This window comes from Lissotriton helveticus, chromosome 5_1 (genome assembly GCF_964261635.1).
Source record: "Lissotriton helveticus chromosome 5_1, aLisHel1.1, whole genome shotgun sequence".
NCBI lineage: Eukaryota > Metazoa > Chordata > Amphibia > Caudata > Salamandridae > Lissotriton > Lissotriton helveticus.
In genome coordinates, this window is record NC_136065.1 from 1,560,947,400 (window position 1) to 1,562,058,612 (window position 1,111,213).

Here is a 1,111,213-nt window from a genome sequence, read left to right on the forward strand (position 1 = left end):
ACCTTGGACTTACAGGCCACATATACCTATCCTGCAGTCCTACAAGTAACCTGTGCTTCAAGGTGGGCCAAAACCATTTTTTGTGCCGTGCTCCCCCTTCAGCATTAAGTTGACCCTTCCTATGTTCACAAAAGTAATCGAGGTGAGCACTGCCCTTCTTCAGAGGCTGTGGGTACATGTATTCCTGAAGACAATCTCACTGGAGTCTGTTGTGGACCACATCCAAACTACTTCCGCACTCCTGATGTCATTGTGATTTACTGTTAACAAGAAACATTCACACGTGAGCTCCACACAAAGGATTCATTTTATTTGAGAGTACCCTGATGGCCCTTATGGCCTTCTTCCACCTCAGCAAGCCAGAGACATTTTGGGATATCCTTGCGATGTGTAGCGGTCAGTCCTAGGTCTTGTTGGGCTTTTCTGAGTCTTCTTGAACCAGCAGCATCATGCATCCTTCTCATACAGGATGCCTGGTTGCACATCTAGGCTCTGCAGTAGGACCTGAAATCTCAGTGGGTCCAGTATCGGGGTTACCTCTCCAACTCCCTTGACTGAGATAGCATAGGATTTGTAGTGGTGGCTAGTGGACTCCAATTTGACCATCAGCAGGCAACTCTTCCTTCCTCCCTAGGGCTTACAGTTGTGACAGATGCATCACTTCTGGTTTGGGGAATTTAATTGGGAGAGGTTGAGAGACATCTGGTCATCAGTGGAGCGTCAACTCCTTATCAACCTGTTGGAGCTTTGGGTGATCCACCCAGCCCTGAAAGCTTCCCTGTCATCCATCAGAAGGATCGTGGTGAAGATCATCACTGAAGGACAGTACAACCTGTGGGACTGCAATAAGCAGGATGTATTGGGGTCCTGGATCCTCTATCCCTTGGTGAGCAACCACCTTGCAGGTTCTCCTGAATGCCACAGGGGACGAGCTGTGTAGGAGTCATCTGGTGGACCACAAATGACTCCACCATCCCACGTTGGTGCACAACTTCTTCGATCAATATAGTATGTCCTTGCTAGATCTATTTTCCACTGTCAAATGTGCAGTGTCAACAATTGTGCATGTTGGAGTCCCGAAAGGTGCTCATTAGGTCATGCATTCCGGCTTTCCTGCTCTACTTCTCCTTCCTCGGATTCTGAGGATAATTAAACCAAATCAGTCAGAAGGCATTCTCATCAGGCTAAACTTGGCCAGGGGTGTGTGGCAACCAAATCTCCCTGACATTTGTCTTCCGATAAAGCTTCCACTTCAGGATCACCTCCTGTCTCAGGAAAGGGTCCTGCATCTGAGTCCTCACTACTTATATCACCATGCGTGGAGATAGTGGTGGCAGCTGAATGCATACCTGGCTGTTCGAGCAGTAGCGGACCCCTCCCCAAAGCGCCTTGAGACCCTTCCGGGTGAGTAGCGCGCTATACAAATGTTATGATTGATTGATTGATATTACTTGCTGACTAAGGTGGTTGATGTTATCTTTGCACCCAGATGCCCTTTCACTAAGTCTATCTCTGCTTTGCACTGGGACACGTTTGTCACTTGGTGTGGTGCCCGAAACAAAGACTTCGTACAAGCTAGCTTTCTGATGTCCTTTTGTTCTTTCATTAGCCCAGCAAGGACTCGCAGTGGGCACAAGGAAAGTTGGCCAGCCCTTTCAACCATCTTTTATTTATCTGACCAGTCCTCACCAGTTGTGAAGCCTTTCCTAGAAGGTTTGAAAAACTTTTCACCCAAGCCATTTTGGGACATTAATATGGTCTTGATACTACTTATGTTGACACCCACAAAGCTGACGCACAGCTGTTTCTTGAGGCTCTGGACTCTGAAAACCTTCTTCCTTATTACCATCACGTCCGCACACCACATAAGTAAACTGGAGGTGCTGTTGTGACAATACCCTAATAATACCTTATGCCACCTTTTTCCCAAAACATTAGTGTTGAGAATACAGGCCTCATTATTTCCAAAAGTCATGATGCCTTTTCACATTGGCCAGTGAATCACTCTGTCAGAGTTCTTCACTCAACTTCACCCTCAGATGAAGATGGAAGAGTGCTTAGCTTTAACATTGACCAAAGAAATATCAGGTAAACGATCAGCTCTTTCACAAATTATCAGTAGCGAAAAAAGCAAGGCAGTGCAAAAGACCCTGTTGAGGTTGATAGTCTTTTACATAGAAATCTGTTATGCACTGGCTCAAAAGCACCCCTGAATGTTTGCAGGCCCATTCCACCAAGAATAATGCTGCTACAACTGCAGGAGAAGGGTGGCTGTTCTAGATATCTGCTGGCCTGCGTCGTGGGCGTAGGTGCAACTTCCACAACAGGATGAAGGCTGTGGTCACCTGGATGAAGGACAGCTGCCTCAAGCTTAACTCAGACAAGACTGAAATGCTTATCCTGGACTCCTCCCCTCTACCTGGGACGACTTAGTGGCCTGCAGTGCTCGGATTCCCCTCACACCTACATACATCACACAAAACCTGAGCATCATCCTGGACTCCTCACTCTCAATGAACCTCCAAATTAAGACGTTTCTTCCTCCTGCTTCCACACACTCGAAGTTCTTCGTAAGATCTTCAAGTAGATCCCCACTAAGTCCAGAAAAACGGTCACCCATGCGCTTGTCAGCAGCAGGCGGCAACACACTCTACACCGACACCACCCAGAAACTCCCCGTCCAGAACTCCTCCGCCAGACTCATCCTGAACAACCCATGCTGCAACCACATCACCAGCCACCTGAGAGACCTCCACTGGCTAGCTGTCAACCTGCCACATCAAAAGATAAACCGGGCCCGAGCACCTTCAGACCCATAGAAAAACTGGCATCTAACATTTCTAAACCTAAAGATCACGCCTCGGCTCCGAAACCAAAACCGTCGGATTTGAAAAACAAGCCTAAGGATTCACCCATGCCTCCGAAGGCCAAAGAGCATAAAACTCCACAACAACCGCACTCGGAACCGAAAAAATTTACTTCGAAAGTGGTTATCGAAGAAGAGGAACTTTTTCATCTGGATCCTGTCGATCCCAAACAGAAAAAGATACATATTAACCCTAAAACTGGACATGTCACATCTGTGCCATGCAAAAAAGCCTCCAGTGCCTGTGAAAAAGGACTGTGCTACATCACCTATGCATCCTTCTTCTCCTTTACTTCCTACTAATCCCCTTCCTCTACCCACACCTGTTACATCACCTCTGCCTGTAACTTCGCCACCACATACACCACCAAATTATGATGATGATGATGAAAACCTAGGGTTGGGGGGAGACCCCAATGATCCGTTCATAGATACAGATGACCCACCACAAAATGATTGGGATTACAATGATCCAATAGGTATTCCAGACCTCCCAAACCCCCAGCCATACCCAACAAAACCAGCTCCCCCAGACGACAATATTGGTTTTGGGCAACTAATTAATAGAGCTGCCGTTTTTTACGGCGTGACAATGCACTCAGACACAACAGAGGAGAATTTCCTTTTAGATACATTTGAACAGTCCCAAAAACCTGTACAAATATCACCAATGTTTAAAGGGGTCATTAAACATGCCCCAGACATATTCAAAGATTTCGTACGAGCCAGGATTCTTGGATCGATAAAAAATATCGACCTGCCCCTGAAGACCCGATGTACATCAAAGGACAACTACCTTTAGATTCTCTAGTAGTTTCTAACGCTAGGAAGGGCGCCAATTCGCAAACCTCCGGGGATGCACCACCCCCCGATAAAGAATCCAAATTAATAGACGCATCTGGCAAAAGGGTAGCTGGGCAGGCAGCCAATCACTGGCGCATGGCAACATTCAAGCACTGCAGGCTAGATATTATAGGGCCCATTACGACCAACTGGAAACCCTATTACAGCATTTGCCTGACCAATATAAAACGCAAGCAAATTATCTCATACAAGAGGGTAAACTAATAACAAACACCTCAATTAAATGTGCCCTTGATGCAGCAGACACTGCCTCTAAATCCATCAATACCAGTGTACTGCTCAGAAGACATGCGTGGCTACGCATTTCAGGCTTTAAGCAAGAGGTCCAGACAACTATTTTAAATCGGCTGTTCAATCAACAGCAAATTTTTGGACCGGCTGTGGACACTACTCTTGAGAAAATGAAAAAAGACTGACTGCTAAGTCCATGGGAGCGTTACAGTCTCCGCAAACACGTGGCTCCTTTCGTCACTCCTTTTACAGAGGAGCCTCCAAAAACATCGGCACAGATACCTCATCTTCCTTTAAAAACAACAACAAAACATCCCCTAATAGAGGATATTTTAGAAGAGGATATAGAGAAAATAACAGAGGGAGACGTCGAGGTAACAACAACACTCGCACCTCCCCTGCTGCTAAACAGTGACTTGCCTCCAGTCCCCTCAGACCCTTCCAGTCCGGTCCGGGGAAGATTATCACAGTTAATACCTGTCTGGGAATCCATCACATCAGACAAGTGGGTAAGACAAATTATCCAATACGGTTGCTGCCTGGAACTTACAGCTAACCCCCCCTAAACATACCACCCAAGCAGCATCCAATGTCCACAGAACATCTTGCACTTTTAAAACAAGAAGTTCTTTCACTACTTCAGCCAGTCCCCTTACTACATCAGGGAATGGGGGTTTGCTCCCTGTACTTTCTAATCCCCAAAAAGGACGGCTCCCTAAGACCAATACTAGACCTCAGACCCCTCAATCTGTATATACATTCAGATAATTTTCACATAATCACCCTCCAACAAGTGCTTTCTCTGCTCCAACAAGGGGACTTCCTTGCGACACTAGATCTCAAGGACGCCTACTTCCACATCCCCATACATCCTGCTCTTAGGAAACATCTACGGTTCGTAGTGGACGAACAGCACTATCAGTTCAAAGTCCTTCCATTCGGAATCACCACCGCTCCCAGAGTATTTACCAAATGCCTAGCAGTTAACACAACTTAAGGAGACAACAAATCCATGTCTTCCCATATCTGGACGACTGGCTGATAAAAGCCAAGTCAATGAACCAGTGTGTTCAACACACTCAACAAACCATCCAAACACTGCACAACTTGGGGTTCACAATCAACTATACCAAGACACCCCTCCAACCCTCTCATGTACATCAATACCTAGGAGCCACAATAAATACTTCCACGGCTCTAGCATATCCCAGTCCAGCCAAGATATCCAGTATACAAGCTCTCATCAGCAAATTTCAAATACAACACTCTCTTCCAGCCAGTGTTCATGCAACTTATAGGCATGATGGCATCCTGCATATTTATTGTACCTTATGCAAGACTTCAAATGCATCCCTTACAAGAATGTCTGGCACATCAGTAGAACCAAGCTTAAGGACAACTCTCAGATCTGGTGTTAGTAGACAGCCGCACACATCGCTCTCTGCAGTGGTGGAACACAAAAACTATTTCCAAAGGGCGGCAGTTCCTCTAGCCTCTTCCACAGATAGTACTAATGACAGACGCATCACTCACAGGGGAGCACATCCTCAATGTTTTATGTTATTGTGGGCTGCACATCAGCTCCGTGTGCTGTGCCGTTTGCGCAAAGGAAGCATTTCATTTTCTTTATCTTAACACCAGGTCGTTGGTCAAACATCAGTTGGACATCTACCTGCTGCTATTGAATGCAAAACCAGACGTATTGCTGGTTACTGAAACATGGCTGACTTTGGAATCCACGCCGGATAGTCTAGCAGCTCTCCCCTCTGATTATTACATCTTAAATGCCAATTGACGCCCAGGAAAATCGGATGGGGGTGTTGCTGCTATTATACATAAGAAGTTTCAATTCACTGCCTTGACTTCGTTTGAAATGTCGGATGTAGAAAACATGGTTATCTCTCTGGTGGGATCCTTTGTATTAGGGCTTATCTACCGCCCCCCTCAGTCCATGCCTTCCTTCCCGCTGCTGCTGAGTGAACAAATGGCTACTCTCATGATGAACTACCCCAGGGTCCGACTTATAGGGGATTTGAATTATTGGGTTAATGATAATCGCGGAGGACCACAGGCAAGTGAATTATCTGAACTCCTTTCTAGTTTGAATATGGCCCAGCTTTTATCGTCCCCTACTCATATAAAAGGACATACACTGGACCAAATTTGGTCCCACAATCTTAATCTGTCTACTCCCCTGATAGCCCCCTGTGTCTGGTCAGATCACCATCTGATAGATTTTACACTTAGCCTCAGTGGCAGGCAGAACCCCTTTAAAATAGGAGGAGGACTACGACGGAAGTGGAGATCCCTTGACTCACAAGAGTTTGTCCACACTTTGGCTGGCTCCCTTCCTACCTTCGACCCTAATGTTGACGTCATGGAAGCTAACATCTCAGAATGGTTAAGAGCGGCCAGTGACAGGCACGTCCCTCTTACTAAATTTTCTCACACTAGATCCCATGATGCTCATAAATGGTTTACCCCTGAATTAAAATTATTAAAGTTGAAGCTCCGACAATCAGAAAGGAAATGGAGGCGTGGCTATAATACTGAAGATAGACAGCAGTTCCTGCTGGTTCGCACAGAATACAAAAAAGCTATATTGAAGGCCAAAGCCTCCCATTTCTCAGCTACAATACTCAATGCAGATAATACATCTAAAGACATTTTTAAAATTGTTAGGGAGATTAGTAGTGACGAGAGGATATTACCCAATCAAGTCCCTACCCAAGAAATGTGTAACAGCTTAAACACCTACTTCCTTGAAAAAAATTGCATCATCAAGTCTAATATCCCCTCTTCGAGCAACACAGATGGCCAGGATGACATTTGTAGAAACTCAGTCACAATAAACCATCTCTCAGCTATCTGCCCTAAAATTTTGATTGATCTTTTAACCCGAGTTAAGTCGGGCTCTCCGAATGATTGTTATGTTATGTTATGTTATGTTAAATTTGACTTGTAGAGCGCACGTACGCCCGTAGGCTTCATGGCGCTATAGGAAGTTTTCAGAAACACAACACACCAACAGGAGGACAGCCTGGAACATCTAAGGATAGGCTTCCCTAAAGAGCCGGGTCTTAAAGGCTTGTCTAAAGGCCAAAATATCCTCGTGAGACCTTAAAGAAGCTGGCAGGGAATTCCAGAGGGAGGCAGCAAGAAAGTGAAAGGAGCTGCCGCCCTGACGTTGTTTCCTAACAACAGGCACCGTGAGCAGGCTTTTGTGACTGGAACGAAGGTTGCGAGAGGGGACATATCTGGCAAGCAAGTTGATGATAAATTTGGGGCCCTTGCCTTGTAGTGCCCTGAAGATAATGCAGCCGGTTTTAAAAGCCGCCCTCTGGGCTATCGGCAGCCAATGCAGATCTGCCAGGCCTGGCCTGATGGACTGCCATTTAGGAAGCCCACAGATCAGCCTGGCCGCCTGGTTTTGAACTAGCTGCAGCCTCTTGAGCTGCCCGGCTGGAAGACCCAAATATAAACTATTTGAGTAGTCCAGCCTAGACAGCACAAGGGCGATGGTCACCTGTATCAGGGCAGAATGGGTTAGGAGATGGGCAATCTTTCTAATCTTGCGCAGCTGAAAAAAGCATGCGGAGACTACTGTCCCTACCTGACTTTTCAAGGAGAGGTCTTCACTAAAGATGACTCCAAGGCTCTTGACCGTGCGGGATTTGGAAGGGGGATTCCCCATCTCCGGAGGCCAAAATTGAGGTCCCCAGCTGAGTTCACTCTTCCCTGTTGTCCACCCTCTATTCTTAGAGATATATTTGTAACACTTCCATACATTATCCTCTCCTTTTTTAATGAATCTCTGACTAAAGGGGAAGTACCTGGGGCTATTAAGGCTGCTACGATAGTCTCCCTCCTGAAAAAGCCTGGGGCAGATCCCCACACCCTTTTCAACTATCGTCCCATATCCCTTCTTCCAGGCCTGTCCAAGATCCTGGAGGCCCATGTTACTACATGCCTGTCCAATTTCATTGAACAAACAGAATACCTGAAGCCTAATGAAGCAGGCTTCAGGCCATTTCACTCCACGGAGGCGGAGGTCCTCGCCGTATTGGACACGCTTAGAACTAACACAGATAGAGGAATTCCGCAGGCCCTGGTGCTCCTGGATCTGTCTGCAGCATTCGACACGGTCGACCATAACATTCTGTTGAACCGTGTCGAACAAGCAGGGATCCAAGGAGCCGCCTATAATTGGCTAAAATCATTTTTGACAGGGAGAACGCAAGCGGTTCGCCTTGGGACTTTTACAGGTCCCAGACTGACTATATCTTGCGGCGTCCCACAGGGCTCGTCCCTTTCACCTCTATTGTTCAACCTCTATCTAAGGCCTCTGATTTTCTCATAAAAAAATCGGAAGGTAACCATCTTTAATTATGCAGATGACCTCCAGCTGATTTTCCCCCTGGACTCCCCTGATGGTGCTGCTGAGTTTCGGGCTACTATGCTCCATATTCAACAGTGGATGGATAGTAATCACTTGAAGCTAAACCCAGGCAAAACAGAATTAGTTCTGCCTGGGAAGAGTAAGGATTGCTGGGGCCCACATTTCTGGCCTATGGAACTAGGTCCCCCCCCCTATTGCGTCACTGTCTGTAAAGAGTCTAGGGGTAGTGATTGATGCTGATCTCTCACTTAGAGGACAGGTGGGTGCGGTGATTTCCACTAGCTGTTACCAGCTCCATAAAATCAGAAAGATTGCTCATCTGTTAACCCACTCAGCTTTAATCCAGGTAGTAATAGCACTGTTCTTTCCCGCCTGGATTTGTCAAAATCCCTCTACATCGGGTTGCCTCAGTATTTACTGAAACGTCTGCAAATGGTGCAGAACCAGGCGGCAACATTGATCTACAAACAGCCTAAATGGCACTCGGCTAGGGCCTTGCTGATTCAGCTCCACTGGCTTCCAGTGGAGCAACGGGTTGCATTCAAGACTGGATGTTTAGCTTTCAAAGCACTGCATGGCAACAGTCCGCGGTTCATGTCGTCCATGATCAACAAGTATGCTCCTCGGCGAAACCTACGCTCTTCTCATCTTCATCTCTTATCTTTTCCGACTATAAAACTTAAACGTATCGGAGGTCGCAAATTCTGCCACTTGGCACCTATCTTTTGGAACTCCCTCCCAGTAACACTGAGAAGTTGTGTCAACTTATTATGCTTCAGGAAAGCACTTAAAACCTGGCTATTTGAGCTGGCCTACTAGTCGGTCTGATGTCACACTTGCGAAGCATGATTAGCGCCATGAAACCTCGGTGATAGTGTGCTTTATAAGCAACTGATAACGTAACATAACATAACTGTGGTCATAACCTGCAGGTTTGTCTACAAAGTGTAAAGCCTTTTTGGGTGTTTATAAAGTCCACAATGGTTGGAGGCTTTGTATGTGTGAAAGAAACAAAGGGAGAGAAAACTTCAGGAAAGAAACTAAAAGAAAGAAAGATGGAACAAAATAGCTCTGATGCCAATAAATAAAAAATTAACTGGCAATAGACTGAGCATATAAAAAAAGACAATAACCAAGGCTCAAGTCCTAAAAAAAAAAGAAGTGATGGAACTCACCAAGTTAGGCAGAATGGGTGTGACATCAATACGCATGACATCACAGGAAGTTCATCACAATCCATGACCTCACAGGAAGTGACATCAGATCTAAGACCTCACTCACATATGTTTAGCAGGTCTATCATGAGTACATTTGAGCACGTTACAATATTTAAAAATTAGATTTTGCATTGAGGTGCCAAAATATTGATGCAACCCAGATGCAAAATTTGGGCCTCAACTTCTACATTTATTTATTTTTTAATATGACAGTAAAGCTGTTCTGCTTAGTTGGTTGCAATGGCTTTATTTTAAAATATCTTATGGGGTTAAGACACCTGCTGCAGAGATCTTTGTGTGCCAGCTAAATCTCGCGGAATAGTAATAATGGTAACATACCTCTGGAGGATAATGTATTTGCTGGAGAAATCTGTGTTTTGCCTGGTCCTAGTTTTGAATCAATGTAACATAGAGGGTTAATAAGTCTCCTGCAAAAGCACATTATGTAACAAGCAAATTCTATATAAAAGGGCAAGTTGGTTACTGCTTTTAAGAGGGAGATACTTTTGTTACTTGCAGTTCATAAACTGTAAACCTTCTAATATAGCACAGTGAGGTTTGAAGGACATGTGGCTCCCACACCTTGTAACCCTCACTGTCTTATGTAATACATCCTTAATATTGATGTACAGATATGATTTAATGTCAATGTATAATCTGTATATGTGATATTAAGCACTCTGACACCGTGCAATAGGATAAGTAGTGGCACTATTCATTCCATTGAAGGGTATCGAAGCCCTTTACATCACATGTACACAAATAACAATTCAAATACCACTATTTTGTGTTATTCCTTCTTATATCACTTTAGCACTTCAGTAGTGTTAAAGCACTATAAAAGAATTAAAACAAAATAGTGAACGTATCATAACTTCTTAAACTTCTTACAAATGTAAAACACAAAGCCTTTCTTTGTTTTCCATTCATTTTATGGATCTGCAGATCCGTTGCGATGCCACCAATAATGTGGCCACAAATCCACATTGAAAAGCATACCCTAAATCAGTTATTAGGGTTTCACATCTCTCTGGAGACTGTCTCTGTAGCACAGCTCCATTGTATTTTTCCCTTTCCTTCAAAGAAGAGAGTTTAAAAATTAAGATCTCTTCCGTTTAAGATAGAAGAGAACGGAAAGTGTACGATGAAGAAGACTTCCGATCTACAAAGAATCCCTCCGATTTTTATAAATATTCTTCCATTCCTCCAGGAAAAAAGAAAGTTCTAGCAAAAATTGTGCAGTGCAATCTGTAGGACAATAAACTGTCGAGCTACTCTGAAAAAGTTTTCACATAGCACATCGTCCGTTTCGAAACACCTGAAAACCATACATGAAAGGATGTATCAGAGGATGATAAGAGAGAGGGAGCATGGAGCATCATCAGCAGTTGGACCATCTGTATGAACATTTACCAGATGACCAGATACTTATCATCTCCACTGTTTAACCAAAACTGCAAGACATGTTTGTGCCATATGCCAGTTGAACTAACTATATCATCTGGTGCCCAGATTATGGATGCTGTCAAGAAGCATAAATCTTAATATTTTTTCACCTCCTCCTTCCTTCTTCCATTACCCTTTAATCACAAGTAGATACCTGAAAAGCAAATATAGAATGCATTTAACTTGATACTACATGCTATTAGATTGCATATTATAAGCAAGCAACTAGCTACATAAGTGGTTGTGTCAGTATGTAAGAGACTGTGTAAGTGTCCGAGAATGGGTGTATACATGAATATACGTGTCTGTACGGGTGGGTTAGTGGTTGAGGGGATATTGAGTGACTGTGTTAGTAGGTGTTTGGGTGAGTAACTGTGTGCAAGTGGCTCTATTAGTGGTGGATACACAAGTGCAGTGTGGATGTCTGGATGTGCAAGTGCCTCAGTCGCTGTCTGACTGGGTGTGGCTATATAGTTTCTAAATAGGTATGTGAGTGGCTGTATGGTTGGGTGACTGGGTGTATAGGTATGTAAGTGGGTGTGCAACTGACTGAATGCTGGGTACATGAATGGTTGTAGAGATGTGTGAGTAGGTGTGACAGTGCCTGTATGGGTGTGAGAATGACTATGTAAGTTGATCTATAGGTGAGTCAAGGGGTGTGTGAATGGTTTTATGGGTGTGCTGCTGAGTGTGTCAGTCACTGTCTGGCTATAGGAGTGTGGGTACATAAGTGGTTTTGTGGGAGTATAATTGTGTGTGTAAGTGCCTGCTTGACTGTGTGAGTGGGTGCAAATTACATACTATTAAACTACATAATATAAGCAAGCCCCTACATTTAATTTCTTACACACTCATTTGTACTGGGTTAATAAAATACCTAAATTTTCAGTATAGCAATTCCTCTTACTTTGCTGATTACTATATTTTTAATTAATGTTCTCATCTAGGCTTGGTACTATTCTACCTTTTATTGTAGTGTCTAGAGACTTCATATTGTCTTTCAGATTATAGGAACTCACAATTTTTTAAAATATACTTTATTATAGTACAACCTAATTAACATACCTGTAAAATTTCTTTCTTGATCTCCATCTTACTGTCTGTTAACTTCTCTTTTCCACAGCAAATCTCAAGTCACAACAATGGCAATCCTCCTCCACTCTCAGTAGAAAAGTACCTAAAATGGCAAGCCTTCCTCATGTGCTATTACTCATGCTCCTGTACTTAGCAAATCACAGACTAATCTCATCTTTGATTTTTGTTATGCCACTCTTTAATGGTCACTCCTTTTGAACCCTTTACATGCTTCCTGTAAAGAAGCCCAATTTGGTTGAGTTTTTTGCAGCTCTGCAGATCCACCACACTGTGAGACGCAGCCTCCCCCACCCATGTAAATCGGCGGCTGATTCACATGGCAGCCTCTAAAAACATTCAACAATTTGCTGCCAATGCTTTTCATCTATATTTTATTTTGTAAAATATTGTTAATCACAAGATATACCATTCCTACTGAGCAATATTTGTACACTAGTCTGCTTTACAGTTTCACACTGCAGTCTCTTGTGTTCCCTTCCCCAACACTCTTTTAGCTCCATTTCCATAGTAACCTTGTTTCCAATAATTTCTGCCTACCAGTAGGTGAAAAGTTCACAAGCCTTTCTCCAAACAGCATACTAGCTTCACATTAACTGTAGTAGGTGTGATTAACTGTCAGAAATTCAAAGCCTATCCCAAGCAACATAACCTTTTTTTATTTTCCAAAGCCAATCAAAGAGGTAGTTACTTATTTTTGTTAAAGTCACAGCCTAAGTGTAGTGCCTAGCACATTTCCACAATCCAATCAAATATGTTATTTTACTTGATGTCCTCCATTTTAGCTGCCTTTCATCTGCAAATCTGCCTCATTCTGCCGCAGCTTTTTCCTGTGTACTACTCCTGCTTATTTCCAAAATGGTCAGAGCCTGGATTGTGGGCCACAGTTTTGTTTTTTGGTCTAAAGAGAGTGGTGCTAGAAAGAGTGGCTTTGATAGGGACCAAGGTTTACCTAATGTAGAGGGTAAAAGTGGCATCAATTTCTGCCTAGGTTAAAAGCATTGCAGATTGCCAACATCCAGACCTCATGATCGTGCACTATGGTGGCAATGACCTAGGCATAATTACTGGGGTAGGACTGGAAATCCTAATGAAGGATACCTTTGTTAAATTAATTACACTTTTCCCACATACTGCCTTGGTGTTCTCCAACACTTGTCAAAAGTGCCAGTGGTCAACCGAATTTTATCCACAGGTATAGAAATCTAGGAAACCTGTCAATGAAATTGTTTCTGCATTCCTCTGAGACCACAACATGGGCTCGATTTACTATAACAACTTGTGCTTCAATAAGGGCGAAATATATCAAAAAGACTGAGTCAATTTCACAGAGGCAACCGGGTGTTCCCCAACAACTTAAAGTCTGCATCCTGTTCTATGTGTAATCATCATCTACACATCATAAACACACAGACTTTTTTCAGAGCCAATCCTTTTGCCAAAAACTAGTCAGTTTTGGTGTCAAATCCTGTTTTTCTATTAATTTCACACTGAGTACCGCGGTTCGCCAAACAAAAAGCACTCATTCAAAACAACCACGCTTTGTAAACAGTGTGTGGTGGCTGTATGGGCGTGTAAAAGTATGTGTTAGTGTCTATATAGGTGTGTAAGTAGATGTGTGGGTTTGTGAGTAGGTGTGTAGGTTTTTGAAGGGGGCGTGGCCAGGCGAGCCACGATGGCGGCTGTGTTTTGTTGAGGCTCCGGGAGCGGGCGACAATAAAGCCCCATAACCCTCGTCTCCCTGGGGCGAAATCCCCCACCCTGGCAGCGGAGCACTTACGGCACCGGGGGAGACCCAAAGACCCGCAGCATCCGCGGCGTGAGAGGAGGAACCTGCTTTTCTTCCCAGCCCGCGGCACCCGTTGACAAGATGGCGGCCGCAGGCGCCTGATCGAGCCGGGGGAAGGAGACGCGACCAGCCAGCCCAGCCACACACCCGAGCGCCCGCTAGACCCGGGGGCCCGGATCCAGCCCCGCGGGAGCTTCCCCCCCCTGCTGCGAGGGACCGCGACGCTGCCGGAGCTTGCCAGGCACTTCTGAGACGGCGGGAGCGGCAGTCGGACTGGGGGCACCGCTGCGACACTGCAGGACACGACGGAGGCTAGGGCGGAGCCCCCCCCCCGCACAGGTATTCGCGCCGACCCCGGGGAGCACCGGTGATCGAGAGTTCGAGGCATGTGGGCTGCTAAATTCATATCTTTTGCATTAGATCGCCGCCTAGTGTTGGGTCCGGATGATCGCACATTGTTGTCCTGGAAGAGTCTTCGAAGTATCCTGAGATAGGTGGCTCCTCCCCTGGACTACAGTGTGCATGGGCATCGGCTCCATCCCCAGATTGTTTTTTTCCGCCATTGGGTTCGGATGCGGTCTCGACGTCTCTCTGTCGGAACCGAGAAAACTAGCTTTTTTACGGCCAAAAGGCCTTAGATTCATTGCGTCGGTATTGTTTGCTTACGGTCTCGAGTTCTTCCGTCTCTTTGAGTCGGAATCTACGGAGTCGTATCACTCTTCGGACATCGAGGCCTTCTCATCGCAACCCGACAGCAACTTTTTGCTATGGAGCGGAGCCCGTTTAAGTACTGTCCCGTCTGTGGGTCAAAATACCCACATATCGATGTGCACCCGGTCTGTAACAAGTGCCTCTCGCCGGACCACAACGAGGACAACTGCATGGCCTGCTCCAGATTCAGGTCTAAAAGACACTCAAACTTCGGCGCGCGGTGCGCCTTGAGGCCAGACAAGCGGCCCCGGATCCAGAAAACATCTTCGGCGACCAAGAAGAGGAGGGCCAGAGCCATCATCTTCAAATCTCACCGCCCGCGACGGACATCGAGGCGGATCCGGAAGACGACGACGGAGTCGTGGGTCAAGGCCTTGAATACGTCGACGAGGTAGGGGACGTCGAAGAAGTTTATGGGGCCGCGGAAGATAGCTCAGGGGATGAGCTATGCCCCGAAGGTTACACGGATCAGGCTCGGGTCACGGGATCGCCAGTCGGCCTTACCCAAGACCCCGCACCGCAAGCCACGGCCCCGCCCTCAGGCCCGGCCATGGACATACTTGCTGCGAAGCCCGTATCGAAACCGAAACTAAAACAAGCGGTGTCGACTACACCTAAAATGGCCGACCCGAAACCGAAACCGAAACTTACGGATTCGAGCGTTCCTAAGATGGCGGCCGCTCCACCAAAAACTCAGAAACCTGCTGCCTCATCGACTCCGTCGACCTCCGGTCCACAGAAGTCGAGGAAAACTGTCGATTCGACGGTGTCGAAATCGTCGGCGGAGGAGGTTTCCTCTAAGAAGGGAGTTCGGCACGGGTCGACAAGTGCGACGCCGTCTAAGCCCGCCAAGGCCAGCGACAAGACTCCGGTGCCGACTGGGACATCGTTAGTCGGACGCGTGGTGGAAACGGAGCCTGCGAAATCACACGGATCGAAAGCTGGAAGCGCAACACATCGATCCAAAGACTCTGTGTCCACAACATCCACGTCTAAGACTCAAAAAGGCCAACAAGACGTCGGATCCGAAGGCAGGGTGAAGGCCTCCTCGTCGGCGCCAAGTGTCGCTGTGAGTGACGCGTCCCCCATCGTCTCTTCACTACAGAGGATTCGGGAGAAGGCCTCTGCAACGCCGGCTCCGACGCCGTCGCCCCAGAAGCCGATGGACTTGCCGGCAAAGCCTGCAGGCAAACTTCTCTTCCTTCTGCCGCCAAAGGAGGCACCGAAGGCCTTTACCACAAAATCGGCGCCAAAGACGTCGGAATCATCAACGTCTGGAGCACTTTCAGGTCGACTACTCGACTCAGAAGAAGATTCTGAGCGTTTTATCGACGCAGACACGGGCAAATTGACCCTTTACAAACGAAAGATCACTTCACAGCCAGTGGACTCTTATGTCATCCCACTAAAGAAGAAACGGCTTGCTCAGGACGCTTCAGCCCTGATGGAGCCTATACAGCCTCCTCCTAGAAGGAGCCCAACACCTTCCCCAGAACACTCTGAGGGTGAAGGATATGGAGAAGATGACCAATACACTTTCCCCATCAATGACCCTGATGCACAGCAGGATTCCTATGAAGATGTAGGTGACCAAGACACCCAGAATGTGGGGCAAGACCCACAGCCTTTCATTGCACGTGCATCCCCAACAGAAGATTCTGCAGGTTTTCACGCACTCATTGAACGGGCAGCTGCTAATCATAATGTGGACATGCATGCTGACCCAGTTGAAGAAGACTTTCTATTTGACACTTTTTCAGTCTCTGAAAGGACAGTAAAGACACTGCCTATGCTCAAAGGGGTCCTTAAACATGCTGCGGACATCTTCAAAGAACCAACCAGGGCGAGGGTGGTCAATCCTCGCATCGAGAAGAAGTACAGACCGGCACCTGCAGACCCGGCATACATTCGGGGACAGTTGCCACTTGACTCCCTTGTGGTCGCAAATGCCCGCAAACGGGCGAACTCCCAAACAACGGGTGAAGCTCCTCCCCCGGACAAGGAGTCAAAAGTGCTGGAGGCAGGGGGCAAAAGAGTAGCTGCACAGGCTGCCAATTTCTGGCGTATTGCAAATACACAAGCACTATTGGCACGTTATGATAGGGCGCATTACGACACCCTAGAGCAAGTTTTACAACACCTGCCTCCGCAGTTTCAAGAGGCTACCAAACTGCTTATAGAAGAGGGCAAACTAATCTCCAATGCAGCCATAAAGTGTGCGCTTGATGCCGCAGACACAGCGGCTAGGGCTATTAACACTAGCGTCATGCTGAGACGACAAGCGTGGCTCCGCATATCGGGGTTTAAACCGGACATTCAGACAACCATACTCAATCAGCCCGTCAATCCTGATAGACTGTTTGGTCCTGATGTTGACACCACCCTCGAAAAGATTAAGAAAGACAACGAAACAGCTAAGTCTATGGGGGCCCTACAATCACAACAGTTCCGGGGCAACACTTTTCGTCACTCAGGTGCACGTGGAGTCACCAGAGGACAGATGGGTCAACAGTCGCAGTTCTCTAGAGGTGGAGCACAGTCCTCGTACCCCAAGCAGAACAAGGGGGGTAATCGAGGAAACAACACCAGAGGACGTGGCAGAGGAAACAACAATTCCCGTTCCTCTGCCCCAAACAAACAGTGACTCTCTGTCACTGCCCCCCGACCATTTAACACCTGTCGGGGGGAGACTCCAGCAGTTCCTGCCAGTCTGGACAAACATCACCACAGACAGGTGGGTACGAAAACTTGTCCAGTACGGTTATTGTCTAGAGTTAAAGTCCACTCCACCCAACATTCCACCAAGGCAACGGCCTATGTCCGCAGAGCATTTGCACTTATTGCAGCAGGAAGTAGTGGTGATGCTGCAAAAAGGCGCAATCGAGCTCGTGCCAGTGGAGGAGGAAGGCACAGGGGTGTATTCCCTGTACTTCCTTATTCCAAAGAAGGATGGATCTCTCAGACCCATTCTGGATCTGCGTCCCCTCAACCTGTATATACTGTCAGAACATTTCCATATGCTAACGCTGCAACAAATACTTCCCTTGTTAAACCAAGGGGACTTCTTAGCAACCTTGGACCTCAAGGATGCTTATTTCCACATTCCACTACACCCGTCCCACAGAAAATACCTCAGGTTCACTATCCAAGGCAAGCATTATCAGTTCAAGGTCCTGCCCTTCGGAGTGACAACAGCTCCAAGAGTGTTTACCAAGTGTCTGGCGACAGTAGCGGCGCACCTCAGGAGGCAGAACATCCATGTCTACCCCTACCTAGACGACTGGCTCGTTCAAGCCAAGTCGGAACAACAGTGCGCCGCGGACATGTCGACTACCATTCACCTCCTTCACGACCTAGGCTTCTCGTTGAACTACCCAAAGTCGCATCTTCAGCCGGCACATGTCCGGCAGTTTCTAGGTGCGACAATCAATACCCTGACGGCCATGGCTCAGCCAAACCAAGTCAGGATAGACAGCATGCAGTCTCTAATCCGAAAGTTCAGACCACAACACTCGCTCCCAGCGAGAGTGTTCATGCAATTGATTGGCATGATGGCCTCCTGCATCTTCATAGTCCCTCACGCACGTTTGCATATGCGTCCGCTCCAGGAGTGCTTAGCAAATCAGTGGACACAGGCTCAGGGACAATTAACAGACCTAGTGTTGGTTACCAGTCGGGCGTACAACTCTCTGCATTGGTGGAATCCACACAACCTTTGCAAGGGCCGACTGTTCCAGGAGCCAGTGCCTCAGATTATCCTGACAACGGACGCGTCTCTCCAGGGATGGGGGGCTCATCTGCTCACTTACACAATGCAGGGACTATGGACGACGCAGCAACAGAAGATGCACATCAACTATCTAGAACTGATGGCAATCTTCATGGCGCTCAAGTCCTTCAATGTACATCTGTGCAACAAGGTAGTGTTAGTCCGGACGGACAACATGACCGCGATGTACTATATTCAAAAACAGGGGGGCACCCACTCGCCACAGCTGTCTCATCTGGCTCAGAGCATGTGGAAGTGGGCCATTCAGAGGAACATTTTCCTCATGGCAGAGCACCTCCCGGGCAAGGACAATCAGATGGCGGATCTGCTCAGCAGATACAGCCATCAAATGCATGAGTGGGAGTTACACCCATCAGTACTCCGCCCGTACTTCCAGCAGTGGGGTCAGCCGGAGATAGACCTGTTTGCCACAAACGAAAACGCAAAATGCCAACACTTTGCCGCCAGGTTCCCTCACCCACAGTCGCAGGGGAATGCGATATGGATGAACTGGTCAGGCAGATTCGCGTACGCTTTTCCGCCAGCCCCTCTGATACCGCTGGTGGCAAGAAAACTAAGGCAGCACTCGATGACACTCATCCTAGTTGCTCCAACGTGGGCGCGCCAAGCATGGTACACCACGTTTCTGGAACTCTCGGTGGTGCCGCATCAAAGGCTGCGCCTCACGCCCAGACTTTTGACGCAGAACCATGGAGACATTCAGCATCCAGATCCGCAACAGCTCAACTTGGCGATCTGGCTCCTGAAGTCCTAGAGTTTGGATACCTTCACCTACCTCCAGAATGCATGGACATCATCAAGGAGGCGAGAAAGCCTACTACCAGAGCATGCTATGCTGCAAAATGGAAGCGTTTTGTCATTTACTGTACAGCTAATAACATCAACCCGCTAGATGCATCTATCCCTAACATCATTTGCTATCTGTTACATCTTTACAAGTGCAATCTAGCGTACACTTCCATTCGGATACATCTATCCGCCATAGCAGCTTATCTTCAGAACAGGCAGCATCTCTCTGTCTTCAGAGTGCCTGCTATTAAGGCTTTTCTTGAAGGTCTAAAACGAGTCATTCCCCCAAGAACACCGCCAGCTCCGGTGTGGAACCTCAATGTGGTCCTCACCAGACTGATGGGACCACCTTTTGAGCCACTACATTCGTGTGAACTCCAGTTCCTAACGTGGAAAGTAGCTTTCCTAATAGCTATTACGTCACTGAGGCGTGTTAGTGAGCTGCAAGCGCTCACCATACAAGAGCCTTTCCTTCAGATTCATCCAAATAGGGTGGTACTGCGTACTAACCCCAAATTCCTTCCGAAGGTGGTGTCAGTTTCATCTCAACCAAACTATTGACTTGCCTGCATTCTTCCAAAACCCACAAACGGTGGCGGAAAGAATGCTTCATACTTTGGATGTCAGGAGGGCATTGATGTACTATATTGACAGGACACAACACTTTAGGAAAACAAAACAACTTTTTGTTGCCTTCTCGCCACAGCACAAAGGCAACCCTATTTCCAAAGCAGGAATAGCCAGGTGGATTGTTAAGTGCATCCAAATCTGTTATCAGAAGGCTAAACGTACCTTAACAATACCCCCAAGGGCGCACTCCACACGCAAGTTGGGGGCATCTATGGCTTTCCTGGGGAACATTCCTTTAGAGGACATTTGTAGGGCAGCCACGTGGGTTACACCACATACCTTTACAAAACACTACTGTGTTGATGTGCATTCCAAGCAGCAAGCAGCTGTAGGACAGGCTGTTCTCAAAACACTTTTTCAAACTTCTGCAGCTGGCACGGGCAACCGCCGCTAATGGAGGGACTGCTATATATTCTATGCAAAAGATATGAATTTAGCAGCCCACATGCCTCGAACTGAATATGCTACTTACCAGTATGCATCTGTTCTTGGCATGTAGGGCTGCTAACATTCATATCGCCCACCCTCCTCGCCGGGGCCTGTCGCAGCTGCAGACATACTCTTGCATTCAATCATTAGCATGGACATCCTTTACACTTTACACTCCATCTCTGCCACAATGGCGCAAAACAATCTGGGGATGGAGCCGATGCCCATGCGCACTGTAGTCCAGGGGAGGAGCCACCTATCTCAGGATACTTCGAAGACTCTTCCAGGACAACAATGTGCGATCATCCGGACCCAACACTAGGCGGCGATCTAATGCAAAAGATATGAATGTTAGCAGCCCTACATGCCAAGAACAGATGCATACTGGTAAGTAGCATATTCATTTGGGGCCAGATACACGACGAGAGCCCCAGCAGCTTTGCCCGCCTGACCCCAAGATGGCGCCCATAATGAGACGACACCAGTGCAGCAGACGCCCCCAGCGCACCTGAGGAGCCCAGAGAGCGGTGACGTGGGGTGAGTGCCTCACAATATCGACCCCCCACGGGACTACCCCCCCAAGTGACTCCCCGGGGATCTGAGCCAGCTGCAACTGGGCTGACCATTACTAGGACATTGCCTGACCCTAAGATGGCAGCCATAACCCAGGACTGAATCCAGGCCCTACCCCCGAGCACACATCACAGAGAGACCAGCTCCCCTCTGGACCGCATACTGGCCCTTTCAACCGCCCAGAGCTCTGAGCCATAAAGTGCTGGGTGACCGCGTGAAAGACTGGTGGCACATGCTGCAGGGGTCCCGCCCGACTGGCACGGCTGGCGACACGACGAGGTAGGCCCCGCTCGGGCGCCGGAGACCTCAGGGCACATTTCGCTCCCTACCGCAGTTAGACAGAGAGCAACACGCATGATACTCCGGGGTGTAACTCTTGGACCTCACCCCTACGCCCGATGGACACCGACACAGGAGCAGCCCCCAGAGACGTCACCATGGTAAAGCCGAGAGCCACACAACCAGCGACGGTCCCCGAGACAGCGCCAGAGAATCAGCCCCGCACCAGCGCTCTTCCCAAGGCGCCACCATCGCAGCCGGACCCCACCATATCCGACAAGCTGGACCGCGTCCTGGCCGCCATAGAACTCTCTAGGGCTTCCATGGAGGAGCGTTTGGGCACCCTTACCACAGACATTAACCTTATCAGGGATGATCAGCGGAAGCCTAACTGATAGGGTCCGTGAGGGAGAGAGAACACTCGCCGATATGCAGCCAACCCTGAAGACCCAGCAACAAACGCTCCGGACGACTGTGGACCACCTGACGGAAATGGAGGACAGGGTGGACGATTTGGAAGGACGCTCCCGACGTTGTAACATACGCGTGCTGGGCCTGCCGGAAGGGATTGAGGGAGCACACCCCATTGAGTACGTGGAGGCCTGGGTGAAGTCCTTCACCCCCGCCAAGGATCGCACTGCCTTCTTCTCGTTGGAGCGGGCCCATCGGGTCCCGACCGGGAGACCGTCGCCCGGCGGCGCCCCTCGCCCCCTACTTGCAAAATTTCTCCACTTCCAAGACCGGGACGCGGTGTTGAGGAGAGCCAGACAAGCCAGCCTCCTGCAAGTTGAAAACCAACATGTTATGATTTTCCCGGACTATGCCAAAGCGGTACAGAAACGTAGGGCGATCTTCCTAGAGGTGATACGACGTCTGCGGGCGAACGACATCCAATACTCACTGTTATTCCCTGCCCGCCTAAAAGTCATCCATGCCGGCTCCACACACTTCTTTCTTACGGCGGAGGAGGCCTGTGATTGGGCGGATCGCCACTGTGCACACGGACCTGCGGCGGCCCCGCCGCCACAGCAGCGGAACCGTCGGACACCTCGCAACAAAAAACATGCCTCGCAAACGGTACGACCGCAGGAGCACCAGAACTGGAGGGACCCTGCTGGACGTCAGGAAGTCGAATCCCCGGACTTGGAGCAACCTATGCAGGAACGTCGACGTCCCCTCCAGGCGGTGGTTGAACTAGGAGCTCCCCCATCATCACCAGAAGAGGACATCAAGGGGGTCCCCCACCTCTTCTCCTCCAGCTGTGAGGAAGACAGTAATCCAGCACACCCCGCAGCAGACTCTATTACTATGTCCCCGATTACTCCGGAGATCGCAGACTTTACCCAGTAGAGACACTTTTGAATGCCGCTTACCGGCACGCTCCGCAACAGGTTCTATGTGGGTGGGCACCCCGACAGGGGGCCACCCGTTCATCACGCCAGAACACAATGGACACACTTCGCCCCGATATGACGACCATTCCTGCTACTAACGCCCCGAATGGAACCGCCTCGCAAACTCAGCTCGCCACCCCTACGTATTGACTGTTTGCTCCTTGGTTACTGGAGCGTTGGTTTGGACGTATCAAGTTCACCGATGCGTCCCATGTATTGGGACAGTTCTCCCACCCAGTTGTATGTTCGATTTCCACTGTTCCTCCACCCCCTTTCCCTGACTGAAGACATGAGCACCACGGCGGACAGCGCGCACAGAGGGAGGCACATGAGGGCTCTTCCCACACGCAGCGTCACTTCTCTGCATATCACGCCGACATACACCACGCCCGAGAGCAATGGTATGGTGGGGGCATGCACGATCGTCTACCCATCTATCAATGCACTTTGCAGACATTAGCATACTTACCCTAAACGTGCGGGGCCTGCACACACCGCGCAAGCGATACACAACATATGCATATATCAAACGCCAACGGGCCCACATCACGTTCCTGCAAGAGACCCATCTCACAGCGCCGGAAGCGGACAAGCTAAGATCTCGTTGGCGGGGTACTCTATGCGCCACATCATACTCGGCGTTCGCGCGCGGAGCGCTTATCTGGATTCGCCCTGGGACTCCTTTCAAAGAAACGCGTAGGGTGGTGGATAGAGAGGGGAGGTACACTCTGATGGAGGGTCTCTTAGATGGACAACCAATCCTATTAGGCAGCATCTATGCGCCCAACACTGACCAAGACAAATTTTGGGACACTCTCTCGGGTGTATTGGCCCAATTCGCCTCCCTACCCTGGGTCCTTGGGGGCGATTACAACTGTGAACTAGACATTACACTAGACAGGTCCCACCCACCTCCATGACACTCGCCGGCCACGGCACGAACAGAGAGATTTCGCCGTTGGGTAGGCCACTGAACGCTCATAGACGCATGGAGGGCCCACCATCCCCACACACGGTTATACTCCTTCCACTCCATCCCACACAACTTACGCACCAGACTTGACAGATTTTTATGCACCCCGTCACTAATACCCAAAGTCCAGCACGCAGACTACCTCGGTCGCGTAGTCTCAGACCACGACGCACATATCCTAAGTATACGCTGGAGACCACCCCATCCTCCGGTACCTACATGGCGCCTCCCGAAGGACTGCCTCACGGACTAGGTATTCAAACACGAACACGCTCAGAAGGTGGAAGATTACTTCACCCACAACGCCGGGACCGCCACCACCAAGCTACTTGAATGGGATGCGTTCAAAGTAGTTATGAGGGGCGTCTGCATCAAACAGATAGTAGGGGCCCGTCACACACTCGAACGTGCGCTCACCGACTCAGAACACACACTAGCGACACTCACCAAAAAAGGAGACGCACAGTCGGCCACAACAGCACAGGTAGCCGAGGCAAAAACGATAATATGCGGCTGCCATGGCGGACCTGCGGAAATTTAATTTCCGAGCATACGCTGCCCGTGTACATAAAGAGCGTGACAAAACAGGAACACTATTGGCGTGGCTAGCACGTCAAGACACTGTGGCGGCACCCATCACGGAGATCAGGACACCCGCAGGCACACTCGTACGCTCCCAACAGGATATACTTAACGAACTCAGACACTATTACGCCACCGTATACAGTGCCCAGGCACACTGCCAACAGGAAGCGGTGGCTCAGTTCCTAGACCTGCTGCCGCTCCCCCATATGGCAGTGGCTACCAGAGACGCCCTGGAAGTAAAAATAACAACAGCTGAAGTCTCCAGTGCGATACGCGCACTGGCACGCAACAAGGCCCCTGGCCTCGACGGATTCCCTCTCGAGTATTATAACACCTTTGCCGCTCTGCTGACCCCCATGTTCGCGGACGCCCTCAATCGTAGGGAACTCCCAGCGTCCCTTGGAGAATCGGTCATCGTGTCCTTTCTTAAACCACACAAAGATCCTCAACATCTGTCGTCATACCGACCTATCACGTTCCTGTCAGCGGACTGTAAAATCCTGGCCGTCAGATACAAACAGATATTGCGCCCTTTGGTCCACCCGGATCAAAACGGCTTCGTCCCCGGTAGGTGCACGTCGCAGAATATTAGACCAGTCTTCCACGTCCAAGTGAGAGATATTTTCCCCCAAGCGGCCTGCATAATCCTGGACCTCGAAAAAGCATTCGATTCAGTGACCTGCCAGTATATTTTCGCGGTCCTTCGTCGGACGGGCATAGGTCCAATCCTCTTACAGTACACTAAGCTCCTATACACTAACCTTTCATCTCGGGTCAGACTTGGCAGTTACATATCGCCCCGCTACGAATCGAGAGGGGTACCAGACAAGGCTGCCCCCTTTCACCTCTGATATTCTCCTTGGCGGTACAGCCTTTAGCGATCCGTCTGCATCGAGAAGGCGCATCCTGGGGCATCCCCATAGCGCACACACTCCACTGCGTCTCTATGTACGCGGATGATCTATTAATGTTCGTCCGGGACATAACCGCGGACCTCACCCCCATATGGACAGCCCTATCTGAATTTGCGGAGGCCTCTGGCCTTCGTGTGAATTGGGAGAAATCCGTGATATATCCTCTGCATCAGTCCCTTGGGCCACGAGAGGTCAGGATCGGCACGCAGAGCCTCTCTTGGAGCACGGGCGCCCCCCGTTATCTCGGAATCTGCCTTTATCACTCACCCGCCGACATATATGAGGGCAACCACTGTAGAGTACTCGCCAGTATCCGCGCCTTAGTAGGCTTTTGGAAGAATCTCCCACTTGCCCCAATTGGCCGGGTGGCTCTGGCAAAAATGATCATAGTTCCCAGACTGTTGTATTACTTCGCTAACCTTCCGGTCGTCCAACCCAGACAGTTCTTTTGTGAGCTAGATATGCTCCTTCGATCACTGGTGTGGGGTAGTGGCCGACATAGAATCGCCCTCACTAAGCTTCAGCTACCCACCATACAGGGAGGCCTGTGTGCCCCGGACCTCGAGTCGTACTTCCTCGCAGCCCAACTCCAGTGGCTGTCATACTGGACAACGGGCAGACACTCCGGAGAAACCCTTAATGCACAAGGTCCCATCCCCACGCCAGAGCTCTGCCGCTTGTTACTCCCCAGCGGCAAACCCCGCCAGACCTACCCCCTACAAGTGTCGGTAGCACGCCAATGCATGCAACGAATACATCGTATGGCGGTGTCGACTCCCTGTTACTCCCCACGGCTTCTGCTTGTGGGGTGGCCCTACGGGGCAACATACTTCACGAACACCATGCTGCGCGTTTGGGTGGATCTGGAAATCACCGAAGCGGAGGCACTCTTCGCAGACGACCAGCTTCGCCCATATGATCGCCTCATGGAAGATTACTGCCTCCCCCCAGGACAGTTCTTGACGCACCGTCGACTCATTGACTGCTATCGCCCGCACAGTGACCTTACAGCCGGCGAACCCACAACACACCCCGTAGTGCACACCATCATCTCTATGGGCAGAGGCAGACACTTAGTCACTTGGCTGTACAAGTCAATCAGAGAGCTAACGAACAAACCCCTACACACACTGCGGGCTACCTGGGAGGACGAGATTGGGCGACAACTTCATGACCGGGAATGGGATAGAGCGCTAGAATCCCCAAAGAAAGTGTTGAGAAACGCACGATTTAAAAACATACAATACTACATCTTACATAGAGCCTATCAGACCCCGGCACGTCTCCAGCGGTTTTTCCCCAACACGCAATTCATTTGCCCGAGATGTCACTCCCCAGACGCACACTTTCATCACATGTTTTGGAGCTGCCCGTCCCTTCGGACATATTGGATGGCCATACTCGACTCCATTAGTGCCCTCACAGGCCTCACGGGACTGCACACCTGGGAGGCGGTCGCCCTGGGCATTTTCCGTAAACCAAAAACACTCAAGGTGCAAGTTAGATACGCTTCCTTGACCCTGCTATTGGCCAAAAGAAATATTGCCATGCACTGACGCACGACCACAGGCCCCCAATTCGAGGCATGGGTGGGAGCAGTGAAAAAGTGGGCTACAGCGGAGGAAGACACCCTGAGGGAGGAAGAGGCGAAAGGTCAGTGTAAACACCCTATCTCCCTGGAATGGGCCATGCTATCTCACCAATTTAAGCTAGCCCACACACGAGCCCCCCGCACACATCCCAAGACGCTGCTGCCCCCCCCCCCACAGCGTCACCATCTCCATAAAGTGTCTGTCACCGGACCACATCCGGTCCCCCCCCTCTCGGCTCCACCCTCCTCAGTCCTTCAGTCCCCCCCCCCTAATCCTCATATTAACCTCCCCACAGATGAGCTCTGAACAATCTGTTTGATTCCGCCCTTCTCACTCAGTCTTCACCCTATTACCTCCTCCTCTCCCCCCCTAGTTGCTTCCAACAGTCCCTCGCCCGCTACACTCACTTCCGGGTTCCTCCTCCCCTAGTTATTCCCCGCGCGCACATGGCGGCGTCCACTATCAGCCAACATATGCCACTACCTAACTCTATATGTGCATATAGATTGTTTCCTGACGGCATATTCGTATCATTGTAACATCTTTGCTCGAATAATATGGTACTGTGCGTGCTTTATATGTATACAAAGCTAATAAAAATTATTTTAAAAAAAGTGTGTAGGTTTTTGAATGTGTGGTCTGAGTGGGTGTGTGGGTTTCTAATTGGGTATTTGAATAGGTGTGTGGGTGTGTGAGTGGCTGTGTGGGTTTGGGAATGTGTGTGGGTATGTGAGGGGTGGTGTGTGTGTGAGTGGTTGTCACTAGGAGGGCATCTTAGAGATGCCCCCTGAAAAACGACCTAGTGTCCTAGCTGAGTGGCTCCTTGCCAGCTGCCACCACCTGAAATGTTCCTGGACCCCTGGGTCGAGAGCCTGCTGCTCTCGGGGGTCAGAAATAATGCACATCCTGGGATGAGGTGCCAAGCCTCCTCCACCAGGATGGGCAGGGTCCACGAAGGGGATGCTTCAAAGGCTTGCCACCTTTGTGAACTACCCCAGTCCTTTGCTGCCTCCAGCAACTGGCTCCCACCGGTTATGACCCCAACTTTGGGCAGGATAATCGGTGGGGAAACCAGGTGAGGAAGGGAGGTGTGCCCACCTTTGCCAACCCCAGCTGGGGGAGGCGAGGTGAAGCACAACTCTCAGTCCCCACCATCTTGCAGATGGGGGGAACCCAGCCAACCAAAGAGAGACCTATGCCTGCCTTGAGAGTGGCATAATAGGGAGTATAACTACCCCAAGGATGGGACCCATTAGTCCCAACCTTTAGTTACCTGTAACGCCCCTAAATCAAGTATTTAGGAGCAACCCTCACCCTCCCTTCACAGACCAGAACTGACCAGAAGAAGGACCGAAGAATTTGTGCTGAAACTAAGAAGAGGAGGAGGCCCACTGACTTGGCCCCAGCCCTACTGGCCTGGCCCCACCTTGAACCTGCTCCAACAAAATCCTGGTGTGTCCTGCAGCCATCAGGCAGCAGCCCTCAAGAACCGGAAGGACCTGCCCTGCCTTCCAAACCCAAGACTTTGTATCCCGTGAGCACCAGATTTGCTCACCAACGACTCTGGCCCCAGCTAAAACTGCGTGTCTGCACCACACTGCACCTGACGCCCACGGCCCAAGTTTGAGTGGCCCAGCACCACAAGGAAGTCTCCCCGGCAATCCTGACCTGAGATCTGGTGATCTCTGACCTGCCTCGCCACTCCAAACGACGCCTGCAGTCTCTTTCTGGAGGAACCCCCAACCTTGACCGGAGCTGGAAAGAAAACCAGATGCCTAAAGACACCCCTGTACCCGACACCCCATGGCCTTGGGTGGCCCAACCGATGGTGTCCCAGCATCCCCAGGCATCGCAACTTACATCTCCAACTGGTGGTCAACACCAGAAGATCTTCATCCCGAGCCCGCAGTCCTTGTTGCAGAGGAGAATTCCCATTGAAAAAAACAGGGCACCCTACGCCAAAACAGCACCCTGCACCGAGCTGCCCCTGCGTCTCCTCGGGTGTACTTTGGTCACCTACTCGAATCCCTCTCTGCCCTGAGCCTAACACCAAGAGCTTTATTCCCACAACCTTGCGGCCTGCTCGTGAGCAGCCACCAACCGGAGACCCCCTATCCTCCATTGGATAGCATTGGGCATCAGCACTCTGCATCCGGCAGCCCTAATGCCGCTGAGGGTGCTTTGAGAGTGCATCCTTGACCCTGGGGGAACCCTGGTTCTAACCCCTGAAAACCAACTCCCAAACCCAAGAACCTACCTCAAAAACAATAAACCCATTTCCTTTCATAGGACTGTATTGACTGCTTTCTTATGAAAATTGTTCTAATTGTGGAGTTGGTTTTGTATGAGAACTTGAAAAACTGCAAATATCTAAAAACTGCTTTACTTACCTTTTCTCTAGTAAATGTCCCAGTGTAATATCTAAGCCTTCACACTGAGTAGAAAAAGTAATCCATAAAGTAATCTGTAAAGTAAGCAAAAGTAATCTAACAGTAATTTCAACTGCATTCCAAGTATTTACAAACCTGTAACAAAGTATTTTTCATTCAGCTTGCTTGTATTGTTCATCCTGCTTTGAGAAGTATCATTTACACTTACCTGTACCAGGCTTGCTTGGTTCTAGAAAATAAATCTAACTAAATAATATTTTTACATATACAAATTGGTCGAAGTTCAGTCTTTAAGTGTGTGACATCATGTGCTGCCTGAGTGTGTACAACAAATGCTTACCACTACTGTAGGAAATGGGACCCCCGGCCGGCCAGGGCTTGCGCCACAGCCAGTCAGAGACCGCCACTCCTATACAAAGTCGACCCCTGCTCGCCCTCTAGGTAACGCGGCGCGGGCAGTCAGGCCTATCTCGGAGGACATGTGTGAAGCATTTGCGCACGCACCCACCAACAGCAACATCCCCGGCCTCCCACAAAAGGAACTCCACACAAAGTATATGTGAAAATAGTCTTTGTATTAGGAAGGACACATAGGAACATACACTTTACAATGTGCTCAAGGCACGGCAGGGGTTACCGGGGAAAAGGTACAGGGCAGGGCCAAGGGACCACTGCCAGGAAGGTGCACATGATGGAGTTGGCATTTAGAACATATAACAACTGGGAGCTTCCTCGGACTAGGACTAGAACACATAATCCCCAGGAGCTTAGCATTAGAATACGTCACGCCCCGGGGTCTCATAGGACTAGCACTAGAACTCACTCTAACCAGCATAGACATACATGAGGCAAGGTACATAACACAACAGAGGCCCCCATCAGCAGGGCTACACATAAGAATTCTCAGCCTCCCATTGATAATAGTCAGTAGCGCCCCCTAGGCCAGATGGCCTTCCTGGGGCGAGGGCGCCTTAGAGTCTCGATGTCCAGAGTGGGCTGCAAGGGGCCCGGGGCAAACCTAAACGTGGCAGCGGCCCACGAGGTGCTGGGCCGCTGAGGGACTTGGACGTAGCCCTGCAGGCTCGGGGGGGGGGGGGGGGACAGGGGGCAATGGTGGAGCCTCTCGCAGGCTCGGCCGGGTCAGGGACACGTGGTGGGGCCTCTCGGGGCCCAGGCAGGGTCAAGGACACGTGGTGGAGCCTCCGCGGGGCTCAGGGCCAAGGACACGTTGGAGCCCCCCTCGGGGCTCGGGGGTCAGATGCAGCGGGAGCCTCCCGGGGCTCAGGGAATATCTGGGCGGAGCCTCGCGGGCTCGGAGGGCCAAAAATGTAGAGGGAGCCTCTCGGGGCTCAGGGGGGCGAGGTATGGCCAGGCGGGGTCCCCCTCGGGGGACCCGGCACTACTGGGGGGCCCGCGGCCCTCTAAACACATGTCTGCCCACGCGGGAGGGGAGGGGCGGCCACCGGCAATGTGGCCCGATGCCCCGCCTCCCCTCCTGCATCACTCACCGGTCAGCGGTCTCTCTCGTTCTCCGGGGCGCCCTCTCGCTCCTGGGGGGCCCCGGGGGGGAAGCGGCAGTTGTCTTGGGGGACGCAGGGGCGCGGAGTAGGCTCCCGCCGCTCCCTGCATGCTCGTCTTGGTGCCTGCAGCTCCCCGGGCCGCCGGCCCATCAGAGCGCGGCCCGGGGAAACGTCATCGGGCCAGCTCCCAATCAGAGCGCGGCCCGGGGGCGGGCTTCACGCGGGGTCCCGGGCTGCGGCGGTGAACACAGGGGAAATTGACGAGGGCCCGGCTCCCTCGATAAGGCAGCCAGGAAGGAACAAAGCGAGGTAGGCACTCGCTGGGCGTCTGGCACCTCCGTGGAGCAGGGCAAATGCCGGGTGGCTCGATGAATCCAGCGCTCCCCCAGCGCTAGAGAATAGATACAGCGCTCCCAGCGCTATAGGGGGAAAATAGAGCGCTCCCAGAGCGGTAGAGGGTGAAGGGAAGCAGCAAGGTCCAGCAAAGAGTCCAGGGGCTGGGCAGGGCCCAGGGAGGACAGCCAACCCTGAGCCCACGCAGCAGCACGCCCCTGGCAGGCTTCCAGTCAGGACCAGCAGGAAGAAGAAGAGAGAGAGAAGAGGGCCCACCCTCCTTTTATACAGGAGCTCCCTTTGTCTCCAAAAAGGGGCAGGCAGGGAGAGAACCAGCTGGAACTGGTTATAAGGAATTTCTTGGTACTGGCCAGGCTAGGGACACTGGACGCACCCCCAGGGGGGTGGGGCCAGCCTGGTGGGGGTGGCCCAGCCGGCTTCAGCCAATCATGCGCCAGCACACCTACTGCACACACACACCAAGGTCTAGAAGTGGCACTTCCCTTCTAGTCACACGCATGCCGCATACATCATTTTGTAGCATTCAACCTCACGAGTGCACACATACCAAACACGGCCCGGCACGCCCCACGCATCCGGAACCACCAGAGCCACATACATCCCCCATGCATTCCTATGGGAGGCAGGTCTCTCTCACCACGCACACACTCAGAAGGGGAATCACCATCCCCCGGACACCTATAATAAGCACAAAACTTCAGGGGTGGACCCGCCAGACGGGCCACGTCCAACAACTACCCTCTGATAAAGCCTTACTGCTCACCCACACTACCACAAATGGAGAGTAAGGTGCTATCTACTATTACCTCTGCCTACTTTTGGGGTCCCACTGGACTCTGTACACACTATACCTCATTTTGGTATAGTGTGTACAGAGCCAGCTTCCTACTGTGTGTGAATAGGGGTGTGTGAATGTGACTGTATGTGTGTGAATGAGAGTGTTAGTGGGTTTGTGAATTGGTGTATTTTTTTTATATGGGGTCTGGATCCGCCTATCTGCCACAGAATCACACAGGAGGAGGCCATGCTGAGCACCGTATTCGTTTGCAGATCCTCACGTGTGCAAAAAACGTTTTTAGGCAATTTCTTGCCCATGAGGGTTCACTCTGAGACCCCTCCATCACTCCCTTGGAGTCAGGATATCTCTATCCTGATCCCTTATATCCTATTTTATTATTAATTTTCTCCCCTCTTGAACAGCGTCCCTAATCACAAAATGGCAGCTGCAACTTCCTCCCAGGTTGCAGCCAGCCAATCATGACATTGCTATTGTGCATATATCTTCCACTGTGGATCGGCGTCTCTAGATATACATAAATCTTTTTATTTAATAACTTCAAAACTACTGAACAGATTTACACCAAATTATAAAACAAGATCTTTCTGGACCAAGGTCTAGCTTTCTGCCATATTTGGTGTAAATCTGTTTCCGGTTTGGATTGCAGTTGTGTCTAAATACCCTATGGGAAACTGCATGGCAAAAACTTGTTTTGAGACCGCCCTATTCTCTTGTCCTCTGCTTGACAAAATACCCTGAAACTTTCCAGACAGCAGCTGAAGTGAGTCGCAAACTAGTTTCGAAACTTTTGGGAAGATTCATCAAAAGGCGCCAAAGTTATTAGCAAAATAGAAAATGCCTCCGCAATGGAAACTAGGTCCTAACTATAACTACCTTCTGGCGACCACTAGTAGGTAATATACACCATATATAAAAATTAGGGTTATAAGGTGGGTAAGGTTACAGGGTAGTAATGGGGGCTCAGGGTTTAGGGGTGGGTGAGGGCATAGGGCTATAAGGGTGTGTTTAGGTTTTGTCTAGAGAGCGCATGCGCTGTCTAGGAGAGACTATTGTTTACATACATTGGGCTTACAGGCCTCCCATAGTTTACCATTTGTTATCTTTAGCGTTGCCCCCATTTGCTTCGCTCCAGTTTCTGACTGCATACAGGCGTCATGTGCTCTTCTTGTGTTTGCCTTCCCCTGGAGCACTGACTAAGTACTTGTGTCCTTCTGCTCCCATTTTTGGAGGTACTTTTTTTGTGTTCAAGCATTTTATATGATTGCTGGTGTTTTCAGTCCATCTTCCATATCCCCTTCCATGCTGTTTCTTATCCCTCTCACCCCCCCACCCTGTTTCTCTACACCACTTCATTCTACTCAGCACCACTGTATGCTATGTCACTGCACTCTACTCTGCCCCACTATGGTCTGTGCGACTGCACTCTACCCCGTTCAACTTTGCACCACTCTACTCTACGCCACTACATTGTACACCACTCTTCTCTGCACTACTCTGCTATGCCACTGCATTGTATGCCATTCTCCTCTGCCCCACTCTACGACACTCTACTCTTCTCTGTACCACTCTATGCCACTGCAGTTTGTCACTCTACTCTGCACGACTGCACTTTACTTTGCACCACTGTACTCTATGCCACTTCACTTTATGCAACTGTACTAAACTACTGCACTTTGTGCCACTGCACTCTGCTGTGCACCATTCTACCCTATGCCACTCTATTGTACTCTGTACAACTCTACGCCACAGAACTCTACTGTGCACCACTGCATTCTCTGCCAGTGTACTGTACACAACCCTACACCAATGCACTCTGCCACCCTAATCTACTTGGCACAACTGTACTCTATGCCACTCTGCGCGACTCTGCTGTATTTTGTACCACTCGCCATTCTACTCTGCTCTACACCAATGCACTCTACACCAGACTACTGTACTCTGCCCAACTCTACGCCATTGCACTTTATGCCACTTTACACTGCACCACCCTATGCCACTGCACTCTGCACCACTCTACCCTAAGCCACTGCATTCTATGCCACTCTACTCTGCCACTGCACTCTACTTTATGCCACTGCACTCTATGCCACTGCACTCTACGCTAGTGCACTATATGTCACTCTATTCTGCACCCCTCTACTCTATGCCACTGCACTCTACACTACTCCACTCAACGCCACTCTTCCCTGCACCACTCTATGTCAATAAACTATGCAACACTGCACTCTACTCTGCACCACTCGACTCTTCTGCACTGTACTCTGCACCACTCTACTCTAGGCCACTGTACTATAAGTCACTGCACACTACTCTGCACCACTCTACCCTATGGCACTGCACTCTGCACCAAACTTCACTACTGTACTCTACTTTGCACCACTATACTCTACAGTAATCTACACAGCCCCATTCTATGCCACTGCGCTCTACCCTGCACCACTCTACTGTATGCCACTACTGTACCCTGTGCCACTGCACTCTGTTATTTTACTCTGCACTACTCTACTCTATGCTACTGCACTCTACACTACGCCACTCAACCATATACCACTGCACTCTATGCTACTCTATTGTACTCTGCACCACTCAATGCTATTGCTCTTTATGCCACTCTACTCTGCACCAATCTACTCTCTACACCTCTCTACTGTACTGCAGGCTACTCTGCGCCACTGTACTGTTAGTCATTCTATTCTGCACCACTCTATGCCATTGCACTCTACATCACTGTATTCTGCTACACTCTGCGACTCTCTGCTTTACACCACTCTATGCCAGTCGACTGTATTCCACACTCTATGCCACTCTACTCTACACCATTGCACTCTATTCCACTCCACACCACTTCAGCCTACCCCACTCTACTTCACAGCCCTCTTACCCCACTCTGCTGCACTCCACTTGACCCCACTACACACAATTCTACTTTAAGGCACTCCACTACATTCTACTCCACGCCACTCTACACCACTTTGTGCCATTCCACTCCAGTCCGTGCTGCTGTTCAGCATGGTTATAAGACATTGCCAAAGCCAATAGCTCTCGCATAGGTGAAACCTATTGGCTGTGACAATGACTGTTAGGATTTTGGGGTGGGTAGAGGCATAGGGTGGTATAGGTGTTTTAAGGGTTTAGGGTGGCTAGGGTCCCAGGGTGGAATAGGTGGGTTTAAGGCTGGGTAATGTTATAGGGTAATAATTGTGTTTTTAGGGTATGGGTGGGCGGAGTGCCACCACTCGCAATTCCACGGAGTTGCCTAAAAACTCTGGAATTCCGCTCTGCCTTAATTACCATGCATGCAGGCAGCAAGCTGACCTGGAGGGTTCTTGACTCCCAGACTGTTACCTGCTTTACAAGGCTTAACTGGATCTGGTGTTCTCTACCATGCCGTCCTCCTCCTGTCTCCTCGTCTGTACAGTACCCCTACGCTGTACAACTTAGGAGGACTGTGCATGTGCAGTCTTCCCAAGATGTACAGCGTAGGAGACAGCCAGGAGGAGGACATCCCGGGCACCGCAGAGAAAACCAGTTCCAGGTAAGAGTCCACCTGGGACCGAGTCATTTCTAGGGGTGGGCGGCAGGGGCAAAGCCCGCCACGCTGCCGAATCGGAATTCTGGCTGAACTCCGCATTCCCAGCAGAGCGCGGACTTGGAAAAAACTCAGCAAACACCGCCACCCACTCTTAGTTTAGGGGTGGGTAAGAGTATAGGATGGTAAGGATATTTTTAGGGTTTAGGGGTGGGTAGGGTATAGGGTGGTAACAGTAATTCTAAAAGGGGTGAGTTTCAGAAAAATTGTAAAGTTAGAATTATTTAAGAAAAGAAAAGGAGAGATTCCCCAAAAACAATTAAAATCACACACAAATATATATTTATCTCAAAAATCCGTGCTGCGAGGGCTTCGATGCTCAAGGAGTGAAAGTTCTACAATTTTATTGTTAATAACGCTTTTTGGCCGCAACATATGGCCTTGCTCACATAAAAGTTGTAAAGTCATGCATGGTAAAGGCATATTCGTGCTAAAGCCTTTGCGTTGTAAAGAAATTGCTTAGTAAAGGCAAGCAGAGTAAATGCATGCTTCTTAAAGCCATACAACCTTTTATGGAGAGTGTGCAGGAGTGGATTTGTGGCAAGTTTCTGATCTGCGTTCCAATATATGGCAATTGGAATGGAATGGAATGGAATTGGATTTATAGAGCGCATGGCTGCTCTTGAGCGTCCCAGCGCTAAAACAGTTAATAACAGAGCGAATGAGGAGGAAAGTTTAGGGAGCTTTGGGGAAAAGTAAAGTTTTAAGTGATTTTCTGAACTTAAGGTATGAAGGTTCCTTCCGTAGGACCCTGGGCAGGGCATTCCACTTTTTTGCTGCATTCAGCGAGAAGCGACGACCTCCCGTGCGGGCCTTCCTTACTCTAGGAGTAACGGCCAGGTTTTCTCCATCAGATCGAAGGGCACGGGTGGCTTTGTAAGGACAGATCAATCCCCTGAGGGCAGGAGGGCCATTACCTTGGAGGGATTTGTAGGCAATACAAAGTGACTTGAAGGAAATTCGCTCCTGGATTGGGAGCCAGTGCAAGGCTCTAAGCAAGGGTTTAGCTGAAACCCATCTAGGGACTCCCATAAGGAGCCTTGCTGCGGCATTCTGGACCCGCTGTAAGATGTTAATCGTGGCCAGGGGTGCCGCCAGGAGGAGGGCATTGCCATAATCCAGTCTGGCCAAGATTAGGCCCTGAATCAGAAGTTTTCTTGATTCGAAAGGAAGCAGGGGGAGGACCTTCCTTACGGCCCGCAATGATCCAAAGCATCCTCCAGCCACCTTCTGCGCATGGGTCATAAAGGTGAGTTGGGGTTCAAACCAAACCCCAAGACTCTTGACTTTCTCCTTAGGGGGTGGTAGGTCCCCCATACAGGGAGGCCAATGGTCGGAGGACAGAGATGGGAGTGGGTGACCCATGACCATAATCTCGGTCTTCGCTCCATTGAGTCTAAGTTTGGAGGCAGTCATCCAAGAGAAGATAGCTGACAGGCAACTTGACAAATGAGATGGGTGTCCCCTTTGTTGTGACAGCGAGACGATGAGTTGAGTATCGTCTGCATAACTAATAGATTTGATCCCGAAGGGGGCTACTGCCTCCTCTAACGGGGCCATATAAACATTGAACAGTGTGGGGCTCAGGGAGGAGCCCTGCGGCACCCCACACTGCAAGGGGACAGGTTTGGACATTGAGCCATTCTCCCAAATCCTAAACGATCTTTTATCAAGGAAGGACTCGAGCCATCTAAGAGCCGACCCTGTGATGCCCAACTTGGCAAGACGCTGGACCAAGGTTGGGTGGTCGACGGTATCGAATGCAGCGCTTAGATCCAGGAGGATCAGGGCTGCAGATCCCCCTGAATCTAAGATGCATCTTGCTTCTTCAGTAGCGACTAGAAGGGCAGTGTCTGTACTCTGACCCGGGCGAAAACCAGTTTGGGAGTCGCTCAGGAGACCATTCTTTTCCAAATAATCTGAGAGCTGCCTATTCACCAGCTTCTCAGCCACTTTGCCCATTCCTGGAAGCAAGGAAATTGGGCGGTAGTTGGCCATGTCCGAGGGATCTAATCCTGGTTTCTTAAGGAGTGTTTTAATTTTAGCTTGCTTCCAGCTAGGGGGGACAATGCCTGTGGCGAATGAGGTATTTAGGAGCTCTGTGGCCAAAGGTGAGATCGTACCCAAAATTTGTTTGAGGATGTGCATAGGGGCTGGGTCGGATGGGGAGCCACTTTTTATGATTGCTAACGTATTACTAAAGTCTTCCCTGGTGATAGCACTGAAGGCCTCAAGCTGGGGACTAGGAGAAACGGGGGTAGGGGCTTCTCTCGAAAGTAGGGTGGGCATTTGGGGAAGGCTATCTAGGATTTTTTGAATTTTGCTGTCAAAAAACTCCGCTAACTGATCGCATCTTAGTTCGGGGTCCCTGTGTATGGTTATAGGGGCAGGGATTTTGAGCAATTGATTAACGATTTTAAAGGTTTCCCTGGAGGAGTTAGCTGATGTTTTAATTTTCTCCTTAAAGAATTCTGCTTTAGATTTCTGCCGTGCAGCTTTGTAGAGTCTCAGAGCGACCTGGTAGGAGGTTTTACTAAGAGTTGACCAATCTTTTCTCCACTTCCTTTCTAATTTCTTACAGGCTTTTCTGAGGTCTCTCAGTTCAGTTGTGAACCAGGGGGATTTAAAGGTACTGCTCTTTTTTGTTTTTAATTTAAGAGGAAGGACCGTGTCCAGGGAACTAGTGAGCCAGTTATTAAAGTTTTCATCCGCCAGAAGTGGATCAGGTTCTGTGTCCGGAGTCGATTGTTCAAGGGCCCGAGTGAGATCTCCCACCGATAACCTCGGCCAGTCTCTCTGAAGTATACGAGGGCACGTGGCCCAGTCTGTTTCAGGGTGGATTTCCCAAGAGAAAGGGACCAAAAAATGGTCGGACCACGGTAGGGGCAGAGGAGATTGAGCTCTCAGTTTAGGAAGATTAGAAAAAATGGGGTCTAACAAATGACCTTTATTGTGGGTAGATTCCCTATTTATGAGATCCAATTCAAAAGCTTTTAGATTTGAGATAACATCAACTGCTGTTTTATCATTAGGATCATCAAAATGCAGGTTCAGATCTCCCAAAACCAAGAAATTGGAGGACCGAGCTGCGGTTGCTAAGGTGGATTCTAAAAGGGAATCTAAAAATTGTTTTAGGTTACCCGGCGGGCGGTAAATGAGGAATCCCGAGAGGGAGGATGTAGGTGTCAATTGAATGTTGAAACCCGTGCTCTCTGTGTCTAAGATTCCACTATCCTCCAATCTACAGGTCAGGGATTCCTTGTGAATTATAGCAAGACCCCCCCCTTTTCCCCTCATCCCGGTTACGAGTCTGAATCCTAAAACCGCAGGGTAGGGCAGAGATGGTGTCAAAATCAGTGAAAGGGGTTAACCAGGTTTCCGTGAGGAAAAGCAGATCAAGGTTGCTATCCTTGATCAGCAAGTTGATTTCTACCGCATGTTTTGGCAAAGATCTACAGTTAAGTAATGCCATCCTTAGGACTCGGCTGGTTTTCTTGCCGTTAGTCCCCACGGATCCAGGCTCGGGGCAGGACCGACAGCGGCAGAACGGAGCCATCGTCCAGTCCCGTTGAGAACAACCTGGATTGATCCCTGGTGAGAGCGGCTGGATCTTGCCGAGAAATGGGCATAGAGGCTGGCCCTAGGCCCGATCTGGCCCGGACGGGCCCAGACGGGCTTGCCTCTGGCGCGCCTCCGGCGCGCCATCGGCGCGCCCGCTGCGCCCGCCCGCTGCGCGGACGGGAAATGGCCTCCATTTGTGTAGCACCCGGGCCATGATTCGCCCGTCCGCTAGAGCGCTGAACCTACTCTCTCCCCAAGATGGCGGCCAAAGTCGTCGCCCTTCGGGAGCCTCTTCAGTCCGAGTGTGGCCCTAAATCGGCCCTCGGAGAGCTGGGCACACCGGGGTTAAGCGTCCCAAGTGTGAAGGTGAGGCTGTGCAAATTAGCGGCTAAAAACGCAGTTTTTCTCAATGAGGTCAGCACACACAAATGTTAAAACAGTGATAAAATGTTTGTTTTTCAATTGCATATTTTATAGTGCCATAGAGCAGGAAGGCACCTCTGTGTAAGCTACATTGGCCTCACAAGTCTTGAAAGGACATTAAGGCTCTGTTTGAGCACCGGGCTCTGTGCAGGGTATTTTATAAGCCCATCTCACTGAGATGGATTCCAGCAAGCAAGTACACCTCCCAGTAGTTGAGGAAGTGCAGATGTTGCAGACATGTACATTTAGGAAATTTAAAAGATCAAGAAAGCATGTTATCAAATCCTTCATCAATTGCTGTACAACATAGTGTGTTATACATTATACAATGTGTATGTGGAACGTGGGCTCTACCAACCGGTATCTGCAGGACAGCTGGAGAGGCTTGAAAAATTGTCCAGTGGTTGCGCAATTTGATTGTATGTGACACTGATAAAATACTACTAAAAGGGATTGATCATATTGCCATATAAAAGATAGGAGGAGACAGGAAGCAAAACCTTTAAAGAGCAGGATACCATATGTTGGAAGCTGGGTTTATGTTGCAGTAACCACCCACCTTTTGCCAGACTACTGATTCAGTTTGACTTGATGTGCCCTGGGTCCCTGCCAATCAGGTTCTCAGGGCCTGTGTTCTTTCCCACAAACTGTACCTTGTACCCCCAGTTAGCACTCTCTGGCCACAGGTAAATGGTACCACAGGTACCCAGGGCACTGTGACCAGGGAAGGCCTCTAGGGAGCGCAGCACTTATTGTGCCACACTTAGAAGCCCTGTACCTTTACACTCACACACTGCCTTTGCAGGCTGCGTGTTTTGGTGCAGAACTAAGTGAAGAGTCGACATGACACACATCCCTGTGTAAATCCTTTCAGTGTGGGGCTTCATTACGCCCCAATCCCAGTCGCACAGCGAAGTCGCAAATATCCGATGCTCTAGTTTAAAAAGATGAACCATTTTGTTAACCATTTCCTGACACTTTATTCCAAACATTTAATGCTTTTTTATTCTTAGTCCACATTGAAGGTTGAATGCTTTTCAAAACTTCTAATTCTGTAGCTGTGCCAAACCAGGTCTCTTTCTAGAGCACGCTGAAAAATGCATAATTCATCCAATGCAGTATATTTCATTTCAACCCAATGCATTTCGGGCTCTCAAAGCCCTTCTTCAGGGGTAACTGTAAATTAAAAACCACCATTACTGATTTGTTCTCCATAAAACTACATAGTCTGTACTCCCTTTATTACTTTGCTTTACCCTGAATACCATGCTGAACAAACCAAACCCGTTCCCTGTCTGTGCTCTATTATTTGAAACAACAACCCTTTCTAATGAACTCAAAATACATCCCCTCAATGTCGAACTAATCTATATACACCTCTCCTGTGTCCCATGATCATTTATCAATCCCATATAACTGTCTACCAATACACACTGCGTCCTTATCTCAAGCTCCCCACATCAAACCACTTCCTCTTCCTAATACTCCATTCTACCGCAGCCACTCTCTATCCACTTTGAATCAAACTCGCAACGTACTTAAAACCATCCCAACCAGAAATAATACATTTATCGAATCAAACCACTCACTCCTCCTACCTCTCCAATTCCCCCCTGCATCCACATTATATTCACTTCACATCAACCACGCTCACAACATACTCCAGCCACAAATCTTCACAAGGCAGCGTTGGGTGGTTAATTAGCACCCACTGAGGGGGGGAGTGGTCAAGTTTATATTTTTCTGTTTAAAATGGGGGAGGTCACGTGGGAGAAGGCAATGGATCACTGTCATGGAGGTGATTGAGAACGGTGGAGTTGGTTGTTGCGGTGAGAGCGGGTTGGAGTTTGTGCAGGTATTGTGAAGATTTTAAACAGAATAAAAACTTTGCTGTGCGACTGGGATTGGGGCGTAAGGAAGCCCCACACTGAACGGATTTTCACTGGCGTTCTACTGGGGCAAGGCACGCGCCCAGTAAGCACACATACATGAATGACTATGACGATTTGAGTCATTTTTAAAATAGGTGTACATTCCACCACTCTTGTTGGACACATCCCTGTGTGCCATGCCTACAACCCACTGCCTTGGCATAGATCAGCCACATCTATAGCTGGGTGCACTATACCAGTGGTGAGGGTACAGGTGCATGAACCCTGTATCCCTACAGTGTCTAAGTAAATTCTTAGACATTGTAAGTGCAGTACTTCCATTAAGAGTATATGGTTCTGGAAGTTTGTCATCACGAACTTCACAGTACCATAATGGCTTTACTAAAAACTGGGAAGTTTGGTATCAAACTTCTCAGCACAATAAACCCACACTGATGCCATTGTGGGATTTAAGGAAAAATGCACTCAGAGGGCATCTTAAAGATGCCCCCTGAAAAACAACCAGCCTCTGGTGGGTTCCCTGACTGGTACACACCAGCCTGCCACCATGAGAAATGTTTCTGGGCCCCTAGGGTGGGAGCCTTCACTTCCTGAACCCAGAAACAAAGCCTTCCTGGGCAGAGGTGTTCACATCTTGCCCAGGAAGGAAGAGCCATCTGTGGCAGGGGAGCTTCAAAGGCCTTGAGCCTTTGTAATGTGACCTCCAGCCTCTCCTGCTATCGTGAAAAATTAGCACAGCACAGAAGGTGTGCCCGCCTCTGCCAACCCCACCCCTCAGGTGGGAGAGGCGAGGTGAAGCCCACTCTTTTGTGCCTGCCATCTTGCAAATGACAGGCACTCTCCAATCAGGACAAGGGAGTGTGCCCACTCCCCCACGTAGGGTGAGCACACAAAGGGTGTAGTCACCCTAAGGTCAGTAGCACATAAGACCCCTAAAACGCCCCCTAAATACAGTATGTAGGGGAAGCCCGGAACCAAGAAGGCAGATTCCCACAACCTACGTAGAAGAAGGACAAAAGAAGATGCCCAGCAGAGGAGACTACAGAGAACAACTGACTTGGCCACAGCCCTACCGGCCTGTTGGCAGTTTCCAGAGATCCTGCACGAGAAGTCGCTTCTCCTGCAGTCAGCGACCTCCAGAACCCTGGGAGGACTGACTGCATTCAACAAAGAACGGATCTCCAGCGAACAGAAGCTCTGTTCAAAAGAAACAGCCAAGAAAGACGCCCGAGCCTGCTGAGGACAAAGAAACCTGAGGTGTAGACCCACCACCGCATCTGACGCCTACGAGTTTGAGTGGCTCACCAGTCCCAGCGAGGTCCCCCAGCACTCCAGAGTCTGAGTCCACTGTGGGTTGACCCCTCCAGTACTCCCCAACATCGCCTGCAGTCTCTGCATGGAGAAACCCCCCCCAACCGTGAGTGGCCCGGTAAGGTGAAATCCGACCTCAAAAGACACCCCCGCATCCAGCCGCCCTGCGCCCTGGAGAAACGAACCCGAGGTGCACCTACGTCCCGAGCCCTCCAACTTACCATCCCAGCTGTTGGTTCCTCCCGGAAGTCTTGGACCGAGCCTGCAGCTAAAAACTAAAACTGCAAATCCAAGTTGAAAACACCAGGGCACCCAACGCCAAAACAGCACCCTGCACCGCTGCGGGTGCACTTTGTGTGCTAAACCGGATCCCTCTTTGCCCTGAGCCTAACACCAGGAGCTTGGCTCCCACAACCTTGTGGCCTGCTCGTCACCCGCCACCAACCGGAGGCCCCCTATCCCTCATTGGATAGCATTGGGCCTCAGCACTCTGCACCTGGCTGCCCTAGTGCTGCTGAGGGTGTAACAAGAGGGCATCCTTGACCCTGGGGACTGCTGAGTCTACCCCACGACTACCACCTCCCACAACCGAATACTTACCTTTGAACTGATAACTCTATTTTCCTCCATAAGATAACGTTGACTGTTTTTCTGTGAAAAGTTTCTAAGTGTGTAGTTGGAAAATCTATAAAAGTCTTTAAAACGGTAACTAAATAACAAAATCGCTTTTACTTACCTGTTTACTGGAAATGTGCCAGTGCAGTATCCAGGTATACTGCACTGTGTAAGAAAAGTCATCTGTAAAGTAATCTACTTGACATTCTACTAAAAAGGCAATACAAAGTATATGTACGGTATATCAAAAGGATTGCATTATTAGTAACTCTACTGTAATCAAACCAAAGTGCATATAAAATTGCAATTCAAACTGTTTACAAACTGCATTACTACTGTAAAGTTTTTATTGCTTACCTGTTCCAGGCTTGCTTGGTTCTAGAAAAAAAATTACTAAAATAATATTTTTATAGAAAACCAATTTGTCTGAAGTTCAGTCTTTGAGTGTGTGATATAATTTGCTGATTGAGTGTGTACAACAAATGCTTAACTCTACCCTCTGATACAGCCTTACTGCTCGACCACACTACCACAAAAAGAGAGTAAGGTAAAGTAAGTAAGTTACCTCTGCCTACCTTTGGGGTTCCACTGGACTCTGTACACACTATACCTCACTTTGGTATAGTGTATACAGAGCCAGCTTCCTACAAAAACGAAATACTATACAACACAATAAGAGCGTAATACAGTGTTGTTATCACTTGCTTCTAGCAGTAGAGCACTGTGCTTCCCTTCTTAGAGCCCTGTTCTTCAACGCTACAGCTGAGTTTCTGTCCCAAGTTTCTGTCCCAATAGTTCCCAGAACATTTACAATTTGCTGGAGAGCTAAACCTTCAAAACGTTGTCCATTCTCCTTGGCAGAGCTTTTTGAATTTTTAATCTTGCTCTCCCCCACAGTTCCCATTGGAGGTATACTATGTTATTGTCCTCCTGTGGCATTCCCTAACTTTGTGGACGCGTTTTGCAGACTTTTTGGGCGCCGCAATTACTCATTGTGTTTATTGGGACCTTAATGTTTGAGCTGAACTCCCTATCGATTCTATGGCAGTGAATCTTATTAGAATACTATTGACCTTCAGCTCGACCCAGGGGGTCCTGGCTACACAGTAGATTTGGTCTTTGTTCCTGGGGAGTTTGGTGCTTGTGGCGGTATTGTGTCCCAGGATTAGATCCACTCTTTACTGAGCCACCTCACCATCAAAGGCTGCAGATAAGAATCTGATTCTTTGATAGCCACTAGAAGGCCTATAGGGGTCCATTCATGGGCAAAACGATCTGCAGAAAATTGTATTAAGACCTTGAATTTAATGAGGTACGCCACAGGTGATGGAATGGCGCATAATGATTATTCAAACTACACTGAATGGGCTATATCAGACTTGGAATACGTTATTCCCCCATCCACACCTATCCGTCAGTGGTCCCATTCTTCTACCTTTTGGTATAAAACATCTCTTTGAAAAGCCGAAATTGGCTGTAAAGAAATAGTTAACTACGCGCCTAATCTGAGCTCAAAGTGGCACTTAAATCTTACCAACAAGATGATACAACCACCCAAGGCCAATTTCCTTGCTAATATGATTTTATAAGCCAATGATACATCTAAAGGGGTATTTTCAGTGATTAAGTCTCTGACTAATCTCTCCTTCTCCGGTCAACTTGTTGATCTTTCACAGAGGCGATGTGATGAATTGCCTTAACTTTTTTGAGGAAAAAATCCTTACAATATGTAAGAGTCTGTTAGTACCCCTAATAGCTCTCATTGTATTTCCAGAGTGATAACTACTGATGCAGTGTCCACTCACCCTTAAAGGCTGTGGCTCTGTAAATTTGATCTACTGACTTCCGAGGCGTTTCTGGCCCTAGCCAATTCTATCACTTCGTGTTTTCTTTTTTGATCCCACCCCTCGATCAGTCTGGAAGATAGTAAATCCTGGTCTTGCGACACCCTTTTTCGATCACTCAAGCACTTATGCTGGGTGAGTGGGTAACAAAAGCCTTGGTTGTTCCTCTGCTGAAAAAGACCAATGCAGTCCTAGCCATTTTGAGCAACTTTGCCCCGATTCTCTCCTGTCTTTCCCGATAAAACATTAGAAAAATTCCTTAACAAGCAGTTTTCTAAGTTTGTGTAGTACAATAGTATATTAGAACCGGTATAATCAGGTGTTCAACCTCCGCATAGGACAGAAACCATTCTTGTATCCATTGTGGATGACTTATGCCTGTCAGTAAACCGGGTGCTGTTGGACCTGTCTTCTGATTTCCATACAGTATCCGAAGACAGGTTGCTCCTAAGACTGGCAGTGGTGGGTATCTGTGATTCAGCCCATCAGTGGATTAGATCCTACTTAGAAAATAGATCGTAGGTGGTATTCTTACCCTCATACCGCTCAGCGCAGGGCATCCCACAAGGCTCCTCGTCAGCCCTACCATTTTAGGTCTCTGCTAGACAGCACATGCGCTGTCTTGAAGAGACATATTGTGTTTAATCTGTGGGCTTCAGCCTGCCCACAGGCTTCTCATTTGCTTGCTCCATCATCTATCTCGTATCTAAATCACCATTTGTTCCTAGCATACATGGTCATGTCTTTTCTTGTGTTTAGCCCTCCTCCAGAGCATGGTTCAAGTACTTGTAAACATCCCCTACTCCTGTTTTTACAACTATTTTAGAACCAACCCTTTTCAGCCTTCTACACAGTGCTCTTACCAGGCATGTCTCCTCCCACACTACCTCATGCCTCATCCACAGACCACCCTCTCCCTGTCACTATTTTTCCTATTGTTGCTGCTTTTCATTTACCCACCTCCTCCCTCCTGTCTCTGCCTGCTCCCTCGCATCTCCTAGTGCTTGTCCCATCCACAGATCCTCCTTCGCTCGTCGCTGCTTTTCCTTTTGTTGCAGCATGAGGTTTCCCCCACCTCCTCCCTCCCATCTGTGCTTATTCCCTCACACCTTCTGGTGCTTGCCCCATCCAAAAAACATCCCGTCCCCGGACTCCGTCACTGCTTTAAACCCTTGTTGTAGTCTGTTTCGTTCTAGTGAGTGGTGGTATTCTGCCTTTTAATGTCCTGTTCACGTATAGCTGATGTGCTGATTGGAGCATGTGTTCATGGCTGCTACTACTTGGCATACATGTAGTCTCTTTATTTTCCATGTGTGTGGGTACTAGGTGTGTGTGTGTTTCCACTATATGAGGTTGCTTGGCAATGATGTTTATAGCTGCAAAATCAGGCCTCATATTAATCAGGTATGCCTTATCACAGGGCATGTCAGAGCTTCTAAAGTACTTCAGTCTTCTACAGTATTTGTATAAACAAGTTTCTCTTGTGCGAAATGATTGAACTGTTTGTGTCTCACCTTGTTGCATCTCATTTCATAGGGTGGGATTCTATTTCTTTAAATTTCTCCTGTCCGGACACTTTCCTACTTTCTTCTACAAAGAAGCCAGGTTGAGTCTTGATGTCATCAAGGTCTGCCTGCCTCTTAGTGATTATGTAAAAAGTAGTCCTTTTAATGTGGTTGCCGATGCGATGCATTTCCTCATGTTCACTACTGTAAACCAGCCTGATTCTTTCTGTTTTTTTGTGCAGTTTTACATATTGTAAACACCACCCCAAAGGTAGTGGAGTGCTTTACATTAGCACCAGTTACTTTTTTGTCCGGTTTTACAGCACCAACACCACCCGAAGGTATTGCAGCGCTTTACATTAGCGCCAGTTACTTTACACAAGGACACATTCATTTTTGTAGGCATGGAGAGATTAAGTGATTTGCCCAAAATCAAGGATGTTAATCAAACGCCGAAACTCAAACCCTGTTTCGCAGCTCCATAGTTGGCAGCTCAGGCCTGTACTCCACATCGCCCCGGCAAGGACGCTATATAATCTCCCTAGTCTCTGTCTCAGTTCCACATTTTGTGATTACGGATAAATTACTTAATCTCCCCATTTCTAAACACAGCCAGTAGGTTTCGCCTGTGTGAAATCTATTGTTTTTAGTTCTCAGCGCATTTGCTGTCTTGAAGAAACTTGTCCTTTCAGTGGGCTTACAGGCATACCACTGGCAAACTTCAGCGTCACTCGCCTTTTCTTTGATGCTATTCGTCATGGCAGGCGGGCGTCATGCCCTCTTCTTGTGTGTGGCCCTTCCATAGCGCTTGGATCACGTACATGTCTCCTTCTTATACTGCTCCCAATTTCTGCAGCAATTTTTTCTTTGTTTTCATGCACTCCACAGCAGTACTTATGTTTTCAGTTCATCTCCCTTGTACCCATACACACATACCACTAAAATGCATGCACGTGTACATAAACAAATGCATTTTTAAAAAGTTGTTAAAACACAAACAGCATTTGTTTATTATTTTTTTTGCATGATCCGATGGTATTGGAGTGCTCACTTAGGCTTGTCATAGCGCGTACACAAGCAGATGGCATTGGAGAGCTTCAAGTGCTCACCAGTTACATTCCACAATGACACGTTAGTTTTTGTTGCTGATCCTGCTTCAATGAAGTTATTTTTTTTTTTACCCTTTCTTGCTTACTCCAACCCTCTCCTGTAGTTGCTTGCCCATCTTCCCATTCCCTCCTGCTTTGCTGCTTGACCCGACCTCCCACTTCCTCCCTCGTCGCTGCTGATTTTATTATAATTTTTCTGCATGATCCAATGGTATTGGAGTACTTTTTCCGCCCTCCATCTTTCCATAATACTACCACCAGGCAATGGTATTGGAGCGCTTGTTCCATCCTCCGTCTTGCCATAGTCTCCCTTGTTCACATACACAAATACCACTAAAATGTATGCTGGTGTACATAAACAAATGCATTTCTTACATAGTTGTTAAAACATGCACAGCACTAGTTTATTTTTTTGCACGATCCAATTGTATTGGAGCGCTCACTCCAGCCTCCGTCTTGCCATAGCGGGAAACACGAGCTGATGTTATTTGAACGCATTAAGTGCTCACCAGTTGCAACAATGACACATTCATTGCCATAAGCAGGGGTGAGTGTAAGTGATTTGCCCAGAATCTCAAACTGTTTAGCCAACCCCTGAGATTCCGTCTGCAGCTCTGGCCACATCCTTGCTTTGGTTCAAAGCTCCTTAACTGTTTCTCACTAGTACGTCCTCCTTCATTCAGAAAGACCCTGTCAACACCGAACAAGCACTGGCAAAGTTAATAGATCTTGTCAATGCGCGAGCTATTGGCCTTGTCGGCATGAATTACTTTTAGCCATGTAGTCTAGTAGTACATCTGCTGTTCAGCATGGCTGAAAGTCACTGAGAAAGGTGCTATGATGTGGCCAGTGCAGGCCAGGTCATAGCGCTTTTTTGTGTTCGGAGGGGCACGAAAATAATCTCAACAGGGGGGGCGAAGAGACTCGGCGATGGTTCAACATCCTGTGATTTGGGCTTTCACTGACCTTCAGCCATGCTGAACAGCAGATGTGCTGCTGGACAACATGGCTAAAAGACATTCACATTGGCAATGTCAGTGTGGCACTTCCGAGACCTATTGTCTTTGCCAATGCTTGTTGAAATGTATGCCCTTTAGCTCAGTTGATGCACCTGCATGGAGTCAATTGCATGAACTATGCAGATGACGCCCAGAAGGTGATCTTGAATGATGAGACAATGACAATGACAGGTTCGATTTCGGCTTTATTTTCTCCACCAGCAGCAGTAGTCCTATTAGCTCAAAGATGCGGTGAACTGCAGGGCGAGACAGGAATCTGAGACTCCACTGCTTATTCAGCGCATGTATATAATGCGCACAAGTGCTAGAAAGGGTTCCACTCCACATTTGTATTTTCAGTCCTCTATCAGCTGGACACTCACCGGGGAACTCCCCTACTGCTCAGAACAACCATCTTAGTTCCATCCCTGGAAGGAACTTGCTGTTTTGTAGTGATTAGTAAGGCTCAAATGTATTTGGAACATCAGTGAATAATCTCCCATCTGCTTTCTTGTTTTTGGGCAGCAAGGCGTGTGTGTATTTTTTGCATATTTAACATTTATTTTATACATGTGAATATGCATTGCTTACTTAATAGGCAGCCTTATTACACAGTCATTTGATACAAATAAACCATCTCTATCCTTTTAATTTTTCCGCTCTTGCTCCTAATTTGCAACTAACACACAAAAGGTGATGGGAGGAATGCTTCCAATAAGTCTAATCATGGGCAATTGCTCTGGGAGCATTCTAATCCACCCTTCCTCTGTCCATCGCACCACCTCAGATTCGGGACTAGGCTAGCCTATAATTTGGACCCCCTATAATTTTTGAGTCCTGTGATGTAAAATTAGAGGCACTGCAACATTCCTTTCACTTTCTGCAGGCAGCCCTGTACTTGATCAGGCCTGCCAGGGCATGTCATGTGTTGTCTAAGAGTCTAGTGTGGAGGTGCTGACAGGACACACATTTCCAAGATCTTTCAGCTTGGAAATAGAAATCAATCAATCAATCAATCAATGAATTTGTAAAGCGCGCTACTTACCCGCTAGGGTCTCAAGGCGCTGGGTGGGGAGTGGGGAGTGGGGGGGGGGGGGGGGAGTGCTGCAGCTAGTGGTCGAAGAGCCAGGTCTTGAGCAGTCTTCTGAATGCCGGGAGGTCTGTGGTCTGTCGTAGGAGGAGGGGGAGGGCGTTCCAGGTCTTGGCGGCGCGGTGGGCGAAGGATCTGCCCCCGGAGGTGGTTTTGTGGATGCATGGGACGGCGGCCAGGGAAAGGTCGGCGGAGCGGAGTATCCTGTTGGGTACGTAGAAGGAGAGTCTGCTGTTGAGATAGGCTAGGCCAATCTTGTGGAGTTCTTTGTGTGTGTGGATCATGAGTTTCAAAGTGAATCTTTTGATGACGGGGAGCCAGTGTAGGTCTCTCAGGTTAGGGGTGATGAGGTCTCTGCGTGGAACGTCTAGGACCAGGCGTGCGGAGGCGTTCTGGATTCTTTGGAGTCTGCTGATGATTTTGGACGGGGCTTCGGCGTAGAGGGCGTTCCGTAGTCGAGTCGGCTGCTGATGAGGGCGTGGGTGATTGTTTTCCGTGTGTTTGTCGGGATCCCTCTGTAGAACTTGCGGAGCATGCGGAGGGTGTGGAAGCATGAGGAGGAGACTGCGTTGACTTGGTTGCTGAGCGTAGAGTCGAGGATGACCCCTAGGTTGCGTGCGTGGTTGGTTGGTGCTGGGGGGGTTCCCAGGGATGGAGGCCACCAGGAGTCGTCCCACGCCGAGGGGTTGGGCCCGAGGATGAGGATCTCCGACTTGTCCGTGTTCAGCTTGAGCCTGCTTGCCTCCATCCAGTCGGCGACGGCCTTCATACCCTGGTGCAGGTTGGATTTGGCGATGAGGGGGTCCTTGGTGAGGGAGAGGATCAGCTGGGTGTCGTCGGCATAGGAGATTATGTTGAGGTCGTGTAGTCTGGCGATGCGAGCGAGGGGAGCCATGTAGACGTTGAGCAGCGTCGGGCTGAGGGAGGATCCCTGCGGGACGCCGCAGATGGTTTTGGTGGTACCGGATTGGAACGGGGAGAGGAGGACTCTCTGGGTTCTGTCGGTGAGGAAGGAGGTGGTCCAATCCAGGGCTTTGTCTCGGATCCTTGCATCGAAGAGGCGTGTGCAAAGTGTGTGGTGGCAGACGGTGTCGAAGGCAGCGGAGAAGTCCAAGAGGATGAGGGCTGCTGTCTCGCCGTTGTCGAGGAGGATTCTGATGTCGTCTGTGGCGGCGATGAGGGCGGTCTCGGTGCTGTGGTTGCTGCGGAAGCCAGACTAGGAGGGGTCCAGGATGCTGTTGTCTTCTAGGTAGCGGGTGAGCTGGGTGTTGTCGGTCTTTTCGATGACTTTTGCTGGGAACGGGAGCAGGGAGATGGGCCGGAAGTTCTTGAGGTCGCTCGGGTCCGCCTTGGGCTTCTTTAGTAGGGCGTTGATCTCGGCGTGCTTCCAGCTCTCAGGCAGAGTGGCGGTTTCGAAGGAGAGGTTGATGAGTTTACTCGGGTGGGGTGCGATGAGGCTGTTGGCTTTGTTGGCGATGTGGTGGGTGAGAGGGTCCGAAGGGGAGCCTAAGTGGATGCTCATGGTCTTGATTATGTTTTCGGTGCTCACGTTGGTCCATGTGGTCAGAAGGTTGTGGTCGGTGGGGTTGGGTGTGTTCGTTGGGTTCATCTGCGGGTTGAAGCTGTTGTGGATGTTGGTGATTTTGTGGTGGAAGAAGGTGGCGAGGGTGTCGCACAGGGCTTGCGACGGCGGCATGTCGTTGGTGAAGGAGCTGGGACTGGAGAGTTCCTTCACGATGTTGAAGAGCTCTTTACTGTTGTGTGCGTTGTTGTCGAGGCGGTCTTTGAATGAGGCTCTTTTGGTGGTCCTGATGAGGCGGTGATGGTTGCGACTGGCGTCTTTGAGGGCTGCGTGGTTGGCAAGTGTTCTATTGCTGAGCCATATGTTTTCGAGTTTCCGGCAGGTGCGCTTGGAGGCCAGGAGCTCTGGGGTGAACCAGCTGGCTCTCTGGCTGGTGTCTCTGTCGGCGGGTGGTCGCACTGGTGCTACAGTGTTGGCGCAGTTTTCCATCCAGAGTCTGGGGGTGCGGGCCCCCTCCTCTGGGTCGGTGGGGCTGGTCGGTGGGTTGATTGCGAGGTGATCTTCCAGCAATTCCTTGGTTCCTTTGCCCCAGCGTCGGCGGGGGATCTGTGGGGTGCGGTGGTGAGTGACAGGTTTCTGGAAGGTGAAGTGGATGCAGTGGTGGTCGGTCCAGGTGAGCTCGGAGGCGTGGCCGAAGGCGACGTGTGGGCTGGAGGAGAAGATGGCATCGAGCGTGTGGCCGGCGGTGTGGGTCGGGGTTGTGACGATCTGTTTCCGTCCGAGGGTGGCGAGGTTGTCGACCAGGGTGGAGGAGTTGCTGTCGTTGTTTTCCAGGTGGAAGTTCAGGTCGCCGAGCAGGATGTAGTTGGTGGAGGTCAGTGCGTGCGTGCTGATGAAGTTGGCGATGGAGTTGCAGAATTGGGGGCGTGGGCCAGGTGGTCTGTAGACGAGGGTGCCTCTGAGGGTGGTCTTGGGGTCCGTGTGGATCTTGAAGTGCATGTGTTTGGCGGTGGTGAGGGTGTCGTCGGTGTTAGTGGAGAAAAAGAAAGTGACGCTGAAGTTGGGGGCCATTTGTGAGCCCGAGCTCTGCTGTCTTTACTTGTCCATAAGTCATCAGACAAGCTGCTCCTGCCTCGGAGGCAACAGCTTCCATTCCTGCTTGGACCCTGCCATTTCACTACGCAGGTTGGTCATGCGGGTGCGCTGCTTCATATCAGTATGTCCCTACATGATGATCTGAGAGCTGTAGTCGCCTGCCTTCAAGCTTCTTTCCATTCATGACAGGGTACCAGCATAACCAGGTGTGGAGAATGAGATTGGTAATGTCATTTGAATTTCCTTCTTTAGCTTTGAATTTTTAAAAATAAAAATGTGTGTTGTATGCGAGTAATTTGCCATATGATGCTATTATTTGTTTAACACAGGGGCATATTCTCAAGGAGCCATCGCCGAGGTAATGGCAGTTTATCTCAGCCAAAGTTACGATAAATGTATCACCCCCTTCACAAGCTGGAGCTAACAGCCCATTGCACCAGTTTACCTGTGATAGTAGGCGCAAAAAAACATCGCCACAGATGACCCCCGCAGCTATCGTTAATGAGATGCAGAGTAGGCATTCCTGTGCCAAAAGCCGTGACCATACAGCTCCCCAACATTCTCAACAACCAGACAGATCGGCGAAAAGAACACAAAACATGCAATAAGGCGCAGTAGCAGCAGGAAATGAACACCTGCTCTGACCTGGTGTAGTCGGACCACAGCCTGCACCACAAAAGGGAGCCCAGCCCAGCCCCACACCTGCCATGGAGGCACTGGATGCCATAGAGGCACTCATCATGCAGCTCGGAGCCCCAACAGGACCACAACACCCACCCCCATACCCCCCCCTTCCCGGGCACATCCCACCACCACCAGACCAAGACACTGCACATCACCAGCCCGAAAACATGGAAAAAAGTACCTGCCTGATGTCGCACAATTGCAGCAATCAACACACGTGAGTACAGAAATCCTGAGTCATCCATGCCCCATTGAAAGACCAAACAAAATGCCCCATACTAAGTCGTTTCCAAAGAACTATTATGAAGAGTCATGGCGGGGAATCCCTAGACAATCAGTGAGTCACAGCCTGCAAGACAATGTCCAAGATAAGTAGGTGTGTCAGGCACTCAGCAAAGGACAAGGAGAGAAAGAGAGAGACTGAACAAGGAGCGCAATGCCAATCGTGCCCTTGGCCCATGCAAACAGGTGCGTGTGTCCCGAAATTCGTGCACCCCAAATCACAGGCCTGGCATCAAAGTCAGCGCGAAGGCCACATCACATCTCAGTAATGCAAGCAGTAGTCAAACTCAAATTAGGAATGAAAGCTCCATTGTCCATACACACAAGGCGGAAGGCCAACCGCACCTCCCCGACCTTGGTCCTGAATGCAGCTGGCGCACCCTGCGTGAGATAGCAAACCAGCCTCCGACAACTCCCACACCATGATCAGAGCTAATGAAAAACCACCATGCCCACACCCACACACAGTTGTCCCTGCACGACCTACACCTGCAAGGGCTGGCCTTGACACACTGGTCAAAAACTACCCAAATGTCCAAGTGTTGCACACAAATACGACTCATTGCCCAAAGCTGTGGCATATCGTCCACCAAACTGCCGCGGGTCTGAGGAGTGCCAGTGCTATGAGACCAACAAACGCAATGGCAGGCATTCCCGGGCACATGCAAAACCCCTGTCATGTGGAACTGTACCGTGCACGAATGCTGCATCTGTTGGGATCCCTGCCAATGGCAGTGTTGCGAATCAGTTACTGCCTGAGTTTGTCTTGCCTACGTCACCTGCGTCCAGTGTATTAATAATTTATATTGAAATTGCACCACGTTCCAATTCGGACTTTGATCATAATCAGTCCATTTTCATGAGATAGTTCAGATGTCTTCTTTATTGTTTTTATTTTCTTTCTTTTGTTAGAAAAGCAACAGTCAACCCGTTTCGTTCAATAAATAGAACTTCTTCAGGGTATTCGGGAATCCAAGATGTCGTAAGATAGATAGTTTTAATAGCACTCCTAAATTTTTATTTTGGTAATGTACTCCTTTGAGTCTTACATAGAGGCTTTAATCTTTTCCTATGTCAGTCAGAGTTGATTGTAGGGTGTACAGATGTGAAATAATCACTAAAAAATGCTCCAGGACATGTATATATCATGCCTAGCGCCTTGCATACCTTGCTACAGTGGTCAGTCCACCCGGAACTCCCCGGCGTTTCACGGTTCCTGCCTGATGTTAGTCACCTGCATCCAGCCCTGGTTCCACTGTCGATCATGCACATTTGAGTGTCCCATGGAGGTCTGCCTAGCCAATGCAACGGTAGCTGAATTGGATTATGACCTGACAGTGCGCCCCCTGTTGGCACACAAATAGGAGTGTCACCGGGATCCCCGAGCATGGGATGCATTGATCTTTGGCATATGTGCCGGCAGTTGTGAATGGGAGATTGCACAACTCCTCGTGTGCAGTGACCACATTGAGGCGCAACCCTATTGGTCTGTCCTGCGTATTGGGGAAACAGCATGGAATGAGCACATCTGTCCAGACCAGTTAATGGATTGGGTCACCCTGGTGTTCTTTGAACCCGACAACGACGTACTATTGGAACACATTTCCCATAAAGCTGCGCTCGCATTCATGAACAAGTAACTACGTTCCTGCAGACACATCGGAGTGTCACCCACAGCACAGGTCCCAACACCTTGTTGCATCGTGGGGAATGCTCACATATCCCACCACAACAGTGGACATGTCTGCCTTCATCTGGACTTAGAATGCATGTGCGAGGAACTATGTGTGTGTACACACATCTGTGCAAGGTGAGGCAGTCCCATGGGCGGAGCAGCACAGCGTAGTTTGGCAATGTTCACAAATCGGACATACTGCGGGGGAGTACACACATGGCAATGTAGCACAAGGTGAGACCTTGTCGGACACTCCCACCGGATCACTGTCAGCAGAGCAGACAGTCGGTGCAGTCTGGTGGCACAGCACTATGCAGACCCCATACACGGTGCAATGGGCAGACGCCAAACATCACATGGCTCGTCCAGCAAGGCAAGGTGGGCTGAGACCGTTGCCATCCGTAACGATGTGTACATTTTTGCACTCCCATCTCTTGCACTTTTGACATGTTCCCATGCTTCAAAATACAAGAAGTGTTTCAGCACTCTATGTAATGGTATTAGTATTTCCTGTCACAATCAACAATCAAAGAATTCAGGTAGTTTTGCACATAAGGAAAAAAGTATCCAAGTCCAGAGTATATTTTTCTTGTTCCAGTGTTCTCTTTATTTTTCACAAACAGATTCTTCCTTTACAAATTCATTCATCATAGCCAACGCGTTGTGTCTCTTGAGAGGCTTCTTCAGGGCTTTCAATGTATGGCATATAGTATATTCTCCAAACAAATGCAGTGTTTCAAGAGCCAGTATGAATAAAGTATTTGTGCAGTGTTCAGACAATCGCCTAGTAACTGCACGTAGTCTGGTCAATGTTTCAGTATCACCAAAAGCCCTGAAGAAGTGGAACAAGAAAATATACTCTGGACTTGGATACTTCTTTCCTTATGTGCAAAACTACCCTTCTTGCATTTTAAAGTTGGTAGGACTAGTTCCTACATTGTGGGGAGTATAGAGGGAAGTACTCCCTGGTTTTGTGCACCACTAGTTACTCAGGGACACTATTCATGTGTTGGGTGTGGATCTCATCAGCCTTTGCCCTCAGTTCTGTTGCTTACAATGTTCCCAAGCTGCGTGTAAGTGTCTCAAGCATGTCCCTGCATGTTGCGGTTGTCCGTACTGACACGTACATGCCAATAAAGTCACCACAACTTCACTACTGTCCAAATGTGATAAGTGTGGACTAGATGTACAAATCATGTGCCGCAATGAGCATCGTCCCTACACAGGGAGGGACAGAGTGACGCCTGTACAATGGGGGTGGGTCTCTTTTACCTGCTCCACATCTGTGAGCCAAACACTGTGTTTGGGATTGTTGTTGGCAGGCCTGTGCACTTACGTGTCTCCAGCAATGTGAGTGTGGTGTCCAACCTCTGAATATGTGGAGCAATGCAATGATTGCAAACAGATTGTGTCCACACAGATGTGTAGGTATGCGACGTCAAGTTCTGGTGACACATGTGATGTAGGACACCACTTCTGGCCTGCTAATGATTTGGTCATTCCTACACACAGCCCCATTCAATACAGGGACGTGTGCTTACATGGGTGGTTAGCGAGATATTAGTTAATGTGCAACAAGGCCACATCTAGTACTCACCTTCCTAGACATCCAACTGGGCATGTGGCTCAGGGTTCAACATGTGCATTGATGTCATTTACACAGGTGTACCTTCTTGTGCAATCATTGTCCATACATATTTTCACACTTGAGTGAACATAGTTATGACACATCTGTGTGATTTCAAATGTTTAATTCATATTCTGGTGCATTCCGGAGCTGGAACTGTACATGGCCATGCCAAGCCCACATTACATGGGAGCCCAGTGGTGGGCCAACCAGAGTCCGCTGGGGATTGGTACGTGATGTGAGAGAGGGAGGGTGCAGTCTGCTGCAGGAGTGCTGTGTTATTTTCCACCAGTGAAGATATGCCAGTCCATGTCGCGGTCCAGGTGTATGTTGTGGAGTCTTCCGGGTGTCAGTGGAAGGTGTTGTCCCAGGGCATGATGCATAGGGCAGAACCAGGCAGGGTCAGGTCATATGGCGGTGATGGAGGCTACTGCCTCCTTCCTCCCATAATAATTACCATCCAAATCTTAACCCTCTGATACTTCCTCAGTGTCCGATGTGTGTGGCGGGGTAATGGCTGCATCACTGGGTGCCACTGACAGATCAGGGGGCGGAGAGGTGTGTGTCGCAGTTCCCGCTGCAGTCATCTGGGCCCGGCTCAGTGGCAGCAATGGCAGGATAATGAACTGCAAGGCATGGAAGATCCCAGCTACATCTCGCTGGTGTTCAGCCGTGGCAGCCAAACTTCCAGCCTGCATCTGCTCCATGGTCCCAATTGTACAACGCATCTGTGCCAACTCTGTGCTGTCATCGCTGGTGCCTGTCTGACTAGACAGTTCTTGTATCCGAGAGATGGCCCCAGAAATCTCAGTCAAGGATTGTGGTGGAGCATGGTGCGGACAGTGTGTGTCCAGTAGGGAATGTAAGTGGTCCCGGATGGGACTCAGACACCCACGTATGGCATCCAGTTTGTCTGCCACGAGCTCAAAACCCACCCGCAGCTGATCAGCCAACTCCACCTGGCAACCCAACACACTGCATTGGAATTCTATGTGTTGTTCGTGGGTGTCCTGGGAGACAGCCGTGGTGGCGTGTGTTTCCTGCTGTGTGGTTTGTGCAGGTGGTGGGGTCACCTCAAGGCAGCTGGGCTGCCCTGCTCCTGGGGGTGGTGTGCGGAGGCTGTCCATTATCCGTTGGAGGGTGTCTGAACAGATGTGCAGGGTGTCCTCTTCATCATTACTGATGGGATTTGTGGTCTGCTCTGCAGTAAGTGTTGTTTGTCCCCCTGCAATGTTAAGGGGAGATGCATGTTAACAGAGGTTCCTATGTATGTTGCCGCTTTGCAGACGTTTACATGCAGACTGCATGACAATGCACATTGTAACTGTTTTGGTGGTGCTGGCTATTTGATGGCAGACAGCGGGAGTACATGACGGATGTGTGGTGGTACCCGTACATTTTCATCACACAGTGTCAGGCAATGCCAGATGTGGGTGGCCAGTTACTACACAAGCGGAACCTATTGTGTCGTCTGTCCTGCGGTGTAGGTGTTGCACTGTATCCCACATTGCCGTCATTGGTGATGTTCTGTGGTTGCTATGTGTGTGTGCTGCATTGTAGGGGGGAGTTGTTAGTCGCATTGAATTTCGCGCAGTCTTTTGGCACGTTATCCTGCTACTATCACATGGTGCCACCGATTTGGGAATTGGACGTTAAGACGGTGTTATTTTCTCGCGATAGACTGCAATATGCACAGTTGCGTTAAGTTACTTTTGCGATGGTTATCCCAGAGAATATGCCCCTCAGTGTATTATTTAACTCCTGGTAGACCCAAATAAGACATATGGTACATTGGTTTTAAATGTGAAATGCAAAAGGAATCCAGTGGCTAAGTTTGGTCTGCCTTTGCACATCATGCCAGCGCCTCTTGACCTTTGACAGAGAGGGAAGCGATAAGGCCTTAGAAAAATGGGAGGCCTCCATTGGAGACACTCTAAATATTATCGCACTACTTAGAGCAGTGCGTACGCAGGAAAAGGCTGCCTCAGCCCCCTGGTGCTCTGAAAGTCTTAAAAAGGGAAAGGCCCTGTGTAGAGGCAGAGAAAGAAAATGGAGGACAACCAAGTGGCCAGAGGATAAACAGGCCTTTTCAGTGCCACATAAAGCTAATTTAAAAAACTGCAATACAGCGAGAAGAGACCATATATCTTGCAAATACCGGAGGCAAAGCACTCTTCTAATGAGCTTTTTAAAATAGTCAAAGACTTCACAAACAATAAAGTAAATACCCCCTCTATCCCCCCGACACAAACGCTATGTAATGATTTAGCAAATCATTTCAAGGACAAGATTGATAAGATCTACAGTTCCCTGGCTGCAGGAGACGTATCTAAGGGGCTGGCCCCCTCTGGGAGAGACCCTTCACTATCCAGACTAAACTCCTTCACAACTCTTATCACTGAGCAAGTGGAAGCTGTGCTGGCGCGGAAGCAATCAGGTGCACCCACAGACCCGGCTGTGCCATTTATAATGGCTGAACTAGCCCCAATTTTAGCCCCCTCTCTAGCGGAGGTCTGCAACATTTCCTTAGTTACGGCCACATTTCCTAGGAAATGGAAAAAGGTGCTTATAAAACCTCTGCTTAAGAAGGCGCTGGCAGACCCTGCGGATTTGCAAAATTATAGACCAATCTCCATCCTCCCATTCAGCTCGAAGATCATGGAGACACTGGTAAATAAACAACTTACGGGATATCTGGAACAGTATAGTTTACTGAACCCCTCACAATCAGGATTCCGTGCAGCCCACAGCACGGAAGCGGCATTAGTGGAGGTCATGGATACTATCAGGATGTCTCTGGATTGAGGGACCCCCACTATTCTGGTGCTCCTTGATCTTTCAGCAGCCTTTGACACAATCTCTCATAGTGTCCTGTTGGACAGGCTGCGGGAGATTGGTGTCGAAGGCGGGGCCTGGACTTGGCTGCAGAGCTTCCTTAACAACAGAACACAATGTGTTCAATTACACACATTTGTCTCTCAGACCACGGCAGTAGACAAGGGGGTCCCGCAGGGCTCCATCTTAAGCCCCACTTTATTCAACATCTATGTGGCTCCGCTGGCTACCATTATTTGATCTTGTGGCTTTGAGACAATCTCGTATGCGGATGACACTCCTGTGATCATACCCATCGAGACAGATCCACCAGAAACTAGAGCAAAGTTTGAGACCTGCATGCTGAAATTGCCACGTGGATGAGCGAGAACTTCTTGCAGCTAAACTCCAATAAAACAGAGCTCCTCCTGGTTGGAAAGACACAGAACCTGGGTATACTGATTGACAACAAGCTTTCACTGGAGGAACATGTGAAATCAGTATCAGCCACTTGCTTTGGCATCATGCAGATGTTGAGGAAGATTTTCCCTTGGATCCCTTGGGGCCACAAAGACCTTAGTACAGGCACTACTAGTTAGTAGACTATTATGATAACTCACTACTAGTAGGAATCAGGGAGGACCTAGCAGCTAGGCTACAAGTAGTGCAAAATACAGCGGCACGATTGGTCCTTAATAAACCAGTGCGTACCCCCTCTCGTCCTCTTCTGCAACAGCTGCACTGGTTGCCTATAAAGAAGAGAGCAGTGTTTAACCTCCTGAGGACAGTGTTTAGAGCATTGCAGGGGACTGGCCCGGTCTACTTACGGAGGAAGATAATACCCTATATACCTGCCTGCTCACTAAGATCCAGCAAGCGGAATCTCCTTCGCCCTTGTAAAATCAAGAAAGCCAAAATGGGAGGGCACGCATTCTCTCATCTAGCCCCTTTTCACTGGAACCGTCTGCCAGAGGAGCTACGTGCCCGCACCAGTTTGGGCCAGTTCAAGAAGCATTTAAAAACCCGTATGTTCTAAATCAGCAACTCTGTCCTAGCCACCAGTACTGTGCTGCCAAAAGATCGCTGTAGGGATGATTCATTGCGCGATACACATTCTAATAATAATAATAATTTGCACCATATATAAACAGGAAAATAGGGTTCAAATATCAGCTTCTAGCCTTGACCAAAAAGGGTGATCTTAGTCAAATTAGAAATAGGTGACGGGCACGGGCAATGTCACCATGCAGGACGGTGCTACTTTTAATGCCCTAGGGCCCAGATTTACTAATGCTTTGTGCCAGGTTTGTGTTACTGAAACCTGGCTTAAAGTGATAGTGTGGGATTTACTAACCAACACAAATCAGAATTTGAATTGGTTAGTATTCCGAAGTAATGTAAAGTTACCTTGTTTTGCATTACTTTGAATAAAGGGGGCATTCCATGGGTAACGCATGGGTGTTTCCATGTAACCGCCTATGGGTTTTGACGCAAATTCCTATTTACAAACATTATTAGACAGGGATTTGCCCAAAATGTTACATTTCCTTGAAGGCTTAACAAGGAGAAATGTGTTAATTTCTCATCATTTTTCCAACTTGGCATATGTGCTGCATTGTACAGCACCCATCTGAAGTGGGTAAAGCCTTATAACCCTCCTTTTGTACTGTGTTCAGGGAAATCACACAACCTTGCATTATTGTGCAAAGTTGTTCTTGTTGGTGCATGAATGCCACAGTGTGCCAGGGCTGGGGGAGAGAAAAATCGCCACATATCTTAGTAGGTATGGCACGTTTTTAGGTCTCGCTGAGCCAGTGCATGCGCTACTCTGCGAGACTTTTAGTGTGTGGCTCCAGAAAATGCTACCACATACCTTTGCTTGTGGCAGCCTAGAGCTTGTGGGTACGCGCACAAGTGCGTGCGCCTCGCTTCGCCTCTCCAATGCTCGCTATGCCTCTCATTCTTCCTATTTTCTTAGGGCTGTAACACAATGAGGCTCGAGAATACTCCTGAGGGGGCAGGGTGCAACATGTGTCAGTGTGGTTTCACGCTCGCGTGAACCCGTCGCTAAGGGAATCCACTGTTTATCTTAAGAGGGCACGTCGTATCTGCATTCCAGATCTCCCATATGGACTGCCGCCTGTGAGGTTGTGTCTCCAGGGTTTCTTTTCAAAACTGTGTCCCAGGACGGCAGAAATAGCAAAGCTATTCAGATAAGGCTAGGTTTGCTTTTGTGGACGATCGGGGACAGGCAGAGAAGGAAAAGGACTCTGTCTCTTCCTTAATGCCCAGAGAAGACACAGACAATGTCCTCTTGTTTTCGGTGCTGGGAGCTGACCCCCCTCCCTCTTCCTATTATTCCCTCTCATTCGTCTTGCTCCTCATTTACTGAAAACAGTGACTTGAAGAAACAGTTCACAACCTCTCTTTCCTTCCTTCATTTAGTTGATTCCCTGTGAAATGGATCCAAAAAAGAAAAACGTTCTTGCGTGAAATGCCGTTTCTGACATTTTTCTATTCCAAAGTGCAGGCTCGGGATGGAGAGAAATATAAGGTTTTAAATATGAAAAATAAATACATAACTAAATAAAGCAAAACAGAGTGGTTGCAAAGTGGCCAGATTGGTTTTATTCGCATCCAAACACATAAGCCTCACTTTACAGACTTTGCAGTGAAGCGCTACTTTTCTTTTCTCATCTTTCTTTGAACAGCATTGGTGTCCCCAGGTGGGGAAGTGCACCATTCCTGGATGTATTGCAATACCTAGTTGGTGGGTGGATTGGAAAACAAAAGGTGTACCTCTGTGTTTATGGATGTGGTCTTTTTAAACCATACTGTTTATGTTTATTAGGGATATAAGCAATGGACATTGAAACAGTTCCCTTCAGGGCCCTGTAGTCATGTACTTAACTTTTCAGGTAAAACCACTTGCTGATTTCTGAATAGTGAGTGAGAGATCGTTAAGGTACCCATGTTGTTTCTGCTTACATTTCACATGCTTTACTTAATCTTGCACTCCCTATGAGTGTTTGCTTTTACTTTTATTTTTTCAGGCAGCCTATACAGTGATCCAGTCACTGTGACTTTGTCACTGAGGGCACATGAACCTTGAGCAGGGTAGGGTGGGGCGGGGCGAACAGTGTGACTGCACTGGATACCTATTTTGGGTGGGTGCATAGTATTTGCAACTATATTATGGTTTTAAAAAACGTGCTGCCTCCTTCATGGCCTACAGCAACTTTCAGCAACAATAAAAACGTAATGACAACTTCAGTGATTAATGTTCTTCCTAGAGAGAGATCCGAGTTTTGTCTAGTGGAAGGGTAGACTACTAGAAAGGTGGCACATAGGGCTAATGTGCCTGCTGCAAAGAACATGTACCAAGCAGATCACAAAGTGCACATAGGGTGACCAACCGTCCGTACATTTCACGGACCGTTCGTAATTGGGACCTCACGTCCGTTGTCTATGAGGATCCCTTTTACGGATGCCTTTTGTCAGTAATTTTGGCCATCACAGGGAGCAGCACTGCTCCCCTGCAAGAAGCCTTACCCCCTTGATGCTGGCACCTCGCACTCCTCCTCAAACACAAGAGCAGCCCCTCCCGCCCATTGTCTTTCTGTATGCCGGCTAATTGCCACATACAGAATGTCAATGGGGCAGTCTGGGGTGTGACAGCATGTGGTGGCCTCCTGCCGCCTCAGTGTACAGCAGGGCATTCTGTTAGATAAAAGGTAAAACGCCCATGCTGCAACGTTAGAGAACAGTTTATTTAAAGAAGCCTGTAAAACAAGTTAAAAAGAACAGGTTATGTTCTTTCACTATCTCATCATTTAAGAAATTAAGTATTTTCAATCTTATATTCAACAAAGCCATGGTTACTGCTTTTTTATTTTAAGCAAATAACAACCATTGACAAAGCCAATAGTCCTGGCTTGTTCTTGGTATAATGATACTTGCTGTATTATAAATCTGGATGCAATGACAGAAACAACATAATACCAGTCGCGCAAAACACTATGCTAAGCACAGATTTTTAGCCTAGGTGTTTTAAACCACACCCTTAATTACATTGAGCACCCCCTTTGAAGAGACCCCCCAGTTTTTTTACACCACTTAAAGCCCTGGAAACAACACCATGTCACAGTCGCCTCACATCCTGGCACTGTGCATCATGCATGACTCATGACTTCTAGTTTTCAGTTTGTCTATGTGCAGGGGCATAGTGAACCCTCCCCCACCCCACCCCACCCCACCCCTTGCTTTAGGAACTACAACAGGGGTGAAGTTCTTGATGGGCCTCTTCTGTCTGCAACTCTGCAGACAAAGGCTCAGCTCATGTGAAAAGGTGGGTGAGTAAATTAGTGAAGGAATGTGTGAATGGCTGGATGGATGGATTTGTGAAAGGATGAAAGGGTGAATGGATAGATAATGAAAGAAAGGATGGATGAGTGAGTGGAAGCATGGATGAGAGAAAGGGTAAATAGATAGATGTATGGGTGGAAGGGTAGAAGGATGGGTAAAAGGGTGGATAGGTGTGTGGATGGATGGATGGATGAGTGAAAGGGTAGATAATGAATGGGTGAATGGATGAGTGAAAGTATGGATGAATTGATAAGTGAAAGGGTGGATGGATAAGTTAAAGGGTGGATCTAAGGATTGGTGAGTGAGTGAAACGGTGTAGATAGACCAAAGGATGGATAGATGAGTGAATAAGTAAAAGGGTGGATGGATGAGAGAACGGATGGATAAGTAATAGGGTCAATGGATGGATTCATGAATGGATGGATGGATGGGTGGGTGGAAGGATGGATGGATAAGTGAAAGGGGGATGGAGAGAGAAAGGGAGGATGAATGACTAAAAGGGTGAATGGGTGGAAGAATAAGTGACTGGGTGGATGAATAAGTAAGTGAAAGGATGGCTGGGTGGGTGAAAGGGTAAATGGATGGATAGATGTGTGAATAGATGGATGGGTAGAAGAGTAGATGGATGACTGTACAGATGGATGGGAGAAAGGGTGGGTGAATGAATAATGGATGGATGAGTGAAAGGGTGGATGGAGGGATGAATGAGTGAAATGATGGATGGAAGGATACATGGTGGATAGGTTTGCAAATGGTTGAATATGTTTGGATATAGATGGGCACATAGATGGAAGGACAGAATGAATGATGAAAGACTGAAAGATATATAAAAGAATGATTACACCTTGTAGCACCCATTATATTTAGTATCATTTCCTAACCATTGACTTTCATGTTTATATGAGTCATTGTCTCTACATAATGTTTGTGTGATGTAACGCACTCGGACACCCTGCCCTACATACAGCGGCCATACTGAAAAACCATGAAGTGTACGATTGTCTCAACCTAATATAAACTTATTTTGACTTGTACTTAAGTGGTTGTCTATTTACTTACTTATATACTGTTGCGTGACCTCCTCTAATGCGTCTGTAAAACTTACCTTTTGTCCCGAAGTTTTGTCCTGGATATTGACCTTTTGTCCTGAATATTTACCCTTTGTCCTGAATTTTTACACTTGTGCCAGTTGGTCCCTGTAGGAAGGTAGATCCCTGACTATGGTTGCCCCCAACTTTTTGCCTGGTGTTTTGCTGGTTTTCTGACTTAGTTGACCTGGGGCCCTGCTATTCAGGACCCCAGGCCTACTGCTCTCTCTGTAAAATGGATTCCATGTACCTTAGGTACATATCTAATTGGATACTGAGTCACCTTGTCAGTCCCTGTACAGTGTACCTTAGGTACCCAGGGCATAGGTGTACCCAGGGCTACCAGGGGCTGCAGCATGTATTATGCCACCCCTGGCTAGCCATCCAAAATCTGACACAACTGGCTGCTTGACAGCTGGGGCAAGGTGGTGTAATCACCCTTTGCTTTAGATATAGTATACCTATATCTAACCCTAAAAATGGACACACAGATCTCCTATCAGTCACTGCTATGGCAGGCCTTAACAATCCTGAAGGCAGAGTGCTTGGAATCGTGTGAGATAGTGCTCTGGCATGAGCTGAGCCTGTCTGCGGCTTTCGGGATCCATCCCGTAGCCGTTTCCATGATATCGCATACCATATACTCTTAAGTGCATTATAATCCTCGCGGTTATATGCCAACTCTGGTATCGCTTTATCAAAACATGTTGAGTAAGGTGTCATACGAATTGGAATACTAACCCCTCGCCAATTCTGGCGACGGGGTTAGCATTCCACCCTTCTAGAGGGACACGACATGTATGTAACCTGTAACCCCGGTTAAAGTCAGACAGAGCCTTAGCATCCACAAAATGGATGCTGCCACCGAGACACAAGTCTGCCCTCCTGCTGCTGGGAGTCCTCCCAGAGCAGGAGGCAAGGACAAAGGGTTTCCTGCCAGGGGCGGTGCCAGCACCGTCCCAGACAGGGTTTTGTGTATTCCAGGTAGGCAGGGCTACAGAGGAAGGTGACTGCAAGTGGCACCCCGGTGCTCACTGTGCATAGGCCGGCTGAAACCAGTTCCAGGGGCACTCCAGCCCCTGGCCTGGGGAAAGCCCGCCAAAGGAGAGGGGTGTAACCACCCCCCTCCTGGTCCCACCCATAGGGCAGGACTTAGTCGCGTGCCAGCCCCCTTTTCCCAGATAAAGGTAGGAGCAGGCCCCCTTCCAAATTAGATCATCTTTGGACTCAAGACACGACTTTCTGCGAAAGGACTTCAAGATTTCCTTCTTCAAGATTCTCCCTTGTGACTAAGGAGTAGTCACCCTGCATCCGCAGGCACCAACGCAAGAACACTGCGGTCTGCTGCAAGTCCTTCCTCCGGAATCCGACTGCCCAGCTCGACAAGACCCGGCTTCCCTGGCACCTCCGACCTCTACTCACCTCTACTCACCTCTACAGCCAAGCTGAGAACCGTGAGTGCGACGAGACCTCAAGGGACCGACTATTGCCAAGACTGCACGACTTCTGCACAGCAAGCCCGCCGAGTAATTTCCTGGTGAGTGCTTTGGGGTCCGAGAAGCCCCGACCCTGAGCAGCTCCAGCACCGAAGATCAGCCCCCCAGCATCTCCACGATCTGCGTGGGGCCCTTCTGCTTTTTGCTGCTCACCGCGTTGTTTGGCTACTAGCCCGCTGGCTTGTGGCCTTCCTGACGACGCCCGACGACATCACTGCTGCTAGTCTGGTTGCTCCAGACTGGCTCTTGCTCCCTTCCAGAAGAGGAGCACCCCGGACCCTCCTGGTCCACTCAAGACGCCATTTTGAGTCCACCGCGTGGGCTTGAATTAGCCAAGGCTTTGTTGCCCAATCCTGGGTTCTTCGACGCCGACAGCTTCATCCATCGTGGGACAGCTCGCCTCTCCATCCTGGTCGCCGACAACGCCTCCTGGTCCGTGAGATCTGCAGAGCACAGCGTCGCCCACTCACCTAGTCGAGGTGACTACCATCCGGTGCCCTCCTGGTGCCCACTGACTACTGGCTAGTAGTCACGAACTTGGTCCCCTCTGCTTTCAGGTGTCATCCATCTTCCAGATCCAGGCTTGGATCACTTCGAACTATCTTCACTGGTCGCCTGCCAGCATCCTTCTTCCAGGCTCCTGGTCCGGCAACGAGGATTCCCGACGTCTTTTGAGACCTATGCAGCTGCAGCCCCTGGGCTAGGTAACTTCGGCATTTCGGTGCCCCAGCATAGCCTCACTATCCAAGGGTCAGGATCCACTGTCGTTTTCTCCCTACCAGGTCGGGTTCGCCCGTGAACACTAACTTTAGCGTTACTAGCTACCATAGACTCTGTCCCGCATCCCGCGTGAGAGTGCACACTCTGCACCCGAGTCCCCTAGGCCTCCTAGAAGTAATCTAACGATTCCATAGTCAAGTCCTAGCGATTCCAAAGCCTATTAGTACTGTACTTACCTGCTAGTAATTTCGCATTCCACTTTTAAAGTATATGGTTTTTCGTGCCCCTCGGGCATTTGTGTATACCGTGCTAACTTAAGTATTTTCGTAAGAGTTTTGTTGTGTGCCTAGCACCCTTTCCTCATAAAGAGTACAGGGCTGTTGTGATTCTAATAAATACATTGTTTATTTTCATAACACTTGTGTGGTGTCCTTTCACTGGGTGTTCAAGGGGTAATGTGATGGTAAAACAGCTGGCTTAACACGCCCTCTAGAGTCTTAGCCTTAGACTGCTCGTATCCATGCTACTAGGATAGCTGGTCTATAAGGTTGACTTACAACCAATCATCAATAAGGGTTGTTTGGACTGATATATAGTGATCACTAGAATAGTGAGCACTGCACATCAGGCCAACTTCTCACAGTCCCCCTAAGTGCACATAATGTTAACTAGGTTAGTAGGTTACTGCTTGTTTCAGAGAGATTCTTTTGTTACTTGCAGTTTATAAGTTAAAATCCTAACATAGAACAGTGAGCTATTAAACTATACTGCCCACTAGTATGGTTGTCATGTTGCTCCTACACCTTGTAGTCCTTTGTCTTATGTAACATTTCCTATACAGTGATTTACACACGTATAAATGATGGTCTCTGTGTAGTGTTCAAGGCGTAGGTGATCTTTGGGGGCACCAACAAACATTGTTGCACAGGGCGCCACCAGCACTAAAGCCGGCCCTGCCATCGAGGCCAGTCTGCCTCACCCATTGGTACCTCCATTGGCCTTGTTTCACAGTAGTAGCTGCAACTCACCAAGGATCGGCAATGCAGGATTTGCACACACACCAAACTAAGTTTGCAAAATTCACACTCTCTGCTTCATGCACAAGCACTTTTAACATGTGCTACCTGCTCTGGAGCCACTGGAATTATGCAGCAATGGGGGACAAAATGATAACACAGTGTTGACTAAATTATGCAACAAAAAAAGGCTGCAGCGTAATGTAATATATTTTCTTATACTTTATTATTTAGACATTTTTACACATGTCAAGTCTCTGCAAAGAATCTGCCTCCTTAGTATCAGTACAATATACAAATGCAGCAGTGAGAAAGGTGATCAACCTTTGCAAAGGGCTATCCACTTTGCAGCAACTCAAGTCATGTTTTTTAGTAACTTTTTATCCGTTTGAGCTACAAAAATGATTAGTTAAAACTGCAAGATTATGCAGTGGATGATGTATTCTGTGACAAATATGGCAGCACCATAATTATATAGAAAACATTTGCAAACTAGGATATTTTGCCATTCATGTTTGAACTGCTCTTGTGGATGAAGGGAGAAGTGCTAATGAGAGAAACTGCATGGCTTGGAGACAAATGGCTTGTGATTCCACTTTTAAGCATATTTGGGACATTGTGTGATTGGAAATATATTCCACTTTGTGAATGTATTTAAATGACAATAACTCCTATTAAACCTCAAATAATCACGTGTATCCATTGGTTGAGTTAAATAACACAATAAGCTGTAACAGCTCGGTGAAATGCAAACAATACTAAAAATTGGGATGTTTGGCACATTCTGGCCACACCTTTAACTCCACCCACTGATCCAATCCTTGAGTTATCCCCGCCCTCGGAGTCTCTGCCCACAGTTCCACTACTTTTTTTCCCCCCACTTCGACCACTGGGTACAATCATGGACTTGAAACAGTGCAGCAAGGAGATGTATATCTACTCTGTGTGATGAGGAATTGTAAACTCCGGAAGTTTAACTCTTCATCACCCTGGGATTATGCTCTCTTGCGCGCATTCTGTTTCTCACGTTTTCCTCTCTCTCTCTCCCCTTCCTTCACTGTCTCTCTCCCTCACTCTAGTCCTCTCCTCCTTCTCATGTTCCCATCCTTTCTTTATCTCGAACTTTCTCTCTCCATCTCTGTATCCTCTCCCCATGTCTCTTTTTAGCTCTCTGTGGCATTGTCTGTCTAAAGCACACACACTCGTTTTTTTCCGTTTATCTGTTTCCTCCGCCCACCCTGAAAGTCTTGCCTTTTCTTCTCTATCAAGTACTGTTTGAACGACGCAAGAAAAATATGATATTTTTATTTAAGGTGTTAAGAATATCGTACCATTTACATCCAGAAAGTCAGATTAGAAATATTTTTTCCTTTAAGGGCAATAAAAAGTTTTATTTAAATCTATATCCCTAGAAAACATTATAATCTCTAATATTGAAAAGTCTTTTCTCCTAATGGAAATTAAATGTTAATGTTTCTGATCAAAGCATGTATTTTCAACGTGCGCTTTTTAATCCATGTGTGTAATTTTTAGCTCCATTTAGCTTCAGAGCCGTGTGGGTGCAATACAGATTCCATATGCTTTTCTCATCCGTTTCTGGCAGCCTGCTGTAAATCGTGGAGACAACTTGCCCCCAAATGGAGCTAATCACCCGGGACACTGACCATTATTCCTTACAAACTTGCCTCAGTATTTCAATCTGCCACAGACAGTCTCAAAGCTCTCCCTGCAATGCCTCTTGACCGGTCTTGATGTTCTGCTCGCTCGGTAAAAAGACAATGATTCGAACAGCTAAACATGGCAAGGCTGACTCGGGAACTACAGGACATGTGTTTGCCAAGGACAACTGTCTGGCTTCTCAGGAGAGGAGCAGTAACTCATTTGCCTGGCCAGTTTTGCAACAATTTCTTAAGATTAGGTGTCTGGGGAAGAAGTATCCCCGGTGTCCAATAACTCTTTTTATGGTGTATAATCCATCTTCTGCAGATTCTTCACCCCTCCCCCTTCTCTCCTTTTAAGGTTGGGCCAGTACTAGAAAGGTTCCATTGTAGGTTCGGGTTGATACTTACATCTGTCTAGTTTCCCCCTCCTTAGGCTTTTATTGGTCGCCAGGAAAAACAAGCATTGGCAATAGGTCTTACCTTTGGGACCTTATAAGTGTTTAGCCATGCAACAGTTGATGTTGATGCACCAAGGATATTGTTCTGCATAACTAAATACTTATAAGGTCCCAAAAGCGAGACCTATTGGCTATGCCAATGCTTGTTCTCTTTCACTTTGACATAAAGCAGAGCAGCAACTTTAGTGCAGTGTTGCCATGGGTCAAACAATTGTCAATTTGGTCTCCAGGTTGCAAATGCAGCATCTGGAACTGCCTGCCACCCTAGCTTGTAGCAGCAGAAAGTGCACGTGCCTTGCATTCTCCCTCATCACACGCCCCAGAGTACTGTTGAGACTGCGCAATGAGATGGTATTCACGCCTGACGTCTCAACTTTTTTCTTTTAAAAAAAAAAAATGCCTTGCATCCGATTAATTTACTGTGTGATCAGTGTATTATTTAACACGGTACGCTAGTAAGCTCAAGGTAGAATTAAGCAAAAGTGCCATCCTTTGCAGTTAAACTAGAAAAGAAGATATCAATCCAGCAACTAAATTGCATATGATGTAACCAGGAAACCTGTAGTCCGAATCCCTGCTTATTGCTTTGACTAAGTAATAAGATCTTATGCAAACCACTCTACTTCACTGTTTCTCATTTTCCTCGATCCTCACGTTCAAGACCACCTTGAAGTAATTCAGTTTGGAGTGTGACTCATACAAAATTCTCTTGTGTATGGTTTTACCACTATAATGATGCTCATCTACAACAACAATAGAGGCCATGTATACGCGAGCACATAACAACTGATTTGTTCTTAGCTTCCTCATAGCCTTATCTCACAGTAGTGAGGCGTGGTGGGCGAAGGAAGGACTTTATGAATGTTTCTAAGTTCATCTTTAGAAACTTTCTCTTTTAATGCCACTAAATGCAGTGGTTTCATCTAGTTACTGAATTAAAATCCTTCTATATATATATTTTGATTGCTCAGCCAATGCTCTAGCAGTTAGTGAAAAAGCAGGCTCGTGGTTTTACTCTGGCTCAACTATCCCTATTAATCCAAAGTCTTGCTTACACTTCCCTGTATTCTTGACTCCACCCGACCTTACATTCACTCTATAAACAAGATGGCAGTACAATATTACTTTTAGTATCATTACTATAGAGTGCACAGAAATGCCAATGGTTAATTTATGGCATTCCTTTGAAACTGAGGAATGGTATTGGTTATTTATATAGATAGCACTTTCCATAGCCCTCATGAGGCCTAACTGTTTTGCATCAAATGACTAGTGCATGGTTGAAAGAGGGTCGTTTGTAGTTTGATGTAAAGGGATCATATTGATTAAGTGTGAGAAGCTTGATGACGAGGTGGGTGCACAGTGCACTGAGTGTTGCTGCGCATGAGTGTTGCAGATATGTGCATCAGCGGGTGTGATATGTGGAGTCTAATAGTACCTAGTAGATTTTCCTTCATCAGCTTTTAGGTCGGTCTGTCTCTATTTGTATGTGTTTATCCTGTTTTTGGCCTGTTACTATGTGTTTAGTCATGGTCTCATTTGACTATTTTCTATTAAATATGGCAAGGCTCTAAGAGCACCATGATTTTTATGACTGCATTGCCCTTGCCATTACTTGTCTTGTTGATTGTGAGCCATGGATAAAGAACCTCCGTCACATTATAGGTGATGTGAGGGTGTGGCGCTGAAGCTAGATTGAAAATTAATGGGTGCCATGACTTGCAGCATTCAACAATGAGGGAATACATCTGCTTTATGCTAATGTCACTTTAGAACATGGAAGGTGCAGTGTTGTGATGCAAAGTTAAAATTCATCACCCAGAACCAATATAATGGGAGACACCCTATACAATGAGAGATTAATCATTTGTGCTGTATTTCAGCAGACCACATCCAAATGGCTCCAGTCTCATAACTGAGTCTTGCTCTGTCTTTAATCCCAAACAGGGCAAACTCGGCCATTCATCCATCAGCGAATAATAATTTGAGTATCATTAAACTGGGAAACAGTAAAATCATATTTACCGCATTTGGAGTTCAGAACTGGAGTATTGGGTAGTTTAAACAAGCACTGGCAAAGCCAATATGTTTGCCAGTATGTAATGATTGCTCACAAACAAATCCACAGATTCATGGACATAGATCATACATGCATGCAAATATACAGACATAAGAAAGCCCCTATATGGCCACAGATCAGCACATAAACATACACACAGACCTACAGGCACCCATAAACATACCATCTAGCAAAAAAAATCACCCAAGCACAGAGACCACATGATGTGTAATGTTGATTGCTTAAATCGCACTTTAAGCGGTGAGAAGGGTGTTTAAAAGTGCCAGAGGTGACAGGAGAGTGGAATGAGGGAGCGAGAAAGGGCCTAATGAAAGGCATGATCTTTGCCAACATAGAAGTCAGCGGTAATTGACAAACAACATTTTGTGTGTGCTTGTCCTAGAGGAAGGACTAAAGAAAGGAAAACAGGCTACAGAGGAGGAAAGAGGAGAAAAGGGGGTTAGAGATATAATTTGGGACCCAACCGCTGTTTAGGAATAGTATATTGCTAGAAAGATGCCATGGCACCCCAAGTACCCATATCTATTTACCAAAAACACTGAAGCTAGGATACAGCCAATTAACATTAAGGCACACGTACACTGTTCAACAAAAAGAGAAAGTCAGTCAGTACATAAGTAGGTATTGAAAGAGTGTCAAGGGAATAAACAGATGGAAAAAAGATGGACAGCTGTCTGTTTTTTTAATTTATTATTTAGCATTTATTTCAACAGTCAGCTGTACAGTGAGCAAAATTGATATCAACATATCAAAATAAATAACAAAAAAAAAAATAAGGAAGAATATCACATGATAAATAATGCTTCTACAGTACAAACAATTAATGTAGAGTACTTAAACATGTTAAATCCAATTGGTTATAGGCTCCCATATTTTTAGACCAAATGACCTTCTTTTTATCCCTTTAAGTTTATACATAACAATTTCTAATCGATATATAGAGAGCAATTTGGATCGCCAGTGATGAAAGATTGGAGGTTCGACATCAATCCATCTAGAAGTAATACAGTAACGAAAAATTGACATACAAATAAACAAAAAGGCTTCTTCGGCTGTAGATCTAATGCCGATATTATTCGTTTGAGTGCCTAGGATTACTAATTCAGGGTTTAACATTACATCAAGTCCTAGGCAATTATTAATAAAAGATTCTATATCAACAATAAATCGAGAAAGTTTCGTACAATTAAAAAACATATGAATAGAATCAGCCCCGGTTTCATCACATCGGTTACAGCTATCACTAGTACCCGTTTTCCATTTCGCTATTTTTATAGGGGAATAATACAAATCAAAAATTTGACATGTAATGTTGGCTTTGAAGTGAGCCATTAAATAGAATCTTAATTGATAATTCAATAGATCTTCCTATGTCGACGCTCTCAAGTTCAAATTTCCTTTTCCATTTGCTCTCTACTGAAAGAAGATCATCTTAAATTTGATTGATAGCTGTAGCATAAACTAAACCTATTTTTTTTAACTTTCCTACTTATTTCTAAAATAGAGTTTTTATTCATACAACTATGATCTAGAAGGCCTTTAGATTCTAAAAAACTCCGGATTTGAAGGTATTTAAAAAAATCATTTTTAGATAAACCATATTTAACTTGGAGATCTGAAAAAGAAATAAGTTTAGAATCTTGATATAAATCTCCTAATACATGAATTCCAGTTTGAGACCATATTGTGATAATTTGATCATGAAAAATTACTGGCAAACTATGGTTATTTAGAATGGGAGAATAATAATGAAGTTCTTTTAAACATACCACTTTCCTCCTTATTTGCCGCCAAACAATAAATGCAGCTAATACAATTTTTAATTTGTTTTTTTTGTAATAGCTGGGTTCTATGATTTTTACCAAACTTTGTGATACTTTATCACCTAACAGTAGTTCATAAACTGACGGGTAAACTGATTCCTCAGTAATAACATCCCTAAAAAGTAATATGCCCATATGTCTTAAAAAAATAAGCCAATAATACAGCCGGAAGTTAGGGACTCTCCAGCCGCCTTTTATTCTTGGCAAAATACACCATTTTAAAGCACGCCTTGAGCGATGGTAGCCCCAGAGGAACCTAGATACCATTCTATCAATTTTGGTAAAATAAAATGACGGAATTAGCAAAGGGATTGTGCGAAATAAATATAGAAACTTCGGAAAAATTAACATTTTATTAATATTAACGCGGCCGAACAAGGAAAAGTGTAAATTATTTAGCCTTTCTAGCACCTTATTGGAAGATGTGAGGACAGGCTCAATGTTAAGGCGTATAATGTCATCAATCTTGGGGGAGATAGTTATCCCCAGATATTGGGCTTCTGAGGCAAAAGTTATTTCACGTGGTTGCCCCCATTCTGAGTGAATCAGTTGAGTTTTAGTTATATTTAATGTATAACCAGAGAGTACGCCAAATTCTTCAGCTAAACTAATTATTTTTGGGAGTGCCCGTCTGATATCTATGGTGGTAATAGCGACATCATCTGCATAAGCAAATACTTTAAAACGATTCTCACCAATTATTACAGGAATTATGTCTATTGCAGTGCTTAGTTTACGAAGATAGGGTTCTAAGTATAAGGCAAACAACAAGGGGGAGCAAGGACAGCCTTGCCTTGTCCCTCTTGTTATGGAAAAGCCTACATAATCTGTTACCCTAATAACTGCTTTGGGATTGAAATAGAGAGCTTTTACTGCAGTAATATATGAATGTGGAAGTCCCATCCATATTAAAACAGACCACAGAAACCCCCAGGTGACCCTGTCGAACACTTTTTCAGCGTCCAACAGGGCCACCGCAACGGGAGACTCTGAGGCCTGCGCCCAGTCCAGCAAGGCTATTATTTTTTTTTACATGATCGGTCGTGTCTCTTTTAAAAATAAATCCATGTTGTCTGATATAAACCAAAGAAGGCATTAATGTGTTTAGTCTATTAGCCAAAATCTTAGAAAAGATTTTGCTGTCGGCCGTTATAAGAGAGATAGGTCTATATGAACCTAGCTCTTTACTATTTTTACCTTTTTAAAAAAAAAAAATTATTGTAGCAGACGACCATGATGCTGGTGGATAACCCGCGAAAGCAGACTGAAAAATCTTAGTCAATTCTGGTTTTAAGACATTCATAAAGACCCAATAAAATTCTAATGGAATCTGATCTGGTCCCATTGCCTTACCGGCAGCTAGGCTAAGAATGGCTATTTCAATTTCTTCCCAGATAACTGGGGCACTAAGTATCTCTTTTTGCTCACTCGATAATTCAATTTTATGAATTTCTTCAAGGTATTGTTTAATATCTAAATCAGATGGTTGGTTGACTTGATGATATAATATTTGATCAAATTCATTAAATGCTACCAGTATATCATCTTTCGAGGTTTTCACATTTCCATTTACATCAAAAATTTTAAAGATCTCATTGGACATGGCACGCTGACGAAGTCTCTGGGCCAGAACTTTCCCTGTTTGTTCGCTCAGTTCATAGCTTTCAGTACGATATTGAGAGAAACGTAAAGCTACCTGATCAGCAATATGGGAGTAAACTTCACTACGTTTAATAGATAGGTCAATTTGAGATTCTTCCACATTCTTGTTATTTTTTATATTTTCTGCTAGTCGTAACTCCGCTTCTAAAACCATATCACAATCTTTGTTAAATTTATCCCGATTGCATTTCTGTTGAAAATTTGAGTATTTTAAGGTTTCACCTCTTATAATAGATTTAAATGTATCCCAGACTATTGGAATTGATGCGGATTCATTATTTATCTGAGAGAACTCTTTGATAATATTTGTCATAAAAAGTATATAATCTTGTTGTAGTAGCAGGTTCCTCTGGAACGACCAGGTTGATTGCGAGCGCGGCCCAATAGATGGCAAGTTAAGATTAAGAAGAACAGGGTTATGATCTGACAATTTCGGAAAAACATGTATTTTATATTTATCAGAAAAGAACTGGGAAAGAAAAAAATAATCAAGACGGACAAATTTCCTATGTGGGGCAGAAAAAAGGCTGTACCCAGGAACTGCGGAGTGTAAGGTGTGCCAAGCATCAAAAAGACCGTTGTCTATTACCAAGGACCTTAAAGCCTTAAACGACCGTAATTTGGAGCCTACATAGCTTTCATTTTTCCTAATATTAAAACTAGCTTCCAAATGAATGTTTAAGTCTCCACTGAAAATAATAGGAGTATTACATAATGCTAGCTCCTGGTTTAGAGAATTAAACAGCTCTGAGTCGTCCATATTAGGGCCATAAACAGAATAAATCATAATCTTATTCTGAAACACTGAAATTTCAGCAGAGGCCCACCTGCCCCACCTGTCCGCTGTTGTCTTAAGAACAGTACCTAAATTACGCCTCATAAGTTTAGCTACTCCTCGTTCAATTCCTGTCTGTTTAGAACAAATCACTAAGTCTAGTCCCAGATTCTTTAATAAATCTCTTTTCCCCCAAGAAACATGAGTTTCTTGAAGGGAAAGAATATCAATTTGTAACAAATGTATCATTTTGGCTAGGATTCCTCTTTTTCTACAATCATTAAGACCATTAACATTGAAGGTACAAATTTTAATTTCCCTACTCATCAGAAAAGGTAACAATTAAACATCGACAAATCATCACCATCAAAAACCAGAGATTTAATATTCTTGCCATGTGAGAATTCATTCACTAGAGATCTCCTTATTGTACTGTTATCAAAGTTTTTACAAAAACAAACTAAACTATCTGAGAAAAAAAATCCATACAGAATAAGTACCGTAGTATACGAGTTTTGCTCAGTTCCAACTGCTGTTGAATTACACCCCCACCACCTCCCCCCACTCCACCCAACCACCCCGCCCACACCCCCATTCCACCTTATGAGGCACAGGGACAGCCAGTCCCTGGGATCACCGAGTGCTTTCCCCCCCTACTCCCAACTGACTTGAAGAAAGAGAAAGTCAAGAAAAAAAACCAAAAAAAACCAAAACAGATTGACAGCCTAGCCCGACCTAACCCAACCAGAACCAGCCTAAGCATTCTAAAACATCATAGTATCATCATAATTAATTGCATTAAGAATGAAACCGTACATGACTATACATGATAATGCTTATCTAAACACATTTTAACAAACGATCATAAAGAAACTAAGTATTCTTTAGCAAGAATTTCAGATACAAAAAATCTTGTTTGTCCATTCACAATAACTTTGAGTTTAGCTGGGTTCTGAAGATAGACTGTGGCGCCTTTTTCCTGAAAACCAGAAATTAGCTGTCTGAGATGCCATCGTTTGGACACAGTTGCCTGACAAAAGTCAGGTCTAACAAAAAAGCTACACCCATTTGCAGAACGTTTTCTGTCAGGTCTAGCTAAATCAGAGACGGCCTCTCTGGCCAAAAAGTTGTTGAATCTAACCAAAATAGCACGTGGATAATCTCCTTCCTTTGGTTTTGATTTTAAAGAAAAAGGGAAACGATGAGCACGTTCAATTACCACTTGCCAATCCCAAGAAGTGAGTTCAGGGAATGCTGAGGAAAAAAGGTCACAGACAAATTTACGAACATCGGATCCACCTAAATTCTCTGGAACCCCTAAGACTCGTAAATTGTTCCTCAGAGACTGGTTTTCGAGTTCAGTGAGTTTAAAACTAATATCGTCTCGTTGTGCTTTAACTAGCTTAAGTTCATTCTTTTGAGAAGCAACTTCATCCTCTAAGGTGGATATTCTGTTCTCAGCCTCTGATACCCTAGCTGACATATCAGTACATATTTTTGTGACGCGGCGAACAGCATTTTTAACTTTTTGGCAGGTAGCTTGGGCACGTGCGATCTCGGTTTTAGTGTCAGACCGATGTGCTAACATAGTTTGATAAATCATTGACACAGTCACCTCTGGATCAAGGCTAGAATCAATAGTTTCTGAAAATGCTTGTTGGTTTATGGAGCATGATTGCTGATCTTCCAGGTTGCTAGATTTGTCTCTCGATGCCGGTAGTTTCCTCAGCCGGTGTTTCTTGACTGTAATAGTTGAACCGGGTGAGATCTCACTGACCCCGTCATCTTCTTCCTCCTCCATACTACTACCTTCTGCGGGGTAATCAGCCCAATTTTTATCCAGGCTCTCATCAGATGTGAGATCAGACATAGAATTTTTTTTCTCCTTAGCCTCCTGTATAGTAACTTGATCTGAAGTTTCATCAGCTTCATGGAGTACACTAGATTCTACCGATAATTTAGTTATATTCCCCCCAGATATAGTAAGGGTTTTGTTAGAAGTCTCGGTTCCAATGGCTCCGTTAGGTTCAGTAGGGACTACAGGTCCCAGAATGCCGTTTAATGATGAGTCAAAGTCTAACCTAGGGTCTGTGTCAGAAACTAAATCTGGGGCTGTATCTAGTTCGATTGTAGCTTCAGTCTCAATTCCAAATTCATTACCCCCGGTCTCCTCAGAAATTTGAAGATGCCCCGCTGGTTTTTCTGTATTCTCTGAAGCAGACGATACTACCCCATTAGGGTGGATAGTTTGGGGAGAAAATTCTGCAGCAGATTGAGAAGTTGCTGACAAAGCCCCTCGAGAAGTTACAGGTGAGCACTGCAGTGAAGCATTTTTTGCCGCCTGTTTTTCGAAGAGAACAGGCAAGGGGGGACCCAGGGAGAGCCGTGCGCGAGCCGGTCTCTCCCTGGGTAGGTTCGCGCAGACGGAGTGGCCACAGGTGAGGTTGATTAGGGAGAGAGACCGAGGCTATATTTAGGGCCAGGGCAGGGTTTAGAGAGGGCTTTTCGGCGGGAGGCGGACAGCGGAGTTTGTTTTGCGGAGGTGGGGTGGGGCTCTCCTAGTCCTTTCCGGTAGTGCCCCCCCCCTTGCGGCTGTCGCTTCTGGTGTCCCTGGTTGGGGGCGCGCGTCCTTGCAGGACGGCGGCTGGAGGCGTGGCTTAGGCGGTCTCTGCCTGCCTGTCTATGCCGTCGACTCGACGGACGGCGCTGCTGCCATGCCCCATGAGCTGGTAAGTGGGGGGGCCGGGTGCAAGTTGGTTGGTGATGCCCCTGCGCTGTCGGGCGCTCCTCCAGAGGTCTGTTCTGCCCCCCCTCGGGGGCGGGGAGGCCGCTGGGGGGTGTCTGGTGTGTGGCGGGGGGGGCGGTCCTTTGGGCGGGCTGTTCTGTGGGTGGGTGGGTGGGTGGGGAGCGAGCAAGCCCTGTCGTTGTGAGCAGCTTTCCCTTCACTGTTTCCCACCTCCCAATGCCCCTGCGTCACTTCACTGTTTCCCACCTCCCAATGCCCTGCTTCACGGTTTGTCTTGGTCCTGGCCGGGGTTTTTGCTCCGGCCATTCAGTGTATTTCAGGACTTCTGTTGTGTCTCCTTTCCGCCCTTGGTATTTGGTATTTGTCTGTGGGAGGGCCCTTTCGTGTGGAGAATTTCTAGTCTCCATGTCCCCCCTTTTGCTGTGTTTGGTGCTCTTTTGTACTGTGCACTCGTCTTTGTTCTCTTGTGACATGCTGTTTGCTGCCTCTTATCTTTGTTTTTCGATACTGGCTCAGGTGCCAGCATTGCCTACCTACGTGGGTTCTTGTGTTTGAGTGTATTCCATTTCATGCGGTGTTCTACTGCTACTTGTCCTTGGTACGCTTTTGGGAACCTGCACATGTCATTTTCTTCCTGTTATGCACTGTTTGCTACTTCTTGTATTTTGTTTGCCCACGATTGACACTTTCGCCTCATGTACTGTACCTTTTTGTTTTGTGATTTGTCCTTTTCTCATTTTCAGCTGTTCCTATGGTAGAGCGCTCTGACACCTTGGGGTAGGGTCCGCGCTCTATAACCACGCATAAATAAAGGTAACCTCTGTTTCCCCAGCTGGCTTGGTTGTGGGGCATGGGGGGGGGGGGGATTTGCCGCTTCAGTGTGAGCCTCTTCCGTTGGGAGGGGTGGTAGGGGCTGCCTTTTTGGCCGTCTGCGGTGCCGTTGTCAGTTTCTTTGTGAAGACATTGCGGACTGCGCATGAGGCGGTTCGGCCTGGGGAGGTGGCTCAGGAGAGGGATCTGGAGCGGATTCCTCTTCTGGGGTGTGAGGCGCAGTGCGCAATGACGATTTTATGGCATTTTTTCGGACATTGTTGCAGTTGCCTACAGGTATGGGGGGTTGGTGGTGGGCAATATGGGGAGAGTCTCCCCGTCAGAGCTTTCGATCTATTGATTGGGGATGGGGCTGTTGGTGAGCAAGTTGCTCTTATGACGCTGCCGGTGCGGCAAGCTGATGTGCATGCTGCGCCTGGAGGGGACGCCACCGCCGTTCCGCATGGGCGGACAGGGGATGCTACTACACCTATGGTTCATGACGAAGGGGACAAGCACATGTACTACAAATTACCATATACAGGAATTGGTTCAGTCTGAGGCGGGGGGGGGGGGTACAGGAGGGGGATCTGGAGCGGATTTCCCTTCTGGGGTGTGAGGCGCAGTGCGCAATGCCGATATTTTTCTGGCACTTTCACGATGGTGGGAGTGGAAACTGGCCCAGGGGCAGGGGTTTATGCTGGGCATGCAGATGACCTGATTATGGTTGTTTATGATGATGATCTGGAGGGGGGTGCATTACGAGAAGTGGAAGTTCCGCTTGTGACAGTCATGACTCGGAGGGGAGTTTTGGGGCATTCTGGTTCACTTAGTCTTTTGCAGGAGTCTCGTGCGGACCATGCACAGGCAGGTTTTTTGCGGAGTCTCGTGCGGACCACGCAACGGCACGTTTTTGCAAGAGTCTCGTGCGGACCACGCAACGGCACGTTTTTTGCAAGAGTCTCGTGCGGACCACGCAACGGCACGTTTTTTTTTTTTTTTTTTTTTTTTTTTTTGCGGGAGTCTAGTGCGGACCACGCAAAGGCACGTGTTTCATAGTTTTCTCTTCGTCCAGCTAAGCCGTGACAAGGGGACCCTGTGGTGTTTCGACGGACATTGGTTGACAAGGGGAGAGTCTCCCAGTTATGTGTACTTGTTGGGACTGGGGATGAGCATGTTGGGGAGCAAGTTGCTATTACACCGCTGCCTGTGCGGCGCGCTGTTGTGAATGGTACGTCTCGAGGGGATGATGCCGCCATTTTACATGAGCGGACAGGGGACTCTGATCACCACAAGGCCCAGGAGGGAGAGGATACGCTAAACCGTATGCAATGGCCTTCTTCAGGTATTGGTATGCCCTTGGTTTCTCACTTGTCAGGCAACACAAAAATCCAGGATTTGGTATCATGCTGTTGTTGATGTGTCACCTGACAGTAAGGTAGGTATAAACATGTGTTCACAATGTGGGGTAGGCATCCTTTCGCATACTGCTTCCTGGGACAGATTTTTGGATTTCAAGGGGGGGGGGGAACAAGGGGGCAGAGGCCAGTTCTTTTGGTTGTCCCGAAGTGCTCCTACTCCTTTCCAGGTGACGGTCTTGGAACAGTGGTTTCAGGATTTCTCTGGACTTTGATGCAGCAGTGCGCTTGTTATGGGGCTTCGCGGTAGGTTTCACGATTGGTTACAGGGGACCCGGCAGGGTAGGGGTCGGATGACTTGCACTCCGCATACAAGAGTCCCCAGGTTGTGGGGAATGACTTGGAACTTGACCTTGTTGGCATTTGCATCTTCTGGGTGGGGCGCTGGTGCGCTGCACGTTGGCCTGTTCACTGCAGCGTCAAGGGTCGCAGTGTTGTATTTTTAGAGTTGTTCCGTTTGCTGGTGGCCCTGTACATCTGAGGCGCGGAATTCCAGAACAGGACTGGGTTCTTCCATGTTGATAATTTGGCATTTGTGGAATTGGTTCCCGGGCGAGGAGCAAGGGATTTGTGCGTGCTGCAGCTGTTGTGTGCTTTCCGTTGCGGTGACTGCAGCTGCATATTGTTGTCAAAGCGCGACATATTCCGGGGACCCCTCATTACACTTGGTGGACACCGGTTTTTCGCACACCACTATCCTGGTTCCATGGCCGGGTTTTCTTTTTATGGGCAGCTTAGGTGGAGGAGGGATCCGATGGGGGGTGTTTTTCGGTTGAACAGGTTTTTTGAATGTTTTGGGTAGACTACAGGCTGGTTCTAAGCGGCTGCGGCAGCCTGTCCTTTTGCCTTACTTCGGCGCATGTTGTTCTGGTTGCCTTCTTGCTGTTCTGATGATTTTGAGTGCGTTCTGTTTCGGTTCTGTTTTGTATGGTTCTTTTTGGGGCGTTTTGAGCTTCCGAACTCGGGTTTGCATCGGGTCGGGCATGTCCAGTACAGAGGTATTTGTGGAGGGGTATGGATTGCGCCTTTGGCTCAGTGTCTGAGATGGATCAGCTGGGTGGGATACGCGGATTTTCCTGGGGAGGAGTGGTTTTGGAATGGGAGGTTTTTCTGGATTCCTCTGTTTTAGGCCGGGAGTTCATTTTGATGTGAGGATGCCAGCCCGATTTTTTGTTGCCCAGTTGTTGACTGTTTTCAGGAAGGTACTTTTGGGGTTGGGGTTGACTCCTTTCCACTTTAGCACTCATTTCTTTTAGGCTTGGGGCGGTTCTGAGGCTGCAAGTTTGGGGGGGGGGGATTGGTCTCAGATACGCGGCATTGGGTGATGGAGGTCGAGATGCTGTGAGAAGTTTGTCGGTCGGTGGTGCACCTTCTTTTGTTGATATGTGTTTTTTATCCTCGGTCCTTTTGCACAGGATGGTCACAGTTACACGGAGGGTTTGGTTTGTTGGTCGCTCCTTGCAATGGGCCGCAATCCCTGCAGAATGCCATACTTGGTGGGAGGTCTCTTGGTCTCAGCAGTTCACGCATGACTGTATTGGCATGGTAATTGGGGACTGTGTTGGGGGGACTGTTTCATTTTTGTCTCTGCTCTGTGAGGGAGGGGGGGGGGGTTCCGCCAGTCTTGCTAGAACTTCACTGGGTGAAAATGATCTAGTTTTCTCTATCTGGTCTGTCTTTGGTAAGAATGCTGCAGATGGATCCGGACGTCATCAAGGACGCCTGGGCGAGCACCATGGTGATCTGGACGACATTTGTGACACGTTTCCACTGGAATGAAGCTCTACGTCGCACAGCTGTGGGCAGAGCGGGGGACACTGAACAACTCTATGCAACTGTTTTGTAATGGCATGATGTTTTCATTTGGGCTCCTCCTCACTTACAGGTTTCTGAGCGTCACTTGTTTCATGAGGATGGGGTTCACCTTTATCAGATGGGTCAGTCCTTCTCTATTTTGGTATTGCGGGGTTTGATCACGAAAGTTCTGGATGTGCAGTTGTGGTGTTCTCGGGCGTTGATTATTTTACTGTTTTGGTGGGGCAGGAAAACTCTAAAGGTTTTCCTGGGTGGCGGTTTTTAGTGGGGGGTGGGCAGCCTGGAGCGGGTTGGTCCATCCTCAAAGGGCCGGTAAAGGACAGGAGGGGATAGTACAGGATTCAGTTGCCTGGGTTTGTTAGGTTTTATTTGGTGGGGGGTTGACTTCTTATCAGGGTTGCTCAGTGAGCTGAAGGATTTGAGTATTATTAAATAAATAATCGAAATATGTTGAGATGTTTTGCCTACACCTGTCTTAATAAAGTGGCCTTTCTTGCTTACCAAGAAGTTGTGGACAGTGAGTTCTTGCGCGAGGGGGGACCCAGGGAGAGCCGTGCGCGAGCCGGTCTCTCCCTGGGTAGGTTCGCGCAGACGGAGTGGCCACAGGTGAGGTTGATTAGGGAGAGAGACCGAGGCTATATTTAGGGCCAGGGCAGGGTTTAGAGAGGGCTTTTCGGCGGGAGGCGGACAGCGGAGTTTGTTTTGCCCCACCCACCCTCCCCTCTTTTTTGTTTTTAGGCCTTTTTTCTTGCGATTGTGCTTTAGATAATTTTGTTGTTAGGTTTGCCACGATAAGACAGGTTGTAATCTTTTATTTGTAGGCGGTTTTTAGTGGGGGGTGGGCAGCCTGGAGCGGGTTGGTCCATCCTCAAAGGGCCGGTAAAGGACAGGAGGGGATAGTACAGGATTCAGTTGCCTGGGTTTGTTAGGTTTTATTTGGTGGGGGGTTGACTTCTTATCAGGGTTGCTCAGTGAGCTGAAGGATTTGAGTATTATTAAATAAATAATCGAAATATGTTGAGATGTTTTGCCTACACCTGTCTTAATAAAGTGGCCTTTCTTGCTTACCAAGAAGTTGTGGACAGTGAGTTCTTGCGCGAAGTTTGTGCTGTATTCTTACTAATATGCTCTCCTCCCCTTTTTATTAAAGAAACGGCAGCAGACTCACCGTTTTTTTGGACACCCCGAGCTGAGCCTGCGGTAACAGTCTCCTCAGCTCCATTCGCGCCCGGTACCACTGCAGGTTTCAGTTTGCCACTCCTGGTGTTAGGAAGCTTCGGCTGGGCATTAGCATTCGTTGGGGGCATTTTAGTACAGTGCTGAAAAGTACCAGACGAAGACTGACCGGAGCGCCAGGAAAGAAATCGCCGATATGGGTATGCGTGCGGGGAAAACCGCCGGGAGTAGAGCAGGAGGAGCAGCTGCATCAGATACCAAACACCAAACTCCTGGCGTCGGATCAAAATCCTGGCGTTGACCACAAGGAGAGCTCCTGGACGGGAAAAGCCGAAGGAGCCGGAGAGCCCTGAGGAGCCGGGGACCGGGAAAGAAGAAATGCCGTGAATTCAGCAATCGGCAATACGGCAAAAAAGTCAGAAGTAAATGGCTGATATTCGACGGCCTGTCTTCAGGAAAGGGTAGAACCAAGATGTATTTTCCCTATTCTCACTGCCAATCCATTCCTCCTTCAAGTCGGGAGCAAGGGAGAGAGCAGCTCACACCGCTAGCGTAGCGGCCGCCATCTTGCCTCTGTGACTTGGACAGCTGTCTGGATACAGGTTTTGGTCCACTTAATCCCTAGACTCTTGGCAGACAAAATCGTATTTTGAGTTAAAGGAAATATTGATGTAAATGCCTGTACAATCCCTGACCTCTCTTTAGAACAATCCCTTCCAATGTCTGACTGGCTGACAAAAGATGTCAATATCCATGCCCATTCCATAATCCCACTTTTAAATGGTCACCTGTTATGAATTTGTGTGGGCACTTATACAGTGCAAACAGCTGTGAAACAACTGAGAACTGAACAGAATGGCAAGAACCAAGATACACTGTTGAAGAGGTTGACAGTAGGGAGAGAAAATGTGGGTAACTAGGAGTGAGGGGATATAGATCAATGAACAAATGAGCCTTCACTTCATACCTGAATTTCAAGGGAGAAATGAACGTAAGTTTTAAGAACAGATAGGCTGTTAGGATGCTAATGAATAATGGGTAATCTGTTGTAGGGGAGTGCGTAGATTGATAATGTTTGCCTTCTGTTTTTTCCTGCATTTTCAAGTTTGCAAATGTCTTTCCCCTTGGTGTGGTACTATCCCTCAAGATGGCTAGCTTCTCTGATAGGTAAACTAGGGGGTTTGTTTGTAGTGGACTTGTAGATGATATATCACAGTCCCATTTCACACTTCACTATGGTCTTACTTATGTAGTACTGCAATTCAGTGTCTTCATTTTTATAATAACTTACCACATGCAATGTTAGCCAGATCTTCCATATCCACTTATCACGGAGGGCTCGATTCTCAAAATTTCATAAATGTACAGCTGGGTTCAAACCTATATTTAATTGAAGAGGTTCACATTTCTGGGATTCACAAAGGTGTCTCAGAATATTGCTCATCCACCTAGATATTTGTACATAGTATACAACAGTGAATGAGAGAAAAATGGATTTGCATTTGGGTTTTGAGTTTTTACCTATACAGGGATAACATTTTCTACCACTGAGAAATGTATTTCCTTACAACCCCTTAATTTTTAAATACCACCCTGGAAACAGATTCATACTGCACTTGGCAGGATTAACTCTCCTTGCATTTATAGGTTGTGAATGGCTTCCACAATTGTTTGTGGGTGTACAAAATCGTTAAAGGGTATTGCCCCACTAGAATTCCTGATGGACACCTGTTGCTTGATATATCATTAGTTCACTGGTACATATTCACCTCCTTTGAATAGCAAAAGTGCATTTGATCTCACAGAGCAATTAAGGTGAGGTCACAATGCAGCATTATTAAAGTATGTGGAACTGTTCCTTATCTGCATTAGGTTGTAAAACCCGTAGTATATGTTCAGTTATCTTCCAAAGGCTAATGCCAGGATTTTGTGGGCTGGATGATAGCTATAATTGATTGGTTTATGGGAATTGCTCTCTCAGCAGCTGAGCCCTAGGTTTTTAGCCCTTTCATTTAGCTATAATCAAATATCAAGCTTTTTAAAAACAAATTATGTGATGACCAATAATGCAGCTTCTCGGATTTTATGTTAATTATATGTTCAGGGCCTAGGGGAGTTTGTAATTGGTATTCTTGCTCAGCGCAGCTCCGCGAACAGAAAGTGATTGATAACTTTTTTGCTAAACTTTTAAAAGAAACCGGGTGCAGTGTTAGCATAAAAGAATGGCAGTCTTTATGCGAAGTAGGCCATAGAGCACTGTGAGCTGCCAACTATAAAAGAAGAGCCTTTTTGTCAAGATGTCTAACCTACTATACACCGAAAAGACTTAATAAGTGGTTTCCAATGTTGTCAGAGAACTGTTTTAGATGTGGGGATCTAAAGATAGGGTCTTGGAACCACATTTTTTAGAATTGTCGCAACCTATACCAATTTTGGCCTGATGTATTTAAAGGATTAATCATTCCTTAGCACTGGCAGTTCATATTATCCCCACTCATAAATTAGTTCTATTTTGGTGTGCAATAGAGGTTCAACATTTGTCGAAGTATCAGCAATATTTCTACTCTATAGCTATTGCAGTGGCTAGGTCCCTAATTCTCCAGAATTGGAAGTCCAATAAGATAACTTCGATTCAGTATTGGCAAGAGAAGATGGCTAAGACATATATCTGGGAGGAAGCATATGCTAAATGCGTAGGGTCCCTTCATAGATTTGCAGCGACCTGGTCAGGGTTTTCTAGTAATTCATTTTAGAAATGCTTCTCGACACTCATATCCCCTAAGGTTTTTAAAGCTTTTCTACTAGGTAGGTTGTATCTTGTGTAGATGGGAACTATTGCTGGATTCAAATCTGATGTAAAGTAAATTGCTGCTATCGATGTAATCAACAATGGCTGCTGCTCTTTCCCTTATGTTGGCGATATTTGCACTATATTCGTGATTTTATTATTAGTACTGTATTTTCATTGCACTAGCACTTTGTCTATGTATTTATAAATTGATCGTTATATCGGACAAGAACTGTTCTATGTAATTGCATAGTTTTTCTTTTTTATTCTGTATTAATTGCAAAGCTGGAAATCTACTCAATAAAAAAATGATGTGGGTTGTGCAGGTTAGTAGTGATCATATTTGTGGACCCAGCAGGAAACTTGCAATGATGTGAAATGTTTACAGATGTGATGTGTATTAATTGCATGATCTATCTAACAATGTAAAAGAATGTATTGAATGTTTAAACACTGAATGTTATTGCAGAATTGTATTAAAACATTGTAAGGGGATAGATCTCGCTACAATTGCATGTCAGAATATTGATAAAAAATATGCTCTGACGAAAATATAGTGGCCTAACTATTTAGTAAAAAATGATAGCCTATTGCCTGTAGATTTTCTATCATAAGGTCTAAGGTTAGCCCTCTCCATCCATTGCTCTGTTGTTGTTTCATTCACTATTTTCTTCTGCCTACTATAGCATAGAGCATGGGGCAAGAGGACAGCCTGGTTCTGCATTTTCTGCGATAGCATTATGCTCTTTCACAACCAGCAAATATACACAAATTAGGCCACTTCACTGCAAGGACTACCATGGCAATATGTGCTTTTTGAGACCAAACAATTTATTTGGTTTTAGTATATATTCATATTCATATTCTCACTCTCTCTCTCTCTTCCTCAGCAATAACATTTTACAAACACTATGACAAAACAAAACAGGTATTGACAAAGCCAAATGATGGAACTAACGCCAGGTCTAATGGCTTTCTCACTGCTGGTTAATGCCATATTTTCATAAACAATATTTAGACAATATATTTTTGACAAATTATAGTTCGGCCATAATATTCTAATACAATACTTTCACTACCCTGTGAATACGGACCATGCCATTCCCTTCCTCTCATAACTGGGGGCCATGCCCCCCAAACAAACATTCCTGGATACGGGCCTGCTCAGATTAGAGCCAGCCATATACAAATAAGCTTGGTCCTGCTACAATAGGACCAATCCAGCCCGAAATGCCAAGGCAGGTCCTCTCTGAACCACAACACAAGCTACCCAAGTCCGGGTTCGCCCCGATTGGGCCTCACCAATCCTCGTGTAGCTCAGTTCCACTGGCACAGTGTTCAAGGGTCCGTCTGGCCATATCTTTGGCCACTTAGGGTGTTACATCAAACCATTAGAAAAAAGTTAAACCAGTTTAAGTCCTACATTTTTTTATAGAATTTTAGCAGTCGGTGGAACAGGGTGATTTGCCCTTCTTACCTAACTAATGCCCAATCATCTCACCTACCAATATCATTTGTTTAATCTTTTCTATTTAATCAGGCATCAGTGTTTGCAAACCTGATTCTTCTAAATGAGGATGTCACTCAATCCAGGAAGGTATCATTTGCTTGAAAAAGGCCATTTCTGAGCTTGCTTAACACCTGTAGTACATCAACGTTATGGCATTTTAAAGGGTCATTGGCACTTTTATCCTGTTAATTCGATCTTTTGACGAGATGCCCAAATGGCCGTTTTTCAGATGTCACCTACATAACCCCCTGTCCCCCTCCACACCATGCCAATTCAGATGAGGACTTGGCTCTAGTTAAGTGAGCAAAATGCCTTCCGGTGGATCTTTATAAACTATAGCATAGCAGATTTTGATACATAAAACAATCAATCTGGACAATATCCTTTTCTGCACTCCTTTCCCTTGCCTGTTGCTTAAATAGTCTATGAAGAGCTGATCATCTTCGTGAAAGTCCTTTGTGCAGTTGATGTAAAAACTCACTGCTCTTTTACGGTCCAGGCTATACAACTCCTCCGCCTCCTTGGTAGGGTGGGGTTAGAAAGATGGCAGTGCAATTGATTAATCCAGATAGAGGGGGTCGGTTCACCATCTGTAGAAAGAAAGCACCGCTGGTTCAGAAGACTGATCTTGTTGGGGTAGAAAGTGGTGAATGAGAACTTGACAGTGCTTGCAACTCACTGACACCCCTAGCAGATGTTATAGTGACAAGAAAACAACTGTGAAGAGGCTTAAAGGGAGCCTTGTCAAAAAAGGTAGAACCAGATTTCAATCCCATTGCGGCATACCAAAGGGAGTGGGCATATTAGTCATTTCAAGAACCCACAGAATAATGGGTGTCTTGAAAAACTATGGTTGATCAGGTAGAAAAGGCAGCCAGATACTCCTTTACAGTATTCATGGTACACAAATGCCATCTACTGAAGTAAACAGATTTGATGGAAGAACAACATGCAAATAAGATCACAGAGACAGCACCATCAGGCTTTTATGCTGATTATCCATGCATGAAGGTGTAGGTTCTGGAGATGTGGGTGGAGGACTTCCCCTTCTGACTGGGAAAGGAGGTTCACCTTCAAGATAGAGCACAAACAGAACCCGTGCAAGGTATAACAGCTTGAGTTTCTCTTTGCAGAGAAAGAGGTTCAAGATCCTGAGGTTCTGGATCAGTCCAAGACTGCTGTCCTCCTTTGGAACAAGAAGGAATAGAGAATAGCATCCTTTCCCAATCTCCTGCTCTGGCACCAGCTCCTCTCTGAAGCAAGGCCGCCACTTCTTGCTGCAGAAAGAGAAGGTGTTCCTCCGAAATGTCTGACTGTTGGGGAGGGATGTGAGGGAGAGACTGCTGGAAAGGCAGGGTATACTCTTTTTCCACAATTTGTAAGTCCTACTGCTCCAAAGTGGTGCCCTACCAGGCCTGTGGAAAAAGGTAAACCTGACCTCCCACTGGTTTTGAATGAACCAACAAGGGAGAACTGGAGCTTCTTCTCGGTGGTGGCTGGAGAGGAGTAGGAGGAAGTGACTATTTGGGTGACGTCTTTTACTTTTTCAACGGCCCCTCTACTGGCATAGGATGGGGTATGGGTCGGCTGCAAAGCAAAGGCAGGTTGGTGTTGGCAGAAGTTGATGCCTTTCTGAAAACCTCCAAGTCTTTCTTTTGGGGTCGCAAACAAAGAGAATGGACTGTGGGGGAAATGTTTTGTGCTCTCGAAAGTGAAGTCCACTAAGGAGGACTAGACATCAGAGGAAAATCCAGACTTTCACAGCCAGGCAGGTCTGTGAACAGCAATTGATGTCTCCATAGACAGAGCAACTGAGTCTGCATTATCCAGTCCTCACTACATTACTTGACCAGATGCTGCCTGCCCATCTCTGATGAGGTCTTCAAAGAAGACCTGGAGCTTCTGAGAGAGATTAGGGATGAGAGTGCCAGCCATATCCCACAGCATGTGCACATAGTATTACAGCAGGCACGTAGCATTCAGGGACTTGAATGCTAGACTTCCAAGTGACAAGATTTGTTTTTGACAAATCCTCCATTTTTTTCTATTTCCTACCCACTTGAGCAGATGAGAACGTGCTAGGGGACAGACGAGAAGAGATTGAGGCATGAATAACCAGGCTTTCTAGGGAAGGGTGCTCCAACCAAAATATGGCCGCCTGAGGCTGGTCTATATCTACTAGTGATTGACTTATTGGCAGCAGGGGCCGAGGAAGGCTTGGTTCATGGTTAGAACAGGGTCATTGAATGGAAGAAATTACTTTCTGAGGTGTGGGCCTTGAGAATGTTTAATTTAGTTTCCATAGCAGGCAGAGGTAACTCTAGAACATCTGCAGCCTTTTGGATTATGGAATAGTATAAAGATGCACTTGTGGGTAAGGCCCCTGTATACTCCGAAATTCCAAGGTCTTAGGTGATGAAACAACGTGCTTCGACCAGGCCCTGAAATGTCTGCAATGGCTCTTGAGGATCATCCTGATTGGAATCTGTACCAAACAAGTTATAGAAAGAGGAATACTCTTTTCCTCCAGGAGACATTCTGCCTCACTTCTGAATCTATGTAAAAATCCCAGGAGTTGCGAGCCAGTAATGGGCTGCTTTGAAGCTGGTGTACGCATAGAGGCTACAAATGAGGTTGGAATTGATGGCGCTGCAGGAAGGGGTCACTGTTGGACTAATGTTGAAATAGATGGTCGCATCAACAGTGAAATCTGAAGTGGCAGGAAGGGGGGGGGGTTTAAAGGTACTTAGGGAAAATACCATCAGTTGAATTGTAAATGGCACTCCCATACGTTAATTGGGGCTGGAAGGTGCTCCAAAGGGGATCATTGCATGCCAGAAGACCTTGAACATGGAGTTGAGGTGTGGCACCTGATTGGAGATGGAAACTTCTGGTACGAAATCTGGAAGGACCTATCAATGTAGCAGTATATCGTATATCAAGTAAGCAGCAGATTTGTAACTGAGGGAGTTGGAGAAAGGATTTGCCACAAATCTGTGGATACTTATCAAGTGCGCCAAACAGTTAAGGTTTCTAACCGCATTAGTACATCTAAAAACAAGGGATAGTAGATTCGAGTACCATATATGTTGCACCATCAAGCTATCCCATTTCGACTTTGACAAACGAGACGGAGCAAATGGGAAAAACTTTTTAAAGAGATGTTCGAGGAAAATCAAGATGAGAATGAACCACAGGGGAATATACAGGCATCAAATTTGAATACTACTAGTACACCAAAATTATTGAGAGAGTTAGAACAAGCAAGAGGGATGGAAATCAACAAGCGGTGGGAAAGTGAGACCGTTAAACAATATATAGAACATAAACGCATCCCAAGAGGTTTAAGACTCTTTGTTCTCCCGACTTAAAGTGATCTAGATCCTGATTTATTCTCACAATGGAAAATAGACACCTCTGAATGCTCAATGAATTTAATTAATACCCTTATTGCACATGCATGAGAGGAGACTATCTGCAGCAATGGAAAAAAAAAATTAAATTCTAGAAACATCCTTGGAAAAATTTCAAGAATCTGCAGAGGGTAAGAAATTGTTTGAAGAGCTAAAAAAAAAAGAGGTTAGAGAAACATTAAAAAGAAATATAACTTAAGAAAATGAAAACGTTTAACAGGGATAAAGTTGATTATGCCACTGGAAGAGTATACACAAAAAAGGGAAACAAGGGAAACAAGCACTTGCAATGCAATAGGTCTCGCATTAGGAAAATGTGAGCTATTGGTATTGTAAATTACAATTTTTTTTAATATGTGTTGGCTTTGAAAATATATAAATTAATAGCATTGTTATTCACAAAGCCAATAACTTACATTTTCCTAATGCGATTCCTATTGGCTATGGGAATGCTTGTTGGTAGCAAGCAAGGACAGTGCTGTTGTGGTGCTGAGTGATGCTGTTGTGGTGCTGAGTGATGATGTGGTTGGACTGAGTGATGTGGTGGTGTATTAGAGTGACGTGGTGGTGTATTAGAGTGACGTGGTGGTGTATTAGAGTGACGTGGTGGTGTCCCAGAGTGACGTGGTGGTGTCCCAGAGTGACGTGGTGGTGTCCCAGAGTGACGTGGTGGTGTCCCAGAGTGACGTGGTGGTGTCCCAGAGTGACGTGGTGGTGTCCCAGAGTGACGTGGTGGTGTCCCAGAGTGACGTGGTGGTGTTCCAGAGTGACGTGGTGGTGTCCCAGAGTGACGTGGTGGTGTCCCAGAGTGACGTGGTGGTGTCCCAGAGTGATGTGGTGGTGTTCCTGAGTGATGTGGTGGTGTTCCTGAGTGATGTGGTGGTGTCCCTGAGTGATGTGGTGGTGTCCCTGAGTGATGTGGTGGTGTCCCTGAGTGATATAGTGGTGCCCCTTAGTGACGCCCCTGAGTGATGTGGTGGTGTCCCAGAGTGATGTGGTGGTGTCCCAGAGTGATGTGGTGGTGTCCCAGAGTGATGTGGTGGTGTCCCAGAGTGATGTGGTGGTGTCCGAGAGTGATGTGGTGGTGTCCGAGAGTGATGTGGTGGTGTCCTATAGTGATGTGGTGGTGTCCTATAGTGATGTGGTGGTGTCCCAGAGTGATGTGGTGGTGTCCCAGAGTGATGTGGTGGTGTCCGAGAGTGATGTGGTGGTGTCCGAGAGTGATGTGGTGGTGTCCTATAGTGATGTGGTGGTGTCCTATAGTGATGTGGTGGTGTCCTATAGTGATGTGGTGGTGTCCTAGAGTGATGTGGTGGTGTTGTGTGGCGTTCAGCAGTGTAAGGCATGCTGCAGGGTGAGGCATGGAGCAGTGTGAGACGTGCAGCAGTGTGAGGTGTACAGTAGTGTGAGGTGTGCAGCAGTGTGCAGCAGTGTGAGTAATGCAGCAGTGTGCAGCAGTGTGGGGCGTGCAGCAGTGTGAGGTGGGCAGCAGTGTGAGGTGTGTGGCAGTGTGCAGCATGCAGTAGTATGAGTAAGGCAGCAGTGTGCAGCGTGGAGCAGTGTGAGGCGTGCAGCAGTGTGTGGCGTGCAGCAGTGTGGGGCGGGCAGCAGTGTGCGGTGTGCAGCAGTGTGCGGTGTGCAGCAGTGTGTGGCGTGCAGCACTGTGTGGTGTGCAGCAGTGTGTGGCGCGCAGCAGTGTGTGGCGCGCAGCAGTGTGTGGCGCGCAGCAGTGTGTGGCGCGCAGCAGTGTGTGGCGCGCAGCAGTGTGAGGCGCGCAGCAGTGTGAGGCGCGCAGCAGTGTGTGGGGTGCAGCAGTGTGTGGCGTGCAGCAGTGTGTGGCGTGCAACAGTGTGTGGCGTGCAGCAGTGTAAGGCGTGCAGCAGTGTAAGGCGTGCAGCAGTGCGAGTCGTGCAGTAGTGTGCAGCATGCAGCAGTGTGAGTAATGCAGCAGTGTGAGGCGTGCAGCAGTGTGTGGCGTGCAGCAGTGTGTGACGTGCAGCAGTGTGTGGCATGCAGCAGTGTGTGGCATGCAGCAGTGTGAGTAATGCAGCAGCGTGCAGCAATGTGAGGCTTGCAGCAGTGTGAGTCGTGCGGTAGTGTGCAGCATGCAGCAGTGAGAGTAATGCAGCAGTGTGCAGCGTTGTGAGGCGTGCAGCAGTGTGAGGCATGCAGCAGTGTGAGGCGTGCAGCAGTGTGAGGCGTGCAGCAGTGTGAGCAGTGCGTGGCGTGCATCAGTGCGTGGTGTGCAGCAGTGTGTGGCGTGCAACAGTGTGTGGCATGCAGCAGTGTGAGTAATGCAGCAGTGTGCAGCGTGCAGCAGTGTGAGGCTTGCAGCAGTGTGAGGCATGCAGCAGTGTGAGTCGTGCGGTAGTGTGCAGCATGCAGCAGTGTGAGTAATGCAGCAGTGTGAGGCGTGCAGCAGTGTGAGGCGTGCAGCAGTGTGAGGCGTGCAGCAGTGCGTGGCGTGCAGCAGTGTGTGGCGTGCAGCAGTGTGAGTAATGCAGCAGTGTGCAGCGTGCAGCAGTGTGAGGTGTGCAGCAGTGTGAGGCGTGCGGTAGTGTGCAGCATGCAGCAGTGCACACGTTCCTTCAAAGGCGTCTGCAGAGCAGCGCGTGATAAAGAGGCGGCCGTTCATTTAACGCCCTCTTTGATAATGGACAATAGGGGACTGCAGTCTGCAGCTGATTCAGCGATTCGGTCTAAACTTTTACGATGAGCTTTGAGCAACTTTACTAAAGACACAATTTACTTAGTAATATGGTGCCCTTGAATTGCACAACAGTGCATGTTCCAAACAGGTTAAAAATCACCAAACAATGGTTCATATTACTTAGATTTGGATAGTATGGACATTTTTTAGCTATAAGAAAACACACAATTTGGAAACCAAACACATTCTCGCGCAAGCAGATGTGGCTTGGAAATGACAAAGTGAGCTTCAAAAATGTTCCCAAGTGTAAACCAAGCGCATTCTCACGCAAGTAGATGTGGCATGGAAATGACAAAGTGAGCTTCAAAAATGTTCCCAAGATGTTTATCGGCGCACTGTTGTCTTCCAACTCCAACTTGTACAAGTAAATAAATGGCCGATTCCCGCAACGTGGAAAAATACCTTTCAGGGGAAATCGTAAATTGGATAGCTGGTGGAAGTGCCGGTGAACGAAGTCTACTCGCCAGATCATTTCCTAAATACCTTGTACCCAGACCTGGCTGTCACTTCACAATTCGACAGTCATTACGTCATTTAGTTTGGTTGCTTTGCTTTCAGTCAGCAGAGACTACAGCCCCCAGAATGCACTGATATGCAAAATGAAAATCGATGTCTGGACCTATTTAGTTTGCAGTACAGAATGAGCTGGCGCACCTAATATTATCTCGTCTGTGTGTCAGTCAGTGTAAAACGTGCCTTTCGGCCGGTAGACTGTTCGTATGTCACGGTCTCTTAAAGCGACCTCCAGCTGTCTAACTGCGGCCTGTCTACCGACAGTCACTCATGTATGTTCTATCTTTGATTGCATTACCTGCTTCCTAGGTAGGGAGGAAGAACTGCATTATTTTAACAGCAGAGTCATGTGTATGAGGACTTAACAGCAAAAAGACCAACATTTATGAACAGTATTTCCGGGAAAAAAAAAACTATGACTAATAAAACCAGTCTTCTACAAATCCAGCCGGCAAAATAAACGAGCGGCAAAGAACAAAAACAAAGTGGACACACAATGTCAACAGATATATTCCTTCGTAACACGTCTCTGTGGGCTAAAACATTTCTTTAAAAGAATTCAGACTTTACTACGAATTGACGGAATGGAAGTTCATGTCCCCAAATCAATGACTTTATTATTATTATTATTATTATTATTAAGGTTTTTGTAGCGCGCACAGTAACCCAGGGGCATCCCGGCGCTGGAACCTGGTAGTCATGAGGGATAGCGGCGGGAGGGACGGGGAGATCAGGGGAACAGATGGGTTTTCAGTGCTTTCCTAAATTGGAGGAGAATTGGTTCAGTTCTCAGTTTCCGGGGGAGACTGTTCCATAGCTTTGCCGTGTTCACTGAGAAGCAGCGGCCTCCCGTACGGGCTCTTTTAACTTTATGGACCGTGATGAGATTCTCATGGTTTGACCGGAGTGATCTGGTGGCTTTATAGGGGATGATACAGTCTTTGAGAATAGGTGGTCCTTTGTTTTGGAGAATTTTATGTGCCAGGCAGAGGGCCTTGAAGACTACCCTTTCTCTGACTGGTAGCCAATGAAGCTGTTTCAGGGCTGGCTTGGCCGAAGATCTGGCCGGGGTGTTGGTCAGAAGTCGGGCGGCCACGTTCTGGATTCTCTGAAGGGTGTTGAATGTGGCTTCCGGTGCTCCCAGATAGATTGCGTTGCTGTAGTCCAGCCGAGACAAAATGAGGCCCTGGATCAGCAGTTTTTGGGAAGTGAAGGGGAGTAAGGGAAGCACCTTCCTGCATGCCCTGAGGAGTCCAAAGCATATTCAGGCCACTTTTTTTGCCTGGGATCTAAAGGTGAGGTCTTTTTCCATCCAAACCCCCAAGCTTTTGATTTCATCTTTGGGGGTAGGGGGATCACCCAAACAGATAGGCCACAAGTTGGGCGGCAGGGAGGGCCCTTTTTGTCCGAGCAGCAGGATTTCGGTCTTAGACCCATTAAGTTTTAGTGCCGAGGAGTTCATCCAGTCGTGGATTTCCGAGAGACACCCGTGAAGATTGGAGGGTTCTTGGTGCGGGTGTGAGAGAGTCACCACCAACTGGGTGTCATCGGCATAGTTGATAATCGTCACACCAAACGGAGTGACCACCTCCTCCAAAGGGGACATGTAAACGTTAAATAACGTTGGGCTCAGTGAAGAGCCCTGCGGTACTCCACAGCGGAGGGGAACCGCCGGGGAGCGACCGCCATTCTCCCAGACCTGGAAGGAGCGGTTATTAAGAAATGACGCTAGCCATTTCAGCACCATACCCTTCACTCCAGTGTCTCTCAGACGCTGGATCAGGACCTGGTGGTTGACAGTGTCGAAGGCCGCACTGAGGTCCAGGAGGATCACTGCCACTGATCCTCCTATATCCAGAATGCTTCTGGCCTTCTCTACTGCCGCTAGGAGGGCGGTGTCGGTGCCCTGGCCAGGGCGGAAACCTGTCTGTGAGTTTCTAAGCAGGTTGTTAGTTTCTAAAAAACGAGATAGCTTTTTATTAACAAGTTTTTCCGTGATTTTGCTATTCGCTGGGAGGAGGGAGATTGGCCTATAGTTGACTAAATCCTGCGGGTTTAGTGAGGGTTTTTTCAGGAGACCCTTGCCTACTGCTGCTTTCCAGCTGGGAGGGACTTCTCCCTGTGAGAGGGAAGCGTTAATGAGGGTAGTGAGCGGCGGGATCACCGTGGGGGCCACTTTTTTCAGGAAGCGCAGTGGAACCGGTTCGCTGGGGGAGCCACTTTTGATGGATGCAAACGTCACGGCTACCTCCTCCGCGGTTACAGGACCGAAGGTGTCGAGGGAGGGTGCCTGGGTGTTGAGAGGTGGAATGTGACAGGAGGGTGGGTTGGGACTGTCCCCACCCGTGCGACCGGTGTCGGGAGAGGGTAAGGAGGCGTGAATTGTTTGAATTTTCTCATCGAAAAATGTTGCCAGCTTTATACATTTGTTTTCTGCGGCTATGGGGTTCAGGGGTTTCGTAGGGGGATCTGGGGGGTGAAGAAGTTCTTTTAGTATAATAAAGGTTTCCTGTGCGGAACACAATGCTTTTTTAATTCTCTCCTCATAGAAAGACCTCTTAGTTTTCTGGAGCGTGAGTTTGTACGTCTTTAAGGAAGAGCGAAATGTATCTTTCTTCTCTGTTGACTTGTCTTTCCTCCATGTGCGTTCGTTCCTTTTGCATTCCTACGTAGAGTATTAAGTTTGGTGGTGTACCAGGGAGAGGGGTTAACTCTCTTGGTTTGTTTAAGGGTGCTGGATCGGGGAAGGAGGCAGTCTAGATATTGGGTGAGCCACCCATTAAATTCTGAGTCCGCAATTGTGGGGTCATGGTTAAGGGAAGGGGTGGATTCCCTGAGTTTGGCTGCCCATTCTTCAGGCATGAGTTTGTGCCAACGCCTGGTAAGGGTTCTGATTCTAGGCTGTTGGGGAGGACAGATGTCGAGATTCCATTCAAAGGGGATCAGGAAATGATCTGTCCAAGGGAGAGGGATGTGCGCACGTGTTTTAAGGTCGTGGATGTTCGTGAAGATCGGGTCCAGTAACTGGCCCTTATCGTGGGTGGGCTGTGGATTCGTTAGGCAGAGGCCAATGGACGAGAGGTCAAGCCACAGTTCCGCTGCGGGGGCGTTGGACGGATCCAAGAAATGGAGATTGAGATCTCCTAGTAGAAGGAAGTTGGAGGAAGTCGTGGCCTTGAGGGTGACATACTCCATGAGTCTTCTAGAGAACTCGGCAAGTGGGCCGGGGGGGCGGTATATTAGTAGTCCCGACATGGACGTTTCTGGTGAGATTTGTACGGTGAAGTGACAGCTTTCACAGTCTTTAATTTTTTCGTCAGTAGTTCTGCATGTGAGGGGATGTTTGTGTATTATAGCTAACCCACCTCCTCTGCCACTTAGTCTATTCAATGAGCAGATTTGGTAGCCGGGAGGTAGGGCATTAACAATATCCGGGCCATTGTCAGGGGTAAGCCACGTTTCTGTAAGAAACAGAATGTCAAAGGCGTGTTCTTCAATAAGGAGTTTTAACTCGTGAGCATGTTTAACGAGCGACCTACAATTCAGTAGGCCTAGCTGTAAGCCCCTACCTTCTGATCTTGCACGAAGCGTGTTGCAGAGGTTGCAGGTGGTGAAAAGATTGTCTACCGTATGGATGTAGTTGCAGGTGGGGTGTTTAGGTGGATTCAGGGCCAAGAGCCTATCTCGAGTATAAGAGAGGTCGTGCCCCGAAGAAATGGGCATAGTGACCGGGCCTAGGGCCGTCCTGGCCCGGACGGGCCCAGACGGGCTTGCTTTCGGCGCGCCCGCTGCGCCCGTCCGCTGCGCGTACCGTGTAAGCACATACTATCAAGGGGGAGGAAGGCGGGGGGCGTGGCCTCGCGTCTCGCTGTCAATGGCGGCGCGAATAGTTAGGGAAAGTGAATTCCACCGGCAGCGCTAAAATCCGCTGTGCAGCGAGTGACTTCCCAACAGAGTTCTAAGGTGCCAGGAGTGGCGAACTTTTAAAATCACAGGTAAATGGTGACACACAAATTTTAAAATGAGCAGACAAACTCCCGGCTTTTCGCCTCAGGAGTAAACAGATTCTGACTCAGAACGCTTGTATTCAGCGCTTTAAGTCGTGCGAGGCGGGGGGCGTGGCCTCGAGTGGGCGTGGCCTCGCGTCTCGCTGTCAATGGCGGCGCGAATAGTTAGGGAAAGTGAATTCCACCGGCAGCTCTAAAATCCGCTGTGCAGCGAGTGACTTCCCAACAGAGTTCTAAGGTGCCAGGAGTGGCGAGCTTTTAAAATCACAGATAAATGGTGACACACAAATTTTAAAATGAGCAGACAAACTCCCGGCTTTTCGCCTCAGGAGTAAACAGATTCTGACTCAGAACGCTTGTATTCAGCGCTTTAAGTCGTGCGAGGCGGGGGGCGTGGCCTCGAGTGGGCGTGGCCTCGCGTCTCGCTGTCAATGGCGGCGCGAATAGTTAGGGAAAGTGAATTCCACCGGCAGCGCTAAAATCCGCTGTGCAGCGAGTGACTTCCCAACAGAGTTCTAAGGTGCCAGGAGTGGCGAGCTTTTAAAATCACAGGTAAATGGTGACACACAAATTTTAAAATGAGCAGACAAACTCCCGGCTTTTCGCCTCAGGAGTAAACAGATTCTCAGATAAACAGATACTCAAAACACTTCCGTATGTCTGGATTTTGACACAAAATCCCAAACTATTTAGACTTTCAGAGAGTTGTCTGCGAACACACAACGCCTAACTTTAAACAAGCAAACTCACCGGCGCAGCCCGGCTTCAACAGGAAGCCAGGCAACCTTTGTTGGGACGGGGGCGGGGCCGGACAAAAACAGGAAGCAGGTGCTTGTGTGCCCGCCGGAGGATTTCCGTGTTAGCTAGCGGGGCCCCTGTGCTCGTGGAGAGCCCCGTGGCTCCCGCCTGTTAACCGGAATGACCCGCTGACTGCCGAGGGACTCGCAAGAAGAACCTGGTGAGTGGGGTGTGAGGGGGATGTGTGCGCGCGTGTGTGTGTGTGTGTGTATGTATGCGTGTGTGTGTGTGTGTTAAAATAGCACGATGACTGGTTGGTGGTGGGGGGGGGGGCGAGTGTCTGTCTGCCCGTTTGTCTGTTTGTCTGTATGCACGCGAAAGCAAGCGAAACAGCGCGCAAGCAGCCAGCAGAAAAGGCGCGCTCACGAGGAGATATCTGAGACAGCAGAGGCTCGTGGCCGAACGCTGTCTCAGATTCCCCCGAAAGTAACAGCTATAGGTCCTGAGCTAGACAGCGCATGCTACGCATGCGCAGCTCTACGCTCGACCTAAAAAGGAGAATAAGACATTCGCTTGAATCCAATTACAATCGACAAGCAATGAATCAGGTACAAGAGTGAGAACAAATGCAATTATCATCAAGTGCAGAAAGTTCAGCGGTCTGCTCGGGGGACAAGGGGCCTGTGAGTGGCTGACAGAAATTGGATTTCTCGGGGGAAAGGAGTCTCCTCTGCACTACAACTCGTGGGAAAAGGCAGAGGAGCCCCAGTGGCAGGAGACCATAAAGAATCAGGTGAAGCCAGACAGAACGAGGAAGGGGCGCCAGAGGTGGAAAGAAATAAAAGGAATCAATGAAAATAAGCTTTCCATCTCAGAGGATGATTTAGTCATCAATCTTTCCTCTAAAAATCAGAATCAAAAACATAAAAACTACTCAATAAGGGTCTCACGTTTTGGCCAAGCAATGGAATGGATTTGGCTATGACAAGAGTGGACCTTTACAATTTTTGTAGGAAGTTGAAATTTGATAGTGCCCAGAGCACAGCCCTGGTGGGTAAGGGATAAAAAGGGAGAATAAGGCTTCACAAAGGGGGGCACAAAGGGGATCAATATGTTTTTCTGCACACAATGCCACAAATTTCTTCCAACGGCAGGTGATTCCTGACTTGGCGGAGGGACACCTGGCTGCTAAAATAACATTACAGACTTCAGGAGGTCGAAAGTGGTCATATGCCACAGCTCAATATCCACGCAAGAAGGCGGAGATTGGACAGGTTGGGGTGGAGAACCCTCCCCTCCCCTGATGAAATAGCTGCCTGATCAGAGGATCAATAGCTATGCTCAGGAGTTAGTGACAGCAGACTATTCACGCCCAGTCCGGAGCCATAAGGATGACTTGGGTCCGGTTGTTCTAGATCTTCTTGATAACTCTGGGCAGGAGTGGTATGGATGAAAAGGCATACAGGATGCTTGAGCTCCTCTCGAGTCAAAAAGAATCTTCAAGCGAGTGCGCATTGGAAACTTCAGTGCGCAAAACTGCTGACATTGCGCATTCTCGCCAGTGGCGAACAGATCTAACCAAGGATCTCCCCACTACTGGAAGAGACCTTGCACCATCTTCGGATGGAAATGCCTTTGTGATCTGCTAGGCATCGATGGCTGAGTTTGTCTGCTTTGGTGTTCAGAGACCCTGCCAGATGTTGAACCACCAGAGATATATCTTCATTCTAGCCATGTTCAGACACGCAGGCCCTCCTGACAAAGGGTCCCCGGACACCACCCCGCCCTGTTTGTTGCAGTACTACATGGTGGTCATGTTGTCCGTGAACACCTTTACTAGTCTTCCCTTGCTGGAGGGTAGAAAATCTTTAAATTCCAGCTGGATTGCTTAGAGGTCCAGCATGTTGATGTGGATGTCGGATTCCGCTGGAGGCCAGACTTCTCTGATCTCCACCTCTCCCAAATGGCCACCCCATACCAGGAGTGACGCATCTGTCACTACGGTCAGATCTGTTTGGGGAAGAGAGAGGGGTTTTCCTCTGACACAATCTCAGTTCCTTAACCACCACTGCAGATCTTTCGCAGTGACTTCCGAGATCTGGACTATGTCAGAGAGATTCCCCTGATGCGAAGCCCACTGGAACTTCAGGTCCCACTGTAGAGTCTGAATATGCCAGCGAGCACGTGTTACTAGCAGGATGCAGGAGGAAATAAGGCCCAGCAGCCTTAGAGCCAGTCTCACCTAAATCCAGACCAGAGGTTGAAATATCGGTATTATAGCCTGAATATCATGGACTCGCCGCTCGAGAAAATAAGCCCGAACCTGCACTGTGTCCAGGACAGCTCAGATGAAAATGCTCTGTTGGAGAGGGAGTCAGGTGTGACGTCGGCACATTGATAGGGAACCCTAGCGAGTGCAGTAGGTTCGCCGTAGTCTGGTGGAAGGAGACGACAGCCTGAGGCGAGCCTGCCTTCAACGGCCAGTCATCGAGATAGGGAGGGGACTGGTGAACACCTGAGGGGTGCTGGTAAGGCCAAAAGGGAGCACAGTGAACTGGAAATGTTTGTGGCCTATAGTAAACCGCAGATAGCGCTGATGGGGTAGCAGGATGGGTATCTGAAAATAGGCACCCTGCAAGTCCAGCAGTACCATCCAGTCTCCTGGGTCCAGGCCCGACATGACCTGTGCCAATGTGAGCATTTTGGATTTTTTCCTTCTAGAGGAAAAAGTAGAGGTCTTGGAAATCTAGAATAGGACGAAGGCCTTTGCCATTTGTGGGGATCAGAAAGTAGCGGGAATAACAACCACAGCCTACTTCTGGCACCAGAACCCTCTCTATGGCACCCTTGGCCAAGACAGCTGCCATTTCCTTGTGGAGAAGGGACAGACGATCCTCAGTCAGCCAGTCATAACATGGTGGCACGGAGGGAGTGTTATGTGGTCACATTAGGCCAGGTTATGAACACCACCATTTTACATACTCACATTGAAGTTGACATTTTTTTCTGCTCGTTGACATTCAACACACATTATCTAAGCCTTCAACAATCTGTACAAGGGCTCAGTTCACTGCGCAAAATGTTGATATTTGTTGTTGTCCGCTTGGCGGCAGCTTTGTGAGGATAGAATCAACAATGGCAGACTGACTGGGCTTTGGCATGGCAACATGGGTGCAGTATATTATATAAACGACATCACAACTTTGTTTAATCAGAGGAGCACTTCGCTGACACTGTTGAGGTGGCCCCCCTGCCAGAATTCCAGCCCAGCCGATTCCGGTTTACCTCCTGAGAGAGATGGTGCCTAAGGGATTCTGACAGATTCGCCCACACTAGGACAGGGAGTGTTAGGTAGGAGCATAAGAATAACTGTAATTATATGCAAACATATAATATATGTAACAGCACAATGGTTGAACTGTTCATTTTAGTAACCTTTCTTGTGATGCTGATTATTCTGTTTTGTTTCCTTCTATTGATAGTTGCAATGCACGTATTTTACACCCCAATCTTATTGCTTCAATAAATATTTGAAATGCCAATTCATGAGCATGCATGAGTTACCAAATAAAAGAGTTCTAGATCTATTTCCATGATTTCCTTGGGGAGTCAGGGTTGCCATGTTCAGAGGTTGCACACACCACGTTACCTTGCTAGGTTAGGGGTAAAGATGGTGCACAGTGAGCATGCCAGGACTAAGGCCAACATATCCTGAGGGTGTGTGAAGACTCAGTCCTGCACAGTTTTGACATTTATGTTGTTCACCAAACACACAGTTTTACTGAGAAAGTATGAACTGTACGACAGGAGGGGTAGTCTTGCAGGGGTGGGAGTAGTTCCATCGGACAATCTACAAGACCCACATGTTCGGTGTTATGGAATGCCAGTGGATCAGGTGATGGCAAATCCTGAATCCAACTGGCGGCCCATGAACTTAAAGGGTCAGTTTAGGAGGACTGGGAGGCTGCTGTGGGTAGGGGGAGAAAGCGCAACAGCATCTGGAGAGGTATCCAGTCCACTGGTGTCAACCAGTTCCTCACACCAGTCCATATTGTATTGTATTGTAATTGCTTACTACCCCATACGAGGCGTCAAAGCGCTTTTTCGGCGAGTAGCACGCTACTCCGGGACCCATAGAGGATTTGTGTTGAATTAGTATAGGGAAACATGTAAGTACATTTTAAGTGGTGGATAGGTTAGTCAGTTATTTGGATTTGGAATGATAGCAGAAGGATAGAGGAGGACCAAGGATTGTATTTATTTAGCGCTTGTTGACGCACGCTATTCAGGAAGCCTTCAAAGGATTAGTGGTGAATTAATATGGTGAAATATGAAGTAATTTCAGTGGTGGATATTAGTCAGTTACTTGGACTGAGAAGGATAGCGGAGGGATAAAAGGGGAAGAAAGATTTGCATTCATATAGCACTTGTTACCCCTGATGGGTGTTGAAGCGCTTTTCTGGAGAGTAGCACGCCACTCCGTAACCCATAAAGGATTACTGTTGAAAATTAGTATAGTAAAAAAATATGAAGTAATTTGAGTAGTGGATATGTTTTTCAGTTATTTGGGTAGTATATTAGTATAGTTTAAATGGAATTTGAGAAGTGAACATGTTAGTCTGTTAATTTTGATTGAAAAGGATAGTGGAGGGATAAAAGAGTGAAAGATTTCTTTCTTTTTATTTTAGGTCTTAGCAGTAGGAGGAGGCTTTTGGATGAGTAAAAAGGAGTTTTGGAGGGGAGGACTCAGAGGGAAGAGTTTAGAAAGGTTTGTTTTAGGGGATCGGTACAGGTGTCAGATGATGCAAGGAGGGGTAGAGTAGGAGAGAGTCTAGAAAGGGTTATTTTGGCAATCATAGTAGAGATATGGGGTTTGGGATAAATGAAAGAGTGGATGTAGAGGATATATTGATAGATGTATAGGATGAGTGATAGGGTAGTGCATTGGGAGGAGTAGTAGAAGAAGTTTGAGATGAGTCAGAAGGTTGGGCTAGAAGATACATTGAGCGAAGTATAGGCTGAGAGATAGGGTAGTGCATTGGAAATGCTAAATTAGACGAGAGTGATAAATATATAGATCCATAATTACATTGAAAGTATATAGATACATAAAGGAGGTAAGTATATGTAGATTAAAGATATTGATAGAGGCACCGGATGAGAAATAGGGTAGTGCATTGGATATGCTTTATCAGGAGAAAAGTAACAGACACACAGATCCAAGTACATCGAAGGTACAGATGCACAATGGAAGTATGTGCATGTAGACCAAAGATAATTGTATGTATTTATTATTATTATTATTATTATTTTTTCTCTCAACAATATAATTATTTTACATGTTTATACAAAGTAATACACAAAGATAGGTACATATCTATAGTTTAAACAAATGCTTGTATACAGAGGGATATGCTGTAAATTTCTGTTTGCGCATGGTGCTTATGTGGGCCTAGTATTCCTCAGGGTACAGCAACCCTTCCTCGAGTCGTAACCCATAGGAAAAAGGGTTAAAGCTCTGATCTAGGGAGAAAAGTCCCTGACGGCGTCAGGTGATGGCCATCTGGCTCAGTGTCGGAGTGGGAATGAGGACGGGGACAGCTGTCGGAGTCGGGAATGAGGATGGGATAGCACCAGCGCTGCAGGGGGATGGTCGACATGGTGCAACCAGTGCCTGTCTGGACAAAGGAACGGATCCAAGGGTGCCCGCTGGAGCTGGTGAACCAAATGGGCTCCCCTCTGACCCTGTGGGCCAAAAGGACACATCGGAGGGGTTGGACAGTCCAAATATAAGGCGCACCGTTTCATAAAATTCTTTAGGTTGGGCGGGGATCGTGCGGCTCCTGAAAAATCGAGAAGGCGTGGAATCGGCGCAGGCTCAACTGGGGATCCAGGCCTCAAATGCCAATGTCCTCTTGTCTTGTCGGCCAAAAGGAAGTTGATGACCTCTTTAACTACTTTCTCTTTTTCCTGTGCCTCTTACCTGAATGTCCCCGAGGACTTGGAGTAGGATGAAGAGGACTTTGGGCTCTGCAAACACTCCTGGAACCTTCCACATGAACGGACCTTGATTTTAAATGGAATTGCGCGCCGGCTTGCCATGAGCTTCAGGGACTACTCTGTCAAAGCCTTCGATGAATAGTACGGCAGTTGTATCATGACATTTGGGTCGTGGTTGAGCTCTAAATGCCACAGGTAAACAAGGTTAGGTCTGTCACTGACATCTGCCGTTAACAGGAGCCGCAGGGCTTGAAGCCGGTCTTTCGAGATTACATCCTGTCATACCAGGAGCTGAAACCTCAAGAAATACTTGACAAAATGTAAAAAAAAGGGCAGTGAAGAAAAAATTGACTGAGGTGTAGCCCTTCTCCAGATCAGAGCTAGTTGGTGCGGAAAGAAAAGACTCAACAGTTTGCCTGGGTGGCACCTATATGGGTACTGCAATGTCACATCCGGAGCGGATGTGGAACTTGTAGAAGCCAGGGGTGCTACTCACAAAAATTCTTCCAGATGCAGTTGGACATCGGGGGAAATTCTATGGTAAGGAATTTGTGGCTAGAAGTCTCTTTCAGATGCATTTGTTGAATTTGGCAATGTTTGTTAGCGGTTAAGTGAAATGCTTTGATTTACTATACCTTGTAAATCCTAGATATCTGGAGCTCTCCAGTGGATATTTTTCTTTGTGGTGTCAAAGAAATACATTCTATTTTTATAAATTGGTGTCAGATTTCTTGTGAGTTGTGTCAATTTGTTCTTCAATTGTGTTGATGCGGTTTAAATGCTTTACACTTGTTCCTGTGTAAGCCTTGCTGCAGAGCCACAGCTACCCATAGTTGAGGTGCAAGTCAGACAAACTAAACCAATAGGTCCTAAAGGGGTTGGTAAGTGTATTACAGGGCGAGGTCGCACAACTACACCATACAATACACCCCAATTTCCTCAAAGGCCCATAGATTTTGATATCTTTAAATCTTCCTTTATCTTTTCCAGCGTCTCACTAACCATTGGCCCAAAGAGGTGCTCCCTGTCGAAAGGGAGGATGACAAGATGCTTGGGTTTGAACCGAGAGATATGAGTCAGGTGAGGCATTGTAGTATGACGCTCATGTTTACTACCGCCTCCGCCCTGCACAACATATGTTGGCATTGGAGATTACATGGCCTCTGACACCATTTCCTCTCTCCTTTTCTGATAGTGCTCTGCAAGGTATCTAAGGAGATCTTCCATCTCCTTCCATGGAACCCTATCATGATAGGAGAGCAAAGAATTGGTCACTGGGTAACTACTCCTACGGCCAACCTCCTAATTACTTGCTCTCCTTATTCAGAATGGGGTAGCATTGCCAGGGGCCTCGGTAGAGGCTTGCTTGCTAGCTGTGTGTCCTACTAGGGAGTATGATGGGACCTGCCCCTTAAAGTACATGGGGAAGGTTGAAACATGTTCTACCCTCAGCGTAATGACCCTAGTTTTAACTGGCTCTTTAACATTTTCTAGGACCGATTTTCCCATCTCCTTTAGAATGTGGAGGTACTGGACTGATAACTCCGATTTTCCGTGTCTCCACTTAAAAAGTCGTCTTCCTCTTGGACAACCATGCAAATCCATATATCCACCTTGTGGTAGGTGGCTGTGTGCTGAATTAACTCATGGTAGAGAGATATGTCATCTGGTGTAAAGCCCTGATTGGGTAATCATTCAGGTTAGGGTCCCATGGTAGGTCCACATTATCTTCTCAGGGATAGTCAGTAGGTTCTTCCCCTATTGGTTGGTCATACAGATCAAATGACCTGTGAGGTCAGTCTTGTAGGGATGTGACATAAGACTCCCCTATGTGAGTTTGATTAAGGCTGGTGTGAAAAAGGTTCCTTTCGCGAAGGATAAGGTCTGATGGTGGGGAAACCCTGCTGGGGATCTTCCCAATGAGTGGATGAATAAAGAGGCCCTATTACCTAATGTCCAGTTCTTGAGGAAGGCGCTCAAGAATAGTTGCCTTGACACATTCTTACAAGGGCTTCAGGGTAGGATGTGGCTTCGGTGCCGAATCACATATTGGCGTCCTGTGTGACTTGGATGCCGAGGACTGCTTGCGCGCCAAAGGCCGCCTTAAAGTTGATGTAGCCTTTGGCACCACAGGGCAGCAAATGAACGAGATGGTTTCAGAGCCACTGAGTGCCAGCATGGAGGTGTCTGCGTCACCAGTCCTGGTAGGAGGCTTAGCACCCAATGCATGCTTTTGCCAGTGCCAACCAGAGCCAGGGGATGGTGACTGCCACTGGGTGAGTTTGCCTTGATCAGTGTGATCTTAATGCCCCACTCTCTAGGGAAGGGTGGTCTACCACAGGACATGAAACCGTCATGTTTCTTTGAAGCACTGGCATACTCGGTTCTCGAGGGGATCTTCATCCGAAGCTGGCTTTGGCATTGATGTGGAATTCGGAGGCTGGTCATTATCAGATACAGTACTGGACTAAGTGCGCTTACCTCATCATATGGTTGCGCAAATAAAGGGTCTTCTTCCCAAAGATGGCTGGGGTACCCAAGAAGTCTTGTGGATGCATGGTGCACGCCCAGCGAGGTTTCCTTTGGTGACTGACAGTTTTCTTCAACCGAAATTTTAGGCACGAAGGCAGTTATCAGTGTGATTAGGGGAAATGCAGAAGTTACAGGCTTTGTGTTGGTTGGTCCACAGCTATTTAGTGTTCATTCCATCACCTGTGTGCATTCTTTGAGATGCCATGCATGTGGTAGTGTCTTTGGACCCCGTGCTACTCAAATGAGATCGCCTTTCGGGGATGCAATGGCTTCCAGTCTAGAATGTATGCTGGAGTAGTGTGATGTATGAGAGCCACCAACAACACTAGATGGGTACATGAGAAACCGGAAACCTGCCTGATGCACATCCAAATGCAAAGGCAGAAAAAAACAATCAAACTTGTAAGACTGGGTTTTTGTTAGTTGTCCCCACCTCCTTGCCCCCAAATTTTTGTGAGTTCCGCCATCTTGTGTGTGGTGGAATTGAGAACTCTGGGACAGGGGGGATGCCCACTCCCCAAAGAAAGTGGTCATCCATGGGATGTAGTGACACCCAGGGGTGAGTAGCCCATTGGCTACCTACCCCTCACTCCCCTTAACGCCCCTAAATGGAGTATTTGGGTGGTCCCCTGACACCAGGAAATGTGTCTATCTAGAGAAGAAAGAAGGACAAAGAAGAGCCTACAACGTGAGAACAGAGAAGCAGCAACTGACATGGCACCAACCCTGCCAGTTTGCCTGCTGTCCACGACAATTGCACGTCCCCGGCTCGTCCAGAAAGCGGTGTCACCTCCAAAAACTGTGGAAGAGTGGCCCACGACTTCACCAGACAAGCAACATCTCCCTTAGTTCCTTGGAGCTGCTTCCCTGCAAGTATGCAGGCACCAAAGGACCAACACGAGAGCATCTGCCAGCCTGACCCCACCTGACCAAACAGCACTGCACACAAGCCTCCGTGCCCAGTTGCCGTGAACCAATGGTGCCCCCGAGGCACAGAGGCCATCAAGAGTGGAGTCCCCGCCTTGGGCTCCACCGGACTGGCTCCCAGCCCCCACCTGCAGCCTCTTGTGCTAGACAGCAGGAACCGCAAGAGCCTCGGACCGAAAACCCGATACCTGGAAGCAGCACTGCACCAGTGCCCCACAGCCCAGGGAGAAGTGAACCAATTGTGCCAACAGGATCCAGACCCCCTCAAGAGCTGAGCCCACCATTGAGCGTGGCCAGATTGGTCCCAGAGTCCCAGCATTCAGCCTGTTTTGGCAGGGCCCCATACAACCGTGAGTGCCTACCACAGAGAGACCCTGCCGGAGAAACAATGACTGCAGCTGATCCCGCCAGCCAGAGTTCCGGTGGAACAGCAATGCCCGAGCATCTCAAGGACTGTGCCCCCCTGTGGGTTTGCCGGACTGATCTCCCAGTCCCTGCTTGCACCTTTTTTTGTGATCGGACTGTTCCCCATTGACTTCAAAGGGGCACTAGACATTAAATTGCACCTCTGCACCCGGACATCTCAGTCCCCCCCGAAGTGAATTGTTTGTGCTGCCTTGGACCCCGCCCCATACTTACCTTACGTGCCGGAGAACAGTCCTGTAAGTCACTGTTAAGTACTCATATGGAGTACATATTTCTTTCCCATAGGACTACAATTACCTCTTCAAAAGAATCAACTGTCAGTGTACTACTGTATACTAAAATACTGTGATACCGACCCAATTCAAGTGTATTTCTGTTCACTTCCAGAACAGAGAGATCTCAAAATGTAGTACTTACCCAATTATGGAGTTCTTGGTGTTAAAAATATATATAAAAGAAGTGTTATTTTTCTATTTTGGTGTGGATCTCCTTTTTGAGTGTGGCATAATTTTTTGATTCTGCGTGTAACAAATGTCGAACACTCCTCCTTGATAAGCCTAAGGCTGCTCGACCACACTAACCCAAAAAGAGAACTGTAGGATTGTTAAAGCAGCCTTATCCATTTAAAAAGCGTACCCGGACTCTCTACAGAATAATGTATTGTACTGTATTGTAATTGCATTTATATAGCGCTTACTACCCCTGACGAGGCGTCAAAGCACTGTTTTCAGCGAGTAGCACGCTATTCCGGAACCCAAGAAGGATTAGTATTGAATTAGTATAGGGAAATACGAAAGTAATTTGAGTGGTTGATAAGTTAGTCAGTTATTTGAATTCAGAAGGATAGCGGAGGGATAGGAGAGGGGAAAAATGTACTTATATAGCACTTGTTACACCTGATGCGGAGTTGAAGCGTTTTTTTTTGGCGAATAGCATGCTACTCCGGAACCCATAAAGGATTAGCATATACCTCTTTTTGGTATATTACATACTTTTGAGAAGAGGAGTCACAATGCATCCACTTGACTCGAAAACTTTCTTTGAAGGAATACAACTTGCAAACACCAACCCTAACGCTAGATGGCAGTAGTAAGTTAAGCATGTGTATCTACTGCCAGACTATGAATATGTGTATATCAATAGCATATGACGGGCAACTGCGTTGTATTGGTATATATTTACAAACCACGTGGTTGAAGGCAGAGTGGTTTATAAATGTCACCTTAATGCAGAGATGGGAATATAGGACCATATTAAACAGGTTATGTATTTTTTTTATACAACACGTTTTACTAACTGATATTAGCACACTTTAGAAAGTTTTAGAGCGTTCAAATATCGGTTTACTATTCATTGATTGCCTGAGACGTCAGTTATGCCTGTCAATGTTTTAAGTAATGTGTACTTTTGTTAAGGATAATGTGCTAATATTTAAAATTTGTTTTATTCAATAATGAATATTATAAATCAAAATTTTAAAGTAAAGCACATTATAAGGAATTAAAAACATGCATTCCAAATGTGCTTTTCTTCTGTAGTACAACACTATAGAGTAGGTTTAACTCTATAGTGTCATTGCTTCAAGACTTTGCTGTAGTAATGGCAAAAGACTTTTTCCCTTTCTATCTCGGCGTGGATGTGCTAATCCTTTGCTTAAAGAACTTGATAGAAAAGCAGACATTTGAGGTGAGCAGATCTAGAGTGTCGCTGGTGTTGAGAGTGGTCTATACAGGAGCTGCTTTCCACCTAAACTTGAGAACTACCCAGCGTTCTCTGATATATATATATATATATATATATATATATATATATATATATATATACTACAGGCAAATACCAACATAATTATCAGTCAATCGGATATGGGCGGCAATGTGGTGTTGTGGCCCAAGAATCTGTACATGGATGAGGCTTGGGGTCAGCTCAATAACAGGGATTGCTACAAGAGAATCAACATGAGCACTGTTAAGGATTCTTGGAGTATGGTGACCAGCAAACTCATGGCTTGGAGAAGTCTGGGCTTATTGTCCATGGACGAGTTCAAATTTTTAAAGGTGACAAATCCAGTGATGCCGGTTGCTTACTTTATCCCAAAAATTCATAAAAACAACGTCAAGCCTCCAAGACGTCCAATAATATCGGCACGAAAAAGTATCCTGGAGAACGTGAGTAAATATGTGCATTTTTTTCTCCAGGATTATGTAAAGAAGTTACCATCTTTCGTGCTAGATACTGGAGATTTGCTCAGGAAGCTTGGTGACGTATGGCAACTGGATTTTCTTCTGATCTCACTTGATGTATTATCTCTCTATACATCTATACATCATAGAGACGGACTTAAAGCTGTACAACATTACCTAAACAGCAGACCATCTTGTCTTAAAGACCATAGTGTAATGTTGTCGGACATGATTGATTTATGCTTGAATAACAACTTTTTCCTTTTTTCCAATCTGGTATTTCATATGGTAAGGGGAGTGGCGATGGGGGCCTGCTTTTCTCCCAGTTATGCATGTTTGCACATGGGTTACTGGGAGGAGCAGGTCCTTGCGTCATCCCTCTCTGCAGCAGTATCCAATAGTGTTGTCAAGTGGCTTCGCTACATTGACGACCTCCTGATAATTTGGAAAGGTTGTGAGAAGGATGCACAGTCGTTTATCAATGATTTGAATTGTAACATCTTGAATCTGGAATTCACTAGTCAAATGAGTCGTACCTCGATTTGCTTCTTGGATGTGGAGATTTATATTCAGGATTCCAAACTGGAGACCAGACTCTTTAGGAAATCCACGGCTGGTAATGCCGTGTTACATGAGTCTAGCCATCATCCAGCCCACCTAATACGCAGCATCCCATATGGTGAGATGCTGCGTAGTAGAAGAATCTGCAGTTCCGATCTAGAATGTAGATTGGCGCAAAATGAGTGTAGGGCTAGGTTTCTGAGGAGGGGATATCGGTCTGAAGTACTTGATAAAGCCATGAATAGAGCTAATGTGGTGGAAGGAGAAGCCACGAAAAAAGTATGTGAGCAATTTTCCATCACCCAGCCTGAAGAAACCAGATTGATATTAACATATAGTAATCAACATCAGGCTATCCGTAGGATCATACGTAGGAATTGGTCCCTAATTTCCAGTGAACATGTATTGGGACCACAACTATGTAACCCTCCTTCAATATCCTTCAGAAAAGCTAGATCCATGAGTGACAGTTTGGTCTCCAATAGCCCTGAAGTCAGAGTAGTGGGAAACTGGCTATCAGACAGTAAGGGATTTCTTAAGTGCTCTGTTTGCAAAGCGTGCAAAAATGGTATTAACAAAAGTGAGTACTTAATCCCTTTTAGTGAGACCCCTGTCCGCATCCAATCTAAACTTACTTGCAAAACCGAGTATGCGGTGTATGTGCTGGAGTGTCCCTGTGGTTTACACTATGTTGGTAGCACGAAATTACCAGTACACAAGAGGATACTCCAGCACTTGAGGGCCATTACCAATGGCGACACCGCGTACCCTGTGGCCAGGCTTTTCGAGGAAGTCCACAATCAGAATCCTGAGGGTTTGAGGTATTTTGCAATCAACACAGTTCCTCCCTTGAGGAGAAGGGGTGACCGTGAGGCACTCCTACGCAAGTTAAAGACTAGACATATAATTCTGTTCGATTGCAAAATTCCCAACGGTATGAACTCTAGTGAAGACAATTTTACCTGTTTATAGCTTTTATTGATGTTTTATTCCATAACATATCAATATATTGCTGCTCTTCCAACCTATTGAATGGTTTTTTAATTCTTCTTTTTTTCTATATTTCATGAAATATTGTTGACACTTTTTTATACACTTGTGGTTTTTTACAGTGTGCTGAAATGTATTTATAAGTATTTATTTGTGGATTTTGCACAGTTAAATGTTATTCAAATTACTGTTTGCATATTGAATTAAGCCCACTTGGGCTGTATTCTTTCAAAAAAACTTTTCCAGAAGTTTGCAGTAACGTGGAAGGTTAAGATTTAGCTTTTTTATCTAATCCAGGGGATGAGAAAATAGCATGGTTGTTGAATAACTAGTGGGAAATGATCAGACATGTATATAGAAAGAATGTTTTGTAAAATCGATATTTTCTATATTTTAGAAATTATCTATGAATTGATCAATTTTTAAACATTCTTTAGACATGCTTTTACATTCCATATAGTTTTAACATTCATGCATCCTAACACTGGATTAATATTGTATTTTACATGCACATCGTAATCGTTCTGTACTGCGCTTTTAATTGGGAAAGTTTGTTTTTTACCGCAAAAAGGGAGACAATAGTTTGTCTTCTATGTTCATGTTACTATTCAGCACTCTAGCACTTTAAAAGGGTCACTTTACCTTTTCAGCGTTTGTCATGTGATCAAGGCCCTTCGCGGGCTGAAACGCGTCATGGTTGACTTGGTGTTTGGGCTTCAATAAATCAATAAATACACTTGCACCAGTTCTGGGTTCGTCTTGTCTTTGCTGAGCTGCATTATAGAAGACGTTGAATGCTATATATATATATATATATATATATATATATATATATATATATTCACTGAAAAAAACGTAGGTTTTACACATGTTATAGTTGGGAAGTAGCATTTACAAGACCTTTGAAATTCACTGAAAAAAACGTAGGTTGGACACATGTTATAGTTAGCTGGACATTTCCCTCATATAAAACCATTGAAATTCCCCCGTTATAGTTAGTTCAGCTAACTGTAACTCGCGCGCCCGCAATGCACTGCTGATGTCACATATTACATCACTCATGACATGGTCAGTTACATCACTCATGACATCACTGATGACATCACTGATGAAATCATCCAGTGAATGGGTGTTTTTCTGAAAATTAAATATGTTTTATATATGTATATCTGAAGGTTGATGGAAGAAGAGATGGTTATACAAGTGTATAAATGGCTGCTTTTTTGGTGAAAAATAGATTGTATAACTGACTGATTAAGTGTATCATAATGAATACATGGGTTAGTGAGTAATGTTTAAATATATACATTTCTGTATCAGTCTCTCACTTTCTGTATAAGTAGCTGCATGTGTTGGTGAGTAGCTATATAAGTGATACATGAGTGTCTATATAGGTTATTGTTTGTTTGATTATCAGTAGGAGTGTCTGAGTGTTTGAGTGTCTGTATGCTTCGTTGGGAGGTCTTACGAGGTGCATAGATGCATGAATGAGTGACTTACTGCTTGTATGTGTTGAAGGCAGCATAAGTGCAGGACTGTATGGGTGGATGAGTGTGTGTGGTGAGTAGCTATATAGGTATTTTTTTTCTGTATGGGTGGGTGAGTGTATATATGGGTGCGTTAGTGAATGAATGACTGTTATAATAGTGTATTTGTGAGTAAGTACATATGTTTTAAACTACTACATGAGTTATGTGTGAGTAACTCTATGGATGAGTGTCGGTGTGTAACAGGATGATCAGGATGTATCAGTGTATGAGTACATATGATGAGTGAGTACATGTATGAGTGACTGTATATGTCTGTTGATGAATGAGTGGATGTGTGTATAGATCTTGGAATTACTAAATAGGTGTGTTGTAAGTGGCATTGGTATGTCTATTGTATTGAAAATGTTATTTTCTATTTTTGAATGTGTGTAATAAAAGTTATATTAGGGTGAGAGAAGATCTGCCACTCTTCCACAAGGATGATGTCATCAGTGATGTCATTTGAGATGTCATCAGTGATGTCATGAGTGATGTCACTGACCACGACAAACCACTTACAACCTTGGTGTGTAGCTCTTTCATATGAAAAAGAGAGCATGTTTGCTAACATGAAGAATAAAAATAGAACCTCACTTCAAAAATCTGTTAGATATTTGTTGGAAAAGGATATTGGAAACAGATCAATACAAGTCAGTTTTTTTTAATAAAACTGCAGTTGCTCGGAATGTGTAGAAACATGCAGAAAGATTCTAACTTTTCTATAATTATCTCAGGAGTGCAAAAAATAAACATCTCCTCTTGTCACTGTAAGCTAGATAAAGGGAGCAGAAGAAAAAAAAAAGCAACGTTTCATTTTAGTTGCTTTCAATGGCTGCTTCAAGACCTGACCGGTCTTTCACCTTTGCTGCTGGGTATGGCACCAGTCACTGTGATGTAAGAACTCGACTGTAATAACTTATTACAGTTGAGTTATGGCATTTTGTCTTTCTAAACAGTGACTGGGTGTGTCACAGGTCGCCGATTACAAAGACATTTTAGATAGGCATTTATACAGGGATTGCATAATCCCATGTATTATATATTTATATAGGAACATCTATATCTCAATTATTCCAACCACTTTTTTCTCAAGCAAACATTTTAAAGAATTTTCTAGTAATAACTGTTTCACACATTTTGACCGAGAAAGACTATAAATGGCCCTATTATTCTGCTCACGAACAGGAAGGAACATCTTGAGCTCCAGGGGACCGATCATAAAGGCCTTCTTCCTAATAGCAGCAGGCAGCACGCTTATCCCTGGTGTGCTGAAGTGTTTACCCCTCCTTAGGCTCTCAGATGCATTCCTGCTAATATATAGCTGATTTTACACTGTTTGGTGGGTTTATTTTTCTAAGGTTTGCAAACACCATAGCCTTAATCAGTTTAATCATGCTATATGTATTTTTCACGAGAGTAGTGCATAATAAAGAAATACAGATACAAGACTACGGGGTATACTGCCTTGGGATTTGAAAGGCCTGCTTACCTGCAAATCCCCTGCTGGGTCTCTGGCACGACTGGCTGCATGGCATTGTAAGGTCTATCTAAGCCCCAGCTCTCGAGCAGGTGAGGCCCCTGTCTATTTCCCCCCTCCCTCCCCCCACGCCCTATCAACAAGGACATAACTTTGGGCCTTAAGGGCAAACAGAGAACCACCAGATGTGACCAAACACTTGGTGCGCATCACCAGGATCCAGGCTAGAGTAGAGTAGCCAGAGCTACAGGGCAGGATGGATACTGGCGGAGTGTTTTCCCTTTAAGTGCATTGTTGGTTTTACAGCATCTAAAGGCTGCAGCCTATCGTCCTTCACCCTTTGACATTTTCATTTTTGCTTTGAAAATATTTGTGCATGTGTCTCTTTTCACTTTTATTAAACTAGTGAATTTTCCTATCGTTAGTTTTGAGCAGAAAAAAAAACTTGGCCTTGAGCACTGAAGTTCTCGATTTGGCTCAACTGCTCATATACATTTTGAAAATGTGGTGGTCAGTATATTCAATGGACAACATTTGCTTTTCAATCAATCAATCAGGGGTTTGTTAAAGCATGACTACTCACTCGAATGGGTCTCAAGACGCTAGGGGTGAGGGTGGTGCAGGTTCCATTCCATCAAGGAGGGGGGTCTGTCGAAGAGCCAGGTTTTGAGGTTTCTTGCGAAGATGGGGAGCGATGTTGTCTGTCTGAGGTGGAGACTAAGGGCATTCCATGCTTTGGCCACGAGGAAGGAGATGGAGCAGCCTCCCGATCTGGTCTTTCTGGTGCGGGGGACCACGGTGTAGGAGAGCTGGGCTGATCATAGGGTTCTTTGGGGAGCGTGGAATTTGACTCGGCTGTTCAGGTATGCTGGTCCGTTGCCGTGGAGGGCCTTGTGTGCGTGGGTGAGTATCTTGAAGGTGATTTTCGCCTCGACGGGGAGCCAGTGGAGTGTGCGCAGGAGCTGGGAGATGTGGCAGTGTTTTGGCAGGTTGAGGACCAGTCTTGCAGCAGCGTTCTGGATGTTCTGTAGCTTGCGGGTGAGGTTTTAGTTTATTCCGGCGTAGAGTGCGTTGCCGTAGTCGAGTCTGCTGGTGACCAGGGCGTGAGTGATGGTCTTTCGGTGTTCGAGGGGTATCCATTTGAAGGTCTTACGAAGGATGCGGAGGGTGTGGAAGCGGGAAGACGAGACAGAGTTGATCTGGCGGTTCATTTTGACCTCGGAGTCCAGGATGATTCCCAGGTTGCGTGCATGTTTCCGACGGCAGGGGGCCACCAGGTGTCGCTCCAGGCATTGGGGTTTGGGCCCATGATGAGTACTTCTGTTTTGTTGGTGTTTAGTTGTAGGCAGCTGTTTTTCATCCTTTTGGCGACTGCTTCCATGCCTTCTCAAAAGTTGTGTCTGGCGGTATTGGGATCGAGGATAAGTTGGGTGTTGTTGGCGTATGACAATGTTGAGTCCGTAGGTTCTGACAATGGGGGCGAGTGGAGCCATGTAGACGTTGAAGAGCGTCGGGCTGAGGGAGGAGCCCTGGGGGACTCCACAGGTGGTAGGTGTAGGGCCCGAGAGGAAATGGTGGGGGGCGGGGAAGGGGGAGAATCTGACGCGCTGCATACTGCAGGAGAGGCAGGAGCGGATCCAGTTGAGGGCCTTGTCCTGGATTCCTGCATCGTAGAGTCTGCGTATTAGGGTGCTATGAGAGACTCCCCGCTGAGAGTTCGAGGAGGATGAGGGCTACCGTTTCTCCGTTGTCTAGTAGGGTGCGGAATTCAGTAGCGGCGAGGAGGGCGGTTTCCATACTGTGGTTTTTCTGAAGCCGGATTGGGAGGAGTCGAGGACGTTGTGTTCTTCAATGAAAGTGGCGAGTTGGATGTTGATGGCTTTCTCGATTACTTTTGCTGGAAACGGGAGCAGAGAGATGGGTCTGTAGTTTTTGAAGTCGGTGGGGTTCGTTGAGAGTTTCTTTAGGAGGGGGTTGACCTCAGCATGTTTCCAGTCGTCGGGGAACAGGGCGGTCGTCCGGGAGCGGTTGATGGTGTGGCGGAGCAAGGGTGCGATGGTGTTGGTGGCTCTGTTGAAGATGTGATGGGGCAGAGGTCCGTGAGGGCCCCTGAGTGGATTGACTTCATTGTCTTCAGTGTATCTTCAGTGTTGAGGGCTGTCCAGTTGTCAATCACTGGTTTCCGGGTGTCAGGGGTGGTTGGTGAGGGTTCAGTTTGTTGGTTGTCTTCGTCGAAGATGTCGTAGATGCTCTTGATTACGAGGCCTTTAAACCAAGAACACATTAATCTTACTGATTAATCTTACATTAATCTTCAGATATTTGAGAAAGATTTTACCTCCGCCAGCAAACCCTTGAACTGTGGAGTGCCTCAGGGGTCTTCCCTGAGCCCCGCCCTTTTTAATGTTTACCGTAGCCCTCTGGCCGATGTCGTCCGCCCCTATGGAGTGAAGATTGTCACCTACGCGAACGACACACAGCTGGTGGTAGCGCTGGACCCCCGGCTTAACTCCAACCATAGCTTACACAAATGTCTGGAAGCAGTCGCCACCTGGATGTCGGCCTCCTGCTTAAAACTAAATGGGGAGAAAACAGAGGTTATGCTCTTGGGAAATACCATCACCAAATCCATTGATTCCATCTGGCCCCTTAGCCTAGGCCGTCCCCCGGAACCCAAAGAACAAATCAAAAGCCTCGCCATCTGGTTAGACAAAACACTCAGTTTTAACCGCCAGGCAACCAAGCTTGCTGCCACATGCTTTGGACTCCTGAGGCTACTCCGCAAAATCCTCCCTCTCCTCCCGCTCCACTCAAGACGGATCATGGCCCAAGGACTGATTCTCTCCCGGATTGATTGCGGAAACGCCTTGTACCTTGGAGCCCCACAGTCCACACTCAATAGACTCCAAATTGTCGAAAATTGCGCCGCCAGGACCCTCCTCGACATCCCACGACGAGTATCAGTTAAAGCCCGACTGAAAGAGCTCCACTGGCTCCCTGTGCAATCGAGGATTGAATTTAAGGCCATGTGTATTGCCCACCGCTCTTACTGGGCAACAGGCCCTGCGATCAACCGCCCCCTGGTAAATGCCTATCACCCCAATCGTCTCCTCAGATCTGGGACGGCCTGTCTCATTACAGTGCCGCGTGCCAAAAGAGCCAGGTTTGGTGGCCGGTCGCTCTCTCACAACCTAGCCAAGATCTGGAACACTCTCCCCCTCTCTATCAGATCCGAGCCAAAATTACTTACCTTCCGAAAGCTTCTTAAAGAACAAGTTACTTACCTTCGGTAACGATATATCTGTAAGAAACAGTAGTTAGTATTAGATTCCTTACCTTAGAATATCCCCAGGCGTCAGTCTGGATCCGGAAACTTTTGCGTAGCAGTACCCCTGCGCGTCGGTAGGCGTCGTCTGCAGGCGTCCCCTGCGGCTCCGCGTCCGTCGTTGGCGTCGTGCGCCGTGATGACGTCGCTGGAGTATATAGACGCCGCCTCCGCGCGCTGACGTCAGTTCTTTGCACACAGCTTTTCCGCACCAGAACACGCAGAGCCATGTAAGAACCAACACTGGTGCCATGCGAAACTAGGGCCCTGAAGGGGATGACCTTAACCCTAGGTATCAGTTCGCAGAACGGGGAGGATGGGTGGGGCGGTAAGGAATCTAATACTAACTACTGTTTCTTACAGATATATCGTTACCGAAGGTAAGTAACTTGTTCATCTGAAAGAAACAGGTTAGTATTAGATTCCTTACCTTAGAATAGATACCCCAGCAATACCAACCCCGGTGGTGGGTCTGCGAACCAATACAGCTTACACCAGAAAGTCCTGGAGGACAGAACGGCCAAAGAAGCCATCCCTCCGGACTTGACTGTCCAGGCAGTAGTGCCTTGCAAACGTGTGCAGCGAGGCCACGTAGCCGCCTGACAAATGTCTTGCAAGGGGACTCCCCGGCCCAGGGCAGTAGTAGCCGCCGTGGCCCGAGTGGAATGGGCCCTCAGCCCAACAGGAGGCTCCTTCCGAGCCAAAGAGTAGCACGCTTTGATGCACAGGACGACCCACCGAGAGATGGTCCGCTTATGCACCGCCCGTCCCTTCTTCGCACCCACGTAGCCAACAAACAGTTGGTCATCCACCCGGAACTGGCGAGTGCGATCCATATAAAATGAAAGCGCACGTTTTGGGTCCAGACGATGGAGCCGCTCTTCATCCTTTGAAGGATGCGGAGGCGGGAAGAAGGAGGGTAAGGTGATGGACTGCCCGATGTGAAAAGCAGAGACTACTTTGGGCAGGAAAGAAGGTCTAGTTCTCAGAACCACCTTGTCTGGATGAATGGACATGAAAGGAGGTTTGACAGAAAGAGCCTGGAGCTCACTCACTCTCCTGGCAGAGGTGATGGCAACCAGGAAGGCCGTCTTTAAAGTCAGGAGACGGAGAGGACAGGAATGAAGTGGCTCAAAGGGAGCACACATCAAGAAGGTCAGAACCAGGTTCAAGTCCCACTGAGGCATCACAAACGGAACAGGTGGATACATGTGCGTGATGCCTTTCAAGAATCTCGTTACAATAGGGGACTTGAACAAAGAAGGTTGATCAGGCAGCCTTAGAAAGGCCGAAAGGGCAGAAAGGTAGCCCTTGATAGTGCCCAGAGCAGAGCCCTGCTGGGCAAGAGAGAGAAGAGGAGAACCTCGGAGAGAGGGGCAGAAAGACGGTCCACAGCCTTTGCTGTGCACCATGCCACAAATATGTTCCACCGGCAGGCGTATACCGACTTTGTGGAGGGACGCCTGGCTGCCAGAATCACATCACAAACTTCAGGAGGCAAGTCAAATGGCCTCAACTGTCGCCGCTCAATCTCCACGCATGGAGGTGGAGACTGGACAGGTTCGGGTGGAGGACCGTCCCCTGCTGCTGCGACAGAAGGTCCTCCCGAAGGGGCAGGCGGATCGAGGGACCGACTGACATGCTGAGTAGCTCGGGATGCCAGTACCTTCGAGCCCCGTTCGGAGCCACAAGGATAACTTGGGCCCGGTCGCGCCTGATCTTCTTCAGCACTCTGGGCAGAAGTGGTATAGGCGGAAAGGCGTACAACAGACCGCAACTCCACGCGCGCCGAAAGGCGTCGCCGTGCGAGTGCCGTCTTGGAAACTCCAACGCGCAGAACTGATGACATTGCGCGTTCTCTTCTGTGACGAATAGATCTAACCAAGGCTCTCCCCATTTCAGAAAGAGGCCTTGCGCCACGTCTGAGTTCAGACGCCATTCGTGATCCACCGAGCACCAACGGCTGAGTTCGTCCGCCCTGGCGTTCAGAGAACCTGCCAGGTGTTGAACCGTCAGTCACGCTCTGACGTTCCAGCCATTGCCAGAGACGCAGAGCCTCCTGGCAAAGGGTCCACGACCCCACTCCGCCTGCTTGTTGCAGTACCACATGGCAGTGGTGTTGTCCGTGAACACCTGCACTACACTCCCGTTGACAAAGGGGAGGAATGCCTTCAGTGCTAGACGGATCACCCGCAGCTCCAACAGGTTTATATGGAGCCGGGACTCCGCCGGAGACCAGATGCCTCTGATCTCCGCCTCTCCCAAGTGGCCTCCCCAGCCCTGGAGGGACGCGTCCGTCACAACCACGTGCTCCGGTTGGGGAAGGGAGAGGGATCTGCCTCTGACCCAATCGCGGTCCGTAAGCCACCACTGCAGTTGTCTCGCAGTGCCCTCCGAGATCAAGACATGGTCGGACAAGTTGCCCTGATGCTGGGCCCACTGAAACTTCCGGTCCCACTGTAGAGCCCGCATCCGCCACCGGGCGTGATGCACCAGAAGGATGCAGGAAGCCATCAGCCCCAGCAGCCGCAGCGTCAACCTGACCGAAACCCGGGATAACGGCTGAAAGATGGGAATCAAAGCCTGTATATCCCGGACTCGCCGTTCCGGAGGATAAACCCGAAACTGCGCCGAGTCGAGAACCGCTCCGATGAAAAGGAGCTTTTGAGAGGGACACAGGTGTGATTTCGGCACATTGATGGAAAACCCCAGCTCGTGCAGGAGGTCTGCCGTCATCTGAAGGTGGTGGACGACTGTCTGGGGCGAGCCCGCCTTCAACAACCAGTCGTCCAGGTAGGGGAAGACTGAAACCCCCAACCGGCGCAGATGGGCTGCGACCACCGCCATCACCTTTGTGAACACCCGTGGGGCGCTGGTAAGGCCGAATGGGAGCACGATAAACTGAAAGTGCTCGTGGCCTACCGTGAACCGCAGGTAACGCTGGTGGGCCGGCAGGACGGGGATGTGAAAATACGCATCCTGCAAGTCCAACGCTACCATCCAGTCTAGCGGGTCTAGAGCAGCCAAGACCTGAGCCAAAGTCAACATCTTGAACTTCTCCTTCCGGAGGAAGCCGTTGACGTTCCGTAGATCCAAGATAGGACGTAGGCCCCCTTTGTCCTTCTTGGGTACCAGAAAGTAGTGGGAATAGCAACCACGCCCTACTTCTGGCCCAGGAACGTGCTCGACGGCCCCCTTGGCCAAGAGGGCCGTAACTTCCTCCTCCAGAAGTGTCAAGTGGTCCCCCGACACACGGTGGTTCTGCGGTGGCATGGCTGGAGGAGTGGTCTCGAAGGGGAGGGAGTAGCCCCTTCGGACGAGCTGCAGCACCCACCTGTCCGATGTGATTGCGCGCCAGCGGGAGTGGTGATGGCAAACCCTGCCACCCACTGGCGTCACATGGGCCCGAAAGCACGGACTAGGAGGATTTGGAGGCCGATGCTGCGGGGGGAGGTGTGGTCTGACCTCACCGTTGTCCCCGACCGCCTCCACGGCGGATTCCACGGCCGCCACCGCGTTGAGAAATGTGTTGCGGCGCGTGGCTGGCAGCACGTGTGGGACCGCCCCTTCCTTGGCCACGAAAGGAGCGAAACGAACCCGTTTGCTGGCGCTGGGTCGAGAGACCCAAGGACTTGGCCGTGACCCTGGAGTCCTTGAAGCGCTCCAGCGCGTGGTCCGCTTTGTCGCCAAACAGGCGACTGCCATCGAACGGCATGTCCATCAAGGCATTCTGGACATCTGCCAAAAAGTTGGCGGACCTCAGCCAGGCATCGCTCTGCCCAGCGAGTCGGTCGTATCAAGACCACACCTGATGGAGTATTTCGCTGCGTCTCGGCCTTCAATCATAGCCTTGCCGAGCTTTGCCGTACCTCCTGCGGGCATTCTGGCAGCAGGTCCGCGACCGTATCCCACAGAGAGTGGGAGTAGCGGCCCAAGAGGCATGCGGTGTTGCAAGACCGCAGTCCCAAACTCAGGGACGAGAAGACCTTTTTTCCATACTGGTCGTACCTCTTGGATTCCCGGTCGGGCGGGGCCGACGGGAATGCGGTCTGGTAAGTCGAGGCCTGGATCACCAGACTCTCAGGGGTGGGATGGGTGGACAGGAACTTGGGGTCATCCTTACACGGACGGTGGCGTCTGGCCACGTTCCTATCAACAGGCGAACCTGAAGCGGGCCTGGACCACGTGCCCAAAAGAACGTCAGACAAGGCTTCGTTGAACGGCAGCAGTGGCTCCTGTGGGCATGACTGCGGTTTGAAGACCTCAGTGAGGATGTTAGGCCTCACGGCCGCGACGGGGAGCTCAAGGTGTAAGGCCTTGGCAGCCCTCATCAGCACCACTGAATAAGCAGCCCCCTCCCCCGAAGCCACGGTAGGAGGCGAGACAAAGCCAGGGTTAGGAGAGTCGTTCAGACCACTGGCGTCACCCAAATCACCTGTCCAGTCCACATTGTACTGACACTCACGTGACAGAGGGTCCTCAGACCCCTCCCAACCCTCTCCGTACTCTACATATTCACCATATCCGGAATCAACAATGTAGACCGGCTCCCCGGGGTCCACAGGCCCCATCGGCGTCGGACGACTCCGCGTCCGGAGTCGGAGACGGTATGGGGGCGGCGCCGCCTGGCGCCGGAGCACCGGCGCCGCGCCGTTTCTTTCAGATACCTGGCTTTTTAATAAATCGTCCTCCTAGTAACCATCTTGAATCCCCGTCTAAATCCAGCGTACTCCGCTTTTAGCCTAACCTCTGTAGCGCTGGGACACCCCTGGGTAGCCATCGCGCTTTATAAATTACTAGCAGCCCGCCCCAGCGTTGCCTGGGGCAGAAAGGGGCTGGGGGCAGTAAACCCGCTCCCGGTCCGACCCCCTCCCGACTCCCTCCTGCCCCCTCCCGCCTGTTCCTCTGTGCACACCCGCTCCCTCCCGCCCTGAGCCTTTACTTTACCTGTGCTGCCGGTCCTTCCCGCGAAGTTGACTTCACCGCCGCTCCTCTTCGCCATGACGCGCCCGCGCTCCTCACTTCACCGCAGCTCCATGTCCGCCGGCCGCCGCTCCTCCTCCTCGTCGTCATCACGCACGACGTCGCGGCCAGAGCAGCGTCGCGGCCGGCGCTACTTTCAGGGCACTACTTTTTTTTAAAAGTTATTTTTTTAAGGTGCATGTTCTCTCTTTATAATAGTAGTACAGATTTTTTCATTTCATTTCACTGATACTTACCATAGTAGTACTAACACCAATGTTGGCAAAGTCTCTTTCCAAAGTCCTCCACACATATGAAGTTTTGGCATTTCGAGCGGCACTAGGGCGGCCGGGTGCAGAGTGCCGGGTGCAGAGTGCTGCTGCCCAATTTTATCCAATGGGGGATAGGTGACTTCCGGTTGGTGGCTGCTCATGAGCAGGCCACAGGGATAGGCTCAGGGCAATGGGGGATCCAGTTTAGCACTCAATGTGCACCCGCAGCGGCACAGGGGAGGCTGAGTGCAGGGGGCTGGTTTGGTTTTGGGAGCCCTGCTGATTTCAACGGGGATTCTCTGGTCGCAACAAACACTGCAGGCTCTGGGACAAAGATCTGCTGGAGGTGAGCACTGGTTGGAGAAGTACGTTGGGATGCCTGGGGATGCTGGGACACCATCGGTTGGTCCACACAAGGCCGTGAGACGTTGGGTGCAGGGGTGTCTTTAGGCGTTGGGTTTTCTTACCCGCTCCGGTGGTGGTCGGGGCATCCTCCAGACAGGGGCTGCAGGCGTTGATTGAAGATTCAAGGCAGGTCAGACATCACCAGATCTCAGGTCAGGATCAAAAGAGAGACCTTCTTGTGGTGTTGGGCAATTCGAATTCAGGCCATGGGATTCAGGTGCAGAGTGGTGAAGACTCATGGATTTGGCCGGAGCCAGAGTCTGTGGGTGAGTAAATCCGGTGCTCATGGGAGATAAAATCTTGGTTTGGGAAGGCAGGGCAGGTCCTCTGGGTACTTGGAAGCTTCTGGCTACAGGGGACACCAGGATTTTGCTGAAGTAGGTTTGAGGGGCGGACAGGCTGGTAGGGCTGGGGCCAAGTCAAGTCTTCTTAGATCAGCACAGCTCCTTCGGTCCTTCTTCTGGTCGGTTCTTGTCTGAGGATGCATGGTTCGGGGTTGCCCCTAAATACTAGATTTAGGGGCGTTTCAGGTAGGTAAAGGTTGTGACCAAGGGTCTTGGGGTGGGGTGGGTCACCCTCCAGTGGGAGTTGGTAGGTCTCTTCCACTGCCCGAATTTTCTATTCAAGTATTACCAGGCTCTCTTCCCTACACTGTTTTTTGTGCGAGATGTTTTGGGCCTTGTCTCGGAGCACTGTTTGAAGGCTTCCCATACCTTCCCTGGTGAGTCCACTGTGCAGACCTTGTCTTCAAAATAAGGAACGGACTCCACAGAGTTCTGAAGCCAACTCAGCCATTCAAATCCTAGCTGGTCAACTTTCAACATGGCCTCCATACCTTCGTGCCAAGCCCAATGCAACCAGGAGTGGCGCATGGTAAATGATACCCTTGGGCTATCATGGTTGAACACTGCTCTACACTGGTTCTCGTCCAACTCTCTGGGCACCCGCTCTGTCTCTGGTGCATGCGCCAATCCAGGTGGGGGTCGGCAGGGAGAAGAGCATCCACCACCAAGTCTCTTGCTCCCCGGGCCCGGCAGTGTTTCTCATCCTAGGCCGGAAACACCCTTCTCTGGCTCGGGCCCCGGCCCAAACAGCCTCTTCGGTCACCTTCACTCTCTGCAGCCGTTGCCGGATTCAGACACCTCCCATCCAGCTTACACTGTTCTCCAGACGACTCGGGCAGACTTTGGAGCAACTTTATTTGTCCTGTAAGGTGAGTGAAAGAGAGCCCCCACTGTCCAATCCTGCCTCTGCTATCTTTTCTCCCTGGGGAATGTTTTCCATGGTCTGGGGTGCCTCCTCCCGGGATCTCTGTCTCTGTGGCCTTCGTGGCTGGTCTCATACTTTGTGGCAGCGCCTGCCACACGGCTAACTGACCTGTCCCACCTCCGAGGAGGGGCACATGCAGCCGGAACCTCATCTGGGAACAGCTCTCTTCCCTCATTCACTGTCAGCCTCCATCTGAAGGCCTCCCAATAGGCTGAGCTCCAGTCTCCTGCTGCTGAGGATTGGATCCCCACACCACATCAAAGGTTCTGGCAGGCAAGCAGCAGGACCTACTGTTGTTCACGAGGGCAGCGCCCTCCAGCTAATAACAGATGGTCACGGGGATTGCGCGGAAGCTCTATTTCTGCTCGACCGCTATCTTCTGCCACTGGCCATGCCCTCGATGTGGTCTTTGTTCTGATCCGATGTGGGAAATGTTTCCAAGTCGTGATGACCCCCTATAGGTGCGGTTATCGTGTGTATCGCATAGTATGTGCTGGATGATGAAGGGTGAGACACATACGCACAGTTTTGTGGTTTTCGGTATGCTGGTAGCTTTGAACAACTCCGCAAGTTCCTTTATGGTATTTCATTGGATAGAAAGTCAAGTAAGGTTTATGGGACCCCTCTAAAGCAATTACTTTCGGGTCAGTGAGAAGAGGGGAAAACAACAGCAAACACAATAGAGCAACTCCCTCGTGACCTCCTAATTTTTCATGGTGCAACCTCCAATTGTATGGGCATAATCATACTACAATAACACATCCATTTTACTTTCTCATTTTTTTATTGAAATAATTTTCTCATTAAACATTTCTTTTTATATCATTTTCAGTTTAAAAAAAATTTTCTCACCACAAATTACATTATTATCAATAAATCATAATACACAATCCATTATTCCTATACCAATACACATACTAATAACCATATCACCAGGTAGAGAACTAAACCAAACAACACTCTCTCTCACTCATCCACATTCACAACTTCATATATCCGGACTCGTTAACACGTTTTGTTGATTTTCTGTCTATTGCCCAATATGTAACCACTCTAGTTAGTGGGATTTTACAAGGACTTGGTCAACGCGTTTCGGTGGAAGGTAACAGCGATGGAAACCACCTTCATCAGGACCCGCCAGATATGTCAATATGTGTTCTCTCTACCCTGGAATTACCTGCAAAGATGTATATGAAAAGTCCACATTACATTTTATGCCCATAACACAAATTAAAAAGACATTGCTTGGACCGACCAACAACTACAACGATCATACAAACATTATCCTTTTAAGTGTCACCTTATTACCCAAAAACACAAGTGATTCCTATCTGTTAAGAAGGAAAGAACGCAGATTCTACAATTCCCATTTGCCTTCACTTACTCAGGGCAAAAAGAGAGTTCATCTGTCTCTTTAAATAGATATCTGGGTATTTTGAAAGTCATCACAACTTTTATTTTTACTTCTCATCCTCTATTATATGGTATACATCGTGTTTGCGGTGCTGAGGAATTAGCACATATCTGGACTTACTCTTAATTGGATCTTCAATTTAACGTTTTCACAGATCATTCCAGATTCTAGTAATGCAGCGACCACAGATTGGCTACCTATAGAGTAGGATAGAATAAAAGGGAATTCTATCACCTATCCTGCAGCAAGATCAGTTTTCATCTTCAAACCCCAAGCTTGCACCCCTATAACCTTAAGTATCTTTGTAAAGGATGGGAAGGAACTTCAATCCTGTCTTGATTTGACCATCATGGTTTTTTCAAGATTTACACTGGAAAATAGAGGAGGCGACAAATCTGACACCTATTTCCCATAGGGAAACATTGTTTAGCAACCATTTTAATTAAAAACCTTGTTACCTTAAGTGTCTTATTAGAACGGAGACATCTTAGATTCTGTCTGTAGTTGGCCCGTATAAGTTGCTCTCTGAGTCTCTTAAATAGGGTTATAACCTATACATACAAAGTTAAGAAAACTAATAACTACACAGGGGACCCATTGAAAAAAATGTAACATTCTTTATTATTATAGTATAGCCCTTATAAGTACCTTAAACTTTTTTCTTTTTATATTCCTTTATGTATGTTAACACTTCCTCTATGCAAACGATGTCCAACTCTATAAATTCGGGCCACGTACCATTCATCAAATCACTGTCAAAATATGGAAAAATAAATTATTTTTTCATTGTCCGATTTCGACAGCATTTCAGACTTTATTATCTAAAATTTACAATATTGCCCTTTTGACCTTTCCACTAACGTGCCCCTTAGTGTCTCTCGCAAGAAAGCTAACACAGAGTTCTCAATCTCTTTCATCGTCCCTCATATGCAGAAGCTTTAAACTCTGCTGCACCCTCTATGACAGAAAGTTCCTATATCAATCTCACCAAGGTTACCTAATACATTACAGCCTTCCCTGAGATAACTTGCCAGTGTCTTAAATTGGACCTCCGCGTACTCACCTATTTAATCCCGCATTCCTCTCCGTCAGCGTCGTGCACCAAACATCGCACATTCATGAATGCTTTATGCTCCTTTGAGAGGCTCATTATATACCGGGTGCCTCGCGCTGAAATCACTTTATTAGAGACACCTGGTTTAACTTACTTGAAACAAACCACAGATTACTCAGCAACATTACAGCCCTCATCACGTGATCTTCAAAACGGCGCCGGTGTCCTATCGCATTAGACCTAGGATGTCAACAACGTCAAGAATTGCGTCTTGAGAAATAAACTTTGCATTAATTGTGTCTCCAAAAGGGTCATTGATACTAATGACAGACTAATTTTCATAGTGGGATCCTAGCGCCATATTGGAAAGGTAAATATTCGGCAGTGAGTCTCCAATATGCACATAGTGTGCATCTTACCCGCCATAGAGATACCTCACATTTTACTTAGGTCTCGACATTCCCATATAATTTAATAACGGCACGTTGTTACGACAACAATATAGCACAAAAATAGATGTCTTTTCAAAACAAAAACACATTATTGCCCCGTGTGAATACTACATGTTAGGTACCATTGTCAATATGGTATATCTATGGTTTTTAAGCCGAGGTACGATTCTAGATATGGGCAAAGAGACTTGAACTTCTAATATGCCCCCTATATTATTTTAATGAGATGACCATATTTTCGTCAGGCTAGTGTATTACTGCCCGTACATCCATATTGCTATACATAGTTTAAACATACTACCTAGAACTAGAAACAAAGTAATAGTTTTGGATCTCTCCTGTCGCTGCCATGTCTACACTGGTTAACAACCAAATGATTTAAACTGCAACATATTTATTGTGTGCCCCTATTCAGCCACAATTCCAATTTTCTGACCTGTAGATTAAAAATGTTACATTACAACTACAAGCATCACACTTCTTGTCAGTAATCTAAGGTTTCAAGGCTGATACTTTGTTTGAAACTTCAAAAAGATATTTTTCAAGTACTTGAGTAGACAGCCGTCTACATCACTCAACGTAGTTGTTCTGCAAATCTCCATTCTGCATGATTACAAATATGCAGATACAATATTACCAGGGTTTTGTGATATTCCACTGGATTTCTTCATCCAGTCCGTTTTTTACACTATCCAGGGAGAAAATCCCAAAACACTCTTCTTTTACGGATAATATCCCTAGGGGTCCCTGTTTGTCCTTTCACCTTTTCTAGGATACACCATTTTGCGTCCTTTTCAGAATGCTGTTTGGCTAGAAAATGATGAACAAGTGGGGCTTCCACTCTGCCATTGCGTATCGCTGAATTGTGTTCACTATATCGCACTCTAAACTCACGCGATGTTTCTCCAACATAGGACAGGTTACACGGACAGGCTATGCTGCAGAGGATTGGATCTCCACACCACATCGAAGGTTCTGGCAGGCAAGCAGCAGGACCCACTGTTGTTCATGAGGGCAGCGCACTCCAGCTAATAACAGGTGGTCACGGGGATTGCGCGGAAGCTCTACTTCTGCTCGACCGCTATCTTCTGCCACAGGCCATGCCCTCGATGTGGTCTTTGTTCTGATCCGATGTGGGAAATGTTTCCAAGTCGTGATGACCCCCTTTAGGTGCGGTTATCGTGTGTATCAAATAGTATGTGCTGGATGATGAAGGGTGAGACACAGACGCACAGTTTTGTGGTTTTCGGTATGCTGGTAGCTTTGAACAACTCAGCAAGTTCCTTTATGGTATTTCATTGGATAGAGTCTGCCTAGCTGGTTACTGAACTGGGCTGCCCAACCTGTGATTTTGTGCATTGTTGCTGTCCTGAGATGGCATAGTTGGCGGAGAAAAGTGGAGAGAATTGTTGGGATGGACATCCCATATTGGAGTGTCTTTGTGAGATGTAAATAAGCTTTTAGACTATACAGATATTTGATACATGCAGTGGTGGACTATAATAAAGTCCCCTGAATTGTCCAGCAAAGTGTGACCGATCTCTTCATTTATTCCATGCCTGTTGATTACTCTTTTTTGCCAACACAGTGCTGGCAACGGACAATCCTCATAGAAGATGCATCTTATGTGAATTTAAGAGGTATTAGTTACAATTTGTTGCTGACTGCCACTTATTATGGTTTTAGTATTATTGTGGCCATAACTGTTATATATGCAAGTACATAACCACAGCGAACCATAGGTCAGCCCTTACTAACTTACCTGCATATCGAAAGTAATTTGCTAGTTGAGTTGCTTGCAATCCGTGGGTTGTAAGTGGATGATTGCGCTTGAGGATGCAACTGTGTAGGTATCTAGGAAACAGTCATGTTTTCACCTGCCTGCGGGAGTGTATATGCTCCTGGGTGCTTCTAATATTGTCTGGTAGTGAGTTTCGGAGCTAGGCGGCTTGTACTTAGAAAGCAGTGCTTCCTATGGACAGTTTATGGTGAGGTGGTCAGATGATAAGTCGAGCAAGTATGGGGCCAGTGTTCTGTTTGGTCTGAACAGCTTGAATTTAACTTGTTCGTATTTCGGTCCTTTTCCATGGGAAGCTCTGTGGACAATGCAGAGTCCCTCGATCATTACCCTTCTAGATATTGTATGTATCTGCAATATGTTAAACCCTTTCATTGCTCTGTCCAGCTTCACAAAACCACGCAACATTAAATATCAATTACACACTTAAAATATATAACTCTCTACACCTCGCCCATTAACTGTAGGTCTCCGTATCAGATGTTTTGGCACCTTTTCTATTTTTCCTTCTTGTACTCTTGCATAAAAAGGTTAAACACGGTGTTAGCAGAGTTAAATAATTCTAACTCTCCAGCAAAAGGGTCAAGAGACTATCTACACGGCATATTTGCTGCATGGCAACAGGTTTGCAGTGGCCGAGGTATAGTAAAAGGTTAACCTCTGCCACAATAGGCTTCAGCTCATAGTTCTCAATATCTGTAGCTGAAAAATGATTATAATGCAACCTATATCCCACAGGTCCTTCATTGTCCCCCCACAGAACTCGTTCTTAAAACGCAGACCCATAGACCCAAATGACGACAACCAAATCAGTTTTTCTATTTTTTTTATTGGTTTACTTTTTAAACTGAGACCAACAATAGAACAGATATACATAAAAGGAAAAATAAAACCAGAAAGGATAAAACTGAAGTCAAATCTTTGCAAAACAAAGCAAATTTGCGGACAAGAGTAAACAAATATTGTAGCCGTCATGGTCAACTGAACGGATATTTTTGCGCGTAGGCCCTCCAGGCTCTATCTGCTTCTGTTTCCTCAATTTTCCGGACTAAACAAAAAGAAAAAAAATCCACCAGTAGTACCGGCAAGCAAATCCAGATGGTGAAAAAAAGCAAGCATGGACAATAATCAATTTAACCCATGTAAATGTCAACAGTGCAACATAAAAAACATAGGTAATGTTAATCACCAAAAGCAGCACCTTTCTTCCCTGCCACTGCACGACTGACAAACATCTCAATCTAAAGGTTAGCACAAAAAAGTACCTCCAAGCTCTTCTAGTGACATTCCAGTTACTAAAATTCCAGCACCAAGTATTAACTTCTACATGCTCTACAAATCCCAATCTACCCTATTCAACCCAAGCACATATCTAGTCTCCTTCACAATTTTTTTTTTTCCACATACACACCTTAATGATAACTTACACCAGCCATAAATTGCAGAAAGATGTTCTATGGCCTTATGATGTACAGTTTTTCTGGGTTTAATTAACTCTCACCTTTCTTTGGTGGGGATCGAATCCGAGAGGAAAGCACCCTTTGCCTGCTGTTGTCCTCTGCTGGTACTTGCTGTGCGTACGATTCCTCATCTTCAGAAAACTGATCTGAAAACACAGGAAATAGAGCATTTTGATGGTGATATTTTATGAAAGTGAATACCACTGTGGCATAAAGATTGATGTGCTTCTTACTCGCTACCCACAAACATCTATTATCTATGGCGTTTCTGCTGCAGGGAGTGTTCTGCATAGGTTGAGAGGATGATGATGAAACGACTCAGTTCTGAATCCAAGAGTAACAGAATGTCAAAGCTGTCCTTTTACTCTGGACTCAGAATTTACCGTTGTTAGGTACTAAGGAATTTACTTAGCAATGAAGCTGTCAAAGTTCACATTCTGAGCTATGGTCAAGATATGAAGGCATTAGTGCAATCTTAAAGAAAGACAACTGGTTCCTTTGTCAACAAGCTCACCATTACAATAAGGATTCAGCCAGCTAGGAAGAATGGTCAATGGGTAGGTAGGGCTGTCTGGAAACAGCTACACATCCAGTCACTGCTTCTGTCCTCCCTGTAGTATCTTATAAGTTAGCACTAACATGTTTACTACACTCAGAATTCTCCAAAATAGTATATACACATGCATATTCGATTCTGAACTGCAGAGCATAAGAACAAACAGCAAAGCAACTTCTGACCTGCTATGGGAGCGCATCGAGGAGACTCTGCCAAAAGGTCTACATCAACTCACTATACGCAATACGATGTAAACTCTGCTTTAAAAATTGCCAGAGATATGTACAGCAGAAGATGACAGCACAGGTTTGAAATAGCACCTGTTATAAGCTCATCAATTACCACAGCAAATGGACCATTGGAGCACTCATAACTGTAAGCTATATTTCATCCCAAGTATTCATATGTTAAAAATATACTTCAGTTGTATAGCAGCTGTATGCTGGGGACTAGTTGTTATAAGACGATATCACAAAGGGGTGTAGACAAAGCTAGGATGTCTTAGAGCTTGGCTAAATTGACAATTGTGACTCAGTCCTATAGGTGAACCTTTCCAAAATTATAATATATGGATACAATACCATAACGTTCATGATTTCATGTCTAAATGTCTTTCATAAAAGGTCTCCATATCAATTGGTATTTGTTTATCTAAAGTCTCTGTGCCCAATATATACCTACCAAGTTGTCAATTCTATAGGTTTTTTAGGTAAATTCTCCATGTTTCTATTATATAATCAATTATCAAAGTTAATTATATCTCCTATGCGGTGTTGGTCTTTCTACCTCGGTATATGTTGTTTCTCATGTGTTCCAACATTGGAACTCCCTTCCTTTAATGCTGCATTTTTCTGATGAACCATCTTGCTTACCACAGAGCTTTTAAGACCCGAATGTTTGATGAAGTACATTTGTGCCCTTAGCTCAGTGCTTAGCTATCATGTTATGCAGACAGGACACCGTTTTGAGATATTCCATTTACTCTAAAAATGTTCATACAAAGACCATGAGGAGTCTGCAAATGAAAAAAGGTACATTCCATCCTCCGCATCCAAATGTCAGTTACCTATAATTGAAGTTGCCATATCTGAATTATATCTCTCCGCTCTAAACCTTTTCTCCCCCTCGGCCCTTCATTTTTTAAATGTCTTTACATATCATATTTAAAAGTCCAATTCTTATTTATTAGCCATGTTTCCAGATAGCTAGCTTATTTCGCCTCAATACACACAAAAGCTTCACCATCAAATAGTCAGGCATAATGGTGTTGTCTCTTTACATTTTCGTATATGGCAGATCTGCATGGTATTATAGGTTTTGGATTTGTATTTCATTTAGTTTAATTGCCCTGCTGTGTGTTGAGTATATATGCTTTTGTGTGTTGAGTGTATGTATATATACATATATATATTTTCACTAAAAACAAAGGTTCAAGTGACATTATAGTGAAGTGTTAGGATACGGTAAAAAACGTTTAAACCAAAAACCTCTCAAATTCACAAACTATAATTTGCCGAGCTACCAATAACTTGGTCCCCCCCACCATGCCATCGCTTCTAACATATTTATATCTATAGATCAATGGGGTAAAAAACCAACAAAAATAAAGGTTGAAGTGACATTATAGTATCGAATGATATCTTACTTTACATTTTAAAACAACCTTAGATATTCAGTTAAAAACACAAATGTTAAATAGATGTAAAATTTAAATGAACGCATTACTTAAAATATAACGTTTTAAACTAACAAAACCACTCAAATTCTAAAGTTACCGCTATCGCACGCCCTAAAGTAACCATCACTTGCGCCCTCACCATGCCCATTGTTGCTATCAATTATGTAATTTCAGATGTCATTAGTGTTGTTATCAATGCAGTCATTGAACAGGTCATGAGTGATGTCATATGTGAGGGTACAAGCAGTGCATGGCGAGGGGTGAGTTGTAGTTATTTTGGGGCACAAGTTATATTTAGTTGAGATAACTGTAAATGGTGAATTTCAGAGGTTTTGTTGGTTTAAAACATTAGGTTTTAAGTAACATTTTTACCCTATTAGAACGTCCATTTAACATTTGGTTTTATCAGTAAATTTCTAGGGTTTAAATAAAAATGTAAAGTAAGAAATTATAAAAATTCTTAACTACAGCATCACTTTTGCCTTTGTTTTTTAAGTGAATTTCTTTGTTTTTTATGTTTCAAACTTTTTATTGGATTTTACAAAAAGAAAACTGAAGTAAAACAGACATGTAACATTGGGGAGAGATCGATGCAGGAATCGGATACGGTCTGCCAGAGAAGGTTACATCGGGCACAACTTAATATTTCCTGTAGCAGGCACCCTTGACTTCTTCCCTGCACTGTTCACATGTTTGTGAGTTACCCACCTCCGCCCCATCCTCTGCGCTCCCCAACTGCAGAAGATTAAAAGCACCCAGTGTGTTCACCACATTGTATCTAAACATAGCATACTCTCTCTGGCCTCAGGTTTCTCACCCAGTCCCATCTCCGTGCTTGTCAACTGTGTCATAGATTAGGTGGGGAACTTTGTGTTTGTCAGTGAAAAAAAGATCTAATGCCCTCCAGCATGGGGGGAGGGCAAGGTAGACAGTGCCCTGCTTAGGTGTTGTACCAGTGGTCGCCATTTGGCTTCAAATCCCAGGTGGGACCTCTGAATGTTGCTGGTTAAGCACTCCATGGCTAAAATGGTCTATAGTCTCTGGTACCACCATATGTACAGTGGGCAATGTGATTTTTTTTTTAGGTCTCGCCTGAGCCAGCGCATGCGCTGCTCTGGCGAAACATTTAGTAGCTGGCTTTTAAAAGTGCTGCTTTTGCAGGCCATCAGCTTGCTGTCACGTGCACAAGCGCGTGAAACGTGTACAGCTGACATCTGACTTTCACGCCGTGCGGCCGTGTCAGTCTGCTTCTCCCCCTCCCCCCACCACATATCGTGTCTCGCGGCCAATGCTGGTTTTTAAATTGCAGCACAAGCTTGTTCTTAATTGTCTACTGCTGGTTTCCTCTGACTCGGCTTGCAGGGCCACCTCCCACCCACCGTTGCGTGGTCGCGCTGGCTCTGGTGCACTTTTGCTTGTTTTTATTGGAACAGTGACAAACAATTTTGCATCGCATCCTTAAAGAGATGGTGGGAAAACTCAGCGTGCGATATTAAACGTGTTGCTTTGTTTCCAAACCAAGGGACAGTTTTACTGAGTTATTAATGTGCGTTGTATTTTCCGCAAGGCGTAACTTGCACTGATGTGTTTGGCCACCTCTTCGGATGATCTCATCTCTGCCTCCAAGGCTTGTTCAATCAGCTGTGGGGTAAAGATAATATGCTTCCTGTTTGACCATTGACAGCGCATTGACCCAGCCGGAGTTCTCCGCGAGTTAAGAACTGCTTCTAAACCCTCTGTGTGAGCTGCATGTCGACACTTTAAGACCCCGCTGTGACGGCTCAGCCTTTCACCGCTCTGAGCGTGATAAAATGAGAAGAAACGTATAATTTAGAATGATATTTTAATACAAACAACTTATATGCTAAGTCTGAGCACGCTTAGGTAGGTAGGTAGATATAATTATATGAATGAATGAATGAATGAATGAATGAATTAAAGTGGATTTATAACAGCGCGATTGCTGCCCTGAGGCGTCCAAGCGCTAAAAAAGGAACCAGATGATGAGGTGAGTGAGGTTGCATACCAGAAAAAGGAAGGAAAACTGAGTTTTATTAGACGGAGTTGAAAAGGTGTGTTTTTAGTTGTTTACGGAAGGAGACGAGGTCAGGGTTGGATCTCAACTGAGACGGGAGGGAGTTCCAGATCTTGGCGGCGTTGAAGGCAAACGTCCTTCCGCCCGATCTAGTACTTTTGACTCTTGGGACTGTTGCCATGAAAGCCTGGCTAGAGCGCAGGTCTCTACCTGGGCGATACTGGCTTACTAGACTGCGAGTAATTAGGGGTCCCGAATCCCAGAAGGCCTGGTGAGCAATACACATTGCTTTAAAAGTGACTCTCTTACGCACTGGAAGCCAATGAAGGTTGGTCAGTGCCGCTTTTACTGACAGTCTGCGAGGAATCTGTAGCAGAGTGCGGGCAGCGCAGTTTTGTACCAGCTGTAGTCTCTTTAAGGTGTACTCTGGTGCACCCAGATAGAGGACGTTGTTGGAGTCCAATCGTGACTGTATCAGGCCCTGTATGGCTATCTGCTTTGCCTCCATTGGGAGCAAAGGAAGAACTTTCTTCAGTGTCCTAAGCAGTCCAAAGCAGATGGCTGAGAGCTTTGTGACCTGGGTGTTGAGTGAGAGACTCCTGTCCAGCCATACCCCTAGGCTTTTGATGTTATCCTTCGGGGTCGGGGGGGGGGACCTAGACAGGTGGGCCACAGTGAGTTGAAGAAGGTGGGGTCGGCAGGGCCCAGGAGCATGAGCTCCGTTTTGTCACCATTAAGTTTTAATGATGACCGAGTCATCCAAGACCTCACCTCCTCCAGGCATTCCGTTAGTCCACCTGAACGTGGCTGGAGAGCCTCCTGCCCTAATGAGACCACCAACTGGGTGTCGTCCGCATAGGATATGATCTTGACTCCATACGGACGAACTACCTCAGCCAGTGGCCTCATATAGATATTAAAAAGCGCGGGGCTTAAAGAGGAGCCCTGGGGAACTCCACACTTCAGGGGAATGCTAGGGGACACTGTCTGTCCATCAAACACTTGGAATGACCTATTGCTCATAAAAGATTTTAACCAGAGCCACGCCTTGTCCACAATGCCGACATTCGAAAGACGGTTCAGTAAGGTGACATGACTGACCGTGTCGAACGCCGCGCTAAGATCAAGGAGGATCACTGCCACTGATCTTCCCTGATCAAGAATTTTCCTGGACTCCTCGATGACCATTAGGAGGGCGGACTCTGTTCCGTGCTTAGGTCTGAACCCTGTCTGGGTGGTGTCTAGCAGCTGGTTATCTTCGAGAAAGCTGACCAGCTGGAGATTAACATACCTCTCCGCGATTTTGCTCACCCAGGGAAGCAGGGATATAGGACGATAGTTGCCAAAGTCCGATGGGTCCAAGTTAGGCTTCTTTATCAGCGCTCGGACCATCGCCCGTTTCCAAGCAGGAGGGACAATGCCAGAGGCGATGGAGGCATTTAGAAGGTTCTTAATGATAGGTAAGACAGTCTGAGATACTAGCAGCATGGCTTCAGGGGGTGCCGGGTCAGATGGGGATCCAGATTTTACTTTCCGAGCCATGGACTCTAAAACTTCGAGATCCATATGCTGCAACCCGTGCCCTGCACACCAAACCACGTCATGAAGACGAGATATTAGTGTTGACTCGAGCAGTGTAAGACGATTCCTCACTGCATCAGTGCAAAGCGCTTTTGCAGCTCTGTTTCTGAGACTGTCTGACTTGTTACTCATTATCTGCAGTGAATCCTGTTTCTCAAGCAACGCCTTTTTGAATGTAAGGTTTTATCTAAGAATACCGGATTTGCTTCTTGACTTTGGTTTGCTTTGTTGTGTTGAGACTCTACATCCTATACTTCTGTTTTTGCTCTCAAAATCGCTAAAAAGGATTTATATAAAATGTAGATTTTTCATATATAGTGTGAAATATGTTTACTACTTACGGAATGTAAAAACTGGTTTACATTTCTTATGTTTAATGTGTACCTGTAACATACCAGTTTATGGCTAACACAGTTAGGCTGAAGTGCTTCGTTTTTGTACTTCGTATGAATTTTGAACATGAAAAACACGATCAACTAGTATTCGTTTAATGAGTTTGGAGATTTTACCTTGTTGTGTGATGTGGAGTTCACAAGTACCCAGTTTAATGCCATTTTAGCAGTAGATGCCTAAACGATCCTATTGTTAAAATTAAACTCATTCAGCTGTGTGGGGTTTGATAATTCTTTCGGTTTAAGGATAGGAGAAGTTGGTACCCATAGAGACACTATTGGCGCCCATTATATTTTACTGGTTAAAATGGTACCTTAGACTTGTGCATGTTCATGAATAGTTTTAATACTGTGACCGGGTGGGAATTGTTTCTGTTTAAGGCAAACTTTTTTATGGTTTGCATGCTGGTATGGTCCTTGAATAGGCCAATAAATACTTGTTCTATGAAGAAACGGATGCATGCGATATTGCTTTGCATGCCGGGGAATTATCATTTGTTGGACGAGCTGTAGGTTTGGATTTGTGTGGATATCCTTTGCATTGCTTAGATTGAAAGATATTTATTTCTGTTTTGAGCTCTCTTTACCGAGATGGCTGTAGTGTCCGCTTTGTCATTTGGTTTTTGCTCTATTTTTCTGTCTTACTCTTGCACATTAATGCTGGCTGTGTTTAGCAGGAGTGATGTGTAGCAGTTAAAGGTTTTCTGCTCTTCAGTTGATAAATCTGCCTCCAGTCTTATCAAAAAGGTTTCCTTTTGTGTTTTAAAATGAAGATATTAATCTGTGCTTAAGACTTGGTTTTGTTTTATCCTTTAGAATTTAGCCTCACTTGCTCTTGTTTTGTACTTACTGCTGTTTAAAAGGAAGACACTATAGGCAGTGTTATACATCTGATAAGTGTGGTTCTAAAAGTATGACTCTTCATTTGTTTTCTGGTCTACACCAACATAATCTTATAACAAAATTAACAAGCATTGGCATAGCCAATAGGTCGCGCCTTTGGGACCTTATAAGTACTTAGTTATGCAGCACAATATCCTTGGTGCAACAACATCAACTGTTGCATGGCTAAACACTTATAAGGTCCCAAAGGCGAGACCTATTGGCTATGCCAATGCTTGTTTACAATTATGGGACATGTGTAGTACTGTGGCTCCGAGGCACTGGAGGTACTTTAGCTATTTGCTGTTAGTTATTTGTGCCAGGTTGAGGGGCTTAATGCCCCAGAGCAGCACCTCTGGTGTTGTTGCTATTGGGAAAGTTGGGACCTTTTGAAGTAATTTGGCCTCTTCCTCCCAGAATGGCCAGCTCACTGGGTACATCCACCACATATGAAGTGCACTGAGCACTGCTGCTTATCCTTTCTGTGAAAAGTTGGCCTGGCATACGCTGTCCACTATTCTAGTAGGCACCTTGCACCAGTCCAAACGACCCTTATTGATAGTAGGTTTAAAGACAACCTATATAGAAAGCTATTCTAGTGGTAGCTGTGGAGAGCAGCCTTCAGGCTAAGTCTTGAAGGAATGTAAATCAGCTTGTTTTACCAGTCTATAATCTCATGAATGACCAAATGAAAGGAGAACCACACCAGACCAGGTATATATATATATATAAAATATATGTATTTATTCTAAACACATCCCTCTAGTCTCTTTATGAGACTAGAGGCAAAAGTACGTTCAGTAAACTTATTTAGCACACAGTAAATTAGCACAATATACGCTGAGCCCTAGGGGCGTACCAAACCATATATTAAGGAAGTGGTATAAGAACCACGACTGACATAGATACAAGGCACAGAGCCTTTAGAACCGCTGGGGCCAACAGGAACCACCCAAGGTAGTGACACAGGGGACCCACAGGGGACACGTGCAGTGTCTAAACACAGCTGCGAATCACCATTAACTTCTATAGGGAACTTCGTGGTTGGAATTTTAAAGATTAAGGACACTTGGAAGAGGACTTGGAGCAAGCTCCTTTAGAACTAGGCAGTTCTAGAATCAATACCCACGGAAGCACCGTGGGTATTGATTCTAGAACCTTAACCATTACCTCACCCAGGGAAGCCGGGTGCATGGGTGTCTTTTGATGTCGGGTTTCGTCGTCGCTTTCAATGGCGATCTGCTGCAAATTTATGCTGGCGACCAAGTCGATGTGGGTGGATCAGAGGTCTGAAGAACCTGAAAGCAGAGGGGACAGAGTCTGGGTCACTAGCCAGTGACCAGGAAGGCGATGAACAGATGCCCACCGATGTCGGGTGATTTCAGGTGAAGAAGGTGAAGCTTGACTCTTCAGCCACGAGGACCAGGAGGCATCAACGACGACCAGGAGCTGGATTTGAGCTGTCCCATGAAGGATGTCGAGCGCTGCGGTGTCGGTATCCGGATTGGACCCAACAAGCCTTGGCAACAGCAACCCACGTAGACAGCCAAGATTGGCTTCGGTGCAGACCAGCAAGGTCTGAGGGACTCACCACTCGGTGGGGAGTCAGGGCACGTCTGGAGCAACCAGGAAAGCCCAAGAAACAGAAGAGTTCCCTTCATGGGGACCCACCAGTCGACGGAAATGCTAGAAGCGGGCCCGCGGAACACTCGTGGAGTGTAGGCCAACAATCTTCGGTGCAAATGGTGCTCGGGCTTGGACTACAAGTAGCCCAATGTACAACTTCGGGAAAGCTGGGGAAGTCGAAGCACTTGCAAATGTGCACGGTGTCCAGGAGATCCGTTTCCACGTCACTTGTGAGGGCCGCGGGTCTCAGCTTTGCTGGGATCTCGTGTCGGCCTCTGAGAAGTCTGGAAGTTTCTGTCCTGAGTCACAAATCGGTCGGGATCCGGCGGGAGCCTTGGAAATGCAGACCGGCAAGATGCTTCTTTGGTGCCTGTTTGAACAGGGGAGTCACTCCTTGACCCCAAGGGAGATTCTTCCGTCTTCTAGTCTAGTAGAATGTCGAAGTTCCAGGAAATATGTTGCAGAGTTTCGTCCAGGTGTAATCTGAAGTCCTAAGGACTGGGTTCCCATACTTATACTAAGTTAGGGGGTTAGACATACTCTGGGGACCCACTTATGGGAGGGTCAGGGAAGAGGGGTGGTTACACCAATTGCCTTTATCCAGTTTCACACCATAGCAGGGGCTGAGTGCCGCTGCAACTGGTTTGAACTGGGGTATGCACAGGGACACCAAGTGTGTCCCCAGCACTGTCTGAAAAGCATTCTATACACTAAAACCTGTCTGGGAGGTGGTTACACCTCCATGTGATTTACCCAGGCCTCCCCTGCCGGAGTTTCATCCAGCGGCAGGAGGTCAGACTCGTGTCTGTGGCTGCAGCATCCATTTTGTGATGCTGGGGCTCTTTTAAACTATTACCTGTTAGGTTAGTGTGTACATGTCTTCTCACTCTAGAAGAGTGGAATTCTACCCCCACCGCCAGGACAGGCAGGGGGAAGTAAGGAGGGGATAGGATTCCAAAGTGTTTGGAATGGCTGCATGGAAACATGTTGTGTTTTGTGTCAAAGTTGTACAAAAGGGGGTGGTGCTCTCCACACCACTGGAGTCAAGCTATCCTGGCTGAAGACGGCTGATAGCCAGAAACCGGTCTTAGGATGCTTGATTCCGGTCCAGTAAAGACATGGCTTGGCAGTTCAGGCTGGACTGTTCCCATGAGGCACAGGGTCAAGGCTGATTTGCATATGGCCATGTCTGAACTGGGGTGGTGTGGAGTGCAAAAAAACGATGGATTTAGGCCCAGATCTCTGTACTGGGGTGAATGTATGACATTGTTCTGCATTCTGTCCATCAACTGTTGTTTTGCATTTGTCACCCCGAGTGGGATGGGTATGCTCAGACGTGAGTCCCATGCTCTCTACACCACTGGAGTCAAGCTATCCTGGCTGAAGACGGCTGATAGCCAGAAACCGGTCCTAGGATGCTTGATTACGGTCCAGTAAAGACATGGCTTGGCAGTTCGGGCTGGACTGTTCCCATGAGGCACAGGGTTAAGGCTGATTTGCATATGGCCATGTCTGAACTGGGGTGGTGTGGAGTGCAAAAAAACGATGGATTTAGGCCCAGATCTCTGTACTGGGGTGAATGTATGACATTGTTCGGCATTCTGTCCATCAACTGTTGTTTTGCCATTCCAAAGTTAGCATTTACTGCAAGGTTATAATGCACTTAAAGAGTATATGGTCTGGCTGCTTCACAGAACAGCATCAGAGAATAGATTCTGAAAGCTGCAGCGGGGTCCTGCTCATGCATGGGCACCCTCTCACACAAAACCAAGCACTCTGCCTTCAGGATTGATAAGGCCTGCAATCAGAGTAACTTATAGGTTTATATGTGTCAGTGATTAAAGGTAGATATAGGTAACCTATATCTTAGTAAGGGGTGCATGCACCACCTTACCCAGGTTGCAGTAGCAGACCTGTGGTGCCATTTTAGAAGGCTTCCCAGGGGTGGCATAATACTTGCTTCAGCCCCTGGTAGGCCTCTGCGGTACCTATGCCCTTAGTACCTAAGGTACCATACACTAGGGACTCACAAGGGTAATCCAGTAACCAATCTGGAGTGTACTTAAAGTACATGCAATCAATTTACAGAGGAAGCAGCTAGGCTGGGGTCCTGAATAGAAGGGCCCCAGCCAGACCAAAGTCGAAAAACAGTGAAACACCAGCAAAAAGTGGGGCGAACCATAGTAAGCAGATCCTACTCTCCTACACTTTCCCGCACCACCGAAAGGCATTGTGGTATATGTGGAGTATTCTATAGGGCATACAGTGCCATGCATATTAGAATTTGTAGTGTATCTCCCTCCTCAGATATAAGGCAGACCAGAAATTATGTCCCTTTGCAGCTTGTCCCATCTTTTTGGTGTCACTCAAGTTTCCAGGGTCTGCATCCATTCTCCGTTATGTCAACATGAGATTGGGATGTAGGGTGCTGGCAGTAGTTCATAGAGTGTCACAATGGTGCCCTGTGTGTCATTCAGTTTGGCACACTAGTGTGAATGGTGTCTTTGTCATTGCTGCTCCTGCAGAGATCTGCGGGTGAGTCAACCAGTGCTTCATCAGGCATAGTGCAATCGCTCAGTTTCTGGTACCCCCATTGTGCCTTTGCATCGTTTGAATGATTTCAGTGTTGGGGCCTCATACATATCTGCAATCATTGTGAAAACCCTCTTCCCTCCAACTATGAAAGTAGTGACCATTGAGGTCAGGCTTAAACATAGGATTGTAGTGGATAGAGATGTAGGGAAAGTATAGGACACCAAACACGTACCACTCACGTATTTTTTCATTCCTTCAGTGTTGTGGCTGCCGGTTTGCTAATATAATATAAGTTTGAGGGGGGTCTATAGCACTTCTCAATCCACAGCCGATACCAAAGGGGTTGTCAGACTATTGCATGGGCCAACTGCCATCAGCTTATTTTAAGAGCATGATGGACCAGTCTATCACTGTCCTCAATTGCTTAGTTGCATAGTAATGTGGAATTCTGGGGACCACCCCATCCGGCGCATCCCTCACCCCGAGCGCAATCCCTACCCCACCCCTTACTACCCTCGGTGGGTCATACGTTGTTCTAGAGTGTAGGAGCTTTTCCTTTCCAAACAAACAATCACTTTTCACTGGCTAAGTTTCAGGTAAGAAGGGGCTAGCCAGATCAGGAGTGTCTGGAAGAGAGAGCAAACGCAGGAGAGCATCAGATGGCCCCAGGCATGGAGGTCCATTGTAATGGCAGTATGTAGGAGAGTATAGCTAGCTATGAAAAGATCCCTCATAGACCATGTAAAGCTGAGTCCCAGGTTCTTAATAAAAGATTTAGCCCAACAAAATTGAAAGAGGGACGACACTCCCGCTTCCTCCTTTGTGAGGGTTAAATGGAGTATCTCAGATTTATCACAGTTGATCCTATATCCTGATACATTCCCAAAGGTTTCCAGGAGATTCACAACGCCAGGATTAAGGTGGCAGGGGAACCCAATGTCAAGGGGACATTGGCCCAGAGGGGCAGACTTAAAAATTCCTTTGGAACACATTCGATATCTGTGATGGCTGTAGTCTGCTGTATTAGACAAGCCAGGTGCCTGGTTCCCCTACGTAGTCTAAATGGTGTCAAAGCCAAAGTGAGTCTGGCGACTGGGTTAGAGTAGGTCGGCGGCCCACTTGCTGAAGCGGGAGTGTGAGAGCTGGCTCTGTATATGATATTATCACTAGGTGGTAATACCGTGCACAAATTCTAGGGGTTTCCCAAAAGTGTACAGGGATCAAAACAAAGTCCAAAGTGCTCTATTTATGGCAGTGTGGGCGAGCAGCCTTAGGCCGGAGTGTAAGACATTTATTGCACACACATGATCAATGGTGGACACATAACACAAGAAGGATATTCAGACCGATTTTGTAAAATTATACTTTGTTTGAAATTTATTTTGAGATCTCGGACTTCGTAATGAGCTAAGTATATTTTTTATTTAAAATATTTTTCACGTTCAAAAATGGACACTTCAAAACGTATTCAAACTAAGCATGGGCGTAAAATCCGTTCCGCTTGCGGATTTTGCGGATTTTCGGTAAATTCGCAATCCGCGAACTCTCGCGAACTTACCGAAAATTCGTAAATCCGTGCGAAGCGGATTTTTTTGCTTGGTCGCACTTGCCAACTAGCATACTATACAATTTCGCGGGAGTAAACACTTGCGAAAACGTAGATGCGGCGGGCAGCGACAATCTCGCAATTGCGAGATTGCAAAATTTGCAATTTCGCACAAGAAATCCACCAGCAGGCAGCATAAACCTTGAAAATTATGATTTTTATCAGAATAACTCCTCAGGTTGACATTTGCCTGCACTTTTTTTTTGCAAGGAGTCCATTTTGGGGGGGGGTGGGAGGAAGGAAGTGCCCCACAGTCTCCAACTTCCTGTTCCTGTCCAGCAGGCTCCTCTCAGCGCTTTCTTCATGTGCTGGTCACTTTGATTTGGATCTTGACCTGGAAGCACTCAGCAGGTGCAAAAGTTCAATCTTATCATTAGTAACCATTCCCTGTAGTGCCTGGAAGGATTACTTTTTGTGGATGCTGCTGGATATTTGGATTTTTGCAAAACTGAAAGCACTCAGCAGGTGCAAAAGTTCAATCTTATCATTAGTAACCATTCCCTGTAGTGCTTCCTGAGGGCCCCCTTCAGAGTTCAGTTGCCTACTTGCAACTATTCTATGACCCTGCTCTGACCCTCACAGCAGGCTCAGAAAAAGCAATTACAGATAAGGAAGCAGGTTCCAGCCAGGAAGTTCAAATTCAGAAACACATTAATCAGCCCCTAATTCATTTATGTCAGTTGAGGCAGGGCAGGTGTGCTTTTCCACCCATAATCTACAGTGATGAACTAGAGGGTGGCATGGGTGAGCCAGAGGGTGGCATGGGTGAGCCAGAGGGTGGCAGTGGTGAAACAGAGGGTGGCAGTGGTGAAACAGAGGGTGCTGTGATGAACCAGATGTAGAAACAACATGTTCGCGACCGTTACTACCCGAAAAGTAAGTTCGCGTTTGCGAACTGGTACAAAATCCTCGCAAACTGGCAGAAATCCTTGCGAACACAAAAAAAAATAAAAAATCCGCAAATTCGCGAGAGTTCGCGGATTTTGCAGATTGCGAATCCGTAAATACGCAATTTCGCGGATTGCCAATTCGCAAAATCCGCCCATGCTTAATTCAAACTGTCCAATGTTATCCTATGGGGAAAACAATAGAGAGGTTAAACAAAATAGTATTGAATTTACAGATTCAGACTTCAGAGCCAAAAGTCAGCATGGGCCAGGGTTCAGGGAAGTACCAAAACTGCACCACCATCGGCACTGGGGAGGCTGGGTGCGGAGGTCAAAATTGGGAGTGCAACCCAATGCTTTCCAATGGCGACAGGGGTGCTTGCAGCAACACTTTTTGCAGATACGTTGATTGGTTGCAGGTGCCAAGCTTTAGGGGTTAGGTTAAGCACAGGGGAAGGGGCACAAAGCAGCACCAAACATACACCAAAAGCGGCACCGGGGGGCCGGGTGCAGGGTGCGAATTTGACATCAGGCACCCAATACTTTTCAATGAGGATCTTCTTGACGGTAAAGAGGCTGCAGGTGTGGCACCGTAGGTTGCAGAAGGAAGACCAGTAACAGCCGAGGTAAGTTGGGCTGTAGGGGCACCGTCGGTTCAGCTCACTAAGGCCCAGGGGCTTCAGGTACAGGGGTGCCTTTGGACGTCGGAATCTTCTTACCAGAGCCAGTTGCGTCAGGAGAAGCCTCTGGATTTACACTGCAGGCGCCTTTAAGGAGGGCAGGAGAGGTCAGCCAACGCTGGACACGACATCGGGATCACAGGGGCGACTTCACTGCACAGGTGAGTCACTCAGACTCTGGTTGTGGGTGTCGGGTACAGATTGGGCAGGAGACGCGGATACGGAGTCTTTGGAGTCGGTTTCTTCTGGACAGGTCTGCTGTCCTCAAGAAACTAGAGTCTTTATTGAAGGCAACAGTCCTCCCAGAGGTGTTGGAGGTCTTGGTTGCAAGACAGGTTGCAGAGTCGTCGGAGATGGAGATAGGCCAGTAGGGCTGATGCCAAGGCAGTTATCTTCTGCTGCAGGGTATCTTCTTTCTTCTTGGGTCGTTGCAGATCAGGGGGGTCAGGTCTGGGGGAGCCCCCTAAATAATACATTTAGGAGACGTTTTAGGGGAGTAGGAGGTAGGACCAATGGGCACCTTACCTGGATTGGCTACACCCTCTATGGGAGAGGGCATAGATCTAGCCCTGATTCAAGGTGTCCTCCTATCTTCAAGATTGAACGTTGTGCTTCACCTAGCTTCCCCCAACCTTAGGGGTGGGGTTGGCAGAGGTGGGCACACCTCCTATCTTTTCGAATATTCCCGCCTGTTTCCCCACCCAACGTGGGGGTGTAAACCAGGGGGCTGCCAACTGCTGCTAACAGCAGAAGCTGGGGGTTGCATTACAAAGACAGCAGGCATTTGAAGCTTCCCTCTTCAAGAACTGGCCCATCCGTAAGAAGGAGGAATGACACCTCTGCCCAGGATCTGGATTGTTTTTGTTCCCAGAGAGCAGAGGCTCTCTACCCAGAGGCCCAGCAACATGTCTGATGGTGGCTGGTTGCCTACAGCCGGTCAGAAACCAGACCAGAGTTGGTAGGGATTCAGGGGGCACCTCTGAGATCCCCTTTGGGTACATGGTACAGTAAATCCCTCTCTGGCATCTATTGAGAGGGGTAGTTTAGTACCAAAAACTCCTATATTCAGAAAAGTCTATCAGCTCTTTGGCTCTTCTGATATTGTCATAAACCTTGCACCCATGAATAGAGCTTCCCTAGTCTGCGTGTACCAAAGTGGAAAGTACTGTGTTGAGCCAGGCTGCTAGACTCTTCGTATATAACTTGGCGTCAATTCAGCAAGGCTATACGTCGAAAAGAGGCAAAAAAGCTTAGCATCTTTATTAGGTGACCGGATTATGTTAACCACTGATTCTCCTATTGTCTGGGCAATGGATCCCTCAGTGGCACAATGGTTTAACAGAGCAGGGCATTTCTTGATCAGTTGGGATGCACAGAGTTAAATCCATCAGGCTCCAAGGTCTTATTGGACTTTCTGGATTAGTTGGGATGTACAGAGTGTATAGAACTGGCTGTAAAGCCATCAGGCCCAAGATCTTATTGGATTTGAGGGTTTTGATGGCTAGGCGCACCTTTTCCGGGAGGATCGGGCTCTCCAGTGAGGATTGGGCTCTCCAGTGAGTCTCGGGTATCTGTAAGCTTTGCTAGCTAAATAGACTAAAAAAGGCCTCTCTGTCCCCTGGAGATGAGGAAGCACCTTTGTAGAGCTGTTTGTAAAAAGAACAGAATTCAGTAACTTTCCCTTCATCCTACAACAACGGGGATCTCAAGGCCGCAATTATTTATTTCAGATATTCTTTTTCCATTTTGCCTCTCATGAGTCACACTATGGGCAACCACTTTGTTTCCAGATATATAGGATCAGTTTTTAAGAGGTAGCAGGGAAAGTTTGTCTCTGTTGGTATAATGCATCCGTAATTGCCCTCCGTCTGCGTGAGTGAACAAATAGTATGCTGAGAGGGCTATTGCAGTCGTCATTGTTCAAGCTCTCTAATCACGCCCTCGAATTTCTGCAAGTCAAACTTGAGAAGTTGTGTACATTCAGAGGCTACTGCTTTAAAGTGTCCTAGTATAACCGGTTTGAATGCGTCCAACATCCCAGGGATAGGGGACCTCTCCACCCTTATTATGTTCCAAATACTTCTCTATACGTTTTACTATCTCAATTTTGGTGACAGGGTCCCGGAATAAGGATGGGTGCAGTTCCCAGGGTCCCAGAGGTCTTCTATGCCCCAGATCTAGCCAAATTAAGACCGGTGAGTGGTCGGAGACTGATAATGGGTCCAATTTCCACGGTACAGGTAAGCCCCATCAAGGAGTTGCCAGTAAGATATAATTGATTTGTGGGTGTGGTGTACATGTAAGTAAAAGGTATAGGCCTTGGTTGCGACATTGAGATCCTGCTAGGAGTCTCACAGGCCCAGGCCTTGAATTACCTTTTTCAGCCATCTTGAGAAAGCTCCTGCACGAGTATTACGATTCCCATCCCATGCACCTCACCCACCCCACTCCTCTGTCGAGAACGTATTCCAGACCATTTAAGGCCAGTGGTCGGGATGAGGTCTCTCCTCGTTACCTCCTCCAGCTTCCCTTGAAATTTCTCCTGGGCAGAATTTGGTGCATATACTATGGTCTCAGTTAGCGGCCTGCCATGAAATAAGATACCTGCCCTCCTTGTCCTTATAGGTATGTGTGATTGATAAGGGGAAATTAGGTTTTTGTTGCAGTTGTCCCATCACATATTGCCCCTTTTTAGCTTCTAGTTGCTGTTTTTTTGTTTTTTTTAAAAACATTTTTATTTGCATTTTATTCATCCACAACATTACAATCATGTCATTCTTAGTCATCAAGTCAGTCCCATCCACCCCCGCCCACCTTGCATCTTTACTAGAATGAAAACACCCCCCTTTATCACAACCCATCCTTCCATGATTAGTTTAGGGCCCTGTCAATCCTCTCGAAGGTACACTACTCTAGTTGCTGTTTTTTTACTCTGACAGTGCACAGAGGCCTGATAACCAGACCTTAGTGCCAGTGCTCTTTCCTTACAACAAAGTGATGTCAGGCTGCTTCAGAATTAGGCTAAGTACTTTGGCACCCCTGTAAGTCCCTAGTAAATGGTACCCCAGTACCTAGGGCATGGGTACTAAAAAGGGTCCCTAAGGGCTCCAGTATATCTGATGCCACCTTAACGGACCCCCACACAAATTCCACACAGACTGCCATTCCAAGCTGCGTGCCATAGTGCAAATCATGCTTGAAAACATGACCTGACACACTCCTGTGTGCCATGCCAAAGACACTGCATGTAACCGCTACAGTAGTCCTTGGAGCCCTAAGGCAGGGTGCATTTTAACATATTTATTCAGTGCTAACTTGACCCGTGGGTATCAGAGCGCTTTACACACACTCACACAGGAGAGAAAAAGAATTGCATTACATAGTAGGACCTAAGGAAGCAAAAAGACATAAGTAAAACATAATAATTAGGTAAACAGTGAAGGGGAGGGAGACAAACACATTCAAGTAACAACCTATCCTTGATGGTCAAGTGAGAGGGGAGTCAGCTAGGATATAGAAGTCTAGGTTAGTTGACGTTGGTCAGTAAGGTATTTGTTGAGGAGATGGAGTTTCAGTTCCCTTTTGAAGCAGGAGAAGGAGGGGTTGCATCTGAGGTCTCTAAGGAGTGCGTTCCACATCCTCTGTACGTTACCAGAAAAGGATCGGCACTGAGTGGTTGTCCTTTTCAATTTCGGAGGGATGAGAAGGAGTGAGTTTGAGCTTCTCAGAGTTCTGTATTTTGCTGCTTTTACCAGTTTGCGGTTTAGGTTGTTGGGCGAAGGTGAGCGAGGGGTTTTGTGTGTGATGCAGGCACGTTTGTAAATACATCTCCCTTCCATGGGAATGTGAGGGCATTTCTGCATGAGCACATATGCCCCTGTAATATCTAGTTCCATTTCTGGATGTTACAAGTGAGCAGGGAAGCCATCTTAAGGTATGTATACTGGGCAATGGTCAAAATAAGTTAACCAGTTACATAATGGCTTCACTGAAACCCATGGTGTTTGGTATCAAAAACCTTGTATTAATAAACCCACATTGATTCCAGTGATGGATTTATTAATACATGCACCAAGAGGGTACCTTACTTGTACCAAGTCCCATAGTTTGCTGGCTGACTGGTCCTGTCATGCCTGCCACCACAGACGAGTTCCTGCCCCCTGGGAGATGACAGCCTCACTCTCAGAGGGCAGAAACAATGCACACCAGCTTTGGCATGCAAGACTGGCTTTCCCCAGACCTGGTGGATGCCAGCCCCTGCCCGGAGGCCCATTTGACACCAGGACAGGCAGGAAATTAGCTATGCAAGGAGGCATGTTGCATCTCCTGGCTAGTCACAACCTTAAGGTGAGCAGCCTGAAGTGAACACGAAAGCAAGAATTCCACCATCTTGTGTTATGGAATTAGTAATTCTGGGACTGGGTGATGCCTACTCCCCACAGGAAGTAGTCAGCTAGGGGGTGTAGTGACACCAGGGATTAGTAGCCCATAAGTCAATACCCTTCACGCCCCTTAACGCCACAAAATTGAGTATTTAGATGGCCTCCTAACACCATGAAGTCAGATTTGAGGGATCCAGAAGAACAGGACAAAGAAGAGCCATGAAAACGAGTAAAAACTTGCTGCTGATATTTTGGAACCAATCCCTGCTTGGCTGCACCAGTCTAGACAATCATGAAGAAACGGACTCGTCCTGTAGCTGAGCCTCTACCAAGAACCTTTGCAGACTGCCAGCCCTTCGCAAACAGCCAGCAATCTCCCTTGGAGTAGAGGAGATACTCCCCTGCGGGCACCAAAATAGAAGAGTCAGGTTTACTGTGTTGCCGATTCCAGGTCTTACAGACACAGGAGCCCCCCAGGAAGAGGTCACCGTGCTCCAGTTCAGATCCACTAAGTGGGAAGACACCAAGACCAACTGGAGCCGCACAGCACCAATAACCATGTTATCGGACCTCTTACAGCAACCAAGGCCTGTTTGAGTCCAGTCGGAACTTCAACAACGAGACCGAGCAGCCATCCAGGGATGACAGCATAGCAGAGACTCACTTCCAGAGTGGCCCAGCTGTCCTGGTTTTTGCACCCTCAAAAGACGAGACCAGGGACATGGGGACATATATTCCAGGGGATCCAGGCAGGAGACTCTATCCCATATTTGGGGATCGAGCTAGCATTGACAGTTGCACAAACGGTCATGCTTAACTATGCTAAACTCTCCCGATAGATCGTGAGGGAGTTGAATGTCTGGAGGCATCACCATTTGTTACTTTTGGGCCGTGTGGCTGCTGTTAAGATGTCAATCCTACCTAAGGTATTCTATTTATTTCAGACGCTACCGGGCTCTCCACCTAAGGGAACACTCACTACATTACAAAAGGAAATACTCCACTTTGTTTGGGCAGAGGTGTGACTCTGAAGTGGTAGCTTGGTCGAGCAGTAAGGCAGTACCAGAGGGTAGTGCAAAGCATTTGTTGTACACACTCAGTCAGCAAAGGAATTCACACACCCAAAGACTGAACTCCAGACCAATGGTTGTTATATCCAAAGATATAGTTGTTTTATTTTTAGAACCAACAGGCATAAATATATACTTTGCTAGATATGAGAACTCTCATGTAATTACTTTGCAAGGAAGCAATGAAGTTGGTGAACACAATAGGTACAGGAGTTGCTGAAGGCAACTCAAGTCTAGACACACTATCATTGAGCTCAATGAATTGTTACCATAAAAGTACAGTTGATTACAGTACAGATTACTTTGGTAGTTCCAGGACTAGATCCTAGATTCAGTCCTGGGGTCTAAGCTGAAACAAAGTTAGCAAAAACGTTTTAGTTTCTGAGGTGAATTTTCATGAATATAAAGCCGTTTTAAAAGTTCACACTTAGAAACTTTTCAATGACAATCTGGCAATGTTATTCAATGGGAGAAAATTCAGGTTGCAGGTAAAGTATGATTGCGTTACTTTTGTAATCCAGTACTGGGCCTTCTAGGGCCAGCACTGGGGTCTAAACTTAAAACAGGTAGGTATTTGCGTTTCAGTATTTCGTATGATTTTTAAAGAATATTTCAAGTTTTCAAAAGTAGGCACTTAGAAGAAATTTCATAGAACAACAGAAATGGGTTCCTATGGAGAAAATACAGATTACTAGTAAACCCGGTATGGATTACTTTTGCGGTTCAGTACTGGGCTGCAAGGTACAGTATTGTCTTCTCGCCTGCTTGCAGGTGAGTACTTCGGAATTCGGAATTCGGCTGATTTAATACGAATATTTGCAGTTTTCAAAACTTCACACTCAAAAAAATTTCTAGTCAAAATGGGTCGATGTTATCCAATGGCAGGTAAGTGGGTTACCGGTTTCCAGGTGAGTACTTGGCTGGTGAAATTAAGGTTCCGGGTGTAGACTCAGGGGTCCCCCAGGATCAGGTAAGTATAGTCGGTTCCGCCCCAGCAGCGCAGGGCCGGCCGGGTGCAGAGGTAGGTAGGCCCAATGATATCCAATGAGGGAAAGGGTGCCTCCGGTTGGTGGCTGCTGTCTAGCAGCCCACGCGGTTGTGGGAGCTGAGCTCCTGGTCACTTGGTCAGGGCAAGGGGGGGGAAGTAGGATAGGACAAAGGTGGCACAGCCAGTGGCACTCGGGCGGCTGGGAGCAGGGTGCTCTTGAGCCGTCGGGCACTCAATGTTATCCAATGGGAAAGGTCAAAAAGGAACAAAGGCTGCAGGCTCGGGGACGGAGACTCTCCAGGGGTGACCAGCACTTCGAGAGGCAAGTTGGGATCTTGGAGCACAGGTAGGTACCCCAAAGGGAGGCACAGGGGCTGTAGGGCGCCGGGTGCAGGGGTGTCTTTGGGTGTCAGAAAAGCTTACCCTCGGCTGGTCACGGTTGGGGTGGCCCCTGGTTCTGAGTCTGCAGGCGTCGGCTGGTTCGTCGAGGAGGGTCTTTGGGCACTGGACTTCAGGTCCCAGTTGCCGCAGGAACGTACTCGTGGTCTTGGTTCGGTTGGGCCCGGCCCGGGCTCGGCAGGTGCAGAGTGGGCTGGTCCGGAGCTTCCTGGTTGGCACCAGGTGGGCTGTTGCAGCAGAGCCTCTGCTGATGGGAGTCCCAGTCTTTAAGAGGGTCAAGGCAGGCAGGTCCTTCGGGTGTCCCAAGGTGGCTGTCCGCAGGAGTCGCCGGGATTAGGCAGGAGCAGGTTCCAGGATCGACAGGCCTGTAGGGCTGGGGCCAAGTCATTTGCTGTCGTCCTGCTGTTAGCAGCTGCACGGCGGGTCTTCTTTTTCTTGATCTTCTTTCCGTATCAGGATCTGAGGAAGGAAGGTTCAGGGAGCCCCTCAATACTGAATTTAGGGGCGTTACAGGTAGGGCAAGGACAGGGACCAATTGCTCCCTGTCCTGGGGTGAGTACACCCCCTAGTCTGCTCCTCTCCTGTGGGCTCCCCCTCTACAAGATGGCCGGAGCCCGGGGTCATGCTTCACCTCGTCTCCCCCACCTGACGGGTGGGGTTGGCATAGGCTGGCACCCCCCCCTTCCGGACGTAGTTTTTCCCACCAGTCTTCCCGCCAGAGTGGGGGTTAGAACTGGTGGGGGCCAGTTGCTGGGTACAGCAAATGGTCTGGAGAAGCTCACGGAGGTGGCATGCCTTTGAAGCTTCCCACTGCCCATCCTGGGAGAGGAGACCTAGCACCTCGCCCAGGATGTGCATTGTTGCTGGCCCAGGAGAGCGGGGGGATCTCCACCCAGGGGTCCAGCAACATGTCTGCTGTGTGGCAGCCTCTGCAGCCACCCAGCCCAGACGTGGATTGTAGGTTAGGATTTCAGAGGGCATCTCTAAGATGCCCTCTGGTGCATTTTACATTAAATTCCACACTGGCATCAGTGCGGGTTTAATGTGCTGAGAAGTTTGGTACCAAACCGGTCAGTCTTCAGTGTAGCCATTATGGTGCTGCGGAGTTCGTAATGACAACCTCCCGCTGCGGAGTTCGTAATGACAACCTCCCAGCACCATGTACTCTTAATGGCATCACTGCACTTACAGTGCCCAGGGATGGCCCTGGGTACTGTAGGGGCACAGTGCTCATGCACCTGTGCCCACACCTCTGGCATAGGGCACCCAGCTAGAGGGGTGACTGAAGTATGCTAGGGCAGTGGGTTCTGTGGGCATGGCACACAGGGATGTGTGCCATGACGACTCTTGGTTTAGTTCTGTACTTAGGCATTCAGCCTGCAAAGGCAGTGTGTGGGTGCCAGGGTACAGGGCCCCTGAGGGTGGCACAATAAGTGCTGCAGCCCTCAGGGGTCTTTTCTGGTCACAGTGCCCTGGGTACCTAGGGTTCCATTTACTAGGGACTGTAGGTGGCCAGAGATGCCAATTGGGTTTTTAGTTTCAGCACAGTTTTAGGAAAGGAACACATGCCCTGGGTACCTGGTTCACAGGAACCCAGGGCACACTCAGTCAAAGCACATCAGCAGTTCAGAAAAAAGTGAGGGCATAACAAGGCAAGAAAGATGGCACTTTCTCACAGTTTCCCTCTCCGATGTCACCATTGTTGGGCAACAGGCAGTTCACGCCGGCGTTGGATAGTAAGGCATTCGCAACCCGGCAAACTACGCCGTGCAAGGTGGCAGGACATTTGTTTGACATTGAAAGGGTTATACCATTCACACAGCTGCAACAGGACTATACACTACCAGAGACAGAACAGATCCATTATATACAGATAAGACATTGGCTACATCACCTGGATGGCAACCCAAAAGTCAGTCTTAAACTGACGCAATACGAGAAGTGGCTAATCACCAAAAGTACTGATAAAAAATTGGTCTCAGAGTTATATGATATGTTGCGCCAATCGGCCCCATACAACCTACTGCTACTCAGTAAGGCTGGGCAAAGGAACTAGGAAGGGATTTATCAATAAAGGAATGGGAAGAAATCTACTATAGGGCACGAAACACGGCCAGTAAAGAAACGGTTAGCAAGATAGCCACATATTGGTACCGGACTCCTGTGCACCTCAACAAAGGAAATCAAGACCGCAGCCCCACGTTTTGGCGAGGGTGTGGGGAAGAGGGCACCTTATTACACTTGCTGTGGGACTGTCCAGTTTTGTTAACTTATTGGCCAAAGATACTAGATGAGATAGACCAACGGTTTGAGACACAGATTCCAAGGTTCCCAACATATTGAATATGCTACTTACCAGTATGCATCTGTTCTTGGCATGTAGGGCTGCTAACATTCATATCTTATGCATAGATCGCCGCCTAGTGTTGGGTCCGGATGATTGCACATTGTTGTCCTGGAAGAGTCTTCGAAGTATCACGAGATAGGTGGCTCCTCCCCTGGACTACAGTGCGCATGGGCATCGACTCCATCCCCAGATTGTTTTTGGCCATTGTGGCAGAGATGGAGTGAAACAGTATAAAGGATGTCCATGCTAATGATGAATATAGAGAGAGTATCTGCAGCCGCTACGGGCACCGGGGAGGAGGGCGGGCGATATGAATGTTAGCAGCCCTACATGCCAAGAACAGATGCATACTGGTAAGTAGCATATTCAGTTCGAGGCATGTGGGCTGCTAAATTCATATCTTATGCATAGAATACATAGCAGTCCCTCCATTAACGGCGGTTGCCCGTGCCAGCTGCAGAAGCTTGAAAAAGTGTCTTGAGAACAGCCTGTCCTACAGCTGCTTGCTGTTTTGAATGCACATCTACACAGTAATGTTTGGTAAATGTGTGTGGTGTAGACCATGTGGCTGCTCTACAAATGTCTTCCAAGGGAATGTTCCCCAGGAAAGCCATGGAGGCCCCCAATTTGCGTGTGGAGTGCGCCCTTGGGGGTATTGTTAAAGTACGCTTAGCCTTTTGATAACAGATTTGAATGCACTTAACAATCCATCTGGCTATTCCTGCTTTGGAAATGGGGTTGCCTTTGTGCTGTGCTGAGAAGGCAACAAAAAGTTGTTGTGTCTTTCTAAAGTGTTGTGTTCTGTCAATGTAGTACATTAGCGCCCTCCTAACGTCTAATGTATGAAGCATTCTTTCTGCTACTGTTTGTGGGTTTTGGAAGAATGCAGGCAGGTCAATAGTTTGGTTGATATGAAACTGTGACACCACTTTAGGAAGGAATTTGGGGTTAGTGCGGAGCACTACCCTGTTGGAATGTATCTGTATGAAAGGCTCTTGGATTGTGAGCGCTTGCAGCTCACTTACACGTCTGAGCGACGTGATAGCAATGAGAAAAGCCACTTTCCATGTGAGAAACTGAATCTCGCAGGAGTGCAGTGGCTCAAAAGGTGGGCCCATCAGCCTAGTGAGGACCACATTGAGGTTCCACACTGGAGCTAGTGGTGTTCTTGGAGGAATGACTCGCTTCAGTCCTTCTAGGAAGGCTTTGATGGCAGGCACCCTGAAAACAGAGAGGTGTTGCCTATTCTGGAGATAAGCCGCTATGGCGGATAAATGTATCCGAATGGAAGCGTACGCTAGATTGCATTTGTAAAGATGTAACAAATAGCAGATGATGTTAGGAATGGATGCATCCAGCGGGTTGATCTTGTTGTCTGCACAGTACATGACAAACCGCTTCCATTTAGCTGCATAGCAAGCCCGGGTAGTGGGCTTACGTGCCTCCCGGATGATGTCCATGCATTCCGGATGTATAGGATGAACAGGAGGGAACCCATAGACCAAGTTGGGATGGGTATAGACTGTAAATATGAACAATTCCCAACAGGTTTCAATTGGAAGACAATTTCAACGGGTGTATGCAATATGCATTACAAACGAAAGAAAATAAGGAGTCACTGCAGTTTTTTAGAAAAAAACGGGTATTATTCACCATTTAGAAAGCAAGGCGGGTCTGTTGCAAAATTATACAGTTAAACAGCACTGTACACAATAAATGGGGTGACAACCCGGTGGCACTTGGTGAAGGTGATATATACATGAATATATACAGTGAATAGTGATGGTGGTGCAAGTGCTGGGGTGAAAACAGCGTGGTCGGCGCGTAGTGACAGTGAAAAATACAGAGTAATGGCTCCAGGGATTAAGTTATAATCACTTAAAACAAGAGTGAGTCAATTTCAGGAGTACAAAACAAGTAGGGCGCCATAAAATTAAGCTGTGTGGTCGACGGCGTTTCGATCCTCGTCAATCGGGATCATCATCAGGACTGGGTTGTCGGGGAAAACAGTGCTGTGGGGTAAGGAAAAGGACTAATCAAGGGAGGACCTATGAACTTACAGGCGCGCGAGTGGCTAGCAGTGGGTGAGCTACTGACAGAGAGGGACAAGCGTGGGTAGCAGGTGGGTAACTAGAAACGCTTTAGAGGCTAGCTAAGGAGTCTATAAGACTTATAGGCAAGTTAAACTAGCTGTGGTCTCTTCAGGTTAATGCCCAGGTCTGGCGCTAAGGTAAAGGCGCTAAAGGACAGGCACAGGGGCTGTACAGGAGAAAAAGCGTGTGGCAATTAACTAGCGCCTGGCTATACAGCATGTTGGTAATGATGATTGACTTACATGTCCGCCAATATCAATTTCATGCGGATGGAGGGGCTGGGTTGGTAGATCCAAAGCTGCACAGAGAGGGAATTTTAATTAGAAAAAGCGGTACAGCGGGGAGAGAAAGCTACCCCCAGGCGGCAACAGATTTTACCTGAATGATGATTTGGACGGCTTGAGGCAGCGGGGGTGATCTGCGTCTGGGAAAAGTTAAGGATAATTAGAATTCGGGTATCTCGGGGCTGGTAGAGTCACGAGGGGGGGGGGGGTTTGCACAGGGTATGTGAGCGGCTTACCTGATTGAATCAGGATTTCTTCTAGTAGGCTATTCCGATGGGCAGCTTCAAGCAGTTAATGCGGGAGCTGAGCGCGGTCCGGCGGCAGCGCTGTGGAAAATAGCCGTAGGAGGGGGGCGGGGCGGGCGAGGAAGCACTGCGCGCGCACTGCAGGGAGGGGCGGGGTTGGGGGTGTGACTACCGGTTGCCGCGGCAACTCGTGTAAACAGGAAGAGGAAAACCGCGCGCACTCTCAGGGCAGAGGCGTGTCGGTTGGGATGGCAACCACAGAAACAGGAAAACCGACCAAGTCGTAATGCCGGGATTGAGATGAAACGGGGCAGATGTTGGTCCGATGCAAATAGTATGCATGGAGGGTTAATCCGCCAAGGTACGACCCAGGGAAAACGGTGCATGATTATTATAAAACATTTACACTTATAGACATCAGGTAAAGTGCGTTAATTTTAACAATGAAAAACAGCAATTTGAGAGAGGGTACAGATGGTGCATTCCGGAGGCAGGTTGAGGTAGCCAAATTCTAAGACTTCAGGAGCCAGATCGCCAGATTGAGCTGTTGCGGATCTGGATGCTGAATGTCGCCATGGTTCTGCGTCAAGAGCCGGGATGTGAGATGCAGCCTTTGATGCGGTACCACGGAAAGTTCTAGAAACGTGGTGTACCATGGTTGGCGTGCCCATGTTGGAGCAACCAGGATGAGAGTCATCGAGTGTTGCTTTAGCTTTCTTGCCACCAGCGGAATGAGAGGCGCTGGGGGAAAAGCGTACGCAAATTTGCCTGACCAGTTCATCCATATCGCATTCCCCTGCGATTCCGGGTGAGGGAACCTGGCGGCAAAGCTTTGGCATTTTGCGTTTTCCCTTGTGGCAAAGAGGTCTATCTGTGGATGACCCCACTGCTGGAAGTACGGGTGGAGTACTGATGGATGTATCTCCCACTCGTGCATTTGATGGCTGTACCTGCTGAGCAGATCCGCCATCTGATTGTCCTTGCCTGGGAGGTGTTCCGCCATGAGGAAGATATTCCTCTGAATGGCCCACTTCCACATGCTCCGAGCCAGATGAGACAGCTGTGGCGAGTGAGTACCTCCCTGTTTCTGGATGTAGTACATGGCTGTCATGTTGTCCGTCCGGATCAACACGACCTTGTTGCACAGATGTACTTTGAAGGACTTGAGCGCCATGAAGATTGCCATCAATTCTAGGTAGTTGATGTGCAACATCTGTTGCTGGGTTGACCACAGTCCCTGCACCGTGTAGTGGAGCACATGAGCTCCCCATCCTTGGAGAGATGCGTCCGCTGTTAGGATTATCTGTGGGACTGGTTCTTGGAACGGTCTGCCCTTGCAAAGGTTGTGTGGATTCCACCAATGCAGAGACTGGTATGCCCGACCGGTCACCAACACTAGGTCTGTTAGCTGTCCCCGAGCCTGTGTCCACTGATTTGCCAAGCATTCTTGGAGCGGGCGCATGTGCAACCTCGCGTGCGGGACTATGAGGATGCAGGAGGCCATCATGCCTATCAACTGCATGAACACTCTTGCTGGTAGGGAGTGTTGCGGTCTGAACTTTTGGATCTGCGACTGAATGCGGTCGATTCTGACTGGGTTTGGCTGAGCCATAGCAGTCAGGGTGTTTATTGTCACGCCCAGATACTGCCGCACATGGGCTGGTTGAAGGTGCGACTTCGGGTAGTTTAGCGAGAACCCCAGGCTGTGAAGGAGTTGAATAGTGTGGGACATGTCCGCGGCGCACTGTTGTTCCGACTTTGCTTGAACAAGCCAGTCGTCTAGGTACGGGTAGACATGTATGTTCTGTCTCCTGAGGTGCGCCGCCACTGTCGCCAGACACTTTGTAAAGACTCTGGGGGCAGTAGTCACCCCGAAGGGTAGGACTTTGAACTGATAGTGCCTGTTTAGAATGGTAAACCTGAGGTATTTTCTGTGGGATGGGTGGAGTGGTATGTGGAAATAAGCATCCTTGAGGTCCAAGGTTGCTAGGAAGTCCTCTTGATTGAGCAGGGGAAGGATTTGTTGCAGTGTCAGCATGTGAAAGTGTTCTGACAGTATGTACATGTTGAGGGGGCGTAGATCCAGAATAGGTCTGAGGGATCCGTCCTTCTTTGGGATGAGGAAGTACAGGGAATAGACCCCCGTGCCTTCCTCTTCCACTGGCACGAGCTCGATTGCGCCTTTTTGCAGCATCACCAGAACTTCCTGCTGCAATAAGTGCAAGTGCTCTGCCGACATAGGACGGTGTCTTGGGGGAATGTTGGGAGGAGTGGATGTCAACTCCAAACAGTAACCGTACTGGATAAGTTTTCTCACCCACCTGTCCGTGGTGATGGACGTCCAGACTGGCAGGAACTGCTGGAGTCTCCCCCCGACCGGTGTTGTATGGTCGGGGGGCAGTGACAGAGAGTCACTGTTTGTTGGCGGCAGAGGAACGGGAGTTGTTGCTTCCTCTGCCTCTGCCCTTGGCACTGTTACCTCTGTAACCCCCTCTACCCTGCTTGGGGTACGAGGATTGTGCACCACCCTTCGCGTATTGTGTTTGTTGACCCAATTGTCCTCTGGTAAAACTACGTGCTCCTGAGCGACGAAAAGTGTGTCCCCTGAATTGTTGAGATTGAAGCGCCCCCATGGACTTAGCAGTCTCATTGTCCTTTTTAATTTTTTCAAGGGTGGTGTCTACATCTGGACCAAACAGGGTGTCAGGATTGACGGGCTGGTTGAGGATTGTAGTTTGGATGTCAGGCTTAAATCCAGATATGCGAAGCCAAGCTTGTCGCCTCAACATGACGCTAGTGTTAATCCCCCTAGCCGCTGTATCTGCCACATCAAGTGCACACTTTATTGCAGCGTTGGAGATAAGCTTTCCCTCTTGTATGAGCATTTCGGCTGCCTCTTTAAACTCATCAGGTAGGTGTTGAAGGAGCTGTTCTAGGGTGTCGTAGTGCGCCCTATCGTATCGTGCCAATAGTGCCTGCGTGTTTGCGATACGCCATACATTGGCAGCCTGTGCTGCCACCCTCTTGCCCGATGCCTCAAGCACTTTCGACTCCTTGTCTGGGGGAGGAGCTTCACCCGTTGCTTGGGAGTTTGCCCTCTTGCGGGCATTGGCGACCACCAACGAGTCTAGGGGCAACTGTCCTCGAATATATGCAGGATCTGCAGGTGCTGGCCTGTATTTTTTCTCGATACGTGGGTTCACCACCCTTGCCCTGGTTGGTTCCTTAAAGATCTCTGGGGCATGTTTAAGGACACCTTTAAGCATAGGAAGAATTTTAACTGTTCTCTCTGATACTGAGAAAGTGTCAAATAAAAAGTCTTCCTCAACCGGGTCAGCATGCATGTCCACATTATGATTTGCTGCTGCCCGTTCTAGTAAAGCATTAAATGCAGCAGAATCCTCTGTTGGAGATGTACGTGTCCCAAAGCCTAGTGGATCCTGTCACACCTGATGTCCACTTTGGTCCCCAGTGTCGCCATATGAGTCCTGCTGAACATCAGGGTCATTGCCAACTGGGAAATTGTATTGGTCCTGTTGGTCATCATCATCCCCCCCTGATTGGTTGGGGGAAGGTGATGGACTCCGTCTCGGTGGTGGCAGAATGGGCTCAACAAGTGAAGGAATGTCTTGTGCTGGCCTCTTCTTCTTCAGTGGAATAACATATGATTCCAGTGGTTGGGAAGTGATTTTCCTTTTATAAAGGGTTAATTTCCCTGTGTGGGCATCGATGCAATGCTCAGATTGCTCTTCAGAGGCAAGATATGGATCCGAGAGGCTCTTTGGCGTGGACGTATCCGACGTTTTTGGCACCGACGTGGTTGCAAAGGCCTTTGGGGCCACCTTCGGTGGCAGAGTGTAAAGGAGCTTGCTGGGGGACTTTTGAGGTGTGTCCACCGATTTCGGAGCCGATGGCGTGGAAGCCGTAGACGACAAAGTCTTTTCCTTTAGACGTTTAAGGGAGTCAGTAAGCTGCTTTGTAAAGGAGGTAGCGGGTTTTGGAACCGACGGCCGATCTTCGGTGGCGTCGGGGTTGCTTGGTGTCGACGGTATTGGCGTCGACGAATCTTCGGCCGCAATGCGTCGGTGCTCCGTTGAAGTCTTTGGCGCCGATGCAGCAGATCCCGCATCTTTGTGCCGATGCGTTGAGCCAGCGGCCTTTGGGTCGTGGCCTTTAGTCGACTTTGGGTCGGCCGTGCGTTTACTGGACGGCGCCGTAACAGCGTCCGAAGGCGTCTCAAGAGGTTTAGGTGTCCGCGCCGGAGCAACCGTGGTTGACGCCTGATGGACGGCCTTCTTGGAGGAGGGTTCCTTGTGCACCTTCTGCGGCGTTGTCGACTCAACAGCCTTCTTCGACTTTTGTGGCCCGGAGGGCGACGGAGTCGAGGATGGAGCAGGCTTTGACGTTTTTTGTTGGACGTCGGCCATCTTAGGTTTTGTCGAGTCCGTAGGTTTCGGTTTCATTTTCGACTGAACGTCGGCCATCTTGTGTCCCGTAGGATCCGAAGGTTTCGGTTTCGGTTTCGTTACGGGCAATGGCGGCTCCGCCTGAGTGTCCGTAGCCGGGCCCGAAGGCGGGGCCGGGGATAGCGGTGCACGGTCGTGGGTAAGGCCGAGTGGCGATCCCGTGACCTGAGCCTCAATAACGTAGACCTCGGGGCATAGCTCCTCCTCTGAGCTATCTTCCACGGCCCCATAAACTTCTTCGTCGTCCCCTACCTCCTCGACGTATTCAAGGTCTGGGGCCTGTCCTTCGATGTATTCCTCTGGATCGGCCTGGACCTCCGTCGACGGTGGCGAAATCTGGAGATGATGGCTATCGCCTTCCTCCTCGGGGTCGTCGAATATGTTGTTGGGTGCCGGGGTCGCTCGCTGGGCCTCAAGGCGCACCGCGCGCCGAAGCTTGAGCGTCTTCTTGGACCTGAACTTTGAGCAGGCCATGCAGTTTTCTTCGTTGTGGTCCGGCGAAAGGCATTTATTACAGACCGGATGCACATCGATGTGTGGATATTTGGATCCACAGACGGGGCAGAACTTGAACGGGCTCCGCTCCATGTTAAGTTCGTCGGGTCTTGCTGCGACGAGAAGGCCTCGATGTCCGAGGAGTTACTTGACTCCGTAGATTTCCGGCTTAGAGAGTCGGACGACGCTCGAGACCGTACGCAAACAATACCGACGCAGGTAATGAAGGCCTTTTGGCCTTAAGATGAAAGTTTATCTGTTCCGACACGGAGACGTCGAAACCACATCCGAACCCAATGGCGGAAAAAAACAATCTGGGGATGGAGTCGATGCCCATGCGCACTGTAGTCCAGGGGAGGAGCCACCTATCTCGTGATACTTCGAAGACTCTTCCAGGACAACAATGTGCAATCATCCGGACCCAACACTAGGCGGCGATCTATGCATAAGATATGAATTTAGGAGCCCACATGCCTCGAACATAGTGCTTGGGTTGCCCAACCCTTTAACGTTTCCATTGAAATCTTGTAATGGGAAACAGATGGGACTGGCCCTGAGGGCAGCCCTTCGAAATATTTTAACACACTGGGGAACACAAATAGCACCTACGTACCTCGGCTGGCTCCACAGACTATGGTATATTCTGGGGATGAAGCACATACACACCTGCCCACAAACTCCGAATCAGCATTTAAGGACGTGCGAAAACCACTCCTCACTCTGTTGCCAACTGAATTCCATGAAATCATGTGCCCAAATACCTCCGCCTTCTCCGGATAACAAACACAGGAGATGCCCCCAATACACATTGAACCCAAGCTAGGAGAATACTCTGTATGCCAGGCACACAACAGAACTAGGCAATAAGATTAACAGCACAGGGGAGGGTGGGGATGGGGGATTTGGGAATTGTTTGAATTCTGGTTAAGTTTCTATTCCTTCTTTTTGTTCCTTTTGTCTTTAATTTAGCAAGCACATCACAAGTGATATGTGGATTAGAATGGAATGCACTTGTAATAAGCAGACCTAAATTGTAACAGGAAATGTATCAGGAAAATGGTGTAGATGCAGTCATAAAATTGGTGTTTATATTAATGATACTTAGGAAAAACAGAGTTAAACCTAAAAAGGTGAGTCCGGCAACACAAGGACCTGTGACGCACCAGCCTATCTGACCAAACACCTCTGCACCGAGTGCCCCGGCACGAGTTCCCAAGAACCGACTGTGCTGCCTTGCTCCCAGAACCCTTGTGAACTGAGCCCCCCCATTGGGAGCTTCCGGACTTGTCCCTTATGCAGCTTATTTTTTAGGGCCCATATCCTTCAGTGTAGAGCGTAAAGCTACCAACCCGACCAGCACCTCTGCACCCAGACACCTCAGGGCAGGTAAATCAACTGCTGGTAGTACTTTGTACCTTACCCCGCCCCCCCCCCTCCTTCCCTCACCCTCCCCCCTCCTCCCAACCTTAAGTCCTGAAGGGGACCTCCAGAAACTTACCCTGTATACCGTATATGCCTCTTTCTCAGTTAGGAAAACATTACACGTAAAAATGCATCTAAGTGAATATTTAACTTACCTGTGAAATTCAGTATTTTGAAAAAGTACATACTTGCTTAAAAAGTTCTTGGTATCAAATTTTATATGCAAATAGGAGTTACCTTTCTAATTTGGTGTCAGATTTATTCTTTGAGTGTGTGTCTCATTTATTACTGCTGTTGCATTGGCCTCCCTGCGGTCAGACCACCAAGCGCTCCAAGCCCTCCCGGCCGCTTCATCTCTCTGGCTTTGCCTCCAATCTGCGCAGTTCAGTGCCAGAGTGTAGGAGAGTAGGGTCTGCTTCCTATGGTCACCCCCACTTTTTGCTTTTGCTTTACTGGTTTTCGACTTAGATGTGGCTGTGGGCCTGCTAATCAGACCCACAGCCCAGATGCACTCTCTCTAAATTCACCCCATGTACTCTAGGTACATCTACAATTGTGAATTGGTTCACCTTGTCAGCCCCACGGAGAAGTGTACCCTAGGTACTCAGGGCATAGGTGTAACCAAGGCCTACCAGGGGCTGCAGCATGTATTATGCCACCCCTGGCTGGCCACACAAATAGACACAACTGGCTGATCACTCAGCTGGGGCAATGTCGTGTAATCACCCCTTGCTTAGGTATAGTATTCCTATACCTACCTATGTATAGACACATAGGTATTACACATAGTCGCATTTCTTACAGAAACCTGGATGAACGCCTCATCAGCGCCCGACATCGCCATAGCCATCCCGGAGGGTTACAAGATCATTCGAAAGGACCGCATCAACCAAACAGGAGGAGGCATCGCCATCGTCCACAAGAACACCATCCGCATCACAACCAGTTCCGACAACAACCTCGCAGCCGCCGAACACCTTCACTTCCAGATTCACACCGACCCTAAGACCACACTCAGAGGCACCCTCATCTACAGACCACCAGGAACCCGCACACAATTCAGCGAAGACATCACCGACTTCATCAGCCCACACGCCCTCCCCTCCAAGGACTACATTCTCCTAGGGGACCTCAACTGCCACCTGGAAAAGAACAACGACCGCAACACCACCACCCTTCTGGACAACCTAGCCAATCTCGGACTCAAACAACTAGTAAACACCCCCACCCACTACGCCGGACACACGCTCGTCCCAATCTTCTCCTCCAGCAAGCACATCTCCTTCAATCACGCCACAGGACTCGATTGGACGGACCACTACTGCGTCCACTTCACTTACAGAAAAACAACGACCCACCACCACCCACAACAAATCCCTCGTAGAAATTGGAACAAAATCACCACCGACCAGCTCACCACATCGCTTCACCAAAACCCTCCCGCCACATCATCAGACCCAAATCAAGCAGCCATCAACCTCACACAGTGGATCACCCACAGCGCTGACGAATTAGCACCCTTGAAAAACAATCATAACAAGCCAGGCATCAAAAAAGCCCCCTGGTTTAATGACGAACTTAAGAATTCCAAAAAGATCTGTCGCACCCTCGAGAAAACCTGGCGAATAAACCCAACCACAGATAACATGACCGCCCTCAAGAACGCCACCCGCAAACATCACCAGCTGATCCGATCCACCAAGAAATCAGCATTCAAGGATCGCCTCGACAACAACGCCCACAACAGCAAGGAACTCTTCAACATCGTCAACGAGTTTACCAATCCCAACGCCGTCACCAACGACATCACTCCCTCCCAAGACCTCTGCAACTCTCTAGCCTCGTTCTTCCACAGCAAAATCGCTGACATACATAACAGCTTCGGCGACCAGCCTACCCCCCCCCCCACCCCCGAACCGAAGCCCCCCACCACCAACCTTTGCGCCTGGAACCCAATCAGCACTGAGGACACCATCCGCTTGATGAACTCCATCCACTCCGGATCGCCAACCGACCCATGGCCCCACCACATCATCAACAAAGCTGACTCCATCATCGCACCCCATCTTCGAGATACCATCAACTGCTCCCTCAACACCGCCACCTTCCCGGAAAACTGGAAACACGCCGAACTCAGCGCCCTCCAGAAAAAACTCACAGCAGACCCCACCAAACTTAAGAACTACCGCCCCATTTCGCTCCTCCCATTCCCTGCCAAAGTCATTGAGAAAACCGTCAACAGTCAGCTCGCCGCCTTCCTCGAGTCTAACGACTCCCTCGACCCATCACAGTCCGGCTTCCGAGCCAAACACAGCACCGAGACCGCCCTCATCGCAGCCACAGACGACATTCGAACACTACTTGACAACGGAGAAACAGCTGCCCTCATCCTACTGGACCTCTCCGCAGCATTCGACACGGTCTGCCATAGCAACCTCATAAAACGCCTCAGCAACGTCGGGATACAAGGAAAAGCATTGGATTGGATCATCTCGTTCCTCACCGGAAGAGCCCAGAGAGCCCGCCTCCCCCCTTTCAGATCAGAGGCCACTGAAGTCATCTGCGGCGTACCACAAGGATCATCGCTCAGCCCCACCCTCTTCAACGTCTACATGAGCCCCCTCGCATCCATCGCGCGCCAACACAACCTCAACATCATCTCCTACGCTGACGACACACAGCTGATCCTCTCCCTCACCAAAGACCCAAACACCGCCAAAACCAACCTACACGAAGGGATGAAAGAGGTAGCCGAGTGGATGAAGAACAGCCGTTTAAAACTTAATTAAGACAAGACGGAAGTCCTCATCCTAGGATCATCCCCCTCTGCCTGGGACGACTCATGGTGGCCACCGGCCCTGGGCAGCGCACCCAAACCAATGGACCATGCACGCAACCTGGGATTCATTCTAGACTCCTCCCTCTCGATGACCAGACAAGTCAACGCCGTCTCATCATCATGCTTTAACATCCTACGCATGCTCAAAAAGATCTTCCGCTGGATCCCCACAGAAACAAGAAAGACGGTCACCCACGCACTTGTCACAAGCCGACTGGACTACGGAAACACCCTCTACGCCGGAACCACGGCCAAATTGCAGAAAAAACTCCAACGCATTCAGAACGCCGCCGCCAGACTCATCCTTGACATCCCCCGCCACAATCACATATCCGGTCACCTAAGAGACCTCCACTGGCTCCCCGTCAACAAGAGAATTACGTTCCGTCTCCTCACCCACGCACACAAAGCCCTCTACGACCTAGGACCCAAATACCTCAACACGCGCCTGACCTTCTACACCCCCACCCGCCAACTACGATCGTCCAATCAAGCCCTCGCCGTGATTCCACGCATCCAAAGATCCACCATGGGAGGAAGATCTTTCTCCTACTTAGCGGCCCAAACCTGGAATTCTCTCCCCTCCCACCTCCGCCTTACACAGAACCACCTCTCCTTTCAGAAAACAACTCAAAACTTGGATATTTGATATATAACGTACCCCCCTCCCTCAAGCGCCTTGAGACCCTCTGGGTGAGTAGTGCGCTATACAAATTGTAACTTGACTTGACTAGTAACCTATAAGTCACTCCTTAACAATCCTGGAGGCAGAGTGCTTGGTTATGTGTGAGGTGGTGCTCTAGCATGAGCTGAGCCTGTCTGCAGCTTTCGGAACCATGTCCTTATAGCTGTTCTATGATATTGCCATACCATATACAAAGTGCATTATGAACCTCGCGGTTAAATGCTAACTCTGGTTTGGCTTTATCAAAACATGTCGTGTAAGGTGTCATACGCTTTGGAATACTACCCCCTCGCCAATTCCGGCGACGGGGGTAGCATTCCACCCTTCTAGAGGGAGAAGACATGTTCGTGCTGACTATTCCGGTTAAAGTTAACCAGAGCCCCAGCGTCACAAAATGGAAGCTGCTGCCACAGACACAAGTCTGACCTCCTGCTGCTGGGAGTCCTTCCAGTCACGGAGGTTTGGACAATAGGTTTCCTGCCTGGAGAGGTGCGAGCACCACCCCAGACAGGACTTTGTGTATTGGGACAGGGAGGGCTGAATAGAATGAGACACTGCCTAGAGCACACTAGGTGCTCCATGAAAACCCCAGTTTAAACCGGTTGCTGTGCACTCCAGCCCCAGCTCTGGCGCGAAACTGGACATAGGAAAGGGGGTGTAACCACCCCCCTTCCTGGTCCCACCCATAGGAGGGACCTAGAAAGTAATCCAGCCCCTTTTAGTTGTATAAAGGTAGGAGCTGAGTCCTAGGACTTTAGATTAATCCTGAATCAAAACTTGACACGAAACTCTGGACCTGCTGAAGCTGAAGACTGAAGAATCTCCCTTGTGGCCAAGGAGTGACCACCCTAGGCAACCAGGCCCCATCCAGCAAATAAACGGCTTGCTTTGTCGATGCTCCCGCCGGGACCCGAGCACAGAGCCTGACAAGACCCAGACTTCCAGACCTATCTGACCCTCTCTTCATGACTGCAGCATAGCTGAGATCCGTGGAGGCGCCGAGACACGTGGGACCGGTCGATCTTGAAAAGCCAGCAACTTGCTAACTGTGCAGCTCCTGAGGCATCCTCGAAGCTGTGCACTGGGACTGAGAAACCCGAACCCGAGCTCCACCTGCACCGAAGATCAGCCCTCCCCACTCCACGAGTTCTGCGTGGGGCCCTTCTGCTTGTGTTCGGCTCGACGCGTTGTCCGGTTGCTGGCCCGGCTAGTAGCCTCTGTGACGACAATCCTTTTGAACCACCTCGCTGGTCTGGTTGCTCCAGACTGGCCCTTGCTTCCCTGCAAAGGTGAAGCACCTCAGACCTTGTTGGTCTGCACCAGAAGCCTTTGTTGTATCCTGCGTGGGTTGCCTTTGCCAAGGCCTGTTGATTCCAATCCGGAAGTCGACCCCTCCATCTGCGAGAACCTTCGTGGGACAGCTCCTCTCCAGCACCTGGTCGTCCTCGACGCCTCCTGGTCCGCGTGGCTGCAAAGGCAGCCGCTCCAGGCCCTCCCAGCCACCTCATGTCTCCACTCAGCGTGGTTCGATACAGGAAGGGATAGCTTACTTGACTTCTGGACACCCGGACACCCCCCAATTGGGACGGCTGGGCAGGAGAAGGGATCTGAAGTTTGTCAGCTGGTGAGGAGCGTCTCATCACTCCGCCGTCTTGCTCCTGCCCCCTCCTATGCGTTTTTTAACGGAAAATATGAGGTCTATCGACTGGTGCTGTGTTCGGTGCAGAGCATGGCCTGTGACCATGCCCTGTGCCTATGTTCTGGGCCCAACCACCTGCTGACGCCCCAACCTGCCCTTTTTGTTGATCTTGTTGCGTCGCAGATTCAGTGTAATTCTCCAGGGGGCATGCTGGGGAATCGCAATGCATCCACGGGACCACATCCCCTGAAAGCTGCTTTAAAAAACAATTCTGCCTCCTTAGATCTTATTTTAAAGGATTTGGAATGAGTCCCCGAGCCCTAAAATAGTGGCTACAACTTTTCCTTCAGGTTGCGGGAAGCCAATTACAATATGTGCTTGAGCTCACAGATCTGTGAATCTAACAAGGTAGAATCAAGGCGTGAAATATACATACATTCTGAGCCTTCATTTCTCAAAAACTGCTGAACAGATTTATACCAAACACCAAATGACAAAAAGCACACTTTCTGGATCACAACTGGCTTTCTGCCAAATTTGATGTCATTCTGTTCTACTGTTTTTGGCTGTAGAGTTCTCTAAAATGACTACTGGAAAATGCATAGGGAAAACACATTTTGTTTCCCCACCCCTTTTCATTGGCCCCCACTTGACAGACTAACCCGAAATTCTCCAAGAAGAAGCTGAGGTGGGTGAGATATTTTTTGGGAGACGTTTTGTGAAGATTCGTCAAACAGCATCAAAGAAAGGTATTAGAGAACCCAAAATCCATTTTCTATGGAAATGTGGTCCTAACTGTCACTACTCAGTTATATATATATATTACCTACTGGTGGTCGCCAGTAGGTAGTTATAGTTAGGATCGTTTTCCATAGGAAATCCGCAACATTCTATTGGGAATAACTTTGGCGCCGAATGAGGGATCTGCCTGTAATTTTCCTTAACTTTGCCTCGCTGTGCTCCGCTTCTTCCCTGAAAGTTTCGGGGGGATCCGTCAAGCGGGGGCCGAGATAAAAGGGGGGTCCCAAAACGTGTTTTCCCCATGTTAATTTCCATAGGGCGGTTAGACTCACTTTTAGCCCGAACGGCTGAATGGATTTCCACCAAACTTGGCAAAATTGTAGGGACTGGTACCCCGATGTGCCTTTGCTATGTCTCAAGATATATGCTCCAGTGGTTTTTACGAAAATTAACTTTGAAAAAATATATATTGGGCTACATTGGGCTATATATATGTTAGAGCCCAAATGTAGCCCAATGTAGCCCAAAGATGGCCACCAGAGACAAAAAAAACAAATGTAGCCCAAATATCAGCCAGATGTAGCCCAACTATAGCCCAATGACAGAATGTCCCAGAGTGTTCTAAAGAACAACTAGAGCGCTAACAGTCTTACTTATGACAAAAGTATGGCACACCTGAAGTCATCTTGATTGGAATAAAGTGTTAACACTTAAAACATTTAATTTGCAAAGGAACAAAATGAGGGGGTTCATTTTGCCATAGAAATTATGATTAGTGCTGAATAAAGAAAAATTAGGGCACATTTTGAGTGACTTCTCAAATACTCTTATATTTCATAAAAAAATTCTGATATGCAGTCTCCCAAGATGGCCACCAGAGACAAAAGAGCCCAAATGTAGCCCAAATATCAGCCAGATGTAGCCCAACTATAGCCCAATGACAGAACGTACCAGAGTGTTCTAAAGAACAACTAGAACGCTAACAGTCTTACTTATGACAAAAGTATGGCAAACCTGAAGTCATCTTGATTGGAATAAAGTGGTAACACTTAATACATTTAATTTGAAAAGGAACAAAATGAGGGGTTTCGTTTTGCCATAGAAATTAGATATATATAATATATATCTATCTATCTATCTATCTATCTATCTATCTATCTATCTATATATATATATATATATATATATATATATATATATATATATATATTTATTCACTGAAAAAACCATAGGTTTCACACCAGTTATAGTTAGGTGGAAATTTTACTCGCATAAAACCATTGAAATTCCCACGTTATAGTTAGTTGGACTCACTATAACTTGGGCGTGCAATGCCCTGCTGATGACGTCACATATTACATCACTCATGACATGGTCAGTGACATCACTCATGACATCACTGATGACATCTCAAATGACATCACTGATGACATCATCCAGTGAATGTGTATCTTTCTGAAAAATAAATATTTTTTATATATGTATATCTAAAGGTTGATGGAAGAATAAATGGGTAAATAAATGTCTAAATGGATGTTTTTTTGTGTAAAATTGATTGGTTAACTGACTTATTAAATGTATCTTAGTGAATACATATATTAGCGAGTAATGTTTAAATATTTAAATATCTGTATCTGTGTCTCACTTTGTGTATAAGTGGCTGCATGGGTTGGTGAGTAGCTACATGAGTGTGTATATGGGTTATTAGTTTTTTTTTTTGAGTATCAGTATCAGTGTCTGTATGGTTCGGTGGGGGATATTACTTAGAGCACAGATGCATGAATGAGTGACTCATTATTTGTATGTATTTTGAAGACAGCATGTGTGCAAGACTGTATGGGTGGATGATTGTGTGTATGGGTGGGTTAGTGAGTATGTGTTTTTATAATTGATTGTTTAAGAGAGTAAATATGTTTCCGTTTCTGTAGAAGTATGTGTAGTGGTGTGTATATAACAGTATAATCAAGTAAATGTTTTTTGATAGTTTATTTGCATGTGTGAATTTGTGTGTGAGTAACTATATGGATGAGTATTAGTCTGTAACAGGATGTATAGGTGTATGAGTACATATGATGAGTAAGTACATGCATGAGTGACTATATAGAACTGTTGGTGAATGAGTGGATGTGTATGTAGATGTTGGAATTACCTAATAAGTTGTTGTAATTGGTATTGGTTTCTCCTTTTTTAAGAAAATATTAGTTTCTATTTTTGAATGTGTGTGTCAAAGGTTATTTTATGCTGATAGGAGGTCTGCCACTTTGTCACAAGGATGTTGTCATCAGTGATGTCATTTGAGATGTCATCAGTGATGTCATGAGTGATGTCACTGACCATGTCATGAGTGGTGTAATATGTGACGTCATCAGCAGTGCATTGCACGCGCAAGTTATAGTGAGTCCAACTAACTATAACGTGGGAATTTCAATGGTTTTATGCGAGTAAAATTTCCACCCAACTATAACTGGTGTGAAACCTATGTTTTTTTCAGTGAATATATATATATATCACGGTAAGTTGTTGCCTGATTTGATAAAAATTTATATCGCGCAGAACAATAACCCGCAGGTATCAAGGCGCCTAACAATACGATCAGAAAATGAAGCGGACATCCTTACACATAGGCTTGCCGAAAAAGGCAAGTTTTGAGGGCACTACGGAATTTATGTAGGGAGGGTAGGGATCTGAGGTCCAAAGGAAGATCGTTTCACCATCTGGGGGCCAGGGTGGAGAAGGCCCTGCCACCCCACTTAGCTCTTCGTATACGAGGAGCTGTCAAAAGTGCTTTCCCTGAGGAACGCAAGTTCCTTCCGGGAATATAGTGGGAGATGATGGAGCCAAATCCCGTGTCACTGTTTTTTGCAATGGCTCTATATGTCATACATAGAACTTTGAACCGTATTCGGTGTTCTACAGGTAGCCAGTGCAGCGTATTCCTGGCCGCCGTGGCCGAAGAACGTCTGGGAATGTCCAGAACAAATCTGGCTGTGGCATTTTGAACTACTTGTAAGCGCTGCAGGAGGCTCCTATTTAGCCCTGCGTACAACGCATTACAATAGTCCAAGAGTGAACCAATAAGTGCGACAGCTATTTGCTTTCTGGACTGCAGGGAAAGGTATTTCCTAATCCTTCGCAGAGTGTGGATCAAGCCCCAGCAGGTGGAGATGGTTCTACTCACCTGTTTGTTCATATCAAGGGCCGGGTCTATCATCACCCCAAGATTCTTAGCAGATGTAGTGGGGGAAGGACACTTTCCAAGCGAGTCAGGCCACCAATTGGCTGACCAGATGTTTTCTTTCCCTCCAAACACCATCACCTCAGTCTTCTCCCCATTCAGTTTAAGAGAGTTCTGAATCATCCAGTGACCAACCGCCTCCATACAGGATCTAAACTTGGAGGCGGTTTGCACATCTGAATGGGAGAGAGAGACGAGTATTTGGGTGTCATCTGCGTAAGAAACTACCTCCATCCCGAAAGATCTTATAAGTCTGGCCAATGGGGTCACATAGATGTTGAATAGGGTCGGACTAAGCGCCGACCCTTGAGGGACCCCACATAGCACTGGTCGGGATGGAGATAGAAACTCCCCCAGCTTGACTCTTTGTTCCCTCCCATCAAGGAAGGAAGTCAGTAGATCTAGGGCTGCGTCCTTCACCCCCACATCCCTCAGGCGAGATGTAAGAACTGAGGGGGAGAGGGTATCGAAGGCCGCAGTTAGGTCTAGTAAGACCAGGAGGGTGGTCTGACCCCCATCGACTGTCGTGCGGATATTATCAAGCACGATGGTGAGGGCAGACTCGGTGCTATGTTCCGTCCTGAATCCGTGCTGGGAGGGGTCCAGGCAGTCCGAGCTCTCCACAAAAGCAGCGAGATGCTTGTTAAGATGTACTTCAAGCATCTTCGCTGGGGCCGGAAGCAGCGAAATAGGACGGAAATTTTTTAAGACCTCCGGATCGAGAGAGGCCTTCTTTAACAGGGGTTTCACTACCGCTTTCTTCCACTCCGAGGGGAAGATGCCATCTCTAATAGCTAGATTCATTATTTCTAGCAATGGTGGTAGGAGGGTCTCCCTGCACTGCTTGATTATTTGTAGTGGGCAGGTATCCAAGGGAGAACCGGACTTGGTCTTGTTAAGCAGGAACTCCAGATCATGCAAGGCCAGCAAGGGAAAGGAGTCCAGGGTGCACGGTGGGGGGATGTCAGTAATGGTCATGTTCATCTCAGCCCTAACAGAAGGCACCCTGATACAAGCTCTTTGTACCTCAAGAGCCAGATGGATGTCCTGTATTTTAGTGTGGAAAAAGGAAGCAATCCTATCACAAAGATCTTGAGATGGAATAACAGGATCAGGGGCTTGCAAGTTGACTAACGAGTCAACGATTTTAAAGAGCTCCTTCGGCGAGGAAAGCGAGCTTGTGAGGGTTACATAATAGTCTTGTTTAGCCTGCACAATCTCTGCTTTGTATTTTCTGATGAGGGCTTTGTGGGCTTCCTTGTTCTTAAAGTCCCAGCTAGCATACCAGAGCCTCTCCTTCCTCCTCACTTCTTGCCTGAGGAGTCTCAGAGAGTCAGAGAACCATGGGGCAGATGGTCTCTTTCTGGCTCGGCGGCGGGTCTGTACTGGGGCCAATTCGTTCAGGGCCTCCGTAGTTACCTGTTCAAAGTGATCCACTGCGGACTGTACACTGTCCAGGCCTGAGACGAAAAAGCTATCAGCCCAGGGCGCAAAGGAATCGCTGCTGATATTTCTGAAATTTCTAGCAGTTTCCTTTACGTGATTCCCTGTTTTACAGGCACCCACCCTATGATATTCCAAGAAAAATGGAACTGCAAGGTGATCAGACCAAGATAAAGACACCGAATCTTTGATGGTCAAACGAAGATCATTTGAGAAAATGCCATCTAATGTATGGCCTGCACGATGAGTGGCCCCGCTGACTCGTTGCGTGAGTCCACAGGACGCCAAGGCCTCAATTAGACATGAAGTATCAGATAACTCATGCCGTTCTAAATGAAAGTTAAAATCACCCAGGATGGAGAAATTTTCTCGGCCAAAATAGGCTTCCAGGGACTGGAGAAAGTTGTACGTGAACTCTGTCCTCGAGCCAGGAGGGCGATATACTAAAATTCCATTAAAGAAGGGACATTGTGCTTCCTTTATTGTGAAATAAAGAGCTTGAAAACAATCCGGGAAGTCAGAAATGGGTACAATGTGGCATTGCAGGTGGGCTTTATGAAGGATCGCTATGCCCCCTCCCACTCGACCTTGTCTGTCAGATCTAACCAGGCAGTACCCTTCCGGGACCGCCTCGATTAGATTGGGCCCGGATGACTCTTTGGCCCATGTTTCAGTGATAAACACTAGGGTAGGCAATCTATCCAATACCATCTCCTTAAACATTATCTTATTTTTGACAAGGGAGCGGGCATTGATCAAAATGCCTTCTACTCCCACTGTCCTAGAACTGGTAATGGAAAGTTTGCCAGACGGGGGATGATGAGGAACAGAAATAGAAGGCCTACACAAGGGGTGGCAGCCACATCGTAAGGGAAGAAGAAGTTTGTCGGGCTCGTAGGAATGCGAACATCCTAGACCTCGCGATTTCAAACATAGCAGTTGCCGGCGGGAATAGCTGTGGAGGGGTGTAAAATTGTCGAGGGGGTCCGTAGTCCGGTCTTCCAGCGCGTCCTCAGCGCGGACGGGCGCAGACGGGCTGGACTCTGGCGTGACTCCGGCGTCACTATGGCGTCCACGCTGCGCGTCCACGCTGCGCGCCATACCCTGCTAGTTATGTAGGGCTCTAGCCCGTCCACGTGTGGGCTTCGACGAATGGCTGAGGAGCGCTTGTGACCCACCCAAGATGGCGTCCCAGGGAAACAAAGCGCGGGGACCGGGCCGCCCGAATGGCGGTGAAAGCAATCCTAAGTTGCAGTGCAGCAGTGCGATCCGGGTTTAAGAACACAGGTAGGGCAGCTGAAAATGTCTAAACAACTATTTCTAACTTTTTAAAACCAGGGTATAACCAGCGCGAAATTAATCAAAGCCAAAAGACAAAACGGGGTATTTTAAAATTAGATTACGGGCTTCCAGCGCCAAGCGCTATATGCAGGACGAGATTCAGGCAAGGCCTTAAAACAAAGGAAGTGTGTCCGCTCCTCCCCCAAGCAATCACGCTCACCTGTTGCAGAGCGTTTCCATACTCCAGACTGCAACTCCCAGGATGCCCAATGTCAGAGGCAGCTCGGGTTGGTGAAAATGGGGGGAGTGAAGAAGTACAAAACATAACTGCGGATAAATCAGCAAATTGTAGTGGCACACACAGCGATAGTCCTGAATCCACAAGGCCTCTCCTTGAGTCCCCTCGTACTGCCACAGCCCCTTGCGCAGACAGTACAAATGAGCAGGGGCTGGATGCACGAAGCAAATTGCCCAAACAGAGGTAAAATACCTTCAGGCTAAGGCTTGAAGGAATGTAAAGCAGCTTGTTTTACCAGTCTATAATTTTGTGAATGAGCAAATGAAAGGAGAACCACACCAGGTATATATATAAAATATATGATTGTATTCTAAACACACCCCACTAGTATATTTATGAGGCTAAAGGTCAAAGCACATAAGTTACACTTAATATCACACAGTAAATTAGCACAATAAACGTTGAGCCCTAGGGGCGCACCAAAGCATATATTAAGAAAGTGGTATAAGAACCACGACTTGACTAGACACAGGGCCTAGAGCTTGTAGAATCTCTGGGCCCATAAGGAACCACCCAAGGTAGTGACACAGGGTACTCACGGGGGACGCGTGCAGTGTGAGAACACAGCCGCGAGATGCTGTTAGCTTCTATGGGGAAAGTCGCGGTTGGAAATTTAAAGGTTAAGGACACTTAGGAGAGTACTTGAGCAAACCCCTTTAGACTTAAGGAGTTCTAGGGCCAACACCCACCGGAGCACTGCAGTAATCGAGTTACCTTACCCAGGGAAGCAGGGTGCACAGGTGTCTTTTGGTGTAGGGAATCATCATTGATTTCAATGGCTATCTGCTGCAAAGGGCTGCTGTCTTTGAAGTGGAAAGTGTCCGGTGTGATCCAAGCCTGGATCGAAGACAAGAAGAACCTGAAAGCAGAGGGGACAGAGTCTGATCACTTGCCAGTGACCAGGGGCACGATAGACGAATGCCCACCGATGTTGGCTGATTTCAGATTGAAAAGGTGAAGCTTGACTCTGCAGCTACGAGGACCAGGAGGCGTCGACGATGACCAGGAGTTGGATTCGAGCTGTTCAACGAAGGATGTGGAGTGCTGCGGTGTCGGTGCCCAGATTGGACCCAACAAGCCTTGGCAACAGCAACCCACGCAGGAAGACAAAAGATGCTTCGGTGTGGACCAGCAGGATCCGAGGGATTCACCACTCGGTGGGGAGTCAGGGCACGTCTGGAACAACCAGGGTAGCCCATGGAAAGTCAGAGTTGCCTTCACAGGGACCCACCAGTCGACGGCCAGGGCTCGCGCAGGGGCAGCGAGCAGAAGCACACAGAACTGGCTCACGGAACACTTGTGGAGAGTAGGCCAGCAATCTTCGGTGCAAAAGGTGCTCGAGCTTGGGCAACAAGTAACCCAAAGCACAGCCTCCAAGAATGTTGAGAATCTGATGCACTTGCAAATTCACGTCACTCACGAGGGCTGGGGACTCGGGTCGGCTTCTGAGAAGTCTGGAAATCCACCTGCTGGGCTGCAAATACTTCAGAGTCCGGCGGGAGCTTCAGAGATGCAGACCGGCAAATGCTTTGTTGGTGCCTGCCAAGCAGGGAAGTAACTCCTTTACTCCAAGGGAGATTCTTCAGTCATCTGCATGGGCACACTCTCACACAAAACCGAGCACCCTGCCTTCAGGATTGATAAGGCCAGCCATAGGGGTGACTGATAGGTGTATGTGTGTAGTGATTTAAGGTAGATATAGGTAACCTATATCTAAGTAAGGGGTACATGCTGCTGCCCCTGGTTGGCCTTTGGGGTACCTATGCCCTTGCTACCTAAGGTACATTATACTAGGGACTCATAAGGGTACCCCAGTAACCAAACTGGTGTGTACCTAAAGTACATGGAATCATTTTAGAGAGGAAAGCAGATAGTTTGGCTGGGATCCTGCTATTCAGGGCCCCAGCCGAAGTCAAAAACCATCAAAGCACCAGGAAAAAAGTGGGAGCAACCATGTAGTCAGATTCCACCTTCCTACAGAGGAGCATTGCCAAGACTCTGGGACATAGTTTCCATTGAAGCACATCATAGTGTAAGCCTGGTTTTGATGGTCACAAAAAGGAGTAGTGGGAGACCAGATTTTAGCCACAATATAAATCATTTGTTGGTGGCATCTTGATAAAGTTTCGAATTGTGGTTTAGTCCAAGGTTATTTTACCCTGTGTAAAATGCTGATCTTCTGCTGGGACTTGATGAAGGAGTAGTTTCTTACCTGTAACTCCAGTTCTGTAGTAGGGGTATCTCTGTTATAGTCATAATCTAGTGAATAGTCCCGCACATGTGCGTGGACCCCGGAGCAATCAAAAATATTCTCTTAAGCTGTCTTCATTGCAGTCCTGCATAGACACTTAAGAGAAAATTAAAGACAATAATGCAGCCTGTACCTACAAGGCTACACTGTCCAGTACTTCAACTAGAAATGCCAAGGATATTACTAATACATTTAACACAATCTGTCAAGTTTCTCCCATTAGAGAAACATTCCTCCCCTCACCAAGTCCTTGAAATGAGGAAGGGATGGACAGACAAGCCTCCATAGGCTGCCATTATGTGTCTGAAAAAGGGATACCGTGCCTTTAAGGAACTCTTTAGAGCCCCTCGGTATCCCAGCATGCACAGCCCACTCTTTTACTTTCAGTTCTTTTTGAAGGTGCATAAAGTAAGGCCTGTAGCATACATCACAGTACCATTTTCTCCACCGGGGAGGAGGGCGGGCGCTTATGACTATAACAGAGATACCCCTACTACAGAACTGGAGTTACAGGTAAGAAACTACTCCTTCTGTAGTAGGGGATCTCTGTGTATATTCATAATCTAGTGAATAGAATGGCAAGCCCATCCAAAAAACAACCTGGCGGTGGAGAAACAGACAACTCCACTATTGTGCGAACAGATTCAGCAGCGAAGCCTGCCCAACCTGAGCATCTGCTCTGGCATCAGAATCCAAACAGTAATGCGTAGCAAAGGTGTGGACCGACTTCCAAGTAGCCGCCCTGCAGATCTCTGCAATGGGAACATTTCGAAGCAAAGCTGTTGTAGCTGCTTTACCCCTGGTAGAATGAGCCTTAGGCTTACCCCCTAAGGCTGTGGTTCCCAAACTGTGCACCGTGGCTCCCCAGTGCGCCGTAATGAGGTGCCAGGGGCGCCGCGCACAGCTAGGGTGACCAACCGTCCGTAAATTCCAGGGCCATCACAGGGAGAAGCGCTGCTCCCTGTGAGAGGCCTCACCCCCACTGATGGAGCCGCCTCGCACTCCTCCAGGAGCACAGGAACAGCCCCTCCCGCCCATTGAAATTCTGTATGGGGCTGATTGCCACATACAGAATGACAATGGGTCAGTCAGGGGTGTTAAAAGCATGTGGTGGCGGCCTCCTGCCTCAGTGTACAGACGGGCAATCTGTTAGATAAAAAAGTAAAACGCCCACGCTGCAATGTTAGAGAACACTTCATTTAAAGAAGCCTGTGAAATAAGTTTAAAAGAACAGGTTAACGTTCTTTCACTGTCTCATCATTTTTTAACTGAAGTATTTTCAATATTATATTCAACAATGCCATGGTTGCTGCTTTTTTATTTTAAGGAACTAGCAACCATTGACAAAGCCAATAGTCCTGGCTTGTTGTTGGTGCAATGATACTCGCTGTATTATATATCTGGATGCAATGACAGAAACAACATAATACCAGTCGGGCGCAACACTATGCTAAGCGCAGATTTTTAGCCTGGGTGTTTTAAACTGCGCACTTAATTACATCCAACACCCCCTTTGAAGAGATCCCCCATTTTTTTACACTGCTTAAAGCCCTGGAAACAACACCATGTTACAGTAACCTCACATCCTGGCACTGTGCATCATGTGTGACTCATGGCTTCTACGTTTTCAGTCTGCCTATGTGCAGGGGCATAGTGAACTCTCCCCCACCGCACCCCACGCCTTGCTGTAGTTCGTTCTTGATAGGCCTCTTCTGCCTGCAACTATGCAGACAAAGGCTCAGCTCATAATGTGGAAAGGTGGGTGAGTAAATAAGTGAAGGAATGTCTGAATGGCTGGATGGATTACTGAAAGGATGAATGCGTGAATGAAAGGGGGAATGGATAGATAATGAAAGAAAGGATGGGTGAATGAGTGGAAGTATGGATGAGAGAAAAGGTAAATAGATGGATGTATGGGTGGAAAGGTAGATGGATGGGTAAAAGTGTGGATGGGTGTGTGAAAGGATGGATGGATGAGTGAAAGGGCAGCTGATGGGTGAGTGAATTGGTGGATGGGTGTGTGAAAGGATGGATGGATGGATGAATGAAAGGGTAGATGATGGGCAAGTGAATGGGTGGATGGATGAATTGATAAGTGAAATGGTGAATGGATGGATGAGTGAGTGAAAGGGTGAATGTAAGGATTGAGGAGTTTAGTGAAAGGGGTAGATGGACAAAAGGATGGATAGATGAGTGAAGTGAAAGGGTGGATGGATGAGAGAACGGATGGCTGGATGAGTGAATGGATGGTTGGATGAGTGAAAGAATGCGTCCCAATTACTTTAAGGAAGATAACAGGAGGTACATACCACCCATCCACCGGTAAAAAAATGGCGGGGAGCCACGGCCAACTGCCGATTAGGTCAAGGGAGCCACAGGTCAAAAAAGTTTGGGAACCACTGCCCTAAGGTCTTATTCGCTTTCTGATAATAAAGCTGGATACATGACACAATCCACCTAGAGATGGACTATTTCAAAGTAGCCAGACCAGTCCTAACCGACCCATAGTTGACAAACAATTGGTCAGATCTACGAATACCCTTGGTCTTATCCAGATAGAATTTCAACACCCCTTTGACATCCAGGGAATGAAGAGACAGTTCCGCTGGAGTGGAAGGATTCTGGAAAAATGTTGGTAAAGTTATAGTCTGATTAACATGAAAATGAGAATTCACCTTGGGAAGGAGCTTAGGGTGAGTACGCATAACAACCTTAGCAACATGAAATACAGTATAAGGTTCCTGGCAACACAATGCCTGAATTTCACTCACCCTGCGGGCGGATGTAATGGCCACGAGGAACGCCGACTTCCAAGACAGGTGCTGCAGTGAAGACTTATGAATAGGCTCGAAAGGTTCGAGCACATTCAGTTCCCATGAAGGCGAAGGAAGCCGAACAGGAGGGAACACCTTCTTCAACCCTTCCAAAAAAATCCATAATCACAGGAATATGGAAGAAGGATGTCTGCTAAGGGCATTTTCTGTAAGCAGTCAATGCAGCCAGATGAACCTTAATGGAATGGAAATTAAGGCCAGACTGAGCTAGATGCAGAAGGTATGGAAGGATAACATCCTCCTTGCAGGTCGTCGGATCATAGTTCTTAGACATGCACCAGATGCAGAATCTCTTCCACTTGTAAGCATAAGAGGTCCTAGTAGACAGCCTCTTAGCCTCCTTCAATATGTCCATGCAATCCTCAGGAAGATTCAAGTGGCCATATTGCACTATCTCAGGAGCCATGCCACCCTCAACAATGAGAGGTTGGGGTGCACCATCTGCCCCCGAACTTCGTGAGAAGGTCCGGCCGACACGGCAGCCGCCGATGAGGCAGGATCGACCGGCAAAGCAGGTCCGTGAACCACCACTGCCTGGGCCATTCCGGCGCAATGAGGATCATCCGCACCCGGGATCGGGCCAGCTTGATGAGCACCGCCGGAATCAGGGGAATGGGTGGAAAAGCATACAGAAAGCTGTTCGACCAGCTGATCCATAACGCGTTCCCCAGAGTCCCCGGCTGGTAATACCTCGAGGCGAAGTCGCGGCATTTGCTGTTTTCGGCGGTGCGGTGGCAAACAGATCCACTTCTGGAGTGCCCCACATGGCGAAGATGTCGTCTAGCACCTCGTCGTTTATGACCCACTCGTGCTTTTCGTGAAGCAACCTGCTGAGGGCGTCCGCCTGAACATTCTGCACACCTGGCAGATGAGTTGCCGTTATCGTCAGTCCTCTGGCTAACAGCCAGTGCCAGATCGCCTGTGCTTCCTGTGATAGTGATTCAAAAAGGGGGTGGTGATGGACAGAGTATCTGAATTAAGCAGAACACTCCTACCCAGTCTAAAGATCAGGGCTTGATCCATCACCGTTTTTTAGCTCACTGCACCATCCCAGTTCAGAACCTGGCTACTTGCAAATTAGTCTGACCCTGGCCCAGTGCATCATGGGAACAGGGCAGACCAAACTACCAAGCCAATTCTTTACTGGAAAGGAAACAAGCTTCCGGGGACCGGTTTCTGGCATTACAGCAGTCTTCGGCCCGGCTTGCTTGAATCCTGATGGTGCAGTGAGCAAGGGACTCACATCTGAGCATACCCTTCCACACTCGTGGTGGCCAAAACGATTCAAAAAGGGGGTGGTGATGGACAGAGTATCTGAATTAAGCAGAACACTCCTACCCAGTCAAAAGATCAGGGCTTGATCCATCACCGTTTTTTAGCTCACTGCACCATCCCAGTTCAGAACCTGGCTACATGCAAATTAGTCTGACCCTGGCCCAGTGCATCATGGGAACAGGGCAGACCAAACTACCAAGCCAATTCTTTACTGGAAAGGAAACAAGCTTCCGGGGACCGGTTTCTGGCATTACAGCCGTCTTCGGCCCGGCTTGCTTGAATCCTGATGGTGCAGTGAGCAAGGGACTCACATCTGAGCATACCCTTCCACACTCGTGGTGGCCAAAACGATTCAAAAAGGGGGTGGTGATAGACAGAGTATCTGAATTAAGCAGAACACTCCTACCCAGTCAAAAGATCAGGGCTTGATCCATCACCGTTTTTTAGCTCACTGCACCATCCCAGTTCAGAACCTGGCTACATGCAAAGTAGTCTGACCCTGGCCCAGTGCATCATGGGAACAGGGCAGACCAAACTACCAAGCCAATTCTTTACTGGAAAGGAAACAAGCTTCCGGGGACCGGTTTCTGGCATACTTCCTGCGATAGTGAGCGCGATCTCGAGCCCCCCTGCTTGTTGAGGTAAAACATTGTGGTCGTATTGTCAGTCTGCACAAGCAAGGAGTTGGTCTGGAAGGACGGATGAAAGGCCTTCAATGCCAAGTGAACAGCTCTGAGTTCCAGGAAATTGATGTGATACGCGGACTCTGTCGGAGACCACGTTCCGTGGATCTGTAGATGGTCTGAATGCGCTCCCCAGCCCAGGAGAGATGCATCCGTAACGATAGTCTGAGTCGGGATGTCCTTGTGGAAAGGAACCCCTCTGTGGAGATTCTCTGCCGAGCACCACCATCTCAGGGACTGTTGGGCATGAAGAGACAACTGAATCCGGTCGTCCCAACACCCTTTCCTCTGGTCCCACTGGTCCTCCAAATATTCCTGTAGCGGCCTCATATGTAGGCGCGTGTGCGGAGTGAGGAAGATACAAGAGGCCATCGATCCCAGTAGAGAAGACACTGTCCTCACTGTTGTAGATGGAGCAGCTATGAGAGCCTGAGCCTTCCGAAGGATGGAAAAGCGTCTCTCCTCCGAAGGAGACACACTTGCCGACAGCGTATTGATGGAGGCTCCCAAGTACTGAAGGCACTGTACAGGAATCGGGACAGACTTGGACAGATTTATGTGCAACCCCAAACGGTTCAGCAGGACGGTCGTCCTGTTGAAGTGCAATTGCGCTTCCTGAAAGGTGGAGGCTTTGATCAACCAATCGTCCAGGTACGGGTAGACAAAGTCCTTGTTCTTTCTCACATGCGCTGCTACCACAGCCATGCATTTCGAAACAGACCTGGGTGCAGACTTCAGTCCAAACGGTAGTACGGTGTACTGATAGTGATTGGTGCCGATGAGGGAGCGCAGGAACTTCCGATGTTTCCGTGCAATGGGCACATGGAAGTACGCATCTTGCAGATCTATCGCACACAGCCAGTCTCCTCTCTGCAGCTGAGGATAAATCTGGTGCAAAGACAGCATGCGAAACTTTTCCCTGCGAATCCACTTGTTTGCTTGTCGCAAATCCAGAATGGGTCTGAACTCGTTCTTGTCCTTCTTCTGTACTAGGAAAAAGCATGAGTAAAGACCCTTTCCCCTTTGAGACAGAGGGACGTCTTCTATCGCCCTTTTTCTTAACAAGGTATCGGCCTCCGCCTGAAGCTCGCGCAGTTGGGCTGGTGAAACGAAGACTGTATCCATTGCAAACAATATTCAGCACCCACTTGTCCTGAGTAATGTTTCTCCACTCTGCCAGGTAATGTTGAATGCTTCCCCCCACCGGAGCGGGTAACGGATGAAGGGGAAGTAGCACCTCAGGGCCTAGACCCAGCCGGGCCTTTGGTCGCGGAGGAAGATTGTTGACCACCTCGGCCCCTCTTGCTCTTGGAACGGTTTCAGCTGGAACTGCTGCTGTTGCTGTCCAGCCTGCCGACCTTGCCCTCTGCCTTGCGCCCTGTACCGCCTCTGGAACGGGCGGAAGGTCTTTTTCTGTTCCTTAGGCTTTTCCAACCCGACAGCCGTCAGGGTTTCCGCCTCCACCTTCATGCGGGCCATCTCATCGTCCGCATGTGTCCCACAGAGGGTCTCGCCCGAAAACGGTAGGTTGGCAACTCTCTGCTGCGCCTCGGGTTTCAAGGATGTAAGACGTAACCAGGCGTGGCGCCTCAGGTTGACCCCATGGCAGTACCCGTGGGCTGCCAAGAGGGAGGAATCCGCAGCCAAGCTTATCACCTGGTTGGAGACCAGCAGTCCTTCAGCAAGGATCTCTTGGAAATCTTCCCTTTTTTCCCAGGGAAGGTGTTCCGAGAACTGTTGGAGGGACTCCCACAGGGCCCGATCGTAACGACCCAACAGTGCTGAGGCACTTGCAGCCTTAATTGAGGTGGAGGCTGTCCCGCAAACCTTCCTGCCTGCCGAATCCATCCAGCGGCTATCCTTGTCAGGAGGCACTGTCGATGACGGGGTGGTGGCGTGCTGTTTTTTTGCTGCCGTCACAATTACCGAGTCAGGCGCGGGATCCAAACGAAGAAACGCTGGGTCCGAGTCAGGAGCCTTATATTTCTTCTGCAGCCTTGAAGGTGCCGATCTCGTAGCTGCAGGGGTGAGGAACAGCTCCATGGCAGGTTCCACCAGCCCAGGCATCAAGGGCAGCAAAGGGCGAGATAACTGCTTCTTGTGCAGAGTTTCAAAAATGACGGAAGTCAATGGCGTGGGCACATTGAGCGTGATGTCCAGCTTAGTCGCCCCTCTCAGCAACACGTCCTGGAAGGAGACTATGTTGTCTACTGGAGACACCCTCGTCCGAGGGAGTCCGACAGGGTAGGTGAATAGTCCCTGGCACTGGATGAATCAGTGTGGCGGGACCTTGACCGGTCCCTCCTGCGGCGCCGTCTGGATCTCGTAGAAGAGCGACGGCAACTCCTGGATCTACCCCTTTGTCTGGAGCGAGATCTCGACCTCCGCGGCCTCGGACGATCCACGGGCCGTAGCGGAGGGAGCTGCGGAGGCCGAAACGGGAGCCTAGGTTGTGGTGGCCCCGTAGGCGGCGTCGGGAGATGTGGTAACGAGACAGACCTCGGCGGAGGTGGTAGGTGTAGGAGGTGTAGGACGATGAGGAGGAATAGGCGGTGGAGGAGGAGTCGGGTTATGTGGAGGAGGGTCCTTGGGTAACGGAGGAGGTGTAGGTGACCTCGGCTTGGAAGGTGAATAGACTTGCGAGTGTTCTGAGCCCGGAGACTCTTCCCCTCTCCTTCTTTTCTTCACCTGACCTGAAGGGGGGACCTCGAGGCCATACCCCTGGTAGCCGAGCGACGGCACCGCCGCGACCGTGGAAACAGAGGACCCAGTCCTGGCTTTGGAACGCCTCCTGGAGGACGATGCTTTCCTCCTCGACGCTGAGCGCCTTTTCGACGTCGATGACCGTCGTCTCGACGTCGATGGTCGCCTTCTCGACGTCGAGTCGACGTCGATGGTGAACGGCGGTGACAGCAAGCGCCTGCACCTCCTTGAACCCTCTCGACGTCGATGATGGCTCGACGACGAAGCAGTCCTCGACGTCGACCTCGTCGGAGGCCTCGATGTCAATCCCCTTGGCGTCGAACCTCGACGTCGCTTCGAAACCCAGAGCCCTGGGGAGACTGGGAGCAGACCGTGGTCATTCCTCTCGACGCCGATGGAGACCGGTTGCGTTTTCTGGCCTTCTCCTTACTGGGGAGCCCCCCAGAGGTCGAAGCACAGGCAGAGGAAGAGGTCCCGTCCTGCCCAGACCGACCTGGACCCTGCTGCTTTCTTTGCTCCAGTCCTTGGAGCCTGATCTTCTGTCTGTCTTTCAGGGTCCTGCTGGAGAACTGCTGGCAGATCTCACAAGTCCCAGGGACATGAGAAGGAGGGAGACACAGGATACACACCCTGTGTGGATCTGATTTTGCCACTCTGGGCATTTATCAAATAAGGCAGGCATATTTGACAAAAAAGGGCCAGTAGCACCAGAAAACTCCAGCAAAGTGAAGAAGAAGCAAAAATACGTCGAATGAACACACTCTAACACTTTAAAAGTGCCAAAAATTACACAAAACACCCAAAAAGGGAGAGCTCAATGCTCCAGGGTCCTGCTAGCAGGAGCCGGAAAAAAGAACTCAAAGTAAAAGGAGTGGGATGTGCATTCTGGGATACCGAGGGGCTCTAGAGAGTTCCTTAAAGGCACGGTATCCCTTTTTCAGACACATAATGGCAGCTTATGGAGGCTTGTCTGTCCATCCCTTTCTCTCTATCATTTCAAGGACTTGGTGAGGGGAGGAAAGTTTCTCTAAGGTGGGAAACTTGACAGATTGTGTTAAATGTGTTAGTAATATCCTTGGCATTTCTAGTTGAAGTACTGGACAGTGTAGCCTTGTAGGTACAGGCTGCATTATTGTCTTTCATTTTCTCTTAAGTGTCTATGCAGGACTGCAATGAAGACAGCTTAAGAGATTATTTTTGATTGCTCCGGGGTCCACACACATGGGCGGGACTATTCACTAGATTATGACTATACACAGAGATCCCCTACTACAGAACTATGTTTAAGACAAAACTGGTTTCTCTCATGGTTTTCTCATAGTGATTATGGAAGACGCTCCAGAAGCTAAAGCATATTTTCTGTAAATGCGCGCTATCTTCCTCAGCCATGTGAGATAAAGTCTGACATACTTAGTAATGAATATGCTACTTACCAGTATGCATCTGTTCTTGGCATGTAGGGCTGCTAACATTCATATCTATAGCATAGATCGCCGCCTAGTGTTGGGTCCGGATGACTGCACATTGTTGTCCTGGAAGAGTCTTCGAAGTATCACGAGATAGGTGGCTCCTCCCCTGGACTACAGTGCTCATGGGCATCGACTCCATCCCCAGATTGTTTTTAGCCATTGTGGCAAAGATGGAGTGTAATAGCGTAAGTGATGGCCATGCTAGAGATTGAATGCAAGAAAAGTCTGCAGCCGCTACGGGCGCCGGGGAGGAAGGCGGGCGATATGAATGTTAGCAGCCCTACATGCCAAGAACAGATGCATACTGATAAGTAGCATATTCAGTTCGAGGCATGTGGGCTGCTAAATTCATATCTATAGCATAGAATACATAGCAGTCCCTCCATTAACGGCGGCCGCCCGTGCCAGCTGCAGAAGTCTGAAAAAGTGTTTTAAAAACAGCCTGTCCTACAGCTGCCTGCTGTTTGGAATGCACATCTACACAGTAATGTTTGGTAAACGTATGTGGTGTAGACCATGTGGCTGCCCTACAAATGTCTTCCAAAGGAATGTTACCTAGGAATGCCATGGAGGCCCGCAACTTGCGTGTGGAGTGTGCCCTGGGGGGGCCGTTAAAGTGCGCTTAGCCTTCTGATAGCAAATCTGAATACACTTAACGATCCACCTGGCTATTCCTGCTTTGGAAATGGAGTTGCCTTTATGCTGGGCTGAGAAGGCAACAAAGAGTTGCTGTGTCTTTCTAAAAGGTTGTGTTCTGTCAATATAGTACATTAGCGCTCTCTTGACATCAAGCGTATGGAGCATTCTTTCCGCTACTGTTTCTGGGTTTGGAAAGAATGCGGGCAGTTCGATGGTTTGATTGAAATGAAACTGCAACACCACCTTCGGAAGAAACTTGGGGTTAGTGCGCAGCACCACCCTGTTTGAATGAATTTGTATAAATGGCTCTTGAATTGTGAGCGCTTGTAGCTCACTAACACGTCGTAGAGACGTAATGGCAATGAGAAAAGCCACTTTCCATGTTAGGAACTGAATCTCACATGAATGCAGAGGCTCAAACGGGGGACCCATCAATCTGGTGAGTACCACATTGAGGTTCCACACAGGAGCTGGCGGGGTCCTGGGAGGGATGACCCGCTTCAGCCCTTCCAGGAATGCTTTAATGGCAGGCACCCTGAAGACAGAGAGATGCTGCCTGTTTTGGAGATAAGCCGCTATGGCGGATAAGTGTATCCGAATGGAAGCGTATGCTAGATTACATTTGTAAAGATGTAACAAATAGCAGATGATATTAGGAATGGAGGCATCTAGCGGGTTGATATTGTGCTCTGTACAGTAAATGACAAACCGCTTCCATTTTGCTGCATAGCAAGCTCGGGTAGTGGGCTTTCTCGCCTCCCGGATGATGTCCATGCATTCAGGAGGCAGATTAAGGTAGCCAAACTCTAAGACCTCAGGAGCCAGATCGCCAGATTGAGCTGTTGCGGATCCGGATGCTGAATGTCGCCATGGTTCTGCGTCAAGAGCCTGGGTGTGAGGTGCAGCCTTTGATGCGGTACCACGGAGAGTTCTAGAAACGTGGTGTACCATGGTTGGCGTGCCCACGTTGGAGCAACCAGGATGAGCGTCATCGAGTGTTGCTTTAGCTTTTTTGCCACCAGCGGAATGAGAGGCGCTGGGGGAAAAGCGTACGCAAATTTGCCTGACCAGTTCATCCATATCGCATTGCCCTGCGACTGTGGGTGAGGGAACCTGGCGGCAAAGCTTTGGCATTTTGCGTTTTCCCTTGTGGCAAACAGTTCTATCTCTGGATGACCCCACTGCTGGAAGTACGGGCGGAGTACTGATGGATGTAACTCCCACTCGTGCATCTGGTGGCTGTACCTGCTGAGCAGATCCGCCATCTGATTGTCCTTGCCCGGGAGGTGTTCCGCCATGAGAAAGATGTTCCTCTGAATGGCCCACTTCCACATGCTCTGAGCCAGATGAGACAACTGTGGAGAGTGCGTTCCTCCCTGCTTTTGAATGTAGTACATGGCGGTCATGTTGTCCGTCCGGATCAACACGACTTTGTTGCACAGATGTACTTTGAAGGACTTGAGAGCCATGAAGATTGCCATCAGCTCTAGGTGGTTGATGTGCATCTTCTTTTGCTGCGTTGACCATAGTCCCTGCACTGTGTAGTGGCGCACATGAGCCCCCCATCCCTGGAGAGATGCGTCCGTCGTAAGGATAATCTGTGGCACAGGTTCCTGGAACGGTCGGCCCTTGCAAAGGTTGTGTGGATTCCACCAATGCAACGAGCGGTATGCCCGACCCGTCACCAACACTAGGTCGTTCAACTGTCCTTGAGCCTGATTCCACTGATGCGCCAAGCATTCTTGGAGCGGACGCATATGCAACCGGGCGTGCGGGACTATGAAGATGCAGGAGGCCATCATGCCTATCAACTGCATGAACACTCTCGCTGGGAGTGAGTGTTGTGGTCTGAACCTCTGGATGAGCGACTGGATGTTGTCGATCCTCGCTGGGTTCGGCTGAGCCGTGGCAGCCAGCGTATTTATCGTCGCGCCCAAATACTGCCGCACATGGGCTGGCTGAAGGTGCGACTTTGGGTAATTTAGTGAAAACCCCAGACTGTGAAGGAGGTGAATGGTGTGGGACATATCTGCGGCGCACTGCTGGGCTGACTTTGCCTTAACGAGCCAGTCGTCCAGATAAGGGTAGACATGTATACTTTGTCTCCGGAGGTGCGCCGCCACCGTCGCCAGACATTTCGTGAATACTCTGGGAGCAGTGGTCACTCCGAAGGGGAGGACTTTGAACTGGTAATGCCGGTTTTGGATGGTGAACCTGAGGTATTTTCTGTGGGATGGGTGGAGTGGTATGTGAAAGTAAGCATCCTTGAGGTCCAAGGTTGCGAGGAAATCTCCCTGTTGTAACAAGGGAAGAACCTGCTGCAGTGTTAACATGTGGAAGTGTTCTGAAAGAATGTAGTGGTTCAGGGGGCGTAGGTCTAGAATTGGTCTGAGCGAGCCGTCCTTTTTGGGGATTAAGAAGTACAGGGAATAAACCCCTGTGCCTTCTTCCCCCACCGGCACGAGCTCGATAGCGCCTTTTTGCAGCATCACCAGAACCTCCTGCTGCAATAAGTGCAAGTGCTCTGCCGACATAGGACGGTGTTTTGGGGGTATGTTTGGTGGAGTGGATGTCAGCTCCAAACAATAGCCGAACTGGATAAGTTTCCTGACCCACCTGTCTGTGGTGATGGACTTCCAGACTGGCAGGAACTGTTGGAGTCTCCCCCCGACAGGTGTTGGATGGTCGGGGGGCAGTGACAGGGAGTCACTGTTTGTTGGCGGCAGAGGAACGGGAACTGTTGTTGCCTCAGCCTCTACCCTTGGCACTGTTTCCTCTGTATCCACCTCTGCCCTGCTTGCTGTAGGAGGATTGCGCACCACTTTTAGTGAATGGCGGCTGCTGCGACATGTGCCCTCTGTTAACACCTCGAGTGCCTGAGCGACGAAAAGTGTTCCCTCTAAATTGTTGTGACTGGAGAGCTCCCATGGACTTGGCAGTCTCTGTATCTTTTTTGATCTTCTCCAGGGTGGTGTCCACCTCTGGGCCAAACAACCTGTCTGGATTAACGGGCTGGTTGAGGATAGTAGTTTGTATCTCTGGCTTGAATCCTGAGATGCGGAGCCATGCCTGACGCCTCAACATCACACTAGTGTTGATCGCTCTCGCTGCTGTGTCCGCAACATCTAGCGCACACTTTATAGCAGCGTTGGAGATGAGCTTCCCCTCCTGGATAAGCATTTCAGCTCCCTCTTTAAACTGGTCTGGGAGGTGTTGTAACAGCTGTTCTAGGGTGTCGTAGTGTGCCCTATCGTATCTGGCCAACAGAGCCTGCGTGTTTGAGATGCGCCATATGTTGGCCGCCTGAGCTGCTACCCTCTTCCCAGATGCCTCCAGCACTTTTGACTCTGTCTGGGGGAGGAGCTTCACCCGTGGTTTGGGAGTTTGCCCTCTTGCGGGCATTAGAGACCACCAAAGAGTCCAAAGGCAACTGGCCCCTTATGTAGGTCGGGTCGCCAGGTGCCGTCTGTATTTCTTCTCAATGCGTGGGTTGACAACCCGTGATCTTGTGGGTTCCTTGAAAATGTCTGCCGCATGCTTAAGGACCCCTTTCAACATTGGGAGAGTCTTGACAGTTTTTTCAGCAGTAGAGAAAGTGTCAAAAAGGAAGTCCACCTCCACGGGGTCAGCATGCATTTCCACTTTATGGTTTGTAGCTGCCCTTTCAATTAAGGCATTAAATGCCGCAGAGTCCTCAGTGGGAGACGGCTTCACGTTATAAAGCTGCGGATCCTGGACCGTCTGCTGGTCCCCTTGATCACCAGTGTCCATCCATGAGTCCTGTTGCTCATCAGGCTCTGTATGAGCAGGAAAATTGTACTCCTCATCTTGCTCCCCTCCATCCCCATCCCCATCAGAGTATGTGGGTGAAGGTGTTGCACTCCTCCTATGCTGAGGAAGAATCTGCTCCACCAGAACTGGTGTTTCTGCTGCAGGCTTTTTACGTTTCAGAGGAATGGTAAACGACTGCAAAGGTTGTGAAGTAATCTTCCTCTTGTATAGCGTGAGTTTCCCGGTGTCGGCATCGATGAAATACTCCGACCGTTCTTCAACCAAAGGGTGTCGATGACCCACAGTCCCAGCCGGGTGAGTTGACGTCGACACAGTGTCCTTGGGCACCGACCGCGGTGCAAAGGCCTTCGGCGCCACCTTAGGCGGCAAGGTGTAGAGGAGCGGTGCCGATGTGGTCTTCGGTGTGTCTGCCGGCTTCGGTGCGGAAGGAGTCGTCGGTTCCGATGCCAAAGCCTTGTCCTTAAGGCGCTTGAGTGAGTCCGAGACCTGCTTCATAAAGGAAGCGGACGGTTTCGTCGATCCGACCGATGTCCTTGGTCCGCCCCCAGGGAAGACTTGTGTTTGTCTGGTCGAGGCGCAGGAGCACCCGTGACTGGTGCGCCACGATCACCGTCCACAGCTGCAGACGTCGATGCCGACGGCTTCGGATCGACGGGTTTCCCTTTAGGAGTAACGACCCCCGACCTTGGCTCTGCGCCCTTCACTGACTTCGCGTCAACGGGCCCCTTGGTCTTCGGCGCGACAGACTGTCCCGATGTAGGCTCGACAGTCTTCTTGGACGTCGGCTTGTCTACCTTGGTTGACACCGGCTCGACAGGCTTCTTGGAGCTTGGCTCCTTGACCACCTTCGGCACCCTTGCCTGGTCGACAGCTTGCATCGGTTTGGAGGCCCCCGAAGACGACGGCGTCGGTACCGGAGCAGACGTCTTCGGTTTCGATGGCGTGTCGGCCATCTTTGTTTTCATCGATACCGAGGGTTTCAGTTTCGGTTTCGATTTTAGTAATGGCGGCTCCGCGGAGGTGTCCGTAGCCGGGCCGGAAGGCGGGGCTGTGGATCGAGGTGTAAGGTCTTGGGTAAGGCCGTGTGGCGATCCCGTGACCTGAGCCTTTGAAGAGTACGAACGGGGCATAGCTCTTCCTCCGAGCTATCTTCCATGGCCCCATATGCTTCGTCGTCGTCCCCTACCTTCTCGACGAGTTCCTCAATGACTTGACTGTGGATGTCCGCTCCGTCGTCGGACTCGACCTCCACCGGGGTAGGGGAAATCTGCAGGTGACGTACTTGCTCGTCTGCTCGGGGTCGTCAAAGATGTCCACCGGTGCCGGAGCCGATCGCTGGGCCTCAAGGCGCACCACGCGCCGAAGCTTGATCGTCTTCTTCGATCGAAATCTGGAACAGGCCATACAGTTGGCCTCGTCGTGGTCCGGCGACAGGCACTTGTTGCACACAGGATGGACGTCAATGTGTGGGTACTTGGATCCACACACGGGACATTTCTTGAATGGACTCCGTTCCATGCCGTCGAAGTCTTGCTGCGTCGACTAGGCCCCGATCACCGAAGAGTCACACGACCCCCCCGGATATCCGACTCCACGAGCTGGAAGATAGACGGGACCGAACGCGAACAATCCCGACGGTGCAAAGAAGGCCTTTTGGCCTTGAAAAAGTTCTATCACGATTCCGAACAGGAGACGACGAAATCACATCCGAACCCAATGGCGGAAAAAAACAATCTGGGGATGGAGTCGATGCCCATGCGCACTGTAGTCCAGCGGAGGAGCCACCTATCTCGTGATACTTCGAAGACTCTTCCAGGACAACAATGTGCAATCATCCGGACCCAACACTAGGCAGCGATCTATGCTATAGATATGAATTTAGCAGCCCACATGCCTCGAACAATGTACTTCCAACAGCAGCTGTCAGTTGATTCCCCGGTGTTCTACTACAGCCTCCCCCAGTGTTCTAATGACCAACATTCTTATTTATGACAAAAATGTGTCACGCCAGAAGCCATCCTGGCTGGATTGAGACTGTAGAACTGAAAATACTTCCTACAGAGGAGACTGCAGTAAATCAAGAAAAGGAGGGAACATGATAACAACAATGGGCGTGGGTGCTGTGTCAGACAGCAAGCTGACCATGCTGGTCACAAGGAAGGGGCAGTGGCAGCTCAATGGACCAAATGGGGCAGATAGGAGGGGTGGAAGAAGCACACAAAACATGTAGGGCAGGAGTGAAGGCATATTGCCACAGACTCAGACAACAGAGGCAGTGGAGATGAGGGTAGGAGCAACAAGCTGGCCATGCAAGGCAAGTGGGAGAGGCATGGGTAGCACAAAAGGCCATGCAATGGCCAGCGGAAGAGGAAGTTGTCGCACAGAGAACCATGGAGGGCAGGAGGGAGGGACAGTGGCAACACAAAAGACCATGAAGGAAGGACACAGACTTGGACAACACAGGGCATGGGAAACTAGACAGGGGCCACAAGCAGACTACATAGAGCAATCGGAAGAAGGCAGTGGTAGCACAATAGATCACCCAGGGCAGACAGGAGGGGCAGTGTCAACTTATTGGACCATGGAGGGCAGGAGAAAACAGGCACGGAGCAGCAAGCTAACCAAGCAGAGCATGAGGGAGGGCAGTGACAGCACAACAGACCACACAGGGTCAAGTGAGGGGGCAAGGACAAAGGATCGGACAATTGCAGGGCAGGGGAGCGGGGCAGGGAGAACAAATGAACCATGGAACGCAAGGGGTTAGGCAGTGGCAGGACATCAGACCATGCAGGGCAGAAGGGAGGGTGCAGAGATGTGGACTCAAACACATGACAAAGCTAAGCACGGAGGGCAAGGAGCACGGGCAGCACAAAATATTGGCCAGGGAGGGAAGGGGCAGGGACAAACTGACAACTGGGTGGGAGGGGCAGTAAGCTGACCACAGAGGAAAGGCAGCACAACGTGCCACGAAGGGCAGTAGTTTGGGAAAGGGTCCTGCATACAGTGAACGAACGGTAGGGAGAAGGAGGGCTTGGGCAGCAAACTGACCACATAGTGCAGGTCGGCAGGGGTAGTAAGCTGTCCACAGAATGTTGCCGGGATGAGACAGGGGCATGCAGATGGTGACAATATGGCAGAGGCAGCAATCAGGCAACAGCGGACAGGCCTACATGGATAGGGTCAGCACAATGGACAATAGCCAATGGAGGGCAGGAGGGAGAGGCAGAGGCATTCAAATGGAGAACAGAGGGCAGAGATAGCAAGCTCACCACGGAGGGCCGGCTGCCATGGGCAGCACAATGTACCACAGAGGGTAGGAGCACCCACAGGAGAATGGAGGGAAGTGTGGAGAGGGACAGACGCAGCAAGCTGACTTTGGAAGTCATGCAGATGGAGAAACAAGGTCAGGCAGCAGGGGGCTCAGAAGCAGGAGATAGGGGCAGGTGCATGCAGATGGATAACAGAGGGCAAGCAGAAGGGGAGCAGGGTTAGGAACAGCAAATTGACCATGAAGGGCAAGCTGTGGTGGGTTGGCCACCAGCAGGAGGCTGAAGGCTGTGCCAATCCCCGGTTGTGTAAGGTCTTGTGGCCTGTCCTGTTTTCAGAACAAGAAAACAGCAGGAATAAAAACCACCACACCTCAGTGCCAGGGTAGAAGAAGAAAACGTAAGAATGCTTAAAACATAGACCTCAACTTATTGAATTTTCTGTCCAGGATATTGGTAGAAAATACATTTGTAGTAGCCATTGCCTTTTGGCTAGGTTCATGCTATAGAAATTAAATATAAATGCCTATACACACCTTACTCATTGAGGTCTGTGCAATGAGACTCTCTAAAGTAGGGTGTGTAGATTTTGAACAGATAGCAATCAGAGATTCTGCGAGAAGCACAGGCTCAAATTTTTGCAGAACCAGCCTCAACATTTCTGGCAAAACATTGGTCTTAGTATCCGTGGAGGGCAACTGTAGTTCTAGTACTTTAGCTACACTCCAAACCACCACTGCAAATGAGATACGTTCTCTTTGCTGGCTTACATGGAGAGCCACGCTCTATCTCAGGCATCTGCAAATTAAGGTATAAGGCAATATCAGCATAATGAGGGAGACGCAAGACACCCTCTCTTCATCATCACTGTCAGTATCCTGAGATGCACTATGCTCTGGGACAGGATTGGAATCCAAACTAAAAAGGAAATGGAATCTCTGCTGACAGACACAGTAGTGGCACTAGATTAGCATCAGGCTGCATGACAACTGGTTGCACTTTTGTAATTTTCTAATGCAACATGCTTAATGTAGCTCCACGTTATCACCTCATGGGCAGTATGGAGTCAGCATGAGGCCCCACAATGCCACTTGTTGCCATGTGGGAGCCCTGCTATAAAAATCTCTGGATCCGGTCTGGTCCTTGGGCTATATTCTAAGGTGAGTGACGAATCTGAGGGTTGAATTATCCATCAGAAAAAGGATATCTGTGTACAGAAATATTATGAGCCATCTAGGCTGTCAGACGCAGACCAGTCCCATCTTCCAAACAAGCATTTGCAAAGCCATTAGGTTTCACCTAAGCAAGAGTTATTGGCTTTGCCAATATGTGTTAGCAATGTTGTAGACCAGATTGGCTGCTATTCAGAATGGCTAAAGGTTAGTTGGGTAAAGGAGAGTGGCGTGGAGTGTCAAAGTGGAGTGTTATGGAGTGGCGTGCACTGACGTACAGTAGAGACGAGTGGAGAGGAGTGGAGAGGAGTGAAGTGGAGTGACATGGAGTGGCGTAGTTTTGTGGAGGGACTTGGTTGTGGTAGAGTGGAAGGGCATAGAGCAGAGTACGGTGTCAGAGTTGAGAAGAGTGTTGTGGAGTGGCAGAGTGCTGTAGAGTGGAGTGCCTTAGAGGGTGTTTTGTAGAGTGGAGTAGAGAAGCGCAGAGTACACATACCTTGTATGGGAGTTTTAGTAAAATTACAGGTAAGTTACTTTTGATTGCTTCTCTTACACAGTCTAGTATACCTAGATACTACATTGGGACATTTCCTGTAAACAGGTAAGTAAAATCGTTTTTGTTAGTTAGCACAATTTTAAAGAATTTCTTTAGGTTTTCAAACTCAACACTTAGAAACTTTTCCAAGAAAGACAGTCAATGTTATCCTATGGAGGAAAATTGTGTTATCGGTTTTAAAGATAGTATTTGGTAGTGGGAGTTGAGGTTCTGGGGGGTAGACTAAGGGGTCCCCCAGGGTCAGGGAAGCCCTCTTGTTACATCCTCAGCGGCACTAGGGCGGCCGGGTGCAGAGTGCTGAGGCCCAATGTTATCCAGTGGGAGATAGGGGGCCTCCGGTTGGTGGCTGCTGACTAGCAGGCCACTTGGTTGTGGGAGTAAAGCTCCTGGACTTTAGCTCAGGGCCAAAGGGGAAACAAAGTAGCACAAAAGGTGCACCCTCAGCGGCAGTAGGGCGGCCTGGTGCAGCTCTTTCGATGTCTTGCGCAATGTTTGCAATGGGGAACCTCTGGTTTGCAAAGGCACTGCAGGCTGAGGGACGAAGGTCTTCTGGGTGCGACCACCACCTTTGAGAGGTAAGTTGGGATGTTGGAGGTTGGTTAGGCACCGTCGATTGAGCCACCCAAGGCCGTGGGGCGTCGGGTGCAGGGGTGCCTTTTAAGGTCGGATCTTTTTATTTGCTCCTGGTTGCGGTTGGGGGGACCTTCTGGATTTAGGCTGCAGGGTCGGCTGGAGGCTTGAGGCAGGTCAAGGTGTTTGCCCACTCGAGCTCTGGCCGTGGATGGCAAGTGCAGAGTGGGGCGGATTAGCGGTTTCTGGCAGGGGCCAGAGGTTGGACATTAACAAATCCAGTGTTCATGGAAGACACAGTCTTTGTGGTTGAAGGCAAGCAGGTCCACCGGGGTCTTTGAGGTTGTTGGCTGCAGGACACAGTGGGATTTCGCAGGAGCAGGTTCGAAATGGAGACAGGCCGGTAGAGCTGGGGCCAAGTCAGTGGGCATCTTCCTCTTGTTAGCTTCGGAACGCTGTTCAGTCCTTTTCTTCTTGTGGTTTCTTGTCTGAGGAAGTAAGGTTCAGGGGTGCCCCTAAATACTAGATTTAGGGGTGTTTCAGGTAGGTAAAAGGTTGGGACCAATGGGTCTCTTACCTGCGGTGGGTACACCCCTATTATGCCACCCTCCAATGGGAGGGGGGGGGGGGGATATGCGTTTTCCTGGTTGGCTGTGTCCCCCTATCTGCTAGATGGCGGGGACAGAGTTGTGCTTCAACTCGCCTCCCCCAACTGAAGGGTGGAGTTGGCAGAGGTGGGCACACCTCTCTTCCTTCACTTGTTTTTCCCGCCGGTTGTCCAGTCCAAAGTGGGGGTCAGAACCAGTGGGGACCAGTTGCTGAAAGCAGCAATTGCCTGGGGAAGCTCACAAAGGCCGCAAGCTGCTAGGGGTTCATGAAGGGTAAGCTTCAAAGGCTTCCCATCCCATCCTGGGGGCGGAGGCTTAGCACCTCGTCCCAGGATGTGCATTGTTTCAGCCCCCCGAGAGCAGCAGGCTCTCGACCCAGGGGTCCCGAAACATGTCTGGTATTGGCAGCTGAAAGCAGCCACTCAGCCAGGACACTAGTCGTAGCCTAGTTTTCAGGGGGCAGCTCTAAGATGTCCTCTGTGTGCATTTTTCATTAAATCCCACAATGGCATCAGTGTGGGTTTAATGTGGGGAGAAGTTTGATACCAAACTTCTCAGTTTGGCCATTATGGTGCTGTGTAGTTTGTAATGACAAACTCACAGCACCATATACTCTTAATGGCAGCACTGCACTTACAATGTCTAAGAATGGACTTAGACACAGTAGGGGTACAGGGCTCATGCACCTATACCCTCACCACTGGTATAGTGCATCCAGCTAGAGGGATGACTGTTCTATGCCAGGGCAGTGGGTTGTAGGCAGGGGATGTGTGCCATGTTAACTCTTCACTTTGTTCTGCACCAAGACACGCAGCCTGCAAAGGCAGTGTGTGTGTGTGTGTAAAGGTACAGGGCCTCTAAGGGTGGCACAATAAGTGCTGCAGCCCTTAGAGGTCTTCCCTGGTCACAGTGCCCTGGGTATCTGTGGTACCATTTACCAGGAGCTGACCTGTGGCCAGAGATGCCAATTGGGTTGAGGCTTCAATGCATTTAGGGAAAGAACATTGGCCCTGGGTTGGCCAGCAGGAGCCCAGGGCATACTCAGTCAAAGCACATCAGCAGTTCAGCAAAAGTGGGGGCATCCATGCAGAAGGAGGGCACTTTCTCAGAGCATCACAGAGCCAAGTATCGTGGAGTGAAGTAGAGTAGAGTGGTGTATGGTATAGTGGCCTAGAGTGAAGTGGTGTAAAATATAGTGGTGCAGAGTAGATTGGCAAAGATTGCAGTGGCTTAGAGTGCACTGATTTTGAGTAAAGTGGTGCACAGTGCATTGGAGTAGTTTTCAGTGGCGTAGAGTAGTTTAGAGTGCAGTGGCATAGAGCAAAGCGGTGCAGAGTAGATTGCAGTGGCATAGAGTGCAATGACGTAGAGTGGAGTGGCGCAGAGTGGCATAGAGTGAAGTGGCAGGTTGATATGGTGCAGGGTAAAGTGGAGTAGTGGTGAGTAAAGAGCAGAGGAGTAGAGTAGAGTGGTGTACAGAGAAGTGGCATAGAGTACAGTCATACAGAGTTGAGTGTCAGAGTACAGGGTTGTACAGTGGTGCAGAGAGACGTGACAGTAGAGTGGTGTTGAGTGCAGTAGCATAGAGTCGAATGTTGTAGAGTAAAGTAGCATAAGGTGCAGTGGTGCAAAGTAACTGGCGTAGAGGAAGTGGTGTAGGGTGCATTGGATTTGAGTAAAGTGGTGTTGAGTACATTAGCTTAGAATGTAGGCATCTAGAACATTGTAGAGAATAGTGGCGTAATGTGCAGTGGTGCAAAGTAGTTGGCGTAGGTGCAGTGGTTTGAAGTAAAGTGGTGTAGAGTACATTGGCGTAGAGTGCAGTTGTTTAGAGTACAGTGTCATAGCGTAAAGTGCAGAGGCATAGAGTGTAGTGGCGTAGAGTGGAGTGGCAGAGTAGACCGTTTCAGAGTGGAGCGGTGCAGGGTATAGTATAGTTGTGAGGTGGAGCAGTGGCATAAAGTATAGTGATGTAGCTTAGAGTGCGTTCTTTAGAGTATAGTGGCGTAGTGTAAACTGCAGAGGCGTACAGTAGTATAGTGTTGACTGCAGTGAAGTAGAGTGCAGTGGCATAGAGTGCAGTGACGCAGAGTAGATTGTTTCAGTGTAGAGTGGTGTAGAATTGAGTGGTGCAGGGGAGAGAGGAGGGCTATAGAGTAGTGGGTAGAGTGCATCGGCGTAGAGTGTAGTGTTGCTGGGTGGTGCGGAGTGGCGTAGACTGGATAGGTGTAGATTGTAGTGGCGAAGAGTGCAGTGGTGTATAGTAGAGTAGGGTAGAGTGCACTGGCACAGAGTAGGGTGGTGTAGAGTGGAGAGGCTGAGAATGAATTGGCGTAGAGTGCAGTGTCACAGAGTGCACTGGTGCGCAGTAGTTTAGAGTGGCTTAGAGGGAATTGGCGTAGAGTGCAGCAGAGAAGTGCGGAGTAGAGTGCAGCGGTGCAAAGTAGAGTACAGTGGCGCAAAGTAGAGTACAGTGGCGTAAAGTATATTGGTTTGGAGTAAAGTAGTAGAGAGAGAGCAAGGTGTAAAGTGCAGTGGCATAGAGAGCACCAGTGTAGAATAGAGTAGTGTAGTGTGGAGTGGCACAGAGTGGAATAGAGTGGCATAGACAAGCTTCGACAAATCTACTAGCCCACTCACTATGGCGAGTCAGATGGGCAAGCTATAGTTGGGGCCTATTCGCCCCTTCTGGCGAGCGGACAAACAGATGTTCTGTTCACTCACAAAGTGAAGGAGTATTAAAGATGCCTTTACATCTTTTTTTTATCTGGTCACATTTATTCAGTGTTCAAGGACAGAGGTCAAAAGTCGGTTTACATCTACAATTACTTTTCTTTCTCTGCCTGCAAAGTTCGAGGATTTTGTAAAGTGAACTGTCTGATAAATGGGCTGTACAAAAAGTGCGAAATGAAAGACTTTAGGATGTCATGTTTTCTTCTAACATGCATATAAATAGAAAAACAGGGAATTGTACAAACATTTCAAAATATAAATTTCAGTAGTTATGAAAGCTCTTGTTTGTAATTCTGTGTGATGAAAAAAATATTTTAATAGGATGAAAACAAATCAGAACACTTTACTTGGTCGTTGAAAGCTGCCTTTTTATGTAGTGTACCAAAAAGAGGTACACTATATAGAAAGTCAAAATTGCCCTCATTAGTCTTACAGGGCTTAAATGAATAATCCTAAATGCTCTCTTTTGTAGTAGTGTCGGCGAGCATGTAAGGCTTATCAGAGGGTAGTGTTAATCATTTCTTGAACATACACACAGAGCCAATAAATGAGACACACACTCAAGAAGAAACTCGAGACCAATTTAGAAAAATAAATATTTATATATATATTTTAACACCAAGAACTTTGCATTTGGGTAAGTACTTTTTGGAATAACAATATTTACAGGGAAGTAAAAATGTTGCACAAATGTGTTTTTATATGGTAAGGCTTTCCTATGGAGAAAAAAGCATATACTTCATTCAGGTACTTTCAGTCTAAATCCAGGGGTCCCCTTTAGGACTACGGGTGCTAGGGAGCCAAGGTCCAAAGCACCACCAGCAGTTTGGGTTTACCTGTCCTGGAGTGTCCTGGTGCAAATGTGCTGGACGAGCTGGCATCCTTGCATGCTACACCGTAGGCACAAAAGAGGATCACCTAGAAACAGGCTGCAGAGGAGGGACTTGGTGACAAGTTTAAAGGCTACCAACAGGGGGCTCGGTTCGAGAAGGCCTTGGGAGCAGGGGAGCACAGTCTGTTGTCGTGGACCCGAGCCAGAAAACTCGGGTGCAGAGGGTTTTGGTCAGCTGGGTCTGTGCGTCAAAGCCCTCTCGTTTCTCAGTTTAGACCAGTAGATGGGGACAAAACAGGACAGGCGGACCACTCTCAGCGCTGGCCTCTGCGATGCTGACGTCCCTCGTCGGCTGGTCAGTCGGTTCTGTGTTGGAGTCTGGATTGGACTTAAACAAGCTTTGGTTGCTGCAAGGGGTTCAATACCCCGGATATTGGTGCAGGGTGGCACCAGCTGGTCCTGGTGTCTTCTCACTTGGTGGGGCGACGAGTCTGACCTCCTGGAGCATGGCGACGACATCCTGGGTGGCTGTGGCGTCAGTGGACCTGGTCAACAGCAGAACGCTGAACCAGACTTTGCGGTTGGTACCTGGAGGCTGCAGGGAAGTGGCTCCTCCACTTCAATGAGATGCTAACGGCTTGGCGAAGTGCTGCAGGCCCTCAGAGACCTTTAGAGGATGCACAGCTTTAGGACGAGAAGGATTGTTGCCACTGTCGGGAAACGAGCAGGTAGGCAGTTAGGGTTCAGCGACAAAGTTCACCAACAGCCCGCTGTTCCAACATCTTCAGCACTTCTTTATCCTCTTCTTTCTTCAGTCAGATGAATCGGAGTTCCTGGTGTCACAGAGCCAAATAAATACTCAATTTGGGGGCATTAAAGGAAGTGAAGGGTAGTAGCCAATGGGCCACTTACCCTTGGTGTCACTATGCCCCCTATATGACCACTTCCTGTGAGAAGTGGGCATACCCCTATCCCAGAGTTCCTAGTTCCACCAAAAACAATATTGTGTAATCCTTCTTTCGTGGGGCATATCAGGCAGCCCGCCTTACAGGTATTGATATGCTAGGAGGCCTGGTAGTGCACCATGCCTCCTAGTATAGCCAATTTCCCACCTGTACTGGTGCCAAATGGGCCTAACGGCAGGGGGTGGCATCTCCTAGGTCGAGGGGAAGCCGAAGCTGCATATCAAAGGCGGCAGGGGATTTGAAGTCCCTGGCCTTGTTATGCAGATTCACAGGCCATCTTGCTGGTGGAGGTGTGAACACCTTCCTCTGAAGCAAGCTTTGTATCTGGCCTCAGAGAGCACGGGCTCTCACCTGCAGGGGTCAGAAACATGTCTGTGGTAGCAGGCTTGACGATACCAGTCAGCCAGCACACTAAGAGGTTGGTAGGTTTTCACGGGCACCTCTAAAGTACCCTCTGGGTGCATGTTTTAATAAATCCACTACTGGCATCAGTAGTGATTTATTAGGACAACATATTGACACCAAACTCCACAGGTTTCAGTGAAGCCATCATGTAGCTGGGGAACTCGTAATGACCAGTGCCCAGTACATGTACTTCAGATGCCTTCTTTATTCACTTGTACTATCTAGCAATTGAACTAGGGGCATACCTGCTCATGCAGATATGTCCTCCCATGTAATATAATGCACCCTGCCTTAGGGCTGTAAGTACTGCTGTAGGGGAGAATTACATATATTTCTTGCCGGGTCTGTGGGCATTGCACACAGGTGTGTGCCATGTCATGTTTTAACATTTGTCAGCACCATTTCACCCAGCCTGCAATAACAGTGTGCCGGAGTTCGGTGGTGGGTCCCTTAGGGTGGCACTATACATAGTGTAGTCACGAGGGACCTACTTCAGTACCCATGCCCTAGTTACCAGAGGTACCATTTACCAGGGACTTAGAGATGCTAAAGGTCTTGCTAATTAGGGAACAATTGAACAATTACCTTGTTTTAGCAGAAACCCAGTGCCCAACAGTTAAAATTACATCAAATACCAGGCAAAAAGTAGGGCCTTTTCCTACACCCCTAAACAAAAGAGAATTAAACTAATCTTTCCCAAACAAGTCTTCATCTTTTAAGTGGAAAAACCATGAAAGGCCATCTGCATTGGCATGGTCAGTCCCAGTTCTGTGTTCCACTGGTAAAGTCTGTTCTCTGTTGGGAGATGGACCACCTCAACAGTTTGGGGTTTTTACCTTTCATTTGCATCGGACATCTGAGAGGCCTGTGGTCAGTTTGTACAAGGAAGTGAGTACCAAAAAGGTATGATCACAGCTTCTTCAGGGACCACCGCACATCAAAGGCTCCCCTCTCAATGGCACCCCAAAGCAGTTCTCTGGAGAGCAACCGCCTGCTAATGAAAGCAACAGGCTAGTCATTGCCATCATCGTTGGTCTGGGATAGGACCGCTCCTATCCCATGTTCAGAGGCATCAGTCTGCACTATGAAGTGAAGAATAATCTGTAGCTTTTAGAATGAATGCTGAGCACATTGCTTCCTTCAGAGTGTACCAAGCCATTTGACAGCTCACTGTCCAGTTTACCTTCTTTGGTTGCTTGTTGGAGGTCACCTCTGAGAGGAGTACCACAATGGTATCATACCCCTTCATAAACCTCTTGTAGTACCCAGTCAAGCAAAGGAATGCCCCGACTTGAGTCTGGGTTCTTGGAGCTACCAAGTCCACCATTGTTTAGATCTTGGGCTATAAGGGTTTAACTTGGCCTACACCTACAAGGTGGTCCAAGTATACAACAGATCTTTGCCCTGGTGGCCCAAGTATACAATCTGGCACTTGCTTCCATTGATCATGAGACTTGCACTCAGCAGAACCTGACATTCTTGCCACAGTGGATCAGGTGATCCTGCCAAGTGGAACTATAGACAGCAATATCATCACAATATGCTGCACTAGCAGCCTCCAACCCAGCAGGACTTTATTCACCAACCTTTGAAAGGAGGCAGGGGCATTCTTTACTCCAACGGGCAGAACAGTAAACAGATGATGCCCATCTGGGGTCGATAATGCAGATTTCTCTTTTGCTTCCGGGGTCAGACCTTTCTTCCAGTACTCTCATGTCAGATCAAAAGTACTAAGATATTTGGCAGCTGCTAATCTGTAAATTAGTTCATCAGCCCCAAGGAATTGGGTGTGAATCAGTCTTGGTTACAGCATTAAGGCCCCTATAGTACACACAAAACCTCAATCTTGCTTTCCACCTCGGGTGTGGGGTTTGGGGACCAATACAACTGGGCTGGCCAAAGCGTTATCAGAGGGTTCAATGACTCAATTCCAACATCTTGCTTACTTCAGTTTTGATGCTCACTTTGACATTATCAGACAACCTGTAAATTTTTTTTGATAGGTAGGCTGTCCCCAGTGTCCACATTATGTGTACACCAGTTGGTCTGACCAGGGGTCAAAGAAAAGAACTCAGCATGCTGATGAAGGACCTGCCTGCAATCAGTCTACTGTTAGGCAGTGAGAGTGTCTGAAAAAACTTTTGCTTCTTTAGGTCCTACTATGTAATGCAATTCTTTTTCTCTCCTGTGTGTATGTAAAGCGCTCTGATACCCACGGGTCAAGCTAGCGCCATATAAAACTTTTTAAATACATAAATAAATAAGACCTCTTCTTCAACTGACCCATCTTTAGAGTTGTTGGGCAGGATGTCAGGGAGAGGTTCACTCTCTGCTTCCTTATCCTCATCTGTGACCATAAGCATGGTCATTTCAGCCCTGTCATGACAGGGTTTAAGGCGGTTGACATGGATTAATCTTATGAGGTCCCTTCAACTGCCTAGGTTCACCTGATATGTGACCTCCCCTTTTCTCTCTAGGATAGGGTAGGGCCCACTCCATTTGTCCGGGAGAGCCATAGGAGAGCCATAGGAGCCTCGGGCCCTACAACTCATACATTCTGCCCTGGTTGGAACTCCACCAGTACAGCCTTTTGGCCATACCAGAGCTTCTGGAGCTCTTTGCTGGCCTCAAGGTTTTGTTTTGCTGGCCTCAAGGGTTTGTTTTGCTTTTTTGTGTACTCTGACATAATGTCCTGTTTAGGCTCCCTGCCTTCCATTACAAGACACAATGGTACCCTTACAGGATGACAAAACAGACGTTTAAAGGGGGAAAGCACTACTTCCTTCTGTGGCACTTCCCTGTAGGCAGACACACAGGCATGGCAGTAAGACATCCCATCTCCTTTTCAGTTTTTCAGGGAGTCTACCAATCATACTTTCCATGGTCCTGTTGAATCTCTCAACAAGGACATTTGTATGTGGGTGATATAGGGTAGTGAACTTGTAAGTCGCTCCACATTCTTCCCATGTGTTTCGGGCAACCAGACATCAAGTTTGTAGGTCTGTCTGACACCACCTCCTTTGGAAAACTCACTCTGGTAAAGATACCAATGAGGGTCCTAGCTAGTGCAGGAGCAGTAGTAGTCCTTAGGGGAATTGCTTCAGGATACCTGGTAGCATAAGCCACTACTTTTGATCACCACCTTTACTTGGGGGAGGGGAGGCTTAGCAACCCCTCTCTTTCTTTTGGTCACCCTCACCAGTGGTAGTTTTGGTCACCCTTGTCATGACCCAGTGGTCTGCCTACTTCCCAAACTCTGGAGGAGAAAGTGGGCCTAAATTCACCAGGTAGTGATGTAATTTCTCCTGATAACAGTTATTTAACAGATACTGTTTAATCACATTATAAAGCCCATCATATTCATGCACATTGTTACCTTTCAACCAGCAACCTAGTGTTTACTGAAACAAACAAAATCTACCCAGGACTGACTCTGGGTTTTTTGAGTCTCCCTGAACCTGATCCTGTTTTCTTCAGTGGGGAGTCCAAGCCCTCAGAGTGTCCTTCATGAGGTCATAAGACTTAGCATCTGCCTCATTCAGTGTCAATAGCTCCCAAAGAAGAGAGCCCCAATACTTCGTGTTCAGCTGTCTCATTTTATAGGCCGTCTCAAAGGCTGTAAACCATTTTCGTGATATCATCACCCTCCGAGTATTTTGGGTCAATTTGGGACAATACCTTTGGGATTTTGAGGGTCAAAACCTTATTCCCTATTTATATGTTTGCTGCCGCTAGAGTTAGGTCCTAGGCCCCTCTCAATCCTTTCGTATTCTAGACCAGGAATTTTGCTTCTAATGGTATCCTCCAGGCTAGCTTCTGAAGATCTTCATCTCAGGGTCTCTCTCTTCTGGGGCACTATTAGGAGTGCTCCCAGTGGAGTTGCTATCTGAGGGGGCAGAGCTGATGTCATTGTCAACCTAATCCACCTCATGGTCTTTCTAATCTTCTCCAGTGGGGAACTTTTACTTGCCAAGGCCTTGTCGTTTCCTGCAAGCAACTGCTGCAGATTAGCTTTTGCGTGTTTAGGTCCCATGGCAAGTTTCTAAGCCTTACACAGCTCCTTAAGTTGGGGAACCCTAAGGGGCTGATAGAAGCCTGGGTGAGTTCCTTGGAGGTCCCTTCTACAGACATGTTTTTTTAAAGTAGTTGGGAAATGTTTCAGAACCTAAAAATGCTAAGTACGACTAAAGGCTTAACTTACTTTACTACTTTTTACATTCTAAACAGTTTGGCATAGGACTTAAACAAGGCCCTAACAGCTATTTAAAAAATCTATCAAAAAAATATTTTTAGCTAGAGACAATTTTGGATTCCTGTGTGGAATCACTTATCAACCAAGTGGTACAGCAAATGTCAAGATTTGTATCGTACTGCTGCACCATCAATGTAGTAAGCTGGCTCTTTATGTGATATAGCAAAAATCTGATACACTGTGTGAAAAGTCCAGTGGTTCCTGTATGAGTGGACACAGGCTTAATATGCAATCCCAAAGTGCTCTGTTAAGGGGTAGTGTGGTCGAGCGGCTTCAGGCTTAACACAGAGGGGTGCAAGACATTTACAAATACACACAATAATCAATAAATTATACGAACCACTCAAGAAGGAGATCCATACCAATTTATTAAAATAATAAGTAACTTAATATATATTTAGGCATCAGAGAAAAATCGTTCAAGTACGTACGTTTTTAAATATAAACTCTTTTCACTTAAAAAAAAGATACAGTGCAATTTTGGAGTTCTGCAATGTTATCTTATGGAAGCAAGAACACGTTCTGCAAACAGATATAGTACAGCGAATTACAAGACAAATCTCAAAGAGTTAAGGTGAGTGTTGGGAAAGGTCTACAGCAGCACCAACAGAACACAAACAGCAGCACATGGGTGGCCGGGTGCAAAACAGCTTCGGAAGCCCAATGTATTTCAATGGAGATCGGTCACTGCAGAAAGAGGCTGCAGGCTCTGGCCAGGAAGCCAGTCGGGATGAACCAAAAGGGGGTTTCAAGACTTGTGATACCCGGGATGAAGGGACACCTAGGGTCCTCTTCTCCACAGCCGGATGCAGGTGTCTTTAGGCATCGGGTTTTCTTACCGGGAACAGTAGCAGTCAAGAGGGCCTAAGTGCAGAGGCTGCCAGCGACATCGGGGAGCCCATGAGGGGTGAAAACACGGTGACTCGAGCTCTGGAGGACCTTATTGACACTGGTGGTCACTTCAATTTGGGCCGGAGTCTATGGATTCAGTGGTGGTTTCCGGTGTCAGGTTTTGGCAGTTCCAGAGGCCTCAGAGTCTTCTCTTTTGGAGTTTCTTCACAACCGGTCTGTTGTTGATGGGAGGTCTTGAGTTTTTTTTAAGGAAGTCAGTCCTCCCAGGTTTCCGGAGTCAACAGTAGAATGATGAGCAGGCTTTGGTGCAGTTTTCGACGAGAGATGCAGTCAGGCCAGCAGGGGCTGTAACAGGTCAGCTGCTTCTCCTCTCTGCTTTTGCGGCTCTACTGTGTCCTCTCTCTTCTTCTTGCGTCAGGATCTACTTCTCTGGTACCAGGGACTAACCAAATTACTGAATTTAGGGGTGTTACAGGATTGTAGGGTAGTAGCCAGTTGGCTACTGACCCTTAGGGTCACTACTCTCCCTATATGAACACCTCCAGTGAGGAAGTGGGCTTAACCCTGTCCTAGAATTCCTAAGTATGCCATCACAAAGATGGCTCCTTCTGAAAAATAATGTCCACCTCACATTAGCCCACCTTAGCTGTGGTACTAGGCTGAAGGTGGCAAGCCTACCTACACTATTTCTACCATAACTATTGCAAATAATATGTGTTCCACCATAACTATTGCAAATAATATGTGTGACGGGGCACCCTTATCTGGTACCCCTTTGTACAGGCAAGTGCCCCAGGATCCTGTGTCAGGTGCCTATTTTTGGCCTACGGGTGCATACTTCATTGAGTCACCCATTTCAGGAACTCCAGTCCCAAACCCACCTTCGCAAGCCACCCCCAGGAGGGAAGGACTTCTCAGCAAGTTGAATGCCTTGTCTATGTCCAGTAAGGCAACCATAGGTTTAGGGTTGATCTAGCCCATAGTCTCTACCAGTTACTGGCCTGCTTAATTTCTCTCAATTCGTATCTAAATTGTACATTTCATCTCAAGTCTCCACTTATTCATTTTACTTTGATATCAAGTTTCTTGTTCCAAATGATATTTCGGTCCTGTTTCACCATAACTAAAGACTAATTTTCAATAACCATCAGCCACTGTAGATTACATACTATAGAAAAGTGCCCTTTTTTGACATGGCCACTCTTACTTTTTGCATGGTATTCGATGCAATTTTGATAGAAGTGCACTGGTTTCCAGCTATCCAGGTCCCCAGTAACATCTCTTTCTCTAAAACTATGCCCCCAATTGGCAATACCTTTAGCACTCCTGTAAGTCCCAAACAAATGGTACCACAGGTATCTAGGGCATAGATACTAAAGGAGATCCCCAAGGGCAGCAGCATGTATTATGCCACCGCAAGGGACCCCTCAGCACACTCATGCAAACTGCCATTGCAGGGCGGGTGACATGGTAAAGAGATAGATGAAGACACAACATGGAGTATAGGTAAGTCTCCCCTACAGCAAGCCTTACAGCCCTAAGGCAGGGTGCACCAATCTAAAAGTGTGGACATATCTTAGTGATATGCCCCTGTGATGTCGATTCTTATATATTACAAGTGAACAGGGAAGCGAGAAAATTAGCTAGTCAGGAGGGACGTTCCCTATCAGGCTAGTTCCATCCACGAGGTGGGCCCCCTGATGTGAACACAAAATTTAAATTTCAACCTTCTTGGTTTTGGTGGAATTAGGCTCACTGGGTCAGGGTTATGCCCACTTCCCACAGGCAGTGGTCATATAGAGGGTGTAGTCACCCTAAAGGTAAGTAGTCCATTGGCTACTACATGTCACTCCCCTTAATGCCCCTAAATTAAGTATTTAGGAGGCAACCCTGATGTCAGGAACTTTAATTCAACAGATCCAGAAGAAGAGGACAAAGAAGAGCTACAAGAAACCGAGGAAGGAAGACTGCTGTAGACTTTTGGCACCAAAACCAGCCTGCCTGCACCAGTCTCGACAATCGTGACCAATTGACATATCCTGCAGCTGTGCAACTACCAAGAACCCCACAGACTGCCAACCCTTCACAAATTGCTAGACATCTCCCTTGGAGTAGAGGAGCAATGGTCCTGCAGTCCGCAGGCACAGAAGAAGCAAAGTCTGGTTTTGCTCTGTTGCGGCTCCCAGGCCAGCCCGACGCAGCAGCTACCCAGGAGGAGGTACCTGTACTCCTGAAGGACAGATCTGTCCTCTTTCCGAGTGAGAGGACGCCAGGACCGTTGTGACCCGAGCCCCCGTTTGGGAGCTCAGAGACTTGTCACAGAGTCCCCCTCTGCAGCCTATTGCCACAAATGTAGCGCGTAAAGAAACCAACCCGACCAGCACCTATGCACCCAGACTCCCCAGAGCAGGTGACGAGAAACTGCTGGTGGTACATTGGACCATGGCCCCCTACAGCCCTAAGTCCTGAAGGAGACCCCAGAAACTGATCATAAATAACTATCTGCACCACATGCCTTTTTCCCATAGTAAAGCATTGCCGAGTAAAGACCCATTTAAGCGAACATTTTACTTACCTGTAAAAATAGATATTTTAAAAAGTACTTAATTGATAAAGTTCTTGGTATCAAAATGTATATAAAAATACGTTATATTTTTGTAAATTGGTCTCGGATTTATTCTTGAGTGTATGTCTTATTTATTGCCTCTGTGAGTACAACAAAGGCTTAGCACTGCCCTCTGATAAGCCGAAACTGCTCGCCCACACTACCACAAATAAACATTTAGTCTTATCATTCTCGCCTCCGTAACCTAATAACGGTTGCCTGGACTCGTTTTGCTCCACTATATAAAGAGCCAGCGTCCTACACATACCTTTGCAACTACTTGGTATATTGTATCCAATACTCCACATATAAATATCATCTTTGTCAGTCTCCGTTATATCATCTTATAATTCTACACTTAAGTGATCTGTAATTCAGGTATCCAAATCTCAATCTTACTTTTAAGTATGTATTTCTTAAGTTATTATTAAAGCCCTAATAGGGAAGAATTACATGTCTATACATGTTTGTTAAATTAAAAAGGCCTTGGCCAACGCCCAACTACTGAGTGAAGCTGTAACACATGCCAAACAGGCTTCCTGCTGATCAGACAAGCTCAAGTACAAGGTGGGCATCAACTGATCACTACCATAACTAATCGCACTGCCAGTGTTAAGGGTCCAGTCTAGAGTTCATGGTTATGAAATTACAAATTGCACTTCTCACCAATGTTCTTGAATGCTTTTTTTTGTTGTTATCCAGTTTTTACCACTTCTAGGCATTGTAAATAACTGATGTTAACATTAAGCAATATAATGGTACTTAATTTTATCAAACTTGGAAACATTTAGACTAAGTTGACTTGGACAGAATTCAAACACATGAATACAAGATCCCACAAGTCACCAGCGAGCGCTTAACTTGCTCAGCAACCTTTGTGGCTAAAGGAAGAAGTCCTAACAAATGAGTAGTTGAATGCTTGTTCACATCATCAGTTCATAAAGGCACGAAAGACAATGAAAGCAAGAAATACCAACCATCATCTATGTCACCATTGTCACCGTTTTGGTGGTCTTCGTCTTCATCATCACTCTCATCATCAGTCTCATCATCGTCATCAGCAGCATTTATAACAACAGGTGGATGTGTGGGGCTTGGGACCTTCCCATTTTCCACATTTATGACTCCACGGATCTGCGGAGAGGTGTTTGGCAGGGGAGACCTTTGGGACTTCATGGAGTCTTCCGCAGACTCTGGCCTGATCGTTACAGCTATAAAAGAAAAACATCACATCTTAGAGCATCCACCAGCAGACAATTGTAGAAACTCACAGGTTTTCCAAGAAAGATTGTCTCTTCTCAATCACATCCTACGATTTTATCCCGTTTCTGGGCAAAAGCATCACAGTGGCTATACTGCCCTATTTCTTTAAATCAATTGCTGAAGATCTTGCCAATGCAGCACTAGGCACTAGTACCTCCCTATCCCACAAGGCTCAGACAGATAACAGTGGTAGTCCCATCAACCTAGAGGATTACAGCTAAGGAACTGCAGTTACTCTAGAGAGGCAGATCAAATTAATTTTACATCAAGAATAGAATAGAGAATCACAAACGTTTGTTTGGCGGTATGAAGATCCCGTTCACATAGCGGCCGTTGGTGTGATTGTAAGGACAGTGCGCCTTCTGGCACCCCGAAATCCGTTTCTCCCAGAAGCATGGAATCTCACGGCGAGTTTTCTATAAAGAAAAAGACAAAAGGTTACTTCACATCCACACTACTGAACAGAAGGGACCCTCAGAAATGCAAAGACAAAAATCAGGGACAGAGGAACTTGAAAGAAAAAATAAATATCTTAGGGAGTGGAGAGGCAGTGTAAATTTTAGTTTTCAGAAATGTACACCACCTCCTCATACACAAAGCAATTAAACAATGCCATATTTTCTTCTCAAAATGTAGCACACACTGCTCTAGTACAACCTCTCACACACTGGCAGTCAGTAACCCTATTTGTTTAAATAAAGTAATTCTTATCATTAAAACCCAGGAACACCAGACAGCCACTGCAAGGCTATTTGCAGTTGAATGTTTTGCTAGTAGATGCGGCACACTAGTGCTCCTTCAAGTAGAAGATGGACTTGGAAACCTTGAAGGACACACAGGATCAACTATCATTTGATTCTCCAGGATGTCTTCTTTAAAAATGTATGTGATTGCTTACTTTCCCTGGGGCAGCAGTACCTCAAATGGAAAAAAATGCATTTCATTTGCCGTCCTGGTTTCTAAGGGTATTGTAGTGACCATCCCTCCCACCAGCAGCCAGTAGCAGACAGGCAGAAGTACAATTGTTTCATCACCTAAATGAGCTCTTCAGCACTGCTTGCCAAGTGGGAAGTCACTTTCTCTTTTGAGGGCAATTGTCGGTCTGGTCTGCCTTCTATTGGAAATTGTGATACAGCTAACTGGGTGCCTGGCAATGGTGTCTTTGGGCCAGTGCCTGCCAGGTCCGGATTGTCCAAAAGCCACAGTTAGTTGAGATGTAGACCTCAGTCAAATTTTAAGAAGGAATAACTTCAAGAAGTACAATGATAGTGTATGGACGTGGTAGACCAGGACTGAGGCACCATTTGAAGCAGGCCGCGAAGCAGCTCAGGACGGATAGGTAAATCAGGTTTGTCCTGGTTAAAAATGTACTTTCTGACTTAGTCCTCTCAGTTCCAATCTATCACTGGGTTACATTTCTAAACTCCTGAAGACGTCCAGGGAGTCACTTGGAGACTTACAAGGGTCCAAGGCAGAAGCCAAAAGCAGGGTCCAGGCACCAATGGTCAGCTGACAGTTGCACGAAAGGCCTCGTTTAGCTTGTAGTACCCTGTTGCTTGAACAGGAGGTCACCCTTATGACCCTTGGAGTTTTCTTCTTTGTAAAAAAAAAAAAAAAAAAAGAGCAGGTCGTCCTTTGGGGCCCCTTACTCGGGCCAGGAGTGTTCTGAAGTGGAAGCCTGGAGATGCCACACTTATGCCTTGAACCAGCTAGTGGGTGGGAATGACTCCTGGGCCTGCGCTAACCAATGGGTCAATAGATTCCAAAGCCACGAATACCCCCATGGGCATTTTCAATATGGCGAAAGTCTTCACCACACTAAACGTGGCTGTGAGGGATGGATGTGGGGGTGTACTCCTCAGAACGCACCATCACAACAGGAGTCCCACAGGGCTCCTCACTTAGCCCGCTTTTATTCAATATATACGTGGCTCCTCTTATCTCCCTCATTTCGTCTTATGGGATTGAGACAACATCTTACGCTGACAATACGCAGCTGATCCTGTCCTTTGATAAACACTCCATGGAAGCAGAAGACAACTTCAAATCCTGTCTTACGGATGTCATCAAATGGATGAAAAACAATCACCTCCGATGTTTCACGGATAAGACAGAAATCCTGGAGATAGAAAAAAATAATCCCTTTCAACCCAAGGTTTGGTAGTCGGAGGATGGAGCAGCCCACCCCATCCACTGGGGAGGTGGCCAAAAATCTAGTGGTGTGGTTTGACTCCTCCATTTCCTTTAAACCCCATGCACTTAAGGTGGCGGGGACCTGCTTCGGCCTAATTAAAACATTGAAAACATTTCTTGATTCGATTCAGCTCTCAGCGAGGAAAACAGTTGCGGTGGCCCTGATATTTTCACGCCTAGATTACTGTAATAGCCTCCTGGCAGGGGTTAAAAAATCAAACCTGAAGAGGCTGCAGGTAGTGCAGCACGCAACAGCCAGATTGGTGTTAAAACTTCCCTGTAGGGCTTCTTCACTGGCTCCCGCTACACAAGAGAATTCTATTTAAACTTCTTGTCACCACCTTCAGAGCGATCTGCCAACTGGGGACAGTATATCTTTCCACTCAATTCACACCATATACTACACCAAGGACACTTAGATCCTCGTCCGCAAACCTACTCAAACCGCCTGGTTTTAAACTTAAAACGCGGGGAAGGAAATCTGCAACTGTTAGATGCAAAGGCCTGGAATCTCGTGCCAAACAAATTGAGAACAAAAGAAACTGAAATGCAGTTTAGGAAGGCCCTATAGACCTGAATTTATGGAGCATTAGACAAACTCTGTCTAGCCTTCATCTAGGTCTCCATTCTCCATTGCTAAGTTTGGTATCTGTACAGCACCAGGAGGCTCCTTTCAGAGTGACAGTTTGCACTTATTATAAGTATCACAACTCATTTCATTTCATGGTAGCCCTAGAGTCTTCTCATATACATATACCACCAAAATCCAGTTTGAAGCAGCCACTGTGCCCTTAATAAACTCAGAAACAGAAGACTGGTAATACAAACACCTTCCTAAACCTGAATACAAGGGGGAGGGAACACTCACTGCAAACCAAGAAGCCTGTGCTCGTCTTTCCTCCTGCCCCGCCCCGTTCCGACGCGGTAGCCTACACCGTTGCGCGGAGGGCGGGTCAGGGAGAGCCAGTCACTTCCTGCGGGGGCACTTCCTAAGCGGTTAGCGCTCTAGTTGATGCTTTCAGAGCGCCTATTTAGGCGGAGCCCAAACACCTGCAAGCTGCGGAAGGGTGACGGTGGCAGAGTCCCCGCTCCGCTTTGCCTGCTAAGGTAATCACGAATGTGCCTCGCGCTGAGTTAAAAACTGTTGCATGTGAGAGACTTGAACTGCCTGCATATTTTTTAACCATTGTTGATTTAAAAACGATGTCAATGTGCAAATAGCAAAACGGAACCTTCTTTTTAACTTGCTCACTTAGTTTTAAAATTCACTTCTATAGCACGCATTGCAACATCGCCATATTTGTTGAATTGGCGCCATCTGTACCACCTTCCTAAACCTGAATACAAGGGGGAGGGAACACTCACTGCAAATCAAGAAGCCTGTGCTCGTCTTTCCTCCTGCCCCGCCCCGTTCTGACGCGGTAGCCTACACCGTTGCGCGGAGGGCGGGTCAGGGAGAGCCAGTCACTTCCTTCGGGGGCACTTCCTAAGCGGTTAGCGCTCTAGTTGATGCTTTCAGAGGGCCTATTTAGCCATCGCCCCCCATAAGCGCGCAGCGATCGCGCGCAGCATCGCCGAAGACCAGCCAAAGAGCTGCCCGTCTGCGCCCGTCCGCGACAGTGCGAGGCATGGGGGCATTGGGCCCTATCTCTACGGATTGTGACGCCGCCAGCATGACATCCATAACATACCCCGCCAAAAGTCTCCTAGAGTTACAACCTGCCGAAAACTGTGGGACCCGAATCTCTTGTCAATATCTGGAGGGCGGTTTTTCATGCTTAAAATGCCGTTTCCAATCTCTAACTATAAGGAAGAGCTCTAATGAAAACACTCTAATAACAACTCCCCTAAAGGGACTAAAATGCCTTCTTCAAAATGTTCGATCTCTCCCAAAACATCAACTTCAGGTTTGGGATCTTATCTTCTCTATGCAGCCGGACATATGTTTTTTAACCGAAACCTGGATGAAGCCCCACACGGTCACTGCGATAACACTAGGGGTCCCATCAGGCTATAAAATCATACACTTTGACAGAATTAATAAAGTTGGTGGTGGCCTAGCCATCATATATAAAGACGCACATAAGGTAACAATCTTAGAGCAAAGGTCAAGCCCTCAAGTAGAAACCATGATTTTTAAGATCAACTCAGCTGGTCATATTTCCTGGAAAGGCGCATTAGTGTACCGCCCACCAGGTTCCAATCCAGCCTTTGCCCTATCTCTTCTGGAGCTATTAGCCCCACACTTTAAAGCCAAGGAGGACTTCATCCTACTCGGTGATTTTAATGTACACATGGATAATCCAGCACATCCTGAAACTATTTTACTAACAGCAGACCTGGCCAACCTGGGGCTAAAGGCAATAAACAGCGGCGCTACCCATATAGGCGGCCATATTTTGGACTCTCTATTTTCAAACAGTACCAAAATACGCTGCCTACCTGCCAAAGAAATTGATTGGTCTGACCACTTTCTTATAGAGTTTCATCTGACTGGCCCGATTAAATCCGTGCATAAAACAGCACTCCCGCCAATTCTGCGCCGCCAATGGCACAAAATATCTGTGGAAAAGCTGCGGGAAAACTGGGTATTACCAACTTTCACAGATGAGGACTCAGCAGACACGGCACTAGAAAAATTTAACAACTCACTCAAGTTAGCCATCGACACCCTGGCCCGCTTAAACTACATAAGCAATACCCTCCAACCAAGCAAGAAAGCTGGTATACCCCCGACCTCAGGAAAGAGAAACAAAATTGTAGAAGATTAGAAAAAGCATGGAGGAGAGAGGAGCCAAGATGGCGATCGGAACAGTCGCATAAACGCCTCGCTCCGAGATCCTTTCCTCCCCGCCACCTATCCTGTCTTTCATCCTGTTCGGGGTGTTCCGAATTCGGTTGCCAAGGAAGAGCCTTCACTTACCGTCTGTTTCCGGGGCTCCGGCGTGCAGAGGTTTCTCCGTTCTGCCCGTGTCGTCTTGCTGGCCTTCCCGGCCTTGACGCCGGGACCTCGAGTGCAGTGTCTGCCCGGAGGTGTTCGGAGGGCCGGCGGTCCGGAACCGGTGGAGAGACCCGATGGTGGGAGCCTGAGAGCCGCGAGCCGGAAGCGCTGGAGCGGACCCACCCCCGATGGTGGGCCGCCCCGCATGCCCGTTTGCCGGCCGCACCGAAGAAGAGAAGCCGCGCTGTCCGGCACCCCACGGGTGAGAAGCCCGCTCCTGTTGATCGTCCCGCCTGGGATCCGGTGCAGGGCTCCCCCGAGTGTTGTGGGGAGCACGCCCGTTCTTCTGGTGACTCTCCTTTCTCCGCCAAGCGCCATCCGCCGCGGATCGGCTGTGTGTCCTGTGGCCTCCGGCACTCCGGGTGGACTTGGAGGCGGATGCGACAATGTCGGCGGGTGTTGTGCTCAAGATGGCGGATGGCCCCTCGGAGTGTCTTCCTCCCGGAGACAGGGACGTTGCTGCATTTGCTCTCCCCGGACCTCGTTTGAGTTGGGCGGCCCCTACACGGAGTGTTGTCTTGCTTGCCCTGGCTACTCTGCGGATCGACCTGTCCTTGAAATTGTGGAAAAGTAAATTTTGCCATGTTCTGTGTCCCTACGAGTCCTCCATCATATGTTATCTGTGCATGATTAATATGCATATGTATTCCCTATGTACCGATTAAAGACGCAATTACAGTTGTGTCCACCTCTAGTATGTCAGTTTCCAGTTCTCGTGAATACTACGAATATCAGGCCTATGTAAAGTTACGTTGCCACGTTTCTCAGTGTGCACGTTATTCCATTGTAAAGTCCCCGTTTCTAGGCCTCAGAAGGGCCTGGACACCAGATTCAGCTCCTGTCTCCTGTCTCCTGAAGCCTCGCTGAGGAGCGATAAAGCCCCCACCTGTATCCTCGACCCTTCACTTACTTCCTGCCTCGCAGTGCCCGGCTCAGCCTGGCTCTGCCTCTGAGTCTGCCAAGAATATGTTATGATTCCAGTTATCAGTTCAGTCCTCCTTCTCTGCATTCCTAAGCTACTGAACTGCATCAATAGTTTCCGTCATTGTCTAGCCTTTCCGTCTCCATGTAAGAGAAGTACTGTATTAATGGTCATTTAATATTCTTCATCACGCACTACATGTAGAATAATGCATGCTCCAGTCTTAGAGTCCGTTAGCCTCTCCCCTCCTGACTCTTAGTTCATATCAACATGTTCTCAAAACATCAGATACTAGATACTGCTTAGGTACATGTCGCCCTGACTCTCCAGACTTCAGTCTCTGCTCCTAGCACAGAGTTCGTAGCCCCCAGCTTCTCCTAGTAACACGTCATTGCCAGTTTGCGCGCACCATTAGGTCAGAGGTCCCGGCTCCTTAGGTAGCCCCCTCCATGTCTCCGCCCCATTCATGACATATTCTGTTACGTTTGCATCACATGTCTATGTATACGCCTCGGTTACACCCACTTTCACCCTTATCTTTCGCGACTGCTATTGACCACACCCACTGCTCCGCCTATCCTATGTACTGTAATGCAACTGTTTTAGTATATATGTTCGTGTATTGTTATTAAAAGTCAGCGCGCTCATCCCAGATCCTGCCCCGGCAGCTGCCGGGCCCTGCCATCCTATTCCTGTGCAGGTTGTCCTGTTCCTGTCCTTATGCTGTATTAAACCTGCAAAACTCCTACTACCTCGAATCTTGACTCTTATTTATTGAGCTATCTGTTATTCATTTAAGCATTCAAAAATAGAGGTATTATTTATTTATTTACCACATAATGGCGCCCGAACAGGGACTTGCCCTTTCCCCACGCGTCGGTGAAGCCACGCCGACCCCCTGACCCTCTGCAGTCGTGACGGAACTCTTCTGCGCACCGGCAGATATTTCTGCTTCAAGTATCCCTCAGGCCCACGGAGGAGACGGAGGAGGCAGTCCAGCATCCAGACGAGACGGTGGAGGAACGCGGCGAGTCCCGACCAGAGCCCAAGCCGAGAGTCCAAGGTCCGAGGTATCCGGAAGCCCACCCGTAACAGAAGTCCGAAGTTCGTCCGTCCGGCGTCGAAGCAGTCCAGTCCCGTCCGAGGCCTTCCGTTCTTGCTGCCCGGTGAGTACCGTTGCTGGGGTAGTATCTAGACAGGGTCAGTCTAATTGACTCTGGTCCGTGGGTTGGTGGTACACAGACCCACAAACGAAGTGTTCACTTCGGTGGATGCGGGTCCTGACGTGTCTCTGTATGAGACCGGTAAGTTTCGTACTGTTTCAGCAGTGCATCTAGTTTCTGTTCCAGTCAGTTCTGTTCTCGAGAAAATTCATGTATTCTGTTTTCCGTATTCCAGGTAGTATTCTGTTCGAACTGTTATTCTGAATGTTATTCATGTATTTTAATGTCGTGGTATGAGTGCGAAGTGATTATCGTGTTTATTGTGTATTGTATTGTGTCCAGATTATAGTTCAGTCATGCCACTCTTCTCAAAACTGCGTCAGTTAAAAACCAGAAAAGGTCTGTTAGAAGCAGCAGTTCCTGTCCCGCCTAGGGACAGTCCAGGTCATTTTATGTATCAGAAGCATGGCATAAGCGCCATATTGTATCTAGATTTATGGGTAGAGTATACCAAACAGTTAGAAGAAAAGTATAGATGGCCTGTATCAGGCACATGGGATGCCGAATGCATCATGCGAGTAGAAGAAGCATTATGGAAAAAGAAAGCCAGACAGTCACAGAAAGATGCCATCGAGTTATGGCGCAAAGAATCTCATAAAAGAACCGAAAAAGAAATCAGAAAGTCAGAATTAAGTAGAGAATCCTTGGAACGAGCCCAAGAAAGGGAATTAATCGAGATTGGTGAACGAGTTAAAACCGAACAGTCAGACAGACAGAGGCATGCCCTCATCAAGGGTATGTATCCTCTTCTTGCCGAGGGCTTGCCAAAAGCGACCCCGGAGGCATCCAGTAATTTCCCGCCACCATTAGTTCCGACCAAGCTACGTCACAAACCGACCGCAGCTGATATTTTCATTTCGTCCTATTTGGACGACACAGTCCCAGAATATGCAAATCCCGCTCCGCCAGTCCCTGTAAATCAGGCACTTCCCGCTCCTCCAGACACCGGAGTACCTGTTACGGTACCCCCGGTCCAGCCCGCCATACAAGTCCAGCCTACATTTCCATTTCCCACTCTGCCAGGACGAAGAGCATCAGTAGACGACTCTAGTTTAGGGGCCGCAGGGGGAGGTACTCCTCAAACCCCGCCGCCACACAAGCGTTTAACGTTAGCCGAATTACATGCACAAGCGTCACAGCGTACGCCCAGACATCAGTCTGTTGCAGAAATAAGAAAAGCCCTTACCGAATGTGGCTATGATCCAGTCCCAGGCGAGGATAATATGGTTTTATATTCATTACGCGTAAGAAAGGTGACCGAGTATCTAGTCACCCTACCAGATATGAAAGAAGATCTAGACAGAATATATCGTTTCATCCGTACCGGGAATGATCCAGAAAGTATTAGTGATGTCATGTGCCAAAGAAAAGCTGAAGTCCAGCTCATGCTATTAAAGTTTCTGATTAATTGTCTAATAAGGGAACAAGATTATCCGACCAAAGATCAAGTCGAAATGAGAACCCTGACAAAGTGGAGTGATAATATAGCCGAGGGTAAGCACAGAACCATCAGTAGTATAGAGAGTATGTATAAGAAGATTCGTAAAGAAATAATAAGGATACACGAACAACGCAAAGCAGCACAAGTAAGCGAGAAAGAAAATGACTCTCCTACAGAAGAGGTAGAGGACGAGAATCCCGACAGAATAGCGTATGTAGGAAAATCTAGATTTCCAGATCGCCATTTGCACCGAGAACACAAGTCAATTTTTCACCATCCAGCACCAGAACAAGGTTCTCTAGAACAAGTATTCCAAGCTACCGATCACATTCTGAAATCACGAATCGGTTATAGCGAGTTAAGTACTATGCATGAACAAGAACTAGTCCGATCAGCAGTCCGATGGACTACTGATTCTACCACTTTTCCAGACGAAATAGTGGCACAAATGTTTATGAAATTGCCCCCAGCCGAGCAACGACTGGCGGGTATGTATATGATCCAGCACCTCATTACATTGTATGAGGGTCAACATTCTGATCCAGGTCCGTTACATGATGTCCTGAACGAGTTACTCCAGTATAAATGGAAAGGTTTAGGTACCGATTTGATTAGTGTCATTCTAGAACAGCGCCACAAATACAGAACGTTTTTGAACCCGCATTTTGTTCATGTCTCACCCCCAGAAAGTAAACCCTTTTACATAGACAGACAGAATCCGTTAAGAGAAGTACATCCAGTTAAGACAGACGGTGGTGAAATGCAACGAGTGTTTGTTTACACCCCTATCACAAAGATGGAACTCTTAGAGATGAAAAAGCTAATTCCCTGTCATGATAAAGATCCAGCAGGGTTCCACCGAGAATTAAAGGACATGCTCCGTATGGGAGAATACACGTATCCAGATATCATTAAAATGTTAAAAGTCTTGTTGCCCGCAGGGGTATATGAGAAACTCAAAGAAAAAGAATGGGAGGTGGGAGAGAAAAAGATCGATCGGGCAGTTCTAGAAGCTGAAGACAAGGCACGAGTACCAGGTACCGGTCTTGGAGATAAATGTAAAGAATTACCGGAATTATTAATACAAGTTTTACCCAGATTATTGACAACAAGAAAGGAAGACTGGGATGCAATCTCAGCCTGTAAACAGAAACAAGACGAAGATATTAGTGATTATTATTCTAGATTTGAGAAATGTTTTAGCATCAACAGTGGCCTCAAGACAAGTAGTGAGTCATACCCTCATCTTTTTGTTACTAAATTGGTCGAGAATTCAAGTCCACAAATTAAGAACCGAGTTTTGAAAGTCGAAAGTACCTGGCAAGCTAATACCCCGTCCCAGATGTTACAGATGCTCCAATATCACCAGAATAGAATCAGAGAAGAACAAGATCACGAGAGAAAACGTATGAAAGACACGAAAATGAAAGTACTAGTTGCACAATCTGTTCCTCAAGACAGTCAGAAAAGGGGTCCAAATCAAGCCAGTCATCCTGCAGCTCCCGTTAAAGGGAACTGCAATTATTGTAAACAGCCAGGTCATTTTATAAACGAGTGTGCAGTTCTGAAACACAATATAGCTACCGGTAAGACTAAAGAAAGACCACGTCCGCCGAGACAAGAACAAGTTACACAGACTTCTCAGCCACAGAATGCACCACAGACAGTTACAGCACCGCAGCCTATCGCTGCAAAACAGCATGTTACACAGCAGATGTACCAGTATGCACAGTCTGAGTATCCAGAGTATCAACCGTATTCATGAAACAGCCTAGAGAGGGAGGTAGGCTTGCCTCTCATCGAGATACCTGTAGATCAAGAAGGTCCCTATGTTCACAGTCAAGTATTAGGGAAAGACAGAAAGTTTTTGATCGATACAGGGGCAAGTAGGACCACTATTAGTCACGCCGAAGTTCCAGGGGCTCCGCTCTCAGGCTCAAGAAATGTTTCCCTTGGATTTTCAGGAAAACCTATCGTAAATGAAATATCAAAGCCAGTTACTCTAGAAGTAGGTCCATTGTCCCGCACTACTGATCTGTTACTTACTAAGTCATGTCCAGATAATCTATTAGGCATTAAAACACTGAAAGAGTTAGGTGCAGTTATATGCTGTTCCCCAGAGGGAATACGATTGTTCCTATGTGACTTCAAGGGTCACTATGTATTACGAGATTTTGATCCTAGATTGTCTAATGTTCCGCAGCATCTATGGGCGCAAGGTCCAACTGATGTTGGCTTTATGCAAATCACACCCCATCGTGTGACTCTCAAGCCAGGTGTTGTCCTGCCACGAATCAGACAGTACAGATTGCCACCTGAGGCTGTAGCAGCCTTATCCAAAATTATTGACGAGCTCATGGCTCAAGGAGTAGTTGTAGAAACTGACTCCAATGTATGCAATTCTCCGATCATTCCTGTCATGAAACGTACTGATCCGAATGCACCTCCAGTATATCGATTAGTGATTGATCTCCGAGAACTTAATAAATGTATTATTCCCCAGTATCCAGTCGTCCCAGATATCTCTTCCCTGTTGACAGCCATTGATTCAGAAGCTTCATTTTTTACAGTCATAGACCTCAAGAACGCATTTTTCAGTGTCCCCATTCATCCAGACAGCCAGTTCCTTTTCGGATTTTGTTTAAACGGAAGGAGCTATATGTTCACACGCGCTCCTCAAGGTTTCACAGAAAGTCCTAGTATTTACAGTCAAGCACTCAAGAGACAACTAGACAACATTCACATGCCAACTGACACTGCCCTGCTCCAGTACGTCGATGATCTACTGATCACAGCCCGTTCTGAATGTGCTTGCGAGCGAGCATCCCTTACAGTCTTGTATTTCCTAGCCGAGATGGGACACAAGGTGTCCCCTTCTAAGCTTCAATTCTGTGTCCAGCAAGTGGTCTACTTAGGACACTTACTGTCCAAGAGGGGTAGGCAGTTGACACCAGACCGTATTCAGTTAATAGCGAGTCTTCCTCAGCCCAAGACCCAGAAGGAGGTACGTGCTTTTATCGGCCTTACTTCTTATTGCAGACAATGGATTCCTCAGTATGCATTTCTAGCCAAGCCACTGATACAGTTAACAACACAGGAGGCAGCCGTATCGACTGTCCTCCCTTGGACATCTGAACATACACTTAGTTTCAATGAGTTAAAGAAAGCCCTATGTCAAGCTCCAGTTCTAGCAACACCGAACTACAGTAAGTCTTTTACACTTTTCGTCACTGAACGCGAAGGTACAGCATTATCTGTCCTCACACAAGATCAAGCAGGACAATATAAGCCCTGTGCTTATTTTTCGAGCACATTAGATCCTGTAGCCCAGGCTCTGCCTGCGTGCCTCAAGTCAGTTGCAGCCACAGCACTAGCTATCAGACAAAGTGATTCCATAGTATTAGGACACTCCCTGACAGTACAGGTTCCACACTCCGTGGAAGTTCTTTTAAACCGAACACAAACTCAGCACCTGACAATTGCACGTTTAACAGGTTATGAATTGACACTGTTCCAGCCACACATAGAAATCAGACGCTGCAACGTTTTAAATCCTGCTACACTATTACCATCAGTTACTTCGAATTCTGCCACACACGACTGTGTGGAAATAGTTAACATCATGACAAAGCCAAGACAAGATCTGACAGATATTCCATTACCAGATCCAGACCTGACACTTTATGTGGATGGTTCATGTATGAGAACAAGTACAGGAGAACTAGTCGCCGCGTATGCAGTGACTACCGACACTGAAGTTATTGAAACACACCGCATTGACACCCTGTCTGCTCAAGCAGCGGAGCTAGTTGCTCTGACTCAAGCCTGCATACACGCCAAGAACCTGAAAGTTAATGTTTACACCGATTCACGTTACGCATTTGGAGTTGTACACGACTTCGGAGTGCTCTGGCAAGAGAGAGGTTTCATGACTTCTCATGGAACCAAGATTCAGCATGGTCTCCTTATTCAGGCTCTGTTAGATGCCATACATTTACCGACATCTATCGCTATCATGAAGTGCAAAGCACATACGAAAGTTACTGACATTATTTCCCAGGGTAATAATCTAGCAGATCGCACAGCCAAGCTTACAGCTCAGACACCAGACATTCCAGTAAATAAGACACCGACACACACTCCAGATCCGACTACATGTATGACAGTTAAGGACCCTACTCAAGATGTCATAGATATCCAGTTACATGCTACTCCCGATGAAATCAAGAAATGGTCCGAACAAGGAGGGGTCCAGACAGATCAAGGATGGGTAACGAAGGGTAGAACCACATGGTTTCTCCCCGACTCTATGGTTCAAGTCATTATTAATACCGCACATAGTCCAGCACATTTAGGAGAAAAAGCCATGTTAGACAGTATCCAGAACATTTGGTTCAACAAGCATTTACGAGCTGCAGCCAAGCAGAAAGTCCGTACCTGTATGATATGTTGTCAGTTCAATCCAGGTAAAAGTGTCCCGGTGGAACAAGGTGGATTCCAGCCTCCTGACCACCCTTTTGAAGTCCTCCAGATGGATTACATTCAGATGGAGCGATGTCGAGGTTTCAAGTATGTCCTTGTAGTTGTATGCGCTTTGTCCAGGTGGACGGAGGCATATCCAGTTCCAGATTACACAGCCGCGACCACTGCCAAGCAGTTGGTTCGTGAGTTCTTTCCCCGTTACGGACTCCCTAGAGTCGTATATTCTGATAACGGCCAGCCATTCTCATCTGAACTCATGAAACATGTGTCCCTTTTGTTAGGGTACCAGTGGAAGTTCCATTGTGTACGCCATCCTGAAGCAGCCGGTCTCGTAGAGAGACATAACCAGACTTTGAAAATCCGTATCGCAAAAGTTTGTCAAAAGAAAGGTGTGGACTGGCTAGTAGCTCTGCCAGTTGCTCTGTTTTACATGCGCATGGTCGCACATTCCAGATCAGGTCTGTCCCCGTATGAGGTCGTTTTCGGCCGCCCCCCAAATATGTGGGGTACACCTAGACCCCGAAGTATTACCGATGTTTCAAGTAATATGCTGACAGATTACCTAGCTTCCTTGATGTCTGCCCTCAACTCTTGTCGTTCACAGGTTGCTGCCGCATTTCCAGACAATACCGAGGTGGCACCGCATGAAATCGTTCCAGGATCCATGGTTCTTGTCCGGAATTTCGATCGCTCAAGTCCGCTAGAGCCTCGCTGGAAGGAGCCCCGACAGGTCCTCCTTGCCACCCGTACAGCCGTGAAGTTGGAGGGACGCAAAGGCTGGGTGCATCTTTCGCATATAAAGAAATTTTATGGATTGAAGCCAGTCTCAAAGAACATTGCCCAGGATTCAAAGGACTGCCAAAGTACTATTCTTAAGGACTGTCCCGCAAAAGACATTGCTACGAACCCTTCCCTGTTAGAGAAAACTCCGCAACAGGAGTATAAACTCAAGTTAAGGTCTAGTAAAATAAGTCAGCCAGTTTGATTGTCTAAGTCCTCCCCTAGGTGAAACGGTTAGACCGGTTTCTGACATGTATAAAATAGACCCCCATAGTGAGAGAGTTAGTCAAAACTCAATCCGATGTATCGTTTTCCTATGTTTCATATTATTTCTCAGCATTATGATTTCCTGCACCAGTTATGCATTTTACCTGTATTTCCCAGTTTCTCATGTAAATAAGTCTTCCAATGCTACAGTAGAGCACACGTTTAGTGATCTACCTCCTCATGAACTCTCTTACCGCCTCGCTATGCGTAATAACTCTTTCATCCGCATGTTACATTATTCACACCAGACCAGCAATGCTACTAATTGTTGGGTGTGTGGTCGACTCCCCCCTTTCCAGACACCGAAGGGAGTTCTGCCACTCTTTCCTTATCCATTTTCACATAATGGTTCGTGTGGAGCATGGTCCACGTTAACGTCATCCTCAACAGATATGTCTTTTCTTAACAGTACATGTTTCCCAGACAAGCAAGGTCTTCCCCACAGAACAGGGTTAGATCTAGAAAACGAAGTTTACAATTTAGGTAATTATTCTTCGAATTTCATGGTCCTGAATGTTCAGTCTGATTCCACTCCAGACTTACCTGCTATTTCAGTACTACCAGTCAAAGGCGAATTATGTGTTAAAAATAATGGTTCCGTACATGTAGGACACAGCGATTGTACTACTATTGTCAAATATAGTGACAGTGGGAAATCTATTTTCAAAGCTTCACGTCATTCTTATTTTATTTGTGGTCAGACCGCATATGTTCGTCTGCCCCTCCATTGGGAGGGAACCTGTTACATTGCCTTCCTACTGCCACCAGTTTTCCTAGCCCCATCTGATTATCACAGAAACACACATCTAGTACACATTAGACATAAAAGGGAGGTCGAGTCCCCGATTGTCGATTATACTGAAACTGCTCTAGAACAATATACAGATTTCAACAGAGGTTTCTTTTTCTTTATAGGACCTATCCAGAATAGTAAGCTAATCCGTAGGTTAACCAGAACCCTTGAAGCAGTAGTCAATGAGACTGCCTCTGCCCTAGGTAACTTAACTGAAGAGCAATCTGCTATGAGATTTGTCGTTTTACAGAATCGTCTCGTCCTTGACGTCATATTGGCCGATAGGGGCGGGGCCTGTAGAGTCATCGGATCTAGTTGCTGCATTTTCATTCCAAATAACGCGCCGTCTGTTTATTCAGCTATAACCAGACTCCATAAAATTGCCCATCTGTTACACCAAGATCCAGGCACCTGGACGTGGTCCGGTTGGTTCTGGAACATAGTTTCCGCCTGGGGATGGAAAGTATTGTCATTTCTAGGTATTGCAGTAGCGATCATATTCAGCTGCTGCCTCTGTATACAATGTGGCCCTGCGATTTGCGGCATTTGTGCTACCTCTTGTATTCCTAGTCCCAAGCCCCGTTCTAAATCCCGTTCCAGGATAATTCGAGACGAGCAAATGATACTGTATGAAATGATAGATGGTATCATGAATATTGATGTTTCCTGATGGAAACGTAGTGACAAGGAGGGAATGTGGAAAAGTAAATTTTGCCATGTTCTGTGTCCCTACGAGTCCTCCATCATATGTTATCTGTGCATGATTAATATGCATATGTATTCCCTATGTACCGATTAAAGACGCAATTACAGTTGTGTCCACCTCTAGTATGTCAGTTTCCAGTTCTCGTGAATACTACGAATATCAGGCCTATGTAAAGTTACGTTGCCACGTTTCTCAGTGTGCACGTTATTCCATTGTAAAGTCCCCGTTTCTAGGCCTCAGAAGGGCCTGGACACCAGATTCAGCTCCTGTCTCCTGTCTCCTGAAGCCTCGCTGAGGAGCGATACAGCCCCCACCTGTATCCTCGACCCTTCACTTACTTCCTGCCTCGCAGTGCCCGGCTCAGCCTGGCTCTGCCTCTGAGTCTGCCAAGAATATGTTATGATTCCAGTTATCAGTTCAGTCCTCCTTCTCTGCATTCCTAAGCTACTGAACTGCATCAATAGTTTCCGTCATTGTCTAGCCTTTCCGTCTCCATGTAAGAGAAGTACTGTATTAATGGTCATTTAATATTCTTCATCACGCACTACATGTAGAATAATGCATGCTCCAGTCTTAGAGTCCGTTAGCCTCTCCCCTCCTGACTCTTAGTTCATATCAACATGTTCTCAAAACATCAGATACTAGATACTGCTTAGGTACATGTCGCCCTGACTCTCCAGACTTCAGTCTCTGCTCCTAGCACAGAGTTCGTAGCCCCCAGCTTCTCCTAGTAACACGTCATTGCCAGTTTGCGCGCACCATTAGGTCAGAGGTCCCGGCTCCTTAGGTAGCCCCCTCCATGTCTCCGCCCCATTCATGACATATTCTGTTACGTTTGCATCACATGTCTATGTATATGCCTCTGTTACACCCACTTTCACCCTTATCTTTCGCGACTGCTATTGACCACACCCACTGCTCCGCCTATCCTATGTACTGTAATGCAACTGTTTTAGTATATATGTTCGTGTATTGTTATTAAAAGTCAGCGCGCTCATCCCAGATCCTGCCCCGGCAGCTGCCGGGCCCTGCCATCCTATTCCTGTGCAGGTTGTCCTGTTCCTGTCCTTATGCTGTATTAAACCTGCAAAACTCCTACTACCTCGAATCTTGACTCTTATTTATTGAGCTATCTGTTATTCATTTAAGCATTCAAAAATAGAGGTATTATTTATTTATTTACCACAAAATGCCTGGACTTGGAGTTGCGGATCGCCGCCATGGTTGCTCCGCCATTTTGTGTCGCGGTGTCGTCTCCCCGAGTTGGTATTGTTGAGACTCTTCCAGCTGCTGTGCTGGGATCTCCGGCGGAGTGTTCGATTCTGTGGGATCGAGTGGACCCGGTGCCGATGCTGCAGTGTTTCCTACATCCTGATTTCTCTGCTTTGTGCTGGACAGCCCAGATTTTGTGCTTGGCCACGTGGATCTTTGATGTACTTTTGCATTTTGACTGCTGCCGAATTTTCCTGGTTGCTTCTTGTTGGCCGGGAAGGTGTTCCGTGCAGATCCCACTTGCCTTCCCTGACTGGTATGGACCCACTGTGTCATGCTGTTCCTTGGCCGTGCCGGGGTCTGGCAGCTCTATTCTTCATAAAAGTGGACAGGGGTGATCGTGCCGGGGGGCCTGTGGGGATTTCGTTCTGTTAAAGGGCGTCTCCGGGCTTCATTGTTTGGACAGTTCCTGTTTCATTCTTGTGTAGGCTTTTCTCAGTCTCCTCTCTGACCTCGATTAGTGATCCGTTGTTGCGGGTGGGGAGGTGTTCTGTATTTCGATCGCCGGCTCCTCTCTCCTTTTTCTCTTCTTTGTCCTCTCTTTCTCTCCCTTTCTCCTTTTTCTTTCTCCGTTATTATTTTCTTTCTCTTTCTTCTATATTTCGGGTGACTCTGGGCGACAGGCACGCTGTTTAGTGGGGTAGGCCATAGCCATTACAGTGATGTAGGGTGGGGGGGGTATTTGTTATTTTAGTTTGTTTTATTCTATGGTCCCTTTTTGCTTTCTTTCTAGGGGGTGGGCTATGTCCCTTTGTTTTTTCTCCTTCGTTTCGTAAGTGTCTGCACTTTCTCCTGTTTCGGGGCGGGAGGGCTATTTATGTGGCGTCCCGTTCAATCGCTTGCTATGATTTGTCTTTTATATTTGAACCCTTGGAGGGGCATGGGATGTCTTTGGGCTTCGCTCTGCTGTGGATATCTGACTGCGTGGGGGGCTGTATCCCTCCCGTCCCCCCCCCTTTTTCTGTATATGTTGCATGACGCCCTGGTAGATATGGCTGCTGCCTCCTCTATAAATCATAAAATGAAACCTTTCTTATCCTGGCGCTTATTGTGTAGCGATTTTATTCCACGTCTATCCTGTATTCATTTTACCGTACACATTGATGTTGCTCCTTTTTGACTCTCCTGATTTTGCGGCCGGCCCCTGTGGTTGTAGGCCTGCGCTTGTATTGATACGTGTCTCTCAATAAAGGTTTTAAAAAAAAAAAAAAAAAAAAAGAAAAAGCATGGAGGAAATCTAAAACTAGTAAGGAAAGGATAATCTTTCAAGAGGCCCAGTCACTCTATTATAAAAACATTAAGCAAGCAAGGAAAAATAGCCTCTCCCAACAGCTAGCTGAGGCAGGTAACAGTCCTAGGGAGTTGTTTAAAATCTTACAAAGTTTTGTAAAGCCCATAGCCAGTGAGAGCCCTGAAGAATTCTCCCAATCACTTTGTGATGAGATTTCTACGTTTTTTGAGGACAAAATTAATCTCATCTACAACAAAATCCTTGCCTCCAGGGGTTCAGGAACTACAACCTCCTCCTCTGATGACCCGCCCATACAGAATAAAAACCCACTACTCTCATTTCCAACTGTCAGTGACTCAGACCTGCCCCTTCTTATCAACCATATAAAAACCGGATCTCCCAACGATTTTCTCCCTGCTAAAATGGCTGCCCCTCCGATCACCCTCCTGGGACCCCCCATCCAGTCAGTGATGAATATCTCACTGACAGAAGGGCAAGTCCCGAGGGAATGGAAGATTGCGGTGGTAAACCCCATAAGGAAAAAAGCGGCCTCCCCCTGGACAGAGCTTTCCAACCTCCGGCCCATCTCTCTCCTACCATTCATCAGTAAGATGACCGAGAGGCACGTTAACACCCACCTCTCCAATCATATCGAGGCAACGGAAGGCCTGGACCACTCACAATCCGGGTTCAGGCCTAACCACAGCACCGAATCAGCCCTCCTTGCAGTTAACAATAACATCAGGATGACACTGGATGGGGGGGGCTCTATGATTTTGGTGCTGCTGGATCTCTCCGCTGCCTTTAAAACGGTGTCTCACGAAGTGCTTCTCGGTCGTTTGAGGGATGTGGGTTTGGGGGGCACAGCACTGTCCTGGATGGAGAGCTTTCTAACAGGCCGCTCTCAAGAAGTCAGATTGGGCTCCCATAAATCCATCTCTAGGGAGCTCACCAGAGGAGTGCCACAGGGCTCTTGTCTTAGCCCCACATTATTCAATGTGTATGTGGCCCCCCTGGCTGACTTAGTGAGGTCCTTTGGGGTTACCCCGGTGTCATACGCTGATGACACCCAACTTCTGTTCCCATTTAAAACTTTCACACCTGCTCTGAAAAAATCCTTTGCAGACGGAATGAGGGCAGTGTCAGAGTGGATGGCCAAGAATTGCCTACAATGCAATGTAGGCAAAACAGAAGTACTACTGTTTGGGGAGGCTGCAACACTGTGGTCTGGGGAGTGGTGGCCATCGGAACTGGGACCAGTTCCTATCCCAAAACAGACCGTGAAAAACTTGGGGGTGCTATTCGATCAAGCCCTGACATTTAAAGACCATGTCAACCAAGTAGCAGGCACTTGTTTTAGGGCCATTGGACTGTTGAGAAGGGTGTTCCCTTACCTTCCGGACACTCATAGGAAGACCCTAGTCCAGGCATTAGTCATCAGCAGATTGGACTACTGTAATGGCCTCCTTTTATCAACTAACGAAGGCCAATTTAACAAACTGCAAGTAGTCCAAAACACGGCGGCAAGGCTAGTCCTCAACGCTCCACCTAGAACTCCCTCCCGTCCCCTATTGGCGGAACTACACTGGCTACCAGTACGACAACGCACCAAATTTAAAATCCTGTGCACCTTTCACAAATGTCTGTTAGGCTCAGGGCCCAAATATTTAACAAAAGCCTTCACACCCTATGTCCCAGGGCGCCTTCTACGATCCAGCAACCTCCACCTATTACAGGTGCCCAAAATTAAAAAACAGGCAGGGAGGCCGTGCACTTGCACACTCTGGACCTACCCTCTGGAACTCCCTCCCTCACACATTAAAACTTATCACTAACCACCTAACTTTCCGTAAAAAGCTCAAAACTTTCCTTTTCAATGACAGTTAAAACTCTCATCATCCACTCAGTAATTCCGTAACAAACTCAGGCACACGCCTTGCTCCTTTATAGGCAAAAGCGCGGAGATACCCCTTCGGGGGTTTATTCAGGCGCTATACAAGCATATAAAATAAAATAAAATAAACAGCAACCAGACAGTGGATATGCCAGAAGTGTTGTGGCAACCTATTCTCTTCCTTTCAAGTGCTTCTCAAGTGTTATGTGTGAACCCAGAAGGACCTGTCAAGCAGGATCTGACAAAGTTAAAAAATGATGCTCAAAGCCACCAACCTACAAATTCTATGAGGCTCAGATGAGCTATCCCTGCCCATTCAGGTCCACCTATCAAACAGAAAGTGAGCCATTGTGTTTCTCGTGGGAGGAATTCCATACCCTTTTCCAACCTATTCAAATGTTGATCGCTCGCTAGTAGAAGTTGGAGAGCAAATGCCTCAAAGAAATTTTGGCAGGAAGAGTTAACTTTATAAAGGTTGATTTTCATTAATATTTATTACAAATTCAACTTTAATATTGAATTGGATGTTCAATAACTATTACAAATTGTAGTTTAACTATTTTATTTTAGCTAGTCCCATTCCTGAGATACAGTATTAGCTAACTTTACATTTCTACATGTCCTACTTATAAATACCATGCATGCTGCTTTGTGGAATAAAAGGCTTACATAGGGGTGTCTTAATATTTAAAAGGGAGGTTTTTATCTGTTGAAAGAATTTATTTTAAGAGGTCGAATTGCAGTTTTTACACGATTAGTCAGGCTATACAAAGTAGGACTAATGTCATTTTTTGCACTACCCCTGAAGTGGATGGCACTCGTGATGCTGCCATCCACTCGTGGCATTTAACTTCCAGGCCATGGGTACACTTTGTACAACAAACGTGGGACATATAGGCATGTTTAATTTGCCAATTAGAAATTTGCCACTTCAACCATATTTTAAGGGGAGCACAAGCTCTTTATTATTTGCTAGCAGGGGTATATTGCCTGGTTTAAAAAAAAACATAGTGTTCAGCAAAAGGCAAAAAATCTGAGGTGACCATCCAGAAATAGCGGTTTCCTAAACTTCCACTTTATTAGTTGTGGAATGGGGCATGGCCTTATGGACAGATTTAATTGACAGCCCCATATGATGTGAAATTTCGTTCTTCCGGACAGCCTAATCTATGAATGTGGCCAACAGCAGTTTTGCCTACCTTCAATTAAAATTAAACAAAACAAAAAGAAATTCCTATTTGGAAATATCAGTAGTAAATGCTATCATTCAATTACACCTTAACTATGCTAATTCAATCTATCTTGAACTTCCAAACAAAATCTTACCTCGACTGCAAATTGATCAGAATACTGTGGCACCAAACTTAGAAAACTTCCAGAAGATTTCTTATGTAGTCAGTGCTACAATCTCTACAATGGCTACACTTTCAATCTCCGGCAGCTCTTAGAGGCCTAACAATTGTCCATAAAGCCCTACACCTCAGATGGCCCTAGCTCTGTCCCATAAATGTTCCTTCAACCAACTGTAAATCAATGATGACTTGCCATCACTAGAACCAGAATGGTCACTCCCAGAGACCATGCTCTTCTACAGTAGCGGTTAAGAGAAACAAACCTAGTCTGTTTTAGATGACAGCTGCAAAGCTGGCTTTTTAATAATTAAATATCTTGCAACCACTTTCTCTGGTCACTATTAGGTTTTAAGTTGTGTCCTCCTAAAGCATGAAGAAGCATTTGCGTCCAAATGCTTTACAAATAAATTATATCACACCACTATAACATAAAAGGATGTGCTCCACAGCCTGCAGCTCTTGTACATGGGTGTGCAGCTTCTTTTTACTATAAGATTGTAGGCTCCAGCTCGAGAGTGGGTCCAGACAGGCCCAATCGTCCAAGGAAGGATATGTGAACACAATGAAATCCATGGTGGCTGGCAGATGGACACATCTACAGTAAGAAGCAGATGCCAGATCCACTAGCCAAAGGATACCTTCATGTGGTGTATTACCTTAACTTTGGCCTCCACTACCGAGACACTTGCTTCCACTAGTGGCAAAGCTCCTCCTACAGAGTTCGCAACCTGATCCGGTATGGTGGAATAATAATGGTACACGAGAGCCAGGTCAGGTGGCTCAGTGGACTAGTGCATCCACTTCGCAACCCTGTGCTTGAGCTTATGGCCACAGGATCAAATACAGGCAGGTCCACTCAGCCTTCTGCCCTTTAGAGGTCAATAAAATGAGTGCTATTTAGTTAACAAACACCTTTTCTTCACGGTTAAGATGCCCAAAGGAGTGAATGTGGACTTTACAAGTACATGTGTTATGCTATGCAACAGGATTTTCATCCATTGGATCTAGCAGAGATTAGTCGAGACATGCCCAAGAAGATGATGTAATGGAACTAGAACAGTTTGGACCACAGTAAGTTTAGGAGTCCCCCCAAATCCTTTAAAAATCAAGTGCATATCAGCACGGCTTCCAGAGGAGACACTCCTTTTTACCCACTATTACAAAACCCTGTGAATGGAAAGACTATTTAATGGCAAGAGTCTGAACTGCCAGTGCCCTTAATCCACCTTCAACATAAGACACTTCTGATACTTCTGGTGGATGACAACGTGGAGGTAGAGGCCCTCAGGACCAAGTTCACCATATTGAAGAACTGCTTTCAGGTGTTTAATGACGTGCAGGTCCAAGATGAGACAAAATTTCCTTCTGTGCCGGGTAGTTCATGGAGTTCTTTTTCTGGGGTTTTTTGTGCGCACCCTTGTTCAGGAGGGACTTATGCCAGCGTCCAAAAGACAAAGCTGCACCTCAGATACCCTGTGGAGCTTCAGAAGGTGGATTGGGTGAGAACTCAAACATGTGTCCGAATGGCAGTGTGTTTCTCCCTCACTTGTATAAGGTTGTGGTACCTCACATCGAGGCCTGCTCAGGGAAACCTATCACTATCCCCATCACAGCAGTGGTTATAGGCACACCAACTGGTCTCTGAATCACAGATCATGGATTGCAATGCAACATGAAGCTCTCTTTTTCCGCAGGACGTATTGCTATGGAAAGCTGCAAGTTGAAGCCGAGCAGGGCTGTGGCTAGAACTGCAGATGGAGAAAGCTTCTGTGGTTGTACACCCCAAAAGATCAAGAACAGAGACCAGATTCTCACCGAAAGATGTCACATAGCATTTGTTGGGTGGGCTTTTTTAGATTGGAGAGCCTTGTGAACCTACTTGCCAAATGGCAACTCCACACTGAAGGGTGGTGTCCAGTACTCTGGCCTGCATCTCAGACTAGAAGTCAGTATATTTTAGCCAAGCCCAGTGACATAGCAATTGTGACATGTCGGGGTTGAACCAAAAATTCCATTAGACCTAATGATGCCTTCATTCATTGCATGCTTGAAAGCATTCTTGCCTTCTGTCAGGCTCTTCCCTGCCTGCCCCATCATCATAATTGCTGTTTGGAAGGAATGGCTTACTTATAGTCAAACTTGTCTCCATCACACCTTATGAGGCGCACAACTGCAGTGGCTACCTGAATGGTGAAGAATGCTGCCCCCGAGATATTCCTCCTCATGACTTCAATCTGCCTACAGTTCTTTTCCAATAGCATCAACAGGGCCAACATAGAATATGGCATAGCAATATGCCTCAGAAGGCGGCAAGCTGCCCATCTCGTCTTGCTTTAAAGGAATTGCTTAAAAAGAGGTTGGGTTCTTAAAGAGTATCTTGCCACTTCAGGATAGATCCAGAAGAGTAAAGTCATCTACAGCTGCTCCAGTTCACATTCTGGAACAAAGTAATCCCAGTTCCTCAACCTCAGTCTACACATCCAGGTCCTTATCAGAAGGTAAAGTAAAAGCAATAGTAGAAGCTCCCTTTCCATCCACAAAAAAAGAAGTCAGGGCGTTCTTGGGTCTTCTCGGATATTACAGGAGGTTTATACCCCAGTATTCGGAGTTGGCTACACCCCTTACTGACTTGCTTAAGAAACATATTAAGACCAAAGAGCTCCAACAACCTAGTCCGAAAGCAAGTAAAGCCTTCTTAGATTTGAAAACCGCTATAACCACTGACCCCGTTCTGCTTTCTCCTGATTTCTCCAAGCCTTTTTTGTTACATACAGATGCCTCTGAACATTGGTTAGGGGCGGTGCGGTCTCGGTCTTCCCCGGAAGGCACCGAACACCCAATCCTTTTCATCAGCCGTAAACTTTTCCCCCGTGAGCAAAGATACCCAATCATCATAAAGGAGTGCTTGGCTATTAAGTGAGGGGTAGAAGGTGCCTCCAAGGGAGTTTGTTTAAAAAATATTTCAATGTTTAAATCAAATATTTGATAAGGACGATTCAATGGTCCTAATGAAAATTAATTTAATCAATCATATGCATTCAATTATCAATAAATGTTAGAAACAAAGACATTCAACGTAAAACAATGAACAAGAACAATAATAACACTAGGTGCATATGCAAATATTGAATTTTTTCAAAAAATAGGTCAAAAGGGATTTAAAATACAAATATATAAACAGGAATACAGGAAGAAACATATGATCTCAATTTTCTCCTCTGTAACACCTGAGCACACCTATCCTATTTTTAAATATTATTAATTCTCCTAGGATAAGGGTGAAGGTCGACGTTTTGGTCTCCTATGAATGTTTCTTTGAGACCATTTTCAGGACTGATCAATTAATATTTGTAAAGCCCTTTGTGTGTTAGCCAACAGAGTGGCAGACTGATCACTGGTACAGAAAAATTTCTATTTCAATTGTGATTTTCTTAAGCGGCCATCCTCTGTCTTAGAAACGAAGGGCTTGGTAAATGAGGGCAGGCAGCGTCAGTGGTTCTCGTGTAAATCCAAGTCACCGTGTGGTGTATACATCCACAGCGTATCAAAGTCCCCAAGAGAAACAGGCGGTTTGAAATTTTTGTCGAGTAATCTTGGTGTAGCGTAGCACACGAAAATCACGATAGATGAGATAGTCATCTTGACCCGATCTGGTGATATGTCTTGAACGCGCCGTAACTCTACACGAAGTTAGGGAACTATTAAGTGGGCAGTGGACAAACTCAGATACTATCTGGAGAGTGCCCACTTCATCCTTTATACAGATCATGCCCCATTACTTTGGAGAAGCCGCAACAAGGGGAACAACCCTCGGATACTATGCTGGTTTCTCTCTCTCCAGCCTTTCTCCTTTGAGGTCATTCATCGGAAGGGAACGGACAATGGGAACGCGGACTTCCTTTCCAGTCTTTCACTGTTCCCCGACTGAGAACAGACTGGAGTAGGGGTGTGTGGCCAGGTCGCGTATTCCATGCAACCCACATTAGAAACAGCGTAGCAGTTTCCCCCTTACCTCTCTCCATGTCCGCTTCCATATTTTCAAACCCATTCCAAACAGCACTGCGCCTTTAAGCCCATAACATTCCAGAGTCACATTGTCGAATCACCTGACTCATTGGGGCTTAAGGCGGAAGACGACAGAGGTGTGTCGTGCTCTCTGGGACTCGCACAGACGTCTGATTCGGAGCCGGAGAAGACCCTGGTGGAGACCTTTGTTATTTGACCCTGGAAAGTCTCGGAAACCCGACAGCTGACCGAGGAGCAATCATCGTCAGGAGAAAAGCCCCTAGAAGCAGGAACGGCAGGAAGCGGAAAAGACTGGCAGCCAGACTCTAGCTGGCAACACGCTGAAGCCCGTCACGGCTCTGGAGGGTCGTGGCTGCACAATGTACGTGGACGGTTGGGCTTTGCCTGGGGGCGTACTGTCGACGGTCCTAAGCGAGGGGGTGTCGGAAGGGATAAAAACTGACGCAACTGGCGTTCTAGTCAGCTCGCGTCTGTGCATGACAACACTGGTGACGTTATTTGGTGACACCCCACCCCCCCACACTCCTGGCTTCCTGCGACAACCCAGAGAAGGCAAACCACCTTCCTTAAAAATTCTTTTTTTTGTTCTTCCCTTCCCTATCCCTTGTTTAACCTGCCGTCCCCGGAGAAAAAGCGTTCCCAGCAACCGAAGCAGAGAAGAAAGCAGGAACCCATCCGAGACGACAGAAGAGAGCCAGTTGGAAAAGCAAGACTTCAGTTCCCATAATTCCTAGGTTTGACCACTGTAAATAAATCTGCACAGCAAATAGTATTCAAGTGTCCTGGTCTGCTTCTCCGCCACCTAACACTCATCATGTTTACAAGAGTAAATGAAAATTAATTTACCTTCCCAGGGCTAGTTTCCTTGGTTCCTCTGTTACTGACAATTATAAACGGTGGAATAAAGCCGTTTTTGTTGTCAATGACCCTCAAAGGAAACGCTTTATTTTCGGCACCTGCGTTTGGCATGCTAGCCGGTATTTTTGACCAGCAAAACTTTTTTTCTATGGGGTTAAGTAGTTTAAAAACCCCTTTGAGTCACAAGAGGATGATACAGTGCTTGTGAATCAGACACACAATACGCCATTTCAATATGCAAGACACCATTTGAGGAAGGGGCAGTAAAAATAAAAGGCTGATTTGTTCTTCAGGGTACTGCCCATACCCCATCGCACTTTCCTTTTATTATGCTGCAAAATGGTGCTGACTCACCCAGAGATAAAAGCGCAGGTAAAGCGCGGGTGCCATTTTTTTCAACAATCACGGCACCCGCGCTTAACTAAAGTTAAGCACTGGTGCCGCGATCATACCGTTTTGGCGTGCTCTGTTCGGGGAGAGAGTCAGAGACAGAAGAATGTGGAAACTGTCATCATTACGCTACCGCCCGTCTCCTTTTCGGACGGCCCATCCGGGCTGGATCCTTTGCTTCATGGCTGCCCCCTTTAGATAAGAAATTTCTTCACGACAGACGTGAAGCAGACGACCCAGTCCGGATGGGCCGTCCTAAAGGGAGACAGGGCGGTAACTAAGAAGCATCATTTTCAATGGGAAGCCAGCGTTTAGCATAAACGCGGACGCGACCCAATGAAAATAATGGGCGGGGCTTCAAGCTCCCTTCTGAGATATCCTGATCACATTAGCTCTCACAAAGTGGGCAGCGCATGCGCGCTGCAACGCTAGGCGCTACCTAAAAAGGGGCAATTTCGTACAAAAACAAATTGCTGTATTTCAAAAATGCAATAAATCACTGTAATCGACTGCTATAGGGTTAGTAACGAGCATAAGGGATGGAAATGACATTAGCAGGTTCTTTGATAGCCAAATCTGATAGGGAGACTGTCTGGGTGACCCAACAGGACCAGAGGGATAGTTACCTGTTGTCTTCAACTGTCTCTAGTCCATTTTAGTATCTTTAATTGAAACAATCAGAGAAATCAATGGAAGTGGTAATGACGTAAGGGATACTTAACCCTGAGGATGCGGTTGCTGTGAATGATGCTGTGAGGTGATAACAGTCCTGTGGGGGCCACCTCTAGCATTGGTACTTGGTCTCCTGCGATACAGGGTCATAGCGGGACAAGTTGGAACTAGTTAACTGGCTTTACAGCAGCTGCGGTTCTCTTGGGGGTTTCTTCAGCGGTGCGAGAGAAGAGTTTAGAGTCCACTCTGACAACAAATTATAGGTCAGGAGTCAATCTCCCAGCATGCACCAGTATCGACAAGGCACGCCCAACATCAGAACAGCTGGATACTCACCAGCTGTCTTTTGTGGTCCTGTAGCTTAAGAGAGAACTGACAGACTCTGGGTCCTTGGCAAGTGGGATTTGGCTCAGCCCTTGGGCGTTTCTATCACCACGTCCAAGACAGCAAGCCCTGTCCTCTTTGCGTCTGCTAGGATACAATCCTGTCTTGGTGCAGCCTCCGTTTGTGAATTCTAGTGACTCAGCAGATTCAGTCCTTCTGTTGTTTGTGGTTGCAGCACTAATCTGGAGTGTAGGTGCCAGAGGTGCACTATTACGCCAGTTACAAGCTTTTGGAGGGGGCGACTAACTAGCCAACGGGCTATCCTACCCCCTTGGCGACTACTTCCTGGGAAGTGAGGCATGGGTCTATCCAGGGGCATAGCTTTAGGGGTATGTTAACACCCCTAAAACCTGTATTTTCTGGTAAACAGTTGGATGCAGGTGCTTTTGCTTTCAGTCGGGTATGGTGAGGAGTCTGTTGGATTTCACAAGGAAGGTTTACATACACACAGACAAAACACACACTCTCTCCAGTATATGTTTTGAAAGTCTTCAAAAAAGTTGGTTATCTTAAAAAATATTGTGTTTTCTTTCACTTGATACCTCTACCAATACACATTTGCCTCCCTTTCCACAGCCCGTTTAGCCCCTCTCATGTGCCCTGCTTGTGGTATGGTGTTGATTAATATTATATGCCAGCAAGGCTGTTGGAAAATCTGAAGCTCACATCGCCCCCAATCTTACTGATGAAACTATCAGTGGCGACTCCTCCATAGGGGGTTTGGGCGCCGCCCTACTGCTTTCTCGCCGAGCGAGAAGGCAGAAACATAAATGGTAATAACTACCATTTTATGTTTCTGCCTTCTCGCACGGCGAGAAAGCAGAAGTGCCTGGTTGGAGGTGGGCGGTCCTACTCAGCGGCAGGGGGGGGGGGGGGGGAGTGGATTGCCCTCTGTTGTGCATACGGACTGTTTGGTCAGCCCAGGGCCAACCAAACAGTCCATATGCACAACAGTGGGCAAGCCACTCCCCCCCTGCCCTCGACCGCCTACTCTCCCATTTTCTCTACGTAGGCTGCATGTAGCAGCTTACATAGAAAAAATGGCCCGGCTAGGGCGCTCTCAGATGTGCCTCACCAATCAAACTGCTGCCATTTCAGCGTTGTGATTGGCGGAGGGGAGGGAGAGAATCTGCCTTGCATTTCCAGATGACGAGGAGAGCTGCAGCCGGCGGAATTGGAGTCAGGACCGGACGCCGGGAGTTGTGACACGGACTCATCCAGAAGCTGGCGTGGGACTGTAAGTTTTATTATATATATTTTATTCAATAAACCCCTCCCGCCTCCCCCCCATCCTCCTCGTGACGACCCCATTTCCACCCCATCCCCACCAGCCCGTCATGCCGGCCGACTTTTATTTAAGCATAAAATAATGAAAGTAAACCCTTTGCTTCCACTCACAAAGACTGTGCCTAGGATCACACATTGAAACAGCAGCTAATGTGATGCTTACACTTACAAAATGCCGTGGGAATGGCGAACATCATGAATTGCTATTTGGTGGAAAAATAGCTCAGTGACCTGCTGAAATATCGTAAAATGTATTTAATAAAATGTTCACATAATATTTCCACATACCAGATGGTATTCAGCACTTTCTGTAGGTTTTGGGTAGTGTAACCATCAGTATGCAGTGCGCACCGTCTCCCCTTCCCCTCCGGCTCCCCACCCCCTCCCCCTCCCCCCTAAGCCTCCCGCGCAGCCCCAGCGGCCTTGACGTTCTGGCCAGTGCCTTATGTAATTCGGTTTTTTTACGATATATCACCATCTTTCCTTGAAGTCAGAGCAGCGTGAAAAAAACAACAAAAGTTGAAATGGTGCCGAAGGGGTGATCTAATATCTGAGTCTGGTCTAGCGTCGCCCAGAATTTTTATCTGTGCTGTTTTCATAAACTCAGCTTGCTAGATCAGCGGCTGGAGATTTTGCTCGGTTTGGTAATGGGGTTGTAAATCATGTTGGGATCAGTAAAATGCCTGCACGTTAAAAGCTGGAATCGAGCTGGACTTGAAAAGAACATCCTGGGCCGCTCTCCCAGCATTGCCTAACTGTAAGTACAAAATTAACACGCAATCAATCAATCAATCAGAGTACTTGTAAAGCGCGCTATTTACCCGTGAGGGTCTCAAGGCGCTAAGGGGAGGGGGTGCTACTACTGCTCGAAGAGCCAGGTCTTGAGGAGTCTTCTGAAGGCAAGTAGGTCTTCGGTCTGCCGTAGGTGGGTAGGGAGGGTGTTCCAGGTCTTGGCTACGAGGTAGGAGAAGGATCTGTCGCCTGAGGTTGTTCGTTGGATGCGGGGGACAGCGGCGAGGGCAAGGCTGGCGGAGAGGAGCAGGCGGGTGGGGGTGTAGAAGCTGAGTCCGCTGTTCAGGTAGGCTGGTCTGGCGTTGTGGAGTGCTTTGTGTGCGAGGGTGAGGAGCTTGAAGGTGATCCTCTCCTTGACAGGGAGCCAGTGTAGGACTCTCAGGTGGGGGGTGATGTGGCTGCGGCGGGGGACGTTGACGATCAGACAGGGGGAGGCGTTTTGAATGCGTTGTAGTCGTCGTAGGTGTTTGGCTGGGATTCCTGCGTAGAGTGCGTTGCCGTAGTCCAGTCTTCTCCTCTCCTTAAGCAAGGATCATGAACCTCCACAGGAGTAACCTGCCAAGAAAACTTGGTCCCAGTCAGATATTTTCATAAAAGAGATCACTGCTCTGCATTATGTGTTTCTTTTAAATATAAATGTATGTTGAAAGCTTGCTTCATTGTTATGCAGATCCTGCTCTCCAGTTCTTAGTATGTTGTTCCTGTGTGGCAATGACTGCAAATGCATAGTTCTGAAAAAAGCCCGCCAAAAAACGAGTTGTGTGTGAATTTTCCTTCTGCACCTACCAAAAAATGCATGTTTGTCTGATTAATACGGGGAAACGCATAATTGGCATTACTTAGTGGACTCAAAAAAATAACAGTACCTATCCCCAGGGTACCATTAGTAATAGGTGCCTGCCCTTGTTATTGGTGCAGTGTGCAGTTGTGAAACTGCGATGCACAGGCCCTTGTCCCTCCAGTGCCTGCTGTGCCCTTGTTATTGGGGCAGTGTTTGTAAGGTTGTGATGCCCAGAGCTTGTCTTCCTCCTGTGCCTATGTTATTTGGACAGTGTTTGTGAGGTTGTGATGCCCAGACTTCGTGGTACTTTAATGCCCTTGTTATTGGACAGTATATAGAAGGGTGTGATTCTCAGGGACGGTGTTACTCCAGCAGTGCCCTTGATATTGGGGGAGTGTTTGCAAAGTTGTGATGCCCAGAGTTCGTGATCCTTTAGAGCTCGGTGTACTCCTGTTATAAGGGCAGGGCTTATGATTTCCAAATCTCGTGGACCTTACTTGTATTGTCATCGCCATTACATGTTCTTTATTTGGACACTCTGGAACCTTCATGTCACCTTCATCCTGTTGGTCCTGACCCCCTCTGCCCATCACCAACATCCCCTGTATAAAGCATCTGTCTGCCTATCCTGACACCTCGACACGCATTCTGTCCATCACTTACCCCATGCCTGTTCGGTCAGTCCCTCTATCTACAACCCACAGTCCACGTGCCTGAGACACTGTCTATTCCGACAAACACTGTACCTCCATCAGCTACCTGTCTCTTCCTATTTAAATGAATGACTCGATATCTGCACATCACGTACCTGCCTGCCTGGTCACACTGTCGGTCCATCACCCCAGCGCCTGCCTGTGTCCATCACACTGTTTCTTCAGTCCCTATTTGTAGACCTCGGACACATTATCTGTCCCTCGCTTGCAGGCCGAACCCTGTTCTCTTCATCTCATTTTTTGTTTCTGTTATTTTCATCACCCATTTTGTCTGTTCTTCTAATTATTGCATGAAAATGCACCATTTGCCCACTCTTTTAAAAAAAATTCTCGGGGGAGAACACCCTTGAACCTCCCACAGTCAACTACAACAATTGTTTTACGCCTCACCACTTTCAAATGTCACCAGCCGCCACTGGAAACTACACTCCTGTACCTATCCCAGAGTGCACTATTCTGCCCACTCCCAACATGGCCAGACCTTTCTCGGTGTGTGGACCTCCCTAGTCCATCCCATAGGCTTGGATACCTGGGGCTACACTCCCCTTGGAAATTAGTTTAGCAACAGGTTTTTCCCTTCTTGCTTGCGATGCCAGTCTGTCTGTCTAAGCAAAGGGTGAGCCCTTCAAAAGTTTGACCCCAAATCTGCCCTTCAAAGGCGGCTCTCACCCCCTCTGGCCATCCTGCCAGGAGGAGGCCACACCTCCTCTCTCGGCAGGTCTTTTGTACCCCTTCCTGAAAGTTGCTCACACTTCTCCTTAGGAGGGCAACAGGCTGTTTCGGGGGCAGCAGCTGTTTGCAACAGAAAATGGGTACTGGATAATTTGATCAAAGAAGTGGCAACTGTCTAAAGTTGCCTTTTGTAAAATAGTTACATTCATTTCAACTTGGGCTACCAGTCGGGTTTAATGTGATAATTCTTTAATACCTCCAGGTTTAAATTTTAGTAGTGCCATTCAGAAGTTATCACTGCTGCCTAGTCAGTGTGTAACTTCATAGTAGCCAATGTGGCTACTAGGCTTGCCACAATATAAACATCACTGTGGGGATTTTAACTGTCGGGACATGTAAAACATACAAACACGCCCTTCCTTCTAATATAATGCACTATACCTTTAGGGGTCTTTAGGCCTACCTTGGGGGTGACTTATGAATATTAAAAGGGCAGGTTTCGACTTTGGCATAGATTGTAATTGGAAAGTAGAGTTAGCAGTTTACAAACTGCTCTGCCAGTCTGCAATGGCAGTGCAGGAGTCATGTTTTTCTCTGTCATTCTTGTGGTGGTACAACAAGTGCTTCAGTCCATGAGTGATATTTAACTTAAAGGTCCTAGGTACCTATAGTACAATATACTAGGAACTTATAAGTAAGTTAACTTATGCCAATTGGGGGGTAACACAATAGCACATATATTTAAGGATTAGAGCACTGGCATAGGAGGCTGGTTAGCAGGTCGTAGGGCACTTTCAGAGTGGAAAACCAGCATGTAAAATGTTTGGGGGTGTTCATGCAAAAAGAGGCATGTTTTCACACAGGACTACTGTTTATTCTTTTTCTGGGTGTATCTGAAATTAAGCTGGTTACCATTTTTGCTGTTTTTTTTTTAATTGTTAGTAGGTACATTTCAACTGCACTGATTGACAGCATGTACGTTGTGCAGCCCTTTAAAAGTCAAGATTGGATGAAACAGTCAGCTATCTTCTTTCTGAAGGCAGAGCAAATTAAGTGGACTCATTGCCGCATTTTGTATTTACATTTTAATGTGTGCACAGCTTCTACATTGGCCTTTTGATTAAGTCACAGGCTTTCGGGAATCAAGTGCTAAGTTGGCTCTTCTACCACAATCACATTGTGAAGACTGAATCCTGCATCTCAAACAGATCACCAATGATGCGCGGTGTTACTCATAGCTCAATTTTGGCTCTGGTGAGATCTAATTTATAATCAGACCGATTCACTTTCTAATGAAGGACTCTGGAGTGAACATTCACCAATAACCAGACAATAGGGCAATTATTTAAATAGCGCATCCATCAAAAACATCCTTGTCCTGTGGTCCTGTCTTATGAAATGACAGCAGTGAAAGTCAAACAACTCCTTCACGCTAATGCATAATTTACCTTATCATGCTCAATTTCCAAGACTGAATTAAATTATTCACACTCTTGTGATTGAAATCAATGTGGATAGTTTTTACCTCTATCCCTGGGACAGTAAAATCCCTTGACTTAACCACTTGCCATTTTCACCAAACATCAACAAGCCTGTTTTTTTCACTCATTAAAAAAAATTAAAAGTAACACCTCCTGGCCTCAGATTACTGAAAACTGCTGCATGTTCTTTATTTGTTTTAGCAGCTTTAATTCCCCAGTTCTCAATCTCCTTAATTAAGGCTGTTCTCTATGCCAGCATTATCTATGCTTACAAAAAATATTATCGAAATTTGTCGGTTTTAAAACATAACACTATAATAGCTAACAACTGAAGCCAGAATGAAATTTGAAACGGTCTTATCGACTATGCGCTTCATCTAACGAAACTACTGACCATATGCAACGAAGCGTCAGGAGCAAAGCATTTGCAACCTCTTACATTCAAAACGTCTTTCGCCTTGACTAGGCAGTTTAGTGGTGCAGCAACTAGCCTCTGGAGCCCTCTTCCTCCCTATTAAAGAACCCAATCATATCTTTTGTCCTTCAGGAAAATGCTGTAATCATATTTCCCGGACTCCATCTCACATAATCAGAAGCAAAACCGTCACTGTATTGCTCTTTAAATTGTGTGTTCTCATACTTAATTACTCACTACACCTCACAGTTTATTAAATGTTCTACTGCATTGATCTGATGTAATAATACATTCTCCATATTTTCTGCAATTTCCACTATTACATACAGTACTGCACCGAGTCGCAGAAAGTGTCTCAGTTTAAATACCAATAGTCAACAGTTGTTTTGGCGCCAGGCATGCATTCACAAGTGTCTTAATGTTTGCTTATAAACAAGCTTTTGAATGCTTAATGATGTAATCGGATAATCAAAACCCTATACATAGGTCTTTTTTCATTTGCCTTGCAAATGTGGAGTTTTAAAATCAGATCATTGGTTTCCAAAACTATTGGTTTCTGCTGCTCTTGCTTCTCTACACTTCCCAGAGAGTTTGGAGAAACACACAGATTTCAGGTCACTCACGTCAATCTTCATGTGTCTGAACTTGCACACTCTTCGATAACACCGTCCCTCTTCCCATAGGGTGCACGTTGTCTCATTGCCAATGGCGGCTTCACAGTGTCGAAATGCGCAACTGTCGCCCTGTCAAGAGAAGAAAACAAGAGCATTGCTACCATGGAATCAAGTAGTTATCGCAGCCCTTTCCTGGTTTTGAATGTGCAGGCGTTAATTGCTTCATATCTTCACAAATGCTGAAAGAGGTGAAAATAAGCAGAATGCTGGGAAGAAGTGTGAATGCAGTGCTGCCTTGTCCAAGTCAATGACAATCCAGGAGTACTTCCACACAGCTCCGGTATCCCTCTACCAACTGAGTACTTTAAATGCTGAGGGGAGCAGCATTTTAGTATAGGCTCTGAAGGTGAGAGCAAAAATAGTTCCCAGGCACCCTCAGTCTTTAAAAGGTAGGCGAGTGGTGCCATGGTCTGTACGAAATGAGAATTGCATCCTTATAAAGAATTCATGGCATATTACATTTCTCCATTTACCCCATGACATCTCATCATTCAATATTGAATCATTAGAGCAACCTACGCAAATACGTTTGGTTGATTTAAAGTAGTATTCAGATGCGGAATTGCTCAGCATTTTCCAGCGGTCACAAATTGTTGTAAAACTATTATAAAAATGTCCTCCTGTCAAAACCGCTTCACATAATGCATGACAATCTCAATAAAACAAAATATGTAGCTTCAACCCAATAAATAAAATTCTGTTTTTGTACCTCTCTGAAGGATGGACTAACTACGATGCAGAATAGTAGCCATTGTTTCTAACTGAATGCCTGGCCTCCGACAGCCATGAATATCTTCATTGTAGTTTTAAATAAATTCACTGGACAGTTTAAGCAGACAAAAAGAGAAAACATAAGCAACATGCATTCATCTGAACCCCTCTGGCATCAAGCAAAGATTCAATACAAGAAAAGTGTCCATGGGTCTTCAGAAATGGATCTACCTCAAAAAGATATAATAACCAAAGAACCTACAGGGTCTATGTATCAATGTGTATAAATACATGAATCAGATGCCCATCAGTCACCATTCGATACTGCCCTAGTCATCATCTGGGCCTCCTTTAAGCAGCTCTACTGTGACGCATAAGTGATGTACACAAGGACTTGATGGTAATGTCCTACAACAACTTATGGATCACTGCATAGCCCTGTGGATGCCGGGAAATGCTGTAAGTGATGGGTGAAAAAAATGAAGTGTGTGAATTGTGTGTCAAAAAAGGAAGTGACTTAAAATTGGGTAAGTGAGAGAAGCATTGTGTTTATTATTAACGCTCAGATGCCCAAAGTTAAAAACAGTGCAAAATAAGGCAGTTTAAACAAATGTCAACCAGAATAGTTATTAGGTCAACATGTTTCGGTAATACAAAGGGACACTTCTATCCTCTGCCTTCTTCAGGGCCTTCAAAGATAATTGCTACTGCAATATATAGCACATATCAAGTGAGTGTGAAAATAAAAGTAAAAGGGACCATATCACCTGAAATCCTAGGTGTCTGGTAAATTCCTTCTGCGTATGGGCTGATGTGCCACTATAAAAAATACATTAGGTTGAATGGTTACATATCATTAGAGGTAAGAACAAAAAGCAACACCAGGCGTCTTCAAAAGTCGACATCCCGATATTTTACAGGTATTTCATAGATGGAAACATCAAGTACATCCAGTGTTCTACAGATCTAGTGTGTTATTACTCTGGCTTACCTATTTAGCAGGAAGATGGCGCTCCACCTCACCTGGCTGCGGCTCAGGGAGAACAAGCACCGCTCTATAAAAATCAAAGGAAAACACACACACAACGAAGTTAAGCGGCTGGTTTCCTCTGCTAAGTCTGTGCACAACCCACAAACACAACTCCTTGCCAAAAATTGCTCTCATCATATACTGATGGTCCTCAGATTATAATGAACCATCATTCGTTTTCATTGTTACTCAAACAAGTCTATATGAACAATATGTCCACAATCATGACTCTCCCGTAGCTGTGTATTGATATAACGTTCTAGTATTTACATCACACTCGCCGGGAAAGTACCATGCACATGTCATGAAAAGAAGCTAAAGCCACCAAGGTTCTCATGTGGACGCACTGTGCCATTGGTTCAATGAGACCCTCATAGAGTATCCATAGGGAAACATTAAAACATGTTCAGTTTTGTCCAAACCCAACGTGCACAACACAGAGCTCACTCTTTTGATCATAATTCAGCACATGAAGCTTAGTTAGTAGGTTTTCCATAGAAAAGTCCCTCGATGGTCTGTCAGACATCACGGCGCCAAAACTTTGCGACGCCAATCGGTTAAACTGACAATGATATGAAGTTTTAGTCCTCTTGGTATTTTTGGCATAAGTCACCAGGACAATATTAATCTGCTCTCCGCTTCACCGGAGGACCCAGCGCCTACAGTGCCTTAAAAGACCCCAGGGGTGCTATAAACAAACCCGAAAAAACTTCACTAGTCACGCTTTCATCATTCAGCTCACCTATCCATCGGTAATCCTGAGGGTGTTCCCAGCCGTCTCGGGGAGGTAACCGACGGCATCTAGCCGCCATCTTTCTCCTAGATCTACTGACTTGTCGGGCACGGGACTCGTGACCCAATCACGTGAACGCATCTTGCGGAACTCAAGAATCGTTTTGACCATGTTTTCACTGTAATGTCGAACATTTCGTCACACCTATCAGGGACGTATGCTCTCTTCTGGAAAAACACAGGATACGATGTCTAAACATCTAGGTGGACAAGTTCCTGTTAAAACTTTATTGACAAATACACGAAGAGAAGTATTCATGCAATGGAAATAGACCAGTATTTCATCTAGGCATGTCTATATGTAAGTGCCAGATTCGGTGAAGACAAGTAATCATGTCTTAGAATTGGAGCAGTATTTTATTTCATCTAAGTGTATTTATGTAACCCAGGAATCGGAGCCTCTTCGTCTGTATACGTATCGGACATAGTCAAAGAGTGGCTTTGTCTATTTACCCATAAATGGGAGTTTACTTCAATGGGCAAACTATTACAAAAGATTCAAGAGTACTGTGGCCCTAGGGTCTGAATGAAAATGTTCTCATAGTTCTAAAACTTTGATGTGGGAAACAGCATTGGGGCACACCCTAAAATTACCAAAGATTCAAGAGTACTATGGCCCGAAGGTCTGGATGGAAATGCTCTCATGGTTATAAGACTCTGATGTTGGAAACAGCATTAAGGCACACCCTCAGAGTACCACCCACGGGATTTCATTGTTCAAACCATTTTTGTCAGTCCCCAATCTGAACACCCACTTCTGCTCCTTCAGCAGCAGATACTTAGAAATATCTGCGACATGGTCAGGGATAAAGGGTTGTTCCAACACTGCTACTGTTCGAAGAGCCAGGTCTTGAGGAGCTTCTTGAAGGTTAACAGGTCCTGGATCTGCCGCAGATGGATGGGGAGGGTGTTCCAGGTCTTGGCGGCGAGGAAGGAGTAGGATCGGCCGCCGGATGTTGTTCGTTGGATGCGCGGGACGGAGCTGGCGGGCGGGGGTGTAGCAGTTGAGTCTGTTGTTCAGGTAGGCTGGTCCGGTGTTGTGAAGTGCTTTGTGTGAATGGGAGAGGAGCTTGAAGGTGATCCTCTTGTTGACGGGGAGCCAGTGCAGGTCTCCTAGGTGGGGGGTGATGTGGGTGCATCGAGGGATATGGTGGATCGGGCGCGCGGAGGCGTTCTGGATGCGTTGCAGCAGTTGTAGGTTTTTAGTCGGGATTCCTGCGTGCGTTGCCATAGTCCAGCCTGCTGCAGACGAGGGCTTGGGTCACCGTTCTTCTGGTTTCGGTCGGGATCCACTTGTAGATCCTGCGGAGCATGCGGAGGGTGTTGTAGCAGGAGGAGACGGTGTTGACCTGCTTCGACATGGAGAGGGAAGAGTCGAGGATGAATCCTAGGATGCGTGCGTGGTCCATGGGTGTCGGTGCTGTTCCCAGTGAGGTCGGCCACCAGGAGTCGTCCCAGGCAGAGGGCTGGGGCAGAGGATGAGGACTTCCGTCCTGTCTGAGTTCAGTTTTAGGCGGCTGCTCCTCATCCACTCGGCGACGGCCTTCATTCCCTCGTGGAGGTTGGTTTTGGCAGTGTGCTGGTCCTTGGTGAGGGAGAGGATGAGTTGGGTGTCGTCGGCGTAGGAGATGATGTTCAGGTTGTGCTGGCGGGCCACTTGTGCGAGGGGGGCCATGTAGACGTTGAACAGGGTTGGGCTGAGGGATGAGCCTTGGCGTACGCCGCAGGTAATGTCGGTGGCTTCGGATCGGAAGGGTGGGAGGCGGACTCTCTGGGTTCTGCCGGAGAGGAAGGATGTGGTCCAGTCCAGGGCCTTCTTCTGGATTCAGGCCTCTTGGAGGCGTGTTCTTAGTGTGCGGTGGCAGACCGTGTCGAAGGTGGCTGATAGGTCCAGGAGGATGAGGGCTGAAGTTTCGCCGTTGTCGAGTTGGCGCCTGATGTCGTCTGTGGCGTTGATGAGGGCTGTCTCTGTGCTGTGGTTTCTTCTGAATCCGGACTGGGATGGGTCTAAGATGTTGTTGTCCTCGAGGTGGTGGGTCAGCTGTATGTTGGCGATTTTCTCGATAACCTTCGCCGGGATAGGGAGCAGGGAGATGGGCCGGAAGTTCTTGAGGTCTTTGGGGTCCGCCTTGTTCTTCTGTAGGAGGGCGTTGACTTCGGCGTGCTTCCAGCTTTCCGGGAATGTTGCTGTGTCGAAGGAGATGTTGATGACCTTCCATAGTTGGGGTGCGATGGTTGAGTCTGCTTTGTTGAAAACCTGGTGCGGGCAGGGGTCGGATGGAGACCCAGAGTGGATGGAGTTCATGACATTGCGTGTCTCGTCATCGTTGACGTGGGCCCAGGAGGTCAGCTGGTTGGTGCAGGTGGCGATCGGGGTGGGGTCTGTCGTGGTCGGAGTGGACGGGGTGTTGAGGCTGTCGTGGATGTCGGCGATCTTTCGATGGAAGAAGGTGGCCAGTGAGTCGCACAGATCTTGCGAGGGCGGGATGTCGTTGGTGTTGGCGCTGGGGTTGGAGAGTTCCTTCACTATGTTGAAGAGCTCTTTGCTGTCGTGTGCGTTGTTATCCAGCCGTGCTTTGGAGGAAGATCTCTTGGCTGTTCTGATGAGGTGGTGATGTTTGCGGAGGGCGTCTTTGTGGGTTGCGTGGCTGTCAGGTGGACGATCGTGGAGCCATTTCTTCTCCAGCTTCCGGCATGTCAGGTGTGGAGTTCTTCGGTGAACCAGGCAGCTTTCTTGCTGTGGTGGTTGGAGGAGGGTTTCTTGAGAGGGGCGAGAGTGTTGGCGCATTCGTCGATCCACTGTCTGAAGTTACGGGCGGCGGCGTCTGGGTCGGTGGGAGGGCTTTGGGCGAGGGAGAAGGTCAGTTGGGCCTCAGTGACTTTTCTCCAGCAGCAGCAGGGCAGCTGTTGGGTGCGGTGGTGCATGGTTGGTTTCTTGAAGGTGAAGTGGATGCAGCGGTGTGCGGTCCAGTGGAGTTTGGTGGTGTTGTTGAAGGAGACGTGGGTGCTTGTGGTGAAGACGGGGTTGAGCGTGTGGGTGGGTTCCGTGACAAGCTGTTTGAGACCGAGGTTGGCAAGGTAGTCGTTCAGGGTGGCGGAGTTGACATCATTGTTTTTCTCGAGGTGGAAGTTCAGGTCCCCGGGGAGGATGTAGTCCGTGGAGTCGAGTGAGTGGGTGCTGGCGAGGTCGGCAATGGAGTCGCTGAACAGTGTCCGTGGTCCGGGGGTTCTGTGGACGAGTGTTCCTCAGAGTGGTGTTGGGGTCGGTGTGGATCCGGAAGTGGAGGTGTTTGGCAGAGTTGAGGGAGTCGTCTGCGAGGGTGTGGACCTGGAGGGTGGAGTTGTGGACAATGGCTATTCCTCCTCCGATTCCGTTGGTGCAGTCTCTGCGGGAGATCTTGTAGCCGTCCGGGATGGCTATGGCGATGTCCGGTGCCGAGGAGTCATTTCACCAGGTCTCGGTCAGGAAGGCGACGTCTGGGGCGGAGGTGTCGAGCAGGTCCCAGAGCTCGACGGCGTGTTTGCGTGCGGAGCGGGTGTTGAGGAGTATACAGCGGATGTGGTTGGGTCCAGTTCTTGGAGGCTTGGTGGTTCTGTTGCAGGTGAAGTTGCAGGTGTGGCAGGAGAAAGGTCCGTGGGTGCGCTTCTGGGCGGCTTGGAAGCAGCGGTGGTCTCGGCCGCTGTTGAGAGCGTGGAGGGTGTTTGCGTCGAATCGGATTCTGGCTTTGTGGCGTGCGCGGGGTCCAGAGGTTCTAGCGCTGGGCGCGGTCCAGGCGAGGACGGGCGCAGATGGGCTTGCCTTCGGCGTGCCTTCGTCGGGCAATCGGCGCGTCCGCTGCGCGTCCGAGCAGTGGCTGCCATATAGGCGGAGAAGGAGGGAGGAGCAGCTGGGAGGCGGGGCGGCCTGCAGGCAGGTCAGGAGTCACCTCGGTCTACTGTCAGCGGTCACCTTATGAAGCGGAGAGGAAGGGAGGAGCAGCTGGGAGGCGGGAGCGGGGCGGCGAGGGGGCGTGGCCGCAGGAGGCAGCGGCGGGGAAAAAAACAGGGAACTGGAAGGCAAAAAGGGGGGTGGGGGGCAGGGGGGGTGGCGAGCTGGCGAAACAGGGGTTTGGAGAGGCAGACAATAAACAAAATACCCAACTGGCGCAAGGCAGGCAGAATCAGGCAAGTGAGCAAAAGCTGGCGATCTGGGCCGGAGTAGCGGTCTCAGGAGGCCGCGAACTCGCGCCTTGGAGGGGCCGCAGCGAGACGGCGGTCAAGGTGGAGTTGGGTGGTGGCAGGGGGGTCAGGGGGGGTGATCCGGCCTGCGTACCGTGCTCTTATACTCTGAAATCCTCAATTTAACTTTTCGAGTTGTCATGCCGACATATCTTAACTGGCATGGGCTAGGTAATCATGTATATCAATACATCACTGTTGCAATTGGTGAATTTATTTTGTTGCCACGGGCGACTAGTACCAATGTCAATAGTGAGTGACTTCTGTGTTTGGGGACAAGCCGCACATGTGCCTCATGGATGATATCCTTGTATGGCCGGTAAGTCCCATAGAATACCTACAGCGTGTTGTATTTTGCTCTTAGGTCTCGTATGGACCAATTGAGGGTTCAAAGGAACTGTTCTACCTAAGATGGATTTAAAGAACACTCTGCCTTCCTCTCTAAACAGCTGAGCATGAGAAAAAAATCAGAAAAAACGTGTGCGCAGATCACTGAAACGCGCAATTAACAACAACCAGGAGGCTTTACTGGAACCCCTGCACCAAACGAGGCCTTACAAAGGCTGACGTTCGTGAACACCTACAGCACAATGTCTAATGACATTCAGAAGATCATCAGAAGACACTGGTCAATTCTCAATACAGGTCAAGAATCTGTTGGACCGTGTTGGAACAACCCTTTATCCCTGACCATGTCGCGGATCTTTCGAAGTATCTGCTGTTCAAGGAACAGAAATGGGTGTTCAGATTGGGGACTGACAAAAACGGTTTGAACAATGAAATTCCGTGGGTGGTACTCTGAGGGTGTCCTTTAATACTGCTTCCAACATCAGAGTCTTATAACCATGAGAACATTTCCATCCAGACCTTCGGGCCATAGTACTCTTGAATCTTTTGTAATCTTAGGGTGTGCCCCAATGCTGTTCCCCACATCAGAGTTTTAGAACATTTTCATTCAGACCCTAGGGCTACACAGTACTCTCGAATCTTTGTAATAGTTTGCCCATTGAACTAAACTCCCATTGATGGGTAAAAAGACGAAGCCACTCTTTGACTATGTCTGATATGTATTCAGACGATGAGGCTCTGATTCCTGAGTTACATAAATACACTTAGATAAAATAAAATACTGTTCCATTTCTAAGACATGATTACTTGTCTTCGCCGAATCTGGTACTTATATATAGACATGCCTAGATGAAATACTGGTCTATTTCCATTGCATGAATACTTGTCTTCGTGTATTTGTCAATAAAGCTTTAACAGGAACTTGTCCACCTAGATGTTTAGACATCGTATCCTGTGTTTTTCCAGAAAAGAGCGTACGTCCCTGATAGATGTGACGAAATGTTCGACATTACAGTAAAAACATGGTCAAAATGATTCTTGATGTGAATAGAGATATGAACATTCTCATTAAATATGAGAAACACTCAATTCCCCAGATTTCCAGGCCCGCGAGATGCGATCACGTGTTTGGGTCACGAGTCCCGTGCCCAACAGGCCAGGAGAGCTAGGATAAAGATGGCGGCTAGACGCCGTTGGTTACCTCCCCGAAACAGCTCGGAAGACCGTCAGGAGTACCGACAGATAGGTGAGCTGAATGATGAAAGCGTGACTAGCGAGGTTTTTTCAGGGTTGTTTCTAGCAACCCTGGGGTCTTTTAAGGCACTGTAGGCGCTGGATCCTCCGGTGAAGCGGAGAGCCGATTAATATTGTCCTGGTGACTTCTGCCAAAAATACCACGAGGACCATAGCTTCATATCATTGTCAGTTTAGCTGCTTGGCGTCACAAAGTTTTGGCGCCATGATGTCTGACAGACCATCGAGGCACTTTTCTATGGAAAACCTACTAACTAAGCCACATGTGCTGAAATTATGATCAAAAGAGTGAGCACCGTGTTGTGTGCGTTAGGTTTGGGCAAAACTAAACATGTTTTAATGTTTCCCTATGGATACTCCATGAGTGTCTCATTGAGTCAATGGCATAGTGAGTCAACATGAGAACCTTGGTGGCTTTGGCTTCTTTTCATGACGTGTGCATGGTACTTTCCCGGCGAGTGTGATGTAAATACTAGAACGTTATATCAATACACAGCTACAGGATGGTTATGATTGTGGACATATTGTTCATATAGACACTTGTTTGAGTAACAATGATAACGAATGATGGTTTATTATAATCTGAGGACCATCAGTATATGATGAGAGCAATTTTTGGCAAGGAGTTGTGTTTGTGGGTTGTGCACAGACTTATCGGAGGAAACCAGCCGCTTAACTTCGTTGTGTGTGCGTTTTCCTTTGATTTTTATAGAGGGGTGCTTCTTCTTCCTGAGCCGCAGACAGGTGAGGTGGATCCCTATCCTCCTGCTAAATAGGTAAGCCGGAGTAATAACACACTATATGTGTAGAACACTGGATGTACTTGATGTTTCCATCTATGAAATACCTGTATAAATAGCGAATTACGCCTTATCGGGATGTCGACTTTTGAAGATGCCCGGTGTTGCTTTGTTTTTTTCTTACCTCTAATGATATGTAACCATTCAACCTAATGTATTTTTTATAGTGGCACATCAGCCAATGCGCAGAAGGAATTTACCAGACACCTAGGATTTCAGGTGATATGGTCCCTTTTACTTTTATTTTCACACTCGCTTGATATGTGCTATACATTGCAGTAGCAATTATCTTTGAAGGTCCTGAAGAAGGCAAAGGATAGAAGTGTCCTTTTGTATTGCCGAAACATGTTGAGCTAATAACTATTCTGGCAGATATTTGTTTAAACTGCCTTATTTTGCACTGTTTTTAACTATGGGCATCTGAGCGTTCATAATAAACACAATGCTTTTCTCACTTACCCAATTTTAAGTCACATCCCTTTTTGACACACAATTCACGCACTGCAACTTTTTCACCCATCACTTAGCAGCATTTCCCAGCATCCACAGGGCTATCCAGTTATCCATAAGTTGTTGTAGGACGTTGCCATCAAGTCCTTGTGTACATCACTTATGCGTCACGGTAGAGATGTGTTGGAACCTGAGATGACAGGTCACCTAGGGTAGCCTGGCCTAGGGTAAGACACAATCACTAAAGGCACATGTGTAAAGGTTGCAGAACCACCCAACAGTAAATCAACGCAATTTCACTCAAAAATGACGCTACACCAATGTTTGGAAAAATACGAGCTTGTTTATAAAAATAATATTGGCTCTCTTGACTTTAGAAATCTCGGTTCAGTACATTACATTTACTCATGGAATTATTAAGATTTTCAAAGTTATTAAAATATTACACTTTTCATCTTCCCAACTTACTAATACATCACATAGGTCTCCAGGGAGCAGTGTCTCAAATTTTAGCACAGAAACATTAATAGAGATTACTTTCCTGTTCAGCCCCCAGATACCCTAGTTATAGGATCTCCAGTTTAACAAAGCCAACTCTTTCAGATATCATAGCAACCCCTCCTTCCCAAAGCTGAGTTTTTAGCAGGTGAACACCATATCTACTGAGTGAGCCTTCAGTGAAACAAGAACGTTTTGGCAATCCTCTAGAGTACCACAGGCATTCTACCCAGGCTGCTCCCTTGTAAATTGTACAGTGTTCTGTAGTTGACCTTCCTCAGCTCTGAAACTCCTACTTACTCGGTCTCTTTCGAATCTCTGTGAGGGAAATCCTTCAAGTTATCAGAATCGACCCCTCACTCCGCACTTTAGTGCTTCCAGACACCCTGAAGACTGAAATAAGGGGGGAAGTCTAAGCACCTCGCGCTTTTCCCCCACTCCCCTTACTTGTGATGAAAGTCGGCCTCACTCTTCAGCCCACACTTTCTCTCTGGGGCCTCAGTCGATCTCTCCCAACGTGAATCACAGGGCTGGGCTCCAGATTGCACCCGCCAGCCCCGTGAGGAGGTCGCGCTAACTCGCGCTCTGTGAGGAGCCCGCTCTCCGTGGATTCCCTTTCTGGCAGCGCTCCAGCGCACGCGCGAGGGAGATGCGGCTCCGACCGGCGGCTACTCCCCTTGTCAGCGCGGGTAGTGGCTCACCTCTGGGCCTGCTCGGTCCTAGGCCCCTGCTGTCAGAACAGTGGTCCCCGCCAAGAGTCTGCGCAGAGGCGCGTCGCCCAAATTCGGTCAGCGCCACACAGTGATCACCGCCCAGAGTACGTGCAGAAGTGCGCCGCCCAAAACAACTAGCGCTACACTTCCGCTTCACATGGACTTCATGGCAGCGCCGGATCTTCCGCCTTAGGGTCCACAGGTGAGAGGAGGTGACACTGTCTGCGCTCACTCTCACTGACAATGGGGTCCTGGTGTTACACCGAGGAGGAGCTAATCAAGGTTGAAGTTCCACGCTCCAAAGCACCAGTCCTCTAGCTCCTGCCAATTTCTCAATTCCCCTCTACTGGACAAGAGTGGGTCGAGGTTTGGTTATACACCTCACACCCTCCTAGGCTGGAGTCCCCCTGTCCAGGGTCAGCAGGAGGGGGCTAACTGGGTCAGACTTAAAGAGGGAAAAAGGGGGGAATCATAAAAGGGGCAACCCTTAAAAGGCAAGCTTCCCAGTGAAGATTCTATCCTCTACCAGACCCTTCGCCTATACTCCAGCTGCTCCTCACTAACAAGACAAAATGGTTGCCCAGCATTCCGCCTTTTATAGGCTGACCCTCAGAGGTCCAGAAGGGACCAGAAGGTTCTGGAATGCCCTACTCTATCCTATGGGACAGATTCTAGGTTTGTCAGATGGGACAGTTGGTAGCCACCATTTTGTGACTCCAACTATATTCCTGTCAGAAAAGGCCTCTAGGCCTGAGGTGAAAAACTATGAGGGTGAAAGAGCGCCTATCCCCTTGACCAACACCTTGAAAAAGCTAGTGGACACAAAAATTAATAAAGGTATGAGGGGCAAAAAGGGGACAAAATAAATAATAATTTGGAGGGACTAGGCAAAAAGTCAGACAGGTCTAACAAGATGCATAAAGGAGGCCCAGGTGATGACTAGGGCGGTACCGAATGGTGACTGATGGGCATCCTAATCTAGAGGAGACTAACTAGTTCATGTATTTATACACATTGATACATAAACCCTGTAGTTTGTTTATTATATCTTTTTGAGGTAGATCCATTTCTGAAGACCCATGGACACTTTTCTTTTATAGTATGTTTAGTGTTGGGGGCTCTGTCCATGCCAGGTCTCTAAACATTCCCTAGGACCCTTCCCTAACGAGTTATGTTTTTTGATCAAGCAAAGCTACCCAAATCAGAACAAAACTGTTAAAATAGGAACTTTTGTGAACTGGCCTTCAATTTTCCGAGGAGGCATAATACACTGAGATTCTACTTTTAACCCTGTATGGCGACTTCAAGCATGTTACATTTAGCAAAAACCCAGGAAGGGGGTGGTTCATTTACAGCCCTAAAAACAAGGAATGGCAGTGGGCTTGAGCGTAATGTAGGAAGACTGGAGGAAAGGAGTTTGATTCTTTCTTCACCAGGATTTGTTCCAGGACAGAATGAATTTTAAAAAATGTGCAGGTTTAGGAAAAAGCCCCTTGCATCACTTAGAAGAGTGAGGCCAAAGTAGTCATTTTCTCACACTTTGCCAATAAATATCTTTCATTAGAGGACCACGATCCACCGTTATTGAACAAGTTCTATTTGGTCCTATTGTCATAGAGTCAGCCTATGGACAAAACATTTAACGGCAATAGAGTTTGAGAAACACTGGTTTGTACTCTTGCTTGGGGTGACTTACCTTGGCACACCTGGAATAGAAGAAGAAATAGCAGTCCTGCTTTTGATTAGCCATTGCTGTCATATCTGAAGCTTTTGCTTCAGTTCCTCTCATGAAAACGGTTTATTTCTTCTAGAAAGGGAACTAATCCTCCTTCCTCTCGTACAGCTCTTCGTTTCCGCGCTTGAAAAATTCAATGAGTGTAATCTTGAGGGGATGACAAGAAATCAGTAACTCAGATGCACAACACCAATCGGGAACAAAGGTAGCATAAGAAGAACTCCTAATCATACTATGAGAACATTTCTCAGCCTCTAGCTTTTAAGAATTAAACAGATTATATGCATGAACATTTATCAACAAGAAAAACATGGAAATGCTGTAGCAACTGTTCTGCAATCTTACAGTGTTAAAGCTTTACAAAACAAAAAAAACTCCGCCTGGTCAACAAATATACAACCACACCAAGCACTGCACCAGAACCAACAACATGTAGCCCATATTTTTATCTGGGAACTCAACATTCTACAGTAAAACAGTTCCTACTGTATGGCAAAATAACCAAGTCTTCCCTAAAAAGTTCACAAATTATAGTACCCTATTGATAAAATCAAAATAATATTATGGCACAAATTACAAGGTATAAAAAAGTCAACATCTCTCGAAGTAATCAGACTTCAACAAGAGGCTAAATTTGGTTGAGCAGTGGCCTTAACTCCGTTTACAGTGTTTTTTTCCCCACCTCAACAATCATACCCTTATACACTGCAGAATTGCTTATAGTACGAACTCAAACGTAACCGGATGAAAATACAGTGGCTGGGCCTGGTTCTGCATGGGTGATTAGTGTGATTAGAACGTGAGCATGTATTCAATTACATTCCGCTCTGACCTCACAATTTCAAATTGTAGGTGAAAAAAGCGGTTTACCAACAACCATACAAGGCCAACTGATGCCATCGAAGCAGCAAAACTACCTATAAGGTATGTTGTAATAGGCTTTGGAAGAACTCTGAGCTTGCAGATTGCCATACATTGAGATATGCCCTACAGATGAGGAAGGTTATGCTGATCATATTTTGGCACTTGTATATGGCTTGGGCTAATAGGAGTTTAAAACAAGGACACTGATAATAGTAAACTAATTTGTCCCTGGGGCTTCACTGTCATTTATATATATAGATTTTTAGGTTAAAAGAAATCAAAGATGACTGTTCCAGGATGAGAATCCTCGTTCAGCACCTGTCTTCTCATATTTGTGAGTACATAAAGCGACTGCAGGCACTGGATTTATTTGAAGAGATCACTGTTTTTGTTCCGGTTCATTTACCAGAATGATATTAACATTTTTATTATTTATAAGGTATAATTTGGCATGTTTATTTATAACGTAGTATTGCTTATTTGGTTGTCAATCGCGAATTGACAGATATACATAAATAAAACAATAGGATCCTTCTAAATGAAATGGTTTTAAAGTTTGAGTGAGAGCAGTAAAAATATGCCAAAAGTCGGTACTCAACCAGGTTTTTCGCTTTCTTAAAAAAAATGTGAAACCAGTTGACATCAACAAGGCAACATAGAAGTGGCCTTGGTTTACTTATAAGCAGTATTTGACCTAGTGCCAAGATCAAAATTATAGATAGTACAGGGCATCACAGTGAGTTTATACTCTTTAACAAGGCAGCTTTAGTCACACAACTCACACTCCAGTTTGCGGTGGCATAATAGACAGCCAAAGGAGAAAACGAACATCAGTAGGCGACTAGGACAGAGCTGTGTCTTTGCACCAACTTGCTTTTCACTCTTCATTGAGGTTTGTATTGAATCTTTATTGGATACAAAATGATTTTACTTACATCCCACACCTGAAGGTTTCTGCCCTTTTTTTGTGGATGATACTTTATAGATGTCTAACTGGCGCAATCAAGTATAAATGGAAGATTTTAACTGGTTTTCTTTAGGTATGGACTAAAAATTAACAATAAAAAAAATCCCATACATTTAAGGGCTCGATCAACTTGAAAGGTTCTGTCATGGAGGGAGTCTCAGAACTTGATTACTTAGATATTAGATTTTCAGATTCCCATATTTGCCCCTCCCCCCCAACTTATTAAAACCCATCTTCTTTTAAACCATGGAGCAGCCACTATCCTCAAATTGCAAATCTTACGACCATATATACTATATCACCAACTGTATCAATCTATAGGACTAAAGATGAAAGCGCAGACCTATAGGGGTTTGAGTCCTAGGGGCACTGAACAGCGGAGTTGTTGGAAAATTGTGAAAATAGATGTATTAAATCACTATTAAAACTGCATCAGAATGTGCTTGTGCTAGGACTTGATGCTACTTAAAATCTATTATTTATATGGCAAATCTGATAGCCTGTTTATACTGGACAAGCATTTCAACAACAAGTAAACTAGATCCCTGTATGGAAGCACTATGAGATGTTAAACATAGGCCTTCTGCTCTTAAGATTTCTTGGATCTTTTATGTCAAATTGTGGCTTGCTATTTTGGATCTGAGGGATTACTGGACAATCCCCACAATGATCCCTACAAATCGTACTAGAATTGTAAAATGTATGTATTGAAAAGCATTGCATGGGGAATGGTTATCTTCGCAATCAAGTGGGTCTTTGTGATCGCTTTTAACCACTAAAAGCGATCTGAAATTGAAATAATATTTAGGTTAAATCAACTTTAGCCAGGGCATTATATATACACAATGTAGGCTTAGCATTTTACCTCTTGTTTTATTTTTTTATTTTTTTTACTTAGGTTGTGGTCTTAGAATTGTAATTTGACAACCTATGTGTGTTACCTCTTAAAGGAAAGCAAAGAGCATGTAATATTTTGAAGGGCATATAAGAAACTAAGAGCTAAATGGGTTACGTCTTTATGTAGATTATGGGAATTGCTCAATGGGTGGATTGGAGGATATGTAAGACAGATATCAGCACCCGTGTAGTCTTGGCAGTCTCAACGTTATTTACAATTCGGCTTTGCACATGAAAGCTAAATCAGTTTAGTCAGGATAATACTATAAATGCAATAATAGGGTAAGCTTGATTGTATTTATTATTTAAAAATTGCTTGACTTTCTTATCGATAATGTATAGATGTTAAGACAGTTTGGAAATGTTAATTATTGTTTTAATGTGTTGGTGGGTTAAAAGGTGGGGATGAAGGCCAAAGATTCAATGAAGAACGTACACCTCTATTCAGATTCACAATTCAAGTGAAGACAAAATACTTGGAAAAATAAAGGGTAACTTCAAAGTACTAGTGTTAGCCATGGAAAATATGCCAGATTGACTTTAATGTTGGAAGAGCTCACTTCCTCTTAAAGCAGTGCATTAGACTGGAGCTTCTTAATATAACAATAAGTAGAATATAAAATAGTCCTTAATATTATAATGCATATTTGTAGAACTGCCCCAACCTCTCATAGGACACCTACCTCGGAGTCTCTGGACTTTGCCAGTCTTCCGAATTATTTTTTTCCTGTAGGTTGAATGCACCATCAAACGGTGAGACAATTAAAAGACGGGTAAGATGAGAGGGAACAACAAGGAAATGCAAATCCACCTTCTGGAGCAGCCTCGGAAAAGCTTCTCCCTGTTTCAAGGAATAACGCTAGAGGCCACACTTTCAAACAGCTGGCACACATCAGTGACAACAGTGAGCAGTTCATCGGAGGAGTGCCAGGAGGCAGGCTGGCGAAAAACGCTCTCCTGTGTCACTTCACTGCAAGATTAATTTTGGTCTCAAAGTGGCTGCAAAATTCTGATTTGTATTCCGCAGTTAAAATAGTTTTTTTTAATTTAAATAAGTAAAAAAAAAAAATCCCCCCCCCCAAAAAATAAGATCTAGGTCCTGGTCTTCGGGTTTTTTCACCTAATGAGAATACAGAAATATCTCCCCTATTCTTTATTGAATGCAGCTTCGAAAAGATAACATAGGTGTGTGAACATTGTATGTCAAATCAGAATAATAGTGCTGTAAACATCAAACCACTAGGCAACAGAAAAACCCACAACAAACTAACGTTATACTTTGGCCAATAGAAAAACTACAGAAAATGGAGTTTAGATATTTCTTATGACTTTAGTCCGCCCAAAGCTCCATTAAAAGGAGACTGCACGAGCACCTGTTTAATTTTGTGTCCAGTTCATGTTTTCTTTTCTTGGTCTGTCAGTTGTTTTGTGGTGCCCACTGGTTAACGTCATTTCGCAAAAATATCAAACCAACATGCAACCAAGTCCCTCTTTTTAAGAACCTATTTTGTGACTCTAAACAACACGTTCTTACAATGATATTTGTGTTTTCAATTTGTTTCCTTTTATTTATATATTGTAAAGAATATGGCACTAATGTTTGCTTCACTTTGTCATTGATCTTCGTGTGTATGTGTGTTGTTGATTAATAGTACCTTTCAGTATAACCCTTGCCCCACTGAGTTTGGATAGCAAGAGTCGACCCCAGCACTTTACTGGGACAAGGGCCTACATGGCTCATATGCAAATGAACCCAGCAACAGACAAACAGGAAAACATATATGCACTTTACAGCTAGCAAAATTGAACTGGCTCATGCATGGATCACACTTTTACTAGACAAAAAAGTATACCTGGATGAAATACAGGCAACGGAGCGGTGAGGAATCTGTGCAACATGGTTTCTAAAATGAGAGGGAGCCTTCAACAGCCTGGGTCTCCTTGTAACGGTGCTTTATATAAAGTTCTCTACGGCAACGGTGGGATACACAAACAGCAATAGAGATCTATGCTGTGACAACCTAAATACAAAAGTGGACCTCTAATGAATAACTTCCGAGATATACTAATAAACAACAGATAGTAGTTATGGAGCTATCAATGGTACTAGCCCCCCCAGCCACCCAGACGGTACACTCCCTAGAGAAAACTCTTGGCCTTTATTTGTTTTATTTAAAAAGTTTTATATAGCGCTAGCTTGACCCGTGGGTATCAGAGCGCTTTACATACACACAGGAGAGAAAAAGAATTGCATTAAGGAAGCAAAAAGACATAAGTAAAACATAATAATTAAGCAAACAGTGAAGGGGAGGGAGAAAAATACATTCAAGTAAGCACCTATCCTTGATGGTCAAGTGAGAGGGGAGTCAGCTAGGATATAGAAGTCTAGGTTACTTGACGTTGGTCAGTAAGGTATTTGTTGAGGAGATGGAGTTTCAGTTCCCTTTTGAAGCAGGAGAAGGAGGGGTTGCATCTGAGGTCTCTAGGGAGTGCGTTCCACATCCTGGGTACAATAGCAGAAAAGGATCGCCACTGAGTGGTTTTCCTTTTCAATTTCGGAGGGATGAGAAGGAGTGAGTTTGAGCTTCTCAGAGTTCTGAATTTTCCTGCTTTTACCAGTTTGCTGTTTAGGTAGTTGGGGGAAGGTGAGTGAAGGGTTTTGTGTGTGATGTAGGCAAGTTTATAAATACATCTCCCTTAAATGGGAAGCCAGTTGGCCTGAACCTAAGCAAACAATAAGTACCGAAGCACATGTCAGTAGACCTTACAGTAATGCTAAACCATGGCAAGTAAAATTAGAAAACACAAGGAGTTGATGGACAGAGCGCTGAAACTTTTCAGACACTCACCCCAGTCACAGATCTGGGTTGAATCCATCATCGTTCTTTAACTCACTTCGCCACCTCAGTTAAGACCCAGCCATATGCAAATCAGTCTTGAACCTGTGCCTCATGGGAACAGTCCAGCCCGAACACACAAGCCAAGTCTTCCCTGAACCGGAAACAAGCATCCAGGGAACTGTTTCGGGGTAACACCCCTCATCAACCAGGCTAGCTTGCACTGAGTGGCAAAGTGAGCAAGGGACCTACGTCTGGGCATAACTTGCCAACTTAGGGCGAACATTTGCATTTGTCACCCCGAGTGGGACGGGTATGCCCAGACGTGGGTCCCGTGCTCTCCATGCCACTGGAGTCAAGCTATCCTGGCTGATGAGGGGTGAAACCCCGAAACCGGACCTAGGATACTTGTTTCCAGTCCAGGGAGGACCTGGCCTGGCAGTTCAGGCTGGACTGTTCCCATTGGGTGCAAGGCCAAGACTGATTTGCATATAGCTGGGTTCAAACTGGAATGGCAAGTGAAGCAAAAAGGCAATGGATTTAGGCCCAGCTCTCTGTACTGAGGCAAATGTAAGACATTGTTCTGCATTCTGTCCATCAATTGTTCTTTTTGCAACTAAAGTTAGAAAGACAAATCTAGTCTGTAGTATTTCTTCTTTTATACATGGTGTTTATTTTCCAGTCTGACCTTTTGCTTTGCTATGAGTAACAAGACTGGAAAATAAACACCATGTATAAAAGAAGAAGAAATACTACAGACTATATTCGTCTTTCTAATTTTACTTGCCATGATTTAGCATCACTGTATGGACTACTGATGTGTGCTTTGGTACTTATTGTTTGTTTAGCTATCGAGATCTAACTGGCACTCAAACAACTAGTGTTTGAGCAGTCACAAGGGTAAACACACTTGCTATGTAAAAATCTGCACTTCTTGTAACAGATCCTTAGAAATTGACTGAATTAAATTTCTTCCAGAGTCCACTCGCGTTGCAGTGAGTTTGAACATTCAATATACAACCTAAAAAAAAAGTTGCTCAAGAGTTGAATTAGCAAAGCACTGGAACAATCTAACTGCTTAAAAAAGGAGAGTTGCATTTAATTTTGACATCCTTCATAGTGAAAAGTGGGCCGCTGGACATTGAGCAGGTGCGGAGCAAGGTCAACCGATTTGAAAGGCTGAGACAGTCGCACTGCTTTAGAGCTGTGAACCTATGTTTATTTTCAGTTTAGCCTCTTTATCGAGAAGTAGCTCTTGGATGGGTGTGTTCCCTGAAACAGAGAACTATTCTTTATCTGTCTGATGAACCAGGACATGAAATAATAAGCATTTGCAATGCAATAGGTCATACACGCTTCAAAAAGCGTGACGTTACATTTTAGTGCGGTAATGCGGGAACCAACACTAAAATGAGCTACCCTGCATGGCACCTGGCAGGGCTGGGTAGCATATAATGTTTTGCCTTAAACCAAACACTATTTTGAAGAGTGTGGGGCATTTGCTAATCACCAGAAATCAACATATTACCGGAAATCTTGCGGACACAAAGAGGTGTTGTGCTGCATAACACGGCAAAGTCGTGTTGGGTGGATGAGGGGGCGGGGTAGCTCAAACTTCACATGGCCTCTGGTAATTAACCCCATTTCAAGCCCACCAGCCACATCTTGAAGATCAAACAAAAGCAGGACAACACAAACCAACAAATTGTTATCTTATTGTGAATCACCCCAGGCAGCAGCATATTTCATGGAATCCTAACGCTCGGCCCTGGTGGGGGAAAGATACTGCCTTTGTGCGGTTTTAGAAAGAAAGCAGGACTGCTTGCCGATCAGGAGGTGGGGGACATCGGGCATGTTTATGGACTCGGTAAATGTCATGGCAGCAGAAGGCAGGACTGGCCAGCGGATGCTAACGGCCTGTTACTGTCACGCTGACTCACGGTCCAGAAATGGCCAAAAGCCCAGTCTGTGGGTGTGCAGAGCATGCGCTGGAAGCCATGGATGGGAGAAGGAGGGCAAACATGGTCGAACATGGAGGGCGCCTGCTTCAGGAACATGGAGTGCGGTGTCTGTGCAGCAGAGGATGGGGAGGTGGGTAACCTATTTAAAAGGTTAAGGCACAATGAGCTACTAAAAAGCATTGGAGGAAACCGTGTCCTGCCTGCAACAGCAGGCAGAGCAAAGTGGTTTAAGAAAATATCGCTGACAGACTATTATTAAAACCTATGGGGAAACAACACAAGTAGGCGGGCCAGTCCTCATGGGAGGTTACAAAAGCAGACAAGGCGGTACTAAGGAGGGACTAAGCAGCCTATTCACGAATCAGAAGCCAGCACTTACAAAGGACAATGACACAGCCAATGACAAATATGGGCAGAGGGTGGGCAGGGCTTAAAGTACATACTCCAATACAGCATGGCTCTCAGAGCAGCGCTTGCGATGCCCAGGCTCGACCTAAAAACGTGTTTCTGCCAGTAGGCATGTGACAACCCAGCTGAGAGCAAGTATCCTCACACCAATTCTGCCCTATACCCCATGTGATCCTGACAAAAGTGAAGCAAACATTTCTAAAAACTGAATGCACAGGAAAGAAGTAACATAAGGATTGGTGACATTCTACTCACGGTTAACATGAACTTGCCTATATCATCCAGGAATCTAAAAAAGAGAAGAAATAATTGTAAGCTGTATGTTTTTTCATTGCGAAAAAAACATGAAAGTGTAGCTCTATACAGAAATACCCATCCACTGTCATTCTTAAATTGTGAAGCACTGAAAGAACCACACATTCCGTAGTCACACCAAGCCTCAGGCCTACATCAGAGGGGTCCACATGTCAAATGTTTTAGTGAAAAGTATCCTGCATTGATTGATCGCGCTTTCAACAAATTAAGCCACATAAAACTGTTGGTATGAGGAGCCGTCCGCGTAGATGGTGTACAAAAAGGAATTTTATTTCAATTACAATAAAAAGAGCAATAAGGCAAATCTGCCGCCAGAATCTTCTGGCTCAGCAGCTGCCACCTTACACACATTCCATGCTCCACAACCAGCCTTCCCCATTCTAACCTGCAACATTCCGACCTCTACACCATATGACATAGACCCAATAAAAGGTACACAAGACTGGTATGACAATGAAAAGTATTATCAACTAAAACCAATATGCTTCGGATATTACCATGAACTCTGGGAAATGGGAAATACAAACCTTCAACACCATTCACAATGCATGGAAGGAGGGCAAGATTCACATCGGACCAGGATATGGACTTTTAGGGAAAAGCAGGACAAAATTAACTGTTTACCCATCACTCACCACTATTTGTATTCGTTTTTTAAGGTGCAAGGCACATTGCAGTCGCTGCAGTGCCCTCACTTCTGCATACTACTACAGTAAATCGGCAGCTGTTATTCAAGGCCTGTGTCGTCCTGTAATTAGTCACCCATCATTTCCTGCATCCATTTATAAAGACAGGGCATCTTCTTACATGAACATACACAGATTAAGCTACCTGTGAAATTAATCTTTGCTAGCAACTCTCAGTCTTTAATCTTTGCAGACAGCCAAAAAAGGAGGGAACGGACAAGCAAGGTTTATACATAGTTTGACAAATGCTTTTACAGGTGGGTCCAATTTAAGAACTGAATGCCCATTTCTAAATTGTTAGACAATATGCTGGCATCAAATACGTATCTAACTGCTTCTGTCTAACAAGGCAGGCTCTCAAAAGAAAAGCTGAATGTGTTTGGTTTCCATCACCTTTGGCATTAGCAGTGCATCTGCTGTTCATTGTCACAAATACCAGGTCAGACATAAATGTGCATTTTACAGAGCACTTTTCATCCAAGGAGCTCTTCAGAACATGACAATTAAGGCTAGAAGGCTTTTGAGATGAAATAATGATGCTCTATGATGGATCTGAAATAAACCTACATGACATAGAATGGAATAAAATAGCAACGTTTTAGATGTCTAATAGAATAGAGTTCATCTAATCGGAGATATTTTTTAAGATATGCAAAAGCTGATAAAAAAGAGGTTCCATAAAGGCACATGTTAAGTCTGGCTAGTAGCACCAAGGTCCACTTGTAGATCATAATTAATGAGTAACGTGTCCTTTCTCCAGTGTAAATTGCAAGAGCTGATGAAAATGAGGTACCACACAGGCACGTTAAGTCTGGCTAGTGGTACCAAGATCTATTTGTAGATATGAATTAATGAAAAAGACCTTTCTCTGGAGCAAATCCTAAAAGCAGCAACACCTCGTACTGGCTTTAAGGTGCGTTCTCACTGAGATCGAGATAAAAAGATGAACTACGCTTTTAGAAGTGAACATTTTTTATTGAAATTATTTTCAAGCTCTCCTCAGCCAGCTCTGAGGTAGAGCAACGAACATTCCTTTCGGCTACAAGCTGTGGAACGTTCAACGTAAGGCACCAGTGATAAATGGAAAGGAAAAAAACAACAAGATATGCAAATATACATGTGTGGAAAGAAATAGGTTAAGCTGCAACATACGCCTTTCCTAGAGAATGGGTTTAACCCACAATGTGCCACTTTGTAAGAAGACAAGAACTGGTGTTAGCTAAAAATAGGCTTTCTTGTTTAAGGTCAGCCATACATGCAAGTGATGGTTTTTGAATGGACATTAGTGGAAAAAGACAATTACCCAGCCTGTCTATTCTCCATGTTTTCCCATTGTCTATGACAATCACATACGTTTAACACATAATATTTGCCTGGGTCTAAAGAATTCTGACAATTTTCTACTTTAATTCTCTGGTCTTTTCATTACCACCTAATCACCAACCTTCCACTGTTGACACAAAGTTATGAACTCTGTCATACTTCATTTTGGGGCGATTTAAGACTTATTTGTTCATTTCCTTTCTGTTGACCCATACGGGTTCCCAGCATTCAACCAAATGGGTAATAACTTGGTCCTCAGAAGGCTTCTCTTCAAAGCGATAAAAACGGTACACCTGCAATACTGTTGGAACTGGTGTGACAAGACCATAATACTTTCAAAAACCTGTAGAAATAGGAATTTTGAATATTCAGGCCCTTTGGATAGACATTACTTTCACTCTTTTAACCGGTCCATTTGACTTAGGATACTATACTGAAGTTCTCCTGTAACTAATAGATATATCTAGGCTAACTGAGTTTTCGATTTAAACCTGTAATAAATCATAAAAACCAACTGTAAGGGAAAACAGCCCACATTTGTGTAAACATAACCAGTGATTGTAGGGAGCTGGCTCTGTATATACTACGCCAAAGTAAAGTACAGTGTGCACAGAGCCCAGTACAGCCCCAGAGGTATATTAGAGCCTAAAGTAGATAATACCTTACTCTTTTATGGGATTGTGGCGGAGCAGTCAGGAAGATAGTGTTAAACATTTGCTGTACACCCTCAGGTAAGAAATGATTTCATTATTCTGTTATTTTATTTCTAGAACCAAGTTCTATTTTATAGCAGGTAAGTTAAACTCTTCATACCATGGTACTTTCAGCAAGACGGTGAAGACTGAATTTGCAGGAATGTACTAATAACCCTGTGAATACCCCTCGTGAAAGGGCTACTGTACATGATAAAGACAAAAGACCCATTTCCTCCATATCAGTAAGTGCGGTTGCCCCAATATTATGTACTACGGTGGAGGATAACCATTTGAGTGCTAATAGAGGGGAAATCATAGACTCCAAAGAAGTTGATGTTACTGAGAATGGAAATTGTAACTTTATGTTATGGAATGTAGCAGGTTTGAAATCTATGGTGGGGAATTCGGTATGCAACAATTTTGTGCAGAAGTTTGAAATTGTTAGTTTACAGGAAACCTGGGCAATGTAACCAATAGATATAATTGGATGTAAAACATTACATACACCCGCAATAGCCTCATTGCATGGAAGAGCGAAATGGGGTTTATGCACCTATGTTTTTAACTTGGTAAACTTTGGTAAGTTAATATGGTGACTGAAGATTCTTTTTATCAGATCATTAGCTTGTTCGTGGATAAAACCTGCACAGTAATATTAGTAAATTATTACAACAATATCCCTCACAATCAAACAGAGAGGATTGTTAAAACCACACATTGCCATCTTCAAAAGCTACAGGAGTCTGTATGTAAGGATTTATTAATGATCTGGGGAGGGGATTTTAATTTGGGGCTATGTCAACACTTAGAAACAGGGAATTGTGGTCTTGATCATGATATGGAGATTACTCTCCTTCATTTTCCCCACTCAATGTATGGGGACAGTTTGAACGATATAGTGTTTCAACTTGACCTGGGGTGCCCCCTGTCAACTTCGGTCCCACTTTTAATGGTCGCGGTATATTTTCCACAATAGATTTTATATTGGTTACAAACAGGCATTGTTCAAGAGTCACTAATTTTCGTACAAATAAGTGACCACTTCCCACAGAGCATAGGTATTTTATTATTTAGGAACGAAGTAATGAGGGCTAACAGCCCCAACCCAATACTAGGAGACATTGCTCTATCTAGGCAAAATGGATATGTGCTACGATGGGACCAAATAGACCCACATGAATTAATGAGTGAGGTCGTAACTGAATGTAATGATAAGATTATGGTCTGTCTGGATGAGAATTCCACATGCAAGGAAATTATGAGTGGTTTTATTGCCATCATAGACCATATAAAGAAGGCCCTTACTGGTAAAAATTAATAATAAGAAAATATTGAGGAAACAAGGGTGGTTTGACTCCAAATGCACAAGCGCCCATAGGAATCTCAAGAATACTCTGCACGCGGGAGATAGAGCAAAGGAAAAGATCAGAGACGCCCGTAAAGAGTACAACCGTGCCTTAACAGAGAGAAGACGCAGGTTAAAAATGGAGGCTTGGATAGCCTTACGTGAAGCATCTCTTACCAGAGCCTCGTGGGCCTTCTGGAAGGCAGTTAACGCCCCTTTATTGATAGACAAAGATAGAGCCACTATTGAGGTGGCAATAACCGAGCAAGCATGGATAGAGCACTTTTCCTCCTTGTATAATGATCCACACATAGGACCACAAATTAATACAGAAGGAGAGGCCGAGCAAGCAAAAGCCCTAGAGGTTCATGGGGAACAACTGACATTCGAGCCTAACGAGAGAAATCTGGCCATAGCTACAAGTCTCGGTGGGAAGGCTGCTGGCCCGGATGGTGTCCCTGTTGATATTTTTAAAGCGAATACAGCATTATGGGGCCCATTGCTGACGCAAGCTTTTAATGCCTGTTGCTCTGTTGGCTTCTTATCTACATGGTACGAATCTATCTCGGTACCAATTTTTAAAAAAGGAGATGGGGCTGATCCGGCCTGCTATCGGCCAATATCCTTGTTGGATTCAACAGTAAAAATTGTGGGCCGAGTGATATTAAATAGATTACAAGACTGGGCGGAGGATCAGGCATTGTTAGGTGACCTGCAATATGGCTTCCGTAAGAAGCTAGGCACTATTGAGCAGGGATTAAATCTTAATATTTTAATGAACAAGTATAGCAAGGCAAAAAAAGGTACCCTACACATGGCATTCGTCGATTTATCATCGGCGTTTGACTGTGTGATGCATAATAAACTGTGGATGATTTTAGAAGAGATGGGTGTGGAAGTGGTTTTAATTTCTTTTCTGAGGCAGCTATATTTAGGGGCAAAGGCGTGGGTCCGATTTAGGAAAGGGTGAGACGTGGTGTGAGACAAGTCTGCGTCCTTGCACCCTTCCTGTTTACATTGTACATAAATAAGCTTAGAATAAATGAATAAAATAACAGTGCAATCACATAACCACACACTAACATTTAAAATGCAGCCATACTTAGGGTTGATAACATGCGACTATGATAGATTTTTATTGATGCGTTTACGCATGGGCATTCTACATAGATCATTAAGTTTCCCTGACGTAAATGATTGGTCTGAGGAATTGAGCAAATGCCCATGCGAGGATACCTCTAGTCAATCAACTATACATGTGGTATTTTTCTGTAAATGTTATTCTGTACAGAGGAAATGATGGATTATCCCCGTTTTAAAAACTTATGGTATGAGGCAATGCCGCCCAGCATTCATGGCCCTACAACAGTTAGAGACAGAATATGTGTTAGCCTCGGTAACTACCTTTTAAAAAAATGTTGTTAAGTGTAGGAAATCGATTATGATGTTACAAAATGAGAGATGAAATAATGTGTTTTGTACCCGGTCCATTATTTTACTGTAAAGATTTTTACATGCTTTTAAAATAATGTTATCTTGTTTATTAGGTACTGTTATGGTTATTTATTTAACCGAATAAAGTGTTATTGAATTGAATGGAATAATATGATCTACTAAGTCTGGTTAAAGACCATGCGGGGAAACACTGAAGTGAACCCTGCTTCACTTACGTCCCAATCCTGCGGTCGTTCCGGGGGATACATGTACTGCTTTACCATGGAGCTGGCTGCTGCTGACTGAAAGAGTTTGCAGGTATGCGGGCTTTTGGGCCTCCGTGTTGCTTGCTGACCTCGTCGCATATCTGGTGTCTGTTGCGGTGCTGCATTGAGGAGGGAGCGGATTGGCCTGCTGCTGCCCTACTTCACATTCAGACTTTAAGCAGCTACGGACTTTGGTTTTCGGGAGGGTGTGCCTCAAGTGCTGTCCTTTGTGGCAAATCGGCTGAGTGTTGCCTTTGTGCTCGCTGGGGATCATCCTCCGGCTGCTTTCCAGTCGGTCCCCGATGGTGATGGCGCCTACAAGGGACAGTGACCACCACCTGCATGGGCGGTGCTTTCAAGCAGCGGGCTTCTCCCTGCTCATGGCTGTGCCTCCTTCGGTCCTCGAGGCTCTTGGGTAGGACGGCTGAGCACATTGCTCTATTCTGCTTGTGCGTCGCTAGCGCTCCTAGCTAGCAGGGGCTCTACCGGCGAGTTCCGCATGCTCTCCTAGTTGGCCCTCCGCAGATTTGGATCGTTAATTTGCAGCCTGGAACAGGGAGCTCCCTTGAAATCGGACTGGGTGGTATCATCTTCGGGTGAACTGGTGCTGTTGATGGGGGCTGCTCACATGATGTGTTTGCCCGGCTGCTGTAGACAGAGAGCTAAGGGGTTTCGAGGAGATCCACTCAGGGATCTAGTATCAACTGGAGGCCGGGTCTCCGACTAGATGGTGGGGCATCTGACTGTGGTTTGCCTGATCCCAACACCCACCCTCTGACCCGTCCCTCACCCGCTTCAATCAATCAACAAGATTTATAAAGCGTGCTGCTACTCACCCGCAAGGGTCTCAAGGTGCTGAGGGGGAGGGGGGGGGGGCGTTACTGCTCGAACAGCCAGGTCTTGAGTTGTTTCCTGAAGGAGAGATGGTCCTGGGTCAGCCGAAGGTGAGTGGGGAGGGAGTTCCATGTCGTGGCCACCAGGTAGGAAAAGGATCTTCCTCCAAAGGTGGATTTGCAAGTACGTGGGACGAGGGCGAGGCTGGCGGATCGGAGCTGGCGGGTGGGTGTGTAGAATGTGAGGCGGCTGTTGAGGTACTTCGGGCCCGTGTCGTGGAGAGCCTTGTGTGCGTGGGTGAGGAGTCTGAACGTGATCCTCTTGCTGACGGGGAGCCAGTGCAGGTCTTTCAGGTGGGCAGAGATGTGGCTGTGGCGAGGGATGTCCAGGATGAGTCGTGCTGAGGCGTTCTGTATGCGCTGGAGTCTTTTCTGGATTTTGGCAGTGGTGCCAGTGTAGAGGGTGTTCCCGTAGTCCAGACGGCTGGTGACGAGGGCCTGGGTGACCGTCTTCCTGGTTTCGGTGGGGATCCATCGGAAGATCTTTCGGAGCATGCGCAGGGTGTTGAAGCAGGAGGACGAGACGGCGTTGACTTGCGTGGTCATCGTGAGGGAGGAGTCCAGGATGAAGCCCAGGTTGCGTGCGAGGTCCGTTAACTTGGGTGCGGTGCCCAGGTCAGGAGGCCACCAGGAGTCGTCCCAGGCAGAAGGGGATGGTCCGAGGATGAGGACTTCCGTCTTGTCTGAGTTCAGTTTCAGACGGCTGATCTTCATCCATTCCGCGACGTCTTTCATTCCTTCCTGGAGGCTGGCTTTGGCGGTGGCGGGGTCGTTGGTGAGGGAGAGGATCAAATGGGTGTCGTCGGCGTAGGAGATGATGTTGCGGTTGTGTTAGCGAGCGATGGCTGCGAGTGGGCTCATGTAGACGAAGAGGGTGGGGCTGAGTGAGGATCCTTGCGGAACGCCGCAGATGACTTCGGTGGCCGCGGATCGGAACGGGGGGGAGGCGGACTCTCTGGGTTCTTCCGGCGAACAACGAGATAATCCACTCCAGTGCCGATACTTGGATTCCGGTGTTGCTGAGGCGCTGTATCAGGGTGCGGTGGCATACGGTGTCGAAGGCTGCTGAGAGGTCAAGGAGGATGAGGGCAGCAGTTTCCCCGTTGTCGAGCAGGGACCTGATGTCGTCGGTGGCTGCGATGAGGGCGGTCTCGTTGATGTGGTTTGCTCGGAAGCCGGACTGTGAGGGGTCGAGGGATCCGTTGGTCTCGAGGAAGGCGGAGAGTTGTCTGTTGACGGTCTTCTCGATGACTTTGGCTGGAAAGGGGAGGAGCGAGATGGGGCGGAAGTTCTTGAGGTCCGTGGGGTCCGCGGTGGGTTTCTTCAGGAGGGCGCTCAGTTTGGCATGTTTCCAGCTCTCCGGGAAGGTGGCGGATGCGAAGGAGCTGTTGATGATGTTCCGGAGTTGGGGTGCGATGATGGAGTCGGCTTTGTTGAAGATGTGGTGTGGGCAGGGGTCCGTAGGGGAGCCGGAGTGGATGGTGTTCATCAGGCGGGTTGTGTCTTCGGTGCTGACAGGGGTCCAGGTGCAGAGGGTGGTGGTGGGGGGGCGCTGGTTCAGTGGTTGAGTGCGTGGTTGGCGCTGTTGTGTATGTCGGCGGTGAAAGAACGAGGCGAGTGAGTCGCAGAGGACTTGCGAGGGTGTGATATCGTTGTTGCAGGCGCTGGGGTTGGAGAGCTCTTTGACGATGCTGAAGAGTTCCTTGCTGTTGTGGGTGTTGTTGTCCAGTCGTTCTTTGAATGTTGTCTTCCTGGTGGTGCGGATCAGCTGGTGGTGTTTGCGGGTGGCGTTCTTGAGGGCTGTCATGTTTTCTGCTGTCTGGTCGTGGCGCCAGGCTTTCTCGAGGGTGCGGCAGGGTTTCTGTTGAGGTCGTTGGTAAACCACGAGGCTTTCCTGCTGCCGGGTCTGCTGGGAGGATTCTTCAGTGGTGCGAGTTCGTCGGCGCAGTAGGTGAGCTACTGTGTGAGGTTGCGGGCTGCTTCGTTGGGGTCCGTCGTGTTGGTGGGCGGGTTCTGGCTGAGGGTGATGGTGAGCTGGTCGGCGGTGATCTTGCTCCAGCTTCTGCGGGGAACCTGTTGCGGGTGGTGGTGGGTCGTGGTTCTCCTGAAGTTGAAGTGGACGCAGCTGTGGTCTGTCCAGTGTAGTCCGGTGGAGTGGCTGAAGGGGATGTGCTTGCTGGAGGAGAAGACAGGGTCAAGCGTGTGGCCGGCTGTAACGGGGAGGACCCGGATCCGCCAGGCTTACCGGTTTCACCTCTTTCCAACCAGCACACAGGGGCCTGGAGAAACACGGACATCCTCGGAGACAAGGAGCCCGCAGAGAGTGGTGAGCCCTGTTTCTTTAACTGGGCGGAGTTGGATGAGGACTACGTCACAGGGTACGCCCCCGTATCCCAGGTAAAGGCAGCCCCAGAAAACACACAGGTGTGTGTTACACCCGGAGGCGACGGAGGTGAGAGCGACGGAGAAGAGGACGAGTGCGGAAGTGAGAGGAGATCGGCGGAGGAGGAGAGGCGGGAGCAGAGCGGAGGAGGCGGAAGCGGAGCAGAACAGAGGAAGGAGGCGGAGAGGGGACCGGAGCAGGAGAGTGACCATCGGAGGAGAGAGGCGGAGAGGAGACCGGAGCGGGAGAGAGACCATCGGAGGGAGGAGGCGGCGGCCGGAGAAGGAGAGCGGAGAGGCGGAATCGGAGGATCCAGAGGAGACGAACCCAACAAGCCAGGAGGCCAACAGGAAGGCGCATCGCCCAGCCACACTTCAAGGGGAGTGTGGCTACCAGAGGTACGATCAAGGTTTTCAAGTTGGGCGGGATTTAAGTGGGCCAAACCACCGTAAAAGCACCTCACACCTCCCGTGCACTACCATTCCTTCACCACCCAAACACAGCGGACCCTAGTTGATTCTTCGTGCACGTGTGTTCCCTCACTCCCTTCCCTGTGCCTTTTTGGCAACACAACAAACTAAAACGGTGCTATCTTTTCTTTCATTCGGAGCGACACAAAGGCTCGACATCGTGGAGGAAAAGGTCCCGACTACAAGTCCCAGAAGACACCGGGACAACCGCCGGACAGCTGTAGAGAAGCGACAGCTCAGACACACGGCGGAATCTGAAGGCCCCCTGCCCTACTACAGGAAAACGATACACAGGAAAAGGACCTTCAAAGTAATAAAGCCTGCGTTACCCAAAGTCCCTGTGTCAGTAAGTCTGTTTGAAGGGAACGTGGTAGCGCCTACACCGACCCCAGCGAGTAGGGGCGAACCCGAGGTGTTACACCGGCGTAGTGGGTGGGGGTGTTCACCAGTCCGAGGTTGGCGAGGTTGTCCGGCAGGGCGGTGGTGTTGCGGTCCTTGTTGCTCTCTAGGTGGAAGTTGAGATCTCCTAGGAGGATGTAGTCTGAGGAGATGAGGGCGTGTGGACTGACGAAGTCTGCGATGGTTTCGCTGAATTGTGTGCGTGGTCCCGGGGGTCTGTAGATGAGGGTGCCTCTGAGGGTGGTCTTGGGGTCGGTGTGAATCTGGAAGTGAAGGTGCTCGGCGGCGGTGAGGGTGTCGTCGGAGTTGGTCGTGATGCGGATGGTGTTTCTGTGGACGATGGCGATGTTTGGTTGACGCGGTCCCTCCGGGTGATCTTGTAGCCCTCCGGGATGGCTATGGCGATGTCGGGGGCTGAGGAGGCGTTCATCCATGTTTCTGTGAGGAAGGAGACGTGTGGTAATGTTGTGTCGAGGAGGTTCCAGAGTTCGACGGCGTGTCTGTGGACGGAGCGGGTGTTGAGCAGGATGCACTTGAGGTGGTTGTTGCTGGTGCTCGGCTTGGCGGGTGTGGTGCAGGTTCGGAGGCAGGTGAATTTGCAGGCTTGGCAGGTGAAGGGTCCGTGGGTGCGTTTCGGGGTGGCTTGGTACCAGGCAGGGTTCCGGCCGGCGTTGAGTGCGTGGAGGGTAGCGGCGTCGTAGGTCCGTCGTGTGGGCTGGCATCGTTGAGGACCAGGGGTCCTGGCGCTGGGCGCGGTCCAGGCGTAGACGGGATTGCCTTTGGCGCGTACGCGCGGGTTCCGCCATAAATGGCGAAGAGGGAGGGAGGAGCAGCTGGGAGGCGGAAGCGGGGTGGCGCAGGGACGGGGATAGGATACAGAAGGAAAAAGGGGGGCGGGGCCGCAGGGGAGCAGCGGCAGGGAGCAGTCCATAGCGGGAAGGCGGTCCCGAGGGGTGAGAAAAGACGAACAGTAACAGGGCACAAAAACAGAAACAAAAGCAGGCAAGATGCAGGCACAGGGAGCAGGAAAAGTGCCCAAAAAAAGAAACTTATGCTACAGGGGCAGTGGCGAAGACGGGGAGGCAGGCAGGGAGGCCGGGCGCACTCATGGGGAGCCGCGCGACGAGTGGAGCGACCGTCTCAGACCAAGGTCAGGTCCGGTCACAGCTCACCGTCGTGTGGACAGACCCTAAATAGCAGGTGGGAGGGAGGAGCAGCTGGGAGGCGGGAGCGGGGTGGCGCAGGGAAGGGGATAGGATACAGAAGGAAAAAGGGGGCGGGGCCGCAGGGGAGCAGCGGCAGGGAGCGGTCCGAAGCGGGAGAGCGGTCCCGAGGGGCGAGAAAAGACGGTCACAGGGCACAAAAACAGAAACAAAAGCAGGCAAGATGCAGGCACAGTGAGCAGGAAAAGTGCACAAAAAAAGAAACCTATACCACAGGGGCAGCGGCGAAGACGCGGAGGCAGGCAGAGAGGCCGGGCGCACTCAGGGGGAGCCGTGCGACGAGTGGAGCGACCGTCTCAGACCAAGGTCAGGTCACCTTTGGTGTCTGACTTCATGTTGGGGGCACTTTGGATCTAGCTGCCCTCCATCTTGTGGATGCTTCCCTCCTTCCTCACAAGAGGGCCCCTATGCAAAATGGAGTCTCCCTTCCTGCCACAGAAATTAAAGTAGAACTGCTCCACTGCCCTCCACATCTATATGGATAAAGGGGCGGCCATCTTGTAAGGGCTAATGAGAGCACCTCGACCATCCCATTTCTATTCTGGCAGACTCCAGGCTCACTTTTGGACATTAACAGAATTTCTGTGTGGTCACAATAGAATGGGCTTATTTGCCTCATTTTCTCTTTGAGGTCTCCTCTCTCTAAAATGACCAAACTTCTGTCCCATCCTCTTTGGCTGAAAGAGGTTTCTACCTGGATACTTAATCCACTGGTAGTGATTAATATTATGTGGCTTCTGTTTTGTGTGTCTCTGCAACGAGATACAATCCAACAACAGGTGATCGCACTCCAATCTTTTTAATTTGGGCTGGAGGCGAACTACGCTTCCCAACATATTTGCCTAGTCTCCCCCTCACACGAGCATCGCTTATTCGCCTCCCCTCTCACATCGCTATTCTGAGCTCCCCTGTCTCTCACAATCATGGATAGGGAAGAAGTGTGGCACCGTGGCCAGGGCGACGGACGTTGGAATCTGGGGCTCACGGTTCGATCCCTGGCACCGACGGCAGGTCAGCCCAGCACCATGTGACTTTGGGCAATAGCTTGCTTAATCTTTCCGAAGGTCCCCAGCGCCGGGATGCCTTCGGGTAGCTGTTTGCGCTTTACAAATACTGAATTTACCAACTCACAGATATCACTTAATGCCAAGCTGGAGCAATTGGGCCTCAATGCATTTACAATTAAATTCCCGCCTAACATATTGAAAAATGCTTCCAAATGCCTCAAATACAGAATTCTTAAATTTGATACAGAAACCCTAATCTCGGATCCCTAATTCTGCTTTAAAAAATGTTCTACAATTAGCGATCTCATCTACTCAAAAGAAGAGCTAAATAGAGGAAAGCACTCCACTCACTAGTCTTGATCACTTTCGCCCAAAAATTTGCACACAGACTAAGGCTCTTGGTAGCACCCTCAGCCATTTTCAAGGCTGATGCTACCATCAACATATATAACAATGGGATAATCCTCTTACAAGCTGCTGACCATCATCTAGGGATTTTTGATGACATTTTTCACATCATCAAGAAGTCCATAACTAACAGCAATGTTGACACTCCGAATAGGTGGTTTAGCTCCTAATCCAGCTCCTAATCCCGCTCACAGCTTCCCCAAGCGATTTTGTTACATTCACTCCACCTCACTCCCCTCTTAACACCTCATCTACGAGCAGCTCATACTTTCCCATCTCCTCACCTATGTTGGCGGGATCTGATTCTAAAAGGATTATCAGTGATTTTACCCAGCACACTACCAACCCCCCTAACCTTGGCAGTCATAACAATGGTTCTACCTCTGCCACTACACATATACCCACATCCTGCGCTAGACCCTGTTTACTCGCGCATGTCCCATGGCTCATAAGGTGACTACCCTGAAGTCTGAACCCATTTTCACTATCACTACTGCTCATTCGACCCTTGCATCTCCAAGTAATCAGCTTAGGATTTCTCCCACGCTACCTGGTAAGCCTAGCTATCTCTGCAACTCAAACTCCCCTCCTCTGGATCTTTCAGGTCAGCATCACCTGAACTCCGGGATCGGATCTCCCGCCCCCCCCTATGGGCTTTCCAGATACACTCCATGTCGTCTGATCACCACCCCTTCCCTGTATCTTGCCCAGATGAGATCTCTCGAGATCTTCAACTACTTAAGGCTGACCAACAAAAGCTTACTATAATCACATCAGAATTTGCTAATGACTGGTGGGCTCACCGGTTGCCAGGGAAGAACAGACATAATCAAGTACCAGCTACTAACTACTACACTAAGCCGACATCTCTCCCTTTAGTTAAGAGATTATCTTCTTACGCGGCATCTCCCCCCATCCCGAGGTGGAGAACCACTCCCTGCCTAAATTTGTTGCCTCCAAAAATTGTAGATTTAAGAACACATTAATAGTGACATCCACCTCCTCCTTCTAACATACAATTCCACTCACATAGTCAATCTGGATAAACAGGACCATATTCAACTATTCGCCGAAACCCAAATTTTAGTTACGGTGCAACTAAAATTGTTGTAATGCTGCTTTAGTTTCGCGTTCCACCCGGACCAGTTCTCAAGACAACATCTGCCCTCTCTAGATTCCCGAAAGGCAAATGGCTACATTGATATCTGTCTGCCGCCCTTGCCAGGAAAATCTCTGCTGCTCTCTGGGGAACACAGTAAAACTTATATTTAAAGTTCTGCAGCGTGGATCCATTTACCAACTTGTGAAATGAGTAAACACCAAAGGGGTTTAGAGGCTGGAACACACGGATTGTCAGAGCACGGTATTTCCCTGTGTGCCCCCCTCCCTTCGCCCTATTGATTCATAGCTGGCATGCTTAAAGTTAGTGTCAGGTTACTCGAGACTGGAAAGCTCAGGAGAGACAGCTCTGCAGCTCCCAAGAGACACTGCCAGCAGCATGGAGGCTTGGATCCACTCCCTCATAACATAGCATGACATGTGTATTTGTAAAGCACTCTTTTCACTTGTGGGTCTCAAGGCGCTGAATAACAGATGTTTATTGTTACCCAACTCAATGGTCCTCATTCTATCGACCTCTGATGGGTGAAAGACTCAGTGGACCCGCCGGGATTTGAACCTGTGACCATGAGGTCGAACACAGGCCCCTGCAGTGGATGCATTAGTTCACTGAGCCACCAGACACCTCCCCCTGGACATGCTCTCCCTCGCTGCCCTGTCCCACTGGGAGACACTGCAAGCACAACAGGGCCCCGCGACCTACTCCTACCCCTGCTCTTCCTCAGTGCCATGCCCAAATGGCAGTCAAAGTAAGTACAACTGGGGATCCTCAGCCTGCCTCTGGTAGCTCTCACTGCCCTGCTTCTCTGCCAGCACAATAAGAGCAACAGGGGCTTCCATCTGCCCCTGCTCCACAGTCCCATCTCACAGCCCGCCACTGTAACCACCATGTGGGACCCCCAACCTGCCTCTGTTCCTGCTCACCCTCACTGTTCTATCTCACTGCCAGCCACTATCAACTTGGCAATGCTATCATAAAATACAATAAGCACCACCGTTGACCCTTAACCTGCTCCAGCTCTCCCTCGCTTTAGTGTCCCACTGCCAGCTACTGGAAGCCCAAAGGAGGCCCCTTAACCTGCCCCTGCTCTACCTGATTGCCCTGTCCCACTGCCAGCAGCTGGAAGTACACCAGAGAGTGGGTGGTGATCCACCTACCCCTGCCCCACTGTCATGTCACACTGTCAATCCCAGTAAGTACTACAGGACAATCTCGGTCTCAGTGGTGTATGAACAGCACGCTGTGCCATTCTCTTGTACGAAACAGTACCCTTAAATTGGTTATTTGCAACACTTGACAGTTACAGCGATTTGAAACGACAGGCGTGTCTTATGTTCAATTCAAATGTATAATTTGAGGATCATTGATAGGAGTGATTCTGGGCTGCGGGAAAATATATATTTTTTTAAAGTACATTCACTTCGCTCTGATTCTGACAGAGCCCTATAAATGTCACCGCTACAAAGGCACAGTATTAATATGACTGATAACTGACTACATTTGAGAGTGGGCCGCATTTCTCATGTGAAAACTGTAATAAAGGAAAAATGTTTAGACTAAATAACATCGCTCACTGTTAACACCGGTCTATGTCGCCCTGCTTGTGACACTTAAATGAGCACAATGCAGAATGATATTTTCATATATTGTTCTCATTATATATAATTGCTGAAGGATGATACTATTAAAAACTTTAAATCGCTGTTATATTTTCCTCTTTTAAAGTTCTCACATATCGCTGGCGTAATAACTTTAATAACTTTATATTTACACAACAGTTTTTATAAACTTTCACTCTAATGACTTAATTGGTTATATGTTTAGAGCGAACGCACTCTTAATAATATATATATATATATATATATATATATATATATATATATTACCTACTGGCGGTCGCCAGTAGGTATATATAGTTAGGATTTTTTCCCTATGGGATTTTTGAAAATTCTATGTCTAATAACTTTGGCGTTTGTAGACGGAATTGGCTGAAATTTTCAGAAAAATGGAACATTTTGTTTCTGAGCAGCCCCTGAAAATTTGGGGGTGTTTCGTCAAGGGGGGGCCGAGAAAAAAGGGGGGTCCCAAAACGTGTTTTTAACATTGAGTTTTCCATAGGGCGGTTGGCCTCGCTTTTAGCCCGAACGGCTGAATGGATTTGCACGAAACTTGGCAAAATTGTAGGGACTGGTAGCCCGATGTGCCTTTTGTAGGTCTCAATATATGTGCTACAGTGGATTTTGAGAAATTAACGTTCAAAAAAAGATATATATCTAGAGCCGCGCCTGGAGCGCTCCCCGGTACGCGTACCGGGGAGCGCTCCAGGCGCGCTACGCGACTTGCACACGGCAAGCTGATTGGTTCTCGGGTGTCTGTAAACATTCGAAACAGTCCACAGCGGCCGCCATCTTGTGTCTCGGTAGGATTGAGACACAAGAGGTGGCAAAAATCAAAGGGGGAAATGAGCAAGAGGGGGCAGGGTACACACCCCCTGACCCCCTAGGTTTCATGTGGGGGCCATAAAAGGCACCCGCGGGTGAAAATTTTTTTTTAAAAAAAATTCGATTTTCGCGGGGGTGAGCGCCCGGTACGCGCACCGGGGAGCGTACGGGGGAGCGTACCATGGAGATTAAAAATGACAGACTTTTAAAAAAATAAAGCTTCTTTTTAAAAATTGGAGGTAGTTCTGAAAAGAACTTTTTTGTTGTTTTATATATTTTTTTTGTTTTTGTTGTTTTATATTTTTTTAGACTTTTTAAAACAATTTTATATTTTTTTTGGATTTTTTTCAAGGGAAAAACAAAAACAAGGATTCCAAAACTGCTCAACAGGAGCAAAAAAAATTGAAAATTTAGGGACTGGAAGAGCAGCGGTGTTGCTGTTTCTTTAGGGCAATCAGTTCAACACTCTGCTCCCCATAGCAGAGCAGTTCGTCACACTCTGTGCACAAAAATTTGATGCCCGCAAACACCGGCTGAATGTTAGGGACCATTCTTCCACGGGGTGGTCCCGAAGGTGTTGCTCCACCAGTGGAGGTGCTGCCGCCATCTGTGGGTACATTCCGTGCCAGCTCTCTGACACTCTCCCTGGCAAAGTTGTTAGGGTGTCTTCTTTTCACATGCCGGATCAAATTAGCATTCCCAAAACTATATTTTTTCAGAGGATTGCCTCTGGATAAACTACTCCCACATATTTTGCATGTTACTTTGGGAGCGTTGACTTTTTTCTGTCCTTCTGGGATTTCGTAAAATTTCCAGATGAAATGGGTTTTTTTCTTTTGCTGAGGAGGGTCCTCATCTAAAAATCCCTCTGAATCACTGCTGGATGACTCTCTTGCAGCCATTGCTGGAGATCAGAAAAGTAGGAGATAGAGTAGACACAACAGCTCTTGCTCTCTCCAAGTACAAAGCAATAGTGAGAGAAATGGGTGGGTTTCACACAATTTGGAAAAAAAAAAGTTCTGAACCAATGAAAAGTGTTATTTTAAAGTCACATGGTTTGACGCGCTTACGCTACGCGCCCCGGGGCGTGTCCCGGGCGTGTATCGTAAGCGCATCGGGGCGCTTACGTTGCGCGATCGTATGCGCTTCCGGGTGCGCTTACGCGGTGCGTCATAAGACGCATCTCGCGGCTACGCGATACGTGTCTTATGACGCAAGGCGTGGCGGCTACGCGATACGTCACGATGTTGTTTTCGTTCTCGGCAATAGCGCTTCCGGGACGCGCATTGGTACGCGCCCCGGGGCGCGCCGCAAGATTGCGCTTACCCGTGCGTTCACCTGTCCGCGCCCCGGGAGCGCACTAAAAATAATATTTAAAAAAAAAAAAAAATTATAAAATATAAAATTAGATTTAAAATGTATTATTTTTATAAAGATTTGCTATTAAAAAACCTATGAAATTCACTGAAAAAACCATAGGTTATAGACCATATATAGTTAGGAATTAGCATTTACAAAACCTTGAAAATTCACTGAAAAAACCATAGGTTATAGACCATATATAGTTAGGAATTAGCATTTAAAAAACCTTATTTTACTCACACAAAACCATTGAAATTCCATATATAGTTAGTTGCACTAACTATATATCGCACACCCGCAATCCACTGCTGATGATGTCACATATTACATCATTCATGACATGGTCAGTGACATCACTGATGACATCACTGATGACATCTCAAATGACATCACTGATGACATCTCAAATGACATTACTCATGACATCATTCATGTGATGATACGATGAACCTCTTCAGACTCTAATATAACCGTAGATACACTCAGTGTAAACAGACACTCACAGACTGTCACTCATCCATGGAGTTACTCACACACCTAATCAGTCTTGCAAAGAATCAATCACACCTCCATTTGCTCAACTATATCGTTAAACACACCTTACTTATTGAAACATATAATAACACATATTTACTCTGTTATACAATCCCTGATACAAGTTCACAATAATCCATACAGCCACTCACACATTCACTGGCTCTTATGCACAGTTATTTATATATGTCAACTACCACATGTACTGTGTTTTACATATGTACTTACTTTGACATGTAGCACTGAGATATCCATTCACTCACCAATACACTCATGCACACAGTAAACCGCCCATACAGCTGTTTCCACATGCACTTTTGAACCCATACATCTAGTGAATCAACTGCTCACACATCTATGCACAGAGTCATACACCTCCCAGCCACCCACACACACACTCAGTCTCCCATACAAATACTTGGCCAACTAATCAATAACCCATATAGTTAGTCATATAGCTAATGATCAACACATGCATCAGATTACAAAACAACAGACACAATGGTGCACAATTTAAAACAGTTTAGTCACTAACCCATGCACTCAGTGAGACACATTTAATCACTCACTTATACAGTCAGTCATGCACCTACTAAATACATCATCCAGACACTTATACATCCACTCATTCTTCAATATATAAGACATATTTTAACTTTACAGAAACATACAGTCACTGGATGTTGTCATCAGTGACGTCATCAGTGATGTCATTTGAGATGTCATCAGTGATGTCATCAGTGATGTCACTGACCATGTCATGAATGATGTAATATGTGACATCATCAGCAGTGGATTGCGGGTGTGCGATATATAGTTAGTGCAACTAACTATATATGGAATTTCAATGGTTTTGTGTGAGTAAAATAAGGTTTTTTAAATGCTAATTCCTAACTATATATGGTCTATAACCTATGGTTTTTTCAGTGAATATATATATATATATATATATATATATATATATATATATATATATATATATATATATGACTGTCTTATTGTCCCCACAACAACTTTGATTACGCTAACATCCGGATGGATGTATACAAAGGAATAAGGAAATTGAAATTAAAAAAACTATATGCTATGAAAAATAAACCAACTAACATAGGCGACAACGATGACCCTCTAGTTGATATCACAGCACCGGGATCCAATACAATAGCGGAACTAGAGGAGTTGTGGAATCAAGATAACGTTCCGACTGGAATGGGAACTCCACAGAGCACCAACTTATCTACCAAAGGAGCTGGCTTGACTTATTTCAAGCCAAAATCGAAATATTGCCCCATTATGTTGCACGACTGAATTGACACTTTTCATGAGGTCATCACTGGAAAAATAAAAAAATTAAATAAAAAAATAGGTATGACCGTCCAAAAACACCGCAACCAAGACCACCAGTACTTTCAACTAATGAAAAAATTGAAAAACAATAAAGAGGTCGTAATACGAAATAGTGATAAGGGAGGAAACATAGTCCTGTGGGCACATGAGGATTACATAAAGGAGGCCATGAGCCAATTAAATGATAGACAATGTTATACACGCACAGACGTTACAAGACTGAAAGAAATATATCGCACTTACTATAAAAAACTATCAAGCTGGTGAAACAAATTGCTAATAAGTGAAAATGAGTACAAATACTTAAAGAATGATAATCCAGTTGTACCCACGATATATTTCGTACCAAAAATTCATAAGGACAATAAATCACCACCAGGACGTCCTATTATCAGCGCCAGGAATAGCATCCTAGAAAAAACATCAGTATACGTTGACTATTTCCTGCAGGACTATGTGAAATCCTTACCTTCCTACGTAAGAGACACCAGCGACTTCATCAACAAGGTGAAAGACTTTGAATGGGACTCTGAGTATATACTGAGGGCATTTAATGTGTCTTCACTATATACAAGTATAGTACATGAGGATGGCATACAGGCTGTAGAGCATTACCTGAGATACAGAGATCCAATTTACAAACAACATAATGAAATGCTGATAGCAATGATAAAATTCTGCCTCTATAATAACATCTTTATGTTCAATCATTTGCTATATTGCCAGATTCAAGGAGTTGCCATGGGGGCTAGCTTCTCCCCGAGCTATGCCTGCCTCCATATGGGCAAATGGGAGAAGCTAGTCCTCATGGGGAACCACAGCGATATCATGTCAACTAAGGTAAAACTGTGGCTAAGGTTCATTGATGACCTCTTTGTTATCTGGCATGGAACTAGGGAGGAATCAGAGAGATTTGTAGCACAAATCAATAACAACGATTTGAAATTGAGGTTCACAGCAGAAATTAGTGATACCAGTGTAAATTTCCTAGATACCAAAGTATACATAAGTAATAACAAATTAGAAACCACTTTGTATCGAAAGAAAACTGCAGGAAATTCTATGTTACATGCCTCCAGTTCTCACCCGCGCCATCTAGTGAATAGCATCCCTTATGGCGAAATGCTTAGAATTATGAGGGTATGCAGCACACAAGCAACTAGAAAAGGCCCAACAACTTAGCAAAGAAAGATTCATAGAAAGAGGCTACTCTAGACAAATAGTAGAACAAGCCATTGCTAAAACAGAGATACTAGTTAGGAACGATTTACTGGTCAAAAGCAACCAAAAGGATCAGGAGCAGTGCCACAGTAATGTGAGGGAGTTGAAGGAAGATAAGAGTTTCCGCCTAATAATTGGGTATAGTAAACAACATAAGGCACTCCAAAAAATCATTCAGGGAGGGTGGCCCATACTCCTCAATGACTCCGTATTAGGACCCCTGCTACCGCAGAGGGCGTCCATTACGTATAGCAGGGCTCCCTCCATGAGGGATTGTCTGGTGGTACCTGATCCTGAAATTATAACTAAACCTGCCTGGTATCTGAATTTAAAAGGGTTCAGAAAATGTAAAACATGCAAGGCATGCACTCACGGGGTTAATACTAAAACATATTATAGCCCATTCAACTCCAAACCGTACACAATAAATAAAATGCTAACCTGAAAAACAGAGTATACAGTATACGTCCTAACATGCCCATGTGGACTCGTCTACGTGGGCAGCACCAAGTTACAGGCTCATATTAGAGTACTCCAACACCTCCGCGCAATAACAAATATGGACAACACCTATCCGGTGGCGCGACACTTTAAGGAACGCCACGGATCTAACAACAAAGGGTTGTCCTACTACTTAATAGATGCAGTTTCCCCTAACAGGTGCGGAGGGGATAGGGAAAACAAATTAAGGAAGTTGGAAACTAGATATATTCTGTTACTCGATTCTAAACATCCGCAGGGCTTGAACATAACTGAGGACTTGTACACTTGTCTGGAGTAAAGCATAGAATAGAAAAGGGTTAATAGACATTCCGTTTGCATGTCCCCAAATGTTTAAATGAGAGGTGAAACAAACTACTGCCTATCATTCAGCACTTTCTAGAAAGTTGATATTATGTAAATAGATGAATTTTGGGTCTATTTATTCATTATTTTTGTATATTTTGTACTTTTTGTATGGGTGTTTTTAAATATTTTTAAATGTCTTTAGATGTTTTCAATATTTTTAAATGTTTTTGAACAATTTTACGATATTTTAGATATTGTAGTTTGCACACACAAGACATAGATGTTATCAAATGAAATGAGACACATTGGTGTTTGAGGCAAACTTATATCTAAGTGTTGTGAAAAGGCAGGACCCCTAATCCTCGGAAAGAGGAAACCCGCTATATTTGTAGTCTGTAGATTGGGCATTACTGATAATAATACTGAGTATCAGGTAACAAAGAAAATGAAATAAATATATAAAAACTTGGTGACAAAGATGAAAGAAAATAACAATAGTTAATGATTATGGTGTAACAGATAACAGCAGTTTGCATCAGCTCATTAGGTTTGTGAAAATGGTCCAAATGATATGCACTGGACATGATTTTAATTCACTAACACATTAGACACAATTTAGTAGTGTTCTCTATGGAAGGTGTTACATAACAAAAAATACCTCCAACTGGTAAAAGGTGTATGTATTTTACAAAAACTTCTAAAAAACGTAATAGATCACATAACAATGGTACAGAATGAATTTTCAAGTATTTTACTGATATATATGTATCAAGTTATGAAGAATTTTTATATATATGTGCATGTTTATTTTATCATGTATAATTATGTTTAAAAGAACATCTGACAGTTGTAAATGAGCGCACATGCAGCAATGTAAATACGCGCTAAATAGTATGTCTTCCATGTCCATAGATAATGTAACTCACGTCATTCACACTAAATTCAGCACTGTCACTTTAAAAATGCTTCCTCTGTCAAAATCAATTGTCGATTGAACAAGCGGCGTTCAGGCTGCGAAACGCGTCTCTGACTTTTGGGCGAATAATATTTGAAGCACCAATACCGGGTCCGTGTCCTGTTTGCTGGCATTGCGTGAATGAAGACGTGGCGGCCAACCTGACAGGATTTTCTGATATATATCATATATATATATATATATATATATATATATATATATATATATATATATATATATATATATATATAAATATACTTTATGTAAGTAGTCCCAGTGACCACTTACATGTTAAAATTCCAATGTTACTAAAGGGTTAGGCAGGATAAATTAACTGAATCCGTTCCGATTTACACTAAGATAAAGAAGAAATCAATATGGGAAGTCCGGGTTTTCAATATTTAATCTGTAGGTCGGGATCTTTTAAATCATGGGGCATTTTTATGACAAGCATTTGCAATGCAAAAAGTCTGAGAGTTTGAGCTATTGGCATTGTAAATAATGCCTTTTATCTATGTGTTTTGAAAACCTACAAGTGGTGCGTAAGCCCTCACTTTGTACTTATAGTCCTTGCTCGTGAGATGCAAGACTGGCAGTAAAAGAGGCGCATTTACAATGTATATAGCTCAAACACTCCCAAATGCAAGACCTATTGCATTGCAAATGCGTGTTTGTAGTGGATGTGCAGTGTATTTGTGTAGTGGAGAGTTATGTAGTATGATGAATAGGTAGGGGTGAGAGTTGTATAAATGGAAAGGAAGATTGAGAGGGATATGTAGTTTGTGTATGAAGTTGTGAATGAAGTATAGGTAGAGTACCAGAAATAGTGTGTGAGAAAGAGAGAAAGACGGGGAGAGAAGGTTATAGATGTATAAAGAGGCCAAGTTTGTGTAAGCAGAAGAGACCGAAGGAAGGAGGATAGTGTGCGTTTGCGGTTTGTATTTAAAACAAGCATTGGAATAGCAAATAGGTCTCGCTTTTGGGACCTTATAAGTGTTAACTTATCCAGCACAATATCCTTGGTGGAACAACATCAACTGTTGCATGGCTAAACACTTATAAGGTCCCAAAGGCGAGACCTATTGGCTATGCCAATGCTTGTTCAACTATGCAGCCAGGATCCAGAACAGATGTCCTCATTAAGTACTCAAATTGGCATCCCCCCTTATCACTCGTTTACTTCATGCTGGTCTTGCTTCCTGTATAGCGACCTGCTGCTGTTTGCTATGGCTAGATTTGCGAAATAGAAATACCGTTTACATACCTATTCATTGGCTTTAGGTTGAATGGCGGAGCTTGCCCGTGGGCCTTCGTTGCAGCCCTGGCCTAGCCCACTGGTTCGGCGGTGACTGGATTTGGGAGAGCATCAAGGCCTGGTCTGGTGCCCCTCCGCTTTTTACCTCATCAGTATCCAGGGTGGGTGAGCGTTCTGGGCAGCGGTGGCGCAGGAGATGGTTGTGATGCAGTGTGTTAAATGGGGGCTCTATTTTTATGGTTCAGGGGGTATTGCTATATTCCTAACAGGAAAGGATTTGAAGTAGTAAGGCGAGTGGTCAGTGAATAGTGGTGAGCTGTAATAAAATGAGGGAAGGATGCAGTCACTGCTAGGAGAAGAGAGGAGTGCGGGGGCCTTAGAGGGGGCTTTAGGTGGAGTTGATAAATGGTCTGGAGGTGTTAAATGGTCTGCGTGGCAAAGTAACCCAGGGCCAGAGTTCTTCAAACTGGGGGCTTAGGTGCTCCTAGGGAGAGGCACCATGCTCTGGGAAAGCGAATCACCATGCTTTCATTTAAAGGATAAACAATGACACTGTTTAATGGTTCATCACTGACACAACTGCAATGTTTAAATAGGTTTAGACCCATTTAAACATTGCCAATGTAACAGGATAATTGTGAAATTGAGAGAGCGTGACTTTTTTTTACAAGGGGGTGGGGGTAAAACGTTTGAAGACCACTGCTGTGGGCGATATCTGTGATCGGATTAAGTGGTGTCACTGAAGAGCCTGCAGAGGTGCTGATTTATCATTGTGTACGTGCGGAGGTGGGGGTCCTCCTGCTCCGGAAGGGGCGGGTCGGTGCACCCTGCTACTATGACGAAAGTGTTACTTTTTCGGATCTGAAAAGATAGAGAAAGCACCCCAGCCAGAATCCCAGCTCTTAGAGGCAGCCAGTCCCTGGGTCTTAAAAAGGGGTGGGGTGGTTCAGTCCACACACGGCACCCATGCACACAGCATTCCTTAATGAGTAATGTGTGCCTCTCTCCCCCAGAAGGGGTGAGGAAATGACGAATATGAAAGCAGAGTATGTAGGTCCTCGAGGCTGGCAGAAGAACGCGAGAATGGGTGCGCTCCGTCTTCATTCAATAGTACGCTATCTCAGGCGTATATGCCTGGCTATCAGAAGTGACCATTTATAACAAACCACTGTATGTGATTTGTTAACGTGTTTACCTTGGTGGCGTAAATTTATTCGGTGTTAGCAAATGAAGCCCTGATCTGCCGGTGTGCCACCCAGAGCATGTGCAATAACCAGCTGTTCACATTACTCCAGCACCCTGGATGTGGGTGCCTGGCACTGCGGGGGCAGAGTGGTCAGCCTGCGAGGGCTCGGAAAAGCGGAGGAAGTCCACGGCCCCAAGGGCTACCAGCGAGGCTGGTGGGCTCCTAGGATCACAATGAGGATGGTGTACAAGGCTTCCAAATCTGTGGGTGGCTTGGGAGTAGGTTGGAATCTTAGGGCGGGCGAGCATCTACACAGGTTAATTCATTGGGGGGTGGGGTCTTTAAGTATGGTGCCGAGTTAGGTAGAGCCACTGAGGTACCTCATTCATTACGAAGGGCAAGCTAAGAGGTCGTGGGCTGTTGATGAAATAAATTTCTTCTTGTTAAGCGCGACTAACACGTTTGGGTCCCGTGGAGGGGTAGAATCGCCGCGAAAGTGAAAGGAATTGCGGCTGTAAGAGTGCCCGCGAAATGGCGCCTGTGCTCGTAAGCGTGTGCCAGCGCGCGTAACCGCTCGCTGGTGGCCGGAGAAAGCCTTTGGTAGCACTCCAAAAAGCCAGTTACTAAATGTCTCGCCAGACCAGCGCATGAGCTGTCTCTAGGAAGACCTAAAAAAAGTATTGTAAAGAAGTTGTGCTGATAGACCTGAATTGAAATAATATGACAACTGCATGATTATTGCGCGAGAGTGATGAGAGACAGAGAGAGAGAGGTGTGAGGAGTATGGGGTGGAGACTTCCCTAGAGTAACAAACAAGCATTTGCAATGCAATAGGTCTAGTATTTGCCAGAATTTAAGCTATTGGCATTGTAAATGACAATGCCTTTTATTTATCTGTTCTGATAATTAACACATAAATAAAAGGCAGTGTCATTTAGAATGCCAATAACTCAAACTCTTGCAAATGTGAGACCTATTTCATTTCAAAGCAGCGGCTGCCATTGTCCCGAGCAGCTTGGAAAGTAAAAGCGCGCATGGCGCGCTGAATGTTGCAGGAAGCATGTGGTGCCTGCAGGAGGAGAAACTCATTTAAAAAAATAGTGCTTACACATTAAATAAGACATACAGTGTAACAATAGAAGTAAAAGGGTTAGTCCTCATGGGAGGTTACAAATGAAGACAAGGCGGTACTAAGGAGGTACTAACAAGCCTATTAAAGAATCAGAACCCAGCATTTACGAAGGATAATGACAGAAGCCAATGACAATTATAGGCAAATAGTGGGCGAGTCTTTAAGTTCATTCTCGAATACAACATGCCTCACAGAGCAGCATATGAGCTGCCAAGGCTCGACCTAAAAACTACTGGCCTTGGTAATCAGTGCACCAAAGTTAAATTGCACTGGCCGCTAACTTCTGAGCTGAGCTTCGGGCACCAGCACATTTTCTTTCACAAATTAAGCACTGGACTACCGAAACGTCAGTGACTAGTGGGCAGAAAATACTGACACACTGACTACCCTGACGGGAAAAACAGACTTGACACACCAAAGACTGTTGGGATGGATGTCACACCCTAAACACAAACCCAAAACGTAAAAATACCCATCTGGCTTTGTTGCTGGCAAAGATTCAGATATCACTGCTGCAGGGCGGGCGTCATTGTGAGAAGTTGGCCTGGTATACTCTTTAAGATAGGTGCAGAGCACATGGCCTTCTTCAGGTCATCAAATGCCTTTTGACAGCTAACTGTCCACTGAACCTTTTTTGGCGTCTTCTTTGAAGTCAAGTCATTGAGTGGTGTCACAATGGACCCATCATTCTTGACAAATTTTCTGTAGCACCCAGATAGGCCCAAGAAAGCTCTGACCTGTGTCTGGGTAGTTGGAGGAGCCCAGTCCTGTATGGTCTGGTTCTTACTATCCAGTGGTTGAACCTGACCCCCACATACAAGGTGGCCCAGGTACACAACCTTACTCTGCCCTATCTGGCACTTTGTTGCCTTGATAGTTAGGCCTGCCTTTTGCAGGGCCTCTAAAACCTTCTTCAGGTGGATCAGGTGATCCTCCCAGATGGAGCTGAAGACAGCAATATCATCCAGATAAGCTGCACAAAAGTCATCCAACCCAGCAAGGACTTGGTTCACCAACCTTTGGAAAGTGGCAGGTGCATTCTTCAAACCAAAGGGCATTACCACAAATTGATAATGACCTCCTAGGGTTGAGAAAGAAGTTTGGGCCTTGGCATCCTCAGCTAACCTGATTTGCCAATAACCAGCTGTCAAATCAAATGTGCTCAGAAACTTGGCAGAAGCCAATCTATCAATGAGCTCATCTGCTCTTGGAATTGGGTGAGCATCTGTCCTAGTGACAGCATTGAGACCTCTATAGTCCACATTGAACTTCATCTCTCTCTTACCATCTTGGGTGTGAGGTTTTGGCACAAGGACTACTGGGCTGGCCCAGGGGCTCTCTGATGGCTCAATTACTCCAAGTTCAAGCATTTTCTGCACCTCATTCTTTATAAAGTCCCTGACATGGTCAGGTTGCCTGTAAATCTTACTCTTCACAGGCAGACTGTCACCAGTGTCCACCTCATGGGTGCACCAGTTAGTCTGACTAGGTGTTAATGAAAACATATGTCTATGGGCCTGTAGAACTTGTCGGCAGTCCCATTGCTGTTGGTCACTGAGGCTGCCTGCCAAGGCTACTCCATCAACTGAACCATCATCAGGGTTCTGAGGCAACAGGTCTGGGAGAGGGTCACTCTCTTCCTCCTGTTCCCCATCTGTAGCCATGAGCAAGCCCATGTCTGCCCTGTCCACATATGCCTTCAATCTGTTGACATGGAGCACCCTGTGGGGGCTCCTAGGGGTGCCAAGGTCCACCAAGTAGGTGACCTCTCCCTTTTTCTCAACAATGGTGTGGGGTCCAGACCATTTGTCCTGGAGTGCTGCTGGGGCCACTGGCTCCAACACCCACATCTTCTGTCCTGGCTGGTACTCAGTCAGCACAGCCTTTTGGTCATGCCAAGCTTTCTGAAGTTCTTGGCTGGCCTCAAGGTTTTTGGAAGCCTTCTCCATGTATTCAGCCATCCTGGAGCGGAGACCAAGTACATAGTCCACTATATATCTTGTTTAGGCTTTTTGAGAGGTAACTCCCATCCTTCCCTCACAAGACACAGGGGTCTCCTTACAGGATGCCCAAACAAAAGCTTAAAAGGGCTGTAGCCAACCCCCTTTTGTGGGACCTCTCTGTAATCAAACAGAAGGCAGGGTAAAAGGATGTCCCATCTTCGCCTACGCTTTTCAGGTAACCCTTTTATCATCCCTTTGAGGGTCTTGTTGAACCTTTCAACAAGCCCACTGCACTGTAGATGGTAGGGTGTAGTGAATTTATAATCAACACCACACTCCTTCCACATAGCAGTCAAATATCCTGACATGAAGTTTGCACCTCTGTCAGAGACAACCTCCTTTGGAAACCCCACTCTGGAGAAAATTCCAAGTAGGGCCCTTGCCACAACAGGTGCTGTTGTGGTCCTCAGGGGAATAGCTTCTGGATACCTGGTGGCATGATCCACTACCACCAGTATAAATCTGTGCCCAGATGCTGTTTGGGGGACCATTGGGCCAACAATGTCTATCCCCACTCTTTCAAAGGGTACCCCCACCACAGGTAGTGGTATGAGGGGGGCCTTTGTTGTGCCGCCTGATTTGCCACTGGCTTGGCAGGTAACACAGGAGCGAAAAAACTCCTTGGCATCTTCTGACATATGGGGCTAGTGAAAGTGAGGGACAAGCCGGTCCCAAGTCTTGTTCTGGCCTAGATGTCCTGCTAAGGGAATATCATGGGCCAAGGTAAGAAGGAAGCCCCTAAATTGCGGAGGTATAACCAACCTCCTGGAAGCACCAGGCTTGGGGTCTCCAGCCTCGGAATAAAAGGAGCCCATCATCCCAATACACTTTATGGGTACCTTGAGCATTCCCAGCAGCCTCAGCAGCAGCCTGCTGTCTGAGGGGTTCAAGAGAAGGACAAGTTAACTGAGCCTGTCCCAGGTCTGCCCTTGAGGGTCCCCCTGTCCCAAGAAACTCAACCTGATCAGGTTCAAGCTCTTCTAGGACAGTTCCCTCTGGATCTCAGAATCATCCTCCTGGGAGGGCTGATCCTCAACCTGAGGCAGGGGGAAGGCACTGCCTTAACCCTCTTGCTCTTTCTCTTGGGTTGTGTCAGGTCTATAGTTTCAAGATCCAGCACAGGTTCAGGTAAGCACTTTTTGGCCTGTGACCTGGACACAGCAAGGGCATGCGCTGAAATACCTAGCATCTCTGCATGTCTTATACTCCACTTCTGACCATACTGAGTTCTCTAGATCATTGACCAAAAGACATTCAACTGGGAGGGCCGCACTTACCACAACTCTTTTGAGGCCAGTTACCCCTCCCCAGGAGAAATTAACAACTGCCACACTATGTGTATTAGTGAGATTGCTAGCATTGGTCACTAGGTAATTATCACCCAGTACAATCTGTCCAGGGTTCACAAAGTTAGGTGTCACCATAGTGACACTGGCACATGTGTCCCTGTAAGCTTGAGCCACTTTATCATTTATCAAAGGTGTCTGTCTGTACTTGCCCAAAGTATTGGGACTCACAGTAGTGGACATAGCCATGTCCATATCACAGATCAAGACAGCCTGAGTAGGAATCCTGACTAGGCCAGGATCCACCTCAGTACCCATGGTTAACCCCACTATAGCGTTGGGTTGGGAACTACCACTGCTGACTGTACTAGGGGGTGCAGGTGCCTTAGGGGTGGCAGTGGTAGGGGCTGTACCTTTCTTGGTGCACTCACCAAACCAGTGAGAGGCAGTTTTACAGTAGTTACACCAAGGTTTCTTTGGACCTTCTTTCTTTTTCTTAGAGTTTTGGGACCCACCCTTCTTAGAAGTATTTTGGGGGCCTGAAGAAGACTTCTGGTCTCTTTGCTTTTGATCTCCACCCTTTTGGTCTGCCTTTCTCTGGTCACCACCTTGGTTCTGGGGTCTCTGCTTAACCCTGGTTCTGACCCATTTGTCTGCCTTCTTTCCCAATTCTTGGGGAGGGGTCAGATCTGAGTCAATCAGGTGTTGGTGCAACAACTGGTTCTGACAATTATTAAGGATTTGTTCTCTCATGATCAAATTATATTTTATTTATTTATTCATTTATTCAATTTTTTAGAGCGCACAAATACCCTTGCGGGTGTCTCGGCGCTAGTGTTACAGAACTCTCTCATAAGGTGGAAAGGTAGTGCTTATGCTGGGAACAACCACGTTTTAAGTTTCTTTCTAAACTGCAGAAGAGTGGGAGCAGTTTTTATATGGAATGGTAGTGTGTTCCAAAGCCTGGCCGTTGACGTGGTGAAGCATCTGTCTCCCCAGTTAGACTTTCTTGTCCGTGGGACTTTCAGCAAGTGGGCTGATGCCGAGCGTAGAGTTCTTGAGTACTCAGGTGGGGCAAAAGCTTTTTGTAGATATAGTGGGCCTTGCTTATTGGTGGCTTTATATGCTATGCATTGAGCTTTGAATTTGATACGGCTCCTGATAGGAAGCCAGTGTAGCTGTTTAATATACGGGGAGGTCGATGTAAATCTAGGAATCTTTAAAAGGATCCTGGCTGCGGAGTTTTGCACGGTCTGTAGTCTATTGAGGACTTTTTCTTGGGAGTTCAGTAGGAGTGAGTTACAGTAGTCTGTTCGAGAGAACACTAGTGTACTCATTAGCATTTTTCCCGCGGATGGAGGTAGGTATGGGAGTAGTTTTTTTATCCGTTTTAGAATAAAGAAAGCTGAAGATACCACCGAATTGGCGTGTTGGAGAAAGGTCATCTTGTTATCAAAGATTACTCCCAAGTTGCGTACCTTAGTCACCGGAAGGGGGGGTGCACCCATTTGTGTTGGCCACCACTGAGGGGACCAGGTGGGTTGCAAGTTCCCGAATGTCATCACCTCTGTTTTGTCAGAGTTTAGTTTCAAACAGTTGGATGACATCCAGGAACTTATTGCCAGCATTCCCTCTTGAAAGTTAGCTGCGACCGACGTACCGTTGTTGTATACTGATAACACCAGTTGTGTGTCGTCGGCATAGGTTGTCAGGGCAATTCCATATGATTTTATAACCCTCGCCAAGTCCGCAACATAGATATTAAAAAGCGTCGGACTTAGCGAGGAGCCCTGTGGTACTCCGCAGGGGAGGAAGAATGTTTGGGAGGTGTAATTGCCCATTTTAACTGTCTGAGGCCGGTTTGCCAAGAACGAGGTTAGGAGCTCTTTGGCTTTGTTTTTAATTCCTAATGCCGAGACACGGTCGATCAGAGTGACATGATCGACCGTGTCAAAAGCCGCGGAGAGATCCAGGAGTATCAAAACCGCCGATCCTCCCTTGTCCATTGTGGCCCTTATCTCGTCTGCTGCTTTAAGCAGCGCTGTCTCCGTTCCGTGGCCTTTTCTGAACCCAAATTGGGTATCATCCAATAGATTATTATCCTCAATAAATTTAGAAAGTTGCGTATTCATGACTTTCTCAAATATCTTGGCTGGGAACGGGAGACAGGCAATGGGTCTATAGCTGGCTGGGAGAAGAGGGTCCAAGGATGGTTTTTTTAAAAGAGGTTTGATAATAGCCTCCTTCCAGACAGATGGGTAGATGCCTGTTAGGAACATTGTATTGCAGATTGAAGTTAGGGCAGGTGAGATAGCTTCCGGGATGCGATTCATGATCATGGGCGGACATGGGTCAAGGGGGGAGCCCGATTTGGTGCAGGCCACAAGTTGTCGAATATGTTCCTGGGTGGTTGGTTCAAAGGCTGCGAATTTTGATACTTTGGGGGTGGGGAGTGCCTTGGGTGAGGTGGCAAGGGAGGAGTGAGAGAAAGTTGAGAAGATGGAACTGACTTTTGTCTCGAAGAATTTGGCCAAAGTGTCAGAAAGAACCTGGGAACCTTCTAAACGCGGGGCCGGGGGATTTGACAGGAGGGTGACAACCTGGAATAGTTCTCCTACCGAATTTTGTGCCTGGTTGATTTGAGATGAATAGTATAGGCTTTTTTCTGATATGATACGCTTTGTGTAGTTGGAGAGGGCGTTTTTGTAAGTTGTTTTGGCGTCGGGACTAAAACTGCGGCGCCATTGCCTCTCTAGATTCCTGCAATATTACATCTGTAAACGTAAGGGTTCCGTGAACCATTGTGCAGAGGGGCGCTTTCTCTTGCAATGAGAAATTTTAACTGGAGCTAATTTGTTGCATGCTGTGTTTAGCAAGCTCAGGAAATTGGAGGAGTCTAGCGCCGGATCTTGTGTATCTGGCAGGGTGCTATCAAGCAGCAACTCCTCTAGTAGGTTGATGTTAATATGTTTCCAGTCCCTGAACGGGACTGAACTGGAGGAGGTAGCTGGCAATATGGTCGGGGTAATATTTATAGAGAAGCAGACAGCTGCATGTTCAGTCCAAATTAGGGGGATTACCTGGGTAACGAAGATATGAGGGCTGCTAGTGAATAGCCCATCTAAGGTATGCCCGCTTGATGGGTGGGTTCTTTTACCATTTGTAGAAGGCCGGCTGCTTCTAGGTCATTAATTAGGAGTGATGTGTCAGGATCGTTTAGAGCTTCGAGATGAAAATTGAAGTCACCCAGTATTGTGAAATAAGGGGATCCTATAGAGGCCTCAATTAGGTTGCCCAAGTTCGTGAGAAACTTCGATCTAGATCCGGGAGGGCGATAGATAAGGATACCCTTAAATGAGGTATTTCCTGAAATGCCAATGGTGAACAAAAGCGCCTCACACTCAGGTTGTTTTGCCTCTACCATTGTGAGTTTAAAATGATTTTTGTATATGATTGCTAACCCTCCACCCTTTTTTTTAGGTCTGTCCAGTCTACATACACAGTAATTGGTGGGAGTGGCAGCGCTAAAATCTGGCCCTGAAGATTCATCACTCCATGTCTCCGTAATGAATAATAGGTCCAGTTTATGTCGGTCGATAAACTCGGATATTTCCAGTTTATGTTTGGGAAGTGATCGCACATTTATTAATGCTGCAAGGACTTGCTGAGGGGGGACCGAAGGGGTAATAGGTCTATCCTCTGTGCAGAATGGACATTCGTGCGGGCCTATACTGGGGTTAGTATAGTGAGTTGAATCCTGTATAGTCCTTAACTTTACTTCCCAGTAACCAACCTTCCAGAGCCTAAGTGGCACAATCAACAAAGTCAGTCCAGTCCTGAGTCTGTGTCTTCTGGGTATCTCTGAACATTAACCTGTACTGTTCAGTGGTTAAGCCAAACCCATCAATTAGAGCACTCTTCAGGACAGTGTAGTTTTTAGCATCCTCATGACTAACAGTGAGGAGTTTGTCTCTTCCTTTTTCTGAAAAGGAGAGCCCCAAGATTGCTGCCCACTGACTCTGGGGAACCTGCTGTACCATGCAGGCCCTCTCCAAAGCAGTTATCCACTTGTGGATGTCATCCCCATCTTTGTGGGGGGCACAATCTTACTCAGGTTTCTATGATCAAAGGACCTATCTTTATCCATGGGGATATTGCTACCACCAGTGGAATCTAATCCACTTAACTTTTGCTCCCTTGCTAAAGCAAGTTTAGCTTGGGCCAGGGCTGTTTCCTCTTTCTCTATCTGAAGTTGGACAGCTCTCATCCTAGCCTCATGTTCCCTTCTCTGGGGGGGGAGTCATTCCCCTTTGAGAACCCCTTGAGGCATTAGAGAGGAGAGGAGAGACTCCCTGGAAGGAGATCTTTCCCTTCTATTGCCTGGGAGAAGTCTACTATTTGGTCTGGAAAGGTGAAACCCTTCTCCATTCCCATGTAAACTTAGGTTAGCCTGGCTAAGCCTCCTGACTTCTACCTGGCTACCATCTCCATCAGAATCTACCTCCTCCTCTTCCTCTACTTCTGGGGTTAAGGGGTCATCTTCTGTGGAGGGGACTCCTTCACCTGTGTTATCCGAGGGACCTGGTTTAGAGGCCTTCTCTAGATCACCTGCCTCTAGGACTTCTATCAGGTGTTGGATGGTAGGGTTGGAACCCTGTTTCAACTTCCTGGAGATACACAATGACCTCATCTCTCGGAAGTTGAGCATCTCATATCTGGAGGGTGCCTTGGGAAGGTTACTTACCACAGGTAGAGAACCAGAGGGTTCACCTGTGCCAGACATGACTAGTGAGGTGTGGTGTGTGCACCTACCTACAATGAGTGTTTACCTACTAGAACCTCTCTAGGAGTTGTAGTCATGGTGTGCTAGGCCCTTTGCTCTACAACAGCTAAGTTCAGTAGAACTTAAGTATTTTAAGCTTTGTTATATGTACCTATGGTACCTATGTGATCTTTCAAATGATATCAAAGATTACAATGGTAAAACAACAGCAAGCTCAAATCCCAATGCTGCACACCAATGTGAGAAGTTGGCCTAGTATATGATGTTCACTATTCTAGTGAGCACCTTGCACCAGTTCAAACAACCCTTATGGTGATGGTTGTAAAGTAAACCTTATAGACCAGCTATCCTAGTGGTAGCATGGACAAAAGCAGTCTTAGGCTAAACTCAAGAGGGCATGTGAAGTCAGCTGTTTTACCATATGCAAACCTTTTAATACCAAATGAAAGGACACTACACAGGTTATATATTCAAAATATATATGTATTTATTTCTAAATAAATCCCCTTAACTCTTTATGAGCACAGGAGCACAAGCGTATAATAAGTAACTTAATATAACATACAAAAGTTGCACAAATATGGATAGGCCCTGGTGGCCCGTAAAACCATATACTAAAATAGTGGCATAAGAACCACGTCACGAACAATGGTAAGGCCTGGGGCCTTGGGAATCGCTGAGGCTACACTGGACTAACAACAGTTAGGACGTGGGAGGCCCACAGGATGCGGGTGCAGTGTCTAAATGCACACACGTGCACCAATAGAAGTCAATGTGTGCGTAAAGTTAGAAAGTTGCAGATTTGGAAGTCTTCCGACTGGACTAGAACGTAACCACTTAAAACTAGGACACTATGGATGTAAATTTCTACAGGAGCACCACAGTACTCGCGTTACCTCACCCACAGGAATCGGGTGCATAGGTGTCAAAGTGTGTCGGGTTTCGTCGTGGAGTTCTATGGAGCCTTGGAGAAAAGATGCTGCAGGCGACCAGGAGAGACGAGTCCGGTTGGATCCAAGGGTGGATCGAAGATGTAGAGTACCTGAAAGCAGAGGGGACAGAGTCTGGGTCACTAGCCAGTGACCAGGAAGGAACCAGGCGATGTCGGGTTGCGATCAGGTGATGTCGTGAAGCTGGTCTCCGCTGCCACGTGGACCAGGAGGTGTCGACGACGACCAGGTGCTGGGCACGGACTGTCCCACGAAGGCTCTCGCTGACGGCGGTGTCGGATCTCGATTCAGAATCAACAGGCCTTGGCAAATGCAACCCACGCAGGAATCGAAGATGGCTTCTGGATCAGACCAGCAAAGTCTGATGGGCTGCTCCTTTTCAGGGGAGCAAGGGCCAGTCTGGAGCAACCAGACCAGCGTTGAAAATTCGAAGGTTCGTCGTCACAGAGGCCACTAGCCAACGGGCAAGTGACCGGACAGACGCGACGAGCAGGAAAATGCAAAAGGGCCTCACGCAGCACTCGGTGAGTGTGGAGAGGTGATCTTCGGTGCAAAGGATGCTCGGGGCTGGGGCTTCTCAATCCCCAATGCACAGCTTAGAGGGTGCCTCAGGAGCTGCACAGAAAGCACTTCGCTGGCTTTCCAAGATGGCCGGTCCCACGTCTCACGTCGCCTCCACGGGTCTCAGCTTTGCTGTGGCTGTGGATCGGGCTGTTGGATGTCTGGAAGTCCGGTTCTTGTCGGTCTCTGTCGTTCGAGCTCCGGCGGGAGCAACAACAAAGCAAACGGTTGAGCGCTTGATGGTGCCTGTTTGCACAGGGTGGTCACTCCTTGACCACAAGGGAGATTCTTCAGTCTTAGGATGTCGAAGGGTCCAGAGTTTCGTATCAGAGTTTCAGTCAGGATTATCTAAAGTCTTGGGACACAGCTACTACCTTTATTCCAAATCAAGGGGCTGGATTACCTGCTAGGTCCCTCCTATGGGTGGGACCCAGGAAGGGGGTGGTTAACCCCTTTCCCTTTGTCCAGTTTCGCGCCAGAGCTGGGGCTGGAGCGCCCCAGCACCGGGTTGAACTGGCATATGCATGGGACACCTGGTGTGCCCCAGGCAGTGTCTCGTTTCATTCAGCCCTCCCTGCCCCAATCCACTATCTCCTGTCTGGGGTGGTGCCAGCACCTCCCTGTGACAGGAAACCTATTGTCCAGGCTTCCCCTGCCGGAGTCTCGTCCAGCAGCAGGAGGCCAGACTTGTGCCTGTGGCAGCAGCATCCATTTTGTGATGCTGAGGCTCTGGTTAACTTTAACCGGGATTAGTGGAAGTAACATGTCTTCTCCCTCTAGAAGGGTGGAATGCTACCCCCGTCGCCAGAATTGGCGAGGGGGTAGTATTCCAAAGCGTAGGACACCTTACACGACATGTTTTGATAAAGCCAAACCAAAGATAGCATTTAACCGCGAGGTTCATAATGCACTTAAGAGTATATGGTATGGCAATATCCTGGAACAGCTATAAGGACATGGTTCCGAAAGCTGCAGACATGCTCAGCTCATGCTGGAGCACCATCTCACATAAAACCAAGAACTCTGCCTTCAGGGTTGTTAAGGCCTGCCATAGGAGTGACTTATAGGTGCATATGTGTCCAGATATAAGGTTAGACATAGGTATACTATATCTAAGCAAGGGGTGATTACACGACCTTGCCCCAGCTGAGTGATCAGCCAGTTGTGTCAGTTTGGATGGCTAGCAAGGGGTGGCAAAAGATATGCTGCAGCCCCTGGTAGGCCTTGGATGCACCTATGCCCTGTACAGGGGCTCATAAAGTGACCCAATCCCAATTGGTGATGTACCTAAAGTACATGTTGTGAATTTAGAGAGAGAACAGCAGGGCTGTGGGTCTGATTAGCAGGCCCACAGCCACATTAAGTCGAAAACCAGTGAAGCAAAAAGCAAACAAATGGGGTGACCATACGATAGCAGACCCTACTCTCCTACAGTCATAAACTATGCGACTCGCAGAAGTGGAAACAAAAATCATCAGTAGAGCTAACAAACACACAGAGAGGCATTGATGAGCTGAGATTCTCTGCTCATGTGATTCCTTGCAGAAGCACCACAGGTTTGCAGGGGATTCTAGGTAGGAAATCGTTGGGGGTTCCAGGCAAGCCATACCTCCCTGGACTCCCCCAGGTGTCTAGTTTTCAGAAATGAGTGGGTTTGGTAGATTTTTCTAGATGGCTGTCGAGCCCGGGGCCAAAAACCCTGGTGCCCCCCTTGCAAAACCAGGTCGTTTTATAATTGGTAATTTTGAAGTCTCCACAATACATTTTGGGCCCTTGCCTGTCGCGGATACTTGGCCTACCCACACAAGTGAGGTACCAATTTTATCAGGATACCTGGAGAACGCTGGGTGGTGGGAAATTTGTCTGCCCAGTGATCTGACAACTTTCTCACACAGAAATGTGAGACAAATGGGATTTTTTTCAGCTAAATGTGAGGTTGGTAGGGGATTCTGGCTAGGAAACATTTGGGGGGTCCACGCAAGCCATACCTCACTGGAAACCCCCGGGTATCTATTATTCCAAAATGTGGGAGATTGGTAGGTTTCCCTAGATGGCTGCTGAGCCAGAGGCCCAACACCCAGGTGAATCCCCTTGCAAAACCAGTTTGTTTTGTGATAGATAGGTGGGCATTGTGTTTTTGGTTCCAGGCTTGCAGACAGCTAGGGGGACCTAAAATACCCAGACATTTCTGAAAACTAGACACCCGTGGAAGTCCAGGGATGTGTGGATGCATTGATCCCCCCACATTTTCCTGCCAAGAATCTGCTACAAACCTCAAATTTAGCCCCCACCCAAAAATCAAATTTTCCTCTAATATCTGCGTGGGAATACTGTGGATCACCAAATGGCCCAAATTTCCTACCACTCAGTGTTCCCCTCCATCTCCCGATAAAAATGATACCCTACTTGGGTGGGTTAGCCATATCCCCTTGCCCCCTCGCTCGTCTTTTTATAAGAGGTCAGAGAAGCCTGTGTCTCCTTCCTCTTTCCCAGCAGGGTTCTAAGGCAGCTGTGTATAATGCTGGGAAGAGAGCTGTTAGAGTGATATGATTAATACGATCATAAGATTCCATTCCTGCCACTCGCACTTTAATAATATTAAAACATTAGAACTGGCAAGAGCCGGCATTCAATTGTGCCCTGAAGGTATACCGAAATAGGGAGAATGAACCGTTTAGCGCAAGCTTTGAAGTTGTCAGCATGTGACCCTACCAGGGGGAAGGATGTCGGACACAGATACTTTAAGGGGGAGGCAAGGGTTTGTAAGCAAAATAATAACCTAACAAGAGTGAAAGGCTGCTGGCTAATAATGCCACATTATGGCAAAACAAAAACAAAAACTTCTTTCAGTTGTGGAAGTTGCTGGGCTACTGACGATTGTGCATGGCTTCTGCACTACACGGTTGCTAAGCTTCCTCTTCCCCCCTCTTCCCCTCCCTGAATATAATGACCTGCTGCACCAATTGACTAGGCTGGGACGTGAAGATCAGCCAGAAAGCTTCAAAATAGTAGTCCCAGCGTGAGCAGGGCTGAATCAGCATCAGTAATTTTGATAGGGTTAAGGTACATAATGTCAAGAGCTGAGCATTAACGGCACCTAAGCACTTCAGTGAAAATGTATTTGCTCATGTGGCTTAATGAAATAGATGGCTAAAAAGCTACCAGCATGCGAAAAACAAAACGTTCATCACTGACAGCCACTGTGGGGTGAGGATCCTCTGTGAGGCGGAGGGGGCACGCAGACCCAGCTCTCTGGTGCCACTCCATTTAAGCCAGGTAAAGCAACAGCCCATACTGAAAGCTTCAAAATAGCAGTCCAAATGTGAGAGGGCTTTTGAAAACCCACGGCTTAAGCCAGAGTTGCAGCTGAGCCCAACAGCCCATGCCACCGTGATGAATTTCCGTTTCACTGTGCGCCTGTCTCCACTGACATTCGCATGCAAATTGAAAATCAGAATGAAGGCTGAAATAGAAGGACATGTGGGAGGTGGGGGAACGCCGACATCAATGGGAAAGCAGCGATCAGGGAGAGGATGGCCAACAAAACACAAATGCGACTGCACAACCTCAGGTCCTCCACGGATTGCAAACAAGCATCCTAGGACCAGTTTCAGGGTTTCACTCCTCATCAGCCAGGATAGTTTAACTCCAGTGGCATGAAGAGCACGGAACCCATGTCTGGGCGTACCCGTCCCACTAGGGGTGACAAATGCAAAAAGAACAGTTGATGGACAGAATGCAGAACAATGTCATACATGTACTTAAGTACAGAGATCTGAGCCTAAATCCATTGTTTTTTTGCTCCCCATGCCATTCCAGTTTGAACCCAGTCATATGTAAAACAGTTTTGACCCTGCGCCCTGTGACTGGGGGAGAGTGTCTGAAAAGTTTCTGCGATCCGTCCATCTCCTTGTGTATGCTTTGTTCGGCCTAAGTTGGCAGGGTATCCCCAAATGTGGGCCTGCTCACGTTGCCACTGGATTCAAGCGAGCCTGGCTGATGAGGGGTGTTACCCCGAAACCGGTCCCAGGTTGCTTGTTTCCGGTTCAGGGAAGACTTGGCTTGGCAGTTCGGGCTGGACTGTTCCCATGAGGCACAGGGTCAAGACTGATTTGCATATAGCTGGGTTCTGAAATGAGGGGGCGAAGTGAGCTAAAGAACGATGATGGATTCAACCCCGATCTGTGACGGGGGGTGAGTGTCGGAAAAGTTTCAGCCCTCCATCCATCATCTCCTTGTGTTTACAGCGTACATTACAGCATGCCTCACAGAGCAGTGCATGCGCTGCCCAGTCTTAAAAACAGTGTTCTCAAAATATCCTAAATAACCTGAAGAATTAGTTCACATGTAACACGGGCAGTCCTCGTGGGAGGATACAAAAGGAGGGATTATTAAGCATATTCACTAAACAAAAGCTGGCATACAAAGGATACTAAGAGGAACCAATGAAAAGGATGGGCAGGGCTTGAATCCTATTATGTAGATACAGCATGTTTGGAAGAGACAGCAAACGTGCTGCCTAAGCGATAACTAAAAATGGAGGGTAGCACCTCAAACCAGAAAGCTTTCCCACGCTCCTGTCTGATGTGATAGCCAACAGAAAGGCTACATTAAAAAGGAAAAGGAATTTAAAATCCACAGAAGATAAAGGTTCAAAAGGAGGGGATTGAAAAGTGTGAAGAACTAGAGACAGCTCCCATGAGGGAACAGGAGCTCTGAGAGTAGAAGAAAACCGAGAAAAACTATAAAAGATAATAATCTGGTAACCAACGGTCCAGCATTTGAGGAAAAGGACACAGAATTCCTGAATGCTCTAATAGTTGCCCATTGACTCTTCATGGGAGACAGCGCACAACCTTTATCAATCACATCCAGAAAAAATTGTAGACTAGAAGAAATCGAATAAGATATAGGAGAAAGATCATGTAGAGAACATTAAGTGTCAAAATTCACAAAGTATTTTCAAGTAAGAAGACAGTGTAGAATTCCTATGAGAGCCCTGCACCACTGAAATAATGTGAGCAGGCAAACCTTGCCCCTCTCGAGCCTGCTGTTCAACCTCCAAACCGCTAGACTCAAAGGGACTAACATTTGCAGACGGAGACATTGCAGAGGGGACGGGACTCAAGGCAAGATCCAAGGAGGAACCACAGCCATGCCCTCCAACATGGGAACCATGATCTTTTTGGCCAGTAAGGAAGAATTGCCACAACCTGTTCCCTCTCCCACGGGATCTTCAGCAGAAAAGACTTAAGGGAAAAGGGAGGAGAGGCATACAGCAAAATTGAAGGCCAAAGAATTGATACAGCATCCACTCCTCAGGTCCCCACTTCCAGAGTCCTGGAGCAATGTTGGAAGCAGTGTATTGGCTCTGGATGTGAATAACTCCACCGCTGGACTTTCGATTTTCTTGCAGATCAGGCGGTAGACTCTGGTAGAAAGCTGCAGATCCTGAGAGGATGGAAACATGTGGCTCAATGCATCAGCCACCACATTGTTAACAACCCTGATGTGTTGAGCTGATATGGATTGAAGAGGATGACTCGGCCCAACTCGCAACAACACATGCCACCTGACTGAGAGACTGGCTGGGAGTGCTGCTCTGATGGTTGACATATGCCACTGTCACAGTGTTGTCTGATCGAATTAGGACATTACAATTGGATAGATGAGGCTCAAAATAACGGAGTGCCCTCTCTACTGCCAACAGTGTCTTCTAACTGGATGACCGCATGGTCTCCAATCTGTCCCATCAAACTTGAATGGACCGCTAACCCATTGTTGCCCCCCCAACCGAAGGCACTGGAGTCTGTTGTCACCACCGTTGGAGTCAACGGGTGCATCCTCATGCCCCTGGTGAGATTTGCATAGTACAACTACCAATGCAGACTGAGAACAGCATCTACTGAGACAGGAATCTCCAAGGTCCTATCCTGAATGGTAAATGTCACATATTTGTGCAGGTGTCACAGTAACGGCCAAAGGTGTAACCTGGCCCATGGCACTGTTATGACCAAGGCCCATTGTAACCTTGCACGTCCATCCACTGCAACAAGGCCACTGACATCTGTGATAACAGATGCCAGTAGAGTCTGTAGACGCAGGATCCTGGACTGAGGAAGAAATACCTTGCATAGGGTTGAGTTGAAATTCGCACCTATGAATGTTCTCCGTGTTGATGGTTGGAGACTGCATTTTGGACAATGAACTGAAAACCATGGCTCTTTAGTGTACCTATGGCCAAGTACAAATGTTGATGCATCAACTGAAAAGATAGGACTTGGATCAGCCAATCGTCCAGGTAAGAAAATACTGAAATTCCCTGAAGATGAAGGTGAGCCACCAACGGTGCTATCACTTCTGTAAATACCCTGGGCAATGACTGCAGACTGATGGGTAGAACACAATTCTGCCAATGACACCCCATCAGAGAGAATCACACATCCTACTGGAATCCTGATGCCATGGAGATATGAATCCATGATATCCAACATAGTCATCACTGCTCCTGCTTGAATCAAGGGCATGATCCGTTTTAATGTTTCCATCTTGAACTGAATTCCTCTCACATATTTGTTCAGTGCTTTGAGGTGGATTACAATCCTGAATCCTGCAACACAATTGAATGAACTCTTGTCCCCTCTGCACTCTTGGAATTTGGAACAATAGTTTTCTTCAGGAAAAGGGAATGAATCCTGCTCATCAAGACTTTCCTTCTCAGCAGATCCCTCGAAAGCAGCATCAGAGCAGTCCCTGAAGATAGAGAAAGGGACATAACGTCACTCCAGAATGCTGAGAACCTACTTGTCTGAAGTCATGCGTTGCCAAATCTCCAGGAAATTATGGATTCTTCCATCGACCTCTCATACTTCACCAATCGGAACCAACTCGGCAGCATAGTCAGGAACACTGGCTAGGATTCCCTGCATCTTGTTGGGATTTCTTTTGGAACTTCCCTTGGAAACCTTTTCCATGGAATTTAGGACCTCCCCCAGACCTCTGTTGCCTCAGGGATGGTTAACAAAATGATTTCAAAGAGGAGAAGAATGCCTGTTTACTCTGCTTTTGCTCCCGGAATGAAAGGGAATGCTTCCTTATTTTATTTTTAACTGAGTTTTATATAGCGCGAACTTGACCCAAAGCTATCAGGTACCAGCCCTTTACACGAGCACCAGTTGCTTTACACGAGGACACATTCATTTTTGAAGATTTTATGAAGCTTGCTTACAGGTCCTTTCTAAACAAGCGTGGTACCATAAATGGGTACCTCAAAGCAATAGACCTTTGAGCACAATCAGTGTTTTAACACTCCAGCAATAGGTTGCGCCTGACCGCAGTAGATGTTCCACTGGACAAAGCAGATGCCTCCACGGAGTCAAATGCAATATCAGAAACTCAGTTTGCCTTTCCATTGCTTCCAAAAACTCCGGACATTGACCACCCTCCTGCAGCGTTGTTAACAACAAAGTCTTAAAGTCAGACAACAAAGATTGTGCCACATATGCTCCTTAGATTCCAGAACAAATAGCTAGATGCGAGCCACCATTAGTGCAAGAAGCTGGCTCTGTATAAACTATATCGAAAAGAGGTATAGTGTGCACAGAGTCCAGCGAGTCCCAAAGGTTTGGCAGAGGTTAAACTAGATTTATTTATTGGTAGCTGGGCTGAGCAGTTAGGCTTATCAGAGGGAAGGATGAATGCATTTTGTGTACATACCCTTACAAGGCAGAAACACACACTCAATGACTGACTCTAGGCGAATGTTTGTAAAAATATTACTTTAGTTACTATTATTTCTAGGAACCAAGTTGAACTTAGTTACAGGTAAGTAATCTTTTATACAATACTTTCAGATTACTAACAGGAGGTTTGTTCAGCACTAAAAAGTACTTTGCATGTGTATGAAATGCTTTTCAGTACAGAAAAATATACTTTTAATTCAGGATCACACTTAGTATAATACAGTGAGAGGCCAATGCAATCCTACGGGAGGAAATACAGATGAGAAACTTACCTGTTAGTAAACGGTTTTGAGATTCATTCACCAGGGGTTTTGATCAGCACTGGACATGGGTCGGGCCAATGTAGGTACTGCACCACCAGCAGCACTGGGGCAGCCGGATGCAGAGGTCACTGGGCCTAATGTTATCCTACGGAGTCCGGTTGCACTTCGAAGAGACAACGGTTACCTGTGGTTCAGGGACACTGGCTGTGTGGGTTAAGATCAGCACTGGAAGGGCCACCAAATAGCACTAAGACTGCACCACCAGCGCGCCACAGGGGTGGCCGGGTGCAGGGTGCAAAGGAGGTATCTGGGGCTCGTTGAAACCAATGGAGATCCTCGGTTGGGAAAAAGGCTGCAGGATAGGGAGACTGTTCGCAGGAATCCCACGACTGGAGAGGTCAGTTGGAAAGTGGGGAGATTCTAGGACACCATCAGTTGGGCACTTCTAGGCCGGGGGGCTGAGGGTGCAGGAGTGTCTTTGGGCGTCTGGCTTTTCTCACTAGATCTGGTTGTAGTTGGGCGGACCCTATAGGTTGAGGCTGCAAGCGTCGAGGGAGAGATCAGGATCGCCGGGAATACTTCGCTGGGTCAGTGGTCCACCTGGAGTCGGGCCGTGGGCATCAGGTGCAGAGTGGTGCAAGTTATGCGGATCCACCTGGATCCAGAGTCCTTGAGTTAGCTTCTGGCTGGACAAATCTCATGTCCATGAGCGACAAGAGTCTTTGTTGCAGACAGCACAGGTCCCCGGGGTTCTTGGAGGTTGCTGGCTGCGGGCCTTGCTGTGTTCTTTGAGCACGGTCGCTGGAGGAGGAGACAGGCCAGTAGGGCTGGGGCCAAGTCCGTCATCGTCTTCTCCACTGCTGCACAGCTCTTCGGTCCTTCTTCGTAGGTCTTCCAATCTGATGAACAAGGGTCAGGGGAGCCCTTACATACTACATTTAAGGGCGTTACAGACGTCGGGGCCGTAGCCACGGCTACTGTCCTCTAGGGTGACTACACCCTATGAGTGCCCACTCCCTTTGGTGGAGGGGCACATCCTGGTTACTATTGGGCCCAATTCTCCAATTCATGATGGAGAATTTCTAAGGGAGGGTTTCACCTCAGCTCCTGGCGATCCATGGGATGATCGAAGTTAACACTCCTACTCTGCGTAATTATTTTCCCGCCTTTCCTGCCGCCAAAAAGTGGGGTTTAGGACAGGGGAGGGCGGAGCTGCCTAAAACAGCATAACACAAGGTGAGAGTTTTTGATGCTCACCGCCAAGTGTTGCTGTTCCTGCTAGGGGAAAGTAAGAAGCACATTCACCAAGAGCAGGCTTTGTTTCTGACCTCCGAGAGCACAAAGTCTCTCAACCAGCATGCTCAGGAACCTGTCTGGTGGTGGCTGGCTGGCAAGGACCAGTCAGTCAATACCCTAGAAGTCGGTCATTTTTCTGTGAGGGGTGGGCATCTCTTAGATGCCCTTTGAGTGCATTTTATAATAAATCCATCACTGGCATCAAAGTGGGTTTATTATGCGGAGAAGCTTGATACGAAACTTCTGACTAAAGCAAACATGGAGTTCGTGCAGACCAACTCCCAGCCCATGTACTCAAAATGGCTTCACTGCACTGTGAATGACACTGTAGGGGCAAATTGCTCAGGCAGCTATACCCTCACCTGTGGTATGGTGCACCTGCCTTAGGGCTGTGAGACATGCTTTAGGGGTGACATCCATGCCACAGGTAGTGGTGGTAGCATGGCACACAGGGATGTGTGCCATGTCGACTCTTCAGTTTGGTCTGCACCAAAAGACGCAGCCTGCAATGGCAGTGTGTGTGTGTTAAGGTGAGGGGTCTCGGAGGGTGGCAGAATACATGCTGCAGCCCTCAGAGGCCCTCTCTGGTCACAAGGCCCTTGGTACCAGAGGTACCTTTTACAAGGGACTTACAGGTGGCACACAGGTGTGCCAATTGTGGAAACAAAGGAATGGTATTGGGAAAGAACACAGCACCTGGGAACCTGATTGGCAGGGAACCAGGACACACTCAGTCAAGCTAGCATCAGTTATCAGGCAAAAGGGTAGGGGTAACCATAGAAACAAACATTGGCATAGCCAATAGGTCTCGCCTTTGGGACCTTTTAAGTATTTAGCCACTGGTACGGTGAAGGGGAGCATGATGGGGCAACAAATAATGAGGTACCTGTCTTAGACCCAGCCATTATTTTCACTTGTGCCAATTCATGCATTTTGATATTCTGAGCAGAAGTGCACAGACAGATGGGAAGTCGGAAGATGCCCACACATGACAGTGCCCCCGAAAGACCGAGGACGTTGAAGGGTCATGCATGTGTCCTGATTCTGACTCGGACATAGAGTTTTTAGATGCCTTGCCCATAGAGAAATATCTCAAGGCCGACTCTGTAGCGGGTGTATGCACCACTGCCCATTTAAATATCAGGAATTTGTAATGCGGCACTTCAGTGCCCTCACAAAACCACTAGTGCTCTGAAATTGAGCTTCCTATTCATAGCACGTTGGAATGTACAATATATGATTAAACATAGTACCCAGCCTGAAAGCATCTGCAAAGATTACATGTCAAACACAGGAAATATTTGTGTGTCAAGGGGTCTGTAGTAATCACATTTACAGCACAGGTTACCAATGAACAAAAGACTCCTGGATTTAGTGTGAAAATATAGAAATTTGAAAGAGTCTGGTTGTAGACGTAGTTCCAAACTCATTAAACAGAACTCCATACCAAAAGGATAACTGGGCAAGTCATTGTATTGCTACAATTTAGGAAGCAAGCAAATATTGTCTTTAGACGTGCTTGCGTCTTCCTACTCAGGAAATCCAATCTTTTACTCACATAAGCAGAAATATCAGGTAACATCCCTCTAAACATATTTGCCCTTATGTTCCATTGCGCATTTGGAAGCCTCATCTGAGGACTCAGAACTTTATCAGAATACAACTTCTGGCTAATTCCGGATTGAGATCGTGATTTCTTCTTCTTCAGGGCAGCAAAGTCTCCAAAATCAACTTGTTAACCATAACCATAGTATTTATAAAGTGCTCAGCTACCACCAACGCAAAAACAACAGGTGATGGACAGAATGCAGAACAATGTCATACATTCACCCCAGTACAGAGATCTGGGCCTAACAGTAGCGGAGAATCAAGATATACCGCTCTAACTACCAACCCTACACGTGCATGAGGGTTTTTTAATTGGGACTATTCGGAACGCAACCTGCATACCCTGGTTATGCAGGACAAGTGATCCTTTCCCCCTTGATTTTTTGTGTTACTATTATATTATACATTCGCTGAAACCTGCACAGATGTCTACAATTAACCGCATGCGCGCTAGCGGTTTTCCCGCTGTGATTTTGAAAATCCCGCGTTACGTGGCAAGGTCAGCTCGTCATCCGCGTAGCGCAGGTTACGCCCATGACGAGCTGACCTTGTCATTAGCGCCGAAGGGGTTAATAAATATCAACATCTGAGTTTGCTAATCCCTCTCTGTGATGGCAAAATTAAACATTAACTGCCCAGCTCTAACTGCCCAGCTCTTCAACAACCAATAGCAATTACAAAGCACACTGAAGACAACTTTGTACGAGTAAGTACAAACCCAAGATAAAAACGTCTTGCAGTGTCCCAAACAAACAACTGTGCGTTAGACTGGCATTATGGAGTTTCGGCTGTGCACTGTCTGATGTAGCGACTCTGCCAGTATGCCGATTTTTGAGCTATATCAAAGTGCTTTGAAGCTGCCATGTGGAGCATGTGACGCAGATAAGTAGTATTAGTAACTGTATATATATATATATATATATATATATATATATATATATATATATATATATATATATATATATATATATATATATATATATATATATGCGATATCCTTACAGAAACTAGGTACTCTGTTGAATGAAAGTATCTGGCCAACAATAGGACGACAAAACTGACACATTTTGTAAAAATATATTTTTTTCCATAACAAGGACAAACACTGCTGATTTCATAGTAGGGCCCAATGAACAAGTTACTTACCTTCGGTAACAATATATCTGTAAGAAACAGTAGTTAGTATTAGATTCCTTTCTTTAGAATATCCCCAGGCGTCAGACTGGATCCGAAATTTTTTGTGTAGCAGTACCCTTGCGCGTCGGTAGGCGTCGTCTGCGTCCGTCGTGGGAGCCGTGATGACGTCGTTGGAGTACTTAGACGCCGCCTCCGCGTGCTGACGTCAATTCTTAGGCACAGCTTTTCCGCGCCAGAAACGCAGAGCCATGTTAAAAACCAACACTGGTGCCATTGAAACTAGGGCCCTGAAAGGCGATGACCTTAACCCTAGGTATCAGTTCGCAGAACGGGGAGGATGGGTGGGGCGGTAAGGAATCTAATACTAACTACTGTTTCTTACAGATATATCGTTACTGAAGGTAAGTAACTTGTTCATCTGAAAGAAACCGGTTAGTATTAGATTCCTTACCTTAGAATAGATACCCCAGCAATACCAACCCCGATGGTGGGTCTGCGAACCAATACTCACACCAGAAAGTCCTGGAGGACGTAACGGCCAAAGAAGCCATCCCTCCGGACCTGGCTGTCCAGGCAGTAGTGTCTTGCAAACGTGTGCAGAGATGCCCACGTAGCCGCCTGACAGATGTCCTGCAAGGGGACTCCCCGGCCCAGGACAGTGCTAGCCGCCGTGGCCCGAGTGGAATGGGCCCTCAGCCCAACAGGAGGCTCCTTCCTTGCCAAGGTGTAACATGCCTTGATACACAAGACGACCCACCGAGAGATGGTCCTCTTGTGCACCGCCCGACCCTTCTTAGCGCCCACGTAACCAACACAGAGTTGGTCATCCACCCGGAACTGGCGTGTGCGATCCAGATAAAATGAAATCGCACGTTTTGGGTCCAGATGGTGGAGCCGCTCTTCCTCTTTAGAGGGATGCGGTGGCGGAAAGAAGGTGGGCAAGGTAATAGACTGCCCGATATGGAAGGCCGTGACAACCTTGGGCAGGAAAGATGGCTTAGTCCGCAACACAACCTTGTCCGGATGGACAGAAAGGAAAGGGGGTGTACATGAAAGAGCCTGGAGCTCACTCACTCTCCTGGCAGAGGTGATGGCAACCAGGAAAGCAGTCTTCAGAGTAAGAAGGCGGAGAGGACAGTTGTGGAGTGGCTCAAACGGAGCGCACATCAGAAATGTAAGTACAAGGTTCAAGTCCTACTGAGGCATCACGAACGGAACAGGGGGAAACGTGTGCGTGATGCCCTTCAGAAAACGAGTAACAATAGGGGACTTGAACAAAGAAGGTTGATCAGGCAGCCTTAGAAAGGCTGAAAGGGCAGAAAGGTAGCCCTTGATAGTGCCCAGAGCAGAGCCCTGCTGGGCAAGAGAAAGAAGGAAGAGAAGAACCTCAGAAAGAGGGGCAGAAAGGGGATCCACAGCCTTTGCTGTGCACCATGCCACAAATGTATTCCACCTGCAGGCGTATACCGATTTTGTGGAGGGACGCCTGGCTGCCAGAATGATATTACAGACTTCAGGAGGCAAGTCAAATGGCCTCAACTGTCGCCGCTCAATCTCCAAGCATGGAGGAGAGACTGGACAGGTTCTGGTGGAGGACTGTCCCCTGCTGCTGCGACAGAAGGTCCTCCTGAAGAGGCAGACGAACCAGGGGATCGACTGACATACTGAGTAGCTCTGGTTACCAGTACCTTCGTGCCCAGTCCGGAGCCACAAGGATGACTTGGGCCCGGTCGCGTTTGATCTTCTTCAGCACTCTGGGCAGAAGTGGTATAGGCGGAAAGGCGTACAACAGACCGCAACTCCACTCGCGACGAAAAGCGTCTCCGAGCGAGTGCAGCCTTAGAAATTCCAATGCGCAGAACTGATGACATTGCGCGTTCTCTTCTGTGGCGAATAGATCTAACCAAGGCTCTCCCCACTGCTGAAAGAGACCATGCGCCACGTCCGAGTTCAGACGCCATTCGTGATCCATCATGCACAGACGGCTGAGTTCGTCCGCCCTGGCGTTCAGAGAACCTGCCAGGTGTTGAACCACCAGGGTCATGCCCTTATGTTCCATCCTCTGCCAGAGGTGCAGCGCCTCCTGGCAAAAGGTCCACGACCCCACCCCGCCCTGTTTGTTGCAGTACCACATGGCGGTGGTGTTGTCCGTGAACACCTGCACTACACTCCCCTGGACAGAGGGGAGGAATGCCTTCAGTGCTAGACGAATCCCCTGCAGCTCCAAAAAGGTTGATATGGAGCCGGGACTCCGCCGGAGACCAGAGGCCTCTGATCTCAGTCTCTCCCATGTGGCCTCCCCAGCCCTGGAGGGACGCGTCCGTCACAACTACGTGCTCCGGTTGGGGAAGGGAGAGGGATCTGCCGCTGACCCAATCGCGGTCCGTGAGCCACCACTGCAGCTGTCTCGCAGTGCCCTCCGAGATCAGGACATGGTCGGACAGGTTGCCCTGGTGCTGGGCCCACTGCAGAGCCCACATCCGCCACCTGGCGTGATGCACCAGAAGGATGCAGGCCATCAGCCCCAGAAGCCGCAGCGTCAACCTGACCGAGACTCGGGATAAAGGCTGAAAGAGTGGAATGAGAGCCTGAATATCCCGAACTCGCTGTTCGGGTGGATAAACCCGAAACTGCGCCGAGTCGAGAACCGCACACATAAAGCAGGGCACATCCTGGACTGCATCTGTTCAAACCTAGGACTCTCACTGTTAAAACACCCCAAACACTAACATGGACAGACCATAGCCTCATCCCTTTCGACATCGTAGTTATGACCGGCAAAATGGCGGGGAACCCAGACAACACATCTGGATCCACGGGGCAGAACCTAGTTGGAAAACCCTGATAGGACAAGAGACATTCCTAACCAGAGCAGCAGAAACCAAACCCACCCCCACTGGAGACCCCACGGAAGACAGCCGAACCCTTAGAGAATGGATAAATGGACTAAGCTCAGGGAACCCCCGTGCAAAGCTAGGTACCAGAAAGAAACCCTCAGCCCCCTGGTTCGCACAGGCCTTAAAAGAAGAACAAAGGAAAGTCAGGGCACTCGAACGGAAATGGCAGACCAAATATGAAGAAACAGACCAGAACAACTATAAAACTGCACGCCGACAGTACCGTGGGCAGATAAAAACTGCAAAAAAAGACTACTATACTAAAGCCATAAACAACAGCAAAAACAGGCAGAAGGAAATTTTTAAAATAATTAACACCTTTACTAACCCTAAATCCATGCAAAAAGAAATCCCCCCTTCCCAAAGCTTATGTAATTCGATAGCCAACTTCTTCGAAGAAAAAATTCAAAACCTTACTAAAGACTTCTCCCACCCACGACCCCACAAAGAACTAGCTAATACAGTAGTCACAAACATCATTGCCCTTTTGCCCACCTTCACCCCGGTCAGCTTAGAAGACTCCAAGGCAGAAATTTCAAAAATTAAATCAGGCTCCCCTTTCGACCCCTGCCCACCATATGTCCTCCACACCATGGTGGATATAGTCGGCGCCACTTTCGGTGAGGTCGTGAGGTCAACCGGCGACGACCCGGATCCGGAACCGGATCCAACAGGGGCCTGCGGCGCCGGGCCGAAGCCCCCGACCCGCTAGGGCCCCCAGACGGGTCTGCTGGGCCCGAAGGCGCCGCAGAGCCCGTCGGAGGAATGAGAGACCTCATGGCCATGAGGAACCGCTCGATCTCCTCCGGCGTCGCGTGCGGCCCAGCGACCAGAGGGTATGGAGCTGGACGCGACGCCCGCGACTCCGACAGAGCCGCGTGGGCGTTGTCACCCGAACCCCCGGCTGCGTCGGGGGGAGTCGGAAGAGCGATGACGTATCTTCGACTTCTTGTGCTTACCTGACGACTTCGACCCAGAGGAGTGATGTAGACTCCCGGAGCTATGATCGCTCCGATCCCGCGACCGCTCCCTCGACCTGTGTCCGGACCGGGACCTCTCGCGGCGCGGGGCCGACTGCCGAGTTCGAGTCGCTTGCAGGACCGCTCCCGCCTAGCTTTCGAAGTCAGGGCCTGGCAGTCGGAAGAGGTCTTGTCGTCGTGGTCGACGCCGAGGCAGTGGAGACACCGACGGTGAGGGTCGGTGACCGACATCAGCCGGTCACAGTCCTCACAGGGTTTAAAACCAGGCATCCCTATCGGCACCGTTCGGAGTCAAAGACTCGAAAAAAAAACAATGATCAAAAGGGATCAAAAAAAGTTTAGTCAGAAAAAGACTAAGGTACCACTTTTTCCGGATCTGCGCTGCTGCCGCGGAAAAAAGAAGAACTGACGTCAGCACGCGGAGGCGGCATCTAAGTACTCCGACGAAGTCATCACGGCGCCCACGACGCCGACGACGGACGCGGAGCCGCAGACAACGCCTACCGTCGCGCAAGGGTACTGCTACGCAAAAATTTCCGGATCCAGTCTGACGCCTGGGGATATTCTAAGGTAAGGAATCTAATACTAACCTTTTTCTTTCAGATATTACTGTGATGTACAAATCACACAAAAAAGGAAAGTGCTGCTAAATCTAGGGCCTAACATATTTATATGGATGTTACAACCAAATAAAGATGGAATCTTTCTAATCTATGCAAGTCTAGTGCTTGAAACTGAAATTAAATGCTTTCAATTGTAAATCGGTAAGATAACTAAACACAGGGAAAGAAAGTCATTTGCCCAGGGTCACACAGTTGAGTAAGTGGTGAAGCTCAAATTGCAAGTCTGGAGGTCTGGTACTGCAGACATCAAAACAAGCGACAAACCAGCCTGTGCCTTTGGTGTTTCGAGCTACAGCCACAGTAGAGTGTATTTGATATCTCACGTGAGTGCAACAAGCCTATTTGCAAATTGGCAGCAGTAAAGAATTGTGTTGATAGGAGTACTAACACATGCAACAACCAATCTTCTTAAAATAAACACTTAGTTAGCTTGCCAAATGCAGGCCTCTTATTCAACAGAAGTGAGGTTTGGGGAACAATGTTGGGGCTGTTGAATTTCTACTTGAAGTAAATGTTCATGCTTTATGTGTTCCTGCATTCACGCTTTCCCTTGCAGCAGCCTGTGAGCCACCTTTTCAGGGAGTTATGAAGAACTGCTCGGCTTCAGGCCACCGTGATCCCCCCTCCCCCCCACACACACTTGATTGCCCAAGTTGCCAGGGGAGCATTGCATGTTTACGCCGCCTCCGTCGCAGGGCCTGGTGGGTCACCGTGTGGCCGGACTTCAGTGCAGATCCTTGCACTTGGGAACATCAGGCGATGTCCCAGAAACGTGCTGTGTGTGGGAGGCAGGCAGAGACAACTTATCATGCCACAATCGATGTCCAAGTGGCGATGTGCCTGCTTCTTCTATGCTGCTGGCTTGCATCCCAGTCACTCTCTGTGCGTAGCTGGCGGGCTCCACCACCGCCTGCCTAGTGTAGAGAGAGGCAACAGACCAGGACCAACTTCCGGGAGGGACAGCGCAACTAGCTGGAAGTACTTACCTGAATGCATTTATCTGGACTCCTTTAAAGGCAGGTGGAGAGTAAAACTACCACATTTGTTGCACCCAGCAAAGACAGTCCAAGTTTGCTTGATGAACTCCATAGAGCATGAATTGCAGTAAATGTTCATGCTTTATGTGTTCCTGCATTCTTTCATAATAAGCCACAAACGTTTCAGGTCACTATCGTTTCTTTCCCTCAACCATGCCACTATTTTACTATTATGGGAAAACAAAATTTCGGGCGAAGATGAACTCTAATGGTTTGTTTACATGCCCAGGACTAGTAATGTGCATTTTGGATTGCTTATATTAGTGCTAAAGAGGGAATCATACGGATTGTACTTCATAGAGGTAAAGTGAATAAACTTAGGTGGTTGCATTTATATATATTTTCTTATACCATCACTTATGTCGTACTCTATTTGTCCCAGGACAATTTGCTGCATAGATAAACACTTATAAGGCCAAAAGGCGAGACCTATTGGCTATGCCAATGCTTGTCTTCTTAGGGGAGGCGTTGGCACCAGACTGCCCACTTAGGAAGATAAGGATGTTGGGAAACAGTGACTCCTCTTTCGTGCATGTTTCCCCATATTACAGCCAACAGCTAGAGCTCCCCAAACCAACCAGCTCAAACACAAATACCAATCTCTTACCTATACTTGCCGCATTTTAAAGAATTCCTCAAAATGTAGCTTAAGGGGCGTGGCTTAGCTAGCAATGTGGTAGGACGTGTCTCTCGAGAGCTCCGGGCGTCCACCACCATCTAAAGCGATTTCTAGCGGACCCCGGGGCGATCGCTACTCACCCAGAGGTAGCTGCAGTCCTGTGTTGCCCGGGGAGCCTTGAGTGCCCTTTCTACGAGGTCCGTGGCCGCAGCGGTGCCCGGCGGTGAGGTGACGAGGGAGGCCCTCGGGCGGGAGCCGCCATTTTGAGTTGCCCGTACGGAGCCCAGCCCGGCTATCTGTTGCCTACGGAGAGGTCTCTGGCCCCGAGAACGTGCTCCTTTGCTGGTGTTTTGTGGGCTGAGGCATAGCGGCGGCGGGGTTGTCCGTTGAGCTCGCTGCCACCGGCCTCCAGACTTCCGTGATCTCTCTGGCTGGAGCGCCCGTGGGCCGCCATTTTGCGTCCCCAGCGAGAGGACTCGGCCTGCTGCCCGTCGGCTGCCGGTCCTTGAGGCGGCTCTGGGACCCTGAGGTGTGGGCTCCCCCCCCCCCAGCGGACTGAAGCGGTGGACCTAGCGAGAGGTGTGGCCCGGTGGTGGTGACGACGCCCCTCCCCCCCCGCAGATGACAGCGGGGACCCTGATGAGCGGTGTGGCCCTGTGGTGACGGGGGCGACAGTGGCGGGAAGACTGCAGCCGGAGCCTTGGTAATGATCCCTACTGCCGGCGTGGCCCGCCTGGCGGGCGGATCGACCCCGCGAGTGCCAGCCCTGTCCAGAACTGGCGACCCCCCTGAGGTGAGGAGTGGGGGTGGAGGTAGGAGCCCGTGCTGGTGCCTGTGGTGGGGAGCTTCTGGCGCCTGTGATCTCCCATATAGCACGGCTACTGCTCGTTGGCCTGTAGCGAGCTGCGGGCTTTAGAGGTACGGGCACCCCCCCCCCCCATGCAAAGCGTTCAGCGGCGTAGCTGCGCCTGCTGCTGTTGGGCCCTGGGCTGGGGCGTTGGTGCTTGCGGGCCCCCGTGGTCTGTGAGGAGACCCGGCGAGGGGGGGTGGCCCTTTTCTGCCCTATCTGGGGACCCCTACTGCGAGGAGCGCCGGCTGGTGCCTGTGACTGGTGATCCGGGGGCCCCTGGGCTGCTGGTGGGTCGGCAGCGCTGCCCCACTACGAGAGGATGCATAGCAGTGCCTTGGACGGAGAGGCCTGGGCGGGTGACGGCGCGGTGGATGCTCCTCCCCCTCCCGGTCGGCTCCTCCGCCTTGTGTATCTGGGGCTCCCCCTTCCCCCCTGTGACGGACTTTGAGAGCCTGTACTGCAAACCCCCCCTGACCTGGAAACCTTGACGCCTGCCCCACGGTGCTGGACGGGCTCTGCCGGTGATCGGACCGCCACCTGGCGTGCCTCAGTGAGGTGACCCTGCCATTGGGTCTTTGCTGCGGGGCCTCCTGGCGACTAGTGTTTGGGTTGCCTGGGGTCCTGATTGGTGGTGCTCTGGGGGGGCTGTCGAGAGGACTCTCTCCCACGATCTGGTTGTCGCCTTCAACAGCCCCGACCCCTGCCCTTGAGGCGCTAGTAGGCCGGCAGGGTCACATCAACGCTGGCTATGACGCGCTCCATCGGGGGCAAGACTGAAACGACAGTGCCCCCCTGCTCCTTCCTTACTTGTGCATGGTGGGGGGCGGTGTTACGATGGCGCTTGGCCCGAGCTGCACTGGCGTGGGGTGTTTGTGCTGGTGGGCGGCTGCGGGGGAGGGATGGAGGGGCGCAGGCGATTCCCCTTAGAACTTCAATATGACTGCCCGCTTGCCTAGTCCCCTAAAGGTCCGGACGCTTAACGTCAAGGGCCTAACTCCCCCAATAAGAGGCACCAGACCTGGCGATACCTCCTGCAGCAGAACCCTGACATCATATTTCTCCAAGAGACCCATCTTCTGCAGGCAGACGTTGGGCGCATGGCGCACCCCAGATATCCCCTTCAATTTTGGGCTGCAGCAAGCACTAAGACAGCAGGCGTGGGGATTCTGTGTGGACAGGGCATCAGGCGGGGAGACACCAAGCCCTTCAGGAGTGACGACGGGCGCTTCCTCAGGGTGAGTGTGGGTGTTGGCCGACGCACCTTCACTTTATGTAATGTTTATGCACCCAAACAGCTACAGGATCGGTACCTACGCACGCGGGGGGGGGGGGGGAACGCCCTGATCCTGGGGGGAGATTTTAACCTAGTCTGGGACCCGGATGCTGATCGTAGCGATACCTCGGCCTACGGCTCTGGGGCCATGTCCTCTGCGCTGCGTACCCAGATTACGGACCTGGGACTCTATGATGTATGGCGCTACCGCTCCCCAGGATTGAAAGATTATTCGTTCTACTCCCATGCCCACCGCTCGTACTCCCGTATCGTATCGACTATTTATTTATCTCTCACGCTCTGCTGAGGGATGTCCTGGGCTCTTCCATTTCTGCCATCTCGCTATCGGACCATGCGCACGTTGAATTGCTGCTACAGGATCCGGCTGTTCACCCCGCTCGAGAGGCGCGATGGCGTCTACCGCCGAGCGTCCTGAGGGATGCGGCCGATGTAGACAGCATCAGGGTGGCCATAGACTCTTACTTCGCTAGCAACGACCTGCAGGAGACACCCTTCCCTGTCGTATGGGACGCCTTCAATGCGACCATTCGGGGGCACATCACCACCCTCTCTATTGCACGGACTCGCACGGCCAGGACCCTCGAGGATAATCTGGGGAGAGAGATATTAAACGAGAGGAACAGCGGGACCATAATAGCACCTCCGCTGTGTCTAGACAGGGGTTGGCCAATCTCAGAGGACAGCTCCGACTCTTGCGCACCAACAAAGAGAATCTTCCCTGTTGGCCCTGAAGCAGAAATACTTTGAGGGTGGAGACAAGGTAGGCAGCTTGTTGGCAAGGCGATTGAGGGCGCGGGCGGCCAAGACTCACATCTCCAGTGTTCAGCTCCCTGACGGGACGAAAGCCGTCTCAGAGAAGGGTAAATGCGAAGCGTTCCGAGCTTACTACACCGCGCTCTATTAGGAGGAACCACCAGACCCAGGAGGTGTGGCGGAGGTCCTAAAAGCCTATACGGGGACGCCGCTCCACCCGTGCCATGCGAAGGCCTTGGAAAACCCGATCGTCCAGGAGGAGATAGCAGCCTCCATACGGGATCTTCCCCTTGGGAAAACTCCAGGACCGGATGGTCTGCCTCTATCCTTTTACCGTATGTTCCAGGCGCAGCTCGGACCTCACCTCTTGAGACTGTTCAACTCATTTACCGATGCGGAGGGACCGTCTCGAGACATGGGAAGGGCAGAGATAGCACTGATTCTAAAACCCGGCAAGCATCCGACGCAGTGCGCCTCGTACCGCCCCATAGCCTTGCTGAACACGGATTTTAAGATCTACACCAAACTCCTGGCGAAGCGTTTGGACCCCCACATGCCGGGTCTGGTAGCCCGGATCAGGTTGGCTTCATCCGCAATCGGCAGGGGGCAGACAAGTCCGCAAAGTAGCTCACCTGGTGGGGAAGGCGCGTCACTGGAATATTTCGGCCTGCCTCCTCTCGCTGGACGCGGAGAAGGCCTTTGACCGGGTGGGTTGGACCTTCTTGCGGGCGGTCCTGGGCAAGCTTGGACTGGGACCGGACATGATCACCGGGATCATGGCACCATACCTCGCTCCGGATTCGGGTCAATGGACAGCTCTCGGCGCCGTTCCTCATCCGCAGGGCACCCGACAGGGGTGCCCCCTATCGCCCTTGCTCTTCGCCCTAGTGGTGGAGCCGCTGGCGGCAATGATCCGTCAGGTACCCGACATCCATGTCATCCACATGGGGGGCTGTGAGAACAAGGTGGTGCTGTTTGCTGACGATCTTCTCCTCACCCTCACCCGCCCGGACGAGTCTCTGCCGGCACACCACTCTGCGCTGACCCTTTTCGAGCGGGCCTCTGGCCTTAAGATTAACCACAGCAAGTCCTGGGCCCTCAACATTACCGTTCCGGAGGCAGACATCCCTCGCCTCAAGCAGCTGGCGCCATACCAGTGGGCCGCCCAGAGCATCCGTAACCTCGGATTGCAGATAACCCCTTCCCTGGACACGTGGTCGCAAGTAAACTGGCGGGAGTGTTGACGATCGGTCCTGGAGGAACTACAACAGTGGAAGCCCCTGGTGCTGACATGGCTGGGCAGGCTCTACGCTGTCAAAATGTCAATCCTCCCTAAAATCCTGTACCTATTTCAGTGTCTCCCCACGCCCATCCCGCTCCGCAACATCCGCGATCTCCAGCGTGCCCTCACAGCCTTCATCTGGGGCGGTAAGAGGCCTCGATTCTCCCAGAAATTGGTAATGACACCGCGGTATAGGGGGTGGGGGGGCTGGCTTGCCCCGATTTACTGGATTACTACTGGGCCTCGCACCTCCGCTTTGTGGTGGAGTGGGGAGTGACGGAGAGTGACAAGGGATGGCTTCACATGGATCGGGCTGTGACGGGGTGTACCATCTAGGACCTAGCCTGGCATCAGCGGGCGGCACGCTCTAAAAGTGCCTATTTGGCGGTTCCCAAGAAGACGGTGCTTGACATCTGGGACGCTGTAGCTGTGCGCAGAGGCCTTACGACCTTTCCTTCGCCGCACACCCCGATCAAAGGGAATCCGTCTTTTCCGCCGGCACACCAAACGCGGGCCTTTGCCAAGTGGACGCAAGGGGACTGCAGGGTGGTTACGGACCTATTCGAGGAGGGCAAACTAAAATCCTTCACCCAATGTAGAGAAGAGTTCCGTGTCCCGGTGACGGCACAACTGCAGTATACCCAGCTGCGACATTGGGTGACTGCAGACGCAATGTACCAGGCGGCCACACACGCCTTCACCCCCTTTGAGCGGCTGGCCTGTCACCCCATCGAATCTAAAGGACTGGTATCTCGCATTTACCAGATCCTGCAGCACCCGCAGACACCGCCTCCCCACACCTACCAGGACAGGTGGCAGGCATTGTCAGACACGGACATTACCCCTGCGCAATGGCATAGGCTCTGGCGGGACATCCCCAAAATATACCGTAGCATCCCACAGCGGGAAAATGCCTATAAATTAATGACTCAATGGTATTACACTCCTCAGCGCCTGCACCAGATGTTTCCTGCCTCCTCGCCCCTGTGTTGGCGGTGCCGATCTGCAACGGGGGATCTCATTCATATCTGGTGGGCGTGCCCGGCACTAACTCGCTACTGGAAGGAGGTCCTTAGCCACATAAGGGGGGTGCTGGGATTTCCTCTGCCTGAACTCACTACCACCATCCTGCTGGGTGTTAACCCTGCTGCTCTACCTTGAAGTGATTGGATCCTGGCGCTCCAAATGCTGGGTGCTGCCAAACAGCTCATAGCCTTATACTGGAAAAAGCCAGAAACTCCTCCAATCGCAGCTTGGTTCGTGCGCCTCAGGCATGTCCTTATGATGGAGCTCTTCACAGCCCAGCTGCAGGCGCGCGATACCCGCTTCAAAGCTGTGTGGCAGCCCCTAGTCAAATACCTTTGCGCAGTTGAACGGGCGCGCTAAGTGTCTATCAAACTCAGGGCGCTGAGATTGTTCGAGGATGCTCTTGCCCCACCCTGACCCGAGTAGATTGCTACCATAACTGCCCCCCTAAGCCGCGCCTCACAGCTACCGTCAATAGACTGGGATATCGAGCCCCCCCCCCCGCACACTCTCTCTATTCTTGCTCTCCTATCCCACCTCACTTTCCTGCTTATCCCTCTCCAGTTGCTCTTCTTGCTATTACGGTCTGCTTTTTGGGGCCCTGATGCCCTGTTGAAATGGTTGTTCCATACGGGCCTGTTGCCCGTCTATAGCATGGAAAGGCCCCCTGGGTCTTACCACTCCACAGGCCTACCTAATGGTGTGCTCTGCCATTTGATTGCGGCCGGCCCCTCTGGGTTGTAGGCGCAACGCTGTGTATAACTCTCTTCCCCCCTGGACTTCAATGCCTTCTGATATGCTCTTCTATCACGCGGCCGGCCCTGAATAGGGTTGTAGGCTTATCACTGTGTACCTGATTCCCTTGTGGAGTGTGACCCTTTCCCCTTGCTGAAAAATAAAAACAGATTTGAAACAAAATGCAGCTTAAACTGCATTTAACTTGTAAACTGAAACATTTACAATTCAGCTAAAACTACAATGATCCAGAATGCATGTGCGATTGATAGCTACTATACAAACCATGCTGATAATTGCCCTGTGGCATTTGTCTGGTATGCAGAAGCGAACAAGCATTGGCTTAGCCTATAGGTCTCGCATTCGGGACCGTATAAGTGTTTAGCCATGCAACAGTAGATGCTGTTGCACCAAGGATATTGTGCCGCATAACTAAATACTTATAAGATTCCAAAAGCGAGACGTATTGGCTATGCCAATGCTTTTTAATGTGTGCAGTCAAGTTTTCAGGTCAAACTTCTTGGGAGTTTGTTGCCGCTAGAAAAAAAACCAGTTAATGAAACGAACCAAAAATACAGAGGTATATATAGCAGGTCTTCCCGACTATACCCATCTCCATTTAAATCCAGGGCGAAACGAGAGGTAAAGAAAAACATATATGCTGGGCGCACACAGGGAAAGCGCTTTGTTTGACAGACCACAAATATCACCCATTTATAAAAAAAATTAAAAAGCTCCTGATTTTAATATATTCAAAGATAACTAAATGCAGTACTTTCATTGTTGTTCTTTCGTTCTGATATATTTTTTATGAAATGATTTTTAATTAATTGTGCATGATTTTAGTAAATAAATAAATAAGGAGGTCCTATTCCCATTTTCCATATTGCTCAAATTGTTGCTCATTTGGGGATTTTCTTTCTATGACACCTTGAGGCAACAGACACAAAGCAGCCCAACTATTACCAAACACTTCCTCTAACAAAAGTCAGACCGGTTTCTCGTTCTTACATAGATGCACTCTTCTCTCTTTATCATGTCCCTGCCTTTATAGCTGCCTCCTTTCAATCAATACTTGTAAAGTGATCAGCCTGGAACATGAGCCCGGTGATTCCACTCCCAACGCAGACAGGGCCACGGCTGACCTCCTGGTGCCCCTAGAGCTGCGCAGGAGGCTCGTGGGTGGGGGGACAGTGATATAGTCAGCGCACTCTGTACCAGGGATTTATGTCCATGAAGTGGTGCACTTTTCTTAACAGGTTCTGCCAGTAAAGCAAAGACATCCGTTCTCACACGTCACAGCCCTCGTGCTTAAAGATGGAGCCGCTCCTCCGAGGTGACGCGAATATGTCCCTGGAGGGCCTTGACATATCTCACACACTCCAGTATCACTCAACCGACGTCTCCATTTTGTTGTCGGAAACCCCGCGTGTTTGTTCTTACCAAGATGGGATATTGTCAGGGAAGGAATAGGGCAGTGGGAGAGTGTTTAAAGAGGAGAGTGGAAGGGTAATAGAGAGGGGCTTTATGGAAAGAAAAGTATCGGTTTCGAGAGGGCCAGATTCAAGGGAACTGAGAGACAGGCATGGTGAGTGGGGAGGGAGAAGATAGTCACAAAGTAAAAAAAAAAAGACTGAGTAAAAGGGAAGTCAGGCAGAGAAAGGGGATGAGGATGAAACAGTGAAAGGCGGAGAGGTGTGTCAACAGTGAAATGGAAGACAGACTAGGGGTGAAAGAGGAAGAAGCAATGAGAGGGGAGAATGTGGGCTAGATGGTGAAATAGAGGGAGCGGGAAAGTGAGGAGAGAAACAATAGTAGAAGGGGACTAGAAAGAAACAATGAAATGTTGAAAACAAGTGACAAAAATGAAGACAAAAGAGAGCATCACGTGTAGAGGGCGAGAGGATCAGCAGTGAATGAAAGAGGAAGGAGGGAGAGGGTGGTAGGAAGAAAACTGGGGAACAAGCTAAGAGAGAAAATCAGCAGCAAAAAGAAGAAAGATGGAGATCGCACCTACCTATATCCGAACTGTTCTGAGGCAGACGCTGGGGACTGGGAGTACTTTCACCTAACTGCACTCAAGGCGGTGATAACCTTGGGTCAGACAGGCTGCTGCTTTGCCACCGTTGTTTCTTGATGGGAGGGAGGAGAGAGATAGAAGTGTTGGGGTTTGTTGCATAGCGCTGATGCGATGTGTGATTTATTTTGGAGGCCCGGTTGAAGGCATAAGGGAGGTTTTCTACAGACTCGCCCATGGCCGCGCGACCGTGAAAGTAAAAGAAACAAGATGGAAATTTATGTTTAAGTACGAAATAATTGTTTAATTATCAGACTAGGCTGCCTTTGCTGACAGCGCACGTTGTTTACCATAAAAGTAAATGGCAGGATGTTTAGTATTATTGCCTAAATATGTACCATGTGTTGCTTTTTGTGAAAGATGTGTGTACTGTGAGAGTCTGATCTCGGCTAACAATAAAATTAAATTTCCACAGGGCTCATCAATATTTCGTAAGATTTTCAGAAATGTTTACTTTGTGTGCGTGATCAATGTCCAATTTAAAATAAGCCTTGTAGAGTCTGCCATGAAGCTGACGAGGGGGGAGGGGGAGAAAGGAGGGGGTAGTGAGAGCAGACAGCAAGGGGGTGGAGGAGCATGATTCACACGCTGCCATGAAGCTGACGAGGAGGGAGAGGCGGGGGAGGATAGTGAGAGCAGAGAACAAGGGGGTGGAGGAGCATGATTCACAAGCTGTAAGGCTTAATGAGCCATTACAAAAAGCCAGATGGCCAGTTCACACGTGCGTAACCGCAAGCTTGAGGCCAGCAAAAGCGTGTGGTAGCACTTTGAAAACCCACTTACTAAATGTCTCGTAGAGCAGCGCATGCGCTGGCTCAGGCGAGACCTAAAAACCATCTGGATCGCATCAGTGGGCAACGTTCCAAGACAACTTTCACTTTCATTCATTCAGCACCGCACCAGCAGCCGTATCTTCGGTCCGAGCCCATGTGCAGCAGGAGTTGGCGCTAAAACTGTAGGAATTCAATGTCAGGACCGGAGGTGAGGATTACGCATATAGTTCTTCACTTTTTATTAACAACAGTATAAAAGTTTGAAAAAATAAAAACACTGTCACACTAAAACTCCCAAGAGTCCTTGGGAAGTTTCCATGACAACCACTTCTACTCCTTAGCAAGCGTCGCAAGTCGAGGGAGCGCTTCTATGACACAGACTGCTGCCTCACATATTATAACACGTCCAACAGGCCACAAACACCAAGAAACAGAGCCCCCAGAGTTTATCAAAAGGATGCGCTGGAGCCTGTTGCGCGTCTTGTCAATATTGTGTGAGTGCACACACAGCAATTATGTTAATCTGACTGACTGTACTTATAAAGCGCACTACTGCCGAGGCGTCATGGCGCTGCGTTAGAGTTAAGCACTATCGTAAAGGCATCTTACTGTTGCTTGGGAAAGAGCCATTTTTTCATTTCCTTCCTGAACGCCAGTCTGTTTGATAGACCTCTGAGAAGTAATGGAAGTGTGTTCCAGAGTTTAGACGCCAGGAATGAAAAGCGTTTTCCTCCGCAGAGTGCTCTTTTTATTTTTGGAATTTGTGCAAGTCCAAGGGACGAGGATCTCAGCGTCCTTGTGGGGAGGTAGTGCTCAAAAAGAGATTGTACATCTTTCGCATCCTCTCGGAACAAGGCTTTATGAACGAGACAGAGTGACTTAAATTCTATTCGTCTGCGGACAGGGAGCCAGTGAAGGTTTCTGATGGCTTTAGATGTAGGGTGATGTCTGGGGAGCGCAAGCAGTACTCTGGCTGCTGCGTTTTGAATGGCCTGAAGCGTATCTAATTGCGCAACACCCATTCTCAAGTAAAGGGCATTAGAGTAGTCGATTCTGGACAGAATGGTAGAGACAACTACCGTTTTCCTTAGGACAAAAGGAATGTAGGGGAGAATCTTTCTCAATCCTCTTAGTGTGAAGAAACATGTGGACGTGATCTGATTGATTTGTGGGGCCCATGCCAGATTATTATCGACCATAACTCCTAGATTCCTAGCTTTTGAAACTGGTATCGGGGGTGATCCAGCAGCATTTGGCCACCATAGCTGGCTCCAGATTTGTTCTTTTGCGCCAAATTCCAGGACTTCTGTTTTTGCCACGTTTAATTTTAGAAAATTCACATTCATCCAGCTCATCAGGGAAGAGATGCAGTTACAGAAATCCGTGGCCCTGGTGTCTCCTGACTCCGCTGCAGATACTATAAGCTGCGTATCGTCAGCATAGGACACCAACTTGAAGCCATGGCTCTTTATCATTCTGGCCAATGGGGCCACATATATGTTAAATAATGTTGGTGATAAGGCCGATCCCTGCGGGACTCCACCCGGCAAGGTAAACTCTTCTGATCTCAGGCCATTCCAGCTGATCATTTGTCTCCTGTCTAACAGAAAGGATGACAAAAGAGAGAGTGCTGTGCCCCTTACACCAGCCTCTTGCAGCCTTTGATTCAACACGGTGTGATTCACCGTGTCAAAGGCTGCAGTTAGGTCCAGCAGGACTAATATAGCCCTTCCCCCTTCATCTGTTACCTTGCGTATTTCTTCTGTCGCCATTATTAAAGCAGTCTCCGTGGAATGTTTAGCACGTAAACCATGCCGAGTGGTATCTAACAGATTGTTTGCCTCCAAAAAAGCCATCAGATCGCAATTTATGGCTTTTTCCAATACTTTTGCTGCAAATGGCAAGCAGGAGATGGGTCTATAGTTCATCTCAACCTGTGGGTCCATTTTAGTTTTTTTCAAAAGTGGGCGTATACAGGCTTTTTTCCATGCCTTGGGGAACAGTCCGTCAGACAGACTTTTATTAATTAGTGGAGATAAGGCAGAGCTGATAGCTTTTGATGCCATGTGAACTATATATGGGGGACAAGGATCCAGAGGGGAGCCAGACTTTATACTCAGAACCAATTCCTCCACCCTTTCTTCTGAGATTGGGGAGAAAGATAGCAAGCCATCATGTTCCTTCATAAATTCTGATTGCACTAGGTTTGTTTGGTATTATGTCTTGATTTTTCTAAATCATCATACACTGTTTGCACTTTGTTTTGGAAAACAAGTGGCAATTTTATTTACAAATTCTTGTTCTGGCGTGAACATTATGTCACGTGGACATCTCATCAATGCATTGACCGTTTGAAATAGTTCTTTAGAGGAGTTTACAGCTTCTTGGATTCTTATCGTAAAGTAGGCAGACTTTGCTTGTATAATTGCGGCCTTGTATTCTTAAAGGACTGCACAATATTCCTTTTTATGATCAGTGCTATATTGCGATCTCCAGAGTCGCTCCTTTTGTCTGCATTTGATCTTTATCCGCTTTAAGTCAGATGAATACCATGGTGATGAAACCTTTTTCATTATAGATTTCTTAGTTAGCTCAGGCGCCACCTTAGCTGCTGCTGTGTTTAGCCAATTATAGAAATCCTCAATGGATTGGTTTAAATCATTGGATATTAACGGTCCTTTTGTAAGAGCTGATCTAAGTTGTGATTCATCTATTGATTTTCATATCCTGTATTTATTATCTAGGGGAGCGAGCAATGCGTCTTCTAGTAGATGTTGTTGGTGCTACATCGAAATAAACAGCAGAGTGATCAGTACACTGCAATATGCAGGAGTGGGGGAATCATATCGCCTGACGCCCGAACCAAGTAGATTGTTATAATGGGCAAGAAGATTTATTGTCTAAATAGTCCGTTGGGCAAGTAGACATTAAATAACTATAAAAATACGAGCTGAGGCACTCTGGAGCTCACAGGCTTTGAGAGGCTGGAAGCCCGTGACTGTGCTCTAGCCAGTGATTGGTCGGGGGAGTCTTGAGCCAAACGCCAGTGTTCTGCGTGAAAAGTGCGGGTTTCATACTGGTGCTGCCCACATGCTTAACACAGCTGCTGAAAATCCAAGGGTGGGCCAAGAGATACGAAACACTTTTTCCGCTGCCTCTCTGCCGCCGAGTGACTTGATCCCCGGTTCAGTGCTATCCGTCCAAGGCAGGCCACTCCATTCGTCTTTGGTGCACTGTGGGGCACTTCCTGGAATCGGCAGGTTGCTGTCTCAGACACAGTGTATTCCCCCCCCCCCCCCCCAACTGGTGTAACATTAGCCCCCACGGTGCGGGGGAGGGACTCTGGCAATTGTGCTCGGGCAGTATGTCTTTTAATTACTTTTCACTACACCACCGGATCCCTCGGCAGGTGAGTCAGTCCGATAATGGTTTATGCAGCGGTCACAGCCTTAAGAAAATGGTGTGAACTGTGATGCTGCATGTTATCGGCTGGGTTCAAGGAGCGATGCACAGGGTGAAACGAATGGTTAACATAATTTACAATACGGTTGGAAGGAGCCTCTCCAGCGATGCCGGCCGATCAATGAGGCGCCTGTGGCAGTTTAACAATGGAATCAGTGCAGCGTTGATCATGAGTGAAACACGATGAAAGGAAGTTCGTCATAGAGAGATATTAACCTTAACTTTGTCTCTGCTTTTATGGACGAGGTCGCATTCGGGCCAAGGCGAAAACTACCATACTTTAAACACCTGGCAGGTTTTCAGAAAATGTCACCTTGCAAGATTATGTGTGCGCTGTAAATAGATTTATTTTTTAATTGCATCTTTTTATCCTGGAGTTCTACTAATAACGTTAGGTTTGAATAAAAGAACGGCCACATAATGCAGCAGACAGAAAGTATCTTTGTGATCCAGGCAATGCTGTGTGTGCAGCATATTTCACACTGTTCACTCTTGGCATTGAAACGTCGCAACCCAAACGAGGCCTCCTTTACCAATACCCTCCCCCACAGTCTTGCCTTTTCCTTATTCCAATCCCCCCACCTCTTCGCTCCTCGTCTTCTCGCTTCATCAGTGCCCACACTTTACTTCCCAATCTTGCCTAATATCCGTGTCAACTTTATAGGATTTAATCCTGTCAGAAACGGGTTATTGTCCACGTTTTGGGCTCGTTACTGTTATCGTGTACCTTTTATTTGGTTGCATTTTTAGTCTCCTATACCTATTCTAAACTGCCCCCACCGTGCACAGCGCTCTGGTGGTTTGTGCTAAGTAAGCAGAGCCTCTGTAATAAAGCGGCACGAAAGGTCTAATTATGCGGCAAAAACAAGTCCATACCAGATCCATGGAAAAGTGACTCTTCCACCTGTGTGAATTTTTGTCTTAAGTCGACATAACGGTTTGTTTTTCTATCCCTACATAATTTGCCACTGGATGTTTTTCCTGTGTGCCCGTCTTTGTGCCTTCTTTATGCATGTTCCAATTTTGAAATATCTAAGCATCACCCCTTAGAGTGACCCTTGGAATGCTCAGCTTCTGAAAGAAATAAACGGATTGAACACGTTGCTGCAACGTTAAAACTGTATATTTCACACGGCTTCCTACAACTCCCATGTCAACATCCAGCAACTGAATTGCACGATTTTCTTGAAGATAACAGACACACCTGGGTGGACAGTGGGGAGCTGGGGACATTGGAAGGAGAGCAACAAGTGGCAGAGAACTCGGATTTTAAAGAAAAGAGTGACTACTTTGTAAATCTCAGTGTGAGAAACGTGCACATCTTTTGCTGAGCTGCACCTCTGTTAGGGAAGCGTACTCTGCTGGTGCCATAACTGTACCAGTACTTTGCACAAGAGAACCCTGTGCTGCTATTGCCAATGCTGCACATACCTCTTGTGTGAAAGAAGAATGTGAAGATCTAGCAGTGAATGCACAATAATATAATCGCACCACACCTGCCCAGCAGCGTAAAAGGAGAGATTGAGTTAATTGCCCATTACTTCCTCTTGTGTATTGTTTAGTTGTGGATACTGCCTCAGTGAATCACAGCACCTCTGCTATGTAATGTTTGCTCCATGAACAGTTCATAAGCTCTGCCAAGAAGTGCAGTTCTTTCCATCCACACGTTGATCAGAGCACCACATGTGAGTATTTTTTAAACTAAAAATCTATGAGTTGGCACTGTTATGGAGAATACCCTTCTGTCCTACAGGTTCATATTTTAACACACACAGTCTGTGCCAAAGACTCATCACGAAATGTAGTCAATTACCAGTCTGCACTCTGCCTTTAGGTACTATTTTTCTACATTTAAAAATCTGGCACATGCCAGTATGATAATTGGGTGCAGTGCACAATGATGCATCTACATGCATGCCGTACAATCAGCCCGTACAACAGTTGCTTTTAAGGGTGCATGACTGTGCACTGCATAATTGGACTTGCATTGGACAGTATGTTGCACTAATTTCAGTGCAGGTTCTCTCCATGCAAACCTACATTAGTGAGTTATGGAGTAGGTAGGGCAAGCAAATATCTTCCCAGGACAAGTAGATTTCTGTGACATTTTGTCCCTTGGCCAAGTAGATTTTTAAAAAATTTCCACACCCCTGAATATGCAGATTTTTACTAATTGATAAACCAGAATTATTGGTACATATCCCGTCCAGTGTGTGTCCTGCTATATGTGTAGACTCGTTAATAATCTGAGTAAAATCAAGGCTAGCTAACTTATCCAGCAGGCAATATGTGTTGGGATTACTTTTGTTTTCCAAATGGAAGTTAAAATCCCCAGGATTGTGAAATGCTCCGTGTCTAAACAGGCTTCCAAGTGATTACAAATAGCTTTTAAGAATCCTGCTTTGGGTCCAGGGGGTCTATAGATTAGCAAACCTGGGAATATTTCTATTTTATTCAGTTTTATGGAGAAAGAAATAGCCTCCGTCTCAGCTATGAGCTCAGGGCCTGTTTTGACCGAATGGTCCGAGCGGTATATTATCGCAATTCCTCCGCCCTTAGCTCCTACTCGGTCTTGGTTAGTTACAAGATAACCTGCTGGAATTGTTTTATGCCAGTCTGGATCGCTATTCTCATTTGCCCAGGTTTCAGTAAGAAAAACCGAATCCGTTTTTTCCAGTTGAATCATACATTCAAGCTGGAATTTGTGTTTTTACCATGGATCTGGTATTTAGTAAAATACATTTGATAGGAATTTTAGTGGCCTGGACATCCATCTCTAGAAGGGGATATGATGACAGTGCATTCCCTTCACATATATTGCAGTTAGCATGCAGTATTTCTATTAAGCCTGGTGCTATGGTGTGTGGGTCACATACTTGATTGTTAAAGCAGTATAATTGCTCTTTTGTGTAGACATGCCTAGTAGTTTGCACAGGGCTTCTGGCCCTGGGCACGTCTCTGGCTCGGACGGGCGCAGACGGGCTTGCCTTTGGTGCGCCCGCTGCGCTCGTCCACTGCGCTGACAATACATCCCTCTTCTTATAGGAGGTGATGTGTGGTGGGAGGGAACCACGGTAGCACCAGCAACAACTAGAGCGCTACTCTTCTAGCGGGTCTGCTTCCTGGACTCCGCGTTAGCGCTAAAGTTGTGTGTAGTATGCTGAGCCGCCAAAGTCCTTTCAATAAGTGACAATTAATTTTAAAAGTATTTACATAAATCTAAAATCCCAGACGTTTTGCCAGCATTCAATACGCGTCCTCTAACCTGGTCTAGAAACTACAACAAAGTAATTCACCAGCACAGTGAAATGTTAGTAACGCGCTTAATCCTTCCAAACACCTTAACCCCAAAAGAGTCGTAAGTGGAATGATGGACTTAACTGACAGCAGTGAACAAAGAGGAAGGACTGCATGGACGGACAATATTGCTATTCGTTTTTGGTTGTCATGGACACTTCCTAAGGACTCATGGGAGTTGTAGCGGGATAACTTTTTTTTTGTTCAACTGATGTTAATAAAAAGTGAAGAAAGTTCTGCACAATTCTTGTCTCTGCGTCCTTAATAGGATCACAAGTTTCCTTCACTATAGCTAGGAAATTCCTCATTCTCGAAACATGTGACGCTTACACACTCTGACTCCGCTGAATCAGCGGAGCACAGTCCAGCAGCTCAACATTCGCGGCCGTCAAGATACATCGGACGTATCTTGGCAGCCAGCATATTATGCCCCCAAACTGCAGGCATAGTGGAGCAGGACTCAACACTGCATACATACGGCCTTGGGGGTCAACTTGGAGGTCCGCATACTCTGCAAGTCTTGACTCCGCTCAAGCAGAGCAGGGCTCAAGACCTCCAACATGTGGCAGCTGATGCTAAATCCGAGCATTTCAGCAACCAGCATATGCCGTCCACAAGCCCCAACTTCGCTCAAAGCGGAGCAGGGTTCAGGACTAAAACCCATGTGTCCGCCGATGCGATCATGCCTCAGAAGTCCTAATCCCTCCAAAGACCCCCCCCCCCCCAGCCTGCCATCAGTGGAGTAGGACCCTGAGGTACCGGCCACGAGAATCACTTCTCTGCAGCATTCTCAGCGGCCTGCCCCACATGACTTACCTGCCTGACAACAGGTCAAGGGAGGACAAGACATGCCACTCTCCCTTGTAGGCCACAGGTGCTCCTCAGAGCTTGGCCCAGGGAGCAATCAAGTGGCCTTTCTTCTTGTTTGATAGAGGTGAAAGCCAAGCAGTCACTTTTATGTCCCTGTATCCTGTCGCAGATAGGAAACAAAACAGGATGTGCTAAAGTAAGGCTGGTGTAATTACAGGTTTTATCTTGAGGGTGGGTAGAGTTAGCAATTGTTTCCTGTTTTGTTCCCGGTCTGTGACTGGATACTACCTCGTGCTGTGATATAGAGGTAATGTGTTTTGAGAAGACTAGGAGGCTGGACAGCATACTGAGGGGAAAGGTGAAGACTTTAGGAGAAAAGCAAGGGAAGAGTGGTAGATAGGCAAAGGGGCAAGTTTGGAATGTGGGAGATGGGGCTTCTGGTCGAGTGTCTGCATGTTCAAACTGTGAGATATTTGCAGGGATCTGTGTGATAAGAAAAGGTTTGAAATTCACTAGGCTGAAGAGTATAGCATTGGCGTCAGGTGAGCATTTAGAATGTGCTGCAGCATGAGGAGTACTTCGTGGGAATAGAAGACAACCAAGGGAGAGGACATCTTTGTATGTTATGAAGAGAAGTAGGCCGAAGCACTAAAGATATAGTCAAAGGGCTGGCATGATATGTGCCAAGATAAATTATATTATTCCCATAAGTGCTGCATACATTTGCAAACCATAGCGCCTTGTGGCACTATTAGGGAACAGGAATGTGTGCCTTTAAATAAACTGGGGTAGGAAAGTAGCAATTTTTGACATGGTCACCCCAGGTTTTTACCTGGTAAATGATGTGATTTTGAATTGAAGTGCACTGGGTTCCTGATAAGCAGGTTCCCAGTGCCACAGCTCTTTCACAAAACTATACAATTGTTTCCACAATTGGCAAAACCTTTAGCACCCTCTGTAAGTCCCTAGTAAATGGTACCCCCGGTACCTAGGGCCTGAGGTACTAATAAGGGACCCTAAGGGCAGAAACTTAAATAGTGCCACTAAGGACCCCTCACCAAGGCTGCGTTTGCAGACTGAGAGTCTTGGTGCAGAAAAAAGTGAAAACACGTCACTTCACACCTCCCTGCGTGCCACGTCCCCCAACGTTGCATGTGATATTTATAAGTCCCCCCAACAGCAGGCTGATGGTCCTAAGGCAGGGTGCTGAATATTACATGTGAGGGCAAACCTGCATTAGCAGATATGCATTTGTGCTGGTCAGTCCTATTACAGCCAATGAAAGCGGACAAGGAAGCCACTTTAAAACACGTGCTCGACACTAGTGAAAACGAGTTCCCCAGCTAGATCATGACTTCACTGAAAATATATGGATGTTTGGTATCAAACATCTCGGATTTATAAACCCACACTGAATCCAGTGATGGGCTTATGTGCACTCAGAGGGCACCTTAGCGGTGTCCCCTGAAAACCTACCAGAGTCTGATGTGCTCCCTAACTGGTTCCTGTCAGCCTGCCACCCAAGTGTGCTCCCTAACTGGTTCCTGTCAGCCTGCCACCCAAGACACTGTGTTGACCTCCTAGGGTGAGGGCCTACGTTCTCAGGAGGCCCAGAACAGAAGCCTGTCTAGGAAGAGGGTGTAACACCCCCATTCCCACAGGATGACCTGCTGATTAGCTTCCTTGGACTGGCAAGCTTCAAATGAGCTGCTGCCTTTGGAATGCAAAGCTGGCTCCCCTCACAGTAGAGGAAGCCATGTCTACCCTCTCCTCTCCTCTGCCCCCACCCCCCTGCACCTGGACAGGCAGGAAAAGTAGCTAGTCAGGTAGACGTGCCACCACCAAACTAGTATCAACCCTAAGGGGGGCTATACGGAGGTGGATGTGATTTTTAAGAAGTAGCCATATTTGTGAAGATATACTTAAGATCTATAGGACAGTATTATGCCCACTTCCCACAGGAAGTGGTCATATGGGGGGGGGGGGGAATAATACTAGCAGTAGCGGCTGCTACCAGACAGGGGTAGTGGATTGGAAAAATAAACGCTTACCTTGGAACGGCCCGCTGCTACCTTTCATATGTCCTCTTCATTTTCCTTCTTCCTGTATTCAGTCCCGGCAGCAAAAAGCACCCAGGTTCCCAGGCTCCCCATAGCCAATCACAACGCTGCATTGCAGCATTGTGATTATTCTGTGTGCCGTGGCACTCAGACATGCTAAGTTCACAACTGTTTGGCCGGCCCAAGACATCCGGCCAAACTTAGAGAGTGCCACCACTCCTCCCACCTGCTCTGGCCAGCCCCGCCCGAAACAGAGCACCTGACTGCAATATGAAAAATAACATTATAATAACTATAGGTTATCATTTTATTTTTCCTTTTGAGCAGTGGGGCAAAGCTCCTCCATCTTAGCGGAGGATCCGCCACTGGCTATTACCCTACACTCTCCTAATTTCAGTATTTAGGGGAGTCTCTGGCACCAGAGTAACAGATCCTGATGACCTAAGAAGGCTGGGGACACGGAAGAGCTGCAAAATGAGAGAAGAACCAGCTGATCTGGTACCAACACTGCTGGCCTGTCTGCATGTCTCGTTAAAATGTGCATCAAAAACAACTCGTCCTGCAGCTGTTGACCTGAGAAACCTGTGCGGACTGCCTGCCTTCAATAAGGATCCAAGACTTCTGGTGAACAATGGACTTGCTCTCCTGCACACTGCAGGAACTCTGAAGCAAAGACTCTGAGGCCTCTGGAACTGCAAAAACCGGACACCTGAAGCAACCACTGCACCTGTCGCTCCCAGCCTGAGTTGAAGTGGGCCAACGGTGTCCCCTAGCCCCCCAGAGCTCAAGTCCATTGTGGTTTCACCCCTCGTGGACTCCCTAAAGTCAACTGCAGCCTCTACATGCAGGCACCCGCGACTGCTCCAGGTAAAAAAACCTGACGTCTAAAGCCAACTTTGCATCCGTTGGCACCGGGCCGTGGGGAAGAGGGCCCCAGGTGTCCCTTACGTCCCCGAGCATCACAAGACGCGAACCCCACTGTTGGTTCAACCCAACCAATCTTCCAACCAGAACCTGCAGCCCTTATTCGCAGTAACTGATCTCCATAAAAACCTATTGAGGTCCCAATGCTGTTTTGCACCCAGCTGACTGTGCTGCTGTACTGGGGGTGGGGCCTTGGACCTTGCCCACCACTCACCTTAACTCCTGGAGATTGGTTCCCTAAGTCACAGCACTGTACCTGTTTGCAGACCTTTTTCTTCCTTCTATACGATAACATTGCAGAACTCTAAAATTGCGCTGTCAACTTTTCGCAATGAAAATAATTTATATTTAAAAACATACCTACCTGAACGATTTTCTCTGATACAGAAACACATATACACACACACACACACACATATATATATATATATATATATACACACACACTTGCAATTTTTGTAAATTGGTGTAGATCTCCTTCTTTATTTATAAAGTTTTATATAGTGCGAACTTGATCCCGAAGGATATCAGAGCGCTTTACAAATTGAGGGAATGAGGTAACATCAGTACGAGAGTCAAATAGGGAATATACATAGACAATGCAAAAATTGTGCACAGGAAAGGACCAATATAGGCCTTGGCTAGGCGTATAATGTGCTTTTAATTATATAACGGCAAGAGGAGCAAATACAATAGAACAGTACCGGAGTGACATCCATTCTTGAAGTGTGTCCGATGCGCTAAGAGCTGACAATCGCTCTTCTTATGTAGGTAGGAATTTGTTCATGAGGAATCTTTTTGCTTCCAGTTTGAAAGCATCCTTGGGGGAGATTCTCTGGATTTCCGGTGGTAGAGAGTTCCAAATTGAGTCGTGTGTGTCAATGATTGATCATTGAGTGTATTTGCAGATGTCTTGTACTAGTCTGTGTTAAGCCTAAGGCTGTTCGACCACGCTACCCCCCAACAGAGCACTTTGGGATTGCATAACAAGCCCTCTCCACTCTTAAGGGAACCCCTGGACTCTTTGCAGAGCATATCAGTTATATCACCTGAAGAGCCAGCTTCCTATACCTGGTATCCACATTAAATGGTAAGCCATGGATATTGTGGATTCACAGTATGTGTCCTGGCCCAATTTTACCACTCCCTTTTTGAATGTGTACCTGCTCAAGCCATGGATAGCCACATATATTCTCGGTCAATCCACTGCCCATTTATCTAGGGCAAGTGCATTACTTTTTGGATGAATCTGAAAGGCTAGCAACTAAATATGCATGGAGTAATACTATGGGACTGGAAATCTGTATCGATTATTTTAACATATTGTGGATCTCGGATAAGGTCTATATCAATCAATACATCTCTGAATTGCAAATAACGTTACTGTCCTACCAGAAACTTGTGGAAAAAAACAGTACTCGGGATAGAGCCATACCTGCTCGGTGATATCTCAAATCATCAGCATCGTTTATTGACATATTTCAGGTTGGGTTTGTTTCACCAGCTGTTTTATCCCGAGGCACTTTGGTACAAGTACTCTGAATTGCCCACATAGTCCTGTGATCAGCTTTCAAAATACAATACTTTACACATTATACTCACATGCCCCTTATATAAAATCTTGACATAAGTTTTTAAAACCTTTTTTTTAACTGTGGATTTTTATCAGGCTAGGACTGTCCTTTTACACTCTCAACTTTTGCAAATAAATGTTTTACAAAATCATGTGTCAAGGTTTCTTACGGGGGGTCTATAGCTCAGGATGCTAGGGGAGGCTGTTAGGGTGTTGGTTCTTGAGGTCTTTTATTCCTGAAAATTATTATACACTTTTTATAAAGCACATTTATATTTTTATGTAACATATATAAAGTTTATTCATGTATGGCTGTGCTGATTGTTATTTTTTATGCTCACTAGCATGATTTCATCCTTTAAAATCGATTAAAGTATTTGAATTGTTAAACCATTAAGAAAGGGTGACAAATCCTCATTGCATAGGGTCTACTTCCTGTGTAAGCACTGTGGTTTCAAGAGTGTCAGGCAAAATAAAAAATCATTATGTACTTTCATACATGCAATTTTATATTTACATGTGCTGCTACTTTGTGCAGTGTTCTGAAGACAACTGTGAGTAGACTTAAAAAACACACAAAAAGCCATAAAGGGTGCAGCTGATGGTCTGAGAGGCAAGATAGTGGCCGCTCTGTCAGCCGAGTAAGCGATTGCGCCTGATCGTCCACCACCCCCTCTCAAGGGTCTCAAGGCGCTGGAGGAGAAGGGGGGCTACGGATCAGTCGAAAAGCCAGGTCTTGAGGGCCTTCCTGAATGAGTGCAGGGTCGGGAAGCGTCTGATGTGGACCGGGAGCTCGTTTCAGGTCCTGGCTGAGATGCAGGAGAAAGCTTTCCTGCCTGTTCTGATTTTGCAGATACGGGGGGCCTCTGCCAGGACGAGGTCGGCGGAGCAGAGGTTCCTATTGGGTATGTGGAAGGATATTCTTTCGTTGAGGAATTTGGGGCCGATGTTGTTGAGGGATTTGTAAGTGTGGGTGAGGAGTTTGAAGGTGACCCTCTTCTCGACAAGGAGCCAGTGAAGGTCTCGTAGGTGTTGGGTCATGTGTTCGTGACGCGGCGTCCTGAGGACGAGTCTGGCTGCGGCGTTCTGAATGGTTTGAAGTTTGTGTAGAACAGCTCTGTTCCTGCGTATAGGGCGTTGCTGTAGTCAAGTCCGCTGGTTATGAGCGTGTGGGTGACGGTCCTTCTGCAGTCGGGGGGGTGTATCCATTTGAAGGTCTTACGGAGGATGCACAGGCAGTTGAAACGAGTGGAAGTGACGGCGATGACCTGGCGGTTCATGGAGAGGGAGGAGTCGAGGATGATGCTGAGGTTCCGTGCGTGGTCTGTAGGGGTGGGTGGATTCCCGAGGGCCACCAGGTGTTGTCCCAGGCGGAGGTCCATGGTCCGAAGATAAGGACCTCGGTCTTCTCTGAGTTGAGCTTCAAACAGCAGTCTTTCATCCAGGCTGCCACTTTCTTCATTACTTCCTTCGGGATTCTTCGTGAGTGAGAGGATGAGCTGGGTGTCCTTGGCGTAGGATACAATGCTGAGCCCATACGGACAATGGCGGCGAGGGGGGCCATGTAGATGTTGAAGAGCGTGGGTCTGAGCGATGATCCTTGGGGTACTCCGTAGTTGATGTCGGTGAGTTGGGAGAGGAAGGGAGGGAGTCTGATCCTCTGGGTTCTGCCGGAGAGGAAGGATTGGATCCAGTTGAGGGGAGATCCCCGTATCCCAGCGCTGTGAAGTCTGGTTGCGTGCATGCGATGTGAGACTGTATCAAAGGCTGCAGAGAAGTCTAGAACGATGAGGGCCACAGTGTGTCCCTGGTCGAGCAGCATGCGGATGCAGTCAGTGGCGGAGAGGAGGGCTTTAATGAAAAGTGGATAATACCCTCCCCCGCGTAAAGAAAGACATGCTGTGGGATATACACCTTTTTAGGTCGAGGACCGAAGGCTGCGCTTGCACAGTCTTCGGGAGGAGATTTAATGTTTTGGAGTATAGGGGCTTGAACCCGCCTCTCTCCTCCATTGGCTGGCTTCCTAATCGGAGGCCAGCCATTGGAGGAGAGGGGAGTCACTCCAATAAAGCCCCGTCTCTTTCTGATTCGGGGGCGTGTTTTTGGCGTTCTTTCGCCCTGTGACGTCATCCGTCACTCAGAACGCCTAAACACGCCCCCGAATCCGAAATTTTCGGATGTTTGCGGCCGCCATTTTACTGCTCGGTAAAACCAGAAGATCAGGGTGAGGTAACTATTCCTTGTTAACATTTTAATGGAGCTGCCCTGTGAACTACTCTAGGTACAGGAAATATACATTAAGATGCATCTACATCTACAACAATTGCATAAACCCCTTCAGCCAGAACAGACAGAGCAATCTTAAGGACATCTGAGAAGCGAAGACGTGGCAGTGTGCGCCACCTTAAAACTCAGCAGCACAAACAGCAGCCTCGCCGTTCATTTACTGCAAGGTTAGGCGCTTGGATATGATGGATGACTTGTCAGGGACGAAGCAAACCTCCGCACTCAATCAAAGAAGCGGCGGAAATTTGACTCAAACGTCGATAAGGCAAACTACTTTATGGGGGTCGTGTCTTTTTCTAAGTTTATAAAAAGGCATAAGAATATATATATTGACATCGACAGCGCTCAGGTCCCCCGAGTGATGCTAGGCCGCCCCCCGAATGTTCCAGGCCCCGGGGTTTGCCTGTGGGGTGCAGTGGACGCTCTGGCGGATAATTCTTCACGCTTTGGATTAAGCGAGGCGGCGGGAAAAGCCGACAGCGCACGTGCCGAGGGTCCAAATAAACCGCTATTGATCCGCGCGAAGTTATTGTCTTTATGGAAAAGGAATCTGCTGCCCATGTCACTTTTTTCAGGTCATAACATCCGATGGGACCAGGTGACAGATCACCTCTGGCACGCGGGCGTGTCACCTGCAGCTTGGCAGGTGGGCAGAAAGCGCCAGGTTGTGCATTTCAAACGTATTTCGTATGTATATAATACAACATATTGACGGGGATTGTGCAACGAATGGTTATTTGAGGTGTCTTGCAAAGCGCCAAGACGCCATTTTCAAATATCTTAAGAATGGACTAAAACATCGTAAACTCGAGGATGTCTTGATTCAGTGAGGAGTAACGGAAGTGACATCACGCACATGGCAATTACATCACAGGGTCATGATCTCTGTCAACCCCCAGCCCCTCAGCCGCCTCCTGCGTGCTACTGAGGGTAGGACAAGGAGTTGAACCACAGCAAGTAAACAGGGCTTTGGCAAAACGTTTTGTGCCTGACTTTGTCTTCATTATTCCTCAGGCCAGTCTCAAGGACAGAGAAGGGCCAGTAGGCGGTAGAAACAGCTACTCCTGGGTACCTTTAATTGATATATATGTGTAAACGTACATAACACACATACTCTGGTGCTCAACAGAATTACAAACTCATGGTGAGCCCAGGAACAATGCAGCGAGGCACCCACAGGTCACAGATATTGACAGGCCTTAGACTCAATGGGGCCACCTGTAGGATACTAGTGTGCACGGATCCACTGCCCCTTCCCCCTCAACCACCAATGGCAGCTCTTTGTAGACAAAGTGTGAAGGTGTGCAGGCTGAGTTGGCCCTGCCAGGCTTGAAACAGAAGGCTCCGCCCTGCACATAGTCCCTCTTCCACATCACTCCCTGCCACCTCAGCAGACGGTAACCAGTGACCCTCCAGCCGCCACCCCTGTGGTGGGAGGATCCAAGGGGTTCAGAGGTCTCGGGAGTGAGCCAGGGGCGGGTGAAATCGGAACCCTGGCAGGCTCTGCCTCTCATCCTCCATGTGCAGAGCGCCGCCTACCCCGGGGCTACGTGTCAGGGCAGGAGAGAGGACCGCCTAGCCCCATAGGTGCTTCTGTAAAGATCCCATCCGGTTGCTAAGAGACTGTGTAATTACAGGTAGCATCTCACCAGGATGACCTGGCTCAAATAGATGCTGCTTGCCAATAACTACCCCATCGCATCAACGGAGAAGCGGTACTGGACAGGTTAGTGGGTAAGTTTGTCCTTTTAAAACTGATCAGAGCGGAGTTATGATCCTAGCTGCCCTATCTTATTGACAGAATTGTGTGATCCTGAGCAGATCACTAGGATCTGCAAACAGCTGATCGCACAGCACAGACTGAAAGCGTCGTAAGCATAAAAATAGACCGGACTGTATTTGCCCCGCTCGTAAGCACCTAGAGGCACTCACTTTGCTGTGTTGCTCGGTACAGGTGTTCACCCTCGCATACAATAGTGCCACTGCTTGTTTTTTTGTGTAAATAAAATGCCAGTCATCTGAATGTTCTCGCGGAGATTCAGGCAGTTTAGTTTGGCTGCATGATTTTCATGGTCTGAGCCCGGTGTTCTTTTGGGAGCAGTGGTGTAGCCGTTCCATCGCTACAATGCGCTCCCCAGTCGTACCTCCATGCAGGCTTGCACTAGCTGTGGGGTTAAAGATCTCTGCCTCTCATCTTTTTCTTGAGCGGTCTCTGCTCACAGGTTATGGGTTTTAGTTGCACATGTGGGAGAGACGAGGAATTGATAACATCAGAATTGATTACAAATAAATGGGTGGAGTTCCGGGAGAAGCATGCAAATAAAAAAACGCACACCAGTGAGACCATTTCAGTTCACAAAATAAACATCTGTATTTTTAGGGTAAACACTACTGACAAAACGAAGTACAATAGCCAACATTTATATACTACTTGCTGATGCATTTTTTAGGATTTAAAATGTGTTCAACTATTAATTTCGTTTAATTTCATTGGTAGCGTAAGTACAATTGTATAATTTTTACCTAGAACGTAACATGTAACCAAGCTTGTAATACATTCTATACAACCGATAGCACGAGAGGGGCATTCATATTCTATTTATGAATTGAGAACACAATATATATTTCAAACTTTGAAATATTAGTAGGGTGTTCATTTTTATTTCTTTTTGGAGCTGGTGTGTTTGTTGACCTGTTAGTGTGTTGCTCCTAGGGGAAGGGAAGTTAAAAATATATATTTTTTATATATTTTCAAATGTATTTAATTCATTTTCCATATCACTTTCTGTACAAAGATATCTGTTCTGGTGCCAAAGGACTCTACAAAAAGCTAGGAAGTTGATAACTGTTCCCACTTATATTTTATTGGAGAAGGCTCTACCCCTCATAGGTCTAAATCTAGGCAGATTTTAACTCGGAAATTGTGTATTCTATTCGAGAGATCTCTGCCTGGGTGTAGGTGAAGAGCCTCATGGGTGGTTATTCTCTGCATGTAAATTACCTATTTAAATCGGGCTCTATATGAGTATTCTGTTCTAGCCACCTTCAGCTGTCTGTCCTACCTGCTAGCTGGGTGGAAACACGTTGATACAGCTGGAATCCTTTTTACTAGTCTAGCTTGTGAGAGGATATTAATCTGAAACTGAATAGATTTAAGGTTATGAATCTGAATTTTCGGGTCTAAGTTCAGGATGGCAGCTCGGTGTTTATTAGGCACAATTGGACTTAAAATATATAAATATTTGATGAAGTTTCCGAAAGTTTTTGTGTCTATAAATTGCCAGCTTCTCTGTACAAACCTAGACAAACTGTGTCTCTGTCTCTCTCTCTCGGTCTCTCTCTCTCTGTCGGTCTCTCTCTCTCTGTCGGTCTCTCTCTCTCTGTCGGTCTCTCTCTCTTTGTCGGTCTCTCTCTCTCTCTGTCGGTCTCTCTCTCTCTCTGTCGGTCTCTCTCTCTCTGTCGGTCTCTCTCTCTCTGTCGGTCTCTCTATGTCGGTCGGTCTCTCTCTCTCTCTGTCGGTCTCTCTCTCGGTCTCTCTCTCTCGGTCTCTCTCTCTCGGTCTCTCTCTCTCTCGGTCTCTCTCGGTCTCTCTCTCTCTCTCGGTCTCTCTCTCTCTCTCTCGGTCTCTCTCTCTCTCTCTCGGTCTCTCTCTCGGTCTGTCTCTCTCGGTCCCCCCACCCCCGCTGCAATTTGCTACTGGTCAGCTTGATATTCTGCTTTCACATACTTTTGTTTAACCATCTTGGATGGGTTGAGTACAAAAAATGCACAAGCATTGTCATGATGTGTGGTGATGCTTACGTCATCATGCAGGGACCACTGTAGCTCTTAATGCTATTAGTTTCTGTGACTGACGAACACCATTTTACTTTCACAAATTCCAGTTTCGAGCTATCGGGCATTAAAGGCACGGGTTCAGACGTGAAAATGAATTGGCTGTTACAGTTAATCGAAACTTTAAAATAACATGGAAATTTGGATGGCAAAAGTGTGTGGCTCTGTGTGTGTGTGTGAGGCTCTGTGTGTGGCTCTGTGTGTGGCTCTGTGTGTGTGTGTCTCTGTGTGTGTGTGGCTCTGTGTGTGTGTGGCTCTGTGTGTGTGTGGCTCTGTGTGTGTGTGACTGTGTAGGTGGCTCTATGTGAATGACTGTGGGTGGCTCTGTATCGGTGTGTGGCTCTGTGTGGGTGTAAATGCAATAGGTCATGCATTTGCGAGTGATTAAGCTATTGGCATTGTAAATGATAATGCCATTTAACGATTAAGCTATTGGCAATGTAAATGACAATGCCATTTATTGACGATTTAAAAAAAAAAAAAAAAAAAAAAAAAAAAAAAAAAGTCATGAGCAATGCCAATAGCTCTACCTTTAATAATGCAGAGACCATTGCATTGTAAATGCTTTTTCAGTGGTGTGTGCTACCGCTTACCTGACTGGCTTTGAGCCTCCCGCGAGCCATCTATCTGCTTCCAGCTGGAACCGAGCACGTCTCAAATACTATGCCTCCGAAAAATTCCAGAGGGGCCAAGACTCGTATTGCAGGAGACTCTTCCAGGTCAGGAAGAGTCCCGGAAGAAAAACAATGATCTGGAGCATCAGCTGCCGGGGAGGATGCTCCGGCTCACGAAAAAGTGCGGATTGCCGGACCACTGAAGAAAACTAGCCCAGCGATCTTCCTACCTTCCAGAAAAGAAAAGAGGGCTGGCGCCAAACATGAGGAGCGGTTGTTGGGAGAAGCTGTCCCAGCTGCTCAGCACACAGAGGTGAGCTTAGGAAATCCGGGTGACTTTGGTTTTGGTTCGGGCTCCAAATATGCATCTGACTTGGCTACTGGGCAGGAGATGACATGGGTGGACAGGATTCGAACACTAGAATAACCTCTTTGTCAGCTTTAGGTGAGACAGGCTGGCTTGGGGGGCAAACACATAGGGCTCAGACATCATCTGGGAAGAAGTTCCCTGAATTAATAGCTACCATTAAAATCCTGGAAACCACTAAGATTACCAGACAGTGGATGGAAAATATGCTAACCCCATGGACCAGTCTGAGAACGACACTGGTGAACATTTCTTTTCCTTATCAGACTCCTCTAATTCTTCAGAAGATGAAGCACTACAATTGCCAGAATTATGCTCACGGGGATGGGGGGGGGGTGTCACCAAATAGTCCATGGACTTAGACTAGAAGCACACAACTGGATGAAGAGAATCTGAGAAACCCAGGGGGTATAACGATACAAGCTCTGTGTAAACCATAGGAGCACCCAAAGGATCTCTCTCAGATATAGGAGACCATAATGACACACAGAGATGAAACCCGTACAGAAAGTCAAACGACGCAAGGAACTTGTCGCACTGCAAAATTCAATACGCTGAGTAGCTAAATCTTGCTTGGAATTTGCGGAAAGGATAACTGAAGCGGAGAACATAGTTTCTACATTACAGGAAGAGATGGTAATACAGAAAGATACCACTGATGCCCTGGAAAATCTGGAACTGGTACATGTAAAGCGAGGGTGGGTGAAACCAGGAGTGTTGAAAGGTGATGAACTAAGAGCGAGAGAAGACCACTAAAGGACAAGACAATTGGGGAGGACATAGGTTGGGTCTTAGAATCTATTTCTCCATCCATACATGCTTCCCATGAACTTCATAAAATCACCAGCTTCAATCAATCAATCAAGAAATTTGTATAGCACGCTACTCACCCGGAGGGTCTCAAGGCGCTTGGGGGGGTTGGGGGTTGTCCGCTACTGCTCGAACAGCCAGGTCCTGAGTTGCTTCCTGAAGGAGAGGTGGTCTTGGGTAAGACGGAGGTGGATGGGGAGGGAATTCCAGGTCTTGGCTGCCAGGTAGGAGAAGGATCTTCCTCCCATGGTGGCTCTTCGGATGCGTGGAACGGCGGCGAGGGCGTGACTGGTCGATCGTAGTTGGCGGGTGGGAGTGTAGACGGTCAGGCGGTTGTTGAGGTACCTGGGGCCTAGGTCGTGGAGGGCTTTGTGCGCGTGGGTGAGGAGGCGGAACGTGATTCTTTTGCTGACGGGGAGCCAGTGCAGATCTTTCAGGTGTCCGGAGATGTGGCTGTGGATGTCCAGGATGAGTCGTGCGGAGGCGTTCTGGATGCGTTGGAGTCTTTTCTGTAGTTTGGCTGTGGTTCCGGTGTAGAGGGTGTTTCCGTAATCTAGTCAGCTGGTGACAAGTGCCTGGTGACCGTCTTCCTGGTTTCGGTGGGGATCCATCGGAAGATCTTTCGGAGCATGCGTAGAATGTTGAAGCATGAAGATGAGACGGCGTTGACTTGTCTGGTCATCGACAAGGAGGAGTCCAGGATGAAGCCCAGGTTGCGTGCGTGGTCTGTTGGTTTGGGTGCGCTGCCTAGGGCCGGGGGCCACCAGGAGTCATCCCAGGCAGATGGTGATGATCCAAGGATGAGGACTTCCGCCTTGTCAGAGTTTAGTTTCAAGCGGCTGCTCTTCATCCACTCGGCGACTTCTTTCATCCCTTCGTGTAGGTTGGTTCTGGCGGTGGCGGGGTCGTTGGTGAGGGAGTGGATCAGCTGGGTGTCGTCGGCGTAGGAGATGATGTTGAAGCTGTGTTGGCGTGCGATGGCTGCGAGGGGGCTCATGTACACGTTGAGGGTGGGGCTGAGTGATGATCCTTGTGGTACGCCGCAGATGACTTTGGTGGCCTCAGATCTGAACGGGGGAGGCGGACTCTCTGGGTTCTTCCGGCGAGGAACGAGATGATCCACTCCAGTGCCTTCTCTTGGATTCCGACGTTGCTGAGGCGTTGTACTAGGGTGCGGTGGCAGACAGTATCGAACGCTGCGAAGAGGTCCAGGAGGATGAGGGCCGCTGTTTCCCCGTTGTCAAGCAGGGTTCGGATGTCGTCCGTGGCTGCGATGAGGGCGGTCTCAGTGCTGTGGTTAGCTCGGAAGCCGGACTGTGAGTGGTCGAGGGATCCGTTCGTTTCGAGGAAGGCGGCCAGCTGCCGGTTGACGGTCTTCTCGATGACTTTGGCAGGGAACGGGAGCAGCGAGATGGGGCGGTAGTTCTTGAGGTCGGTGGGGTCTGCCGATGGTTTCTTCAGGAGGGCGCCGAGTTCGGCGTGCTTCCAGCTCTCCGGGAAGGTGGCGGTGTTGAAGGAGCAGTTGATGATGTCCCGGAGTTGGGGTGCGATGACGGAGTCGGCCTTGTTGAAGACGTGGTGAGGGCATGGATCGGTTGGTGATCCGGAGTGGATGGTGTTCATCGTCCGTATGGTGTCTTCGGTGTTTACTGGGGTCCAGTCGCGGAGGGTGGTGGTGGGGGGCGTCGGTTCTGTGGTTGGGTGCGTGGTCTGTTCGCCGAAGCTGTTGTGTATGTCTGCGATCTTGTTGTGGAAGAACGTGGCGAGTGAGTCGCAGAGGTCTTGTGAGGGAGTGATGTCGTTGTTTCCAGCGCTGGGATTGGAGAGCTCTTTGACGATGCTGAAGAGCTCCTTGCTGTTGTGTGCATTGTTGTCTAATCGTTCCTTGAATGCTGTCTTCTTGGTGGTGTGGATCAGCTGGTGGTGTTTGCGGGTGGCGTGCTTGAGGGCGGTTATGTTGTCTGTGGTCGGGTTCTTTCGCCAGGCTTTCTCGAGGGTGCGGCAGTTCTTCTTGGAGTTCTTGAGGTCATCGTTGAACCACGGGGCTTTCTTGCTTCCGGGCCTGCTGGGATGGGTTTTCAGGGGTGCGAGGTCGTCGGCGCAGTTGGTGATCCACTGTGCGAGGTTGTGGGCTGCTTGGTTGGGGTCCGTTTATCTGGCGGGGGGGGGGGGGGGTTCTTGTTCAGTGATGCGGTGAGCTGGTCGGTGGTGATCTTGTTCCAGTTCCTGCGGGGAACCTGTTGCGGGAGGTGGTGAGTTGTGGTCTTTCTGAAGCTGAAGTGGACGCAGCTGTGGTCTGTCCAGTGGAGTCCGGTGGAGTGGCTGAAGGAGATGTACTTGCTGGAGGAGAAGATTGGGTCAAGCGTGTGTCCGGCGTAGTGGGTGGGGGTGTTCACCAGTTGCTTGAGTCCGAGGTTGGCGAGGTTGTCAAGTAGGGTGGTGGTGTTGTTGTCCTTGTTTTTCTGCAGGTGGAAGTTGAGGTCCCCTAGGAGGATGTAGTTATCGGAGGGGAGGGCGTGTGGGCTGATGAAGTCTGCGATGTCTTCGCTGAATTGTGTGCAGGGTCCTGGGGGTCTGTAGATGAGGGTGCCTCTGAGTGTGGTCTTGGGGTCGGTGTGTATCTGGAACTGAAGATGTTCGGCGGCTGTGAGGGTGTCTTCGGATTTGGTCGAGATGCGGATGGTGTTCTTGTGGACGATGGCGATGCCTCCTCCAGTCTGGTTGACGCGGTCCCTCCGGGTGATTTTGTATCCGTCCGGGATGGCTATGGCGATGTCAGGCGCTGAGGAGGCGTTCATCCAGGTCTCCGTGAGGAAGGCGACGTCCGGGGATGTGGTGTCGAGCAGGTTCCATAGTTTCACGGCGTGTCTGTGGACGGAGCGGGTGTTGAGCAGGATGCACTTCAGGTGGTTGCTGTTGGTGCTTGGCGGGTGCGGGTGGGTTGCAGGTCCGGATGCAGGCGAACTTGCAGGATTGGCAGGTGAAGGGTCCGTGGGTGCGTCCTGGGGTGGCTCGGTGGCAGCCGGGGAGGCGTCCGGTGTTGAGTGCGCTGAGGGTGGCGGCGTCGTACGTCCGGCGGATGGTATGGCATCTGCGGAGGCCAGGGGGTCTGGCGCTGGGCGCGGTCCAGGCGCAGACAGGCTTGCCTTTGGAGCGTATGCGCGGACTCTGCCATAAGCGGAGGGAGGAGCAGCTGGGGAGCGGGGTGGCGAGGGGAGCGAGGCGGACGGGGTTGGGGCCGCGGGGGAGCAGCGGCGGGGAGCGGGGTGGGTCAGCGGGAGCACAGAGAGGAAAGAAATACAGTCAAGGGCACAACAGTGAAAACAGGGGGAGGAAAACGGCGATAGTAGGCAAACAGTCAGGGGCACAACAGCACGGAGAGAACAGAAATACAATCACGGGCACAGCAGTGAAAACAGGGGGAGGAAACGGCGATAGCAGGCAAACAGTCAGGGGCATAACAGCACAGAGAGAACAGAAATACAATCAAGGGCACAGTAGTGAAAAAGAAAAGTTACTAGAAGTGGCGGCGGCAAACGGGGACTGGGCACACGCAGGTGGGCCACGTGGCGGGTGGAGCGAGGTCAGGTCAGGTGCAAACACCTCCACACAGGGCCGGCGCAAGGAATAAGCAGTGTGGGCAGCTGCCCAGGGCCTCGCACTCTGCCTACTAGGAAGGAACCCCGCACAATGGCAAAACCCCATCAGTCCTCATGTACCCCTGCCGATCAGCGTGAAAGAAATGCGTCTCTTTACAATTGGGCCGGAGGGGGCTCCTCTCCTGGGGACTCTAAGGGATGGTGTGAGAAGGCCTAGGGGAGGGGGCCACCTCTCCGCTGCCCATTCAGAGACTCTGCAGGACGTCCATTGTCAGCAATTTAGCTCACACAGGTTTAACTCAGCCCCCAAGCAAGTCTCACACCTTCAGTCTGAAATGGGCTCTACAAGAGGTGCTTGAGGGTGGCTGAGAGGAGCTTCAGCCCAGGTGTAGTCTGCACAAAGGGGCTTCCCCGAGATCAGAAGGTGTCACTTGTGTAAATTTCAGGGGCCTCCCACATTCCCTGTTGCCCAGGGCCCCAAAAATCCAAGGACCGGCCGTGCCAACACAGCCATAAAAAAAAGTTACCACCCTTGTTATCGAAAAGCCCACCAACCACAAATGATCAACTTTAACCTCGTTCGAAAGTCAATAGGTTGAGGAGTATTATTGGCGTCAGGTGAGCTGTTCGAATGTGTTGCAGCGTGAAGAGTACATCAACTCAAAGTATTCAACAAAATAGGATACGCTAACTCTCGAATCAAAAGGCGTTATCGCACAGGTATCTTACCTCCCATCTTCCTTCGGAGCGCCTTAAAAATGCACTTCCTCCCAATCCTTTTGCCTTGCTTCAGATAGTAAAACGTACTCCAAAACTGAAAAGCATCGAGAGCCAATAGGCACTCTAGATTATACTGACTGACATGCTTAAAGGATATATAAGGAAGACGTATTTTTTACTGTGCCGTCCCATTCACCGCGCGATTGGTTAGAAAACAGCGTTAACCGGAAGAGATTACCACCGGGTTGACCACCGGAAGTGATAGCTTGCGTCGGCAAAGGGAACTCTAGTTATATATAAATCTATATATGCTGCCTGCCCCTTTTCCACGGTCTGCAGTTAGCGTTTGTTGAGAATTAAACTTTACACATAGCGATCAAAGCCCAAGTTTGTGTTAAAAGAGCGTGTTACCCCCAAAGACAGGACAACCCGGGTCAAAACCAAACGACCAAGAAGAACTTTCTGAGAAAAGTGATATCTATTGAACTGGCGGCCCTGTCGAGTGGAGTTTGCATGTCTACAATTTCGCCTGCATCCTCATAAGTTGTTTTATTAAAAAGTCTAGGCATAAATGCTAATAATATTCTAAGGAACTCGAGCGGTGCATCACTTCCGGGGTAAATGACTAATCTTTTCCGTTGTGCGGTCTATTCTTTGTTTAACCAATTGACTGCTGTGGAGGGCGGTCAAACCACCAACTCTTTGTCGGTATGGTTCTCTTGCTTGTCAGTCAGTACAAACCAGGTTTCCAATTGGCCCGTGCTGTTTTCAGCTTATGAAGGGCCGGAGAGTTGATGGAAGGCTGGGGTGATCTGGTGTTTTAAATTCTCCGTCTGTAGATCGTACGGGAGGTAAGTACAACGTTTGATAACTCTGCCTGATTCCATGAGTTTATTAGAGACAGATTATCGGCTTGTGTACGGCAGGCCCCGTGTCCTGCTTCGTCGCACCGCTTCTTGGATACCCCACCTCAGTCTCCGTGCCTCCCTCTTATGTCTTCTCGTTAACGTTCATTTTTCTATTTTTGATTTTCTCAACCACGTATGAAATTTACTGAAGTAGATATGGAGGTTTTCAGGGTTGGGACGCTGCCAACATCTTGGAATCCGCGTCTAAAACCAAACATAAACAATCTGTACATCTGTATGTAGAAAAAGCTGTTCACGCATTTCGCGGCAAAAAAGAATGCCGTTCTATATCATATACAGACTGTTAGTTTGCGTTAAATAAACCCAGTCGAAATGCGATTCAACAGAGTGAAGAAGCACGTTATCTCCGCTAACTATATTTTATGTATTTTAAGTTGGGGGCAAACACCCATTCTTTTTCATTGTTAAGGCTTCAGTCTCGGTTGTCGGGACCATCCTAAATCGGTTTAAATCCTCGTTGGACGCGCGACAATCCTGGATGTCTGTTGGACTGCCCCTACCGACCGATATGCCAAGTGTTCTGCTGCCACTTGTATTATTTATGATATACAGCAAACACAGTTGATGATGGAGGGGGTGCTGAAACTTTTCAGACACTCGCTCCAAGTCACAGATTTGGGTTGAATCCATCATTGTTCTTTAGCTCACTGCGCAACGCTAGGTCAGACCCAGCTATATATGCAAATCAGTGTTGACCCTGTGCCTCATGGGAACAGTCCAGCCCAAAGTACCAAGCCAGGTTTTCCCTGGACTGGAAACAACCTTCCTGGGCAGGTTTCGGTGTAACACCCCTCATCACTTGGACTAACTTGAATCCAATGGCAAAGTGAGTAAGGGATCCACGTCTGGAGTAGGATATATTCAACGATCTGATTGAGTTTCAGCGTGTTGGTGGAGGTATGTGGGGTTTCTTTAGCTGTTTAGCAGATCTTAGCTTGGTGCTTTTAGATCCATTTAGGCCGCCCCCAGCATTTAAAGATGGTAACGTTTATCTTAGAAGAAATCCATACAAGTCTGAATAAGATGTGGTTTAGTTTTAAAAAGGGGAACATAATTATTGTTTTTTGCCTCCCAACATAAACTAAAGCCTTAAATGGAAACATTTCACTTTTTAAAATATATTTCCATAGCATATGGGTTCCTAGCTCTCCTCACTTCAGGTATGTCTATATCTGGGAGAAAGTTTCTTGGTTGTCCAAGGTCAATCGCTGTTTAGTGGGCTCCAATGGAAAATCCTTTTACAGTTTCTGCCCAATTTTTATATTCTCTTACAGCACGTTTGCAAATCCATAGGTTCAACTCTGGGACTAGTTTCTTTAATTTCCTAATTTATTCCCTGGACCAAGCCACACTGTTTTCTGGTGTCATCAGGAAGGTGTGGTGGGGCTGGAATCTTCCTGTCAGTGCATAGAGTGAGAGACCTCCTCCCTCTTCTACTTCTTAAATTGTTGGGGATATCATCTCTGGGAAAGACTGGATTAAAAATTGGTCCGGGCCCCTCCTTACACTTCAGAAGGGCCCTTTGTCTTCTATTCTTCCACTTACCATCTACAAAGGACTCAGGAATTGTACTTTACTTTGCTGTATGGTTGGGTCCCTGCGCGCCTCCTTCTTATCTTCCGTATAGAAGAAATCAGTAGGGGTTCCTGCGCTGTAAGTCATGCACATGTGCTTTACGCTTAGCTTAAACATAAGCTAGACACAAACACATCATCCATGTCCTGCATTGATGGGGCACTGGACCTGGTTGCAAGGTACTAACAGACCATTTTTTAAACCAAACGGACCAGTTTAAATAGTAGAAGCAGGTAGATAACAGTCCCTGGCAGGTGACCTGTAAAAAGGGCGGCAACCGACTTATCCTTTAAATATGCCCCAAACTACTCTAGCAATTAATAGATTATAATGTACCTGTCCTAAGTCGTTTTTTGCTCCTAGAAGCTTTTAAAGACTGATCAGCCCATTTGGAGTGGGGATTTAACAGTTTAATATTCAAATGCAACTTTGTCTTCGCTAACGAGTGCACTGCTCTGCCTGCTCTTCTTGAATGTACCTTTTCAGGTAGACGGACTAGTTCTATCCTCAATTGCGTGCTGATTACTAGTAATATGAGCGCCTTTGTAACATCAAAACTTATGTCAATTTTTTGTAGTGATCATAATGTCCTAAGTATTACTTTTATAACTTAGAATGCCTTTCAGGAGAATGGCCTAGAGGTTCATTTAGGAAATTTGAATGTTGACTCAAGTCATGATATTGTTCTTAGATGGAGTTCTATAGATCTGGAGAGACTGATTAAAGGCATTATACAGTTTAACTTTTTTGTTTTTAACATGTCCAGATGAGCAGGTGGGGAAATCAAAAGTGGTTTATTAGAACATTTCAACATCATCAAAAAGGGACTTAGGGATGCAGTGAAATGAGGGAATCCAAAACCCTGTGGCAAGTTTGATACTAATTGTACTAAAGCACACACTTTAGTAAAAATGTCTCTTAATAAAGCATCCAGAAATAAAGAAGTAAAATCTTACGTACAGATGTATAGGGCCATTCTCAAACAAAGGAGGAAGAAGATTATAAAAGAGCAACACTATTGTTTACATATAAAGTAAATGATTGTGCTGCCTTTTGGAAAGTGAATAATAACCTATATTTTAGAGATGATGCTGCCCATCAGTACAGAGATGCAAAAACAACAATTGATGGACAGAATGCAGAACAATGTCATACATTCACCCCAGTACAGAGATCTGGGCCTAAATCCATCCATCCATCGTTACCGCTTTGGCCGCCATAAGTGTGGCAGGGTATGCTCAGATGTGAGTCCCTTGCTCACTTTGCCACTGGATTCAAGCAAGCCGGGCTGAAGACGGCTGGAATGCCAGAAACCGGTCCTCGGAAGCTTGTTTCTGGTCCAGGGAAGGCATGGCTTGGCAGTTCGGGCTGGACTGTTCCCATGAGGCACAGGGTCAGACTGATTTGCATATAGCCATGTCTGAACTGGGGTGGCAGAGTGGGCTAAAGAACGGTGATGGATCAAACCCAGATCTTTTGACTGGGTGTGAGTGTTTGATTGGTTCAGATGCTCCATCCATCACCACCCCCTTTTGTACATCAGTAGAGAGAGCCATCCCTCCTAATGCTTTGGTAGCACATTTTAGTAGCATTGTTTCTGCGCCGTAGGTGGAGCATGGGGAGGCTGTTTGAGCCACATGGCGTGGCTGCAATATACATACATGATTTCAGTACCTTAATTTTTGCCCTGGAGGCGGTAACAGCTGCCATTGACGATAGCTAGTAGGAATGTACAAGGACCTAGTGGTATACCTACTGACTTATTTTACAGCTAATATAAACCTCTGGGGCCCACTGTTGACTAATGTGCTGAATTCTGTGTGCAGATCAGGGATTCTGTAAACATGGTCTCTTTCAGTGATTGTGCCCATATTCAAAATAGTTAATTGTGGGGACCCTTACCTGTAAAGTCCCATCTCTCTATTAGAGTCATTGGTAAAAGTTCTGGGGAGAATTTTTGCTTGCAAGAATAAAGGACTGGGTTGAGAATCAGCAAACGATTGCAGAGCTACAGTATGGATTTTTATAAGGGAGGGGACCCGTCGAACAATGTTTAAACCGAAACTTGTTCACATGGAAGTATACTGTGGTGAAGAAGGTGCCGATATACCTGACATTTATGGAATTGTCGAGTGCCATCATCTGTGTCAACCATAGTAAACGTTGGCGTATTCTAGGAGACATGGTGATAGAAACAAAGCATTCTATGTTCTTTTGCAAGTTTCATGCTGCACTGAGGAAGCAATATGTATTACCCCTTTTAAAGGCCATGCATTTTCGGCAATGTAGGCCAGCTCTTTAATTTTTTTCTCCAGCAACTTTGTACATTACTGATATGCTGTACAGTGACACAGTTACTATTCAGAAAGCTAAGGATGTGTATTTTTAATTCATTTATATGTAAAATATTGTAGTGATTTTTTTTGTAAAAAGAAATTCTGGCTTGGCATGTATTTTGTGGTGCTTTTATGGTTTTTCTTGAAGCTGATAAAGCCTAATTAACGATGATGACATGTAAAAAGGCTGTCTTGCCACCGTATGTGCTGTTCATTCTCTAGAGATTGGTGTGGTGATGGTAGTTGCAAGGAGTAAAGGAAGGTGCACAGTGAGAGCTGGATTTTAGACCCAGATTTTTCCCTTGCCGCCTTACAATCTGAATTTGAGGAAGGATCCTGTTATTGAGGATACGTTCTACTTCAAGTGGACCCTGGTTACAGGCGCAATACCTTACTGTTGCCTCCAATGCAATGTTTTCCAGAAATGCTTGTATCTTGCAGGACAAAATGTATTAACTCTATAGGCTCCTAGACCCATCATCTTATCTATTTCTTCTGACCAAGGCCATGCTAACTTATAAATCTGAAAGATTATTTATTGGTTTCACTTCCTTATCCCTGATGTTCAGCGTTTTGAAGAGACCTTGGGTGGCATATGAAAGTTTTCAGTGCTCAGTTTGATTGTTTTGCTTTTGTAGTGCTAGATTTGGTAGACACAGACTGTACCTTATTTGACAATGACAAGGGAGAGGAGTTGTCCTAACGGCTAGGGTGGTCAACCTCGAATCTGGGGAACCGGTTTAGAGTCTCGGCAATGGCGCTGAACATCCTGTGATTATGGGAAAATCACTTAATCTCCCAGTGCCCCACAAAAATAATGTGTCTTCATGTAACGCAACTGGTGCTATGTAAAGTGCTCAGATACCCGATACCGGGTCAAGTTCGCGCTATATAAAACTAAATCATGCAGCCAAATTTTCTATGGTATGCAAATGTCTGCGGGTCAACGAAAAATTTGTAAAACCCTGTACTTGCCCTGAATGTCTATTTCCTCTCTTTGACACTTTTTCTAAAACCTAGAGGACTGACAGTCAATGGCTTTATTTTCGCAGGTGAAGCCCCATATGCGCCCATTTCAAAAGAAAAGATGTCTGTCCTCAAAAATATATTAACACCAATGATTTTAATGAGAACTTTTTTTAGTTTTGATTTGGAAATTTGCTAGTAATCTTTTTTTATAGTTATTGAATCTAGTAGGTACGCAGCCAGAATTAGTCTATGTATGTAATTTTTAAAATAATTATTTTCATTTCATGTGGTGCATGTTAAGCAATTTTTGAGTAAGCCAACTATAAGTTTATTCATGATTTTTGCTTCTAAATATTTTTGTGTTCGGCATGTCATTCAATGCCTAATTCTAAATAAATATTGTTCCCAATGTTGTCATTTGTGAGTTGATAACAAGCCTAGATATAAGCAATTCTTTGCTTGGAAGTAAAAAAGGGTGGAGGGGGGTGACGGAGACCTGCGCAGGAGGCATGTCTTAAAATGATCTATTTTGATCATTGTTGGGAATTTTTTTCCTATCAGGCCTAAGGTCAAGATGTTTATAGAACAGTTCCTCCTGAAGCAATGTATAATTTTTCTTTTTAAGAAAGGCATGAGGGTGTTCCTTTTTCTAGCATTGTGTAGTCCATGTTCATGCTACCAAAGTTTATATTGTCATAAAATCATGGTTTCATCTCACCACCTTGTTTTCGTCATACTTAGAATGACATCCTTCTTAAGCATTGTTATAATATATACTTGGGGCTAAATAGATCTGTATGCGCTTTTTTAGGTTTCGCCTAGCGAAGGCTGCGCTTGCGCAGTCTCGCTGGGAGAAAACTGATGTTTTAGAGAGTTGGGCTTGAACCCGCCCCTCTTCTCCATTGGCTGGCTTCCTAAACGGAGGCCAGCCATTGGAGGCGAGGGGCGTCACTCCGTTCAAGCCCCGTCTTTTTGGGATTCGGGTGTGTGTTTTTTACTTACTTTCTCTTTTCTTTCTCTCCTCTTCACATTGGCTGGAATTTTACCTTCCAGCCAATGGGAAGAGGAGAGAAAGAAAAACACGCTCCCGAATCCCAAAATGACCGTGCGTTTCTCCGAGGCATTTCTGCTTCGCCTCGGAGAAACATGGTGGTGTTTCCACCACATCGGCTTCTTTCTCCCGGTTGCCTGCTCGGACCCCTTTCTCTTGTCTTACTCTTGCCCCCCGAGGCTTGCACCGTTTTCATGAAACGACAACAATCAACCCATTTCGGAGCGCTTCTGCTGGTTCCGGACTCCCTTTGCCAGCAAAAGTAACTTCCTCGCTTTCGCTTTCCATTGCTTTTTTTTTCTGCAGCCGTTTGTGTTTTTTCCCGGACAACAATCACCCCGTTTTCGGAGCGCTTCTGCCGGTTGAGGACTCCCTTTGCCGGTTGAGGATTCCCTTTGCCGGCAGAAGTAAATTCCTCGCTTTCCATCACTTTTTTTTTTTTCGAGCACAGGCTGGCAGCACCCGCCGCCGCGCTGGGATTGGCTGCTGCTGCCGCCGGAAGGAGGAGGAGAAGCTGCCCAGTGGAATCTGGTGAGCCACTCGGAGTGCAACCTGCTGTACAGCACCCAACAAAGCCCTCTCGTGCTCCTGAGACTCGTGTGTGCCATGGCGACATCATCAGCAGCGGTGGGGACACATCTGAAGCCGGCGGGCACCTGGCGTTGTAGTGGGTACGGTGCGGCCGGCGTTTCGACTGTCCGGGTGTGCTTGGCGGAGCCGCTGCGGACTGTGCTGCCTCTCCCTGATGGCGCCGGAGCGGAACAACTGCTCAGTGAGCGCGTGTGGAAGTCCAGGTATGAGCAGCGCCAGAGGTGCTAGCGGCCTGGGCTATCTACATTAACGGACGATCTGCCTGCCTGCGGAGGCAAGGCCCTGGCGGCCATCCTACTCGAGTCAGTGCTGCTGCGACCCCTGGGGGACAGAAGCACCACGCTCTTGTAGTGGATGCTGTGAGCGACCTTCAACCGTGAGTTGGGAGAGTGGCGGGTGGCTCTGTGTGTGTGTGGCTGTGTGTGTGTGGCTGTGTGTGTGTGGCTCTGTGTGTGTGGCTCTGTGTGTGGCTCTGTGTGTGGCTCTGTGTGTGTGTGTGGCTCTGTGTGTGTGTGTGGCTCTGTGTGTGTGTGTGGCTCTGTGTGTGGCTCTGTGTGTGTGTGGCTGTGTGTGTGTGTGTGTGGCTGTGTGTGTGTGTGTGTGGCTGTGTGTGTGTGTGGCTCTGTGTGTGTGGCTTTCTATGTGTGTGGCTGTCCACTGTTCTTACTCTGAGCCATGACAAATCGTACTCTCTGGTTTTCACAAGTAGTATTGTGAAATCAATCCACTCTGCAAGATTGAATTTGTCTGTGGACTGAGTTAAGACACCTTTCATTGACTCCGTTCTCTTTTTACATGAGGTTTCCCCTCTGATTTCATCCATCTGGCCGCTTGACACACTGAGGAAGATGAAGGGGTCGACACGAAGTGAGAAGGGCTCATGGCTGTGCTTAATGTAAAAAAACATATAATGGAGCACGCCGGTTGGCCAATTATGTCCTCCTTGAGTTCTTTAGGTAAATGCTTCTTCGTAGTAAATCAGGGGATGGCACATAAACATTGGTGCAGACATCATGGACATGAAACATTACTTGCTTGGCAGGTGGAAGCCAATAATATGCCCTTGGTGTCAGGGTAACAGAATAAAGCTGTTTAAACAATGACAGTTAGTGGTAGAAACAGAGCTCAAATTCCCAACCCCTGTCAGGTCATCCAGTAACTTCAACCCCCTAACTAGTCACATTAAAGAAGGGAAAATGAAAACAGTACAGACAATGTAAGGCTACTCTAAATTAGTAACTCTCAAAACAAGAAAATATATTTTCAATTTGCCAAACACACCTTCGGGCTACCTCCGGATACTCTATTAGCGTCAAAAACTGACCTGCTACTATGTGTCACCTTGTAATAATGCCTACTTCTTTCAAACGCTCTCAAGTGGCTAACGTGTACAGCCATGGTAGTCACTTGGTGCCAATGCAGCAAAGATGTTTGTCTGTTCCCTTCCTAGAGGAACTGTTGAAGTGGATTTAATGCAAGTTTTAGACAAAATGGAAGTGATTTCAGCCAATCTGAAAATGTTAAACTTGCTTAACAATTTGGATAACAGCTTTCACTCAGACAGTATTCACCAACTTTTTACTGTGTAGCAGCAGCTCAGATCATGCAGAGCTCTGTCGCCACTGCCATGACTCTCCTCCACACTTCCATGTAAGATCCCATTGGGGCAAGGGAGGAGACAAGATGGTCCAGCATGTATTAATTGTCCTACAGTTCCCACCGCAGTAAAGGAATTTGCTATTGCAACAATATTCACTTGGAGAATAGGGTGGCTTGTGATTGTGTGATTCTGATGTATAATTGGGAAAAGTTATAGTTATACTTTTACAGGTTCTTCCACAATTAGCAGCGACATCTGCAGGTCCAGTCTCAAAGTCAACAGTAAGCAGAACATTTAAAGTGCCATCTTTAAATGCAATGGCTCAGAAAGTGGCATTGAAGCAGACCTATTACAGTAGATATTTAATGGAAGGTCAATATTGAAAATCCTCAGGGTTGTAAGGAGACCACAAATAAACCTATTGTACTACATGGGAGCCTGTAATTCCTGTATAAAGATAGATCTCTAATTTCCTAAGTGCAGTCACGTTCTCACGTCTCCTGTAATATAAGGAACAAAGTACCCCCTGCCGCACTTTATAAGAATATTGCAAGTCACAGAGGAGTTCCATAGCCATATAGAGGAACGATGCTGTGTGTGTGGCTCTGTGTGTGTGTGGTTCTGTGTGTGTGTGGCTGTGTGTGTGTGGCTGTGTGTGTGTGGCTGTGTGTGTGGCTGTGTGTGTGTGTGTGTGTGTGTGTGTGTGTGTGTGTGTGTGCGTGCGTGTGTGTGTGCAAATGCAATAGGTCTCGCATTTGCGAGAGATTAAGCTATTGGCATTGTAAATGACAATGCCATTTATTTATCTGTTTTCAAAACCAGCACATAAAAAAAAAGTTTGTAATTCACAATGCTAATAGCTCTAACTTTTGCAAAGGCGAGACCGTTGCATTGTAAATGCTTGTTGTGGTATGTCTATAGCTGCAAACAGAAGCTGTGCAGCATAGGGCAGTGGAAACACATATATTCCAGCTGCCTTCAGAAATACAACATCAAGGACATCTATCACTGATCTGTGGAAGCCTTGAGGATTTTCTCGGGGTCCAATACAGGGGACATACACAAGTACCAGATTTGTATCAATATGCTCTGATTAAGCCTTATGCACTAATTGATGCAAACACTCACACCCATCTGTGGTTGTCTATCCCAGCGTTCTACCCACCCACATTTCTCCCTATCCATGTCACAACTAGGTAGGCTAATAAAATTATGGCATAGATTAGAGATGCATCTTGTAATTTTATCGCAACATATTTTTGGAGAATCCTGATTTGTCTCCAGTCCATAGCAGTTTCACAGATAAAAGATACAACCCTTCTGAGGCACAGCCGGGAGACAGATCGTCTGTTAATTATTTTAGCAATTGTGTAATTTCTTGTGTTTTAAAACTCATCTTGCTCCTTGGTCATCCATAACAGTAGCTGCACCCTAACTAGCTTCCCGCGTAGCGGATTTATCGCTGCCGCGGCTCACCTACTTGCTTGTGACCACATTGACGGGGACTCCCAAGGCCATGCCCACTACGGTCGATCACGCCCCCCCACCTACGCCTATTTAATGCGCTGACTGCTAGCGCGGTGGTAAAAGATACAACCCTCCTGAGGCACAGCCGGGAGACAGATCGTCTGTTAATTATTTTAGCAATTGTGTAATTTCTTGTGTTTTAAAACTCGTCTTGCTCCTTGGTCATCCATAACAGTAGCTGCACCCTAACTAGCTTCCCGCGTAGCGGATTTATCGCTGCCGCGGCTCACCTACTTGCTTGTGACCACATTGACGGGGACTCCCAAGGCCATGCCCACTACGGTCGATCACGCCCCCCCACCTACGCCTATTTAATGCGCTGACTGCTAGCGCGGTGGTAAAAGATACAACCCTCCTGAGGCACAGCCGGGAGACAGATCGTCTGTTAATTATTTTAGCAATTGTGTAATTTCTTGTGTTTTAAAACTCGTCTTGCTCCTTGGGCATCCATAACAGTAGCTGCACCCTAACTAGCTTCCCGCGTAGCGGATTTATCGCTGCCGCGGCTCACCTACTTGCTTGTGACCACATTGACGGGGACTCCCAAGGCCACGCCCACTACGGTCGGCCACGCCCCCCCCACCTACGCCTATTTAATGCGCTGACTGCTAGCGCGGCGGTAAAAGATACAACCCTCCTGAGGCACAGCCGGGAGACAGACTGTCTGTTAATTATTTTAGCAATTGTGTAATTTCTTGTGTTTTAAAACTCGTCTTGCTCCTTGGGCATCCATAACAGTAGCTGCACCCTAACTAGCTTCCCGCGTAGCGGATTTATCGCTGCCGCGGCTCACCTACTTGCTTGTGACCACATTGACGGGGAGTCCCAAGGCCACGCCCACTACGGTCGGCCACGCCCCCCCCCCCCACCTACGCTTATTTAATGCGCTGACTGCTAGCGCGGCGGTAAAAGATACAACCCTCCTGAGGCACAGCCGGGAGATAGATCGTCTGTTAATTATTTTAGCAATTGTGCAATTTCTTGTGTTTTAAAACTCGTCTTGCTCCTTGGGCATCCATAACAGTAGCTGCACCCTAACTAGCTTCCGGCGTAGCGGATTTATCGCTGCCGCGGCTCACCTACTTGCTTGTGACCACATTGACGGGGACTCCCAAGGCCACGCCCACTACGGTCGGCCACACCCCCCCACACCTACGCCTATTTAATGCGCTGACTGCTAGCGCGGCGGTAAAAGATACAACCCTCCTGAGGCACAGCCGGGAGACAGATCGTCTGTTAATTATTTTAGCAATTGTGCAATTTCTTGTGTTTTAAAACTCGTCTTGCTCCTTGGGCATCCATAACAGTAGCTGCACCCTAACTAGCTTCCCGCGTAGCGGATTTATCGCTGCCGCGGCTCACCTACTTGCTTGTGACCACATTGACGGGGACACCCAAGGCCACGCCCACTACGGTCGGCCACGCCCCCCACCTACGCCTCACCCCCATAAGACATGTGCAATCACCGGACGGCAGCGGACGAGCGCAGCCCGTCCGCGCTTAGTGCCAGAAGTCCTGCCCGTTTTCCTGGCCTACAATACCCTAAACTCGACCTATGTAGGTTTGACCCACGCTGCTGCGACCACCCTACTAAAACTGATCTCAGTAACACCGACATTACCCCCATTTGTCCCTCCTGCGGTTTTTCAATACCAATCACCCCACAGACTATCACACCTAACTTGTCCAGCTCGCCCTCTGACAGGATAGCGCAGCCTGTCGTTACCAACCAACTACAGGCTACTACTCTGGATAACTGTTCTCTTCCAGCGTCACATAGGAATAGATCTCTCTCATGCATATTACTTAATGTAAGGTCTATGCCGAAGCATTAACATGAGATTGAAGCTTTACTCACTGATTACAATGCTGATCTCCTGTTCCTCACAGAAACCTGGGCATCTCAGGCCTCTGGTCCTGACTGGAATATCGCTACGCCCGCAGGCTACTCTGTCGAATGCGTGAATCGAACTGGATCTATAGGTGGAGGAATCGCGATAATCTATAGATCACACCTCAAAATAATTGCCTCCCCTCCACTAGACTTAGAGGCCGAAGCCATGACCTTTAAGATCAAAGAAAATAACTGCCTGATTTTCGAGGGACTGCTAGTGTACCGTCCCCCCGGCCCCAGAGATCCCTTCACTAAAGCTCTACACACTTTTTTAGAAACCACATTTGACACAGTCACCTATACTATCCTAGGTGATTTCAACTATCACTTAGAGTCAAATAACGACTCTGACTCAGCCACTCTTCTTGACAACTTGCTTAGCTTTGACATGAAGCAACTGATTGACAAACCCACCCACTCAGCAGGGCACACCCTCGATGGGATCTTTTCCAACAGCTATGCCATTAAAATCTTATCTATCATCCCCATACCCTGGTCGGATCATAATGCCATCTTCTTTAACTTACAAATAAAAAACTCTATTACCCAGCGCAGAAGTTACCAACCTCCTGAAAAATCCCGCCCCTGGAAAAAACTTGACCCCAACCTACTTGCTGAGACTCTGGATAGAAATCCCCCCGACCTTGTACGTGGCAACAGCGAAGATTGGGCTTCCAACTTCAACATATGGATCACCGATGCAATCAATGAGCTGGCCCCAATCGAATCAAAGAAACCCAGAAAACGGCTCGTTACCGCTCAATGGTACACGGCCGAGGTGAAAACAGTCAAAATTAAGTGCCGACTCGCAGAGCGGACCTGGCGCTCTGACTATAGCCACGAGAAAAAACTGGAATATTTAAAAACTCTACAGGAGTATAAAACCACAATAGTCCAAGCTAAATCCGCTTATTTCACAGGAAAAATCCAAAACTCTGCAAACTCCCCCAGGGAACTTTTCAAAACTGTTGCCCACTTAACAAAAACTCCTCGAGACACAGTATTTAGTCCTGATCAGTGTTTCGTCGATGGAATGGCCACCTTCTTTCAAAAGAAAGTACAAACAGTATATGATGACCTTAGCACCATGGTATCCGTAACACCCTCTGACGAAGTTGGTCATACCGTCATAACCCCCCCTGCTTCTCCAGCTTCTCTGCACTTGAAAAACAGCAAGTGTTTGACCTAATTATCCAGATGAAATCAGGCTCTCCACTGGACCCCTGCCCCCCCATGTGCTGCATCTAATCCCTGAGACCATCGCAAATACCCTGACTCCTCTGCTTAATAAAATCATCTCTCTAGGTGAGTTTCCAAAAAACTGGAAAATGGCCTGCATCAGACCTATTCTTAAAAAAGACTCCCTTGACCCTTCTGAGCCCAAACACTATCGTCCCATCTCATGTCTGCCCATACCCGCAAAAACTTTAGAAAAAGCCATGAACCAGGAAATAATGCGGCATGCGGAGGAAAAGAAGCTACTTGATCCATCACAACACGGCTTCAGACCCCTACACTCCACGGAATCAGCCCTTATCCTAGCCACCGAAAAAAATCGTAAAACCATGGACGAAGGCGGGCGGTCGGCCCTGATATTATTAGATCTCACAGCGGCCTTCGACACCGTAAATCACTCCGTCCTATTAAAAAGACTTACTTCCCTAGGCTTTACTGGCCCTGCTCTGGCCCTCATCGCCTCCTTTTTAACTACCCGCACTAACCAAGTGATTTGGAATGGACTACAATCCGTTGAATTCTCTCTACCGGGTGGAGTCCCACAAGGCTCGTCACTGTCACCTACACTATTCAATCTATACGTCACTCCCTTAGCTGCCCTGATTAGATACCATGGCCTACAATTGGTGTCTTACGCCGACGACACACAAATCATTGTGTCCATCTCTCAAACCTTTGATGCCACGGCGGAGTGTTTTAGGAACTGTCTCACCCAGGTGAAAAACTGGATGAGCAATAACTTTCTAAGACTGAACACAGACAAAACTGAAGTCATCGAGTTCGGTCATAAACCTTCCATCTGGAATGACCTTTGGTGGCCCCCCGAAGCAGGCGCTTGCCCTCTCCCCGTAGACCCGGTCGGAAACCATGGCTTCATATTAGATAAAGAACTTTAATGTAAAGCCCAGGTGAATCGGGTGACTTCCGCCTGCTTTCATAGCATCAAACTGCTCAGGAAAGTCCTACCCTACATCCCGGACTTGCTAAGAAAAACGGTGATGGGAGCCCTTGTAATGTCCCGGATAGACTACTGTAACTCCCTCTATCTGGGAGCAGGAGAAAAACAGCTGTCTAAACTTCAGGCTATCCAAAACGCGGCGGCCAGACCCTTACTGAACCTCCCCAGACGCCACCCCACGTCCAAAGCTATTCGTGAGCTGCATTGGCTCCCGGTTAGACGTCGCATTCAATTCAAAGCTCTTTGCCTGGTGCATAGATCTCTACACGGTAAGGGACCTGATGACTTCAATAACCTACTGCCCCGATATGTACCCTCGCGTTCACTGAGGTCCGCCACCCACGACCTATTTTGCCAACCCAGAATGAAGAGAGCCCGAGGGGGGGGGTCCTTTTCCTACTAGGCAGCTAAAATCTGGAACTCGCTACCCCCTGCACTTCGCGCCCAAAAGTCTAAAACAACCTTCAGGAAAGATCTAAAGACCTGGCTTTTTATCTAAACCGATCTGCCCCTCTGCCTTTCCCTCCTTCTTTGTATCTTCAGCGCCAAGACGCCGCGGCATTCGTGCGCTCTACAAATATTTCAGTCAGTCAGTCAGTAACATATCAAATCCTCAGTTGAAAATTGTAATCAACTTTCTGCTCCCGGATGACGTAAACTCTTCTCCTCTCATCAACAGTGCCAGAGACACTACACTACTATCTCGATATTGTAGGAAGCTGGCTCTCTATTTGATGTACCAAAAGGAGGTGCACTGTGCAGAGAGTCCAGGTATCCCTTACAAGTGTACAGGGGCTTGCTTTATCAATCCCCATGTACTCTTGTTTTGATAGCGTGGGCGAGCAGCCATAGGCTTATCAGAGGGGAGTGTTGGGCATTTGTTGCACACACAGGCAATAAATGAAACGCACACTCGTTAAGGAAATCCAACACCAGTTTAGAAAGATAACAGATTTTTATATTCAGTTCGACACACAGATATACAAGATTAGGCAAGTACTTTTTGAGTTAACGATTTTCAGAAAAACAGAAAATACAGCCGCCCGATTTGATGCATGAGCCTCGAATTTGGTAATGTTATCCTATGTAAGAAACACACTGCATAAGGAGACTTGCAGCGTTGTTCTTGTGGACTTAAGGTAAGTAGGTGCTAAGGTCTTTAGAACCACCAGCAGTCTTGGTTTACCAGCCCTGGTGTGTCCAGGTTGCAAGGGTAGCCTCAAACGCTGCTGCTGAAGTCTATGGAGAAAACATATAACAGAAAAATGCTGCAAGTTGGGACTTGGGGACAAGTCTGTTGGAACCCAAAGGGTAGCTCTATTCTTGAGGGTCTTTTTCACAAGGGAGCATTTTCCGTAGGTAAGATGGGGACAAAACAGGACAGCAGGGCCACTCTTGACATTGGTCTCTCTGGAGCTGACGTCCAACGTCGGTGTTGGTGTCTGGACAATGAACAAGCCTAGGCTGCATGTAAATACTCAATTCTGGGATGTTCATGGGAGGTGGGATTGTAGCCAATGGGCTACTTACCCGTGGGGGTCACCACCCCCCCTCCTCTCCTATATGACTACTTCCTATGAGGAGTGGGCATAACCCATGCCTAGGTTCCTAATTCCATCAAAAACAAGATGGTTGAATCCTTCTTTTGTGGAGCACATCAGGAAGCCCATCTTAGTGGTGCGAGTAGACTGGTGGTGCAACACTCCTACTAGCATAGCTAATTTCCCACCTGTTATGGTGCCAAACCGGCCTTAGGGCTGGAGGTGGCATCTCCCAAGTTTGGGGGAAGCCGGGTCTCATATGAAAGGTGGCAGGGGCTTTGAAGTCCCTGGCGTTGATATGCTAAATTACTAGTCATCCTCCTGGGGGAGGTGTGAATACCTTCCTTCGGAGTAGGAGTAATTGGCTTTAGAGAGTGTAGACTCCCACCTACAGGGGGCCAGAAAATTCCTATGTGGTGGCAGATTGGTGGTACCAGTCAGCCAGCACACTACAGTGGTAGTTTCTCACGTGGCACCTCTAAGGTGCCCTCTGGGTGCATGTCATAAGCTAGTGCTGGCAACAGTACAGATTTATTAAGACGAGGTGTTTGAAACCAAACACCATTGTTTTCCATAAAGCCATTGTTGGACCTAGATTACCCAAGCCTACATATGGTAGCCTGGCACAGTAGTGGTCTACAGCTAACTCAAGGCGTTGGCTAAGTACTTACAAGTCTTACTCACAGTAACACAGTGATGAACCACTAAAATAAAGACACAACACCTCTGTTTGGAAAAATACCGTTACCTTTTATAAAAATAATATACTTTCTTGTTCTTGTTTAGAATAAAAGCAGTGTATAATTAATTTATACAGTTCTCATAGATTTCAAATCACATTCAATACTTTTCCAGGTCAATATATGAGATTCAAAGGTACATTACATTTGTGATAAGTGGCTATCTATGGTACAAAACACTATTCCACTATGAGGTTACAGATAGGAGCTTGCACTCTACAGTTTCAATATGTTATTTAACCACTCTTAAGCAGGTACATTACCCCTCAGCTCTAAGCCTTCTTCTCAACTCAACAGACCTCTACCACAGGGGTGGATCTTCTCAGCATAAACCCCCAACCATGTGGCTAAAAGAAGACAAAGCAGAATCAACAAGGTTCCCCCCTGGTCAATTCACCGGCTGCACCTTACTGGTGGAGGTTCTACTTCTTCAATTAATAACAGGCTATAAGGGTTTTTACTAGTGAGCCTTGTAATTTTCCCTGCACACCGCTCTCCCCCTCTTATCTAGTTAGGAGATAGATTTTAAGTGGTCTGGGCAGTTCTGTAACTCAGTTCCTCGTATGTAGTTCTGGCGGCTTTCAAGTCAATTGCCTTGTTTTGAAATCCCCCGCTTTGCTGTCTTTAGACACCCGATGCTTCCGCCTCCCGCTCCCTCTCTACCCGGCTTACTTCTAGATTCTGGTCAATGCAGCTGGTGTTGCCCGGGTCACGCGGTGCCAGGGAAGTCTTCCCGCAGATGTCGAGGCGTGTCCGAGTAGCCTACCTCAGACCGAGGCGCTTCACAGAGGTGACCGATGCGGCGCTTCTGCCTCTTCGGTGTTACCGCTGGCTGGAGCTTTGCCTTGACGCACCTCCGATGACGCGTCCGACCTCTCCTGACTCCGCCTAGCGCCCGCCTCTTCCGACGCGCTGGGTCCTTCTTGCCGGTTCCGGCTCTGCGCACCTCGTCCGATGCGACGGCGTTCCTCACCACCTCGCAGGCGATCAGCTGGGCTCTGCTTCGCTTCCCGCCTCTTCCGGCGCCTCAACGGAGCTCTTCAAATGACGAGGCAAGACAGCTGGGCTCTCCCTCTTCCGATGCCCTCACGTCAGGAAATGCTCTCGGCGGCAGCGTCGCTTCCAGGTAGGGACGTCAGCTGGTTCTGCCGCTTTCACCCACAGGGGAGGGTGTTGAACTGGAGCGCTGCAGTCACGCGTATCTTTGTCTGTTACCCCCTGAATTTAGGGTCAGTTAGCTTGGGCTGGGTCTCAATTGAACTCTATACCCACGACCTTCAGGATGGGTGGAACAGGTCCCTGGTAGCCACACTTCAGGGATGTCAGACCTTAACGGACTCGTCGCAGAGTCTCTGATAACTTGAAGATGATTGCTGAAACAGTGGGGTTTGGTCAGCCAAGGTGGGGGCACTTCCCAGTACAGCGACAGCCGGCCCCGCAGGTCGATCTTGTCACAACTAGTGCACAATCCTCCTCCTCCAGTCGCCTCTCTCCACACTGGTCATTCCAAGAAATGCACAAAATGGCTGCTGGTCACTGGCCTTTTATAGGGTGGCCTGGGACCTGCAGAAGTCACTGGTTGCTTCTAGAAAATTCCCTATGTTAGCCTATGGCCTGTTTTCCAGTAGTGTCCGTTATGGCAGTTGGTGGACACCATTTTAGGTTTCTGGATGTCCCTAGATTTTCAAGGGGCCTGACTAGGCCTCACAGGTTATAAGGGAAAAATGGCGTCATCGCCAAGGAGCACCTAGCCCCCTGACAGCATTGAAAACTCCTGATGGACACATGTAAAAATAAAAATAGAAACCCTGGGAGGCTAAGGGGGACAAAAAAAATAAATCATGGTGGTTAGAGTCTTCCCAGAAGCAGACAGGTCTAACACACGTCCCCCCCAGCTGAAAGTGGGGAGAACTACCCAACCCCTTGGGAGTCCTCATCACTAAGGCGGAAATACCTGGATAGACCGTCTGCGTTGGCATGGTCCGCCCCAGGTCGGTGTTCCACTCTAAAGTCCATTCCCTGTAGGGAGATGGACCACCTTAGCAACTTGGGATTCTCCCCCTTCATTTGCATCAGCCAACGAAGGGGGCGATGGTCAGTCTGAACTAGGAAGTGCGAACCAAACAGGTATGGTCGCAGCTTCTTCAGAGCCCAAACCACCGCAAAGGCTTCTCGCTCAATTGTACTCCATCTCCTTTCCCTGGGGAGTAGTCTCCTGGACAGGAAGATCACGGGTTGATCCAGGCCCTCATCATTTAGCTGCGATAACACTGCCCCAATGCCATGTTCTGACGCATCCGTTTGGACAATGAATTCTCTAGCAAAATCAGGGGCCTTGAGAATGGGAGCGGAACACAATGCTTGTTTCAAGGTCATGAAGGCTCGCTGGCAAGCCTCTGTCCAGACTACCCGTCGGGGTTGCTTCTTGGAAGTAAGCTCCGTGAGGGGGGCCACGATAGTGCCATACCCCTTCACGAAGCGACGGTAGTATCCAGTGAGGCCCAGGAAGGCTCGGACCTCTGTTTGAGTCTTGGGGGGCTCCCAGGCGATGATAGCCTCAATCTTTGCCTGGAGGGGCTGCACCGTCCCTCTGCCCACCAAGTGACCTAAGTACACCACCGACCCCTGTCCGATCTGACACTTGCTGGCCTTGATGGTCAATCCAGCCTGTTGCAGGGCATGCAGAACAGCTTGCAGATGCTGCAAATGGTCCTCCCAGCTGCTACTAAAGACAGCAATGTCGTCCAGGTAGGCAGCAGAAAAAGCTTCCATTCCAGAAAGGACCCTGTTCACCAACCGCTGAAAAGTGGCAGGGGCATTCTTGAGCCCAAAGGGCATCACCCGAAATTGGTAGTGTCCCTCAGGTGTAGAGAAGGCTGACCTTTCCTTCGCCTCCTCGGTAAGGGAAATCTGCCAGTACCCTGAAGTTAGGTCAAAGGTACTTAAGTATTGGGCAGCTCCCAGCCGGTCAATAAGCTCATCCGCCCGTGGGATAGGATGTGCATCTGTTTTAGTCACTGAGTTCAAGCCTCGGTAGTCCACACAGAATCTCAATTCAGGTGTGGTGCCTGGTGGGGCAGCTTTTGGTACCAAAACCACCGGGCTAGACCAAGGGCTACCAGAAGGTTCAATCACCCCTAGTTCCAGCATCTTGGCGACTTCACTTTTGATGTTGGCCTTCACCTTGTCCGACAGCCGGTAGATTTTAGATTTCACAGGTGGGCTGTCTCCTGTGTCCACGTCATGGGTACACAGGTGGGTCCTACCTGGGACAAGGGAGAACAGGGGAGAAAATTGCTCCAGGATCTGGCGGCAATCATTTTGCTGTTCAGAAGTCAGGGTTGGCGAGAGAATCACTCCTTCCACTGATCCATCTTTTTCTTTGTACGAGAGAAGATCAGGGAGAGGTTCACTTTCTTCTTCCTCGGCTCCATCGGTCACCAGCATTAGGACAACCTCGGGCCTCTCATGATGTGGCTTGAGACGATTGGCATGCAGCACCCTGAGGGGCTGCCTCGGGGTCTTAAGATCCACCAAATAGGTAGACTTCCCCTTTTTCTCCAAAACCTCAAAGGGGCCTGTCCAACGGTCCTGGAGGGCATTTAGCTCTCCAGGTTCCATTACCCACACTTTCTGTCCAGGCTCCAGTTCCACTGGGTGAGCGTTGTGGTCATACCACTCTTTCATAACGGCTTGGCTGGCCTCCAAGTTGTCTGAAGCCTGCTTCCACAACTTAGCCATTTGGCTCCGGAAGGCCAGCATGTAGCTCACCACATCCTGGGGAAGCTTCCTGGGAGTCTGTTCCCATCCGTCTTTCACCAGGCTGAGAGGTCCCCTTACAGGGTGCCCATACAAAAGTTCGAAGGGGCTGAAGCCCACTCCCTTCTGTGGCACTTCCCTGTAGGAAAACAAGAGACAAGGTAGGAGGATGTCCCATTTCTTCCGTAGGCTCTCAGGAAGACTCCGTATCATACCTTTCAAGGTTTTGTTAAACCTTTCCACAAGACCATTGGTTTGTGGGTGATAGGGAGTAGTAAACCGATAGGTAACGCCGCACTCCTTCCACATGGCCCGCATGTATGCTGAAAGGAAGTTAGTCCCCCTGTCGGAAATGACCTCCTTGGGGAAACCCACTCTGGTGAAAATCCCCATCAGGGCCCTTGCCACTGCAGGTGCAGTGATGGTCCTCAGAGGTATTGCCTCTGGGTACCGGGTGGCATGATCCACCAAAACCAGTATGAACCGATGTCCAGCTGAAGTTGGTGGATCCAATGGCCCTACAATGTCGATGCCCACCCTCTCAAAGGGGGTGCTAACGACGGGTAGTGGTTCCAGGGGAGCTTTTAGCTTCACCCCAGTTTTCCCACTGGCTTGGCAAGACACACACGTCCGACAATATGTATCCGACGCCACTTTCATTCGAGGCCAGTAGAAATGGGGGACAAGCCGGGCAAAGGTCTTGTCCTGTCCTAGGTGTCCTGCCAATGGTATCTCATGAGCCAGTTCCAGTAGAAAGGCTCTAAAGCATTGAGGGACCACCAAGGCCCTGGATGATCCATGTCCAGGTGCCTTGGGCTCACTGTAGAGGAGTCCATCCTCCCAGTAAATCTGGTAGCTCCCTGCAATGTTTCCTGCTGCCTGGGCTTTGGCCTGTTGCCGCAGCCCCTCGAGAGTAGGACACTCTTTCTGAGCTTTGCAGAACTCTTCCCTGGAAGGACCTCCCTCCACATGCCATTCAGTAGGGATGGGTAGGTTTTCCAGGGAAGCAACATTCTCCCCTGTGGACTCTAGATCCACCTCCGCAGGTGGTCCAGTTGTCTCACAAGGTGGAGATGTCGAGGCAGGGTCCTCCGGCCTCCTGTCCTTCTCCTCTCTGGCAGCCGGCTGGGCCATTGTTCCAGGCTCCAGCGTCAATGAACTCCCCCTTCGGGCAGTCGCGGACCTTGTGCTGACACAAGTCCAGTCAGGGGGTCCCAGCATCTCAGAGTGAGTCTGGTATTCCACCCTCCTCCAAGCATTGTGCTCCATATCATTCCCTAACAGGCAGTCAACAGGCACGGCAGGGCTTACGGCAACTCGAAGTGGACCTGCAACCCCTCCCCACTCAAAGGGAACCTCAGCCACAGGATAGTGGCCCAATCTGCCGTCAGCCATTACGGCGGGATGGAGTACATCTGGGATGACCTGCTCCGGAGACACCAGCTGACTCCTTACCATAGTCATGCTGGCTCCTGTGTCTCTCAGAGCCTCCCCTCTACGGCCATTGATGGTGACCCACTGCTCATACTTAATGGTATTAGAGGGCAGCTGGGTCTTGGGAACCATCTCCTTATCTCCCAGGGACACTAAAGTGACACCCGCCCGCTCCCCTCCATTAACCAAAGGCATCTCCTCCCCGAGCACTACACTAGTGATTCCCGGGGCTTTTCCTCCAGTGGGAGGGGGTGGTCTTTTTGGGCATCTCACATCTCCTTTATAGTGTCCCACACCACCACACTCAAAGCAATGAACAACCCTTGGCTGCTGGCTTTGGCCAGGGGTAGGGTTGCGAGGGGGGTTACTCTTGGGGATGAATCCTCTGCCCCTTCCTTGTGAAGTATTTTGTGGCCCTTTTGAGAACTCCCTCTTAGTTTCCCCTCCCTCTTTCTTCTGGGGGGCGCCCTGTCCTTGCTTCTGGGAATTCCCTCCAGTCCCCTTAGTTGACACCCGGGTACTAACCCAGATGTCCGCCTCCTCAGCAAGCTTCCTGGGGCTGGTCAGCTTGCTGTCCACCAGATGCTGTCTTAGTTCGGGAAGACACTTCTCGAGTAGGTGTTCCTTGAGTATGAGGTCATATAGTCCCTCATAGTCTCCTACTTCGCTGCCTCTTACCCAACCCTCCAGGGCCTTCCTGGCGTAGTCCAAGAAATCTACCCAGTTTTGCGTGCCCAGCTTGTAGCTACCCCGGAACTTTTGCCTATATTTCTCAGGGGTCAACCCAAACTTCTTGAGCAGCGCTGATTTCATAGCCGGATAGTAGGTCTGTTCACTCTGGTCAAGAGCCAACAAAGTATCCCTGCCAGTGGGGGGCATGTATTTGTATAACCCACCTCCCCAGTGGACTTCCAGAATCCCATGGGCCCTTAGCGAGACCTCGTAGGCGGCTAGCCACTTAGCAATGTCGTCACTGGGTACATAACAAGCCATAATATCTTTTGGTAGGTACGGTCTAGGTTCTTTGATGTTGGTCTGGGTATCGCTGCCACCATTCTCTGATTTGGGGGATCCTCGGTTTAGGGCTTGTAAATCCATCTCTTTGATGGTTCGCTCATGTGCCAACCTCCTATCCTCCCTTTCCATGTCCATCCTGGCTAGTTCTATTTTCAACCTCCTCTCCTCCCTCCTATCTTCCAGCTCGGCTTCGGTTAAGCCCCTGTCTGAAACACTGCTGCTTGCCCTGGAAGGTAGCCTGGGACCTGTCAGAAGATTCCCTCTCCCCATTTGGCTCAGCAATGCAGCCTCAGTAACAGTGTCCCCATCACCCACTTCCATTTCTGGTTCCTCCCTTAGGCGAGCTTCTAACCATGCCCTTATGCTTGTCAGCAACTCTCCTTTCTTGGCACCTTTATTGAAAAATACCTCGTTCTGCTGACACCAATCCCTGAGTTGAGCCACAGTATTGGCTTCCAACTCTTTAAGATTCACCCCTAGCTTTGCCATGGTATAAAATTACTCACAGGAGAAAACCACGAAGTGACTTGAGGTTAACCTCCACCCACCACCAGAAGTAAATTTAGAAAAATCAAAAAGATAAATTAGGAGGGCCGCAGGGAGAAAACTCCAGGTGAGGTCTCGTGGTTGGCACAGCGTTACTAATAAGTGAGTGTAAGTACAAATCCGTGATCCCACCGCTGAAACACCAATTATGTTGGACCTAGATTACCCAAGCCTACATATGGTAGCCTGGCACAGTAGTGGTCTACAGCTAACTCAAGGCGTTGGCTAAGTACTTACAAGTCTTACTCACAGTAACACAGTGATGAACCACTAAAATAAAGACACAACACCTCTGTTTGGAAAAATACCGTTACCTTTTATAAAAATAATATACTTTCTTGTTCTTGTTTAGAATAAAAGCAGTGTATAATTAATTTATACAGTTCTCATAGATTTCAAATCACATTCAATACTTTTCCAGGTCAATATATGAGATTCAAAGGTACATTACATTTGTGATAAGTGGCTATCTATGGTACAAAACACTATTCCACTATGAGGTTACAGATAGGAGCTTGCACTCTACAGTTTCAATATGTTATTTAACCACTCTTAAGCAGGTACATTACCCCTCAGCTCTAAGCCTTCTTCTCAACTCAACAGACCTCTACCACAGGGGTGGATCTTCTCAGCATAAACCCCCAACCATGTGGCTAAAAGAAGACAAAGCAGAATCAACAAGGTTCCCCCCTGGTCAATTCACCGGCTGCACCTTACTGGTGGAGGTTCTACTTCTTCAATTAATAACAGGCTATAAGGGTTTTTACTAGTGAGCCTTGTAATTTTCCCTGCACACCGCTCTCCCCCTCTTATCTAGTTAGGAGATAGATTTTAAGTGGTCTGGGCAGTTCTGTAACTCAGTTCCTCGTATGTAGTTCTGGCGGCTTTCAAGTCAATTGCCTTGTTTTGAAATCCCCCGCTTTGCTGTCTTTAGACACCCGATGCTTCCGCCTCCCGCTCCCTCTCTACCCGGCTTACTTCTAGATTCTGGTCAATGCAGCTGGTGTTGCCCGGGTCACGCGGTGCCAGGGAAGTCTTCCCGCAGATGTCGAGGCGTGTCCGAGTAGCCTACCTCAGACCGAGGCGCTTCACAGAGGTGACCGATGCGGCGCTTCTGCCTCTTCGGTGTTACCGCTGGCTGGAGCTTTGCCTTGACGCACCTCCGATGACGCGTCCGACCTCTCCTGACTCCGCCTAGCGCCCGCCTCTTCCGACGCGCTGGGTCCTTCTTGCCGGTTCCGGCTCTGCGCACCTCGTCCGATGCGACGGCGTTCCTCACCACCTCGCAGGCGATCAGCTGGGCTCTGCTTCGCTTCCCGCCTCTTCCGGCGCCTCAACGGAGCTCTTCAAATGACGAGGCAAGACAGCTGGGCTCTCCCTCTTCCGATGCCCTCACGTCAGGAAATGCTCTCGGCGGCAGCGTCGCTTCCAGGTAGGGACGTCAGCTGGTTCTGCCGCTTTCACCCACAGGGGAGGGTGTTGAACTGGAGCGCTGCAGTCACGCGTATCTTTGTCTGTTACCCCCTGAATTTAGGGTCAGTTAGCTTGGGCTGGGTCTCAATTGAACTCTATACCCACGACCTTCAGGATGGGTGGAACAGGTCCCTGGTAGCCACACTTCAGGGATGTCAGACCTTAACGGACTCGTCGCAGAGTCTCTGATAACTTGAAGATGATTGCTGAAACAGTGGGGTTTGGTCAGCCAAGGTGGGGGCACTTCCCAGTACAGCGACAGCCGGCCCCGCAGGTCGATCTTGTCACAACTAGTGCACAATCCTCCTCCTCCAGTCGCCTCTCTCCACACTGGTCATTCCAAGAAATGCACAAAATGGCTGCTGGTCACTGGCCTTTTATAGGGTGGCCTGGGACCTGCAGAAGTCACTGGTTGCTTCTAGAAAATTCCCTATGTTAGCCTATGGCCTGTTTTCCAGTAGTGTCCGTTATGGCAGTTGGTGGACACCATTTTAGGTTTCTGGATGTCCCTAGATTTTCAAGGGGCCTGACTAGGCCTCACAGGTTATAAGGGAAAAATGGCGTCATCGCCAAGGAGCACCTAGCCCCCTGACAGCATTGAAAACTCCTGATGGACACATGTAAAAATAAAAATAGAAACCCTGGGAGGCTAAGGGGGACAAAAAAAATAAATCATGGTGGTTAGAGTCTTCCCAGAAGCAGACAGGTCTAACAGCCATCATGTAACTGTGGAACGTGTTAATGACCAGTGGCCAGTGCAAATACTTAAAATGCTTTCCTTGTTCATTTTTACCATCTAGCAATCAAACCAGACACCAGAGGGGCATAGCTGCTCTTTCCTAGGTCTAGGTACACCCCACACATTTGCAGACCTCCCCATGATTGCCTGGAATGGGGATAAACCCATTTTCGAGTGTTCAGAATTGCGCTTTGAAAACAAAGCTATGGGCAAAGCATCAGACCATTTAAACTTTGTTTCAGCACGTATCTTTCCCAGTTTTCCTTTCAAGATACCATTGTATCTTTCCACTAGGCCTGCAGCATGTGAATGGTGGGCAGCATGAAACGTTTGCCTTATCTGCAAGCCTTTGCAGACCAGGTCCATCACTTGGCCAATGAAGTGTGACCCATTGTCGCTTCAGAGCACTCTAGGCAAACCAAATCTTGAGAATTACTCCTTCAGGAGTATTTTTGCAGTACTTAGGGCTGTGTTATCTCGTAGAGGGTAAGCCTCCACCCACCTACTAAGTTTAGTTTAGTTTATTTGCATTTGTATAGCGCATAAATCACCCGAAGGTCTCAGAGCGCTTGCGGAAAGAAAAAGCTCCCAGCTGTAGACCCACATAGCAGATAGGCAGGGCTAAAAAAGCCAGGTTTTTAGTTGTCTACGAAACCTAAGGTAATTGGACTCTGTCCTTATCTGGAGGGGAAGGGAGTTCCAGGTTTCAGGGGCTGTCTTGCTAAATGCCCTGTCGCCATTTCTGGCTGTGCGTACCCTTGGGAGGGTGAGAAGAGATTTGCTAGAAGATCTAAGAGTTCTTGCTGGTTTGTGGGCCTTTAGCTTGCGTTCTAAGTATGCTGGACCGTGTCCATTGATGGATTTATGGACCAGGCAGCATAGTTTGAACTTAATACGCTATTGGAAGCCAGTGCAAGGTCTTTAAACAAGACAGTGATGGGGTGCGGGACGGCATGTCCTGCACCAGCCTTGCAGCGGTGTTCTGAAGGACCTGTAGGCGTGCCAGGAGAGTGATATTTATTGAGGACAGAAATGCGTTTCCATAATCAATCCTGCTGATAATGAATCCTTGTACTAGGGGCATGCGAGCTGAGAGGGGTATCCATTTTAAAGATTTAACTAAAGGTGCAAACCACCACTAAGACCTACTTAAGCTTACCGACTCGTTCCATTTCTATGAAATCCATTTGCAGGACTTCAAAGGGCAAATCTGGAGGTGCCAAATGGCCTGTCTAGACTGGGGTACCTTTTCCTGGATTATTAGTAGCCCATATCGTGCATCTTTTCACATTGTACTCTGCCACCCTGGGAATCAGTTTGTTGAACCATACATGGTCTAAAGTTGCCACTATTCCTTTGGCACCAATGTGAGCTGGGCTATGTGCCATAGTAACAATAGCGTTAACATAACAATTAGGAAGCATCCATCTTTGTTTCTCTGACAGATCTATCCAACATCCGGTATCATCTAATCTACCATGCCTCTTTCTCTTCCATGGTAGCTTCCTATTCTATCTCTCCACTTTCTAATGTATTGTTAAACATTCATACTTGACGGACCCCGCTAGCTGGTCCTGTAACATACATTAAACTATATTCAGATCTGGCTGTTTAATTCGCTGTTTCATCTCCAAAAGCATTTCCCTGACCGACCTCATCAATAACTTTTTTTGTGGCACTGCATTTAACAATTAGCAATTTTTTGCAACATCAGAGCATCCAATAATTCTAGTATTAACTCGCCATACTTTATCTTACTTCCATAATCGCCCAAATGTGTGGGCAACACCAAAGGCGTACTGGCTATTAGTGTAAATATTTACAATCAGATCTTCACTCAATTCACATGCCCATGTAAGGGAAATTACTTCTGCTTGTGTTCTCATTTGCGGTATTTTACATGACTCTACTACTGTTTTCAAAGTTGTGATGGCATACGCAGCAGTGTTAGTACCATCTGGTAATTTGAAACATGAACCATCCACAAACCACTCTCCTTTTGGGTCAGATATGAGAGTATCTGTTAGGTCTACCCATCCCCTGGTCTCTTCTTCAGTTGTGAACACACAATCTTGTGTTCTTCCCTTGAATCACTGGGGACGGGTAGCATTGTGGCTGAGTTCAAAACATTGCAACATTTCAGAATGATATTTGGTGCACAAAGTGTGAACTCCTACCCTGTTAAACGTGCACTGCTCAGGTGGCTGGTCTGAATTTTGTTTAGTAGCACATCCACAGAGTGCGGTACCATAACTTTGAAATTGTGACCTAGAACGTATATTGTCTGACTGCAACAGCAGCAGTTGCTACAGAGCGCAAACAATTTGGCAAAGCCTTAGGTACAGGATCCAATATGGAGGTAAAATAAGGACAAGGTTTTTTTCTCCCCCCGTGGGGGTTGTGTTAAAACCGATAGACCACAGCCATCTTTCTCATGGGCAAACCAAAACAAATCCTTAAAAGAATCAGGGTTACCCAAAGCTGGTGCATTGCATAAAGCATTTTTTAGTTGTTGAAAAGCATGCTAACACTCGTCTGTCCAAGGGAGTGGGTTACTAATATTCTTAGATGTTAGAGCAATCAAAGGTTTTGCAATTAAAGAGAAATAAGGTATCCACTACCTGCAAAAGGAAGGCAGACCTGTAAAGGCGCGAACATCAGATTGGGTCTGGGGACGTTTCATTTTCTGTACCAAATCAATTCTTTGTGGGTGCAGTCTTCTACCCCCCCCCCCCCCCCCCCCCCCTTTGACAGAAGGTGACCTAAATAGGCAACCTCCTGTTGACCATATTGCATTTTAGATAAGAACACTTTGTCCTAGGAGTGCTAAATGATGTTACACATTTGTTGTCTCCTTACAACCTTCCTCTGTATCTTAGGCAATTAATAGATCATCAATGTAATGGAGTAATACAGAGCCTTTCTGGGAGGGTTAAAAGATCTAATTGTTTTTTCAAAGCTTGACTATATATACACTGGGGTTTTCAGTATACCCTTGAGGAGCAGGCGTAATTTTTATGGCATGCCCTAGGAATACAAATGAAACGAGCATTGGCATAGCCAACAGGTCTCGCCTTTGGGACCTTATAAGTGTTTAGCCATGCAACAGTTGATGGTGTTGCAACAAGGATATTGTGCTGCATAACTAAATACACCCAAGGTCCCAAAAGCGAGACCTATTGATCCTTGGTAAGACGATAGGATGGGAACAATAGGGGACAAGGCAGGGCTGAGAAGGAAGACGAGCAAAGGAGGGGCCCGACGTGGGAAGCTTGTGATAAGAGAACCGGTGTCAGATTCAGCCAGGTGACTAACAAGGAGGGAGGGGGAGAAGGGAGGGGGTAGTGAGAGGGAGTTGGATGAGTGTCATAGGCCGGTGGCTACTTTGCCTATTTGGTATCCCGGAACTGGTTTGGATGCCCATTACAGAGATCTGATTCCAGTATGAGGCCAAATTTTTGTTTACAGAATGCACCACTCAGAACTCTTTTCCGATTCCCAGTAGAAATTGCAATAAACAAGTGTGTATAAGACATTTCCTAATACTCACATCACTTGTTTCCACAATGCTACTATACACTTGACAAAATATAGAGACGTTTTCATTCATGCAAAGTTGCTTGCATTTTATTTAATTTGTGTTTCCCGTTCCCGATTAAGACAGAAAACAATACCTGAGTTTACATAAAATCAGTCAAACACGTCTAAAGTCCAGGAACATCCGAAAATCAAATGAAATAAAAGGTTTCCCTTAAAGAAAAACATATCACAACAAAAAGTATATCTTTTACTCACTGATTCACACAATAGTCAGTTTTCTTGTTAAAAGATGGAGAATCACGGAAAGCCTTCCTCTAACGATCTCAAGACGTGATGAAGACGGAAGCCAGACAGGAGTTCAAATGAAAGACAGTATGCCGAAAAAGGAACCTACTGTCTCAGCTAGGTACCGGAGCGATAAGTCCAAATCGAAGATACCCGTATTTAGGGCAGGGGTGAGAGAAATACCCCTGTGGAATAAACAGAGGGAACTCATTAATGTCTAAATAAGCCATCACATAGAACTATGTCAGTAATGGTGTAGAGGGTCCTGGATCACCCGGTCCCAAAGCGTGATAGAAAAAGGTGGAGGGGGGCTGTACGAAATGGAAACCAAGCAGGGGTTAGAGAAAAACTTCTTGGGATATTAGTGCCCCCTGAGTGACTGGATGTGGTGGGCCAGTGGCTGCAAGCAGTCCTGATTCTTTGCATCCCGCCTGCCCGTGGGTCATCTGAAGACAGAAAAACTTTCGGACCCACGTACAAGAAATAGTTACTGTCCTAAATGGCAAGAGGTGACATCACAGCGAGGGCCAGATGGGCGCTGCTGTACCGGCCGGTAATTAAATATAATGAGAGACTAGTAACCGAACTGTACTGAAACAACCCAGGGGCCTTATGGGTTGAAAACTGACACATCCCATACCAAAGATACCCCCAGGGTGTCTTCCCGGTAGATTAATAAGGGCAAAAAATAGCTCAAAAAGGACACAGCCAGACTCCTTACCACCGGAGCAGATGATTCCAACAAGTCCAGTGGTTCCTGAGCGGATTCCCAGAAGTTATCCAGCTGGGGAGCGTGAGGGCTCCCCCCTTGTCAGAGCAGACGCCAGAGTGCACATGCGGCCCTAAATAGTGCTGTGCAAGAAAAGTCGTACGTAGTTTCCCCACTATCGGCAGCATCGACTTGAAATGGTGAAGGAAGACAGTGGATACTTCGAGGGGAAGAAGGCTAACCATCTAATGACGGTTCTACCCACATACTAGATTGAGGCTGGCGAGTGGTGTGCGATGAGTGGGAGGAAGGGGGTAGTAAAAGCGGCGAAAGTGATTGAGCTACAGATGGCGCCTCGGGCGCTGAAAGCTGGCTGCTGCGCACGTGGTCGAGGCTGGCGAGTGGTGTGCGATGTGAGTGAGAGAGGGGGAGAAGGGAAGGGGTAGAAAAAGTGGCGAAAGTGATCACTCTCCAGATAGTGCCTCGGGTGCTGAAAGCTGGCTGCTGCGTGCATAACCGCAAGCACTAGGCCAGCAAAAGCGCGTGGGAGCACTTTTTAAAAGCCCACTTACTAAATGTCTCGCAGACAGCGCATGCGCTGGCTCAGGCGAGACCTAAAAAGGTACTGACTTCCTTTACCAATGGGCACACTAAAAATGCATTTTTAAAATCAAGCACAGTAAACTATTTGGCTGAAGACAGAATCATGGTAAAAATAGAATTCATGTCAGGAACAACAGGATATTGGGGTACTACAATTTTATTAATAGCTGGACGATCAGGGATTTCCTCTGTGGTTTTTAGTTCTCGTCTGAGCCAGCGCATGTGCTGATGTGGCAAGACATTTAGTAAGTGGGCTTTAGAAATCCAACCACACGCTTTTTGCTTGTGGTCTAAAGCTTGCGGTTACGCGCACATGCGCCATCTGGCTTTCGGTCATGGCTCATTAAGCGCATGGCTCGCGCACCCTTACAGTGCGCGATCACTTTCACGGCTGCAAGGCCACGTCACTTTAACGACTTCGCAGCCAATGCTTGTTTAGATTTAACAAGCTTTTCTGTAAGCAGAGTTATACAACAATTGCATTATTCTATGGCCGATGCACTTTACTCCCTACTCCTTGAACCAAACAAAATGAGTCCGCTCTGCAAAATAAAAAATACATTCACCACATCACGAGGAAAGCTGCTCCTCCAGCACAATTAAAGATGCCAACCCCTTCCCCAGCATAAAGATGCCAGTTTACACAAGTTCTGTGTAATTATAAAATGAACAGCTATTAATTAGGAGGCTCACGTCTTGTGTGAAAAAGGATTCTAGTCCAGGCTTTGTAGGCCAAAACACTTTGCATGCTAAATCTAATATTTCAAAACGTATAATAGGAATGCACTAAAGTACATATATAATGCACTTGCGGTACAGTGGACGTCAGAACAGCGATCACTTTCTACCAACAGACAAGTCAAACACATAAATTTGCAAAACAAGAAAACGTCCATATTGCATAAAAGTGTACATAGTTCAGTAGACTCGGTGAGGTGGAGTACATAAATGCTTCTTCTCAGTCTCTTGCCCTCCATCTTCCTCTACCAAGCTACCTTTACAACATTCAACCGGTGTAACTTTATCTCCTACCGACAGTCTCCTTTGCTCTCTCAAATCGAAGAAAAACTTGCACCTACCCGAATCTTGCGGCTGATCTCAGTCCCGATCTCCATATTGCCGGTTAAAAGGGCACACTCCAGGTCGATCCCTCAACCGAATTTCCAAAGCAACCTTTCGCAGAATCACAAATGCCGAATGCTCCTTCGAGGGTGACTTGTTGTAATCTCACCAGCCGCAGCTACTGCTCCGGTTATGTGGATGTTTCACAGCAGAAATGGCTATAACTTAATTCTGAATTTTTATTGATTTTAAAATGAAGGTTCTGTTTGCAGGAAAACTGTTTACAGCCAGAGCTGTTATTCGCTCCTTGATTTGGCGCTAAACTCCTTATATGAACGTGTGTCCATTTAACTTGTTTTAATAGATTACAATTTCCTTATGTCGTACATTAGTAGCTCGGTCAGTCCTATTTTCTTTGGATCCTGGTACAGTGTTTGTAAATCTGCATTTAGGAGTAAAATCCAAACTATAAGTACAAGAATATATTTTTAAAAAACAGGTTGGTGTCTCTTTTCACCTTGCTAGGAAGCGAAAAACAGTTCTCTTTTCCTAGTACTGGCACTACATATCCAGCAATTGCCAACAATGTTTCATTATGCCTGCCATGCGTCTGAGTCTTTTTGTGACATCATTCACAGGATGGCCATATAAGGTAACAAAAATGCTTATTACTTTATTATAACTTTTCAACATGCTTCACAGCAGGTACACTGCTCTACAACATAGCCTAAACACATTGACAAAGCCAATAGGTCTGGCAAAACACTTATAAGGTCCCAAAGGCCAGACCTATTGGCTATGCCAATGCTGGTTTTTAAAAGTAAGAAGTATAGGACTATTACACTGGCTGCCTTCTGTTTCTTTTATTATACCCTTATGTATTAAATCAGAGATGACATTCCTCTCCCTTCTGGGACATTTTGTATTGAGGAATGTGGGATAAGGGAACACCTTTTTAAGTCTCGCTGGCGTGGCAGCGCGATGCACGCTCACGGCGTCACGCTCATGCCCTCCTGCGTCTCTTAGGCTGTTCTCTGCTCCAGGCCGACTTGTTATAACAGTGCCACTCCCGCACCCTTGACAGGCTCAGCAAACAGAGCGAGGTGAACTGAACTCACCAGCGCACAGGGCAGCACCATGGCGGCCGCGCACCTGGAGGAGATCGTCCATGAAGGCGCCACCTGCTCCATCTGCTTGGATTTCTTCACGGAGCTGGTGACCACGGGATGCGGCCACAACTTCTGCCATCCATGTATCTCAAAATACGTGGCGGACCTGTCTGCGAACTTCTTGTGCCCGCAGTGCAAGCGGACCTCCGACCAGGCGACGCTGAGGGCCAACGTGCAGCTGGGCACCATGGCGGACCGGCTGAAGCGCCTCAGCCTGCAGTGCGGCCCCGAGGGCGGCCACTTCCGGAGCCACAAGCACGACGAGCGGCTGAAGGTCTTCTGCAGGGACGACCAGCGGGCGGTCTGCGTGGTGTGCAGCCGGCTGTCCTGCGAGCACAGCTCCCACACGGCGGTGCCCGTGGAGGAAGCTGCGCAGGAGTTCAAGGTACACCGCAGCTTGCACGCTATAGTCCTGCTGTTGTTGACAAAAGGAATATGCTTGCCCTAGACACTTCGTTTACACATTTAGATTTAAAAAAAGTAGTCATTTATACTTTGGTTGAGATGTAGGGCAAAGCTGCTGTGTTACTTAACCTAGCATGTGTTAGGGTCTTGCCTTCCTAACATTCAATTTCAAATTATATATATATATATATATATATTCCAACCAGACGAGTCGCTTTAAGAACCCTGCCGCTTTTACAAAGGCGGGCCCCGGATGGGATAGCGAGTCCCGATATATACAGCCAAAACCTTCTCCTCGGTAAGAAAAGCAATCCGGGCCACTTGGAGATGAAAAGCGTGTTTATTAAATGGCTTCCTCGACGCGTTTCGCAGATAAATCTGCTTTATCACGAGACAGAAACCAGAAACCAAGTGCTCTTTAAATACAGTCACATGTTTGTTCAAATCACATCCATGGAAAACAGACTAGTGGGTCTATCTACGGGCTGAGTTAGTTACTCTAAGAGGTGAGCATATCATAGAAACAAATAAAGATAGTTGCAAAAAGCGTTATAGGGTCAAACCACGCAAAATGCAATACATTAAATTAAATTCATTGGACTGAAAATAATGCAAGTGCAGTGTAGCATCAATCAGCAGAGCACATTCAGGAATATTAGCATATTCAGATAATATATCATTGTTATGTATATGTTATATACCGCCCCAGTGGGCCAAATGCGCAAATCATAATTCCTTCCACCATACACATTGGCGCGGTAAAGCCCAAGTGGGCATATGTTGCTCATAGTAATAATTCACATTGTCCAATTCAATAGTCTTATGTACTCAGGTGCTCCCAGAGGTCCAACAGATTCCCAATTATGATCACCAACAGATTCTGTAGACCAAAATTAAAAAATACATAAATCAGTGACTGTTAAATCAGTGCTAAAAGGTGAAGAAAGAATGGTTAAAAACAGCAGGTAAGTATATACATTGCAAGCTCACATTTTAACCCAAGTGGACGTTTAATTCCTCATGCAAATTATGACCATGGGGTTGGGTCGTCCTATACTTGATAATTAATCTGGATTCAAGTCTCCTCATTTCCTTTATGCGATCTCCTCCTCTCTCTCTTATCGGAACTGTTTCCAGTACACAGAACGACAGCATATTCACATTGCTGTTGTGGTGTGTAGCAAAGTGCCTGGCGATGGGATACTGTCTGTCATTGTTAGTTATCGCCCGCATGTGTTCCAATACCCTTTTCTTGGCTTGATGTTTGGAGCTGCCAATATAGCATAATTGGCAGGGACATTGCAGAGCGTATATGACATGATCTGTAAGGCAAGTAACATGCTTGGTGATTTTGAACTTGCTGGTGTCTTTAGATAACTGTATCTCCTTTAAGTTTTTACTGTTGCGACAGGCTTTACACCTGTTGCAAGTATAAAAACCTTGCACCGGAATTCTAGGTTTCACTATCTTGGGTAAGAGAGTGGAGCAGAGAAGGTCATTAAGGGACTTGGGTCTCCTAAACGTGAGTTGGGGATAGTCAGAGATTTCAGGTGCCAGATCTTTGTCTAGCTTCAATATATTCCAATATTTACTGAGTGCTTTCTTCACTTCTTTGGAATCACAGTGATAGTCTGTGATAAATCTACTCATGTTTTTAGAGGGTGATTGGGTTTCTTCCTTTCTAGTTTTAAGTAGGCTAGTTCTCTCTCGTTTGTTGGCCTTAGCTAGGGCATTCGCAATGCATTTGCCTCCATATCCACGTTCCTTAAATCTCTGACTATCCCCAACTCACGTTTAGGAGACCCAAGTCCCTTAATGACCTTCTCTGCTCCACTCTCTTACCCAAGATAGTGAAACCTAGAATTCCGGTGCAAGGTTTTTATACTTGCAACAGGTGTAAAGCCTGTCGCAACAGTAAAAACTTAAAGGAGATACAGTTATCTAAAGACACCAGCAAGTTCAAAATCACCAAGCATGTTACTTGCCTTACAGATCATGTCATATACGCTCTGCAATGTCCCTGCCAATTATGCTATATTGGCAGCTCCAAACATCAAGCCAAGAAAAGGGTATTGGAACACATGCGGGCGATAACTAACAATGACAGACAGTATCCCATCGCCAGGCACTTTGCTACACACCACAACAGCAATGTGAATATGCTGTCGTTCTGTGTACTGGAAACAGTTCCGATAAGAGAGAGAGGAGGAGATCGCATAAAGGAAATGAGGAGACTTGAATCCAGATTAATTATCAAGTATAGGACGACCCAACCCCATGGTCATAATTTGCATGAGGAATTAAACGTCCACTTGGGTTAAAATGTGAGCTTGCAATGTATATACTTACCTGCTGTTTTTAACCATTCTTTCTTCACCTTTTAGCACTGATTTAACAGTCACTGATTTATGTATTTTTTAATTTTGGTCTACAGAATCTGTTGGTGATCATAATTGGGAATCTGTTGGACCTCTGGGAGCACCTGAGTACATAAGACTATTGAATTGGACAATGTGAATTATTACTATGAGCAACATATGCCCACTTGGGCTTTACCGCGCCAATGTGTATGGTGGAAGGAATTATGATTTGCGCATTTGGCCCACTGGGGCGGTATATAACATATACATAACAATGATATATTATCTGAATATGCTAATATTCCTGAATGTGCTCTGCTGATTGATGCTACACTGCACTTGCATTATTTTCAGTCCAATGAATTTAATTTAATGTATTGCATTTTGCGTGGTTTGACCCTATAACGCTTTTTGCAACTATCTTTATTTGTTTCTATGATATGCTCACCTCTTAGAGTAACTAACTCAGCCCGTAGATAGACCCACTAGTCTGTTTTCCATGGATGTGATTTGAACAAACATGTGACTGTATTTAAAGAGCACTTGGTTTCTGGTTTCTGTCTCGTGATAAAGCAGATTTATCTGCGAAACGCGTCGAGGAAGCCATTTAATAAACACGCTTTTCATCTCCAAGTGGCCCGGATTGCTTTTCTTACCGAGGAGAAGGTTTTGGCTGTATATATATATATATATATATATATATATATATATATATATATATATATATATATATATATATATATATATATATATATATATATACACATTTTTCCAGCAATTCACGGGCTAACATGCAGAGTGAAATGTCTCTTTCTCGGTTGCAGTGTTTGTGTAGTTCTGTTCTTATCATCATGTTTACCGGCGAACACACCTTCTGGTAAGTGTACTTTTACATGAGTCATCTGCTGCACTGCATTCCTGTAGCGAGTGACGCTTGAAGTAATAGCTTCCCACTGTACATTATAACATCGCTGGTACCTGCCGCTTCCAGGCCAAGCTCCATGAGGCTTTGAGAGGCACGGTGGCGCAGGACCGCTGGCTTTATGAAGGGGACACGTCCCAAGTAGTTGGTTGGGCTCGTGCTATCCGTAGCTACTTCTGTCTGAAAGCAAACACTAGCAAGAGCTAGGAAGCACTAGCAAACACTAGCAAGCGCTGGCAAGCACTGGCTTTACGTCCATCATCTCAATGTAAAGCGACACTGACCAATAAACCTTTGTGGGACCATTGCCTAGGAAATGAGGACCTGAGCAAATGTTCCAGCCACAAATTGGGATTACACCAACTGAACCCATGTTTTACTTTTAAGCCATTTTGTTGCACAAAGTTGTTTAAACACTTCTGATTTCATTCACTGAAGTCCAGCTATGGAATATTTTTTGTGATGTGCACGGGTAAATCCAACTACTATACTCCAATTAGTGGATTTGAGGGTATATGTTTTGTGTCGGCTATGAGCCATGATCGGAGTTTCAATATTTATAAAACTAATAACACTTTATCACAACAGCCAAAAAGGAAACAAGGGACAGCACTAAACAAGTAGCCAGGTTTTATGATGTTTTTTAAAATTCAGATGATTTGAGTCTAGATGCAGAGAAAGGGACAGAGCATTTCACCATTTGGGACTCACAGATCTTACACATACGAATGCGTTTAATTCGCAGAACAATCTTCAAGGGGACCTCTGATAATCTTGAGGACTCTGCCAGGAATATGCCTGTCTAACATTGCTTCCATCAGTTGATGCTCCTACTTGTATAAGACTTTATATACAATACACTGCGTCTTGAATTTGATGCAGGCTTCAACGCGGGTAGAATTACTCAAGTTTTTCATGACTTCAGAGTTAACAGCAACATGAAGATGTTGAGTTATTTGACCCCATTGCCCCTACTACTGAGTGGGTGAAAGTGCCAGCTGTCACCATGGCCATACTGGAAATCACAAACAGCCCAGGCACACATTTTCAAACCAGCCCCACACAGAAAGAGGCTGCTACTGCAATGGGACCATCAGGCATGGTTGGGTCATAGCGGTCCATTCAGGTCTGAAAGTAGTCTCCAGAGCCAGGATCCCACCATATGGAAACCAACATGCCAAGATGGCCTGCATGCCCAGTTCGGACATAGCTGTCCCATTCCACCTTTTGGCTCCTTCAGAGGGAACCAGGTGTTGTCAACTGTCTCTTGGAACCAATCACTCAGTATTTGTAGAGTACACACTGCCACCCATAAGAATATATGGGCGCTGAGGTGCCGTCTCTGTCGAAAAGCCAGGTCTTGAGCTTCCACCATGGACAGGACTGTATGGAGGTGGAGGGGTAGGGTATTCCAGATCTTGGTGGCGATGTAGGAGAAGGAGCCACCCCGATGCGCCTGCGATGGATGCAGAGTTTGTGTGCAAGTGCTGCAGAGTTTAGGTGACTTGCAGGCAGGTGGGCGTTCAGTTGATGGTTCATGCGGGCTGCTTGAGAATCTTGAAATGGCATCTCTTCTGGATGGGGAGCCATTAGGTTAATTCGACCTAAGATGGATCCGGAGTAAGAAGCGTGGAAGATCTCAAAGTTAGGGGCCGCATTTCAGATGGCGTACCATTAGGTTAATTCGACCTAAGATGGATCTCGAGAACAATAAATAATCAGTCAAATTGACCAGCGAAAAACCTCCCGAAAACAAGTAGGCAAAACCAATTTAGAATATGCTCATGGAACATCAACGGTCGTGCCTCTAAAATATCTGATCCAGAATTTGTTAGCTATCTACGATCCTTTGATATTGTGTCCCTGCAAGAAACATGGCAACTAGAGCCTCCGCACCTGCATGGATTTCTACGCTTCTTCACCAGTGCGGTGCGAACAGCAAAATATGGCCATCTACAAGGGGGCCTAGTAACTTACGTTTCAACTGCAAGTGTCTATGAGATCAAGGAACTAGGATCAATCACTCCAGATCTAAAGATAATAAATGTATCCACCTCTAAATTAGGCAAGAAGGGCACAAATCTTATATTGATCAACGTCTACATACACCCAACAAGCATTTGCAATGCAATAGGTCTCGCATTAGGAAAGTTTGAGCTATTGGTATTGTAACTGACAACTTTTTTATTCATGTATTGGTTTTGAAAATAGCTAAATTAATAGCTTTGTCATTTACAAAGACAATACTTTTAACTTCGCAAATGTGACACATATAGCATTTGTAATGCAATATGTGTTGTATTTACGTGACTTAGATGTATTGATTTTACAAATAACAATTGCTTTATTTTTTTTTTAAATCGGACTCCACGAAAAAACAGACCGCCTGTGCCAGGGTACAAAACAGAGCCCGATAGAGACCCGTTTTAAGGCCCCCTTTAAAAAAAACTGCTGGTGCTCAGTGAGACCCGGCCCACTTAAAGCCCTGGAAATGCCAAAGAAAGAAATAGGATTTGCTCTCAGACAGTATTAACCCCTTTCCTCACACATAACATCGGTGCCTACTGATGAAGAACTCCAGTTGAATGTTTCACCTTTTCAAACAGGCCGTTTACATTTCAGGTTGTAAATGCCAGCTCCTAAGTCTTCCACATTCTTCACCCCATGTCAATTTCAAGTGTTATCAAACAGAAAATGACTGCTGTCACAGCAGTCTGCAATATAGCGGGTCCTGGCTGCTGCTTCTGTGCGCTGAACAGACACCTTTAATGGCAATTATGTATGGAAAAGACAAACATGGTGGCACGGCACGGGTGTGTCTTGGTGGATGTTTGGTAGCAAATGGTAAAACTCGCATCATGAAGCTGCAATTTGTTGTGCAATGTGATATGCGGCTTCCAGTGACGGACAGCACGACAGAAGCTGCACACTGCATGGAAGGCCTCTCGTTAGCTGTGGCCGCTGGCTGGAGACTGAGGTGAAGGGGAGGTGGCAGATATGTTCATGTTATATGATGAGCTCCACTGTAAACATGCAATGACGGACGGAGTGGGCGGTCAAGCAGCAACGTTTTGGCCTGTCTCTAAGTTGGCCGCCGTTCGTGACTAAGTCACCGTGCATGCGCAGTCCACGTTGGCTGTCCAGTTTGAGGTCCTGTGCGTGAGAGTGCCGGTGTATAACACCTGTTGATGACGTCCACGTACTGCGGTAAAGGAAACAAACTTACCTAACAAACACGCATGCTTTACCAATGCATTTGTTTTAACCCACTACGTTATCTCTTCACTAATAAATGTTGTGCATAACATATTTGGCTATAGGTTTAACCAGCAAATGTGCAGATTAGCACGAGACTGACAGTATTCTACGTAGAACAAGCATTGGCGGCCGCGATTTAAAAAAAAAAAAAAAATGAAACGTGAGTGTGGTATCCGGGCTGGGAGGAGTGGGAACGTGCCGCAGCCAATAGAGCCTGTACTGAGACCGACCTGGGAGGGCGGGGGCTGCCCGCGCATGCGCGGCATTTCTAACTTTCATTCTGAGAGCCCCGGCCCCGGTTAGAAATGCCGCGCATGCGCGGGCAGCCCCCACTCTACCAGGTCCGGCAGATCCAGTCCCGTCGTGAACAACATCGGCGGCCAGCCCCCGCTCTACCAGGTCCGGCAGCTCCCGTCGTGAAGAGAACATCGGAAAGGACCGAACATGCCTAAGGGAAGAGGAGCCCGGTGAGTGGGGGTGAGGGTGGGGGTGTATGCGCGTGTATGCGCGTGTGTCTGCGTGTGTCTGTTCGAGTGTGTCTGTCCGTGCGTGCGTCTGTCTGTGTGCGCCTGTTTAAGGGGGGGTGCGTGTGTGTATGCAGTGTGTGTGTGCCTGTGTATGCGTGTGGCTGTAAGTATGTGCGCATGCGTCAGTGTAGTGCGCGCAACGCCATGCACGTTACAAGCAGCCAAGACGCCAAAGCGCGCCCACGAAGTCAAATCTCCGGCAGGAGAAGCGCGTGACAGTCTGCTGTCCACATTCCCCCGAAAGTGATAACATAAGTTGTCTCGCCCTAGACAGCAAAAGCTTCGCTTTTGCTTTCGTCTAGGCGAGACCTAAAAAGGAAAGGAAAGGTTGTAAAAGAACTATGTAAAAGCCTGGAGGAAATTATAAACGATACTCCGACAACGGACGTTATGATCACTGGGGACTTCAACCGTAATCTGATGGGAACCTCAACAAATGATTAGAATCACTATCAAAACATAGCCTGGAACATACCGTATCAAGAGCCTCCACAAACATCCAAATATTCAAAGCTAGGAGAGGAGGTGTTAGAGAATCTTGAGTGCTATAACTATGGGTGAAATTTGCGAATTCGCACGAAATCTAAATCTGCGAATTCGTGCAAATTTGCGGATTTTTGGTTTTTTTGCGTGTTCGCGGGGTTTTTTGCGTGTTCGTGGGGCTTTTTGCGTGTTCGCGCGCCGCTTGCATTGCGAAGTTACCCATCCGGTCGTGTATGGGCACAGCACCCTCTGGTTCACCGCTGCCACCCTCCGGTTCATCACTGCCACCCTCCGGTTCATCACTGCCACCCTCTGGTTCACCACTGCCACCCTCTGGTTCACCACTGCCACCCTCTGGTTCACCACTGCCACCCTCTGGTTCACCACTGCCACCCTCTGGTTCAGCACGGTCACCCTCTGGTTCAGCACGGTCACCCTCTGGTTCACCACTGCCACCCTCTGGTTCACCACTGCCACCCTCTGGTTCACCACTGCCACCCTCTGGTTCATCACAGCACCTCTGGTTCATCACTGTCACCCTCTGGTTCATCACTGTCACCCTCTGGTTCATCACTGCCACCCTCTGGTTCACCACTGCCAACCTCTACCGAGACCTTTTGTGACACAACGGCAGCACAAAAGATGCGCCATGTTGCTGGGTATTAACAACGTGACGCATCTGAGAGATGCGCCACGTTGTAAAGCCCTGCGCCATCAGGAGGCGTTCTGGCGCAGGGAAGGGCGTTCCTGCGCAGAAACGCCTCCTAAAAGTGGCTGAGTGAAATCTACAAGATTTCACTCAGTCACTTTTAGGCCAATGCTGCGGCACCACCCCAGCATCACTCAGCACCATCCCAGTATCACTCAGCACCACCACAGCACCACTCAACATCACCACAGCACCACTCAGCACCACCACAGCACCACTCAGCGCCACCCCAGCAAAAAAGATGTTAATATTTCACTTCTGTTCTTGGATTTTTGTCACAATAAAATACACTGAACATAATCTTCACAAAAGTTATTTACAAGTTTAAGCTATTGCCATTATAAATTCTTATCAATACAGCTAAGTCACGTAAATACAAAACATGTTGCATTACAAATGCTATAGGTGTCACATTTGCGAAAGTTATAACTATTGGCATTGTAAATGACAAAGCTATTAATTTAGCTATTTTCAAAACCAACACATTGTCTGCAATTTCATATGTCTTGCTGGTTTATCCGGGGAATGAAGCTAAATATCAGAGCTCCTCATCTGGGGTAATGATCCTGGCCGATGTGCACTCAGTTTCCAGACAGCCGTTGAAGCTGGTGCTTTTTATAACCATGAAAAAATCGATCTAAATAAAGCCCAATCCTCAGAGCTGCACGCAGAAATGGAAGATTGCCTTGCATATAGGTTTCTGCCATGTTGTACCTTCAGTCCTATTTCTGTCAGGATGGGAGATGTTCCTGCCCTCAGTGCAATGTCCGCATTTTGATAACCACACCAAAAAAGCCCACAATTTTGCTAGCGCTCTAACTGTAGAATACGTGTTATTGATGTCATTGTTTATATTCGTATTATCGTTCGTAGCATCGCCTATGTATGCGTGGCCCTAGTTTTCAACTATTCTTTTACTGGTTGACCAAGTAGTTCCTTTCTGATAATGCATAGAGGAGGAGTGTGGAGCAGACCGACTTACCCATAAGGCAGAGCAGCTCCCTGTGGGACCAAAGCCCGTCTCTAGCAGGGAAGTGAAAGCCTTGGACAGGCGGGAGCAGAGGCCATCTGGAAACCGCTGATGGTTTGTGGAAGGGAGAGTGGGAGAGAGGGATAAACCAGCACCAGAAACACAAAGGCGAGGGAGGCCTGTGCTGTGAATGGGAACTGATCACCCCCCAAACACATGGCGCTGGCAGCCTCCCCAGGGACCAGGAAAGCATCTGCTAATTAGATCCGTAAATGAGGGAAACTTTTCTCATTACCTGCGTTTGCAGCTGCGGGCCACGAAGATGTTTTCCGGCAGAGCAGGCCCATGTGTCACAAAGCAAGTGTCTCGGGGTATGATTGTGGGGAGGGGGCGGTGGGCTGCAGCAAGCAGCAGTCGGGGTGGGGTGGGGGGAGTGGATAACCAGTTAGGACGTAGACACCTCCGTTCCTTCATACCATTGGTTTTCATGAAACTAGAGGTGCTGCGAGCGATAAAAACCACAACCTCCTTCCACCGGGGTAAGCTGCGTTCTAATCAGTGCAGCTAAGGTTTTAATAATGCTTAGGGCTGGCGTTTCGTCCATTATGAGTGCTCATAATTTGGGCAGACAAGGAGATATGAGTGATTTGACAGCGAATCCTTGATAAGGACTTGGGCCTCCTCGCGCCACACCCAGACAAACAAGCGCGGCCGTGAAAACGCGATCGCGCTCATGCCACGCTATTTAAAAAAACATATGGCCCTTGTACGCCTGTAGACGCGGAGAGCATGCCTGGCGTTTCCCTTGCGGAGCGAGCAGCAACAGGCGTGATAATTGCTAACCGCAAGGGAAACGCCAAACATGCACGAGTATCAATAGCAAACAGTGCAAAACATACACAAGTTTGAAGAAAAGCCTGGAGCGATTCCAAAAAGTCTCCAAAGCAGCGCTTGCACGTTGCGTAGGCGAGACCTAAAAAGGACAGGTAGTCCATACTTTTGTTGCAGGTATCACATGTCCTGCTTGTGACTGCTTTTGATACAACCTGGGGTATCGACGGATAGGGCGGTGCCTCCTTCAACCTGAGTCAGAGCCAGGAGAGGTGAGGCTTGTTACCTCACACATGATCGGTATGAATAATCATCCATCCTGCGTAGAGGTATTGTGATTGGGCACACGTAATAACACTGTGATACTTTTATGCTTTTTGGTTTTCACTGTTTTCCAACATTGCACTTAATGAAGTAGCCATAACAACTAGGTCCTGAAGAAAGCCGGGGTCTCTTAACCCACTACGGCTGAAACTAGTAGACCATTTCTTTCGGTAGATTAATTCAAAACCGAGACTGTGTTTTTTAACAAGTACACCAGTGGTCATTAATAAATGTGTTTTGGACCACTTCTGTATCTTTTTTAATTCACTCACACTTTCACTTTTTTCTTTGCACTGCATCAGTATACTTTTTAAGATACTTAGTCTTTTCCATCTTTGTCACAATACGCCTAGCCTACCAGCGTTTGGCTTGTTGGCAGAAGAGCTGAGGTGACAGGGGTACTTTTGGTTTTCCAGATGATGACCCTGGCCACGGAGGGCAGATGATGGAAATCCTAACTGACTTTTTCTCCCCTCCTCAGGGTTTCTCCTGGTATGAAGTAGCATTTGCGCCGTTATATTTTTACTACTATTAATTGTCAGACATTCAAAATTATCTGGTTTTGATCCTGCTCGTACCCTTGTTCTGTGTCTACTTTTCTCTTTTTTCTAGACCACCAGTTTTCTTGTGTTATTTATTAGTAGGATTGGAGATTGAAACTGGTTGGGTCTTTAAATATTTTCCCTATGACCCCCTCTCTCTCCCGCTCCGGGAGTTGAGTTCTGTGTGTTGTGACTGCTTTTGAACAGCAGATTGAAAAAGTATTGGTCTGGGTGGGACAGGCAGTTGCTGCCCTGGTAATGGGGCAGGAAGGATTGGTACATTTGGAATGGGTACTAGAGGTGCATGTCCCTACTGACCCATCTGTAGTGGTACATTTTGGGCCTGTGCGGCAGGTATGGGAACCTGTGGGACATATGGTGGGGGATTCTCCAATAGTCTTCATAATAACTCATCCTTGTCCACATGTTCTATCTCTTGTGTCGCATATGTCTTGTTAGTGGTCATTTTAAACTCTCTGCCCATACATTGAATACTTTCAGTTTGTTTTAATTGATCATATGCTTTGGCTTTCTGTAACACTCCTTTTTAGGTCTCGCCTGAACCAGCGCATGCGCTGCTCTGCGAGACATTTAGTTAGGACTTTTAAAAGTCCTAACACAGCTCTTTGTTTGGCATTCTGCGTGCGGTTACTCGCACAGGCACGAGCAGAGGAGCCATCTGGCTTTCCTCTTGGTCTCCCGCGCGTGCCACGCTCTGCCTCTCTGCACCCTTACAGTGCACCTCGCTCCTCCCCTCCCCCACCACAGACCACATCCCCCCCCCCCCCTATCACTTTCACGGCCACGTTACTTTTACGGCGGCGCGGCCAATGCTTGTCATGGATGTTGAAGCAAAAGCAGGTGCTTGAAGGTCCACACTGAGTTACTGCCCTTTAAAGGCTTCTACGGTTTCTCTAAATTGAAAATCTTCGCTACTAAATTTCTTCCCATGCTGAATCAGGATGACTTACAAAAAGCCTTGTTAATGGCAAACCTTCATGAGCCTGTGGCAAATGGTTGTTTCCCTGTTGAATTTGCTTATGTTCTTAGAACCACTTGCTTGAAGTGTGCGTTTTCCTAGTTAAGACGGGCCCTGAAACTACCACACCCTGCAGCACTTGCTTTGTTCTCGCCATGCCTGGTTTCATGCGGAGGCTGCTCCTTTTACACGCACAGCAGAGTGTTATTAGAGGCATCACTCCACATCAAAGAGCTGTATTTATCCAGAGGTATAGATTTCTTAAACAAAACCTGTTTGCCTAAACTTGGTTATTAGTCACCATTTGGATTGGGGCTCAGCTCATTTGTAAATATCCATTCCGTACCCAAGAATTTTTCCCAGCTAATGTTCTCTTTATCTGCTGTTGCCAGACGGGCAGTCTGTGGAAACTTGGCACACGGGGTATACATTGCATTGTGCCACAACTATTTTTAAACCGGGCACCATGCATTTTGCAGCAATATGCATGCCTGTTAACTGGGTTGATTGATCAGTTCCTAATAATATTGCACAAAGCACTCGAGAATAACATTTCATATTGTCCACACTGACATTGCTTAATCATTTCCCTCAGTGCTTTCAAAACAAGTATTGGCAAAGCCAATATGTCTTGCTACCCAAGAGCTATTGGCTTTGTCAAGCTTTTGTTTAGCGATCTTGTACAGCATTGTGGCTGCGTGTGAAAGAAAAAAGCGATACGAGGTCAGCGCCAACTACCTCACAGCGCTTTTTTTTTTCCTTTACTTAAGCCATGCTGCACAACTTCTGAGCTGCTGTATAACATGGCTAAAACACATTAACAAAACCAATAGTTCTTGCAAAGGTGAGACCTATTGGCTTTGCCAATGCTTGTTTCTGTTCTCTTTTTGTCTTTTAATTACTAACATTGTAGCATGTTTTCCCCATTTATTAAAACAGTCCCACATTGCTTGTCTGACCTAGTCTATTCAGCACCCAGGTGTGGACTCATGAAACCGCAACAACGACACCGTGTAATATGTTTAATCATTTTACTCACTATGCCTTAAAGTCAAAGATCATCTAAATGAGAGAACTTACCAATACAATAAATACAGGCCCATTTATCAGTTCCAACCTAAACCCAACCAATATAATACTATAAAATTATTAATACCAAATACTAACCAATAATTCAAAATGCCTTATAGAAAATAACTCCGAACAATCTCACCATATATTTGCTGAAGACGTCAGACTCTCTGTACTCTGCAATTCAGCCACTTTTTGCATGACCAATTTGGAACCTCTGCCGGGGATATCCTGTTGCAGAGGGACAACAGTTTGGGACTGAAATGGCATCTGTGAGAAACCAGTCTCTAGCAGGGGCCCCAGCAATCCGTCAGCCTCGGGTCCTGTCACCTCAGGCACAGACATAAATGCTGTTAGATTTCCCACGTAGAGGCCCCACGTTTGGGAACCATTTGAGAAACGCACCTCTTGTCCACTTTAAATTCAAAAGGAGCACAGGGAGTCGGAGGTAAAACAGATTTGTTTATTCAAGCTTAAGCGGATGCAAGACCAACAAGGGAAAAAGCTGTTCAGTGTAGGTAATAAACAACTAAAAAGAATTTTCCTATCATTTTTATACTATACTTCAAACAAGCCTGCCTACAGACTTCACTCCCCTCCCCCTAATCCATTGGAATTGTCCTTCCAGTTATACATACAAAAGGAATAGCTTACCACTTCACATTTTCAAGATCAGTCATCACAAGCCTTCGCTTAATTGCAAATTGAATGGAAAAAGACCAGCGTGACTTTCCATCTCAGAGAAGCACAAATGATTAGCAAAGTATAATTATTCTACCAACCACTCAGTATTTTTCCAAGGACATGAAGAAAAAAAGAAAAGAATGTACAATGTCAGGACGTACATGGAAAATTCCTCAAACAACGTTGTACAAAGTCAAGTGGATTTAAAAAAAAAATCTGCACTCATGTTCATATTATGTAACCTTTTCCTCCACTTCTCCAGTGGTGGTGAAAGTCTTCCTTGGTGTATTCACCAGGATTGGTTTCCCAAAGGAGGTGGTATCAGACAGAGGTACAAACTTCATGTCTGCATATCTAAAACACATGTGGGATGAGTTTGGAGGGAGCTACAGATTCACCAGACCCTATCATCCACAAACCAATAGCCTGGTGGAGACATTGAAAGGCATGATTGGTGGGCTCCCTGAAAAACTCAGGAGATAGGGTCACCTACTTTCATGCCTGTTTTTTTGCCTACATGGAAGTGCCACAGAAGGGAATGGGATTTTCATTCTTTGAACTTTTGTTCACCCTGTTAGAGGTCCTCTAAGTTTGGTAAGAGAAGGTTGTGACATAACTCTCAAAGAACCAAAACTAGACATAAAGGACTCTGTGCTTGGCCTTCGTTCCTGCATGGCTAAGTATATGGAGAATTCAAACCAAAACCTTCAGGCCAGCCACGAACTGCAAAAGCAGTGGTATGACCAAAAGGCTGCTCTGGTAAAAGTAGACCAGGGGAAAAAGGTATGGCTATTGGAGCCTGTGGCCCCTAGGGCCCTACAAGACATGTGGAGTGGACCATACCCTGTCCTTGAAAGAAAAGGGGAGATCATTTATCTGGTGGACCTTGGCAGTTGGAAACTCCCCAAAAGGGTAATGCATGTCAACCGCCTGAATCCCTATTATGACCGAGCTGACATGATCATGCTCGTAGCCACAGATAAGGGCCAGGGAGATGAGTGACTCTCCCTGATCTCCTTTTCAGACTCCCTCGCTGACCAACAGCAGGCTAGTCTCAAGTCAGTATGCGGGTCTATCTCTCTGACCCCTGGTCAGACTAGCTGGTGTACCTATGGTGTGGACACTGGTGACAGCCTAGTCTACCTCTTAAAAATAAAATTTACAGGCAGTCTGATAATGTCAGAGCGAGCGTCTTAGCTGAAGTCAGCAAGATGCTGGGATTGGGTATCATTGAACCCTCCAAGCCCCTGGGCCAGCCCAGTTGTCTTAGTCCCTAAACCTCACTCCAAGAGTGAAAAGAAAGAAATTTGTTTTTGTGTGAACTAAAGGGACCTCAATTCAGTAACCAATACCGATTCTCGTCCAATTCCTAGGGCAGATGAACTAATTAACCGGTTAGGGGCAGCCAAATAACTTAGTACCTTTTGATCTCACATCTTTGTACTGGCAGATAGGTCTGACCACTGCAGCAAAAGAAAAATTTGCGTTCTCCACTGCAACTGTACACTTCCCGTTTACTGTAATGCCCTTTGGATTAAAGACTGCCCCTGCCACCTTCCAACCGTTAGTGAACACAGTCTTTTCTGGCGTGGAATACCTGATATTGCTATCTACAGCTCCACCTGGAAGGATGACCTGATCCACCTTGGCAAAGTCCTGGAGGCTCTGAGAATTGCAGGCCTCACTATCAAGGCAAGCAAATGCCATATGGTGGAGGGAAAGGTTGGGTACTTGGGTCACTAGTGGGTGAAGGCCAAGTTCAGCCACTCCCACCCAAGATCCAGAGCGTTCTGGACAGGATAGCTCCAAAACCCCAGACCCAAGCCAGGGCATTCCTTGGCTTGATTGGGTAATATAAGAGATATGTGAAGGACTATTGGTCCATAGTGACTCCCCTCACAGAACTCCCCTCCAAAAGGGTGCCCAAGAAAGTAAAATGGAGATTGGGCTATTGAAAGGCTTTTGACACTGAAGGATGCAATGTGCTCTGCCCAGTCTTGAAAGCTCCAGACTATACCAAGCAGCTCATTGTGCAGAAAGATGCTTCTGAGCATGGGATAGGTGCAGTCCTAGCCCAAGCAAATTATGAAGGACATGAAGAAACTGTTGTTTTTATAAGCGAAAGACTACTCACTAGAGAACGGCGTTGGAGTGCCATAGAGATGGAAGCCTTTGCTGTGGCCTCTGTCCTGAAGAAGTTGAGGCCATACCTGTATGGCACTTACTTTTTAGTTCAGACAAACTACAGGCCTCCCAGGTGGTAACAACAGATGAATGGTGGGAATCCTAAACTTCTCAGGTGGGCTATATCCCTACAGGAAATGGACTTCACACTGGAACACCAACCTAGGGCTACCCCAACCAATGCAGAAGGCCTTTCCAGGTTCTTCCACTTAGAAGATTTTTTTTGTCCTCTTTCGTTTGGGGGGGGGGGGGGCATTCGAGAAAGTGCCTCTATTGCATGGTTAGTTTCCCATCTTTTTGCCTGGTTTTGAATGTTGTGCTCAGGGCCTCTACCAACCAGGTACCCTAAAGCAAATTCCCAATTGGTAGCTGTGCCTCCTGTAAGTCCATAGTAACTGGTACCCTGGGTATCTAGGACCTGAGAGCTGAAGAGGGACCATTGGAACCCCTCCCTTCCCCATTTGAAACCTGCCTGGGTACCACGTTACCTAACACTGCCTGACAGCATAGGTAAGTCACCCCTCTAGCAGGCCTCACTGCTGTAAGACAGGGTGCACTATACCACAGGTGAGAGCATATCTGCATGAGCAGATATGCCCCAACAGTATTGGGCGCCATTTCACAATATTGTAAGTGTCGGTGAAGCCATAGAGAGTACATGGAGTGTGGACTCGACAACTTGTGTTCCACCGCACCATGATGTCTTTACTAAATATAGGAGTGTTTGTTACTAAATTACGCCTTCCAATAAATCCACACTGATGCCAGACATAACATGTGAAACGGTGGAAGTGTGAATGTGGATGACCCAAATATGCTGGTATTAAAACTGGAAGGTTGGGCTAATAATTCTAAGGATCCAATCGTCGTCATCAATCTGTACATCAATCTTAAGTAAAAAGGGATATCATCCAGGAGAATAGCAGCCCACTTAGCCAGCTGAAAGAGAGCCATAATTAGGCACGTTGGCTAGTTTCCGGAGACTTCAACCTCAACCTTTTTCATTGCCCCTCAGAGGAACATATGGACGCAGTGGGCCCCCCTCAACCAAGCAAGTAAAACCATCAAAAATACAGAGGGACAATTCAGAAGAAGAACTCATAAAGACCTATGAACTATTGGGTCTGCTGGCACTAAATGACCGAAAACCATCTGACATTACACCTGTCTGGTCAAGGGTCTGTGGTAACGCGGTTTCAAACCTAGATTACACCCTCGTTTCAATGCCCCTTTTCTACCAGGTTTGTAACTATAGTATATGCCATTGTGTGGAAAGCGATCTCAATCCTCAGGTCATCATGGTGAACGCATCCCTGCGCAAACTTGAGGCATTTTGCACGTTGTCGGGAAAAACACAATCCGAAAACCTGAAACGCTTGAAGTGGAAACTCTGGCTCCATCAACTTAATAGCAGAGGATGCAGTCTCAAGCTTACAGGTACTAGCTCAACTAGATCTCAACCATATAGCGAGATAGGAGACTTTTGCCAATAATCTGACCAAAATCCACAGTCGGAACAGCCTCAAAAAGGGAACTCAACTTGATCATGGTAAATCATCAACTATGCCCGCCCATATTCGCAACATAAAAATGGAAACAGGCAAACCTTTCCGGCAATCACGTCAACATCCAGGAGGAGGAGCTTGGCGGGCATCCGAGATGGCCGCGTGAGCACAGCGCTCCCCGGACCCCCGCCGCTCCTGGCTTAATATCCTGATTTAATCCTGATTTTTGCGAGGATTCATATAGAGGACGTTGGGCTGATCTACCTGGACTTTTCATAAACGAATTTGGACATTGGGTGTCTGAATTATGTTCACTTGAACTTTTGGGCTCCGCCCTCGAAGTGCGCCCGGGACTGGGTGAGGTTCGGTGGCCGTCTTGAAGTTGAACAACAACGGCAGGGGGATTGGACGTGTGAGACCCCCTATTAGGTTTCGGTTTCGTTTCTGCCTCGGACTGGGACATTGGTGAGAGGGCTGGGCCAGAGCTGCGGCCGCTCTCCACGTAGGTTGCTTGGCCCTTGGCTGCACTGTTTCTGGAGTGGGCTGCATCTATCCTGGTGCTACATCTCTTGTAGTCCTTTGGTCCAGGGGCCTCCGTTCCTGGTGCTCGGCCTGTCGACCCTGGTGACACTGCTTGTGACGCATCTTCAAAATGGCGGGCAGAGGAGACCGAGAGACGCGCAAGACGAAGGCACCTCTGCGCGGGGGTCCGGTTCAAACTAATGTCATGGATCGTTATACCCACTCTAAGGGGTCCCCCGGAGCTGCCCTGCCCGGTCCCACTGCGTCGGACCAAGTACTAGATGCGTCACCGGAGCCCTCCTTGCAAGACATCATGGGCGCCATTTCTGGCATGAGGGAATCCATAGGCCACCAGTATGAAACTTTGGCCCACAAACTGGACACTGTGGCGATTGAGGTCAATCTGATTCGAGCCGATCTCTCCAAGACGAACGAAAAGGTGAAATCGTTGGATATCAAATCTTCCAGCCTTACGACGGACGTCTCTGATATTCAGACGGAGATTGGCAATCTCCGCAGGGTGAACGATTTCATGACCCGGCGCTTGGAGGATTTTGAGAACAGGGCGCGTCGCTGTAATGTTCGCGTGGTTGGTGTGCCGGAGAATTCAGAACCCCACTCGGTTGATCTCCTGGTTGAAGATCTTATCCAGAATCACCTTTCACCGTCTGGCCTTAGTAAATTTTTCGCAGTGGAGCGCGCACATCGTGTTCCAGGGGGCCAGGGCAAGCCTGGCGCCCCGCCGAGACCTATTGTTGCCAAGCTTTTCCACTACAGAGATCGGGACGCTATCCTGCAGGCCTCGCGGGCGAAGGGCCCAGTAGCCTTCGAAAATGCCACGGTGAACTTTTATCCGGACTTTTCCCAACAGGTCCAGAAGCAGCGGATGGGATTTCGTGGTGCCAAGAAACGTCTTAGGGACTTGGGGATGCGTTACGCAATGCTCTTTCCGACCAGGCTGCGGGTGGAGCATGATGATCGAACTTTCTTTTTTGATCGGCCAGAGGCTGTGAATGACTGGCTGGACTCCCTGCCTAATCGACCTCCTGAGACTGAGTCCGAAGCCCACCCGGGCGGTGCTGAAGGTGGTGTTGAGAGCTAAACGTTTCGTTTTTTGACTGATGCCTTGTTTTGTGTGACTTTTCCAGGGATGTGAGCCTATGTTCCTCTACCTCATATGTGTTTTGATGTATGGTCTTATTCTCGTTATTATTGATCGGGAGGCGGGTGGGCCGGAGCCTTTCCTCCTCCGGGGTCTTTGTGTAGAATAGGGGTTCTTGGGCGACAGGCACACTGCAGGTTGGGGTGGCTTTTTAGCTTTTTGCAGGGGTGCAGGGTGGGGGGCGTTTTCCTGTTATTTGGGGGGTGGGTGGTTGGGAAGTTCATTGTTTGTATGTTCTGTGTTCAAGGCGACTTTATTCTGTATTTGAATTGCTTTTTGTGGTCGTGCTCATTGATGGGGGGTTTGGGCTTTGTCGGGTGGGATGGGGGGTAGCGGGTTGAGATTTGTTTCGTGGAACGTTAATGGTCTGGGTGATCGTATCAAACGCAGTGTGGTGTTGAAATGTATACGACGTTTATCTCCTGATGTTGTTTTCCTGCAGGAGACTCATTTGGTAGGCAATGTCTGTCATGCAATGAACAGATGGGGCTATCGCCTCGTAGCACATTCGGGGTTCACCTCGGGTTCCAGGGGTGTGGGTATCCTCATTCGGGCTTCCCTCCCCCTGGCTATTGATGATGTTATACAGGATGACCGGGGGCGGTATGCTGTCCTTGTGGGTCGGTATGAAGGCCGTACCCTTTCCTTATTAACTGTTTATGTGCCCCCCGGCTTGCAGACTTCCACCTTTTCAGATTTGGGCCGTGTCTTGTTGGACCTTCCTGATAGTACTCTCTTTCTGGCTGGTGACTTCAATTCCGTAGTCTCTGGCATTCATGATCGCCACCCTCCTAGGGATACCCCGGTGGCTCAGCAGTGGTTGGGTGGCTTTTTGGATACCTTCGGCCTAGTGGACTGCTGGAGGCTTTTGCATCCTACGCAGCTGCAGTACACCTTTCACTCCGGGGCCCATGGGAGTTTGTCTCGGCTGGATTATTTCCTGATGCCTGCGGCTCAGTCCCCGGCTGTGCGTGAGATCGTGCACTTGCCCAGGGGTATCTCTGACCACTCTCCGCTCTGGCTTCGTTTTGAGGTTGGGGTGGAGGCAGCGGGCAGGGTGGCTCCCATTAATCCGTGGTATCTTACCTCCCCTGAGACCCGCACCCTTTTACTTAAGTCCCTCGACTCGTATTTTCTGGATAACGAGGGGTCGGTTTCATCTGCTGTGTCCCTGTGGGAGGCCTTTAAGACTGTGATTCGTGGGCAGGCCCTCTCCCTTATTGCTGAGGCTAAGAGAGCGAGGAATAGAGAAGTGGTTGACCTTGAGGAGGAAATTTCTGTACTGGAGGAGGGCCTGGAATCGGGTGTCACGCCTGAGAAGCTCCATGCCCTGGGTCTGAAACAATTTGATTATAAGTCCTTGGTCACGGATGCCGCCAAATTGATGTTTCGGGAGCAACAGGGACGTTTGTATGATGTGGGTGATAAAGCGGGTAAATTGCTGGCATGGCTGGATAAGAAGGAGAGAGCTAATCAGGTGGTACCCGTGATTCAGTCTGCCTGTGGTGTGAGTGTAACGGACCCGATTGGGGTAGTTGACCGGTTTGCCGAGTATTTTCGTGTGGTGTATACCCCTGTGTCTGTGAGGGATGTGGTTGACTCTCGCCTTCTATTGCGTGATATAGCCCTGCCCATTGTTTCTGATTCGGACCGTGTGGCGTTGGACTCCCCCTTTACGGTTGATGAGATAGCTACTGCCATCCGTTCCCTCCGTTCTGGCAAAGCATTGGGCCCAAACGGGTTGCCAATCGAATTGTACAAATTGCGTCCGGATAGGCTTGCTCCGTATCTCCGTGCCATGTTTCTGGAGTCCAGGGACCGGGGTATTCTCCCTTATGATCAGAGACTAGCCACGATAGTTGTCATCCCCAAAGAGGGCAAACCACGTGATCTTTGTTCCTCCTATAGACCCATATCCCTACTAAATGTTGAACCCAAGGTGTTGGCGAAACTCCTGGCCACCCGTCTCTTGACGGTCATTAGTGACTTGGTCCATCCGGATCAATCTGGATTTATCCCACACCGCAACACGGCTCTGAACCTACGTCGTCTTCATGGCGCGATCGCGAGGGCGGGGCTTCTGACGGAGCCGGCCATTTTGGCATCGTTGGATGCATCCATGGCCTTCGACACGGTGGAGTGGCCCTATCTTTGGGCGGCTCTTGAGAAATTCGGTTTTGGGCCTGATTTTATTGGTTGGGTCAAGTTGCTGTACACGGCACCTCTGGCGCAAGTGGTGGTGAATGGTAGGGTCTCGGCTCCTTTCACCCTCGGCAGGGGTACCCGTCAGGGATGCCCCTTGTCTCCATTATTGTTTGCTCTCGCCTTGGAACCGTTGGCGGCCTGGCTCCGGTGGGAACCGTCTCTCAAGGGGATTCGCTGGTCTCCGGACTTTGAGGACCGCGTTTCGCTTTACGCGGACGATATCCTTTTATACCTCACCTCCCCGCGTAAATCTCTGTCTGTTCTGTTTGATGTTCTTGCTTCTTTTGGGGCCAACTCGGGCCTCGTTATTAATTGGGCCAAGTCCTGTGTATATGTTCTTTCGGGGGTTTTGCCCCCCTTGCCGAGTAGACTTCCCATTCAAGTGGTCCATTCGGGCTTCAAGTACTTAGGGATTTTTATTACGTTGGACCCGACGCTCCGCTTTGAGCATAATCTCCTCCCACCGTTGCTTAGACTGCGATTGGATGTGGCCCGTTGGCGCAAGCTTCCTTTATCACCGCTGGGCAGGGCGGCCCTGTTTAAAATGATGTCCTTGCCGCGATTCCTTTACGCGCTTCACAACTCTTATGACGCTATCCCTAAGACCTATTTCCAAGAGATTGAGAGTCTTCAACGGCAGTTGATATGGGATGGGCGACCCCGTATCGCACTCGCAAAGCTCACCATCCCCTGGTATGACGGGGGCATGGCGCTCCCCGATATCAAGCGATATTATTGGGCTTCCCAGTTGTCTGCCATTAATCATGTGATGTTTTCCCCGGGTCGTAATCCTGCATTTGAGATGGACAGACTCCAGCTACCAGGTGGGGACTTTACTAGAGCGCTTTATTCCCGATCGGCCGGGCGCCATCTTGTGGGCCCATCCAGGATTGCAGTAACGGTGTGGCGGGCTGCGAGTGTGAGTTTGGGGTGGGAGGATCGATTGACGTTAGCGACACCGCTTTATGCATCCGAACGTTTGGGCGGACTCTGGTCTACCAAAGGTTTCGACCGCTGGGATGTGATTGGGATCTGTAAGGTGGGTGACGTGTACTCGAATGGTTGTGTGAAGTCGTTCCAGGCCCTCCAGGCGGAATATGGTTTGAGTGGTAGGGAATTTTTTCGCTACCTGCAAGTCCGACATGCCCTCGTCTCAGTCTTGGCTCCTGATGAGGCCTTGCCTGACTCTTCCCCCCTCGAGGACCGTGTCCTTGATGGGCATCTTCCCGATAGTACTATTTCTCTGATTTACAAGAAGTTGATTAATAATCGGGTGGACTTACTGATCCGACTTCGGGAGGCTTGGGTTCGCGATGGGTTGGAACTGGACGACGAGGATTGGCAATCGGCGCTCTCTTCTCCCAAGGAGGTGGCCATTCCTGCCCGTCTCCGTTTGGTTCAACTTAAGATTCTTCATCGAGTCTATGTCACTGGTCCGCGTCTGGTTACGATGGGCTTTTCTTCGGATGGGCTATGCAAGCGTGGATGTGGCTTGAGTGCGACCTTTTTGCATATCCTTTGGGAGTGCCCGGTTATAGTTGCTTATTGGACTGCTGTGCTTGAAGTGATGACTGCTGTTACGGAGGTGGCCCTGCGACCGGAGCCTCGCAGATGTCTGTTGAATGTATGGGAACCCACTGACTACTCTGTGGCCCAGACCAGATGGGCTACCCTTGGTTACATGATTGCGAAGCGGGATGTCGCGCAACTCTGGGGCGCTTCCAGGCCCCCTGAGCTCTCGAGGTGGGAGGACAATATGGACTGGTCCATGTTTCGTGAAAAGACGGTTTATGTGGCCAGGGGCAGACCCAGGGCGTGGACGAAGGTTTGGGGCCAGTGGAATGAATATCGTGGGGGTATTTGCACCCCTCCCCTTGATAACACTGTTGAGATTGTCCTTTCTCCCTAGACTAGAGTTCCCGGAACCTTTCCGTAAAGTTTTTTTTATACTTCCGGTTCTCCCCGCTGCTCCCCTCCCCCCCCTCCCCGACTTGATTGGAGCCTCCGGGCTCTGGGTGTGTTCTCCTGATCGTGGAACCGTCCCCTCCGCTCTTTGGGCTGACCTTACTTATCGTCCAATCGCCTTTAGTGTTTGTTTTCTTTTTGTAAAAAATAAAAATACAAATTGTTCTGTGATGTCTATAGAGTAGCGCTTTGTACTTGAACTGTACCTATCCACGGGTGTATATTTTCTTACATGCATTTTGCCTTGTTATTAGCGGCCAGCCCGTGAGGTTGTAGGCCCATTCTTGTACTTTTCTATGCTTACTCCAATAAAGGTTTTGGGGAAAAAAAAAAAAAAACATCCAGGAGGCCCGGAACTACTACAACAACTCCGCAATGAGAGACTGTGGCTAAAAAAAAAGAGATCTGGAAGTACAAACAAGCGAAACAAGAAACACTATGAGCCCAGCTACTACATGCCTCCAAAACCCACGACTCGAAAAGATTCTGGCAGATAATTAATAGGAAGGAGAAAGGTCCTTCAGCTGCAAATAACGCAAATATCAGCGAGACAGAATGGGTACATTACCTAAAGTCACACTTCAAGATCAGCTTGATGCTTTCAGCTTGTCCTTACTGTCCTAATAAAACCACTGTGGCACAGTGGATAATTACAGCAACCAAAGTAGAGAAGGTCATCCAAAAAGTCCTGGGCGGACTGTGCCCCTGGCCCAAATGGGCTACCACAGGCAGTACTCAAACATTTTGCCCCACAACAGGCGGATTTCCTAGTATTAATGTTTAATTTCATTCTGGAAAACAATGTTATTCCTGACATCCGGAGGGGCTCCATACTCCATCCCATTTTTAAAAAAGGCTTGGCATGTTCGCCCGGCAACTATAGATTAATAGCATTGATGGATGTTGAGGTAAAATATTTTTCAATGCTGTTTTTGCATGATTTGGAATCCTAGTCGCACAACGAAGGAAGAATCCCCTTAAACCAAACTGGCTTCCTAAGGGGCCATGGTACTTCAACCAATCTTATGACCCTGAGCTTAATCAGAAACAGAGCAAAAGCAACTGGGACACCTATTTATATGTGCTTCGTTGATTTCAAAGCAGCTTTTAATGGTGTCTCTCGGGACAAACTATGGACCAAGCTTCAGCGATGGGGTATCCTACTGAACATCCTACGAGCAATTAGGCTGGTATATTCGGGTCAAGAAAAAATTGGAGATGGCTCATGCGTATCAAGGAAGGTGCAAACAACTTCTGGCATGAAACAGGGATGTGTCTTAGCCCCCTTCCTCTTTAATCTGTTTTTGGCAGATCTCTCTACTGAGCTAGACTAACAGAAGGTCCATGCACCGAGCGTTGAAGGACAACAAATGTCGCATATCCTTTATGCTGACGACCTGGTGCTGTTCAGCAATACTCAAATAGACCTTCAAAGGCTGCTTAACACTCTTTGAAAAGAATGGCCTGGAAATACATTTTTCGAAAAGAAGTATGAAGGTGTGCAATCGTCCTTTCAAGACCAATCAAAAATGGCTTATTAAGGGAAACAGAATTGACACTGTCAGACTCTATGTATACCTAGGAGTGAAAATAGACGCAAATGGCTTCTTTGGTTCCCAGAAAAAGGCACAGGCCATTAATAATGGCTTTTCGTCACTGGCCAGATCCATTTGAGGCCATGATATAAAGCCCATGGGATCAGTTATGAAAGCCAAATTGTTGCCAACTTTTGCATGTGGATCGGAGATCATGCTGGGGGACGATGCTCTTCTGTTGGATAAATTGATAAGAGCCTTCAAACATACCTTAAGGCTCCCCAGGTCGGCATCTCCCGCACAGATCCGGCTAGAATTCCTGCTTGCAAAACAGACACCTGCTAGACCGGCGGCGTTCGTCAAGCTTTGTCATAACCTGAGAACAGCAGCTGAAAATATCCTGGCTAGTCTAGTCGGGATAGAAATTAACCTACAACGTGGCAATGGTGCTCACAAGAAATATTTAGAAAACAGCATTAGGCCGCTTGAACTGGGTGACTTTTGGACCTCTAATACTTCTGGGCAAACCTTTAAGAAACTAGTAAATAAATCAACTAAACTACAAAGTTGGTTGGCAGATAAAGAAGCCTGCCTAGACATAGTCATGGGTGGCTGGTGTTGAAATCATATTCCATTCTAAGAGAATCAGCCCTGTTGGTCGCACCCTTCCAGTGGAAGATCAGTCATTTCTGCACTTAAGTTTCGGAGAAATGAACACACCAGACCTCATGCCAAAATGGAGGATGACCGGTCTAAGTGAAGGTCGGTCCTGCCATCTACCACCAAGGAAATGAAACATTGCTTCATATTGTATGCATTTTTCCTGTATTGATGGTTCAACAAAGAGCTCTATTAAGACGGAAGTTACTTGAACGGGGAATTAGGTTGTGCAGGCCTGCTCTGGTAGAGACTATGGACCCATGCAACGCAATGCTGAACATTAGACTGACTCAATTATTGGATATTTTTAAAAGGATTATCAGCGAACAGGTTATACAATGAGTAATCTGGAGAGGGCTCCCGAATCCAATTTTAAAATGCAATAAACCAGAAACCTTTTGGGCAAATTTAACATGCACAGATAATCGGCAAAGATGGGCTACTAGGGATTGCAATAATCAGCTGCTCCCTATCCCGCCTCACGCAGATAACTACTTTGTCTATTCTGGTATTTTTAATGATGTAAAGTTTCGCACATCAGCACTTTTATAGCGGGACTCGTAGTCTAGCTGGCATTGTATACATACTCGCCTCGGTCCTGTTTATATGCACCTTAATTACTTATATCAATATTCTTAACCCCTTCCATACTCATGACGAGCTCAGCTCGTCATGCAGTACAGTGCTCCTGTGCTCATGACGAGCTCAGCTCGTCATGACCACACCCGTTTTTATTGCTGTCCAGCACAGCAGGGGAATCGCTCTAGCAGCTATGAGGTTAAGGGAACTTGAGCCGTCTGAATGACCATTGTGCATTTTTAGATATTAGGGAGAAGATCAGCCCGTTTAGCCACTTTATCCAATGTAGTTTTGTATCTGGCATCTCGACTAAAATACCAAGGAAGGAAAGTTGAAGCAAGCGGAGGGCTTGTGGCGAAATGCCCAGTGGCCTTATTTTTTGTATGATAAATCTCCTTTTAATTCATTTTGTATGTATTTTTTTTTATAAATCTTTTTATTTTTTTAAAACAAGGAAAAAGGAATAGACATATCTGGTGCCATACATTCAAACATAATAATAAGGCGAGCAGGTACAAAAACAGGATAAACACAGAGCAATAAAAGAATAACTGAAACGCCTGCGCTAGTAATTACAAAACAGGATTAACGACATTTTAATCTACGACCCAACGTAGGCGCAAGCCTTTAGATCCTGCCCACCTATAGAATCAGGAGAGTAAAAGAAGCACGGTCACCAGACATTAGAATATAGACCAGATCAGGATAATTCCCCAATATTATGAACGAGAAATGGAAGAGAGAGTAGAAAAAAAGAAACTATAAAAACGAAATCTAAGACAAAACAATAAACCCATCCCCCCACCCTGCACCCCTGCATATGGCAATCGCCTAACCCCAACTAGCAGTGTGCCTGTCTCACCAACGAACTAATTTCTAAAAGTAGAAAGAGATGGAGGAGGAAAGTTTCATACAGGCTCCCGGTCTCCCTTCCCCCCCCGCTAGTAACGAACAACCCCTGTAGTAAATAAAAGGCGAGCAGAAGTTATAAACAGAACAAAACAGGGGAGACGTTAAACACCACCCAATCTCCCGCAAGCATTATGGTAGCAAATCCCGTGTCCAAAGCCCCGAAATCAGACCCAGGCAAACAATCTCATCCTTGTCCCTTCCGATCTTTCATGCGAACTCTAACTGGCAACACCATCGCAATCCCAGGAGAATCAAAGTTCGAAGGGAGTTAAATAAGACGCAGTCTGGGACAAGTCAAAAACATTGAGTCTTTGCAAACTGCAGCCCCACATAGGATCTCCCTCACCGACATTAAGTCCAGCTGTTGTTTCCTCCATGGATGTAATAAATTCGCTAGAGAGGGAAAAGACGTTGTTACCTTCCGATAGTCACTAGTGGAAGTCCCCAGAAGTAACGCACCAAGTAGATCTCCCGCAATCTGTAGCGATGGTGGATGCTGCGATCCTGACCAAGGGCATCGATACTTCTTCCTGCACGGGGACTCATTCTCCGTCACTATGTGCATCGTGGGAAACTCCGTTAGTTGTTGCTCCTGCGATGGATCAGAGCCCGGACTCGGACGCCCAGTTTCGATCTTACCAGCGGTCATTTTGTGGATAATGGCTTCCAGATGTAAACAAAGTGCCCCAATGGCGGCCAGCACGGTCTTTAATAATCACAACTAGTTCAACAACATATTGCCTACACTAGTAAAAACATCGACCACAATGACGTTATGTATATATGTGTTTTTTTGTAATTTATATTTTTCACTGCTTATGTAAAATTTATGTATTTTGTAAAAAAAATCTTTTATGTAAAACCCAAAAAAATGGGAAAAGGGAACAAAGACAATATATAAAATAATATTTTTTCTAAAAAATATATCAAAAATAAATTATATTTCAGACACATATCGTACTCATTATGTGTTTTACTTGAATGTTTGTTCTTCTCTTGTGTAGACAAAATATAGAATATATTAGGGCAGTACATAATTTATTTTTTGCTACTTAAGTTCTTTACTCACCTGTCACAATTCGTTCGACCCATCTCCGCTCGTTCGATTTCAAACATGGGCGTGCATCCCGGAGTGCCGGGACTCTCCGGGGAAATAGGCAAGAGCGGGCGGTAACGGAGAGTGCATTGTCAGTCAGGCAGCCTTGATCTGTATCCTGCTACCGCGAGCGAGGGCCCCAACTCAGCAGACCCAGGGGTCGGGCAAACCGGGTCGCCGGGACGGGGACACCCCCCCCCCCCCCCCCCCCCACAGCCACAGACATCTTGTCACCACTCCTTCAGTATCAATTAGCCCAAATGACCGCCATCAGAATCGGGCCAGGATAACCTCCACTGCAAGAGACCGGACCCTGTCTGAGTCCCACGGCCGATGTTGTTCAACTGTAACCCGGCTGGGCCAGTACTTGAGGCCCCGGCTCACAAGCTGGGTTAGGCCGAAATCCAAAACACGACACAACTCCGTCAGTCGGGGAGATAAAATTCCCGGGACTGCACCATCAGATTCAGCAACGGTTCATCAACACGGAGGTCGGGCGTACGATCAGGATATATGACAGGATCATCTGGCTGAAGACGGAGGTCAGCGGAGCCGGGAACCTAAGCGGCCATCTTGATTGCTAGCGTAGCTCCTCCCACATTTTGTATGTATTTTTAAACTTTATGACCTGTGAATTTTTTTTTAAAGGTTTTAATTGACTAATAAACAAATCCTCTTTCTTAGTGTGGGATTTATTTTACCATGTACCTATAGGGCACCTCAGAGGTGCCCCCTGAATCCCTTCCAACCCTGGTGTTTTTTCTAACCGGCTGTAGGCATCCAGCCACCACCAGACATGCTTCTGGACCCCTGGGTAGAAAGTCCCTGCTCTTTGGGACCAGAAACAATGCACATCCTGGGCTGAGGTGTCATGCCTCCTCCCCCAGGATGGGCCAGTGCTCGAAGAGGGGAAGCTTTAATGGCTTGCTGCTTTTGTGATGTGCCTCCCCTGCCTCTGCTGCTAGCAGCAGATGTCACCCCTTGGTTTACACCCCCAACCTTGGGCTGGAAAACTGGGAAGGAAAATACAAAAAGATAGGTTTATCCACCTCTGCCAACCCCAGGGTGGAGGGAAGCTAAGTGAAGCTCACCTTTCAGTCCCCTCTATCTTGAAGTTGGGGGGGGGGGGTGTCTCACTCTAATAAGGGCTAGGCCTATGTTCCCGCCCACAGGAGGGTGGCATAATAGAGGGTCTAGTAACCCCAGGCAAGGTGCCCATTGGCCCTACCTGCTACTCCCCTGCTACTCCTCCTAAATTTAGTATTTAGGTGTCTCCCTCAGATCCGTTCGTCACATCTGCGACAACCCAAGAAGAAACAAGATACCCTGCAGCAGAAGCAAGAGGTCGACAACTGCCTTGGCGCTTTCCTCTGTCTGTTGGTCTAAAATGTGTTTGTAGTTCCCCTTTTTTTGATGTATGTGGTGACGGCTGGATGTGTGTATGCCTGAGGGTATGAATGATTATTGTATATAATGTTTTAACTGCTCTTTGTTGTTCTGGGCTAACACTACATGAATTTTGTATGTCAACAGAATTTTTGAAGAAATGAAGTCTTTCGTATAAAACATATATAAGAATAAAATGATTTGATAATAAGCAGCGTCTCTGTGGGCAATTGTGTATACTGGAATTTCTTGGTCTTTTAGAATAATGGGAACTTCCCACTCATGTTATTATTGTTTGTGAACTCCCTGGAGGGTTGTTCCCCCCGTATCCTTTTATTAGGTTCAGGGTTCTCTTTGTGTTATATATACGACAACTGCCTTGGCCACAGCCCTACCTACCTGTCTCCAGCTGTGATGAAACCTGCGACCTGGATTGCAGCATGAACTCCAAAACCCCTGGAAGGACTGTTGCTTTCAATTAAAAAAGCAAGCAAATCCAAGCACTCAAAGTTATAAAATCAGTCTCAAGTCCAGTAATAATAGATAACAGTCCACTTTAATCCAATTCCTCTGTTCTAGCCAATATGGTGTTGTCCAAAATCTTCACATTGGGCTAGTAGACATTCTCACAGCCAGTGGGTAACATCTTGATGACTTCAGGGCTGTGTGCATTTAGGTAAAAATATCAAAAACCCATCCTGAGTATATAAAGCTAATACTGACCTTCACCCACCATTGGTGTCCGATTAGAGAGAGTAAAGAGCAGAAAACCGGTGAAAAAATTTAGGTTAAAACTGCTCAAAGTATGCAGTTGACCGTAGTGCTGTATCCAATACATCATGAGACTATAGCCCAAATCATATATAAATAAACTTGAATACAGATCCGCATAGAGAATATAAACACAGCGTGTATGTAATTAATACTCGACCCGAAAAAGTTTGACGCAGAATAGAACCAAACTCCCCAAAATGCCGGAGTTCTAATCTCTAGTACCAGACCCCACAGTGAGCATGTTAATTGAAGCGGATCTATATTAACCTGATAGGCGGGTATCTTTCTATTCATCCATAAGTCGAGAATCTGGATGATTGCCACAAAAGTGCCAGATATCAAATCAGTAGTATAAAGTATTACCTAAATACAAAGAAACAAAAGGAAATGAAGGTAAAAAACAAAAGGAAGAAAATAGCAAATTATTAGCAATATAAAAGGCAAAATGTCAAATATACATAGCAACATAGATAATGTCTTGAAGAAAGTGCAGCCTGATGACATAATAGCACCAGAAAGCATATATGAAATGCTAGTTAATTACGCTATACGCTCAGAACAGTAATGGATAAATGATAGTAACGCACCCTCTCTTATGTACTTAATCCCACACATATTGTGAACTGTGCACATAATCTCCAGAAACAACTGCATAGGTAACAAGCATTTACAATGCAATGGTTTCGCCTTTGGAAAAGTTAGAGCTATTGGCATTGCTCATGACATTTCTTTTTTTTTTTTTTACTGATAAATAAATGGCATTGTTATTTACATTGCCAACAGCTCTCTCAGCCCATACAGCTCTCACAGCCCACACAGCTCTCACAGCCCACACAGCTCTCACAGCCCACACAGCTCTCACAGCCCACACAGCCCACACAGCCCACACAGCCCACACAGCCCACACAGCCCTCACAGCCCTCACAGCCCACACAGCCCACACAGCCCACACAGCCCACACACCTCTCACAGCTCTCACAGCTCTCACAGCCCACACAGCCCACACAGCTCTCACAGCCCACACAGCCCACACAGCTCTCACAGCTCTCACAGCTCTCACAGCCCACACAGCTCTCACATCCCACACAGCCCACACAGCCCACACAGCCCACACAGCCCTCACAGCCCTCACAGCTCTCACAGCCCACACAGCTCTCACAGCCCACACAGCCCACACAGCTCTCACAGCTCTCACAGCCCACACAGCTCTCACAGCTCTCACAGCTCTCACAGCTCTCACAGCTCTCACAGCCCACACAGCTCTCACAGCCCACACAGCCCTCACAGCCCTCACAGCTCTCACAGCCCACACAGCTCTCACAGCCCACACAGCTCTCACAGCCCACACAGCCCACACAGCTCTCACAGCTCTCACAGCCCACACAGCTCTCACAGCTCTCACAGCTCTCACAGCTCTCACAGCTCTCACAGCCCACACAGCTCTCACAGCCCACACAGCTCTCACAGCCCACACAGCTCTCACAGCCCACACAGCTCTCACAGCCCACACAGCTCTCACAGCCCACACAGCCCTCACAGCCCACATAGCCCACATAGCCCACACAGCCAGCACCAGGAGAAATCCGGTTTCAAGTGGCCCTCTGCCGGTGGTGTGTGCAGGTTAAATGGATAGGTCAATAGTATATATCAGCATGAATACTAATCAACAAAAATAAATGGCATTGTCATTTACAATGCCAATAGTTTAATCACTGGCAAATGCCACACAAAAACACACAGACCCACACACACCAACTGAGCCCCCCACACACACACACACACAGACCCACACACACACAGACCCACACACACACAGACCCCCACACACACACAGACCCCCACACACACACACAGACCCACACACACACACACAGACCCACACACACACCCAGAGCCACACCCAGAGCCACACACACACACCCAGAGCCACACACACCCACCCAGCGCCACACACCCCCACCCAGAGCCACACACACCCACCCAGAGCCACACACACCCACCCAGAGCCACACACCTCCCCCAAAGCCACACACACTCAGGAGAGCAAGTACAGCGAGGGGGCAGGGAAGCAAGCACACCGAAGGGGCAGGGAAGCAAGCACAGCGAGGGGGCAGGGAAGCAAGCACAGCGAGGGGGCAGGGAAGCACTTCCTCTCACTCCCAGACCCTCCCAACATCCCGTCAGCCTTGCGCAACATCCGAGGGCTTCACCATCCCTGCAAGACACATGGTCAGCAACGGCCTCTTGGGGTCCGAGGGCATCCGTGTATCATGATCACCACAGAGAACAAGGGGATTCAAGTGTAAGACTGGGCACGGATTGGGGCGCAATTAAGCCAACAGACCAATTCTCCTTGTTTGTGCAACACAGGCCCACCTTACAGTAGGTGCAATCGTGGAAAAGCACAGGCTAAATCTTCAAGAGGTGGGCATAGTTTGCCAGCCCCCTTCACTCGTGTTCTGGGAGTATTAATCAAAGAGGAACCCGTCAAAGTACACTCGCGGCTCAGTAAACATGACCTAGCAGTCACTACTACTTTAAATGCTACGGCAAACTTAATGAATGGTTTGACAGCTAATACACCCAGCCAAGTATTACTCGCAGAAACTAGTAAGAAACATGGCCCACTCATTATTTGAGGAGTAGGCAATATGTCAGATGTGAAAATCCAATGTTGGGAATAACAGATGCCCCATCCTTTTGCCCCTACTCATCTTTCACCAATTCATCAGAGTCTCAGATGGGACATGTGTGCTTTTGCTCGTTTGGAAGAACTTTACCGCCCTTATCCTTTCTGCAGACACACATGGCCCATCATGTAGCGCCACTGCCCTACAGCCTTCCGAATGCCCCTCGTGCACAGCTAACCAATGGCTCTTTTGCAGAGCTCTAAGCTACCACTGTTAATACCAGCACTCATAGCATCTACTGCAGCTTCCATTGCCTCTTACACATTGCATCTCTCCTACAGAACAAAACAGCTCATACCCAACAGCGTCTGTGCTGAACACACCACCGGCAGAGCCACCGCTGTATGGAACTGTCATAATCCGTTATACCGCCCCAATGCTTCTCCGCAGCCTACCTGCGTTTACCCTCCACGGCTCATCGGTGCCTCTCCAGCTAGGACCATAACATACACTGCCCACCAGCCTCTCCTCCACAGCTTATCAGTGCCCCTCCCGCACAGACCACCGGCGCTCGTGCGTTTACCCTTCGGTCACGAATTAGCTTAACATATACATCCAGCTCCCACGGTACCACTGAAACATCCCAGTTCCCAGGACTCACCATGAAGTCGCTACAGAAGCTGTCGTCACCGCAGGGCTCCTTCCTCTCCATGGCTCTCACCCGCTGGATAAAGCTCCGTAGGATCACCGCCTGCTCCATGCTGCCTCGCGACGTGCCCGTTCCCCTATATCAGCAATTGCTTTCTGGGATTCTGTACAGGCTGGGATCTAGTAGAGGTTATGGATTTGATGCAAGCCGGGATCTTGTGGCAGGATTGGAATCTATTCTAGAGCAGGATTTGGAGAGATTGCAGATAGGGGAAGGAGTAGAGGCCTTAGTTCTGAGGCAGACTGGATTTGGATCTAGTGCAGTCTGGGGAGTCAGAATCTAGTCCAGTCTGGCTATTCGATGCATGCTGTAAGGAACTGGTGCGAGAGGGGGATCCACTGCTGGCTGGGGATCAAGTGAATGTGAGAATCCCGTGCAGACTGGAAATAATATGCAGCTGAGAGAATACAGCGCATGTTGACAGCCTAGAGGGGGCCATAAGAGGCAACGGATCTAATGGATCTCGAGATCTCTTGCAGCCTGGCCGGCCCACTACACGCATGTAGATCCCGAGTGTCTGGAGCAGCAGTAGATGCAGTACAAGCGATGCTCCAGGTGATCCGGGGATGACTAGTTATGAAGAACTGACTAGGCATACAATGCACCGGGGATCTGGTGCCGTGTGGGATCTAGTGCCGGCTGTCATCAGATGCAGTGCATGCGGCGCTTGCAAAGCACGCTGGGGGCAACAATTACAGGCTGAGGAACTACTGCCAGGTGAGCGGGTTTTACAGAGCGTGGAACTAGTGCAGAGAAGGGTGGGGAGCCAGGGCAGGCTGGGATCTGGTGCAGGGTAAGGAGCCAATGAAGGGTGGGGAGCCATGGCAGGCTGGGATCTGGTGCAAGCTAAGGAGCCAATGAAGGGTGAGGAGCCAGGGCAGGCTGGGATCTGGTGCAGGGTAAGGAGCCAATGAAGGGTGGGGAGCCAGGGCAGGCTGGGATCTGGTGCAAGCTAAGGAGCCAATGAAGGGTGAGGAGCCAGGGCAGGCTGGGATCTGGTGCAGGGTAAGGAGCCAGTGAAGGGTGGGGAGCCAGGGCAGGCTGGGATCTGGTGCAAGGTAAGGACTCAGTACAGCCCATGAAACTAGCGGCAGGTTGGGCGGGGAGTTCGTGACGACCAACAGACCAGGTATGAAGCGCGTGTCTGAGGGGTGAGTGCAGGCTGGGGTAACTACGGGGTAAGACGTTTCTACAGACCAGTGTGTATGATGGAGGGAGTTACTAGACTTGGGGGGGGGGGGGGGGGGGGTGGGAGAGAACTACTGGCTTGCCTATCGTGCAAGCCAGTTGTGGGGTGAGGGTAGTGCAGGCCGCGGTGCAACTACAGACTAAGCTCGTGCGGGCCAGTGTGCGGGAGCTTGTGCTGCGTGGGAAGCAACCTCGGATCTGGTGAAGACGTCTGTAGAACTACCGCAGCCTGAGAGCTGGTGAGGGCCACGGAGCTGCCCACGCGTGGACGGACGTCTGGCAGCGCAGCTAGTGTCCCCCTGCACAGACCCCTCCCACCCCGACCCCACAACCTCTTACCTTTGTGTGCCGGATCTCCAGGTTGGCTGTGGGGGAGGGCAGCAGGTGCAGTGAGGCCATCAGGGCCGCGGGGTCCGTCTTCACCGCTCCGGGCATCTCGATCTTGCTGGAGGTCATGCTGTGGGGCACAATAAAGGGGCGTGCTGGGAGATGTGGCGCTGACTGGAAGTGTGGTCTGTTGAGAAGTCGGGTGTGGGATGCAGTGGTGCCCAGTGTATCCCTGCGGCGTGCAGTGAACTGGTGCCCGCTGGTATAGTTGATCGTGCGTTCACGCTCGTGTGCAGTGAGGCTGGGGGGCACACGTCACCCCTTTCTGAGCAGGGCTTGAAGCCCAGTACGTGCAGTGGGCAGGGTACAGTGAGGCTGATGTCTCTCTTCACTCCCTTCTGAGCAGGGCTCCAAGCAGTGCGTGCAGTGGGCTGGAGTGCAGTGATGCTGAGGCCGCTTCTCACTCTCCTCCGAGCAGGGCTTGGAGTGCAGTGCGTGCAGTGTGCGCTCTCTTCTGGACGCCAGCTCTGTTCCAAGTTCTGCCCCGGCTCCCTGTATATAGGCAGGTGTCAGGTCCACTCTCCTCCCACTGGGCCGCTGGGCAGGGAGGGGCTGGGCCAGCGAGTCCGGCCTTGGAATTATATAAACCCTTTAGCACTTCACGCCCAGTAGAAGTGCATCACAACCCCCCGGCAGAGTCACACGGACAGCGGGAGGGGGGCGGGCAGGCACACGGACAGCGGGAGGGGGGAGGAAACGGCCGGCAGAGTCACACGGACAGCGGGAGGGGGGGGCGGGAAAGGAACGGACAGCGGGAGGGGGGGGTCGGGAAAGGAACGGACAGCGGGAGGGGGCAAGGAAGGCACTCACCTGGACTTCCTCGGTCGGCCGCGGAATGACGAACACAAACATGGACGCACAAAAAAAATAAACCCCGCCCACGGCCGCGATGACGACATCGCAGAGGCGGAGAGCGAAAAAATCGCGGGAACGCCCCCGAATCTGGTCCGGCCTTGACGGACAGATCCGGCTTCCAATGGCTAGTCTCCATTTATGGACCTAGCCAATGGGAGCCCGGGGACGTTCCTATAGCCCATATAGTAAACATTAGATTTCGCCTGCGCCGAAAAGCTGAGCTGAGCGCAGCCTTCGGCCAGGCGAAACCTAAAAACCAGGTGAAGCTATATCGATAGAGAAGTCCAAAAAGAAATCCCTCGTAATGGGAATAACCATAATTTGAACAAAGCAAGGTCCCTGTAAAATCGAACATATTAATATCTGTCCTTAAAAAAGTAACCAAATTGAGCGCTACTCCAAAAGAGACTAACTAAGCCCATATACCATATGTGCTATGTAATTCTAACTGCCAGGCGCTACAAAAAGCAAGACTTCTACTTGGTTCAGATATTAGACGGAAAAAGTAATTAGGAAATAACTATGTCCCTCTATTACATATACATCAGTACCTTAAAATTATATACAAACAAAATATATATACACACGTAAACGTAACTCTAGATGGGCAGAGAGATACCAAAAGGAAATGAGAATAGATTGCAGTATTCTAGCAGGGTATTGCAGCAAGGAGTACTCCTCATGCACCTAGCAGCGTGGACAACAAGCGCCATTTTGGGAGTAGTATTTATATTTAAAAAACCCATCATGTAAGATAGTAATGGTAACTGCGGTGGCCATCTTAAGATGTGCACGCGCAGATTCTGTAGTAGATGCCAATAATGTAAAACCAAAGTTCGTATCCAAGTGAGATTGTAAGTAGCACTAATAACCACATTCTAGGAACTATTTTCAATAGATCTGTTGTGGAAAAAAAGGAAACATTCTACACGGAAAAACGAACGCATCAGAATATAAATTACTTTTGCAAGATCAGTTCAGCTAATGTTGATCTCAAGAGTAACTGTGACGGCCATACTGCAGTTCATTCACAATCCATCAGAACATGAATTGGGGCTGAAGTTAAAAAGCATCACTAATACATCACTAACAAAAATGTCTAGTCCATCATAGAACAGAACATAGGAGAAATGTGGCATTTAGTCCCTTAAGAAGTATTGCATCTCATTATCAATGTTCAGTGCCTGATCTACAGCATGTAATTTCATTATCCAGGAAGCTTCACACCATCTATTTCCATCTCAAATGTCAATTTTCACATGATCAATGCCACGGTAGCTAAATCTGTGAAGCTGTCCATGTGGTCCCTCATCCATAGTATGCATCACTATATGGTATTTGTAATCATTGGTCTTAAGTGCCCTGAAATGTTCTGCAATACATTTTTTAAGTGGCTGTATGGTACTACCCACATATATGTACATACAATTACATAGACCACATCTTGTTGCACAATTGATGTACATGGGTATAGTAAAATCACCGGTATTATAGATAAAACCTGTGACTTTATCCATTGACTATCTTCATTTGTTACAGTGATCACACTTGTGGATACCTTTGATACAATCACTTGGCCAATTTCAATATCTAGTCGGTGGGGGGTATCTAAGGCTGATCAAATTGGCAAGTGTGCAGTCTCTCTAAACATCATACTACGGCACACGGCACACAGTCAAAAATGCGGTCAGTGTCTCATCTGAAATCAAAATATACTCTTCCTGAGCAGTTGTGCGCTCTACAAGTACCATTTAACATTAACAATGTTGTAAAAATGACATGTTTCTGGGTAATCGTTGGTAATTAGTCTCACCTTATCACTAGAACTATATCTTTTTTCCAGTTTAGGTTTCTTTTTTTTTAACAATCTTTATTACACATTTTTATTAACTTTACAATTAACCCACCTCCCCCCACGAGACCAGGTAGCAATTTATACAGTCAAACATAAGTAGACACACATTACAGTTCAATCATTTTCTGAAAAAAAGAAATAGATACAAAAAAGAAAGGGAGGAGAGAGAAATACATAAATTAAAAATAAAAGAAAACCTCATAGATCTAACAAGATATTCCTATATCAAGTATCTCCCATTGTTCCCCCTAATCATTCTCTTCGATCCAGTCGAGAAGGGGACCCCATATCTTCATTCCTCTTCTACGAGTCTTATACCCTTTATTTCTATAGATGGCAACTTAAAGGCTACATGTCGCCAGCAGTCTGGCCCTCCACTGTATATATGATGGTGGCATCGGATCGAGCCAAGCTGATGCAACACACAACCGGAACACCCCCATCGCGACAAAAATTAACCCTTGTATCTGTTTTGGCCTATCGCTATTTGACACACCCAGCATGACTTCTGCTGTTGTAATGTTTACCTCATAGTGTGCTATCTCTGTAAGAAAGCCTGATATTTCGGCGATTAAATTAGTTAGCGAGTCACAGGAGGCGAACATGTGGATGATAACTGCCGCTGTGAGTGCACAACGTGGGCAGGTTGTACCTTTCCCAGTTCCCCATTTAACTATTTTAGATGGAGTATAATAGAATGAGAAATAGGTCTTGTAGTATAGTGCTTGAAGCCTAATGGACATAAGGCATGAGAGTTACATTTCATATGAATATGCCACACTTCGGGTAGAGAGTCCAAGTTTAGTCTGCCATGCCACTATATGTTTGTTCATGTCATCTGGTAGCAATGCATTCAAAGCCCCATAAATCTCACCGATTTTTAGGGGCATTTCCCTATGTAAGTTTCCTATGAATGAACACGATTGAAATTTAATCCGGCCACCCCCTTTCTTCAATAGGAAATCTCTCACTTGAAGAAATTTAAAGAAGTCCCTATTAGGAATATTGAATTCTAGTTTTTAATTTGTCAAATGATTTAAATCCATTATTCGAAGAAAAAAAACTGCCAAGCTGAGTAATCCCCAGATCCTTCCATTTCTTTATACAGTTATCATGAAATATCTCTGGGAGATCTGAGTTCTGATTCACGGGAGTGTAGTAAGAATAGGGACCTAGTCCTAATAGCTTTTTAACATCCCCCCAGACTTTGCTAACATTATTGATAGTCTTCAATTTGACTTTTTTAAAATACCCGTCATTAACATGTCGCCATAGACATCCAGCGGCCCCTTCTCCCAGAATAAGTTCTTGTGGTGTTGATATATTGCTGCTTCCTGGGTTACCAGTTATAAGACTCAAGCTATACCTTAATACTGTGGCCCAATAATATAACTTGAAGTTGGGGAGAGCCCAACCTCCATGTTCTCTTGTATTAGTGAGCCACAGCAATGCCCTACGCGGTCGATTATATCCCCAAACAAACCTAGTAAACAATGTATCTATATTTTTAAATACCTGTGGAGAAAATTCTAAACAAATAGCCTGAAAAAAATACAAAAACTTAGGTAAAAACAACATCTTAACTACATTAGTTCGATCACCAATAGTTAGGTGTAAGTTGTTCAATCTAGTCCGTTCTTTTTTGGTGCGTTGTATAAGCGGATCTATATTAATACTGACGATAAGCTCTATAGCAGCACAGATGCTAACCCCTAAATATGTGGCCTTTTCAGTTACTCTAGAGTCACTCATCATAATCTTGCTATTCAACACAATCTGTGTCTTGCTAGCATTCAATTTGTACCCAGAGGCTTTACCAAAGAGTAGTGCTTCGGCTTCTATCACACTTATAGCATTTATAGGGTCCCCTGTGACAATGGCGATGTCATCAGCATATCTTAGACATTTTGTATCCATATCACGCACTCGGATAGGAGGGATTAATACATTATTTTCCAGCCTCCGAATAAATGTATCTATATAAATAGCAAATAATAGGGGTGAACAAGGACACCCTTGTCTTGTCCCCCTGGTAATAATAACATTTTCTGACAGAATCCCATTGGTTAAGTCACTGGCCCTGGGGTTTATATACAACTGTTGAATTGCAGTTATAAACTTCTCACCAATACCGCAATTTGCCATTGCCTCCCACAGGAACTTCCAGGAGACCCTATCAAACGCCTTCTCCGCATCTAGCAAGATGAGCGCCATAGGGTCTCCTGTAGTTCCCGTGTAGTCAAAGAGGGAAATAACTCTTTGTACATGGTCAATAGTAGACCTTCCTGGCACAAACCCATGTTGCCTCTCGGAGACTATTTTATGAATCCTAGGTGCCAGCTGTGCTGCTAATAGCTTGGAATAGATTTTGGAATCCCCATTTATCAAGGTAATTGGTCGATAAGATCCCATTTCCTGTGGATTTTTCTTTTTCTTTGGAAAAACTATTATTTTAGCTAATGACCATGACCTCGGTGGGTTCCCCCCTTGCCCAATGAATTGGAAAAGTTCTGAAATAATCCCCCTAATTTTTGGCGCAAACTTTACATGGAACTCTGTGGGTATTCCATCCAAACCCGTCGCCTTACCATTAGGCATAGAGTTCACTGATAATAAAATTTCTTCCCACTGTATGGGGCTATCTAGTATATCCCGATCATCTGTATCCAACTGATCTATGATAGTTAGACCCAGATATAACTCAGGTTTGCGGCCCGCATTATCAGTTTCATGATATAAGTTCAGATAGAACTTCTGAAAAGCTGTTCTAATATCTGAAGATTCTACTCTCAGGCCGACTGCAGGATCAATGATTTCTTAGTACTTGATGATTCTTCCCGGGTTCTGACAGCTAATTGGTGACCTACCCGTTCGCTTAACTCGTACGTTTTTCTCTTTTTGGGAATTTGCCCTGCCAATCGCCTTTTCAATTAAAATTTCCGAGATGTAATTCTTCGCGATTGCTACCCTACTTACCACAGAATCTATTTCCCTGCCTTCATGTACTGCCTTAATCTAATCCTCCTCAGCATTACATAAATTATGTTCAAGAGCTGTCATTTTTAACCTCCTTTCTTTATTAAGCTGGAAAGAAAAGCGCATAGTTTCGCCCCTAATGCAGGCCTTCAGGGTATCCCACACTACGTCCACTGTTGCAGACCCCATATTTTCGGGCAGGAAAACCGGAATCCATGTAATCATATGTTGACAATATCCTTTGTTATGCAAATGTGCCTTTTCAAACGTCCATGTGTTTAGCAAAGGTTTATCTGCGCCACACGTAAGGCTGAGCATTAATGGATTATGATCCGAGAGGATTCTTGGTAATTTTTCTATTTGACACCCTGATTTTAATGCATTAGACATAAACATATAAACCAGCCTTCCGTGCCTTGAGCGTGGGTGAGAAAAATAGGTATACCCGGGATCCCCTGGATGTTTCGCTGTCCATCCATCTACTAAACCATGTATCCCACACGGTTGTATGTTTATAAAACGCATTCCGTTGCAACGCATGCCTTAACCACGCATGCGTTACAACGGAATGATTTTTTAACGCATAACCTTTTCCTCTAATTTTTGCGTGGTGATTTCGTACGTCGTTAAGAGGAAACAGAAGTTTTTTTCCGTTTCCTCTTAAATGACGACGATTGCCTGCATAATATGACGTGATTTCAGGTGAGGTTTTTATTTGGGGGGGGGGGGGAGACCCCCCCAAACCCCCCTTGTTTAATTTGAACCTTTACCACATATGCCTTTACTACATACCTTGTAGTAAAGGTATGCGTGGTAAAGGCTTTCATGTTAACCACGCATGCGTTGTAATGCATGCGTGGTTAATGTATTCGTGGAAACGGCCGCGTTGTAGTGACCGTTTCCCATCCCACACATATCTTTTAGTGCTTGAAAAACTTTGTTTCTGCCCACGAAATTTAAACTCTGGACCAATAGACCAGTCGCTAGGTAAGTGAATATTTAGATCCCCACACACTATCAATGGAAGGGGCCAATGCACAAGTTCATCAGAAACAGTGATCAGCACGTCTGGATCGTCACTAATATTTCCATAAATGGTGCAAAGTGTTAGTTTATTCTTCCCGTTATTATATCCACACTCCGCTATAACATATCGTCCAGATTTGCCCGCAACTGATCTTGAAAACTGCAACCCTGCCCCTTTTGCTAAGATCGCCACCCCCTTGGTACGTGATCCTTGTGTAGTGGCGGAAATGAGCCGGTATCAGAGTGTTTGAAGTAGATGCTTTTGTGCCCCCTCGATATTTGTTTCTTGCAGACAAATAATATTGGCAGATGAAAGCTTGAGTCCCTCTGCCACTTTCAGCCTTTTCTTTACATCATTGAGGCCACATATATTCATTGAAAGTATTTTTAGTTTAGCCATACCAGTTGTTTATTATTACACAATGAATGTTTTATATATTGCGTTCTTAAACGGGAACTGCCACCCAATAATTTCTTTCTTTATGTTTCTCTGTGTGTATCTCAAACCCCCAATAAACACCTTTGGACTTGGTCTCTCTCACTTGTGGGTGCAGCGCCCAGTGAAGGACCTGCATGTAGCGCAGCCGTTCCGTCTCTGGTAACATGTATTCCTGTTTAAAGAGTGGGAGCTCGTGTATGGTGTTGGTGGCGTCCCACACCTTCAGGGGAACTCTCGTGACAAATAAGGCGTATAAGTTAGCGGGCCACTGAGCTTTGCGTAGGAAGGGAATTTCCTGGAGTGGGCGCCCTGCTACTGCCTGGTCCTGGAAGAGCCAGTGTTTGTCCGACTCCCACTTGCTCCATTCCACCAGATAGCGTAGCTGTGCTGCCTGAAAGTATTTGCGCAGATCCGGTATCCCCAGTCCCCCGGCCTCTGGTGCCAGAGTGGATAGTGTCCTCTTTAGTCGGGGTTTCCGACCCTGCCAGATGAAGCGCGAAAGATCTGCCTGCGTTTGCTGAATCCAGCCCAGAGGTGGCTGTAGTGGTAGCGCTCTGAATAAATAGAGAATCTTGGGGAGGACGTCATTTTGACTGCGGCAATTCTGCCCAGCCAAGAAAGGGTGCTGTGTCTCCAACGTCTCAACTCCTCTTGTAACTTCCCATGGAGTGTGGCATTATTGGCCCTCACCATGGCCGTCGAAGTAGGGGCCAGCTGGATCCCCAGATACGGCACGAGGTCTGACGTCCATTGTAGCGGGAAGAGGTCCTGCAAGAAATTTCTGGTGGCGGGAGCAAGGGACAGATCTAGGGCTATGGATTTATCTAGGTTCATTTTGAATCCCGCAACCTGTGCGAAGGTGTCTATCTCCGCGATGCAGGCCGGGAGGGCTGTTCGTGGATTCTCTAGTGACAGTATGACGTCATCTGCGTGGAGACTGATAGTGTGGGTGAAACCGCCAAACTTCACCCCCGTTGCCGCTGGGGTCTGACGGATTCTCTGGGCGAATGGCTCCATATATAATGCAAAAAGGAGGGGCGACAGCGGGCACCCCTGTCTCGTGCCTCTCTCGATGGAGAAGCTCTGCGAGCTGTAACCATTCACGCGCACCGCTGCCGTAGCGGATTTGTAACAATGAAATACGAGGGAGCAACATTTTTCTCCAATACCGACTTTCGTTAGGACCCTTTCTAGGTATGGCCAGTGTACACGGTCAAATGCCTTTTCCGGGTCCACCGCCAGCATCAACCTCTCCCCAGGGATCCGGGAGGCTTTTTCTATGAGATGGACGATTCGCTTGGTGTTGTCCACCGTCTGTTGTCCGGGGATAAACCCCGCCTGGTCTGGATCTACGAGTCCCGGCAGGTGGGGGGCCAGTCTAGCTGCCAGGATCCCGGTATATAATTTAAGATCCACATTCAGGAGAGATATCGGCCTATCGGAGCCGCACTTGGTTCTATCTTTTCCCTGTTTGGGAATGACTGTAAGGGACGCCCGCAGGAGGCCAGGTGGAATGGCGCCTGGAGCTGAAAAGGAATTGAAGAGGCGAGTGAGAATCGGTGCTAGTGTCGTGCAAAATGTTTTGTAAAAGAGGGACGTGTAACCGTCCGGCCCTGGAGCCTTCCCATGTTTAAGTTTGGCAATGGCGGAGATCACTTCCTCTATGCAGATATCCCTGTCTAGGAATTCCGCCTGTGATGGAGTCAGTCCTTATTTTCGGCGGAGGAAAGGGCTAGAAATTCTCCCCTAAGTACAGTCTTCATGGCAGCCCATGGGTCGCTAAGGAGGTGTCGGTGTTGGCGTTGTGGGAAAGGTAGTCCCGGATAGTGTCCTGGATGCGCGTCACCACCGCTTTTTTGTGCAATAAGGTGTCTCTGAGGCGCCAGACCCTGGGTGGGGTGTGATATCGGTGGCAGCTGGATTGTGGTAAATACTGGCGCATGGTCAGACAGGGAGATAACTCCTATCTCCGTCTTGGTGGCTAAGGCGCACACAGGCCCCGTGACCAGGAGATGGTCCAGTCTAGCGTACGTTTTATGCGCATTGGAGTAGTACGAATATTCCCTATCCTGGGGGTGTGAACGGCGCCAGAGATCATGAAGATCAAGGTCCGCCAACTTGTCCCTGCATTCAGACGAGAACATACCAGTTTGGGGGGTGCGCTGGGCAGACCTGTCCAGGACAGTGTCGAAGACCATGTTCAAGCCCCTCCCCCCAAGGACGATGTGTCTGTCAGGCGTGCCTGTAATGTCCGCCAGGGCCGAGTGCAAAAAGTGTTCCTGGTTCTCGTTAGGGCTATATAGGGACCCAACCGTAAACGCGAGGCCCCCTATTCGAAATCGGTATGCCAGCAGCCTCCCGTTCAGTTCTGCGCATTTGTGTAGAACCTCCCCTTTAAAGTGCCGTGCCACCAGAATCGCCACCCCTGCTGTCTTGTTGTGACCTGAAGAAAAGAGTCGGGAATTTGTGTGAACGGAGTCGGTGGCAGTCGCGGGCAGCAAATGAGTTTCTTGTAATAAGCAAATGTCTGCGTGAGTGCTTTCTAAGTGGGACAGTATCGCGCGCCATTTTACTGGATTATTTAAGCCCCGAACATTAAGGGACAGAATCTTAAAGGTTGTTGGTGGCATGTGGGACAGTGGAGACTAGAATGCCGTTTCCCTGCCGAAGCGGCGTTTGGCGTGGACTCGTACCCCCTATAACTGAGACCTGCTTAGAGCACTGGACGACCCACCCCCTCCCCAACCCCCCCCCCACCCGGTGCCCACCCTAACCCCAACTTCAGAATCCTCAGCCCTCTCCCCCAACTTCAACCTCCATCCCCTCACCCCTACCCCAACGTGAAAAAAGCGAGTGCAAACCATAGTCTTGGGCCTGTTAGAACAAAGTCCAGGTCCGTAGCGTGTCGTCATGTAAGGAAACGTGGCAGTGGCAACCCCTCTGGCTCCCCGGCCCGTCCCACCCGTCAAGGCAATGCGTTAAAGGTGTCCCCCTAAATTCGAGGCCTCTTAGGGTGCAGCTGTGGTGTCCTTGACCAGCTCCTGGACGGCCGCTGCTTGCTCCTGGGCCATTGTCTCTGGGTCAGGTTTGAGGTGCCATTTCGATTGGCGTCGTCGCCGAACTCGCTGCCAGCCATCGCGGTTGTGCTGTATGGGCCCATCCCGCGACCTGCGTGGGGAAGCCTCCCCAGACTCCTCGTCATTCGGCAGGTCGATTTTCAATAGAGCGCATGTGTCACTAAGAGAGCGGAGTTGGTGCAAAGACCCCTGCCATTTGAAAACAAGGCGAAAAGGATGACCCCAGGAGTATGGCATCTGATTGTCGCGCAGAAATGTCGTGACCACTTTGAAAAATCGCCTCTTCTGCAGCGTGATGGCCGATGAGTCCTGTAACAGAGCGATGGAGTCGCCCCGGAATTGCAGAGGTTGCTTCTGGCGAGCTACCTGTAGAATCTGCTCCTTCAGGGGGATGTCCGGGAGGTATGCCAGGATGTCTGGTGGTGGGGCTGGTGCACGCCTCGTCAGGCCCACTCTGTGTGCACGGTCGATGCGGATGACGAGTTCAGGTGGTTCCCCAAGGATATCTCTGAAGAGGTCTTGTAGGTAGCAAGTGATGCTATTCCCCTCCGCCTTTGACGGCACACCCCGGACCCGAATGTTGTTTCTCCGGGAACGGTTCTCGAGGTCCTCCGCGTGTGCCTGTAGGTCCACTTGTTGTTCCTGAAGGCGGAGGACCACCTGCTGAAGGTGAGCTAGCTCTTCACTGCGGGTATGGTCAGCGTCTTCGACTGCGGCCACCTGCTCTCCCAGCCCGTCAATGTCCCTGCGTAGTTCTCGCTGCTCTCCAGCCAAGTCCTGCTTCAGTGTTTGGAAATCTTCCCGCAGGGTGTTAAAAAGGGATTCCAGGAAGGACCTCGTAATGGGCGCCTCTTCTTCCTCTCGATGTTGCCCTGTGGCGTCGGTCGTTGGCGAGGGGGGCGCCTGTGTTTTCCCCCATTTAGGGACGTTTTTGCCGAGCATGTCGGTTATCGTGCGATTGCCTTTGCGCCCCCCGCAAGCCATACCGCTGCCGGGTTCAGGGATCTTGAGGGCCACGGGCCCTGTGTCCTTCGGGGGGCCGCACACGCCAGCACCCTAGTCCGTCTGGAGAGGGGGGCGACCCCCGAGAGGAGTCAGCCGGCGGGCGCTTCTTTGGTGCCTGGGCTTCTGGGATCAGGGCCGCCGTGGCGTGGATAGTAGGTAAGTCGGGAAGCAGTCCGGGGCAAGGCCCGCAACGTGCGCAGTCACCATGGGGAATCTTAAGTCCCCCTTCAGCGTCGGCGGCGCCCGGGCGTCCCACTCCGTGACCGTGCTGTGGCGCCAACCGCGAAGGGCAGGGCTCCCCGGCTCAGCAGCAGCGCGGTCTCCACGTGCTGGGTGTATGGGTGTCGGAGGGCCAGCCGGGAAGGTCCTGCCCCCAGACGTGCAGGCCGAGGACCCGTCCCTGCCGATTTCAGTCTAGGCCCGGCGCCGGGGACTAAATTTGGAAGGCCCCCTGTGCAGCGCGCGCAGGCCTCACCGTCCGCCGCCGTCCATCAGGGGCGCACACACCAGGGGGGGATCCGCCTCGAATTGAAAAGTCTCTCTCCCTCCTCCCGGAGTCTGGCCCCCGGGTCCGCGCTGTAGGCGTAGTTCTACCCGGCACCGGGGTTAGGCCCAAAGCCGGGGGCTCAATTTTGGCGACTGCCCGCTGTTCACCTCCGTCGGACGTACAATGTTCCCATGCCAGTCGTCGCTGGGTATGGAGCTTCGGCACTCCGGGGACCGGCCACTCCAGTCGGGTCCACAGCTAGGGGTTCTCGTTCAAGGGAGGGCGGTCGGTGGAGTTCCTCCCAAAGCTGGGCCGGTCCCGAGACCGCAGGGCCTCACTTCAAGGTTATGAATAAGGGTAAAAGCCCAGGCAAAAAAATTACACAGTCTGACAAAAACAGGTAAAAATACACACCATAAGGAGATAGGGACTCAAGAAAAATTGTATGATAAATTGAAAAATTTAATTATATTGATAAAAAATTGATATAAACATATTCATTCAATACACATAATTAAAACAAGTTAATTAAAAAATTGTTATGTTGTATGATTTTTTAAATCCTATACTGTTACTCTAAAGAGTATACATAGATCACGGGATTGTTTTCAACATAATGATAATGCCCAGAAATTGTGGAGGATGCTGATTCCTGTCGACGCGTTTCGACACACCCTTTCGTGTCTTCCTCAGGACAATATCAGCAAAATTCTAAGGTTTAAGCAAAAAAGAGTCACTACATCTCCTTTAGTGTGTCACAATAGATACCTTATTAATCCATACAGTGGCATTAGCATCTATCGTCAGACATAGAAAAGATATATATATATATACACATAAATACACAACATGATGCATCGCTCATGGAATAGTCTAGGCACATATTTTCCTATATACATATATGTACAGAAGATTGTAACTAAAACATCCATATAAACAGATACCAAATTTTACTATCTATATGGCTAGAGAAAAAGAGAAAAAAAGAGAGTAAAGAAAGAATAACAAGAAAACAATAAAAAGGAGAAGCACAAACAAGACGGCTAATAAGAGAGATAAGAAAAAGAAGAGTAGCAAGAGAGAAAAGAAAGAGATGCCATTCTTTTTGCCTTTTTAATTATCGCTGTTTATTAACCCCTTCAGTGCTAATGACAAGGGTAACTCGTCATGGAGTTTCCATTGATTTCAATGGAAATTCAATGTAAATCATGAGCATGCCTTAGCATCCAAGTGGTTAATGACAAGGAGATATCCTTTCAGATATGTATCCCAGTACGACCTTCCCAGGGGCATAAAAGTACTTTTTATAGAAAAGGGGAAATTATTGATTCATCAAAAAGGATGTCAGGGAGGCCTGTCATTTTGGACTATTATCTTAAAATATTTATTAATTCCTAAATTTTACACTAAAGTTGTATTATCATTCTGAGGGACAAACACCTTTATTATTTAGACAGCCTACACTTCTTACCTTGGGAAGAACTGGAAATGCCTTAAATAGAACTGGAAATGCCTTAAATCAAGGAGCCACGAATCAAAAGGCCATGAAGTTGTAGACTTTATTTTAAATGCTAAGAAAAAAATAAGTAACATAAAATAAACTGTAATTAGATACAAATTAAAAGTGGAATATTGCCTGAACTATCATGTTTGTCCACAAAGAAAGTTATTAGATATTAAACGTGTACCTATCAAATGCGATGATTGAAAGTACTCCAAGGTTCCTTAATTCCGTGAGTTCTGCGTAATCCTTAGTTAATTTTAAAAATAATTCTCATTCAATAAATGCTGAAAAGACAGAAATAAGCCTCGTTGGGATCAAAGATATGTTCTTACTGAGGCATAATGAGTAAAGCATATACATTATGTCCAGATTTAACCGAAAATTACCTGCACTCATGTGTACACATATTCGAGTTGCAGCGAGCGGTGAAAAGCCGGCTACAGGTCCCGAAAAACGGAGATAAAAACGGCACGGTCCTTTTCTTTTATCCTAATGCAATAGATACATACATACGGCTATTGTTAGCAAACATCTGACTTCATGTCGATATTGCAAATTATCGAAAGAACACAGCGTTAGGGATACCTTTTTAGCAAAGCAGGAACAGCGAAAGAGGAAATCCTTCCTTTCCAGCCGTTAGAGTTCGCTAAAGTTTTTCGATGCGCGGGTGTTGTTTAGAGAGCCGTTATGGATAGCCTAACAAAATAAAAATCATATGTATATATAGAAGTATTATTATGGGATGGAGAACGGCACCGATTAAAAACGACTTGGGCTAATTTGGAAGATAACACCCAAAATAAACAGTTGCCCATTTATAACGTACCGTTTTGGTGCTTGATCATGCAGCAGAGTAACGGGGACCTGATTCATATCCGGAGGATTCGGGTGTTTGAAGCACGGACGTTTTTATACTTCCGCCTTCCCTAGAGTGTTCACAGGTGCGTTACCTTTCTCTCTTAAAGGGCTCAATACCTTTTTCTCTCTTCATGAGGATGTAATAGACAGAGAAAAGATATTTACTTTTTCTTATGTGACTCGTTCTTTCTTTCTTTCGTTAAACGTTATGAACACATAGGCTCTTTATATTGGAAGAGCGCTGCAAGAGTTTTGTATATATAGAAAGGTCAGGCAGGCCCGGAGAGGCCAGGTCACCACCGGGTACAGCGTCCGGTGAACCCCAGCGCCCCCCAGGACCAACCGTCACTGCCGGGCTCCGATCCCCGCCTCCGGGTGCGCCGGTGCACCCCTCCGTTCTCCGGTCGGATGCGAGACAGTGGTCCGACACGCAGAGCGTTTCAGGCCGTTGCCGCCATGACAGTCGCTCTTCGCCTGGTGCGTCGTGGAGGATCAGAAAGGGGCTCCGGCCTTCAATTCCTTCGCCAGAAGCCGGGCAGACGCTTCTCGCCGCGTTGCCGAATGCAGGAAGGTGGAATCGGTGAGTTTTAAGGGGGTATTCTGCTAATAATAGGGCAATACGGGGGTTCAGGGCCGGGGAGCGGCTGGAAGGATGTCTGATCAGGTCGCCATCTTGGCCACGCCCCGCCCTTGGAAATTTAGATTGGTTCTGTGTTTGCTTAGACTGGGTAAGGGGGAAGCGGTGGGCTCGTTGAACCTCTCTCTCCAGTTCCCAGTTTTGCAGTTCTGGGAGGGCTGTTTTAAGAAGTCTAATTTCATACCCCCTTGGGTCATTGCCTGTGGCGCCTTCGGGAAGCCCCAGGAAGCGCAGGTTGTTTTGCCTTGATCTATTCTCCTGGTCCTCGACCTTGGTCAACAGGTCCTGTATAATTGCTTCTTGCGTTTTTCCTTGCTTTTGAAGGCAGGTGACATCCTTCTCTAGATGGTCAGTTTGTGTTTCAACTGACACCATCCTTTCTGATATCGCTAGACAAGTGCTTCCCACCTTGTTAACCGCACCTTGCAGCTTTTGGATGGCTATATGATGCTTTTGAGTGTCTATTTTAACATCTTTATGAAGTTTCCTTATGGAGCTTAGTATATCTTTCAGAGACGGCTCGGTCGCTTCTCCTATTCCATCGTGTTGAGAGATGTCCCTAGTTGAGTCCTCCCCACTTTCTTGAGCCAGTGCTATTTCCTTTAATTTCTTAGGTTTTAGGTTTTTTCGTGTATTGATTCGCTCTGGATTGCTTCCCTGATCAGTGGTGTCTTCATAAGTTGATTTGTTTAATTTTTTATTCCTTATTTTTCGTTTCTCAAGTTTTTTCCTGGGTGTAATTCCTTGCCCAGGATCGCTCATTTTCCTAGTATCCGAACCGCCTGATATTTCTGGGGTTGATACATCTTGGTCTTGGCCTTGGTTAACATCACTTGCCTCACTGGAAGTCGAGATGCCAGTTTCGTAAATATCTGCATCAGATTCATCTGAGTGTGAATTAATTTCCAGGGAGAGTAGTTTGTCCAAGGGAGGATTCTGAATTAAATGAGCGTTTTATCCCTGGAACAAGTTTTGGACTTGCCCCGCCTGCACCACTCTGTCGTTGAGTCCTGACTCACTGGCTCATAACTTGGCCCTGTATTCGCCTCCACTTTGGATATTGGGCTAAAGATATTTAAAATACTAGGCTGCGAGGTAGTTGATTGCCCCGTCAATTTTGCGTTTGCTTTCAAATCCTTAATGGTTTGTAGCCGCTTTGCTTTTTTGACCATTAGTTCCGTCTCTTCGGTATCTTCAGAGTCCTTCTCTTTCTCCTTCTCTTTCTCCTTAGATCTCTCCTTGACTTTTTCTTTCTTTTTCTCTAAATCCATGCCATTAGCTTTAGCTACATTTTAATCACTCTTATCATCCTTTTTAGACTTTTCATAGTCTCCTTGTAGCTTGCAGCTGCTCATGTTTTTGCATTTAACTTTGTCCTTCTTTTTCTCTTTTTCTAGGCCCCTTTTGTTACCTCTCTCCTTCTCCTTTTCTTTATCTTTCCCTTTATTTTTGTCTTTATCTTGTTCTTGATCTTTATTTTTAACTTCCTTTGCTTTTGCTCCTCTTGTCTCTACTCGTCTCTGAGTTGGCTTTGATGACTTTGATGTATGCGCATTATCCACCTCCGGTGCGTCTTGTGCCTTTTCATTAAGTTCAGCTTCTTCAGTGCATTGGTCTCCTGTGTCTTCCACGCTCTCAGATCGTGGCATAGGTTGGTCAAATACCAAGCTTTGATCACATAGCTCCTTCTGGTTATGTTGACCACTCTCCCCCCCTTCCAATATCCATGTTATTCATTTTCTCTGTCTCTGCCTCTTTTAGCCTTGCGTTCTGTTCAATTACATTTGCCAGTTTCAATATTTTCAATGCGATCAGTGCGCTCAATATGATATATGGATCATAAGCGTGTATTTTACGGTTTAATTGACAGAGCTGATTCAATCTAATAGTGCTACATTCAAGTTTTCGTTTTTTTTTTGCCTGCTGCTTGTCAAGTTGCATGCACTTAATGGGCGCCTTACACCTAATTGTAGTACTCGTAGCACATGAAAGGAAAATTTCGCTTTTGACCCCCACCAGCCGCTTCCATGAGGAGATGTTCAGGCAGCGAAAATAGCTCTCTTGAGGTTTCCACCGAGGCCCTCTTCGCATTGTAAGTTGTTGCTTTAAGAGTAGGGTCCGTTTTTTTTACCCTCCCGCTTTTTTTTTTTTTTAAGCCTTCAAAACAGACGCTGTAACCACCGAGCAAGTGATTGGCAGCAGAGCGGTGACGAGAACAGAGCCTTCCCAGCAGAGCTTGTAACACGGCTGCAGACAAGGGTAATATATCGGTAAACTCCGCAGTTAGCACCACGGTAAGCGGTACACTCCAACACCCCGGACTATCTCTCAGCGCTGCCCAGGCACTTTAGATCTGAAATGCTGCATATAACTGTTACAGTCCTATAATTTTTATCCTCAGCAGAGCACTGAGGCCACCGCCACCGCCATCGCGTCGCATCTTACCTTCCACCAGGGCACCAGGGCGTTCGCAGGTAGTTAATCCACAGGTAATCCACGGATAGCAGCAACAGTGCGTGAAGAGAGGAGAAAGGAGTAGAGTCGGGGGGGGCGAGAGGCAACCGTCGACGAGTGCTCACTAGTGTCCACAGGTACCTGCCTGTATCTGTAGTGACCGTAGGGTCCGTGATACCTCAAATGTCAGATTTCAAACCATAAATATGCCCAGGTTCAAATCATCTTACAGACCACTTCCTTGTACCGTAAAAGGTTTTCTGTTTAGTTCGTGCCATAAAAGTTTTTTTTACCCCAATTCAATCTCAGTTCAGTATATCTAAGCAACTCGGTTGAACCGATCCGAACCAGCAGGTTTAACCCTCATCATCATCATCTTCATGCAGGGCTCAGGGCAGGGTTCAGGAGCAGGAAAGTGCTCAACCAGCGACTACACATCCCGACGCCATTTTGCCTCTGTAGTTATTTGCACCTCCAGTTTAGGTTTCAATGTTTCTCCACATAAGTGTCGTACCCGCTTTGATTCCTTGTCAATTATATGTCTGTTATATCCCCTCTTTTGGAATCTTGGTTCTATGTCTGACAAAGTGTAATTAAAGTCAACTTCTTCACTACAGTTTCTCTGCGGCCTGTCCCTACAATAACAAAAGGAAAGTTGTAACCATAGAGCGACACATGCGTACGTCAACCTGCGGAGGAACGTCAGAATAAATTGCCAAGAACAGTGCATAGAATCAGAGCACAAACATCACCGTGGTCCCAAACAAGGAAAACGTCATTACTCACTCTGTCCGGGAAGGGAGAACTGTATCCAGAACTGTGCAGGGTGGGATAATCCTCTCCTCCGAGTCCTTAATAGAATTGAAACTTTCTTTTAGGATAGCTAGGAAATTTTTCATTCTATATCCGGACCGGAGTCGAGGATTATGCTAGTTTAAAGCTTATTCACCACGAGGTGAGCCATATCTAACACTGGGTTAAAATAGAACCATTTGAAGGTAGAATCAGAAGACGAGTCAGCCGCATTTAGGATGTCCTCCAAACGGACCCCCAAACCAAATGCTTTTGAGGCCATTGTGCACCGCGGTAAATAAGCCCCAAAGATTCGAAGGTCAATCTCCGCCTCCTGCATTACCCACCTGACACACCTAGCAATGGTGGGGGAGGAGACCGCCTTAAATGGTGTTCGCAAAGCGATGAGGAGTTGGCACTCACCTGGGGCGCGAAACTCCACGGTAAGTTCTCATATGCTTTCAGGCATTGAGTGGAGTGGTGTGGCTCACTGGTTAGAGGCGGCAGACCCGGAAGCAGAAGTCGGCCCGGGACCTGGGTTCGATTCCCGACTCGGCAGGGCCCGGGACCAGGGTTCGATTCCCGACTCGGCAGGGTCGTGGACCAGGGTCAGCGGACTCGATAATTCTCGCCTCGGTGCCTACTCTAACCAGGGGTCCCACTCGGCAACTCTGGGCATTAGCTTGCCTAATCTCCACAACGGCCCCATCAACGCCGGGGATGCCTGGCTCCACCTTGGGGATTCCCAGCAGAGACCATCCCACAGGGAAAGCCAGGACGGGTTCCCCAACGGTATACAGCGCCAGGACGCCGACTGGCAACAGTGCGCTTTACAAGTATACACATTACATTACATTTTTTGTACATTACAACGACACATAATTTGGATAAATCGGGAACTCCAGGTAAGTTATGACTCTGGTATGGCACTTTGTCGGTCTGTGTAGTGTTGACGTCCCTCCATTGGGGAAAAAAATCCTACCCTTTAATATCCAAAGCCCGAACATTATCGAGTCTTCAGTATATGAGGCAGGGCAGCATAGCTAGTATACCTGAAAGTTCTTTCCTTTAGAGAAAACTGTTCAAGTTGCCAGTAAAGGAATACATTGACAACCTGGTTGCCATCCCAAAGTGCTGAGTAGCAAGGATCCGATGGAAGGGAAAGTCTAATGCCCTGTAACAGGCGACACACAAGAGGGTGCTCCCCAATCGCTGTCCCGTTGACTGGGACATGGCCATCCGAGATTTAGGTCTGGAAGGCGTTCACCTATCTGTTGGCCAGGCCATCCGAAGCCAAGTGGGCCAAAAAGTTGAGGACGTGCACTACATCTACAGCCATGGGAACGAGACCCCGTTGCACACACCAACGGGTCCATCTACCCCAGGCAGAGCTGTACCTCTTGACCATGCTATCGTCCCAGGCCTTTGACATGAAGCCCTCAGCGTTGTCCGAATGGCCCCGAACCGACCGTCATCCCTTGTAATCCGTCACGCCATGAGTCAACGACCCTGCCTGAACTAACGGAACTTGATTTGGGATTGAGGAGTAGATCTAGACGCAGGGGGAGTGGGATTAGAGAAGCCCAGGAAAGTTCCAGCAGAACTGGATACAAACTTGTGATCTCCAAATGGGAGTAATCAGAACCAATTCAGCCCCTTGGCTCCTGACCTGCGCCCAGGTTCTCGTGATCATTGCAAAGGGTTGGAAGGCTTACCCCTTCTCCCGGTTCCAATCCTGGAGGAACGCATTTGTGGCCACCGCTGGGGGTCTGGCCTCCAGCTGAAAAAGAGAAGAAGCTGGTGGTCTAGCCCGGAGGCAAAAAGGTCCACTGATAAAGGAGACCATTGTTCCTGGAGTGACACAAAGACTTCTGGGTGCAGTTTCCAAAGGCTGGAGTCCCAGAAGTTGCAAGACTGGAAGTTGCCGTCCTGGTTCTCCTGTCCCGGCAAGTATTAAGCTGTGACCGATATCGGTTGATCCAGGCAATACTGCCAAAAGCTGGAGGCAAGTTCCAAGAGCGCTTTGGAGCGGGTGCCCCCTAGCTGGTTGATATATCGGGCCGCTGATATGTTGTTCATCCTGAGGAGGACACAGGAGTGAATGGAATATTTCGTCCAGCAACGGACCGCGAAGGAGCCTGCCAGAAGTTCTGGACAGTTGATATGCAACTCCTGTCCATGTGGAGACCATAATCCTCCCGTGGAAAAATCGCTGCATCTGGCACCCCAGCCTGCCGGCATCCGACTCTATACCAATGTCCGTCGCGCAGCCAAAAATAGCTCAAACATTCCAGGCATCCTTATGCGTGACCGACCTTCATATCTCTTCTTGAGCCTCCACGGCAAGCAGCACTTTGTGAGAGTAGGGAAAGAGAGCAGGCCCACCACCGAGCCATCTTCGACCCCTTCCTGGACTCAGAGTGAACGAGGTTGAGTCTATGACAAAACCTAGAAAGGTCACCCTCTGCTAGAATCAAGAGGGATTTGGTCTTGTTTATTACAAACCTCTGGCCTGTGAGTGGTCTACCGCAGTTTGGAGATGAATGGACAGCTTCCGTGGGCACTGGCCCATGAGGAGAAGATCGTCCAAATACACTATCAGTCTTATTCCACGACTGGTTTGAGAACCTTTGTGAAACACCATGGAGCCGAGGAGAGTCTGAAAGGCAGTGCAGTGAACGTGAACATCTGGCGAGGCCAGACAAACTGGAGGAACTGATTGTTGGGCTGAAAAGTCGAAATAGAGGGGTAGGCCTCCTTTAGATCCAAACAGACCATTCAATCCAGTGGTCGAAGGACATCTCGCACAAGGTGAAGTGGCAATAAATTAGCCACTCCTTGAATTTGCGGAGGTTGATGACTGGTTGCGGCACTTCTTTGGCTTTGTCGAGCAGAAAAAGGTTGCTGATGAAATCACAAGTATGAGGCATAGCGGGAGAGAGGGCTCCCTTGGAGAGAAGATATCTCCTTGTCCACGAGTGCGGCCTCCTGACCTGAGATCCAAATAGACCGTGGCCTGATAGGGAGCGCCGAAAAACTCTTATGTGGAATCCTCTGACTGTCTGGTATACCCAGGCATCCCCTGTTATAGAAGTCCAAGCCTGGAAAAATTTGCAAGTCGCCCCCTATCCTTAGTCAAGAAGAACACTCGCGGGGCTTGAGGTAGATGCGGCCCCCCGGAATCCTCTGTCTCTTCCACGTCGACCTGCTGTCGGATAGAAGTTCCTAAATCGGGTCTGATCTTGATATTGGCCTTGCTGGGAGCCTTGCCCTCTGGGCGGATACTGATTTGAAGAGTGGCTGGTCGAGCGACTCTTACCTCGACTGGCACTGTGGAAAACACGAGATGGAAACACTTTTTTGATTGTGGATTGGGCTTTATCTAGGGAGGTGAACGTGCTGACAAACTTCCCTACTTCTTTCACTAACGGCTCCCCAAAGAGCCTGCCTTGTGCAATAGCACCTGCCTACGAGCCCGCCAGGTCCCCCAGCTTGGGGTCAACCTTAATCAAAAGGAAGTGACGTTGTTCTGTGGATAGTGCACAGTTTGTGTTTCCCCAAACAATAATTGCCCTCTGAGGCCATCCCAAAAGGGTGTCAGTAGATATCAGGGACCCAGAGAGCTTGGCCTCCTCGGCCATTTCCAGAATCTTTGTAAGGATGCCGAGGGTGTTTAGGAGTTTGTCCTGGCACGCCTGCACAGACCTGTCAGTCCCCATTTTTGGGTTCTTCATAAACCTTTGAAGAAATGTGGCCATACGCGCATACATTTCAGGCATAATGGCCTCCTTCCCCTCCAATGAGGGGAGAGAACACTCTGCCCACACTGCAGGGCATCCGATATGCACAATGACCCGATCGCCCGCAATTAACGCTACAGACCAAGCGGGCCGATCTCAATTACAGACCCCTACTGGGGTGTCTCTTCTCAGGCGGCAAGGTACCCGCAAGACCGTCGGCGGGCAGCTTTTCCTCTTCTTTGAGGAATTTGAAGCTCATGCGCCACAGTCCTACTCGCGCCGCAGCACCCACTGGCGGTGGGAAAATCCCATCGCAGGAGTCGCACTAACAATGGCTGCGAAGGAGCGCAAAGCGTTTCTGCGTTAGGGGTTCAAACAAAAGAGACTGCAACGGCTGAAGTGCGGTAAGCCGACAAACGAGCGAAAGCTGTAACGCGCAAGCTGAGCGAGTCGAAATATTAATCTACATTAAGCGCAAACCATTTCATAAAGCAAGAGAAAGAAAAAACACTTCTCTGCTGTGTAGCAGCGAAGAAAGAGGCTCAAGGGATAATGAAAAGCGACTATAATGGACATGTTGGGACCTAATTGGTCACCACAGGACTGGTTTCCCATTAGTTATTTTTTTCTACTATATTCCTTAAGCTTCATGGGAATGGTAGTTTGTGTTGAAGTTTATTAAATGGCTGCTATGAAAAATAAAGTGAAGGAAGAAAGCATAATCCTCGCCTCTGGCCCCAACTCTTCCTCTTTTTTTACCTTAATCTTTTGTTTCTTTGTATTTAGTGTATACTTTATACTATTGATTTGATATCTGGCACTTTTGTACCAATCCTCCTGATTCTCGACTTATGGATGAATAGAAAGTTTCCTGCATACCAGGTTAATATAGATGCACTTGAATTAATACTTCTTTTACTATACTTTTTCTCCTCACTGTGGGGTCTGGTACTATTGGCTAGAACTCCGGCATGTTAGGGAGTTTCGTTCAATCCTGTGTCAAACATTTTCGTGTTTGAATATTCATTACATATGCGCTGTGTTTATGGTCTCTATTAGGATCTATATTCAAATTTTATATATAATTTTGACTCTAGTCTCATGCTATATTTATATACTGTTTATCTAGTCGTGTGTTTATGTTTCCACAATTTTTGTGCACCCACATTTCAGTTTATGGTTATCCACATTGTACATTGGATACACCACGATTGTCAACTGGATATTTTGAGCACTTTTTCCCAAAATTTCTTAAACGGTCTTCTGCCCTTCACTCTCTTTATCGGACACCAATGGTGGGTGAAGGTCAGTGTTAGCTTTATATACTCCTGATTGGTTTTTGATATTTTTTTTTATCTCAATGTCCACAGCCCTGAGGAAGTTGAGGTGTTAAGTACCTATCGACGAAACATGTATTGGCTGTAAAGTTCTATATTGGCTTTACCATAATTTACTGGTTGGAATGCATACTGACTGTGAGAATTTCTACTAGCCCAATGTGATTATTTTGGACACCACCATCTTGGCTCGAACAGAGCAATTGGATTAAAGTGGATTCTAATCTATTATTACTGGAATTGAGACTGATTTTCTAACTTTTTTGAGTGCTCGGATTTGCTTGCTTACATATTCTGTCCTTCCTTTTTGGGTTCATAGTAGGGTTGTTTTTTGGCAACCAACCCTCTTTTTCTTAGAGCACCACAGATAGTTGTGATTTCTACCTTCCCCATATATATTGCTGAGCGCCTTTTTAGGGCTCGCTGAGTCAGCGCATGTGCTGCTCTGCGAGACCTTTTGTAGTGTGCTTTTAAAAGTGCTTCCCCAGGCTTCTGGTGGCCTAGCGCTTGCGTTCATGTGCGCGTGCACGCGCACAGCCGCCAGCTAGCTCCATGTTACTCTCTCTCTGTTAGTTTGCTTCCCTTCCCTCTACCCACCATGTTGCTCCCCTTCCCCCACGCATTCCCTGCCCTCTGTTGCTTCGGCTGCTCTCCTATTGCTCCCCTCTCCCGTGGTGTTTGTAATCCTTCCCCATGCGTTGCCCCCTCGCCCTCCACTGTGCTCGGCTAATAGTGATTTACTTGCTCCTCCCCCTCCTTTCATCCCTTTCTTGCACCCTACGTACGACCAGTTGCTCAGAAATAACCTCCCCCTGGCCCCTGGGCATTTTGTCTCTTCAGCGTGTGATCAAAATGTAACATATAGGAGACCTATTTTCAACCCTGCGAATAATGCATTCCTGAAGCGAATATTAACAGCTAAAAGAGCAAATGTTTTGTTGCTGAAGCCACAATGAGGGTGCAAATCAACAGCGGTTATTAGCTGAGCTCCGACTCTGTGCAAACATCATGGAAGTTGCCTATTCAGGGCGCCGCCGTTCCATGCCTTGCTGACTTTGCCGCTGAGAGGTGTCGGAATCATACTAGGGACGGTAGTTCATTTTATTTACTAATGCTGAATAGCAGCACCACCTTCCACTCCATATATTAACTGCAACAAAGTCTCTGTTAAAAGAAAATACATGGCAACAAGGCCATACTAAGGGCAGATGTCTCGTACACAAATGCTCATGCCCATTAAGGAGCATTCCGTCTCAGTGGCGTTGTGCCTTAGGCAGCTCGACTATTACGCACGTATATCCCTGTAAAAAATAAAGATGCAGACGGTGTTTCTTTCTTTTTTTTTTTTTTTTTCCCCCACAAAGATTTAAAAAGCTTCAGCTCCCGTATTTTGCCATTTGCATTTAGCCTCGTTTTGGCCTTTTTTTATTCCACATAGCATTTTCACGCCAGTGGAATCCGGTCAGGACAAATTAAACCGTGCAATCCAATTCACCGTATTTGTATGTTGGGTCATAATCCTTTGCTGCAAAATCTATGAATATTTTCTGTCTACAAGTTTGCATTGGAAGTATCCTCTGCTGTACATTATCTTCATATTGTAAATACCCAATTTCCATGTTTGTTAATAAGGCCATGAGCTTTTGAGATGTTGTGCAGTATCTGTTTAATATCCTTTCTTAATATCCCTTTAACGTATGGCACAGGCTGTTTATTTTCCACATAATGCATGGTTTCTCCATTATCATTCACCAAAAAGTTTAAATTCATGGTCTTGTGCTTCCTCATGAAAATGATGGCCTTATACAGGCAAAATAAATACTGTACAGAATAAAATACACCAACATGAAGACCGTAATTTATTGCTAAAACAACTAATACATATTTAAAGGTAAGTAACTTTAAAAAGTTGCTGCAATTCAAAATGTGTGGTAAAAAGGCAGAGAGATTTCCTTTTTCCGGGCAATGGCCTATATCCACGCAGGAAATAGAACAATCTGCCTTAATATTTCCTTTATGCTAAGGACGATTGATTTAAAGAAAACATTCAAATGTTGCAAAACGTGTTCTATTTCTTATTTCCGTACTCTCCCTTTCTCACTGCCTGCTGGCTCGATCAGCCGTCTTGTGATGTCACAATTCAAATGTCGTAAGTTATTCAATTTCAGAAGATGTGGCACTTTATTACAGTAATAAAATACATTAGAGACAGTTTGTTTTGCTCATAATCTTTTATTTTATTTCTTTTATTTGCACACTTATACCGCGCTGAGAATCGACTCCCTAAGGAGTATCTCCGCGCCCTTGGCAACATCTTAGATCACTATCCTATCATTTATTTATAATGTCCAACAGGAACTAATAGTTAAACAGGAAAGTTTTTAATTTTTTCCTAAAGGGGAAAAGTTCTTTACATGATCTAAGTTCATAAGGAAGATCATTCCAGAACTTCGGGCCTGCTACTGATAGCGCCCTTCCCCCTTGTCTTGTCTTCCAGAACCTGGGGACAACCAACAGTTCCCGGTCTCCAGATCTCAAAGATCTTGAGGGAATGTAGGGGTGAAATTTTTGAGACAAGTAATTGGGACCATTACCCGAGATGCACTTGTGAATAATGCACCCGGTTTTAAACAACACTCTCTGTTTCACTGTAAGCCAATGGAGTTTGCTTAACAGTGGGTTAGAGGGTGTGCGGGCTGGGGCGTTAAGGACAAGGCGAGCAGCCGTGTTCTGCACCACTTGCAGTCTGGCAATAGTCCCCTCATTTGCGGCTAGCAGCAAACCATTACAATAGTCCAGTCTGCTCAAGACGAGCGACTGAACTAGAGTTTTCCTGGTGGTATCTGGAAGCAGTGGGAATACCCGTCGGAGAAGCCCAATTACATGGAAACAGGAACTCACCACTTGATTGGCATGATGTTTAAGATTGAGTTCCTGATCCAGTTTAACTCCCAGATCTTTCACAACCACCTTGGGTTCGGGGACTGGGCCTAGATCTTGAGGCCACCAGTCAGGGGTCCACAGACGTTTGGCTTCCCCAAAGAGCATCACCTCTGTCTTGGAGACGTTACACTGGAGGAAGTTAGCTGCCATCCAGAATGCCACCTCTTTCATCCCTTGGGAAAAGGAGCTACGTACTTGCGGAGTCATAGTTTTAAACGGAAAGAGGAGTTGGGTATCGTCTGCATACGATACAGGGATGAACCCATGGGATCTCATGATGTTAGCTAGGGGTGCCACGTAGATGTTAAATAACGTTGGGCTCAAGCAGGAGCCCTGTGGCACACCTTTGGAGATCTCCACCTCCTCAGACTGGTAAGGACCCAGTATGACTCTTTGGGTACGTTCTATGAAAAAACTCCTTAACCAGGCCAGCGCCTTGCCTCCCAGACCGATGTCAACTAGTCTGGAGGTCATGATCTCGTGTGACACAGTGTCAAACGCCGCTGACAGATCTAAAAGCACCAGGATAACGGAGTAACCCTTATCCTGTAGCATGTGAAGATCGTCAGCGACGGACAGCAAGGCGGTCTCAGTGCTGTGCCTTGGCCTAAAGCCTGATTGAGAAGGATCTAGTCCCCCCGTACTTTCAGTATATTTAGATAGATGTTGATTTACAAACTTCTCAGTGAGCTTCCCCAAAAAAGGGAGGAGAGAGATGGGTCTTAGGTTAGTCAGGTCGGTCCACGGAATAGAGTTGTTTTTCCGTAAAGGCCGCACCAGGGCATGCTTCCAGTCAGGGGGAACTTCCCCTGTACTCAAGGATAAGTTAACAACCTGTTGAATTCCCACACCCAGATCGTCGCTTAAAAGCGACATGACCCGTGCTGGAATCACATCTGAGGGGCACCCACTTTTTATTTGAGTGGTTAGGGTGGTTATCTCCTTCAAAGATATTGGTGGGAATTCAGTAAGACTGTTATCCTTGTTTCCTGCTATACTAAGGTGTGGCAGACTATCACCAGTTTCAGTGTTATGAGAGGTGGTATTTGAGGTCAAGATCTTAGTATAAATACCTTCAATTTTTCTAACAAAGAACTGTGAGATGTTATTACAGAGTTCCTGGGACTCGATCCCCTCGGTTTCACATGCAGTGGGCTTAGTAAATGTTTGTAAAATTTGGTAGAGGATTTTAGCATTTTTCCCAGCTGCTGTTAATTGGGCCGCTATATGATGTTTCCGAGCAGACCGGATAGCTTTATGGTAGCTTTTTAGGGAAATTCTGTAATTTTCTCTATCCTCAGCCCTGCGTGTGACTCTCCAACGTTTTTCTAGCTTCCTTGTAATTAGCTTTAATTGTCTGAGATCGTCCGTAAACCAAACCTCTTGTTTAGGGGCAGGCCGTGGTTTATATATCCTCAAAGGGACAACATGATTTATGGTTGTAGTTATAGCTTCATTAAATCTGGCTAATGCAGTGGTGACATTGTCGCCGCATTCAGCCCAATTGGGTTCTGTGTATTTACCCCTAAAATTCTCTGATGTTAGTCTATTCCAGGATCTTCTGACATCCGCCATAGTCCTCTGTATTCCCTTTACCCTCTGAATGGAACGAGTGTGGAATTCTATAATAAAGTGGTCAGTCCAGTCCATTTGAATGGGAGGAAGACATTTAATCATTGTAGAAGTGTGAAACCCAAGATCCAATGTATGTCCCGCTATGTGTGTGGGTCCCTGATTCATTTGGTTAAAACCAAGAGTGGCCAGATCCGCCAATAGTGTCTGTGCCTCCACACAGGTATCTATTTCACTGTGCACATTAAAATCCCCTACCAGAATAAAATCTGAGTTTGCCTGTATATAGGGAGCTAGGACTTCAACAAGGTTAAGGGAAAAATTCCCGAAAGGACCAGGGGGTCGATATACCAAGGCTCCCTTTCTGGTTTCCATCGAACTAGGGTTAATAGTGAAGATTAGAAGCTCCATTTGAGAATTGCACACCGTCTCAGTAACCACCACATCCATCTCCTGCCTGTAAACAATGGCTAGCCCACCTCCAGTTTTAATAGGGCGGTCCATCCTTACCCCATCCCATCCTTTTCATTTAACATTTTTCAATTGCTTATACCAAAGTACGACTTGGTCGCCAGAGACCAACATAACTTGACAGGAGACCAGTTGGCACAATTCTATTATGCACAGCGTAGGACCAGTGGTAAATTGCAAGGAAGTAAAGGGTAACACAGGCTAAGACAGGTGCACTTGAGGCTCATCCACAACATGACATGTCTCAAAGCAAAAAGAGAACAAGCATTGGCATAGCCAATAGGTCTCGCCTTTGGGACCTTATAAGTGTTTAATTATCCAGCACAATATCCTTGTTGCAACAACATCAAGTGTTGCATGGCTAAACACTTATACGGTCCCAAAGGCGAGACCTATTGGCTTTGTCAATGCTTGTTTGTCCCTTGTGACCTGGTTACCATAGTATTTACAAGCATTCAATAAAGACTCCAATCTCCGGAGGACGGTAGACATGTCCTGAAGAAACCAACTCCAAAGACTCCGGATACTGGCGGATCCGCGTGCCAGCCCACTGCACCAAACACCCACGACCTGAGTCTGAGTGGCTCACCTGTGCAGTGAAGTCTCCCCAGCAATCCTGACCCTGTAGTCAGCATTGGCTGACCTCTGCGGCCAACCATGACTGCGCCCGCAGTGTTAAACTACAGGCTCTTCCAGACCGCGACCGGCTCCAGTAAGAAGATTCCGATGTCCAAAGGCACCCCTACACCCGAAGGCTCTGGGCCTTGGTGAGCTGAACCGACAAAGCCCCTATGACACCCTACAGCCCAACTTACCTCTGCTGTCGTTGGTTTTCTTCCTGCAACCTCCGGTGCCATACCTGCAGTCTCTTTGCTGTCAGGAAAATCCTCATTGAAAAGCATTTGGCGCCCGATGGTGAATTTGCACCCTGCACCCGGCCGCTCCTGTTCTGCTGGTGGTGTATTTTTGGTGCAGCTTTGTCCCCTGCACCTCCTGTGCTTGTGCTAACCCCCAGATCATGGCCCTTGCAACCAATTTACTTACCTGAAATCAGTGTGGCTCCAGGCACCCCCTGTCTGCATTGGAAATTATTGGGCCGAACTCCAATTTTATTTTTGTATTTATTATTTTTTTTACCTCTTCACTTGCTGCCCCTGTGCCACTGTTGGTGCTGTCTTGGTACCAACCTCACCCCTGGCCCTTGCTGACATTTGGCTCCGAAGACTGAAATTATAAGTTTGATACTCATCTAACCACAATATGGTTGGTTGGTTGATAGCTTTATTTCGATATGCAGGTATCATAAAAGCGTTACACATAGGTATAAAACAGCACATCGTAAATACAAAAAGACTAATTCAGGTTAGGAACAATTTAAAAAAGAAGTACCAGTAATACAAAAAATAAATTAGTTAAAAAAAGAATTAAATTGAGATGGAAAGTCTCTTCAAGCGAATCAGCCAAGCCCATTTTAAAAATTTCGCAACGCCACAAACTATTGGGGAAGAAGTGTCTGATAATAAAATGCGTAGCGCCACCATGTGCTGGCGGGTTCCCAGTTGTCTACAAAGAGGTTTAAGCCAACGATGTCTTGGACGGGAATAATCGGGGCACTCAAAAAGGAAATGTGCCACCGTTTCGCGCCTAGTGGAGCAGAGGGCACAATAGGGTGAAGCCTGCGCAGGCATGTTCCATCTTGAGAGTAGGTCTCCTAGGGGTAAAGTACCCACTCTAAATTTGATGTAAAGTGCCCAATCTGCAGGAATTGTGATCAAATCCAAATAGGGCTCGAAGGCAACCACGTCCCTAATTTTCAGATAGGCAACGGTGGAATTGCAGTGGCGTGGGTTGCTGATCAGCTGGGCAGAGACCCACTCCCAGTATAGTTTTTTTAGGGTTACCTTTGGTGGAGCTGATTTTGTAGTCCAACAAGACCCCAACCCCAGTTCCCCCAAAAGTTTTTTAGTGTCCCTTAACCACTTGATTTTGTGCCAACCACCCATTCCCATTACCTCTGACAGTCCATCCGCATAGGTTTTCAGTTCTGGGACCCTCCATAGGCGTGCCCATAGAAGAAGGGGCCGAAGGCGAGCCTGGTCCATGATAGATTTACATCCCACATCCAGTAGTACCGGGACTGTTGGAGTACTGAGGGGAATGGTCAGAATATCCTTCAGAAATGTGTTCTCTGCCTTAGATAGAACCTCCAAATTTCCTAGGCCCCATAACTCCGCCCCGTATAATGATGCAGTGACAGCTCTGGCTTTGTAAATGTCAATTACGGGGGCAACACATTGTTTTGATGAGTTACGATACTCCCTTAGCAGTGCTCCCCCCACAATATTGTTTTCCCCAAAGGATAACCCCAAAGGATCAGTGGAGAGGTGTGGCTCACTGGTTAGAGGCGGCAGACCTGTAAGCAGAGAATGACCCGGGACCAGGGTTCAATTCCCGACGCGGCAGGGTCTTGGACCAGGGTCAACGGACTCGATAATTCTCGCCTCAGTGCCTACTCTAACCAGGGAACACACTCGGTAACTCTGGGCATTAAGCTTGCCTCATCTCTACAACGGCCCCCCACAGACGCCGGGGATGCCTGGTTTCACCCTGGAGATACCCAGAAAGGGAGCATCTCACAGGGAAAACCAGGACGGGTTCCCTAGGGGTCTACAGCGCCAGGTCACTCGGGTAGAGTAACAGTGCTCTTTACAAGTATCCCACATTTACATTTACATAACACTGGACAGGGTGAAAAAGTATCCAAGTGTCGATTTTTATAAGTGAAAAGTATTTTTTATTAAAAACATACTTACCTGAGTCCTAAAATAAAGTACTAACAAAGTATAATTTTATAAAAATTGGTCTGAATCTCCTTCTTGAGTGGTGTGTCTTTTATTGATCATGTATGTGCAATAAATGTCTTCTGTGTTAGGCCTAAGGCTGATCCCTCACACTACCACTAATCGAGCACTTTGAGTTTTGCCTTGAGTCCTGTACCCTTCTGGTGAAGCCCTGGATTCTGTGCGCGGTTTTACCACCTAGTGATAATATCCTATACAAAACCGGCTTCCTACACCCTGCATGCATGTTCATGGTAAGTCCACAATATGTCTTTTGCAACCAGACCACCACTATATCTAGAATGCTCGATCTGAAACGGGATTCCATACTTCTCCATCTAAAACCTCTTACTGCACCTCCTTCATGTTGAGGGTTAATTACTACACACATGTTTTGTTGCAAGAGCTGGCATATTAGGCTTGTAACAACCCTTTTCTAAAACCAGCTTTCAGCAGGGCTGTGAGATTGAGGATAAACTACTTTCATTGTCTGAATTGATGTTCTATACAACACATATTTAGGCGCAGCATCTATTTAATTTCAGACAGCGTTTCACAACATTGATCGTGGCTACCGATCATCCAGACTGGCTGGTTAGAGTACCCCGGAATTGTTACTGGAGGCTATTATCACAGTAAGACAATTGGATTTAAATTGAAGTAGATCACTCAGATATCACTTCAGAAAAAGTCTTTACAAAGGTCTATGGCAGTGGTGGGCACCCCTGCTCTCTAACCTACACATAGAAAGGCCATGAGTTAGACAAATTTGATGTATTTCTTCTACCTATGTTACAATGCACAGGCTACACTGTCATTGTGGATCAGACCACCATCGGTCTGCAAAGGGCACTTGTTGTGTTCGAAGTAGACTGTTGCTATGATATGTTAGTGTTTAAAGAAAAAACAAAGATAGTTGTGTTTGATTTAAAAATAGTCAAAAAGATTTTGTTTGTATAATACTAAGGTGTAATGGGGCCCTGTGCTTTGTTTTGAGTAGAAGGGAAAGGGCAACATTACATCACATTTCGTTTTACGATGCTAGGACCCTTATTAAGCCCTATTTTAGCTATCATGGCAGCTAAATCTAAGCAAACTTTAAATTATTGGTTAATTTCCTTTCATGGTAAACTATCTCAATGAGCTAAAATTGCACAATGTCGAGTATATGTAACTTTGTATGGGCTGTTCGATAGCAGAGTGTAGGCTCTGATCTGTTTATAATTCAGTCTGTCCAAACAAGTCCAGTATTTTTGACGCCTATTTCACTACTTTACCATCGTCTGATTAAAACTTAGGTCTGCACCTGTAGTCCCTCTAAAAACATAATTTGGGATGACATTTATAAACTTAGTCAGCCACGGGAAGTCTATCTGTAATCACTGATCTATTTACAGCACGGGGAACTCCTGGAATATGTAATTAGCACAACTGCAAGTTAAAGTATTGATTATTAAACACGCCAAATGAATCTCCTATAATGGAAGTTATTTGCTGACTGACCAGAAAAACTCCACGTTGATGATATAATTGTATACTCCAAAGCAAATGCAGATGTTTCAGATCCTCTATTCGTCTTTGCAATAAAAGCATAATCTGTGCAGACATTGATTTGGCCTCTTTCCAGTAGCGAGTTTTACATCTGGATGGACAGAAGAAGGTGATCAGTTGCTATGGTGAATTTGTTCAGTTTAAGAGGTTTCTCTTCCACAGATTAATTTTATTTGTTAGGGTGTGATTACTTTTTGCAGAAGATTAGGACTTTCAGAATCAATAATTGTTTGTCTTTGAGAGTGTTCAATCCACACTTATCAGTGCTTTTTGTTTTAATTGAGGGATTTGTTCGGTTGTAAACTTCCATGATTTTGTGTTACTTTGTCCAAAGGATTTAAAGTATAGCCCAACTCTTTGATGGCTGCCATAACGTTTAACTACCAAAAAGTTAGTCCTAAGTGCACTAAGCCCCAATTACACAGGCCTTAACATAGTCATTGCTTGCTACTCCTTGTAGTGTCTATTTCCATTTGTGCTTTTATTGTATTTCTGTATGTTCTGTGATACTCTTATTTGTTTGTGTGACTAACATGAATTTATTTTTTGTAGTTTAAGGCCAGGCAGATGATATGTGAATAGTTTTAATGTGTTTTTTTTACCTTTTCAATGGTTTTGATTAATCACACACACGTGTTTAAGTGTAGGGGTATGGAGAGGTTGCTAGTATCTGGAACCGTTTTCTGCGAATTCTCAGGTCAGGGGGTGGCATGTGAGCTGACAGTACTTTAAGACGATCTTTTTCCCCCAGAAATGACAACATGTTCTTTTTATCTTCTTTTTAGCTGTGTGGAAAGCCCTTTCGAGTTCGTGTTCACCGTGAGTAAAGGAGTTCAGAAACCATTTTTCTTTCTACCTTTCATCATATTGAGAGATGCTTGCTTTACTTCTGTGCAGAGCAGTTGGGACAGAGAGAGGAAGCAAATTGAGAACACCTATACCTCTGGGCCTGTTGGTAGAAACGCATTTGTATTTCCTGTTTGGCAGGACAGAAGGTCTTTGTAATCCCTCTCTGCTCCCTCGATCTCTACTGACCGGAGGCCACCCCTTTGCTTTGGGGCTAGGCTGAAATATTTATTGATAAAGATAGTAAACATAGCTTGCTCATTTATTTAGCTCTTAAAGAGGCCATCCAGTAAATGGTCTGACAGAATGTCTAACGCCCCCAGAAGACGTATTTAAATAAATCACTAATCTATAATCCTTATTGTTTGTTGTAATAGATGTTGGGACTCAGTGAAGATAACATTTTTGTTCTCTTCACTGGATGGCCACTTTAACATCACACTATTAAAGCTTAGCTAAAAAAGCCACCCTGTAAATGGCCAGCAGCTCTTGGTCGGCTTTGTGTGACATTAAATTATTAATTCATACCTGGAATAATGTTGGCTGGTGCATATCTGTTCCTTTACATCATGTGTATGATTGCCTCTGACTACAGTAATGGCAGCTGTTTTGGGTGTCTGGTATATCCTTCCAACAAAAACTTGTGCCTGTCAACATTTGTGTGTCCTTCCCCAAAAAATATACAGTATGATTGGCAAACATGAGCTGAAGTGGGGTTCTGCAAAGGTGTCTTTCTGTTTTTTGTGTCTGTTCTTGGGTCCAGCCATGAACAACCTGTGCACTTGAAAGTCCCTGTGCATGCCTGAAGTGTTTTTTCCTTGTGTGCAATTATCGGGAGATGTGTTCAGCGGTTGTGCGTAAGCAAAGGTTGCCTCCCGACTGTGTTCTCAGTGATAATTGGTTTATCTGTGCTCCCGTCCCGCCATCAAATCATTAAGCAGCAGCAAACCAAAAAAAATCCATCCTTGAAGGTGTCTATTTTGAGGCCTTGTCAATCATGCTTTGTTGTATCACTTTTTTACATTTGTTGTACTATGTTTTCTTCACTTTTTAATATTTCTTTGAATTAGTGCATTTGCCACCAATTACTGTAACCTCTTGTCCATTCTCCTAAATGTGGTTGTGCTGCGTTGATGCTTCAATCACATCCCATATTCTGATGAGGAGCTTTACACTGGTGTTTTTTCATCTTTTATAAAAAATAAGTGCTTTTAAAAAAAAGTTTAGCACAGTAGTGATGAATAACAATACATTTACTTGAATTATCAAGTGCTTTTGATTTGTCTGTTTATCAAGCTAACTACATGGGTTTGGCTATTCCTGCTGCTTCTTGATTTGAAATTTACCATGTATTATCTCTAGCATTTGAAGTTTGTTTTCAATGCAGAAGGCTAGCTCTGAATTGAAATGTACATTTTGCCCACTCATATCAACTATGAACTAACATGTAATAAAAAAAAGGGAAGGTGTGTTTTTTCTTTTTTTATTAGGTGGAGAAATCTTGAAGACCTGAAAGTGGGATCAGCTTTTCTTTTTTTCATTTAAAAAAAAAAAAAAAAAAAAGTAATTACAAATTTTATGTAAAAGTATATCTGGCGGTGGGAGGCAGAACATATTTTTGGAACCACTTTGAGACCAAAATTGATCTTGCTGTGAAGTTGCACAGGCGAGGATGGTTTTTCCCATCTACCCCCTCGCATTCCTCTGGTGGACTACACTGTGTTGCCTATGAACCGTACAAGCTGTTAGAAAACACGGCCTGTTTTGAGAGCCTCTGGGTGAAGTTCCAAGGCCCTGCTGAAGGAGGATTTGCATCTCCCCTCTCTTCTCCTTCCAACCTACCATGTCTTTTAATTCTCTCTCGCTTGATGGTTCGTACAGGAAAAGAGCAGCCTGGATTACTGGTGACCCCTCCAGGACCCCAGGTAGATATTTTACACATGTTATCCTATATGTGTGTGTGTGTGTGTGTGTGTGTATATTTATTTATTTCACTGAAAAAAAACAAAGGTTACAGGGACATTATAGTTATGCTCTGATTTTAATGATAGAAAACCAGTGAAATTCAGCAGTTATAGTAACCCGAGCTAACAATAACTACGCCCCCACAGTGCACTGCTTGTGACATCACTGATAATATCATCCAGTGATTGTTTCGACAACATTTCTTAGACTTAAAGAGCTATACTGAGCTATGTGGAAGTTAAATTGTTGTTCTTTCTGTACTACTGAGTGATACTGTTTCTAACATATGTCATCTGAGTGGCTGTGTGACTGTATCATTGTGGGTGTGTGAGTGCCTGTATAGGTGTGGGAATGGGTGTGTGTGAGTGATTGCATGGGTGTGCTAGTATCTGTATGGGTGTGTGTAAGTGTCAGTGTGTGTGTGTGTCTATGTGTGTGTGTGTGTGTCTATGTGTGTGTGTGTGTGTCTATGTGTGTGTGTGTCTATGTGTGTGTGTCTATGTCTGTGTGTGTGTGTCTATGTGTGTGTGTCTATGTGTGTGTGTGTCTATGTGTGTGTGTCTATGTGTGTGTGTCTATGTGTGTGTGTCTGTGTGTGTCTATGTGTGTGGGTCTATGTATGTCTGTGTGTGGGGCTATATGGATGAGTGAGTGGCTGTGTGAGTGGCTCTATGGATGAGTGACTGGGTGTCCCCCTGGGTGGGTGTATGGGTGAGTGAGGAGTTGTTTGGATGGGGTCTGTGGGTTTTGAGTGGGTGTATTGCACAGCCAGTGTCTGTGTGAGTGGCTGTTTGGTTGTGCGAGTGGGCGTGTAAGTGGTTGTATGGCTGAATAAATGAGTGTGTGAGTGGCTGTATGGGTGAGTGAGTGGGTGTTTGAGTAGATGTGTGGGTGTTTGACTAGATGTGTGGGTGAGTGAGTAGTTGTGTAAGTGGTTGTATGGGTCAGTGAATGGCTATGTGAGTGTGTGAGTTTGAGCGGGTGTATGAGAGGTTGCATGGGGATGTGAGTGGGTGTGTGAGTGGTTCTATGGATGTCATCTCAGATGTCACCAGTGATGTCGCTGATCATGTCATAAGTGATGTAATATGCAAGGTCATAAGCAGTGCATTGCAGGGCCGTATGTTCTAGTAAGCTCAGGTAACTATAACTGATGAAATCCGAGCCTAACTTTAATGTCCCTTTAACCTTTTAGGTTAGGCGTTTAGTGATAAAAAAGAAAGAAAAAAAAAAAAATATATATATATATATATATATATATAGTGTGTATATATATATGTGTGTGTGTATATGTGTTAGACCTGGGGTTACCAGTCCACTTATGGTAGCCTGGCACAGAGTTGGTAAGACTAATCTCAGAGGCCAATTGTGTTACACTTGCATCACACCTCGCACAGTAACTCAGCGCCCATCCACCAAAATAAATGACACTACACCAGTTTAGAAAAATACGGGCTGTTTTATAAAATCTCTTTGTAGTTTTCTCTTTGTTTCTTAGCAGTGTTTAGATTTCGTTCATAAAATAACTCTACATTTGATTGTTAGCATATGCACATTTACATTTAGCATTAATGACACATTTCTCCCCCAAATGTAAGTACAGAGTCACCAGTTACCGTCAGTTATTTTGCTTTTGCTGGAAAGCCGGGTAATTCTGACTCCCCCCTCCCGCTACCCCTCTTGAGTCAGCCGCGAGGCCCACTTAGCCCCTGGGCCCCCGCACTTCACTCCACGATCTTACCGGGTTCTGGACAGTTCGTCCCGGTCAGCTCACTCGATTGCGCTACCTTCACTGATCACGCCGCAGCCGCTCATTGATGATTCCCGGCCCCCGCGCTTCAGGTTCCTCGCAGCATACTGGGCCGGAACTTCACCACCTCTCCCTTGGCGCTTCTCACAGCTCCGTCGACAGAGAGGGAGGGTGCTTACGCGGGTCAGCCTCTTCCGATACCCGCCCCCTTCTCTCAGCGCTCACATGTCAGCTCCCACTGGCTTCCGCGACTCTGCCTCATCCGACCTGCTGCTGTGCTGATGACAACCGGGCCCTCCCCGCGGAATCTCCTCAGAGGGGGCCCGTAATTAAGTGGCGGAAATCTAGTGATAGGGACTTCGGCTGACAGCTGCGACCAGGTAGGGCTCGTTTCACGATCTTTTGGGCTCAGAAAGCGCTTGGGAACAGTAGCGGAGATATTACCGATTTTCTCCCCCCCTCCTTCTCTCTATGAAGGCAGCTCAGGTTAGGTCACGAAAGAAAGGGGGAACAACCAGTCACTCTCTTTCCTGGACAGTTACTCTCCCTATGGGATTCCCAAGCTAGCTTCTTACAGTTCTCCACCAGCACTTCAGGGCTCATTCCTCTCAGGCACTGACAGGTTTAGATAGCTAGTGCCGTTAGTACCAAGGCAGGGCTTAGTCAATAGGTAGGGGGCACGTCAACAAGTAGAGCAGCCGGCCCAAGGGACGATCTATCCCCTAACAGTGCGCCTTCCTCCCCACGCTATCGCTTCACTCCTCACCAGGTTCTACTCAAGCTCTCTGGTCGCTCTAAAATGGCCGCCCTGGTTCTGACCCTTATATAGACTGGGCTCAGGCTACTGGAATCAGCTGGAAGGTTCTAGAGCCTTCCCAGTGTAGTCCTATGGCTCAGGTCCCTGAGGTAAAAATGTGGCAGTTACAAGCCACCATTTTGTGGGTCTCTGTATTCACCATTTTAAGAGAGCGCCTAGGCCTCAAAAAGTTATAGGGATGAGGTAACAACTACCCCCAGGACAGCACCAAAAATTATAGTGGACATAAAAATGAAAGGAAATGAGGAGGCACAAGGGGGACAAAAATAAATAAATAGGAGGGACCACCCAAAGGGCTGACAGGTCTCACACGTGTTCCCCCCCCCAGCTGAAAGTGGGGAGAGCTACCCAACCCCTTGGGAGTTCACATCACTAAGGCGGAAATACCTACAGAGACCGTCTGCATTGGCGTGGTCCACTCCAGGCCGATGTTCCACCCGGAAGTCCATTCCCTGTAGAGAGATGGACCATCTCAACAACTTGGGATTCTCTCCCTTCATTTGCATCAGCCAACGAAGGGCCGGTGGTCAGTCTGCACAAGGAAGTGCGAGCCAAACAGGTATGGCCGCAGCTTCTTCAGAGCCCATACCACCGTAAAGGCTTCCCGCTCAATTGCACTCAAACTCTGTTCCCGGGAAGCAGTCTCCTGGACAAGGAGACAACAGGTTGATCCAGACCCTCTTCATTGAGTTACGATAACACTGCCCCAATGCCATGCTCTGATGCGTCCGTTTGGACAATGAACTCCTTAGAAAAATCAGGGGCCCTTAGGACTGGAGCTGCACACATTGCTTGTTTCAAGGTGTCGAAGGCTTGCTGACAAGCCTCCTTCCAGACTACCCGTTGGGGTTGCTTTTTGGATGTGAGTTCAGTTAGGGGTGCCACAATTGTGCCATAGTTTGGGTCTTGGGGGGGCTCCCAGGCCATGATAGCTTCAATCTTAGCCTGGAGGGGCTGCACCGTTCCCCTGCCCACCAAGTGGCCTAGGTACACCACCGACCCCTGCCCGATCTGGCATTTGCTGGCCTTGATTGTCAAGCCAGCCTGTTTCAGGGCTTGGAGAACTGCTTGTAGATGACACAAGTGGTCCTCCCAGCTGCTGCTGAAGACGGCAATGTCATCTAGATAAGCAGCAGAGAAGGCCTCCATCCCGGAGAGGACCTGGTTCACCAGCCGCTGAAAAGTGGCAGGAGCGTTCTTGAGCCCAAAGGGCATCACACAGAACTGGTAGTGGCCCTCAGGCGTGGAGAAGGCTGACCTTTCCCTTGCTCCATCTGTAAGGGAGATCTGCCAGTACCCTGAGGTGAGGTCAAAAGTACTCCGATATTGGGCAGCTCCCAGCCGGTCAATGAGCTCATCCGCCCTAGGGATTGGATGAGCATCGGTTTTTGTCATTGAATTCAGTCCCCTGTAATCCACACAGAACCTTAGTTCTGGAGTGGTGCCCGGTGGGGCAGCTTTTGTTACCAGAACCACCGGACTGGACCAGGGGCTACTTGAAGGTTCAATCACTCCTAGCTCCAGCATCTTAGTTACTTCACTGTGGATGCTGGCCTTCACCTTATCTGACAGTCGGTAGGTCTTAGACTTCACAGGTGGGCTGTCTCCTGTGTCCACATCATGGGTACACAGGTGGGTCCTCCCCAGGATAAGGGAGAACAGCGAGGAAAACTGCTCCAGGGCCTGTTGGCAGTCCCTACGCTATTCAGGAGTTAGGGATGGGGAGAGAATCACTCCCTCCACCGACCCATCCTTTTCCTGAGACGAAAATAGATCAGGGAAACGCTCACTTTCCTCTTCCTCTGCTCCATCAGTCACCATAATCAGGATGACCTCGGGCCTCTCATGGTGGGGTTTGAGGTGATTGGCATGGAGCACCCAATGGGGCTGCGTGGGGGTCTTAAGGTCCACTAAGTAGGTGGCCTTGCCCTTTTTTTCAATCACCTCAAAGGGGCCTGTCCAGCGATCCTGGAGGGCACTAAGCTCTCCAGGTTCCATCACCCACACTTTCTGGCCAGGCTCCAACTCCACAGGGTGAGCATTGTGGTCATACCACTCCTTCATCACTGCCTGGCTGGCTTCCAAGTTGTCAGAAGCTTGCTTCCACAACTTAGCCATTTGGCTTCGGAAGGCCAGCATGTAGCTCACCACATCCTGGGGAAGCTTCCTGGGAGTCTTTTCCCATCCGTCTTTTACCAGGCTGAGAGGTCCACGAACAGGGTGCCCATACAGAAGTTCAAAGGGGCTGAAGCCCACTCCTTTCTGCGGCACTTCCCTGTATGAAAACAACAGACAGGGTAGGAGGACGTCCCATCTCCTCCGCTGGCTCTCAGGCAGACTTCTTATCATGCCTTTCAAAGTTTTATTGAACCTCTCCACTAGACCATTGGTAGGTAACCCCACACTCCTTCCTTCCACATGGCTCGCATGTAGGCTGACATGAAGTTGGTCCGCCTGTCGGACACAACTTCCTTGGGGAAACCCACTCGGGTAAAAATCCCCATCAGGGCCCCAGCCACTGCAGGTGCAGTAACGGTCCTCAAAGGAATTGCCTCTGGGTACCGAGTGGCGTGATCCACCAGAACCAGGATAAACCTGTGACCAGCTGAAGTGGGTGGATCCAATGGCCCAACAATGTCGATGCCCACCCTTTCAAAGGGAGTGCTAATGACAGGTAGTGGTTCCAGGGGAGCTTTCAGCTTCACCCCTGTTTTCCCACTGGCTTGGCAAGACACACACGTCCTACAGTAAGTGTTGGACGCCACCCTCATTTGAGGCCAGTAGAAATGGGGGACAAGCCGGGCAAAGGTCTTGTCCTGACCCAGGTGTCCTGCCAAGGGTATTTCATGAGCCAATGCTAAGAGAAAGGCTGGGTAACGCTGGGGGACAACCAAGGCCCGTGACGAGCCGTGCACTGGAGCCTTGGGTTCACTGTAAAGGAGTCCATCCTCCCAGTAAATGTGGTAGTTCCCTGCAATGTTACCTGCTGCCTGGGATTCGGCCTGTCGCCTCAGACCCTCAAGGGTTGGGCACTCCTTTTGGCCCTCACAAAACTCTTCCCTGGTAGGCCCCCCCTCCATGTGCCATTCAGCAGGGATGGATAGGTTCTCCAGGGAGACTACATCCCCCTCCATGGACTCCGGGTCCACCACCACCGGTGGCCCATCCATCTCACGGGGCGTGGATGCCGAGGCAGGTGTCTCCTGCCCCTGGATCTTTCCCTTTTTAGCAGCTGGCTGGGCCTTTGTTCCAGGCTCCAGCCCTGGCAAACTCCCCCTCCCGGTAGTCGCGGACCTTGTGCTGGCACAGGCCCAGTCAGGTGCACCCAGCATCTCTGAGTGAGTCCGGTATTCCACCTCCTTCCAAGCATTGTGCTCCATATCATTCCCTAACAGACAATCAACTGGCACGGCAGGGCTTACGGCAACTCGAAGAGGACCTGCGACCCCTTCCCACTCAAAGGCAACTTCAGCCACCGGGTAGTGGCCTATTCTGCCGTCAGCCATCGCGGCGGGGTGGAGTACGTGTTGAATCACCTGCTCTGGGGACACCAGATGACTCCTTACCATAGTCATACTGGCACCTGTATCCCTCAGAGCTTCCCCTCTTTGGCCATTGATGGTGACCCACTGCCCATACTTGGTAGTATTTAAGGGCACCTGGCTCCCAGGGACACTAAGGTGACTCCCGCCCACTCCCCTCCCTTATCTAAGGGCAACTCCTCCCCGAGCACTACACTAGCTACTCCCGGGGCTTTTTCTCCAGTGGGAGGGGGTGGTCTCTTTGGGCACTTGACGTCTTCTTTATAGTGCCCAACCCCACCACATTCATAGCAGCGGACAACCCTTGGCTGCTGACTATGGTCAGGATGAGGGTTTTTCGGCGGGTTGGCCCTAGGAATGAATCCTGATCCCTTTCCTTGGAAACTGTTTTAGGGGCCTTTAGAGAACTCCCTTTTCTTGTCTCCCCCCTCTTTCTTCTGGGGAGTGCCTTGACCAGTCCTTTGGGAATCCTCTCCAGTCCCCTTTGAGGACACCCAGGTACTAGCCCAGATGTCTGCCTCCTCAGCAAGCTTCCGGGAACTGGTCAGCTTGCTGTCCACCAGGTGTTGTCACAGCTCCGGAAAACATTTCTCGAGTAGGTGCTCCTTTAGGATTAGATCGTACAACCCCTCATAGTCCCCCACCTCGCTGCCTTGCACCCAACCCTCTAAGGCCTGCTTGGCATAATCTAGGAAATCCATCCAGTTCTGTGTAGCCAGTTTGTGGCTGTTCCTGAATTTTTGTCGGTACTTCTCAGGAGTCAGCCCAAACTTTCTTATCAGCGCCATTTTCATGGTGGGGTAGTTAGTCTGCTCCTCCCGCTCTAGGGCCAAAAGTGCATCCCTTCCCAAGGGAGGCATGTATTTATACAGACCCCCCCCCCCCCAGTGTCTTTCCAATATCACATGGGCTCTTAGCGAGACCTCATAGGCAGCCAACCATTTCGCAATATCGTCCCCTGCACTGTAACTGGCGACTACGTCCTTTGGCAAATAGGGTCTGGGTTCCCTGGTTATCTCTTTGGGTTCGCTGCCACCAACAGGAGTGCTAGGAGTCCCTATTTGCAGGGCCTTGAGGTCTAGCTCCTTTAAACTCAATTCGTGAGCCAGCCTCTGTTCCTCCCTCTCCTTCTCCATTTTAGCTAACTCCCACTTCAACTGCCTTTCCTCTCTCCGGTCAGTTAATTCAGCTTTGGTTAAGCTCCTCACAGGTACACTGCTGCCCTCCCTCGAAAGTGTCCTAGGACCTTGCAATAGGTTCCCCCTTTCAGTTTGGTACAATTCATCCACTCCGATGACAGTGTCCCGATCCCCCTCTTCCTCCTCCTTCTTCCCATCTGGATGAGCTGCCACCCATGCTCTCAAGCTGGTTTGGAGTTCCCCCTTTTTAGCACCACGCTTGAAAAACACCCCTTTACTTTGACAACATTCCCTGAGCTGGGCCGCAGTGTAGGTCTCCAACTCTTCCAATTCGAATTCCATTTTGCCAACAGGGTCTCTGACAGTCACTTGGAAGAAGTCAAGAGAGGCGATAATTGAAAGCTACCTCCACCCACCACCAGGAAAGAATTTGAAAAAAACAAAACTTTTAATTAGGGAGTCCGCTAGGAGAAAACTCCAGGTGTAGGCATGTGGGGCACACCAAGCTACTACTAAGTGGATGCAAGCATAAGCTCTAATCCCACCACTGAACACCAATTATGTTAGACCTGGGGTTACCAGTCCACATAGGGTAGCCTGGCACAGAGTTGGTAAGACTAATCTCAGAGGCCAATTGTGTTACACTTGCATCACACCTCGCACAGTAACTCAGCGCCCATCCACCAAAATAAATGACACTACACCAGTTTAGAAAACTACGGGCTGTTTTATAAAATCTCTTTGTAGTTTTCTCTTTGTTTCTTAGCAGTGTTTAGATTTCGTTCATAAAATAACTCTACATTTGATTGTTAGCATATGCACATTTACATTTAGCATTAATGACACATTTCTCCCCCAAATGAAAGGAGCTCAGTTATAATTCTTGGCCTTTATATAAGCAGAGAATAATACACAGCTTTAGTTGAAGTAAACAGCAAATGTAAAGGTTCCTTGCAGTTATACACGACTGTACCTTACCCTTGAGGGTTCCATGTTATTATTGGCAGTAGGATACAGATTTTCAGCAAACATTCCACAATTAGCCCACTAGTACCGGGGTTCACAGTGGGGTATCTGAATTAAGACAGGCAAGATATTTTGTCAGTTCATACAGCCATATAGTTGGATTTATACCCACAATGGTTCGACAGATTGTCCCAGTGACATTCCTAGGCTTTAAATAACTCTGCGCAAAAGAATCCCTTCCCAACCAAGGTTTGCCTATTCCTAGCACAGCCCTATTATCTCGGCTTCCAATATCGATAAAATCAACTTCCTTCAGGAATCGCTTCTTCACAGGTAACCTCACTATGCTGGGAAAGTACAGAAAACCATAAGTTGCGCTTTTCTGGGGTACGGTTAGTAGCGCAGGGTAATAGGCGGAGATTTTCCCAAAGCCTTGCTGTAAGTACAGAGTCACCAGTTACCGTCAGTTATTTTGCTTTTGCTGGAAAGCCGGGTAATTCTGACTCCCCCCTCCCGCTACCCCTCTTGAGGCAGCCGCGAGGCCCACTTAGCCCCTGGACCCCCGCACTTCACTCCACGATCTTACCGGGTTCTGGACAGTTCGTCCCGGTCAGCTCACTCGATTGCGCTACCTTCACTGATCACGCTGCAGACGCTCATTAATGATTCCCGGCCCCCGCGCTGCAGGTTCCTCGCAGCTTACTGGGCCGGAACTTCTCTACCTCTCGCTTGGCGCTTCTCACAGCTCCGTCGACAGAGAGGGAGGGTGCTTACGCGGGTCAGCCTCTTCTGATACCCGCCCCCTTCTCTCAGCGCTCACGCGTCCGCTCCCACTGGCTTGCACGACTCTGCCTCATCCGACCTGCTGCTCTGCTGATGACAACCGGGCCCTCCCCGCGGAATCTCCCCAGCGGGGGCCCGTAATTAAGTGGCGGAAATCTAGTGATAGGGACTTCGGCTGACAGCTGCGACCAGGTAGGGCTCGTTTCACGATCTTTTGGGCTCTGAAAGCGCTTGGGAACAGTAGCGGAGATATTACCGATTTTCTCCCCCCCCTCACACCTCCCCCTCCTTTTTCTCTCTATGAAGGCAGTTCAGGTTAGGTCACGAAAGAAAGGGGGAACAACCAGTCAGTCTCTTTCCTGGACAGTTACTCTCCCTATGGGATTCCCAAGCTAGCTTCTTACAGTTCTCCACCAGCACTTCGGAGTCATTACTCTCAGGCACTGACGGGTTTAGAGAGCTAGTGGCGTTAGAACTAAGGCAGGGCTTAGTCAATAGGCAGGGGGCACGTCAACAAGTAGAGCAGCCGGCCCAAGGGACGATCTATCCCCTAACAGTGCGCCTTCCTCCCCACGCTATCGCTTCACTCCTCACCAGGTTCTACTCAAGCTCTCTGGTCACTCTAAAATGGCCGCCCTGGTTCTGACCCTTATATAGACTGGGCCCAGGCTACTGGAATCAGCTGGAAGGTTCTAGAGCCTTCCCAGTGTAGTCCTATGGCTCAGGTCCCTGAGGTAAAAATGTGGCAGTTACAAGCCACCATTTTGTGGGTCTCTGTATTCACCATTTTAATAGAGCGCCTAGGCCTCAAAAAGTTATAGGGATGAGGTAACAACTACCCCCAGGACAGCACCAAAAATTATAGTTGACATAAAAATGAAAGGAAATGAGGAGGCACAAGGAGGACAAAAATAAATAAATAGGAGGGACCACCCAAAGGGCTGACAGGTCTAACAATATATATATGTATATATATATATATATATATATAATATATATTCAAAACGCCTTTCGTGTATAAACTGCCTCCTCCTGACTGAGAGTCACTTCCTTGCTGGGGGACCCCACGAAAGAAGGTCCCGTTAGCTTTGTGTCGAGAACTCCTCCAATTTCGTGAAGGGAAACAAAGCCTTGTGCGGTTTTTTGAAATCTTTATTCAGCCACTTGTCAAAGGCGTTTCGAGTGCAATATATATTTTAAAAAAAAACACTTCATACTTGGATGAAAAATACTCACTTTTTCGTTGTAAGGCATGCGTGGTAAAGACGTGTCTTGTAAAAGTTTGCATAGTGGAGCCATGCGTGATGCGTGGTAAAGACCAGTGCATAGTTAAGCTTGCGTGGTAATGGAATGCTTGATTTGGATCACGCTGTAAAAGCTGTTTTCCCAAAGCAAAAGCACACATTTAATACACAACATCACAGTTGGGATTCACAACACTGTGTTTGACTCAGGGCATCTGACAATAGCCCTGTGAGTAGCTGCGTGAGTGCCTGAGTAGGTCTGTGAGTGGGTGCATGAGTGTCTCAGTGGGTCAATGAGTGGATGCGTGAGACTCTGAGTAGGTCTGTAGCGGCATGGGTTTGTGATGGAGTGTGAAAGTGTCTCAGTGGGTCTGTCATGGAGCGTGAAAGTGCCTCAGTGGGTCTGTGATGAAGTGTGTGAGTGTCTCAGTGGGTTTGTGAATGGGGTTGTGTGTGTATCAGTGGGTTTGCAAATAGTTGTGTGATTCCGTGAGTGGGGTGTGTGATGCTGGACCTGTGAGTGAGTGTGCGAGTCTGAGTGGGTGTGTGTTTCTGAGTGGGTGCGTGAGTGTCCAGTGGGTCTGTGAGTTGGTGCGCGAGTCTCGGTCTGTGAGTTGGTGCGCGAGTGGGTGCATGAGTGTCTGAGTGTGTCTGTGAATGGGTACTAGAGTGTCTAAGGTCATCTGTGTCGGGTTTTTTTTTTGCCAGAATTCATGAATCTGCCACAAAGTTACACAGCTGAACGTTGTAATGGCTTTCTTGCACGTGGAAAAATTCAGGGCATTTTCTTGCCCATAAGAGGTCCCTCATGACCCACATATATTGCCCCCATGGGAACAGGGTACCTCTACCCAGGCCCCTTCTAATACTTTGTAGTTTTTCTTTCAGCTGCCCGGGACTGTGTCTCATTATATAAAATGGCGGCCTCAACCTGCTTATTTGCGAATTTGCCACAATCTCACACAGGAAGGTCACACTGAGCATCGCAGCAAATTCGCGAATTGTTCCACGGGGAACAAAAAATCGTATTGGGGCATTTGTTTGCCCAAAAGGAGTCCTTCGGCTAAACCTATATTGCACCCATGGGGTCAGGGTATGTCTACCCTGTCCCCTTCGTGTACTTTGTATTTTTTTTTCTACCCTTGGGACCGTCTCCCTTCATAGAAAATAGCAGACGCAACATTCTGCACAGGTTGTGCCCAACCAATCACTGCAGTGCTGTTGGCGCGTAGATTTACGATGGATTCGTCCCTCTAGATATACAAAACTGTTAACCCTTAAATATGTCAAACTATTTACACCAAATAACAAAAGGTTTTTTCTCGTCCCCCGCTTGACAAATCACTCTGAAACTTTCAATACAGCAGCCAAACTGAATGTTGCACTAACTTTGAATTTTTTTTGAAGATTCATCAAATGGCACCAAAGTTATTAGCAGAACAAAAAACACTTTTCCTATGGAAACTAGGTCCTAACCATAATTGCCTACTGGCAACCACCAGTAATAAAATGTCAAAAAAAGATGTGTGTGTGTTTGTGTGTGCTTTAAGTATGAATATTTATTTTATATTCCCATTTCACCCTTGAACGAAAAATATAGTGTTTTGCTGCTCATCAGGCCTAGATTGCTCAAAGAAACTTTGTAGGAAGATTGCAGCTACATGGATCATACAATCTTCACTGTTTTAACATATAATGTTGGACACTGAAAAGTATCACTTGAGGTAGACGCTGATGCAGAATATATGTTAATAGTGTTTTTTGGAGGAGGTGCAGTGATTGTTGATGGTTTCCAGCTATCACTCCGCAGTTCTATATGTGAATAACATACTCCAAAAACTGCTGAACATTTATGACCACAATAGGTCCTATTTGCCTCTCTTCAAGATATTATTGTATATAATTCTATTTTCCTAGTTCTAGAAGAAGCTCTCGTTTCCCTCTTAATATACCAGTCATTTCTTGTACATTACATTTTTTTTCAACAATTAACTTTCTGGTTTCTTGTTTACCTCACCCCATCCCCAAGACTGCACTTGTTGAGCTTTTCCAACGCCAAGAAGGAGCCAGTGAAAGACTAATTGGTTCCGTTTCCAGAAGAAGGAAATCTGCTTCCTAAGAGGAGCTGAATCGAGAGTTTTGGATCCAGCCAAAATGTCTAAACAAGGGCAGGACTGCTATTTTTTCTTCTATTCGAGCTGTGCCAAGGTGGGTCACATTTGATTAACCCTATAGGTCAATGTGTGTCTCAATCTTTTGCTGTTAACACTGTAACAATTACAAGCAAGCAGTTATTAATATAAAACTTATATAGCTCAAACTGTTACCTAGAAAAGCATCCTGGCACTTAGCTATCAGAAACCAGTCCAGATGTGCGAAGACCAAGAGATTATTAAGCCACGTTTTCATGGCTTTTGCTGAAAGCATAGAGGTTGCTGATGAAGTGGGACGAGATCAGTGGGCTGTTCCAAAATCTGGCAGTCTGCACAAAAAATGCTCTGCCACCATTCTGAAGATTCCTAAATTTGGGAGCATTCAGGAGATTAGTATGAGCTGAATGTAAAGGTGGGATGGAGCGTTGTACCTTTTGTCGAAGCAGGTGAGGCGCAATATGATGAAAAGCTCTGTGCACTTTGCACTGCATTCACTTGGTTACAGAGAGCCAGTGAAGAGAATCCGGAGCAGCTAAGGTAGTGGAATGACGTGGTAAAGAACACACGTTTTCCTGCTACAGCCTGCATACGATGCAGGCGCTGAACAAGGCAGCCTGGTGCACCTAGAAACAATTCATTGCTATAGACCAATCTGTTCAAAATGATGCTTTGCACGACAAGATGTGGGAAACGGTTTGGCAGCAGAGGTCATATCTCATAAGGCCAAAGCAAGGAGAGGAAAATCTATTGGCATGGCTAGAGAGTGATAAATCGGTATCCATATAGACTCCCAAATTTGAAACCGTTGCTGCAGTAATCTGAGTTGAGGTGTCTTCTGGCGGCCAAAAGTCCTCCACCAAAGGATGCAATTATTGACCGTGAATCTAACATTTACTGACCAGTCTCCACCAACAAGGGACCTCATGTTAAGACAATCTTGGTGTCTGGGGAATGGAAACCATTCCTCAGTGTTGCGTGGACCATATTAAAGAGAACATTTTTGCACCTAACGATTATATTAGGGACTTGAATACTTTTTACAACCCCAGACAAAGGCTTAGGGGAAAATTACTGCCTGCGGGGCAAAGGGGACAAAGTAAGATTCCACATATAATTTACAAACATTGACTATAGGAACATGAGTTTTACCAATTTAGTATTGACACTTTGGCTATATATAGCTGCCCAAGACCTGATATAGATATATCATGGTTGACATCCTGTCTCTCTTTGAATCCTATCGCTATACGTTAAGTCTTCTTCTAGTGGGCTGTCTTTCTTTTTGAATCCCGGCAAAGAATAACCTATTTTGAGTAAGGATATGGATTTTGGGGGAGGGAGGGCTAGAGTAGACTAGGCCTCTGTAGGAGATTACCGCTCTGCCATCATATAGGGTGGACCTTCCACACTTCCCATACTAGGCAGAACACTTTTCCCGGGACTCCCCAACATCGTTCTTGTTTTTTAGATGCCTCGTTCAAGTCCCTTGGTAAATAGATGAATCAAGATTGCTTATCTCCAGATACTGTCTCCTTCGAATCAACAGGTGTGGTGTCCCTACTGTTATTAGATGCAAGACAACCATCTTGTTCTGTAAACTACTGTAGTAAGCAGACTCTGTATAAACTATACCAAAATGAGGTATAGTGTGCACAGAGTCCAGTGGAACCTGAAAGGTAGGCGGAGGTAAAAGTAGATAGCACCTTACTATCTTTTTGTGGTAGTGTGGGCGAGCAGTAAGGATTTATCAGAGGGTAATGTTAAGCATGTATTGTACACACTTAGACAGGAAATTATGTCACACACTAAAAGACTGTGGTGTGGCGCGGAAAAGTTCTCCGAAGAAAACTGACGTAGGCGCGCCGGTGGGGGAACTTATGTGACCTCGCTGATGTTATGTACGCGGACAACGCCTGGGCGGAGTCGCGTGATGCCGTCCCCCCCCCCGGCGCGCAGGGATGCTGTGGCAAAAAAATTCCGGGTCGTCTTACGCCTGGGGATAATTCTACGTTAAGGAATCTGCGGCTAAAATCGTCTCTACTAGATACATCGTTACCGAAGGTAAGTAACTCGCACATTAAGAATTATTAAACCACAAATGTAATTTTTTGTGATTTTGGTTAAGTATTGTCAGATGGCAAGAGTTGTAATTCATATACATTTCTTTTTTCATGTTTGCATAAAATAAAACCGCCCAATATATTCATGTGATAATCTTTAGGGCTGAGCCAGTGTCCAATTCAGAAACGATCGATATTTGTGTCTAGTTGTTAAAGTGCTCCACTGAGTAATAGGGCGTGGTGCACACGTGATCAAATGCTTTTTAGGATGCCCAGACAATTCCACATCCTACCCCGGGCAAGAAATTCAGGAGATTAAATGTGGGGAAGTTATCCCCATTGTACAGTATGAGACATTCCTATTAATTTGCTTTTGATGTTGCTTCCGTGTCTTACACCCAATGTAAGGGTATGGTCCAAATTTGCTTTCTGAGATACGTCCCTTTTTACTGCAGAGCAGTATACTTTAGAAACCTAGATTTCCTAATATCTGTATATGTGGTTCTGGTGTCGTACAGTTGTACTTTGTGTTCTGCATCTTTTCCAGATGACAGGAAAACAAGCGGGGCAAGAGTGAAGTCATTCTCTAGGATGCACTGGCCCAGAAGTACTTTTGTATTAAAAACCTTCTTCTCTTATAAGTCAGTATTATGTGTTTGTCACGAAAGCACAACTAGAATGAAGAAATTCAATACATTCTCTTTGATCTGTTTGAGGGGAAAAAAGCAATTTGAATTTCTTGTTGTGTGTTTCACTACGTTGGTGCTGTACAGTTAAATTGTGCCCTAAGTGGGATGCATCAAATCCTGCAAAAGAACTGATTGTTTCCGTACCACAGAGGGATTTCTATAATGCCAATAGTGCTTCCCTACATTGGAGTGTTTGTGCCGTTGGGCTTGGAAAACACCCCTGAAATCTTTTTTTTTAAAGCTCCTATTCTGACCCATTTTTAGGTCTCGCCTGTCGATGCGCATGCGCATCGAGCTTGCGAGACTATTGCGGCTTAAACAACCTTTAACTAACAAGCAAGGAATCGTGGCGATTCATTGCAGTGCCCGTGACTTTTAAGCTCAATGCGCATGTGCATTGAGCTTAAAAGCGCGTGCACATCAGTTCCCTCAGCCGCAATCGCCGTCTGTTCCCTCAGCCGCATTCCTCCGACACCTTTTGAAGTGAAGCTTAGCTTCACTTCAAAGGCCCCGGCTTCTTCACACCCACATGCCGCTCTCCCCGCTCCGCCCCCTCCCGCGTCTTCACACGTCTCACGGCCGGCAGGCCGGCTCGTATTTCTCCTCCCTCCCTCAGCACGGGTACAGTCGGGACCACTCTGTGCGCTTGCTTTTGGATTTCGCAGCACTTTCCCAGTTGCCTTTTTAGCCACCCGGGGTGTCACCAAAGTGCCTTGATTAATGCCGTGGCAGTGGAGAGGGGTGCCCCTGCTGTCACAAAGTGAATCACATTTTTCAACTTCTCGCCCCAATAGTTCCGCTCCCCAGCCTCTCTCCTGCCCGTCACTTTCCACCCTCGTTGCACTAAAAGCGAAAGTAAGTAAAAGCGCCTCGTTTAACAAAGCCCTTTACTTCCTGACCAAGAGAATGCCCGAAAATACAGGTATTTCAATGCAGGCTAGTCATGTCTTGCTCCCAGCACACAGTGTGCTCCTAAACATACATCTCTTCTTTGCTGCTCCTAAGTGTCTATCAGCGTCTATACCCTATGTCTTTGCACCCCTCCCTCCCCTGCACACCATCCCACACGGTCCCCAACTACCCCCAAAACATTTTAACCTCAGTCTGCCACACTTCCTCTCTCTCTGAGCCTGTCTCTTCTGCTATCCCAGAACTCGCGAACAGGCTCCTCTCCCCATGAGTCTTTCCCACTGCCCTCCCTACTTGAGGCCCTCAGTTCATCTCTTCCTCTCCTCCTGCAAAACTTTCAGGTGAGTTGTATCTCCCCCTGCCATTTGCTCTGGCCCCTCCCACCTGTCCATCAACCTTCCGGTGCCCTGGTGCTGCAGTCATAGCTAACTCTTGCATCGGCTCTTGCTGGCTATCGGCTTATTGCTAAATTAGCCACCTCTTTCTTCATTCAACCCTCAATTCCGTCATGATGTGGACCTGTTTCACCCTCACACAATCTGCCCTCTCTTGCCCTCGGTGCCTTTCAGTTACTCTCAATGTCCCAGTCATTTAACTCCTTAACACATACGTAAAAATAATTGCCATTTATAACGCCAATAGCGCCAACAAATACAGACCTACGACATAAGTAAAACACATTGACCTTTACATGCACAGCCACAGAAAATGAATTTGCATTATTTCTGCAAGTGTTTTTTTTTATGCCGTTAGGAAATATTTATTTATATTTACGTTTCCAGGCCGTAGTTGGGTATAAGTTCCAGGAACCGAGCAGATACTAACTTTTAGTATTAACTTTCGATAAAGTACATCTGCTGCTTTGAAGTTCATTTTTTTTTTTTTAACCTGAGTCCAGTATTTTTTTTAAGCTTTCTGGTCGTGTCTCATATCCTGAAGAATACCACATTTTTCCAGTTGGTAATTTTTCTTTAATGCGGTGTGATGGGAAGAATCATTTGTCTCTTTAATGAGTAAAGAGTGCCAGACCCATTTAAAGAAGTTATTGCCGAGTAGATATATTAATCAATTGGCTGTGAGCCTACAAAAACATAACATCCACCGCATCCACCACCACCGCATCCACCACCACCACCACACCCACCACCACTACATCCACCACCACATCCACTACAACCACCACCGCATCCACTACAACCACCACCGCATCCACCACATCCACCGCATCCACCACCACATCCACCGCATCCACCACCACATCCACCTCATCCACCACATCCACCATCACATCCACCACCACCACCACATCCACCCTCACCTCCACATCCACCATGACATCCACCGCCACATCCACCACCACATCCACCACATCCACCACCACCACATCCACCACCACTTCCACCGCATCCACCACCACTTCCACCGCATCCACCACCACCGCATCCACCACCACTTCCACCACCACCGCATCCACCACCACTACATCCACCACCACATCCACCACAACCACCACCCCATCCACCACCACCACCGCATCCACCACCACCACCGCATCCACCACCACCACCGCATCCACCATCACCACATCCACCGCATCCACCACCACCGCATTCACCACCACATCCACCATCACCTCCACATCCACCATGACATCCACCGCCACATCCACCACCACCACATCCAACACCACCGCATCCACCACCACACCCACCACCACTACATCCACCACCACATCCACCCCATCCACAACCCCATCCACCACCACATCCACCACCACATCCACCATCACCTCCACCACCATCACGTCCACCACCGCCACATCCACCACCACATCCACCACCACTTCCACCACCACCACCGCATCCACCACCACCACCGCATCCACCACCACCGCATCCACCACCACCGCATCCACCACCACCACCCCCACCACCACTACATCCACCACCACATCCACCACAACCACCATCCCATCCACCACCACAGCATCCACCACCACCACCGCATCCACCACCACATCCACCACCACCGCATCCACCATCACATACACCACTACCACCACATCCACCACCACATCCACCGCATCCACCACCACCGCATCCACCACCACCGCATCCACCACCACACCCACCACCACTACATCCACCATCACATCCACCACATCCACCATCACCTCCACATCCACCATGACATCCACCACCACCGCATCCACCACATCCACCACCACCACCACCCCCACCACCACTACATCCACTACAACCACCACCCCATCCATCACCGCATCCACCACATCCACCGCATCCACCACATCCACCGCATCCACCACATCCACCGTATCCACCACCACATCCACCGCATCCACCACCACATCAACCATCACCACCACATCCACCATCACATCCACCACCACCACCACATCCACCACCACATCCACCATCACCTCCACATCCACCATGACATCCACCGCCACTTCCACCACCACATCCACCACCGCCACATCCACCACCACTTCCATCCACCACATCCACCACCACTTCCACCACTACATCCACCACCACATCCACCACAACCACCACCGCATCCACCACCGCATCCACCACCGCATCCACCACCGCATCCACCACCACATCCACCACCACATCCACCACCACATCCACCATCACCTCCACATCCACCATCACCTCCACATCCACCATGACATCCACCACCACCACATCCACCACCACCACATCCAACACCACCGCATCCACCACCACCACCGCATCCACCACCACCACCGCATCCACCACCACCGCATCCACCACCACCACCGCATCCACCACCACCACCACACCCACCACCACCACCACCACATCCACCATCACCTCCACATCCACCATCACCTCCACATCCACCGCCACATCCACCACATCCACCACCATCACATCCACCACCGCCACATCCACCACCACCACTGCATCCACCACCACCACCGCATCCACCACCACCACCACTACATCCACCACCACATCCATCACCCCATCCACCACCACCACCGCATCCACCACCACATCCACCGCATCCACCACCACCGCATCCACCACCACATCCACCATCACCACCACATCCACCATCACATCCACCACCACCACCACCACCACATCCACCATCACCTCCACCACCACTACCACCACCACATCCACCATCACCTCCACCACCACTACCACCACCACATCCACCATCACCTCCACATCCACCATGACATCCACCACCACCGCACCCACCACCACTACATCTACCACCACATCCACTACAACCACCACCCCATCCACCACCACCACATCCGCCGTATCCACCACCGCATCCACCACCACATCCGCCATCACCACCACATCCACCATCACATCCACCATCACATCCACCACCACCACCACATCCACCACCACATCCACCATCACCTCCACATCCACCATGACATCCACCACATCCACCACCACCACCACCACATCCACCACCGCCACATCCACCACCACCACATCCACCACCACTTCCACCACCACTTCCACCACCACCGCATCCACCACCACCACCACATCCACCACCACTACATCCACCGCATCCACCACCACTACATCCACCGCATCCACCACCACATCCACCACTTCCACCGCATCCACCACTTCCACCGCATCCACCACCACCGCATCCACCACCACCACATCCACCGCCACCACATCCACCACCACATCCACCACCGCATCCACCACCGCATCCACCACCGCATCCACCACCGCATCCACCACCGCATCCACCACCACCACATCCACCATACCCAACACCATCACTTCCACCACCACATCCACAACCACCGCATCCACCACCACCACATCCACCACCACCACATCCACCACATCACCACCACATCCACCACATCACCACCACATCCACCACATCACCACCACATCCACCACCTCCACCACCAACACATCCACCCCCACATCCACCACCATCACCACCACATCCACCATCACCACCACCACCACATCCACCACCACCATATCCCCCAGATCCACTCCCCCTCAACACCTCACCCTCAACCCCTCACCCTCACTCACCCTCACAACACATATTGTGTTACAATAGGTGTCACATTTGCGAAAGATAAAACTATCTAGAGATGTAGCATAACGACCAGAGCTGCCATATAAGTCACGTAAATACAAAACACGTTGCATTCCAAATGCTATAGGTGTCACTCATCCATTTGCAAAACGAAAAATGTCAAACTCTTCTATTGCGAGACCTATTGCATTTTCAATGCTTGTTGTGTTTTTAGAGTTGAATCGAAAGCAACATTTTAAGTTAAGAACGGTCTATGGGCTGTGCTTTGTACGTGAGGGCATCATAGTAATTTTCTGTTTTCTCCTGCACAGGGGGACAGTTGTGCGTTTCGACACTGTGAAGCTGCTATTGGAAATGAGTCTGTGTGCACACTATGGCAAGAAGGACGATGCTTCCGACAAGTGTGCAAGTACAGGCACATGGAGATTGATGTAAGTGACTTTGGAGTTGAATTTTAAGGCCGTCCCGGTTCTAAACGGGGGCAATAGAATCTTGAATTAATAGTTTTAGAAGGCGGATATGTGGGATTGCGCTGTACAAATGCACTTAATACAGCACTTCAAATGACACAGTTGAAAGGCAAATTGGAACAACATGTTTAGAGTTAGGCTATTCTCTATAAGCCAAGCCTAATAAAATTTACAGTTATCAGAAGAAAGTAAAAAAAAATGATACTTTAATTAGACTAGCAAAATAATTTTTTTGCATATTCTCACAACAAATCATATTGTGGCATTTGGTCACAAAATGGTGCACATAAATGGTTTTACCAGTCCATTAAGACTTTGAATTTATCAACATAATATACTCCTAACCAGGTGTGTTAGTAATTTAACTGTGCACATTGCACTAGAGCCCACGCCGAAGTTGTACATGGCACAGAATCTTAGAGGATGTGGCTGTGACCCAATCTCATTTGGTTGTGATCCCTGGGTTTTAGATGGAAGACACCAAGAAAGTAGATTGCTCTATGTTCTACTGATAATGTTCTACGGAATATATTCCTCCTTGGAATTCATGTAAATCCTTTGTTCTTTAGCATAGAATACCTCTAGCCACCACAGTCTGCACCTTTTGGGCTGCAGCACAATAGACCCCTATCCACAAAATACATGTCTTCGTAGACACACACACACACACACAGTCTCACTCTTTCACACTGCCTAACATGCATCCCCTCCCAGCGAGCCATATGGATGATCCCATTTCACTGCACTCACTTTCCCCGGAATCCTCTTCTTCGCGTCTTCGCTCTCAACCTCACACCTCCCTCTAAATTCCTCCTCCCTCCATGTCCTACTTTTCTTTCTTTTCTCATTTCCCTCTTTTTCTCTCCTCCCTTACCATTCGTCTTCTTCCTCCTCATCTAGCATCATCACTTGAACAAAGTCACTCTCAACATCTATTTTTTTTTCTTCTTGCAAAAGCCAGGGGTTCACCCTCCGAGTTTTGACTGTAGTCTTAAGGAATTTTATGAAGACAAATGAAGGACGACATTACTTGATCTGAACAACTACTGGGAAAGATTTAAATACTTTGCATTACTTAGAGGGCATGCATGTGAGTCTCAGTGGAGCTAATCTGCTATATTGCCAGCATTTGCATAGTGCACTTCTACAATTTGTCTGGGTGGTCTTCCTAGTTCTTGTTGACCCTAGTCATGGTGGGCCGGTTTGTAAAAAATAGTCAATTCAGCGTAGTGATTACTGGTAGGTCATATTTAAATAATAGGAAGATAAAGTTGTGTTTGAACTTCTATCTGTGTGCCTCAGTGAGCGCTGAAAGATTTTGCTGCTAATGTTGTTCAATAAGGGAGGCTAGTTCGTGTTCTCCTCTTCTTGAGTTTTTTTTAGAAGGCATCAAATGCTGGAGATATATTGTTGGTACTTTGTTGCATCAGACTGTCTTATGTTGCCTAAATCCAGAATGGTTTTGTGAGGATAGCATTGTTGGTGTGCTATATGATGTGGTCTTTATTTTATTGGGTCAGCTGAGTTTCCCGATCCATGCACTTTAAGTAGCATCAACACCTGCATCAAAGGCCTGCAAAACAAATTGTCCTACACTCTGCTTATGTGAGTCACCAACAAACATAGGGTTCCTGGCTTTGCTGTACTGAAATGACATCATTAATAATGACCCCGCGTAGGCACAGACTCCCCAAGGTAAAGTGGCCAAGAAACAAACAGTGCATGCTACTTTGTGAGGAAGAAATCTGGATATTTTCTCAACCCTTCAGAGCCTAGATAAGTGGATGTGCTGAAGTCTTATATATTTCCGCAAATTAGACATTTTGGGTATTCTGTTAGAGGTCATCCCCTCCCCTGCTTGCTTCTGCCAACCTTTCCTTTACTGCCCCATGCTCCAAGAAGTCCTTGCATCTTTTTATTGAAATATAAATTTCCACAGTTCATTCTAGGGTTGTAATTTCAGGCAGTAGTGATGTTTTGAGTAATATACTTCTTTTTGTTTATAGAAAAAACGCAGTGAGATTCCGTGCTATTGGGAGAACCAGCTTTCAGGGTGCCAGAAGGCAAATTGTGCCTTCTATCACACCAAAGGACGCTTTGTGGATGGTATCTTCTTCCCGCCAAGCAAAAGTGAGTGCTCCTTCATTCTATTAGTGTGTGAAATTGACATTCCTCTGTCTTTCCGGAGACTCTCCCCTGTATTGATTGTGATCTTCCAGTTCATCGAGACTGACAGTGCTGTGTTGTAGCCTATGGTTTGGAAAGCCAAGAAGTGCCCTTCGTGCCGGGCCAGTCCTGAAGCAATGAGTTTAAAGGCATATGGCATTAGAATTAAACCGTTTATTCCTGAAGTGTGTAAATGGGAGGGAAGACAGCCTGGATTTCAAGGTTTTGGGTACTATAAGCCACTCCTTAAGTGGGATAATATAAGCGAGGTTTGAAAAGGAAAACTATTTTGCTAGAGTACCCGCTGGACAGTTTGTCAAAGCTTTTGTTAGTGTTTTAGTCTCTATCTGTTTTTTTTTTTTTGTAGCTTCTGCTAGCTGGCCTGAGCTAATTGACAATGAAGTAAAGGCAATGCAGCCCTCACTCCAACAAGACAAACTCTCTGGCTTACCAAACACTTCTCCACAACTTCGTGGCGTCATAAAGGTCGACCATGAAAATGTGCCCAGCCCCACGCATCCACCCGTAATCATAAATGCTGCTGACGACGATGATGATGCTGGTGAGTATTTTTCCTAATTGCTTCCATGATCACTTGCTTTCGGTACCCTTTTTTCCATCTGAGAACTGAAGAGTGAAGTATGGTAGATTTTACTTTTTTTGTGTGAACGTTAGAATATGTGATGTTGGCAATTAAGCCTTCATTGTTCCTAGCTGTGCTCTGAAGGCTATGACAAAAATGGTTGGCTGGTGCCATCGACTTGATCTTCTTGGACTTTAATTAATTAGAGAGTGCCTTAAAGCTGACTGTTATGCCAAAGGAAGAACATTGTAGAGCTATTTGAGCTTAATTCATAGCCCCTACTCCATATTCTCCAAGACTTGACAAGGAGCGCCATATATCCTTTCACATAACCATGCCGACAGTGGAGCAATATTGTATCCAATATCCTTGTTTGATGAAAAAAATAGATATTAAATGATCTTGTATTCATGTATGAATTTATCCAACATTGTGTTCTTCATGATGTGGGCAGTGTCTTTGTTGTATCAGTGCTGGTAAGACTGAACCTCATGTATAGGTCTTTTCTCCCCAAATAGTTTGGACCACACTTCAGTCTCCACCAATGTGTCTAATTACAAACCATTGATGACTTGACCCTTGCCTTGTATCTGAGTTGGGAGTAGCCTGGTTCCAAGACCTGATCACATACAGAAACATTTAACTCTGTATGAAACCTCCTTGGAGGCATAGCAGTTTAATAAGTTTACACACAAAAAAGGAGTTGTGCTTTAAATCCAGCAATCTGCCTTTTCCCCTTGTGCCAAAAATGATTTGCTTAAGCCAGTTTTGACCCTATGACAAATACTAATGGGACCGCATCAGCATGTTACTTGCGCACTCAAACAAGTATGGGCAGAGCCAATAGTTCACGCCATCTGACTTTGCCAGTGCAAAGTTACTAGTTTTGCCAATGCTTTTTGATGATGTTGTTTAGGTAGAGCAGAAAGAAAAAATGTTGATGCTAGTGCTGAATTAAAAAAAATAATGCCAATTATGTATGCACCATAACACCAATGTGATGGTGTATACACACAGTTGCAGGGGCCAGTGCCCCCAAAGCCATACGTTTCTTTATTTTGTTTTGTTTTAAAGAACAGTCTGGCAGAAAACTGCAGTTTCTTGGGCTTCAGAAATGGTGAGTGGGAGAGCAACATTGGAAAGAATACACAGACTGATGCCAGAAGCAGAGAGTGGGTTGGTGGATCCTTACATTAAATTAAAAACAACCAGCAAGCATGATGTTGAGGGGCTTTGGAATCAACACAATAACTTTTTCCAGCAGAGAGAGTCCAGGCTTGGATCATAGAGGGGAATCAACACATCGGGATAGAGCATGCAAACACGTAAAATCCCGTGGAGTATTGAAGGCAAAAGAAAAAAAATTCTCTTAAGTAGGTCCATGAAAGTATACAAGTCATGCAATCAAAGTGATGGTAACAAAAAATTATGCGCTCCAAGGGGGAAGGAAGAATAAGAAGAAAAGCAATCAAATAAGGTGCAGTCAAAAGAGTGACAAGGAATCCAACCAGTGATAGCAATGGGGGTACACACAGCCCGCTGTAATTATTGGTATTAAACACAAAAGGTATTTAACACACTGTTATAATCTTTCTGTAGGCAAGATCAACAATTTTAATTTCTTTATATTTTGTTCTTGTTTAATACCTATATGTTTTACTTTGGGAAAATTAAAATACTTCTTTGGATGATATCCGAAATTATGAGCTGTCATTGCAATACAGGAATGGGACAGTTTACACTTTAAACATGTCATTCACATGAGCACATGTGCAATATTCCTTCAAGTGCTGTTCTAAGGCGGCTCACTAAACATTGACCAAAATGCCTGATTCAAGCTACCTCTGAGGCACCAGGCAATGCCTGGATTTCGACTATGGGTAAACTTACCCCTTATTGAAGATTACCTGATATGTAGTGACAATTGACCTTTTTGAGACTGGAGTGAAGTAGTGGTGTTTCAAAATCCAGCATGCTTCGTATGCTTTGGAGGTATTTTTTTGTCTGTGTTTTTTTCCTTTTTTTGATTAATCGCCTCGCACTGATTACAGTATACACCCAATTAGACACATGGGAAATGCATATCAGCTCAGGTCATGAAAGTTCTTTCATAATGGAAGACTATAAGCAGCCAGATGCTTGTTTATGGAGGACCATGCATCAATAACCTACCAGAAAGTACGTTGCTAATACTTGTTACTCTTCATTGAGCTGCATTATCAGGGGATTTATTATGCTTAAAAATAATGCTGATAATGCCTGTTAAAGAAAGACTCCGGAATACAGCTCAGAGTAACTAAATGGAAGAGTTTAGAAGGTACTATTTAGGGTGGGGGAGGGGAGCTAGAGAATCATCTATATAATTGCGACCCTGCATTCCATCTGTAATGACAGCAGTGTGCTAAAATTATCACATTAACAGTAAATGATGGACACTTTTAAATAGTGTTTTTTGGTATTGAGAGTATAGATCCCCTAAAATTTTGAAAAATTATCCCTGACTCACAACTAGTGGCATGCTTAACCATTGGGTTCTCCATCCTGATAAAATTTCTGTTAGGATGGGCTCAAACACACTAGCAGGAGGACTTGATATATTGTTTAGTCATTCAAGTATTGCGTTCTAATTTTCTCCAGACAAGATTAAAAACTGTACATATGGATGAGGGAGGAAATTGTGCCTCTTTCAGCTCACGGGTTTTGTATTTTGGCTTTGCATTTATCTCATGCGGAATAGCTGAAAGTTTGGAAGAATCTTAACCACATTGTGTAAAGAGATGATAAAATGTGAAGGAAAGTAGCCCTTTTTGACATTGTCACCCCCGCCTTTTGCCTAGTAGCTGATGTGATTTTAGACTGGAAATGCAATGGGTTCCACCTAACCAAGTTCCCAGTGCCGGAGATCTTTCCCAAAACAGTACAATTGTTTCCCCAATTGGCAAAACCTTTATCACCCTCTGTAAGTTCATAGTAAATGGTACTCTTTGTACGTAGGGCCTGAGGTACCAAAGAGGGTCCCCAAGGGCAGCAGCATGAATTGTGTGACCCTTAGGGACCTCCTCCAAGCACATGCAAGGATTCCATTGCAGGCTGCGTGTCTTGGTGCAGGCAAAAGTAAAAACACGTCCGACATCCCTGTGTGCCATGTCCCCTAACATTACATGTAAGATTTGTAAGTCACCCCTACAGTAGGTCTGATAGTCCTAAGACAGGGCGTTGAATATTACTTGTGTGGACATACCTGCATGAGCATGTATGCCCCTTTGTTGGATAGTCTGATTACTGCCAGTGCAAGTCGACCGGGAAGCCATTTTTTTTTTAAAAGACCTTTATTGTACATGCATAAGAATACACAATGTAGGGCCGACAACCCCGGGGGCTGTCCGCAGCAGCAAAACAATCAACATAGAACATAATTAGCACACAGCCTTAGAGCCGACAACCCGGGGGTCCGGCGGCGGATGGAATTATCATAGTGCATAATGTGAAGAATGTAAGCATACGATATGACTTGGGTCTAAGATTTTTCTCTTTAGCAAAACAAGTAACAACCTCAAAATAAAAGAAAACCACGGCTATCAGTTCGTACCACAAAGACAACAAAGGAACTGTCAGGACTGCAGCTGTGTCAACACTGACGTTACGACCCAAAAAGACCTGATCTCACCGTAGGAAGCCCAGCAGGCAGGCAGACGGGGTCCATCGTAGCCAGAGGAGCCACACGCCAGCTTATGTAGACCCTAGATCATAGCTGCGAATCAGAAAGACACTCATCTGGCTCAGCTCGTGGTGGCTCACATATGTCTCCCCTGAATTTGTTCCAGGCCCCCCAGATTCGACCCCATTTATCAGGGCATCCCCGCTGGACAAACACCGCTTTTTCAGCCACCATCGCTTCGTCCATGTCCTTACACCAGTCTCGCAATGTAGGTAGCACACTAGATCCCCAGAGTCTGGCAATGTTCCGTTTCGCCACCAGCATCCCCAGTATGGCCCAATCTTGTTGACGGTGGGTTAAGTCCTCCGCATCCCAGATGTTTAACAGACAGCGACGCGGGTTGGGCAGTAATGTAAATATCATGGATTGAGAAATGGTCCGCATCACCCCTGCCCAATACGTGGCCACCCGGCTACAGTCCCAAATGGTATGTAAGAACGTCCCTCTCTCCCCACAGCCACGGAGGCAATATTCGTGGGGGGCTGTTCCTATTTTGTAAAGGACCGTTCGGGTGTAGTAAGTGCGGTGCAGTATTTTGAGCTGAACTAGTTTAAGTCTGGATGGGATCGCTGACTCTCGGGGTGACGAGAGAGCCTCCTGCCATTCCGAATCATCAAGGTCGCCAATGTCTCCCACCCAGGTGAGGCGCAGTCTGGAGAGCCTGTCAGGTAAGTTGTTGATTAGCTTCCTATACGTGTATGACTTCGCTTTGTGGGGCATATGGTCTGTTAGTAGCCTATCTTCCAATGGTGTAGACTCTTGTAGTTTTGTACCAGCCGGGATGACCGACTGAAGTGAGTGACGGATCTGCATATATCTATAATACTCAGACTGGGCCATCTCGTGCTTGGTTTGCAAATAAGTGAAGTCTACTATATTGTTTTTCCTCCAGAGATCTCCCACCACTGAAATGCCTATAGCGTCCCAGGCCCGGAATCCCTTGCTATTTCCCATGAAGCCTAACTTGTGCGAGTCCCAGAGGGGTGTCATTTGCGTGATAGTGTCCGCACACTGGAGGTGTCTATGTGCCTTATACCAAAGTTGGACCGTGTGACGGGTCGGACCGACAAGGTTGGACGGAGCGCGTCGACTGTAAAGGGTTCTCAACAGTCCCTTAGACTCGGTATTCTGCCTGTCCGCCATAAAAGCGGGCTCGGTCTGCGGGGCTTGCAACCAGTAGTTAATTTGTTTAAGGTGGGCCGCCCAGTAATATAATTCGATATCGGGGAGTGATATGCCCCCATCATACCAGTCTTTTACCAGTTTACATTGCGCAATACGTGCCGGTTTCCCATCCCACAACAAAGTAGTAACCGCAGCTGCGATGGCTTTGAAGTAGGAGGGGGGGGACCAGGAACGGAGTGTTCTCGAGTAGGTAGAGGAAACGAGGCAACGCCATCATTTTGAACAGCGCGGCCTTGCCAAGGAGGGTGAGAGGGAGGGAACGCCACACCTTTACATCCCGGGTGAACTGTTCCAGTGGGGGTCTCAAGTTCAGGGCGTAGAACTCGTCTGGGATGGATGATACCTGGATTCCTAAATATTTAAAAGGGGCATCAGTGTAACACAGCGGACAATCCGCTGGGAGGGGAGGTGGGGTGCCGGCGAGCACGTATAGGACTGATTTGGACCAATTGATCCTATATCCTGAGACCCTCCCAAACTTTTCACAAACATTCAGGATTGTCAGGATTGACTTTTTAGGGGAGGTGAGGTAAAGAAGGACATCGTCCGCATAGAGAGATATCCTGTCTTCACAGGACTGCGACCACCTGATACCTTTGATGGAAGGTTCCCATCGAATCCAGATTGCCAGCGGCTCCAGGATCAGTGTGAACAGCAAGGGGGACAACGGGCATCCTTGCCGCGTTCCACGGCCGAGCGGGAAGTCCCTGGAGACGTGGCCATTAACTGCTATCTGGGCCAGGGGCCCGGCGTAGTGCAGGCCGACCCACGCACAGAACTTGGGGCCGAAGCCCATGTGACGGAGCACGGCAAACAGATAGGGCCACTCTACGGTGTCAAACGCCATAGTGGCGTCTAGCGAAAGAAGCACTGCCGGTTCGCGTATGTACTCCCGGCGGGCCAGCACCGCCCGCAGACGGCGCAAATTATAAGAGGTGTTTCGCATTGGCATAAAGCCCGATTGGTCCGGGTGCACCAATGTATCGAGATGGGGAGCCAAGCGCTGCGAGAGCAATTTGGCCAGGATCTTAGGTTCAGCGTTGAGCAAGGATATGGGACGGTAGGAATTGCATGCCTCCGGGGGTTTGCCAGGTTTATGAATCGGGACAATCGTGGCAAGGCGCTGATCCCTAGGCAGTACACCCCGTTGCAGGCTGTCCTCGAACATCTTAAGCAGATGGGGGGCAGTAATGGAACCTGTGTGCTTGTACAGCTCTACTGGGAGTCCGTTGGGACCCAGAGCCCTGCCAGACGCCAGAGCGTTAGTCGCCTCCCGTACCTCCTCCACAGTGATGTCTTCATCAAGCAGGAGCGCCGTCTCTGGTGAGAGGCTAGGGATTGTCCGATCTTTAATATAGTCGTAAGCCTGCTCGGTCGTATAAGTCGCTTGGTGGGTGTATACCGCCTCAAAATGATCGGCTAGCAGGTCGGCTATGGCTCCTGGGTCCGAGGTCAGGCTGCCTCCGGGCGCGGCCAGTTGTGCAACGACTTTCCCCGCCCTCTCCTTCTTATCGAGCCAGGCCAGCATCTTCCCGGCCTTGTCACCTAGTTCGTACACCCTATGACGGGTGGACTGAATTGTAGCCAGCACCATTTCCCTCTGATAGGACGTCCACTCCACCCGCCGCAGCCGGACCGTCTGGGCGGCTTCTGCAGACGGGTGGGCCTCTTGGTCGGCAATGGCCTTCTCAAGAGCTCCTTCAAGGGCGCCAAGTTCCTGATCCCGGGTCCGCCCGAGGGCGACAATAGAAGCAATTGCCTGCCCGCGCAAAACCGTTTTATACGCTTCCCATAGGATACCATGGGAGCGCACGGAGCCTGAGTTTTCCTGAAAGTAGTGTTTAGTGGTTTTAGAAAGGGTTTTCCTCAAAGGGCCACTCTGCAGGTAACTCGCGTGAATGGGAAAGACGCGAAGTCTGTGGGGGCGGTGGTTAGTGTATGTAAGTTGGAGTGGTGAGTGGTCAGATATGCCCCTAGGATGGATGTGAACGTCCGCTACTCCATGTAAGCCATCCCCTGACATGAAAATGTAATCTATACGTGAGAGGCAGTGGTGCGTCGCGGAGTAGTAAGTGTATTGCCTATCGTGGGGGTGTCTGTAGCGCCAGCAGTCCGTCAGCCCCAGAGCGTCCAATAGTCCCGCGAGTCTCCCACCTCCCCGCACCGTTGTGCAATGTGGGTGTCTATCTATCTCATGATCTAGGACATCATTCAGGTCCCCTCCTATAATTAGTGTCGCTGTTGGCAAAGACAGGAGAAAGGAAGCAAGGGCCGAGTGTGCTGAGGCATGTAGGCCGGGGGGGACGTACACAGACAAAAAGTTATACAATCGGCCCTCCCACTGAATCGTCGCAGCGGCAAAACGCCCCTGATCGTCAATTTTTGTTTGTTGACACACCATTGGGAAACTTTTCCGAACAAGTATCCCTGTCCCCCTAGAGCCGGAGGAGAAGTCAGCATGCGCAAGAAACCTATATCCCCATCTATTCATTGCCTTCGAGGTCGAACCAACTAAATGAGTCTCTTGTAATAGAACTATCGCCGGCTTGCGGCGCTTCAAATATTGGAGCACTAGACCTCTCTTCACCCTGTCGCCCAATCCCCTAACATTCCACGTGAGGGCTGTGAAGGTGGAAGCGTGAGAAGAAGGTGGCGTATGGCCCTCAGGTGTATCCCACTCTTGTGCTGCCATTTAGATGTGTGCGTGGTAACGCAAACGTCAGGAGGGAATGGGCCCCGTTGTGTACCCTTTGCCAGAGATCCGACTCCCTTGTGTGGTGTGGAACATGCCGTGTATCGGTGTGGTTAACAAAAACTAGAACAGTGAAACAAAACCCCCCTCCCGCCTCCCTGCTGCGCGGGCCTGAAACCGCCCGCCACCCCAACTTAGAGCGCTTAGTCCCATCCCAACCCATAGTACTTGCTTGAAAGGGGTAAGTAGCTCTGCAGCCTCGCAAGCAGCTCCAAGTGGCCTCCTCCGCCGAGCACGGAGCGACTGCAAATGTCACAGTTTCAATGTTCCAAGGGGGAATCGATCAGGGACCATGATCGTAGGAGTTTACTCTTCGGTGCGGTCTCCGTCCTCCAGGCCTGACTCCGCAAAAAGATCCTGGCTGTGACCTTGAGTTGTCTGGTGATCTGTTTGAGAGAACGGCCGTCGGTCGCGTTGACTCCCGCCAGTTCGCCGCGGGGCCTCCACTCTCCTCCAACCATCCAGCCAGTCCCTTGCCGCCTCCGGGGTGTCGAAGAACCATGCCTTATGTTTATCCACGATTCGCAGTCTCGCCGGGAAAAGCATGGAATAGGGTATCTCTGTGGCCCGCATGGCTTTTTTGATGTCGGTGAAGGTCTTACGTCTCCGGGCCACCTCTGCCGTGTAGTCCGGGAAGAATGCAAGAGTGGAGTTCAGTACTTTAATAGGTGCCGAGACCCTAGCCGTTTGTAGTATGGCTTCCCTATCTCGGAAGTTAAAGAGTCTAGCCAGCACTGGTCGCGGGTTCGCTCCTTGTTTAGGCTTCCCCCCGGGAACCCGGTGCGCCCTTTCAACAGAAAAGAAATGGGAGAGGCCCTTTTGGCTGGAGCTTCGTCCTGATTAAGTCCTCCACATACAGGTCCATGGACTGCTTGCCCTCCGACTCTGGAATGCCCAAAATTCGGACGTTATTTCTTCGGGAGCGCCCTTCCTGATCGTCCAGTCGCTCCTGAAGTTTTCTGGTGACCGCCTCCATGCGTTCTGCCGCAAGCTGCAGCTCCGAAGTGTCTTCCACCAGTGATTTGGTGACTACTTCCACCTGCGCCACACGTTCCGTCATTTTGTGGAGGTCAGCCCTTAGTAGGCCAACGTCCGTCGAAATGGACCCCACCATCGTCTGGACGCTGGAGAGCATCTGCATCAGATCCTCTAGAGTCCCTTTTTTGGGGCCATCTCCCTCCGCGGTCTTGTCTGTGGACGTGCGCCCTTCCGGGTGTTTTATAGCGTTCTTTTCAAAGGCATACTTCTCCAATTTGGATTGCGCCGCAGTTTGTCTGGGCCCTCGCCCCGCCATAGTGCTGGTGCAGCGGCCTCTGAATAGTTCCGAGTTCCAATCGCCGAGAGCGGCCGCAGGTAGTCAAGGCTGGGTTGTAGGGATAGGGCAGCAGCAAAATGGCGTCTCCGCTCAGGGCCACCGAGCTGCCACAAGGGTCAACAGTGCCAGGAATGCATGTGGGGGGCTCGCCGGGCTACACACCCTTAAATCGCCGCCTGCCTCCCCCGTCCGCCTACAGGGCCGGAATGTCACCTGGCAACACTGCCCCCGCGTGGACCCGGGCTCCGAGGGTGACGTGGGGCTCCCCCAGCGCGCACTGCCCCGCACCTGGCAGGACAAAGCAGATCTCAGGGGGGGCGCTGTGGATGGTAATCTGCGGATCCGGGTATGAGCCCTCAGCACAGGTCAACAGGAGGATCAGCTCCGGGAGCAGGCAGGAGCAGGGATCGCCGGCGCGCTGAATGCGCTCTGCTCGTTAAGAAACCCGGGAGACCTCCCGGTGTTATGGCTCGGTCATTCCTGGGTCGCGGCTCTCCCCTCCTCCGGGCGAAAGGTGTCTCTGGGCAGACTCACCCTCAGTCTCGCTCCCAGCACGAAGGACCGCAATCGGTCAGCCGCAACTTCCGGTGGGGGCCTCCCGACCCCGGGGCACTTCCGGTCGGCTTGGTCGATCATGGCAGCACGGCATCCGTCGGGCGGGTCAGGGCCAGGCACCGCACTTTGATGGAGGTCCGGTCGGCGTAGCTCGATGCCGCCCGGAGTAGGATCGGACCGTTCCCCACAGTGTAGGCACTCCGGCCCGGCTTCCGAAGGTAAGATGTAGCGGCTGGGCAAACGGATTTAGAACAATGGAGCCTCCTCACCTACAGAGCTACAGCGCTACGCCCCCTATGGGAAGCCATTTTTAGACATGTGCTGGGCACTGGTGAAAACGAGTTTCCCTGCTACCTGATGGCTTCACTGAAACTAGGGATGTATTTATCAAGCATCTCATATTGGTAAACCCACACTGATGCCCGTGTTGGATCTACCAATACATGCACCCACTGGGTACGTTTGAGGTGCCCTCTAAAAACCTACCAGCCTCTGGTGTGCTCTATGACTGGTTTCTGCCAGCCTACCACCTGAGACACTGTTCTGACCACGTAGGGCGAGACACTCTGCTCTCAGGAGGCCCCAAACAAAAGCCTGTCCAGGAAGAGTGTGTAGCACCCCCTCCAACAGGATGACCTCCTGATTAGCCTCCTCAGGCCGGCAAGGTTCAAAGAGATGCCTCCTTTGGAATGCAAGTCTGTCTCTCCTCACTAGAGAGGAAGCACCTCCCTCCCCCTTTGGTGAGGGCCGCCTCTGCACCTGGACAGCCGAGAACATTAGCTAGTCAGGCAGGCGTGTCACCTCCAGGCTACCACCCACAAGGTGAGCTACACTGAGGTGGACACGACGTTTCAGAAGTAGCCGTTTTGTGATGGCATACTTAGGAATTGCTAGCGGCAGATTGCAGCTCGTGGTTCACCCTCACTTTGGGTGGGAAAAAATAGGAGAATAGGAGGTGTACCTACCTCTGTCAACTCTACCCCTAAGGTGGGGGAGGCGAGGTGAAGCCCATCTTTTCAGTACTCGCCATCTTGTAGATGGGGAGGTCCCTCCAATTATGGTTAGGTCTATGTCCCCTCCACAGGAGGGTGGCATAATAGATGGTGTAGTCACCCCATGTAAGATGCCCGTTGGCCCTACCTGCTACTCCCCTAAAACGCCCCTAAATTTAGGATTTATGTGGCTTCCCCAGACCTAAAACCTAGATCTGAGACTACCTAAGAAGAAAGACAGCATCCCTGCAGAGAAGACTGAAGCTGGCGACTGCCTTGATCCCAGCCCTACTGGCTTGTCTTCAGCTTCTGCGCACCAGCCTGTTTGTCAAGAGAAAATTCCATGAAAAAACATTGGGCGCCAGACGCTGATTTTGCACCCTGCACCCGGCAGCCCCTGTGCCGCTGGTGGTGTATGTTTGATGCTGCTTTGTGGGTCCCCTCCTCCCCCCTCCATCTCCTCCCCCCCCCCCACTCCCGTGGTTGTGCTAACCCCCAAAGCTTGTACCTTGCAACTGATCCCCTTACCTGCAAACAGTGTATCCCAAGCATATCCAGTCTCCATTGAAAAGCATTGGGCTGAACTCCGACTATGTTGTCTGCCCCTGGCCATCCCTGTGCTGCTGTTGGTGCAGTCTTCGTACTTCCCTGGCGCTTGCTCCTTGCTTTGGGCCCGAAGACTGGATTTGTAAGTGTGATACTTACCTGTTAAACCACCTTATTTTTTTCTCCATAGGATAACCTCGAACTGATACAAAAATATTTTAAGTGTTGACTTTTGAAAATAAAAATATTTTACTTAAAAATCTACATACCTTGTTGCTAAGATCTTGGTCTCAAAATAAACTGCAAACCAAGCTTATTTTTATGAAATTGTTGTGGATTCCCTTTTTGAGTTAAGTGTCTGTTATTGGTCCATGTTGTGCAATAAATATCTTACACTCCTATCTGTTAGTCCCAAGGCTGCTCGTCCACACTACCACTAATAGAGCAGTTTGGGTTTACATTGAGCCCTGCACACTTTTGGGGAACCTCTGGACTCTGTGCATGGTATAACCACCTAGTAGCAATACCATATACAGATCCAGCTTCCTACAATAGATGTCAGTGAAGCAATCATGTAGCTGGGGAACTTGTTTGACCAGGTCCAGAACATCTACTTAAAATGGCTTCCCTGTTCACTTATGACATTTAAGAATTGACTTCAACTTCACAGGGGCATATTTTCTCATGCAGATATACCCACACATGTAGTATTGTGCACCCTGCCTTAGGGCTGTAAGGCCTGCTGTAGGGGTTGCTAACCTATAATACATACAGTGTCTCCAAGCATGTCTCACATGCCATGTTGTGTTTTCAGTTTTGTTTGCACTAAGACACACAGGCTGCAATGTCAGTCTACATGAGTTGGGTGAGGAGGCTTAGGGTGGCACGATATGTTCTGCAGCCTTTAGGGACCCTCTTTAGTACCCATGCCCTGGTTACTCTAGGTTCCATTTACCAGGGACTTACAGGGGTTATAAAGGTGTGGTCAATAGGATGAATAATTGCACATTTTAGGGAAGGAGATCTGCACTGGGGTCCTGATTAGCAGGAACCAGTGCATGTCTGTAAACACTGCATCAGATACCATGCAAAAAGTGGGTGGGGGATGTTTAAAAGAGGCACTTTCCTACATTGAGTTCTTAACCAACAAGACATTTGTATGTCCCTAACTGTGAGCAGTGGAAGAATAAGAGTCAACTGTTGGAAAGGATGCTAAAGAGGCTGTGCTTGAGGGGAGTGACAACCCAAGATGGACAAGGAAAGCTGTTAAAAAAACAATAGATCCGACCACTAGTAAGCAGTGGGTGGGCTCTAACCACACCAAGTTTTTGGTAAGCCCAAAATTGGTGTTTTCAAACCAGGCTGCTTATGCGGTCTTATAGACAAGGCCTAAACTATGATGTGATGTGATTGCACCTATGTTGGGTGGCCTGGGAAGTCTTTTTGGGATGGAGTCTAATCTTTGGTGGTCCTGTGCACACATCTGTCCAGAAGGTGTTTGTAAACACTGTGTGTGTTATGTTTTTTTTCTTTTCTCCGCATGGTTTTCTGGCTTTGTGCACCAGGTGCATTAGTGAAAGAAAATCTGTGTATTAAAGGCATGTGTGCTGTAGATGCACATGCTATGCATACTCCTGCCATCTAGTGTTTGGTCTGGATGTTTGGAAGTTGTTTTTCTTCAAAGAAGTCTTTTGAGTCACAAGGTAAGGTGACTCCTCCTCTCGGTGATAATGTGCATGGGCATCGATCCCATTGTTAGATTTTTTTCTTTCCCCCATCAGGTTTCTATGTGTATTGCGGCCCTCCGGTACAAGACTGTTTTTAGGGATCCCTTCAGTGCTCATTCTACTCGACCTCTTGTTGAACGTATTTCCCATTCTTTGCTTATCGGAAATCGGAGAACTTTCCCTAGTTTGGTTGGAACACTCCAACCGGCAGCCTTCGTGCCTAGCCTGTTCGAGTTCTCTTCCACTCGACAACAACTCCATTGAGCAGCCTGCTGATAGAACAGAGTCAGTTTCACTTCTGCCCTTGGTGCTGCTCTAAATACCTGCGCACAAATCTTCACAAAGTCTGCAATATGTGCCTCTCCCCGGAGCACAGAGAAGAGGATTGGGACGCTTCTCGGTCATTTCGATCTAAGAAGACCTAGTGGGACCCTCTGCCTCGATGCAGCGAGATGCACACGCAGAGTATTGATGACACTCCTCATATCTTTGGAGAACAAGATATCGACCTGAAAAAACATGGAGGCATCTGTAGCGGTTCAAGACTAAGATTCCAAACTCTAAATCAAACTGGAGTCCCATAATGTTCCAGCTAGTCAAGGTGCCGTGAGTACCCAAACTCCTTTAAACACACAAAAATATGCTTCCACTAAACAAAAGACTTTCTGATAGATACATCTGCTGTGTGGATTCCTCACCTTGTGAATATCCCCTTGCGTCAGCAACATTCGGAAATTCTTTTCGTAGCTTCGCGCCAACGTGGACTTGGACGTCATAGAGACACGACATCGCTCGCGACTCCGCTGACGTCACCGACGCCTATAATAGGCCCACGCCGGCGTGGTGACATCAGTTCCCTTTTTTCCGCGTCGTCGACGCGAACGATTTTCTGGGATCGTACTGTAGCTTCCTAGTAACTTTGTTACTCTTATTCAGTTATTGCTGTTTCTATTTTCTTCGAGATGTCGTCGAAGAAGACTGGCTTTAAGGCTTGCGGAGAATGTGGCAAGACTATGTCTATTACTGACCCACATGAGTGCTGCGTCTGGTGCCTGAGTTCCGACCATGACGTCGAGGATTGCCCTTGTTGCAAGAAGATGACCCCAAAGGCCCTACGAGAAAGGGAGACGAAACTTCTTGTGGCAAAACTGAAGATTAAAAGGTTAAAAAGACTTCGAAGTCTCGATCTCGGCGTTCGAGGTCTCGATCGAGGTCGTGCTCGGAGTCGTCTTCAGCTCATGTTTCGAGATCCTCTAGGAAGAAACATAAGAAGAGGAGCCATGATTCACGTCATCACTCAGGGAAGGACTCTGGTTCGAGGCCGAAGTCGCAAGTAAAACATTTTCATAAAGAAGCGGAAGTTTCGGCGGCGGAGGCTCAGGACTCTGTTGGTGAAGCTTCGCATCCGGATTCGCCCGAGTCGCAGAAGCAGATGGCTATCCCTTCCCCAGATCCGTCCAATCCTTCTGATCAGGAGGATGAAGGTGAGGTGCAGGGGGTTGGTGAGACCGAGGTTCCGGTGCCTGCGGGTTCGTCGACCCCGGTTCCGAGACCCGATGAAGAGATCGACGTCGTGTCGACTCCGCCTCCTCGAGGACAGCTCGGAGGACCGTATCCAGATTTTCCGGCTCCAGGTCAGGATCCATCCCATTTCCTGAACGCCATGTTTGGTGTTTATTCCAGGGCAATGTACCCGTCTGGTGCACCTGTTGGTCCCACGGGTCCTATGTCTTTTAACTTGGGTGTTCCCCAAGCTTATGCTCCTGCGCCCTTCATGCCTTTAATGCCGGCTCTACCACCGCATTGGCATTTTCCGACACCGCCTGTGTCGTCGACGCCGAAGCGTACGACGCAGACTCCGTCGACGCCGATGCCTACGACTCCGAGGCAAGATTCTGTTCGACCTCGTGTGAAACAACCTCATCCGACTTCGGGTTCGACGCCGGCCCCGGCCCCGTTGGAGTCGATTCCGGATCCTTCGACTTCTATCGTGAAGGAAAGGTCGCGGAGAGAAGTCCAGAGACTTATGGAGGAAGAACAATATCGATATGCTGATATGGAGGAAGGAGAATTACAGGACTCTGAAGATCCTTTTGAGGACCTGGGAGAAGCCAGTGGGCTTGAACTATCTCCTGAGTGGGATTTGGCTTCGGTGTCGACTGTGCCTTCAAAGGATGTGGTGCCTTATCACACTGTTATCAAAAAAGCGTCAAATTTATTGAACATTACTCTACCCACTGCTGAGTATAAGTCGAATCTTCTAACTGAAGTTCTTCACTCACCCTCCTCTTCTATTGAGCCTATGTTGCCCTTTAATGATGCGTTAGCTGAACCCATCTATGAGGTTTGGAAGAAGCCCTTGTCTACTCCTGCGGTTTCTAGGGCAGTGGCGAGGAGATACAGGGTTGCGCCTGGTGACCCTGATTTTTTGTCAACGCACCCCCTGCCTGAAAGTTTGGTTGTGCAGGTTGCCTGCTCGAAGAGGTCTGCTGGTGCTTTTCCGCAGGTTCCTGGGGATAAGGAGTCCAGAAAGCAGGATCAGGCTGCCAAGAAGGTCTTCTCCTCAGCCAGTATGGCGTTAAAGTCAACCAACGCAACTTGTCTGATGGGAAGGTATGTCCATGCCTTGATGGATTCTGTAAAACAATTGGTTCCGAAAATCCCTGAAGAGGATAGGAAGGATTTTCAGGAAGTGATATCGGACACTCAGGCTGCTGCGAGGCAGGTGATTCAGAGTGGGCTGGACACTGCTGATTCGGTAGCGAGGGTCATGGGCTCTTCCGTGGCTACTAGGAGAGCCGCATGGCTTAAGACATCTGAGTTCTCTACGGTGTTCAATCTGTTTTGATAGACTTGCCTTTTGATGGCTCAGGATTATTTGGCAAGAAGGCTGATGCGGCCTTGGAACGTTTTAAAGACAGTAGGGCCACTGCTAATTCTTTGGGCCTTCAGTCCAGGGGTACTACTGGAAGACGCTTCAGAGGATTTGGCAGATCTTCCTTTCGTTCCTACAGACCATCTCAGCAGCACCCACAGCAACAGCAAAATACGCTGTACAAATCATACAGAGGCAGACAAAGAGCCCGTCCTAGAGGCCGTCAAGCTTCCTCGTCCTCCTCCTCATCTTCTCCTTCCCAGCCCCCTGCCAATGCAGCAAAGTAGCCCTAGATCCGCCATTCCGGATCATGTGGTCCCAGTAGGGGGCCGGCTTACTCGTTTCCTACGAGATTGGGAATTGATAACATCGGATCTTTGGGTTCTCAATCTCGTGGGGAATGGGTATGCTCTTCCCTTTCGGGAGTTTCCCCCAAATTACCCTCCGTGCCAGGGTTTTTGTTAGGAGGACCACCTGCTTCTCTTGCAGGAAGAAGTCCTGGCACTGTTCAAGAAAGCTGCGATAGAGGTGGTTCCGGAGCAGGAGAGGGGTCAGGGATGCTACTCCCGGTATTTTCTGATCTCCAAAAAGGATGGCAGGCTCCGTCCGATCCTGGATCTCAGGATCTTGAACCTTTACCTGAAACAGGAAAAGTTCAAGATGCTCACTCTTGCACAGGTTCTTCAAGCGCTGCTGGAAGAAGACTGGATGGTGTCGCTCGACTTACAGGATGCGTATTTCCATATTCCCATCTTGAAGTCGCACAGAAATTATCTCAGTTTTACGGTTGGGTCGCAGCACTACCAGTTTGCGGTCCTTCCATTTGGTCTTACTACTGCGCCTCGAGTCTTCACCAAGGTGATGGCAGTGGTGGCGGCACATCTCAGAAGGTCGGGGATACCTGTATTCCCGTATCTGGACGACTGGCTGATCAAAGTGGAGTCGTCAGAGAAGGTGCTCCATCATCTGCAGGAGACAACTCAGTTGTTGCACAGGTTGGGTTTTTCAATAAATGTACCCAAGTCTCACCTGGTGCCCTCCCAGCGCATCCTGTTCATAGGTGCGGTACTGGATACAACTGTATGCCGTGCATTCCCTCCTCCTCAAAGCATTCGCGACATACAGGCAATGATTCCTTTATTTTTCTATGGAGCGGTTATTCCAGTCCTGAAGGTCCTTCGCCTGCTCGGTCTGATGGCTTCTTGCATTCTGTTGGTCAACCATGCACGCTGGCACATGAGGGCACTCGAGTGGTGCCTCCGCAGGCAGTGGTATCAACACAACGGAGATCTCAGGGAGTCGATCAGGATCTCCAGAGAAACTGCAGCGGATCTGTTTTGGTGGAGCGTGGAAGGCAATCTGTCACAAGGGAAGCCTTTTCATCTTCCTCCATCGGTTGCCACAGTGATCACGGATGCCTCCACTCTAGGGTGGGGTGCTCATCTGGGGGACCTGGAAGTCAAGGGTCTTTGGTCTCCGGAAGAAAGGTTGCTTCATATCAACCTTCTAGAGTTGCGGGCGATACGTCTGGCGCTCAAGGCCTTCCTCGCTTCCCTTCGCGGTCAGTCGGTTCAGGTCCTGACGGACAACACGACCGCGATGTGGTACATCAACAAGCAGGGAGGAGTAGGGTCGCAGTGTCTCTGCAGAGAGGCTCTGCGTCTCTGGTCCTGGGTTCAGGACCATCAGATTTGTCTGATGGCAAATCATCTGGCTGGAGTTCAGAACGTTCGTGCAGACAGTCTCAGTCGGCAGTTCTCTGCCGTCCACGAGTGGAGGCTTCATCCGGAGGTAGTTCGCCACATCTTTCGGACGTGGGGGACTCCTCAGGTGGACCTTTTTGCCACTCAAGAGAATGCTCACTGCCCGTTATTCTGCAGTCTCCAGTATCCGATGCAAGGAGCCTTGGGGGACGCGTTTCAATTGAGTTGGGGAAGACAACTTCTTTACGCGTTTCCTCCCATACCCTTGATTCCTCGGGTTCTGAGGAAGGTTCGCCAAGACCGGGCCCAAGTTATATTGACCGCCCTGGATTGGCCAAGAAGGGTGTGGTACACAGATCTTCTCCACCTCTCCTCGTTCTCGCCGCTCCGTCTCCCTCACAGGGCAGATCTCCTCTCCCAGATGGAGGGGCAGGTTCTACACCCCCACCTCCAGACATTACACCTTCATGCCTGGAGATTGAACGGGGCAACCAGAGTTCTTTTTCTCTCCCGCCTGACATGGTGGATGTCATCTTGTCAGCCAGGTGTGACTCCACTAAGTCCATCTATTCTTATAGGTGGTCTAAGTTTGTCACTTGGTGCAGGGAGAGGTCTATAGACCCTTTGAGAGCCCATTTGTCTGATGTTCTCCAGTTTGCCCTTTCTCTGGCGCCGGAAGGACTTGCTGTTGCCACAGTGAAGGGCTATCTTTCAGCGCTGTCTGCTTTTATCTGTTTGCCTGACCACCCTTCTCTTTTTAAATCTTCTGTAGTCTTAAGGTTTTTGAAGGGCCTCATAAATAAGTTCCCTCCTACTCCTTTTATTGTGCCTCAGTGGGATTTAAATCTTGTTTTGACCTTTCTGATGGGTGCTCCCTTTGAGCCTCTTCACAAATGTCCTATGAGGCTTTGACTCTTAAGACAGTTTTCCTCGTTGCAATAACCTCGGCAAGGAGGGTAAGCGAGCTTCAAGCTCTTAGTTCCAAGCCCCCTTTCTTGACCATTCATGCTGATCGAATGGTTCTTAGGACCAGGGCTGCTTTTCTGCCAAAGGTGGTTACTCCTTTCCACCTTGGTCAATCCATTACCCTCCCTACCTTTTATCCTCCCCCTCCCCCTCCTCCTTCCAAGGAGGAGGAGAGATTGCACCGTCTGGACCCCAAGAGGGCGGTGTCTTTTTACCTGGACAGGTCTAAAGACTGTGGGTTGGATGACCAGCTCTTTGTTGGCTTTGCTGGCTGCAAGAGAGGAAGAGCGGTCCATAAGAGGACTTTATCAAGATGGATCGTTCTCTGTATTAAGATCTGCTACTCTTTGGCCGGTAAGGAACCTCCAGAGGGTATAAGGGCTCATTCAACTAGAGCTAAGTCCTCGACCTCAGCGTTGGCTAGAGGTGTGCCTGTTGAGGATATTTGTAGAGCAGCAACTTGGTCTTCCCTCCACACATTTGCAAAGCATTACTGCTTGGATTCCGAGGTGAGGAGGGACGGTCACTTTGCACGCTCTGTCCTTCAGGATTTCCTGGTCTAGAAGAGTGGACACCCTCCTCCGGGAGTGGGGACTGCTGTGGGACTCTATTCACAAGGTGAGGAATCCACACGGCAGATGTATCTATCAGAAGAACAAGTTACTTACCTTCGATAACGCTTTTTCTGGTAGATACAATATCTGCCTCTGGATTCCTCACTGACCCACCCGCCTCCCCGTTGTCCACTCTTCTATGCCAGTGTTTCTATTATGTATTTGTTCTATTTTCAAATGTTTTGTTGCATTTGCTTCACACTGTGTGTGTTTCCTTGATATTTATACTGCGTATACTGGGTATATGTCTACTGTCATTGGTCCGTCCGTGTGCCTCGAAGGCACGGAAAAAAGGGCGGAACTGATGTCATCACGCCGACGTGGGCCTATTATAGGCGTCGGTGACGTCAGCGGAGTCGCGAGCGATGCCGTGTCTCTATGACGTCCAAGTCCACGTCGGCGCGAAGCTACGAAAAGAATTTCCGAATGTTGCTGACGCAAGGGGATATTCACAAGGTGAGGAATCCACAGGCAGATATTGTATCTACCAGAAAAAGCGTAACCGAAGGTAAGTAACTTGTTCTTCGGGCCACCACTGCCATTTGGCCATACTAAGCATCGAGATTTTGCTTTGAATGCCCCGCCCTCTGCCTTGGCACCAAAAGTTCAAGCAGGGCCTCCTTGCTCCTCCTCAAGCTGAAATACCACCCCATCAGCTCCTAAAAGTTCAGTTCCAAAGGACAACAGAGAAGCCTGGTTCAGCTCTGAAAAGTTCAGCACCGAAACATAAATCTGCTCCTCTATATCTTTTGGAGCCAATTCTTGAATCAATGCAAGGGAGACTGGATCCAAAACAGCATAAAAAAAATTATTCATATCGAGACTGGGCGCATCACAACACCTGCATATCACCATCCTCAAAAAGGAAAATTCCTTTTCTAGAGGATACTGGATATAAAATTCCGCTACAGAAGAAAAAAGACATAGCTACCAGTCCCTTCCACCCTGTTTATTCATTTCCTACCACCATCTTCACCTGTGCCTTTAATACCTTATTCACCAGGTAACCCTTTAAACATCACACACCCAGGGTCTCCTCGCACAGATGCAGATGCAGGGGAGGGCACTTATAAAGCACTACCAGACTCCTGGCATGACTATAATGTAGACCCTCCAGGAGATGCAGATCCTGATATTTATCCTGCAAAACCCTCACATCCTGATGACAACACCTCATATCAGCAGTGAATACCCAGGGCAGCTACCTTACATAAAGGAGCTGTAGGGGAGAACTTTCTGCTTGGTAAATTATGGGCCACACATAAAACAGCAGTCTCTCCCACTGTTAAAAGGTATGATGCAACATGCAGAGAATATTTTTAAAGTCCCTCTACACACACGCATTAGAAAATCTAGGGTTGACACAAGTATATACCCCCACCATTAGGGCAAAAGGGGCGCGGGGGGTTTAAAGTTAGCACCCAAGGTGCACCCACTGGGGCGGTGGAGTGCCGGGTGCTATTTTGGAGTCAGGTGCCCTGTTTTCATTGGGAGTTGCCGATATTGGATTTTGGCTGTAGGCTCGATCCAGGAAGTCTTCTGGGAGGAAGCAAAAGCTGGGCAGGTAAGTTGGAGTGCTCGGGGACATAGGTGCACCTCAGGTGATCTTCTCCAGGGCACAGGGCAGTTGGATGAAAGGGTGTCTTTTGAGGTTGGATTTCAGCTTGGTTGCACTCGCGGTTGGGGGGTCTCGGTGCAGAGGCTCCAGGTGACCTTGGAGTCCTGGAGGGGTCAACCCACGGTAGACTTGGACTCTGGAGACCTGGGGGACCTCGCTGGGACTGCTGGGCCACTCTTATTTGGGCAAGTGGTGGTTCCAGGCATCAAGTTTCTTTGTCCCCAGCAGGCTCGACGTCTTTCTTGGGTGATTCCTTTGAACAGAGAATCTGTTCGCAGGAGATCCAGTCTTTGTTGAAAGCAGTCAGTCCCCACAGGGGTTGTGGAGGTTGCTGTTTGAACGACAAGGTGACTTTTGGCGCAGGGCCTCCTGAAACTTTAGAAGGGCCGGTAGGGCTAGGGCCAAGCCAGTTCTTCTCTGCAGTCTCCTTTGCTGGACGTCTTCTTTCGTCCTTCTACTTCGTAGGTTGCGGGAATCTCCCTTCTTGGTTCAGGGCATCTCCCTTCTTGGCTCAGGACTGCCCCGTACATACTGTATTTAGAAGTCGTTTTTAGGAGTTTCGAGGTCAGTAGCCAATGGGCTGCTGACCTTTGGGTGACAACACCCTTGGTGCGCTCACCCCACGTGGGGGAGTGGGCACAAACCCTAATCCTGATTGGACAGTGCCTGCCATCGGCAAGATGTCGGGCACTGAAGAGTGGGATTCACCCTGACTCACCCACCTGAGGGGTGGGTTTGGCAGATGTGGGCACACCTTATGGGCTGCTGTAATTTTTCCCGCCTGTCTTCCTGCCGAAAAGGGGGTGAGACAGGAAGGGGGCCTGCTCCTGAAAGCAGGAGAGGCTGGGGGTCGTGTTACAAAGGCAGCAAAGCCTTTGAAGCTCTGATTCCACAGATGGCTCTTACTGACCTGGGGTAGGTGTGACCACCTCTGCCCAGGAAAGGTTTTGTTTCTGGGCCCAGGGATCGAAGGCTCCCACCCCAGGGGTCCTGAAACTTGTCTTGTGGTGAAAGGCTGGTGTTTACCAGTCGGGGAACCCAACAGAGGCTGGTCGTTTTTTTCAGGGGGCATCTCTAAGATGCCCTTTGAGTGCATGGTATAATAAATCCCACTCTGGCATCGGTGTGGATTTATTATGGTGAGAAGTTTGATACCAAACTTCCCAGAATTCAGCAACGCCATTATGGTGCTGTGGAGTTCGTAATGACAAACTTTAAGACCATATACACTCTATGGCTTTACTGCACTTACAATGTCTAAGAATGGACATAGACACTGTAGTGGTACAGTGCTCCTGCAACTGTACCCTCACCAGTGGTATAGTGTACCCAGCTAGAGGGGTGTCTTGCCTTTACCATAATCAGTGGGTTGCAGGCATGGCACGCAGGCCATGTTGACGCTTCACTTCTCTCTGCACCAAAACCCGCAGCCTGCAATGGCAGTATGTGTGGGTTAAGGTACAGGACCTCTAAGGGTGGCACAATATGTGCTGGAGCCCTTGGAGGCCTTGCCTGGTCACAGTGCCCTTGGTACCCATGGTACCTTTTACAAGGGACTCACATGTGGCCAGAGATGTGCCAATTGGGGGTACAAAGGTACAGTTTTGGGAAAGAACACATGCCCTTGGAACCTGATTGGCAGAGACCCAGGGCACATCAAGTCGGAGTGCAACAGAAATCTGGCAAAAAGTGGGGGGTTACTGCAACAGAAACCCAGCTTCCTACACCAGGTGCCAAAACACTTTGGACAAAGGGTGTCAGCTTGCTCTCTTGTGAGGGGAATCACATTTAGCATTCGAAGGTGGTGGCTTCATCCCGAGCAGGCCTTTTTTCTGACCTCCTGAGAGCTAAAGCCCTTACCGTTAGGGGGCAGAAACTCGTCTCTGGTAGACTGCTGGCAGAAACGAGTCAGTTGACAAGCCAGTGCCCGTTGGGTTTTCAGGGTGCAACTCCAAGGTGCCCTCTGGGTACATGTATTAATAAATCCAATAATGAAATCAGTGTGAGTTTATTAATATGAGATGTTTGATACCAAACATCCCTATTTTTGTGAAGCCATCATGTAGCTGGGGAACCTGTATTTTACCAATGTACTATTTTAGTAAACAAGAGAACCCACTGAGTAACCAAGGACCCGGGGTATTGATTTGTAAGTTCAACAGAGGTCCTTGACAGTTTTATGTAAGAACTAGAATTAATTATAGGCCACAATCTGCACTATAATGATGAGGTGTCCAGCCGGACCCTATTTATTAAACAATGCAAAATGGAAGGGAGATTTCAAAGCACGAAAAATACAGTGGGACGCATTCCTGCATCCAGTACACAAGACAATAAAACATGACAAACAGTATTTACAAAGGAATATCTCAGGCAAAGTTAGAAAACTAGTGAGACGCTAATGAAATGACAGAATCAATCTAGCTGTGCTCATGTAGTACAACACAGTTGGGTCACACAATGGAGAGCTAGTGCATAACTACATCAACTGTCGACGGCGTTTTGATCCCATTAAAATGAAGGATCAATTCTAGTTCTTACATAAAACTGTCAAGGACCTCTGTTGTTTTACCAATGTACAGCACATGTTTTAAAACGCCTACCCTACTCACTGCACTGGTAGAAATAGAAATGACAGCACAGGGGCATATCTACTCAGGCAGATATGTTCTCACTTGTAATATAAGACACCCTGCCTTAGGGCTGTAAGACTTGCTGTAGTGGTGACTTACAAATATTGCATGCAGTGTTCGAGAACATAGCACACATGGATGTGTACCTGTTACAAGTTGGTCAACTTGCTGGTGCTGTGCACTGTTCACTAGATTCTAAAACCCAAATCTCTCGTGAGAAATTCAAAAATTTTAAATACGAAACAAATTCAACCATATTTTGTTCAAATAAACGTCATTATTTCTTATATATGTGTCACTGATATATTCAATGCATCAACGTATACATTATACAATCATAATTAGTAACACTCTTTAAACATAAGCAGTGCAACTACATTTGTTTGAATACATAAACAATGAGAAAAATCAATCTTGTATGTGCCAGATGTATTTCGGGACATTGTAGTCCCTTCCTCCGGGACCAAACTTGTGAATGGTATGTTCTATTGTGATGTGTTAGGACAAATAACCTGATTGTTAAATAATATCTTCTCAAAGCATCATAATCGATGGATTGCACGTATTGGGCGAAGCCACAATATATTCCTCTCCTCAAACGCTGATGAATGCGAACAAACTTAAAGATCAGCAAAACTGTCCTCTCATATGGATTCAAACGGTTCTCATATTGCCGAACGCGGCAATTGCCATTTTCGTATAAACTTGGAATAAGTGGAGTGCTCCTCCAACCCTTCTATTACACATGGATGAGTGTCATGTTCTCTTTTCACTTTTGTCTGCACCAAAATGCGCAGCCTGCAGTGGTAGTCTTGTCTTGCATGCGTACCTATTGCAGCCTGCTGTAGGTACGGCAAGCGGGCAGATTGCTTTGACGAAAGTGTGACTATAGGTCCTGCCCTCCCTGCCGGATTCATGGTGCCTCCGATGGAAAACACATCATTTTAACAATTAACGGGAGGCACTCTCCTTTTCTTAAACGTGTACCTTAGCAAGTGCAACACCACTCTCTCTCTAAAGCAGGCATTGTTTCTGACCTCTGAGAGCACTCCTCTCACCTGCTAGGTGATCTGAAACCTGTCTCTGGGGGCAGGCTGGACTGGACCAGTCAGTCAGCACAATGGAAGGCGAATAGGATTCAGGGGGTACCTCTAAGGTTCCCTCTGGGTGCATGTATTAATCACTGGAATCAATGTGGGTTTATCAATACGAAGTGTTTGATACCAAACAGCATAGGTTTCAGTGAAGCCATTATGTAGCTGGGAAGGTCGTTTTTAGGTCTCTGCCTAAGCCATCCCGTTAGGGATGCTTTGGCGAGATTAAAGTAAGGGCTTTCAGAAGTGCACCCAAAGGCGGATTGCCTACAGTGCATGTGAGCCGGGCGCGTGCACATAGCTCTGCTTCGGCATCAGACTTCAAAGGAATCCGCTCCTGCGCCCCCCTCTCCCCCTGCCACGCAATGCTGAGAGCTTGTTTACCAAGTGTATCATAAGCGAGACGCATGCGCTAGCCTAAAAACACATATCAATCAATCAATCATAGACATTTATAGAGCGCACTACTTACCCGGAGGGTCTCAAGGCGCTTGGGGGGGGGGGTGCTGCTCCTGCTCGAACATCCAGGTCTTGAGCTTCTTCCTGAAGGAGAGGTGGTCTTGGGTCAGGCGCAGGTCGGTCGGGAGGGAGTTCCAGGTCTTGGCGGCCAAGTAGGAGAAGGACCTTCCTCCTGTTGTCGTTCTTCGGATGCGGGGGACGGCGGCGAGGGCGTGACTGGTTGATCGGAGATGGCGTTTGGGAGCGTAGAAGTTGATGCGGTTGTTGAGGTAGCTCTGGCCTTGATCGTGTAGGGCTTTGTGTGCGTGGGTGAGGAGACGGAAGGTGATTCTCTTGTTGATGGGGAGCCAATGCAGGTCTCTCAGATGTCCGGAGATGTGGCTGTGTCGTGGGATGTCGAGGATGAGTCTGGCTGAGGTGTTCTGGATCCGCTGGAGTCTCTTCTGGAGCTTGGCGGTGGTTCCGGCGTAGAGGGCGTTGCCGTAGTCCAGTCAGCTGGTGACGAGGGCCTGGGTGACCGTCTTCCTGGTCTCGGTGGGGATCCACCGGAAGATCTTCCGTAGCATGCGCAGGATGTTGAAGCACGACGAGGAGACGGCGTTGACTTGTCTGGTCATGGAGAGGGAGGAGTCCAGGATGAAGCCCAGGTTGCGTGCGTGGTCTGTTGGTTTGGGAGCGGTGCCCAGGGCGGGGGGCCACCAGGAGTCGTCCCAGGCGGAGGGCGAGGAGCCCAGGATGAGGACTTCCGTCTTGTCCGAGTTCAGTTTCAGGCGGCTGGTCGTCATCCACTCGGCTACGTCTTTCATCCCTTCGTGAAGGTTGGCTCTGGCGGCGGCGGGGTCGTTGGTCAGGGAGAGGATCAGCTGGGTGTCGTCAGCGTAGGAGATGATGTTGAGGTTGTGTTGGTGTGCGATGGCCGCGAGGGGGCTCATGTAGACGTTGAAGAGGGTGGGGCTCAGCGAGGATCCTTGAGGGACGCCGCAGATGACTTCGGTGGCCTCTGACTTGTACGGTGGTAGGCGGACTCTCTGTGTTCTTCCGTCGAGGAAGGAGATGATCCATTCCAGTGCCTTCTCCTGGATTCCGCTGAGGCGCTGCACAAGGGTGCGGTGGCAGACAGTGTCGAATGCCGCGGAGAGGTCTAGGAGGATGAGGGCCGCTGTTTCTCCGTTGTCCATCATGCAGTAAACGTTAAGGAGCTTTAATTGGTACAAGTTCTGCAGACACCCACCGGAGGGCGCCCAAACACTTGCCATTATTATTTTATGTTTTATTTTCTGTAATCTTTGGGTCTAATTCAGCAAAGGCAAGGGGGAACAGGTAGACATGTACTTCTAGCCTTGAAGCAAACATATGACGTTTTTGAATTCTCACATCGGGAGGACTCCTTGACAGCTATGCCAATTGTAGTTTTATAGAAACAGTCATATATGTAACATATGTAGAAGTTTGTTTATTTGTGCAGAAATATACTGCCCATTTAATATTGTGAGTGTTTCCTCCTTGAAAATGTACTTGATCGTGCCTTTTATGTTTAAGGACCACAAAGAACAGTGTTTGGTGGAAGTTCACCTACTTTCACAAGTAAACCCATTTAGGAATTTGATTTCACTTATTTATGGAGCGCAAATGTATGCCCCGAGACATCTTGGCGCTACTCATTACAGGTAACTGGAATCTCAAGTGTCAACTGTGATGCACGCTAGGTCGTGGAAGAAGAGAATTACAGTCCAGGTGAAGCGCGCGCTGATTATCATCTGCGCACTTCACCGAGTTTCTTGGTCGGAGCAGACGTGGTTTCGAGTGAGGAGAGTGTCGTAGTGTTTAAGTATTAGAAAACCTGAGTTTCTAGTCAGAAGACTAGTTTGTCATAGCTTACTATCTTCAGAGAGCAGTTTCGTTCAACTTCGAGGCTGTACCTGAAGATGTCGTTGGAGTTCGAAGTTCCGCCTCGAGTTTAGTATTCAGCCAGCTCGTCGTGTACCTGAGGAGAAGAAACACGAAAAGACTGAGATAAGTGACACAAGAAATTCGTACAGAGTTTGCAATTAACTAAAGACTTGTATCAAACATAAGGAGAGTTTAAATCGTACTTACCTCAAACCAACTAGATTTCCTTGCGACCTCCAAGAAAAAGAAAGATAAAAGTTAGTTCAAAGAATAAAGGAAAAGGAAAACACGTAAACACAAATAGTATAAGTAAGTATAGAGAACACGGGTTTAACATAATAGAGAGTCAGAGTAGAGAAGTGAACAGCCAATAAATCTTTCTATGATTAAACAAACTGGAGAGCACATACCACGAAGGGAGAGCGTTAGGAAGATGACTACAGAGTTCCCGAAGAGAATAGAGGAACAGAATAGTTATCACACCTACAAGCAGCACAGAAGAGAGGCACGATCTTGGGAGCACACTGGTAGGTGTAGAGATAGGAAATTGAGCTTAGTAAAGTAGAGTAGAAAAACAACAGGTATTAACGTTTCCTTTCCCTACAGGTTCCAGCCATAACTAAGGTCTGCGGGTCGGACAGGTCAAAAGGAGCCAGCCAGGACAGTCTCTTCATCTCTCTCTCTCAATTTGTTGTTTTATCCAATCCCCCTTCCCCCTAGGATAACAATTGAGAGACTCGTCCATATCAAGCTCTGGGTTGTTGTTCGGGGTGGTTTGGGGAATAGGCATCTCTGTTCCTGTGCTGACCAAAAAGAGAGAGTTTTCTCGGATCCTGATAGAGTGAAGTGCCCAAGTTGCATTTAGCACCCGAACAGAGATGGCAGAAGGCATAGATATACAAAGTTTAGGAGCTATTCTTGACACCATCCAAAAGGAGTTAGGCGCAGTTAGGGAAGAAAATCAAAACCTTAGATCAGAAATAATAAGTTCAAGAAAGGAAACGGCAGAACTAGCACAAAGGTTGAGACCGCCCTTTAGTTCAGGGCAAGATGGTCAAGGGTCCTTATCAGAGAGTGCAAATAGAACGACCACTCGGGTTATACATTCCTTGTCCCCTGTAATCCCTCTTGCAGCTCCGGAAAGATTTAGCGGAGACCCCCAAAAGGCACTAATTTTTATTACACAGTGTTCGTTGCACTTCCTATGTCGTCCTTCAATTTTCCCAGACGCACAGTCCAGAGTTGCCTTCGTGTTGTCATATTTGAGTGGTGACGCGGCATCATGGTCCTTGCCCTTAATCACTAAAAATGACCCAATTCTACGGAATTATGAAGAGTTCAAGCAGGAGTTTCTTCGAATTTTTGATAGAAGAAGAATTTCTCAAGCAGTAGACAATGAATTGCTTAATTTAAAACAAGGGAATCAGGACCTAGTGTCCTATCTGGCCCAGTTTAACAAACTGGTAGTGGAAACGGAATGGCCGGCAAGCAAGAGAGCGGCAGTATTCTATCGTGGCCTGAAATATGAGCTTAAGGACGTGTTGGCGGCAATACCCAATCGACCCACAGAGATCTCGGCGCTGGTAGACCTGGTGCTTGAAATAGACTTTCGACAAGGCGAAAGAAAAGGCGAGAAAAGGAAAGATTTTAGACCAACAGTTCCCAGGTTTGACCGGGTGAGAACAAAGAATAATCGAGGTCATGATGGAGAATCTGGTGTGGAACCAATGCAGATTGGAACTATACGTGGTCCTTTGTCAAAGGAAGAGAAAGAGAGAAGGAGGACCAATAATTTCTGTATGTATTGTCGTTCTGGAGGCCATTTTGTGAGAAACTGTCCGAAGAAACCTAAAACGACCTTCAAGCCGAAGGAAAACTAGCAGCACCACCTGTTGGAGGAGTTGAACAGGTGGATGCGTTACAAAATAAGACTCCAGAGGAACACCGAGTAGCCAATACCTTGCAGTCGGCGGCGCCTCATCTCATTTTGTCAATGGAGATAAGATTTAGAGACATCGTATTGACAGAAGTTTCCGTGATGATTGATTCTGGGGCCACGGGGAACTTTTGCGACCTAAAATTCGCAAATAAGATGGGAATACAAGCGATCAAAACATCCAAGAGTGAACCCTGTGAGAGCTGTAGATGGGACCAACTTATCATCTGGTCCAATAGTGAGTCACACGGAAGTCATACATCTTCTTTCAAATGATGGGCATGAAGAAAAGATCCAATTCAACCTGATCGATGCGCCTCAATTTGAATTAACACTTGGGCTTCCCTGGCTCACTGAACATAACCCGATGATTAATTGGAGTAATAGAACCATAAGAATGAATTCAAATTATTGTCTAGAAAATTGTTTTGGAAACCACAAAAGAAACCAAGAAGTAAAGTCCATATGTGTCATCGACACAAGAAATTCCGGAGGAGTATAAAGAATTTGAAGAAGTGTTTAATGAAGTGGAAGCAGAGCAACTTCCTCCCCATCGAACGTACGACTGCAAGATAGAATTTGAGCCAGGTTCGAATTTACCTTGCAGTAGAGTGTATGCCCTAACAGAGAAAGAACACCAGCATCTGAAAGAGTACTTGGACAAGTACTTGGCCAACGGATTTATTCGACCTTCGCAATCTCCGGTGTCGTCGCCATTATTTTTTGTGCCGAAAAAGGAGGGAGAATTGAGGACGTGCATCGACTACCGCGCCACCAACAAGATCACCAAGAAGAATCGGTACCCCTTACCCTTGATTTCAGTCTTGTTGGACCAGGTAAAGGGGGCTCGGATATTCACCAAGCTCGACCTGAGGGGAGCCTATCACTTGGTTAGAATGCGGGAGGGCGACGAATGGAAGACTGCCTTTCGGACGAGATTTGGATTATTCGAGTACCAGGTAATGCCCTATGGGCTGTGTAACGCCCCGGCAGCCTTTCAACATTTTATAAATGACGTCCTGAAGGAGTACATCGATCAATGTGCTATAGTATACATTGATGATATTCTTATTTACTCCTCTGGTACTAAAGAACATCAAGATCAAGTTAAAGGAATTCTTCAAAAGTTAAAAGACAATCGACTGTTTGTGAAATTGGAAAAATGTGCGTTCACCGTCACCCAAGTAGAATTTCTGGGTTTTGTCATTTCGCCTAATGGAATTCTCATGGATCAGAAGAAGATCGAAGCAGTGACTAAATGGAAGTCTCCAACCAGTGTCAAGGAGCTCCAGAGTTTTATTGGATTTCCGAATTTCTACAGACGGTTCATTAGTGAATTCTCACGAAAATTTTTACCTTTCACTAAGCTGTTAAAGAAAGGGATCCAATTTGAATGGATGAAAGAATCAGAGGAGGCCTTTGAAGCCCTGAAGCAGAATTTCACTTCGGCGCCCATTCTACAGCACCCGGACCCGGCCGAACCTTTCTATGTTGAGACGGATGCCTCGGATCAAGCGGTAGGAGGGGTCTTATCCCAGCGAAATAAGGTAACAGGACAACTACATCCAGTAGCCTACAGATCAAGAAAATTGACTCCTGCTGAAATTAATTACACCATCACAGAGAAAGAATTATTGGCGATCAAGGATGCCTTCAAAGAATGGCGTCATTATCTAATGGGAGCTCGGCATCAAGTGACTGTGTTTACGGACCATCGTAACTTGAAGTTTCTGAAGACCGCCAGAACACTTACACCTCGGCAGCTGAGATGGTCACTGTATTTTGCGGATTACGACTTTGTGATCACTTATAGACCAGGAGCTCAAAACGGAAAGGCAGATGCTTTATCTAGGATAGATACGGAGAACCAGAAAACCCCTCTGGAAAATCAATCAATCATTCCGAATGATAGAATTATTGGAGCTGTAACGTCAGTCAATCTAGAAAAAGACATCTTAGAAGTGATGGATTTGGAAGCCATGCGGAATTGGGTGAAGGAGAGAGAAGGTAGAAGAATCATTCATCAACTGCCATACTTTCAGGATACCTTGTTCGTACCCACCAAGGAGCTGCAGTTGAAGGTAATGCAAGATTGTCACGATGCGAAATTAGCTGGTCACAAGGGAGAAGCGAAAACAAAGGAGTTAATAAAAAGACATTACTGGTGGCCAGAAATGTCTAAGAACATTGAAGAATATGTTAAAACGTGTGAGGTTTGTGCTCTGGGAAAATCTGAATGACTGGCCCCTAAGTGACTGCTTCAACCTTTGCCCACCCCACCTTATCCCTGGTACACCGTTACCTTAGATCTCATCACAGATTTACCCCTTAGTCAAGGCTACAACACAATACTGGTAGTAGTTGACTCATTTACCAAAATGACTCATTTCACTGCCTTAAAAGGGGTTCCAAGTGCCAAACAGCTAGCAACTCCTTTCAGTACTGAAATCGTCAAGATACATGGAATTCCCAAAATTATAATCTCTGACAGAGGGCCTCAATTCATTTCCCGGTTCTGGAAATCTTTTATGGAAGGATTGGGAACTGAAGTGAGGTACTCTACAAGTTACCACCCAGAAACCGATGGTCAAACTGAGAGGTTGAACCAAGAGCTAGAACAATACTTGAGACTATTCCTTTTGAAACAAGGTGGAAATTGGTCGGATTATCTGTGGGCAGCAGAATTTGCTCATAATAATGCTCAGAATGCGTCCACTGGTTATTCCCCATTTTACATGAATTATGGTAGACATCCAAACTCCACCATCAGACAAACAGAAATAACCGTCCCAGCAGTTGCAGAAATAGTGTCCCACCTAGAACAGGTACATCTTAGCGCGAGAGAAAATCTAGATCTGGCTAAAAAGAAATATAAGAGCTACGCAGACAGGAAAAGGCGCGAGGGTCCCCCATTAGAGATTGGGGAATCAAGTCTTTTTAAACACTAAGAATCTTAGGTTAAAAGGCAATCGAAAATTTCAACCGAGATTTATTGGTCCATATCCAGTAGAGGAAAGGTTGAATCAAGTAACTTATCGACTCTCACTCCCAGCCAAATTGAAGATCCACCCAGTCTTCCATGTCTCCGTGCTAAAGAAGGCTCCAACTAATCTGCGAAAAACACTACCTCCTAAACCAGTGCGGTTGGAAACTGGGCTTGAATTCGAGGTGAAGGAAATCCTAGATTCAAAATGGTCCAAGGGACAATTGTATTTCTTAGTGGACTGGAAAGGATATGGTCCAGAGGAACGATCTTGGGAAAGAGAGGACCATGTTCATGCACCTAGATTGATAAAGATGTTCTATCAGCGATTCCCTACAAAACCAAGACGGGAAGAACCTGCCTTGTTGGGGGGTACTGTCGGGGCCCTCACACCTCAAGTGTCAACTGTGATGCACGCCAGGTCGTGGAAGAAGAGAATTACGTTAGCGCAGGGTTCTTGGTCAAGGCTGAGGCGAATTCGGCACTCTAAGATGGCGGCCGGAAGCGCGTTCAGCCCAGCGGTCTAGTCTTCCATCTAGTTGCCCGCTACAGTCCAGGTGAAGCGTGCGCTGATTATCATCTGCGCACTTCACCGAGTTTCTTGGTCGGAGCAGACGTGGTTTCGAGTGAGGAGAGTCGTAATGTTTAAGTACTAGAAAACCTGAGTTTCTAGTCAGAAGACTAGTTTGTCATAGCTTACTATCTTCAGAGAGCAATTTCGTTCGACTTCGAGGCTGTACTTGAAGACGTCGTTGGAGTTCAAAGTTCCGCCTCGAGTGTAGGATTCAGCCAGCTCGTCGTGTACCTGAGGAGAAGAAACACGAAAAGACTGAGATAAGTGACACAAGAAATTCGTACAGAGTTTGCAATTAACTAAAGACTTGTATCAAACATAAGGAGAGTTTAAATCGTACTTACCTCAAACCAACTAGATTTCCTTGCGACCTACAAGAAAAAGAAAGATTAAAGTTAGTTCAAAGAATAAAGGAAAAGGAAAACACGTAAACACAAATAGTATAAGTAAGTATAGAGAACACGGGTTTAACATAATAGAGAGTCAGAGTAGAGAAGTGAACAGCTAATATATCTTTCTATGATTAAACACACAGGAGAGCACATACCACGAAGGGAGAGCGTTAGGAAGATAACAGACTACAGAGTTCCTGAAGAGAATAGAGGAACAGAATAGTTATCACACCTACAAGCAGCACAGAAGAGGCACGATCTTGGGAGCACACTGGTAGGTTTAGAGATAGGAAATTGAGCTTAGTAAAGTAGAGTAGGAAAACAGGTATTAACATTTCCTTTCCCTACAGGTTCCAGCCATAACTAAGGTCTGCGGGTCGGACAGGTCAAAAGGAGCCAGCCAGGACAGTCTCTTCATCTCTCTCTCTCAATTTGTTATTTTATCCAATCCACCTCCCCACTAGGATAACAATTGAGAGACTCGTTCATATCGAGCTCTGGGTTGTTGTTCGTGGTGGTTTGGGGAATAGGCATCTCTGTTCCTGTGCTGACCAAAAAGAGAGAGTTTTCTCGGATCCTGATACTAATGTTGCATTACAGTGACAAGTGAAAATGACAAACGGTGTCCCCTTCACGGATCCCCTGGCTAATCTTCCTCACACAGGGGGACGGACTCTGGGGTGAAGGTAGGGGGTTGCAGCTACTCAAATCTGAAGAGAATGTGCTGCTGATGGGCACGTGAAGTAGGAGCATTAACTCACAGTGGTGCAAAACTAGCCCCACCTTCCCCCCCAGCCGCAACATTTGGTGAGGGAGCCCTAAAGGCACTTAAACCGTCTGCTTCGCTGGTTTACAAATACATTTGACCTGATTAGGGGGAACCCCCGAGGAGCGTGCAGCCTGCAAGGCAGGTCAGCGTTGTGTTCCAACTGTGCAGCTCCGCCTTTCAACCATAAATCACTTTATATCACTCGTATTGGGCTGTTTCTGCTTTGGCTGAAACCAGCAGCTCTCACGGGGTACCCGCACTAAATACACTCACTTTTATTAATTGTAGTATGGGAATGCCCATGTAGTAGGTTGAACAGAATTTTAAAGCCAAAAACCGGGACATTTCACAAAACAATAGAAGGACTACACTTTTACTTCAAATGAGCGTACACGACAGTGCTGACAATACCAACCAGGAAGTAAAGTAGCCCTAAGTTACAATGGAAAAAACTTCCACACTCATGTCTATCCTAGTCATTTTGTAGAGACCAAACTACAGCCAATTAGGCGCCAGCACCCACTAGAATGCTCTCCCCAGAGACTCAGGCTCTCAGATTTTCTACCGCACGTCGTGTGAAAGGGAGTCTCCCTGAGCTCTGCTCAGTACTTCTCAATCTGACTGGTTTTTCTCCTATTTTTGGAATGTCTTCTTCAAAATCTCTCTTCAGACCATGTGAGTCTTGTGGGAAGATAAGGCTTTTTAAAGAAGATCCCCACAAAAAGTGCATTTATTGACTATATCCAGACCATGAGGTAAAGGATTGTAAGATCTGCAGGACCTTTCCTCAGCAGACCCTCAGAGACAGAGAAGGTCGTTTTCTACTATGGTTGCAGAAGATTAAGGACCAGGATGATCCTCTATCTGAGGTAGTAAGTTTGGCTTCGGGGTCTTCTATAACTTCCAGAAAGATTGAGGAAGAGGAATCTTCTCCTGGGGCTAAGGTGTTGAGAAAAGCTAAGGATTCTAGCTTGCCTTCCTCTTTTACCGCAAAAAAGGCTTCTCCGCCTTCTAAATCCGGACCTAAAACGCCCCCGTGAAAGTCTGCTAAGTCTTTGCCATCTAAAAGACTGTCAGACAAAAAATTACCACAGAAAAAGACCTCGCCGACTACCTCATTGTCGACGGCTGCTCCGTCGACGAGTCCCGTCTGCAGTATTTCCTCCACATCGACTGTTACTTTCTCTTCGCCAAAGCCTCAGATGGTGATGTCGTCTGCTTCTTCACCGTCGACGATGGTCTTGGTTTCAGTGAGACCCATCTCGTCGACGAAGATTCAACCTTCGTCGTCGAAGTTGAAGATATCGTCGACGAAGATTAGCCCGTCGACGAAAGTCATCCCGTCGACGGGTCCCTCGTCGACGAAAGCAGCTTTGCCGTCGACGAGAAGTCCATCGTCGTCACAAAGATTCCACCGTCGTCATCAAGTTCCTCGTCGACGAAAGTTGTACCACCGTCGACAGCTTCGTCGTCGACTAAGTCAACATAGTCGTCGAAGGCTTCGTTGACGAAGCTAACCTGGTCGTTGACAACATCGTCAACATTGAAAGCCCCGTCGACGAAGCATGCAATATCTCCGTCCACGATACCGTCGAAGCCTCTTCTGTCATCATGTACGGATCTGCAGGTTTGGTCCGCTGCTCCGCCTGCTGCCTCTTTTATTTCACCGTCGACAAGGGCTTCATTATTACAAAGAAGAGGCTCTACTCTACCGCCTCTTTCACTCACACCTAAAGTTGCCTGAACAGCTTCTGGATTCAGAGGAAGATGACAATCAGGAGCAATCTGATGAGGACAACAGTTTCCGAGCGGCTGGAAGTCCGTCAGAACTATTAATAAAGACTTAGGAGGATGATCACGAAGAGGAAGAGTTTTTTCCTGCACCAGTTGCTCAAGCCCTGCGCAGTACCAACAGCACAGATGCCATTAGACCTTCTTACAAATTTACAATACATGTTAAATGACTATTACCTCCGGTTCCCTCCGTCTGAGTCGGCAGACTCGCTTCCGGCGACAACCATGACTCAAGCACCTGCCTCAGCCTTGAGAGTCCCAAGACGGTCTCCTTTGACACCAGTACCTGAGGTACAATCTTCTAATCCACCTTCTCCAGCACAATCCCACCATACGTGTGACACCACTGTTGACGACAGAGAGGAAGGAGAGGTGGACGACCAATCAGTAATGTCGGAGTGGGATAATTATCAGACGCAGACCCCATCAACTACTGCTCCTCATACGGCGGACTCTCCACCTGTTGATATTGGAGGATTCCATCTAGTAATGGAAAGAGCAACAAAAAGGTTTCAGATTTCTATGGAAGCTAAACAGCAGGATTGTTTTTTATGACTTTAAAGATCAACCACACAAGCAAGTGAGGACAATCCTGATAATAGATTCCATTTGGAAGGAGGGCCTGAAGTTCATGTCCACTCCAAATTCTTTACCAGCAGTCTTACCACGAATTGACAAAAAGTACAAGGCGCCCATTACATCACCTGCATGCCTTATCGGACAAGCTAAGACAGAGTCCGTTGTCACTCAAGCGGCACAGAATAAAGCCAGAAACCCGTCCTCTCAAGTGACCGCCCCACCTGACAGAGATGGAAGACATCTCGACTCCATCGAGAAAAAGGTATCAACAATAGCTGCGACTACTATCCAAGCAGCAAATTCCCTAGCAATACTAGGGAGATATGATAGAAAGATGTGGTCAGGCATATCTCCATATCTCGAAAAGCTTCCGGAACCGGAGCGGTCCTAAGCAAAGAAGGTGTTACATGAAGGGGAGTGCGTTTCTGCAGAGATGATTGATGCAGCTGTGGATGTGGCAACCACAGGCTTCCGACAGTTGGCGGGCGCGGCAGTCTTAAGGAGACCAGGTTGGCTGAAGTCAACCTCCTTCCGGCAAGAAGTCCAGGCAAAGATAATAGATATGCCTTACGATGGAGAATATCTATTTGGCCAGCACATTGACAAGGCCTTGCAGGCCATAAAGAAAGATACAGACACCGCAAGGTCGCTGGGAAACCTGCAATTTCGCAAATCGTCTTTTTTCATGGCGCCAAAGGACGTGGGTCCTATTCAAATAGAGGAGGATATTCTCAGCAGCGCTCGTACCATTCATCACAAGGTAATCAGCGATTATCAACCGTATAAACAAATTTCTGAACTTGAACTTGAACTTGCCTGGTGTCTCGCGGCCAACTTACATCCACTCCATGCGAAACTAGAACAAATCTTATCGTTCTTTCTTCAATTGGCTAAGTCTGGCTTGTCTCATTCCACACTGAAAGTGTTTTAGCAGCCATTTCCACATTCCGTCAAGATGGCTCTAATTCTTTGTATTGCACTAGAATAATGCAGCAATTCTTCAAAGGCCTTTTTCGAATGTTCCCGCCTTTTCGGCGTCCACCTCCTTCCTGGTACTTGAATGTGGTACTCTCTCAGCTCATGCGTCACCCCTTTGAGCCTATTCATAAAGTGGATCTCAAATTCCTTTCCTGGAAGGTTTCTCTCCTTCTAGCGCTGACATCGGCACGTAGAGTCAGTGAAATTCAAGCATTCACTATCAAAGCTCAGTTTTTACAGTTCACTTCAAATTCGCTGGTGCTACATACCAATCCAAGCTACATGCCTAAAGTTCCATCCGACTTTCACCTTAATGAGCCGGTCCTTTTAAAGACATTCTTTCCTAATCCACAAACGAGAGCGGAGAAGGCCTTGCATTTCCTGGACATCAGGAGATGTCTTAAATTTTATCTCCAACGAACTGCTACATTGCGTAAAACAGATCAGCTCTTTGTAGCATACGGAAGGATGCGTCAAGGATACGCTGTATCTAAGCAGACGATAGCCCGTTGTGTGTCCTCAGCAATTAGTCTCTGTCACCAACAAGCAGGAAGACCATTGCAGTCATTGCCAAGAGAGCATTCTACGAGAGCGGTCTCCTCCTCAACAGCCCTCTTCGCTGGAGTGCCTCTTCATCATATCTGCAGAGCGGCAACCTGGTCCAGCACGCATGACTTCACCAAGCACTATTGCTCGGATGCTGCCAGCGATGCAGATTCTTCAGTGGGACGAGCAGTGCTTCGGAATCTTTTTAAATAAGGTGAGCCTCTGTTCTCCCTCCTTGCTCTTATAGACGCTTATCTTTCATGTAATATTGTTTGCGAAATGTACATATGCATAGGAATGCAAAAAAGCGTCTCTGAGCAGGATGGTGTGTACTGCTATTTACTCTGATTCAGGCATGTGAATCTATGAAAGACACCCCAATACTGGAGAAGAACAATAGTTACTTACCTGTAATCTGTGGTTCTCCAGTATTGGTGTCTTTCATAGATTCACATGCACCTGCCCACTTCCCCTCAGAGGCTCCTCAGGCGATATTATTACTTTCACTCCTGTGCGAGAAAATCTGAGAGCATGAGTCTCTGGGAAGGGCATTCTAGTGGGTGCTGGCGCCTGATTGGCTGTAGTTTGGTCTATACAAAATCACTAGGATAGTCATGAGTGTGGAAGTTTTTTCCATTGTAGCTTATGGCTACTTTACTTCCTGGTTGGTATTACCAAGGGTTTTGGTTTTATTATATACAAATTATTGCTTTTTTATGTACCGTGGGACTCCCACTCCGACGATGGGGAATGATTCAGGCATGTGAATCTATGAAAGACACCAATACTGGAGAACCACAGATTACAGGTAAGTAACTATTGTTCTTTCTGACTATGCACTCTGTATCTGAACCTTTATGGCGTATTCAGCATTGACTCAGAAATGCCTAATAAAACCGTTTTACTTTCCCCCTGAAATTCAACTTGGTTATTTAGTGTATCCAGTTACTTATTACTTTGCTAATTTTGTTTGGCTTGGTGCTAAGGAGTGTAGGTACTCTTGTCACAAGATCGAGGGTGCTGGAGCGTAATTTCTGGAAATTTTGGGGTGACCTAAAATATTGGGTTGCAGTAGAATATTGGGGTGTGGCGCCACACTGGTCAAGCAAGTTTTGACACTCGAGCAGTATTTGACACTGTAGTATCAAAAAGTTATACTATATCTCCCACCCTGTGTGTGTGTGAGAGATTGTGTGTGTAAGGTTAGCCTATTGTTTGGTCATGATGAGACATTTCAGGGAGGGAAAATTTAGCTTTTTAAAAGTTACTTTCTTTACTATTTATTAAAAATCTAACTTCAACATTGAATTATTTTTTTTTTTATAGCCATGTAAAATAGTACTTTAATGTATTGTTCTAACTAGCCCCATTCCTAATATACAGTATTTTAATCTGTGCTCTGGTTTGCTACATAGGACAGCTAGGCCTGCCACAGTGAAAAATAGCTGTTATGTGCTAGTCACTGTAAAAGCATGTTAACATTATATTTCTTCATGTCCTACTTTTGAAATACCATACACTCTGCCATGTGGGCTACAATACCTCCATAGTGGTGACTGGCTAAATATTGAAAAGGGAGATTTTTACCTGTCGATTTTGGCAGGTCAAATTGCAGTTTTTTACACTACTGCAGTCAAGTTACACCTGTTAGGCCTTGAAGCCCTCTCTGCACTGCCACTGTAATGGACGGCACAGTAGATGGTGAAAGCCCCTAGTACCATTTAACATCCAGGCCCCAGGTACATGTACTATGCACTGCAGACAAATTCAATATAACAATTATGAATATGCAATTTGACCATGTTTAAAGGGGAACCACAGGCACTTTTCCACTGGTTAGCAGGGTTAAAGTGCATAGAGTTCTGAAGACATCAAAATTATAGAGTCCAGCATAATGTATTAAAATAAGGGGTGACTATGTAGAAAATGTTGGTCTTTCTGTGACACTTCAGGCTTTAAATCGACACAAGCCCGATGCAGTAAGTCGCACAATACCTTGCCAACATGCTTAGGTTTTGGAGACCTGCCCCTTCTTGTGGGCATCATCCTCAGTCATTGGTATCCATCTATGCCTAAATGAAACTACATAAACTACATGGTTAGGGACAACTCTCCTCCTCTAACCATAGATGTCAGTGGGTCTCACCAATGGTGGCATCCTATCTCTATCCTTTGAGTGGGAAGAATAGCCACTAGCAATATGATAGTCGATCCAAACAGCTATTCTTTTTCAAAGCCCTCCATGTCCCTTTTCGTCAGGCCACAATATACTATGTCCATTGGATCTGTTGCGATTTTATAGTAAAAGATTGTGTAGCCTTGAAGCAGGTGGTCAGGCGTGATTGAGAAGGATGCTTGGATATTCCCAACTTGAAAGTCTATTATCAAGCAGCTCAATTTTGAATTTTGCTATAATCTAGGCCACGTATTGAGCACCAGTAGTGCTTTGTAGTGTTCCAGGGGTAGGAGAAGCATCAGAGCTAAATAATTCTACATTTTTCTAGTTACGTGATCTACATTGGCAGTCTGGAATTTCATAAATATTAAATTAGATTTGTCTTGTGCTCTGTCTCCTTTTATACCTCTTTCATACCATTCTTGTGCTGGATTAAGAGGAGTAGTGATGAGTTTCTCGAAGATCCCCATTAACCAACTTGAAGAGACATGACTGGATTGTGATATGAGCTGAAGGATTTGTTTATACCCAGATCAGACTAATCAGGCAGCGAACAATAAGAGCGAACACCATTTGAGGGACTCTGACAATTTGAGAAAGAGTCTCAGACGTTTGACGTATCTATCCTGACTCTATGAAATATTATTGGCAGCCAGGTGGTTGAAATGGTACTTATTCCAAGACTTGGGTAAGAGAAAACTGGGCATGGCCCTATCTGATGATCAGTGGGTTGAGGGTAAATATGCTTAATATTCGCATCAGGGCCCTTTGTGTGCAGGGCATAGAAACAAGTCTTAAAATACCTACTCTGAGGGCACTGTACATCATTGTGCCTCCATGCAATGAGTACCAATGAGTTGGGTAACAATATACATCGGTTATTTCAGCGCCAAGATACCCGTAGTGGTGAACTTGCGCTTTACAAATACACCTATTATGTAGTAGGTTAGCACTGGACATCCTTGTATCTCCATGCAATTGATTTACCGGCCCAAATGCATGTTATAGGGTCTTTGGTTAAAAACTGAAGATTCAACTATACACATATTGTAGAAAGGTGACATATGGGGCAGAGTTGTGGATGACATCAACAGATAACCGTGAATAGGTTAACTCCTGTTCTAGCTTGTGTTCTATTGAGATGGATGTTGTAGATACATTGGGTAACCACTAAAGGGTCAGTTTATTAGTGCCTCTAGTATTACTAACATTTAATCTCTTGTTGCATGTCTTCACAAGACCGTTCAGAGACTTAACTTGGTCAATGACACGGCGAGCCCAGCACTTATCATGTAATTTCTATCTGTGTTTTGCAGTTTTATGCGAAGTCCTTGTTCATATGAGGGCACAGTGCCGATTCTCTGGTTGGGATGGGTGGGACTAAAAGGGGAAAAGGGTATTGTGTGGTGCACGTCTCTTGGTAAAAGTCAATAACAGGTTATTGGAACGTAAAAAGGCTCATAAGAACTATTTGCTAGTGTGTCACATCCATTGCATCAATTCTGATGCTGTCTTTATTGGTGCTAATACAGTATGTGCTCAGGAAGTCCTCAAGACACATTTCTTAGTAGTCCAAGAGGTGTGGTATTGCGCACTGTGGATTACCGCAATAAATAGCAAATATGTACATACCCTTTCTCATATGATTTCTATGGGAGCAGAGAGGTTAGTTGCTTCGGAGATGTAATCCTAAGAGGCATACAGGAACAGGAGTGAGATGCTGACCTGTTTATATCTCCTCATTGGTTTATGAGGTACATTCTTCTTATCTAGCAGAATCCGAATTTCAGCTTTCACTAGTTGATAAACTGAATAGTCACATTATGTTAAGATTGTACTTGTGCAAGCAGTCCTTTCTTGACCACTGCTCAGCCTAGGTCCTGGATAGCTTTAACGCCAAGTAACTGCCATAGGTTATTCCAGCAAAAATTCGAACATGCAGAGTAATATTTGCATAATCCTGCTACGCTTTCACTTTTGATGTCCTGATAAGCCACTTCAGATTTTCTATCTGAACAACTGCAGAACACTCCTTACAGTCAGGTGTCTGTCACCTTGGAAAAAGAGCATTGCTTAGTAGGTATTCTCAAGTGGACAGAGAACAATGTTCTTTAGGCCACTGCAATATTCACTTTCTGTAAATGCCCCATCCCCAACCTGCGTTTTTCCTGTTTCAGATCAATTTTCAGATAATTTTTCCGAAGATGAAGTAAATGCGCAGCACACCAGAAAAGGGGTTCTTTTCCCTCGAATGCGATCCCCACCAAAGAAAGGTAAGGGCCGGTCCCACTAGAAGGAATCCTGTGACACTGCCGATAGTGTATTGATATTGCGATGTCTTTATTTTGATCCAATACTTAAGTAATGAAACAGTTGCTGTACAAGTGTAATATTAGTAAGATCTTAGCGTAGGTGGCAAGTTAAGAAAGGGTAAGGAAGACATATATTTTGTTCGCTGCAATTGTAGTTAGTGGTGGGGTACATTGCTGGAAAGCTGGTCTCATTTTAAATGTTGTTAGCCTGATCATCTGTTGTACACCTGGCCATGTCAGAGTGAGGTTGGTTTGAAAAGAGGTGGCATTAGTGAAGCACAACTAACATTTTCCTGCTGCTCTTATTAAATAATGTGCTGATCCTGCTCTGCTTGGTCTCCACTGTTTTTGTGATTGGTTATACTATAAGACAACTTTTCTTTAATCCTAACTATGAATGAAACTGCAGCTGATAAACCCCGGAAGACCTTTTCCTACCCCTAGCCCTTCATTTTTGCAATTACAGCTGCACAAATTGACATTTTTACTCTGATTCTCAAACTGCTAAGAAAGAGTTAAGCCTCTTATTTGAATTTTTTCACATTTGTTGTATTGTTAGTCACTGTTGAAACAATAATACATTTGAAAAGGGATTTGATTGTCTCATGGGGTCTTTGGATTCCAGTTTCCAAAGAGTCCTGTGAGAGAGCAGAGGCCATGCTGTTCATTAATTGTTTTATGTTCTATTTGTACCGGGCTATATTTTCAGAATCATAAGCATAAGCCAACTTCTCCAAGGTTGACTTTCAGGTACTTATACAGTTCCTCATTCATGGAATCTGTCACCCTAGAGGAATTGCACTGCAGAGATATGCTTTCGTGAAAGAACCCAGTGTAGTATATACACTTTTGCAAGCGGAGCATAATTTGTGGAAAATGGATCAAGCTTTAAAGAATATTCACACCTGCAGTTAGAAACCCTAGTCTTAGGGAGGTGAGGGTAGGGTGTTACATTTTAGGTGTTTGAAAGGTAAAGTGACTTTTCAAAACTTTACATTATGCAGTATTTGGAGACGATGCATATATGTCGAAAACACTTGCTACTCATGTGTAAGTATCGGTACAGAATACTGGAGCAAACTATGAATAGGTAGAACATGTTATGTGAAAAAGATAGAGGGCAATTGTGCTGGAGAGAAATTGGTAAAGGCTTGAAGGAACTAGGATTGCAGTGCTTTTCGTATCGGTACAGAATACTGGAGCAAACCATGAATAGGTATAACATGGTATGTGAAAAAGATAGAGGGTAATTGTGTAGGAGAGCAATTGGTAAAGGCTTGAAGGAACCAGGATTGCAGTGCTTTTGCAGACCCTTAATCTGAGACTTTAGCAACTATCTCCAAAGCTTATAGTTCGATCCGACTAATGTGCATTTTCACAAATCCGTAAGATTTTCAAGTCATTGCTTGTGTAACACTGTGATCTAGTTGAATTATCGCAGTTGTGTGCATTCTTTTGTTGTACTTAAATGAGAATTAAACAGTGAGTAAAGGACCCAGACGACTGAAGCCCTTAAACCTGCCTGCTCTCTCCTGCTTTCCAGGTGGCAGAATAAATGTAGGAGTAAGAAGTATGCGTCAAAGCAAGCCACAAAATCTAATTGCTCATGGAAACCAGTTGGGCAGTGGTGAGTATTCCTTAGTGTCTGACTGGCAGAAGTGGCGTCATGACAGTTCTCTCTTTGCTTCATTTGTTGCCCAGCATTCTGTGATTATGAGGTGCAGACTGTTGACCATAACCACAGAAGCAGAGCAAACGCAGCTCTAAACATGATCCACTATTGGATCTTCATAGAGTCACATGCTTCAATCAATCCCCATTGTCGTTGTGGGAGTCCCACAGTACCATAGTATAGCAGTATGCATTACTTTCATAGGCTCTGGTGGAAATGTACAACCACTGAGCTAGTCTATCTATGCCCTTCTTTAAAAAGGGCCAAACTTAAAGCCTTAACCAATCAGGCGATAGCACCCTCTAGAACTCTCCCCAGAGAGGCAGATTCCCTCAGATTTTCACAGCACGTCGTGTGTGCAGGCAGTCTCCCTGAGCTGTGCTCCGTTTTCTCTATCTAGATCGTGGAAACCTACTACTGCTTCTCTACAATGTCTGATTCAGGAGAAGAGTCCTTTTTCAAACCATGCAAGACCTGCAGTAAGAAAAGGGTACATGTAGATGACCCACAGAAGGACTGTCTCTACTCCTTCTACCCTCAACATGAGGTGAAGGAGTGTAAAATGTGTTGTACTTTTTCCTCTAAAACCTTGAAGGACAAAGAAGCAAGGCTGCTTCTGTGGCTTCAGAAGGCAAAAAGTCAAACTTTTTCATCTTCTGAGGATGACATGTAAACCTCTGCAAGGTCTTGCAAAAGACCCAGACCCCAGGAACAAGGGACTTCTGAGGAATATAGAAAGGCCCTCAAAACGTCCCACCACAAAGAATCTCTGAAAAAGGAGAAACATAAACAAATCTCCTCAGAGGCAGCCTAATCTGAGCTCACTACTTCATCTACAAGGGCTGCGGATCACCCTCACAAATCATATTCTGAACTGTGGACATCAAGGCAAAAAACCAACCTCACAGCGCTATCGAAGGCCCTGTCGTCAGTGATTTCATCAGCAACCACAACAGTCATTGTCATCTTGTTCAGACCGTTGACTGCAAAGATGACGCTGACGTCATCAGTCGACACCCTGACCCGATAGACGAGGATCTCATCATTGTAGCAGACTCTATCGATGACCACATCGTCGCCAACGAAACCCTCAATGTTCTTGTTGACAGAGTGCATCGACGGTGACAAAACCAAGTCAATAAGTGGCCTTCACGCTTATAGACATTCCATCGACGACTATCTCGTCGACACCGCAGACAATGCATAAAATTTACTAAACTAGTCAAAACTTAATTGCGACCTCCCACAGCAAGGTTTCTCCTCTTCCCCCAAGTCATCTTTTGGGGGATTCAGATGATGCTGGCCCATTCGTGCCAGCTCGTAGCCCATCAGAGCTCCAGGTTAAATATCAAGATGATGATGACATGGAAGAACAATACTATCAGCTTTCTTATGCTTCCCAGCCTAAGCATTACCACCAACCTCCCCAATATTACTATGAACCACAGCCAAGAAAAAAGGTACCCAATATTACTATGAACCACAGCCAAGACAAAAGGGAGTTCAAGTACCTCTATCACTCTTTCGAAATTTGTAGGCCTTGTTGCAGGACTATCTGAAAAGCTTTCTGGAACCTCCTCATAGCAACCTCCCTTGCAACTCCAAGACACCAGCCTTCACCGATCACACTCAGGATGACATCTGCTTCAAACATTGCGGCACCGCCAAGAGATGACCGATCATCAGGAGGAAGGCGAAATTCCAGACCCTCAGCCTCCCCAGGACGAATGGGATGATTACCTAGTTCCCACTCCATCACCTCCACCACCACATCCGGAGACTCTGAGACTCTCCTCCGGAGGATATTGGAGGGTTTCACAACATGGTGGATCGCTCCGCGACAAGGTTTCACCTCCCAGTCTCATTCAAGCAGTCCGACTGCTTTTTATACGATTTCAAGGCACAGATAAGGAAATCGGTCAGAGGCATCCCCATCATAGATTATTTATGGGAAGGTAGTGTAAAAATAATGAAGAACCTGGCCATGGTAGCAGTGGTACTGATTAGTATGAACAACAAAAAATATGGCACCTGAAGATTCTCCTTCCTGCCTCAGATTCTCTCAAACCAATTTGGTCATATCACAGGCAGAGCAACGCTGCTCCAAGAATCCTGCCACCATGATAATCTATGCCACCAGATAAGGAGGGCAAGCGTTTAGACCAGTGGTTCCCAAACTTTTTCGGCCCACGGCTCTCTTGACCCATTGGCCATTGCCCGTGGCTCCCCACTGTTATTTTTTTGGGCAGGTGGGCTGGATGTAAGCCCGGCCTCAGGAGTACTTGCATTTTTCTCCCTGAAAATATTTTAGATGAAGGTATTATAATCCTATATGTAAGGGTGGTTACTGCCCCATAGCCGGGAAGAAACTCCGAGTTATGCAAAAAATCTATTATGAGGCCATCACCTTGGCTAAAGGACAATTCTTTGCGGCCCGCATTGATTCTGCCAGGAACAATGCCAAAGAAATTTTTTCTATAGTGCAGAATTTCACGTCACCGCGGGCCCAAGCGAGTGTTATCCCATCTTCCCTCGCCTGGTGTAACACGCTTTCTTGCTGCTTCAGAGAAAAAATTCAGACCATCCAGGCTACATTTCCCTATGGTAATGGCTGCTGTGTGGGACCTTTGGCTGTTCAATCTGCCGCCCCCACCTGCTCTTTGCTAGCATTTAGAGCAGTTGATCCCCTGGAATCTCTCAAAATCCTCAGGGGGTTTAAGTCTGGCTCGCCTTCAGATTCATGCCCGGCTAGGCTCCTGGCAGCAGTGGCAGAGAGTGTGAATACAGATTTGAACTGTATCGTTAATATGTCCCTTCAGACAGCTATTGTCCCTCAGGGGTGGAAGCAGGCCAAGATCTTGCCTCTTCTCAAAAAATCTTCCCTGTATCCCCTTATTCCAGGGAATTACCGTCCCATCTCCCTCCTTCCGGCCATTACCAAGGTCTGTGAGAAGGTTGTTAATAATCAACTCACAGAATATGTGGAGACTGAGGATCTCCTGCACCCTGCACAATCAGGGTTTCGAGCCTCCCACAGCACAGAGACTGGTTTAATCGAGGTGGTGGAGGCTATTCGGGAGTGTCTTGACGCTGGCGGGAGGGCAGCATTAATTTTGCTGGACCTCTCGGCCGCGTTCGACACGGTCCCCCATGCTCTCCTCTTGGCCCGACTTGCTGAGATTGGGGTTTCGGTAGCGGCTTGGGGCTGGCTTAGGTCGTTTTTGGAGGAGCGGGTTGAGCAGATCTGGCTCCCCCCTTTTTCTTTCGCCCCCCAGCTGGTCACCACTGGAGTTCCCCAGGGTTCCTCCCTTAGCCCGCTCCTCTTTAACATTTATGTTACGCCACTGATCTATCTGGCAGAGGAGCTTGGGGCTAAGGGGATGGCCTATGCTGACGACACGCAGCTGTTGTTTATCTGGGATAAAACATCTGAGTCTATCTCAGCGGCGCAACAGTGTCTAGTTTCCATCTTTAAATGGCTGGCGGATGCACAGTTAAAATGCAACGAACAAAAGTCCGAGATCTTGCTTTATGGCAAGTTTCCCGTTGACTTTCGCGAGCAGCTGTGGCCTCCTGACTCCCCGCTTCCCCTTGCATTGGGACAGCCTGCTAAAAATCTGGGAGTATGTTTCGACGAGAGTCTTTCCTTTACTACTCGTATTAAGAAACTGGCAGGATCCTGTTTTGGCCTTCTTAAGACTTTGAGGACCTTCTTTCCGCTTCTCCCTCAAGCGGCTTGAGAAACTGTTACCTTTGCCCTGATTTTATCTCGCTTGGATTACGCCAATGCTCTTTTCGCTGGCTCCCCTGGCTAGCTGCTTAAAAATCTTCAGGTAATCCAGAATGTGGCCGCTAGATTACTATTGGGTATTTCAGCGAGGAACAGTGTGACCCTTCAACTACGGTCTCTTCACTGGCTTCCTGTTGCTGACAGGGTCAGGTTCAAATCTTTAGTTTTGGCCCACCGTGCTCTTAATGGCCTTGGCCCCCTCTATCTTCAGAGGCGCTTTTCCTTCTACTTTCCGATGCATGCGCTCCAATCTATGTCCCTGCATTTTGCTCGGGTTCCTTGCTTTAAGCTTCAGAGGATGGGTGGTAGCTCCCTTGTGGTGAAGGCTAGTGCAGCCTGGAATGCCCTCCCCCTTCCTTTGCGGTCCATTCAGAACCTTGTTGTGTTTAAAAGGAAACTTAAGACCCATCTCTTTGTTTGTTAGCTTCTTCCTATACCCCTTTGGCTTCGCGCCGGGACACTCATATGAGTATCCGTGCGCGCTACAAGTGGATGTAACATAACATAACATAACATAAGGTGTTTTGTATTACTAAGGTGGCGCGCTAATAAAATATTCCTAGTTGCACTTCTTTGCCCATGCCTTTTTTTAGAGTACCCTATCAAACTTTTTTATCCCACTTACAGTTCTAGATAGCACCCCTGTGCATGTAGGCCCCATTGACAAAGTGTTTCTGCGCTTGATGAATATTTGCATGCACTTCCATTTCTACTCGTATCATACGTGCCAACACACTTGTCTCAGCAGGGTGACTCACGATTTCTTAAACCACATACAGCTTTATTTTTGCTGTCTCCCTAAAATTGCCTCCAAATCAATGCAAGTAAAATAACTTCCTCAGAATTATTTTTTTTTAAAGTCCATCTTGCTTGCTTCTAAATGTTGGCATTATGCTGTATGTGCTGTTTTACTTCCCTGTGCTCAAGGAGAGAGCAGGCCTGTCTAGAAATGCATGTGTTCTGAAATAAATGTGTACTGGAAGTACCTATGATTCAAGTACAAATGTCAATACTTAATTATACTTAGTGAGTTTAATAGACAAGACCACTGTACTTTCCTGATAACATGAATTGGTGTAAAATGCATTTGGAAAAAAACAAAACGAGTTTAACAAAATTGATCAGGCGTTTTCCGCTTACTTTGGGAGTGTTGGAACGTGGGGTTCTAGTGATTTGGGAGTTTTGGAACTTGGGGATCTAATGAGTTTTTAGCTTTAGGCATGTCACTTACAAATCATCAACATCATGTGTTTAAGTCTAACTAGTTTAACTGAAGCCCACAGACCCTTCAACATTAAATGCATTAAAGTGCTTGGTGTGCGGCTCCCCTGGCTAGGTTTGACGGCTCCCCACGGAGCAACGGAGCACAGTTTGGGAACCACTGGTTTAGACAATATAGGTAAAAGGTTCTCCACCATGTCTACCATTGACGTTCGTGTGGCCACCTCTGTAGCTATCCTAGGCCTCTATGATAGGCAGATGTGGTCGGATACTGGTGATCTCATCCACCTAATAACCTGAGGATCAAAAAATCAGAGGCAAGGAAAATATTGCAGGAGGGTGAGCGCACACTCGCTGAGATCATAGACTGCATAGTGGACATAACCTCCATTGGTTTTCGCCATCTCGCTGGCCCAGCAGTCTTAAGGCGACCTGTCTGGCTAAAAGCCACCGCATTCGGGCCTGAAGTTCAGTAGAAGATTTTAGATATGACCTACGATGGAGAGACACTGTTTGGAAAGCATTAAGATGATGCTTTGTTGGCCATCAAAACGGGTACCGACACGGCCAGATCTCTTGGTATACTCCAATTTAGAAAGATTCTCTTATGAGGAGCACGTGAAAGGGGTTTCTCAACCTTCAGAGGAGGATACCAACGCTTCCAACAGTATCAACGCTTTTACTCCCAATTTAGAGCTCCCTATCAAACGCAACCCTACCATCAACCACCAACAGCTGCATAAACAAAACAAGGACCAAGGCGAAAGAACACAAATGCAAATATTTTTAATGGAATTAGTCCACTTTACTCTATATCAGAGCTATTTCCAATGGAAGAACGATTAGTATCTCCAACTAACGGGCACTTCCATGGGCAATTGTGCTGCACCGGCCTTTGCTAATCTGTTCATGCAAAAATTTGAGGAAGATCACATGTCACAACCACTTTGGAAAAACAACATGAAACTTTTTTTGAGATACAAAGACGACATATTCATTTTTTGGAGTGGTACTCCAGATGACCTAATCATAGCACTATCTCACCTGAACACCATCGATGAACGGATACACTTCACTTTCCAAATACCAGACACACGGATCACATTTTTGGACGTAGAAATAACCAAGACCAACCATGGTTTTGAAACTGACATATTTCGCAAAAAACAGACCCCAACAACCCACTACATTACAGTAGCTTTCACCAGCCATCATTAAAACTACATCTACTGGTGTCTCAAATGCTGAAGGTTAAAAGAATTATATCTAACCCAGAAAAAACCATTGAACGAATAGAGGAAATGTCCCAAAGATTTTCAGAGAATGGACACCCACTATCATTGTTGGAATCAGCGAAACAACGTAGCTATACTACCTCGAGATTAGACCTGCTGAAGAATACAAAGAAACCTAAGAATAATCGAATGGTGGTAGTGTCCAGATTCTCAACATTAAGCAACTCTTTCAAAAGAATAATTAAACAACATTGGCCAATGTTAACAATAGAGCCTGATTTCAATGCTGTGTTCGCACAACCACCATTATTTGCATATAACAGAAGCAGAAACCTGGGAGAGATCCTTAAACAGCAACAAATGGATACCCCATCACCAAAAGGCACTAAACCATGCTTGAACTGTAACAATTGCAACAACGTAATACAAGGTATCAACCTACCACATTTAAGGAAAGGTTACAACATCAGACTACTAGTCACAGCAACATGTGACACCTCAAACGTCCTATATATGTTAAAATACCCATGTGGGAAAATGTATGTGGGAAAAACCGAACCGAAGATAAAAACACGGATCAATGAGCACAAATCGAACATCCAGACAAAGTACATGAAATCCACAGTGAAAACACATTTCTTCGAACATAATCACAATGTCATTCAATTAAAATTCCAGGTAATCGAAGTGATACATAAACTAGAAGGCAGAGACAACAACAAACAACTACTCAGAAGAGAAAACTTTTGGATCATTAAACTCGAATCATTGAAACCATATGAAATAAATGAACGCATGCAGTATGCTTGTTATTTATAAAAATTATGTGTCTTTGATTAATTGATTATTCGATTTTGTTGAATTACATTACTGTTCTGTTCATTGGTACTCTTATTATACACGTTACATAGTTTTCATATTGAAGTATTCTGGTACCCCTTCAAATTGACACATGAAAAAACTTCACAGGAAACATTAATACATACCCTTGATTTAAGGCACTTTATTAATATTTAAAGGCGTAAAGCTCTTTTTATTTCATTTTCTTAAACACACTCGACTCACGTTTAACCCACACTAAGATAGCCGCCATCTAACCCTTTAACTGAATAATCCGTCGTTTATGTCGGCATGCACACTTATCCAGTTCACACAATCCGCGTTCTACAAACAGGTACATCGAAACCGAGCGTCTTAGAAACGACATATCGAACGGCCCGATTTCATCTTAAACAATGTAAGTAAGCTATCAGTTAGCGTTTTTAAAATATGTCGCGCCGAAAACAACCTTATTTTTATACTGTTGCTCTAGTTTCAGCTTCGGTCTAATATTATCAAGAAAACCCTGTGAGTAACCATTACGTGTTTTTTCGGGCGTACAGTTTTCACTGTTAGTGTTAATAAGCAACTATAGCACTTCCGTTAAAAACACCTTACACCACCGTGAGCCACATCTCACAAAACTGCCAGATAGAGCTATGCTGCAACATCGCATGCGTTGATCACCTCATTATCACCACCATTACTTTATACTTTGGGTACTGGGCATGAGAACCACTAATACACTAAAACACAGGGGGTAATGAGAAACCCGTTGAATATTTATCAGTATGTGTGCAATGATTGTTTACAGCAACACTCCCTGAAGAAGGGCGAGGAGCCCGAAATGCATTGGAGCTTGGAATTTAAAGATAAATGATGAGAAACTAAGAAGTTGAAATGAGAATAATTTCAAACCGAATTCAAAAAGAATCCAATAAAGAATATTCTGAAAGGATTAAGATCACTGTCTATTTTCTTTTCTGGAGTAAAACAGAATAACTTCATTTCCCTTCGGGAGTGAAACAGAATAAATTGAGAAATCCATACTCGGGACACCAGGAGTGTCCAGGGGGACGCAACCAATGGATTTTGGAAGCGCAAACAAGAAAGAACACACCCACCACCCACCCTATGCCCCACCCCCATGCTAAGACACATGCCAAAAGCAGTGACCTCAGCCTGGGACTGGCTACCTCAAACCCCCTGCCCCAGTGGATGCGAACATCACCAACTAACTCCACCACTGACGTCTGATCACTTCAGACAAATGGGTATTGGACTTGGTCACCTACGGCCATACCCTGGAGTGTATCAAAAGACAACCCAACAATCCACCAAGGGGAGGGCACACCCCCCGCTTCCGCCCTGTCTTCACTTACTCAAAAAAAGTAGACCTTATCATGCTTGTCAAAGGAGCAATCGAGAAGTTCCACCCATTTAGAAGGGCATGGGTTTCTACTCCGAGGAATGGAGACCAATTATAGACAACAGGAAGTTAAACAAATTCCTGTGGAAATAATCATTCCATATGGTCACACTCAGACATTCTGTCCCTCCTCAACAAAGGGGACTATATAACAACTCTGGACTTGCAGGATGCACACTTCCACATCCCCATACATCCCAAACACTGCAAATATCTTCGTTTTACCTTAGCTCGTACCCATTACCAGTATGAGTGTCCTCCAATTCAGCCTCAAGTCAGCTCCCAACATCTTCACCAAATGCCATCTCCAGTAGTAGCCTCCTCAGAAGGCAAGTTCATGATGTATTCCCTTACCTGGACAATAGGTTACTTAAAGCTTCAACACCATCACAAGCGTCCAAAGCCACAAAAGCTTGCCGCCCTCTGTTTCACAAATTGAGTCTCACAGTCAATCATCAAAAGTCAACAACTACTCCGCAACAGAGGTGTAGATAGCTGGCTCTGTATATACTATGTATGAGTGTTTGTATTGTCAACGCTCCGTCCATCATCCCCTTTGGTTTTTCTTTGTTCGCCCTAAGTTGGCAGGGTATGCTCAGATGTGAGTCCCTTGCTCACTTTGCCACTGGATTCAAGCAAGCCCGGCTGAAGACGGCTGTAATGCCAGAAACCGGTCTTGGGAAGCTTGGTTCCGGTCCAGGGAAGACATGGCTTGGCAGTTCGGGCTGGACTGTTCCCATGAGGCACAGGGTCAGACTGATTTGCATATGGCCATGTCTGAACTGGGGTGGTGGAGTGAGCTAAAGAACGGTGATAGATTAAACCCAGATCAGTTGACTGGGGGTGAGTGTTTGTATTGTCAACGCTCCGTCCATCGTCCCCTTTGGTTTTTCTCTGTATATACTATACCAAAAGTGGTATAGTGTGTACTGAGTCCAGTGAGTCCCCAAATGTATGGCAGAGGTTAAAGTAGATAATACCTTTCTCTCAATTTTTTGGTAACTGGACTGAGCAGTTAGGCTTATCAGAGGGTAGTGTGAATGCATTTGGTGTACATACTCATACAAGGCAGGAACACACGCTCAATGACTGATTCTAGGCCAATGGGCGTAGAAAAATATTACTTTAGTTGCTTTTATTTCTTGGAACCAAGTTGAAGTCTGTTCAAGTTAATACTTTTGTGCCTCACTTTAAAATTACTGGCAATAGGTTTGTATAGCATTAAACAATACTTTACATGTGCAAGAAATGCTTTTCAATACAGAAAGTTATACTTTGTTTTCAGGATCATACTTCGTACTATGCAATGAGAGACCAATGCAATCCTATGAAAAATAAATGTGAATGTCTTACCGGTAAGTAAGAAGTTTTGAAGTTGTCTGCAGGGGTTTTGGTCACTACTGGGCAAGGGTCCTGCACCACCAGCGGCACTGGGGCAGCTGGGTGCAGAGGTCACTTGGACCGATGTTATCCTATGGATGCTGGGGGCACCTTGTAGATGCACCAGTTACAGGTAAGTACCTGCGGGTCAGGGACACAGGCCCTGACGTTTAAGATCAGCACAGGAGGGGCCCACCAAAGAGCACTGAGACTGCACCACCACCACCACCAGCAGCGCTGGGGCGACCGGGTGCAGAGCGCAAAGGAGGTATCAGGAGCCTCGATGAAACCAATGGAGTTCCTTGGTCGGACAAAAGGGCTGCAGGCTTGTTTCCGAAGGTCGGCTGAAGGAATCCCACAACTTGAAAGATAAGTTGGATAGTGGAGGAGGTTGGGCTCACCAAGTCCAGGGTGGGGAGATGGGGTGTGGGTGGGGGTGCTGCGGGTGCAGGGGTGTCTTTTGGCATCTGGTTTTCTCCCCAGATCCGGTTGCGGTCGGGGGACCCATCAGGCTGAGGCTGCAGACATCGAGGGGGAGGTCAGGAGAGATTGTACAATGCTGGTTCTTGGGGACACTTCACTGGGTTGGTGGGTCACCTGGACTCGGGCCGTAGGCGTCGAGTGCAGTGTTGCAGATTCACATGGATCCGGAGGCTTGGAGTTCGTTTCTGTGCTGGACCAATCGGGTGTCCAAGTGAGACGAGTTTTTGTTGAAGACAGCACATGTTTTTGATGTTGCTGGCTGCGGGCCACGCCTGTTTCTTGGAGCAGCATCGCTGGAGGAGGAGACAAGCTGGGAGAGCTGCGGCCAAGTTAGTTGTTGTCTTCTCCACTGCTGCACGGCTCTTCGGTCCTTCTTTGTCGTTCATCGAATCTGAGGAGCAAGGTTCAGGGGAGCCCTTAAATACTACTTTAAAGTGCGATACTGAGGTTGCAGCAGTAGCCAATGGCTACTGTCCCTAGGGTGGCTACATCCTAATCCTCCAAACCAAGATGGAGAATTTTGAGGAGAGGAGTTCATCTCGGCTCCTTGCCACCCTAGGGGTGTGCCAGGGTAAGGTGGACACTCCTACTCGCCAAAGGTGGGGCTGGGGCGGGGGGAGGCATGTTCACTAGTCAGAGCTACCCAAATCAGCATTACACAAGGTGGGAGCATTTGAGGCTCACTGCTAAGTTCTACTATTCCTGCAAGGGGGTGGTGTGAAGCACCTCCACCCAGAGCAGGCTTTGTTTCTGACCTCCTCAGGAGGTCCGAAAACTGTCTGGTGGTGGCTTGGTAGCAGGAACCGGTCAGCCAATTCACTAGACGTTGATCATTTTTCAGGGGGCTTCTCCAAAATGCCATCTGAGTGCACTTTATTAGCGATCCTTTACTGGTATCAGTGTGGGTTTATTATGCTGAGAAGTTTGATACCAAACTTCAGTCTTCAGTAAAGCCATCATGTAGCTGTGGAGTTTGTGTTGACAAACTCCCAGCCCATGTACGCAAAATTACTTCACTGCACTTAGTGTCCGAGATTGGACTCCGCCACTGTAGGAGCACACTGCTCATGAAGTTATACCCTCGCCTGTGGTATAGAGCACCCTGCTTTTGGGCTGTAAGGCCTGCCAGAGGGGTGACTTACCTATGCCACAGGCAGTGGTGGGTCAGCATGGCACCCAGGAAGGTGTGCCATGTCGACTTTTTGTTTGGCTACACCTCATCACATACCTTGCAATGGCAGGGTGTATGCTTGTGGTGTGGAGTCCTTTAAGGTGCCACAATACATGCTCCAACCCTAAGGGACCCTCTCTAGTCACACATCCCTTGGTACCACTGGTACCTTTTACAAGGAACTTATAAGTGGGCCACAAGTTTGCCATTTGTGGGAGCAATGGTACTGTTTTTGGAAAGAACACAGGCCCTGGGAACCTGATTGGTAGGAACCCTGGGCACACTCAGTCAAAGTGCATCAGAAATCTGGCAAATTGGGGGAGTTACTGCGACAGAAACCCACTTTCCTCAAGAGGATATTGTTTCTCTGCTCTTTCCTGGATACAATCCAAAACATAGCCTTTCTGTCACAGGACAGGCCACAAAGCCTAGCACATCTTTCCGTCAACCTGTCCAGAAGAAAGTCAGTTTCAGTACGCTTATTCATGTCACTGATGGGCATGATGTCCTCTGCAATAAATCTCATCCCTCTGGCATGTCTGAAAATGAGACCATTGCATGAGGAACTTTAAAGGCAGTAGATCCATTCAGAGGGGTCCTTCGACTTCATTTACTTCACCCCAAGGATGGTGCAAAAATCCACTGATACGACTCAACACCAGACGTTCCACTGCCTGCCACCTTGTGTTGCCAAGTAACACCCAAGGCCCTTTCACCTTCCCCAACTGCACATTCGCTTGCCTCCATTCACCAGACCCATCAATCACACGACCCTCGTGAAACAGACCCGACCACCTCAGATGCATCCTACTCAACACCCACTCCCTCAAGAGTGTGGAGCTCTGGGACATGCTCGTCTCCATTCCCTCCGTCGTCGCCTTCTTTACGGAAACTGGAATGAATTCCACCTCAGCCCTGGACATCGCAACTGACACCCCCCAACGGCTACAAAATCATCCACAAGGACCTTGTTAACCGACCGGGAGGAGACCTAGCCGTTAGTTACAAAAACACCCTGCACCTCACAACCAGATCTGACAACCACTTGCCCGACATGGAGCACCTCCACTTCCAGATCAGATCCAACCCGAATGCCACCCTCTGCGGCACCCTCGTCTGAAGACCTCCCGGAACCCCCCCTCAACTACCACCCCACCTCCAGCGAAGCCATAGCTGACTTCATCGCTCACCACGCTCTCGCCTCAACTGACTACATCCTCCTCGGTGACCTCCGTTTCCACCTGGACAACATTGACTACCACAACACCTCATGCCTACTAAAGAACTTTGCCACCATCGGATTCAAACAATTGGTCACAATACCAACCCACTCAGCAGGACACATGCTCGACCCCAAGTAACATCATCTCCATCAGCCATACCTCCAAGCCGCACTGGACCGACCACCACTACGTCCACTTCTCCTTTATTGAACCCACCAAATGCCACCATTTTCCCCCGCAATCCTTGCAGAAGCTGGAACAAGGTCCCCGACGACCAGCTCACCACCTCCCTCAGCAAAACCCCTACACTGACATCCAGGGACACCAACACCTCCGCACAAAACCTCCAACGCTGGATCTCTGACTGCGTCAACACACTGAATCCCCTCAGGCAACCCTCAGGCAAGCAGCCCTCCAGATGCCCACTGAGTCCAGGAAAACGGTCACCCATGTCCTCGTCAGAAGCAGACTCGAATACGGCAATGCACTCTACGCCTGCACCACCCAGAAACTCCAAAAGAAGCAGCAGAACATCAGGAACTTCCTCCACCAGACTCCTCCTGAACATTCCACGCCGCAGCAGCATCACCGGCCACCTGAGAGATCTTCACTGGCTACCTGTCAACAAAAAAATTACCTTCAAGCTCCTCATGCATGCCTACAAAGCCCTCCACAACGCCAGATCTGCATTCCTTAACCACTGCCTCTCCTTCTACACTCTCACTAGACATCTCCGCTCTGCCCAATTAGCACCTGGCCACTATCCCACAGATCTGGAAGACCACAGCTCCTGCGAAGACCTGGAGCTCCCTGCCTCTATAACTCAGGCAATCATTGCTGCCGTTACTCGGGAAGGACCTCAAGACCTGGCTCTTCAACCAAACTGTAGTTCCACCCCATCAACCCCCACCCACTTAGCGCCATGAGACCCTCACGGGTGAGTAGTTGCGATGTATGAGAAACCTGATTGATTGAGTGCAAGCGTTAGCATGGTGGTCTCGAATCTCCAATCTCTCCAAAAGCCAGACATTCTTGCCACAACTACCTGACTTTGTCATAACTACAGATGCCTCTGTGGAAGGCTGGGGCAGTTTTCTCCTAGACCCAAAAATATAAGTAAAGGGGTCTGTGCTCCGGAAGACAATGCGTATCAACCGACTTGAGTTGAAAGCCATGTTTTTCTCTATGCAAGCGTTCCTGCCAATGTTAGCATCCATGCTCGTACGTACAGACAATTTGACCAGCATGCAATAAGTCATCAAACAAGGAGGCACAAGATCACCAACTCTCTCCCAAGAAGCTCAGCAGCTTTGGAGTTAGCTTGCAGCTCACAAGATTTCCCTAAAGGCTGAGCACGTCTGAAGCATAAGCAACACCTTGACTGACACACTCAGCAGAGCCAAAGACGGATGTCACGAGTGGAAGTTGAATCAGTTCGAGCTGAACAACATATGTTCGAGGCATATGAGCTGCAGATTGCACACTGTACATAGATCGCAACCTAGTGTTGGGCCCGGATGTTTGCAGTTTGTTGTTGTCCTGAAAAGTTCTTTGGAAGACACAAGATAGGTGACTCCTCCTTTGGACCGCATTGCTCATGGGCATCGGCTCCATCCTCAGATTGTTTTTTTCTGCCATCGGACTCGGATGTGTTTCCTGCGCTCCGGTTTCGAACCGAATTTCCTTCGGCGCGCAATCCTGACCCAGTTCGGGGGTATTGTTTCGATCTCGCTCCACATCGACGCAATTCTTCACCACTTCGAAGTCTTCGATTCCGGTCGTCGACAAAGGCCTTCGGGCCTACCTAGGGCTTACTTTCTGGCTCATGGAAAGGACGCCATTCAAGAAGTATCCTCGATGTGGGTCAAAGTTTCCCCACACCGACCTACATGAGGTGTGCAACCTTTGCCTCTCACCGGAGCACGAGGCCAAAGATTATTCTGCTTGTGCCTCATTCCGCTCCAAGAAGACGATTTGGGACCGACGAGCTCGAAGAACTATGGCGTGCTTGTCAGCTTCGATCCCTGACGTTCCAGAGCACCAGCACGCCGAAGAGAGTACCAGCTCCTCCGAAGACTCCGACGTAGAGGACATCACTCCAGCTCAACTGGTTGCAAGTAAGACCGTCGACCCTAACCCTTCCTCGACACCCTCAAAAAAGGCTTCGGTCACACCCTCACCTTCGGGCCCGGGTGCACACCGAGAGACTTCTTCCCTCGCCTCGCCTTCGGGCCCGGCAAAGAAGCCTAGTGAGCCTTCAGGCGGCTCGGGCTCGAGCCAGCCTATTCCCGGTTCCGATCCTATACCGGCACCGAAGAAGAAGCCATCTTTCTCAACCACGCCGACCGATGCTCCGACACCTAAGCACATGGCGCCGAAGACTGGCAGCGGCTCATCGATGCTGAAACCGCACACGGAGCCCAGTAAAAAAATGCCTAAAGCTCCAGATTCACACGCTTCGGAGCCGAAAAGACACCCTGAACTGAAAAAACAAGTTCCGGTAAAAGACATTTCAAAAGGGCACACTTCTAAACCAAAAGACCCAAGACCAGCTACCGACTCGGTGCCGAAAAAACCCACGGAGCCGAAAACTTCAACGCCGAAGGATCTTCCCTACTCAGAAGAACTTTTCACACCAGATCCTAATCAAACAAGCACTGGCGTTGCCAATAGGTCTCGCAGTAGGAAAGTTGGAGCTATTGGTTTTGTAAATGAAATTTGTTTTGTGATTTACAATGCCAATACTTTTAACTTTAGCAAATGTGACACTTATAGCATTTGTAATGCCACATGTTTTGTATTTACGTGACTTAGATGTATATATCTTACTAATATAAATATCTTTTTTTTGTTAATTAATATTGACATAAAAGTTATTTATAATGTATAATGGCAATATTGTAAACTTTCCTAAATATCTTTTGTGAATATTATGTTCAGTGTTTTTTTTTGGTGAAGAATATCTAAGATTAGAAGTGAAATCTTAAAATTTTTTTGTTGCATTTGTAATAAAGTTTGAAACATTGAGCGAAGATTTTTTAAATAGTTGTTGTTGAATTTTTGCATGGATTGATGCTGTGGTGGTGCGCATAGAGCATGGACATCTAGGAGAGTGCCAGCTGTCCTGTGTCTCTCTATGGTGCTGGGCTTCTGGGTAATAGGGACACGGGGGGCTTTCGATGCGTGGCACTGATAGGCTGGATGAACGCCGGTAGCCATCTTGCTCGTAACGTAAGCTACATGTGAGTCCCAAAAGATCGAATTTGGTGCGCAGCGGCGGGACTCTGTATAGTTTTCATTACTACCACGTGTGCTGGTCTTATGCTCCCTGTGGGCTGTTTGTGTTTGGTGTGCGTGTTGCCGTGCGTGAATGGGAGAGAGTCTGTAGGCTGTTTGTGTTTAGTGTGCGTGTTTCGGCGAGTTAAAGGCAGGGGAGGGTATGCTTGGAAAGAGTGCACGTCTGAATGTTGTCGACGTGTGCGTGTTGCCATGCGTGAATAATTTTTGCAGTTGTGCCGGTCACAGTCTATTACCTGTCTTGGTGCTAGTTATCCTCAGACCTCTGTCCTTGAATAACTGCATGGATTGGTGTTCCTTGTTATTTCTGTCCCAAATGATGATTTATTTGCAGACACAAAAGGGTGTTTTAACTCATCTGACCAAAAATACATTTATCGTTAGTGTCCCGATTTGTAGAGCATGGACATCTAAGAGAGTGCCAGCTGTCCTGTGTCTCTCTATGGTGCTGGGCTTCTGGGTAATAGGGACACGGGGGCTTTCGATGCGTGGCACTGATAGGCTGGATGAACGCCGGTAGCCATCTTGCTCGTAACGTAAGCTACATGCGAGTCCCAAAAGAACAAATTTGGTGCGCAGCGGCTGGACTGTGTATAGTTTTCATTACTACCACGTGTGCTGGTCTTATGCTCCCTGTTGGCTGTTTGTGTTTGTTGTGCGTGTTGCCGTGCGTGAATGGGAGAGAGTCTGTAGGCTGTTTGTGTTTGGTGTGCGTGATTCCGCGAGTGAAAAGCAGGGGGGGGGAATGCTTGGAAAGAGTGCACGTCTGAATGTTGTCGACGTGTGAGTGTTGCCGTGCGTGAATGGGAGAGTCTGTGGGCTGTTTGTGTTTAGTGTGCGTGTTTCCGCCAGTTAAGGGCAGGGGGGGGGTATGCTTGGAAAGAGTGCACGTCTAAATGTTGTCGACGTGTGCGTGTTGCCGTGCGTGAATGGGAGAGAGTCTGTCGGCTGTTTGTGTTTAGTTTGCGTGTTTCCGCGAGTTAAAGGCCGGGGGGGGTATGCTTGGAAAGAGTGCATGTCTGAATGTTGTCGACGTGTGCGTGTTGCCGTGCGTGAATGGGAGAGAGTCTGTGGGCTGTTTGTGTTTAGTGTGCGTGTTTCCGCGAGTTAAAGGCAGGGGGGGTATGCTTAGAAAGAGTGCACGTCTGAATGTTGTCATGCTACGGTGAGATAAGCAAGAGGCACGCGCAGGACAGAGAGAATGTGGGCGGAGGGAGCAGCTTCAATGAGGCGTGGACAAAGTGAAGAGCCAACGAAAAACAACAAAAGCTCGTGAAAAAAAAGTTTATGGCCCAAAAGCGCGTGCCTGTGGCCACGTGAACGCGAAGAAAACCGCACCGAAAAAGCCATAGTTTGACGAGTATTTTGACCACTAGAATTCTCTCCAATCCATTCCTGCGGAATGGAAAAGGCGAGACCTAAAAACTCTTGTAAAGGATCCTAAGACTGGTCAATTGACTCTTCGCTCCCACAAGAGACCACTTGAGGCGCCGGCACCTCTTCCTCCTCCAAAGAAGAGAGACATAGCAACATCTCCATTAAGGGTCCCTTCTCCACCACCTCCCCATACTGTTCCTCCTCCTACACCTCCTCCACCTCCTCCACCATATCATTCACCTACACCATCCACTAATCCAGACGATGATGTAGATAAAGACTCTGATGACACAGGTGGGGGTGCACATGACCCAGCAGGGACCAATAGTCCCCCTCAGTCACCTAATCCAGTGGTTCCCAATCTGTGGGCCGCGGCGCCCTCGTGCGCCCTCCAAAGTAGCCAGGGGTGCCGCGCTTCAAAGGTTTCAGATTTTCCAATTCGTCATAAATTGCCGGTAACATCTTTGAAATGTGCAGTTATCTAGGAAAAAAAGCATAAAACCTCTGTCCACCAGATGGCAGCAGAGCCTTTGTTATTGAGAGGTCAGAACCTAATGGATTTCTTGCCAGCAACCAAATGCGAGGAAAAGACGAGTGGAAAGATTATGGTGAGCGGAAACCTTGCGTGAACGGGGGAGAATGGGACAGGATATGGCGAGAGAAAAGGGAGGAAGGTGGGAAGCGAATTTTGGGAGAGTGTCATAGCAGCCAATAGGCCTCGCTTTTGGGACCTTATAAGTGAATAGCCATGCAACACTTCTCCCAACCAATAAAGCCACTGAAAATTCTGCAATCAAATCAGACCTGTTAACATCGCTTCCTTCACCCTGTCCAGGGTCTCTCAATACGTGACACACTGCGAGAGCTCAGAGGAGGGGCGGTGGCACTGGACATCACTCATGCATGCTCTGTGAAGCCTCAGTGTATGGTCCCCTGCGGCAAGGCTGCCCAGATTCTGGCACTGTGGGCAAACCCCCCAACTAGGCCTGCTGCTGCCCAGCAAGTGAATGCTGACCTCGTACTGGTGTTGTACAGGCAGCAGCAGCAACTTAATCTGGTTTTTGCATGGGTGCAATGTACAATAATTAAATTTTTTTTAAAACTCCTTTCCTGATGTATCTGCACTGTGAGGTCTGCATCATTCAAGCCACTGCTTCCCAAATTGTGCCACTATATGCAAGTTGCTTGATCTTGCAGTGTCCCGGACTACTAAGTGCATACTGAAACAAGAGTTTGGGGTCGTGGAGTAATTAGAAGGCCATAAACAAAATGTGACGGGGAAAATGAACGTTGTTATTATATATTCGGACAGGGCAAAGAAGTTTCACCAAGTGCCATAGAAAAAGCTGGCTTTTTAAATTATGACAAATAGGGAATGATGGTCGATAAAGAAATGGGCTGAGAAGTGGTTGGAAGACAGATGTCAGATGGTCGTTTTACTTATTAATGACAGCATTTGTGATGACTGATCCATATATAATGCCCAATGTCTTATCACAGTCATACATTGTCTACCGAGGAATGTGAGACGCAATGTGTTCATCTTTGCTAATCAAACGCAACTCAGTGGAACACCTACATAAAAAGCGAGACACTATCATCAAAAATGGAAGTGTTGACACTGGGAGCGCTGGTATTCTTTCTTCCATTTAAGATTAGCTCTGAATCAGGCCTTAGGCCTGCCTACATCCAGGAGCAAAACAAGCCCATTTATTTTCGAGGCTTGCCTTTGAAAGCATTTGGAGCTTAAGGTACTCATAAACAGAGACCCCAAGCCACTGCAAGTGCAGGAGAATGGTGCCCACCCACACATGCCAGGGCCCATCACAGCAGCCAATCATTCCTGCCGATCTGCATGTGTATTGTGGGAAGGGTGTGACTGTCATTCAAGACGTTCAGTCCCAGTCTAAAATCTTTCACTAGCAGAGGGGTACACCATAGGTAGGAAGAACACGCTCCCACAATAGCTGCTATGGGCATCGTTTTTAAGGTGTCTCTAGACCATCACAGTGATCTAGACACTGCCTTAGTAAAACTGGCTAAATATAATTAAATTACCATAATTAACATAATAACTTACTAAGGCAGTGTCTAGATCACTGTGATGGTCTAGAGATGCCTTAGAAACTCTGCAGCGCTCCTGAAGGGCCTCTGCCCGGTCACTAAACAATGTCACATAATATTAGGGAGCCGGGGCCAATGATCAATAAACCAAGGGAGCGATGGGATGAAAAAGTTTGGGAACTACTGACCTAATCCATGGGATGATTACAACACCCCTGATGTGCCTTACATCCCACAAGACGTGGTATACCCTTCCAGACCTTCCCCACCAGAGGACACTATAGGTTTTAACCTACTAGTTCAAAGAGCTGCCCAGTATCATGGGGTTGACTTACACACCGATGCGGTGGAGGAAGATTTCCCATTAAACACTTTGGATAACACACAAAGGTCTACTGCCATTTTGCCACTGCTTAAAGGTGTCATCAAGCATGCAACAGAGGTTTTTAAGGATCCTGTCCGGGCTAGGGTCCTCAACCCTCGCATTGAGAAAAATTATAAAGCTGCCCCTACAGATCCAGTTTACATTAAAGGTCAAGCATCATTAGATTGTTTAGTAGTGTCTATTGCACGTAAACGTGCTACTTCTCAGACATCAGGTGAGGCGTCACCACCAGACAAAGAATCTAAGCTCCTTGACGCCTCCGGTAAACGAACAGCGTCAAAAGCAGCTAACATTTGGCGCATTGCCAACAACCAAGCATTGCTGGCAAGATATGACAGGGCACATTATGATGAACTGGAGTCCATAATGCAGCATCTACCAGACAAATGTAAAAATAGGGCCAATGAACTTATACAGGAAGGTAAAAATATTACTAATACTTCCATTCGTTGTGCCCTAGATGGTGCAGATACCGCCTCAAGGGCAATCAATACCAGCACCCTTCTACGTAGACATGCCTGGCTACATAGTTCAGGTTTTAAACCTGAGGTACAAAACTCCATCCTTAATCAGCCATTTGATGAGACACATTTATTTTGCCCAAATGTTGACGTGTCTTTAGAAAAAATGAAAAAAGACACAGACACAGCAACATCTATGGGAGCCTTGCAGCAGCAAGCTCCCAGACATTCTTTTCATCGCTCATCATACAGAGGCAACACAAGAGGCTACTCCTCGGAAAGTCCCTCCACTTCTTACAAAACCCCTAGCCAATCCACATTCACTAAGGGCTACCAGAGAGGGGGTTACAGGGGTAACAACAACAAAGGCAGAGGCAAAACCAACAACTCCCGCTCTGCCTCCACCCCTACCCAATGACTTTCCTCCCCTTCCCCCCTAACATTCTACTCCTGTGGGGGGAAGACTGCAACAATTCCTTCCTGCCTGGACCAACATCACATCAGACAGGTGGGTGCAACAAATTATTAAGACAGGTTACTGTCTAGAATAATACTTTCCTTACTTTACTGACTGCGCCGATTGAGGGCTCAGTCCAGCCTCGATCTAGGAGGCAAGTATAGGAACGCGGCGGCCATCTTAGGGAGGGATCTCCCAGGTTGCGGAGCAGGGTGCGGTCTAGCTTCTGAGGCGCAAGGCACTCGGCGCTAGTACTTAACCAGGAATTTGTTTCAGCTCGCGAGACACGCTCATTCTCCTGAGGCGGAAGCCGGGAGACACACACCACCTCAGCACACTTTGGAAACTTATACCAGTTCGTTTTTTAAAAATCGTTATTTCTTGTGTTATTCTATTCCTTTAGCCTTGGTGGCATTTTTAAAATAAATAATACTTTCCTTACTTTACTGACTGCGCCGATTGAGGGTTCAGTCCAGCCTCGATCTAGGAGGCAAGTATAGGAACGCGGCGGCCATCTTAGGGAGGGATCTCCCAGGTTGCTGAGCAGGGTGCAGTCTAGCTTCTGAGGCGCAAGGCACTCGGCGCTAGTACTTAACCATACGTACTCCCTCCGCGCAGCGGACGCGCTTTGCGGATGCGCCAACACCGCGCCAAAGGAGCGCCTAAGGAAAGCCCGTCTGTGCCCGTCCGGGCCAGACCGGGCCCAGGGGCCAGGATGCTATCTTCCTCAATACAGGTTAGACCTGTTCTTTCCTATAGCCACAATGAGCTGCTGTCCTTTAATAATCATGTGTCTGGGAACTGTACCTTGTTGGGTGCTCACAACTCTGCCCCTAATATCTGCTCTGGATGCAGATATCATCTCCACCTTGAAAATCACCGTCGTACGAGAGCCGGTGTTGACATATACCGTTTGGCATTACTTAATTGCCGCTCCCTACCTAAACACGCGACTGAGCTCGCCATGTTAGTGGAGGAACGTGGACAAATGACAGCTCCCAACCTGATCTTGTGCGGGCTCTACCTCCCAACTATGCCATACATAGACAAGATCGATCTTATGATCGGGGGGGTGGAATTGCTATTATTTATAGGAATGCCCTCGGATGCCGAATAGAAAATCTCTCCATCTCTGGAGCTGAAAGCCTCAAATTTGCTATCTCCTTTTCTCCTACTAATACTCTTTCGGGAATCCTGATCTATAGACCCCCTGGCCCTTATGGTCAATTCTGTGAAGATCTTTCCTGCACAGCTATTAACTATGCTAGTATTTTTCCCAACTTTACTATTCTGGGGGATTTTAATATCCATGCAGACGAAGCAGATGCACCGGCCTCTATAAAACTGAGTACTGGTCTGGAAGTTCTCCATCTAAAACAACTAGTTACCGATCCAACTCATTCTGCAGGACACATTCTTGATCATTGTTATACCAACGTTGAGTCCCTTAGCTATGATGATGCGATTCGGATCCCTTGCGTGGGAGAGGTGTGGCGCCGCGGCCAGGGCGACTGACGTTGGAATCTGGGGACCTCGGTTCGATCCCCGGCTCCGGCGGCAGGTTAGCCCAGCACCATGTGACTCTGGGCAATAGCTCGCTTAATCTTCCCGACGGCCCCCAGCGCCTAGAGACCCTTACGGGTGATTGTGCGCTTTACAAATGTGGACTTTACTTTACCGTTCGCTATTACTGTTCTCCCTGCCTTTTCAGAATCAACCCGAACATACTAAACTCACGAAGCAGTTATGTCGGAGATGGTCCAAACTCCCTATCGAAATTTGGGATATTAATCTAAAAAATACCCTTCCTAAAATTCCATCGGAGCCGGTGGAAGCCGATATGTCCTTCAATCGATGGGTGGAGGCATCTTTGGATCTTTCTCAGTCAAGGGTGGAACTCTCCCACAGAAGTGGTAAGAACAAGAAGGCCTGGTATACCCAGGACCTGAAACTATTGAAGTTCGCTTGCAAGCAACAAGAAAGGAAGTGGAGAAAACACTACTCTGAAAATGACAAAGTTAACTATAAACTTGCCCTAAAAAAGTATAAGGAGGAGATTAAAATCACCCAATCTAATTATTTTCAGACCAAAATCAGACCAAAATTAGCATGGCTGCCAACTCACCTAGAGAAATGTTTAAAATTTTTAAATCTTTGGTCACCCCTCCTACCCCTATTGAAGACCCAGGACTTGCCCAGGCACGTTGTGAGGAACTCGCCAAATTCTTCCTCAACAAAGTTGCTACCATATATTCCTCCTTTCAGCCCTCTCCCATTGGACCCCCCCTAGCTTCTCATATGGCCCAAATCCAACTTAATGAATTCCTTCCTATAGATCTCTCCACTACTCAGAGTCTCTTAAGAAACTTAAAATCAGGCTCTCCGAATGACCCTGCACCCCCTACCAAATTAAATCTGGTGTCAGACACTGTGGCCCCAGTCATTCAGGAAGTAATCAATGCCTCGTTGACCTCAGGCCTGGTGCCGCCAACCTGGAAGCAGGCCAAAGTTAAGGCCTTGTTAAAAAAAAAAAACCTTAACCCCGAAGACTGGGCAAACTATCGCCGCATCTCTCTTCTGCCCACTGTTAGTAAACTCACAGAGAAGTATGTCAATTCTTTGCTGGCTACCTTTCTTGAGGATAATAATCTTCTTCACACGACGCAGACAGGGTTTAGGAGAAATCAAGGCACTGAAACAGCGCTCATTGCAGTGGTTGAGGAGGCAAGGAAGATCGTAGATAGTGGGAATCATGCGGCCATACTACTATTAGATCTTAGCGCGGCCTTCGACACCGTCAACCACTCCATTCTACTTCATAGGGTGGAGGAGGTTGGTGTCTCGGGCCGCGCACTTCAGTGGCTGCAATCTTTTCTCGCCGACAGGACCTTTGTGGCATTTGAAAATGAAGCCTCCGCCCCTCAAATGTGTCTTAACTGCGGTGTACCCCAGGGCTCATCCCTCAGCCCCACCTTATTCAATATATATATATGAAGCCGCTGGCTGAGGTGGTGCTTCCCTGGGGAATACAACTTGTTACATACGCAGATGACACACAACTGATCATCTCACTATCTACCAATGATGCCCCTTTTGAAAGAATCTCCAGCTGCCTTAATAAAGTTCAGGAATGGATGGATGAATCCTTCCTGAAACTAAACGGGTCAAAAACTGAGGTGATGATGCTGGGACATAAAGCTCCCACCACTGTGGATGGTTGGTGGCCGGACAAGCTGGGCCAACCACCCAAACCTAAAACCCAAATTAAGAGCCTTGGGGTATGGATTGACCCAGCCCTTAATTTTTCTGTGCAGGCCCTGAAGGTAGCTGCTACATGCTACGCACTCTTGAGGCTTTTAAGGAAAATTATCGTTCTTCTCCCCTTTGAGGCCAGACGGATTTTAGTGCAGGCGTTGATTTTGTTACGCCTTGACTATTCTAATGCACTTTATCTGGGCTCCCCTCAAGGAACAATCAGGACATTGCAGACTGTTCAGAATTGTGCTGCACGCATGCTGCTGAACATTCCACGAAGAACTTCCGCCAAACCCGCACTCCGTCAGTTGCACTGGCTTCCTTGGTCACGGTCCACAAAGTAATTCATAAAAAAGCACCCCTACTGGTACAATCATTTTTTTGTCCCCACCTCCCTAGCCGGGAATTAAGATCCTCCAACAAGAACCTGCTCTCAATCCCTAAAACTAAAAAGGTGCGGATGGGTGGCCGACGTTTCTCCCTACAGGCTTCAAGACTCTGGAACAATCTGCCACTCGATTTTGAGAATGTAAAGTAACCATCTTAGTTTCAGGAAGTCGCTGAAAACCCTGCTGTTTCTCTAAATTGGGTGAATGAACGTTTGTCCAAAGCGCTGGGATGCCTTCGGGTAGCCATGCGCGATACAAATGAGTAATCATTCAATCATTCAAGTAACATCTACCCCCCCCAAACATACCAAAAGCGTCCAATGTCACAAGAACATCTATCACTGTTAAAGCAAGAAGTAGTATATCTGCTAGAAGAAAAGTGCAATAGAACCAGTTCCTCTGCACCAACAAAACAAAGTGGTTTACTCTCTATATTGTCTAATTCCAAAGAAGGACGACTCTCTACGGCCTATTCTGGACCTCAGACCGCTAAACATATACATACAGTCAGACCATTTTCACATGGTCACACTCCAACAAGTCCTTCCGCTCCTGTTACAAAACGACTTCCTTGCTACTCTAGATCTCAAGGACGCATACTTCCACATTCCCATTCACAAGGCTCACAGGAAGTATCTCAGATTTGTAATAGACGGGCAGCACTATCAATTCAAAGTACTCCCATTCGGAGTTCCAACAGCACCAGGAGTATTCACCAAGTGCCTAGCAGTAGTGGCAGCGCATTTACGAAGACAGCACATCCATGTCTTCCCGTACCTCGACGACTGGCTCATAAAAGCTAGCTCATACAACCAGTGCGTGGAACACACTCATGCCACGATCCAACTGCTCCACAACTCGGGGTTCACAATAAACCACACCAAGTCTCATCGGCAACCATCCAAAGTACAACAGTACCTCAGTGCCACAATAAACACCTCAACAGCGCTAGCTTTTCCCCTCCAGCATGCAAACTCTTCTGACAAAGTTTCAGCCACAACACTCCCTTCCAGCACGAGTGTTCATGCAACTCATAGGGATGGTGGCCTCTTGCATTTTCATAGTGCCCCATGCATGACTTCAAATGCGTCCTCTACAAGAGTGCTTATCACGTCAATGAAACCAGGTTCAAGTTCAATTAACAGACCTAGTGTTGGTAGACGGTCGGTCTCATCGCTCTCTGCAGTGGTGGAACACCAAAAACTTTTCAAAGGGACGACCGTTCCTAGAGCCAGTTCCTCAGATAATCTTGACTGCGGACGCATCGCTCTCCGGCTGGGGGGCCCACCTACTGCAACACACCATGCAAGGCAGGTGGACACCGCAACAAAAGTTGCTCCACTTCAATCATCTGGAGTTACTAGCTATATTCCTAGCACTAAAAGCTTTCCAAAAGCAAGTATCAAACAAAGCTGTATTAGTCCGCACGGACAACATGACAGCCATGTATTACATACAGAAGCAGGGAGGCACACACTCCCTGCAACTCTCTCAACTAGCACAGGACATATGGCGGTGGGCTATACCTCAAAACATATTCCTTCTAGCCCAGCATATTCCGGGAGTACAAAATACCATAGCGGATCTGTTAAGTCGTCAGACACAACAGACCCACGAGTGGGAACTTCATATGCAAGTTCTTCAACCATTCTTTCAGATGTGGGGACAACCTCAGATAGACCTATTTGCCACCTACGAAAATGCCAAATGCCCAAGCTTCGCTGCCAGATATCCACACCCACTGTCCAAAGGCAATGCGATATGGATGAACTGGTCAAAAAGATCTGCATACGCTTTTTCACCTCTACTACTCATGCCACTAGTAGTACGCAAACTACAGCAGCATTCTCTGACCCTCATCCTAGTTGCTCCAACGTGGGCCAGACAGCCAGGGTACACCACACTGCTACAACTGTCTGTAGTACCGCACCAAAAATTGCACCTGTCTCCACACCGCTTAACACAGAACCGTGGAGAAATCAGACACCCGGACCCAGCTCAGCTCAACCTTGCGATCTGGCTCCTGAAATCCTAGAATTTGGATTTCTGTAGTAGGGGATTTCTGTGTATAGTCATAAGCTGTCTTCTTTGCAGTCCTGCATAGACACTTAAGAGAAAATCAAGACAAATAATGCAGCCTAACATTTCCAAGGCTACAAAGGCCACCACTTCATCTAAACAGTGAAAAGGATAGCCAACAATGTCCGATTTTACACATTTTTGCCAAGTTTCCCTCATAGAGAAAACTCCCCTTCACCAAAATCCTTGAAATGATAGAGAGGAAGAGTTGGACAGACATGCCCCCAAAGGCTGCCATTATGTGTCTGGAAAAGGGATACCGTGCCTTTAAGGAACTCACCAGAGACCCTCGGTATCCCAGGATGCACAGCCAAAGTCCTTTTACTTTCAGTTCTTTTTTCCGGCTCCTGCTAGCAGGACCCTGGAGCATTGAGCTCTCCCTTTTTGGGTATTTCTTCAATTTTTGACACTTTTCAAGTGTTTTGAGTGTTTTACTCGACGTCTGAAGTCTTCCTCTTCCTTTTGCTGTGTTTTTTAGCCAGTTTTGCCCACTCTTTCTGTCGAATATGCCAGCTTTATTCGAGAAGTGCCCTGAGTGTGCCAGGAAGAAGGCTAAATCTGACCCCCACATAGTATGCATACTCTGTCTCCCTTCCTCCCATGTCCCTGAAGCCTGTGAGATTTGTCAATCTTTCTCCAGGAGGACCCTGCTTGACAGGGAGAAGATTTGTCTCCAAGGCCTGGAGCAGAGGAGACATCAGGAACCAGGTGGGTCTGGGCACGGAAGGACTCAATCATCGTCCTCTGCCCGTGCTTCGGCCTCTGGGGTGCTCCCCAGTCAAGAAAAGGCCCAGAAAAGGCACCGGTCCCGGTCGACGTCGATGGCTTCGGCGTCGAGAGGCATGACCACTATCTGTTCCCCGTCGACCCATGGCTCTGGGTCGAAGCGTCGTCGACGTTCGGCGTTGAGGGGAAGGACGTCGAGACCTCGGACGAGGTCGATGTCGAGGACTTCACCGTCGTCGACACATCATCGATGTCGAGATGAGTCCAGGAGGCACTGGCGCTCGCCGTCGAGGCGACACCGGCGTTCGCCGTCGAGGTCGACTCGACGTTCGACATCGAGGAAAGACAAGTCGACGTCGAGAAGCAGAAAAGTGAAGAGGTCGAGGAAGGAAAAGTCGACGTCGAGGAGGCGTTCAAGGGCCAGGACTGTGTCCTCTGCCTCAGTAGTCAGCCTATCTTCTGCATCTACGAGTCCCCGGTCGTGGCGGTGCCGGCGCTCGGCTGAAAAGAGGTCTGCCTCCAGAGCATCCTCGTCAAGACCTGCGCAGAAGAGGAGAGTGGTCAGGTCTTCAGAATCCGAATATTCTAGGACCTATTCGCCTTCTAGGCCCAGGACGCCTACGCCTCCACCATTGCCTCCGAGGAAGCCTCCTCCGCTACCTCCCTTGCCTCCTCCTCCAACTTTTCCGCCTCCACAGCTGTCTCCCCCATCTCTGCAACACCTTCCGTCACCGCCTACGAGGCCTCCACAGCCTAGGACTCCAGTTCTGCCTCCACAGCTGTCTCCTCCATCTCTGCAGCACCTTCCGTCACCGCCTACGAGGCCTCCACAGCCTAGGACTCCGGTTCTGCCTCCGCAGCTCCCGCCTCCTGTAAGGCCAGTGGATCGCCCGAGGCCTAGGAGGTCTAGATCACGGTCCAGAGGAAGACACGGTCCCGTCATCGTCACCGGAGGGATAGATCATGGTCCCGTCATACGGACTCTTCAAGTGGCCGGAGATATTCTCCCACCTTGTCGGATTCCCCCCCATACGATGGTGTCACCGGTGGATGATATTGTAACATTTCAGGAGGTGCTAATGAGAGGAGCAGCAAAGTTGGGGATCACTTTGACGGTACTCAAGGCTTGTACATCGGTGATATTTGAAACCTTACACAAGTGGCATTTGTCTCGCCCCTTGTTGCCCTTGGTGCCAGGACTGGAGGAACTAGCTATGGAGCTTTTTCTTACTCCGGCCTCAGTGAAATCAGCTCTGTCCCGGCTGCAGAAAAAGTACAGGTCAACAAGGTTCCGATCCGGCGTTCCCGAGATCAGATCCGGTACCGGATTCTGTTATTGTAACTGCGGCCAAGAAGCAACATGCTACTACCCCGTCTTCTAAGGTGCCTCCGGATAAGGAAAGCCATCAGATGGACTCAGCTGGACGGAAAGTCTGCGGGATGGCGGACACCTCCATGAAAGCGGCGAGTGCCTCGGCGCTCTTGGGTCGCTATGACCGCTCCTTGTGGGAGTCCCTGCAGCAATTCCTGGAGATCCTCCAGAGGGATAGGAGAGAAGACTTCCAGGAGATTTTGAATGAGGGTATGATGGTCTCCAATCAGATCATCAGCTCTGCGGCGGATGCCTCTCTCCTGGCGGCTCATGGTTACTGCCATGGCATCAATTTACGACGACATTCCTGGTTGCACCTTACATCTCTCAAACCGGAGGCGCAACAGAGAGTCGCTAATTTGCCATTCTCTGGCTCGACTGTTTGGGTCACATGCGGACGAGGAGATGGCCCGCATGAAGGAAGAGGTAGAGACACTTAAAGCCGTTGGTTTGGAGAAACCAAAAGAGCAGAAGAAGTCCTTCCATCGGTTCCTGAGGCGGTATGGTTCGCAAAGACGAGGGCAGGGTCGTCAAGCTGGTCAACAGCAACAACAGCAGCAGTACCAGCCATTCCAGAAGCAGAGGCGGACAGCAGTCCTCGGCGAACAAGGGCCTGGCTGGGTCTAAGCCCTGAGGGGTTACTTCCCCCTCTTCCGTTACCCACTCCGGTAGGGGTAAGCATACAGAATTACTTGGCAGAGTGGAGAAAAATTACTCAGGACAAGTGGGTGCTGAATATTGTTTGCAATGGATACAGTCAGCCCTCCTCCAACGGTTCCACCGGTTTGCTCGCAGTTCCAGCTGCGCGAGCTCCGAGCGGAGGCCGATACCCTGTTAAGAAAAAGGGCGATAGAAGACGTCCCTTTGTCTCAAAGGGTAAAGGGTCTTTACTCTCGGTTCTTCCTGATGCGACAAGCAAACAAATGGTTCGCAGGGAGAAGTTTTGCATGCTGTCTCTGCACCAGATTTATCCTCAGCTGCAAAGAGGAGACTGGCCTTGCGCAATAGATCTGCAAGATGCGTACTTCCATGTGCCCATTGCACGGAAACATCGGAAGTTCCTGCGATTTCTGGTCGGCACCAATCACTATCAGTGCACCGTACTACCGTTTGGACTGAAGTCTGCCCCCAGGACCTCTTCAAAGTGTATGGCAGTGGTGGCAGCTTACCTGAGAACGAACAAGGTGTTTGTCTACCCGTACCTGGACGACTGGTTGATCAAAGCCTCCACCTTCCAGGAAGCGCAATTGCACTTGAACAGGACGGCGGTTCTGTTGAACCAGCTGGGGTTGCACATACACATGTCCAAGTCTGTTCCGACTCCTGTCCAGTGCCTACAGTACTTGAGAGCCTCCATCGATACTCTTTCAGCAAGCGTGTCTCCTTCGGAAGAGTGACGCTTATCGATCCCTCGGAAGGCTCAGGCTCTCATAGCTGTTCCATCTACGACAGTGAGGACGGTGTCTTCTCTACTGGGGTCGATGGCCTCTTGCATCTTCCTCACGCCACACGCACGCCTCCACATGAGGCCGCTGCAGGAATGTCTGGGGAATCAGTGGAACCAGAAGCGGGGAAGCTCTGATGACAGAATCCGGCTGTCCCTTCACGCTCAACAGTCCCTGAGATGGTGGTGCTCAGCAGAAAACCTCCTCAAAGGGGTTCCATTCCACAAGGACATTCCCATTGAGACTATCGTCACGGATGCTTCTCTCCACGGCTGGAGAGCGCATTCAGGCCATCTACAGATCCAGGGAACGTGGTCCCCGGCGAAATCCACGTATCACATCAATTTCCTGGAACTCAGAGCTGTTCACTTGGCACTGAAGGCCTTTCATCCGTCCTTCCAGACTAACTCCTTGCTTGTACAGACTGACAATACGACCACAATGTATTACCTAAACAAGCAGGGGGTCTCGAGATCGCGCACACTGTCACAAGAAGCGCAGGCGATCTGGCACTGGCTGCTCGCCAGAGGACTGACGATAACGGCTACCCATCTGCCAGGTGTGCAGAATGCTCAGGCGGATGAACTCAGCAGGCTGGTGCCAGAAAACCACGAGTGGGTTCTAAACGACGAAGTGCTAGGAGACATCTTCGATAGATGGGACACTCCGGACGTCGATCTGTTCGCCACCGCCGAAAACAGAAAATGCCGAGACTTCGCCTCCAGGTATTACCAACCGGGGACTCTGGGGAACACGCTATGGATCAGCTGGTCGAACAGCTTTCTGTACGCTTTTCCACCCATTCCCCTGATTCCGGCGGTACTCATCAAGCTGCTCAGTCCAGAGGACGGATGATCCTCATTGCTCCGGAGTGGCCCCGACAGTGGTGGTTCACGGACCTTCTTCACCGGTCTCCTACCCCACATGCGGCTGCCGTGTCGGCCGGACCTTCTCACGAAGTTCGGGGGGCAGATGGTGTACCCCAACCTTTCATCGTTGAGTTTAGCAGCATGGCTCCTGAGATAGTGCAATATGGACACCTGAATCTTCCTGACGATTGCATGACTATACTTAAGGAGGCTAAGAGACCTTCCACTAGGACTTCCTATGCCTACAAGTGGAAGAGGTTCTGCATCTGGTACACTTCCAAGAACTATGATCCGACAACCTGCAAGGAAGATGTCATTCTTCCATACCTTTTGCATTTGGCTCAGTTTGGCCTTAATTTTCATTCTATTAAGGTTCACCTCGCAGCATTGACTGCGTATAGGAAATGCCCTTCACAGACATCTTTCTTTCAGATCCCTGTGATTAAAGTTTTTTTGGAAGGATTGAAGAAAGTCTTTCCTCCTGTTCGGTGTCCTTCTCCATCATGTGAGCTGAATGTGGTGCTGTCCAGGTTGATGAAGGAGCCTTTTGAACCTATCCAAAAGGCTTCTCTGCAGCACTTGTCATGGAAGGCGTCCTTCCTTGTGACCATTACATCGGCCCGCAGATTAAGGCATTGTGTTGCCCAGAACCTTATACTGTATTTCATGCTGCTAAGCTTGTGATACGTACTCACCCTAACTTCCTTCCAAAGGTGATTTCTGATTTCCATGTCAATCAGACTATAACTTTACCTACGTTTTTCCAAAATCCTTCAACTCCAGCGGAAAGGTCCCTTCATTCCCTGGATGTCAGAAGGGTGTTGAAATTCTACTTTGATAAGACCAAGGACATTCGTACGTCATGCCAATTGTTTGTCAATTATGGGTCGGTCAGGACTGGTCTTGCCACCTCGAAACATTCAATTTCTAGATGGATTGTGTCCTGTATCCAGTTATGTTATCAGAAGGCTAACAAGACCTTAGGGGGTAAGCCTAAGGCTCATTCTACCAGAGGCAAAGCAGCTACAACAGCTTTGCTTCGTAATGTTCCCATTGCAGAGATCTGCAGGGCTACCACTTGGAAGTCGGTTCATACCTTTGCTAAGCAATACTGTCTGGACCCTGATGCCAGAGCAGATGCACAGGTTGGGCAGGCTTCATTGAGAAATCTGTTTGCACAATAGAGGTGTTGTCTGTTTTTCTCCACCGCCGGGTTGGTTGTTTGGGATGGGCTTGCCATTCTATTCACTAGATTATGACTATACACAGAGATCCTCTACTACAGAAGGAGTAGTTTCTTACCTGTAACTCCAGTTCTGTAGTAGGGGTATCTCTGTTATAGTCATAAGCGCCCGCCCTCCTCCCCGGTGGAGAAAATGGTACTGTAATGTATGCTACAGGCCTTGCTTTATACACCTTCAAAAAGAACTGAAAGTAAAAGGACTTTGGCTGTGCATCCTGGGATACCGAGGGTCTCTGGAGAGTTCCTTAAAGGCACGGTATCCCTTTTTCAGACACATAATGGCAGCCTATGGGGGCTTGTCTGCCCAACCCTTCCTCTGTATCATTTCAAGGATTTTGGTGAAGGGGAGTTTTCTCTATGAGGGAAACCTGGGAAAAAGGTGTACAATCTGACATTGTTAGCTATCCTTTTCACTGTTTAGATGAAGTGGTGGCCTTTGTAGCATTGGAAGTGTTAGGCTGCATTATTTGTCTTGATTTTCTCTTAAGTGTCTATGCAGGGCTGCAAAGAAGACCGCTTAAGAGATTATTTTTGATTGCTCCGGGGTCCACGCACATGGGCGGGACTATTCACTAGATTATGACTATAACAGAGATTCCCCTACTACAGAACTGGAGTTACAGGTAAAAAACGACTCCATCTGAACCTTCCTCCAGACTGCATGAATTTCATAAAAGAAGCTAGACGTCCAACCACAAGGGCATGTTATGCAGCCAAGTGGAAACGCTTTGTAATATATTGTCACAACAACAATATTAATCCTTTAGACGTGTCTATTCAACACATCATAGGATACTTACTGCATCTCCAAAGATGTAACTTGGCCTACACGTCTATTGACTACATCTTGCTGCAATAGCAGCATATCTGCAAAACAGACAGCATCTATCTCTGTTCAGAGTGCCTGCCATTAAAGCCTTTATGGAAGGCTTTAAAAGAATAATTCCTTCCAGAATACCACCTTCACCTGTGTGGAATTTAAACGTTGTTCTCACACGGCTAATGGGACCTCCCTTCGAACCCTTACACAAATGTGAACTACAATTTTTAACATGGAAGGTTGCGTTCCTAGTAGCTATTACTTCTCTGCGGAGAGTTGGTGAACTAGAAGCACTAACCATTCAAGAACCCTTCTTGCAAATGCATCATAATAAGGTAGTTCTACGTACTAATCCAAAATTCCTGCCCACAGTCATTTCTCCCTTCCATCTGAATCCATCTGTGGAACTGCCTATTTTCTTCTCGCAACCACAGACAGTAGCAGAAAGAGCTTTTCACACCTTAGATGTCAAAAGAGCATTGCTATACTACATCGAGAGGACACAACTCTTTCGTAAGACAAAACAACTTTTTGTGTCTTTCTCACCACCACACAAGGGTAATCCCATTTCAAAATCTGGGATAGCTAGATGGATTATCAAATGCATACAGATTTGTTACCACAAAGCTAAATGTACATTTTCTGTTCCTCCTAAAGCCCACTCTACAAGACAGATAGGGGCTTCAAATGCATTTTTAGGGAACATTCCCCTAGATGACATCTGCTTAGCAGCTACATGGTCTACACGGCACACATTCACAAAACACTATTGTGTAGATGTGCAAACCAAACAACAAGCTAATGAGGACCAGATTGTTCTCAAAACATTATTTCAAACTACTGCAACAGATAGGGGTGGTCGCCGCCAAGAGTGGGTACTGCTATACAATATGCACAGTGTGCAATCTGCAGCTCATATGCCTCAAACGGAAAATGCTACTTACCAGTATGCATCTGTTCTTGGCATGTAGAGCTGCAGAGTTGCACACGCCCACCCGCCTCCCCGACTACCCTCGACTGTTCCAGTATTATCTTAATTAGATACAAATTACATGTGCCTCCTTCCTTTTCATGCGAAGCTCCATCATTTCCCTAATGGCGAAAAACTGAGGATGGAGCCGATGCCCATGCGCAATGTGGTCCAAAGGAGGAGTCACCTATCTCGTGACTTCCAAAGAACTTTTCAGGACAACAACAAACTGCAAACATCCGGGCCCAACACTAGGTGGCGATCTATGCACAGTGCGCAACTCTGGAGCTCTACATGCCAAGAACAGATGCATACTGGTAAGTAGCATTTTCCTTTCACTGTGGGGGCAGCCAGCACTGGATCTCTTTGTGACTGTGGGAGTGCGGGTCCAATATACAGGCGAGGAGGCTGGATGAGTTTGCGAACAGGCAAAGATTTATTTTGAACAAGAGTAGGGTCAGGTAACACAGATGTCCAGGCGTCACAATAGTCCTCTTCCGGTGAGTCCTCTTCGGTATATAGGGGTGCAGAGGGCGATGGTCCTGACTCCTCATCTTTGGAATCGAAGGGTGTTCCCCGGAGGCTCATAAAAGAGGAAAGAGAGGGAGCCGTCAGAACACCAGTTCACCTTTTATGAAGGAAGTTTTAACCCGTCACCGCACCACGGTTGTGTTTAGTATTAGGCAGATTTGGGCGTGAAGTCAGTGATTAGGCTAGGAGGAAGTAGTGAGGGTAAGGAATCATGGGAGGAAAGTCAAGGAAAATCAAGAGTTCAGAGGGGAGCCCGCGCCTTTAATAGATGCCTTTAACTTATAAAGCATGAAACATAGATTCGGGTTCACTAGGCACATGAGGTCAATCAACACTATCACGGGTCAAATTCAAGTTTACAGCGACAGTAGCGGGGTAATCAATCAACAGGACTTGTTACTCCTCCCGCCACCCTCCGGTACCTTCCCTCCACCCTCCGGTTCTTTTCCCCCACTGCCCAATCCACGTGGTAACCCCACACTCACCGGCTCCTGCGGCAAACTCTCCTGAGTCCGCGGCCGATCTTCAGCGTCCTCCGGTGGGATCCACCACTCCTCACTCCAGGGCTCGTCCGATTCCTCGTCCTGGGTCTCTCCGCTCCTGGCAGTCTCCTCCGTATGGTTTCTCTCCTTGCGCCGCTCCTCCCGACGTCTTTTCCCACTCTCCTGCTTCGTCTGGATGCCCGCCCCGGTCCTCACAGTCCGCTGTTTTCATTGGCCTCCTTAGACCGCTTCCGGGGTTGCCGCCGTCTTCTTCCGGGTCCTGTCTTCCAGCTCTCTGTAGGGAGAGGAAAAGACGACATGGATCCGGATTGGGAGTTGCGGGAGTCCGTTCATGAAGATTATCGGCCCACGGGACCGCATCGGTGAGTACTTCCTCACATCCCCTTTCCCTTGCTGTCCTTCTACTCTGGGTTGGATCCTGAGGAAATCTAGATAAAAAGTCCACGTTTCCTTGTTCACTTCCTTTCCTATGTTTGGTTCGAAAACGATATGGTTGTAGTGAAAGGAACCATCAGAGCACCCTCTCGTTGTGGCCCTTATTCTTGGCTAACCATACTAGAGGGGCATGATCAGTATACAAAGTGAACTCCCTGCCTTAAAGATAGTATCTTAAGGTTTCTATAGCCCATTTGATGGCTAATGCTTCTTTTTCTATAGTGGCATACTTCTTTTCACGTGGAAACAATTTACGACTGATTTACAATATGGGCTTTTCTCCCTGAGACGTTTCTTGTGATAATACCGCCCCTAAACCTTGGTCTGAAGCATCAGTTTGTAGGACAAAAGGATTGTTATAGTCAGGACTGGTTAACACAGAGTCAGACGTTAGGGAGTGTATCAGGGTTTCAAATGCTTGTACTATCTCTAAGGAGGGATTTCGTAACAGCTCTTCTGTCTTGCAGTTTTTTTGAAGCAAGTCTGTTAAAGGGGCAGCCGTCTGGGAAAACTGGGGAATAAATCTCCTGTAATATCCCAGTAAACCCAGAAATGCTCGTAAGTCCTTTTTAGTACGGGACAAAGGAATCTGTGATATGGCTGTCAGCTTGGAAACCTGTGGTCTGATTACACCGTCCCTTAACAAATAGCCCAAATACTTAACAGTTTGAGGGGCTAGATGGCTTTTCGCAGGATTAATCTTTAAGCCATATTGTCCTAGAGCTTGTACTACATTGAAGAGATGACAGAGATGTTGTCCCCAAGTCTCGCTATATATGACTATGTCGTCAATATAAGCACCAGCATATGTCTCATAGGGCCGTAAGATGACATTCATGGCTCTCTGGAAAGTTGCTGGGGCTCCATGTAAGCCAAATGGTAACACCTTAAACTGGTATAATCCATCAGGAGTGGAAATCGCAGTTTTTTCTCGGCCTTCGGATCTTAAGGGGATTTGCCAGTATCCCTTACACAAATCGAGTGTACTGATATATTTGGCTTGTCCTATTCTTTCTATCATTTCATCAACCCGTGGAAGGGGATAGGTGTCAAACTCTGAAATCTTATTGACTTCCCTGAAGTCGATGCAAAAACGCACCGACCCGTCTGGTTTTGGAACTAAAACTATTGGCGAATTCCACTCACTTATGGAGGGTTCTATAATGTCCATCTCCAACATTTTTTGGACTTCTTCCCGTATGGTTTGTCTCCGGGCTTCGGGAATGCGATAAGGTCGAAGTCTCACCTTCTTCCCGGGAGCAGTTTTTATCGCATGTTCCATAAACGCGGTTCTACCAGGTTTGGTGGAAAAAGTATCTTGTACCGGTCTCAAAATCTGTGATAGGCTTTTTTTCAGGACTTCAGGCAACCCAGGGTCTACACATTGTTCAAATGGGGTGGACTCCCTTTGGGCCGTGTTTACATTGGTTGGAACAGGACCTTCCCATTTCTTTAGTAAGTTAACATGATATACCTGGGACGTATGCTTAACTGGGTCTAACTCAAGTCTATAGGTTACAGGAGTAACCTGGTCAAGTATAGTGTATGGGCCTTGCCACTGTCCCAACAACTTATGATCTGAGGAGGACATCATAAGTAGTACAGGGTCTCCTACCGTGAAAGTCCTTTCTTTTGTTCCTTTATCATACTGTTTCTTTTGGGCCTCTTGGGCTTCTTCTAGGTTGTTTTTGACAAGGGTCCTAATTTGACCTAGGTGTGTACGCAGATTTGATACATATTCTGTGATGGGTTTAGAGTCATGGGATTCAGTCTCCCACCTTTCTTGTGCCATTTCTAACAATGTACGCGGTTTATGACCGTACAACAACTCAAATGGAGAATACCCCGTACTTTTCTGCTCTTTGCACCTAATGGCGAATAGAGACAGTGGCAGCATGTCTTCCCACTTTCTAGATTCCAAAGCAAGGAGTTTTTTTAGTGTGATTTTTATAGTGGCGTTGTACCTCTCCACTAATCCATCCGTTTGTGGATGATAAGCCGAGGTACGGATTTGTTTGACTCCTAACTGAGTACATACTTGTTTCATCAATCGAGACACAAAGGGTGTCCCTTGGTCAGACAAGATTTCTTTTGGAAAATCTACTCTAGAGAAGACCGTGATCATGGCTTTAGCGATGTTAGACGCATCCGGTTTTCGTAGGGGTACAGCCTCAGGAAACCTCGTGGCGTAATCTACCATTACGAGTACATATCAACAGCCACTACGCGAGGGTAATAGAGGCCCTATTATGTCCATTCCCACTCTCTGGAAAGGTTCGTCAATGATAGGGAGTGGTCTAAGGGGAACTCGTGGTGGATGGTATCTGCTATTCCGCTGACAAACGGGACACTCCCTACAATACCTCTTAACCTGTTGGTATATTCCGGGCCAATAGAAAAGTTCTAGAATCTGTTTCTCAGTTTTGTCAGCCCCAAAATGACCCCCAAGAAGATGGCTGTGGGCTAAATACAATACTTTTTCTCTGAAGGGACCTGGAACCAATAGTTGGGCTTTCTGATTAGGATTTCCCTTCCGGTATAACAAACCGTTCTTCGTAAAAAAATAAGGACCTACATGTTGGGGGTCTTAGTCTTGTAATGCTTGTCTCCAAGCTTCCTGTTATACAGGATCTTCTTGTTGGGCTGCATGAAAGCTTCAGTCAGTCTCCCATGGATTTTCGTCTTGATACACCTGCAATACACTTTGAGTCCGGTTCTTCTCCGCTCTCCTTTGCCTTTTGCTTTTCCGTACTTTGGCAGGTGGCCATTCTTTTCCCTCCTCCTGGGCAAACGGAGCATTGGCCCACCATTCGTCCGCTTGGTCAGGTTTGTCCTTTAAGAGCTGTGACAACTTGGGATAATCATTCCCAAGAATAGCTTGTTCCGGTAATCTTGGTATCCGACCAACAGTTAGGGTGGTGCCGGTATCGCCGGCATGTTGTATCTGTACTTGAGCGGTAGGATAGGGTTTAGTGTCTCCGTGAACACATCTTATAGCGACTGCTCCATCAATGGGTCCGATATTAGGACCTAGGTCCTGCGGACGTACCACACTATGTAGACATCCTGTGTCGGCCAGGGCAGTCACTGGTTGTCCATTCACTGACACAGTACAATGATACGGTGGTTGTCTCCTTTCTGATGAGGAACAGTAATAATTCCGAGCTACTCCAATTTCCATGGGCTCTTCTTTCTCTCTTTGTGGACAGAACCTAGCTATGTGTCCTAAACCTCCACACTGGAAACACTGAGGTCCCATCAGAGCTCTAAAGATGGGAGTTCCTGGCACAATGGATATTGGTTCCGGTTTCTTAACCACTGTAGGTCGAGGAGGGCGATGAGGCACCTGGCCTCCTACTCTTCCAGGGAAGTCATCTTTTCCTCTCTGTAATTCCTGTGCTCTACTATAGGCACTAGCTATCTCCACCGCTGATTCTAGGGTAAGGTTGGCTTGTTGACGTACCCACTTTTGAATGGGGGGATGCAAGGAGGTCAGGTATTTTTCCAAATAAATTTTGGCCATAATCCTGTCTTTATCGGTTGTGGCGGGTTTTAACCACCGATCTGCCATGTCCTTAACCCGGAAATACAAAGCTCTAGGTGTCTCTTGTTGTCCCTCTTTCATTTGTCGAAGCTTTTGTCGATACGATTCATCATCAACTCCTAAGCGTTCCATCATACATCTCTTAATGTCGGGATAGGTAACTCCTGCTTGCACTGTCGCAGCTTGGTATGCTGCCTGTAAACCTCCCGATAATAAAGGACCTAAGTATTGTCCCCATTTGTCGGCGGGCCACGAGGCTGCCGTAGCCATCCGTTCAAAATTGTTGAAGAAAAAGTCTGGATCTTCACCGCTCACATATCTCTGCAACACCACTGAGGGTAGGGTTGTGGGACCTCTTTGCTGTCCTAAAGCCTCTGTCAATTTATTCATGGCGGCATCATGGGTTTGTCCTTGTCCGGAAAGTACTTGTTGTATTTTGCCTCGGTCTTCTTCCACTACGGTCAGGAAACGCTCCATAACCTTCCCCAGATGTTCTTGGTTTCCGCCATTTTAGCTAGAGCGGCCTCCATAGCGCCTTTAGATCCCACTTCTGACACCACTTGTGGGAGTGCGGGTCTAATATACAGGCGAGGAGGCTGGATGAGTTTGCGAGCAGGCAAAGATTTATTTTGAACAAGAGTAGGGTCAGGTAACACAGATGTCCGGGCGTCACAATAGTCCTCTTCCGGTGAGTCCTCTTCGGTATATAGGGGTGCAGAGGGCGATGGTCCTGGCTCCTCGTCTTCGGAATCGAAGGGTGTTCCCCGGAGGCTCATAAAAGAGGAAAGAGAGGGAGCCGTCAGAACACTAGTTCACCTTTTATGAAGGAAGTTTTAACCCGTCACCGCACCACGGTTGTGTTTAGTATTAGGCAGATTTGGGCGTGAAGTCAGTGATAAGGCTAGGAGGAAGTAGTGAGGGTAAGGAATCATGGGAGGAAAGTCAAGGAAAATCAAGAGTTCAGTGGGGAGCCCGCGCCTTTAATAGATGCCTTTAACTTATAAAGCATGGAACATAGATTCGGGTTAACTAGGCACATGAGGTCAATCAACACTATCACGGGTCGAATTCAAGTTTACAGCGACAGTAGCGGGGTAATCAATCAACAGGACTTGTTACTCCTCCCGCCACCCTCCGGTACCTTCCCTCCACCCTCCGGTTCTTTTCCCCCACTGCCCAATCCACGTGGTAACCCCACACTCACCGGCTCCTGCCGCAAACTCTCCTGAGTCCGCGGCCGCTCTTCAGCGTCCTCCGGTGGGATCCACCACTCCTCACTCCAGGGCTCGTCCAATTCCTCGTCCTGGGCTCGTCCTATTCCTCGTCCTGGGTCTCTCCGCTCCTGGGCCTCTCCACGCAGTCTCCTCCGTATGGTTCCTCTCCTTGCGCCGCTCCTCCCGACGTCTTCTCCCGCTCTCCTGCTTCGTCTGGATGCCCGCCCCGGTCCTCACAGTCCGCTGTTTTCATTGGCCTCCTTAGACCGCTTCCGGGGTTGCCGCCGTCCTCTTCCGGGTCCCGTCTTCCAGCTCTCTGTAGGGAGAGGAAAAGACGACATGGATCCGGATTGGGAGTTGCGGGAGTCCGTTCATGAAGATTATCGGCCCACGGGACCGCATCGGTGAGTACTTCCTCACAGTGACCAACGAGAACGCCAAATGCCAGTTCTACGGCAGTCTATACCCGCTCCCGTGGTTGTGCAGGATGCCCTTTTGATCAGATGGTCTGGCATCTTTGCATATGCTCTTACCCCTCCCCCCACCCTCCCTTCCCACTAATACCAAATGTGCTTAACAAGATTAAATGGAAAGGCTGTCACCTAATCATGATTACTCTCAAGTGGTCCAGACAACACTGGTTCACTTAGCATCTCCTGCGCTGGGTACAATCCCATTCACCACGGCCAGTGCCAGCTCTATTGACAATGAACCAGGGCCAAGTTCTGCACCCTGCAACCTGACCCACTTATGCGCATTGCTCCTAATTCCGGGAATTCCGAGTTTTAAATAACCCTCAGGATTGCAGGGATATCCTGTCCAAAGCAAGGGAGGAGACAACTTATCAAACAAGTTAAAATGGAAAAGATTCCTCCTATGGTATCAGCAATCCAATCTGCAACCGAAACAGGCATCCCCTGAGCAGATTCCACCTTATCTCCTTTCCTTGCTCGATCAGGTTTGGTGCATTCCTCCATCAAGGTACATCTTGCTGCGATATCAAGATAGAGATGCTATTCCCACTCTGTCTCTCTCCTCCACAAACATAAACAATTCATGAACTGGCTGTTTAGAGCTTTCTCTCTGGTACAAGCTCCTCTCCCGGAATGGCATCTCAACATGGTCCCCTCTGAGCTTATGAAACCTCCATTTGAACATATTCACGGAGAGGATCTCCGGTATCTCTCATGGAAGGTAGCTCTGTTGTTGACACTCATTTCAGCTAGAAGAGTGAGTGAAATTCAAGCTTTCACAATACAGATCCTTTTAACTCTTCACCGATGACTGTTATCCTAAAAAACAATCAAAAATCTATTCTGAAGGTTCCATCTCAACTAACCCATCATACTGCAGACCTTTTACCCACATCCGACATCACCAGCAGAAAGATCACTTCATACCCTTGATATAAAAAGATGCCTAAAGTTTTACCTGTATCGTACTAAATAGTTTCGTAAAACTGATCAACTATTAGTATCTTACGGACAAGCTAAACAAAGTACTTCAGCCACAAAGGCAACTACCGAAAGGTGGATCTCTTCCGCAATCAAGTTTTGCCACTCCAGTGCTGGCAGGCAATTCACAGCAAAGACAAAGGTGCACTCAACGAGGGCAGTGTCCACTTCGGCTGCCCCGTTTTCTGGTGTTCCTTTGGAGTAAATATGCCGTGCTGTGACATGGAAGAGCAACCATACTTTAACGCAGCACTATTGTCTGGAATCAGCACAGAGCAGTGATGCATCTGTGGGACAGACAGTCTTACGATGTTTATTCTAATAAGGTGAGCCCCGTTTATTGTATCGATTTACTTATAATTGCTTTTATGCATGACTTTAATTGATAATAATATATATATATTCGCTGAAAAACCAAATGTTATAGGAATGTTATAGTTAGGTTTTTAATTTAGTCGCACAAAACCACAGAAATTCAGCAGTTATAGTTATACTTGTATCTAGAAAACTGACTCATTGCCTTACATTACTTAATTACACAAGTTATAGTTTTTTTAGATAAGTCTATAAGTATGACACTAACTGCTGAATTTCTGTGGTTTTGTGAGCCTAAATGAAGAACCTAACTAGAACGTCCCTGTAATCTTTGGTTTTTGCAGTCAATTTTAGTTTTTGTTTTAGTCCGCATGTTAATATAACCTGCGCATGGCTTGCGGCCAGCCCTACCGCATGCCCCCAAACCCAAGCCTTTGGCCATGTGCACATGGGGTTGGAGGCAGTGGCTTTTTCTTTCTCCATTTTTTTAAAATTCTGGATTTGCGGATCCTACGCGATTCTACTCAGGAGGATGCAGTGAACCCCGCAGTGGATCTGTTTCACATATCGAACATGAAAAAAAAAAGTGGGCAATATTTTGCCTACTAGTGGTCCCTAAGGGTTCCCTCTGTCCCCTACGTCCACTATGGTGTCAGTATACGTGTATCCTGACCCCTTATCTGTTTTTGCACTCTTCTTGTCCCATCCCCCAGCTGATGCGACAAATCAAATCAGTGGCCGCAACTTTTCTGTAAAGGTGCGACCAGCCAATCGGGACCTTGCTTTCGCTTAGAGGTTCGCGTTCCTATATATACAGTTTTGTTTCACGCTTAATATTTCAAAAACTACTGCATGGAATCACAGAAAGCACTATCTGCGGACCAAAAGCTAGCTTTATGCCAAATTTGATGTAATTTCGTCCAGCGGTTGGTGTTGCAGGCATGGCTAAAGAGCCTATGGGGAAACACGTTTTGGGAACCCCCCCTTTTCCCAGCCCTCGCTTCACGGACCACCTGAAGCTTTCTAGATAGCAGGCCAAGTGGGCAGTGCTTTAGTTTGGAAAATTTTGTAAAGATTCATCAGCTGGCCCCAAAGATAAAAGCAAGTAAAAAACGGCTATTTTAAAAGGAGAGGTCCTAACTATCGCTACATATTGGCGCACTACTAGTTGGGGGATGAAGTCCCCTTAGTCGAGGGCCAACTAGCCCTCCTGTCACCTCCAGTAAGACACACACAGCTGGATTGCTGAGAAGTTGTCTGAGGTCATGCCCCTTTTCTCAACCACTCTCTAAGCGCGCTTCCTGGTGCACTACTGCTTGGGGAAGTAGTCCGCTTTAGTCCTGAGGCCCTCCGGATTAAAGTGGAATGCATTCTCCAAACAGTAGTGCACTAAGAGGCACGTTAGCAGAGTGATGGAGAAAGTGTGTGTCCCCATCCCCCGTGTCCCGGTCCAATAAAGGAAGTCCCCCCCCCCCTTCCCTGGGCCAATTTTGGTCCCGCAGACCCTATCCCCGGGGCCTTCCCTTTATTTTATTTTTAATGGGAGGGGGGACTCCGCGGCCCCCCTCCTAAGGCCGTTTTTGGCCCCTGGGGTCCCAACCCCCAGGGCCAGGCCTTCATAATTTTTTTTAAATGGGGAGGGGGTCTGCCCACCTCCCCTCCCTGGGCTGATATTGCCCTGGAGACCCCATCCCCCAGGGTATGGCCACCTCGTTTGGGACCAGGGGGGAGGCTGAAAGCCCCCGCGGTGCCTGCCGGCTCCCCGTCTTGCGGGAGCCGGCATTGCTTTTGGACAGAGGGAGCTGCTGTAATGCAGCTCCCTCTGTCCAAAAGCAGTTCAACTCCGCTTCATGGAAGCAAGAGCATTTTTCAATGATCTCGCTTTCACAAAGCGGAGCAGTGTTTGCTATGGCTTGCCAAGTCATAGCAAATTGCAATGTCCAGGGGAGGGAACCTCGGGACATTGCTGAGTTGGCCCTTGGAGGTGGCGGTCCCCAGGGCCATGTAGGGCAACATGGGGGGGGCTGTGCAGCCCCCCTCTTTTAAGTAAGCCCTAGGGAGGTAGTTGTCCCAGGGGCTAGGGGTCCGCAACGGACCCCCTTCATTATTGTATTTATGCCCAGGGGAGGTGGCACCCGGTCCTGGGGAGGGGGCTGCATGGGTTGTGGGCCAGAGCCCGCCCCCCAACACCAAATTATTTATTTTAGCCGGGGCGGGGAGGTGGCATTCCCCAGGGCAGCCTGGGAGCCACAAACATATAAATAAGTTATTGCCCCGGGGAGGTGGAAGTCCCCGGGGCTTTGAATAGCCCGTGGAGGTGGGCCCTGTGTGCCCCCCTCTTCTATTTTTATCATGCTCCCAGGATTTAGCTCACCTGGGGGCTATAGAAACAACACATGCAGCAGCCCATGCATTATTTTTTAATTGATTTTGCCACAGACCTAAACGCGAGTCTGCGGCAAAATAATAAAATAAAAAGCTTTCAAACCCTACAGGGGTATTTTAAGACCAAGATATTCACAATAAGTCAAGTACATTTTTATAAAAAATACTTTTCCCTTTAAAAAGTCGACAGTGCAATTTCTGAACCGCTCAATATTATCCTATGGAGGAAAGCAATAATGCGGTTTAACAGGTAAGTACAACACTTACAATTCTAATCTTGAGGGTCAAAGGTCAGCAAGGGGGCAAAGGTCATGTGAGTATCAAAACTGCACCATCAGCGGCACAGTGGCAGCCAGTTTCAGAGGTCAAAATCTGAGGTAGGTCCTATGCGTTTCAATGGAGATTAGGGGTGTTCGAAGCTGCACTGCTTGCAGGTAAGTAGATTGGTTGAAGGGGCCAAACTTTGGGGGTTAGGTCAAGCACGGGAGGGCACAAAGCTTCACTAAACATACACCACCTTCGGCACAGAGGCGACTGGGTACAGGGGGCCAATTAAGTGTTGGGTGCACAGTACTTTTCAATGAGAATTCTGTTCTTGACAAACTGATTGCAGGTGTTGCACCGGAGGGAGACCAACGATGGGTAAGTAGAGATGTAGTGAATCGTAGGGGCACCATCGGTTCAGCTCACGAAGTCCCAGGAGCTTCGGTTGCCTTTTGACGTCGGAATATTCTTACCACAGCTGGTCGCGGTCAGGGGGAGCTTCTGGATTCATGCTGCAGGCGTTAAGGGGTCCAAGAGAGGTCAGCCAACGCTGGACTCTGCCAGGATCGCTGGGGAGACTTCGCTGATCAGGTTAGACACTCAGTCCGTAGGCGTCTAGTGCAGAGTGGGCAGGGATTGCGGTTCCAGCTGGATTTCTTCTGGAACGGACCGCTGTCCAGAGGAGATTGTAGTCTTTTTCAAAGGCAGCAGTCCTCCCATGGCTTTCAGAGGTTGCTGGCTGCAAGGCCGAACGCTTTTTAGGTCTCGCGGCGTTAACCGCGCGAAAGCGCGGTCTCGCCAGAGACCTATAGTCAGCGACGCAGCTTTCCAGGAGACAGGACCTGGCAGCGCGCATCTCCTCTCCAAGAAAGCGATTGTAACCGGCCACGCGCACGAGAACGCGCGCTCCATTGAGCAGGCCACAATTCCCGGAAGTCCCGCCCCACGATAGGTTTCGTTTTCTCTCAGACCTGCTCTCCATGTTTAAAATGCCGATCTGTGCCTTGTGCACCATCTGCTCGGATTACTTCGATAACGTGAGGGATGTGGCGGCGATTCACTGCGGACACACCTTCCACCTTTGCTGGTAAGTGAAGGCGGGTATTTTCTAGCATAGTCCCTTCTGTGCCCCAGGGCTTGGACTGACTGCTGGCCTCCTGTGACTCTCAGGCCTTGACGGCCGGCACGGGCCCCTTCCCGGCGGAGGGTCCTGCTGCTGCTGTGACCCGCTCCATGTATCTCCGGTGAAACGGCCCTCTCATTTGCCCAGCCCGGCTTTCTATCGCTGCTGGCTCTCCACACGGTGCCGAAACGAGGCGTTTGGGGCTACGGCCACCCAGGAAGCGTATCGGCCACCAGGTCGGTTGGCGGTCCCGGTTGCATGGGCTCCTTTCTTCCTGCAGCCGCCGCCTGAGCCCTGGGATCCCAGGCGCTCCTGACCCCCTGTGTTGCTGTGACTGCTACCTGAGGCCCTATTTGTGGGCAGGGCCTCCCTGGGATTCCTTCCCTGGCTGACCCGGCCTCGCAGCTGATCGAGCTACCCCAGCAGCCGCACCGCCCGTGGTTGCTGACGGCTATTCCACTCCACCATCGACCTCCGAGACACCCCATTGAGGGCCTCTGGACCTGTTTGTCACTCTGAGGCCTGGCTGCTGCCGCTGTGGGACTGCGGGGATGTCCCCCATTTCACTGGCATCCGGGGACCTGCCAAGTCACTGCTGGGGCCCCCTCATCTCCGGATGCACTGTTTCCCCGCGGGGTTGGCCTAGACGGGAGCTGGAGGCGGCTGCTGACCTCCTATTGCCCAGCCCCCACCACGACTCCGTGAAGCTGTGAGGAGGTGGGTGCACTTACTACCGACGGCTGAGGTGCAGGAGGGTTCCTGGTGCCACCGATCGGTCCGTCGCCCCTCGCTCCTTTTTGTGCTTTGGGGGGCTCGGGGGGTCCTGTTCTCTGCCCTGCATCCTGCTTTGGTTCTACTTCAACTGGCATAGCGGCGGCACCTAGGGACATCCAGTGGAGGTGCAGGAGAGCATACCAGACGGCTTAAGGTCCGAGCCTTGGGGTGCCTGTGGGTTGGCATCTGGCCGGTGTTATCGGCCATGCATGTCGAGCGGCGGGGATCTCCCGGCACGGCATTGACACCTAGAAACAACTTGCTTTTGATATGATCTATATAGTCCTGTACTCGTAACATCTGCCCAAATTTATGTTCTGACGTATTGAGTGTAGGGTTCTTGATCAAGTGTGTGTGATGGGAATTGCTAGGAAGGTGTGTAGCTCCATGCCGTGCGTGAGGTGCATCATCAGAGTTGTGGGACTAATAACTGCGTCAGCCCATGCCTGAGGTGCATCATCAGAGCTGTGTGAATAACAGCTGTGAGCCCGTGCCTGAGGTGCATCATCAGAGCTGTGTAAATAATAACTGCGTTATCCCATGCCTGAGGTGCATCATCAGAGCTGTGTGAATAATAACTGCGTCAGCCCCGTGCCTGAGGTGCATCATCAGAGCTGTGTGAATAATAACAGCTGTGAGCCCGTGCCTGAGGTGCATCATCAGAGCTGTGTGAATAATAACTGCGTCTGCCCGTGCCTGAAGTGCATCATCAGAGCTGTGTGAATAATAACTGTGTCAGCCCCGTGCCTGAGGTGCATCATCAGAGCTGTGTGAATATAACCGCTGTGAGCCCGTGCCGGAGGTGCATCATCAGAGCTGTGTGAATAATAACTGTGTCAGCCCGTGCCTGAGGTGCATCATCAGAGATGTGTGAATAACAACTGTGCGCCCGTGCGTGAGGTGCATCATCCACATTGCTCAGGTCGCCCAAATTCCTGCACTCTCTACCACACTGCTTTCAAGAACAGCATACTCTTGCACACACTCTCACTGCTCACCAATTCAAAGTTTGCTAAAAAATGTATGCAACGCATTGTCATACACAATGCCAATAACTCAAACTTTAATGCTGCGAGACCTATTGCATTGTAAATGCTTGTTGGTCAGTTCTTTCTACGCTGGAGACATGCCGTTAGTGCTGTGGCCAGGGTAGTCGTCATCTTCAGGTTTCCCTGCAGGGATGCCTTCTTCCTTCTTAGGTCATCAGGAATTTAGAAGGCGCTTTAGGGAAGTAGTAGGTAGAACCAATGGGCACCTTAGCTGGGGTTATTACACTCACTATTATCCCACCCTCCTGTGGGAGGGGGAATAGGCCTAGCCCTGATTGGAAGAATCCCCTCATCGTCTAGATGAAGGGGACTGAAAGTGTGCTTCACTGCGCATCCTCCGTCTGATCGGTGGAGTTGGCAAAGGTGGTCACACCTTCTAGTCTTTCCCATCGGTTTTCCCACCCAAAGTGGGGGTGTAAACCAGTGGCTGCCATCTGCTGCTAGCAATAGATGCTGAGAGTCGCTTTACTAAGGCGGCAGGCCTTTGAAGCTTTCCCTTCAAGCCCTGGCCCATCCTGGGGGAGGATGTGCATTGTTTCTGGTCCCACAAAGTAGAGGCTCTCCACCCGGGGGTGCGAAAATGTGTGTGTGTGTCTGTGTGTGTGTGTGTCTGTGTGTGTGTGTGTGTGTGTGTGTGTGTGTGTGTGTGTGTCTGTGTATGTGTGTCTCTGTGTCAGGCTGCCTAAATCCAGTCAGCGCCCATACCAGGGTTGGTAGGTTTTCAGGGGGCACCTGTAAGGTGCCCTCTGGGTACTTGGTTTAATTAATCTGAAACTGGAGTCAGTGTGGATTTATTTCAAGTAGCTGTTTGATACCAAACATTCCTGGTTTCGGTGAAGCCATCATGGTGCTGGGGAATTCTAGTTGTTGGGTTTCCAGCCCATTACCTCCTTTTGGCTTCCCTGGCAATTAAAATATTTAAGAATGGACTTAAGTATTATTGGGGCATATCTACTCCTGTAGATATGCCCTCACCTGTAAAATAGTGCACCCTGCCTTAGGCTGTGAGGCCTGCTAGAGGGGTGACTTACCTATATCTACATGCAGTGCTGGGTGTCATGGCACCCAGGCAAGGTGCCATGTTGACGTAGTCATTTTTCCCCTCACAGGGGCTTACAAGCTGCAAGGGAAGTGGCATGGTCCTAGTGAGGGGGTGCCAGGGGACTCTCCTCCGTTTCCAGACCCTGGGTGCCCAGGGTGCCACTTACTAGGGACTTACAGGAGGCAGAAGTGCCAATTGGGGCTTTGTTTTAGTAAAGAAGCACTGGTGAAGGCAGTGGACCTGGTTGGCTGGGACCCTTTGCACTACAATCTAAACTACGTCAAATACTAGGCAAAAAGTGGGGGCTAACCATGTCAAGAGGTCCTCTCTCGCTGTGGGTGTGTGCGTGTGTGTGTGTGCGTGTGTGTGCGTGTGTGTGCGTGTGCGTGTGTGTGCGTGTGTGCGTGTGTGTGTGTGTGTGTATATTTATATATAGATAGATGTGTGTGTTTATAAATATATATGTATATATATATATATATATATATATATATGTGTATGTGATTACCCGCAAGCAGTATTGTGATATGCAATACATTTCGCCTTCATATGCATATAATGTGTTAATGCATTTATATTTTGAACTTTTACCCACCATCCGCAAAGGCTACTTAGTGTACAAAACGTTTAGTTACAATACCTGCTTTCTACTCTGATTCAAGCCAGTGAATCTATGAAAGATCCAATACTGGATAAGAACATTAGTCACTTACCTATAACTTCAGTTATCCGATATTGGTATCTTTCATAGATTCACATGCAACCCACCCTCCTCCCTCAGAGGCTCCCCTCAGAGCTTGGGAGTCTATCCCCACTTGTGCTTGAAAATCTGAGGGAGATTGCCTCTCTTGGGAGTGTTCTAGAGGGTGCTTTCACCTGGTTCGTTAAGGCTTTAAGTTTTGTTCTATTTTTAAGAAGGACTTAAATAGGCTATTGGTTATACATTTATATTAGAGCCTATGATAGTAATACATACTGCTGTATTATGGTAACGTGGAACTCCCACTTCGGGGAATGATTCAAGCATGAGAATCTATGAAAGATACCAATACTGGATGACCGAAGGCACAGGTATGAAACTCATTTTCTTTCTATACGTGTGAAAAGGGTCCTGTTTTGGTGACTTAACCACTGCTATACCCCGAACCGCTCTGTATCTTTAATTGTTTAAGTATAATGGTTCACGGTCACTGAGTACTGACTCTGGACCATAGTTCTGTGGTTTGACACTTACAAGGGTGGCAGCATGAGCCTGGGGTAGGGCATAGGGAAGAGAAAAGGACACTTTTTCTGCATCATGGATACTGATTGTGAGTGAATTCAATGCCTATTGTTACACACGTTTTGTTTCCTAATGTGAAACAAAAATCTTGGGGTACAGGGTAAGGTAGTTCTGACGCAGCAAATGAGAGATTATGATAGAAGTTCAGGACTTTTGTTTTGGTGTGCTGACCTAATCTTCAATCTTGAGGGCAACCAAGGAGAAGGAAGTGTCATTGGTTCTTAGACGTTTGCGTTGTTCCACCCACAATACTGCTCTTTGTGTATGTGTCTCATTCTTCATTCTGTGACTTTGTGTACAATTTATTCAATTTGTTTTCTGTACTGTTTCTATGTTTCACTACACTGTGACTTCCGTATTGCGCCACAGTTTGGCTTTCCTTATCACTCTGTGACCTGTTAATCCGAGCCTGTGTTGCACCATTCTGTGACACTTATTACTCTGTGTACATTTTGCACCCTGGAGCAACTCTGCTTCATGTAAATGCTGCATGGTGCCCTTTTTTGCGTGTGTGTATATGTGTGTACCCAGATTTTCTTTCTCTTTAGGGTGCTCCCTAATATGTGCATTTGCTCTGTGAGCTAATCAAATTCTGCCTTCTTTCTCTTTCCTTTGGCTTTTGTGGTGGCTCTCTCCAGGGACCTCACCATCTATCTCCACTGCTGCAGCGCCAAAGCAGAGCCTCCCAAAGATCGAGAAGAACATTCGGTCTGTGATGAGAACTGTGACCTTGTCCTCCAGCCCAGGTAAGAATGGCCACCATTTGCTATTTTCTAAATAGCAGAATATGCCACAAGATTGAGGCTTGGATAAGAGATTAGTATAGCCCGGTCCAAAGCCATTTCAAGTCATTTAATGAAAGTCCCTGCTATATCTGTAGTTATTCTGGTTAGGTTTACCAGATATAAGAATTCTTTTGAGTTTTCTTCCTTAACAACTTTGAACCCGTTTGACGAATCTTCGCAAAACTTTGCAGACCTACTGCTCCTGTTGCATTGGTGAAGGATGAAAAGTTTGGTGGCGTTTGGTCAAGAGTGTGCAAAGAAAAAAGGCTGGTCCCAAAACACACTTGCACTACAATGCGTTTTACATAGTCTTGTGTTCCATTTAGAGGCAAAACGGCTGAAGTGATTGTAATGTAATCTCACAGCAATGTACATTAGATTGTTGATGATTCAGTTTGCTATTGCTAGTGGTGTTATGAAGTGGTTATGAAGTTATAAGGGTCAGCAGCCTAGTGATACCTGTCTAGCACAATAATGCATAAAATAGCAAGGAAGCCCCAAAAATAAATTAAACTTTATATGTTAAGTTTCAGATTTACTAAATGAACAACTGCATGACCTACTTATGGTAACATGCTATTGGACAGTGAAAAAAGGGGGACAGTGGGCTTTTGAGGAGGTCCAACGTACATGCCCTAATATACTGTGCAGAATAGAGTACGGAGTTCCTCAGTGGGTCATGGAACACAGTGGAAGGGAATGTGTGATGATAGGTTGATCAAAAGTCCTCTTAGGAGGGGAAATCCACCTTTCAGAACTAGGGCCCTCACACACCCAGCAAGCTAGGTATCATGCTTCTTCATATGGGCCTGCTGCTCGTCGGGTCTGTGCTGCAATACCCGATGGGCACCCATAAAGGGGCATTTTATTGGAGATCTTGCCGTATAGGTGCCGTGGTGTAAAGGGTCTAGTATTGTTGATGTAATGGTGGAATGTGCAGAATAAAACAGAGAAAGGAATCCTCTAAATACCTTTATTCAGAGAGGATCCCAGCCTGGTTAAAAAGAATGAAGGAGAGGCGACAATCTGGCTATATTGTGTCGGAAATGCGCTCTACTCCTAGATGGTCGACCTGTTTCTCATCTGATAGTCACAAATGATCTGTGGCGATTCTTCAGGACCGTAAGTGAAGAAATATCTACAACTAGTGGTAATGTGTAAAACTACATACCATACAGTGGTTCTACAGGAATTGTACCTGCAAGTAAGAAGCCAACCTATGAAGGGAACATATTTAGAAAAACATCCTATATTATTGGTGCAATAATCATCATACATTAGACAATATTTCATTTAGTATATCCATGACCTCTAAAAAGATCAGAAGTGGCCCGATCAATGTAGATTTGAGACTTCTAGTTATCAATCGTGGAGGGTAAGAAAGTGCAGTGCTATTGGTGGTATGAATATAGTACAACCGTGACTTGAAATACAATAAAGTGTTGAAATAGGCTATGATGAACCTCACCTCAACTATGTAAGATTGTGCCTCATCAGTTGCAGCAGGAAAAATGACACATGTAATGTTGTGTCTAAATATAGAAGAAGTTGAAGGCAGTGGTTAGCAGGCATGTATGAAAAACCGCTAATCAACAATTCTTGTAACCCAGTATAGTCGCCCAAAAAACGTGCAGTGGCGCTTGGAGGGCATGGCAGTATGCGAGGGAGACCGCCCGTCCTACTCGTGTAATTAAAATAACCCCTGTTTCTCTTAGTCTGAGGTTCCGGTGGTAGTTCGACCTGCACTCCAACTACTGAGGGCTCCAACAAGGTTGGGGCCCGGCACTGCAGTGCAACCGGGGGCCCCGTGAGCCCTTTGGAGTAAGCAGAAAGATCTGGTTCCTTCACAGTGAGGACTGAGTAGTTTTTAACTCTACTGTACTGGTACCCAACAGCCACTTACCTCTACTGACTCAGGAAGAATTTTACCAAGCGTCCTAAATACTCACCTGCTCCCATAAGAAGCTCAGTGGTTGACCTACCCCACACCGCTGCAACCGGGATGGTAATGTCCCTCGGTGTGGGCTGGTCCTTATATCTCTCGTGATTGAAGACGTGGGCGGGGCGGAAAATCAATGGCTTACAGCTGTGAAGTAGCAAGTCATGTGCAGATCAGTCTAGATAGCCGGAAGTAGGATGTATTGTGTCTGCCATCTTGGAGTGTCTCAAATGCCTGGAAAAGGCATATGTTTGCTAAAGCGTCGGGTGCATTATAGTCGTGAATTCGACAAATGTCTTAGTTTATTATTGAAATCGTAACTACGCCAACAATCCCTAGTTGATTGTGAGGCTTCTATACCGCAGGCCCACGCTTTTGACACATTAAACTGATATTAGGATGAGCACAAGCACCTCATAATAGGGGAGAAAAAACAATATATTACACAACATGTTATACCAGAGGACACGTTCCTCTATGGGATTGGGTGATGACGGCACCATATAAGCCTCAAAATAAACTAGGGACTACTTGCCACTTTCCGCCATATCACATGTATGCTTTGTGAGAGCATCCCAGCCCCTCTAAGATGGCTGACGGCAATCACTATACTTCCAGCCTCCCTGACCACACACAGTCGAAGTCGCCGTCAAAGAGACCCAGGCGCTCTTCTGGATCACCATCACGATGTTGAAGATCTCTGTCGCAGCCAAGTAAGTCGACGTCGAGATGCCACACTTCGGGCACACTGTGGCTGCTGCTGTTTTTAAGTCTCCGTTGACGTAGAGGCTTCCGTCACCCCGGACGGGGTCAGTGTCGAGAGTCATGACTGCTCCCTCATTGCTGCCGGCTGGCGTGCCGCCGTCAAGAGGATCGTCTAGATCCCACCACTCAACGTCTAGGAAGTCAACTCCAAGGCGACGTCAAGAGCAATCTCCTTCGCCACGACGTCGAAGGTCGCCGTCGACACGACGTCGAAGAAGGTCGTCGTTGACACGACGTCGAAGAAGGTCGTCGTTGACACGACGTCGAGGAAGATCGAAGTCGAGAGGACGACATGAGGGTTCACCTTCCACTCGACGTCGAGGAAGATCGACGTCGAGGTCACCGACTCGACGCCGAAGATCGCAGCAGAGGCCGCTGGGGCATGGACGATAGACGTCGAGAACACCTCGTTCGACGCCATTGGTCACACAGACGTCTTCGACATCGAAACTCTCGCCGTCGAGGGAACAGGTCGCTGTGATTGTGCAGTCCCATGGCTCCAAGTCATCAGGGGACAGATCTTCATCTCCTGGATTGAATATCGTGGAGCTCTCGCCAGAAGCGTCAATTGGATCTACGCACAGGTCACGAAGTGTGTCTTCTCACCGTCCTCAGGGAGCTGGTTCTGGCGGTCGCAGTAGTCCGGGCTCGGATTACTCCCGCACGTACTCACCATCTGCTTTGAGGACAAGTACTCCGGTCAGGCCTGCTAAGACTCCTCCACCAAGGCCACGCCCTACACCCAGACTGAGATCTCCCACCAGAGCACGCTCTCCCGTAAGGCCCAGGACGCCTGCCCAGCCAAGACGTTCTCCCAGACCGAGATCTCATTCTAGACATCGGTCTAGATCCAGGGGTCGGCACAGCCATCGAGACAGGTCTCATCACAGAGGACGCACCAGGTCTCCGACTTGGTCCTATTCCACGAGGTCGATGGTCCGGGACTACTCTCCGACCTTCTCCTCTACTCCTCCGTCAAGAGTCTCGCCTATTGATGACATTGCAACCTTTACAGATGTGCTGGGTAGGGGAGCAAAGAAATTGAACATCACGTTGCATACTCCTGTGGTCCCAACATCTATAATCTTTGACACTCTTCATCATCGCACAGCGCCTAGACCGCTGTTGCCTCTGGTTCCCGGCTTCCTTGAACCTGCGATGGCGACCTTCCTCATGCCTGCAGTGGTAGGTTCTGTTCCATCAAGACTTGCCAAGAAGTTCACCAAAATGGGGTCGCACACTGCTAATACACCAGCGGGATCGCCCCTAAGGACCATGGTAGCTGTAGTACTGTTCTCTGCGATGCATCTTCTTTCGAATTCTCGCGTATCTTCAAATCTTCGCCATCCCTGTACATGTGTTTCGGGGTATTTACCCCTCATCAGCAGGGATTAGGCCATCTTCTTATCTTCTGGGGTTGCTGCGTGCTGCCAAATATTACCAGGTATAGTACCACACTAAGGCGTGCAGGTGCGGGGTCCCGAGCTCGTCAGCTCAAAGCTCCAAGGAGCATAAACATTCACCAAAATGGGGTCGCACACTGCTAATACACCAGCGGGATCGCCCCTAAGGACCATGGTAACTGTAGTACTGTTCTCTGCGATGCATCTTCTTTCGAATTCTCGCGTATCTTCAAATCTTCGCCATCCCTGTACACGTGTTTCGGGGTATTTACCCCTCATCAGCAGGGATTAGGCCATCTTCTTATTTTCTGGGGTTGCTGCGTGCTGCCAAATATTACCAGGTATAGTACCACACTAAGGCGTGCAGGTGCGGGGTCCCGAGCTCGTCAGCTCAAAGCTCCAAGGAGCATAAACATTCACCAAAATGGGGTCGCACACTGCTAATACACCAGCGGGATCGCCCCTAAGGACCATGGTACCTGTAGTACTGTTGCCAAGAAGTATAAGGCTCCCGCAGATGACCCCTTATTCCTCAGATCGGACCCCCCGTCTGATTCAGTGATCGTGGCGGCTGCCATGAAGTCCCATTCAGCCTCTACTTCTTCTTAGGTGCCCCCAGAGAAAGACAGCAAAGTGATGGATTCTTTTGGTAGAAAGGTATGCAGCACCTCTGTTTCTTATATGAAGGTGGCCAGTGCTTCTGCTCTACTGGGGAGGTATGACAGGTACCTCTGGGACTCCCTTACTCGCTTCACAGAGAAGCTCCCAAAAGAAGATAGACAGGATTTTGTCGAAATCCTACAGGAGGGAGGACTTGTAGCCAACAAGGTCATCAGTGCCGCGGCAGACGCCTCTGACCTCGCGGCCCATGGCTACTCCCATGGAATGTGCTCTCGTCGTTCGGCGTGGCTCCGCCTCACGGGCCTGAAACCGGATGCCCAGAAAAAGATTTTGAATCTCCCTTTCAATGGTTCTTCTCTTTTTGGTCCGCACGCCGATGATGAAATGACCAAAATGAAATCCGAAATGGACACTGTGAAGGCTGTGGGCTTGGAGAAGCGCAAGGATTTTAAAAAGCGCTTTCGTCAAGGGGATAAGCGTTCTTACCAGCAGAGGGATCAAACCCCTCAATGGTCTTCCCAGTCTCAACAGAAAACCCAGTTTCAGCAAAGACTGGCAGAGGCAACAATAATAACAAGCAGCAGTCTGCCTCCAAACAGCCTCCCAAACCCTGAGCTGTTGCTTCCTCCGCAACTGTTTGCCACTCCGGTGGGAGGGAGTGTGTCACATCATCTGGAAGAGTGGAGAGACATAACAAAGGACAGATGGATGCTCAGTATTGGGCAGCATGCTTACTTGCTGAGGTTCAAGTCACCTCCTCCGCAATTTTTCCCTCAAACAAAGCTACTTCCCCGTTTCCAAAGTCAGTTGCTGCAGGACGAAGTCTTTACTTCCACATACCTGTCTCAGTGAAGCACAGAAGGTTTCTCTGGTTTCAGATTGGACGCCAGCACTACCAGTATCGAGTGCTCCCGTTTGGCCTCAAATCCGCGCCAAGGACATTCTCAAAATGCATGGCGGTAGTGGCTGCTTTTCTTCGCAAAAGGAAGATCTTAGTCTATCCTTATCTAGACGATTGGCTGCTGAAAAGCTCCTCTCTGGCTCAGCTTCAAGACCATCTTTCCTTCTGTCTCAACCTGATGAACTCATGGGGGTTGCAGGTCAACTTCAGTGCTCAATCCTTCCCAACGGTTTCATTACCTGGGCGCTTCCCTGGACTCCGCTCAAGCAGGCGTGTGTCCTTCGGAGGAGAGACGGTCATCCATGCTTCTGAAGTGTCGTCTTCTACTGGACAGTCACAGTTCCACAGCTCGGCAAGTGTCCTCTCTCCTGGGATCGATGGCCTCGTGCATCTATATCGTGCCCAATGCACGCCTTCACATGAGGCCTCTGCAGCAGACTTTAAAGGACCAATGGTCTCAGAGGTCAAGTCACTGGGAGGACCGTGTCTTTCTTCCACAAGGTGCCAAAGACTCGATCAAATGGTGGATGAAACGCTCCAACCTTCTCAGGGTGGTTCCATTCCTTCTTCCTCCTCCATCGCAGTCCGTGATCACGGATGCCTCTCTTCAAGGCTGGGGTGCTCACATGGACCAACTTCAGGTTCAAGGCCTTTGGTCCGAGGGAGAGTGACACTACCACATGAACTTCGGAGTGGCTACGCCAGTGGTGGTACCCGGATCTGCTCCAGCTGTCAGAAGTCACCGGCGACTTCCTTGCCGTCCAGACTTGTTGACCAAGGACCTCCAAATAGAACTGACCCAACTGCCACCTGTGGTGCACCATGGGAGCAGGGGTTCGCCTTCAGGTCTTAAAGGCACGGTATCCCTACTCTAATTCCTTAAAGGCAAGGTGTCAGTTTTTCTTTGTTTCTTTATACTCAACTACAGCCTACTGGCAAATGCCTGCAATTACAGGTTTTTCCTATGGCAATAAAGCATTGTTGTGTGCAAATGTTTACTGCTCTCTTTCTCGTCCTTAGGGGTTGTGAGTACTACTGTGTTTATGCTAATTTCTGTAATTTTGCGGCGGTTATGCCAGTTGGGAGATGTTTAGGCTGCAAATATATGTTTTCACATATATATATATACATATATATGTATATGTATTTTCTATATGCTCCGGGATCCCGCACATGGGCGGGGATTATTCATAGATTACGACTTTGATGAGTATACCCCTGGATGAGAACTAGGATTACAGGCAAGAAACTAATCCTTACCTTCTGCGCCACTTTGCTCTGCGTCACTTTGCTCTGCGTGCTACTCCGCTATACACCACTCCAGTATATGCTTTTCAACTCTGCCATTCCACTGTACGCCACTTCACTCTACTATTCAACTGTATGCTGCTCCACTGTACAACACTCCACTGTATGCCACTCCACTCCATTCTATGCTATTCCATTGGATGCCACTCAAATGTACGCCACTCTACAGTATGCTATTGCACTCTAGACCCACTCGAGTCTATGCCACTTCACTGAATGCCACTGCAGTGCATACTACTTCAAGTGTATGCTATTCCACTCCTTGCCACTCCAATGTGCAGCACTCCATGCTATTCCACTTAATTCCACTCCACTATATGTTACTCTGTTGCAGGGATTCTGCTCTGGAACTATGCTTGGAACCAAAGAACTTCAGTTTTGTAGGGACTTAGTCGCCATAATACCTCTGTATCTACGAGTCTGACTCTGACTAGCTATAGTGCCTCACTTGCCCTCCCAACCTTACCAGAGAAACTAATTAATTAGCACCCCAGAGCACAACACTCTCAACCCTCTCAGTGATCGCGATAACAGGTCACAACCGTCTGCCCTCTCACTCTTGCTTGTCCACAATAAGATAACCAGGAGACACGAAGTAAGTTTAGCATATGTATTTAAACTATTTTGCTTTGAAATGCAGTATATGTGCCACAATTGGAAAATAAATACATACTAAAAATACTGTTAGCATGGTTAATAATCCATATATCATGAAAAGATCTGTCATTTTATAGGACAGAGTAACTTGAACCCCCCTCCCTTACTATCCAGGCTAAATGATTATATATCAAATATCTCTGGAATTACTGGCTAACTCCGTACGTTGGCATTCACAGAGGCACATTATATATCTCCGCAGACGCCGTGCTCTTGTCTCAGAAATCTCGTTCCTTGTGTGTGTTTTTGGTTCCTCTGCTCATCTAGATAAGACATTTATGCACATAAATAACAGCTGCATTCTCGTGTTATGTCTAGGTGCTAGTGTCTGGCCAGAAAGTATAAAAAGGGGCATTGTTATTTGACCTTGTCTGTGGTGTCCAGACTAACTCACAAGAAAAGAACAGAACGTGGAAACACATGCAGGTTCCGTGTGATAGAACAAATGTGGCACAAAAGCAAGCGTGTTTATATCCATCGTGAATCTCCCTGGGGGATAATTGGCTCACGCACCCTTCCGGTGCTCATGTAGAGGGTACCCTTCAGTACCTTCCTGTATTGGATCGCCCTGTAACTCCGCCTGCAACACAAAGACAAGTCATTAGTAGCAACAAACACCCCCCGATCTGCCCAAGAGCAGGGTAAGCGGATGGGAGGGAAAACGCCGGGCAGTCTCTAGTCCAGCAATGCAGGATTAGCCTGGGGGAGGGGGCGAGGGTCAACTCGCCGCTGCATCAGGAACAAAGAGGGCGCTTGACCCTCGCCCCCTAGGCTATATAGCCCTTCAACCCCTCCCCTAAGAACAGGAAGTGACCTCACGATGGGACCACTGGTCCCCCCAACCACTAGACCGCTCAGGGTCTGTGCCATCCTATGGCACTATGGGTGGCCGCCCTCGTAGGTGGCCACCTTTGGTGTCCCGGGGCAGCCTATCATAGTGCCAATATCGGCCCAAACCCAGACCTTTCTTCATACAACACACCCCTTCACCAATAACAGACACAACACAATTTGATGGAGAATGTTTACAAAGTAAAATGAGGCCTACAACATGGAGTTAGGTTAACATGAGGAAAATCACAGTGGTCCATGCAGAAAATACACGACAACTCCACTCTACACCACTCTAGTGTACACCACTCCACTCCATGCTAGTCCATTGTACGCCACTTCATTATATGCCATTCTGCTCTGCGCCATTCTGCCCTACTTCATTCCTCTTTACTCCTCTCTGCTATTCCACTCTATGCTACTAAACTGTATGCAACTTCAGTCTTTTCCTCTACGCTGTATGGTATTCCACTCTACCAGACTCCACTGCACGCCACTCCATTGTATGACTTTGGTTGACTTTGCACACTTTACCCACTCCACCTCAACGATCCCTACTTCTCTACTACTGTCGCACCTGTGGGACTATACATCCTGCACACACCCACCTCAACTTTGCCCACCTTTAAACTCTAAATATTCTAAACACGCTTAAGCAAGTATATGCTCCTTATTATTGTACTTTATACTATTGATGCAATTGTTTGTCTATGCACAGTGTACCGACACTACCTCACTTGTGACCTACCTCATGTCCTTTGACCTACCTATGTAACTAGCACCTTGTACCTAACTACCTCATATATTACTTTGTATATACGCTTTATTACTTTGTATTTTTATCCCCAGGCCCTTGTAAAGCGCTCTGATATCTGCAAAGATCTTGTTCGCGCTATATAAAACTTTCAAAATAAAATAAATAAATGCTATTACACTCCACCCCACTCCAGTCTACACCACTTCATTATACGCCACTCCACTGTACACTACTGCACTATATGCTATTACACTCTATGCCATTCCACTGCACACCACTCCAGTCTACCCTACACCACTGTACACTACTGCGCTATGCTATTACACTCTACGTCACTCCACTCTACGCTATTCCACTGTATGCCACTCCATGGTATGCTCCAGTGAACTCACCTCCACTCTACAAAGCTCTACTACACTTTATGCCACTCTATTAGACTCTACTCCATCCTCTTACACATCCTCTTACACTCCATTGTCCAAATTTGTACTCAACTCTGTGCCTGTAGGCTCTGTTATACAAAACTCTACGACAGTTACCAGCACTGTACAACACAGCACTCCACTCTTCTGTCTGAGACACCTCTCTAGTTTATACGTTTCCTCGACTCTATGGAACGCCACTTCAATATATGCCACTCTATTGTATGCTATTCCACTCCACTCTACACTATTCCACTGTATGCTACTCCACTTTCTGCCAATTCAGTCACACCACTACCGTGTATCCCTCTCTACTCAACACCACTTGTAGGAAGCTGGCTCTTTGTGATATACCAGTTAGTGGTTATATTGTGTAAAGCATCTAGAAATTCCCTCAGAGGTGTACAGGCCTCAATGCTAAACCCAAATGCTCTATTTGTACTAGTGTAGTCTAGTAGCCTTAGGCCTAACCCAGAGGAGTGCAAGACATTTTGTAATACCATAGTGCTTGATAAATCAATAACTCAAGAAGGAGATCAACATCAATTTTAGAAAAATAAGCTTTTTTCTAGATTTATTTTAAGACTTAGATTTATGTTAAAAGGTGAGTATGGTTTTCAATGAAAATACTTTTCACTTCAAAAAGTAGACAGTGCAGTTTTTCAGTTCAGCACTGTTAACCTATGGCAGGAAAACAAGAATGCAGGTTTGCAGGTAAGTACACAACTTACAAATCCAGTCTAAGCTATTCTGTGATTAACACCAGGCATGGTTCAAGTTGGCACCAAGACTCTACCACCAGTGGCACAGTGGCGGCCGGGCGAAGAGGTCAAATTCAGAGTTAGGCGCCCATTGTTAACCAATGAAAACAGGGGGTGATCGAAGAGGCACTGTTTACAGGTAAGTAAAAGCGGTTTCTGATGGATACATCTGCCTGTGGACTCCTCACCTTTTGAATTACCTCTGTGCCTGCATTCCACAGAAACGTTTTTCATAGCATTCCGACATTGGCAAGGACGTCACTATAGCATGGCTCCGCTCGCGACTCCGTATGACGTTACTGGAGCCATGAGAAGACCTCGTCGGCATGCTGACGTCAGTTCCCTTTTTTCTGCGCCGTCTTCGCATACCGGTTTTTCTGGGACTCTCCATTTCCTTACAATATTACTTTGTTTCAGTTTCTATCTGTGTAGAAGTACAATGGCTACACAAACTAAGTCAGGTTTCAACCCTTGTAGGGAATGTGAGGGTCAGATATCCATCATGGACTCCCACGAATATTGCTTTTGGTGCCTGTCGTCGGATCACGACGTCAAAGGATGTTCATCTTGTCTGAAGATGAATCCAAAGGCACTCAAGGAGCGAGAGGCAAAGATATTCATGGCTGGGGCAAGAAAGGAGAGGAGAGGCTGCAGAAGATCCAATTCAAAGTAAACGACCCCGCACACTTCCAGGTCATTGAAGAAGCACAAAAAGAAGCGTTGTCATGGGTCCCGGCATCTGTCTTCAAAAGGAAGGTCTTTACGGTCGGTTTCTCCGGTTCAGTGGTGTCATGGTAAAGAGGACCTCTCTCCTTCATCCTCTCCTTCTCCGCAAGCGACTCCGGTCCATTCTCCGGTGCCATGGGAGTCTTCACCTGCTTCGCCTGCCCCGGCCCCAGTTTCACCAGTGCCGCAGTGCAACCCACCTCTCTGCCTCGGTCGGATCTAGACCAGGCGACTCCAGATCCTTACCCACCTTGTCCAGGTGCGGATCCATTGCGGATCCATTGCATTTTCTCAATGCGATGTTTGGCATGTTTGCCAAAGCAGCAAACCCATCTGGCGCGCCAGCTGGGCCGTGGGTCCGTTTGCATACAATTTGGGGAGCCCCTAACAATATGCCCAGGCACCATTTGTCCTCTTCATGCTGATGACACCATCATGGCATCTCCCGGTGCTGAGATTCTCGACGCTGATTCCACAGTCTCCAGCGTCGTCTGGTTTTGGGCTGCTGGCTTCGAGCGGCGCGGTTGACCACTACTAAGGGTCCTCAGACGGTGCCGCTAATTTCACTGGCGCCGTCAATACCGATCCCGAAGTTGCTCTCCAAGAGGGAGGCTCAGAGGCTGCTGGAATAAGAGGAGTAGCAGGCACAGCAGGAACAAGCTGGAGAGGGGGAAATCCTTGAGTCTGTGGATGGCTTTCGAAGGTCTTCAGGAGGCTAATGGCTTGGGCACGTCCCCGGAGTGGGAGCTCTCTTCCCCAAAGGCAATGCCTTCTCAGGACGTAGCTCCTTATCAGGAAGGCTGCTGACCTAATGGAACTGCAATTGCCCACAACTGAGGTCCGATCTAATATTCTAACTGAAGGTTTGTACTCTCCATCTTCAGTGGTTGAGCCTTTACTTCCATGGAATGAGGCTTTAAAGGAGCCGATTCTAGAGGTGTGGTTGAAGCATTTTTCTGCCCCAGCAGTTTCAAGAGCGGTTGCAAGAATCTAAGTCTGCTCCGGGGGATCCAGCTTTTCTAACCTCCCACCCTTCTCCTGAGAGTTTGGTGGTTCAAGCGCCATGTTCATTCAAACAGTTGGCAGGATCCTTCCCCACCACCCCGGGGGATAGGGACTCAAAAAAGCTGGAGCAGTCAGCCAAAAAGGTGTTCTCTGCTAGTATGTCTTTAAAATCTACAAACGCCACATGCTTGTTGGGAAGATATATCCCCGCTTTGATGGACTCCGCCAAAGAGGTGGCTTCTAAACTGCCTGATGATGTACAAGGGCACTTTCTAGAGGTATTGACTGATGCGCAGGCTGCAGCTCGTCAAGCGATTCAGTCAGGTCTGGATACAGCAGAATCAGTCGCCAGGGTGGTGGGCTCCTCGGTGGCTACCAAGAGGCACGCCTGGTTGAGAGGTTCGAGTTTTTCTCAGGATGTGAAGGCCACTCTGCTTGATCTTCGTTTCGATGGATCCAGGCTCTTTGGGACAAAGGCGGATTCTGCTCTACGACGCTTCAAGGATAGCAGGGCTTCTCTTCCAGGGGATACTCATCAATAGTCATAAGCACTGAATAGTCCCGCCCACGTGCGTGACCCCGGAGCAAAAGCCAATAATATGCATATATCTACATATATATATATATATATATATACATATAAATACGCATAAAATAACCATATATATATAGATAATATACATATACATATGCAGCCCAATATACACCATTCTAGGCTTAAAAACTGCCATTATTGCCTGTAAAATCTTTACATTTGCTAAATAAAGACATATAAATTACATTATATGACAATGCAAAGAAGAAAACAGTGCCCTGGTTTTCTTTGAAACACACAACCTTTATTTTCAAAGGTAAAACAGGCAGGATCATAGAGGCAGCTTTAGCCTAGATAGGCTGCGTTGTAACAACAGAAAAATCTGGCGCCCTGCCTTTAAGACCTCTGTGAGCCTCCAGGCTCCCATAATGCACCACAGGTGACAGTTGGGTCAGTTCTTTTTTCCGGCTCCTTCTGTGAGGATCCTGGAGCATTGAGCTCGCCAGTTGGTGATATTTTTTCACTTTCTTCTGGTATTTCTCTAATTTTATCGTCTTTAATTGACGTCTTTAGTCATTATCTGACTAATCCAACAATTTTTTGCTGTTTTTTGGCTATTTTTTCCAGTCATAATGCCGGCCTTATTTGTTAAGTGTCCGGCCTGTGGTAAAAAAAATGGGCAAGACAGACCCACATTCGGTCTGTGTAGCTTGTCTACCATCTTCTCACAAGCCAGAACTCTGCTACCACTGCAGCACGTTGTCAAATAGGTCTTTGAGAGAGAGAGAGAAGAGCAGGCTTCAGTCCCTGCATGACAGAGGAGAATCTGTGAGTGGAAGAGAAGAATTTCAATCCAGGAAGCCTTCTTCTCAGCACAAAGAGCGCAAGGACAGAGGGGAGAAGAGAAAACATCGGTCTCCTTCAACTTTGAGGGACAGATCTTCTTCTAAGGTACCTGTGTGCTCTAAATCAGCATCGAAATCACCGTCGCGGTGTCCGTCGACGTCAAAACATCCCTCGCCGTCGAAGAAGAATTCGCCGTCGTAGCAAGGTGAGGAGCGACATGAGCGTAGGCGGTCCAGGTCTGGCTCCCCTACGACTGTGAGAGGGGGGGACTCACCGCCGAGAGGCTCGAAACATCAGTCAAGGTCGCCGTCGAGAGGTGCCATGACGTCGACGTCGAACTGGGCAGTAGAGGTTTTGACGTCGAAGAGCCCAAGTCATGTGGCGTCGAGGCACACGACGCCGAGAAAATCATCGCCGTCGAGGCACATGACGTCGACCCCGAAGAGACCATCGTCGTCGAGGAGGTCGCCGCCGAGGAAGTCGCCGTCGAGGAGGTCGCCGTTGGAAAAATCGACGTCGAGGAGGCTGTCGTCGACGTCTCCTGCAGCTAAGAGGCCTAGAACGGTGTCCAAAGACCGGTCTAAGGTTTCTATTGTGTCTTCTGGGAGTTCCTCTTCCTCCCCTGGGCTGTGGATTGTGCAAATCCCTCCAGAGCCCTCAAGAGCACCTTCACCTACAGGGGCTAATATCTCGCCACGATGGCTGGGAGAGATCAGAGATTGGAAGATAAGGAGGATTAACCTTCAAAGGTCTTATTCCAGGTCTCCTGTGTCGGTAAGACCTACTTCAAGATCGCCCCTATTACAGTTGGTGCACTCTCCGAGAAGACGTGAGCGTACTCCTCCGAGAAAGTCTCCATCAGAGAGGAGGCGGACTTCACCCTCTCCTAGATCTTCGCGTCACCGTTCTTCTAGGAGACGCGATGCTAGATCTTCGACAAGGTCTACAAATTCGAAGGGGGACTACTCACCGACGCTGTCATCAACTCCTCCAAGTAGGATATCACCGATTGATGACGTGATTACCTTTAATGAAGTTCTCTGTCGTGGAGCAGCGAAACTTAATATCGAGATGCCGGTCTCTACTGCCAAGACAACGGTCATTTTCGAAACGTTACATCAGAAATTATCATCACGGCCTTTACTTCCTCTGGTTCCAGGTCTGTTGGAGCCTGCGGAGCACAAGTTCTTAACTCCTGCATCTTTGGGAGCGGTTCCTTCGCGGATCGCAAAGAAGTATAAGGCCCCGGACAATGATCTGTTATTCCTGAGGTCTGAGCCACAACCTGATTCGGTCATCGTCTCAGCGGCACGTAAGAATCAGACAGGAGTGACATCATCCTCTGTGCCTCCTGATAAAGACAGCAAAGCTATGGACTCAGTAGGGAAGAGAATGTGTGCCACCTCTGCTTCCTACATGAAGGTCGCCAGTGCCTCCGCTTTACTGGGTCGCTATGACCGCGCACTATGGGATTCCTTGTCTCGGTTTGCAGAAAAACTTCCCAAAGAAGACAAGCATGATTTTCTTGAAATCCTTCATGAAGGTGGGCTAGTGGCTAACCAGGTGATTAGCGCAGCTGCTGATGCTTCCGACCTGTCTACACATGGCTACGCTCATGGACTCTGTGCCAGGCGCTCAGCTTGGCTAAGGCTTACGGGTCTTAAGCCTGAAGTGCAACACCGAATACTTAATCTGCCGTTTAATGGAAAATCGCTCTTTGGCTCTCATGCTGACGATGAGATGTCAAGAATGAAGACGGAGCTTGATACGGTGAGAGCTGGTGGTCTCGAAAAGAGAAAGGACTTTAAGAAAAAATACTGTCCTTACGATCGGAGACAGAACCAACAGAGGGTTCAAACCCCTTAATGGTCGTCACAGCAGAATCACGGAAGATCTCAGTTCTCCCAGCGTCATCCTGGTAGAGGAAGGGGTGGCATTTCCAGACAGTCTGCACCTGGAAACAGGCAGCAGCAACAAAAACAGTGAGTTTTTGCTTCCCCTGAGCCCGTTACCCACTCCGGTGGGGGGAAGTGTTTGTGATGTTTTTCCACTCTTCCAGGCAAAAACAATCGACAAATGGGTGCTGAATATTGTACAAAATGGATATACAATCAGGTTCAAGTCTCCTCCACCTTCCATTCCTCCTCAAAAGACTGTGTTCCATCGACTTCATCTTTTGAAGCAGGATGTGTCTGCATTAATCCTAAAGAAAGCCATCGAGGAGGTCCCGAGGGCACAGCGTCGACAAGGCATTTACTCCCGATATTTTCTAGTTCCAAAGAAAGGTCCAAACAAGGAGTTCAGGCCCATAATAGATCTCGGGCGCCTCAATCAATTCATTCGGCGAGAAAAGTTCAGAATGCTGGCGTTACATCAAATAATTCCACTTCTGCATCAAAGGGACTGGATGTGCTCCATAGATCTTCAAGATGCTTATTTTCACATCCCCATTGCCCCAAAGCATCGGTAGTTTCTAAGGTTTTGCATACAAACCAGCCATTACCAGTTCACAGTCTTGCCCTTCGGGCTAAAGTCAGCTCCTCGCACCTTCTCAAAGTGCATGGCCGTCGTAGCGGCTTTCCTAAGGAAGAGACATATTTTCGTCTATCCCTATCTAGACGATTGGCTGCTAAAGAGTGCGTCTCCGATTCTGCTTCAGCAACATCTCACGTTCTGCATACATCAGCTGCAGAGGCTTGGCCTGCACGTAAACTTCAAAAAGTCTATCCTCAATCCCACGCAGAGGATACACTATCTGGGCGCACTTCTGGATTCAAAGGACGCAAAAGCGCATCCTTCGGAGGAGAGACTATCCTCCATTCTCCTCAAGTGTCAAACCTTACTAAAGATTCCTCGACCAACAGCCATACAGATCTCGTCTCTGCTAGGGTCCATGGCGTCTTGCATTTTCCTCGTTCCGAACGCCAGGCTGCACATGAGACCTCTGCAGCAGTCTCTGGAGGATCAGTGGTCCCAGTTTTCAAACCGTTGGGAGGACAAACTGTCACTACCTCTGTCAGTGCGGATCTCCATTCGATGGTGGATGCAGCGGAGTCATCTGGTAGTGGGAGTGCCTTTTCAAGAGGACATGCCCAGACGATCGCTGGTGACAGGTGCGTCCCTTCAGGGATGGGGCGCCCATCTGGGGTCCCTTCAAGTTCAAGGAGTGTGGTCAGAGAAAGAAAGACTGTATCATATAAACATGTTGGAACTCCGAGCTGTCCATCTAGCTCTCAAGGCTTTCTTTCCCGCGATCAAGACATCCTCTCTGCTTGTTCAGACGGACAACACAACAACGATGTACTATCTGAACAAGCAGGGCGGAACGAGATCCAGACCTCTGTCGCTGGAAGAGCAAGCAATCTGGAAGTGGCTTCTGGCTCGGGGTATGAAAATTTCAGCTGTCCATCTGCCCGGTGTCCTCAACATTCAAGCAGACGACCTAAGCAGACACTTCGCAGAAGCACACGACTGGGTCTTAAAAGATGAAGTGATAAGAGCTGTCTTCCAGGCCTGGGGGTCACCAGAAATCGATCTCTTTGCGGACGCCGAAAACGCAAAATGCCGCGTCTTCGCGTCCAGGTACCCGCAACGAGGGTCCAAGGGGAATGCTCTATGGATGGACTGGTCAGAGACATTACTCTATGCTTTTCCACCGATTCCACTCATTCCCTTGGTGATCAAGAAGCTGTACAAGTCCAAGACAGACATGATCCTGGTGGCTCCGGATTGGCCTCGCCAATGGTGGTACCCGGATCTCCTGTATCTATCCAAAGTACCGCACAGGAGACTTCCTTGCTGTCCGGATCTGCTGACCAGAGAGAACGGCAGTGTGTTCCATCCCAACCTGCCGTCCCTGAAGCTAGCAGTATGGTTCCTGAGTTCGTCCAGTATGGACATCTAGGCCTCTCGCAGGACTGTATGCACATTTTAAGAGAGGCAAGGAGAGCTTCTACAAGAAAGTTGTATGCTTTCAAGTGGAAGCGGTTTTTCATGTGGTGTGCTGCTGAAGGTCATGACCCTATTTGAGGTCAGGAACAGGTACTGTTACCATACTTACTTTCTTTGGCCAAAGCAGGTTTTCAGTATTCCTCTATAAAGGTCCATCTGGCAGCAATAACAGCATATCGAAAGTCCCCTACCCAGGTTTCTTTCTTTCAAATGCCAGTTGTGAAGGATTTTCTGGAGGGTCTCAGGAAAGTGTATCCTCCCGTGAGGACTCCCTCTCCTCCTTGGGAGCTTAATGTGGTTTTGTCTAAATTGATGGGTCCGCCATTCGAACCTATTCATAAGGCCTCCCTTCAACATCTGTCGTGGAAGGTGTCCTTCCTTGTAGCTATCACTTCTGCGCACAGGGTGAGCGAGATTCAGGCTTTTTGTGCTACAGAACCCTATCTCGTTTTCCATGCGAATAGAGTGGTGCTTCGGACTCATCCAAGATTCCTTCCTTAGGTAGTCTCGGATTTTCACATTAACCAGTCAGTTACACTGCCCACGTTTTTTGCTAATCCGAGCACTCCAGCTGAAAAAGCTCTACACTCTTTGGATTTAAAAAGAGTGTTGAAGTTTTATCTTGATAAAACTAAGTGTTAGAAAGACTGATCATCTGTTTGTGAACTACGGTCCTCTGAATACGGGCTTGCCTGCGTCTAAGAGGTCCATTTCTAGATGGATTGTGTCATGCATTACGTTATCTTATCAGTTGGCACGGAAATAGCTCCCGGGCAAACCGAGAGCGCACTCCACTAGAGGAAAGGCTGCTACTATAGCAATGCTTAAAAATGTTCCTGTTCCTGTTCATGAAATTTGTAAGGCAGCTACGTGGCGTTCGGTTCATACCTTTGCTCGCCATTACTACCTTGATTCTGATACTCAGGCGGATGCCCAAGTTGGTCAAGCATCCCTGAGGAATTTGTTTGGGTAATATATATATTAGTATACTGTTTAGAGAGTCTGGTATTCGTCCGCAGGGTATGGGATGGGCTTGCTACTCTATTCAGTGCTTATGACTATTGATGAGTATCCCCTGGAAGAGAAGGATTAGTTACTTACCTGTAATCCTAGTTCTCTTCACACTAGTGGCGCCTCCGCAGGCAGTGGTTTCAGCACAACTGAGATCTCAGGGAGGTGGTCAGAATCTCCAGAGACACTGCGGCGGATCTGTTATGGTTGAGTGTTCCAGGCAAATCTATGTCAACACAAATGGCCTGTCCCTATACATTCAGTGGTCAAAGAACCCCAAAGAATTATATATTTTAGTTTAGTCAGATAGAGGATCCTTGTTAACCTTCTCTCTGTGTGTGCTGATCACAGTCACTCCTTCGATTAGCTAAAAACTATATATGTGTGTTTGCGTTAGTGTGGCCCACCACCAGACTTATTGCCTCACTCTACCCCTCAACTGTGAAAAAAGGGGGAGGGAAGGTTGACAGAGCCTCACGGGAGCAACACCCAGGGGAGGATCTGACAGACTGGTACTCGCCTGGATCCTCACTTCTCATCATCAGCTACTGTCAACCAGAAAAGAAAAGGGGATAAATTGTGTGCAATTAAACCAAAAACCATTGTGTGCTCTATGTGTTGAAAGACCCTATATGGTATACCGAGCCTCTTGTGATTGAGACGTGGAAGTACCAATAATTAAAAAGAGCTGAGCTAAACTGGCAATAACTACTTTATTCTGTGCTGTTTGCCCACTCGATTAAAAATAAACCGACATGTTTCATCACCGCCTTATACTTTACCGGTGATTTCTCCAGGGTTTTTTTGGGTCAGCATACGTATTGCACATCTAGTAGGGACAGGCCATTTGTGTTGACATAGATTTGAGTGGGGGGCGGCCTGGTTCCCTTGCTCCCTTCCCCCTGAGGCTCCTGGTAGTAGAGAGTGAGTGTTCCAGGCAACCTGTCTCAAGAAAAGCCGTTTCATCCTCCTCCACCGGTGGCCACAGTGAAAACAGATGGCTCCACTCTGGGGTGGTGAGCTCACCTGGGGGATTTGGAGATCAAAAGCCTTTGGGGTTGTTGCAGGAGAGTGACAGGTAGGCACCAGGTCCTTTCCTGGGCGGTTTACTCCCTCTATTATGCCACCTTCCTGTGGGAGGGGGCATAGTCCTATCCCTAATTGCAAAAATCCCACCATCTTCAAGATAGTGGGCACTGAAAAACGTGCTTCACTTCGCCTCTAGCATCTGAGGGGTGGGGTTGGCGAAGGGGGGTATACCTCCTATTCTCACTTATTATTCCTGCCTGTTCTCCCGCCAAAAGTGGGTGTTTGAACCAGCGGCTGCCATCTGCTGCTAACAGCAGAGGCTGGGGTCGCACTACAAAGTCGGTAAGGCCTTTGAAGCTTCCCTCTCGAGCACTGTGCCTGCCTAGGAGAAGAAGTCTGTCTTCTCTGCCCAGGATGGGCTTTGTTTTTGGTCTCAGAGCAAGGATTCTCGACCCAGGGGTCCAGAAACCTGTCTGGTGGTGGCAGGCTGCCTAAGGCCAGTCAGAGACCACAATGGGTTTGCTAGGTTTTAAAGGGGCACCTCCGAGATGTCCTCTGGGTACATTGTTTAATAAATCCCACACTGGCATCAGTGTGGGTTTATTAGGAGGCTTTGTTAGGTACCAAACACTGCTGGGTTCAGCTAAGCCATCATGGTGCTCATGTACTCTATGGCTTCCCTGGCACTTAAAATATGAAGGAATAGACTTTAATATTGTTGGGGTCTATCTGCTCCTGCAGATATGCTCACACCTGAGATGTAATGCAACCCTGCTTTAGGGGCTGTAAGGCCTGCTAGAGGGGTGACGTACCCATTCCTTAGGCAGTGCTGCTTTGACATGGCCGACAGGCAGTCTGCCATGTCGACTTTGTAGTTTTGCAGCGTGAATCCATTTTTGGATTCACATGCTGTGCATTATTCTGCCATCTAGTGGATAGGTCCGGAATAGTTTTTTTAGTTTTTTTTTTTTTTTTTTTTTTTTTTGGGAGTCGTCGAACACAATTTGGAGGTCGTAGTGCATAGTAGCCATCTTCAAATTCTTTTTTCCGCCATTGGGACTGGATGGAAAAGGGGATGCTCCGAAGAATTGCAGGTAATCCCTGAAAGAAACTTGACGAAAAAATCCAATATCGGACATTGACCTCGCGACCAGAGAACTCAACTTGCCTCCGGGGATAACATCTGAGATACAGAATACCTTCATTGCACGACTACGCACATGGTTTGACAAATGGCGAGGTAGAGGCCATGGAAAATACCCCTTTCAAATTCTGCCCTGAGTGCCACCACAAATTTGCACAACGTGAGCCCCACGACGTGTGCAAGCTCTGCCTGCCCAAGCACCACACGGAAAAGGACTGCAAGGCCTGTGCTTTGTTCCTGCTAAAGACCCTCAGGACACGCCGAAAGCAGACAGAGGGCCACTACGCAACAATGTCCCAGGCACAGAAAAAACGTTCCTTGAAGGACCTAGGTTTCTCCAGCGACAAGGAGGACCAAGGAGTTTCAAGGAGTTCCAGCAGAATCGACGCACAAAGGATTGGATGTCGGAGGGAGACTCCAAAAAGGTCTGCATCCAGAAAAAGATGGCAAGGGACACAGACAAGAGGTCGGACAAGGTAAGACACCTTCATCCGTCTGAACCAAAGGGCCACAATAATAAGGCACAGCCTAAGGCATTGCCGATGAAAAAGCGATCGAAGGCCAGCCGCGATCCAAGGAAGACCGCGGAACCCTACCTAGGTTCGCCAACGAGGGAAAATCACACAAGACACCAAAACCAAGGGTCGAGTACGAACCCCGAAGGGATTTACGCCACCCTCGAACACATAGCCCACTACTCCCAAGAAGGGAAAATCTACGGTCTCTGACACCGAGAGAGCCCTCGAGGTCGAAAAGAAATACCTCAAAGCAGAAATGGCGGCACTCCTCCAGAAGAAAAAAGAGTTGGCATCGCTCAAGGGATTCCGTATCCCCACGATCCCCGTCGTCGACATAGACAATGTCGACGCCGAGGGTACCGAGGACGCCGAAGGGGAAGAAGATATCCTCGATTTACCTCTAACCCCCGAGCTACGCGATGACCACCTCGAGGAGTACATCGACACACCAGAGGAAGAAGCCTCTGAAACTTTCCCGGATCAGTGGTACAGCCTTGACATAGGAAGCCCAGTGGAGGAAATATGCTGCTATCCCTCAACGGCTTCGCGCCCGGATGACCCAGTTTTCTACAACGGCCTAGTGAAGAGATCAGCTGACGCTTTCGGGGTCGCCCTCGAAGAAGGGAGGGGGGAAACCTGCTTCCTCTTAGAAACATTAGCCCCTGCCAACAAGGGCACACAATACCTTCCCAACCTACCAAGCATCATAGATCAAGGAATCCTTCAAGGAACCCGCCTCAACCAAAGGGGTGACACCAAGGGTCGAAAAGAAGTACAAACCCTCTTCCAAGGACCCTAAGTATATTCAAGGAAATACAGTGCTTGACTCCATTATTGTCACCACGTCAAGAAGGAGAGCAAATGCCCTTTCTAATAGTGGACCACCTCCAGAGAAGGAAAGCAAATGAATGGATATGGTGGGCAGAAAAATGGAGACGTAGGTAGTGACGTAATGGCACATTCTAAACTCAAATGCCTTGCTAAACAGGTATGGCCACCAGCAATGGGGTAACATTGACGAGCTCATCAACAAGCTCCCAGAAAAGGACAAGAAAAGGGCAAAAGCTATTGTCCAGGAAGGCAAAAACTTAGCAAACACATAATTTAATTCAGCACTCGACGCAGCAGACACATACAGCAGACAAATGTGCTCAAGTACAACACTGAGAAGGCATGCCTGGCTACGAATCTCCGGCTTTAAACAGGAGGTTCAAACCTCCATCATTAACAGACCGTTTACAGGGGACGCACTGTTCGGAAAGAAAGTAGACTAATCCCTCCAGCAAATAAAAAAGGACAAGGAGACTTCAAGAGCCATGGGAACCCTGCAACAGAGAGGTGCCTTCAAAAGAGGCGGGTTTAACAGAAGAAAAACCACAGGAAGATGGGCCTTTGCTCAATGGCAGCAAATGTCTCACCAACAACAGGGCCAAGGCAACGGCCAACAAGCAAATAAACCGGCCGGATCCCAGAACTGGCAACAACAGCCAAAGCAGTCCTTTCGAGGGAGAGGCAGAGGCTAGTCCTCCTGAGTGAAAAGAACTGGATCAAATTGACTCGTGCATGGAAAAGAACCCACACATAACACCAATGGGAGGCAGAATATCACAATACCTGCAACAGTGGCAAAATATCACTACAGACACTTGGATATTAAATTTGTTAAGTACAGGTATTGCATAGAATTGACAGATCACCAGCAAACCCACCATGGATAAAAAAGTTCCCCAAATCAGAACTGACACAGTTGAGATCAGAAATCAAGGAACTTCTTCAAAAACAAGCAATAGAAACTGTGCCAAAGCCAGGCCTTTACAAGGGGAACTACTCCCCATATTTCCTAGTTTCCAAACAAGACCTTTCACTAAGGTGCATCCTAGACCTAAGGTTCATAAACAAACATTTCAAAATGGCAACACTCCTAGAAATAATACCGCAGATTCAAAAGGGAGATTACATGGCTACAGTAGACCTCAAGGATGCCTTTTTACATATTTTCAGGAACAAAAACCACAGACCATATCTCCGATTCCTACACGAGGGAACACACTGCCAGTTCAAGGTACTCCCTTTCGGAATAAAATCAGCACCACATGTCCTTACAAAGTGCCTAGCCACAGTTGTGGCGCAACTGCAAGAAAAAGAAATACACATCTACCCTTACCCAGACGACAGGCTTATAAAAGCAGATGAAATGAAATGAAATGAAAAATTACATTTCTATAGCGCATAACTACCCGGAGGCCTCGCAGCGCTTTAGACTGATTACTGTGTCGGACCTACGGGTAGTTAGTACGCTTTTGCAAACAGGTAGGTCTTTAAGGCCTTCCTGAAGGATTGTAAGTTACTGTCTTCTCTCAAGGTCACAGGCAGAGAGTTCCAGAGCCTTGTCGCTGTATGGCTGAAAGAGCGGCCGCCCCATCTGGCCCTCTTGACTCTGGACGAAGTTGCCAGATGCAGTGTTCCAGAGCGAAGGGCTCTGGAAGGGATGTAGGGTGATACTAGAGGATGTAGAATGGCCGGGCCTGTTCGATGAAGAGATTTATGTAGAATACACATGGCTTTAAACTGTGCTCGGGCAGCCACCGGGAGCCAGTGGAGATCTTTTAGCGCCTTCCTGGCGGACTGCCAGCGCGGGATGTTAAACAGCAATCGTGCGGCACAGTTTTGGGTGACCTGGAGCCTGTTGACCACTGCCGCAGGGGCTCCCAGATATAACACATTCCCATAGTCCAAGCGGGAGAGTACAAGGGCCTGCACCATGACCCTCCTCGCCTGGATTGGGAGCAAAGGGAGCACTTTGCGGAGCATTTTCATCAGCCCAACGCGGTTGGAGGCAGTTTTGCTGGCTTGAGCTGAAAAGTCCAGTGCTTTATCGAGCCAAATTCCCAAGCTTTTTATCAGGGGCTTAGGGGGAGGGGGGACACCGAGACATGAGGGCCAGATGGAAATTAAGTTGGTCAGAGGAGAATTGCCCAATAACATGATCTCGGTTTTCTCCCCATTAAGCTTGAGGTGGGAAGAGTGCATCCACTTAGCAACAGCCTCTAGACAGGGGCCCAGGTTGTTAGAAGAGCCCTCCGCGTGGTCCAGGGAGACCACCAGTTGGGTGTCGTCAGCGTATGTAATAATACGCACACCGAACGGGTGGACTATCCCTTCTAGAGGCTGCATATAAATGTTAAAAAGGGTGGGGCTCAGGGAGGAACCCTGAGGCACACCACACCTAAGCGGATGCTTAGATGAAACCCCCTCACCCTCAAACACCCGAAAGGATCGCTCGTCCAGGAAGGAGGTCAGCCACGCAAGGGCCGCGCCCGACACACCCATGTTCTTCAGACGATGTAATAGTGTGGCATGGTTAACTGTGTCGAACGCGGCACTTAGATCGAGCAAAATAATGGCTGTTTTTCCTCCCTGGTCCATTATGGCTCTGGCTGCCTCCGTTACTGCCAGAAGGGCCGTCTCAGTACCATGCTGAGGACGGAACCCCGTCTGAGAAACACGCAGAAGGCTGTTAGACTCCAGATAGTCCACCAAGACCTTGTTGACATGTCTTTCCACCAATTTACTCATCCAAGGGAGTAACGATATTGGACGAAAATTGGACAGGTCATTCTGATCCAGATTTGGTTTCTTTAACAGGGCCCTAACCATCGCACACTTCCATGGGGCTGGGACAGAGTTGGAGGAGATGGAGATGTTAAGGACGTCTAAAATGTGCGGGCCAATAGTGTCCATCACTTTAACTAGGGCCTGTGGGGGGGCCGGGTCGTTCGGGGATCCAGAGGTAACTTTGTGGACCAATGTATCCAAAGAAACAAGATCCAGGAGGGGAAGGGTGGCCAGTGAGCAGGACAGAGGTAGGTCGAAATCTGACATAGAAGTCAGACCCAGGTCATTCCCCCCTGTTGGAAACAGGGAGTATATTGTTTGGATTTTTTGAGAGAAAAAAGTGGCAAGATTATCACAACGAGCCTGCGCACCATCCGCAGCTGGAAGCTCCGGGGGAGGAGAGATTAGAGATTTTACGATCTTAAACATTTCTCTAGGAGCATTCACTGCCTGAGTGATTTTAGTGCCATAAAACTCTGCTTGGGCGATTTTTATTTGATTTTTATAGTGCCTAATTGTGGCCCTGTACTCTGAACCCTTCATCTGAGAGCGATCTTTCCTCCAGGCTCTCTCCGCTTTGCGGCATCCTTGTTTCAAAGTTCTGAGAGAGGGAGAATACCAAGGAGCCACTTTAGGTCTTTTTATAGCTTGCCGAGAGCTTTTCGGAAGAACTTGGTCAAGAGTCTCAGAGATCCAATTGTCAAAGTTGAGGGCTGCCATATTGGAGTTGCTCGTTTTTAGAGGTGGATTTTTAGAGAGGACTTGTTCCCATTTAAGGGGCGATAGGGAGCTCCACTTTCTACCCCAATATTTCTCCTGGGTTTGTGGTGTAGGGGGGGGTGCCTATAGGCCAGGTAAGGGGGATTAAAAAATGGTCGGTCCAAGGTAGTGGAATCGGTGCTTTGGCCAGAAGAGTGTCAAGGTTGCTATAGACATGGTCCAAGAGGTGTCCTTTGTTGTGTGTTGCAAGGAACCCCTTTTGAGATAGGCCAAATGCCTGAAGATTTGAGCGGAGGCTATTGGCGGCGCCATCCAATGGATCATCAAGATGCAAGTTTAAGTCGCCTAGCAGGGTGAGATTTGATCCGGTGACCACCAGGTTAGCTGCCAAGTCCGTCATATCAGTGACGAAATTGCCAAGTGGGCCAGGTGGTCGATAAACTAAGATGCCGGAAAAAGTAAAAGTGGGAGAAAATTGGAGCGCGTAGCATAGGCTCTCACAGGCTGACGTGGTAGAGGAGGTGACACGACATGTATAGGTATCTCTATATATGATGGCCAGCCCTCCACCCCTACCCGACTGGCGATCCAGTCATTTGATGGTATAGCCCTGGGGGATAGCCCATGTTACTGCTGGATCATTTTGTACCTGGAGCCAAGTCTCAGTTAAAAAGAGGGCCTCAGGATTGAGTTCCTCGATCAATAACGCCAGTTCCGTATGGTGTTTGGGCAGGGACCGGCAGTTAAGAAGATACATGTTTTTATTGTGCGTAAAACCGTGTCTGGCTGGAGTCGCGGCTGCACGCCAATGACATGTTTTACAGCCGGCGCAACTATTGGTCGGGAGAACCGAATGTAAACAACGTGAGTCAACTCGAGGTCGTGAAGAATGCAGGAAAGGGGCATTATAACAAATACGGCGTCCTACCATTATGTCGGGCCAGAAGCCAGAAGCGTCTGGACGCGGACTGGCGCAGACTGGCTTCTCTTTGGCGCCTCTTCGGCGCGCTCAAGGCGCTACCGCTGCGCGTGAAGTTACACCCTAAATAGATTAGGAGGTGGGGTGAGACTAGACCGTCCTGATTGGTAGTATGGCTGCCCAACTGGGACAAACCGGAAGTGCAAGCGCTGTACCTCCCTCCACGCAATCAGCATGTAGTTGCTGCGGTGGACCGGGGAGTAGCGCGACTATGCAGGTAAAAACACTTAATCTGTTTTTAAAATGACACAGGTTAAAAAAGTACTTCACATCACAGAACTAGCAGCAAAATGCGTCTGACACCCGCTTGCGCGGCAAATTAGCAATCAATCTGACGAGCGCCCGGGTATCCCGCCCTTTTGTAGTCCGGGAGGTGGGGGGAGACTAGACCGTCCTGATTGGTAGTATGGCTGCCCAACTGGGACAAACCGGAAGTGCAAGCGCTGTACCTCCCTCCACGCAATCAGCATGTAGTTGCTGCGGTGGACCGGGGAGTAGCGCGACTATGCAGGTAAAAACACTTAATCTGTTTTTAAAATGACACAGGTTAAAAAAGTACTTCACATCACAGAACTAGCAGCAAAATGCGTCTGACACCCGCTTGCGCGGCAAATTAGCAATCAAAACACAAATGTCTCACCCATGTTCAGACCGTAATCCTCACACTTCAAAGATTAGGATTCTCAATAAATCACAAGAAATCCTCCACAAGGCCAGAAAAAGAAAAAGCATTCTTAGGTGCAAGACTCAACTCAAAACTCGCACAAGCTTATCCCACACAAAAGGGGATACAAGCTATCAAACAAGAAACTACTCTTTACCAGAAGCGTCGATCTCTGACAGTGAGGAGGGACATGAAATTCATGGGCATGATGGCATCATGCAGCCCACTAATTCCTCATGCGCACCTCCATGTGCGGCCCTTCCAGGAATGGGTTTCCAACAACTGGTCATAGGCCACAAGGAGTTGGGAGGATCTATTGGATAATAGGCAGAGACTGTAAGCAGAAATACAATTGTGGGCATCCCAGAACATAACACAAGGCAGACCTTTCAAGAACCCAACTCCTTCTGTGACAGTCACAACAGATGTATCCCTTAACGGGTGGGGAGTGCACTTCCGCCAACTGAAGATACAAGCCCAGTGGAACGACCTTGACTCCATCAGACACATCAATTACCTGGAGATGAAAACCCTCCTCCTAGCATTGAATGTGTTCCAGGAACACATTCGCAAGAAGACTGTCTTAATAAAAACAGACAACACCACCACAATGGTTTACCTCAACAAACAAGGAGGGACAAAGTCATTCCCACTCAGCAAGCTAGCACAACAGATCTGGCAATGAGCAATTTCACAAGAAATCAATCTGCAAACAATAACCCTATCGGGAATATACAACACAAAAGCAGATAAACTGAGCAGACAGAACAACTGCTCCCACAAGTGGGAATTGAAACACAAAACTATACAATACATCTTCAAGCTCTGGGGGAACCCAGAGATAGACCTGTTTGCTACAATGCAGAACCTCGCGGTTTCATCACCACCTGTCAAAAGGGAATGTCCTATAGCTAACTTGGTCAGGGACATTTGCATACGCTTTTCCACCAATACCTCTAATTCAAAGAGTCCTAGAAAAAACAAGACAACCAGGGACAAACCTAATTCTCATTGCTCCACAATAGGCCAGACAAACATGTTACTCAAGTCTGCTAGAACTGTCCAAAGGACAAATAATTCAATTCAAAGCGGACAAGGACCTACTAACAATGCAATAAGGCCAAATCTTCCACACAGAGCACGCGACGCTACGCCTAGTAGCCTGGCACATGAATATGTAGAGTTTGGTCACCTAAAATTACCACAGTGAACAATGGAAATTCTTAGGGAGGCAAGAAAACAAACCACAAGGCAATGCTATGCCGCCAAGTTGGAGCGGTACACCACTTGGTGCACAACAAGCAATGTAAAGGACTCCATTACCACACAAAAATCAGTAATCATATACATAACACACCTCTTAGACAGTCACATCAACTACTCAAGCCTAAAAGTACACTTCGCGCCCATAGTAGCCTACACCAGGAGAAAATCATGTATATGTTTCTTCAGAAGACCTGTCATAAAGAGATTCCTAGAAGGATCTAAGAAAATTGCACCCCCAAGGCATCTCCTACCCCATGTGGAGTTTAAATATAGTCCTCAAGCAACTTATGACAGAACAATTTGAGCCCATGCACAAAGCAGACCTCAAATATGTCACTTTAAAGACAGCATTCTTAATAGCCATTACATAATTACGAAGAGTAAGTGTGCTACAAGCATTAACTATACAAGAACCATACATTCAAATCCATAAAGACAAAGTTATCCTAAGAACTAATCCTCAATTCTTACTAAAGGTGGTGTCCAAGTATAACTTGAATCAAAGCATTCTCCTATCAGTCTTCAACAAAGACCCAAAAGCAAAAGGAGAAAGGAGCCTCCATACCCTGAATGTAAGGAGAGCTCTACTCTGGTATCTGCAGAGAACAGAGCAAGCTTGCAAAAGCAAACAGCTGTTTGTTGCCTACTCACATAATAAGACAGGGACGCCTGTCACAAAGGCAACAATTGCACGATGGATAGTCGAAACCATCCAACTATGATATACCACCACAGGGAAAAACGTAAGCGTACGGCCAAAGGCAAGGTCCAAATGGTGGTCGACAACGCCCCTTCCCTCCCCCCACCCCCCTCAAAAAAAGACTTCTCTGGACCCAATTACTAGATAGCGGAATAAAGCACAAACCTGTGAATCCAGAAAACTCTTCAAGCTGCAAACCTACTCCTACTGGTAAGTAACCATTTTTTTTGTCTGCACCAAGGCTTGCAGGCTGCAGTGGCAGTTTGCATGGCCTTGGTGAGAGGGTCTCTAGGGGATGCTCCTGAGTCCCAATGCCCCAAGTACTTTATTTTATTTATGCGTTTTTATATAGCGCGGACTTTACACGAAGGCGTCGGAGCGCTTCACAATAGGAACAGTAATGATACATGAGGAGAAAATGACAAGACTTACAGGGGGGAGTCTGAAGTTGTTTCAATTGTGGTACAGTTTTAGGGAAGGAGCTCTGGCAAATGGGACCCGGTTTCGAAGGACCCTGTGCACTTTCAACCGAAAGCACATCCTGTTCCAGGCAAAAGTTGGGGGGCTGATCATGTTAAAAGAGGCTCCCTCTCTCTCTCCCCCTTTCCGCTCATGTTCCCCCTCCCCCTTCTCTCTCCCTCTCCCTCTTTCTCTCTCTGCCTCCCTCCCCTCGAGAGTCTTCATTTTCTAAGTAGAAGAACCTGGTAAGGCCATCCAGATTAGCATGGGCGTAGCCCCCCTTAACCCCCAAAAGACTTTTCTGGACCCAACCACTAGCCACTAGATGGCAGAAGAATACCCAGCATGTGAATCCAGAAAACTCTTCAAGCTGCAAAACTACTCCTACTGGTAAGTAACCATTTTGATTTCGTTTGCACCATGGATTGCAGGGTGCAGGGGCAGTTTGCATGGCCCTGGTGAGAGGGTCTCTAGGGGATGTTCCTCAGTCCCAATGCCCCACGTACCAGGGGTCCCATTCACTAGGGACTTACAGGGGGGAGGTGGGGGTTTGAAGTTGTGCTAATTGTGGTACAGTTTTAGGGAAGGAGCTCTGGCAAAAGGGACCTGGTTTCGAAGGACCCTGTGCACTTTCAATCAAAACCGCATACTGTTCCAGGCAAAAGGTGGGGGGCTAACCATGTTAAGAGGCTCTCTCTCTCTCCCTCTCCCCCTTCCCCTTCAAGCTCCTCCTCCCCTTTCCCTCTCTCCCTCTCCCTCTCTTCCTCTTTCTCTCTCTCTACCTCCCTCCCCTCGATAGTCTTAATTTTCTAAGGGGAGGGAAGAACCTGGTAAGGCCATCTGCATTGGCATGAGCAGTCCCAGCTTTGTGTTGCGCTATGAATTCCATTCCCTGTAGGGGCCTGTGGTCTGTCTAAACTATGAAGTGAATGCCAAACCGGTATGGCCTCAACTTCTTCAGGGCCCAGACCACAGCAAAGGTTTCCCTCTTTATGGCACTCCCACGCGGCTCTCTGGGGAATAGTCTCTTGCTTATGAAAGCAACAGGTTGGTCATGTCCATCATTTATTTACTGCTCCTATCCAATGTTCCCTCTAATTTTTTTCCTCTGTGTGCAGCAGTGGAGAGTCTCTGTGCGCTGCAACCATGGCTATGTGCGCCAGGAACCAAACCGCGAGTGTCTGCAGCGCCAAATGGCACTTAAAATGTTTACTTTAAAAAGTGAAAAGATGGTGCATTTCACACATACAGGTCCACAATAAGGGTCTTAAGGGCAGTTTGCAAATTGGATAAGCACGCCATGACATGAATTGGTTACACTGGCAAGTACACTTCAAGTTTAGATAAGCAAAAGACATAAGCAATCTGAAACCTTGGTCCAGCCTGAGGCGCATGATATTGGCATGTAATTCATGCAACAAACGTCTTGTAAAAAAATGGCAGACTCACAATTCCAAAAATGGATACCCTAGTGATTTGTAAAACTTAAATTACTTTTTAAAAACTTCTTTTGAAGCAGAGGCAATTTCAAGAGGGAGACAGCCTGAATTGGGTCTATTGGCATGGATATGTAGGAACACAGCAGTGTATTAATTAGTGGTACGCAAGGGCTTGTGGAAAGTGAGCAATCAGAAAGCAGCACGAAAATCTGTGCCCCTTTTTCTTCCCTCTGTTCCCCTCGCTGTCCCTATGCTCTCTCTGCCCGGTCTTTCCTTCTGTACCCCTCGCTGCCCGTGTCTCTGCCCAGTTTTCCCTTCTGTTCCCCTCGCTGCCCCAGTGCCTCTCTGCCCGTTCTGCCTTCTGTTCTTAGCTGCCCTTATATTTCTGTATTTTGCCTCTGTGCCATTAGTTTTTTGTGCCCATCTGCCCTCTGTGCCACTCGTTTTTCTGCCCCTTTTGCCTTCTGTTCCACTCATTTATGTGCCCATCTGCCCTCTGTGACACTCGTTTTTCTGCCCCTTTTGCCTTCTGTTCCACTCGTTTTCCCTCGTTTTTTTTAGCCTTTCCGCCCTCTGTTCCACTCATTTTTTGTGCCTTTCTGCCCTCTGTTCCACGCGTTCTTTGTGCCTTTCTGCCCTCTGTTCCACTCGTTTTTTGTGCCTTTCCGCCCTCTGTTCCACTAGTTTTTGGTGCCCTTCTGCCCTCTGTCCCACTCGTTTTTGGTGCCCTTCTGCCCTCTGTTCCACTCGTTTCCCCTTGTTTTTGGTGCCCTTCTGCCCCACTTGTTTTGTGCCTTTCTGTCCTGTGTTCCACTCGTTTTTCCCTTGTTTTTGGTGCCCTTCTGCCCCACTCGTTTTGTGCCTTTCTGTCCTGTGTTCCACTCGTTTTTCCCTTGTTTTTGGTGGCCTTCTGCCCTCTGCCCCACTCGTTTTGTGCCTTTCTGTACTGTGTTCTACTCGTTTTTTTCTTGTTTTTGGTGCCCTTCTGCCCTCTGTTCCACTCGTTTTTGGTGCCCTTCTGCCCTCTGTCCCACTCGTTTTTGGTGCCCTTCTGCCCCACTCGTTTTTGGTGCCCTTCTGCCCTCTGCCCCACTCGTTTTGTGCCTTTCTGCCCTCTGTTCCACTCGTTTTTTGTGCCTTTCCGCCCTCTGTTCCACTAGTTTTTGGTGCCCTTCTGCCCTCTGTCCCACTCGTTTTTGGTGCCCTTCTGCCCTCTGTTCCACTCGTTTCCCCTTGTTTTTGGTGCCCTTCTGCCCCACTTGTTTTGTGCCTTTCTGTCCTGTATTCCACTCGTTTTTCCCTTGTTTTTGGTGCCCTTCTGCCCCACTCGTTTTGTGCCTTTCTGTCCTGTGTTCCACTCGTTTTTCCCTTGTTTTTGGTGGCCTTCTGCCCTCTGCCCCACTCGTTTTGTGCCTTTCTGTACTGTGTTCTACTCGTTTTTTTCTTGTTTTTGGTGCCCTTCTGCCCTCTGTTCCACTCGTTTTTGGTGCCCTTCTGCCCTCTGTCCCACTCGTTTTTGGTGCCCTTCTGCCCCACTCGTTTTTGGTGCCCTTCTGCCCTCTGCCCCACTCGTTTTGTGCCTTTCTGCCCTCTGTTCCACTCGTTTTTTGTGCCTTTCCGCCCTCTGTTCCACTAGTTTTTGGTGCCCTTCTGCCCTCTGTCCCACTCGTTTTTGGTGCCCTTCTGCCCTCTGTTCCACTCGTTTCCCCTTGTTTTTGGTGCCCTTCTGCCCCACTTGTTTTGTGCCTTTCTGTCCTGTGTTCCACTCGTTTTTCCCTTGTTTTTGGTGGCCTTCTGCCCTCTGCCCCACTCGTTTTGTGCCTTTCTGTACTGTGTTCTACTCGTTTTTTTCTTGTTTTTGGTGCCCTTCTGCCCTCTGTTCCACTCGTTTTTGGTGCCCTTCTGCCCTCTGTCCCACTCGTTTTTGGTGCCCTTCTGCCCCACTCGTTTTTGGTGCCCTTCTGCCCTCTGCCCCACTCGTTTTGTGCCTTTCTGTACTGTGTTCTACTCGTTTTTCTCTTGTTTTTGGTGCCCTTCTGCCCTCTGTCCCACTTCGTTTTCCCCGGTTTTTGTGCCCCTTTTGCCTCCTGTTCCGCTCGTTTCCCCAGCCGCCGTGGCTTTTGTTTAAGTATTGCTGTTAATCAGAGCCCCTTCAGTGGCTCAGATTAACAGCAATACTTAAACAAAAGCCACAGTCTGCCCCACGTGCTCCACAGCCCACCAGCCCCCCCGCCTCCTTACCTGCACTCCTTACGCCCGCACCAGATTCCAAAGTGCCTGATGAGTGATGATCGCGCCGCTCGCCTCTTTAAAGCGGCCGGTGTCGCGACTCTCTCGCGGGACGTCCTGTGTGCGCGCTCCACGCGGGACGGGTCGCGGTGACGTCAGGGCAGGTGCGCGCACGCCCTAGAGGGAACACAGCTCCTATCCCATGCTCAGAGGCATCTGTCTGCACATTGAACTGCTTGGAGTAATATGGAGCTTTCAGGACTTGTACAGAGCACCAAAAGGGTCCCAAAACGAATTTTGACAGCTCACTTGCTTTGGCATCTTCTTGGAGGTGTGTGCTGTGAGGGGGAGCCACCATGGACCCATAATCCTTCAAGAACCTCCTGTAATACCCAGTCAAGCCAAGGAATGCCCTGACTTGGGTCTGTGTTGTTGGAACTACCCTGTCCAGAATTAATTAATTAATTAATTGTGGGTTTCTAAAGCGCTAGAATCGACTCCCGAAGGAGTATCTCTGCGCTGTAGACCGCTGGGGAACCCGTCCTGGCTTTCCCTGTGAGATGGTCCCTACTGGGTATCTCCAAGGTGAAACCAGGCATCCCCGGCGTATGTGGGGGGCCGTTGTGGAGATGAGGCAAGCTAATGCCCAGAGTTGCCGAGTGTGATCCCTGGTTAGAGTAAGCACCGAGGCGAGAATTATCGAGTCCGCTGACCCTGGTCCACGACCCTGCCGCGTCGGGAATAGAACCCTGGTCCGGGGCCGTCCTCTGCTTCCGGGTCTGCCACCTCTAACCAGTGAGCCACACCACTCCACAATCCACATCCAATGGTCTGGATCTTGGGTTGGGGTGGCTGAACTTGGCCTTTACCTACCAGGTGACACAAATACACAACTTTTCCCTGCCCCCTCTGGCACATGCTTGCCTTGACAATAAGGTCTACCCTTTTCAGAGCCTCAAGGACCCTCCCAAGTTGGATCAAGTGATCCTACCAGGTTGGGCTATATACAGCAATATCATCCAGATAAGCTGCACTAAAGTATTCCAAACCAGCAAAGACTTTGTTCACCAACCTCTGGAAGGTGGCAGGGGCATTTTGGTATCCAAAGGGCATCATACTAAACTGGATGTGTCCACTTGGAGCGGAGAGTGTAGATTTTTCTTTTGCTCCAGGGGTCAGACCTATCTGGCAGTACCCAAATGTGAAACAAAGGTATTCAGATACTTGGCTGCCCCCAACCTGGTAATCAATTAATCTGCTATAGGATTTGGATGTGCATCAGTTTTTGTCACAGCATTGAGACCCCCTATACTTCACACACAACATAATTTCTTTCCTTTCCTTGGAGTAAGGTTTGGGGACTAATACAACTGCCCTGGCTCATGGGTGTGAGAAGTTGGCCTGGTATATGATGCTCACTAGTTCTAGTGATCACCTTGTACCATGCCAAGCAACCCTTATGATGATTGGTTGTAAGTCAACCTTATAGACCAGCTATCCTAGTAGCGTGGACAAAGCAGTCTTAGGCTAAACTCTGTAAAGGCATGTGAAGCAAGCTGTTTTACCATACACAATCCCCTTGAATACCAAATGAAAGGACACCACACAGATATATATTGAAAATATATATATTTATTTACTACAAAGTATCCCCTATACTCTTTATGAGCACAGAAGCAAATGCGTTAAAACAAAACACAGTATAAATACACAAAAGTTGCACAATATGGATGAGCCCTAGGGGCCACTTAAACCATATACTAAAATAGTGGTATAAGAACCACCAATGGGAAAGGAAGGAGGCCTAGGGCCTGGGGAATAGCTGGAGCTGTTCGGGACTAACAGTGATTAAGTCGGGAAAGGCCCGCGGGACTCGGGTGCAGTGCTTAAAGTACACGCATGCACCAATGTTAAGTCAATGGTGCGTAAAAGTTACAAAGTTAGTGTTTAAGGAACCTTCCGATGGACCTAGAAGGACAAAACTTTAGAGCTAGGCACTAGAGGTGTGTACCAGTGTAGGAACACCGGCGTTGCTAAGTTACCTCACCCACAGGAAGCGGGTGCACAGGTGCCAAGTCGTGTCGGGTTTCGTCACGCAGGTCGATGGTGCCTAGAGATGAAGATGCTGCAGGCGGGTCGTCGAGGAGAGTTCCGGTGGATCCAAGGATGGATCTGAAGATGTGAAGACCTGAAAGCAGAGGGGACAATGTTCAAAGTCACTAGCCAGTGACTACCGTGGAACCAGGATGGAACCAGGCGATGTCGGGTGCAAACAGGCGATGAGATGCAGCTTGTCTCCGCAGCCACGTGGACACGAAGAGGTCTAGGACGTCGAGGAGTCGATCACGAGCTGTCCCACGAAGGCTCTAGCTGATGGCGGTGTCGGCAACTTGATTGGAGCAAACAGGCCTTGGCTAATGCAAGCCACGCAGGAAGTGTAAAAAGCTTATTACTCGGACCAGCAAGGTCAGAGCGGGTGCTCCTTTTCAGGGGAGCAAGGGCCAGTCTGGAGCAACCAGACCAGCGGTGTAGTTTGTAGATTTCGTCGCCACGATGGCCGCTAGCCACGTGGCAAGTGGCCGGGATGGCGCGTCGAGTGGCAAAGTGCAAAAGGGCCCCACGCAGATCGTGGAGATGCTGGGGGGCTGATCTTCGGTGCAAATGCTGCTCGGTGGTGGGGCTTCTCAAATCCCAAAGCACAGCGTCGAGGGTGCCTCGGGTGCTGCGCAGTCGGCTTCTCGGGGGTCTTTCAAGATGGCCGGTCCCACGTCTCTCGGTGCCTCCACGGGTCTCTTCTTTTCAAGGACTGTGGATCGGGCTCTGAGATGTCTGGGAGTCTGGGTCTTGTCAGGCTAGGGCGGGAGGCGGCGGCAAAGCAGACGTCGAGTTGCTGGTTGGTGCCTGTATTCACTGGGTGGTCACTCCTTGGCTACAAGGGAGATTCTCTTCAGTCTTCTGTGCAGCAGAATGTCGAAGTCCAGTTTTCTTCTTAGTTTCAAGTCGAGTTCAGGATGATCTGAAGTCTTGGGACACAGCTCCTACTCTTATTCCAAATCTAGGGGCCAGATTACCTGCTAGGTCCCTCCTCTGGGTGGGACCAGGAAGGGGGTGGTTACACCCCCTTTCCTTTGTCCAGCTTCGCGCCAAGACTGGGGCTGGAGAGCCCCAGCACCGGTTTGAACTGGAATATGCACAGGGACACCTTGTGTGCCCCAGGCATGTCTCATTCTATTCAGCCCTGTCCTACCCAATACACAAAATCCTGTCTGGGGTGGTGCTAGCACCTCCCAAGGCAGGAAACCCTTTGTCCAAGCCTCCCTCGCTGGAAGGACTCCCAGCAGCAGGAGGTCAGACTTGTGTCTGTGGTGGCAGCATCCATTTTGTGATGCTGAGGCTCTAGTTTAACTTTAACCGGGGTTCAGGTTAGGTACATTTTGTGTCCCTCTAGAAGGGTGGAATGCTACCCCAGTTGCCAGAACTGGCGAGGGGGTAGTATTCCAATTCGTATGACACCTTACTCGACATGTTTTGATAAAGCCAAACCAAAGATAGCATTTAACCGCGAGGTTCATAATGCACTTAAGAGTATATGGTATGGCAGTATCATGGAACAGCTAAAGGACTTGGTTCCGAAAGCTGCAGACAGGCTCAGCTCATGCCAGAGCACCATCTCACATATTTCCAAGCACTCTGCCTCCAGGATTGAAGAGGCCTTCCATAGGAGTGGCTGATAGGAACATATGTGTCCATTTTAGGTTAGATATAGGCATACTATACCTAAGTAAGGGGTGATTACACCGACTTACCCCAGCTGAGTGATCAGCCAGTTGTGTCAAATATGGAGGCCAGGCCATGGGTGGCACAATACGTGCTGCAGCCCCTGGTAGGCCTTGGAAACACCTATTCCCTGGGTACCCTGGGTACACTGTTACAGGGGCCTATAAGGTGAACCAGCTCCAATTCGTAATGCACCTAGAGTGCATTGGCATTAATTTAGAGAGAGAACAGCAGGCTGTGGGTCTGATTAGCAGGCCCACAGCCACATTAAGTCATAAACCAGTGAAGCAAAAAGCAAACATTTGGGGTGACCATAGGATAGCAGACCCTACTCTCCTACAATGGGCTCTCTGAGGGTTTAGTGATCCCAATTCCAGCATCTTCTATGCTCTCTCTGACATGATCAGACTGCCTGTAAATTTTGTTTTAGACAGGTAGCTGTCACCAGCTACCTGCCCTCCAGGATTAGTAGACCCAACCCTATCCTTGAAAGTAAAGGGGAGGTCACCTATCTGGTGGACCTTGGTAGTTGCAAGCACCCCAAAAGGGTGATACATGTCAACTGCCTGAAGCCCTTTTGTGACAGAGCTGATGTGACCATGCTCATGGTTACAGATGAGGGACAGGAAGCCGAGAGTGGACCTCTCCCTGACTCCTCCCCAGCACTCCAAAACATGGGTCTGTTGATGGATGGGTCTTGTCAGACACCCTTACTGACCAACAGAAAGCTGATTGCTGGCAAATCGTAAATCAGTATTCTCTTCTCTTGGACCCCTGGTCAGACTAGCGGGTGTACCCATGATGTGGACACTTGGGACAGCCTACCTGTCAAAAATAAAATATACGGGCAGTCTGACCAAGTAAGAGAGCATAAAGCTGAACTAAACAAGATGCTAGAATTGGGAATTGAACCCTCTGAGAGCCCTTAGGCCAGCCTAGTTGTCTTGGTCTCCAACTCTCATTCCAAGGGTGTAAAAACAGAGCTGAGGTTTTGTGGGGAGTGTAGGGGCCTTAATGCAGAAACCAAGACAGGTACTGGCACATTGGTTAGGCCCTTGGAGTAGAAAAGAATTTGGCATTCTTAAACACAGATGGGCATTATCAGTTCACTGTTATGCCCTTTGGACTAAAGAATGCCCCCGTCACATTTCAAAGGTTGGTTATCAAAGTCCTTTCTGGATTGGGGTGTTTTAGTACAGCATATCTTGATGATGATGTGGTCTACAGCTTCACTTGGCATGATCCCCTTCGAAAGGTCCTTGAGGCTCTGCAAAGCGCAGGCCTCACTATCCAGGCATGCAAGTGCCAGATAGGGCAGGGCTCTGTTGTATACTCTGTTGTATACTTGGGTCACCTTCTAGGTGGCGTCCTAGTTCAACGCTTCCAACCCAAGATTCAGACAATTGTGGGCTGGGTGGCTCCAACCACTCAGCCTCAAGTCGGGACATTCCTTGACTTGACCGACTGTCACAGGTATGTGAAGGGGTATGGTCCATTATTGACTCTGTGTATTCCTAATGCTACTCGACCACACTACCCCCTAGACGAGCACCACGGGATTGCTCGAGCAAGCTCCTTTTCACTAGTAAGGGAATACCTGGATTCTTTGCATAGTATACCTCTTTTTGGTATACTATATAAAGAACCAACTTCTTGCAACAAGAGCCAAGAATCCCAGCAAAATCTCAGATGACTTCACACTTCCTCTTTCTTACCAGCAGTAATAACCAAGCCAACATTTATAGCACACAAAATGTTCTGAGCACTCAGAATTCATTAAGGGATCAAACATCCAAATCATGGAGCCATAGAGATTGTCTGCTTTAATCTGATAAACATTCCACAGCAGAACACAATATTCGTGTACATCACCGTGTAGCAATATAGGAGCAGCCAGCCAACACGTGTTTCATCGCACAGAAGTTAGCCTTCAACCTCCTAAGGGCTGCAGACAATAGACCAATTAAACAGGTACAGTAATCAACATTGTTATACTTAACACAACCTTTACTCACCAAACTGGTATGAGGGTATCAAATTGAAATTATGATATATCAATGGATGTCCAAAATTGACAGTAGTAGAGAAAATAGTACACATAATTGATATTGTTGCAGCCATATGTTACTCTGAAATCAAGAATCGGGGAGGAGATTTGTGGAAGCAACAAAGCATAAAGTATAATAAAAAACATTAAAGTAGAATTAGACAAATAGCACTGGTGTGCCAATAACCTTGTGTGGCAATCATAAAACGGTATACATGCAGACTGTCCTGTGGAAAATACCTATCTTTGCCTTGTACTCGTGAGGAGAATAGGTAGAGAAAAGGAAAGTTAAGTAGAGTCAATTATTGTCCCGAAGTAGAATAAACCGGTGGCAAATCTTAAATAAAATATGACAGTGTAAGTCAAAAATCCATCCCTAAAATCAGTCATTCATCCTGTGTAAATAAGGAAAATGAATCACTCTCCTCCAAACTTGAACAATAATGTCCTCAAATCAGTTAAAAGTGCCCAATATCCATTGACCACACATAATCAAAAATACCCACTTACAGTAATGTTCGTCTCCTGCGCAGCATGTATTGTGAAAGTGTCACTCGATATTAAAGCAAGCAATGTCGCATCCAATATTGACCATTCTCCTGCCCGTAATATCTAAAGACCGCGTATATGCAGCGCACCTCTCGGGCGTTCCTGGACTGTGCGATAGTACAAGTAATGTCCCGGCTTCTACAATATTATAAACAACGGAGTCGCGTCCAGTGTTATCCAGAGTCTAAGAGCCTGTGTAGGCAGCGTCCATCTCGAAGGTTCCCGAACGATGCAAAGCCGTTCCTGACTGCCGGAGGAACTGTATTGAAGTTGCCCGTCCATTACACAGACATTAAGGATTTTGTGCAGACGGAGCCGGGGCGACCAGGGGCTCATCTCCTTTCCTCGCAGGGGCCAGGACTGCGAGACCCAGCATCCCTAGCGCTTTACCAACACAGCGCAGCTGGAGTCTCTTCCTGCCCCACTGCGAGAGCATAAACAGCTCGCGGCCCCCGCTCCGCGGGAGCCGCTCGCAAAGCCGTTCCTGACTGCCGGAGGACCTGTATTGAAGTTGCCCGTCCATTACACGGACATTAAGGATTTTGTGCAGACGGAGCCGGGGCGACCAGGGGCTCATCTCCTTTCCTCGCAGGGGCCAGGACTGCGAGAACCAGCATCCCTAGCGCTTTACCAACACAGCGCAGCTGGAGTCTCTTCCCGCCCCCTGCCCCTCCTACTTGATCACGGGCTGACACGCGGACAGCGGGACGCGCGCGCGGGACGGAGCACGGGGCGAAGCTCGGGCAAAGGGCGGGCCGTTTGAGGCCGGCAGAGACCGGGACTGGGCTACCCCCCTTGGATTTTGACTTTTCTACATAATTCCAATCCACCTACCACGTCTTTTGACTCTCGGACTATGGCCGCAAGAGAGACCAGGAGCAAGACTACGCTAGCCGCCGGTGCGGCAAAAGGTACTTTGGACACTTACTTTGCAAAAGCGGGTTCCCTTTTAATTGACGAAATTACAATCCTTGAGAGGCGAATATCACAAGAAATAGACTGGGTAAGGAGATCCTCTTTGGGTCCCCTAGAGCACGCAATCACCCCTGTAAAGAGATTTGACTGTGTATCGACAGACTCTGGGAATAGGGGGGCCAGTGGCGCGCCTGATATACCTGATCTAACTAACTCTACTCTTCATAACACTGACATCGATACTAGTGCCCCTGAAGATCTAAGCCTTCTACCCCTACCTCAGCCCCCTCCTCAACCGACTACCGCTATAGCCATTATGGCCTATACGGATGGCACTCCTCCTGGAATTAGTTATCCCTCCCAGGGGGAAAGGGAAGGAGCTATCCCAAAAAGAAAAAGAGGTGCACATCATACTGGGGGGCGTAAGGCCAAGGTTGTGAAGCATAACCCTAGGGTGGAGGGTAATAAATTAGGAGTATCTTGTAAGGGATCTACCACTCCGCAAATAAACACGCCATTACCTACGCAAATACTGGAACAGTCACCCTCACACCCCAATGTAATCATAGGTGATGAGGACATTACACTCTCTGATATAGGCGTCCTTTTACGGTCAATGTTACACCCACTCGAACTACGCCTTTCCAAGATCGAAGCTAGCTTAGCGACCATTGAAAAGGCAACGGTGCTCCTAGACGACGGGCTTAGAAAAGTCAATATAGCTCCCAGAGGTGGGGGAGAAACGAGAAAGCTACACCAGCGTCTTCAGTGAAGAAAGCTGGTCCAGTCCCTAAGCCCACGCAAATTCAACAGCCTATATCACACACCCCAAATCGACAGGAGACCACTCGAGCCGCAACCCCCAGCTTACACTGTTATTCTGGCTGGCGTCCCAGAGTTAAAACCATTTATCAAAAAACCTGTCGCAGCCTTAAAAAATAAGGTTGTGAACTGGCTTTCCATTAATAGGCCCCTCCCCCAAGGAATACATAGTGAGGTCCTGATAGTAAGGAGAGTCCCATAGTTAGGCAACACCAGGAAATCCATCAATGGAGATTGTGTCCTAATTAATTTTAGGGACCCCATGACCGTCTCACACATATGTGGCTGGTCATACCCCGACCTAGGGACTTCCATCCAGCCCTTACCTCTATCATTCTTTTATCCACCTTCAAGACACATGCAAGTAGAGGAGGGATGTGAGACAGTCCATAGGAGGGAGGGAAGATGGGGTGAAAGAGAAAGAGGAGCCCCCTTCCTTCCTAGATCTCAGCAACCTACTTATTTTCCAACTTATAACAGGTACAGCACCCTGGACATGATAGACTGACAGGGTGGACACGGGAAGGGGGAGGACACAAGTGATCATAGGGTCTCTCCACCCATACAATGCATTCCATACGCAAGGGGAAAGGCCCACTGTAAGGAGCATCACACTAGTGGCGAGGTAAACGAAACCTTTGCTGGGACCCCACCAGCTTCAAACAATGCAATAGTTGCCCAGAGGGAAAATCCCGACAATAACACATTTGTGACGACCGAACCCAATGCGGGCTCTTCTCTATTTCCCATCCCGAGCCTCAACCCTCCCTTTCTAAAGATAATATCTTGGAACGTGGCAGGTTTGGGGAACAAATTGAATTGCCCGGATTGGAGTTCATTCGTCGAGGGCAAAGATATATGCATGTTCCAAGAAACTTGGGCTAGAGAGGATGTATCCCACACAGGAGTTGCTGCATTCTCAAAGCCATCAAAGTGGAGGGGAAAGGGGCGTCCCTCGGGAGGTCTTGCAACATGGGTGGCTGTTGATCTGGGATGCAGGGCAACATTATTTCCCCTAACCACAGAGGACATCCTTGGCGTTATGCTGGTGTGGCCTAATTCAAACAGACTCTTGTTAGTAAATGTTTATTCTAGGCCGGTGGGCATGTCACAAGAATCTCACACCATTGAGGAGCTTTCGACAGCCCTAAGTGAAATCCCGGAGGGTACTCCATTTCTGATAGGAGGGGATTTGAACTGTCATTTTGAACCGCTTCCTGGTCTATTAGATGGACTGTCCCAGGAGGAGGATGCTCTATGGTTAGTACCTCAATCGGCAGCGCCCTCCCCCAGAGCATGGACTCCACTGGCCATCCAAATCACATCCTTGACTCTGAAACATGGCGTGCGGGCCTGTAATGGTCGCACAAAATCTGACATCCCCCCTACATGTACATATAACAAGGTGGGTAGGGAGTCAAGACTTGACTATATTCTGGTTCCACTCGCGTTGTGGTCGCATATTATCGACTTCCGGGTGATTGCTAGGGAGGACAGCGACCACGATGCACTGGATCTAGAGTATCTCCACCCTGGTCTAGAGCCTAGGGGGACAGAGGCAGAGCCCTCTGCGCACGGGCTTGTGTTAACTATCAACAGATGCAGAATAAGGTGGGAAAAATTGGCCTCTAGTCCAGAAAAGTTAGGAGAGTTATATGCCCGGGTTATCCCCATACTTGAAAGGGCTCGTGCATTTTGCGGAACAAACCAGCATCCAGGGCGCAAACAAAAAGCTGTGGTTGTTGCACGAAAATCTAATCAAGTCTGTGTCCGAAGTCCTCTTTTCGACTGTAAAAAGTGGCAGCGGCCGACCTATCCGCCGCTCCTGGTATAATGCTGCATGCCGCAAGGCAAAATCTGATTTGCTAATCTCGATTAAGGAAGGTAAGGAGAGAGATAAGATCAGGGCTATGAGAAAGGCTTACAAGTGTCTGATTGCCCACGCTAAGAGAGAGTGGGAGCAGGACAAATGGGAAAACCTTACCATTTCTTTGGCTACCAGGGACTCCCGCAAATTCTGGCGTATCGTGAACACAGGTTCTGAGGAGCTAGCCTCGGCAATAGAACCCAATATCGCCCCCAAGGCTTGGCAATACCACTTCCAATCCCTGTATAGGGCAGTCGATGGGGCTCTATCTAGCCCCCCATTGTCCTCCAGCGATTGTATTGCAGGGGATCCCTTCACAGATTTGGAGGTAAGAGTAGCGATTGCTGGGCTGGCATCAGGCAAAGCACCTGGCCTTGATGGTTTACCGGGCGACCTTTTCAGGCAGGAACCCGATGTATGGGTCCCATATTTAATGTTGATGTTCAACGCAATCCATGAGGGGCATGGAGGTACCTGGTACTTGGCTGGGAGCAGAGATTGTCCCAATATACAAGAAGGGGTCGCCTCTGCTCCCAGCCAACTACAGACCTATTAGTCTTATGGATGTTTCTCAGAAATTATTCGGTAGACTGATACTCGATCGCCTCCAAAACTGGATCGAGGAATTCGCCATCCTAAGTCCCCTACAGGCCGGTTTCAGAAGGGGGGTTTCAACTACGGACCAGATCTTCCGTTTGAACCTCCTATTCTGAAAGACTGCGAGAATCGAGGGCGGCAGCTTGTACACGGTTTTAGTGGACTTGCGAGCAGCCTTCGATCTAGTCCCTAGAGACAAATTATGGTCCGTTCTAGCAGACCTAGGTATCCCGGTTGATATCTTGTCAATTCTGATAAGATTACACCAGGGGAACTTTGCCAGGGTCAGGTGCGGCAGAGGGGGGGCACTCTCGGGAGGTTTCCCCGTTGACAGGGGGGTAAGACAGGGCTGTGTGCTTGCGCCGACTCTGTTCTGCCTCTTTGTCAACGGTGTATTGGACCATCTGAATAGGCTCAGTGACATTGATGCCCCTAAGCTCAATGGCAACCGGGTGCCCGCTACCATGTTACCGGACGACACCCTGCTGCTGTCCAAGTCCCCTATGGGCATTCAGCGGGTACTAGATGGGTTCTCGACCTTTTGTGCCGAGCGCGGGTTGGAGATCAACGCCCTTAAAACCAAATATATGATCCTCAACCCGCCATCCTCAACCCGCTCGAATCCTACCATAGGGCCCCTAAGACTCGAGAGGGTTTTCACTTTTGAATACTTGGGGGTAACAATTAACCAGAACATGACGTGGGATTCACACGGAGTCAAGGCAAACATGAAATTTGCCCAGCTTACGGGCGGTATCTTTTGGCCCCCTCCTCCAAATCTATAAAATGCAGGCAAGAGGGGCAGTCACCTATGGCGGAGAATTATGGGGTCATACACCTGCCCAGAATTTGCAGATTAGCGAGAACAACTTTATTAGGCAGTTGGCAGCTTTACCATCTAGCACTCCACTGCTTCTGCTGAGATTAGATCTGGGTCTCAGACCTATTACAGAAGAACTGGGACTCAAACCTTTAATTTTTTTGGCGTAGAATCTGGACCCAGCCAGAACTATCCAATTATAGGTCTGAGCTCGAAGAGATCTTACGCCTACCTAATGCTGGACAAATCCCATGGCTGAGATATATCAGACAGATCTGTGAGACACTGGGAAGTCCGGAATTGTGGACAGATCCTGGAAACGCATGCGGCAGGTTCCCACGCAAACGTCTTTCTAGGGCGGTCTATGAGCACAAACGTATTGTCTCAATTGAGAGCACACACAAGGGATCTCTAACCAATTTGTTTATCAAAATCAAAGACTCATACCATCTAGAATCTGTTCTTGATGGCATTAGTCCTGTGCTCACCAGGAAATTATTTATGCAGTGGCGATATGGATCTCTCCCTCTTAGGGCATTTACGGACCGCTGGGCAAAACCCCATTTCACAACACAGTGCCCAGCATGCTCTTATCCCAGTGAAACTGACCTGCACATTATATTTGTTTGCACAGCTTACCACAGACCCAGGAAATACTGGCTTGTCCCACTTCTCAAAAACCTTGGCTTTAGGGACTATTCTCCAGCGTATAGAATACTAAAGACTGATTTATCCCCTCCAATCGTGTTTGCAATGGCAAAATTCTTAACAGCTTTGTGGCATATTCGTAAACGCTACATTTAGCCAAATATAGGATAATGAACTGTATTTGCTGATTCTAAAATCCTTTGTATTTTAATTCATCAATATAGATTAATTGTACTGTTTTTATATATTTATACTGTTCACAGTTTTTATTGTGTTAAATTGCTGTATCCTTTTATGATCTATATTTGATCGAAATAAAGAAGAAAGAAAGGTAAATGATAGCACTTAATATTTTTATATCCCGCATCAAAGAATATTTGCAAAAGAGCTCGAGTTGTATGTCAGATAAGAAAAGCACCATTATAGTAATCCTGCCTTTGAGTTCGTATTCCTCGATACGAGATTGATCCAAACACGTGTTTGTCCATGCGGATCCACAAAGAGTAACAACCAATCCAAGTCGTGTGAAGCCCATAACTAACCATAGCCAAAAACACTGATCATAACAGTAACGAGTCAAGAGGCGGAGTGCATTTATAGCACTTCTGATGGAGATTGCAGCATTTTCTTTTCACAGCGGTTTAAAGATGTATTTGACTAGTTCAGAGCACAAATACGGTGATTTAAACTCGATTTTAATTAATCCTTTCTTGTTAAAATAAAATGTATATTTTCTTTTCTTTTGTGTTTGGTTCAGATGAAGAGCCCCGTCTTGGACTAACCTTGGCAGAGAGGCTGGAAAAACTGAAACGCCCTTTCACAGATACATCGTCCGGTAATCCATTATTCAATCTGTATTTTTTGAAGCATCACCATATCCCAACTTCAGTTTCTATTTTGAGTTCTAGAGAAGATCAAACATTTCCTGTAAACACCACTTCTGCTTTTTCAGGCACATACATCAGTGTGTGGTGTTTTAGCACTTAGGATCTGTCAAGGCATCACTTCACCAAAGTTGTTTGCTGAAATCTGAACACCTACCTTCACATGCAAAGCACACATTCCCAAACCATCTCTGGAGGACATAGTTAATGTATCCTGCTTCCTCAAAAGTGTAATGCCTCAGTTCTAAAACCTCGTAATTATTGGATCCTATATTCATTTCAGCAAGGCCCCAACTCAAAATGCGATTTTATGTATTGCATGCAACTGGTTGCCAACTTGTTGATGCCTCCAATCAGAAACAATAGCTTTTTCTGTTTCAAGAGATTTCAGATGAAAAGCAAGGATTGACAAAACCAATAGTTTTGACTTTTGTTTAAGTGAAAAAGTTTTTTCTCTAGATTTACTATATGCAAGCAGCAAGGTCAATAAGAATGTTAGCTTTCCTTGCACTCTCACTCTGCAGCGACAGCTTGGGTAGCAACAATGCAAGATTTTGTAGCATTCTCACTGTACGTACAAAAGCCAGCATACACAGCACTGATAGAAAAGCTTTAAATTTGAAAGAGACACGTTGGTGATAGATTCCTTACCTTAGAACATCCCCAGGCGTTAGACTGGATCCGGAAAGCTTTCGTCAGCAGTACCCCTACATATCGGTAGGCGGCGTCGTACGGCTCTGCGTACATCGTTGGCGTCGTAGTCGCCAAGATGATGTCGCTGGAGCTACTTAGACGCACCCACGTGCGCTGACGTCAGTTCTTTATTTTTCCGCGCCAGCAACCGTAGATCCGGAGAGAGCGGTACCCCCAGTCATTGTTTGAGTTTTTGGGGACTTTTGTCTCTGTTTTTTGAGTACTTACACTCCAGGTGCATAGGGATACCTGGTTTTAAGTCTTGCACAGCCTGTCCACTGCACAGTGACAGACTCGCAGCGCGTATGTCTCTATTGCCAGGGGGCGTGACCACGACTCCGAGTTGTGCCCCCACTGCTGGCCATGGCTCCGAAAACGTTGCAGGAGCGATCCTGAAAGTAGCTGGAAGCCCGGGAGTCGGCTCCGTGCCGTTCCAGGTCCTGATCCTGTGGGAGGTCGAGGGACTGGCTGCGGAGCAATCACCACCCTTCCAAGTCTTCGCACTCTGAGTCCGGTATGGCGAAGCACAAAAAGTCAAAGATGCGCCATTGCTCTTCGCCTTCCCGTCGCGCATCGCGGCTGAGGGTGCGGGTGGCACCGCCCCGCAGCTCTGGCAGAGCCTCCTCAGTTGCCAATGGCCTACCCGCCCTTTCCTGGTCCTGGTCCAGGCCCAACACAGGGGCTCCTGTGGATAAGAACGTGGCCCGACGCCATCGCCAGGCGACCCTGTTTTTCTCTCCCAACGCCCTACCCCTGAGAGCTTGGTTGTCCAAGACTCTGCGTCCCAGAGCGTGTTCCCTTCTGCACCACCGGATACGGAATCCAAGAAACTGGAGTAGTTTGGGAAGAAGAATTTTTCTTCCGCCTGTTCTGGACTGCGGTCTGTGAACACTGCATGTCTCTCGGGCCGTATTCCCATTCTGTGTGGGATACGGTAGCGCAGGTGCTGCCTCAGTGTCCGGTGGAGGCTCGGACAGTACTCTCCCAAGCTATTGCTGAGGGGAGAGACACAGCCAAGTTCATGAAATGTTGCGGTCTTGACACTGCTGCTATGCTGGGCAGGGCGATTTGCACGACAGTGGCGCTACGCCGCCATGCCTGACTGAGAACAACTGGCATTTCAGGGGATGTCCAAAACACATTGATGGACATGCCCTTGGATGGCACTCGCCTGTTTGGCGATAAGGCGGATTACGCGTAGGGGCGTTTTAAGGAATTACGGGCTACAGCCAAGTCCTTTGACCTTTTGGACACACGCACTCCTTCTGCTTCTGCTTTTCGTTCCTTTTGTGGTCAAGAAAGGGGTCCCCAACCACGTTTGTTTCAGAGCCACAGGGCTGTGCAGCAGCAGACATGGGACCCACAGAGGCGGGTCACAGGGCCAGCGTGCGGGTCAGTCCACCACCCCCTGCTACCACTGCCTCCAATCCTTCCTAGTCCGGTGCTTCAGGCCCACCAGACTCCAGAGGGTGGCAGGAATGCGCCATCACCTTCACCACTGGCGCACCATCACATCGGACAGGTGGGTTCTGCAAATTGTCCAAAGGGATTACTTCCTCCCCTTCTGCCCCCCCACTTCCCAACCATGCCACCACAGTATCACTGCATGTCGGGAGATCACTTGGCACTTCTCCAGCAGGAAGTTACGGCCCTCTTGGCCAAGGGGGCCATCAAGAGCGTTCCAACGCCTATCTTAGACCTTTGGAACGTCCGTCGCTTCCTCCCGAAGGTGAAATTCAAGATGCTCACATTTGCTCAGGTCTCGTCTGCCCTCGACCCACAAGACTGGATGGTAGCGTTTGGACCTGCAGGATACGTATTTTCATATCCCCGTCCTGCCGGCCCACCGCCGTTACCTGCGATTCACGGAAAAGCAGGAGCATTTTCAGTTCACCGTGCTCCCCTTTGGCCTTACCAGCGCCCATCGGGTGTTCACCAAAGTGATGATGGTGGTCGCAGCTCATCTGCGCAGATCAGGGGTTTCAGTCTTCCCCTTATCTCGACAACTGGTTGTTGAAGGCAGGCTCGCCCCAAACAGTCATCTCCTACCTCCAGACTACAGCCGACCTCCTGCATTTGCTGGGGTTCTCCATCAACGTGCCGAAGTCGCACCTGATTCCCTCTCAGAACCTCCTCTTAATCGGAGCGGATCTGGACACGGCTCAGTTTCGGGTTTATCTTCCCGAACAGCGAGTCCGGGACATTCGGACTATGATTCCGATCTTTCAGCCCTTGTCCTGGGTTTCGGTCAGGACGACCTTGATCCTGCTGGGCCTCATGGCCTCCTGCAAACCAACCATGGCAGATGGCATATGCGGGCTCTGCAGTGGGATCTCAAGTTCCAATGGCGCAGCATATGGAGAACCTATCCAACTACGTCCAGATCTCGGAGGGCGCTGCACAACAATTGCAGTGGTGGCTCACGAATCAGCATTGCGTCAGTGGCAGATCCCTCTCCCGTCCCCAGCCGGAGCACACAGTGGTTGTGGATGCGTCTCTCCTGGGATGGGGTGGCAACATGGAAGAGGCGGAGCTCAGAGGCCTCTGGTCTCCGGCAGAGTCCCGGCTCCATATCAACCTCTTGGAGCTTCGAGTGATCCTTTTTGCACTGAAAGCATTCCTTCCCTCTGTCAAGGGGAGAGTGGTGCAGGTGTTCACAGACAACACAACCGCCATGTGGTATTGCAACAAACCGGGTGGGGTCGTGGACCCTATGTAAGGAGGCTCTGCGCCTCTGGACATGACTGGAATGTCAAGGCATTTCATTGACGGTTCAACACCTGACAGGTTCTTTGAAAGCCAGGGCGGACAAACTCAGCCACAGGTGCCTGATGGATCACAAATGGCGTCTTCACTTGGAGGTGGCGCAAGGTCTCTTTCACCAGTGGGGAGAGCCTTGGTTAGATCTTTTCGCCACCTAAGAGAACGCGCAATGTCATCACTTCTGCACGTTGGAATTTCCAAGGCGGCACTCGCTCGGCGACGCTTTTCGTTACGAGTGGAGCTGCAGTCTATTGTGCGCATTTCTGCCTATACCACTTATACGCAGAGTGCCGAAGAAGATTCGGCGCGACCGGACCCGAATCATTCTTGTGGCCCCGGACTGGGCTGAAGAGTTTGGTATCCCAAGCTACTCATTATGAGCATGGATCCCCTGATCAGACTGCCTCTTCGGAAGGATCTTCTGTCACAGCAGTATGGGACGGTCCCCCACCCTAACCTGTCCAGCCTCCGCCTACATGTGTGGAGGTTGAGCAGCGACAGTTGATTCCTTTTGACTTGCCTTCTGAAGTCTGTGATATCATTCTGGCAGCCAGGCGTCCCTCCATTAAATCGGTATATACCTGCAGGTGCAACAAATTTGTGGCACAGTGCACAGCAAAGGCTGTGGATCCCCCATTCTGCCCCTCTTTCAGAAGTCCTTTTGTTCCTTCTTTCTCTGGCCCAGCAGGGCTCTGTTCTGGGCACTATCAAGGGCTATCTTTCTGCGATTTCGGCCTTTCTCAGGCTCCCTGATCAGCCTCCTCTTTTCAAGCCCCCTGTTGTGAATAGATTTCTCAAAGGCATTACTCACCTTTTCCTTCCTATTCTGTTTGTGATGCTGCAGTGGGACTTAAATCTGGTTCTTACTTTTCTGATGTGCTCTCCTTTTGAGCCGCTTCACAACTGTCCTCTTCGTTTATTAACTGTGAAGATTGCTTTCCTGGTTGCCATCACCTCCCCTAGGCGCGTGAGTGAGCTCCAGGTTCTTTCCTGTAAGCCTCCTTTTCCGACAGTTCATCCGGACAAGGTTGTACTTCGCACTCGTCCTTCCTTCTTGCCAAAGGTTGTTACTGTCTTCCACATTGGGCAAACTATCACCTTGCCCACTTTCTTTCCGCCTCCACACCCTTCCAGAGAGGAAGAGAGGCTCCACCGTCTGGACCCAAAACGTGCGCTCTCATTTTACCTGAATCGCACACAACAGTTCCAGGTCGATGACCAGCTCTTTGTTGGCTACGTGGGTGCCAAGAAAGGCCGGGCTGCACACAAGAGGACTATCTCCGCTGGGTCGTCTTGTGTATCAAAGCCTTTTATTCTCTGGCTAAAAGGAACCTCCGGTGGGGTTGCGCGCCCATTCTACCTAGGCGACAGAAGCTACTACTGCATTGGGACGTGGTGTCCCCCTACAAGACATCTGTCAGGCAGCCACGTGGACCTCGTTGCACACTTTTACCAAGCATTATTGCCTTGACAGTCAAGTCCGGAGAGACGGCTTCTTTGGCCGTTCAGTTCTCCATGACTTTCTGGTGTGAGCTTGGTTCGCAGACCCACCACTGGGGTTGGTATTGCTGGGGAATCTATTCTAAGGTAAGGAGTCCATCACTAACGTGTCTCTTTCAGATGCACAAGTTACTTACTTGTGTAACGCTATATCTGTAAGAGACATTAGTTAGTGATAAAAGATTCCTTACCGCCCCACCCATCCTCCCCGTTCTGCAAACTGATTTCTAGGGTTAAGGTCATCCCTTTCAGGGCGCTAGTTTCAATGCACCAGTGGTCAGTATCTTGCATGGCTCTGCATTCCTGGCGTGGAGAGTCGTGTACAGAACTGACGTCAGCGCTCGTGGGCGCATTCTAAGTATCTCCAGCAACGTCATCTCGGCGACTACGACGCCAACGGCATGCGTGGTGCTGTACGATGACGCCTACCGACGCGCAGGAGTACTGAAAACGTTCCGGATCCAGTCTGATGCCTGGGGATATTCTAAGGTAAGGAATCTATCACTAACTAATGTCTCTTACAGATATATCGCTACACCAGTAAGTAACTTGTGCTACCGTTCTGTATATGTAGTGGAGTCCAAGTCACAAAATTATCACACAGCTTTGAGCTCCCTCTGTAATCCTTCTATACAGGCATGAGCAGGGCAACGTTATTTAAAAGGACATGTAGTGTGTTATTTCCTACTTTTCTCATCATGGATAAAGCTAAGCTCTGAAATTTACGATGTGAACTGTGACTATCTCCCTTTGTGTGCAAGAGATGCTTGGAAAGAAGAGCTTTTCTGTTCGAGGCATATGGGCTGCAGATCACACACTAGTGCACAGATCGCCATCTGGTGGTGGGCCCGGATGATTACACTTTGTTGTTGTCCTGGAAGAGTCCTGTAAGAGTCTTTGTACGGTAGATGAGTCCTCCTGTGGAGCATAGTGCGCATGGGCATCGACTCCATCTTCAGATAGTTTTTTTCCGGCATCGGGCTCGGATGTGTTTGTCGCTCGGTTCCGTTACCGATCACCTTTCGACGCCCATTCTTTGATTTCTACCGTCTGTATCGTTTTGGTCGAAAAAGCCTGCACTTCTCGATTCCGGCAACCGTCAGGTCTGTTGGGCCCAACTGCGCAATTGGGCCTTCGGCTCATGGAAAGAACACCCTTCAAGAAGTGCCCTCAAAGTGGACACAAATTCCCCCACACTGATCTACATGAGTTGTGCAATCTGTGCCTGTCCCCAGAGCACGAGAGCCGAGATTGCCAGGCCTGTGCTTCGTTCCGGTCCAAGAAAACTATCAGGGACCGACGAGCGCGAAGAGTCATGGCACAATCCTCTTCATCAGTACCAGACCTCATCGTCGAAGAGACTCCAATTGATCTAGAGTCCGAAGAAGAACAGCAGGAACAATTTGTCGTTTCCAGAGCACAGGATTCCGTTTCCGGAGCCGAAGAGCAAGCAGACGATGATGATCTCATTCCAGATGGTCAACAGGTCGGGAGTACAAACGTCGACCCTGTTCACACCCCCACACCAGGCCCGGCTTCGGTTCCACCTCCGGGTCCAGGTGCACACCGATCACAAACTTCCAACACCCCGCCTTCCGGCTCGGCAACGAAGACTACCAAAAAGCCTCCAGGCGACTCGGGCTCGAGTCAGCCTCTCGGTCCCAAGAAACAAAAAGTACTTAAAACAAAACTAACTCCGGCCCCAAAACCAGCCTTGGTACCCAAATCAGTTGAGCCAAAAACAAGCTCGGCATCGAAACCAAGTTCCATGAAAACTACCAAACTAAAGCCAACTCCGGTACTGAAACAAGTCGAACCAAAGTCCACTTTGGCACCGAAACACACTTCGGCACCTAAAGCTGTCGACCCGAAGCGAGCTTCGGAACCAAAAATTCCAGATCCGAAAACATCCGATCCGAATAAAAAGCACAGCCAAAAAAAGCTTCCGACTTAAAGTCTTCGGAACCGAAATCTGCTCCAAAGACTGTAATAGACACTGCCAAAACTTCTAAACAACTTGGCTCCAAGCAGGAAAAGTCGGCACCGAAGAAGGATGCTTCCACAGAAGAGCTTTTCCGTTCAGATCCAAAACAAAAGACTGTTCTTATTCATCCAAAAACGGGACATGTCATTACTGCTCCTGCTAAAAGAAAGCAGGACCCTCCCAACACACCTCCAGTCCCCCTCAAAAAGCATACTCAAACTTCTCCTCGAAGGGTACCTTCACCACTTCTAGAAGAACAAGACCTTGCTATTTCCCCTGTACATTCACCATTCTTCCCACACAGCCCTGCACCAGCAGATGATGATGAGGATGATTACTCAGGGGGATAGAAGATGACCAACCACTAGATGACACAGATAATATTCCAGAACCACCGTATGATCCTTGGGAAGATTATAATGCACCAGATGCCCCAGATCTCCCACAAGATGACGCATATACTCAACGTACTTCCTGGTACCAAAGGTAGACGAGTCAATGAGACCTATTCTGGACTTACGGTTCCTGAACAAATTCATAAGAACGCAAAAATTCAAAATGACCTCCCTGCAAGAGGTGCTCCCACAATTGCAGACCGGGGACTTCATGGTCACAATAGACCTCAAAGACGCCTACCTGCACATCCCAATGAACAGAAAGCACAAACACATGCTCAGGTTCACCATTGGAGAAAGCCACTACCAGTTCACGACACTGGCCTTTGGACTAAAATCAGCATCAAGAGTTTTCACAAAGTGCCTCGCAGCAGTCGCAGCGCACCTACGAAGGCAAGGGATACACGTATACCCTTACCTGGACGAGTGGCTGGTGAAAGCAAACTCACACCAGAAATGCAAGCAGCACGCACATGCAGTGACGAGCACGCTCATAAGCCTGGGGTTCTCCATCCATTGGAAGAAATCATCAATGGAGCCGGAACAAGTCAAGATCTTCCTGGGAGCACAGATCAACACCTTACAGGGCAAGGTGTTCCCCAGCGAGAAGAGGGCGAGGGCACTGGTGAAGGAAACTCGCCTCTACCGGAAGGGACAAGCTCGGACAGTGAGGACTGCGAGCAAGATCATGGGCATGATGGCATCATGCATCCACCTGGTACCAAATGTACGACTCCACATGAGACCCATTCAAGAATGGCTACAGGAGCAATGGTCACAAGCTACAGGCGGTTGGGAGGATCTAGTGGTTGTAACGCACGCAGTGCAGAAGGAGATGGCATGGTGGACCATGGAAAACATAACAAGGGGAAAGCCTCTAACGCCCCCAACGCCAACAGTGACCATCACCACAGACGCATCCCTGAAGGGATGGGGCGCTCACATGGAGGAACTCAAGGTGAGGGGACTGTGGACGCCAACAGATGCGGCAAAGCACATCAATTACCTAGAACTGAAGACAATCTTCCTTGCACTGAAAGCCTTTCAAACAAGACTGTACAAACACAAGGTGTTGATACAAACAGACAACACCACTGCGATGTTCTACATCAACAAGCAGGGGGGCACACAGTCAGCCCCGCTTTCAACGCTGGCGCAGGAGATATGGAGATGGGCCATCCCTCTCAAGATAGACCTGCTAGCCATACACCTACCAGGGAAGGACAACATACAAGCCGATTGGCTCAGCAGGCAGACATCGGCATCCCACGAGTGGGAGCTCAATGCTCAGGAGACAAGGTACCTGTTCGACAGATGGGGGACACCATCGGTGGACCTGTTTGCCACACGCCAGAATGCAAAATGTCAAAGCTTCGCATCCAGGCAGCCCGAGGAGGGGTCACTGGGGAATGCCCTATGGATAGATTGGTCAAGGACATTTGCTTACGCCTTTCTCCCGATACCACTGATGCACAGAGTGCTGAGCAAGTGCAGAGCGAGCAACATGATGCTGATATTGGTCGCACCACAGTGGGCGAGGCAGACATGGTACTCGCAGATCATGGAGATGAGACAGTGTGCACCCCACAGATTCAGCAGGAGGAAAGACCTACTCTCCATGCAGAACGGAGAGGTACTACATCCAGAGCCAGAAAGCATGAGCCTAGTAGCGTGGCTCCTGAGGACATAGAGTTCGCACATTTGAGACTGCCAGAAAGCACCCTGAAGGTCCTTCGGGAGGCACAAAGGCCCAGCACTCGGAAGTGCTACGTTGCGAAATGGAAAAGATTCACAATATGGTGCAGACAGGAAAGACTTCACAAGAAAATGAAGAGGGACTCCACAGTGCTAAGGTACCTGACGCACTTGCTGGAGAAGAACCTTAGCTCATCCTCTTTAAGAGTTCACTTGGCAGCGATAGTCGCCTACACAAGGGGAGAAACGTGCAGGAGCTTCTTCACATCACAGGTGGTGAAGAGATACCTGGAAGGAGCGAAAAGGATCGCACCACCCAAGCGGGTGCCGCCACCTGCATGGAACTTGAACACAGTCCTAACGGAACTCATGAAAGAGCCCTTTGAACCACTTCACAAGGCCTCCCTAAAGATGCTAACTATGAAAACAGCCTTCCTGGTTGCAATAACATCCTTACGCAGAGTAAGCGAGCTTCAAGCGCTGACGCTACAAGAACCCTACATACAAATACACAATGATAGGGTTGTGGTGAGGACTGACCCACACTTCATGCCGAAGGTGGTATCCAAATTTCACATGAACCAGTCTATACAGATACCGAGTTTTTTCCAAAAACCAACAACTAGCGCAGAGCGAGCTCTGCACACCCTGGACGCCAGAAGGGCAGTCATGCACTACATTGAGAGGACGAAGGGACACAGGAAAACAAAACAGTTCTTTGTGTCATTCGCAAACAGCTTCATGGGGAAAGCAGTAACCAAAAAGACGATTGCACGATGGATCGCACAGACAATTCAACTCTGCCACAAGCGTGCAGGTCAAGAGCTGGCAGAGGGGACACGTGCCCACTCCACTAGGAAGAAGGGCGCTACAATAGCCTTCCTGGCTAACACACCCACAAAGGACATATGCCTGGCGGCAACATGGGCTTCGGTGCACACGTTCACGAAGCACTACTGTGTGGACATACAAATGAACAAGGAAGCTCAAGTTGGACAGAAGGTGCTACAGCACATATTTAACACCCAACGCTCATCTTCCACCCAGCCGCCACAGAGATGAGAAACCGCTACAAAGTCTAGTGAATCCAGAAAGATTCACGCTGCAAAACGAATAGTTTTCTTACCTGTCAGTGTAGTTTTGCAGCTTGAAGATCTTTCTGGATTCACTAGCGAACCCACCCACCTCCGCGAGAAAGATGAGGCCGGAGAGAGAAGAGGTGGTTAACAAAAGAAAGGACTTTTAAAAGTACAAAATAGTAAAATACCAACTAAATAGAACATTGCCATTACTTCGGAAACGAAAGAAACACGGAAAAAAAGAACCCGAAGATGGCGCCCAAGAGTGGGAGCTTCCGCAGGAAGCATGCCGACGTCACCGGAAATACACCCAAGGGGGTGTGACGCCGACGCCCACCTGGGCTAAGAAAAAAAAAAAAAAAAAAAGAAAAGACTACGAATCCGGACCCAACCACAAGACCGCGGAATCATGCACAGCATAGTGAATCCAGAAAGATCTTCAAGCTGCAAAACTACACCGACAGGTAAGAAAACTATTTGTTTCTTCACATCAACCTTCTGGAATTGCGGGCGATACGTCTGGCGCTCAAGGCCTTCCTCCCTTCCCTTCGCGGTCAGTCGGTTCAGGTCCTGACGGACAACACTACCGCGTTGTGGTCATCAACAAGCAGGGAGGAGTGGGGTCGCAGTGTCTCTGCAGAGAGGCTCTACGTCTCTGGTCCTGGGTTCAGGACCATCAGATTTGTCTGATGGCAAATCATCTGGCCGGAGTTCAGAACGTTCGTGCAGACAGTCTCAGTCGGCAGTTCTCTGCCGACCACGAGTGGAGGCTTCATCCGGAGGTGGTTCGTCACGTCTTTCGGACGTGGGGACTCCTCAGGTGGACCTTTTTGCCACTCAAGAGAATGCTCACTGCCCGTTATTCTGCAGTCTCCAGTATCCGATGCAAGGAGCCTTGGGGGGCGCGTTTCAGTTGAGTTGGAACTCGCAACTCCTTTACGCGTTTCCTCCCATACCTCGGGTTCCGAGGAAAATTCGCCAAGACCGGGCCCAAGTCATACTGATCGCCCCGGATTGGCCAAGAAATGTGTGGTACTCAGACCTTCTCCACCTCTCCTCTCACCCGCCGCTCCGTCTCCCTCACAGGGCAGATCTCCTCTCCCAGATGGAGGGGCACGTTCTACACCCCCACCTCCAGACCTTACACCTTCATGCCTGGAGATTGAACGGGGCAACCTGAGTTCTTTTTCTCTCCCGCCTGACGTGGTGGACGTCATCTTGTCAGCCAGGCGTGACTCCACTAAGTCCATCTATTCTTATAGGTGGTCAAAATTTGTCACTTGGTGCGGGGAGAAATCTATAGACCCTTTGAGAGCCCATTTGTCTGATGTTCTCCAGTTTGCCCTTTCTCTGGCGCAACAGGGGCTTGCTGTTGCCACAGTGAAGGGCTATCTTTCAGCGCTGTCGGCATTTCTCTGCTTGCCTGACCAGCCTTCTCTTTTTAAATCTCCTGTGGTTTTAAGGTTTTTGAAGGGCCTCACGAATAAGTTCCCTCCTACTCCTTTTGTTGTGCCTCAGTGGGACTTAAAGCTTGTTTTGACCTTTCTGATGGGTGCTCCCTTTGAGCCTCTTCACAAATGTCCTATGAGGCTTTTGACACTTAAGACAGTTTTCCTCGTTGCGATAACCTCGGCAAGGAGGGTAAGTGAGCTTCAAGCTCTTAGTTCTAAGCCCCCTTTCTTGTCCATTCATGCTGATCGAATGGTTCTGAGGACCAGGGCTGCTTTTCTGCCTAAGGTGGTAACTCCTTTCCACCTTGGTCAATCTGTTACCCTTCCTACCTTTTATCATCCCCCACACCCTTCCAAGGAGGAGGAGAGATTACACCGTCTGGACCCCAAGAGGGCGGTGTCTTTTTACCTGGACAGAACTAAAGACTGTCGGTTGGATGACCAGCTCTTCATAGGCTTTGCTGGCTGCAAGAGAGGAAGAGCGGTCCATAAAAGAACTTTATCAAGATGGATCGTCCTCTGTATAAAGATCTGCTACTCTTTGGCCGGTAAGGAACCTCCAGAGGGTATAAGGGCTCATTCTACTAGAGCTAAGTCGTCAACCTCTGAATTGGCTAGAGGTGTTCCTGTTGAGGATATTTGTAGGGCGGCAACTTGGTCTTCCCTCCACACTTTCGCGAAGCATTACTGCTTGGATTCCGAAGTGAGGAGGGACGGTCACTTTGCTCGCTCTGTTCTCCAGGATTTCCTGGTCTAGAAGAGTGGACACCCTCCTCCAGGAGTGGGGACTGCTGTGGGACTCTATTCACAAGGTGAGGAATCCACACGGCAGATGTATCTATCAGAAGAACAAGTTACTTACCTTCGGTAACGCTTTTTCTGGTAGATACAATATCTGCCTGTGGATTCCTCACTGACCCACCCGCCTCCCCGTTGTCCACTCTTCTATGCCAGAGTTTCTATAATGTATTATATTTTTTGTCAAGGAGTTGTTTATTTCAAATGTTTTATTGCATTTGCTTCACACTGTGTGTGTTACCTTGATATTTGTACTGCGTATACTGTGTATATGTCTACTGTCATTGGTCCGTCCGTGTGCCTCGAAGGCACGGAAAAAAGGGCGGAACTGATGTCGTCACGCCGGCGTGGGCCTATTATAGGCGTCGGTGACGTCAGCGGAGTCGCGAGCGATGCCGTGCCTCTATGACGTCCAAGTCAACATCGGCGCGAAGCTACGAAAAGAATTTCCGAATGTTGCTGACGCAGGGGGATATTCACAAAGTGAGGAATCCACGGGCAGATATTGTATCTACCAGAAAAGGCGTTACCGAAGGTAAGTAACTTGTTCTTCTGTCTCAGGCCAACGTTCGATTACTTTTCTCAAGCAGGTTCCTGCTCAACTGTAGCCCCTCTTGGGCTTCACCCTACAGGGCCTACTCCTGTCTCTCCGTTGCGTCTCTACACCATGCCTGGACTGATGAAACGGACACAATTCTGGTATTGCCCTTATTGCTACACGAAATATCCTTAAACCGATCTGCATTAGGTCTGCAATCTGTGCCTGTTACCAGAACACAACAGGGCCATCTGCGACGCTTGCCGCTCCTTCCACTCCAGGAAGACTCTTCACTACTGTCTCGCTCGTCGACTGAAGATGTTGTGCAGGGGCAGAGAAGACACCCCAGACTTCTTTGGTCCAGTGGACATTGAGGGGAAACATCACCACCACTGTTGGCTGCAGATGAAGGTGCTTTCTCCCCTGAAGAAAGTTCTGGCTCTGACCTGGAGATCGAGAACCTTCCGCCAGCCCAGCAGTCCACGAGTATGGCACCCCTCAACCTCGACATCACCCTAAACCTGAGCAGCCTTTAGCTACAGGGCACTCCGCCACTACCCTTGGAGTCTAAGACCTCATCTCCGACCAGCAAATCTGACACTGGCACAGTTGAACCGATTCTCCATAAGCTACAGGAAAAATTGAACCAAGGCCGAACATCTGATCATCCATCCCCTCCTGATTCCCTCGGTAGTAAGGTCAAGGTCCTTAGAGGGGGGCATACTCTTTGAAACTCTATTACATTCATCACTCAAATCGCTACCTGACTATTCTCAAGGGCCTTCTACGTCACACTACTGAAATTATCAAAGACCCTGACCAAGCCAGGATTATCAACTAAATGAATTCTGGAAATTGTTGAGAAGAAGGATGGTTTAAACAACAACAAAAGCTTGTTACAAAGGGGAAACACCTGGATCAAGCACTCGGACGCCCTGAGACCTAATAGTCTCAATGACAGAATGGAATTCATATGTTATTTGTAACAAGCAGGGTGAACTACAGCAGTTTATTACTAGTATTGTTTATGGTGTTCTATATTGTTTCCGATCATTTAATGTTTCTGATTCTACACAATCTTTTTTGTTAATAGTGGTTATGTTTCACTTGACTGATTATGTATATGTAATGGATTCAGGGTCTTACACGTTTTTATACGAGCATATGGTATGCACACAGCTGACTGGATCTTGCACAGCTGTCGCAGCGCGCCCACAGCACTCTTCAATGCACATCAGTACTAATACTAATAATTGATAGACCTTGCACAGCCACTTGACAAGCTAGGGTTATAACACCCAGGGTGGATAAAACATGTAAAGCCTCCCCTTCTGACCCCTTCTATATTAACGGTCAGTTCCCACCCAACTCTCTGGTGGTCGCTGCTGCCTGTGAGCGAGCCAACTCCCAGGCCTTTATGGATGCCCCGCCCTAGAAATGGAAAGTAAGCGCATAGATGCGGCAGGCAAAAGGGTGGCAGCACAATTGGGCAACCAATGGTGTATAGCTAATTCTGTCAGTCTTCTAGCAAGATATGATCATGCCTACTGGGACAAAATGGAGGAGCTCCCCCAATACTTTCCAGAGGAGCATAGAAAAAGGGGACAAGCGATAGTTTATGAGGGCAAACTGATATCTAACACCTCTATTCACTGTGCCTTAGATACAGCAGACACCCCTGCCAAGGGGGGAAATTCCTGTGTTCTGCTATGCAGACACCCCAGGCTCTGTATCAGTGGCTTCAAGTTGGAAGTTGAGCAGAACCTGCTGAACTTGCCCTTTTATGGTGAGCGATTCAGAAAAGGGGGTGGTGATGAACAGAGTGTCTGAATTAAGCAGACCACTCTTACCTAGTCCAAAGATCAGGGCTTGATCCATCACCGTTATTTAGCTCACTGCCCCATCCCAGCTCAGAACCTGGCTATATGCAAATTAGTCTGTCCCTGGCCCAGTGCATCATGGGAACAGGGCAGACCAAACTACCAAACTACCAAGCCAATTCTTCACCAGAAAGGAGACAAGCTACCGGGGACCGGTTTCTGGCATTTCAGCCTCGTCAAGCAAGCCGGGCCGACGACGCCTGAAATGGCAGAAACCGGTCCCCGGAAGCTTGTTTCCTTCCCAGTACAAGAATTGGCTTGGTAGTTTGGTTTGCCCTGTTCCCATCATGCACTGGGACAGGAACAGACTAATTTGCATATAGCCAAGTTCTGAGCTGGGATGGTGCAGTGAGCTAAAAAACGGTGATGGATCAAGCCCTGATCTTTGGACTGGGTAAGAGTGGTCTGCTCAATTCAGGCACTCTGTTCATCACCACCCCCTTTTCTGAATCTTTTATGGTGAGCATCTCTTTGGTCCACAAGTGGATCAAACCTTAGAGAAAATCAACAAAGATAAGAAAACAGCCAAAGCTATGGGGGCACGTCCTATCAACACACACAGGGCCAGAAATTCTCCCTCAGGTATTAGTATAGAGGGTCCTATATGGGAAACCATTCTTGAGGTAGAGGCAAAGGTAGCTCCCAAAAAAAGAAATACAACTGCCACCAAAGCCTGACTTGCCTCTTCTTCCCCTTGACCATGCAACACCTGTTGAGGCACACCTACAAGGCTTCTTTCCCACATGGCAAATCATCACCTCAGACCAGTGGTTGTTGGATATTATCTGGAGCTCACTTCCATGCATTCCACCATTGCACCTCAGGTTGGCTCATATCTAGACGACTGGCGCACCAAAAGTGCCACCCGCCAGCAGTGCAGAGAACACACAGTCACAATATACCTTCTTCATCGCTTCAGGTTTGCCACTAACGCCACAAAATACCACTTATAACCCCTCCAGATCCAACCCTACCTAGGGGCTATTCTTAACTCTGAGGAGGCATAGCTTATTGAACACCTGCCAAGAACCAGTCCTTTCCGTCACTGCTCCCTTTGTTTCAACCTAATCAACAACTCGCAGGCAGAACAGTCATGCGCCTCATAGGCATGATGGCCTACTGCATTGCCATAGTTCCCCATGCCAGGCTTCACATGCACCTGTTGCAAGAATGTTTCGTGCAGCAATGGTCTCAGGCGGAGGGTCGTTGGGACAATATAGGGTTGATCGGCCGCTGCACTTATCACTCTCTGCAGTGGTGGATCACTGTCAACCTGTTGCAGGGGCGGCCTTCCCTCAACCCACTTCCGCAGAGGATTGTTACAATGGACTCCTCCCTTACAGGATGGGGCGCCAACTTACAAGATCTGACTGTCCAGGATCAGTAGATACCCAGCACCAGGGACTCCACATCAACTACCTGGAACTTCTAGCTATTCGCCTAGCAATGAAGGCTTCCTACCTCACCTGATAAGCAAGGTTGTTCTAGTCTAGACAGACAATAAGTCCGCTATGTATTACCTTCAAGAGAAAAGGGGGTGGGGAGGCACGCGCTCTCCACAGCTGTCTCGTCTATTCCTGAGTATTTGCTGTTGGGCTCTCTGCCACAAAATTAATATGCTTGCCGGAATATCTTCCCAAGGATGGACCTTGATTTTATCGACCTCCTCAACAGAATTTGGCAACAAGCCCACAAGTGGAAACCCCACCCGCAAGTCCTCCTGTGCTACTGTCAGAGATGGGGGTTCCCTCAGACCTGTTTGCAACAGCAGAAAACCCCAAATGCCCAAACTTTGCCTCCAAGTTCTCACACCCACAGTCCAGTAGCAATGCACTATGGATGAAATGTTCAGGGATATTTGCCTACGCTTTTCCTCCACTCCTCCTTCCTTTTGTGGTTTTGAGGCTTTTGGCAGCTGTCCCTCACGCTCATCATGGTGGCTCCCACTTGCACCCTCCTGGCCTTGTTCACAACGCTGCTCGGACTCTCTGGTTCGGCACGAGAGGCTCCCCAACAAGCTGGACCGTCTCACACACAACTATGGAGAAATTAGGCACCCAGATCCCTCAACCGTATGATCTGAGATCATAGAATTTGAATACCTTAATATTCCACCTGAATGCATGATCTTTCTCAAGGAAGCCCACAGACCTACCTCTCTATTTGGATGGAGTCATGCTTACACCCTCCCTTCTTTTAAAACATCATCAGGGAGCTGCACCTCCCTGATGATGCTGATCGAGGCCAAATTGGGTTTAGGATTGCTGGCGTTTCAGTACAAAAGAGCCATAGCCTGACCATTCAGGCTTGACATGCCCTTTTAAAGAGCACCATACTAATTGCATGATTTGTTCCTGCCAGTAATTGAACAGCTAACTGTAGACTTGAATGTGTCCCAAATGAATTACTAGTGGCTGATGTTAATTCGTACATTTTAACCATCACTTTTATCATCTTTACTGTTTAAGGAAAATCATTCGTTCATAGCATTTGTTGCTGTAGATACACATCATCTGCATACTCTTGCCATCTAGTGTTGGGCTCGGACATTTGCGACTTGTTTTTCTTAGAAGAGGTCTTTCGAGTCACAACATGTAGTGACTTCTGCGTTAGTTGACAATGCATCTGGGCATCAACTCCATTGTTGGATTGTGTTTTTTTTTTTTGTTCGTACATCAAGTCCAAACACACATAAATGGGGCTCTGTGATTTGTGCAAACAGCACAGTTCGTTAGACCTCTTCATGCAACTCTTTGACCCAGGTAGCTTAAAAAAACACTTATACGGTGAGCAATCCAGTTTTCTTATCTTTCAGAATCAACAACATTACAAGATACATAGCTCCTTCGATACCTGATACTTAAGGGCCTCTGGCCCTTTCTCATGAGTTTCCTTGATGAAAATGTGGTTGGAGTGATGGAAAGGACTCCTTTTCAATATTGTCCAGAGTGCCGCTCCAAAATTCTTTGGATTGACCACCACCAAGTCTGTTTCCTCTGTCTCTCTCTGGAACACGATGACGCAAAGTGTTTGGCCTAAGTTACCTTTTGGTCTAAAAATCCTCTTTGACACCAAAATAAACCCAGGTTTGCTCATAAGAAAATGCAGCAACAGGAACAATGAAGTGCCGCTTTTTGACATGCTCACTGCCACTTTTTGTCTGGTATCTGCTGCAACTTTGACAGCAGTGCACTGGGTTCCTGCTGTCCAGGTCCGCAGTGCAAGATCTCTTTCCCTAAAACTGTACAATTGTTCCCCCAATGGGCAATACATTTAGCACACCCGCTGTAAGTCCCTAGTAGGTGGTATACCCCTGGTACTTAGGGCAAGGAGGCTAAAGAGGGTCCCTAAGTGCTGCAGCATGTATTGTGCCACCCTATGTGACCCCTCAGCAACTATATCCAAACTGTCATGGCAGGCTGCGTGCTGCGCTGCAGAGAAAAGTAAAGACAGGACATGGCACACCTCCTAAAAGCAACTGCATTCAGTATAGGTAAGCAACCCTACAGCAGACCCTACAGCCCTAAGGCAGGGTGCACTGTACTAGATGTGTGAACAGATCTGCATGAGCAGGTATGCCCCTTTGATGACTGCAGATATGCCTCTGTGATGACTGTTGATTCTTATTATAAGTGAACAGGGAAGCAATTTTGAGAACATCTACTGGACACTGCTGTTTAAGAGTTCCCCAACAACATGATGGTTTTACTGAAACTAGAGATCTTTGGTATCAAACATCTCCTATTAATAAGCCCACGCTGATTCCTGTGGTGGGTTTATTGATACATGCACCCAGAGGGCTCTTTAGAGGCGCCCCATGAAAACCTACCGACTACTAGTGCTCTGGCTGACTGGTGTCGACCACCTACCCTCACAGACAGGTTTCTGACCCCCTGCTGGTGAGATTCCACGTTGTCTTAGGGCAGAAATAATGCCTGCTCTGGCCAGAGGTTATGTCCCCTCCTCCAAGCAGGAGGCTTCAAAGGCTCTGCTGTCTTTGATATGTGACCCAAGTCTTCCTTAGACCGGGCAAAATGTCACCCTCTGCCCATTTGGCACCAGGACAGGTGGACTAATTAGCCATCTAAATAACAGAAAGGAGTCTGTTCCTCTTTTGGGCAGACACACTGTAAGTTGCTATCTGACTAGTGTTCAAGTCGCTGGGAGATCTCAATTTCAGATCGTAATGCCCTCACACACCTGTTAGGGTGTCATGCTTCATCATAGGGCGCTCCTCGTCAGACGTGCGCTGCAATGTCTGACGGGCCTGGTGGCTTCTTTGGTGGAGTACTTTTGATTTGAGGACACCTTATGTGAAGGTTGTATGTGGGCTAAAAATAAGTGATCAATGGTGTGTGTGCAAAGTGACTAGGTGATGTAAAATAGGCACCGGACCCACAATCGTTTTAATTCAGAAAAGCCCTGTTGATTTCAATGGGGATTGCCGGTTTTGAATTTTAGCTGCAGGCTCAGTCCAGGAAGCCTTCCAATGCAAAAGGTATCTGTTCAATTGATAACAAAACATTCTTATCTATAAAAACATTGATTTTGATGTACATACATTAAATACTGATAGTTGCTCTCATATTTCAAAATTGTCTATTGTGGCTTATTATTTCATTATTTACAGCAAGAAAATATCATCCTTTTAATTTCTTTATATAAAGCACAATCGATTATACATCCAATAGTCTCCCTTTATATTTAACATTTTCTTAATATGAGGAGACTGAGGGTTTGTGTTCTAGCTAACCGCGTTTCGGCTTGCGCCTTCGTCAGGACTCTGTCACAAATTCCTAGGCGTTAGTTCTGAAGAGATTGGCAGTTGCTCGCTTTCAACTTTTGGGATTTTATAGTCCGTCTTGAATCAGAGGACTTAAGAAGAGCTGTTCTCAATTCTGAGCCTCATTTGTTGTTTGGAAAACGCTCTTCAAGCATCTGGCTGTATGGAAGGTGGTCATACTTTTCTCTTACTCAGTTGGGAGGTTTGATCACTACAGAAAAGGGATGAATTACAACAATCCTTTTATTATTTTGTTGACTGTATTTGCTGGGTTCTTTCTAATTGATATATTTGAAATCCACATTTTAAGGTAGAGAGGAGTCAGTTATCTCTTCTGACAGTAAGCTGCCAAGGCTTGCCCTCTGGGAACTCTCATGGGAGAGCCGAGGTTTGTGGGGCCTGGTTATCAGGAACTCAAAATTACATTGAATACCAGGCAGAGAGTGGAGATGACCATGTCAAAAAGGGGAACTTTCCTACCGATCTCCAAAGGGATTTTTCCCAAATACTTAGAATGTGATGAGATAACCAAATGGTTTACAGCCTTTGAGAGGGCCTGTAAGATGAGGAGACTCAGCCAGAAGTATTGGGACTCTTTACTCTGGGCGTTGTTTTCAGAAAAGTGTAGAGATAGACTCCTGACACTGAATGTGGCAGATACGGAGTCCTGTGACCTCACGAAAGATACCTTGATTGAGGGCTTTGGACTCGCAAACTGAGGAGTATAGCATCAGGTTCAGAGAGACTCTCAAAGCCTTGATTCAGACCTGTGTAGATTTTGTTGACTCTTCAGTCAAAGCAGTAGGTGGCTGGTTATAAGTTAACAAGGTGCAAGACTATGATGGGCTTTTTATTCTCCTTATGAAAGAGCAGCTGTTCAGTTACTGTGTTTCTGAAAAATTGAACCAGTACTTGGTGGACCTAGGTCTAGTCTGTCCCCAAGAATTGTGTAAGAAGGCTGACCATTGGGTCAAGACTTGAGTGTCCAAAATGTCTCATGGAGTGGGTGACCAAACTAAATGGATTGCTTATCCCCATCTGCCCCTCCCTACGCCCCAAGGGAAAGAGAGTGGGTAACCTAAGGATAAAAACAAAGCCCCCCACCCTAAAAACCTGTTCACGAGGGTGAGCCACAAGACAATACACAGACCAAGGGTAGGTGCCAGTGTAAGAACTGCGATGCCAAGAAGGCTTGGCGATTTGAAAAGCCAATGTGCACCAAACTGGAGGCCCTATCTGTCCCACAAAGAATCCCTCTAGTGTACCTGCAGTTCCTACTGCAGTGGGGAGTCTTGAGATGGTATCCTTGGTGTGCCCTGTTCATGTCAGAGAGCATACTCAACCCACTTTAGTTTCAGAAGTTGGGGTGGGGGCAGCTGCCCTGGCTGTCTGGCCCAATAATCTGGAAAAGTACAGACAACTGCCCCCATATCAATGGGATTAGAGTGGAAGCAGTGGGAGATACAGGTGCAAGTGTCACCATGGTGACTGAAAAAGGGGTATCTCCAGAACAGTATCTAACTGGACAAACCAGCCTCCAATGCTGATAATGTGACCAAGGATCATTCCACAGCTATGGTGTCCTTCAAGTGGGGCGGGTTACTGGCCAGAAAAGGGTGGTTGTGTTCGGGAATGATCTGCAGTCCTCAGCTGGGCTGAGGTAGAGCTAAGATCCCATACAGCCATGCTTGGAATCCCTGAATGGGCGTGAATACAATCATGAGCACAGAGCAAAGCCCAGGCTGAAAAAGAGGTGTTGGAGTCTGAAAGAGTGTCCCAACCTTTCAAGAGGAAAGGTAGGAAGTCTGGGAAGCCAGCTTCTGAACAACCACACACTCCGGTCCTCTCTCCTCAGGAAGAAGACCTGTCAGCCCCAGAGGGAACTCAACCTCAGGAATTTGGGCCCTACCTGGCAGAGCTCCTAGATTCAGGAGGACCCTTTAGGGAAGAGCTGTGCCAAGAACATAGGACCTATCCTACTTTTGAAATCCTGAGACAGCAAGCTGCTGCTTAGGAAAAGGGAAATGTTAGTGGCTCCCTCAGGACCTATTGGGAGAAGGGGGTCCTGTACATTGAGGCCAGAGACTCCAAACCTGGTGCCACTAGGAGAGCGGTAGTGCCTCAGCAGTACAGAGAGGACTTACTCTAATTGGCCCATGGGTCCCTCTAGGTGGGTACCTTGGCCAGAGCAAGACTTGGAGTAGGTTAGTCAGCCACTTCTTCTGGCCAAACATGTCCCAAAGGTGAAGGAGTCGTGTAACTCCTGTGTTACCTACCAAGCCAGTGGCAAAACAGTTAGCTACCCAAAGCTCCCTGAATTCCACTTCCAGTGGTTTAGGTTCCTTTTGAAAGGGCAGGGGTTGACATTGTTGGCCCCCTGGACCCACCAACAGTATCGGGGAACAGATTTGTGCTGGCGGTGGTGGATCATGCCACCAGGTGCCCTGAAGTTATACCCCTTGTGTTAGATTTGGGGGTCTCTAGTTGGCACAGGTAGGTACTTGTGACAAATAGGGACCCTCTCCTCTAGTCAGGATAAGGGGGATTACACTCCTAGAATAACCCCTGCTCACCCTCTAGGTTGCGTGGCGCGAGCAGTCAAGGCTTATTTCAGAGGCGTTGTAAGTTAAGCAGTTGTGACCACATACAGTAACACAGTGACACTACAAATGGACACCACACAGATTTTATATAAAAAAATAAGTAGACTTTATATAGTTACCACAAGACCATATACGACAAAAATACACACTATGATTACTTTAGGATGGTAGATTTAAGCTTAGTTCAGTTCAGTTCTTAGATGCGACACTCTGCATCAATGTACCTTAAGTTGCGTTGCGCTTCCACGACATGCAATGTCGCAGCGATGGGAAATGCGGCAAAGTTCAGATACAAAGAAAAAAAGACGCGAAGATCTTCTAGATGCGGCACACTTCTCTGGGATGCGAGAAGTTCTCGGTACGATGCATGGACTGCAGCGGCGACACCCTTGTGATGGGACAACCGCTCCAGCGGCGATGCTCTTCTCTCACTATGCGTGAAGCTTCCTTTCAATGCGACAACTACAGCGGCAACATATAAGATGCGACGGCAGCAGCTCCGACAGCGGCGCACTTCTCGGGGATCCGAGGTGCTCTTGGTCTATGCGGTGCAATTCGACAACTACAGCGGCGACACCCTCCTTCGGAGTTGCGACGGCAGGCACAGCGACCGCGACACGCTCCGACCTTGTTGTGAGATTCTTCTCCTGATGCTGTGCAGTGCGACAACTACAGCGGCGACACCCTCCTTCGGAGTTGCGACGGCAGGCACAGCGACGGCGACACGCTTCTTCTCGTTGAGTCGCGCTTCCAGCTCCTTGTGACACGCAGTCCCTCAGAAGCCCAAAACAGCAGCAGGCACTTTCAAAGACCTCTGGAGAGCTGGGGGATGAAGTCTGTTGTCCCTGAGACTTCAGCAGGAGACAAGCTCTTTTCCAAACCCATGGAGATCCTTCACAAGTTGAAAGCAAAGTACACAAAGTTCCTTTCTCCTTCCTTTGGCAGTAAGGCAACCACTGCAGGCCAATCCCCCAAGCAGCACTTCAGCTTGGGAATAGTCTCTACTCAGTTTCTTCAGGTTCCTCTCCTCAATAAAGGTTTCTTCTTGTAGTACAAAGCGATCTATTGTCTTGGGGTCAGGGTCCCAATAGTTATACCCCAAAATCCATTGCTCTCTTAGGGGAGAGGGCTCTTTGCCCAGTCCAAACCAGTTCTGAAGCACTCTGTTTACCAGACTTCTCCTTTCCTTTCACAGTGCAGGGAAGGCACATCAGACGCCCCACAGGAGGTGGACCCAGCATTGTAGAAGGCAAGTACTGTCCTGGAGCACTTTGTTTACAGGACTCCTTCTCTTCTTTCAGTGTTTAGGGCAGATATATCAGCCGCTCCGCAGGGGGTGGAGCCAGCATTGTGGAAGGCAGGCACAGCCCAAGGTTCAGGTACAACTCCTCTCCCCCATCTGGATGCAGATCTCTCTATTCACCACTGGGTGACTCAGCTGTCTTCTGGAACTCCCCAGCCCTGTCACTCACAAAACCAGACATAGGAATACACAACCTAGCAAAGGCAGCTTTGAATGGTTACACAAGCAAATACCTACTTTCTAAAAGTGCTACAAGGCTACTTCTGTGGGTGGCACAACCAGTGCTGCAAGCCCACCAACAGCATTTGGATATACACGCCCTGGGCACACTCAGTGCACTAGAATAGGGTCTGACAAGTAAACCAAATAGCCACTGGAACCACTGATTAATACATGAATTTACAATAGGGAGCACTTGCACTGTGGCACTGGATAGCAGTGGCACAGTGCCCAAAGCAGCTAACACCAGCAAAAATACATGAGGCAACAGCAAAAATGGAAGGGAGGCCCACGCCAGTGGAGCCAGGTCTAACACGTGTCCCCTCCAGCTGAAAAGTGGCGAGAACTACCCTAACTCCTGGGAGTTCTCTTCATTAAGGTGGAAAAATCTGGACAGACCATCAGCGTTGGTGTGTTCTGTATCAGGGCGGTGTTCCACCGTAAAGTCTATACCCTGTAGGGAAATAGACCACCTCAACAGCTTTGGATTCTCACCCCTCATCTGCATCAACCATCTGAGGGGCCCGTGGTCTGTCTGAACCCGGAAGTGAGTCCCAAACAGGTATGGTCTCAGCTTCTTCAGTGCCCAGACCACAGCAAATGCCTCACGCTCAATAGCACTCCACCTCTGTTCCCGTGGAAGTAACCTTCTACTGATAAAGGCTGTAGGAGAGTAGGGTCTGCTTTCCTATGGTCACCCCACTTTTAGCTTTTTGCTTCACTGGTTTTCTACTTTAATGTGGCTGTGGGCCTACTAATCAGACCCACAGCCTTGCTGTTCTCTCTCTAAATTCACACCATGTACTTTAGGTACATCACCAATTGGGAAATGGGTCACTCTTATGAGTCCCTGTACAGTGTACCATAGGTACCCAGGGCATAGGTGCACCCAAGGCCTACCAGGGGCTGCAGCATATCTTATGCCACCCCTGGCTGGCCATCCAAACTGACACAAACGGGCTGATCACTCAGCTGGGCAAGGTCGTGTAATCACCCCTTGCTTAGGTATAGTATTCCTATACCTACCATTATATATAGACACATATGCACCTATAAGTCACTCCTATGGCAGGCCTTAACAATCCTGAAGGCAGAGTGCTTGGTTTTATGTGGGATGGTGCTCTAGCATGAGCTGAGCCTGTCTGCAGCTTTCGGAACCATGTCTTTATAGCTGTTCTATGATATAGCCATACCATATACTCTTAAGTGCATTATAATCCTCGCGGTTGAATGCTAACTTTGGTTTGGCTTTATCAAAACATGTCGTGTAAGGTGCAATACGCTTTGGAATACTACCCCCTCGCCAGTTCTGGCGACGGGGGTAGCATTCCACCCTTCACGAGGGAGAAGACATGTTGTTCCTACTTATCGCGGTTAAAGTTAACCAGAGCCTCAGCATCTCAAAATGGATGCTGCTGCCACAGACACAAGTCTGACCTCCTGCTGCTGGGAGTCCTTCCAGCGAGGGAGGCTTGGACAATCGGTTTCGGTGCTAGCACCACCCCAGACAGGCCATAGTGTATTGCGGCAGGGAGGGCAGAATGAAATGAGACACTGCCTGGGGCACACCAGGTGTCCCATGCATAGGCCAGTTCAAACCGGTGCTGGGGCATTCCAGCCTCAGCTCTGGCGCGAAACTGGACAAAGGGAAAGGGGTGTAACCACCCCCTTCCCTGGTCCCACCCATAGGAGGGACCTAGCAGGTAATCCAGCCCCTAAATTTGGTATATAGGTAGGAGCTGAGTCCCAGGACTTTAGATTTATCCTGACTGAAACTTGAAATGAAACTCTGGACCTTCGACGTTCTACCTGAAGATAGAAGACTGAAGAAACTCCCTTGTGGTCAAGGAGTGACCACCCTGTGCAAGCAGGCACCATCAAGCGATCAACGGTTTGCTTTGTCGACGCTCCTGCCGGAGCCCAAGCACAGAGCCTGACAAGACCCGGACTTCCAGACTTCCAACAGCCCGATCCACAGCCACAGCAGAGCTGAGACCCGTGGAGGCGACGAGAGACGTGGGACCGGCCATCTTGGAAAGCCAGCGAATTGCTTTCCGTGCAACTTCCGAGGCACCCTCGAAGTTGTGCATTGGGAACTGAGAAGCCCCAGCCCCGAGCACCAACTGCACCGAAGATCAACCCTCCACACTCCACGAGTTCTGCGTGGGGCCCTTCTGCATTTTCCTGCTTGACGCGTCTGTCCGGTCACTTGCCCGTTGGCTAGTGGCTTCTGTGACGACGAACCTTTGAATTTACAACGCTGGTCTGTTTGCTCCAGACTGGCCCCTGCTTCCCTGAAAAGGAGAAGCCCATCAGACCTTGCTGGTCTGATCCAGAAGCCATCTTTGATTCCTGTGTGGGTTGCCTTTGCCAAGGCTTGTTGACTCCAATCCGGAAGCCGACACCGCCGACAGTGAGAGCCTTCGTGGGACAGTCCGTATCCAGCTCCTGGTCGTCGTCGACACCTCCTGGTCCACGTGACTGCAGAGACAAGCTTCACGACATCACCTGATTTCTTCGCGACATCGCCTGGTTCCTTCCTGGTCACTGGCTAGTGACCCAGACTCTGTCCCCTCTGCTTTCAGGTACTCTTCATCCTCGATCCGCCCTTGGATCCAACCGGACACTTCCCTCCCGGTCTCCTGCAGCATCTTTCTTCAAGGCTCCATAGGAATCAGCGTCGAAACCCGACACACTTTGACACCTATGCACCCGCTTCCTGTGGGTGAGGTAACACGAGTACTTCGGTGCTCCTGTGGGTATTGACTATCATAGTGTCTACGTTTTAAGTAGCTTTCTCCTAGTCCATCCGGAAGTACCCTAAAAGAACTAGTTTCCAATTCTTTCGTTCCCATTCTAACTCTATGGTAACTCGCGTGTGTGTAAAGACACTGCACACGCATCCCGTGGGCCTCCTGCTCCCTATCCTTTGGTAGTACAGCGTAGCCCCAGCGATTCTCCAGGCTCTAGGCCTATTCTTTGTTCGTGACATGGTCCTTATACCACTATTTTAGTATATGGTTTGAAGTGCCCCTAGGGCATTACTGTATTTTGTGCAACTTATTGTATGATAATTGAGTATCTTGTTATGTGCTTGTGCCTCTGACCTCATAAAGAGTTCAGAGGATTAATTTAGTAATAAAGACATATATATTTTATATATATAACCTGTGTGGTGTCCTTTCATTTGGTATTAAAGGGATTGCATATGGTAAAACAGCTGGCTTCACATGCCCTCTTGAGTTTAGCCTAAGACTGCTTTGTCCATGCTACCACCAGGATAGCTGGTCTATAAGGTTGACTTTACAACCATCACCATAAGCGTTGTTTGGACTGGTGCAAGGTGCTCACTAGAATAGTGAACATCATATTCCAGGCCAACTTCTCACAAAGGCTACAGGTTGATCTAGGCCCTCCTCATTCATCTGTGACAGAACAGCCCCCACACCCATGCTCTGAAGCGTCTGTTTGGACGATAAACTCTCTTGAGAAGTTGGATGCCAGGAGCATGGGCGCCATAAACATGGCAGCTTTCAGGGCCTCAAAAGCTTTCTGACAGGTGTCAGTCCAGATCACATTCTTGGCCTGCTTCCTGGAAGTTAGCTCTGTCAAGGGAGCAACAATGTTGCCATACCCCTTGACAAACCTCCTGTAATACCCTGTGAGACTTAAGAAGGCTCTCACCTCTGTCTGGGTTTTGGGTGGCGACCAGCCACGATGGTTTCAATCTTGGGTTGTAGGGGCACCACCTGGCCGCTCCCAACTTGGGTGTCCCAAGTACACCACGGACCCCTGCCTGATCTGGCACTTACTCGCCTTGATCATGAGGCCTGCTTTCCGCAGCGCCATAAACACTTCCCAGAGGTGGCGCAGATGTTCCTTCCAACTGGCACTGAACACTGCAATGTCATCCAGGTAGGCTGCACTGAACTCATCCAATCCAACCAACACCTGGTTGACCAACCTCTGAAAGGTGGCAGGGGCATTCTACATCCCAAAGGGCATAACACAGAACTGGAAATACCCATGTGGTGTGGAGAATGCGGACTTCTCCTTTGCCCCATCAGTCAAGGCGATCTACCAGTACCCAGACGTTAAGTCAAACGTGCTGAGGTACCGTGTAGCCCCTAGCCGATCGATGAGCTCATCAGCTCTGGTGATGGGGTGCGCGTCAGTCTTCGAGACTGAATTGAGCCCTCTGTAGTCCACACAGAACCGGAGTTCGGGTGTGACACCCGGCGCTGCAGCCTTTGGGACCAAGACCACTGGGCTGGCCCAAGGACTGCTAGATGACTCGATCACCCCAAGTGCAAGCGCCTTTGAGACCTCCTCCTTAATGCAAGCCCTTACCCTGTCAGTTACCCTGTAAGACTTGTGCTTCACAGGTAAGCTGTCTCCTGTGTCCACATCATGGACGCACCAATCTGTGACACCAGGAACCAGGGAGAACAGATCAGAAAACTGTCCCAGCAACTGGCGGCAGTCATTCTGTTGCTCATGGGTCAGGGTGGAAGAGAGGCTAACACCATCCACTGACCCATCTTGCTCTGAGGCCGACAGGAGGTCAGGAAGAGGCTCAGTCTCCTCCTCCATCCCAGCATCTGTGGCCAAGAGCATGCCCACTACAGATATCTCTAAGTGTGGCTTAAGGCGGTTGGCATGTAGGACCCTCAAGGGGTTACTAGGAGACCGCAAGTCCACCAAGTAGGTAACTGGACTCTTGCGTTCCACAACCTTAAATGGTCCGGTCCACTTATCTTGGAGCACGCGGGGCTCCACTGGGGCCATGACCCACACTTTCAAGCCATATTGAAGCTCCACCAGAGTGGCATTCTGGTCATACCAGCGCTTCATCTCCTCCTGGCTGTCTTACAGATTCGCCTCAGCGAGTTCCCTGAAACGCCTAGTCTGGTTCCTGAAGGCCAGCATGTAGCTATATACATCCTGGGGAGGTTTCCTGGGAGATTGCTCCCAGCCTTCTTTAACCAAGGTCCGAGGTCCTCTGACTGGGTGTTCATAGAGAAGCTCAAAGGGACTGAACCCTAGAGATTTCTGTGGCACCTCACGGTAGGCAAAGAGTAGGCACCGTAAGAGGACTTCCCACTTACGCCTCATGGGTTCATCAAGACCCATTATCGTACCCTTCAGGGTCCGGTTGAACCTTTCAACCAGCCCATTTCCTTGGGGGGTGGTAAGGAGTGGTGAACTTGTAGGCTACACCACACTCCTGTCACAGGGACTTCATATAATTGGAAATGAAGTTGGTACCCCGGTCACACACTACCTCGTGAGGGAACCCCATTCAAGAGAAAATTCCCATGAGTGCTCGTCCCACCACGAGGCCGTCACTGTCCTCAGATGTATGGCTTCCAGGTACCGAGTGGCATGGTCCACCAAGACCAGGAGGAAGCTGTTGCCCATGGCTGTCTTGGGGTTCAGTGGCCCCACTATGTCAATCCCCACCCGCTCAAAGGGGGTACTGACCACAGGGAATGGCTGAAGAGGAACCTTGTACTTCCTTCTACTCTTTTCAATTGACTGGCAAGTCTGACAGGTCCTGCAATGAGTATCAGAACTCTTGCGCTTTTGGGGCCAATGAAAGTGGGTTACAAGCCTTTCAAAGGTCTTGTCCTTCCCCAAATGTCCTGTTAACGGCACATCGTGAGCCAGCCCCAGTAGGAAGGCTCTGAACTTCTGGGGTACCACCAGCACACGAGCGGACCCAGGTTCAGCAACCTTAGGCTCACTATACACGAGACCATTCTCCCAGTAAATCAAGTGTGACCCTGACTGATCACCTGCTGCCTGGCTTGCAGCCTGTTGCCGCAAGCTCACAAGAGAAGGGCATTCTCTCTGCTACTTTCAAAATTCCTCCCTGGAGGGACCTCCTTCTTGCTGCCAATGGGTCAGCTCAGGCAGGTCCCCCAGTTCAGCTACTTGCTCCCCGGTAGGCTCCAGGGCATCCCCCACAGGGTCTACCTCCTCCTGGGCCGTGGGAACTTCGGGGGCCGGTTTTCCTCGCCACTTCTCTCTTCGGCAGGGTCCTGGGCCTCCCTCTCAGGCTCCAGGTCCTCTTGAGAACCCCTACTGGCTGACATCAACCGGGTGGTCACGCACGCCCAGTCAGGCAGCCCAACCCTCTTCAAGTGAGATGTCTGCTCCACCTTTTCTCAAGGGGAGCTCTCCAAATCATTTCCAACAAATAGTCAACAGGCATGGCGGGCCTCACAGCTACCTGAAGAGTACCAGAGACCCCCATGAGGGACAATCTGCTCCTGAGACACCAGGTGAAAGCTGTCACACTGGCTCCGGTATCTCTAAGAGCCTCCACCTTTTGCCATTGACGGTCACTCGCTGCCCATATTTCTTAGTGTTCCTGGGCAGCTGAGCCTCTGGGACCATCTCACTGTCTCCTAAAGAGACTAAGGTCATCTGTGCGGGACCCCACCCACCTTGGACATCAATCTCCTCCCCTAAGGCTACATTAGCCATCTGCCGGGGCGGAGCACCAGTGGGTGCTTGTTTACCAAACAGGTGGCACCTGGTATAATTCGCCGTATGACCCAGGTCACCACACTTGTAACATTTATGGGGCTCTGGGGAACAGGACTACCTGTCTGGCCCCTTGCGTTCTCTCAGGGAGAGGCTGGGAACCTTTCACATGGTTCCCCTGAGGACTACTTTGGGGCCCTTTGCGGAACTCCTTCTGTTTGCCCTTGTCCCCCCCGCACCCCACCCCCCACTCTTCTGCGGGGACCCAGCCCACCTTTGGCTGAGTCTCCCATGTGACCCTTGTGGACCCGGGTGCTCACCCAGTGGTCCGCCTCCTCAGCAAGCTTCCTAGGGTTAGTCAGCTTGCTATCTATCAGATGCTGGTGCAGCTCTGGAAAACAATTATCAGACAAGTGCTCCCATGCAATCAAATCAAAGAGATTTTGAAAATCATTAACCTTGCTGCCCTTTACCCAAACATCCAATGCTCTGCAAAAGAAAGTGACATATTCAACCCAAGTACTGTTTCTAACTTTTTGCATTTCCTGAACCTCTGCCTAATAGAGCTCAGGTGTCAAACCATATCTAGACATCAATGCATCTTTCATGTGGCTGTACGAATTGTGGACTTCAGAAGGCAAGTCTAACAATGTATCCCGCCCCTCACTAAGGAACCTTCCCCGCTCCCCAATCTCTCTCAGGGACCCGGTGGGAAGACATGGGTACCTCATAGGCTCTGAACCACTGACCAATATCATCGTTTTTTTTAAAACTCCTTCACCACATCCTTGGGAATATACGCTCTACTTTCTGTATGTACTGACGGTATGCTGCTTCCAGAGGGAGTAACTGCTTAACTTTTGGTTTTAAACTCCAACTCCCTCAAAACTTTTTCATGCTCAAACTGCATTTACTTTTCCTCAAGATCTAATCTTCTATTTTCTAATTCCAGCTGCCTATCCACCTTGAACCTGGTCATCTCCATTTCATGCCTTCTTGATCTCTCTCTGTCCTCCGGCTCCTCTGGAGACAGACTCTTGTTAGAAGCATTGCTACCTTCAGGGGAAGGTATTATCTTCCTTCACAAGCCCAATGGCTCTTCCTGTTGTAATTCTGCATCATCATCATCATCATCCTCAATCTCTGGAGTTTATCTTGCTTCTACCCAGGCCCTCAGTGCCTTGTAGAATTCTTCTTTCTTGGTGCACCCAACAGTGGAAACCTTGAATTTCTTGCAAAAGTACTTCAGCTGCTTTACTGTGTAGCATTCCAGCCTCTCTGCTTCCCATTCGCAATTAATGGAGACTACAGATTCTGCTCTCTACACTACGACTGAATCAGGCATCTTTCAAAAATAGAAAAAAAATCCAAAAAGAAATCTACCAAAAAGGAATCTACCAAAAAGTATGTGGTATCGTTATGGTCTGCACTCACTAAGTAGTGTTCACCAGTCACTGTACATGAGTCACAAATGCAAATCCAGAATCCTCACCGCTGACTGCCAATGTTTGATTTGGGGGTCTCTAGTTGGCACAGGTAGGTACTTGTGACAAATAGGGACCCTCGCCTCTAGTCAGGATAAGGGGGATTACACTCCTAGAATAACCCCTGCTCACCCTCTAGGTTGCGTGGCGCGAGCAGTCAAGGCTTATTTCCGAGGCATTGTAAGTTAAGCAGTTGTGACCTCATACAGTAACCCAGTGACAACACTACAAATGGACACCACGCAGATTTTATGTCAACAATAAGTAGACTTTATATAGAGTTACCACAAGACCATAAACAACAAAATACACACTATGATTACTTTAAGATGGTAGATTTAAGCTTAGTTCAGTTCTTAGATACGACACTCTGCGTCAATGTACATTAAGTTGCGTTGCGCTTCCACGACAAGCAATGTCGCAGCGATGGGAAATGTGGCAAAGTTCAGATACAAAGAAATAAAGACGCGAAGATCTTCCAGATGCGGCACGCTTCTCGAGGATGCGAGAAGTTCTTGGTTCGATGCGTGGACTGCAGCGGCGACACCCTTGCGATGCGACGACAATAGCTCCAGCAGCGACGCTCTTCTCCCACGATGCGTGAAGCTTCCGCTCAGTGCGACAACTACAGCAGCGACTTCCAAGATGCAACGGCAGCAGCTCCGACGGTGGTGCGCTTCTCGGGGATGCGAGGTGCTCTTGGTTGATGCGGTGCAATGCGACAGTTCCCGCGTTTACACCATCCTTCGGAGTTGCGACGTCAGGCACAGCGATGGCGACACGCCTCTTCTCGTTGAGTCGCGCTTCCAGCTCCTTGCGACATGCAGTCCCTCAGAAGGCCCAAAACAGCAGCAGGCACTTTCAAAGACCTCTGGGGAGCTGGGGGGTGAAGTCTGTTGTCCCTGAGACTTCAGCAGGAGACAAGCTCTTTTCCAAACCCATGGAGATCCTTCACAAGTTGAAAGCAAAGTACACAAAGTTCCTTTCTCCTTCCTTTGGCAGTAAGGCAACCACTGCAGGCCAATCCCCCAAGCAGCACTTCAGCTTGGGAATAGTCTCTACTCAGTTTCTTCAGGTTCCTCTCCTCAGTAAAGGTTTCTTCTTGTAGTACAAAGTGATCTATTTTCTTGGGATCAGGGTCCCAATATTTATACCCCACAATCCTTTGCTCTCTGAGGGGAGAGGGCCCTTTGCTCAGTCCAAACCAGTTCTGAAGCACTCTGTTTACCAGACTTCTCCTTTCCTTTCACAGTGCAGGGCAGGCACATCAGACGCCCCACAGGAGGTGGAGCCAGCATTGTGGAAGGCTAGTACAGTCCTGGAGCACTTTGTTTACAGGACTCCTTCTCTTCTTTCAGTGTGCAGGGCAGAGACATCAGCCGCTCCCCAGTGGGTGGAGCCAGCATTGTGGTAGGTAGGAACAGCCCTATTCAAGGTTCAGGTACAACTCCTCCCTCCCATGTAGATGCAGATCTCTCTATTCACCACTGGGTAACTCAGCCTGTCTCCTGGAATTCTCCAGCCCTGTCCCTCACAAAATCAGACATAGGAATACACAACCTATCAGAGGCAGGTTTGAATGGTTAGACAAGCAAATACCTACTTTCTAAAAGTGGTATTTGCAAACACAGAATATGAAAACCAACTTCACCAAAAGGCGTATTTTATTATTCTGAGTTCAGGCATACTAAACTCTAATTTCTACCATGTTCTCCGAGACAGTTAGGATTTAAAAAATGCAATAACTCTAACAGCCCATTCTGGTCTATGGAGAACAGGTAGCCTTGCAATAGTGAAAAACGAAAAAGGCTGTAATTCACTATTAGGACATGCCACACACATCAGGGCTTGCCCTACCTTATACTTACAATGCACCCTGCACTTGGGCCTACCATAGGGGTGACTGATATGAAGAAAAGGGAAGGTTTAGGTGTAGTGTAGTTCCTATATTCCCAATAGGCCCTGCGCATTGAAATAGTGTATCCTGTAGTTTAGACGTAGGACTGAAGTCGACTAAGTCTCTACCGAATATACTAGACTTAATTGTGTGTGTTCCAGCTAGCTCAGAGGTCACTAGAAACTTTCTCGAATGAACAAGAAGGGATTAGTTTCTGACAACCGCTTAAAACATGACAACCTTGGTTCCCAAGAATAAGAAATATATCTCTAGAGTCAAGGAAACAATAGATAGTTATTTCACTCAGTCAATCGTGTATGCTTTGTTTCACCAGAGGTGCAGAGAAATAGAGAAACAGGCGTTTTCAATAAAAGGTATTTATTGAACAGTCTTCTTTCTCAAGCATAAGAAATGAACTGCTGCAATCGTAATACTTGTGGTAAAGTACAAAGCATACAGTACGAAGAGTATTATAAAATAATATTGTAAAAGCATGTTATGGTTTCTAAGCCATAAAATACCTACAATGCATAAAATACATACAGTGATAGATAATGACTAAAAATACTCAACTGGTGCTTCTAAAATACGCCTACCCCGGTGTACCTAACCTAGATCTAGTACAAGGGAAGAAGTAAGTAAGGTGTAGCCTAGTTTTAGTATTCTTTGCCAAGAATCTATTCCAATAATTCTCTTAGGGTCTAATCAGCTTCGTACCTTGGTTTTAGAATGTAGGAGGTCTGGTAGCTCTCTCTCAGGACTCGATTTCCCAGCAACCCGCAAAGGTAGCCTGGAAACACCGGAGCTGGATTTCTCGGCAGGAGAACGTACAGCGTCTCTCAGTGCGTCAGCTGGAGGGTGGGCTTCCTTTGGCACTTGCTGCAGCAGGGCGAGTCGGGCAAGTAGATAGTCGAACTGGTCCAAACCCCCTTGTGTTTGTTTGGAAAAGTGTGGGCATATTTATACCTTGAAGGTGCCGAGTTTGACGTAAGATTGGACATAATAACGTCATTAGAGACTTAATTCTCTTGTAATCTTTCTCTCTGAGTTCTTGGATACATTAATATTCATGCAGGGGGAAGTCCCTGACTACTGAAGGCGGATTTGTCCAAGAAATAGTTGTAGATTTTCGGAACTAGTGGAAGTAACCAAGCCGTATTAGGACTACTTGAGCTATGTCTTAATATGGTTATGATTTCTATGCCTATATAAGGATACGATATTTTACATCTATATAAGGGCATGAATCGGGAAAATTACACTAGGGTCCTAAAACGCTATACAACATAGGGACTGGCAAGTGGGTGTACTTGCCCAGTCAGCATGACAGTACCAGAGTGCACGTAGGCTCTGCAATGGCAGACCTTAGACACATTTTACAAGGTTGCTTCCGTGGATGGCACAACCAGTGCTGCAAGCCCACCAGCAGCATTTGGATTTACACGCCCTGGGCACACTCAGTGCACTAGACTACGGTCTGACTAGTAAACCAAATAGCCAAACATGGAACCACTGATTAAAACATCAATTTACAATAGTAAGCACTTGCACTGTGGCACTGGATAGCAGTGGCACAGTGCCCAAAGCAGCTAACACCAGCAAAAATACATGAGGCAACAGCAAAAATGGAAGGGAGGCCTACGCCAATGGTGCCAGATCTAACACCTTGTCACTGCTCCTGTAGTTGCCAGAGCCCTTGTAAGTATTTCTACAAGAGTGGATTTCCCCAAGGATGTGGTATCTGAGGTAGTAACTTCATGTCTGCATACCTAAAGGCAGTGTAGAATAAATGTGGGGTGACTTACAAGTTTACTACCCCATATCATCCACAAACCAATGGTTTAGTTTAGAGGGTCAACAAAACCATGAAAGGTATGCTCATGAGGCTCCTTGAAAAATTCATAAGGAGATGGGATTTCCTTTTGCCATGCCTGTTTTTAGCTTACAGAAAGATACCTCAGAAGGGAGTAGGTTTTTCCCCCTTTGAACTCCTGTTTGGTCATCCTGTGTGGGGACTGTAGGAAACAGGGTTTTTCTTGCAGAACCCCCTCCCCTCCACTTTTTGCCTGGTAATTGATGCAACTTTGACTGAAGTTTACTGGGTTCCTGCTAACCAGCTCCCTAGTACCAGTGTTCTTCCCCCTAAAAACTGTTCAATTGTTCCCCCAATTGTCAAAACCTTTTGCACCCTCTGTAAGTCAATAGGAAATGGTACCCCTGATACCTACTAAAGAGAGATTCTAAGGGCAGCAACATGAATGTGCCCCTCTAAGGGATTCCTCACCAAGCACATGCAAGTTTGGCATTGCAGATTGTGGGTCTTGGTGCAGACAAAAGTGAAAACACAACATGTCACATATCCTTGTGTGCCATGTCCCCTACCACTGCATGTAATATTTGTAAGTCACCCCTATATCAGGCGTAACAGCCCTAAGGCATGGTGCTGAATAGTACTTGTAGAGTGTATCATGGCTTCACCCCTCCTAGACTCCTCAACGTCGCCTGCAGCCTCTGCTTGCAGGGCCCCCTCCACCCGTGACTACTCCAGTAAGGAAAACCTCGATGCCTAAAGACATGTCTGCACCTGTTGACCTTGGGCCTTGAAGAAGAGGACCAAAGGTGTCCCCGAGCATTGCATGGCCTGAGTCCACTTGCTGGTTCAGCCCAACTGACTTCCTAGCCAGAGCCTGCAGCCCCATTTTACAAAGACTGATCCCCATTGAAACGCATTGGGCTCCTGACGCTGATTTGCACCCAGTCGCCCTCGTGCCGCTGGTGGTGTACTGTTGTTGTTGCCTTGGACCTTGTCCACCTTAACTCCTGGAGAGTAGTCCTGTAAGTGGATGTAATGTACCTTTTAAAGAGAAAATAATTTATATTCAAAATCTTACTTGCCTGGACGATTTTTCTCTGATGCCTAAACCTATATAAAGATACTTGCTATTTTTATAAAATGGGGTGGATCTCCTTCTTGAGTCAAGTGTGTCATTTATTGATCATTGTGTGTGTTTGCAGATGTCTTGCACTCCTCTGTTAAGCCTAAGGCTGCTCGACCACACTACCTCGTAATAGAGCACTTTGGGATTGCATAGCAAGCCCTATCCACTAGTAATGTCAATGTCAAATGTTCTTGTTAAGCGCACATCTCACCAGGAAGTCTCATGGCACTGGGCAACAACAGCAATGCAGACAGCAACAAGAACCCAGAAAACAAGCTTACTGAGGGAAAAGCCAGGTTTTTAGCTCTCTGCGAAAGCATCTGTGGACGACTACGGACAAGAGGTGTAATGGTAGTTTATTCCATAGCATAGGGGCCAAGTAGGAAAATGATCGTCCACCAATACGAGAAGTTCGAATGCGAGGCTGAACAAGGTACGATTTGGTACCGGACCTTAAAGATCTTCCCGGCATGTACCATTTAAGTTTTTTTGCTAGATTGTTTGGACCGGTGCCATACATTGTCCTCTGTGTGAGACATAAGACTTTGAAATTACCTCTTTGTCGCACCGGAAGCCAATGGAGAGTTTTGAGGTTTGGGGCGGAAGGGGATCTGGGGGGAAGATTAAGAAGGAGTCTGGCTGCAGTATTTTGAAGAATCTAGAGCTTGGAAAGCAGATCCTCATTGAGTGCCACCAGCAAGGCGTTCCCATAATCAAGTTGGCTGATAACAAGACCCTGCACCAGAGGATTTCTAGCTTCAATGGGTAGCCACTTGAAGATTCTGTGAAGATTATGCATGATCCCATAGCAGACACCAAGAACGTGGTTAACATGGGTTTTCATGGACAATGAACTGTTGATGGTAACTCCCAGGTTGCGTACTGCTAACTTGGGAAGGACATGGGCCTAATTCCGGGGGCCACCAGTCTTGTGCCCAGACTTCTTCTGCTTTACCAAACAGAATGATCTCGGTCTTGCTACCATTTAGTTGTACTTTATTTCTACCCATCCAATAGTTTACCTGGACCATACAGTTTTAGCAACGAGATAGTGTGTCGACGTGATAAGAAGCAAAAGTGACAAGCAGGTGAGTGTCGTGGCCATACGACACGGTTTCAAAACCATATGATCTGATGATTACAGCTAGAGGTTTTAAATAGAGATTAAACAACATGGGGCTAAGAATGGAGCCCTGTGGGGAAACTTACAATGACTGGAAGACTGCAAGAAGCTATAGAGTCTACGAGAACGGTGGTAGAGCGGTCAGCCAGATAGCTCTCAAACTAATCTAGGGCCTTCCCTCTAATTCCCACCTCCCACAGTCGATGTTTCAGGATACTGTGGGAGATGGTATCAAAGGCTGCAGATAGGTCCAAGAGAACCAACATTGCTGATTCTCTTTTATCCAATGTGAGCCTGATGTTATTAGTAGTCTCCACAACCGCACTTTCCGTGCTATGAGCGGCACGGAAACCCGATTTGTGAGGGGACCAGGAGACCATGGTTCTCAAGCTGGGCAGTGAGGAGTTTGTTAACTAGATGCTCTAACACCTTCCCAAAGTAGGGTAACCGCGAGATGGGACAATAGTTAACTGGTAGATTAGGGTCAGCCGAAGGTTTTTTAAGAATAGGTTTGACTTGGGCATGTTTCCATCTAGTTGGGACTTTAGCTTGCTCTAATGACATATTAAAGATTACAATTGGTATATTTACCAGTTGAAGCATAATCTTTGAGCAGGAGCGGGGCGGAAGGGGGTCAACTGGGGAACCTGATTTAATCTTAGTTAAGCCTTCAGACACTTCAATGATGGTTAAGGGTTCAAATTCCAACAGCAGGGGCACATCATTTATTTCTGATGGTAGTGGTGCCATAGACATACTACTGATTTTATTGTAAAAAAAATATATACTGAATCTACCCATTCTTGGATAGGGAGGATGGAGGACTGCTCGACCTGAGGGGAAGTGCACTCTTTCAATATTTTATAGAGTTCCTTGCTGGAATGTACTGCATTATTTATTCGCTGAGTTAAGTACGACTTTTTTGCCAATTTAATGTTTTTTATATAATTAAGGTGAGACTGCAATATTCGGCAGTTTTGGTTTTCCTCCACTGACGTTCAGCTGTTCTGCTAATTTGTTTGTCAGTTTTTAGTGTTGTTGTAAACCAGGGTGAAGCTTTCCTTTTTATTTTAACCCTTGCTAAAGGGGCAACCATGTCCAATGCAGATATGATGGAGTCTTCTAAGATAATTGCGGCCTGTTCCACAGTATCGAAATGGCATATATGCTGTGGTTTAAAGTGGTCTGAGAAGGCGTCTGGAGTTAATTTACGCCAGGGCCGAATCAAAGTAGTTTTATTCAGTCCAGGTATCCTTCAGGAGTTACTGGGCATACTGAATTTTAAAAGATGATGCTCAGTCCATAATAATGGATAGGATGGCTCAATAGTCAGTTTGGAGGAATTTGTGAATATTAAGTCTAACGTATGACCGGCTAATTGTGTAGGGCCTACTACCATCTGGGCCAATCCTAATGTTTCCATTGTTCCAACTAAGTGGCTAGTGTCAGGTTCAGACAATTGCTCAGCATGGTAGTTAAAATCTCCAATTAAGATAAAATGATCTGTGGCTAGTATGTGTGGAACTATAACTTGTCGGACCGCGACCTATGCTCTCTCCTACACTCTTATGGCCCAGGTCCGGTAAAAGTGTTTTCCAACTCACACATCCCCATACCCACAATTCTTACTAACCCTCTGAGGCTCCCAACACTCAACAACAGAGGCTCCGTCCCTAACAACCTCAGAAAAGTTCCCCTCACACTAGTAAGCTCGACCACCCTTCTCTCTCCCAAACTCAAATGCATCCTACTAAACTGCAGATCGGCCCAGAGACATTCCTCCGACATCGCGGATCTCATCTCAGATAGGGAGCTGGACCTAGCCATTCTAACGGAAACGTGGCTCACTGAAGCCTCTACCCCGATTATGGACATACTAGTCCCCCCCAACTATCACATCATTAGGCTGGACAGGTCTCCTGGCAAGACGGGCGGGGGAATTGCATGCATTTTTAGGAGCAATCTTTCCGTTACTCAAGTCACCTCCCCCTCCCTTTCCTCCTGTGAACTCCTCTGCCTCGACATCACCAGTGAGGGCAAACAAGTCTGTGCTTTACATCTCATCTATCACCCGCCTGGTGACAATCTCATATTCACCCAACAATTCATGGACCTGATCACTTCCAATGCCTGTCGGCAGACCACTCAAGTATACCTGGGTGACTTCAATCTCCACTGGAACGATCAGAAAGACACCGTGGTGAATAGTCTCAAAACCTTCCTCAATGCGCTTGACCTCACCCAACTATGCGATAAACCAACACACGACAAAGGTGTGATACTCGACCTCATCATTGCCAAAGAGAACGCTATTCAACTGGAGGCGATTCTACCCTGCGATTGGTCAGATCACCACATTATCACCTTCTTTATCAACGAAAAAGTTAAACCGAACCCTACGCAACCAATCAAATCCAAAACATGGAAAAGGGATCTGAAGAATCTTAACCCCTCCACACTACCTCCCCACATCGGCAACCTCCTCCTTCCCCCTTCAGGTGCCTCAGATGTTCAATCACTGACTGACCACTACCTTGACTCTATGAATACAATAGTCAATGAAGTCGCCCCTCTGCAACTGAAGAGAGTCTCCACCAAAATGTCTAACCCCTGGTATGATGACAGGCTCAATGACGAAAGGCGGAATATGCGAATGGCAGAGCGCACCTGGAGATCGGACCCTTCAGCACTGCATCTCAAAAAGCTTAGGAACAAGAGAAATGCCTACTTTAGGAAAATAAAGCGCACAAAGTCTGTCTTCTTCAGCCGCCAGTTGGACCAAGCGAAGAACAGGCCAAGAAAGCTGTTCGAACTAATCAAGACCCAAACAAAGGCACAACCCACGCAATCAAACAGCACAACAAAGGACACCCCACACTGTGAAGCCTTCTCTGCTTTCTTTAAACTAAAGACTGACAACATAAGAAATGACCTCATCATGGATGTAAGCCGATACCCCAACCACACCAGAAAGGCAGGCACTCAACCTAAAAACAAGGCATCCTGGCAGTACTTCGATACCTATTCGGAAGAAGCAATACACAAACTGCTCTGCACCTTGAAGCCCTCTAATCACCTCACAGACCCTCTACCTGCTAATGCGGTAAAAGACTTTATCCCCCTGCTCCTCCCTCTCTGGACCAAGATCATCAACAGCTCTTTACAACAAGGCCACATTCCAGACTCCCTTAAGGTGGGGCAAGTCACGCCTATACTCAAGAAACCTACAGCTGATCCGTCTGACCTAAACAACTATCGGCCCATCACCAATATCCCCACACTGGCCAAACTGCTGGAGAAATGTGTCCAACTCCAACTAACAAAACACATTGATCAATTTGACCTCCTCAACCCTCATCAATCAGGCTTCAGAGCGAAACATAGCACTGAAACAGCTATGACACACATAATTGATGACGCCCTCCAAATTCTGGATCGCAATGAGTCCTGCCTCCTCATCCTTCTTGACCTCTCGTCTGCATTTGACACGGTCAAACATGAGAATTTGCTGGAGCTGCTAAGTACTAGAATGGGGTTATCGGGAACTGTTCTCAAGTGGTTTTCGTCCTTCCTTCACAACCGGTCCCAGAGGTTCAAGATTGACAATGTGCTATCTACACCTGTGCCTGTAGATCTAGGTGTCCCACAAGGATCCACCCTCTCCCCTACACTGTTCAACCTCGTTATGGAACCGCTCGCCACCTTGCTTCAAGCATCCAATGTACAATTCCATATGTACGCCGATGACACACAACTCTATCTAAAGTTACAATCCCCGGAAGATATCAAACACCTGAATTCCACGCTTATTAACACCCAAGCTTGGCTGGCCGATATTCACCTCAAACTAAATGCTCTGAAAACTGAGTTCCTACTCATCTCACCCCCGACGAAAATCTCCACCATCCAAACCTGGCTCAACAACCTAACAGCACTCAATGTCCAACCTACCATCGTGGACTCGGCGAAATCCCTAGGCATCACACTCGACGCCAAGCTCAACATGCAGCAGCACGTCAGCAAAGCCACAAAAGCAGCTAATTTCCAAATTAACACACTGAGGAAAATTAAACCCTTCCTCCCGGCCAAAGACTTCCAAACTGCTGTACAAGCTTTAGTCATCCCTCGAATAGACTATGGAATTGTGGCCCTCAGCGGTCTCCCGCTATCAACAACAGCACCCTTAAGAGCCTCCCTGAACGCTGCCGCGAGACTCATCACTGGCTCTAGAAAGCACTCGCACATATCCCCAGACCTAAAGTCTCTAAAATGGCTGCCTTTTGAAGCCAGAATACATGTAAAAATTGCAGTTATGACACACGCGGCCGTGCACCACAAGGCACCTAACTACCTCGCTCAAAAGCTGTCTTTATCAGGAGGTTCGAGATCCAATAGGAGCACAAAAAATCTTCTCCTGAAACCCCGCAGATTCCGGAAAGTGAAAACCTACAAGCGCTCCTTCTCAGGGATGGCTCCCCGGATCTGGAATGCGCTCCCTCCTGAAACCAGGCTGATCTCCTCCACTGCACTCTTCAAGAAAGAGGTGAAAACCATCCTTCTGGCCAAGATCTCCTGATCGTTACAGATGTTGGTACAGAGACTCTGCACTGATGTGTATCACTGCTCACCCTATCCCCTGGCACTATATTCTACTTGTTGGGGGCACTACTGCGCTACTTTCTTACTACCGACCAAGATATGATACACGTTGGTTTACTGATCCACCTGTACACCTCTGTAGTGTGAACAATGACCTGTGCTGTTCCTATATTACTCCCTTACCTGATTGTATATGGATTGGTTTTATGTATGTTTTTATTATCCATGTTATTACCATGTTATTGACTATTATACTGTCTCCCATTATCTCTGTTGACTCCTACTGCCCCTTCCCTGTCTTTGTGAAGCGCTCTGATATCTGTAAGGATCCTGTTCGCGCTATATAAAACTTTGAATAAATAAATAAATAAATAAGTGATTGACAAATTTTAGTTTTAGGGCCTGGAGGTCTGTAAACTAAGGCTCCTCTCCAAGTTTCGGAGTCGAGAGTTCTGATATTAAAGATCAATATCTCAAGCATCGTGGTGGTATAGCACTCTAACACAATGATCTCAAGAGGGGCCTTAGTGGCAACTGCAATACCTCCCACTCTACCAACTTCCCTGTCTAGTCTGGTCAGATGGTACTGAAGGGGGAAGGCTATGGTGACATCAGAAGAGGCATGACAGTGAAGCCATGTTTCAGTTATAAAGCAAATATCAGGGTCTTAGGCCTCCAGAAGGCCCCAGAGTTCTAATGTGTGTTTAGGTATAGACCTGAGCATTGAGATATAAAGCAGTGAACGATTTGGGAGCTACCTTTGTTTCTATTATATCAGGGATCAGTGCATGGTTTTTTTTTTCGCTGTGAGTAGCGGACTGATAATTGACACAGGGTTCTACCATGAAAGGGGAGCTTTCATGATTTTACGGAATAAGGGGGTTTAGAGATCTCAGCTCTGCACTGGAATAATACAAGATGATATTGGAAGGAGCTTACCAGGAATATGATGTAAAAGATGCAGGGGTCCTGGCAGCTGGACGCGGTCAGGCGCAGACCGGCTTGCCTTTGGCGCTCCGCCGCGCCCTGGTGGGTGTAAATAGGAGGGGGCGGAGGCAGAAGCTAGACCGCTGACTCTCCCGGAAGCATATCCTTCTCTGTAGAGGTAGCAGCGAAAGAGAGCCTGTAGTCCCTCTGCTCAACCGGCACAAGCCACGACGGACAGGGGACCGGTAGATCTAGTGACTGAAGCAGGTAAGGAAAGAGTGAACTAACAATGTAGAATACACAGGATCAAAGTGCGGTTCAAAATGTGTTAGATTAAAGCACAACAATAATCCAATCAAGGTTTCAGTAGTGAAGCCTAAAATACAATTTAAAATCTCAAGGTAGCAAGTAAAAGGCAGTTAGCGCGAGCTATCAAGATAGTTACTGGTCGTAAGGCAGTGGATTTGCTGGACTCTTTACACAGTATATCAGATTCTTGATATATCACATAAAGAGCCAGCTTCCTACAATCTCCCAGATGAATATACAAAATTAGGGGAAGACCTGGTAAATGAGGGAAGGCAGATACCACCTGTAACAAGTAAATGTGCATTAGATGGAGCGGAAACTGCTTCAAGAGGCATAAATACATCCATCATGCTCCATAGACATGCGTGGCTACGCATATCGGGGTTTAGACCTGAGGTGCAGCAGCATATTCTAACTGTACCATTCAATAGGAAAACCCACTTTGGCATCAAAAGCCTCTGCCCCAGAAAAAGCAAAGCACTTTCCGACTCCAACCACTAGATGGCAGAATATGCACAGTATGTGAAACTAGAAGACGTCTATGCTGCAAAACTATTCTTGCAGGTAAGTAACTAGTTTCGATATTGGTGCCAGCAACAGCAATATCACGAGCAAGGGTGTAGAATCTGTTCTGAAGGCTACAAAAACAGGGGCCCAGTTAGAGGCACCCCCAACAAGGGTACCTCCGTAGATTACTTGCCCCCTCCCCACGAGCACAAAACACCTGTTGGAACAGTTCTGATGTTATGTTGATGAGGATGTTGGTCCAAAACCTGGGAGCCTAGATGGAGCAAGTTACTCTTCTGACGGAGCAAGTTACTCTTCTGGTTTTCTCTCTACTTTCTGCAGTTCATTCTTTGATACCTCCGTTTATTATTTGCATTTTCCTGACCACTATACAAAATGCAACATTACATAATTTTCTGCTCTCTGCTCAAACCCAAGCAGGCCTCAAGATCCCCTGAGGTCTCATTTGCGAAAGGGCATACGCATTGCGCAGTCCCTGAACCGTGGCTATGGAATGCAAGACTCGTTTTTTATGAATATTCCTTTTTATCCAAAACTCAGTCAAAGGCTCCTTGACATAGTTTTAGTTGATCACCACACTGTACAAATTCATTCTTAAGTTACCACTTGAGTTTTTTTTCTTAATTCCTGAAACTGACTACACACTCTGCTAGATAGCTTGCTTGCACTACACCTGTTGCACCTATGAAAGTGCAGAAATGCAATCACTCGTTTCAAACGCTGTCAAATTGTTGGGGACTGTCAACTAATTCAAGGATGCAGATAAGTTAAATGTCAGATGGCATTGAGGATCCCAACTGCCGTGCGTATGTCTTTGTCTGGGGTGTATGCAACTTGTTCTCCGGCTATGCCATAAAAAATAGAACAGGGAAGCAGGGGAATTTTCTTGATTGAAGGGACAGGCCAATGAGCAAACCACTGTTTGCACATCTGTCCGACTTATAAGTTTATCGGTAAAATTCAATGTTCGGGTTTTCACTTGACATATTAAGGCAGGACAACCCTGCAGAAATGTAACAGATGAAAAATTCCCTATAGATACTTGAACTTGAAGATTTTCGTGCCTGCAAGCACCAAAATTGATGTGGGCTACTTTTGGGTCAGCATTCTTAATTTTCGTTTATCGCAAGATTCACAGGATATCGTTATTTATTGTGCCGTTTTAAAAAAAAATGCAATTACATATTCATTAATCGAAGCCTAGAATTCTTACTATGTGCTATTTGAGAATATCCTACCTGATCAGTGCTTAACATACCAGTAAAAATAGTAAAGATATATCAGTATTTTAGTAAGTAGTTTAAATAAAAACAGCAATGTTTGGACAGCTGCCATATAAACGACCACGTTAAAATGGAAACTCTGGACAGAATTTTAAAAGGTGTCATCGAGATCATGCGATGACTCACCTGCTTATGTCTGTGCTCACTTGAGAGGGTGAAACGTGGCAGTTCCCCAAATTGCAAGCATGTTCCAACTCTCATTACTGCAAGCCAAGATTTGCAAGGCGGACAAAAATAGTCATGGTCTGATTGTCAATTGGGAGAACAGCCGGCTTATTTAACGTGGCCAGCCTGGGAGAAACTATGACTATCCTTTTGAACGGATGATTTTATGTCAAATAGTACGCATGAAGCCGAATCTATTTGTCGGGCTGCAAACCTGAAAGTTTCGAAGGCGGGTGTTGAGCAGCTAGTTGCAGGAGCACTGACTTCACCGCAGTTGAGGTAGCGCCATGTGTGCTGCAGAGGCACAGGCGGTGAGGGCTGCCCCTATATAGAAAAGAAAACCACTGCAAACTCTATAAAGCGGACACTGCGTCCAGTAAAAAATAAATAAAAACAAGGCAAACGAAGGGCATAGGGAGTAATAGCGATTAAATGACAGTTTTGCATGGGGCGCTTTATAAAAAAAAATACTTTAAGGTAAATACATTGAACTGCAAATAAAGAAAGGTGTGCGGTCGCCATGAAACTGAAAGCGCGGCTTAAAAAAAACTTTAAAAAAATGTTGGCACCGGAATTGAAACAAGCAGGAGGGAGGGCGAGGCAGCTTCTGAATACCGTGCAGTACTCTTTGTTGCAGCAGCATCTGCAACTTCTGAACACGCAGCGGTGACATGCCCTTCCCAGGCCACAGGAGAGCCGCTGCTGGTACCGCACACGCATATTGCTATTGTGAATCCGATCCCCTGCGATGAAAACGCTGCAGCAAGCCGAGAAGCGGGGAGTGAGCATATTGAAAGACAAAGCGCAGCGTCCATTTTAGGGGGCGCAGTGGCATAAATCAAGTGATCGAAAAGTATAAAGCCAGGAGGCTGACACTGAAGTAGCATAGCACGTGCAAGAGTGCCGCACTGTGCAAAAGTAAAGAAAGGCGCATGGTTGCTTAAAGAAAAAGCAAGTAAAGTGGACACCATTGCAGGAAAGCAGGTCGTGCCTGCAATAGGAGAAACTCATTGACGAAAATAGACTGTAAATGAAAACTAATGAGTAACAACACAAGTAAAAGGGCCAGTCCTCTCTCTCTTTCTCTCTACAGATCTGTACAGCGCCGGGACACTCTGCCTGAGTAGCCGCGCGCTATATAAATCACCAATTAACATAACATAACAGTCCTCATGGGAGGTTACAAAAGCAGAAAAGGCGGTACTAAAGAGGGACTTTTAAGCCTTCTCATGAATCAAAAGCAACCATTTAGAATGTACAGTAACGTGAGCCAATTGAAAAGATGGACGGAAAATGTGTTTAGCTTTAAGTTCATACCTGAACACTGCATGTCTCAAAGAGACTGTGCAAGCGCTGCCTAGGCGAGACCTAAAAAGGACCGAAGAATTCGAACCCAGTCACTAGATGGTTGAATGATGCACAGCTTGCGAGTCCAGATAATTCTTCAAGCTGCAAAACTACCACAGGTAAGTAACCTTTTCGTTATTGCTTATTGTTCATCATTGGTGTTAGACTTGTGCTCTCAAGGAAACGTTCCACCCCTCCTTCTCCTGCTTCAAAAGGGAACTGAAACTCTATCTCCTCAACCAATACCTTACTGACCAACGTAAACTAACCTAGACTTCTGTTGAGTCCTTACCGGCGACCATTTCTGGTAGTCTTCTCCCCCTCCCTTCAATGTTCATCAACGATTGGTTACTGTTTGATGACACTACCTTTCTATCGTGCCTGAACAGTATTAGATCAGGCTCCCCTCGGGACCCTGTGCCTATAAAAATTCTAAAACTGTTGGATCTCGAACCTCGGAGAGTCCTAATGAGACTTCTGAATACATCTCTTACAGAGTCTATGGTGGCACAGGAGTGGAAGCATGCCATGGTCGTTCCCTTGTTAAAAAAGACCGGCGCGGACATCACTAATTTAGCCAATTTTAGGCCCATATCCCTGCTGCCTGCATGTTCCAAAATTTTGGAACGACACGTGAACACCCAGCTTAATTCATTTGTCGAAAACGTGGGATATCTCCATCCGTCCCAATCCGGGTTCCGCGCTCATTATTCCACTGAATCCGCACTCCTCGGGGTGACGGAGAGGCTTCGGCACGGCATCGATCGCGGGGAGACCTTTGCACTCATCCTTTTGGATTTGAGTGCAGCGTTCGATACCGTGTCTCATCCTATTCTTCTTGACTCTCTCCGCTCCCTTGGTGTTGCTGGATCTGCGCTGGCCTGGATTGCCTCCTTTTTAGGTGGACGTACCTTTCAGGTGTTTTCGACAGAAGCTGAATCTGCTGTCAACGCATCGGCACACGGCGTCCCCCAGGGGTCGATTCTCAGCCCTATGCTGTTTAATATCTATATCAGACCCCTTGCTACCATCGTTGAGGACGCCGGCCTGACAATTTATTTGTATGCTGATGACACGCAGATTGTGTTCTCTCTTTCTAGCAGTGAGGGCCATGAGGTCTCTGCCTTGAAATCTGGCCTGTCACGCGTTGCTGCTTGGATGCACGACCATCTGCTCAAGCTCAACGTGACAAGACCGAGGTCGTCATCTTGGGCAAGAATAAAGATCTGTGGGGCCCTCGACATTGGCCCTCCGATATGGGTCCTCTGCCGAATCCAGCCCCCGTAGCCCGCAACCTCGGTTTCCTCATCGACGACAGGCTCTCTGAGACAGCAGGTAACAAAGGTCGCTGCAATCTGTTTTTCCATCCTGAGATGGTTGCAGAATCTCCTATGGATGTTGCCTTGCTCTACTCGGAGAACTGTCGTCCAGGCTCTTGTGATCTCCCGCATTGACTATGGGAATGTGCTTTATCTCGGGGCCGATAAGGCCACAATGAATAAGCTTCAGGTGGTGCAAAACTCCTCAGCTCGCTTACTGTGTAATGTACCCCGGAGATCTTCCGCAGCTCAGGCTCTGCGCGATCTTCACTGGCTTAAAGTCCCGAACCGCGTAAAATTTAAAACCTATGCCTTCTTTTTAAAATCCGGCATGGTTCTGCCCCTAAATATCTGCAGAACCTGGTTCAAGTCTACAAGCCTGGTCGTACTTTAAGATCCTCCACTAGTGGCAATTTCCTGGTCCCTAGAATAAAACTGGCCAAAATGGGCGGCCGTTCGTTCTCTTATCTCGGTCCAAAGATGTGGAATGCTCTTCCGTCGGCCCTGAAAGCTGAGACTGATCTCCTCTCTTTCCGAAAAAAACTGAAGACTTTGCTGTTTAACTGATCCCTCTGCATTGTTGGTTCTATTGGGCTTTGCTGTTTCCTTTCTTTTATGTATCCCTGGCGCCGGGAAACCCATTGAGGGTAGCTGCGCGCAATACAAGTTTAATAAATAATATCTTAGCTGACTCCCTCTCACTTGGCCACCAAGGAGAGGTGTTTACTTGAATGTGTTTTCCCCCTCCCCTTCACAGTTTGCCTAAGTATTATGTTTTACTTATGTCTTTTTGCTTCCTTAATGCAATTCTTTTTCTCTCCTGTGTGTATGTAAAGCGCTCTGATACCTACGGGTCAAGCTAGCGCTATATAAACTTTTAAAATAAATAAATACAATTCCATGCATTTACTAAGGTTTTTGTGGTAGAAGTTGGGTGTGATCGTTAGTAGGGGGTTTGTGAGATCATATGAGTGGTTGATGGTGTGAACAGATAGGCTAGAGGAGATTAAGTATTCTTAATTTGAAGGAGATGTGATCGATGAAATGAGGTGTCACCTGTTTGGAGTAATACAATAAGCTATATTTTGGTGCACCTTGAGCCTGGGAGTGAGACTCTGCTTATTTAATCGTCACTTCTGCCTGCTTTTCCGCTACCTCTCGCGGCCCCCGCTCCGCGGGAGCCGCTCGCAGAGGTGAACTCGGCCCGTCTTGTTGCTGCTTGAAGGGGAGGTGAGCAGACACCTGGGAGGTGATTACCCACATCAGGAGGCGCTTCACGGGACTGCGAGGACCAGCCTGCATTGCGGGGCTTCATCAGCCGCAGCTGGTCCTCTTCCCGCCAACGCCCGACTACTATTTAAGTCACCTCCTTTCCGCGCACGCGGAACGCACACGGGCAAAGGGCGGGCCGTTTGTGGCCGTTAGAGGCCGAGAGAGACCGGACCGAACCACCCCTCTTGGTTTTTAGCTCCTTAATATTAATCCTTTGCCCTGTTCTTATCAGCCCATCGTTGGAACCAAGGAACTATGTCCATGCGCGAATGCAGAAGCAGGGCAGCCAAAGGGAAGCAGTTAAATGGGACCCTCGACGATTTCATAACCAGGACTAATACAGCCATTGATTATGGAGATTAACAAAATGCAGCAGAGAGTCTCTATGGAACTTGATGCAGCTAGAAGAATATCACAGGAGCTGACTATGGGTAAAAAATCATCTTTAGGTCACATTGCTTCTGTTAAAACTCCCGAGCGTCGGACCTGCCCTGTATCAATTTTGACGCAGGCAGATGTTCACCAGACATTGGACATAACTTCCCCTTTGCCAGTGCCTAACTTGGGGTTACCCCTCCCTTCTTCTAATCATAGTCCATCCGGGGGTGGGGCGGATCCGGCAAGGGGGGCTCCTAAAGAGTTAACTACCAAGGGAAAGGGGGTGTGTGGGAGGAATTTGTTTGCTATCAAAGAGGGTGCTATCCAAAAAAGAAAACGCAACACTACATCTGCATACTCCAGAAAGAAGGCTAAAGTAGCAAAGGTCCAGCCCTTTACGGTTGGGAAGTCTACTGTAGGTGGGGGGGTGGCATACCCCTTCATATACCCCTTCATGTACCCCCAGCTACTGAAACCATCAGTCCGAATACCGTTGATTCTAGCTTGGTTACAATGGTAGGGGAGCCAGATCTAGTAATTGAAGGTGAGAATGACGGGGTACCAGTGTGTGTGGTAGAGGGAAGAGATGTGGAATTTTTGAAGATTGTTTGGGAAACATTAAAAAAACTCCTAATCCCCCTGGAAGTTAGGCTATCACGCATAGAAACCCAGCTGCTAGAGGCAGAAAAGAGTATGCTAACCTTAGCAACCCTTAGTATAGCTGAAAACAAATCCAGCAGCACACCCGGTGCAAATCACATTGCACTGGCACCCGCAGTTATCTCACCCGCAAGTCCTGTGATCAAACCTATTCCTAAGCCCAGGTCTAAGGTTTTTGAAAACAGAGTTAACAACACAGTAGCGGAGGTATTTAAACAGGTGCCTGCACACTCCGTATCAGCTCCAAAAGACTCGACACCCCTGAGGGTTAAAGAATCTAAGACACGCCAACATAACCTACAGGGGGCAAAATCTAATGTGAAACAGCGTATGGGCTTCATAGATCTTCCCCCATATGTAAGGCCATATGTAGTGGTGCTAACAGGAGTTCCGGAAATTGCCAACCACCAACAGGAAAATTTTGGGTCATTGAGAAATAAGGTAACACATTGGCTGAATGATAACAGGCCATTACCCAATCGTTTGAGAAGTAAAATTCTTATGGTGCGAAGGGTACCATGGATAGGCACCACACACAAATCTATCCCAGGTGATTGCATTATTGTCTCATTTGAAGACCCTAATACAGTATACCATCTATGCTCATGGAATATCTACGGGGGGAACTCGCCTATCGAAGTTAGACCTCTTACTTACTTTTATCCCCTGCAAACACGTTCTAACTACGGGGGGAATTGGGCACCAGCTAGAAACTACGTTCGGGGTGGGACTGAAGATGGCTGGCAGGGCGGTCAAGGCTGGTGGAACGGGGCACCCACCTATAATAGATTTGCCTGCCTTGAGGAAGTGGATTGACTCACCCGAAGGGTAGCTTGCACAAATTGTCCTGACAACACATCCTCTATACCTAGCGCTATCCTCATGCAAATCCCTTGCATCCCTGTAAATAGTAATCCACGGGCTAGTATGGTTTTGTCCACAGGGGGGGGGGGGTAGCCAATTATCTAGAGACTGATACAGTCATCCATCTCTCCAGTGATAAGATTGGCCATGCAGTCCCAGTTGAACATGGCGCAAAGGACAATCCCTTCCAAAGGGAGACGTATGAAATATGTAGGTTTCTCCATGCTGGGCTGACCTTTCTGGAGCCACCTTCACCGGATGTAGCCACCCGAGGTGAAGGATCTCCTGGCAGCAGCCCCAACCCGCTGTTGCCGTTGGCTATGGGGGGGGAGTTTGCTCGTTCCCCCGTGGAGGTTTCTGGGGGAGAAGTTCTAACCTTGACCCCGGTTGAGGTCCCTAGCACTGTCTCTGACCCTCTTACGAGTGATTGTGTGCCGGGTCTGGAGGGAGCTGGTGGTGAAGCGCTGAAGGTGCTTAGTTGGAACATAGCAGGCCTTGCACGGAATATCGACATACCCGAATGGAATTCATTTGTTGAATCCTTCGGGCCTTGCCTATTCCAGGAAACCTGGTGCTTGGAACCACGTCACAAGGTGGGCTTCACCTCCTACTTTGTGCCTGCGTTACAACCGCCTGGAGGGAAGGGCCGCCCCTCCGGCGGCCTATTAATTTGGGCAAGTATTTCTCTGGGTCTCTCTATCAGACATATAGCCACTAAATCGCCTGATCTGCAGAGAATCTTAGTTAGAGGGCCATGTGGGGGGAGGAAGCTTGAAATGTTTAACATCTATGTCAGAGGAACAAGGGGTGGGTCCTCCACACTTTCTCTTACGGGCATTGAGGAGTGCCTTAGTTCTTGTGGTTCTGACTCCCTTGTCATACTAGCCGGGGACTTCAATTGCACTTTTGAACCCCTGGCTAGGGAGGACATACTGGGCACTAGGGAGGATGATGCCAGGAGAGGCATCCCCTCTCTCACGTTGGCCCCTATCAGAAGCTGGTCACAAAATGCTATTGACATTTGTGCTCTCTGCTTGGAACATGGCCTTAGGGCAACCAACGGTAGATCAAAGTCAGATCCCACAGGAGCACATATGTTTAATAGAGTAGGTCATTCTTCGCGAATTGACTTTATTCTATTAAACTACAGTCTTTGGGCCCACCTGATAGATATGAAGGTCTTACAGTCTTCTGCTAGTGATCATCATAACCCTCTATTCCTGTCCCTGTCCTCTCTGTGGATGGGCGTGACTCCAGTCCAAACCCCACATGTGTGGAAGTCAAAGCATGAAGTAATTCCCACTAATTGTGGCAGGCGTCTAAAATGGAATACCATTGCGGTAAACGAAGAAAAGATCCTGGGTGTCAAATCCATAATGTCTAACACCGCGTTGCGTTTAGACTCCTTTGGAGCTAGCATGCTTGAGGTTCCAAATTTTTTTGCCGAAACAATAAACGCGTTAGGCGAATTATTTAAGGTTCACTCTATAGGTTCAAGGGGCAACGCAAGAGTTAGACCCATGGGCAATGCGGGCTGGTTTTCCCCTGCCTGCCGTGTTGCCAAAAGGGAACTAATTAAGGCAGTGAAAACAAAGGTTGGGACCCAGATTAGCCTTGCTAGGCGCAACTATAGGAAGACTATATCGAAGGCAAGGGCCGAGCATGAGACTCAGTTTTGGCACGATTTGAAGGCGGCCAGCGCAAGGAAGGACTCCAAAGGTTTTTGGGACCTAATAAGAACTAGGGACAAACCCGTGGACTCTCTCTTAACATGCAACATAACTGAGGGAGTGTGGTTTGATCATTTTTCCAAACTTTATGCTATGGTTGCGGGCCCGAGGCTACTCCGTTGGAACAGTACCCCCTGGTTCGCATAGAGCCCAGTGAGGAATTCCTTTTTACACCTAAGGAAGTAGAAGGGGCGATTAAGTGCCTTGTCCCCAACAAGGCAGCGGGCCCTGACGGCCTTCCGGGAGACTTGCTCCGTCTCAACCCAGTTGAGTGGGGGAGACTTATTGCCTCCACAATGAATGCTGGCTTGGCTGGTGCGGCTCTACCGGTCTCATGGAAGGGCGCAGAGGTCGTCCCGATCTTCAAGAAAGGGAGTCGGGATGACCCTGCTAATTATCGTCCTATAAGCCTCCTGGATTCGACGCAGAAGGTGGCAGGCAAAGTGGTTCTAGGAAGGGTCTTGCAGTGGGTCGAGGAGAACCATATCCTTTCAGACTTTCAGGCCGGCTTTAGAACTGGCATGGGGACGATCGAGCAAGCATTTCGGTTGATGATGCTTTTTTGGAAAGTGGTTGTACTGGGCAAAGGCAGTTTGTACCTTGCATTTATTGATCTAAGGACTGCCTTTGACCTGGCGCCACGTAACCACCTTTGGAGTGTGCTCGATGCGTTAGGTATTCCCCCATATTTACTGGACATGCTGATAAGGTTCCATGCAGACAATTTTGCACAGATCAGGTGGGGTAGGCAGGGACAAAAAACATCACGTATACCTGTAAATAGAGGTGTCCGCCAGGGTTGTGTGCTAGCCCCCACTCTGTTCTCATTGTATGTCAACGGAGTGGTGGAGCACCTGCTGCAACATCCTGCAGATGCACCATCCCTGGCTGGCAGGAGAATACCTACCCTCTTATTTGCAGACAATACCCTCCTGATCTCTAAGTCACCAGTGGGTCTGCAGAGTCTCCTAAGTAGCTTTAAGACCTTCTACGACTCAAGGGGATTAGTCATAAATACAGGGAAGACTAAGTTCCTGGTCTTAAACCCCCCGAAGAAGTCAGTTAAACCACCTACCCTAGACTCAGTTCCACTCCAGAGGGTCAGGGAGTTTCGATTATCTTGGCATCCGTCTCTGTGACTCCATGAGCTGGAAATCCCATCACCAAAAGATGCTGCTGACCCATAAGAGGGTGGTGGGGGCCCTCCTTAAGGAACAACGTGCCTCTTCCCTCAAACCAATTGCACCGGTTCTTGATATCTATAGGGCACGAGGTGTCAGTGCATCTCTCTATGGGGCAGAACTATGGGGTGTGCAGAACGCGGACCAGCTGACCCGTTCCGAAAACAAATTCCATAAGGACCTAATGGGCCTCCCTCATAGCACTCCAACTCTCCCTCTTCTTCTAGATATGGGCACCCGCCCCATTAGTGATCAGGCGAGGCTACGCCCACTCCTTTTGTGGGCACGTATTTGGAGAGTCCCTGAAATATCCAGCTATGCAGATGGTCTAAAAGAGATCCTCCTAATGCCCGGCTGGGCAAAGATTCAGTGGCTAAAGGAAGTCAAGCGCCTTCTTATAGACCTGGGCCTTGAAGATGCTTGGACTACTAGATCTGCCCCGCCTAAGTCAACTTTGAAGAAACTATTCTGGAGCTGGGTGATCGATGGCAGGAATAGTAATGCCAAATTGTGCAGGTCAACGGTGGAATTTCTTTTGGTTAAGGAGGTACACTTCTGCGAGCCGTACCTGGATACTATTCTAGCAACCTGGGACAGGGCCCTATATTTCAAATTTAGGGTAGGCCTACTTCAAGTGGGAAAATTGACTGCCAGTTGGAAGGTCCCGGCGCAGACAACCCCTTTCTGCCCTTGCTGTTTGGACAGATTGGAGTCAATCCCGCACTTATTATTCGAATGCCCGGCCTATGCAGTCCCTCGCCACAGATGGTTGAAGCCTCTCTGTAGAGAACTTGGGACTAGATCCCACAAGGAGGCCTTAAGAATTCTAAAAACGGACCCTCTGCCCCTGTTTGCTATTGGACTGGCTACATTTTTAGGCTGGGCATGGCGTATTAGATCTAATAGACTTTCGTACCTTGCTTGAGATGTATTTTAGATTGCTTTTACGTAATTTCTTATGTAAATTGCTTTTTAAATCGTATGTTTTTACTTATGCACTGGATTTTATTGTTTTTTAATGTACATGTATTGCTTTTTATGATATGAATCATATCGAAATAAAGCTATTTGCTACTACTACTGCTATATTTTGTCAAAAAATATGGCAGAACCCTGCAGCAATTTTAACAAGGGAGATTATTGTATACTGCCTCAAATGCAACAAGGGTGGATCTATACCCTGGCTTTCCGCTGTCAGAAAAAGATTAACCAGCGAGAACCTTGAACATGTTTTTGTACATCCGGTAGAATTAGAGGGCATGAACAAAAGAGCACTCATGGGTGTATTGTATGATTTGTATAACAATGAAAGATACGCCATTGAGTGCCCTAAACCATCGGTTGCCAGGTATATGTCCCTCCTGGAAGCAAATAGCTCTCAAACACGCATGCTACCCAAATACCTCTTGAAGAGCATTGGACGATGGAAGAGGAGCCTACTTTTTCGCCTTAGGGATGGTACCATAAAATATTCACTTTACTTCCCTCTGGGATTTAATAACAACCTTGAGCAAATGCCCTGCCCGTGTGGTACCGGTAGTAACCAAACGGTGGTACATTTCTTATTGTTCTGTAACTTCTACGGAAAATATACGAAACAATATTTGATTCCGTATCTTAAGGCATTAGCCATCGCTGATCACAAAACAGCTTATCTCGAGATCTTACGACTCGGAAGCGATGACCTGATTTTCCGTACAAGTTGCTTTTTGCAAGCGGCAGTTCGCTAAAGTGTCTCCATGAGCGAATGTGACAAGAACACATAATAATGTTTTGGTGTACATAGTTATTATCACCTTTTTAGTTAAACGCCAACCAAGGTGCTACTTGGTAGGCATGTAAGCTTAAATAAAACCAATTACTCCTGCACCATGCTGTTAATATTGTTTACAACCAATTGCAATTTATCCCAATATGATGCTGCTGCTAAATGCCTGCCTAACCCCTTTTTATATCTTTGCAGGCATGAAAGCCCAAACACAATTAATTTAATTTGTATAATACTGCTAATACTGTTTACAACTAATTGCACTTCATTCTAATATGATGCTGCTGCTAAATGCCTGTCCAACCCTTTTAAACATTTTTGCAGGCATGGAAGCTTAACCATAATTAATTACATTTGTACCATGTTGTTAATGTTGCTCACATCCAATTGCACTTTATTATAATATGATGTTGCTTCTAAATGCCCATCTACTTGCTTTTAAACTTTAATTTTATTGGTTTGTTTATCTGCAAATCGCTAATATGGCATTACTGTCGTATATTGCGCCTTTTTAAAATATTGTATATAGTTGTAATTTTGCTTATCAAATTTACGTGTTTTATCTAGTCTTAAGCACCGCGGATTTAAATAAGATTTTAAATACGAATCTATATGAGAATTTTAAATAAGAGTTGTATTTCTGTTGGTGGTGATTGAATTGTGCTTTTATGGATATTCGTATCCGAATAAAGTTTATTGAATTGAATAAGAGAGAGTAAGGCAGACAATCCTTCACATTAAAGTATGTTTTACTAAGATAGGTGGCATGTACAGGATAGATGGTTAGTAGATGGTCATTTCATAGAAAGATACGAGAGGAAAACAATCAGTTTTAAGCCGAGGGCAATTTTGCATTCAGGCTTATAGGAATATAGTGGGAGGAGGCATTTTGAGTTAGCATACAATATGATGGAAAACTGCATAAAGTGGCACCAGCATTTGCATGTGAGGTATTGTAGCGATTGTATAAAGCTTACTACCCCTCTGTGGGATGCTGAAACATTTAGCCAAGTGAATAGCGGATTACACCATTTGGGTGTGTGGTTGAAAGAGTGGGTCTTTGCTTTGAGCCTGTGTGGTGAGTGATCCCCCGAGATGTAATTGTCATGGCCATTTGTTGGCTTAGGGAGTGAGATAGAAATTGATTTTTATAGTGGAAGCACTAATTAGCTCTGCAGGTCCCTTTATTATGTTGTTGTTTTGCTTTCAGTTCTCAATCTGAATTTCTGTTCTGGTTGTGGCAGGCAGTCTTTTAGTATGTGTTCTTCATGATCTTATGGATCTGGGGGGAGGTTTACAGATCTGAAGATGAGTGAGAATCTGAGATCTGCCTGAAAAGACTGCACATCAATTCTTATTTATTCGTTTGCCATTATGAGGTGACCTTTACGAAGATTTGTTTTGGGGTGTTCATCTTGGTGTTAAACATAGGTTTGTTTGTGCCAAGTGCATGTGAATATTTTCAACTTGCTTGTTGGGCTTTAAGAGTCCTCAGGAGTCCAGCAGAGTGTGACAGATCTCCCTAGTCTTCACAGACCTTTCAGGCTATTATTGAGTAGCTGTTTAGATGGGCTGCTATAACCTTTATCTGTGCCCTCCACACCTTTCATACATTATTTATATTCCTGCTCATTTGAAGATGATGCAGTGAATTGGTAGATGGTATTACAATGGTGCCTCAGATTAAGACGGTAAGGACTGTCAGAGAGACTAGAGTTACTGTCCTCCAGCTTGTGTTTACACTTAGAGTGGGTTGATCCTGGTGTAGGAGTATGATAAAGGAGTTACTATCCCAGGGTGACTGTCTTCTTCCTGTAGAACTGTAGGTGAATTGTACCTGGGGCAACTATCTGGTGGTCGGCTGTACCTAGGGTGATAGGCTCCTATAACCAAATAGGCCAATAATCTCCTGTAGCTAGGAGTGATAATCACTTAGGGCACATTGATAGGCAGTGTCCAGGGGTAATAGTGCCCTATATCCCAGTACAACTTCATCAAAGAATTCGTGCCCATCACAGCCTGCTATGTGAGAGATAGTATGGGAATGATAAATCTGATAGAGCACTACCCCTTTGACCCTGCCATCAACACACTGTGCACCATGGATGTAGAGTCGCTCTACACGAACATCCCACAAACAGCGGCTCTACTTGTTATCCAAAGAATTCTAGACACACGACCTCGCCCACATAGGGTCCCAACTATCTTTATTCTCCAACTGCTTGAATTGTGCCTTTCTAAGAATTTTTTCACCTTTGATGGCACATATTACCAACAGATAAAGGGGACCTCCATGGGGGCAATTTTTGCTCCCAACCTGGCAGTGCTGTTCATGGATGCATTAGAAACTGGCGTCATTCTAACAGACAGTAACCCATTCTTCACAGGAATATCCTTGTGGCGTCGCTATATTGACGACATTTTTATGGTTTGGAATCTTGACATTGACACATTGAAACTGTTTCTGCATTGGCTTAACGATAATTGTGCGGACCTGACCTTCACTTTGTCCCATAATAAAACCCAAATCGCCTTTCTTGACCTAACAATTTACAACTCTGAAGGCGAGCTACTAACACGCCTCTACAGGAAGCCCACAGAGCGGAATACTCTGTTGAGCTACAGTAGCAACCACCCTAGAGCACTTAAAGACTCTTTACCTTATTCCCAATTTCTTAGGATAAGGCGTAACTGCTCGAATAAATCAGACTACTTCAAGGAAGCCAATGTCTTATCAAATAAACTTAAAACACGTGGCTATCCAAGAAGATTGGTCAAAGCAGCATCTAAAAGGGCCTGGTATTGTCCGCGTGATGTCCTCCTAACACCTGGGACGCGAGACAGTAAAGACAGAATAGCCTGTGTGACCACATTTTTTCCAGCGTCCAACAAGATTCGGAAATCAATCCTCAGACATTGGCCCACCATAAATGTAGGCCTTGTCAACTTCGAGAGAACCCTTTTCGCATTCAGAAAAAACAAAAACTTGAAAGACCATTTGGTCAGGGCATCTCTACCAGTCCCTACCCCTAGAACCACTATAGACTCCAATTGGGGGCTTCCACCACTACAGGGACATGTGAAATGTGGCCAGTGTATTGTTTGTGAGTTCACAATAGAGGCACAGAACATCTGTCACAATGGCATTACTTTTGAAATGAGATCGTTCACGAATTGCAATACATGTAATGTCATTTACGCGATTCTTTGCCCATGCCAGAAAATGTATATAGGCCAAACCAGTCAGAAGGCAAAGACACGCATCTGTCAGCACCAGAGCAGAATCAGGTGCAAAACGCCCAATGCACCCTTGGTGGAACACTTCGTTGAGATGAACCACACAGCAGATGACATCAAATGGACAATTCTGAAAGTCATCAAGCTCCCAGAGAGGTGGAAATCTTTCTCAACTTCTGAATAGAGAAGAACTCAAGTCCATAATCCAATTCAACACTATCCGGACTGGATTGAACAAAAGCGAGGACTGGACTAATTTACTCTAATTTGAACACTGATCTGTCTTACAATATTGAAACACTATCCAAGTACTAAAAATGGATATGGACATAATTTGTATTAATCCTCATGGTTATTAGAGCATAAGTTGTGGAAATGTAATCTGCCCAAGATCTGTATCACAATTGTTGCACTTTTTTAATTACCGCCATCCCTCAGCATGCGAGGTAATATCTGTTCTTTTAACAGATTTTGATTCACTGTACATTTTTTCACCTCACTCGCGTCGTCCCCATCACATCACGTATAATATTATGGCCCGTTCCAAGATGGCCGCCACATTACCCACAGCCAGCCCGTAGTCACGTGATTCACGTCACCTGACCAAACAGCCATATCGAGTGACTGCGCTTCCACAACACGTGAAGCAACCCAAGCCACGGGCACCAGTGGATCGGCACTTCGCCTATGGACCTAACCAGCGGTAAGGACTCCGTCCCAACCCAATCACTGCTCGGTTTTTAAGGCGTGAACTCAGCAATCGCTGCAGTACAAGCGCAACCTGTAATTAAGTCTTTTCCCCCCGTTCTATCTTAATAGCGGATCGAGTATCCTACCGACCGCTGTACGGACTGCTTCGACCAATACCGGTAAGAAACTCCCCGGCTAATATCATATTGAGCTTGCCTTCGCAATAGAGCACGCTCCTTATTCTGGTCTCCTCAATCTTTTAGCGGATCGAATAAATTATCGACCGTATACCTAAAGCAACAGGACGGTACACCAAACTGAGCCCTGCACAAACTCGCCATTTGGTAAGCTACCGCCCAAGTGGGACTCGGGCCCTCCATGCTCCCTACTTTTTACTCACGCTATTTTTCTCCCATCGAAAAATTCGGAATTCCAGTGATCACTCTGGCTTTTCCTTATCGCCGACCCAAGACAGCACGCATAGACCAAGATAACCCCTCAAATAGTGGGTACGTTCTCAATACTCCCTCCACCATCAGGAAGCATGGCATCAGCCCCCTTTATTATTTATTTATTAAGCACTTCCAGGCTAATTCGGCGCACGTAACGAATAGATTGCCCGAATCTTCACTCACTGAGCGTTATGTACACGGGCTCCTGCCTCCTCACGTTCACGGAGGCGGCAGCCTCTCACCCTCGTTCTCCCATTAGCACGAGCCCAAAAACATCCTCTTCTGTTGAACCCCACACACCGTCCCAAATTGCCCACCTTACCATTGACAATGCCCTCGGCACCACCCGGACAATAAGCTAAATTAAGCACCGCTTGGCACCACCACTGCACTGCGATTTCGAAAACTGTAAGTATTACATGTGGCTAAGTTGACCTCGAACCTTTATCGCAGACTAGTGACCAAAGCTATTGCTTTTCTGTTTCTTCCCTGTTTTTTTCCCTACAGGCTGAATCAAATTGTAAAAACCAGGCAATTAAAACTCTAAGTCCTGATGATGATCCCATTATAATTAGAGCACGGGATCGAAACGCCGTCGACTTTCTGTAGTACACATACAGCGAAACTTATGAATTTTTTATGTATGAACTACTCTGGATATCACTGTCCATTTTAATGTAAAACAGTATCCAGTTCTGCTCAATTTCTTTGCCTGAAGCTAATTGTTCTTTCTTCCTTCTATATTCCTTTCTTCAACCTCTAGTACAGCACAGGCTTGTGCTCTACTTCACACAGAAATGTTTGTTGTGAAACTGTATTTCAAAAGTACAAAATCTGCTGCATTTAACAAATAAATTCCTTACCCGGCTGGGTTTAGGAAAAAGAAGATATATTTTCCGATTGTGGTCTATATTATATTGTTTTTATATACTGTTCTAGGCTTAGGACCTTTGTTTCCTTGAAAATACTTGATACCCATGGTCCAAAGCCACCGAGTGGGTCCCCCTTGTTTTTGTCAAAACTATATCCCAGTACAAGCCATCCTCACCCGGCAGGTGTATGTAAGGGTTTGTAACCAGGTGTGCTATTTCCCTAGAGCCCAAATGCAGTGAACCCCTGTTGTGATGAGTAGCTGCTTACCCAGTGACCACTGCTGGGGCTTCGGGCCAGAACCTATGCCTTTCTACCAAGAGCCTTGTCACCCTTTACCTGGATGCCATAAAGGATCTGTTGAAGTAGGGGGAAAGCCCTAGATGCCCAGTAACATGGCTTCAATTACCGCTCTAGGAGTCAGTCTGGGTGACCTAAAGCTAAGCCAAGCCCAATTTAAACCCAATAAGCATGCTTACCAAGTAGATCACATTGCTATGAATCGCGCCCTAGCTTTGAAAGTAGGTGAAGTTGATCACAAATGGAACCAAATGCTCAAACACATTTTAAGCAGAACACCATGAAAAAAACAGTCGAGTGTATTTCAACCACAAAAGTGTATGGCAGAAGTACTAGTTGGCTCTATGAAATAAAACTTGTTTCTAGTCAGACAGGATGAGTTTATAAACCAGTCCTCCTACGCACAGCAGTATAGGCTAGGGTCTAGTTTCATTCAGTTTTTCAGTGTGTCGTATTCCAAGGTGAAAAGTCACTTAGCTGAGGAACCAGCCTCAGATCCTTTAATGGACAAGAACGATTGACTTGATTTACCCAATTTAGCTTGGAAGACAGTAGACATTATTTATTGTTAAAGTTTCTTAAATATAACTAATTTCACTCCCATTGAGTGCAGACATTGTGCTGGAACATGTGCATCAACTTGCAATTGCTGCTTTAATTTAATTGTATGTATCACATACCTAAGCAACAAATACTTCACCTTCCCCTTGATGTGAGAGTTTTATGGACTATTTCCATTTCCTCCTCTTGAAGGTGAAGTTACTGGCCCTGCATTAAAGCGAAGTCTGGCTGAGAGGCTTGGTCGGAAGATCAAATCTTCGGAGTTGTGTTTAAATGAAGCTCAGAAGAAAGGTATTAAGAACTTTTTCTTTTAATTGTTCCTATATGTTGCACCCCTACGAGCCCACCTTCTTGGGATACTGAGGAGGCAAACATTTGTGATAAGCGTTTCATTACCCATGGCATGTTTCCAACCTACAAAATAATGTTTCAGAAATACTTGTTTGCTGGGTTTGAGACTGTAGAACCACTTCTGCTAATGTAGCGATATTCTTCTTTTAGCAGGACAATCTCTACATTTATAACTTCACAGACCAAGATTCAAAGAATTCTGTACACATTTCTGTAAATGTTTAGACCGGTAATAACACTGAAGTGTAAGTCCTTTTTAGGAATACATGTTCATTTTTTTCTTTTTCAGACCATTTTCCGAGGTCTATAAAAGAGCGTTTGGGATTCCCCAATGACCAGAGCACCACAGAGACAGGTATGGTGCCTTCAAATATGCAGCTGTGTTGTGAATGGGAAATGTCTGCCATGATTCTGAAGTCCTTGGAAAGGATGAATCGTCAACTGAGAACCTTGTGTCCCTTTGAGATGACTGACCGGTTCTAAAATGTTTACCAAGACCATTTCTAATAGACAACTGCTGAAGTGAAATTATAAAATCTGTGTGAATTTTTTTTTTTATAACCAATTTTATTGATTTTGTGAGACCAGCAAAAAATAACAATACCAGCTGTGTTTAGTTATGAATACACAGCAAAGGCGAGAGCATATTACACCCCAGTTGCGTGCTAAAAAGGCTCAATCCTCCACCACCCCAATCCATTTGCCCCACATCCTACGAAACTTCTTCCGGCATCCCCTGGCTTCATACAGGAGCCATTCTTGCGTAGCGCACCAGTCCACCCCCCTGCGCCAGCACGCCATGGTGAGTGGTCGAGTCACATTTGTCCACCATCAGTGCTGTGTTTAGAAACAGTTTTCCAGCCCTGGTACCGTCCAACCCCTCGGTGATGCCCAGGAGCACATTCATCGGGTTAAGAGGGACTTCCCCGTCCAGAACCTCCCTAAGCTCCCCTGTCACTGATTCCAAATAACACGTGATTGTGGAGCAAAGCCATACCATATGATAAGTCAGCTTGCAGGTGGGCGCAGCGGGACAGGAAGCGTCAGGCCGGAGCCCAGCGCGGCGGCATGATCTGCTAAATATAACAGAACGTCTTTGGCGTAGAGCGCTATCTTGTCCTCCTCAAAGCCGGGCCATCTCCCTGAGAAGCTGATCAAATCGGACAAGACATGCGTAGGGCTCCATCGCCAACAGGAAGAGGAGTGGCGAGAGGGGGCATCCCTGCCTCGTGCCCCTCCTGATGGAAAAGGGACGTGACAGAGCTCCATTAACTAGAACTTGGGCCCGCGGCTTACAATAGAGCGTCTTGACCAGGTTACGGAAGGGGATCCCAAAGACCATTTCCGTCAACACCTTCTCCAGGTATTGCCAGTTCACCGAATCGAACGCCTTCCCGAAGTCCACGAGAAGAAGATATAAATAGGGGGTCAGCTGGTGTCGATTCGCTAGAGCAAGGTGTAGGCGTCTGAGGCAGTGTCTGGTTCCCCGAAAAGGCATAAAACCACATTGGTCTGGATGGACCAGTTTGGCCTTGTATGGTTGTATGCGGTGGACTAGGACCGAGGCTAACATTTCAAGCGCCGAATTAATGAGGGAGATGGGACGGTAGTTAGAGCAAGGGTTTGAGGGAGGCTGAGACTTGATGATTACCACGATAGTGGCCAAGTCTGTCTCGGGACGGAATGAGCCGCAATCTTCCACTTCTCTATACATCTCTAGAAGATGGGGAACCAGAGTGTCCCGATAGGACGCATTTAACTCCTGGGGAAGGCAGTCTGTCCCTGGTGTCTTACCCACGGCCATGCATGATATGACTTCATGAACCTCCTCTGGGGTGACCGGAAGGTCCAGCGCCTCCGCCTCACTAAGGCGCAGGAGAGGGAATCGTTCCCTCTGGAGAAGCTCTGAAAGCGGGAGAGTGGGAGTCTGTGCAAAATAGAGAGAGGCATAATAAGTGGTGAAGCATTGGGCCACCGCTGCAGGGGCACGGTGGATGGCTCCATCCGAGTCGAGCACCTCAGGGATGATGGGGTTGGCCATAAGGTAGGTCGCCAGACGATGAAGGAGCTTCCCATTTTAATCTCCCCATCCGTACACTTGCACCACAGAAGACCTCCATAGCAGCTTGGCAGCCTCCAGGGAGGTCTGTCTAATCTCGTACCTCAGAAACGCTAGCCTCCTGTCCTGGGCTTCGGTTCTCTTCCGGAGGTTGAGTCTCCAGCTGGACCGCCTGGGTCTCCAGGAGTGTGAGTCGGGAGTCTTGCACCGCATGTTTAAGCTTGAGTTGGCCCTTGGCAAAGCCTCGGATGGTGGCTTTACCAGCCTCCGATAGGGTACCAGACGAGGACACCGATCCCTGATTAGTGGAGAAATAAAGGCGAAGCTCGAATACTTCCTGCTCCCTGAATTCTTTGTCTTGGAGGAACCAGGTGTTGAGCCGCCAGATTGGGCGCGACGATTCAGGAAGGTCGCCGACCTGCATCGCCACTAGGGAGTGATCCGATAGGCCTCTGGGAAGGATGGTGATAGCCTGGATTGCTCGGCAGTCCAGGCCGGCATGAACATATAATCTAGTCGTGAGTGCGTGCGTGTGATGAGATGCCGAGGTATGGGTATAGAGTCACGCAGTCGGATGCCAGAGTCTCCAAGCATCCCCGAGGCCAATATTGGCATTCCAGGTCGACAGGATGCCAGAATAAGCGATCCTGGTGGAGGAAGGGGACGTGTTCGTGTCAAGGCTAGGGTCCATGACCGCATTGAAGCGCCCTGGGTGTCGGCAACCGAGAAGTGCCCAAAGGTGAGTCCGAATGGGCGCGCCTCTGCCCCCTCCGCCTATGGAGCAGTTGCGCTGCCGCTGAGGAGCAGGAACGTCTCGACGGACACCATCAGCGCTGTGTGTGGGAGGCGGATTCGGGGTGCTGAGCTGTAGAGGGCGTTCCTCTGTCGATCACGAACCACGGAGAGAGAGAGCCTACGGGCATCCACAAGTGCAACCAGCGCTCCACAAAATCCACAGTCCGGCCCTGCTCCGCCCCCTCCGGAAAGCCCACCAGTCGAAGATTGTTGCGACGGGACCTGTTTCCGCCATCTCCGGCCTGCCGATGGAGTTCCTGGTTGTGAGACTAGAGGCGAGCAACCTGAGCCTTGAGTTGCCGAATCAGCAGCCGAGGTGCCCTCCGCACACCGCTGGTCCAGGGTCACCACATGGTCACTCCCAATTGTCCCCCTCTAGACCCCAGATGAGTAACAGGCTTACGAGTCACACCCTCAGACCGGGCACAACGCCGGGACCAGTCCAGAACAAGACGCGGGGTAGCGATCGGGGACGTGCAAGGGGTAGGCTCTCCGGGGGGAAGGGGGAGAGGAAGGAAGGCCCCCGTCCATGACAGGCCCACAGCCGAATGCGGCATGCCCCACAAGGAGTCCGCAGGCGATGGGGAGATCCACCAGCCTGCTGTCGCTGACGGAGCAGTGGCCCAGACGTCCTCCACACCCCCGATGACCCAGGGGAGAGAGAACACGGTCCAGAGGTCGGCCTATGTTCAGAACCGCCACTCAAGCAGGACGGAGGGAAGCCCCTCGCACCATGAGTCCCAAGGCACTTAGAGGGAGATGGTGGGGGGAGCAGGACTGCAAACCCACTGCCGCCCGGTCCGACGGCTGAATACTCCAGCCCAGGCTGCACTTCAGCTCCTCACCTTCCTCAGGTCAGGCTCAGCAACAGGCTGACAGTGCTCTACAGGGACTCTTTCGCAGTCTTCTCCACAGTCCAGGCACACAAGTCCCACTCAGGTGGGGGGCCACCACGGACCGCAGCCAAGCCTCCGGGTGTTGTTTGCAGGGGGGAGAGAGGCCACCCCCTCTGCCGCTTCCGGACGGCCGCCGAGGCCTCCCTCACTCGTTGCGACCCCGGGAGGCACACAGGCCCAGGTGTCCCAGCCGGCAGCGGCAGGCCAGGCTCCGGGCTCAGCAACTGGCTAGTAGTCAAGGAGCGGATGCAGGGTCACGTGCGGATGCAGGTACCGCGGGACAGAGTCTTGGAAGTGTGCGGAACGGAGCGCTAGTCTGCTAACTGCCCGGTCGACAACACTCCCGGCACCCTATCAGCAGAGCGTTGTAGGCTCAGGCCGTTTCCAGCACCCCACGGCCTCCAGGAGCTGATCCCGAGTCCCCGGGCGCCTGCACAGTCCCTTGCCGGTTCGGCACCGGCAGCTCCTCAGGATCGTTGCACCAGACGCAGTTCGCCACTCAGACCCGGGGCTCGGGGGCAGCAAGAAGAGCCGGGAGATCGCTCTGGCGGGGCCGCCATTTTGGGAGCACCATGAGTCAGGACCCCTTCCAGGGGCCGTCCGCAGCGTGCAGACACCACACACAGTGCCTTCAAGGATGGGTCCGGGGGTTCCAGACAGCTAGGCAGCAGGATTTGGAGGTAAGAACCAGTGGATGGCGACGGATAGAGGAGCAGATGACGGAGGGGTCCAGAGCACTTTTGAAGTGCGACCGCCATCTTGGGGCTCCTGGCCACGACCTGTGAAATTTAAAAAAAGGAAACAAATGTCTGCGTTCAAAGCTGTACTACCAGGGAGTTTGAATTTGTGTCGCACTCTTGCAGAAAGTATAGTTGCAATGTTCAGATTTTCAAGTTGGTTTACGTCCAGCAATGAAGAGCTTTGCTGCCCATCAGTAGTAGTCTGAATGGTGTGATGTTGTTGCTGAGGGGCTGAGGTTGTTCATGAGGGGCCTCACAATGAAAGGCTGAAACAGTGGGGGCGCACTCAGCTGGGTGTGAAACATAATTTTTTGTTTTTGTCAAGTGCAAAGCTGCTTGCTGCATTGAGGACTCCTCTCTAGTTTTATCCCTTAAAAGTTTGGGTTCTTTGATTGGTCGGTCTGTTGATCACTATTTTCCCCCAGACACTTTTATTGCTTGGTACTCTAGCGCATCCACCTTCGTTCTTTAGCTCACTTCGCCACCTCAGTTCAGACACAGCTATATGCAAATCAGTCCCCCCGAACTGCCAAGCCAAGTCTTCCCTGAACCGGAAACGAGCATCTTGGGACCGGTTTCTGTGTAACACCCTTCATCAGCCAGTCTAGGTTGAATTTTCATCTGTCCTGTTATTGGGTCTGGCACAGCTGATTTGTTGGGGCTTAACTCCTCAACAAGCAAAGCCAATAGATCTCGCCCATGCAAGAGCTATTGGCTTTGCCAATATGTTTTAGCAATGTTGTACACCAGAGTGGCTCCTGTTCAGCAGGTCTAACTGTTACTAGGGTAAAGGAGAGTAGAGTAGAGTAGAGTAGAGTAGAGTAGAGTAGAGTGTTATCAATAGGCGTAGAGTAGAGTGGCATAGAGAGGAGTGAATTGGAGTGTCATTAAGTATCTTCAGTGTTGTGGAGTGGCGTGGAGGGAGTAGAGTGTCGTAGATGAAAGGGCATGGAGTTGGGTGGTGTAGAGTAGAGCACAGTGTCAGAGTTGAGTAGAGTCGTGGAGTGGAGTGGTATGCAGTGTCAGGGAGTGGCGTAAAGGTTGTTGTGTAGAGTGTAGTGTTGTAGAGTAGAGTGAGGTACAGTGGAATAGATTATCATAGAATGGAATGGAGTGGAGTGGAGTAGTTTGTCATACAATAGAGTGGAGTGGCATAGAGGTAGTTGCGAAGAGCGTTGTAGAGTGGAGTAGTTGTAGGACGCTACCTCTTTATATAGTGGACCAAAATGAAGTACACTGTAAAGAGTCCAGGCAACCCTTATTGGTTTAAAGAGGCAGAAAAGATAACAATAAATGATCTCTTTTGTGGTAGTGTGGGCAGGCAGTTTAGGCTTATCAGAGAGTATTGCTCAGCATTTGTTTTCATAGAGGCAATAAATGAGACAAATACTCGAGAATAAATCCGAAACCAATTTAGGAAAATAAGTTGTATTTTTATATACATTTTGATACCAAGAACTTCATTATTAAGTAAACACTTTTTAAAATATCAATTCATACAGGCAAGTAAATAGTTCACTTTAATGCGTGTCTTTTTGCAGCGTGAATCGTTCTGGATTCGCTGTGATGTGCATTATTCCGCGGTCTAGGGGTTGGGTCTGGAATCGTAGTCTTTTCTTTCTTTCTTTCTTTTTTTTTGTGTAGCCCAGGAGGGCGTCGACGTCCCACCTTTTGGTGTACTTACTATGACGTCGGCGCGCTTCCTGCAGAAGCTCCACCTTTGGGCGCCATCTTCAGATTCTTTTTTCCGCCGCTGGGTCTGGATCGTTCCCTGAGGGGCTCCAGAGTTTTGGAGGAAAGAAGATGGAGAAAAGACGAATTTTGCAACCGGAAAAGATTGAGAAAACAATGAGGAACAACACCATCGAGCCGGGGCGACAAAGAAGAAGGAGAACTTTGACGTCCAACGGAGAATGCGCACACAGGGGGCCCCCTGAGTGCAAGAAATGGACAAGACACCTTTTAAATTCTGCCGTAACTGCCACCCCAAATACGCGCAGAAGGACCAGCACCCGGTTTGTAACCTCTGCCTACCGGTCGACCACGAGACCAAGGACTGCAACGCCTGCTCCGCCTTCAACCCGAAGACTCTCCGGGTTAGAGAGCGACAGAGAAGAGCCAACTACAACATGCAAGGCAAGGAACAACCGCCGTCCCTTCGGGACCTGGGGCTCTCGAGCGACGAGGAGGACAACGTCTCCGTAGAAGACGACGACTACACGGTCGTAGAGACCAATGAGAAGACTTCTAAAGAGGTAGGAGAGTTGATGACCCCTAAAGCCTCGACAGACCCTCGAAAGTCTGAGTTAGACTCTCGAAAAACAGAGTAAGTCCTCGAAGGGAGCATTGACGCCGAAAGTCTCGACGGCCGCAGCTGCATCCAAGGACAAACAGCCCAGTGGATCCTTCAAAAAGGACTCCCAGGCGGCGAAGACCGGCAAAAAGAGAAGGTCGTCGAAGCACGTCCCCGAAAGGGATCGATCGACTTCAAAAGAAAAGGACCCGAAGGTCGCTTCGGCGTCAACAAAGGACCCGAAGGCCATTTCGACGTCGACGTATACGTCAAAGAGATCAGCCAAACCGTTTGACGCCGAACAGGCCGCCGAACTGGAGAGAAAGAAAAGACGGCTCGAGGCCGAAATGGATAACATCCTACAAAGAAAGAAGGAGTTTGACGAAAAGATGAAGAGGTTCGCGATTCCTTCGAAGCCAAGGACGGTGATCGTTGAAATAGAAGAGGAGGAGGAGGACTTCGACGCCGAAGGGCCACCGAAAAGTCCCGAGACCCAGGACCATCCAGAGGAAGAAGTCTTCTACTACGAGGAGTAGGGCGACGACGATCAGCGGACGACCCTCAGCTCGGCATCCTCGGGGACACAGGACCTGGAGTGGCAGGACCTCGACACCGAAAGCCCAGAAGAGGCCGTGGACACGTACCCTTCGAGGCCTTCGCCGCCAGATGACATTGGGGTCTACAATATGGTCATCAAGAACGCTGCAATGGCCTTTGGAGTCAAGCTAGATGAGGAAAAACCAAAAGCAGACTTCCTCTTGGAGACCCTGCTCCCCACACAAACTAGGAGAGCCAGTAACTCCTCATGCTTGAGAGTGTCATGGACCAGGGGAAAGAGGCGTTCAAGGAACCGGTAACATGCAGGTCCGTCACGCCTAGGACGGAGAAGAAATATAAACACTCCTCTAAGGATCCTCCCTACATCCGAGGATCAGTTACAGCGGACTGCATTATTGCGGCGACCACCAGGAAAAGGGTAAATGTGCCAACAACATCAGGGCCACCACCAGACAAGGAGAGCAGGAGGATGGACCCAACTGGGAGAAAGTTGGAAAGAAATGCTGCAATGCACTGGCGCATGGCAAACTCAAAACGCCCTGCTGAACAGGCACTAGTACCAAATTCTGGATGAGATCGGACAGCTGATCAAGCACCTCCAGACGACTACCAACAAACAGCTTCCCACCTTGTGGAGGAGGGGAAAAATTTGGCAAATTCTTGCCTCAAAACAGCCTTGGATGGAGCTGACACGTCCAGCAGACTGATGATGTTGGAAATCACGGAGAGAAGGCAGGCCTGGCTCAGGATCTCAGGCTTCAAACCAGAGGTACAGCACAACATTCTAAGCACCCCGTTCAATGGGGAGGCACTGTTTGGGGCGCCGGTGGATGAAAAGCTCACCCAGCTCAAATAAGAAAATGAAACTGCAAGGTCCATATGGGCCTTACAATTCAGGGGGATGAAAAGGGGTACCCCGTCATGGAGACCGAACGGAAGAGGGGGAAACCAGCCAGGAACGTCACACCAGACATTCCAACAGTCCCACCAGGGCGACAGCCAAACACAACAGGGGCATCAAAAACAAACCCTGGCACTACCAGCAAAGGGGCCAGTCCTTTCACGGGAGGGCGAACGGACGTGGACAAAATAAAAGAGCGGGCCAACAACCCACCTCAAAGTGACTCCGTCACGCAATACGTGCCCACCCACGCAACTCCTCCCAGGGTGGAGCACAACAAGACCAACAGAGGGTTACACGGACCAAGCATCAACGAACATGTAACACCAGTAGGAGGCAGGCTAAGTCATTTCTTCCGGGAGTGGAAGAAGATAACCACAGACAAATGGATGCTCAACATCATACAGTACGGATAATGCATAGAACTGGAAAAGACACCGCCAATCAGGGAACCAAAAAAAAGGGCGCAGTCAAGAAAGGAGCTAGAGCTACTTCAAAAGGAAGCGAAGGAACTCCTCCAAAAGGAGGCCACCGCACCAGTACCATACGGAGAAAGGAACATGGGAGTGTACTCAACCTACTTCCTGGTACCAAAGGTGGACGAAACACTGAGACCCATCCTGGACCTAAGGTTCCTAAACAAGTACATAAAAACACAAAAGTTCAAGATGACGTCCCTACAAGAGGTCATTCCTCAGATAAGGGACGGAGACTTCATGGCCACCATAGACCTCAAAGATGCCTACCTGCACATCCCAATGAACACGCAGCACAAACATCTACTGAGATTTACCATCATCAAAGATCGCTACCAGTTCACAACCCTAGCAGTTCACAACGGACTAAAATCCGCACCAAGGGTCTTCACCAAGTGCCTCACAGCGGTGGCAGCGCACCTAAGGAGGGAAGGGATCCATGTATACCCTTACCTTGACCACTGGCTAATAAAGGTAAGTTCACACAGGACATGCAAAGAACACGCACAGCGCGTGACAAGTACACTGGTGGACCTGGGATTCTCCATTCACTGGGGGAAATACTCAATGGAGCCAGAGCAAGTAAAAATCTTCCTAGGAGCACATATCAAAACCATACTGTGCAAGGTGTTCCCCAGCGACAAGAGAACACTGGCCCTGCTGAAGGAGACGCGCCTCTTCCAGAAGGGGCTCGCTCTGACAGTGAGGACAGCGAGCAAGGTCATGGGTATGATGGCTTCCTGCATACATCTGGTACCAAATATACGGCTTCACATGAGACCATTCCAGGAATGGCTGCAAGAACAATGGTCACAAGCTACAGGAAGTTGGGAAGATCTAGTGGTTATAACGCACGCAGTGCAGGAGGAGATGTTGTGGTGGAAAAAGGAGAACATAACAGAAGAGAAGCCTTTAACACCACCAACCCCAATGGTGACCACCACCACAGACGCATCCCAGAAGGGATGGGGAGCACACATGAGCAAGCTCAGGGTGAGGGGTCCGTGGACTCCAGCGGATGCGGTCAAACACATCAACTACCTGGAACTAAAGACCGTGTTCCTCGCCCTGAAAGCCTTCCAGACAAAACTGTACAACCAGAGAGTGTTGATCCAGACAGACAACACAACAACGATGTTCTACATCAACAAGCAGGGAGGAACACAATCAGCCCCGCTATCGAACCTAGCACAGGAGATATGGAGATGGGCCATCCCACTCAAAATAGACCTGCTAGCCATACACCTACCAGGGAAGGATAATGTGGAAGCGGACTGGCTCAGCAGACAGACATCGGCATCCCACGAGTGGGAGCTCAATACACAGGAAACGCAAAGGCTATTAAGAAGGTGGGGAACACCGACAATAGACCTATTTGCAACACACCAGAATGCAAAATGCTGAGTCTTCTTATCTAGGCAACCAGGGGAAGGATCCCTGGGGAATGCCCTATGGATAAGCTTGTCGAAAACATTTGCTTACACTTTTCCCCCGATACCACTGATACACAGAGTACTCAACAAGTGAAGAACCAGCAACATGACTCTGATCCTGGTGGCATCCCAGTGGGCCAGGCAGACCTGGTACTCACAGATAATGGAAATGGCACAGGGTGCAACCCAAAAGTTCGGAAAAGGAAGGACTTACTCTCCATGCAAAATGGAGAAGTACTAAACCATGAGCCAGAGAGCCTCAGCCTAGCAGCATGGCTCCTGAAGACAGAGTTTGCACACCTAAAGTTACCTGAGAGCACCCTACGGGTACTAAGAGAGGCAAGGAGACCTAGCACACGAAGGTGCTATGTGGCAAAATGGAAGAGGTTTACACAATTGTGCAGCAAGAAAAAGCTACACAAGAAGATGACAAGGGAATCAACAGTGCTAAGATATCTCACGCACCGGCTGAAGGCAAAACTAAGTTCATCCTCGCTTAGAGTACACCTAGCAGCGATAGTAGCCTACACAAGAGGAGAAACAGGGAAGAGCGTCTTTACATCACAGATAGTAAAGAGATTCCTGGAAGGGGCAAAGAGGATCACACCACCAAAGAGGATGCTGCCACCGGCATGGAACCTTAATTTAGTCCTAACAGAGCTCATGAAAGCGCCCTTTGAACCCATTCATAAGGCCTCCCTACAAATGCTGACAATGAAAACAGCCTTCTTGGTGGCAATCACCTCGCTGCGCAGGGTGAGCGAACTACAGGCGCTAATGCTACAAGAACCCTACATCCAAATACACAATGATAGGGTGGTGAAGAGAAATGAGCCACACTTTATGCCAAAGGTGGTGTCAAGGTTCCAAACCAACCCGACAGTACAAATACCAAGCTTCTTTCAGAAACCGTCCACAAGCGCAGAGAGGGCACTGCACACTCTGGACGCTAGAAGGGCAGTAATGCGCTACATAGAAAGAACCAAGGAGCACAGGAAAACAAAGCAGTTCTTTGTGTCCTTCGCAAGCAGTTTCCTGGGTAGACCAGTAACAAAGGGATAATAATCACCAAGTAGGGAGGAAGAATTCTTGTCCATTCGATTCCCCAAGTCAATGTTCCAAATGATCAGGTGAGAGAATGGACACTTGTAACTACGGTACAATGGGTCAGTTAGATCACCCTCATAAACGCTATGTTGATCTTGGTTGCGGTTTATATCGTTTCTCCGCCCCACATATGCGTTGTGGCATTATCATCGGGTTCTCTAAATTTGTGCTGTATGCCAGCCTCAAGCCTGAGGCAACCTCTGGTACAGCGTAGTAGTGTCCAGAAATATATAAACAGACACCCCCAAAAAAAGGTTATATTTTTTAAAAAGAAGCCTTCACCCGGTTAAAATTTAATTGCCATTGAATGAGGTTTGTTATTAAGACCAAAGGGTATATTTGCCGATCGAGTTACTAGATCTCACTATATCACTTTAAATAAAGTAAACAAAGTCAACATGTTTCTGCCCCTTATCGCCCAGCCGGGTCTAAGGGGCATTCTTCAGGACAAACAATCCAAAATTAAAATGCTTTACTCACACAATTTGTGAAGTGCTCAGTGGTTTTTGTATTACCACTCTGTTTCTAAATAGGTGAGCTTTACCTTAATGAGGTTACCGCCGAATGTCTTCAGGGGAAAAGGACGCAATGGTCCCAGGCCACGTGTGGAGGCTATTCCGCGTCTAGTGCTGGCTCTGCCCCTGGCCCCTGGTCCACAACGCTTATGTGGGGCGGAGAAACGATATAAACCGCAACCAAGATCTACATAGCGTTTATGAGGGTGATCTAACTGACCCATTGTACCGTAGTTACAAGTGTCCATTCTCTCACCTGATTATTAGTAACAAAGGGAACCATTGCACGATGGATCGCACAAACTATACAATTCTGCCACAGACAAGCAGACCAAGAACAAGCAGAAGGGGCCCGAGCCCACTCTACCAGGAAAAATTGAGCAACAATAGCCTTCCTGGCTAACACACCCATTCAAGACATATGCCTGGCGGCGACATGGGCTTCAGTGCACACGTTCACTAAGCACTACTGTGTGGATATACAAATGAACAAGGAAGCACAAGTAGGACAGAAGGTGCTTCAACATATATTCAACAACCAATGCTCATCTTCCACCCAGCTGCCACAAACATAACAAACCGATACAAAGTCTATGCACAGCATAGTGAATCCAGAAAGATTCACACTGCAAAAGGAATAGTTTCTTACCTGTCGGTGTAGTTTTGCAGCTTGAAGATCTTTCTGGATTCACTAGCGCACCCACCCACCTCCGCCAGAAAGATGAGGCTGGAGAAGCAGCTGGTAATACAAGGACAATACAGAAACAGACACATTGAAAGAAAAAGCGGGGAAATCACTTACTTGGAAAGGAAATAGAGAACATTGCCAAAGGATTCGCAAACAGAACACAAAACAAGAAAGAAGATTCCAAAGATGGCACCCAAAGTAGGGAGCTTCCGCAGGAAGCGTCCTGACGTCACAGGGCGTACCCCAAAAGGTGGGACGTCGACGTCCACCTGGGCTACAAAAAAAAAAAAGAAAGAAAAGACTACAATTTTGGACCCAACCACTAGACCACGGAATAATGCACAGCAGAGTGAATCCAGAAAGATCTTCAAGCTGCAAAACTACACTGACAGGTAAGAAACTATTTGTTACGCAGCAATGCTTTCCTATAGAGAAAAGGCATATGTTGCATACAGATTTTTGCATTTGGTTTCTGGGGGTCTCCTTCGGGTCTTAAGGTCCTTTAACATCAGGTCCAAAGTACCACCAGCAGTTACTAGTTATCTACCCTGGGGCATCCTGGTGCAGAGGTGCTGGTTGTGGTGTTAGCTATGTGCGCTATGTCGGTAAAAAGAAGGGGTGGGGCACCTAGTAACAGGCTGCAGAGGGGGAATCGGGGATAAGTCCATTAGCTCCCAAGGGGGGGTTTGGGTCGCAGGGGTCCTGGGAACAAGAAAGCACAGTAGATTTGTCGGTACCCATGCTGGGGCTCTTGGGTTCAGAGAGAAAATGTTGGCTGGGCTCTGGGCGTCCTAGGGCCTTGCGGTTGTCTGTCTCGCGAGTTGAGGGTGGAAAATATGGACAGCTGGGCTACTCTGGAAGTGGCTCTCTGTGGTGCTGAAGACCCTCAACGGCTACTCGGTCTTTGTGTCATTGGAGCCCGGACTGAACTCTTATGGTCTTTGTTTGCTGCAAGGGGTCCGGTTAGCTGGGTATTGGTCCTGTGTGGCTCCGGTCAGTCCTGGTGTCCTCTCACTTAGTCAGGTGTCAGATCTCACCTTGAGGAGCACAGGTATCTCTTCCTGGGGGGGCTGCTGCGTCGGGCTGGCAGGTAAGCGGCAACTCTGTGAACCGGACTTTGCTTCTTCGGTGCCTGCAGACGAGTAGCTCCTTTACTCCAAGGGAGATTGCTGGCAATTTGGAAAGGGCTGTGAGTCTCCCTGGCTTCTTGGAAGCTGTTCAGCTGCATGACCAGTCGCTGGTCACGATTGTCGAACCTTGGTGCAGGAGGCAGTGCTTGGAGCTAAAAGTCTTCAGTATGTCTTTAGTTCTCGTGGCTCTTCTTTGTCCTCTTCTTCTGGGTCAGTTAAGTCTGATTCCTGGTGTCAGAGGGTTCCCTAAATACTGAAATTAGGGGCGTTCAGGGGAGTGAAGGGTAGTAGCTAATGGGTTGCTTACCCTTGGGGTCACTATACCTCCTAGGTGACCATTTCCTTTGGGGAGTGGGCATCACCCTGTCCCAGAATTCCTAATTCCACCACACACAAGAAGTTGTAATTCCTATCTTCGTTTTCACTTCAGGCTGCCCACCCTAGAGGTTTGTCCAGACTGGCAGTGCAACACGGCTTCTGCAGAGCTAATTTTCCCGTCTAACCTGGCGCCGAATGGGCCTTGGGATAGGGATGGCATCCTCCAGATCTGGGGAATCCAGGCTCACATATCATAGGCAGTGTGCTCTTTGAAGCACCGTGCCTTGACATGCTAATTTACTGGTTATCCTGGGGGAGGAGGTGTAAATAAAACCAAAGGGGATGATGGACTGAGTGTTGAACATTGCAAGCACTCACCCCCAATCAACTGATCTGGGTTTAATCCATCATCATTCTTTAGCTCCCTCCTCCACCCCAGTTCAGACATGGCCATATGCAAATCAGTCTGACCCTGTGCCTCATGGGCCCGAACTGCCAAGCCATGTCTTCCCTTTATCGGAAACAAGCATCCTGGGACCGGTTTCCGGCTAATCAGCGTCATCAGCCAAGCTATTTTGAATCCAGTGGCAAGGTGAGCAAGGGACCCACGTCTGGGCATACCCTGCCAACTTAAACGCCACCTTCCAGAGTGGGCATTATTTCTGACATCTGCGAGCGGGGCTCTCACCTCCTAGGATGTGAGAAACTAGTCTGTGGTGGCAGGCAGGTCTGCACCAGTTAGCCAATACACTAGAGGATTAGTAACGGTCAGGGAGTGCCTGTTAGGTACCCTCTGGGTGCATGTATTAAGAAATTCATCACTGGAATTAGTGTGGGTTTATTAATGAGGTGTTTGATACCAAATACTATAGGTTTCAGTGAAGCCATTATGTAGCTGGGAAGCTCATTTTGACCAATGCCCAGTTCATACCTTAAGTGTTCACTTGCAATAACTAGTATCTGATAGTCTTCTAGCTGCAGACTCCTTACCTTTGAATTCCCCAGGCGTCAGACTGGATCAGAATTTTTGTGTGTGAGCAGTACTCCTGAGCACTATTGGGTGGCTCGGTTCGGCTCCGCATTATGTCGCCAGTGTCGTTTGTGAAGTCGTCTTGGTCACCTATATAGGAGTCATGGCGCCAAAGACCTTTTTTTGCAGAGTTTTATATAGCGCGAACTAGACCCGAACCGAATCAGGTATCCGAGCGCTTTACATATCACCAGTTACGTTACATGAGGACACACATTCATTTTAGGCACAGGGAGATTAAGTGATTTTCTCAGAATCACAGGAGGTTTTGGCGTCGTTACCGAGACTCGAACCCAGATTCCGAGGTCGAGCGCCCTAGCCGTTATGCCAACTCCTCTCAGCGATCCATGAAGCTCCTTGCGGCCCTGTCGTCGACACCATCGAGCACAGCTCCTCAGAGGTCCTAGTCCCAATAGAGGAAGATCATTAGCCCCAAGTCCTCTTTATCACACTTGAGGTCCGCTGGACACTCGGGAAGAGTAATAAGAAAAAGAAGTATGTAAGAAACTAGCTCTATATATACTACACCAAAACGAGATATAGTGTTTATAGAGTCGAAGTGTCCCCAGAGGTAGGCAGAGGTTAAAGTTAGATAGAACCTCTTCTCTACTAATGGTAGCTTGGTCGAGCAGTAAGGCAGTGTCAGAGGACCGTGTTTAGCATTTGATGTACACACTCAGTCAGCAAATGAGTTCACACACTCAACAACTGAACTCTAGGTCAATTGTTTTTGTATAAAAATATACTGTTTATTTTTAGAACCAAGCAAGCCTGGTACAGGTAAGCATTAAATACTTTCCAATAATAAGTTGCTGGATATAGAACAGTTTGAAAATGCAATAGAAATTGTACTTTGTTTGATTTACAGGAGAGCAGTAGTATGCAACACTTAGCAAATACAGTACATTGGAATGAATAGGCTTTTTCAACAAATTGCAGGTAAGTTACTTTTAAGTCACTTTTCCTCACTCTGTGCTGGATGCCTAGATTCGGCACTGGGACGTGTCCTGCAAACAGGCGAGAAAACACGTTTTGGTTATTTGTACGATTTTTAAAGAATATCTTTAGTTTTCGAAACTCCACATGTTTTTTGGAGGGAAAATTGTCAATGTTATCCTATTGAGGAAAAACAGGTGATCGGTCTGCAGGTAAGTAAACGACAGTGGGAGCTAAGGTTCTGGGGTAAGACTCTGGGGTCTCCCAGGGTCAGTGATGAACTGGAATTGCACCCTCAGCGGCACTAGGGTGGCCAGGTGCGGAATGTTGAGGCCCAATGTTATCCTATGGAGGATAGGGGATCTCCAGTTGGTGGCTGTTGGCAAGCAGGCCACGAGGTTCTGCGAGCAAAGCTCGTAGGGTTTAGCTCAGGGCAAGTTGGGGACTAAAGTAGCACCAAAGTGCACCCTCAGCGGCACTAGGGCTGCCGGGTGCATGGTGCTGTTTTGAGGTCGGGTGCCCTGTTGTTTCCAATGGAGAAGCTCCGGGACAAAGAAAGACTGCAGGCTCGGGGGACAAGGATCTTCCAGGTGCGACCACCACTTCGAGGGGCAAGTTGGGATGGTTGGTTAGGCACTGTTGGTTTGGGCACACAAAGCTGTGGGGTGCAGGTGTGCCGTGGGATGTCGGATTTTCTTACCCCCTCTGGTCACGTTAGGGGGGGGTCCTCTGGATTGAGGCTGTAGGCGTCGTCTGGAGGCTTGAGGCAGGTCAGGGGTCGCCGGATGGTCTGCAGAGGCTCACAAAGGCGACATGGCTTTGAAGCTTATCCAGTATTGGGGTATCTTTCATAGATTCACATGCCTGAACCCTTCCCCGTCGCTGAGGCGGGAGTCCCACGGTAACAAATATACAATAGCAGTGCCTTAGTAAAAACTGTAGTAGGCTGACAAGACTATAGGCCCAAACAGGCCCAAATCTTAGTAGCCTATCTACCTCCTTATGTGTAAAAAGAACTGAAAATAGTTCCAACCAATCAGAAGTCAGCACCCTCTAGAACCTTCCCAGCAGAGGCAGTTCTCCTCAGATTTTCATCGCATGTCATGTGGAAGAGAGTCTCCCTGAGTGCCTACTCAGTTTTCTTCATTGTTCTTTCAGGATGTCTGAAAAGAAAGCTCTCTTCAAGGCTTGCAGGACCTGTGATAAAAAGAGGGTCCATGTAGATGACCAGCACAAGGACTGCATCTACTGCCTACATCCTAATCACATTGTAAAGGATTGTAGGATTTGTCGAACCTTCCCTGCCAAGACCATCAGGGACAGGGAGGCAAGAGTTCGTCGACGAAGAGCCCATCGATGACGGCCCCGTCGGCGAAGAGTCCATCGACGACGGCCCCGTCGACGAAGAGTCCATAGACGACTGCCCCATCGACGACGACATTGTTAATGAAGAGTCCATTGACGGCAGCACCGACGAGCCCATCTATGACACAGTCGGCTGTTGTTCCTTTGGTCCAGACGCCCATGTCGACGAAGAGCCCTTTTCTGACCAAAAGTCCACCTTTGAAATCTTGGTCTGGGTTCCCTCAGAAATCTCAAGCTTCGCCTGTTGCGTATACCCATTTTCAATTGAAAACGTACCATAGTCAGGAATATACCAACATTTCCCCATTGTTACCCTTAGAGACATATGTAGAGGAAGAAGATTCTGATGAAGATGATGATGAGGAGGAAGGCCCTTTTGGGATTGCTCTCCATCCATCGGAGTTACAGATAAAATGTCAAGATGAGGATGAAGAGGATACCTTTCATGAGCATTTTTACCAAGAAGACTTGTCTACGCCTGATCATAGACAGTCTCATAGAGAACCAAGATCGGAAGACACAGGTCATCTTCCTTCTTCATTAATTAAAGATTCACAAGCCATGTTGGTCGATTATCGGCAGAGGTTTCCACCTACAACCGCTACTCCGACGGTACCTACTGTACCGGTGGTTACACCGACTCCACCACCACCGTCACAAGAGCCTTCCTCACCAAGACACCTTGTAGAACCAATGCCACAAGATAATCAGGATACTTCATCTTCAGATGATGACGGAAGAGAAGAAGGGGAATTACCTCATGATGATGTGACCTAGAGATCCTTGGGATGACTATGTAATCCCCATGCCTTCGCCTCCTATACCACAACCATCTGACTCGCCACCGGAGGATATTGGCGGCTTTCATAATATCATGCACAGAGCTGCTGCGCGGTTTGAACTTCCAGTCACTATTGAACAGTCTGATTGTTTTCTTCACGACTTTAAAGAAGGGTATAGGAGAATCACCAGGGCTATGCCGATTTATAGATTTCATTTGGAAGGAAGGACTTAAGATTATGAAGACGCCTGCCTCTATTCCTGCAGTCCTTCCTCGAATCGAGAAGAAGTATAGGGCAACACCAGGTGTTCCATCTTGTCTGTAAGGTCACCCGCACCCTGATTCGGTAATTTCGCAGGCTGCTCAACAGAGGTCAAAAAATCTGTCTACCCCAATCTCTACACTACCAGATAAAGAGGGCAGATGATTGGACTTGGAGTTTTCCACCAATGCTGCCTCATCCATCAAGGCAGCAAATTCTCTGGCAATTTTGGCACGTTATGACCGCCAGATGTGGTCAGAGTTATCAGAATTTCTGGAGCTGATACCTGAAGATCGTCAGCAGGAAGCATAAAGGATAGTGCTTGAATGGGAACGTGCTGCATCAGAAATAATTGATTGCGCCTTAGCCATTGCAAACACTAATTTTAGGCAGCTAGCAGGATCTGCTGTTCTCAGACGCCAGGGATGGCTCAGAGCGACCTCGTTTAGACCTGAGATGCAGACAAAGATTCTTGATATGGCTTACGATGGCGAGTCACTCTTTGGTAAGCATATAGTTGACGCATTATTGACCATCAAAACAGACACGGCTAAGTCGCTGGGTACCCTGCAATATAAGAGAGGTTCTTTCAGAGGATCTAGGGGCTGGGGTTTTTCCTCGAGAGGAAATTACCACCATCAGCAAAACAGACAATACCAATCTCAATACAAACAGCCTTATTATCAGTCGTCATACAGGCAATCCTCTTTCTCTCTTCAAGGCGGACGCCGGCGATCGAGCAATCAAGGCCGCGACTCAAATAAGCGACAATGAGCTTTTCCGGACGCCAGTCCAACCTTCTCCCCTCCCTGTGGGCGCGAAGATCTCAGCCTTTTCCCAACAATGGTAGAACATCACATCAGATCAGTGGGTCCTCGACCTTGTTCGAAGAGGACACACTCTGGAGTTCTTAGGGAAACCACCTACGACCCGGCCAAAGGGTCCCCCTCCCCCTCGTCTTCACTTACTGTTCAAAGAGGCCTTAAAGATGTTCTGCAAGAATGCAATAGAAAGAGTTCCAGTCTCGCAAAAAGGAAAAGGATTCTACTCTCGATTCTTCCTCATAAAGAAAAAATCGGGGGAGTGGCGCCCGATTCTAGACTTGCACAGACTGAACAAGTTTCTGAAGAAACAGAGTTTTCAGATGGTGACGTTAACATATGTGTTGAGCTGCCTCAACGAAGGAGACTTTATGGCTTCTCTGGACCTGGAAGACGCTTACTTCCATATCCCTATTCACCCCAAACATCGCAGTCTCAGCCATACTGAGGTCTCAAGGAATACAAGTCTTTCCATATCTCGACGATTGGCTGCTCAAGGGTCCATCAAAGCAGGCTACGAAACAAGCTGTAAAAAGTTGCCTCAATCTGTTCTCAAATCTGGGACTTGCTCTCAACGCCAACAAATCGCAGTTGCAACCCCTCCAAGTTCTGACCTTTCTGGGAGCAACTCCAGACACCCAACAATGCAAAGTGTTCCTGACTCAGGATCGCCAGAACAAATTACAAAGCCTGGCAAGGTTGATTTCAAGAAAAAAGTCAGTTTCTGTCTGAACATTCGCTTCTCTTCTGGGGATGTGCTCTTCAGCGATCAGTTTAGTCCCACTTTGAAAGACTCAGAATGAGACCACTGCAAGAAGAGTTGCACAAACAATGGCAGCAAGCCGGAGGGTCATTCGACGATTCCATAAAGGTGACCACAAGAATGAAACAGGCTCTCCACTGGTGGTCAAAAAGAAGCAATCTATCTCCAGGTCTCACGTTCCTGGCCACTTTCCCAGAGTTTGTCCTGACTACGGATGCATCTATGGAGGGGTGGGGAGGAAATCTCCAAGATCTTCAAATTCAGGGTCGTTGGTCTCGACACTGTCAGCAAAAACACATCAACAGTCTCAAACTGAGGGCCATTTTCCTCTCTCTGCAAGCATTCCTTCAGAGAATTGCGAACTACTCGGTGATGGTGCATATGGACAATACCACCAGCAGCACTCAACAAACCAGGGGTAACGAGGTCTCTCTCCCTATCGCAGGAAGCTCAAGAGATGTGGGAGTGGGTTATCAAGCATGGCATAACCCTCAGAGCAGAGCATGTCAAAGGAACTCAAAATTCCCTAGCCGACAACCTCAGCAGATCTCTCGCAGGTTGCCACGAATGGGAGTTAGAGCAATGGTCGGTGAACAGGATATTCCGAATGTGGAGCACACCAACTCTAGACCTGTTTGCAACACAACAGAACAGCAAATGCCTCTATTACGCCAGCAGATTTCCTCAACGGGGATCAAGAGAGAATTACCTGTCCATGCGATGGTCAGGGATTTATGCGTACGCTTTTCCCCCGATACCATTAATCCTGAGGGTTCTGCAGACGATGAAGAGGGAACACTGCAGTCTTATCCTAATTGCTCCTCGCTGGCCGAGGCAGTATTGGTTTCAGGAGTTACTTCTGTTGTCACAACAACATCCGATTCGCCTCCATCCAACATTAACCATGTTAACAAGGGAGAGAGGTCAGATTCTGCATCCGGATCCACAATCGCTTCACTTGCACGTATGGCTCCTGGCTTCTTAGAATTCAAAGATCTAAAAATTTCTCAGGACTCTAGAGATGTTCTATCCAGGGCTGGACTGGCTACCGGGCAGTTTAGAAAGCTGGGGGCTGATTTCACTGCGGTGGGGGCTGATTTTCTTCATGGAGACCTGCGTGTGCTTCGAAATAATTAATGCAAAACTAATTTTGTTTAGCACACGCAGGTCTCCATGAACGAAATCACCCCCCAGCTCGGCAGCATTCCAAACTGCCCGGTAGCCAGTCCGGCCCTGGTTCTATCTAAAGCCCGCGCTCAAAGCACTATCAGAACATACCGCTTTAAATTGAAGCACTTCTGTCATTGGTACGAAACAAATAACGTACATCCACTTCAGGCCCCACCAGAGGATATTCTTCCCTATTTACTATCACTAGCTAAAGCAGGTCTAGTGTTCTCATCTATCAAAGTCCATCTCGCTGCGATTTCTAGATTCAGAAAGAGCTCTAACAAGCCATCACTTTGTTCTTCGTCACTTATCAAACAATTTCTAAAAGGGCTACTCTGGGCTTTTCCTCCAGTTCGACCTCCACCTCCAGAGTGGGATCTCAATACAGTTTTATCTCAATTAATGAGAAGACCTTTCGAGCCAATTCACAAGACTGAATTACAATTTTTAACCTGGATGGTAGCGCTTTTGTTAGCCCTCACCTCAGCCCGGAGGGTTAGTGAAATCCAGGCTTTCACAATTTCAGAACCTTTTCTTCATTTCTCTAAGGATTACGTTTCTTTGAGAACAAATCCAAAATTTATTCCAAAGGTACTGTCTCAATTCCACCTGAACCAACCAGTAAAGCTTAAGACTTTTTTCCCGGATCCTGTTACACCGGCAGAAAAGGCTTTACATTCTCTTGATGTAAAATGTTGCTTGAAGTTCTACCTTCAAAGGACTAAGGATATAAGAAAATCTAATCAGCTGTTGATCGCTTATGGTCAAGCCACGATGGGACAATCCGTTACAAAAGCAACGGTAGCCAGATGGTTATCTTCTGTCATACAGTTTTGTCATGATAAAGCCAACAAACCTTTACTCAGAAAGGATAAAGCACATTCCACCAGAACTATGTCGGCTTATACAGCCTTATTTGCTGGGGTCACGTTGGAGAACATTTGCCGTGCTGCGACATGGAAGAATGTCCACACGTTCACAAAACACTACTGCTTACAATCTGCGTCACAGGACGATGCAGCAGTGGGAGAAGCGGTTCTTCGACATCTTCTTCATTAAGGTTAGATTTCTGAAAGTCTCTCAGATTGATTTCTAATGTTTCTAATTGTCAAATTTTGCTCTTAAATATGAAATATGTTAAATGGCTATAACTGTTTCATTTCAGAAGGTTTTTGCATGTATATATATGTGCATATTTTAAGTGCTCTATAACCTTCCGGATGAGTGGGGGATATGTAGATTGACGCTTTGTCTCCCACCTTCCGCAAACGACATTTTTAGACTTACTGCTTGCTACTCTGATTCAGGCATGTGAATCTATGAAAGATACCCCAATACTGGATAAGAAAACAAATTACTTACCTGTAACTACAGTTATCCACTATTGGTATCTTTCATAGATTCACATGCACCCACCCTCCTTCCCGGGCAGGACAGTTCTCTAAAGGGGATACTTACTCCTCACTTGTACTAAGAAAATCTGAGGAGAACTGCCTCTGCTGGGAAGGTTCTAGAGGGTGCTGACTTCTGATTGGTTGGAACCATTTTCAGTTATTTTTACATAAGGAGGTAGATAGGCTACTAAGATTTGGGCCTGTTTGGCGTATAGTCTTGTCAGTCTACTACAGTTTTTACTAAGGCACTCCTATTGTATATTTGTTACCATGGGACTCCCGCCTCGGCAACGGGGAATGATTCAGGCATCTGAATTTATGAAAGATACCAATACTGGATAACTGTAGTTACAGGTAAGTAACTTGTTTTCTTCTCCTTCGTGAACCCTGCCCATCCTGGAGGAGGAGGCGGCTAGGCACCTCGTCCCAGGATGTGCATTGTTTCAGGCCCCAGAGAGCAGCAAGCTCTCGACCCAAGGGTCCAGAACCATGTCTGGTGGTGGCAGCCTAAGCAAGCCACTCAGTCAGGTCACTAGGAGTTAGTCGAGTTTCAGGGGGCATCTCTAAGATGTGCATTTTAAATTAAATCCCACACTAGCATCTGTGTGGGTTTAATGTGCTGAGAAGTTTGATACCAAACTTCCCAGTCTTTAGTGTAGCCATTATGGGGCTGTGGAGTTCGTAATGACAAACTCCGAGCATCATATACTCTTAATGGCAGCACTGCATTTACAGTTCCCAGGAATGGACTTGGGCACTGTAGGGGTACAGGGCTCATGCACCTGTACCCTCACCACTGGCATAGAGCACCCAGCTAGAGGGGTGACTGACGTATGCCAGGGTAGTGGTTTGTGGGCATGTTGACTCTTCACTTTGTTTCGCTCCATTACACGCAGCCTGCAAAGGCAGTGTGTGAGTGTAAGGGTGCAGGGCCTCTAAGGGTGGCACAATAAGTGCTGCAGCCCTTAGAGGCCTTCTATGGTCACAGTGCCCTGGGTACCTGTTTTACCATTTACCAGGGGCTGACATGTGGCCAGAGATGCCAATTGGGCTAGTTTTGGGGAAAAAACACAGGCCCTGGGAACCTGATTGGCAGGGACCCAGTACACACCAAGATAAAGTGCATCATTAGTCTGGCAAAAAGTGGGGGGTGGGGGGGTTACTGCAACAGAAACTCATGTGATGTATTCCTATAGGTTCTGTATCGATCCCCCTATTCCTGACCCTGTTCTGGTTAATGAGTTAACTAGCAGCCATCCCATGATGCAGAAACCGTTATCTGATTAAGCCACACTACGGCACAGGAACGTGTTATCTGATTAGGTCATAACGCTTGCCATCTAATTAGACAAGCGATATTCCTCCAGCCCCTGATAAGGCATACGGAGTTCTCAAAACAAATCAAACCTATGACAACCTGGGAAAAACCCTGCGGCCATTGTTTTGATTTCATCGAGAACTTCAGCAAAAGAATGTGCTAACGACCAAGTCGTATGACATCCTTATTGACGTATCTATGTCCATCCTTACGTCAATCTCGGCACCTTACAGGTATAAATATTACCGGTATTGCCTTAAGCAAACACACGCGGTGGTGACGAGATCGGAGCAGCCAGACTTGCCGAAGCCCAGAGCAGAGCAGACCCCGCTGGCGCAGCCCCGCCTTCCTGACGCGCTGAGAACGAGACGCTGCTTTCTCCTGCCGAGAAATCCAGCTCCGGCGCTTCCGGGTAGCCCTCGCAGGCAGCCTGGAATATCGAGACCAGAGACGAGAGATACCATCCCTCATTCATCCTAGATTCCAGGTACAGAACTGAATAACCCCTCGCAGAGACTTCTTGAGTCAGTCACTTGGCAAAACAAACTTAACTTAAACTGCTACTTTCTATTCCCGCCCACGTATTAGGCTTAGGTCAGGTACACCGGGGTAGGCTTGGTTAGAAGCACCAGTTGAGTACGATTAGTCAAATGTATATGTGTATATATATATTCTATCCATTTTAAATAGCATATGGCTTAGAAACCATATCAATGCTTTTACAGTATTATTTCATAATTCTGCTTTTATTGTATGCACTTTACTTAACCATAAGTATTGCAATAATATCGATTCATTTCTCTTGTACGAGAAAAGAGACTGATCAATAAATAACATCTTTTATTGAACACGCCCGTCTCTTCCTTTTCTCTACAATCTGGTGAGACTAAGAATGCACGTACTGACTGAGTAAAATAAGTTGTCTTTTGTTTTCACACGACTCTAGAGATACACTCTTGATTAGGGGAGAGCAAAGTTGTCATGTTCTATGGTTGTCAGAAACTAAATCCCTTCTTGTCTATCCAGGGAGGTTCAACTCCTCCATGCCTATTCGAGAAAGTTTCTAGTGAACTCTGAGCTAGCTGGCAAACCCAAAACTTTAAGTCTAATATCGACAATAGAAGACCTAGTTAACGTCTGGTCTAGGCCTATACTATTGAAGGTATTATTCCAATGCGCAGAGCCTATTGGGATAATAGGAACTACACTACACTCACTTTCCTACAAAGTCCAAACAGAATTGGACTTCACCTCGTCTGTTGTCCGTCGACGAGACTGGTGGAGAGCATCAACACTCCAGGCACAGTTCTACAGAATCGTTGCAGGATCCGACTCCACTCCTCCCCCCATTTTCAGGAGCCGGAGCGACCCTGCTTAGATTTAAGAATTTTATGAGGCTATGTGCAGCGTATTTGTCTTCGCTTCCCACAGGGTTGGAGGAGGCCCCACCAGCACGGAGGCCGGAGCCGTTGGCGTGGAGCCTGGTGGGGCCTCCTCCAACTGTGGACTCATGGCTTCGATTCTGGGACAGCGCCGGTTGTGCCAACTTGACCTTCCCTGACGCAAGGCCTGAACTCTGTGCTCCCAGCAGCGCCAGCGCCATTCTGATACTCGACAATTCTGAGTCGGGTTGACTCTGATGGAGCCGAGAAGTTCTCTGTCATTGCCTGTCCATTTATGAAGAGGTTTCCGCCATGGGTGAAGAATGAGTGGTCTCTGAACCTTTTAGAACACCCGTTGGATGCTCCTTGTGAACAATTGGACTGGTATGAGGAGCTTGAAGAGGCCAGTGGACCGGGCACTACTCCATAAAGTGGCTACAGAGGAGGGGGTATCTTATGCTATGGTGGTGAAAAGACAAGTCCAGGGAAGACATGGCTTGGCAGTTTGGGCTGGACTGTTCCCATGAGGCACAGGGTCAGACTGATTTGCATATGGCCATGTCTGAACTGGGGTGGAGGAGTGAGCTAAAGAATGATGATGGATTAAACCCAGATCAGTTGACTGGGAGGTGAGTGCTTGCAATGTTCAACACTCCGGCCATCATCCCTTTTGGTTTTGCCATGTTGGTGAAAAGGGCAGCTGAGTTACTTGACCTGGAACTGCCCTCGGTGCATGTCAAGACTAATATTTGACCGAAGTGCTTCAACCTGGAGCTTCCTCAGCCAAACCCCTTTTGCCATTCAATGAGGCTCTTATGGATGTCCTTCTAGGCCCTGCACCGTTTGATCAGAGTTTCCTCAGCCAATACCCCACACCTGAGAGCTTGGTTGTTCAGGCTTCAATGTCCCATGGTGCTTTCCCTTCTGCACCCCTGAACAGGCAATCCAAGAGGCTGGAGGCACTTGGAAAGATGAGGTTTTCTTCAACCAGCCTATGGTCGGTTAACACTGCATGCCTATTGGGCCGTATCTCGCACAACCTTTGGAAAATGGTTGCCCAAGTGCTGCCACAGCTCCCGGAGGAGGCACAGGCTGTGCTCTCCCAGGCAGTGAAAGATGGGAGAGATGCAGCATAGTTCACCATTAGGTGTGGTTTGGATACGACTGACTCGCTGGATAGAGCGCTTTTGTCGATGGAGTCCTTGCGGAGCCGCGTCTGACTGAGAACATCTGGCTTCTCTGGTGATGACCAGGCCAAACTTATGGCCATGCCCTTCGATGGGACTTGTCTGTTTGGACAGAAAGCAGACTGGGCTGCTTCAAGGAATCTTGGGTTTTGGCCAGGTCCTTGGAAATCTTGTAAACAACTTGTCCCAGTCTGCCTTTTGTAGCAATGGAACCACATCAGCCTTACACCAGTCACTGTCCTGCACAGACTCCCCAAGTTGTGCGAGGACGTGGATGCGGTACACACCAACCTCATCGGAATGGTAGCCATAAGTCATCCGCCACCCACTCCTCAGCACTACAGCTTCCAAGCCTTCCTAGTTGGGTTCTGCAAGACCATGCCAGTGCAGATGGACGGAGAATTCAGCATCATCTCCTCCGCTGGCGCTCCATAACATCAGACAAATGCGTTTTGTAGGTATTTTGGGATGGCTACTTTCTTCCGTTTTTGTCTTTTCCTCCTCCTTTACCGCCAAATCAAAAACGGCTGGTGGAGGATCATCTGTTATTACTCCGAGAGGAAGTTACAGCTCTCCTGGGCAAAAGAACAAGGGTTTACGTCTTGTTCTAGACCATTGGAGCATCCATCTCTTCCTCAAAAAGGAGGAATTAAAGATACCCACGTTGGCTCAGGTCTTGTCTGCCCTAGATCAAGGAGACTAGTTGTTAGTGTTGGACTTGCAGGATGCGTATTTTCACATTCCCATTCTGCTGGCCCACAGACATTGCCTGTGGTTCAAAGTAGGCCATAAGCATTTTCAGTTCATGGTGCTACCTTTTGGCCTTACCAGCGCCCCTCGCGTGTTCACCAAAGTGATGGCAGTGGTTGCAGCTCATCTGTGCAGGCTAGGGGTATCGGTCTTCTGTAGTAGGGGATCTCTGTGTATAGTCATAATCTAGTGAATAGTCCCGCCCATGTGCGTGGACCCCGGAGCAATCAAAAATAATCTCTTACGGTGTCGATAAATGCAGAACTGCACAGACACTTAAGAGAGAATTAAAGACAGATAATGCAGCCTATATCCACAGGCTACACTGTCCAGTACTTCAACTAGAAATTCCACCAAAAATCCACAAACAGCTAAGCCTGTCCAGATTTCCCTTGCTTTAACAGCAAAAACCCTCTGGAATGATAGAGAGGAAGACATGGACAGACAAGCCCCATAGGCTGCCATTATGTGGCTCAGAACAGGATACTGTGCCTTTAAGAGAACTTTCCAGAACTTCACAGTATCCCAGAATGCACTGCAGGTCCCTTTTACTTTCAGTTCTTTTTTCCGGCTCCTGCAAGCAGGACCCTGGAGCATTGTGCTCTCCCTTTTCTAGGGTTTATTGGTGATTTTTTCACTTTTTTTCAATTACTTGAGTGCTTTTCTTGAAGTACTTTGCTGTTTCTTCCTGTTGGTCTTTAGGTGCACTCTTTAATTGTCAAATATGCCTGCATTATTCGACAAATGCCCTGAGTGCTCCAGGAAGAAGGCCAAGTCTGACCCACACGAGGTGTGTATCATCTGCCTTCCTTCATCCCATGTCCCAGAGGAGTGTGACATCTGCCAGGGTTTCTCTAGCAGGACCCTGAGGGATAGGATGAAGATGAGGCTTCAGGGCCTCGAAGACAGAAGACGGAAGACACAAGGTGGGTCTGGAGGGGCTTCATCTGCCCATGCTGAGGCCTCTGGGAGGGGCTCCCCAGGGGCAGGAAGACCAGCAAGCGTCCCCATTCTCTGTCTGTGTCGATTGCACCGACTACGGCGACGAGAGGGATGACTGCAGTCTGTTCCCCGTCTCCCCAGGGCTCTGGGTCGAAGCGTCGTCGAGTTTTCGACGTCGAGAGGCCCGGCGTCGGCGCTCGCCGTCGAGGTGACGAGGAGAAGATCGTCATCGAGGGGATCCTTGACGTCGAGGAGAAGGTCGCCGTCGAGGCGAAGGAGGTCGCCGTCGAGGGGCCGAGGTTCGCCGTCGGGTCGCCGTTCTTTGACGCCGATAAGGCGCAAAAGGAGTTCTGACGCCGAGAGTCAGTCTGACAGGCGTCAAGTGCCTTTGGGAGACTCCCCAAAGTCCCAGCCTAGTAAGAAGGGCGGGTCACCGGGCTCGGTGTACTCTGTTGTGTATACCCCTGCTAGGCCGAAGACAGTTACTCCTCCTCCGTTACCGAGAGGACCTCCTCCGCGGGCTCCCACCCCGCCTCCACTTCCGCCTCCTCCCCCTCAACCTCAGCCTCGGCTTCCACCTCAACCTCAGCTGCCGGCTGACAAGCCTCCTCCGATTCCTCCGAGGACAGGTTCATTACCACGCTTTCCGACTCCTCCTAAGGCGACCCCTCGGCCGAAGGCCCCATCCAAGCCGAAGTCATCCGTCCCTGGGTGAACCGGTAGAGCGACCGAAGGCAAAGAGGTCGCGATCCCGCTCCGGACGGAGGGGGAGATCGCGCAGTCATCACAGATCCTCCACGAGGTCAAGACGGCTCCACAGGAGGCGCGGATCACGGTCCCGCACGGACTCTTCCAGGACCCGGTCCTACTACCTGACTTTGTCGGATTCCCCGGGGACGAGAGTGTCTCCGGTGGACCATATCAGCACGTTCCAGGACGCCCTCCTGAGGGGTGCAGCAAAATTGGGAATCACGGTGACGGCTCCAACACCTACGACGTCCGTGATCTTTGAGACACTGCATAAGAAGCATTTGTCTCGTCCTTTACTACCGCTTGTACCAGGATTGGTAGAGCCTGCGGAGGAGCTGTTCCTCACGCCTGCAGTGACGAAAGCCGCTCCATCCCGGCTTCTGAAGAAGTACAGGGCTCCGGATTCCGACCCGGCTTTTCTGCGGATAGACCCGATTCCGGACTCAGTTATAGTGACGGCAGCCAGGAAACAACACTCTACCTCGCCGTGCCTCCTGATAAGGAGAGCCGATGGAGCCACTCCGCTGGCAGGAAGGCCTGTGGGACGGCATCCACGGCCATGAAGGCCTCCAGCGATACGGCTTTGCTGCAACGTTATGATCGTGCCCTGTGGGAATCCCTCCAGTAGTTCGCGGAACTCCTGCCACGAGATAGGAGGGAGGATTTCCTGGAGATCCAGAAGGAAGGGATGCTGGTCTCGAACCAGGTCATCAGCGCAGACGCTGATGGCTCTCTTTTGGCAGCCCATGGATATTGTCATGGGATCAACCAGCGACGCCATGCCTGACTCAGGCTCACGTCACTCAAGCCGGAGGCCCAGCAGCGAGTGGCTAATCTGCCCTTCTCGTGGGAGACCCTGTTCGGAAAACATGCGGATGATGAGATGGCCCGCATGAAGGCGGAGGCCGAGACTCTGACGGCTGTGGGCTTGGAGAAGCCCAAAGAAAAGAAAGCCTACCGCCCGTTGCAGCGACGTTTTGGGGCGCTGTGCAGAGGGTGAGGACAGGCTTCGGGACAGCAGCAGCAACAACAGCAGCAGTTCCGGAGGCCCTTCCAGAAGCGCCCGAAGGGTAGAGGAGGTCAGCAGTCCTCTACAGCGAACTAGGGCGCGGCCGGGTCTCGACCCTGAGCTGTTACTTCCCCGACATCCGTTACCCGCTCCGGTGGGGGGAAGTGTTCATTTTTTTTCTGGCAGAGTGGAGAAAAATTACTCTGGACAAGTGGGTGCTGAATATTGTTTGCAATGGATACAGTCTTCAGTTCATTAGCCCGTCTCCATCAATTCCTCCGGTCAGCTCGCAGTTTCAGCTGCGCAAGCTCCAGGCGGAGGCCGATATCCTGTTAAGGAAAAGGGCGATAGAAGACGTACCTCTGTCTCAAAGAGGAAGAGGTCTGAACTCCCGGTTCTTCCTGGTTCGCAAAAAGGACAAGAACGAGTTCAGGCCCATTCTGGATTTGCGACAAGCAAACAAGTGGATTCGCAGAGAGAAGTTTTGCATGCTGTCGTTGCATCAGATTTATCCTCCGCTGCAACAGGGAGACTGGCTGTGTGCACCTACAGGATGCATACTTCCATGTGCCCATTGCACACAAACACAGGAAGTTCCTGCGATTCCAAGTCGGCGCCAATCATTATCAGTACACAGTACTGCCATTCGGACTGAAGTCTGCGCCCAGGACATTCTCAAAGTGCATGGCAGTGGTAGCCGCACACCTAAGGAAGAACAAGGTGTTTGTCTACCCTTACCTGGACGATTGGTTGATCAAGGCCTCCTCCTTCTCGGAAGCTCAAGCGCACTTCCAGAAGACGTGCGTTCTCTTGAACAAGCTGGGGTTGCACATCAACATGTCCAAGTCTGTCCCGACTCCGGTCCAGTGCATCCAGTACTTGGGAGCCGCCATCAATACATTGTCAGCAAGCGTGTCTCCTTCGGAGGAGCGACGATTATCACTCCTTCGGAAGGCTCAGGCTCTTATGACCACTCCATCTACAACAGTGAGGACGGTGTCTTCTCTACTGGGATCGATGGCCTCTTGTATCTTCCTCACGCCACACGCACGGCTGCACATGAGACCATTGCAGGAGTGCTTGGAGGATCAGTGGGATCAAAGGTAAGGGTCTTGGGACGACAGGATACGACTGTCTCTGCATTCTCTTCAGTCTCTGAAGTGGTGGTGTTCGGCGGAGAATCTCCTGAGAGGGGTTCCCTTCCACAAGGACATTCCCACGCAGACTATCGTGACAGATGCGTCTCTCCACTGCTGGGGGGCGCACTCCGGAGACTTACAGATTCAAGGGACGTGGTCTCAGACGGAGTCCACGTACCACATCAATTTCCTGGAACTCAGAGCTGTTCACTTGACGCTGAAGGCCTTTCTTCCGTCCTTCCGGACCAACTCTCTGCTTGTGCAAACGGACAATACGACCACGATGTATTACCTCAACAAGCAGGGGGGCTCGAGATCGCGCACACTGTCGCAGGAGACGCAGGCGATCTGGCACTGGCTTCTGGTCAGAGGACTGACGATAACGGCTACCCATCTACCAGGTGTGCAGAATGTTCAGGCAGACGCACTGAGCAGACTGATTCAGGAAAATCACGAATGGGTCATAAACGTCGAAGTACTAGGAGAAGTCTTCGCAAGGTGGGGGACTCCAGACGTAGATCTGTTCGCCACCGCCGAAAACAGCAAATGCCGAGACTTCGCCTCTAGGTACTACTAGCCGGGGACGCTGGGGAATGCGTTATGGATCAACTGGTCGAACAGCTTTCTGTACGCTTTTCCACCCATTCCCCTGATTCCGTCGGTTCTCATCAAGCTGTCCCAGTCCAGGGCGCGGATGATACTGATTGCCCCGGAATGGCCCAGACAGTGGTGGTTCACGGACCTGCTTCACCGGTCTCTCCTTCCTCACATGAAGCTGCCGTGCAGGCCGGACCTTCTCACGAAGTTCGGGGGGCGGATGTTGCACCCCAACCTCTCGTCTTTGGCGGCATGGCTCCCGAGATAGTGCAATATGGCCATTTGAATCTCCCAGAAGATTGCATGGACATACTGAAGGAGGCTAAGCGACCTTCCACTAGGACTTCTTATGCTTACAAGTGGAAGAGGTTTTGCATCTGGTGCAAGTCCAAGAACTATGACCCGAAGACATGTACGGAAAATGTCATCCTTCCATATCTTCTTCATCTGGCGCAGTCTGGCCTTAATGTCCATTCCATTAAGGTTCATCTGGCTGCATTGACTGCCTACAGGAAAGGCCCTTCACAGACTTCCTTCTTTCAGATCCCTGTGATCAAAGACTTTTTGGAAGGCTTGAAGAAAGTGTTCCCTCCTGTCTGGCTTCCTTCGCCTTCATGGGAATTGAATGTGGTGCTGTCCAGACTGATAAAGGAGCCTTTTGAACCTATTCATAAGGCTTTGTTGCCGCACCTGACCTGGAAGGCGGCGTTCCTCGTGGCCATTACATTGGCCCGCAGGGTGAGTGAAATTCAGGCGTTGTGTTGCCAAGAACCTTATACTGTACTTCATGCTGCTAAGGTTGTTATGCGTACTCACCCTAAATTTCTTCTAAAGTTATATCTGACTTTCATGTTAACCAGACCATAACTTTACCTACGTTTTTTCAGAATCCTTCCTCTCCAGTGGAAAGGTCCCTGCATTTCCTGGATGTCAGGTGGGTGTTGAAATTTTATCTGGATAAAACCAAGGATATTCGTAGGTCAGACTAATTGTTTATCAATTATGGATCAGTCAGGACAGGTCTTGCTACCTCTAAACAGTCCATTTCTAGGTGGATTGTGTCCTGTATACAGTTGTGTTACCAAAAAGCTGGTAAGACCTTAGAGGGTAAACCTAAGGCTCATTCCACCAGGGGCAAAGCTGCCACGACTGCTTTGCTCCGTAATGTTCCAATTGCAGAAATCTGCAAGGCGGCCACTTAGAAGTCGGTCCATACCTTTGCTAAGCATTACTGCCGGGACACTGATGCCAGGGCAGACGCTCAGGTTGGGCAGGCTTCGCTGCGAAATCTGTTCGCACAGTAGTGGTGTTATTTCTCTTTTCTCCACCGCCGCTTTGGTGTGGGGATGGGCTTGCCATTCTATTCACTAGATTATGACTATACACAGAGATCCCCTACTACAGAAGGAGTAGTTTCTGTCCTGTAACTCCAGTTCTGTAGTAGGGGTATCTGTTATAGTCATAAGCGCCCGCCCTCCCCCCCCCCAGTGGAGAGATATATTCATGTAAGGAATGCTACAGGTCTGGCGTGTTACGCCTTCAAAAAGAACTGAAAGTAAAAAGGACCTGCAGTGCATTCAGGGATACTGTGAAGTTCTGGAAAGTTCTCTTAAAGGCACAATATCCTGTTCTGAGCCATATAATGGCAGCCTATGGGGCTTGTCTGTCCATGTCTTCCTCTCTACCATTCCAGAGGGTTTTTGCTGTTAAAGCAAGGGAAATCTGGACAGGCTTTGCTGTTTGTGGATTTTTGGTGGAATTTCTAGTTGAAGTACTGGACAGTGTAGCCTGTGGATATAGGCTACATTATCTGTCTTTAATTCTCTCTTAAGTGTCTGTGCAGTTCTGCATTTTTCGACACTTTAAGAGATTATTTTTGATTGCTCCGGGGTCCACGCACATGGGCGGGACTATTCACTAGATTATGACTATAACAGAGATACCCCTACTACAGAACTGGAGTTACAGGACAGAAACTACTCCTTCTCCTACCTCGATGATTGGCTGTTGATGGCGTCCTCGCCCCGGACTGTCGTCTCCCACCAAAGGCACACCTGACTGCTTCTCAGACGCTCCCTCTTATCGGAGCTGTTCGGGACACAGAACAGTTCCGGGCTTATCCTTTTGAGCAGCTAGTCCAGGATATTCAGGTTATGATACAGGTGTTTCAGCCTCTATCCTGGATTTAGGTGAGCATAATTCTGATGCAGCTGGGACTCATGGTCCCCTGCATCCTGTTGGTAAATCATGCCAGATGGTGTAAGTGGGCTCTGCAGTTGGACCTGAAGTTCCAGTGGGCGCAGTATCGGGGGAATCTCTCTGACATGGTTCAGATCTCAGAGGTAACTACAAAAGACCTGCAGTGGCAGTTAATGAACCGCTATTGGGTCAGAGGCCGACCCATTCTCCCTTCCCCAACCAGATCTCACAGTAGTGACAGATGCGCCATGTGGTACTACAACAAGCAGTTAGGTGTGGAGTCATGGCCCCCTTAGTCAGGAGGCCCTACGCCTCTGGACATGGCTGGAACAGCAGGGCATGTCCCTGGTAGTTCAACACCTGGCAGGTTTTCTGAATGCCAGGGCAGACAAACTCAGCCGTCGAGGTCTAGTGGATCACAAATGGATCTCCAATCAGAGGTTGCACAAGGTTTTTTTCAGCAGTGGGGAGAGCCTTGGTTATATCTGTTCGCCTCCAAAGAGAACGCGCAATGTCAGCAGTATTGCACGCTGGAGTTTCCAAGGCGGCTATCGCTCTGCGACGCTTTTTGTCATGAGTGGAGCTCAGGCCTCCTGTACACCATTCCACCCATAGCACTTCTGCCAAGAGTTCTCAAGAACGACTGGGCCCAAGTCATTTTTGTGGCTACGGTCTGGGCATGGAGGTTCTGGTATCCAGAGCTGCTTCAATTGAGCATTGATCTCTTCGCGAGGATCTTCTGTCGTGGCAGCAGGGGAGGGTACTTCACCTGAACCGGTTAACTCTCTGCCTACTTGCGTGGTGATTGAGGGGTAACAGTTGATGGCTTTTGACCTTCCTCCCAAAGTGTGTAGTGTTATCTTGGCGGCCCTCTTTCTGCTTCTCTTTCTAATATTATTCTTTTTATTCTTACCCTGGCCCAGTAGGGCTCTGCTTTGGGCACTCTCAAGGGTTACCTTTCTGCTCTGTCCGCTTTCTTGCAGCTGCCTGACCAACCCTCTCTATTCAAATCCCCTATTGAAAATAGGTTCATTGAAAGGGCTTGTACGTATGTTTTCCCCTACACCCTTTATCATGCCTCAGTGGGATCTCAATCTAGTTCTAACATATCTCATGTGTGCTCCCTTTGAGTCATTACTCAACTGTTCACTGTGGCTGCTTACCATCAAGATAGCCTTTCTAGTGGCAATAACATCCGCCTGGAGGAGAAGTGATCTGCAAGCTTTGTCATCCAAGCCTCCCGATCTTATGAAATTCCTAGATATGGTGGTGCTTCATATCCGTGCCTCATTCCTTCCTAAATGGTAACTCTATTAAATCAGGGTCAGTCAGTCACACTGTCCACCTTTTTCGCTCCCCTGCATTCCTCTAAGGAAGAGGAGTGTCTCCATTGTGTGGACGCAAAAAGAGCGTTGCCATTCTACCATGAGTTCCGGGTGGGCAACCAACTCTTTGTGGGTTACGTGGAAAATAAAGATCGAGCAGTGCAGAAAGTAACCATTTCGCGCTGGGTCGTTATCTGTATTAAGATCTGCTACGCCCTGGCTAGGAAGCAGCCTCCTAAAAGGCTTACAAGCTTATTCTGCCAGGGGGAAATCTGCGACCACGGTGTTGGCTTGTGTCGTGACATCTGCAAGGCTGCACTGTGGGCTTGCTGCACATGTGTGCAAAACACTACTGCTTGGACAGACCGGTCCGCAGGGACAGGCATTTTGCCCATTCTGTCCTGCAGGACTTTCTAGTCTAGTAAATCTGTCAGCAGCCCGCCGCCAGGAAGTATGAATTGGGTATCTATTTAAAGGTATGGAATCTGCAGCTAGAAGTGTTTATCAGATGAACAAGTTGCTTACCTTCGATAACGCATTATCTGGTAGAGACAGTATCTAGCTGCAGATTCCTTACAGACCCACTCATGCCTCCCCGCTCTGCGGATTCATTTGTAGAGCTAGGGTTGATCCCCTTTACAGGGCCCTAGTTTTGACACACACTAGTCAGTTCACTTCATGGCTCTGAGCTTCTGGCATGGAAAAAATGAAAAGTAACTGATGTCTGTGCATCTGGGTGGCACCTATATAAGTGACCGCAACATCACAACCGACGCCGGCGAAGACACGCAGCCAAACGGAATCACCGAACTTGAGCGCAGGTGTACTGCTCACTCAAAAGTTTCTAGATCCAGTCTGATGCCTGGAGAATTCAAAGGTAAGGAATCTGCATCTAGATATTGTCTCTACCAGATAATGCGTTACCAAAGGTACGTAACTAGTTCAATGGAACTAGACATTACAAGGGCATATCTGCTCATGCAGTTATGTCCTCATTACTGCTATAATACACCTTGCCTTAAGGCGTTATGGCCTGCTGTTGGGGTGACTTACGTATAGCCTATACAGTGTCTTTGGCATGGTTTGCACCAGGACCATCAGCCTGCAGTGGCAGTCTTTGCGGAATTTTTGTGTGGGTCCCCTAGGGTGGCATAAGACATGATGCAGCCCTTAGGGACCCTCTTTAATACTCATGTCCTAGGTACCAGGGGTACCATTTACTACGGTCTTACAAGGGGTACTAAGGTCCTTGGCCAATTGTAGAACAATCAGACATCACTTTGTTTTAAGGAAAGTGCACTGGCACAGACTTCTTTTTAGCAGGCCTCTGTGCACTGTCAGAGTCAGAAATCAGCATCTAGCAGCTTAAAAGGGGACAAAGAGTGAGGGGCAACTGCAACAAAAACCTACTTTCTACTCTCATGGCATAGAGTGGAGAAGAGTTTAATGGAATAGAGCATCATAGAGTGGAGTGGAGTGGGGTAGAGTGGCATAGAGTGAAGTTGTGTAAAGTACAGTGGTGCAGAGTAGATTGGCGCATAGTGCTGTGGCATAGTCTAGCAGTGCAGAGTAGATTGGAGCACCGTCGACGACGACCCACCGTCGACGACGACCACCGTCGACGATGTCATAGAAGATCCCGTCGTAGATGGTGCCGCTGTAGACAATGCCATCGTAGACGATGCTGTAGTAGACACCGTAGTAGACGGTGCCGCCGTAGACGATGCAATCGTCAACGGAGAGGCTGTAATAGGCAATGTTGGTTTCTTAGTCTTCACCTCAGAGGTATAGAAGACTGCTTTCTGGAGGGTTGTTTGACCAGAGGAGGTGATTTTGACAGCTCAGAAGTCGTCTTTTTAACATGATCTTACCCCAAAAGCATGTCCTTTACTCTCCTTTTCCACAGAGTGAGGAGATTTCGAAGGACTGCGCCCCGAAGACCCATGAGTGGTCTTTTTGAGGGCCTACTCAGGACGTTCCCCTGAGGAATGAGTTTGAGGAGATTTTTATCTCTTTTGAGATCTCCTAGATGTTGAGGCCGCCGCCTCATCACTGTCACTGGGGAAAACCTCCTTTCTGGCCTTAGCGTTTGACACCCTATTAAAAGGCGCCCTCCACGACCTCTCAGAACTTACTTGAGAAAATGCGACATACCTCCTGCGGGTGCAGACAGTCAATGTAGTCAGTGTGAGGATCATCAGTGTAGAGCAACCTCTTGAAACAAGTTGTACAGGCTCTAAATGATCCTTTCTTCTCCTTTCCAGACATTCTTTAAAGAATGTATTTGAAGATAATCCATAGTTGAACAGAATCCTAAGTACAAAGTTCTTTAATGAAGTTAAAAAACAGAGTTTGAGCAGAGCTCAAAGTAGACTCCCTAGCACAACGTGCGATAGAAAATCTGAGGGGCAAAGGCTCTCTCTGGAGTGTTCTAGAGGGTGAGGGGCTCTGATTGGTTCAGGGACAAGTTTGGTCTCTTTTACATAACGAAGGTTATGGGTTGCAAAAGGAAAATGGGCCTAGGCCTCTTTTCAGTTTGTTATACTACTAAGAATTGCTTTTTTATATACCGTAGACTCCCGTCTCGACGACGGGGAATGATTCAGGTATGTGAATCTATGAAAGCTTCCAATACTGGAGAACTACAGTTACAGGTAAGTAACTTGTTTTCTTAGGCAACGGAAGGGAGAAACTGAACCTGGAGAGTGAAAGCAAATAAAGCCAGCAAATAGAAAGCCAGAAAATGTGAGCTACAAACCGCAAAGCCGATGGAAATGAATGGGCAGAATGCATTCCTAGGTCAATTTTCTGAAAGTCCCCAAGATGTCTTTAGCGAATGCAGACAGCTGCTCTGTCTGTTAGGCTGCAGTCTAAAAACTAGTACTTTAGGGCTATAGGCTGAGTGAACAGTTGGTCTGCAGTAAGGCGGAGTTCTAACACTGCACTGAGTGAAATATCGGTTTTAGCTGAGTAAAAATATTTTAAACTAAAACAATGAACACATTTTGACCTTTGAGGTAGGAATAGCATTGGCTGTGTGATAGTAAATTTCTGATACTTTCCACAGTAACAAGACTTTTAGAGTTTCTTAATGAGATAAAGTTGCTGTGCATAATCCATACATCCATGATAGAGCAATCCTGTTCTGACAAGACTGGAGACCACCTCTCTAGGTGTGGTAGCTGCAGTATCCAATCAAGTTTTGTGGTTTTGCTCTTTATGGTAATGGTAATTCTAACTCTACTTACTGGCTGTTTTAGTACTCACGCTATTAGAGGATGAGTCACTACGACTGCAAGAATAGGATGCCAGAAATGTGGGTGTCGCATTTCAAGAAGCAGTTTGCATGCCCGGCTTCAGAGATGGGGACAAGTCCAAATGTTCCCCCCGCTAACGTAACTCCTACGCTACTACAATTTAGCTTAAAAGAAGTAGAACATGTTTTAAAACTTATCCCAAAAGGCAGAGCACCAGGGCTTGATACCATACCCACGGATCTTTTTATTCACGGGAAAGAGGTATGGGCAACATACATAATGTCCCTTGCTTATGCCATCGCTAAAGGCTCCCCAATTCCGGAAACCTGGAAGGGAGCCGAAATAATCCCTATCTTCAAGAAAGGGGATCGTTCTGACTCCGCTAACTATAGGCCTATCAGCCTGATAGATTGCATTCAGAAGGTGGTTGCCAGGCTTGTGTTGTCTAGGATCCAGAATTGGATAGACGACGTTGATGTCTTGTCACCTCTACAAGCTGGGTTTTGCGCACATACGAGCACGGTGGACCAGGTTTTTAGATTCGTTGTCATTTATTGGAGGTGGGTAGTTCTGGGAGGTGGCACACTATACGCGGCATTTGTCGACTTAAAATCGGCCTTTGATTTAGTACCGCGCATGAAGATGTGGCAAGTCTTCAAGGAACAAGGTATGCCACCGGAACTTCTCGCATTTTTTATTAAACTCCATGACAACAATTTTGCTCAGGTCCGTTGGGGTCAACAAGGCCAGGTCACAGATAGGTTTCCAACCTTGAGAGGTGTAAGACAAGGATGTATCTTGGCCCCAACATTGTTTTCCTTGTACATCAACAGAGTTATCGACTACTACAAGGATTTTCCTATGGATGCTCCAAAGCTCAGTGGTGTGTCGATACCCCTGTTGATGTTCGCAGATGACACCCTTTTAATTTCCAAGGCCCAACAAGGGCGTTTTGAGACCTTTTGTGCTGACTATGGCCTTACTATTAATGTGTCAAAAACAAAATTTATGGTCATGCATAGGCACAAGTCTGTGAAAGGTAGAGCTATAATGAATGGGGAGTTGCTCGAGCAGACACAATCCTTCACATACTTGGTAATCACGTTGGGCTCAAGGCTTGAATGGTAACCCCACATCAATCAATTAGTTACCAGACACGCCCAGTTGGTGGTAGTACTCCTAAGAGAACTGGGCTCCTTGGCCACTCAACCCATAGCTCCAGCACAAAAAATCTATGATATTAAAATACGGGCCTCCGTATTGTATGGGGCCGAATTACGGGGGTCTTGTAACATCTCTGATCTAGCAATTTCCCAGAACAAGTTTGAGGGGAATAGCGAGGCACCCTCCATCTACCCCGCTTTTACCTCTCTATTTGGATCTGGGATGGCAGAGAATAGAGGACGTAGCACGATTCAGACCGGTTGCTTACTGGCGGAGGATCTGGGTTACCCCGGAACTCACCATATGCTCAGGCACTCCTAGAAGCCAGGGACATGGATACAGCCAACAGAATAAATTGGTTCAGAGAATCTAAGGCGACCTATAAAGCCATGGGTCTGGGTGAACTATGGGACAATCCTACACAAAATGCTTTTCCATCACGTAAGACATTAAAGTAGCTCTACATGGAGCTTATGAACCATATTGGGATTTTATTACAATTCCCGAGGACCGGAAACGGTACCACCAGTATAGGGTGGGTACCCTCCCAATTAATACTTTTACTGGTAAATGGTCAACCGTAGGGGTGTTATGTGTCCTTTTTGTACCACCCAACCTGAAAGCCTAGCTCACATTGTGTTTATATGCCCTACGTATAAATTCCCGCGCCACAGATGGCTAAGGCCAATCTGTATGCAGATGGGCATTAAAAAAGGAACAGAGGCATTAAGGATTTTTAAAACGGATTGTTCCGAAAGCCTAATAATTGATGTGTCAACATTCCTTAACTGGATGTGGGCAATTCGCAGGGAAAAATTAAAACTCAGTTAATGCCCGAATTGATTAAATGTTTTTATTCATGACCTTTTATTATGTTTAATGAATTGTAAATAAGGTTTTAGAAAATATTTATGATTTTAAAGAAATTTCTTTTTTAAATAATAGGAAGGGAACAACCAGAAGACAGAATTAGTTAGTAGGATCACTGTGAATGCCCCCTCTATTTTTGCACAATTGCTAATAAATTACCTTTGCTTATTGTATTATTATGGTACTGTTGATGCTTTTTATTCCTTTTTAACATGTTTGTCTTTTGTGACATGATGTCGAAATAAAGACTTATTTGAATTTAAATAGGATGCTATTTAGATTTCACTCCATGTTTTATCCAAATTGAATTGCATAGACTAAAATTTCAAAATACATTTTTTGTAAGTCAGACTTCCCTTGCAATTCTGTTCCCTGGTGTTAGTTATTCTCCCTTATGATGGGATGTGTTTTATTTTACACTAGTAGTTGTCACATAATGAACATCCAATGACCGAGACCAGTAGGTTTGAACTGGTATGTATAGTGATCAACAAGTTTATCGTGGCTTGAATAGATATGCATGTTGTGCACAAAAATGGCTTTCTGTTGCTGTTTATTCATTTTGGATTTTTTTCCTCCATTTTTGTGTTCCTGATTAACATCTGTAGATACTGCACACCCACCAGGGGAAATCTATATCAAGACCTTAGAAGAAATCCGTCTGGAGAAGCTCAGTCAGAAAAAGGAGCAGGATGCCTATCCTAAGAAGGATGGTGCAGTAGAAATGGAGGACCTTGCGAAAACAGCCCAGCCAGGCATCCACATCAAATCCTTTATTGGGGTGTTGGCTGAGAAAAAGCTGCGACAAATGGAGGAGGTAGAGAGACATAGAGTAAAGACAGAAAGCAGCGAAATGGCGAATAACACTGGGAATGATTCCCCGAGCCTGCCGGCCCAAGTTAACCTAAAAAGCAGCGATAACAATGTGCAGACATTTGAGGCAGCAGAGAAAAGAAGATCTATAGAACGAGTGCGCGTGAAGACCCTGGAGGAGATAAAGCTTGAGAAAGCACTACGCCTACGGAAGAGTGGCGAGAGTGCCAGGAATGGAGCTCCACAAGCAGAGCCTGTCACGAGAGGGAGGAGGCTACTGCTAAATAACAAGCCAGCTGGTAAGGAAAGAGAAGAGGGGTCCTTCCTTTGGTCGCAGGGCTGTTTCTGAGAATTGCATGCATTCCACTTGATTAGAGTTCATAACAGTTTCTTCTCAGCAGTTCTCCATAGTCTATGCTCATATAGCTGCTGTGCTTTTTCATTTCTGAGCCATTAGCACTGGTCCTTTTTTGTCTATGGTGTACTTTATAAGAATAGTTACCTCTATTGCATGAATTTGTTCTCATATTACTCTTATCCTACCTTATAGTGATTGGTGAGAAGGTTCTCCACCATGGGATTTTCATGAATATAAGGAACAGAGCTGAGCTGATCTTGTTCATCCACTGAATAGTAGAATTCGGGCATATTTTCAGGGTATCCACATTGAACCTAAAAGAGGCTTTTGCATACAGTGAATTTCAACAGAGATTTTCTATAAAAGTGACTATAATTTTGCTGTTCTGTGGATTAACACACCTAGCTTTGATTCATATAATAAATACAGTAATCTCTCTGCTCATAGCTGGATTCTAAAGCACTTTTTAAAAGTGAAGAATCTTTTCAATCCTATGTTTAACATCTCCTATTTGAAAATGTTCTTTTTCTTTTAAATTCAAATTGTAATTGAAACCAGCATTAATAAAGTGTTTTAGTCACCAGGCATCACTGACGCTTGTAGTGCAGCTACAGCATTCACGTCTTCAGTGTAAGGATTCCTTGCATGAACAGAACAGTTCTAAAGCGTAGGCAGCCGTGGATCAAGGTACCCTAAAGCATACCAAAGGTGCAGCATATTCAGAAGAAGTGAAGCTTTACTCACGTACCAATACCTTCGCTAGCAGCAACAGTGCAAATTATCCTCAAGCACTAACCTGTGCAGCAGCGTTGTAAGCTTCCCTCACATGCATGACTAGTAAGTACATAGTAACCAGCACTGCAGCGTACCATGGTCTTAAGCATTGTGGAGTTTTTTTATCGGGTAGCTTTAAAGTGCCTCCACAGTGAAGGCAAGGAGAGCATTGCTATAGTGAGGAAGATATATAAGCAGTGTAACGGGAAGATGTCTTACCTCTGTTTATGCCACGCTGTTAAGGTATCATTTGGAGTATTGTGTTTCTGAAGGCGGCACCAGTATTGTTGTGCGTACCTCATAGCCATCATTTGGATTTTCTGAATGCCTTAAAGCATTAATGTATTACTCAGACAAAATAGTTTATAAATCCTAACCTTTTTTTTATGATGTCATTATTCCAAAGAAGAGCATTCCCATGTAAGAAGTCGGGCCCGCCACTCATCAGGCGGGTCATCTGTTGGATCCTATTCTATCCAACCTTGCGTGGGACTGCAGCTTACCTGCGCTTCCCCTAGGGTGGTCTGACCACTATGCCATCCAATTCAAATTAGTCACCCCGGGGGATATTACGCCTGCCGGCAGTGATGACTTAGTCAGTAGGAGGCCCTGGAAGAATTTAGACTTATACTCCCTTAACAATCTTTTAATGGTGAATCCTCCGGACATCAACCTACCCTGCTGTTCCCTTAATCTTGCGGTATCCAACTGGTTAGCCAAGTCCATTGATACCTGTCTGCCCTGGGTATTAAAACACAGTTTTACTCACCACCCTCCTGCCCCATGGTTCAACAATGAGCTAAAGGCCATGAAATCAAAGTGCAAGTACTTGGAAAGAAGATGGCGTAAGACCTACTCCCTTAGCGGCAAGTCTGATTACAAGGCCGCTTTAAAAACGTACCATCTGGCCTGTAAGGCGGCGAAAATCTCCTTTGTCTTGAATACTATTACCAACTCAGTGAACCGCCCACGGGCTTTATTCTCCATGGTCAAGAAGCTGGCAGGATTGAACACTACTCCGATGCTACCTGCCCTGGATGATACCCAATGCAAAGATATTGCAAACTATATCATCACTAAGGTCGAGACAATCTATAGCTCATTAAAGACCCCCAATCCTGCGAATATAGTGAGTCCCCTGTCTGACATGACATGTAGGAGCTATCATTCTTCAGCAGTTAAGATATACACATGGTCTCCTTTTGATGATAGATCTTTCTTTGATTGCCTAACTAGGGTAAAATCTGGCTCTCCTCTAGACCCTCTCCCTGTTAACATCCTGCAACAGCTTTCTCTAGAGGCCCTTGGAGTCCTTAAAGCACTCCTAAACGCATTTTTACGAGAATCATGCATTCCCCTAGACTGGAAGTGTGCAATGGTGGTTCCTTTGCTGAAAAAGCCCGGAGCTGATCTTACGATCATGTCAAACTTCCGCCCAATTTCATTGTTGCCGGTCCTTTCTAAAATTTTGGAAAAACACATTAACTGTCAGCTCACGTGGAAAGTTCGGGCTTTTTACACCCATCCCAATCAGGATTCAGAACTCATTTTTCTACAGAAACCACTTTGTTGAGGGTCACTGAGAAATTGCGCTCCTGCCTGGATAGAGGGGAGACTACGGCGCTCATTCTATTAGATTTGAGCGCTGCATTCGACACAGTGTCACATACCATCCTTTTAAAGTCTCTCCAGTCGGCAGGAGTCGTAGGGGCCGCGTTAACTTGGTTGTCCTCCTTTCTCAGTGACCGTACATTGCAGGTTTTTTTCTTCCAAATCCTCATCTACTATCAGGTCATCTGCATACGGAGTTCCCCAGGGATCCACTTTGAGCCCTGTGCTCTTTAACATCTATGTGAGACCCCTGGCATCTATTGTGGAGGACGCAGGTTTATCCCTGTACTCGTACGCCGATGACACACAAATTATTTTTTCTTTGTCCTCTACTAAGGAAGGCTCTTTTTCCTCCCTTCAGGTTGGTTTACGGCGGGTGTCGGAGTGGATGTGTGCTAATCTGTTGAAATTAAATGGAGAGAAGACCGAGGTTGGCATTTTAGGCAAACACAAGCACCTTTGGGGGCCCCAACACTGGCCACTGGAAATGGGCACTCTTCCTCAACCGGTTACCCAAGTTCGTAATCTGGGGTATATTATCGATAACAACCTCTCAATGCGGCAACAGGCGGTTAGCGTTGCCTCCACTAGCTTTACCATTCTAAGATGGTTGCGGAAGATCATCTGGATGCTTCCAGACCCCACTAAAAGAACTGTAGTCCAGGCACTTGTCACCTCTCGCCTGGACTACAGGAACGTTCTGTATTTGGGTGGAAGTCAGGAGGTGCTGAAGAAACTCCAGGTGGTCCTGAATTCCGCAGTCCGCCTTTTATGTCATATCCCAAGGAGATCATCCATCTCTCCCTTCCTGCGGGATTTACACTGGCTCCGCATTGAGAGTCGCATTAAATTCAAGACCCTGTGCCTTGTTTTTTAAATCAAACAAGGGGTCTGCTCCACCTTATGTTCAGGAGATTGTCCATCGTTGCGTCCCTTCCCGGTCCTTCCGTTCAGCCACCCAAGGCAATTTTGTAACACCTAGTTGTAGACTATCCAGAATGGGTGGTTGTTCCTTTGCAGTTCTCGGCCCTGATTATGGAATTCTCTTCCCTGTTCTATGAAACAGGAATCTTTCTATCTTAAGTTTCGGCGAGATCTTAAGACCTGGCTTTTCTCTCAGTGATTAGCTATCCATTTATTCAGTTGCAGTAGTTGACTTACCTGCGCCGGGAAACCCTGTCTAGGGTAGCTGTGCGCGTTATAAATTTAATTAATAAATAAATAAATAACAATGTGTATGTATGTAGAGGTATTTACTTAGTGCAAACTTAGCTAGGAAGCAGTAGAGCTCTGAAGGCTGGACTTATTTTCCAAGCATTTCTCCCTGCTCTTCTAGTTAGTGGTAGTGGCAATTTTCTTTTGTATACTGCTGTTGTTCAATGGCTTTGGACCTTTCTTAAGTGCTCATTAGCTTCCTATTGTTCATATTGTATCTTGATTCCCCAAATGGTAGTGTGGCAAATCTGATACAGTATGCCAGCTAATGCACAGGGATGAGATGCAACCCTACACAGTACTATAGCGTTTGACCTTGAGGGTGCAGTAGGTCAATAACATGGGGAGTCTGATACACTGCTAACCTATAAGGAAGACTTGTATCAATCCTCTTATCACCGCTTTTTTTTACATCCACCAGGCAGTGGAAAATGTGCAAGGCGGAATCTTCGAGAATGTTATTGTACATCTGCCATACTTTCTCAGCATTCCCGAGTACAAGGGTAGGTATGTCCATGTTAGCTGAGAATTTGCTAGGAATTACAGTGTAGGAAGCTGGCTCTGTATATACTGTACCAATGTAAAGTATAGTGTGCACCGAGTCCAGTGGAACCCCAAAGGTAGGCAGATGTAAAAGTAGATAATACCTTGCACTCTATTTGTGGTAGTGTGGGCGAGCAGTCAGGCTTTATCAGAGGGTAGTGTTAAGCATTTATTGTACACACTCAGGCAAGAAATGATGTCACACACTCAAAGACTGAACTCGCACCAATTATTTGTATAAAAAATATTTCTTTAGTTGTATTTTGTTTTTAAAACCAAGATGGACTTGGTATAGGCAAGTAGAATTGTATTTTTCAAGGCCAGTTGATCAGAACAAGCAAGCTAGATGAAATTGACTTTGTTATAGGTTTGTAAAATATTTAAAATAATTTTGAAATAAAAAGAAAATAGTTATTTGTAATTGCTTTGTGATTACTTTTCAGATTACTCTTTAGAATACTTTTTAGATTACCTATTCTAATCAGGGTGATGTGCCTAGATATCACATTCGGACATTTCCTAGACAAAGGTAAGTAAAACAGTTTAGCATTAAAGCACAGTTGCTTTGGTTTCTATACAAACAAAGCTCAATGCTTAGAACGTTTTCAGAGGAAAACAGTCAATGCAATCCTATGGAGGAAATGAGGTTATCTGTTTGCAGGTAAGCAATCAGTCTTTAGGGTTGAGTTTCTGGGGTTAGAACAACGGTTCCCCAAGAGTCAAGGATTCACTCAAAAAGCACCCTCAGCAGTACTAGGGCTGCCGGGTGCAGAGTGCTGAGGCACAATATTTGCCAAGGGGGCCGTCTGTTGGTGGCTGGTCTCAGGAAAGCCACAGAGTTGAGACAGTAAAGCTCCTAGGGTTAAGCTAAGGGCAAAGGATGCTGATTTGGCGTTGGGTGCCCTGTTGGTTTTAATGGGAGATCTCCAGTCATAACAAACACTGCCGGTTTGCACAGGGAGGTATGCTGGAGGCGACCACTGGTTGGAGAGGTAAGTTGGGATGAAGGGAATAGCCTGGACACAGTCAGTTGGGCCACCCAAGGCCGTGGGGTGTCGGTGCAGTGGTGTCTTTAGGCGTCAGGTTTCCTTTCCAGCTCTGGTTGCTGTTGGGGTGGACCCTCCAGATAGAGGCTTCAGGCATTGTCAGGAGGCTTGAGGTAGGTCAGGAATCACAAGATCCCAGCTGAGGATCGCTGGGGAGACCTCGTTGTTTTGGGCCACTCAAACTCGGGCCGTGGGCGTCGGGTGCTGACTTGTGGATTCGGACGGAGTCTGGTTCTTGAGCAAGTCCGGTGCTCACAGGAGACAAAGTCCTGTAGGGGGAAGGCAGGGCAGGTCCTTTGGGTTTTGGTGGCTACTGGCTGCAGGACATGCAGGTATTCCGCTGGAGCAGGTCAAGGTCGGGACAGGCTGGTAGGGCTGGGGCCAAGGTGGTGTCGTCGTCCTTCCTTCAGTATGGCTCTTCGGTCCTTCTTCTTGCTTGTCTGAGGAGGCAAGGTTCGAGGTTGCCCCATAATACTAAATTTAGGGGTGTTTCAGGTAGGTGCAGGCTAAGACCAGTGGGTCCCTTCCTTGGGGTGGGTACACCCCTTATTATGCCACCTTCCAGGGAAGGGAGGCATAAGCCTCTCCCTGGTTGGCTGGATCCCCCGTCTTCAAGATGGCAGGGACTGAGAGTTGTGCATCGCCTCCTCCACCTGAGGGGGAAGGAGAGTTGGCAAAGGTGAGTATACCTCTCCTATCTTGGTTTTCACACTGATTCTCCCTCCCAAATTAGGGGTTAGAAACGATGGGGGCCAGTTGCTGAGAGCAGCAAATGGCTGGGTCAGCTCAAAAAGGCGGAAGGCCTTTAAAGCTTTCCCTTCGTGGACCCTGCCCAACCTGGTGGAGAGGCTTGAACCGGGAGGCTCTCGACCCAGCGGTCCAGAAACATGTCTGGGGCAGCTGGCAAGCAGCCACTCAGCCTGGACACTAGTTAGTTTTTCAGGTGGCACCTCTAAGATGCTCTCTGAGTTCATTTGACTATGTTGGTTTAATGGGCTGAAACGTTTGATACCAAACCTCCTAGAATTCAGTAAAGCCATTTTGGTGCTATGGAGTTCTTAATGACAAACTCCCAGACCATATTCTCTTTATGGCTTTACTACACTTACAATGTCCAAAAATGGACTTCGAGACTGTAGGCATGCACCTTTACCCTCACCAGTGGTATAGTGCACCCAGCTAGGGGGGTATCTAACCTATACCACAAGCAGTGGGTTATAGGCATGGCACACAGTTACGTGTACTATGTTGAATCTTCACTTTTCTCTGCACCAAAACACGCAGCCTTCAAGGGGTGGGAGGGGGGGTGTGTGTGTGTGTGTGGGGGGGGGGGGAGGGTGTGTGTGTGTGTGTGTGTGTGTGTGTGTGTGTGTGTGTGTGTGTGTTAGTTAGTTAGTTAGTTAGTTAGTTAGTTTGTGTGTGTGTACAGGGCCTCTAAGGGTGGCACAATATATGCTGTAGACCTTAGAGACCTTCCCTGGTCCCAGTGCCCTTGACACCCATGGTACCTTTTACAATGGACTTACATTCGGCCAGAGATGTGCCAATTGGGGGTGCAGAGGTACAGCTATAGAGAAAGAACACAGGCCCTGGGGTACCTGGTTAGCAGGAACCCAGAGACACTTAGTCAAAGAGCATCAACATCAGGCAAAATGTGGGAGACAACCATGCAAAAAGTGGCACTATACTACACAAAGCATGAAAATATTATAAACAAAATCCTCTCCTTAAGTTAACAGTGGTTCCTTCCCATGTGAAATGATTGTTTCAAAGTGCCCAATTGAACTATTTTGCAATCCAGTTCCAGGATGCAGTTAATGGGGCTCTTGGCGTTATTGAACGTATTCAAAGTTAAATGGCGACCAGAGTTCAAACTGGGCACCACTTGTGCTGAAAATGGACTACTAGTCACTGTAAGTGTACCTGTTTCTTGTGAATGGCTGTCATGGTCAAAATCCATAAGTAGCATGGGAATTGCAATTCTCTAGTCATGGTAATAGGAGAATCGCAATTTCATTACAAGACCGGAGGCTACCATTATGCATGTTGGTAGCTTTGTAAGACAACATTAGACAGGTGTTCTATTGGTTTACAGTAATTCTGCGCGACAGTCGTAGCTTTTGACCAGTCAGCCGCTTTGAGAATGTCGTTCAACTTACCACCAGTTCAGAAGGATTTACTGGCCATAGCACCTCTAAGTAAAGATGCATGGAATTTCTTTAAATCAATACCTGCCAAATTCATAGGAGTTTTAACCCATCTGGCAATAGAAGCCAAAGTTATAGCTCTGTGAGGCTTAACCAAGGATATAAGTAACTGATTCACACCCGGAGGACGAAGTCCATTCATTCTGCAGTCTTACTCTCTCATGCAATCCACCGCACAGTTTTCTGCATAAATCAAAGCGTGGATAGAAGATAGAATCAGACATAGTCTTTGTTTTTCTAATTAACTCGAACTTGACTCCAAACATGTTATAGGAGCTATGTGTGATTTCAAGAGCTTTGACATCAGAAACCCTTCGGCAAGATATTAAACATAACAGTGTTGCAAGCTTGATGAATAGGCTTTTCTATTCAATAGTGTTAACCGGCCAATTGGTGAAAAGATCTAGGATTAACTTAACGTCCCAAAGAGACTGATATTTGGCTTTAGGAGGTCTCCTTAGTCTAATACTATTGAGAACTCTACAAACTATGACGTTCTTACCTATAGTTTTACCGTTGACTTGGGCATGGCCTGCGGAGATGACCGATCTTTAATAATTGATTGTTCTATAGCTGAGACCCCTTTCGAACTGTTCTACAAGGAAGTTTACTATGTCAACAATAGGTGCCTCCACGGAATCCAGGTTCCTTTCAAGGCATTAACGTACCCAACTTCTCCATATGTTGCTGTACCTGTGAGTACCTGGGGCCTATGACTCTCTGAGGAGAGTTGCAGCTGTAGGCTAAAGCCCTGACACTTCATTGGTTCTCCTGACACACTCTAGGCAAGAAGGTTCAAATTCCCCGCCAGTACTGGGGGGTGACCTCCTTCATCTACGTCTCTTAGAAGATCCACTTGCGTTGGAATTAAAAAGGGAATATTGCAAGCTAGTTCAAGAGTACTGGGGAACCAGGTCTGAGATGGCCAGAAGGGAGTTATTAGAACAATGAAGCATTGGTCCTGTCTCACTTTCTGTAGAACTCTCTGGATCATGGCAAAGGGGGGAAATGCGTATGCTTTGACTCCATTCCAGCACTGGAGAAATGCGTTCACAGTAAGAGCACCCGGGTCGGGCATCCAGCTGAAGTATTTCTCCAATTGGAAGGTTAGTCTGCTGGCAAAGAGATCTATTTCTAGAGGTCCCTATATTTTGTTGAGAGACCTGAACACGGAAACATTGAGTTTCCAATCGCTGTGATCTAAAAGGAACCTCGAGTTCCAATTTGCAGATATGTTTGGTTTCCCTGGGAGGTATTCCGCTTTTAGGGTGATCTTGTGTTCCAGACAGACCATCCAACGTTTTTTGGCTAAATTCGAGAAGTCCGCAGATTTGGTGCCCTCCAGATGATTTATATAGGGTACTGCGGACATGTTGTCCATCTTTAGAATAACTGACCTGCCTTGTAGGGAATATCTGAAGCTCATCAATGCGTAAAGACCAGCTGTCAGTTCTAGGTTGTTTGTGGTGAGAGGATTTCTCATGCAACCACACACAGCCCGTGTTCTGATCGAGGAGGCAAGCTCCCCAGCCATGAAGGCTCGCATCTGATTCTCAAACAAATACTGGTGTTAAACGAAAAATTGTTATGCCGTTCCAGGCATCTAAATTCTCTAGCCACCAGATCAGTTCTGATGTGGCCTCCTAATCTAGGGAAACGTGATCTCCGGACCTTAGAGCTCTCGCTTTTACCGTTTGAAGAGCTCGATAATTCAGGGGACCCGGGAAAATGGCCTGAATGGAGGAAGAGAGGAGACCCAGCAGCCTGGCTAGTTCTCTCAGGGTTAGGGTTTCTTGTTTCAGGACGTGTCTCATCACTTTCCTGATCTTTGGTATTTTCTTTGAAGGGAGTAAAGGGAGACATTTTGTTGTATCTACAGTGAAACCTAAGAATTGTATGATGCTGGAGGGAGACAAAATCGATTTCTCTATGTTTATAATGAACCCCAAGCTTTCTAATAGATCCATTACGGTCTTCAGATCTTGAATTATCTGAGTGCGGTCTTGGGACATTATAAGGATGTCTTCTAGGTATATGATCAGTCGAATACCCCTTTCCCATAGGAATGAGGTGATTGTTCTCATGACTTTGGTGAAGCACCATGGGGCGGAAGATAGGCTGAAAGGGAGGGCTTGAAACTGGTACAGATGGTTTTTCCACATGAACTAAAGGAAGGATTGGTGGACCTTGGCCATAGAGATGGTAAAGTATGCATCTTTTAGATCTAGTTTGACTAGCAGGTCCCCCTCTAGCAACTAATCCCTCAAGAGATGGATGCCTTCTATCATGAAATGTCTGTAAACCAGATATTTGTTGAGTTCCCTTAAGTTTATAACGGGGTTCCAGCCCTTGTCCTTTTTCTCGACGAGAAAGAGTGCACTCTCAATCTCAACGCTCCCAGTGGGACTTCTATAATGGCTCCTTTCTGAAGCATAGAGGATATTTCCTCCTCTACTAATTTTAGTTGGTCTAGAGTGAGCAGGATGTCTCTCAGTAAAGAAGTTCGAGTAGGAGTTTCAAAAGTCTATCATGAAGCCCTTGACAGTGTTAAGTACCCATGGGTCTTGAGTAATTAATTTACAATTCTGATAGAAGCCTTTTAGTCTGCCTCACACCTTTTGGGGGAAAGAGGAGTTAGAGTACTCACTTTGGGTGTTGCTGTTGCTGGAGGTTCCACTTGATCTAAAGCCTCTGTTGCGAGTGCCTCTCCCTCTTTGGGGGTAGAAATTTTGGAGGATTGGTGGGTTGGTAACCTCTTCCGTAGCCTCGGAATCTTGAGCAGGGCATTTGGTTGTAGCAGCCGGAAGAGAGGCCCCTTCTTCCGGCCCGACCAAAAAGGTTAGAATTGAATACACGCTTCATATTCTGTTGTGCCTTATCCAAGGCCGTAAAGGTTGAGACGTACTTCCCTAATGATTTTATTAGGTCTTTGCCGAAGAGTAACCCTTTGGGGTTCTGAGAGGGTTCTCTGTCCGCCATGTCACTCAGCTTTGGGTTAATTTTGGTCAAAACAACTCTTCTCCTTTGGGCGTTGAGGCTGGCATTGGCATTGCCCAGTATTATCAAGGCTCTCTGGCTCCATCCCCTGATTAGTTCCATATCCAGGGGTGTGCCATTAATGTGGCTTTCCTCAGCAGTATCGATGATCTTGGCTAGAGGTCCCAGGACAGCAAGAAGGCGATCCTGGCACCCATTGAGGGATCTTTCCATTCCTTTTCTCGGGTCTCTGCTGAGCTTAAAAAGGAATTTGATTAGCTCCGGATCCAGGTTAGGGGTTTGGCAGGTCTTGTCTTGTATGGAGGGTCTTGAGCATTCGGCTCTGAGTATATTGCTAGTGTCTTTTTCCAACAAATTTCTAAGCCATTTCTTTATGAATTTGCCACATGATCTTGAGGCCACCATTCCAAGCTTCTTGGATGCTTTATATTAAGTGAGAACATTTCCTCGCCCAGGGGATTGAGGATATTGTAATTTGACGAGGATTGGAGTTCGTCCTCAGACGGTTGGTTGTAAAACTCTTGGTCATCCTCATCCAAGTCTAAGACATATTCGTCAAATGTGTCAGAAGCTTCATCGTCTTGTCATTGTCTCCTAGATCGTATCGAGTATATTGAGCACTTGGATGTTTTGTGCCGCTAGGGACACCCGGATGTTTTGTACCACTGAGGACACCAGTATAGGTTGTGCTGCTAAGGTCACCCAGGGAGTTTGAGGTGCGAGGACCTCCATTAATAATTGAGATGCTATGACCTCCAGAATTAGTTACGGTGCTAGGACCTCCCATAGTGCTCCTGGGGGTTGGTTGTTCAATATTTTTATTCTTCTTTTGTCTTTTCTCCCTTATTTCAGTGAGGTCATCAGAGGTTTGGGAGCTCCGGTTCTCTGTAACAGTGTCCTCCTCGGTAGGGAGGGACCTCTTTGAAGCTGTGACTTTACTTAAGGTTTCTTGAAGGCTTCATTGTTGATGCTAGGAATGGGGGCATTAGTTTTTTTTAAAACCTTAAGGAAATGGCACTGGTGGGCAAGATACTCTAAGACGTATCGGGGCTTTAACACTTTGCAGACCTTGATTGAAAAGACAAGCCACTCAAAGCAAAATACGGGCTTTGACACTCACAGACCTTGGTTAGTAGAAACCGTTGATTGGTTGGGTATCGGATGAGAAGTGTCCTTTTTCCAGGCAGAGTTTCCTCCATGCGCGTATGTTTAAACCTCCCTTTTAAAAAATAAATAAATTATGCAATTGTAGAAAAGCAGGCAGAAATGAAGTTAGCAGTAGCTGATCGTAATCAATAAGCGAGCAACTGTCACTCGGGGGGGCTCGAGCTATCAGCTGCTGCAGGTCTCCATTGTGATTAAATGCCTCGAGTCCGATTGCGTTAGGCGATCAGCTGGAGGAATAATGGAGAGGAGAATAGCTCTTAGCAACAGGAGGAAGTGGTGCTCCCGTTGCCAAGGTCCTCTTCTCTCTAACTCCGCATAAGAAATGGAGCCGGAGTCGGAGGGAGAGAGGTACTGGGGGTTGAAGGGTCTGCCTCTCTTGATTAAGGTCGTTGATCAGGTAAGATCTCTCACTATTTGAGCCATTTTGACAAAACTTCTTAATAATTAGGGATTTGGCAAAATGTACCTGACACGTCGGTTCCGAAAAAGGGACCGTTGCGTATGAGGGAAGAACACGAAGGTTAAGGGAGGGTGGGGGTGTCCAAACGGGGGGTGACATAGAGTAAACAAAGGCCTAAGCTCCGGTGATAGCGGAGAGGGAGTGAGGAAAGGAGAGAGAGAGGGAGATCTCCGTAAATTGGAAATCATTATTATGGCAGAGGTTAGGGGAGCGGTATTAATCCCAGAAGACAACAGGAAGCAGTAAAATAGTTCATACGTAGTAAAGAGAGTAAGTTAAAATCAAGTAATAAAAGTTGAACTCGGAGCCGCATTTAAGAGGCAGATTGTTATGGGCTCATGCCTATTGTATGTTCCTAATGTTCTGTTCTGGTACCTTTATACTTTTTGATGTATGCTGCTCCTTGGACTGCATTAAAAGAATTATGCATAATGGTAGCCTCCGGTCTTGTAATGAAATTTATTTGACCTGGGTCACCCCCTTAATCCATATACTCCCACTTGTAACTGGGGAACTTGAGGGTCCGGGTGTAAATGCATCCTCAAAATGCGATATTTCCAGATTCTTAAAACATATTGTGGTGATTTTCTAAAATCACAGTGACCACCCTCCTCCACCAAAAATGTTATCCATGATCCAGTATGGATAAGAAAAAGGGATAATATCTGGTCCAACAAAATTAGGGAAAGTTAGTGGGTGCTTTAGTGGAGAGGTGGCTGAGAGGCACTTATAATGGATACATTAGTTGAGTTTATCCTGGACATCCTTGACCATCTTGATGTCTAGATGTCATTCTTTGTTCAAGGACAGCTGAGGTTCTAGGTCTTCCAGGTTCCTCGCAAGCTCACATTCTTTAGCATTTGTCACACAGGTCTTTAGTAGGGTGGCTTGTTCTTCTTTCTTCTTGTAATTGCTGCTCCCGTCCTCGCCCAGGGCTCAAGCATATCTTCTTCCATGTCATGGTACGATGCTGGCGGGACGTTGTGTCGTAGACTTCGTTCCGGCATTGAGAGTAAGAGAAGAATAGGTTGTGGTCTTAGACGCATGTTTTTTTCCAGGTTTAACGGCAGAGCTACTTTCCAATGCTAAAGATAATACAAGGAATTGATTGTCATAAGTTGGCCCATATCCATTTGTCGGACTGTACATTTGGAAAGCAGTCTCTGCAAAATTGTACTAACTACCAGTGCACTGCAGGGTACCTTTTCCTGAGCATTTCTATAACGAGAAGAGGTTGTGGTCAGGCAACAAACAGTGTAAGTAGTATATTTTTAAACAGGCAGGTAAGGCTTCCAAAATGTGATCTTCAATTTTAAGACTACCTTCCGATCAGGACAAAAGAGAAGGTCACAAAAGATGTGGATTGGGCTCATACAGATTTGTCATCATGGCACAGGCAGCAGTTTGTGAACGAGCCCACTCATTTTATTTTTTTAAATAACATTTTTATTGATTTCCATACATCCAAAAAGGGAGTCCAGAAAATGGAAAGAAAAGGACTCACTGGGTCCGGTTACATCCCCCAGACATTTAGCGAAGACCCATTTTACAACAGGTTAATTAAGACACAGTTATGGTTCCCTAAGATGTCCTTGTCAACTGTCCGGAAAAGGCTTATGAATCTTGCTATAAGTGGTTTCTAATAATTGAACAGTCCCATCCCCAACTAACCCCCACCTCCCTCCCTCTCCACCCTCCCAGGTGTGTCACTGAAGTGCTGGCTGCCAGAGGTACTGTTATGTCAGTGGGGTGAGTTATGGGAACAGTGGGTAGTTGCAGCTGAGGGATAGCAGGCTTACGTGTGAATCGCCACCGCTACTCATGAGATTAAGGAGAAAGGTGTGTTGTGGTGAGCCTCAGCTAGGCCTACCAGTGGTAGGGGTTCGCCCTTCTCTGCACAAAGTCCTCTGACCAATAGAATAGCAGTTGGCACGGAAACTGAAATATATAACAAAGTACTTTATTAACCTCAAGAGGTGGAACTACATTCACACAACACACTTCGGTAGTGTATGAAGTAGCACACTGAACAGAAGGCACATGGTCCTTTTATACCCACACAGGGGCTCAAAAGAAAGCGGTACAAGTACAGAAGAGAAGGTTTACATACATAAAAGGTCATACAGAAATGCACAACACTAGGGAGTAGCGAATAGCTTAGCAGTTTGCTAATTAAGGTAAAAATATCCTGACAGTTAGACTAAGACATATATGTGAACAGTTACAGTGTCTTCTGCACAAGTGCAGAGTAGCAGAACCTAAATATAGTCTGTCCATAAGCAGAGTACAAGAGTAAACGACAGCAAGGAAGGACAGAGCACATGGTGAGCACATGGCAGACAAGATGGCTGCCGAAAACAAGATTGCTACAGCTAAATGCTAACATTGATCGCTGCCAAATTACAACAGGTGGGCACATAGCTGTCTGCACGTCATCCCATGGCTGCCCCAGGGTCACCGTCAGCTGTGTCCTCCTCAGCTGTGTCCTCCTCAACTTCTGCTGAAGATTTGAGTGCTACAACGAGCATTTCCCAGGCTAGCGCCCTATCCAGCGCCTTTTCACTCCCCGTGCGATTCGCAATTTGAAACCTAATCACACCCTCACACTTGGCCCATCGTAGGAACTCGCGTGACCAAGCCCACTCATGTTGCTGGTCACACTCTAAGCGCCATCTTTTCCAATAGTCCAATCTCTGTACTTTATTTTAAATCCTGTCTGGTCCGTCCACACTCTCATTTACTTTCACTGGACATTGGGCCATGGCCCCCGCAAGCACAGGACGCATCCCTCTCTATCCCACATAAATTGAGCCATTGTCTCTCCCTCTGAGTTCAGCCTTGCCTTGAGCGAGCATACTCCTTAAATGAGTGGGTACATTGAGGTCGATGCTCGATCGGTCAACACTTGTCTTATACAGGCGTCCGACTGCATCATACCCATTAAACAGAGAGATTTCAGTCCCTCTGCAAAGCGACAGTCAGACCCTTGGAGCTCAGAAAAGTACTGTAGGAAACTAGAAAGGAGCTGACTGCATCAGTACCTTCCTAATGACAGATCTATATACAAGAAGCTTTGAATTTGTGTCACAAAGCAATCAAAAAAGCACAATCCGACTTTTTCATAGCTCAGATTGACACATCCCACAACAAACCTGGTGAGGTATTCAAAATCATTAAAAAACTTTACTCACCCGGACAACCTGCTGCAACCTTTAACACCCTCTCTCAAACTCTGCACACAACTCTCCAATTTTTTTTATTCTAAAATCAAAACCATTGTGGAATCCTTAGATGTCGCAAACGGGGTTTCCATAGGTATCAGTTGCCCCATGGATCGGCTGGAGGCGATATCGGCCCAGTGTGGCCAATTGTTGCAGGAATTTCCTTCTATCTTGATGGAGGAGTCTGCTCACACTCTGAGAACATGTAAATCTGGGTGGCCTGATGACCCTTGCCTTCCCCATATTCTGTTCTCTAACAGCGCCGCCATTAACCCACCTTTAAATCCGCTCTTAAATCTGTCTATCCGGCTGGCCACAGTGCCCAGCAGATGGAAACAAGCCAAACTGATTCCCATTTTAAAAAAAAGAAAAATCAGCAAATAAATCCAACATCTCTAATTTTCGACCAAGCTCTCTGCTGCTAGCGTTCGCCAAAATAGTAGAGAAGAACATAAGTATACAGCTCTCTGCCTTCTTAGAGCAGAACAAGTTACTTCACCCGTCCCAGTCGGACTTTCTCCCAGGCCTCAGCACCGAGACCACACTGATGGAGGTGGCTGATACGATACGACTAGCGGTGGGTCAGGGGTAGCAGGTTGTAAGAAACTAGCTCTATATATACTACACCAAAATGAGGTATAGTGTGTATAGAGTCCTAGTGTCCGCAGAGGTAGCTGAGGTTAAAGTTAGATAGAACCGTAACTCTCTAATAGTGGTAGCTTGGTCGAGCAGTAAGGCAATATCAGAGGACAGTGTTAAGCATTTGATGTACACACTTAGTCAGCAAATGAATTCACACACTCAAGAAATGAACTCTAGGCCAATTGTGTTTGTATACAAATATACTGGTTTTTTTTTTAGAACCAAATAAGCCTGGTACAGGTAAGCATTAAATACTTTTCAGGTAATATGTTAGTGGATATAGAACAGTTTGAAAATGCAATAGAAATTGTACTTTGATTTACAGGGGAGCAGTAGCATGCAACACTTCGCAAATACAGTACATTGAAATGAATAGGCTTTTTCAGTAAATTGAAGATAAGTTACTGTTCGAGGCATATGAGCTGCAGATTGCACACTATGCATAGATTGCCACCTAGTGTTGGGCCCGGATGTTTGCAGTTTGTTTTGTTGTAGAAAAGTCTTTGGAAGTCACGGGATAGGTGACTCCTCCTTTGGATTATACTGCGCATGGGCATCGGCTCCATCCCCAGATTCTTTTTTTCCGCCACCGGGCTCGGATGTGTTTCCAGCGCTCCGTATTGAAACTGATTTCCTTCGGCGCGCAATCCTCACCAACCTACAGGAAATAAGTTTCAAACGCTTTTCCACTCGACGCAATTCTTCAACATCGAATACTTCGATTCCGGTCGACGGCCTTCTGGCCTAGCTAGGCCTCAACTCCAGCTCATGGAAAGGACACCATTTAAAAAGTGTCCTCCATGTGGGTCGAAGTTTCCCCACACCGACCTTCATGAAGTGTGTAAACTCTGCCTCTCCCCAGAGCACGAGGCCAAAGACTGTTCCGCTTGTGCCTCTTTCCGCTCCAAAAAACTATCCGGGACCGAAGAGCGAGAAGAACAATGGCTCGATCTTCAACTTCCATTCCGGACGACATCTTTGAGGAAGGCGTCAACGTCCCAGAACAACACGACGTCGACAGCGGTTCCAAAGAAGAAGTAGATTCGGAAGTCGAGGACATCACTCCAGCGCAGCGGGTCGTAAGTAAGACCGTCGGCCCCAACCCTTCTTCGACACACCCAAAGAAGACCCCGGTAACACCCTCGCCCTCGGGTGCACACCGACACACCGCTTCTACTGCCCCACCTTTGGGCCCGGCTAAGAAGCCAATTAAGCATTCAGGCGACTCAGGCTCGAGTCAGCCTTCGCATGGTGCCGGCGCCATCTTACCGGCACCGAAAAAGGCAACGACACCGGCTACACCGATGTCCAAACCATCGACGCCGAAACCCACCACTCCTTTCGCACCGAAACCCAGGTCGGAACCAAGCAAAGCCGCTTCGGATTCCAAAAAACCACCTGAACCGAAAAAACAACCGGAACCAAAGAAACCGTCGGATCCAAAAACAATGCCGGAACCGAAAAAACCATTGGAACCGAAAAAACCTTCGGAGCCGAAAAAGACTCCTGCTTCCCCGACAAAGGACATTGTCAAAAAAACAAAACAACCCGCTTCGGTGCCGAAACCTTCACCCGCACCAAAAGATCGGACTCCAGCAGAAGACTTATCTTACCCAGACCCTGGTCGAAAGACTCTGGCTAGAAACCCAATCACTGGACAGTTGATTTTGGCCTCAAAGAAGTGACCACTGGACAAACCAGCTCCGCATGCAAAGAAGGACATGGCTACCTCACCTTTAAGACTGTCTTCCCCTTCTCCTCCACCTATGCCATCACCACATGCTCCCATACCATAGCATTCCCCAGCATCCTCTATAGTACAAGATGATGACAACGGGGATGATAACTCTGATGATATGGGGGGGTAACATACCTGATCCAGCCACGCCTACAGGATCACCTGTCCCATGGAATGATTATACCACCCCAGATGTCCCAAATGTCACTCAGGATGACTTGTACCCCCTCAAGGCCTTCCCCACCAGAAGACACTATAGGGTTTAACAAATTAATACACAGAGCTGCACAATATCATGGTGTAGACATACATACAGACCCTGTAGAGGAAGACTTCCTAATGGATACCTTTGATAATGCACAAAGGTCCACATCCATTTTACCAATGCTTAAGGGAGTGATTACAAAAGGGGGTGGTGATGGATGGAGCATCTGAATCAATCAAACACTCACACCCAGTCAAAAGATCTGGGTTTAATCCATCACCGTTCTTTAGCCCACTCTGCCACCCCAGTTCAGACATGGCTATAAGCAAATCAGTCTGACCCTGTGCCTCATGGGAACAGTCCAGCCCGAACTGCCAAGCCATGCCTTCCCTGGACCGGAAACAAGCTTCCGAGGACCGGTTTCTGGCATTCCAGCCGTCTTCAGCCCGGCTTGCTTGAATCCAGTGGCAAAGTGAGCAAGGGACTCACGTTTGAGCATACCCTGCCACACTTATGGCGGCCAAAAGCGGTACAAAAGTGGGTGGTGATGGACAGAGCATCTGAATGATGGATTAAACCCAGATCTTTTGACTGGGTGTGAGTGTTTGATTGGTTCAGATGCTTCGTCCATTACCACCCCCTTTTGTACCGCTTTTGGCCGCCATAAGTGTGGCAGGGTATGCTCAGACGTGAGTCCCTTGCTCACTTTGCCACTGGATTCAAGCAAGCCGGGCTGAAGACGGCTGTAATGCCAGAAACCGGTCCTCGGAAGCTTGTTTCCGGTCCAGGGAAGGCATGTCTTGGCAGTTCGGGCTGGACTGTTCCCATGAGGCACAGGGTCAGACTGATTTGCATATAGCCTTGTCTGAACTGGGGTGGCAGAGTGGGCTAAAGGACGGTGATGGATTAAACCCAGATCTTTTGACTGGGTGTGAGTGTTTGATTGGTTCAGATGCTCCGTCCATTACCACCCCCTTTTGTACCGCTTTTGGCCGCCATAAGTGTGGCAGGGTATGCTCAGAAGTGAGTCCCTTGCTCACTTTGCCACTGGATTCAAGCAAGCCGGGCTGAAGACGGCTTTAATGCCAGAAACCGGTCCTCGGAAGCTTGTTTCCGGTCCAGGGATGGCATGGCTTGGCAGTTCGGGCTGGACTGTTCCCATGAGGCACAGGGTCAGACTGATTTGCATATAGCCTTGTCTGAACTGGGGTGGCAGAGTGGGCTAAAGAACGGTGATGGATTAAACCCAGATCTTTTGACTGGGTGTGAGTGTTTGATTGGTTCTGACATGGCTATATGCAAATATAGCAACTGTGGTACCCCACGCTGTTACAAATGTCTGTAGTACCACACCAAAAACTAAACCTATCTCCACGCCTATTAACGCACAACCATGGAGAGATCAGACACACGGACCCAGCTCAGCTCAACCTATTGATCTGGCTCCTGAGGTCATAGAGTTTGGTTACCTCAACCTTCCCCCAGAATGTATGAACGTTATCAAGGAAGCTAGACGCCCCACTACTAGTGCATGTTGTGCTGCTAAGTGGAAAAGGTTGTCATATACTGCCAAAACAACCAAATTAATCCTTTAGACGTGTCTATTCAACATATCATCGGATATTTATTACACCTTCATTGCGGCATACTTGCAAAATAGGCAACATCTATCTCTCTTTAGAGTACCAGCTATTAAAGCTTTCATGGAAGGACTCAAAAGAATAATTCCTCCCAGAACACCACCTGCACCAGTGTGGAATTTAAATGTGGTTCTCACAAGGTTAATGTGACCTCCCTTTGAACCATTACATAAATGTGAATTGCAATTTCTAACCTGGAAAGTAGCTTTCCTAGTAGCCATTACTTCCCTCAGGAGGGTTAGTGAACTACAAGCATTTACCATTCAAGAACCCTTTCTACAAATGCATCATAACAAAGTGGTTCTTCGTACTAATCCAAAATTCCTTCCAAAAGTCATTTCACCATTTCATCTAAATCAATCTGTTCAGCTGCCCGTATTTTTCTCGCAGCCTCAAACAGTCGCAGAAAGAGCTCTACACACTTTAGATGTCAAGAAAGCATTACTGTACTACATTGAAAGGGCATAAGCGTTTCGTAAGACAAAACAACTTTTTGTGTCTTTCTCACTGCCACATAAAGGCAATCCCATATCAAAATCAGGGATCGCTAGGTGGATTGTTAAATGTATACAAATATGTTATCAAAAAGCCAAGCGTACATTAACAATCCCACCAAAAGTCCATTCTACCAGGAAGATAGGGGCTTCTATGGCATTCTTCGGGAACATTCCCCTAGATGATATATGCAAAGCAGCTACATGATATACACCGCACACATTCACAAAGCACTACTGTGTAGATCTGCTGACTAAACAACAAGCCACTGTGGGCCAGGCTGTACTAAAAACTCTGTTTCAAACAACTGCAACAGATACTGGTGGTCGCCGCTAGGTGTGGGAACTGCTATTTAATCTATGCATAGTGTGCAATCTGCAGCTCATATGCCTCAAACGGAAAATGCTACTTACCAGTATGCATCTGTTCTTGGCATGTAGAGCTGCAGAGTTGCACATGCCCACCCGCCTCCCAAGCTACCTTTATCTGTTCCAGTATTATCTTACTTAGATACATATCACATGGACATCACTATCTCTTATACAGCTCCATCACTTCCCTAATGGCGAAAAACAATCTGGAGATGGAGCCGATGCCCATGCGCAGTATCATCCAATGGAGGAGTCTCCTATCCCGTGACTTCCAAAGACTTTTCTACAACAAAACAAACTGCAAACATCCAGGCCCAACACTAGGTGGCAATCTATGCATAGTGTGCAACTCTGCAGCTCTACATGCCAAGAACAGATTCATACTGGTAAGTAGCATTTTCCTATTACGTCACTTTTCTAACTCCGTGCTGGATACCTTTATTCAGCACTGAGACATTTCCTAGAAACAGGTAAGTAATTACGTTTTATTTATTCACAGTATTTTTAAAGAATATTTTCAGTTTTCAAAACACTTGAAAACTTTGTGGAGCAGCACTTTGAAATGAATGGGCTTCTACAATAAATTGCAGGTAAGTTACTTTTTACGTTACTTTTCTAACTCCGTGCTGGATACCTAGATTCAATAACAAAACATAAGTGATCCTTGAGGAATCATTAAACTTAGATTCATATTTTCAGAGTCCTCACAATAGTGAACAAATTTCACCGAACTCAAAAAGTTTTCATCCATAAATAAATGTTTTTATATTATAATCAATCTGTTGTCACATTCAATATATTTGCTCAAAAGAACATAGAACAATATTCCTAAATCATATCATGTATGGCAACCAAATGACTACTAATTTCCTATAGCATATACAGTAGTGTATGACACGTTTTGTTAGGAAATATGGACAGTATAAAGAATCAGCCATATATTGCAATCAAATCATTGTTTATGTTCAGTTCAATAAACATCCACTGATAATTATATACACAAAAGAAGTGTCGTAGCGTTGACGTTTCGGTCTCATACACGGTCAAGCAAATCCACAAGACCATCTTCAGGACGTATGTTGCACCATGAATAAACACTACAAATATTTCTTCAGCAATATTACCCTTCTGCCAGCTTCTCATTTAATAGAGAGATCTGCGTGTTACTCTGCAACTATTTTCGTTTTAGGAACTTAAATCAATCCGTCCCACGCTCAACAGCAAGATCACTTACGTTTTGTTATTGATTATACCCAGTTCCTTGGGCAATAGTGTGTTGCCCTATTGATGTACTAGGATACCTAGATTCAGTACTGGGGCATTTCCTAGAAACAGGTAAGTAAACACGTTTTGCTTGTTTGTGCGATTTTTAAAGAATATTTTTAGGTTTCAAAACTCCACACTTGGAAACTTTTTGGAGAAAAAGTGTCAATGTTATCCTATGGAGAGAAAACCGGTTAACGGTTCTCAGGTAAGTAATCTACTGTGGGAGTTAAGGTTCTGGGGTTAGACTCAGGGGTCTCACAGGGACAGTGATGCACTGATGTTGTACCCTCAGCTGCACTAGGGCGGCCGGGTGCAGAGTGTTGAGCCCCAGTGTTATCCTATGGAGGATAGGGGTCTCCGGTTGGTGGCTGCTAGCAAGCAGGCCACGAGGCTGTGGGAGCAAAGCTCCTAGCGTTTAGCTCAGGGCAAGTTACGGACCCTCAGCGGCACTAGGGCGGCCGCGTGCAAGGTGCTGTTTTGAAGTCGGGTGCCCTGTTTCCACTGGAGAACCTCCGGGACAAAGAAACACTGCAGGCTCGGGGACAAGGATCTTCCAGGTACGACCACCACTTCGGGGGTATGTTGAGGGTTGGTTAGGCGACGTTGGTTTGGGCACACAAGGCCGTGGGGCGTAGGGTGCATGGGTGCCTTGGGACGTCGGATTTTGTTACCCGCTCTGGTCGCGGGACAGGGATCCTCTGGATTGAGGCTGCAGGTGTCGTCTAGAGACTTGAGGCAGGTATGGGGTCGCCGGATCTTGGGTCAGGCTCGCCGGGGGGACCTCCTCGTGGTATTTTTCCTCTCTAGCTCGGGCCAGGTTCGGCGGGTGCAGAGTGGGCTGGATTCGCGGTTTCTGGTTGGTACCAGAAGCAGCAGTTTAAAAAAGTCCGGTGTTCATGGGAGATTCAGTCTTTGAAGTGAGGGCAGGCAGGTCCTCCAGGGTTTTTGAGGTTGCTGGCTGCAAGACACACCGGGATTTCGCTGGAGCAGGTTCGAGGGGAGACAGGCATGTAGGACTGGGGCCAAATCGGTGGGCATCGTCCTCTTGATAGCTCTGCACGGCTGTTCGTCTTTCTTCTTATCTTCTTTTCTTGTGGTTTCTGGATCTGCCTTCTTGGTTCAGGGCTGCCCCCTAAATACTGTATTTAGGGGGCATTTTAGTGGTCTTGAGGTCAGTAGCCAATGGGCTACTGACCATGGGGTGACTACACCCTTAGTGTGCTCACCCCACTTGGGGCAGTGAGCACAATCCCTATTCCTGATTGGGGAGTGCCTGCCATCTGCAAGATGGCGAGCACTGGAGAGTGGGCTTCACCTTGACTCCCCCACCTGAGGGGTGGAGTTGGCAGCGGTGCCAACACCTCCAGGGCTGGCTAGTTTTTCCCGCTTGTCTTCCTGCTGAAAAGAAGGGGAGACAGGAAGGCGGCCTGCTCCTGATAGCAGGAAAGGCTGGGGGTAGCATTACAAAGGCTGCCAGGACTTAGAAGCTCCCCCACCACAGATGGCTCTTCCTGGCCTGGGGGAGGTGTGAACACCTCTGCCCAGTAAAGGCTTTGTTTCTGGGCTCAAGGAGCGTAGGCTCCCACCCTAGGGGTGCAGAAACATGTCTCGTGGTGTGTACCAGTCAGGGAACCCCTCAGAGGCTGGTCGTTTTTCAGGGGACATCTCAAAGATGCCCTCTGAGTGCATTTAATTTTTCATTAAATCCCACACTGGCATCAGTGTGGGTTTAATGTGCTGAGAAGTTTGATACCAAACTTCTCCATTTTCAGTGTAGCCATTATGGTGCTGTGCAGTTCGTAATGACAAGCACCCAGCACCATATACTCTTAATGGCAACACTGCACTTACAAAGTCTAAGAATGGACTTAGACACTGTAGGGGTACAGGGATCATGCACCTGTACCCTCACCACTGGCATAGGGCACCCAGCTAGAGGGGTGACTGATCTATGCCAGGGCAGTGGGTTGTAGGCATGGCACACAGGGATGTGTGCCATGTCGACTCTTCACTTTGTTCTGCACCAACACAAGCAGCCTGCCAAGGCAGTGTGTGTGTGTGAAAAGGTACAGGACCGCTAAGGGTGGCACAATAAGTGCTGCAGCCCTTAGAGGTCTTCCTTGGTCACAGGGGCTGACCTGTGGCTGGAGATGCCAATTGGGTTAGTTTTGGGGAAAGAACACAGGCCCTGGGAACCTGATTGGCAGGGACCCAGGGCACACCAAGAAAAAGTGCATCAGTAGTCTGGCAAAAAGTGGGGGAATTACTGCAACAGAAACCCACTTTCCTACAGATCCTTGTAGCGCCACAATGGCCCAGGAAGTACTGGTTCCTGGAACTTCTCATGCTGTCTGAGTCGAGGCCCATATGCCTACAACCATCTCCATCTCTGCTGACCAGGACCAGGTGAGCCACCCAGACCCACAATCTCTTCATTTGGAGTCAAGACTCCTGAGTTCCTAGAATTCAGGGACTTTGATATCTCGCAGGAGTGCATAAAATTATTGCAAAATCGAGAGAGGACAGCACTAATAAAACGTATTGCCTAAAATAGAAACGATTCTGTTTCTGGTGCCAGCAAAACAACTTACACCCATTTCAAGCGTCTCCTAAACAGGTTTTGCCATATATCCTCTCTTTGGCAAAATACTGTCTGTCTTTCTCAGCGGTAAAAGTTCATCTGGCTGTGATTTCGGGTTATAGCAAAACTCCTCAAGTTCTCTCTCTCTGTGCTTCTTGTCTCATAAAGCAATTCATGAGGGGCCTCTTCCACACCTTTACCCCGGTATGTGCACCCCCTCCCGAGTGGAAGCTCAACTTAGTTCTCTCACAGCTACCTAATGAGGCAACCTTTTGAACCAATTCACAAGGTAGAACTACAATTTCTCACCTGGAAGGTAGCCCTCCTACTGGCTCTCACTTCTACGAGGGGAAGTAGCGAGATCCAGGCTTTCACGGCCAAGGAGCCTTTTCTGCATTTTACTGAAAACAATGTAGCTCTGAGAACGAACCCAACTTTTATCCCAAAAGTCCAGATGCAATTCCGTCTCAACGAACCAGTGATACTTCAGTCTTTTTTTTTTCCAAGCCCATCTAGTCCAGCAGAATGGGCGTTACACATGTTGGATGTTCAAAGGTGTTTAAAATTCTACCTACATAAAACAAAATAAATAAGAAACACTGATCGGCTGCTGGTGGCCAACGGACAAGGCAGAGACGGGTCAGCTGTAACTAAAGCAACTGTGGTCAGATGGGTCTCTTCTGCAATCCAATTCTGCCATGACAAATCCAACAAGCCGGTAACTACAAGGACTAAGGTGCACTCCACCAGGGCCATTTTTACATCAGCATCTCTGTTCGCTGGAGTGAAACTAGAAGAAATTTGCTCTGCTGCAACATGGAAAAGTGTTCACACTTACATGGGATTACTTTCTCCAATCTACTCAATGTAAGGATGCAGCTGTGGGCCAGGTGCTAGTGCATTATCGCTTCAATTGCGGTTGGCCTCTTTGTTTGATAAAGAGGAATTTTACATATTCTACTTTACATACATATCTTGACTTGCTATCTGTCCCTAATGTATGTTGTTGTATAACACTGGAAGTTCTACAGAATTTTAAATATTCTACTATGTTAGTCTGCAAAACACTTTATTGGAAACGTATTAAGTATTATAAGTATGTTAACGTTGCATGTTTTGTTTCTAGGCATCTTATTAAAGCTGTCCAGAATTTGAAACAGTATATACATAGTTACATATGTCACTTTTATATTTCAGTAACTTGGGGGGGAAAGGGGGGTGTAATTTGTAGGTCTCCCTCCTTCCTCTAACGACAGTACATTTTTGGGTACTGCTTGCTATTCTGATTCAGGCATGTGAATCTATGAAAAATACCCCAGTACTGGATAAGAAAACAAGTTACTTACTAGGTGACTCCTCCTCTCGGTGTTAGTGCGCATGGGCATCGGCTCCATCCTTAGATTGTTTTTTTCCGCCATCGGGTTCGGATGAGGATCGAAGCGCTCCGGACCGACTTCAACAAAGAAGGTTATAACCGGCGCGTATTCCTTTCCAAATCGACGGTATCGTTATCGAACGCGACTTCACTCCATACCGACGCGGTTCGAAGGACGACGACTACGAGAAACTCGACGTAGTCCAGCCCGGGGTCCATGGAAAGGACTCCATTCAAAAAATGTCCAACGTGTGGTGCTAAGTTCCCACACAAGGACCTACACGAGGTGTGCAACCTCTGCTTGTCCCCTGAACACGAATCCAGGGACTGTGAGGCCTGTGCAGCGTTCTCGTCAAAATCGACGATTAGAAACCGTCGAGCCCGAAGACACGAGGTATCGAGAATGCAGTCACAAGCAATCCCGGAGCTGTTTGAGGACCAGCAACCAGAGGACGAGGAAGAAGAGGCCGACGAGGCGGGGTCTGCAGCGGACGAGTCCGACGTCGAGGAAATCGACGTCCAACAAACCGTGAGTGACGACGTCCCTTTACCGAAAAACAGACCCCACACGGTATCGACCCCGCCCTCGAGCCCGGTCAGACAACCGAAAAAAGTTTCCAACGCCCCGCCTTCGAGCCCGGCAACGAAACAGAAACCGAAACACTCGGTCCCCCATCATAGTGGTTCCGGTTCCGATAAACGGACCACATCGACACCGAAGCACCAGGTCAAGGAAAGCTCGAAGTCGAAGCAGTCCATGTCGACACCGAAGCACGCTTCGGCGCCGAAAACACCCTCGACACCGGGGACATCTTCGATACCGAAGAAATCGGATCCGAACAAAACTTCGGCACCGAAAATACAAATGGACATTCCAAAGAAAAAACACCTTTCGGAACCGAAAACTGCGGTACCGACACAGGAACACGGAACGGATCCTAAACAAAAGACTTTGTTTATTGACCCAAAGACTGGCAAGGTAGCCACAGAACTACCTAAAAAGAGGAAACATGAACATTCGGACGACAAGACTCATCCGAAGAAGAGAACAATGGGGACGAATACAACTCCTCCCCCTTCTCCCAAACCTCACACACCATCTTCGCCTCTTCCTCACAATAGGCCAGATATTCCTCCCACACGCCCATCTACACCTACAACAGATGGAGAGAGTGACACAGGGGAGGGGGGACACCCTGGGGATGATGAGGACACAATCCCAGACGAGGCAGACCCATGGGAAGAGTATAATGTGGGATCAGGTAATGATACCGACCTTGAGTCATATCCCTCAAAACCTTCACCTCCTGATGACAATACTGGGTTTGCACAACTCATTACTAGAGCAGCAACATTTCATAAGGTAGACCTACATACAGAACCTCAAGTACAGGACTTCTTATTAGAAACACTACCTACTGCACAAAGAACATCAGAAACACTACCAATGCTTAAGGGCCTTCTCAGTCATACATCAGAGATATTCAAAGACCCAGTGAGGGCTAGGGTATTGAACCCAAGAATTGATAAAAAATATAGGGCAGCTCCAAAAGACCCAATATACATTAAGGGGCAAATTCCTCTAGACTCACTAGTGGTCACAAACGCTCGCAAGAGAGCAAACTCTTTATCTACAGGAGAAGCTCCACCTCCTGACAAAGAGTCTAAACTAATAGATGCCTCTGGCAAGAGAGTAGCATCTCAAGCGGCAAACAGTTGGCGCATAGCTAATACGCAAGCACTACTTGCAAGGTATGACAGAGCGCATTATGATGAGTTAGAAAAACTCATCACACATCTCCCTAAAGAACATCAAAAGAGGGCAGATCAACTTATACAAGAAGGGAAGTTAATTACTAACTCTTCAATAAAGTGCGCCCTAGACGCGGCAGAAACTGCGGCAAGGTCGACAAACACAAGCATCATGTTAAGGAGACATGCATGGCTCAGAGTATCAGGGTTCAAACAAGAGGTACAAACATCGTTACTGAACCAACCTTTTGATGGGAAAACACTTTTCGGCACAGGGACAGATGAGGCCCTAGAAAAGATGAAAAAGGATACCGAAACGGCTAAATCAATGGGAGCATTGCAACAGCCGACACAAAGAGGTTCCTTTCGTAGATCCACCTATAGAGGAGGATCCAAAAATACAGGTACAAACCAACAGCAAACCTCTTTTACACCTACATCACCCAGAGGTAATTCTAGAGGTGGATACAGGGGTAACAACAACAAGGGTAGAGGTCGCGGAAACAACAACAACCGCAACTCTCCAACCCCAAAACAGTGACTTCATAGAGCTTCCCCCAGACCATATAACACCGGTAGGGGGACGCCTATCACAGTTCCTACCTGTCTGGGAAAACATCACATCAGACAAGTGGGTAAGACAAATTATCCAACATGGTTATTGCCTAGAACTCACAGCTACCCCACCAAACATCCCCCCCAAACAGCGTCCAATGAAACAAGATCACCTGACACTATTAAAACAAGAAGTAATATCACTGCTAGAAAAGCATGCCATAGAGAAGGTTCCACAGCACCAACAGGGAACAGGAGTATACTCCCTATACTTCCTAATTCCCAAAAAGGACGGGTCTCTAAGGCCAATACTGGACCTAAGACCTCTCAACGCATACATAAATTCGGAACATTTCCACATGGTCACGCTCCAACAAGTACTTCCTTTACTGAAGAAAGGGGACTTTCTTTCTACACTGGATCTAAAAGACGCTTACTTTCATATCCCTATTCACAAAGCCCACAGGAAATACCTCAGGTTTGTGGTAGAAGGACAACATTATCAGTTCAAAGTCCTTCCATTTGGTGTCACAACGGCACCAAGGGTGTTCACAAAATGCCTGGCAGTGGTAGCAGCTCACCTAAGAAGACAACAAATTCATGTCTTCCCATACTTGGACGACTGGCTAATAAAAGCCAGGTCGCAAGAGGAGTGTCTGCAAAACACACAAAAGACAATTCAGCTACTACACCAGCTAGGGTTCACGGTGAACTACACAAAGTCACACCTACAACCAAACAAGGTTCAACAATATCTGGGGGCTACTATAGACACAGAAAAAGCCAAAGTGTACCCCAACCCAGTCAGGATCCAAACAATGCTTACAATCATTCAGAGATTTCAGCCACAACACTCACTAACAGCAAGAGTGTTCATGCAGCTATTAGGCATGATGTCATCCTGCATACTGCTAATACCATATGCCAAACTACAAATGCGTCCGCTACAAGAATGCTTAGCGACACAGTGGAATCAGGCTCAAGGGCAGATTACGGATCTGGTGTTGGTAGACGACCGCACACACCGCTCTCTGAAGTGGTGGAACAGAACAAACATTACCAAGGGGCGGTCGTTCCTAGAGCCAATTCCACAGGTGACAATAACAGCAGACGCATCGCTCACCGGATGGGGAGCACATATGGACAAGTACACAGTACAAGGAAGGTGGAGTGTGCAGGAAAGAACACTGCACATCAACTATCTAGAACTACTGGCAGTGTTTCTAGCATTGAAAGCCTTCCAGATACATGTTACCAACAAAGCAGTCCTGATCAGAACAGACAACATGACAGCAATGTATTATATTCAAAAACAGGGGGGGACGCACTCTCTCCAATTATCCAGACTAGCACAGGAAATTTGGAGATGGGCCATTCCTCAAAACATCTATCTGTTAGCCGAACACCTACCAGGAGTCCAAAACCAGATAGCAGACATCTTAAGCAGACAGTCGGAACAAATACACGAATGGGAACTGCACCAACAAATACTGCAGCCATTCTTCCAAAGATGGGGACAACCAGAGATAGACCTATTTGCCACTCATCAGAACGCAAAATGCCAAAGCTTCGCGTCCAGGTACCCACATCACCTGTCGCAGGGCAATGCGTTATGGATAAATTGGTCCAACAAATTTGCATACGCTTTTCCCCCTCTCCCACTAATCCCATTAGTGGTCAGGAAACTGCAACAACATTCAATGACCATGATACTAGTAGCACCCACGTGGGCAAGACAGCCGTGGTTCACCACGCTCTTGCAACTCTCACAAATGCCACATCAAAAGCTACGAATTCTACCCATGCACCTTACACAGAACCATGGAGAAATAATGCACCCAGATCCAACTCAATTGAACTTAGCGATCTGGCTCCTGAAATCCTAGAATTTGGGTACTTAGATCTCCCCCCAAATTGCATGGAGATAATTAAACAAGCGAGACGTCCAACCACCAGAGCATGCTATGCAGCTAAGTGGAAGAGGTTTGCTATACACTGTACTAATAACAATATCAACCCTCTGGACGTATCAACAAGGGAGATTATTTGCTACTTATTACACTTACAGCAATGTAATCTAGCGTACACATCTATCAGAGTACATCTAGCAGCTATAGCAGCATACCTACAAAACAGGCAGCGCATATCACTGTTCAGAGTACCAGCGATAAAAGCATTCATGGAAGGTCTTAAAAGAGTCATTCCACCAAGATTACCACCTTCCCCAGTCTGGAACCTCAACGTAGTACTCACCAGACTAATGGGGCCACCCTTCGAACCTATGCATAGGTGCGAAATACAATTCCTTACATGGAAGGTGGCCTTCCTTATAGCCATTACCTCACTCAGAAGAGTAAGTGAATTACAGGCATTGACAATACAAGAACCATTCCTACAGTTACACCAGAATAAAGTGGTTCTTAGAACAAACCCAAAGTTCTTGCCTAAAGTAATTTCAGCATTCCACATCAATCAGCCAGTGGAACTACCAGTCTTCTTTCCAAAGCCACAGACGGTGGCAGAAAGGGCTCTACATACACTAGATGTTAAAAGAGCCATTTTGTACTACATAGAAAGAACACAAGACTTCAGGAAAACTAAACAACTATTTGTAGCATTTTCCCCAACACATAAGGGCAATCCTATCTCTAAAGCAGGCATCGCAAGATGGATTGTAAGATGTATACAAATATGTTACATTAAAGCAAAGAGAACATTAACTGTTCCTCCTAGAGCTCATTCTACACGAAAACTAGGAGCATCTATGGCATTCTTAGGGAACATTCCCCTAGATGACATATGTAGAGCAGCAACTTGGTCTACACCACATACATTCACAAAGCACTACTGTGTTGATGTACAGGCTGCACAACAAGCCAGAGTGGGCCAAGCTGTATTAAAAACTCTATTTCAAACAGTTGCGACAGACACTGGTGACCACCGCTAGGGAGGTAACTGCTTTACAATCTATTCATAAATGTACCATCTGCAGCCCATATGCCTCGAACGGAATATGCTACTTACCAGTATGCATCTGTTCTTGGCATAGAGGGCTGCAGAGTGGTACATGCCCTCCCTGCCTCCCCGGAAACCTGTGTCTGTCCCAACATTATCTTATTTAGATACATTTACATGGGCATATCTTTATGTACTATACTACACTACTCCATCTAACCCTACTATGGCAAAACAATCTAAGGATGGAGCCGATGCCCATGCGCACTAACACCGAGAGGAGGAGTCACCTATGACGACAAAGACTTCTCCAGAAGAAAAACAAAGTGCAATCATCCGAGCCCAACACCAGATGGCGATCTATTCATAAATGTACCACTCTGCAGCCCTCTATGCCAAGAACAGATGCATACTGGTAAGTAGCATATTCCTTATCCAGTATTGGTATTGTTCATAGATTCACATGACTGATTAATTCCCAGTTATCGAGATAGGAGTCCCAAGGTAAAATATTCAAGCAGTGCTATTAAAGTTTCATAGGCTATAATGGCCTTAAGCCAATAGTATCAATAGTATCATATCTATGTCCCTCTTAGAAAAGGACCTAATGTTGGAACCGAGCCAATCAGCACCCTCTAGGACACTCCCAGCAGAGGCAGATCCTCTCAAATTTTCTAAGCAAAAGTAGGAAGTAAGAATCCCCAAAATTAAACCGAACTACCTCTATGTGGAGGAAGGTGGGTTGCATGTGAATCTATGAAAGATACCAATACACGATAACCGTAGTTACAGGTAAGTAACCTGTTTTGTTAATCGCCAAACGTTGGTGTCTTTTCATATAAAGTTCTTTTTATTAGCTATCCAATTTTCAATAGCACTGGGATACCCAGCTCCTTGCTGGTGATAATTCCTTGATTCAGAAGGAAAAAGTGGGACAGCAACTCTTACTCCTATCTGGCCACTAGGGAATGGCATGCACTTCCCCAACCGCTCCGCGTCTCCATGAACATCCATATCTTTAAGTGACTCCTCAGGACCTGGCTCTTCGGGTCTGCTTTCTGGTGTCCCATTTTAGTATGGGATCAGACTTTACTGCCAAGCACTGGGACTCTCACTGAGTATCTGTTGCGCTCTATATATTCCAAATAATAGCACACCTATCCTCCTACCGCGCAGCTTTGGTCTGAAAGGAGTAGTAATCCATCACCAAGCAGATGATAAAACAGATCTAAGTGTTTTGCTAGGTGCACATAGCTGGTTCTATATTTCACTCAGCGATTCCATACAAACCAAACATCCGGGACCAGTTTCTTTAAAGTTTCACTGTGTCTTCCTCTTGTAGTGTTAGTTTTGAGGCCTCCAAGCACTCCAGGCAGTCCAATACGTTTAAGTATTTATTTTTTCTTTTCTGATCGGGCTCTGGCTAGGATGGGGACAGAAACAAAACAAGGTTGAAACTGATACGGTTTCGCCACATGTAGCTCAAGAGGATTCTCAAGCAACAAGTAAGCCAGAATTACCTTTCGTTTCTGTAGGAACTTGCTGTTTTGTGCTGAGTGAATTGTGTTCTTGCAAAGGAATCTATTCATACCACTTTCATGCACTGCCAATGTGCATAACCTCCCACATGCACTCATGGGTACATGAGGGGTGATGGTTATGGGATACTGCAGAGATCAAAAGAATTTGTTGGTAGCCTCAGGTAAAAATGCCTGTGCCATTAGGTATCAATAGGCTTTCTCCAGTGATGAGCCTCTCAAGGCCTTGTGAAGGACCATTGCACACCATTATAGGTGGAGATCAAGACTGGGTATTTACTGCTTGTTTAGAGGAAATGTAAATGCGTCCGCCAATAATCTTAAGATAAAAGGCCACTCGATAAAATAAAACAAATACGGGGGAAATTATAAGCGGGTAGGCGAATTACACCAAAACATGTTATACAAAAGGCAGCAACCTTGAGTTGCTCTCCACATAGACTGGACTCTATTGTATTGATGTGGGCACATGTGGAGCAAACGGTACTTAAAAGATTATTTAAGAACACTCATGTCTTAAATAGACAAAATATACTACTCTTCCAAATATGACCATATCTCATCTTGAGTACAATAAAAGTAGCTTATTTAGAACTAACTCCGAACATTAACACCTCCTCTGATGATTTTTGATGATGATCCATTAGCATCATCATCAAAAATCATCAGAGGAGCAGCAGCAGCATTTTCGTCACAGGAGTAATATTTGAATGACCTAATATAGTTCTAGCAGTGATGTACAAGGATGCTAAGTGTGACACGTGTAGGGCATATCGCATCCCTCATAATGCAAGAGTTATACAAATTAATGAGGAAAGAAAAAAAATGAGTCCAAGATTATTTAAAGGACATCCACTTGGAAACTTGTAATAAAGGGATCATGCAAGGAGAAGAAATGTTGTCTTCTCAGCTGCGATTTGCATAGACTCCATATAATTAATCTCCTATTTTCCCTGGGTAAAGCTTCTTGTTGCACACTAGAACTCCACATTTATACTGTCCCTCCTTGGAACATTTGTCTTCTTCCTACTTCCTTTTATAACTGGTTTAAATCTTTACACTTTCCTTTAAATTCTTTTAACAAAATAGGGACAATTTAAGGCTCAGTCATTTTATTGAGGTTAAAAAATATATTCAAATAACCTGACTCTAAAAACACAAATTAATTAAAAGTCACCAAATGAAAGATTTATGCATCATCCTCAGTAAACATGTGGTCAGAAAAAAAACAGCTCTGTTTTGAAACACACCACTTTTCATAAATCACGTCTTGAAATCCACCCTTCTCTCACTGTTATTAGGTTGATCTTCCTGTATGTCATGAAAAGGACCCCGTGGAGCCAGTCTGCCTCTGCTACCACAAGTGTGGGAGTGTTTTTAGCAGTGAGAATGTGTTAGAAACGGGTAGCAATTTGCAGAGCAGGCGGGCTAAACTCTGAAGGAAATGTGTAAAGCATCCGTCAGCACACACAGGCGACACACAAGGCACACTACACGACAATAAGAGACTCCATACCAGGTTAGGTGAAAAACAGTATGTGTATTGTAAAATAAACACATCAGAAGGGAATCACAGGGGCAGATAAACTGTGCCAGCTGGCACCTGGGAATAATTCACAGGAGGACTATATACAGGGCAGCGCCAATCGGGCTGCTGCCAGAACCATCACAAGGATAACTGAAAGTCCATAAGCAATAACGTCTCACCGGCCGTACCTACTGGTAAGTAGACATGCACTTGGCATAAATCACTTTAGGCATTTATCAAGGTAGGCCTAAACTTGAAACCAGCCACGTAGGCATTAGGGAAAAACAGTGGCATAAAGGCATTTATCGTGAAAACACATTATGAATAACTTACATACATCATCGTGGCCGTAGCCTGGAATAGGAACCTCAGGTTAGGCATAGTATGCAGAACACCAGCATTGCAGCCATAGGAGAAAAGAAACCATTAGCACTAGGCATAAAAGAGACAGTGGCCAGGCATAAAGCCTGAATCAACACCTTAGGCTTACCATCACAGTGGACCTGAAAACACAAATACATTAGGCATAACGGGTGAGCATATTCTGCATATCATTAGACACACCATACTCAGCTGGGGCCTAAACCATGGGAGCATTAAATCACCTTAGATTAGGTACTTTACGCAGGACCCCCCACAATGTAGCATTAGGGTAAACACATTGCCAGCATGAATGCATTAGGCATACAAACAGTGTGAATAACTTATTAGGCGGGAAAAGCATTAGGCATCAACCTGTGGGCATAAACATAGTAGGCATGAAGCATTCTCATTAGGGAAAAATCGCTAGGCAACATCACCTTGGGCATTAGCAGATGCATAAGGCACTTCCTGTGGTACATGGGGCCTAATCATATTAGAATGGGGCATACACATGAGGCATTTCATCATTGCGCACATTAGGACAGAACATTAGCATAATGGTGCATCCCAAGTAACCCCCAACATCCTGTAAGCATTAGGGGAGAAAAAAACCATTAGCGATATACCCACATGCATTAGGCATAAGCAACATTAACAGTACACTTTATGTAAATACACCTGGAATAGCTGCCCCAAGGTTGCAGATTCGCTTCTGGTGCTACTGCGCCTCGGGAGCCCCTACTCGGGGGCTCTCAAATTACCAATGGCCCACAATCAGCACTGCAAACCGGAGGGAAAAGCATCAGCCATCATCCTAGGTACAGATGCATTATGCAACAATATTATGCAAGAAATCATATGGGGCAATAGGCCTCGCCAGCATAAACACAACACTCTGAAACTGGCCACAGGCCAACTGGCCTCTCTCTAGGGCTCAAATGCCCTATGTCCCGCAAAGTCAGGGCTGGCAGCAAAAACAGCAAAAGCAAAGTGCGCAAAGCACTGGGGCAGGGCAGGAGTGTCTCTCACTCCTCTGTCTCTTCTCCTGAGGCGTACAATGCCCCCTAATACGTTGCAGCTGTCAACCAAGCAGGCAGGGGGGAATCCCACACGCCGGGATCCCCTCGTAGCGATTTAGAATCTCGGCGCTGTAGTTGTCCGCTCCTCTTCTCCTGGGCACAGTTGTAGCACCTTGGCAGCAAGCAGAGCACAGTCAATGCAAATATGGCACTCTGGCAGCACACACGCAGGGGAATTGAAATATAGCGCTTTGACAGCATAGCGCTGCAGGCGTCAGCTCCTCTTCCCCTGGCACCTTGAATATAGCGCTTGCGAGGCACTAGGTCCCACTAGAAGCTTCAGGGACAGAAGATAGTGTACCTCTTCAGGTAATCAGGAAAACAGTGCCCACCAGGCGCTAGAGTGCAGACAGAGCAGCACAGTCACTTCCAATATGGCGCTCACCAGTCGCTAGGTGACTCACACCTAATATACCTATGTAAGGCAGAAAGCACACACACTTTGCACTGCTAACCAGCGCCAAAGTGTCCAACATCCTGAACTCACCAATTCCATCACAGCGAAAGGGCTAGGGGAAAGGCAAAACGTTTCGGGATGACCCTGCAAGCAGGGCCAATTCCAACATGACCCCCTCCCAGCCATCAGCCAGGGTAGACCAATCAATGCCTTGATGGGCTTCCCTGCTTAGGGTGAGAAAACATGGACGCGGGCCCGCAACTGCAGGGGCCCCGGCAGGTTCTCCGCCACTCTGGAACCCGGTGGTTCCCTCTCTCAAACCTGCCTGGACCAACTAAGCCACCCCACTGGTACTCTCTAGTTGGTTGGGGCCAGGACCGGCCCCTAGGCCAGGACCGGCCCCTAGGCCATCCAGATGTCTCTGGCCCTTGCTCTCCCACAGAGTGGGGGGCAGTAGCCCCAGGCCCGTAGTACCCGTTGACCACTCTCCTTCTCCTCCGTGCAGTTCCAAACTGCCACCGGTCCTCCAACCTGGGGTCCACACCCTCAGGCTGACCAGCAATCGGGGGTGAGGCTCTCCTCCCCCTACCTCTCCTTCTGGGGCACCCTCAGAACACCACTCTCTCACTCGTCCAGGGCCGTGGTTCTCCAACGGACCCATCAATCCAGGGTCTAAACCCTTAGGTTGACCTGGTGCCAGGGGTGAGTTCTCCCTCCCCCTGCACCCCCTCCCAGAGTTCCGCACCTTCCCAACTGGAGAAGTACCCCTGGAAGACAATCCTGGGGGGACACTGCTTACAGATGTCCCACACGCCAGGTCAGGCAGTACCTGTCCCTGGCCTCCCAACCCAGGATCTAAGCCCTGTGGCTGAGCCGGTGCCAGAGGCGAGACCTTCCTTCCTCTGCACCCCCTTCCAGAGTTCCACACCCTCCCACCTGGAGAAGTACCCCTGGAAGTCAAACCGGTAGGGACCTTTATTACAAGCGCCCCTCCCTCCAGGTCCGGCAACCCCTGAACCTGGCATCCCAGCCCACGATCTAAACCCTGCGACTGAGCAGACCCCCGAACCTCTGGAGATCGGATTACAGATGCCCCAGGTTCTCCTGACACTAGGGGCTCCCCTTCACTGGATGGCACATCAGGACAGCCTAGGTTTCCAACCTGGGGCTCCCTTATGGAACTCTCCAGGCCCTGAGACTGCGGTTGGGGCACCTCGAGACACCTCCCCGTCTCACTCCTTCCTGTAGATAGGACGCGAGGCCCTACAACCCTCTCACTAACCCGGGACCTAGCTGGGCTATTCTGCACCTCTCCCGCCTCACTGGGTTGGAAGATCCCTACACCACTCCCTTCAGGATCACTCCCCAATGTCTTCTCAGACTCCCTGGCACTCACCCAGAGGTCTGCCTCCCGTGCAAGCTCCCTGGGGTCAGAGAACCCACACTGCAACAGGTGGCGGCGCAACCTTGGGAAACAATGTCTTAGCATGTGCTCCTTGATAACTACATGGCACAGCCCTTCCCATACATTCACTGCGCTACCCACCACCCAATCTTCCAATGCAGTCCAACACACATCCGCAAACTGCCCCCAGGACTGGTGGGACAGTTTTCCCCTGCCCCTGAACTTGAACCTGTGCCCCTCCGGGGAATTGGGCACCGTCTCCCAGGTTCTGGGAGTGGAACTCCCTACATTGGATTCACTCAGGGCCAAGTCCAACAGAATGCCTATATTTAAACACCCCTAGAAGATATCAGCTAGAGAATCCTCTCTTGTTCGGTGCCCTTATCTTGTCCTTAAATATTTGCTGTGATTCTATACTTACCAAAAACCTTGGACTGCACTAGTATCTAGAAGAGGGAAAAGTTGATGGCTTCTGGGGTTAAGAGGTACAGGAAGGGAAGGATCATTTTAGGCTTATGGGTTGTTAGAGGTAAAAGGGGGGAAGGGTAATCTTTGGGTTAAGGGCTGGAAAGAGGTAGAGGGAGGTAAAGGTGATTTTAGGGTCTAGGGGTGGGTAGAGGGAAAGGGAGGTAAGGGGGTTTTAGGTTTCAGGGGTGAGTAAAGGGAGGTCAGGGCTTTTTGGGTAAGTAGAGGTGCAGGTAATTCTAGGGATCAGGGGAGTGGAGAGGTAAAAGGTTAAGAGTAAAAATATCTAATTTTTTTAAAGAAGGGGGTGGGTTGAGGGATCCCCTCCAAAAACTAAATTACAAAATATATAGATATTAAAAAAAATGGGCTATATATATCCACAACAATGTGTGGTTAAGGTGCGCAATGTATTGCCTTGTGTAGTAAAGGTTAACATGTGGTATTACATGCGTGGTAAAGACATACATTTGAATCTGTTAGCTCTTGATGGTGTGATAATTGGCATAACGCGTTTAGACTCTTAGTGCTAGATGTAGGTAATTTTAATTTACCGATTCGAAAATACCGAATTTTACGGATTTGGTATTTTCGAACTGGTAGATGCCGCAGCCAAGAGGCGTCCCGGCGCTATCCAGAGATGGTAAAACACAACACAGCAGAGATGAGTGGAGAGATGAAGTTAGACTGAAGAAAATAAGAAGGTTTTTAGTGCCTTCCTAAAAGGGAGCAGATCAGGGATAGAGCGGAGAGTGATAGGTAACGAGTTCCAGAGAACAGCCGCCAACACTGAAAAAGAGCGACCGCCCATTCTAGCTCTTTTAAAGCGGGGCACAATGGCGAGATTTGAGCCTAAGGATCGGAGGGTTCTGGACGGAACATAGTGTTGGATTGTCTGCGATAAGATAGGAGGAGAGGCAGACTTAAGAATTTTAAAAGTTAAGCACAGAGCTTTAAACTTAATTCTTTGCCCAACAGGCAGCCAGTGTAGATCTCGAATAGTACGACGGGCAGAGACAAACTTCGGGAGGCCGACAAGCATCCTGTCCGCCGCGTTTTGCACCCTCTGAAGGCGGGCCAGTTCTGCTTGATTCACACCCAAAAACAGAGAGCTGGCATAGTCCAATCTGGTAAGAACCAGAGCTTGGACTATAATCTGTCTGGTGTCCGCATCAAAAAACTTGAAGATGGGTCGGAGGCATTGCAGGGCACCAAAACAAGTACCAGCTATACGTTTGATATGGGAGGAGAAAGAGAGTTTGTCATCGAGCCACACCCCGAGATTTCTAACTTCAGCAACGGGGGTGGGAACAGGACCCAATTCAGATGGCCACCATTGATTGTAGGTAACCAATCGGTAAAAAATACCGAATCGTTAAGATTCAGTATTTACTGAAGCGGTAATTACCGATTCGGTATTTGCCATTCATTCCTATGGGCCTGGAGGCCCATAGGAATGAATGTCAATTACCGAATCGGTAAATACCGATTCGGTAAAATTGGGAAAAAGTCAAGGGTGGCAGGGTGTCACTTTGACACCCTGTTGCACCCCTGATTAGTGCTTGTGTGCACATGTGGCACACATACATGCCCTAAGGGCATGCATGTTTGTCACATGGCACAGGTGTAAATGCACATATTTACATTTACATAGGAATTCGTTATTTACCACCAACTAGTAGTTGGTGGTAAATAACGAATCCTTAAAGCCCAGAAGCACTGTTTACAGTGCTTCCTACATCTCATTTACCGCTTCGGTAAATACCGAATCGGTAAATGAGGATTCGGTAAATACCGATTCGTTATCTACTGAATCAGTAAAAAAGCCTCTTACATAGGAAAAGTCTGTCGGTAACAGCCGAATTCGGCCGTTACCGACCGGTAATAGTCTACCTACATCTGGCCCTTAATGCTTAAAATTGCCAAATCCATGCTGAAGGAGTATCTTCTAAGCTGTCCTATGTTCTTTCACTCTGACATGTCTGGTGAAATGTTCCCAGTCAATGGCATTTTGTTCAGTTAGTATGTATTCTATACTTTGTTGTAAGGACCGTTGGTTGTGAACGTTCTACACATCTAAACTTTGGCAATAGTTTTCATGTTGACAAAATATGGAGTTCTCTGCCTTGTCATTGTGTAGCAACCCGAATCATCTGGCATTTAGGAAATCTTTAAAACGTTGGTTGTTCCCACACTAATGGCTGATCTTTGACCTTTATTGCTCAGTAGTGATTAGCGCCAGGATGCCTGAGATATTAACTGCGTTCTCTGTAAAACCCATAAATACATTTTTTAAAAGTGTATTTTAGTTTTGATGAGTATAACTTGGCCACATTGACTACCCATGCTTGCCCTGAAATAGCAAAGGTTTCAGGAATGTTCACGAGTGGTTGTCATTTGACCCATATGCCATCTGCTGCCAGACCTATGTGGATCAAACACCTTGCGGAGTCTGTCTTCTTTTGATCCCAGTATTCGCCAGCCTTTCTAGAACTGCCTTCAATGGGCCCTTCACAAGATAAATCGCTGGCTCCATCTTCTGAACTACTGCACCAGCCCCTATTTAAAGGACTATTAGTTGTCAGACCCTTGTCGAAAGTCATTTCAAAACACTTTGGGAAACGTGCTCAGAATAATTGCTCCATCTAGAAATCTTTGAAGTAGTATCACTTGCTCCAATGCACCTAGGTCTAATGCCATTCTCGTGTCCTTATGATGCTTTCAACCTAACCGGTTATCTCCTTTCTTTTCCAAAAGTATTTTATTCACCATTTTTCTCCGTTTGAATACAATCTCAGCGCAAACCATCCCAATTATTTGGTCATACTCTTAGGCATATGTATCTGTTTCAATTGATTCCTCCATGCATTTCCCAAATATTCTCAAGAATTCCTTGTCACCTACCAAGATGAATAGGGATCCTGAATCTGTTAGCACAATATCTTTTACTATCCATTGTCGCCCAATATACTGCCATGTTCACCACTTATTTCGCACTGTCAGCTTACTCCTTGCTTACAATGTTTTTTTCTCATTTACCTGTTTCACCTTCTTCCATCCTACACACTGTAGTGAGATGATCCGCTGTGCCACATTTTCTTGAAGCAGATTTCTTTGAAAGACATATCTTAACCACTTACTCTCTTCTAACATAACCTTTCCTAAACCACTTTGCCATTGGCCATATTATTTAATAGAATCTGCTTATTTTACTTCTTTCACAGCCCTCACCCAATATACATCCCCATCTAATACTTATCTTCACACAAATAGCTGTTTGTGCCTCATCTTTCACTACACATGCATTCCCATCTCCGCTTATCTTCACACAAACAGCAGTGTCCCACACATTCTTCCATGACAGTCGTCTCTTTAAATCTGGATTTTTCTCTAACCTCGTTTCTTACACTCTGCGACTATTAGAGCATCTTATCAATTTGTCACCCATGGTCGACTCCACCAGTTTAACAAACACACAGATTCTGTGGTGTTTCTCAATCACTTCACGTACTTCGACATTTGTGTATGCTTACACATACTTTATTGTGCAAAGTATCTCTAGTACTATATTCTCAGCCCAAAGGTCCATTCTTACAGTTATTTAATACATTTCTCCTGCTTCACCATCTCCAACTACACTGTCAATTCGATAATGGTTTTGCAATATTGTTGACTTAATGGAACACTAGAGCAAAGCAAGCTTTAGAAGTTTAACTGCAACCTTATTGTCTAAAGATATAAAAATTGCTATTTACATTCTTCAATTTTTTTCTTTGAGGCTAGGGTCATATGTTTATAGTTAAGCGCACTGACAACCCATATACTTACAGCATGATCTTAAAAAAACAAATTCCTCTCTGAAAGTCGTCCATGCAACATGACTAAATTACAACTCGTTAAAGGTACAATAGCTGCAGTTTCACCAGTTGAACCTCTGCGGCCTTCTGAACCGAATGGGACGATGGAATCCCCCAAATGCTGCAACATTCACACTGCCATAACTTCTCTCATTTCCTTCTACTCCGCGTTGTCAAAAGCAGCAGTTCCACAAATGAAAATGGCATGCTTGCAGCTCGAAGTGCTGCTCTCACTGTCCCAATCCTTGGACTCTTGCAGCATTGTATAAAAAAAGTGAGGTCAGTAGTTTCTTATAATTACCTGCACATGGATTGCTGTGGCTATTAGGGCATTCTCAAAACAAGATGCGTATCAACATTGTGCAGTCTGATCTCCGTTTATTGACCTACACATTGGGTGGTGATGACAATCACTGGTGTGACAAGTCTTTTCCTACTCTGACCGAGTTTCTCTCTTGGACTGATTGATTTATATTCACTGCAAAAGCCAACTCCCTGGAGTGCCCCTAACTTGTGTTCATCAGCTGCCTGCTGCTTCAAAGCCTTTCTACATTTACTATCTCAGTCTTTTTTCATCCCCTGTACCTCACCGTAAGCAAAATGAACACAGATAAATTTAACAAATCGCTTAGAACATGGTGCATCAGTTCGGGCTGTCAGAATTCACATAATCTTCATAGAGCAGCACAATGTCTTGCTTTTCTGCAGAACTTTAAAAAAAAGTTCAGTAATTTGGCCTAAGACTAAGCTTCTGCTCCCTTCCCTGCCCATCTACTTGTCAACAACACCATTTGTTGCAAAGATGACAGTTCTTCAATAAAATATAGTTAGTTAATTTAGAATAAACTCGTAGCATTGACAAAATTGTCCTTACATCAGCAACACAATTTAACTGAATTAATTTGAAATGTAAAGAACCATCGCATGATAGTTGTGCATCTTCAATAGTGATCGCTTTACATGGCGCTCATTGAGCTTGTTGCAGGTTATAAAATGTCTGGTTGTTAGATCAAGCACTAAAAAAACAAGGTGTAGACAAGGGCATTGGGACGCACATACATCCTATTTCACACTCCCACAGTGATACTAGCTCAACTAAAAACTTTACCAACACAAACGCTAGGTGAACATCGCATGTACAGCACTTGAATATATAACTACTAATGTTGCAAGTTATAGGTTTTACAGAATGAATCCTTAACTGGATTCACATGCTGTGCAGTATTGCAGTATACTGCCATCTAGTGGTTAACTCCGGAATTGTTATTGTGTCTTTTGTTTTTGTTTGTTCCTTTTTGGGCTTCGACGACTATCATTTGGTGCTATGCCAGTCCCCTGTGGTAACGTCAGACAGCAAGCACCCTGGATGTTCCTGTGCGTAGTCACCATCTTCAGATTCTTTTTTTCTGCTGCTGGGTTCTGGATGCAACAGAGGAGGTCCGAAAACTTTTTTGAACAGTCATCTTTTTTTGGAAGAAAATCGAACGATTTGCAAAAGACTGTGAGAGAAATAAAGTTAGGGGGGCTCTTCTTTTACTTCTGATGGGGGATGCCGTTGGTATCAGCAAAGCAACATCGTCATAGAATGAGGGCTGGTAGGGGGCGTGAAAAATATCCCCTTTAAATTCTACCCCAGCCTCCACCACAAATTTGCGCAAAGAGATCCCCACGAGGCCTGCAAACTCTATAGGACCGTCATGACGAAGACGCATGTTTCACCGAAGGATATCGCCCTGTCTAGCGTTGTCAGCAAAAACGTTGAGAGCGTACATGACGAAGGATGGAACGCCAAAACATTCACGACTGATGTCCAGAAGAAGCAGACGGCGAAGGAACCAGTGACAGGCGCAGAGAATAACAAACATATTTGAATGAAGCTGCCGAAAGGCCCTGAGCCTAAACACTCGGACAATAAGTCACACAAGATAACCTTAACGCCAAAACAATCATCGACCGAAGGTCAGCCAAAAAGGAAGGAGCTGCGTGGGTCCCAAGCAAGGGATACGGATGCAGGAAAAACCGCGTCAAAGCCCTCGGCGATTCCATCCACTCGAGAGGGAGCACGTGAAAGAACCAAGGCTTCGGAGACAACAGACCCGTTGACACCGAAGAAGAGATCTTCGCTTACACTCGAGGCAAAAGAGAATGCACTGGAGGTCGAGCGAAAGAAAAGAAGACTCAAAGCTGAAATGGCAGCCCTCATGGAAAGAAAAAGTTTTACTTTTCCTTAAAGGATTTTCAGATCCCACCCAAGCCATTGATTCTCGACACCGAGGAAGAACGGTCTGCTTGAAGGCTCTAGCAACACCAGAGCCCCATGAAAGATAAGAAGAGTTCTACAATCTCCAGGAGGCTGAAGAGGCAACAGGGTTCGACGAAGAGCCGTGGCATGATCTCAATGCTGAATCCCTCCAAGAAGCAGTAGACATCTACCCTTTGAGCCTGCGCCACCAGACGGCCTTTCCATGTATAACAACATTATCAAAAGAGCTGCTGAAATATATTGAGTCCAGCTGGAGTAAGAAAAGGGAGACTCTCGTTTTCTCCTCAAGACCCTAATGCCAGCCAGCAAGGGGAAAATGTAAAGAAGTGCAGGCCAAAATGGTGAAAGAAAGATGAATTTATTCAGGTATAAGGATCCCATCCACAGGAAACCTGTCTCCAGTACATCCAACAGGCTCTAACTGAATTCACTCTAAACATAACATTCTTAGCTGCTGTACTAAGCATTCTAAAGCTCCTAGCAACAGCATCAAGATGCCACACATCTCCCTTCTTGCAAAACAAACAACAAAGAATAAATACATTCTAATTAACAAAGTCTCTTAAATAAGCAGGTGCACAAGAAACTCTTGACGATTTGCGAGTACTATGTGGAACAAGCATAGGTCGATGTGGCGTTCCTTGTGGAGGTAATTTTGAAAGAACTTCATGATGGCATGAACCTCGAGGTGATGAGCTTGGACCATCAGAACCTCGAGGTGATGTGCTTGAACCATCATGAGACTTAGATACAAAGTCCTTCCTGACCACAACTCTGTTCATGTTCCAAATTCGATGATCTGCCGTCTTAACTGCATTATTGAAAATTTTGATGACTTGAATAGGTTTCAAAAACGTCGCAGATAGCATTTTGTTATTTTTACAAGGATTTTTTATGAGTACCCAATCACCCACTTTTACACACGTTTTTTTAACATTTTTTCTCAAATCATGAAGTCTTTTCCTAGATTCAATTTTCTTAGATTCACGTAATCTCCAATCACAATTCTAATTTTTCTAACTCAATTTAGGCTGCAAGTCATTTACCCAAGCCAGTGCTACTAAGGTATTAGCATTTCTTGACATGAAAAGTTCAAAGGGTGTTCTATTTGTGATGGAATGGGGAGATAATCTGTAAACCTTAACCTTTTTGAAAATTTTGCTTCTCCATTCTGAACCTGAAGACTTAGCCATCCTAATAGTCTCTGTGAGTACGCGGTTAAACCGCTCAACCATACCATTGGTTTCTGGGTGGTACAATGAAGACTTTAAATGTTTCACACCATGTTGAGATAAAAATATCTCCATTTCTCTAGAAACCAGTTGACTACCACTGTCCGTGAGAATTGTATTTGGAATTCCTTCTCTAGCAAATAGCTTCTCCAGGAACGCTATCACATATTTTGTTTCAATGCCTCTAGTGATGAAAAAAATCTACGAAAACAAGAACATACCACTCACAACCAGATGAGTATACAGGCCCTAAAATGTCTAGACCCACGTCTTTCGAAGTTCCATCCGTACGTTCTCTTATAATCATTGGTTGGACCTTGGGTTTTGCTACTCTTTCACTTAAGGCACACTCAATGCAGTCCCTAATTTTCCGCTCAACCTTCAAATCCATGCTTGGCCACCAATAAGACATCCTTAAACTCTCTTTAGTCTTTGAAATTCCCAGGTGACCAATATGTGCCAATGAAATAAGTTCATCTCTAATTGACTTTGGTGGAACTAGTCTTGTGCCTCTGACTAGTAAACCATCATGTTCTGCAAGTTGGTCCTTAACGTGCCATAATTTTTCTAAGTTCTCATTATTCCTAGGTTTAATTTTCCAGCCTGCGTTAATAAGCCTCAAAACTTCCAACAAATCTGAATCTTCCTCTAGTGCCTTTACCCATCTATTTTTGTCGATCACACTCTCTCCTATGGCACATACCAATTCATCTTCAACCTCAAAATCATCTTCCGGACAGGACTCATCTTTAGGAACAAGGCGAGATAACGCATCAGCAACTTTATTTTCAACCCCTGAGAGGTATCTCACCTCAAAATTGTAGTCCTGTAACCCTACTAACCACCTTGTGATTCTGCCTGATACAGCATCAATACCTTTCTTCTTTAAAATTTCACACAGTGGTTTGTGATCGGTCCTTATTTCAAAAGTACTACCCCACAACAAGTTTTTAAGTTTTTTTACAGACCAATACACAGCCAGTGTTTCTCTTTCAACAACGGAGTAGCGTAACTCAGCACCTCTTAAGCTCCTTGGCAAAAATAAAATGACCTCTTCTTGACCATCAACCTTCTGTACAAGTACCGCACCTAAACCTTTCAGGCTAGCGTCAGTTATTAAAATAGATTTCTCTCCAGGATCAAAACTATTCAATTTCGGAGCACAATTCAACCTTTCCTTAAGAATGCAAAATTCCTCTTCACACTTGTCATTCCAAACAAATTCACACCCTTTCTTTAGCAAAGACCTCATATTTACACATAAGGAAGCAAACCCATTGATGAACTTACTGTAGTGTTCCGCCATGCCTAAAAACTCATTAACTCCTCTTTATTGGTTGGAGAAGACATTTTTAAAATGGTGGCAGACTCTCCTTTGGTAAAATTCCCACTTTTGAAATGGTGTGACCTAAGTAATCTATGGAATCCCTCTTAAATTTGCACTTCTCAATTTTTACTGTTAGCCCTGATTCGCTTAATCGATTCAGGACGTCTGTGAGCCTAGCATCGTGCGCCTTATCATCAGAGCCAAAAATTAGAATGTCATATTGATACACTCTGACCCCTTCCAAACCTTTCAAAACATTTTCCAAGGCCCTTTGGAAAACGGAGGCGGCTGATACCAAACCAAATGATAGCCTCACAAAACGGTAGGTGCCAAATGGGGTTACCAAAGCTGTCAAGTCTTTAGATTCTTCATCTAGTCTGATCTGGTGGTAAGCAGACTTCAAGTCGATGGTGCTAAAACTCCTAGCCCCTTTCAATAACATCAGCATGTCTGCGATTTTAGGTAGAGGATAGCGGTCCACCACCACACACTTATTCAATTCTCTAAGATCAACACACAGACGGAGAGATCCGTCCGATTTCTTCGCGGCTACAGTCGGAGCAACCCATTTGGTTGCCTCGACTTCTTAAATAATGGCATCTTTAACAAGTTGTACCAACTAATCTTTTACTTGGTCTCTAACAGCAACAGGCACATTGCGAACCTTGCAGCAAACAGGCATTGCATCCTCTTTCAACCGTATAATTCTTCAAACACCCTAAATTTTCAGAAAAAAACCTTTGGAAATTTCCCTTTTAAACCGCTGCTAAAATCCTGACATACAGTAGAAACAGCTTTAGTTTCTGACACAAAAGGTTCTTTTAATATTATTGGGGGAGAAGAATTTGGGTCTAGCATTACCCCTAGATCTCTTTGATCAAAGCAGCTCAGTATACTATCTCCCTTCTGTGATATAAAGACTTTAGTGCTGGTCAACCTTTCCTTATAGTTGATTAGCCCCCAAAAATAACCAAACCGCTTAATGGGTTCTCCTTCATAAGTAAAACGTCTGATATCTGGGCGAAACACCTTGGTTTTTACCCTTTAATTTCTTTAGATAAAATTCTTTTGCAACTAAGGGGATTTTCGCAAAAAAGTCAAATAGTACTTTAGTAGGTTGACCATCAACTAGAATTTCATCAGAGGGACAGTTTCTACTTTCCTGATTGTGTATAGCTTGTACTAAAATCTGACCACAATCAACCTCATCATCATTTTCACTTGGCTCGTCAAACTCATAAAATATTTCATTAACTTTTCCCTTGTAGTTTTTACCCTTGCAAGCAACAGAAAATGTCCTTTCCTTCTACATTTGCATCAAGTCTCTTACCAACCCGGACACTGTCTGTCATTAGCAAAGTGTCCCATCTTCCCACACCGAAAAAAGAAAGTTATGAAAAATCAAATTTACTTTGTGGTTTTTTGCTTGACATTTTGTTAGATGAAGCTTCACCTTTAACTTCTTTTTGAGATCTCTCGTTTTTATGCATTGTTTTGATAGCATGAACCGAGTCTTTTCCTTTACTTTCACCATTTTTTAATAACCTCAATACATTTAATAGAGTGTTCTATTATTTTCGCAATTGTAATAACATCATCCAAGCAAGGTTCATCCTTTTGCCATAGTTCCTCCCTAACCCGTTCAATGTTACATCCAAGCATAAACTGATCCCTTATCCTTTCATTCACAGACGCTCTAAATTTACAAGTAGAGGCAAGTTTCCTTAGGGATGTAATGTAATTCTCAATGCTCTCCTCTTCTGATTGGTTTCTGCGACCAAAGTGGTACCTTTCTAATACAGTGCTAACCTTTGGGAGATAATGTTTGTCAAGTTCAGCTATACAGATTTCATACTCGTTTAGATTACTTTCATCAAGTTCAGGAAGATGGTCGAACACTTCCTGACCCTCTGAACCAAGGCAGTGTAATAACAAATCAGTTTTTCTTTCTGCACTTAAACTAGAATCGCAAACTCTCGCATATCTCTCAAACTCCTTGCGCCATTTTTGCCATCTGATGGGGGGATCCCCAGGAGAAGACAAAAAAAACGGTGGTGCAGTTACGTTCTGCATTTCAATCTTTTTGCTCTTTGAAAAAAAAAAAAAATAGAAACAAAGATAAAAAAATATAATAAAAGTGCAGTTCAGAATTAAGCGCTGTAACCCCTAAACATGCTTTGAATACAGTAAGTTAGAGAATATGAAGTTGCATATACCAACCTAGATATGAATTTTTGAAAATACTACAATAAACACGAAAGAATAAGCTAAAAACCGATTCTATAACAGTGGTACATTAGTTTTAAAATAACTGGATGGTAAATCTCACAAAAACACCAAAACAAAAAAATAAATATATTTAAAATGTGCGTGTCACTGTTGTTTTAATGTAGTCTCTTAGTGTGTGTGTCACTGTCATAACACGCAAAGTAAGTGCTTTATCTTTCAATGTAATACGGCTCCCTAGTGTGCGTGTCACTGTTGTAACACGCAATCTAAAGGCTTCACGTTCACCTATTGTTGTCCTCCAGTGTGCGTGTCACTGTTGCAACACGCGATGTAAAATTACCCCCAACTTATACACGTACCTTTTTTTTTTAATTTGAAGTTAAAGCGTCTTCACGACCAATAAAAAAAAAACGTAGCAATCCAAATCCAATATGGCTCCCACGTCGACGTAAGAGCATGGTGACGCACTGCGCAGCGTTACCCACAATTCCTGAGAGGCCAGTGAGCGTGGTGACGCACTGCGTAGCGTTATCCACAATTCAACATAAGAGACCGGTGATGTCTGTTGCTTCTTCTCCGATCTAGCGCGAATCAAACGCTCGAGCTGGATAACTTTAAAGGATGCTTCGATGCCACGCGAACCGAATGCGGTAAGTTTGAAAGATGCTTATACCGCGTTCGTAGCGTCAAAGATGGGCTTTGCAAAATAAAGGTCAATTATATAGTAGACGCCTTATATTGATGGTTAAAGATAGAATTTCACCTAATGGAGTAATTTTTTCCCAGTTTTGCAACTCCACTTTCCGGCAAAAAACACATATTTAAACACCATCAAATAGAAAGAAAAACTTTCCACCAACGTTAGTCAAGGCACAAAGTATTTTAAGAAAAAAAAATATCCTCCGGTTAAAGCAAATAATATTGAACCCTTGAAATTAGTTTCTCCTCTTTACACGAAATGCCATTCTTCTTTAAGGAGAATTAAATTCCATTAATTGCAAACTGGAGACTTCTTCGGGTTATTACTTATTTTAAAAAGGGATAAAAATAAGTCGCACTAAGTAACGATTACAGTACCTTTCAAATGCTGATAAATTTCCAGCTTGAGTTCCAAAGTTTATCTTGAATATAGATGAAAGAAAAAGTAGTGTTAAGATTCTTTTTTTTTCTTCTTATCCCATCCTCGTCTCCAAATGTAAAGAAGTGCAGGTCAAAATGATGAAAGAAAGATGAGTACAGGGCCAAGGCAGTTATGCAAGAGTGGTGAAACATAGCCAATACATGCCTGAAATCGGCCTTGGAAGCTGCTGACATAGCCTACAGGCAGATATGCATGGGCACGACACTAAGGAGTAGCCTACAGGCAGATATGCAAGGGCACTACACTAAGGAGACCTGCTTGGCACAGAGTGTCAGGGTTCAAGCAAGAGATACAAGCTTCCATAATCAACATGCCCTTTACAAGAGATGCCCTGTTTTGAAGTTTAAGTTTAAAATATTTATAGAGCGCTCTGTGGCCAAGCGGCTTCCTGGCGCTAGGGGATTGAGTCAGTACCAACCGAGCGAAGCACCTGGGAGTGATTAAGACGGGAAAGCTGAGGAGAACAGGTGTGTTTTGAGGGCCTTGCGGAAGTGCAGGTAAACAGGAATAGACCTGATGGTCAGAGGGAGACTATTCCAGAAACGGGGGGCAAGGATGGAAAATCTAGTACCGCCTACTCTGGACTTACGAAAGCGAGGAGCGGTTAAGAGTGCCTGGCTAGAGGAACGGAGATTACGGGAGGGAAGGTAGTGAGTGATCATGGAGTTGATAAAGATAGGGGCCGTACGAGCACGAGCCATGAAGACAATGCAACCCATCTTGAAGAGGGTCCTCTACAAGATGGGAAGCCAGTGGAGGGATCTCGGTGAGGGGGTGGTGTGACAAAATTTGGGGAGCCTGTAAATGAGGCGGGCAGCCTGGTTCTGGACGGACTAGACACGCCGCAACTCGTAGGCGGGAATGCCCACATAGAGGCAGTTCCCGTAGTCCACCCGTGAGATAACCATGGCCAAAACAATAATTTTCAGGGCATCAAAGGAAAAAAAACGGGAAATCTTTCTAATGATCCTGAGGGATAAAAAAACAAGATGAAACGACAGAGCTGACCTGAGGACGAGGGGAGAGGTCCTGACTGATTTTAATTCCCAGGGTTCTAACTGAGGCAGAAGGAACCGGGGGTGGGCCAAAGGTGGAAGGCCAAAAGGCAGAGGTCCAGGGGCTCGAAGAGCCACCAGTCAGGACCAACTCCGTCTTGTCCGGATTAAGCTTTAGGTAATTGTGATTCATCCAGCCAGCGATGAAGTTAAGTGTGGTGTGAAGTTTAAGAATAGAATCAGAATCGTGAGAAAGATCAAAAACAAACTGAAGGTAGTCAGCGTAGTTGTATACGGAGACCTCTATGTTTAACAAAGAAACAATGAGTGGATAAATGTAAAGGTTAAAAAGAAGAGGGGAAAGAGAAGAACCTGGGGGATCCCCACAGAGCACCGGGCAAGGGGGGGGCAGAGAAACTGGAGAGACGAACTGCCTGTGTCCGACCTTGAAGAAAAGAGGCGATCCAAGAGAAGGCAGAGCCCCGGATGCCCGCTGCCATGACGCGGGGGAGAAGGATGGAATGGTCGACCGTGTCAAAAGCAGCAGACAGATCGAGAAGTACCAAGGCTTGGGAAGAGTTGGAGTCAGCCTTACTCTTCAGCTCGTCCAGGACAGCGAGGACCACAGACTCAGTAAGAGTGGACTGGGCAAAAATCAGCTTGGTGGGAAGCCAGAAGGTGGTTGTCCTCGATGTAGGCCGAGAGACAGGAGGTGATGTGGCTCTCCATGATCTTGCCTAAATAAGGGAGCAAAGAAATGGGTCTGAAGTTGATAGGGAGAGTGGGATCAGAGCCAGGTTTCTTCAAAATAGGAATCACTGTGGCGAATTTAAAGGAAGCTGGAACTATACCCTGGGAGATGGAGGAATTGAGTAGAGAAAGGGGGGGTTCAGTCAGGCGGTCGTGGAGTCCTTACAACTGAAGAAGGACAATGAATCAGACTAGACAATGGGGGCTCTACAATAAAGAGGTGCATGTAGGGAAGGAGCAAACGCAGCCCAAAACCCCACCTTTCACATTGGGGCAGCAACCACAAGGCAGCTCTCACCAATCCGCACAGCCGAACACGTGTCAATCTAGACAGCCATTTCGTGCATAAGGAAGGGAGAGAGGACCAACTCCCGAGGAGAGGCGCAGCGGACAAATGACTTACCTAACAATCCTGGACCCCAAATAACATCAGTGGGAAGCAGAATAGCTAATTGCCCACAGGAATGGGAAATAAAAATCACTTCAGACAAATGAATTTTTAACATATGTCACGAATACTACATAGAACTAATCCATGAACCACCACAAATACTGCCAAAACCAAAAAGATTTCAAGGGGAAGAGATCATACAACTAAGGAAAAAGGTGAACGAACTCCTACAAAAGAAAGCCATCGAAAGGGTACCAACAAGGGAAACAGAAAACTATTCTCCTTTCTTCCTTGTCCCAAAATGGAATCTAACTCCGAGAACAATCCTAGATCTCCCATTCTTAAGCAAATTCATTCGTAATCAACACTTCAGGATGACAACGCTCCTAGAAGTCTTACCACTGTTAAGGGTGTAGTGTAGTTCCTATATTCCCAATAGGCTCTGCGCATTGGAATAATATATTCAGCAGTGTAGACGTAGGACTGAGGTCGACTAGGTCTCTACTGACTATATTAGACGTACGTTTTTGCCAGCTAGCTCAGAGGTCACTAGAAACTTTCTCGAATAAACGAGGAGGATTTTAACCTCCCTGGATAGACAAGAAGGGATTAGCTTCTGACAACCATATAACATGACAACTTTGCTCCCTCAGAATAAGAGTTTATCTCTAGAGTTGTGTGAAAACAATAGACAGCTATTTCACTCAGTCAAATGTGCATACTTAGTTCCACCAGAGTGCAGAGAAAAGAGAGACGGGCGTTTTCAATAAAAAGGTGTAATTTATTGAGCAGTTTTCTTCCTCATACAAGAGAAATGAATTGCCACAATTGTAATACTCATAGTAAAGTAAAGTGCGTACAGTAAAAGGAGGATTATAAAATAATACTGTAAAAGCATTGATATGGTTTCTTAGCCATATGATACTTTAAAATAGATAGAATATATATACATATATACATTGACTAATGTACTCAACTGGTGCTTCTAAATACGCCTACCCCGGTGTATCTGACCTAAGCCTAATACGTGGGAAGGAGTAAGTAAGTAGCAGTTTAAGTTAAGTTTGTTTTGCCAAGAATCTAACTCAAGAATTCTCTTTAAGGGTTTAGTCAGCTCCGTACCTGGGTATTAGAAAGCAGGAGGTCTTGTATCTCTCTCTCAGGACTCGATATCCCAGTAACCCGCGAAGGTATCTGGAAACACCGGAGCTGGATTTCTCGGCAGGAGAAAAGACAGCGTCTCTCTCAGTGCGTCAAAAGGGAGGGGCAGCATCCGTGGGCTCTCGCATCAGCTGGGCTCTCGAGCTAGTAGATAGCTGCTCCCAATACCACCACCGTGTGTTTGCTTAAGGCAACGTTGGTATATTTATACCTGAAAGGTGCCGGGTTTGACGTAAGGCTGGACATAAGACGTCAATAAAGATGTCACTAAGAGCTGGCCGTTCTTACAGTGCTTTACAGGAGTTCTAGGATGAAATTAAAACAAAGCAAGGGGGATTTCCCAGGTTGCTGGAGGTTTGGATTTGTTTAGAGAACTCATTGTGCTTTCTAGGGGGCCGGGGAAGTAGCCTTGCTTAATGTGACAGCATGTGCTACGACTGAATATGGATATGATTATTATGCCGTTGTATGGGTATTATTGATTATAACCGGACAAGGGCATAAAATAGGAATATCGGTTTAGGCTCCTGGATAAAAACACAATACCCACTCCACGATCTAATGTCCATCATTACTATAACTAAGCAATAGTAAACATTTAAATGTGCATGTGTATTCCAACCCACCCCAAAATAAAAATAAAATTTTGCATTTGAAACGGTGCATAGATATACACGAGAAATGATTATAGGTACTGTACGCTATTCAAGCAGTGTAACCATTCAGTAAAAAAGATGCATATATATATCAGCATGAATGATTTGCGAAATTTACACATGAAATGGCTCTAAATACAGAAAAGAAGGTCGAGACCATTCCATCACATATAAATACAGTTGCTGTAAATGTGCTAGAGGCTGAGGAAATATATTGTCTCTAGAGTTCCTAAAATAGAAGCTCTGTTCTCTAAGAATAGTTCTACTTCAAGCAAAGTACATGTGCCAGAAAAAAAGGTAAATATTTTGGAATCGGGAAAAAAAATAATTTCGCTTTCAGGGGAGAGAGAAAAAAATATATAGTTCCAAATATGTTCAGTAGCTTTTGTTTATCAAAGCCGAATTCAGAGTTCAGGGAACGCTGTGTACTAGTTTGCTTAAAAGTTATTCTTTTTGTTCGGGGGAAAACATCATTTCAGACACTCTCTCAAAAAAGTGGTTTACCGCTTCAGGTGAAAGTGCGATCAAGTTGGAAAATGCCGCAACTGTGCAGTCGTGAGAATGATTGCTATCATCGATGTCAGGATCAGCAGTACCTGGGTGATGTTGCTCTCATCTCGCATTTCACTACCCTCTAATCGCAGTGGTGAATTCTCAACGAATGCCGTCATCAGAATGGGTAGCCACTGGGGACAACACGATGCATGAGCCGTTACAGGACTTAGCAAAGTATCTGTATCCAATGGTACTGCTGATGGTAGTGTAAGACAGACGTCCAACACGCATTCTTCTCCGCATAGCATACATCTAAGCACAGGTAAGATGCAATACTGCCAGATGGGTCTGAATGAAAGAAACCAGGTCATATTCAGATCTCTTAATCCAAGGACTTTAGTTATGCGGACCCGATAGCGTATAGCTAGGATCGTTTTTTCCATCGTTGCTGGAGTTTTGTCTGCGACTTGGTTGGCCATATCGAAGCAGAAGTATCAAAAATAAAATGCCTGCTACGAGTCCCAACAGAAGTGGTAGGCCGCCAAAGACAGAATGGACAAAATTAGGAAAAATGCCCAGAACTGTTTTGAAGGGTGTTAACAGTCCCGAAAAAATTGTCTTAAATATATGTGGGATACCGCTGGTATCAGACATATTTAGGATTTGGCTTAGCATTTCTGCGAAATGCAGGGGGCAATTTGTTGATAAAAGGGTATGTATCTCTGCCGTTGTCCTTGCAACTTGAAGATCATATGTTTCTTTTGATGACGTCAAGGGCCCAGTTGTCTGTAAAAGAACAGACTTCATTCTGCTTAAAGTATCAATTCGAATAGAAGAGATATTCAAAAAAGGCCAAATCTTCGCCTCCGTGTCTGGAGTGCTGTTTGGATACAATACTTGCATACAGCAAGTGACCATGGAACTAACGCTCACGAGATAAGCTTTTCATGGCACCATGCCACAACATCTGTGGTCCACTATTAGAATATAGCTCCCGTTAGAAAGCCGTCTAAAGAATGGCTCTATTCGAGTTGCAGGTGTGCCATGCTGGTGACATGAAAGGTTATTTGAAGTCCCCTCACAGGCCCCATGCAAGTTAATACCTTGACAAAGAAGTATACCACTTAGTGATCGTTTACAATTGTTACCACTAAGGAATACATTCTGTTCCTTTGCACTATAACATGTGTGTGTGTAAGGTAATTTTCATGATGACTTAATGTACCCTTTACCCAACCTTTCATACTGGCCTGCTGGTATATACTCTTGACAGAATTTAAATTGGAAAGTTGGTATCGGAATTGTTATTATTCCATGTATTATCCATTCAATGACAGGTCTTTCTGACATTGTCCATGGTAATCTCTCAAGTTTTTCAATGCTCAGAATTGTATACTCTGCTCCTTTTGTGTATCAGTAAGGTTAAAGATAGAGAATAATGACGTTGTGTTGATTAAACGCCAGGGCACGTAGCTTGAACGCAGATTTTGCAACGTCCAGCCAAGCTGTACAATAGAATGCAATTGGGACTGACCGTGTTGTAACATTAGTAAGTCTTGCTCTAATATATAGCAGATGATACAATACTGTCCAGTGAATATATTCTGGAAGACAGTCTTTAACCCATTGTCCACAACAGAAAGTGATTTTTCCAAATTGATACGATCAATTTCTCGTATTTTTTCTGCTGTTTCAATTTGCATTATTTTCCAAGCTTCGTTGTATGCAGCGTATACACCGGCCGCTATGAAACGTTTTTGACGCTGTTTGCGTGGTCCCATTATGAAATCACGCAAGTCAGCACCGTCTTTAAGTAAAGTCAAGTGTTGCTTAATTTCTGCCAGTGTGGATGTGTGTAGCCATTCGAGGCAGAGCTTTCCTACACTGTATGTTGTAACTATATGTTGTAACTATCCCTGGATGTTGTCTCTGGGAGTATCTAGGGTCTGGCCTGGTCAATTTGAACCCCTGTATTTTGTTCAGGAATCTATCTTGACAGCTATTTGTGTCTGTGGGCCAGATCAACCATTTTTTCCAATCAGGATGTGTTCTGTTTTGGTTAAAAATATGGGATATGGGATACGGGATATGGGATACGTCTATCTCAACATCTGTAGTGCTATTACTGTCAGGTGTTGGCGTTGGAATAGACGGTTTGTTTAAGTCTTTAATTTTGGCTAGGCCAAGACAGGTTGTCTGTTGAATGGTGTCATTCAAGAATATAATTTGTTCTGGGATCATGCAGGCTCTAAATAATGATTCTATACCTTGGACCTGCCAATTTTTGGTACCAGATGGTTTTTGTTTCAACGTTGTTTTTCCAGAAATCAAAACCAAATGGAGTCATTTTTTCATAAAATGCTTCTGAATAGATTAATTTAGTGTTTGTCTGCATTGTTTTCATTCCTGTCTTATTTAACATTTTAAAATAAAACGTTTCTGCATCACTTGTGTTAAACCCTGAGAAGTATGGGAATTTCTCATAAAATGTTTTCAAACTGCCTTTTGGTGGAGTTGCACAATGTTTGAGTTTAAAAGTTTTTTTTAAGCGCACGTACACCTAGCGGTTTCATGGCGCTGAACAGTACTGAACTCCAGAGGAATCAGAAAACAAGAGCATAAGAAGAAGGTTTAGGTGGGGAAGGCTTGTGTGAAAAGAAAAATTTTCAATGCCTTGCGAAAGAGTGCATACTGGGGACAGGATCTCAGATCAGCCGGAAGGGAGTTCCATAAGGCAGGGGCAAGTGTGGGAAATTTGGAACCTCCCCACTTTTTACGTTTGAAACGGGGGGCTACGAGCAATTGTTGGGTGGAAGAACGTAGCTCCCTAGGAGGAATATAAGAATGAATTTCAGAAATGATAAAGGCAGGGGCTGATCCGGTCCGGGCGTTAAAGATGATGCATCCTAATTTAAACTGGGCTCGTTCAAGAATGGGCAGCCAGTGTAAGGTCTGGAGGAGGGGAGTGACATGATGTGACTTGGATAAATTGAAAACCAGGTGTGCTGCCTGGTTCTGGACTAGCTGGAGGCGTCGCACGCTATACGCGGGCTTACCACGATAGAGGGCATTGCCGTAATCCAGGCGGGAAATCACCATTGCCAAGACTATAAGTTTGAGGGCCGGAAAGGAAAAGAACCGAGAGACTTTGCGGATAGTGCGAAGGGAAAGGAAAGAGGAGGACACTACAGTGCTAACTTGAGTGAAGTGAGAGTTGGTGATCCAGTTTGAAACCAAGAGTTTTAACAGAGGGGGAAGGAGATGGAGGAAGACCCAGCGAGGGGGGCCAAAAGGAAGGGGACCAGGGACTGGAGCAACCACCTGTCAGCACCAACTCCGTTTTGTCGGGGTTGAGCTTCAGGTGGTTGTGGTTCATCCAGTCCCGGATGAAAGTCATGACCGACTGAAAGTTAGAAATGGACTCTGGGGAGGGGGATAAGGAACAATAAGCTGGAGACCTCCAGCTGTTGAAGGGCAAAAATAAGGGGAGCAATATACAGGTTAAATAACAATGGGGAAAGGGATGAACCCTGGGGGACCCCACATTTAACCGGCTGGAAGTCCGCAGAAAAATCACCCAGGCGTACTGCCTGGGTGCGGCCGCTCAGAAAGGAGGACAGCCAGACCAAAGCCGATCCTCCGATTCCCGCCGCTCTGACACGGGACAGTAAGATGGAATGATCTACCGTGTCAAAAGCGGCGGAGAGATCGAGGAGGACCAGGGCCTGGGGATGGTTAGTATCCATACCCTCTCTGAGGTTGTCAAGGACCGATAATACCACGGACTCCGTAGAGTGTGAGGGACGAAACCCAGCCTGCCGGGGAGCTAATACCCTGTTCTCCTCCACGAAGGTGCTGAGCGTTTGGTTACATGGCGCTCCAGAACCTTCGCCAAAAAGGGCAGGAGTGAGATAGGGCGGTAGTTAACCAGTACTGAGGGGTCCGCTCCGGGTTTTTTTAAGATGGGTAGGATGACGGCCGACTTAAAGGATGGGATGACAATGCCCTGTGAAAGCGAGCTATTGAGAAGGGTGAGGGGGGCGAGGCACAGGCAGCGTAAATCAGTCTCAGAATATGTGCAGGGCAGGGATCTAGAGGGGAACCGGACTTAACCAGCGGTAGGAGAGAAAAAAAGGATTCTTCTGTAAGGAGGGGAATGGAATCAAGGCATGCTGTATTGGAAGGGCATAGAGGGTTGACAAAGGAAGGGGAAGGGGGAGGGATATTCGCTTTAATGGTAGAAATTTTATCAAGGAAAAAAGAATTGAGGGAATCGCAAAGATACTGGGAAGGAGAGGGTTTGAGGGAAGCCCTGTCAGAGTATGCCAGATCGTGCACAATGGTGAAAATTTCTCTGGACTGATTTTCGGCGGCTATAATTTTGGCGGAAAAATAAGCGTTCTTGGTCACCAGGATGGATTTTTTGTACTGGGCCAAGAGAGTAATATACTGATTTTTAAGTATTGGACAGTAACCCCGTCTCCAAGAGCGCTCTGCCCGGCGGACGTTGAGTTTTTGAATTTTGAGATCCTGGTTAAACCAGCGATTTGCGTCGTTAGCGCGTCTGGATGATATACGTTTTAAAGGAGCGACTAGGTCGCAGCCTGAACAAAGCCATGAATTGATGGAGTCAGCTTGTTCGAGAGATGACAGCCCATGAAGATCTGGGCAGGAGGCGGAAAGTGTGGCAGACAGGGAGGTTGTATCTACGTGGTTCCAGGAGCGCGCCCAAATGTTTTTAGGTGGGGAGATCTTGCAGGCTGGAGTGAGGGGTAACGAAAAAGAGATGAGGAAATGGTCAGACCAAGTGCATGGGGAAATGGTCAGGGACGACACCGGACAGTTGAGGGACCAAATCTGGTCTAAGATGTGGCCCTGACAGTGAGTTGGGGAATGCACGGCTGGGGAAAATTGAAGAAAGCGGAGGGACTTCGAGAATTCTTTCGAAGTTGAGCATTCGGCCGGATCTGAGGGCCAGAAATTGAAATCTCCTAAAACCAAAATGGCTGAGTTGTTTACAACTAGAGTTGCCACCAAGTCTTGAAAGCTCGGCAGGAAGAGTTGAGGAGACGAGGGAGGACGGTACATCAACACACAAGTAAGCGGAGTGCTGAGAGAAAGTGTGCGGGCAACTAAAAAATCTGTTGAACCGATAGGGGAAAAAACTAGGTGTTGAAAAACAATTTCTCTACGGGCAATCAGGGCAACCCCGCCACCCGGTTTGCCGGGGGGACGATCTGCGCGGAGAACGTAATATGATGCAGGAAGCATGGCTAATAGTGGGGGAAGGGAACTGTCACAAAACCAAGTCTCCGTAAGAAAAAGGAGGTCGGGTTTGTGCAGCTCCAATAAGGTGAACAGTTCATGATAATGTTTAACAGCTGACCTGGTGTTGAGGTAAAAGGCCGATAGAGTGGTGATGGAAGGGCGAGCTGGCGATGCAGAGCAGAAGTGGTTAGTAGATGAAGGGGATGGGGATGGGGGGGAACAAATAAGGGGGTCAGTCCCAAACTATTAATACGTACTGTTACAATATCATCCAGAGGCCACGAACCTTGCAGGTTAAGTAGCTGCACAGAGGTATATTGTGTAAGAAGGGCGGAGTGGCTGGTCCCTGGCCCCGGTCGGACGCGGACGGGCGCAGACGGGCTTGCCTTAGGCGCTCCTTCGGCGCGCAATTGTCGCGCCCGCTGCGCTCCTCCGCTGCGCGTCCGAAGGAGGCACATAATTTATGGGTAGATGAGGTGTGGCCGAGGGGCCGTGGCCTCCGAAAAGGGGGCGTGGCCAGCGGCCAGGGCGGAATGCTGGCGATGAGAGTCAGGCTTCGGTACCAAACAGCGCTGAATCCGCTGATGAAACCAGGACTGCTGGTGCAAGTGAGTTAGTTAAAAACAATATATTACAAATCACAATCAAGTTTTTAAAAATGAGCAGAGAGACTCCCGGCTTCCGCCTCAGGAGTTTGTGTAGTACTAATGTTCCCATTGATTATAATTAAAAATATTTCTAGGTTGAGCAGATTTATGCAAATAATAATGTGCAAAGTGGTTGTAGCAGTACATTTCTTGCATAATTCGATGAACCCTGTAAATAATCATGTTCTTTAAATTTTGCTGACATAACTAAATCAGACATCATATCATTAATACTTTCAAAGTCCCAATCATCAGAGAATGTGCTCGGTTTTACAAAGTCACTTAATGAAACCTTAAACTGGTGTGGATACTTCAAGAGCTCGACCGGGCCATAGATTTCGTAATCTGTTTTGTCCCAAGCTACCCCACCGGGTATTGGATTGGCTGTGACATTCACGGATGATAGTTCTCTTTTCTCGATGTGAGATGACTTGTGTGGCTTTAGGACCAAGTTGATGTTCTGACTTGCTGTGTCCATTGTACTGTATTTTCCCTCAATGAATTTTCCCAAACAAAGAACCATGATGAGCCAAAGCAGGAGAAAAAGTACACCTAACACAATCCAAAATGCAATCCATGGAGAAATCAGATGGGTTTCTTTGAGTTGATGAAAGAGTTCTGTTACTTTGTCTTTAAAAGTTTTTGTTGTTGGCTGTTCTTCAGGCTCGCTTGGATCCTCCGAGAAGTCATCGAAATTGATGAAGTAGCCAGATGCAGTTCTGGCAATTGTTGGAATTGCTTCCGGATTTTTATTTGCTTTTGCATCTTTTTTTTCATTAGCATAGTCCGAGGCTACATCGTTGTAGACTGGTGTTTCTTGACGAACTGTTGCAATTTGGGTTTCAAGAGCACAAGTTCCATGGCATTGTTGCATAGTCCTTTTTTATTCACTGCAGGTTTTCCAAATGTGATTAGTGTCTCAGTTTGAACCTCTTGTATTGTAGCAAGTTTTGGTGTTTTGCTACATCTTGGGAGTCCACTCGGCCTACTACTTATTATTGGCCACATGATTGTGGTTTTACCAGGTCGATGGATACAACTCTGTTCTCCTTTTTACCAGCAAGGGGCGGTAGTCCTACTGATCTTGTTCCGCTGACAGCTAAGACAGGTACTGCTTTTCTGTAAGAAGGCCCAAATTCCTTCTTCACCGCTATTTTCTCTCTGACTAGTTCCCCGATCTTTGGAATCCAGACAGGCCTTGCTGGGACAGGTGGTTTCTCTTCAGTGGCTGTTGGCTGCTGTTTTAGCTTTATGTTGCTCAGGTATTTTCTTATTTCATTTAAGTCCTGTAAAATAGCCAAACGATCTTTGATATCAAAGCATTTTTCTTCTACCACTGAAGTCTGACTATCTAAGTCCTGAATATGCATTCTAGTACCGAACAATAGTTCGTACGGACTGAAACCTTTTAGAGAATTTCTTGGCAGATTATTAAGACTACGTTGGACACTTGTTAAATGTTGGACCCACCCATCACCCGAACCTAATACCCTCGCCGTTATAGATTGCTTTATGTCTCGGTTTTTTCTTTCCACAATCCCATTTCCCTCAGGATGGAAGGGACAAGAGTACCGCAATGCAATGCCCATGCTGGTCATGTCCTCCTTATAAGCTCGAGAGCTAAAAGCAGGACCCTGGTCAGAATGTAGCATGCCATTTACGTATGTGCCGATATAGACTCGCAAATCTTTTATAACAGTTCTGGCGTCAGCCGAGCGCTGGTGTCTACATTTTAAGTGAATCTAGTCTTAAATAATATACATTAGGACGCATTTTTCCTGTTTGATTTTGCGTATAGATCGCCTTATGCTGTCTATTAGGTGTGCTGGCACTACCTCGGCCGGTTCGCCACTGCGATCTCTGTTGCAGTTTTGACAGTTTATTGCAGATTTGTGATTATGCAAGCTCATTGCCGGCCACCAGTATTCTGATTGTAATTCTGTCAGAGATTTTTTGATCTGATGCCTTAGACCTAATCCCATATGTGCTTCTTGTATTAAGAAGATTCTCCTGTTCGTGTTTGGAATTACTCTATCCCCCACTCCAGGGATTCGAGCAAAAGGAACAGAGTTTGCATCGATTATGTATGTATAATTGAGTGGATAGTTCACGGGTAATGCTGCACAGTCGCCTTTTGAAGACGTTTTTACCGCCAGCATGTATTTTTCTGAACACTTTTTTGTGGCTACGGAAGCCGGTTTAGTTGCTTCCGCTGTGGCTGTGTCAGCCAATGAATTCCCTGCAGCGTGAACGCCATCACGCTGATGACTCAGTGTATGTATCACGTGAGTCTTTTGTAGTTCTTTCTGCAAAAGAACTACCTGTTCCCAAAGCTTTTTATGCTTTATTGTGGCACCTGTGTCATCTTTGTAACCGTTTTGAACCCAGTTCTGCAAATCATTATTGTAAGATTTGACGCAGTAATGCGAATCGCACACTATTAGTGTGGGGAATTCGCGATCAGCATTTTCAAGCGCCATCTTTAAAGATCTTATTTCAGCTCGCTGAGTTGAACAGTTTCTGAGTGATTCAGTTTTGGTAATTAACGGTCTGAATTTACCCAAGCGCCAGTGACCATTAACAATCGCGCACGCTGCGTTGTAGGATTTTTTCTCTACATCGTAATGTTGTGCAAATCTATACATGTAGATTACACATTTATATTGTTCGAGAGGCAGAATGTAGATTGGCAGAGGATATTCTTCTTCATATTCTAGATTTTCTAGTTGTTTCATGTTCGGGTCAAAATAGTATTTCACTTTTTCTGTAGCAAGAGAATTTTCCCATTCTATCCATTTTGGATCCAATGCCACGGTAGTTTAATTGCCTGGGCTTGTTAGTGCCTCAAAGGCTGATTCTGCTGTTAAAACAGTTATCCTTTTGCCTTGGGCTTGGTCTCTTTCGCTTGCTACAGCTGTTTGAACCGCATTTACAACATTTTCTGCAAGACTGAATGTTTTTTCAGCTTGTGTGTACAAGTGTGATTTGTAAGCTATTGTACCTTTTCTCGCTCATTAGAGGTCAGGTACGTGAATCCGCATCTTCCTGGGATGACTCGGATTACAAGGTTGCGTGTGTTATCGCGAGTTTGCAATTTTGTTTTAGCTAACATGTCTGTTTGCAATGATCTCAAAATTTCTGTGTGTTTTTGTGTCCAATTGATTGGTTTAGAATCAGGTTTTATTAATTCATAGAGGTTTAACCCTCTCTGCATAATTTAGAATGTAAGTTCTTCCGAAATTCAGGAAACCTAGTATTGATTGTAAGTTCTTCAGCGTTTTTAGTGCTTGGAGTACAGCACACTTCTCTAAGAAATTGTCTGCTAGGCTTTTGCCTTCACTTGATAATTCATATCCTAAAAACAGGACAGTTAGATGGGCAATTCGTGACTTTTTAAAGTTGAATTTGAACCCTCTGCTGCGAACCCAAGTATTATGGTGTTCACTCTTTTCAAGTGAGTATCCAAGTCATCATCTGTCAGATAGATGTCATCGACATATGATAATGCCTCATCGTCATATATCTGTAGTAACTCTGTTACTCTTGCTGAGAATAATCCTGGGCTATTCTTGAATCCCTGTGGGAGTCGACAGAAATTTCTGAGACCCCATTATTGAGAAAGCGGTCAAATACCTGCTTTCAGGTGCCATGTTTTGACAAAAGAATCCATTAGAGATGTCTAATGTTGTTTTGTATTTTTTGCGCACGATGTTATTCATTAGTGCTGCACTGTGTGAATTTTGTACTACAAATGTTTTGCAACACGAGTTAAGGTGTCTGTAGTCCAAAACTAGACAATATGAATCGTCTTGCTTGGAGACAGGAAACAAAGGATTGTTCATTTGTGAGGTGCATGTTTCAATCACCCCCTGATATTCAAGTTGATCTAAGATCTCCCTGACCTGTGTTTTAGCTTCTTGCTTAATTGGGTACTGTCTTTGTGCAGTTGGTTCACATTTTAACTGGATTTTGTGAGGAGGAGAGTCCTCATCCCATCCTACATGATTTTTATATAATGCAGGAGCTTGGGCTACTGCCCATTTTCTTGCATATGTATATTTTTTATGAATTGGAATATGATTTGAGGAGGCAGGCATAATCATTTCTTCGCCATGAGGGCACTCCCTGACAAACTCCGGTGGCCAGTCTTTCTCAGCTAACAGGATGTCATAGCCTTTTTGGAAAGGTTATCCCAAAATAGACCCATTGCTTTCCTAGTCTTATCTCCCTCTATACGTAATGTTATCTCGTATATTTTATGAGGTTTGCTAACTCTGGTATCTGCAGTTTCCACCTGAATGTATTCATTTGTGTCCACTGTCTCCAGATGATTCATCAGGATCCTGCGAGCTATGGTCACTTCTGCTGCGCTGTCTAGCATTGTCTGGGCCCACCCTCCGTTTTTCAGTTGTGTCCTCAGTATCCTCGGCATGTTTAACTATTTTAATACTGGCTACCTTCTTTCTTGGAAATTGTAATTTTTTATTTTGATGAGCAGGTTCCTTGTCTTTGGACTTGACGTGCTCTTCCCTGTGTTCTGACCGTCCTCTTCTTTCCGATTTCTGCGAGGAAGTCTGAAAAGATCGAGAGGGACGTGTATCAATGTCTTGATATCTATCCGGTTTCTTCAGATTATCCCTATTTCTAAGGTTGTATCTTTTCTCAGAGGGCTCCCTCTGGGGAGACTTGTGTCCTTGGTCCGGAGATCTTTCTCTCCGCCGAGGAGACCTACCTCTGGACTGGAATCTTTTTTCTTTGGGAGTGGATTGTTTATTTCCATCCCAGCTCTTTTTTGGAGTGTTTAGATTATTTGTAATAAATATTTTTTCAGGATTTTCAGTTAGTTGGGGTTTTACTGGTTTCCCACCCAAACTATCTCTACCTAGTAATTCATAAGATTTTTCTATGATTCTGGCAAGTTCAATTGGTTGGTCTGCTATATCTGTTTCTTTCAATTTCTGGCGGATCGCCACAGATGCTGCTTCTCCTTTTATGTTGGCTAATAATATAGCCGAGACCTGCCTGAAGTCTTTCAGTAATTTCATACCCAGAGTTAAAGCAGGTTCTGCACCGTATTCATTTTGAATCTGTCTTAGCACATCTGGTATTATCGCCATAAACGGAACACCATGTGTTTTTGTGTAAATGGAAGCAAAGACTGTGCCCCACGTGTCACAGTCCTCCACATGTGGTGCGATCCCCATAGGAAGACAGATAGTCAGAATTCTGTGTTTCTCAGTAGGGGTAGTATCCGGAAATACTGCCTGTATTTGAGTGATTTTTTTGTGCTAACCAGAATGGAATGTGTTCCCGTTTTGTGGGTACTTTACCCAGACATGATTGTATGTTCTGTGGTGTAATTTTGTTTGTGTTCCCCTGATGAGGGGTCAGCTGTGGAATGTTAATAGCTGGTTGGACTGTTGAAGTCCGCATTACATATTGGACTAATTGTCTATTAATTTTAATCAGTTGTTTTAGCTGTGCTAAAAGTTCAGGTACTGTCATTTTTTCGATGTCGGGATGTTGTGTGTAGCTGGCTAGAACCGGCCACGTTGCTCCTGGTCTACCTAGTGGACCGAGACTGGTGATGTGATTATTATGTTTTAGGGCGCCTTTAAACCAGAGCAGGTGCTCTTGGTATTTTAGTGGGATTTCCACCTCCTCGAGAGGGGTGTACTCATCCAGAGGTTCCTCTATTTTGTAATAGTGGAAGTCGTGTGTTACAGCGTTTGCTGCTGGAAAGTTTATCCATGTGTAGAATACCTCTGTCTGCCGATATTCATGGGCCTCAATTACGAATACGACTATTCCACCTCTTGGTGTTAGTCCATTTTCTATAAGTTTAAGAGTTATAGTTTTTCTTATGTTGACCGGAATGAGTATAACACTCGGGTCATTTTCTTGGAGACGTGTGTCATCCGCTAGGAGTTGAGCTGCTATTCTAGCTGTCTCCCTTTCGTCTTCACTTTCTGACATTTTTACTGACAGAAAGGTTTTTGTTGCAGATCAAGTTTCAAGGAAACAAAGATTAGGGCACAATATTTTGGAACACTGTATCCTTCAACATTGACTATACCAAAAACTATACATAGAAATCTCTTTCTACTAAGTTCCGGCGGATTTTAACCTTTTACCCACTCCAGACGTCTTTTGGAGTATTTACGGGAACAGGGGTCTGTGTGAAAAAGCACGATTGAGTTACTCTAACGTCTTGCGTTAGATTTATCGCCTTACCAAACGTTGGGCGCCATGTAGTGTAGTTCCTATATTCCCAATAGGCTCTGCGCATTGGAATAATATATTCAGCAGTGTAGACGTAGGACTGAGGTCGACTAGGTCTCTACTGACTATATTAGACTTACGTTTTTGCCAGCTAGCTCAGAGGTCACTAGAAACTTTCTCGATTAAACGAGGAGGATTTTAACCTCCCTGGATAGACAAGAAGGGATTAGCTTCTGACAACCATATAACATGACAACTTTGCTCCCTCAGAATAAGTGTTTATCTCTAGAGTTGTGTGAAAACAATAGACAGCTATTTCACTCAGTCAAATGTGCATACTTAGTTTCACCAGAGTGCAGAGAAAAGAGAGACGGGCGTTTTCAATAAAAAGGGGTAATTTATTGAGCAGTCTTCTTCCTCATACAAGAGAAATGAATTGCCACAATTGTAATACTCATAGTAAAGTAAAGTGCGTACAGTAAAAGGAGGATTATAAAATAATACTGTAAAAGCATTTATATGGTTTCTTAGCCATATGATACTTTAAAATAGATAGAATATATATACATATATACATTGACTAACGTACTCAACTGGTGCTTCTAAATACGCCTACCCCGGTGTACCTGACCTAAGCCTAATACGTGGGAAGGAGTAAGTAAGTAGCAGTTTAAGTTAAGTTTGTTTTGCCAAGAATCTAACTCAAGAATTCTCTTTAAGGGTTTAGTCAGCTCCGTACCTGGGTATTAGAAAGCAGGAGGTCTTGTATCTCTCGCTCAGGACTCGATATCCCAATAACCCGCGAAGGTATCTGGAAACACCGGAGCTGGATTTCTCGGCAGGAGAAAAGACAGCGTCTCTCTCAGTGCGTCAAAAGGGAAGGGCAGCATCCGTGGGCTCTCGCATCAGCTGGGCTCTCGGGCAAGTAGATAGCTGCTCCCAATACCACCACCGTGTGTTTGCTTAAGGCAACGTTGGTATATTTATACCTGAAAGGTGCCGGGTTTGACGTAAGGCTGGACATAAGACGTCAATAAAGATGTCACTAAGAACTGGCCGTTCTTACAGTGCTTTACAGGAGTTCTAGGATGAAATCAAAACAAAGCAAGGGGGATTTCCCAGGTTGCTGGAGGTTTGGATTTGTTTAGAGAACTCGTTGTGCTTTCTAGGGGGCCGGGGAAGTAGCCTTGCTTAATGTGACAGCATGTGCTACGACTGAATATGGATATGATTATTATGCCGTTGTATGGATATTATTGATTATAACCGGACAAGGGCATAAAATAGGAATATCGGTTTAGGCACCTGGATAAAAACACAATAAGGGAAGGGGATTATATGGCAACCTTAGATCTAAAAGACGCCAATTTATACATCCCAACGAATGAAAGACACAAAAAGTAGCACAGATTTGTATAGGATAAGGTTCACTACCATTTCACAGTGCTTCCATTCATCCTAAAATAATCAGCACTACTGATGTTCACGAAGTGCCTCTCTGCAGTTGTAGCATATCTTAGAAGGGGGATCCATATATACCCATACTTAGAGGACTGGCTAGTAAAGGCAAAATCAAAACAAAAATGCCCAAAGGACATTCATACAGTAATCACCACACTAGAACAACTGGGATTCTCAAACCACAACCAGAACAGGAAAAGGTGTTGCTGGAAGTACAACCCTAAACTCAGTGACAGCCCGAGCATACCCTGTTCCGAAGAGAGCAAAAGTGGTCACAGAGTTGGTTCACTTATATCAGAAGGGGTAATCTCCGGCAGTGAGGACGGTCATGAAACTAATGGGCATGATGACATCATGCATACCACTCGTAGCAAGCAAGACTGCACATGTGACCTTTCTAAGAATGGATCTGCAGCAAATGGTCACAAGCCAACAGGAATTGGGAGGATCTAGTGGTTGTCAAAGTAAAGGAAAAAAAAGGAAGTACAATGGTGGAAATGCAAGAATGTGTCAGTAGGGAGACTATTCAAGATATCATCTCCAACTATGAACATCCCGACAGATGCATCCAGCAAGGGTTGGGGCGCGCACACGGGCAACCTGAAGGTATGTGGACAATGGAACAGCATCGAGGCGCTGAAAAACATCAACTACCTGGAGATTAAAGCCTTTCCTGGGTCTGAAGGCATTCCAAGCACACATCATAGGTCAAATAGTACTAATGCAAATAGACAACACAACAACGTTTTATCTCGCCAAACTGGGAGGAACAAAATAATACACCCTGAGCAAGTTAGCCCAAGAGATGTGGCAATGAGCAATACAAAGGATCTTTTGTTCTGTCCTGAGGGTTGCTGCAGTGCTCCATTTGCGGGAGTGCTGTGTTCTTGCTGCTGTTCCCTGAACTCGCCCCCACCTCTCGCGGCCCCCGCTTCGCGGGTGCCGCTTGCCAGAGGAGACTCTTGTGGGCTAGCGGATTTGAACACCGGACCTCTGCGGGACTGCGAGGACCAGCGGGCAGTGCGGCAATCAACCTGCCACAGCTGGTCCTCTTCCCGCCCCCACCTCCCGGCTCTACTAAATTCACCGAGGGGAGTGACCGTTGTTGGATCTTTTGTTCTGTCCTGAGGGTTGCTGCAGTGCGCCATTTGCGGGAGTGCTGTGTTCTTGCTGCTGTTCCCTGAACTCGCCCCCACCTCTCGCGGCCCCCGCTTAGCGGGAGCCGCTCGCCAGAGGAGACTCTTGTGGGCTAGCGGATTTGAACACCGGACCTCTGCGGGACTGCGAGGACCAGTGGGCAGTGCGGCCATCAACCTGCCACAGCTGGTCCTCTTCCCGCCCCCACCTCCCGGCTCTTCTAAATTCACCGAGGGGAGTGACCGTCGTTGGATCTTTTGTTCTGTCCTGAGGGTTGCTGCAGTGCGCCATTTGCGGGAGTGCTGTGTTCTTGCTGCTGTTCCCTGAACTCGCCCCCACCTCTCGCGGCCCCCGCTTCGCGGGAGCCGCTCGCCAGAGGAGACTCTTGTGGGCTAGCGGATTTGAACACCGGACCTCTGCGGGACTGCGAGGACCAGTGGGCAGTGCGGCCATCAACCTGCCACAGCTGGTCCTCTTCCCGCCCCCACCTCCCGGCTCTACTAAATTCACCGAGGGGAGTGACCGTCGTTGGATCTTTTGTTCTGTCCTGAGGGTTGCTGCAGTGCTCCATTTGCGGGAGCGCTGTGTTCTTGCTGCTGTTCCCTGAACTCGCCCCCACCTCTCGCGGCCCCCGCTTTGCGGGAGCCGCTCGACAGAGGAGAATCTTGTGGGCTAGCGGATTTGAACACCGGACCTCTGCGGGACTGCGAGGACCAGCGGGCCGTGCGGCCATTAACCTGCCACAGCTGGTCCTCTTCCCGACCCCACCTCCTCATCCTACATAAGTGGGCTGGGCCACGCGCATGCGGGACGTGCACGGGCCGAAGCGCCGGGCTAAGCCCGGGCAAAGGGCGGGCCCTCTGAGGCAAAGTGAGGCCGGGCTGGGCCTACGCTCTCTCACCTCATTTACTGACCTTACAGTAGGTGTATTTGTCTGTTATGGCCCAGAGTCCCGACAAAGTTTTCCCAGAAAAGACGGGGGGGGGATAATGGCACACTTGACAATTATTTCACAAGGGTCCCCATTGACCTAGACAGGGAAAATTCTCTGGCAGAGCGCCGTCGCTCTGTCGAATGCATGAAAAACAGGGCTCCCACAGACCTCCCGCTCCACGCCCTTGCCCCCAGTGTAGGGTGTCCGGGTAGCAATGAAGACCTTCTATCCCTGGAGAGTGTCCCACTCCTGTTACGAGATTCCACTCCCACGCCCCTGGTCCTCACTGACCAGCCTATAAGTGATACTCTTTTTCCTAGTCCCATTAGCATAGATGTCGACCCGACCACTCAGACCCCCGTCCGGGGCAAAGCTGCTCAAAATAAGTCGAAGAAACCGTACCTCCCAAGGTCCATGGTCCTCCACCAAGCAAAATAAGACGGAAGGGGGGGGACCCGCAAAAGCCCAAGATCAGTCATTCCGACTTTGGGAAACCTTTAAAGTATAGTACCAGAATTGCCCCGGCACAAGTGGCCGCACCAGTTAATATGTTAAACTCGGCACTTCCCCTACCATTGGCAACAATTGCAAAGGTTACGAACACTACTGTTCCAACTGTTATCCCTGCTGACTCCCTGATAGAGGTAGTACCTTCTGCCGTCTCACTGGATAGTATGGAACACCTAATAAGGTCTTTTATCCTACCCATAATAGAGAGGCTGAAGAGGTTTGAGAAAAGGCTTGAGGAAATTGAGTCGGCAATTTGTAATAATGATGGACCAACTAAGGCACTGGTGAGTGGGGCTGTGCCACCCACAGCCTTGGTGACATTGCGTACTCCCAATGTCCCAAAAGTTACATCCCAACCTACTAAATTCACAAACCCCAAGCAGCAGAGGGCTTTACCCCCTAAGCAGGTAAACAAACCAGTTGTAAATGCAGCTAGCGAAGTTCCGAGGGGACCTGAAAAAGTATCTGTAGGAAACACACGGGAGGAGTGGGGTAGCACTAGACATGCCAGGGCACCAACGCGCAAAGGGCCCCAAGCAGAGCTACCCCCTGAAGCTGTCCCCTTCGTGGTTGTTCTGACGGGGGTCCCTACATTGCCAGATAACAAGAGGGAAGGGTTCCCCCAGCTGAAAAATAAAATTATGCACTGGCTCAGCCAATTTAGACCACTCACACACAACATCAACGGTGAGATCGTGCACGTTCGGCGACTCCCTTGGCTGGGTAGTAGGGTCAAAGACATCGAGGGAGACCTAGTTGTTGTAAATTTCAGAGACCCACGAGCGGTCAACTATATACTAAACTGGCCCCTAGGTAGTGGCAACAACTGCATCGTCCCTCGTCCTTTGACCCATTTCTACCCTAGTTCTCTAGTGTTCCCCCCCATCTATACCAGTGGTCAGGCACCCAATCAGACTAACCCTTCAATAGCGTACAACACCAGGCACCTGTCACATGTACTATACCCTTCACCTGTTGTTGATCCCTTTGGGTGGAACATTGTACCTCCTAGGTTTAATAGAAATACCAACAGGAGAATGGATCACCTGAGACCCTTTACACCCCTGGAGACAGTAAATAGGTTTGATGTGTTCACAGGTATGGACGATTGTGATTGAAGATTACAGTCTAAACAGGGCACGGGTGGCTAACTAAACGCCATTGGCCCTGAAGGTACAGATTATGAGAGTCCCAAAGTAGTTAGAACACAAACTATGTCATCCTTGCCCCTGGGGCCAAATATGGCAACTGGATCTACACGGGGAACCTCATATTGTCTCCCTTCTCCCCCCGCTGAGGGTGTTACCTGTGCGGAACCCCAATCTACTGAACATCCCACCGAGTTGATGGACACCACTGCTGCTACCATGCATTATTTCCCTGGTATCACCCTTAATGTGCATACATCTTGCTTGTCCGTTCTCTCCTGGAATTTGGCGGGACTTCAGGGCAAACTAGACTCCCCCGAGTGGGGGTCTTTTATCGACACACAGGATGTATGCCTGTTCCAGGAGACATGGGCAAGGGAGGATAAATGGCGATCTAGCTATGCAGCCTTCTTAATTCCAGCTAAGTGGGAGGGGAAGGGACGGCCTTCGGGGGGTCTTTGTATATGGGTGGCATCCCATTTAGGATGTAAGGCTAGGGTCCTTAAAACGAATTCTCTGGATGTTCAGTGCGTGCTTTTAGAATGGCCAAATAATATTCAACTTGCGCTGATAAATGTGTATTCCAGACCGATGGGAATAACGAAGCCCTCACCCAGCTTCGTGCTTTCTCTATTTCTCCCCACAATACCTCAGGGTGCTAGGATCCTCTTGGGGGGTGATTTTAACTGTCAGTATGAGCCGCTAACCCTAATTCTGGAGGGAGCACTTCTGGAGGAGGATGATCAGTGGGGAATTCCGCAATTAGAGGGCCCTCCAGCAAAGCCATGGTCACCCCTAGCAACCCAAATTTTGGCACTCACCCTCAGCAATTCCCTGAGGGCTTGTAATGGCCGTACCAAGGGTGACACTCCTTCGAAACCCACCTTTAATAAACCAGGGCAGGAGTCTCACCTGGACTATATCCTTGTTCAGATATCTGACTGGAATAAGGTTTCTGACTTTGCGGTAGTGCAACGAACTGACAGCGACCACAATGCGCTGATTCTTTCGCTGGTCTCGCCCGGTGGTCCCACGGGTGATCAGCCAGCAGAGGCATCTCTGGATCCAAAACTAATTTTAACTAATGACAGGCGCAGAGTGAGGTGGGCCAAGCTCCTGGACAATCCCGCCCACATTTCCGAGCTCTATGCACGGATTCTCCCCACATTCGAACGCGTCGGGCCCTTATTTTTCAACCCTCCCCAGCAGAATTGTTTCCCAAGTTGGGCACCCTCCACACGGAGCTGGTGGACACTCTTGCGGAACTTCTAAATCCAATTGCTCGGAAAGGGCCCCGCAGGGGGTAAAGAGCTTCCTGGTTCAACTCAGCTTGTAGGAGGGCAAAGGCTCACCTCCTCGCTGTACTGAAGCACCCCAGGGACACAGGGCTGATCAAGTTTAGGAGGGCGGAATTGAAGCAAGTAATCCACCATGCAAAAGTGGAATGGGACCATTCCAACTGGGAAAACATGCTGGCCTCTCTCCAGACCAGAGACGCTCGTAAATTCTGGCAGATAGTGAGAACAGGGTCTGCCGAGCCGACTCCAGCCATGGAGGCCAATATAGCGGCTGGGGTGTGGGAGGACCATTTTCGCAGCCTTTATGAAGAGGTTATCCCCGGTTTGGCTAGGCTCCATGTTGGACTACCGATTGATCACCTCCCATTTTCTGGTGGGCCAACCGCGCACTCTAACACTTTGGAGGGTGTCGAGGCAATGCAATTTTCGCTGGGGGAGGTTCTTAATGTAATATCTAAGCTGCCATCGGGTAAAGCTCCCGGGTTAGATAACATCCCGGGAGATCTATTTAAGCATCAACCCAGGGTTTGGGCCCCCTACCTACTGGAAGTTTTCAATGCAATCCTTGGGGGAATGGCGGTCCCTACTACTTGGCTGGGGGCAGAGATTGTCCCTATCTTCAAGAAGGGCTCTCCTCTGCTCCCAGCCAATTACAGGCCAATCGGCCTCATCGACGTTTCAGAAAAAGTCTTCGCGAGACTGATACTTGACCGCCTGCAGGAATGGATGATAGATCATTCAATCCTAAGTACGTTCCAGGCTGGGTTCAGGAGTAAGGTTTCAACTACGGACCAAATTTTTCGTTTGGCCCTCCTTTTTTGGAAGACGGTGTGGGTGCAGGACGGTACGCTCTACACAGTCTTTGTTGACCTCCGCGCAGCCTTCGATTTGGTTCCGCGGGGTAAACTATGGACGGTACTCTCCAACCTGGGTATTCCCCCCGATCTTTTAGATATCATTGTTCGCTTGCACACTCACAGCTATGCACAGGTTAGGTGCGGGAGGATGGGCAGCCTCTCAAAAAGATTTCCCGTTGGCAGAGTGGTAAGGCAGGGATGTGTCTTAGCACCCACCCTGTTTTGCCTCTTTGTCAACGGGGTAATCGATCATCTAAATAAGATCCCCAACACAGACGCACCAAGGCTCGGCGGCAGCAGGGTGCCCTCAATTATGTTTGCGGATGACACCCTGCTGGTGTCGAAATCCCCAATGGGGATTCAGCGTATCTTGGAGGGTTTTGAGGCATTCTGTGGAGAGCATGGTCTCGAAATGAATGCTCTCAGTATATGATTTTTAACCCCCCCAAAAAAACACGCCCTAACCCCTCTATAGGCCTGAACAGGTTAGAAAGAGTCTACATTTGAGTATCTGGGTGTGACCATGAACGACAAATTGGAATGGCGTGATCATCAAGCTAAGTCCCAGCTCAAACTAGCTCAAATAGCAGGGGGAATAATCAGGCTAGTTAATTCTAATAAATCATTTGTTAGACCGATAGGCCCCCCCGCTAGAGATCTATAGACTCCAGGCCAGAGGTGCGATTCTATATGGTAGTGAACTCTGGGGCCATGTGTGCAAAAAAGATCTAGTCACTGCTGAAAATAAGTTTCTTAGACAACTCCTAAAGTTACCGGCTAGCACCCCCCTTTTGCCCCTTAGGTTGGATCTGGGTTTGAAACCTCTGGACGAAGTACTGGGTGTAAAGCCCTTAACTTTCTTGCGAAGATTATGGTCCACTCCCGAGTTAGCCAACTATAGGCAGGAACTGCAGGAAATTCTTGCTCTTCCTACTATAGAGAACATCCCGTGGTTTAAATATCTAAAAACTGAGTTTGCCCGGCTGGGTCTTCCGACCCTGTGGAGTGATCCTGAATCGGCGAGCCAGGGACTATCTCGCAAACATCTGGTGGCAACTTTCCACGCATGCAATCTTGCATCCCACACACAGGGTACACGCCCAGGTTCCACAACTAATATTTACCTTGGGGTCAAAGATTGCTACAAGTTTGAGACTGTTCTAGATGACATTTGCCCGAATCTTGTCAGGAAATTATATCTGCAATGGCGGTATGGCACACTTCCGCTAAGAGCCCTCACCAGTAAATGGAATCACCACTCCCTGGAAAATTGTCCCGGCTGCAATTGTAGCCTAGAAGACGAATTGCATTTAGTTTTCTTTTGCCCTGCCTACATTGCTGCTAGAAGGTTTTGGATAATTCCACTTTGTAAAAATCTAGGGTTTGCTAACTGTTCCGAGGCCTTCAGAATACTTAAGACTGACCTCTCAAGTGCAACTGTCTTTGCAGTGGCTAAATTTCTCGAAGCAGCATGGCATAAGAGAATGTTTTTAATTTCTAGGGCACTCCAATCCTGATCCAGACCATGCACCAGTTAGTGTAGCAAATTTTTATGTATTATGTCATTTTATGCAAGATTTTTAGCTGTTAGTGTTAAATCGCTTCTATTGTTGTGTATTGGGGCCTTGTCTTTGAGAATCACTAGCCTGTACCTGTGTACTACCCCGCTAATGATGTAGCAGTGACGTCTGATTTTTTTCATCTGTATTGATTTATGCTGTATCTTTTATGGCAAAATTGCCGAAATAAAGATTAACGAATGAATGAATACAAAGGAAGATCACACTGCATACAGTCCATGTACTAAGACAAGAAAACATTGAGGTGGACACACTAAGCAGAGAAGAAAGCAGTTCCCATGAATGGGAACAAACAACAGACACAGGAAAATATTCAGACCCTGGGGTGTAGTTTAGTGTTCCCAATAGGGTCTGCGCATTGGAATTATAAATCCTGTAGTTTAGACGTAGGACTGAGGTCGACTAGGTCTCTACCAAATCTATTAGACTTAATTGTGAGTGCCAGCTAACTCAGAGGTCACTAGAAACTTTCTCTAATTCACAAGAAGGGATTAGTTTCTGACAACCGCATAAACATGACAACTTTGTTTCCCCAAGATAAGAAACGTATCTCTAGAGTCGCGGAAACAATAGATAGCTATTTTACTCAGTCAATCGTGCATGCTTCGTTTCACATGGGGTGATGAGAAAATAGAGAGACTGGTGTTTTCAATAAAAGTATTTATTGAACAGTCTTCTTTCTCAAGCATAAGAAATGTACTGCTACAATCGTAATACTGGTTATAAAGTACAATGCATATAATACGAAAAGTATTATAAAGTAGTACTGTAAAAGCATGATATGGTTTCTAAGCCATAAAATACATACAGTGATAAAATAATGACTAAAAGTACTCAACTGGTGCTTCTAAAATACGCCTACCCCGGTGTACCTAACCTAAGTCTAGTACAAGGGAAGAAGTAAGTGAGGTGTAGCTTAAGTTTAGTATTCTTTGCCAAGAATCTATTCCAAGAATTCTCTTAAGGGTCTAATCAGCTCCGTACCTTGGTTTTACAATGAAGGAGGTCTTGTATCTCTCTCTCAGGACTCGATTTCCCAGCAACCCGCAAAGGTAGTCTGGAAACACTGGAGCTGGATTTCTCGTCAGGAGAAAAGACAGCGTCTCTCAGTGCGTCTGCTGGAGAGTCGGATTCCTTCGGCACTTGCTGTAGCAGGGCGTCGGGCAAGTAGTTAGTCGATCTGCTCCAAACCACTGTGTGTTTGTCTGGGCAAATGTAGGCATATTTATACCTTGAAGGTGCCGAGTTTGACGTATGATTGGACATAATAACGTCACTCAAAGGTTCAGTTCTTTGAAAACTCCATGATTTCCTAGATAACTTAGTATTCAGGCAAGGGGAAGTCCCTAGCTGCTGAAGGCGGATTTTTCTAAGAAATCGTTGTCGATTCTCGGAATTTAGTGGAAGTAGCCATGCCGTATTTGGGCTGCATATGCTCAGTCTAAATATGGTAATGATTTCTATGCCTATATAAGGATCGGGTAATTTATACCTATATATGGGCATGAATCGGAAAAATTACACTAGGGTCCTAGATTCCTACACAACAGGGGCAGACCAGATATAGATCTGTTCACAGCATCAAAAAAAGCAAAATGCACACACTTGTCTTCCAGGTTTCAACCCCATCAGTCAAAGTGGAATGCCTTGTCAATAAACTGGTCAGGGAGATTTGCTTACACCTTTCCTCCAATTCCATTAATACCAGAGGGATTGGTGAAAGCCAGACAACAAGGGACAAACCTCATCCTCATAGCACCACAATGGGCCAGACAAACTTGGTAGTTGGACCTACTAGAGATGTCCAAATGACAAATGATGACAAAGCGGAACAGGATCTACTAACCATGAAGGAGGGGAGAGTGTACTAGCCAGAGCGAGCAACACTCCGCCTAGTGGCCTGGTTCCTGAAGATTTAGAATCAGGACACCTTCAGCTGCTGCCCAGAGCAATAGAAATCCTTAAGGAAGTAAGAAGGGCTACTACATGAAAATGCTGTGCAGTAAAATGAAAAATATACATTCATTGGTGCACAAATAACCGAGATATGGAGACAAGGACAACATATCTACTCATCAGCTAGATAGATGACTGACACATTCATCCTTAAAGGTACACCTGGCAGCAATAGTAGCATACACCAGGGGCACTTCCTGCGGCAGCTTCTTCACATGCCAAGTGGTGAAAAGATTCATAGGAGCTAAAATAATTGCTTCGCCAAGACCAGTTCCAGCACCATTGTAGAACTTAAATATCGGACTACCGCAGTTAATGACAAAATCCTACGAACCTATGCAAAAGACCGATCTAGAATCACTAACGCTCAAGACAGTATTTCCAATCGCTATGACATTGCTACGCAAAGAAACGAACTGCAGGCACTAATAATGCAGGAACCATACCTACAAATACACACGGACAAGCTTGTTCTCAGAACTAACCCACAATTCTGGCCCACGTTCATGTTAACCAAAGTATACAACTACCTGCCTTCTTCAAAGACCCAAAAATAGAGTTAGAAAGAGCCCTACATACATTGGATGCAAGGAGTGCTCTAATGTACTACTTTAAAGAAACCAGACGGTTTTGTAAGGGAAACCAGTTGTTTGTCTTCTTCGCCAAAGCAACCAAGGGCTCACCAGTGATCAAGGGGACAATCTCAAGATGGATCGTAGAAAAAATGCACATTTTCTGTTTTAAGGCAGAGATAACACTGCACGCACGCCCAAGAGCCCAGTCAACAGAGAAAAATAGTGTGTAGGAAGCTGGCTCTGAATATAGTGTACCAAAACGAGGTACACTATGTAAAGAGTCCAGACAAACCCCAAAGGAGTTCCAGTTGGCACAAATTACACTGCAAATGCTCTCTTTGTGGAAGCGTGGGCGAGCAGTTAGGCATATCAGAGAGTAGTGCTAAGCATTTATTTCACACCCAAAGGCAGTAAGTGAAACACAAGCTCGATGGAAATAGGACCACAATTTACAAAAATAACACCTACTTTTACATGAATTTAAATACCAAGATCATCAGATTCGGGTAAGCCTTTGGTCCTTTTCTCCTCGGGCTAGGATGGCCGGGTGCAGAGGTGTTCCGAGGTGTTGGGTTTTCATCACCGGAGACACTTGCAGTAGAGATGCAGGCGCATTGGTGACTCCCCTGTGTCCAAACTGTGGATTTGTCGCTGGCACCATTAGCCCACTTCAACTCTGGCTAGGGGGCACAGGTGCAGTGGTGCTTTCCAGTGTTGGGTTTGCGCCTCACAGTCCTCACAGTTATTTCGGAGTGTCTGATGGAGGCAGGGAAGCAGCTCAGCTACTCCACGGGAGTTCCTTGGTCTTTGTTGAGAGCAGGCAGTCCTCTCAGGCTTTTGGAGGCACAGCAGCTGCAGGACGAGGCGGCTTTGGCGCAAGTTTGTCTGGAACAGTAGACAGGCCATTAGGGTTTGCGGCAAGTCCGTTTCTTCTCCACTGTACTTGCTTGTCACGATTCTTTGGTGTCCTTCTTGGGTCAGCAGAATCTGATTTCCTGGGACCAGGGGCTCCCCTAAATACTAGATTTAGGGGAGTGTAGGGTAGTAGCCAGTGGGCTACCTACCCCTGAGGTTACTGTGCCCCCATATGACCACTTCCTGTCGGCATAACCATGTCCTAGAGTCTCTAGTTCTACCATCACCAAGATAGCAGATTTTTAAATTTTGCATTCACATCAGGTAGCCCACCTTAAGGGTCGAACTAGCCTGAGGGTGGCCACGTGCCTCTGACTACTAATTTCCCCACCTGTCCAGATGCCAAATAGGCCCTGGTCAGAGGGGTTGGCATCCCCTCAACTCTGAGAGAAGCCAGATTTGCATACCAAAGACGGTGGGCTCCTTGAAGCTTTCTGCCTTGGAATGCTAAATTGCAGTTCATCCTGTTGGAGGGAGTGTAAACACCTCCTGCCAGAGCAGGCTTTGTTCCCGACCTCCTGAGAGCATAAGCCCTCACCCCTTGGGGTCAGAAACTCATCTGTGGTGGCAGGCTGGTCTGGACAAGTCAGGCTACACACTAGTAGTTGGTAGGTTTTCAGGGGCACCTCCAAGATGCATGTATTAATACATCTATCACTGGAATCGGTGTGGGTTTATTAATATGAGGTCTTTGATACCAAACACCATATGTTTTAGTGAATTCATTATGTAGCTGGAGAAGTTGTTCTGATAAGTGCATGCCTAGAATGGTTTTTCTGCTCACTTGCAACATCTAGTAATAGAACTAGACATCAGATGGGCCTATCTGCTCAATCAGATATGTTCTCACATAAAATATAATGCACCCTGCCTTAGGGCTCAAAGGCCTGGTGTTGGGGTGACTCACATATATTATATGGAGTGACTTTGGTGTGAAACACAGGAGTGTGTCATATTTTCACTCATAGTTTGCACCAAGGCATATAGCCTGCAATGGCAGTCTGCGGAATTTGTGTGTGGGTCCCTTAGGGTGACATAAGATATGCTGCAGACCTTTGGATCCTTTTTAGCACCCTTGCCCTAGGTATCTCGGATACCGTTTTCAAGGTACTTACAGGGGTGCTAAAGGCTTTGACCAACTGTAGCACAATTAGATAACACCTTTTTTTCGGGAAGGAGCACTGGCACTGAGGTCTAGTTAGCAGGCCTCAGTGCACTGTCCGTCGAAAATCAGCATCTAGTAGCTAAAAAGGGGGCAAAAAGTGGGGGCATAATTGCAACAAAAGCCCAGTTTCCTACAGGGCACAACACTTCCCTAGCAAACATACAAACGGATGCATTCTGTGCATTAGCAACATGGGGATCACCACACACGTTCGCAAAACTTTGTGTGGACATCCAAATGAACAAAGAAACACAGGGAAACCTGAAGGCCACGAACGGCAATGGATGTTCCCGGGTAGGGCATTGAATGATGACTTATTTGTCTCTGAAATTGGGAATGCCATCGAGGAATGTTTTGTACTAAATTTCGGGTTGGTGGACACATGGGTGACTCTCTGGGATGCCTTTAAGGCATATATTCATGGGGTGGTCATCGCCAAGCATGCTGGGGTCTTGAGAGATTTACGGAAAACATTAGCTAACATCGAGCGGCAGCTTCCAGCTACCGAAGCCTCTATACGTTGTTCCCCTAACTCTGCCGAAGATGAGCAGCATCAACTGGGTCTTCTAGTGGAATTCCGGGAGGCGGCGGAATAAGAAACACAATTCCTCAGTAGATATGCCATGGCACGCAGATATGGCGAGGGCGAACGTCCAGGGCGCATGTTGGCACAACTGTTACGGGCTCCGTATTTCAAGGCTTGCATTGCTGAACTCCGGTCTGCCGAGTGGACTGTACTAACCGATACATCAGATATTAGGGACACTTTAATTGATGCTCCAGAGACATCACATCCCTCGCCCACCCGAGGGCTATCCCGTGTGTGTCCATCCCGAGTGTACTCCTATCCCATCCCTGTTGGGGAACTAGCCCGGCGCTGAAACGTTAGAAGATTTTATCTACTCGAGACGTCACTGACTCTGAACTCTCGAGATAAGAGATCCGGGTCCTCAAAACATTGGGACAGCCTTTTTAAACCTGAATGATCTTACGGGACTGAACCAGTGCCCTATTTGAAACTAGGACCACTCTGAAATTCAACCTCTGGGATATCGTCATCCTTACCTCTTCAGGACACCTCATCACTCGTATTTTCCCGGAAGTCGGAGCCGCCCAAACACCCAGTAGCTGGACCCGCGAAAATCTGCACCGTTATCCCTAGAGAAAGCCCCACCAGTGATTCCGGAAATCTCGTCCGTACTACGCTTCCCCCCTACAGTGTGAAAAGTGCGTACATGTCCCCGCCCCCCGGTCCTCCTCGCCCTGATGAAGGTGCAGCCTAAATAGGCCCTGCATCGAAACGCGCGTTGGCGTGACCCACATGGATGGCCCCAGTGTAGTTTTTGTTCTATCATCTTGTCCACATTGTTTTGCCTCCATGTTATATACTTAGCTCTAGCAGCTATTAGACATTTTTCCCTGCAGGCTGCCATGTACCTTTGTAATTTTCCATGTGTGAATGTATAATTATTGCAGTGAATGAGGTTGAGAGTGAGAGTATCTTTAGTGGTTGACTGTGGGAGTGTGTGGGACCTGGATAAATGCATGTTGCTTAATGCCAATCATGATATGTACTATATTAGACTCTAAATCACTTGTTTATATATATTTTTTCTAAGCACCTATATGGATTTTTTATGTAAACTTTAATCTAACAAATGACGAATAAATCATATATATTTTCATAAAAAAGGTGCACGGACTCTGTGTGATGAAGTGTCAGCTCTGATATGCAATTTTTGTCACCTCTCTTTTGAATGTAAGGATCCCCCTGAGGGACCTTGAAATCAACCCTGGCAGGGTATTTCCTCTTTCTATTCAGCTGTACTGACCGATCCATCAGACATTAGGGACACTTTATTAGCCTACTACAAATGTTTGTACACTTCCAAACCAACACATACCTCCTTTGAATGCGAGGAGTACTTTGAGGAAATCGCGTTAGTATTCCTGGAGAGATGTATGTAGAATTTCTTCGCAGAACCAATTTCGAAAGACAAATAGCAGATGCCATAGCTGCGCTAAATGGCACGTCCGCCCTCGGCCTTGATGGCCTTACAGGGGACTTTTTTAAGCAATAGGACACCCGAGCCCCGAAACCTATAGAAGTCTATCATGAATCTTTGGAGAGAAATCCGCTTGCGCCGACCTTCCGAGAAGCAGTGATAGTGTTACTTCCCAAACCTGGCAAGGATCCCTTGCTATGCGGGTCGTATAGACCGCTATCCCTCCTGAACTTTGACTATAAAAATTTTAGCGAAAACTATCTCGACACGCCTTGCCTTATTGCTGGACAAAATCATACCCCCGTTCAGTATGGGTTTGTCCCTCGCAGATCTACTTCTCTCAACCTCCTTACTATTTTCGCGGTTCTTCATAGACTCAGCCCGGCCACTCCAGCAGCGGCAGTATTATTGGACACTGAAAAGGCGTTTGATTCCCTTGTATGACCTTTTCTATGGACGGTCATGCGCAGACTGGGCATGCTCTTTGGGTTCATCAACCTTACGATGCTGCTATACTCTGCCCCAACAGCCAGATTGCGCTTAAATGGCACGCTTTCCCGTTCCTTCGCCCTCTCCCGTGGCACTAGACAGGGCTGTCCCCGCTGCTTTTCATTCTAGCAATGGACCCCCTAATTCGACACTTCCAGGATGACACCTTCATAGGGGGTTCCAGTTTATTACAGGGCCACTGCTTGCGTCTTTATATGCGGACAATATCATCTTATACGTCCGGAAGATGGTGGTACTCCCTACATTTTTGTATTTTTGTATTTTTAGTTGATATTATTCCCATTTCATTGCCGAATCTTTTTTTTTTTTTTTTTTACACTATCCGCACTCATCTTATTAGGTTGACGTGGAGGGAGGGGGGCAAACGCCCCAGAGTCCGTTGGGAAATCATGACACTCCCATACCACAAGGGTGGTTTTGTTGTTCCTAATTTTCAGATGTACTATTTGGTTGCACAATGCAGCTACGCTCAAACTTTGTTCCATCCAGATGCCCGAATTCCCTACTTATGCACGAGGCAGATCTAGTCCTACGGACAGCCCCTGGGCTTCCCGCATGACCCACTCGACATTCAAACGGTCTCCACAACAAGCTGGGCCTGGGCCTGGCTGAAACTGGTCCGGATGTTAGGCTCACCGCCATTATATTCCCCGAAACTACCACTCCCGAATCCACGGTGGATCCCCATCACTGAGGAGGCAATAGTGCAGCGCACTCTTTCACGATTCGACATGACCTCCATTGGGGACCTTTATAAAGATGGCCAAATCTTCTCTATCTCTGACGGAAATACATTTGCAGGGGTTCTTTCATGTTTTACTTATGCGACTGGGTGCTGCAGTTAAGGCAAAACTCCCCAATTACCTGGTAGAACCTGACCCGTTCTCCTCCCCTTCCCCACTACCCCCCCAACCACAGTCCTAGACTGTGACACTGGGGAACATTTGATTTCTAAACTATATAGATCCTGTATGGAAATAGTCACAGTGCGGGATGCTAAAGTACGGGCTGCATGGGAGACCGGTTTAGGTCACCCAATCACCGATGACCAATGGGCTGAAGCTGTCTGCAAACTAAGGCGATATCACTAAATAGCCGCCACAAACTCATCCATTTCAAATTCTTACGCCGAATCTACATCACTCTTGCGATGTCCCACAAACTAGACCCCGACAGATCCCATTGCTGCCTAAAATGCAAAACCCTGCAGACAGACTTTGCTCACTTCACATGGACCTGCAGCAAAATGAGCTCACACTGGACTGATATACACCATCTGCTTGGGAAAATGACGGGGTTAGTATTATCAAGTTAAACAATAAGAGAGTAAGGGATAAATTCACAAAGGTGAACGGAGAGTACTCCTAGTCCCCTGGATTCAAATATTACAAAAACATAAGAGGAGTACCATCAGAAACTGCTTGGAGAAAACAGTCTGAGTGGGATGACTACAAAAAGAAAAGAGTCCTTCTTTTATTTATAAAAACCCCTCACTCACCAACCTGGTTGGTGACATGCTTCATCATCGAGGTCCACCCTGATAGCCGAATGCCATCAGGGTGTGCTGCGACACCTGGATTACAGTGGAGCTGGTATTTGTGTGTGTGAAGTGAACAAAAAAGTGTTAAAAATTGTCCTGGTATACTTGTGTGAAAAATAATTTTATTTGCAAGCTACTGGACAATATTAAAATCAAGTGTGTGGATACAAAAAGGTATATTATGACCATGTGTATCACTATGTGTTAGGTCTACATGTTTCAACCCGTCTGGTGGAAGTTACCGGGTTTTCGTCAGGACCGTAGGAAAATGGGTGGTCAGGGCACACTAACGTCCTGCCAGTCCTAGATTCCTTCAAGCTACAGACAAAAATCTGTCGTAGGCAAAAACTCACACCCAAGTGGGTGGGAGAAAAGCAAAAAGACTCCTGTTTCGGGTCTTTTGGGCTTCACGGGGTAGAGGGAAGGAAAGCCTCGCACAATAACGTATTAGTTACAGCGAGGTTCAATGGCAATGTACCTACTCGCCTCTCCGTGCCTCCCCGCAGTATTATCCCCAATTCCGGAAGTGTCCCTTTTGGGATATGTGAAAAATGTCCCGAAAGCAGTTCAGAAATTCATCGATGTTGGGCTGCTCTTGGCGAAAAGGGAAATAGCGCTTAAGTGGGGGAGGAGGGTGGTGCCTACAAGTAAAGACTGGATGAATAATACTGCAATCTGAACTGTGATTTATACACCTCCTCACTGCCCAGTAGATCTCGCCCATGTGCCATCTGGGGCCCATTCAAGCAATTCACAGCAATAGCACAGATTGCACCTGACACACGGATGGAGGCTGGCCTGGAACCAGCGGGTATTGGCTGATCATGTTCTATCCTCACAATAAACGTGGACATTTACTTTAGGATGATAGGAATAGAACTGGTCATAGCATTAGGCACTGCTCGATGCACTGATTAAGGTGTTGGAAATGTACTGAGGGAAGCAGCGAACGATGTAAATGTACTTTTGTGTATTGAAACTGTAAACATTGCAGAGAATCTGCATGTCGTGGGCTAGTCTCATTTTGTCTAAGGCAGTTATCAATATTCATTGTCATGAAGCTGGAGCTCGAGCGATGTTATGTTTGCATTATGATAGCAAAAATTATGGGACCCCCTCTATTGTATTTTCAGCCAGGGAAAGGAGAGGACAGAATAAACAAGAACATAAGAAATTCCCCTATGGCTATATAATTTCACATTTGACATAGTTCAAACAACATTTCTGAATATTCTCATTTTAATAACACAGATACCATGATTTTTATATCCTTTTCATTACTTTCTTTATTGTTTTTTTATTTTTTTATATATATAAACATTTTCTTTTTTCCATATACTTTAAGTTAAGTGCTTTTACTGTATCAAAAAAGTTTTTTCACCATTCATTTAAATAAGGTACATTATACGATTTTTTAAGAACAATTAGAACAATCCACTAAATGGTCCCTGATAACCACACATATACCAACAATCACTCTCTATGCATACATTCCTCAAATCATACTAAATACAACCAATAATTTCTGCGATGGAGGTAGTCCAGATGAGATTTTATGACTAGAACGCCAGGTCTACGCGTTTCGGTGGTTTACAACCACCTTCCTCAGGACCGACAGAATTTATCTTCCTGCCTTAGTGGTAACAGGGTATCTGAAATAGTAAGTATATAAATATGTATCTGTGTATATAGAATCTTCATAACCAACAATCAATTACGAAACAATACATTAATTCAAAAAACATTTCCAACTGTCTAGAGATAACTATGTGCACACAGCTAGCCCACTCATTATTGCACTAATGATATATTTTATGTTATGTTATGTTATGTTATTGGGGTTGCTTATATAGCGCACGGCTACTCCAGGGAGTGTCCCGGCGCTTTCTGACCCCAAACTGAGAAAGAAGATGGAAGAAAACACAAACATAACAAGTTACTGCTTGTAAAGCCATGTTTTCAGGGCCTTTCTGAAGGCAAGCAGATTAGAAGTACGGCGCAGATCCACAGGCAAGGAATTCCATAGTTTTGGGGCAAGATGTGTAAAGGAACGACCACCTATCCTGACCCTTCTAATGGGAGGAACCATTGCCAGGCCAAGACATTCAGATCGGAGAGATCTGGTGGGTTTATAGAAAAGAAGCAGTTTCTGAATGTACGAGGCCCCAACCAAATGGAGTGCCTTGTGGGCTAAAGTGAGAGCCTTGAAAGTAATACGCTTCTTAACTGGGAGCCAATGAAGGGAAGAAAGCAGCTCTGAAGCCCGAGCTTGTCGAGGTAGGCCAAAGATCGCCCTTGCTGCGGAGTTTTGAACTACCTGAAGTTGGTGCAGGAGGTAGTCCGGTAAACCCAGGTAGAGGACATTTGAGTAATCAATCCTGGAGCAAATCAAAGCCTGTACCGTCAGCTTCCTGTGGACTAAAGGGAGCAGAGGAAGAAATTTTCGCAGCATTTTTAACAGACCAAAACAGGTGTTGGAGAGACCTGTGATCTGTGTTTTCAGCGAAAGGGTGTTATCAATTTTGATCCCCAAGTTTTTTGCAACCACAGAGGAGGAGGAAGGGGGTGACATACACACCGGCCACCATTCCTGCCACGGTGGATCTGCTTGACAGCCGAAGAAAAGCACCTCAGATTTATCAGGGTTGCATTTGAGGCTGCTTCGCTGAAACCAGTCGAAGACAGCCCCCAGGCAACCCCGGATGCTCTCCCCGTCAAACTCCATGCCCTTCTTGCAGGTGAAGAGAAGCTGGGTGTCGTCAGCGTATGATATGATCTGGGCACCCATGGACTCCGCAAGTACCGCCAGTGGAGTCATGAAGATGTTAAAAAGGGTCGGGCTAAGCACCGACCCTTGTGGGACTCCAACATCCATAGGCGGCACCTCTGCGGAGTACGGCGGGGCCCAGACCACTTGTCGACGACTCGCTAGGTAAGATCTCAACCAGCTCAACACCGTTCCACGGAGACCAATCTCGTGAAGTCTTCTCAAGAGGGCCTCATGCGGGACGGTGTCGAAGGCCGCCGACAGATCCAACATCACCAGCATAGCTCTTCCCCCTGCGTCGAGAACTTCCTTAATGGCTTCGTTTACTTCCAAAAGAGCGGTCTCGGTGCTCAAATTGGAGCGGAAGCCAGATTGGGTAGAGTGGAGTAACCCCTGGTCTTCCAAGAAGGAGGAAAGCACAGAGTGGACGTGCTTCTCGACGATCTTAGCCAGACTGGGCAGGAGAGATATGGGCCTATAGTTCGCATGTATCTCTGGGTCAAGGCCTGGTTTTTTTAGAAGGGGAACAACCATTGCCTTCTTCCATGCTGGCGGAACCATGCCACTGGACAGGGATGAATTCAAGATAGGGTAAATCAGGGAATTGAAAATCTTGGCATTCCTAGCTAGAAAACTCGCCGGACAGGGGTCAAGCGGAGAGCCTGATTTAATTCTGAGTAGGAGATCCAAAGAAGTAGATTCCGATAAAGGTGGGAACTCCGATAGAGTGGGGCACGTATCAGATGGAAAAGACAACACATTTGAATCAATCATAGGTACATTGGGGACAGCTGGAGGAAAGGAGTCTTGAATGAGTTTGATTTTCATATTAAAAAAGATAGCCAGCTCCTTTACCCAGGATTCAGAGAACTTATGCTGGACTGAACTCGATTTAGGAGAAACAAACTCTTTGACAATGGAGAAAATTTCTTTACACGAGTTTGACGCAGCTTCAATTCTGTTGGCGAAATAATTCTTTTTGGCCTCTAGAATGGCCGCATGATAAGATTTAATAGATGCTTTGTAGGCGGACTTAGCATCCTTATCGTACTGTTTCCGCCAAAGTCTTTCGGCTAACTTACAATTTCGCCTAGCAAGAGTCAGTGATTTGGAGAACCAAGGAGCCGAGCTACGCTTAGTGGATGAGCGAGGCGTAGAAAGAGGAGCAAGATCATCAAGCCTATCCGTAAGCCATTTCTGAAAAGTTTCAAGGTCTCTTTCGAGATGGCCGGATAGGATACAAGGATGTTCTTGATACGCTTGAACAAGGCTCTCCTGAGTAATTTTATGAAAGGGTCTACTGGGGTGCCTCAGTTGGTCAGAGTTATTACAAGAGATTTTACTTCTGCCTTGAATTAAAAAGCTGATCAGGGAGTGGTCAGACCACAAAACAGGAGTGGAACGGGACATAATGAGGGGAATAGTGGAGAACACTTGGTCAAGGGTGTGACCCTTATCATGAGTTGCACTAGAGATGTAGGGAGTTACAGAGTTTTATTCTAGTAGGCTCAAATTTAATTCCACAGGACTTGGGATTATCTCATCCCCCTTGGTTCTACATTGCAAACACTGATATTATGATATAAATAAGTATAAGTAGCAAGGAAAACATTAGGAGGACTTTCTTCAGAATTTTCTGAGCTTTTTAAGAAAGGATAAAGCATTCCATAATACCTTCTATATCTGGCCAAGCATGGGTTTATAGACGTATGTTTCTAACTTGTAAGTCAGAGGACGCGAATTAGTTAGACAGATCCCTACAGAAGGAAAGGTGCATATCGGTAAATTCTCAGTTAGAGACGTTATAATTCATATACTAAGTTTAACCACTTTGGGTATTACCTGATGTATCAAGGAAGTTGCCCCCATTTGGATATACATTATGTAAGCAGTTTTCTCAGTTTCCTCGATCTACCACGCAGTCTTCAAATCCTAAAGGTGAATATATCAATTCATATATTGCTATTTGGCAACTCATTACGCTAACTAGTAAGTCCTAGTGATGACTGCACAAGGGCACATACTAACCTTATGATTCGATGTAGACTAGAGTGTGATAATTATGATTTCTTTACTTGTTTGTCTGGACTCGTTTCTTTTAGTTATAACTGTAATGTTAAATATGTCAAATATTAGAATTTTATATACTTGATCGAATTCTATCTATTTTTATTTGAAAACACATCGTCACACTGACCTTTTATGAATAGAAGAAGTCGCTTTCCAACTGGTTTTTATTTCTTTATTTTCATTTGATATTCCTTGCGATAATTGTGCTAAACAAATTAAAAAATAGTCTAATTATAGAGTCTGCTTTGGGACAAGAAATTGAAACATACCTTATGGCCATTAGATCTCTCATATATGAGCAATTTATGATTTAAACTACGTCCCTCTATGGAACCCCTCGTTATATCAGGTTTATCTTTGTAACCTGCTACCGAGTATGAAATGCCTTGTTACCCATGATCCTCGACGATATCTTTTCATTATGCTAATTAAGTTCTAAACAAAGATTAACATATCCCTAGTAAAATATCTGGGGCTGCACTGAGAATGGCACAGTATCGTCATGACGGCGTCTGTTGTAATTAAAACTGCATGAGGTGCATAGCGCCAAACTCACTGTATATGTCGAGTTTTAAATATCTCTTAATTACTGACTCGACTAAAACGGCCACAATTCTAAAGATGTACTTACTTCTTACACGCCTGATGTTTGCTCAATACGAGTCGCCATGCTCTCCGTCGTAAAGTCGTAAATGAGCGGATTAGTTTCTTTTGTTTTATAGGAAGCAGATCCCAGGCAGATTTGCGCCAAGACCCGACGTGTCCCGGAAGTGAAACGACTAGTGGGTCTCAACTACCCATTGATACAACAAACCGCGCGCCATTATTAAATGTTATTTATATTGTGCTACTCGGTTCAGTATTATAGCGTTCATATGTTTTACGCTATGTTTTGAAAGATTATCCAAATTAAATACTAATGATCAACAAAAATGATTGTGTACAACCAGTGGGTGTCGTAATTTTAAAGACATCGTGATTTGGTTGTTAATTATTCCATTTGTGTCTAATATCGATCTAATATATTAAGGGGGATCAAGCATCGATAGAATGTTATGATCGAGGGTCTAACTAAAGATTGGAATACTAGGGTGTTACTTGCCACAGTATCCGTGCCTACATATAAACGCCATTTGTAAATGGTGTCATACTTTCAGATCACGAGCAATTCTGATTTAAACAAGCAACAGAGTGAAATATATAGGAGTATGTATATTGATGGTAGCTGTGCCTCTAATATCTTAAGAGGAGGCGAGCATCGATGGGCTATTCTAGTTGAAGGTCTAACTAGATGAGGTGTTTCCTGCCAACATATACGTGCCTGCATGTAGGCTCCATTTGTGAAGGGTGTTATACTTACAAATTTAAGAATAGGTCTGATTTGAACAAACGGAGGAATGAGGTATACAGTAATCTGTATATCGATGGTAACTCCACATCTAAACATGTTTTATCTGATATGTGTATATATTGTCTTACATCCATCATGTGAAATTCATAAGTTAGGGTACAGTACCTATATTCTATACTAAGAGGTACATCTATTCTGTCTTACTGTGTACCAATTATCACTAATATCGATTCTGATGTTATCTTTATTATAGATTCTGATATTATCAAGTTAATCCTTCCATAGTTGTAATACAGATAAGGGTAAGGGATTCATCCATAATATTTTTACTTTCAGGTAAATTCTATTGGCTTGATACTGACTACCTATATATTATTGGTAACATACCAAGCTATGCTTTCATTCAAACCTTTTCGAACACTATCAAATTGAAAAATCCAGAAACATTCTCTTTTTTTCCGGATATGAGTCATGTTCTGTCCTAATCTGTGTTGGACCTTCTCTATGATGCACCATTTTAGATCATCTTCATTGTGGTTGCACTCTATACAGTGTTGGACTAAGGGTGCTGTGATTCTCTTCATTCTTATCGCTGATTTATGCTCACTGAATCTGGTGCGAAATTCACGGCCCGTTTCGCCAATATAGGCAAGTCCACATGGACATAGAATTTGATAAATCACGTTACTACTTCGGCAATTAGTGAGAGATTTGAGAAATCACGTTACTACTTCGGCAATTAGTGAGAGATTTGAGAGTTACATTGATATTATTATAACTGATGGTATTGGTTGTAAGTGCTGCATCACACGCGTGGCAAGCTCCACATCTATGGTTCCCCAAGATCAGTGGGAGACCTGTGATAGATGTTTGAGCAGCATGTGGTTTGATATGTTTCCTGGTGTGTACCAAGCGATCTCTCAGGTTTCTGTTACGTCTGTTTGCCATAGGAGGTTTTGAGAGTTGTCTTTCTCCATCATCTGTATTTAAGATTCTCCAATTCTTATTTATAATGTTCTTGATTTTGTAGTTGAGAGTTGAATGGTTAATGACACATGTTATCCTATCTGAGGATTTACGTTTGGTGCCATTGAGTAGAGCGTCACGATCAAAGTATTTCGCTCTTTTAAAAGCTTGGCGTATCAATCTGTGGGGATAGCCTCGTTTGATGAGTCTATCTTTGAGTTCTTCACCACACTTTTGATAGTCATGTAAATTTGTAAAATTACGGCGGATCCTCAAGTATTCTCCGAATGGTATCGAGTCTTTCTGACAATGCGGATGAAAACTTCCGAATTGGAGGATTGTGTTTTTGGCCGTGGGTTTTCTAAATAGATTTACCTCCAAGGTATTATTCTTCCCATTAATTTGGATATCAAGGAACTCGACTTTCTCATTACCATAATTCGAAGTGAATTTCAAATTTGGATCACTCGAATTTAACCATGAAATGAATTCTTTCAAGTCACTTTCCTCTCCTCGCCAAACAAAAAAAATATCGTCAATAAACCTTTTCCAATGAAAAATGTTTTCAAAAAATGGGGCAGCTATATTAAATATGTTTTTCAGCTCCCACTCTCCCATATAGGTATTCGCTACGCTGGGGGCACAAGATGCCCCCATGCTGGTCCCTTTAATTTGTTTAAATAGGGTTCCCTCATATTCAAAAAAGTTGTTACAAAGGACCAGTTCTAGACATTGCAAAATAAACAGGTCTGGTCTGTTATTAGGATATCTCTCCAGTAGCGAAGCCACAGCTAGTAACGCTTGACACTGAGGGATGTTGGTGTACAACGCCTCAATGTCAAGCGTCACAAGGAGGTCAGTGTTGGGGTTGAATTCCGTGCCTTCGATCTTAACAATCATGTCACCAGTGTCACGAATAAATGATTCATATTTCTGACTAAGGGGACATATAAATTTATCCACATATTTGGATAGTGGTTCTGTACTAGATCCAATTGTGGAAATGATTGGACGCCTGGGTGGCTCGCTTTCGCTTTTATGTGTTTTGGGTAAGCCATACATTGCCGAGGTCACTGGATTGATGTTATTTAGAAACGTCAGTTCGTCTTCACAGATATAGCCCTCTTGGAAGGCTCTTTCAGTTATTTCTTTTATAGTCTTATTAAGACTTTGTAATTCTCTCATGTGAGCTGGTCTATAGTGCTCCCTAACATCTAACATTTCTCGCATTTTTCTGTCATAGACAGTTTTGTCAAACACAGTGATACCCCCTCCCTTATCACAGGGTTTTATCACTATGTCACTGTTGTTTTCAATCTTGTTCAAAGCTAAATTTTCTTGCTTGGAAAGATTAAAGCATGGCTTATTGGTTACAGTTAGAAGGCGTTGAATGTCTTGCATAACTGAACGTTCAAATATTTGAACTTCTGGTCCGATCATGTCCAAGGTTGGAGTGAATATTGAAGGTGGCTTGCACCCAGATAAGTTGTCATCCATTGGGCTAGAGTCTCTACCCTCAAAATATTTTTTTAATCTAATCTTTCTGAAGAAAGCGAAGAGATCTTCATGCAATTTGAACTTGTTTAATGTAGTACAAGGAACAAAAGATAGACCACGACTAAGTAATGTACTTTCCTCACTTGTGAGGGTAGTGGATGATAGATTGTAAATTGGCAGGGTGTTCTGTGAGTTACAAATGTCAATGTTCCTGCTGGGATCTACCACCAGTATTGTTGGTGCCTGGTCTTTACATATTGCTGTTGTTGAGGTTGTGGGCTCATCATTTGTTGACCACCCCTGTCTTGTTGCCAATGAACAGATTTGCCTCTGTATTGGCCTCTGGATAAAAAACCTCTGTTAAAGGTGTTTCGATTCCCCTGTCTGCCTCTGAATGATCTTGCATTGTAACGTCCTGTTCCTGAGTCTTGATAATTATCTGCATCAGAGTCCGAAGACCCTGTGTCAGAGAAGTTGGTATAAGAACGTCTATAACTATTGTCATAATTGGTCTGATAGTTACCTTGACTTCCTCCTTGGTAGTAATTTGGGTTCAAGTAAGGATACATTTTCTCCTTCGTGAACCAGCGGATGTCTTTCTTCAATTTATCTGTTTTCTTGTTGGTTAAGTAAGTGTCGACTCGTATTGAGCAAACATCAGGCGTGTAAGAAGTAAGTACATCTTTAGAATTGTGGCCGTTTTAGTCGAGTCAGTAATTTAAGAGATATTTAAAACTCGACATATACAGTGAGTTTGGCGCTATGCACCTCATGCAGTTTTAATTACAACAGACGCCGTCATGACGATACTGTGCCATTCTCAGTGCAGCCCCAGATATTTTACTAGGGATATGTTAATCTTTGTTTAGAACTTAATTAGCATAATGAAAAGATATCGTCGAGGATCATGGGTAACAAGGCATTTCATACTCGGTAGCAGGTTACAAAGATAAACCTGATATAACGAGGGGTTCCATAGAGGGACGTAGTTTAAATCATAAATTGCTCATATATGAGAGATCTAATGGCCATAAGGTATGTTTCAATTTCTTGTCCCAAAGCAGACTCTATAATTAGACTATTTTTTAATTTGTTTAGCACAATTATCGCAAGGAATATCAAATGAAAATAAAGAAATAAAAACCAGTTGGAAAGTGACTTCTTCTATTCATAAAAGGTCAGTGTGACGATGTGTTTTCAAATAAAAATAGATAGAATTCGATCAAGTATATAAAATTCTAATAATTGACATATTTAACATTACAGTTATAACTAAAAGAAACGAGTCCAGACAAACAAGTAAAGAAATCATAATTATCACACTCTAGTCTACGTCGAATCATAAGGTTAGTATGTGAATATTATGTGCCCTTGTGCAGTCATCACTAGGACTTACTAGTTAGCGTAATGAGTTGCCAAATAGCAATATATGAATTGATATATTCACCTTTAGGATTTGAAGACTGCGTGGTAGATCGAGGAAACTGAGAAAACTGCTTACATAATGTATATCCAAATGGGGGCAACTTCCTTGATACATCAGGTAATACCCAAAGTGGTTAAACTTAGTATATGAATTATAACGTCTCTGAGAATTTACTGATATGCACCTTTCCTTCTGTAGGGATCTGTCTAACTAATTCGCGCCCTCTGACTTACAAGTTAGAAATATACGTCTATAACCCATGCTTGGCCAGATATAGAAGGTATTATGGAATGCTTTATCCTTTCTTAAAAAGCTCAGAAAATTCTGAAGAAATTCCTCCTAATGTTTTCCTTGCTACTTATACTTATTTATATCATAATATCAGTGTTTGCAATGTAGAACCAAGGGGGATGAGATAATCCCAAGTCCTGTGGAATTAAATTTGAGCCTACTAGAATAAAACTCTGTGAGATAAAATATATAATTAGTGCAATAATGAGTGGGCTAGCTGTGTGCACATAGTTATCTCTAGACAGTTGGAAATGTTTTTTGAATTAATGTATTGTTTCGTAATTGATTGTTGGTTATGAAGATTCTATATACACAGATACATATGTATATACTTACTATTTCAGATACCCTGTTACCACTAAGGCAGGAAGATAAATTCTGTTGGTCCTGAGGAAGGTGGTTGTAAATCACCGAAACGCGTAGACCTGGCGTTCTAGTCATAAAATCTCATCTGGACTACCTCCATCGCAGAAATTATTGGTTGTATGTAGTATGATTTGAGGAATGTATGCATAGAGAGTGATTGTTGGTATATGTGTGGTTATCAGGGACCATTTAGTGGATTGTTCTAATTGTTCTTAAAAAATCGTATAATGTACCTTATTTAAATGAATGGTGAAAAAACTTTTTTGATACAGTAAAAGCACTTAACTTAAAGTATATGGAAAAAAGAAAATGTTTATATATATAAAAAAAATAAAAAAACAATAAAGAAAGTAATGAAAAGGATATAAAAATCATGGTATCTGTGTTATTAAAATGAGAATATTCAGAAATGTTGTTTGAACTATGTCAAATGTGAAATTATATAGCCATAGGGGAATTTCTTATGTTCATGTTTGCATTATGAAACTGATAAAGTAAAAAAAAAGAAACACTGGGAACAAAAAGTATTACAACCCTGTAATAATCTAATGCACAGCGTGTGGTCCCTGAAAAGGTTTTCATGATGCAAAACGAAAAGGTTACTTACAAGTAGAAGAGTTTTGCAGCTAGTAGAGTTTTCTGGATTCACATGCAACATGCCCAACTCCCTGGAAATGGGAGATAATACAAAATAGGTGGGGAGGATGCCGGAACAAAGAGGAAGCATACCAGTAATTAATGAAAAAAAGCATCTGAAAATTGCGACTACGCACAGAAATATCCGGGGTTCTTTCTGACGTCACACAGGGGTCGGACATACCACCAAATGGTGGTAGACTTCCCCCAAAAAGGGAGAAGGAAAAAGAAAAGGCCATTCCGGACCCAACCACTCGATGGCAGATGGAATAATGTACAACATGTGAATCCAGAAAACTCTTCAAGCTGCAAAACTACTCCTACTGGTAAGTAACGATTTCGTTTTTTCACTCATTAAACTTTCAGGTTCTTACAGATTCCGCTTATAAGGCAGTTGTGTTTCCTTTTTTCATATTTTGTTTTTCTAATAAGCCAACGTTTTGATACAGCTTTGCTTTGTATATAGGTGGAAAGGAAGATACATTGAAGGTGGAAGTGAGCGTGCCAGCAGCACTAAGGACCAGTGCTGGAGGAGATGCCCTACAGGTAAGACAAAAGGAGCATTTTCTAATTAACTGCAGTCTGAGCGGGTGTAGGAATCAATTAAAGAGACAATGCAGCTGAGAAATTATAATGTTGCTTCCTGGCATTGAGCAGTTTTAGCCTATTACATCATTCAAACCACAGGCATATACTGATTTGAGCATTGAGTCGAAGGGCAGAATTCTAATTTGTCAAAAGATCTTCATTTCTCCAAGTAAGATAACGCTGCACTAAGGGGGAAAGGTTGGTCTTTTGAAACGTGCTTACTCTTTTTTATCAATACCATCATTATCAGTGTTTCTCTAAGCCCAGAAATGCTCTATTTCCTCCACACAGTGAGTTTCGGGGTTGAATACAGGTATCCTTGGTCTGACTTTCAGTTGTCCAGATTGCATGTTTTGGTGTACAATGTAAAAATATTTTCCTGTTTGCTTTCTTAGGAATGTTTGGAATTGGGTGCAAATGATACCAATCCTGGGGTGCTGGTCAAGAGCTTTGAGGAAATCATGCGAGAAAAGCGTCAGAGAAAGCAGCAGGAAGCAGCTGTGCAGTTGCTGAAAGAGCACAACCCGCTCTCTCTTTTGGAAGGCGGGGCACCTAAGGAGAACTCTGAGGAATCTCTGGCCACAGCAGCCAAAGATCCAGCTGTGACATTAAGAATGCAACAAGTCCAACCACAGCGATCTTTGCAGGGGAAAACTCTGAATCAGTTACCTGGCAGACGACAAATTCCATCTCCATTGCAAGCCTTGCAAACCTCCCCAGTACGATCCCCGCAGTCAAGGCTCCATGTCTCATCGCCATCAAAGTCCCAGGAGCCGTCCTCTCCAGTTAGACCTCAGGAGCAATCCTCACTTGTGAAATCTCAGGAGCCATCTTCATCTGTGAACCTTAATCAGCCATTCTCACCAGCAAAAACTGAGCAGCCATCTTCGCCAGTAAAATCTCATCAATTATTCTCACTGGGGAAACCTTCGCCAGAGAAACCTAAGCAGCTATCTTTGCTTGTGAAGCCTCAGCAACCGTCCTCTCCTGTGAAACCTCTACAGCCCTCCTCACAGTTGAAAGCTCAACAGTCATTATCTCCTATGAACCCTCAAAAGCCTTCTTCGCCGGTCACACTTCAGCACCCTTCTTCGCCGGTGCATGCTCACCAGCTGTCACTGCTAGTGAGACCGCAGCAACCTTCTTCACCAGTGAGATCCCCCCAGTCTACTTCACCTGCAGTAACTGAACAGTCTTGTTCTCCAGTGAGATCGTCACAGCATTCGCAACTAGTTAAAGAGCAACAGCGTCTGTCACCTTTAAAAGACGACCAGCCATCCTTGCTGGATAAACCAGACCAGCAAGCCTTATCAGTTGAGCAGCCATCAACCTCTTTGTCACTCCAGCAACCATCACAAGTTGAAGGCAAACAGTCCTTGTCTGTCATTTCTAAAGACTTATCCCCAGTAAGACAGCAGGAGACGTTGATGACTATGTTAGAGGAGACTACAGATGCCATGTCATCTAAGGAGAGCTTCTCATCTGCTGATGCTCCCGCTGATGAAGTAGCAAAGGGTAAAGGTAACTGTCATATTAATTGTACTCATGGTGATTTTAATGTTCACACAGTAAGCTAAATTGTGTCTTGGTGCAGTTCTTAGTCCTATGAAGTAGTATGTGGGACCTTCAAAAGCACAGTGGCACAGTGAATACAATGTTCACCAACCCACAGGTCATAAGTTTAAATCCCAGCAAGGCCAACCAAGTCTTCAATCCTTCTGTACGTTGTGAAATCCTATTAAATTGAAAAATTGTAACACTTGTTCATTCGAGTTCTTAGAAACTTCATATGTGCTGAATGAAGAGTTGTATTACAGAAAATGGTGTTAGTAATATGTCTCACTCTGTAACTGTCATCAAGAGCTGTTATTTCCAGGGCCCTTTCAATAACCTGCATTGGATAACTACAGGCAGTGATGCCTGTATAGCAGAATTATGCATCCTATTTTTGTATAGTGGGAGCCTCTACCGAGGTTGCATGCTGGATGTGAATTAAGGAATATTGAACCATCACTATTTTACAAGGAACTGTTTTCAGGACATATTTCCAGTGTTCTATGAGGTGATCGATTCTATGATTGGATCTTTATTTAGACCCCATAGTCTAAGATATTGGTGCTGAGATATTGGTGTAGAAGAACCAGATGTAATAAAAATATTATTGGTCATAATTCAGTTGATGTAAGAGGGAGTTTAGAAAAGTAGAAAGAGTGAAATCTCCCTAGAAGAACCAGCAGATATGATTGTGTCTTTAGACAAGGACGATTTATAATGAGATCTCTGTGGGAGTGTTATAAGTTGTATGCATGTGGGTATGCACGTTAAAGGAGTAGGTGTGATAGAATATTGGTGTACAAGAAGCACGTTTAACAAGATGTTGGTGTTGAAGGCAGTGGTGGCTCCTCGACTAGGGTGGAGGAGCATCACCCCACTGCTTCAGCTGCAAGCTGAATGCAAAAAATAAAATAATGTCTGTTTTTATTTTGTTTATTGCATTCAGCTCACAGCTGAAGCCAGGCGGGCAGGGTTGGGTTCCACGTGTGTCACAAGGGTAGGAGTGGTGGCAGCACCTAAAGTGCGCATGACGCTTTGACCGGTCGTCTCGGTCGGCCAAAGCGTAATGCACACTTTGCATGTTCTCCACGCAGGCTGTATGACAGCCTGCTTGGAGAAAATGCACAGCCTGCCAGCCCCTGTCTGAGCACTGACCCACAGTGCTCAAACCAATCACAACGCTGCCAGTGCAGTGTTGTAATTGGCCAGGGGATTCTGGAAGGCTCTGTCCATAGAGGGAGACAGAGAAAGAAGAGGTAGCAGTAAAAAGGTAACTACTTACAGTATGTGGATTAAAGAGACTACCACAGCTACCACGGGATGGGTTTGAGTATGTCTTGGCGTACTAAGATTTTGGTGGAAGAAGCGTAAGGTGCACCATTTTAACACTGGTTGGAAGAACAGTAGTCCGAAAAAGAGCTGCAAAACTAACAAAACCATATATCAACAGAAAGCATAAGAATTGGAACTTGAGTAGGGAACTAAGATCTAGTTTGTGGAAGATTCTGACTGGGCACAATTCCTCTTACAAAGGTCTGTTGGAAAACAAACAAGAGGGTGACAATGGAAGAGAATTTAAGGAAAGCTAGTCATTGGCTGTTAGGAACTGTATTGTTTCATTTATCTCTGCTGAAAGCTGGCAGTGTGTTGCGGTGTGAATAGCTAGACCCTCAGTCAGATTTTGAAGGACCAAACCCTATGTCCTTCAAATAAACATTAAGTGGGCATCCTTTTGCATTAGTGAGATTTGAGTGATGGATTTGAAGCAGATGAAGATGATGCCAGAGATAAGCCAGCCTCAGATATTTAATTATAGTGTGCCATCTGTCCTTGAACCCCACCACCATTTTAGAATGTGCTCTGTTGTAAAATGCCTATCCGATTGTTAACATATGAGCTAAGATGACCTTTCTACGAGTTGTTGGGAGGGGCAAGTATGAAACTGTCCAAGAAGGGCTCAGCAAAATTTCTTATTGTTGTAGGAAAACCCAAAGCAAGTGTGAAGCCATCTGTAGGAAGGAAACAAGCTCCTGCCAAAGGCCCACAGAAACGTAAAGGTGGCAAGAGTAAGCCAACTGCTGTGGCAGCTGTGAAACCAATGAGTCCCAGTTTCCCCACTGATGAACCGCCAGCCAAAAAGCCAGCCCAGGTAAGGAAAGTCCTCTCTGAACAAATTCTAGCTGTATTGCAACTGTCAGAGTCAACCAGCAATGGATCTTTCCGAAACTGACATTTTGAAATATTCCTTGTCATTGAGCTGGGAATAATCTGTAGTAGATGTTAAACGGCAGCAGCAATATATGTTCCTTTAGCAATACATCAGCTTTACACTTTTGTGCAGTTTACCAACCTCATTTTGTGGCTAATTAGATGAAGTGACTGAGCTCCACTCACCCAAAATGCCACCATACCTTCTATTTTGTGCCATACGTTAGTTGTGAGAAGCAGTTGTACAGCATGAATGTTTTCTGGAGTTACATGCTGTGTATTATTCCTCCATGTATTTGTTGGGTCTGGAATAGTCTTATTTTTTTCCATGTGGGCAGCATATGTGACCACCTTTTATTGGAAGTTCCTATGCATGGTCACAGTCTTCAGATTCTTTTTTCCGGCATTTAGTTTGGTTGCAGGATGAAGGAGCACTAAGAACCACCAAAAATCAAACCATCGGGAAAGGCAGATTGAATCCACTGAATAACATTGGAGTACTACAGACACCAAGAGAAAGCTTATACTAAAGGAAAGACTTGATAGGCCAATAGCATTTGGTGGGGAATGAAGAGTGGTGGGGCAGGGAGTGAAAATGGAGAACACCCTTCTGCTGGAAATGCCACCACAGGTTTGCACAAAGAACTGCACAAAATCAGCAGCACCACATGCCCCTATCCCCCAATGGCGGCACCCCCTAAGGGCATGCGTTACTCAAGCTGCCGCAGGAAGTAAAAGAGCTTGTCAAAAAAAGAGCCTTACATATAGTTTGCCTAAGAGAACTCCAAAATGGGGCCTATATTTCCTCGGTCCAAAACAAGAGAAGTCCTTGAGTCCAATACTAGACCTTAGAGAGCTAAATAAATGCACATAAATTCAACACTTCAAGATGATAACCGTACAAGACGTCATTCCTCTTCTACAGTGAAGGAATTGAATGCCCATAGTAGATCTGAAGGACGCCTACCTACAAATCCCTATGAATTGCAAGAAATAGGGAATGACTCAGATTTTTCATAGACAAGGTACATTACCAGGTCAACGTGTTAACCTTTAGCATAAAATCTATGCCACAGGCATAAAATGCCTAGCGTTGGTAGCCGCACACCTAAAGAGACGGTTTACATGTGTTTCCCTACCTAGATGACTGCTTGTTAAAGGGGTTCAAAATGCCACTGCCAGGAGAACATACGGACTGTAATGAAAACACTGTAGTAGGAAAGAAGCCCATTTTGTCATGGTCACCCCCACTTTTTGCCTGGTAACTGATGTGATTTCGACTGGAAGTGCACTGGGTTCCTGATAACCAGGTCCCCAGTGCCAGATCTCTTTCCCAAAACTGTACAATTGTTTACCCAATTGGCAAAACCTTTAGCACCCTCTGTAAGTCCCTAGTAAATGGTACCCCTGTAGGGCTTAAGGTGCTAAAAAGGGTTACAGCACAAATAATACCACCCTAAGGGACCCCTCACCAAGCACGTTCAGGACTACTATCGCAGTGTCTTGGTGCAAACAAAAAGGAAAACAGAACCAGTCCCACATCCCTGTGCGCCATGTCCCCTAACACTACAGATTATATTTGTAAGTCACCCCTACAGCAGACCTGACAGCCCTCTGGCAGGGTGCTGGAAATTACATGTGAAGGCATAACTGCATGAACAGTTATGCCTCTGTACTGGTCCATCCTATTACTGCCAGTACAAGTAACCAGGGAAGTCGTGTTGAAACATGTGCTGGGCACGGTGAAAACGTGTTCCCCAGCTACATGATGGCTTTACTGAAGATAACGATGTTTGGTATCAAACATCTCATATTGATAAACCCACATGCATGCACCCAGAGGGCACCTTAAAGGTGCCCCCTGAAAACCTACCAGCCTCTGGTGTGCTCCCCGACTGGTTTCTGCCAGCCTGCCACCCGAGACACTGTTCTGATGTCCTTGGTTGAGAGCCTTTGCTCCTTGGAGACCCAGAACAAAAGCCTGTTCAGGAAGAGGGTGTAACACTCCCTCACAGAGGGTGACCTGCTTATTAGCCTTACTAGCTTCAAAGAGCTGCTGCATATGAAATCTGTATCTGGCACCCCCTCACAGGAGAGGAAGCCGAATACCTTGTGCAGAACTTATTTGGCACCTGAACATGCAGGAAAATTAGCTAGTCAGCTAGGCGTGCCACCTCCAGGCTAGTACCATCCCTAAGGTGGGCACAATTTTTCTGAAGTAGCCATCTTTGTGATGGCATACTTAGGATTTCGGGGACAGCGTCATGCTCACTTCCAACAGGAAGTGGTCATATAGGGGGCATAGTGACTGCAAGGGTTAGTAGCCCATTGGCTACTACCCTACACTCCCCTAGCTCTCTTAAATAGAGTATTTAGGGGAACCCCTGGCACCTATACCTTCAAGCAGTGCTGGCTGACTGGCATGGCACTCGGTCTGGGTGAAGGAAGTGGCCCGTTTACGGTCACCCGGGTCACTCGCAACCACCTCTCAGCCTTCCATACCAAATGAAGTCGGTCAGACAGTAGAGAATACAAACCAATATATGTTTGTTCTGATACACTCGAGCGGAACCCAGTCTGCCCAGTCTCTTAGGAATGCTGCAGAGCGACTGACCTCAGCAAACATAGAGATACATTATGTACATTTCAGAACCAAGGAAGGCACGCCCATAATGTAATTTTCCAAGCAGATGCAGCTAAACAAAGAAGTACAGTAGGATGGGTTTCGACTCTGAGGCCGGGCACACAGTATCTTTTACCCAAGGCCACTCTGTCCATGCCCGCCACTAGACTGGTGGGAGAAGGCCTCTATCTAGTGGGAAAGGTATGCGCTAATAAGAACAGCGTATTCATTAGCAGAGCAAGGCCTTGGACGAACGAACATCAGCAGAAACCTTTTTTCAGAGAGACAGACATTAGTTTCGATCGTGGTTCAAAATGGTGACCCATACTCTGAGGCACTTGGCTGCACAATGAACTGCTTGGAGTAGTCAGGAGCTTTCACAACTGGAGTAGAGCACATTGATGTGGTTTGAAATGTCATGCCAGTGTGCCTTCCCTAAAAACAAAACCCCCAGTTGGTAATTCTACCGTCTAAGTCCCTAGTAAATGGTACCTTGGGTACTTGGGGCCTGGGAGCTGAAGAGGGTTCTTTGGGACCCCCTCACTGCGACAATGCCACTCCCCTTGCAGCTTGCATGTCCCTGCGAGGGAGAAAACAACAAAGTCAACATAATACCCTAACTGGGTGCCGTGCCAGCTAACACTGCCTGAAGGCATAGGTTAATCACCCCTCTAGCATGCTTCACAGCCCTAAGGAAGGGTGCACTGTACCATAGGTAAGGGCATACTTGCATGAGCAGATATTCCCCAACAATATTGGGGTCTATTTCCTAACATGGTAACTGCCAAGTAAGCCATTGAGAGCACATGGGCTGGAAACTCGACAACCTGAGTTCCACAGCACCATGATGGATTCACTGAACATAGGAGTGATGATTAGTACCAAACTACTCCTTACAATAAATCCACACTGATGTCAGTGTGATTATTGTACCATGTACTCAGAGGGCAGCCACAGATGTGACCCCTGAAAATCTAGCAACCCTAGTGTGGTCTCTGACCGGCTGTGGGCAGCCAGCCACCACCAGACAGGTTTCTGGACCCCTTGGCAGTTCATGTCCTCCCCCAAGATGGGCCATTGCTTGAAGAGGGGAACTTCATAGGCATGCCACCCAGTTAATGCGACCACCAGCCTTTGCTGCTAGCAACAGATGGCAGCCCCTGGTTTACACCCCTACTTTGGGCTGGAAAATTCAAAAGAAAAGGTGTGCACACTTCTGCCAACCCCACCCATGAGGTGGGGGAGGCAAGGTGAAGCGCAACTTTCAGTCCCTGCCATCTTGAAGATGGAGAGACACCCCCCCAACACACACACAAACAGGACCAGGTGTATGCCCCCCCCCAGAAGAGGGTGGCATAATAGAGGGTGTAGTCACCCCAGGTAAGATGCTCATTGGCCCTACCTGCTACTCCCCTAAATGGTCTCCTAAATTTAGTATTTAGGTGGCTCCCCCAGACCTGTAAACTAGATCTGCGACGTAAGAAAGACAACGACGACCCTGCAGAGAAGACTGAAGACCACTGCCCTTTCCCCAGCCCTACCGGCCCATCTCCAGCTTCTGCTGTGACCTGTCATGCAACCAGCGACCTCTGAAACTCCTGGGAGGACTGCTGCCTTTGAAAAAGACTCCAATCTCCCTTGGACAGTAGACCTGCCTTGAAGCAACCTACTCCAAGGACTCTGAATCCAGGGCAGATCCGCGTCTCCTCCCCACTTTGCACCCGTCGCCCACGGCCCCAGTCGGAGTGGCTCTCCTGTGCAGTGAAATCTCCCCGGTGATCCTGACCTCATGTCCAGCTTTGGCTGACCTCTCCTGCCCTCCACGACGGCGCCTGTAGTGTGAATGCTGAGGCTTCCTCTGACTGCGACTAGCTCCTGTAAGAACACCCAGACGATGACAGCCACCCCTGCACAGAAAGCCCCTGGGCTTTCGTGAGCTGAACCGACGGTGCCCCTCGACCCCCTACATCCCAACCTCTGCTGTCATTGGTCTTCTTGCAACCTCAGGTGCCACCCCTGCAGACTCTGCCGTAAGAAGAATTTTGAAAAGCATTGGGCGCCTGATGTCAAAATTGCACCCTGCACCCAGCGGCCCCTGCCCCACTAGTAGTGTAGATTTGGTGCGGCTTTGTGGCCCCCTGTAGGAAGCTGGCGCTGTATATACTATACCAAAGTGAGGTATAGTGTGAACAGAGTCGAGTGGAACCCCAAAGGTAGGCAGAGGTAAAGTTAGATAGCACCTCACTCTCTATTTGTGGTAGTGTGGTTGAGCAGTAAGGCAGTATCAGAGGACCGTGTTAAGCATTCGTTGTACACTCTGTCAGCAAATGAATTCACACACTCAAAGTCTGCACTTCAGACCAATTGTTTTTGCATAGAAATATTCTTTTAGTTATTTTATTTTCTAGCACCTGGCACAGGTAAGCAATAAATACTTTACAGTAGTAATGCAGTTTGTAAACCATTTGAATTGTAAATGCATATTCACTTAGTTTTGACTTGCAGTACGGTTGCAGAGAAATGCAATACTTTGTAAATACAGTGCATAGACTTGAATGGGCTGTTCAGTAAAATACTAGGTAAGTTACTTTTTAGATTACTTTTCTTACACAGAGTAGGATACCTAGATACTACTTTGGGACATTTCCTGTAAACAGGTAAGTAAAATCATATTTGTTAAACAGTACAATTTTAAAGAATTTCTTTAGGTTGACAACATCCACACTTAAAAACTTTTCCAAGAAAACAGTCAATGTTATCCTATGGAGGAAAATAGTGTTATCAGTTTTGAGCTAAGTATTTGGTAGTAGGAGTTGAGGTTCTGGGGGTAGACTCGGGGGTCCCCCAGGGTCAAGGATGCACTCTTATTACACCCTCAGCGGCACCAGGGAGGCCGGGTGCAGAGTGCAGAGGCCCAATGTTATGCAATGGGGGATAGGGGGCCTCCGGTTGGTGGCTGCTGACGAGCAGGCAACTTGGTTGTGGGAGCAAAGCTCCTAGACTTTAGCTCAGGACAAATGGGGAAACAAAGTAGCACCAAAGGTGCACCCTCAGCGCGCTAGGGCGGCCGGGTGCAGGGTGCTCTTTCAACGCCAGGCACCCGGTTTGCAATGGGGAAACTCCAGTTTGCAAAGACACTGCAGGCTTGGGTACGAAGGTCTTCTTGGTGCGACCACCACTTCGAGAGGTAAGTTGGGGGTTGGTTAGGCACCATCGGTTTGGCCACCCAAGGCCGTGGTGCGTCAGGTGCGGGGGTGCCTTTTGGGGTTGGATCTTCTTACCAGTTCCTGGCCGCGGTTGGGGGGACCTTCCGGATTTAAGCTTCAGGCGTCGGCTTAAGCAGATCAGGGGTCGCCGGATCTCAGGTATGGACCGCCCGGGAGGACCTCCTCCTGGTGTTTGCCAACTCGAGCTCGGGCGGGGACGGCAGGTGCAGAGTGGTGCGGATTTGCGGTGTCCGGCCAGAGGTTGCAGATGAACAAATCCGGTGTTCACGGGAGACAGTCTTTGTGGTTGAAGCCAAGCAGGTCATCCAGGGTTTTTGAAGTTGCTGGCTGCAGGACACACTGGGATTTCGCATGAGCAGGTTTGAGGTGGAGACAGGCCGGTAGGGCTGGGGCCAAGTCAGTGGGCGTCTTCCTCTTGTTAGCTTCGGCACAGCTGTTCAGTCCTCCTTATTTTCTTCTAGTTGGTTCTGGTCTGAGGAAGAAAGGTTCAGGGGTGCCCCTAAATACTAGATTTAGGGTCGTAACAGGTAGGGACAATGGGTCCCTTCCCTGGGGTGGGTACGCCCCCTATTATGCCAACTGCCAATGGGAGGGGCGGCATGAGCTTGTCCCTGGTTGGCTAAGTCCCCGCATCTGCAAGATGGCGGCAACTGAGGGATGGAGTTGGCAGAGGTGGGCACACCTCTCTTCCTCACTTGTTTTTCCCACCAGTTCTCCCGCCCAAAGTGGGCGTCAGAACCAGTAGGGACCAGTTGCTGAAAGCAGCAAGTGGCCTGGGGAAGCTCACAAAGGCAGCAAGCCTTTGAAGCTTCCCCTTCGTGAACCCTGCCCATCCTGGGGGAGGAGGCTTGGCACCTCGCCCCGGTATCCGCATTTTTTCAGGCCCCAGAGAGCAGTAGGCTCTCGACCCAGGGGTCCAGAAACATGTCTGGTGGTGGCAGCTGAAAGCAGCCTCTCAGCCTGGACACTAGTGGTAGGTTAGTTTATCCAGTATTAGGGCATCTTTCATAGATTCACATGCCTGAATCATTCCCTGTCGTCGGGATGGGAGTCCCCAGTACATAAGTAAAGTAATGTCCCATTAGACACAGAGAGTAATAGGCCTTAGGCCTCACATTAGTAACATATCCAGGTCCTTTTGTAATAAGCACCAAACTCTTAGAGAACAGCCAATCAGCTATCACCACCCTCTGGAACCCTCCTAGAATGAGCTCTAGTCCCTCAGATTTTCTACAGCACGTCGTGCAAAGGGAGTCTCCACTGAGCTCTGCTCAGGTTTTCCTTGTTTCTTGGATTCAAGTGATTTTTCTTCAGGATTATCTTTGTCTGAGTGAAGTCTTATCTATCTACTTGTCAGACACTCCTAAAAAAGGCCTTTTTTTAGGCCCTGTGGTACCTGTAAAAAGAAGAGGTTACATGCCGACGACCAGCATTAGGACTGCCTCTACTGTCTTTATCCGGACCATTCACCTAAAGACTTCAAGCTATGTTGTACCTTTTCTACAAAAACACTTAAAGACCGTGAGGAAAAGCTTTTAACTTGGCTGCAAAGGCTTATGGACAAAGAAGACCCCTTGTCCTCTGAGGAGAGTGAGAGCTCATCAAAATCCTCCTTTAAAACTCCTCAAAAAAGGCCCAGAGATGTCTCTCTAGGTCCTTCTTCGCAGCACCCTCACAAGAAGACACAGAAAAAGTCTTCAGAGGCTTCAAAACCTAAGGATTTACCAACCAGGGAGTCTCCGCCCCTGCAAGGTTCGCAGAAACCAGCTTCTACCCCTCTGACTCCTCCGCCAAGGGTGATACACACTTTTAAAAAGCCTTCTTCAGCCCCGTCGACTACCATCTCGTCGATGGTGGCCTCGGCGACGACAAGATCTCCTTGTACAGCTATGGGAGTGACCTCGTCGACGACGACAGTCTCTACAATCGCAGTCTTGTCTGAATCCATCGCAACGACGACGGCACATACCCCTTTGTCGTCGCCGATCAAGATCCAGAAATCGTCGTCGACATCGAAGATAGCATTGACGACTCGCTCGACAACGAGCACAGCGACGAGTTGTTTGTCGTCGATGATACGCACATCGACGAAGAGTGTACCGTCGATGAGACTACCGTCGACGACATCATCCACGAGAGGTTCCTCATAGACGCCAGTGTCCATTGTGACCATCGATGATTCTTTGTCGACGACGAATATACCGACGACTGCCTTGTAGACGACACCTAAATCAAAGGTGGAAAGTACATATTTTCAACAGAAATTTACAAAGCAAAGGCTGACGCCTTCCCTTACATCACCCAGCAGGGTCCAACCATTACTTACATCTCATCTTTTGGACGAGGATGAGGATTCAGACGAGGACAGCATGTTCAGAGCTGCAAGAAGTCCCTGTGAGAAAGTGCCATCTTTCTTGCATGGTATGCCCCCACTTTTTGCTGAACTGCTGATGTACTTTGACTGTGCCCTGGGTTCCTGCCAATCAGGTACCCAGGGCCTGTGTTCCTTCTCTAAAACTGCATTGAAGCCTAAACCCAATTGGCATCTCTGGCCACATGGCAGCCGCTGGTAAATGGTGCCATAGGTACCAAGGGCACTATGGCCAGGGAAGGTCTCTAAGGGCTGCAACACTTATTGTGCCACCCTTAGGGGCCCTGTGCCTTTACACACACTGCCATTGCAGGCTGCGTGTTCTGGTGCAGAACAAAGTGAAGAGTCGACATGGCACACATCTCTGTGTGCCATGCCCATAACCCACGTTTTTCAGTTTTCAGTGTAGCCATTATGGTGGAGTTTGTGCCGACAAACTCCCAGCACCATATACTCTTAATGGCAGTACTGCACTTACAATATCTAAGAATGGACTTAGACACTGTAGGGGTACATGGCTCATGCAACTGTACCCTCAACACTGGTATAGTTAACCCAGCTAGAGTGGTGACTGGCCTATGCCAGGGCAGTGGGTTGTAGGCACGGCACACAGTGTGCCGTGCCAACTCTTCACTTTGTTCTTCACCAAAACCCTGCAATGGCAGCATGTGTAAAGGTACTGGGCCTCTAAGGGTGGCACAATAAGTGTTGCAACCCTTAGAGGCCTTCCCTGGCCATAGTGCCCTTGGTACCTATGGTACCATTTATAAGTGACTGACATGTGACCAAAGAGTGCCAATTGGGTCTTGTATTAATGTAGTTTAGAGAAAGAACATTGGCCCCGAGTACCTGGTTGGCAGGAACCCAGGGTACACTCAGTCAAAGTACATCAACAGTTTGGCAAACAGTTGGGACAACCATGCAAAAAGAGGGCACTTTCTTACAAATGCATGGTGTGCTAGTGCACTGACATTACAGATCATAAATGTTTGATTGAAATGACATTACATTTGCATTCACACAGTTTTACTGCGCACCGATATGTGAAAATGTCATCACCTAGTGTATAACTGTGTTTTGATCGTATTCAAAGATTTGTTTCCACCACAATTCAGAATTACAAAAAAAGTGCTTTATTTGTACTTTCCTAATTCTGAAACATTTGCACGGTTCATTTTTGTTGTGTGCTAGAAAAAAATTACATCCTTCTCCCTCTCCTCTCACATGAGTGTTTAGCAGAATTATAACACAAATTCTCTCACTTTCAAGTCCAAGAAAGAAAAGTAAACACCAAGCTCCATTGGAAGACAAAGTCTAACATTTGACCTCGGTCTTTGAATCCACAGCAATTTTGACTAGATAAGAGCAAGATTTAAAGGCTGGTTTAGAAAATCAAGCAACTGTGAGTTACAAACCACAAAGTCAATAGTAAGGAATGGGAGAAATGCATTCCCAGAGAAGCTTTCAGAATGTCCACAAGAAGTTGTAAGCAAACCATACCTCTATGCTGTCTGGTAGGCTTCGACCTATAAAGGAGCTACAGTGGCCTACCTGGTTGAGTGTATTGGCATGCTATATGGTCATCTACTGCATTTCAGCTTTTTGCTCTGGCTGAAAATGTTACCTGTAACAAACTGTTCGTAGCTTGTAGTGCTGTAGATTTGTGTGCCTTGTCCACCTTACGGTGTGAGCTTTTGGGAAGACTTGTGGTCATGTCACAAATGCTTATTGCATGTTCTGTCCATACACCGTATACTGCTGGCATCTCCCTTTATACACTTGCATGTAAAGGGCCAAATGCAATCTGAGGTAGCGCCCGTCCTGGGGCATTGTGGATCTCAGGGGAGGTATCACGAGCCATCTCAAAAACAATACTCATTCTTTAAGGAAGAATAACTTGTAAATACCAGAGTCTAACACTTGATGGCAGGAGTGTGCATAGCATGTGAATCTCCAGCACTACAGGTTGTGAACTGATTGTTACAGGTGAGTATATTTTTCTACCATCTTATTTCCTAGCGTGCCGTTAGATATCTCTTGCTATGAAAAAGCTCCTTCAGTATTACCTTGACACTGTGGAGGAAGCTGGATTGTTTGACTTTGATAAAGATATGTATGATGGAGAACTAGGCTTACGAATAATTACCTTTTTAATTTCCATTGTAGGAATTTCATTATTATTCATGAACACTAAAATAAAATAGATTTCGCAGAGTCTTGGCCTTGCTAGGATGTCTGCTGTGAAGTCCAAATCAGTCCGAGGTTTCACACGGTGCATGTCAACCGATCTCAGTGTAACTGTTTTGCAGTTTTAATTTGGACTTTTTTGTGATGACCAGCAGTATATTTTGTTTTTGAATAAGCCCTAGATGCACCCTAAACGAAATTACATGGTCTCATATCCACCCTGCTCTTGGTTGCGCAGGTGCTGTAACACTTATGCAAATAGTACTGCAGTTAATGAAACTAAACTAAGTGTTCTTAGCTGCTTGGTCATAGTGTCAGATGAATACAGAGCACATGTGTGAAATCCAAACGGTCATTGTCGAAATAAACGAAAGGCTAAGTGTCACTACTCTGGATTATGGAACAATTGGGCAGCTTGGAAACCTTACATCGACATTGTTCGGTTCTTATGTGACAAATATTTTACTCATTTCTTGCTGCTCCTTACTTTTGAAAAGGGAAAACTAAAATGAATTTATGAAGTTCAGTTCCTTTTAAGCTGGTATTAATTCTATGTTTTTTTATATTACAAATAGAAAATGTTCCCTCCCAAAAAATATATGGGATAGCAATATGTTCGAGGCATGTGGGCTGCTGAATTCATATCTTAGCATAGATCGCCGCCTAGTGTTGGGTCCAGATGTTTGCACCTTGTTGTCTTGGAAGCGTCTTCAAAGTATCACGAGATAGGTGACTCCTCCCCTGGACTACAGTGCGCATGGTCATCTTCTCCATCTTCAGATTGTTTTTCTCCGCCATTGCGTTCGGATGCTATTCCTCATCTCCAACTTCGGAACCAAAGGTTTTCAACTTTCTAAGGCCAAAAGGCCTTCTTTCTCGACGGCATTGTTCTCGTTCGGTACCCCTTGACTCGATAATACTTTCCATCTCGATCCGGTCGTCGACTCGGGCTGTTGGGCCTTTTCGACCCCACGTGGGCCTCCTGCCGATGGAAAGGACCCAGTTTAAAAAATGCCCACAATGTCACTCCAAATTCCCACATACTGACAAACATACAGTATGCAACAAGTGCCTATCTCCGGAGCACAACGAGGAAAACTGTCCAGCTTGTGCTCCGTTCCGGTCGAGGAAAACTATCCGGAACCGGAGGGCCGCTAGACAAGAGATGCAGCAGCGGGCACCGGAACCGGAGAACATTTTCGACGACGAACATGAACTCCCAGAAGCGGCGGACTCCGACCTAGAAATAGTCACCGTAGAGGACCAGTCGGACTTCGATGACCACATCACACCGGGGCAAGCTGTGATTACCAAAGCCCCGACCCCGCTTCCACCTCAAGACAAGGCTCCGGTCGAAGCATCGCCTAAAGGCCTTAGCCGAGACCGACAGACTCCTTCACTTCAGATGCCCCGCCTTCCGGATCGGCTCCGAAGACCATACCCAAGCCTTCTGATACCCCAGGAACGAGCAACACTCATCCCAAAAAGGCTGTCGAACCTAAAAAGGTTGTCCAGCCAAAGAATGTCATTGATCCAAAAAAGGGTGTCGAACCAAAGAAGGGTGGTCGATCCGGAAAAAAACGTCGACCCGAAAAATTCAGTCGACCTGAAAAAAGGTGTAGATCTAAAGAAAGCAGATAAAACAAAAAAGCCTGTCGACCCGAAAAAGGGCATCGAGTCTACAAAGATCCTCGAGCCGAAAGGGGTCGTCGAGCCCAAAAAACACGTTGTACCTAAAAAGGCTATCGAACCAAAAAGAACGGTCGATCCGAATAATGTCGTCGAACCAAAGAAGGTAGCCTAGCCAAAAAAGGCAGTACAGCCAACCAAAGACGTCGAACCAAAAAGAGTCGTCGACCCAAAAAAGGTCCCCGACCCGAAAACAGCAGTCGAGCCGAAAAAAGCTCCACAGCCGAAGGCCCTCGAGCCAAAGAGTCACCACAAACAAGCGACCAAGCCAAAAACATCGGCGCCAAAACCACGGACAGTTGAGGAAGAACTTTTCCATCCTGATCCAGTGAGCGCAGAACAACGTAAACTGTATATAGACCCTGAAACAGGACATATAACAGTTTACCAGAGGAAGAAAAGATCATTGGACACTGACACTTCTTCCCCTGTTCCTCCAAAGAAAAAAGAACTTTGAAACTTCTCCTTCAAGGACTTTTACTCCTCCTCCTTTCATTCCTGACAACATGCCTTATGTGCCTTACTCTCCTACACCTTCAGGTTATGATGAGACAGGATACATGGGGGAAGATCCTCAGGATCCTTTTATGGAACCCGAAGATCAGGATATCCAAGATAACACATGGGGTGACCATAATGATCCTTATGATACATACGATCCACAACCCATCCCTGACACCTCTACATATCCTACAAAGCCGTCTCCTACTGACGACACCATTGTTTTTAACCAGCTAGTGGATAGGGCAGCTAAGTATCATTGTGTAGACATACACACTGACCCAATAGAAGAGGATTTCCTATTTGACACCTTTCCAACATCTGAGAAAAGTGTACGTACACTTCCTATGTTAAAAGGGGTACTAAAGCACGCGCCATACATTTTTAAAGATCCAGCCAGAGCGCATGTCTTCAATCTCAGAATTGAGAAAAAAATATAAATCAGCCCCTACAGACCCTTCTTATATTAAGTCTCGGTTACCATTAGACTCACTAGTTGTATCAAATGCCAGAAAACGAGCTAATTCGCAAACGACAGGAGATGCTCCCCCTCCTGACAAAGAGTCAAAGATATTAGAAGCCTCAGGTAAAAGAGTGGCCTCCCAGGCAGCAAATACCTGGAGAATTGCCAACACACACGCTCTCTTAGCACGTTACGATAGAGCACACTATGACCAACTGGAGGGTTTACTACAACACCTGCCAGAACCTTTTAAAGCTAAAGCAAACAACCTAATACAGGAAGGCAAATTTATCACTAACGCTTCCATCAAATGCGCCCTTGACGCAGCTGACACAGCCGCCAGGTCGATCAACACTAGCGTATTAATACACAGGCATGCATGGCTACGCATTTCCGGCTTTAAAAATGGAGTGCAATCAACCATCCTCAACCAGCCCATTAACCAAGATTTCTTGTTTGGCCCTGCAGTAGATACCATCTTAGAAAAGATGAAAAAAGATACGGATACCGCTAAGTCCATGGGTGCACTTCAGTTTCAACAATCTAGAAGTTCCTTTTGTCGCTCCTCCTTTCGAGGCTCAGGTAGAGGCAACACATCCCAAACTTCCTCCTCATTCAAAAGTAATACCCAAAGCACCTTTAATAAAAGTGCCAACAGAGGAGGTTATAGAGGCAATAACAACAAGGGCAGAGGTCGGTGTGGTGGTAACACCCGAGCCTCCGCCACCAACTAACAGTGACTCGCTCACACTCCCTCCAGACCATTTAACACCAGTCGGAGGCAGGTTAACACAATTCCTACCAGTCTGGAACGCTATCACTACAGACAAGTGGGTGAGACAAATTATCCAGTATGGTTACTGCCTGGAACTCACTTCTACACCACTCAACATACCACCCAAACACCGTCCAATGTCCAAAGAACACATTACGCTGTTACAACAAGAGGTGCTCTCCATGCTTCAAAAAGGTGCCATAGAGCCAGTCCCATTGCAACATCAGGGGACAGGAGTATACTCTCTATGCTTCCTCATTCCCAAAAAAGATGGCTCGCTCAGACCAATACTAGACCTCAGACCGTTGAACCAATACATACTCTCAGATCATTTCCATATGATCACTCTACAACAAGTACTCTCACTACTCCAGCAAGGCGACTTCCTCGCCACACTAGATCTCAAGGACGCATACTTTCACATTCCTGTACCTCCAGCTCACAGGAGATACCTCAGGTTCACAATAGAAGGTCAGCACTATCAATTCAAAGTTCTCCCCTTTAGAGTAAATACGGCACCAAGGGTGTTCACAAAATGCCTGGCAGTAGTAGCAGCACACCTACAAAGGCAACACATTCATGTGTTCCCCCTACCTCGATGATTGGCACACTGTGCGCATGAGTTGGCCCTTATGAGCCAGCCACATTTCTAACACGCTACATCTACTGCACAATCTAGGATTTTAAATGAAATGAAACATACATTTGTAAAGCGCGATTGCTGCCCAGGGGCGTCCAAGCGCTATGTGATCAGTGAAGTTGCTTAACAACAGTATGAAGCTAAGGAAAGGATTAATGGTGAACGTTAAAAAGGAAAGTCTTTAATTGCTTCGGAAAAGAGGACAAATTAGGGTTGGACCTAATCTGGAGGAGGAGCGTATTCCACAGCTTGGCAGCGTTGTAAGAAAACATCCTGCCGCCAGCCCTTGCTCTTTTTATTCTAGGGACTATTGCCAGAAAAGCCTGGCTGGAGCGAAGATTTTTTCTAGGGTGGTACTGTGTTACCAGCTCGCGGTTAATTGCCGGTCCTGTGTGCCAAAAAGCCCGATGGGCTATGCACATCGCCTTAAAGGCAATTCTCTGCTGTACCGGCAGCCAGTGCAGGCTGCTCAGCCCAGGTTTGACTGACAATCTACGGGGCACCTGAAGCTGTGTGCGGGCCGCGCAGTTTTGGACTAGCTGCAATTTACGTAGTGTGTACTCAGGAGCACCTAGGTACAAGACATTACTGAAGTCCAGTCGAGACTGGATCAGGCCCTGTACAGCCACCTGCTTGGCTTCCATAGGTAGAAGAGGAAGAACTTTTTTTAACATCCTAAGGAGACCAAAGCAGGTTGCCGAAATTTTAGTGGCCTGGGTGTTAAAGGACAGATCTCTATCCAGCCAAACCCCCAAGCTTTTTAGGTTATCCTTGGGTGCTGGGGGGGGTACCTAGGCATAGGGGCCAGAGGGAGTCAAAATGCGTACGGGTTGTTGGGCCCAAGAGCATCAGCTCCGTTTTATCACCGTTAAGTTTAAGGGAGGATGTCGTCATCCAGATCTTTACTTCCTCCAGGCATTGCATTAGCCCTGATGGCGAAGATTGGCCATTCTCCTGCGCTAAGGAGACCACTAGCTGCGTGTCGTATGAAATGATTTTAATACCAAACGGACAGACGACCTCAGCCAGTGGTCTCATGTAAATATTAAATAGCGCAGGGCTTAGGGATGAGCCCTGAGGGACCCCGCAAGTCAGTGGTCTACTCTCAGAGACCATGTCTCCCTCAAAGATCTGAAAAGACCTATTACTCAGAAATGATTTGAGCCAACGCCGCAAGACGGCCCAGCAAGATGTTGTGGCTGACCGTGTTGAATGCTGCACTCAGATCAAGGAGGACCACTGCCACTGATCCCCCTTGATCCAAGATCCTTCTGGTTTCCTCTGTGACTGCTAGCAGCGCGGTCTCCGTCCCGTGTCTTGGCCGAAAGCCCGTCTGGGTGGCATCCAGCAGTTGATTGTTCTCGAGAAAGTCCATCAGATAGATATTGATGTGCTTTTCGAGAATTTTGCTCACCCAGGGGAGCAAGGAGATCGGACGACAGCTGCTAAAATCACCGGGATCTAGGTACGGTTTTTTAACCCCTTCGACGCTCATGACGAGTTCAGCTCGTCATGAGGTACACCTCTCGTACACTCATGACGAGCTGAGCTCGTCAGTAACCGCGGGTTTTTGCGAACTGCAGCACTGCGCGGGAATCTGCACCGCATGCATGCGGTTAAGCAGGGCATGGACCATAGCCCGCTTCCAAGCGAGTGGAACTATACAAGAGTTGATGGAGGCGTTCAGGAGGTTCATGATGGTAGGCAGAATAACCTGACTTACCAACATCATCACCTCTGGTGGAGCTGGGTCACATGGTGACCCAGATTTTATTTGGCGGGCTAGAGAGTCCAGAGAATCCTGATCTAGCTCTGGGAAGTCTTCCAGACTTGCCCGAGGTTGGGGTGAAACTTCCCTCAGGTTCACCTGTCCCTGAGCCATAGGGATCGAATCTATGGTAGGGAAGGAGGAGTATATTTGCTAAATTTTTGGTGGAAGAATTCTGCCAGATCATTACAGTGGCCTAATGTTTTCTCAGAGTGTGTAACAGGGGGTGGAGGTTTGGTAAGACTTTTCACTATCTGGAAAGTTTCCTTCGGTTTCGATTTAGCTTCCATGATTTTTCCAGAAAAATAAACTGCCTGAGCAGCTTTTACCTGGTCCTTATAAACTCTGATTGCGTCTCTATATTGGGTCTTTTCGTCCGAGGAGTAATCCAGACGCCACCGTCTTTCTAATTTTCTACAATGACGTTTTTTTTCCCTGAGGGACTCCGAGAACCAAGGGGCAGTTTTTCGTGCCTGTTTCGTATTCATTTTGCGTAAGGGGAGAATAGCATCAATAGACTTTGCAATCCAGTCTTCATATTCTTGATTGGCTGCACATGGGTCCTCATTATAGGGAGGACGTGAGGTCGCAAGGCTATTAGACCAGGAATCTATTGGGAGTCTGGTCCAGTCTCTATAATTCCTTGCCTTGGGGGTAGGAAGTGGGGACTTACGTGTGGTCCAGATAAGAGGAACAAGCGAGTGATCGGTCCAGGGAAGGGGAATTGGTAGCCCGGCAATGAGCTCTGTGCAGTTGCTAAATACTGGGTCCAGGAAGTGACCTTTAGCATGAGTGGCTGACTTGACCCGTTGATCTAGCTGTAAGGCCGCTAAATCATCTACCAGTTCCTTAACGATGTGATCGAGGGAAACATCAAAATGAACATTAAGGTCACCTAATAGAGTATGATTAGAAGCAGTTGTGACACATTCAGCCAAGATGGCTTGGAGGGATTTATTGAACTGCTTTGGGGGCCCCGGCGGCCGGTATACCAGAGTGCCTGAGAAGCAGTTATTAGGTGAGAATTCCACACTAAATGCGAGACTCTCGCAATCTGGGAATAATTCAGAGGTGACTCGGCACCGGTACTGTTCTTTATATATTATTGCCAGGCCTCCTCCTCTCCCTACAGGCCGGTCCTTACATAAAATTTTGAATCCTGGGGGCAGGGCTGTCACTATGACAGGGTCGGAGTCTGGCGTCAGCCAGGTTTCAGTTAAAAAGACTACATCTGGCATGCGCTCTTCCAACATAAGGGCGATTTCCGTACTATGTTTCACTAAGGATCTACAGTTTAAGAGCAGCATGCTGTAGTCCTGACTGGTGTCATGAGGCTGGTCAGCGTTTAGGGACTTTTTACATACTGGGCAGACTGTAGGCAGGTCCATAGCTGCAAATGAGTGCAGACAGTCTTTTTTCCCAATAGTCCTCATGTTAAGGAGAGATTCCGCACTATAACACTTTGTCTGTATAGATGAAGATACAGGGGTTATGGCCCTAGGTCCCGACCGGGCGCGGACGGACGCAGACGGGCTTGCCTTTGGTGCGCCTCCGGCGCACCCGCTGCGCCCCCCCCACTGCGCTGTCTGGGAATGATCTTCATTTTATAGGGAGATGAGGAGGGTGGGAGGCAGCCAGCGACTAGAGCACTACCCCTGCCGACCCTCAAGATGGCGTCCGCCCCTCTAAACGCACCGGCACCTAATCGGCTGTACGGGGGGGTAGGAGCGATATGTGCAAACAGCAAAAAAGTGCAAATGGTGCAGGAAACAGAAAACAACAAGCACTGAATTTACACAGGTAATTTTTAAAATTCTAAAACGAGTTACAAGGTGGATAAAATTAAAATTCTTCGTCAAGCTTTCCCTGCTAGCAAACCCCTGGCTTTCGCCAATACAGGGGAACATACAAGTAAGCAGCACCTTAGATATGTGCCGCCACCGAGTGACGATGTTTAAATACTTCAGGAGGGCGGGAGGCAGCCAGCGACTAGAGCGCTACCCCTGCCGACCCTCAAGATGGCATCCGCCCCTCATTCACAAATTTCAGCCACAACACTCTCTGCCAGCTCAAGTGTTCATGCAGCTCATAGGCATGATGGCCTCCTGCATATTCATCGTCCCTCACGCTCGACTGCACATGCGCCCCTTACAACAACGCCTAGCACGCCAGTGGAACCAAGCTCAAGTACCTAGTGTTGGTAGACAGTCGCACTTACCGCTCTCTGCAGTGGTGGAACCCACAAAACCTTTCCAAGGGGCGACTATTTCAAGAGCCAGTTCCACAGGTAGTATTAACAGCGGACGCATCACTGACGGGTTGGGGAGCCCATCTCCTTCAATATACAGTCCAAGGTCTCTGGACAATTAAACAAAATACACTACATATAAACTACTTGGAGTTACTAGCAGTATTCCTGGCAATGAGGGCTTTTCAGAAGTACTTGACCAACAAGGCTGTGTTAATCCGGACGGACAACATGACAGCCATGTACTACATCCAAAAACAGGGAGGGACACACTCTTTACAACTGTCCCACCTAGCACAGAGCATATGGAAGTGGGCAATTCCTCAAAACATTTATCTCCTGGCAGAACACCTTCCAGGAATAGACAACCAGATAGCAGACGTACTGAGCCGACACTATCAGCAAATACACGAATGGGAGATTCATCCTCGAGTTCTCCACCCATTCTTCCAAAGGTGGGGTACATCCAGACATAGATCTATTTGCCACAAAATAAAACTCAAAATGCCAGTCCTTTGCCACCAGGTTCCCACACCCGTTGTCACAGGGTAATGTGATATGGATGAACTGGTCAGGCAGATTTGCGTACGCTTTTCCACCAACCCCACTGATTCCATTGGTGGCACGCAAACTTAGGCAACAGTCACTCACAATGATCCTAGTTGCTCCCACATGGGCAAGGCAACCATGGTACACGACACTCCTGGAACTCTCTGTAGTCCCCCACCAAAGGCTACGCCTTTCGCCACAATTGCTAACACAGAACCATGGAGAAATCGGACACCCCGATCCCAATCAGATGAACCTAGCGACCTGGCTCCTGAGGTCTTAGAGTTCGGATATCTTAACTTGCCTCCCGACTGCATGAACATTATCAAGGAAGCAAGACATCCCACTACCAGAGCATGCTACACAGCTAAATGGAAAAGATTTGTAATCTATTGTAATAATAATCAAATCAATCTATTGGATGCCTCCATCCAAAACCTAATTTGTTACCTGCTGCATCTTCAAAGATGTAACCTAGCATACTCATCAATAAGGCTACACCTTGCTGCTATAGCAGTATATCTTTAAAACAGACAACATGTCTCCCTGTTTAGAATACCACCGATCAAAGCTTTTATGGAAGGACTTAAAAGAATTATCCCTCCAAAGCATCCACCTTCTCCAGTCTGGAACCTAAACAGAGTACTTACCAGACTCATGGGACCTCCCTTCGAACCACTTCATTCATGTGAACTACAATTATTAACATGGAAGGTGGCTTTTTTAATTGCCATTACCTCCCTTAGGCGAGTAAGTTAACTACAGACACTAACCATTCAGGAACCTTTCATGCAAATACACCACAATAAGGTAGTACTCCGTACAAACCCTAAATTTATGCAAAAAGTAATCTCCACTTTTCACATCAATCAGTCCATAGAATTACCAGTTTTCTTTCCAAACCCGCAATCAGTAGCTGAAAGAGCTCTACACACACTAGACGTTAAGAGAGCTCTGCTATATTATGTTGACAAAACACCACAACATAAGGCTACTCCCATTTCCAAGACAGGAATAGCCAGATGGATCGTTAAATGTATTCAAATATGCTATCAAAAAGGAAAGCGCACTTTAACAGTTCTCCCAAGAGCACACTCAACGCGCAAAATGGGGGCATCCATGGATTTCCTAGGAAATATTCCCTTAGAAGACATATGTAGGGCAGCTGCATGGTCTACCATACACACGTTCACTAAACACTACTGTGTTGACGTGCAAGCTAAGCAACAAGCTGCTGTAGGCCAGGCTGTCCTTAAAACTCTTTCAAACCACTGCAGCTGGTACAGGTAACCACCGCTAGAGGAGAAACTGCTATACAGTCTATGCTAAGATATGAATTCAGCAGCCCACATGCCTCGAACGGAAAATGCTACTTACCAGTATGCATCTGTTCTTAGCATGTAGGGCTGCTGATATTCATATCGCCCACCCTCCTCCCCGGTGCCTGTCACAGCTGCAGGGTTACCTTCTTAACATACATTTACATGGTCATCTCTTACTGTTCTATACTCCATCTTTGCCACAATGGCGAAAAACAATCTGAAGATGGAGAAGATGCCCATGCGCACTGTAGTCCAGGGGAGGAGTCACCTATCTCGTGATACTTTGAAGACTCTTCCAAGACAACAAGGTGCAAACATCCAGACCCAACACTAGGCAGCGATCTATGCTAAGATATGAATGTCAGCAGCCCTACATGCCAAGAACAGATGCATACTGTTAAGTAGCATTTTCCTTCCCTTTAGGAAACGTGTTCTGGGATCCTGCTGATTGGCAGAGAGATTGTCGTGTTAAAAGATGTAAGGTGTCTCTGGTGGGTCAGTTGACTAATGCATCCATTCCAGAGATCAGTGTTTCAAACCATGGTCACATGTCCACATCCCGATTGGTTCACTCAGTCTTTCATCCCTCCAAGGTTGATAAAAGGTGCACTATTGAGGTGGACAGCAATCCACATTTATTTTCTGTCAACAGGGGCTGAACATGTTTTCTATAAATGTGTCTGATACTTTATGATGGTAAACTAGATTTACAAGTAGACACGTTTTTCTAGTAGTTCTTTGTAGGGGCATCATTGTAGATGTTTTATGTTTGGTTCTTATCGTGGCATGATTCAGACACTATTGTTCAAGTCTCTCCGAACCTGTCAGCAAAAACATTCTATATTTTGATGGCAAAACCTTTTATTTGACTGACCCATTTTAGTGAAAGTGTTTGCATAGTAGTTTAGATTTCATGCATGCATTTTGGGGTTTGATAAAGATACCTCTATTGCCTGGAAAGTTAAAATGACACATAAAAGGGTTACACTCCTTTTGTTGGAGAGACAGAATATTGGTCAGCTGCAGTCTACAAATGACTTCCCAGAACATTTCTCTGCAGATTAATCCTTGCACACAGCCTGGACGCTCTGGGAAGAGATGGTGATAAATACTAAGCTTAATTCTTGTAGAATAATCCAATTAAAGACACGAAATTCCAATACAAAACAAATCAAAGTGTTGGGTTAGAATATACTAACCAACAAGTAGCTATTGCTCAGTTTAGACAGTAATGAATCTTAAGCCAGTCATGTTTTGCGTTCGGGAACTGGTAGTTAAAATTGTTTCCATACAGTTAACCTACTGGTTCCATCCTGCAGCTTAATATTGACTAAATGCCAATACTGGCTGAAGGTGTCGCACTTGAGCCATTAAATGGTACTCTTGGATATTGAAGCTTGACGGTGCTGCTGCTTTAGAAGTATGGAGAACACTGTTCTGTATTAAAGGAGATTCTGCCTATATATCGCGATTATATTGCATTGCTTCATGCGAGACTTGTGAGGAAAGTATGTTAATTTGAGGGACGGGAGTAGTGAATCTTCCTGTTTTTCACGTTATCGTTTTCTGACCAAATGTGTCATTCTTTAATACATGTCTCTCTCAGCAGGCAGTTGCTGATAATGCTGATTCTGTGACCGAGCAAGAAAAGACGACTGCTGCAGGTTCGGGAGCCTCCGATGACAGGTGAGGCAAGAACATGGATTATGGGAGTACCTTTCTGAGTCCAGTCAAAAGAAAGCTATTGACTTCAAATAATATACCAAATCACCTCTAAGTCCAAAAAACTTCATCATCATCTGGCATGTCATTCACAATCGCAAATAGTAAAAAATAATAATCTGACGGCATGGCCTCACAAAGGGCGTTTTAATAATTTACTCTTGAAGGGTTCTCGTTTCATCAGTCTTCTCCAAGGAGGGGGTAGGGGGACAGAGAAAGAGGAAAGAAGAACAAATAGCACTTTACGACTCTTAACTCGTAGATGGAGGAATATGCACTGCATCTGACTCTAGAAGAGCTTCAGACAACAGGTTCAGTTTGAAGCAGTTATGTAGATCCAGTAAAGAGGGCTTTCTATCTAGAGATGCCTCACTTCTGAATGTCCCAGGTCTCCAACTGGACATTGAAAGGTCTGACATAGCTCTCCTGCACCAAAAGGGAATGCCAGCTCCGTTTTAGCCCCGAAAATGGAGCCGCAGTGATATCACTGAAGCGATAAGAGAGCCCACTCTGGTGCTCTCTTGTTAGTTATGTTTTTTTTATGTCCCCTTTGCCGCTGGTCAGGGCTTTTATCTTCCTTTGATGTGATTGATTTTTGCGCTACTAAATTATTTCCTCAAGTAATGCATTGGGGATATTTCACCACCAAAGAAGTCAGGGTTTAAACTAAGCCTGTGCAGTGTTCGTGGAGTTCTGTGCTACGCGGAGCTCCGTGAACTGCGGAGTGCATTAGATAAATTCTGTTTGTTATGATTTTTAGTGTCAGCAGCTTGTCCGCACTGTGAAATCATCGCGAACGACATCATGCACAGCGCAAGTGGGCGCTGCTTCCTTTATGCCGCTAGAGAAGATTTTTACTTGAGCGACAACTTTCTCAACACAAACAGACGGTTTCTCAATGCGAGGGGTCGCAAGCATACGCGACGACTCGCAATGAGAAATCCCACCGACCGCATTGAGAAATCTCGCTGGGATGTTGATTTTTTGCACTCGCCAACTTGATGTTGACGATCGTGAACGGGGAAGATTCTCGCAAGGAGGTGGATTTTCCTCGCGTGCCCTCGGCACGTTGACTAACGCGAGCGAGGAAAAAACTCCGCTACACGAAGCTGAGTTTTTTGGAACTCCGCGGAGTGCGGAAAACTCCACGAGGGTAGTGCACAGCCCAGACTTAGTTTAAACCCTGTTGTATGTCTGAGGGTCATATTTCCTTCATTGACTAACATAATAACTGTCTGTGGTGTCTGGGTTTTAGGGACAAGTCAGCGTCATGTGACTGGTCATTGCATAAATTTGAAGGTGATTAAGGAGAGGGAGGCCAATCTTTTTATGCCCAGGCCAAATATGACCATTTTAGTAGGTGCCGGCCAAGATCCAGATCCAAGTTCACTTGCCATTCCTCATTTTTGTCAAAGTACTCCTGGGAGAGGCGGAAGAGTCATAATTTAGAAGCTCAAGAGACATTCCAGTTCTTCCAATGAGTTGTTAGGGTCAAAAGGCAGGTCTCAACCTCGACCTTTTCCACTGACTCCTTCTTGTGTGCCAGTGCTAGTGAAAAGCATGCCTCTGCAGCAACCGCTGCAGTTGCCACCATTGGTGCCCTTTGCAATACTGAAGCCGGTCTACCCTCAGTTTCCAGCGTCAGTAGCCGACCCCCTTGTGTTCCACAAAGCAATGGTGGCGGTGTTCCCGTGAGCGGTAGACCCTTTGAATGTGCCATAGGCCCCTTGAGCATGCTGTTGGTATGGGTACAAAGAAAGGAGGACTGGTCTAGAGGAAGAGGTGTGGCGCCGCGGCCAGGGCGACTGACGCTGGAATCTGGGGATCACGGTTCGATCCCCGGCTCCGGCGGCAGGTTAGCCCAGCACCATGTGACTCTGGGCAATAGCTCGCTTAATCTTCCCGACGGCCCCCAGCGCCTAGAGACCCTAACGGGTGATTGTGCGCTTTACAAATGTGGATTATTATATTACTACTTAAATTAAGTAGAAGGTCCAGCTACCGCTATTGCCCGGAAGATACAATTACTACAGAGGTTGCTGAGCTGTTCCTAAAGAGGAAAGATATGCGTTAGGACATGTGAGTGTTCTCAGGGTAAAAGGACATTACCCCAGGGAATCAATTTTGTTGGATTTAATGCCCTCACACACCTTTGCAGGTGTCATGCTTCATCATTTGGGCTTGCTCCTCGTTGGGTCGGCGGTGCAATACCCAACGGGTGACACCTCGAAGAGGGGCTCTTTAGCGGAGATCTTTTTCCAACAGCCGTTTGGATGAAGTGCGGGTGTGGGGCCAGTAAGGATTGTAGACGTATCGTGGGTGGTTAAAATAAAGCTAGGGGTACCAAGGAATGATTTATTCTGGCGGTCCGCTGCTCTAATTAAAATCAAAATCTGGAGGGTGAGTCTGGAATATTATGTTTCCGAAGGCCTTCCAGAGGGTGCTAATATCTGGTCAACATGTTTCTCGCTAGTGTTCATTAACAGGCAATTCATCAGGACCTATGAATACTACTTAGTAAGTATCTATTGAGTAACTGTCTACAGTGGGTCACTAATGTATTGGGAATACACACCAGTGAGATTAAAACTAAATCGTAAATGGAAACAATTGGGGGGGAAAAAACAATTTTGTTGTCCCTATTTTACCCTTCTTCCATGTGTATGTCTACGTTAAGCTGTCAAAACCTGTTGAGGAAAGGGGAGAAGCAAATCACAGATGGAATACAAACAATCACATCAGATGACGGCATATCAGAAAGCCAGTGAAATAGATCACCAGCTTGTGTTATCACACTATGAGTTGTGTAGATGCACTCTTCTATGTGGAATCATGAGTGAGAGTGCTTCTGTGGATAAAAACCATTAAAAATACCAAACGGTATATGATGCAGCGTGCAGTCCTCAGGTGGTACAGGTTGTAAACACACCTAAAAAGTGTAATGTACAGTTAGCAACAGTATCCAGCGGGTAAAGCTTCAGGTGAGATCTTCCACCGCAAGGCTAAGTACACAAGGCGGACTGGGGTTAAAAGTAATAACACACAAACAGATGTAGACAATCCTATATATAAACGAAAGGGACAACTGGAGGTGGTCTGCTCACTCATAGTGCAATGTCTGTAATGGCACGCAAGGTTACTGATGCCCTCTTATAAAACCCTGTGTTAATGGATTTAAGGTGGGAGGAACAGGAAGAGTTAGGGTCCCCCCAGTTAACATTGCCCTGTATTGTCGGCTTCAAAACTAGAGGGTTGAGTGTCGAGTGATAGGACAACAGGAGGTGGTCTGCTCACTCATAGTGCAATGTCTGTAATGGCCCGCAAGGTTACTGATGCCCTCTTATAAAACCCTGTGTTAATGGATTTAAGGTGAGAGGAACAGGAAGAGTTAGGGTCTCCCCAGTTAACATTGCCCTGTATTGTCGGCTTCAAAACTAGCGGGTTGAGTGTCGAGTGATAGGACTGTAAGCGTTAAGTCCCGTGGTTGAGAGTCCTAATAGTTAGTAAATACCACTCAACAAAGGGCTACCCCTCCCGCTCAATGCCCCACGCCGTTAAGGACTATTATTGCCGTCGAGGACTGTTATTGCCGTCGGTAATGTCCGATCCGATCCTCAACCTGTGTCCATGTCGGCGTGATCTAAACTGGCTATCTATGTTTCTGTATATGACAATAAAAGTTGTTGGAGCACTCACAGAAATCGAGCGCAGTTTACCGTAGACTAGTAGTTTAAAAACCATGTCTCACAAAGGAAACCCTGTGTTTTAAGTTTAAAAGGTCCTCTGCGGAAAGTACTAAAGGTAGTTAAGATGGGGGTTGAAAGATGGGAGACACCGTAATATGGGGAACTTACTTGGGAGTTCCTGAGCTGCTCTTTTCGTGCCTACCCCTCGCCGCTGGATCCGGGTGGAGGCGGTAGGAAGGGAAGGGGCGTAATATAAAGGAAAGGAGCGCGGGAGGATCCGCGTTCCTGGTGGTATTGGTCACATGATTAACGTGTGTTTTGAGGCGGCCATCTTGTAGTGCCCGTTGTTGTATCAGTACATAATGACGGGGGCGACCAGGTGTGCCTTAGAAGCTAAGTAGGGATGATAAACCTGAAGTATTATCAATTCTCCGCTGGCCCATAACTATTGTGGGAGTTTAACGGGGGCTGTTTTTTAATATTATTGTGGGGTTGCAATTAAACGCGAATATGGGTATTGCTCTCTATGTAAGTAGGAGACGTCTCCTTATGTTACCGTTAGGATAAATGCCCAACTAACGAACTGGTTATGATGGTCATGCTGCTGGTACCCATGGAATTGTGCAGGGCGTGGCCTGCCTCTTTGTGGGGAAGGTGAGGGAATCTGAAGGTGATTAAGGAGAGGGTGGCCAAACTTTTTATGACCCGTACCAAATATGACCATCTTAGTAGGTGCCGGTCAAGATCCAGATCGAGTCTGTTTCCTGTTCCTTGCTCTCGTCGAAGTCCTGGGAGAAGAGGAAGAAGCATAAATGAGAAGCTCAAAAGACATTCCAATTCTTCCAGTGCCTGACTAAGGTCAAAAGGCAGGTCCCCACCTCGACGTTTTCCACTGGTTCCTTCCATTCATGTGCTAGTTAGTGAAGAGCGTGCCTCCACAGGAAAACTCACCTTTTTAGTTGCCGCTATTGGTTTCCTTTGCAATATTGGAGCTGGTCTACACTCAGTTTCCGGCGTCAGGAGCCGACCCAATTGTGTTCCTTAATGCAATGGTTGGAGGTGTTCCAGCGGGCTGTAGACCCCTCTAGAATGCCGTCAGGCCCCATGGAATTGTTCAGGGCTTGGCCTGCCGTTATTTTAGGAAGAGGGGCTATTTCGGGGTGGGAAGTTACCAACCCCACCTTCTGAAAAAGGTCAGCTAGCCCAAGTGAAGTACCAGTGGTCTACAACACTTCCGAAGTAGGCAATTCCAGTTCACACAGTCAACCCAGCATCACCAAATGTCTTTGTGCAACAATTCAAGGGCAGAGGTAGAGGCTGCCAAAACCAGCTTTCATCCTCCAGTTTTTCCCCTGCAGTACCAGGGAAGTCGTTTTAATTAGTCCTAGAAGAAACATATGCTATCAGTGGGCGGTCGGGTAGCCTACTTTCTACAATCCTGGATGGTTTGTCCAATAGTAGGGTGTACACCTACCTTTCAGCAGTCAGACTGCACCCATTTCTTCCCCCTGCAGACCCTTAAGTCAGAGAACCACTAGTGGATATTGTTGCAAGAGATGGCAGTCCTCCTACAGCAACAAGTTGTGGAGTTGTTTCTTCAAAGAAGTCTTTGGAGTCATGAGTTAGTGACTCCTCTTGGTAATAATGCGCATGGGCATAGCATTGTTTGTTTTCTCTCCGCTGTCTGATTCGCACTTGTGTGCCTGCGCTCCGGGTCAAGACCGTTACACTGCTCTGTTCAGTTCGTGCACACCCTCACCAGTATGGTTTTCGATCGCGTATTCCATCTTGCTTATTGAGAAATAGAAAACGTTATCACTTGTCGAATCAACGTCCTTCCACCGTGGCCCTCAAGGTCCTCCCCCTTCAGGGCCTCTATTTTTAATCTGGAACGGATGCCTTTCTGTTTCTGCCCCTACTTCCTCGCCAAATCCCATGGACCGACCTTCATCCGGAATGTAACCTGTGTTCATCACCAGAACACAGGGAGGAGGGTTGCGAGGCCGGTCTATCTTTCTGCTCCAAAAAGACTTTCAAACTGTGGGCATGTCAACATGAGAGGCAGCAAACCAGTACTGAAGATACTCCCGACATCTTCAGACATCAAGATGTCGAGGAAGAGAACGAGAAACTCCCTGGACCATCTGTGGGGGAGGAAGAGGCGTTCTCTATTGAGGGCAGTTCTGTCTCTGACCTAGAGGTTGACATTGAGATGTAGGACATTTCACCAGCTCAACAGTTAGTGAGCACGGTAGCCCCTATTCCTCAGCCTCATCTCGAACAACCTAAGAGACATTTGGTTCCTACCGAACAAACGGCACTCAGACAACCACTGCCTTCTGGCCATGGCCATCCCCAAAAGACTGAGTTGAACATCCCACCCTCTGGCTCAGTGCCGAAACACCAGCCGAACCATCAACATCGTTCACCTCGGTGCAGAGTCGACCTTTGGTACCGAGCCAACCAGCCCCATTTTCAGCTCCGACCGGACCTTTGGTACAAAAACAGAAACGCTCCTTGACGTCAAAACCGGCTCCGTAATCTGATCCTGGCAAGCCCGTGGAACCTATTTTCCACAAGTTACAAAAGAAACTGGATGCTTGTCAAAAGGAAATACACATCCAGCCCCATACAGGGCATGTTCTTGCCAGACTTTCTGTTCTATCACTATGGAAGAGACAACTCTCCTTCGAAGAGGCTATTGATATTCCGGTCCCAACCAAACAAAAGAAGGTGAACAAGGCCACCCGTTCTTTGCCACTTCCACCGCCATTTCCTCCTCCACCCCTCCCTCCACCACACTCTGATGGAGATCCCTTGGATATAACACCTCAAAGGTCTCCACTTTCTGACACAGGTAGGCAGGGGATGATACTTTTGATACACCCAACACCCTCAACCGACCACTGGTCAGCATATGATATAGACCCTCCTGAGGACACTGACAGATCTATGCCCTGCTTCTCAATCTCCTCCTCATGACTCCACATCGTACCAAGAGCTCATTGATAGGACCACAACTTTATATGTGGTCAAGCTACAGAACCACCCTCTGGAACAGGACTTCCGTTTTGAAGCACTCTCTTCCACACATACGGCCATGCAACACCTCCGTATGCTTAGGGGTATGTTGCGCCATGCAGATGACCTATTTAAAGACCCTGTTAGAGCTAGAATCATCCCGCCCAGGGTGGATACAAAATATTAAGCTTCTCCATCCGACTCCATTTACATCAGTGGACAGATTCTTCCTGACTTGCTTGTTACCAACGCTCACAAGCGAGCTAATTCCCAAGCTGCCAATGATGCACCACCTCCTGACCAGGAAAGTGAACTCAGTGACGCCTCTGGTAAAAGGGTTGCAGCTCAATCTGCCAACCATTGGCGTATTGCCAATTCAATGAGTTTGCTTGCAAGGTATAATTGTGCCCACTGGGATGAATTGGAGGAACTCCTCCAATATCTACCAATGGAGCATAAGAAATGGGGTCAGGAGCTTGTATTTGAAGGAAAGCCCATCTCAAACACATCTATCTGCTGTGCCTTAGATTCAGCAGGTACTGCTGCTAGGGGGATTAATGCCAGTATCTTGCTGCGGCGCCATGCCTGGCTCCGTTTATCTGGCTTTAAGTCTAACAAAGTCTTTTAAATGTCCCTTTCAACAAAACATCTTTTCGGTCCCAAGCTTGACGTGGCCCTAGAAAAAATTAAAAAGCTTACAGAGACTGCTAAGTCTATTGTTGCTTTTCAAACATCTAGTTCTCGTGACTCCTTTTGCTGCTCCACCTATCGAGCAGGTTCAAAAAACACCTGTTCCAGGCATATGAGCTGCAGAATATATACTTGTGCATAGATCGCCATCTGGTGTTGGGCTCGGAAGTTTGCACTTTGTTGTTGTATTGGAGGAAGTTATTTGTAGTCACGAGATAGGTGACTCCTCCTTAGGACGATAGTGTGCATGGGCATCGACTCCATCCTCAGATTATTTTTTCGCTATCAGGATCGGATGTAAATTGATGCGCTCCGGGTCTGTGTCGTTCTCGATCCCCCTTCGACGCGCACTCCCTCACCACTCGACGATACTGTTTCGATCGCGTTCCCTTTCGACACGCATCCAGAAAAATTCAGCAAGACCTTCGATTCCGGTCGTCAACGCGGGCCATTGGGCCTATCTGCACCATCAGGCCTTGTAGTCAATGGAAAGAACTCCATTTAAAAAATGCCCCAGTTTGGAGCTAAATTCCCACACACTGATCTCCACGAGGTGTGTAACCTTTACCTCTCTCTAGAACACGAGGACAAAGACTTTGAGGCCTGTGCTTCCTTCAGATCAAAGAAAACCTTACGTTATCGCCGGGCTCGACGTAACGTAATGTCTCCAGTGACATCTTTGCTTTCGAGCTAAGGTCGACACAGTGTTAATACTTCAGATGCCCCGCCCTCGGGCCCGGCTCCAAAGTCCAGAGATAAGCCTGCAGGCGGCTTGGGATCGAGCCAGCTACATAGCGGTACCGAAAAACATCTCCTGCACCGAAACAAAAGTCGAAACCAGAGGCCGTGCAACGCCTCGTTCTATCGACACCGAAGACTTCTTCCAAGCCGACTGCTTCAGCACCAAAACGCACACAGGACAAGCCCTCGGAACCGAAAAAAGTCCATAAATCTACGGAGCCGAAAAAGATTTCAGACTCAAACTCCAAAGAAGCATAGGGAGACCAAGACCCCTCCTAAGCTACAGAGCCTAAACCAAAGCACCACTCGGAACCAAAGTAATCGGTGCCAAAAAAAGACAATACCTCAAAGGAACTATTTCAACTAGATCACTCGGAACCAAAACAATGTCATCACAATACCACCTAAAAAGAGGAAATTTGACTCCTCAGAGGCACCTGAGATACCCTTAAAGAAGAAAGACATAGCAACTTCACCTTTCAGACCCTCCTCTCCCCCTCCAAATCTTCCAACTATACCACTTTCTCCAGCACCCTCTCCACAGCTTCCTTCTTCATCTGCACCACAAGAGGATGAAAAGGAATTTGGGGATAGGGATGGCGATGGGGATGGAGACCTACAAGGGGATGATGATATCCACACCTGACCCTTGGGAGGATTATACTAATATGCCAGATATTCCTGAACCAGACTCCTATCCATCTAAACTATCCCCTCCAGACAACAACATAGGTTTTGCGCAACTTCTAAATAGACCAGCCATATATCATAGGATAGACGTCCACTCAGACCCTTTGGAGACTTTTACACAATCACAAAAGTCAACAAATACTTTACCTATGTTAAAAGGTATGATTAAAGATGCCCCTAATGTGTTTTAAAGACCTTATCAGGGCTAGAGGTCGTCAACCCGGGGTTGATAAAAAATATAAACCAGCTTATATCAAGGGGCAGCTCCCTCTACATTCTCTAGTAGTGTCAAATGGACATAAACTGGCAAATTCCCAAACAGGTGACGCCCCTCCTCTGGATAAAGAATCTAAATTATTGGATGCATCTGGTAAACAGGTTGCGTCACAGGCAGCAAATTATTGGCGCATTGCCAACGCCCAAGCTTTGCCGGCCAGGTATGATAGAGCGCATTACGATGAGCTTGAGACACTCATGCAACATCTTCCAGAACAGTATAGGTCTAAAACTAACAACCTCACACAAGAAGGAAAGATAATTACAAACACCTCTATCAAATGTGCTCTTCATGCAGGGACACAGCATCTCGTGCTATTATCACAAGCGTTTTACTGCGCTGGCACGCATGGCTACGCATATCTTTAAACAGGAGGTGCAGTTTCAAATTCTTTATCAGCCTTTTGATCAAAAACACTTGTTTGAACCTACTGTAGACACATCTTTAGAGAAGATGAAAAAAGACACTGACACAGCTAGGTCCATGGGGGCCTTACAGTTACCAACAACTAGAGGTTCCTTTAGTCGCTCCTTTTGTAGGGGCGCCTCCAAAACCATTGGGACAGACAATACTTCTTCCTACAAAAGCCCCTCTCAAACTTCCTCTAACAGAGGATATTTTAGAGGGGGCTACAGAGGGAATAACAACAAAGGAAGAGGCCGCTGTAATAACACCCGCAACTCCCCTACCACAAAACAGTGACTTCCCTCCACTCCCCCGAGACCATTCCACTCCAGTCAGGTGAACACTATCACAGTTCCTACCTGTCTGGAGTTCCATCACAACAGACAGGTGGGTGAGATAAATTATCCAATATGGTTACTGCCTGGAACTCGCCTCTACCCCTCCACACATACTTCCCAAACAACGTCCAATGTCCACAGAACATCACATACTTCTAAAACAAGAGATTCTCTGTCTTGCAAAAGCATGCAATAGAACCAGTTCCCATACACCATCAAAGTATGGGGGTTTGCTCCCTTTACTTCCTCATCCCGCAGAAGGACTGTACTCTCAGGCCAATATTAGACCTCAGACCGTTAAACCTGTACGTACAATCCGACAAATATCACATCATCACTCTCCAACAAGTTCTACCATTACTCCAACAAGGCGATTTCCTTGCCACTCTAGATCTCAAGGACACCTACTTTCACATTCGTATTCACTCTGCTCACAGTAAATATCTACGGTTTGTACTAGATGGTCAATACTACCAGTTCCTATTCGGAATGACTACAGCACCCAAAGTCTTCACAAAATGTCTCGCAGTAGTAGCAGCTCACTTGCGAAGACAACACATTCATGTATTTCTTTACCTCTACGACTGGCTCATAAAAGCCAAGTTATGCAGCGATTGTGTACACCACACACAAAACAATCCAGCTGCTGCACAACTTGGGATTCACAATAAACCTCGAACAATGTCACATCTTCAACAGTCCCACACCCAACAGTATCTAGGCGCCACAATAGATACTTGTAAAGCCCTTGCATACCCCAGTCCAGCCAGGATAGCCAGCATGCAAGCTTTGATAACAAAATTTCAACCTCAACACTCACTACCAGCTCGAGTGTTCATGCAACTAATAGGGATGATGGCCTCTTGCATTTTATTCGTACCTTATTAATCGTTCCATTACAGGAATGTTTAGCACAACAGTGGAATCAGGTTCAAGGTCAACTTACAGATCTGGTGTTAGCAGACAGCAGCACACATCGCTCTCTGCAGTGGTGGAACACACCAAACCTTTTCAAAGGGCGGCTGATCCTAGACCCGGTTCCACAGATAGTACTAACAACGGACGCATCACTCACCGGCTGGGGGGCTCATATCTTAAACCATACCATTCGGGGTATGTGGACCCATCAACAGAAACTGCTCCACATTATTCACCTCAAATTACTGGCGATTTTTCTTGCATTAAAATCATTCAAAATACTTCTTGTACACAAAGCTGTCCTCGTCCGTACGGACAATATGACAGCAATGTACTATGTACTATGTACAAACACAGGGGGGTGGGGGGACACACACTGCAGCTTTCACGCCTAGGGCAAAGCCTATGGAGATGGGCCATTCCTCAAACAATATACCTCTTAGCAGAACATCTTCCAGGGGTACACAATCAGATTGCGGATCTGCTCAGTCGTCAGAAACAACAAATCCACGAATGGGAACTTCATCCGCAAGTTCTCTATCCGCTTTTTCAAATGTGGGGCCACCCAGACATAGATCTGTTCGCCACACATTTAAACACAAAATGTCTAAGATTCGCCTCCAGGTATACCCAGCCATTGTCAAAAGGCAATGCGATATGGATGAACTGGTCAGGCAGATTTGGTACGCTTTTCAACCTCTCCCGCTCATTCCATTACTCGTGCGCAAGCTCAAACAACAGTCTCTCACAATGATCCTAGTTGCTCCAACAGGGGCCCGGAAACCATGTTTCACAACCCTGCTGGAACTCTCAGTAGTTCCACATCAAAAGTTGCACCTCTCCCCAAACCTTCTCACGCAGAACCATAGAGAGATAAGGCATCCAGATCCAACTCAACGTAAACTAGCAATCTGGCTCCTGAAGTCTTAGTTTGGTTATCTCAATCTCTCATAAATACAAACAGGGAGAAGAGGGCCTAAGGGGATGTTTGAAGACCACTCAGTGCTAGAACCCCTAAACCGTCAATATACCAACAAAGTGTAGCAGTGGGTCGTTAATTAGTTTAGTTCGTTCAAATTATGTATCTGAAAAGAAGGGACACCCCACAAAAAATAGTGAGTCAAGTGATGCTACCTTAGAGTGAATATCCTTCACAAGAACTCAGCAAGAACTCACACCTATGTCTAAACAGTGGAACCCAGTTGGTGTTATCATATTCTAGGGTGTGAAGAGACAACTGTAGAGCAGACGTCCTTCTGGGCTGTCTCGGGGAGGTGACCTCCCAGAGACTACCCAGAAGGACGTCCGGAGTACCGACCGGAAGTGCGGGGCTCCATTTACCTGAGCTGTGGCCAAGTGAGGTGGAGCGTTTCTCTCCTTTCAATTAGTGAGGATAATGAAGATGCACTAAATACCCAGGTGATATTTTCTTCGTTTTTCACCTTTTTACTGAGCAGTCGCGATTATGGTCCTGAAGAAAGCAGCAGGATACCTTGTAGGGTCAACTTTAAGTCTGCAGAAACAGGTTGACCGTATCTAAAGATTAGTGGTTATAGTTTCAAGCCACTACTGTCGCACGCATATTATTGGTTTGGGACTATTAAGGTGTTTAATAAAATTCCTTATCCTTTCTACTACCCAATTTTATTGTTCATATCACATTTTTCTTTTTTTACTCACCTTTCACTTGCACTGCTCTACAGTTCTCTTCACACCCTAGTATATGATAACACCAACTGGGTTCCACTGTTTAGACATAGGTGTGAGTTCTTGCTGTCTACAGTGGACATTTGATAAACTTACCTTCCCGGTGTGAAGGAACCCAAATGATGAACATGGCGTCCAGGATCGACAACTGATGGGTATTTTTCTATATAAGAAGGATATTCACTCTGAGATAGCATCACTTGACTCACTATTTGTTGTGGGGTGTCCCTTCTTTTCAGATACATAATTCGAACAAACTAAACTAATTAACGACCCACTGCTACTCTTTGTTGGTATATCTCAATCTCTCGCCAGACTGTATAAAAGTCATTAAGGAGGCTAGATGTCCTACCAATAGAGCATGCTCTGCAGCTAAATGGAAAAGATTTGTGATCTACTGCAATAACACAATCAATCCATTAGATGCTTCAATTCAAAAGATTATTTGTGATCTCCTGCCTCTACAAAAATGTAATCTAGCATTCACATCTATATGATTACATCTTGCTGCCATAGCTGCTTACCTACAAAACAGACAACACTTGTCATGGGTCCCCCATTTGAACCTCTACATAAATGTGAAATCCAATTTCTCACATGGAAAGTAGGTTTCCTTGTGGCGATCACATCTCTCAGAACAGTTAGTGAACTCCAGGCATTAACTATACAAGAACCATTTTTACAAATACATCACAACCAAGTGGTTCTTAGGAAAAACCCTAAATTCTTACCAAAAGTCGTTTCTGCTTTCCACCTTAACCAGTCTGTTGAACTACCAGTCTTTTTTTTCAACCAGACTCAGTAGCAGAATGGGCACTACATACGCTTGACGTCAAAAGAGCTATTCTTTACTACATTGAAAGGACAAAAACTTTCAGGAAAAGTAAACAACTTTTTGTAGTTTTCTCACCACGACATAAGAGCAATCCTATATTAAAAGCTGGAATTGCCAGGTGGATGGTTAAATGCATCCAGGTATGCTACCAAAAAGCAAAACGTACATTATCCATTCCCTTAGAGCGCATTCCACACGCAAATTAGGGGCTTCTATGGCATTCTTAGGGAACATTCCCATGGATGACATTTGTAAAGCAACAACATGGTCTACACCAGGGGTGTGCATCTTTTACTGTAGTGAGAGCTATTTCTGATCAGTGAAAATCGTCGTGACCTACTAAAGGCCAAGCAACTTGCGCATTTTTTGGAGACACCTCCCACACCCTCATTCATTGTCTTTAAGCCTAATTTCTTTGTGCCCATACTGTGGATTGAACAAGATGCATATACCTATGTAGGTGTTCAAAGCTGTCGGCAGACTGAAAACCATAACATAATAAACTGTATATCTGTCTTACACCTCATTCACCACACTGCTACTCACTGTGTCCCATAACATGATAACGATAACTGCATCTTGGTGTTAATCAGGCAGGACAAGGAAATACTTTGCACATATGATCACAAACCAAAGAAAACACTTTGAACCACCCACCCTACACTTGCCATAGCTTGCTAACCATGGAGGTAAGTGCTTCAGTGCCACACATTAGTAAGCGCTATAAAAATGCTACAACAGAAGGCTTCCCCTTTCTTCATTATCAAAAAAAGTAAAACAAAGGGAGAAAAGTTATGTTAGTAATTAATGCATATGATTTTCTTTCATTTCCGGGCCTTTGCAGACTATTGGAACAACAAATGGAAGATATTTGGAAAGGTGACAACCTTACTTTCATTATAAAGCACTTCACTCCGTTCTATAACACATGCTTTCAGAAAATGCATAGTTCTGCAATGTTCAGCAACTGACTGTCTGCTAAGCTTTGCACTCGCTGCACAGTCCTCTTCTACTTCCAGTAATAATATAATAGCATTAAATATATGGCAATGTCCCTGCGCACATACATCAATAAACAGGAAGTTCCATGATTAACTACTCTAAATTTATTCAAACATCATGAAATTTTGAAAACGCTCTAAACAAGTGAGCATGAATTTATTCCTTTAAACAACAAATGTTAAATCTGATTACACCTCGTGCATGCACACACACTCCAGATATCTATTGAACTCACCAGCCTGCTTTCCTACTACGTAGGCCATGAGTTCCTAAATCAGGGCAATTGAGTCCTTCATTGAACTCACCTCAAAAACCAAGCAATATAAAAACAGAATATCAATGGGATCAAAGTGCATGGGTAAAATCAAGTAAGGACTAATGAGCCTTGCTCAGAAAAATCCCACGCAAGAAAAAAATTGCATCATCTCAGACTCGGCCACTAAAATTGTAAACAGAAGCTGCCTGTATTAAACGCACACTAGTATGGAAGTACTCAACAAATCAAATTGTTTTGCATAGCTGTGGTGCACCAAAACACATCTCCGTGTCACACAAGCAGAGCTGCCTTGGCACAAAGGAAGAGTGTGGGAGATGGGAGACTGGGAGTGACAGGACTTGACAGAGAGGTGAAGAGCCTGTTTTGGGAGGATCGGATCAGTGCATGTAAAGCGCTTTGATTTCAACATCGGCTGACACTGATCTTTAAAATTGAAAGAAGACATAATAAAGCACAGTGGTAGCCGATGTTAAAATCAAAGAGCCTTGCATGCACTGACTTGCTTTTATTGACTACAACAAAAGGCAAATGTAAAGCGTGCTGTAGTCAGTGAAAGCAGTTCACGGCAGGCAAGCACTTTTGATTTTAACATTGGCCTCCACCGTGGTAGCAGCTCAGTGCCTGCAAGGACCTTCGATTTTAAGGTCCGCTGCCACCGCGCTTTGTTACTGAAGGCAGATGTAAAGAGTAGTGGCAGCCGATGTTAAAATCAAAGGCATTAAGACAGGCTAAACAACGAAGCCACCTAGTAATGAGGTGGTGGGACAGCGTTTCCTTGCGGGCACTTGATAGCCCCTTGATTGGGGGAGGGGTTGTGGGCGTTTCAGGCAGACAGTTGGTGTTAGTGTACCTCCGTGGTGACCAGCAGGTCATATTCAATTGTCCATCCAATGCAGCCCCCCCCCACCCCCCACCAGCAGAGACTCCGTGCCAGCCCTTTCCAAGGCAACAGGGATGAGTGCCCAAACTCCCTGTCAGCAGAGCCCACACCCCAGCCTTCCTGGAACAATTATAATGTGCACCCCCGCCGTGCACTTGCACCCCCACCCATGTACGATCCAGTAGCGGAGAAGCTGCGCACCCCGATCTACGAGCAGCAGAAATGGTCTCCATCGCTCCTCGCCCACCTAGAACCTAAAAGGCAGACACACTTCACCCCCAGCCGAGGGGAGGGCGGGAGGCAGCATTCCGGCCCCCAACACTCACAGCAGAGAAAACACGCCACAATGGATGCAAGGGCTGCTTGAAACGCCCAGACTGTTTACCACACAGACCAGTAGGGCTGACTCGGGCTTCCATCTTGGAAGTTGTGCGCATTGTGCCCCGTGCTTTACGGATAGAAAGACTAGGAAAACGGTACCCACTGATGTAAGCAGCGCTCCCCCAGTCCGTAACATGGTAGCAGAGGCCAAAGAACCCACCACTGTTCACCCGAGCACATCCTTCCATTCTCCTACACCAGACCGTGCGGAATGCTTGAGCCCATCCGAATGTAGGCAAATGGCCTCTTTCCAAAGTTTACTCTGATGGCGGCCATTGTCACGGCTCGGCCCCTAGCATGTCTGAATGCTTCGTGGCACTTTTTCAAATGTTCCGAACAGAGCTAAACACTAACAGGTTTCAAAGTGAAACTAGATATGTAGCAATGCTAAGCGCTAAAAGCCTGATGCGAGTCTTTGGGCGCTCTTAAAACTCCAATACAGCAAGCGCCTCGAGGCTTTGATTCTGGTACTTCTGGCATCAAAGTTTAGGATCCCATGACTACTAACTGACCATAGGGCGGCTTACATGCACTTAGCCCAGGGGTTTTACCAACTATGTTGCTATAAATCCAGGCTAGGGGCACACTTACCAGTCCTGCGCAGCTTGTCCGGAGGATGAGATGGCAAATACGAAGTGTGGTGCCAGCCTGGAAAAGGCAGGTGGCGCATGACTTCAGGAAGAACGTGACGTTCTTTGGCCCGCCTCGCCCGAGCTAAGCTCAGTTCAGCCAATCTGAGCAGCTGGTTTGGGTGAGGGCGGGCAAGGGCTGATAGCATTTATTTTGTATCCCTTCATTGTCTATTAGGGCTAACAATGCAGTCTTTAAATTAGAGAGCAGTCACAAGCTACTCCCAAAGGGTTGGGCGAGCTACCGGTAGGTCGCGATCGACCGGTTGGAGACCCCAGGTATACACCACACACTTTCACAAAACACTATTGTGTAGATGTGCACGCAAATCAGAAGGCTATTGTGGGCCAGGCTGTACTAAGGACACTTTTTCAAACCACTGCAACAGATACAGGTGGCCACTGCTAGGTAGAGTACTGCTGTACAGTCTATGCACAAGTATATATTCTGCAGCTCATATGCCTCGAACGGAAAATGCTACTTACCAGTATGCATCTGTTTTTGCCATGGAGAGCTGCAGAATTATATACGCCCACCTGCCTCCCCGGGTACCTTTATCTGTTGCAGTAGTATCTTACTTAGATACATCACACATGTACATCTTTCTATTTCTTACAAACTCCATCATCACCCTTTATGGCGAAAAACAATCTGAGGATGGAGTCGATGCCCATGCGCACCATCGTCCTGAGAAGTCACCTATCTCGTGACTACAAAGAACTTCTTCTAATACAACAACAAAGTGCAAACATCCGAGCCCAACACCAGATGGCGATCTATGCACAAGCATGTAATTCTGCAGCTCTACATGCCAAGAACAGATGCATACTGGTAAGTAAACATTTTCCTTTCAGATGCCTGTACCTCATACCAACGTGGCCAGGGTCACCACTCCTCTCCCTGACGTTACTATAGAGGCTCCTATAGGGAAAACAATGCCAAAGGTAGAGGAAAAGATGCTCTCCACGTGGTGCCGCACCCAACACCAAACAATGACTTCCTTCTCCCTCCCCATGAATATTTACCACCTGTTGGGGGACGATTACATGATTTTCTACCCACATGGCAATCGATAACATCAGACCAGTGGGTGTTGGACATTAACCAACATGGTTACTGTCTGGATCTCATTACCACACCTCCAAACATTCCACCTCACACTCACAGGCTCTTAGGAACACTAATTACTATCCAAACAGAACGTTCAAGCTCTCTTGCTCAAAGGAGTTCTAAAACCCATCCCTTTACAACATCAAGGAACAGGTGTATACTCCCTGTACTTCCTAATCCCCAAAAAGGACGGATCTTCACAGCGAATCTTAGATCTACGGCCCTTAAATCATTACGTCCTGTCCGATCATTTCCATATGGTCACTCTCCAAAAAGTAATCTCGCTTCTCCAGCAAGGCAACTTTCTGTCAGTTCTAAGCTTAAAGGACAGCTATTTTCACATTCTTATACACCCAGCACATCACAAGTACCTCAGATTTGTGATAGCCGGCAACAATTACTAATTCAGAGTCCTCCCCTTCGGAGTGACCCCTGCACCTAGAGTATGGTAGCAGCACATTTATGTAGACAAAACATCCATGTCTTCCCGTGTCTCGACGATTGTCTTATCAAAGCCAGGACTCTTCCTCTGTGCTAACAACTCACTCAAAATACCATAGACCTGCTCCATCAACTAGGCTTCACCATCAAAGTCCAGAAATCTTATCTTCAACCTTTACAGGTTAAACTGTATCGGGGCTATCCTAAACACACAGCTGGCATTTGCCTATCCCAATACAGAAAAAATCAAACATTTCCAAACGCACCTACCACATTTCCAACCCAACCAACAGCTGACAGTCAGAACTGTTATGCACCTACTGGGTATGATAGCTTCATGCATTGCCATAGTGCCACATGCACGACTACACTTGCATCTGTTACAGGAATGTCTAGCTTAATAGTGGTCTCAGTCACAGGGTAATTTATTTATTTATTTTTAATATTTATAAAGCGCATCAGTTACCCTTAGGCGTCTTGGCGCTAGTAAAACCAGTTATTTGTAACGGTTAGCATGAGGAACGAATAATCATTGAGCGAACAGCCAAGTTTTTACAAGCTTACGGAAATGAAGGAGAGAGGAACTCGCCCTGATATTTAGGGGAAGAGAGTTCCAAAGCTTTGGGGCCGCCACCAAAAAGCGTTGATCGCCCCAGGAAACCGTTTTTGTGCGAGGAATGACCAGTTGGTTGAGGGTAGCTGAGCGTAGGGCTCTGCTAGGTTTGTATCATTGTAGCTGTTCTTTCAGAAAGTGGGGTCCTTGGTTGTTAAGCGCCTTAAACACGATACAAAGGGACTTGAAATGGATTCTATTTCGAATGGTGAGCCAGTGGAAGTCCTTTATACTGCTAGATATCGATTCATATTTTGTTTTACCAGAAAGCAGACGTGCTGCTGCGTTCTGGATAGTCTGCAGTTTAGTAATTACTCTGGATTGGGCATTAAGGAAGAGGCCGTTACAATAGTCCAGAGCAGAAAGGACAAGCGAGGTGACCAATGTTTTAATAGCTGAGTCAGGAAGAAAAGGACGTATTTTCCTTATCATCATCAGTTTTAGGTGTGCTGTGGACGCTGTTTTGTTGGCATGGTCCATGAAATTTAGACCCTCATCGAAGATGATTCCGAGGTTCCTGACTTTAGTGGTTGGGATAGGAGGGGTACCGAAGGCCTCTGGCCACCAACTTGATGGCCAAGCTGGAAGAAGAGGTCCAAATATGAGAACCTCAGTTTTTTCTGAGTTTAATTTGAGGCAGTTGGTAGCCATCCATTCTCCTATGTCTACAAGTCCTTTCTTGAATTTTTCTGCCACTAGGTCTCCGTCCCCCTTGATAGCCAACACTAGTTGGGTATCATCGGCGTAGGAGGTTAGGCTCATCCCGTGCGCTTTGATGGTTTTAGCAAGGTCCGACACATAAATGTTAAAAAGTGTCTGACTCAGGGATGAGCCTTGAGGTACTCCACAAGGAGATGAAAGTTGAGCCGATCGAAAGGGTCCTAAGATAACAGCCTGTGTTCTTTTGGCTAAAAAGGACGCAATAAGGTCTTTGGCAGTGTGGCAGATGCCAAATCCCTCGACACGGTCGACCAGGATGGTATGGTCGACCGTGTCGAAGGCTGCTGATAAATCCAGCATTACTAGAATGGCTGTTCCCCCCTGATCCCTGATGTCATCGGCAGCCTTAATCAAGGCTGTCTCTGTCCCATGATATTTCCTAAATCCAAATTAGAAGATCTAGTGTTGATAGACAGTCTCACTCGTTGCTCTCTGCAGTGGTTTGATAAAAAACAACCTGTTAAAGGGACGACCTTTCCTGGACCCTGTTCCCCACATCATCCTGACAACGGACGCATCACTGACAGGCTGGGGTCCTCACTTACAGAATCTCACAGTCCAGGGTCTCTGGGACACCAAACACTGGGGTCTTCACATCAACTACCTGGTGCTTTGAACTCTTCATCTAGCATTGAAAGCATGCACACATCACCTGAACGGAAAGGTTGTCTTAGTCCGTACGGAAAATATGTTAACCATTTACTATTTTTTTTTTTAAACCGTGGGGGGTCAAATTCGCTACAGTTCTCATGCATATCTCAGACGATTCGGCATTGGGCTCCACATCACAACACTCATCTGTTAGCGGAACATCTCCGCGGAACTGACAATTTTGCCGACCTCCTCAGCAGTATGCGGCAAGAAGTCCACTAGTGGAAACTCCTCACTGAGTCCTACTCCCTTACTTCCACAAGTGGGGATTTCCAACACATAGATCTGTTTGCAACTGCGGACAGCGCAAAATGCCTAAAATTCACCTCCAGGTTCCCACACCCATTATCCAAGAGCAATGCTCTGTGGATGCACTGGTCAGGGATATTTGCCTATTCTTTTCCTCCTCTCCCTCTTCTTTCGTTTCTGTTTACGTTGTGGAAGTTCAGGCAAACATCTCTCACACTCATACTAGTAGCTTCCCCATGGGCCCAACAGCCCTGGTTCACAACACTACTAGAACTATCAGTAGTTCCCCACAAGCAGCTACTCCTCAACCTGGACCTTGTCACTCAAAACCATACAGAAATCAGGCACCCAAATCCGATGGAACTCAACCTAGCAATTTGGCTCTTGAGTTCTTAGAGTTTGATTACCTCAATCCCCCACCTGGTTGTATGAACATTCTCAAATAAGCTCACAGACCTGCTACAATAGCATAATATGCAGCTAAGTGGTAATATTTGTCTGTTACTGTCATAATAAGAGTATCAATGCATTTAAAACTACAATACACAACATTGTTTGATACTTATTGCATCTTCAGCTTTCTGGCCTTGCATTCACATCCATACGCTTGCATCTTGCTACAGTGGCTGCCTCTTTGCAAAATAGGAAACACCTCTCTTTCTTCAAAAAATACCAGTTATCAAAGCCTTTGTGGAAGGTCTTAAGAGTGCTTCGACCCCGGGTTCTACCTGCACCTACCTGGAATACTAACATTGTTCTTACAAGACTTATGGGTCCACCATTTGAACCACTACATAATAGCTCTGTTCAATTTTTATCTTGGAAGATGGCTTTCTTAAATGCCATTACTTCACTCAGATGTGTTAGTGAGCTCCAGCCACAAATCGTGGAAGAACCTTTCTTCCAGCTCCACAGAGTTAGGGTGGTCCTTCGCTCCAACCCGAAATTCCTTCCAAAAGTGGTCTCTCATTTCGACCTCTATCAATCAGTTGAGTTATGGTCTTTTTTCCTCAAACTCAGTTGCTGAGAGGACTCTCCATTCATTGAATGTTATGAGAGCCCATATGTACTACATTGACAAAACCAAATACTTTTGAAAAACCAAACAACTTTGTTGCTTTTTCGGCCCCCTCATAAAGGAAAGCCCATATCCAAAGCAGACATTGCCAGGTGGATAGGTAAATGCATTCAGACATGTTAAGTTAAAGCAAGAAGACTTTACCTAACCCCTTAAAGCACACTCTACTCGCAAAATAGGGGCCTCTATGGCTTTTCTAGGCAACATCCCACTAACTGATATATGCAAAGCAGCTACATGATCTACAGCACACACTTTCACTAAACATTGTTTGGATTTTCTAGCATGCCTACAAGCTAATGTAGGTCAGACAGTGCTACGTATATTCTTTTGAACAACTGCAACACCCACAGGTTAGCCACCGCTTTAGTGGGCACTGCTATACAGTCTATGCAGAGCCAGTGCTTCTACTGCCACACATCCCTCGAACCGATTATATTACGTATGCAGTTACCATCTCTTTTTGGCATGTAGTGCTGTAGATTCACATGAACCCTGCCTCCTCCCCGGCCACTGTTGCAGTTCCTTTACTTTTTTTTTTTTTAAATATGCATGGACATCTCTTTACGCAAACTTACTGTGCACTCCATTCTCACCTGCCTGCAGGAAAACAATCTGACAATGGAGTCATTACCCATGCGTATTATCTTATCACCAACAGGAGGAGTCACTCTACTTTGTGACTCGAAAGACTTCTTTGAATGAAAACAACTTGTACACATCCTGTTCCCATACTAGATGGCAGAAGCGGGCACAGTATGTGAAACGGTTTCACTACATGCCAACAACAAACACTTACAGGGTAACATAATCCTTTAATATTAAATTAGACACCAAGATCTTTGCGATCAGGCAAGTACTTTTCGAGCTAGAGATTTTTAAGAAACACAGAAAATACAACTGTCAGATTTGAGGCATGAGCCTTGAATGCAGTAATGTTATCCTATGAGAGAAACATGCACTGCATGGGGATACTTGCAAAAGAGGTATAGGGTTGTTGGTCTGGGCTTAAGGTTAGTAGGGGCCACGGCCCTTGGAACCACCAGCATTTTTTGATTACTTACCCTGCTGTGTTTACTTACCCTGCTGTGTCCACTTACCCTGCTGTGTCCAGGTGCAGAGCTGCTCGTCACAATGTAAGCCCCGATAGCTACCGCTCAAGTCAATGCGGAAACCTGTGACCAGAAAAGAGCTGCAATGGGGTCTGGGGGGCCAGTCTGGCAGACCCTTAAGGGTCTCTGGAGCAAGGGTGCACCATCGATAGGCTCTAACTCTGGCTGTGGAGCTCAGGGGAGAGGTGTTTTCTCAGGCAGGTCGCTTGCATTGGAGGCTCGAACTTTTTAGGTTGACCTGAAGATAGGGAGAAAACAGGGCCTTCCTTGAAGATGGCCTCTCTGATACTGATATGCCACGTCAGTAGGTCTGTCTTGTTGGTGGTGTTGTTGGATGGCACTGAACAAGCCTTGGCTGCTGCAAGTGCTCCAGTACACCAGAAATTGGTGCTTGAGGGATCCTGGGATCCTGGAGAATCTAGCGGTTTTAAACTTTAAACTTGCTGGAGAGACAATACTGACCTCAGGGTGCTTTAAGAACCTTCTCCTGGGCTGATGTTGCGTCGGTGAACAAGACTTTGTGGTCGGTGGCTGCAGGGAAGTGGCTCCTCTGCTTAAAGGGAGATGCTGGCTGGTTGGCAAAGTGCTGGCAGCCCTCCAAGGCTCTGGGAGGATGCACAGCTGTAGGACGAGTCAGGTCTTTGAGATTGCACATGAGCAGGCAGGGTTTGGCGCATCAACAGCTAGTCCACAGTTCTCAAGTCTTTGGCTCTTCTTTGTCCTCCTTCTTTCAGGCATACGAATCTGAGTTTTTGGTTTCAGGGGGCCACCTAAATACTAATTTTGAAGTGTTAAATTGAGTGACGGGTAGTGGCCAATGGGCTACTTACCCTTGGGGATACTACATCCCCCTATATGACCACTTCCTGTGGGGAGGGTCAGCATAACAGTGTCCCAGAGGTACAAATTCCACCAAAAACAAGATGTTGGAACCCTTCTTTCCTGGCGTACATCAGGCAGCCCACCTTTGGGGTGTGACTAACCTGGTAGTGCAACACACCAACTGCCATAGATAATGTCCCACCTGTTCTGGCACCAAATGAGCCTCAGGGCACAGAGTGGCATCTCCCAGGTCTTGTGGAAGCTAAGGTTGTGTATCAAAGGCGGCAAGAGCTGGAGGTATGTAACCTTCCTCTGAAGCAAGCATTGTTTCTGGCACCAGAGACTGTGGCTCTCACCTGCGAGGAGTCAGAAACGTGAATGTGGTGGCTGGCTCGGCGTTACCAGTCAGTCAGCCAGCATACTAGACACTGGTATATTTTTCAGATGACACCTTTAAGGTGCTCTCTGGGTGCATGTCGTAATTGCTATAATACTGGCAACAGTACAAATGTATTAAGACCAAGGTGTTTGATACCAAACACAATAGGTTTCAGTAAAGCCATTGCGTAGCTGGGGAACTCGGGCCAGTTCGATATACATATACTTAAGCTGGCTTCCCTGTTGACTTGTACCATCCAGCAATGGAGCTAGACAGCACAGTGGCATAGCTGCTTATGCAGATATGCCCTCATATTTAATATAATGCACCCTGTCTTAGGGCTACAAGGCCTGCTGTAGGGGTGACTTACATAAATTACATGCAGTGACTTTGGCATGGCACACAGTGACCGTGTCATGTTGTGTTTTCAGGCATAGTTTGCACCATGTCACACTGTCTGCAATGGCGGCCTGCATTCAATTTGTATAGGGGAAGGAATAATACATGCTACAGCCCTTAGGGACTCTCTTTAGTACCCATGCCCTGGGTACCGTGGGTACCACTTACTAGGGACTTACAGGCGTGCTAAAGTGTGTGCCAATTGTGTTACAATTAGACCAGTTCACCTTGTTTTAGGGAAAGAGCACTGGCAGTGGAACCTGGTTAAGAGGGACCCGGTGCACATTGATCAAAAACATCAGTACCAGGCGGCAAAAGTCTGGGTAATGATGACAAAAAGTGGCACTTTCTTACAGATGGGGTCTCTAGACTTACAGGATGCGTGCTTCCTCATACCAATCCTGTGGTCTCAAAGGAGGTAACTGCGTTTTGTATTGGGCTACACTCAGTACCAGACCTACTCCTCCTGTTTGGGCTCCCCTTGGCTCCTGGAATCTTCATGAAGGTGATGGCAGTCTTTACCGACTGTCTCAAGATGTCGGAAATGTCAGTGTTCCTGGAGACCAGCTGTGCAAAGCAGTGTCGCCAAAGATGATGCGTCACCTGCAGGTAACAATGCTCCAACTTCTGTTGGAACTAGAGATCAGAGGCCTTTGGGGAGCAGCTTCTTCATATCAACCTCCTAAAACTACAAGCAGTTTGGATAATGCTCCAGTCCTGCCTTCCCTTCATGGTAAATCCATCCAGATGTAGACCGACAACACGACCGTGACGTGGTATGTCAACAAACTGGGAGGAGTGGGACCTGGGGGTCTTTCCTTCTGTCGAGAAGCACTAAGGCTCTGGCCCTTAGCACACCAGGCTAGTCACCATCCATCTTGCTGGCTCATTGAACACTAGGTCTGACACCCGGAATCTTCCTGCCAATCTCAGTGGCATTTCCATCTGGAGGTTGGATAAGACATTTGTATCCCATGGGAAATCCCTCAGGTGGATTGTTTTGTTTTTACTTGCTGCAATGCATATTGCCCATGGTTCTGTGCCCTACAGCACCCGTTGTAAGCCTTCTTGGACGACTCAATTTGAGCTGGAATTTTTCCCTTCACTCGGTGTTCCCTCCCATTCCCTTCATTCCTGTAATTCTTAGGAAGATGCATCAAGACCGTACCCAAGTCACCCTCATCACCCCGGATTAGCTGAAAGGGTGTGGTTCACAGACTTTCTGCACCTCTCACTGCATCCTCTGTTCTGTCTTCTCAGGATAGATATCCTCTCCCTGTCAGAGAGGCAGGCCTTGCACCCCAACCTCAGGAGTTTACACCTTTATGCCTCAAATTTGAGATCTTTCCACCTGCCACCAGAGATGGTTGACATTGTTTCTGTTCTCTGCACATCCATGAAGTTGCTTTATTCCTAGAGGTGGCACAGATTTGTTGGTTACTTCAGTGAACAAGTGAGTCCTTGATGCTTGTTTTCTGGAAATACTCCGGATCACACTATCCCTGACCCAACAGGGTTGCAGAGTGGGCCCAGTCAAGGGTTATATCGCAACTTTATCACCCGTCCTTTGCCCTTAAGATCAACCATCTCTTCAAGTCCACAGTGGCTTTTTTTGATGGGCGCTCCAATTGAGCCCTTCCATAGTTGTAGTATTTAGCTTGTGAGCTTCAACAAAGGCTTTAGACATAAGAAGGGATCAGTGCTCCTTCTAAGGGGGTTATTACTAGCCTTATAAGCTAGCTTAGCATTCCTACCGCCAACAAGATGTACGTTACAGAAGACACCACCAGCATCAGAACGAGCCCCTCGTAGGAAAAATGATATTCAATGGAGGCCCGAAAAGTTCAACGCAGATGTTGGTAACAATAACTGCTCTTTCATCTCCACTTAGTACTGTACATAGAAGGAGCTTCTCCTGTTTCCATGAATGTGCCAGTATAACTTCGGATCATTTGGTGCTGGGTTTATTAAATGGAGTTCATCCAGAAACTCCCGGTACATAGCCAAACAAGAGACCCTATCAACTTTTTTGTCTGTTGCAAGCAAAGATCCTCTCCTGGCAGTTAAAGGAGTTTCTAAAAAAAACTAACAAGTTGCACGGTAACTTTACAAGAGGACCTTTAACACCTGCAGAAGGAGTATGATGTGACATCCTTAGGCCTACAGGACAAACAATTCCACATCCCCATCCACCCCAGACATTTCACAAAATGCATGGTGCTATTTGCTGCACATCTAAGAAACAAGCATTTACAATGCAACGGTCTCGCCTTTGCCAAAGTTAGAGCTATTGGCATTGTAAATGACAACATTTTTATTTATGTGTTGGTTTTGAAAACAGATAAATAAATGGGATTGTCATTTACAATGTCAATAGCTTAATCTAGCTTAATTAGCTTAATGCGAGACCTATTGCATTTGCACCCACACACACACACAGAGCCACACACAGAGAGCCACACACACAGAGGCCCCCCTCACACACGCCCCCCCACACACACGCCCCCCACACACACGCCCCCCACACACACAGAGCCCACACACACACACACACAGAGCCCCCCCACACACACACACACAGAGCCCCCCACACACACACACAGAGCCCCCCACACACGCACACAGAGCCCCCCACACACACACAGCCCCCCCACACACACAGCCCACACACACACACAGCCCCCCCACACACACAGCCCCCTCACACACACAGCCCCCCACACACACAGCCCCCCACACACACAGAGCCCCCCCCCCCCACACACACACACACACAGAGCCCCTTCACACACACACAGAGCCCACCCACACAGACAGAGCCCCCCCACACACACAGCCCCCCACACACACAGCCCCCCACGCACACAGAGCCCCACGCACACAGAGCCCCACACACACAGAGGCCCCCCATACACAGAGCCCCCCCATACACAGAGCCCCCCCACACACAGAGCCCCTCACACACACAGAGCCCCTCACACACACAGAGCCCCCCCACGCACACACAGCCCCCCCCACACACAGCCCCCCCGACACACTGCCCCTGCCAGTGACAGCATCAACACAACTAGTGACCATCACACTCCTACAAGTGTGACAATACAGACTGTTCCAGGCCCCCAAAGCTATAAGAATAGCTTGGGTGGCGGGCATTAGTCCTAAATATCTGTTGCTGTGCTTATCTCTAAACTAGACAAATAGCACCACCATCTGATATACTGTCATATTGCCAGTGTTGACAATTAATTGCTGGTGCCAAGCACGGGAAACCACCAGCTCAAATTAAGCACTGCAGCACACCCCTCCCTGCTCCTAGACGTGCTAAGTTCCAATTGTTGGGCAATTGTCCCATTCAGTTTTTAAATGAGATTATCCCAAAGTTACTCTGCCCGAACAGAGTGTAAAAGGGCAGGGCTTCGATCGGTGGCCCCTCCCCTCCCCTCGGGAGCCAGCAGTACGCCCGACTTCATCACATACAGACTGCTGGCACGCAAGGGTTGTTTGAACTGGCATCCCATCCCGGAGCGCTGCCAGTGCTTGAAACGAGCTGCAGAGTAATTGCCTTTGGAACAAAAGGGCTCCTCTCCCAGAGCCAAGATTAATCCCGCGACGCTCACAAGATACCGGACTGGAGTTACTCATTCAGGCAGCAGCTAACAAGCTGGCGAGGCGATGGGGGCGTCTGCAAGCTGGGGCGGTGGGGACACTGTGACGGCAAAGAAAGGGAGGGGGTGGAAGGAACGGGGTGCGGTGGCATGGGGGGTGGGGCTGGAGGCAGCCAAGAAACTGAAAACTGCAGCGTTCACGAGGAGGCGGTCGGTAAAAAGTTTGGGGTGGTGGGAAACGATGATGGAAGGAGGAGAACAGTGAAGGAAAACGAACAATAAAGAAAGTCATTTAACCTCCCTGAGCTTCTATTTATCCACATCTAAAGAGCTAATTCCACAGTCACGTGCGTCCTTCAGGATCCTGGCAAATGGAACTCCCTGCTGCCCCTCACACACCCCAGTGGTGGCGCCCGCATTATTCTGATTGAAAAGCACTTTTGAGATCCGTGTTTGCGTTTAGCGCTCACTGAAAAGCCAGAATATATTTACAAGGCCCATGTCTCTCTAGCGTTCAATATCGGTATGCTGCGCAGATGGGCGCGTCGTTTTATCAAGATTCACCCAATCAACATTACACTTAGCCAACGTGGCTTGTGGCTAAGAACCGTCCAGACAAAGTGCATTAATATGCAGTTTATGTAGTAAATAATTTTCCGCGGAGATTCATCTCCATAACAATAGACAAAGCACGAGGCCAAAGAAGAGGCCTCTCGCCGGCTGCAGGGTGGCAGACGCCCGCCACCCCTAAAAGTCCGCGCAGTTACCATTGTGCGCCAAAGAATGGGGCCGTCTGCAAGGAGCCTGGGTGGTGGGGACACAGTGACGCCAAAGAAAGGGAGGGGGTGGAAGGAACGGGGCGCGGTGGCATGGGGGGTGGGACTGGAGGCAGCCAAGAAACCGAAAACGGCAGCGTTCACGAGGAGGTGGTCGGTAAAAAGTTTGGGGGATGGGAGGAGGAGAACAGTGAAGGAAAACAAACAATAAAGAAAGCAAAGGTTGTGGTGAAAGAGGAAGGGGCAGAAGCAACAAGCAGAAAGTTGGAGGGAGTCTGTAAGGAGCCTGGTGTTGGTGAAGACTGGCAAGAAAAGAAAGCAGACATGTATTGGGGAATGGTAGAATGTTACGCGGATCGGAGTGTGACAAGCTGGGAGAGAAACTAACTCTTAAAAAAAATGGAGGCTGAGACCAAACAGTGGCAAGGGGAGTAACAAGCATTTACAAGTGGGGCCGGAGACACGGACAGCGGGAGGGGGGGCGGGAACGGGCACAAGGACAGCGGGGGGGGCGGGAACGGGCAAAGCACTCACCTGGACTTCTTCCGGCGGCGGTCGGCCTGGAGGAATGACAAAAAAAACCTCTGAAGATAAAATAAATAAACAACCGCCCACCGCCGCATGACGTTCTAAAAGGGGCGGGATGAGTAAAAATCGCCGGAACGCCCACGAATCTGCTCGGGCAATGACTGACAGATCTCTCTTCCAATGGCTAGCCTCCATTTATGGAGCTAGCCAATGGAAGAGAGAGGCGGGACAAAGCCCCGTACTGTTCTAACATAAGATTTCGCCTGCGCGAACACTGCTGCGCAGTGCTACGCCAGCGGAAACCTTAAAAGAGGCTATCTAGTATGTCCTTATCTGGATGACTGGCCTGTCACGGGGAACTCGTCAAGAACAACTAATACCTCTGACAAAACCTGTCTGCAACTCTTCAACAAATTCGGCCTAATTTTAAACAAAGACAAATAGTCTATAACTTCCCCCAATAACAGCCAGTTTCTAGGGACAGTGCTGGGCACAGATTTACACAAAACCCATCCAAGGAAAGCATATCACTGCTGGTCAGCTTAGCCAAACAAAGGCAAATGGAAAAGCCGCTCAGGCTAGGACTTAAGCCACTTTTAGGTATGATGTAATCCTTCATTCTTTTGAATCCCATGAGTATTACTCCCAGGACTGAGGCCAGTGTGTAAAGAACTCGACAAACTATTAATACAAAGTTTCACTTGACTATCTGGTAAGAGTAACAAAGAGGATGAATCAAACCTTACCATGGAGGACACAGCTCGATAATCCAACTTTAGGGCTAACATTCCTTCAAGAGAAGACCTAGTTTGTGAAGACTGCATCCTCTTCCCTTGAAGATTGGGGTGTTTATATGCAAGAACTAGCAATCAGTGGCTCATGGTCATCAGAAGAAACATGCCTACATATCAGTGTGTTGGTACTAAAAACTATAGAACTGGGCTTGTTATTCTCCCAACCAAGAATCAAAGGATCTTCGGTACTTGTACATTTGAACAATGCAACATTCATGTACAACATCAACAAACCTGGAGGAACACATTTCCCACCTACTGTCAAAAGAAGCACAAAGGATATATTAGGCCAACGCACATCTCATCCATTTAACAGCATTTAAGAGTATGCGCCAGGCATACCCACGCCTGGGCCACCACACTTAGCTGAACACCAAAAGAATGCCTCAACTGGGAGCAGAATCAAGCTGTGCTAAACCAAACCTTCCACCACTGTGGCAAGCCGCATTTGAAGCTATTGCAACTAATCAGAACCAAAATGCAGGTATTATATTAGCAAATGCCAATGTGGCAGCGTTGGGAACACTCCATACACCAGAAGGTATATTACATTTTATATCAACATGACCGACCATTTCTGACTGTCTAACCAGCTTTTCATGGCTTATGGTGGTCCGTTTAAAAAAAATGTGCTTTCCGAACAAGGAGCAGCTTATGGGTTTGTGCAGCTAAAATATTCTGTCACAACAAAGCGGACTGTCCTATTGATGGAAAGTGTGTCCGTGGCCACCACCTTGTTTATAAGCACCAATAGCAAACATTTGTTGAGCAGCAACGAACAAAGATACACCAATGGACAAGTGAGTGTAATCTTTTTCAATATGGTGAACTCTTTTATTTTTTCTTTGTTACCAACCATCTCCTTTAAAGTACGACTTGTGCATCTATAACTTTCTACTCTGATTCATTAATTCACATCTATGAAAGATCCAATGATGAAGAAGAAAAAAGTTACCTTTAGTTCTCATGGGTTTGTATCTTTCATAGATTCACATGCGACCCACCGTCCTCCCCAACTCACGCACACCTTTGGCGTACATTTGCTTGTTATATGAAATTTGAGGTGTGGTAGACCCTTGTTCATTGTGCCATCTCCTGTTTGGGAAAATCTTGGAAACTTGAAATTATGTGATTGCTTAGGGAATCCCAGCTCGAAGAATGAGATCATTCAGGCCAGTGAATCTATGAATGATACCAGTACTGGAGAATACAGTTACAGGTAAGTAACGTTTTTCTTTGATGTCTCCAAAGTTGCTGATGCTAGATGGTAGTTCTAACAAGTATGCATATCAATTGATGCCCACTCTTCAAGCCTCTTTCCTCACATTATATCAATATACCAGAAGGTCATTGGGGATTCATGTTTTGATGCCTGGAGAACAGTACAAAAAAAAATATTCAACAACCGTATGACAGTCCTTAATGGATCCAAGATACCGGAACCACAGAGTGGGACAGGAAATGGTCCTTTTTCTTTTTTTGGAGAGTGATCTAGAATGATATGCTCTAGCGCAGAAGATATATAAAAATGTAATTTACTTACTTTGCCATCTGGCGGCTCTGTTGTCCATTATTGCAACTGCTACAGCGCAGTCTATAAATACACAAGATGATTTTTAGCCTTGCCTGGTGCTGATAAAAACCTGGGTCCAAAGCTTTTATAACTAGTATAGGGAGAGTAGGGAAGATGTACCCAGCTCCAAGGAAACCTAGTACCCCCACTTGAAACTTGGGAGGGGCAGCATGTCCTCAAAATATTCTTGGGTGCCAGCAGGCACACAAGTGCGGTATGTCTTCGTATTTTACAACTTTGTAATGTAAAGTCAATAATAATATTCAGCCTGTGTTCTCCCTACAGTGTGGCATCCCTAGAAGCGATGCAAGCTGTGCCCAAGCCGACCACGGAGATGGCAGTCCAAGCATCCTCTCCAGCGTCAGTCAAGACACGCCGATCTAGCACTTCCGGCCCCAAAACCCCGCTACCAGCAGAGGATGACTTTGAGAAGCTGATGTGGGAGTTGTCTGGAGGCCGTATGGAAGAGGAAGCTGAGATCGACTTGGACGCAGGCAAAGACGAAGATGACCTCCTGCTTGAACTGTCAGAAATGATTGACAGCTGAATACCAGCCACAAGTTCAAACTTTAACAAAAAGCTAAACGGATGTGTCATTGAGGCACAAACTGCAAATAGCAGCAGCTTCCGGAAGAAGTCTTAAGCACACACGAACTGGATCCGGGCCTGCCCTGCCAGCTTCAATTTGAGAGCTTTCAATTTGGTTGGGCCAGTGTGTTGTAGCTACAAGACAGACAGCAGAGTCACAGAAAGCATAATATACGCTTAGGGGGCCTAAAAAATGACAAAGCAAAAAATACATTGATGGCCCCCACGCAAACAAATAAGCTCTGTTATTGTCCTTTCAAGACCGTAAATGTATTACAAAATGAAATCCTGAAACAGAGCGATCAGACTGAAGGCCCATCTTATTTTGCTCTTGGTGAATTGATGCTTTGAAAGTTTGAGATTTCTTGGATTCTTATTCCGTGTCTGTTGAACACTATGATTTGTTTTAAAGTGGAGTTACTGAGTTCACTTACAAACACTACTTGGTTTGTAATTGTTGGTTTTATTTTTAGGAGGAACTTTTTTTAAATTGTAACGTCTCACTTGATCTCAGAAGCAAGTAGTGTGACCAGTGCACATCCTCGGACCAAACCTTTTTTCTGCTAGAACACGAACTGAAACTGAAATATTTTTTTAATCATTCTTTGTCATTTGGCAGTGAGCAGTGCTGTAAGGTCCCCTCACCTCTTCCACTGTCCTAAAACAACCCCCTGTAGACTCATTCCATACCACTGTTATTTGTTAGAAAGTTGCATTCACATCATATTGGATCCATCTGAGTTGACCGTTGACCGATCAGCTGCTCAGAGTGACCTCCCTTCTGGGATCCTCATAAAGGGAAGCACCTCTCCGATTTCTTTGGCTACAATGGCCTGTGGGTGACATTCAGTTCCGATTGGATTGTTTATTTCCAGTCGAGTTGATATTTGTTAGCAAGCAAGCTGTCACCCTAATTCAACTTGAATTGTATTTGCTCTGAGATATCTTTACTGTGGAGCCTTTTTTATATTTAGCTTCCATTTTAATTGATCAGGCTGTGTCTGGTTTTTGTTTTTGCCTGTTGGAGTCTTATGTGCATGCTGGAGAGATGGCTGGATTACTGTTGCCCTCTTCCGTCCAACATACGGCTCTACCAGAAATGCATGCCAGAACACATGTTCTGGTGACCATGTTCATCTCTGCACATCGGGCTCTGCTGTTTTTCTAGTCTCGACATGTTGCAGCCTCTTTGCTAAATAAGCATAAAGCAGAGTTGGGTTTACAAAGCTAAATTCATTACATTGTACATGGCATGGTCTTTCTCGTTTAAAAAAAATAAAAAGTCATACTTTTTTTTATTTTTAGATTAACAAAAAGTTATATTTTAAGTAAGTGTTGATCGTCCGTAAACATATTCCACTGGTGACTCTCTGCCTGTCCAAAGCTGCCCTATTGTCCAGACAATCGGGTTAAATACCACAAATGAGAAAGGCAAGACAATCTGTTGATTGACTCTCCCACCCATTAAACCGGTCTAGTTATAGTGATTTTTTTTTATAGTGCGATGCCCAAGCTTATGATTGTGTTCCCCTAATCTCCTTCCTGTTTAGCATTTGGTTGGAGGACCAGTGTTTGCTGCCAAGGCAATACGACTATTTCACCTCGCGTTTACTCTGTTTTCTTGTCACTGCCGCTGTCTATCCACTGTCACTTTCTGTAAATACTTTTATTTTCAGCAACGCTTTCTTTGTATTTAAAACCTTGTTCAGTCATTGTATATGGGAGCCATCACTGATGCTGACAGCTAGTGCTGCATTTCAAATAAACCCATTCATGAAAACATTGGCTTGGATTTCCATATTGTGGTACATGTGTAGGTGAACAGTGGGAGGAATGCTCTGTGAATTAGTGTTGTGATCAGAGAAGAATGTGATATGTATTTTCTTTCTAGATAGTTACTATATAATGAGTACCTATATAACGCACATTTATTGTTTCCATGTATTATATGTGTAAAAACATATTTATATCTATATAACAGTGCTCTGGGGGATATATGATTAAACAACTATTTAATTAGCTAATTTTCACAACATTTGCTCCATAACTTTGCAAAAATGAATGGAGAACACTTTAAATCATTTAAAAAGTAGGTGTAAGATTTATCATAGGCTTGAAATTTAGTACAAATATATTGATTTATTTTTCTTCAAGAGTAGCCACGACTGTGCATTTGTTAAAGATGAACAGCTGGTTGCATAGGTCAATCAGAGCAACCAACACTTTCGTTTTATCGCACTTTATCAAGCCTGAGGGCAATGGGTATAATGAGTACTAAGCAACATTGTAACCATAAGTAGGTAGTTATTAATATGATCCGCCTTCTGTATGATGTTTGTATAAAAAAAACACAAAGGTCACTGGGATTTGATTTGAGAAAGTTAATAGTATGTCGGGTGTAACTTAAGTCAGAAAACAGACCTTATCCTAATTACACATAGCAACAGTAATGTACTTTACATTTTGGTCAGTCATAACATGGTGAGGCACTCTCCCTATCCATCGAAACTTCAATTCTGGATAAAACACCAGCTATCATTGTCTCACCCAAGCATGATCTATACCTCCATCTCCCCCATCCTATTTAATCTCTTTGTGAGTTTTTATATTGCCTCTGCGCTGTTTCTCATTCCACCCAACTTGACCGCCTGAATGGTCTTGCAGTGCACATCACATTGCTGAACTGGATGCATTCCTCTGCCAGCCGTTGATCTGAAAATGTCTCCATCTCACCTCTTAGGTCTCCTATAAAAACACTTACTTAGAGGAGGTCCTAAGATTTCACTTTAAGCCCAAACTCATTAAATTATATGTAGCCACTATTGTTTCTTTAATTTTAACGCGTGTACTGACATACAAATTGCAATACACCCTATGGGGAAAACTACTCCACCCAACTCTGTTTTAAGAACTGTCTCCTGGCCATTGCCAAGTTGATGAAAGGTAACTGGCTCCACCTAGATTCTTGCCTTGGTCACACAACTGGTGCAACCTTGTTCAAGAGACACCTCCCTTACCTTCAGAAACCATGAATCATTTAGGAATCATCATTGATGCCATGTTACATTTAAGTCTCAAAATTAAATGTTAAGCTCTATGTTATAAACACTCTCAAACGACGGCTTGTCATTTTTATTACATTAGTGCCATCTATTTGTTTGTGGTTTAGTAAAGTCGTTGTTCGAGTAAGTCATAGTTAAGGATGTTGTAGTTAACAGATATGTCGTTGTTTGGAATTCGTTGTTCAGGTCTGTCGTTTTAAAAACTTTGTTATTAAGGCTGTTTCCCTGCTCTGGGTCCATGTAGAAAGCTGTAGATCATTCACATGTTTAGGACTAATAAGGAAGATCCTACAATGCAGAACAGTCCCTTACCTAGACTGGACAAGGCTGTCTTTTGATGCAACAAAATGAGCATATTTAACGTAATCAATAATGTGACTCACAATGTGTCAAAAGGGCATCACCTAGAGTGTTGATTTGTTTTGATCCTATTAAAGTATTTGTTTCCAACACACTTCAGAATTAAGGCCCTGATCTGAAAGAAACAGGTTAGTATTAGATTCCTTACCTTAGAATATCCCCAGGCGTCAGTCTGGATCCGGAAACTTTTGCGTAGCAGTACCCCTGCGCGTCGGTAGGCGTCGTCTGCAGGCGTCCCCTGCGGCTCCGCGTCCGTCGTCGGCGTCGTGCGCCGTGATGACGTCGCTGGAGTATATAGACGCCGCATCCGCGCGCTGACGTCAGTTCTTCTTTTTTCCGCGCCAGTTAGCGCAGATCCGAAGAGCAGTACTCCGGTCTTTTGACCAAAGTTTTTTGACTATCTACTCCTAAGGTGCCGGTAGGATGCCCGGGTTTAAGAATTGTGACCATCACCGACTCTGCCTCCGGTGCCTGGGCCCGGACCACGACGTGGACTCCTGCGTCGATTGCCGGGCCTTGACGAGTAAGGCTAGACGGGAGCGGTCCCGCAAGCTGCTCGAGCTCCGGGTGTCGGCCCCGCATCAAGAGCGGTCCCGGTCCGGCCGGAGGTCGAGGGAGCGGTCGCGAGAGCGGTCGCGGAGCCGCCACGAGCGCTCCGGAAGTCGTCACCATTCCTCTGGTTCCTCAGGTAAGAAACACAAGAAGTCGGGGCGTCGTCATTGTACCCCCGACTCCCCCCGACGCTCGCGCGATGCGGCCGGGGGTTCGGGTGACCCCACCCCCGCGGCTCCGCGTGGGTCGCCGGCGCGGCCTGCTCCATACCCTACGGTCCCTGGGCAAGGCGCGTCGCGCGAGGAGATAGAGGAGTTCCTCATGGCCATGAGGGCACTGTCTCCTCCGACGGGGCCTACGGCGCCTGCGGGCCCTGTGGTCCCGTCCGGGGGCCCGAGCGGTTCGGGTGCTCCTGCCCCGACGCCGTCGGGTGCTCCGGCCCCGACGCCGCCGGCGGCTCCGGCCCCGGCGCCGCTGGGCCCTTCAGGGTCGACGCCGGCTGGTCCTCCGGCCTCTCCGGCGCCGATTCCATCGGGGCAACCCATGGTGCTGCCTCCGCGCGGCGCCGGGGCTCCGGCGCCGGGCGGCGCCACCCCCATTCCCTCTCCGTCTCCGGACGCGGAGTCGGGCCGGCGTCGTCCGACGCCGAGTCCGACGCCGATGGGGCCTGTGTACCCCGTGGAGCCGGTCTACATTGTTGACTCCGAATATGGGGAGGATGTAGAATACGGAGAGGGTTGGGAGGGGTCTGAGGACCCTCTGTCACGCGAGTGTCAGTACGACGTGGACTGGACAGGTGATTTGGGTGACGCCAGTGGTCTGGACGACTCTCCTAACCCTGGTTTTGTCTCGCCTCCTACTGTGGCCTCAGAGGCTGGGGCTGCTTATTCGGTGGTGTTGATGAGGGCTGCCAAGGCCTTACACCTTGAGCTCCCCGTCGCGGTCGTGAGGCCTAACATCCTCACCGAGGTCTTCAAACCGCAGGCATGCCCGCAGGAGCCTCTGCTGCCGTTCAACGAAGCCTTGACAGACGTTCTTTTGGGCACGTGGTCCAGGCCCGCTTCAGGTTCGCCTGTTGACAGGAACGTGGCCAGACGCCACCGTCCGTGTCCGGACGACCCCAAGTTCCTGTCCACCCATCCCACCCCTGAGAGTCTGGTGATCCAGGCCTCGACTTCCCAGACCGCATTCCCGTCGGCCCCGCCCGACCGGGAATCTAAGAGGTACGACCAGTATGGGAAGAAGGTCTTCTCGTCCCTGAGTTTGGGACTGCGGTCTTGCAACACTGCATGCCTCTTGGGCCGCTACACCCACTCTCTGTGGGATACGGTCGCGGAGTGTCTGCCAGAATGCCCGCAGGAGGTGTGGGCAAAGCTCGGCAAGGCTATGATTGAAGGCCGAGACGCGGCACGATATTCCATCAGGTGTGGTCTTGATACGACCGACTCGTTGGGCAGAGCGATGTCCACGACAGTGGCGATTCGTCGCCACGCCTGGCTGAGATCTGCCAATTTTTCGGCAGATGTCCAAAATACTTTGATGGGCATGCCGTTCGATGGCAGTCGCCTGTTTGGCGACAAGGCGGACCACGCGCTGGAGCGCTTCAAGGACTCCAGGGTCACGGCCAAGTCCTTGGGTCTCTTGACCCAGCGCCAGCAAACGGGTTCGTTTCGCTCCTTTCGTGGCCACGGAAGGGGCGGTCCCACACGTGCTGCCAGCCACGCACCGCAGAATACTTCTCAACGCGGTGGCGGCCGTGGTTTCCGCCGTGGAGGCGGTCTGGGACAACAGCGAGGTCAGACCACACCTCCCCCCGCAGCATCAGCCTCCAAATCCTCCTAGTCCGTGCTTTCGGGCCCATGTGACGCCAGTGGGTGGCAGGGTTCGCCATCACCACTCCCGCTGGCGCACTATCACATCGGACAGGTGGGTGCTGCAGCTCGTCCGAAGGGGCTACTCCCTCCCCTTCGAGACCACTCCTCCAGCCATGCCACCGCAGAACCACCGTGTGTCGGGGGACCACTTGACACTTCTGCAGGAGGAAGTTACGGCCCTCTTGGCCAAGGGGGCCATTGAGCGCGTTCCTGGGCCAGAAGTAGGGTGTGGTTGCTATTCCCACTACTTTCTGGTACCCAAGAAGGACAAGGGGGGCCTGCGTCCTATCTTGGATCTACGGAACGTCAACGGCTTCCTCCGGAAGGAGAAGTTCAAGATGTTGACTTTGGCTCAGGTCTTGGCTGCTCTAGACCCGCAAGACTGGATGGTGGCGTTGGACTTGCAGGATGCGTATTTTCACATCCCCGTCCTGCTGGCCCACCGGCGTTACCTGCGGTTCACGGTAGGCCACGAGCACTTTCAGTTTATCGTGCTCCCATTCGGCCTTACCAGCGCCCCACGGGTGTTCACGAAAGTGATGGCGGTGGTCGCAGCTCATCTGCGCCGGTTAGGGGTTTCAGTCTTCCCCTACCTCGACGACTGGTTGTTGAAGGCGGGCTCTCCCCAGACAGTCGTCCACCACCTTCAGATGACGGCAGACCTCCTGCACGAGCTGGGGTTTTCCATCAATGTGCCGAAATCACACCTGTGTCCCTCTCAAAAGCTCCTTTTCATCAGAGCGGTTCTCGACTCGGCGAAGTTTCGGGTTTATCCTCCGGAACGGCGGGTCCGGGATATACAGGCTTTGATTCCCATCTTTCAGCCGTTATCCCGGGTTTCGGTCAGGTTGACGCTGCGGCTGCTGGGGCTGATGGCTTCCTGCATCCTTCTGGTGCATCACGCCCGGTGGCGGATGCGGGCTCTGCAGTGGGACCTGAAGTTTCAGTGGGCCCAGCATCAAGGCAACCTATCCGACCATGTCCTGATCTCGGAGGGCACTGCGAGACAATTGCAGTGGTGGCTTACGGACCGCGATTGGGTCAGAGGCAGATCCCTCTCCCTTCCCCAACCGGAGCACGTAGTTGTGACGGACGCGTCCCTCCAGGGCTGGGGAGGCCACTTGGGAGAGGCGGAGATCAGAGGCATCTGGTCTCCGGCGGAGTCCCGGCTCCATATCAACATGTTGGAGCTGCGGGCGATTCGCCTAGCACTGAAGGCATTCCTCCCCTTTGTCAACAGGAGTGTAGTGCAGGTGTTCACGGACAACACCACCGCCATGTGGTACTGCAACAAGCAGGGCGGAGTGGGGTCGTGGACCCTTTGCCAGGAGGCTCTGCGTCTCTGGCAATGGCTGGAACGTCAGGGCGTGACTCTGACGGTTCAACACCTGGCAGGTTCTCTGAACGCCAAGGCGGACGAACTCAGCCGTCGGTGGATCACGAATGGCGTCTGAACTCGGACGTGGCGAAAGGCCTCTTTCTGCAATGGGGAGAGCCTTGGTTAGATCTATTCGCCACAGAAGAGAACGCGCAATGTCATCAGTTCTGCGCGTTGGAGTTTCCAAGACAGCACTCGCACGGCGACGCCTTTCGGCGCGAGTGGAGCTGCGGTCTGTTGTACGCCTTTCCGCCTATACCACTTCTGCCCAGAGTGCTGAAGAAGATCAGGCGCGACCGGGCCCAAGTTATCCTTGTGGCTCCGGACTGGGCTCGAAGGTACTGGTATCCCGAGCTACTCAGCATGTCAGTCGGTCCCTCGATCCGCCTGCCCCTTCGGGAGGACCTTCTGTCGCAGCAGCAGGGGACGGTCCTCCACCCGAACCTGTCCAGTCTCCACCTCCATGCGTGGAGATTGAGCGTCGACAGTTGAGGCCATTTGACTTGCCTCCTGAAGTCTGTGATGTGATTCTGGCAGCCAGGCGTCCCTCCACAAAGTCGGTATACGCCTGCCGGTGGAACAGATTTGTGGCATGGTGCACAGCAAAGGCTGTGGACCCTCTCTCTGCCCCTCTTTCCGAGGTACTCCTCTTTCTTCTCTCTCTTGCCCAGCAGGGCTCTGCTCTGGGCTCTATCAAGGGCTACCTTTCTGCCCTTTCGGCCTTTCTAAGGCTGCCTGATCAACCTTCCTTATTCAAGTCCCCTATTGTAACTAGATTCTTGAAGGGCATCACGCACATGTATCCACCTGTTCCGTTCGTGATGCCTCAGTGGGACTTGAACCTGGTTCTGACCTTCTTGATGTGCGCTCCCTTTGAGCCACTTCATTCCTGTCCTCTCCGTCTCCTGACTTTAAAGACGGCCTTCCTGGTTGCCATCACCTCTGCCAGGAGAGTGAGTGAGCTCCAGGCTCTTTCTGTCAAACCTCCTTTCCTGTCCATTCATCCAGACAAGGTGGTTCTACGAACTAGGCCTTCTTTCCTGCCCAAAGTAGTCTCTGCTTTTCACATCGGGCAGTCCATCACCCTCCCCTCCTTCTTCCTGCCTCCGCATCCTTCAAAGGATGAAGAGCGGCTCCATCGTCTGGACCCAAAACGTGCGCTTTCATTTTATATGGATCGCACACGCCAGTTCCGGGTGGATGACCAACTGTTTGTTGGCTACGTGGGTGCGAAGAAGGGACGGGCGGTACATAAACGGACCATCTCGCGGTGGGTCGTTCTGTGCATTAAAGCGTGCTACTCTTTGGCTCGGAAGGAGCCTCCTGTTGGGCTGAGAGCCCATTCCACTCGGGCCACGGCGGCTACTACTGCCCTGGGCCGGGGAGTCCCTTTGCAGGACATTTGCCAGGCGGCTACGTGGGCCTCGCTGCACACCTTTGCGAGGCACTACTGCCTGGACAGTCAAGTCCGGAGGGATGGCTTCTTTGGCCGTTCGGTCCTCCAGGACTTTCTGGTGTAGGTTGTATTGGTTCGCAGACCCACCACCGGGGTTGGTATTGCTGGGGTATCTATTCTAAGGTAAGGAATCTAATACTAACCTGTTTCTTTCAGATGAACAAGTTACTTACCTTCGGTAACGATATATCTGTAAGAAACAGTAGTTAGTATTAAATTCCTTACCGCCCCGCCCATCCTCCCCGTTCTGCGAACTGATACCTAGGGTTAAGGACATCCCTTTCAGGGCCCTAGTTTCAAATGGCACCAGTGTTGGTTCTCACACGGCTCTGCGTGTTCTGGCGCGGAAAAGCTGTGTACAAAGAACTGACGTCAGCACGCGGAGGCGGCGTCTATATACTCCAGCGACGTCATCACGGCGCACGACGCCGACGACGGACGCGGAGCCGCAGGGGACGCCTGCACACGACGCCTACCGACGCGCAGGGGTACTGCTACGCAAAAGTTTCCGGATCCAGACTGACGCCTGGGGATATTCTAAGGTAAGGAATCTAATACTAACTACTGTTTCTTACAGATATATCGTTACCGAAGGTAAGTAACTTGTTCATTAAAGTCTTCCCTCCTGTTAAAATACCTTCTCCTCCATGAGAACTTAATTTGGTCTTAACAAAATGAATAGGCCCAACTTTTGAACCCATTCATAAAACTACATAACAACATCTTTCTTGGAAAGTAGCCTTTTTAATTCCTATTTCTTCTGTGAGACAGATTAGCAAAAGACAAACAGTGTTTTCAACACCCTTCTGCACAAACGATAATGTGTGCGAATGGCATCACCTAGTGTTTTGATAATATTAAAGTATTTGTTTCGAACACACTTCCAAATTAGAACCCTGAAAAAAGTCTTCCCTCCTGTCAAAAGCCCTTCTCCTTCATTACAACTTAATGTGGTCTTAACAAAATTAATGGGCCCACCTTTTGAACCTATCCATAAAACTACATGACCTTTTTCCTGAAAAGTAGTCTTTTTAATTCCTATTACTTCTGTGAGTCGAATTAAAGAAATACAAGGGCACTCTGCAATAGCACCCTATACTATATTTTACTTTGGTAGCGCACTATTGAGAACAAATCTTGCTATACTACTTAAGTTAAGTATCTGAATTTCCTACTAATCAGTCTATCACTTTACCAACGTGTTTTTTTTAACCCTTTCTCCCCTGGCTGACTACCCCTCACTCCTTGGACATGAAAAGGGTTCTAAAATGTTTTCTCATTTGTCTCTATGAAACAGAGGAAATGCGTAAGTCTGATCAGCTGTTTGTTCGCTATGGTAAACTTAGACAAGGAGAGTCTTCCTGTAAACAATCCATTACAAGATGGATTGTATTATATGTAGTAAGCTGACTCTTTATATAGTGGAACAAAACAAGGTACACTGTGCAGAAAATTTGATGGAGACTTCTAGCTGCAGATTTCTTACCTTTGAAATTTCTCAGACGTCAGGCTGGCTCCGGAAACGTTTGCGTGAGCAGTACCCCCTTCGTGCTATTGGGTGGCTCTATTCGGGGTCTGCCTGACGTCTTCGGCATCGTTAGTATCGGTTATGACATCGCCGTCACCCATATAGGTACCACCAAGGTGCGTTGATGTCATTTCTTTTCTTTCCGCGCCAATGAAGCGCTGATCCGGAGAAGAGCTACCCCTCTGTCTCTCTTTTTCAGTTTTTTAAAACTTTTTCAATTCATTGCAAAGCACTTTATTTCGGCCTATAAGGACATAAAATTAAAAATGCAAATAAAATACAGTACATACATAAGAATTTAAAATACACTCATCCGTTGCTCGTTACAAGGCAGCAAGATACATCTGTTTAATTCACAATGGATTTAAATAAAAATATCACCTATCCCGCAGGCTAGCCTCAGCGGTCTAGAGACTAACCTATTTGTCATACTAATATATAAAATGCTTGTGTAATACATGAGCAACATGATGCTGTTTATCTTATACCAAGCATGGACTTTCAGATAAAGTGCATATACAGTACATGTGAAATGGCAAAGTTGTTACAATAGTCCGTTACACTTGACCATTGCTGTAAAGTGGTTAAAGTGCGTATACGCAAAGTGCCAGGGTTAATGGCGTTTACATTGCTCTTAAAATTAAGTTCAATAAAATGCCTATATAAAACAAGTCCAATCAATTCATGGGATCATCAGAACTTTTCTAAAAATATAAAAGACTTATAAAAATCCATTAGTTATTACACATAAACTTCAATTTCAATGCCATATGTGCTTACAGAATAACTTTTCCAATATACCTTACTCGCTAAAATAGTGCCTGTCAAGTCAACCTTTTCCACAAGTGCAAGGTTATTATCTTCATAAGAGGATAATTCGAGGGCATCAGTATGGTTAAAGTATCTATTCCTCTTGAATTATTTTGAGCGTGACTACTCGTACTAAGTAATACACCATGGTCACTAAGTACGAGCATCGGCCGGGTGTCCTGCTATTAAAATAAATTAAAAATGGTGCCCTCTCTTTTTCCTTATGAAGTTGATTGCCAATAGGAATCTGCTGAGCCTAAATACGATGAGGCGGAAGTTATCTGTTTTTAATATTCGCAGCATTTCATTCAGTTTCCTGATGTTGAGGCACCTGCCTATCGGTTTTATCCATTTCCTTCTGACGATTTTGTACGCTGGGCAAAAGAACAGAACATGTGCAATATCCTCCTCAACTCCCAGTTGACATAAGCTACAGCGAGCCTCACCATCTTTTGATTGTGGCGTTACCCATTTGGAGTGTTTATCTGCAATATTTCATATCTAAATTTCGCATATAAACACTTTGCCACTTGTGGTTCTATTTTATCCAAAAATGGCTTGAAACTGGGTAATTTTAAACTGAAGGAATTGCATAGTGAGCCTTCCCAATGTACTGTTTGAAATAACCTTGTGCCTAATGAAATTCAAGAATATATGCTTGATCTCTCGTTTGATTCAGGTATCATCAGACTCTGATTCATCCAATATTTACTCAGGCCTAGATCAAGAAGCCATGTTCTAATATGATCCGACCAAGGGAAAGTGACTTCGGTGTCAAGTACCAACAGCTCACTTAGAGATTCTCTATACGTTACTAATTCTGCTGTTGTCCAAATTCTAATCCAAAATTACAACGTTCTCCAGATAGCTAAATGTTCCAAGCGTTTGATGCCCATGTCATAGGTCGGGAATCAGTGGGGTGTGTTGAGGAAGGACCACGAGCATTTTCAAGATTTTATTTTCTCCAGTAATTAGGGGTTTTGAGAGCACCACCTCCCCATATCTCTGAGCCATACAGAGCAGCAGTTTGAGCCCTGACCTTATATACTTTCACAGTAGGAGTAATGGCTTTTGATGACGTTGCAGCTTGTTTTTTTACAATGGGACAGGAGGTTTGCATTAAGATGGCCTTTGATTTCTCCATTTGTGGAACCCAGGAAAGTTTAGAATCAAGATTGACTCCCAAGTATACAAAGTTCGATACCCGTTCCAAAATTGCACCGTTCAAGAATATTTTATTTTTAAAGCTCCTATGTGGCCTCCTAGCCATGTATTTTGTTTTGGTTGGATTAATCGCAAGACCTTTTGCTTAAAGCACTGGGAGTTTGGGACAATAGGATGGTATTGTCCGCAAATGTTAAAGCGCAGATATGGTTACCTCCAAGCTTGGGCGAGTCATGGGCAGATTTTTGTAGATATTCAACCTAGTCGTTTACATACAGGAGGGACAATGTCGGCGCCAGGACACAGCCCTGGCGCACGCCCCTCTTAATTGGTATCTCGTCAGTAAGTCACCTCATTTCCCCAACATACCTTGGCATAATTACCTTCATGTAGCCTTAATGTTTTGTTGAATACATTTTTTTTTTGTGTTGAGACGCCTGTCACTGCCACATGTCGGTAACCGCCCCCACCTCGACTGTCTCTGATGCATTGGGCGCGATAACAACACAAAGTCTTGTTCGGACTGGCTCTGAAGGCCTTGCTGGAGCGAGATTTTAAATTCATTGCAGCTTGGCAGTCGACACCAGGCCAGCAAGACTCTGCTGAGCTCCCGTTCGAAGAAGAGGTGGTCGTGGGACAGCCCCAGGTGCCCCAAGTCCTCTTCCTCCCACTCAAACTATTCCGGACACTCTGGGAAGAGGCACCAAAATAGGAAGTCCAAGTGGACTTCATCTTCGCCTTGTGTGTCGTCCCTCGATGAGAGAGGTAAGGAGCACCAACACTCTAGGCATGGTTCTGCAGAGCTGGAGAAAGGTAGAACTACTCGCCTCTCCAAGTGGCTTAGGCATGACTGACTCACTAGGCAGAACGGTTTCGTCGACTGAGGCTTTACAGCGCCATGCCTGCTAAGAACATCTAGCTTTTCAGGGGATGTTCAGGCTAATCTCAAGGTGTGTTCAGAGAGTTGAGCACTCCAAATTTCTACTAATTCTTAAGTGTTTTAAAACTGATTACTCTAGCGTGCTACAATGGTGGACATGCTGCCTTAACATGTCTTTATGAACAAACCAACTTAATTCAAGTTATCAAACTTGACCACTGTGCACTGTAACTAACAGCTGCTATATAATATTGTTATTCTAAATATTAAAACAGTTTACATGAACATCTTAATTTACAAAATTCTCAGCTCCAATGTTTACATAAACAATGTTCAGAGGAAACAGAAATTGATTTTTATTCTGTTGTACTCACAACAGACAATTCATGTACTACAGATGATTCAATGGGTATTCCAATTCAATTGTCATGCCCAATGCATTTCGGGCCACCCGGCCCTTCTTCAGGGGCTTAAATCTATAAGTAACTGTAACATGGTCTATTACCAAATGTATTCAGTGTGCAGAGGACTTTCAACATAATTAAGAATTCTAATTCTTTGTCACATATCCTGTGATTATACAGGCTGCCGTCTTGTGTTACAGCCCAAAGTGTGAAATAAAAAAATTAGACAGAAAAGTCAGAAAAGAAAAAGATTCTGGAGTGGCGACACAACCTTGATTCCAAAAACATCATGTATAAACATGAGTATATCCAAACCAGCATTTAAATGTGACCTCATGCATCTTTCCCGACAGTGAGCGTGATCATGCCACTACAAAGAAATATCGGCGTACTGACCTACTGAACTGACTTTCTAATAATGTATCTGCAGAGGATAATATTATAAAGGTTACTGGAACAAACTCATTTACATCCGCAGATTGATGACAAATAGGTACATCACCACTCCACTAAACTTGTTCGTGAGGGGAGGCGCAACCTCTGATTAAACAAACTGATGACGGAATGGCTTTAAACTTGTACCAAAAAATGGAATCTGAAAATGATGAGGGAACACTGTTACACTCTTGTTATCAGTTAACACACCGCCTCGTTTCTGACCATGGTTATGTACCCATACTTTAGTAACGTCACCTCACCTCTTTCAATAGTGGAAAAGCGCTCGACAACACTCTTTCACACGCCGCAATCGGATGCAAACTCTTACGATTGTGACCACGGTAAATGAAGTAAACGTGACTGAAACTGACGACAGACTAAGCCGATTGCAGATCTCTCAAGTATGACAATAACAGTCTCCTACGGAACGGTGTAAAACTCTATGGAGGCTAAGGTGTAAAAACAGAATGGCAATAAGTGAACCTAATCAAGGACATGTAGAACACAATTACTGGTAGATGATGGTGAGGGGAATGTAATATTCTTGAATCTAGTTCCTTAAAACAAAATACATGGAAACCAACCACTCGACGATAACCCCCTGCACCAACTTGACACGATGACCAAGTAAAAGAACTAGAGACTCAGCTCCATCTGTGGTAGGTCAAAAAAAACAAATTAGAGATGACAAAGTAGAGGAGGAAATGGAAAGGGGCAAAGAGGATCTGTCCTATAAATGTATGCTGATCAAATGATCGTAGTCACACAGTACACAATTCCACAGAATACTTCAACAAATGTGGTGCTGCAGTTATTAAAACATTTCAAATCAATTTTTTCATTCATTCCCTTAGGATCTTGTGTCTCTAGTTGTCTGATCCAAAAACTCTCTCTTTGTAATAAAGATCTGGTGAGATCTGTCCCTGGAGTAGGCACTACTGTTTCAATAACCTGAAATTTCATTTGGGCGATTGACTGTCGAGGTTCTGACCAATGTCACGCTAAGCTGCTTGTTTTGTTCTGTGTTTTTATTGTGCTTTTATGTTTGGAAATGCGTGTTTTGATTTTGAAGAGGATCTGCCATACAAACATATGCTGACCATATGATCGTAGTCACATAGCGCACAATTCCACAGAGTACTTCAACAAATGTGGTGCTCTCCCTGCTAATTCCAGCCCAAAAACCTTGGGGATGTGCTTTTGGGAAGCAAGATGGCGGCAGCATGATCATTGCGGCAGCTCCTCTCCCCAGCTCCGTGCTCCGTCTAGTGCAACGGTATAACGATAACCACTTACCGGTGGTTCTCCGTCCTCCATCTCGTTTGGGCCAGCGCTTCATGGATGATCTTAGTGCAGAGGAGCTGCAGGGGTGGCAGTGGGAAGCCGGTAAACCCGCTGGTGAGAGCAGCGTGTTCACTGTGCTCCACCATGTGGCTGCTGGTTAGAACTGCAGCTAAGGTGGGACATAGGCTGTCTCTGCTGAATTTTCGTACTGTAACGAGCTACAACCATGTTTTAGAGTGGATGCCACCTACATCAATAAAGCAAGTGATTGAAGCGGTGAATAGAAAATCACCACAAATACAGCCACTGCAAAGTAACAGTCTGGAGTCTCCTGTTTGTACTGGTGTATTGGCAGGTAAAACCAATGAACCTCGCAATGCCAAGAAGCAAGTAGAGAGTGGAGGCGCAGGGAGACGGAGGATCCAGACTGAGCGTACCACCGGGCAGAAAGGGACGAACATAAAAGCTTTGGAAGAAGTGGGTGCTGCCTTTGAGGGCGATAAGTCAAACACACTTTCTGTACCACTTCAACCTGCTATCATTGAATTAAAAAAAAACTAAAGATGGTACCCTGGAGCATATAACAAAACACCTTGGTTATTCAGATCCGGAGTTGGCTGTTCTTAATCTGAGTGCAGATCCTGTCGATGTCATGGGGAAAACACTGCAATTCACATGGAAGTTCAGGATGAAACGACCAGGAATATCAAAGATGTCCGGAAAAAATATGTAACAGAATATGGTGGTAACAGGGAGGATGATAATGGTACTTTACCTGACCACCAAACCGGTGAGCCGTCGCCAATACCAGATGGTGTTTCAGGGGAGGTGCCACATGTCCCGAAGAACTGTCTCTAGCAGCTGGTGAAATAATTTCCGATGTAACAGACAAGTTTTACCCACTTACTGAGGAGTCAATATCAGGTGTTTCCGATTCAGATCATAGTGAGATCGACGATAGTTTGTCTTTGTCAGGCTCCAGCACTCTGGAAGCACCTGAGACAGCTCTAAAGCGACAGCAATCGCGGATGAACCCTAAAGGGGCTAGAGGTCATAGCGAGACTCTGAAAAATAATGGAAGGCGCCCAGGTGGCCCTGGTTTGAAATGGGACTTTTCCCACACGAGGATAATCTGTGCAACGGTATTGACAACTGAACAGACGGAATCTTCCCCTGGCACATCACAGGCAAAGGGAGTAACAGACATGAACTCCGCTTTTAGTATGATTCTAGATTCTATAAAAGAACTGAGACTCGGGCAGATGGAAAGAAGGCAAGGCAGGGCTCTGAAAAACAGGAGGGGGCAGTACGGAAAGTTGACAAAACCTGTGTAGAGATCGGTGAACGGATGAACTTTCTGGAAGAAAGAACAACAGTGGTTGAAAAGGAGTTGTCTGATGCAAAAGAGGAGATTAAACCCCATGATGCTCCGCTCACCGACGCAATGTGGAAGCTGGAGGACGTGGAGAACCGTATGAGGAGGAATAACCTCTGCTTCTTAGAGATAAAAGAAGGTTTGGAAGGGGGGACATTCGTTCTTTTATAATAAATCTCCTTGAAGAATCTTTCCCTGAGCTTACAGGGTGGGAATGGGAACGGGAAGTCCAGAGGGTTCATCGGTTCCCTTTCCCTAAATACAAAAAATCTGGCGAAGATTTAAATCAACCAAGGGCTATCCTGCTGTTTTTCGGCAATTACATGCTTAGGCAAGCTATTTTTGAGAAAGCCCGTCCCAATGCCAGAAGTCAATATAAAGAGTCCTCTTTTATTGTACGCCCCGATTTTTGTCATGTCACCGTAGAGCAAAGATGGCGACTTCTGCAACTAATTAAGCCCTTTCAGGACGCTGGGTTTGAGGCCTTTCTGCTTGCTCCTGCTATGTTGAAGACAATTGTAAGAAGGGTGGTCAAGTTCCTTACCTCCGAAATTCAGGCTAGAGAGTACTTAGGTCATGCCCTGTTGGATAAAAGAAATGTCTGAGGTTTCAATGCATTTATGTTATTGAATTATGTTTCAACATAATGGTTTCTCCTCTCAATGGATGATGGATCTTATTGCTGGTAATTACATTATTGGAGTGCACACCGTTGTGAAATTTTTTAGAGCCATGGAATTCAGTTGTTTTACCTTGTGGTGCAGACATCAAACGTTCTTAGAGATTTCTTGACCGAATGCAGACGTGCAGAGGTTTTCTCTTTAAAATCTTTCATCATCCATTGACAGGAGAAACCATTATGTTGAAACATAATTCAGACTGTAATTCCAAGAATTTGATTTATGGCATCAACTGTCCCTGCAAACTACCTTATGCTGGTAAAACGGAAAGAAAAATCAAAACACGCATTTCCAAACATAATAGCACAATTAAAACACAGAACAAAACAAGCAGCTTAGCGTGACATTGGTCAGAAGCTCGACATTCAATCGCCCAAATGAAATTTCAGGTTATTAAAACAGTAGTGCCTACTCCAGGGAAAGATCTCACCAGATCTTTATTACAAAGACAGAGTTTTTGGATCAGAAAACAAGAGACACAAGATCCTAAGGAAATCAATGAAAAAATTGATTACAAATGTTTTTTATAACTTCAGCACCACATTTGTTGAAGTATTCTGTGGAATTGTGTACTGTGTGACTACAATCATTTGATCAGCATCCATTTATAGGACAGATCCTCTTTGCCCCTTTCCATTTCCTCCTCTACTTTGTCATCTCTAATTTGTTTTTTGACCCACCACAGATGGAGCTGAGTCTCTTTTACTTGGTCATCTTGTCAAGTTGGTGCACAGTGTAATCGTCGAGTGGTTGGTTTCCATGTATTTTGATTTAAGGAACTAGATTCAGGAAGATTACATTCCCCTCACCATCATCTACCAGTAATTGTGTTCTACATGTCCTTGATTAGGTTCACTTATTGGCATTCTGTTTTTACACCTTAGCCTCCACAGAGTTTTTCACTGTTCCAAGATGGCGACCATTATTTTCATACTTTATTCTGGAGATGTATTCTGGAGATGAGAGACGACAGCCTTGGGCAAGGATGCCTTTAACAGCCAGTTTTCGGGGTAGGGGAAGACTGAAGCCCCACCCCTTGCGCAGATGAGGTGCGACCTCCGCTATCACCTTGGTGAATACCTGAGGGGTGCTGGTAAGACCAAAGGGTAGCACAGTAAACTGAAAATGCTCGTGGCCTCCCTTGAAACGCAGGTAACGTCTGTGGCCTAGCAGGATGGGGATGTGAAAATACGTATCCTGAAAGTCCAACGCTACCATCCAGTCTCCTTGGTCAGACATGACCTGAGCATCTTGAAGTTCTCCTTTTTGAGGAAGAGATTGACAGTCCAAAGATCTAAAATGGGGTGTAAACCTTTGATTTTTGGGAATCACAAAGTAGCGGGAATTAGAACCACTGCCTACTTCTGAAATCAGAACCCTTACTATAGCTCCCTTGGCCAGGAGAGCTGTAACTTCCTCTTGGAGTAAAGTAAGATGAACCTCTGACGAGATCAGTCAAAGGGCATGTCCTTGAGATTAGCCTGCTTAATTCAAGTTATCAAACTTGACCACTGTGAACTGTAGCTAACAGCTGCTGCATAATATTGTCTATTCTAAATATTAAAACAGTTCATATGAACATCTTAATTTACAAAATGCTCAACTCCTATGTTGAGACAAACATAAACAATGTTCATAGGAAACAAATTGATTCAAAGTGATGACTTATTTTATTCTGTTGTATTCACAGAAAATTCATGTACTTCAGATGATTCAAGGAGCATTCTAATTCAATTGTAATGCCCAATGCATTTTGGGCCACTTGGCCCTTCTTCAGGGACTTTAATATATAAATAACGGAAACATGGTCTATTACCAAATGTATTCAATGTGCAGAGGACTCTCAACATAATTAAGAATTATAATTCTTTGTCACATAGCCCGTGATTGTACAGGCTGCTGTCTTGTGTTACTGTCCAAAGGGTGAAACAAAATAATTAGACAGAAAAGTGCGAAAAGAAAAAGATTCTGGAGTGGCGACACAACGTTAAATCCCAAAACACCATGTCAAAACATGATTATATCCAAGCCAGTATTTAAGTGTGACCTCATGCATCTTTCCCGTCAGTGAACGTGATCATGCCACTACAAGAAAATATCTACATACTGGCTTACTGAACGGACTTTCCAATAATGTATCTGCAGGGGATAATATTGTAAAGGTTTCTGGAACAAACTCATTTACATCCGCAGATTGATGACAAATAGGTACACCACCACCCCACTAAATTTGTTCGTAAGGAGAGGCTCAACCTCTCATTAAATAAACCGATGCCGGAATGGCTTTAAACTCCTACCAAAAAATGGACTCTGAAAAAGATGAGGGAACACTGAGTTACACGCTTGTTATCAGTTAACACACAGCCTCGTTTCTGACCGTCGTCATGTACTCGTACTTTAGTAATGTCACCTCACTTCTTTCAATAGTGGAAAAGCACTTGACAACACTCTTTCACACGCCACAATCGGATGCAAACTCTTACGATTGTAACCACGCTAAATGAAGTATACATGACTGAAACAGACAACAGACTAAGCTGATTTCAGAAGTAGGCAGTGGTTCTAATTCCCGCTACTTTGTGATTCCCAAAAAATCAAAGGTTTACACCCCATTTTAGATCTTCGGACTGTCAATCTCTTCCTCAAAAAGGAGAACTTCAAGATGCTCAGGTCATGTCTGACCAAGGAGACTGGATGGTAGCGTTGGACTTTCAGGATACGTATTTTCACATCCCCATCCTGCTAGGCCACAGACGTTACCTGCGTTTCAAGGGAGGCCACAAGCATTTTCAGTTTACTGTGCTACCCTTTGGTCTTACCAGCACCCCTCAGGTATTCACCAAGGTGATAGCGGAGGTCGCACCTCATCTGCGCAGGGGGTGGGGCTTCAGTCTTCCCCTACCCCGAAAACTGGCTGTTAAAGGCATCCTTGCCCAAGTCTGTCGTCTCTCATCTCCAGAATACATCTCCAGAATAAAGTATGAAAATAATGGTCGCCATCTTGGAACGGTGAAAAACTCTGTGGAGGCTAAGGTGTAAAAACAGAATGCCAATAAGTGAACCTAATCAAGGACATGTAGAACACAATTACTGGTAGATGATGGTGAGGGGAATGTAGCGGAGGTCGCACCTCATCTGCGCAGGGGGTGGGGCTTCAGTCTTCCCCTACCCCGAAAACTGGCTGTTAAAGGCATCCTTGCCCAAGGCTGTCATATCTCATCTCCAGAATACAGCAAACCACCTGCGTTCACTGAGGTTCTCTATAGATGTGCCAAAGTCACACCAGACTCCTTCTCAGACGCTTCCTTTCATTGGAGCTGTTCTGGACATAGTGTGGTTTCGGGCCCGTACTCCCGAGCAGCGAGTCCAGGATATTCAGATTATGATACCTATGTGTCAGCCTCTAGGCTGGATTTTGGTGAGACTGACTTGGAGGCTGCTGGGCCTCATGGCCTTGTGAAACCCTGTTAGTGAACCACACAAGATAGTGTATGTGGACTCTGCAGTAGGACCTAAAGTTCCAGTGAGCACAGTCAGGGGAATCTCTCCAACATGTCCCAGATCTCATAGGGAACTGCAAAAGACCTGCAGTGGTGGTGGATGAATCGCGATTGGGTCAAAGGCAGATCTCTCTCCCTTTCCCAACTGATCTCACAATAGTGACAGATGCGTCACTCCTGGGATGGGGCGACCATCTAGAAGAGGTGGAGATCAGGGGGACACTAGTCTCTGGCGCAGTTGGGGCTCCACATCAACTTGTTGGAGCTTCGGGTGATCCGACTAGCATTTCTTCCCTCTGTCAAGGGGAATGTACTGCAGGTGTTCCTTGGCAATACCACCGCCATGTGGTACTGCAACAAGCAGGGAGGGGTGGAGTCCTGGACCCTTTGTCAAGAGGCCCTGCATCTCTGGACAGGTCTGGAACAGCAGCATAACCCTGGTAGGTCAACACTTGGCAGGTTTTCTGAATGCATGGGCGGACAAACTCAGCCATCGAAGTCCAGCTGATCACAAATGGTGTCTCCAGACAGAGGTGGCGCAAGATCTCATTCAGCAGTGAGGAAAACCTTTGTTAGATCTGTTCGCCTCTGAAGAGAAAGCGCAATGTCAGCAGTTCTGCGTGCTGGAGTTTCAAAGGCAGCTATCGCTCGGCAACGCTTTTCATCGCAAGTAGAGATCAGGCCTCCTGTGCCTTGCCGCCCATACCACTTCTGCCCAGAGTTATCAGGAAGATCAAGAATGACCGGGCCAAAGTCATTCTTGAGGCTCCGAACTGGACATGGAGAGTCTGGTATCCAGAGCTTCTTCGAATGAGCTTCGATCAGGTTGCGCCTTCGGGGCGATCTTTGGCAGCAGCAGGGGAGGGTCCTGAACCTGACAACTCACTGCCACCATGCGTGGAGATTGGACGGCGACAGTTGATACCGAATTTTGCAATATTATATTCGAAGCATGTGAGCTGTATATCATATGCTTTCCATACTCCTGCCATCTAGTGTTGGGTCCGGATGTTTGCAAGTTATTTTTCTTCAAAGAAGTCTTTCCATTCACAAGGTAAGGTGAGTCCTCCTTTCGGTGATGGTGCACATGGGCATCGACTCCATTGTTGGATTGTTTTTTCTGCCATGAGGGTCAGACGTGAATTGCTGCGCTCCTGTTCGAAACCATTCTTCTGGTTTCCCTTGGTGCGCAATCCACGATACCTGTGTCAGTATTGCTTCCTACGCTTATCCCACTTCCCCGCATAACGTATCGGTTTAAGAAAATGTTAGTTTAGATCGGAAAACTCGTAGAAAGCCGTCGGGCCTAACCGCTTCTGTCCACCTCACAGTCGATGGAATGAACTCCATTCAAATTCTGCCCTCTGTGCCACACAAAATATCCTCGCATCGACTCGCACAAAGTGTGCAACTTGGGCTTATCTACAGAGCACAATGAACAAGACTGCGACACGTGCAGATCCTTCTGATCCGAGAAAACTCCGCCATCGTTGGGCTCGACTTCATGAAATGCAAAGCTAGAACATCGACCACACGCCGGACATCTTCAGTGAAGGATCCGAGCAAGAATTCGATGCACAAGGGGCTGAAGTGGAACCGGAAGAACAGCCTTTATCGATTTCTGAATCGGACTCCGAGATGGTAGAGGACTTACCGCAGGGTCAAGTTCCCTTGAGTACCAAACACCCCTTGCCCCGAAATCCAACTCAAACAAAGCAAAAGGCTTCGGTTCCAGGTCTGTATTCAGGCCAAGGTCGGCACTGAGACGATGTTTCTTGATGCCCTGCCTCCCCGCTGGGCACTGAGACCTATTGTCAAGCCTTCAGGCTCGGGATCGAGTCGGCCAAAGTCCGGCACTGAGCCAAAGTCTTCGAGCTTGTAGCCAAAGACTTTTTCAGAGCCAAAATCCTCTACGCCGAAATCAAAAACTGCTTCGGAGCCCAAACCTTCCACTCCCAAAGGTCTTTCCTTCCCAGCACCGAAATCCTCAGCGCCAAAATCGAAAAATGCTCCTTTGAAGCTGCAGGATCCATTTCTCGACTTACCACCCCCCAAATCGGATCTTAAACAAAAGGAACTTTACATCAACCTTCAAACAGGACATCTTCTTTCCACACTGCCTCCTAAACGCAAACCTGAGTCAGAGGACATACAATGTAAGATTATTTTAAAGAGGAAAAATGACGGTATTACCCATCTCCTCCTCTCCCACCACGTTCCCCTACACCTTCACCCCCTTCTCCTGTATTGGGTCATTTACTTATCCAACACAATTCTCCACCCTCACAACATGATAATGGAGATGAGGATATTCAATTACCTGTAGATCCTTGGAAAGACTACACTATTGACCCACCTACAGATAATAACCCAGACCTTTACCCTGCAAAGCCTTCCCCTCCTGAACAATGTAGGATATTTAAAGTTGCTTGCTAGAGCTCCACAATTTTACGTGGTACAACTACACAAAGAATCACTAGAAGATGATTTGTTCGAAACTTTAAGTAGTACACACAGATCTAGTCAGACTCTCCCTATGCTCAAAGGCATGATGAGACATACTGATGACATCTTCAAAGACCCTGTTTGTGGTGGCATTCTGACTCCCAGAATAGATAAAAAGTTTGTCTGCTCCCTGCGATCCAGTCTTTATTAAGGGACAGTTACCCCTTGACTCACTTGTTGTTTTTAATGTCTCTAAACGGCCTAATTCACATACCTCTGGGGATGCCCCACCCCCTGCGGACAAGGAATCCAAATTAATAGATGCCTCTGGCAAACGAGTAGCTGCCCAGGTGGCTAATCATTGGCTCATCGCCAACACCCAGGCCCTCTTTGCCAGGTAGGGTAGAGCACACTAGGACGAAATAGAGTAATTGCTCCAATATCTCCCAGATGAGCTCAAAGCTAAAGCAAACCATTTAGTACAAAAAGGAAAGCTCATCTCCAATTCCTCTATTAGATGTGCCTTAGATGCTACCGACACTGCAGCTCGAGAGGTTAACACTAATGTGTTACTCAGGAGACATGCCTGGTTAAGGATTTCTGGTTTAAAACCTGAAGTCCAGCAATTCATTTCAAACACCCCATTTGATGAAGAGTATATTTTCGGGCCTGAAGTTGATCAGGCATTAAAAAAAAATGAAAAAAGACACTGAAGTAGCGAAGTCTATGGGAGCTCTACAGTCTCCTTCTAACCGGGGCTCCTTTCAGCATTGGGGGGGTCTAAGATCACATCTTCAGACACCAATGTTTCCTCCTATAGAGGCAACAATCAACCTTCTTCCACTAGAGGATGTTATAGAGGAAACAGAAAGGGTAGAGGAAAGGGTTCCACACCCCGTAACACCCCCTCCTCTCACGAGCAGTGACGTACCTACCCTTTCCCGATCATTTAACACCTGTCTGGGTCGTCTTCTACAATTCCTCCCCGTTTGGCAATCTATAACAGACAAATGGGTGTTAGGAATTATCCAACATGGTTATTGCCTGGAGCTTACCACCAACCCTCCAAACATTCTACCTCGTTTTCACAAACTCTCACCAGAAAATGTGCACCTCCTCAAACAGGAAGCCCAGTCTCTCCTGCTAAAAGGAGCAATAGAGTTGGTATCATTACAATATCAAGGGTCAGGCATTTAGTCCCTCTATTTTCTAATTCCCCAAAAGGAAGGCTCGCTAAGACCTATTCTGGACCTCAGAGAACTGAACCTCTAGATGCTGTCAGAACATTTCCACATCGTGACACTTCAACAAGTGTTAAAGGGTGCGTATTTCCCCATTCCAATTCACCCCGCTCATTGCAAATATCTCAGATTTGTGATAGCGGGTCAACATTACCAATTCAAAGTACTACTGTTTGGAGTCACCATGGCTCCCAGAGTATTTACCAAATGCCTGGCAGTAGTCTCAGCTCATCTGAGAAGACAGCATATCCAAGTCTTCCCTTATCTGAACGACTGGCTCATCAAAGCCAGCACTTAGCAGAAGTGTCTCCAACACACTATAGTCACAATTAGCTTACTACACCAACTAGGGTTTATAGTGACTGCGCTGAAGTCCCATCTGCAGCCTTCAAACACACAGACTTATTTGGGAGCCACCATAGACACTCAAAAAGCTCTAGCCTCGCTCAGTGCAGCCAGAATTTACAGTATTCAGTCTCTACTCACTCAGTTTCAGCCCAACCGCTCATTACCAGCCAGAGTCTGCATGCAACTGCTAGGAATTATGGTGTCTTGCATCATAATTGTACCCCATGCAAGACTTCACATGTATCCCCTTCAAGAATGCTTAGCAAGTCAGTGGAACCAGTCGCAGGGTCCATTAATTGATGTAGTGTTGGCAGACAGCCGCACCCATCGCTCTCTGCTGTGGTGGAACCCATAAAATGTATCCAAAGGGCAGCCCTTCATCGACCCTGTTCCACAGACAGTGCTAACAGCAGATTCATCGCTCACTGGTTGGGGTGCTCATTTACAGGATCACACAATCCAAGGATCATGAAGTCTAAAGCACAAAAGACTCCATATCAATCACCTAGAACCACTAACAGGGTTTCTAGCGCTCAAAGCCTTTCAAACTCACCTCGTAGGCAAAGCTGTCCTAGTCTGCACGGACAACATGACCGCTATGTACTATATACAAAAACAGGTGGGGGGCATTCATTCCTACTGTCACGCCTAGCACAAGCAATTTGGAAATGGGCTATACACCGCAAGATTAATCTCCTGGCAGAAAACTTTCCAGGAGTAAACAATCCGATTGAAGACCTTCTCAGCAGACAGAAGCAGAAAATCCACGAGTGGGAACTTCATCCTCAGGTTCTCCACCCCACCTTCCAGGAATGGGGATTTCCTCAGATAGACCTGTTTGTCACAGCAGAAAACGCAAAATGCCCAAAAAGCTTTGCCTTCAGGTTCCCACACCTGCCCTCCAAAGGCAATGCCCTATGGATGCACTGGTCAGGGATATTTGCCTACTCTTTTCCGCCTCCCACTTATTCCACTGGTAGTTTGGAAGCCCAGGCAAACATCCCTCACACTAATTCTCATAGCTCCAACATGGGCACGCCAACCCTGGTTCAACACCCTTTTGGAGCTGTCAATAGTTCCACACCAAAAGCTGCATCTCACCTCCAGTCTCCTCACTCGGAGCCATGGAGAAATCAGGCATCCAAATCCCAAAGAACTCAACCTGGCGATCTAGCTCCTAAAGTCATAGTTTGGTTATTTACACCTACCACAAGACTGTAGGAATATCTTAAAATAAGCTAGAAAGCCTACTTCTAGAGCATGTTATGCAGCAAAATGGAAGATATTTGTTATCTATTGTAAGAATAACAATATCAATCCTCTTGATGCTCCTGTACAGAACATCATCTGTTCCCTGTTACAGCAATCTGGACTAGCCTACACATCCATTTGCTTACATTTAGAAGCAGTAGTTGCATACTTACAAAACAGACAACACTTACCTCTATCCAGAGTACCAGTGATTGAAGCCGTTATGGAAGGATTAAATAGAGTGATACCACCAAGTGTTCCACCTGCACCAGTGTGGAACCTAAACATAGTCCTTACAAGGCTAATGGGTCCACTATTCGAACCAATGCATAGGTGCCAATTACAATTCCTCTCATGGAAGGTTGCTTTCCCCATCGCAATAACTTCACTGAGGAGAGTTGATGAACTTCAGGCATTAACCATACAAGAACCTTTCTTTCATCTTCATAGAGACAAAGCGGTTCTTCGCATCAATCCTAAATTTCTCTCTAACGTAGTTTCTGCCTTTCATATCAACCAATCGGTTGAGTTACCCGTGTTCTCTCCTCAGCCTGATTATGTAGCAGAACGAGCTCTACACACCCTTGATGTTAGAAGAGCTCTACTATAATATATTGAAACAACAAAAGAATTTTGCAAAAGAAAACCACTTTTTGTTGCTTTTTCTTCACCACAGAAAGGCAATCCCATATCTAAATCAGGCATTGCAAGACGGATTGTAAAATGTATCCAGACATGCTATCAGAAAGCAAAAAGAACTATGCTAATACCCCCTGGAGTTCATTCCACTTGCAAAATAGGGACTACTATGGCCTTCTTAGGGAATATTCCCCTAGCTGACCTCTTTAAGGCAGCAACATGATCTACACTGCACACATTCCCCAAACATTATTGTGTAGATGTGTTAGCGAGGCAACAAGCTAATGTAGGCCAAACAGTATTTAAAACACTGTTTCAGACAACTACAACTATAGGTTAGCCACCGCTTTAGGAGTATACTGTCGTATAGTCTATGCAAAGCATGTGGTCTACAGCTCACATGCCTCGAACGGATAATGTTACTTACCCAGTAAGCATCTGTTCTTGGCATGTAAAGCTGTAGATTCACATGCGCCCACCCGCCTTCCCGGTCTCCTGTAGCTGTTGCAGTTTCTCAGTTTACATATATACGCATGGACACCTCTATTCTACACTTACTAACTCCATTCTCACCCTCTGTGGGAAAACAATCTAACAAAGGCGTCGATGCCCATGTGCACTATCACCGAAAGGAGGAGTCACCTTACCACGTGACTGGAAAGACTTCTATGAAGCAAAATAACTTGCAAACATCCGGACCCAACACTAGATGGCAGGAGTATGCAAAGCATGTTAATCTACAGCTCTACATGCCAAGAACGGATGCTTACTGGGTAAGTAACATTATCCTTTGGCAGCCAGACGGCCCTCCACTAATACGGTATACGCCTGCTGTCACAGAAATGTGTAAAATATTGTATAGAAAGGTCTATTGAACTTCTTTCTGCCTCTTTATCTAATATCCTTCTTTTCATTCTTACCCTTGCCCAGCAAGGCTCTGCTTTGGGTACTCTCAAGGGTTATCTTTCTGCTCTGTCCTCTTTCTTGCAGCAGCCGAACCAACTCTCCTTGTTTAAATCTCCAATTGTAAATGGATTCTTAAAAAGGCTTGTACATATGTTTCCACCCATGCCCTTCGTCATGCCACAGTGGGACCTTCATTTTGGTCCTTAAAATTTGTTGTGTGTCCTCCCTTCCAACTGTTACATAATTGTCCCCTCTGGCTGCTTACCATCAAGATCGCCTTTCTGGTGGCCATAACATCTTCCCAGAGGGTGACTTGCAGGCATTGCCATGCAAACGTCCCTTCCTGATGACTTTTATAGACAAGGTGGTGCCTTGCACCCGAGCATTATTTTTACCTAGTGATGACTCCATTCCATCTGGGTCAAACAGTCACACTGCCCACCTTTTTTGCTCCCCTGCATCACTCTACGGAAGAGTAGCATCTCTACCATCAGGACCCAGATAGGGCATTGACGTTCTACCTTGACCACACAAAAGAGTTCTGGGTGGATGACCAACTCTTTGTCTGGTAATTGGGAGCTAAAAAAGGTCGGAGAGTGCAGAAACTGACCATTTCTTTCTGAGTCGTTTGCTGCATTAAGACCTGCTACACCCTAGTTAGGAAGCTGCATCCTGAGGGCCTCCGGGCTCATTCCACCAGGGGGAAGACTGGTACAACAGCGTTGGCTCAGGAAGTCAGGCAGCAACGTGGGCATCTTTGCACACGTTTGACAAGCACTACTGCCAGACAGTTGGCTCTGCAGTGATAGGCATTTTGCCAATTTGGTCCTGGAGGACTTCTCAGTTTAAGAAATCTTTCCACAGACCATCGGCAGGATGGTATGCCTTGGGTATCTATTCAAAGGTAAGAAATCTGCAGCTCTATAAGTTGAACAAATTACTTACCTTCAATAACGCCTTACTTGGTAGAGACAATATCTAGCTGCAGATTCTTTACAGACCCACCCATACCTCTCTGCTCTGCGGACTCATTAGTTAGGGCTAAGGTTGTTCCCTTTTTCAGGGCCCCAGTTATGGTACACACTAAGTCTGCCCCTTCATGGCTCTGCACTTTTGGCGTGGAAAAGTGAAAAGTACTGATGCCCTTGCGCCTGTGTGGTGCCTATATAGGTGACCGCGACGTCATAACTGATGCTACCGACGCCATCATGCAGAGCTGAATGGAGCCCCCGAAGGCACACCGGTGTACTGTTCACACTAACGTTTCTGTATCCAGCCTGACGCTTGGGAAATTTCAAAGGTAAGGAATCTGCAGCTAGATATTGTCCCTACCAGATAGTGCGTTAGCGAAGGTAGCTAACTTGTTTGTTCACGTTTCACTGTTCACGTTTCTCTGCAATCGCAGTTTGTATGTTGGAGCTGAGGGGCCCTTAGGTTGGCATAATTCATGATGCAGCCCTTAGGGACCCTCTTTAGCCCCTTTGCCCTAGGTACTAGTGGTACCATTTATTAGGCACTTACAAGGGGTGCTAAAGGTATTGCCAATTGGAGGAACAATTGTACACTTTTAAGGAAAGAGATCAGGCACTGGGGACCTGGATAGCAGGAGCCCAGTGCACCTCTGTCAAAATTCCATCACATACCATGCAAAAAGTGGGGGTGACCATGTCAAAATGGGGCACTTTCCAACATTATGCAACATGACTTGCCACCAAAAAGCAAACCAACTTCTTCCCAGGTATACATAAAGCTCATTCTACTAGGGCCCAGACAGCTTCAGTCACATTTTGGTAAAGTGTTCCTATTGCAGACATTTTTTAAAACAGCCACCTGAAAGTTACTTCATACATTTTACTAGACATTAGACACGGGTCTTGGGTTGCTTGTATCTGGGTTCAGGGAGGACCTGGCCTGGCAGTTTGGGGTGGACTGATTTGGATATGGCTAAGTCCAAACTGAGGTGGTATGGTGGGTGTAAAACAATGAACTGAGATGCGGTCCTAGTGATATCAAGTTTCTGAGATTAATTCATACATTCCATACATCGCCTTGTTGTTGTTGCAGTTGACCTCCTAGGACTCATGACGTCCTGCATCTACATCTTGGGGGAGGAGGCTTGGCATCTTTGCCCAGGATGTGCTTTGTTTCAGGACCCCGAGTGAGGGAAGCTCTCGACCCAGGGGTCCAGAAACATGTCTGGTTGTTGGCAGCCAGTGAGCCAAGACACTAGAATCAGGTTGTTTTTCAGAGGGCATCTTAGATGCCCTCTGACTGCAATTTTCATTAAATCCTACACTGGCATCAGTGTGGGTTTCTTTTTTTTTTTAAAACCTTTATTAGCATCAAAAGGATATACAAGTCTAGGCCTACAACCAAATCGGCCGGCATCAATATGTAAAGCGGTCAAAGGTTCCAAGGCAAACAGTACAGATTCAATCAACAAAAAGCAGCGGCAAAACAATCATAAAAAGGGGAGAAAACACCTAGGAACCAGACGGCCAAAAAACAGGAGTAAAAAAGGTTAATTTTTAATAGGGGGATGAGGAGTACGATAGGCTCACTTTCAATATAGAGGTGTCCGAATTCCCAAAACCATCCTCAGCGACAATAAGGGGGGCATGGGGCCGTAATACAGGAGAGGCAACACAATACACACCGGGAGACAGGGACATTTTAGACATAATCTACACGTGTTCTTTATCATCTTCACAAGCCACCACTCAAACCACAACCGAGCCAGGACAGAGGGATCGGACAAACAGTACATCAAAACTAACCCGTCATAGTGACCTCTAGGAAAAAAAAGGGGGGGGGCGAGGAAAAGGGGAGAGAGGGGGAAAGGAGGGGGAGGGGAGGAGGGCAAAGCGGAAAAACGAGAAAAGGAAATGAAACATAAAAACGAAAGAAAGAAGACCACGCCGAAACAGGCGTCCCGTGGCGAGAGTACAGGAGAGAACAGGCGCATCCGTAACAAGGAGGGTACAGCAGTCGAGACGAAAAGTAACCAACCCAGAAGAGGAGGATCGACGAAGCCACACACCCCACCCCAAACATACCACGGGATGCAAGGACAGACGCGGCATTACTATAAAGAGACACAAAAGGGCCATAGAACCATAAAACAAACAACAAATAGAACACAGCCCACCCATCCCACCCTGCACCCCTGTAGAAGGCTATGGCCTACCCTTCAGACAGCGTGCCTGTCGCCCTAAACCAGAACCCGAAATATAGCAAGAAAGAAAGAGAGAAGAACGAGACAAAAAGAAACGGAAACATAAAGAAAGAAAACAGGAGGGAGGAGCATGAGAACAGAAATCAATACGGTCGGCCGCAGCCCTCCGCCCAACCAGCCAATCGCAGCAAAAACAGACCAGGACGACACCATTTCAAGCGCCATAAAACTTACAGAGGAGAGGACCTCACACCTCGCAATAGGTACAAACAATCGTGCCACGAAGTCGTACCGCAATAATCCCCAGGAGTCGCGCATATCACCCCCAGCCCTACCGAACAACAAATCCCACCCACCACATGACAATGTAAAGTGAGCTACTCAATACAAAACCAGCACACAATCGAAAAAAAAAAATTCTGCCATGTAGACAAGGGGGGTCAATCGATACTCAAGTGAGCAAAAGTCCGAGTAGAGAGTTTTTAAACATCAGCAATCGCAGCACGGGTGATGAAGAGCAGGAGATCAGTTCCGTCGGAAAAGCGAGGGGTTCTCTGTAATAAACAAATGCGAGGCCATCGGTGCAGGCGCAGGCGGCAGTCCACCAACATTTCCGGGCATCCCAGCCGAACAGGGCCGCTGCACAATGTCCAAGTCCCCGGGGTCAGAACCTCGAAAAGCAGGGAGTTCCAAAGTCACCGGCACACAAAATGATCGGCGATCTGCGGCGGCAACACTTGCAGCAGTCGAGGGGGGCGAGGCAATGGAGTCTCTGACACAAGAGGGAGGCAAGAAGAAACGGCTGCTCAAAATGGCGGCAGATCGTGGCGGGCTCCCGGGGACATCGGGGGCCAGGAATGCGCGCAGGGATCGCAGCGCTTCCAGGATATCTCTGAGTGTAAGCTCCGGCTCACCATACCAGACCCCCGCGCCATCAGGCAACCCAAGCCTGCCGCCACGAGGCGATACAAGTTCCAGATGGTCGGCCGCCATTTCGCGAAGGCAGCCCAGTCGCCACCCTCCGCGACTCTCAAAAACAGTTAAAAAATGTAGGACTTTACAGAACTCCGGGGGGCTCCCAGCAATGGCAGCCTTGGTGCAGAAAGGATGTCTGCCCAATGCGGGTCTCCGCCTACACCAGCACCGGCGTCCCAAACAAGCAGAGTCCGGGCGAAGAGGTCCAGGGCCGCCGGACACAGCAGCGGTGGGGGGGGACCCCCTCACAGAATCAGTCCCCGGTGCATTGCCCCCACATCAGCCTCGCGGCCACCAAGGCAGGCCCGGATCAGGATCGCCGGGATGTTCGCACAACGGCTCTCATCATTGGTTCACTCTCTCGACCGGGGCCGACAGTCGTCGGATCCCACAGGCTAGGTCCCGGATTCACGGAGGCCCCGGTCTTGCGGAGGGCACAACTTCGGAACCGCTGCACGTCGAAACCTCCGGGCCAAACGGTAAGTACAAGCGAGGTGTTCCGTCTCCAATTCTCCGATAATGTGTCGTCTCCGGACAGGATATGATACAGGATATACGATCAGGCCGGAGGGCTGCAGGAGCGGAGCTAAAAGGCGACCATCACGCTCGCGAGCTAGGCTCCTCCCCCAGTGTGGGTTTAATGTGCTGAGAAGTATAATTTCAAACTTCCCAATTTTCAGTAAAGTCAACAAACTCCCAGACATTATACACTTTATGGCTTTACAGCATTTACAATGTCTAAGAATGGAATTAGACACTGTAGTGGTACAGGGCTCATGCACCTGTACCCTTATCAAAGGCATAGTTCACCCCGCTAGAGGGGTGACTGACCTATGCCACAGGCAGTGGGTTGTAGGCAAGGCACACATGGATGTGTGCCATGTCAACTAGTCACTTTATTCTGCACCAAAACATGCAGCATGCAATGGCAGTGTGTGTGCAAGGGTACAGGGCCTCTAAGGGTGGCACAATATGTGCTGCAGCCCTTTGAGGCCTTCCCTGGTCACAGTACCCATTGTACTCTTTACAAGGCACTTACATGGGGCCAGAGAGTTGCCAATTTGGGTGTACAACAGGACAGATTTAGGGAAAGAACAAAGGCCCTGGGTACCTGGTTTGCAGGAAAGCAGGGCACACTTAGTCAAAGAGCATCAACACCATGCAAAAAGAGGCACTTTTCTACGCATTGGCAAAGCTAATGGGTCTCACCTATGCAAGCACTACTGACTTTGCCATTGTATTTTAGACCTGTTGTGCACCAGTGGTTCAGCATGGCTAAAAGTTAGTGGCGTAGAGTGGAATGACGAAGAGTAGAGTGGTGTGGCATGGAGTGTTGTATGTACTGGAGTGGCATGGATTGGAGTTGTGTTGAGTGGCGTAGAGTGTTGCTGAGTCTAGTGGCGTAGAGTCCAGTGACATGCAATTCAGCAGCATACAATGCAGAGCAGGGTGGTGCAGAGTAGAATATAGTGCTGCAGAGTTCATTGGCATAGAATGCAGAAGTGCATAGTAGGGTGGCATTGAGTGCAGTGTTAGCATAGAATTTGGCGGCTTACTATAAAGCATCGTCGAATGCAGTGACGTAGATTATAGTGGTGCATACTAGAGTTCAGTGGTGCAGAGTAGTGGCAGTGAGTGCAGTGGTGCAGAATGGCGTGGAGTAATGTAGAGTGCAATGATGCAGAGTAGAGTGGCGTGGAGTGCATTGGCATAAAGTGCAGAGCAAAGTGGCATAGAGAGCAATGATGCAAAGAGTGCATTGACATAGACTACAATAGTGCAGAGTAAAGTGGTTGAGATTCCAGTGGCACAGACTGTAGTGTTGCAGAATAGAAAGTCATAGAATGAAGTGGTGTAGAGTGGCGTAGAATATGGTGGTGCAGAAAAGAATGCAGTTGTGTAGAGTGTACAGTGGTTTAGAATGCAGCGACACAGAATTCAGCGGCATACAATGCAGCATTGTAGAATGCAGTGGTGTAGAGTGGAGTGGTGCAGAGTGGAGTGGTGCAGAGAAGAGTGATGTGGAGTGTTGCAGAGTAGGGAGATGCGCAGTGGCATAGAGTGCAGTGATGCAGAGTAGAGTGCATTGGCATTTAGTATAGTAGTACAGAGTAGAGTGGCAAAGAGTGCAGTGGTGTAAAGTGGCGTAGGGTGCAGTGGAGTGGCGTAGATTACAGTGGTGCAGTGGCTTGGAGTGCAGTGGCCCAGAGATGTAAAGTACAGTGACGAAGAGTAGATTGTTTCAGAGTAGAGTAGAGTGAGGTGGAGTGGTGCAGGGTAGACTGCATTGGTGTAGAGTGTAATGGCATTGAGTAAAGTGATGTAGAGTGCAGTAGTGCACAGTAGATTATAGTGATGTACAGTGGATTTGCGTAGCTTGCAGAGGCTAAGAGTCGAGTGTAGTGGCGTAGAGTGCAGTTGTGCTGAGTAGATTGAAGTGGCTTAGACTGGAGTGGTAAAGAGTGCAGTGGCGAAGAGTAGAGCATAGGCATTGAGTGGTACAGAGCAGAGAGGCATAGAGTGCAGTATGCATGGTGTGGTAGCACACTGCCTTTACAGACAACACACTTCCAATTGAAACAATGATTCCATTTGCACAGACATACAGTTTTACTAATAAAACTATACAGCGCACAAATGATGTGTGTGGAAATTACATCACCTAGTGTATTGATGTGTTATGATAAAGTATTTGTTTCCAACAAACTTCAGAATTAACAAAAAATGTGCTTCATGTGTGCATTCCTAATTCTGAAATACTTACATGGTTCATTTAAATGTTGTGTGCTACAAAAAAACGTTCCTAACCCCTGTATCTAGCAAGATTGTCCCATAAATCCTCTCACTTGGAAATCAGATAAAGAAAAGTAAACACTGAAGTCCTCGGAAGACTGAGCCTGACATTTGGCTCTGTCATTGAATGCAAAGCAAATGTGACAAAATACAAGATTTACAGGCCTGTTTACAGAAAGCCGCACTCCTGAAAGAATACAATGTTAGTTGGTGTGAAAAGGCTTTGCACCTTGGGAGGGACAAACTCACCCTGGACAGCCTAAATCAAATAAAGCTAGCAAATAGAAAGCCAGAAAATGTGAGTTACAAACCACAAAACCAAAGGTAAGCAACGGGCAAAATGAATTCCCAGGGAAGTTTTCAGATTGTCCCAGAGATGTCTTCACCTAACCAGACAGCTGGGATGTCTGGTAAGCTTAGTAATAGATACATCTCTAATAGGATTGGGAGCCCATCTCAACCCGTCGACAATCATGGTTTTTGGACCTAGAAACAGAAGAAGTGCCAGAACAGTTTCCTGGAGCTGAAAGTGGTACATATGGTCTTGCAAGCATTCATTCCATCAAATGAGAACTGTATTTGTACAAGTGGACAAACCCACCACCATGCACTTCATAAACAAGCAAAAAGGGACTATCTCAATGCCACTTTCCCTACAGCACAATTGATGTGGCTCTGGACCATCGTTATATGGGTTGTTATTACTGTCATACGCATCACCTCAGGGTCACAAAACCAAGAAGCAGATTTCCTCAACAGGCGTCCCGAGAAAAACCGCAAGTGTACTACAACAATATCTTGTGACACCTTTAAATGGAAAAGATTTTTTTCACACAAATAAAGTTGTTAAGGATACACCCATCTTTCCTTCCAAAATTAGTCTTTGATTTTTTACATCAACCAAACTATTACTTTTACTAAATTGTTTCCAAACCTGTCAACTCCAGCAGAGAGACCTCTACTTTCAAGTAGAGCCCAGAGGTTCTTTGTTGGCTTCTTTGCATTTTCATGGCATTTTAGGCATGGAAGAGGAATGGGATGGGGCTATGGATCCCTTTAGAACACCAGGATGTGTCTGCGGAGCTGACGGGCTGGTATGAGGAACTTGAGGAAGTCAATGGACTGGACACTTCCCCAGATACTGGCATGCTCTCTCCACCACCCGTGGCTAAGGAGGAGGGGGCATCTTATGCCATGGTGGTAAGGAGTGCAGCTGAGGTCCTTAGTCTGGAGTTACCCTCTATGCAGGTCAGGACTAATCTCCTAACCGAAGTGCTTCAGCCTGGGGCTTCCACCTCTGAACTCCTTCTACCCTTTAACGAAGCACTGACGGATGTGCTACTAGGCATGTGGTCCAAGCCTCGCACAGAGGCTCCTGTGAATAGGACAGTGGCATGCCACCATCGCTCGGTTCCAGATGACCCAAAGTTCCTCAGCCAACACCCCACCCCTGAAAGCTTAGAGGTGCAGGCTTCAACCAGCTTATCTTCTCGCTGGAGGGTAAGGGGGGGGTGTCACAGGAGGTGTTCCATCGATGCATGAGGGCCACGGCTGTTTGGTTAGGGAATAACTCCCTTCAATTCAATTGCTCGAAAACAGAGGTCCTACACTGCTCCTTGGACCGGGCTCCCAGACCCCTTCCCCATGGTTTTTGGCCGCCTGACTTTCGGGGTGTAAATCTGCCGGCCGACTCAGTTCGTAATCTGGGGGTGATGTTCAGCTCCGATCTACAACTGGGCTCCGCAGTAAATAAGACTGTGGCTACGTGCATGGGCCTACTGGGATCCTTGAGAAAGATCTTACCGTTACTCCCAGCACCGGTAAGACCAGAAGTAGTGCGGAGCATTATCCTTAGTCGTTTGGACTATTGCAACGCACTGCTTCTGGGGGCTCCAACTACCGTGCTTGGGAAACTTCAGCGGATTCAGAACTGCGCCGCGAAGCTGGCGCTTTCAAGGCGCCGCTCGGACTCCTCCACTAAGGCACTCAGGGACCTTCACTGGCTCCCAATCTTCCAACGGGTGAATTTTAAGGCTCTGTGTATTGTCTTTAAAGCTTTGCATCATCAAGGCCCGGTCCCTCTACAAGATCTGTTCTCCTGGTATACCCCCGTAAGATCTCTTCGGTCGGCGTCGGCCTTCTTGGTGGTGGTACCCAGGTTTCGGAGGACCAGGATGGGAGGTCGTTCCTTCAGGACAGCCGCGGCGCGACTGTGGAACTCCTTACCATTGAGCCTCAGGAGCATGGAAGCCCTTCCTATCTTTAAAAAGGAGTTAAAAACTTACTTGTTCCCTAGGACAACGTAGTATGTGTAGAAGCTGGTAAAATCTCGCTCAGTGTCAGAAACAGTTGTAGCGCCAGGATGCCCGGTGGGTGACAGTGATAGCGCTTTATAAGAACGCCTATACATACAACTTCCCAGGGCATGTTCCAGTCTGCCTGCCGGACAGGGAATCGAAAAGGTTGGAATTATTTGGCAAGATGTTTTCTTCCTCCAGCCTGGCATTACGGTCGGTGAATACTGCATGCTTATTGGGCATTTCTCCCATTCCCTCTGGGAGGCGGTTGCGCGAGTGCTGCCACAAGTCCCGTAGGAGGCCCAGGCTGTGCTCTCCCATGCTGTTTAAGGACGGGAGAGATGCAGCAAAATTCACCATGAGGTGTGTACTGGACACGACTGATTCGCTGGGCAGAGCAATTTCATCTGTGGCCCTACGGCACCACGCCTGGCTTAGAACGTCTACCTTTTCAGGTGATGTCCAGGTTAATTTGATGGGCATGCTCTTTGATGGATGCTGGCATTTTAGGGAGAAGGCAGACTCGGCCTTAGAGCGGTTCAAGTACTCTTGTGCTATGGCCATATCCTTGGGCCTCTCTTCGACTCCTCGTCACCAGTGTAGCTTTCGCCCCTTTCATGGCACCGGAAAGGGTTGCCAGCCACGCCAAACCATGCTACTCCAGTGGGAGGGAGAATTCATCATATCCCCCACTGGAGATCCAAAACATTGGACAAGTGGGTCTTGCAGTTCATTCAGGAGGGTTATTCTCTGCCTTTCCTTTCTTTTTCTCCACCTATTCCGCCACTTCAAGAATGGCTGGCTGAGGATCATTTAAAGTTACTCCAAGAGGAAGCTACAGCACTCTTTGGCCAAGGGGGCTATAGAGAGGGTCCCAACTTCAGAAGTTGGCAGTGCCTATTATTCCCGCTACTTTCTAATTCTGAAGAAGAACAAAGGGTTGCGGCCCACTTTGATCTTCAAACCATCAATCTCTTCTTCAAGAAGAAGTTTGAGATGCTTACTTCAGCTCAGGTCTTGTCTGCCCTAGACCAAAGAGACTGGCTGGTAGCGTTGGACTTGCAGGATGTGTATTTTCACTTCCCCATTCTGCCGGGCCACAGGCATTAACTGGGGTTCAAGGTAGGCCACAAACACTTTCAGTTTACTGTGCTCCCCTTCGGTCTTACCAGCACCCCTCGGGTGTTCACCAAGTGGTGGTGGCAGCTCATCTGTGCAGGTTAGGGTTTTCAGTCTTCCCCTACATCGGCGACTGGCTGTTGAAAGCGTCCTCGCCCCAGGCTGTAGTCTCTCACCTTCAGACTGCGGCAAATCTTCTGCATTCTCTGGGGTTCTCTATAAATGTGCCGAAGTCACACCTGACTCCTCAGATGCTTCGCTTCATCTCAGCTGTTCTGGACACTTTGCCGTTTCGGTCTTATCCTCCAGAGCAGCGAGTCCAGGATGTTTAGGTTATGGTTTTGATGTTTTGGCCTCTATCCTGGATTTCGGTGAGACTGACTCTGAGGCTGTTGGGCATCATGGCCGCCTGCATCCTGTCGGTAAATCACGCCAGCTGGCTCTGCAGTGGGACCTGAATTTCCAGTGGGCACAGCATCAAGAAATCTCATTGACGTGGTCCAGATCTCGGAAGGAACTGCAAGAGATCTGAAGTGGTGATTGTCGAACTGCAATTGGGTCAGAGGCAGACCCCTCTCCCTTCCACAACCAGATCACCCATTGGTGGCAGATGCATCACTCCTGGGATGGGGTGGCCATCTGGGAGCAGTAGAGATCAGGGGACACTGGTCTCCGGCAGAGTTGGGGCCCCTCATCAGTTTGTTGGAGCTTCGAGCGATTCGTTTGACATTGAAAACATTTCTTTCCTCTGTAACGGGGAAGGTGGTGCAAGTGTTCACAGACAACAACACCACCACCATGTTGTACTGCTACAAGCAGGGTGAGGTGGGGCATGGACCGTTAGTCAAGCGGTCCTGCATCTCTGGACATGGCTGGAACACCAGGGCATAACCCTGGCGGTTCAACATCTGGCAGGTTCTCTGAACGCCAGGGTGGATGAACTCTGCCATCGATGCTGAACAGATCACGAATGACCTCTCCAGTCGGAGGTAGCGCAAGGTCTTTCAGCAGTGGGGAGAACCTTGGTTAGATCTGTTCGTCTCTGAAGAGAACGCGCAATGTCAGCGGTTTTGCGTGTTGGAGTTTCCAAGGCAGCCATCGCTCGGCGACGCTTTTCGGTATGCCTGCTGTGCGCCTTTCCGCCCATACCACTGCTGACCAGAGTTGTGAAGAAGATCAAGAACGACCGGACCCAAGTCATTCTTGTGGCTCTGGACTGGGCAAGGAGAGTCTGGTATCCAGAGCTTCTGAAAATAAGTATTGATCCTTCAATCAGGCTATCCGTTTGGGAGGATCTTCTGGCACAGCAGCAGGGGAGGGTTCTCCACACTCTCCTCTCCTCTCAACTCTCCGCCTCCATGCGTGGAGATTGAGCAGCTGCAGTTGATAGCTTTTGACCTTCCTCCGGAAGTATGCAACATTATTTTGGCAGCCAGGCAGCCCTCCACTAAGACAGTATACGCCTCCGTTTGGCAAAAGTTTGTATCATACTGTACAGAAAGGTCTATTGGTCTCTGGAGAAGACATGATAGCAGAGGGTGTGAGCAGAGAACAAATGCCCTTAAAATCCTTAAGGCAGCCCCCTCGCCAGTCCTCCAACAGCTGGGCTTTCCCCAAAGCTGTTATAAGAATAGACTGAGGTGCAATACCAATTACCACCACCAGGTGGCGCTGGTCACTAACGTGGCAGTGTGAGGAAATCACTGCGTAGCGGTGCCAAAATTAGGCGAAGGTTGGTCAGGAATCAAGCGGACACTAAAAGAGTGACCGGATTCCCAAACGTGCATAAAGACCAGCTGGAGCGCTCGACAGAGCTGCCTCGCTCGGACCAGACACGCCTGACAGGATCTCACCGCGCGCAGAGCGCACAGCAGGAGAAACTGCGAGCGGGAACAATACTAAGGCAATAATGCTAATAACGTGCACAAGAAACTGCTATACAAACAGCAACTACGTCAGATTAAGCCAAGAATGTAAGGAATGCACTTAACTGACGAGCAGAGAAGAAAGAGGAAGCGGAAGGGACGTCACGATATTATATACGATGGACTGTGATATGATTGGACTATAGTTGCCTTGGAGACTACCCCCCAATGATTCATGGGTTGTGTAGTCTTTTACTTAATGATTGTTGTGTTACGTTTTCTTTGAACTGCTATGCAAATAAAGTGAGGAAAGATATGCATAATCCCCACCTCCGTCCTGCCATAGAATTCATTAAACTTTATTCGATCTGATTTAGAAACATAGATCATAAAAGTGTACATAAAAACAGTAAATCCTCTTTCCAAATACAATACAGTGAGAATGAATTAAAACCAGTAGGTAAAAACAGGTGTTACAAAGTCTGATTCAGAGCAATTTCAGGTTAACAGAATCGTAATGTTCAATGTTTCGCAAGATCAATCTCTTGTACTTCGTGCAAAATACGCAATAAGGGTTCCAAGTAAGATGTAACGCTCCAATACCTGACCAGTCTGCACTATATAAAACTGCAGAAAAACTAAAAATAAAAAGTGTTTTGCACACTTCTGTCATTGGGCTATATGTGGGCTACATCTGGGTGATATTTGTGCTACTTTTGCGCTCTTTTTTTCTCTGGTGGCCATCTTGAGAGACTTATTTGTTATGAAGTTTACTAATTTCCTCATTTACTGCAGTCTCCTCAGTAGAAAATGCTTTCAGTTTCTTACTTTGATTCCATCAAGAAGGCATTCAGATGTGTCGCACATTTGCCATAAATTCTGAATGTTGGCACTCTAGTTGTTCATTAGATCACTGTAGTAAAGCTACTGCTCACCAGGGAGTTAACTGGAAGTCTACTGCTGATATTGAAAGTGATTGTTTCAGTCTGCATGTCAGAATTTAGTAATGAAATAGAAGAGGATTTGAGATATCACTTAAAACATGCCCTAAATTTTCTTTCTGCAGCACTAACCATAATTTCTATGGCAAAATGCACGCCCTCATTTTGTTCCTTTTTAAATTAAATGTTTTAAGAGTTACCAGTTTATTCCAATCAAGATGGCTTCAGGTGTGCCATACTTTTGTCATAAGTAAGGCTGTTAGCGCTCTAGTTGTTCTTTAGAACACTCTGGGAAGCTGCAGTAGAACACAAAGGAATCAACTGACAGTCTCTGCCCTTGTTGGATGTACATGATTTACTGAGAATGACAGACTTCATTCTCACATGACTGAGAAAGATAATGTGAATTTACAGAAAATATGCTCTAATTTTAGCATCAGTTTGATCTCAAATCCTCATCCCTCCCACGTAACCTGAGGCGGAAGCCGGGTGCGGGCGAGTGGGTGCATTTTGTACTGAAATCAGCCGATTTTAATGTTTTGCTTGCTATTTGCTGATCTACAGCGATTTTAAACTGTGCTGTGTTTACTGTGCGCATTGCGCTCCTTTCGCCCTTCGAATCACCTGAGGCGGAAAGCCGGGTGACTTTTAGGATTCCTTTGCACCTTATTCATTTTAATCTGTCACTCACCCCTCATTGTTCTGCTATCTTTGCTGCGCTGCCTTGAGCGTACGTCACCCAGTCAGTCGATTTTGGTGCTGAAGGGGGTGCTGGGACGTGTAGGCTTCGCGCCTGTAGCGGACATCTTGGGAGGAGGCAGGCGGGCCGGGCGGCAGACTAGTGGTTCTGCCTAGTGCCGGCGACGCCTTAAAACTAAGCACCGTCGCCTCCGCGCACCGGACGCGCCTAAGGAGCGCCAAAGGAAAGCCCGTCTGCGCCCGTCAGCGTCCCGGAGACGGACGGGTGCGGGCGGGGCTGGGGCCGGTGAGTTGGTAAAGATGCTAAAATACACCCAGGACGAGCTCTTAGCTCTTAGGGGTAAGGCGAACAACTGTTGCACGGTCTATCCTAAACCACCCAAAGGCAAAAGACGCTGCCCTGGTTGCAGATGGTTACCAGGCAATGGCTCCATTTCTATTCCCAAGTCCATACCCAATAAAAGCAACTGTTTACTATTAAACACTAGCTCCCTAGGGAAGCATGCACTGGACGTTTTCAATCTGTTGACAGACCTAAAGCCCACCTGTCTCTTTCTTACTGAGACGTGGTTAGGTGACTGTTCGGGCCTGGACATAGCCACAGCGATCCCCCCCAACTATGTCATCTTCAGGAAAGACCAAGCCAAAGGCAGGGGCGGTGGGGTTGCAATGGTGGTGGATAAGTGCTTTGCATGTTCAATTATAAATACGGACGACATTCACGGATGCGAGACTTTGGGATTTTCTCTCTCCCTGTCTCCATACCAATCGTGTTCGGGGCTCCTGGTCTATAGGCCTCCTGTCCCTAAAGGCTCTTTCCATGAGGAGCTCCATTCCGTAATTTCTGCATTATGCGTAAGATCACAGCATTGCCTGCTTCTAGGCGACTTCAATATCCATATGGATATTGAGGATATAGCAGACAGCATCAAGATCAGCGACACCACTGCTTCATTGGGACTCATCCCATATCTCTCAGCCCCTACACATATCAAGGGTCATACACTGGACCAAGTGTTCTCAACCGTTCCGATTAAAACTTCCACTCCCGTGCCAGTTCTGTGGTCGGACCACTATTTAGTGGACTTTCAGATCACCCACTCCGAAAAAGTCTCTTCTAGTGGGCATTCCCGCAAAATGCAGAATGGCAGAGCCTTCCATCGTGTCTCTCCAGACATGCTGGCGCAGGCCTTATTTTCCTACCCATGCCAGCGGACAGGCGCTCTAGAGACTGATCTGGAGCACCTGCAGACTTGGCTTCTTGAGCAATTTGATGAACTGGCCCCACCCCTAGCCGACCGTATAAATTCCTCCCGAGCATCTGCTCCTTGGTTTTCTTCAGCTCTGGCAGAGAAGCGGCGGCAGTGTAAAAAAGCAGAAAGAGCATGGCGTCGGCATTATGATTCCATATCTAAGGTAGCATATAGAGAATCCATCAAAGAGTACCATCATGACATCACCGCAGGAAAAAAGTCTTACTTCGCAAGAAGAATTGAGGCAGCTACTAACTCATGTAAAGAAATATTTCTGATAGTGAAGGAATTCACTTCTCCATCCTGGTGTACCACCAGAAGCTCGCATTCTGAGCATTGGGTCACTGAGTTAGATAAATTTGCCAGTAAAATTAAATTCATCCAGGCTTCTTTTTCTGCTGTTGGTGTGGTCACAGCCCAGGAAGAGTCTCGACCTATAATATCTTCTGACACTGAGGTGCCCTCCGTTTTGAACTTCCCGCCCCTCACTCCCCAAGCCTCCTTGGACCTTCTTACGAAGTTAAAATCAGGCTCCCCTCTTGACCCCTGCCCCGCCAAATTTCTTGCAAAAGTTGCTCATGTGATCAACCCCCTAGTCAATCCCGTGCTCAATCTCTCCCTTAGCACAGGGGTGGTGTCACAGTCCTGGAAACAGGCTCTTATTCTGCCACTCCTGAAAAAACCCACTCTGGATCCCACTGCCCATGCAAATTATAGACCCATCTCCCTTCTGCCAGCATTTGCGAAAATTGTGGAGAAACATGTCCATCTAACCCTCGCCAACTTTCTGGAGACACATAATTTTCTGCACCATTCGCAGTCGGGTTTCCGATCCAACATGAGCACTGAGACAGCTTTGCTAGAAGTCACGGAGGCCATCAAGGAAACCTTGGACTCCGGGGGCAAAGCAATGCTGGTAATGTTGGATCTCTCGGCGGCCTTTGACACCATCCCCCACGGCCGTCTCCTTTTAAGACTCCGGGAGATTGGTCTGAGGGGGTTGGTGTATAGTTGGTTTGAGTCTTTTCTAGCTGACCGCCAACAAACGGTCTGGGCCCCCCCGTTCTCTGCTACGGTGCCGCCACTGGAGGTGGGTGTTCCCCAGGGCTCAATTTTGAGCCCAACGCTTTTCAACATTTATATGGCACCTTTGGCGGCACTGGCGGAGGCCCATGGAGCTCAGATCGTGTCGTACGCTGACGACACCCAGCTCCTTTTCTCGTGTGACATGGGCTCTGACTTTGATGGTGAGATCGTCAGAGGCTGTCTGGAAGCTGTATTCGACTGGTTTCAGCGAAACAGCCTCAAGTGTAACTCCGATAAATCTGAGGTGCTCTTCTTCGGGTGCCCTCCAGACCCGAGGTGGAAGTCATGGTGGCCTTCGGCCATGTTTCCCCCCTCCAGCAACGCGGCGGTCGCCAAAAATCTTGGAGTGCAGGTTGACAATGGCCTCTCTCTGAAACCTCAGGTTCTGGGTCTGGTGGGCAAATGTTTTGGTCTCCTAAAGATGATCAGGAAATTTTTGCCCATACTCTCGCTGGACCACAGAAGAGTCACTGCAGGCACTGATAGGCTCTCGCCTGGACTACGCCAATGTGCTGTATCTTGGCCTCCCGGAATTCCTCCTAACGCGCCTGCAAATTGTCCAAAACTCTGCGGCGCGTGCCATCTTCGGCCTTAATCGGAGAGCCAGTGCCAGCGATCTTCTTAATACCCTTCACTGGCTTCCAATTAGAAAGCGCATTGCTTTTAAAGCGCTTACCTTGGCCTTTAAAGCACTTCATGGCACAGGTGCCTTGTACATCCGGAAACGGATGTTGTTCTACCAGCCATCTAGGTCACTCAGGTCATCCACTTTGGCTTTGGCAGTTGTACCAGCGATTCGGCGTGCCCGGTGTGGCGGCCGCTCTTCAAGCGTCTGACACCACAGTTGTGGAACACTCTGCCTCTGTCTCTCAGGACAAATGGCAATCTTTTAGCATTTAGGAAGGACCTTAAATCTTGGCTCTTTGTTCAGTAGGTGCTCTGTTTTGTTCCCCACACATCTGTACCGCCGAGGGTTTTAGGCGCCGGGACACTCGACGGAGTAGCTGAGCGCTATACAAAACTCTCCGTAACATAACATGATATCCCAGCAGAAGGTTTTTCACAGGGTAAAATCACCTTCGAACACACCACAATTCCTGAAATTAGTATGGTACCATCAACAAATGAATTCTAATGTAACTAAAGTCTGTTATGACCATTTATAGTTCTCCTTTTGGTAACCCTCAAAATCTTTGATTCACTACAGTGCATTTCAATGGGTTTCTATCATGTATATTGGTCCCAAGATGGCTGCCAGCAATTCCAGAATGAAGTGCTGACAGCCAATCAGATCTCAAGATGAGATGTGTCAGTAGGCTCCGCTCATATATTTAAACTTTTTCTTTTTCTAATTTCTCATGAACTACTGAACGGATTTACACCCTTTAATAAAAAAGGATCTTTCTGAACTAAGGGCTACCTTTTCGCCAAATTTGGTGTAATTCCGTTCAGCAGTTCGGGCTGTAGCTGTGTGTAAAGTTTCCTATGCGAATTAACATGGAGAAAACACATTTTGGGACCCCCTTTTTTCTTGGCCCCCGCTTGCCGAATCACCCCGGAACTTTTAAGATAGGAGCTGACCGGAGCGCCCCACAAGTTTTGAAAATGTCACGAAGATTCGTGAACCGACGCCAAAGTTATTGGGAAAAGAATGTTACGATTTTCCTATGGATAATAGGTCCTAACTATAACTACCTACTGGCGATCACCAGTAGGTAATATGTGTCTGTGTGTGTGTGTATATATATGTGTATATATCTCTATATATATATATATATATATATATATATATATATATATATATATATATATATATATATATATATATATATATATATATATATATATATATATATGTGTGTGTGTGTAAATATATATATGTGTGTGCATATATATGTGTGTATGTGTATATATATATATGTGTATATATATATATATATATTATTATTATTTTTTTTTGCTGCAACACATAGTGATCCTCAGACCTCGCGCGCTCTACTACCGGTGCTTTGCGAAGGGGCCAGATCATGGCCCATAACAACAATTTTACACCAAGGACGTGGCACTCCAGACTTGGATTTTCAGCTCGATTTATTCAGACTTCAAAGCTCGGACCAACGCATTTCAGCCTAACCTCGGCTTTTTACACGGTAAGTGAGCCATCGTTTGTGTTTAATTTAATTCCCATTTCTGCCCTAAGGTGGCATTCTGGGATCTGTAGTTCACCAATTGTTATATACATATTTACATTTCATTGTAGCGCCAGGTCATCGAGTTCTATTGATTTTTTCATAGTATTAAGTGTGTTTGGCAATGTTATATACACGTTCTTAATGGGGTATAGTACCTGAGCAGATATTGCACCAGCATTTAGTCAACAGATGTTGCTTACAATGACGGATCTAGGCTCTCTCCACATCGTGATCATAACTTCTGTAGTAGGGGATCTCTGTGTATAGTCATAATCTAGTGAATAGTCCCGCTCATGTGCGTGGACCCCGGCAATCAAAAATAATCTCTTGTCAAAAAATTGCAGAACTGCAAAGACACTTAAGAGAGAATTTAAAGACAAATAATGCAGCCTATATCCACAGGCTACACTGTCCAGTACTTCAACTAGAAATTCCACCCAAAAACACACACAAACAGCACAGCCTGCCCAGTTTCTTCCATAGAGAAACTTGCCTCTACCAGTAAAAGCCTCTGAAATGATAGAAAGGAAGGCATGGACAGACAAGCCCCATAGGCTGCCATTATGTGGCTTAAATAGGATACTGTGCCTTTAAGAGAACTTTCCAGAACTTCTCCCAGTATCCCAGAATGCACAGCAGGTCCCTTTTACTTTCAGTTCTTTTTTCCGGCTCCTGCGAACAGGACCCTGGTGCATTGAGCTCTCCCTTTTTCAAGGGTTTATTGCACTTTTGGCTTTAAAAGTGTTTTCAGTTTGTGTACTTGGTGTTTCCCTTCACTCCTGTGTATTTGTTCAGGCTTTTTAGGGCTCTAAAATGCCTGCTCTCTTCGACAAGTGCCCAGCACGTGGAAGGAAGAAGGCCAAGACTGATCCACACGACGTCTGCATACTCTGTCTCCCTGAAGCACATGTCCCTGAAGAATGTGACATCTGTCAGACCTTTTCAACAAGGACCCTGAGGGACAGGCTGAAGATTAGGCTTCAAGGCCTAGAGGAGAGACGGCTGCAGGCTGCAGGTTGGTCTGGGCAGGCTGGGAAGGCTCCCTCTGCCTCTGCTGAGGCCTCTGGGGGACTCCCCTGAGGCAGGAAGCCCAGCAAACGGTCCCGGTCTCCGTCGACGTAGAGAGGGATGACGACGGTGTGTTCCCCATCTCCCCGGGGCTCCGGGTTGAGACGGCGTGAAAGATCGACGTCGAAAGGCCTGGGTAGGCCGCCGTTGAGATCACCGTCGACGACGTCTTCGTTGACGACGTCAGCGTCGAGCCATCGACGTCGAAGCAGGACCGACAGGCATCGGCGCTCGCCGTCGAAGCAACACCGCCCATCGCCGTCGAGCAGACAGTCGGCCTCGGAAAAGCGGTCGGCGCCGAGGAGCCGACGCTCCTCGCCGAGGACTGAACGTTCGACATCGCGGGCGGCGTTCGGCGTCGAGGAAGAAGCACTCGACGTCGAGGAGGCGGCGTTCGGCGCCGGAGTCGCAGAGACGACGTTCGACGCCGGAAAAGCGACGCTCGGCGTCGAGAAGAAAGAGATCTGCGTCTCTGAGACTTTCCATCTCTCCTAAGCGGCGCAGAAGGAGTTCTGGCGCCAGAAGTCACACTGGGTCCGGTGGAGGACGCCGGAGACAGCGATCACCTACTGGAGGGGCTGGTTCGAAGTCACCTCCCCCGAAGAAGTCACCGAGCTCGGTGTACTCGGTGGTTTATACACCACCTCGGCCTAAGTCGCCCCCGCCTTCTGTACCTAAAGAGGATCCTCCCATCAATCCTCCGCTACCACCACTTCCTCCCGCGGGGCAACCACCACCACCGGTCCCGCCTAGTGGGCCCGCTCCTCGGTCGGAGACACCTCCTGTCCCTCCGCCAAGGTCGGTGTCACTGCCTCCGCTCCCTACACCGCCTAAGGGGACTCCAAAACCTAAACCCCAGGATAGGCCACGGAAGACGCCTCCACGGAGACCTGCGGAGCGTCCACGAACTGGGAGATCACGATCCCTTTCCAGGAGGAGGGAACGATCACGCAACAGGTCATCCACACGGTCGAGACGGCGCCACAGGAGGCACAGGTCTCGTTCCCATATGAGGTCTTCAGGGACCAGGGACTATTCTCCAACTTTGTCGGAGTCTCCGGAAACAAGGGTTTCACCGGTTGATGATCTGGTGTCTTTCCATGATGTCCTTTTACGAGGTGCAGCAAAATTGGGCATCTCGTTGACGGTGCCCACGCCCAAGACATCGGTGATCTTCGCGACGCTGCACCAGAAACATATGTCTCGGCCATTACTACCACTGGTACCGGGCCTGGAAGATCCGGCCATGGACCTTTTCCTCACCCTGGCGGTGACTAAGGCGGCCCCCTCGAGACTGCAGAAAAAATACCGGGCTCCCGACTCGGATCCAGCTTTTCTAAGGGTGGAACCCCCTCCAGACTCTATGATACTGACGGCGGCTCGTAAACAGCATGCCACCACTCCGTCATCCACAGTTCTGTAGTAGGGGATCTCTGTGTATAGTCATAATCTAGTGAATAGTCCCGCCCATGTGCGTGGACCCCGGAGCAATCAAAAATAATCTCTTCAAGTGTCGAAAAATGCAGACCTGCACAGACACTTAAGAGAGAATTAAAGACAGATAATGCAGCCTATAACACAGGCTACACTGTCCAGTACTTCAACTAGAAATTCCACAAAACAGCAAAGCCTGTACAGATTTCCCTTGCTTCAGCAGCAAAAACCCTCTGGAATGATAGAGAGGAGGAACTGGACAGACAAGCCCCATAGGCTGCCATTATGTGGCTCAGAACAGGATACTGTGCCTTTAAGAGAACTTTCCAGAACTTCACAGTATACCAGAATGCACTGCAGGTCCCTTTTACTTTCAGTTCTTTTTTCTGGCTCCTGCAAGCAGGACCCTGGAGCATTGAGCTCTCCCCCTTTTCAAGGGTTTCTTTGCGATTTTTTCACTATTAATTTCGTTTTGAGTGCTTCTAAAGTACTTTAGTGCTGTTCTTCTTGGATTTTGCTCCTTTTTGATGTCAAATATGCCTGCATTATTTGACAAATGCCCGGAGTGCTCCAGGAAGAAGGCCAAATCGGAGTCCCATGAGGTGTGTATCCTCCGCCTTCCCTCTTCCCATGTCCCAGAGGAGTGTGAGATTTGTCAGGGCTTCTCTGGCAGGACCCTGAAGGAAAGAAAGAAGATCAGGCTTCAGGGACGCGAGGAAAGAAGGCTGAAGGCACAAGGTGGGTCTGGAGGGGCTCCTTCTGCCCATGCTGAGGCCTCTGGGGGGCTCCCCAGGGGCAGGAAGACCAGCAAACGTGCCCACTCTCCGTCTGGGTCGATTGCAGCGACCACGACGTCGAGAGGAATGACTACCGTCTGTTCCCCGTCCCCCGAGGGCTCTGGGGCGAAGCGCCGTCGGCGCTCGACGTCGAGGGATGTGCACAGACCGCCGTCGAAGTCTCCGGTGACAATTTCGTCGTCGTCCTCGTCGGTCTCGACGTCGAGTGATTGACGTCGAAGGGCCCGGCGTCGGCGCTCGCCGTCGAAGCGACACCGCCGTTCGCCGTCGGCGAAGAGGAGGAGAACATCGTCGTCGAGGGGATCCTCGTCGTCGAGGAGTGGTTCGCCGTCGAGGCGGAAGAGGTCGCCGTCGAAGAGGTCGCCGTCGAGGCGGTCGAGGTCGCCGTCGAGGCGGTCGAGGTCGCCGTCGAGGCGCAAGAGGTTGCCGTCGAGGCACAAGAGGTCGTCGTCGAGACACGAGAGATCAACGTCGAGGCGTACGAAGTCGACGTCGAGGCATGGACGACGGTCGACGCCGAGGAAGAGACGCTCGACGTCCAGGGGCCGACGCTCGCCGTCTGGTCACCGTTCTTCGACGTCGAAGAAGCGGGAGAGGAGGCCTGATGCCATGGGAGGCTCTCCGACGCCCCAGGCTGGTGGTGGATCACCGGGCTCGGTGTATTCCGAGGTGTATACGCCTTTGCAGGTTACGCCTACGCCGCCATTGACGAGGGATCTCCCTCCGAGGGTTCCTACCCCTCCGCCTTTGCCTCCGCTTCCGCAAACCGTGCCTCAACCTCAGGTGCCAATGAAGCCTCCTCCGGTTCCTCCGAGGTCGTTTTCGTTGCCCAGGTTTCCGACGTCTCCCAAGGGGACTCCTAAGGCCCCAGCCAAGCCTAAGACGCCCGCGCCGGTGGAACCGGCGGATCGCCCGAGGCCTAGGAAGTCAAGATCGCGCTCCGGACGGAGAGGAAGATCTAGGAGTCGGGCAAGATCCTCCACTAGATCTAGACGCCGCCATAGGAGGCGAGGGTCCAGGTCCCGCACGGACTCCTCCAGGACCAGATCCTATTCGCCCACCTTGTCGGATTCCCCGGGGACAAGGGTGTCTCCGGTGGACGACATCAGTACGTTCCAGGAGGTTCTCCTGAGGGGGGCTATGAAATTGGGCATCACGGTGACGGCTCCTACACCTACGACGTCCGTGATATTCGAGACACTTCACAAGAAGCATCTGTCTCGCCCTCTGCTGCCATTGGTGCCAGGGCTGGTCGAACCTGCGGAGGAGCGGTTTCTTATGCCTGCGGTGGTGAAGGCCGCTCCCTCCCGACTTCTGAAGAAGTACAGAGCACCGGATTCGGACCCGGCCTTCCTGCGGATGGACCCAGTGCCGAACTCCGTTATAGTGACGGCGGCCAGGAAGTTACACTCTACCTCCCCGTCCTCTACCGTGCCGCCTGATAAGGAAAGCCGATGGATTGATTCAGCTGGAAGGAAGGCTTGTGGAACTTCTTCCACGACCATGAAAGCCTCCAGCGATTCGGCTTTGCTGGGGCGGTACAGCCGTGCCCTGTGGGACTCCCTGGAACCGTTCACGGACCTTCTGCCACGTGACAAGAAGGAGGACTTCCTAGAAATACTTAAGGAAGGGATGCTGGTTTCAAACCAGGTCATCAGCGCGGCTGCGGATATCTCGCTGTTGGCAGCCCATGGTTACTGTCACGGGATCAACCAGCGCCGTCATGCTTGGCTCAGGCTCACGTCACTCAAGCTGGAGGCTCAGCAGCGGGTGGCCAACCTGCCCTTTTCCGGAGAGACACTGTTCGGAAAACATGCCGATGATGAGATGGTCCGCATGAAGGCGGAGGCGGAGACCCTGACGGCTGTGGGCTTGGAAAAGCCCAAAGAAAAGAAGTCCTACCGCCCGTTCCAGAGACAGTTCGGTACACAGGGGAAAGGACGAGGACAGTCTTCGGGACAGCAGCAGCAACAACAGCTGAAGTTCAGGAGACCCTTCCAGAAGCGCCAGAAGGGTAGAGGTGGACAGCAGGCCTCTACAGCTAACAAGGGCCCGGCCGGGTCTCGACCCTGAGCGGTTACTTCCCCTTCATCCGTTACCCGCTCCGGTGGGGGGAAGCGTTCAATTTTTTCTGGCAGAGTGGAGAAAAATTACTCCGGACAAGTGGGTGCTGAATATTGTTTGCAATGGATACAGTCTTTGGTTCACCAGCCCTCCTCCATCGATTCCTCCGATCAGCTCGCAGTATCAACTGCGTGAGCTCCAGGCGGAGGCCGATATCCTGTTAAGGAAAAGGGCGATAGAAGACGTACCTCTGTCTCAAAGAGGAAGAGGTCTGTACTCCCGGTTCTTTCTGGTCCGCAAGATGGACAAGAACGAGTTCAGGCCCATTCTGGACTTGCGACAGGCGAACAAATGGATTTGCAGAGAGAAGTTTCGCATGCTGTCGTTGCATCAGATTTATCCTCAGTTGCAACAGGGAGACTGGCTATGTGCAATAGACCTACAGGATGCGTACTTCCATGTGCCCATTGCACGCAAACACAGGAAATTCCAGCGATTGCAAGTCGGCACCAATCACTATCAGTACACAGCACTTCCGTTCGGGCTGAAGTCTGCGCCCAGGACTTTCTCGAAGTGCATGGCAGTGGTAGCGGCACACCTGAGGAAGAACAAGGTGTTTGTCTACCCGTACCTGGACGATTGGTTGATCAAGGCCTCCTCCTTCTCGAAAGCTCAAGCGCACTTCCAGAAGACGTGCGTTCTTTTGAACAAGCTGGGGTTGCACATCAACATGTCCAAGTCTGTCCCGACTCCGGTCCAGTGCATTCAGTACTTGGGGGCCACCATCGACACGAGGTCAGCAAGCGTGTCTCCTTCGGAGGAGCGACGATTATCACTTCTTCGGAAGGCTCAGGCTCTTATGACCATTCCTTCTACAACAGTGAGGACGGTGTCTTCTCTACTGGGATCGATGGCCTCTTGTATCTTCCTGATGCCACATGCGCGGCTGCACATGAGACCGCTGCAGGAGTGCTTGGAGGATCAGTGGGACCAGAGGAGAGGATCTTGGGACGACAAGATACGACTGTCTCTGCATGCTCTTCAGTCTCTGAAGTGGTGGTGTTCAGCGGAGAATCTCCTCAGAGGGGTTCCCTTCCACAAGGACATTCCCACTCAGACCATCGTGACGGATGCTTCTCTCCAGGGCTGGGGAGCGCACTCCGGAGACTTAGATTCAAGGGACGTGGTCCCCGATAGAGTCCACGTACCACATCAATTTCCAGAACAACTCTTTGCTTGTACAGACGGACAATACAACCACGATGTATTACCTCAACAAGCAGGGGGGCTCGAGATCGCGCACCCTGTCGCAGGAGGCGCAGGTGATCTGGCACTGGCTTCTGGCCCGAGGACTGACGATAACGGCCACCCATCTGCCAGGTGTGCAGAATGTTCAGGCAGACGCACTGAGCAGACTGATACAGGAAAACCACGAATGGGTCATAAACGACGAAGTACTAGGAGAAGTCTTCGCAAGGTGGGGGACTCCAGACGTAGATCTGTTCGCCACCGCCGAAAACTGCAAATGCCGAGACTTCGCCTCCAGGTACTACCAGCCGGGGACGCTGGGGAATGCGTTATGGATCAACTGGTCGAACAGCTTTCTGTACGCTTTTCCACCCATTCCCCTGATTCCGACGGTTCTTATCAAGCTGTCCCAGTCCAGGGTGCGGATGATACTGATTGCCCCGGAATGGCCCAGGCAGTGGTGGTTCACGGACCTGCTTCACCGGTCTCTCCTTCCTCACATGAAGTTGCCGTGCAGGCCGGACCTTCTCACGAAGTTCGGGGGGCTGATGTTGCACCCCAACCTCTCGTCTTTGAGTTTGACGGCATGGCTCCTGAGATAGTGCAATATGGCCATCTTAATCTCCCAGAAGATTGCATGGACATACTGAAGGAGGCTAAGCGACTTTCCACTAGGACTTCTTATGCTTACAAGTGGAAGAGGCTTTGTATCTGGTGCAAGTCCAAGAACCAAGACCCGACGAAATGTCAATTAGATGTCATCCTTCCATACCTTCTACATCTGGCGCAGTCTGGCCTTAATGTCCATTCCATTCAATCAATCAATCAATCAATCAAAACAGTTGTATAGCGCGCTACTCACCCGGAAGAGTCTCAAGGCGCTTGGGGGAAGGGGGCCGCTACTGCTCGAACAGCCAGGTCTTGAGTTGTCTCCTGAAGGCGAGGTGGTCCTGGGTTAGCCGAAGGTGGATGGGGAGGGAGTTCCATGTCTTGGCCGCCAGGTAGGAGAAGGATCTGCCTCCGGCGGTGGCTCTTCGGATGCGTGGTACGGCAGCGAGGGCGAGGCTGGCGGACCATAGCTGGCGGGTGGGCGTGTGGAAGGTCAGGCGGTCGTTGAGGTACTTGGGGGCCTAGGTTGTGGAGAGACTTGTGTGCGTGGGTGAGGAGCCTGAAGGTGATCCTCTTGTTGACGGGAAGCCAGTGTAGGTTCCTCAGGTGGCTGGAGATGTGGCTGCGTCGAGGGATGTCCAGGATGAGTCGGGCTGAGGCGTTCTGGATGCGTTGTAGTCTTTTCTGTAGCTTGGCTGTGGTTCCGGCGTAGAGGGTGTTTCTGTAGTCCAGCCGGCTGGTGACGAGGGCCTGGGTGACCGTTTTCCTGGTTTCGATCGGGATCCATCTGAAGATCTTGCGGAGCATGCGGAGGGTGTGAAAGCAAGAAGAGGAGACGGCGTTGACTTGTCTGGTCATTGAGAGGGAGGAGTCGAGGATGAAACCCAGGTTGCATCCTGCTCAACACCCGCTCCGTCCACAGACACGCCGTCGAGCTCTGGAACCTGCTCGACACCACAGCCCCAGACGTCGCCTTCCTCACGGAAACCTGGATGAACGCCTCCTCAGCGCCCGACATCGCCATCGCCATCCCGGACGGCTACAAGATCATCCGGAGGGACCGCATCAACCAGACAGGAGGAGGCATCGCCATCATCCACAGGAACACCATCCGCATCACGACCAACACCAACGACACCCTCGCACCCGCCGAACACCTGCACTTCCAGATCCACGCCAACCCCAAGACCACCCTCAGAGGCACCCTCATCTACAGACCTCCGGGACCACGCACACAATTCAGCGAAGACATCGCCGACTTCATCAGCCCACACGCCCTCCCCTCCGCCGACTACATCCTCCTCGGGGACCTCAACTTCCACCTGGAGAACAACAACTACCGCAACACCACCACCCTGCTGGACAACCTCGCCAACCTCGGACTCGAGCAACTGGTGACCACCCCCACCCACTACGCCGGACACACACTCGACCCGGTCTTCTCTTCCAGCAAGGACATCGCCTTCAGCCACGCCACGGGACTCCACTGGAAGGACCACAGCTGCGTCCACTTCAGCTTCAGAAGGACCACGTTCCACCATCACCAGCAACAGGTCCCCCGCAGAAGCTGGAACAAGATCACTGCAGACCAGCTCGCTACTTCCCTGAGCAAGAACCCTCCCACCAGCACAATGAACCCCAGCCAAGCGGCCACCATCCTCACGAAATGGATCAGCGACTGCGCAGACGACCTTGCCCCTCTGAAGACCCCGCCGAGCAGACCCGGCAGCAAGAAAGCCCCATGGTTTAACGACGAACTCAAGAGCTCCAAGAAGAACTGCAGAGCACGCGAGAAAACCTGGCGCAGAGACCCAACACCGGACAACATGACTGCCCTCAAGCTCGCCACCCGAAAACACCACCAACTGATCCACGCCACCAAGAAAACCGCATTCAAGGAACGACTGGACAACAACGCACACAACAGCAAGGAACTCTTCAACATCGTGAAAGAGCTCTCCAACCCCAACGCCGGAGACAACGACATCACCCCTTCGCAAGACCTCTGCAACTCCCTCGCCTCCTACTTCCACAACAAGATCGCGGACATACACAACAGCTTCAGCACTCAACCGACGCACGCCACGACCGAACCACCACTCCCCACCACCACCCTCCGCGCCTGGACCCCGATCAGCACCGAAGACACCATCCGCACGATGAACTCCATCCACTCCGGATCTCCGACCGACCCCTGCCCTCACCACGTCTTCAACAAGGCCGACGCTGTCATCGCACCCCACCTGCGGGACATCATCAACACCTCCTTCGACACCGCCACTTTCCCGGAGAGCTGGAAGCACGCCAAACTCAGCGCTCTACTTAAGAAACCATCAGCCGACCCCCACCGACCTCAAGAACTACCGCCCCATCTCGCTGCTCCCGTTTCCGGCAAAAGTCATCGAGAAGACCGTCAACAAGCAACTGGCCGCCTTCCTCGAGACGAACGGCTCCCTTGACCTCTCGCAGTCTGGCTTCCGGGCCAACCACAGCACCGAGACCGCCCTGATCGCAGCCACCGATGACATCCGAGCCCTGCTCGACAACGGAGAAACAGCGGCCCTCATCCTCCTGGACCTCTCCGCGGCCTTCGACACTGTCTGCCAACGTACCCTAGTGCAGCGCCTCAGCAACGTCGGAATCCAGGAGAAGGCACTGGAGTGGATCATCTCCTTCCTCGCCGGAAGGACACAGAGAGTCCGCCTCCCCCGTTCAGATCGGAGGCCACCGAAGTCATCTGCGGCGTTCCTCAAGGCTCCTCGCTCAGCCCAACACTCTTCAACGTCTACATGGGCCCCCTCGCAGCCATCGCACGCCAGCACAACCTCAACATCATCTCCTACGCCGACGACACCCAGCTGATCCTCTCCCTCACCAACGACCCCGCCACCGCCAGAGCCAACCTGCACGAAGGGATGACAGACGTAGCCAAATGGATGTCGAACAGCCGCCTGAAACTGAACTCGGACAAGACGGAAGTCCTCATCCTGGGATCATCACCATCCGCCTGGGACGACTCCTGGTGGCCCCCCGCCCTGGGCAGCGCACCCAAACCCACGGACCACGCTCGCAACCTGGGCTTCATCCTGGACTCCTCCCTCTCCATGACCAGACAAGTCAACGCCGTCTCCTCGTCGTGCTTCAACATCCTGCGCATGCTACGTAAGATCTTCCGATGGATCGCCACCGAGACCAGGAAGACGGTCACCCAGGCCCTCGTCACCAGCCGTCTGGACTACGGCAACTCCCTCTACGCCGGAACCACCGCCAAACTCCAGAAGAGACTCCAGCGGATCCAGAACACCTCAGCACGACTCATCCTGGACATCCCCCGCCGCAGCCACATCTCCGGACACCTGAGAGACCTACACTGGCTCCCGGTCAACAAGAGAATCACCTTCCGGCTCCTCACCCACGCACACAAAGCCCTACACAACCAAGGCCCAGGATACCTCAACAGCCGCCTCAACTGTGGAGAAGCGTGGCTCAGTGGTTAGAGGCGGCAGACCCGGAAGCTGAGATCGGCTGTGGACCAGGGTTCGATTCCCCGCCTCGGCGGGTCTCGTGCTCAAAAATTCCACGGACTCGACAATTCTCGCTCCGGTGCCTACTCGACTCACGGGGTCACACTCTGCGACTCTGGGCAATAGCTTGCTTAATCTCCACTACGGCCCCTCGCGGCGGGATGCCTGGCTTTCACCTTGTGGATACCCTGCCGGGGTATCTCACAGGGGAATACCAGGACGGGTTCCCTAAGCAAGCGCCTTGATGCCTTCGGGTGATACGTGCGCTATATAAGTCGCAATACAACTTCTACGCTCCCAAACGCCAGCTTCGATCGACCAGCCACGCCCTCGCCGACGTCCCCCGCATCCGTAGAGCCACCACAGGAGGAAGGTCCTTCTCCTACCTGGCCGCCAAGACTTGGAACTCCCTTCCGACCCACCTCCGCCTGACCCAGGACCACCTCGCCTTCAGGAAGCAGCTCAAGACCTGGCTGTTCGAGCAGTAGCGGACCCCCTCCCCCCAGCGCCTTGAGACCCTCCGGGTGAGTAGTGCGCTATATAAATGCTTGATTGATTGATTGATTGGTCTGTCGGCTTGGGGGCGGTGCCCAGGGCTTGGGGCCACCAGGAGTCGTCCCAGGCGGTGGGTGATGGTCCAAGGATGAGGACTTCCGCCTTGTCTGAGTTCAGTTTCAAGCGGCTGTTCTTCATCCACTCGGCGACGTCTTTCATCCCTTCGTGGAGGCTGGTTCTGGCGGTGTCGGGGTCTCTGGTGAGGGAGAGGATCAGCTGGGTGTCGTCGGCGTAGGAGATGATGTTGAGGTTGTGTTGGCGTGCGATGGCTGCGAGAGGTCTCATGTAGACGTTGAAGAGGGTGGGGCTGAGTGATGATCCTTGTGGGACGCCGCAGATGACTTCGGTGGCCTCGGAACGAAACGGGGGGAGGCGGACTCTCTGTGTTCTTCCAGCCAGGAACGAGATGATCCATTTCAATGCCTTCTCTTGGATGCCGGTGTTGCTGAGGCGTTGGACTAGGGTGCGGTGGCAGACAGTGTCGAACGCGGCGGAGAGGTCCAGGAGGATGAGGGCCACTGTTTCCCCCTTGTCGAGAAGGGCTCGCATGTCGTTGATGGCTGCGATGAGGGCGGTCTCGGTGCTGTGGTTGGCTCTGAAACCGGACTGCGAGGGGTCGAGGGATCCATTCGTCTCGAGGAAGGCGGCAAGCTGTCTGTTGGCGATCTTCTCGATGACTTTGGCAGGAAACGGGAAGAGTGAGATGGGGCGGAAGTTTTTGAGGTCGGTGGGGTCCGCTGTTGGTTTCTTCAGGAGGACGCTGAGCTCGGCGTGCTTACAGCTCTCCGGGAAGGTGGCGGTGTCAAAGGAGGTGTTGATGACGTCTCGGAGTTGGGGTGCGATGGTGGAGTCGGCCTTGTTGAAGACGTGGTGGGGACAGGGGTCGGTCGGAGATCCGGAGTGGATGGTGTTCATCGTGCGGGCTGTGTCCTCGGTGGTCACTGCAGTCCAGGTGCAGAGGGTCGTGGCGGGGTGCGTTGGTTCGGCGGTAGGGTGCGAGGATGGTGTGCCGAAGCTGTTGTGGATGTCGGCAATCTTGCGGTGGAAGAACGAGGCGAGGGAGTCGCAGAGATCTTGTGAAGTGGTGATGTCGTTGTTGCCGGTGCTGGGGTTGGAGAACTCCTTGACGATGCTGAAGAGTTCCTTGCTGTCGTGGGCGTTGTTGTCCAGTCGATCCTTCAGTGATTTCTTCTTGGTGGTGCGGATGAGCTGGTGGTGCTTGCGGGTCGCGTGTTTGAGGGCGGTCATGTTGTCAGTGGTCCGGTCGATGAGCCAGGCTTTCTCGAGGGTGCGGCAGGTTTTCTTGGAATCCTTGAGTTCGTCCGGGAACCAGGGGGCCTTCTTGCTTCTCGGTTTGCTGGGGGGGTTCTTCAGTGGTGCGAGGTCATCAGCGCAGGCTGTCAGCCACTGCGTGAAGTTGCGGGCTGCTTCGTTGGGGTCCGGTGTGCTGGCAGGTGGGTTCTGGCTGAGGGAGGTGGTGAGCTGATCGGCGGTGATCTTGCTCCAGCTTCTGTGAGGAACCTGTTGCGGGTGGTGGTGGGTAGTGGTTTTTCTGAAGCTGAAGTGGACGCAGCTGTGGTCGGTCCAGTGAAATCCGGTGGAGTGGCTGAAGGCGATGTGCTTGCTGGACGAGAAGACGGGGTCAAGCGTGTGGCCGGCGTAGTGGGTGGGGGTGTTGACCAGTTGCTTGAGTCCGAGGTTTGCGAGGTTGTCCAGCAGGGCGGCGGTGTTGCGGTCCTTGTTGTTCTCCAGGTGGAAGTTGAAGTCCCCTAGGAGGATGTATTAAGGTCCATCTGGCTGCATTGACTGCCTACAGGAAATGCCCTTCACAGACTTCCTTCTTCCAGATCCCTGTGATCAAATACTTTTTGGAAGGCTTGAAGAAAGTGTTTCCTCCTGTCAGGCTTCCTTCGCCTGCATGGTAACTGAATGTGGTGCTGTCCAGGTTGATGAAGGAGCCTTTTGAACCTATTCATAAGGCTTCGTTGCAGCACCTGTCCTGGAAGGCGGCGTTCCTCGTGGCCATTACATCGGCCCGCAGGGTGAGTGAAATTCAGGCGTTGTGTTGCCAAGAACCTTATTCTGTATTTCATGCTGCTAAGGTTGTTATGCGTACTCACCCTAAGTTTCTTCCCAAGGTTATTTCTGATTTTCATGTCAACCAGACTATAACTTTGCCTACGTTTTTTCAGAATCCTTCATCTCCAGCGGAAAGGTCTTTACATTCCCTGGATGTTCGGAGGGTGTTGAAATTTTATCTGGATAAAACCAAAGATATTCGTAGGTCGGACCAATTGTTCATCAATTATGGATCAGTCAGGACAGGTCTTGTATCTTCCTCACACCTCACGCACGGCTGCACATGAGACCATTGCAGGAGTGCTTGGAGGATCAGAGGAGAGGATCTTGGGACGACAAGATACGACTATCTCTGCATGCTCTTCAGTCCCTGAAGTGGTGGTGTTTGGCGGAGAATCTCCTGAGAGGGGTTCCCTTCCACAAGGACATTCCCACGCAGACTATTGTGACGGATGCATCTCTCCACGCTGGGGGGCGCACTCCGGAGTCTTACAGATTCAAGGGACGTGTCCCAGTCCAGGGTGCGGATGATACTGATTGCCCCGGAATGGCCCAGGCAGTGGTGGTTCACGGACCTGCTTCACCGGTCTCTCCTTCCTCACAAGCGGCTGCCGTGCAGGCCGGACCTTCTCACGAAGTTCAGGGGGCAGATGTTGCACCCCAACCTCTCGTCTTTGAGTTTGGCGGCATGGCTCCTGAGATAGTGCAATATGGCCATCTTAATCTCCCAGAAGATTGCATGGACATACTGAAGGAGACTAAGCGACCTTCCACTAGGACTTCTTATGCTTCCAAGTGGAAGAGGTTTTGCATCTGGTGCAAGTCCAAGAACTATGACCTGACGACATGTAAGGAAGATGTCATCCTTCCATATCTTCTACATCTGGCGCAGTCTGGCCTTAATGTCCATTCCATTAAGGTTCATCTGGCTGCATTGACTGCCTACAGGAAATGCCCTTCACAGACTTCCTTCTTTCAGATCCCTGTCATCACAGATTTTTTGGAAGGCTTGAAGAAAGTGTTCCCTCCTGTCCGGCTTCCTTCGCCTTCATGGGAATTGAATGTGGTGCTGACCAGAATGATGAAGGAGCCTTTTGAACCTATTCATAAGGCTTCGTTGCAGCACCTGTCCTGGAAGGCGGCGTTCCTCGTGGCCATTACATCGGCCCGCAGAGTGAGTGAAATTCAGGCATTGTGTTGCCAAGAACCTTATACTGTATTTCATGCTGCTAAGGTTGTTATGCGTACTCACCCTAAATTTCTTCCCAAGGTTATTTCATGTCAACCAGACCATAACTTTGCCTACGTTTTTTCAGAATCCTTCATCTCCAGCGGAAAGGTCTTTACATTCCCTGGATGTTCGGAGGGTGTTGAAATTTTATCTGGATAAAACCAAAGATATTCGTAGGTCAGACCAATTGTTTATCAATTGTGGATCGGTCAGGACGGGTCTTGCGACCTCTAAGCAGTCTATCTCTAGGTGGATTGTGTCCTCCATACAGCTGTGTTACCAAAAAGCTAATAAGACCTTAGGGGGTAAACCTAAGGCTCATTCAACCAGGGGCAAAGCTGCCATGACTGCTTTGCTCCGTAATGTTCCAATTGCAGAAATCTGCAAGGTGGCCACTTGGAAGTCGGTCCATACCTTTGTTAAGCATTACTGCCTGGACTCTGATGCCAGGGCAGACGCTCAGGTTGGGCAGGCTTCGCTGCGAAATCTGTTCGCACAGTAGTGGTGTTATTTCTCTTTTCTCCACCGCCGCTTTGGTGTGGGGATGGGCTTGCCATTCTATTCACTAGATTATGACTATACACAGAGATCCCCTACTACAGAAGGAGTAGTTTGTCCTGTAACTCCAGTTCTGTAGTAGGGGTATCTCTGTTATAGTCATAAGCGCCCGCCCGCCTCCCCGGTGGAGAGAGATATTCATGTAAGGAATGCTACAGGTCTGGCGTGTTACGCCTTCAAAAAGAACTGAAAGTAAAAGGGACCTGCTGTGCATTCTGGGATACTGGGAGAAGTTCTGGAAAGTTCTCTTAAAGGCACAGTATCCTATTTAAGCCACATAATGGCAGCCTATGGGACTTGTCTGTCCATGCCTTCCTCTCTATCATTCCAGAGGCTTTTACTGGTAGAGGCAAGAAACTGGGCAGGCTGTGCTGTTTGTGTGTGTTTTTTGGTGGAATTTCTAGTTGAAGTACTGGACAGTGTAGCCTGTGGATATAGGCTGCATTATTTGTCTTTAAATTCTCTCTTAAGTGTCTTTGCAGTTCTGCAATTTTTTGACAACTTCAGAGATTATTTTTGATTGCCGGGGTCCACGCACATGAGCTGGACTATTCACTAGATTATGACTATAACAGAGATACCCCTACTACAGAATTGGAGTTACAGGACAGAAACTACTCCTTCACAATTATTTTACATCACGTATATATATATGTGTGTGTATATATATATATATATATATATATACATATATATATATATATATATATATATATATATATATATATATATATATATATTCACTGAAAAAACCATAGGTTTCACACCAGTTATAGTTAGCTGAACATTTTACTCATACAGAACCATTGAAATTCCCACGTTATAGTTAGTTGGACTCACTATAACTCGCGCGCCCGCAATTCACTGCTGATGATGTCACATATTACATCATTCATGACATGGTCAGTGACATCACTGATGACATCTCAAATAACATCACTGATAACATCCAGTGAATGTGTGTTTCTAAAAAGTAAAAATATGTTTTATATATTGAAGAATGAGTGGATGTATAAGTGTCTGGATGAAGGATTTAGTAGGTGCGTGACTGACTGTATGAGTTATTAAATGTGTCTTACTGAATGCATTGGTTAGTGACTAAACTGTCTGAATGTGTGCATCAGTATGTCTGTTGTTGTGTAAGCTGCTGCATGTGTTGATCAGTAGCTATATGAGTGGCTATATGGGTTATTGATTGGTTGTCCAAGTATTTGTATGTGAGGGTGAGGGTTAGTGTGTGTGTGTGGGTGGCTGGGAGGTGTGTGACTCTGTGCATAGATGTGTTAGCAGTTGATTCACTTGGTATATGGGTTCAAAAGTGCATGTGGAAAGAGCTCTATGGGTGGTTGACTGTCTGGATGGGTGTGTTGGTGAGTGAATGGCTATCTCAGTGCTCCATGTCCAAGTAAGTACATATGTAAAACACAGTGCATGTGAGAGTTGGCATATATAAATGACTATACATGAGAGCCTGTGATTGTGTAAGTGACTGTATGGATCAATGTGTACTTGTATCAGTGATTGTAAAAGAGAGTAAGTATGTGTTAGTATATGTTTGAATAAGTAACGTTTAGTGTGTAAAACTGTGTAGTTGAGGAAATGGGAGTGTGATTGATTCTTCGCATAACTGACTAGGTGTGTGAGTAACTCTGTGGATGACTGTCAGCGTGTGAGTGTCTGTATAGGTGTATGAGTGGATATGATAGTGTTCTATTGATGAGTGACTGTATGTATGAGTGATTGTATGGGTGAATGAGTGGATGTGTGTGTAGACCAAGAAATCAGTGAGTGCGTATGTAGTTACTGGTATTGGTGTGTCAATAATTTCAGGAATGGTAGTTTGTATTTAACACTGGGTGTATCAAAGGTTAGATTAGAGTGTGAGGAGGTGCATCGTATTATGACATGAATGATGTCATTAGTGATGTCATTTGAGCTGTCATCAGTGATGTCATCAGTGATGTCATTTGAGATGTCATCAGTGATGTCACTGACCATGTCATGAATGATGTAATATGTGACATCATCAGCAGTGGATTGCGGGCGCGCGAGTTATAGTGAGTCCAACTAACTATAACGTGGGAATTTCAATGGTTTTGTATGAGTAAAATGTTCAGCTAACTATAACTGGTGTGAAACCTATGGTTTTTTCAGTGAATTTCAAAGGTTTTTTAAATGCTAATTCCTAACTATAACGAGTGTGAAACCTATGGTTTTTTTCAGTGAATTTCAAAGGTTTTTTAAATGCTAATTCCTAACTATAACGTTTGTGAAACTTATGGTTTTTTCAGTGAATTTCAAAGGTTTTTTAAAAGCTAATTCCTAACTATAACATTTGTGAAACCTATGGTTTTTTCAGTGAATTTCATAGTTTTTTTAAAAGCTAATTCCTTTGTATATCGACTTTTTAACCTACAATTTTTTTTTATTAGCTGTTTTTTATAACTATTAATTATATTTTAAAAAAAATTATAATAATTTGTTCAATGTATATTTTTTTTAAATAATTTTTTCCTGGTGCGCTCAGGGTGCGTGCACCGGTAAGCTTACCCATATCATTTTGTCTTGGAGCGCTCAGGGTGCGCGCACCGGTAAGCTCTTCCGAGAGTGCAGCGAGAGCGCTATTTCTGCGTTCGTAAAAAAAATATGTATGAAAAGTAAATAATAATGCAAGACATTCAGTACTATACTTATAAAAGCAGTATTTTTGATTTACGAAATGAAAATGATTTTGCATTTCCGTAAAGGTACCAAAACGTCACTCAGGCGCGCCACGTAAGCGCCCCCGGAAGCGCCTACGTTCGTGCCGCGTAAGCGCCCCCGGAAGCGCCTACGTTCGCGCCGCGTAAGCGCCCCTGGAAGCGCTCCGGTGTGCGCAACGTAAGCGTGTCAAGTCATGTGACCTTAAAATAACTCTTTTCATTGGTTAACAGGTTTTTTTTTTTTTACAACTAATGAAACCCCCACCCTTTTCCTTCACTTCTTCTTTCACTTTGGTGAGAGCAAGACCTCTTTTTTTCTGTGCTAAGAATTTGTGGAGAGAATGGCTGCCAGAGATCCAGCAGCAGTGAGGAGTCAGATGGTTTCATCGATGAAGAGCCTCCTTAGCCGAAGGTGAAAGAACATTTTATCTGGACATTTTTTCTATACCTCAGGGGCATAAAAAAGTAAATGCTCCCAAAGTTGAATGCAAAATCTGCCAAACTGTACTTTCCCATGGAGACCCCCGAAAGAAGTACAGTTTCGGCAATTCAACTATGATTCGTCATGTCCAGAGAAGGCATCCCCAGAACTATGCCCGGGAGAGTGTCAGGGCTCTGGCACGAGAGGCTCCAAGAGATGGTGCCTCTACTTCAACTGGAGGAGCAACTGCATCGGTGAGGGGGCGACCAGAGCAGCTGATCCCAAATATTCAGCCTATTTTTAACGAGGCCTCCATCAAATGCAAACATTGTGATGCTCTACTTTGTTACGGGGAACAAAGTATTACGATCATTGCTCGAGCATTAGAGAACGACCGCTGCTGTCCCCAGCCCTAATTTAGATTTTTTTTTTGCTCCTATTGAGCAGTTTGCCATTCCCTGTTTTTGTTTTGGTTGAAAAAAAAGAAAAAAAAAAGTTATTTTCAGAACTACCTCCAATTCTCAAAAAGAGCTGTATTCTTAAAAAAATGAAAAAGAGAAACTGAAGTTGAGTGCAGTGAGAGAGGAGAGGAAAATGAGTGAGGAAGCAAAGAAAGGGACGAGAGGGGAAGGGAAGTGAAGTAGGGGGACTAAAAGAAGGTGAGTGTGGGGAAGGTGAGTGAGGAGAAGGAGAGTGAACATGGGGAATGAGGATAAGTGAAGAAAATGTAGTAAAGGAACGGGGGTGTGGAAGGGTAAGAAAAGAGCAGTGATGTTTAGGAAAGAGTGGAGATACAGACTGGATAAAGACAAGTGAGTGTGAGACAAGGTGAGTAAGGGAGTGAAGATACAGAGAAAGTGAAAGAAAAAGTGAGAGTAGAAGACTGAAGGCCTCATTTATGAGGCCATGCGTCACTTTTACGCCACCGGTGCGTCACTTTTTGTGACGCACCAGTGGTGTAAAAAATGCACCTTGTTGAGTCATATTTAGAAAAGTGACTCATCTAGGTAGATGCGTCACTTTGTAAACCCCTGCACCACATTATACCTGCGCCAGGTGTAATGTATGCAAAGGGGGCGTATTCACGCATGGAAGGGTCGTAGAAGTGACGCAGTGAAATCTATGAGATTTCACTGCATCACTTTTAGGACGCCGTTACGTCAAAATCTTGCACCTGCCTCACAGCAGGCGTAAGACTGACGCAGGCCCTTTCACAAAGGATGCATTGCTGGAGTTGCGTCACTTTTGTGACACACTCCAGCAATGCATCACTTTTGCGCTTACAGATACGTCAGAAATACTGACGTATCTGTAACTCCTTGCGAGAGTGGAGATAGAGACTGATAAAGGCAAGTGAGTGTGAGACAAGGTGAGTAAGGGAGTGAAGAGACAGAGAAAGTGAAAGCAAAAGTGAGAGTAGATGACTGAGGGCCTCATTTATGAGGCCATGCGTCACTTTTACGCCGCCGGTGCGTCACTTTTTGTGACACACCAGTGGTGTAAAAAATGCACCTTGTTGAGTCATATTTACAAAGTGACGCATCTACGTAGATGCGTTACTTTGTAAACCCCTGCGACACATTATACCTGCGCCAGGTGTAAAGTATGCAAAGGGGGTGTATTGACGCAAGGAAGGGTCGTAGAAGTGACGCAGTGAAATCTGAGATTTCACTGCGTCACTTTTAGGACACCGTTGCGTCAAAATCTTGCACCTGCCTCACAGCAGGCGTAAGACTGACGCAGGCCCTTTCACATGGGGCTGGCCCCATGTGAAAGGATGCATTGTTGGAGTTGCGTCACTTTTGTGACACATTCCAGCAATGCATCACTTTTGTGCTTACAGATACGTCAGAAATACTGAAGTTATCTGTAACTCCTTGCGAAATAATGCGTCATACAGTAAGTAAAGTAAAGTAAAGTCCACATTTGTAAAGCGCACAATCACCCGTAAGGGTCTCTAGGCGCTGGGGGCCGTCGGGAAGATTAAGCGAGCTATTGCCCAGAGTCACATGGTGCTGGGCTAACCTGCCGCCGGAGCTGGGGATCGAACCGTGGTCCCCAGATTCCAGCGTCAGTCGCCCTGGCCGCGGCGCCACACCTCTCCCTAAAGTAAATATGACGCATCAGGAATGTCGCAAGGAGAGCGCACTGAGAAGTGATGCATCGCTGCTTTCACGCAGCAATGCGTCATTTCTCATAAATGAGGCCCTGAGTGAGAGAGGAAAGAAACATAAGTGAGGGAGTGTGGCTGTGTTATAGGAAGTGAGTGTGATAGAAGAGGAATGACAGACTAAGGGGTCAGAGAGAATGAGGCTAACAGAGAGAATGAGGTAAGAGGAGTGTAGAAGTAAGAGGACAGAGGGAGTAAGAGAAGGAATTAGTGAAGTGGAGTAAGGACAGTAAGAGAGGGGAAAACAGTGACAGAGCAAAGGATGGGAAGAGAGAGGAAGAAAAGAATAATGGCATAGATTCTTTCTCATTTCAGACCCATATTCTTGTACCTAACCAATTAAAATTGTTCCCACACAAATTCAAAACCAAACTGCACATTTTAATTGGTTGTACATTTCAAGACTTTGAAACTCACATAACATTCACCCATCCCCCCGTGCTCATTCACAAAGTAAACATGGTAACTCCCTCTTAAACCAGCACACAGTTCACAAGTTCATCATACTATGTTGCAAAAAATCCATCAAGGTTGTTTGACCTCTCAATCTACTAGCTAATGAAATGCAATGTTTCTTTAAATGACTTTTTCTCAACCATTTAAATTACTTCTTACAAAAAAAAAAGCATGCAGCCTAATTTTCAGTGGAGATTTTTAAGAAAGCACCAATCATTTCTGGTTTTTCAACTGCACTGATTCCCAAGCACTTTTTTTCATAATCAAACTGCCATTTCATTTCCACAATTCACCTGACTAGAAGCACATCTACCTTCAACATGCAAAAAGTCTGGTTTGTGGGTCATAGCTATGTCCACTGGAGTCAAAAATACGCAGCTAACAGAGGTATTTACAACCTTGACATTTTATGGATTGGACAGAGAGGATTGAGAAGTCACCAATTGATACCATTGGTAAAATCCTTTATGCATTTACCACACCCTGACCTTATAATTGTGCACTGTGGTGGCAATGACTTGGGCACTTTGACTGGGGTAGGTCTGGAAATGCTTTTAAAGGACATCTTTGGGCAATTGATGTCACTTTTTCCAAAAACTGCCTTGGTATTTTCTTATATATGCCAAAGGCAAAAATGGAACTGGTTCAACCATTTTTGTCCACAGATTGAAAAAGCAAGGAAACATGTAAATAAATCTGCTTTCCTCAGAGACTATGGTATGGGTTCCATTTACCACAACAACTTGCGTTACAACATGCAAGACATTTATAGGAGAGATGGTGTGCATTTTACAGATGAGGGGAATAGAGTTTTCCTCTTGAATATAAGACTCTGCATTGGTACCTACTTGTAGGTACAAAAAACACCCACATAACACAACAGCTGTTTTCAGAGCTACCCTACCTCTAAGCACTCTAAATTATTTTTTTACTATAATTTTTTACACTGTTTTTCCCTGTGGCGCGCTCAGGGTGCGCGTACCAGAGCGCGCACCTGGGAACGCACCCAGCGCTTACCCCGCGAAAATAAAAAAAATAAAAAAGTTTTTTTGCCCTTCAGGGTCCTTCTAGGCCCCCCTCAGAAAACCTAGGGGGTCAGAGGGTGTCTACTCTGCCCCCTTTTAATTATTTCCCCCTTTATTTTTCACCTCTTGTGTCTCGATTCTACCGAGACACAAGATGGCGGACTCTCCTGACTGTTTAGAATGTTGACAGACACCTGACAGCCAATCAGCTTTCCGCTCGCGCACTCCCGTAGCGCGCCGGGTGCACGCACCTGTGAGCGCTCGGGGAGCACTTATAGATATATATGTGTTTTTTGAAGTTAATTTTCAAAAAAACCACTGGAGCAATTTTCACCAAATATAGCAAAGGCACATCTGCGTACCAGTCCCTACAATTTTGCCAAGTTTGCAAAATCCTTTTTTCTCAGCCCCCACTTCACGAATCCCCCCGAAACTTCCAGGGAAGGAGCGGAGCTGGCCAAAATTTGGAAAATTACACACAAATTCCTCAACCGGCGCCAGAGCTATTCCCAATAGAATGTTGCAGATTTCCTATGGTAGCCAATCCTAACTATAACTACCTACTGGCGACCGCCAGTAGGTAATATGTGTGTATGTATGTGTATATATAGGTATTAATTGCCATCCAATGAATTTATTCAGGAATTTTAGAATTTTGTGATATAATTTGTATACCTCTGCATTTATGCAGGTATGAATTGCCACTAATAATTTCACTTAGGATTATATTTCTTTGTGACATAATATCATATTAAGTAATGTGACAGGAAAACGTCTGTCTTTTTATGAATGGAGCCATGTTCACTTCAATAGCATGTTGTTTGTGTTTACAAGTCACATGGTGTGCACCACAGCATATAAGAATAAGGCTTGTTAATTTGCATTTCACTGTGAGCAAGGGCATCCGCCCGAAACGCGTCAGTCTGCTGCTGCTTTTTCGAACTTTGGTGAAATAAAATCTTCCTGCCTTACCTTGGGATTCGTTGGTCCTTTGTTCGCCACAAGTTGGATATTGCTATCAAATCATTTGGCTCAAATTTGAGCCAAATGATTTGATAGCAATATCCAGAAAAGAAATACAGGAGCGGCTAATCAAACATGAAGAAAAAATAAAAGTGCGCAAAGCCTACAAATTTGCGCGCGACAAAGATGACTATGAACAAGGACGTATTTATACGTTCGCGCGCAAATTTGAAAGTGCAAAACAAATCAAGCTGAATCAAAAACTGGCCCCTGCTGGAACATCATCTACTACCATGGGTGACCATCGGCATATTCAGGCAGAATCCGCTCCGGGCACTAGTGACACTGATTCCATTAACAGTAGCCTTTACTCTGATGACAGTAGCTCAGCCAATGGAGCAACAGGAGGGCCTCCAATGGTACTTGACCTTGGCGAGGAGGTTGATTTTTTAGTAAATGCACGCCTTCAATCTTTGCGCCCACGAAATCGGCGACAACCAGAGCCAGAATCAACAGACGACGCAAAGAGCGCCGGAAAAAACACAAACGCAAACAGCAACAAAAACAACAAGAAAAAGAATCAATACTGGCGCAACATAAAATGAAGGATAATACAATTGTAAATTTATCAACGACTACACTTACCTCAGCAGAAAACCAACTACTCAGTCTTGGTCTATCGCACTGCCCTCTTACCGACTTCAACTACACCTCCACCAGAATTGATGTATTCCGTTATATACCCAAACTAAAACTGTGTAAATTTTTCAGCATCAAAGATGGTCTAAACAACAGTATTGAGACTATCCCAGCATCTTCTGGCTCTACACTTCAGGCCCGGGATGCTAAAACATTACTAACCTTGCAACAAATGGGCAATGACAATAGCCCCATGGATTCTAGTCTGTCCACACAACAAGAGCTGGCAGAAGCAGATATTGAGCAAACTGGTGCGGGCATGAGCCCGTTCAAACCCACTTCTAGCTTCATACCAATCATGCCGCGAGATTCGATCGATTCTTTTCATGAGGTGGTGACGTCAGATCTGAAGAAACTATACCACCAGGTGAAACATCGTAAAAGAATCAAAACCAGTAAAGAAACACAATATTGGGCCCTCATATCGAAACTCAAGAATGACAACAAAAATATTGTGTGTAGCTCTGACAAGGGGGGTAATATTGTGGTCTGGCCTCAAGTTCAGTATATTGCCGAAGCCAATAGGCAACTATCAGATACCACGTGTTACCAAATCTCAAATGCTAAACAATATGAGAAAGCTAGAGACTCCCTCAAAAAGATGTTCCACAAATACAGAAGAGAAGGCCTGATATCAATGCAGGAATTTAAGTTTTTAAATGTTGACCAACCCATCATGCCCAGGTTCTATCTAATACCCAAGATACACAAGGGAACCTTACCAACTCCGGGCAGGCCAATAATCTCTGCTATTGGCAGTATGGCAGAACATTTGGCACAATTTGTCGACTACTTCCTGCAGGATCTGGTGTCCAAATTGCCCACATTTATCAAAGACACTAGCGATTTTTTAAATAAAATCAGACATTCCATGGACAGATAATTTGGTATTTATAACATTGGACATAGAAGCTCTTTATACGAGCATTGAACATCAAACAGGCCTAACCGCATTAGAATACTTTCTAGGCACCAGACCACTCCAATGTTATAATCACAACAAAATGATACTAGAATTTGAGTCATGGTGCCTGTATCATAACCATTTTGTCTTTGGTAAAGAGGTGTACTTACAAAAGAGGGGTGTGGCCATGGGGGCCTGCTTTTCCCCCAGCTATGCGTGTTTACACGTAGGCTGGTGGGAGAAGTGGGTCCTCATGGGTGAACACCTCAAGACATTTTCGGAGCATGTGGCATTGTGGGTTCGTTTTATTGACGACGTGTTTTTAATTTGGAGGGGGGATGAACTGAGTGCTAGAGCTTTTGTTTCAAGCCTTAACGTCAATTCAGTAAATTTGAGGTTCACATCAATTATCAGCAAACACACTGTGGACTTCTTAGATATTAGGGTCTTTTCAAATAACAACAAAATATCCACTACCCCCCATAGAAAGAGCACGGCGGGGAATTCGACGCTCCACGCAAGCAGTGCTCACCCCCGTCATGTTATAGACAATATCCCTTATGGAGAACTCCTCCGCCTCAAACGTATCTGCAACAGTGAGGAGGAATTTCTTTCATGTACCGCAGATACATTAACAGATTCAAGGCGAGAGGATATAGTGATAAAGTACTTAACATGGCAGTCAATAAAACTAAACAAAGAACCAGAGAATCGCTTCTTCTGCCCAAACCTTCCAACAGCGACATCAGGGACAATGCAGACAATGGTGATATTAGGTTCATTACGTCATTTAGCTGTCAGGAAAGAAAAATAAGATCAATCCTGACTAAAAGTTGGCCCATTCTAATGACTGATGGAGTCTTATCATCGCAACTTCCCAGCAATCCTAAGATCACTTTCCGCAGAGGTCCCTCTATGAGGACTTTAGTCTCCAACTCTTTTCCTGAACTGCCCAAAAGCACATCGTGGTTTAAACCCCGGCTGGGGTTCTTCAAATGCTCGAGTTGCAGGGCGTGTAAATTTGGCATAAATACTACTGAATATAATACCCCTTTCAGTCCTGTTCCATTGTCCATTAAAGGCAACTATAACTGCAAGACGGAGTATGCTGTTTATGTTCTGGGGTGCACCTGTGGCCTGAGATATGTTGGCAGCACCAGGCTACAGGTGCACGCCAGAATATTGCAGCATCTCCGTGCTATAGTTAACGATAGTTCCTACCCTGTCGCGAGACACTTTAAAAGTGTACATAACAACAACTTACAGTGTCTCAATTATTTTGTTCTCACCTCGGTACCAAAATCACGTAGGGGAGGCGACAGGGACAAAATGTTACGACAATTAGAATCAAAAATGATTCTGGAACTAGACAGTAAGGTCCCCAATGGGCTTAATACAACGGAGGACCTTTACCATTTTCTGTAGGGCTCTACAGATAATGAAGACAGGGGTTCACATAAGTTACAATCTGGGCATATAACTGTTTTTCCAGCATGAAAGGCCATTTTGCCCCCGTCCTCATCAGTACCTTTCTATATTGACTATATCTGAAATGTTATTCTTTAGTAGCTTATTCTTTGGTAAAATATTATTTTTCTTTTGTAGGTAGTTAAAACACTGGTTTTTGACACTAGGGAATACAGTTGTGATTTATTAAATTCAGCTGTATTAATATTGTTTTATCACACCATGGCAGTCATTTGTGGGTTCCCTGTCATTAAATTCCAACACATTATATATGGCATTCGAATTTACCATGTGAGGTTAGATTATGATTTATTGGTTCCATAACGCATTGGGGTTGCCATCTATTACAGATGTCCCCAATAGGAATAAAATGAAATGAGCATATTCTTATATTTAACCATGACAGTACCTGTACCATTAGCATAAATTGCACTATATCCATTTGTTTACATTGTGATACTTTGCTTATTCCACAAGGAATAAGGACTCTTTGGAAATTTTAATATTTCTAATTAGATTTTAGGTATAAAGGATAGTACTTTTAACTTATGTCAAATATTTTGCACCAGTTCCACTGTTTACATTTGCGATATTTTGCACGTCTATACAATGCTGCTAATGGTATTTAGATCATTTTGTACTGTATATATACATATGTAAAATAAGTCCTCTTCTGAAGTTTTGGTATGAAATATATATACTTGTGCATTCATGCAGGTATTAATTGCCATCCAATGAATTTATTCAGGAATTTTGTGATATAATTTGCATACCTCTGCATGTATGCAGGTATGAATTGCCACTAATAATTTCACTTAGGATTATATTTCTTTGTGACATAATATCATATTTAAGTAATGTGACAGGAAAACGTCTGTCTTTTTATGAATGGAGCCATGTTCACTTCAATAGTATGTTGTTTGTGTTTACAAGTCACATGGTGTGCACCACAGCATATAAGAATAAGGCTTGTTAATTTGCATTTCACTGTGAGCAAGGGCATCCGCCCGAAACGCGTCAGTCTGCTGATGCTTTTTCGAACTTTGGTGAAATAAAATCTTCCTGCCTTACCTTGGGATTCGTTGGTTCTTTGTTCGCCACAAGTTGGAAGTGCAGGACCTATTATTTGAACTTATATATGTATGTGTATATATATATATATATATATTCACTGAAAAAACCATAGGTTATAGACCATATATAGTTAGGAATTAGCATTTACAAAACCTTGAAAATTCACTGAAAAAACCATAGGTTATAGACCATATATAGTTAGGAATTAGCATTTAAAAAACCTTATTTTACTCACACAAAACCATTGAAATTCCATATATAGTTAGTTGCACTAACTATATATCGCGCACCCGCAATCCACTGCTGATGATGTCACATATTACATCATTCATGACATGGTCAGTGACATCACTGATGACATCACTGATGACATCATCCAGTGACTGTGTGTTTCTGAAAAGTTTAAATATGTTTTACATATTGAAGAATGAGTAGATGTAGAAGTGTCTGGATGAAGGATTTAGTAGGTGCGTGACTGACTGTATTAGTGAGTGATTAAATGTGTCTCACTGAGTGCATGGGTTAGTGACTAAACTGTCTTAATTTGTGCATCATTATGTCTGTTGTTCTGTAAACTGCTGCATGTGTTGGTCAGTAGCTATATGAGTAACTATATGGGTTATTGATTGATTGCCCAAGTATTTGTATGGGAGACTGAGTGTGTGTGTGGCTGGCTGGGAGGTGTGTGACTTTGTGCAGATCAATGTGTACTTGTATCAATGATTGTATAAGAGAGTAAGTATGTGTTAGTATATGTTTCAAAATGTAAGGTGCTCTATGTTTAATTGTATAGATTAGAAAATGGAAGTGTGATTGATTATTTACAGGACTGACTAGGTGTGTGAGTAACTCCATGGATGAGTGACAGAGTGTGAGAGTCTGTATAGGTGTATGAGTGCATATGATAGTGTTGTAAAGATGAGTGATTGTATGTATGAATGATTGTATGGGTAAATGAGTGAATGTGTGTGTAAACATAGGAATCACTGAGTGCGTATGTAGTAACTAGTATTGGTGTGTCAATGGTTTCAAAAATTATACTCTGTATTTAACACTGGGTGTAACAGAGGTTATATTAAAGTGTGAGGAGATGCATTGTATTGTCACATGAATGATATCATCAGTGATGTGGTCATTGATGTCAAATGAGATGTCATCAGTGATGTCATCAGTGATGTCATTTGAGATGTCATCAGTGATGTCATTTGAGATGTTATCAGTGATGTCATTTGAGATGTCATCAGTGATGTCATCAGTGATGTCATTTGAGATGTCATCAGTGATGTCATCAGTGATGTCACTGACCATGTCATGAATGATGTAATATGTGACATCATCAGCAGTGGATTGCGGGTGCGCGATATATAGTTAGTGCAACTAACTATATATGGAATTTCAATGGTTTTGTGTGAGTAAAATAAGGTTTTTTAATGCTAATTCCTAACTATATATGGTCTATAACCTATGGTTTTTTCAGTGAATTTTCAAGGTTTTGTAAATGCTAATTCCTAACTATATATGGTCTATAACCTATGGTTTTTTCAGTGAATTTCAATGTTTTTTTAATAGCAAATATCATAAGCTGTCGAATGTCAAGTACGTGGTAAGTGAAAACATTTTCGTGTTTATGCACACTGATCTGCTTTGAATGGTGCCCCCCCCCCCCTCATTTCTATTAGGAGTACTCTCTCTTTGCACATAGTGAAGGGTAGTTAACGCAGGCCTTTGCCCCCGTTGTAATACGTCGTGCCTGCTTCTCTCTCCATTTGATTGATTGTTATCCAAGTATTTACTGTTTTAGAATTGGTTCTCTTTGGTTCATTCTCTATTTACAAACAAACACAGAGTCGCAATACTCTGTTTAGTCTTTGCAGATAACGAAAAATCGTGTAAAAAAAAAAGAAAAGGAATCGAGCAAAATCAGTAGGCCACTAATGGGATCTCTTTTTGACCTCGCTAAAATAGAAACATTAGGAACAACCCCTCATGACAAATACAAAACTAGTGAGATGAACTGAACTCCACACAATGATGGCTGCAAAACAGCTCGGCTCCGCCACCCACCCCGCCCAAAATAACGATAAAGAGCGGCTGCCATGATTGGTTGCGGAATGGCCACGACGGAGCTACGAAATGGTGCTGCTCTCATGCTAACCCCAGCTTCAGTCTGAAACATCCAGAAACACTGTAGACTACCAATTCGATCAGTTCCGGTAGCGCCCCAATGTAACCCGGTAGAGAAGAACTAGCCCTCCCCTCTTTGACTGATGGTTCTTGTTGCCTGTCCCTTCTGTTGTCATTTAACAGAACTATTTAGCCTGCTGAAAGGGGTTGTGTTCCGACCGCTGGTTGGTGGAGACATTTTGACTATATTCTGGACCTGCGTTGTCGCGTAATGCGTCATATGACGCGCCGCGTTAGCGCATCCGGAAGTCATCCGGGGCGCGCAGCGCGTAACGTAAGCATAACAAGTCATGTGACTTGTTAATAAAACTTTTCATTGGTTCATTTTACTTTTCTTATTCTAATGATGAAAGGCTTGGTCATATGACCTAAAAATTACGCTTTTTATTACTTCCGAACATTATTTTTTCTTAAATATATGTTATAATGTTCCATGCTAATGTACTTTCCCGGAAAATTTACAACTGTCCTGCAAGTAAAATATATTCTTTTTTCGAGAAAAAGAGCGTTTCTTCGTCCCATGACGGAGCCGTTGAGCAAAAGAGGGTCGACCTGCTGTCTTAGTCGCCGATACGCCTGAATATGAGATTCTTATCGATCACTTTATGTTGCAGGAGTAGAAAACACAACAGCCCTTGACCATTTATCTTTACTGCGTTCCTTCGTATTATACCTTTTACCCTTCATGTAATTGGTCTGCTTTATTTCACTTGCCTTTTAATGATTCTAAAACAGTGACTATTATTAAAAACTTTACCAATGTATATACTACTACCATGTTTTCTTTTAAAAACCTTTATTGTGAAAATTTCATTATACAAATACGAGCCTATAACCACGTGGGCCGGCCACGGAGCAAACTGTAATCGTATATGATGAGTAGACATTTACACTGTAGAGGAACGTAACGGGCGGGCCATTAGGTTGCAAGAACTAAGGTGTCTAACAGTTACGGAATCGGTGGACGTACATTTTATAATTAAAATACGACAGGGCCAGTTACAATAAAATTATCTAGATATACATTTGCGGGCAAGTACCATGGGTGACGTTAATTCGAACTTTCAATAGTACAGTAATCAATAACACATCAGAACTTAATATCAATAGGGATGTCGAAATATTCAATCAATTCTCGTCCCCGCCCGCCATGTGCTTCAAAACTGCATACGTATCTCGTGATTTCAAGGTTCTGCAACCAGTACACAACAAGGAGTTACGAGTCCCATTTATTCCGGCGCCATTTTGGGCGAGGACGGGCAGGTCCAGGATATAGTCAAAATGTCTCTACCAACCATCGACTATGATGATGTTCATATGCTGTATTTATTAGAGTAACACTCATCTGTCCACATGAAATTAATTTGCCACAATCTAAACATGTCATTTTAATCTTTCCAAAGTTCTTCTAAATTTTTGGGACCGTTTCCCTTGCCTCTGATGCTGTCAGTGCCACTTCTTTGATGAATGTACTAGCAGGTCAGGGGTTCTCCTCCAAATCTCTCTTTTATGCAGCACTATAATTAATTGGTGCCACCTCTCCATATGACGATGCATGGTATAGTTACCATAACTATATTTTTTTTCGGTTCCTCTGGAGAGTTCATCGTGGCAGATGAAGCGTGTAACGTACCGAGCATTTACCTTTTTTTGCATGTACAGGAAAGGAAAAAAAAATCGAGCGTCCGAGTTCTAAGGTGTCCCAGGGCCATTTTAGTGGACCAGGCCCAAATCCAAAGAACAGGCCGCCATTTTGAGAGTCCTGTTGCAGCCGCCTGTCGCTGTACCATCAAGAGCAGCCGAAACTCAGCTGAATGGCAACTGAAACGGTAAAGGGGCGCCCCACTACAGCAGACGAGCCTCCACCTAGGAAGGCCCGTTCACGCCGCCTCCCCCCCCCCCCCCTTCGGGCACCCCACGCCGTTATTCGGAGCAGTATTGTAGGATGGCCACACCAGTGCGGCAACTTGCTAGACATCACCTCGGTGGTAACCGAATCTCAGCGCCTTGTGGTGTCTTCTATTCAGAAAACATTGTTGTGCTGCCTTCGACCTATTCGCCGCAAGTGCGCACGCAACTCAGCTGCATAGCTTGCTAGACACCACCTCGGTGCTAACCGAATCTCAGCGCCTTGTGGTCTCTTCTATTCCAAAAATATTGTTGCGCTGCCTTTGGCCCCATTCGCACATCGGTCCGCTACTGCCGCCATCTCACAGGCCAACGGGGCGCCCCACGCCGACTTTCAGCATTGTAGGATGGCCACACCAGTGCACCTTACTAGACACCACCTCGGTGCCATCCGGATCTTAGCATCTCAGCGCCCTGTGGTGTCTTCTATTCAGAAAATATTGTTGCGCTGCCTTTGGCCCCATTCGCACATCGGTCCGCTACTGACGCCATCTCACAGGCTAATGGAGCGCCCCACGCCGAGTTTCAGCATTGTAGGATGGCCACACCAGTACAGCAACTTGCTAGACATCACCTCAGTGCCATCCGGATCTTGGCATCTCAGCGCCTTGTGGTGTCTTCTAGTCAGAAAATATTGTTGCGCTGCCTTTGGCCCCATTCGCACATCGGTCCGCTACTGACACCATCTCACAGGCCAACAGGGCGCCCCACGCCGACTTTTACCATTGTAGGATGGCCACACCAGTGCCGCAACTTGCTAGACACCACCTCGGTGCCATCCGGATCTTGGCATCTCAGCGCCTTGTGGTGTCTTCTATTCAGAAAATATTCTTGCGCTACCTTTGCCCCATTCACACATCGGTCCGCTACTGACGCCATCTCACAGGCTAATGGGGCGCCCCACGCCGAGTTTCAGCATTGTAGGATGACCACACCAGTACAGCAACTTGCTAGACATCACCTCGGTGCCATCCGGATCTCGGCGCCCCACTGCAGATGAAGTGCCTCTCAACTATGAAACCACCACGGTGACATCCGGATCTTGGCGCCTTGTGCTGGTTCCGGCCTATTCACACATCGGTCCGCTACTGACGCCATCTCACAGGCTAATGGGGCGCCCCACGCCGAGTTTCAGCATTGTAGGATGACCACACCAGTACAGCAACTTGCTAGACATCACCTCGGTGCCATCCGGATCTTGGCATCTCAACGCCTAGTGGTATCTTCCATACAGAAAATATTGTTGCGCTGCCTTTGGCCCCATTCGCACATCGGTCCGCTACTGACGCCATCTCACAGGCCAACGGGGCGCCCCACGCCGACTTTTACCATTGTAGGATGGCCACACCAGTACCACAACTTGCTAGACACCACCTCGGTGCCATCCGAATCTTGGCATCTCAGCGCCTTGTGGTGTCTTCTAGTCAGAAAATATTGTTGCGCTGCCTTTGGCCCCATTCGCACATCGGTCCGCTACTGACGCCATCTCACAGGCCAACGGGGCGCCCCACGCCGACTTTCAACATTGTAGGATGGCCACACCAGTGCGGCAACTTACTAGACACCACCTCGGTGCCATCCGGATCTTGGCGCGTTGTGCTGCCTTCGGCCTATTCGCACATCGGTCCGCTACTGACGCAAACTCACAGGCCAACGGGGCGCCCCACGCCGACTTTCAGCATTGTAGGATGGCCACACCAGTGCTGCAACTTGCTGGACACCACCTCGGTGCCATCCGGATCTTGGCGCGTTGTGTTGCCTTCGGCCTATTCGCACATCGGTCCGCTACTGACGCCGCCTCACGTGCCAACGTATTTTCTCCGCATTTTATACCCTATGCCGCATAACAGGTCATGTGACTTGTTTATAAAACTTTTCATTGGTTCATTTTACTTTTGGTTTCCTAATGATGGAAGGCTTGATCATATGACCTAAAAACAACACTTTTCATTGGATGAAAACTTTTTTTTTTTCCCAAACGATGAAAGCCCCACCTTGTTTCTGGATGTTTCAGACTGAAGCTGGCGTCAGCATGAGAGCACCACCATCTCGTAGCTCCGTCGTGGTCATTCCGCGAGCAATCATGGCAGCCGCTCCCCACCAGAAGCCTACAGGAGTCGGGGGCCCCCAAAACTTTTGATGAATCCTCAAGGCGGAGGGGACGCTTTCGAGAATGGGGTCCAAGACCTAGCAGACAAGCGTCCGATTTCCAAGGTGTCCCAGGGCCATTTCAGGGGACCAGGCCCAAAAAGGAAACAGCCTGCCGCCATTTTGAGAGTCCTGTGACAGCCGCCTATCGCTGCACCGCAAGAGTGGGCGCAACTCAGCTGAATTGCGGCTTTTGACACAGTGGACCAAAAGCGGACGGAATGGCAACTGAAACGGTAAAGGGGCGCCCCACTACAACAGACGAGACTCCACCTGGAGAGGCCCGTTCACGCCGCCTCCCCCGGGGCGCCCCGCGCCGTTATTCGGAGCAGCATTGTAGGATACCAAAACCAGTGCGGCAACTTACTGGACATCACCTTGGTGCCATCGTTCTGCTGCCTTGGAACTATTCGCACAACAGTTTGCTACTGATGACCCACCCCCCGCGACGCCCCACGCCAGAAATCTGGACGTTGGGACTATTCGCACAGCCGACCGCTACTTCGTTGTTTTTCCCTAAAAATGTTTGTATGTTATTACTGTTTTTGTTTTCTTGTATATATTTATAAGTTATTAAAGTTTTATAATCTTACTACTTTGTTGGAGTGCTATATATTTTTAATGTGACACATAATTGTAAAAACTTTGATGTACAAAGAGTCATCCCTGGAATCTTCCGCTTCAGGCTCGGTCCCCTCCCCAATCACAATACAGGATGGTTTTCAGATAATAGGAACGCGTCTGCTGTGACGGATCTCATCGAGTGTGGGCCTTGATCTACTATAACTCCTTTGAAGAGGGGTGATTCTTTACAGCTGGGGCCATAAACTACATCTGCAGGGCTAGCTGATACCCTAGAACCGGCCTGGACAATCGGACACAGAGGAAAAGGAGTGTCAGAGGGTGCGGTAGTGAATAGGGCGAAAGGGAGGTGTCGGGCGGGCACAGGGTGTGATTCTCAGGGAAGAGCAGCGCAGATGGGGGGTGGTTTATTACCCATGCATAAGACAGAGAGCGGGGGTGACCACTGCCTGGGGGAGATGCTTGCGAGGGTGGGGAGCCATGCTAAGGATCGACAGCGTGCACAGAGTGGGTCTGGTCAAGGCATCTAAAATGACTGCCGTGCACGACAAAAGTGTGGCATTTGAAAAAAGGCAAGATGGCGCAGACAATGTTTTTCAACACTTCCTGATTTCCTTCGAATCGAACGTTAACAGACGTTGGGGCATATTACCAAAGTTTAGCGATATTTATCCCTAACGATGCTTAGCAACGATTTTTTTACCGCTAAGCATCGTCAGAAATTATCGCAGATAAACCTTGCTATTATCAAGGTTTATCGCAAATACGATAAAAAACGACCGCAATGCATTAATATCGCTGAAAACTCAGCGATATTCATGCATTACCGAGCTAATGCTCTTAGCCATGTTATCCACCTCCCATTGGATAACATGGCTAAGAACTGCTCGGGGCAGGTGCTAGCTTTTGGAGATATTCGCGCTTATCGCGAATATTTCCAAAAGTTGATAATAGGAGATAGCGATGTTAGCGACTGTTTCCAGTCGCTAACATCTTGGCATGCCCACTTTGCATGTCATTAGTGATAAATATCACTCACATGCAAAGTGGGGCCCAAGATGGTCGCTATCTCCTACTAGCCGTCGCTAACTGGTGTTAGCAACAGCTAGGTAATACAGATATAATTTTATCTCCGCGAAGCGGAGCGATGTTACAGATATATATCTTGTTTTTGAACGTTAATTTCTCAAAATCCACTGACGCACATATATTGAGACCTAGCAAAGGCACATCGAGCTACCAGTCCCTACAATTTTGCCAAGTTTCGTGCAAATCCATTCAGCCGTTCGATTATTATTATTATTATTTTTTTTTTTGCCCCGCGGGGCCCTTTTAAAACCTCCACATCAAACCTAAGAGGTCAAGGAGGATCTACTATGCCCCCTTATGGTCATTTGCCCCTTCGCTTTGGCCTCCTCTTGTCTCTCGATCCTACCGAGAGACAAGATGGCGGCCGCTACAGACTGTTTGCAATGTTTACAGACGCCGGAGAACCAATCAGCTTCGCAAACCTCCGTTACGCGAAGCGGAGCGCTGTTACAGATATATATCTTTTTTTGAACGTTAATTTCTCAAAATCCACTGGAGCACATATATTGAGACCTAGCAAAGGCACATCGGGCTACCAGTCCCTAATATTTTACCAAGTTTCGTGCAAATCCATTCAGCCGTTCGATTATTATTATTTTATTTTTTTTTTGCCCCGCGGGGCCCTTTTAAAACCTCCACATCAAACCTAGGGGGTCAGCGAGGATCTACTATGCCCCCTTATGGTCATTTGCCCCTTCGCTTTGGCCTCCTCTTGTCTCTCGATCCTACCGAGAGACAAGATGGCGGCCGCTACGGACTGTTTGGAATGTTCACAGACGCCGGAGAACCAATCAGCTTCGCTTCACAAAGCTCCGTACCGCGAAAAGTCCGCGAACCGGAGCGCTGCCCGGTCCGCTGTTACAGATATATATCTTTTTTTGAACGTTAATTTCTCAAAATCCACTGGAGCACATATATTGAGACCTAGCAAAGGCACATCGGGCTACCAGTCCCTACAATTTTGCCAAGTTTCGTGCAAATCCATTCAGCCGTTCGGGCTAAAAGTGAGGCCAACCGCCCTATGGAAAACTCAATGTTAAAAACACGTTTTGGGACCCCCCTTTTTTCTCGGCCCCCCCTTGACGAACCCCCCCCCAAATTTTCAAGGGCTGCTCAGAAACAAAATGTGCCATTTTCCTGAAAATTTCAGCCAATTCCGTCCACAAACGCCAAAGTTATTAGACATAGAATTTTCAAAAATCCCATAGAGAAAAAATCCTAACTATATATACCTACTGGCGACCGCCAGTAGGTAATATATATATATATATATATATATATATATATATATATATATATATATATGTATGTGTGTGTGTGTGTGTGTGTGTATGTATAAATATATATGTATGTCAAATGACTAATATGAAATTATTTGCAAGTCGATATGTCAATATGATAACATTGAGTATTTACCTTGCAAGTATGGCGGCCAGATCCAGTAAATACTTTCTGAATCCAATCTCACTCACTACAATTTACCAAGTGCCAATCAGGAGAGAAATTGCTCTATTTTAAATGTAACGCAGTGCATTTGGTATGATCACCTTTTAGCATTGAGGAAAGCTGTTGCTGAAACGCGTCTGCTAATAAATGGTGCCTGTAATCCACGTGAGTGCCTACGTGTGCTGATTTTTGCATACGCTTGGAGCTGCTTCTATAAGTTTGTCCCATCCTCACGATTTATGGCACCGCCTGAGAGTTCGGCAAAAGCCTGTCCTTGATTGGTTTGGAGTGGAGTGTACATGTCAGGAGCCAGAACCGTGTCTCCAAGGATGACCCTGCAATCTGAATGTTGTAAATTATTAAAAAGTATGGTTTTCTGTAATCTTACAGCTTCGTGCGGACTCATCCTGGTTTTGATACAGGCTTGGTGAGGGGATTACGTTGCACGGAGTTTGACTTGGCCTTTTTGGCAGGTTCACCCCTAAACTTTTTGCCTTTTAATGTGACCTGATACTAATAGTTTTTGGCCTCTGCGCACTTTAGCACTGTGTCCGAGTGTAAAGTGCATGCGCACTCTGAGTGCATGTGGTGAGATTGGCCTGCCCTCCCATAGGAGTGCATGGGGAGATATGTGTCCATGGTAATTCCTGGTATGAGAGGAATGCAGGGGCGAGGTTGGTGTGTGCGAACTCGTGAGAATAAATGCTGCGCAATGGTGTGCGCAGATGTATTGTGACTGGTGGAGAAGTGCCACTTTTAGAAGTTGGCATTTCTATGTGCTGTGTGTCTGCCTGCCCGATGTGGAGTGCATGTCTGGCTTGTGATTGACAGGGGCTGAATGGTGTGCTTGGCCCTTAGGAGCCAGGATGAGTCTGCCCAGTGGTGAATAGGGAGATCTGCAGGTAGATGGGAGGGAAGAGTTGCACCTGGGACCTGAATAGGGCTGTGCCTTCCCTCCATAATGCTGGCTCCGCTCCCTGTGGTGCGTCTGAGCACCTAGCCCCCACCTAACAAAGGAGAGAGGAGATGAGCAAAACAAAGTGCTCCAAAGCTCCCCCAAACCAGTTGCATCTGGTTTTCCCCCAGCCCTGTGCTAGGTGAACAAAGGAAAAGTGTGTATAAAAGAAGGGGCTGTGACCCCATGAAAGTGTTCTCTGCTGTTCCTGATTTGAGGGGGGCCTGCTGCTGCTGCTGGGCGCCAGGAGGAACTGCCACTAGGGACTGCCTCACTGCTGGAGGGCCCTTGAGCTGGCTTGCCTGGGCCCAGCCTTTGCCCCCCCTTCATTCCCAAAAGACTTCCTCCTGAGGGGATTCCCCTGGACTTGAGACATTAACCATTCTAGCACCTTGGGAGCGCTTTGCCTTTAATTAGAAGTGCTCTTCTCTTTTTGATTTGCCGCCTTAGGGATTTAATGCATAGCGGGTGCCCACCCTGCGTTATGTACGCAATCACCTTTGTTTAAATAACGGGTGCCCACCCCGCATTGCCACGTGTATAAAGGGAAAGAATCACTGCCGCGACCCGGAAGAAACAGGAAGTCAGGCAACCCTTTCCGAGGCGTGGGCGGGGCCTGAACAGAAAAAGCAGGAAGCGGACGGGAGCCTACCCCACGCTCCTGTGCAGAGGAGAGGCTGGGAGCAGATGAGAGTCCACCCTGCACTCCGGAGAAGTGAAGCAGGAAGCGGACCGGAGCCTACCCCACACTCCTGTGATCAAGGAAGCAGATGGGAGCCTACCACGCGCTTCCATGACGAGAAGGAGACCACCTGACCAGGTGAGGAGAGGCCCGGGGGTGAGAGAGAGCTGAGGCACGTTGGCGGTGCCTGCCCCCACCCACAGGGACCCAGAGACATCCGCCAGTGCACCCCCAGTGAGGGAGTGGGGGCTGAAGGCCCCGCAGTGTTGGTGCCGCTAGAGGGACATTGGCAGTGCTTGCGGCATTGTTGCAACGTGTTGGGGCAATTATTGGTCAAAGACCCGGAGTGGGACTCGGGAGCATTCCTTTGTAAGGCACAGTGGTGCCAGGCCCACTTCCAACTGCACCGCAAGAGAGAGCGGGCAGCTGCATCACGGGGGCACTTTCTTTTGGCAATAGCGTCCCAGTGCGGGGCTCAGGAGGCACCTGGTACCAGGGCTCCTTTGCACAGCTGCCCAGCAAGTAATGGGCAGCTGCCACGTTTAGGCTTGCGTGCTTGGCGCACTAGCAGCCCAGCCCTGACTATTTGGACAAAGGGCATTTGAGTCCCATGGGAGGCCAGTTGGCCTGGGGTCAGTACCTAATGTGATTCTTGCGCAAGGTGATTTGTGCATACTGTGATTTATGTAGGTGCGCAGGACATGTGAGTTATGGCTGTATTTATGCACCGTGATTTATGCCTTCTAATGTGTTTATGCCTAATGTGATAATGCTGAGGTCATTATTGTACCAGCAATTACTGGTTGTGCTCTACAATTATTATTTTGTGCTACAGGTAGTATATGTTCTACGTTTGCTAATTTCCCTTTGTGATTGTTCTGACAGTGGCCCAACTGGCCATATCATGTGTACATAATCCCCTGCAGATACTGCGCAGTGCCAGTTGGCACAGTGTACATTGTGTGATTATGATCTAATGTGTTTTATGATAGTACAAAGGCTATTTTTATATGTAACCTTGTGTGGAGTTCCTTGTGTGGTGTGCCTAGGGTGTTGCTACTGTTGTGTGTATGTTGCGCAAACGCTTTACGCATTGCCTCCGGGAAAAGCCTGACTACTCGTGCCAAGCAACCAAGGGGGTGAGCAGGGGTTATCTTTGGCGTGTAACTCCCAAGCCCTGACTAGAGTGGTGGTCTCTGCCTGGCTTTGGCGCAAGCTGTCAGAACCGCAAAATTAGGTGCTAGTATTTGCGGAGTATGTTCTTTGACAAAGGAGCAGGAGTTCCCTAGCTGCAGTACATGGACCGGAATGGTCTGCAGTTGGAGACATAAGATGGCCACCAAGGTAGAACTGGAGGTGAGCGGTCTAGTCTAGGAGTCCACAGCTGCAGGAGAGTAGAGGTGCGGCACGAGCGCTTTTGTAACGACGCACTTCACTGAGATTTTTCGTCAGGAAGGTCGTTATCGTTAGCGCTTAACCCCTAGAGTTTTTTAGTCCCGTAAATAGTATAATTTTCCCCAAATTGTATCCGGAGAGCAGAAGACCTTGAGCTACAGCGTAACTCGGCACCAGTGCCCGCGCGAGTTATTTTCAGGTGCTGAAGGTCGGAGGAGTCGGAGAGCGTGTGAGAGTTCGTCAGCTGAAGGGGAAAGGTTATGGTCCAGAGGAGCGGTCTTGGGAACTGGAAGAGGATGTCCATGCTCCTAGGTTAATTAGGTCTTTTCATCAACGATTCCTCACAAAACCAAGAAAGAAAGGAGCTACCTTGTTGGGGGGTACTGTCAGAACCTGTGGAAAAGTAAATTTTGCCATGTTGTATGTGCCTACGTGTTCCCCATGTTAAGTTATATGTGCATGATCAATATGCATATGTATTCCCTATGATCGATTAAAAGACGCGATTACAGTTGTGTCCATCTCTAGTATGACAGTTTCCATTCCTCGTGAAAGCTACGAATATTAGGCCTATGTAAACCTACGTTGCCACGTTTTACAGTGTGCACGTTAATTCAGTAAAAGTCCCCGTTTCTAGGCCTCAAAAGGGCCCGGACACCAGATTCAGCTCCTGTCTCCTGAACCCTCGCTGAGGAGCGATACAGCCCTCACCTGCATCCCTGACCCTTCACTTACTTCCTGCCTCACAGTGCCCGGCTCGGCCTGGCCCTGCCTCTTAGTCTGCCAAGAGTATGTTATGTTTCCAGTTATCAGTCCAGCCCTCCTTCTCTGCATTCCTAAGCTACTGCATCGCATCAATAGTTTCCGTCATGGTCTAGCTTTTACGTCTCCATGTAAGAGAAATACTGTATTAATGGTCCTTTAATATTCCTCAGCACGCACTACATGTAGAATAATGCATGCACCAGTCTTAGAGTCTGTTAGCCTTTGCCCTGATAACATTTGGATTCTATCAACATGTTCTCTAAACATCAGATACTAGATAGTGTTTAGGTACATGTCGCCCTGACTCTCCAGACTTTAGTCTCTTCTTCTAGCGCAGAAGTCATAGCCCCCCAGTTCTTCCTAGTAACACGTCATTGCCAGCTTGCGCGCACCACTAGGTCAGAGGTCCCGGCTCCTTAGGTAGCCCCCTCCATGTTTCCGCCCCATTTATGACATATTCTGTTACATTTACATCACATGTCTATGTACACGCCTCTTGTTACACCTACTTTCTGCCTTATCTTTCGCGACTGCTACGAACTCCGCCCACTGCTACGCCTACTGTATTAACTGTAATGCAATTGTTTAACTATAAATATTGTGCACTGTTATTAAAGTTTGCTAGCCATTCCCAGATCCTGCCCCGGCAGCTGCCGGGCCCTGCCATCCTATTCCCGTGCAGGTTGTCCTGTTGCTGTCCTTTATGCTGTATTAAAACCTGCAAACTCAAGATACCTCGAATCTTGACTCTTATTTATTGAGCTATCTGTTATTGTATATCTAGTCAAAAATAGAACAGGTATTTAATTATTTATTTACCACATAATGGCGCCCGAACAGGGACTTGCCCTTTCCCCACGCGCCGGAGAAGCCACGCAAGCCCCCTGATCCTCTGCAGTCGTGACGGAACCATCCTGCGCAGTGGCAGATATTTCTGCTTCAAGTGTCCCTCAGGCCCACGGAGGAGACGGAGGTTGCGGTCCAGCATCCAGACGAGGCGGTGGAGGAACGCGGCGAGTCCCGACCAGAGCCCAAGCCGAGAGTCCAAGGTCCGAGGTATCCGGAGGCCCACCCGTAACTGAAGTCCGAAGTTCGTCGTCCGTCGTCGTAGCAGTCCAGTCCAGTCCGAGGCCTTCCGTTCTTGCTGCCCGGTGAGTACCGTTGCTGGGGTAGTATCTAGACAGGGTCAATTAATTTGTCTCTGGTCCGTGGGTTTGGGTACGCAAATCCAACACGAAGTGTCCACCTAGGTGGATGCGGGTCCTGACGTGTCTCTTTATGAGACCGGTATGTTTCGTACTGTTTCAGCAGTGCATCTAAGTAATTCTAGTAAGTTCTGTTCTCGAGAAATTCATGTGTTTCTGTTCTCAGTATTCCAGGTAATATTCTGTCCGAACTGTTATTTTAAATGTCATTTCAATGTGTTTTCAATGTCGTGGTATGAATGAGTTGTTTCCCCAGTCATTATTGTGTTCACCGTGTATTGTATTGTGTCTAGATTCCAGTCAAAGTCATGCCTCTGTTCTCAAGATTACGTCAGTTAAGAACTAGGAAAGGTCTGCTCGAGGAAGCAGTTCCTGTCCCGCCTAGGGACAGTCCAGGTCATTTTATGTATCATAAGCATGGCATAAGTGCCATATTATATCTAGACTTATGGGTCGAGTATACTAAAGATCTAGAAGAGAAATATAAATGGCCTGTATCAGGCACATGGGATGCCGAGTGCATCATGCGAGTAGAAGAAGCATTATGGAAAAAGAAAGCCAGACAGTCACAGAAAGATGCCATCGAGTTATGGCGAAAAGAATCTCATAAAAGAACGGTAAAAGAAATCAGAAAGTCAGAATTAAGTAGAGAATCCTCAGAAAGAGCCCAAGAAAGGGAATTAATCGAAATAGGTGAACGAGTTAAAGCCGAACAGTCAGACAGACAGAGAAATGCCCTTGTTAAGGGTATGTATCCTCTTCGTGCCGAGGGCTTGCCAAAAGCAACCCCGGAAGCACCATGTAATTTTCCGCCGCCATTAGTTCCGATTAAGCTACGTCACAAACCGACCGCAGCTGATATTTTTCTCTCGTCCTATTTGGACGACACAGTCCCAGAATATGCAAATCCTGTTCCGCCAGCTCCCGTAAATAATGTAATTCCTGTTCCTCCAGCCACCGGGGCACCCGTTGCAGTACCTGTTACGGTACCCCCGGTCCAGCCTACAGTACAAGTACCCGCTACATCGGTCACTCTGCCAGCACGAAGAGTATCCGTCGACGATTCCAGTTTAGGGGCCGCAGGGGGAGGTCCTCCTGGTACCCCGCCGCCACACAAACGTGTAACATTAGTCGAGTTACATGAACGTGCGTTACAGCGTACGCCCAAATATCAGTCCGTTGCAGATATCAGACGAGCTCTCACCGAATGCCGTTATGATCCAGTCCCAGGCGATGATAATATGGTTATATATTCATTGCGCGTAAGACGGGTGACCGAGTATTTGGACACCCTACCGAATATGAAAGAAGATCTAGACAGAATGTATCGTTTCATCCGTACAGGGGATGATCCAGAAAGTATTGGCGAAATCATGTCTCTAAGGAAAGCTGAGACCCAGCTCATGCTATTAAAATTTCTAATCAATTGTTTAATAAGGGAACAAGATTGTCCGACTAAAGATCCGACCGAAATGAAAGTTCTGACAAGGTGGAGTGATAATATAGCCGAGGGTAGACACAGGACCCTCAGTAGTATAGAGAGTATGTACAAGAAAATTCGTAAAGAAATAATAAGGTTTCACGAGAAACGTAAAGCAGCACAAGTAAGTGAGAAAGAAGACGATTCTGATACTGAAGAGGTAAACGACGAGAATCCTTCCAGAATAGCGTATGTAGGTAGAACTAGACTTTCCGACCGACATTCACGTCTAGACTACAAGAAAACTGTTCCTCCTTCAGCACCAGAACAAGGTTCTCTAGAGCAAGTATTTCAAGCTACCGATCACATTCTGAAATCACGAATCGGTTATAGTGAACTTAGTACCATGCATGAACAAGAACTAGCCCGATCAGCAGTCCGATGGGCTACTGATTCTACCACTTTTCCAGACGAAATAGTGGCACAAATGTTTCTGAAACTGCCCCCAGCCGAGCAGCGACTGGTGGGTATGTATATGATCCAACACCTCATTACACTGTATGAGGGTCAGCATTCTGATCCAGGTCCGTTACATGATGTCCTGAACGAGTTACTCCAGTATAGATGGAAAGGTTTAGGTACCGATTTAATTAGTGTCATTCTAGAACAGCGCCACAAATACCGAACGTTTCTGAACCCGCATTTTGTTCACGTCTCACCCCCAGAAAGTAAACCATTTTACATAGATAGACAACATCCGTTACGAGAAGTACACCCAGTTAGGACACCGGATGGTGAAATGCAACGAGTATTTGTTTACACCCCGATTACGAAGATGGAACTCTTAGAGATGAAAAAGTTAATTCCCTGTCACGACAAAGATCCAGCAGGGTTCCACCGTGAATTAAAAGACATGCTCCGTATGGGAGAATACACGTATCCAGATATAATTAAAATGGTAAAGGTCCTGTTGCCTGCGGGCATATATGAAAAACTCAAAGAAAAAGAATGGGAGGTGGGAGAGAAAAAGATAGATTGGGCAGCTCTAGAAGCTGAAGAAAATACACGTGTACCAGGTACCGGTCTAGGAGAAAAATGTAAAGAATTGCCCGAACTGTTAATACAAGTTTTGCCAAGATTACTAGCCACGAAAAAGGAAGACTGGGATGCAATCTCAGCCTGTAAACAGAAACCAGACGAAGATACTAGTGATTTTTATTCTAGATTCGAGAAATGTTTTAGTATTAACAGTGGTTTGAAGACGAGTAGCGAGTCATACCCTCATCTTTTTGTTACCAAACTAGTCGAGAATTCAAGTCCACAAGTTAAAAATCGAGTTTTGAAAGTCGAAAGTACCTGGCAAGCTAATACCCCGTCACAAATGCTTCAGATGCTCCAGTATCACCAGAATAGAATCAGAGAAGAGCAAGATCATGAAAGGAAACGTATGAAAGACACGAAAATGAAAGTATTAGTTGCACAATCTGTTCCTCAAGACAGTCAGAAGAGGGGTACGAATCAAGCCAGTCATCCTGCAGTTCCTGTTAAAGGGACCTGCAATTATTGTAAACAGCCAGGTCATTTTATAAACGAGTGTGCAGTTCTGAAACACAACATAGCAACTGGTAAGACTAAAGAAAGACCACGTCCGCCTAGACAAGAACAAGTTTCACAGACTTCTCAGTCACCACAGAATGCACAACAGACAGTTACAGTACCGCAGCCTATCGCTGCAACACAGCATGTTACACAGCAGATGTACCAGTACGCACAGTCCGAGTATCCAGAGTATCAACAGTATTCGTGAAACAGCCTAGAGAGGGAGGTAGGCTTGCCTCTTATCGAGATACCTGTAGATCAAGAGGGTCCCTATGTACACAGTCAAGTATTAGGGAAAGACAGAAAGTTTCTGATTGATACAGGGGCAAGTAGGACTACTATCAGTCATGACGAGGTTCCAGGGGCTCCGCTCTCAGGCTCTAAAAATGTATCCCTTGGATTTTCAGGAAAGCCTATTGTAAACGAGATATCAAAGCCAGTTACTCAAGAAGTTGGTCCATTGTCTCGAACTACTGATTTATTACTTACGAAATCATGTCCAGAAAATTTGTTAGGCATTAAGACATTAAAAGAATTAGGTGCAGTTATTTGCTGCTCCCCAGAAGGAATACGATTGTTTTTAAGGGACTATAAAGGTCACTATGTATTACGTGATTTTGATCCAAGATTACTGAATGTTCCGCAGCATCTATGGGCGCAAGGTCCAACTGATGTTGGTTTTATGCAAATCACACCCCATCGTGTGACTCTCAAACCAGGTGTAGTGTTACCACGAATCAGACAGTACAGACTGCCACCTGAGGCTGTAGCAGCCTTATCCAAAATTATTGACGAGCTCATTGCTCAAGGAGTGGTTGTAGAAACTGACTCCAATGTATGTAATTCTCCTATTATTCCAGTCATGAAACGTACTGATCCAAATGCACCTCCAGTATATCGATTAGTGATTGACCTTCGAGAACTTAATAAATGTATCATTCCCCAGTACCCAGTTGTTCCAGATATTTCTTCCCTATTGACAGCCATTGATTCTGATGCCACGTTTTTCACTGTCATAGACCTCAAGAACGCATTTTTCAGTGTCCCCATTCATCCAGACAGCCAGTTCCTTTTCGGATTCTGTTTAAATGGAAGGAGCTATAAATTCACACGAGCTCCTCAAGGTTTCACAGAAAGTCCTAGTATTTACAGTCAAGCGCTTAAAAGACAACTAGACAATATTCACATGCCAACTGACACTGCCCTGCTCCAGTATGTCGATGATCTATTAATCACAGCCCGTTCTGAACGTGACTGCGAGCGAGCGTCACTTACAGTTCTGTATTTCCTAGCCGAGATGGGGCACAAAGTGTCCCCTTCGAAGCTCCAGTTATGTGTCCAGCAAGTGATCTACTTAGGCCACTTACTGTCCAAGTGGGGTAGGCAGTTGACACCAGACCGTATCCAGTTAATAGCGAGTCTTCCTCAGCCCAAGACCCAGAAAGAGGTACGAGCTTTTATCGGCCTCACTTCCTATTGCAGACAATGGATTCCTCAGTATGCATTTCTAGCAAAGCCACTGATACAGTTAACGACACAGGAGGCAGCCGTATCGACTGTCCTCCCTTGGACATCTGAACATACACTTAGTTTTAATGAATTAAAGAAAGCCTTATGCCAAGCACCTGTTCTAGCTACACCGAACTACAGTAAGCCTTTTACACTTTTTGTCACAGAACGTGATGGTACTGCATTATCTGTTCTCACACAAGATCAAGCAGGACAATACAAGCCTTGTGCTTATTTTTCGAGCACATTAGATCCAGTAGCCCAGGCTCTGCCTGCGTGCCTCAAGTCATTTGCAGCCACAGCTCTGGCTATCAGACAAAGTGATTCCATAGTGTTAGGACACTCCCTGACAGTACAAGTTCCACACTCCGTGGAAGTTCTTTTAAACCGAACACAGACTCAGCACTTGACAATTGCACGTTTAACAGGTTATGAATTGACACTATTCCAGCCACACATAGAAATCAGACGCTGCAACGTTCTAAATCCTGCTACACTGTTACCGTCAGTTACTTCAAATCCTGCCACACATGACTGTGTGGAAGTAGTTAACACTATGACAAAGCCAAGACAAGACCTGACAGATATTCCGTTACCTGATCCCGACCTGACACTTTATGTGGATGGTTCATGTATGAGAACAAGTACAGGAGAACTAGTAGCCGCGTATGCAGTGACTACTGACACTGAAGTTATAGAGACACATCGTATTGACATCCTGTCCGCTCAAGCAGCAGAGCTAGTCGCTCTGACCCAAGCCTGCATACGTGCCAAGGACCTGAAAGTAAACATATATACAGATTCACGTTACGCATTCGGAGTTGTACACGACTTCGGAGTACTCTGGCAGGAGAGAGGTTTCATGACTTCTCATGGAACCAAGATTCAGCATGGTCTCCTCATTCAAGCTCTGTTAGATGCAATACATTTACCGACAGCTATCGCTATCATGAAGTGCAAGGCACATACGAAAGTCACTGACATTATTTCCCAAGGTAACGATCTAGCAGATCGAACAGCCAAGCTTACAGCTCAGACACCAGACATTCCAGTTAACAAGACACAGACATCCACTCCAGAACAGACTACATGTATGACAGTTAAGGACCCTACACAAGATGTCATAGACAAACAGTTACATGCTACTCCCGAAGAAATCAAGAAATGGTCCGAACAAGGAGGGGTCCAGACAGATCAAGGATGGTTGACGAAGGGAAAAGCCACATGGTTTCTCCCCGACTCAATGGTTCAAGTCATTATTAATACCGCACATAGTCCTGCACATTTAGGAGAAAAAGCCATGTTAGACAGTATCCAGAACATTTGGTCCAACAAGCACTTACGAGCTGCAGCCAAGCAGAAAGTCCGTACCTGTATGATATGTTGCCAGTTCAATCCAGGTAAAAGTGTCCCGGTGGAACAAGGTGGATTCCAGCCTCCTGACCACCCTTTTGAAGTCCTCCAGATGGATTATATTCAGATGGAGCGATGTCGAGGTTTCAAGTATGTCCTTGTAGTTGTATGCGCTTTGTCCAGGTGGACAGAGGCATATCCAGTTCCAGATTACACCGCCGCGACCACTGCCAAGCAGCTGGTTCGTGAATTTTTCCCTCGTTATGGACTCCCTAGGCTCGTGTATTCTGATAACGGCCAGCCATTCTCATCTGAGTTAATGAAGCATGTGTCCCTTCTGTTAGGGTACCAGTGGAAGTTTCATTGTGTGCGCCATCCTGAAGCAGCAGGTCTCGTAGAGAGACATAACCAGACACTAAAAATCCGCATTGCTAAAGTTTGTAAAGAGAAAGGTGTAGACTGGCTAGTAGCTCTGCCAGTCGCCCTATTCTATATGCGCATGGTCGCACATTCCAGATCAGGTCTGTCCCCGTATGAGGTCGTATTCGGCCGCCCCCCAAACATGTGGGGTACACCTAGACCCCGCAGTATTACAGATGTTTCCAGTAATATGCTGACAGATTACCTAGCTTCCTTGATGTCTGCCCTACACTCTTGTCGTTCACAGGTTGCCGCTGCATTTCCAGACAATACCGAGGTGAAACCGCATGAAATCGTTCCAGGAAACCTCGTATTGGTCCGAAATTTTGATCGTTCAAGTCCGCTGGAGCCCCGTTGGAAGGAGCCTCGTATGGTCTTACTTACAACAAGGACTGCAGCCAAACTAGAGGGGAGAAAAGGATGGGTCCACCTGTCCCACATAAAGAAGTTCCATGGAGTGCGCGTAAAAACATTTGCTAAGGACTACCTTCCTCCTAAAGACTGCCTAAAAACAAACTCTGAACTCAAGCCTCTCCTGTTAGAGGAAACTCCGCAGCAGGAGTATAAGTTAAAACTCCGGTCTAGTAAAATAAGTCAGCCAGTTTAATTGTCTAAGTCCCTCTCGGGTGAAACGGTTAGACAGGTTTCTGACATGTATGAGATAGACCCCCATAGTGAGAGAGTTAGTCAAAACTCTATCAGATGTATCGTTATTCTATGTTTTCTTCTATTTTTGAGTTTGATGGTTACCTGCACAAGTTATGCATTGCATTTATGTTTTCCAATTTCTCATGTAAATAAGTTTCCTAATGCTACAGCAGAGCACACATTTAGTGATCTGCCTCCTCACGAGCTATCCTATCGTCTTGCTATGCGAAATAATACATTTATCAGAATGTTACACTATTCACACCAGACCAGCAATGCCACTAATTGTTGGGTGTGTGGTCGACTCCCCCCTTTCCAGACACCGAAGGGAGTTCTGCCACTCTTTCCTTATCCGTTTTCACATAATGGTTCGTGTGGAGCATGGTCCATGTTAACGTCATCCTCAAATGATATGTCCCTTCTGAATAGAACATGTTTTCCAGACAAGCAAGGTCTCCCCCATAGAACAGGGTTAGATCTAGAAAATGAAGTTTATGATTTAGGTAATTATTCTTCGAATTTTATGGTATTGAATGTTCAGTCTGATACTACTCCAGACTTACCTGCCATTTCAGTACTACCAGTCAAAGGCGAATTATGTGTCCGAAATAATGGTTCCGCACATGTAGCACATAGTGATTGTACTACTACTGTCGAGTATAGTGACAGTGGGAAATCTATTTTCAAAGCCTCACGTCATTCTTATTTTGTTTGTGGTCAGACTGCATATGTTCGTCTGCCCCTCGATTGGGATGGAACATGTTACATTGCCTTCCTACTGCCACCAGTTTTCCTAGCCCCATCCGATTATCATAGAAACACACATCTAGTACACATTAGACATAGAAGGGAGATCGAGTCCCCGATTGTCGATCAAACTGAAACTGCTCTAGAACAGTATACAGACTTTAATAAAGGATTCTTCTTCTTTATAGGCCCTGTCCAGAATAGTAAGTTAATACGTAGACTAACCAGAACCCTTGAAGCAGTAGTGAATGAGACTACTTCTGCTCTAGGTAACTTAACCGAAGAGCAATCTGCTATGAGATTTGTCGTGCTCCAAAATCGTCTCGTTCTTGACGTCATACTGGCCGATAGAGGAGGAGCATGTAGAGTCATCGGATCTAGTTGCTGCATTTTCATTCCTAATAACGCGCCGTCTGTTTATTCAGCTATAACCAGACTTCATAAAATTGCCCATCAGTTACACCAGAATCCAGGCACCTGGACATGGTCCGGTTGGCTCTGGAGTATTATATCTGCCTGGGGATGGAAAGTATTGGAATGGTGTGCTTGGCCCTTAGGAGCCAGGATGAGTCTGCCCAGTGGTGAATAGGGAGATCTGCAGGTAGATGGGAGGGAAGAGTTGCACCTGGGACCTGAATAGGGCTGTGCCTTCCCTCCATAATGCTGGCTCCGCTCCCTGTGGTGCGTCTGAGCACCTAGCCCCCACCTAACAAAGGAGAGAGGAGATGAGCAAAACAAAGTGCTCCAAAGCTCCCCCAAACCAGTTGCATCTGGTTTTCCCCCAGCCCTGTGCTAGGTGAACAAAGGAAAAGTGTGTATAAAAGAAGGGGCTGTGACCCCATGAAAGTGTTCTCTGCTGTTCCTGATTTGAGGGGGGCCTGCTGCTGCTGCTGGGCGCCAGGAGGAACTGCCACTAGGGACTGCCTCACTGCTGGAGGGCCCTGTGAGCTGGCTTGCCTGGGCCCAGCCTTTGCCCCCCCTTCATTCCCAAAAGACTTCCTCCTGAGGGGATTCCCCTGGACTTGAGACATTAACCATTCTAGCACCTTGGGAGCGCTTTGCCTTTAATTAGAAGTGCTCTTCTCTTTTTGATTTGCCGCCTCAGGGATTTAATGCATAGCGGGTGCCCACCCTGCGTTATGTACGCAATCACCTTTGTTTAAATAACGGGTGCCCACCCCGCATTGCCACGTGTATAAAGGGAAAGAATCACTGCCGCGACCCGGAAGAAACAGGAAGTCAGGCAACCCTTTCCGAGGCGTGGGCGGGGCCTGAACAGAAAAAGCAGGAAGCGGACGGGAGCCTACCCCACGCTCCTGTGCAGAGGAGAGGCTGGGAGCAGATGAGAGTCCACCCTGCACTCCGGAGAAGTGAAGCAGGAAGCGGACCGGAGCCTACCCCACACTCCTGTGATCAAGGAAGCAGATGGGAGCCTACCACGCGCTTCCATGACGAGAAGGAGACCACCTGACCAGGTGAGGAGGGGCCCGGGGGTGAGAGAGAGCTGAGGCACGTTGGCGGTGCCTGCCCCCACCCACAGGGACCCAGAGACATCCGCCAGTGCACCCCCAGTGAGGGAGTGGGGGCTGAAGGCCCCGCAGTGTTGGTGCCGCTAGAGGGACATTGGCAGTGCTTGCGGCATTGTTGCAACGTGTTGGGGCAATTATTGGTCAAAGTCCCGGAGTGGGACTCGGGAGCATTCCTTTGTAAGGCACAGTGGTGCCAGGCCCACTTCCAACTGCACCGCAAGAGAGAGCGGGCAGCTGCATCACGGGGGCACTTTCTTTTGGCAATAGCGTCCCAGTGCGGGGCTCAGGAGGCACCTGGTACCAGGGCTCCTTTGCACAGCTGCCCAGCAAGTAATGGGCAGCTGCCACGTTTAGGCTTGCGTGCTTGGCGCACTAGCAGCCCAGCCCTGACTATTTGGACAAAGGGCATTTGAGTCCCATGGGAGGCCAGTTGGCCTGGGGTCAGTACCTAATGTGATTGTTGCGCAAGGTGATTTGTGCATACTGTGATTTATGTAGGTGCGCAGGACATGTGAGTTATGGCTGTATTTATGCACCGTGATTTATGCCTTCTAATGTGTTTATGCCTAATGTGATAATGCTGAGGTCATTATTGTACCAGCAATTACTGGTTGTGCTCTACAATTATTATTTTGTGCTACAGGTAGTATATGTTCTACGTTTGCTAATTTCCCTTTGTGATTGTTCTGACAGTGGCCCAACTGGCCATATCATGTGTACATAATCCCCTGCAGATACTGCGCAGTGCCAGTTGGCACAGTGTACATTGTGTGATTATGATCTAATGTGTTTTATGATAGTACAAAGGCTATTTTTATATGTAACCTTGTGTGGAGTTCCTTGTGTGGTGTGCCTAGGGTGTTGCTACTGTTGTGTGTATGTTGCGCAAACGCTTTACGCATTGCCTCCGGGATAAGCCTGACTACTCGTGCCAAGCTACCAAGGGGGTGAGCAGGGGTTATCTTTGGCGTGTAACTCCCAAGCCCTGACTAGAGTGGTGGTCTCTGCCTGGCTTTGGCGCAAGCTGTCAGAACCGCAAAATTAGGTGCTAGTATTTGCGGAGTATGTTCTTTGACAAAGGAGCAGGAGTTCCCTAGCTGCAGTACATGGACCGGAATGGTCTGCAGTTGGAGACATAAGATGGCCACCAAGGTAGAACTGGAGGTGAGCGGTCTAGTCTAGGAGTCCACAGCTGCAGGAGAGTAGAGGTGCGGCACGAGCGCTTTTGTAACGACGCACTTCACTGAGATTTTTCGTCAGGAAGGTCGTTATCGTTTGCGCTTAACCCCTAGAGTTTCTTAGTCCCGTAAATAGTATAATTTTCCCCAAATTGTATCCGGAGAGCAGAAGACCTTGAGCTACAGCGTAACTCGGCACCAGTGTCCCGCGCGAGTTATTTTCAGGTGCTGAAGGTCGGAGGAGTCGGAGAGCGTGTGAGAGTTCGTCAGCTGAAGGGGAAAGGTTATGGTCCAGAGGAGCGGTCTTGGGAACTGGAAGAGGATGTCCATGCTCCTAGGTTAATTAGGTCTTTTCATCAACGATTCCTCACAAAACCAAGAAAGAAAGGAGCTACCTTGTTGGGCGATACTGTCAGAACCGCAAAATTAGGTGCTAGTATTTGCGGAGTATGTTCTTTGACAAAGGAGCAGGAGTTCCTTAGCTGCAGTACATGGACCAGAATGGTCCGCAGTTGGAGACATAAGATGGCCACCAAGGTAGAACTGGAGGTGAGCGGTGTAGTCCGAGTCCACAGCTGCAGGAGAGTAGAGGTGTGGTGCGAGCGCTTTTGTAACGGCGCACTTCACTGAGATTTTTCGTCAGGAACGTCGTTATTGTTAGCGCTTAACCCCTAGAGTTTCTTAGTCCCGTAAATAGTATAATTTTCCCCAAATTGTATCCGGAGAGCAGAAGACCTTGAGCTACAGCTGCACTAGTGTCCGGCGGAGGTTATTTTCAGGAGCTGAAGGTCGGAGGAGTCTGAGAGCGTGTGAGAGTTTGTCAGCTGAAGGGGTTCATCAAAGTTCACGTTCGGGCAGCAGAAGAAAAACAGCAGAGCACAGAGCTAAGTGAAAACTGTCACGGAGTTTAAGAATTGTATTGTAAAACTTACCAGAACTGCAGTCGAGTTGTTTATAGAACCTGTAAAAGAAAAGGACAGATTTAGTTTCAATTCATTAGAGACAAGGAATGAAAATAAAGACGTCACATGTAAATTTGTAAATACTTACCAGAACTGAACTCGTGCAAATACAGGAAACCTGTGAAAGGAAAAAACAGAATTAGCTAGCTTTTTAGAGTCCACGGAATGCTAATTAAAAGCTGCATGTAAATTGTAAATAATCACTAGAACAGAAGTCGTGTACTCAAGAAGACCTGTGAGAGAAAAAACAGGTTTTAGATGAGAAGACACATTAAAAAGACAGCGGCTTAAAGAACAGAGAGAAAACACAGAAACCCAAATAAAGAAGTACTCCTCAGTTATTGAAGTAAGTGCACTTACAATAACATTAATAAGATTGATTAGAATAAAACAGACTGGTGGAACTAATGTTTGTTTTATTCTATCAGTAACAACTAACTGGCGAGGAAGACAGAATCTCACTAATAATCAGAAGAGAAGCAAGGTCCAGGAGAACTAGGGTGGGTGAGATGCACAGCAGAGTAATTCTAGAGTAGAGTAGAAGTAAAGGTAGTAATGTTGTATTAATTTTCAGGTTCCACTGAAAGAACAGACGACGTCTGCAGATAGCTGACAGAAGGAGCCATTCTGGACCAGTCTCTTCTTTGTTTATTATTTTATCCAATTCCCCCGTCCCCCAAGGTAATGATTTGGAGGTTCTGAGTAAAGACCTACTAACATTGCCGAGCGGGATTTGGGACCTAGCATCTCTGTTCCCGTGCAAGAACTGGTAAGCCATTAAAGTGTATAAGCTTGAGTTCTGACAGAGTGAAGTGCCCACGTTGCCTTCGCACCTGAACAGAGATGACGGAAGGAATTGATGTGCAATCCCTAGGAACAATTCTAGATGCGATACAAAAAGAACTGGGAGCAGTTAGAGAAGAAAATCTAAACCTTAGGCAAGAGGTAGTCAGTGCCAGGAAGGAAACTGCGGAATTAGCACAAAGACTTAGGTCATCTAGTAGTCTAGAAAGGGAAGCATTGAATCCAGTATTAGAAGCCACCAATAGATCAACCACCCAAGTAATTCATTCCCTATCCCCTGTCATTCCATTAGCGGCTCCCGAAAGATTTAACGGGGATCCCCAGAAGGCGCAAATATTTCTTTCACAGTGCTCCTTGCACTTTATGTGCCGCCCTTCGATCTTCCCTGATGCGCAGTCCAAGGTAGCTTTCATACTCTCGTATCTAAGTGGAGACGCAGCTTCATGGTCAATGCCGTTAGTCTCCCGGGATGATCCTCTACTAAGGAACTTTGAAGAATTCAAACAAGAATTCCTTCGGATTTTTGACAGGCTGCGGATATCCCAGGTGGTGGATAATGAACTACTCGACTTGCGACAAGGGAATCGAGATCTAATAGCGTACCTGGCCCAGGTCAACAAGCTGGTGGTCGAGACTGATTGGCCGGAAAGCAAGAGAGCTGTGGTGTTTTATCGTGAGTTGAGAGATGAATTGAAAGATACATTGGCCCAAATTCCAAATCGACCCACAGAGATTTCGGCATTAATAGACTTAGTTTTGGAGATCGACTTTCGTCAGGGAGAAAGAAGAGGAGAAAAGAAGAAAGATTTTAGAACAATTACTCCAAGATTTGACAGAGCTCTATCTGATGGCACAAGAAGTACTGAGACCCAACCAGGAACCGAACCAATGCAGATTGGAACAATCAGAGGCCCCCTATCTAAGGAAAAGAAGGACAAAAGAAGAGCTGGTAACTTGTGTATGTACTGTGGATCCGGGGGGCATTTCATTAGAAATTGTCCGAAGAAGCCCAGAAACACCTACAAGCCGAAGGAAAACTAACGGCACCACCTGTGGGAGGAGTTGAACGGGTGGATGCGAATCAAGAGATAACTCCAAAAGAACATCGAGTAGCGAACACACTACAATCGGCGGCTCCACATTTGAACCTGTCCATGGAAGCGAGATTCAGGGAGACCATTCTGACAGAGGTATCAGTTATGATCGATTCCGGAGCCACAGGGAACTTTTGTGACTTAAGGTTTGCGGCTAAGGTGGGCATTCAAGCTATCAAGAAGAGTAAAAGTGAGCCCGTACGAGCGGTGGATGAAACCAACCTTTCGTCAGGACCAATTGTAAGTCACACGGAGGCAATTCAATTGATTTCAGGTGATGGGCATAAGGAAAGGATTCAGTTTAATCTAATAGATGCGCCACAATTTCAATTAATTCTAGGTCTTCCGTGGCTTACTGAACACAATCCTACAATCGACTGGAGTTCCAGAACTATCGTGATGAACTCGAAGTATTGCCATGAGAATTGTTTTGGTGCAGTGGAGAAAACTCTGGAAGGTAATCCGGCCTTATCTCTGTGTTCCACTGGGCATTCCATGTGCGTAATAAATATTACAGAAGTCCCTGAAGAATACAAAGAGTTCCAAGACGTGTTTAATGAAGTGGAGGCCGAACAGCTACCTCCACATCGAGTGTATGACTGCAAGATAGATCTGGAACCGGGTTCAAACTTGCCATGCAGTCGCGTTTACGTGCTGACAGAAAAGGAAAACCATCATCTAAAAGAGTACTTGGATAAATATCTTGCAAATGGATTTATTCGGCCCTCCCAGTCTCCCGTCTCGTCTCCATTATTTTTCGTGCCAAAGAAGGAGGGAGACTTAAGGATGTGTATTGACTACAGGGCAATCAACAAAATTACAAAAAAAAATCGGTACCCCCCTGCCATTAATCTCCGTACTCTTGGACCAAGTTAAGGGAGCCCAAATTTATACTAAATTAGACCTGAGGGGCGCCTATCATCTAGTCCGAATGCGCGAAGGTGATGAGTGGAAGACGGCATTTCGGACTAGATTTGGGCTTTTTGAATATCAGGTAAAGCCCTATGGGTTGTGCAATGCCCCGGCTGCCTTTCAGCACTTCATCAATGACATCTTGAAGGAATTTATAGACCAATGTGCAATTGTGTACATAGATGACATTTTAATATACTCATCTGATGTGTCAAGACACCACGAGCAAGTAAAAGAGGTTTTGAGGAAACTACAAGAGCATAAATTATTTGTGAAATTGGAAAATTGCGCCTTTGATGTGTCACAAAAGGAGTTTTTGGGGTTTGTCCTCTCGCCTTCTGGAATACTGATGGATCAGAGAAAAGTGGAAGCAGTAATGAACTGGGAGTCTCTTCAAGTGTAAAAGAAGTCCAAAGCTTCATTGACTTTGCCAATTTCTACCGGAGATTTATTAGTGAATTCTCCAGGAAGATTCTCCCTCTTACCAAATTGCTGAGAAAAGGAATCCAGTTCAAATGGACAAGAGAGGCCGAGGAAGCCTTTCAATCTTTGAAGACGGATTTCACCACAGCACCTGTCCTGTTGCATGCTGATCATACAGGATGCATCCGATCAAGCTGTGGGTGGAGTATTATCCCAACGACACAAAACCACAGGTCAGTTACACCCGGTCGCTTATCGCTCCAGAAAATTAACTTCGGCCAAGATTAATTACACTATCACGGAGAAGGAGTTACTAGCTATTAAGGACGCCTTTAAGGAGTGGCGACATTACCTGATGGGGGCTTAACATCAAGTGACTGTGTTTACGGATCATCTTAATCTAAAATTCTTAAAAACTGCCAGAACCCTTACACCTAGGCAGTTGAGATGGTCTTTATATTTTGCAGACTACGATTTCGTGATCACGTATCGTCCTGGAGCCCAAAATGGGAAGGCGGATGCACTGTCCAGAATAGGCACAGAAGCACAGAAGACCCTTACAGAGAATCAACCAATCATCCCGAGTGCAAAAATTATTGGGGCCACCACCTCAATCAGTTTAGAAAAGGATGTCGCAAAAGCCATGAGTCCAGAAGCCATGCAGGATTGGGCAAAAGAAGATCCAAATAGAGAGATCATCCGGCAATTGCCCTACCATCGAAAGGCGTTGAATGTTCCCACTGTTGAATTGCAACAACAAATAATGCGAGAATGCCACGATGATAAATTAGCTGGTCACAAAGGAGAAACCAAAACCGAGGAGTTGATAAAGAGACAATATTGGTGGCCGACGATGGCTTCAGGTATCGAGAGGTATGTTAAGTCCTGTGAGATCTGCGCTCAGGGAAAGTCGGAACGGCAGGCCCCAAGAGGTCTTTTGCAGCCCTTGCCCACTCCTCCGTACCCATGGCATACAGTCACATTAGATCTCATTACAGACTTACCCAATAGTCAGAGATTTGATACTATCCTAGATGCTTTTTCCAAGATGGCCCATTTTACTGCTCTAAAGGGGGTTCCCTCTGCCAAACAGTTAGCCGCTCATTTCAGCTCCCAGATTGTAAGGATACATGGAATACCGAAGATAGTGATCTCAGACAGAGGTTCTCAGTTTGTGTCTCACTTCTGGAGGGCCTTTATGGAAGGTTTAGGAACGGAAGTTAGATTCTCCACTAGTTATCATCCAGAAACTGATGGGCAGACAGAGAGGGTGAACCAAGAATTAGAACAGTATCTGCGACTATTCCTTTTAAAAGAGGAGGGAGATTGGTCGGATTATTTGTGGACGGCAGAATTTGCCCACAATAATGCAAAAAACAGTTCGACAGGTTACTCCCCCTTTTACCTAAATTATGGCAGGCATCCAAATGCAATGATTCGGCAAACTGATATCTCAGTTCCAGCAGTTAAAGAAGCAGTATCGCATTTGCACCAAATACAGCTAAGGGCAGTAGACAATCTTACAAGGGCTAAGGAAAAGTATAAAGGCTATGCTGATAAGAAAAGAAGAGAAGGGCCAACTCTGAATACAGGAGATCCAGTCTGGTTAAGCACTAGGAACTTAAGATTAAAAGGTAATCGGAAATGTTAGCCCGGATTCATTGGTCCCTATCCGGTGGAAGAAAAAATCAATCAGGTCACCTACCGAGTGAAGTTACCACCTAAGTTAAAGATTCTCCCCGTTTTCCATGTTTCCTTGTTAAAGAAAGCTTCCGCAGACCTTAGAGCCCAAACACCTCCAAAACCAATTCAGTTAGAGACAGGAACTGAGTTCGAGGTAAAATACATTTTAGACTCCAAAAGGTCCAGAGGGAAACTGTACTACTTAATTGACTGGAAAGGTTATGGTCCAGAGGAGCGGTCTTGGGAACTGGAAGAGGATGTCCATGCTCCTAGGTTAATTAGGTCTTTTCATCAACAATTCCTCACAAAACCAAGAAAGAAAGGAGCTACCTTGTTGGGGGGTACTGTCAGAACCGCAAAATTAGGTGCTAGTATTTGCGGAGTATGTTCTTTGACAAAGGAGCAGGAGTTCCTTAGCAGCAGTACATGGACCGGAATGGTCCGCAGTTGGAGACATAAGATGGCCACCAAGGTAGAACTGGAGGTGAGCGGTGTAGTCCGAGTCCACAGCTGCAGGAGAGTAGAGGTGTGGTGCGAGCGCTTTTGTAACGGCGCACTTCACTGAGATTTTTCTTCAGGAACGTCGTTATTGTTAGCGCTTAACCCCTAGAGTTTCTTAGTCCCGTAAATAGTATAATTTTCCCCAAATTGTATCCGGAGAGCAGAAGACCTTGAGCTACAGCGTAACTCTGCACTAGTGTCCGGCGGAGGTTATTTTCAGGAGCTGAAGGTCGGAGGAGTCTGAGAGCGTGTGAGAGTTTGTCAGCTGAAGGGGTTCATCAAAGTTCACGTTCGGGCAGCAGAAGAAAAACAGCAGAGCACAGAGCTAAGTGAAAACTGTCACGGAGTTTAAGAATTGTATTGTAAAACTTACCAGAACTGCAGTCGAGTTGTTTATAGAACCTGTAAAAGAAAAGGACAGATTTAGTTTCAATTCATTAGAGACAAGGAATGAAAATAAAGACGTCGCATGTAAATTTGTAAATACTTACCAGAACTGAACTCGTGCAAATACAGGAAACCTGTGAAAGGAAAAAACAGAATTAGCTAGCTTCTTAGAGTCCACGGAATGCTAATTAAAAGCTGCATGTAAATTGTAAATAATCACTAGAACAGAAGTCGTGTACTCAAGAAGACCTGTGAGAGAAAAAACAGGTTTTAGATGAGAAGACACATTAAAAAGACAGCGGCTTAAAGAACAGAGAGAAAACACAGAAACCCAAATAAAGAAGTACTCCTCAGTTAGTGAAGTAAGTGCACTTACAATAACATTAATAAGATTAATTAGAATAAAACAGACTGGTGGAACTAATGTTTGTTTTCTCCTATCAGTAACAACTAACTGACGAGGAAGACAGAATCTCACTAATAATCAGAAGAGAAGCAAGGTCCAAGAGAACTAGGGTGGGTAAGATACACAGCAGAGTAATTCTAGAGTAGAGTAGAAGTAAAGGTAGTAATGTTGTATTAATTTTCAGGTTCCACTGAAAGAACAGACGACGTCTACAGATAGCTGACAGAAGGAGCCATTCTGGACCAGTCTCTTCTTTGTTTATTATTTTATCCAATTCCCCCGTCCCCCAAGGTAATGATTTGGAGGTTCTGAGTAAAGACCTACTAACATTGCCGAGCGGGATTTGGGACCTAGCATCTCTGTTCCCGTGCAAGAACTGGTAAGCCATTAAAGTGTATAAGCTTGAGTTCTGACACAAGCCTTAGCTAACCAGAGATCCCATTTCTAACATTGGTGATCAGCGGTGGGATTAGGACTTGTGTTTGCGCAGCACCACAGCAACAACTGGTTGCACTACAAACTCTGCATTTTAGATAATCACATGTTTGGGGATTATTGTTTCTGAGTTTTTTTGTATTGTTTCTACTAAGAGTGCCATTTGTGGATTGTGTACTCTTGCTTCGGCTCAGACAGCTAGGTCCCCTGTGTTGCACGTGTCTCTGAGCATGCTGCCAAAATGGAGTCTGCTTTTAATTTCTGTGGTCTGTTTAGATACAGTATGTGTGAGTTGGTAGAGTTCTGTGAAGAGAGACATAGCAGTGAGTGGGTCAGACACCCAGTCCAAATTTAGGGACAACCTAATCCAATGGCAAAAGGATGAATGGGAACGTGAGCGCAGTGAGGAGGAGAGGGCCCGTGCCGCACACCAAGAGGGTGGTGCCCTGAAGAGGAGGAAGAAAATGACAGGACAGGGACACCAGTAGATAGTGAGGATCCCATAGATAGGGAGTCCCTTGCTGGGTCCAGTGTCGGTGGCAGTGCCCCATCCCTTTCCCTAACCCCAGAGGAGTGGTTAGATAGGAGGGAAGAAAGGGAGCATCAGATGGCTTTGGAGAAGCTCAGGTTAGAGCATACCAAGGAGATAGCGCAGCTGGGTGTGGAGGAGAAACAGTTTGTGACCGAGAGGGTCTTAGAGCAGGAGATGATGACGGAGGCTGAGAGGGCCTTAGACAGGGAGAAATTAGCTCTGGAGGGTAGATTATCCCCTGAGTGCAGTTGTGGTTTTCTGGATTCCCCAGTGAGGGTGGAGTCCAGTGGTGGCAGCAATATAGTGTCCAGTGCAGCAAGTCCGATTCCCAGTTCCCAAAGTATGCTACCTTGTTCCCGAGAGGAGGAGTACAGGTTGAAGTTCAGGAACAGTAAGAAACCGTCTCACCAGTCTTGGGCGGATTTTTCGGCTGTATTTAATGATGCATTGGCTGATTGGGTAGAGGTTAACACAGAACATACTTTTCACGAACTGTTCGATCTGGTTATCAGAGAGCACATGCTCAGTTGTTGTTCACCGGGGTTGCACCAACACCTGTTGCAGTGTGGGCTTTCTGAACTATGGGAACTTATAGTAGAAGCAGACCGCTGGGAAAGTCCCAGAGGTTCTGAAGAGGCATTGGGGAGTGATCCCAAAAGTAGGGACTCCGGTATCTTCCAATCCTGTATAGGGGGAAGAGGTTCAGAGTAGCCCTGCTAGGTACCAGTGTAGCGAAAGGGATGTAGAGGCTCACGTCCTGTCTCGGTGGAGTAGGAGTGAGTGTGGGACTGAGTGTTCCCAGGTGCCCGAAACCCAGTCTCAGAACCTGGATGGTTTCTTCAGGGAACACCAGGTTGGGGGCCTAGGCTGTCCTGTTAGTCCATTTGAGGAGGATCTCTTAGTGTCTAGAGAACCTGGAGCATCTGTAAAAAGAGCTCCAGTGGTTCTGGTATCTGGCGGTGCCGCTCCAGTTGGGAGGGTACAGAAGTCCGAATTGAGGGGTGAATGGGGGATGTGTTCCCAAGTGGAAGAACCAGTGGGTCAGGGACCAGCCAGTATGGCGGAGTTCCCTTGGAGTGACCATGGTGACACCACTTCTGTACTGGGGGATCTTCGCACACTGTCAGGTGGACAGGGGACGGGAGATCTGCACCAGGCAGACTGTCACACAACATATGAGTCATTGTGTTACCCTCGGGGGGGATGCTGTGTGAGTCCCAAGAAGTCCTGGAGTGCCAGGCAAGTATTCCGACAAAGGGGTTAGACCCAAGGGTGGGAGGCCAGGTTCAGGATCTGCCTGACCTGGAGGGAAGGACGTCTGTAACTAGTGTCCTGGCCGGTTCATCTTCCAGTGGTACCGCTCCAGTTGGGAGAGTGCAGAACTCTGGAAGGGGGTGCAGAGGCTGGGAAGCCTCGCCTCTGACCCCGGTGCAACCTGAGGGGTTAAACCCTAGGTTGGGAGACCAGTTATGGGAGAGAGGTCCTGAATTGGTAGAAGAGTGGTGTTCTACGGGTGCCTCTCAGAGAAGAGGGCGGAACCCTAGAAGGAGAGGTAGGGGGAGGAGAGCCTCACCCGTGGCTTCTGGTCAGCCTGAGGGTGCAGACCCTAGGCTGGAGGATCAGTGGCAGTCTAGAACAACCCTGATGAGGGGAAGAGTGGAAAATGGCTACTATGTGCCAGGGGTTACTACCCCCCACTCTGTGCATGGGCAAGGACCAGTGACATCCGTGTGGCCTAGGGCCTGGTCCTGGCCCCGGACAGCTAGGGAGTACCAGTGGGGTAGCCCAGTTGCTCCGGACAGCTTCTACAGAAGGAACCACATGGGTTCACCGTGGCGTAGATCAGGAGGGTGTCCCAGCAGTTGCAGGCCCGCATCCATGTTCTATCGCCCCAAACAGGGAAGCCCACCACAGTGGTGATTGGTCTGCCCTGCGATTTGACTGGAAGGGGGTTGTGTTGGACTTGGCCCTTTTGGCAGGTTCACCCCTAAACTTTTTGCCTTTTAGTGTGACCTGATACTAATAGTTTTGGGCCTCTGCGCACTTTAGCACTGTGTTCCAGTGTAAAGTGCGTGCGCACTCTGAGTGCGTGTGGTGAGATTGGCCTGCCCTCCCATAGGAATGCATGGGAGAGATTTGTGTCCATGGTAATTCCTGGTGTGAGAGGAGTGCAGGGGCGAGATTGGTATGTGCGAATTCATGAGAATAAATGCTGCACAATGGTGTGCGCAGATTTATTGTTGCTGGTGGAGAAGTGCCACTTTTAGGAGTTGGCATTTCTGTGTGCTGTGTGTCTGCCTGCCTGATGTGGAGTGCACGTCTGGCTTGTGATTGACAGGGGCTGGATGGTGTGCTTGGCTCCAGGAGCCAGGATGGGTGTGCCCAGTGGGGAATAGGGAGATCTGCATGTAGATGGGAGAGAGGAGTTGCACCTACGGACCTGAATAGGGCTGTGCCTTCCCTCCACAATGATGGCTCCGCCCCCTGTGGTGCGTCTGAGTACCTAGCCCCCACCTAACAAAGGAGAGAGGAGCTGAGCAAAACAAAGTGCTCCAAAGCTCCCCAAACCAGTTGCGTCTGGTTTTCCCTCAGCCCTGTGGTGGGTGAACAAAAGAAACGTGTGTATAAAAGAAGGGGCTGTGACCCCATGAAAGTGTTCTTTGCTGACCTTATTTGAGGGGGGCCTGCTGCTGCTGCTGGGCGCCAGGAGGAACCACCACTAGGGACTGCCTCCCTGCTGGAGGGCCCTGTGAGATGGCCTGCCTGGGCCCAGCCTTTGCCTCCCCCCTTCATTCCCAAAAGACTTCCTCCTGAATAGATTCCCCTGGACTTGAGATTTTAACCTTTCAAGCACCTTGGGAGCACTTTGCCTTTAATTAGAAGTGCTCTTCGTTTGCTGGGAGGAGCGCCTCGTGGGCACTATTTGTTTGGAAGTGGCAGCAGAGGAGAGAAGCCGGTATTGGCAGCGTGAGGCTGCGAGGGAGACCTGGCATGTAGGATTCCCCCGTGCTCTGCTGGTAAAGCCGGAGCCCACACTGCGCTTTGTGGGGGAGAGACTCTGTCCTAGCGCCTGGAGATTTAATGCATAGCGGGTGCCCACTCCGTGTAATGGCCGCAATCACCTTTATTTCATGCATAGTGGGTGCCCACCCGCGTTGTGGCCGCAATCACCTTTGTTTAAATAATGGGTGCCCAACCCGCATTGCCGCGTGTATAAAGGGAAAGAATCACCGCTGCAACCCGAAAGAAACAGGAAGTCAGGCAAGCCTCGCCGAGACGTGGGCGGGGCCTGACCAGAAAAAGCAGGAAGCAGACGGGAGCCTACCCCGTGCTCCTGGGACCCGAGAAGCAGGAAGCGTATGGGAGCCTACCCCGCGCTCTTCTGCAGAGAAGGAGAGGCTGGGAGCAGACGGGAGCACACCCTGCGCTCCGGAGAAGTGAAGCAGGAAGCGAACGGGAGCCTCCCCAGTGCTTCTGTGATGAGAAGGAGACCGCCTGACCAGGTGAGGAGGGGCCCTGGGGTGAGAGAGAGCTGAGGCACTTTGACGATGCCTGCCCCCACCCACGGGGACCCAGAATCATCTGCCAGTGCGCCCCCAGTGAGGGAGTGGGGGCTGAAGGCCCCGCAGTGTTGGTGCAGCTCGAGGCACATCGGCAGTGCTTGCGGCATTGTTGCAACGTGTTGGGGCAATTATTGGTCAAAGTCCTACAGTGGGACTCGGGAGCATTCCTTTGTAAGGCACAGTGGTGCCAGGCCCACTTCCAACTGCACCGCGAGAGAGAGCGGGCAGCTGCATCACGGGTCACTTTCTTTCGGCAATAGAGTCCCACTGAGGGGCTCAGGAGGCATACTGGTGCCAGGGCTCCTTTGCACAGCTGCCCAGCAAGTAGTGGGCAGCTGCCACGTTTAGGCTTGAGTTTTTGGCGCACCTCTGGAGTTTGCTGCACTAGCAGCCCAGCCCTGACTATTTGGACAAAGAAATGCCCCATGGAAGGCCAGTTGGCCTGGGGTCAGTACCTAATGTGATTCTTGCGCAAGGTGATTTGTGCATACTGTGATTTATGTAGGTGCGCAGGACATGTGAGTTATGGGTTGTATTTATGCACCGTGATTTATGCCTCCTAATGTGTTTATGCCTAATGTGATAATGCTGAGGTAATTATTGCTCCAGTAATTACTGGTTGTGCTCTACAATTATTATTTTGTGCTGCAGTTAGTATATGTTCTACATTTGTTAATTTCCCTTTGTGATTGTTCTGACAGTGGCCCAACTGGCCCTGTCCTGTGTATATAATCCCCTGTAGATACTGCCCAGTGCCAGTTGGCACAGTGTACATTGTGTGATTATGATCTAATGTGTTTTATGATAATACAAAGGCTATTTTTATATGCATCCTTGTGTTGCGTTCCTTGTGTGGTGTGCCTAGGGTGTTGCTACTAATGTGTGTGTGTTGCGCAAATGCTTTACGCATTGCCTCCGGGACAAGCCTGACTGCTCGTGCCGAGCTACCAAGGGGGTGAGCAGGGGTTATCTTTGGCGTGTAACTCCCAAGCCCTGACTCGAGTGGTGGTCTCTGCCTGGCTTTGGTGCAAGCCTTAGCCAACCAGAGATCCCATTTCTAACAAATAGTATGCGTGTGGTTGAAAAACATTGGAATGGACTAAATTGATGCATGGCTTGCCTTCGGAAGAATTTTCAAATGACTATCTAATATGAAATTATTTGCAAGTTGATATGGCAATGAGATAACATTGAGTATTTACCTTGCAAGTATTGAATATTTTCTGAGTCCAATCTCACTCACCACAATTTACCAAGTGCCAATCAGGAGAGACATTACTATATTTTAAACGTAACGCCGTGCAGTTGGTATTATCACCTTTTAGCACTGAGGAAAGCTGTTGCTGAAACGCCTCTGCTAATAAAAGGTGCCTGTAATCCCCGTGAGTGCCTACGTGTGCTGATTTTTGCATACGCTTGGAGCTGCATTTATACGTGAGTCCTATCCTTACAATTTATGGCACTCGCCTGAGAGTACGGCAAAAGCCTGTCTTTGATGGGTTTGGAGCGGAGTGTACATGTCAGAAGCCAGAACCGTCTCTACAGGATGACCCTGCCGACTGAACGTCATAAATTATTCAAATTTATGGTTCGCTGTAATCTTACAGCTTCTTGCGGACTCATTCTGGTTTTGATAGAGGCTTGGCGAGGGGATTACGTTGCATGGTGAGCGTGTGGTTGAAAAACATTGGAATGGACTAAATTGATGCATGGCTTGCCTTCGGAAGTGTAAAGTATTGATTTGAATAACTTACAGACTGCTGGTAAGGTTCTATTGTAGGTATTTATTATATTAAATGACAAGCTTAAGTGAGGAGCGCCGGCCGGCGCTGCCGACAGTTCTGGTTCCTCGGCGCGCAATGGGGAATGCGCGCGCAGCGCGCCAACATGGCCGCCGCACGTCACGTCTGCGTGACATGCATAAACTAGAATGCGCACACTACATATCTCCCCTTTTTACCAAACTTTGCTGAGTCACTTACAGTTCAGTGTCCAATTCGAAATCTCGGAATCTGGAGGGCCTTACCACCTGCCTTCCACTTCTTGTAACCCTGACTGGGTTCTCCATAGTCTCTTGGCTCTGCATCTCATGGCTTTCTGCTCCTTCACTCACAGCTCCATCTTCATTCATGCTTCTCTCCAACCTGTCCATTTCTGTACCTTGACTTCCGTTCTCTTCTTCCTCTTCACTCTCCGTCCCGGCTCTTACTCCGCCTTGCTGCTCACTGGCATTTTGTCTCCTCTCCACGTTCGAACCTTCCGTGTCTTCCCATTCAGTTCCATGTTGCTCCCAGCCCAAAACCTTGTTGCACCTGGCCATGCGGTCCTGGGACCACACGTTCCCATCACTCAGCAATGCAGCTCGATCATACACTTCCACGACTTGCATCGGCTTGCTATACTTGCTGTCTCCTTTCTTCTGTAGAGTGGCCAACTTTACTCTCACCCACTCTCCTCTCTCCAAGCCTGTACCTTTAACATTCCTTCGTTTGTTGTAGTGATTGCTGTAAATTGTCTGTGCTCTTTCCAGGTTGGCCCGCACCACTGCAGGGGACCATTCGCTGGTGACGACCTTTTCCTTCCAAATCCTGTTGTCATGCGTGAACGGTTCACGTCCCCTCAATATTTGGAATGGGCTGTACCCCGTACCAGTGGGGGTTATTCTGTAGGCCCACACCATGTTCTCTAGCGCCTTCTCCCAGTTCTGTGCACTTGATATGGCGGCTTGTATGGCTCCCATCACTACCCTGTTAAATCTCTCCACTAGGCCGTTACCAGCCGGATGGTAGATTGCCGTGTGTTTGACAGTGATGCCATTTCTTTGCATGAACTTGTTCCACCTTTCCGACGTGAACTGGGGCCCATTGTCACTCAAGATCGATTTGGGTATTCCTTCCCTAGTGAAGGTCTCTGACAGAAACTTTATGATGTTCTCTGTGTCCATAGACTCGTCTACTCTCAACTCCGGCCACTTTGAATATCGATCCATGAGTACACACACATATTTCTGTGTGCCTTGGTCATCTAGGACAGGTCCCAAAATGTCTACCGATAGTTCTTCCCACGGATTTGAAGGAAGGTCAAACTTCCCTATCGCTGGCCTCAAAGGTTTTAAGGTCTTGTCTGCCCGTTGACATTGTGGACATTCCCTGACATGCCTTTCAGCTCTTATGTCCATGCCTGGCCACCAGTAGTTTTGTTTTGTTCTTGCCTTGAGTTTCCCTATGCCCAGGTGTCCCTCATGTAGTAGGTCCAACAGTTTTGGGATGAGGTTCCTTGGGGGGATCACCTTATCTCCTCTGTAGATGAATACCCCCTTGTCTCCTACCGACAGTTCTTCCCGCACTTCATAGTACGGCCTGAGGCTCGCCCTCACGTTTCTTTTATCTGGCCATCCTTGTACGATGTGCACCTTTACTTCCTTCATGTCGGTGTCCTCCTCGTATGACTCTGTCCATTCTTGTTGGCCAATTAATTTCTCTTGGTCTATGAGAGCTACCAACTCCCCACTGCCTGCAGGGTCTTCCTCTCCTGGCTCCATGGCAGCTGCCCTACTCAGGTAATCCGCTACACGGTTCCGGTTCCCAGGAATGTACTCCACGTCATACCTGAACTCGAGTAACTTTAGGGACATTTTGGATATTCTGGGAGTGGCACTGGCGTGTCCGCTTGATGTTAGCACCTTCACCAATGGCTTGTGATCTGTTTTGAGTAGAAAACGTGTTCCCCACAGAAATTGCCGGAATCTCGCCATGGCCCATACGACTGCCAGCATCTCCTTCTCAATCACGCTGTATTTGCTCTCTGTATCCGTCAATGCTCTGGATGCAAAACTGATTGTCTCCTTTTCCCCTCTTCCTCTGTCTTGCATGAGTACAGCGCCCAGGCCCTTGTCGCTGGCATCAGTCGTAAGTACGGTGGTGCCTTGTGGATCGTAACCCTTGAGAGGAACAGCTCCTGTGACATCTTTCTTGATAGTTTCGAACTCTGCTTGGGCTTCCGGTGTCCACTGGAACACAGTGCTTTCCCTGGTCAGCAGCCTCATGTTGTGGGTCTTTGAGGCGAAGTGTACCACAAACTTGCTGTAGTACTCCGCCATCCCCAAGAACGACCTGACCTCTTCCTTGTTCCTGGGTGGCGGTGCTTCAGCAATGGCTTTTACGTTTTCCGACTTGGGTGTAACGCCCTGTTGTCCGATCTCATGTCCTAGGTACGTTACCGATTGTAGGCCCAACCGGCACTTCGTCCACTCCGCTGTAAGACCTTTGTTTTCTAGCGTTTGTAACACGTTTCCCAGCTTCTGATCGTGATCATGCCTGTCTCGCCCCATCACCAGGATGTCGTCCTGGAAATACTGGACGTCCTTGCAGTCTCTGAATAGTTGGTGCATCATTTTCTGGAAAACTGCAGCCGCCGAGGCCAGCCCAAACGGCATACGACAGAACTGGTAACAACCAAACGGAGTGATGAAGGATGTAAGACTTTTGCTGTCCGGGTGAAGTGCTATTTGGTGATAGGCCGATGTCAAGTCGATAGTGGAGTACCACCTCACTCCTCTGGTCTTGGCCAACATTTCAATTCTGGGCAGGGGAAATTTCTCCACCACGATATTTTTATTCAGTTCTCTCAGGTCCACACAGAGCCGGACCTTCCCATTGGGCTTCATCACGACCACTAAGGGCGCCAACCATTCTGCACAGGTTATCGGTTCTATTATTCCCTTCTTTTCCAACTCCTGGAGTTCTTTCTGGACTGCCTCTCTTACCGCAATCGGTACGTTCCTCACTTTGTGAGCCACCGGGATGGCCCCTTCCTTGAGCACGATCTTGTGTTGGAATTTTTCCATCCGTCCCACCGTGCCTCCAAACACCTTTGGGTAGTTCTCCTTCCATTTGTTCAGGTCCGGCCATTCCTCTTGCTCTGTGAGTAATATTTGCTCCTTTCCTCCTGGATCCAGCTTTATTCCTAGGTCGCCCTGGTCTAGCCATTCTAGGACGGAGGGTCCTTTCTCTGCAATGTACAGCTTGCACCATGCTGATCGGCCCCTAAATTCGAACAACAGGCGTCGGAACCCCACCATTGGAATGCGGTCGCCATTGTAGGTGACCGGCCGAATGTCTAGTTTCTCCAACTCCGGGCCCAACTTGGGTCTGAACGTTTCTTCCCACACTGCCCGTTGGACGATGGTGAATGGGGATCCGGTGTCTGCCACCACTGTGATGGTGATTCCACCCATAGACATGTCCAGGATTGGTTTTGTGGATTTCTTCCCTTCTACGCTCAGTACCTGGTCGTATATGCATAAGACGGTGACCACCTCTTCCTCTGCGACCTCCTCCAGATCTTCATCGCCTTGATCGATGCATTTCACCGTTTCCTTGGGATGTTTCTTCCTACACACCTTCTCATAGTGGCCTAAGATGCCACAGTGTAGGCATTTGGCTCGGAACGCAGGACATCTTCTATCGCGTGCGTCGTGGGACCAACTGCCGCATCTGTAGCATGATTTCTTGCCATCATTGCCTGTTTGCTTTCCTTGCCATTTGTTTGTTCCTTTGGCCGCTGAGTCTTTGCCTCTCTGGTCTTTGCGGTGGTCTCCCTCTTGTATCCTGTTCACCATCATTGGGGGGGCTGCGTCTTTCTTGGTCGCATCAGCGCACCTCCTTGCGAGTTCCGCCCTTTTTACGATGACCATTACATCTTTGAGTGTGGTGTCGCCGCTTGCCCATAACTTGTCTTGGACGTTTGTGCTCGTAGTATGCATCACGAGCTGATCCTTTATGAATTCTTCTTCCCACAGTGCGTATTTACACGGGGCAGCTAGCTTCCTCAAGGCCGCTACATATTCTTCTATGGTCTCTCCAGCCCGTTGTCTTCTCTGCTGGAAGTTAAACCTGTCCACTGATACGCAGATAGTGGGGCGATAACGTTCGTCCAAGTCTTCCAATGCATGTGCATATACATCCTTATCAGCGTCTTCCCTTTTTTTGGGCACCAGACTCTTGTAAATCCTGAGACCCTCCGGTCCCAGGTTCAGTAACAGGATCCGTTTCTTTCTTTGGGGGGTGAATGACTCTTCATTTTCGTCCTCCAGGACCCCTATGAAATTGTCAATATATTCTTTCCAATCCTCCCACTTCATCAGGGGGTCCCCAGGTTTCGGTAGAAATTGCACTGGTGCAATCCCATAGCCTGCTGGCGTGCTCATTCTCACCTCCCTGATCGCTGTCGCTTTGACGTCCTTGCTGGTGGGACTCCCTGGGGTGCTGTCCTTTACCTCTGTGTTGGTGTCTTCCTGGGGACTCTCAGTGCTAGTCCCCGCCTCCTCCTCTTTGGTAGCCAGCGCTGTTCCTCCCTGGCACGGTGTCGTGGGAAGGGTTGTGCGGTGGGCTTATCTACTGTGGGGCGTGCTGCTGCCTCTCCGGCCCCTTCGCCGCCTCTCGGGCGGCAGTGGCTCTGCCACGCTCCTCCACTTGTCGTGCCTTAGTGGCTCAGCCGTGCCCCCTTATGCCCTCTGCTGTATGGGCTGTGTGGAGCAGCTATTGCGTTGTACTGAGGTGGTTAGAGGGTTGCCTACCCTGCTGCTGCCCACGTGGGGGGGGGCCGTTTTTTTTTCTTCGGATTTGCCGACTGGAGCCTCCCGTCCTCGTCGCCACTGTAAAGTATTGATTTGAATAACTTGCAGACTGCTGGTAAGGTTCTATTGTAGGTATTTATTATATTAAATGACAAGCTTAAGTGAGGAGCGCCGGCCGGCGCTGCCGACAGTTCTGGTTCCTCGGCGCGCAATGGGGAATGCGCGCGCAGCGCGCCAACATGGCCGCCGCACGTCACGTCTGCGTGACATGCATAAACTAGAATGCGCACACTACAGGAAGAACTTTCAAATGACTATCTAATATGAAATTATTTGCAAGTCGCTATGGCAATAAAATAACATTTAGTATTTACCTTGCAAGTATGGCGGCCAGATTCAGTGAATACATTTTCAGTCCAATCTCACTCACCACAATTTACCAAGTGCCAATCAGGAGAGACATTACTCTGTTTTAAACGTGACACCGTGCATTTTGTACTATCACCTTTTAGCACTGAGGAAAGCTGTAGCTGAAACGCGTCTGATAATAAAAGGTGCCTGTAATCCCTGTGAATACCCACGTGTGCTGATTTTTACATACGCTTGGAGCTGCATATATGTATGTATATGTATGTATATATAAACGCACGTTTCTGTGTCCAATCTTATGGGTTGCAGAAATAAGAAGGCAGGCACACTGGTATCCGGTTTCAAAATTTAATAGCACCAACCCCCCTCACCCCTTACAGACGCGTTTCGCCTTCGCAGGCTTCGTCAGTGTAACACAGTGTATGGTTAAAATCGCCATTTATAAAGCCAATTGTCCTATTCACATTAATAAACATAAAAGAAGGACAACAACTCTGCAAAATTACAGTGGCCATCTTGTAACGTGCAAATTGCATTCACATTGTCGGCTTGAAAGTGGCGAGTGCAGTGAAAAGTGCATAGTGCGTGATTAAAAACATATGGATTAACCATTCTATGTACAAGAATTCATTTTGTTGATATACACAGCGAGAATAACTTTTTGCTATATTGAGTTTAGTCGCACTAAGAGGATATATTTCTTTCATTTTCGATTTTTTCCTCATTCATTAAAGTGCAGCAGTGTCTTTGTCACGCCCTGAATGGGCAATTCAATAAGCAATACAGACAGTTCTAGTAAGGACAAATTCGCTTCTGTTTGAAAACACTTTTTCTCTATATACAGATTGGCAAAGCGAGTAGATGTTTTTCACTGATACCTGAAGTACCGGACTTCAAGTGGACCCAAAGTTCTTCATTGTTATTTAGCCCCCAAGGAGTCATGGTTTTAAGACTGATAATATACTTTGACTCTAGTACTCGAAGGGATTTTTCCCTGTCCCCTCCTCGTTCTAATTTGGGTACCTGGTCCATGCAATAAAAACTAAGTTTTTCCCATTTACTTTGATGGTGCTCAGCGAAGTGGCGGGCAACGGGGTAAGACTTGTCTTTATTTGTAATAGCCCGCATATGCTCAAGAATTCTTAGTTTTGCTGGTTTTATTGTGCTGCCGATGTATCGCAGCTTGCAGGGACAGGTTAGGCAATATACAGTATACTCAGAGTTACAATTGAGCAACTGTTTGATTTTGATGTTGGGTCTTTTCTCCCCTGTTCTATTGGGATACTCCTGTGCTTTGCTACTGAATTTGCAAGCCTTACATTTAAGACACGGAAAGAAACCAACTATGTTTACTCTGTTTTAAACGTGACACCGTGCATTTTGTACTATCACCTTTTAGCACTGAGGAAAGCTGTAGCTGAAACGCGTCTGATAATAAAAGGTGCCTGTAATCCCTGTGAATACCCACGTGTGCTGATTTTTACATACGCTTGGAGCTGCATATATGTATGTATATGTATGTATATATATATATATATATATGTGTATGTATGTATTTATATGTACTTGTGTATATGTATGTGTGTGTATATATATATATATATATATATATATATATATATGTATATATATATATATATATATATGTGTATATTTGTGTGTGTGTGTGTATGTGTGTGTATTTATATATGTATGTGTATGTATATATGTGTATGTATATATGTATGTGTGTTTTTATTAATTTATTTATAGAGTTGTATATACCGCGAACATGGCCCATGGGTATCCGAGCGCTTCACAGTTACATAAGGTAAATCGTTTAAAATACAACGGGTATAGCAAAGGTAATATACATATGGTTCCGGTACATGCCTTTCGTATCCGTTCAACAATAACAAGATTGGGATCGGTTTGGTGTGCAAAAGGTAACAGCAGTATTATACATGTGGTTCCTTTTTTTAAAAAAATGTTTACATGTTTTTATTGCACATCCAATTCAAAAAAGAAAAAGACATTATTCAGTACAGCATATATTCGTAAACATAAAGAAGATAAGAAAAAACATGTCTAATGTCCACATTTTTTTCTTCATTTTGCCCCCCCCCACCTCCTACCCCTCTCCCACGGTGTATCCCCACATGAGAAAACATAGCTTATTAAGTCAAAAACAAACACTTCATGACGAGCTTAGGAGTAATTTCAATTAAATGGACGATTAATCCTTTTCCAACATTTATTTAGAGAATCCCAAATCTTTTCACCATTGGTTCTTGCCCTGCTCCCTCTTCTTCTAAACACTGATAACTCCAAATTATATGTAAACAGTAATTTACTGAACCAAAACATGAAACGAGGGAAGATTTGGATCGAGCCAGACAGTAGCAAAACAAAGCCAAAATACCGCCATTGCTATGTACACCATTTTCCGATCTGCTTCTTCCATTTCTTGATTAGAAATCCCTAACATAATAACCTGGGGAGTCAATGACACTATCCTAATATAGATTCTAAACGCTGCTCTATTTTAACCAGCAGTTCGGACAGGCCAGAGCAGGTGGCAAATATATGTATGTTATCTGCAGCTTACAACCCACACCTAGGACAGCATGTCCCCGAAGATTCCCCCCAACCCCCATTGTTGGATACGTGCCGGAGTCATATATAGATTACACCAAGTCTTGAAGCATTGTACTTGTAGATTGGCGGACATGCATGTAATTTCGCTATACAAGAGTGAATCTTCACACTTGACCAGCTTGTAACCTCATTTGCCATCTCTCAAAGTGCTTGGTCAGGTCATCACCTATCTGTGCATTAATAAGTTTATGCAATAAAGACGTCGTAGATTAGCCACCATTAATTAAATCTACTATAGGGATTCGGTCACAATTAATAAGTCTTTTTGCAACGAAATCCCTTATCTGTGAGTATTTAAAAAAATGCTTATTCTCGATCCCGAATCTCTCTTTGATGGCCTCAAACGTAAGCAATTCTGCATTCAACATCAAGTCCCCTAGGCACAAAACACCCTTCTCGGACCAGCTTTTGAAATACGTATCGTGGAAGGTTGCCGGAAATAAGGTGTTATTGCATACAGGGGAATAAGTATGTAACCGCCTGATCCCAAACTTTTTCCTGACAATAGTCCAGACCCTATAGGCCCCTAATAAAACCTTAAACTTATCCCTCTTAAAGTAGGCAAAATCTATATGGCGCATCAAAAGTCCTCTAGCTTCTATCCCATAAATTAAATAATATATTGAATACTCTAAGCATTCCAAGTTGCCCCTGTTTAACAACTCCCCCATTTGTTTTAGCCTAGTTACCCAATAATGAATTTGAAAGTTAGGGACGGACCAGCCTCCCCTGTCTCTAGGTAAAGTCATGTATCTAAGTACCCTTCTTGGGCGCCGTCCGGCCCACAGGAACCACGAGACTAGCTGCTCTAGCTTCTGAAACCAGACTTTATGAATATCTAAGGGGATCGCTCTAAAGCAGTATAGGATTTTGGGCAAAAAAAAACATGTTTAAAACATTCCTCCCGTTTAATGTTAAATGTAAATTATTAATTCTTCGGGAGTCTGACTTAATTTTCTGGAGTAGCGGTTTGAAATGAATATCAACAATATCTTCAGGTTTGGCACTTATTTCTATACCTAAGTATCTGGCGTTTGCTACTATCCGCTGATCAACTAGTGTAACCTTATCATTAGCTACAATTTGTGTTTTGCTATCATTCAAATGATAGCCCGATATCTTGCCAAATTGCGATGTTAAAATAGTTATTTCTTCTAATGCCTGGCGAGGAGCCGCTGTTGTAATGGCTAAGTCATCTGCATATCCCAACATTTTAACATCCCCTCTCCCTCCCCCCTGGCACAAATGGGTCGAATTATTTGGTTCTCCTGGATCCTACTGATTAGGGGATCAATATAAATAGCAAATAACAAGGGGGAACACAGGCATCCTTGTCTCGTACCTCGCATTATATTGATTTCCCCAGACTCTGCCCCCATCGAAGCAATTTTCGCAATTGGATCTTTATACATGCTCTGGATAGCTCTTAAAAATCCTTCCCCGATCCCATAGTACCTCATAACGGCACATAAAAAATGCCAGGAGACCCTATCACATGCCTTTTCTGCTTCTAAAAGGATAAGGGCTAAAGGATCTCCTGTAACCTTAGTATAATCAAACAATGTTATTGTCCGTTGTATATGGTCGATAGTTTCACGACCGAGGGACAAAGCCATGTTGTTGGGGAGATAACATTTTTTTGATGGCTGACGCCAATCTGTTGGCAAAAATCTTAGAATAAATCTTGATGTCACTGTTTATTAATGTGATTGGCCGATATGCCCCAGGGTCAGTCGCCACTTTCCCCTTTTTTAAAAATAAAACTATCTTAGTGTTTCTCCATGACTCTTGGGGTGTATCTCCGCCCTGAACTATGCGAAACATCTCAAGCATAGTTGATGCCAGCTGGGTGCGAAAGATCTTAAAAAACTCGCCAGGAAAGAAATCGGGCCCAACAGCTTTGCCTGATGGTAATGACTCACAGCCCGAAATATTTCTCCCAAAATATCTCGATCTACAGGGGACAGTTGATCTAGTTTAACCTCTTCGAGATATCTCTTAATTTCGCCATGTAGTCTATAGTTGTCCCTTATGTCTTCAGAATATACCTTCTGATAACATTTCTGAAACGCAGAAAGAATATCCCCTGGGTCGGTTACTAAACCAATATCTGGATCTAAAATACCAGCAATCTGATTTTGTGCTTCCTTCTCCCTAATCCGCATGGCTCTCATAGAGCTTGGACCGCCAAGCTAGATATCTCCCCGCAGCTTTAGCAAATGAAATCACCGTTATAGCAGATTACTCAAGTGAAATCCCAGTTTGAGCCGTTTCGATATCCCCCTCCTCTGATAAAACCTTCACCAAATGCGTCTCTGCTTTAGCCAGTGTCTCATACAACTCTTTGATCTTCTTTCTCTCTCCCAACCAAATTGTGTGGTCTCACCCCTGATCCCGGCCTTTAAGGTGTCCCACACATTTTGGATACCTGTGCTTCCCCTGTTTTCCTTAAGAAATCTAGTGATCCACATAGCCATATATTCTATATATAACTTATCACTTAGAAGAGCTCGGGGCGGCAAGATGGTGGCTGCGTGAAGTGTGTGAGTGTCACTCCCCGGCTGCTGTGGTTCTCGAGCGGTCTAGCCTAGCGTGGAGCTAATTTCCTGCTGAGTCCGGAGGTCTTCGCAGCGGATAGAGTTACAAACCCCCCCCCCCTTTTTAGTTCCGCATGACCAGCTTCGGGGGATTAAACACTATCTGGCAACACGCAGTGGAATTTTGCCTCCGCACATTCCTCTGCCGGTCATACCTGGTGGTCTGGCGGGCGTGGCTGGCTGGCAAGCTGCTGTGGGATAACATGAGTGAGAGGAAAATGGCTCCACAAAGGAGCGCACTCAAAGAGGGAGCTGCCTGTCGCAAAAGAGCCCGAGGCAGACACCCAGTAAAATGCAGAGAAGGCGGGGAGCAGGAATGGGACTTCGGTCATGGAAAAGCATCCACCAGAGGGGAGTGCAAAGAAAAAGACCCCTACTATTCCCGGGATGTTTTCAGGCAAGCCGGCAAGCGGGCAGCGGTCAGCGGTCTAAACAGCCTAATCCATTGCTGGAGAGAATCCCTAAGCCAGGGAGCAATGCAGGCGCAGGCATAGGCTCAGGTACGGCTATTGCTTCTACTACCGCTACCGTTACTAATAAAACATGTAACATTGTATCTGTCTCGAAGGGGATTGTTAGTCAGTAATTCCTTCGCCTTAGGGAAATTTATGACATCCCAGAGGCCTTAGATATTCAATCTACTGGCTTAGAAGGAACACTCACTAGGGGAGAAAAGGAGGGGGGGGGGCTGGTATAACTACTACTCTCTATGACTGCGGACACCCTAAGGAAGGTCTGTAATCGACCTAGGAAGAAAAGTCATGCAGGCTCCAGGCATGAAAGTTCTCATTCTGTGCGAGTGAACTTCTCCAATGGAACTATTCTACTACCAATTTGGAAGCAGAAGGGAGGCCATTGCCCGGGTTTCAGGAAGAAAATGTTAGTGTTTTAGATTAAAAAAACAGACCCTGTCCCCTCAATTAGCCTGATATATGCAACTCTCAAGGCAATGCAAGTAGAGGCCCGTCAGGAGCACAAAAGAGCAGACCAAAAAAATCCAGGGCGCTATTCGCAAAATTACTAAAGCCTGCACAGAGGTGGTAGCAAGAACCACGGCTTTGGAAGAGCGGGTAGTGGGTTTGGAGGCTGGTTTGGAGATCACTGAACAAAAAACATCTGCTAATGATGCAAGAATGATGGATATCCTCTGGAAACTAGAGGAATCTGAAAATGGACAGTGGAGAAATAACTTACGCCTGCTGGGCATTGAGGAGAAAGCTGAGGGTAGTGATATACGCGGTTTTGTGCTACAGCTTTTAAATCGGCATTTCGAGAATTGTCACACTGGAATTGGGATGCAGAGATCCCGCGAGTCCACAGATTTCCCCTAATGGCCAAAAGTAATCCTGGTCCCAGCCCAAAACCCAGAGCAATTTTGATATTTTTTGGGAACTTTTTATTCCGGCAGGTGATTTTTGAGAAGGCTTGACCGGACGCCAAAAGATCAGCAGAGGGGCAGACTTTCTTTGTGCTGCCGGATTTCTACCACACTACCGTGGAGAGAAGGTGGTGTCTGCGGCAATTGATCAGTCCTTTTCAAAAGCACGAATGCAAAATGTATCTGATGAACCCTGCTCGGCTGAAAGTTCTACTCCAGAGGCGGGTTAGGGTATTTACCTCTGAAATCTAGGCTGAGAACTATTTGAAAGAGTTAACCAGTGGATGATTGTGTCCGAGACTTACAGGGGTTTTATCTTTGGGGGCTGTTTCTCTTATTTTTTATTTTTTTGCTCTTTTCCCCCTTCTCCGGGAGGGTGCCAGCTTCAATTATGCTATTTCGGTTTATTAATGGAAAATGTGTGATTATGGTCGTAGCTTTTCTCTTTTTGGGGGGTCTGTTTCTGTTTCAATTTCTGAATGGCGCTGAGCAGGGCTGGGCTCCTCGTATATTTTTGGCTAAGGGGGTTTGTGTCTTAGGCAGGTTGGGGAGTGACACGGGGTGCACACTTTCGCAGGAGTCATTACACAGGTCTGCTGACCTTCTTGTTCTTGCTGCAGTAAGGGGGTTGGGGTGGGATGGGGGGCAAGGGTGGTGGATCCTTACTGGGATAGAGGCAATTCCAGGGGGTGCAGGTGTATGGTTGCTGGGACATGGGGTGCTTCTTTTCTGTAACGTTCTGGGCTATATTGTATTTGGATTTTTTTATTATATGCAATGGGGTGTATTAGGATAGCTTTATTAGGATAGCTTCTGTCAATATTTGTGGACTAAACGACCCTGGTAAACGACGAAGGATAAGGGAAGATATTCGAATCTTGAGGGCAGATATCATCTGCCTCCAAGAAACACATATAGAAGGTAGTAGAAACAAAATTATGGCGCTGGATGGGTTTCAATTAATTTTGTGGACCAAGCAGGAGGTTCGGACAAAGGGTGTGGCTATTTTTGCCCGGCAGGGCATTGCAAACTTTACTTGCTCCATCTCCAATACGTATGGGAGATGGGCAATAGTACAATGTTCAATAGACAGTAGTATGGTCACACTATGTTCAGTATATGGACCAGTATTAGATGATCCTGCAATATATAATTGGATGGGTGTAGAACTAATGGGGTGGCCATCTCCGATCATACTTTGTGGTGATTTTAACATTAATTTGGGTTGTGCAATATCAAATCATCCAGAAATACCATATCACAGGCGGAAACCGAACGTTTTTAGATCTCTTAGTCAATGAAAAGAGTTGCATGAGCTTGTGGATATGTGGGCACAGACACAGGGCAATGATCCAGGGTTTACTTTCTTCTCTGCACCGCATAGATCACATGCAAGGCTGGATTACTTTATTTCTCGCAGTCTGGTTACAGGGCAGTACAATCACAAAGTTTTTTTTTTGTTGTTTTTTTTTAGATTTTCAAAAAACCTTTATTGCTCATTCAGTGATAACATCTTGTCATACGCCTACAACCCGGGGGCTGGCAGCATTAGAGGAGATGAAGAGGACATAAAGTTGCACTTCCAATACAGCCGTTAAGCTGACAACCCTGGGGTCCAGCGGCGGGTCATACTTATTGTCATGCATCTGTCACTTCGTTATCAAATATAGAATGTAGATCCTCTCCTCTCCTGTGAGTTACCGGGGTTCCTGACTTCCCTCCCCGCCTTTATCTAAACTTATGTCTATCTTCCCGCAGTCTCCTGGCCAGGCCCTGTATCGCACTGTGAGTGAGCAAATTAAAACCCTCCCCCCCACCCCAATACACACACACACTGCCCCCCCCTCCCACCAACCACTAATGTAGCAGTCACAGCCTAAGCGTTTCAAACAAGGCGTTGGGAACTAACCGAACCGGAGCCCCAAGTCTCTGCTGTGCCAGAACAAGGCCCAAGCCTGGTCACTCCTCAATCTAAGTGTCTTGAAGCTGTTATTAAAATCCACAGGCATCTAGCCTCGACTCTCCGCTCCCCATCTCCTTTTATTCCAAGAGTTCCGTTGGGTCTCCTGTCAGGCCTGCTCCCCCCGTAAAAAGTGCTGTCTAGTGAGTTCCTAAAGCGTTCAGTTCCCCGGGCAGCATCTCTATATCCAGGGTTTCTTCCCCCGCAGTAGTCCCAGCGTCATCCGTCCTAAGTCTAGTCTGGTACAGGGCCCAAAAGTTCTTTGGCCTGCTGGTCGGAGGCAACAGCTCGCTATAATTCTCAGATTGCGTGCAGCAGTACAGCAAATCGCGCGTCCACCTCTTAACAGTCGGGAGTGGACCTCTCATCCAGCAGAATGCCACCACACGTCTGGCCATTAACATCCCTATGTCTACAAGCCGTCTAACTGCCACCGGCAGGCCCCTAGAGTGTCCCAGCAGCGCCAGCGCTGGATCCAGGGTCAATTCGAGGTCCAGTGTTGCATTTACTGCTGTGAATATACTGTCCCAGTATTGCTGTATCCCAGGGCAGCGCCAGGCGAGGTGCATAAAGTCGGCTACTGGTTCGTGGCACCTCTCACATTGGGCCGACTGTCTGAGGCCATACCTATGATGTCTCTCGGGGGTGTAGTACACTCTCTGTAGGAATTTAAAATGCACTAACCTGTGCCTTCCATTCAGAGAGATAATTTTGGTACTGGTGCAGCAATACCTCCACATGGTGTCGTCTATCGGGACCTGAAGGTCATTTTGCCAGGCCAGCCTGGCTTTCATGGACTGTTGTTGTCGGTGCATCAGTGCCAATTTGTATAACTTAGTTATTAGTTTCCGGGGCGTCTCTGTTTTGACAACATACGAGAGTTCCGGAACCTCAGGCGGCTCCGCCATATCTGGCCCTAGCAGGTCGGTAAGGGCACTTCGCACCCTATGGTATTGGAACCGGAGCAGTAGTGTGTCTGGTGTTCCTTCTGCCGTTGTCTGATCCCAGGCTTCACCTTGCCATTTAGAAATAAGTCACCAGCCAATCGCATTCCCATTGCGTGAAGAGCTTTTACCACCCCCCCTTTCTCTAACCGGGAGTAGCCAAAGGGCCCAGTCCAGGGGCATGCTCGGCGAGTACAACAGATCTCCATTCTGCGCCTGCAATAGCGAGTGCCATGCATGGTTTGTGGCCGTGATGGAGTCCAGTATGCCCGTCCGTCGGTTCACTGGCCTGAAGACCGTGGCTGGGAGAGGAAGCGGATCCGCGAAGATCCGTTCCATGCGCACAGGAGGGATATTTACATCTCCATGTATCCACGTGTGGAGATGTGCGGCCTGTGCTACCCTGTAATAAGTCTCAAGATCTGGAGCTCCCAGCCTGCCCGCGCTGGTCGGCAGAGTGCGGGTCGTCCATTTCACCCTAGGTTGTTTGCCTGCCCAAGCCAACTTAATCATGAGTTGCGTCAAAGTTTGGAAGAAGGCTTTCGACAGCATCATCGGAATGGCGCTAAATAGAAAAAGGAATCTAGGCAGGACCACCATCTTCATGATAGCTATACGTCCTATAAGGGTTAGAGGTAGTCTGTTCCATACATCCACATCATCTTCCAGCCTGCTGAATGCGACCCCATAGTTTTCTCTGAGGAGAGTGTCCGAGTCCGGGTGTAATCGCACTCCTAGGTATCTTACCGGTTCCGTGGTCCACTGTAGAGGGAACTCCATCTCAAATCTGTTGGTCGCCGGCGTTAAGGGGAAGGCCACTGACTTTGTCCAGTTGACCCGCAGTCCGGACAGCGCTCCGAACCGGACCACTTTGCGGAGCACAGAAGACAAGTTATTCTCTGGGTCTCTGACGTACAGCAGGGTATCATCCGTGTATGTTGAGACCACTATTATATACCGTGGGAAGCTCACCCCCTCATTGCTATGATATTCCCGCAACGCGCATGCGAGCGGCTCCGCGTTCAAAGCGTACAGCAAGGGGGATAACGGGCACCCCTGTCTGGTACCCCTGCATATTGGGAAGGGTTCCGTCACTAAGTCGCCCAGGCGGAGTCTGACCGTTGGTTTATGGTATAGGGCACCCATCATCTGCATAAACGGCTCCCCCAGACCCATGCACCGCAGCGCCTGACTCATGAAGGGCCATTCGACCGAGTCAAAGGCCTTCTCCATATCAAGGAAGACCGCGATAGCCTTCGCGTCCTGTTTAATGTGCTGCATAGTTCCTAGGATTGTTCGTATGTTATATGTCAAGTTTCTGCTGGGAATGAATCCTGCCTGCTCTGGCGCAACCAGCTCAGGCGCTAGTAAAGCCAGATGAGTCGCAAGCACCTTGGCGTATAGTTTGGCATCCACATTGAGGAGCGAAAGCGGCCTATGTGAGCTACACTCGTCATGCGCCTTATCAGGTTTGAGGATTGTAACTATAGGGGCCTCCCTCATGGTTCGCGGCATACTGCCCTCCACACAAATGTCGTCGAACAGTGTGGAAAAATGTGGTATCAGTTTTTCTTGGAATGCTTTATAAAATCCAACCGTGAGTCCATCTACCCCCAGCGCGCTCCCTGAGCGCATGCTTGCCAGAGCTTCCACGATTTCGTCTTTCTCTATAGGTTGCATCAGGAACTCACGGTGGGCGTTCGATAGCATAGGCAGGTCTATATGCTCCAGATAATCTATGATTTCCTCTGCCGCATTGCCACTCCCCGAGGAGTATAGTTCTGCGTAATACCTTCTAAACTCATGTGCTATGTCAGTGTCATCAGTAACAACTTCGCCATCTGTTCTCCTCAACTCTGTGATGTGGGATTGTCTCCTATTACTGCGCAGTAATCTAGCTAGAAACAAGCCCGGTCTGTCCCCCTCTCCATAAGTACGTGCCGTGGCGTATTTCCCCATGTGCTGCACTTCCCTGTCCACCTCCTCATTGTATTCAATTACCAGGGACTTTATTTCCTCAGCTATTGTCATGTCTGCGGAGTGCTGCTGCTGCTGCTCTAGGGTCACTAGTCGCTTCTCCAACGTTGCTAGTCTCTGTCTAATCGCTCTAAGTACACCAGAGTGCTTTGACATTGCAATGCCCCTGATGTAAACCTTAAAGGCTTCCCAGACCGTTTGAAAGCTGTCTACAGACCCCATATTAGTCTCGAAAAAGGTGTCAATCACCTCCGCCAGCTCACCCCTGAACAGTGGGTCGAGCAACGAATATGGGGGGGAAGCGCCAAGTGAACGGCGGAATCCACTTCGAGGGGGCCTCCAGAGTCAATAGGATTGGGGAATGGTCAGATAGCGTATGGGTCAGGACTGTGCAGTCCTGTATGCGTCCCAACAAGGAGGTAGAGGCTAGCCAGTAATCAATTCTGGTGTGGATGTCATGGAATGTCGAGTAGTGTGTGTAACCTCCCTGTGCGGGGGTGCCTATGTCTCCATACATCGGCCAGATCCATACCAGTGAGTTCTGCCATTAATGCCTGTGCAGCTGCCGAGGGCCTGCGCGGTGGGCCGGATGACCTGTCCAGCGCCGGGTTAAGCACTAGGTTAAAGTCTCCCCGCCATAATATCTGTGCCGTTGAATATGTGTGCATGAGTGACGCCAGTTCACTGTAGAATTCCGGATAGTCATAGTTCGGGCCATACACGTTTACGACCACTAGATCAAGCCCCATCCCCACACAGCGCGATATCAAGAACCTGCCCCCCTGATCCGCTCTAAGCAGCGTCAGCGCCAGTTTCGATCGTGGGTTGGCCCACGTAAGCACGCCCCTGGAGTGTGTAGTGAATCCTGCCGCTGTAGCGTTGCCTACCAAACCCCTACTCTGCAACATCTTACTTGTGAGTGGAAGGTGGGTCTCTTGTAAGAGGGCTAAGTCTACTCTCTGCTTTTGAAGATAGTGTATGACCTTTCGGAGTTTTCGGTGGTCATTGAGGCCCCGAACATTCCATGTGAGAGCTCTAAGCACAGCAGGTTGAGCACTCACTTTCGGCTCACCTCGCGCATCCATGTCAGTTGTACTCGCCATCTGTGTACAATTTGTGAAACTTATCTGAAGGGCCAGTGCGCAGGTCTAGGGTTAGCAGTGTGTGTAAACAATGAGTCAACCATCTCCCCCCCCTCCTCCCCCAAACAGCAATAACCAAAGCAGACCCACCCCCTCCCACAGCAGACCACCCCCAATCCGGCCTCGCCGAGCCCAAACCCACCCACCCTCCCACTCAAACCCCCCACAAACATTTCAAACTCCTGAGAGTCAAATGGGAGCATTGCGCGCGGGGGCCAAGGGTGCCATGCTATCAACAATGAGTGCTAGAGCGCACTGCATCGGGGTCATGGAACCCGCCGTCCGCTGCGATTTATATTATGCACCAACAGCCCTGGGGGGGACGTGCCATTCGAGCTCACCCCAGAAAAACACAGAGGGAATACTTGATGCGTATCACTAGAACCCCCTACCACTTAACTCAAACATAACATTCCTACAGCATTATACTACTTTCCAAACCCCGTAATAGCAATTCTGCGACCACGTGCATAGGGATATTCTCCGAGCATTAATCGTACGTAACTCTTATAGTAACCACATAGTTAGAGTTAGCATTTCAACTATGTCTTCCGGGCGACACCGGCATTCTGGGAAACAACTTACCCCCTTCCCCTATAGATTTAAACATACAGTTCAGTCCCTTTACCAGACCGCCAGTAGGGGCGGACCCAGGGGGGTCGGTCATTCCTGTTCATCAAGCTGGCTGCTGCCCCCGGCCTCAGCATCCGGCCCCCCAGCCTTCCCGTAGCCATCTCTAGACCAATCCTTCAGAGCCTGCCGCAAAGCGCGGGGGTCTGTGAACAGATGAGTGGCCCTGTCTAATTACTCTGAGTTTGGCAGGATATAGCATGGCGTAGTCCAAGCCTAGGTCCCCGAGCTGCTTCTTGTGTGGGGCAAAGAGTTTGCGGGCTTCCTGCACTCTTGCTGTGAAATCCGGATAAAGGGAGATCTCCGATCCCTCGTAGCGGAGCACTTTCTTGTCTCTGGCCTGTCGTAGAGCAGCGTCTCCATCCCTGTAGTTGAGCACTTTGGCGATGATCGGGCGCGGGGGGCGCCCGGCTTTGGTCGTGGGCCCAGGGAACGGTGCGCACGCTCAATCACGAACATGGAAGAGAAGGTTTCTTCTCCAAGCAGGGAAATTAGCAGTTTTTCAAAAAATCTCTCCATGTTGCCAGTCTGCGTTGTTTCTGGAAGGCCCATAATTCTCAGGTTGCAGCGCCGAGACCGCACCTCCAAGTCCTCAGTTTTATCCTGCAGAGCTTGCATTAATTTCTCAATTTTTTTATGGCCAGTGTCCAGCTCCATGTGCGCCTCCTCGACCTCCGTTAGCCTCCGCTCGGACATATCCAGCCTTTCAGCGTGTTTATCAATCCTTTCGGCCATCCTGTCCATTCGGTAGGTGAGGGCGTCGATTTTTGTACCCAAGGTCGTCATGCTATTCTGAAGGCCCTTTTCCATTGCCAGTAGCATGGATTTTATGTTAGTGGTCCCAGTGGCGCCCTCGTCTTCCTGCAGTGCATCATGTTGCGAGTGCGCGGTGTCCTGGGATTTAGAGCGCCGTTGCTCAAACGAGATTTTAGGTTGTGTCTTGTCTCCTCAGCCCATCTTGTATGACGCAGGTAGGAGCCGCTCGTCTCTCCGGGTGGTGCGTGCACCGAGGCCAGGCACACTCTGAGCCGTGCAAAGTACTCGCAGTGGCAGCCCCTATCTGAATGGCAGAATCGTGCACTCACCGTAGTTAGTAAATAATCCCAGACTCTCCGGGTCAGCTCGATCTACAGTGAGGCAGTCCAGGTCAGTAGTATCCACGTCGGCTAGGCAGCCCGCAGCCTCTCATGTGAAGTAGGCAGTCAAACCAGGCACCACGGCACGCATGCAGCTAGGGCTCTCACTTCAGGCTTCTGTGCACTCCGGGTAGAGAGAGGCAGGAGCGGCCGTGCCCCCACACCCCAGCCTCGACTGACTGTAAGTTTTAGGGCGGGCGCAGCTTATAGCGTTGTATATGGACCACAACGCCTGCAGTGACACCTCAATGCACTCCAACGCGCCCCAGTATGTCCCCTGCCGTCGGCTCCCGCCGCCTTATCCCCAAAGGAGTAGAGCCAAGGCCGTAGGTGGATAAACTGTGGCCTTACCAGCGGGCTTATCCAGTCACTCCGCTGCTCCCACAGGCATCACCCTGCCTCGTCGGTTCCAGCACGTCGTCCCGCTCTGGATCGTCAGGGCCCAGGTCGTCAAGGCACCACACTCTCCGCGTGGCCTCCCCCGGCCGCCTCCGTCTGTGGCTGCAGCACCTGCCCAGTAACGTGGGTGAGTGATCGGGGCTTTAGGGGCAATCAGAAGCAGACTGCTCGCCCCCGAAGGACACGGATCCGGTCTGATCTGCGCAGGCGGGCCTAAACCATGCCAGGGAGCTCGTCCTCCCCAGGCCGCACGCACCGCCACGTCGCCCAGGCTCCGTCCGCATTCAAGGCCGCGGCTCAACGGCCCGCCGCGGCCGCGCTCTTCGCCTCCGTCGCTCTCAGGGACCCCGAGCCGGCTCAGCGCCGGGAAGCCCGTTCTGCAGGACGCTAGTTTTTACTGGGCGGAGGGTCGCATTAACTGTGCCTTATCTGCTGCAAATGCAGGATAATTTTAGGATATTGAAAATCGCCGAGTGGAGCTACGGGCTCATGCGGCCATCTTCGTTGCCGGCAAGCTCCGCCCCATACAATCACAAAGTTTCCCAGGGTTATGTCCGATCATAACCAGCTGGTATTGGAAGTAAACATTAAATGTCATATACATATGGTTCCAATGTGTACCTTTTGTATCTTTTACCTCAATATTACAAATAAGATCCATTAATTGTAGTAATGTACAGTCTAAGGTGTCTTCTAAGCTAACTGGTAAGTTTATCCTTACATTAGTTATTGACCTGTTGAGGTAAACACCTACATCAGATCTAGTTGGCACCACTGTTTGTGTTGTTTTGGTGTCTTTGCGATCTTTCTTGTGCAAGGTGCATCCATATCTGACAGGACTATGCAGCGTCTGGCAATTAACCACAATGCAGGTGATGATCAATCATTGTTTAGGGTAGGAACTTGCTCCTTAGGAAGATCTTTGCTTCCCTCTAGAAGGTTGACGAGTTTGGAATTTTTCTAATGTTTGGAGGGAGTGAATTACAGATTCTGGGGGCTGCTCCGGAGAATCCTCTGTCATACGTTTTTCTTCTTCTGAATGATCGGAGGTTTCAGCAACAGATTTCTGGCACTCCGGGATGGTCTGCTTCCACCGATAGCTTAATTTTCTGGGCTAAGTACATTGGCGTTTTGTAGTGGAGTGCTTTGTGGGTCATATATGCCAGTTTAAGTAGAATTCTGGCTTCATATGGTAGCTAGTTTAATGCCTTCAGGTGTGGGGGAAATGTGATCATATTTTCTTGAACCTGTAATGAGTCTTGCGGCCGCATTGAGACCGGCTTTTAGTGGTGCTGTGGCGATTTTAGGTAGACCTGTTAATGTTGTACAGCCATATTCAATCCTTGATATGACTAAGGACTGAACTGCCAATTTGAGGTCCGACGTAGTAATGAGTGGTTTCACATTTCTAAGATAGTTCAGGTGAAAACGGGCACTTTTTGCCATTGATTTGATGTGGGCTTTCATGTCTAGGTTCTTATCAAGCATGATTCCTAGTGATTTAGTCGAGTCAACTAGGATAGGGGTGCAGTTTAGCGCTGTGATCAGTTTGGTCCATTCCACACATCTGCGGTGCTTTTTGAAGAGGATATTAATAGGAATTCCGTTTTTTGTGCATTTAATTTCAGATGATTGCTAGTTAACCATTGTAATGACACTTTTAAGGCCTTATTCATTGTCTTGATCTCTTCCAGCAATGAGATCTTGATGTAGATCTGAATGTCATCTGCGTACATGTGATAGGAGATGTTTGAGTGCCGGAGAATTTCTGTAACGGTTTGACATATAGGTTGAATAGTGATGGAGATAATGTTGATTCGTGTGGAACTCCAATCAAAGTAGGGCATGGCGGGATAGCGCCTGGTTTACCAAGAATCTTTGTGTTCTGTTCTGTAGGAAGGATTTAAACCATTTCAGTACAATTCCAGATATTCCCATCCTGTTTTCAAGCCTGGCTAGTAATTTTTCATAATTTACTGTGTTAAACGCAGAAGACAGGTCAAGAAGAACTAGTAGACATGTTTCATTGAGATCCAGAGCCTGTAGTGCATCAGACACTATATGTAAGATCACTGTTTCCATACTGTGGCCTGGTCTGAATCCAGATTGGCAGTTGTCCAACAGACAGAAATTAGTGATGTGGTGGCGCATTTTTCAAGTAGTTTGGCTAGTAATGCAATATTGGTCACTGGACGAAAGTTGTTTGGGTCTGCTGGGTCCCCTGTAGGTTTTTAGGTTTCGACTTTGGCGAGGGGCGAAGCCCCTCCCAGTCGAAATCTTTTGTTTTTAGTAGTGAGGTTCGGACCGCCTCTGCCTCTCATTGGCTAGCTCCATAAATGGAGGCTAGCCATTGGGAGGCAGAGGCTGTCAATCGCGCTTTCTCACGAAAACGCGATTCGGGGCGTTTCTGGTGCTTTTTTTAAGCCCCGCCCCTTTGTCCCGGGCCGCGCTGCGATTGGCTGCCGGCCCGGGACACCCCCGTGACGTCATTCCCGGGCCGCGCTGTGATTGGCTGCCGGCCCGGGACCTGACTTGTTGACGTCTGGAGCTCATCTGCGTTCCGAGAGGGGAAAAAACGACAACAGGAGGATTTGTCGTTGGCCAGGCTTGTTTTGTTTCGTTATTTCTGTGTCTGCTTTCGTTCCGGTTTTTCCTTTTTAAGTCTTAGCTCGTAGTTTTCTTTGTGTTTATGATTACTTTAATTTGCAGGCACAGACTTTGATATCTTTCTTCAGTTTTCATGCTGTAAATATTTGTCCTTCTTCTGTATCAATGGGAGCGGTGTAAGAGAGGCTCGGAAGAAGGGCGTGTCTACACAAGTTCAGTTTCGGCTGCTACTGACTAGAGATGAGCGCTTGAAGTCGGTTTACAGGAGTAGTAGGCGGGGTGGATACTGCACAGGGCCCGCTGACGTACAGCTGGAGGAGCGGAGCTACCAACAGGATACGCACGGAGGGTACGAGATATGCAATGACAGAAGGGCGGGCCCATGGCCCGGACTGGGGCGGTGACGTAAACGGTGAGCGTGCCCAACGATAAGAGACGAGAGGGAAATGAGGATGTACTGGACAGGTGGGCATGGCCCGGGTATCGCAGGCGACCAATGAGAAAAAGCAGGAGGAAAGTAGTGTGTCGGTAGCAGGTGGGCGGTTCTGAGTGACCGCGTACTAGCATCCCATTGGAGGAGGCGGGAGGGAAAGTAGAGCGTTTGTGGCAGGTGGGCGGGGCTTTAGGGTCTGGAGTCGGAGAACGGTAGCGGCTGCGGCGAAAGTTGTAGGGATACCTGGGTAGGCTTTGGCAGGGAACCTGGACGGGAGACAGCGCGAGGAGACCACCATGAGCACCTGAGCCGGCCCGGGGGACGTGCCCCGCCACCCCCAATGACCACCGCCGAGCGAGGTGGCAGCGAAGAGCTGCACTTCAGGCTTCTCTTCGGGGAGGAGGCTGCACAGGCGCCACAGGGCAGCGCAGGTGAGTTAAGGGGTGTCCGTTTACGAGTACCCGAATCCAGAGGCGACGGGGTTCGGTTACGGTGTTTGACGGAACTGGTGTCCACCGAACTAGTGTCACCAGGACCTTGTGTACGGTCCTGGACGTCATGGGATGTCCCTCCCCTGACACAAGTGGCTCCTCCCCTTGTCATGTCGGTTTTCGAGGTGTTAGGAAGCGGATAGGCTTAATTGTGGCAATTGTGGGCTGTATTGGGCGTTTCGGGACTTGATGGGATGCTCAAGAACTATACGAGGACTTAGTAGAGAGCAAGGCTCTTTCTGTGTTTTTTTTACTCTGGGATAACATTTTGTGAATTTAAGAGTGTGGTTAGAAGGCTTTATTAGGACGGTTACTACTGAAGGGAGAAAAGGGGTTATTTAGTGGGCAGAGTGCAAAACATATTTCGAAGTGTGATATTGAGTGTAGTGGGGAGGAGAGGGCTCTAAGAAATAGCCAAAAAGAATTCAGTATTATGTAAAAATCTTGTCGTTTTATCTACACATAATTGGTTATGAAATAGAACACATCTCTTAAATGAACAATTCTTGACCGATCCAATATGTTTGGCCATGTCAAGGCTGACTTTTTGTTATTATTTATTTTTGTTGCAAACAACGTGTATGCGTAAAAGTAATACAAAGTGAAGTCTTCTGTCTTTTAAAGCTGATGTGCACGTGTTTGCAAAAAAGTTACAGGTGTTTTGCAGAAATAAACAAAAAAGTGAAATGATAAAAGACATGAAAACAGAGAATGACCTACTAGTGGACTACTTTCTAGCCATAGGGTGCATGTGGGCAAGAGCAAATGCTGCAATTCACAAAGTGAGTCAGTGGGTGAAATGGGCTGACCCATTGCCATATGCTATATATAGGCTGTGGTGGGTGGAAGCAAAATGCAAATTGCACTTGAATAGACCGAAAGATTTAGAAGTTCTTACCCCTAAAAATCCTGTGTGTGTGTGTATATATATATATATATATATATATATATATATACACACACACACACACATGTGAACAAGGCTACTGCGTTAGCCGAAACTCGTCATCCTGCCTGACTTTTGCGCACCTGGTTTAAATAAAAGTCACTGTTGCCAGCAGTGAGAACAGCAATTCCAGTGTCCGTGTTTCTCCTTATGGTGGACCAACCACCGGAGTGGTAATTATATATATATATATATATATATATATATATATATATATATATATATATATATATATATATATATATATATATATATATATATTAACCTGATAAGAGGCTAAATGTGTGTCTAGGTCAGATTTAAAAACAATTGCAAGTCAAGCTGTGGGAAATGCTGTCTGTTGCAGTCGAAATCCCTGTTAGTTTATGTGACGACCACAGACGCCTGTGTGGGCAGCCATGGGGCCACATATTTTAGTGCAGGTTGGTTCATTGGGAATAATGACGTTTATTTATGATAATAAAAGACTCCAGCCAGTGACAACAAGCATTTACAATGCAACGGTTTCTCCTTTGGAAAAGTTAGAGCTATTAGCAATGTAAATGACAATGCCATTTATTTATCTGTTTTCAAAACCAACACATAAATACAAATTTTGTCATTTACAATGCCAATAGCTCAAACGTTTCCAAAGGCGAAACCGTTGCATTGTAAATGCTTGTTTAATGATGGGATGACTTTACCTGTTTTTAGGCATTCTGGTAAGGTGCTTCAAGACAGTGAGACGTTGATTATTTTTGTCAATATGGGGAAGACTATGTGATGTGATTGATTCTTTTCAGACATTTTGATGGGAGGGGCTCATTGTAGTGGTTATTTTGTTTGAATTCTGAGAGAGTTTTGGCAATGGTATTCTGGTGCTTTATTTTTCTTCATATCTTGAGCGGTGTGCATGGTAATTTCAGTCTGTGGCGATAATGGGCAAGGGAGGTTGTCAGCTGCCAACTTGAGTTCCCTTTATATAGAGAGTAGGCTTTGTCGGTGAAGAAGGTTGAGAATTCTTTGCAGCTCAGTCGGGTTTTAGTTGATTCCTGAGCAGTTTTGGCCAACTTATTGGATTGTTGTTTTAACATTTCAAAGAGTTTCCATGGTCTGTTTTTAGCATTATCCAGCTCATATCTAAAAAATTCCTTTTTGGATCTGAGAATGCTTTTGTTGTTGTTTATAGTTTTCCTGAGAGTTTTTAGCTGGGGGGAAGATGGGTGCTGTCCCCATTTTCTTTCTGCTAGTCTCAGTCTCCGCCTATCTTCATTTAGTGACTCATTAAACCAGGGAGTTTTATCTTTCTCTGTAATTCTTTTCAGTCTTAGCGGCATGGTGGAATTGATTATATTCGTCATTGATGCGTTGTAGTGATCTTTGAGTTTGCTAATGTTCATCAAGTTGTTGGGCGGATTAAGATCCTTCTCACATCGTGCTACTAATTGCTCAATATTGGGGTCTTTGGTGTACCGAATCCATTGTTTTAGTTTGACAGGTTGCTTGTTCTTATTCTTTTTTATGGTAGATATATAGAAGGTTATGGCATGGTGATCTGACCAATCGCAAGGAACAAGTGAATTGTAGTAGTCTTAACTCTAAAGATCACCCAGTCTAAAGTTGACCCTTTCGAGGGTGTTGGCAGTGTGCAGGCTTGTGTAAGGTTTGAGTATGTTGACCTGTTTGTCATTATTATTGTCCCATTGTAAATTAAAGCCACCTAGGAATATATCATTAGTGTGATGTTAGAGTTAGCTGTGATGATCTTCATTAGCTGGTCTTTGATTATCTACAGTTTTTATAGCGAGACTGAGGTATTCACAGGAATCAAGAGGGTCGGATTTTAGTTGGCTTACTGAAAGATCAGAGCGATGTATGCAAGTTATATCACCTCCTGTCTTTATATGTGTGTATGTGTAATTATATATGTATGTGTATGTATGTGTGTATGTATACATGTATGTATGTATATATGTATGTATGTATGTATGTGTATGTATATATGTATGTATATATGTATGTGTATGTATTTATTTATGGGTATATATATGTATATGTATATATGTATGTATATATGTATGTATTTTTTATATATGTATGTGTATTATCTTAATGAAAGCCAACGGACACTAGGCATTCCGCAATATAGTGGTTAATAAGTCCTACTCTGTTAAATACAATGCATTTGCACTTTATTCAAATAGCTCGATGTATGACATCAATGGTAATCGGATGAACCCCTGAAGGTGGCTCTTTGGCGCTGGAAAGAGTATAGCAATGACTGAGCATTTTGCACTGCACACCTATGCACTTTAAATCATGTCACTCTGTGGAATTTTGCAGTTGTAGGAATATCTACGAATCATTGCATTTGCATATTTTGTATATTTGTACATTTATTGCAAGTGCACTTTTCTCACAGGAAGTATTGGGAAAATGACATTTTGCATTGGTTCTCTCGAGATGTTATGAGCAATTCTGTATCCTCATTACACCGTTATTTTGTATAATTGTCAAGGAACATGAGTCCAACACATGAAGACTGTAACTGTCAAATGATATTCGGACTGATTTGTGAATGTTTAAACAAAAATGACTTTTATCATATATATGCGGGAGATTTATCGATTGTAATAAGCTCTCAGACAGCGAGCGGGTGTTGAGTATGTTTTCCATGGTTGTTGTGACAGGAAACCATGTGATTTGTAGTTCTGGTATGTTAATCTGTCAAGGTAGTAACGCTTGTTGTGTGAGCAAGGCAGAGATGCCAAAACGCGTTACAGCGGATTAATAAACACAAAAGGAAATTTGAAGTCCAGCCCGTAACAGTGTCCGATTTCTACTGCAGAATTGGAACTGGTGTACGTATCGAGCCGCTGACTGTCGAAAACGGCTGCACTGACTTGCCCTCGTTCAGGCTCTTCCTGGTGTTCGATAAAATGGTGGTGATGCGCCCGGTGCCCCCTGCTGACTCAGCCTGCTCGCCGCTGCCCTCGAGGCTGAGACTCCACTCCTTGTTGCTTCCGCTCCCCCCTTTGCCAATCTCTGCCTGTTATTGTTGTTTTGTGCCCCTGTTGTCTAGTTTTCCTGCTCGCTCCTCCTCCGCGTGCTCGCCGCTGCCCTCGAGGCTGAGGCTCCGCTCTTTGTTGCTTCCGTTTCCCCCTTTGCCTATCTCTGCCCGCTAGTGTTGTTTATTGTGCCCCTGCTGTCTGGTCTTCCTGCTCGCTCTTGCGCCGTTTCTTCCCGCCGGTCTGACCCCGCTCCCTGCCGCTTCTCCCCTGCGGCCCCCCCTTCTGCTCCTGCTGCCTTCTCCCCTTCCCATTCGCCACCCCGCTCCCGCCTCCCAGCTGCTCCTCCTTCCCACTGGCTATTTAGGGATCTGGCCGCGCGACGGTGAGCGGTGACCTGACCTGTCCTTGGCCAGTGACGGTCGCTCCACCCGCCGCGCGGCTCCCCCCTGAGTGCACCCGGTGCCCCCTGCTGACTCGGCCTGCTCGCCGCTGCCCTCGAGGCTAAGACTCCACTCCTTGTTGCTTCCGCTCCCCCCTTTGCCAATCTCTGCCCGTTATTGTTGTTTTGTGCCCCTGTTGTCTAGTTTTCCTGCTCGCTCTTCCTCCACGTGCTCGCCGCTGCCCTCGAGGCTGAGGCTCCGCTCTTTGTTGCTTCCGTTTCCTCCTTTGCCTATCTCTGCCCGCTAGTGTTGTTTATTGTGCCCCTGCTGTCTGGTCTTCCTGCTCGCTCTTGCGCGGTTTCTTCCCGCCGGTCTGACCCCGCTCCCTGCCGCTGCTCCCCTGCGGCCCCCCCCTTCTGCTCCTCCTGCCCTCTCCCCTTCCCATTCGCCACCCTGCTCCCGCCTCCCAGCTGATCCTCCCTCCCACTTCGCCACTTATGGCGGAGTCCACGCGTACGCGCAGCGGTCACGTGCAGCGGGCGCGCCGATTGTGCACCGAAGGCGCGCCAAAGGCAAGCCTGTTTACGCCCGTCCACGCCTGGACCGCGCCCAGAAACCCTGGATCCCGACGAGGCCAATGCACCCGACAAACCTACGACACCGCCACCCTCCGCGCACTCAACACCGGCCGGAACCCAGCCTGCCACCTGGCCACCCCGAAACGCACCCAAGGACCCTTCACCTGCCAAGAATGCAAATTCACCTGCATCCGCCCAGGACCAGCACCCGCCAAGCCTACCACCAGCAAGAATCACCTCAAGTGCATCCTGCTCAACACCCGCTCCGTCCACAGACACGCAGTCGAACTCTGGAACCTCCCAGACACAACTGCACCGGACGTCGCCTTCCTCACGGAAATCTGGATGAACGCCTCCTCAGCCCCCGACATCGCCATAGCAATCCCGGACGGCTACAAGATCACCCGGAAGGACCGCACCAACCTAACCGGAGGAGGCATCGCCATCGTCCACAGAAACACCATCCGCATCTCGACCAACTCGGAAGACACCCTCACAGCCGCCGAACACCTGCACTTCCAGATACACACCGACCCCAGGACCACCCTCAGGGGCACCCTAATCTACAGACCCCCGGGACCACGCACCCAATTCAGCAAAACCATCGCAGACTTCATAAGCCTACACGCCCTCGCCTCCCCAGACTACATCCTTCTAGGGGACCTCAACTCCCACCTGGAGAACAACAATGACAGCAACACCACCACACTACTGGCCAACCTCGCCAACCTCGGACTCAAGCAACTGGTGAACACCCCCACCCACTACGCCGGCCACACGCTTGACCCCGTCATCTCCTCCAGCAAGCACATCTCCTTCAGCCACTCCGCCGGACTCCACTGGACAGACCACATCTGCGTCCACTTCTCCTTCAAGAAAACCACATCCCACCACCACCCGCAACTGGCCCCACGCAGAAGCTGGAGCAAGATCACCGCCGACCAGCTCACCACCTCCCTCAGCCAGAACCCTCCCACCATCACGACGGACCCCAACAAAGCAGCCCACAACCTCACACTGTGGCTCACCAACTGCGCCGACGAACTCGCACCACTGAAGAAACCACCCAGCTGACCCCACAGCAAGAAAGCCTCATGGTTCACGGACGACCTCATCAACTCAAAGAAAACCTGCCGCTCCCTGGAGAAAACCTGGCGCCAGAACCAAACACCAGAGAACATGACAGCCCTCAAGAACGCCACCCGGAAGCACCACCAACTGATCCATACCACCAAGAGAACTACGTACAAACAGCGCCTGGACAACAACACCCACAACAGCAGGAACTCTTCAGCATCGTCAAAGAGCTCTCCAACCCCAGCGCCTGCAACAACGACATCACACCCTCACAAGACCTCTGCGACTCCCTCGCCTCGTTCTTTCACCGCAAAATCGCCGACATACACGACAGCCTCGGCGCACAGACCAACCACCCAACCACCGAACCAGCGAACCCAACCGCCACCCTCTGCACCTGGAACCCGGTCAGCACCGAAGACACCGCTCGCACCATGAGCACCATCCACTACAGCTCTCCCACCGACCCATGCCCATACCACATCTTTAACAAAGCCGAATCCATCATCGCACCCCAACTCCGCGACGTCATCAACAGCTCCTTCGCATCAGCTACCTTCCCAGAGAGCTGGAAGCACGCCGAACTCAGCGCCCTCCTGAAAAAACCCACCGCGGACCCCACGGACCTCAAGAACTTTCGACCCATCTCGCTCCTCCCGTTTCCTGTCAAGGTCATCGAGAAGACGGTCAACAAACAACTCTCCACCTTCCTCGAGACAAACGGATCCCTCGACCCGTCACAGTCCGGCTTCCGAGCAAACCACAGCACTGAGACCGCCCTCATCGCAGTCACCGACGACATCAGGTCTATGCTCGACAACGGGGAAACCACCGCACTCATCCTCCTGGATCTCTCAGCAGCCTTCGACACGGTATGCCACCGCACCCTGATACAACGCCTCAACGACACCGGAATCCAAGGCGCTGCCTTAGAATGGATCACCTCGTTCCTCGCCGGTAGAACCCAGAGAGTCCGCCTCCCCCGTTCCGGTTCGCGGCTACCGAAGTCATCTGCGGCGTCCCACAAGGCTCCTCGCTCAGCCCCACCCTCTTCAACGTCTACATGAGCCCCCTCGCGGCCATCACACGCAAACACAACCTCAACATCATCTCCTACGCCGACGACATACAGCTGATCCTCTCCCTCACCAACGACCCCGCCACCGCCAAGGCCAGCCTCCAGGAAGGAATGAAGACGTCGCGGAATGGATGAAGCGCAGACGTCTGAAGCTGAACTCAGACAAGACGGAAGTCCTCATCCTCGGACCATCCCCCTCTGCCTGGGATGACTCCTGGTGGCCACCTGCCCTGGGCACCGCCCCCAAACCCACAGACCACGCGCGCAACCTGGGCTTCATCCTGGACTCCTCCCTCACGATGACCAAGCAAGTCAACGCCGTATCATCGTCCTGTTTCAACACCCTGCGCATGCTCCGGAAAATCTTCCGTTGGATCCCCACCACAACCAGGAAGACTGTCACCCAGGCCCTCGTCACCAGCCGCCTAGACTACGAGAACACCCTCTACGCCGGAATCACAGCCAAGCTCCAGAAAAGACTACAGCGCATTCAGAACGCCTCGGCAAGACTCATCCTGGACATCCCCCGCCACAGCCACACCTCTGCCCATCTGAAGAATCTGCACTGGCTCCCCGTCAGCAAGAGAATCACATTCCGACTGCTCACCCACGCACACAAGGCTCTCCACGACGCGGGCCCCATGTACCTCAACAACCGACTTGAATTCTACACACCAACCCGCCAGCTCAGCTCCGCCAGCCTCGCCCTTGCCACCATCCCACGTATTCGCAAAGCCACCGCCGGAGGAAGATCCTTCTCCTACCTGGCAGCCAAGACATGGAACTCCCTCCCCACCCACCTCTGGCTGACACAGGAGCATCTCGCCTTCAGGAAGCAACTCAAGACCTGGCTCTTCGAGCAGTAGCGACCCCCCCCCCCCAGCACCTTGAGACCCTGACGGGTGAGTAGCGCGCTCTACAAATCCCTTGATTGATTGATTGATTGATGTGCGGTCATAACAAGAAGCCCCCCGTAATAAGAAGTTTAGATGAGAAAAACAGCCACGTGAGGTGAGGAGCATCTGGAAGCAGAGTGTCCGAGGACGCCTGTGATGGGGTAAGCACTTCACCACAGTGAGCAGCTTTTACACTTTCAATGGGAAAGGTGCTTGGGAGGCTAACTTGGCAGGGTTCGACCAGTGCGTTCAGAGTTGGTTAATAGAAGTGAGCTTTCCAGAATAGGAGGAGTAAAATGGATAGCTGGCTTAAAGAAAGAGAAGAAGCGGCAAACACAATCTTTTATGAGAATGCAGTGGGCAAGACTGATCAAGGCAGAGGGAGGGGCATCTCACCACCTGAAATGAGTCCGAAGGTACAAATGTGCAGACTTGTGAAGCTGAAACGAATGGAGATTTCCAAGTGGTGGGAACGTAAATCGTTGGAGAGCTACCTTGAGGTGGAATGAGTCCCACAGGGTCTAAGAGTTTTGTTAGACCCCACCTTTGAAAACCCGGACCCTGAAATGCTACAAAAGTGGGCTGTAGACTGCAAATAATATGGGATGCCTTTAAGTCTTACTTGAGGGGGACATTTACATCTATAATGGTACATAGGAACAAAAGCAGGAAGAAGGCTGAGGATGAATCTCTATTTAAAATAAAACAAAAAGAGCAAGAGCTACAGAAGGCCTCCCTAGAAAAGCAGACTAACTTAACTTCTATACAGAAAGACTTGGAGAGCCTAAAAGCCAAGTACCAGGCCAAATTGGATAAAACTATAAAAGAAAAATGGGACGCAAGCAGATTACAGAACTTCTCTTATGGGGAGAAATGTGGTCGTATTCTGGCGTGGAAAGCCAGATCCGATCGAGTCAGGAACCAGATAAGTAGTTTAGAGATACAGAGTACTGGGGATATATCATTTGATAATGACGAAATATTGGGAGAAGTTAAAACTTACATGCAGAATCTGTACATGGGAAACAATGAAACTTCTACTGATGATGCAGTGCACTGGTTAGAGAGGCTATGCATTCCACATTTAACTGAGGCAGATAGCCTGTTCTTGGGTTCTATAATCAAAGAGGGAGAGATATATGATCAACTAAAAAGAATGGCCAGGGGGAAGGCATCCGGCCCAGACGGGCTTCCAGTAGAAGTATATCAACTAGGATCTGCTATTCTAGTCCCCATTCTTATGTCGTTATTTAATAAAATACATCAAGGTGGAGAGTCTATCCCTCCTACATGGTTAGAGGCTACGGTCACATTGGTTTTGAAGCCTAATAAGGACCCCATGAGGGTTGAGTCCTATAGGCCAATCTCGCTGCTTAACACAGACTATAAAATCTTTGCTGGTATTTTGGCAGCGAGATTGGCCAAAGTAATCAAGACTGTGGTACACGAAGACCAGAGGGGTTTCATGCCTGGCAGGCAGCTGAATGAGCTGACCTTCCAGGCTATTGCGGCTATCGACTTTGCTACAGAGAAAACAATTCCATTAACTATCTTAGCAATAGATGCCGCTAAGGCCTTTGACCAGGTTGGTTGGCTGTACTTGTGGGAAGCATTATTAAAGTTCGGAATTTCAACTAATTTTATAACATCATTGAAAGCGTTATATCTCCATCCAAAGGCTAGGTTCCTTGTCAATAACTCACTTACAGATTGGGTCCAAATAACACGAGGTACTAGACAGGGATGTCCCCTCTCTCCCTTACTGTTCAACCTATATATAGAGCCCCTAGCTATCCAGTTAAGATCGGATGTTTTAATTAAGCCTTTCTACATGAATGAACTAGAACTAAAATTTGCTCTATATGCGGATGATCTCTTAATGTACACTTCCAATCCAGAGGTATCAATCCGTCGACTATTTCACCAGGCAGAAGCCTTCGGAGAGGCCTCTGGATATAGAATTAACAAAGAGAAAACAGAGATCATGCAGTGGAATCAGGAGGACTCACTCCCTGAAACGAAACCCAGAATGAGATACTTAGGAATACACCTGGTTCAGAACATCTCCGAGACATCCAAGGTAAATTTAGATAGAGTCTACAAGGAACCAGAGTCCATTGCACAATTGAGGAGAGGGTCATAGACCAAGGCAGGAGACTGAAATGGTCCAAAATAGACGGGGTAAAGTTTTATAAAACTTTGGGTGACAAGGGCCTACTGGCCCTTAACGACTGTCTAGACCTAGAAGTCCAGGGATCAAGGTTACTGGAAGCATTTGACCAGATCGCTAACCTGATCGATGGACTACTTAAGATCAGTGCGCCCACACGTAACCTGGTTAATCCCCGGTGGTTTGATAAAGACTGCTCTAAGGCACTGAGGGAGTTGAAATGCTGCCTTAAGCTAAAACCAAGGGACCCTCAAAAAATCAAGGTGTGCAGAGAAAAATATAAAAAAGAGACCAAAAGGAGGAAACTTGCCCTGCAGGCAGAAGCATGGGCAGATTTAAGAGAGGCAGGGGAAAGAAAGGATCTTGCGGGTTTTTGGAGAATCATCAATAAACCGACCTTTCAAGAAAATGATTCCCCGGACATAGGGGCTAACATCCTCCCGGAGCAGTGGGTCAGACACTTCAGGGGTTTATATAACCATGAGCCCGGTATCCCTGTAGAGTCACCGGTAACCCCAAGTCAGGTTTCCCCGGTAGTATTCACTCTTAAGGAGATTACTGCAGGGATGGAGGGTCTGACTAAAAATAAAGCCCCGGGTCCGGATGGGATTCCCCCTGACCTGTTCCTTAGCAATATAGAACTATGGGCCCCTCTGATGACCAGGGTCATAAATACTGCTACCTCTTGTGGCCTGCCACCATCTTGGTCAAAAGCGATTATTGTGCCAATTTTTAAAAAGGGCAATAGGGACGACCCCAAGTGCTATCGGCCTATTTCCCTGATTGACGTATCGGCCAAACTTTTGGGTAGGGCAATCCTTAACAGACTGTCCGAGTGGACCGAAGAAAATAACACCTTCTCGGACACTCAATACGGGTTCAGGTCAGGGAGGTCCACTAGTGACCAATGCCTGAACCTTTATATGCTGACTGCCAAATATACTCTGGCCAGTGATGAACCCATTTATATGGGATTCATGGATTTGGCAGCAGCATTTGACCACGTCAATAGAGGAAAGCTGTGGGACATGATGTCAAGCCTGGGGATTGAGAGTGGTTTAATTACCATATTAAGGGAATTACATAGCGACACCACGGCCAAGGTTCGATTTAATAGGGAGGGAGGTCTGTCTGACTCTTTTCCATGTAAGAGTGGAGTCAGACAAGGTTGCATTCTTGCCCCTTTTCTGTTTTCCCTTTATATTAACAACTTGGAGCAGTTTCTTTTGGGTTTAAAGGCAGATTCCCCTAGGGTCGGGCCGCGGCATATTCCTGTTCTGCTCTATGCAGATGACGCGGTCTTGCTTGCACGCACACCCCGAAGCTTACAAATCCTGATAGATGGGTTTGTTAAGTTCATGAGTACCCTGGATCTATCTGTCAACCTGGGTAAATCTTATGTGCTCCTGGCCGGCAAAAAACCTTCCTCTAAATTTACTTATACAATAGGCACCCATATTTTAGAGGAGGTTAAAACGTTCGCTTATCTTGGAGTAACCTTTGACGGCGCTCTGCAGTTTAACTCCTTGGTGGCGGAACGTTGTAGCAAAATGATTGCCTCTAATGGGGCAATAGCTGGATATGGTAGGAGGCTAGGTAGATGGAGCCTGGAACAGGTGATGAACTTGTATTGCTCCGTATCATGCTCCAAAGTAATCTATGGGGCAGAAGTATGGGGCTTTGTGAATACCACTAGAATCCAACAGGAAGAAAACAAATATCTGAAATCTATCCTGAGGGCACCACCCAGTACCGCTGGAATCATAGCTCATAGGGAGCTAGGGAGGCCATACTTGGATGACCTGTTAAAACTTAGGCCAATTGTGGCCTGGCTAAAAATATGGGTTAACCCAGATGCGCATCTAAGCAGAGAAATTTTATTGGACTGCTTAGATAGGACTAATTGTATGCGCATCCCCTGGCTTAAATACGTGAAAAACACCCTTGAGGATTTAGGTTTTGGAAACCTCTTCACGAACCCTACAACAATTTCAGCCCGGCACAAGAAACAAGTAGGGGAAATTTTCCTAGAGCGGAAAAACCAATGCAGAGCTGAGGCTGAAGGAGTTAAAAAGACTGTGAGGGCTCATAATCTGGTGAAGAGTGTGGAGGGTATGGAGCCTTATCTGTACCTCGTGCATAATGCACAGGATAGATTTCTTATGTGCCGTTTTAGACTGAATTTACTTCCTTTTATGTTGGCTTCCCCAGCAGGTTTCACCACGTCAATTGAGCAGAAGGGACCCTGCGGCTGCGACAACAGGTCTCCGCAGGATTCCCTCCATTTTGTTTTGCTTTGTCCCTATTTTTCTATGCCCAGGCGCAGATTTCTTGTAAATATTTTAAAAAAAGCCCAACAGGAACATGCCAGGGATGCATTAGTCTTTTTGCAAAAAGCCTCTGATCCCCTAACCTTGTGTTGTATTATGAATTTTATTAAGGTTGCGGTCCGATTAAGGATGACTAGGGGTTAGGAATGAAAGATTTTGGATTTTGTATTTTAAATTTATGGATCTGTATGTCGGTATTTCTATTTGTACTAACTTTGTATAAGGATCTTGATTAATGTTTAATGACTTTTTATCTATGTATATATATATATATGTGCTTTTATGGTGTTTTTTAATCACCAAATTAAGATTCTTAATGAATGAGTCTACAAGGACATCAGTGGACTCTTGCATCGTTGGTCGGGACTGCCATTGAATATCTTTGGGAGGGTAAACTTAATAAAAATGGTTATTTTGCCAAAGATTACTTTCCTGTTTAACTCGATACCCTTGTCATTTAATCCCAATGATATTGCCAAATTACAGGGAAAAATAGGATCCTTTATATGGAACTCTAAATCGCCTAGAATTTCCCTGAAAAGACTACGAAGGAAAATGAAAAGAGGTGGACTCGCTATACCAGACATCCTCCATTATTGCCATTCTTTCCATTTCAAAAACTTTAGGATGATGGCTGATAAAGCTGATACATCTTGTTTGGGTCGACTATTTCAGACATTACTACATGACATCCCCCTAGGCCATGAATCTTTTTTATTTAAATTTGGAGACCCAAAATTTTACAAAAAGGTCAGACTAAAGATTTTGGGCACAGCTCTGAGAAATTGGGTTTTTGTCAGAAAAAGACTGGGCATCCCCTATTATACACCTCTTGCCCCAATATGGGATTCCCCGGGAACACCAGAATGCCTCGGAGATCAATTATCTCTTCCCCTTAAAACAGCTGCCATCATGCAGTGGCAGGATCTTCTTGATGGTTCAATGTTATTGGGGTGGGAAACACTCTGTAGGCTGACAAATGGATCTCTTACAAGGTTTACATTTTATCAGTTATCCAGCTGGTGGACTACCATACCCTGGAATATAACAACTAACCCGAAATTTGAACTGGTCAAGAAAAAAAAGAGCTGGAAAAAAGAAATATCTTTTTGGTATGAAACACTCAACGAGAAAGATGATATAACAGAACTAGAACTGAATAAGTTGTGGGGAGAAGGGCTAGTTTTACAATGTGATAACATATTTGCTCTATGGGGAGATTCTTTTAGATTGTTAAATACAGTGGTGAAATCGGCCCCCTTGAAACGTAATCATCTGTTTACCCTTTATAGAGTGTATATATCTCCCAAAAAATTGGTAAAGATTACGAACCTTGAACATTGTTGCCCTCGCTGCAAGGCCATCGCAGCAGATGACTTACATATGTTTGTTGAGTGCCCAAGATTGTCACTTTTTTGGTCCAAAGTTGAAGAGTTTATAACAGAAGTCTTGGATGTTCACTTTTCCATCACTCCCAAAACTATTCTTTTTGGCCTAGGGGAAGACTACCAGCTTAAAGATATGAGGACTAAATTCATATTTTATATAATGATCCTAGCTAGGCGCGAAATCTGCAAGGGTTGGAAGGCAGAGAGCGCTCCTATCTTTGCTGAATGCCTTAAATATATCATATATGTCAGTGAGTCTGACGTTGCATGTGACAGTTCTAGCCTCACTGAGATCTGGGCGGCCCTAGAGGCTTGGCGGAACAGATGAGAGTATTCCTATGATTTCACCTGGGTGGTGCTTGGTCTCCAACCCAACCAAGGGCCTTCCAGTATAAAGGGTATGGAGCGGACCTAGCAAACAGCTAAACCTAGAGGGGTTTTTCTCTCTCCTCACCTAATTTGGATTGTATCCCTTGGATGGAATCCTTGAGGCCGTTACATCGTAATAGGGAGAGGAGAGGATACCCTATCTAAAATACCCATTATTGGTTTATGAGGGGAAAATAAAAAATAAAAAGTGGGCTGTAGACAGTGCGTTATCTTCACAGAACATGATGAAGATTTTAGTCAAGTATGCCAAATGGGATCAAGACAAAATACTGATGGGATAAAAAGTTTGGAGTTGGAAATGAGTAAAATGGCAAAATCTGAAGTTTTAGCAAAATTTGAAAAAGACCTGGAAATTAAACTCAAAAAGCATGAACAAATTATTTGGGATAGGAAAGGTATGAGGGATAGGCTAGACTATCAGAGAGCCCAAATATATACCTTTCTCGATGTTTTGACACCATACGCCGACAAACACTGTCCAATAATACTGGATTCGATAAGAGAGATCAAGAGCTGCGAACACCATTGGAAAATAGCTCAGAAGCAGGTTCAAGTTTGAGTTCGGAACAAGATACAGAATCTGAAGATGGGGGGGCTCAGGAACAGAAGCAGGGACTTACAGAAACCTCCCTCAGTTATAGATGAGTTGTGTTTTTTACGTATAGACAGGACATTGAATAACAAAAATTCAGCACAGGAAAGAAACTATCAAGGAAATGCAAAAAACGAAGGGGAGGGCATGTAATTAAGCTCAGGTTCCAGAAGCAAAGATCAGCGCCACCGCAAGTGAGCAAGGATACAGCCATTGTAATCAAGGATCAGCGCCAGCGCAAGTGAGCAAGGATACAGCCATTGTAATCAACTTGACAGACTTGGAACTCTCTGATGAGGAAGAGAACGTACTATCATTTGGGCTTTCCTATTGCACAATAACGAGTTTCAATTGCAGTCAAAAGCATATAGACTTTTTTAAATGTATTAGAAAGTTAAAACTGAGGAAAGTTTTCAACAACCAACATTAAGACAATCAGACTCAGGAACTGTTTCCAATTTGGTAGTTGGTGAGTTGACCCTATTGCATAATATAGAACAGCTGGAAAAGGAATGCGAGAGAACTGAACCACTAGGATCGTTAAAAGAGACTGCTGAAGTCTTAGGATTGGACATTTATGACAGCACAAAAACACAGTTTAAATCGAAGTCTATTTTTGTCCTTAATGTGCCAAAATATTCTTTTGATGTGTTTTCTGAGCTGGTCATTAAGGATCTGAAAGTGTTATCTGAATTCCTCAAAGGCAATAACCAACATGATAAAAAGTATGCCTGTGTTGTTAGCAAAATCAAGAGTAGAAAGGACGTAGTGGTTCGCCAATCAGATAAAAGGTGCAACATTGTGTTGTGGCCACTAAGCGTGTGCAATGATGAAGCAAAATCTCAGCTAAAAGATACCAAATGCTATCAAAAAGTCCCACAAAGTAATCTGATGGAGGTAAAAAACAAATACCACAAAGCCCTAGCCAGATGGAGGGGCCTAGGCATGATTTTGCAGGATGAATACCTTTATTTGAAGGTAGACAATCTAATCATACCCATATTGTATCTTATTCCCAAAATTCATAAGAATGCAGTGGTTCCCCCTGGAAGACCTATTATTTCAGTCATAAGTAGTCTATTTGAAGCTACATCTAGATACCAAGATTACTATCTACAGGAGCTTGTCAAAGGCCTCATGGCATACTTACAAGAAACAAGACACAGGAGATTTTTTGAGGAAGGTTCAAAACATCATGTGGAGAGATTAATTTCTCCTAATCATGTTTGACGTAACCTCATTATGTACAAGTATAGCCCACGAAGATGGGCATAGAGCCATGAGACACTTCCTCAACAAATGACCATTAACTCTATACTAACACTCAGGGAAGTTGTTGGAGATGGGAAGGGTGTGCTTGGAGAATAAGTTCTTCATATACGCCAATGACACATTCAGACACGTGAAAGGGACACCCATGGGCACCTGCTTCTCCCCCAGCTATGCTAATTTCCATATGGGCTGATGGGAGGAGCAGGTGCTCCGGGTTAAACATGTCTTGGAATGGAAGGAATATTATTGTCTGGATGAGATTTATAAATGATATCTTTATTGTATGGGATGGCACTAAGGAATCGGCTGAACGGTTTGTTCTGGAGTTGAATGATAACTCTTTGAACTTGAAATTCACTGACACAATCAGCAAGACTCAAGTTGTTGTCCTGGATTTTTAAGTTTATGTGAAAGATAATGAAATCCATATACTTACATATAGAAAACCTATGGCTGGGAACTCCATTTTACATTCTTGGAGTTTCCACCCCCAGAAACTAAAAAAACTTGTTCCCTACGCGGAACACCTTAGAATGAGAAGAAATTGCGGTGAGTTGTCATCTTTAAAAGATGCCCAGAATGATTTAACAAGAAGATTCACTGAGAGGGGTTACAGTCACCAGGTATTAAATCAAGCATTGAAAAAAGTTGATAAGAACAGGAGAGAATCATTAATCTACCCGAGCGAGACTACTCGAGTGGGTGACAGGAGTGGCAAAAATTAGATACGTATGATCACAGGGTACAATGCCTACCATGTCAGGGTGAGAGACTGCTTGAGTGGACATTGGTACCTAGTAAAAATGGACCCTTTATTGAACGGTATAATTACTTGTAAACCCCTACTCACTTTTAGGAAAACTAGATCCATGAGACTGGAGTTGGTAACCAGCAGCCCTGAGACTGGGAATGCTGAGGGCTGGCTGTGGTCTAGCCTGTATTTAGCAAATGTTCAAAGTGTAAGGCCTGCAGATTTGGTCAAAATATGAAAGAGGTCATGTCACCCTTATTGAAGATTTCATGGAGAATCAGAAATTTTCTTAACAGTAAAAGTGAATTTGTGGTTTACGTGTTGTAGTGTACTTGTCCAAAACGGTATGTGGGCAGCACCATTCATATGGTGCGTGTCAGGATACTGCAGCACCTGAGGGCAGTCAAAATAATGACAAGAGTTACCCTGTCACCAGACATATCAATGAAGCTCATGGGGGGAATGTCGATGATCTCACCTACTATGCAATTGACCAAGTTGCTAAAATGGAAAGAGGTGGATATCAAGAGCAGAAATTGCAACAGCTTGAATCAAGATATATTCTTTTATTCAACAAAATATCGGTGATAAGCGCATTTTAAAATAATGGGTTTATTTTGAAACACAATTCCCCATGTTTTGTCAGAATCTGTAAAAACTATGTTATACCAATTATTGTAATTGTATTGAATTTCTAAAATGCGGAATGACTCTCTTATGTACAGAAATTGAAAAAGACAAAGAGTATGTTTTCTATGTTTATTATCTGCACGCATCACGTGTGGTTGTTTCTTTAAATAGAAATGGAAGTTGCTTACAAACCTAACCCGTGATCAAGGAGCGGAGGGCTCTGAAACACGGTAGGACCTTGTTGCTGGCGTTTTGAAATAAACACGCTGTCACATTGGAGCCGCGGTACTGTGGTTTGTTCAGTCTAGCGTGGATTAGGATCCGGCCGCACCAATAGGTTTTTGTGGATATTTGGGGTTTGCTACCCTGCCCGTGGCTCACCGTAGAAGTGGCTTGGGCTGAAGTGACTCACACTGGATAGATTAAGGATATTGCAAGCCCATGAGTTCATAAACACACTGAATGATAATTCCCTAAATTTGACAATTAGCAGCCATATACAATGCACTGTAATTGAGTTTCTTGATTTGAAACTAAAGTTAAAAGACAACAAACTAACACGCTACTTGTTGAGTAAAGCAGCAGCATGCAACAGCCTGCTGCATGCTGACAGTTGTCATCCCACTAATTTGATTCTTAGTATTCCTTTTGGTGAATTATTAAGGGCAAAACAGAACTGCAGTATGGAAGGGTTTCAGAAAGAAAAGGAAGTCATGACCCCGAGATTTTCTGAGAGTGGATACAGTAATAAGATCATTAAACAAGCAATCAATAAAGTTGGAAAACTGAAACGCAAGGAGTTACTTATACCCAAACAACTGGGAGATAACGAAGAACAACAGATTAAATTCATTACTGGGTATCTCAATCAAACCTGGAAAATCAAAAAACGTTTAAAGAAATACTGGGAAGTCCTTAAAATGGACCCAGATTTAGCCATACCAGTTGGTAATAATCCAGCAGTAACCTTTCAAAAAGCAAGATCTCTGAAAGACACCTTAAGTCACTGCTTGGTAAATACCGAAAAAGATAAGAATGACATTAAGTTATTTTTTTACTTGTAACAACTGCAAAGCATGTAAGTATAGTGATAGCTGTAAAACAGTAAAATAAGCAGAGAACCAAAAAGCATACACCATCTCTAAACACCTTACATGCAACACCGAATATGTAGTTTATGTTCTCAGGTGTCCATGCAACAAATTTTATATAGGAAGCACCATACATATAGCAAAAAAAACGGGTGCTCAAGCATATGCGAGTTATTGAAAATGATGACAAGCAATATCCTATTGCCCGACAATTCAAAGCCAGCCACAATCAGAGCTACAATTACAGAAATGTTATATCCTAGATAAGATTCTAACCCGTGAAAGAGGAGGGACCCAGACTTTAGAGATTAGAAGACTAGAATCTAAATTGATTATAAAATACAATACTCTTCCTCCAATAGGTTTAAACCTGGATGAGGAATTGGCTGTTCATCTGGAATATTCTATTTTAGAGGCAGGTGTCCTGAATTATCTAACCTCCCCTCTGTATATTGACCTTAGGTTTATGCCTTTTTAATTGTAACATGTTTTTGTGAATCTGATTTTAACCATTAGTCTTTGTTTGTTTTTGTTACAGATGAAGGGATACTGAAAACACAGGAGAGCTATCTTATCTATTGACTGTGGTATAACATAAAGTTTTTTTTATTCAGTTTTGAGTTTCAGCCATGTTTGGACTTTAGTCTGAAATCATGCACTTGGGTGGAATTGTGTTGGAATATAGGCCGAAGAATAGGCACACCAATCATTGATTTTGATTTAAGCCAATGCTCACTGGTGCAACAATCGTTGGTTTTATTAAGTTTGAATGTTATGGTGGATTGATGGGGTTCAAACAATATACACTGGTACCAATCAGAATTAGCCCACTTGGGCAGAAGTGTGCCGCTGTACTGTTGATTTAGTGAAAAGAGAATAAGATCCGCCCACTGGGGTAAATTATGCTAATGTTCTGCGCTGAAATATCGGCAATAAGCGCATTTTAAAGTAATGGGTTTATTTTGAAATACAATGCCCCATGTTTCATCAGACTCTGTAAAAAATATGTTATACCAAAAAATATGTTATACCAATTATTGTATTGTATTGAATCTCTCAAATGCGAAAGGACTCTCTTATATACAGAAATTGAAACAAAGAATCAATCAATCAATCAGTGGCACTTATAGAGCGCGCTACATACCCGTAGGGTCTCAAGGCGCTGGGGGGGGGGGGGGGGGGGGGGCCGCTACTGCTTGAACAGCCAGGTCTTCAGCTTCTTCCTGAAGGAGAGGTGGTCTTGGGTCAGGCGCAGGTCGGGAGGGAGGGAGTTCCAGGTCTTGGCGGCCAGGTAGGAGAAGGACCTTCCTCCTGTCGTCGCTCTTCGGATGCGGGGGACGGCGGCGAGGGCGTGGTTGGCTGATCGGAGGTGGCGTTTCGGAGCGTAGAAGTTGACTCGACTGTTGAGGTAGCTCGGGCCTTGGTCGTGTAGGGCTTTGTGTGCGTGGGTGAGGAGGCGGAAGGTGATTCTTTTGTTGACGGGGAGCCAGTGAAGGTCTCTCAGATGTCCGGAGATGTGGCTGGTTCGTGGGATGTCGAGGATGAGTCTGGCTGAGGCGTTCTGGATCCGCTGGAGTCTCTTCTGGAGCTTGGCGGTGGTACCGGCAGAGAGGGCGTTGCCGTAGTCCAGTCGGCTGGTGACGAGGGCCTGGGTGACGGTCTTCCTGGTCTCGGTGGGGATCCACCAGAAGATCTTCCGTAGCATGCGTAGGATGTTGAAGCACGCCGAGGAGACGTTGTTGACTTGCCTGGTCATGGAGAGGGAGGAGTCCAGGATGAAGCCCAGGTTTCGTGCATGGTCTGTCGGTTTGGGTGCGGTGCCCAGGGCGGGAGGCCACCAGGAGTCGTCCCAGGCGGAGGGTGAGGAGCCCAGGATGAGGACCTCCGTCTTGTCCGAGTTCAGCTTCAGGCGGCTGGTCGTCATCCACTCGCCTACCTCTTTCATCCCTTCGTGCAGGTTGGCTCTGGCGGCGGCGGGGTCGTGGGTCAGGGAGAGGATCAGCTGGGTGTCGTCGGCGTAGGAGATTATGCTGAGGTTGTGTTTGCGTACGATGGCCGCGAGGGGGCTCATGTAGACGTTGAAGAGGGTGGGGCTTAGAGATGATCCTTGGGGGACGCCGCAGATGACGTCGGAGGCCTCTGACTTGTACGGTGGTAGGCGGACTCTCTGTGTTCTTCCGTCGAGGAAGGAGATGATCCATTCCAGCGCCTTGTCCTGGATTCCGATGTTGCTGAGGCGCCGTACTAGGGTGCGGTGGCAGACCGTGTCGAATGCCGCGGAGAGGTCTAGGAGGATGAGGGCCGCTGTTTCTCCATTGTCCATCAGGGCTCGGATGTCATCGGTGGCGGCGATGAGGGCGGTCTCGGTGCTGTGGTTGGCTCGGAAGCCGGACTGTGAGGGGTCGAGGGATCCGTTCGTCTCGAGGAAGGCGGCCATCTGTTTGTTGACGGTCTTCTCGATGACTTTGGCTGGAAACGGGAGGAGCGAGATGGGGCGGTAATTCTTGAGGTCGGTGGGGTCCGCTGTTGGTTTCTTGAGTAGAGCGCTGAGTTCGGCGTGTTTCCAGCTCTCCGGGAAGATGGTGGTGTCGAAGGATGTGTTGATGATGTCTCGCAGGTGGGGTGCGATGACGGCGTCGGCCTTGTTGAAGACGTGGTGAGGGCAGGGGTCGGTCGGTGACCCGGAGTGGATGGAGTTCATCGTGCGGATGGTGTCTTCGGTGCTGATCGGGGTCCAGGCGTGGAGGGTGGTGGTGGGGGGTGGTTGATCGGTCATGGTGTGCGTTGGTTGGTTGTTGAAGCTGTTGTGTATGTCCGTGATCTTGTTGTGGAAGTATGAAGCGAGGGAGTTGCAGAGGTCTTGCGATGGGGTGATGTCGTTGTTTCCTGCGCTGGGGTTGGAAAGCTCTTTCACGATGTTGAAGAGTTCCTTGCAGTTGTGTGCGTTGTTGTCCAACCGGTCCTTGAATGCTGTTTTCTTGGCGGCGCGGATCAGCTGGTGGTGTTTCCGGGTGGCAATTTTGAAGGAGGTCCTGTTGTCCGGTGTCGGTTCCCTTCTCCAGACTTTCTCGAGGGCTCGGCAGTTCTTCTTGGAGCTCTTGAGTTCATCGGTGAACCATGGGGCCTTCTTGCTGCCGGGTCTGCTAGGCGGGGTCCTCAGTGGGGCGAGTTCGTCCGCGCAGTTGCTGATCCACGTTGTGAGGTTGTCGGCGGCCTGGCTGGGGTTCGCTGAGCTGGCAGGAGGGTGCTGGCCCAGGGAGGTGGCGAGCTGGTGTGCTGTGATCTTGTTCCAGCTTCTGCGGGCCGCCTGTTGCTGGTGGTGGTGAGTCGTCGTTCTCTTGAAGGTGAAGTGGACGCAGCTGTGGTCCGTCCATTGAAGCTCAGTGGCGTGGCTGAAGTCGATGTCTGTGCTGGACGAGAAGACTGCGTCGAGTGTGTGTCCGGCGAGATGGGTGGGGGTGGACACCAGTTGCTTGAGTCCCAGGTTGGCGAGGTTGTCGAGCAGGGTGCTGGTGTTGCGGTCGTTGTTGTTCTCCAGGTGGAAGTTGAGGTCCCCCAGGAGGATGTAGTCGGCGGAGGGGAGGGCGTGCGGGCTGACGAAGTCGGCGATGTCCTCGCTGAATTGTGTGCGTGGTCCAGGGGGTCGGTAGATCAGGGTGCCTCTGAGGGTGGTGTTCGGGTTGGTGTGGATCTGGAAATGCAGGTGTTCGGCGCTGGTCAGGGTGTTGTCGGTGCTGGTCGTGAGGCGGATGGTGCTCCTGTGGACGATGGCGATGCCTCCTCCCATCTGGTTGGCGTTTCGGTCCCTCCGGATGATCTTGTAGCCCTCTGGGATAGCGATGGCGATGTCTGGAGCTGAGGAGGTGTTCATCCAGGTCTCCGTGAGGAAGGCAACGTCAGGGGCCGTGGCGTCTAGGAGGTTCCAGAGTTCGATGGCGTGTCTGTGGACGGAGCGGGTGTTGAGCAGGATGCACTTGAGGTGGGTGCTGTTGGAGTTCGACTTGGCGGGTGTTGGTGCGAGGCAGGTCCGGATGCAGGAGAACTTGCAGGCGTGGCAGCTGAAGGGTCCCTGGGTGCGTCGTGGTGTGGCTTGGTGGCACTCTGGGCGTCGGCCGGTGTTGAGTGCGCTGAGGGTGGCGGCTGAGTACGTCCTGCGGGTCGGTCGGGATCCTCGAGGTCCAGGGGTCCTGGCGCTGGTCGCGATCCGGTCGCGGACGGGCGCAGACGGGCTTACCTTTGGCGCGCCTTCGGCGCACAATCGGCGCGCCCGCTGCGCGTGACCGCTGCGCGTGACCGCTGCGCGTTCGCACGGTCGCCATTTAAGGCAAAGTGCGCGGGTGGGCGGAGCAGCTGGGAGGCGGGAGCGGGGAGGGTTACAGAAGAGAAAAAAAGGGGCGGGGACAAGCGGCGGTGGCGGGAAGGGAGGGCGGAGGGCGGAGGGCGGCGGACAACAAGGAAGGAGAGCCAGAAACACGGGCAAAATGTGATTTAAACAAAACAGGCACAAATCTACGACAAAACAAGGGAAAAAAGGGGAAAAGAAGAAGTTACACGGAGTTAGACAAAACAGGCACAACTACTTGACAAAACAAGGGAAAAAAAGAAGATACACGAAGTTTAGCAAAACAGGCACAAATGCTCGACAAAACCAGGCAAAACAATCCCCGCAGCGGAGGCAGCCGGCAACCGGCAAACGAGGCAGCAGCGAGGCAGATGGCAGGCAGGGGGCACACGCAGCAGCTGGTGGCCGTGCGGCGCGGGGGTGTCCCACAAGTGGGTCACCACAAAGAGTATGTTTTCTATGTTTATTACCTGCACGCATCACTTGTGGTGGTCTTTTTAATTAGAAATGGAAGTAGCTTACAAACCTAACCCGTGATCAAGGAGCAGAAGGCTCTGAAACGTGTTGGGACCTTGTTGCTGGAGTTTTGAAACAAACACGTTGTCACATTGGAGTCGTGGTACTGTGGTTTGTTCGGGCTGGAGTTTATTACGATCCGGCCGCGTCAACAGGTTTTTGTGGATCTATGTATGTATGTGTATATATATATATATGTCCAAGCTTCCAAGTCTGCGAGCGGTGCGAGCGGTTGCAACTAGGAAGTGTTGGCAGCCATTTTGTGATTCCGTTGACGTGAGTAAGGGGAAAAAGGGCAGAAAAAAGTCGGAAAGAGGAGGGTAGGAGCGCTGTGAGGTCTGTAAGGTGGTTAGGGTGTGCTGTAGAGGGAGTGTGCAGCGAGGTATTTACCCCTACCGGTGTGAAAGTGCTGTTTTGCCCACTGTGAGATGGTGCTGAGGTGAGGTGCCGGGACACTCCGCGATGAAAGCGTGCTTGTAAACCGTGAGCTGACTGCTGTAAACTGATGTGCTCTGGGCGCTGTAGCATACTGGCCGAAGCGAAGTATTTACCCCTACCGGTGTGAAAGTGCTGTTTTGCCCACTGTGAGATGGTGCGGAGGTGAGTACCTGGTGAACTCGAAGATGAAAGCTGAGTGCTTTGTAAACTATTTACCCTTACCGGTGTGAAAGTGCTGTTTTGCCTAGAGTGAGATGGTGTTGAGGTGAGGTATCGGTAAAGTCGGGAATGAAAGCATGTGCTTAAACTGTGAGCTGAGTGCTGTAAACTAATGTGCTGTGGGCGCAGTAGCATACTGGCCGCAGTGAAGTATTTACTCCTACCGGTGTGAAAGTGCTGTTTTGCCTAATGTGACATGGTGGTGAGGTGAGGTGCCGGTACACCTGGGGATGAAAGCGTATGCCTAAACTGTGAGCTGAGTAGTCTGTAGCATACTGGCAGAACCAAAGTATTTACCGTTACTGGTGTGAAAGTGCTGTTTTGTCTAGAGTGAGATGGTTGCAGAGGTGAGGTACCAAATAAACTCGGGGATGAAACCGTGCGCCTAAACTGTGAGCTGAGTGCTGTAAACTGATGTGCTCTGGGCGGTGTAGCATACTGGCTGTTGTAGCATATGTGTGCAGGTGGTGGTATTATGCGTTTAGAATATAGCGGGAGTGGGAAGCAAAGTACTCACTGGTACCGGTCTGAAGACTCAGGGATGAAACTGTGAGTGTAAGTCATGAGTTTATTGCTGTAAAGTGATGTGCTGTGGGTGCTGTAGGATACTGGCCGCTGTAGCATACCTGTGTAAGTACTGTTCATGTGCGATTATACTATAAAGGGATGGGAAGCAAACTACTCACCCCTACCGGTCTGCAGACTCGAAAGAAGCGTTTTATGAAGCAGGAATGAAACAATCGTGAAGAATATAATGCAGAATGTTGCAATGCCACAGAAGAAAAATGGTGAAATGAGGTGTGTCTAAGAAAGTGGCTGTGTTTAAAAAGGCATGGAGTTTGCAAATTATATAGAAAGTGTCTTTATTTAAGTGCCTTAATTGGACCCACTTGTGCAAGAGCTAGTGCATCCAGCTGATGCAAAGTTGAACCACTTCTGCTGTATTCAAACGTAAGCTCCTGCATCAGTGAATTACATATTACATGTTACAGTTGCATGTGACATAAGCAATAGCTATTACACTTGAATGTCTCTACATTCTATAAGGAAAATAACTGTAGGATATGATTACCACATGTGTGCTTTAAGAAAAGAAAGAAATAAAAAAGAAATTGCAAAGGGAATTAGTTTCCCCTCTGTAAAGGCACCAGGGGGCTGCCTTGCAGAGACCTGTAAAGAGGCCATGCCCCTTTTTACACCTCTCTGCAACGCAGCCCCCTGGCGCATACTGGAGGTTCCTGGTGGGCTAGTTGGCCTTCAGGGACCAACAGTATTCAAGGGGAATTAGTTCCCCCTCTTCAAACGCGCCAGGGGGTGCGTTTGCAGAGTGGTGCAATCCGTCACCTCAAGCCCTGCCCCCTCCTTGCACCACTCTGCAAACACGCCCCCTGGTGCGTTTGCAGAGGGGGAAGTAATTTCCCTTGAATACTGGGGGTCCCTGGGGGCCAACTAGCTCACCAGGTACCTCCAGTAAGCACCACGGAGCTGCTTTGCAGAGTGTTGTAAAAAGGGGCATGGCCTCATTACACCTCTCTGCAATGCAGCTCCCTGGTTCATACTGGAGGTTCCTGGTGGGCTAGTTGCCCCCCCCGGGACCCCCAATATGCAAGGGGAATTAGTTCCCCATCTGTAAACGCGCCAGGGGGCTGCGTTGCAGAGAGGTGTAAAAGGGGACGGGGCCTCATTAGACCTCTCTGCAATGCAGCTCCCTGGTGCATACTGGAGGTTCCTGGTGGGCTAGTTGGCCCCCAGGGACCCCCAATATGCAAGGGGAATTAGTTCCCCATCTGTAAACGCGCCAGGGGGCTGCGTTGCAGAGAGGTGTAAAAGGGGACGGGGCCTCATTAGACCTCTCTGCAATGCAGCTCCCTGGTGCATACTGGAGGTTCCTGGTGGGCTAGTTGGCCCCCCGGGACCCCCAGTGTGCAAGGGGAATTAGTTCCCCCTCTACAAACGCGCCAGGGAGCTGCGTTGCAGAGAGGTGTAATGAGACCACGCCCCTTTTTACACCTCTCTGCAACGCAGTCCCCTGGCGCATACTAGAGGTTCCTGGTGGGCTTGTAGGCCCCCAGGGACCCCCAGTATTCAAGGGGAATTAGTTCCCCCTCTGCAAACGCACCAGGGGGCTGTCTTGCAGAGACGTGTAAAGAGGCCATGCCCCTTTTTACACCTCTCTGCAAGGCAGCCCCCTGGCGTGTACAGGAGGTTCCTAACCCTCTAGTCCTGCTCAGGGGGTCCCACAAGGACCCCCAAGGCCAAAACCAAATTTTGTTTTTGAAAAAATCCTGGGATACGTGCAGGGTATGCGTACCCTGCCGATCCAAAAAAAAACCATTAAGGCACCACTCTGTGTAAAGAGGCCACGCCCCTTTTTACACCTCGCTGCAACGCAGCCCCCTTTCAGCCCACTACTGATCCTGAAAAGTAATTCTAATTGTAGTTACAGTAACTTGAATTTCCTTCCATAGGCTAACATTGACTGGTTTCACTAGGAAATTCTTCTAAGTGTGGAGTTTTGGAAATTTTTAAATTTCCTCAAAAATCAGCCGAACTACAAATTCTGATTTATTCACTTGTTATCAGGAGGGACCTCAGTGCTGCATCTTTCAGCCCACTACTGATCATGAAAAGTAATTCTAATCGTAGTTACAGTAACTTGAATTTCCTTCCATAGGCCTACATTGACTGGTTTCACTTGGAAATTCTTCTAAGTGTGGAGTTTTGGAACTTAAAAAAATTCCTCAAAAATCAGTCGAACTACGAATTCCAATTTACTCACCTGTTATCAGGAGATACCTCAGTGCTGCATCTTTCAGCTCACTACTATTCCTGAAAAGTAAATGTAACTGTACTTGCCAGTAACTTGAATTTCCTTCCATAGGATATCATTCCCTGCTATATAAAATATATATAAATTAAAAAAATTAAATTAAAAAAATAAATATTACAATTTAAATATTTTTAGAAACATTTTTTTCAATGTATATTAAAAATATGTAATGTAATTGAAAAAATAAAATATCTAAAAATAAATACTTTAAAACAATGTAGTAAATTAGTATAAAAAATATAACAATTAATATATTTAAAAATTATCATTTACAAAACCTTTGAAATTCACTGAAAAAACCATAGGTTTCAGCCACGTTATAGTTAGGAATTAGCATTTAAAAAAACCTTTGAAATTCACTGAAAAAACCATAGGTTTCAGCCTTGTTATAGTTAGGAATTAGCATTTAAATAACCTTAGAAATTCACTGAAAAAACCATTGGTTTCACACATGTTATAGTTAGTTCGGCATTTCACTCATACAAAACCATTGAAATTCCCCCGTTATAGTTAGCTGAGCTAACTATAACTTGCGCGCCCACAATGCACTGCTGATGACATCACATATTACATCACTCATGACATGGTCAGTGACATCACTCATGACATCACTGATGACATCTCAAATGACATCACTGATGACATCATCCTTGTGACAGACCTCCTCTCACCCTAATATAACCTTTGATACACACATTCAAAAATAGAACCTAAAATTTTCAAAAAAATGGAGATACCAATACCAGTTAGAACAACCTATTCAGTAATTCCAAAATCTACATACACATCTACTCATTCACAAATAGTTCTATAGAGTCACTCATACATGTACTCACTCATACATGTACTCACTCATACATGTACTCACTCATCATATGTATTCATACACCTATACATCCTGTTACACACCTACACTTCTACATAGAGTTATTCACACATATACTCACACATGCAAATAAACTATCAAACATCCATTTACTTGCATATACAGCTCTACACACACCACTACACTTATTTCTACAGAAACGTACACATACTTACTCTCTTAAACAATTAGTTATAGAACACATACTTATTTTTACAGGCACTCTTCCAATCTGTCACTGTCATATATCCTTACTTATATACATCAATACTCACATATACTAGTTTAAAACATATGTACTTACTCATAAAGACACTATTGAGGCAGTCATTCACTCACTAACACACCCATACACACACTCATCCACCCATACAGTCCTGCACACATGCTGTCTTCAAAACACATACAAACAGTGAGTCAGTCATTCATGCATCTGTGCGCTAATTAATACCCCCATCAAACCATACAGACACTCATTCTGATACTCAAAATACCAACTAATAACCCATATAGACACTCATGTAGCTACTCACTAACCCATGCAGCCACTTATACACAAATTGAGACACTGATATAGATATTTACATATTTAAACATTACCCGCTAATACATGTATTCACTAAAGATATATTTAATAAGACAGTTATACAATCAATTTAAAAAAAAACATTTAGACACTTATTTACCCATTTATTCTTCCATCAACCTTTAGATATACATATATAAAAAATATTTATTTTTCAGAAAGACACACATTCACTGGATGATGTCATCAGTGATGTCATCAGTGATGTCATCAGGGATGTCATGCGTGATGTCACTGACCATGTCATGAGTGATGTAATATGTGACGTCATCAGCAGTGCATTGCGGGCGCGCGAGTTATGGTTAGCTGAACTAACTATAACGGGGGAATTTCAATAGTTTTGTATGAGTGAAATGCCCAGCTAACTATAACATGTGTGAAACCTATGGTTTTTTTCAGTGAATATATATATATATATATATATATATATATATATATATATATGTGTGTATATATATATATGTATATATGTGAAGAAGAATCGTCCTCCAGACACAATCACGCTCTGTAAATAGACGAGGCGAACCCAGATGGATGGTGCAAATTTTTGTTTCAAACGCCCGACACCACCGCCATGACGCGTTTCAGCCCGCGTGGGGCCTTGATCACATGACATGTGCAAGGAGGTTACAAGTATTTAAAGTGCTAGTGCCAAAAGTACTTCCCACTTGCTAATAAACATTGAAAAAATACTACTGTGTAAATAGCATCTAGTCATTTTCAACATGATTTGCTTGAATATCTGTGAAATACAGTGATATACAACAACCATTTCATTCTCCTATGTTCAATTTTCCATAGGTAAAAACAGCATATATACAAATAATGTAAATATTATAAATATTTTGTAATTCACATAATCATTTACATATATAAATAAAGAAATATGATTAAATAAATTCACAATAAATATCCTGCTGTTTTTTAAAAAAGGTTATTTTTAGCTCATGTTGATTCCAATCAAATTCCTGTTTATAATACACATGGTTAAGAGGCAGCTTATAAAAGGATATTATATTTAATAAAATCTTAAAAAACCTTTTATCTAGTAGACAAGCTGCCTTTAAGTATCTATATAGATCTACCAGCATACCGCTGGTCTATCCATGTTATAAAAAACATTAATGTATGTGTGTGTGTATATATATATATATATATATATGTGTGTGTATAAGTATGTGTGTATATATATGTAAGTATGTGTGTATATATATGTAGGTATGTGTGTATATATGTGTACATATTTATATGTGTATATATATGTGTAGGTATGTGTATATATATGTGTATGTATGGGATGTATGTCACTACAACGCATGCTATTACAACGCATGCCATTACAACGCATTTTTTACAACGCAAGTACCATTACAACGCACGATTTTACCACGCATACCATTACTACGCGAAATAATAATAGTAATAGAAAACTACCATTACAACGTAAACAAATACAACGCATACCATTACAACGCAAAAAATATTATTAATAAATATATTTTTAATTTTTGTAAAATAACCCCTGGGACGGGGTGCAGGGAAAATAGGGGTTTTGTGTGGGGAAGTGTATTAAAATGTAGTAAGAAACTTAACGTAAAGTATGAAAAAAAGCCTAGTATTTAAAAAAATTAATACTAGAGTATTAAAAAAAGTACTCGAGTATTACCTTTTAAAAAAAACACAAAAAGCGTTTTAAAAATCATATTAATGATAGTTCAATAACTGTAAAATACCAAAACGTACGAATTATTAATATTAAGTGCGGAACAAACACATACCCGCCATTTTAGCAAAGAATGCCAAAAAGAGTCCTACAACTCTTTCCATGAAAGAAACACCAAGACACTGAATAGAAAATGGAGGTCAAAACGCAGTACGAAACTCAAAACACACACTTATAAACACGAAATTTAAATTACACGTTTTCACAGCAAATAAAACGTAATAAAAAAACATTTAAACAATGCTTTTCTCTAAAATTAAGATGACACTCGCAAAAACTTATAAATACGAGTAAGACACCATTTTGAAAACAGTTGATCATCAACTAACAGAGAGAACAGACGCATCTAGCTGACCCTCTGACCTCTGGGCACATTGAAGTACTGAAGCAAAAGTGATATAATTCCTATCGAGAAAAACAAGTAAGTTGAATTAGAAACACATGTAAACATTGAGCTTTTTAAAATAATAGATTAAATAATAATTTTAAAACATCTTTATGTTTCAGAGTAATACAAACATAGCCATCAATTCCCCAAACCTTCACCCCATTGGAATACAAATAGCAAACAATGTAAGTACTTTCAAAAAAGAACATAATTTTTCTAAAGAATGTCAAGAGTGTAACATAGAAGAATATTCATGTAAATAAAACAAAATGAAAAATGTAAATTGTACATGTCTCTTTAAAAAAAAACGTGTTCTGACTGAAAGAATAAAAAAAAAACGAAGGTAAAAAGATTTCCATTTACATTTTTTCAGCAAACTAATTAACATTTGAAGACAAACATCACAACCATAATTGAAATTACGAAAAAAGGAATAGAAGACATTTATTACAAAAACCTAAGGTAAAAAAAATTGAAAATATAACTAATTATAACGCTTAGCTCAGAAATGCTAGTCCTTATGTTCAAAAACTGTCAACCCAGCTAGAAAATATTAAAAAAAATAATTTGACATTTGTCATGTTTTAAAACACTATTTTCAGATAAAACAACATATGTGTAATAACCAAAATAATTTTCCTATAAAAAAAGGGTTTACTAAAATAAGAAATAACATAAATTTTCTTTGCACCAGAAAGATCGACAACTTGGATCAAACGAAAAATCACACGAAAAGAGCAAACAAAGACAGAAGAAACCAAGATCCAAAACAAAAGAACCAAAAAAGGTAAATATATGTGTATAAGCACAAGAACCCTGTTTTTAAAGAACCTATGTTTAAATGACAATGAACAACCGCAGCATTTAATAGAACACTATACTTAAGTAAGCTTGTAATAATTTTTTTAACAGATTGAGAAAGCCCTACAAAACTTAAGAATAAGATAACTGAAAGAACTGACGTCATCAAGCAAGCAAAACACAATTAGCAAAGGTAAGACACGTTCAAAATACCATCGTAAACATTATAGTAAATGCAAGAGACCAGAGAAAAGAATTTCTAATGAAAGCAATACATTTTTAAAATATAACATGTACATATTTAAAAAAAGTTTGAAATGCAACTGCATAGTACGTATAAACAGAAACATAAGGAAATAAATAAGCAAAACGTTGATTTTTCAAAAATGTCTTTTCACGAAAAAAAGAAAAAATATTATTTAAAAAGCAGCACGATAATAAAATGTTCATCATTACTTGAAAAACAGAGAAAAAACCAAAAACACTACAAAGAAGAAGGAAACCGAAGAACCGAATCATATTCTCAGTCGAGCCAACAGCAAACAGGACCAAAGTAAAAAGGTAAACCATAAACAATCCAAAAACTATATTTTAAAACTAACACTGTAATGTGAAAAGGTATGATAGAAATGGGTATTAAATTACTATTGTAAGACCAGGTAGGTGTAACAGTAATGAAAGTGATGGATAGAGTAGGGGTTTAATTTACTATTCTAACTCCAAGAAGGTGCAGCAGTAGGGAAAATGATGGAACGTGTAGGGGTATAATTAACTATTCTAAGTCCAGAAAGGTGCAACAGAAGGGAAAGTGATGGATAGTGTAGGGGTAAAATGTACTATTCTAACTCCAGGAAAGTGCAGCAGTAGGGAAAGTGATGGATAGTGTAGGAGTATAATTTACTATTCTAACTCCAGGAAGGTGCAGCATTAGGGAAAGTGGTGGATAGTGTAGGTGTAAAATTTACTATTCTAACACCAGGAAGGTGCAGCAGTAGGGAAAGTGATGGATAGTGTAAGGGTATAATTTACTATTCTAACTCCAGGAAGGTGCAGCAGTAGGGAAGGTGATGGATAGTGTTGGAGTATAATTTACAATTCTAACTCCAGGAAAGTGCAGCAGTAGGGAAAGTGATGGATAGTGTAGGGGTATAATTTACTATTTTAACACCAGGAAAGTGCAGCAGTAGGGAAAGTGATGGATAGTGTAAAGGTATAATTTACTATTCTAACTCCAGGAAAGTGCAGCAGTTGGGAAAATGATGGATAGTGTAGGGAAATAATTTACTATTCTAACACCAGGAAGGTGCAGCAGTAGGGAAAGTGATGGATAGTGTAACGGTATTCTAACCCCATGAAAGTGAAGCAGTAGAGAAAGTGATGGATAGTGTAGGGGTATAATTTACTATTCAAACTCCAGGAAGGTGCAGCAGTAAGGAAAGTGATGGATACTGTAGGGGTAAAATTGACTATTCTAACACCAGGAAGGTGCAGCAGTAGGGAAAGTGATGGATAGTGTAGGGGTATAATTTACTATTCTAACACCAGGAAGTTGAAGCAGCAGGGAAAGTGATGGATAGTGTAGGGGTATAATTTACTATTCTATCTCCAGGAAGGTGCAGCAATAGGAAAAGTGAAGGACAGTGTAAGGGTATAATTTACTATTCTAACTCCAGAAAGGTGCAACAGAAGGGAAAGTGACGGATAGTGTAGGGGTATAATTTACTATTATAACACCAAAAATGTGTAGCAGTAAACTTAGGGGTGGATTCCGATCCGGTAAAAAGCGCTCCGATTAGCTGTACGGAGCCTTTTTCCCGTACGAATCGTACACCTACAACGTCTCCGTACGAACTAGCAATTATGATCCTAACCCAAAGCGCCACTCCGTACGACTCGTACCAAACACCGTACAACAACAAAGTACATACGGATTCACTCCGGCCGACGCTGTACGCCACGTCCGTACGTAAATAGGCAGCCATTTCCGAACCAGGAAGTACGATCCGTGTTGACGACACTCCGTACGGCCCTTTTGATACGAGAGCTGTAACCTGCCGTAAAACCAGAGTCCGCCACGAACTGCACCCCGGTACGCGACATACACGACATGAACCCCATCGACCGTGTCATCCGAGCCCTGTACGTCTACGACCTCGTACATAGAAACCGACGGCGCAGACGGTGAGTACAACACACCGCAACAATGGAAGTATACCTGTACGGTGCGCCACACGCCAGAGCATCTCACCATTTCAATAGGGATACGTGCCGCACACACGTCATAAATTTCGGGGTACGGTGCGTCACACGCTAGCGCATATCACCATTGCAATAGTGATACGCACCGCACACATGTCATAAATCCCGGGCTACGGTGCGTCACACGCTAGCGCATATCATCATTGCAATAGTGATACGCGCCGCACACATGTCATAAATCCCGGGGTACGGTGCGTCACACGCTAGCGCATATCACCATTGCAATAGTTATAAGCGCCGCACACACGTCATTAATCCCGGGGTACGGTGCGTCACACGCTAGCGCATATCACCATTGCAATAGTGATACGCGCCGCACACACGCCGAAATATGGGGGTACGGTTCGTCACATCTGAGTGGTGTTTGGAAAAGACCCCCAGCAGTGCCCAACAGTAGAGGGGGTGGGTGCAGAGGCCCCCCAGCAGTGCCCAACAGTAGAGGGGGTGGGAGCAGAGGCCCCCCAGTAGTGCCAAACAGTAGAGGGGGTGGGTGCAGAGGACCCCCAGCAGTGTCCAGCAGTGCCCAACAGTAGAGGGGGTGGATGCAGAGGCCCCCCAGCAGTGCCCAGCAGTAGAGGGGGTGGGTGCAGAGGACCCCCAGCAGTGCCCAACAGTGCCCAACAGTAGAGGGGGTGGGTGCAGAGGACCCCCAGCAGTGCCCAACAGTATAGGGGGTGGATGCAGAGGACCCCCAGCAGTGCCCAACACTAGAGGGGGTGGGTACAGAGGACCCCCAGCAGTGCCCAATAGTGCCCATCAGTAGAGGGGGTGGGTGCAGAGGACCCCCAGCAGTGCCCAACAGTATAGGGGATGGATGCAGAGGACCGCCAGCAGTGCCCAGCAGTGCCCACCAGTAGAGGGGGTGGGTGCAGAGGACCCACAGCAGTGCCCAACAGTGCCCAACAGTAGAGGGGGAGGGTGCAGAGGCCCCCTAGCAGTGCCCAACAGTATAGGGGTGGATGCAGAGGACACCCAGCAGTGCCCAGCAGTGCCCAACAGTAGAGGGGGTGGGTGCAAAGGACCCCCAGCAGTGCCCAACAGTATAGGGGGTGGATGCAGAGGACCCCCAGCAGTGCCCAACAGTAGAGTGGGTGGGTGCAGAGGACCCCCAGCAGTGCCCAACAGTACCCATCAGTAGAAGGGGTGGGTGCAGAGGACCCCCAGCAGTGCCCAACAGTATAGGCGGTGGATGCAGAGGACCCCCAGCAGTGCCCAACAGTGCCCAACAGTAGAGGGGGTGGGTGCAGAGGACCCCCAGCAGTGCCCAACAGTAGAGGGGGTAGGTGCAGAGGACCCCCAACAGTGCCCAACAGTAGAGGAGGTGGATGCAGAGGCCCCCAGCAGTGCCCAACAGTGCCCAACAGTATAGGGGGTGGATGCAGAGGACCCCCAGCAGTGCCCAACAGTAGAGGGGGTGGGTGCAGAGGACCCCCAGCAGTGCCCAACAGTGCCCAACAGTAGAGGGGGTGGGTGCAGAGGACCCCCAGCAGTGCCCAACAGTATAGGGGGTGGATGCAGAGGACCCCCAGCAGTGCCCAACAGTGCCCAACAGTAGAGGGTGGGTGCAGAGGACCCCCTAGCAGTGCCCAACAGTAGAGGGGGTGGATGCAGAGGCCCACCAGCAGTGCCCAACAGTAGAGGGGGTGGGTGCAGAGGACCGCCAGCAGTGCCCAACAGTACAGGGGGTGGGTGCAGAGGACTCCCAGCAGTGCCCAACTGTAGAGGGAGTGGATGCAGAGGACCCCCAGCAGTGCCCAACAGTAGAGGGGGTGGGTGCAGAGGCCCCCCAACAGTGCCCAACAGTAGAGTGGGTGGGTGCAGAGGACCCCCAGCAGTGCTCAACAGTATAGGGGGTGGATGCAGAGGACCCCCAGCAGTGCCCAACAGTAGAGATGGTGGGTGCAGAGGACCCCCAGCAGTGCCCAACAGTATAGGGGGTGGTGCAGAGGACCCCCAGCAGTGCCCAACAGTGCCCAACAGTAGAGGGGGTGGGTGCAGAGGACCCCCAGCAGTGCCCAACAGTATAGGGGGTGGATGCAGAGGACCCCCAGCAGTGCCCAACAGTGCCCAACAGTAGAGGGGGTGGGTGCAGAGGACCCCCAGCAGTGCCCAACAGTAGAGGGGGTGGATGCAGAGCCCCCCAGCAGTGCCCAACAGTATAGGGGGTGGATGCAGAGGACCCCCAGCAGTGCCCAACAGTAGGGGGGTGGGTGCAGAGGACCCCCAGCAGTGCCCAGCAGTGCCCAACAGTAGAGGGGGTGGGTGCAGAGGACCCCCAGCAGTGCCCAACAGTAGAGGGGGTGGGTGCAGAGGACCCCCAGCAGTGCCCAACAGTAGAGGGGATGGATGCAGAGGACCTCCAGCAGTGCCCAACAGTAGAGGGGGTGGGTGCAGAGGACCCCAGCAGTGCCCAACAGTAGAGGGGGTGGGTGCAGAGGCCCCCCAGCAGTGCCCAACAGTACCCAACAGTATAGGGGGTGGATGCAGAGGACCCCCAGCAGTGCCCAACAGTAGAGTGGGTGGGTGCAGATGACCCCCAGCAGTGCCCATCAGTAGAGGGGGTGGGTGCAGAGGACCCCCAGCAGTGCCCAACAGTATAGGGGGTCGATGCAGAGGACCCCCAGCAGTGCCCAACAGTAAAGGGGGTGGGTGCAGAGGACCCCCAGCAGTACCCAACAGTGCCCAACAGTAGAGGGGGTGGGTGCAGAGGACCCCCAGCAATGCCCAACAGTAGAGGGGGTAGATGCAGAGGCCCCCCAGCAGTGCCCAACAGTATAGGGGGTGGATGCAGAGGACCCCCAGCAGTGCCCAACAGTAGAGGGGGTGGGTGCAGTGGACCCCCAGCAGTGCCCAACAGTAGAGGGGATGGGTGCAGAGGACCCCCAGCAATGCCCTACGGTATAGGGGGTGGATGCAGAGGACCGCCAGCAGTGCCCAACAGTAGAGGGGGTGGGTGCAGAGGACCCCCAGCAGTGCCTAACAGTACGGGGGGTGGATGCAGAGGCCCGCCAGCAGTGCCCAACAGTGTCCAACAGTAGAGGGGGTGGGTGCAGAGGACCTCCAGCAGTGCCCAACAGTATAGGGGGTGGGTGCAGAGGACTCCAAGCAGTGCCCAACAGTAGAGGGGGTGGATGCAGAGGACCCCCAGCAGTGCCCAACAGTAGAGGGGGTGGATGCAGAGGACCCCCAGCAGTGTCCAGCAGTGCCCAACAGTCGAGGGGGTGGGTGCAGAGGACCCCCAGCAGTGCCCAACAGTGGAGGGGGTGGGTGCAGAGGACCCCCAGCAGTGCCCAACACTAGAGGGGATGGATGCAGAGGCCCCCCAGCAGTGCCCAACAGTAGAGGGGGTGGGTGCAGAGGACCCCCAGCAGTGCCCGACAGTGCCTAACAGTATAGGGGGTGGGTGCAGAGGACTCCCAGCAGTGCCCAACAGTACAGGGGGTGGGCGCAGAGGCCCCCCAGCAGTGCCCAACAGTAGAGGGGGTGGTGCAGAGGACCCCCAGCAGTGCCCAACAGTATAGGGGGTGGATGCAGAGGACCCCCAGCAGTGCCCAACAGTGCCCAACAGTAGAGGGGGTGGGTGCAGAGGACCCCCAGCAGTGCCCAACAGTAGAGGGGGTGGGTGCAGAGGAACCCCAGCAGTGCCCAACAGTAGAGGGGGTGGTGCAGAGGACCCCCAGCAGTGCCCAACAGTATAGGGGGTGGATGCAGAGGACCCCCAGCAGTACCCAACAGTGCCCAACAGTAGAGGGGGTGGGTGCAGAGGACCCCCAGCAGTGCCCAACAGTAGAGGGGTGGATGCAGAGGCCCCCAGCAGTGCCCAACAGTAGAGGGGGTGGATGCAGAGGACCCCCAGCAGTGCCCAACAGTGCCCAACAGTAGAGGGGATGGGTGCAAAGGCCCCCCAGCAGTGCCCAACAGTGCCCAACAGTGCCCAACAGTAGAGGGGTGGGTGCAGAGGACCCCCAGCAGTGCCCAACAGTGCCCAACAGTAGAGGGGGTGGGTGCAGAGGACCCCCAGCAGTGCCCAACAGTATAGGGGGTGGATGCAGAGGACCCCCAGCAGTGCCCAACAGTGCCCAACAGTAGAGGGGGTGGGTGCAGAGGACCCCCAGCAGTGCCCACCAGTAGAGGAGGTGGATGCAGAGGCCCCCCAGCAGTGCCCAACAGTAGGGGGGGTGGGTGCAGAGGACCTCCAGCAGTGCCCAACAGTATAGGGGGTGGATGCAGAGGACCCCCAGCAGTGCCCGGCAGTGCCCAACAGTAGAGGGGGTGGGTGCAGAGGACCCCCAGCAGTGCCCAACAGTAGAGGGGGTGGATGCAGAGGACCCCCAGCAGTGCCCACCAGTGGCCAACAGTAGAGGGGGTGGGTGCAGAGGCCCCCCAGCAGTGCCCAACAGTGCCCAACAGTAGAGGTGGTGGGTGCAGAGGACCCCAGGAGTGCCCAACAGTAGAGGGGGTGGATGCAGAGGACCTCCAGCAGTGCCCAACAGTAGAGGGGGTGGGTGCAGAGGACCCCAGCAGTGCCCAACAGTAGAGGGGGTGGGTGCAGAGGCCCCCCAGCAGTGCCCAACAGTACCCAACAGTATAGGGGGTGGATGCAGAGGACCCCCAGCAGTGCCCAACAGTAGAGTGGGTGGGTGCAGATGACCCCCAGCAGTGCCCATCAGTAGAGGGGGTGGGTGCAGAGGACCCCCAGCAGTGCCCAACAGTATAGGGGGTCGATGCAGAGGACCCCCAGCAGTGCCCAACAGTAAAGGGGGTGGGTGCAGAGGACCCCCAGCAGTACCCAACAGTGCCCAACAGTAGAGGGGGTGGGTGCAGAGGACCCCCAGCAATGCCCAACAGTAGAGGGGGTAGATGCAGAGGCCCCCCAGCAGTGCCCAACAGTATAGGGGGTGGATGCAGAGGACCCCCAGCAGTGCCCAACAGTAGAGGGGGTGGGTGCAGTGGACCCCCAGCAGTGCCCAACAGTAGAGGGGATGGGTGCAGAGGACCCCCAGCAATGCCCTACGGTATAGGGGGTGGATGCAGAGGACCGCCAGCAGTGCCCAACAGTAGAGGGGGTGGGTGCAGAGGACCCCCAGCAGTGCCTAACAGTACGGGGGGTGGATGCAGAGGCCCGCCAGCAGTGCCCAACAGTGTCCAACAGTAGAGGGGGTGGGTGCAGAGGACCTCCAGCAGTGCCCAACAGTATAGGGGGTGGGTGCAGAGGACTCCAAGCAGTGCCCAACAGTAGAGGGGGTGGATGCAGAGGACCCCCAGCAGTGCCCAACAGTAGAGGGGGTGGATGCAGAGGACCCCCAGCAGTGTCCAGCAGTGCCCAACAGTCGAGGGGGTGGGTGCAGAGGACCCCCAGCAGTGCCCAACAGTAGAGGGGGTGGGTGCAGAGGACCCCCAGCAGTGCCCAACACTAGAGGGGGTGGATGCAGAGGCCCCCCAGCAGTGCCCAACAGTAGAGGGGGTGGGTGCAGAGGACCCCCAGCAGTGCCCGACAGTGCCTAACAGTATAGGGGGTGGGTGCAGAGGACTCCCAGCAGTGCCCAACAGTACAGGGGGTGGGCGCAGAGGCCCCCAGCAGTGCCCAACAGTAGAGGGGGTGGTGCAGAGGACCCCCAGCAGTGCCCAACAGTATAGGGGGTGGATGCAGAGGACCCCCAGCAGTGCCCAACAGTGCCCAACAGTAGAGGGGGTGGGTGCAGAGGACCCCCAGCAGTGCCCAACAGTAGAGGGGGTGGGTCCAGAGGAACCCCAGCAGTGCCCAACAGTAGAGGGGGTGGTGCAGAGGACCCCCAGCAGTGCCCAACAGTATAGGGGGTGGATGCAGAGGACCCCCAGCAGTACCCAACAGTGCCCAACAGTAGAGGGGGTGGGTGCAGAGGACCCCCAGCAGTGCCCAACAGTAGAGGGGTGGATGCAGAGGCCCCCAGCAGTGCCCAACAGTAGAGGGGGTGGATGCAGAGGACCCCCAGCAGTGCCCAACAGTGCCCAACAGTAGAGGGGATGGGTGCAAAGGCCCCCCAGCAGTGCCCAACAGTGCCCAACAGTGCCCAACAGTAGAGGGGTGGGTGCAGAGGACCCCCAGCAGTGCCCAACAGTGCCCAACAGTAGAGGGGGTGGGTGCAGAGGACCCCCAGCAGTGCCCAACAGTATAGGGGGTGGATGCAGAGGACCCCCAGCAGTGCCCAACAGTGCCCAACAGTAGAGGGGGTGGGTGCAGAGGACCCCCAGCAGTGCCCACCAGTAGAGGAGGTGGATGCAGAGGCCCCCCAGCAGTGCCCAACAGTAGGGGGGGTGGGTGCAGAGGACCTCCAGCAGTGCCCAACAGTATAGGGGGTGGATGCAGAGGACCCCCAGCAGTGCCCGGCAGTGCCCAACAGTAGAGGGGGTGGGTGCAGAGGACCCCCAGCAGTGCCCAACAGTAGAGGGGGTGGATGCAGAGGACCCCCAGCAGTGCCCACCAGTGGCCAACAGTAGAGGGGGTGGGTGCAGAGGCCCCCCAGCAGTGCCCAACAGTGCCCAACAGTAGAGGTGGTGGGTGCAGAGGACCCCAGGAGTGCCCAACAGTAGAGGGGGTGGATGCAGAGGACCCCCAGCAGTGCCCAACAGTGCCCAACAGTAGAGGGGGTGAGTGCAGAGGCCCCCAGCAGTGCCCAACAGTAGAGGGGGTGGGTGCAGGGGACCCCCAGCAGTGCCCAACAGTGCCCAACAGTAGAGGGGGTGGGTGCAGAGGCCCCCAGCAGTGCCCAACAGTAGAGGGGGTGGGTGCAGGGGACCCCCAGCAGTGCCCAACAGTATAGGGGGCGGATGCAGAGGACCCCCAGCAGTGCCCAACAGTAGAGGGGGTGGGTGCAGAGGACCCCCAGCAGTGCCCAGCAGTAGAGGGTGGATGCAGAGGCCCCCCAGCAGTGCCCAACAGTAGAGGGGGTGGGTGCAGAGGACCCCCAGCAGTGCCCAACAGTAGAGGGGGTGGATGCAGAGGACCCACAGCAGTGCCCAACAGTGCCCAACAGTAGAGGGGGTGGGTGTAAAAGGCCCCCCAGCAGTGCCCAACAGGAGAGGGGGTGGGTGCAGGGGACCCCCAGCAGTGCCCAACAGTAGAGGGGGTGGGTGCAGAGGACCCCCAGCAGTGCCCAACAGTAGAGGGGGTGGATGCAGAGGACCCCCAGCATTGCCCAACAGTGCCCAACAGTAGAGGGGGTGGGTGCAGAGGACCCCCAGCAGTGCCCAACAGTAGAGGGGGTGGGTGCAGAGGACCCCCAGCAGGTCCCAGCAGTGCCCAACAGTAGAGGGGTGGATGCAGAGGCCCCCAGCAGTGCCCAACAGTAGAGGGGGTGGATGCAGAGGACCCCCAGCAGTGCCCAACAGTGCCCAACAGTAGAGGGGATGGGTGCAAAGGCCCCCCAGCAGTGCCCAACAGTAGAGGGGGTGGGTGCAGAGGACCCCCAGCAGTGCCCAACAGTAGAGGAGTTGGATGCAGAGGCCCCCCAGCAGTGCACAACAGTGCCCAACAGTAGAGGGGGTGGGTGCAGAGGACCTCCAGCAGTGCCCAGCAGTGCCCAACGGTATAGGGGGTGGGTGCAGAGGACTCCCAGCAGTGCCCAACAGTAGAGGGGGTGGATGCAGAGGACCCCCAGCAGTGCCCACCAGTGTCCAACAGTAGAGGGGGTGGGTGCAGAGGCCCCCCAGCAGTGCCCAACAGTGCCCAACAGTAGAGGGGGTGGGTGCAGAGGACCCCCAGGAGTGCCCAACAGTAGAGGGGGTGGGTGCCGAGGACCCCCAGCAGTGCCCAGCAGTGCCCAACAGTAGAGGGGGTGGATGCAGAGGCCCCCCAGCAGTGCCCAACAGTAGAGGGGGTGGATGCAGAGGACCCCCAGCAGTGCCCAACAGTAGAGGGGGTGGGTGCAGAGGCCCCCAGCAGTGCCCAACAGTGCCCAACAGTAGAGGGGGTGGGTGCAGGGGACCCCCAGCAGTGCCCAACAGTATAGGGGGTGGATGCAGAGGACCCCCAGCAGTGCCCAACAGTGCCCAACAGTAGAGGGGGTGGGTGCAGAGGACCTCCAGCAGTGCCCAACAGTAGAGGGGTGGATGCAGAGGCCCCCCAGCAGTGCCCAACAGTAGAGGGGGTGGGTGCAGAGGACCCCCAGCAGTGCCCAACAGTAGAGGGGGTGGATGCAGAGGACCCACAGCAGTGCCCAACAGTGCCCAACAGTAGAGGGGGTGGGTGCAGAGGCCCCCCAGCAGTGCCCAACAGGAGAGGGGGTGGGTGCAGGGGACCCCCAGCAGTGCCCAACAGTAGAGGGGGTGGGTGCAGAGGACCCCCAGCAGTGCCCAACAGTAGAGGAGGTGGATGCAGAGACCCCCCAGCAGTGCCCAACAGTAGAGGGGGGTGGGTGCAGAGGACCCCCAGCAGTGCCCAGCAGTGCCCAACAGTATTGGGGGTGGGTGCAGAGGACTCCCAACAGTGCCCAACAGTAGAGGGGGTGGGCGCAGAGGCCCCCCAGCAGTGCCCAACAGTGCCCAACAGTAAAGGGGGTGGGTGCAGAGGACCCCCAGCAGTGCCCAACAGTATAGGGGGTAGATGCAGAGGACCCCCAGCAGTGCCCAACAGTATAGGGGCTGGATGCAGAGGACCCCCAGCAGTGCCCAACAGTAGAGGGGGTGGGTGCAGAGGACCCCCAGCAGTGCCCACCAGTAGAGGGGGTGGGTGCAGAGGACCACCAGCAGTGCCCAGCAGTGCCCAACAGTAGAGGGGGTGGATGCAGAGGCCCCTCAGCAGTGCCCAACAGTGCCCAACAGTGGAGGAGATGGATGCAGAGGACCCCCAGCAGTGCCCAACAGTAGAGGGGGTGGGTGCAGAGGCCCCCCAACAGTGCCCAACAGTAGAGGGTGTGGGTGCAGGGGACCCCCAGCAGTGCCCAATAGTAGAGGGGGTGCGTGCAGAGGACCCCAGCAGTGCCCAACTGTGCCCAACAGTAGAGGGGGGTGGATGCAGAGGCCCCCCAGCAGTGCCCAACAGTAGAGGGGTGGGCGCAGAGGCCCCCCAGCAGTGCCCAACAGTGCCCAACAGTAGAGGGGGTGGGTGCAGAGGACCCCCAGCAGTGCCCAACAGTAGAGGGGGTGGGTGCAGAGGACCCCCAGCAGTGCCCAACAGTAGAGGGGGTGGATGCAGAAGCCCCCCCGCAGTGCCCAACAGTGCCCAACAGTAGAGGGGGTGGGTGCAGAGGCCTCCCGGCAGTGCCCAACGGTGCCCAACAGTAGAGGGGGTGGGTGCAGAGGACCCCCAGCAGTGCCCAACAGTAGAGGGGTGGATGCAGAGGCTCCCCAGCAGTGCCCAGACATAGGGGTTTGCATTTCCTACATCATACAACAACTACCTGCCTGTATGTGTAGATCCCTAACTTGTGACACTCATGAGAGTTGCATATCAACACATCACTCACATCAGTGACCTACTCCACTGAGAATGGTCTCCTGTCACACACTGAGTGACACACCACATGTGTTTTGTTTGAAGAAGCCACAGCCAGATCCTCCCATGTAGTTTGCTTGCACCCCCCCCCCTCCAGCATGACTCAATAGTGTGTTGTTATGCAACACACCACTCAACAAATTAAGCACAAATGGAATTAGTAAGACTCATGTACATCCCGGACATGTTGTGACTGTCTATGTGGGGAAACATGTACTCCCTCATGGAAGGAGCAGGGTAGGAAAGCCTGAGATACTAAGCACCCAAATGTGTATTTTCAACACATATCTTAAATGTGACTATCAGAATCATGAGGTCAAGGCGTATAACATGGTCATGCATAGTGTGGAAAGTTATGACTGACTCCCTGAAGGTATTAATACACAACACAAACCCCAGCACAAGGAGTAGCATGGATGGCAATGACCAATTGTCAGATAGCATCTGTGAGCAGGCATGGCCATTGCGCAAGTGAAAGCACTAATCAATGGGAAACTATACTGAAGTCACCACAACAATTGTGCAACTGTCTGCAGTGAATATCTCATGTGTCACAGAGGAAGGGACACTCTTTTGGATAATGTCGGTATGCAAAGTGCACACACACAAATCTATATAATTATCAGAAACATTGGGATAGCACAGAGATACCATGTTCCACCTCATTCCCATTTGAAAAATAGACATCTTTCACAATACCAAAACATTAACATCACACAAACTTGTAGGCACACAGCACCTAAAGAAATTCCCTGAAATGCAATAGTTCAGACAAAAAAATGAAATGCTTTATTCAGCGCCAATCTGTGATTTTTTTTTTTTTAATGAGTCCAGGCTCACAGAAGGCCACTGGCCAGCCCAAAATCAAGTCCATTACAGTGGTGACTACGTGGAGCCTGTCACCCAAAAACTTGCCTGCACATGTTGGACTCAGAGGTCCGTAGACTCATGGGGGGCATCATCTGAGTCTGGGTCCGGCACCGCGTGGACAGGAGAGGGAAGGGAATGTGAAGTGGGCGCAGGTGGGGAGGATTCCTCCACAGTGTCAGGGTCAGCGCCAAAGGTTGCAACAAATTCAGCGCTGCACACTGCTGCCAGGTCAGACAGGCTACCACCTGAACCCGGGGATACAATGGGAGTGGAGGTAGAGGGCTGTGAGTCAGGTGTATGGTGGCTGTGGGTGGGTGGGTGATGTGTGTCCCCTGTCCCCGTGAGTGTGCGAACATCCCCCTGAGATTGGGTGAATGTAGGTCTGCGCTTAGACTTACGTGTGGGTGTGCTGGGTGTCTCTGTTGGGGTGTGTGATCTTGTGCATCTGCGTGTATGGTGGACAGGGATGGGAGAGGGGGATGTGGATGGGTCAGAAGGAGGGGGGGGTTGACGCTGAAAGATGTCAAGTGCTGCCGTCAGTGTTGAGTCTATGGACGCCAAACTCCGAAGTTGATCAGACATGTCAGCTGACATGCCCTCCATGAATGACAACAACTGTGTCATTATTTTTGTTTGTCCATAGAGGACAGTCAGTATTGACGCCTGACCAACTTGAATCAGCCGGAGTAGGTCAACAGACTCAGCACTGAGGGCAGCAGGGGAGACAGGGGCAGGGGCTGCGGTGCCGGGGACAAAGGAGACACGGGGGGTAGAACGGACTCTAGGGCCCCTAACAACTGGGAGGGTGGAGATGGGTCTGGAGGAGGAGGGGACAGACATAGTTGCAGTTGATGGCATTGCTGCATATTCCCCCTCCTCCTGGGAGTCAGAATCCGAGCCGTCTGCATGGTAGGAGGTGTTGTGCACATGAGCTCTGGCCGCCTGACTCCCCTCACCCTCTGTGCCACTGCTACCCTCCGACTCCTCGAAGCTGGTGGCACTGTTGCTGGGTCCCTCTGTCCGTTCTGTGTCAGTGTCTCCTCCTGGTTGTGCTGATGATGCTGTTGGCAACGAGAAGAAGAACAATATATCAGTAACCTGTCCACATCATACATATCAGCAAGAAAATTGTGGGGCCATTTCTAATCATGGCATGCATCATGAGTCACATGCCACATAACTCAGCACATATATAAGTCTAGTAATGCACAATTGTAAGAAGACACAACGCTCATTGTATACACAGATCAAAGTCACAAACCAGGCCACAACTTGGATTACAGTCACAATGATGAGCCACTGCCTGTCAACAGGAGAGGTGTTAAGCAATCATCTCTGGGAGCCAATAACATTTCCTGTAAATCATACAAAGACTACATTCTCCAGCAGCACTGCCTAAGTGTATAGTGACAAGTCCACATCAGATATGACATCCTCAGCACACCCCTGACGAGGCAAAACAGTAGGTCCCATCACACCTCCCATGCACAACATCCCAAGCACTCCGTCAATGTGAGTAATACTGCCCAAGTAGTAGAAAAAATCATTCTGGCTCTCCATAACTGGAAACCTATATTAAGTAAGCCAAGGTCACATTGTTTAGCTGCACATCAATATTAGTCCCAAAGAACCTGCTACATTTCTAGTGAATATGCACACACACACTTCCCAGTGTGAGTATGCACAATGCAAAATTAGGATACATGGACAGTGTGCACATGTAGCTAACACATGAGAAATACAAAGCATACCAAGGACAAAGGCCACTGATGCAGACCCGTGCAGAACTCCTTGTTGAGACTCATGATCAGTGCCAAGCTATCATGAAGGGCAACCACAGTGCACAGGTTGTTGGACAGTCAAGGTACCAACAAGTGTCACAGACCACCCTCCAACATGATTTTTTTTTTGTTAAACAATTTTTATTGTAGTCATACCAAAACAGGCCTTAGCATAGAGAGTCATCAACATAAATTTGAGCAGTGAAACAATACGATTCGTTGTCTCATACACCACCCTCCAACATGATGATGTGCTAATCAATCTCCATACCAATACCTTTCTTCCCTAGGAGGACATGCACTAATATGAAATATACAAAGCATGGGCCAAATGTGGAGGAGGGAAAGGGATGCAAAAGAGCATTAGCTCAAAAAGGGCTGTTTAAATGACAATGCATAAAGTGCCTGTCTGACCACACCACCCCAACTGTGGGAACGTTACCAGGCTTCCAAACACTGCAGCTCGCATGTGACACACATGACAGCAAACAGACATGTACCTACCCCCTACTTGCTGCTGTCCCTCCTGCATCTGCCGATGGAGGTCAGGGAAAACGACGGCCAGGACCCGGAGCAGGTTGGGGGTGAGGTGGCATGTGCCTCCATGCCGGCGTGGAGCCTCAAGCTTGAGCTGCACCCGGGCGATGCGGCGGGTCCAGCACCGGATGTCCTGCCACCTCTTCCGGATGTTCCTGACCCTGCGGTAAGGTCCCCCCTCAGACCCGACATCCCGGACAGCCCAGGCAATGTCCAGCCAGATGTCCGCCTTCTCATGGGCAGATACCTGTTATGAAAACAAAGTGAAAGTACATCAGTACACCAGCTCCATGTCCCAAAGACACACACTTGCCACACATTGATGATAACGACAGGGCAGAGGATGCAGACAGGAGTAGTATCATTTTACATGTGAATGTGGCCTGTGAGCAAACAACAATGCACTACATGCCTGTGCAAGGCTACAGATGCCCTAGGGCTTTAAAGCCACTCACTGAGCATGGCTAACACTGAACAAGGTATGCTGTAGCAGGGTGGTGTACAGCACGTGACATGCTAGCACATATCCCACTACACCTAAGAACTCTAAGCAGACCACACATTCTCAAGTGAATGTACTTAGCACAATGCTGGTAAGCAGTAAACACAATTTAGATACATCATTCACTGCTTGGTAGATATTTTAATGAACACACCAGGCACTGTATAAAACTACAATACATCTCTCTGTCCCATGAAACACAATGACTGCAGTGACACTCACACATCCATCACTCACCTGATCCCCTGGTGGCCCATTCAGCTTGCTGTTGTTGGGTAGGAGGGCATCCAGCAGGGCCTGGTTCTCATCCTCAATGAATGCAGGTGCTCTCTCCATGGTCAGCAAAAAGTGGGTCCAGGGAATGCAGAGACAGCAGCTGTGTTGTCCACTCCTATGTTGTGCAGGCAAGTGCCCTCTCACAGCCACATGCAGCCTTAAATCTGTGCTGCTGAGGGGCAGTCATTCTCAGGAAGACAGTGTGATAGGGCACATTACTTTGCATCCTATGTTTCATCCAATCCCATTCCACATGAGGCCCTGACACACATTTGCATGGTTTGAAATTGTAGCTCTAGCTACACAACAAAGATTGCAACATTGTATAGTTTTGGCCAACTGAATTTTGCAGGACACCTGTAGCACACTCAAATATCTGTTTCCTTGACAACCAGTCTGCATTCACTGCATCCAACTCATCCCCTCGGTGTTCCCTATGTATTTTCTGGCATCCACACACAAGTAGGGTGCGTGAATCGTTGAAAACGCCATGTTTCGTTAGTGATACGACCCGTACACCCGCACGCACCAGTGGGGTACGCTCCACACGCGTATGGGCACAATGCATTGGTGAGACGACCCGTACACCCGCACGCACCACTGGGGTACGCTCCAGACTTGTATCGCGTATGGGCACAATGCATTGGTGAGACGACCCGTACACCCGCACGCACCACTGGGGTACGCTCCACACGCGTATGGGCACAATGCATTGGTGAGACGACCCGTACATCCGCACGCACCACTGGGGTACGCTCCAGACTTGTATCGCGTATGGGCACAATGCATTGGTGAGACGACCCGTACACCCGCACGCACCACTGGGGTACGCTCCACACGCGTATGGGCACAATGCATTGGTGAGATGACCCGTACACCCGCACGCACCACTGGGGTACGCTATACACGCGTATGGGCACAATGCATTGGTGAGACGACCCGTACACCCGCACGCACCACTGGGGTACGCTCCAGACTTGTATCGCGTATGGGCACACTGCATTGGTGAGACGACCCGTACACCCGCACGCACCAGTGGGGTACGCTCCACACGCGTATGGGCACAATGCATTGGTGAGACAACTTGTACACCCGCACGCATCACTGGGGTACGCTCCACACACGTATGGGCACAATGCATTGGTGAGACGACCCGTACACCCGCACGCACCACTGGGGTTCGCTCCAGACTTGTATCGCGTATGGGCACAATGCATTGGTGAGACGACCCGTACACCCGCACGCACCACTGGGGTACGCTCCACACGCGTATGGGCACAATGCATTGGTGAGGCGACCCGTACACCCGCGCGCACCACTGGGGTACGCTCCAGACTTGTATTGCATATGGGCACAATGCATTGGTGAGACGACCCGTACACCCGCACGCACCACTGGGGTACGCTCCACACGCGTATGGGCACAATGCATTGGTGAGACGACCCGTACACCCGCACGCACCACTGGGATACTGTGCATATCGCGTGCTCCAGTGAATGCATGTGTACATTGCGTTCCACAAGCTCACGCATGGCACCATTACTATAGTGACAACAGGAAAACACATGGCAGGGATGTGGGTCTGAGTTCATCATGAGGATGTCCATGTATGTATTTGCATGGCACACATACATTAGCAGGCCCCCGGTTTGGCACACAGTCATATAGCAGAGGGCATGTGAACTAGTGGCACTGTTGATGTGTGATGGGCTGTGGAGACATTACATTTGTGACGGGCAACTATGTGGTTTACATTACCTTCACACTTCTCACATGAGTAACATAATGGACATGTAGTCATTCACATGAACACTGTGATGGCACACTCCTCATTACGGACATCGGTCACATGATGCCAGGGACAGGGGCACTGTCTCACTGTACCAATTTAGGATATGCATGACCCTGTGTGACAATGTAATGTGTGTGCCATGTAACAGATTGGACATGCTGTTTATATTGGGTAAACGTCATCCTCCATAGGTGCATCTCTGATGGGTCGGTGTCGTGATAGCAGGTGTCTCACATGTACGCACACCATGCCACAGGAGCATGTCAGCAGCTCATGTGTGTGATGGCATCATAGAGCATTTGGCCACAGACATACAGATCTGCATTCAGAGGATGGCTGTGGTGTAGTATTGTCAAATGCAAAAATCATGCACAATATCACTGAAATGCGAAAAATAGAGCACATGTGACGTGGGTGTGTTCCGTGCAGTCAGCTGTCTGGATGTGTTGACCACCTCCTCATGCAGGTCACGTGACTTGTGTCACTGACGCTATACATTGGCCTGCCAGCTCAGACATGACCAGATTATCTTTTGTGTGCATGTCATGTACATTTCACAGACAACAGGGGAATCAGTTTTGTGGTAAAAGTGCCAAGTAGCTTGCATAACTGTCCATGATGTATAGGCCACTCCAGGTTCATAAGTGATTTCATGTGTGTAATCAGTGTTGATTGTGCTATGTACATTGTAAAATGTTTTGGCTGATAGTTGTACACATTTTTACCCACACATGTTGTGCAGGGCACCCCCTCTGCCAAGGCCATTGCCTGACTTCGATGCCATGAGGGAACGGGATTGCACCCGCCGCTACAGATTTCCACAGGAGTTGATTCAGAATTTGACGGACAGGCTGGAACCACATCTACAACCGCGACACAGGTATCCAACTGCGCTGACACCCAAGGTAAAGGTGATGGCAGCCCTAAATTTCTTTGCCACATTTACGTTCCAATTCACCATAGGTGATGTGGGGGGATGTCCCAGACAATGTTCAGCCGTGTCGTGATGTCTTAGCTGCTATGTTGCAGTACATTGATGAATTCATTAATTTCCCCACTCCACAAGAGTTGAACAATGTCAAGGGTGCATTCTATGCACTGGGACACATGCCACATGTAATTGGGTCCATTGATGGGACACATGTTGCACTGGTGCCACCACATGCTCAGGAGCAGGCCTTCCGCAACCGGAAACATTACCACTCCATAAATGCCCTGGTGGTGTGTCTTGCTAACATGATGATTTCCCATGTTTGTGCACGTTTTCCAGGATCATGCCACGATGTATTCATCATGAGGCGGTGCAGGGTACCACAGATGATGCTGCAGCTGCGCAACCATCGGGCATGTCTTGTTGGTGGATATACACTGTTACTCATGTATGTCTCAATGTACATTATCTCTCTCATGGCTACTCATTGCACAGTCATTGACATGATGTATTGTTGTAGGAGACGCCGGATATCCGAACATGCCGTGGCTCATGACTCCACTACGCAACCCCAGAACTGCCGCAGACCAGCGTTACAATAATGCACATGGCCAGACACGGCGTGTGATCGAGCGTACGTGTGGACTCCTGAAGAGCCGGTTCAGGTGTCTCGACAAGACAGGCGGATCACTACCATACTCCTCGCTCAAGGTGTGTGACATCTTCACCGTGTGCTGCATGCTGCACAACATGGCAGTGGAGGGGGAGGTGCCACTCATCCTGGATCCTGATGAAGAGGACCATCCGCCCGTTGAGGACGAAGGCCTTGGCCAGGATGCTAGCGATGAGGAGGAGGAGGCTGATATCAGGAGTCAACTCCTACGCAACTTCTTCTCATAATGGTGAGTACCTGTATAATAGTGTGCAATCTATCACCATAGAGTGACATGTGTAGCATAATGTGTGTCCAGCATACTGTACACAATATCACTTTGATGTTTGTGTCGCTGTGTCACACAAGTGACAATGTCATGCCACACACATGAGCACAATGATTGAAGTTCGAATGTACAAGTGTACTACGTTGTTAGTGTATTGTACGTGACCATGTCTAATGGAATCTATACAGTACGTGACCCCTTGTGTGCCTGTCCTTTCCAGGTCGCCCTGCCTGTTGTCTGTTTGTGTCATCTTGGTCCTCCTGCTATTCCTCTTGATGATCGCAACGTCGGGTGAATGAGCGTACCCTGCACAGACATGTGGAAATGTCAGTTTGGGTAAGGATTGCAAACAGGCAGTTCATTGTTGGAATGGTTTGTAATTGTGTGGAAACTGTTCGAGCGCATGTTGTAGGCCCATACATACATGTCACATTGCCATGTATCAAATTGCATGTTTCGCCACTCCCATGACAAGACAGTCACCTTACTTGACAGTCATCTGTAGTTGAGTTTTGAATTTGGTGAATGCATCAATGTGTGTTAACATTGACCCTGACACATTGCGGATGGCACGGGTTGCCATTGTGTGTGACATCACAAACACAGGCACTGTGGAGAATTGCTGCCTCACTGCGTGCAGCAGGATGTGTCCGAATCATCCACTCAACCTTGTGGGCCAGTACAGTTTGATTTCCTGTGAACCATGTTGTGCCGGTGTGGGCCAGTGTATGTCCCACATGTTCTGTCAATTGTCCTGTGAGTCTGTTTGCATGGATGCATTGCCCCTTGTGGCAGTATGTCATGTCACTGTCACATCGTTACCTCAGTGCCGGTGGACAACACTGCTCCGCTAGCCTTCTCAGTAGGTTGATGCTAACTTTCCTTTCTCATGATGCCAGGTATGTTGCGCTGATTACATCACAACGTTGGCCTGTAGCTAATGTTCACACTTACGTGGCAACAGTCCGTTGAGGTAAATGTCTGAAATCTCTTCTGCCATGCAGCATATCCTGGTCACGGTAGGGTTGTTTCTTTTAGCATTGTTCCTATGTACTCGCACTTGAGTTTGTTTACACATGCTTGTCCGGTCTAGCATAGTAAGGCACAGTTGCAAGAGGCAATGAGTGGCCCCTAAGGTGCTTCATGTTGTTTAGGTTAATTCCTTCCTCATTTGAGGAGCTGCTTACGGCTCTTGCGGGTGATGAAAACTTTCCCTTCATGACCCTCACTGATTCACAGGGCTGAGTATGTATAGTTGGCTTTGTGTCATTTGCACTGCTATACCTCACAATTAATGAGATGGGGAGCATTCAAATCCAAATCCAAAAATTCTTTATTTCGGCCATTTAGACCATAAAAGATACACATAAAAACATACATCATACAAACATCCACATTATATTAAAACATACTTTAAAAGAGAAAAGAAAAAAGGGTAAAAATTCAATTCCCTTTGGTAATCAGGGGGCAGATTGTCATTATAGTCATATCAATGTTCCATCCTTTAGTGGTCAGGCTTTTAAAAGTTTTCTCCTGATGTGCCACATCCGACGCAAAGTGGACGTTGGTCAAACTACAGTTCTAGTGCTTTTGGACCTCACGGCCGCGTTCGATACCCTGTCTCCCGCCATTTTAACATCTCGGCTTAGGGAGGCAGGTGTTACTGGGTCGGCCCTGAGTCTCCTCAACTCTTTTCTCCTTGATAGGGAACAGAGAGTGATGCTCGGAAACCACCTCTCCCCTGCCAAGTCCCTGCAATGTGGGGTGCCACAGGGGTCGGCATTAAGCCTGACCCTGTTTAACATCTACGTGGCCCCCCTTGATAGGCTGGTAAGATCGCAGGGAATGGAGGTGGTATCATACGCCGATGACACCCAGATTATGGTGTCACTTACTCATTCCTCTGTCATTACTTCTGCCTTCAGCTTCAGGTCATGCATGCAGCATGTGGCAGATTGGATGATCATCAACTCCCTGAAGCTGAATGGCGACAAGACAGAGGTACTGGTCTTTGGGAAGGACCAAGATGTCTGGTCGAGTGAGTGGTGGCCTTCCTCTCTTGGCATCTGCCCCACCCCCTCTCAATCTGCCAGAAATCTCGGCGTGGTCTTTGACACTTCGCTCTCGATGTCTCTACAAGTGAATCGGACCGTGGCTACTTGTTGGGGTGTGATCAGGATACTCAACAGAATCCGTAGTTATCTTTCTCTTCAGGCACGCAAGCAGATTGCAGTTGCCCTTGTTGGCTCCAGGTTAGATTACTGTAATTCCTTATACATGGAGTCCAACAAGGGCCTTATACATCGACTGCAAATCGTGCAGAATGCTGCAGCGCGCTTTGTCTTGGCCCTACCCAAGGCGTCATCTGCCACCACCGCGAGGAGGGATCTCCACTGGCTTCCCGTCCAGCACAGAATTTACTTTAAAATTTTGTGCTTGACGTATAGAGCACTCGAGGATGGCTGTAGGGGTGCTATTAGCTCTATACTCACCCGCTACTATCCAACAAGGTGTCTCCGTTCTGCGGGTTTATTCCAACTTGTTGTTCCCCGATTCAGGCTGACCAGATGGGGAGCTAGGGCTTTTTCCGTCGTTGCCCCTCAGCTCTGGAATGCCGTTCCAATTGAGATTAAAACCCTACCCTCAATGGACCGGTTCAAAAAGGCCTTAAAAACGTGGTGCTTCTCAAGAGCTTATTAATGATGGACGGCTACGCCATGGATATGAGCTGGTATTTTGAAGTAGGCGCCTTGACGCCCATTGGGCTAAGTTTGCGCGAGACAAGACGCCTTTCATTCATTCACATGGCCATTAAAAATTTGGCAGCAGCAAATACTATATGAGGGGAAGTATTTGTTTTCAATATTCTGTATGAAGTCAAGAGGCTCCTTACGCCCAAGTTCCTACATAGAGGCACTAGCCAATATTTCCTTGGTCTATTGTAGGCTGGGCAAAAAAACACGACATGAATTTCCTCCTCATCATAGTTGCTGCACCCAGGGCAAGTTTTATCATCCCCCTTTGCCCATTTACATGTGAAAGATTTGATTGGCAGAGTGCCTAGCCTCCACTGGATGAACAATTTTCTTGCCAAGATCGGGAAAATAATGTCCATAAAACTTTCAAAATAACAAGAATTCTTGGAGTCCAGGAATCGGTCAGTTAAAATCCCATTTTGGGGTGCCGACACTAGGGAAGCAAGACTTCTCTCCTTGTGTATCTCCACCAATCTTTTTCGAGAGACTTTTTGGCAGCCTAACTCAGGAGCCTCCCATAGCTCATGGAGACTCAGCCGGTACAGTTCTTTCTTTATAAAAGCCAGCCACGGAATTCTACCGCACTGGTTCAAATTCATTACGTGGATGAGGTCTTGCCTGTAGTGCGCGAGCTCACTGATGGACCAGAGCCTATGCCAGAATCTTAGTGGCTTTAATTCCAAATCCTCTCCTATGGAGGGGAGACCCACATCTAATCTTAAGGGAAGCAGAGGTGTGCCACGGGGAAGGGCCAGGAGGCGTCTTAAAAAGTTGTTCTCTACACTGGCCAGCGCTGTCCCTGCTTTATACCCCCATAGCTTGCTACCATAAGATGCAGCCGCTTTAGCTTGTGTTTTGTACATTTCTAATGCCGGGGTGATGGGTTTGAAGGTAGAGGTGTTCGCAACCTTCAAAATTGCCCCTGACAGTTGAGACAGCTTTAACCGGGATCTTGTTATTTGTGGCTCCCAAGATAAATTCTCATGCAGGGTTACCCCCAAATACTGAAATGTTTTTACCCTCTCCAATCTTACTGAGCTCAGTGATGGGTTGGGTCTAGTCTTGGGTGGGGGATTGAATATCATGAATTTGGTCTTCCCTGTATTGATCTCCAGACCATGTTCTCTACAGAAAAGACCAAAACCATCCAGGATCCGTTGAATCCCCATCGGGGATTTGGAGAGCAGGAGGGTATCGTCAGCGAACATGATGGCCGGCACCCTCCTGCCCGCCAAAACAGGAGCGTCATTGTCCCCCACATCATTGAGGTGGAATACGACACCATTAACATAAAGGCAAAACAGGGTTGGCGCCAAGACGCAACCCTGCCTTACCCCCCTACGGACTGGGAACCTTTTTGACAATACTCCATCCCTCCCACACCTGACCTGAGCAAAGTTACTGTCATGAAGCCTGATTATGGCCCGTAAAAGATGGATAGGGACACCCAGCTCTTTTAAAACCTCCCAGAGTTTCTTTCGGGGGACCAAGTCGAATGCTGACCTCAGGTCCACGAACACCATATACAGCCTCCCCCCCTCGATCCTCACAGTTTTCCAATAGAGGAGAACGAGGCGGAAAATCTGGTCCATGGTGGACGTATTTTTCCTGAAGCCAGCCTGGAGGGGGCTCAAGATTTCTTTATCCTCCATCCAGTCTAAGAGATGGTCCAGGAGAAGGCGGGAAAAACGTTTTTGAGGGACATCTATAAGGCTGATCGGCCTGTAGTTGGCTGGGAGAAGAGGGCAGCCCTTCTTGAAGATAGGTACGATCTCCGCCCCCAGCCAAGTACAGGGGATCTCCATGCCTCCCGCGATGGAATTAAAAAGAATAAGGAGGTACGGGGCCCAGATCTCTGGGTGAAACCTAAAGAGGTCACCGGGCAGTTTGTCGAGTCCCGGGGCTTTCCCCGTCGCCAGTCTCTCGATTGCACTGACCACCTCCCCAAGACTAAATTCCAATCCGTCATCAGAATGGGATAAAACATCAGCAACCACATCATTGGCAGATTCAAAGGTATCTTCATATAGTTTGCCAAAGTGGGCTTCCCAAACAGGAGCTGCAATGTTAGGCTCCACTGCAGCTTTGGGTTCGCCTGTGCCAATGTTTACCAAGGACCAAAATCTTCTGGAGTCCCTCGTTTATAATGCTAGGGAGAGGTCCTGCCATCTGTTCCAGTCCCAATCCGACCTTGCCAATGCCATTGTTTCCCTGTATTCCTGCCTAAGCTCAGCTACCTTACCCCTATCAGAACCTGCTTTTATTGTTGCTATTAGTTCTGTCTTAGTCTTTTTGCAGGCAGAATTATACCAGGTTGAGGTTCGAATCTTTTTCTTCCGCTGCACTACCACCGGGTAAAGGACCTCACCTAGAGCTCCCACAAGCTCTTCATGAATTTGGGCTAATCTCTTGTTAAAGTCTTGGGGTCTAGGCTGATTGATTAAATCGTCTAAGTCCTTTAACCTGGGGAGTGCTAGTTCATAGATTTTCCTGATACTCTCTTGTGAATTTGCCAGTTTCTCCCATTTTACCCTGCGCCTGTTGGAGCTGAGAACCAGGTTCCCTACATCCTCAGTGGGCTCAACGGGCTGCGATCCAACAACAGCTACAGGGTGCACCATATCTAATAGTAGTGCGTTATGATCGCTGTCCGTTCTTACAACTACTCTGAAATCCTGGACCTTGGACCACAAGCTGATATCTACAAAGATGTAGTCCAGCCGCGATTCGTGATCCTTCCTATTGAAGGTACATAGTGAGGGGGTGTCTGAAGTTGTACGACCATTGCAAGCCCTTAACGCAAAATTTAGTGTCAAGGACATCATTTGCACCGCAAGAGGAGACCAAGATTTGGGGTGAGGGGATTGACATGGTGGAACACCCCAAAAGTCATCTTCTGCAGTGAGTGCACCTTCCCTCAACCCTTCCAGAGGTTCAAAGTGACAATTAAAATCTCCACCCATCACTATCTTACAGTCTTTCGGGAGTTGGCCCAGAAAAGACGAAAGATCATCTAATGTGGGCGATTCCATAGTTGTGCCAACTGGGCGAGAGTACACATTAATGATTACCATCTTGCATGCGTTTGGCCACTTAAGTAAAACACACTGTATGTCCTGCGAGAACGTAACTACATTCTCCGCATTACATCCACTGTGACTGGCTATCCACACCGCCAAGCCACCTGAAGGCCTCCCTTTGCCACTCCAGCTGGCTTTAATTTCAAAAACTGCATAACCCGTTCTAGTCAGGGGTTCCCTGGCCCAAGTCTCTTGAAAGAGACAAACATCACTGTTCCCTACTATGGAGTCCCAGTCATCAGTATATAATTTGTTGGCGATACCCGCCATATTCCAGGACAGGACCTTCAAAGTTTCGGGTAGAGATTTAGAGCCCAATCCCCCAATTTTCTCGTGTACAGTAACCACTGGAGGAACAGCAGACCCTTGCAGCTGTATTACTTCAGGGTTAGTTGGGGCAAAAGATTTTGAGTTCGGGTCAGAAGGGTCAGTGGATGTTAGAATACGGGCAGATGGACTTTTAAGTAAAATATTTACTTGGCCCCACGGCCTAGGAGGAGTTAGATTGTCAGAATGGAGGGCATCACATCCCCGAGTGGTGGTAACAGCATTACCTCCCACAATCCCCAGCCCTGCAGACTCGCTAGTGGTTGGCAGGATTTGTTTTCGGTGGCTTGGGTTCGCTTTTGTACTTTTAGCCCTCAGGGACGACGATATATTAATAAGTGGCCCCAACCGTCAATCGCAGTCTTCGAGGTCTGAGAAGACTTCGAATCTGTTAGTGGCTTCCAATGGGGTAAATGGAAGCAGATGTTCCATCCCCCTTGTTCCTAGCGAGTGGTCCACCCTCCCAAAGTTACAACCATGGCCCCTATAGGGAACAGTGTCCCACCCAAATGCATTCTTTGGGGCCATGGGGTTGGGCAACGGCGGTAGATACTGATTACTGAATTTAGTGCATGGATTATTCAATGAGGCAGGGGGTGCCCATGGACACAACATGGGAGCCACTAGGGCTCTTGGATAAAAGTATGTAAGATCACAGGGGACGATTGTTTTACCTGTGTTCCCTGGTATCCAATTAAGAATGTGCCTTACCACCCCTGGATCTCTGAAGTTTATCACTATAAGATCACCCTTAATATCTTTTTCTCGGCTCCCCAACAAGGGGAGTCGACGAACATGGACAATTTCCCCATTAACATTGCCAGGGTGCGGTCTGTTCTGAGTGAGCCAATGCATGGTTTTGTTTTTAAGCTGAACGGGGCCTTCTCTCCTATCAGCCTCTAGTGTAGGGACACCCGTGAGCACCACCACGTAAGGAACCGCTTCTGGGGATAGTTCAACTTGGCGGCCCCTGCGATGTTCTGCTCTATTAGGAGACGCCCTCCCTCTTACCTCCCGCGTGCTTCTTGCAACAGTAGTATTTCCCCCCTTAGGAATTGCGCCAGAAGCATGCGGGACAGGTGGGTGGGCAGGTTTAGAGGAATTCACCCCCTGTTGGTTACGACTGGCTAATTTGCTAGGTACATTTAAGTCCTTGTGGGAGGCAGGAGTAAAAGATGTAACTGCGACTGCAGGGGTTCGAACTTGGTTAACAGAATCTTTTGGTGGGCCCACTTTGTTGGAAATATCCATTTCCAACTGCCCCAACCGTTGCTCTATCCCCATCAGCCTTTCTAAAATTGATAGTGTATATGTCCTGAATAGATGTTCAAGAGTGTCAAGAGAAAGGACAGACGACTGATGATTCAGCAAACTGTCCCTAGAGGATTCTAAGCCAGGTATCTGAGCAGTCGGTATAGGAGGTGATGATATTACTTGTGGGGCCATTTGGATTAATTCAGATATTAAAGTGTCCTTTGGTTTGGGTGCAGAAACAGAGTTAGCCCCTTTGCCCTTGCCAAAGTCAGAGTGGCTGACCCTACCTCTTAGTTGCGCACCACCCCTCCTCCGTATCTTATTTGGCGGCGGGCCATATACTTTGGGCACCTCCAGTTTCCTAGGTATGTTTTTGATGGTCACTTTTGCAACTCGTGGGGTGTCAGATGGAACTTCTAGCCCCGTACTGGAGCTGCTAGAGATTAATTTAGTATTTGGGGACGTGCTATTTGAATCAACTAGTGTATGGGGTATATGGGGTGTATCTCGAAGAAGTACTGGAATACCCTGAGTGGATAGTGGATCCTCATTTGCTAAGGCCACACCTATACCAGGGGTGAGGGTCTGTGGTAATGGGGCTAGAGAGGGTCTGGCTTTAATACCTTCAATGGAGCGACGTCGCTCTGCCCTCCGTGACGCCAGTGCATTTTCCCTATCTATTTCAGGGATTGGTTTTATAAAAAAGTTATCTAGGGTGCCTTTACTATTATTTCCCCCTACATTACTCAACATGGATGGGCCAGTGGTGGTGGCCATAGGAAGGGACCCACCAGATTTTATTAAAATTAAAAATGAACCTTTATAGTGGGCCGGAGAAACTTTTCTTTGCAATTACCCAGAACCCGCACAGAATACCTGCACTAGTTGCGAATTAAACCCCCACCAGTCACCACCACAACAAGGAAATAAATATATCAAGTTGTAGCAGGGACAGAAGTCTAATCACAAATCCCCCATATAATAGTGAATCCTGGAGTTGGGGTAACTGTATACTGGTCAATGGGGAATACAAGTGGGTACTAAGAGTAAGCGAATAACTTGCTACAGCAAGTAGATGCAACAGTATGGAGGGCCGAGTGGATGAAAGAGAAGGGCCCCAGCCCAGCCACCGACAGCCACCTAACGGCCGCACAACGGCCCGCCCTTTGCCCGGGCTTCGCCCCGGGCTAAGTCCCGTGCGCGTCCCGCGACGCGGGATTGAGAGCAAGATTAAGTCGCTGCAGGCGGGGGGGGGGCGGGAACGCCGAGGGAAGAGGCAGCAGCTGTGTAACAGAGAGCCTGCTGGACCTCGCAGTCCCTCGGCGTCTGAAGCAGTCAGAGAACTCTCCCTCTTGCCTAACCCGCACAAGGCAACAAGCGCTGACGGATGCACGGAAATCCCACGACGTCCTCTGCTCACAATCCAACAGAAATCAGGGTCAGAAACAGAAACAGCAGCACACAATGAGCGGCACCCGCGGAGCGGGGGCCGCGATAGGTTTTCAAGTGTCCGGGCGGGGGGGCGGGAACGCCGAGGGAAGAGGCAGCAGCTGTGTAACAGAGAGCCTGCTGGACCTCGCAGTCCCTCGGCATCTGAAGTAGTCAGAGAACTCTCCCCATTGCCCAACCAGCATAAGGCAACAAGCGCTGACGGATGCACGGAAATCCCACGACGTCCTCTGCTCACAATCCAACAGGAATCAGGGTCAGAAACAGAAACAGCAGCACACAATGAGCATCAATCATACACTGTGACGTCGTTCATGACTGCATGGGTCTCATTGCATTGTAGCAGCCTAGTGAGCGTCATACATGCTTCATTTTGGGGACAACCCCTACCAACTCTCATGTGTCTGTGTTGAAGGATCTGATCTTGTGTCATTGCAAGATCTGTGATCACTAATAAGACACAGTGGCAGTGGTTACACTACACAAGTGTGAGTGGTACAGTGTAGGTGCCAAGCTAATCTGTGAATTTGTAATGGAAAGTATGGAATCCTCATGCTTGTTTTTATTTTTTCAGATCTCCCTCCCTGCAGTTCCCATCCTCACCTTCCCTCGCCTGATCGCCCTAATGTGTCGGTCATTAGTAGTCAGACCAAGAGGATATTGGGAGATGGAACCCTTCCAGCATCACACCACTCTGATGGTCACAGGAACGGACAGTCCCTGGCAGTTGTGTGGAGAGTGTATCACCAGCATTACAGGTAACATCATTGCATGAGTGTAATAGTCGTCTGAGCAATGCCACTGGCCATGTAAATTTGCTGATGCTGCATGGCCTTGCAACTAAGTTCATACTATTGTGTAGGAACTGCGTTTCACAACGTACATTGTGCCTCATTGCTGTCACCACCGGTATCTTTCCAGACAGCATGCTTTCAATATGGCATTATTTACAATGATTGATCATATGTGATTATGTGTACACTGACAACAAGCATGCTGTTCGTAATGGCTAATGGACCATATTGTGCATGATGTACATGGTTGTGTATGTGTTCTGTTGCTTGCTACACACAACGTGCAGGCTACAGCTGCTGACGCAGTGTGTCCTGTGCCCCGCTTGGCATTATGGTGACTGGTCCTGTGGCCGTGATGTGTATTCAATGTTCACACATTTGCTGGGACTGACCCATGATTAACCAGCCACTCCAGGCTCACATACACATGTCAATATTTGCTTAGCAAGAATCCTTGGGTTGTGTGGCTGTTTGGCATGTTCTATTGCCCTTTCTGCCGTCATGTGTTCACTCCTCCCGGCTGCAGCATCCCCAGCCATAACGCTGCTACACATGCCCCAATCCAATCCAGCCACTGTTGCACAACCGCCATGACAAAGGCAGGTCCGTCACCACCTGCAACATGCACACTGCTAGACACTCTGCTCATTTGATGACACATGTTACCGCATCAGTAGGAGGTTGTTTAGCGAGCAAGTCCCTCCCCTTTTTAATGGTGGTGGACGATTGTCCATGGCTCTCATAGGGGTACCATGTGCACACACGGGGAACATCCTTTACATCGCAGATTTTACTCCGCAAGGCTTTCACAACGCGTCCGTTACAACGCAAGTCGTAACCACAACTTGCGCTGGAGGGGGCTAGAGGATTAAGAATAGTATATTTACTATTCCAACACCTTCCCTAGTGTCCACGGGGACTGGTGTTAGAATAGTAAATTATACTATTCTCAATCCGCGTCCCCAACGCAAGTCGTGGTAACTACTTGCGTTGTAAGGGACGCGTTGTGAAAGCACGCGTTGTAATGGAACGCGTCGTAACGTCGTACATCCGCACACACACATGAGTTTCACCATAATTAACAGGAGGGGACATAGTGGTTGATTATTTTATCCCCATATTATTATTATTTAGGGAATCACTGTTTGTATTTACCTCTTTGATCTCTACTCAGACGAAGACAGAGTGGCCGATGATGAGAAGTGGTTAAACTGGCATTTGTCTGTCAGGAACCCCCTCGTGTGTTGCTACCGTGAGGCACTCTCTCTTAGCTCTCTTCATTATAAATTTTGTGAGTGGGATCACACCTTGGTGTCAATTTCATGTAAACGTAATACACAACATGACCCTATGGATTAGTGTAAAGGTACACCTCTGAGGCTGTATTTTTGATTGGCCATGTAACTCTGCCATTGGTTGAAAGGAATGTGTTTTGAGTTGGGTTAGGCCTTTTTGTTGTTGAATAGTGTCTGTATGGGGTGCGGAATTTTCCCTTGCTATCCACTTAGACTCCTTTGGATTGAATTACAGATGTGACACAACAGACTCATGCCCCAGACAACCTCCGCACAGGGACCAGCTGACAATCATCCACCTGGTAACACGCTACCACGAACACACCCATGACAGCCTCTCAGGCTGTGTGTGCAAGTCATACTGACAACTCGACGCAGCCACACTTAACAGTGCGTGTACGTACAACCAGGTCATGTGCCTGGTACTGCACACACACTACTTCCAGCAGCAGCACATTGTGGTGTATTACCTCGTTGACACACCACGCCCACACATCGCCTCAAATGCTGTAACGTGGTAGTACGCAACCTGAGAACACCACTTATGCCGGGACATCACAGACGGATTGTCCAAATCCCCACAGGGATCACACACCCAATCCAGGATTATGATTGGTCTGACTTAACGGCCTACACCCTCTGAGTCACATCCAACACCATGGACACACTCTGCATTGTCAAACATCTGCACAGCCTGTTTCACACCAGCATCCTGACCAGCATAATTGTAACTATCATCTACAGCTCTCCTACACTACACACAGATCCTGCCTAAGCCATCTACAATCAGTTGATTCATCAGTTTGACGCACTAACTACCCATGACGTTCTCAATGCGCTGGGGGGTGCTGCCACTGATCTAAACACACTGTCCTTGAGATGTATTGTGTAGGGCAGCAGGTCCTGGGTCTGTAGTTGAATTGTAGGGAGAGTGTTTCAGGTCTTGGAGTCGAGGTAGGAGAATTATCTGTCACTGTCCGTGTTATTCCAGATGTGAGGGACAGTGGCGAGAGCATGGTTGGTAGAGCAGAGGCTGCGGGTGGGTGTGTAGAAGGTGAGTGTGTGGTTTTGGTATGCTGGTCCTGCGTGATGTAGAGATTTGTTAGCGTGGATGTGGATTTTGGATCTTATTCTGTTGTTGACAGGGAGCCAGTGCAGGCCTCTTGGGCGTTGTGTGATGTGGCCGGGTAGTGGCAAATGAGGATCAGACGTGCCGATGTGTTCCAGATGTGTTGCAGCAGGCTCAGGAGTTTGGTTGTTGTAGCTGCGTAGATGTCGTTCACTTACTTAAGTCAGCTGTTGGAGAGGGGCAGGGTGACTGTATTTTCTATATTTGAGCTGATCCATAATGAGAACCTGCGGGCCATTCAGAGGCTGTTGAAGCTGGAATCAGAGATGGCGTTGTCGTGCTTGGTCATGGGGAGTGAGTAGTCCAGGATGTCACACAGGTAGTGTGCGTGTTTGGTGGGTTATGGTGCTGTTCCTAGCGATGTTGGCCAACAGGAGTCGTCACAGGCTGAGCTGTTTGGGCCGAGGATGTGTTCCTCAGATTTTGTTTGATTCTGCATCAACCTGCTTTCCTTACTCCATTTTGCTACAGCCGTGTTTCCTCTGTGGAGGTAGATGTTGCCAGTGTGTGGGTCCTTGGTGAGGGATATGATAAAATGGGTGTAATTGGCATAGTAGATGATATTGAGGCTCTGTTGTTGTGCCACATGGGTGAGTTGTGCCATGTAGATATTTAAATCAGTTGGGCTGAGGGATGATCCCTGTGTGACGCTGTGCATGGTGTCAGTGGTATTGGAACAGTACTGTGTGAGGCAGATGCTAGAGGTTGTGCCGGTGGGAAAGGATGTGGGCCAGCCAGGGCACTTGCTTTGCTTCCTGCATCATGGATGTGTACTGTTAGTGTGCCGTGGGCGACCGTGTGGAAGTCTGCTGATAGGTCCTGATGGATGTGGGTTTCTGTCTATCCTTTGTCCATGAGGATGCAGATGTTGGCTATGAGGGAGTGGTCCGTACTCTGGGTGATGTAGGATCCAGACTGTGTTGGTTCTATGATGTCTGTTGATGATCTTCAACATGACTTGTTCTGGGAAGGGGAGCAGGGAGATGTGCAGGAATTTCAAGATGTATTTGTGGTCCCCCTTAGGTTACTTCAGTAAGGCAGTGTACACACCATTGACAAAACTCCATGTGAAGGTTGTTGTCTTTAAGGAGAAGTAGGATATTTTTACGGAGAAGGGGTGAGATGTCTTATCTGGCTTGTTAGGAAATGTGGATATGCCATGGGTCAGATGGGGATCCAGAGTGAATGTAGTCCTTGCTCATTATGGTGTATTCAGTGCGGACGTTGTAGCAGGCAATTTTGTGGGTGTTTGTCGCAGGGGGGTGGTGTCGGTTGTGGATGTGGGGCTAGTGGAGTGGAACCTTTTGTGGATGTCATTGATCTTATCGTGAGCGGAGTTGGCCAGTGAGTCACACAGGTCTTGTGATGGTGGAATGTGTTTGGCGCTATATTTTGCTTCACAGAGTTGATAAGCGATGTTGATGTGCTATTTACTGGTGGGTGCGTTGCTGTCTAGCCAGTCCTTGATGGGTGTCCTGTTGTCGGTCATGAAGTGTTGGTGGTGTATGCGGGGGGCACTCTGTTGTACGTTGTTGCTTTCTGGTGATTGTTTGCAGTGCGTGCTTCTCTACAGCTTACAAGAGGTGGACTTGGAGGTCCGGGGATCTTTGGTGAACCATGTGGCAATGTGGTTGTTGTGTTAGGTGGCGGAGGACTTGATTGGAATGAAGGTGTCTGCGCAGTCGGTGATCCACTGTTTGAGGAAGATGGCAGCAGTGTGGGGGTTGGTGGTGTAGGCTTGTGGGCCCAGGATAAGGGTGGCTGTCAGTTAGTACTTGTTGAGCTTGCACCAGCAGCTGCATGGCATGGCCTGTGTCTCGGGGGATTGTGTTTGTTTTCTTGAGGGTGAAGTGTAGGCTTCTGTGGTCTCCAGTGTTGTGAGGTGTTGGATGAGATGTGTGGAGTTTCTGCAAACATGGGGTCCTGTGTGTGTCTAGCATTGTGGGTGTGGGTTGTCACTTGTTGTTATAATCCAAGGTTGGCAAGGTTGTCCATCATGGCGGTGGAGTTTACGTCATAGTTGTAATTACGGTGAAAGTAAATTTCCCCAAGCAGGATGTAGTGCGTGTAGGCGAGGACATGCGTGCTGATGAGGTGAGTGATGGAGTTGGTGAACAGTGTTGGGACTCCAGGTGGTCTGTAGATGAGTGTTCCTCAGAGGGTGGTGTTTGTGTGGATCAGTAAATGCATATTTCAGGCGAGGTGGAGGGTGTCGTTGTTGTTGGTAGTGACTCTGGGAGTGTTAATGTGGATGATGGCAATTCCTCCTACCACTCTGTCGGTGTGGTGTTAGCGGGATTCGTAATTTCCTTCAGGTATGTCTATGGTGATGTCTGTTGGCAAGGTGGTGTTCAGCCTGGTTACCGTCCACAACACCAGCCAGCCCTACTACAGCAACTACCTCTACACAGGAACAAGAACGTGACTTACGGAGTACTTGTGGAAATCCAGGGAGCATGCACACACCTCATCCTCAACATACCCTGCTGCTGCCACATGACCATCTGCCTGAGATACCTACAATGGTCCCACAGTCAAATGCAGGTTCACCTTCACACTCATCAGCCACACTCATTCGGCACTCCACAGACCCAGGCTAAATATATGATATGGACGTCTAACATCTAACACCCTATTGGCCACAGTCCCTGTTGGCACCCTCGTCCAGGCCATCAATCTTCACATCCACAGTACAACAGCATGTGGCTGCTAGTTCTCATACCTCATGACACAGATCCTGGTGCTCCCTCCGTGGACAATGAGCATATTTGCCATGCTCTTGACACCTCACACACTCTTGTATGACTGTCTGTCATTGCAGTATTTCAAGCAAACCCCATCTTCTGCAGTTAGTAACCATCACGGGTGAGTATTGCTAGCCATGTATGTAATTTAGGCTATCTTGTGACCTATGTGTTTCCACTGCCGGACTACAATCCCTGTGTGTAGATGGCTAGAGTTTGCAGGAGACGGTGGCATTTGAAGACATTTCACCTCACAAATGTATTAGAATCTGGGTACATACTAATACATCAATGCTTTTAGTGCAAGTTAGATTTATTTTTTACTCTTGTGCGTGTAACGTGAGTAGGTGCTGTACAAGAAGGGGGGAATCCAAAGTTCACAGCTGGAGATGTGATGCCTTACAGTATGAGTCAACAGAGTCCAGGCCACAGTGCTTGGCATCATTGGGCACACTGCGACCAGCAAGTCCATGTGGGAGAGTCTGAAAGTCAATAGGGTGATGCTGTTGCCCACGAAGGCAAGATGCCAGACCAGGTGACCTGGGAGTTGTTCATGGCCCTATGCTTCTCAACGTCTTGACCTTGGACGACCCACCTTCCTTGGGGGACCCTCACGTGCAGGCCTTGACGATGCATGGGATTCTCCGTCTGACAATTCCGCCTCCTCCTCCCTCCCCTTGCCTGTTGTTGGTCTTTGCCTAGATATTTCTGGCCTCGTGACAAAGGGAGGGTGCTGCATGTTGACAGCGATCAGACGGAGCGATTGGTTCATTTCCCGATGCACCGTCATGAGCTCATCCAGTCTTGCCTCCATACGTCCCTGGTGTCGTTCTTGACTGGCATGTAGCTGGGCCTGCTGATCTGTCATTTTGTTGAGGGCCTCCACTACCAGGCTGAACTCCCTGGTGTCCCGCCGGTATTCATCCATGATGTCTCCTTGCGCCACTCCCACCACCCCTGCCCACACGAGCCGGGCCGACGTTTGTGGGCACATCATGTCGACAGGACACATGAGTGCTGGCAGTGGAGGTGTCGTCTGCTACCTCATGGGTGCCCAGCGAACGATATCCCTCATTGTCAGACAGGCTCTGTTGTGTATTATGGGCAGGGCTCCGAGCTGTCTGCTGGAATGTGGCGGGAATGGGTGTGGTGGTTGGCACAGATGTATCTGGTCCAGCTGCTGCAGGGATTTGGGATCCAGAGGGGCCTGGTTGGTTGGGGTCATCCACAGTGTGTTGAGAGGCTTCGGTTACGGTGGGGTCACTGCCGTGCTGAGCCGGGGACTCGGATCCTTCTCCCCCCTGGTTGGGGGTAGTTTCCACACGTTCCCCTGTGGGTGTGAGAGAGAAACACTGTTAAAGCACTATCATGCAACATCCAAATGTAATATACATAGTCGTTATAAATGTTCCCCCGGCTTTGTATTTTAGAAGTTGTTCACTTGTGTGTGTGTATGTTGTGGGATGAGATTGACATGTGATCAGGGGTGCTTGACATGTTGGGTACTGTTTTCGATGGATGTCACAGCCATTGCTGTGGCTTGTGTGGCCAGCACAACACAGTTCCAGATGTGCTCTGTGTGGCCCAATCTGCACAATGCAGTCTGAACAATTATTGCTGGTTCAAGCATGCACAGGCTTTTTATGCTGCATGTTTCTGATTGCGACTCAGTGGAATATGGCTGTTTTCATCCAGCTACTTTAGAGTGGGTTTGCTGGGCGAAGACAGCCACCCACTGCCAACCCCCCCAGGAGCAGTACACCCTCTTCAGGCACAGGGCTTTAGGACATGGCACTTCTCTAAGATGCATTACCTTGTCAATACCCATGTCCATGGTGCTAATTGAGTGCATCCACAGCATCACCAAGCTGTGGCAACAGCACTGTGTGAGAGGCATTATGGACTTGTGATTCTGCACTGTGCTTTATTTGTTAGCATACGTCATCAGATCATTATTTGAGAGGTTTTGTTACATGACTATTGTGACAGTGGTGCACTCCATTGTCTGTCCCCAGGGGCTCAGTTTCTGTAAGGGGTGTGTGTGACAGGCCATGGTAGTAGTTTGAGTGTGATTGGCAAGTGGGCGTCCCTCGTGGTGTGTCTGTCTACCCATGGAGCATGCTGCCATGATAGTGGTTGTGAGTTCCTGTGCAAGATATCTGCACTTGTCCTGGTGTTAGTATTTGCACTGGTCACAGGAGGCCCATGTGCTGCCTACACCAGGGCACAGTGTCAGCTATCTTGTCAGTACTTTCACACTCCCTGTGCATTGAGCATGGTGCATGGGTGTGTACCTGGCCTATATGGGTTGAGTGCTTACCCCCACCATACACCTTGCACCCTCTCACCCTCCCCCTTTCAGCCTTCTGCAAATCCTCTTGCACCCCCCATACTGTTGGGCACTGCAGGGAGTCATGGCCACCCCCCACACCCCAACACCCCCCCCACAACCCCACTACTGTTGGGCACTGCTGGGAGTTATGGCTACACCCCCCCACCCCAACACATACCCCCACAACCCCCTACTGTTGGGCACTGCTGGGAGTCATGGCCACACCCCCCCACACCCACCCTACTGTTGGGCACTGCGGGGAGTCATGGCCACACCCCCCCCACTCCCCAACACCCCCCCCCACAACCCTCCTACTGTTGGGCACTGCTAGGAGTCATGGCCACCCCCCACACCCCTCAACATACACCCAACACCCCTCTACTGTTGGGCACTGCTGGGAGTCATGGCTACACCCCACACCCCAACACACACCCTCACAACCCCCCTACTGTTGGGCACTGCTGGGAGTCATGGCCACACACACCCCCACACCCCAACACACAGCCCCCACACCCCCCCTACTGTTGGGCACTGCTGGGAGTCATGGCCACACACACCAACACCCCCCCCCAACACCCCCCCCACACCACCCCTACTGTTGGGCACCACTGGGAGTCATGGCCTCACCCCCCCACACCCCAATACTCACCCCCACACCCACCCTACTGTTGGGAGTCATGGCCACACCCCCCACACCCCAACACACACACCCACAACCCCCCTACTGTTGGGAGTCATGGCCACCCACACCCCCTACTATTAGGCACTGCTGGGAGTCATGGCCACACACACCCACACCCCCCTACTGTTGGGCACTGCTGGGAGTCATGGCCACCCCCCCAATACCCCCAACACACACCCCCACACCCCCCTACTGTTGGGCACTGCTGGGAGTCATGGCCACACACACCCACACCCCCCAAAAGACACCCCCACACCCCCCTACTGTTGGGCACTGCTGGGAGTCATGGCCACACACACCCCCACACCCCCTACTGTTGGGCACTTCTGGGAGTCACCCCATGTTACATGAGTTGTTTGTATACTCACCAGGCTCCACGGCTCCTTCGATTCCGTGAACTCCCACCGGTGGTAGCATGGCCATGACTTTCTCCTCCCAGGGCTGGTATTGTGCAGGTCTGCGGGGAGGTCCACCTCCAGTGTGATGAGCGTTGGCGTAGTCCTCCTCCATTTTGCGCTTGACCATCCTCCGCAGATCGTACCACCTGTTCTGGCAAACCGCCCTGGTGCGCCTGATGGGTGCAACAGCATTCACCTTCTCGACTATCCTCTCCCACAAGCGTGTCTTTTGAGCTATGCTGGTCTGTCTGACCAATGCACCAAACAGCTGTGGATAGACTCTGATGACTTCATCTGTAAGGATCTCCATCTCCGGGTTAGTGAACTTTGGACCCTTTGGTGTGGTCATGGTGTGGGGTGTATGTGATTGGGGGGTGATGGTGTGTATGGATGAGGGTGTGTGGGTCTGATTGTGAAGGGGTGGTGTGTGTGAATGAGATAGGGTGTATGTGTGAAGGTGTGTGGCTGCAGTTGTTGGTGTGATGTTATGTTGTTATGTTAAAACTATATTTCTTGAGCGCACGGCTACCCAGAACGGGTGTCCCGGCGCTTTGGCAGAGTCCTAAACACAACCAAGAAAAACCCAGAGGCAGAAACACTGTAGACCCACTGGTTAGGCGGAAAAGAGGAACGTCTTGAGCTCCTTTCTAAAGGCCAGGAGATTGTTAGCCTTACGGAGTGACAGAGGGAGCTCATTCCACAAACTAGCCGCCATGCACTGGAAAGACCGGCCACCCATCCGCACGCGTTTGATCACTGGTACCTCCACTTTAGCCAGGTCAGCAGATCTCAGACTCCTCCGGGGAACGTAAAAAGCAATCCGCTTCCTAAGGTAAGCTGGGCCAATACAGTGGAGGGCTTTAAATGCCAACGTGAGGACCTTGAACCTAATTCTGCAAGCGATAGACAGCCAATGCAGCCTGCCGCGCAATAGAGAGGCACTAGCTCTCCGTGGAAGGTCAAAGATGGCTCTGGCCGCCGAGTTTTGGACAATTTGAAGTCTGGATACCAGATATTTAGGCAGACCTGAGAAAAGTGCGTTAGCGTAGTCTAAACGCGAACCCACGAGTGCTTGCACAATGTTCTTGCGATATTGAAGGGAAAGCAGTGGGAGAAATTTCAGGTTCTGGTGCTGAAACCATGCAAAAACAGCACTCAGGCAGTCTCTAATTCTGTCGCCATTAAAAACCTCTCCCTTCCTGCAAGTAAACAGGAGCTGGGTGTCATCAGCGTACGAGATGACCCGGGCTCCAAATGCCTCCGCGACCTTCGCCAAAGGGGCCATATAAATGTTAAATATGGTGGGGCTCAAGATAGATCCTTGAGGCACCCCCACCTCTAGCGAAGGCATTTCCGCGGAGAACGGTGGAGCCCAGATCACTTGTCGACGGTCGGCTAAGAAGGATTGAAACCAGTCCAACACCGTGCCCCGCAGTCCTACCTCCCTGAGTCTTAGGAGGAGGCCGGCGTGTGGGACGGTGTCGAATGCCGCCGACAGGTCCAGTAGGACCAACATAGCCTTTCCCCCAAGGTCAAGCGTTTCCCTGATGGCGTCGGTCACCTCCACAAGAGCTGTCTCCGTACTGTAATTGGCACGGAAACCAGATTGGGAGTCATGCAGCAGTTTGTTATTCTCAATAAAGGTGGTAAGAGTATGCTGAACATGTTTCTACGCCACCTTCGCCAGAGCAGGGAGGAGGGAGATTGGTCTATAGTTGGCCAACTGTAAAGGGTCAAGCAGAGGTTTCTTAATGAGCGGGAGAATAAGAGCATGCTTCCATTCTTTAGGGACCACTCCAGAACTCAGAGACATGTTGAGCAGGGGGTTCAGCAAGTTGTTAATAGCTGGCGCCACCGAGCTCAGGCATTTCGCCGGACACGCATCCAAGGGGGATCCAGATTTCAACCGGGAAAGCAGCTCCAAAGAGGAATCGCAGGATAGCGGGGGGAACGTCGAAAGCGTGGGCGTCAACTCGGCGGCAGCAGGTGGAAGGAGCTTCAGATCACTTTCCACAGCTGCAGCCACTTCCGGGGACCCCACCCGATCGAATGAGTCCTGAATCCTACGGATCTTATCCACAAAGAAGTCAGCAAGCTGCTTGATCCACTCCTCAGTATGGGAGTGTACTCTAGCGGCCGCCACCGGCTCCACGAATTCCTTCACAATCCGGAATAGTTCCCGGCTCGTATTATCCGCCAGGTCTATTCTATGCTCGAGGTAGATCTTTTTAGCTTCGGCAATCTGTCTGTGATAAGATTTTATCGCGCCCCTGTACTTCAGTTTCTCCTCAGGCGCATATCTGCGCCGCCAGAGTCTTTCAGATCTTTTGCAGTCCTGGCGCGCTTTCCGTAGAGTAGCGGTGAACCAAGGAGCAGAGTCCTGGCAGGGGGCTGTCCTGACCGGTTTCCGGGGGGCAAGCTCCTCGAATCTTGTCCGAAGCCAGTCCTGGACTAGCGGCAGGTCGACTTCTAAGTTCCCAGTCGTAGTGCAAGGATGTGCAAGGAGTGCGTCAGCGAGCATATCAGCTGACACCAGGTGAAAGGCTCTAGCTTGACGAGACCCGTCCTTATAAGTTCTTTGACTAGTCTGATGCTCAGCTAACAACACGAAATTAATTAAATAATGGTCGGACCATAAAACCGGCAAAGGGGGAGACACCTTAATCGGTACAGAGGAGAAGATTAAATCCAGCGTATGCCCTTTCACGTGCGTTGGACTGTCGATGAAAGAGGCCAGCCCGAACATCTCGGTGATGTCCCGTAATTTAGACGCATCAGCGTCCGTTGTCGAGTCCATATGCAGATTTAAGTCGCCCAGCAGTACACAGTGTGCCGAACGCATACAGGGTACTGACAGTGCCACCTGTAGATCCTCGAAAAACGAGCCTATTGGCCCTGGAGGTCTATAGATCAAAATCCCTGTGCAGGTATGTGAAGCAGACAGCTGGAGAATAAAGCCCATAGCTTCACAACCAGCGATGTTGTCTACAGGGTAGGAGGTGCATACAAGGGACTTGTCGACAACTAGGGCCACCCCACCGCCTCGGCCTCCCGTTCTGTCCCTCCTTAAGATGGTGAAGTTGGGGGGAAGGGCACTAGCGATGTCAGGTTCAGAGCCCGCCCCCAACCACGTCTCTGTCAAAAAAAGACAGGAGATTTTCGAGAGCGAAAGGAGGTCCCAAATCTCCAAGGAATGACGCGCCAAGGATCTTAGTGTCTTAGCAAGATTAGGTATGTTGCAAAGGATGATGGGTTGTATGTGTGGGCCCTTTTATTGGTCCATTTCTGGGTGTGGCTTATTTTGAAAATTATGTGGGTGTGTCATAAGGGGTGGTTGTGACTTGGGCCCTCTGTTTGTTTGCTTGTATGTGCCAAGGACATTGTTTTCATATGCTGTGTAGACTGTAGCCTTGTTTATTGGGTCGTGTGCCTCGTATTTGTTAGTGCGTCTGGCAGTTAGGGTCGTTTATCGTGTCCGGGGGGGTACGTGTTCGCTTGATTGTGGGGTGTGCGCCTCATATTTGTTAGTGCGTCTGGCAGTTAGGGTCGTTTATGGTGTCCGGGGGTACGTGTACGCTTGATTGTGGGGTGTGCGCCTCGTATTTGTTAGTGCGTCTGGCAGTTAGGGTCATTTATCGGGTACGGGGTACGTGTACGCTTGATTGTGGGGTGTGCGCCTCATATTTGTTAGTGCGTCTGGCAGTTAGGGTTGTTTATCGTGTCCGGGGGGGTACGTGTTCGCTTGATTGTGGGGTGTGCACCTCGTATTTGTTAATGCGTCTGGCAGTTAGGGTCGTTTATCGTGTCCGGGGTACGTGTAAGCTTGATTGTGGGGTGTGCGCCTCGTATTTGTTAGTGCGTCTGGCAGTTAGGGTCGTTTATCGTGTCCGGGGGTACGTGTACGCTTGATTGTGGGGTGTGCGCCTCGTATTTGTTAGTGCGTCTGGCAGTTAGGGTCGTTTATCGTGTCCGGGGTACGTGTACGCTTGTTTGTGGGGTGTGCGCCTCGTATTTGTTAGTGCGTCTGGCAGTTAGGGTCGTTTATTGTGTCCGGGGGTATGTGTACGCTTGATTGTGGGGTGAGCGCCTCGTATTTGTTAGTGCGTCTGGCTGTTAGGGTCATTTATCGTGTCCGGGGTACGTGTACACTTGTTTGTGGGGTGTGCGCCTCGTATTTGTTAGTGCGTCTGGCAGTTAGGGTAGTTTATCGTGTCCGGGAGTACTTGTATGCTTGATTGTGGGGTGTGCGCCTCGTATTTGTTAGTGTGTCTGGCAGTTAGGGTCGTTTATCGTGTCCGGGGGTACGTGTACGCTTGATTGTGGGGTGTGCGCCTCGTATTTGTTAGTGCGTCTGGCAGTTAGGGTCGTTTATCGTGTCCGGGGGTATGTGTACGCTTGATTGTGGGGTGAGCGCCTCGTATTTGTTAGTGCGTCTGGCTGTTAGGGTCATTTATCGTGTCCGGGGTACGTGTACGCTTGTTTGTGGGGTGTGCGCCTCGTATTTGTTAGTGCGTCTGGCAGTTAGGGTAGTTTATCGTGTCCGGGGGTACTTGTACGCTTGATTGTGGGGTGTGCGCCTCGTATTTGTTAGTGCGTCTGGCAGTTAGGGTCGTTTATCGTGTCCAGGGTACATGTACGCTTGATTGTGGGGTGTGCGCCTCGTATTTGTTAGTGCGTCTGGCAGTTAGAGTAGTTTATCGTGTCCGGGGGTATGTGTACGCTTGATTGTGGGGTGTGCGCCTCGTATTTGTTAGTGCGTCTGGCAGTTAGGGTCGTTTATCGTGACCGGGGTACGTGTACGCTTGTTTGTGGGGTGTTCACCTCGTATTTGTTAGTGCGTCTGGCAGTTAGGGTCGTTTATCGTGTCCGGGGGTACGTGTACGCTTGATTGTGGGGTGTGCGCCTCGTATTTGTTAGTGCATCTGGCAGTTAGGGTCGTTTATCGTGTCCGGGGTACGTGTATGCTTGTTTGTGGGGTGTGCGCCTCGTATTTGTTAGTGTGTCTGGCAGTTAGGGTCGTTTATCGTGTCCGGGGGTACGTGTACACTTGATTGTGGGGTGTGCGCCTCGTATTTGTTAGTGCGTCTAGCACTTAGGGTCGTTTATCGTGTCCAGCAGTACGTGTACGCTTGATTGTGGGGTGTGCCCCTCGTATTTGTTGGTGTGGCTCGCTCATACGCGATGTTTTCCGTACGAATCGTAATTCATGCGGGGCAACGTTTGCCCGTACAAATCGCGTACTTCCTCCCTGGTCAGGATCGTACTTGTTAGTTCGTACGGCATGTTTACAAATCGTACGGTTGGAGTTCCGATGACATTTCGTACGGGTCTTCGCTTGTGATTCGTACGGTTCGCTGATTTTCGTACGTATTTTCGGAAATCGGATCGTACTTCGCTTTTCGGACAGTCTTTTTTCGAAATCGTACGGAAACGGCTACGAATACGAATCGTAGGACGGATTTTTCTCCCGAATCGGAATCGGCCCCCAAGTATTGCAAAAAGAAGTGATTGTAAGTAATGTTTAAAAAATTTATTAATACCCTTACAATTCAATTCCTTTTCACTTTCTTTTCAGATAATGTCTACAGACAAAACAGCGTCATACATTAAATCAAACCGTGGAAACAGACCGTTAAAACATGCAGGATATCTATATTGTAAAGAGAGAATAAGTGAACCACGAAGACATTGGAGGTGTGTGCAATTTTACTCAAGCCATTGCAGAGGCAGAGCGGTTACTCTTGGTGAGACAGTCATTAAGACAGCAGAGCACAACCACTCTGCCTCTGCAATGGACATTGAGGTAAGAGAAACTATCAATGAAATGAAAGAAATTGCATGCACCTCCAATTAAACTTCCGGTTCTATTTTAAGAGAGGTTGCACAGCATGTCCCCAGCCATGTAGCTAGCAGTATGCCTATAATTCCTAATCTGAGAAGAATTATCCAAAGAAAAATGCAGGCAAGTAACACTCATACCACCACTCCTCATACCTTTTCTGATATTCACATTCCTCCTGAACTCTCTCTCTTTTTCCGATTAACCTTTCCTCCTGCATGACAACGAAAACCCTCAAAAACGTATTCTAATCTTTAGTACACCCCGCAACCTTGTTAAATTAGAGAATAGTAAAATTTGGATCATGGATGGGACGTTTAAAAGTATGCCCCACCCATTCACACAAATTTACACTATTCATGCTAAAATAAATAACAATGTAATTCCCTTAGTCTACAGTTTGCTACCTGATAAACAATCTGAAACCTACACTGAACTTTTGTCAGTGATTAAAACCAAAACATAAAACAAAAGTCCTAGGAAAATAATTGTTGATTTTGAATTTGCAATGATTAATACAATCACCAAAATGTACACGGATATCCAAATTCAGGGATGTTTTTTCCATTTTTCCCAGGCATTTTGGCGTAAATTACAAAAAACATCCCTGGTTGCAGATTATTCAACGGATAGCAAACTACAATTTGAACTAAAAAAACTAACAGCTCTTTGCTTTGTTCCTCCTGAAAGTGTAGACGAGTACTACACTGCAATTACAGAATCAGATTTTTTTAATGAAAACGAGGAAAAATTGGCACCCCTACTAAATTACTTTAAAGACACATGGATTGGACATCTAAGCAGATCGGGTCGCAGGAGGAAGCCACGTTTCCATGTGGAGTGGTGGAACTGCTACACGAGTTGCTTAGAAGGAGAAGCAAAGACAAACAATGCCATAGAGGGATGGCATAACTCCTTCAACCATACAATTGGTAAACCACACCCCAACTTTTATCATTTTTTGGAAACTATTCTAAACCCACACATCTCTAAAAAATCAAAGGAGATGTCTGAGAGACTATTGGGTGTTTTGCAACAGTTTTCGTTGTGCGTGGCTTTAGACTACCTTGATAATGTTGCTAACATACTACATCTTTAACTAATTATACATCTTTACTTTCCTGCTTTGCCCTAAAATCACATTACTTCTAATTACAATTGGCATTTTTCGTAATCATTTTTCTAAATTTTTAAGTCAGATCACCTTACCTTTAGATGTCTTCCATCTTCCTGTGAATCCATTCTTGTAAATATATCCAGAAAGCAATGCTTTGGCTTGTTTTAAATAAAGTTATCAATTTTTTTTTTGAATGACATAATTCCCAAAAATGTTTTGTTTTCCCAAAAAAAAACAAGTTCCAATAACCAATTCCAAATGTGTAAGAACCAAACAGCAGAAGATCAAATACCAACTTTTCTTTAATCGAACCACATCCCAAGTATTCAAAAATCTTCTTTTCCAAAAACGATCACCAAACCAAAAAAATTCTTCCGATCCCAAAATTTCCACCATTCAATCCACGAGCGTTCTTCTTTTTTCTTTACTCGATTCCCAAAGTGCAAAAATTTCGATCCCAATAATCCTTCCAGTGTAGAAGAATGTTCACGATCCGTTTTGAAAATTCAAAATTCCGAAAAAAACCAACGCATTCCAAAAACCAAATCCAGTTACTCGATCTTCTTCTTCTTTACACATTAAATTTTTACATACACAGTACTTACACATTACTATTATAAACATTTTCCGATATAATAACATTATAAATACTCTAAACAGGCGACCCGACAACGGCATACTCTAGCTACATAACCGGAGACATGCTGAAATTCAAATAACAATGTTTACATTAACACATGCAACCTCTCCTTATTCTCTCTTTAGAATATATATAGTCCTAAACACTTTTTTTTTACATTAAAAATAGTTTGTAAAGTTTCCTACCTGAGCGCAGATCTGCTTCCTGCTGCTTTGTCCAACGACGCTCTCCAAATTGGCCGCGATCTTCACGTTTATGCGTCTACGTCATCTGGAGTAACAAACAACAATAAAGGACAATGTATTAATAATATACATTATTGTACATTATGAAGTTTAAAAAGTATTTTTCAAAAGAAACAAACATTCATTTATTTTTCTAAAAGTGTCATAAAAATTAAAAAATTATTCTTTCTATTTTACAATCTCATTGTAATAAATATATTTTTATACAACTATGTATTCTGTGTCTTTTTATATCTATAAATGTTATTACTAAATTAATTAAGTTTATACTACTACCTAAAATGTTATATTAAAAATCTTACCTCTATTCTTCTTTCAAAGTCCACTCCAGTGTTCCGCATCCTGTTATTTATTAACTTGTAAAAGAGATTCGCGTCTTCAATACAGGTAGCTGTGGAAATAAATGAAGGACAATACTTGTCATTGAATTTAATGGTAAAGTGTGGGAATTTTAATAAATACATAGTTTACTTCCTTTATAAATGACTAGTACTATCTCACTGGTTCTTTAAACAAATTACATACTTACAGAAATAATTAATGTTTTATTAAATTTTATTTTTATTTAAAAACTAATACTTCATATTTTTATTAATACTTTTAAAAAAATTCAAATTAATTTTCCATTTCAATGTAATTAATATAATTACTAATTTTTTTCAAATAAATACTAAAGTATATAAACATTATCAATTTAAAAATTATAAATAAATTACCATTTATTTATAGATTAAAACTTTAGTAAATTTTAAAAAACATTGCAAAAGAATAAATTAGCGTACTAAATAAATATATGGTATTATTTTAAATACTTTTCTATACTTTTCGATATTTTAAAATTAATGTTCAGGATAAATCTAATAGTTTAATTAGTATTATTTTTAGTTATTAATACTAAAGTATTTTTTTTAATAATATCCATAATAATAATAAATATAATCAAATAATAATAAAGTATATTTATAAATACTTATCAAAAATAAAAGAACAAAAAAACTCTTTTTAATAAGTATTACTTTATGAAATTAATACTATGGCATTATTTTAAATACTTTTCTATATTTTAAAATTCATTTACAGTATAAATCTAATAGTTTAATTAGTATTATTTGTATTAGTTAATACTAAAGCATTTTTAAAATAAAATAATAATAATAATAAAAAAATACTAAAGTATATTTATAAAAACTTTTCAATAATAAAACAAAACAAAAACAAACAAAAAATGTAAATAACTATTTCTTTTAGAAATGAATACTAAGGTATTATTTTAAATACTTTTCTATACTTTTCTATATTTTAAAAATAATGTTCATTATAAATCTAATCTTTTTTTCGTAATTAATACTAAAGTATTTTTTAAATAATAATAATAAAAAAAAATTATTAAAAAATAAAATAATATTAATCTAATATAAATAACAATAAATAAAAAAATAAATAAATACCTGCGTTGTAAAAGCACCTGCGTTGTAATAGCATGCGTTGTAATAGCATGCGTTGTAAAGGCACCTGCGTTGTAATAGTTGCGTTGTAATAGCACTGTGTTGGAGCTGGCCTCGTGGCGTGGTTCCCCCCATTACTCAGCACCTCGTTAGCCTAGCCCCGCACCCAGAAACCCCTGGTCGTCCTGTCCCCTGTCCGCCCGGCTCCCTACACGACCCTAACTCCAGACGACCATCCCCGCATTCCGCCATCCCCCTTCCCGGTACCGGGCGCCCAGAACCTGCATCAACCCACAGGGCCCCCGACCGCCATTACCCTTCCCGAGGTCCCTGACTCCCTAGGCCTTGCCTGACCCCGGCCCCAGCGAAACTTAGGCTTCAGACGCGCCATGCCCGGCTGGGTGGGTAGAGGGCTTCCTGAGTGAGATAAGACAAGGAGTTTCGATTGCACCTCTGGCCTCCCCTGGGGGACTGGTTTCTCTCACACCTCTGGCCTTCCCCTGTGGGCCGGTTTCGATCACACCTTTGGCCTCCCCGAGGGCTGGCTCCAGACCCTGCTGGGCATCTGGGAATTCCCAGACACATCTTCCAAAGGATCAAAGAGCCAACCGACGGAACACTCCAACGACCAGCCCCCAGGCATGAGATCCCCGCCTGCGAGGGTCCGGACATCAAAGGGCTAGAACTAGCGGGCAGTTGTATCCTGGACAAGAGAGCCCTGCTGATCTGATCGCGGCTCAACCCTTGGGGAGAAGACTGAAACCTGGAACTTATCGAGCCCTGCTGACGCTGTGGCGGCTCATCCTCGTGAAGAAGGAACTGGAACCTCGGAGCCCTGCTGACCTCGTCGCGGCTCATCCTTGAACCCTAAAGGACGTTCGTTGAACACCCTGAGCCCTGCTGACGTGGTCGCGGCTCCTCAAGAACTGACAGACACTCTGTTCACCCCGGATCGAGCCCTGCTGACCTCGTCGCGGCACGAGGAGTACCCTGGTCCGGCGGGACCATCGACGCTACCAACCCGACCTGGTTCGAGAAGAAGTGAGTGGAGCAGCCAGTACGATCGTCATCTTCCGTATCCCCCGGATCGAGGATTGAGAGCTGGGCGCAGGGTACGCTTCGTACTGGCCTAATATTGAGACTGTCCCGCTTCCCTCCTCCTTACCCCTGAGACTTTACGATCCCTCGATCGCTTGTAAATACGTGCTCATTTTGCCTAAATCTCTACTGTGTGATAAAGAACTTGCTTACTGAAATCCACGGTGTGGTGTCCGTTAATAAGTGTGGTGTGAGCTCAGTGTGTACGATCCTAGACTCGAAGTCCTCCCCGGCCAGGACCTCACGTTAAGACTCAGCAATATTCTTGGGAGAGGTGGGTCACCGAGTGGTCGGGAGAGCATATCCTGGCCCCCCTGGGATCGCCCCTTCTAACATTGGTGGCAGCGGTGGGATAAGAGCCCACGTCTAGAGATCGTACAGTAAAACGACTGACACTACCCGAACGAAGAACACAAGAACAACAGAAGGAAAGAACAATCATGAGTTACACCGGAACAAGCGAGAAGCCCACATTCCAAAAGGACCTTTTAGAGGATTATACCCACAGAGAACTGAAACAATTCTGCAAGGAACTTCACATCGCTACCACTGGGTTAAGCACCAAAGAAGACTTCCAGAAAGCCCTGACAGCCTGGGTAGAGTCTGGGTCCCCCCTCCCACCACCAGAAGGAGACGGCGGAGAGGGAGTGCCACAGACCGAAACCAGCGCCCAGGAAGGTGAGAGAACAGACTCCCTGGCACGGAGTCCCAGCACGGAAAGGGGTCTGTCACAAGAGGAGATGACAGACCGAGAGTGAACCCGAATCCACGAGCTAGAGCTAGCACGCCTTAAGATAGAAGGAGAGCTCAAGCAGGCTGAGAATAAGCTGCCCGTCGAACAATTACGGCTACAAGGGGAACTAGAAGAAAAGAAGCTCCAGAGGGAGCATTAGGGGAAGAAACTCCAGCTCGAGCATGAGCACAGCTTAAAGGAACTTGAACTGAAAGCAGGAAGTGAAGACACCCGACCCCCGGGGAACCGAGAAACCCCGTCCCCGGTGGAGGCCAAAGTACACATCCCCAAGGATGTAGTAAAAGAGTACTACAAGGGGGACGACATCCAGCAGTGGTTCAAAGCCTACGTGGTCGCCATGACCTCCCACCGGGTGCCCGAGAAGGATTGGGGGGCCGGATTGTGGGGGTGCTTCCTCAGTGAGGGAAGAGACACCATGCTGGACCTGCCCTCCACCGTCATGAATACTTACACGCATATGAAGGACGCTCTGCTATCCCGATATGGGCTCACTCCGGAGATGTATCGGCAGCGGTTCCGAGACTGCAAAAAAATCCCCGGCACCACATGGGTAGAATACGTGAATTTCTACAGCCGGGCCTTGGAAGGGTGGGTCAAGGGCAGCAAGGTGACCACCTTTGAAGGACTATTCGACCTCATCGCATATGAACACCTATCAACCAACTGCTTTGTGGAACTGAGACAGCACCTTCTGGACAGCAAATAGACCGACCCACGGAAGCTTGCTGTCGAGGCAGATCGTTGGGTGAACACCCGAGTCCCGAGGGGGCCCGTGGGAGACTATGGCCGAAACAAACACGGATCTTCCTGCCAGAGAGGAGGGGGAGGTCAAGGTAGGCAGCGGGGGTCCCAGTCCGGGCCCCAGCGTAGCCCCCCCCCGAAACCAGTCAGGAAGCTCTCCTCCCGTAACTAGAGCAGGGCCCCCCTCAGGCAGACAGGGACCCCGAGCCAGCATCGCCTGCTTCCGATGTCAGCAACCCGGCCATTATGCCAGTGATGCCCATTGCCCCTGAACAAGAAACCCGCTGCTGCGAGTCCCCCCGCGCGCCAGCTGGCCCTAGAAGAGGAAGAGATAGAAGACACCGAGGGGTGGGAACCAGCAGCCAAGTCATTAGTCTCCCTTGGGGCTAGAGAAATGGTCCCAGGAGCCTCCCTGCCCGACAACACTGAGAAGTACCGACAACAGGTAACCATTACCGGGCACCGCATAGGGGCCCTCCGAGACACAGGAGCCAGCATCACCGCGGTGCGCTGTCACCTGGTCACAGAAGACCAAATTATACCACACGCCTCCTGCAGGGTGTTCTCAGCCGACAATTCCGTCCGCACCTGCCGAATAGCGCAGGTCCCGTTTGAGTGGGGAGGAGTCTCCGGTGACTTGCTAGTAGCTGTCCGCACCGACATGCCCGAGGACTGTCTACTGGGCAACGATCTGGAGATCTCCCCGTGGAAGCAGGTAGAGCGACGGACTCACCTAGAGATGGTGGGCCTGCCCGAATGGGCCTGCGTGAGCACACGAGCCATGACTGCCAGAGTGTCCAACCCCGGGGGGGGGTGGAACCAGAGACCCCTCGCCCGGTCTCTGACAACCCAGAGGGCAGCGAGCGACCCGAGGTCCTCGAACGGGGAAGAAATTGAACTTGATGCAGGTCCCCTTGGCCCTCCCGTCGAGCAGACCCGAACTTGGACGACCTTCCTGAGTTAGCCCAGTGGCGCCAGGAAGGAGGACCTTCCCGAGAGGAATTCTGCCGAGAGCAGACCTCCTGCCCCTCCCTAGTCGGACCGTGGCAGCAGGCCGCAGCCCAGGCTGCCGGTGACCAGTCCGGCTCCCACTTGGTCTACTGGGAAAATGGCCTCTTGTATAGTGAACAGGAGTCCACCGAACTAGGGTCAGCCCGGGTTTTGGTGGTACCCCTACGGTTCCGCTGCTTCCTCCTGAACCTGGCCCATGATGTGCCCCTGGCGGGACACCTGGGACAAGACAAAACCTATCACCGTCTGGTCACTCATTTTTATTGGCCCCGTATGCGCGCCGATGTGGAGACCCACTGCAAGTCCTGCCCCACGTGCCAGGCCAGCGGGAAGAGCGGAGGGAAACACAAGGCTCCTCTCCAACCCTTCCCTGTTGTCAGTACCCCCTTTGAACGGGTAGGAATAGACATCGTGGGGCCCCTGGACCCCCGGACCTCCTTAGGCCACCGGTTCATCCTCGTCCTGGTGGATCATGCCACCCGGTACCCCAAGGCCATCCCCCTCCGAACGGTGACGGCCCCCGTAGTGGGGCGGGCCCTCATGGGGATCTTCTCCCGGGTGGGATTCCCACGAGAAGTGGTGAGCGAGCGAGGAACGAACTTTATCTCCAAATACATGAAGTCCCTGTGGCAACAGTGTGGGGTGACGTACAAATTCACCACCCCGTACCACCCCCAAGGTAACTGCCTGGTTGAGCGATTCAACCGTACCCTCAAGGGAATGATCATGGGTCTCGAGGAGCCCCTGAGGCGCAAGTGGGACATCCTCCTACCCTGCCTCCTGTTCGCCTACCGGGAAGTCCCCCAGAAATCCTTGGGGTTTAGCCCATTCAAGCTGCTCTACGGGCACCCCGTCCGGGGACCCCTTAGCCTGGTCAAGGTTTGGATGATGTCCCCGGTGGAACCTTGTGCCCTTCAGGACAAGTGGACCGGACCCTTAAAAGTGGTGGAACGCAAGAGCCAAGTTACCTATCTCATAGATGTGCAGTGCCCCAGGAACCCTTTGAGGGTCCTCCATGTGAACCGCCTCAAACCCCATTTCCTGCGGTCCGAGTTGAGTTTGCTCCTCGCCACCGACGACGGAGCGGAAGAGGACACGGAGCCTCTCCCCGATCTCCTGTGTGCGAAGGAAAAAGATGGCTCCATAGAGGGAGTGAGTCTCTCCTCCTCCCTCACCCCCGAGCAACGCGAGGACTGTCGGCAGTTACTGGGACAGTTCTCTGACCTTTTCTCTCTCGTCCCCGGCGTCACCGGTTGGTGCGTCCATGATGTGGACACCGGGGACAGCCCCCCGGATACGGCACAGAGCCTACCGCGTCCCTGACAGAGTCCGGGCCTGCATCAAGGCCGAAGTCTCCAAGATGCTAGCCCTGAGAGTGGTCGAGGCCTCTGACAGCCCCTGGGCCAGCCCCGTGGTCCTGGTTCCGAAAGCGTCCGCCCCCGGCGCTGTCCCCGAGCTGAGGTTCTGTGTGGACTACCGTGGGCTCAACGCAGTCACCAGGACCAACGCTCACGCCATTCCACGAGCCGACGAGCTCATTGACCGCCTAGGGTCTGCTCGCTATCTCAGCACCTTCGACTTGACCTGCGGGTACTGGCAAATCGCACTCATGGAGGGGGCCAGGGAGAGATCCGCTTTCTCCACCCCGGATGGCCACTACCACTTCCGGGTGATGCCCTTTGGAATGAAAAATGCCCCCGCCATCTTCCAGAGGCTGGTTAACCAGGTACTGGCTGGGTTGGAGGGATTCAGCGCCGCATATCTAGATGATATCGCGGTATTCAGCTCCCACTGGACCGAACACCTACAACACCTCTGGGAGGTGTTGATGGCCCTGCATCGAGCGTGTCTCACCATCAAAGCCAGTAAATGTCAGATCGGGCAAGGGTCAGTGATCTACCTGGGGCACCAGGTCGGGAGCGGCCTCGTGGCCCCCCTCCAACCCAAGATCGATGCAATCATTTCCTGGGAGGCCCCCACGACCCAGACGGAAGTGCGGGCTTTCCTGGGGCTCACAGGGTACTACCGAAGATTCATAAAGGGGTATGGCAGCATCGCAGTCCCCCTCACGGAACTGACCTCCAAAAAGCAGCCGAAGAGAGTTAGCTGAACCCCCGCCTGCCAGGAGGTGTTTGAAGCATTAAAAGTCGCCATGTGCACTGCCCCCGTACTGTAGGCCCCCGACTATTCCCGAGAGTTCGTGGTCCAAACGGACGCGTCCGAGCATGGCATTGGAGCAGTCCTGTCCCAGATGAATGAAAAGGGCCTAGACCAGCCCGTGGCCTTCATTAGCCGGAGGTTACTCCCTCGAGAGCAAAGATGGAGCACCATCGAGCGGGAGGCCTTCGCGGTGGTTTGGGCCCTGAAGAAGCTGAGGCCCTACCTGTTCGGTACTCACTTCCGGGTCCAAACCGACCATCGACCCCTCCAGTGGCTAATGCAAATGAGAGGGGAGAACCCCAAACTGTTACGATGTCCATCTCCCTCCAGGGGATGGATTTCACTGTTGAGCACCGGCCTGGTGCTGACCACGCCAACGCAGACGGCCTGTCCCGGTTCTTCTGCCTCAGTGAAGAGAACCCCCAAGGGGCTGGATAGTTCTCTCTGCCTTTCAGATGGGGGGGACGTGTGTTGGAGCTGGCCTTGTGGTGTGGTTCCCCCCGTTCCTCAGCACCCCGTTATCCTAGCCCCGCACCCAGAACCCCCTGGTCGTCCCGTCCCCTGTCCGCCCCGCTCCCTACACGACCCTAACTGCAGACGACCATCCCCGCATTCCGCCATCCCCCTTTCCGGTACCGGGCGCCCAGAACCTGCATCAACCCACAGGGCCCCCGGCCGCCATTACCCTTCTCGAGGTCCCTGACTCCATAGGCCTTGCCTGACCCCGGCCCCAGCGAAACTTAGGCTTCAGACGCGCCATGCCCGGCTGGGGGGTAGAGGGCTTCCTGAGTGAGATAAGACAAGGAGTTTCGATTGCACCTCTGGCCTCCCCTGGGGGACTGGTTTCTCTCACACCTCTGGCCTTCCCCTGTGGGCCAGTTTCGATCACACCTTTGGCCTCCCCGAGGGCTGGCTCCAGACCCTGCTGGGCGTCTGGGAATTCCCAGACACATCTTCCAAAGGATCAAAGAGCCAACCGACAGAACACTCCAACGACCAGCCCTGAGGCATGAGATCTCTGCCTGCGAGGGTCCGGACATCAAAGGGCCACTGCGCTATATCAGGGCCCCTCCAAGAACTAGCGGGCAGTTGTATCCTGGACAAGAGAGCCCTGCTGATCTGATCGCGGCTCAACCCTTCGGGAGAAGACTGAAACCTGGATCTTATCGAGCCCTGCTGACGCTGTCGCGGCTCATCCTCGTGAAGAAGGAACTGGAACCTCGGAGCCCTGCTGACCTCGTCGCGGCTCATCTTTGAACCCTAAAGGACATTCGTTAAACACCCTGAGCCCTGCTGACGTGGTCGCGGCTCCTCAAGAACTGACAGACACTCTGTTCACTCCGGATCGAGCCCTGCTGACCTTGTTGCGGCTCGAGGAGTACCCTGGTCCGGCGGGACCATCGACGCTATCAACCCGACCTGGTTTGAGAAGAAGTGAGTGGAGCAGCCAGTACGATCGTCATCTTCCGTATCCCCCGGCTCGAGGATTGAGAGCTGGGCGCAGGGTACGCTTCGTACTGGCCTAATATTGAGACTGTCCCGCTTCCCTCCTCCTTACCCCTGAGACTTTACGATCCCTCGATCGCTTGTATATACGTGCTCATTTTGCCTAAATCTCTACTGTGTGATAAAGAACTTGCTTACTGAAATCCACGGTGTGGTGTCCGTTCATAAGTGTGGTGTGAGCTCAGCGTGTACGATCCTAGACTCGAAGTCCTCCCCGGCGAGGACCTCACGTTAAGACTCGGCAATATTCTTGGAAGAGGTGGGTCACCGAGTGGTCGGGAGAGCATATCCTGGTCCCCCTGGGATTGCCCCTTCTAACACACTGCGTTGTAATAGTTGTGTTGTAACGGATGTTTCCCGTATGTATGTATGTATATATATATATATATATGTGTATATATATATATATATATGAGTATGTATGTATGTGTATGTATATATATATATATATATATATATATATATATGTATGTGTGTGTGTATGTATGTGTATATGTGTGTGTGTATGTATGTGTATATATATATATGTGTATGTATGTGTGTGTGTATATATATGTGTATGTATGTGTATATATATGTGTATGTATGGGTATACATATGGGTATGTATGTGTAAATGTGTATATACGTATGTGTATATATATATGTGTGTGTATACGTATATATGTATATATATGTATGTGTATATATATGTATGTGTGTGTGTGTATATATATATGTATGTATGTGTATATATATATATATGTGTGTGTATGTATGTGTATATATATGTGTGTATTAGAGCGCTTGCCTTTATTTCTTTGTTTCTGCATGAAGAAGGCAAGAGTAGACCCAGATTTGTCCAAGTGATTTTTATGTTGCAATCACCATGTCTCCATGACGCGTTTTGGCCAGAAGAGATGGCCTTGATCACATTACCTATATGTGTGTATATATTTGTTTATGTATGTCTATATATATATGTGTGTATGTATATATATATATATATATATATACATATATACATGTGTATTACCTACTGGCGGTCGCCAGTAGGTAGTTATAGTTAGGATTGGCTACCATAGGAAATCCCCAACATTCTATTGGGAATAACTCTGGCGCCGGTTGAGGAATTTGTGTGTAATTTTCCAAACTTTTGGCCAGCTCCGCTGCGCTCCTTCCCTGGAAGTTTCGGGGGGATTCGTGAAGTGGGGGCTGAGAAAAAAGGGGGGTCCCAAAACGTGTTTTCCCCATGTTAATTTCCATAGGACGGTCTGACAAGTCTACAGCCCGAACCGCTGAACGGAATTACGCCAAACTTGGCAAAATTGTAGGGACTGGTACGCAGATGTGCCTTTGCTATATTTGCTGGAAATTGCTCCAGTGGTTTTTTGAAAATTAACTTCAAAAACACATATATATCTATATGCGCGCTTCGAGCGCTTACAGGTACGCGTATCGGGGTGCGCACCCGGCGCGCTACTGGAGTGCGCGAGCGGAAAGCTGATTGGCTGTCGGGTGTCTGTCAACATTCTAAACAGTCCGGAGAGTCCGCCATCTTGTGTCTCGGTAGAATCGAGACACAAGAGGTAAAAAAGAAAGGGGGAAATAATTAAAAGGGGGCAGAGTAGACACCCCCTGACCCCCTAGGTTTTCTGAGGGGGCCTAGAAGGATTCTTAAGGGCAAAAACACGTTTTTTATTTTTTTATTTTCACGGGGTAAGCGCTGGGTGCGCTCCCAGGTGCGCTCTCCGGTACGCGTACCCTGAGCGCACCACGGGGAAAAACAGTGTAAAGAAATAGAGTAAAAAAATAATGTAGAGTGTTTAGAGGTAAGTTAGCTCTGAAAAGAGCTGTTGTGTTAAGTAGGTGTTTTTGTACCTACAAGTAGGTACCAATGCAGAGTCTTATATTCAAGAGGAAAACTCTATTCCCCTCATCTGTAAAATGCACACCATCTCTTCTATAGATGTCTTGCATGTTGTAACGCAAGTTGTTGTGGTAAATGGAACCCATACCATAGTCTCTGAGGTAAGCAGAAACAGAGTTATTTACATGTTTCCTTGCTTTCTCAATCTGTGGACAAAATTGGTTGGACCAGTTCCATTTTTGCCTTTGGCATATATTAGAAAATACCAAGGCAGTTTTTGGAAAAAGTGACATCAATTGGCCAAAGATGTCCTTTAAAAGCATTTCCAGACCTACCCCAGTCAAAGTGGCTAAGTCATTTCCACCACAGTGCACAATTATAAGGTCAGGGTGTGGTAAATGCATAAAGGATTTTACCAATGGTATCAATTGGTGACTCCTCAATCCTCTCTGTCCAATCCATACAATGTCCACATTTGGTAAATCAAGATTGTAAATACCTCTGTTAGCTGCGTAATTTTGACTCCAGTGGACATAGCTATGACCCACAAACCAGACTTTTGTCATTTTGAAGGTAGATGTGCTTCTAGACAGATGAGTTGTGGAAATGAAATGGCAGTTTGATTATGAAAAAAAGTGTTTGAGAATCAGTGCAGATGAATAACCAGAAATGATTGGAGCTTTGTTAAAAATCTCCACTGAAAATTAGGGTGCATGCTTTTTTTTTGTAAGAAGTCATTTCAATGGTTGAGAAAAAGTCATTTAAAGAAACATTGCATTTCATTAGCTAGTAGATTGAGAGGTCAAACAGCCTTGATGGATTTTTTTACAACATAGTATGATGAACTTGTGAACTGTGTGCTGGTTTAAGAGGGAGTTACCATGGTTACTTGGTGAATGAGCACTGGGGGGATGGGTGAATGTTATGTGAGTTTCAAAGTCTTGAAATGTACAACCAATTAAAATGTGCAGTTTGGTTTTGAATTTTTATTGGCTATGTACAAGAATATGGGTCTGAAATGAGAAAGAATCTGTGCCATTATTGTAAGGCTCCAGTGAAGGAAGCATTGTTCAGAGATTCTGCTTAAGAATATCTGTTGACTGTGACTGACACTGTTTGACATCTTCCAAAGCATTTTAAAGGTGAGTAATGATTCTTTTAAAAAAGATAGAGAGCTTAAAGATTTTTGACAAGTATCACAGTGAGTGTCTGTGTGAATTAAGGAATTATATTTTTACCTTTTTCCATAATGTTAGCTGTGTGTTTATAAGGTAGACTTCTTTATAAATTGTTTTTTATGCTTGGATTCAATGCTGGTTTAGAAATTGTGTAATGGCTTCATTGGAATTGTAAAAATGCTCCTTTTTCTGATGCGCCTTGTGCAACCTTTAACATGGGTGGAAGTAGTGAATGTATGGAGAGGGATAGGAATAGCAGATAGAAAACCATATGAAATGGTGTGGGAGATGCATAAAGTATTTCAGTAATGGTATCAATTGAGATGGAATATGAGATAAAGAGGGGCATATTTACAAGACTTGCGCAATTTTTGACATGGGTGCAAGCAGAAAATGCATGCAGAATAATAAAATATGCACCCAGACAAGAATATGAAATGCCGTGAGAGATATTTAAAGCTTTTTTTAATGGCATAAATTGAGATAGAATATACAAAAAAAGAGGCATATTTACAAGCTGCGTGCGCAATCTTTGACATAGCTGTGTGTTGAGAAAGGTAGACTTCTTTATAAATTGTTTTTTATGCTTGGATTCAATGCTGGTTTAGGAATTGTGTAATGGTTTCATTGGACTTGTAAATATGCTTCTTTTTTTGAAGCGCCTTGTGCAACCTTTAGCATGGGTGGAAGCAGTGAATGTATGGAGAGGGATAGGAATAGCAGATAGAAAACCATATGAAATAGTGTGGGAGATGCATAAAGTATTTCAGTAATGGTATCAAATGAGATGGAATATAAGATAAAGAGGGGCATATTTACAAGACTCTTGCGCAATTTTTGACATGGGTGCAAGCAGAAAATGCATGCAAAATAATAAAATATGCACCCAGACAAGAATATGAAATTCCGTGAGAGATGTTAACATTGTGAGAGTCTACCTTATAAACACACAGCTATATCAAAGATTGTGCACGCAGCTTGTAAATATGCACCCAGACTCCCTTACTTACTTACCTTTCTTTGCTCCCTCACTCAGTCCCCTTCTCTCACTCTTTCCTTTATTCCCTCAGTCTCCTCACTCTCTCAGTCCCCTAGTCTCACTCTCACTTGCCTTTATCCACCCTCTATCACCCCTCTTTAGTCATCCTCACTGCCGTTCTCTCACCCTCCCTCAGTCCTGTTCCCTTACTCCGGTTCCCTCACTACCCCTCATTCCCTATCCTTCATTCCCCTTCCCCTTACTTTCATCCCCAGTCACCTTCTCTTAGTACCTCTGCTTCAGTCCTGTTCCCCTCTGATCCCTTTCTTCGCTCCCTCACTCATTGCCCTTCCCTCACTCACCTTACTCCACTTCACTCACTCCTTCTCTCACTCCGTCTGTCCTTTCACATCCTCACTCCCCTTCCCTCACTCTCTGTCTCTTAGCTTCACTCCCTCCGTCCCCTCACTCTCTCAGTCCCCTTTCCTCATGCTCACTCCCTTTAACTCTCCCACACTCCCCTACTTACCTTTCTTTGGTTCCTCTCTCAGTCTCCTTCTCTCACTCTTTCCTTCACTCCCTCTGTTTCCTCACTCTCTCACTCCCCTAGTCTCACTCTCACTTGCCTTTATCCACCCTCTATCACCCCTCTTTACTCATCCTCACTGCCGTTCTCTCACTCTCCCTCACTCCTGTTCCCTTACTCCGGTTCCCTCACTACCCCTCATTCTCCATCCTTCATTCCCCTTCCTTATATCCCCCAGTCACCTTCTCTTAGTACCTCTGCTTCAGCCCTGTTCCCCTCTGTTCCCTTTCTTCCCTGACTCACTCATTGCCCTTCCCTCACTCACCTTACTCCACTTCACTCACTCCTTCTCTCACTCCCACTGACTCTCACATCCTCACTCCCCTTTCCTCACTCCCTCTCTCTTAGCCTCACTCCCTCTGTCCCCTCACTGTCACTTCCCTTCAATTACCCTCACTCATCTTCAAACACTAACTGTCATCAACTCACTCTCAATCAGTCCACCTTCCTTCTCCCTCACTCCCCTTGCCTTACTCTCAGTCCCATTACTTTATCGTCGGTCACCCTCTTTCTCTCAATATCAATCCCCTTTTTTCACCTTGACTCCTTTCTTTCCGTCACTCCCTGTCACTCTCCTTCGTTCTCTCCACTTCAACTCACTCTTGTTTACAACTCACCTTCTCTCACTCGTCTTCTGTCACTTGATCCCTCTATCACTTTCTCCCCTTCATTCACTCATTTTATTCATTCATGTATTCAGTACACATTCTCTGAAAAAAAGAATTGTAAAATATGTAAAGAATACAGATCTTTTTTGAGAATTGGAGGTAGTTCTGAAACTAACTTTAAAAAAATAAAAAATTATACTTTTTTATAACGATTTTATATTTTATTTGTATTTTTTTCAGGGGAAAAACAAAACCAGGGATTCCAAAACTGCTCAACTGGAGCAAAAAAAAGGTGAAAAATTAGGGACGGGGAGGGCAGCGGTGTTCCTCTCTCTTCCTAGCAATGAGTTCAATGCTCTGCTCCCCATAACAGAGCAGTTCATCACAGTCCACGCATAGAAATGTTATGCCTGCAAATACCGGCTGCACGTTAGGGATCATTCTTGCACGTGGTGTTCCCGAAGCTGTTGCTCCACCAGTGGAGGTCCTGCCGCCATCTCTTGGTGCATTCCGTGCCAGGTCCCTGACACTCTCCCTGGCAAAGTTATTTGGGTGTCTTCTCTGGACATGCCTAATTAAAGTGGCATTTCCAAAGCTATATTTCCTATTAGGATTGCCTCTGGATAAAGTAGTGCCACATATCTTGCAGGTTACCTTAGCAGCCTTAACCTTTTTTTTCCTTCAGGGATGGAAAAAAACTTCCAAATGAAGTGGTCTTATATTTTTTGCTGAGGAGGGTCCTCAGGCAAAAAACCTTCAGAATCACTGCTGGATGACTCCCTTGCAGCCATTGCCGTAGATCAGAAAACTTTGAGAAGCAGATAATGCACAGAACACCTCTTGCTCTCTCCAAGTACAAAGCAATAGTGAGAGAAATGGGTGGGGTTCTCAATATTTGGAAAAAAAAAAATTCTGAACCAATGAAAAGTGTTATTTTAAGGTCACATGGCTTGACGCGCTTACAATACGCGCTCTCGATCACTTCCGGGGCGCTTACGCGGCACGTACGTGGGCGCTTCCTGGAACGCTTCCGGGGGCGCTTACGCGGCGCGTAGCAGTGACGTTTTGCTCGTTTTTCGGGAATGCGTTTAAAGTTCAAATACGGTTCTTAAATATTATAAATAGTACTTTTATATATTATTATTTACTTTTAATACATAAATTATTTTTTTTTCGATTGCGATAGGGCGCTCTCGCTGCGCGTACTGGTGCGCGCGCCGGTACGCGTACCGTGAGCGCACCGGTGCACAAATAATTAAAAAAACATATATATGAAAAACATGTAAAAAATAGTTTTTTACAAATATAGAATTAGGAAATATTTATAAAAAAATTATTAATAGATATAATAATTACCTATCATTAAAAAACAATATTTCACTTACAAATTGTAGTTTTCAAACTTGTTAAAGTTACGAATTAGCTTTTTAAAAAAGTTGCAAATTCACTGAAAAAACCATAGGTTTCACACACGTTATAGTTAGGAATTAGCTTTTAAAAAACCTTTCAAATTTACAGAAAAAAACCATAGGTTTCACACACGTTATAGTTAGGAATTAGCTTTTAAAAAAACATAGAAATTCACAGAAAAAAACATAGGTTTCACAATCGTTATAGTTAGGAATTAGCATTTAAAAAACCTTTGAAATTCACTGAAAAAACTATAGGTTTCACACTCGTTATAGTTAGTAATTAGCATTTAAAAAACCTTTGAAATTCACTGAAAAAAACATAGGTTTCACACCAGTTATAGTTAGCTGAACATTTTACTCACACAAAACCATTGAAATTCCAACGTTATAGTTAGTTGGACTCACTATAACTCGCGCGCGCGCAATCCACTGCTGATGATGTCACATATTACATCATTCATGACATGGTCAGTGACATCACTGATGACATCACTGATGACATCTCAAATGACATCACTGATGACATCTCAAATGACATCACTGATGACATCACTGATGACATCATCCATGTGATAATACGATGCACCTCCTCACACTCTAATCTAACCTTTGATACACCCAGTGTTAAATACAAACTACCATTCCTGAAATTATTGACACACGAATACCAGTAACTACATACGCACTCACTGATTTCGAGGTCTACACACACATGCACTCATTCACCCATACAATCACTCATACATACAGTCACTCATCAATAGAACACTATCATATCCACTCATACACCTATACAGACACTCACACACTGACACTCATCCACGGAGTTACTCGCACGCCTAGTCAGTTATGCAAAGAATCAATCACACTCCCATTTCCTCATCTACACAGTTATACACACTAAACCTTACTTATTCAAACATATACTAACACATACTTACTCTCTTTTACAATCACTGATACAAGTACACATTGATCCATACAGCCACTTACGCAATCACAGGCTCCCATATATAGTCATTTACATATGCCAACTCTCCCAAGCACTATGTTTTACATATGTACTTACTTGGACATGTAGCACTGAGATATCCATTCACTCACCAACACACCCATGCACATAGTCAACCACCCATACAGCTGTTTCGACATGCACTCTTAAACCCATACACCAAGTGAATCAACTGCTCACACATCTATGCACAGAGTCACACACCTCCCAGGCACCCCCCCCCACACACACACACTCAGCCTCACATACAAATACTTGGACAACCAATCAATAATCCATGTAGCCACTCATATAGCTACTGATCAACACATGCAGCAGCTTACACAACAACAGACATAATGATGCACACTTTCAGACAGTTTAGTCACTAACCCATGCATTCAGTAAGACACATTTAATCACTCACTCATACAGTCAGTCACGCACTTTCTAAATCCTTCATCCAGACACTTATACATCCACTCATTCTTCAATATGTAAAACATATTTAAACTTAACAGAAACACACAGACACTGGATGATGTCATCAGTGATGTCATTTGAGATGTCATCAGTGATGTCATCAGTGATGTCACTGACCATGTCATGAATGATGTAATATGTGACATCATCAGCAGTGGATTGCGGGCGCGCGAGTTATAGTGAGTCCAACTAACTATAACGTGGGAATTTCAATGGTTTTGTCTGAGTAAAATGTTCAGCTAACTATAACTGGTGTGAAACCTATGGTTTTTTCAGTGAATATATATATATATGTAGTCATATCTTGATTGGCAGGCTGCTGGTTGAAGATGCACTAGCACTTTATCTATCAATGACTTTGGAAGCAGGTCACATTATATATGCACACTTGTGCTGTTTAAACTATTCCAATGACCTAATAATGCTGCTCAGTAACAACATATGAGGTAGAGTTGCTGTTCTATATTAGAATAATCAAAATGAGGTGTAATACACTATGATATAAAACTGGCACTGAACAGATTTAGACATAGCTATGTAACTGGGTTTTATCTTATTGCATTTTTGCTCAGTTAGAAATATCTGACCTACTTTTAGGATATTTAATCTCTTTGTTATAAAACAAATGTTTTTCATACACTATGTATTTATTTGAATATACTATGTACCAATTTTCAGAGCTGCTTCATGTATTTTGCACAGATTTCTTGATTTCAATTTTCGATGTATAGTAATGTGCCACAGTCTGTTGTCGAGTTCTATTGTGTAGTACTCATTTAACCTATTTTCTAAGACTTTTAGTGCACTTCATTCACTTCATAAACGTCATAGTAAAGGGGACGCATCATGTGATCAAGCTCCCACGAGGAGCGAAATGCGTCAATGCGGGCACTAGTCCTTACTACTACACGCCGGAATACATTTTGCACTGCTTTTCCACGACTACTGGTGTGGAGGTCGTTGATTTTGTTTGGGAGATACTGCGAGGTCCGTGCCTGTGTATTGCCGTTCCAAGGATTGGGGTGGACAGGACCTTTTCGCTATATGTGTATATATATATATGTATATGTGTATATATGTGTGTGTATATATGTGTATGTATATATGTGTATGTATGTGTGTGTATATATATATATGTATATATGTGTATGTATGTGTGTGTATATATATATGTATGTATGTGTATATGTATGTATGTGTATATATATGTATATATATGTGTGTGTGTGTGTGTGTGTGTATATATATGTGTGTGTGTATATATGTGTATGTGTGTATATGTGTGAGTATATATATATATATATATATATGTATGTGTATGTATGTATATATATGTGTATGTATATTATAAAGAGAGAGCCCAAACCTTTGAGGCGGGTAATCTCAGTAACCACAGCACCAATCACAACACCCAATACAGCGTTAGAAAGGGCAGTTGCAGCAGAAGGACATAGGCTATGCAGACGGCCACCATATATTTTTTTTTTTGCAGAGTTTTATATAGCGCAAACTTGACCCAAACTGTATCAGGTATCAGAGCGCTTTACATAGCACCAGTTACGTTACATGAGGACACACATTCATTTTTGTTAGGCATGGGGAGATTAAGTGATTTGCCCACAATCACAGGATGTTTGGCGTCGTTACCAAGACTCGAACCCAGATCCCCAGGTCCGAGGTCGAGCGCCTTAGCTGTTAGGCCAACTCCTCTATACATTTAAAAGGTAAAAGAACCGTGCCAGCAAAGTAGTCCCTTGTGGGCGTGTCTGAGTTGTGCTGTGGGCGTGGGCTGGGGGCGTGACTAACGCTGGGGGCGTGTGGTACGGCCATCACATCGTGGGCTGTGGGCGTAACAAACGCTGGGGGCGTGTGTCCGCCCTTCATGCCACGTGAGTCGTACAAACAAGCGCCAATTACGTTGCTGCGCAGCATCAAGGGGCACGCTAGGGGCATGACACGCTGGGGCCGTGAGAAACACTGGGGACGTGTGTCCGGCCTTCATGCCATGTGAACGTAATTGCGCCGCATCAAGCGGCACGCTGGGGGCGTGAGAAACGCTGGGGGCGTGTGCTACGTTCTGCCCTTCATGCCATG

The 1,111,213-nt window shown here is 47.3% G+C and overlaps 2 protein-coding genes and 1 long non-coding RNA gene across 13 annotated transcripts; 1 reads left to right on the plus strand and 2 right to left on the minus strand.

Annotated features, from left to right (window-relative positions):
• Nucleotides 1-127,708: 127,708 nt before the first annotated feature.
• Nucleotides 127,709-128,810, minus strand: LOC144753699 (uncharacterized). The gene is made up of 3 exons (XR_013594485.1): nt 128,778-128,810; nt 128,440-128,516; nt 127,709-128,082 (listed from the first exon to the last, which is right to left on the minus strand). It is a non-coding gene; the product is annotated as an uncharacterized LOC144753699 (long non-coding RNA).
• Nucleotides 128,811-132,432: 3,622 nt separating this feature from the next.
• Nucleotides 132,433-356,091, minus strand: LOC144755579 (zinc finger CCCH domain-containing protein 11A-like). 3 transcript variants are annotated; one of them, XM_078644671.1, is made up of 9 exons: nt 355,933-356,071; nt 269,059-269,092; nt 265,451-265,618; nt 260,831-261,016; nt 248,270-248,389; nt 213,911-214,034; nt 213,333-213,566; nt 133,125-133,229; nt 132,433-132,671 (listed from the first exon to the last, which is right to left on the minus strand). In XM_078644671.1, the coding sequence occupies exons 4-9, from the start codon at nt 260,921-260,923 to the stop codon at nt 132,601-132,603; spliced, it is 747 nt and encodes a 248-aa protein (XP_078500797.1). In that variant the 5' UTR covers nt 260,924-261,016; nt 265,451-265,618; nt 269,059-269,092; nt 355,933-356,071; the 3' UTR covers nt 132,433-132,600. The 3 variants fall into 3 exon arrangements, with proteins under 3 accessions (XP_078500797.1, XP_078500796.1, XP_078500795.1); XM_078644670.1 differs by lacking the exon at nt 265,451-265,618 and having other exon boundaries at nt 355,933-356,091; XM_078644669.1 differs by lacking the exon at nt 265,451-265,618 and having other exon boundaries at nt 269,076-269,092; nt 355,933-356,054.
• A 565-nt stretch (nt 356,092-356,656) lies between these two features.
• On the plus strand, nt 356,657-882,631 carry LOC144755580 (zinc finger CCCH domain-containing protein 11A-like). Of its 9 annotated transcripts, none has more exons than XM_078644672.1 (19): nt 356,657-356,774; nt 457,875-457,908; nt 459,426-459,860; nt 472,171-472,349; nt 480,365-480,484; nt 482,530-482,653; nt 483,057-483,251; nt 524,819-524,914; nt 526,497-526,580; nt 577,139-577,246; nt 623,286-623,363; nt 685,664-685,762; nt 686,112-686,177; nt 726,751-727,254; nt 822,967-823,046; nt 823,484-824,609; nt 826,625-826,791; nt 848,820-848,899; nt 880,549-882,631. In XM_078644672.1, exons 4-19 carry the CDS (start codon nt 472,296-472,298, stop codon nt 880,808-880,810), a joined length of 3,243 nt encoding a protein of 1,080 aa, XP_078500798.1. In that variant the 5' UTR covers nt 356,657-356,774; nt 457,875-457,908; nt 459,426-459,860; nt 472,171-472,295; the 3' UTR covers nt 880,811-882,631. The 9 variants fall into 9 exon arrangements, with proteins under 9 accessions (XP_078500798.1, XP_078500801.1, XP_078500804.1 ...); XM_078644675.1 differs by having other exon boundaries at nt 848,823-848,899; XM_078644677.1 differs by having other exon boundaries at nt 356,664-356,774; nt 459,817-459,860; nt 848,823-848,899.
• Nucleotides 882,632-1,111,213: the final 228,582 nt, after the last annotated feature.

Excerpts from the sequence above, each read along its gene's own strand:
- LOC144755579 (XM_078644670.1), bottom strand. The coding sequence starts at position 260,923 with ATGAGAGGAACTGAAGCAAAAGCTTCAGATATGACAGCAATGGCTAAT. Across the intron at positions 213,567-213,910 it reads CTTCATACCGCCAAACAAAC|CTGTAACGATCAGGCCAGAG; the intron begins GTTTGTGATTCT and ends TTTCTTTTATAG. Across the intron at positions 133,230-213,332 it reads CAATGGTGACATAGATGATG|ATCAGTTTTCTGAAGATGAG; the intron begins GTTGGTATTTCT and ends CTGTGTTTTCAG.
- LOC144755580 (XM_078644672.1), top strand. The coding sequence starts at position 472,296 with ATGTCTAAACAAGGGCAGGACTGCTATTTTTTCTTCTATTCGAGCTGT. Across the intron at positions 524,915-526,496 it reads GCGATCCCCACCAAAGAAAG|GTGGCAGAATAAATGTAGGA; the intron begins GTAAGGGCCGGT and ends CCTGCTTTCCAG. Across the intron at positions 727,255-822,966 it reads GCTAAATAACAAGCCAGCTG|GTGGAAAGGAAGATACATTG; the intron begins GTAAGGAAAGAG and ends CTTTGTATATAG.